This window comes from Typopeltis vanoorti, chromosome 4, assembly GCF_054136105.1.
Source record: "Typopeltis vanoorti isolate ZY-2024b chromosome 4, IOZ_Tvanoo_1.0, whole genome shotgun sequence".
NCBI classification, from domain to species: Eukaryota; Metazoa; Arthropoda; class Arachnida; order Uropygi; family Thelyphonidae; genus Typopeltis; species Typopeltis vanoorti.
In genome coordinates, this window is record NC_143552.1 from 137,731,591 (window position 1) to 138,885,023 (window position 1,153,433).

At 36.0% G+C, this 1,153,433-nt stretch overlaps 6 protein-coding genes and 1 long non-coding RNA gene across 9 annotated transcripts; 3 read left to right on the plus strand and 4 right to left on the minus strand.

The window, feature by feature from the left end:
• Nucleotides 1-7,419: 7,419 nt before the first annotated feature.
• LOC150107706 (ubiquitin-like modifier-activating enzyme 6) lies at nucleotides 7,420-709,400 on the minus strand. 2 transcript variants are annotated; one of them, XM_090391479.1, is made up of 36 exons: nucleotides 709,286-709,400; nucleotides 643,159-643,219; nucleotides 634,664-634,758; nucleotides 626,471-626,499; nucleotides 614,997-615,091; nucleotides 572,096-572,207; nucleotides 545,488-545,568; nucleotides 527,860-527,982; nucleotides 514,948-515,071; nucleotides 501,389-501,498; nucleotides 494,958-495,020; nucleotides 478,067-478,143; nucleotides 424,917-424,977; nucleotides 396,972-397,112; nucleotides 356,413-356,480; nucleotides 344,602-344,680; nucleotides 333,659-333,733; nucleotides 323,908-323,985; nucleotides 287,997-288,045; nucleotides 273,947-273,976; nucleotides 258,295-258,397; nucleotides 240,760-240,865; nucleotides 222,818-222,907; nucleotides 206,733-206,813; nucleotides 193,705-193,833; nucleotides 164,807-164,858; nucleotides 156,644-156,707; nucleotides 153,978-154,047; nucleotides 128,678-128,752; nucleotides 92,655-92,769; nucleotides 82,280-82,359; nucleotides 79,539-79,652; nucleotides 69,383-69,513; nucleotides 45,971-46,058; nucleotides 17,490-17,584; nucleotides 7,420-7,680 (listed from the first exon to the last, which is right to left on the minus strand). In XM_090391479.1, exons 2-36 carry the CDS (start codon nucleotides 643,200-643,202, stop codon nucleotides 7,563-7,565), a joined length of 3,045 nt encoding a protein of 1,014 aa, XP_090247605.1. In that variant the 5' UTR covers nucleotides 643,203-643,219; nucleotides 709,286-709,400; the 3' UTR covers nucleotides 7,420-7,562. The 2 variants fall into 2 exon arrangements, with proteins under 2 accessions (XP_090247605.1, XP_090247606.1); XM_090391480.1 differs by lacking the exon at nucleotides 709,286-709,400 and adding an exon at nucleotides 669,559-669,636.
• On the plus strand, nucleotides 689,737-733,091 carry LOC150107707 (peptidyl-alpha-hydroxyglycine alpha-amidating lyase 2-like). Its single transcript, XM_090391482.1, has 8 exons — nucleotides 689,737-690,133; nucleotides 703,657-703,838; nucleotides 708,833-708,949; nucleotides 713,113-713,185; nucleotides 724,570-724,777; nucleotides 730,979-731,161; nucleotides 731,279-731,391; nucleotides 732,959-733,091. The coding sequence occupies exons 1-8, from the start codon at nucleotides 689,957-689,959 to the stop codon at nucleotides 733,064-733,066; spliced, it is 1,161 nt and encodes a 386-aa protein (XP_090247608.1). The 5' UTR covers nucleotides 689,737-689,956; the 3' UTR covers nucleotides 733,067-733,091.
• Nucleotides 733,092-781,877: 48,786 nt separating this feature from the next.
• LOC150107708 (ubiquitin-associated protein 1) lies at nucleotides 781,878-866,373 on the plus strand. Its single transcript, XM_090391483.1, has 7 exons — nucleotides 781,878-782,150; nucleotides 799,297-799,352; nucleotides 809,507-809,625; nucleotides 838,352-839,398; nucleotides 846,926-847,225; nucleotides 856,597-856,698; nucleotides 865,866-866,373. Exons 2-7 carry the CDS (start codon nucleotides 799,331-799,333, stop codon nucleotides 865,989-865,991), a joined length of 1,716 nt encoding a protein of 571 aa, XP_090247609.1. The 5' UTR covers nucleotides 781,878-782,150; nucleotides 799,297-799,330; the 3' UTR covers nucleotides 865,992-866,373.
• A 43,038-nt stretch (nucleotides 866,374-909,411) lies between these two features.
• Nucleotides 909,412-925,390, plus strand: LOC150107709 (uncharacterized). Of its 2 annotated transcripts, none has more exons than XR_016548258.1 (3): nucleotides 909,412-910,747; nucleotides 912,902-913,049; nucleotides 924,977-925,390. It is a non-coding gene; the product is annotated as an uncharacterized LOC150107709 (long non-coding RNA). The 2 variants fall into 2 exon arrangements; XR_016548257.1 differs by lacking the exon at nucleotides 924,977-925,390 and adding an exon at nucleotides 919,968-920,783.
• LOC150107710 (zinc transporter ZIP1-like) lies at nucleotides 910,866-912,049 on the minus strand. The gene has a single exon (XM_090392024.1). The coding sequence runs from the start codon at nucleotides 912,019-912,021 to the stop codon at nucleotides 911,020-911,022; it is 1,002 nt and encodes a 333-aa protein (XP_090248150.1). The 5' UTR covers nucleotides 912,022-912,049; the 3' UTR covers nucleotides 910,866-911,019.
• A 662-nt stretch (nucleotides 925,391-926,052) lies between the features above and the next one.
• On the minus strand, nucleotides 926,053-927,313 carry LOC150107711 (zinc transporter ZIP1-like). Its single transcript, XM_090392025.1, has one exon. The coding sequence runs from the start codon at nucleotides 927,281-927,283 to the stop codon at nucleotides 926,330-926,332; it is 954 nt and encodes a 317-aa protein (XP_090248151.1). The 5' UTR covers nucleotides 927,284-927,313; the 3' UTR covers nucleotides 926,053-926,329.
• Nucleotides 927,314-951,243: 23,930 nt separating this feature from the next.
• On the minus strand, nucleotides 951,244-954,412 carry LOC150107712 (zinc transporter ZIP1-like). Its single transcript, XM_090391484.1, has one exon. It carries the CDS (start codon nucleotides 954,377-954,379, stop codon nucleotides 953,222-953,224), a length of 1,158 nt encoding a protein of 385 aa, XP_090247610.1. The 5' UTR covers nucleotides 954,380-954,412; the 3' UTR covers nucleotides 951,244-953,221.
• Nucleotides 954,413-1,153,433: the final 199,021 nt, after the last annotated feature.

Consider the following 1,153,433-nt stretch of genomic DNA (forward strand, 5'->3'; position numbering starts at 1 on the left):
CCCTTGAGCATATTGTTTAATCTGAGTCTCGGATCTGGTTTAGTCCCAAAGGGGGGGGGGGTGAAATAGTTCCACTGCATAAAGGAGGATCCAAGACTACTGCTGCAAATTACTGACCGATCAGCATATCAGGAGTCTTTGTCAAGATCTTGGAGAAAGTAGTCAAGGAAAAAATAGAGGAATGGATTGATGAAAATGAGATAATGTATGGGGAACAGCATGGTTTTGTGAAGAGTAAATCATGCCTCCATAACTTGCTCAGGTTTTATAACACAGCGACGGCTGAACTGGATATGGGGTTACAGTGATACTGCTGGACTTGGCTAAGGCCTTTGACAGGACATGGAATTCTAATCCGTAAACTGCAACATATGGGAATGGATATAGGGTTGGTGAGATGGATAGGAGGGTGGTTGATGGAGAGATACCAGAGAGTAGTTTACTCAGGAGTAGAGTCCAAAAGATGGCCTGTGACTAGTGGTGTGCCACAAGGTTCTGTTCTTGGACCACTGCTGTTTAATTTGTTCATTGACGATATAGGGAAGGAACTGAGAAGAATGGTTCATTTGTTTGCTGATGATGCAAAGTTGGGTAGGGCAACAGTGAATGCAGAAGATGTCAAAATTTTGCAGGATGATTTGGATAGATTGGAGGTCTGGGCTAAGGAGAATGAGAGTCCTTAGATTCCCTCTATGAGTCTAAGGACTCCTTGGAGTTGTCCATAATAATAATAATAATAATATTCCCATGATTTCTCAACTATTTGTCTTAAAGTGAAAATCTCATCTTGACAACCGCTATTTGGCCTGAATCCAGCTTGTTCTGATCTAAGTTTCTCTTCCAAAATCTTTCTCAACCTCTTTTCAAATATGCTTTGCATAAATCTTACCTAGAACAGTTACTAGGGACATTCCTCTGTAATTCTGACATTCAGCTGTATTCCCTTTTTCATAGATAGCTACTATGAGAGCTCTACTCGAATCACTGGGAATTCAACCTTCTGTGCAAGCCTTCTGAATTATGCAATGTAATCACTGTAAAACTTTTATACCTCCATACTTAAGCATTTCTGGTTGAATATCATCTACTTCAGCTGCCTTTCCACGTTTCAAGTTTTTGATGGCTTCTTCTACCTCGAGTACTGATATATACTTCTCTTTGCATTTCTTTTGAAAATTTTCTAGTAAGATTCTGTCATCAAATTGTCAAATGAATCTGTTTGGTTCATTTAACAGTCTTTCAAAGTAATTACTCCAGACATCTAGGATATCCTAATCTTCAGTTTTCATGTTATCTTTATCATATTTGATTCTTTTTACATTACTGTTTCTTCCATTTCTAAGCTTCTTCAATAACCTCCAGAACATTTTGCCACCTTCTGATGTTTATTTTCTATATTCTTACCAAAATCTTCCCATGACTTTTGTTTAGTTACTTTTACACAAAGCTTAACTTGCTTACATTTTTCTCTGTATTCTTTTATGGTATCTGCCTTATTTGCTAGGGACTTTTGGTATGCTTTCTTCTTTTCCACGACTGCTTGTTCACCTTCTTGTGTCCACCATGGTGTTATTTTTTTTATCTTTGCAGACAACGTCACAATACTTCACTAGCTGAATCAACCATTGTCTTCTTCAGAGTTTGCCAATGAGACTCCAAGGTTTGGTTCTTGTTTTTAAACTGCTTCAAATTTTTTTTCAATAATGTTTGCATAGTTGAGTCTACAATTTACCTGTAAAAGCTTCTCAACTTTAATTCTTTTTAAAACTTTCTTACATACTGCTCCTTTCACTGTGATACCCATTTTTATTCTGCTTAGTACTAAGTAATGGTTACTTCCGATTTCGAATCTGCTGTATACGCTTGTATACTGAACTAATATGATGATATCATTATCAACAATGATGTAGTCAATGAGGCTTTTCTTATTTCTTGTGTCTTCAAGAAGAGAACTTGTCCCCCGCCCCCGGAAAATTTTCAGTGGATGCCCATGACTACTTGAAACTGCTTTCCAATCAAGAAGTTTATCTTCATGTTTGGGCATTGAATGCTATTGTTACTCCTTCCTTCCTTCCTTTCCTTGATCATTATTGCCTGAATATAGCATTCTATACTTATTATTTAGTAATATACCACCTGTTTTTTTAGTAATATTTAGTAATTATTTAGTAATATACCACCTGGCCAATTATGTCCACATGTTATTTTTCCAATTCTTTGCAAGTTAATTTTTTTTTCCATTAATACTCCTTATATTGATGATGCCTATCTTCAGTTCTTCTAATGTTGGGTTTCTTCTTCTTCTAGAGGTTGAGTTGGTGTTTGTTGCAGTAGCTGACTTTTCACCGTTCAACTCTGGTTCCCTGACAAAAACAGCAGGGGCCCCTTGTTTAACCAGCTGACACCCCAGCCAACACAAAATCTCATCATATTGTACCATCATATGCATTTATGATTTAAGCCAATAAAAAGTACAATTTGGTTAGCTAAGTCCCAAATTGTCAGCCCATCCTCGTTCATTTAGTACCCAGTAGACACCTACTAATGGGGTGTACCATGTGAAGGTGAGGATTGGACATTAGGTCAGAAGCCCCAGTCGGTTCTCCACATTTCTGAAAGGTGATGTGGAGGTCTTCTCCTCCCAGTTATTTGGCTTTTACCCTTAAGTGATCCCCTGCCATCTTGTAGTCCTAACACTAACACTATGCTTATTATCTGAAAATAGTGTGGGTTCTAAAGTCAATTTTCTTGAGTTTATTGGACAAAAAACACACTTCCCTATACCAGAGATCAATTAACTTGGTTCCTTGTCAGCAACTAGAACTGAACTTACGATGCTCTTTCTTCGGACAGCCTAGCACTGGGGACGGTGCATCTACTTCTACCGAGTTACACAGGTGCTATGCTATGGTTCTTCTGAAATCTCAATTTGTTATATTATAAACAAGTTTCATCATGACGAGAGGAATCTTTATATGGGCTTTTTCGATTAAAGGCTAGTTAGCTGATCTCATACAGGGGTATCAGTGTTTACTTCTCTTGGAAACTCAGGTTTTTCATCCCATATGCAGACAAATCAGCCATGAGAACAAGTGCGATTTACAGACAAAAAATAGTCATTGGTGGTGGGCAGCAGATGGTGCTGTGTGCAGTAGAAGAATTAAGTGGTAGATACTGTGAGTTGTGTGTAGTTGGAGGATTAAGTAACAGGAGAGATGTGATTAGCAGAGTTGAGTAGAGTAGAGTACAGTGCTCTCCTGTGATGAGTCCTTGGAGGTGTCATGTAATAATGATAATTGCAATGTGGGTAATACAATTTAACTTCATTTGTTCATAAAAATGGAACAGCATCCAACTTTCCAAATTTCCATGCAAAATTCCAGTATATGTAATGCCATATTGAACTGAACAACACTGAACTGATGGCTACCTCTTCACTGTACAAAGAAACTTGTGTATGAGGAAGAAGTACTAGAGCTGTTGCACAAACTGAATAAGAATTCTGCAATAGGAACTGATGGGATATCATCTCATAAGGCATGCTTTGTAACAGGGACAAAAGAAAACTCATCAACAAAAGTAGTAAAAAATAAGCTCAATACTGCAGAAAATTAAATGGATATAGATCCATAATTTTTTTTTTTTCGTTCAAAGGAATCAGCCTGCTTGGTTATCACTGCTTACTGAAAAAAATCCAAATAACAAATGTTATTTGTATTTAGCTGATCCCGGAGCAGAGCTGACTACTACCGGGTGCGTCCCCAGGTGACGGATCGGGGAACAGCCTTCAGATATGGAGGCTAGCTGCGATATAAGCAGAGCAATCTGGCGAATAAGCAGCCGTGGACCAACAGCGACTGAGCTATCAGGGCATGGGGGAGCAGAAGTGGTAACTCTGTCTCACATAAAACCTCACAAAGCCCAATGACAACTCGGTGACATGGCGAGTAGTGCCGCCATTAAATAAGTACCTACTGGGTTTACCGCCCCTGACATTGGGAAGCAGCATTGTCAGTACTGACACAAGGTTGAAGCCAAATGATGACGGAAAAGCTTGTGATCAGAGATTTGCAGATGGCAATATGATTATATTGTGTACGTCTGTAATACTGCAGAGCAGAAAGCAAACGGAGAAACTACTGCTCTACCTTATCTCCAGAACAACCACCATGGTGAGCAAACCCTTACAATTGGCCCCAAGTTCCCGGCGTCCCTTAAATGGGACAGGGGTGCGAAGAATCTCCGGGCTCAAAATGGTGTCCACTTTTAAAATTGCAACTTGGAATGTCAGAACTCTGTATGAAGCTGGCAAATTAAGAAATGCCACAAGAGAAATGAAGAGGCTGGGCATCCGAATTTTGGGAATTTGCGAGACAAGATGGCCAGGATCTGGAAAGTGTCAACAAGATAATATGACAATGTATTACTCTGGGAATGATGAGAACAAACATCGACATGGTGTAGCTGTAATAGTAGATGAAGAAATCAATAAATCAGTAATAAATTGGATTCCATTTTCTGAAAGGATAATGCTGTTACAACTTAAGGGAAACCCCGTTAACATAAATATCATCCAAGCTTATGCACCCACAGCTGACAAAAGTGAAGAAGATGTTGAAGAGTTTTATGAACACCTAAAAGAGATTAAAAACCTAACAAAGAAACATGATATAAACATAGTGATGGGTGACTTCAATGCAAAAGTGGGAAGAGGGGGTGATGGAGAAATTGTTGGCGAACATGGCTTAGGCACCAGAAATGACAGAGGAGATCGCCTAGTCCAATTCTGTCAGGAAGAAGATCTAACAATAGCAAATACCTGGTTTAAACTTCCACCCAGAAGACTGTACACTTGGAAATCACCTCAAGATAACCAACATAATATTGTCAGAAATCAAATTGATTATATACTGATAAATAAAAGATTCCACAGTAGTATAAAGAGTGCAAAGACTTATCCTGGAGCAGATATCTCATCAGACCACAATCCCATAGTTGCAGAAATACGTCTTAGATTAAAATCAGCTAAAAAATCACAAAAGAAGAAAAAGAAAATTGATGTAGAAAAACTGAAAGACCCGAACATAAATAAAAACGCCAAGACACAGCTTAACCTACGATTACAACAGATTAACATAGAAGAAAATAAAAGTGTGGAATCTCTTTGGAATAGCTTAAAGAATGCCATCGTAACAACAAGTATTGAAGAACTAGGTTATGTGAATAATATAAAACAACAGGAATGGATGACAGATGAGATTCTTTCTCTTATTGATACAAGAAGAATGTATAAAAACAAAGACCTAGCCAGGTATACAGAAACACATATCATCATCAAGAAAAAAATAAAAGAAGCCAAGGAAAATTGGATGAAAAATTTATGTACTGAAATTGAACTGCTTCAGAAACAACATGATAATTTCAATCTGTATAAGAAAATCAACGAAATTTCCGGAAAACTGAGGAAAAAGCAAATAGTGTCTCTAAGAGACGAAAATGGAAAAATAGTTCTAGAAGAAGAGAATAAAGCACAGATTTGGATAAAATATGTAACAGAACTTTTCAATGATACTAGACAGAAGCCTATAAATATAAAAGATAACATTCAAGGACCAGCAATCATGAAATGCGAAATAGAGAATGCTATACAAACAAGTAAAACAGGAAAAGCCAGTGGACCAGATGGTGTGCAAACAGAATTTTTAAAATTAATCGAACCAGATAACATCAAACTTCTTGAAAAACTATTTAATAAAATATATGAAAGTGATGAATTTCCATCAGATTGGCTCAAATCTACATTTATCACTATCCCAAAGAAACCCAAAGCGAATTCCTGTGGTGACTTCAGACTTATTAGTCTAATGAGCCAAACATTAAAAATATTTTTGAAAGTAATTCAGAATCGCATTTATAGAAAAAGTGAAGAAACTCTAAGTGAAACACAATTCGGCTTTCGGAATGGTTTTGGTACTAGAGAGGCCCTTTTCTGTACCCAAATATTGATACAAAAATGCATAGAAAAACAGAAATCTGTCTTTATGTGTTTCATAGATTTTGAAAAAGCATTCGACAAAGTCAGACACACCAACTTAATAGAAATCCTTCAACAAATAAGGCTAGACGAACAAGACATAAGACTAATAACAAATCTGTATTGGAATCAGTCAGCTACCGTTCAATTAGACAACATTACCACCAGTGATATTAACATCAAAAGAGGAGTGAGACAAGGATGTGTGCTCTCACCACTCCTGTTCAACATATATGCAGAGGTAATCTTTAAAAAAGCATTGGAAGAATGTCCAGAGGGAATCACAATAAATGGAAAGATTGTTAACAACCTACGATATGCAGATGACACCGTGCTAATTGCAGATAACATTATGGATCTCCAAAAACTCGTTGACAGAGTATACATAGAAAGCCAAAGAATGGGAATAAATATAAACATCAGCAAGACAAAATACATGATCATCAGCAAACATCCAGCCTCATCAATGAAACTGACACTCAATGGGAAAAATATTGATCAAGTGTCAAGATATAAATATCTTGGTTGCTGGCTTAATGAACGGTGGGATCCAGAAATAAATATAAAGACAAGGATTGAAGTTGCACGGCAGTCCTTCATGAAAATGAGAACACTATTCTGCAATAAAGACCTAAACATAGAAGTCAGATGCCGAATGCTGAAATGCTACGTGTGGTCTATTCTGCTCTATGGAGTTGAAACATGGACATTGAAGGCGACAACCATCAAGAAAATCGAAGCCTTTGAGATGTGGCTATACAGAAGAATGCTAAAGATATCATGGACAGAAAAAATTACCAATGAAGATGTCTTAAAATCCATTGGCAAAGCTAAACATCTTGTACAAATAATCAAGAAACGAAAAACATCATATCTTGGACACATCATGAGAAACAGCAAATACCAACTTCTACAAACTATTTTGGTAGGAAGAATTGACGGCAAAGGAACTAGAGGAAGAAAAAGAATATCATGGTTTGACAACATCAAGACGTGGACAGGAAAGAGCAGTGCACAACTGCTCAGATTAACACAAGATCGCAGTTTGTTCGCCAAGATGGTCGCTGACCTTCGATAGAAGATAGCACAATAAGAAGAAGAAGATTTGTATTTAATATAAGCTGGATGAAAATTTCTACTGCTATGTGAAGAGAGGAGAGCTCTTTGTTCATCACAACAATGAAATAAAAGATCATGGTTACTATGCTTGCTAAACAAAACAAAATTTTGTCTATAGTACACTTTTAACCACACAAAGCAGTGTTTGAATCTAATTCTTTGTTAAGTAACAACATTGGCATTACCATTATGCTAATAAGTATAGTAACATGCACTCACAATGTTTTAATTGCAAAAAGTGTAAATAATTAAAAGAAATTAACTACTCAAATAGTAACATTTTATTTCAGAAACAGGCCATTTGGCCAAAGTGACAAAATTAAGTTATATGTTTCAAGTCGTATAGTACAAAACATACACAGATAAAAATAATAAATATTTAGGAACAAGATAAGAAATTGCCGGAATGTTATCTAAAATAATATCTGACTGGTGGTCCAACAGATTCTTCACCTGTTAAAGGCTCAAATGCAACAGAAAGATCAACATATTGCTGGAATATTGTTGGATTAAGAAGTGCAAGCATCCTAAAATAGAAATATTACATTTCAGTTCTTATTGTCACATACAAATACCATAGGTTATAATTATACACTACAGTAACAATGAATTAAAAACAGCATAAAAAAAAAAACCATTTAGGCAATATATACCATATTTACTCGAATATAACTCACCCTCACATATACGTTGCACTCCTGATTTTGCTTTATGAAAAAATAAATTAAAAAGTTTTGCATATAGTTTGCACATGAAAAAAGTTTAAAACTTTAAGAAATGTTGCTATGGCAGTTTCAGATATTATGGAATTCAGTTGAAGAGAATCAGCATTTCAAATCAACATTCATCGGCAACTTTGTCGTTGAGTTGTGTGATCGTTTGTTAATACTACACCAATCATATGCAGAGAAAGATGGAAGCATCCAGTAGAGGAAATGTGGGAGTGAGGACAATGACTTCTTGATCTTGTACTGCATGGGGGTGGATTAAGATCAAGAGACCATCATTAGAACTGTTGTGCAAATGGAGTTGAGAGCTTGGGACATGATTTTGCCAAAAATAATTAATTGAATTACAGAAACGTTAAAAGATTCAAATATATTATGTGATGAAGGTGAGCAGCTGATCGTGTAAATAATGTGGGCAGTTATAAATTATAATGAATACTCAGGATTTAATTATAAACGTCGATTTAGTTTTTTCCTGAAAAAATTTGGTTTCTGAAAATCCCCACTTATATATATATCTCACACTATGATTTTTTTACTTTCATTTTGGAGAAAAGAGTGCAAGCTATATTTGAGTACATATGGTATTACAAACCGAATTTCTCTTTTCTTACTTTCCAATTTTTAAACTTGAAGTATGAAAATATTTAAGTACAGGTGGAGCTCACTAGAGCAAACTAGTCAAGGACCACAAGATAATTTTGTTATAATGACTAATTTAATAAGGTTAATTTTCTTTAGAATGGGACTGACTGCACCTATGAGGAAGAGCTCGATAAATTATGCACAATCTACTCGCAAAACAATGTACTCTCTCAGTACCCCCGCTACCATTTTTTCAATTATATGTCATATTCCATCCTAACAAGTCAATAGAAGTTCCGGAAAGTGATTAGCAGTGCTGCATCTGCATTTTCTTAAAGTTCAAAAGATTTTTGTTTAGAAAGTAATTTTTTATTGAATAAAGAATATTTTACTTTGCCCACTCTGCAGCAACTCGACAGCTGGGAAAATCTACTTGCCACAGACAAGTGTATTTGTCGAGCCCTGCTATGAGGTAATCGTGCCCAAGTGGCTGAAATGTTTTACTTGTTCTATAGGTTCTCCATTCACAATGCAGTTGATATTTTCAATACTTCTGCCTATTTTCATTGTCTTTGTCTTGTTATTGCTGACCTTCACACCATATCTATTACAACAGTTATTCAATTTAGTCAGGGAATCTTGCAGACTTGTTGATGTTTGCCCATGTGTAATTAAGGTCACAAGAACATGGAGAATATTATAAACTCCAGGATGTTTGTTGAAAGGGTTATGGTCCTTGGGCAAGCATAACGGATTTCGTACCATCATAATGGGTTTAAAGACTCTAATGTAATGAAATTTCAGGAGATTTGCAATTTTTAGCAAAATTTTGCCAATAAAAGGGCTGGAAACCAAGGTTCTGTAATGAATGTCATTGATCTGTTGTGGAGAAGGATTAGAAAATAGTATATTCTTTGTGCTATTTTTTAGGATATCCATTGCTGATCAATAGTTGGAGAATATAATGTAATTCATTTTTGAAAATTATGGAGACAACTACCATGTTTGAATAAAAACTTTAGTTTAATATAACTAAAATCTACATTCGATGTTTCGACCTTTATGTCAAGGTCATCTTCTGGAGCATACAGCTATACACAGTAACAAGCTACACTACAATCAAACTGGTTTGTTAAAGACACTGACCAACCGCTACAACAATTGTTAGCCTGACCTCTGGTGGAAAAAAAAAAATTATACATCAATGCTAGAGTCCTATTATTAGTGTTATCTGTTGGTTGTAGTTATACATTGGACATAACAAGTATCTATCTATATACATATATTAACAACATGTACATTCCAGCCAGTTGGTATAGAATGGTTTCTAATACTAGTTGTAGATTGGCTAGAGTCCTGACTTATGCTGTTCTTATCTATTAGGTAGGCTGAATGTGTGCCATCCAGATCCTTGGAATTTTCATGCCATCTTTGTTGTTGATTTTTGGGTGGTTTATCAGGATTTCGCAGGCTTCCTTAAATTTCTTTTCATACCAGGTTTTTGTGCGGTGTAAAGAGCAGGTGCTTTTCCAGTTGATTTGGTGTAAGGTGTTGAGTGCGTGGTCTGAGAGGCCTGCTTCACCATAATGGTTATATTTAATGTGTCTAATGTGTTCTTTCTTGCATATAGGGATTGTCCATCCTGTTTCACCAATGTACGGTAAGTTACAGGTGCAGAGGATGCAATAGACTCCAGGATGTGCTAATGGGAGGAGAGGATCCTTAGAGGAGTTGAATATGGTTTTAAGTTTAGTGGGTGGTTTAAATGTGGCATTGAGGTTATAATGTTGTAGGATTCTGTTGATTTTTTCTGATAACCCTTTAATGTATGGGATGGCTATGGTTTTACTGTAATCTAGATTCGTTTTTGTTGTTGTTTTATGGAGTATTTTATTAATAGTGTTTTTATGATGTTAATATGATGACTCCATATTTTTGTGATGGGTGGTGGTATGAATTAGCATGTATGTATTGGCTAGTGTGTGTCGGTTTTTGGTAGACCGTGAAAGATAGACTGCCTGAAGGAAGACGTGTGACTAGTGTGTCTAGGAACAGGAGCGAATTTTGGTTTTCGATTTCGATGGTAAATTGTATGCATTCGTGTTGTTTGTTCAGGTGGCTAAGGAATGTGTTTAGCGTTTGTCGCCCGTGCGGCCAGATCGCAAACATGTCGTCAATGTATCTAAGCCAGACTGTCAGTCTTAGCGTGGTGGAATCAAGAGCCCTTTGCTCGAAGGTTTCCATGTAGAAGTTAGCGATTGGGGGGGAGGATAGTGGTCATGTTTTTCATGATCTGTACCTTTTTTTTGTAGGTAAAATTTGTTTTGCCACACAAAGTAACCGGACTGTAGTACGTGGGCAAAGAGGGCCATAATGTTGGGCGGAAATTTGTTCTGTAGTAGGAGAATTGTGTCATTAAAGGGGACATTAGTGAAAAGGGCAGAAACGTCGAAACTGACTAATAAGTCGTCTTTGTTGAGTGTTATGTTTTTATTGAAAGTTTATTTTTCACTTGGTTAGAATATAATAAATTTAGTTTAATCCTTTATCCAAGTGTGAGCAAACAAAGCTTGCGCCTGAAAGTATCTTCGGGACAGGGATAAGGTGGTACAACATTTTATTTGATTTAGAGGAAGATGTTGAAAGTTTATTTTTCGCTTGGTTAGAATATAATAAATTTAGTTTAATCCTTTATCCAAGTGTGAGCAAACAAAGTTTGTGCCTGAAAGTATCCCTGGTGTTGCAGGGATACTTTCAGGGATACTTTTTTTGTTTACTGGGGTAAGAATTTCAGGACCAGAATTTCACTTCACAACAAATAATTGAGAAATCATGGAAATATGTTAAGGATCTGTACTTTAGTTTTATAGATTTAGAAAAGGCATATGACAAGGAGCTCAGAGAAAAGCTTTTCCAAATGTTACAACTACATGGGGTAGGAACATTATGCAGAGCTATACACAGTCTGTATTTAAATTGTAAGCCAGCAGTTAGAATTAAAGGAAATACAGAAAGATGGTTTAATGTAAAATCAGGCACACACTATCTCCATTCTTACTCATCATCTATATAGATTGCATTGTGATGAGAGAAAGTGATATTAAACCTGATATTAGAATCAGTGATAGCAAACTTAGCTCTTTGCTTTATGCAGATGATGTTTTACTCCTAAACACATGAAGTGTAAGTCTCCAGGATTCTCTAACTAAATTGAATAACAGCTGTAACAAACTTGGCATGAAAATCAGCAGCAAAAAGACCAAAAATTATGAAAATAGGTAGGAGCATAGAAAACTTGAGCTGCATTCTCAATGGTGAACCTACAGAACAAATAAAATATTTCAGCTATTTAGGCCAAGTGTTTAGGAAAGGCAACTAATTAAGTAAGGAAACAGACAACAGGATAAGCAAAGCTGGTATGGTGGGAAGCCAGATGAATAAATTTATATGAAATAAGACAGAAATTAGCCAAAACACTAAACTAGCAGTATACAAGACAGTGTTCAAACCAGTTTTAACTTACAGATCTGAGAGTTGGGTTAGAACTAAAGCACTGATCAAAAATTAGAGACCAAAGAGTTGTGAAAAAAATTAGGGGCCTGAACAGACAGCACTAGCATCAGAATCATATTAAAATGATATCAGTAAGGAGCTTGACACTGTTAGCATTCAAGTTAGCAATCTAATCTAAGGTTGTGTGGTCACTTAAACAAAATGGGAGAGGAAAGACTAACAAAGCAACTGCTTGATGCCAAAATGGCAGAACCCAGATTAAAGCCAAGATCTAAGGGAATCGATTCAGTCAGAGGTGCCTTAGAAGATTGAAATTTTACATATGACAATATTGGAATGCTAACAAGTAATAATGTACACTTAATCATGTAGTACTGTCATTAGTAGCTTGCATCCCCAAAGGAGACTCAAAATAGAAGAACACCATGGATGAATGAAAGTATATCAAATCTGTTCATTAAAAGAAGACAAAAAATAAAGCAGAATCTAAATCTTTAAACAATATAATAAGAAAAGCATGCAGAGAGGCCAAAGAAATATTGCTTATTAATAAATACAAGGAAACAGAAGACCCAGAAGTAAAACTACAAACTCAACAGGTAAAAAAATAAAAGAAATGACAAATAAGAGAATGAATGATCCACACAACTTTTCAATCAAGAACAATGATGGCAAAATGTTATTTGAAGCAGAAGTTAAGAAATGATGGGTTAAATATATTTCAGATCTTTTCAGGGATGAGGAGAGAGAAATAATACCAGAGTTTAACAATCTTGAAGATGATTCTCCAATACCAAAAGAAGAAATATTAACAGCTATAGAGCAAATGAAGACAGAAAACTGCCAGGTCAAGATGACATTCATAGAGAAATGTTAAAGGTCCTAGAAAGGATAAGAAAGGATACTGTTTAATCATATTTATGAAAGTGAGGGTGTGTTTTAATGAACTCAGGAACTCTATCTTTATAAATATCCCGAAAAAGGCTGGAGCAGATGAATGTAAAGACTGCAAATCAATCAGCCTAATGAGCCATGTAATAAAATTACTATTGGGAATTATATTAGAAAGAATAAAATAAAAAACAACAAATGAAAGTAAAACTGTACAGAGTAGATTTATTAGAAGCAGAGGGATAAGAGAGGTTATCTTCATTATCAGAATGATACTAGAAAGAAACCTGAAAATGCAAAAATATGTTTATTTTTGTTTTATAGATTATAATAAAGCATTTGATAAAGTTCACCAAAGGAAATTGATAGAAATATTAATAAATGAAAAGAATAGACAGGAATGACATATGACTGATATCCTACATATATCGGAACTAAACTGCCAATAATGAACTGTCAAACTTTCCAAATACAAAAAAGGTGTTAGGCAGGGACACGTGTTTACTCCTCTTCTGTTTAATCTCTACAGTGAAGAAATTTTTGATAGTTTGAAAGAACTGGAGGATAAACGGAGGTAGAATTATAATTATCTTTGTTATGCAGATGATACTGTATTGATTCCTGAAAAAGAGGAAGACTTGCACAAGTTAACAGAGCAAATAAATACACAGAGTAAAAATGGACTTACATTAAACCCCCCCCCCCCTGCCTAAAGTTATGATTACGAAGAGAAAATATACCTCAAAGTTAAAAATTAAAGTAGAAAACCAAATTATAGAATAAGGTAAAAGTTATACTTACAGGATAGAAAATGCAACAGAGAGATTAGGAGAATAGAATTGTAAAATCAATGTTTAACAGAATGAAGAATATACTAATGTAGAGAAATAAACAACAACAAAATAAAAAAACTAGATCAAGAATGATTAAATACCTTATTTGGTCTACTCTATGTTTTCTCTATGGAGCAGAAACATGGTCAATAAACAAGGAAGACAGTAGAAGACTGATGACTTTAAGATGTGGACATACTAAAGAACACTGAAGATCTCATGGATTCAGAAGACAAGTGAAGAAGTTTTGGAGATAATGGGGTACAAAATTGGAACTAATATAGACCACACAAAAAAGAAAAATATCATATATGGATCATATTGCAAGCCATGAAAGTCTTAAAAAGATTTATTAGAGGGAATAATTGAAGGGAAGCAAAAGAAAGGAAGAGAGCAACAAACATGTCTGAAAATGTAAAGAACTGGTTGGGCCTGAACTAAGCAGAGAGCAGCCCAAGAGAGAAATAACTGGAGATCCATAACAACCAACCTCCTGGATGGATATGATGCAACATTCCTTGAGAGTGAATATTAGGAAACTGATAAATATATGTATGTATGTGTGTGTGTATATGTAATATGGAAAAATAAAAAAATTCCAACAAGTCTAAAATTATATAAAACAATTATCATCCCCATGGCTATCTATGCTTCAGAAGCCTGGAGATTAACTCAACAACCAACCAAGAAACTTCAAGCATTTGAAATGAAATGCCTCAGAAAAATCAATAACACCCACTGGATGCAACACAAGACCAATGATCAAGTCAGAATAGATTTAAACTTCCCAGAGGATATAACAGATACAATCAATGTATCAGCTGAGATGGTTTGGACACATCCAGAGAATGACCCCTCATAGATTGAGGGGTCATTTTCTGGATGTGTCCATCATATTTAGCTCTGAATGGATGTATAGGAGGTAGAAGACCTAGAGGCAAACCAAGAAGTACCTGGATAAAGTTGCTGAAAGAACATTCTCATCTGCCCAGCTATAGAGTCATGACTGAGATGGCCAAAGATCGCAATAAGTGGAGAACCTTTCTTCTTAGTGGACTCAACCCGTTACCAAGTGGATGACATGATATATATATATATATATATATATATATATATCATCATCATCTTTTTTTCTCTCCGTATCAGTCATTAAAGCTTTTTCATAATATTCCAACCGAGTAAAAATGAATTCTGAAAAAAAAAAAAAATATATATATATATGGATGTATGTGTGTGTGTGTGTGTGTGTGTGTGTGTGTGTGTATATATATAGTGGTATCTCACTAATCCAAACTAATAAAAACTGTACTCGTTTGGATTAGCGAATTTCCCCCCAAGGGACAACAAACAACGTTTAAGACAAAAATAATCAGATTCTAATGGTACATTAATTTAATTCTGTAAATAAATGAAGTCACTGATAGAAAAAAAGCTACCGTACTGTAATGTAAAACAAAAAAAAAAAAATACAGTACACAAGTTCATTTTAGTAAAAAAATGAATTTGTATGTACCTGTATTGTTGAGGATTCTGATTTAATAAAATTGCATAGTTCAGTACATAACTTAAGTTGCATAACAAATATCACTTTCTTGTACACAACGCCAGCAAAGGTTGGTCGATTGGTAGAGCCTCTGCAACTAATGGCTCAGTTAAGTAAGTTTGAGCACAGTTAGTAGTTGGAAGGGGCCCAATCATTCGATGCTGTTGGCACAATCTCCCTCGATGAGTCTTTGGACTCCCTGGAGGTGTCAAATAATAATAATAAACACAAAAAAAATTTCACAAAATAACACAAAAAAAAAAAAGTTTTTTTATTTCTTTGTAAAAAAGTCAGTGATTTTCTTTTGCTTTTTGGAAGCTAAACTTTCTTCGAATGTTTCTTCTTGGAGCTGCATTAGCTTTAATAAAATTTTGTGCAATGGCATATCATTCTGCTTAGCACATTCTATACACATATTAAAACTGTCAGCTGCCTCTTCATGTTTTACTTTTTTTTCTTCTAGTTCTTTATCATCATCATCATCTTCTAATTCATTCTGTAGCATCATATTTATAATTGATTTCGAATTCACTTGTGGTTCTGCCTGTATCCATGCCGTAACATCTGTTTGTGAAATTTCAACATCTGGATTTATATTTTTAACCAAATTATGCACGTTTTGAATTTCCTCTTTTTGTGTTTATTTGTGATTCATGCCGACAATACAGTACGTACTGTACAGTATAGAAAAGCAAACATGAACGCACAATACATCAAAATAGGCCTCCAGTATAACCTTACAATCGAGTATGAAAAAAATACTGTACTGTAATAATAATAAAATAAATAATAATAGTTAAATAAAAATAATAGTACACAAAATAATAATATGTAATAAATAAAACTTTTTTTCTTTCAAACGGCAGTTCGGATAACTGGAGGGTTCGGACTAAAGAGGTTCAGATTAGCGAGATACCACTGTGTGTGTGTGTGTGTATATATATATATATGAGGATGGTCTGAAAAGTTCTTAGCCTAACAATGAAAAAACGAATTTATAATTTCAAAATTATTTTTATTTTTCAACATAATCTTCCTTAAGACTAATACATTTATTCCAGCAATGCTCCAGTGCCATTATCTCGTCCCTGTAGTGGTTCTTAGTAAGATCTGCAAAATACCCCTCTACAGCTGCAATCACCTCTTCATTCAAAGAAAAACACTGACCAGCGAGGAAGAGTTTTAGTTTTGGGAAGAGATAGAAGTAAGAGGGAGTCAAATCTGGGGAATAGGGTGGATGTTCCAACAATTCATAGTGCAGATCTCTTAATTTTCCCATTGCCAAAACATTTTGTGGGCAGGTGCATTGTCCTGATGAAAAATGATTTTTTTCTTCTGCAAACCGGATCTTTTCTCACGAACTTTTTCGTCTAGTCTGGTTAAAATATCATAATAATATTCCTCGGTTATTGTTTTACCCTTTTCAAGATAATTAATAAACAAAATGCCTTTAGCACCCCAAAACACCGATGCCATGATCTTTCTTGCTGATGAAACCAACTTTGTGTTCTTTGGAACTGAATAACCAGCTTCGGTTCCACTGTTTTGACTGCTGTTTGGATTCTGGTGTGTAATAGTGAATCCAAGTCTCGTCCATAGTAATAAACTGATGCACAAAATCAGATTTATTCTTGTTGAAATGCTCCAAGCATTTCAACTTCATGCAAAATATATCCTACACATTCTTTTGAAATGCCTACAGTCTCAGCAATTTCGCACACTTTGACACGCTGGTCATCCAATTCCATGCACTTGATCAATGATTTCTGGTGTTGTTACACTTTTTGGATGTCCTTCACGTGGATCATCTTCAAGTTTGGCATGGCCACATTTAAATTCGGCAGCCCATTTCTTAACTGTTGAAAACCAAGGAGAAGAGCATCCATAAACTTTTATGAACTTTGAATGAATTTCTTTTGGCGTTAAATCTTCTTTTACAAAGAATTTTATAACCGCATGATACTCAATTTTATCCATTTCAAGGGATACAGACAACAGTTTTGCTTTAGACAGCTGTATAAAACAAACTACTTGATAGAATGATTTGTAATTTTACATAGATACTTATGACAGATGTACCAACTTAGGAAAAAAAAATCTTACTGATAGTGTTGCCATCTATGGTCGAGGTCGAGAACTTTTCAGACCACCCTCGTTCACATTAGGAAATTATATCGATCATCATACATGTGTGATTTAGTTTAAAAAAAATATGTATCTATATATAAAAACAATATACCTACTTTTCTTTTGGTCTTTCTGAATATCCAGGAAGTGTTGGTAACCAAATTATCTTAGCTCCACAGACTACCATAGTAGGTGTTAGACTACTCCGGTCCTAAAAATATTAATGTGAGATAGCAAAATTTTAAAATAAATTTAATTTAAATCTCATGATTATATTTTCAGACATTTGACTGGATACCAAATTCTCTATATTTATGTGATTAGAGGATCCCTATACAATATGACCTCATTGATATGGATTACTTATAGTAAGCATAAAAAAATAAAAAAAAAACCTTCACTCCAGCCTAATCAAGATAGAATGCATCTTTTGCAGGTTTAATCTTGGAAGTCTAACAATGATGGAAGTGTTAGTTGGGTCATAGTTCACAGGGTGATAGGTGTTGTTGTGGACTATAACTCAACTAATGATTAAAAAATTGTTAATTTACTTAAGTCTGTCACTTCTTGGACATTAGGCACTGTTAAAAAGCTATTACCAAATTTGCATGACCTTAGAATTTATGGCATTTCTGAAGTATATAATGCTCTACTTCGACTAATAACTGAAGGTATAGACAGCCCTAATTATAATCTAGCCAAGAAACTAGCACTGACACTCAAGAAGTTCATAGGTTATTTTTGTAGGCCCTACTATATATATAAAACACACACATAAACAAAATTAACAACAGAACACTTGGCAAAGATAATTTACTAGTCAGTTTTGATATTTCTGCCTTTTTTACTATCTACCAAAAAAAGGTACAGCAACTGGCTCATTACTGCCCCTTCCTACTGCCAACTTTTATATGGAAGCTTTTGAGCAAACATGCTCTAGATACATCTGCTCTAAAACATACAGTTTGGCTTAGATACTGATGATGTTTTCATTATCTGGCCACGTAGATGCCAAACTTTAAAAAACTTCCTCAGTTAACTGAACAAGCAACTTGAATGCATACAATATAAATACTAAAACTGAAAACCAAAACTCTCTACCTTTTCTGCACACATTTGTCATCTTCCCTCGGGTAGTTTATCCTTTACTGTCTACAGCAAACTCACATATACGACCAATAAATACAGGTAAACTCTTGCCACCACCCTTCACAACATCTTGGAGTCATTAACACCTTCAAAGATGATTTGCTGTAATGTGCATGCTCTTAAGCAAGAATTACAAATTATTAGCAATAAGTTTATAAATAATGGATAACAAAAATACAATCAACAAGGAAAACTTACCTTAATGCTGCTTTTAAACTATCTATAGAAATTGAAAAACATGTTCAACTACTCCAAGGATCCTCCCCTATCTCCCAAGCTTACGCTGAGGTATACTGAATCCAGAGGACCTGAAACTTACCTTATATTCGTGAAACTGGATGCACAATTCTAATCCATAAAAAAGAACACAAACAACACATCAAATTTAACAATTCTGCTAAATTGGACCTGAAACTTACCTTATATTTGTGAAACTGGATGCACAATTCTGCTAAACTGGGCCTCTCTGATCATGCTCTTAACATTACATGGAAAAGAACCTGTTCCTTATATTGTATTAAAACTGGTAGCAAATGCATGAAAGCCTATGAAATTTTGATCTACCATCCAAATTAAACAATAATGGTGGCCTAAAAATCCCAAGAATATGGATGACATACATTTGAGTTCTCCAGCAAACCCTCAATTTAGTTCATTAGCTCTTATTTCATATAGTGGTTACTAATAGATACTAATTTACCTGTTAGTAATTTCCAGCCTAACTTTTGTATTAATTTAATCTGTTAATAGTCTCTAATGAAACAGATAACAAGATAAACTACAAAAATTGAAACACATATTCAATTTCTCCAAGGATCCTCCTTTACCTCCCAAGCTTACCATGAGGTATATTGAATCCAGTGGACCTGAAACTTACCTTATATTGGTGATTCTCGCTTAGTGGTTACTAATAGATACTAATTTACTTTTGTATTAATTTAATCTGTTAATAGTCTGTTAACAATTCTGCTAAATTGGACCTGAAACTTACCTTATATTTGTGAAACTGGATGCACAATTCTGCTAAACTGGGCCTCTCTGATCATGCACTTAACATTACATGGAAAAGAACCTGTTCCTTATATTGTATTAAAATGATGTAGTAGGTTTTTTCTACCAGAGGTCAGGCCAGTAGTGTTAACGGATGACCAAATTAGTTACTTTAACATACTATGGGTATTATAATGTAATTTTGTATATACATACATATAGATGTATACCACAGATGATGACCTTGATATAAAGGTCAATATGTTGTGTAATTATTTTGGCATATATTAAATTCAAGTATTACTCTAACACGGTATAGTATGCCCACAGATGCGAGACCCTTCGACACTTCTGTGCATGTAACAAAAAGGAGAATCCATTCTGATAATAGGGTAATCAATCCATCTTCTGGGATGAGTTTTATTATTACAGGTCGGAAAATTTAGCTTTTCTTTTATGAACAATGTAGTTTTTAAAGTGTTAACTATTTTGCTTGTATAACAGTTGGAAAAAATTACATAGAGTATTAACAAAATTAAAAATTTAACGAAATTTATTTTAAGAAAGTTTTGTATAAAATAAAAACAATTATACAGAAAAACAGAAATTTTTTCAAATGAACTTAGATATTCTAAACTTACAGTTGAGAGAACTGAGACACTTTAATGTCCTAAACCGATTAATTATTTATAACTCATTGTGACTAAGAAAACCATGCAAAAAAAAGGTTGAAAAAAAAAATATACCATCTTCAAATCCTTTTAATCTTCACAGTCATCTGAATTGATGTCTGAATCGCCATCACTTTCACTTAAATTGATCACCAAAGGCTCAGCTCACACAATTCTTCAATAATTCTGTCTCTGTCGCAACACGTTTTCCAATGAGGTGACATAAGAGCAATGTTTTCCTCAGTTTTGAACTATAATACTTTCAATCGCCTGTTCTGAAAGCTTAAAAAGTTTCGACATATCAATATCCCCAGTTACACTGCGATGACGAATGAAATTTTTCACTTCTGCCCAAACATACTCAATAGCATTAATATCACAATGATATGGTGGTAGCTTCAAAGCTAGGAATCCATGCACTTTGAGCATCATGTCAAATTTAAATAGTTTAGTTGTGGGTGAGTTTCTTTTGACCAAGTTAAGCACTTCGATTTTTTGCATATCTGGAGAATGAGAAATGTTATTTGCAGAGAGCCAATCCATATAACTTGCTCCTTATTAGACCAATTTGGTACTTTGTTTAATTGAATGGAGTGATATGAAGCATTATCAATTATAGGAAGGTTTTCAAAGATCACAGAATTCATTTGCCCATGGTAATCTCCAATAGTTGAATTGACTTTGTATAATAAGTTTGAATTCTGTAAAAAACCCATTTCTCCACCGGCACACAAAATTATTATGTGCTGCGAGGCATTTCCGGTCTCTAGCACTCCACATTCTTCTTTAGATTGCCAACACTTTCCAGAAGTTAAATCCAAGTTTCATCTATATACACAACTGGTCTTTTCTCCTCCCTGAAATGTTGTATTGCTCTCAAATACTGCATTCTAGATAAAACAATGTCACTTTGCTCCATGATAACTTTCCTTTTATTCTGGGACATTTTGAAACAAAATCCGATTTCATGAAGTATTTTCCTTAAAGTTTCTCTTTTCCAAGGAAAATTAATTTTTTTTTCACCACAGGAATCAATTTCGGAACAGTTAGCACTCTTTTCTTGACCATGAAAAATTCATGAATAGTTCTTATAACGTCTACATCAAAATCATTCAAAGCTATGTTTTCGATGGGTTTCTTTCTCTGGCACTTTTTAGGAGACTTAAATTTTGGCTTACCTTCATATTTTGATTCCTAACAAATTCTTTTAACAGTCAACTCCAATACACCCGCAATTGCACTTGTACGTTTTATGATTTGAGAAAGGGGAACAAGGAGACCGCCTTCTGACAATTCTTTTTCGCAGAATGTCAGCACATTATTCAATATTCTTTTGCAAGAGCTACTGAAAGGTTTAACACCAGAACTTGTTGATGTATCCATCATACAAATGAATAAAAAAACTGATGTAAAAAAGCGACAACAAAAATCAAGCTACTACTAGTACAGCGACAGACAAGAAAGCACGTGATTTCACGTGTTGGTGACCAATTCATACATCTTTCATTTCTTTCTTCCCCCTTCAGCATGAATCGACTATTCTTGGCATGTCACTAAGTGAAGCTCTAACAAGTGTGGGCGTACTATAGTCATGTCCATAATTTATTGTAATGAATGCTGATCACTGTGTAACTATGAAAGAAAGGATACTATTTTTATTTTAAATGGTAATTCCAAACATGGAGGTTGTTCAACCTATAGTACAATGCATAGGCAGAAAGTTGAGGAGAAAGAAGAAAAATGTTAATATGCAATTTGATCACCTGCAGATTTAGGAGAGAGGAAATTGTTCAAATAGCCAGCAGTAGAAGGAAAGTGAATGATTGAAGAGAAAAAAAATATTTATTTCCAAAAGTTTTGAGTTTAAATGTAAGTAGCATTGAATAGCTGCTGAATAGATTTTAGAGGACAGTGGAAGTGTCAATGCCAAATCATCCAATGTTTTCATCAGGGGAACAGAGTTCATGATCCTCAGACATGTTTTCTTCACATCCAAGGAACATAACTATGGACATTATGGTAGAAATGTAAGAAGTATAAAGTGAACATTTGTGAAAGAGAGTAACTAATTGATGAGACAGGTCATTAATCAACCTTTTCTGTACTAAAGTCCAAGAATTTTTAAAGAACTTTCATCAGGCACATCACCTCAAATAAGATTTATATAGGGTTAATAGCTGATAAGAGCATACGGTGAAAGAGAAAAACTTAATTCCTTGAAGTCCAAAGAGGTGACATTAATATTGCCTCTTCATGTCACTTTGAGGAAAGTTTTTTTCTTTTTTCTCTTGTGAGAATTAAGACAGAACTGACTTTTGCAAGTATTAAAGTTACCATCATCATCATCATCATCAAATTCCTGCAATGTACCCTCAAAGGGTGTACAGGATATGACAGTACTACATGAAAAAATTACATCATTACTAACTTCCTATCTAATTTTCCTCCAAATCAGTCTGTTACTTGTCAAGACTCCAACATTATCAGATCTTATATTTCTATCGTCTAAGGCACTTTTTACCGTATCAATCCACCTATATCTTGGTCTTCCTCTGGGTCGTTTTCCAGCCAACCTGGCAGAGAACACTTGTTTTGCTAATCTTTCCTCTCCCATTCTATTTAAGTGACCATACCACCTGAGATTAGCTCTGCTAACGCATTCCTGGATGCTGACAATGTCAAGTTCTTTCCTAATATCCTCATTTTTAATATGATATTGCCATTGATGCCATCTGTTCACGCCTCTAATCTTTCTCAGGACTATCATATCTGCGGTTTCTAGTCTTTGGTCAAGTGTTTTACTTCTGACCCAGCTCTCAGATCCATAAGTTAAAATTGGTTTGAACACAGTCTTGTATACAGCTAATTTAGTGTTCCGACTAATTTCTTTCTTATTCCATATGAATTTATTCAATTGACTTCCCACGATACCAGCTTTGCTGATTCTGTTGTCTATTTCTATATTTAGTTTACCATCTTCAGTAAAAATTGTGCTTAAGTAGCTGAAATGTTTTACTTGTTCCACAGGTTCTCCATTCACAACACAGTTGACATTTTCAATGATTCTGCCTATTTTCATTGTCTTTGTCTTTTTATTGCTGACCTTCATACCATATCTATTACAACAGCTATTCAATTTAGTCAGAGAATCTTGCAGACTTGTAGCGGATTTATTTAGAAGTATAAGATCATCCGCATAAAGCAAAGAGCTGACATTAACATCTCCAATTTTGATATCAGGTTTAATACCACATTCCTTCATAATGTGATCCATATAGATAATGAATAACAGAGGGGATAATGTACATCCTTGTCTCACACCAGATTAAACATTAAACCATCTTCCTGTACTTCCTTCAATTCTAACTGCTGACTCACAACTCAAATAAAGACTAAGTATTGCTTGATATAATGCCCCATTGACACCATATAACTGCAGCGTATTGAATAGCTTCTCTCTTGGCACCTTGTCATATGCCTTTTCCAAATCGACAAAACTTAAATACAGATCTTTGTTATATTCCCATGCTTTCTCGACTATTTGTCGTAAAGTGAAGATCTGACCCTGACAGCCTCTATTTGGCCTGAATCCAGCTTGTTCTTCACCAAGCTTTTCTTCCACAATTCTTCTCAACCGTTTCTCAAGTATACTTGCATAGATCTTGCCAGGAACACTCAGTAGGGAAATACCTCTGTAATTCTCACATTCAGTTTTATTTCCCTTTTTATATATGGGTACTATGAGAGCTCTACTCCAATCATCGGGAATTCGTCCCTCTGTCCAGGCTTTCTGAACTATGCAGTGCAGCCACTGTAAGACTCTTATACCACCATACTTCAGCATTTCTGGTCGAATATCATCTACTCCTGCTGCCTTTCCACATTTCAAGCCTTTGATGGCTTTTTCTACTTCAAGTATGGATATGTATTCCTGACTGCATGCCTGGTCAGTGTTTTTTATCACTGTGCTGTCATCACTGATTGTTTCATTTAGCAGTTTTTCAAAGTAATTACTCCATACTTCAAGGATATCTGTTTTCATTTCACCTTTATCATCTCTAATTCCTTTTACAGCACTCTTTCCTCCATTCCTAAGCTTCTTCAACAACCTCCAGAATATTTTGCCACCTTCTTGATATTTATTTTCTATATTCTTGCCAAAGTCCTCCCATGACTTTTGTTTAGCTAGTTTTACAAACTGTTTAGCTTTCTTACATTTGTCTCTGTATTCTGTAAGAGTAAAAGCTGACTTATTTGCCAGGAACTTTTGATATGCTTTCTTCTTTTCCTTCACTGCCTCTTTAACTTCCTGTGTCCACCAGGGAGTTCTGATTTTTTTATCCTTGCACACAACCTCACCACATGCCTCTCTGGCAGAATCAATCAATGTTTCCTTCAGAGTTTGCCACTGAATCTCCAAGGTTTGATTCCTGTTCTCAAACTCTTTCATTTTCTTTTCAATAATATTTCTGTATTTTAGTCTACAGTTCACATCTGAGAGCTGCTCAACTTTTATTCGCTTTAAAACTTTCTTACATGTTATTCTTTTCAATATGAAATTCAATTTTATCCTGCTCAAGACTAAATAGTGATCACTTCCAATTTCAAATCCTCTGTACACTCTGGTGTCCTGCACCAGAGAGAAAACATCACTATCAACAATAACATAGTCAATGAGACTTTTCATATTCCTAGCCTCTTCTCTCCATGTGAATTTGTGCACATTTTTATGTTGGAACATGGTGTTAGTAATAACCAGTCCATGTCCTGAGCAGAAATCCAACAGATATTTGCCATTATTATTAGCTTTGCTCTTTTCTCCAAATTTTCCCAAAATATTTTTGTATGTCTCACAATCATTTCCTACTCTACTATTTAGATCCCCAACAAGGACCAACTTTTCCTTTTTCATTGTGTCAGTTGCTTTTTCTAAAGCATCAAAAAATTCCTCCACTTCTACCTTAGTAGAACCTTCTGTGGGACCATAGGCACAAATAAGTCTCATTGTCCAGTTCCCCATTCTCATATTTGCCCACATTACTCTACTTTAGACTGACTGCCATTCAAGAAGATTAGCCTCGTATTTTGTGTTGAATACTATGGCTACTCCTTCTTTTCCTTGATTGTCATTGCCTGAATATAACATTTTGTATTTATTGCTCAGAAGGATCTCACCAGTTTTGGTCTTTTTTGTTTCAGTCACCGCTATTATGTCGATCTGGTACTTATCTAATTCCTCAGCTAGCTCCATTTCTTTGCCATTCAGGCTTCTTACGTTGATAGTACCGATCTTTAACTCTGGTGATGTTGAGTTGGGGTTTGTTTTCAGATTTGTTCCAGTAGCTGACTTTTCGCTGTTCGCCCTGGTTCCCTGGCGAAAACAACGGGGGCCTTGTTTAACCGGGCAACGCCCCAGCCGGCATGAAATTTTGTCATGTTGTACCATGTTGTACCATTTTGTTGTACCATCATGTTGTACCATCATTAAAGTTACCAAGATTATTAAATCTTCACTGAAGAATAATTTGGAAAGTTTATGGGCACAACCACACAATAAGTTTACTTAATAGGCATTTGTGTCAAATCTAAACCTAATCAAATATATTTTAAATATTTTGGTGATTATACTGACAATCTTGGAACTTCATATAAAGATCACATGATGAAAATGAATAAAAAAAAAAACTGCATTATTAATTATATCACAAGTTAAAAGGATAGAATATATTATTATTATTACGGGTAACTCCAAGGAATCCTTAGACTCATCAAGGGAGGCCCTAACATCATGTCAAGAACAACTATTCAACATTCACACAGTATCTATCATACTTCGCCTTGAACTCATTCACAGTCATGGCACCCACAACAGACTCTGGTAGCTTATTCCACTCATTCACCACTCTCCAAGTAAAAAAAACCTAGTTCTACCACCCTTGCTAACCACACTCTTGCCTAGTTTCCATAGATGGCCCCTAGTCCTCCCACCACCAGTCCTGTTCTCAAAAATATCTTCTGAATTAATCTTATAGAAACCCTTTAGTAATTTGAATGTCTCAATCATATCATCCCTCTTCTGCCTATCAACCAATTTCTGCAACCCACAAATCTTCAACCTGTTCTCATAAGGTTCATTCCATAGACCAGCTATCATCTTGGTCACTCGTCTCTGGATCCTCTCCACCAAGAAGAAATCCTGGCACTCAAATCTGGGCAGAATAGTCTAGATAGAGTCTTATCAAGGCTCAATACAGAGGAACAATAACTTGCTTGTCTCTGCTCGTCAAAATATTCTTCAGTAACTGAGTGATTTGATGAGATGACTTAGCCACTTTTGCAATGTGCCCCCTAAACTTCAACTCCCTATCCACCAACACTCACAAATTCCTGGCCTCGTCAATCTCCCAGAGTACAGTTTCACCAATGTGGTATACTGCTGCTAATCTTTTCACCCCAAAATGCATAACCTTACATTTTGCCACATTAAATTGACATCCATTCTCCTTAGCCCAGACCTCCAATCTATCCAAATCATCCTGCAAAATTTTGACATCCTGTGCATTCACTATTGCTCTACCCAACTTTGCATCATCAGCAAACAAATGAGCAGTTCCTCTTAGATCCTTTCCTACATCGCTGATGAACAAATTAAACAGTAGTGGTCCAAGAACAGAACCCTGCAGCAGACCACCAGTCACAGGCCATCTTTTGGACTCTGCTCCTGAATAAACTACTCTCTGATAGCTCTCCATCAATCAACCTCCTATCCATCTCACCAACATTATATCCATCCCCATATGCTGCAATTTACTGATTAGAATTCTGTGTGGTATCCTGTCAAAGGCCTTAGCAAGGTCCAGCAGAATCACTGTAAACCCATTACCCTAATCCAGTTCAGCCATCACTGTGTTATAAAATGTGAGCAAGTTACTGAGGCATCATCTGCCCTTCACAAAACCATGCTGTCCCCTCATACAGCATCCCATTTTCATCTATCCATTCCTGTATTTTCCTCGATTACTTTCTCCAAGACCTTGACAACGACTCCTGATGTAACAAAAATTAAAATAATCAGGGAATGTGTGATAGCGTAAGGACTAGCTTGTATTGTCATATTCACTCAAAATGTGTATATTATAGCTTTTTTTTTTTTTTTAGTACAAAATAGGTGCCAGTACTATTCTTTGCTAGCAGGAAAAATTGAAAATTAAAATATGAAAAGAAAACTAAAAATTATTTACTGATATTATTATTATTATATGACATCTCCAAGGATTCATCGCAGGAGGGTCTCCACTCTGCCACACACACACATCTCAACATCTCCTCCACTACTCAACTCTCCCACTGTAATACAGCCACTATCAATGCCATCCACCACCCATCACCACTGCCAACAGTATTTATTGTCTGTAAATTGGTCTTCTGATGGCAGATTTGTTTGCATGCAGGATGATGAAAAATCAGTTTCTGAAAGGAAAAACATGCTACCACCATATGAGATTGGCCAATTCACCATCAATTGAAAAAAGTCCATATAAAGATTGATCCTTTCAGAATGAGAATTAAACTTGGGCCTTTTCCAATCGAATGGATACTGTTACTTCATAGCATAATGTTTTTAGAGTAGAAACAACAAATTAAGTATAGAACACAGAGTTTATTTAGTGTAAATTTATCATATAAGTATATAAGAAATAATTAAAATGTATATGATAATTACTAGAAAATTTCCAAATTTTTATTAAGTTCTCATCTAGCACAATAGTTGACTTCTATCCTTACTATTTGTGTCTATTATTGAATGATGTTTCCTAAGTGGCTACGAAGCAACAAACATTGCTGGATTGAAGTATGCTAACTGTGGACATGCAATTTTAATGAATAGCAGTGAAAATGTTTTTGTCATCAATGAAGCTCTGGTTGGGCTGATAATCAGCTTCATTTCTTAAAATTCTCCTTCACATTCCCTTGTTGAAGCTTATATCATACTCAAAGCATTCATCGAATGCTTCAGTTCTTTTGAAAACATCAGTTTTCAACACAAAATCAGTTTCATTCTTGTTAAAATGCTCCAAGCACTGTTCAAAGATTTTCGTGTGAATGCATTTTGGATCTGCTGTGAGCAAGCATGGCACCCATCTTGTGCAAAGCTTTTTCATTTGCAATTCTTCATGCAAAATATATCCTACACGTTCTTTTGAAATGCTATAGTCTCAGCAGTTTTGTGCACTTTGATTCGCCAGTCATCCAACACCATATCATGCACTTGATCAATGATTTCTAGTGTTGTAACACTTTTCGGACATCCTTTACGTGGATCATTTTCAAGGCTGGTATGGCTACGTTTAAACTTGGCAGTCCATTTCTTAATTGTCAAAAAAGAAGGAGAAGAGTGCTTATAACTTTTATGAACTTCAAATGAATTTCTTTTGGTGTTAAACCTTCTTTTACAAAGAATTTTATAACCTCACGATACTCAATTTTATCCATTTCAAGGGTACAGATAACACTGGCTTCCGACAGCTGTATAAAAAAAATACTCGACAGAATGATTTGCAATTTCAAATCAATGCTTATAGCAGATGTACCGACTTGGAAAAAAAAAAAAATTTGCTGATAGTGCTGCCATTTATGTTGAGGCTGGGAACTTTTCAGACCACCCATCCACCCACCCACCCACCCACACACACACACATATATATATATACAGTGGTGCCTCACAATTTGACACTAATCCATCGCTGAACTAATGTCGATTGCGAAACTGTCAAACTGCAGGATAATATTTCCCATAGAAGTCTATGGAAAATAGATTAATTCGTTGTCAGACCCCTGTCCGATAATATGGTGTATTTCTCTCGACAATTTGTAATATGGTTGTATTTCTCTCCCACTCCATGGGAGAGAAATACACCCTATTACTTACTTTACTTTACATATTTTACTATAGTATAAAACACTAAATTACAAAATACACTATTTTATACACAATAAATACAATCTATTGAGCCTTAGATGTTGGAAGGAAGTCTTCTTTATCCTGTTCTACCTCTTCTTGTCTCCTCTTTGCTTGAACTGGGATGAGGAACTGATCAAGGGTGGACTGTCTCTCACTCTTTTTCAAGATGGTTTTGAAGTGATGCATGATGGTGTTGTTGAACAAGTCTGTCATTCTACTCACATCAGCAGTGTTGAGGTGCCATTCCAAACAAACAGACTGCACCTTCTCCCAAAGGAATAAAACTTCTTTAATGGCAGCTGTTGGCATCGGCCCTTTTTTCCCCCTGTCATTCATCCTCTTCTTCAGGTGAAATTCCTCTTTCTCTCCTTTATTTGTTGTTCACTGAGTGCTCTGAGTTCTTCCACAGTCAGTTCGTCATCGTAATCCTCCACAAGCTCTTCTACATCAGCCTCTTCTATGTCGAGATTCTCCACCGTCAAAATGATCTCTCACATGGCTGCAGCTGCTTGGTCTGCACTGTTGTCACCCTGAGAAAAATTAGGAACAAGTTTCTTCCACGATGCACGAATGGTTCTCTGTGTCACTTCATCCCAGGCAATTTTAATAAGGGAATGGCGTGGAGAATGTTGAACTCGGTCTTCCAGAAGTCCTTCAGCGTCTTGTCAGAAGAGTGAGTCACGTCAAAAAGCCATGAGAACAAAGCCTTGGTGTAAAGTTTTTTAAAACATGTAATCACTTCTTGACCCATGGATTGGATCAGTGACGTAGTGTTTGGAGGCAAGAACTGGATGAATTGAAATTTACTTTGATGAAGTCAAAGTCAATTTCAAGAATGTCCTCTAAGTCTTGAGAGTGGGCACTAGCATTGTCAAGGATCAGCAGTGCTTTCAAAGGCAAATTGTTGTCAGTGAGGAACTTTTTTCCTTGGGGCAAACACCTCAAAAATCCAATCTTTGAAAAGTTGCTGGTTCTACCCAGGCTTTTACATTGGATTTCCACATCACTGGCAGTTTGGACTTAATGATTTTCTTCCCAAAGCACCGAGGATTTTCTGAGTGGTAGACCAGAAGTGACTTTAGTTTAAAAGTCTCTGCTGGCATTTGCTGCCAATAACAAGGTAAGTCTATCTTTCATAGGCTTATGTCCTGGGAGCTTCACTTCTTCTTGTGTGATGTAAGTTCGATTTGGCAATCACTTCCAAAATAACCCAGTTTCATTCCCTTTAAAAATTTGCTGTAGTAAGTAGCCTTCCTTCCTTCTTTCCTGATTAAATCTTCAAATTTTTTCACAAACTTTTCTGCAGCCTCTTTATCTGCACTACCAGCTTCTCCTGTCTGAGAACACTATGGATACCTGTTCTACCTTGGAATCTGTGAAACCAGCCTCAACTTGCTTTGAATAAGGTGACGGCTGAACTGGATAAGGGAAATGGGTTTACAGTGATACTGCTGGACCTGGCAAAGGCGTTTGACAGGATACCACATGGAATTCTAATCCGTAAACTACAACATATGGGAATGGATATAGGGTTGGTGAGATGGATAGCTGGGTGGTTGATGGAGAGATATCAAAGAGTAGTTTATTTAGGAGTAGAGTCCAAAAAACGGCCTGTGACTAGTGGTGTGCCACAGGGTTCTGTTCTTGGACCACTGCTGTTTAATCTGTTCATTAACGATATAGGGAAGGGTCTAAGTGGGACAGTTCATTTGTTAGCTGATGATGCAAAATTGGGTAGGGCGATAGTGAATGCAGAAGATGTCAAAGTCTTGCAAGATGACTTAGATAGATTGGAGTTCTGGACTAAGGAGAATGGATGTCAATTTAATGTGACAAAATGTACGGTTATGCATTTCGGAGTGAAAAGATTAGCAGCAGTATACCACATTGGTGGAACTGTACTCCAAGAGATTGATGAGGACAGGGACTTGGGAGTGTTGGTGGATAGGGAGATGAAGTTTAGGGGGCACATTGCGAAAGTAGCTAAATCAGCTCATCAACTCACTTGGTTGTTGAAAAATACCTTGACGAGCAGAGAAAAACAAGTTATTGTACCTCTGTACCGAGCCCTGATAAGACCTCATCTCGACTACTGTGCCCAGATTTGGTCACCTCGGTTCCTTCTTGATGGGGAGGAGGTTGAGAGGATCCAGAGGCGAGTGACTAAGATGATAGCAGGTCTATGGAATGAACCATATGAGAACAGGTTGAAGATTTGTGGGTTGCAGAAACTAGTTGATAGGCGGAAAAGGGGAGATATGATTGAGACATTCAAATTGCTAAAAGGATTCTATAGGATTAATTCAGATGATATTTTTGAGATCAGGACTGGTGGTGGGAGAACTAGGGGACACCCATGGAAGCTGGGCAAGAGCGTGGTTAGCAGGGGTGTTAGAGCTGGGTTCTTTACTTTTAGAGTGGTAAATGAGTGGAATAAGCTGCCAGAGTCTGTTGTGGGTGCTATGACAGTGAGCGAGTTCAAGGCAAGGTATGATAGATACTGTGAGAATGTTGAACAGCTGTGTGAACATGATGTTTAGGGCCTCCCTCGATGAGTCTAAGGACTCCTGGAGTAGCCCGTGGTAATAATAATAATAATTCCTCAGTTTGATCTGAGGTACATCCTGGAGTTTTCTTCTGCAATTCTTCAAAAATTAACCTAGCCTTCTCATAGATCATTGCCTGAGTAACTGGATCTCCCTTCGTCTTTCTCTAATCCAGGTGATAAGCAGCTTTTCCATCCCTTCATTGATCGAAGATCTATTCTTGCCAGAAATCTTCATTGCACCAGCAGACACCCTAGCACCCATAATCTTCTCTCTCTGTTGCCAAAAAATTGCCACAGTTGACCTAGGAACACCATACTCTTGAGCTACATCTGTAATTGTTCTACCTTTCTGCACTTTATCTACAATTTTTTTCTTCTTCTCTATGCTCAACCAAGTGTGCTTCTTTCCTGAATTATTCCTCTGTTCACTTCTCTTTGGATCCATTCTTAAATTTTGCTCAAAAAAATAATTAATAACTACAGATGCACAAAATTTTTACTTTCTGAAAAATGCAGAATTGAAAATGAGCACAAATAACACGAGCAAATATCAACATAGTCCAACAAGAAATGACAAATAACAAATGACATCGCACAATTCCATGCACGTGCATGCACCAGTCCACGAAATTCAACTGTCGAATTGCGAGGCACCATGTATATATATATATATATATATATATATATGTTTATCTTTCTTTTAAATATAATACAATATCATTAGATGACTATAAACGAAATGCAAAATTACCTTTGTTATCATGAGGTTCATTAGCTAGAAAAAACAACAGATCATTACCAGTAGCTATGGACTTCCCATCATCCTTTTTTTCAGGTTAGGCTTAATGGCCTATCACAGCCAAATAACTTATCTTTAAAACCTGATTACAGCTCATCATACGGCAGTAAAATATAAACTGAAGATGCCAAGAAATTAAATTCTTGGTTTAATCCATTATCTAAGGATAAGCAAACAACGTTTATGTGTGAAGTATCTCCACGTGCAAACATTGTGTACTTGCTTACAATGATAATGGAATAAACCAAGAATATAATTTCTTGGCATTTTTAATTTATAGTATAGCCAAGTGAAAAAACTTTCAATACCTATCTGTGTTGTCTTCCATGGCTGTAATTTGTGTATTAAACTGGCCAGTTTGATAAAAAGTTGCTACCCAGACCAGTTTTGACCTTTACTGAGGTGAATAATTTGTTCAAAAACCTGCCACAAGGATTTCATAAATTATTAGTATTCAATATAACTATCACTATTCTAAGAACTCAGTGACCTGAAAAGATTCCCTCAGAATTCCAATATAATAGATATCTTTGATTCTACCGTTGGACAGTACCATACTAAACTTTGCTTCTACTCAGTGGAATGGTCTCATTAGTGGCTAGACCTTTATGTGAGTCCTACTCATGGAAGGTTGTAAATCTGCTGTAGAAATCAAACATGGAATAACCTTTTCAATCACTTCAGACCTCCAATAAGCAGGACAATGAAAATCATCTACTACTTAAAGACACATGGCTTACTGGATGGACTACAGAAGTGGTGCTATCCACTCAGCCAACCAAACAATCCAGCAAAACTTATTCTTCTGGTACCAGCAAACTGAACTTGGGCCTCCTGTATGAAAGCCAGGTATACCAACTAGACTAATGGAGACACCGAGATCTAATACAATGATAGAAGTTATATTTTGATATAGAAGTAGCAAGTTTTTGCAGTAGGTACAATATTCTTGTCAAGTCGAGATACTTGACAAGAAATTATATTCTTATTTTTATCTATTTTTCTTAAACATTAACAAACAGAAGTTTGAAAGTGAAATATTCTGACAACTAGACTGCTTCTGAAGAGAGAGAGCAGTGGGCTTTCGCATCCAACAGCCCTAACACCTCCATAATCAGGGCTCGACAAATTATTCAAAATCCCAATTGCCCAAGGCTCCCTTTTTTTAATGATATTTCTCAATAAGTCAGTAGGAGCTCCTACTGACTTATTGAGAAGTCAGTAATATCAGTCATGCTGAATCTGTGTTTTTTTAGGTTAAGTTAAAAGAGTTCATTTTAAAAAGTTATTTTTAATTACATAAAAAAAATATTATAGTTTGTTTGGTCTTCAGTTATTTGCCAGCTGGAAAAATTTACTCACTACAGGAAAGTGTATCTGTCAAACTCTGCACATAATGCACATTACAGACCCTTCTCAGGTGTTTTGATTATTAACGAGGTGGAAAATTTGTTCAAAAAATACCACAAGAGTTCAAAAATAAATTACAGTGGACAATAAATTATATTCTGTTTAATCCTTTAACTAAATGTAAGCAAGCAAAGTTTGTGTGTGAAGTATCTCCACGACTAGTCTATTTGTATGTAGAGGCCGATGATTTCACATCAAATGCTTCTGTATCCCATAACGTACAGCATACTCCTATTTGGATGTGTATATTTTTAGGCATTATAGGAAGGGTCACTGATTAGTTACTTCTGCATTAATTTAACCTTGGTATCTTCTTGGGTCTAGTTCCTACTGATGAGTCAATATAAAGGTCAAAACTAGTCTGAGTAGTGACCCTATCCGTAATTCACACAATATATACTTCCAGAAGGAAGTGTTTTGAATTTTGGGATATTAAGGCAACTGATGCAGTCAACAGCCTCTATATACGTGGGCTAGTCACGAAGATACTTCACATGCAAACTTTGTTTGCTTATACTTGGGTAAAAAATTCTTCTTCTTCTCTTTTGAGTGTCATCTTCGATAGGAGGTCAGAGACCTCCTTGGCAAATTTTGAGTGATCATCAGCCACTCTGAGCAGTCCCTCAGAGCTCGTGCCAGTCCACTGTCTGATGTCTGCCAGCCATCAGACAGTGGACTGGCACTGTCTGATGGCTGGATTTTTTTCATCTTCTTGTCTTCTTCTTCCATTTATCTTCCCTTTTAGAATCAACTGAAGTATCTTATATTTTTCATTATGAAGTAGGTGACCAAGATATGCAGTTTTTCTTCTTTATATGGTATCTAAAAGTTCATGTGATTTTCCCCATTTGTTCCAGTACTTCTTGATTGGATGTTTTTGCTGTCCATGAGAACCACATCGCAAATGCTTCAAGTTTTGTTGTTTTTATATTAAAATTTTTTTTTTTTTATTATTGATGTTTTCTTCAAGATTCAAGTTTCTGCACTGTATAGCATCACAAACCATACATAGCATTTAATCATGCGTACTCTAAGCTCTAAATTTAAATTGTAGTTACACAGCATTGATTTCATCAGAAGAAAATTTTTTCTTGCCATTTCAATACTAACTTTTATTTCCATTTCTGTATATATTAAATGAGATATATGATATGATGAGGGATATGAGATATATTAAATTATGTTACTCTTTCTGTTTGTTTTCTATTTAAAGAAACTACTGAATTAAGAATTGGTAAAGGATTAAACAAGAATATAATTTCTTGTAAAGTATAATTTACTGTGTAACCAAGTAAAAAACTTTTTCTGCAATCTCTGATCTGGCCTGGGTAGTGACCTTTCTCATAATTTATAGCAATATATATATATATGTCCAGAAGGAAGTGAGCTTTTTTCTGCCATGTTGTACCATCATTTGAAATTAGTTAGTAATGATGTAAATTTTTCATGTAATACTATCATATCCTGTACATTCCTTGAAGGTATATATCATAAAAAATTTTTTTTATGACATATCTTCAAGATTCAAGTTTCTGCACTGTATAGCAGCACAGACCATACATAGCTGTCCTACTTTGGCCAAACAGGCAGGACAGCAAATATCAGAATTTCAGAACACAAGGACTACATCCGGTTTCACCAATACAGCCACTCCGGTCTTGCTGACCATGCGCTGGATAACTGCCATAGAATATGGTGGAAGAAGGCCACGATAATACACCGTAGTAAATACAAACATGAAAGGCTTTTCATGGAATCAGCTTCAGCCCTAAGAAACAATCCAAACCTCAACAAATTTGGGTGCATGAGACTGCCTCAAATTTGGGAAACCTATATCAGAAGACCTTCAGCCCAATCGCCCAAGAATACCAACACTGCCTGCTAGGGGGGGGCACCATCAGGACTTTAGGAGAAATAATAGCTTCCTGCTCCTTCCTCACTTACAGTTTGTTGTGCCTGTGTGCACATGTCATGTTCTTAAGTTTCTTGAAAATGGCAGCGTGATGTTGCCGAAATATTGAAGTATATTAAAATTTATTTTAATGTATATCCTAGTTTACATTGTAATTTCCTTAAATTATTTAGTAAAAAATGCATAACCAACAGCCTTTCCACAAGAATTTTTTTTTACTTGGTTACAGAATAACCAAGTAAAACTATTAGAGCTCTGCAGAAACATGAGTAATTGCATTGCTTTATCATAATTACTCATGGATACTGGGTTTCTCTGGTTCAGCAATAGGTAGGAACAGTGGTGAGCTATAAGGGGCTCGCGCAAGCCCTTTGTTAAATTTTTATCAAACTTGTGGCCCCTTGTTCTTCTTGTTTAATAATCTTGAAGAACTAGAAAATACCACCTTAGAATGTATACATGCTACTATAATTGCCACTATAAATTCATATGGATTTTCTGATAACTATAAAAAAAATAATTTCATTGCATTTTGTTCTGATTGAGCTAGTGTAATGTTAGGATCAGGTATCGCAATCAAATCGGATCAGTTAGGATCAGGTATTGCAATCAAACTTCTACAAAAATTTCCCAAAGTTGTGATTTGGCACTGCACTCATCGTTTACACTTAGCATTAGACGATTCGATAAAAAACATTAAAGAAATAAATAATTTTGAAATATTTATGGATAAATTATATGCTTTTTATCATCAATCACCAAAAAATCAATGAGAATTAAATACGATTGTAAAAGACCTTGGTATCAAAATTTTAAAGATCGGCCGTGTGTTTGGACCACGATGGACAGCTTGCTGTTTACGAACGGCTCTTGCTTTGTGGAGAAATCATTCAGATTTATGCAAGCATTTTGCATCGAACAATAAATATAAGGGCTTTTTAAACCGACTTCTCAATTTTAAATTTTTAAAAGATCTAGCATTAATGATTGATATCCCACAGGATTATCATATCTGTCAGAAGCTCTACAAAGTCGCAATATAAGTATTATAAGGACTAAGTTAGGCCCTTTTTTTTTTTTTTTTTTTTTTTTTGCTTGACGATGCAAGCCCTTTGTTAAAATTTCCATAGCTCACCACTGGGTAGGATTGTGTCAAACCTTTCTCCTCATCGGTAGGCAGAACCTTCTCCCCCCCACCGATGAGACAATATAGAGGTCAAAACTGGCCTGGGTAGTGCCTCTTCTCATAATTCATAGCAATATATATATGTCCAGAAGAAAGTGAGCTTTTACTGTCATGTTGTACCATCATTTGAAATTAGTAATGATGTAAATTTTTCATGTAATACTATCACACCCTGTACTCTTCTTGAGGGTATATATCAGGAATTTGATGATGATAATGATAGAAGTGAGCTTTGAATTAAGGGATATTAAGGCAAATGATGCAGTCAACAACCTCTGTATACAAGTAGCCTAGTCATGAAGTGCAGTAGGTTAGTCTTTTCTGTAAGCACCCTTTCGATGACCTTTAGAAAGTCTCATCAGTGAAAGCTAGATTCATAGGAGATGCTGAGAGGCTAACTCAATATCAGAATTCATATGTCCATATATAAGTCTCAGAATGGGGTATCACCATATTATTTTTAACATGATTAGAGAGTTGCAGTAAGTTCCTCACTATTCAGAATTAATGTAAGTTGTACAGAGAATGTGAGGGCCAGTGCAGACGACCTTAACACATCAGCACCACGACCCCAGGTTGTTCCAGCAAGCCGTGAGATGATATTATTTCTTGTATTAATTTTGTTGGATAGGTTGGTGATGTGCCTTTTATAGGTTATTCTTCTGTCCAGGTTCACTCCAAGGTATTTCGAGTAAGGCTCATGCTCTACCTTTTTGCCACAGAAAGAGAGATTGCGGTGTCACTTCGCCTCTGCATTGTTCAGGTGAAATGCTGTGGACATGGACACAGTTTTTGTTGGATTGGCTTCAAGTACCACTGCTTAAAATACACCTCCAGGATGCTCAGGTCTGTGTTCAAGGTTGTTTCCAGGTTGGCAAAGGAGGTAGACTGGTGTAGGATCACAAGATCCTACACCAGTATATATATATATATTTGCTTGAGCTGGTATGGGGTAAGTCTGACAAGTAGACGTTAAATAGTAAAACGGATAACACAGAGCCCTGTAAAAGACTGTTGTGGAGGAATCTGGGTCTGCTCCTTTTTCCACCAATATGGACCCGGATCTTTCAAATCATATGGTGATACACCATTTTAATTATATATTATCTTACTTTTAAATAGGACTTCTGCCACTGAGTTACTGTTAAACAGTTCAACCTCTGATGAGACCTCAACAGATGTCAAATCTGGCCTGGATTAGTGACTCTTCCTCATGTCATTATACACATCTGAGAAGAGAGGGAGGAAGTATGCTGTGCACTGTGGGATACTAAGACAAATTCTCATGAAATTGACTGATGAGTAGATACAAGTAACCTGATTGTGAAGAAATTTTATGCGCAAACTTTTGTTAGCTCATGCTTAGGTAAAAATAAGGATAAAAACAATATAATATAATTTATTTACTCCCAGTAATACCAGTGAAAACAACTGTTACAGCTAATTTAATTTGCTGCCCCAATTTGCATATCTTGACTAATAAATGAAGATAAATCTCCCTAGGCATACTTTATTATCAGCAATAATTACAGCAGAAATTACATAAGTGTTTAAAAACATAAATAAATAAAAATAAAAACAGCCTATATTATTTTTGATAAAGACTCTTAGGTCATACTAGTGCCAATAGCAGAGTAATTTTAGTGAAACAATACTATAGTAATTTTATAGTTAAGTTCTATTAAATTATTTATTAAATAAAGCATAGCTCATTCACTCAGTGGCTTTTGATAGGCACTTTAGTACCCATAGCCTTCCAAGTACTTTTGGATTCCTAACCGTAATATGAGGATAAGGCGGTTAAATAAAGCATAGCTAATAGTTCATAAATGATTTTCATCCATTATTTGTAGTGCTTTATTTAGGAGAACGTTCTGTCCCTTGCTTACTCAGATTCGCCAACTTCTGTCCTTCACCACATAGGTGGTATGCTTTAAACATGGGTAGAGAGAGATTACTGATTAATGTATTATTTTGAGTTTTGCACGGCAAATTTAGACAACCAAATTCATCAACACTAAAAATAATAACAACATACAATGTCAGTAATTATGCAGATGATCTTCTTCATACTGTAAATATTATGACTAACTATTTGATGGAAACAAATTCCATTTTATGTCCATCAAATAATTAAAAACATTAACCTGAAATTATTCTTCTGGACGCAACAACTATGCTGAAATATTTGGCAAAAAAAGTTTCATGTTTAGTTTCCTCATACACAGCTACCCTAATCACCACTGCAGGTGAGTATTTACAGAGTGTCAGGACTCTGGTTCTAAAAAACTTTGTTTTGATAAGGAAAATCCAATCAAAAAAAATTATGTAATGTAAGGTAAATACTACAAATATTATAGGAAAATATCTTTGTGTTCTCTACAAGGGAATGTCAACAACAGATCATATTTTTACTCTCTGGCAATTGCTAAAAAACATTATGAATTTGATAAAGAATTACATCTAGTATTTGTGGACTATAAACAAGCATATGAAAGTACATATCGAAATGCATGATGGGATGCAATGAGACATTTTAGAATAGCACAAAGTATATAAATACAATAAGACTTTGTAATCACATCCTTTGAAAGGTGTGTCTCTTCCAGGAACATTCATCAAATTTTTAAATAAAATCTAGCCTCTGCTAAGAAGATGCTCTAACCAACTCTGTTCAAATCGCGCATTGGAAAAAGTCAACAGAGACCTAAATGAACAAAGAAGGATGGAAATAAACAGAAATAATATACTACAGGCTTATGCTGATGACACTGTTATCCTTGGAGATTCTCATGAGGATGTTATACAAACTATGTCTAATTTAATGAAGGCAAGTAAGCCTATGGGTACTGTCATAAACCGGGAAAAGACTAAATATATGAACATTTCAAGGAACCATCAAGACGAATTCAACTTGGTGTTTGATAATTATAATCTTAGAGCAAGTCGATAATTTTAACAATCTAAGGAGTCACATTAATAGCAACCATTATGAGATAGAGCAGAGACAAGTTTTGAGAGAATGTGCTAAGGAACTGACAGTGCCCTTGACCTGGCTTTTCAATGAAAGTCTGGCTACAGGAAAGGTGCCCATGAAATGGAAGGAAGGTAAGATAGTGCCATTGCATAAGGGCAGTAGCAGACTGGAAGTGTCTAATTATAGGCCAGTTTGTGTGTCATCAGTAGTTAGTAAGAGCTTGGAGAAAGTAGTGAGGGACCATATACAGCACTGGGCAGATGAGGGTAATGTTATCAGTGAGAGTAAACATGGATTTGTGAAGTGGCGCTCTTGTTTTAGCAATATGCTAGCCTTTTATGATAAAGTTACAAGAGCATTAGATGAGGGAAAGGAATATACTGCCATTTTCCTAGACTTAGCAAAGGCATTTGACAGGGTGCTACATGATAAGATGATATTCAAGTTGCAGCACATGGGTCTGGATGTCAGATTGGTCAACTGGATTCAGGATTGGCTGTCTGATAGATATCAGAGAGTTGTGTATGATGGAGCAATATCAAAGAGGCAGAAGGTTACAAGTGGGGTTCCACAGGGCTCAGTACTGGGACCTATATTCTTTATCCTTTATATCAATGACATTGTCCGTGGATTGCAAGGGGATATTCGGTTGTTTGTGGATTATGCGAAGCTGGGAAGGGTTATTAGTAATAGTGCAGATGTGGTAGCCCTGCAAGAGGATTTGAATAATCTAGATAGATGGGAAAATGAATGGGGGGGGGTGTCAGTTTATTGCAGCAAAATGTAAGGTCTTCAGGTTGGGGACACATCGATGGGACGCTGCATACTCTATGGGAGGAGTTAAACTGGAGGAAGTAGGAGCGACAAGAGATCTGGGTTTGATGATTGATAGAAACCTGAAATTTAGGGGACGTAGTGAAGGTAACGCAGAGGATTGCTGCAATAATGAGAAGGACATTGACCTGCAGAGATAAAATGGTTATCATTCCATTGTATAAGACTCTGATCAGACCACACTTAGACTATTGTTCTCAGATCTGGTCCCCAGGATTTGAAGGGGATAAATTAACTGTGGAAAGGATACAAAGGCGGATAACAAAGATGGTGTCAGGACTGTACAATGTTAGTTATGAGAATCAGCTGAGGGAGTGTGGACTGCAGAGTTTGGTGGACAGAAGGAGGAATGATATGATTGAGACTTTTAAACTGTTGAGAGGTGGTTACAGGGTTGACACTAAGGAGTTTTTTCGCTTGGTTGAATAGCGGGAAGGAGTCATGACAAGTTGCCATCCCTGGAAGTTACGAAAGGAAACTGTGGGAAAGAGAGTGAGGAGTGGTTTCTTTGCATGGAGGGTGGTTGAACCATGGAAGGCATTGCCTGATGAAGTGGTGAGAGCAAGAACGGTCAATGCATTTAAGGATTGGTATGACAGACTTGTGTTTCTTAGAAAGGACCTCCCAGGATGAGTCTTTTGACTCCATGGAGTCCTGAATAATAATAATAATTGAGAAGGTGAGTTGTGGATATTTCACAATGTCTGAAGTCTAGAATATTATCAAGAAAACCAAAGAAAAACTCTATTTAAGCTATTTATGCCAATATTAACCCATGGTTGTGAAAAATGGTCAATAACAAAAGAAGATAGTAGAAAACTTATGACATTTGAAAAAAAAGTACTGAGAAAAATTTTTGGACCATCTTACAGTCAAAATATTGGACTATATGAATGAAGACATAATGAGGAACTATGAAACCTGTTTCAAAGACCCAACATCCTGTCGTTTATAAAAAGCAAGAGAAGTGAGTGGCTTGGTCATGTCTGAAGAGCATATGACCAATTAACCAGATAAGGCACTTACAGTAGTGGCCAAAATTGTGGAAACCTCTTGGAAAAAGTGTATTTTTGAGGTTTGATGGCTCATAACACCACTTTTTTTTTTGTGTAATACCATAAAATTATATATCAATGGAAAGATAATTTAATCAAGAATGTAATGCAACAAAGTCTTTTCAATTATCTGTATTCTGTGAAAAGTTATAGCAAAATAACCAGAAAAAAGAAGCACAACTTGCTTAGGTTGATATGTAGTAGCTTTCCTTCATTTGAATGTAGCCAATGAGCATAAGTGTTTAGAGAGCCAATCAGGTGTCATCTTGTTTTGGCAATGAACCAATAAGGTCAGAGTAGGATTCAGCTATTGATGTCATGTATTGGAACTGAGAGGAGGACATTTGTCAGTGTGTTATGTGATTGCTATCAAGTCGGTGTGTTTTTTTGTGTTCTTTCATTTAGTGAGCTTGTAAAACGTAATAAAATTAAAGAAATGGTGCAAAGAGTTGACTGGTCATCCAAAAAGCGATGTAAAATAGTACTATTAAGTGAACAAGGCTACAGTTATGAAGAAATTAGAAGAAAAATTGGTGGAAACTTAACCAAAGGTGGTATTTCTAAATTTTTGAAGAGGTATAAGGAGACTCAGTCACTACAAAACAAGATAAAGGCAGGAAAAGGTGCACACCAGCAAGTGATGATAGAAGAATTGAGAGACTGCGTCTACGTGACAGAAGAAAATCATCTGGGTGTATACAAGATGAAATGGCACAATACAATGTGAAGTTGAGTGCAAGGACTGTTCGGCGCAGACTGCAAGAATTTGGTCTAAATGCTAGAATTCCACAAAAAAAGCAATTTTTATCTCTCAAACAAAGGTTGAAAAGATTAAACTGGGCTAAAACCCATGTTAACTGGACAGCTGAACAGTGAGACAGTGTTATTTGGAGTGATGAGACCAAAATCTCCATGTTTGGTAGTGATGGAATAAAATACGTATGGAGAAGAATCGGAGAAGATTTGCATCCTGATTGCATTACACCTACTCGTGAAATACCCACTTAGTGTTATGATCTGGGATTGTATGACATCAAAAGGTGTGGGCAGAATTTGCATGATTAATGGGATTATAAATGCCCCAAAATACATATATGAAATACTCGAGCCCAAACTAAAGCGGAATCCGCACATGATCTTTTCCAAGATAATGAAGCATTTATATTTCAGCAGGATTCAGCTCCATCTCATGTTGCTGTTGTGTGCAAAAAGTGGTTTCAAGATAATCATATTCCACTGATGGAATGGCCTGGGAATAGCCCATACCTTAACCCAATCGAAAATCTATGGAGCCGACTAAAGAAACTCGTTAGTCAGAAGCAACCCACCAATAAAACCATATTAATAGAAGCAATGATTCAATCTTGGTTTCACATTATAACAGCTGCAGAACTAAAAAACTTGGTTGACCCCATGGGAATGGTTTGTTAGGCCGTAATTAATGCTAAAGGTTACCCAACTAAGTATTAACTCACATTGTGAGAATTTTTGTATCTAATTTTTTCTGTGTTTCACTTTTTTTCTTTATAACTGCTATTCTAATAAAAAATCCTTCATAAAAGTTACTGCATTACATTCTTGATTAAATTATCTTTCCATTGATATATAATTTTATGGTATTATTAAAAAAAAAGTGGTGTTATTAGCCATCAAACCTCAGAAATACATTTTTTCCAAAAGGTTTCCACAATTTTGACCACTAGTGTACATATAAAACTGACAAGAAAAGATCAACAGGAACATGATGGATGGATGTGGTAATGAGAGATTTAAGATAGTTGGATGAACACTTCACACTAGATGTAGCTTATGACAGAGACCTAGTGATTGCAGCATTAGACCTAAATGGTCTATTAAATGGAAAGAAGAAGGTAAAGCAATCAAAAGCAGAAAAGCAAAAAATTAAGAGGAAGATTCTGTAAGAGATTGGTCTCTTGAAGAATCTATATAAATAATACAAGAGATGGTAGAGGAAAGAGAAATAGATCTAGACAGATCCCAGGGTTATCACAAATAAACAACTAAAAGAAAATGAAAATTTTAAAGAGTATCATCAAATGTATCTGAAAACCAGGGGTTGAAATAAATATTCAAAGAACAAAACTTTTTGATACTAAGACAATTATTATGGAGTGTAGTGATATTTTTTTTGTAAATATATTTCTATCCTACTGAAACCATTGATATTTAGGTTCTAGGATATCTGTCTTTTAAGATTTACCGTATTTTCCAGTGTATAAGACGCACTTTTTTACCTTAAAAATTCATCTTAAAAATAGGGTGCGTCTTATATAATGAAAGTAAAGATTGTTTCCTCTTTTCAAAGTATGCACCCCTTTTATGTTCCAAGATCTTTATAGGCGGTTAATGGTGCAATCAAATTGATGCGCGACCTTCACATGACTTCTAGCGCGTCATTGGCTAAGAACGGGGAGCCTCTATTCAAGTTTTATAATATCTTATCCGAGTAATCAGTTACCGATGTTTATCAGTATTGAGTTGACGTGTTGAGATATTTTATGTTCAGTTTGATATTTCCCCGTAGATTTTAGTGATGGGAAAAAACAGGCGACATTCATATACTTCAAGTTACAAATTGCAGGTTGTAAAATATGCGGAAGAACACGGGAATAGGGAAGCTGAAAGACATTTTGGACCCTCCGCCTACAGAAAAAATGATTAGAACTTGGCGTGGTCAGAAGGAGATTTTGTACAATTTGCGTAAAGAAAAGCGCACGGAACGTGGAAAAATTGCAAAGTGGCCAGAACTAGAGACTGAAGTTTTGAAATGGGTGCAAGAAAATCGGCAAAATGGCATTGCCATTTCAACAAAAATTATTCGTACACATGCAGTCAAAGTAGCCTGTGAGCATAACATTGAAGATTTTAAAGGTGGTGCATCATGGTGTTACTGTTTCATGAAACACAGTGGACTTTGTATGCGTACAAAAACAAAAATCAATCAAAAAATGCCAAAAGAATACGAAGACAAAATTATTTCTATATTATAAGAAATTAATGATGATAGAGAAGAGTCAGATGACAGTGACATGGGTTTTGCAGGTTTCTGAAAGGTCAGTTTACTATTAAAAATTACCTATTATTTTATCCATTTTTTTTTTTAAATCATACTTTAAAGTTTAGGTTTTTTCCAGAAAATTGTATTAAATTTCTTGGGTGAGTCTTATACACTGGAAAATACGGTAATCTGGAGGAGGAAAAAATTTTACTTTCAGAAAATAATGCCTCATCTGAAACACACACACAGACACACTGTGTGTGTGTATATGTCAGAGCAAAAAATTTCACTCTCATAAAATAATGCTCTGTCTGTAAATCACACATGTGTGTTTACACACATATACTATAATATATAAAGTATATATATATATTACGCTAACGTAATATATAACGTAATATATATTACGTTAGCGTATCCCCTCTCCAGCCAAAAGGCTGTGGGTTCAAATTCAGCCAGGGGCATGGATGTTTGTGATTGTCTGTGAAAATAGTGGTGGTGGTTGGTGGTAGATGGCACTGGTGTTGATGCTGAAAGCAGTTGTGGTTAGTGGAGTGGTGGAGACGGAGAGCTGTGGAGCAGGTGCCTTCCTTCGATGAGTCTTTGAACTCCCTGGAGATGTTATGCAATAATTATAATAATAATATTATACATGCAGTATATGTGTGTGTACATTTCTATCCTACTGAAACAATTGATATTTATGTTCAAGGATATCAGTCTGAGGGGATTTAATCCAGAGGAGCAAAAAATTTCACTCACATATGTGTGTGTGTGCAATTGCATATGTTTTTCAGAGGGGGCATTATTTTCTGAGAGTGAAATTTTTGCTCTCACTTGGAAATATATCTTCAGAGGAACAAATAAACTGTTCAAATCCAGATAGCTATCTGAATAGATAAAAAATTCATGATAACAAACATATCTATCTGGGATTAATAATTTGTGCAATTAGAAAAAAAAAGTTCATTTTGAACTGTTCTGAGTGGAACATTTTATTTTGGTTCAAAGCCATTTCAACCCCTGCTGCAAACTTTTTAATTAACTCTTATATAAAACTAAGTTCAATTTTTCTTGTTACTTACCTTGAGTACATCCATGAATTCCTGTAGAGTCATTTCTGAATTACCTTGAATATCCCAACGGTCCCATATTGTAAATGTTACACCAGGACTAAAAAAAAAAAAAAATTATAATAATAAAATAATAAACACTTGAAATAATAAACACTTCCATAAAATGCTACTTATTATAGAAAATAATAATCTAACTTTTATTGTACCTCTACAGAATCAAATATTCACAGCAGAAGAGCCACTTCATTAAAATGAGAATGCAATGTACCCCTCCATTCCTTCAAAAAATATATCTCAGTCGAAAGAAAAAAAAAACGTATCATATTTAAAAAAAAAAAAAGCAGAAAATTATCATTATTATTAAGAGAGACCTCCAGGGAGTCAGAGACTCATCGAGGGAGGCCACATACTACACACACACACACACACACCAGCTATCATACTTATACTTGAATTCATTCACACTGCTTGCACTCACAACATCCAAAGGCAATCCATTCCAATAAAGCACCACACTCTGAGAGAAAAATCTAGCCCTCACACCCTTCTTGGCGGCCTTCATTCTCAGTTTCCAAGATGCCCTCTCATCCTTTCCCCACCCTCTATAAACTGAAAAATTTCATGAATTGAAATCCTGTACGACTCTTTCAGAAGTTTGAGAGTCTCAATCAATATCTCCCCTCTTTCTTATGCTGCAGTCGAAAATTCTGAATCTGTCTTCATACTTAGAATTCCACAATCCTGATATCATTTTTAACACTCTCTCCAATATATCAGAATCACAACAGAAACCAGAAGACCAGACCTACGCATAATAGCCCAAGTGAGGGCTTATCAAGGCCTTGTAAAGAGGTAAAATAACATCCTTATCTTTACATGTGGGCATTCATTTCAGCATTTCAATTATCTTTTGAGTTGTATTTGCAATCTTTGCCACATGACCCCTGAACTTCAACTTCCTATCTATTAACACCCCGAGATCCCTAGCCACATCAGTTTCTTCTAGCCTAATCCCACCAATATAATATGACAGTGAATATCTAATCATGCCGAAGTGAATGACTTTACATTTACTGACAATGAACTGACACCCATTTTCCCATGCCCACAATTCCAGCCTATTCAAATCATTCTGCAAGTACTGCATATCAGCAGCATTCCTGATTATATAACCTATCCTTGCATCATCAGCAAATAGCTTTATATCTAACAGGCACGACACGACATGGGGAGCAACAGCTGATAATCTGTGGATTACAGCTCTTGGTCTAGTTTTCTCTGTTGCAGAATATTGCTCGCCAGTGTGGCTAAATAGCACACATGTTAAGCTTGTTGATAACCAACTAAATAATACAATGAGATTGATTTCTGGCATAATTAAATCAACGCTCACACACTGACTTCCAGCTCTTAGCAACATTGTTCCACTGAATCTGCGCAGGACTAAGGCTCTCTTACAGGAGTATAAGAAAATCTTGGAGAACACAGCCCTACCAATACATTTAGATCTCCCAGACTTAAGTGTATGACGATTGAGATCAAGACATCCACCACTACAATTAGCCCAGCTACTACTACTACAATCTAACTTTGACCTAAAGCAAAAGTGGCAAGAACAGTGGGAGAGCCAGACAGATGGCATCACAAAATTTTCTCTCCAAGAATTACAAGAAAGTTTTGATGCTTGTTCACACCTCACATGAAAATCCTGGACTCAGCTTAATAGAATACAAACTTGTCATGGTGAATGTGCGGACATGCTTTTTAAATGGGGTAAATGACCATCCCTGTATTGTGACTGTGGAGCTCAAAGACAAACTGTGGACCATATTGTGACTCAGTGTTATCTCACAACATATTCAGGAGACAAATTGGACTTTTTAAGTGCTACACCCGAAGCTATGAACTATTTGGCCAATATGGATGTAACCTTTTTATTTTATTGGTTTTTAAAATGACTTTTAATTTTATATGTTTTTAAAGTGATAGCGTATTGTACTGCATGTTTTGTTATTCATGCCATACGAATAAATAAATAAAGTTTTACATCACTTGTCAAATCCTTCCCAATATCATTAATGTATAGACTGAATAACGGTTGACTGACCAAGCACTGATCCTTGTCGTACACCAGTTGTTACCTTAAATTTTGCAGACTCACATCCTTGTATATCATTTTTTGATATCTGTCAGTCAGCCATCCTCTTATTATTATTATTATTATTATTATTATATAAACCTCCATGAAGTCAAAGACTCATCGTGGGAGGTCCACTGTTATACACACAGTTTACCATACTGTGCTTTAAATATATTCACTATCTCTGCACACACCACACTCTCGGGCAAGGCATTCCAATCACTCACCACTCTCCATGCAAAAAACCTGCTCCTCACTCCCTTGCTCACACCCTCCTTATACAGCTTCCAGGAATGACCTCTTGTTCTCCTGCTATCCTCACCCATTCTGTGCAAAACCTTCCCGACATTAATCTGGTAATTAATCTCTTAACAGCTTATATGTCTCAATCATATCCTCCCCCCTCCTCCTTCTATCCACCAATTTCTGCAAATTGCATTTTGTCAATCTGTCTTCATACTTTACATTCCAGAGACCAGAAACCACCTTAGTCAATCGCCTCTGAACTTTTCCCAATGCAATTTCATCTTTTTGAAAACCAGGTGACCAGATCTGTGCACAGTAATCCATATGTGGCCTGATCAAAGCCTTATACAAAGGAACCATAACATCCTTACTTCTACAAGTCAATGTCCTCCGCATCATTTCCATTATCCGCTATGTTGTCTTCACTATTTTAGGTAACATGTCCCCGAAATTTTAGGTCCTTGTCTACAATCACTCCCAGATCTCTCATTTCCTCCACCTCTTCCAAGATATTTGCACTGATTGTGTACTTTACATTCCATCTCTGCTTCCCAAATTTCAAAACCTTACACTTTGAAACATTGAATTGACATCCCCACTTATTTACCCATTCAGCCAGTGTATTCAAGTCCTCTTGCAAAGCTACAGCATCCACACTACTCCTGATAGCTCTCCCCAACTTTGCATCATCTGCAAACAACTGCACATCACCGTTCAGACCACTCCAGATATCATTTACATACAAATTAAACAGCAATGGACCCAAAACAGACCCTTGAGGTACATCTCTAGTAACTTTCCTCTTCTGGGATATCGCTCCTCCATAGACAACTCGCTGACAGCCAATCTCCAATCCAGCAAACCAATCTACTGTTCAGCCCATCCGTTCCAATTTAATTACCAGCTTGTCATGTGGCAATTTATCAAACGCCTTTGCAAAATCTAAATATACCACTGTATATGCAACACCCTTATCCAACGCATTTGTCACTTTATTATAAAAAGTAAGCAGGTTGCTAAAGCACGATCTTCCTTTAGTAAATCCATCTGGCCACCAAAGAGTATTTTTCTGTTGTCAATCCAATTCTGAAACTTATTCCTAACTAACTTCTCTAATACCTTGACCACAACTCCAGACACACAGACTGGTCTATAATCCAAAACCTTACTCTTATCACCTCCCTTATGAATTGGAACAATTTTACCCTCTTTCCACTCTTTTGGAACTTGACCCAGTGAGAGACTCATGTTGAAAAGATATACAAAAGTTGTTGTTAACGTTCTGGAATATTCCCTCAAGACACTGTTCACTTACTAACAGTTCTTCCTCCTCCTCCTCCTTTCCCACTACTTTCAAGTTCTGCATGTTGCCTAATTCACAAGAATGAAATACCATTAGAAATTGCTCACTAAATATCTCAACTATATCCTCTGCAGCAGTTATCATTCCTCCCTTTTTAACCAATCAATCCCATCCTACCATAATCATTCTTTCTTCTACTGGCGACATATCGAAAAAACTCCTTAGGATTTTTTTTGGCCGCTTTAGCTAACTGCTGCTCATACTGCATTTTTGCTACCCTTATCAAGCTAGTCACCTTCCTCGCTGCTCTTTGTACTTCTCATGCAACTGGTTGTTATAAATACTCATTTTGTGTTTCTTCCATAATACCTTCTTCTTCTAGATTGCATACCTTATCTCTTGATTCATCCATTTTACACCCACTCTATTTACCCTCTTGACCCTTGGAATACACTCTGATATTGCCTCAACCAAATAGTTCTTGAGTATGGCCCAAGCAGCAATGATATCCTTTCCATCCAGTTCCTCTTTCCAATTTATTATCGCAAGCTGTTTCCTGAGATTTTCATAATTACCAATCTTATAATTCCACATATATCCCTTTCTAACAGACGTCCTCGAATGACTGGTCAGTCACCCTGCACGTGATCACCTCGTGGTCACTCTCACCAACTGGTGGAAGATTTGTCACCTCATTTATAATAACATCATCTGATGAGATGATCAAATCCAATACTCTTGATCCTCGTGTACCCTCTGTTAGGTGTTGCCTAAGGTAATTATCTTTCAAAAACTCCAAAAATCCATTTTCTTTACCCCCAGATGCAGTGTCTTGCTTCCAGTCTATATTACCATAATTAAAGTCACCCATAATGATAACTTGTTTCTTGCTAGCTAGGCCAATTTGCCTATACATTTCCTTCTCATTACCCTCCATATTACCAGGTCTATAGCAACACCCAACTAAATATTTCATCCTGTTTACTTCTACCTCACACCATACCGCCTCAAAACCGTGACCACTATTTGCACCTTCTTTAGATGGGCACAACTGCTACCGTTAACAGTACTCCTCCTCCTTTTCTTCCCTGTCTATCTTCACGAAAAATATCATATCCATTCATCTCTATTCCTGTTAGGATGTCATCATCATCTAACCATGTCTCACTTATTCCAACAATTCGGGACGAACAGACTTGAGTAAAGCAACAGTTTTGTTCCCCTTATTTCCAATACTTCTAGCATTAGTGAATAAACATAAGAAATCATTACTGCTTCTACAAGTCCTATGAACGTCACTCCTATGTGATTCTTCAATACCTTCCCCAGTCACTTTCTCTATATTACCACCAATTGTACAACTTTCTTCACACCTAAACTCTTCCCACCCATCCCAGGCCATCTCATGTTTGTCTGTGTTTGTCTGCTTACACATTCACCTCTGAATTCAGCAACCTCATGTTTCATAATGTTTCTCTCCCCATCTACCCTGACTCCACCCATTTCCCTGTTCATGTTGTACCTCCATTCTCTCATTTACTTCATTCATAATATTCACCTCCCCATTTGCAAGTGAACAAATACCTCTCCCTACCCTACTTTTTTGCTCTTTCATATCACTTCGCACCACCTCAGATATATTCATTACAGTCATTACTTCTCCTGCCAGTAAAAATCTCTCCAGCAGACTCACACCAAAACCATTTAAATGCAGCCCATCTTCTTTATACAATTCTATCCGTCACTCAAATTCCTCCCACACATTCACAAAATGCACTCCATTCTCCTCACACAACTGTGCTAACATATCGTTCATAATCTTTGCTTGCCTCCTCAGTTCATCACTATCATACCTTAGCAACACACTGACTACCTTTCCTACCACACTGTTATCTTTTACTCTCCTTAATAATCTCCTTATATCCAATCTAGCATTTTCCTTGTTCCCATCCAAATCATTTGTTCCTACTACAACCACCAACTCTTGTGTTCTCTTATTCCTCATGTCCAACGCTTTAATCACTCTCTCCATTCTACCACCAGGAAAACAAATCTTATGCATCTTCTCATTCAACACACCTCTAATAATGGAATCTCCATAGAGAGCCACTCTCGAATCATTCGATATATCTTTCGCATGGCCATCTTTCCTTCTGCTCTTTTTCACTCTTCCATGTATGTCTCTAATTCTTTTCATCTCATTTCGCATGCAGTTCATCTTTTGCCTCATCATCATCAACTCTCATGTCCATATCCAATATATATTCCTGTCTGACATTTTCATGTAGTTTCATATTATGTCTTTGGATATTTTCGGTCGTGCAGCATTTACAGCAGTCCTCGCACTGATGTTCTGACGAGGATATCCAAGGATAATTAACTGACCCATTTTCCTTCTCTTGAGCAACATTCTGATCCTGTAATGGAAGCTGCTGATCATGTATTTTAGGAATGTTTGGCATAACAGCAGGTAATAAGAGTGAGACACCAGGTTCGATATCTTTTATCATACTTTGTGCAACTTGAAGAGAAGTAGATAATTCAGGTGATACAGAACAAGGAACTAATATTTGGCTATCTGTACTTAGCCCTGATTCTATGTTATTTGAGTGAGTTTCAATTAACTCAACAGTATTAAGAATAGGCATCATATTCATTACTGGGATTGACAATGAATCTTAGAGCAAACTGTCAAAAGATGTCACCACCTGTGATTCCTCAATTTCTATTATTGTATCTTCACTTTATTGTGATCCTTTTACCAACACTGAACTCTGTATAGATGGAAATGAGTTTTAAGTTGGACTAGGATATATATTTGAATTAGAAACAGAAATCTCATTTAATGGATAATCAGTTCCTGACAGTTCTAACCTTCCTTCATTTGTGAACAACTTTATTGACCTGTTGATATCTTCTGGTGTGTCTAATTCATTTACTTTTGATGACACATTGGTTTTCATGCCTTTACTGTTAGAACCATGAAGATATCTACTCCGATGTCTTCCTCTTTTCTTCTTAATTACTGGTGGCAATTCTGTACTGCATTTTTTCAGTTGTGCCTCAGCAAGTAACGGCCTGGTTACTTGGGTCATGTTCACTCTTCTCCTGAATATCAATACAGGTATAGATATTCAGATCTCAACATTCAGACTTTTAGCAGCACTAACGTGACAAGTTGGTCTTGGGAAATGATCACTTCACCCTTGTACATAAAATCTATTATCATTTTTAAATCCGTGTATTTTATATCTTTGAGAATAACAACTGGATGTTTACAAGAGTTTTCAAGAAATATGCCATAAAAGAAAGAACTGCAGGCAGACAACACTATTTTGTGTGCTTTAAGTCTCTTACCTTCACATACTAAAGTCACATCTACAAAAGTTTCAGTAAACAGTAATTCATTAAAAGTAGTTAGTACATTGACATGGTGATTATTCCTTCTTAAACAGATCTGCTGAGCCTCCATCTTCATAATCTAGTAACAATTTTTTTTTTTAAGTTAACCAATAACAAGTTGGAAAAACGAAACTAGCACCTAAATTGTTATATCTTTACCAGCAATACAATGGTTGTCATACACGTGTAAATTAGGCCTAAACTCGACGCGTACACGAAACTCCAATCAGTGAAAAATGACACTGCATTACTGACTTTACTCACAACATTAATGACTTCATTTATTCTAGGAATGTCTGATCACACACATATACCATCAATATAATTGAACTTCTGCACAAACTAATAATGTAAACACGAGAACTGAAAGTTATCTGACATTAACTAACATGCCATCTGCTTATCCATGATAATATTCTATAATCCAAACCCATATTTTCCAATTTATGCAAGTCTGCCATGCTGTATTCTGTTAAAAGCCTTAGCAAAATCTAAAAGTATCATGGTGTATCCATTCCCCTTTTCTACTTCAATGGTAACATTGTTATAGAATGTGAGCAAGTTATTAAAACATGACCTTCCCTTAGTAAACTCATGTTGTTCATTGCAAAGTAGAGATTCACTGTCAACTCATTTCTGAATGCGAGCCTAAACCAATTTTTCCAAAATCTTCACCACCACTCCTGAGATACTGATCGATCAATAGTTGGATATATCGGTCTTTGCACCACCTTTTGTGCAATGTAATGATCATACATTCCCTCCATTCCTGCAGAATCTTCCTGTACTGAGACTCATATTAAACATCCTGGTCAAAGTAATGGCCAGTTCAGGTAAACACGCTTTTAACACGTGCTGATATTCCATCGGTCCCTGTTGCTGAATTCTTATTCAACTTGTGCAACAGCTCTAATACCTCGACCTTACACACCTGCATTTCACACCCTCATCTAGTGAAGACGTAGCAGCAGTGAGCTCAATGTTGCATTCACCAGATTGATAGCTTTTAGCAAAATGGACACTTATTAACTGAACAACCTGTTCTGCATCTGTAACCCTCATGTCATCTGGATTTAGAAGAGTTATACTTTCATATTCATTCTTTCTTTTACTTGCAGCATTTCGATAGAATTCTTGTGGACTGTCTTTAGCATGCAGAGCCAGTTTCTTTTCATACCCAGACTTTGCTTTCCGAACAACAGTTGTGACTATTCTAGTCTGCTGCTTATAACCTTCATAATGGTCATCATCCTTATGCAAACGGTATTCCTTCCACATCGTCTCCTTTTCTTACGAATCTCTTGCTTAATAAGATTACACATCCATTTGACTCCTACTCTATTTATTCTTCAAACTCTTGGAACACATTCTGATATCGCATCATTTAAGTATTGTTTAAATGCTTTCATGCACTGTCGATATTCTTTCAATACAGCAACCAATCCCATTCCACTGAATTCAGTATACTCCTCAGTTGGTCATAATTTCCTGCTTTATAGTTCAGCACATAACATTCATAAACTTAGTCAGTTTCCAAGTGAGTAACAAATGTCATTGTCACCAACAGTGAGGAGGCAGAATAGTCATGTCATTAAGTGAAACGCCCTCTGACACTATAATCAAATCTAACACTCTTTGATCTAGAGTTCCTTTTGTCACATGCTGCTTAAGGAAGTTGTCCCGCAACAGCTCAATAAATGCATTTTCATTCTTCTCATGAGATTCTACTGCTATCCAATCAATATTTCTATAATAATTAAGTCTCCCAATATGATTACTCTTTTCGCGCTCATCTTTTCTCTTTGGCGATGCATTTCTTCATCACTAGCAACCATTCCACCAGGTCCGTAACAACACCCCACTATGTATTTAGTCTTGTTAGATTCCACCTCACACCAGATGGCTTCAAACTCACTGACACATGAAATATTGTTAGTAGTATTACAACAATCATAGGTCTCAACCTCTAACTGGATTTAAAGTCATCTGATATCATTAGCAGCATGCTCCCTCCTCTCCTATCCTTCGTAAAAATAGTGTACCCTTTACACTTGATACCATATATATATATATATATATATATATATGTAGAAAGTATTTTACCTTGGGTATAATAAATGTTAAAGATACCAAGCTATTTTATACCTGGGTTTACTCCATTTCCCAAGTAAGCAAACAGACAAAACAAGTCAGGTTTGCGCCTGCAAGTCTAGCTGATCCTGCACGTAGTGCAAGACCAAGGAAACTCATGGTAAAAGTAGAATAAGCTCTGATCACTAATCTTAATATTTACCCTTAATGCAAAGCACATCTCCTGGAGGAGATGTATGATACTTTGTATTAAAGACAAGGGGCCACTACCCAGATCGGTTTCGACCTTTATTGAGGTCTCATCAGTGGGAGCCAGGCTAGAAATACCAAGATTTTAGTAATATAGAGCTTATAAGTATTTTACCAGAACAAGTCACCATAAGGTGTTTTAACCTTATTAAATAAAAATCTCAGGAGGAGATAGACTTGCAACACTTGCAGGCACAAACTTGGCTTGTGCCTGCAAGTGTTGCAAGTTTGTCTGTTTGCTTACTTGGGAAATGGAGTAAAACTAGGTTTAAAATAGCTTGGTATCTATAACATATATATATATATATATATATATATGTGTGTGTGTGTGTGTGTGTGTGTGTATTCTTGATCTCTTACTTGGCTGTAATGATACATTTTAGAGAATAAATTTTACATGACTCTAAACCGAGATAAAATATTAAATTTTAATGATACAACTACTTTCAGCCTATTACAGCCTTCTTTCAGGTATCCACTAAAGGTAGAACACAGTAATAAAAAAATTGAAATTACAAAAAACTGAGAATTACAAGCAAAAAATGCAATATATAATTGACACAAAAACATTGTATTTTTCAAGTCGTTCTATTTAACGTGCTATTGTTTGTTGTATGCGTGCTTGCAGGTTCTCGTGAGTGCCAGAATTGAACAACTGCAGTATGGCTATCAGGGATGTTATAACTCAAATTGCTGTTCAAATGTTCAGGATTAAGGAGGATTTCCATGGACTCCACGATTTTTCTTTCAAACTCATCACCACAGCAAAAAATGTTTTTGGATTTATCCCAGCTAGCTGAGTGACTCTGTAGATCGTCATGAGGGTTATTAGAGAAAAGAACATGACTGGATAGCACAGATGCATGTGATCTTTTATAGGAGATGTCTCTCTTATGCTCCTCAATACGCAGTTCAATAGATTTGTTAGTCTGTCCAAAATAAGGAATATTACAGTCGCAATGTGCCTTTCATATGCCTTCCAAGCATATGGAAGGCATATATTCTACCCACTTAACCTTCCTCCCGAAGAGTTAATTTTAAATAAAACCATTGGTAATCCAGGATCCTATAACAATTGTTATAGGATCCTGGATTCATTTTCACTGTAACAAAACTATCTATATGAAAGAATGTTTCTCTGATGTTGTCTTAAACAGAATATAGCTTTGATGTAGTTAATTTATTTCGTTTCATTTATTTATTGTAATTTTATTTTATTTTCCTTAGAGGTCAGTCCAGTAGAATAAACATTGATCAAATCATTGTCTCTTCAGCATACTATGTGAAATGTAATTTAGCTTGTCTCTGTATATATATATGTGTATACTCCAGATGATGACCTTAATATGAAGGTCAAAATGTCACAAAATTAAAATAATTATTTATAACACAGTTGTAGAGTCCATAATTTGTGTAAAATGGAAAACTCGCTTCCTTTCCTGGATACACTAGTCACACATTTCTCTGGCAGTCTATCCTTCACTGCCTACTCTAAGCCTACACATGCCAGCTAATATACATACACATGACAACTCTTACTGCTACCCTTCAAACTTGGATTGAGTCATTAACACCCTCAAAAATAAAGCTATAACAATTTGCTCTAATGACAGCTCTTAAATAAGAATTACAAATTATTACAAACACATTTACACACAATGACAATAACAAAAATGCCATCAATAAAATTCTTGATAAAACTTCACCAAAAAATGCAAATAATATAGATTACAGTAATACCATACTCATTCCATACATGAAAGGGATATCAGATAAAATAAATGGAATGCTATACCATTACAACCTTAATGCTACTTTTAAACTATCTACATCATCATCGATTTCCTGATATGTACTCCCCAGGGGTGTTAAGATTACAATAACAGCAACAACAGAAGGATCCAGGTCCATACTGGTGGAAAAAGAGCAGGCCCAGATTCCTCCACAATGATCTCCCACAGGATTCTGCGTTAGTCCTTTTACTCTTCAACATCTACATATCCGATATACCACATATCAGCTCACACAAATACATGTATGCCGATGGCCTAGCGATCCTACACCAGTCTACCTCCTTTGCCAACCTGGAAACAACCTCAAACACAGACCTAAACATCCTGGAAGAATACTTCAAGTGGTACCTGAAGCCAAATCCAACAAAAACTATGTCCACAGCATTCCACCTAAACAATGCAGAGGCAAATTGATACTTAACCTCTCTCTTTCTGTAGCTATCTGAAACTTGGAGAGAACACTGGTCCAACAATCTCCCAACAAATGGTTTCCTGGTTGAAGATCCTTGTGCTCTGTAGCCTGGTTTTGCTCTTCCTAGGAAGGTTTGATCATCTGTCAATGGGATCGGAACTAACCAGGGCAGACGTGGCTACCTACTACACAAATGGAAACTGTCAGACCACCATTTTTGTGACTGTTCTCCCCATACCATAGACCAGCGGTCTCAAACTCAAATGTAGCAAAGGACCAGTCAATTAGATGTATATCAGATGTGGGCGGTATTCAATATTATTCTGTGAACCAAAACATAAACTAAAAAAAGGCTCTAACAAAAGCTCTTTTGTTGCCAGGCCTTTATGACTTACATAAACAGTTACACCACTATTTATAACCATTTTTATTTTTAACTTTTAAAAATATAACAAGTTTAGAAAATATAAGTTCAATTACATTTTATTCATACTTTAAGAAAATTATTTAAATACATAATTTTGACTTACAAAAATAAAGATTTTTATCTACAAGTCATTTTTTTTAATTTGATTTTGATCCTGAAACCTGACATCTTTTCCTCTGTACTAACATGTCAATATCTGCTTTTTCGTTTCGTGTTACAATATGAAAAAATATGCCTTCTCCCATTTTTCTTGAAAAGTTCTGCCTTCTTGATTTATTTTTCTTTTTTTATCTTTAAATTCAAACATTGTTATGGGGAAAAAAAATTAAGTTATTGAGGTATCTTTTTTATTAACACACTATCATATTACAATGGTAACCTGTAACTTCTTGGCACTGTATCACGTGGCTTAAAATGGCTGTGTGACAAGTAACTTCCATTCAGTGTTGCCAACATTTGATAATAGAAACATGGTACAAAGAATTATAGTAATAAGTTTTACTTTTGTTTAAAGCTGTCATAAAACATTTAGAAGTTTGAATTTTTTTGTTTTAATCCTGCAGCATGTTAGAAACATTGATTTTTAGAAAAGAAATCATTAAGGTCGTTGGCCGTATCCAGCCTGTGGGCCCAGTTTGCGACCCCTGTGATAGACGATCACTCATATTATGAACGACTGCCCAAGAAGCTAATTTCATGGTAACCTTCAAGACATCCACGAGATGATGGATGAGGTCCTGTATTGGCTTTCTGTACTAGACATTGATCTATAGCTGCATTGTATTCTTTCTGCCATAAGAATAAATAAATAAATAAATGACAGCACTACATGATTAAGTTTACATTATTATTAATCTCCTATTAACAAATTTCCTCCAAATCAATCTATTCTTGTGAGCACTCCAATATTGTCATATCTAACATTCCATGCTTCTAAGGCACTTCTAAGTGAATCAATATGCCTACACCTTGGTCTTCTTCTGGATCTCTTTCCTGCTATCTTGGCATCAAACATCAAACACAAAAAATTCAAACTTCTAAATGTTTTATGACAGCTTTAAACAAAAGTAAAACTTATTACTATAATTCTTTGTACCATGTTTCTATTATCAAATGTTGGCAACACTGAATGGAAGTTACTTGTCACACAGCCATTTTAAGCTACGTGATACAGTGCCAAGAAGTTACAGGTTACCATTGTAATATGATAGTGTGTTAATAAAAAAGATACCTCAATAACTTAATTTTTGCTAGCCTTTCTTCATCCATTCTATTTAAGTGGCCACCTTAGATTGGTTTTGCTTACACATTCATTTGATTACCAATAGTGTGAAGTTTCTTTCTAATATCTTCATTTTTAATATGATTCTGCTATTGATGCCATTGGTTCACTAACTAATTTTTCTCATAACTCTCATATTTGTGGGCTCTAGTCTCTCTCTCTCTCTCTCTCTCTCTCTAGTCTTTGATCAAGAGCTTTTTAACCCAACTCTCAGATCCACAACTTAAAACTTTTTTGAATACTATCTTGTATACTGCTAGTTTGATGTTTTGGCTAATTGCTCTCTTATTCCATACACATTTATTCAGCTGGCTACTCATCATACCAGCTTTTCTAAATCTGTTGTCTATTTCCAGATTTAAACTGTTATCCTCACTAAAAACTGTGCCTAAATAGCTGAAATATTTTACTTGCTCTATAGGCTCTGCATTCAGAATGCAGTTGAAGTTTTATATGTTCCTGCCCATTTTCATAGTTTGGTCTTTTTATTGCTGATTTTCATGCCAAATTTGTTATAGCTGTTATTCAATTTAGTTACGAATCCTGTTCACTTGCACTTGACGTGTTCAGGAGTACAACAACAACAACATCTGCATAAAGCAAAGAGCCAAGTTTGGCATCTCCAATTCTAAATCAGGCCTATGTCACTTTCTTTCATAATGTGATTAATATATATGATGAATAAGAGTAAAGATAATGTGCATACTTGTCTTACTCCTGATTTTACATCAAACAATCTTCCTATATTTCCTTCAATTCTAACTGCTGACTGACAACTTAAATATACACTATAATTGCTCTGTATAATGTTCCATTCACCCCCATATAATTGTAGTGTTTTGAAAAGCTTTACTCTGTCATATGCCTTTTCCAGATCTAAAAAACTTAAGTACAGATCCTTGTCATATTCCCATGATTTTGTCTTAAAGTGAAAATCTGATCTTGATAACCTCTATTTGGCCTGAACCCAGCTTGTTCTGATCTAAGTTTCTCTTCCACAATCTTTCTCAACTTTCACGTATGCTTGCATAAATCATAAATCTTACCTGGAACACTTAGTAGAAAAATTCTTCTCTATAATTCTCGCATTCAGTTTTATTCCTTTTTTTTTTTTTTTTTTTTTTTTTTTTAAAGAGATGGGTACTATGAAAGAGCTCTACTCCAATCATTGGGAATCAAGGATCCCTCCCTCCAGCCAGTGTAGCTCGTAAGAATTTGTAGTGGTGGGGCTGCAATACTACCAGTCCAAGCTGTAAGTAAATTGTGCATTACCGTCACTATGTTATTCGAACTAGGTAGCGGTTTGGTACGGGTCTGCACTGAATGCAGCTCCAGTGTTGAGTACTAGGCTAGGGCTAGTATTGGTACTAGCCAGTACTGATACTAGCCTTCACAGCACATTGACTATTACAAAATACTATCGAGCAGTATTATATTACAAACAAGAAAATAACAGTTTTCAGATTAATATATAAAAATTCAAGACTGGCGATAATAAAACAGGAACTTTCATTTTATACTGGAGGGGGTTGCAGCCCTGCAACGCTTATGGACGAGCTGCCACGGTCTCAAGCCAACCCTGGGGGTATACCAAATCCATTGCACCTGTAACTTAATCTATACTGGTTGAATTGGATGCACAATTTCAATCCATAAAAAAAACACAAATGACACATTAAAATTTAACGTTTTGGTAATGCAAAGCAGGCCTCTCAGATCACACTCTTAACACTCTACACCAGGGGTGTCAAACTAGCGGCCCCTGATGTCTCAAGGAAAGATTAAAAAAAAAAAAGGATGGTTGCTTTTTATAATTAAACAGAAATACCGTACTTCCTCAAATATAACTCGCCCTCACATATGACTGATTTTACTTTATGAAAAAAGAAATTAAAAAGTTCTGCATATACATCGCACATGAAAATAAAGTCTAAACACTTTCAAGTCGGGGAGATAACACGTTCCCCGAGGTAAACAACATGCCTTCCCCAACTGCCACTATACTGCAGATACAAGAAAAATAAGTAGTTTTATTGTACCACTGAATAAAGTACAGAGACATTTGCTGCCTGTGTAATATATTTCTTTAGTGTGATTAGAGACAACTGGTATAAAAATGGCACTAACTAACGAATCACATGTCCCCTCCCACATTAACTATGCTGTTTAGACCTAAGCAAAACCATATATTGCACTGGCAAACACAGTATCTAATTAAATTCTATTGTTTTTAGTTAGATGTGTGTGAATGTGCCCACTAACTCAAACACAAAGCTGCAATAAAATTCGAAAACGTGTTAAAACTAAGACATATAGAATGAATGTTGTTATGATAATTTCAGATATTATGGAATTTGGTTGAAGAGAATTAGCTTTTCAGTTCAAAATCTTCGGCTTGAGTTTGTGTTTTGGTAACACGATCCTTTGTTAATACCGCACCAATCATATCCACATCTTCATAGCTGTTCTATCTCTATTGACTGCCATTGCTGTCTATTTCACGTTCTGCTTTCACTTCTCAGACATTCGTGAAGGGTGTTTATTACGTATCTAAAATCTTGTAAATTACTTGTAATTTTTACTTGGAATAATGGGAAAGAAGATGACTTTGACAATGCACACAAGGAAACCGCATTCGAGGCCAGAAATAGCTATAACAAAGAGGAGATTCTTGGTAAGTCATACCCATTTTCAGTTTTTTTTTCTGAAAACTTTAGTTTCTAAAAATTCCCACATATATCTCACACCATGATTTTTTTAGCTTTAATTTTGGGAAAAAAAAGTGCCAGTTATATTCGAGTAAATACAGTATCGATTTATTCATTTTCATATGACATTTATAGTTACAATATTGATGCAATGACCTGCCATAATATAATTGCAGTAATAAAAATTTATATCGCAATTTCAATGTTAGATACGATCCAATTAATCGTAAACTATATAGTTACAACATGGATGCAACAATCTGCTATAATATACAGGTAACTCTCGTATAATGCAGATGTTAGGTTCCATTGAAATGTTGCGTTATGTGAGACTCAGATCACATACAAAAAGTAGGGATATGTTCCAAAATTTAATAAAAAAAAAAAAATTATATAAACAAGAATGACGTATCCAACAAAAATATATTTTTATTTAATTCAGGTAATTCATGTAAGTTAAGAAAACATAAACTATGACACAAATACATAGTATAAAATTATAAAAATTACAAATTGTAATTAAGCTTCATTGCACGTAATGCATAAATGTTTTAGGCACAATAAAAATAAGTGCATATTTTAATCTTTCATAGCACGAGGATTTGAGGATCGGTTAATAAACATTTGTTTTGTCATGTAATCACCTGATGCATTACTACAAAACAGTAGAGTAATTCTGTTTTTGGAAACTTTGAATCCAGGAGCTGATCTTTCTTTTTCCAAATATAGGTGCGTTTTGGCATTTTTTTCCAATATAAATCGGATTCATCAGTATTGAACATCTGGTCTGCATTATAAATGTTTATAAAAGTTGAGAGTTTTTTGTTTAATAAGATTTCCATACAAAGGAATTTTCTTTTGAGTGCATCTTCTTTCCAAATCATTAGAGATTTCTTCATTTTTCTCTTAGAAAATTGCGTACACAAGCAACAAGCTTTGCACTTATCGTTGACCCAGCAATAAACACTTTCTTGGATTTTATGTTCATTGTGTTTGATTGTTTGAATTGTTGATTCATGTAAATTCGAAGTCCTCACAACAACTGGTTTTTCTTTATTTTTCAACTGATCTATGATTTTAATTTTTTTTCTTCGAGACAAATTTTCTTTTCAAATTCATTTTTTCCCTTTCAATGCAATTTGTGGCCATTACTATAAAAATAATTTTTTTACATAAAAAAGCATTACATAATTATGTAACTCACCAGAAAATAAAGTGCTCAGCTTTAGATAACACACTTATGATTTTTAATGCATTTTCCTGGCAGAAAACGAAGACAGTTTTCAACAATAAACACTTTATATGATATACAATTGACGTAAATGCATGCTAAAGGGTGTTTCCCCTAAAATAAATTCGCTACTTATAACTACCTGTGCGATATGGGCAGACACAAATTTACCAAAGATAAAATTTCATTTTTTTATGTTGCGCGGTGAAAAATATATGAAAAGATAAAGGTTACTACAATTTCTTGACTGTGTTTGTCAAAACCGCCTTGTATAAGTACCGCATTGAACAAAGGTTACAATTTGTAGACCGCGTTATACGAAGGTTACCTGTACTGACCATTTAAAACTATATATTTAGAAATTAATGTACATTTAATCATACAAATACAATATTTGTATGATAAAGTATTACAAATGATATTCTATATTTTTCAATTTAGCTCCTTGAATACAAATTTACTATTTCTAGATATACACAAAGCTTCTGACTCTGTATCACATGCAATTTTAATAAAAAAAATTAGAAGTCATACGAATATGAGGTACTGCACTAAACTGGTTCAAAAATTACTTAAATGCCAGATCACAAATTGTAAACATAAGCAACAGCTATAGCAGCTCCAAAACAGTAAACTGCAGTGTATCACAAGGATCTGTCTTGGGACCAATTTTATTTAATATTTATATCAATGGCTTCTGCAATCTTAAACTAAACAGTAAAATAAATACTTTTACAGATGACACAGTACTAATTTTCTCTACAGACACAGCCGAACAAATGAAAACCATCGTGAATGCTGATCTTTTGGAAGTAACAAATTGGTTCCTGTCCAAAAAAAAGTCTGAATGTCTCCAAAACTAAATACATAAATTTTAACTTGCGAAATACAACTGGCAAAATGAACTTCACTGCACAATTAATTTTGCATGATTGGAATTGCAGGACAAACTCAAATTGCAACTGCGAGAAAATAGAAAAAGTCAGTGTCATAACTTACTTGGGATTAAAAATTGATAGTAGTTTAAGATGGAAACCGCATATTACCGATATAGCAAATAAATTAAGGATTATGTTAAACAGATTCTTAAATTTAAATATGCTGAAAATATTATATTCCGCTTGGATTCAAAGCATACTACAATATGGTATATTAAGTTAGGGAGGAATCTATCGTAATATGCTGAAACCTTTAGTATCGACTCAGCATAAAGTAATTAAAATATTAACTAGAAACAAATATAAGGATACTGCAATGTGTAATACACCGTACTAAATATACTATCCCTTAGATATTTATACATCTATAGGGTACTATTACTCAAAAAAATATGACAATGAACACGTAAATATCAAACAAGATGCTTTCCTCAGTAGACATAAAGGCCTAAAATATACAGTTCCAAAAGCAAATAAAGAAGCAATACACAAACAATATACTTTGTAACGTCACCACTCTGCGGAATATTTGTTCTGAGCCTTGTATATGGCTTATTAGTGTGCTTCCCTGTGACCTGGGATCAAAGCTTCCTCAGATCATGAACTCTAACAAATTTCTTTGTTTTGCAACAGTTAGAGTCACCTCTTGAATGTCGTGGGCCCTTCCTGAATCCGATGTTTATCTCACTTGACTGAAGTCAAGTAGAACGGTGTACGGATTCAGGGATTTTGCAGTCGTGACCTCTCCTAGCCTTACTAAATTTATTTAGCTACTCTTCCCCTTTTATCACAGTCCGTGTGTTGGTGAGTGGCAATGTCATTCTCAAACACAATTCAGTGACCAGGAATTTACCAAGAAAACACAAAGTTTAATTTTAACAAGATTAGGATACATAGAACATAAATCATTTTTTCAGTTAACTGCTATTTCAAAATTTTAACACTCTACATGGTAATACATTACAATTTCAAACAGGAAAAGATTGCTATTTTCTAAGAATGTTTATAGATACAAGCATATATTATTAATTAGCTGAATATGGATCTCTGGAGAGGTTGCTAAAGTGACACATATATGCATGATGTGAAGATCACATGACATGGGTCTTCGGACTACCAGTCGAAGGTCTCTATAAGTTCCAATTACTGACAAATAGTCTCAGCTGCTTTCTCCTTCAACATTTAACATATTTAGATATACCAAAGTTTTACATTACCATTTTGATGCAGCATATAGTCACTCTTTGTCACCACATGCGAGTCATGTGTAAACCCTGGTTGTACTTTACTCACTTTGTGGAGCACTCTCCCTTTTGGATCAATGCGCACTGGAACTTTGCTGTTGGTGGGAATTTTTCACCATGCATCTCTAGGACTTATGAAACCCTTCTAGAAGGACATCACGGTTGCGGTTTCACTTGGTCCCGAGCTTCTTCGTCATCGGTCTGCACTTAGAAGTTTCCGTCGGACTTCATCTGACTGTCCACACTGGCACCCCTTTGTTCTACAGCCAACGTTTCCTGTCCCCTGTGCTTTGATCACATCTGCTTTTTTTTTCTTCCTTCCTGCTTCACCTTGCCTCCACACCCTCTCTTTTTTTTTTTCTCGATGACCTACTCCTATTGTACTGCAGTTTTCAGTCACAGTTGTTTCGATGACGTTGCACTTGAACGCGTGAGAGCTCCTCCCAGAGAATTGTCCACAGTTGTCTCTTTTTGCGAACATTGCTTGTAAGGATCACTAATGAGTTTGCCAAGGTAATGACCTCAGGGCTCTTAGTCACCACTGAAGTATGCACTGTTTCACACAGCCTATTCTTGGGTTGGTCATCAAATATGTCGCTTCACTACAAATTCATATATCCCTTTTCCTTGACATATCACATACAACATAACCTACAGTGTTTTTCCCTCTGTGGGTAAACAGATATGCACTCATTTAATATTTACATGATACACTTTACCCCCCCCCTTTCCTTCAAGGATATCTTTTTCTCCTGTTTTCATGTCACCTTTATCATCTCTAACTCCTTTTACAGCACTCTTTCCTTCATTCCTAGCTTCTTCAACAACGTCCAGAATATTTTGCCACCTTCTTGATATTTATTTTCTATGTTCTTGCCAAAGTCCTCCCATGACTTTTGTTTAGCTAGTTTGACACACTGTTTAGCTTTCTTACATTTGTCTCTGTATTCTCTAAGAGTACAAGCTGACTTATTTGCCAGGAACTTTTGATATGCTTTCTTCTTTTCCTTCACTGCCTCTTTAACTTCCTGTGTCCACCATGAGTTCTGATTTTTCTATCTTTGCAGACAACCTCACCACATGCATCTCTGGCTGAATCAATCAAGGTTTTTCTTCAAGACTTGCCACTGAATCTCCAAAGTTTGGTTCCTGTTCATTTTTTCTGTCAATAATCTTTGTGTATTTAAGTCTACAGTTCACATCTGAGAGCTGCCCAACTTTTATTCGCTTTAAAACTTACATGTCATTATTTTCAATATGAAATTCAATTTTATCCTGCTCAAGACTAAATATTGATCACTTCCAATTTCAAATCCTCTGTACACTCTGGTGTCCTGCAACAGGGAGAAAACATTACTATCAACAATAACATAGTCAATGAGACTTTTCTTATTTCTTGCCTCTTCTCTTCATGTGAATTTATGCACATTTTTATGTTGGAACATGGTGTTAGTAATAACCAGTCCATGTCTTGAGCAGAAATTCAACCGGTATTTGCCATTATTATTAGCTTTGCTATTTTCTCCAAATTTTCCCAATATATTTTTGCATGTCTGACAATCATTTCCTACTCTGCTATTTAGATCCTTAACAAGGACCAACTTTTTCTTTTTCATTGTCAGCTGCTTTCTCTAAATCCTCAAAAAATCCTCCACTTCTACCTTAGTAGAACCTTCTGTGGGACCATAGGCACAAATAAATAAGTCTCATTGTCCAGTTCCCCATTCTGATATCTGCCCACATCACTCTACTTGACACTGCCTGCCATCCAATAAGAAGAGACTCGTATTTTGTGTTGAATACTATGGCTACTCCTTCTTTTCCTTGATTGTCATTGCCTGAATATAACATTTTGTATTCATTACTCAGAAAGACCTCACCAGTTTTTGTCTTTTTTTGTTTCAATCACCCCTATCATGTCGATCTAGTACTTATATAATTCCTCAGCTAGCTCCATTTCTATGCCATCCAGGCTTCTTATATCAATATTACTGATCTTTAACTCTGGTGATGTTGAGTTGGGATGTTTTTTCAGATTTGTTCCAGTAGTTGACTTTTTGCTGTTCACCCTGGTTCCCTGGTGAAAACTACGGGGGCCTTGTTTAACCGCACAACACCCCAGCCGGCATGAAATTTTGTCATGTTGTACCATCATTTTGTATTTTGGTTTAAGCCAATAAGAATACAATTTGGTCGGCTAAATCCCAAATTGCCAGCCCATCCTTGTTCATTCAGTATCCAGGTAGATATCCAACAGGGTGCACCACGAGAAGGTGATGATTGGACATTAGGTCAGAAGCCCTGGTCGGTTTTCCACATAACTCACTGTCCACTATTACACCCTATGTGTCTAGCTTCACCAACCAGTTGGAGTAAATTTCCATTAATATAATACTCAGTCTGCAACATCTTCAGCTCAAAATACAAATGTTGCATTTCTCACACTCATTAACAGTTGTTCAGTCTATTCGAGAGAACCTACATGGATTCAGTATAGGAAGTGTCCCTTATCACCCAACTTTGAGCCATTTGCACACAACTGAATGTTTCTCTCCAGACCATTCCCAACATCATTCATATACAAGTTAAACAGGAGTGGTCTAAGGAGAGAACCATATGGTACCCCACTAGTCACCTTCATTCTCTTAGATTCAGCTCCTCTACACAGGGTTCTTTCCTTGGATCACTCCAAGCCTGCCTGTGATACTTGTCACAGTCAAGCTTGGATTCTGTAAAATGTCTTGTTAAAATTTAAAAGAATAATTGTGTACCAAACTCAAAACACGAGTATGACCATATCTGGATTATGTGCTCAGGTCATCTGGGTTTCTTTGGGATAAGGAAGTGGTGGAGAGGATCCAGAGGTGAGTAGTCTGCAGAATTCTCCCAGTGAAGATAGATTGAGGATTTGTGGACTGCACAAGTTGGTAGATAGGTGAAAAACACATGGGGGAAGATGATAAAACATTTAAGTCACTTAAAGGATTTTAAGAATTGATGCAGGGGAAATGTTTCAGCACTTGGCCTGAGGGGCAGAACAAGAGATCATCCCTAAGGGCATGAGAACTATATTTTCCTTTGGAGAATGGTGAATAAATGGAATGGGTTGCTGGAGTCAGTTGTAAGCACTTCGTCTGTTAACAGTATAAAGGAGAAGTACAACAGGTATTGTGTTGATAGGTTAGGTCTCTCACGATGAGTCTTAGGACTCCATGGAGGTGCCTGTGCAATAATAATAATATTCTAGATATACAGAACCAATAATTTGTGTGATTTTTTTAAATGTAAGAAAAAAAGGTAAGAGTTATTTAACCAGACTGGAATGAACCACAACTGTGAAAGCAAGAATCAAGAGTTTATTCATCATAAAATAGTTTTATTTATTTAATTATTAATCTGTTTTTAATTAAAGAATTCTGTGATTATAAACAGAGAGGAAACTGAAATTCGGAGTAATTTTGTGAGATGTTTATGTTTGTATTTTCTGCTGAGATTTGTTGACCCTTTTAGATAATGTTTTATTTATAAGCTGAGCTGTATATAATATTTGAAAGACAGAAACTCTTTACACAGATTGTTACATTTATGTTTAACACAAAGCATGCTAAAGATATTTATTTTTATTTTTAAATAAAAATTTCAGTTTGGATTTATTTTTCTCTCCCTCAATCTCTTGAGTTTTCTTCTTTTAGTATGATTTTATTAAACTATTCTTGAAAATGGTAATAATAATAAATACCCTGGACATGAATAACTGATAAAAAAGAAAACTAGTTTATACAGTATTTTTATATGCTTATAGAGATTTTAAATGTTCTTAATTATTTCAAAATTATAAGGTACATTTCACTACATATATAATTATATTTAGAACAATTGCATAAATGAAATTTCATGACTTTTTTTAACTCAAGGATTTCATTTTTTACAATCAAGATAGGGTAGTAAAACTTACAATAGTTCTGTTATTGTGGCTGGAGCAGGCTCAGAAAACACAAATGAAGGGAGTGCAAGGTTCAAGAAACAATTTCGAAACTGATTTCCTGTATTTAAACCTCGGGCTAATTTTACAAACTCAAGTGTTACCTAGACAAACAAAGAAAAAAATCATTGAAGAAATCGAATCATTCAATCAATTATAAATATAATTGATCTAGAGTCTTTCAAAGAAATGTATCAATTTTATATTATTATATTTGGAGTGTTGTTACAGATCTGGTGGATCGGTTGCTAGTGATGAACAAATGCATCACCGAATAGAAAAGATGAGCACGAAAAGATTAATCCAAATTATCCAAATATTGATTGAGTAACAGTAGAATCTTGTGAGAAGTATGAAAATGCATTTCTTGAGCTGTTGAGGAACAACTTCCTCAAGCAGCATGTGACAGAAGGAACTCGAGGGCAAAGAGTGTTAGATTTGATTATAGTGTCAGAGGGCATTTCAGGTAAAGACATAACTATTCTGCCTCCTCACTGTTAGTGACATTGCCATTCGATACTCACTTGGGAAGTGACTAAGCTTATGAATGTTCCATTCAGAAAAGGTTATGTGCTGAACTACAAAGCAGGAAATTATGACCAACTGAGGAGTATACTAAGTTCAGTGGAATGGGGTCGGTTGCTGGATGGAAAGAATATCGAATATTGTTTAAATGCATGGGAAGCATTTAAACAATACTTAAATGATGCGATATCAGAATGTGTCCTGAGAGTTGAAAAAATAAACAGAGTAGGAATCACATGGATGTGTAATCTTATTAAGCAAGAGATTCATAAGAAAAGGAAGATGTGGAAGGAATACCGTTTGCATAAGGATGATGATGTCCATTATGAATGTTATAAGCAGGCTAGAATAGTCACAAGTGTTGTATGAAAACAAAGTCTGAGTATGAAAAGAAACTGGCTCTACATGCTAAAGACAACCCACAAGAATTCTATCAATATGCTGTGAGTAAAAGAAAGAATGAATATGAAAGAATAACTCTTACAAATCCAGATGGCATGAGGGTTACAGATGCAGATCTTGTTCAGTTAATGAGTGCCTATTTTGTTAAACGCTATCAACCTGGTGAATGCAACATTAAGCTCACCGTTAAAATCACTAGATGAAGAAATACGTGTGAGAGGCTGAGGTATTAGAGATATTGCACAAATTCATTCAGCAATAGGGACTGATGGGATATCAGCACGTGTGCTAAAATAGTGTTCAGTTGAACTGGCCATTCCTTTGACCAGGCTGTGTAATATGAGTCTCAGAACAGGGTAGATTCTGCGGGAATGGAAGAAATGTATGGTAATTCAATTGCACAAGGCTGGTGCAAAGACTGATGTATCCAACTACTGACCAATTAGAGTCCCAGGAGTGGTGAAGATTTTTTAAAAACTGGTTACTGCTCGCTTTCAGAAATGGGTTGATGGTGAATCTCTAATTTGCAACGAACAACGTGGGTTTACTAATGGAAGATCATGTTTCAGCAACTTGCTCACATTCTATAACAATGTTACAATTGAACTAGACAAGGGAAATAGATACACCATGATACTTTTGGATTTTGTTAAGGCTTTTGACAGAATACAGCATGGTAGAGTCGCATAAATTGGAGAAAATGGGTTTGGGTTATACGATATTAGCATGGATAACAGGTCGATGGCTGACTGACAGATATCAAAAAGTGGTATATGGGGGGATTTGAGTCTGCAAGGTTTAAGGTGATAAGTGGTGTACCACAAGGATCAGAATATCAGTGCTTGGTCCACTGTTATTCAATCTGTATTTTAATGATACTGGGAAGGATTTGACAAGTGACATACAGCTATTTGTTGATGACAAAGATAGGTAGGGTAATCAGGAATGCTGCTCATATGCAATACTTGCAGAATGATTTGAATAGGCTGGAATTGTGGGCATGGGAAAACGGGTGTCAATTCAATATCAGTAAATGTAAAGTCATTCACTTCGGCATGATTGGATATCCAATGTCATATTATATTATATCGGTGGGATTAAGCTAGAAGAAACTGATGAGGCTAGGGATCTTGGAGTGTTAATAGATAGGAAGTTAAAATTTAAGGGCCATGTGGCAAAGATTGCAAATACAACTCAAAAGATAATTGAAATGCTGAAATGAATGCCCACATGTAAAGATAAGGATGTTATTTTACCTCTTTACAAGGCCTTGATAAGCCCTCACTTGGGCTATTGTGCGTAGGTCTGGTCTTCTGGTTTCTGTTGTGATTCTGATATATTTAAGAGAGTACAAAGAGGAGTGTTAAAAATGATATCACGATTGTGGAATACTGATTATGAAGACAAATTGAAATTTGTAGAAAGGATCATACAGGATTCTAATTGATGGAATTTTTCAATTCATGGAGGATTTGGGAAAGGACAAGAGGGAATCCTTGGAAGCTGAGAATGAAGTCCACCAAGAAGGGTGTGAGGGATAGATTTTTCTCTCAGAGGGTGGTGTGTGATTGCAATGGATTGTCTTTGGATGCTATGAGTGCAAGCAGTGTGAATGAATTCAAGTATCAGTATGATAGCTGGCGTGTGTAGTATGTGGCCTCCCTTGATAAGCCTCTGACTCCCTGGAGGTCTCTCTTAATAATAATAATAATATTTTATAGACTTTTAATGAACCCCCCCCCCCCCTTTGCTGTTGATATTTCTGTAGAGAGCCAAGTGCACACTGTCTGGTGTGAAACACATCCCTATTTACCGGATTGCAATGGATTGTCTTTGGATGCTATGAGTGCAAGCTGTGTGAATGAATTCAAGTATCAGTATGATAGCTGGTGTGTGTAGTATGTGGCCTCCCTTGATGAGCCTCTGACTCCCTGGAGGTCTCTCTTAATAATAATAATAATAATAATAATATTTTATAGACTTTTAATGACCCCCCCCCCTTTGCTGTTGATATTTCTGTAGAGAGCCAAGTGCACACTGTCTGGTGTGAAACATATCCTTATTTACTGGAGGCCTGAAGTGGCACATTCCATACTTGATCTTTAGGGAAGAATTTTTGGATTATTCCTTACCCTATCCACATTTCTAATGTAAAATAGGTGCTTTACAAACTTTCAGGGGTGGTATGGTTACTGCAAGATTTCATATTACCATTAACAAGAACAGTAATATTGTGAAAATTATTCCCAGAGTAATTTCTCATGATTAAGACAAATGGCCTCTGCAGTCTCCAGATTTATTAGTAGCATAAATCTTTTTGTGAAATTATTATAATGAATGTATATTAACAAGCCATTTATAGATTTGAATATAAAATATAAACCAAGTCTGAATGTAATGATTCTGAATTCCTCATGGAAAGCAACTTCTCTCCTTACCAGATGTCAAAGGGTATTAAATATGGAAATTAACAGCCTAACAGCTGGTAATTTCCATATTTAAAAAAATAAAACATGAAATCATTTATTAAAAAACAAATTCTATGTGTGTGTATATATATATATATATATATATATATATATATAAAAGAATGTGATTCTCACCCACAAAAGATTAATGTAAACCTATAATGTGTTTGCACCATGGTGCTACATGTTCTTCCTTTTTTATTTATTTATGTTTTTTTTTTCTGTATTTTATTTTTGGAATAGTCCAAAAAGCCATTTCTAGACCAGGTGATGGAATTGATCTTTCAGCTAAGGGGTGATCACAAACATCCATGCTCATGGCAGATTTGAGCCAGCAGACTGTTGGTCGGAGAGTGATTATACTGACCACTTGACCAACCAGGCAGGCATACAGAAAACATCACTTTTGCACTGATTAAATCTTGTTATCTTCCTAGGTCTGGCCCCACCCAATGAGAGACATCAATAAAGTCAAAAGTAGTGCAGGCAGAGACTTTTAACATAACATATAGCAATATACACAGTCTTGCCATAAATACTGTTGAAACTGCTAAGCAGCCCACAGAAATGTGTGAGCCTGGTACCATTAATGGCGTTGTGCACAGCAAACATTTATGTGTTTATCAGTAGAGAGAGAGAAAGTTGTCTAGCTGTATAGGTTAACAGGCAGTGGAGAGATTATGAGAACTGTTTAGCTGTAATAGCACTTTACTAGGTTGGAATGCAGCCACCTGTTATTTTCAACACGTTAAAAATGTTCAGGATCAGTAGAGCATTTGGGTATTGGACTATTAACCATTATAATGATATAGAGGATATATCTGACCATCAAAGAACAGGTTGACCATGCTGCATTAGAATGCAACAGCTTGTGAAAGCTGTGATGGCAATGCCTCCTACACAATCCTGTGAGAACATGAAGAGTGATATTGTGAGAGGTGAATGTTTCACAGAGAACAATGTTACATGTACACTGATGACCTGGGACCTGGAGGTGAGAGCCCATCAACTTTCTACTGGACACAACACCACAACTTATGCAGCAGAGGGTGATAAAAGCAAAGTGACTGCTATTGAAGAATCTTTAACCACCAAAATGATCATGTATATGCCCTGGATAGTCACACAGTACATGCCATAGCACCCAGGATTCAGAGATATTCTGAGAACCTCTGTCAGTGATGTTTTTGTGTGTGTGTGTGGGGGGGGGGGGGATATTGATGCATCATAGGGTAATGGGTATCTAAGTTATTCTTTTGTATCTGAGAAAGGGATCAAAACTTCCACCAAAGTGTACCAAGACACTGTGCTGGAACCTGTGGTATGGCCCCTGAACAACACCTTGTTTCACGGTATGCAGTGGATCTTCCAACAGGACTTAGCCCCTGCACACAAGACAAGGACCACACAACAGTTGTTGGAGGTGAATGTGCCTGATCACATATCACCATTTGATTGACTGGAATGTTATAATTCGATTAACATTCCAGCATTGACATTAAATTGTTCGATTAACAATTCAGATTGTTAATTGAACAATCTGAATCCACTGGACTTCAAATTATAGTCGGAGCTTGAGAGAGAGTAGCCTGCAAGAAATGACATCACAGCATTGCCAGCCTGAGGGTAGAGTTGGCAAGCAGTGGCAGCATTTCTGTTTGGATTTGGATATTGTGCGTGCTGCCATCGATATGGCATCACAGACTTTGGCTGTAAGTGAAAGGAAAAGTGGGACATTTCAAACATTGAGTGCTACTTTATGGACGTTATACACATGGATTGTATGTGCTGAAAGCTGTAAATGACTTACTGATAGATTAAAGTATACTTATACAGTGCATAAAGACAGATTTATGCACTGTATAAGTTTAACAGTATTTATGGGAGTGTGCTGTGTGCAGTGGCAGCCAGTGAAAATGAAAGTGGGGGGGGGGGGTTCTGTATATACAAAATAAGAAAAAATAATTCATTTTTTCCTAATCAGTAACCAATTTATTAATAAGTAAATTTACATATTACAAAAATTTCTTTAATCAAAATATTTCACCTTCACTACAAACACACACCAATAATAAAAGTTTCGTACACAGAAATAACGTGCACAAGCATACAATATATCTGTAGCGACACTGCTCAACAGGCAGTGTTGGTTTAGCCATTTCAACACTGCGTTAGATCGCAGTGCATTTGTTTCGTGTAAGAATAATTGAGAAAATATAATTCTTTTCATATTTTCAACAAGAGATTTCAACTCTTTTCAAAGTCATATGCACTCCCTTTTATGTTCCAAGATCTTTGTAGGCGGTTAATGGTGCAATCAAATTGATGCGTGACTTTCAAGTGACTTCTAGCACATCATTGGCTAAGAACGGGGAGCCCCTATTCAAGTTTCATAATATCTTATCCGAGTAATCAGTTACCAATGTTTATCAGTATTGAGTTGACGTGTTGAGATATTTTGTGTTCAGTTTGATATTTCCCCATAGATTTTAGTGATGGCAAAAAACAGGCGACATTCATATACTTCAAATTACAAATTGCAGGTTGTAAAGTATGTGGAAGAACACGGGAATAGGGAAGCTGAAAGACATTTTGGACCTCAGCCTACAGAAAAAATGATTAGAATTTGGCGTGGTCAGAAGGAGATTTTGTACAATTTGCATAAAGAAAAGCGCGCGGAACGTGGAAAAATTGCAAAATGGCCAGAACTAGAGACCGAAGTTTTGAAATGGGTGCAAGAAAATCGGAAAAATGGCATTGCCATTTCAACAAAAATGATTCGTACACATGCAGTTAAAGTAGCCTGTGAGCATAACATTGAAGATTTTAAAGGTGGTGCGTCATGGTGTTACCGTTTCATGAAACGTAGTGGACTTTGTATGCGTACAAAAACAAAAATCAGTCAAAAAATGCCAAAAGAATATGAAGACAAAATTATTTCTATATTATAAGATATTAATGATGATAGAGAAGAGTCAGATGACATGGGTTTTGCAGGTTTCTGAAAGGTCGGTTTGCTATTAAAAATTACCTATTATTTTATCCATTTTTTTTAAAATCATACTTTAAAGTTTAGGTTTTTTCCAGAAAATTGTATTAAATTTCTTGGGTGCATCTTATACATAGGAGTGTCTTATACACCAGAAAATACAGTATATGTTATTTTAACAGCATAAAATAAGATTTACCAAAAATATTTCACCCTCACCATGAACACACACCAATAATAAAAGTTTCATATCTCACAGAAATAATGTGCATAGGCATACAATTTATCTGAAGCGACACTGCTCAATGGGCAGTGTCAGATTCAGTTGTTATGTGCAGTGACAAGTGCAAACGAATATCGGCAAGTCTAGCCAGAACTGACTGAACGTGATAATTCAGACACTGCATTAGATCGCAGTGCATTTGTTTCATAATCTAAAGCATTAATTGAACAATTCCAATTATTAACTATTCAATCGATGTCAAAACATTAGCTGTAACCTTTAATATGTTGTATTGCATTTATATAATGTTGTAAGCATTGTTATTATTTATAAACACAAACAAAATTTCATTTTTTCATTTTTAACTTGGGGGTGCTGCTTATGTACAAGCCGCCACTGGCTGTGTGTTACAAGATATAGAGGCAACCAACGTGGTCATTAGCCTCTATATACAAGTAGTCTAGTCATGAAAATTCTTCACATGCAAACTTTGTTGGCTTAGATTTGGGTAAAGGATTAAAATATAATTTCTTCTGTCAAGTATATGTGTCTGGGGAAGGAAAAGAGAAAGTTCTACAAAGCAAAGCAGATTGCATATGCATAACAAATGCCAGGCCAGGAGAATCAGGAACAAAGAGGTTGAGTTTGTTGCTTTATTTCATAATATGTTGTGCTTGTTGACAATGTTGGCATTAGTGAAACCTGGCTATCAGAATTAGACTATAATAGGAAATGAGGATTATAGGAAATGAGGAAATGAATTGCCAAATTACTCTGATGGGTACTAAAATGAGTGATCATTATAGGTGACTTATCCAAAAATGAATTGGGTAGAAAATAAATCTCGTGATATGAATGAAGCAGAGTTTGTTGTGTTCTTGTGAGACAATCTTCACAAGCAGAATATGAAAAAAGAAACTTGAGGTCATAAACTTAGCTACTTCCCAAGTCAGTATCACATCACTGTTACCAACCAGAGCCAGAATTGATACATTTATAACTGGGACTCCCTCTGAAACTATAATCAAATCTAACACTCTTTGACCTCTCTCCTTCCTGAGTTCTTTCTGTCACATGCTGCTGGAGGAAGTCTTGAGGTGCTGCTGCATAGTTGAATAAATTACATTTTGTTCTTCACACGAGATTTCACTACTACCCAATCAATGTTCAGTTAAAGTCCCTCATTATGATTACTCGTTTCTCACCCATCATCTTTATTTGGTAACCCATTTCTTCATCATACAACCGATCCACTAGGTCTGGAACAACACCCCACTATGTCCACATCATGCCAGATGGCCTTCAAACTCAGTGCTGCATGGAAAACTGTTAGTAGTATTGCAATCAAACTCAAACTGGATTCAAATTATCCGATATGAATAGCAGCACATTCCCTCTTCTTCTATCCTTCTTAAAAATAATTTCCATAACCATGGAATTTATTATGTGGAGAGAATGTGTTAGATCTTATAAAAATTTATAATTTCTCAGGAGTCCTGATACCAAATGCATTCAAATGTAGGCCATCCCTCTTATACAGATCCATTCTTCCCTCAAACTCTCTGTCTCTCTCTCCACAGATCCAAAAACTCACATCCATTCCATCTACACATCCTAAGCATTAAATCGTTTGCCTCCTTCTTCTTAAGAATTTCTATCATATCTAATTATACTAATGATTTTCACATTCTCACTTCTTTCAACAATCCTTTCATATCCTGTTATACTGAACTTATTGCTAGTTAAGTGATTCGTGCCTACAAGAATTACAGTGAACCAGGCTTTACTATAGAGTATAATAAAATATTTAGTGAAGAAAAGAGCAAGTACAAATATAAGAAGTGTTTTTTTTTTTTTTGTTAAGAGTTGAAAATATGTGGAACAGACTTCAACAAAGTAGCAATTATATTTATGTCGTTTTTGAGAACTAGAGCTATTTTCAACAGCAGCATTTGTGTCAGTCTTAAATAACCAGTCACCAGCTACAATAATTATCTGATCCTTTCTAAGAAGTGCAACAGTCACTTTTAGCATTAAACATACTTTGTTTCCGAGGCTATTTGTACATCTACATTAATGCTGTATTTGTGCTTTTAAAGTGACTAGATAATGCTAGCTTGAGCCACATGAAATGATGGTTTGCAAGTATTTATGTGTGTTGAGTAAAAACAAGTACAGTAAAACCCCGAAGTTACATGGTAGGTGGGACCAACAAAAAGTGCGTAAGTCGAATTCGTGTAATTCAGGGTATAATTTTGCATTTAATTTATATATACAAACATACAATTGGGACCAAAGGTTTACAAAAACACCTATATTTTTTCTCATCTTCTTTATACCCTCTTTTACCTTGCGGTGTCGAGGGTCCATTGATCATCAGACCTCAATCCGTTTACAGGATAAGGTGGTCAGCCCTATGCCCCGGTATATCCTATGGCCTGTAGTGTTAAGTTCTCAAGGCCAGTTTGCCTGCTTTGCAGGATGAAAAACCTCAGAATAAACTGAGGAAAAAACCCTGCTGTCCACGCCCAAGACTGGCTAACTTGGCTATGGCTGAGGAAGATCCTTCAGCTCCTCACATCACCGACGGGAATCACACCTAGGACACTCCTTCCCCAGGCATATGGTTGCGAAGCGCATAGCCACTAGGCTAACCGTGCGGACTTATATTTTTTAAGAAATATAATCATAATTGTAGTTTTTCATACATAAAAAAATAAAGTTATTTCAATGTCAATGGTTTCATAAAATCTAATAGATTTGTCTGATGGCATAATGTATTTTTCTTGTCATGCAAAATTTTTTCATAGCAAGCTAATGATTTTTTAATTCCTTGCCTTGTGGCCACAATTCGGTCCTCGTCAGAATCTATGTCCTCCAAAATCTGTAAACCTTTCTTTTATGATTATTCTTATTGTGGATTCCTGTAGATCGAAATTCTTTACTAGCTCACAAATTTTCATTCCGCCTTCAAAATCCTTAATGTTGAGTTTTGTTTCCAAAGTCAATGTTTTTCTTTTCTTGCTAGCTGTAGAAGAATTAGCCTTGCTTCTTTTGGATGACATTATTTTTTATGTGATAAAATTTTTATCAAGAATATTAAACAATCACAAGGTTTGTAGACTATAAAAATCGTGTATGAATGGAGACTGCGCAAAACATGTCAGTGCTTGTTCACAGCATGTGCGACACTGGCGAATACGGCCGGTGCCTGAAAGATATGACTAGTGGCGAGGCGTGAAGCAGGACGGGAATACGTACATATAAGAAACTGCATAACTCCAGATTCGCGTAAGTCAGGGTATGACTTACGCAAATATTGTAATCACATTCCTTACATATTAATTTTTACCTCCCCAGAAAATTTCGACACTGAATGCTATTAAACAGCATGAGTACCAGTGACTTATTTGGATGCACTACTGGAAGAGAATGCAGCATTTGCATGATAACTATGAATTGCAAATGACAAACATTTTGCTTTTACTATATTTTCCTATTTTATCAATAAATAGTTCTTACCAAGCCAGATACAGCAGCAGTAGTGGTGGCAATTGCTGGTATAATCCTTCCTGCTATTTTCTTAACTTTTATCCTTGGTGCAGGTTCAATTCCATACATCAATGACCGAAGATTCTAGATAAAAAATAAGATGTATATGCTTATTTGTAATTCATACTATTTAACAGCTTGTTATAATATGAATTAGTAAATATTTCCACATTACACTGGTTTTCTTTGATGTGAACATGCAAAGAAAATTTTTCTTGTAGTGATGGAGTATACTATCACTACAAGAAAAGATGTATAGAGTATCTCTATACTATCTCTATAGTATAGAGATACTCTATACAAGAGTATAGAGTACATGATAGAAGATCTAAAAGAATAAGGTACATATTTTATAGTAGATTCTAAGGTTGGTGATAATTTCAAGTGTTTATTATCCATAGAAAATCTGGACTCACTAGTTAAACACAAGTAACAATCTGTTAAATGATCTTTCAGAGAACCACAAATTCTCGGGTTGGATTCACATAAAAAAAGAAGCCTAAATTAAATTTCCAACTACTGTTACTACTCTACTACCACATGCTGTAAAAGTGACAAAACTACAAAAGAGTAATTTGGTGTCAGTTTAATATAGCTAAGTGTAAGGTGAAGAAGAGATCAAAAGCCATGTACTATATTGATGTAACTAAGCTATAAGAAAAGTGACGAGGCCAGGGACATTCTAGCTGACTTACAAGTCAGCTAGAATGCTTTTTACAAAGCTCCTGTTGTTGTTGTTGTTATGCGCCATCCAGTTGTTTTCGATTCTTGGTGATCTTGTGAACAAAAGCTCCCCTTCCTACTTGTCCTCTTATCCTTTCTTTCAGTAATTTTAAGTTCAAGTTGGTAAGTTCTATTATGCTATCCATCCAACTTGTTTGTGGTCTTCCTCTTCTTCTCATTCCCTCAATCTTCCCTAATATTAACTGTCTTTTCCAATCAGTCATCAGCTTGCATAACATGTCCAAAGTATATCAACTTCTGTTTAGCAATCATTGCCTCCAAGTATCTTTATATTCTCTAAAACCTTCTTATTGGTTATTCTTGAATTATAGAATTATATTATATTCTAGAATTATATCAGAAGGTTAGCCTTATTTTTAGGGGATGTTACAATAGTTCCATATGAATGTGAGTGAAGTGAAAACATAGATGGGCAAAAGTTATGTCCAATGGAGTGAGGGACCAAACTTGACTGCCATTTAAGCAGGAGGAAAGTTTTCTGCATTTGTCCTTTTAATGTTGAATTTAGATTTCCTGATGATCTTTTTGTAGCCATGAGCTGCAGTGAAGGCAGAGTGTGAAGCTGGAGTTTTGGTTTTTGGGCCAACTGTGATATGCTGAATTTTTTTCTTAGACATGAGACACACTTTTTTGAAAACAAAGATGCAGATAGTAGTTGTCTAGAGTTTTGGATGAAATGGGAGATGAAGAACTTCATTCCAGTAAGAATTATTTCAGTTATTCAGTTGGATCAGGAAAATGAAAACAATCAGCTCAAGAAAAAGAAATGTCCGAATCTTGGAACTCATCCCATTTGGCACTATTATAGTGCTGATGACACAAGATAAAGAAAGTGGATGAGAATGTTCGGCAGAAGATAAAACTTGGACAAAGTTATGCACTAAGTTACCATGGAGAGAACTGACACTCATGGTTTATTAAGACAGAAAACTAGTTAAGAAGAGATCAAGAGTGTTGGAAGAGTAAAGAGAACTATGAGTTTTGGTGAGATGACAGAGAATTTTATGAAAAATTGTTGCTGACAGTAAACATCTTTGTATCTCTTTCAGCCAGATCAGTGGGATTGGAGAAAGGGAGGGAAAAAAAAAAATACATTCCTGAGGAAGAACATCACTGTTTTTTGGGTGTTTAAATGGTGGACAATCAAGAATCAAAAACAAATAACAAAAAATATCAGAGTGACAAATGAATGTAACTAAATGTGACAAGGAAATTTTGAGCAAGAGCAGATTGTATAGAGAAGATTCAAGATTTGGTCTTTTCTGAAATGGGATGTCAAATCTGACAAATGTAAAAGTATCGTTCTTGGCAAACAAAAATCACAGAGTGTAGTTTGAGAAGTTGAGGTGAGAGTAGTGGTTGAAGCCATCAGTTGAGGTGCAATTAAAAATAGCAGGCAAAGTTTAGATTTCTGTGGTGCACACTGTTTATATTGAAGACCATGAATTTTGGAGAAATAGTTTTTTTTTTTTTTTTTAATAGATGAAATTTTTGTAGGCAATAAGAAAATAATAATATTTTGTAAATGTGAAAGTTCATAGTAAACAAGCATAAACAAAGTGATACATCAGTAGTAAAAAATATAATTTGTTACTGTTGCAGGAGAACGTCATTACAAAGTAAATTACATCAAACAAGATATTATATTCTTATTTTAATCTTTTACTCAAATGTGAGTAAGCATTTTTTGCACATAAATATTTTCCCACACAAGTAGACTAGTTAGGAAGATTCATGTGCAAAGTTTGTTCACTTATGCTTTGAATAAAGGATTAAATCAAGAATATAATTTCTTATATAATATAATTTACTTTGTAACCAAGGAAAACTTTCTACAATGTCATTACACACAAAGCATGAGAACAGTAGCAGTTTATTTATTTTGCATTGTAACTGCTCACCTTAAAATGGATATTATTAAAGATTTGTTTTGATATTTTGAGACATTATTTCAAAATATGACTTACAGCTGCAGCAGAAATAAAATTTACATGGCCATTACTGTCATTATCTTTTTCAAATTGAAGTGGAACAACTTGTACAAGTTCTGAAAAAATACAGAAAAATTAATTATGAAATATAAAAGTAAAATAACTGAATTAGTAATATACAGTAATCTCTCGATTAGTGCGTCATTTTTTTTGATACCCAAAATTCGATTACTGCGCCTCTAAAATTCTATTAGTGCGCCTATATACATCTTAAAAATAAATACTACAGATTTTAAAAATTTTCGATCTATACATTTTTATGGTAACTATTTAAAAAAATTACTCACCACAATGAAATAATTTAATTACCGATTTAAAACATGGCCTTATCAAAAACTATGGCCTTTCAAGGACAAGATCCAGCAAGAACTAAAATAGTAATAGATAACAAGATCTTAGAACAGGTGAATTCATTTAACTACCTAGGATGTATGATCACATATGAAAATGAAAAAGATATAAACACAAAATATTTAAAAATAACAGGTGTAATTAACTCTATATTTAAACCAAACCAGATTAAAAGTATACAATACATTAACCTTACCAGTTTCCATTCTTAATGTATGGAAGCGAAATCTGGACAATAAAACAAAAAAACAAACAAAGATTAACAACAGCAGAAATGAAGTTTATGAGAAAAACTGCAAAGTATACCCTATTTGATCACAAAAGAAACAAAGAAATTATGAAAGAATTAAACCAAGAACCAGTAATAGAAAAAATTAAAAAATATAAACATAAAGGGATGGAACACGTTCAAAGAATGAAAACAGTAAGATTACCAAAACAAGCCTTAAAATACAAGCCATTAGGAAAAAGAAAACCAGGACGTCCTCTTAAACGATTCAACGATAACTTCTAAGGCCGGAACAGGCCATGCTAGGCCTAAGATGATGATGATCGATTTAAAACATTTTACAAAGTTATTTTTAATGGCATACTACACTACTTCCATGTACACTATGTATACTATGTTCCAAATTTTTACTGCCAAATTTATGTCGTCTGCTATAGTACACCCACAGATGCGAGACCCTTCGACACTTCTGTGCATGTCACAAAAAGGAGAATCCATTCCGATAATAGAGTAATCAATCCGTCTTCTGGGATGAGTTGTTTATCATTACATGTTGGAAAATTAATTTCTCTTTTATGATCATTGTAGTTTTTAAAGTGGTAACTATTTTGCTTGTATAACAGTTGGGAAATTTTATCTATAAAGCACGTGATTTCGCATGTTGGTGACCAATTCGTACGTCCTTCATTTCTTTCTCCCCTTCAGTGATAATGTCCAAGAGTTAATTAAATCTCATTCTGAAGAATTGTGTGATTCCGACCTGCTAAATTTAGATGCACAGCGGGAAGATCCCGAAGAATATGAAGAAAATTTAACCGCTGATAGTCAGCCAAAAGAGATTTCACAGAAACAATTTGAAAATATTTTTCGTACAATTGAAGGTTTTAAGCAGCAATGCTTAGAGGCTGACCCTGATGGAGAGAGAAGCAGTAAAATTTGCAGAAGAGTAGATGAAGCAATAGGGCCATACCATCGTTTGTATGAAAAAAAGAAACAAAATGCACGCCAAACAACGTTAGCTCAATTCTTTGTTAAGAAGCAGAATAAGAAAATTAATATTCTGAATTTGTTTTATTGTCTTTCGGCTTCATGGTTTTCCTTTAACTAGGCACTGAGACATACCTTAATTCTTTTATAAAAAAATTAAGGTTCAAAAAAGAAATTTGAGGAAAGAATTATACTTTTTCCCATAGGTTATTATATTCGATTAGTGTGTTTTCGATTAATGCACCTATTTTAAAGAACGCATTAGGCACACTAATCGAGGGATTGCTGTATCTGTATTCATAAAATATATAGATATCACAACTTCTCAAAATTAAATTTCGAATATCCTTTATGAAAAATTATGAAAAATGATACGGGCTGTCAAGAGACAGCAAGTTTTAGATTTTTTTCTACAAATACAAAATATTGGGGTCAGTAAGACTTAATTCATTCCTAGTGGTGTTTTTATTCCATTGAACAAATAATTAGCTCTAACTAGCACATCACTCTCTCTTGCCAGCTTGGTTGGTTAGCATACCCACTCTCCAACCAACAGATCATTGGTTTGAATCGTGTTGTAGGCATGGATGTTTGCGATTGTCTTTAGGAGGAAGATTAATTTCATAGCCCAGTGAAACCACCACTCTGCCTATTGGAGGCCTGAAGTGGCTGAAAAAGTTCCATGTAGTCTTCTAGAGCAGGTTTCTGGACCAGGTTAAAAATAAATAAAAACTTACAAAAAGTATAGTTAAAATTGACAAAAAAAATGAAAAAAAAAAAAAAAATCCTTAGCCCAATGACTACAAATGTAGTATAGGTTTAGTAATAACCTATGTGGTTACATAAAAAAAAAATCTAAAATACACAAGAAAAGCTGTTCATAACACTACAGTTCTATGGAGTAAACAGGACATTGTGTGTATGTGTGTGCATGCACGTGTGTGCATGTGTACCCAAGGGTAAGCAAACAAAGTCTACACATGAAGTATCTTCATGACTTTATTTCTATAAAGAGGCTGATGATTTCACACATACAAGTAGCCGAATGCTCAAGATACTTCACAAGCAAATTTTATTTGCTTATGCTTGGGTATACAATTAAATAAGAATACAATTTGAGTATTATAGTTTGTTTCCTTCCTTAACACAGATCTTTTCTTTACGTTATCAAACATATCCTCTTTGTGCCTCCTTTCTCTTGAATTAATTGATGAGTCTTCCTTTGTTTCAATCAGCTTTTCAAAAATTGTTCCTGACCCACTGACAAATATTCAAATCTAGTGTCAATTTTGTTAAAAAGTTCTCATAATTAAATTTATGAGATTTATAAACAAATACAACATAGAGAAATATTTAAATAACAGGTTTAATCGGTTTGATATTTCGTATGAAGAAGTTGTTGGATGAAGCAAAAAATGAAGAGCGAGAAGGTGAAGATTGTAAATCTCCTGACGTGCTACAGTACAAGGTGATAGAAGTGAATTGAGGAGGGCATTGATAGCAAATGAATCGATATGTAGGTTATGCAGAAGAAATAATATAGTTTGTGGACCCATGGCCTGATTTTGACAGAAAGAAGGATATGTATAATGCTGAGGACTGTATCTAAATGGTTTTGTTAAGTATGTAGAGAGAACTTTGTTCACTGAGTATGCTGAAGAGCAAATTCAGGAAAACTTAAGCATATAGGATGGATGCAAGTGAATGTGCATGAGGTACCCACGAGGCAATTGAGAGTGAAAATGACTAACAAGTATGGAATCTAATCTCTCAAGTAAAAATACTGAATAGTCAATTCAGGAGGTAAAGGTGATTATGGGCCTCAGAAGCATCAGGAACAAGAGGGAGGAGTTTTTAGCAGTGGTTAGAGCAACCTTGCCAAAAGTTATAAGTATTAGTGAAACTTGGCTAATAGCAGATTATGTAGTTGTAAGGATAGAATATGAAGGGTTCAGTATTTTCAGGAAAGATAGGATGGGGAGAGGTACTGCTGATGATAGCAGATGAATAACAGCCAAAAAAGAACAGGAGAAAGTTGGAAAGGTGGCTGTTCATTTGAAGCTGTCTGGTGTGAGATTAAGGCCAATAAAACAAAATATATGGTTGGTTGATGAAATGCCAGTGGTTTCCAGAGATATGGAATTTATACACCTACTGAAAGATAATCATTTGAGGGAGTATGTGATGGAGGGGACTTGGGGTGCAAGAGTAATATGATACAATAGGATCAGAAGAGTTTTCTGTAACCAACGTTCCCTGCAACTGGGGAAAGTGACCATGTGGTCTTGGTTGAGAGATTGTAAAAAAAAATGAGGATATTCATCAAGAAGGGATATATGTGGAGCTACAAGGCAAGTGATTATGACAAACTTAGGGGGAAGCTCAAAGCTGTACCATGGAATGAAACCCTGCAGCAAGGAAAGGATGTTAGTACTGCATGGGAGAGAAGTGACATCTAGAGAAAGAAATATTAGATTGTACACCTAAGGTAAGGAGAGTGTAGGAGTGAGATGGAAGTAATATCATTAAGCATGAGCTGCAGAAAAAGAAAATCCTGTTGAGGGTATGGTATAAAGGGAGAAAAGTGACCAGCAAACTCATGATCAGTATAAAGATCATGCAAGAAAGGGCACCAGTATGGTAAGGAAAGTGAAATCAGATTACGAAAAGAAACTAGCTGATCAGGCCAAAGGAAATCCCAAAAAGTTTTTTTTTTTTTTGTTGTAATGTGGCAAGTAAGAAGAAGAATGACTATGTACTAATAACCTTAATGAGTGATGATGGTCATGAGGTGACAGATACAGATAAAATAGCTGAGTTACTGAGTGATCACTTTGCAAGGGAATAGCATTTAGCATGCAGTGCACTAGGAATAGAAGTCCTATTTTGGTTGAAATAGAAAATATGAAACTTGACAAAGCAAGTTTGGTATCAAAGAGGCAAGCATCAGCATGGCACTAAGCTTCGATGAATCAATGGCATGACTAATTTTGTCAAAATCTAAGGAATTATATAGAACAAGGGAAAGATAAATTAGCATCTTTTAGCATTTGGAATAGAAGTCCTATTTTGGTTGAAATAGAGAATCTTTTAATAACTTGGCTGGAAGATTGCAATGAAAAACAGATTCCAATTGATACCAACAAAATAATGGTAAAAGACCTCAGCCTGCTTTCATCACTCACAGAAAACAAATTCAAAGGATACCCATTGAAAACATCATGGATGAATTAGAATTTTTCACATTGGTTTTTAACTTTGATATATGCAATTTTGATATATATATACAGGGTGTTAGGGATAAATTTGACATATTTATAATTAATTATATTTTTCCGTAAGTTACATGTATTAACACACACTTCTCTTCATTTAAAAGTTTGGACCCTTCTTCATTCATATACAAGATGTCAGAAAGGATGGATAGCTGGAACCCACCTGAATCATGGAAGAGAATAACTTGTATCATGATGATTTGTGCCCGCCATCAAAATAAGGATATTACGACTGCTGCCCAATGCTCCCTGAATACAGTAAAAACAATCAGGCATGAACTAGAGACTTGCAATGGTGACTACGAGGATGTAGCAAGAAGAAAGATCCCTAGCAGACGATCTGATTGCGTTCGTACAGCAGAATTCCTCGCAAATCTGCAGGAACAGGTGTTGAAGAACCCTGGCATTGGAATTCGGGCTTTGTTCGTGGAGTTGCTAACTGTAGTCAAGCCCTGGATAACAAGAGTAGCCAATGGTAGGCCGTATGTATGGCAGCAGGATTCGGCCCCTTGCCACACCTCTGGGAAAAGTCAAAAATGGTTGTCTGAAAATTTCTACGACTTCACCAGTCCAAATGTTTGGCCTCCAAACTCCCCAGACCTTAACCCCATGGATTATTTTGTATGGGGCGCAGTTGAAAAAGACACCAATCGCACTTCCAGTAATACAAAAGCCCAGTTAATGGATAAAATTAAAACAGTTTTTGCGGCCCTTCCCAGGGAGACTGTAGCATCAGCTTGTTCGAGGTTCCGAAGCAGAATTGAAGCTGTGATCGATGCTAATGGTGGTTATTTTGAGTAAATCTTGTTGATAGTATTGTAATTAACTCTGCCTGTAATGTTTTTTTGTCAATTCATTAAATTTAATAGATACAAAGAAGATTTTCTTTTTCCTTGCGAAACTGTCAAATTTATCCCGAACACCCTGTATATATATATATATATATATACCCTGTATATATATATACAGGGTGTTCGGGATAAATTTGACAGTTTCGCAAGGAAAAAGAAAATCTTCTTTGTATCTATTAAATTTAATGAATTGACAAAAAAACATTACAGGCAGAGTTAATTACAATACTATCAACAAGATTTACTCAAAATAACCACCATTAGCATCGATCACAGCTTCAATTCTGCTTCGGAACCTCGAACAAGCTGATGCTACAGTCTCCCTGGGAAGGGCCGCAAAAACTGTTTTAATTTTATCCATTAACTGGGCTTTTGTATTACTGGAAGTGCGATTGGTGTCTTTTTCAACTGCGCCCCATACAAAATAATCCATGGGGTTAAGGTCTGGGGAGTTTGGAGGCCAAACATTTGGACTGGTGAAGTCGTAGAAATTTTCAGACAACCATTTTTGACTTTTCCCAGAGGTGTGGCAAGGGGCCGAATCCTGCTGCCATACATACGGCCTACCATTGGCTACTCTTGTTATCCAGGGCTTGACTACAGTTAGCAACTCCACGAACAAAGCCCGAATTTCCAATGCCAGGGTTCTTCAACACCTGTTCCTGCAGATTTGCGAGGAATTCTGCTGTACGAACGCAATCAGATCGTCTGCTAGGGATCTTTCTTCTTGCTACATCCTCGTAGTCACCATTGCAAGTCTCTAGTTCATGCCTGATTGTTTTTACTGTATTCAGGGAACATTGGGCAGCAGTCGTAATATCCTTATTTTGATGGCGGGCACAAATCATCATGATACAAGTTATTCTCTTCCATGATTCAGGTGGGTTCCAGCTATCCATCCTTTCTGACATCTTGTATATGAATGAAGAAGGGTCCAAACTTTTAAATGAAGAGAAGTGTGTGTTAATACATGTAACTTACGGAAAAATATAATTAATTATAAATATGTCAAATTTATCCCGAACACCCTGTATATATATATATATATGGTAAACTCAGCATTTGGGAATGAGGCTTTAGGCTGGACTCAAATGAACAAATGGTGGAAACATTTCAAAGATGTCCAAACTTCAGTCGACGATGATCCCCATTCAGGACAACTGTCAACATCGAAAATTGATGAAAATGTTGCAAAAGCTCATGAAGTCATCTGTTCTAACCACCGTTTAACCGATTAACTGTTAAACAGTGTTCTAAACACTGTTTAACTGAGGTAACTGAAGAAGTAAGCATTTCAAAATCTGTCTTCATGAGATTCTTATGCAAAATTTAGGTGTGCATTGCATTGCAGTCAAATTTTTGCCTCGCCATTTGACTAATGATCAAAAACAAATTCAAGTTGATGTAAGCCAAGAACTTTCAGTCGTGCTTATGAGGATGAAAAGTTTTTTAAAAACATCATCACTAGTAATGAGACATGGGTTTGCAGCTATGACTTCAAAACAAAAGCTCAATCATCACAGTGGGTGTCAAAAGGGTCACCATGACCCAAAAAAGTGAGACAAGTGCAGTCAAATGTCAAAGTGATGATGACAATTTTTTTCGATTCTGAGGGCATTGTTCACCATGAATTTTTTCCAAGGCAAGACAGTGAACAAGGAGTATTATCTTGAGGTAATGTAACTTCTTTGTGAGGCTATCAAAAAAAAAAAAAAAAAAAAAAAAAAAAAAAAACAACCCTGATGCTTGGAGGGAAAAACCGATGGATACTTCATCATGATAATGCACCTGCACACGCATCATTACTAATCCATCAATTTTTGGTGAAACACGAAACAACATTTGTTCTACAACCTGCTTACTCACCTGACCTCGTACCAACAGACTACTTTATTCCACAAATTAAAATTGATGTTGAAAGGCTGAAGTTTTGAGTTGATTGACTTGATAAAGAAAAAAATAGCCAGTGGAACTGTGCAATATCCAAAATGTTTCAAAGGATAGAAGAAACGTTGGCAGCAGTGTATACAAAGTGGAGGAGTTTTCCTTTACTTTGAAGGAAACAAGACCAAATAGCCTCTAAGTTAGATAGGAAAAATTTTATTTAAAGTTCAGGAATTTCTCAGACAAACCTCATATACTCTTATGACCTGAACCAGTGGGAAAACATTACTATGCACAATAAAACAGTGTATGAAACTTTACTTATTCCTCCCATCTTCTCTCTGAATTTGTGAACGTTTTTATGTTAGAACATGGTGTTAATAATAACCAGTCCATGTCCTGAGCAGAAATCTAGCAGGCACTTACATTGTTATTAGCTTTTGCCCTTTCATCCAAATTTTCCCAAAACATTCTTATATGTCTGGTAATCATTTCCTAATCTGCTTCTGAAATAGAGAGACTTTATTTTCCTGATTCTTTAGTTAGTCAAATATCCAGAAATGGGAGTGAACCATTGCACACCAATTCATATGTAAATTTTATGTTAAAGTGTTGATGATTCAGGTACTCAAGGAAAAGGAGAAGTGTAGTTAGTCCATGGTTCCAGACTAAGAAATATCAATATACCTTTTTCATAATTTTGGTTTAAGATGATCTTCTTCTAAGACCTTTTTTTCAAAAGAGGACTGACATGGTCTAACTATAGGCAGTCCTCTTTTGTCAGTTTTAGCAAATCTTTAAAAAAATTAAAAAGGTCCTAGAACACGAGGGTAGTCTGAAAAGTTCTCAGCCTCACCCATAGATGGCAACACTATTTTCAAGATTTTTTTTTCTAAGTTGGTACATCTGTAATACGCAGCCATGTGAAATTGCAAGTCTTTCTATCAAGTAGTTTGTTTTATACAGCTGTCTGCCACAAAAGTGTTGTCTGTACCCTTGAGGTGGATAAAATTGAGTATCGTGCGGTTATAAAATTCTTTGTAAAAGAAGGTTTAACGCCAAAAGAAATTCATTCGAAGTTCATAAAAGTTTATGGGCACTCTTCTCCTTTGTTTTCGACAATTAAGAAATCGGCTGCCAAGTTTGAATGTGGCTGTATCAGCCTTGAAGATAATCCAAGGGAAGGACATCCAAAAAGTGTAACACCACCAGAAATCATTGGTCAAGTGCACCATATGGTATTGAATGACTAGTGAGTCAAAGTGCATGAAATTGATGAGACTACAGGCATTTCAAAAATAATGTGTAGGATATATTTCGCATGAAGAATTGCAAATGAAAAAGTTTTACACAAGATGGGTGCAGCGTTTGCTCACAGCAGATCAAAAATGCACTCGCATGAAAATCTCTGAACAGTGCTTCGAGCATTTTAACAAGAATAAAACTGATTTCGTGCATTGATTTATTACTATGGATGAGAATTGAATTCACCATTGCACACCAGAATCCAAACAGCAGTGAAAATAGTGGACAGAAGTTGGTTGCTCAGTGCCAAAGAAGACAAAGGTGGTTCCATCAGCAGGAAAGGTCATGGTCTCAGTGTTTTGGGATGCTAAAAGCATTTTGTTTATTAATTATCTTGAAAAGGGTAAAACAATAACCAGGGAATATTATTCCGATCACTTAACCAGACTAGACAAAAAAATTCATGAGAAAAGACCCAGTTTGCAGAAGAAAAAATCATCTTTCATCAGGACAATGCACCAGCCCACAAAGGTGTTTTGGCAATGGGAAACTTAATGGATCTGCACTATGAATTGTTGGAACATCCACCCTATTCCCCAGATTTGGCTCCCTCTGACTTCTATCTCTTCCCAAAACAAACTCTTCCTCACTGGGCAGTGTTTTTCTTCAAATCAAGAGGTGATTGCAGCTGTAGAGGGGTATTTTGCAGATCTTAGTGAGAACCACTACAGGGATAGGATAATGGTTCTGGAGCATCGCTGGAATAAATGTATTAGTCTTAACGAAGATTATGTTGAAAAATAAAAATAATTTTGAAATTATAAATTCGTTTTTTCATTGTTAGGCTGAGAACGTTTCAGACCACCCTCATATTAGGGTCTCAAGGCTTGCTATATAAAGATAAAAATGTTCAGAATATTCTATACCAACTGATGCACTGATCATTCAGTAGTTACCTAAACAACATAATTATATCAGTCTTTATTAAAATATTAAATACAGACATGATAAAATTTACATTTTTTTTTTTTTTGCTTACAAACTCATATCTGTAGGATAGCATCATCTAGTATTAAGAACTGGATACACTAAATAGAAATAAGTAATCTAGTTATTGACAGATTTATTGATATATCCTAATTCCACATTTAAAAAAATCTAGTAATTTACTCTTGTATTTAGATACTTTATTTTCTTTATCCTTTTATGTGTTCTGAAATGGGTATGCATCAGGAGAAAACCAGGACACAGAATAACACTGTTAACAAACATAACCAATCCCAATCAGCTTGAAGGCTGTTTGTTAGTACTTAGAAAGTACTAACAAAAAGTCAAAACAAACAGGGTGTAAAAATAGAATTGGGAAAAGGTCCGCTTTCGAAAGCATGTGAGCTGTTTCATTTTGGACACCTAAGAAATGTGCCAACGATATGGTCACTGACTTGCAATTTCTCAGCTATCTTACGAGCATTTCATCTCTATAGACTATGATAACTATGCTACATTAAATGATTCTAAATTCCTCTCACCATTTGATAATTCTAACATCTGTTTAAAAGTGTTAAGGTATTCCTCAGTATTTAACATATTTATTGTCTTCTTTGATGAATCAGGCTTTTGTGATCCTTCATCTGTTGCAATCACCTAGAATGTAAGTAATTAAATACAACATTCAATTAATAGTATTTAATAAATTGTAATAGGGAAAATAAAATTTAAATAATTCAAGATAATTTTGTTCTTCACACAGTTGACAATTATTGACTTTGAGATTCAATGTGTGACAAACAATTAATTCTGATTCATAAAAGCTGAACATTCTTAAGAAGAGGAAGGAAATGACATTACTACTACAAATGACCATTGAACCATGCCACAGCAATTAGCATATCTGTTTAGAAACCCCAAAACACAATATCCAGTACTCACAGAATTTTATCTTATTTCTGATTACAAAAAGAACATTAAGAAAATTATATTTTCTTGTAATTTTCTTATATTTGCTTAGTGTAAAAGGACAGCATCTGTATCCTCAAGGAAGGGGGAGAGGGGAAAATTGAGGCTACTGTGATGGCATACATGAAACATTTACATTGTTCCTAACTTTCTATCATGTCATATATTTATTTGCACAATCCCTTAATCGTATTTATAGATATAATGCATAAAACTTTTGCACAATTTACAAAATATTACCTCCATTATATTCAGAAAAATCAAATAACTTTTTCGGAATAAGATAGGATAATTTGCAATAGGAACAAAGAAACAAGAAAGACAGATTCTGAATGGCAGTTAAAAAAAAATGATCTGTGAGAAAAGACCCACAAAGATATTTTGGCAATGGGAAACTCAATAAATAAAATAATCAAAAAAATTTATTAACCAACCATAGTAATGATGTACTATAGATTTGGTAGTAGCAGTGGAGACAGAGAGCTGTAGAGTATGTGCCCTCCCTCGATAAGTATTTGGGCTCACTGGAGGTGTCACGTAATAATAATAATAGTAAAAATAATAACCTTTCGTGAGTAGGAGACATGAACATTCAAATTCAACACGCTATGTTGCCTATGTGTGTTTTAGTTTCCAGCATGCTACTTTCCTGATTATTATTATTATTATACAGGCACCTCCTGTATAGCCTGTGTAGCTCAGTGGATGTGGCGTTTGCACACCACCGCGCTTGGCCACACGAAGGAAGGGTTGGTTTCGAGTCTAGTCGGCGACTAGAGGAAATTTTTCTAAGCCTTTTTTCGACCGGTTCCCGAGTTAGTCGATCTCTGGCATGGGCAAGCAGGTTTTTCCTCCCGGAAACTCGGGTTTTTCGTCCTGTAAACTCAAGAAAATCGACTGTAGAACCCACATTATTTCAGACATTAAATATAATGTGTTAGGGTCAGGGACCACGAGATGGCGGCACATTTCAGCCGTCTCTCTTCACTGCGTACCGCTTAATTAGTGATAGCCTTGGGCCATCTGTCTCTGATTGGGTACCAGTGGAGATTGAACTACCCACTCAGCCTCCAAAAGTTAGATAGGGCTAAATGGCCTCGCCTACTCCCCGTATACGGGAATAAAAAGGCGTTAGCTGATTTTTTTTTTTTTTTTTTTTACAGGCACCTCCATGGAGTCTGAAGACTCATCATGGGAGACCCAAAGGCTTAAAGCTTTTGAGTCAGAAAATAAATATCAATTTCTCTAGCCATACAGGCTAGAGAAATCAAAGTCTTTCTTTTATTAGAAACATCTGCATCAAAAAAATAACCTTCTTGATCTAAAGACAATTTCAAGTAGAGTTATGTGGGCAAATTACACAATGAGAAAGTGGACAATAAAACTTATTTGTGCCTATGGTCGCACAAAACATTCTTCTTTTGGAGAATTTTTTGAGTTGTTAGAGAAAGCAGCTGACCAAAAAGTCCTTGTTAGAGCTAAACAGTTAGATAGGAAATTAATCTTGGCACATAAGAAATGGTTTGAGAAAATTTAGAGAAAAGGGCAAAGCTAGTAATAATAATTACCTGCTGATTTCTTGATACATGGATTAGTCATCACCAACACCATGTTTCAACATAAATATGTACCCAAATTCCATGAAGAGAAGATAGAAGAAAAAGAAAAATCTTATTGCTGTATTATCACTGCCAGAGATATCATCAGTTTTAGGATAAAAGATGATACAGGGATTTGATATTGGAAGTAATTATCACTCAGTTTTAAGCAGGATAAAAATGAATATCAAATTGAAAATAAAAATATGTAAGAAAGTTTTTAAAATAATTAAAGTTGATCAACATTTACAGATGAATTATACACTCAACTATACAAACAGTATTCAAAAAAAAAATCTGCAAACAAAAACCAAACCTTGGAGTCTCAGTGGCAAACTATGACAAAGTCAGTGGCATGTGGTGAAGTTGTTAGCAAGGACTTAAAAGAGGCAGTCCTGAAAAAGAAGAATATATGTCGAAAGTTCTTCTAAGCAAGTAAGTTTGTTAATAGATGCCAGAATACAGAAAAAAAATAGAGATATCATCAGTTTTAGGATACAAGATGATACAGGGATTTGATATTGGAAGTAATTATCACTCAGTTTTAAGCGGGATAAAAATGAAGTTATGGGAGGACTTCGGTAAGAATTCAGAAGGCAAATATCAAAAAAGGGACAATGTTCTGGAGATTACTGAGAAAAAAAAAAGCTTAGAAAGGGAAGAAATAATACAAGGCCTGGGCAGCTGAGTAGTTAATGTACCCAATATCCAATCGGCAGTGTGAGACCTCTGAGATTACTGCCTGCTTATTTGGAGGTCTAAACCAGACCAAAAAAATTTAGCCTTGAATTTTATCCAAAATTTGAAACACAGGGAGGCAGCTGAAGTATATGATAATCAAAAAGAAATGCTTAAATACCAGAATGGGAAATAGAAGTTTCACAGTAACTACACTGTGTAGTTCAGAACAACTGGTCAGAAGGATGAATTTTTCCCTACTGAGTGTTCCAGATATAATTTATGCAAGCGTACTTGAGAGAAAGTTAAGAAAATTTGTACAAAGGAAACCAGGAGTTGAAGAAGCTGGGTTCAGGCCAAATAGAGGATGAGATCAGATTTTTCCTTAAGTTCTGTGGATATGAAAAAGAGCTTCTATAGCTCACTTAGTATGACGAGTGCTTTGGTTGGAAGGACCCATGCAAATCCAATCTATGACATGCAGGACCTTTTTCAAGTCTTTTCAATCAAATCAAGTTAGTCACTCTTATAAGGAGGTAGAAGGTTTTTCTCCTGGAAACTCAGGTTTTTCATCCTTCAGAACAGAACACAGATCTACAGGAATAAATACTTGCCACAAGGGGATACAGGGGAGGCATACCAATGGATTGTATGGAACCTTTCTCAATTTGTCTAAGAAATCCAAATATTTTTTTTATAAATGAGCAAGACTTGCAAATATGCGATTTCAACAATCCACTGATCTTATGGTGAGCTTTGATATAGAATCCCTATTCACCAACAGGTGAATAGGGATATTCACCTGTTGGTGAATATTCTCTTAAGGAGACACTGAGGCTACTTTCTGAAAGTAGCCTCAGTGTCTACTCCTCTGCTCTAGCCAATTTTTATTTAGAGAATCTAGAAGACATCCTTTTTTCATCCATATACCCTCAACCTTCATTTTGGGTATGGTATATTGATGACATTTTTGCTGTGTGGCCTTATAATAAAGAAACTTTACCAATGTTTTTAGCTACTATAAGTGCTTTGTCCTCATATCAAATTCACTAGAAATTGAAAGAGAAAACAAATTATCCTTTCTAGACTTTTTTCTCATCCACTCACCATCAGGTGATTTAACCACATCAGTGTACTGAAATCCCACTTTCATTGGATGTTATATTCTTCGGCCATCTGCGCACCATCCTTCTCAAAAGACAGGAATTATAAAATCTTAATTCGACGGGCTAAGACTAATTGTTCAACTCCTCATCAATTACAGGAAGAATTCTCAAATATCAAACAAACAATATATGAAATTAAATGGATTCTCAGAAAGATCTACACATCTGTTTGACTCCTACAAACCTAACCTAAACAGTAAGAAAACAGTACACTGTGTTCCAATCCCACATATTTCAGGCATTTCAAAAAATGATTTTCAGAATTCTGAAGAAATATAATTCAGTGGCTACTTTTATCTTTATCAATAAACCCTCAACTTCGTTTTAATCCTTTACCAAAGCAAAATAATGTTTTGCATATGAAATATATTCACATCTGAGCTACTTGAATACATAGAGGCTAATGACTTCACATCACTTGCCTTAGTATATATTCCATAATGCAAAGTACATCCCCCTTTGGACGTGTAACCAAGTATATAATTTCTTGGTAGCTTTAACGTATAACAGAATCAAGGTAAAAAATTTTCAACAACTCTTAACTTGTTTTCCCCCCCCCCCCCTCTTCAAAAGATAAATGCTCACCAATGTCTCTCCTGGGTATATACCAAGTTCCTATGACTGCTGTCTATCCTACTTTGGACAAACTGGATGCTCAACAAAAAAGAGAATACAAGGACATCAATCATATATTTACTACAGGAAATCTGATAAATCAGGATTGGCTCAACACAGAATAGACACACCTTCCACAATATTCTTTGGTCTGAAATACGGCAACAACATTGCCGTCAATGCAAATTCGAACATTTATTTAAGGAGAGTGCTGAGGCCTTGCTTCACTGCATAAACTTGAATTGGAATGATTGACTATCTTTATTAAAAATATGGCAAAGTCTGATTACAGAAGAACACATCATTAATTTTTTTTAAACTTGCTATTAAAATCACAAATGGTATTTTATGAGGTCAAATTCTCAAGAAGCTAACAAGATGCTGTATCTACTGGGTGATCTGTAGAGTATGACATTATAAATTATTTTAATAATTTTTTTTACAGCTATAATTAACCTTTTCCTCAGTTATAATACTGCTGGAAATATAACATCACGACTCTTTTTATTTCAAATAAATCCATTGCTTGCATTCTACCTTGTAATCAAATGTCATTGCCACCAAAGATGGCCTGTAATCAGACTGAAATATATGGCCGTCCAATCAAATAAATATTACCTTTGCCTTGTGTTTTCATGTAAATAATTCATATAATCATAGATTAATTCAGAGGAAAATTGTTCATGAGAGATGAAATTTCGGAGAAAAATCAGAGGATCAAACCAATGGCAGTGGCGGAATCATATTAAAAATGAAGATATTTGGAAGGACATGACATTGTTGGCATTCAAGAATGCATGAGAAGAGCTAATATAAGATGGAACACTCATTTAAACAGAATGGGAGAGGAAATGTTAGTAGAACTGGAGCTGATGCAAGATGGCAGAAAAGACCAAGAAGAAAACCAAGATATAGGTAGATTGGTACAGTTGGAGTGCTCTAGAAAACAGAAATATAAGATCTGACAATAATGGAGTGCTGACAAGTTAATTTGGAAGAAAATTACTGAGAGGAGATTAGTGGTGATGTAATTTGATCATGTTTTATCACTGTACACACCTTGAGGGTGGTTTATCTTATGAATTATGATTATCTATTACATGATACTAAGAATCCATCCCTCAAACATTGTTTATATATTCACGTGTTTAAAAATTTAGAAAAATTAAAATGATGAGAAAATAGCTATTTAGATATTGCTTTGAACATACACAAGCTAAGTTACAAGTGGATGATTAATCCCATGTGATGTGTATCAAACTGGCCACAGTGCTGATTACTCATTATATTGCTCACTTAATAACATTCATCAGCAAGATGTCAGTGATAACTTACTTTCAGTGACACCTTGCCTACCAGAAAACAAAAGTGTGAAAATGTATTACTTCAGAGCACCGAAGCCTTCATTGGTGGGATTGGTATTAAAAAATTTTCTCCCATAGAATTGCATAGTATGCAAAAGTAGGAATTGGCTAATTTAAGGAAATTGTTATTGCCTTTCAGGGGTACACAAAAAATAATACGTAATGGTGGAAATGGCTTCATTTCCACTATTTTAAATTAAGCTAGGCACTGAACAAAAGTGTCAGTATTTATGCTTTTCGTAGTTGGTGTGACTTGGAAAAAAGTGTAGTGTTTGGTTTCTAGATAGCATTTGTGGATGCCCAGTGAATAGATGATTACCTTTTACTTTTCATGGGTGGGTTTAGCATTAAAAAATATACTTTAACTTTTCCAGTGTATGTGACTGTTCTAACAGTGCTTGATGTTAATTTTATATTTGCAAATGGAAAGGAGCATCCAAAGGAAAACCCATTTTGTAACAGTCAGTGACTAACCTGGTAATCTGGGTTGGAAAGAAAAATGGCAGGAAAGCAAAGGTTGGTCGATTGGTAGAGCCTCTGCTACTAATGGATCACACAAAAAGTAGAGCAAGTTTGAGCACAGTTAGTAGTTGAGTGGATCAGTCGTTCGATGCTGTTGGTACACTCCATCGATGAATCTTTGGACTCCCTGGAGGTGTCACATAACAATAATACTACTAGTAATAATTTATTTTCAGCCACCTCCCGAAAAAACGTCATTTTTGAGGAAATGAGATTGAATTTTTTTTTTTTTTTTTAAAATGTACACCGGGAGTTTCATTTTTTCTTTAGTCCATATCTTTTATTTGTTCTTTTTTGTATGATTCCTAATCGATAGTACTTATGCATGTACACATGATAACACATGCATTTTGTGCAATCTCAGTGAAAACCATTGCAACCTGCTCACCACCATGGATATTCTCTGAAGGTTTATCATGGTGATGATGTATAACATTCAGAATCCATCCATCATCCCTTTCAGATCGTTTTTTTTTATTTTTTTTCTCACAATTAGTTTTGTAATGTTGGAAAAATGTTTGGAGAGCATCTTCATACAGTACAGCATAGCTTTTAACTGCACCCAGTCAGAGATGACACAGAAACTTGAAGTGTCACCTTCTTAATCATGCTGTTGAGTTTCTGTTTGGTAAGTAGTATAATTTGAGATTATATGGGAGGTGCATTTTGCTTAAATAAGGATTCATAACATCGATGAAGTGTATCATTAACAAAAAAAGTATGGTATATCACTGTTGATAAATGATACAGTACAATCCAGTTAATTAGGTCAGTTTATTGGACAGCCATTTATTTGGGACAAATCTTAAAAAAAAAAAAAAAAACCAAATGGAGAATTTTAGCAAGGTTTTCGTTGCTTATTTGGAACGTCATGCCATTTAATTAGGGCTTTAGGTTACCACTCTGAGGAAATCGCTTGTAAATGATTGGTTTCAGGTTTACTGACAAAAGGAGAGAGCTAAGCCAAACCACAGCTTGTAAATGACTCATCAGTTTTGTTTCCCCCCAGCTATTTTAGATGACACTGTAAGGAAATTTAAATGTTTTAGCTCTTTTAGAAAATTTAAATATATACTTTGCTATTGTGATATATCTGAATAAATGATTTTTTGTTCAGTAAAATGTTAGTATGTCTTATTATATATTCTTAACTTATTATATATTTTAACTATATTTTTATATACAGGAATACCTCGATTATTGCGATTTATAATTTGATACCAAAATTCCAATTATTGCACTACAAATTTGAATTATCGCGGCCACGAGATGTAGCCCATATTAGGTTACATATGCAACCAGTTCGAGTCGCCACTCTCCAGGTATCGCTCTCTTGTAGCGCTTCGTTTTTATCCGACGGCACCTGCTTAGCACTCACCAATAACTGTCCACCCTTGCCTGAAGTACATGTGGATATTTATTTCTCTTCTTATTTACCCCTACAACGAATGCTAAAAGAAACATGGATGATATCAAGTCTACAGTTATCAAGAAGAAACGTAAAGTGATCAGCTTAGAAGATAAGTTGCATATGATAAATAAGTATGAAGCAGGCATAATCAAAGCCAAAATTGCAAGAGAGTACGGTCTAAATGAATCGACTGTTCGCCATATTTTAGATCATGCTGCCAACTATAAGCAACTAGGACAAAGTGCATTGACCTCATCTGGGTCCCAAACTACGAGAAACAGAAGTCATCTTATGATTGAAATGGAAACGCTATTGTCAGTGTGGATAGAAGATTGTAACCAAAGAAGAATTCCTCTTAGTCAAATGACTATAAAAACAAAAGCACTGAATTTGTTTGAAACTTTAAAAAGAAAACAATCAAAAAGCGAAAATGATTCGGCATCAGTAGTGGAAGAAACTTTCTCTGCAAGTTCAGGGTGGTTTGGTCGGTTCAAAAAGTGATCAAGCATTCATAGTGTTCGTGTACAAGGTGAAATTACAAGTGCTGATGAAAAAGCAGCAGTTAGTTTTCCTGGTGAATGGCAACAGATCATTGAAGAAGGAAATTATACCGATGATCAGATATATAATGCTGATAAAACAGGCTTATTATGAAAAAAAAACCACTAAAACATTTTTAGCAAAAAATGAAAAATCACAGCCTGGCTCCAAGGTTTCGAAGGAGCGTGTAATACTTTTACTATGTGGCAATGTTTCTGGAGATTACAAGATGAAGCCTCTCTTCATTTATCGTTCACAAAATCCTCGCCCGCTTAGAAGTTTAGATAAAAATTTTCTCCCTATTCATTGGAGATTCAATAGAAAAGCCTGGATGACAAAAATTATTTTTTGAGGATTGGTTTAAAAACTGTTTTTGTCCTGAAGCTGAAAGCTACTGCAAGTCATTAAATCTTGATTTTAAAATCTTGTTGATATTAAATAATGCACCTAGTCATCCAACAGCACTGAATGATTTGTGCGAAAATGTAAAAGTTATTTATTTATCACCTAATACCACTTCCATCATCCAGCCAATCACATCCTTTAGGGCATATTACCTATGAAGAACTTTTTCACAAGCAAATGAAGCTATGACTTTGACAGAATTTTGGAAGGCATTCAATATCAAAAATTGCATTGAGAATGTCAAGGAAGCATGGAGTGAAGTAACGTCTAGCAACCTGAGAGCGATGTGGCAAAAGATTATTCCTCATTGTGCAAATGATTTTAAAGGATTTGAAAATGAAGTAACCCATGTTATCAATGACATAACTAAGCTTGGCTTCGATCTAGGACTAAAAGAAATTGAAAAAGGTGATGTTCAGGACCTGTGTCAGTCACATGATAAGGAGCTGGATGATGAAGACCTAATTAACCTCGAGAGAGAACGTGCTTATGATGCTCAAATCGATGATAATGACGAACAAATTGATGTGGCACTGAAGGAATTTACCCTCAAAGAAATGGACGAAATGTTTAGAATTGCTGAAAATTTTAAAGAAAAATAATCTTGAACGGCGATCCTAATGGATCGCCGTTCAAGATTATTTTTCTTTCGAGCGATCAATGAAAGTTTGTCAGGAAATTGAAAATTCCATCCGTTGCTACCGAGTTTTATATGAAGAAAAAAGAAAGAAAAAATTCCATCAGACAACTCTACACCAATTTTTATCCAAGAAAGAATTAATTGTATGTACTGCTTATATATAAATAATGATTAAAAGAATAATCTTAATTTTCTAATCTTAATTTTCTAAATGTTAAGTAAAAAGAATAATCTTTTTACTTAATATTTCTGTTGAAATGTTAAGTAAAAAATGCAATCATACTGATAGATACCTTCATGCTTCATCCCATCACTATCCCCCACAAAAACTTGGCTTGGTATTATTTCCACCTTAGCTCACCGAGCCAAATCTTTACTTACAGAAGAAACAGAAATTGAAAATGAACTCCTTTTTCTTAAAAAAACTTTTATTAATAATGGTTTCTCTCCTAAGAAAATTGACAAATTTCTTTCCCCCAGTTACTGAACTACTTCTGAAGATACCTCTTCCCCCAGAGCCTTCATCTCTTTGCTTTATATCAGCTCTCTTTCATCAAAACTGGCAAAAATTCTCAAGATTCAGAACTTGCTTCACTACGCAACCAAAACTTCGTTCAATACTTAGTAAACCTAAAGAGAAACATCTTCCAACTCAGTTTCCTGGAGTGTACAAGATTTTATGTGACTGTGGGCCATACTATGGCCAGACTGCTAAATCCATCCTTCTACGTTTGGAAGAACACCGTAGCGATATCTCCTATAACAGGACTAGAGCCAGCGCTCTCTCTAGCCACGTTCTCTTTTCAGTTAACTCAGATGAAGGCCGCCAACACATTGTGAACTGGACTCAAACTTCTAACATCTACAGGGTGTTCGGGATAAATTTGACAGTTTCGTAAGGAAAAAGAAAATCTTCTTTGTATCTATTAAATTTAATGAATTGACAAAAAAACATTACAGGCAGAGTTAATTACAATACTATCAACAAGATTTACTCAAAATAACCACCATTAGCATCGATCACAGCTTCAATTCTGCTTCGGAACCTCGAACAAGCTGATGCTACAGTCTCCCTGGGAAGGGCCGCAAAAACTGTTTTAATTTTATCCATTAACTGGGCTTTTGTATTACTGGAAGTGCGATTGGTGTCTTTTTCAACTGCGCCCCATACAAAATAATCCATGGGGTTAAGGTCTGGGGAGTTTGGAGGCCAAACATTTGGACTGGTGAAGTCGTAGAAATTTTCAGACAACCATTTTTGACTTTTCCCAGAGGTGTGGCAAGGGGCCGAATCCTGCTGCCATACATACGGCCTACCATTGGCTTCCCTTGTTATCCAGGGCTTGACTACAGTTAGCAACTCCACGAACAAAGCCCGAATTCCAATGCCAGGGTTCTTCAACACCTGTTCCTGCAGATTTGCGAGGAATTCTGCTGTACGAACGCAATCAGATCGTCTGCTAGGGATCTTTCTTCTTGCTACATCCTCGTAGTCACCATTGCAAGTCTCTAGTTCATTCCTGATTGTTTTTACTGTATTCAGGGAGCATTGGGCAGCAGTCGTAATATCCTTATTTTGATGGCGGGCACGAATCATCATGATACAAGTTATTCTCTTCCATGATTCAGGTGGGTTCCAGCTATCCATCCTTTCTGACATCTTGTATATGAATGAAGAAGGGTCCAAACTTTTAAATGAAGAGAAGTGTGTGTTAATACATGTAACTTATGGAAAAATATAATTAATTATAAATATGTCAAATTTATCCCGAACACCCTGTATGTGTGCTATGATGAGCTCGAAAGAAAGATTGTCGAATCTAGAGAAATTTCTCTAGATTCTTCTCATATCAACAGCAGCCTAAGTTTCAATCTCTTTGATGCACACATTGCCTCTGTTCAGTATAGGCGCACTCACGACAGCACATAGTATATGTTTGTTTGGAACTCAAGCTCGCATTTTGTTTTCAAACACGCTACTGTCTTTTTGTACTTGTTTTGTTATTACAATTTTAAGTCTCTGTAATTCTTTATATATTTCTTTGATTGTGATACCGGAAGATGTTGATCTATTCAACGAAACTTGTTAACTAGTAGTATCTTTTTAAATATACCATGTCATCTTTTTATCTCTCGGTAATAGTCATTAAAGATTTTTGAAATACACACACACACACACACTATTATTAATAATAATATTATTATTATTGTGTGTGTGTGGTTCCCACCTGCAAAAGATTATTAGTAAGCCTATAGTACGTTTGTACCATGGGTGGGCTAGGGATTCCCCCCCCCATTTTTATCGAGTTGGGGCATGAAAGTTAATTTGTTAAAAACCAAGTACCTAGTAGTTGAACGTGACAGTGCAATGGATCTTGAGTTAGAGATAGGAACTATAAAATTTGTGGTTGCCTTCAAATATCTTCGCTTCACGATGCACAAGTCTGGCCAGTGTGAAGCATGTACTGGCCAGTGAGCATGTATTAGAACCATGAATGGTATTTTATGGAATCATAAGGTCTCAAGGAAAACTAAGAAGATGCTGTATCATTTGAATATAGCATAATGGCCTATGGATGTGTGTGTTGGACACTCACCAACAGCCGGAGGAAAAAAGTGTAAGTTGTGGAAATAATTTATTTCAGATGAAGTATGAGAGCTGACCTGCATGAATGGTCTGAGAAATGCACATATTTGAACAAAGATGAAAGCCTGTTATGCAGAGGATAAAGGCATGTGCTATGAAGTGGTATGGACACATCCAGAGAAAGACAGAAGAATGATGGCCATTGAGAATTATGAACTGGTCACCCCATGGAAGAAGAAAAAGAGGAAGATCAAGTGATTACATGGAAAGATACCATTGTGAGAGTGATAAACTACAGAGGCTTATGGGATGAGGACTGGAGGAAATCATACAGAGTGGCATCTGAGAACAGGCAGCTGCTAACATGTGGAAAGCTTGAAAGAAGGCGATCAATTTTATATATATTTTTGTGATTTTTTATTTTTACACAGTCTAGAAATCCTGCTCTAGAGACCAAACACTGAACTTTTTCAAGCCACTTCATTGCTACAATAAGCAGGGTGGTGGTGGTGTGGCCTCACACCAGGTGATGAAATTCATGTGAGACCTATACACAATCACAAACATCCATGGCCACAGCGAGATCTAAATGCGTGACCTGTTGGTTGGAAAGCATGTACACTAACCACTTGGCCAACCAGGTTGCAAAGAATAATCTATGGAATAAGAGAGAAATAAGTCAAAATATTAAGCTAGCAGTACAAAAGGCAGTGATTAGATTAACTTTAACTTATGGATCTGAGAGGTTGGTTAGAAATAAAACATTTGATCAGAGACCAGAAAACCAAAGACATGAGAATTCTGAGAAGAGTTAGGAAAGTGAACAGATGGCATTAATTTCAGTCATATTAAAATGAAGATATCCGAAAGAAAGAAACTTGAGATTGTTAATATTCAATAATGTGTGAGTATAGATAATCAGTGGTGGTGAGGTCATTTAAAGATCTGATAAATAGCAAGTTAATCTTCTTGGCTTCCCGTATTAGGCAACTGTTTGCCTGTAATGTTTTCAAGGGCTTAAAAAAATCTGCCCATCTCCTCCTGGATCTTCCTCTTGATCAGTGTCCCTTTGGTTTATATTTCTAGGCAATATTTGGCCATCTGTCCTTATTCATTCTTTCCACATGGTTTTTCCAGTTCTTTCTATAGTTTGTGATGTCTTCTGTTATGTTAATTATGGATAACTGTTTTCTTATTTCTTATCTTGTCTACTCTTTTATATCCTGCGAGTGGTCTTAGGAATCTCATTTCTGCAGCTTCCACTTGTCTTTTATCTCGTTCTCCCCCAAGTCTATGTTTAATTGTCATATTTCAGAATTAATTTTGCTATTGTTTTATATAGTTTTATTTAGGTTGTTCTAGACATCTATTTACTTAAGTGTCTGTTCAAAATTCCAATGATTGCTAGGAATTTTTGCTTTTTATATGCAATGTCAATTTCTCCATTGGAACTTTTGTAATTTCCTAGATATTTAAATGTGTTCACTTGTTCTATTGGTTTGTTGTGGATGACTAGTTTGCATCTTTTAATTTCTTTACTTGAAATGCTATTAATTTCATTTTATTTATTGAGATTTTCATGTCATACAGTTCTATTGTTTTGTTCAATAAGTGTAGATTTTTCTGTAATTGGTCTTCATTTTCAAAAATAACTTGATCATTAGCATACAAAAGGCTTGTAAATTTTTTATTTCCTATTTTAATTCCTCACTCTCTTGAAATTTTTTCCACACACACACACACACGTTTAAAATTATTAACAGACTTAAACACTGAGAAAAAATACAAGAGATTTAATAAGATTTCGCTACTAGTTTAATTGGAAATGCATCATCAGATGAATACAGTACCATGGAGAAAACAACATTTTAAAAATATATTGTACTTTAGACAAAAGAGAGTTTAGAACAAGTAGTAGTTGTGTTTGAAATTGAGTCTGAATGTTAGTTCTAGCATGAAGCACTGTGGTGTGAATGATATCATGAGTGCGCCTAAACTGGATTACAGTGCTATCTGAATCGGTAGGCTGTAACTGAGATTGCTGTTTAGATGGGCAGGGTCGAGAGCGCTATTTGTTTCGATTCCAAGATATATCTTTCTAATTCATTGGAACATTTTAGGATGTTTGAAATTGAGTTCCAGTCTATTTGATGTTGTCGTCCTTCAACATTGGTACTGGCCGGGAATAAAATGTGGCTGGATAGGGTACTAGCACGGACTCTGTTATAAGAAATGTGACGTTGGTGTTCTTCTAGGCGGAGAGAGAGATAAACTTTTCTGTCTGGCGATAATATGGTTTGCCACAGCTGCAAATGATTTTGTATACTCCTGGGAACTGAAGAAGGTTGTGTTTTACTTTAGGTTGACTGAGGTAAGATTGGAGTTTTGGAAAGGTGGAGAAATATGTTTTAACATTAAATTTCAGCAGGATTTTCGCTAGTTTAAGAGAAAGAGAACTTATATACGGTAAGAAGATGTAGGCTGTTGGGTTTGAGTTATCTTCATTACTATGTTGATTACGTACACTAAGATGATTATAGATATTTTTAGGAGTAACCATTATTTAAGAAAGCCCTCAGAAATTAGAAATTATTTCCACACTAGCCCATCGGGCGAGATCCTTGTTGTCAGAAGAAACGGAACTTCAACAAGAACTTAGTTACCTCAAAACGACTTTCTTAAATAATGGTTACTCTCCTAAAAAAAAAAAATATATATATATATACAACTTCAAACATCCATAAATGCTCCAATGAATTAGAAAGACGTATCTTGAAATCCAAACAAATAGCTCTTGACCCCACCCATCTAAACAGCAATCTCAGTTACAGTCTGCCTGATTCACATAGCACTGTAATTTAGTTTTGGTGCACTCATGATATTGTCGTGACGTTCTATTTTCATGTTGTGTTCTAATTTACTATCTTGTTTCAAGTCACTCTTATAAATAAAACAACTAATTGCGAATTGATCACCGATCCAAAAGTAGGGAAATTTATAATTATACTGCGCCACCCTATTTTTAGATTAGTCTATATAAAACAGTAGGATTAATTCTTAATTAAGTTAGCAGTCTTCTCATTAGGCCGAAATATTTATTATTCTACTTGGGGCACCCGCAAGATTCGAATTTTTTTGTGAACGGTGCAATAAAAGGGAGTTCAGGCAAACACAATATTTGGATTAACAAAATAAAACATTTAATATATGATATATAACAAATACAAGAATTCTACTTTTAAATGAAACAATACAAATAACTTAATACAACTTGCTAAGTCACTGATTCCAATTCAATGTTCTCAACTTTAACATGCAATTCACAGCTTCAAAATTACAAGTTTTCTTAACTCAAGTTAATAAAATAAAACTTCTCGTATGATCAGTCTGCACACATCTATCAGTTGTACTTAATGTTTAAATTCACAGCAGGCACTAATCGAGGTAGACAATATTCCAAGCAATCTTATTTCGGACCTTGAACTTCGAAGATACGCTATAGTTAATGTTAGAATAAATAAACATGTATGACTACTCTTACCAGATACAATCTTCAATGCATCAATTTATTGCGAGCACACTTATGAATTAACTTATTTGAGCTAGCGGAACACATTAAATAAAATTCTTCAACGCTTTAACTGAACTACTGTTAATCGCGCTTCACTACTCTAAACAACAGCAATAAGGTACTGATATCCTTCCTTGTTTACTTTTCTGCAACTAGATAAATTCATTATAATTCTTCTCAGGGCAGCACAGAATTAAGACGTAATACAAGATTAACTGGAACTAATCAGAATTTCCCATTAAATGTCCAGTTCTTTATTTATCCGATTACGACATCAATTTTTCCTCTATAACAACAGTTGATTTCACTTGCAGCTGAGTATAAGTTTCACTACGTTTTCTGCTCATTTCTAAACACTATTCTCTTGAACTTCTGCCCTAAAGAATTTATAATTTTTCTTTCACTTCCTTGCTTATATCCTACTTTCCTTCAGGCTGTGCAAAACTCTTCCCTTTTCTCTCATTAAAATTCTTATTGCCTCCTTTCTCCTTTTTGGTTCCAAGGTCACGCACTCTTTGACTCGTGCTTGTTTATTTCATGCGTCTCCATGACAACGCATGAACGCAAACATTTCGCTAATGTAATACAATGCTCTACTACTACATAAGTGATTACATAACGTTTTCACAAATAAGAATAAACAGAATATTTAAACTACTTAATCAGCTCTTTCATTACGTATACAATTATTTATAATAACACTTTTCGTTACTTTACATATATATTTTAGTTATCATAAATTTCTACACATATTATTATTTAATAAATTAATAGTAGGTTAAATTTAGAATAATTATTTAAATAGTAATTCTTAATTAAGGAACAATAAATAATTCTTATACAAATTATGATTAATATATAATAAGCAATGTTAAATGTGAATGAAAAAAAATAAATTATACAACATAGTTTCATTCACAATTTAACAATATCATTCACACGTGCAGTGCTTCATGCTAGAACTAACGCTCAGACTCAATTTCAAACACAACTACTACTTGTTCTAAACTCTGTTTTGTCTAAAGTACTTTTAAGATGTTGTTTTCTCCATGGTACTGTATTCATCTGATGAAGTCAGCATTTCCAATTAAACTACTAGTGAAATCTTATTAAATCTCTTGTATATTTTCTTGGTGTTTAAGTCAGTTAATAAATTTAACATGTCAATTACTCTGTAAATAACACACACACACACACCGTATTTTCTGGTGTATAAGAAACACTTTTTTACCTTAAAAATGGGGTGCGTCTTATATAATGAAGATTGTTTAATCTTTTCAAAGTCATATGCACTCCCTTTTATGTTATTATTATTATTATTGTTCCGGGAAACTCCAAGGAGTCGACAGACTCATCGAGGGAGGCCCTAACATCATGTCAAGAACAACTATTCGACATTCATACAGTATCTATCATACCTCGCCTTGAACTCATTCACAGTCGTAGCAACCACAACAGACTCTGGAAGCTTATTCCACTCATTCACCACTCTCCAAGTAAAAAACCTAGCTCTAACACCCTTGTCAACCACGCTCTTGCCCAGCTTCCATGCATGGCCTCTAGTCCTCCCACCACCAGTCTTATTTTCAAAAATATCTTCTGGATCAATCTTATAGAAACCCTTCAGTAATTTGAATGTCTCAATCATATCACCCCTCCTTCGCCTATCGTCCAATCTCTGCAACCCACAAATCTTCAACCTATTCTCATAAGGTTCATTCCACAGACCTTCTATCATCTTGGTCACTCGTCTCTGGATCCTCTCCACTTCCTCCCCATCACAAAGAAACCCTGGTGCCCATAACTGGGCACAGTAGTCCAGATGGGGTCTTATCAAGGCTCGATACAGAGGAACAAAAACTTGTTTGTCTCTGCATGTTAAAGTATTTTTCAGAAGCCAAGTGATTTGATGGGCTGATTTAGTCACTTTTGCAATGTGCGCCCTAAACTTCAATTCCCTATCCACCAACACTCCCAAATCGCTGGCCTCATCAATCTCCTGGAGTATGGTTCCACCAATGCGATATACTGCTGCTATTCTTTTCACCCCAAAGTGCATAACCTTACACTTTGCCACATTAAATTGACATCCATTTTTCCTAGCCCAGCCTTCCAAAATATCCAAATCATCCTGTAAAATTTTGACATCCTGTGCACTCACAATTGCTCTACCCAACTTTGCATCATCAGCAAACAAGTGAACACTTCCTCTCAAATCCTTTCCTATATCATTGATGAACAAATTGAAAAGCAGTGGTCCAAGAACAGAGCCCTGCGGCACTCCACTAGTCACAAGCCGTCTTTTTGACTCCACTCCTGAATAAACCACTCTCTGGTATCTCTCCTTCAACCACCCTCCTATCCATCTCACCAACCGTATATCTATCCCCATCTGCTCCAGTTTACTGATTAGGGTTCCATGTGGTAATCTGTCAAAGGCCTTGGCAAGGTCCAGTAGTATCACTGTAAACCCATTACCCCTATCCAGTTCAGCCGTCACTGTGTTATAAATGTGAGCAAGTTACTGAGGAATGATCTACCCTTCACAAAACCATGTTGTCCCCCATACAATATCCCATTTTCATCTATCCAGTCCTGTATTCTTTTCTTGACTAATTTCTCTAAGACCTTGACAATGATTCCTGATATGCTAATCGGTCGGTAATTTAAAACAGCAGTCTTGGAACCTCCTTTATGCAGTGGAACTATTTTCCCCTCTTTCCTTCCCCTCGGGACTAACCCAGACCCGAGACTCAAATTAAACAAAATGGTCAAGGGTACTGACAATTCTTTAGCTGCTTCTCGTACGACACGAGCTGGTATACCATCCAATCCCATGGATGTATTGACATTGAGGTTATGCAATAGACTACTCACCTCCACTTCATTCACCACAATTCCCATATAATTTACTGGTTTATTCGTTTCTGCAATGTCACCACCTGGATGATACATACTTGCAAAGTGCTCACTCAGTAACTCAACTATATCAACTGACTCAGTTACCTCCCTACCATTGGCATTCTTTAAAATCATTCTGCCATGTCCATTTTTCCTTTTACTTGCTACACATCTAAAAAACTGTTTAGGATTCTCTTTAGCCTGCATGGCCAATGTTCTTTCATAATCTTTTTTTGCTTTTCTTACCACACTCATTACCCTTCTGGCCTGCGCTTTATACCGTTCATGTGCCTGCCAGTCACCTTTCTCCTTAAATTCCCTCCATAGTTGTTACTTTTTTTTGCAGCTCAAGCTTAATGGTGTTATTCATCCATTTAACCCCTACTTGATTTATTATTCGGACTCTAGGTATACAGTCAGCCATTGCTTCATGCAAACACTTCTTAACTGCCTCCCATGCACTATCAACTTCTAGTCCTTGCAGTTGTACATGCCATGGCATTGAACCAATCAAACTCCTAAGGTTGTCATACTTTCCAGCCCGATAATTCCACATGTATCCTGTCTTAATTGAAAATTCCACACCTTTAGCCACCTCCCAAGTCAAGACCCTATGATCACTCTCACCAATTGGTGGCAATGTGGTCATATTTGTTACAGCCAAATCCTCAGATGTAATTACTAGGTCAAGCACTCTCTGACCTCTAGTATTTTCCATTACATGCTGTCACAGATAGTTATCCCTTAATAACCGCATAAAATCCAATTCCTTCCTCCCATGTGTCCTCTCCTTCCTCCAATCAATGCTACCATAGTTAAAATCTCCCATAATAATTACCTTCTTTCCACTCATTTCTTCTATTTGCTTATGCATACTATCTCCACCATCTTTTCCATCACCTGGTCTATAGCAGCACCCAATTGTATATTTAGTTCTGCTAGCCACAATCTCACACCAAATGGCCTCAAATGTGCTCTTTTCTCTATCCTTCAATTGAACTTCTATTCCCCTTGGCTGCAGTCATCAGCTATCATCAACAATACTCCTCCCCCATTTTATTCTCCCTGTCATTCCTGAACACACTATACCCATCACATTCAATCCCACTAGCTATATCATCTACAGTCAGCCATAATTCACTAATACCAATAACCTGTGGTCTGGAAGTGCCAACCATGGTCAAAATCTCTTCCTTCTTGTTCCTAGTACTCCTAGCATTAATGTATACATGAATTTAAGACCCCCATTAGCCCCAATCCTACCTTGATGCCTTATATTAACTATCCCACTCTGATTTGTTGTCCTTATTCGCTTGGGCATATTATATTCATTCATACATTCAACTGCCTCCCTAAGGACTGTATATCTACCTCCCCCCCCGCCATAATAAATCTAGTTTCCCTGAATTTGCACATCCATTACATTCAGCAACACTTTTTCAAGTCTCCTTATACCATAACCATTCAAATGCAAGCCATCCATCTTATATAGATCCTTTCGCCCATCGAAATCACTCCACACATCCACAAATTCCACACCACTCGTCATACATAACCCACGCATAAAGTCATTCGTAATTATGGCCCTCCTTTTAAACATTTCACTGTCATACCGTGGCAAAAGACTAATCATTCTAACTCTCTCACTCTTTTCTTTTGCTACCTCAAACAATTCATTCAGGTCTTCTATCATTTCCCTTTTATCTCCTTTCAAATCATTCGTACCTGCCACAACAATCATTTCTTTCACCCTTTCCTTTTGCTCTCTAATAGACTCAGTTACATCCTTTATGGTCGCACCAGGTTGGTACGATTTTGTCAAATCCTCTACTAACACACCTCGTACAAACGAGTTTCCATACAGCATTCTATCCTTCATTTTGTTCATGTTCACACTCATACGCCTATTTTTCCTGTCATACTTTTTATTATTGGTTGGTTCATTCAGTTGACTTTTGCTCATACACTCTAGCTGCTGTTTTGCGCTTTGTATCGCACCATTGAACAACGCGATCTCACTCATTGCATCTATCTCATCTTTTTTATTCTCTGTAAAACCATTAATACTATCATTCACACTTTCACAATTTTCTGGTACTACCTCGCCGTTTCTTGTCATATCCCTATTTTCTTCATTCTGAAGTTTGACAAAAATATCACACTCGCGATCCGAAATACACTTCAATTCCTCATTCTCCCTACATTTTCTACACACATTCACTCCTTTATTATCATCTAACCACACTCTGACCGCACTCTGCAAAGCATACATTTCGCAGATAGTACACTGAATCATCTCCTTTACATTACCGTTCTTGAAAGAAGATGGCGAACCATCATTACTGGCCGCCATTTTCCTTCGTACTGGAGCCATTACTAGTAATGTATTTTAACAAATTATAAATTATAAACACCAAAAACACACTAAGATACGCAAGGCAAAACAAAACTACACAACATTAAAGTAAATTTATCAACGATAACTGAAAATAATGCTTATTTTATCTGGAGCTTTAACGAACACTACACATTACGAATCCCTCTAGCAGCGACTTCCCGACATAGATTATGTTATAAAACACTTTAGTACACTAACTACACTAATAAAACTACAATAATATACTAAAATTACACAATTAAATCTAACAATAAGTTTTAAAAGAGGTAAACTGTGAGTAGACATAACTATACATAATAAATAACGGAAAAACTCACGTAGAAATATTATTTAATAGTATAATTTTCGCCTGTGTGTCAGAGGCATCTTCAGTACAATTAGGCACAAAAATTAAACACTAACTGACAATTCCAAAAAGCGCCACCTAAGTAGCTGGTGTAAGATAACTAAAAAGGTCAATAACTTTCCTAAAAAAAAAAAAAAAAAAAAAAAAATTAATACAATAAAAAGTTAGGAAAGATTAGCTGATTTGTAAAGTACTATCTCCCATAAAGGGGATAGACGTAAGCCGTTGGATCTGTTTAAGTTAGGAGAATGAAGTAGAGTTTCCCATGCTTCTTTATAAAGGCGTTCCATGAGAAACTGACTTTTGTGAAGAACTCTGTGTCTAGTGAAGATGGCATGTTCTGCAAGTCCAGACTTTTCAGGTTTAAAGTATTCAATATAAGATTGGTGTTCTTCTAGCCGAATGGAGGCAGATCTTCCCGTTTGTCCGAAATAACATAATCCACAAGAGCACGGAATCTGGTAGACACCTGGATGATTAAGATGTGGAAGCTTGTCCTTTGGAGAAGCGAGAAAGGTGGAGATTTTTCTAAACGGTCGAAAGGCAACAAAAATATTCAGTGGTTTTAAAATTTTTGCTATACGTTCACTGATGCCTTGTATATAAGGGATGGTAATGCGCGTTATTTCCTCTGTGTTTGAAGAGGGAGACATATTAAATCTACTCAAAGTTCTTTTAATGAAGCAATTCTTATAGCCATTAGATAGAAAGGAAGAAGTTATATATCGTATTTCTTTCTGTAAAAGATCGTCTGTAGAACAAAAAATCACCATCCCAGTCAAAAGGCAGGAACTATTAAAACACTGGTTCATTGGGCCCACTCCTTTTGTTCTTTTTGTTTGCCAAAAAAAGAACTTTAGCTCAAATACTAGAAGAATCTTTAGATAATGAGAGTTGGCATATCTTTATTATGAACTGTGAATCTCAAGCAGCCCAAATACAATATGATAACAAAGTAAATCTTATCAGAAAATTTGAAACATTAAAAAGAGTACAAAATAATAGGAACTTCTCAAAACTCCACAACAACTTTGACAAAGTCGTAATTAACAAATCTTCTCACATACTTTCAGATGAAGAAAAAAGCATCCTTAATAGAGGTCTAAATTTTTTCCTTCTCCAAAATTTATCCCAAAAGAATCACTCCTTACCAAAATAGAAAAAGCTACTTCATTCCTCCCTTCACAAGATGCAAAACTTCTGTGTATTGAATCCATCTTTATCAATAATGCAAATCCATTTTTTGCATTATCAATAATGCAAAATCACCTGCAGATAACATTACTTTGACAGAACGCAAACAATTAAGAGTTTAAAAAATCACAGAGATATATTTCTTCTTCCTGCAGACAAAGGCAATGCAACAGTTATCCTCAACTCAAAACTGTACCAACAACTTACTAAAAACTACCACTGAACTGTCTCGAAACATTTGCCTGTCTCTACGCTCTCTCCATCCTTTTATTCTATGCATATATGGAATTCCAAAAATCCATAAGGAAAACATCACACTACGTCCCATTGTGGAAGTTATTGATTCTCTGACGTACAAATTTTCTAAACATCTTGCAAAATACCTCAAATGTTTTTCAGGCAAGTCTTCATCCTTTATCAATAACACAGTGGACTTTGTTTCATACATTAAGGATGTGACAGTTAATGAAGATGAAATCATGGCTAGCTTCGACATAATTTCCTTGTTCACTAATATCCCAACAGACGAAGTCATAACATTACTTAAAGACAAGTTATCTAAAAAAATGTTGGCCTTACTTACCCATTGCATCAAGTCTGGTTACTTTAGATTCCAAGATACTGTATACAAGCAAAATCATGGTCTGGCAATGGGTAATCCTTTATCCCTTGTTCTTGCAAATATTTACTTGAAGGATTTTGAAGCAAGCTATCTCTTCCTTTGCTTTAACACCTAAAGTTTGGAAATGTTATGTGGATGACATTTTCCTCATTTGGAGGAATTTCCTCATTAGGGAATCATGTCCATGATTCCCTAATGGATTTCCTGGAACATCTCAATAGTCGACATCCAAGTATAAAGTTCACAGCAGAGCTTGAAGATAGTTCCCTGCCTTTTCTAGATGCAGATATCTTCATAGTCAGTCCCATCACTTCCCTCCCCAAAAACTTGGAATAATTTCTACCTTGGAACATAGAGCCCTCTCTCTTCTTGATGACCTAAATGAACTTCAAAAAGAAATCAACTATCTCAATACTTTCGTACTTAATGCATATTCTGAAAGAATTATTGAAAAATTCCTTCTTAATCCTCTTAGTCATCACACAGAAGAAATAAATACATTTAAAGACAATATATCTATTCTTTACATAAGTTCAGTTTCACAAAAATTAGCCAAGGTTCTAAGAAAATACAATATCAGAACTTTGTTCACTCAACTTCCAAAAATCCGCTCCTTAATAAGCCACCCAAAACCTTGTCATCATCTTAAATATCCTGGTATGTACAAAATATGGTGTGATTGTGATATTCCTTATTTTGGCCAGACGGACAAATCTATTGAATTACGTATGGAGGAACACGAGGTACATTGCTTACAAGCAATGTACCTCATGTGTTCAAGAGACAGTGAGACAGTGCCTTATCAAGCCATATCCTTTTCTCGGCTGATGAAAATCCAAGTCATACAGTCGTTGGGACAGATCTACTAACATCTTTCGTTGCCATGATGAATTGGAGAGAAAAATTGTAGAATCTAGGGAAATCATCCTCAACCCTGAACATCTAAATAATAACTTGAGCTACAACCTCCCAGATAGTCATTCAGCTGTAATCATGTACTGTCGTTAACGTGATGCTGTAAGCATGCACTCTCCCAACAATGCAACAAACGAAAGAAACAGTTTTAAATACAACTACAATGTTTTCATGCTAATTATGTATAGAGACTCTATGTTGTTCATAGTTTTTTTTAACCTTCAGTGTTTAGTGTTTTTTCTTTTATTTTATAATGTCACCTGATGAAGGCTGTTATAAGCCGAAACTAGTCATGTTTTACTATTAAACCCCCTTTTTTACCTAACTCTAAGTTTAAGTCATTCAACTCTATTTAGAAAAAAAATAAATATATATATATATAAAAAATGTAAGGTGATATATATATATATAGACCCGCTTCATATGAACAATAATCTCAGCTATAATTTGCCTGACTCTTTCAGCTCTACTATCAGATACTGGAGATCGCGTAGTTCCACACACGCACAAGTGTACAAAAATAGAACTTTAACTCAGACTATAGCTCAAGTTCCTAATAACTGTAATTCACAGTCGAATATTATGACTTCATAACTGTATAGCTTTAGAGTGTCTCAATGTTATTTTCAGTGTCTTTTAATATTTTTCTATGTTCTTAACGCCTGATGAAGTCAATCTCGACGCAACATGTTGTGTTTTCAAATAAATCCCATTTTGTTATAATTCTCAGGTTTTAAGTCAGTTAATATTAAAAATGAATATATATATATATTGAAGAGTATTTGTGATACTTTACTTCTTTGAATGAGACCTCTATTAATTAATTTTTAATTAATTAATATTTATATATAACTAAATTAATTATTAATTTTAATATAGCTTTCTTCCATTATATTTGCTATTGCTTTGGTGGTTTGAAATGGAGCTTTCAATTCACATAGTATATTAATTAATTTTGATTGTATTCTTTCTCATAATCCAGGAAGGCCATATATGTTGGCAGGTTAAATTCTATTCTTTTTTCTATAATTTGTTTGAGTGTAAATGTGGGATCTGTGCAGGATCTTCCTTTCCTAAAACTGCATTTGTTCTTCTCCGATAATTTCCTCAATCCATGGTGTTAATTTACTTTTAATCATATCTGGGGATATTTTATAGCATGCATTTAATAGGGATATTCCTCTGTTGTTTCCGCAATCCTTTCTGTTTTCTTTTTTTTGAATATGTTTATGACTATTGCTGCCTTCCATTTTTGTGGGATGTTCCCTTCTTCCCATATTCTGTTTAGGGATTTAATTAACCATAATTGAAATGGTTCAGAGCTGTATTTGTATAGTTCTGAATTTATTCCATCTTCTCCTGTAGCTTTTCTATTTTTTAGTTTTTCCAATATTTTCTTTAGATCATTAAACTGTATTAGTTTTTCATTTGTCTCTTGACTTATTACTTGTTTTTTCAATTTGATTATTATTGTTTAGAAGCTGGATGTAGTGATTGCTCCATTCTTTTGGGGAGGGTGCCTTCTAATTGTAGATTATCCTTTATTTCTTGAGTCATTTTTTTATGATTTTATAGCTCTTTAATTGAGATTCATTATGTCATGCCCTAATCTTAATCTAATCTTTAAGCAAGTTAATGTGGATGCAAATTATCAATAGGAAGCTAGTAATAATGCACACTTAATCTCAGTATCTGATGATGATGAAAATGAACTTGATCTTATAGATACAAAATAAACAAAATAAATAAATAAAATCCCAAGTCAATTTACATAAAGATCAATAGTATACTGGCTTGATATTTTATTTATTTTATTTTATTTTTTTTCCAAAGTACTTTCAGAGGCAGAAAAAGATAGATAAGTAGGAATAAACCCTGATATATCCTATAATTAAAAAAACTACAATCTAGGCTTACTCAACTAAACTGTATTCCATACTGGCTAAAATAAGACCTGAACTATGTACAACATAATCAAGACTTCTGCTGCTGGGACAATGCCGAGTTAAACAAGATCCTGTTGCATATTGTCAGAGAACAGAGAATCAGGATAAAAGGTGAAAATTCAAAGTTTCATACTTTTCTTCTTTCACTGCCATGATATCACTGAAGATGAACAGGCAGACACTGGCTATTAACTGGAAATTCTTAAGAAAAGCAACATTAAAACAAATATCAAAATAGAAAATATTTAATTCTGTGTTAAAAATACCAAGCAATGTTAAAATTGCTTGGTATCTTTAACATATAGTATATCCAAGGTTTAAAAAAAAAACTTTCTACACAATATTTAACTCTGTTCTTTATTGTATGAGGATGATATCTTAATATTATCTTCCTCTTACGTTAGGCTCAGTGACTCATCAAGATTAATCACCTTCCCAGAGTAATAATCCTGTCTGCCAAGTATGCTATTTGGAAGAGTTTTTTCAGTTGAAAAAACTTTTATAAAAATTCTTGGCAACCTAGAAAGAGATATTTAAGCTAAGTCTCTAATCAAAGGGCAGTGTCACTACCAACTAAAGTACAGAGGCTCTATGCAGATGATATAATTTTTAAGTGACCTTCTTAATACCTGCAAGAAACGTTAAATAAGCCGAATTTTCATTTTAAACAAATTTAAAATGAAAATCACCAATAAAAGGAAAGGCACTATGCAAATAGGAATGAGCACAGAAGTTAATTTCTTTTTAAATAGTTAAGTATAATTTAGTCAAGTTTCTAAATGAAACATGAAAACAGTTCATAGAACTTAACCAAACTAGTATATCTATTTAAAGTATCAAAAAAATGTTTCACCAATATATGATGTATGATTTTTTTAAATATTTCAATGTGAATTTAAGCCTCTCTAATAAAATAGATGATCTGCTTTTTAGTGCTACATTCTGATATAGCATAACTTTGCCACTAGCTTGCACCTAACATACTTACAAAAGAATTATAAACCATTTAAACTAATTATGAGATTTTAAGATGAGAATCACTGAGTACTGTATCAAAAACCTGTTTAAAAAAAAGCATTCAGGATAACATAAAATCATAATCAGTGAAGAAAGAGTAAATTTTAATTGTTATCCTTCCTGACTAACTGTTCAAAAAAAAAAAAAAAAAAAAGAGCCTGAACTTTTGTAAAATTATTTGCAGTATATGTTATTCTCCCTACATAATACCACTGCAATTTATTTAGTTATCATTGTGTCCTCAGAGATATTATATGTCTACAGTATACTTTTTACAGAATAGTGACCTATGGAGAAAGCAGGTTTTACAGTTGAATTTAACAAAAATAACTCAACACATTCATAAAAATAACAATAACTAAAACAAAAGACATATCATATAAAATATACACTGAGAGTAAACAGTTTATATGACTAGCCAATGTTTTAGTTAATGAGGAAAAGTGTGTGTGGAATAACTCAAATTGGGGATAATTGAGAATATTCACATTTCAGTTTTATATAGTATTATGGCACTTTATACAGTGAGATTTTTTTTTTTTTTGTTAAGTAAGAAACCCTCCTTCCATTACACTGTGTGTTTTACCAGTGAGGGAGAAGGAGGCATGATGAAGAGGACCACGAATACTGTTGCAGGTTTGAATCCTGCCATGGGCATGGATGTTTGTTATTGTCTTTAGAAGGGATATGAATTTTATTGCCTAGTGTGAGACCACTGCCCCACTTACTAGAGGCCTGAGTGGCTTGAAAAAGTTCTGTTTGGTCTCTAGAGCAAGGTTTCCAGAAGTACTAGTCAAATCACAGTAGAAATATATTATCAGTTTACTAATAATTTTCGTGAGTGAAAAAAAATTTCATCTAAGCTAAATGTAACACAACTGCCAACTTTTTTACTCTTTTTCTGACTGCTTGTAGTGTTGTATTTTCTTGTTTTGGAATAATGTAATACTGGCATTTGGGAGTGATGTGATTTTCTACCTAGTTGATTGATACTGTTGTGGCTACTACTGTCTGCATGTCAATTTACAAATTGTCACAGGTTAGTAATGCTCATTTTTCATTTCCCAGATAACCATGGATCTGTTTCTATTCATGAACATGTGCAAATTGTCATGGTGAGCAAAATATTGCAAGCCCGGTAGGTAAATGAGTGCAAAAAAGTGCAGGTAGCTTGATCTGATGCTTACACTGTGGGAAAACAAACAGACTTAGGCTGCTTTTATATTCTACTTCACATCAGATAACTAATTCCTTTCCAAACTATGAGAATGCCATCTGATTCCAATTTTCCCAGACACAGGTATGGGTTAGGTAGAGGTTCTCTTTATTTCCCCTTGGTTCTGAGTTTGCTTTGTAGTTTATCCCCATCAGTTGAAACTGCTGATCTCCAGAGGTATCACATCATGTTTTGGAAAACATATGGAATGATAAGTGACACCTGAAAAAAGAAAAAAAGAATTCTCTCACTTTTTCTGCTTTTCCTCTGGAATTTCACTGATTAGTTCCATAAACATGGAAATCAACAATTAAAATAGCTTTCTGCCAATTAGTCACTGCAAAATAGGTGAAATGAATGTATACACAAGTTGATAAGCATAATACTAGTTAGTGTACATGTGTTTTGCTTTTAACATCAGTTAGAAGCATTGTTTCATTTAAATTTGTAAAGGAAGCTTGAATAGATTGTTCATCATCACCCCGTAAAAGCTGTATAACTGAGAGAAGACCTCCACATAGCCTTTAAAGGAATGCGGAGAACTGACCAGGGCTTCTGACCTAATGTCCAATCCTCACCTTCTCATGGTGCATCCTGTTGGGTATCTACCTGGATACTGAACGAACAAGGATGGGATGGCAATTTGGGATTTAGCCAACCAAATTGTATTCCCACTGGTTAAACCAAAATACAAAATGATGGTACAACATGACAAAATTTTATGCTAGCTGGGGCGTCGCTCAGTTAAACAAGGTCCCCGTTGTTTTCGCCAGGGAACCAGGGCGAACAACGAAAAGTCAGCTACTGGAACAAATCTGAAAACACATCCCAACTCAACATCACCAGAGTAAAAGATCGATACTATCAACATACGAAGCCTGAATGGCAAAAAAATGGAGCTAGCTGAGGAATTAGATAAGTACCAGATCGACATAATAGGGGTGACTGAAACAAAAAAGACAAAAACTGGCGAGATCTTTCTGAACAATAAATACAAAATGTTATCAGGTAATGACAATCAAGGAAAAGAATGAGTAGCCATAGTATACAACACAAAATACAATGCTAATCTTCTTGAATGGCAGTCAGTCTCAAGTAGAGTAATGTGGGCAAATATGAGAATGGGGAAATGGACAATGAGACTTATTTGTGCCTATGGTCCCACAGAAGGGTCTACTAAGGTAGAAGTGGAGGAATTTTTTGAGGCTTTAGAAAAAGCAACTGAGACAATGAAAAAGGAAAAGTTGGTCCTTGTTGGGGATCTAAATAGCACAGTAGGAATTGATTTTGAGACATACAAAAATATTTTGGGAAAATTTGGAGAAAAGAGCAAAGCTAATAATAATGGCAAATATCTGTTGGATTTCTGCTCAGGACATGAACTGGTTATTACTAACACCATGTTCCAACATAAAAATGTACACAAATTCACATGGAGAGAAGAGGCAAGGAATAAGAAAAAGTCTCATTGACTACGTTATTGTTGATAGTGATGTTTTCTCCCTGGTGCAGGACACCAGAGTGTACAGAGGATTTGAAATTGGAAGTGATCACTATTTAGTCTTCAGCAGGATAAAATTGAATTTCATATTGAAAATAATAACATGTAAGAAAGTTTTAATGTGAATAAAAGTTGAGCAGCTTTCAGATGTGAAGTGTAGAATAAAATACACAAAGATTATTGAAGAAAAAATGAGAGAGTTTGAGAACAGGAATCAAACCTTGGAGATTCAGTGGCAAGCCTTGAAGAAAGCCCTGATTGATTCAGCTAGAGAGGCATGTGGTGAAGTTGTCTGCAAGGATAGAAAAATTAGAATTCCATGGTGGACACAGGAAGTTAAAGAGGCAGTGAAGGAAAAGAAGAAAGCATATCAAAAGTTCCTGGAAAATAAATCAGCTTGTGCTCTTAGAGAATACAGAGACAAATGCAAGAATGCAAAACACTAGTAAAACTAGCTAAACAAAAGTCATGGGAGGACCTTGCCAAGAATATAGAAAATAAATATCAAGAAGGTGGCAAAATATTCTGGAGGTGGTTGAAGAAGCTTAGGAATGCAGGAAAGAGTGCTGTAATAGGAGTGAGAGGTGATAAAGGTGACATGAAAACGGGAGAGAAAGATATCCTTGAAGTATTGAGTAATTACTTTGAAAAACTGCTAAATGAAACAATTAGTGATGACAGCACAGTGGTAAAAAACACTGAACAGGCATGCAGTCAGGAATACATATCCATACTTTAAGTAGAAAAAGCCATCAAAGGCTTAAAATGTGGAAAGGCAGCAGGAGTGGATGATATTCGACCAGAAAAGGTAAAGTATGGTGGTATAAAAGTCTTACAGTGGCTGCACTGCATAGTTCAGAATGCTTGGACAGAGGGACAAATTCCCAATGATTGGAGTAGAGCTCTCTTAGTACCATATATAAAAAGGGAAATAAAATTGAATGTGAGAATTACAGAGGTATTTCCTTACTGAGTGTTCCTGGCAAGATCTATGCAAGTATACTTGAGAAACGAAGCTGGGTGAAGAACAAGCTGGATTCAGGCCAAATAGAGGCTGTCAGGATCTTCATTTTACGACAAATAGTTAAGAAAGCATGGGAATATAACAAAGATCTGTATTTGGGTTTTGTCGATTTGGAAAAGGCATATGACAAGGTGCCAAGAGAGAAGCTATTCAATACGCTACAGTTATATGGTGTCAATGGGGCATTATATCAAACAATACTTAGTCTTTATTTTAGTTGTAAGTCAGTAGTTAGAATTGAAGGAAGTACAGGAAGATGGTTTAATGTTAAATCTGGTGTGAGACAAGGATGTACATTATCCCCTCTGTTATTCATTATCTATATGGATCACATTATGAAGGAAAGTGGTATTAAACCTGATATCAAAATTGGAGATGTTAATGTCAGCTCTTTGCTTTATGCGGACGATGTTATACTTCTAAATAAATCCACTACAAGTCTGCAAGATTCTCTGACTAAATTGAATAACTGTTGTAATAGATATGGTATGAAGGTTAACAATAAAAAGACAAAGACAATCATTGAAAATGTCAACTGTGTTGTGAATGGAGAACCTGTGGAACAAGTAAAACATTTCAGCTACTTAGGCACGATTTTTAGAGAAGATGGTAAATTAAATATAGAAATAGACAACAGAATCAGCATAGCTGGTATGGTGGGAAGTCAATTGAATAAATTCATATGGAATAAGAGAGAAATTAGTTGGAACACTAAATTAGCTGTATACAAGACAGTGTTCCAACCAGTTTTAACTTATGGATCTGAGAGCTGGGTCAGAAGTAAAACACTTGACCAAAGACTAGAGACTGCAGATATGAGAGTCCTGAGAAAGATTATAGGCGTGAAAAGATGGCATCAACGCAATATCATATTAAAAACGAGGATATTAGGAAAGAACTTGACATTGTCAGCATCCAGGAATGTGTTAGCAGAGCTAATCTTAGGTGGTATGGTCACTTAAACAGAATGGGTGAAGAAAGATTAGTAAAACAAGTGTTCTCTGCCAGGTTGGCAGCAAAACGACCCAGAGGAAGACTAAGATATAGGTGAATTGAATATGGTACAAAGTGCCTTAGACGATAGAAATAAAATCTGATAATGTTGGGGTCTTGACAAGTAACAGACTGATTTGGAGGATAATTGTAGATAGGAGGTTAGTAATGATGTAAATTTTTCATTTAGTACTATCATATCCTGTACACCCCTTGAGGGTACATGGTAGGAATTTGATGATGATGATGAAGTTTTTTCCCCCTTAATTCAAAAAATATTTATGGTATAAGTTGGGTCAAATGCAGAATTTGCAAATAGTAGCCTGCATCTTACTGCTGAGTTATTAATAGTGGAACCTATTATCATAGAACATTATGCACCTGGTGCAAAAAGCTATATTATAAAATGCCAAAATATTAATAGTGAAAATTTAATTATATTTAATTTAAAGGGCAACCTCTTTAATTCCTAAAATGGATATATTGCATTATTACAGCAGTGATTATGATATAATTTCCTCCACATGTATATCTAGTTACTTTTTAATCAGAAAAAAAATATTAAGATAATATTAAACAGACACAAAAACGAACGTTGATTAAGTCTTGAAATAGCTGTTTGTTATAAACAGTACACTAGCACATAAAAAAAGGAGCAGCTAATAGTCTAGAATCCATGAATGGAGTTTAATGATCAAGTTTCTTGTGTTTATCAGTGTACGAAACACGATTACACTGATTTTTCAATATACTGTACTGTAAACTCTAGAAATAATGGCACACTAATTCTATCTAACAGCATATTTCAAAATGAGTAATTATGAGTCAAAATGGAAACAGTCAGTCATGGATGTAAGTTCATGTACTGCTTCACTATATTCATCCATTATAATTTATGGAACACATACACACTTATGTTTTTATTATTATTATTATTATATGACCTCCAGGGAGTCCACAGACTGATCGTGGGAGGGCACCTACTCTTTAACTGTCTCCTCCACTCAAATCCACCAACTACAATGAACCGCAGCTACACCAACGTCATCCACCACCAGTATTTTCACAGACAATCACAAACATCCCTGCCCACAGCGGGATTCAAACCAGCAGCTTTTTGGCTGGAGAGTGGATATGCTCTCCAGCCAAAGCACAACTGGAACACAGGCTACAAAGGTGACAAGCACAATATTTATGTCTTCATATATTAACAGAGACTATAATACTGCTTCATCTATTTCCTGTTGCACTCCTGTCGAAAGCACTATCAAACCAGCTATTTGCAGTTCATTTTGTTCTGGTTTATAGCTGACCATCTCACTCAATGCAGTAAGAAGAGTTATTATTATTATTATTAAGAGAGACCTCCAGGGAGTCAGAGACTCATCAAGGGAGGCTACATACTACATACACCAGCTATCATACTTATTCTTGAATTCATTCACGTTGCTTGCACTCACAACATCCAATGGTAATCCATTCCAATCATGCACCACCCTATAAGCGAAAAATCTAACCCCCCCCCCCTTCTTAGCTTCCAAGGATGCCCTCTTGTCCTTTTCCCATCCTCCATAAATTGAAAAATGCCATCAACTGAAATTCTGTAAGACTCTTTCAGAAGTTTGTAACTTTCAATCATAAAATTTGAAAATTAGTGTCTGCAGTCTACACATTCTCAATCTGTCTTCATAATTAGTATTCCACAATCCTGATATCATTTTTAACACTCTCCTTTGAACTCTCTCCAGTATATCAGAATCACAATGCAAACCGTGGGACTAGACCTGCGCACAATATTCTGAGTGAGGTCTTGTCAATGTCTTATAAAGAGGCAAAATGACATTCTTCTCTTTACATGTGAACGTTCATTTCAGCATTGCAATTATCTTTTGAGTTGTATTTGCAATCTTTATCACATGGCTCCTAAACTTCAACTTCCTATCTACTAACACTCCAAGATCCCTAGCCTTATCAGTTTCTTCTAGCATAATCCCAACATTAAATCACACCGAAGTGAATGACTTTACATTTACTGACATTGAACTGACATCCATTTTCCATTTTCCCATGTCCACAATTCCAGCCTATTCAAATCATTCTGCAAGTACAGCATATCAGCAGCATTTATGATTACCTAACCTATCCTTGCCTGCCTTATCAGCAAATAGCTTTATATGCTTGTCAAATCCTTCCCAATATCATTAATGTACAGACTGAATAACGGTTGACCAAGCACTGATCCTTGTCGTACACCAGTTGTTACCTTAAATTTTGCAGACTCACCTCCCTGTATACCATTTTTTGATATCTGCCAGTCAGCCATCCTCTTATCCTTGCTAATATTCTATAATTCAAACCCATATTCTCCAATTTATGCAACAGTCTACCATGCTGTATCCTGTCAAAAGCCTTAGCAAAATCCAAAAGTATCATGGTTTATCCATTGCCTTGTCTAATTCAATTTTAACATTGTTATAGAATGTGAGCAAGTTGCTAAAACATGACCTTCCCTTAGTAAACTCATGTTGCTCATTGCAAAGTAGAGATTCACTGTCAACCCATCGGTCTTTGCACCACCCTTTTGCAATGGGATTACTACATTCTTTCTACTGCTGCAGAATCTTCCCTGTTCTGAGACTCAAATTATGTAGACTGGTCAAAGGAAAAGACAGTTCAGCTGAATTCTCTTTTAGCACATGTGCTGCTATTCCATCAGTCCCTATTGCTGAATTCTTATTCAATTGTGCAACAGCTCTAATACCTCATCCTCATACACCTGAATTTCTTCATCCAGTGCACGACATTGAGCAGTGAGCTCAATGTTGTGCACACTAGGTTGATAGCTTTTAACAAAATAGGCACTCATTATTTGAACAACCTCTTCTGCATCTGTAACCTTCAAACCATCTGCATTTAGAAGAGTTATTCATCCTTTCTTTTACTTGCAGCATATTGATAGAATTCTTGTGGGTTGTGTTTAGCATGGAGAGCCAGTTTCTTTTGATATGCAGACTTTGCTTTCTGTACAACAGTTGTGATTCTTCTAGCTTGCCGCTTATAATATTCATAATGGACATCATCCTTATGCACAAGGTATTCCTTTCACATCATCCTTTTCTTACGAATCTCTTGCTTAATAAAATTACACACCCATTTGACTCCTACCGTATTTATTCTTCGAACTCTCGAGCCATATTCTGGTTCAGCATGCAACCAGAGGCAGAATAGTTGTCTTTAACTGAAATGCCCTCTGACATTATAATCAAATCTAACACTTTTTGACCTTAAGTTTCTTCTGTAACATTCTGCTTGAGGAAGTTGTCCTGCAACAGCTTAATAAATGCATTTTCATTCTTCTCAAGAGATTCTACTGCTATCCAATCAATATTTGGATAATTAAAGTTTCCCATTATGATTACTCTTTTCGTGCTCATCTTTTCTATTTGGTGATGCATTTCTTCATCACTAGCAACCAATCCACCAAGTCTGTAATAACACCCCACTATGTAATTGATCTTGTTAGATTCCACCTCACACCAGATGGCTTCAAACTCACTGCCACATGAAAAATTGTTACTAGTATTGCAGTCATGGGTCTCAACTCTAACTGGATTCAAGACATTTGATATTATTAGCAGCACACCCCCCCCCTCTCTTATCCTGTCTATCCTTCCTAAAAATACTGTACTCTTGATACTCGATACCAGTTAGTACGTTTGATTCTGATAGCCAGGTCTCACTAATGCTTACAATCTGAGGTCCCAACATATTGACTAAGGCAACAAACTCTACCCCTTTGTTTCTGATACTCCTAGCATTTGTGTACAGACATAAAAATCTACCTATTAAAAATTATCTATTAAATATCTCCCTCTTAAACCCCTTAATTTGTGCATTATTATGTTAAATAAACCAACAGGTTTGAGCAAAATTCCACAATAGCAATACTTGGATTTGAATACTGAAAGATTTCAGTATCCAAATCAGGAGTCACTCCAAACTCAAAAGTAATTTTTGAACACCTAGTAACTTCTGTTTGCAATCAAATCATGCAATTATATAAACAAATGATTTCATACATCAGCATATGTCAAATTCATCTCATTAAGGGAACCATCTCATTAAGTGATAATGTCAAAATGTCAATAAATATAATAGTCAATATTTATTGATTTATCATAAAGAAGTTCAATTCAAGACAATTTGAGAGAGATGCTATAACTATATATAAGTATGCACACATATAACACAGGGAATTCATTCAAATTAAGTGGATATTGAATCTAACATTACTTCAGAGCCGAGTAGAGAAACTACAAGAGTTTCGTGCTGAATATAGATGATTTATTTTATCTACATGTATATTTTTAATATACACAGAATATATACAAAGAATTCAGTCATAGTATGTGATAAGTTTACTTACTTTTTTTGAATCTGGAGAAAACTGTGGTATTTGCATGTGGCAAACAATATCAGCAATACTTGCTTGAGACAAACACTGAAACAAAATGAAAGATAACTATAAATAAAGCATTAAAATACATGACAAATATATTAGTTTTGTTCCACTAATTAATTATCATATGATAATATAATGGCTACAAGATCATTATGTACATAATCTTAACCAATACATTATTATTGGTTGTACTTTTGTTTGTTCTGTATTTGTTATATGTCTTGAAGGAAGAAAAATTCAAGTTTCTCTGGGAAGAAATCTTACCACCTTTGTATGACTGTCTAACTCACATTCATTTGAGAAGTCCTTACAAATGACTTTCCAAATTAAGGTGAAATATTCAAACCCTAGCTGCACATGGCACAAATGTACTATAATTATGTTCTGAAACTTTTTGTCTATGGAAAATGAAAGATAACTTTTCTTTCTTTCATAATCTTAAAAGTATTTTTGCTTCTCTTTCTCATACTAAACAGTTATAAAAATATAAATAACTACATCACAATTATTTCAGTGTATATTAAAAATATACATGTAGATAAAAAAAAAAAAGTTCCTTTGTTATGTGAGTGCATGCCCATGTATGCACTGTTGGTCTTGGTAAATTAATTATTTTATTAATTATTATTAATAACTAACATCTGACCTCCATTGAGTCAGAGGCTCATCGTGGGAGGTACACCCTATTGCACACAATGCTCATCCAACTATGCCTTAAACTGGAATCTTCTCCTTACACCTCTGCTCACACCATCCTTATACAATTTTCAGCAATGAACTCTTGTTCTAAGAAACTTTCATGGATGCATTTAGTTTCCAAGGCTAAAACAGGCCATGCTAGGCCTAAATCCTTGATACGCATGATGATCATTTAGTTTCCAAAAGTTGGAAACTAATGTTCCAAAAATGTTCAAATGCTACTAGATGAGCTAGACGAGGTAGCTGGACATCAGTCAATCAGGAAAAGACAACCAATAAAACTAGAAGAACTAACCGAACTTTATAGACGTTGGCAACACGTGACTATTAAATTATTTCAGGAAATTACAAAGTACATTAAATATTAATTAAAAGAAAACTTTAATCAATACTTCCTATATTTTGGCAATGTTACATTGCCATCTTCATGGGAACATAAAACTATGATACGTGTATGCAGGCACTAACAACGAGCAAATGAGGCTGAAGAGAGTAACTAACATTGTTCCTAGAGTTCTAAAGGTGCCCCCTAGTGGGCTAAATTGGATTGTCTTGGCTGTTGGGTTAATGTTCTCATGATGCAAGCTTCCAAATTTGGGGCAGTCTCATGCACCCAAATTTGTTGAGGTTTGGGAAGTGTTTTTAGAGTTGAGGCTGATTCCATGAACAATCTTTCGTATTTATATTTGCTTTAGTGTAGTAAAGTGGCTTTCTTCCATCGTATTCTGTGGTGAGTATCCAGATACATATAGTCACATATAGCCATTCTGGTCTGCAAGCCCAGAATGGCTATATTGGTAAAACCAAACGTAGTCTTTGTGTTTGGATATCAGAACACAAGTTTTCTTTTAATTAATATTTAGTATACGTTGTAATTTCCTAAAATAATTTAATAGTAATTATGCTTAGCAATCTTATATCAAGCCTAGTGGACTCTGAAAAATAATTCTCAGAGTTATTAATAGAATTTTGAGGAATACTGCTTGTAACTGAATTTGGGGACTTTTAAATTCAGAATATAAAGTCCCTATAAGGCACGTGAAAAGACATTCCTGTCTAGAATAATAAGCGAGTACTGCTTTTTATTCTAGACATTCCTGTCTAGAATAAAAAGCAGTACTCGCTTATTAGCTAACAAAATAAGAATTATTTGGCAGTGTCTGTTGTTTTCAGAAGAATGAGACAGCATTTTTTAAAAAATATATTTTGATTTTTTTTAAATAAATATTTTTAAGATGTTATAAATAAATGACATGGCTTGGGAGAAGTGCAAACAGATAAGAGGTTGTCACATTTCTTGCAAGATATGTCTGTTCTCATGCAAAAAATATTTTGATGGAATAGAATATTAAGAACTGTGTGCTGCCACTCTATTAAAAAAACAAATACTATTTTGGAACAGTTTTTGGTAGGCCAGTTTTCTAAACTTGCTATTTATAAGGACAGAAAAGACAAATTAATGGTCAACTGGATATCACGTGTCTTACTGTATATATCCAATTTAAATATTTTTGCAAAGTAAAGCGAAGTAAAGATGGCAGCAACAAAGGCCAACAATGAAAGATTACCTTGAGTCCCATCAGTGTAGTGCTGCCAATCAACAACAAACCGAATGACAATACGAAGTGCTGCAACTGTGAAACCGAAGTTACCGAAAGAAAAAAAGTATATTGTGCGATTTCTGTTGCCACTGGCTACATACTTCCTGCACAAAAATAGGTGAATTAATGCACACCTTTTTTACTGGCCTCAACCAGCCTCCCTTCCATAAAACAGCTACTAAACCTAGGCAAACGAGTTGAAAACCTCAAAACCTCGAACAACACCTCAATACTATGATCGATACCTTCTCCTCCAAAATCCGAAAGTTAGAAACTAAGCTTGAAATACTCGATGACCAGCACCCGATTGCAAGTGCACCTGTGCCGACTAACGAAATTCACATCAACGGTACACGAGTTGCTTGAGGCTGAAAATAGGAGACTCAACGCTGTTATCCTGAATTTTCCGATGGAAAACGGTAAATCATTAAATGAAGATGTTGGCAAACTAGCAGGAGAATGCAACTTTGATCCCAGAAATATCATCAAATGCCATCGTTTTGGACCCATAAACAAAAGAAAGGACAAAACAAACTTTCCATGTCTTGTGAAAGTAACCTGCGACACACCAACAAACACATCCAAATTTATAAAAGAGATAAACAAGATAAAGGACATGCCCCAGTCGAGCGTACGTGCTTGACCTGATTTAACTTTTGCCCAGAGAGAATAAAGATGCCAACTTCGAAGACAACTAGAAGAAAAACACCAAAATGGAGACAACAATATTTGGATCATAGACTAATAACAAACCAAAATAGTGCAAAAACCAAGTGACGCCACTAGTAGCCACCAATGAGACCAGCATGCAGGCACTGCATAGGAAATGTGCAAGACTCTTGTGGTCAAATCCATGCCTCACAGAACCCTTGCATATCCACTTCACCAACATCCGTGGCCTCAACTCCAACCTTAATAGTGTCCACTGTCATCTGCAGTTCACCAAACTCACCTACTCTTTTTAACAGAAACTCAAATCTCACCTTCCCCCAGCACTATCCATCTCAACCTTCCTAACTATACACTATTTAATTCCTTTCGACCCAAAGGTGGCATCCGTGCATACCCTAACAGAGAGCACCTAACCTAGAGTTGCCCAACTTCAATCATCTTCAGCTGAAAATATCCATCCCCAACTCAGTCAAATGAATTTGACTGAGTGGGGAAGACATTTGCTGTCTCTATCACTCCTCCAATACAACCAACCACTCTGAGGTCTTTCATTTCCTCTCTGTAAAAGTTGAGAGGAACTTTTACAGAGTTCCTCTCAACTAACAGTGAAATCATGTTAGTTGAGAGGAACTAACTAACAGTGAAATCATCCTCATCCTCCTGGGTGATTTTAATGTCCATAACACCGATTGGCTTTCCTCTTCAAGTTATACAGATCCTGCAAGTAGAGATGCTGAAACATTTGCCACCACTAATGACCCTACACAAATTGTTCAAAAGCCGACCAGAATACCAGATAACCCAAACCACTCCCCAAATACCCTAGATCTCTTCCTTACCAATGACCCCTCCAAATATGCAGTGAATGAAGTGAGTCCCTGGATAATTCTGACCACAACCTAGCGCTCATCTCCTCCCCCATGCAACAACGCTTACACAGTCACTCCCACACAAGGGTAGTTTGGCATTATAACAACCAAATGGGACTGTCGCTGAGACTACTATGCTTCATTCCTATGGCTGGATTATTGTTTCGGTCTTCCGTCCAAATATTCCAGTGCCTTTTGCACCAAACGTATCACCAAAGTAATCCTCACTGACATGAAAACATACATTCCTCGCACTACTCTGAGCTGCCGTTCCTTATCTAAATCCCGGTTCTCCAAACAATGTGCCAAGGCTGTACAAATGAAAAATCAGGCATACCATAACTGTCTCAAATCAAGAACCTCAAAACAGATGCAAGAAAATTATTATTATTATCATGTGAAACCTCCAGGAAGTCTAAGGGCTCAGCGAGGGAGGGCACCTACTCTACAATTCTGTCTCCGCCACTCAATTCACCAACTATAATCATCATCATCTACACCGATGCCATCTACTGTCCATCACCACCACTAGTATTTTCACAGATAATCACAAACATCCATATCCATGGCAGGATTTAACTGCAGCCTTTTGGCTGGAGAGCGGATATGCTAACCACTCGACCAACCAGGCTGGCAATGTTTCAATATTTCTAAAACAGAATTCAATTATCAATATTTCTAAAACAGAATTTGAACAGGCAATAAACAGGAAGCTTGCAGCCTGTCCAAATAGCAGCCATGCCTTTTGGTCTCTCACCAAGACAATTGGTTGTAACTTTTGCCCTACATTATTCCCAGCTCTATCATGCCCAGATGGTTGGCTCAATTGTGACATCACCCACAGAAAAAGCTAACCTCCTGGCTTTACACTTTGCCTCCAATGCACAACTGACAATGACAAATGCCCTCCAGACATTCCAACTGCCCCGTGTATCGTTTTGCCAAAAAAGAGATCATAAACCCATTGTCTAAATTAGACACAAAAAGTCTCCTGGCCCTGATGGCATTCCTCCAATTGTCCTGAAGGTCTGTGCACTAGAACTGATTCCTATCCAATGCTATCTGTACATACGCTCTTACTCCACTTATATATCCCAAAGCTGGAAACTGGCCTATATTCAACCTATTCCTAAAAAGGGTGACAAATCACTGCCATCTAACAACCACCCTCACTCACTCACTTCAGCCCTATCCAAAGTGATGGAGAAAACCATCAACTCTCAACTCCTACTCTACATTGAAGGTACTCAGCTATTAAGCGACCACCAATACAGATTCTGTTGATGCCGATCAACAGGTGATCTACTCTCATACATCTCCCATCACTGGACAAATGCTATGGAGAAATTTGGTGAATTCCAAGTAGTTGCACTTGATATCTCTAAAGCCTTTGACTGGGTCTGACACAAAAGCTTACTAAGCAAACTCCCATCATTTGGACTGTTTCAAGACTTCTGCACATGGATTGCAAGCTTCCTGTCTGGATGCACACTGTATAATGGTAGATGGTTCCTTATCCTCTCACCATTCAACTAATGCTGGGGTCCCACAAGATTCAGTTCTCTCACAGACTCTCTTCCTTCTGTATATCGATGACCTATTTCAGTTGACCTTCAACCCAATACAGTTTTGCAGATGACAACATATTGCACTCATCCCTTCATTTGACAAACCCTACTCTACACAACTCACCTCAACCCACAAAGCATCAACCACCACTGCCCTTAATTCTGACCTCCAAGTCATCCTCCACTGGAGCTCAGATAACCTCGTCAACTTCAATGCTAGTAAAAAACCTAGTTCTGTCTTATATCTCACAAAAAAGAACTATTTTCCCCAGCATTATTTTCGATAACACTGAAATTCCGAGGCAAGATGAGATTTCTCTTCTCGGAATAACCCTGACATCAAGCCTCTCCTGACATAAATATATCACAACCATTGCATCCTCCGCTTCCAAAAAACTAGGTTTTCCCTTTTACTTAAGACGTTACTTTGCTTCTAAACAAATGTTAACCTTATACAAATCACAAATCTGCCAGCTATTGAATACTACTGTCTCACATTTGGAGTGGGGCTCCGAGAAGCTCCCTCAAAATGCTTGACTCAATACAGAGGAGAGCAATTAGACTAATAAATGATCCATCTCTTACCAACTTGCTCCCCTACCTTTCAGACAGACGTTTCATCTCTATAATTTGTATATTCTATAAATATTTCCATGGGAAATGTTCATCTGAAACAGCATCAATAATTTCCCCACTCTGTACTAAGCCCATTGGAACAAGCACAACTACTGCCCAACATCCTTTCACAGTACACCTTGAAACCCACAGAACAAGTTTCTTTTCCTCCTTTTTCATCCCTGCTACTGCAGTACTGTGGAACAGTCTTCCCCCTGACGTATTTCCCAAGGAGTACAACATACAGGCTTTTAAATCAAACATAAACAAGTTTCTCCTTTCCACTACCCATATATGGTACTAACGTACTATAGGTTGACCAGCCAACCTCTCTTATATGGGCCCCAACATTAAAAAAAATTTAAGCTGACCTCATATTTGTCAAGCTCTGTAATCCACAGTTCCTTAATATGCACGTGTCCATCATATATTAACTTAGTTAACAGCTTGTCCTTTATTTATACATCTCACTGAAAAAAGTGAGGAGCTCAGAACCCTACACTTTAGATGCTGTTAGATCAATGCCTTACAAAGTATAAAGAATAAAAAGACAGCTAAGGCTATGTGGCAAATGTATTGTGTATCCATTATGTATACTTTACAAGTTTCTTTGTTTTGTGGGATGAATCCTGCCAACCACAGGATCAAGATGGCATCATGAACATACTAGTATGTGTGGTAACATGACATACTAGTATGTTCATGATGCCATTTTGATCTTTGTTGATGTTGAGTTTATTCCACTAGTTGACTTTTTACTGTTCATCCTGGTTCCCTGATGAAATGGCTCTTCCTCTGACTTGCAGCAGTTTCTTTCCAAATTAAATGCACTTCATCACAAGATCCAATTCACCATAGAAGAGAAAGAAGAAATAAATAACTAAACAATCTTTTTAGATCTTTTAATTCTTCATCAACAAGATGGAAGCTTATATTTACACTCATACATGCCATTACATCCACACTGAATCTCACCACCATCCTAGTCAAAAGGCTAGAGAAACTATTAAGACTTTATTACATCGTGCCCATTCTTTATATTTATAAAGAATAGGCACGATGTAATAAAATTGTGGGTTTAATATGTTGTAATTCTTTTGCAGAAAGAATTACAACATATTAAACCCACAATTTTATAAATTATTTTAAGGTTCTTTAATCTAAAATCTTTAAACAGTTATGGTTATCTCTGCCTCTTCCAATACAGAAGAAATAACTTGCATTTCTATCATTTATGTGCAAGGCATTTTGGAATGTATATAAGTTTTAAAACCACTGAATATTTTTGTTGCCTTTTGTCCGACCAGAAAAAATCTCCACCCTTCCCCTCCTCCTAAGGACATGCTTCCAACTCTAGGTTTTCCAGGTATCTACCAAATTCCCCACTCTTGCAACTTATCTTATTTTGGGCAAAGTGGAAGATCTGCTTTTATTCGCCCAGAAGAAAACAAGTCTTATATCTCCATCAACAACCATCTCCAACAAACACAATGCCTATGACACTTAGGCAAATATTTTACATTAAATAAGTTTTTTAAGTGAGTTTTCCTACATTTCTATATTTATTATTATTATTATGACAACTTGAAGTATTTCATTATTGAAAAAAAAAAGTCAATGCTGTCTTTATCAGGGAACCAGGGTGAGCAGTGCAAAGTCAGTTAGTGGAATAAACTCAAAATCAACATCAACAAAGATCATGAACGGGAATGAAATGAACTAGCAGATGTGGATAAGTAGCAGATCAACAAAATATCAAAAATAAACATCTGAGATGTTTGTTTGTTTTGGTATATAACAAACAAACACATTCTAAGCAATAATATAATTTTATATTCAGGCAATGATTGTCAGGGAAAGAAAGGAGTACTACTGTTCCTTCCTTTCTGCAAGCAATACTGAAGTAATCTTCTTGAATGGCAGGCAATACCGAATGAAATAATATCAGCAAACATCAGAATGAGGAATTGGACAATTCAGAAGAAAGTTCTACTAAGGAAGAACCAAAGGAATTTGTTTGAGTCATTGGAGAAGGCAGCTGACATAAAGAAAAAGAAGAGTTAGTCCTTGTTGGAGATCTAAACAGCAGAGTAGGAAATAAATACCAGATATTGAGATATGTTTTGAAAACATATGGAGGAAAGTTGTCGAAAGTTTTTCCACTTGGTTATACTATAAATTAAAGATACCAAGAAATTATATACTTGGTTTAATCTTTTATCCAAGTGAAAGTAAACAAGTTTGCACCTGAACTATTTTCAGGACTGGGGCAACTCGCATAAAGAAGCTAATGACTTCACATCACTTGCCTTAATATCCCATAATGCAAAGCATATCTCCTTACTGACATGTATAATGCTATGCATCATGGGAAGGGCTCTCATCAGTGGGAGCCAGACCCAGTGATGAGACCTCAATAAAGGTTGAAACCGATCTAAGTAGTGACCCCCCTTTCCATAATGCATAGCATTATACATGTCTGAAAGGAAATGTACTTTGCATTATGGGATATTAAGGCAAGTGATGTGAAGTCATTAGCTTCTTTATACAAGTTGCCCCGGCCCTGAAAATAGTTCAGGTACAAATTTGTTTGATTACACTTGGATAAAGGGTTAAACCAATATATAATTTCTTGGTATCTTTAATTTATATGGAAGAAAGAGTAAAGATATACCTGCAAGTATTACTACTATTATCATCATCATGGTTATTCAGGATACAGGAATATAAGAGATAAGTGCCATTTACTTTTGTACAGAATAAAATTACATATCATACTGAAAAAAAAAATGTAAGAAAGTTTTAAAAAAGAATCAAAGTTAAGCAGCTTCCAGAGGTGAACTGTAGACCTAGTATACAAATATTATTAGAGTAAAAATGATGGAGTTTGAAAATAATAATCAAAACTTGGAGACTCAGTGGTAGACAATGAAAAAATATTAATTCAGCCAGAAAAGCATGTGGTGAATTTGTTCGTAAGGAAAATCAGAACTCCATGGTACACTCAAGAAACTAGAGAGACAGTCACAGAAAAGATGAAAGTTCTAAGCAAGTAAGTCAGCATATGCTCTGAGACAGTACAGAGAAAAATCTAAAAAAACAATCAATGTGTAAAAATACAAAGTCATGTTTAGAGTATAGAAGATAAATATGAGGAAGGTGGCAAAATATTTTGGAAACTATTGACAAAGCTCAGAAATGGAGGAAAGAGTACTAGAGGAATCAGATAATACAGGTGACATTGAAACTGAAAGATACTTTAGATATCTGGAGTAATTACTTTGAAAGATTGCTAAATGAAACAAGCAGTAACAGTACAGTGGTAAAAATATTTAAGGAGTTCATATCAATACTTGAGGTAGAAAACGCCATCAAAAACCTGAAATGTGGAAAGACAGCTGAAGTGTATGATATTCAATCAGAAACGCTCAAACAGGAGTATAAAAGTTTTACACTGACTGCACTGTGAAATTCAGAAGACATGGTTAGGTCAAATTTCAGATGATTGGAGTAGAACTCTCATAGTGTCCATAAAAACGGAAATAAAATAGAATGTGAGAATTACAGAAGAATTTCCCTGCTGCATGTTCAGGTAAGATTTATGCAAGCATATTTAAGAAAAGGTTAAAAAAGTGTGTGAAGGGAAAACTTGAAAAGCAGAAAAAGCTGTATTCAAGACAAACAGAGGCTGTATGGATCAGATTTTTATTTTAAGACAGAGTTGAGAAATCATAGGAATATTATCACCAAATTCTGTATTTAAGTTTTACCAACCTGGAAAAGCATACAGCAATGTGGTAAGAAATAGCTGTTCAAAAAAGTACAATTATATGATAGAAGAAAGAGTATTGTAAGAGGAATGGTAAATGGGGCATTGTACCAAGCAATATACATAGTCTATTTTAAGTTGTAATTCAGTTGGAATTGGAGGTATAGGAAGATGGTGTAATTTAAAATCAGATAGAGACAACAAGTGTAAATTATTTCCACTGTTATTGATTATTTATATGGAGTGGAATTAGGCATGATATCAGAATTCTAGATGTTATCTCACTTTTACTGTATGTAGATAATGTTATATTATTAAATAAATCCACTAAAATGTTTCACGATTCATTAACTAAATTGAATTATTGCTGTAACATATATCTGGTATGAAAATCAGTGCTAAAAAGGCAAAGACTATTTACATTACTTCTCAGCTGGTTAGGCACAATTTTCAGCAAAGATGGCAAATTAAATATGAAAATGGATAAGAGAATAAACAAAGCTGGTATCATGAGGGTAGGGGGGAAGGATCATCAAATGAATAATTTTTATGGAATAAGAGAGTTAGTCAAAAACTAAACTATCAGTATACAAGTTGTGTCAAAACCAATTTTAACTTATGGATCTGAGATAGAAATAAAACAATGACCATTGCTTGGATAGTGAATGAAATGGAATGGCAGAAGTGCTCTGATAATGAATGTGTATAAAGCAAGGTATGATAATCAATGTGTAACTAAATGGTTACTCTGGGTCTCCCACAATGTGTTTTTGACTCCATACAAATACCCATGTAATAATAACAGTGATTTTCTATACACACCAGAAGCAGACAGTTCATGTTTCAGTATTTCAATATTGCATAGTGATAGCAGAAGATGTGTGCTGGAAGATCATAAAAGCAAGGCATCGTCTTATTACAGAATCTATGTTTGGGTTTGATATTTTATTTATTTTACACTGAAAATCCAGATAAATTAGTTAAACTGGGTAATCTTACATGATCTTTTTCTAAATCATCTGCATCCCAAAAAAGTCAGCCTTCTTCCTGAATCAAATTAACTCTACAAGATGAAGCAATAATGAAGAGCTCATTTTTGATCTTGGTTTCCTATTTTATTATTATTATGTGACACCTCCAGGGAGTCCAAAGACTCATCAAGGGAGAGTGTGCCAACAGCATCGAACGATTGATCCCTTCCAACTACTAACCGTAATCAAACTTGCTTAACTTGGTGAGCCATTGGTAGTAGAGGCTCTACCAATCGACCAACCTTTGATTTTACCCACCAAGTAATCAAGAAACTACACATAAAAATTCTCAGAAAAATTAGGTAAAGAGATGGCATCAATGGAAGAATCACATGAAAAATAAGAATATTAGAAAGGAACTTGGCAAACAAAGATATTAAGAAGGAAAGTGATAGTGTTAATATTCAGGAATATGTGAGCAGAGCTAATCTCAGGTGGTATGATCACTTAAACATAATGGAAGAGGAAAGATTAGCAAAGCAGGTTTCATGCCAAGATGCAAAAAACAGAAGAAGAAGACAGGGGTCTAGGTGATTGATGCAGTCAGAGAAGTGATTAAGAAGCCTGAAATATAAGATCTAACAATACCCGGCAGATAACAGACTGGAAGGAAAATTGTTGATAAGAAGTCAGTGATATAAACTTTTCATGCAGTACCATCATATTATCCTGTACATTCCTTGAAGGTAAATATCAGGAATTTCATAAGAATGATGATACTTGTGTTTAAATCAACTTTTATTATCACTGGAAGTATTCAAACTTGCTATAGTATGTTTAACGCATAAATTTCTTTCTGGGGAGTGTAAGAATTTTCCATTATGTTAATATTCATTTAAATTATAAGCCTTAGAATACAATATTCCCTATTGAAAAACAGGACTGCCAAAATAGGAAGCTGTTAAATTATCCAGTTGTTTAAATTATGTAGGAATTTAACTTTTTTTTTGTCACATTAATTTCAGTGTAAATTATTCAAGGATATTGATGAAGGATGGTGCTCAAAGTATGAGTGCAGCCGAAGTGAATGGAAGCATATCAAGGAGATCAGCTACTTGTCTGATGAGTAAAAAAGCAAATGTGAAAGAGCAATGTATGAGTAATAAAAAGGGGTAATCTTATTAAGAAAGAAAGAAAGTAAAGTAAATGTAAAGTGCATGCTATCCTAATGTAAGATAGGTAGGTGAAAGGGAGACAGAATGGATGCGGTGTGATGGTCATGAATAAAACAGAAAAGAGGAAGCAGTTTGTCCTACTGTCATGCATGGAGAGGATCAAATGAGGAGCAGAAGTGAAGTTAGTATAAATAATGTGTGAGAATGTTTGCTGAGAAAGGGACACTAGTAATTAGTTAACTGGAGTGAAAAATGAATTAAGTTGGTTGCAGAGCGGGACAGGGTAGTTACAGAAGAATGGCTGCTGAAAGTGGAGGAAAGTAGCTTCCAGTAAACGGAGAATTGCAAGCGAATGATGGTATAAGAGAGTGATGGTGTGAAGATTGCTCTGCTGAGAGAAAGAGAAGGCTGGGAAATGAGAATTAGGGAGTGAAGCAATGAGTGTAAACTATCACTTTCATGCAGAATAGATGTGAGATGAACAATGGCAAAAGAGGAATGGGTGGGTGGTGAATGGAATTCAAGAGGATGGCCTCAATGGAGACATGAAAATTAAATTAATTTATTTAGCATATGATAGGACTACGAGAAATTCTTGAGCTAAACTATATACAGACTGATAGTTCATCAACCAGCTGATGATACTCTCTGCAAATAAATGCAAATTCATGAGGGCTCCAGGAAAGGAGTGTATTACTATTATTATTATTACATGACGCCTCCAAGGAGTCCAAAGACTCTTCAGGGAAGGGCACCAACTCTACAGCTCTCTGTCTCTACCACTCAGAACAATCCACCAACTACAACGAACTGTATCATCTACACCAACGCCCTCTATTACCCACCACCATCACTAGTATTTCCACAGACAATCAAAAACATTCATGCCCGTGGCAGGATTTGAATCTGCAGCCTTTTGGCTGGAGGCCAAATATGCTAATCACTCGGGCCAACCAGGCCAGTACAGTCATCTGCACAGCACCACACATGCAAAAAGGGTGACTCTGAAATTTCCCACAGATGTAGTAACAGGGTACAGTGGCCTTGTCCAGTCCTAAATCTGTTTAGCTGGCTCAAGAGGGGTCGAGGTAGAATGAATCCTGGCAGGTATGGATGGTTGGATCTGTGATCAGGTACTTGTTTGTAGTTCATTGCAGTCTTCTCCAATCAGCCCTGGGGACTGATTCATCATCATCAATTTCCTGACATGTATCCCCAAGGGGAGTTCAGGTTACTATGACAGCACTACATGATTAAGTTTACATTATTATTAATCTCCTATCAATAATTTTCCTCCAAATCAATCTATTAACTTGTGAGCACTCCAATATTGTCATATTTAACATTTCGTGATTCTAAGGTACTTCTGATTGAATCAATCCACCTAGACTTTATCTTCCTCCGGGTCTCTTTCCTGCCATCTTAGTATCAAACATCTGTTTTGCTAACCTTTCTTCACCTATTTTATTTAAATTACCATACCATTAGATTAGCTCTGCTAACACATTCTTCAATGCTAATAATGTCGAGTTCCTTTCTAATACCTTCATTCTTAATAAGATTCTGTCATCGGTTCACTCCCCTAATTTTTCTCAGAACCTCTCATATCTGTTGTCTCTAGTCTTTGATCAAGTGCTTTATTTCTAACCCTAATAATAATAAATTTAGTTTAATCCTTTATCCAAGTGTAAGCAAACAAAGTTTGCGCCTGAAAATATCTTCAGGACTGAGGTAAGGAAGTGCAACACCAGGCAACTCCGAGCAAAGGCAGACCAAGCTCTTATCACTCCTTGTCTCAGTATCTTCCATAATGCAGCACATCTCCTTGCAGACATATATACTGCTATGCATTAAGGGAAGGGCACTATCCTGACCGGTTTTGACCTTTAATGAGGTCTTGTCAGTGGGAGTCAGACCCAAACGTGTAGATACTAAGGCAGAAGCAATAGGAGAGGTCATATTTACCTATATGAATTGCCAACAGTTGCACCACTTTATTATTGAATTACTCTGGATTTAGAAAAAGATGTTGGAAGTTTATTTTGCACTTGGTTAGACTATAATAAATTTAGTTTAATCTTTTATCCAAGTATAAGCAAACAAAGTTTGCGCCTGAAAATATCTTCAGGACTGAGTTAAGGTGGTGCAACACCAGGCAAATCCGAGCAAAGGTGGATCAAGCTCTCTCATCACTCCTTGTCTCAGTAGCTCCCATAATGCAAAGCGCATCTCCTCGCGGACAAGTATACTGCTATGCACTAAGAGAAGGGCCACTACACAGACTGGTTTCGACCTTTATTGAGGTCTCGTCAGTGGGAGGCAGACCCAAACGGGAACCCAACTCATGGATCCATAACTTAAAGCTGTTTTGAACACTGTCTTATATACTGTTAGTATTGTATTTTGCCTAATTTTTCTCTTATTCAATATAAATTTATTCAGCTAGCTACCCACCATACCAGCTTTGCTTATTCTGCTGTCTATTTCCAGATTTAATCTGCCATCTTCACTAAAAACTGTGCCTAAATAGCTGAAATATTTTACTTGTTCTATACTCCATTCAGAACACAGCTGAAGTTTTCCATGTTCCTGCCTATTTGCATAAGTTTGATATTTTTGTGATTTTCATGCCAAATTTGTTACAGCTGTTATTCAATTTAGTTAAAGAATCCTGGAGAGTTGCACTAGATGTGATTAGGAGTACAGCATTTGCATAAAGCAAAGAGCCAAGTTTGACATCTCCAATTCTAAGATCAGGCCTAATGTCACTTTCAACGATAGATGATGAATAAGAGTGGAGAAAATGTGCATCCTTGTCTTACCCCTGATTTTACAAGAAACTATCTTCCTGTATTTCCTTCAATTGTAACTGCTGACTGACAATTTAAATATAGACCATGTATTGCTGTGTATAATTTTCCATTCACCCCATACAATTGTAGAGTTTTGAAAAACTTTTCTCTGGGTACCTTGCTGTATGCATTTTCCAGAGCTACAAAACTTAAGTACATATCTTTGTTATATTCCCATGATTTCTCAACTATTTTTGAAAAATCTCGACAACCTCTATTTGGCCTGAACCCTGCTTGTTCTTCTCCAAGTTTTACTTCCACTAATCTTTCTCAACCTCGTTTCAAGTATGCCCACATAAATCTTACCTGAAACACTTAGTAGAGAAATTCTTCTGTAATTCTCGCATTCAGTTTTATTCCCTTTTTTATAGATAGGTACTATAAGAGCTCTACTCCAATCATTGGGAATTCATCCTTCTGTCCAAGCCTTCTGAATTATACAGTGTAGCCACTGTAAAACTTTTATACCTCCATACTTAACCTTTTCTGGTCAAATATCATCTACTCCAGCTGCCTTTCCAATTTTCAAGTTTTTGATGGCTTTTTCTTCCTCAAGTATCGTCATGTACTCCTCTTTTCATTCCTCTTGAACATTTTCTAGTATGGTTCTGTCACTGCTTGGTTTGTTTTACAGTCTTTCAAAATAATTACTCCAGACTTCTAGGATATGCTTATCTTCAGTTTTCATGTCCTGGTGACAATCATCTGGTAATTCCACAAGCCATATGGGAGATTTGGAGGGAAGGCAGTGTACTGGAGGCAAAGAGATATCTTGATGAAAAGACAATATATGTTAATGAAATGAAAATCAGAAATAACAATATATGTTATTTCTGATTTTCTTTATTTCTTTGATGATAGCTTCTTCTCTTCTGAAGCATGCCAGAGTGATATGAGAAAGAATAGGTGATCATGGAAGAGGAGTATATCGTAAGGTACCAAAACTGGTTCTCATTGTGCCTGTCAGTTTGTTTATGATCCTTTCTTTCATGCTTATACGGTGATCAGAAAAAATTTTGAAAAATTATGGAGAAAACTACTGTGTTATAGAGTAAAAACTTTAGTTTAATATAAACCTAAACCCAGCCTATTCACTGGGTAAGATGGCTTCTATATTTGGAGAAATTCTAGAGACAATAATCCTTTCAAAAAGTTTGTAAGGAGCACAGAGTAATGCTAGTTTAACTACCACTCTAACGTTTAATGTTATACTTAAGTGAATAATGTAGAGAGTTTTCTATGATTTGTTACAAGAGGATTTGAATAGGTTGTCAGAAAATATCTTTAACTTTCTTTTTTCCCAAATGTTTTTGGTAAGTTAGACCAAGGTCATGTTTGACACCGAGATAACAAGGATTACTTTCATGGAATAGAGTCCTGTTGTTTTCTATGAGCCTGGTGGTTATTTAGGGAAAGCAGAAACAGTTTTGCTAGAATTAGGAGATAGTTCCCAATGTTCAAAGCAATTTTGTAGTGAGCTCAGATCTTTGTTCGGTGTTTCCTCAAGGCCTTGGAAGGTACTGTCTTAGGTGGCAATAGCTATGTCATCAGCATAGATAAGGTTTTGACTATCTGTTGGAGGAGTATAGTCTATGTGCAGGTTGAATAAAGGTGGGGTGAGGTCAGATGCTTGTGGCAATTCATCCTATAAGATAAATGTTCTAATTTTTTATGAATTCAGATGAACCTTTATTTTCCAATTGGAATGCATTTGTCATAGTAATTTTAGTGTTTTGGGCAGTTGATTATTTTAGCTACTTTATACAGCAAACATTTCTTCCATATGGTGTCATAGGCTGATGATGAAGGCAGTACCTCTTTATAAACACTTTTGGTATTCAGCTTCTGCCAGGCCTAAACCCAGTCTGTTCAATGGGTAAGATGGCTTCTATATTTGGAGAAATTCTAGAGACAATAATCCTTTCAAAACGTTTGTAAGAAGCACAGAAATGCTATAGGGTGGTAGTTAAACTTTAAGTTTAACTACCACTCTAATGTTTAATGTTCAACTTAAGTGAATAATGTAGAGAGTTTTCTATGATTTGTTACAAGAGGATCTGAATAGGTCTTCGGTTGACTTATTAGGTTTTGGCAGGGCTATTATCTATGATTCATTACATAGTTTTGATGCCATTCATCATTTATTATTGTGGAGAGGAAATTAGATAGCCGGGATAGTTACTGGATTGGAGTTTGCTGTAGATGTAGGACATGATAAGAACTCTTTTTATAAAGATAATGGATTTCTTTTTTTTGATGACTGTAGGAATTTTTATTTAGCTGTTTTCTGCTAAGATTACTGCACTACTGTTAGGGTTTACTTTTCCTTTTTTCCTGTTTGGAGAGTTGGTACATCCTAGTTGATGGAGCAGTAATCAATCCTTGCGACTTGATTGTTGTTCAGTTGTGGTTGTTCATTTCTTCATGCCAGTAAGGATTTTCAACCATCATTCAAGGTCCTTAAGAGGGAAGAAGCACTGTTTATATGATTCTGTTGTTCATATTCTGTCAAAAGAATACCACTATCAGTTGAACAACATGGTGCAAAGATTTTTTGAATCCTCTTAGGATGTGCTTCTTGCTAGATGCCATGAGATTTCTAGTGAATCTTTCATAGTTATAAACTGTCAGTGGAATTATGTTGATGTTGTTTTCAATAAATTCAGTAAATTTTGGTCAGCTTGCTCTTCTAAGATTCCATCGAGGTATTGTGGCAGTGAACAGTTTGTAATTTTAATTTATATTTTGTGTTAATAAGGCTGCAGAACTGGAAGGAATATCATTATATATATATATATATATATATATATATATGTATGAGATGAGACCTCAATAAAGGTTCAAACCGGTCTGGGTAGTGGACCCCCTTGCCTTTAATGCATAGCATCATACATCTCCTCAAGGAGATGTGCTTTGCAGTAAGGGTAAATATTAAGAATAGTGATCAGAGCTTATTCCACTTTTACCATGAGTTACCTAAAACTTGCACTACTTGCAGGCACAAACTTGACTTACTTGGGAAATGGATTAAAACCAGGTTTAAAATAACTTGGCATGTTTATCGCATATTATACCCAAGGTAAAAAACTTTCTACACACACACACATATATATATATATATATATATATATATATATATATATATATATATATATATACCAGATCGACATAATAGGGTGATGAAACAAAAAAGACAAAAACTGGTGAGATCTTTCTGAGAAATAAATACAAAATGTTATATTCTGAAAATGAGAATCAAGGAAAAGAAAGAGTAGCCGAGGATGGGCTGGCAATTTGGGATTTAGCCAACCAAATTGTATTCTTATTGGTTAAACCAAAATAAAAATGATGGTACAACATGACAAATTTACACGCTGGCTGGGGCGTACCCAGTTAAACAAGGTCCCCGTTGTTTCGCCAGGGAAACAGGGCGAACAGCAAAAATTCAGCTACTGGAACAAATCTGAAAACAAACCCCAACTCAACATCACCAGAGTTAAAGATCGGTACTATCAACGTAAGAAGCCTGAATGGCAAAGAAATGGAGCTAGCTGGATAAGTACCAGATCGACATAACAGGGGTGACTGAAACAAAAAAGACAAAAACTGGTGAGATCTTTCTGAACAATAAATACAAAATGTTATATTCAGGCAATAACAATCAAGGAAAAGGAGTAGCCATAGTATTCAACACAAAATACGAGGCTAATCTTCTTGAATGGCAGGCAATCTCAAGTAGAGTAATGTGGGCAATTTTATGAGAATGGGGAACTGGACAATGAGACTTATTTGTACCTATGGTCCCACAGAAGGTTCTACTAAAGGTAGAAGTTGAGGAATTTTTTGAAACTTTAGAAAAAGCAACTGACACAATGAAAAAGGAAAAGTTGGTCCTTCTTGGGGATGTAAATAGCAGAGTAGGAAATGATTGTCAGACAAACAAAAATACTTTGGGAAAATTTGGAGAAAAGAGCAAAGCTAATAATAATGGCAAATATCTGTTGGATTACAGCTCAGGACATGGAATGGTTATTACTAACACCATGTTCCAACATAAAAACGTGCACAAATTCACATGGAGAGAAGAGGCAAGGAATAAGAAAAGTCTTGTTAATAGTGATATTTTCTCCCTGGTGCAGGACACCAGAGTGTACACAGGATTTGAAATTGGAATTGATCACTATTTAGTCTTGAGCAGGATAAAATTGAATTTCATATTGAAAAGAATAACATGTAAGAAAGTTTTAATGCGAATAAAAGTTGAGCAGCTCTCACATCACACCAGCTTTGTTTATTCTGTTATCTTTTTTCAAATTCACTTCACGATGTTTACTAAAAATTGTACTTAAACAGCTAAAATATTTTATTTGTTCCATAGGTTTGCCAAAATGCAGTTGATGTTTTGCATGCTTCTGCTCCAAGTTTTAACATCATTGGAGTCCTGACAAATAAATTTAATCTGGAGGAAAACTGGTAATAGGAAGCTAGTAATAACATAAACAAATCATGATGTACTATCAAAGTATCCTGTATGCTACTTGATGCAGATATCAGGATTTGATGACGATAAGCACATCCATAGTGCAATTGGAAGAATGACAGTACTTTGTGCCCTTTGATTGGAAAAGGACTAAGTTCAGTTCTTGTCGTCACGAGAGGAATTTTTATATGGATGTTTTCAATTGAAGGTGAGTTAGCCAATCTCATGCAGAGATAGCAGGATTTTCCCTCCTGGAAACTCAGGTTTTTCATTCTGCATACAGACAAATCAGACATTAATACACTGCAATTTACAGACAAAACATACTAGTGGTGGTGGTGGGAAGTAGATGGTACTGGTGTAGATGATGATAGTATTTGTGGTTCTGTGTAGTTGGTGGGTTAAATAGTGGAGACGGATAATCGTGGGAGAAGAATGCCCTCCCAGGATGAGTCTTTGATTCCTTGGAAGTGTCACATAATAATAATTGCATGTTCTTACCAAAGTCTTCCCATGACTTTTCTTTAGCAAGTTTTACACAGTTTTTAGCTTTTTTACATTGGTCTCTGTATTCTTTAAGAGCTCAAGCAGACTTATTTGCCAGAAACTTGTGATATGCTTTCTTCTTTTCCTTCACTGCCTCCTTAACTTTCTGTGTCCACCATGAAGTTCTGATTTTTCTGTCATTGCAGACAACCTCACCACATGCCTCTCTAGCTGAATCAATCAGGGCTTGCCACTAGGTTTGGTTCGTGTTCTCAAACTCTTTGATTTTTTCTTGAATAATGTTTGTGTATTTTAGTCTACAGTTCACATCTGAGAGCTGCTCAACTTTTATTCACTTTAAAACTTTCTTACATGTTACTCTTTTCAAGAAATTCAATTTTATCCTGCTCAAGACTAAATAGTGATCACTTCCAATTTCAAATCCTCTGTACACTCTGGTGTCCTGCACCATGGAGAAAACATCACCATCAACAATAACATAGACAATGAGACTTTTCTTATTCCTTGCCTCTTCTCTCCATGTGAATTTGTGAACATTTTTATGTTGGAACATGGTGTTAGTAATAACCAATCCATGTACTCAGCAGAAATCCAACTGGCATTTGCCATTATTATAAGCTTTGCTCTTTTCTCCAAATTTTCCCCAAATATTTTTGTATGTCTGACAATCATTTCCTACTCTTATTTAAATTAAGGGGATATTAAATCCCATATTGTTTCAAAACCAAATAAGAAACTCAAAGATCGGAATCAAAGAGTTTCATGTCGAATATAGTAAACCATAAAAGTATCGGCGACTACTAGCGTAAGCTAAAGCACGTAGTACACTAGGCCAACTTGTAGCAAAGGTGGGGAAAGTTCTGATCGCTATTCTTAGTATTTCCCATAATGTAAAACTCATCTCCTAGGAGATGTATGATGTTATACATTATGGTGGGAGGTCACTACCCAGACGGTTTCGATCTTTATTTAAGATCTCATCAGTGAGTAGCTAGACCAAATTAACACCAAGTGTATAGCGAAAAAAACTTATTTCTTTGCTATATGAGTTGTCAATAAGGTGCACCCATTAAATTACATAAATAAAGAGCCAATAGGCTTCATTTTGGTAATGTAAACATTATTTAAATTAAGGGGATATTAAATCCCACATTGTTTCAAAACAGAATAAGAAACTCAAAGATCAGAATCAGAGTTTCATACTGAATATAGTAAACTATAAAAGTATCGGCGACTACAAGCTATGTGCTTTAGCTTACACTAGTAGTCGCCAATACTTTTATAGTTTACTATATTCGGCATGAAACTCTTTGATTCCGATCTTTGAACTTCTTATTCGGTTTTGAAACAATGTGGGATTTAATATCCCCTTAATTTAAATAACATTTACATCGCCGAAATGAAGCCTATTGGCTCTTTATTTATGTAATTTAATGGGTGCACCTTTTTGACAACTCATATAGCAAAGTATATAAGTTCTTTTCGCTATACCCTTGGTATTATTTGGTCTAGCTACTCACTGATGAGATCTCAATAAAGATCGAAACCAGTCTGGGTAGTGACCTCCCACCATAATGTATAACATCATACATCTCCTAGGAGATGAGTTTTACATTATGAGAAATACTAAGAATAGCGATCAGAACTTTCCCCACCTTTGCTACAAGTAGCCCTGGTTTGTACTACATGCTTTAGCTTACGCCAGCAGTCGCCGATACTTTTATAGTTTACTATATTCGGCATCGGAATCTTTGATTCTGATCTTTGAGTTTCTTATTCGGATTTGAAACAATGTGGGATTTAATATCCTCTTAATTTAAATAATGTTTACATCGCAGAAATTAAGCCTACTGGCTCTTTATTTATGTAATTTCCTACTCTGCTATTTAGATCTCCAACAAGGACCAACTTTTCCTTTTTCATTGTGTCAGTTGCTTTCTCTAAAGCCTCAAAAAATTCCTCCACTTCTACCTTAGTAGAACCTTCTGTTGGACCATGGGCACAAATAAGTCTCATTGTCCAGTTCTCAATTCTGATATCTGCCCACATCACTCTATTTGAGACTGCCTGCAATTCAAGAAGATTAGCCTCATATTTAGTGTTGAATACAATGGCTACTCCTTCTTTTCCTTGATTCTCATTGCCAGAATATAACATTTTGTATTTATTGCTCAGAAAGATCTCACCATTTTTGTCTTTTTTCTTTTTTTTTGTTTCATCACCCTATTATGTCAATCTGGTACTTATCTAATTCCTCAGCTAGCTCCATTTCTTTGCCAATCAGGCTTCTTATGTTGATAGTACCGATCTTCAACTCTGGTGATATTAAGTAGGTGTACGTTTTATGGTTTGTTCCAGTAGCTGACTTTTCGCTGTTTGTCCTGGTTCCCTGGTGAAAACAACAGGGACCTTGTTTAACCGGGCAATGCCCCAGCCGGAATGAAATTCTGTCATGTTGTACCATCATTTTATATTTTGGTTTAAGCCAATAAGAATACAATTTGGTCGGCTAAATCCCAAATTGCAGCCCATCCCCAGCCATTCAGTATCCAGGTGGATACTTAACAGGGTGCACCACGAGAAGGCGAGGATTGGACGAATTAGCTCAGATGCCTAATTACCCTAAAGGCTATGTGCGGGTCTCCTCTCAGTTATACAGCTTTGACCCTTAAGCACCCCTTAATGTCAATTTATTACATGTTTAAAATTAGTAAATTTATATTATCTTTATAATACATAATATGAGTTGAAAAATGCTTAATGTATATTATACTTATATATATACAGTAGGGAGAAAAAGTATTTTGAATAGGAAATGTCATTTATTATTAACTACACTTGTAAAAGAATAATTTCGAAAGTTCTGTACATTACAAATATAGCAACTGGGATAATTTAATAACAATTTTAATCTTTAGGTCAGTTAAAGGTCTAAATCTGAGAAAACAAAATGTACTGATTTTTTGATTCAGGTGATCTAATCTTATAGAAAAGTATAGGTGGCAAGTGCTTCCTAACCCCATATAGAACTAACATTAGCCCTGAAATCTATTCCCTAATTTGAAAGAACCTCAAATGGGAAAGACTTTGCTACCACTAATAAGGTTCCTGCTGAACTGACTGATCATATATATTAACATGGCAGGCTTTCTGATAAAAATATAAGACTTATATAAGAACTGATAAGGCAGAATGGAGATTATATTGAAGACCTGTAAATGAAGTTTGGTAAATAATATCATCACCATCATCAAATTCCTGCCACGTATCCTGTACCCTCAAGGGGTATACAGGATATGATAGTACTACATAAAAAATTTACATCATTACTAACTTCCTATCTACAGTTTTCCTCAAAATAAATCTGTTACCTGTCAAGGCTCCAATATTGTTAGATCTTATATTTCTAATTTAAGATCTAAGGCCTTCTAAGGCACTTTTTACTCAATCCACCTATGTCTTCCTCTAGGTCTTTTTCCTGCCAACCTGACAGAGAACACTTGTTTTGCTAATCTTTCCTCTCCCATTCTGTTTAAGTGACCATACCACCTGAGATTAGCTCTGCTAATGCATTCCTGAATGCTGACAATGTCAAGTTCTTTCCTAATATCCTCGTTTTTAAAATGATATTGCCATTATTGTCATCTGTTCACACCCCTAATCCTTCTCAGGACTCTCATATCTGCAGTCTCTAGCCTTTGATCTTTACTTCTAACCCAGCTCTCAGATCCATAACTTAAAATTGGTTTGAACACTGTCTTGTATACAGCTAATTTAGTGTTTTGACTAATTTCTTTCTTATTCCATATAAATTTATTCAGTTGGCTTCCTACTATACCAGCTTTGTTGATTCTGTTGTCTATATTTAATTTACCAGCTTCACTAAAAATCATGCCTAAGTAGCTGAAATGTTTTACTTGTGTTATAGATTTTCTATTCACAATGCAGTTGATATTTTCAATGTTATTGCCTATTTTCATTGTCAATGTCTTGTTATTGCTGACCTTCATACCATATCTATTACAATGGTTATTCAATTTAGTAAGGGAATCTTGCAGACTTTTAGCAGATTTATTTAGAAGTATAACATCATCTGCATAAAGCAAAGAGCTGATATTAGCATCTCCAATTTTGATATCAGGTTTAATATCACTTTCCTTCATAATGTGCTCCATCTGATGAAATACATCCTTGTCTGATACCAGATTTAACATTAAACCATCTTCCTGTACCTCCTTCAATTCTAACTGCTGATTTACAACTCAAAAAAAGACTAAGTACCGCTTGATATAATGCATCACTGACACCATACAACTGTAGCATTTTTAATAGCTTCACTCTTGGCACCTTGTCATATGCTTTTTCCAGACCTACAAAACTTAAATACAGATTTTTGTTATATTCTCATTACTTCTCAACTATTTGTTGTAAATAAATAAATAAATATCGGGTTTAATAATAGAAGTACAACATGCAGAACTTTTGAAATGACCCTTGTATAAACATATCTTACTGCTGTTAATGTACAGTATGAGCCTCCATAGCTCAGTTGGTATACACAAGACCTTGCATATATGTATAAGGCATCAAAAGTAGTTCTCAACACCCATAACTTAAAGGAGAACATATTCCAACAGACTTAGCTTTTGATCATTATTTTCATAAGTCATCAGTGTTTACATAAAACTGTGTTTCTGTGTTCTCACAGAATGATGTTGAATGTCACTATTTACAATACTATTTTTCATTTGAATGACTGAAGTAATATGGTCTCCAGGTACACGAAATTCATCTTTTCAAACTTTATAAAGAGCTCTAGAGCTTTGCATTTTAGTATGATTCAAGTATGCACAATGAGCATTCCAAAGCTCATTCTGACACAACTTCAGTAATGTAATATTAAATATAAACAGCACATCAACTTGCTAAACAAATCAAATGAATAACTTAATTACATTCTATTGCAAATTACAGGAACTGGAGTAATGGGGAAAGAGAGATAAAAGAAGGGGTCACCTAGACACGTTTGTTTGTAATCAGAAAATGATGGAAAAAAAAAATTTGACATCTGCTTTCATTTTAGAATACAAGTTGATTGAAATCATGTAACATTAGCCTTGTATTTTATTCTTCTAGTTTCACAAAAAGGAATAAAGATTCAGACAACAATGTCATCACAGGAAGAGCATTATGTGTTTCCAGTAAAGTTACCAGAATGAATAATAATTCTAATCTTAGAGTTATCACTATATCTAAGAGCATTATAACAAAGTCATACTGAAGTGGAAGTTATAGTAATCGTCCCATTGCATCTTACCTAAAAGAGGATTTCATGGTAATACGCTCCAGCAAATGATCATGCTTCAAGTTTTTTTCTATTATGGCATAATCAAAATTAAAGTCATTAAACCTCTTTTATCAATATATATTTTAATGAGGTATAAGTAAATATTAAGTGTTATGGGATTAATCTTGAAAATATATACCTGAGTGTTATATGGGATTTTCCACATAACTGCTAAAAGTTGAGCCATGGAAGTAATGAAGATGAAATGCCTAAATGAAGAATAACAATGATATGTTAATATTATTAGTATTGATTATTATCAATTATTAATACAGTCCATAATTTTCAAGACTGAGCAATGGGTTAATAGTTTCCTGCAAAATAATATTCTTCAAAATGTTTGCAATTTTAGAATATACACATACAATTAAAATACTGTAACTCAAAAAATCAGCTTCCTCCCCCCCACACACTATGTAGCTTAATACAGTATGGTGTTTTGAAAACTGCTATTTATTCGATGAGAGCAGGTGGGTGCATTGTCCATCTTTTAGGATCTAAAAGGGAGCTTTTAGATTCTAAAATTTTATGCTGATGCATGCTGTTTAGGCTACAATAATGCAGGTATATGCAACTACAATGAAGTGCAATCAGTTTGCAGCAACCACATCCTCTGTCTATACTTCTATGTTAGTGGACCTCTTAGTAGTCTTGGGTATATGTCCCAGTCAACAGGCATTAAACCACCAGAATGGAGGAAGCTGTCTAAACGTGAAGCAATCAAGTCTGGAATTCAAACCTCACAGAAAAAAGGCCAAGTCACTGTGCTATCTGGTACTACTAAGTGGTAGATGAGTTTCACTGTCTAGTATACCATCACCACTTTATTTACTGGAGCTTGAAGAAGCCAAAACTCTTTACTCCAGAATTACAATTTACTTTTTTTTCTAATTTCTTCAGCGCAATATGAGTGACATTTCAGACTTGTTTCAGACATCAGCTGAGAGATCCAATATTTCTCCTTTTTTTTAAGGATGTACCAATTTAAAATAGTTATTTTTGCAGTCTGTTTGCAAGATAGTAAAAGGAACTTTTAATAATGTTGTTTTTGCTAAGTGTCTATCATATTGTTTTTTGTGGGACTTATGATGAAATTTCATCCATAATAGACCGAGATTTTGTAACTAATTCTTGGTCGGTCAAGACCCATTTACCAGTATGAATTGATTGATTTTTTTGTGGGTAGTCCTTGCATTTTCTAAAAAACTGTTGAATTTTTCTTGTATTTCTTGTAGGAAATACAAGAAAAAAGGACAAATGCATGTTAATAAAACTGTCCTTTGCATAATGGATTGCAACAATTTCTTCTGATGTGATGCCATTTTAACTGTGACAGCACCTTTAAGAATAAAGAAGTACTTCTTATGATAATGTGAAAACAACTTTAGTATATATTTCATTTCCAAAAAACACATATGCTGATTTTTACCACAGTTTGACAGTATACCTCTTTTTGAAAAACAATGTATATACGAGGGTGGTCTGAAAAGTTCTTGGCCTAACAATGAAAAAAAAAACGAATTTATAATTTCAAAATTATTTTTATTTTTCAACATAATCTCCCTTAAGACTATTACATTTATTCCAGCAATGCTCCAGCACCATTATCCCATCCCTGTAGTGGTTCTCAGTAAGATCTGCAAAATACCCCTCTACAGCTGCAATCACCTCTTGATTCGAAGAAAAACACTGCCCAGTGAGGAAGAGTTTGTTTTGGGAAGAGACAGAAGTCAGAGAGAGCCAAATATAGGGAATATGGTGGTTGTTCCAAAAATTCAGAGTGCAGATTTCTTAATTTTCCCATTACCAAAACACCTTTGTAGGTAGGTGCATTGTCCTAATGAAAGATGATTTTTTACTTCTGCAAACCGGGTCTTTTCTCACAAATTTTTTCATCTAGTCTGGTTAAAAGATCGGAATAATATTCCCTGGTTATTGTTTTACTCTTTTCAAGATAATTAATAAACAAAATGCCTTTAGCATCCCAAAACAATGATGCCATGATCTTTCCTGCTGATGGAACCAACTTTGTCTTCTTTGATGCTGAACAACAGGTTTCTGTCTACTATTTTGACTGCTGTTTGGATTCTGATGTGTAATGGTGAATCCAAGTCTCATCCATAGTAATAAATTGATGCACAAAATCAGTTTCATTCTTGTTAAAATGCTCCAAGCACTGTTCAAAGATTTTCGTGTGAATGCGTTTTTGATCTGCTGTGAGCAAGCATGACACCCATCTTGTGTGAAGCTTTTTCATTTGCAATTCTTCATGCAAAATATATCCTACACATTCTTTTGAAATGCCTATAGTCTCAGCAATTTCAAGCACTTTGACTCACTGGTCATCCAATACCTTATTGTGCACTTGATCAATTTACATATATAACTTACACTTTTTGGACGTCCTTCATATGGATCATCTTCAAGGCTGGTACAGCCACATTCAAATCGGCAGCCCATTAAATTTTCAAAAATGAAGGAGAAGAGTGCCCAATGAAGAGTGTCAGAAGACAACACTTTGTCTTCCAACAGTTGTATAAAAAAAACTACTTGATAGAATGCCTTGCAATTTCACATTGATACTTATGACAGATGTACCAACTTGAAAAAAAAAAAAAAAATCTTGCCGATAGTGTCGCCATTTAAGGCTGAGAACTTTTCAGACCACCCTCATGTGTATGTATGTATATATATATATGTGGGAAATAATTTTAAAAGAATACAAATTTTGCCTGAAAATCAGATGATTTAGTGGTACGTAAAAAAATGTTACAGCTACAAAGATTAAAGAAATATGTAACTTACAATTTGTTTTCTATTTGGAATGAAAGTGGAGAAGGAGGCTGTTTGGGAGACCGCCAGAAAAATGCTGGTAGGGAGAAAAAAAAAAAATAACCGTTAATTTTTCATACAGTTTAGAAAGTTGTGGCTATTATATGTATTCAGTTCAAGATTAATTTTGATAACCTTTTCTTCACTGCTACCATTTATTTATTTATTTATTTTATTTATGCTGATCTATGAAAAGAAAACACAAGCCATATCTCATGTCCCATCCCCACAGACAACATATGATAAATTATCAGTGTCAGGCAAATTATCAGTTTCAAATAATCAGGCAAATTCCATTCTTCTGATAGTGCAGACATCTAAATGAATAAAAACCCTGTTATTTATTTCGAAATGCATAAAAATGAACCCATCCATATTTTCAAGAAAAGGAGTACTTCTAAAAAGAATCTTAATATTAGTTACTTATGCATCATAAGTAACTATGATGATACATCATAAGTAACTATGATGTATCATCATAGTTACTTATGATGATAAGTAACTATGATGATACATCATAAGTAACATTTGCTTTCCTATGTACGTTGCTGTGGTTTTGATAGTAACTGCATGCCACAATTTGCTGTTTATCCTATATCATTTATTTGGAGCCACGGCCACAATTCTCTCATGGATTTTCTTGATCATCTCAATAATCAACATCCTAATATAAAATTCACAGCTGAACTTGAAGATGACAATTCCCTACCTTTCCTGGATATAAAACTATCCTGCTGCTCAGTTTTATATCCTAAGCCTAAAAAAAAAGAAAAAAAAAAGAAAAAGAGATATAATAATATTACCGGCAGATAAAGGCAATGCTACAGTTGTCCCTAGTTCTGAAGATTACCATAGTAAGATGCTTCAATTGCTTGAAAATAATGTCAATTCAATACTTCAGGAAGATGCAACTTGAGAACTACAAAATCGCACCAATAATTTATTAAAAACAACAACTGAACTATCTCGCAACATTCGCTTTTCTCTACGCTCTCTTCAACCGCTTATCCCACGTATTTATGGAGTTCCTAAAATCCACAAGGAAAACATTCCTCTTCATCCAATTGTGGAAGGTACTGATTCTCCGACTTACAAACTTTCTAAACATCTTGCTAAATACCTCAGATGTTTTTCTAACAAGTCTTCATCTTTCATCAACAACACCATGGACTTTGTATCACACATTAAGGATATAACTATCAACAAGAATGACATCATAGCTAGTTTTGACATAGTTTCCTTATTTACAAATGTCCCTACGGAAGAAATACTGATATTACTAAAAGACAAATTATCCAAAAAAAGTTTGCTTTACTGACCCATTGCATTAAGTCTGGTTACTTTCGATATCAAGACACCATCTACAAACAAAACCAAGGTCTAACGATGGGCAATCAATCCTTTATCCCCTATTCTTGAAAACGTTTATTTAGAGGATTTTGAAACAAAAGCTATATCCTCCTTCTCATTTAAACCTAAACTTTGGAAACATTATGTGGATGACATTTTTATTATTTGGAGCCACGGCCACAATTCTCTCATGGATTTTCTTGATCATCTCAATAATCAACATCCTAATATAAAATTCACAGCTGAACTTGAAGATGACATTCCCTACCTTTCCTGGATATAAAACTGTCCGCTGCTCTGGAATATTTAGAATTTCAATGTATAGAAAACCTACACACACTAATAGATATCTTCATAGCCAGTCCCATCATTTCCCTCCACAAAAACTTGGAACTATTTCTACCTTAGGACATAGAGCACGCTCTCTTCTTAATAGCCCGGATGAACTACAAAAAAAATTAATTACCTCTCATATGTCTTTAGACAAAATGGATATTCTGATAGAATGATTAAAAAATTCCTTCCAGATCCTCCTAGTTACCGAACTGAAGAAATAACCAATATTAAGGGTAATATCTCTATCCCATACATCAGTTCAATTTCTCGAAAATTAGCTAGAGTTCTTAAGAAATACAACATCAGGACTTTATTTACTACACTTCCAAAAATCTGCTCTCTAGTAAGCCATCTGAAGCCTCATCATCATAAACTGAAATATCCTTGCGTGTACAAGATATGGTGTGACTGTAATATCCCTTATTTTGGTCAAACAGATAAATAAGAGAGACATCTCTTACAAAAGAACATGTACCAGTGCCTTGTCCAGTCATGTTCTTTTCTTGAACAATCCTGATGATGAACATTAGGGTCATTCAGTCTGCTGGGATAGATCCAAAAACATCTTTCGTTGCCATGATGAGTTTGAAAGAAAAATTGTGGAGTCCAGAGAAATCATCCTTAATAGTGAACACTTAAATAACAATTTCAGCTACAACCTCCCAGATAGCCATTCTGCTGTTGTTCAGTACTGGCGTTCATGAGACTGCAAGCACGCACTCACCAAACAATGCCACGACTGGAAGAACAACTTAAATGTAACTACAATGTTTTTTCATGTTAATTATGTACTGCAATTTTTTCCTGTGTTTCTCAGTTTTTTTAAACTTCAGTGTTTTTATTGCTATTTCCTATTTTTAAACGACACCTGAAGAAGGCTGTCAAAAGCCAAAACTAGTTGTGTGTTATAGCATTAAAACCTTACAATTATTCTCGGTTTTTTCAGTTATTACATTATCTTTATACAAATATATATATATGGCTGAGAGACATTTTTGAAACAGATTAAATGGCTAGAAGCCCAGAGATAAAATTAGAAACATTATTTTATTTAAATAAACTGCACAACTAGTTTTGTCTTCTTAGAAGACTTTGTTGAGGGTATAACATGAGAGAAATACCAACAAATACCTGCATTACTTCAACTCTGGATCTGGCTCCCACTGAAGAGACCTCAATAAAGGTTGAAACCGGTCTGGGTAGTGGCCCTTCCCATAATGCATAGCATAATACATGTCTATAAGGAGATGTGCTTTGTATTATGGGATACTAAGGCAAGTGATGTGAAGTCATACCACTTTTACCACGAGTTGTCCCAGTCCTGAAAATACTTCAGGTGCAAACTTTGTTTGCTTACACTTGGATAAAGGATTAAACCAAGTATATAATTTCTTGGTATGTTTAATTTAAAATATTAACAAACATTTGTTGAGAGAAAATCTATACATTAAAATGCAAATATATTAACATTTGAAGTTCTGTTGGGCGTGCATACGCATTGAAGATCTCGAGCACCAAAGTTGGATAGCAGCACAATGACAGTCTGGGAGACTCATTCCTCAGTCACTTCAATAGCCTACATCTAAGAATCCAGTTTACGATGGGAAAGGAAAATTAGTAGATAAGGATCTAAAATTTAGGGGACACATCGCCAAATTTGTGAAGACAACACAAAGACTTCTGGGAATGATGCGGAGTGCACTGACATATAGAAGTAGGGAGATTCTTGTTCCATTATATAAGGCTTTGATTAGGCCACACATGGACTATTGTGCCCAGATTTGGTCACCAGGTTTTCAGAAGGATGAAGAGATGTTGGAAAGGGTCCAAAGGCAACTGACTAAGGTAGTTTCTGACCTCTGGAATGTTGAGTATGAGGAAAGATTGAGAAGATGTAATTTGCAGAGTCTGGTGGAGAGAAGGAAGAGGGGGAGATATGATAGAGACCTACAAGTTGGTAAGGGGTTGTTATAAGATCAATGGTGGAGAAGTTCTACAGAGAATAGTGGGAGATCAGGGGAGAACCAGAGGTCATCCCTGGAAACTGTATAAGGAGGGTGTGAATAAGGGAGTGAGAGGAAGGTTTTTTTCGTGCAGAGTTGTGAATGATTGGAATGCCTTGCCTGAGAGCGTGGTGTCTGCAAATAGTTTGAGTGTGTTTAAGACACGGTATGATGAGATGTGTGTGTGTGTGTGTGTGTGATAAAAGGACCTCCCGAATGAGTCTTTGACTCCATGAGGTCTTGTTTAATAATAATAATAACAATAGTTTACCCTTCCTAGACACCTTGGTAACATGCCTTCCTAATGGTAACCTTTCGTTCACTGTATATAGAAAACCTACACACACACAGGCAGATACATTCACTAAACACTAACTCTCCCACCACTACCCATCTCAATATGGCATTATTAAAACTCAAACCAACAGAGTCCACAATTTTTGTTCCAGTGGCTACAGGGATTACAGAATTAAAAAAATAATCAGGTCCTTCCCCCGTTTCTTGGCCATCTTTTCAGAATGATTTCAGAAATAACTCTCTCCTCTCTCTCAATGCCTGGAGTATATAAAGCACCCTGTTCTCTGGCAAGGTGGCTTATTTCGGACAGACAGGTAGATCAGCCACTGTCCGTTTGAATGAACACAAATCATATATCTACAACATAGACTATGGTCAATCAGGCATTGCAAATCATGTATTGGACACAACTCACAGGAACTTCTGGAAGAAAACAACCATGCTCCACCATAGTAAATCTAAAAAGGAAAGACTATTTTTGGAATCTGCAAAAGCTCAGAAATCAACCAAATCTCAACAAATACGGATGCATAAAACTTCCCAAAATTTGGGAAATAATAATCATAAGATATCACAGTTTACGTTCTAGGCTGCCTACAAATGCCCATTAACCTAGACTTTAGAGTCACCCACCCACCCACGTGTTTTATTTAGTATTGTGTCAGTTTTGTGTGTGTTACAAGTGCTATTTGTACTCCTTGAAGATATTTCAGTGACTGAAACAAAATATTGAAGGATTAAAATTAGTTTTTGATCCTTTCCTAGTGTCAATACTCCATTAAACCTCCAGCCCTTTATTAGGGCTTTATATCTGAAGGTGAGTTAGCTGGTTTCGTATGAAGGTGGCAGGGTTTTTTTCTTCCTGAAAACCCAAGTTTTTCATCCTGCAAAACAGACAAACTAGTCAGAAGAATACATGCAATATAAAGGTATATGGGAATAAGGATTAACCACCCTATTTCCATCAGATTGGATTTCAAAAGCCTGCATAGGTTTATGTATAAGTGTGAAATATGAAAGAAATATAATGTCTCTTCAGATTCCATTTTTTTTTGTTAACTGCTACTACAGTGTGGGAACAAATCAAACAGCACAGTTTTCCTTTAAAGAAGGTAAAGAAATACTCACTCTTCCATCGTTCTTGAAATTCATTATTTTCACTCTTGTATATATATTTTTGAACTACAGACATTCTCACTTGTTTGGGGGCTACAATCTTTTATGTGTTTTGAAGAAATTTAGAAAAGTTGTGGAATTTTAATCAAAAAAATATGCCAACTTTCATTAACACATTAGGTATGTAATGCACACAAATCAGGTTTTGTAGACTCATGGCAGTTGGTGGTTGATTGTAAGATTTTAGAGAGAAAAGATCCATATACTAGGTTTTAATATAAACCACAATTCAATGACTTAAAATTCTTTACTTAAATTATGTGAATTTATTAACTTAATTAAATACATTTATTAATGAAAACATAACCTTATAAATAGTATCCACCAATATTTACAAGATCTACTTTTCAAATAAATATCCATCTGTGATCAACTTTGTTTACTTAAAAAATTATTTATTGGTGTATTTATTTTAATTTAAAATTTTTAATTATTTACTATACATCACTCTAAAGAAGAATTAAAAAAAAATGAGAGAGTGAGATTAAGACTGATGTTATGATAAGCAGAATAACCCTTTCCCCCCACAATATTTGAACATCTAACATGGTAGATTGGTAGATTAGACTTTAATAAATCTTAAGTGATGATGCTTTTATGATAGTAATGCTAATAATAAAATTATTAGCATTGGAAAGCACAAAAACTATTATTTTGAGCTTTCTGAAGTCACAAAATTTGTATTGCTTGTTTGACACTGTAATCTTTTTGTAATTTCATGTATAATCACTCACCATATTTCATAAAACGAGGCCAAGCAATTTGGTAATTTGTCTTAATTATATTCATTTGTGAAAATGCTGCTTCACACAAATACATAAAAAGCAGGCATATAAATTTCAGCACATTTTCTTAATTTGGGATACTTGTGACATGCCAAATATATTTTCAAATTATCTTCCATTGCCCTTGCTTTGACAAAAAATTTTTATTAAAGTTATTTATTTCTGCCCTTAAGTTCAAGAATATCAATATGAAAGATAGTTGACAGATTTTCTGCAGTTGCTTCAACTTTTATGTTACAATCAAATGGGAAAACTCATAAATAAAACTATTCTATCAAGTTTTTTTTTTTTTTTTTAATTTTGGAAATGATGATCAAAATATGCAATAAGGTTCCTAATTTCTTTGATGTATTTAATTCTGCTGAAATGGGCAGTAATAGAACTTTTTAATCAGGTGATCATGTCTGCTTAAAAGCATTTACAGAACTTATATGAATAATTGTTTAATCCTGACCTTGCAGTTCATTTAATTTACATTTAGTTTGGATGTAACACCTGCAATGCTAAATCTAATAAGCAAACATCATCTTCCAAATGCTTGGATTCATCATCCCTTGCAGCAAGAAAGTGTTTAATATCACAATTTAAATCTTTAAATTGCTATAGAAATTAGCCTCAGTCCTGTAAAAGATAGTTGCTATTCTTTAAGAAATTCTTACAAGGAAACTTCTCATATAGTAGTCAAGAATATATCTTCAATATGTTCAATATATTCTTGTCATATATATTGACTTTTTATATATTTTTATACATATATATTTGTCATTTGTGCAAATATCATTTGCACAAATGACACATCTGTAGGTAGATAAAAGAAGAAAAACAAGAAGCTAAAAATGAGTTCTCATTCACATTTGTACAATTCTACACATGGAATGGATTAATAATGGTGGGAACTAACATTCTGATGCAGATATGTGACTGCATGAAGTCCTATTTAACCCCCAACAATCAATTTTAGTTGAAGTTTAGCAATCCCTAAACTACACATCTGAATTCAGATAAATAAAAGTGAATGAATCTGTGATAAAAACCAATCATTCCAATAAGTTTGCAATTTAAATATGCAAAGAATAGAGGATGCTCAGCCAAATGATATTGTAGTATAGTTGTTGCCTATGCATATGTAAGCTTGCACTTAACTGTGCAAGCCTACATATGCATAATATAATGGGAGATGGGAAAACAGATGTTTAAGTAAACTATTCTATGCTAAGAGCAGGAGAAGATATTAATTTGAAAATTTATTTATTCATATAAGGTCTCCCCCCCCCTGTTCCCCCACTTCCCTTAGGAGTGGTTGAGCCCTCCTTAGGTGGAATTAATTATGTATTTTATGACTGTTGATCCATGTGTGTTCACGGGCTGGTTTGCTGTCCTGAAGTATGAAAAACCCAAGTTTCTGGGTGAAAAAACCCCTCTACCTCCATATGAGACTGGCTAACTCACCTTTAGTCGAAAGAGACCAAATAAAGGTTCCTCACGTCATAGACAGAAATCAAACCTAGGTCTTTCCGAACAAATAGCTTCGGTCTATACTGCCTAAGCTAAAGCGGCTCTAATTTGAAATTAATAAGCATCTACACACTACTATGCCATCTACTGCCCATTGATAGTATTATTATAGTATTATTAATTGCATGTGTTCTCCAAAAATTGTTAATTTGAACTATATTACCTTATATGATTCCAGATTAAGACGGTATTTCATCTTTCCTTATACTGCATAATGACTAATTAATTATTTTGGGTCTATATGAGTGCTCACTCACTCACTGACAGGCAGTAACCATATGTTGACAGAATTCCATGGATAATAATAGCATCACCTTATCAAAAGTTTAGACAGTTCATACTGGAAATCAAGATAACACATATAATTTTTAAAAGAATTTATGTATAAAAAATTCTTTTTAAACTATATATGGTGTAGTACAAGAATTCCATTGCTGATTCCATGTTGTTCAACATGATGCTTTTAGGAATACCGCACCTTCTCTTGAATATGAATTTTACTTAAGAATTTTTCTTCATAATGAAAAGTTTTCACTTTTCATTCAGTTTTGGAAAAATTAACATTTTAAATTTAATATTAAAAATCCAAACAAATAAATACTTTGAAATTAATCTCTGAACAGAAGCTATATTAATAAAGAGTCAGAACTGTTTAAAGCATAAATAATACTCACAGCCATCTGTTGTAGTTGTATCTAAAGGAAAAATGTGAAGCAACTGTCGAGCCTGTGAAGAACAATATTATGTATGCTAAGTATACAGAATCAAGCAGAATACTACATTTAAAGCTAAATAAAGGAGAAAATGCTTAAATGTTATTTAGTGTATATAGTCCAGAGGAAAGGAAACCAAAACTAGAAATAAAAGAATCTTATGAAGATCTACAAAATGTAACAGACAAAATAAATAATGCATTCTTTGATCATAAAATACAACATAAAATAACATGGGAGAATACAAGATGGGGTGTGTGTGTCTGTAATTGATTACATTATAATTAATAGAGAAATCATACTAGAATAAAAAAGTATTGATGTAAGAGTTCTAACATCAGCAGATACAGGAAATGACCTCCTAAGTAAGTTCTTAAAAAATCAATGACATCAAAGAATAAAACACAGCATACAGAGAAGAACAAAATACAGGATAGAATTACTCCACAATGAAAGTATAAGATACCTATACCAGAAAACATTGTTAGTAAGCTGGAAACATTAAAAAACAAAAACAAACAGCAGAAGCAAAATGGAAAAAATGTCCATTTTTTGCCACGTGCGATGCATAGTTCTCATTTGGCAAACATTTAAAATGACTGTGTTCACATTTTTTATAAAAATGGAGAAAAATGAGTTTCATGCAGTGATAAAACACTTTTATTTTAAGAAGTGGATGGCTGCACAGATCAAAGCTGAGTAAGATGCAGTTCATGGGGACTCTACACCAGCATTAAAGACTATTTATTCTTTTATAAATTAGTTTAAATGTGGTCATAAGTCCATCGAAGATGAAGCCAGACTGAAGTCATTATGAAGGAAATGATTGACAAAACCCATGGTATCGTTATGGAAGACCGCCGAGTGAAAGTGAGTGAGATTTCTGAGATTGTAGGCATTTCAACTGAATGTGTGTATAATATCCTGCATGAAAAATTGCACATGAAAAAGCTGTGTGAGCGATGGGTGCCACGATCGTTGCCTGTCAATCCAAAACGCATGCGAAAAGACATTTCAATACAGTGTTTTGAGATCTTTAATCGCAATCGCAGGATTTTTTGCATCGATTCATGGCTGTAGACGAAACGTGGATCCACCACTAACATACCTGAGTCCAAGCAGCAGTCAAAACAGTGGACAATGCCAAGTGAAAGAGCACCGAAAGAAGCGATCATTTTTGAATGGCCTCTGCTTCTTTCGGAATCCCAATAAACAGTGATGGCCATTGTTTATTGGGATTCACAAGGAATTATCATGGAAAAGGATAAGACAATAACAAGAGTATTATACGTCATTTATTGAAAAATGTTTAAAAGAAGAACTGAAGGAAAAAACGGTCAAGATTTGAGCACAAAAAAGTGCTCTTTCATCAAGCCAATGCACCGTCCCACACATCGGCCGTTGCAATGGAAAAATTGCATGAATTGGGGTTTAAATTGGTTCCACATCCACCATATTCACCGGACTTGGTCAGGTGTGACTTCTTCTTCTTCTTCTTCCTAAACTTAAAAAATTTGGCTAAGTGGGAAAAAATTTTCTTTGAATGAGGATATCATCAAGGCTGTCAAAGACTATTTTGCACAATTTGACAAATCCTACTTTTTAGATGGATGAAAAAATTGGAAAATCGCTGGACCAAATGTGTAGACCTCGATGGAGGCATGTTGAGAAATAAGGTAATTTTTTCCAAAAAAATATGTTCAACTTATTTTTTTACCAAACTTTTCAAACAGCCCTCATAGCACAAACACTCAAAGATGGCCACATCATAGTTTAGAGAAGAGATAAAAAGTTAAAGGAAAGAATAGATACCTATCTACATAACAAATGAAAGAACTTGATTTATGAAGAATATAATACTATATGAAATAAAGTATATAGCGAGATAAGAAAATTAAGCTGGAATATTGCAATAACTACTCCAAAGAATTAGAACATGATTTTATGGTACTTGAAGATTAATCATCATCATCATCATCATGCGTATCAAGGATTTAGGCCTAGCATGGCCTGTTCTGGCTTTAGAAGTCATTGTTGAATCGTTTAAGAGAACGTCCTGGTTTTCTTTTTCCTAATGGCTTGTACTTTAAGGCTTGTTTTGGTAATCTTTCTGTTTTTATTCTTTGAACATGTTCCATCCATTTATGTTTATATTCTTTAATTTTTTTCTATTACTGGTTCTTGATTTAATTCTTTCATAATTTCTTCATTTCTTTTGTGATCAAATAGGGTATACTTTGCAGTTTTTCTCATAAACTTCATTTCTGCTGTTATTAATCTTTGTTTGTCTTTTTGTTTTATTGTCCAGATTTCGCTTCCATACATTAAGACTGGTAAGGCTAATGTATTCTATACTTTTAGCCTGGTTTGTTTTTGAACTAGATTTGGTTTAAATATAGAGTTAATTACACCTGTTATTTTTAAATATTTTGCAATTTTTACGTTTTTTTTTCCTTTTTATCTTTTTCATTTTCATATGTGATCATACATCCTAGGTAGTTAAATGAATTCACCTATTCTAAGATCCTGTTATCTATTACTATTTTAGTTCGTGCTGGATCTTGTCCGTTAAAGGCCGTAGTTTTTGATTTTTCTGTTGATATTATCATACCATAATCTTTGGACATCTCATTTAGATCTAAAATAGCTTTCTGTAAGTTATCTTCAGAATTTGTAATTATTATTTGGTCGCCAGCAAAGAGGAGAGTGTTTAAGTTTACTGTAGGAGAAAGTTTAATTCCTTGATGTAAATTTTTATTCCATTTTATTATTATTTCATTTAAGTAGATATTAAAAAGAGTTGCTGAGAGAGGACATCCCTGTCAGACCACTTGGTTTATCTCTCTCGTATATGATAGCTTTTAGGATATTATTTGGTATTTGTCTTTCTTTTAATATGTTAAATAATATGTTTCTTTTAACTTTGTCAAATGCTTTTTCAAAGTCAATCAATGCAATATGTGTTTCTAAACCGTATTCTCTTCTTTTCTCTATTATTAATTTTAGGCAAAAGGCCAGGTCTATACATGATCGTCCTTTTCTAAATCCATTCTGTACTTCTAAAATAAAGTTTTCGGAATATTTCATTAGTTTGCTATTTAAGATTCTGCTATATATTTTGTAACAGGAATTTAGTATACTGATACCTCTACAGTTTTTAGGGTTCATCTCCATTATCTTTTTTTTTTAAAGATAGGAATCACAATTACTTTTTTCCATTCTACTAGGGGATACCAGTTGAATAAATTTTATTTAAAAATAATAAGAGTCTTTCTTTGAATCTTGTTCCTGCATATTTATATAGTTCTGAACCTAGCTTATCTTCTCCAGGTGATTTTCCGTTTCTTGTTTCTTTCAGGCTGATTTTTAATTCTTCTTTAGTTATTTTCTTTTCATTTTCGTTACTTGTTTGCCAGTTGTCTTTTTTAAAATATTTGTCTGTTCACAATTCTGTGTAGTAATTTTGAAATTCTTCTAATTTCAATTCAGTGTTTAATTTTATGTTTCCTTTGGTATCTGCATTTAAGTGTTTCAAAATCTTAATATACATTGGATTTTATTTTATATAAATCATGTTCTAAATTAGAAACAAATTTGTTCCATGATTCTCTATGTCTTGAAGATTAATACAAACTCAAAAGAACTAAATGAAAGTATAAAGCTAACAAACATTGGATTGGATATGTGGAAAGATTATTTTCAAAATCAATACACAGAAAAGAACAAAGATAATGATGTCTATGAAGATGATAACATAACTTTAGAAATAAAAAACAAAAATATTGAACAATATTTTAAAGAAAAAACAGAAATCTCTGGAATAAATAAGATAAATAAGATACAGACTATTAAAATATAGGGAAACAATCAGAAAAAGAATTATGTCATGTTCTAAATATAGTATTTAAAAAAAAAAAAAGTAAAGAAAAATACCAAATGACTGGCAAAAGAGCTTAACCCGTTTTATCCCAAGATTTTTTTTTTTAAAGGCACTTTTTTTCATATTATTTAGTTGAAAATATGTCAAAATGCTACACTATAATGATAGTTAAAAAAAAAAAAGAAGCATAATTAATATATATATATATATATATATATATATATATATATATGTGTACTCGTATGAGTACAATGGGCAGATCAGGTATCGAAATAAACAAACTGCTTAGCAGAGTGATGCCAAAAATACTTGATCATGGCTTCATTGATTGAGAGACGTTTGTTATATATGCCAAATTGTTGAAATTGTTATTTAGTTTATCCATTAGAAGTCTTATTTTATACATTTTATCGTTTTTATCTATTTGTGAATTATCGGCTAAATGTAGATATTTCTTGATTTCTTGAAAATGGTTCCTTGACATACTGTTGGCCACTGAGGGAACCAGGAGATCCTCATCTAAACACCAATAGTGATGCTCTCTTGGCAACCTGTTGTATCCACTCAAAAGTAGAATTGCGCTAAACACCTTGATGTCTTCTTCAGTTACTTGGAATACATGATTATTGTTCCAAGTAGCGTACAAATTGGTCTGGTCAATAATAATGGTAATAATTTCTTTATCGATAAAGATTTCAAATATTTCAACTGGAGTTTTATTTTCGATTTGGTCCTTCACATTACTCATATGGTCCATATACCCTGTAGTTACTGCCATACTGATGTCTAATAAATCTTCTGTACATACGGGACAGAATTACTTGGTAATTGGTAATTACTTTACCTTGCACAGCCAAGCAATGTTGTCTTATCATGACTAGAGGGAGATCATCATCATTGCTGTCTGATTCATCACTCACATATTGAAGCTCTATTTCCCCTGGATAAGATACCTATCCAGGGGACCTTCAGCCTGACCACCTTCCCAGTGAAGGTGGTCAGGCTGAAGATCATTGTCATCAATATTCTCATTATCTGTTTGATAATCAACATCAGGAGGAATGATAACTACAGATATATCTTGGTAATTGAAATTTGCTATGTCGTCTGCAGCTAACCCAAGTGTTCTGTAATGCTTTCAATAAAACTCAACTGGACTTATTGGCTGAAATTCATTGGGGTCCATTTTTTCAAAGGTACTAAAACTAGAACAAAAGAAAAAAAAATATATTGACTCCTTATAAGTCCACCGTTCTTAAATGAGTACAGGTCCATTTTGTACATGTTCTCAACCTATAATTAAACAGGGGTGCTGATATATAAAAAAATGTGTTTAGTACTTACTTTTGTAACACATAAAGTCAGCACAATGAAAAAAATATTCGAAAAAACTATAAAAAATAAAGTACTAAAACTGTAACCTTCTCCAATTTTTGACTGCCGTGCAAGAGATGTCACCACTAAGCCATTTTAGGTGCTGTACTCAAATGAGTATGCTGGGATAAAATGGGTTAACTGTACCAGAAAACTAGAGGGGAATAAATCTGCTGTGCACTACATTGGTAATATAATAAATTATTTAACATGTTCGCTGCCAACTACGAGTATACTCGTAGTGGGTAAACCTGCTTCACAAGCCAGCTACGAGTATACTCGTATGACGCTTACTGCCGGGAACGAGGTTATTGTAGTGACCTTGAAGAAGTGAAAATCCTTGGCTTGTGGGACTAGCATCAAAACTGTGTATTCTCATAGACCGTATATGCTCTGTACAAGCCAACTACGAGTATACTCGTAGGACGTTTACCTCCGGTAACGAGATTATCGTTCTGACCTTGAAGAAGTAAAACTGCTCGGCGTAGGGGAACAGACCATGCCAAAGTAGCGTGGCAGCGAACGTGTTAACTGAATTATCTGATGTGCAACAAGATTTTTTAAAAAAATAGATCAATAATAGATGTAACATTTATATTAAAGCAAATAATAGAGAAATCAGTGGAATACAATAAACTCCTTTATATGTATCTTTTTCATTTAACAAAAACATATGATAGAATAAAAATTAAAAGACCTAATACCCATGTTAAAATGAGATGGTAAAAACACTGCAAAAATGAGAAAAATACCATAACAAATTTAAGAACGCCCACATGATAGCTCAGTCAGTATAGACGAAGCTGTTTGGTCAGAAAAACCTGGGTACGATTCCTGTACGATTCAGTAATGCGAGGAACTTTTATCTGGTCTCTTTCAACTAAAGGTGAGTTAGCCGGTCTCATATGCAGGTAGAGGTTTTTTTTTTTTCCCACCCAGAATAGGCAAGCTAGCCTGTGAACATGCATCTACAGACATAGGCCACACCAGGAAGCATAAGGCTAACCACCTTATCCTCAATATGGTAGCGGTTATCCTCGACACTGCAAGGTAAGAGAGGAAGGAAGGAAGGAATAATAATAATAATAAGAAGAAGAAATACATACACATAGATAACAGTTCTATAATAAATACATAACAAGGGAAAATTCAACAGAAATGAAAATATCTAAACAAATTAGACATGGTGATTCATTAAGTTCAACCTTATATAATTTAGCAATGGATGAAATAATAAAAGAAGAAAACAAAATGAAACAATGTGGAATAGAAATGAAAAATGAAAAATTATGAATTGGATATGCAGATAATATAATCTTACTAGCAGAAAATGAAGGTGACCTAGAAAGATTACTAAATGCATTCAATAACACAGCAGAAAAGAAAAATATATGGATATTAACAGAAAAAACAAACAAACTAAAACACTGACAGTTGCGAAGGAACCCATAAGATGCAATTAGAAATTAAAGGGGAAATAATTGAGTATAATTAAGATAGTGAGTCTGTTGCCACGGTATGACAGACAAGAGTTGGGAAGGAGGACCATAATTGCAAATGACTATGCGCAGGTTATGCAGGAGGAGTGCCGTGGAGTTTGTGGATGTGTGGAGTGAGTCTGATGGGTGAAAGGATTTATATAAGATGGATGGTTTGCATTTGAATGGATTTGGTGTGCAAAGACTGGAAAAAGTGTTGTTGAATGAAGTGAAAGTGCAGAATCAGGGAAACTAGAGTTATTAAGCGGGGGGGGGGGGGGATATGCAGACTTTAGGGAGGCAGTTGAGTGTATGAATGTGTATAATAAGCCTGAGCAAGTACAAAGGACAACAAATCAGAATAGGATAGTTAGTATAAGGCATCAAAATAGGGGTGTTTGCATTTCATGTATACTAATGCCAGGAGTATTAGGAACAAGAAGGAAGAATTTTTAGCCTTGGTTGGCTGTTCCAGGCCATAGGTTATTAGCATTAGTGAAACATGGCTGACAGAAGATGATATAGCTAGTGGGATTGAATGTGAAGGGTGTAGTGTGTTCAGGAGGGACAGGGAGAATAAAATGGGGGGAAGGAGTGTTATTGATGATAGCTGATGAACTGCAGCCAAGGAGAATAGAAGTTGAACTGCAGGATAGAGAAAAGAGCACATTTGAGGCTATTTGGTATGAGATTGAGGCTAGCGGAACAAAATATACAATTGGGTGCTGTAGATCAGGTGATGGAATAGATGGTGGAGATAGTATGATTAAGCAAATAGAAGAAATGAGTGGAAGGAGGGTAATTATTATGGGTATTTCAACTATGGTAACATTGACTGGAAGGAGGAGAGGACACATGAGAGGAAGGAATTGGATTTTATGCAGTTATTAAGAGATAATTATCTGCGACAGCATGTAATGGAAAATACTAGGGGGTCAGAGAGTGCTTGATCTAGTATCTGCATCTGAGAATTTGGCTGTAATGAATTTGCACACATTGCCACCAATTGGCATGTAAAACTGCAAGAGCTGGATGTTGATAGTGCATGGGATGTGGTTAAGGAGTGTTTACAGGAGGCAATGGCTGACTGCATACCTAGAGTCCGAATAGTAAATCAAGTAGGGGTTAAATGGATGAATAACACCATTCAGCTTGAGCTGCAAAAAAAGAAACAACTGTGGAAGGAATTTAAGGAGAAAGCAGCAGGCAAATGTACAGTATAAAGTGCAGGCCAAAAGGGTAATGAGTGTGGAAAGAAAAGCAAATGTGGATTATGAAAGAAAATTAGCCATGCAGGCTAAAGAGAATCCCAAACAGTTTTTTCGATATGTTGCAAGTAAAAGAAAAAATGTATATGGCAGAATGATTTTAAAGATAGTAGGGAGGTAACCGAATCAGTTGATATAGTGGAATTACTGAGTGAGCACTTTGCAAGAGTATATAATCCAGGTGGTGATATTGCAGGAATGAAGGAACTAACAGCTTATATGGGAATTGTGGTGAATGAAGCGGAGGTAAATAGTCTATTACAAAACCTCAATGTGAATACATCTGTGGAATTGGATGGTATACCACTCGTGTCGTACGTGAAGTGGCTAAAGAACTGTCAGTACCCTTGACCATTTTGTTTAATTTGGGTCTCGGGTCTGGGTTAGTCCTGAGGGGATGGAAAGAGGGGAAAATAGTTCCACTGCATAAAGGAGGTTCCAAGACTGCTGTTGTAAATTACCGACCGATCAGCATATCAGGAGTCATTGTCAAGGTCTTGGAGAAAGTAGTCAAGAGGAAAATACAGGAATGGATAGATGAAAATGGGATACTGTATGGGAGATAGCATGGTTTTGTGAAGGATGGATCATGCCTCACTAACTTGCTCACGTTTTATAACACAGTGACAGCTGAACTGGATAAGGGTAATGGGTTTACAGTGATTCTGCTGGACTTTGCTAAAGCCTTTGACAAGATACCACATGGAATTCTAATCAGTAAACTGCAGCATATGGGGATGGATATAAGGTTGGTGAGATGATAGGAGGGTGGTTGATGGAGAGATATCACAGAGTAGTTTATTCAGCAGTAGAGTTCAAAAGACAGCCTGTGACTAGTGGTGCCCACAGGGCTCTGTTCTTGGACCACTACTATTTAATTTGTTCATTAACGATATAGGAAAGGATCTGAGAGGAACTGTTCATTTGTTTGCTGATGATGCAAAGTTGGGTAGGGCAATAGTGAATGCAGAGGATGTCAAAATTTTTCAGGATGATTTGGATAGTTTGGAGGACTGGGCTAAGGAGAATGGATGTCAATTTAATGTGGCAAATTGTAAGGTTATGCATTTTGGGGTGAAACGATTAGCAGCAGTATACCACATTGGTGGAACTGTACTCCAGGAGATTGACGAGGCCAGGGATTTGGGAGTGTTGGTGGATAAGGAGTTGAAGTTTAGGGGGCATATTGCAAAAGTGGCTAAATCAGCTCATCAAATCACTTGGTTAATGAAGAATACTTTGATGAGCAGAGACAAGCAAGTTATTGTTCCTGTGTATCCGGCCTTCATAAGACCCCATCTAGACTAGTGTGCCCAGATTTGGGTGCCAGGGTTTCTTCTTGATGGAGAGGAGGTGCAGAGGATCCAGAGATGAGTGACCAAGATGATAGCAGGTCTATGGAATGAACCTTATGAGAACAGAGTGAAGATTTGTGGGTTGCAGAAATTGATTGATAGGTGGAAGAGGGGTGATATGATTGAGATTCAAATTACTGAAGGGTTTCTATAAGATTAATTCAGAAAATATTTTTGAGAACAGGACTGGTGGTGGGAGGACTAGGTGCCATTCCATGGAAACTGGACAAGAGTGTGGTTAGCAAGTGTGTTAGGCTAGGTTTTTTTACTTTTAGAGTGGTGAATGAGTGGGATAAGCTGCCAGAGTCTTGTGGGTACCATGACTGTGAATGAGTTCAAGGTGAAGTATGATAGATACTGTGTGAATGTTGAATAGTTGTTCTTGATATGATGTTAGGGCCTCCCTTGACGAGTCTAAGGACTCTTTGGAGTTGCCCGTAATAATAATAATAATTAGTATTTAGGAAAAGAAATAAACAATTATAGCATCATACAAAATGAAGTACAAGAACAAACAATAAAAGCTAATGTTGAATATCTGGATGCCTTGGAAGAATAAGAACATAAACAAAATAACAAGAATAAGAATCTATAAAGGCATAATCAATCGAAGGTGAAATTGAAGGAGTAACAATATTAAACACAAAATACGGAACTCACAAATCAGGGAAAATTGTAAAATACAGCCAATATATGATTGGATTGAAAAACAGAAAGAATGAAAGAATCATATAGAAAAAATACAGGATAACAGATAGATAAAAGAGCTGATTACCAAAGGGAATGCAAAATAAAGCAAGACCAAGAAAAGATGACATGATGATATTTGAAAATGGAGGCACTACAAGCATTTATGCTTAATAATGAAGAAAAGTATAAAATTCATATTAATTATGAAAATATAACTTTTATTTAATAAAATAAATAACTGCAATGGAAAAATACATGTTACAGAAAAGCATCACACAAACAGCATAATAATAATAATAATAAATAAAAATAAAATTTAAAAGACATCTACAGGGTGTCACCTTCATTTTAATTTTAATAAAAGTGGCACATTTTTTTTAAATACTGTTCACACTGCTGTAGAAAATCCCAATACATCTTCATAAATTCAATAATTCAAATTCATAAAATTGGAATTTGGTAAAAATAACTCTAGCCAAGGCTCAGTTGAATACAATGTTTGTTTTCTGGAATAGGCTATATGCAAAGAGTTTGTAAAAGCCTGCTCTAGATGAGCTTGTTGAACTCTATGAATTTAAAAGGATTGTCTTTTTTCAAAAAAATAAATAAATAATCATTTAGAATACAACTATGAATAAAATGTAGCTTCTAATTTTTTTTTTGAAATGATAAAAAAAAAAAGGATTATTAATTATAAAAACTTTAATTGCTAATTTGTATCTGGGGGAATCAATGCCATCCACAATGAGATGCAATGGTAATGATACAGCCATAAGCAAAATGTAAGATGGTACATTTTGCTTATGGATTTTTGGTAGTCCATATATCCGGGGGGGGGGGGGGGGAATCTACAGTTAAAAGGTAATCTTCTTAAAGAATTTATGGAGTGTTCTGATTTGGGTGCTAGTAAGATCATATTCTATAAGGAGGTACATAGAACCGTCTAAAAGTAAAGAGGCAAGCTTACCTATCCCCATTTAGCCAAAGTGCTCACACAATACACTGCAACACACCTTCACACAAAAAAACTCAGCTCACTTTAAAGCCAGTATTGTAAACCTCACACTCCAACACACTGACATAATGGTCAGTTTTGATGTCTCCTCCTTATTCAGTAATGTCCCACTCAAAGATACCAAGCTAAATTTCTTCCCAATATCTCAGTCCTATTGCAGTTCACCATGAACCTCGAGCTATTTCATTTTGAAAGGAAAATTCTACAGATAGAGGGGACAGCCATGAGTTCTCCACTCTCTACATCCCTGGCCAACTTTTTTATGGAGACCTTTGAAGAAAAAGCTTTAAACTCTGCCCCACATAAACCCACTGTCTGACTACAGTATGTGGATGATGTTTTCTATTTGGCTGCATGGCCTGGATACACTCCAAATTTCACAATACACTTAAATGATCAACGCCCCAAGATCCAGTTTCCTTGGAAAAGGAAAACAACAGCAGTCTCCCTTTCCTAGACACTCTGATTACACACCAGCCTGATGGATCCTTGGCTTTTTCTGTTCCCCCCCCCCAACAATATGGGATTATAAAATCACTACATCAGGATAAAATTAATCAGTTCAGATAACAGTGCCCCTGAACTTGATGATATTCTTAACACCTTCTTAGCCAATGGCTACAATCCTCCACAAAAAATATTAAAACTACACCCCTCCCCCTTCAGAGCAGAGATTGCTCTAAATCTATCACCATTCCATATATCCAGGATACATCTGAAAAATTAACAAAAATCCTAAGGAAATATGACCTAACAACTAGTTACAAACCACATAAGAAATTGGCATCCCTTATCTGCTCCACCAAAGACCAGCCACTTCCCCTAGACTGACCCGGAGTATACCAGGTCCCTTACAGTTGCAAACTGTCCTCTATGCCCAAACAGGCAGGACAGCCAATATCAGAATATCTGAACACAAAGACTACATCTGGTTCCAGCCACTCAGGACTTGCTGACCATGCTTTGGACACCACAGAATACACTGGAAGAAGGCCACTTTATTACACCGCAACAAGTACAAGTGTAAAAGACTATTCTTTGAATTTGCCTCAGCTCTGAAAAACTTTCCAAATCTCAACAAATTTGGATGCATTAGATTGCCCCAAATTTTGGAAGCGTACATTCTAAGATCGACAGCACAACATCCAAGACAACCCAATTTGGCCCACTAGGGGAGACACCGTTTAGGATTCTAGGCCTGACTTCTGTTGCCTTTCTTCAGCTTCATTTGTTTAGTGTGAGTGCCCCATGCACATATCATTGTTTTATAATCCCTGAAAATGGCAATGTAACATTGCCAAAATATAGGAAGTTATTAAAGTTTTTATAATTAATAATCCAGTTTACATTGTCATTTCCTAAAAAATTAGAAGCTATGTCTAATTAATGTAAAAGCTTTTCAACCTAAAACATTTCAAAATACAAGAGAGGAGAAATGAAAGAATAGGAATTTGGATTGAAAGAGGGAATGAGTGGAATTATGGCTTAAGAAGGAAGCCAGTATATTATGTCTCAATTACTATAAAGCTAGTAAATTATGTTGACTACTATGAAGCCAGTATGTCTCAACATGTACTATCTGGTTGGTATGATGAAAAACTGAGCTTCCAGAAGGAGAAAATCTGTCATCTCAGCATGAGACTGACTAATCTCAAAAATCTGACAAATTTCTGAATGGTTCTTGTCTCTAAGAACAAACAAAATCATATGACTGAACTTGTATCTTTACTTCTGTCTCACAGACTAATATCTGTTCTTCAAATCAATAAGTCAAAAAGCACCAAGAGAACGCACTTTTATTTACCAAACTGAGAAAATGTATTCAGCTTTCAACCTTTCTGTATGACTCAAGTTTTAAGTTTTCTTCCTTAAATCTCATCAGGAATGCAACAAAAAAAAAGAAAAAAAAAAAGCATGCAGCTGATGAAAAGCATTAGACCTACTTTTGAATATATCAGATCTGTTCCATTTGAATAAACATCAATAAACTTATGAAAGTCTTCTGTTTTTCAACAAATTTTAAAATAGCACATCCTATGTGGACAATCAAAGTACAAAAAGCCTAATAAACTATCATTGCATTTTCCAATAACTTAAAAACTTAATCTTCTTTCTTTCTCATGAAAACCACTGAACTTTTAACATTCTGTTCTCTAAAATGGTTTTCTACTTACATATCAGTGTTTTCTATGAACAGCTAATATGGAACAGAAAGACTTGAAGAATATAGAAGAAAATATCATAAAGGTGGGAAAAAGTTCTAGAGGCTATCAGCAGTATGCAAAACATTTAAAAAGTAATAAGCAATCACAAGAGTATTTAGGGTAAGACATAATGAAGACAGGATACAGGTATAGAAGAACATGCACAGAAATAATGAAATTATATATGTCATGTCACCTCTTTCATTAAACTACATAAGAAAAGTGAAAATTTTCCAATGAAATTTCCAAAGGAATAAAACAGGAAGATGACATGTGACTTAGAGGAATTTCTCATGACATGAAATGGAAGAATGGAGGCATTAAAATTAATAGAAAGCTTTTGACTTATCTGTGTTTTGCTGATGATATAGTTCTTTTGGCAGAATATACAGAAATAAAATTAAAAGAATCAATCAAGTGTCTAGTTAAACTGGGTTGAAAATGACTAAGTAAATTTCATGTTTGATAATTGTTACAGTCTGTTGCATTCTCTTGTATTGTCACCATCAAACTTGCATAGAAATCAAATACTTTAAATTAGCTTAATCACTTTAAATAAAGCTTCCTGTGTTGCATCTTGGGATTTTTTAGAATTTCATCAGGTATTTCATCTGTTCCTACAGTTTTTATAGTTAGGTTAATCGCTCTTATAATTTCTTCATTTAGTATTTCTGTACCAAGACTTTCTTTTCAACTTCATATTCTGGAGATTGATAATTTCACCATTCATCACACATATCTGAGATGGTCCTTCCATCTCTGTGCTGTCTCTTTATTAGCAGTAAGTAATTTTCCTTTTTTTGTCTTGTACAACTACTTTTTGTTTTGGGACAGCAGGTGTGAGCAACAATTATACAATATGTCACGTCAGCACCTCCTGATTTTAATTTATATTCAACTTCTTCACAAATATTCTTTCTATCCAATTCTCCTTTGCTTTTTTTTCAGTCTTCTTTAATCTTGTTCCTTAGTCTTCAATACTTCCTTGCCTTCTAGTCTTCTTTTTCCTTGCTAATAATCAGAACAATAGTAATAGTATAAATACTACAACAGTTTAAGGCTGTTTGGTGCAAAGCAGATGTTTATTGAGAAAAAAAAAATACACAGCTGGATCCTGCTACAGACTAAGATCATCTTCTTCTTCTTCTTCTGCAGCTTTTCTCCCACTTAAGTAGGGTCACTGTTTGTAGTGAGTCTCCTCCATAACATCCTGTCTTGGGCTGTAGCCACATTCAAGTTCTTCATCCTCAAGTCCTCCTCCACCATCTCCTTCCATCTCTTCTTTGGCTGCCCACGCTTCCTCCTCCCCTGCACATCCATCTGCATGACCTTTCTTCCCACATGCTCTTCTCCCTCCTCATAAAATGACCAAACCATCTCAACCTTTCCTCTTGTATCTTTGCTCCTAAGTTCGTAACTTTTACCGTTCCCCTCACATAGTCATTTCTCAGACGATCCTTTCTGGTCATACCGCACATCCACCTAAGCATTCTCATCTCCACTACCTCCATCCTGCTGATATTATTTTTCCTCAGGGCCATAGTTTCCATAGCATACATCATAGCTGGTCTCACTACTGTCCTGTAGATTTTGCCCTTTAGACTAATTGGCACCCTCTTATCGCATAGCACTCCAGCCATCTCTCTCTCTCCAGTTCCTCCATCCTGCTTGTATCCTGCATCCCACTTCCTTCTCAGCCTCACCATCCTCTTTCATTGTTGAACCTAAGTATCTAAAGTCACTGACCTTCCTAATGACATTTCATTCCAGCTCCAGATCTGTCTCCTGGCTGCCATCCACATTTACTTCTGCTCAGTCTCATACCTCTCTCTTCCAGTACTTTCCTAAAACTTTCCAGTTTAGCTGCTTCTTCTCTTGATTCTGAACACAGCACGATGTCATCTGCATACAACATAGTCCAAGGCGCATCTTCTCTCACCTTCTCCGACACCACCTCCATCACAATATTAAACAGGAATGGGCTTAATGCTGACCCTTGATGCAAGCCAACTGTCACTGGAAAACTTTCTGTCTCTCTCAGTCAGGTCCAAGCTCTTGTCTTCACATTTCTGTACATCTCCTGCACCAGTCTAACATATTTCTCCAGGTACCTTCTTCTCCCTCAGACACCTCCAGACTTCTTGCCTTGGCACTCTATCATATGCTTTCTCCAGATCTCATAACTGTAAACTGTACATGGTAACCTTATGGATACACAAAGGACAATCATTATGGGTAGTTACAGCAATGAAGATAGAGAGAGGAGAAAATATTCAAGAAAAGTGCAAAAGAATTTATAGAGTGATTAAGGGAACACTTTCCTTAACAGCACATGATGGAAAAAACTTATGAGAATAACACTTCTGGTAATAGAATTGAGAATTGTCTGTAACTGAGGTAAATGCTATGCCTCGAATTAATAAAAGTGATCATGCAGTTTGATAGGTGGGAGCCAAATACAGTGGTATTTTGGTTGAAAAGGGATATATGCAGACCTATACAGTAAGTGATTATATTAAACATAACATGTAGCTTGTGCCTTGGTATAAGAAACTACATGGTAATCAGCAATGAATAAGAAGTAGTCAAGGGCTATCTCAAGAAAGCTATAACCAACTGCATCTCCAGAGTCGGAGAACAAATTGCAAGGAAGTTAAATAAAAGAGCAAATTTTTAAGAAACAATATTCTTTTCCTAATCTTTTATTTTTATAAAATGTTATGGAAAGAATATTGGGAGAGAAATGTGGTGATTAGGCTCAGGAACAGTATAAAGATGAGAACAGGATCATGATAGACCCTGTCCTGGTAAAATCAGACTATGAAAAGAAGTTGGTTGCAGAGAGTTAAGGAAATGTGAAAAAAGTCTTGTGCTATATAGCAAGTAAAAGTTTGAAGAATGCTCATAGCAAGATAACTTTAATTGAATACAAATGGTAAGAAAGTAACAAATGTAAGGTATGACTGAGTCATTATACTGGTATTGTTGTTTTGATTTATATGATGCATCACCAAGTAACAATAAACAAACTAAATGTTACTACAGTTAACTCTATAAACTAGGTTTGATAGAAATATTCTAGTGGCTGATTAGCTATAGTGAAATGCTATTAGCATAGCATTATACCTATGGAGCTTTGGTCAGAACTTTTTATCATTTGATATAAGTGAGTTTATCACAACTGATAAGTAACTGCTGTAGCAAGAGTTGGTTGCAAGTGCCAGTTATGAGGCATTCATTTCTGAATTTCTAGCATTTATTTCCAACTTAGTGTCTCATATTAAATCTTCAAATTTTAATCCATTTTTTCTTTTCTGGATTGTGATTGTCATTGTTACTGTCAATTATTACTAATGCCTCTTTCATGCATCAATTATTTATTTTAATGTTTGATATAGTTTCTCTGAACTTTCATTCAGCAAGTAGCAACTGAACCTTGCCATATGTTTGTGAATTTTTTAAATTTAACTATTTTCATTTGTTTCTAAATAACTTAGGGAATTAAAACAACGTAGATCCGAATATAAATTAAATAATACTTTAATAGATATCTCCGATATTTCGGCAATGTCTCATTGCCATTTTCTATAGGAACTTACAAAAGGCAGGAGCACAACAAGCTCTAACAATATAGTAACTGGAAATGAAGATATGAAGCTATCTTTCTCCTAGAAGTCCTGATGGTGCTGGCGGGCTAAGTAGGCATTCTTGGCCGTTGGGCTGAAGGTCTGCTGATGTATGCCTCCCAAATCTGGGGCAGTCGCATACAACCAAATTTGTTGAGGTTTGGAGAGTTTCTTAGGGCAGAGGCTGATTCCACAAATAATCTTTCGAATTTATATTTGCTCCGGTGTATTATTTTTCGGAGATATCTATTAAAGTATTATTTAATTTATATTCGGATCTACGTTGTTTTAATTCCCTAAGTTATTTAGAAATGCATAACCAACGTATAAGCCTATCTACGAGAATCAATATTTTCATTTGTGTCTATTATTTCTTTCTATCCTCATCAAATTCCTGATATTTATCTTTAAGAGATATGCCAGTACTAGTATAATCAAGTTTGCATAATTAAATTCCTTATATGTACCTTCAAGGGCTGTACAAGATATATGAAATATGAAGATAATACATGAAAAGTTTACATTATTACTAACTTTCTGTTAACAATTTTTTTCTAATTAGTCTGTAATCTGCCATATGATAATAATGATGGTCTGCTGTTAAGACCTCCAATATCAGCTAGTTTTTTTTCTTTATGTGATGTGCCTAATTCCCCACTTTGAATTTGCCCACACTCTGCTTGAAACTGCCCGCCATTCAAATATTTCATCTTTGTGTTTAGTGTTGAATACAATGGCTACTCCTTCCTTTACCAGATCACTATTGTATGAATATAAAATATCACAGTTGTTATTTTACAGTATTTCACCTTCTTCATTTCTGTAATACCAATTATGATGCTTCTCTAATTTTTCTAGAAGTCACTTATTTTCCATTGATACTTCTCATGTTGATAGGGCCAATCTCAAATTCTGCAGAGAATGCATTTGTTACAGTAGTTGACTATTCAGCTAGTCCTGTTCCTGTTTTCCCCAATTAAAATCTTCCCAAGTGTATACCGATGAGTTAGAGTGCTAAAAATGGGCTAAAACAGTAACTCTGATCATTAAATAAATGAAGGCATTCTACTAAAATATAGTGGATGCTTCAAGCCATGTCATTAACCCTTAACAGAAAGAGGAATGTAAGATTATTATGACCTATTCAAAGCTGAGTAAGAAAACTTCCTGTTTATGATGCATGTCAAGTTAAGATTGCCACAGTTTAATTTCAGGCTTAATTTGGTATCATTTTACAGGATATCTGCCCCTGAGATATTAGATCTTGATTTATGCTCTGCCTGTAATCAATATAAGGAAAAGGGATGAATAATGACAATCTGGTAAGGGATGAGCTTTCCACTGATTCCAATATATAATGGGATCCAGCATAGAAAAATGTCCAAGCAAAGTATCCTGACTTGACGTAAAAGTGTCAGATCTGAGGAGGGAGGGAGGGAGGGAGGGAGGGAGAGAGAGAGAGAGAGAGAGAACATGTAAAATGCTATTGTAAAAATTCTGTCAGCTGCACCATTGTAAAAATATCTTTATTTTTATATATTTTCCTTTGTATTACTTTATTGTACTCTTTCAAAAGTATATATTCAATATTTCACCTTTACTTAATTTTTCCTATTTAAATTTCCTTAATTTAATTTCTTGTCTAACACCGAGTTGTTTTATCTGTTGCTTGATTTAGTCAATTACAGTTAATCGGTTTTCTTAACTTTTTGACTGCCCCCCCCCCCCCCCAAGATTGTAACTATGTTATTCACGTGCACGTAACTTTATAGCTTGAGAATTTTCCTCGGGTTAGAACTGAATTCCTTTGTTATAACAGCAAGCATATTTCTTCAATTTTGATTTCTGAAAATTTATTTTTATTTCAACTGTACCATCAGAAATCACAGATAAGATTTAAATATCCTTCCAAAAGAAAAAACATTTCGCTCAGCACAGAAATACTTCTAACTCTCAACACTCTATCAAGCAATATAAAACTCTATTCTACAGTCGTGGCAAACTTTCCCCTTAGGTCATATAGGTTCAAATTTTATGAGCAGTGCATTGGTATGCAGGAATCAGGCAAATTATTTGACAAAGAAAACAACTGATTCATACTAATCAAGTTACATTAAAGGTTAATACTAAACACACAAAATATTTCTGACCCTATACTTCTCATTAACTTTAGCTAGGACTTAAACTATTCTACCAAGTTTAACAATCTTTCACTACGTACACAGACTATGGTAGTAATTGTGCTTACTCTTAATTCATATATTAGAAATGACCTGCAATGCTATACAATAGGCAAGTTAAACAATAGGTAACAATAAACGATATCTTATCTCGCAACTAAGCAGGTGAATTATCAATGTTTATCTAAGTGCCTTCAGCCCTCAATTAACACTAACAAACAAATATGCTAGAGCAATCTCTGCTACAATTCTTGCCTTTAGTTAATCATATATATAGAAGACCTTACTTGGTATTAATTCATCTAGTCCACATCAGTAGATCCTTGAGATCTTTATCATCTATTTCATTCCGATATTTCTTTTCACACACTGGCACCTTTTTCGACATCGACAGGAACACTTCTACTGGTTGCAATCAATAGGCACCTTGGCGGCTGGAAGTCCGGAACTCACTTCTTTCACTGCTTAAACAACCCACTTATCTTCGGGTGTCTGTTGGCTGGAACGGGTCCCTTGACCTAGAATCGACGGGACATCCATGAACCCGGAGCTGGAACAGAAAACTGGAGAAAAGCGTGCTTATCCGGCGACAACCATCGATAACGGCCTCTCCTCTTTTAGTGGTCCTCTGGATACTCGTGACCGACCTTTCCCGACGAACTCCCGCTATGACGACTGACCTGCTCCGTGACGACGATTTGTCCTTGATGTCTCCCCCTTTTAAGCTGCTCGACCTTGGATTTTGCTACCCTTTCATTCCTTTGGGTATTCACATGGGTCTGCACCCGTCACCTTTTTTCGTCACTGGGTCAATGCTGGAAACCCCCATACAATCTTGACCTTCGTAAACGTGATAGCCTCGGGTCTTATTTTAATCCGCCTGGGATATTTCTTTGTCTTAAACATTTTATTATTACAATTCTTTTATACATAATTTTCTTTGTTTGTTGTGGTTGTCAGTAATTCAACAGTTAAATATTTACAAAAATTTGCAAGCAAATCAATCTAATTTAAATTCCTAAGTAAAATCAGTATAGAAGGAATTTAATATAAAATTTCAGTCTATACAAGATTTTACATAGGCTTACTCTCCCCAAAAAAAGGTTTTCAAGAAAAATTTTTTAAAACCTCATGCCTGCATATTTTCTGGAGAGAATTCTGACTACAAAAATTTAATCTTATGTTTAAGTTGTTCTCATGGCCGTAAGTTGTACCTCATTTCACTATGTACTCTGTTCTTATGATTATACCTATTTTTCATTGCTATCTCTTAAAGTTTTGCACCTAATTATTTCTCCATTAAACTAATTTATGAAACTTGCACAATCAGTTAGTAAGTGTGCAGCCTTTGTAGCAATAACTAAATTCCAACTTAACAATCCACCTATAGGTGGATTGTTAAGTTGGCATAAAAAGAAAACAGAGAAAGTTGGCATAATTAAACTCTCGCTGGGATTGTACATCAACTTCAATTTTTCTGTGCCTTTTCCACCTTGATTTGTTATAGGAACTTCTGCATCTCTTAGGCCTTTCAATGATGTTTACTTCTATTTTTCTGGAATACCCTCCCCTAATTCTTTTTCTGTTTCGCCTTGATCGTTCACAAGTTTGACGCTTACTATGAAGTAGGTCTCAGATTGACTGTTCCTTTTGGATGTTGAAGAATCATTCTGATTATTGTGATATTCTTCATTACCTCTTTCAGTCAGTTCAGTCGGCCCTACCCTACTTTTATTCTGCATTCTCTCTTCATGAGATTTCTCAACTCTATCTCTAAAATTAGGGTTCCCTTTTCCTGACCGTTTATTACTCATTAGGAACATTTCATTCCTGGAAAGGTCACAAGAGAATTTGTACCTCTCCAGAAAGTTAATTCCTAAAATAATCTGCATGTTCGGTCGAGATGTCCTAAGGAGGACTAATAACTCTTGCCAAACATCTAGACTACTGTGCTCAGATTTGGTCACCTAGGTTTCTTCTTGATGGGGAGGAGGTGGAGAGGATCCAGAGGCGAGTGACCAAGATGATAGCAGGTCTGTGGAATGAACCGTATGAGAACAGGTTGAGGATTTGTGGGTTGCAAAAATTGGTTGATAGGCGGAGAAGGGGAGATATGATTGAGACATTCAAATTACTGAAGGGTTTCTATAAAATTAATTCAGAAGATATTTTTGAGAACAGGGCTGGTTGTGGGAGGACTAGGGGACATCCATGGAAACTGGGCAAAAGTGTGGTTAGTAAAGGTGTTAGAGCTGGGTTCTTTACTTTTAGAGTAGTGAATGAGTGGAATGTGCTCCCTGAGTCTGTGGTGGATGCTGTGACAGTGAATGAGTTTAAGGCAAGGTATGATAGATACTGTATGAATGTCAAATAGTTGTGATGAATATGATTTGGGGCCTCCCTCGATGAGTCTAATGACTCCCTGGAGTTGCCCGTAATAATAGTAATAGTAATAGTAAAAAACATACAAATTAAATTTTGGTAAGTATATTTTTACTCTCAGTTTCTTTGTAACATATATCTCTGATGTTGAGATTCCCAATATTCTAATCGGCTTTTTCAGCTTACAGATGCCTCTGCATACCCTGGATTTTATTCTTTGAACATGATCTCCAGTTATGACAGAGGCCTGGGAACCAGTATCTAGCAAAATGTCACAAGGTTAGTATTTTACCTTACCCTTTTGTATTGTATTGTATTGTATCTTACCCTTAATGATCATTTCGACTTCCTTGGGTGTTCTCGATTCTTGTTCTCTCGTCTCCATGGTTTGCTTGCATAACCATGAGGAGCATGTACAAGATTTGACTCTCATCTATTATTTCTGTTGGAGGGTATTTTGTTTCTGAAACAGTTGTGAGTCATCTGTAAATACTGAATAAAGATTCATCATTTACAAAGTTTAATGATAAGCTCTTTGGCATCCTGCTTAGCAGCAGCTGGAGTGGAGTGTTTCCTTTCTACATTCTATAGTGTAATCTGATTAGATATTATGAAGTTTGGGAAGACAGTGGCAGAGCTCAGTGAAATCTCTGATTTTAAACTATTGGTGCAGACAAGTTGAAATTAGAAATCAAAAAATTAGACAAGTAGAAAAGAGTATTCTGGTCAGCATGTTTTAAAGAGCTGGTGATAAACAGAAGCTGGAGTGGTGTGTTCCCCTAGGCTGTACAAAGAGAAAGTGCATGATGGAAAGCAGGCATTACAAGGTGAAATGTGTTCTGAAATATCCTTGCAGTAATGGCTACTATGATACCTATAGCTTGTAACAGTTCCTTGATGCATAAACCAAAGGAGAATGTAGCAAATTTTTCTGCTGTTGACTTCACACATTTTAACTGCATACTGTCTAAGAACAGGCAATATTTGAAATGAAATGCATCAGTTGCAGTTCTAATAATCCAGTGTAGAAAAGGATACCATTTCCCACAGGCATGAGACCTATAAGCAGATCCTAATTGGATAAATGTTTAGTAAAGATGATGTAAAGAATGTCAATCTGCACTCAAAAAGGGTGGAAAACAGGGTGAAAAGGATGTCCATTGTTCTCTGCTGGATCTCCATAGTTAACCTTTAATCAAAAAATGAGATCTAAGAATTTGCTTCTTTTGCAACTGGAATTATTTGATATAGTCATAGTTCTGAGTCAGGGATAAAAAAAAAAGACTACAATTGTGTCAAACATGCACACAGTCTTCTATGGTGAAAATTTAAATAAATCTGCGCAAGCCCAAATGGAAAGATGGTCAACAATGTGCTAGATGCAGCTGTCTTTTTTATGACCTTCATACTGCAAGAATGACAAAAGATTGTGAGATCATCTGTATAGAGGGCATGGTTTATGATAGCAGGAAGCTGTTTTGTTCTCCTCTTAGAAAAATAATCAGGAGAAAGTAGACCCTATTGGGAATTGGAAGATCTGAAAGAAAAGTTCTAATAAAGAGAGGGCACTCCCTTCTGAAACAAGAATTCTGCAGCTCTTTTAGTATACCAAATCTCTAAATTGTGTTGTATGGTTTTCGGTATGTCAAACAAAACCAATACTAAATGCTCATGTTTTAAGGAAGCATTTCTAATTCGATTAAATAAATTATTGATGAATAATTTTTTATTTTTAGTTATGACAGAAGTAATATTTTGCCGCAGTAAAAAAACAGGCTGCTCTCCAGAAACCATCAGGACGATAAATCTAGTTTTTTCCAAGATTATACACAACACACAAGCAGCTGGATGATAATTTGGAATTTTTGGATGATCCTTATCTGCCTTTGGAAATAATAACTGCTTTTTGCCAAAAAATCTGGAAATTCATCCTCATAGATGATTTTGATGTAGAGTTGATTCATGGAAGATGGTAGCACATGTTTGACAATCTCATAATAATGTCATGCAGTCCTACAGAACTTACTCAACAGTGAAGCAGGGCAGTTTTAAATTCTTTATTGAATGCCTGTTGCAAAGTTTTAGATAATTTGAGGAAAACAGAATTAAGATATTTTTCTGCTTTCCTTTTTTAGTGTCAGGAATTCAGTGGGACTAAAATGTTGCTGATGTTTCTGCACAACTCTCCCCAAGAGAGTATTAAATTCGTTTTAAGAATTTACCAATACTTCAAGCAAGTATGCATCCATTGTGTTTCAAGTAATGGAAGTTGTTGAATGGGTGGTATATTCTCACTGCATTCTACTACTCTTTAGGAAAAGGTGGAAAGTTGCTGACATTTTGGATATACAGTTCTGGTTGCTTGTATTATACACTTAATGATGTGATTTACTGCTTCACAGATAGGAGAGGAGCTGAATGGGGGGCAGAATTAAATTCTGCTAAGAATTAGGGTATATTCAAGTCAGTCTCATCTATTTTACAATGTGATATGTCTTGGAGTGCATACTTGCCTATGCAAAAAAAAGGTGGATATCAGAGGAAAATGAATGAAAATGACTTCCACAGATGCTATTCTGTGTTCTGTGGAAGTCATTTTCATTTTCTTGACTCTAAAATTAGGTGGGGAAAAGTAATGAAGAATGGATGGTTAAACTGGTAACAAAGAAGGTTCAGGTTGGGCATGTAAAAGAATGTGTTACTTCCCGTGTTTAGAAGAGAGAAGTTATTATTGTTAAGCATGCATTCAACAATCTTCCTAATATTAGTGTTTGCATTATCCTACAGTATTGTGAAGCGAAATTTCTCATAAGCATGGAGAATGATAATTGCAAGATGAGCTCATCACAGCTACTAGTGATATATCTACACCAGGTGGTAAATAGATGGAGCATACTAAAAGGATTTGCTAGGAGTTGGATGGTAACTGCCTCCATGTTGGTATTGAGGGTATGGTTGTTTCACAAGGATGGCGATCCTGACTCCTCCATGGGCAGGTCCATCGTTTATCCTGTCCTAACAAATGACAGTTACATAACATTGGATCCTCACCAGATTTCAAATACGTCTCTGGAGTTAAGGCTCATTCCTCTGCAAAAGGACTTTATGTTACATATCATTTTTGCAGAATATATGACAATTTCAGTGTAGAATCTGTTAATTATTTGTTTGATGGATCATCTAGCTTTTTTAATTTACAAATATTGCATTTTTAACTTGTGGAATTTTCTTCTTCGAGGAATTCTTGTGGATGATTATTGTCTAGGCTGAAAGGATGAAAATATCAGAATGAGACCAAATTTTCTTTACATCTATCAACAGTATCTTGATAGACGTTATAAAGCAAATTCAAATTTTTATTTCAACATAACTTTTTTGGGGGGGAAAGGGCAAAAGTCAGTTATTTATAATTTTTTGCAAACTTTTAGACAAATTTTTCATACAAGACATGCTTCAAATCAAGGTGATTTTGGACAGTCATACTCCAATATATATGTAAATGAAACATACAAAAAATGCACATGTGGATTCAACCCAGGGATGACAGGGTAGAGTACAAAATAGGGAAAGTAGTACTCAGAACACCTAGAAGTGGGCAACCACCATCTTAAAAAAAAATCATCTGAAAATGCAAATAAGATATCAAAAAATATACACCTTGGGCATTAATATGATTGTAAAAAACAGAAATGGCACAATCTAGAAAAGCTGTGATTAATTTTAAAACCCTTCAAAGTCAGGAAAAAAATATTAAACCAGTTAACCATGACTCCCCACTTCTTAACAGAGATTACACTAAATCTATCACCATTCCATATATATATATATATATATATATATATATATATATATATATATATATGGGACACATCTGAAAAGCTCACAAAAAAATCCTAAAAAAAGTATGACCTGACTACCTGTTACAACCCGTATAAGAAATTGGCATCCCTTATCTGCTCCACCAAAGACCAGCCACTTCCCCTAGATCTACCTGGAGTATACCAGGTCCCATGCAGCTGTAAACTGTTCTACTATGGCCAAACAGTCAGGACAGGTAATATCAGGATATCTGAACACAAAGACTACATTCGGTTTCACCAACACAGCCACTCAAGACTTGCTGACCACGCACTAGATACCCACCACAGAATACACTGGAAGAAAGCCACTTTACTACACCGTAGCAAATATAAATATGAAAGATTGTTCTTGGAATCAGGTGGAAAAACTACCCCAAAATTTGGGAAACTTGCATCTTGCAACAGCCAAAACAACCCAATTTAGCACGCTGGGGGGGGGGGGGTATCCTTAGGGCTCTAGGACAAACGCCAGTTGCCCTCTTCACATTCATTTGCTCGTTGTTAGTGCCTGCATGCACATATCATAGGCTTATGTTTCCAGAAGATGGCAATTTAACATTGCTGAAATATTGGAAGGTATTGATTAAAGTTTGTTAATTAATATTTTAGTATATGTTGTCATTTCCTGAAAAAATTAAAGTCATGTGTAACTACGTATGCCTAACAACGTATAAGTTTATCTACAAGAATCTACAAGAAGTTTTCAAACATCTCTGAAAGCCTGCTTGCTCAACAAGGATAACTTCAGATATTTTTGGCCCAATTCTGTTAAGGAGGAGTCTCTCGAGGAGCTTATAACAGCACTGAGGAAAACAACTGAGTGATAGTTCTCTGTTTGATCTTGAGGCTTGTTGGGTTTTAACAAGGCTATTATTTTGGTTCTCTTAAAGGCTCTTGGAAAGTTTCCCATCCTTACCAAAGCAAATTTTGGGTAAAATGTAAGTAAAGAATTCTGTTAGCCATTAACAAGCATTTTTTCCACAGTTAACCAAGAATTCAGGATGAATACCATCTAAGCCTGATGCTTTGCTGGTTTTCACCTCCTTTAAGGTCTCAGTTATTCGTCTGTGTTAAATTCTCTTGAAAATTGGGAATTGCTAACCTGGTTGGCTGAGTGGTTAGCATATCCGCTTTCCAGCCAAAGGCTGCGGGTTCGAATCCCGCTGCAGGCATGGATGTTTGATTGTCTGTGGAAAAATTAGTGGTGGTTGATGGTAGATTGAGTGGGAGACAGAGTTGTAGAGCAGGTGTCCTCTCTTGGTGAGTCTTTGGACTCCCTGGAAGTGTCAAATAATAATAATACCAACAATAATTATCAGCTGCACTTTGTCATAAGTTTGTTTATGACAAATGTTTTTTTTTAACCTCCCGTGTGTGTTGATGATCTTGAGGGGCTCTAGACAGTGAGGTTATTCAACAGGCAATTTAATCTGGAGTCACCAAAGGATCTTTATGAATGGTTGGGTTACATTCACCTAACTTCTTTAATAGGCTCCATGCTTTTCTACTTGATTTTTTAAAGTATAAGTCCTCTGTAGTTTTCATCAATTTTTCTCTATGCTCGTTATCAAGCTTCTGGAGTAATTCGCCAGCTATGTCGCAGTCGCCAGATTCTAAATAGACTTGATATAGCTCTTCACAGTCTTTATTCCAGCCAGGTGCATTCCTTTTGGAAACCCCTTGGAATATACTTCTTTGCTGTTGATATCCATCTGTGAGTGAAAACTCATAGATGGTATCCATCTTATTATTTTATCCAGTTCTTGTGAAAAATCCTGCCAGATTGCTTTTCTAAAATTCCATCTTGGTCGTGGAATGGACTGCATTATTGGCATTTGTATTCCTACTTCTACCAATACTGATGTTGACTGTGTGGTGATGTGGTGATGTTGGCTGTGTGGAAAATCTTCAAGGACTCATCTTGTTGTGTTAATCAGCTGATTTTGCAAATTTTGGGTAACAAAGCAGAGGTCTGGGTTGTATTCCTTCTATGCTGCAGTCTTAGAGGTTCCTTTTTCCTTTGCATCAAATATTAAACTAAGATTGTTTTGCTCAGTCCAGCTTGTTAATGCTTCACCATTTCAATCATTGTTATTGTAATCCACATGATGTGATGGCTGTTAAAATCTCCTATGTGTGGAAATATGGGAAACTTCAGGTGGCCATTCTACCAGAGGAGGCTTACAGATGTTAACCACTGTGAGATCTTCAATTTTGGCTATGATAATATGTATATTCTGATTAATGTGTTGATATTAAGTGAGCATTCTTTATATTATTGCATTCTACAAATATTTTCTCCACTCTATTCTAAATCTGTTAAAACACATGCAACAACAGTTATCCATACTCTTTAACTGTTCAACTCCAAACTCACAGAACATATTTTATTCCTCTTCATTCATTCATTCCTCCGGCTGCTTTCTTCTGGAGTCTTCCCACTGAATATAACATACAGGTCTTCAAATCTAATGTTAACTTTTCTTCTTTCTCTCAAATTTTTGTCCATCCATCATTCCGTCCAACCCCTTAATGTACCAATTAAAAATCAGAAAGCAGTCGTTTTTCTGCCAATTTTTTGGACAAGTTTTGAGTGAGAGTGATTTGCTATATCAAATTCATCATTATTTGAAAAATAATGATGAATTTGTGCAAACGCAAACGAAATAGCCGATACACGCTGTTGGCAATTTTCAATTTTTCTCGGATGAAAGGAAATAGGCAGAAGATTGTCTAGCATCTATAATTGGTTGTATTTATATGTGAAACCAAAATTCAAAATCAATTTTGGTGCAATAAAAAAAAGACGTGTCACAGACGTCTTTGTATGTTAAGGGGTTAATGTATACAGGCCAAATAATCCTTTGTATATGTGGAATTATCATTAAAATAAAAAAAATATAAATAAATTAACAACACATGTCACCATGTTATTATAAAGCTTCATATCACCAATCAACTTACTTCTGAATTATGGTCCTAACCAACTTTTATATTTCAGCAACAATTTAAAGAGAAATACAAACTGACCAATAATGGTAGCTTTCCGTTTTTTGCATTATCTATGCACAATGAATTATTTTAACTTTTTCATCTCCTTTAGTATCTTGACAGTCAGCCATATGAAAAGTGCTATGAATTCTGTCTTACTAAAACAAATTATGAAATTTCAGTAATCCCACTACTATAATTTATATCAAAATTCTGCAACATCATGGGAGGGGAAAAAAATGCAGTCAAGATTGTGAGAAATTAGCAGGCACTTTGCATAAATGCATAAAAAAACAATTATTCTAAATGGGAGCATTTGGGCAGATTCTGAAATTATAACAAGCACATTAACTGCAGAAAAATTTGGCTTATCTATCATAATTCTTGCAAATTAAAATTTAATAGTTGAATGAAAATAAATAATTTTTTTCACCAATACATCACTTTATCTACCTATCAAAAATTAGCTTTGAAAAATTGTTTAAAATGAGAATTATTAAGAATCAATATCCTTAATGTTAGGAAATAACAAAACAAAACTGACATTTACACATACCTTGTGATTAAAATATTTTTCAAACTTCAATCTTGCCAATCTAACACATCCTGCCCAGTCTTTTGGTCTATCTGTAAACATTTTAGCAACTTCTGCAGCTCCATCTATATAGCACTTCCCTTCAAGCTTCTGTTTAAAAAATTACAGTAAATAATTATTGATATATCAAGGAGTATAAAGTTCAATTAAGAAATTTTCTAAATCAAAATATGCCAATCATGTGATAATACAGAAAAAAATATACTGTTTAGAATAAGAAGAAAATGATAAATTGAACGACATAAGGATGAGAATGATTTATTTTCCTCTATATATGAGGGTGGTCTCAAGCCTAACAATGAAAAAACGAATTTATAATTTTAAAATTATTTTTATTTTTCAACATAATCTCCCTTAAGACTAATACATTATTCCAGCGATGCTCCAGCAGCATTATTCTGCCCCTGTAGTGATTCTCAGTAAAATCTGCAAAAAACCTCTCTACAGCTGCAATTGCCTCTTGAATCAAAGAAAAACGCTGACCAGCAAGGAAGAGTTTTAGTTTTGGGAAGACAAAGAAGTCAGAGGGAGCCAAATCCGGGGAATAGGTTGGATGTTCCAACTATTCATGGTGCAGATCCCTTAATTTTCCCATTGCCAAAACACCTTTGTGGGCAGGAATTGTCCTTATGAAAGATGATTTTTTCCTTCTGCAAACCGGGTCTTTTCTCATGAATTTTTTTCGTCTAATCTGGTTAAAAGATCGGAATAATATTCTCTGGTTATTGTTTTATCCTTTTCAAGCTAATTAATAAACAAAATGCCTTTAGCATCCCAAACACTAATGCCATGACCTTTCCTGCTGGTGGAACCAACTTTGTCTTCTTTGGTGCTGACCAGCTTCTGTCCACTGTTTTGACTGTTATTTAGCAGTGCCGTAATGAGGGCGTGGCAAAAGAGGCACCTGCCATGGGTGCAACTAGGTTTGGAGTGCAAACCGCAAAAAATAAAAATAAATAAATAGATATAAAAGTCCGCTATTTTATATTGTATTTTTAAATTTCGGCAATATGCTGCTTTAGACACACAAATTCTCAACACACTGCAACTCATTTCGATGGGGATAGGGTTAATAGTAAGTATTTAACATATTGCATTTAGTAAAATTTAACTTGTTACATTTAAATTTTTCAAAATTTTTGTCATTTTAGTTAGACACTTGCCAGAGGCGCTTCATACCCTCGTTACTGTTCTGCTGTTTGGATTCTAGTGTGTATTGGTGAATCCAAATCTCATCCATAGTAATAAATCGACGCACAAAATCAGTTTTATTCTTGTTAAACTGCTCCAAGCATTGTTCAGAGATTTTCATGCGAGTGCATTTTTGATCTGCTGTGAGCAAGCACGGCACCCATCTTCCACAAAGCTTTTTCATCATTTGCAATTCTGCATGCAAATATATTCTACATGTTCTTTTGAAATGCCTGTAGTCTCAGCAATTTCATGCACTTTGACTTGCCGGTCATCCAATACCATATCGTGCACTCGATCAATGATTTCTAGTGTTGTTACACTTTTTGGACGTCTTTCACGTGGATCATCTTCAAGGCTGGCATGGCCACATTTAAACTCGGCAGCCCATTTCTTAATTGTCAAAAACAAAGGAGAAGAGTGCCCATAAACTTTTATGAACTTCGAATGAATTTCTTTTGGCATTAAACCTTCTTTTACAAAGAATTTTATAACTGCACAATACTCAATTTTATCCATTTCAAGCAATACAGACAACACTTTTGCTTCAGACAGCTGTATAAAACAAACTACTTGATAGAATGACTTGCAATTTCACATGGAAGCTTATGGCAGATGTACCAACTTAGAAAAAAAAAATCTTACAGACAGTGTTGCCATCTATGGTTGAGGCAGAGAACTTTTCAGACCATCCTCGTATGTATTAGGATCAATGGCTTGCTACTGCCAAGTGAATTTACTCTCACAAATCAAATTCATACCGTGATAGCGTGATTAATTTTGGCAACTTCTGTAGCTCCATCTATATAGCATTTCCCTTCAAGCTTCTGTTGAAACAATTACAGTAAATAATTATTGATATATCAAGGAGGTTAAAGTTCAACCATCTTGTGATATAGGATATTTCATAACTAATCTAAAGCATTCTATATGCAGTTACCCTAAAAAAACATAATTTAGCAGGTATGCTAACCACTCAGCCAACGTGGCTGGCATAATTAGTGCCTGAGGTGAGGTCATTTGTTCCTTTGAAGACATATTTCCAGGTGGGAGCAAAAAATTTCACTCTCAGAAAATAGTGCTCCATTTAAAACACACACACGTAAACACATATACTGTGTATGTACACACACACACACTGATTAAAAAGAAGTTAACGGACACCATAGTGTGAGGAACAAACAGTTATGGACTCTTGTGGGGATGGACATTCCATGACTTCACACATGGAATGTTCAGTTCATCCCACAGATGTTCAATAGGATTGAGATCAGGGCTTTTTGGTGAAGTTCATTTCCACAAACTACACAGTTACAGCAATAGCCTTATGACATGGTGCACTGAAAGAGACAATGCTCAGTTCCGTAGAAATGCCACAAAGTAGGAAGCATTGCATTTTTCAGAATGTTCATATACCTCTTGGAATTCTTCAATGTTCGTGGCACTGACATTCAACACCAGGTAGAGAATGCCATAATTTGAAATAACTACACAAATAGAAATCCACAGGATTTAGTTCAGGTAAGCAAAGAGGCAGCACAGAGGAGACCTGCCTCCCCCCCCACCCTTCATTCTATAAAAAAAAATTAATAAAATATTAAATAAATATTTTTTAAAAAATTTTAATATTTTTATTTTATAAAAAAAAATAAAAACAGAAAGGAGAGTTTTAATATAAAGTATAACCTTACCATTCTGTATCAATCTGAAAAGGCTCCTCTAACCAATTTGTTTTGTCTAAATCATGTCACCTCTCTTCTCTTATTTCACAAGCTCTGCAGACTGTATTCCCTTCCCGTTGTGGCATTCTAATGTGTCCTTACTGAGAAAACATAGCCAGATCTGTGTAGAACCTTATTATGCATGAAATTATGACATCTCCTAATCCATTCTTGTGAGAGGTTCTTCACATATAGCAGCACTTTCCTGGATGCCTAACAGCTTTCGTGTTCACCTCAGTCAATGCGTAACTGAGGGCACTCAGTTACGCATTGACTGAGATGCTTAGTCATCTCAGTCAATGAGATGACTAAGCATTTCATTGACTGAGATGAGTCAATGTGATGCTTAGTTACTACATTGTTACTGAATGTAGTGAAACTCTGTAAAGCATGAATTGAGTGTTTCTCCTTCATGCTACGAGCATGTCATTGTACGTAACGCAGAAGATGTTTTCTTACAAGGCTTTGCAAGAGGTCAAAACAGCCATGACACAAATGTCCTTTAAGCCTGTTTGGCAAAACACATGATGCTATTAATCAGTGTCAAAAGATATCTATACAATGGAGAACTGCTGCAATGTCTTGATTGCATAACTTCATATAGATTCTGATTAGCTCAACATGCGATTGTTGTGATAAGTGAAAATAACAGCTTGAGTGAACATAGACACACATCTATAAAAATTGTATAAAGGAGAAACTATTGGTCCTGCATACAGTGTTGTAGCAATTACTGAAAAATATCAATCAATAGTGTTTCCTCCAGTAAAAGTACCTGAATCCAATATAAGTATTATCGTTGGTGCTGATTTTCATGTAGGATTCTATATACAGCTACTTAGGAGTCATCCTTCTACCAATGCAATTCTTTGTGTGCCAGTATGTGCATTCTGTTTAGATGTGGTAGTTTTTCCTCAAGTTTCCAGAACATTCATGGTTCATCTAGTCTTCCATTTTGTAGTGTAAAAATCAATGTCGTTTGTTATTGATAAATTTATATTACTCTTATTTGTTTTTGTACTTGTTCAAAAGTTCTATACTCAATATTTTACTTTACTTAAGTACTCTACTTGATATACAGTCATAACTCCGAGCTCTAAATACATTGCTTGATTTATACTCTTATTTTTAATCCTCTCCTTCAACTTTAATCCTCCCTTAGTCTCAAGGCCATAATTATGATTCTTCACGTGCACAAAACTTTAGCACTAAGAAATTGCCTCTGGCTGGAGCCAATTTCTTTGTCTGAACTACTGGCGTTTTTCTATTTTGAATTCTGAAAATTTATTTGTTTGTATCAACTGTGCCATCAGGATTCATAGATAGGAATTGAATACCCTTCCAAAGAAAAACATTCATCAAAACACGGAACTTTCCTCTCTTACTTATTACTAAATCTAGCAATGCAAAATTTCTATCTATCAGTCATGGCTACTCAATACTCTAGGTCACACAGATTTGAATTTTATGAGCAGTGCATTGGTATGCAGGAATCAGGAAAATTATTTGTCAAACAAAACAGTTTATTCATGCTAATTGAATGTACGCTAAAAGTTAACACTAAACATTCAAAACCTCTCTATACCTTTCAGCAATATTAGCTTGGATACAAATTGATCAACCTAGCTTTACAATTCTCCTTTAAACAATTGGTCTAATGCACTAATTATTCCTACAAATTATTCACACTAAAACAGACTTGTGCATACTACATCATATTTTAACTCAGACATTAAATTATATCACGCACTCTAAACCATCACATATATAAACTCTATCTTAACAGACATAACTCAGCAGGATATTTCACAAAAATTTTACTCACGACCTAGAGTCCATATTACTGTTCTTAATCCTAACAAAATTTCAATACAATAGCAAATTCTGCCACAAATTCCACTTCTAGAAAATTCCTATACAAGGCCTTACTTTTTAGTCATCTAGTCCACAAAAGTAGATCCTTTAGATCATTATCTTCATCTTTTACTTTCCGATATAGCTCACTACCGGGCATCTTTTACGATATCGAAGACATTTCAGAAAACTTCATTTCAGGAGACCTTTAGGAAACTTGGTAGCTGGAATTCCGGAACTGATCATTCTTCTGCATATTCGAGCCTTCTATTATTTCCGGACGTCTGTCGGCAGGATGTGGATCTTCGCTGGAATTCCTTGCATGGAGTACTGGAACCGAGAACCGGTAGAGGCGATGACAAAAGCCAAAAAGTGCACGTCTAAGCCACCAATGAGAAAGAGCCTTCTCAACTATCTGCAGGAAAGGGAGTCCAATCTAACGATCCTTCCCCTTTTTATGGTCTTCCTTCGACCTTGGAACTGCCACTAATTCATTCCCGCAGGTTTTTCTTGGAAGGGCTTTTCCAGCCACCTTGATGTTGCTGCATTAAGGTGGGAAACCCCATACATACTTGACCTTCGCGATAGTGATTGCCTTAGGTCATAAGTTAACCCGTCTGGAATATTTCTTTGTCATGAAATATTCCAGACGGGTTTTGGAATATTCCGAATGTCCCGGAAACTCGGGTTTTTCATCCCGCATACATACAAATCGGCCCTTCAGAACACACGCAATTTACAGACAAAAATTACTAGTTGTGGTAGTGTTGGAGGTGGGCGGTAGATGGCGTTGATTCGTAGTAGAGGTAAGATGTAGAGACAGTTGAAGATGTCCTCCCGCGATGAGTCTTCGGACTCCTTGGAGGTATCAGGAATAATAATAATAATAATAATAATGAACTTTCCTTTGTTACAATTAAATTTACACTTAACTTTCTTTGTTTTTACAGAAATTTGACGGTCACAATATTTAACAGTTTACTTTAATTTATTTCCATACCACGTAAACATAAAAAAATAGCTAATTAACCATAAGTATTTTGTATGAATTTTTGTTTTCTAGTAAAATCGGCATATAAGGAATTGTACAAAATCCTTCTATGCAAGATTTTACAGTAGTGAAAAATTGTGCCATGCACATCAAGTTAATGATGAAGACAAATGAACCTTCAATTTCAATGAAATTCGTTGACCAGTGACAACCTCTTGATAAATTATTGTACATTTCCATTGGAATGGTCATAATATATAATATAACAAGTATATATATATAAGCCAATTCATCAAACTCACCCCCACTGCAAAATACTGATGAATGACTTAGAAATACCAAATCAAATAGCAACTGCCACTTGCTCAGGGCAAATCTGGTAGACCGAACATGACTCCGGGTTTATTTTGCCTGTAATTCTGGAATCAAGAATTTATTGACTGATTCCAGAATTACAGGCAATAATAAATAAATAAATTTATTAATAAATTTATCTATAAATTTTAATAAATTTATAAATTTTTATTGTAGAAAGTTAATAAATTACTAAGACAAGACCTCCCATTCACAAAGCCATGCTGTCTCCCATTGAAAATTATATTCCTATCCATCTATTCATATTCCTATCTAACCACTCCTGAGATATTAATACCTCTCTAATTTGAAACCTCACTCTTCAAGCCTTCTTTGTGTAACAGAACTATTTTTTTTCCCCTTTTTTTCATGAGTGAGAAAAAAGGGAAGCTTTATTAGAATTTTTTTAGATCTGTTTTGACTTGTTCGTTTTCAAAATGGATGCCTTTGAGATTAACAATTAAATTCAAGAAATAATCATAAATTTGATGGAGCAAGTTTAGGCTGTAGGAGGATATTCCATGACTTCAAATCCAATCTGTTTGATGATTAATTTGCTGTTCCAACTTTCTTTCAAGGTTTTCATACAGATTTGCAAATTTGTATGAAATTTATTGTCACACAGTCCTGGTGCAATTATATCTTTTCTTTTCCAAAAGACAGCCTGCGTGGACTTTCTGGCAGATATTTAAGTTTTGAACTTTTTGGGTGTGTTAGTAAGGGGAAATATTACACAGAGTAGATTTTCATTTCTGGGATCATAATGAAGAATCCAACTTTCAACGCTGGTCACGAATTTGTGAAGAACACATGGAGAACAATACAGGCAATCAGCAACAAACTCAGTCGATTTTGCTAGTCAATTAAACTGGCAAATGATCAAATCAAATGTTTAATTTCAGTGCTAGTGATCTTTGAGAATTTAATCAGAGAAAATCTTACTGATTTTGTCTGATTAAATGTGCAGCTTACAGAAATTGTTGCAGGTTTTTGGTTGCCTACTTCCTTAAGTGGTCATTAATGCCAACTATGCCATCACTGTTTCTTGTTATTCATTCCCAATGACACATACACACACAGTACTTACATTAGTTGTCTCACCAGCAATCACCTTTTGTGCATTGCATCAAAAATTCTATGAATTATAATTTAACTCACAAATTACAAAAAAAAAGTGTTTCATATCCATTTCATCATTATTCATTGCCTTAAGTATAAATGATATGCAACACTATTTGCAGTCATCGAAACCAGATCCGATATTCCTAACAGGAACTCAGCAATTATTGCACAGGCTACATCACATTCAATTCTTTCCATTGGAAGAGGAGCATACATGCATTCTTTAGGGATAACATCCAATAACTGATATTACAAAACTCTTGAATCATGTCAAGTGATCTTCTCTGGCTTAATATTTCTTTGCCACACACACATACAGTTCTCCAAATTCTGATAAGCAATCAAAGAGGTCAGAGTGGTCGACAAGGAAATTCTACAGGAAGCTTTAAATTTTGATTTTCTGTGGTCCAAATACTCATCAAGTGAGATCAGTCTTCCTACAGGAGTTCAGTGTTTAACAACTCAAACTGGTTTCTCATCTCCAATTCCATGTATCAAGTTGGTAGGGATGTTCAGGCTTTTGCTGTTGGCAGTGATCTAACACAAATAGTCAGTCTACCCAACAGAAAGCTAAATAATCTTCGCCATTCCTCCAATTGTACTGTAGATTTCAGTTCTCCTCTTGGTAACTCAGACCATACCCTCATCCAAGTAGCTGTTACCATGGAAGATCCTTTCACTCAGCCATTCTCAGTCTCATTCGTTGACATTTCAATGTTACCAGATGGAAAACAAACTCCATGCCATCTATTACTTTCCAGCCTCTGACAAATGTTCTTGATAATTAATACTTAAGGAATTGACAGCATACACTAGAAATAAAAATTAAATCAACTTTAGTATATACTTTCCGATATTTTGGCAACGTCACGTTGCCATCTTCATGGGAACTTAAGATAAAGACACGTGCACGCAAGTACTACATAACAGCAAATGAGAAACGAGAAATGAAGCAAGGAAGCTACTGTTTTCCTAAAGTCCTGATGGTGCTCCTTGGCGGGCTATATTAGGTGTTCTTGGCGGGCTATATTAGGTGTTCTTGGCCTATGGGCTGAAGTTCTTCTGATGTATGTTTCCCAAATTTGGGGCAGTCTCATGCATCCAAATTTGTTGAGGTTTGGCATGTTCCTAAGGGCTGAGGCTGATTCCATGAATAGTCTTTCATATTTGAACTTGCTGCAGTGTATTACTGTGGCTTTCTTCCACCTTATTCTGTGGCGAGTATCCAGAGCATATTCTGCAAGCCCAGAGTGGCTGTATTGGTGAAATCGGATGTAGTCCTTGTGTTCTGAGATTCTGATATTTGCTGTCCAGCCTGTTTGGCCAAAGTAGGACAATTTACAGCTGCAAGGGACCTGGTATACACCAGGTAGGTTTAGGGGAAGTGGTTGGTCTTTAGTGGAGTGGATAAGGGATGCCAATTTCCTATATGGTCTGTAACAAGTGGGCAAGTAATGTTTTTTTAGGATTTTGTTGATTTTTCCGAGGTGCCTCGGTTGTAGGGAATGGTGATGAATTTAGAGTAATCTTTTTTCTGAAGAGGGGGTAGGTGGGTTGTGGATATTTGGTTTAGTATTTTTTGTTTTTGTTTTTTTTATTTATTTTTTTTTGGGGGGGGGGGGTAGCCATTGGCTGAGAAAGTGTTAAGGATGTGATTTAGTTCAGTGGTTAGGGTTTGGTCATTTGAACAGATTAGTTTAGCCTTGTTGAATCGTGTCTTAATAACTCCATATCGTTGTGTGTGTGTGTGGGGGGGGGGGGGGTGATTGTTGGGGAATGTATCTGCCTGTATGGGTGGGTTTTCTAAAAACTGAGAAAACCAAGGTACCATCAGGTTGGCAGGTGACTAGAGTGTCTAGGAAGGGGAGGCTATTGCTTTCCTCTTTTTCCAGGGTGAACTTGATTCCAGGGTGTTGGTTGTTTAAGTGTGTTAGGAAGGAGAGGAGTGTATCCAGGCCATGTGACCAAATAGCGAACACATCATCAACATAGTGAAGCCATATGGTAGGTTTTTGTGGGGCAGAGTTTAAGGCTTTCTCTTCAAAAGTCTCCATAAAGAAGTTGGCCAAGGGTGGGGAAAGTGGTGAACCCATGGCTGTCCCCCTCTGTTTGTAGAATTTTCCCCACCAAACAAAATAGCCTGAGTTCTTTGTGAACTGAAATAGGGCTGAGATATCGGGAGGAAATTTAGCTTGGATTAGCTCTGAGGTTTCTTCGAGGTGGACATTTGTGAATAAGGAGGAGACATCAAAACTGACCATTATGTCATTATGTTGGAGTGTAAGGTTTTCTATACTGGCTTTGAAGTGGGCTGAGTTTTTTATGTGTGGTGGTGTGTTGCCAGTATAGTGTGAGAGCGCTTTGGCTAAATATTTAGGTAGTTTGTAAGTGGGGGAATCAATGCCATCCACTATGGGACGTGGACGTAATGGCACATTTTCTTTATGTATTTTTGAGAGCCCATATATATGGGGGGGGGGGGTTTAGATTTATGTGGTTTTAGTCTGTTAGTAATCTCCACAGGACAAGAAGTGACCTTCTTAAGGAGCCTATGGAGTTTTCTAATTTGTGAATTGGTGGGACTGTATTCAATGGGGAGGTAAGTAGCTTGATCTAATAGTAAAGCCTTAAGCTTACCTGTGTAGTCAGTATGATTGAGTACCACAGTGGTGTTCACCTTATCTGCTTTGGTGATAACTATTTCTTTGTTTCTCTTCATTACCTATAGAGACTTGTATTCACTCATAGATATGTTGGTTTCTGGTGGTATTGCTTTTGTGAGAACAGAAGCTACATCCAATCTAATATTGTTGGCGATGTGGTTTGGAAGGTGGTGAATCCCGCATTTAATAATGGATCATTAATTCCTCGGCCAGTAATTTCCTAGTAGCAATGGCGAAGTTGTGACCACGTGACAGAGTGTTGATTGCTTCTGAAGAAAGGTTAACTACAGTGTTGGTTTGGATGTCAAGTTCTTTTTTTATAGATACGGAGAGCTTTTTGTGAACAGAAACGGTGCTTAAATTTTACACAATTTGGGATTACCTGATTATCCCGGTAGTGTTTTAAGAAAGTCATACGATTCAGTTGTCTAGATAACTTCAGCTTCAGCATGCCGTAATGGCAGCTCTTGCATGCAATGGGATCTCTGTGGATGATAGTAATTCTTGAAGAAAGGCTTATATGCTGGTTAAACATGATAATTAATACTTAAGGAATTGACAGCGTACACTAGAAATATAAATTAAATCCACTTTAGTATATACTTTCCGATATTTTGGCAACGTCACGTTGCCATCTTCATGGGAACTTAAGATAAAGACATGTGCATGCAAGTACTACATAACAGCAAATGAGAAACAAAGCGAGGAAGCTACTGTTTTCCTAAAGCCCTGATGGTGCCCCCTGGCAAGCTATATTAGGTGTTCTTGGCCTATGGGCTGAAGTTCTTCTGATGTATGTTTCCCAAATTTGGGGCAGTCTCATGCATCCAAATTTGTTGAGGTTTGGCATGTTCCTAAGGGCTGAGGCTGATTCCATGAATAGTCTTTCATATTTTGAACTTGCTGCAGTGTATTACTGTGGCTTTCTTCCACCTTATTCTGTGGTGAGTATCTAGAGCATGGTTTGCAAGTCCAGAGTAGCTGTACTGGTGAAATCGGATGTAGTCCTCGTGCTCTGAGATCCTGATATTTGCTGTCTTGCCTGTTTGGCCAAAGTAGGACAATTTACAGCTGCAAGTCTAGTGTTCACTAGGTAGGTCTAGAGAAAGTGGTTGGTGGATAAGGGATGCCAATTTTCTATATGGTCTGTAACAAGTGGTCAAGTCATGTTTTTTTTTTAGGATTTTGTTGATTTTTGGGGATTTTTGAAGACAAAAAACTTGCAAAGATTTTTTCTGAGGTGCCTCGGATGTATAGAATGGTGATGAATTTAGACAAATGTTCTTCTAATCCAAACGCCCACTCAGACCAAATAACAGTAATCATTCAATCTCGAGTGAAGGACTTTATCCTGCATTTAATCTAAAATATCCCTGACAACTATCCAAATCCTGGTTTGTCAATAGGGGCCTGAGATCAAGCTTCACACCCAGCACCCAATGCAGCTTGAAGAAAAAAACAGTAGTACAGTGCACATGACTGTGCAAAACATCACCAAACCAAACCGAACAGGTCAGTTTTTAAACCAAAAATCTAAAATGGGTGAGCCAAAGGCTCAATCAATTACAAGTTTCTACAACTATCTCTGGATCAGAGATAATTGCAGAAAGTTTTTTCTGCTTGGTTATAATTTAAATTAAACTTGCAAAGAAATTATATTCTTGTTTAATCCTTTATCCAAATATAAGCAAACAAAGTTTGCAAGTGAAGTATCTCTATCTATTACAACTATCCCTGATTCAGAGTATTTTAATAATAAAGTGATAAACCTTTTCATTACTTGTACATGGAAAAACGGGTTTTTGGATGTATGCTATGCATTATATACATCCAAAAGGGTTTGTATGTGAAGTCAATAGCCTCTATATACAAGTAGCCTAGTCATGAATATACGCTAATGTTCAGACTTTGCTCACATTTGGATGAAAGATTAAACAAGAATATAATTTCTTGGCAAGTTTAATTTAAATTATAACCAAGTGAACTTGCTGCTTTCTCCAATATAATGATTCAAGCTTTAAGATCTTCCATAACCAATGTTGTTAAATACCATCTCCACACCATTTTCAAGTGAGATGAAGATAATGTAATAAATTTCAATGCTATTAAATGCAGTCTTGCCTCATTACCTAGAAAAAAGTATGTTTGGTATTACACACACACACACACACACACACACACACACACACACAAGGGGGGTGAGGGGTTTACCCAAAACTAGTTACAGATGATTCTGCTAGGCATCGTAAGTGTGCAGTTTTTCTGAGCCATCTGGGTTTGGAGATTTTGTGATGGATGATGATAATTTAGGTAAAACGCAGGTCTATGAGTGGTTTTCTCATTTCAAAAATGGGGACACGTAAGTTGAAAACCAACCATAATCTGGTCGATCTTCGACAAGCAGAAATGATGAAAACATTGAAAAGGTTTGCCAGGCAATCAATGAAGATCGTAGAAAGACCACTGAGCAAGTTTCTGAAGAGACAAATTTGTCATGAAGTTTGTGCCAGTGAATTTTAACAGAAGATTTAAAATTAAACGTGTCTGCTAAATTTGTACATCTGCTCATAGAGGATTAAAAAAAATGTGCGAATGTTTGTCACAATTTAAGGGAGCAAGTTATTAATGACTAGAAATGTGGAGTAGCAGAGATTGATTGATGCACCATGAAAATGCCCCAGTCTGCATAACCTTATCTATCCAACAGTTCTTGACAAAAAAAAAAATAATATGGCAGCTGTTCTCCACCCTCTCTATTCACCTGATCTCTCTCCATGTGATTTTTTTTGTTCCCATGGATAAAAAAAAATATGAAAGAGCTGCGATTCGTTGATGTGGATGAAGTGAAAGAGAAATCACTGGAGGCCATAAAAAGTATTCAAGTTAAACAGTTCCAAAACTGCTTCTAGCAGTGGGAAAAAACATTGAGACAAGTGCATTTAAACTTTAATAAAATTTTTTTTTAAATAATTCCATTTATTTTGGGATACCCCATCATATATAAATATGTTAGCAATAACTTAAATCATTTCAAATTCAACTACTCTCAATTATAACAAAACTTGACTGATTTATATTAAGAAATTCACCAACCTGAACAACTTCTGCAATGGTTCCATGCTTTTTCCAAAACTGAATGAAAGCAGATGGCTTTTGCATAAATAAACTTTCAAACTGAAAGAGGAAAATAACTTATTAAAATTAGAAAAATTTCTAGGTCTTCTCAAGTTTCAATAAATTATTAAACTATAACATTAAAGAACACTTTATCTAAATATGATACTATCCACCATGCAAAAATAAATAAATGAATAAATAAATAAAATAATAGTAACGAATAAATAAATAAATAAGTAAATAAACACATCATGATAAGAAGACATGGAGAAAGATCTTAAAGACTTTTAAAAATTTTACTACTTTAATTTTAAAGTAGTAAACTTTAAAAAAAAAAAAAAAACCTCAAATCTGTCAGAGAAAAATGAATGTCTATGAGAACTATTTAAGGGAGGATATAATGAAAATATTATTTTAGTGACCATTACATTATAGCTGAATCTTAACAGTAGTACTAACTAGACATTAACCTCAGATGATGAAATTAACATTTATAAGAAAGTGCAATGAACTAAGTGACTGCTTCCTCCCCCTTCTCCTCCCATAGCAAAGAATTGTTTAGTTTTCTGACTCTTAACTACCACATAAGTGTACAGCTATATAAGTGATAAAAAAAAGTAAAAATAATAAGTCAACAATATTTCTTTACTGCAACCCACAAGTTCACACACTACTCCAAAAGACAGACTCATTTTATGCACCTCAAGTATTTTCTACTGTTTTCTAACCTACATGTCCTCAGATACACAATGATGGTTGAGTCGCAAGTAATAATGATGTGTAGCAAGTTGCAATTGAAATATGAACTAAGCGGCATGACAAACTTCAAAATGAAATGAAGTCTTATCTTACACAGCATCCTGAACTATACAGAATATTCTTCATCATCGTTGGATTTCCCATATGTATCCTCGAGAGAGAGAGAGAGAACACAGTACAGGACACATGATTAAATTGGCACTATTAAGTTACTACTTACAATTTTCTTCCATATTTATCTAATATTTATCAGTTCCCCAACTATGAAATCAAACATTCCTTCGAAGGAACTACTAAGAGCATCCATCCACCAAGATTGTGGTAATCTATTGGTCTTCTTCCTGCAAAACACCTGTTTAGCCTATAATTAATACTAATAGGATTAGATGTTGATGATTATTCATAACAGTGCAGCATGTTAAAATAACACAAAAAGAATTTTAAAAATAATAATAAATAATTTAGTCAGCTCACTAACACAGTTGGATTTCTAACCACCATTTTCAAAACACAATTTACAATAGTGGTCATATACACCACTCAATTAGACTGTTGTAATAAACAACTCAACTGCAATTTTAATGGAATGACCTAACAAGCTGCCCTCTATGGGCCAGATAAGTTAATTCAGAAAATCTTGTTTTAGAATGACTGACTCAAATCTTTGGCAAATTAATACAGCCATACTGTTTGGTTTAAGGAAGTGATTAATAGCCAATGTGGATTCAAAAACAGCATGCAGCACAGCTGCCTTCTTCAGTTCTGTGTAATGGATAACCCAAAGAATGGTCTGTTAGTCCTAACTTGAAACACAGATTATCATGATTACAGTTTTTATATTCTTCAAAGTATATGCTAACAGATCTACAGGTTTGTTTAAAGTAGGCTAAGCTGATTCTTTGGAAGAGAAGATGGATTTGTGGTGTGAAAGTAGCATGGAAATAATGAGGGGGATGGGGGGGGGGATAAAAAGTTCTAATAAACACCTAGAACAAAAATTAATCACTTTTATGTCTTTATATCTTAAAAGAAAATGAAAAAATTATTACAATTTGATGAAGCATGGGGGGGGGGGGGGTTAAAGGGTTTTAAGATATGTTATTTCTTGTGGTTATGTCAGTTGCTTTAATATCACATTTGTTCTAAATGTTTATCAGAACTCCCCCCCCCCCTTGTATATTTATGATCAACTTGAGCTTTCTTTTGAGATGCATTTTGGATATACAGGATAGGAATCTTACTATTTAATCTTACAAATAAGATTAAATCATGAGCTATCATATACAAGAGAGATAAACCAAGGAGTATGACAGGGATGTCCCCCTCTCAGCAATACTCTTTAATATTCACCTAAATGAAATAATAATAAAATGGAATAAAAATTTCCATCAAGGTATTAAACTAGGTATCGAAGGAAAAGAAGAAAGCATATCAAAAGTTCCTGGCAAATAAGTCTGCTTGTGCTCTTAGAGAATACAGAGACAAATGTAAGAAAGCTAAATACTGTGTAAAACTAGCTAAACAAAAGTCATGGGAGGATTTTGGCAAGAACATAGAAAATAAATATCAAGAAGGCAGCAAAATATTCTGGCGGTTGTTAAAGCTAAGAAACGGATGAAAGACTGCTGAAAAAGGAGTTGGAGATGATAAAGGTGACATGAAAATGGGAGAAAAAGATATCCTTGAAGTATGGAGTAATTACTTCGAAAAATTGCTAAATGAAACAAGCAGTGATAACACAGTGGTAAAAAACACTCAACAGGAATACATATCTATACTTGAAGTAGAAAAAGCCATCAAAGGCTTGAAATGTGGAAAGGCAACAGGAATAGATGATATACGATCAGCAATGCTGAAGTATGATGGTATAAAAGTCTTACAGCGGCTGCACTGCATAGTTCAAAAGACCTGGAGAGAGGGACGAATTCCCGAGCTCTAATAGTACCCATATATAAAAAGGGAAATAAAACTGAATGTGAGAATTACAGAGGTATTTCCCTATTGAGTGTTCCTGGTAAGATTTATGCAAGTATACTTGAGAAATGGTTGAGAAGGACTGTGGAAGAGAAGCTTGGTGAAGAACAAGCTGGATTCAGTTAAAATAGAGGCTGTCAGCATCAGATATTCATTTTACGACAAATATAACGAAGATCTGTATTTAAGTTTTGTCGATCTGGAAAAGGCATGTGACAAAGTGCCAAGAGAGAAGCTATTCAATACGCTACAGTTATATGGTGTCAATGGAGCATTATATCAAGCAATACTTAGTCTTTATTTGAGTTGTGAGTCAGCAGTTAGAATTGAAGGAAGTATAGGAAGATGGTTTAATGTTAAATCTGATGGAGACAAGGATGTACATTATCCCCTCTGTTATTCATCATCTATATGGATCACATTATGAAGGAAAGTGGTATTAAACATGATATCAGAATTGGAGATGTTAATGTCAGCTCTTTGCTTTATGCGGATGATGTTATACTTCTAAATAAATCTGCTACCAGTTTGCAAGATTCCCTGACTAAATTGAATAACTGTTGTAATAGCTATGGTATGAAGGTCAGCATTAAAAAGACAAAGACAATGAAAGTAGGTAGAATTGTTGAAAATGTCAACTGTGTTGTGAACAAGGAACCTGTGGAACAAGTAAAACATTTCAGCTACTTAGGCACGATTTTTAGTGAAGATGGTAAATTAAATATGGAAATAGACAACAGAATCAACAAAGCTGGTATGGTAGGCAGTCAATTGAATAAATTCATATGGAATAAGAGAGAAATTAGTCGGAACGCTAAATTAGCTGTATACAAGACAGTGTTCAAACCAGTTTTAACTTATGGATCTGAGAGCTGGGTCAGAAGTAAAACACTTGACCAAAGACTAGAGACCACAGATATGAGAGTCCTGAGAAAGATTAGAGGCATGAACAGATGGCATCAATGGCAATATCATATTAAAAACGAGGATATTAGGAAAGAACTTGACATTGTCAGCATCCAGGAATGCGTTAGCAGAGCTAATCTCAGGTGGTATGGTCACTTAAAACAGAACGGGCGAAGAAAGATTAGCAAAACAAGTGTTCTCTGCCAGGTTGGCCAGAAAATGACCTAGAGAAAGACCAAGATATAGGTGGATTGATATGGTACAAAGTGCCTTAGACCAGTGGTCCCCGAACTTTTTTGATCATGTACCTTCAAGACAGAAAAAATAAATAACGCGTATCCCCAATTCATTGAACAAAACTCTATTGTAATAAGTATTATAAAGAGGAAATATGCCTTGTATCATCATATAATAATTAAAAACACTGGATATTTTTACACATTATTTTTATTATTAACAGCTTACAAACTTATTCTACCAAACTGCCTACACCCCCCCCCCCACACACACACCACACACACACTCTGCAGTTCTCGACATCGCAGACAGAGGAAAAGCCACAACACCCAGAAAAAGGTATGTGCAATTTTCTATTCCTTAAGCTACATATACTTTTTAGTACATCTACACTCATAATGCCCTAAGAACCCATGAGTAAATAGCCAATGACATTTAAACAGGGGTACTCCTAAACTGAAGCAGGCAATATAGCTGTATTATAATAATATTTATTACAATATTTAATGTGAACAATTGCCTTGCATTTCTTTCATAATTTCTTGAAATTCTGGTTTAATGGCTTGTGATACTGCAATATGAAGATCTGGTTCCAAGTTTAATTTATTTCGATATTTGGGTTTAATACCTGTCATTGCAGAAAATGATACCTCACATAAATAAGTAGAACCAAATGGTAGGAATGCATTATTTGCTGTGTTTACTAAATTGCTATACTCGGACTTCAGTCCCATCCACCAATTGTGAAGAGATTTCTGTTGAAATTCGTTTTTCAAAGTTGTGTTGTATCTAATGTCAATTAATTGCTCTTGAAAAATAATCGGAAGGTGGTCAATTTTTACATTTTCTGCAAATGGGTATAAAATCCATTGAAATTCTTCGCCAGGAAGATCTGTGAATAAGTTACAAAAATATGTCTCTAAACTTTTTAAATGCACAGATATTAATTTTTTGTTTGTTTTACATTTACATTATTTTCTGTAACGAAATCAGATAAAGATGGAAACATTTCTAAACATCCCTTTTCAAATTTCTCTCTCCACAGCACCATTTTCTTTCGAAATGCAGTTATTTTCTCATTCATTGTTAAAATGTTACCTTTTCCTTGAAGAGACAAATTAAGCATTTTTACTTTTTCAAAAATATCAGCTAGGTAGCATAGTATTAATAACCACTTATCATCATTGAAAATATCTGTAAATTTCTTATTTTTATCCAGTAGGAAAATGCATAACTCATCTTTTAGTTCTACAACTCTCTTAAGCACTTTTCCTCGAGATAACCAACGAACCTCCGTGTGGTATAGAAGATTTTCGTGGATACTGCCCATCTCTTGACAGTGTACTGTAAATATTTTACTATTCAAAGTTCTCGTTTTTATAAAATTAACTATATTGATAACATCCTGCAGTATTTTGTGTATATCAGGCTGCATTTTTTTTTTGCCTCAATAGCTTGCCTGTGGATAATAAAATGAATGAATTTGACATTGGTGCTATTTCGGTTACTTTTCCTTTGAATCCTTTCTTTGTACCAATTAAAGCAGCTGCTCCATCACTAGTTATGCTTAAACAGTTCTTCCACAAAATATTGTTTTTAACAAAGAAGTTATTTACTGTTGAGAAGATATCTTCCCCTGTACATCTTTCCTGAAGTGCCTCACAAAAAAGTAGTTTTTGTGTAATTCATTATTAAAATAATATCTAGTAAATACCAATAACTGAGACATGTTGGAAACATCTGTGCTTTCATCGAACTGTATAGCAAATTTCCCACATTGAGTCATTTGTTTTTATAGTTGCTTCTTTAAATTATCTGCAATGATTTCTATACATCTAGCAATAGTATTTGATGATAAGGGAATACATTTTAGTTTATCTGCATATTCTTTTCCATGGATTATTTCTGCCATTTCTATGGCAGTTGGGAGTACAAGTGTTTCCACAATGGTGTGTGGCTTTTGGTCTTTTGCAATTAAAAATGCACCCTCAAGAAATTCCTCCAAATATTTATCGTTAATTTTAGTGAATTTTTTTAAGTTGTTGGATTGAGAATTACATGTCTTCAAATATCGTTCAAAGAATTGTAAAGATTTGTGTTCATGTTCAGGATGTTTAATTTTTAAGTGTCTTACTAATAATGATAGTTTCATACTTCCATTACATAGCGTCTCATGACACAATACACATGTAGGACGAGGTTCATTGTTGATTATCATCGATGTAAATCCCAATTTCAAGTAGTCTTCTTGATAATTTCGAACTTTCTTGGGCAAGGTTTTGTTAAGTTTCAGATTAATGTTTTTATCACTTAATTTGACTGATAGAGAACTTGTTTGAATAGAAGAATCAATCTTATCTTTTCCTTGTTGTTCGTCTGATATAGAAGTACTATCATAATTATCTTCAATTCACGGTTTCTTTGGAGGAAATTTTTTTAACCATTTATCCATTTTGTGAGGGTTAATTTGTAAAATTTAAATATAATTCATTTACTATTGATAATATTAATTCACTGTTTCCAGTGTAAATGTAAAAGTAAGCACAAAAAGGCATTGGAATTGCACAGAAACAATATATACTAAAAAATCATTAAACTTACTATTAATAGTCAAATAATTAATACAAGTGTGCTGTCATCTGTAGATAGCAGGATAACTAAGCAATTTTCCTTCTCTAGTTGGGCTTGTCAACACTAGGATCCTCTACAAACAATGGCAATGATAATAAGAAGAAAGAGATTTACTCCCTAGTTTTAAAAACATGACAACTTTGCCACGGCCAATTATGTGTGCAAAGTTGCCCAATATGCGCTACTCGCAAATTTAAGTTTACAGGATCTTTATAACATCTTTGACTATATTAGATGTATGTTTAATTGATGAAAGAAAGTAATATTCTTTATCTTTAATTAATTACTTAATTTTTTTCCTATCAATATAAAACTTTTTTTGACGTACCACACGTATCGACTCGCGTCCCCCCCCCCCCGGTACGCGTACCACACTTTGGAGACCACTGCCTTAGACGATAGAAATTAAAAATCTGATAATGTTGGAGTCTTGACAAGTAACAGACTGATTTGGAGGAAAATTGTAGATAGGAAGTTAGTAATGATGTAAATTTTCCATGTAGCACTATCATATCCTGTACACCCTTTGAGGGTACATGTCAGGAATTTGATGATGATGTATTAATCTTTCTCCTACTGTGAACTTAAACACTGTCCTTTTCGCCAACGACCATATAATAATTATTATTATTATTATTGTTCCGGGAAACTCCAAGGAGTCGACAGACTCATCGAGGGAGGCCCTAACAACATGTCTGGAACAACTATTCAGCATTCACACAGTATCTATCATATCTTGCCTTGAACTCATTCACGGTCGTAGCAACCACAACAGACTCTGGAAGCTTATTCCACTCATTCACCACTCTCCAAGTAAAAAACCTAGCTCTAACACCCTTGTCAACCACGCTCTTGCCCAGCTTCCATGCATGGCCTCTAGTCCTCCCACCACCAGTCATATTTTGAAAAATATCTTCTGGATCAATCTTATAAAAACCCTTCAGTGATTTGAATGTCTCAATCATATCACCCCTCCTTCGCCTATCGTCCAATTTCTGCAACCCATAAATCCTCAACCTATTCTCATAAGGTTCATTCCACAGACCTGCTATCATCTTGGTCACTCGCCTCTGGACCCTCTCCACTTCCTCCCCATCACGAAGAAACCCTGGTGCCCATAACTGGGCACAGAAATCCAGATGGGGTCTTATCAAGGCTCGATACAGAGGAACAACAACTTGATTGTCTCTGCATGTTAAAGTATTTTTCATAAGCCAAGTGATTTGGTGAGCTGTTTTAGTCACTTTTGCAATGTGCCCCCTAAATTTCAATTCCCTATCCACCAGAACTCCCATATCCCTGGCCTCATCAATCTCCTTGAGTACGGTTCCACCAATGTGATATACTGCTGCTGTTCTTTTCACTCCAAAGTGCATAACATTACACTTTGCCACATTAAACTGACATCCATTTTTCCTAGCCCAGTCCTCCAAACTATCCAAATCATCCTGTAAAATTTTGACATCCTGTGCACTCACAATTGCTCTACCCAACTTTGCATCATCAGCAAACAAGTGAACACTTCCTCTCAAATCCTTTCCTATATCATTGATGAACAAATTGAAAAGCAGTGGTCCAAGAACAGAGCCCTGCGGCACTCCACTAGTCACAAGCCGTCTTTTTGACTCCACTCCTGAATAAACCACTCTCTGGTATCTCTCCTTCAACCACCCTCCTATCCATCTTACCAACCCTATATCTATCCCCATCTGCTCCAGTTTACTGATTTGGGTTCCATGTGGTATCCTGTCAAAGGCCTTGGCAAGGTCCAGTAGTATCACTGTAAACCCATTACCCCTATCCAGTTCCGCCGTCACTGTGTTATAAAACGTGAGCAAGTTACTGAGGCATGATCTACCCTTCACAAAAACCATGTTGTCCCCCATACAATATCCCATTTTCATCTATCCAATCCTGTATTCTTTTCTTGACTAATTTCTCTAAGACCTTGACAATGATTCCTGATATGCTAATCGGTCGGTAATTTACAACAGCAGTCTTGGAACCACCTTTATGCAGTGGAACTATTTTTCCCTCCTTCCACCTGCTCGGGACTGACCCAGACCTTCTCGTACTACACGAGCTGGTATACCATCCAATCCCACAGATGTATTGACATTGAGGTTATGCAATAGACTACTCACCTCCACTTCATTCACCACAATTCCCGTATAATCTACTGGTTTATTCGTTTCTGCAATGTCACCACCTGGATGATATATTCTTGCAAAGTGCTCACTCAGTAACTCAGCTATCTCAACTGATTCAGTTACCTCCCTACCATCGGCATTCTTTAAAATCATTCTGCCATGTACATTTTTCCTTTAACTTGCTACATATCTAAAAAACTGTTTAGGATTCTCTTTAACCTGCATGGCCAATGTTCTTTCGTAATCGTTTTTTGCTTTTCTTACCACACTCGTCACCCTTCTGGCCTGCACTTTATACCGTTCACCTTTCTCCTTAAATTCCCTCCATAGTTGTTTCTTTTTTTGCAGCTCAAGCTTAATGGTGTTATTCATCCATTTAACCCCTACTTGATTTATTATTCGGGCTCTAGGTATACAGTCAGCCACTGCTTCATGCAAGCACTTCTTAACTACCTCCCATGCACTATCGACTTCTAGTCCTTGCAGTTGTACATGCCATGGCACTGAGCCAATCAAACTCCTTAGCTTGTCATACTTTCCAGCCCGATAATTCCACATGTACCCTGTCTTAATTGAAAATTCTACACCTTTAGCCACCTCCCAAGTCAAGGCCCTATGATCACTTTCACCGAGTGGTGGCAATGTGGTCATATTTGTTACAGCCAAATCCTCGGATGTAATTACTAGGTCAAGCACTCTCTGACCCCTAGTATTTTCCATTACATGCTGTCGCAGATAGTTATCCCTTAATAACCGCATAAAATCCAATTCCTTCCTCCCGTGTGTCCTCTCCTCACTCCAATCAATGCGACCATAGTTGAAATCTCCCATAATAATCACCCTCCTGCCACTCATTTCTTCTATTTGCTTGTGCATACTGTCACCACCATCTTTTCCATCACCTGGTCTATAGCAGCACCCAATTGTATATTTAGTTCTGCTAGCCACAATCTCACACCAAATGGGCCTCAAATGTGCTCTTTTCTCTATCCTGCAATTCAACTTCTACTCTCCTTGGCTGTAGCTCATCAGCTATCATGAACAATACTCCTCCCCCATTTTATTCTCTCTGTCATTCCTGAACACACTATACCCATCACATTCAATCCCACTAGCTATATCATCTACAGTCAGCCATGTTTCACTAATACCAATAACCTGTGGTCTGGAAGTGCCAACCATGGCCCAAAACTCTTCCTTCTTGTTCCTAATACTACTAGTATTAATGTACATGAATTTAAGACTCCCATTAGCCCCAACCCTACCTTGATGCCTTATATTAACTATCCCACTCTGGTTTGTTGTCCTTATTTGCTCTAGCATATTATATTCATTCTTACATTCAACTGCCTCCCTAAGGACTGTATATCTATCCCCCCCTTAACAAATCTAGTTTCCCTGAATTTGCACATCCACTACATTCAGCAACACTTTTTCAAGCCTTCTTACACCATAACCATTCAAATGCAAGCCATCCATCTTATATAGATCCTTTCGCCCATCAAACTCACTCCACACGTCCACAAATTCCACACCACTCGTCATACATAACCCATGCATAAAGTCATTTGCAATTATGGCCCTCCTTTTAAACATTTCACTGTCATACTGTGGCAAAAGACTAATCATTCTAACTCTCTCACTCTTTTCTTTTGCTACCTCAAACAATTCATTCAGGTCTTCTATCATTTCCATTTTATCTCCTTTCAAATCATTCGTACCTGCCACAACAATCATTTCTTTCACCCTTTCCTTTTGCTCTCTAATAGACTCAGTTACATCCTTTATGGTCGCACCAGGTTGGTACGATTTTGTCAAATCCTCTACTAACACACCTCGTACTAACGAGTCTCCATACAGCACTCTATCCTTCATTTTGTTGATGTTCACATTCATACGCCTATTTTTCCTGTCATACCTTTTATTATTGGTTGGTTCATTCAGTCGACTTTTGTTCATGCACTCTAGCTGCTGTTTTGCCCTTTCTATCGCACCATTCAACAACGCGATCTCACTCAATTCATCTATCTCATCTTTTTTATTCTCTGAGAAACCATTAATACTATCATTCACACTTTCTACATTCACACTCTCATAATTCTCATGTACAACCTTGCCGTTTCTTGTCATATCGCTATTTTCTTCATTCTGAAGTTTGACAAAAATATCACACTCACGATCCGAAATACCCTTCAATTCCTCATTCTCCCTACATTTTCCACAGACATTCAATCCTTTATTATCATCTATCCACACTCCAACCGCACTCCGCAAAGCGTACATTTCACAGAAAGCTATTTTAGATCTAAATGAGATAGCCAAAGATTATGGTATGATAATATCAACCGAAAAATCAAAAAACTATGGCCTTTAAAGGACAAGATCCAGTAAGAACTAAAACAGTAATAGATAACAAGGTCTTAGAGCAGGTGAAATCATTTAACTACCTAGGATGTATGATCACATATGAAAATGAAAAAGATATAAACGTAAAATTTGCAGAATATTTAAAAATAACAGGTGTAATTAACTCTATATTTAAACTAAACCTAGTTCAAAAACAAACCAGACTAAAAGTATACAATACATTAGCCCTACCAGTCCTAATGTATGGAAGTGAAATCTGGACAAAAAGACAAACAAAGATTAATAAGAGCTAAAATGAAGTTTATGAGAAAAACTGCAAAATATACTCTATTTGATCACAAAAGAAATGAAGAAATTATGAAAGAATTAAAATTATATTTATTATATTAAAATAAATTATATAACCAGGAATCAGTAACAGAAAAAATTAAAAAATATAAACATAAATGGATGGAACACGTTCAAAGAACGAAAATAGAAAGATTACCAAAACAAGCCTTAAAGTACAAGCCATTAGCAAAAAGAAAACCAGGATGTCCTCTTAAAAGATTCAACGATGACTTCTAAGGCTGGAACAGGCCACGATAGGCCTAAATCCTTGATATGCATGATGATGACTGTATATGCATGCACACACACTAGAAGGTACTTACATAAGCAGTCACACCACCTTCATCCATTACAACAACAAGGCATCTTCATTACATGTACAGAGTGAGGGCTATTTGTTCTAATGAACCAACAGTATAAATACCACTCTTGCTACTGAACTCAGTCTACAACACCTTAAATGCGTAGAAACACGTGTTGGTAGTTCATGTTGAGTTATTTAATGGTTTTAATTCACAACACAAGACATAATAATAAAATAAATAATATATTTATTTACTTATTTGCTGATATTTCACTGGTTTTATATCTAGCATCTTCTTTAGAACACAAACAGTTTGTCACAGTATGCAAAAGCAACAGCCAGTTAACAACGAAAACAGCTTAAAAGACAAAGTATCATCACCCTGTCATTCTCACACCAAATATACAGAATCACAATTAAACTACTTCTTCTGTATCCGGGATATATCAGAAAAGATAGCTAAAGCTTTTCAGAAATATAATCACCATGCACTTTCAAAACCACAACTCCAGATAGAAGAAATCCATCCATTCTCCAGAATATGAGCTACATCCTCAAGTGATAAAGTTCCCTAAGAATGCAGCTTAGCCTGCTTTGGATAGACCAGCAGATCTGTTACTATCCATCTTCAATAATATAAAAATTACTTTTATGGCCATCTGAACTGCAAGTTACAACTGGTAAATGCTATATACTCTTTCACACAGGATTAAATCAAGGAAAACAAATGTGCTGCAGAGAAATCTCTATAGGTAAGAGAGACTATTTTTGGAATCAGAATCAGTTATGAAATATTCTCCTAACCAACAAACATGACTGTATTAATTTGGTAAAGATCTGAGAGACAGTCATTCTAAGACCACATTTAGTCTGACTTCTCTGAATTAAATTTATTTTTATATGGCCTCTTGAAAGCATCTTGATAGGACATTAGTTACTTTTAATTACAAACTGAATTGCTTCTAAAATAATCTAAGTGACTGCTGTATGTCTATTGTAACAGTTGTAATTTGTGCTCTGAATGTGGCTGGAAATCCTGCAAAATATTAGCAAAAAAAACCATTTATTTTGTTCTTCTGGTGTTGTTTACACTGTAAAACACTGTTATGATTTTTGTCTAACATTCTATTTTAGACCACTCATCTGGAAGCTCTACTCACACATTCTTGTGTAGTAATAATGTCAAGTTCTTTTCTAATATATTCATTTTAAAAATCATTTTATCATTAATGTCATCTGTTCACTTCCCCAATTTTTTTAAGAACTTTCATAATTGTGGCCTCCAGTCTTTGATCAACTGTTTTGCTTCTAACATGCCTCTCATGTCCATAAGTTAATACTGGCTCGTAGAGCCTAGAGCCAGTATTAACTTACTACTATATGCAGTAATATATGCTATTGTATACTATATGTATACTACTATATGCAGTCACTGAATTAGAAACTTTTATGCAGATGTACGTAAACACCACTTACACAGAGTGCATGCAAAATACTTGGTCAAGTGTCAGCATGAAATATAATTACTTTCACAGCACTCTTTCCTCCATTTCTGAGCTTTCTCAATAGCCTCATGACTTTCCGTGACTTTTGTTTAGTTATTTAGATTGTTATTTGGATATGATTGATTTACTGATTGATTTAGAGTTTAATGATGCAAGGACTACTCAGGTCATACTGCAACAGTAATGATCTTAATAATAATTAAGTAAAATAATTTGATAAACAAACAAGTGTAAAAAGGTAAACAACTTTAAAAGGGTTCAAAAACAAGTTTAAGCAGGTGTATATGAAGCAAGTGAAAAAAAAGATACAAAAAAATGTAAAAAATTGTATCAAACAGAAAAAAAATGAACTTGGTATTAAAAGTCTATATACAGCAAAAAAAAAAAAAAAGCATCCATTTCCTGCAAAAATTTAAAACCCAAAGAAACATTTAATGAGTGATAAAATCTGAAGTGTGTAGGGCTCAGATAGATTATAAACAGAGCGAAAATAATAACTGTGTTCAATGGTGAAACGAGGGCAGTCAATTAAAGTATGATTGATGGTTAGTCCAGAACTTATGCACAAGTATGTAATCACCCCTCAAAAGGAAGGAGTGTGTGTGTGTGTGTGTGTGTGTGAGAGTTGACAATGTGGAACTAAGCAAGAACAACTACCTCTTTATGAATCCTGCTCAGGCTAAACTGCCACGATTTAATTTCAGGCTTAATTCAATAGAGCTTATTACTGGTCTCTCTATTCCATGACTGCCACCTAGATAAATGACTGTGTCTGATAATTTGCTGGTAGTCAGTGAATGGGACAAGCAGATGGCAGAGGGACTTGAGAAACAAACTGGACTAGCTGTGTATCTGCAGCTTCATTTGCCTTGGCTTGGAATCCAAGGAAAATTCAAATCAATGGAATTCAAGTGTAGCTTGCTTAACTGGGGGAAAGAAAGAGAGAGAGAGAGAGAGAGAGAGAGAGAGCATTGAATTTGAGAGGGCCCCTGGATATTTCTATAGCTCTATATATCTTACTGTCCATAGAAACCTTTGTGAATCTGAATATGTTATGCACCTTTGGTAGCAATGCAATCTTATGTATTTTAGTGCAAGCTCTATAGCATACAGCTCAGCTATAAAGTCATTACATTCTAGTGGGTTCTAAGTAGATATTATGCTGTCTAGAAAGACATCAGATGATCTCACTAGCGCGTCTGATTTGAACTATCTGTGCAGACAGGTACAAAATCAGAGTATTTGATTCTATGAGCTTGTGACAACAGTGCTGCTAGTAAACAACAGGAGTGGAAATTTTGGGTAGCCTGGAAAAAAAACTACGTTTTTTTTTTTTTTTTTTTTTGCAAGCTATCCAAAATTTTCTTGTAAGAGCACTTATATTTGCAAACCATAGGGTCATATGGCAGTTATTGTAAACATGCTCTCACTACGGGCAAAAAATGGTTGGCAATGTGGGATGGTCTGGCAGGATTTTATTTTTGTAGCATATAACAGAAACAGCTGTTGATCTCGAAGCAACAAAGGTAGTTTATTTGCCTTGATAATATAGACTAGGGATTAGTGAAGTTCAAAATGCTCCAGTCGCAATTCCTGTAGATAGATAGTGAACAGGGTCTATCTATTCTAGAGTACACTCCGACAGAAGCAGAGAGTTGGAATACAATCAAGTTTTGAGCATGATACACATGGAGCAAAGAACATCTGTCTGCACCCAACACGTGAAAGATGGGAAGGAAAGGATGTTCACTGCTTTATGGCAACAATCTCGCAATTGAGTTTAAAGTTGCCTTCTGCATTGCCTCTTAATAAAAGTGTAAGACAATCTTTAGATACTCTGTATCCTAGTTGAGATGCTTCAGTTTTTGCTAGGAAAGTTTCTGTTGGCATAAGCTTTCAAAAGAGAAACAGTCTTCAGGAGACTTCGCTGCAGAATCTTTATCAGCATCAGCAAATCCCCCAGTTATTCTTAGGTTATGAGTCCAGTTTGATTTTTAAAATGGTCAAACCATCAAACTCTCAGTAAAGCTTTCACATCCCTCTTGAAATTTGGTCTCTTTCAATGAGGTAAAAATATTGAGAGCTTTTGCCTGAATTTTCCTTTTACTAAGAGATATTCTTTTTTGGTTATAATCCTCAATCCAGAGTGATAGAAGACGCTCCATCTTGATCATTAAATGGCTTCTATTTCAGGTGATCTGTATGCTTAAAGAAGCAGTAGCAACTTTTCCTTGTTCTCTGCTCTTATTTAAATAGTCTAAACTGTAGATATTCTTCATCTTTCCTGTTCTGTATCCCAGATCTCGCATAATCATTGTATTACTAGTGCCACTTTCATGTCTCTTAATAATTTCCAGCTTTTCCACTCGCTGCAGATTGGCAACAAAAAATTTTGTACAATGTAAAAAATTGTGTTAGCTGATTAATCACTCACTTAAAGTGGGAAATAGTATCATTTCACTCAATCACGCTAACCGATTATCATGCATATCGAATTCGCATTAAGCGACGTTTTCCTGTATTAACAAAACATGTATGCCTATAGCAGAAATAAACTTAAAACACTAACAAATTTGAAAAAGAATGAACAAAAAGCTGTTTTTTTATTTAATTTTTTTTCAAAAACATTTATTACATTCATGATGAACCTAACCAATTTTATTAAGTCTTAAACAGGAGAGTTAAATAATGGTAGTATCATATTATAGCATATAGCACAATAAACTATTTTCAAGTTTCCCAACAATCATAATAGTTTATAAACAGACATTAAATGTATAATCTATATATGTGTATGAGAAGATATCACTGATTTCTCAGAGATCTGTTAATATTATTATACATATCAAACATTCTTATTTACTGCAATTATTTATGTTAAATATTAAAAACTTTTACCTTATCTCGTGCCCACTGAACTGTATGCTCCAACTGGGATGGAAAGGACTTGATAGTACAATATGGATATTCTTCATCTTTGGGATCTGACTGAAATGGCAATTTTCTTAATGAGAATTGGACAGTCATTATTTCCCCATCTTTTGTAGAAGTAGACTTTCAGAAACAGAGTAATATTCTTACCAATTTCTGCATCCAGTGTGTACAAAATTTGCACAATATTAAAATACACTATGTAGTTTTCCATTTGTATATTTCTAGCAATTTTATTAAGCATCTTGGTAGTACTGTATTATTTTGCAGTGTTTAAAAGGAGTCAAATAAGTACTGGTGTGTGTGTGTGTGTGTGTGGTATAGTCAAGAGTTGGAGATTTCTTGCACAAAAATAAAACTTAATCATCATTCGATATCTTTATAGGAACAATATCGTAAAGTTAATTTAATTTAATTAATTAGCAACAACTCAGAATATAGAAATATTCTAAGTTATTATTTAATCATCTATAATATGTTTGTGTAATAACTAGGATAAGAAAATTCTTTCCTTTAAAAAAAATCTTTTATTTTAGTAAAGCAGAGCTAAATGTTCAAAAGCAAATTAGATAAAACATGACTGACAAATAAAACTCCTATATTGTGTAGAAGTTCTATTTATCAAAACTCAGTTAACTATAGCAAGAAAAGATGAACTATCATTGTACAGTACCTGTATTATCCATAAATTTCTATGAGCATTTTCTGTACACTGATTCCATTCCTACGACCCCCACCTTCTTTATGTGACTCCCATCCATAAAAGACTGCAAAAAGTTAGAAACCTGTGGTATGTTAGTACTGAGGGCGCACTAAGAATTTTTTTTTTTTTATCTATTTCCATTAATCTTATATATACTTTTTAATTTTTGTTCCCTAGATAGTCCAGAAAACCTGTTCTAAAGACCCAATATAGAGAACTTTTCAAGCCACTTTTGACCTCCATTAAGAGGAACCTCATATTGAGTGACAATATTCATCTTCCATCTAAAGATTATTCAAGGCAACATCATTAGGCTAGTGTATTAAGTGTGAGACTCCAATCTCACAGTCAGATAAAGCACTGCCACTACCAAAAGAGACTACTAACTCACTTTGCATCTTTATAAATTGCTCTTCAAATCACTGATGGCAGTCTAATTTCTGAATTTGTTTCAAAGTTTTAAAAACTTCAGGATTACCAAGAAAATGGAGAACATTCACAGAACTCAGGCAGAGTTCTGCCTGAACATGTGAACATTCAGCAGATACACTACATTGCATACTGTAATCTATTATTATTAGAACCACTTTATACCTATCTCTGCATGATCCTTAAAGCCATATGATATCTCTATGCGATCCATAAAAAGAATGGATGTTAAGAAGAATGAGAGGTCATCCCTGGAAGCTGTATAAAGATATCGTGACAAGGTGTGAGAAGTAGATTTTTTTCCGGGAGGGTTTGAGTGGAATCATTACCAGAATGCATTGTGAGTGTAAATAACTTTGAAGTTCATTATCATAGAATTGTTAGTTGAGTGGGCTTCTCATGATGAGTCTATTGACTCCATGGCGGTTACCAAAATAATAATAATAAAAGGATCCATATAACCAGTCAATGATCCTGACATTTAGAATAGCACTGAATGTGATTACCAAACTTTGCCTTAAATCACCGTATTTTTCACCTTATAAGATGTGCTTTTATATACCTAAAATTTATCTGAAAATCAGGATGAATCCTATAAGATAAATGCATCTTAAAAACCGGTGCATCTATACAAAAATGTGTTTTTGATGTATGTGCAATTATGGTGCATCATCACTTGTCGGTAATGCATGATCAGCTTGAATAGGTGCATAGTTGTTAACTGTCACACATGTAAACTAGCAATAAATACAAATCAATACAAATACAATATAAATTATGTTATTTAAATTTTTTTATAGATCATGGATTCTATGAAGCACAGACATAGCTATATAATTGCGTTTAAGCATAGTGTGATTAAATACGCAAAAAAGAATGGCAATAGGGCAGCAGAGCAGCACTTTAGGCCTCCTTCTACAGAAAAACATGGTATGAACTTGGAGGAAATAAAAGTAGCAATTAATAGAAGCAAATTCTAAAAAACACAATCACTGCAGAAAACTAGCAAAATGGCCAGAAATCAAAAATTTAAATTAAAAATTGGATAATGGATCAAAGAAGACCAGGTTGCTGCGTATCTACAAAAATGATTATTCAATAAGCAAAATTATTAGCAACAGAAAGAAATATCAATTTCAAAGGATTTCTCTTCATATTAAACTCGTTAAAGCCATATGGTATCTCTATGTGATCCATAAAAAGAATGGATGTTAAGAAGAACGAGAGGTCATCCCTGGAAGCTGTATAAATATGGTGACATAGGGCGTGAGAAATTTCTCACATTTCTCTTCATAAATCTAAAGCACCATCATGGTGCTTTAGATTTATGAAGAGAAATGATTTATGCATGCATGCAAAAACGAAAATATCACAAAAATTCCAGATGAATTCGAAAATAAATTATTGAGTTTCACAGATTCATCATAAATGCTAGGAAACAGGGCAATTTTGAACTTGCACAAGTTCTCAAGATGCAAGTTTCCCAAATTTGGGGTAGTCTCAGCAATTTGGGAAGCTTGCATCTTGAGAACTTCAGCCCAACAGTCAAGACAACCCAATATAGCCCACTAGGGGGCACCTTTAGGACTCTAGGAACAACAGTAGTTTTCTCTCTTCTGCTTCATTTGCTTTTTGTAGTGCCTGCGTGCACGTGTCATAGTTGTATGTTTCCATGAAGATGGCAATTGCCAAAATATAGGAGGTATTTATTAAAGTTTCTTTTAATTAATATTCCAGTATACATTGTAAATTCCTTAAATAATTTAATAGTTATCTCTACCTCTGCTAAACTCTCTATCAAGAAGTGAAGGACTAATGTTAGAAAATACTGAAGAAGAAGAAGGTGTGAGTACATATGAATACTTAAGACAGAAAAGCCATTAGAAACTTAAGATGATATTCAAACAGAAATATTCATATATGGAGGGTTAAAAGTTTTAGAGTTGCCACATCATAATTCACATTTTACACATTTTCACTATTTAGAGACCATTTTCAGTAAAGCAGGCAAATTACAATACGAAACAAAGTACAGTAGGAAATAGTAAGAGAATAAATAATGCTGGTATCACCAAAAACCAACTGAATACATTTATGGGACAATACCAAAATGAGTAGAACAGTTTGGAATGAAAATTTCCATAGATAAAACTAAAACAATGGCATTTTGTGGACAAACTCCGGTTAGAAGCAAAATAGTTATTAATAACAAAATGATAGAACAGATAAATACTTTCAGTTATCTTGGATGCGAAATATCATATGAAGGAGAAAAAGACAAAATTAAAAACTTCAAACTTTTTACAGATTATAGGCCTGATAAATAGAACACTCAACCCAAATATAGTACAAAAAGAAATACGCTTGAAAATATACAATTATTATTATTATTACTATTATTATGTGCGACTCCAGGGAGCCCTTAGATTCATCGAGGGAGGTCATGTCCACACAACTATTCGACATTCTCACAGTATCTATCATACCTTGCCTTGAACTCATTCACTGTCATGGCACCTCACAACAGACTCTGGCAGCTTATTCCACTCATTTGCCACTCTAAAAGTAAAGAACCCAGCTCTAACACCCTTGTTAACCACACTCTTTCCCAGTTTCCATAGATGGTCAACACCTGACATCCTAAACAAATACTAAAATATAAGTCAACTGAAAAGAGAAGGCAGGGTAGACCTGAAAAAAGATATTGGATGGATAATGAGACTGGAATAGACCATATTGGTCTGTTCTATTAATAACGATGATACCAAAATATAAAGTAAAGTTGTATTACAGTACTGAAATCAATTTTAGCTTATGAATGTGAAAGCTGGATCAGAAATAAAACTGTTAATAAATACCAGATATCATATCCATAATATAATATATCTACTCTATAATATAAAATGATAACCTTTTTTGTAACATTTTCATGTCACATTTTTTGTCAAGTTATTTGAAACGTTTTGAAACTCAGGGGGCTACCCTGAGTGCCGAGTCATCAGAATTCAAGGAGAACTGGCCTAGCAGTCTGCAACTCAGGTGTGCGTGTGTGTGTGTGTGTGGGGGGGGGGGGGCATAGGCACCAGGGGGAGGAAACCCCCCTCCTTTTGAGTTTTCAAAATTTGAGTCATCAGAATTCATGGAGAACCGGCCTACCAGTCCGGAATTCGGATGGGGGGGGGGGGCACAAGTGCCAGAATCCCCTTTTCAAGTCATCAGAATTCAAGGAGAACCAGCCTACCAGTCCGAAACTCGGGGGGGGGGGGGGGGGAAGCCCCCGAGTATATATATCCAATCTATTTCCAAAAAAAAAAAAGGGGGGGGGGGGAAAGAAGCCTACCATCAAACTATTGACAAACTGCTATCACCTCAGTCCACTGCAAAATAATGGAGAAAGTTGTCAACAGCCAACTTCTCAACTACCTGGAAGCCCATCAGCAATCAACAGTACAGATTCTGCTACTCAAGATCCACAGCTGACCTTTTAGCTTAAATCACCCATTACTGGACATGTGCCATAGAAAGGTTCAGAGGAACTTGTGCTGTCACTTTTTGCTTTTAACATTTTCAGAGATTTTGATCGCGTCTTTCATGGAGACCAGCTAAACAGGCTGTCATCCTTTGGTCTACCTGCCACCCTCTGTAACTGGGTGGCCAGCTTCCTCTCTGGTCATTCACTGCATGTCATGGTTGATGACTCCCTCTTTTCCAGTTTCACCACCAATGCAGGTGAACTTCAGGACTCTATCCTATCACCTACCTCTTTCTCCTACTCATAGTGCCTGGAAATATCAGCAGATATTTCATTCCAGATTTTTCTGTATTATGGTTAAGAAAATATTGACTTCAGAGATCAGTTATCACTGTTATTTGGTCATCTGCAAACAACGGGTTATTGAATGCGGTCCCACAATTAGTTTAAATGCTAGTTTTATACTTTTTATCCACACACACACACACACACACACACACACACACACACACACACACACACACACACACACACACACACACACACACACACACACCTGCAATATCATATAAAGAAAGATAGTACTCTAGGCAGTTTTATTCAGTTTCAGTTTTTTTTTTTTAGATGGATAATATGAGAGTTGTATTTTATTTATAAGTAATGGAACTTTCTGAATTATCATTTGTTTATGTGGATCCTACCCACAAAAGTTTTTTTTTGTAAATCTACAGCACATTCGTGCTGTAAGTGTTTTAAGGATTTATTTTTACTTTTTATCAAGTCTTATATTTTTTATACTCTTTTAAATCAATTTTATACATATTTTATAATTTTTTACTTATTTTATACGCAGTTCAGAAACCCTACTCTGGAAACAAACCATGGAACTTTTTTTCAAGCTGCTTTAAGGCCTCGATAAGCAGGACGATGGTCTCATGTCTGCATTGAAATTCATCTCCCACCTAGGCATTCACAAACATCTATATCCATGGTGGGATTCAAACCAACAGCCCACAGATATGCTAATCACTTGCCCAACCAGGACTAAATTATGCGACATAGCATAAAACTTTATACCTCCACATTGCATTTTTGGATGTATATCATTTTAGGTTTCTGATGACTTTTTCTACCTCTATATACTCATGATGCACTAATGCTGAATATTTTCTACCACCGTTTTTTGTTACTCCTTATATCATTTAATAATTTGAAACATTTGGAATGACCTTATCCTGAAATTCTGAGTAACCCTTATCACTGCTAATTCATTTCAGTGCTCTTTCCTTTGTTTCTAAGCTTTTTCAATAGCTTCTAAAACATTTTGCCACATTCATAAAATTTATCTTCTGTATTCTTACTGAAGTTTTCCGAAGAGTTTTGTTTATCTACCTTCATACAGAGCTTATTTAAATATCATATATTCATTTTTATCCTGCTCAAAACAAAAATTTCCTTTTGGAAATCCCCTGTACAATCTTATACACTGAAACCAATGCAAAATTATCACTTTTAACAATAGCATAAGTCAATAACACTATTCTTATTTCTTGGTAAATTTGTGTATATTTTTATTTGGAATACGGTGTAGTAATGCCAGTCTGATAAACAGAAATCCACCATTATTATTAACTCTTCCCCAACAATGATACCTTTATATCAGCACTCAAAAATTCCTTCACTTCTCCATTAGAAATTCTGTGAAGCCATAGGCACAAATTTCTCACTATCCAATTTTTCATTTTGAAATTTGCCTACTCTACTTGAAATTGCCTGCGATTCAAGAGGCTTATCTTCATGTTGTGTTGAATGCCTGTAGCTACAGATCACATTGCCTAAATAAGATTTTAGCCATAAGATGTTAATCTTATTGTAATTATTAGTTGACTCAAAAAGAATCTCTCCTATTTCAAACTTCATCTCAGTAATGCCAATTATGTTAACATGGTACCTTCAATTCTGTTGATGCTAAGTTTGAATTTATCTTACTGTTTGTCCTGATTCCCTGATGAAAAAGCAGTGGCCTTGTTAAAGTGGGCAACACCCCAGTTCAACAAAGTATCCATCATCTTGTACCATCATTTTGTTTTTGATTTAAAGCAAAACATAGAATTTCTGTCAGTTAAAACTTAATTTAACAATCTATCCTACTTCATTCAGTATCCTAATGAATATCAAATCAAGTGGGATAATGAATCTACTAACAGAATATACCACAAGAAGGTGTGGATGGGATAGGATATTAGGTCAGAAGTTCTAGTTAGCTCTTTATGCATAAGTCTCCTCTAGTTAACTAGATTTGAGCCCTCTCTCCCCAAGTGACCCCCAATTTTATCTATTCTGATATTAAAAAAGAATGGTGACATTCAGTATCTTGAATTCCTCTTGTTACAGTTTTCCAGCCTGTAACATTTTCACTGTTTCCATGATTTTTAATTGTTATGTGATTCTATGTTAGTTATTGCTAAAAGAACCTACTTTGGGATGTTTAACTTCTAAGTATGGTCATAGATAATTTCTTGTGGATATATCAAAGGCTTTCTGGTAATCTACCAATGTTATATGTGTTTCTATTTTGAATGCACAATGCTTCTGCATTAGGATTTTTAACATAAAAGTTGAAGTAATACACATCATCCTTTTTGAAATCATGTTGTTCTTCCTAAAGATTATCTTACACACATATAATTTCAGTTTCATGTTAATATTCATATGCATAAGCTTATAATGAATATTTATGACTTACTCTTCAACAGTTTTCATAGTTTTACTTATTGCCTTTTTTTAAATATATACTGGAATTATAACAACCTTACTCCAGCCTCTGGTAATTTTATTTATTACCACTGTTGATATTGTTAGCTAATTTTAATAATTGTCTGATGAAATGCTACTTTCATATTTAATAAATTCATTATGTATTGCAAGTTTGCTGATTTTTTTTGCTGATGTTATACCATCTTTTGTATGGTTAGCAGCTGGCAATAGTTTATTTATTTATTTATATTAATCTTGTTACTGGAAGTGAAACCAGGTTTTTTCCTTTCATAAATTCCATAAATTCTTTTATCTCTTTACTCATATTTCTTAATTTTTTTTTAATGTATTTGGTCTTTTCCCCATCTCCTTCCACCATGCTGTTAGGTAACCCATGTTTATTCTTTTTATTTACTTATTTATTTTATTATTATTTTTTTGGCTATTATTCATTTGTTTTTATAAATAACTTGCTTCTAGTGATTTGATATTTTTGTACTGTTAGATGCTTAAGAGTAACTGGGAGGAAACTTCGACATAACCTTTTAAGGAATGCCAAGAACGAACTGTGGCTTCTGACCTAATGTCCAATCCTCACCTTTTTTGCAGTGCATCCTGCTATGTCATCTACATCTATAGTATATGGATGTGGATAAGATGGTACTTTAGGATTTAGCTGACCCAATTCTATTCTGCATTGGCTTATATCAAATGATGATTAAAAACAGGAATAAATGTCATACTGGCTGTGGAGATGCTTAGTTAAACAAAGCCTTGATTGTTTGTGTCAGAAAACCAGGGTGAACAGTAAAAAGACGGCTACTGAAACAAACTTAAGCTCAACAACAGAATTCATGATAGATGCAATCTAAATGAAGATCAATGGAAAAGGAATGTATCTGTCAAAAAATACCAGGTTGACATAATTGGTATTACCAAAACAAAGATGAAAGCAGGTGAGAATATTTGAAACAACCGCTACAAGATACTAGATTCAGGCAATAATATTACGCTAGGGAAAGAAAGGCGCAACTATAGTATTCAATGCTAAACATGAAGATAATCTTGTGTAATGAAGACTACAAGTAGCATTCTGGTTGCAGTAGATGCGTTCATCTGCAACCAGATTTGGCGAATTTTATGCCAAATTTATTACAGCAATTATTCAGTTTAGTTAAGGAATCCTGCAGACTTCTACTGGATTTATTCAAAGGCATAACATCATCTGAATAAAGAGCTGAGTAGATTATTTTTCTTTACAACTTTTCTTCATAATTTTGTAGTAGAGACAATGTCTTCATAACAGTGGAGATAATCTTCATCCTTATTATAATGCAAGAATATAAATCAACTGCTCATAGTTTATTTATATTCTTGTTATCTTATTTGTTATTTGTCAGGACACCAAACTGTCAGATCTATATTTTGGTCTTCTAAGGCATACTAACTGTATCAATCCATGTAGATCTTGATCATTTTATGGGTCTTTCCACCTTACATCCTGGCATCAAACACCTGTTCTTCTAATCTTTCCTATCTGTTTAGGGAACCACACTATCTATGATCATTTTTTACTCAGATTTCTTGAATGTTAATAATGTTAAGTTACTACCTAGTACTATAATTTTTTAATATGATTCTCCATTGATACCATCTGCTCAATCCCCAAATTTTTCTCAAACCTCTCTTATCTCTAGTCTTTGATCACCTTCTATTTCTAACCCAGCTTTCAGAATAAGTTAAAATTGGTTTCAACACTGTTTTTTATGCAGCTAATATTTTGACTAACTTAATTTCATATAAATTTATTCAGTTGGCTCCCTACTATAATCAGTTTTGCTCTCTTTTTTTTTTTTTATTGTGTATGTCCATATTTAACTTGACATCTTCACATATTCTTCTTAAATAGCTGAAATATTTTACTTGTCCTATAGGTTTCCATTCAGATTTCCCTTGCGGATTTCCTGTCCATGATGGATAGACTCAGAAAGTTAAAGAATCTATCCTGTCCTGGAAACAATGAAAAAAGTAAATCTAAAGTTTCTGGCGAGTAAGTCAGCATATGTTCTAACAGAATACAGAGAAAAATGTAAGAAAGCCAAGTATTTATTGTGTATACTAGTTAAACAAATCACGGCAAGACTGGTAAGAAAATAGAAGATAAATATTAGGAAAATAACAAGATGTTATGGAGACTGTTGAAAAAGCTCAGAAATAGAGAGAAAAGTATCGTAAAAGAAACCCATGATGACATAAAAATTTAAGATAAAAATCGTATATTATTATTATTACGGGCGACTAAAGGGAGTCCTTAGACTCATTGAGGGAAGCCCTAAACATCATGCCCACACAACTATTCGACATTTTCACAGTATCTATCATACCTTGCCTTGAACTCACTCACTGTCGTAGCATCCACAACAGACTCTGGCAGCTTATTCCACTCATTCACCACTCTAAAAGTAACGAACCCAGCTCTAACACCCTTGCCCAGCTTCCATAGATGTCTCCTGGTTCTCCCACCACCACCAGTCTTGATCTCAAAAATATCCTCTGAATTAATCCTATAGAAACCCTTCAGCAATGTGAATGTCTCAAACATATCTCCCCTTTTCTGACTATCAACCAATTTCTGCAACCCACAAATCTTCAACCTGTTCTCATAAGGTTCATTCCATAGACCTTGGTCACTCGCCTCTGGATCCTCTCCACCCCCTCCCCATCAAGAAGAAACCTAGGGATGACCAAATCTGGGTACAGCAGTCAAGATGAGGTCTGTCTTTGATTTGCAATCTATCCAAATCAAAGCTCGGTACAGAGGAACAATAACTTACTTGTCTCTGCTTGTCAAAGTATTTTTCAACAACCAAGTGAGTTGATGAGCTGATCTAGCCACTTTTGCAATGTGTCCCCTAAACTTCATCTTCCTATCCACCAACACTCAAAAATCCCTGGCCTCATCAATCTCCTGGAGTACAGTTCCACCAATGTGGTATACTGCTGTTAATCTTTTCACCCCAAAATGCATAACCTTATATTTTGTCACATTAAATTGACATCCATTCTCCTTAGCCCAGAACTAGAATCTATCCAAATCATCCTGCAAGACTGTGACATCGTCTGCATTCACTATTGCCCTACCCAACTTTGCATCATCAGCAAACAAATGAACAGTTCCTCTTAGATCCTTCCCTATATCGTTAATGAACAAATTAAACAGCAGTGGTCCAAGAACAGAACCCTGTGGCACACCACTAGTCACAGGCCATCTTTTGGATTCTACTCCTGAATAAACTACTCTCTGATATCTCTCCATCTCACCAACCCTATATCTATTCCCATATTTTGCAGCTAACGGATTAGAATTCCATGTGGTTCCTGTCAAAGGCCTTAGCCAGGTCCAGCAGTATCACTGTAAACCCATTACTTACCCTTATCCAGTTCAGCCGTCACTGTGTTATAAAACTTGAGCAAGTTACTGAGGCATGATCTACCCTTCACAAAGCCATGCTATCCCCAATACAGTATCTCATTTTCATCAATCCATTCCTCTATTTTTCCCTTGACTACGACTCCTGATGTGCTGATCGGTCAGTAATTTGCAACAGTAGTCTTGGATCCTCCTTTATGCAGTGGGACTATTTTCCCCTCTTTCCACACCTTCGGGACTAAACCAGACCCGAGACTCAGATTAAACAACATGGTCAAGGTCACTGATAATTCTTTAGCCGCTCCACGTAAGACCTGTGCCAGTATACCATCCAATCCCACAGATGTATTCACATTAAGGTTCTGTAATAGACTATTCACCTCCACTTCATTCATCACAATTCCTGTATAAACTAATGGTTTCTTCATTCTTTCAATGTCACCACCTGGATGATATACTTTTGCAAAGTGCTCGCTCAGTAACTCCACTATATCGACTGATTCAGTGACCTCCTTACCAATGGCATTCCTTAAAATCATTCTGCCATGTACAGTTTTTTTTTTGCTTGCAGCATATGAAAGAACTGTTTGGGATTCTCTTTAGCTTGCATAGCTAGTGTCCTTTGATAATCCGCTTTTGCTTTTTTTACCACACTCGTTACCCTTCTGGCCTGCGCTTTATACCATTCGTGTGCCTGCAGGCCACCTTTCTCTTTAAAATCCCTCTACAGTTGTTTCTTTTTTGCAGCTCAAGCTTAATGGTGTTATTCATCCATTTAACCCCTACTTGTTTTACTATTCAGACCCTAGGTATGCAGTCAGCTATAACCTTCTGTAAATGCTCCTTGACCACTTCCCATGCTCTATCAACATCTAGCCCTTGCAGTTTTACATGCCATGGCACTGAACCAATCAATCTTCTAAGCTTGTCATACTGGCCAGCATAATTCCACATATACTGTCTTAATCGAAAATTCCACACCTTTAGCCACCTCTCAGGTCAAGACCTTATGATCACTCTCACCAATAAGTGGCAACAAGGTCATATTCATTACAGTCAAATTCTCAGATGCTATTACCAGGTCAAGCACTCAAACCCCTAGTATTTTCAATTACATGCTGTCTCAGATAGTTATCCCTTAATAATTGAATAAAATCCAGTTCCTTCCTCACATGTGTCCTCTCCTCCTTCCAATCAATGCTACCATAGTTGAAATCCCCATAATAATTACCCTCCTTCCATCATTTCATCAATTTGTTTATGCATACTATCTCCACCATCTATTCCATCACCTGGTCTGTAGCAGCACCCAACTGTATATTTTGTTCTGCCAGTCTCAATCTCACACCAAATAGCCTCAAATGAGCTCTTTTCACTATCCTGCAATACAACTTCAATTCTCCTTGGCTGCAGTTCATAAGCTATCATCAATAACACTCCTCCCTCTCTGTCCCTCCTAAACACACTATAACCTACACATTCTATCCCACTAACTATATCATCTTCTGTCAGCTATGTTTCACTAATGCCAATAACCTGTGGCCAGGAAGAGCCAACCAAGGCCAAAAGTTCTTCCTTCTTGTTCCTAATATTCCTGACATTAGTATACATGAAATGCAGAGGTTCCTTTGTCCCACCCCTATCTTGATGCGTTATTCTAAGTATCCCATTCTGATTACTTGTCCTTTGTACTGGCTCGGGTACATTATATACATTTTTCCACTCAACTGTCTCACTGATATCCGCATATCCACTTCCCCTTCCTTGGTAGTTCAAGTTTCCCTGGTTCTGCACATCCATTTTCACTTCATTCAGGAACACTTTTTCCAGTCTCCACACACCAAATCCATTCAAATGCAGGCCATCCATCTTGTATAAATCCTTTCGCCCATCAAACTCATTCCACACCATACTGTCTGCATAACCTGCACATAAAGTCATTTGCGATTATAGCCCTCTTAAACTCCTCTCTGTCCCTCTGGGTAACAGACTCACCATCCTAACTCTGTCACTCTTTTCTTTCGCTACCTTTAACAATACTTTCAAGTCCTCTCTCATAAAAAATTTATCTCTTTTCAATTCATTCGTACCTGTCACAACTATCAATTCTTTCACCCTCTGATTTTGCACTCTAATACTCTCACTTACATCCTCAAATTTCGCACCCGGTAAGTACGATTTAGTTAAACTCCCATCTATCACACCTCTTAATAACGAGTCACCGTACAATACTCTTTCCTTCATTTCTGAAACTCTCCCACTCTTATGCTTATTTTTCCTTTCAAACACTTGTTTATTTCCGTTAGCCGAGGCACTCTGGAAAGAGTTTTGCAGGTGCTCCAACTGCCGCTGCGCATTGTGTATTACTCCGCATAAACTTGCAATCTCACTCCTTACAAATAATTCGTCATTTTTTTCATAATTTAAACCATTTTCTCTCTCTGTATAATTTCTTTCACTCTCTCTTTGATCACCGCTCTCATTACCATCTTGTACAACATCGCAATTCCCTATCAAGCCACTATATCTGGAGTGATTGTTTGCAAAATTTGCTAAATGAAAGAAGGGAGTGAGGGCTAGATTTTTTTCTCATAGAGTGGTGCATAATTGGAATGAATTGCCATTGGATGTGTGTGCAAGTAGCATGAATGAATTCAAAAACAGGTATGACAGCTGGTGGGAATAGTATGGCTTCCCTCAATGAGTTCCTGATTCCCTCCAGGAAGTCAGGAACTCATCAAGAGAAGCAATAATAATAATAGGAAAGAACTTGCCATTGGTAGCAAGCTAATTTCAGGAAAGTTTTCATTTTCAAAAATTTCATTTAATGGGAAAGAAACACCTGATTAGTTAACAAGTGTTCTTTGGCAGGAAAAGACCCAGAGGAGGGGCAAGATGTAGGTGGATTAATACAGTAAAAAGTGCCTTAGAGGACAGATAAGATCTGATAATAAAGTGTCTTAGAGCACAGAAATATAAGATCTAATAATGTTTAAGTCTTGACAGATAAGAGATTAATTTGGAGGAAAATTGTCAATCAGAAGTTAGCAATAATGTAACTTTTTCATGCAGTTCTATCAATATCCTATACATACCCTGAAGATTTATGTCATTTATGTGAATCTGATAATGATGATAGGTACCAAAATGGAACTAATAAAGAACATACAGAAAAAAAAATTGTATCAATATATGAGCCATATTGTGAAGTATGAAAGTTTTCAAAAAGATTAATCAGAGGGAAGAACTGAATAAAAGTGAAAGAAAAGAGAACAGTGACATGAATTCAAAAACTTAAAGGACTAGTGGGCATTGAAGTATATGTAGAGAACCCAAACCAAAAATAAACATGAGGGGGTTCTGGAAAATTCTAATATGAAAGCAACTGATAATCCACAAGAAATAACATATCTTAAAACCCTTTAACCCCCATGTTTCATCAAATCGCAATAATTGTTCTTTTTCTTTTAGAATATATAAGAAGACATAAAATTAATTAATTTTTGTTCTAGGTGTTTATCAGAACTTTCCAGACCCCCCCCCTCCTATATGGAGATCCATAATATCATGTGATAGCTAACTTTATGGATAGAAACAGTACTTGATAGGACTTACGGATCATGTTATGAAGAAAGGCAGCATTAAGCCTAATAACAAAAGTTGGCAATGTCAATGCTCGCTCTTTATGCAGATGATATTATACTTTTAAATAAAAGCAAGTTTTTTTTTTTTTTTTTTTTTTTAGGTTTCCATAACTAAATTGAACAAGTGCTGTAACAAATCTGGCATTAATCCTTTCTTTTAGTGTTGCATGGTGATCATCATTCATTTTAGAAATTATGGACTTTACAACCGTGTAATAAAAAACTCTTTTAATTTCCCGACATTTCGATCTTCATATTAAGATCATCATCTGGAGCATATACAAATATACAGGAAAAGCTGAGTTACATTACATACAGTAAACAAGAGAAACAATGATTTGATCACAGGTTATTCTACTGGCATGACCTCCAGTGAAAAAAAAAAAAATTAATTATTTAGAAACTACATCAAGTTAAATTCTATTTATGATAACATGAATAAACATTCTTTCTTATAGATAGTTTTCTTTCAGTAACAATGATGTCCTATTTTCAGCATTACAATTGTTATATTTGATTTAGGATCCTGGATTAACCTGTTTATAGTTACTCTTACAGAGGAAGGTTCCGTGGGTCAAATATGTGCCTTCCATATGTTTGGGATTTTTAGACCATCATTATTGTTCAGATTGGGGTGGTTGATAATAATCTCACAGGCTTCCTTAAATTTGCTTTCATGCCATGTTTTGGTGTGATGTAGACCAGCGCGTCCCAAACTGTGGGCCGTAAGTTTTGTTGAGGGGACTGTGAAATAATGAAAACAAATTTAAAATGTTTTAAGACTAAGTAGATTTTTTTTTTAATCTTAAAAGAAACGTATTAATTTTTATTATTTATTTTTTGTTCTTTTTTATATTTTAATGGACAAAAATCACGCATTGGTGTTGGTTAACAAATTTTGCTTCCTGCGTATTTTGGTGATTAATGAATATTAGTAAATATATGCTTATTCATAAAAGTTTCGTTTCAAAGGTATTGATAAGAAAGGAGAAATCTGAACATGTCCGATGGTTTTGTCGATCTTTTAGTCTATGCAATTTGGAAATGAGGTTTTCTTTCTTCGTTTGAAGGATATGGCTCGCTGTGTTGTCCGTAATCTTTTCCAGGATTATCTTTGTTTAAAATGTGGTTGGATAGGTTAACTACATTACCATCACCTGTAGGCGATTGGTGGCTCCTGTTCTTTTTTGCTTCTGGTTGGTTGCTATCATTCACTGTGGAGAAATTTGAATATGTCCGCAGCACCGAAATTGATAAACAAACTGGAATTTATTTGTAACACTGAAAGAGGCTTTAGATTCATCCCTAATAACATAGCAGACAAAATATGTTTAGAAACTGCCAACAATTAACAGCGGTGAAATCATTAAAATCAAATCCGAACATTGTAATAACTAGAGACGATAAAGGAAGTGCCACAGTTATTTTAAACTGAACCACTGATTTAGAAAAAATAAATCTGCTAGTCTCAGACAATAATACATACCAACTCGTTAACTGCAACCCAACCAATAGAATAAAAAAGAAAACAGAGAAACTACCTAAATCAATTAACACATGGCCCGAAGATACAGTCAAAAAACTATTTCCGCACTACGTTCGTTCCCCAAGAATTTACGGGCTACCGAAAATTCACAAACAAAACACACCACTACAACCGATAGTCGAAGGGATAGATAGCCCAAATTATCACTTAGCCAAGAAATTAGCAGCAACACTCAAGGAATTGGTAGGTCATTCCCCCTCCTATATCAGAAACACACAACACTTCATAAACATTATCAAAGACATTATATTCGAAAAAGATGATTTATTAGTCAGTTTTGGCATCTCTGCCCTCTTTACAAATGTCCCAATCAATGACACGATCCTTCTTTTACAGAACAAATTCTCTCCAGATATCACGGTGCTCTTTGCGCATATATTACGTTCTGGTTATTTTGTATGGCAAAATGCTTTCTACCTACAAAAAAAGCACAGCCATGGGCTCCCCATTATCCCCCCCCCCCAATTGCTAACTTTTATATGGAACATTTTGAGCAACATACTTTGGATTCCTCTTCTTTAAAACCCAAAGTCTAGCTTAGATAAGATGATAATGTTTTTGTGATCTGGTCCCATGGCCGCCAGACCTAAACAAACAACACAAACGCATACAGTTCACAATTGAGATTGAAAAACAGAACACACTTCCATTTCTAGATACACTTGTCACACGTCTTCACATGGCCCAAGTGGAGATACCAGGCAGAAGCATTAGCAAGGTCATCTCTACCTATAGGATATGCCAAACGGTGGGCCTGGCTCCCACTGAAGAGACCTCAATAAAGGTCGAAAGTTGTCTGGGTAGTGGCCCTTCCCTTAATGCATAACATTATACATATCTGTGAGGAGACGTGTTTTGAATTATAGGAGATACTGAGATAGGAGTGATGTTAGCTTGCTCCACCTGTGCAACGAGTTGCCTGGTGTTGTACTACCTTACCCCAGTCCTGAAGATACTTTCAGGCACAAACTTTGTTTGCTCACACTTGGATAAAGGATTACACTAAATTTATTATAGTCTAACCAAGTGAAAAATAAACTTTCAACAAGACAGTCCAAATGAGAGAATTCATAAACTGCAGGATAGGAAAGTGGAAGGTATTTATTTTTTGGAGTCTAGGAATGAATTTAATTTCCAAATCGGATGGATAAAAACGTGAAGGTTGATTTGGAGAAGTAGTCTCACTAAGTTTTCTGGCACACGCTTGACAAATGGAATGGAAATTTTAGAAGCTTCTTCTAGAAGAGGATTTGAATGAGAGCCATAATTCTTAATTACTTTGGTGTTGTAGCCATTGGAGTTGAAGGTGTCTCTGATAAAAGACAGTTTATTATTCAAAAGAGAATAGTGAAACAACCAACACTTGACTTCTGAGATGGATAATGTGATGCAGCATCAATGTACTTTCCAGTATGTGTTACTTTTCTGTTTACAGAAAACTGTTGACTACCATTAGGTTGTCACAAGCATCTAGAAATAGGCAGCACATGTCTTTTTTCCCAATGTAACTGATTTTCTGTAATTTAACTTGTATATTATGTCTTTTGTTTACATGCCAATTTTTTGCAACATGCACATATGAAAGACATAAGCCTAAGAAAATGCATAGATCTTAAAAAATATTTTTCATTCAATAAGAGTTATACACCAACTAGATGAGTTCATCTCAATATAAGAAATATGAGCAAGAAAAGTAAATTACATAAGTGACAGATAATACAGGGATGGACAAATCCTGAACATACATTGATTTATTATTTGAATTATCAAATCTCTGAAATCACTTTTAATTTAATAAAACTGTTATACAAATACCAAGAGAGTCATCTTACTTGAACCAATAAGTTGGATATAAGTTTTCTGGGAGTAAGTATCAGAAAAACAATTATCATTAATAATAAATTTATTAAAATGTCTTGTAATCTGACCTGTGATGAATAGTGCTCTGTGAGATGGGGAATCACAATCTGAACATGGCCTTTACATCCAACTGTTCCAGAGTCAATCATACAACATCTGTTTTGCACACAGCGTCTGTTCAGTTAATAAAAAAAAAAAAAGTATCTAAGTATTTTAAAATAAAAAAGGGGGGAAAATGATAAGAGTGCACATCACAAGTGAAACTTTTTTTCTTATCATATCATAAATTCAATCCTAAAAAACATTTGCATGTAGGAAAAAGCCATACATTCTTATAGAGTGGAGGACATGTAAACTTATGAAAAATTAAATACAATTTAATTTTATTTAATTTAAAAAAATCAAATTAAATTAAAATGAAAAAAGATTTTTCAAAAGCAATCTTTACAAGGTTATGTAAGCTCATATGATGCAGCATTTTAATATCAACCTGACAGGAAAGGTCAGTGCTATGTTTGAGAAAGTAGTTAGGAAGAAAGAAGAAATTTGTTAGCATATTTCTTGAAAAGCTAGAGGTTGATCTCATTGGGAAAAATTGTAGAGGAAGGAAGAGGTTGAGAGACTTTCCAAAGATGAGGAGTTGGTCTGATAAATTTGGCAAATTGTGCATGGATGTGACCAGCTATTGGTGTTCTTATGAGTAAGAGAAAAGCAGAGAAAAAGTAGTGGCCAGTTTGGTGGAACAGTGCTCTAGAAAGTATCTGTAAAAAAAAAAAAAATAGAAGAAGACAAATGCAAAAAGAGGTTATCTATGAGAAATTCAATGAAGGTCTGTAAGAAGAGTACATCTATTAAGCAGATTGCCTTCTTCTGTATACAAATGAGAATTATTAGGAAGGTTTGGGGGTGCATTACCCCAAATGTAAGAAATAATACTCTAAGGCAGGGGAGATTTGAGATTTATGCAGGAGTTGAACAGAAGGGAAGTAGCATTTTGAAAGAAGAAACATAACCAAGTTTTTTTGATACTGTGAATGTGATGTGTTTATGCTGGGATAAGCAAGATGTAAAAATCTACCCAAGAAGAACTGATCTTGACCAGAGAACTGTTACAACTTAGTTTATATATATATATATATACACACACACACACACACACACACACTGTTTTTTTTTTCTTTTTTCATCTATACTGAGTGGTAAGGGAAACAGATTCATTTCTAGATTAATAAATAACGATTTTCTTTCTTTTCTAAGTAGTAGAAAGAAAGAAAGAAATAGTGAAAAGAACTTCTCATATAGTTTTCAGAAATAACACATTCTCTTAAATGAAATAAACTTTAATAATAGGCATGAGTTATGTACACATATAAGTGAAGACAATTTACACTCCACTGACATAATTATATAGATAATCCATTGTTAAATAATCCACTGGCTAATTATTATTATTATTATTTTATTTTTTAATGTGAAACTCCTTTTCTGAATATTACCCAGTTATAAATTCAAGAAAAATACAAGGAAACATTCATACTCCTGTACTTTTATTACTTTAATAACACAATTTTTTCATTTTTAATATTTTTTCACTTGAAAGCAATTTTACTTATGTAAAATTCACCAATTGTACTGAATTTTATATTCAAAGAGAATTCATTTCTCTTTTTACAGCAGTTGAAAACATTCAGTTCAACAAATTCTTTGCTGATATTCAGAGTTCACTGTTCAACATATTTGTCTCTTCATGTTGAACGCTTAATGGAATATTTCCAGCACTAGGAAAGGATTAAAACTAATTTTAATGCTTCTAATATTTCGTATCAGTCACTAAGACATCTTCCTCACTACCTTAGAATCTGCAACAGCACAAAGAAATTATCATCATCAAATTCTTACCATGTACCACAAGGCGTGTACAGGATATGATCGTACTACATGAAAAATTTACATCATTACTAACTTCCTATCTACAATTTTCCTCCAAATCAATCTGTTAACTGTCAAGGGTCCAACATTGTTAGATCTTATATTTCTATCTTCTAAGGCACTTTTTACTGTATCAGTCCACCTATGTCTTCCTCTAGGTCTGTTTCCTGCCAACCTGGCAGAGAACACTTGTTCTGTTAATCTTTCCTTGCCAATTATTATGTCCCAAAATTTGGGACACAATAATTGTCAGAGGTCCCACTTTACATCCCAGGCCACTTACAAATGTCCATAGAGGGTGCACCACCTAGACAAGACTTTAGAGTCACCCACGTGTTTCATTTAGTATTGTATTGTCTTTGTGTGTGTGTGTGTGTGTTATAATTGTTATTTGTACTCCCTGAAGATGTCTCAGTGACTGGGATAAAATATTAGAAACATTAAAATTAGTTTTAATCCTTTCCCAGTGATGTAAATATTCCATTAAACCTCCAATATGATGTTCTTCCAGCACTTAAGTCTTAACACACCTACCTATCTGTCTCTTTCTCTCCAGAATAAAATAAGAAATGTTGTAACTCACTGTCTTGAAACAAAAAGTATAAACTCATCGATCAGATCTTCTTTCTCAACTTTCAGAACAGTAAGATGCAACATTTCTTATTTTATTCTGGAGAGAAAGAGACAGATAAGTGTGTTAAGGGTTAAGTGCTGGGAGGACATCATGTTGGAGGTTTAATGGAATATTTATAACACTAGGAAAGGATTAAAACTAATTTTAATGATTCTAATATTTCAACTCAGTGTTATTTGTACTCACTTAGACATCTTCAGGGAGAACAAATAACACTTGTAACAAATAGAAAGTGAGAGTAGAAAGAGGGGTGCTTAAGGGTCAAAGTTATATAACTGAGAGGAGACCTCCACATTGCCTTTAAAGGAATGCGGAGAACCGACCAGGGCTTCTGACCTAATGTCCAATCGTCACCTTCTCGTGATGCATCCTGTTAGGTATCTAGCTGGATACTGAACGAACGAGGATGGGCTGGCAATTTGGGATTTAGTTGACCAAATTCTATTCTTATTGGTTAAACCAAATAAAAAATAATGATACAAAATGACAAAATTTCATGCCAGCTGGAGAGTCGCCCGGTTAAACAAGGCACCATTTGTTTTCACCAGGGAACCGGGGCATACAGCGAAAAGTCAGCTACTGGAACAAATCTGAAAACATACCCCAACTCAACATCACCAGAGTTAAAGATCAGTACTATCAACATAAGAAGCCTGAATGGCAAAGAAATGGAGCTAGATGAGGAATTAGATTAGTACCAGATCGACATAATAAGGGTGACTGAAACAAAAAACACAAAAACTGGTGAGATGTTTCTGATCAAAAAAATACAAAATGTTATATTCAGACAATGACAGTCAAGGAAAAGAAGGAGTAGCCATAGTATTCAACACAAAATACGAGGCTAGAAGTGGAGGAATTTTTAGATGCTTTAGAAAAAGCAACTGACACAATGAAAAAGGAAAAGTTGGTCCTTGTTGGGGATCTAAATAGCAGAGTAGGAAATGATTGATTGTTAGACATACAAAAATATTTTGGGAAAATTTGGAGAAAAGAGCAAAGCTAATAATAATGGCAAATATTTCTTGGATTTCTGCTCAGGACATGGACTGGTTATTACTAACACCATTTTCCAACATGTTATTACTAACACCATTTTCCAACATGTTATTACTAACACCATGTTCTCTCCATGTGCACAAATTCACATGGAGAGAAGAGGCAAGGAATAAGAAGTCTCATTGACTATGTTATTGTTGATGGTGATGTTTTCTCCCTGGTGCAGGTCACCAGAGTGCACAGAGGATTTGAAATTGGAAGCAATCACTATTTGGTCTAGAGCAGGATAAAATTTAATTTCATATTGAAAAGAATAACATGTAAGAAAGTTTTAAAGCAAATAAAAGTTGAGCAGCTCTCAGATGTGAACTGTAGACTAAAATACACAAAGATTATTGAAGACAAAATGAAAGAGTATGAGAAGAGTAACCAAACCTTGGAGATTCAGTGGCAAGCCTTGAAGAAAACCCTGATTGATTCAGCCAGAGAGGCATGTGGTGAGGTTGTCTGCAAGGATAGAAAAATCAGAACTCATGGTGGACACAGGAAGTTAAAGAGGCAGTGAAGCAAAAGAAGAAATCATATCAAAAATTCCTGGCAAATAAGTCAGCTTTTGCTCTTAGAGAATCATCATCATCATCAAATTCCTGCCATGTACCCTCAAGGGGTGTACAGGATATGACAGTACTACATGAAAAAATTACATTATTACTAACTTCCTATCTACAATTTTCCTCCAAATCAGTCTGTTACTTGTCAAGACTCCAACATTATCAGATCTTATATTTCTATCGTCTAATGCACTTTGTACCGTATCAATCCACCTATACCTTGGACTTCCTCTGGGTCGTTTTCCTGCCAACCTGGCAGAGAACACTTGTTTTGCTAATCTTTCCTCTCCCATTCTATTTAAGTGACCATACCATCTGAGATTAGCTCTGCTAACGCATTCCTGGAAGCTGACAATGTCAAGTTCTTTCCTAATATCCTCATTTTTAATATGATATTGCCATTGATGCCATCTGTTCACGCCTCTAATCTTTCTCAGGACTGTCATATCTGCGGTCTCTAGTCTTTGTACAAGTGTTTTACTTCTGACCCAGCTCTCAGATCCATAAGTTAAAATTGGTTTGAACACAGTCTTGTATACAGCTAATTTAGTGTTCCGACTAATTTCTTTCTTATTCCATATGAATTTATTCAATTGACTTCCCACGATACCAGCTTTGCTGATTCTGTTGTCTATTTCTATATTTAGTTTACCATCTTCAGTAAAAATTATGCCTAAGTAGCTGAAATGTTTTACTTGTTCCACAGGTTCTCCATTCACAACACAGTTGACATTTTCAATGATTCTGCCTATTTTCATTGTCTTTGTCTTTTTAATGCTGACCTTCATACCATATCTATTACAACAGCTATTCAATTTAGTCAGGGAATCTTGCAGACTTTTAGCGGATTTATTTAGAAGTATAACATCATCCGCATAAAACAAAGAGCTGACATTAACATCTCCAATTTTGATATCAGGTTTAATACCACATTCCTTCACAATGTGATCCATATAGATAATGAATAACAGAGGGGATAATGTACATCCTTGTCTCACACCAGATTTATCATTAAACCATCTTCCTGTACTTCCTTCAATTCTAATTGCTGACTCACAACTCAAATAGAGACTAAGTATTGCTTGATATAATGCCCCATTGACACTATATAACTGCAGCGTATTGAATAGCTTCTCTCTTGGCACCTTGTCATATGCCTTTTCCAAATCGACAAAATTTAAATACAGATCTTTGTTATATTTCCATGCTTTCTTAACTATTTGTCGTAAAGTGAAGATCTGATCCTGACAGCCTCTATTTGGCCTGAATCCAGCTTGTTCTTCACCAAACTTTTCTTCCACAATTCTTCTCAACCGTTTCTCAAGTATACTTGCATAGATTTTGCCAGGAACACTCAGTAGGGAAATACCTCTGTAATTCTCACATTCAGTTTTATTTCCCTTTTTATATATGGGTACTATGAGAGCTCTACTCCAATCATCGGGAATTCGTCCCTCTGTCCAGGCTTTCTGAACTATGCAGTGCAGCCACTGTAAGACTCTTAAACCACCATACTTCAGCATTTCTAGTCGAATATCATCTACTCCTGCTGCCTTTCCACATTTCAAGCCTTTGATGGCTTTTTCTACTTCAAGTATGGATATGTATTCCTGATTGCATGCCTGGTCAGTGTTTTTTACCACTGTGCTGTCATCACTGCTTGTTTCATTTAGCAGTTTTTCAAAGTAATTACTCCATACTTCAAGGATATCTTTTTCTCCTGTTTTCATTTCACCTTTATCATCTCTAATTCCTTTTACAGCACTCTTTCCTCCATTCCTAAGCTTCTTCAATAACCTCCATAATATTTTGCCACCTTCTTGATATTTATTTTCTATATTCCTGCCAAAGTCCTCCCATGACTTTTGTTTAGCTAGTTTTACACACTGTTTAGCATTCTTACATTTATCTCTGTATTCTGTAAGAGTAAAAGCTGACTTATTTGCCAGGAACTTTTGATATGCTTTCTTCTTTTCCTTCACTGCCTCTTTAACTTCCTGTGTCCACCAGGGAGTTCTGATTTTTTTATCCTTGCACACAACCTCACCACATGCCTCTCTGGCAGAATCAATCAATGTTTCCTTCAGAGTTTGCCACTGAATCTCCAAGGTTTGATTCCTGTTCTCAAACTCTTTCATTTTCTTTTCAATAATATTTCTGTATTTTAGTCTACAGTTCACATCTGAGAGCTGCTCAACTTTTATTCGCTTTAAAACTTTCTTACATGTTATTCTTTTCAATATGAAATTCAATTTTATCCTGCTCAAGACTAAATAGTGATCACTTCCAATTTGAAATCCTCTGTACACTCTGGTGTCCTGCACCAGGGAGAAAACATCACTATCAACAATAACATAGTCAATGAGACTTTTCTTATTCCTAGCCTCTTCTCTCCATGTGAATTTGTGCACATTTTTATGTTGGAACATAGTATTAGTAATAACCAGTCCACGTCCTGAGCAGAAATCCAACAGATATTTGCCATTATTATTAGCTTTGCTCTTTTCTCCAAATTTTCCCAAAATATTTTTGTATTTCTCACAATCATTTCCTACTGTGCTATTTAGATCCCCAACAAGGACCAACTTTTCCTTTTTCATTGTGTCAGTTGCTTTTTCTAAAGCCTCAAAAAATTCCTCCACTTCTACCTTAGTAGAATCTTCTGTGGGACCATAGGCACAAATAAGTCTCATTGTCCATTTCCCCATTCTCATATTTGCCCACATTACTCTACTTGAGACTGACTGCCATTCAAGAAGATTAGCCTCGTATTTTGTGTTGAATACTATGGCTACTCCTTCTTTTCCTTGATTGTCATTGCCTGAATATAACATTTTGTGTTTATTGCTCAGAAAGATCTCACCAGTTTTGGTCTTTTTTGTTTCAGTCACCCCTATTATGTCGATCTGGTACTTATCTAATTCCTCAGCTAGCCCCATTTCTTTGCCATTCAGGCTTCTTACGTTGATAGTACCGATCTTTAACTCTGGTGATGTTGAGTTGGGGTTTGTTTTCAGATTTGTTCCAGTAGCTGACTTTTCGCTGTTTGCCCTGGTTCCCTGGCGAAAACAACGGGGGCCTTGTTTAACCTTGTTTATTTTGGTTTAACCAATAAGAATACAATTTTGTCGGCTAAATCCCAAATTGCCAGCCCATCCTCGTTCGTTCAGTATCAAAGTAGATACCCAACAGGGTGCACCACGAGAAGGTGAGGATTGGACATTAGGTCAGAAGCCCTGGTCGGTTCTCTGCATTCCTTTAAAGGCTATGTGGAGGTCTCCTCTCAGTTATACAGCTTTGACCCTTAAGCACCCCTCTTAGAGAATACAGAGACAAATGTAAGAAAGTGAAACACTGTGTAAAACAAGCTAAACAGAAGTCATGGGAGGATTTTGGCAAGAACATAGAAAATAAATATCAAGAAGGTGGTAAGATAATCTGGAAGTTGTGGAAGATGCTTAGAAATGGAGGAAAGAGTGCTGTAAAAGGAGTAAGAGATGATAAAGATGACATGAAAACAGGAGAAAAAGATATCCTTGAGGTATGGAGTAATTACTTCAAAAAATGCTTTTTTGAAGTAATTACTCCATTAAGCAGTGATAGCACAGCGGTAAAAAACACTCAACAGGCATACAGTCAGGAATACATATCCATACTTGAAGTAGAAAAAGCCATCAAAGGCTTGAAATGTGGAAAGGCAGCAGGAGTAGATGATATTCGACCAGAAATGCTGAAGTATGGTGGTATAAAAGTCTTGCAGTGGTTGCACTGCATAGTTCAGAATGCCTGGACAGAGGGACAAATTCCCATTGATTGGAGTAGAGCTTTAATAGTGCCCATATATAAAAAGGGAAATAAAATTGAATGTGAGAATTACAGAGGTATTTCCATAATAAGTGTGTTCCTGGCAAGATCTATGGAAGTATACTTGAGAAACAGTTGAATAGAATTGTGGAAGAAAAGCTTGGTGAAGAACAAGCTGGATTCAGGTCAAATAGAGGCTGTCAGGATCAGATCTTCACTTTACGACAAACAGTCGAGAAAGCATGGGAATATAACAAAGATCTGTATTTAAGTTTTGTCGATTTGGAAAAGGCATATGAGAAGGTGCCAAGAGAGAAGCTATTCAATACGCTGCAATTATATGGTGTCAATGGGGCATTATATCAAGCAATACTTAGTCTTTATTTGAGTTGTAAGTCAGCAGTTAGAATTGAAGGAAGTACAGGAAGATGGTTTAATGTTAAATCTGGTGTGAGACAAGGATGTACATTATCCCCTCTGTTATCATTATCTATATGGATTACATTATGAAGGAAAGTGGTATTAAACCTGATATCAAAATTGGAGATGTTAATGTCAGCCCTTTGCTATATGCAGACGATGTTATACTTCTGAATAAATCCGCTACAAGTTTGCAAGATTCCCTGACTAAATTGAATAACTGTTGTAATAGATATGGTATGAAGGTCAGCATTAAAAAGACAAAGACAATGAAAATAGGCAGAATCATTGAAAATGTCAACTGTGCTGTGAATGGGGGAACCTGTGAAACAAGTAAAACATTTCAGCTACTTAGGCGGTAAATTAAATATGGAAATAGACAACAGAATCAACAAAGCTGGCATTGTAAAATGAATAAATTCATATGAATAACAAGGAAATTAGTCGGAACACTTAATTCAGCTGTATACAAGACAGTGTTCAAACCAGTTTTAGCTTATGGATCTGAGACCTGGGTCAGAAGTAAAACACTTGACCACAGATATGAGAGTCCTGAGAAAGATTAGAGGCATGAACAGATGGCATCAATGGCAATATCATATTAAAAACAAGGTATTAGGAAAGAACTTGAGAATGTTGGCATCCAGGAATGCGTTAGCAGAGCTAATCTCAGGTGGTATTGTCACTTAAACAGAATGGGCGAGGAAAGATTAGCAAAACAAGTGTTCTCTGCCAGGTTGGCAGGAAAACGACCCAGAGGAAGATCAAGATATAGGTGGATTGATATGGTACAATGTGCCTTAGACGACAGAAATATAAGATCTGATAATGATAATATTCCTGAGTCTTGGCAAGGAATAGACTCATTTGGAGGAAAATTTGAGATAGGAAGTTAGTAATGATGTAAATTTTTCATGTAGTAATATCATATCCTGTACACCCCTTGATTGTACATGACAAGAATTCGATGATGATGATGATGATGGTGACAAATAGAAAGTATAAATTTGTTTACATATAAACAATGTGGATGTTTCATTTGGGGCTTAGTTTAATTTATATTTCATGTGCTTAAATAGGCACATGAAAATGTGCCTATTTAAGCATGTCTTAATTATCATGCACACAGGTTAATTAAGATACGCTTAAATAGCACAATAAGTCTGCTTACTAAATTTAGTTTAATCCTTTATCCAAGTGTGAGCAAACAAAGTTTGCGCCTGAAAGTATCTTCAGGACTGGGGTTAGGTGGTACAACACCAGGTCACTCCTTGCAAAGGTGGAGCAAGCTACCAACACTCCTATCTCAGTATCTCCCATAATGCAAAACACATCTCCTTGCGGATATGTCTAATGTTTTGCATTAAGGGAAGGGCCACAACCCAGACTAGTTTCGACCTTTATTGAGGTCTCTTCAGTGGGAGTCATTTCCAAGTGGAGATACCAGGCAGAAGCATTAGCAGGTCATCTCTACCTATAGGAGTTGCCAGATGGTGTGCCACCCTTTTTTTTTAATAAATTAAACTAAATTTATTATACTCTAACCAAGTGAAAAATAAACTTTCAACATCTTTCTCTAAATCCAGAGTAATTTTATTAAAAAAAGGGTGGCACACCATTTGGCAACTCCTATAGGTAGAGATGACCTGCTAATGCTTCTGCCTGTTATCTCCGCTTGGGCCTGGCTCTCACTGAAGAGACCTCAATGAAGGTCGAAACTAGTCTGGGTTGTGGCCCTTCCCTTAATGCATAACATTAGACATATCCACAAGGAGATGTGTTTTGCATTATGGGAGATACTGAGATAGGAGTGTTGGTTGCTTGCTCCACCTTTGCAGGGAGTGCCCTGGTGTTGTACTACCTTACCCCAGTCCTGAAGATACTTTCAGGCTCAAACTTTGTTTGTTCACACTTGGATAAAGGATTAAACTAAATTTATTATACTCTAACCAAGTGAAAAATAAACTTTCAAAGTTTGCTTACTGTTGAACTCGAGAATTTCTTGCACACCTTCACTGTTCCTTCATACATTGACACTAACTGGAGCCATATCAGAAATGTATTTAAAAGGTAAAGACTATTAAAAGAAATCGACAGTTGGTTACTGCACTATTCCAAGTTAGTCATGCAGATTAGCAGCACTTCATTTCTCTCAGTGTTTTTTTTTTTTTCAGTTGATCATACAGCAAATTTATACTTTCACATAAAATTTTTTATTATAAATAATTTATTTTTCTTAAAGCATGCCTTTTAAGCAGAGGTTTTGCCATTCTTTGCCTTTGTCTTTTAAGCTAATTTCTAGCATCTTATATAATAACTTCTCTCATCCTCCTTTTCTCCCCCCCCCCAACACTTTTGCATCTACACAGTCATTTACTAGTGTTGTGCTGTTCCTGTGACTTTGAAAAACCAACAACAGATTGAGAAACCCCCACACATATTGGGACAACTCCAAATTCCCATTATAATTCCATGTTAGTACACAATGTAGTGTTCAAGATACAACTGATGTTGTATCTTGAACACTACAATTATCCTGATGTTGTACTTAGGAATATCAGGATAATTCCCAGAAAATAGAGGTTAATTAAATTTGAAGTTTAGATTCAAAACTTCAACTGAAAAAAAAAAAAAAAAAATTATATCTTAATATAAGCCTCTATTTTTTATGCTGTAATATAACCATTAAATTATACTTCTGTAAGAATTCATGAAATGAATTACTCATCAGAATATTAAGCATGAATTGTTAGAAAAACATTACCAAAATGTAAAAGACAGTGAAGTAAGATCTTTCTTTCAGAAAATAAACCAGAACTGTGTTTATTAGATGCTTCAAACTTCACCAGGTTATCTGCACCTCACTTGAAAATGATGAGAAGATCAGTATTTAAGACACTGCTTATAGATCTCGAATTGTTTGATTACTACAAGGTTTTTGAAATAAAGAAGAGAAATGGAGAGTGCTATGATCAGCAAACCTAGGGAAAGAATTTGAAAGGAAAGAGAGAGAAAATGTCATTGATATACAAGAAGATAGGTGCTCCAGTGCTGTCTGTGCTAGGACATAGATTCCTGGAGTCTTGATGGAAAAGTCTGATGGGTGATGAGAGGAAGCTAGTCATACAATTTGGATTGTTTGGGGTGGTGACAAAGAACTCTTTCAACATTCAGGTACAGACGAGAGCAATTAGGTTCATTAATAACCTATTTCTCAAGGATTCACTCCATTCTTTTCAACACAGATGTTCAGTTTTTGCTAACTACTTTTTTTTTTTTTTTTCAGATAGTTTCTATGGGCACTGTTCATGAGCATTGTAAATGGTAATTCCCCACTTTCTATTAATCTAAAATAAAAAAAGCGCAGCAGATGGTGCCTACCTTCTTTAAAATCACCATATATGCCATCATATAAGATAATATCTGAAGTTTAAAAAAAAAAAAAAAGTGAAATCAGGGGTAATTTTATACTCTGGGTATAAACTGTGATTGATTTTTTTGAATTTAGTAATGGAAAATATCAAGGTATTAGCATATCAATGTTTTGTAGATACATATTTGTATTTGATATTTGTTAATACATTTATCAAATACAAAAATATAAATATTTGTATTTCATAAGTGTATTCTATAGGGAAAGCATGCAGTTTATTTAAATCCTAATGAAACCTTACTGGAGTGATCATATGAATTAGAATGTACAAAACCAAAGACTGGGATAAATGCAGCAAACATTTCACAGATCATCACGTATGAGAAGATTGTTCATAAATCACAACAAAGGAAATACTGAAGTGACTGCTATGCCTACATTATATTCAGATAAAAGTAGTGTGTAAGAAGCTGTCAATTGGTGTGAAAAAATTTATAAATAAATTTATTATAAATATAAGATGACTATAAAATTTATAGTCATCTTATACACCCAATCATCTTGTACACCAGCATATATGATAACTCACAAATTTACTAAATACATTTTTCTTTTTCTTCATTTGTTTTCCTCTACTGCTGATCTTGGAAACAATGTTCATTCTTGATTATTTCTTGAAGGTACAATCTGTAGATCATCAAATACAACATTAACTATGTTTTTTTTTTGCTTTCTGCTCAAATTTCTGTTCATCCATGGTATGAACAGAAGTTGGTGTAATATGAGTTCAAGAGCATTTTATGTATGATATTCTTCTTCTTCTACATGTTATTCCCGCTTTCCATGCAGGGTCTGCGTGTTACTTTAGATGCGACTTCTTGTTAGTACTACTCCCAACCGACCCGTCGCCTGGTCTGCCGCTGGGGGGGGGGGACATATTTTGGACTGTAGAGGTGTATGTTCACGGGCCGGTTTGCCTGTTTGCGGGATGAAAAACGCCAGATAAACGGGCGGAAAAAACCTACTGACCGCGCCCAAGACCGGCTAACTTGGCTATGCCTGAGGAAGATCCTCAAATTCCTCACGTCTACAACGGGAATCGAACCTGGGACACTCCTTCTCCAAGCATATGGTTGCGAAGCCAAAGCCACTAGGCTAACCACGCGGTCATGTATGATATTATCAAATATAATAATAAACACAAGCAAGCACAGCAGAAACAAACCATTTAATGGTACTTAAAAATCAAAAACCATGATTTCAGGCTGAATCATGCAGTATTTCATTTAGTACAACCATTACAGCAAACAAATTGCTGGCCTGATTGGTCAAGTGGTTAGCACATCTGCTCTCCAACCAAAAAGCTGCAGGTTCGAACCTTGCCTTGGGCATGGATGTTTGTGATTGAGGTGGTTGGCGGTAGATGATGTTGGTGTGGATGATGAAGATAGTTGCGGTTGGTGGAATGGTGAGTTGTAGAGTAGGTGCCCTCCCTCGATGAGTCTTTGGACTCCCTGGAGGTGTTACATAATAATAATAATAATTCAAAGAGTACAGCACATTAGAGAAAAGGGGAAAAACACAAAAGTAACAGTTCAGGAGACTTGATGGAAAGATTAACAGAATTTAAAAAAATAAGAAAATAATAATAATTACATTTGCTTAAGATAAGAATATTCCATTATTCTGGTATGGATAAGTAGCGTTTCTGAATTTAAATTAGGATGATGTAACAAGGTTTCAGTGTTCTCCATGAAAGACCATACTTGCTCTGAGTGGTTTTTACAGATTATTATTACCCAAGACCCAATGGAGTCAAAGACTCATCTGGGAGGGGGGGTCCTTTTATCATACACACAGCTATCATACCGTACTTTAAACACACTCAAATTCTCTGCAGACACCACACTCTCAGGCAAAGCATTTCATTATTCACAACTCTGCATGAAAAAAACCTGCTTCTCACACCCTCTTTATACAGTTTCCAGGGATGACCTCTGGTTCTCCCCTGATTTCTAACTGTTTTCTGTAGAACCTTTCCAACATTGATCCCATAACAATTCCTTACTAACTTGTAGGTCTCTATCATATCTTCCATCTATCCACTTGACTCTGTAAATTGCATCAGCTCAATCTTCATCTGACCTCTGGAATGTTGAATTTTTGATTCAACATTCCAGAGGTCAGAAACTACCTTAGTCAGTCGCCTCTGGACCCTTTCCAACATCTCTTTGTCCTTCTGAAAAACCAGTGATCAAATCTGGGCACAATAATCCATCTGTGGCCTAATCAAAGCCTTATACAATGGAACAAGAATCTCCCTACTTCTACAAGTCAGTGTACTTCGCATCATTCCCAGAAGCCTTTGTGTTGTCTTCACAATTTTGGCAATGTCTCACCAGATCCTTATTCAGATCCATATTTCAGATCCTTATCCACTAGCACCCCCAGATCTCTTATTTCCTCCACCTCCGACAATATATCCTCACCAAGCATAAATTCTGCATCCCATCTTTGTTTCCCAAATTTTAAAACCTTACATTTTGCAAATTGAACTCCCATTACCATGCCCAATCACTCAATTTATTCAGGTCTTCTCGTAAGGCCACAACATCTTTTCTACTCTTCATGGTTCGTCACAACTTTGCATCATCTGCAAACAATTGAATATCTCCATCCAAATCTTCACCAATTTCATTAATATACAAGTTAAACAGTAATGGCCCTAAAACAGACCCCCGAGGCACACCACTAGTGACTTTCCTTTTCCTGGATATCGCTCACCCATACACAATTTATTGATATCTATCAGTAGCCAGTCTCCAATTCAATGCACTAATCTAATATCCAACACCATCTGCTCTAGTTTGACTATCAACTTATCATGAGGTAATCTATCAAAAGCCTTTGTGAAATCTAAGTATATTATGATATATCCTTCTCCTATTGAAGGAAGCAGTCACCTTATTGTAGTAAGTAGATCACTAAAAAATGACCTCCCTTTAGCAAATCCATGATGTCCCAAAGATAATACCATTGTTGTCAACCCAATTCTGGATCCTAGTTCTCACAAGCTTCTCCGACAACTTAACCACAACACCTGACACACAGATAGGCCTATAGTTTGATGCTTGAGTTCTATCACCTCCTTTATGAAGTGGCACAAATCTTGTCCCCCCCCACCCCTCCTCTCCACAGGAACTTGACCCAGTGCAAGACTCATATTAAAAAAAATATGTCAAGGCAAGCATCAACTCCCTGGCATATTCCTTCAGAATATGCGGTGATATATTATCAAGTCCCACAGCCTTATTAACATCTGGTTTGCTCAACTCCCCCCATACACCTCTTGCTCACTTATAGTCAATCTCTCCTACCCATTCAACTGCTCTCAATCTCTCCATGAAGTCACATTCACAAGACTGAAAGACCTGTATGAACTGCTCATTAAGTATCTTCACCATTCTGCAACAGCTGTCTTTATACCATTTTCTCCAATTAATGTCATCCTTCCATAATCATTCTTTCTTTCTTTTACTGGCTACATATCAAAATAACTCCATAGGATTCTTTTTGGCTTCATTAGCTAACTGCTGTTCATATCTCACTTTTGCTACCCTTACCAACCAAGTCACCTGTCTTGCCTGGTCTTTGTAATCCTCATGGAATTGGTTATTTCCACTTCTCTTATGCTGCTTCCATAATGCCCTTTTTCTCTGTATTGCATGCTTAATCTCTTTATTCATCCATTTCACACCTACCTTATTTAACCTTCTCACTCTTGGAATAAATTTAGACATTGCTAAATCCCCAAGCTATTGTACATTGATCTCTTTTCCATGCTACATCTGCAAGCTGTCTATTGAGTTCTTCATAACCCCTCCACCCCCGCCTTGTAATTCCACATATACCCTTTTCTCACAGAGGTCCTCACACTGTTGGCAACCACGCAGATAATCACTTCATTGTCACTCTCACACTTATTTCCAAAATAAGTATGTTGCTTTTTAACAGCATTCTGATCCTAGTTGATGATCTCATCTAGTAAAAAGAAATCTTAATCTAATTTTCAATAGGATTATGACTTAATAACTTTGTAGGCAGTCCAATATAAAGAAGAGCAAATTGCTCTTTGTCGGATAGGACTACTTCTTCTAACTGCTCTTCTCATCCATAGAAAAAAGAGTGATTTTCTAATTATGATCTGCTCTGTCCATAACTACCACAGCCTACCCTTTTCCAGTTATTGAGACATTTTTGCACATGTTATGCTTAAATAACTGAAGAGAAGAATAAAGTTTGATTGTAGAAAGATAAAAAATTTGTTATCAGAATTCATCTTTTATTGTTTCCCTATTTCTCATCATCATCATCATCAAATTCCTGCTATGTACCCTCAAGGGGTGTACAGGATATGATAGTACTACATGAAAAAATTACGTCATTACTAACTTCCTATCTACAATTTTCCTCAAATTAGTCTGTTACTTGTCAAGACTCCAACATTATCAGATCTTATATTTCTATCGTCTAAGGCACTTTGTACCATATCAATCCACCTATATCTTGTTCTTCCTCTGGGTCGTTTTCCTGCCAACCTGGCAGAGAACACTTGTTTTGCTAATCTTTCCTCTCAAATTCTATTTAAGTGACCATACCACCTGAGATTAGCTCTGCTAATGCATTCCTGGATGCTGACAATGTCAAGTTCTTTCCTAATATCCTCATTTTTAATATGATATTGCCATTGATGCCATCTGTTCATGCCTCTAAACTTTCTCAGGACTCTCATATCTGTGATCTCTAGTCTTTGGTCAAGTGTTTTACTTCTGACCCAGCTCTCAGATCCATAAGTTAAAACTGGTTTGAACACTGTCTTGTATACAGCTAATTTAGTGTTCCGACTAATTTCTCTCTTATTCCATATGAATTTATTCAATTGACTTCCCACCATACCAGCTATGCTGATTCTGTTGTCTATTTCTATATTTAATTTACCATCTTCAGTAAAAATCGTGCCTAAGTAGCTGAAATGTTTTACTCGTTCCACAGGTTCTCCATTCACAACACAGTTGACATTTTCAATGATTCTGCCTATTTTCACTGTCTTTGTCTTTTTATTGCTGACCTTCATACCATATCTATTACAACAGCTATTCAATTTAGTCAGAGAATCTTGCAGACTTGTAGCGGATTTATTTAGAAGCATAACATCATCCGCATAAAGCAAAGAGCTGACATTAACATATCCAATTTTGATATCAGGTTTAATACCACTTGCCTTCATAATGTGATCCATATAAATAATGAATAACAGAAGTGATAATGGGCATCCTTGTCTCACACCAGATTTAACATTAAACCATCTTCCTGTACTTCCTTCAGGAAGTACAGGGAGATGGTTTAATGTTAAATTTCTCTATTCCTCCCTATTTCTCTATTCTGATAATTTTTTTTTTCTATATTGCACACTTTCCCAGTTCTTAATATTCATATCATTTCCACCAAAATTTCATACTGTTTCATACATATCTGATGCTAAATCCCAACATTTTTTTAAAAAATATTTCAGTGAATGATTTTTTGCAATTTATTTTTATAAAATGCAAACACTGATTAAGATTGATACCAACCAAAATATTTATAATGACCAACCCCAATTTTCAAATGTTGCTGAATATACTTAATATTCTTCATAAGTCTTTAAATCCCAAGTTTACAATTATACATGAAACAAAAACAGCCACATTGACCAACAAAAATTGCTATATGCATGTCTAACATAAAATTAGTTTATATGAGAATTTTAATTATAGAAAAAAATTTTCCATACCTATCCATATATCTTCTGGTTTCAATATTATCAAGGGCATTTATTACCACATCCAATTTTGCATAAAAATGATCATTATAAATTGGTTCAGATGCAACAGACACTGAAAAATTAATTTTACATTTATTTATAAAACAGGTAACTGAAACACAAAATATATGTACGAGGGTGGTCTGAAAAGTTCTTGGCATAACAATGAAAAAACGAATTTATAATTTCAAAATTATTTATATTTTTCAACGTAATCTCCCTTAAGACTAATACATTTAATCGAGAAATGTTCCAGTGTCATTATCTTGTCCCTATAGTGGTTCTCAGGAAGATCTGCAAAATACTCTCTGCAGATGCAATCGTCTCTTGAGTCGAAGAAAAACATTGACCAGCGAGGAAGAGCTTTAGGTTTGGGAAGACAAAGAAGTCAGAGGGAGCCAAATCCGGGGAATAGGTTGGATGTTCCAACAATTCATAGTGCAGATCCCTTAATTTTCCCATTGCCAAAACACCTTTGTGGGTAGGTGCAATGAAAGATGAAAGATGATTTTTTTCTTCTGCAAACAGGGTCTTTTCTCATGAATTTTTTCATCTAATCTGGTTAAAAGATCAGAATAATATCATTCCCCGGTTATTGTTTTATCCTTTTCAAGATAATTAATAAACAATATGCCTTGAACATCCCAAAACACTGATGCCATGACCTTTCCTGTTGGTGGAACCGACTTTTCTTCTTCTTTGTCGCTGAACAACCGGCTTCTGCTGTTTTGACTGCTGTTTGGATTCTGGTGTGTAATGGTGAATCCAAGTCTCATCCACAGTAATAAAGCAATGCACAAAATCAGTTTTATTCTTGGTAAAATGCTCCAAGCACTGTTCAGAGATTTTCATGTGAGTGTGATTTTGATCTGCTGTGAGCAAGCACGGCACCCATTTTGCGCAAAGCTTTTTCATTTGCAATTTTTCGTGCAAAATATATCCTACACATTCCTTTGAAATGCCCATAGTCTCAGCAATTTCACACACTTTGACTTACCGGTCATCCGATATCATATTGTGCACTATCAATGATTTCTGGTGTTGTTATACTTTTTTGGACATCCTTCTTGTGGATCATCTTCAAGGCTAGTACAGCCACATTTAAACTCAGCAGCCCATTTTTTTAATTGTCGAAATCGAAGGAGAAGAGTGCTCATAAACTTTTATGAACTTCGAATGATTTCTTTTGGCATTAAACCCTGTTTTACAAAGAATTTTATACCCGCATGATACTCAATTTTATTCATTTCAAGGAATACAGACAACACTTTTGCTTCAGACAGCTGTATAAAACAAACTACTTAATAGAGTGACTTACAATTTCAAATGGATGCTTATGACAGATGTACCAACTTAGAAAAAAAAAATCTTGCCAATAGTGTTGGCATCTATGGTCGAGGCCAACAACTTTTCAGACCACCCTCGTAATTATTCACAACCACCTCTACTTCTCAAGATTGATTCTCACTTATTAAGTGTTCTCTTCCCAAAATATCTGAGAAGAGTTATTAAAAATGTACTATATACTTGCTAACTTATCTGCAAATAATACATGCAATATTCGGTGTTATACTCAAAATCCTTCTGGCATAAAACAAAGGATTTCATTCTGTTAAATTAAAGAATGAATTAATTACTTGGTGTGATTTGATAAAAAAAAAACCTTAATTTGCTTTGTCAATTAGTGAATTTTGCTTACTGGATTTAAGTTCTTATGTGCATTATCTTTAGATGAGTATATCTTAATATAAAAAGTAAAATTTAGCAATCAAAAAATAAAGAAATGAGGAGAGGTGACATGATTGAGACATATAAGTTCGTGAGATGGGACCTATCAGATGGATACAGGTAATGGGTGATAGGAGAACGAGAGGTCATCCCTGGAAACTGTAAAAAGGTCACTTTTTTTTTTTTTTACAGTTTCCAGGGAAGTGATGAAGATATTCTTTACATGGTTCTAAAATCTATAAAAAAAAAACAAAAACTGCATTTTCAATGGAAAACGTTCAATGCATACAAGGAAAACAGCAGTCGAGGCTTCTTTGTGCAAGAGTTTAGCACGAGAGATTTTATACAATGTAGTCTATGTCTATGTATTCATTGCCAAGAGTGAATTGATTATAGTATGAAAGTGAGAGTGGAGAGAGAGAGAGAAATGTTTCATGTGTAAGTGCAAGAAATGCAAGTTGTATGGAAAGCAAGAAAATGAAGTGGCTAATATTAATGATGTCAGGAAAGATGGAGAAAGTTTTCTGGAGAATGCAAAATTTGTGAATGATAGGTCACAAAATATGAATGAGAGCATGAAAGAAATGGTGTCCTGAGTGGAGAAACGATTGTTGTGTAGTATAGTGGGCAGGAAACAATGTCAGAAGTGCAGAGGAAGTGGTCAGGGATTGTTTGAGAGAAGTAATATTGGCTGTACGAGGTATGCTGAAAAGTTGGATAATCATCATGAAGGAATTGAGGTAGGACCATTTAACTTACACATTATTCTATATATTCTCCAGAAAGTGTTATACACTTGTTATAATGCAGCTAAATCATTTACAATCCTATGAGAAAAATAGTCTTTCCCTTGTTGCACAAACCTTCTCAGCTGCAGATATAACTTCATCATCTGTGGTAAATTTTGCTCCTTTCAAGTGTTTCTTTAAATTTGGGAATAGGAAATAGTTAGATGGGTCAGGCTGGCAAATAAGGTGGAAAAGGCAGGCATTGAAAAACCAAGTTGAGTACTGTCTGTGTTAGCAGGTGCATTGTCCTGCAAAAGCAACATGCCTCTGCTCAGTTTCCTGTGGCATTTTGCCTTCAGAACCTCCTTCAATTCCTTCAGAGCTGTTGAATAAACTGCTGGAGTAAGAGTTTCGCCTTTTTTGAGGTACTCACTAAGGATTACACCATCCATATCCCAAAAGACAATGGCAAAAACCTTCCCTGCTGACTTTTGGGTTCAGAACTTCTTTGGCCATGGAGAACCTTTGTGTCTCCACTCCACTGGCTGTTGTTTGGTCTCTGAGTCATAGTGATGAAGCCATGTTTCATCAACAGTCACAATACAAGCCAAAATAACTGCACCTGATTTCTCAAAATGACCAAAATTCTTGAGATGACAGCACATGTTGTCTCTTTTGGTTGGCATTCAAACATTTGGGGACCTACTTCACTGAGAGCTATGCATGTCCACATGTTGGTGGATATTGACTCCAACTCATTCCCTGGATATCCCCAGAGTATTTTCAATGTTTTTGGTTGGTATTCATTTATCATCAAGATTCGTGGCATGCACTGCATCAATGTTTTTAGGTGTGATCACTGTGGAAGATCCTCCTGACCTGGGAGCATCTGTTGTCTCAGGATGCTCAATTTAAAACTTAGCCCATCTGGCAACTGTTGGATGTGCTAGGGCAGAGTCCCCTAAAGCATGGTGAATCTTGGTTGCAGACTTTTCTTGCAGCACAAAACTTGATGATGAGCTGCACCTCTGTGTCTTTGAATTTCTTCGAAACCTTTGACATGTCTTATTATATATCCTAAAAGAAAAAGAACAAATTATTACAATTTGATGAAACATGGGAGTAAAAGGGTTTTAAGATGTGTTCTTTCTTGTGCTTATATCAGATGCTTTAATATCATTTTTGTTCTAAGTGTCTGCCAGAACTTTTCAGCCCCCACTCCCTCGTATATCCATATTCAGGAGGATAAACCAAGAAGAGATTAAGTGGATGAGCAGAGATATAAAGCAAGCTGAGGTTAAAAAAAACCTTTTGAGGGAATATAATAAAAAGAGTATAAGTATACTCTTTTTATTGAGCAGTACAAAGTGCAAGCAAAGAGTGTAATTAGCATGGTAAGAAATACTAAATCAGATTACTAGAGAAAATTAGCTAAGTATACTAAAGTAAATCCAAAAGAGCTTATTATGTAGCAAGCAAGAGGAAAAACGACTATGGAAGAATGACTTGAATCAATGCTCATGGTAAGAAGGTGATAGCAGCAAAAGAAATAGTTGAGTTTCTGAGTGATCATTCTGCAAAGACGTATCATCTAGGTGGAGATTTTGCAGTTGCTGATGTGACAGAGACACATATCAAAATTGAAGTAAATGAAAAAGGAGGTGTTCAGCAGAATGAAAAATATGAATGTAAACACAGCAGTGGGACTGGACAGCAAGCCAGCCCATGTATTGCATCAAAATGCAAGAGAATTCACATTGCCTTTGATGAAGTTGTTCGATATAAGTCTCGGCTCTGGCAGGGTTCCAAGGAAGTGGAGAGAAGACAACATAGTTGAATTACATAAAGGTGGCTCCAAGACAGAAGTAGTAAACTATAGACCAAAGCTTTCAACATCTTAAGAGTGGTTTTTAAAGTACTGGAAAAGCTGGTTAAAGGTAAAATCCAATTGGATAAAGGATATTAAATTCTGGATAAATCCAGATTATGCAAAAACTAGGCAACAGTTGATAAAGGTGATGCAGATATCCTGCAGAATGATTTAAATAAATTAGCATTGTGAACAAAGGATAATTATTATCAATTTAATATTCCAAAATGCACTTCTGGTTGAAAAGGCTACACACTGTGCATCACATTGATTGTACTGGATTGCAGAAAATTGATGAGGCTAGGAAGTTGGGGATAATAGTGGGCAGAGAGTTGAATTTCAGAAGCTTATTGCAAAAGTTGGTAAAATAGCTCAGAGTATTACTTGGATGTTAAAAAACATGCTAACAAGTAAAGAAAGGGAAGTAATTATCCCTCTTTATAAGGCTATGATTCAGCCACATGTTGACTATTATGCATGCACAGATTTGGATACTGGGTTTCATGATGATGATCAGGAGGTGGTACAGAGGAATTTTATAAAACTGACGCAAAGGAAATTTTTCAATACAATACATGACAAATAGTCAGAAAACTAGGGATCATCCAGATAAATTGTGTAAGAGTCTAGTTGGTAAGGGTGTGTAGACTAGATTTTTTGCATGGAGAATGGTGAATAAGTGGAATAAATTGCCAGAATCAGTTTTGAGTGCCCTGACAGTGAATGAGTTTAAGGAGGGATATGGTGTGTTTTGTGTGTATAAGAGTTTGGTGGGTCTCCCACAATGAGTCTACAGACTCCGTGGAGATACTCTGTATAATAATAATAATAATTTGAAGATAACATATATATGTTATGGTTAAAGTAATAAATCCGATTAAAGTGAATAATTCCTAGAGGAGTCTGGTAAATGTAATAAAAACATGTTAATAGGTTTTATATATAGGTTTTCATTCTCAATAGAAATTATAACAGCTTAGAAAAAAAAGTAAGGAAAGTACTTCTTTTGCACTTAATGAAATCAGAAATCATCATAAACTAACCTAACCTTTATCGGTTGGAAATCATTATAAACTAACCTAAACTTTATCGGTTGGAAATCATTATAAACTAACCTAAACTTTATCGGTTGGAAATCATTATAAACTAACCTAACCAATAAAGGTTAGGTTAGTTTATAATGATTTCTGATTTCATTGAGTGCAAAATAAGTACTTTCCTCACTTTTTTCATTATAAACTAACCTAACCAATAAAAGTTAGGTTAGTTTATAATGATTTCTGATTTCATTGAGTGCAAAAGAAGTACATTCCTTACTTTTTTCATTATAAACTAACCTAACCTAAGCTGTTATAATTTCTATTGAGAATTTATTTATTCTTATGGCATGAAACTGGTAAGTGAAAAATACAATCACAATTTCCAGAAACAAATGATGAAAATCTTAACATATAAAAGTTCATTACATAAAAGGTACAACCTGCTTACTAAGTCTTTCTTTTTTAAAAAAAAAAAATATATAAAGCATATAAAGCAAAAGTAACTTGTCATAATTAAGCCAGGGACAATTATCGTCCTGCTGCACCAAGTATGACAAGACTGCATGTTCTCACAACACTTCACAACATAAAAGTGGCTGTATCCGAGGTTTAAGTAGAGAGCAGTTGTGTCTTGTGTGAGAAAACTTGATCCATTAGAGGAGGCCCATTTCACACTGTGTAATCATCTTCAAACATGAGGAGTTCTGCTGATACTATGACGAGGACTATGAGAGTGACTACTAGAATAAAATCTTCGTGGTGAGACGGGACCGTGATCTTCTGTTTCCTCCATAACCACCGCCACCACCACCACCATACCAACGACAGGTCAAGGTCCAGGCTGGAAAGCCAATTCAAGGCCTCATCCGTCACCTTGTGGATGTCATGTAGGCCACCACCACCGTGAAATTGGTGCCTTGGGCAGTATGAGTATACAATATGAGTAATCGTTTGAGCCACAGGAGAACAATCACAATAAGGGTGATCTGACAGCCCCCATTTATGTAGAAGATAGCCACATCTTCCCTGACTAGTTCTGATCCTGTTTATGGGTGACCAAATCTTCCTAGGAAGACCAAAACCAGGCTGCGGAGCAAAGGGATCTTCTACCAGGAAGCCGTTTGTTGGGAGATTGTTGGACCAGTATTCTCTCCATATGTCAGATATTGATGGCAGTGCAGCTGAAGAGAGTTCATCCATGGACCAGAGAGGTTTTCTAGATTTTAGGCAAAGACTAGTTGGATTTATGAGAGTCTGGTGTAGGGGTAGGAGTGGGTTGCCCATTGCTTTATTAAATTCCTTAATCAAGGCTTATCTTCTCCGTATGTGTATTGGAGCAATGTTAGATAGAACAGGCAGCCAGGAGAGAGGGGTGCTTCTCACTGTCTCACTAATTGTGTGCATGGTAGAGTTCAGCTGGGTGTCGATAATGTTAGTGTGCGTACTTCTTTCCCAGACAGGGGCACAATATTCTGCTGCAGAGAATGCGAGGGCTAGTGCAGACGACCTTAGGACTTCTGCACCACAACCCCAGGTTGTTCCAGCAAGCCTTTAAATTATGTTATTTCTGGTTTTAATTTTATTGGAGAGGTTGATGAAGTGCCTTTTATAGGTTAGGCTTCTGTCCAGGCTGCAAAACACTCCAAGGTATTTTGGATGCGGCTCGTCCAAAATACCTTGGAGTGTTTTGGACGAGGTCAAGTACCACTTGCTTGAAGTACTCTTCCAGAGTGTTCAGGTCTGTATTCAAGGTTGATTCTAAGTTGGTAAAGGAGGTGGATTGATGTAAGATCGCTAGGTCGTCGGCATACATAAACTTGCTTGATCTGGTATGAGGTAGATCATACACATAGATGTTAAAAAAAAGTATAGGGGATAACACAGAGCCCTGAGGAAGACCGTTGTGAAGGAATCTGGGCCTGCTCTTTTTTCTGCCAATATGGACCTGGATCTTTCTGTTGGAGAGAATAGATTCAAAAAGTTGTAGAGTTTTTTTACATTTTATAATATTTCCTAGTTTTAGGAAGAGGGCCCCTGATCCAGGCAGTGTCGTAAGCAGATGTTAGGTCAATGAAAGTGGCTCCCAATTTAAGTTTCTTCTGGAAGCCTGCTTCAATTTGAGTTGTCAGGTGCCAGGACCTGGTCACAGCAACTTCTTCCTGGCCTGAAGCCAGCTTGTTCAGTCGGGAGTGCGTCTTCAATGAGTGGTGAAATTCTTTTAAGAAGAATTCTTTCAACAAGCTTAAAGGTGGTGCAAAGCAAAGAGATAGGTCGTAGGTTTTTTCACTTCATTTGTATCTTTCCCTGGTTTGGGATGTCAATTATTTTGGCTTCCCGCCACAGTTTTGGTAATTTACCAGTCATGATGATTTCTGAGAAAAGGGCAGCCAGCCATGTTTGGCCATGTTGACCAAGATGTTTTAGGAACTCAGGGAGTATACATTCCACTCCTGCAGCTTTGCCATTCTTGGTAAGGTTTAAGGCTATTTGTACCGCTTCCCGAGATATTAGGTATATGAGTGCAGGAAGCTCGGGTTCCGTCTTCAGGTTTTGAAGACTATATATAGGTTTTATTGAGAATGAAAACCTATATATAAAACCTATAAACATGTTTTTATTACTCTAGGAATTATTCACTTTAACCGGTTAAAGTGATTAATTCTTGTAAATTATTCACTTTAACTGGTAATTATTAATAATGACCGGATTCATTACTTTAACTGTAACATATATACGAGGGTGGTCTGAAATGTTCTCAGCCTTGACCATAGATGGCAACACTATCAGCAAGATTTTTTTTTCTAAGTTGGTACATCTGTCATAAGCATCCACGTGAAATTGCAAGTCATTCTATCAAGTAGTTTGTTTCATATAGCTGTCTGAAGCAAAAGTGTTGTCTGCATTCCTTGAAATGGATAAAATTGAGTATCGTGGTGTTATAAAATTCTTTTTAAAAGAAGATTTAACGCCAAAAGAAATTCATTCGAAGTTCATAAAAGTTTATGTGACGATAACATATATATACGTGGGTGGTTTGAAATGGTCTCAGCCTCGACCATAGATGGCAACATTATCAGCAAGATTTTTTTTTCTAAGTTGGTATATCTGTCATAAGCATCCATGTGAAATGGATGCTTATGACAAATGTACTTTTCTCCTTCATTTTTGACAGTTAAGAAATGGGCTGATGAGTTTAAAAGTGCCCGTACTAGCATCAATCCAAACATCAATCAAAACAGTGAACAGAAGCCAGTAGACAGCAGGAAAGGTCATGGCATCAGTGGTTTGGGATGCTAAAGGCATTTTTGTTTATAACCGGAGAATATTATTCCAATCTTTTAACCAGACTAAACGAAATAATTCATGAGAAAAGACCCAATTTGCAGAAGAAAAAAAAAAATCATCTTTCATCAGGAAAGATGATTTTTTGCACCTGCATGCAAATGATGTACGTAAAGGACATCCAAAAAGCGTAACAACACCAGAAATCATTGATCAAGTGCACGATATGATATTGGATGACTGGCGAGTCAAAGTACATGAAATTGCTGACACTAAGCATTTCAAAAGAATGTGTAGGATATATTTTGCATGAAGAATTACAAATGAAAAAGCTTTGCACAAGATGGGTGTCATGCTTGATCACAGCAGATCAAAACGCACTCGCAGAAAATCTCTGAATAGTGCTCAGAGAGTTTTAACAAGAATAAAACTGATTTTGTGTGTCGATTTATTACTGTGGATGAGACTAGGATTCACCATTACACACCAGAATCCAAACATCAATCAAAACAGTGAACAGAAGCCAGTTGTTCAGCGCCAAAGAAGACAGCAGGAAAGGTCATGGCATCAGTGTTTTGGGATGCTAAAGGCATTTTTGTTTATAACCGGGGAATATTATTCCAATCTTTTAACCAGACTAAACGAAAAAATTCATGAGAAAAGACCCAATTTGCAGAAGAAAAAAAAATCATCTTTCATCAGGAAAAATGATTTTTTGTACCTGCTCACAAAGGTGTTTTGGCAATGGGAAAATTAAGGGATCTGCACTATGAATTGTTGGAACATCTGCCCTATTCCCCAGATTTGGCTCCCTCTGACTTCTATCTCTTCCCCAAATGAAAACTCTTCTGCGCTGGTCAGTGTTTTTCTTCGAATCATGAGGTGATTGCAACTGTAGAGGGGTATTTTGCAGATCTTACTGAGAACCACTACAAGGATGGGATAATGGCGCTGGACAATAGCTGGTATAAATGTATTAGTCTTAAGGGAGATTATGTTGAAAAATAGAAATAATTTTAAAATTAAAATTCGTTTTTTCATTGTTAGCCCGAGAACTCTTCAGACCACCCTTATATATATATATATATATATATATATATATATTATTATTAAGTGACACCTCCATGGAGTCCAAAGACTCACCGAGGGAGAGTGTACCAACAGCATTGAACAAAAAACCCCTTCTAAGTACTAACCGTGCTCAAACTTGCTTAACTTTTTGTGAGATTAGTAGCTCTACCAATTGACCAACCTTTGCTGGCAATATATATATATATATATATATATATATATATATATATATATATATACGGTAAAAGATAATAAAATAAGTAAAGCTTGTAGAGTGCATAGCTAATTAAATATATTCATATGACAGAGAGAGAGATTAGTGGCATATAAGACAGTGTTCAAACCAATTTTCACTTATGGATCTAAAAGCTGGGTTAGAAAATAGTTACAGTAAACTTTCACTGTACATTTGTAAAGACTACAGAAAGCATTAGTTTGTACAGTTTAGGATTTTTCAGTATTATAATGGTGTTTGCTATAATTGAATCCCACAGATGTGATGCTTCTGAGGAAAACTAAGGATTAATATCAGATGGTATTAATACAATACATGAATCACATTAAAAATGAAGATTTAAGAAAGGAATCTGAAATCATTAATATTCAGAGAAGAGATAAACTAAGGAGATGGTACTGTTGTGTAAACAGAATAGGAAAGAAAAAATCCAGCAAAACAGATGTTTCAGGCCAGGATGGCAAAAAGATTCAAAGGAAGTTGTAGGAAATTAGAAGTGTATTAGAAGATTGAAATATAACAAGTAATAATGTAAAGTTAATTATGTACACTAGTGTCCAAAAGCTAAGGACAAACATTTTTATCTGTATATGAAAAAATTTTCATGACCACAGCTAAATGTTGACATAAATTTATTGCCAGCACACTAATAATAAATTATATCACCCAAAAAATGTGTTCTAAATTTCATACAAGTCAAATTGCAACATGTTTTTGAGAAAAGTTACAAATTTCCTAAGAACAAGTTAAGGAATTAATGTGCAGTGCTTACAGAAAACTGTGAGAAACATTTCAGTATGGAATATGCCTATCCCAAACTGTGATGCAGCTCTCAAACGTCATACCATGCTTAGCACCAAGTGATTCAGGAGTTCTTGAGGCAAATTGACTCACTCCTCCTTCAGAGCAAAAGATAAGGTCATGTTTGTTTTCTGGAGGAGAATTTCGAGCTGCAATGCATCTCTGTATTGTGTCCTAAATGTGTTCTATGAGAATGAGATCTGGGGAGAGTGCTGGGCACTCGATTCGATTAATATCCTTGGTCTCCAGAAGTATCCCCAATGCTCGTGTATGATGTGGTGTGACATTGTCATCCATAAAAACGAATTCTTAGCCAGCACCGTGGAACAATAGAACATGATGTTGAAGAACTTTGTTGCAATATTGTTCACCAGTCATAGTCCCCTTTTTCAAGCACTTGTAGCTTGGTGCATCCATTAAACATAATGCTTCCCCACAACATGACTCCAGCACCACTGTATCTATCCCTTTCAAGAATATTCTTGTGATGGTAAGCAGAACCACTTTTACGCTAAACCAAGTGTAGTCTAGAATTGAAGGAAAGACTAAAGCACTCACATCTGTAAGGAGTACATTAGCCCACTGATGTCTTGTCCAATTTTTACGGATGCAGTGGTGTTGTAGCCACAAAAATTGGACAAAAATTGTATTCACAACACAACATTGCTAAAGGAATACAACTAAAGGCCTTCAGGCATATAGGCCTAATTGTTATAAGCATATAGGCCTTACAAGCATATAGTTGTTACAGACATCTTGCCACAGTTTGTTGGGATATCTGCATATCTCTATGCTTCAATAGAGTCGACTTGAAAGCTAAACTGCGGTGGTGTGTTGATTACATTTTGCTGTTATAACCAAAAATTTGTTTGTACTCCAGGGTGGTGCAAGGGTGACCTCTTAGCAAATGTCTGGAACACAATCCATTGGCTGAAAGCTGCCCAGAGCCTGAATACAACACTATGTGAGATTCCAAACTCTCTGGAAATATCAGTAATTCTGCAGCCTTCTTCAAGGGTTCCAATAATTCTTCCCTGTGTGAAATCATTACAAGACATTCAAGTTTCAAACTTTATTCCTTCATGAAAAGAGCTTCCCTTCAAACACAATTTGCTTTGCGCAGCCTTTTGCCATTTATTCTGTTTAGTGCTACCACGTGATCCCTTTGCACATGATTTGAAACTTTGAATGTGTACCTGCTACTTGAAATCATGAGTTATATAAATTACCACAAGCAGATTCGTCTGAATTTCCAATTGTAATCTTCAGAAATTAGGTTTTGCCACCAGTATAGTACTATTATATAATGTTATCTGCATTTGAGGAAACATATCATGAAACAATGATGCATCTTTTGTGTTAAGATATAACATACTTTTAGTATGTTATATCTTAATCTTAATACTAGAACATAAATTTTTCTACTGTATATGGCTCAACAATTCCTATTTTTAATACTAAGTGTATTTTATATTTTTTTGTTCATGCTCATTTTGATTTTTATCTTGATGCCAAAATGCTTTATGCTTTCATCAATCCACACAATATAGACAAAGCAATCCAAGAGCATGCACAACCAACAAATTTAATATGCCGATATCTCATTTAATTTTTGTTACAAATGTCTCAGTTTTAGCTTAGTGACCTTCATTATAATTTAAAAGCTCTGGTCATCTTTATGACCTGTGAGTGACACTCCTCCCAAACTACTTAACTGTTGGAAGCAGTCCTTCTTGCTTCCAACAATCTTTGATGGATTGTCATGTCAGAATCATTAAATCCCACTAGCTGCAAGTCTCAGTTTAGGTCTACAGCAGACAATCTTAGATTCATTTTGCTTTCCCTAACTAGTAAATGATTTTAAGTGTAGTTATCCTTTTTTCATCTAGATTTTTCTTTTTTGTCAGGAGAAAAGGTACCAGCCTCCCTAAACCTCTTGAGTACCCAAACCAACATCACACTCATTGGCAGTTTGTCTTTGAGTCATGGATGTGTGCTGAGAAAGAGTACATATTTTTGAATGCTTTCTTAGAGATGTATCCATTTTATAGCTGCACACAAAATGAATGCCAACTTGTTTACACTATTAAAAACACACAACACTATTAATAAACATCGTCAAAATATATAGCACTCAACCAAAATAACGAACTACAACCAAAACTGAAAATAGTAAACCGAAATCAAAACCAAAATTAATGTGAACTGAAACAAAAACCAAACCAAAACCAAAAAGTTGGCAAAATTCAGCTTGTTTTGGATTAATTTGTTCATAGGGTATGTCATCCTGAGAAATTGTGTAGTTTGATAATTTATTGAGACAATTCTAGAACTAAAACAAAATGAAAATATAACAAGAATCTGTTTTGTTTCTTTGGGACAGCCAGTAACCTCTACCACATGGAATGTCAGGAAAATTATGTAATCTTGCTTCAAAAATTTAGTGTCGATGATATTTACAATGCTGATGAAATTGGGCTATTTTATCATTCCACACTTTGATCCAAACAGTATAACATGTTAAAAGCATGCTACACTGTTTTGTTCAAAAAAGCAATAGATCATGTAATAGTGTTAAACTGTTCAAATATATCAGGAACTGGTAGGAAAGGACCAAGACTCAGTGCTTTAAAGGAATTAGAATGAAGAATTTACCACTTCAGTACCATGCCAATAAAAATTCTTGGATGACATATGATTCTTCAAGAATTGGCTTTATGAGTTGGTACATAAAATTAGGGATGGAAAAATGTTGGAAGTTTATTTTTCACTTGGTTAGACTATAATAAATTTAGTTTAATCCTTTATCCAAGTGTAAGCAAAAGTTTGCACATGAAATTATCTTCAGGACTGAGGTAAGGTAATACAATACCAGGCAACTCTGAGCAAAGGTGGACCAAGCTCTCAACACTCCTTGTCTCAGTATATGTACTTTGCATTATCCATAATGCAAAGCACATCTCCTTGCAGACATGTATACTGCTATGCATTAAGGGAAGGGCCACTACCCAGACCGGTTTCAACCTTTATTGAGGTCTCGTCAGTGGGAGGCAGACCCAGAGACGAGACCTCAATAAAGGTTGCAACCGGTCTGGGTAGCGGCCTTTCCCTTAATGCACAGCAGTATACATGTCTGCAAGGAGATGTGCTTTGCATTATGGGAGATACTGAGACAAGGAGTGATGAGAGCTTGGTCCACCTTTGCTCTGAGTTGCCTGGTGTTGCACTACCTTACCTCAGTCCTGAAGATATTTTCAGGCGCAAACTTTGTTTGCTTACACTTGGATAAAGGATTAAACTAAATTTATTATAGGGATGGAAAAAATTTTAATGATTATTGATAATTGATAAGGAGGTGAGTGCAAAAGTATACAAAAATCATGATCTTCCTCCTTTGGTCAGAAATACCTAGGTTCAATTCCAGTCCATGATGTGAGGAACCTTTATCTGGTCTCTTTCGACTAAAGGTGAGTTAGCCAGTTTCATATAGAGGTAGAGGGTTTTTCACCGGGAAACTCAGGTTTTTCGTCCCTTAGAACAGACATGGATCTACAGTCATAAAATACATACTCAATCCCTCATTAGGGAGGCTCAACCTGTCCTATATTATCAGTACACCAAGATCATGAACTTCGTCTGGGCTTTTTCTGCCATTCCAACTATGAAAAAAAAAAAAAAAAAAAAACCTTTGCTAACATTTCCTCTCTCATTCTGTTTAAGTGACCATACTGCCTAAGATTACCCTGTGCTAAAACATTCATGAATGATAATGTCACATTCATTCATAATATCCTTATCTTTTAATACAATACTACCATTAATGCCATATTTTCACTCCTCTATTCTTTCTCAGAACTCATACCTATGGTTTCCAGTCTTTGATCAAGCTTTTATTTCTAGTTAAAATTGGTTTCGACAACTGATTTCTTATATACAGATGGTTTAGTGTATTGACCAATTTTTCTATTACTCTATATAAATCTATTTCTGTTGACTTCACACCAGCTATACTATTTCTGTTGTTCATTTCCATATATAATTTGCCATCTTCAATAAAAATTGTGCCCAAATAGCCAAAATGTTTTATTTCATAGGTTCTCCATTCAGGATGCAGTTGATGTTATGTTTTCACTGTTCCTGCCTATTTTCATAGTCTTGGCCTTTTAATTTGCTAATTTCATACCAAATTTACAATTCAAGAGCTGAGATTAGCATCACCAATTTTGATATCACCTTTAATACCATTCTCCTTTATAATGTGATCCATACAGATGAATAACAGTGGACATACACCTGGTAATTAATATCAAACCATCTTTCTGTGCTTCTTTCAAGTCTAACTGATGACCTACAACAACAACGTTAATATAGACTATGTATTGACATATGTCTTGATAAAATGTCTCACTTACACCATATAATTGTAGGCTTTAACTGCTTTTTCTCTTGGTACCTTGTCATATGCCTTTTCTAGATCTACAAAACTTAAATATAGATTCTTGTTAAATTCCCATGATTTCTCAACCATTTGTCTTAAAGTGAAAATCTGATTCTAACAACCTCTATCTGGCTTGAACCTGGCTTCTTGTTTTCCACATTTTTCTCTGCCACAACTTTTCTTAGCTTCTTCTTAAGTATGTTTATAGAAATCTTAACTGGAGTATGCAGTAAAAATATTCCTCTATAATTCTCATATTCAGGTTTATTTTCCTTTTAATAGATGGGTATTATGAGAGTTCTATTCAAGTTATTTGGAATTTGACCTTCTGACCATAAAAAAATGAGTATGGAAAATATCTCAAAAAGATTTATTTTTTATAAATTTAAAAAAATTAAGCATATAATACACATAATGGTTTATTCATACCTCTGTTCTGATGAGGAATAACATTCACATCTGAAAAAATTTTTAAAAAAATTATAAAAGGAAGCAGCATTCCTATAATTACAATAACTTATTAACAGGAGCCATATTATATACATATTATTAATAATTTAAATGGCCTAAAAGGCACTGCATATTAAAAATGAGAATAACAAAGTTAAAAGCCATTCATAGATGAGATTCATATAAAAAGATGTAAAATTATCCTATCCTTTAATATATAATTAGTTTTCGGTAGAATAATTACTTATATTAAACAACAGATAACCAAAGAAAATAACCAAAAAACTTCAATCTTTTTGGTTATCTTCAAAGCATATTACATCCATGAGCCAAAACATTATGACCACCCTATTTCCAGCCATCAGACTGTATGGTAGGCAAGAAACATGCTGGTGGTGTCAGTATTCAGGTATGGTGATTGTTCTCATGAAAGATCACTGGATCCTCTCATTCTTAATGAAACACACACACTGATCACCAATGTTTCGGACCAAGTATTGAGCCACATGGTGACAATGTGGCCTGATGGATATGGACCCCTCCAGCAAGACAACACTGCATGCCACACAAGGCTTGCATTATGCAAGCATGGTTAAAAGAAGTATAGTTTCTGGGAAAATTCCCATGTTACTCCTCTTAAACACTATTAATATACTTATGGCTATTATAGCCTGTTTTTGTTTAGGAGTGTCCCTTATTTTAATACATTGGCTATCATTACTCAAAAAAGGGTATATATATTTTTTAAAGCATCATGGGTGAGTATAGAAGACAATTATGGCAGAATAAAAGAGGTGGAAAAATATTGTCCATACCTTGTTTTGGTTCTACGATGCCTTCCAATTCCATGATCCTGCTGAAGGTTGTTTATAAACGGGGGAAAAGAGGGGGGGAAGGAACATGGGGTGTGTGTTTTGACGCAGGAAAATAAGTTTGGAAAACCCGGGTTACTATTAATAATAATAATATATATATATATATATATATATATATATATATATATATATATATATATATATATATATATATTTTGTTTAGGGCCGCATTTTTTGTGGGTGGGGGGGAGTGAGAGGGGGAAAAATGAAGGGTATACTTATGTGGGAACTGGGACAGGGGTTAGCGGGGTGTAGACCGTTTTGGTCGTCGTCTGACTGTCATCGGAACTTTGTCGGAATGAGTGTAGGGCTTGCAATATTCCCATCCGGAATACCTGAACACAAAAAAAAAAAAAAAAAAAAAACATCGCAACACCAAAAAGAAAAATAAAACACAGAGTACAGGGACGACAGAAATTGCAGCTCACGCCCTTGAACTAATACATATCTCCCAAATCGACAAGGCCATAATCATAGACAAACAAGACAATGAAACAATGCTTAGAATATCCGAACTATTGCCATAAAATGCGATGAAAATTCTATCAACGTCCACCACCCTTACCTAATTTCTAAATGTTGGACGATCCAGAACTTACAAATTAAGCCATGCCTCCGGCCATGTAGCGACCACAAATGCCCTAATTTGGCAGATGCAACTTGCAGCCTTGACATAGCCCTACACTCATTCCGACGACAGTCAGATGATGACCAAAACAGTCTACACCCTGTTAACCCCTGTCCCAGTTTCCACATAAGTATACCCTTCCCCTTCATTTCCCCCCCTCTCACCCCCCCCCCCCCACAAAAAATGCGGCCCTAAACAAAATAATATATATATATATATATATTTATATATATATTATTAATAGTAACCTGGGTTTCCAAACTTATTTTCTCACATCAAAACACACATACCATGTTCCTCCCCCCCCCCCCTCTTCTCCCCTGTTTATAAACAACCTTCAGCGGGATCATGGAATTGGAAGGCATCGTAGAACCAAAACAAGGTATGTACAATATTTTTCCACCTCTTTTATTCTGCCATAATTGCCTTCTATACTCACCCATAATGCTCTAAAAAATATACACACCCCTGGATTACATTACAACCGACCCTTTAGGGAGTGCAACACACCGAGGCAACTCATGGTAAGGGTGGAGCAAGTTCCAATCACTATTCTTGATATTTCCCCATAATGTGAAACCCAGCCCCTAGGAGCTGTATTACTGTTCAACATTATGAGTGAGAGAAGGTCACTACCCAGACCGGTTTCAACCTTTATTGAGGTTTCATCAGTGAGTAGGTAGACCTAGAAATACCAAGTTTGAAGCAAACAGAACTTACATATACCCTACTATAAGAATTGTCAAGAAGGTGTCCTAATAAATTATTAATTATATGAAGAGCCAAAGGCTTCAATTCAGCGACATAAACTTATTTAAGTTAAGGGATATTACATCCCATATTGTTTCACAGCCAAATAAGAAACTCAAAGAGTTTCATGCCGAATATAGTAAATATATAAATTCTCATTGTAGGTAAAAAAATTCTCATAGTAGGGTATATGTAAGTTCTGTTTGCTACAAACTTGGTATTTCTAGGTCTACCTACTCACTGATGAGACCTCAATAAAGGTTGAAACTGGTCTGGATAGTGACCTTCTCTCACTCATAATGTTAGTAATACACCCATAGTAATACAGCCCCTAGGAGCTGGGTTTCACATTATGGGTAAATATCAAGAATAGTGATCGGAGCTTGCTCCACCCTTACCATGAGTTGCCTCAATATATAAAGTTGGACTCGTCGAACTTTATATAAAACTCTTTGAGTTTCTTATTCGGCTATGAAACAATATGGGATGTAATATCCCTTAACTTAAATAAGTCTATGTTGCCGAATTGAAGCCTTTGGCTCTTCATATAATTAATAATATATACCCCTTTTTTGAGTAATGATAGCCAATGTATTAAAATAAGGGACACTCCTAAACAAAAACAGGCTATAATAGCCGTAATTATATTAATAATGGTTAAAAGAGCATATGTAAATATTCCCTATGCTCCCCTGGCCACCTAATTCTAATTTGAATCAAATCAAACATTTGTAATATTATGTGAAATTCAATATCCACCAATCAACAACAGTAACATGTTCAGCTACTGACTTTCAAAAGGTTATTCTGCCTAGTTGGTCCAAAATACCACAGGATACCTTTTGTAGTCTGGTGGAGTCAATAGCAAGATAGGTGAAAGCAGTTATCTTGGCCAAATGAGGCCCAACATGCAACTAGATAGGTGAGGTTGATGTGGTCATAATGTTTTGACTCATGAATATATAACTGAAACAGTTATAATCAAACAGAAAAGAATAACAATGCAATTAATGAAACAAGCATGTGCATATGTTAAATTGTGAATGAAACTATGTTGTGTAATTTATTTTTTTTCATTCACATTTAACATTGCTTATTATATATTAATCATGATTTGTATAAAAATTATTTATTGTTCCTTAATTAAGGATTACTATTTAAATATTTATTCTAAACTTAACCTACTATTAATTTATTAAATAATAATATGTGTAGAAATTTATGATAACTAAAAAATATATATAAAGTAACGAAAAGTGTTATTATAAATAATTGTATACGTAATGAAAAAGCTGATTAAGTAGCTCAAATATTCTGTTTATTCTTATTTGTAAAAATTTAACGTTATGTAATCACTTATCTAGTAGTAGAGCGTTATTACATTAGCGAAATGTTTGTGTTCATTAGTTGTCATGGAGACGCATGAAATAAACAAGCACGAGTCGAAGAGGGCATGACCTTGGAACCAGAAGGAGAAAGGAGGGCAATAAGAATTTTTAATGAAAGAAAAGGAGAGAGTTTGCGAAGCCTGAAGGAAGGTAGGTTACAAGCAAAGGAGTGAAAGAAAATTATAAATTCTTTAGGGCAGAAATTCATGAGAAGAGTGTTTAGTGGTGAGCAAAAACGTAGTGAATCATATACTCAGCTGCAAGTGAAATCAGCTGTTGTTGTAGGGGAAAATTGATGTCGTAATCGGATAAATAAAGAACTGGACATTCAATGGGAAATTCTGATTAGTTCCAGTTACTCTAGGATTACATCTTAATTCTATGTTGCCCTGAGAAGAATTATAATGAATTTAACTAGTTGGAGAAAAGTAAACAAGGAAAGATATCAGTACCTTATTGCTGTTGTTTAGAGTAGTGAAGCGCGATTAACAGTAATTCAGTTAAAGCGTTTGGAGAATTTTATTTAATGTGTTCTGCTAGCTTAAATAAGTTAATTCATAAGTGTGCTCACAATAAATTGATGTATTGAAGATTGTATCTGGTAAGAGTAGTCATACATGTTTGTTTATTCTAACATTAACTATAACGTATCTTCGCAGTTCAAGGTCCGAAATAAGATTGCTTGGAATATTGTCTACCTTGATTAGTGCCTGCTGTGAATTTAAACATTAAGTACAACTGATAGATATGTGCAGACTGATCAAATGAGAAGTTTTGTTTTATTAACTTGAGTTAAGAAAGCTTGTAATTTTGAAACTGTGAATTGTATGTTAAAATTTAGAACATTGAATTGGAATGAGTGACTTAGCAAGATGTATTAAGTTATTTGTATTGTTCCATTTAAAAGTAGAATTCTTGTATTTGTTATATATCATATATTAAATGTTTTATTTTGTTAATCTAAATATTGTGTTTGCCTGAATTCCCTTTTATTGCACCGTTCATAAAAAATTCGAATCTTGCGGGTGCCCCAAGTAGAATAGTAAATAATTCGGTCTAAATAAGAAGACTGCTAACTTAATTAAGAATTGATCCTACTATTTTATATAGACTAATCTAAAAATAGGGTGGCGCAGTATAATTATAAATTTCCCTACTTTTGGATCGGTGATCAATTTGCAATTAGTTGTTTTATTAATAAGAGTGACTTGAAACAAGATGGCAGATTAGAACACAACACGAAAATAGAACGTCACGACACATGCATGCATGCACATAAGCACGAAGAAAACTCAATTTGGAATACCATTAGAATCCAGAGTGAAAATTCAGTTGCAAAGGATGCACGCCACATATAAAGAAGTCAACATACACCATATATGAACGTACACACACACACACGATATATACGTGCATGTTTTACAGATGGAGCATTATTTTCTGAGAGTGAAATTTTTTACTCCAACCCACACAGGGTAGCCATAATTAAAGAGGAGGTGTTCAGAGCATTGTAGCAAAAAATGTATTCTGCCACCAGGAGAGGTTTGGTGTTAAAAGCATGTGATATTTGCATAATCTCACTGTATCTACTGATGAGTTGGTGGATATAAGGAAACCCACATCATTCTGATGGAAGTTTTTTCACTTGGCTATGCTACCAATTATATATTTGGTTTAATCCTTTATCCAAGTGTAAGCAAACAAAGTTTGCACCTGAAGTATTTTCAGGACGGGCAACTCGTGGCAAAGGTGGTATAACTTCTCATCACTTGCCACGAGTTGCCCCAGTCCTGAAAATACTTCAGGTGCAAACTTTGTTTGCTTATCTTTGGATAAAGGATTAAACCAAATATATAATTCGCATCATTCTGATAAGACTGAAGTGCTATGGATCTCACCTTACTGGAATGTGAATTGCTAGTTAACCTTTACTATCAACAACGTGGTAATGCTACTTTGAGAATTCCGAAATTTGAAGGCTATGAGAAAAGGTCAAATGAAAATAACAAATCTTAGAGAAATTATTTTACAATTTGAAAACAGTGAATCTTTAGCAGTGAGGCCAGGACGAGGGCACAAATGTATTATTTCTCAACAAGTTGACCAAGTTGTAACTTCTATTGTGGAACAGGGAATGAATAACACACAACGGTCCAGCAGTGCTCGGGCAATATCAAGGCAGCCGGATATGCCATCCTCAACTGTGCAAAAATCCTGTGCAAAAACGGAAAGCAAAAACAATCAACAATTAAAGATTTTTTTAAATAGATAAACGTAAGTAATTGTAAATTCATTTATTTTCGGTTATTAAATTTTGTAATCTAGTATGTAGACTCACATACTAGCAGTAAGTCATCTTTTAGCCTTTTTTTAATGTTTTTTTACATTTCCTGCTATTTACACTTTTTTCCATCAATCCCCTGAAAAGTGTAAAAAAGGGGTTTTACTGTATATATATAAACGCATGCTGCTTGGAAAGAAGTCAACAGATACCATAGTGTGAGTAACAAACAGCAGGCATCCATCTTAATAAGATGTAGGACCTCCTTTTGCCATGATGACTGTGGCAAATCCTATGGGGCATAGTTTCCACAAGCATATGATAGCAATCAACAGGAATTTTGGACCATTCTTCCTGTGGGCATGTAATGAGGCCATTACATGGCTGCATTTACTGACATCCCTTGACTTCACCCAACACTCCAGTTCATCCCACAGATGTTTGATGAGGTCAACATCAGGGCTCTGTGGAGGCCAGTCAAGTGTGGTGACATTCATGTTCACAAAGCACGCAGTTACAGCAGCAGCCTTTGGACATGGTGCATTGTCAATGGTCAGTTCCATGGAAACACCACAAAGTAAGAAGCATTGCATTCCGGAATGCTCAGATACCTCTCAGAGTTCAATGTTCATGACACCACAAACAGAGGTCCAAGGCCAAATCAGGAAAAACACAGAACCATACCATCACACTGCCACTTCCGAACGACTGCATCCATCTGCTCAATAGAGGATAGTGTGTGATTCATCCCTCCATTACACAGCTTTCTAAGCTTTTGTGTTTCCATAGAAAGACTTGCATATCGCAGTCTTCTATGGAAACCCATGTTGTCAGTTCTGAATGTTTTTGTGCAGATTCATGTTCCAGTCAATGCTCAGAATGCTGCATTTGCCGTGTTGGCTGATGGATGGATGGACGGTTTCTGTGTATTATCCTTTATCGTACCCTACAGTCACGTTTGGTGAGTGTGTTGAGTCATTCACTGCAGGTAGCACTTGCAACTGATTCCCTGTGCTCTCCATCTCAATATGATATCGCGGATTGTTGCCCTGAGATGGTTTAAATTTGTCATCAATTTGTTGAACAAATAGACTTGCAACATGGCATCCTATCACAATGCAGCTTTCACACTCCATCAGTTCCCTTCTCACAGCCATTTCACCCAGACACAGTTCCACTGACTGGGGAGCATCATATTTTTTCAATTTATACTGGCTACAAACACGACTCGTTACATGGCACAATGCACCTTGCCCATGGGGTGTTCATTGACTTCTTTCCAAACAGTGTATATATCAACATCATTATCATCAAATTCGTGATATGTACTTCAAATGTGTGTATATAGGATACTATAATAGTAAAGCATGAAAAACTTCATGCTTTACTATTATTACTAACTTCTTATCAACTATTTTCCTCCAAACTAGTTTGTTATCTGCCAGAACTCCAACATTGCCAGATCTTATATTTTATTTCTTCTAACTACATCAATCCATCTAGATCTTGGTCTTCCTCTGGTTCTGTTTCCTACCATCCTAGCTTCAACCACTTGCTTTCTTAATCTTTCCTCTCCCATTCTGTTTAAATGACCATACCACCTGAGATTAAATGGAATACTTTACCACAGAAAACTTACGTGAGAATTTTATTATTTCCATGGAATTTTGCACAAGTATCAAGAACAGTGTCAGTATGAAATTCAAATTATATGCACACAAGTGACAACACAAACACCTCAAAAATTCCTAATCAGAAATTTAGAACTATTTTATCTTATAGATAACGAGCATAAAATTAGCTGCAATCCAGACAAATTTCATAACTTTAAATTAAACTCTGAATTAAAGAAATACCGTATATTGTGCAACATTACTTTCAGTTATAAGAAAACAGTTGTAATTTATACTGAGTTTCCATCCAATCAGGAAGCTGACATTCACACCAGCTGTGTCTATCATTTTTCCCTACCCTTGGGCTGAATAATGTTCATCGCTTCTGTTCCTTTCCTCTTTGTAATTGGAAGCGACCAGGTTGAGACAACTTAGGTTATCAGGTTATTTTTGATTTTAAAGGTTTAGTTTATTATGAAGATTTCAGACATTAATTTAAGCTAATGAAACATTTTAAAATTTAAACATTAATCCTGGATTTTAATTTTCATAACCTCCTAGTTCTTTTCTTTGTGTCTCTTTGTGGTCTGTTGTCAATGCACAATTTCCCATCTTTTCTTAGGTTCTGTTTTCTGTGATTTTATTTCTCACATTTCTTCTTCTTCTCCTTTTTTTTTTTTTAAATTTCCTATGACTTCCTCTGTTCTGTTTCTGGGGATTTCTATTTCTAGCAATTTCTTTTTTTATACTGTTTATAATTTCTTCTGTGTTCTTGTCTCTCATTTCTCGTGATTTTTTTTCCCTTGTGTTTTTCAGTTTCTTTCATTTATCGAGATGAAATCTTTCATTTATTTCTTGCAATTTACTTTATTTCTCATGATTTATTTTGTTCTATTTCAGGCAATTTCATTGTCCTTTATTACGTTTCTTGTGATTTCTTTTGTGTTATTTCCCATGATTTCTATTTCTTTTGATTTCCTTTGCTCTGTTTTCAACAATTTTCTTTGTTATTTTTCAACGTTTATTTTATTTCTTGCACAGTTGGTTGTTGTTTTGCAAGACTTCTTTTATTTCTCACAATTTCTCCTGTTTCATGAGAATAAAGTAAATGAAAATTTAGAATAAAAACACTAATCTTTAAATGCATTACAGTGAATGTTGCATTATAACAAACTGTCTCTGGACAGTCTGTTATAATGCAAGTAAAGCTTTTATACCTCTACATTTCAGCATTCTGATCATTCACCAATTACTCTATCCACATTGCAGATTTTTGATAGATTTTTCTACCTCAAGTGTATTTCTGATTTGCATTCCTCTTGAATATTTTCTTACCACTGTTCCCATCACTTCTACTTTCATTTTACAATTTTTCAAAAATAATTACTCTAAACATCAAGGATATTTTCAGTTTTCATGTCAACTTTATAATTATCAATTCCCTTTATAGTATTCTTTTCTCCATTCTAAAATTTTTCAAAAGCCTCTAGAACTTTTCCATCTTCCTAATAGTTATCTTTCATATACTTAAAAAGTCTTGTCATGACTTATGTTCAGTTACTTTCACATGTTGCTTGGATACAAATGTACAAGATGAAATCACAAAGCTGGCAAAATGTTCTCAAGATTATTGAAAAAGCTTAGAAATGGAGGAAAGAGTACTATAAAAGGAATTAGAGATGATGCAGTTGACATAAAAAAACCAAAGATAAAGATATTTTTGATGTCTAAAGCGATTACATTGAAAGACTTATATAAAACAAGCAGTTGAAATATCCAAGAGAAATGCAGTTAGAACTACATATAAATTCCTGAAGTACAATCAAAATCCTTAAAGGTGGAAAAGCAATGGGGTAGATGATAATCAACCAGAAATACTTGAATATTGAGGTATAAAAGTTGTACAGTGGCCACATTGCATAATTCAGAAGATCAAATTTCATATGATTGCAGTTGAGCTCTCATAGTATTTATCAGTAAAAGGGGAAAATTGAACTGAATGCTTGAATTTCAGAGAAACTTCCCTCTGTCTGTCTGTCTCTCTCTCTCTCTCTCTCTCTGTGTGTGTGTGTGTGTGTGTGTGTGTGTGTGTAGATGTCTAGAAAGGGCTTTCAGTGAGAGTGTAGTAGTACAAAGTCAGGACCACAAAAGAAATCAGGGCAGATTCAGAGAAGCATGTGTGTGAAAGAACAAAATAACAAGGAATCTAGTCTCTCAGGCAACAATATAAAATGCCATAGTCAGTTCAGAATGTAAAGGAGGTTTGGGGGCCTAAGGGGATGTTACAGTTTCTATATACTAATGCTAGAAGTATCAGGAATGAAAGGGAGAAGTTTTGGGCACTGGTTAGTGCAACCTCACCAAAAGTTACAGTTATATTTTCAGGGAGACCTGCATTTATTGTACTATTCTGCTGATGGATGTTTTCTGCATCATCCCTGACATCCTCTGGCCTACAGAAGCAACCAACCCATTTTATATTTTGTCCTATTGGTCCCAATCTCACAGCAAACTGAGGCCAATACTCAATTGAGTCAAAAGTATCAGATTGACTCAAATAGGACAAAATTGGTGCTGCTATAGTCCAGGGGATGCCAGGGATGATGTGGAAAATATCTATTAGCTAATCCATCAATGAGAACAAGTTGAGTAATTATTATGGGAGATTTCAATTTCAGAGACATAGAGTAGGAGGAGGAAAGATTACATGACAGGAAGGAAATGGAATTTATATACTTACTGAGAGATAATTACTTAAAGCAGAATGTGATGAAGGAGACTCAGGGTACGAGAGCATTGGATCTAGCTGCAGGATCAGAAGCCTGTCCATAACTAAAGTAGTCAACATTGCATCCAATTGGAGAAAATGATCATGTGGTCTTGACTTGGAGGTAGCAAACCATGTGAAAATTCCAATTAAGAAGGGATATACATGGAACTACAAGAGAGGTGATTACAATATACTTAAGAGGAAGCAGTACCATGACATAAAATTCTGAAAGGGAAGAATGTTCAGAGTACATGGAGAATAGTCAAGAGATATCTGGAGGAAGCAATATCATACTGTACACCCAAGATCTCAGGAGTATAAATTGGGTAGGAGTTAGATGGATGAATGATATCAATAAGCATGAGATGGGGGGGGGGGGGGGGAAGAGGAAAAATATTGTGGAAGGTATATAAGGGAAAAGTGACCAGAATGTTAAGGAAGGCAAAATCAGATTATAAGAAGAAATTAGCCAAACAGACAAAAGGAAATCCCAAAGAGTTTTACCCATTTTATATAGCAAGTAGGAATAAGAATGATTATAGAAAGATAACTTTAAGGAGTGCAGATGGTAGAGATGTGACAGAGGTAGATGAAATATATGAATAGATGAACTATTGAGTGACCATTTTGCAAGGGTATATATCAACCAAGTGAAGATATTGTTAGGCAGCGGTGACAGGGACTGATGTGAGAACAGCAGTTGATGAATCGAAGGTACGTAGGATACTGCAAAATCAGAATACAAACATAGCTGTGGTATTGGATGAGATATCGGCTCATGGACTTAAAGTAGGCTTAAAAAGTCCCAGGAGAGAGTGGAAGGAGGGCAAAATAATTCCTTTGCAAAAAGGAAGATCTAAATCTGTGGTAACAAATTATAGACCAAAGAAATGCTAAAAGTACTGAAAAAGTTGGTCAATAGAGAATTCAGGAATATGTGGATAATAATATGACACTCTTTGAGGGGCAGCATGGCTTTGTGAAGGGTCAGTCATGCCTTAGTAATTTACTAACTTTTTATAATAGAGTGATAGATAAATTCGATAAAAGGAATGGCTACATGATGACAGTGCTGGATTTTACAAAGGCGATTGAAATGATACCACATGGAACTCTTATGCAAACTGCAAGAAATGGGGATGGATATGAAATTGGCTATATGGATAAAAGGATGGCTAATGGACAGATGCCAAAAAGTGGTATATGGAGGAGCAGAATCCAAGAGTGGGTGACTGGTATGCTGCAGAACTCTATGCTTGGACCACTGTTGTTTTTGTACATAAATGATATAAGAAATATTTTGAAAGCAGATATTCAGTTGCTTGTTGATGATGAAAAGTTTGGTAGGATAACAGTTAATCAAGGTGATGTAGAGAGAGCTTGCAGGATGATTGAAATAGGCTGGCAGTATACACAAAACATAACTGATATCAATTTCATATGAAAAGTGCAAAGTTATGCATTTTGGGATAAACAGATTGCAAGCTATGTACCACATTGAGGGAAATGTATTCTAGGATATTGATGAAGCCAGGAATTTGGCAGTAGTAGTAGTAGACAGGGAGTCAAAGTTTAGAGGGCATTCTGCTAAACTAGCTCACAGGATTACTTGGTTATTGCAAAACACACTAACAACAAGCAGAGAAATGGGTGTTATCATTCCTCTTTATAAAGCCTTGATATGACCACAACTGGATTACTGTGCTCAGGAGGTCTAGTCACCTGGATTTCTTGGGGATGAGGAATTGATGGAGGGAATCCAGAGGCGACTAACTAAGGTGGTGAGTGGTGTTTGAAATGCTACTTATGAGGATAGGTTGAAGGTTTGTGGATTGCAAAAGTTGACAGATAGGTGAAAAATGGGGAATACAATAGAAACATTTAAGTTACTTAAGAGATTTTATAAGATTAATACAAAGGAAATATTTCAGCACTTGGTTAAAGGGAAGCAGAATAAGAGGTCATCGCTGGAAGTTGGGTAAGAGTGTGGTTAGCAAGGATGCGAGGACTAGGTTTTTCCTTGGAGAGTGGTGAATGAATGGACTTGGTTGGCAGAGTCAGTTGTGTTTTGTCTGTTAACAGTTTCAAGGAGAGGTATGATAGATATTGTGTTGAAAAATGTGTTGATGGAGGGAATCCAGAGGCGACTAACTAAGGTGGTGAGTGGTGTTTGAAATGCTACTTATGAGGATAGGTTGAAGGTTTGTGGATTATGATTCCATGGAGGTGTCCATGCAATAATAATAATAGAGGTTGTCAGAATAAGATTTTCCATTTAAAATAGATACTAGAAATCAGGGGAATATAATAGGATCTGTGTTTAAGTTTTGTAGATGCGGAAAAGCACATGACAAAGTATCAAGAAAAAATCTGTGAAAAATACTACAATTATATTCTGTGAACAGGACATTATTTCAAACAATATATAATTCATAATTCAGTTGTAAATCAGCAATTAGAATTGATAATAAACAGGAAGATGATCTGATGTAACAGCTATTCATCATCAATATGGTTACATTATAAAGAAAAGTGGCATTAGACTTCATTTCAAAATTAAATGTAAATTTCAATTCTTTACTCTATGCAGATGACTTTATACTATTAAATAGATCTGGTGGAATTCTTCTGGATTCCTCAACTAAACTGAATAATTGCTGTAACAAAAAAGGTATAGAAAATCAAGCAGTAAAAAAAAAGACAGACTTTTACACATAGGTAGGAACAACAAAAACATCAATAGCATCTTAAATGAACAACCTTTAGGATGATAAAACATTTTGGGTACTTAGCACAATTTTTAGTGAAATGACAAACTAAATATGGAAATAGACAACAGATCAAGAAATTTGATACTGTGGAGAGGGAGTCAACTGAATAAATTTTATATGGAATATGAAAGTAATTAGTCATAACACTAAATTAGTTGTATAGAAAACAGTGTTAAAACCAATTTTACCTTATAGATCTGAGAGTCAAGTTAGAAACAATTGATTGAAGACTACAGGCATGAATTTTGAAATCAAGGACCAGGTGTAATCAATGGCAGAATCATATAAGTGAAGATATAGGAAGGAACTTGACACTGTTAACATTTAGTAGTTTGAGCAGAAATAATCTAAGGCAGTATATGTGGTTAAACAGAATGGGAAAGTTAAGTTAGCAAAACAAGTCTTCATTGCAAGGATGCTGGGAAAAGACCCGTAGGAAAAACAAAACATAAGAATCCGGAGTAATGCCAGACAGTAGATTAATTTGGAGGAAAATTTTCACTAGGTAGCTAGTAGCAATGTGGATATTTTTATGTAGTACTATCATAGTATCTGTCTCCTCCCCCCCCACACACAAGGTACATATCAGAGGTCTCATGATGATTTAGTGGCCTGATGAACAGTTTATGTATATGCTATTCCAAAAAAAAAAAAAAGATGTGGCCCAAGAAATTGGGAATACCAATGCTAGATGAAGTACTGAATCAATGAAAAGTGGCTCTTGTAGTAAAAAAAAACATTACTAAATTTTAAATATCATAACAAGACAAATATCAGTAATTAAATGTTATATAAGAATATATAATATAAATTAATTTCTTTCTTTTTTTTCAAGAGTGAGGTCATTTGCTGTGGAGGTATTTAGTCTAAAATACAAATTAATAACCAGATATTTTGTTTTTGTTAAACTTGTAAATCTTTAGTTACTGCAATGATTTATTTAAAGTCATTACCTGCATTTATTTTGTGAATTGCTTCTGCTGCAGTTTTACTCTTTGGTTTCTAGAAATGTGTATAAAAATAACTTGAGATTGATAAATTTACAATTTGAAATAAGTCACAAAAGTTATAAAAGTGTGTATGTGTGTACATACACACACACACATATATATATATATATATATATATATTTATTTATTTATGTGTATGTGTACTATGATATCAGAAAATGTAAACAACTGGGCTCTAGTCTTCCATAACAAACTCCGCCCTATCTGGAAATCATCATTAGTATCATTAAATACAAAATTAAGACTATACCATGCAACAAGTAGATCCATCTTCTTGTATGGTTCTTAAACCTGGACAAAAAGCACCAAAAAAAAAAAAAAAATTCAGATCTAATTAACTCCTTTGAAACTACATGTCTCAGACTGATTCTTGGATACACCTGGATGGACAGCGTCACCAACTCTGCTGTGCTAAATCTGGCTAAGCAAGAACCACTTGTCAATATAGTCAAAAAACTACAAATTAGCTGGCTTGGGCATCAACTTAGACATCCTGAAGTCTCGTCCTTTTTGGAATCCCTCATCCTCTACAAACCAGAAGATGGCAAACACAGTAAAGGAAGACCATGCAAACAATTCTGGCAATACTTATGTGAAACCATCAGTGGGCTGAACTGTAAAACTCCATCTGACATCTACCAGTTAGCTCAAGATAGAGAGACTGGAAGACCATAATTTGCAATATTTAATTTTTAATATCAATCTCTTTTCCCTTTTCACATTGTATCATATTGTGAATAAACTATGTATGTATGTATGTATACTATGAACCAGAAAACTTCAAAAAGGTCAAAACCAGTCTTGGGTAGTGATCTCTCCTATAATGCATAGCAGTATACATACCTGTAAGGAAGTGTGCTATGAATGATGAAATACTGAGACAATTTATGCTGAAGTCTACAACCTCTATATACAAGAAGTATTTTCAACAAGCCTACTTGTTGAAAATACTTCATGTTTTTTTTTTAATGTTGAGCCCATATGTGAGAGGTCGGTTGGTCAACCTATAGTACATTAACACTGTGTATGGGAAAGTAGAAATCATTCATGTTAGATTTGAAGGCCTAAACATCATATTCCTTGGGGAAACACATGAGAGGGGAGGCTATTCGAGAGTATGTAGTTGGACCATGAAGGGGTGTTCAGTAGCAACTGCATGTTTCAATGGATTTGGTGTAGAGAGAGAGAGAGAGAGAGGGGGGGGGGATTAATGACGCCAACTCTGGTGAATATTTACCATGGAAATATTTATAGAAGATGCATGCTGTAGATTTGGTAAGAGATGTTCATTATTAGTCTGATTGCTACCTTCAGTATTGTATCGAGTATTTTTCTGAGAGTTCTTGGGTGCACTGCCCCAGATATGGAAGCAGTAATAGAATGCCTTGAGCAAAAGAGGAATCCTAATTTTTTCAATGCCAAGGAGGTAATGTGTTCATGTCAGGAGAGTCTTGATGTCAAGGTAATCCCAAGTTGAGAAATCCTATCTTGCCTATAGATTTGGGTGTTGTCAAAAGTAAGGCTGAGAAGAATATGAATCTTTTTTGTGGGAAATAAGGCAAACTGTGTTTTACATGCATTGAAATTAACAAGGTTATCTCAGTCCCATTTGAAGAATGGTTTGGAGATCAGAATTTAGATTTGCAGTGAGTTGTGGTGGTCTGTATGGTGAAAATTATTCAAGTGAGAAAGAGGAATGTAGCATACTGTTATCAGCAAAATTGTATCAGACTGATGATCAACTTAAGCAGGTCATTGACATATAGAAGAATGAGGGTGGATGAGAGGAGAGAACCTTGTGAGATGTGCAGAACAACTGGAGGAATGTCACTGGGGACGGCTTGGTATCTAATTTAGACTCTGTTCACTTCCTGGCAAAAGGTAAATGGAGGTATTGAGAATTGGGTGTTTGGAGGGTTGAGGGACATTAACCAAAATCATCTATGCATGTATTTGAGGAAAGGTATGATGCAAGGAGAGTGGCATTCTCTGTGGGTGATGATGCAATAGAGCCATCTGGGTGCAGTAGTGGTGGGAGCAATGTTGGGCAAAAGTTGTGGCCAACTGCCTTAGCAAGAGACCAAAATGTACAGCTGCTATCTGGGCACAATTCAAGTTTAATGCTTTTGGCTCTTTGAAATTCGGTTTTTGATGCATTAATAATTTTTTGAGCTGTTTCAGACTTTAGTGTAAGCAGTGTGAAAATATGGAGTTCTTAATGAACTCCATGTTCCAGTTGTGGTATGTTCGGTTCTTTATTTGTTCTTTTGAAGAACCAAGGCTTATTTAAGAGATGGGAAATTAGCATGGAATGGGGAATATATGCTACCATTCCAAAGAAGATGACTTCAGTTATGTATTCAATGCATATGCTTGGATTGAGAGGTCGAAAGCAATAATCCAACCAAGGAATGGGGTATTGAAATCTCAGAGGTTGTCTCACTTAGTATTTTTGTAATGCCATATTACTCATAGTGGAGAAGGTCTGTGTGGGTGTTGCTCAGTAACAAAAAAAATAAGCATGAGGTTGTGGTCTGAATTATCTAAGGGAGATACAATCTACACAGTATATTTGGAGGGATCACTAGTACAGAAAATGACCAAAGTGTTTGGGGTAATATGGTAATCTAGTGGGCATGTGAATTATTTGTGTAAGGATGTTTGTGATAGCACTGTCTCAGCATCTCTGCATGCCTGGTCTGTGCAGTTCGAGAAGAAAAGCCAGTTGGTATTGTAGACTTTAAAGTTGGCTAGGAAGATAAATAATAATAATATTAGTAAAGTTGGATGGGATGCTTAAGGGTCAGAGCTGTATAACTGAGAGGAGACCTCCACATAGCCTTTAAAGGAATGCAGAGAACCGATCAGGGCTTCTGACCTAATGTCCAATCCTCACCTTCTCGTGGTGCACCCTGTTGGGTATCTAATTTGATACTGAACGAACGAGGATGGGCTGGCAATTTGGGATTTAGCCAACCAAATTGTATTCTTATTGGTTAAACCAAAATAAAAAATGATGGTACAACATGACAAAATTTCATGCTGGCTGGGGCGTCGCCCAGTTAAACAAGGCCCCTGTTGTTTTCGCCAGGGAACCAGGGCGAACAGCGAAAAGTCAGCTACTGGAACAAATCTGAAAACAAACCCCAACTCAACATCACCAGAGTTAAAGATCGTACTATCAATGTAAGAAGCCTGAATGGCAAAGAAATGGAGCTAGCTGAGGAATTAGATAAGTACCAGATCGACATAATAGGGGTGATTGAAACAAAAAAGACCAAAACTGGTGAGATCTTTCTGAGCAATAAATACAAAATGTTATATTCAGGCAATGACAATCAAGGAAAAGAAGGAGTAGCCATAGTATTCAACACAAAATACGAGGCTAATCTTCTTGAATGGCAGTCAGTCTCAAGTAGAGTAATGTGGGCAAATATGAGAATGGAGAACTGGACAATGAGACTTATTTGTGCCTATGGTCCGACAGAAGGTTCTACTAAGGTAGAAGTGGAGGAATTTTTTGACGCTTTAGAAAAAGCAACTGACACAATGAAAAAGGAAAAGTTGGTCCTTGATGGGGATCTAAATAGCAGAGTAGGAAATGATTGTGAGACATACAAAAATATTTTGGGAAAATTTGGAGAAAAGAGCAAAGCTAATAATAATGGCAAATATCTGTTGGATTTCTGCTTAGGACATGGACTGGTTATTACTAACACCATGTTCCAACAAAAAATGCGCACAAATTCACATGGAGAGAAGAGGCTAGGAATAAGAAAAGTCTCATTGATTATGTTATTGTTGATAGTGATGTTTTCTCCCTGGTGCAGGACACCAGCGTGTACAGAGTATTTGAAATTGGAAGTGATCACTATTTAGTCTCGAGCAGGATAAAATTGAATTTCATATTGAAAAGAATGACATGTAAGAAAGTTTTAAAGCAAATAAAAGTTGAGCAGCTCTCAGATATGAACTGTAGATTAAAATACAGAAAGATTATTGAAAAGAAAATGAAAGAGTTTGAGAACAGGAATCAAACCTTGGAGATTCAGTGGCAAACTCTGAAGAAAACATTAATTGATTCTGCCAGAGAGGCATGTGGTGAGGTTGTGTGCAAGGATAAAAAAATCAGAACTCCCTGGTGGACACAGGAAGTTAAAGAGGCAGTGAAGGAAAAGAAGAAAGCATATCAAAAGTTCCTGGCAAATAAGTCAGCTTTTACTCTTACAGAATACAGAGACAAATGTAAGAAAGCTAAACAGTGTGTAAAACTAGCTAAATAAAAGTCATGGGAGGACTTTGGCAAGAATATAGAAAATAAATATCAAGAAGGTGGCAAAATATTCTGGAGGTTGTTGAATAAGCTTAGGAATGGAGGAAAGAATGCTGTAAAAGGAGTTAGAGATGATACAGGTGACATGAAAACGGGAGAAAAAGATATCCTTGAAGAATGCAGTAATTACTTTGAAAAACTGCTAAATGAAACAAGCAGTGATGACAGCATAGTGATAAAAAACACTGACCAGCCATGCAGTCAGGAATACATATCCATACTTGAAGTAGAAAAAGCCATCAAAGGCTTGAAATGTGGAAAGGCAGCAGGAGTAGATGATATTCGACCAGAAATGCTGAAGTATGGTGGTATAAGAGTCTTACAGTGGCTGCACTGCATAGTTCAGAAAGCCTGGACAGAGGGACGAATTCCCAATGATTGGAGTAGAGCTCTCATAGTACTCATATATAAAAAGGAAATAAAACTGAATGTGAGAATTACAGAGGTATTTCCCTACTGAGTGTTCCTGGCAAGATCTATGCAAGTATACTTGAGAAAAGGTTGAGAAGAATTGTGGAAGAAAAGCTTGGTGAAGAACAAGCTGGATTCAGGCCAAATTGAGGCTGTCAGGATCAGATCTTCACTTTACAACAAATAGTCGAGAAAGCATGGGAATATAACAAAGATCTGTATTTAAGTTTTGTCGATTTGGAAAAGGCATATGACAAGGTGCCAAGAGCGAAGCTATTCAATACGCTGCAGTTATATGGTGTCAACGGGACATTATATCAAGCAATACTTAGTCTTTATTTGAGTTGTAAGTCGGCAGTTAGAACTGAAGGAAGTACAGCAAGATGGTTTACTGTTAAATCTGGTGTGAGACAAGGATGTATATTATCCCCTCTGTTATTCATTATCTATATGGATCACATTATGAAGGAAAGTGGTATTAAACATGATATCAAAATTGGTGATGTTAATGTCAGCTCTTTGCTTTATGCGGATGATGTTATACTTCTAAATAAATCTGCTACAAGTCTGCAAGATTCTCTGACTAAATTGAATAGCTGTTGTAATAGATATGGTATGAAGGTCAGCAATAAAAAGACAAAGACAATCATTGAAAATGTCAACTGTGTTGTGAATGGAGAACCTGTGGAACAAGTAAAACATTTCAGCTACTTAGGCACGATTTTTAGAGAAGATGGTAAATTAAATATAGAAATAGACAACAGAATCAGCACTGGTATGGTCGGAAGTCAATTGAATAAATTCATATGGAATAAGAGAGAAATTAGTTGGAACACTAAATTAGCTGTATACAAGACAGTGTTCAAACCAGTTTTAACTTATGGATCTGAGAGCTGGGTCAGAAGTAAAACACTTGACCAAAGACTACAGACTGCAGATATGAGAGTCCTTTGAAAGATTAGAGGCATGAACAGATGGCATCAATGGCAATATCATATTAAAAATGAGGATATTAGGAAAGAACTTGACATTGTCAGCATCCAGGAATGTGTTAGCAGAGCTAATCTCAGGTGGTATGGTCACTTAAATAGAATGGCAGGAATTTGATGATGATGATGATGATGTAAAGTTGGAATGAAGCAAATGGACTTTCAAGGAAAGGAAGGTGAAGAGTTCAGAGTGGTTGATGACATTAGGAGAGCAATATAGACAGCATATGTATTTGATAGAGTGGGGTAGGGAGAGACTTTCAGCCAAAGAAGATCATTGTCAAAGTGCAATGCTCTCTAGCATGGTATGTTGGGGCAAATGCATGCATGCAAATGCCACCCTTGAACCAAAAGGAGTCAAAGAGTGTGTATTTGGTTAAGCTGAGATAGGTAGTACTTGGAGAGGTAGAAATTTCAGTTTCTGTGAAGATGGGATTTTGACAACTGAAGGTGGAAGTGGACACCGTTGAGGTTGGAGCTAAGACTACGTATATTTCTAAAGCGGATCTGGAAGTCTCTGTGGGATTTGTTGTTGAGCGAGTAGGTTATTCTCTGTGCAATACTAGTACTTTGGTTTTCAAGTTCGCTATTAACAGTGTTCAATTTCTGCACTAGTATTCCTCTTTTGTAGGCGATGTTCCATGTTTTATCACTGTTTTGTTGCTTTTCTTCCATCTGTTGGTGAAATTATTGGACTTGTTTGAACTGGCTGAAGATAAAGTTAGGCCTGGCTTGTATACGCAAATGAAGAGAACTAACTTTGAGGTTGTTCACAACTGTTATTAGTGCTGATGCAATTGCCAGTCTGTCACAGGTTGCTTTCTTCAGCTGTGGGAAGTTTGCCTCCCTTCTTTTGAGCATAGATCTGAAGCAATGGCATCTGATGATTTCACTGCAACTAGATTTTTTACATTAGTTTGGTGATATTTTCCTTCAGAGTATTATTATTATTATTACCCTACCCCTCATGGAGTCAAAGACTCATCTGTATTCTCGCGCTTTCAGTGCGGAGGTTGAGTATAATGGTGTTGAAATTTTTGCATTTCGTCCTCAATCGAGTCATGCACCATCAGAATGATGAGGGTAAGGAGCTGGCTGGTATCGGTAGCAGGTGATTTTACATTCAAGCACTGATTATAGATCTTTTCTAGCTTGTTTTTTCAATCGATATGATTTTGTGAGAAATTCTGTCAGCAGCAGTAAGATGTTGCTTCAAGCTTTCAAGTTTTTCCAAGTTCAGGAATTTTTTTTTTATTTTAGTGAAGGGAGGTGCAGTGGGCAGAAGAAAGGCTGGTTCAAATTCAGGAGTTTATATGCTGATTCATCGATTTTTATGCAGTGAGTATGCAGCATTGGCAACAAAAATTGCATATCAGCCCTTTTTTCTGTCTGTGACATCTCACCCACAGTTGCAACACTTGATAGTATCATTGGATTTATTGGCAGTGGTTGGCTGCACTGTGTTAGATGTGCCTGGAACCGTCTGTCATCATAGAGCTTTGTGTGCTGCCATCTTTGTTTTTTTGTGGTAGGCATTAGTGGACACTTACACATGGCTGATATATGAATAAAAAGACTGTTTTGGGACACTTTTGGTTAAGTGTCCCAAAACAGACTTTTGAGCAGCATCTCATTGTTGTTGACAACATTTTTCCCACAAAATCATATCAGTTGAAAAAACAAGCTAGAAAAGATCACTGAAAAACCCATAAGTACCTTAAAGGGTATGTTAGGTTTCTCAATGTATATTCTCATACTGGAAAATACATGAATGCTGATAAATCAACTTCTACTTGTGAGAAACATGGTGTGATTACAGCTTTAGTTCAAGGTGCATATAAGTGTTCTTTTTTAAATAAAGAGCTGTCTTTTATCAGAGCAAATTTCAATTTCTAATGGATATAACATCAAAATAATAATAAAATTGTAATAATTATGCCCTTTATCCAAATGCTCCTTTTGAAGAAGTTTTTATAATTTCCATTGTCTTAGATAAAAGTGATTTTCTACTTGAAAGTTATACAAAGAAAGTCATGAAGACCACATTCTTAGACCAAACCTCAATGGGAATAACTCTAAGTCATCCTAAGCCACACTCCTCATTTCATGTATCAATAATTATTTAAATCTCTTTCTTTTTTTGAATTCTAGTAGTTGTAGGTAGAGCTATCCTCCTTCAGTGAAAAGCAGGAGAATAGCTCTATCCTTCACACTTATATTTTAAGTGTTGTTCTAATTTGTTTATCTTTTCTTCATTCATATGCACTGAAAATGGCTAGAAAACTTAGCCAAAAAATCCTGCAAATATTAAATCTTAATTTTTCTGTAAGTGTTTTTCTATTACTGAATTTTTTATTCAATATGTTGTCCACTTAGGTATCAATATTTCATTCAGTTAATACCATATAATATAATTTAGCTGGTAGTACAATCTACATTAATCTTAACTTTTTTTTTTATAACTGAGCCATTGCATATGATATCAGCTAAATTTAAATTAATAAGTTTTGTTAATGTTGTTAATTGCTTTTATTGTGTCAACAGTTTTCCCATACCCTTTTAATAATTTCATATTTACTTCATTCAAGCATGCAGGTAACTTTCATTATACGCAAGGGTTGCTTTCTCAAGAACTGCTGCATATATTGAAAATGAATAAAACCGAGGCTTATAACATGGAATAACAGAGGTTGTGTTCTCAAACGATTTTGATCTTTCAAGAGTATTTTAATTGAAAATACACCTATTTTTTATACATTAAAAAAAATAATAGTACATAAAACATTCAGTACATATAAAATAAATAAATATTAAAGTAGTTTATTTTCAAGATTAATGCATTGTACAAGTCTTCTGAAAAATATTCGCTGAAAATCTGCAATGATATTGTTGGATTCTGATTATATAGAGATTGAAGTAATTATTATTTGTTTCAGAATCCAACATGATCTTCCATCACATAGGCAAAACTTGTAAATATTATTTAATGTAAATCACTTATTTTACAATTAAATATTCATATAACTAATTTTGTCTAATATTAAATTAATTAATCAAAGATATATGTATTAATAATGAAAATATTGTATTAAATATTATTAAGTTATTTTATTTATTACTATGTTAATATTATAGAATTTGCACTTGATAATTTTAACTGCGTATTAATTGAAATGTAAATATTCTCTATTTATTTCTGTTATACAAGTTTAGAGTTATGAAATAGCTCAATTTTATTATATTTTATTTGTTGTCATGGAGACGCATGAAGAAGCGAGCGCGAGTGGAACAGAGCGTGAGCTAGGACAAGGATAATAAAAAAATTATACAGAGGTAACAAGAGAGAGTCGGAACGGAAATTTTGAAGTGAAAGGAAGCAAGGGTATAAACTAAAGAGGTGGAAGTAAATAAAAAGTTCTCAAGGACAGAAGCTAAAGGGGATAATAATAATTATAAGCGAAAAAAGACGAAGTGAATTTTATAGTTAGCTGAAAGTAAAGTCAGCAGTGATAATTAAAGGAATTTAATGCCGCAATCAGATAATATGAAGAAACTGGACGTTCAGTGAAGAATTCTGATTAAACCCAGTTAATCTAGAATTGCGACTTAATTCTAAATCGCCCTAAGCAGAACTGCACAGTGTTTAATTATTTAATGAGTGGTAACAAGGATAATCAAAGTACCTTACAGTTGATATCCATAGTCGTGAAGCGTGATTATTAGTGTTTTAGTTATAACTGCGGAGAAGTCTTATAAATGTGTTCTTAAGTGCAACAAATATATTTTGAAAGTTATTCGCAACGTAATTGATGTACTAGGAACTGTTTCTGGTAAGCACTGACATATTGATCATTTTCAATGTATGAAGAATTGAATGTTAGTTACGCTACGTTTAACCTAACTTTAACTGTGGAAATTCTTTGCGAATGATAATTTGAAAATAAGAATTGTTGAGAGATATTTACAGCAATTAGTGCCTGCGGTGTTCTTTAAGCGTATAGCATAGCTGAGAACTGTGTGGCAATCATTCAGATGGGAAGTTCTATTGTATTTAATTAAGTGTAGGAATTCTGTGACTCAGAAACTGAGAAAGTGTATGTAATGTTTGGAAGATTGAACTAATGTGATTGACTTGACCTAATATTTAACTTTATTCTATTGTTTAAAATTAGAGGTAGAATTTATGTATGTGTTATATAGCTTATATTAAATGTTTTATTTTGTTAATCTAATTATTGTGTTTGCCTGAATTCCTTTTTATTGCACCGTTCATAAAAATTCGAATCTTGCGGGAATCCCAAGTGGAAAATAAAATACCTCGACCAGAATGAATGAGGAGACTGCTAACTAACTATGAATTGATCCTGCTATTTTATATAGACTAATCTAAGGATAGAGTGGCGCAGTATAATAGAAATTTCTCTAGCCTTGGATTGGTGATCAATTTACAATTAGTTTTTTTTTTTTATGAAAGTGACTTGTAACAAGATGGTGGATTCGAACACAACATGAAGTAAACAATGTCACGACAATATCCAGCTCTTATTCACTCTCCAAACAAAAGGCAATCTTACTTCTGCATATGCCTTCAGTGACTGCAGATTATCTGAATTTCTGTATGATGGATATGTAGATAGGACTAGGCATACACATAAAAAAAAAAAAAAATGCTAGCTTCATCTAGGTTAAACATTTGCTTTGTTGTGTAACCTTCTTCTGCTATCTTTGTTTTGAAGAAATCATGAATTTCTTCAGTGGCATGATCTGCTAATGCTGTAGCCTACCAATCATGTTGAGATTATGGAATGCATAGCGACTCTTATAGAGGTTGATTCACCATAACTTGCATCAAAAGGTATTGGTTGCTTTTCATTTTTCATCAGATCTTCATATATACAGATAAAGACAATACTGCATAGACAAATAAGGCAGTAGGAACAGAATGAATACTGAACAGAGTAGATGGAGGTAGGAAACAATGCACATGCACAGAATCTTCTATTACAAGGATGACCATCCCTGTGTACAGAAATGAAACAGTGCACATGCAAAAATGTGGATAACGAAAGTGCATATAATGGGAGTTACCAGTAATGACAAAGTGTGTGTGTGTGTGGGAGGGGGGGGGGAATAGATATATTTACTCATGCATTAGTTCAGAAAAAACATTCTGCATTATTCTTTCTCAAAAACATTTCTCCTTCATCAGATATTATATAAACAGTTTAAGTGAACAACCTCTACTAATACACCACTAATAAAGAGAAATCATACATACTAAATCTACTTCATATGACAATGTTTGAAACTGTCATTTATTCAGTACCCATCATGCCATCAAATTAATGATTTTTGTTATAACTATGACTGAATTTTCATTTTGTACCTGATTTTGCATACAGCAATGCCTGATATATAAAGTCATGGAATCAAGCAATGCATTAAGAGTTGTGAATCTAGACTTTCTCATGCTAGTTGAACCATCTGTAATTACTTTTTATATGACCAACTCTCACTACAGGAAACATTATTAGAATGGCCTGGCAACACAACACACCAAGCTACCAAAAATCCTGGGCAAATCCCTATAGCATGAATGTCTGAACAAAACTCACTATAATAAGTAATTTCTTTGCCTCCTAAGAGCTATAGTGAGTCATTGACATTTTATCACTCACCCTTTTATCCACTTAACCAGTGTCATATCCATCCCCATCATACATGTATCAAAAGGATTTTTGATAAATATATTGTGTGCATTAAGAAATTCATTCCTTCATAATATTAAATTATATTGATATATATATATTAGTATTTCAATCCCATCCATGAAAGGTTTGTAACCTATAGCACATTTAGTAGTACAGGGAAGCTAAATTTAGATTAAATAATCCAGGAACTTCACTCTGGAACCAAAGATGAAACTTTCAAGACATTTAAGGTCCCATGCAGGTGATGAAAATAATCTGCTACCTGCAGACATTCACAAGTGCCCATGTCAACAGATTCAATTGTTGATTCATTGTTGGTTAAACATGAATCAACAATTGTGTTGATTCATGTTTGGCTGAGAGAGTAGTGAAGGCACTACTCTCTCAGCCAAACAGGCCATCAAAACATTAATATTAATATTAAATTAACATTAAATATATAAGACAAAAAAAGTCCCTTAAATAAATACTAGCAAAACTGGCAAGTAGCAATGATCCAAACCATATTTTTTTTGGCTTCATATTTGCATTACTTCAGAGACTTCTGGGATGGGAACATGCTGAAAGTTTATGTCCAGTATCTAAACCTGTTTGTTAAACAATATAAGTTTTAATCTTGACCAGTTTCATATTCATGAATAGTCTTCTTCAGGTGAGCGATACACCAAAAATTAAATCTGTATAGTAAAACATACTAACCTTTTAAGTAGATTAAGAATGCAAGATTCACATGTTAGAATGACTAGTGAGGCAACGTGTAGAATGTCCAAGATCTATATAACCCAGATTTTTGACAAACCCAATTTGGGACCATTTCTTGTTACATTGATTAGTTTTTTAACATTTCCAATAACTCTTTGAATGATCTGATATAGAAACTGTAATTAATAAGTCACATCCATATGCTTCCATAATACTTAATGCTTTTCTCTATTGTATGTGCTGTTAGACAAAATTTATGTTTTCTTTCTTTCTCCATGCTTTGGTCTGATGTGTTGTGACATGTATGTCACCTACCAATTTATTTTTCTCACAAAACAGATTCCACCTGAACCATTAATAATTTGATATATAGGAATGAAAACATGATAATTAATAACTATAAAATGGATTGAACTTACATATACATTTTTATGGGTATAAAATTTTTGCCTAGCATCAAGGATAACTAAAGTATAACTTTCAAATTAAACAAGAACAAAAACTTGTATATTCAACAATGATGCATACAAACTGCATGTACATGATGCCCTTGACAATAGGGTAAAAATTTTATGCGAATAAAAATATATGTGTAAGTTCAATCCATCTTATATTTATTATTATGTCTTACATGCCTATATGTTAAGTTATTTCAGAGCTTTACAGAGAGCTAGTTTCAAATCAATGTAACCACTATGGAAAACTTTTAATTAAGCAAGCAAAATATATAAACCGGATGAGATTTCTTAAAGGATGTAGAGTGGCCCAGGTAATGCCTATCTGTTGCAGATTAAGAGAAACATCTCCCATAACTAAAAAAAAATTATGTATGGTACAGTAGACTGCTACTTTATCCTACAGCTGTCTGAGGCCCCAAAATCCTTAGCCTTATTAAATATTATTACTATTATTATTATAGGGGCGCCTCCATGGAGTCCAAAGACTCATCACGGAAAACCCAATCTATAAACACAATCTATCATACCCCTCCTTGAACTCATTAACACACAAAGTATTCAACTGACTCCAGCAATCAATTCCACTCATTCACAACTCACCAAGCATAGTCCTCGCATCCCTACTAACTACACCTTTATTCAACTTCCAGGGATGACCACTTATTCTGGTTCCTCTAGCCAAGTAATGAAACATTTCCCCTGCATCTATCCTATAAAACTATTTAAGTAACTTAAATGTTTCTATCATATCCCCTCTTTTTCTCCTATGAACCAACTTCTACAATCCACACACCTTCAATCTATCCTCACAAGGAACATTCTGCAGGCTACTCACCATCTTCGTCACTTGCCTCTGAATCCTCTCCACTGCTTCCTCATCCCCAAGGAAAACCCAGGGGACCAGACTTGAGAATAGTAATACAGATGTGCACATATTAAGTCCTTATAAAGAGGAATAACAACTTCCTTATTTCTACTTGTTAATTATTATTATTATTCAGGCCTCCATTGAGTCAAAAGACTCATGCGGTAGGTCCTTCCTAAGAAACACAAAATCTATCAAAACTCATCGTAGGTGGTCCCTCCTTGGAAACACAAAGTCTATCATACCATTCCTTAAAATCAATGACCGTTCTCGCTCTCACCACTCTATCAGACAATGCATTCCATGGTTCAACCACCCTCCATGCAAAGAAACCACTCCTCACCCTCTTGCTCACAGTTTTTTATTTTCGTAACTTCCAGGGATGGCCCCTTGTCATCACTGCTTCCCGCTGTTCAACCAAGAGAAAGAACTCCCTCAGTGTCAACCTTGTAACCACCTCTCAACAGATTAAAAGTCTCAATCATATCACCTCTCCTTCTTCTATCCACCAAACTCTGAGGTCCACATTCCCTCAGCCGATCCTCATAACTAACACTGTACAATCCTGAAACCATCTTTGTTATCTGCCTTTGTACCCTTTCCACAGTTAATTTATCCCCTGGGGACCAAATCTGAGAACAATAGTCTAAGTCTGGTCTGTCAGAGTTTTATACAACGGAATGAACGGAATGATAACTGTTTTATCTCTGCAGGTCAGGGTCCTTCTCATTATTACAGCAATCCTCTATTTTACCATCACCACCTTTGCAATATGTCCTCTAAATTTCAGGTTTCTATCAATCATCAACCCCAGATCTCTCGTTTCTCCTACTTCCTCCAGTATAGCTCCTCCCATAGAGTATACAGCATCCCATCGATGTGTCCCAAACTTCAAGACCTTACATTTTGCTGCATTAAACCGACACCCCCATTCATTTGCCCATCTGTAGCTTATTCAAATCTTCTTGCAGGGCTACCACATCTGCACTATTACTAATAACTCTTCCCAGCTTTGCATCATCTGCAAACAACTGAATATCCCCCTGCAATTCACTGACAATAAGTTTTAAAAGAGGTAAACCGTGAGTAGACATAACTATACATAATAAATAACGGAAAAACTCACGTAGAAATATTATTTAATAGTATAATTTTCGCCTGTGTGTCACAGGCATCTTCAGTACAATTTTTAATTTTTGTGCCTAATTGTACTGAAGATGCCTGTGACACACAGGCGAAAATTATACTATTAAATAATATTTCTACGTGAGTTTTTCCGTTATTTATTATGTATATTCACTGACAATGTCATTGATATAAAGGTTAAACAATATAGGTCCCAGTACTGAGCCCTGTGGGACCCCACTTGTAACCCGCTGCCTCTTTGAAACTGTCCCACCATACACAACTCTCTGATACCTATCGGACAGCCAATCCTGAATCTAGTTGACCAACTTGACATCCAGACCCATGTGCTGCAACTTAAATATTAGCTTATCATGTGGCATCCTGTCAAATGCCTTTGCTAAGTCTAGGAAAATGGCAGTATATGCCTTTCCCTCATCTAATGCTCTTGTAACTTTATCATAAAAGGCTATCATATTGCTAAAACAAGCGCACCACTTCACAAATCCATGTTGACTCTCACAGATAGCATTATCCTCATTTGCCCAATGCTGTATACGGTCCTTCACTAATTTCTCCAAGATCTTAACTACTGATGGCACACAAACTGCCCTATAATTAGACACTTCCAGTCTGCTACGCCCTTATGCAATGGCACTATCTTACCTTCCTTCCATTCCTTGGGCACCTTTCCCACAGCCAGACTTTCATTGAAAAGCCAGGTCAAAGGAGCTGTCAGTTCTTTTGCACATTCTCTCAAAACTTGTGGTGAAATACCATCCAGTCCCACAGCTTTACTGACATCCAGAGTACTCAGTATTTGGAACACACACACTCTCCTCCTGCACCTCTAAACTTCGAACCTGCCCTATCCCTCTAGTATTAATATTTACTCCTCCAGGATGAAATACTCTAATAAAGTGTTCATTGAACAATTCCACTATGTCCTCTGCATCAGTCACTCTATTCCTATTTTTATCCCACAATATCATTTTCCACAGTAATTTCTCCTCCAATGTGTTCTTCAATAGCCAAGTAATCTTATGGGCTACCTTAGCAACATGTCCTCTAAACTTAAACTCTCTGTCTACCACCACCCTTAAATCTCTAGTTTCATCTATTTCCTGGAATAGAGGGCCATCAATGTGATGCACAACTTGTAATCTATTTATCCCAAAATGCATAACTTTACATTTCTTGACATTAAAACTGACATCCATTAACTCTTGCCCACATTGAGAATCTATTCAAATCGTCCTCAAGGTCTCCACACTGCCTTGATTAACTATTACTCTACCTAATTTCGAATCATCAGCAAAAAACAACTGAATATTTCCTATATCATTTATGTACAAATGAAACAGCAATGGTCCCAGCACTGAACCTTGTGGCACACCACTAGTCACCTGTTTTTGCCTCAATTCTCCCCCTCCACAGACCACTTTTGATATTTGTCCAGCAGTCACCCTCTTATTCACTTAACCAGTGTCATATCCATCCCCATTTGTTCAAATGTGTGTATTAGAGTTCCATGTGGTATTCTGTCAAATGCTTTTGACATATGTTCATGATGAACTAGTTGCAACTCTATCCCCAGATTTATTTGAAATAGTAAAGTGTATTTCAACTGATTCTGCAGACAAAATATTTACAGCTAGATGGAAAAGCTTATAAAGAAATTTAATTATCTTATCAGTCATCAGCCTTCCTCATTCCTCCTACTCAGGAATTAAATGTGCTTTTTTAAGGGTACAGATTTCACGTTAGCAGGTAAGATCATTCCAGTAATGGGCTTTTTTCTGGCAGTTGAAGTGCTACGTGATATTTCTTCAGGTGTCACTGAAGAAATATCTATTTGAAACTGAAGAACTGGCTTCGGTTCCAAATAGCGCAAGTACTTTTCAAAGCCAAATCTTATCCTTCAAATTTGTCTTAACCAGAAATAAAGATTAATTTCTTCTCTCTACAGAATAATAATAATTTTATTATTACAAAGGCAGACAAAGGAAAAGCATTAGTAGTTCAAGGTCAAAATGAACACTATAGAAAACGTGACTACTCTACATATCATCCTCTTGTTAATGATACTAAATAATGACCAGATTAGGAAAGTAAACACTCGTACAAATGTTTCTAATTGGGATGACAACCAAGAAGAAACTCAAGTGATACCATGGATATACTCCTCATTTATATGGACTACCAAAAGTGCATATTCCAGTAGGTCCTGTGGTGGACAGCATTGGCTCTCCAAGTTACAAAATTGCAAAAACACCTTTTTAAATTGTTTTCAGCATTTATAGGAAAGTCCTCTTCAATATTAAAAATAGATTTTATTTTAAAGAAATCAGAGCTTCGTCTTTGCCTTTTTTAGCCTAGATATATTGTCCTTATTCAGAAATGTTGCTTTAGATTCACCACTTAACTTCTTCAAGTAACATTTTCTGGCAAATACTGTTAGCCTATTTGACTTTGTCACTCATTCATTCTGGCTACTTCACATGCCAAAACAAGCTTTACTAACAAATTGAGGATACATCTCTTTCTCCTATGCTAGCAAAGTACTTCATGGATCGATTTGAACAACAGATATGAATAGCAGCCTTCCTAAACCATCCTTATGGTACAGATATGCTAATGATATTTTTACAGTTTGGCATGAGTCCCATACAGATCTACAAGAGTTTCTCAATAAGATCAACACTTTTCATCATCGTATCCAGTTCACTCTTGAGTTAGAAAAGAACAATCAGATCGCATTTCCAGATCTTTTTCTTTGTCAACCAGACGAATAGATCTAAAAGGTGGCCTTAATTTCCCAGGTTTTAGAAAGAAAACATATACTGGACCTTACATTCATCTTCTTTCACACCATCATAATTGTCAAAAATCTAACACCATCAAAACTAGTACATCGAGTACACTCTTTGCTAAACTGAAATGCTGCTGTTCCCAAGAAATAAATCACATCAAGTCCATCTTCCTTACTAATGGCTTTACCAAATCATACTCCAACAAGATATTAATAATTATGGAGGTTCCCTGCCATCTGTCTTTCTCATTGTGATTGTAGTACAGAGGTTCATTGTGTCACCATTCCCTATATTAAAAGCATCTTGGAAAGTATAAACAATTACTTGGATGTGTTGGCCTGCTGATGTCCTTCCATCCTATCAACAAGGTATCTACTTTTCTAGGCTCAATAAAGATAAACTTCTGCCTTCAGCCTACCATGGTATATATCAACTTCCTTGCCAGTGTGGCTTATCATATTTTGGCCAGACAGGTAGATCTGCAGTCATGCAACATAATGAACATTTAGAAAATTAAGTTCCATGAGCCAGAGCAATTGGGACTTACAGAGAATGCTGGAAGGAAATTACAGTTCTCCGTAAGTAATGATCTTTCAGAATGTCTATACAAAGACAGCTGTGAGATCTTGCTACATAGACTGAATCTAATAGAAAGATGGACAAAAATTATCCCTCTTACTGGAGATAGTTCTCCACAAATTCCAGAATTAATTTAAATTAATTTTTAATTTAACTAATTAATTTCACTGGACCATAAATGCTCCAAATCATGTATGTGCAACTTGCACATTCCATTGCTGAATATATCAGTTTCTGTTCTTGTTGTTTAAGTTGAAAGTCATACTGAGGATGCCCTTGATACGATGGGAAAGATTTTATACCAATAAAAAAAAAATATACATCAGTATAATCCACCTTATATTTATTAATGAATACTTAATCATGTATATGTGAAGAGAGGTGAGGGGGTGGGGGACAAATGAGACTTGAGATCTTGTTTACTTTTATCCCTTGCTGACAGGATATCTTTGAGATTTTACCATGAGGGAAGGATACTGCTCCCGGATATTCTTGTTTTATCTGTCTGTCTGTCTTCATGCTTGTCTATGGGGCTTTTAGAATGTGCTCTTCTATTTATTATTGTAACCATTTTTTGAAGGATGAGACTGAAAAGATTTTAACCTCTTGGCTTCTTTTCTCCATAATGCTGGAAATGTTGTATCCCCATCTCATAGAATTTTTATAATAATTTTTTGTGACAAGTAGTGGTGGTGGTGAGACATTACATGAAGATAATGGTTTTCAATAGATGGAACAGCATAACAGTACACTTTATGTGGGAATGTGTATGTTGTTAAGATGATCAAGGTTTTTTCACTGAAGTCCTGTAATTGTGATGCAGAGTTGGCCATATGAACACCATGCACATAACAAAGCTAAAGTTTAGGACATAGTTTATAATAGCTTGGGGCCAGTTTTTCAAGTGATTCTAGATCCAAACAGCAGCCATATACTTCTCAAAGCCAAACATCTGTGAAGAAATATTTCAAAAATGAAATGGCTTGTGCTTCAGAGGATAAGGCATGACAAGAACATCATAACATCATCATTGCAAAGACATTAACAAAGGATAAAAGTGGCTTTCTCCCAATAAAGAAGATCAAGTCTCCTTTGCTCTTCAAAACCTTGTCATTAACCTCTCAAAAAACTAGGAGAATATAAGGTCATCTGTTTGAGGGGGATCTGTCATGTGGGACAAATGAGCCACTCAGGTGAAATATGCATATCTAAGCTGATTAATCGTAATTCTACTGGTCTGATCTCTGGTGGAACAAAAAAACATCAGGGTGAGGAGTTTTTGGCATTGGTAAGCTCGATTTGGCCAACACAACAAAAGCGTGGAGAAAGGAAGAATATATCAGGACCAGCAGCACATACAATGGAGACAAAACATTAAGTATCATGACAGTGTATGGAAATTACAGCTGTGTTAGGAATAATTACTTTAATTTCCCAATGGTTTGACCTTCATATGGAGTATACACATATACATACAAAGACAAGATACATGACAATTCAAGCAGAATGCCAAAGTGACAAGGAGTTGATTAATCGTAATTCTACTGGCCTGATTTCTGGTGGAACAAAAAAAAAAAAAAAAAAAAAAAAAAAAAAAAAAAAAAAAAACATCGGGGTGAGGAGTTTTGGCATTGGTAAGCTCGATTTGGCCAAAAATTATAGGCATCATTTAGATGTGGTTGACTGAAAATGATACAGTAACAGGGATATAATGTAAAGGGTATTATTAAGCGCCTCCGTAGCACAATTGAAAGAACGACGGTACATTGCACCCTTTGATTGGAATAGGCCTAAGTTCGATTCTCATCACAATGGGAGGAATCTTTATCTGGACGATTTTCAATCGAAGGTGAGTTAGCTGATCTCATATGGAGGTAGCAGGGTTTTTTCTCCCGGAAACTCGGGTTTTTCATCCCGCATACAGACAAATCGGCCCTTCAGAGCACACGCAATTTACAGACATAGAATACCAGTTGTGGTGGTGGTGAAAATGGGTGGTAGATGGCATTGATGGAGACGGGTAGTGGAGGTTCGGTGTAGTGGTTGAGACAGTTGTAGGTGTCCTCCCACGATGAGTCCTCGGACTCCTTGAGGTGTCAGGAATAATAATAATAATAATAATAATAATGTCAGGGAAGATAGACGGAACAGGACAGGAGGTGGGATATTGCTGATGATAGTTACAGAATTACAATCAACAAAATTAAAAGTTAAAGATGATATTAGGTCTGATGGAGATGGTATATTTGAGGCTGTCTGGTGTGAGATAGAGACAAATAGGAAAAAATATGTTGTTGGGTGCTGCTATAGACCAGGGGGGGGTTCCACAGGAAGATGTACATGCTATGTATTGGAGGATTGGTACAATGAGTAGAGGCCAAGCAATTATCATAGGAGAACTAACTATGGGGACATTGCTGTATTAAAAAAAAAACTACTTTTTTTTAATACAGCTGTCAGTAGCCAAAGTATTGTTTGTATCCCTTGAAAGAGATAAAATTGAATATCATGTTGTTATAAAATTCTTTGTAAAAGAAGTTTTAATGCCAAAAGAAATTCATTCGAAGTTCATAAAAGTTTATGGGCACTCTTCTCCTTCGTTTTTAACAATTAAGAAATGGGCTGCCGAGTATAAACATGGCTGTACCAGCCTTGAAGATGATCCACATGAAGGACATCCAAAAAGTGCAACAACACTAGAAATCATTGATCAGTACACAATATGGTATTGGATGATCGGCGAGTCAAAGTGCGTGAAATTGCTGAGATTATAAGTATTTCAAAAGAACATGTAGGATACATTTTGCATGAAGAATTGCAAATGAAAAAGCTTTACGCAAGATGATTGCCGTGCAGATCAAAAATGCACTCGCATGAAAATCTCTGAACAATGCTTGGAGCGTTTTAACAAGAATAAAATCGATTTTGTGTGTTGATTTATTACTATGGATGAGACTTGGATTCACCATTACACACCAGAATCCAAACAGCAGTCAAAACAAGTGCACAGAAGCCAGTTGTTCAGCACCAAAGAATACAAAGTCGGTTCCATCAGCAGGAAAGGTCATGGGCATCAATGTTTTGGGATGCTAAAGGCATTTTGTTTATTAATTATCTTGAAAAGGGTAAAACAATAACTGGAGAATATTATTCCGATCTTTTAACCAGACTAGATAAAAAATTTGTGAAAAAAAGACCTGGTTTGCAGAAGAAAAAAATGATCCTTCATCAGGACCATGCACCTATCCACAAAGGTGTTTTGGCAATGGGAAAATTAAGGGATCTACACTATGAATTGTTGGAACATCCAACCTATTCCCCAGATTTGGCTCCCTCTGACTTCTATCTCTTCCCAAAACAATAACTCTTCTTTGCTAGTCAGTGTTTTTCTTTGAATCAAGAGGTGATTGCAGCTGTAAAGGGGTATTCTGCAGATCTTATTGAGATCCACTACAGGAATGGGATAATGGCACTGGAACCATCACTGGAATAAATGTATTAGTCTTAAGGGAGTTTATGTTGAAAAATAAAAATAATTTTGAACTTATAAATTCGTTTTTGCATTGTTAGGCCAAAAACCTTTCAGATCACAATGCTTGGAGCGTTTTAACAAGAATAAAACTGATTTTGTAAATATAATATAGCTTTAATGTAGTGTTTTTTTTTTAATTTTTCACTAGAGGTCAGACCAATAGAATAACGATTAATCAATTCATTGTCACTTTGTTTCATTCTGCTTGAAATGTCACATAGCTTTGTATATATACGTATATACTCCAGACGATGACGTTAATATGAAGTTTGAAACATCAGGAAAGTAAAGTAATTAAGTCGTGAGGGGAGGAGTCTTTATGTGGACTTTTTCAATCGAAGGTGAGTTAGCCGATCTTATACGGAGGAAGCAGGGTTTTTTCTGCCGGAAACTCAGGTTTTTCATCCTGCATACAGACAAATTGGCCCTTCAGAACACATGCAATTTACAGACAAAAAAATACTAGTTGTGGTGGTGGGTGGTAGATGGCGTTGATAGAGATGATTGGTAGTAGAGGTTCGGTGTAGTGGTGGAGACAGTTGTATAGTAGGTGTCCTCCTGCGATGAGTCTTCGGACTCCTTGGAGGTGTCACGAATAATAATAATAATAATTATTATTATTAATACGGTCGTAGTCTCCATAATTTACTGAAAGGAAAGCTGATCACTGTGTAAAACTAAAGGAAAGGACATTAATTACAATTTATATCACATCATTCAAAGTGTCATCGGAAACGTTAAAAAACCCTAATCAATGCAACAAGAAACAATGCACATGCAGTATTGCAATATTTTGTATAACTGGTATTAGCTTGCTTGTATGAATAGACAGTGAATGTTGTGTTTAGTTTTGCTTTTTTTTTTTTTTTTTTTTTTTTCATTTGGTTCTCCTGAAGATATGTACTATAAATGCTCACAAACTTGTCAAGATTAATGACATATTGTCTAACCAAGAGTCTTCATATGGTTTAGATACAGGACAATTATTCTGTAAAAACAAATTAATATTGTGTGTATGTAATTAAAGGTAGTTTGCATGTCAACTTGTTATCAAAGTCATGGGAAAGAATGCTTCTGTCACCATTCATGACCATCCACTCCCATCCTTTTTTGTTTGATTATTGTGGCATTCCCTCATTATTTATTTCAGAAGTTTCTGCACTGGTTTTCCATTCCCTTTCCTTCAAAAATCATTTTCAAGAAATTGCTGTGCCTCAAGAAGAAGTATTATCCAAATTCTTCTATTTTCTGCTGTCCTAATGATATCCCTATTCTCTCTTATTTGTCAGAGCATTTCCTCATTGGTCATTTTTTTTTCTAATTTTTAGTACCCTTTGCCAACACTATAACTCAATGCATCCATTCTTCTGATGTCTTGTTTTGATGAATACATGTTTCATTTGTTTAAAAAACAATACTCCAAACTTTTTAAAGCTTTTTTCTTTCTTTTTTTTTTTTTAGTGTGGTTCTAAATTGTAAATAAATATTTCTTGTTTGTTAAAGCAGCCTCTGCCATTACAATTCTACATCTGTATAGATACATGTATACTCCATTTTAGAGATCCATCATAGAAAGCTTGATGTATTTCACTTTTCATCAAGATATTAGCAGTGACTAGTGAGTTTCTAACCTTGACCAGGACTTTATGTTTGCTGATATTTATAGTCATATGAAAAAAAAAAAAAAAAAAAAGCAGTATTAGTATTGCAAGCATCAATATTGAAGGTGGTGGTTAATTTGGGATGTAAAGGTGTTAGGGTCTAAGGGGGATGCAGTTTCTGTATACAAACAGAAGTATCAAGAATAAGAGGGAAGAGTTTTGGGCACTGGTTAGTGTAACTCACCAAAAGGTATAGGCATTAGGGAGACTTGCATAGCACAACAGATGATGTAGTTACAAGGATAGAGAACATTACGGGTTTGGTATTTTCAGAGAAGAAAAAGATATGACGGGGAAAGAGAGGAGTACTGCTAATGATAGCTGATGAATTGAAGCCATTAGGCAATCTAGTGTGAGACTAAAGCCAATAGGACAAAATATGCAATTCTTATGAGAGGAGATTCTAGGGATGATGTAGAAGACATGCATCAGTAAATTAATATGAGTGCAGGTCAAGTAATTATTATGGGGGACTTCAACTATGAACACATACAATGGGGAGGGGGTCTGTAAAGTTCTGATAAACACCTAGAACTTTGATGAAACATGGGAGTTAAAGGGTTTTAAGATATGTTCTTATATAACTACAAGAACATATCTTAAAACTCTTTAACTCCCATGTTTCATCAAATTGTAATAATTTGCTCTTTTTCTTTTCAGATAACATAAAATTAATTAATTTTTGTTCTAGGTGTTTATCAGAACTTTCCAGCCCCCCCCACCCTCATAGATTTGAAGGAGGAAAGATCACATGGCAGGAAGGAAATGGAATTTATGCAACTATTGAGAGATAATGGCTTGAAGCAGCATGTGGTGGAGGAGACATGGAGTATGAGAATGTCAGATCTGGTCATAGGATCAGAAGAGCTGTCGATAACCAAGGGAGCCACAGTGCTTCCCCTACTGAAGAGAGTAGTCATGCATCTTGACTTGGGAGGATGCAAAATTTTCAGTCAACAAGGAGTGTGTGTGTGTGTGGAACTACAAGGCAGGTGATTATGAGAAGCTTAGCAGGAAGCTTGAAGCAGTGCCATGTCATAAATCTTCAAGCGAACGATGTCGGTATAACGTGGGAGATTGTCGAGGGCTATCTGTAGGAAATAATATCAGACTATATACCGAAGGTCAGGAGGGTAAATCTGGTAGGAATTAGATGGATGAGTAGCATTATCCAGAAATGACTGACCAAGGATGGTGAATGGTCTTTTGGGATGCTATCTATGGGGATAAGTTGAGGGTTTGTGGATTGCAAGAGTTGATGATTGATGAAAAATACGGAATATAACAGAAACATTTATGTTACTTAAGGGATTTTATAGAATTAACGCAAAGGAAATATTTCAGCATTTGGTTAGAGGGGAGCAGGACAAGAGATCATCCCTAAAAATTTGGTAAGATTGTGGTTAGCAAGGTTATGAGGACTAGGTTTTTTCCTTGGAGAGTGCGGAATGAGGGGGAATGGGTTGCCAGAGTTAGTTGTGAGTACTTCATCTGTTAACTGGTTCAAGGAGAGATACAACATACTGTGTGGATAATTTGGGTCTTGCATGATGAGTCTTCAGGCTCCATGGATGTGCCCATGTAAAAATAATGAAAATGGAATGCTATCTATGGGGATAAGTTGAGGGTTTGTGTGAATTCTTTCTATATTTTCTATTCTATTCTATATTTCTCTATATAACTTCCTAAACAATTGGCAGTTCTGTTTCTGAATCAGCAATCACTGTAATGTCATCTGTAAATCAAATCCAAGGTACATTACAGCCATTTATGAGTATATCAGATGATATTTCTATGTTTATTTTATTTATAGCTTTTTCAATTTATAAATTAACAAGTTAGGGACATGAAGCATCCTTTCAAGACTCCTATCTTTATTTTTGCAGTTTCATAGTTCTCATTTCTTCTAAATCTGTTTATTCAGAGTACATGCTATATGTGACCTTCCATCTCTCCAGATCATGTTAGCTCTTTCATACTTTTTTTTTCTCATCCTTCTCCAAAGCCACAAAAGCAATATATATGTCCTTCCCTACATCAATTTTCTTTTCTATAATTCGTTGTAGAGCAAGAATTGCTTCCTTTGTCCCAGACGTTTCCCTAAATCATTCAAATGTGTCTTCATTCAGCTTTCCTTCTATTTTATTTCTTACTCTGTTTTGTATTATTTGGAGAATTTTTTGAAGCATATGACAAGAGATTAATTGTACAATAAGGTTTGCAATCTGCTGCCTTAGCTTTCTTTGGTAATGAGATTATTTCACACTTTGTTTGTCAATGTCTTTCCTTTTTTGAATTCCAATAAATTCAAACAACTTAGATTTTATCATATCATATGCATCCTTTATCAGTTTGCTCTTATACCATCTTCACCTAGTGCTTTTCCATTGTTTATTTGGACAAGTGCACTCACAAACCTTTTCTTAGAATATAAGGTCCTTCATCTTTGCTTGCATCATCTTTTTTGGCTATTAGATTCATATGTAAAGCATACTCATTGTATATTTCTTCTAAATACTCTCTCCATCTCTTTTTATCTTTCTGTCAAGATATTATTATTTTCGATCAATCAAGGGATTATGATCACTGAAACATCTGCTGCTGGGTAAGTTTCGATGTAAATATTTAACTTAGTTTTAAAATATTTGTTTTTGTTATTAATAAAAAATTTGGTTACCTGACTGAAGATGTTACTAGTGGTTAATTTCTTTGTTACAAACCTCTAATGATTTTGCCTCTCATTTCTTGTACCAATTACAAATTTCACTTTTGTCTTTTTTTTTTTTTTCATCTCCAACTACTGTATTAAAATCTTCCATTAACACATTCACTCAATAAATAAATAAATATCCAAATTTACAGTTGCAGTATTTTTGGTGGTACAATAAACTATGGAGTGGAACCAATTATGTCATCTTATAAACTCTAGTTATGCATACATACATTTATGAACACTAAATAGTATAGTGAATAAATTCCCCTGTTCCACCACTATCCTACTGCACAAAAACATTTAAAAAGTTTTATGGTAGAAAGAATAGTATTAGAGTAAAGGGCTCTAAAAACATATTTTAAACTAATAGATAAGGGAATTTTTTCTAAAAATTTCCAATGACTTCATTTCTCTTTCTTTTGTTCTTTAACGCCAAGAAAGAAAATACTTTGGTTTCAGAGTTTATTACCAAAAGAAGCTTGGCTTTTGTTTGTGGAAATCAATCGAAGTAAAAGAAAAGAAAAGTGAAATAAAGAATTGTGAGGCTTCATGCAAAATCTGCATTTTTATACCCAGATTTTGCATAAAGCCTCACAATTCTTCATTTGAATCTGATGAATAAGAAATTTTATATTACAAGATTTTTAATTTTCTTCTGTAAGTGATATTTAAAAAAAAAAGTATATGTGATTTTCTATACAATGTCAGATTTATTTTTGATGACTGAACTGAAGGGAAATAAGAATTGAAACTATCCATTACTTAAATAGTAATATTCAGCACCAAAACATAAAATGATTACAAATTCCAAAAATTGATTGATATGTATAAAAATATCGGATGTGATGTTTACATGCTCAAGCACTTACTAGATGTGGCATATGTGCAAAAAGCAATCTGGCATGAATGTGTTAATATCAAGTTTCACTGGTCCAACAAGTCATCTATTATTTCATATACTCTGTCTTCTGTCCACTTCCACCTCATCTATATCAAATTTTGACATATAGATTTATAACAGTGTTTACTGGTTCACCATTTTAACCCCCCAAACCGGCAACGACTTCTATAGATGTCTAGCTAAATCTGGATACGATTCTGTAACACACCCATTGAATACATGGATAAGAAGTGCAATTTGGTCTCACTATTTCATCCACATTGGCTGGTAGGGAGGTTAACCATCATTGTTCTGTCAATAATATAACAACCATTCACAATTATATTATCCAAGTCTTTAATTATTACAGCTATTCTATATCTTAATTTTTTCTTTTCCAGAATATAAAAGATGATATTCATCACTCCATTTCCTTTCCATCTTACTTCAGATACACCTATAATGCCAATGTTCAATCTCCTTAGCTTGCTTTTCAGTTCCCCCCAATTTCTCCTGTTCTTATAAAAGAGGTTGCAATTCTGAAACAAGGATTTCATTTGATGATGGCCATCTGCCAAGTACTACTCTTCTTTAAACTCTGTTAGTCTGAAAATATAATGCAGTAGTTTCCTGTTGCTTTCTGCAGTGCATTACCTTGACAAAGTTTCTATTATCCTGTCAGAGCTCAAGATAATCTTCTTTACAACTATTTCACTTAACTAGGCAAACTGTACATTTTGGGGGGGGGGGGGGGGGGGGAGAAAACATGATCAGTAGCAGGTTTAATAGATATATGCATTGGTAACATTTCTTCATTTAAATAAAAAATAAAATAAATAACAAAACCCTCATTCTGGGAAGTAATATAGTTATTTATTAAGAAGAACACAAATTGCTGCACCTTATATTCAATCTCGTAGAAAGGCTTAGATGTTGGTTAAACATGCTTATTAAATAACTTAAGGAATTCACAATGTATAAGGGATATAAATTAAATTAAACTTTAATCTATATTTCCAATATTTCGGCAATGTCACGTTGCTATCTTATCTTCACATGAACTTAAAATAAAGACACGTGCACACAGGCACTACACACAGTAAATGAGGACGAAGCAGGAAGCTACTGTTTCTCCTAAAAGTCCTGATGGTGATTGCTTATTCCACTTCTTTTCATCATAAATTTGTTTACAGCAAGCAAACGCAATATGTTCTTTCCTTTCTACTAATAAGTAGTGTTCAACATCAGAGTCCATGTCTTCAGCCATTTTGAGAACACTGCTAACTGCAGAGAACCTTTCTGCAAGACCCTTCACTGTGAATTGTTTAACTACCTCTTCTTGTTTCTCTTTTCCCTCTTCTTTTTCTTGTTCTTCCTCTTCTGCAGCACGTTGTTTCTCCCGTTCGGTCAACTCATCAGGGGCGCTTTCTATTAGTTGAACTATGTCGTCATCATTTACTTAGAGATTCAGATTGTTTGCGAGCCCAGCATTTCTTGACTCAATTTATAAAGGTCTTTTTTTTTTCGAAACTTCCAAGATTATGCACAAACCTTTTTAATATCTTTTTCCATATGCCACTTGTACATTGAGAGGTCACTTCGTACCAAGCCACAGCAGTATTTTTAATAGCATGATAAATACTGAATGCTTTCCAGAAAGAATTGCACGAAAGTCTGATCATTTCCTTCAGTGTCAGAAATGACTTGTAAAAAAGTTCTCAGACTTCAAATATTGTTAGATTTTATATTTTGATCTTATAATTCACTACTTGCTGTATAAATCCACCTAAATCTTAGTCTTCCTTTGGATCTTTTTCCTGCCAACAATGTTTTGCTAACCTCATCATCATCATCAAATTCCTGCCATGTACCCTCAAGGGGTGTAGAGGATATGATAGTACTACATGAAAAAATTACATCATTACTAACTTCCTATCTACAATTTTCCACCAAATCAGTCTGTTACTTGTCAAGATTCCAACATTATCAGATCTTATATTTCCATCGTCTAAGGCACTTTGTACCGTATCAATCCACAAATATCTTGGTCTTCCTCTGGGTCGTTTTCCTGCCAACCTGGCAGAGAACACTTGTTTTGGTAATCTTTTCTCTCCCATTTATTTAAGTGACCATACCAACTGAGATTAGCTCTGCTAACACATTCCTGGATGCTGACAATGTGAAGTTCTTTCTAATATTCTCATTTTTAATATGACATTGCCATTGATGCCATCTGTTCATGCCTCTAATCTTTCTCAGGACTCTCATATCTGTGGTCTCTAGTCTTTGGTCAAGTGTTTTACTTCTGACCCAGCTCTCAGATCCATAAGTTAAAACTGGTTTGAACACTGTCTTGTACACAGCTAATTTAGTGTTCTGACTGATTTCTCTCTTATTCCATATGAATTTATTCAATTGACTTCCCACCATACCAGCTTTGCTGATTCTGTTGTCTATTTCTATATTTAATTTACCATCTTCAGTAAAAATCGTGCCTAAATAGCTGAAATGTTTTACTTGTTCCACAGGTTCTCCATTCACAACACAGTTGACATTTTCAATGATTCTGCCTATTTTCATTGTCTTTGTCTTTTTATTTCTGACCTTCATACCATATCTATTACAACAGCTATTCAATTTAGTCAGAGAATCTTGCAAACTTGTAGCGGATTTATTAAGAAGTATAACATCATCTGCATAAAGCAAAGAGCTGACATTAACATCTCCAATTTTGATATCATGTTTAATACCACTTTCTTTCATAATATGATCCATATAGATAATGTACATCCTTGTCTCACACCAGATTTAACATTAAACCATTTTTCTGTACTTCCTTCAATTCTAACTGCTGACTTACAACTCAAATAAAGACTAAGTATTGTTTGATATAATGCCCCATTGACACCATATAAATGTAACATATTGAATAGTTTCTCTCTTGGCACCTTGTCATATGCCTTTTCCAAATCGACAAAACTTAAATACAGATCTTTGCTATATTCCCATGCTTTCTTGACTATTTGTCGTAAAGTGAAGATCGGTTCCTGACAGCCTCTATTTGGCCCGAATCCAGCTTGTTCTTCACCAAGCTTTTCTTCCACAATTCTTCTCAACCATTTCTCAAGTATACTTGTATAGATCTTGCTCAGAACACTCAGTAGGGAAATACCTCTGTAATTCTCACATTCAGTTTTATTTCCCTTTTTATATATGGGTACTATGAGAGCTCTACTCCAATCATTGGGAATTTGTCCCTCTGTCCAGGCATTCTGAACTATGCAGTGCAGCCACCGTAAGACTTTAATACCACCATACTTCAGCATTTCTGGTCGAACATCATCCACTCCTGCTGCATGCCTGGTCAGTATTTTTTACCACTGTGCTGTTGTTGGATTCTGATTATGTAGAAATTAGAATAAATGTTATTTGATTCAGAATCCAACATGATTTTCCGTCACAAGAGCTACATTTGTAAATATTAATTAACGTAAATAACATAAATTATAATTTGATATCATATAACTACCTTAATTATATCAATTATTTAATTATTTAATCAAAGAAATGTGTTAATGGTAAATAGATTCTGTATTAATTATTATTAAGCTATTTTATTTATTGTTATGTCAATATTATAGAAGCTTATATTTGCAATATTAACTACGCATTTATTGAAAAGCAAATATTCTAATTATTCCTATTTGTGTATAAAGCTTAACGTATGTAATGACTCAATATAGTTGTATAACCTTATGTAACGTTAGCGAAAATGTTTACGTTTATTTGTTGTCATGGAAACACTTGAAATAAACGAGCGCGAGTGGAACAGAGCGTGGGCTAAATAAAGAAGAGAAAATATATAGGAGGTAAGAGAGTGGGGACAGAAACTTGGAAGTGAAAGGAAGCAAGGGGATAAACTAGAGAAGTAGAAGTAAATAAAAGGTTCTTAAGGGTAGGAGTTAAGTGGATAATTTTTATAAGTGAGCAAGGACGAAACGAATTTTATAGTTAGCTGAAAGTGAAATCAGCAGTAATAATAGAAGGGAAATTAATGCTACAATCGGATAAAATAAAAAGCTGGACGTTTAAGGAAGAATTCTGAATAAACCCAGCTGGTCTAGAATTGCGGCTTATTTTTGATTTGCCCTAAAAAGAACCTCACAGTGTTTTAATTAGTTTATGAGTGGTAACAAGGATAGTTGAAGTACCCTGTAATTGATGTCTAGAATTCTGAAGTGCGATTGATAGTGCTTTAAGTATAACTGTGGATAAGTCTTGTAGATGTGTTTTTTTTAAGTAAGATAAATAAATTCCAAAAGTTTGCTCACAACATAATTGATGTACTAGGAACTATTTCCGGTAAGGTCTATCATAGTGTATTATTTCATTGCTTGAAGAATTGTGTGTTAATTACGCTATGCTTAACCTAACTTTAACTGTGGAAACTCTTCGTGATTGAGAGTTGGAGATAAGAATTGTTTGAAAGATATTTTCAGCTATTAGTGCCTGTGATATTTTGAACTTATAGCATGACTGAGAAATGTGTGAAAACTGATTAGATTGGATGTTCTATTATATTTATTTAAGTGTAGAAACTTTGTAACCCAAAAGCTGAGAAAGTGCATGTGAAGACTTGGAAGATTGTGCTAATGTGATTAACTTGACTTAATGTTTGACTTGTTTCTACTATTAAAAATTAGAAGTAAAATTTATGTATTTGCTATATGACCTATATTAAATATTTCATTTGTTAATCTAACTATTGTATTTGCCTGAATTTCTTTTTACTGCACCGTTCACAAAAATTCGAATCTAGTGGGAATCCCAGAAAGAATATAAATACTTCGGCCTGAATGAATGAAAAGACTGCTAACTAACTTTGAATTGATCCTACTATTTCATATAGACTTATATAAGGATAGAGTGGCGCAGTATAATAGAAATTTCTCTACCCTTGGATTAGTGATCAATTTACAATTAGTTGTGTTTTTATTTTATGAAAGTGACTTGTAACAAGATGGCGGATTCGAACACAACATGAAGAAAACGTCACGACACTGTCATCACTGCTTGTTTCATTTAGCAAATTTTCAAAGTAATTACTCCATACTTCAAGGATATCTTTTTCTTACGTTTTCATGTTACCTTTATCATCTCTAATTCCTTTTACATCACTCTATCCTCCATTCCTAAGCTTCTTCAACAACCTCCAGAATATTTTGCCACCTTCTTGATATTTATTTTCTATATTCTTGCCAAAGTCCTCCCATGACTTTTGTTTAGCTAGTTTTACATAGTGTTTAGCATTCTTGCATTTGTCTCTGTATTCTCTATGAGCACAAGCTGCCTTATTTGCCAGGAACTTTTGATATGCTTTCTTCTTTTCCTTCACTGCCTTTTTAACTTCTTGTGTCCACCATGGAGTTCTAATTTTTCTATCCTTGCAGACAACTTCACCACATGCCTCTCTAGCTGAGTCAATCAGGGCTTTCTTCAAAGCTTGCCACTGAATCTCCAAGGTTTGCTTCCTGTTCTCAAACTCTTTCATTTTTTTTTCAATAATCTTTCTGTATTTTAGTCTACAGTTCACATCTGAGAGCTGCTCAACTTTTATTCGCCTTAAAACTTTCTTACATGTTATTCTTTTCAATATGAAATTCAATTTTATCCTGCTCAAGACTAAATAGTGATCACTTCCAATTTCAAATCCTCTGTACACTCTGGTGTCCTGCACCAGGGAGAAAACATCACTATCAACAATAACATAGTCAATGAGACTTTTCTTATTCCTTGCCTCTTATTCCTCCCTGTGAATTTGTGCACATTTTTATGTTGGAACATGGTGTTAGTAATAACCAGTCCATATCCTGAGCAGAAATCCAACAGATATTTGCCATTATTATTAGCTTTGCTCTTTTCTCCAAATTTTCCCAAAATATTTTTGTATGTCTCACAATCATTTCCTGCTCTGCTATTTAGATCCCCAACAAGGACCAACTTTTCCTTTTTCATTGTGTCAGTTGCTTTTTCTAAAGCATCAAAAAATTCCTTCACTTCTACCTTAGTAGAACCTTCTGTGGGACCATAGGCACAAATAAGTCTCATTGTCCAGTTCCTCATTCTCATTTTTGCCCACATTACTCTACTTGAGACTGCCTGCCAGTGAAGAAGATTAGCCTCGTATTTTGTGTTGAATACCATGGCTACTCCTTCTTTTCCTTGTTTGTCATTGCCTGAATATAACATTTTGTATTTATTGTTCAGAAACATCTCACCAGTTTTTGTTTTTTTTGTTTCAGTCACCCTTATTATGTCGATCTGGTACTTATCTAATTCCTCAGCTAGCTCCATTTCTTTGCAATTCCGGTTTCTTATGTTGATAGCATCGATCTTTAACTCTGGTGATGTTGAGTTGGGGTGTGTTTTCAGATTTGTTCCAGTAGCTGACTTTTCGCTATTTGCCCTGGTTCCCTGGCGAAAACAACGGGGGCCTTGTTTAACCGGGCGATGCCCCAGCCGGCATGAAATTTGTCATGTTGTACCATTATTTTTTATTTTGGTTTAACCAACAAGAATACAATTCGGTCAGCTAAATCCCAAATTGCCAGCCCATCCTCGTTCGTTCAGTATCCAGCTAGATACCTAACAGGGTGCACCACAAGAAGGTGAGGATTGGATATTAGGTCAGAAGCTCTTGGTTCTCTGCATTCCTTTAAAGGCTATGTGGAGGTCTCCTCTCAGTTATACAGCTTTGATCCTTAAGCACCCCTATGCAATTCTGTTGAAGCAACCATACCTTCTGAAATTACCTCTGCTCACTAATTTCTGATTGCCAATAATGTTAATTGCTTCCTATTATCATCATAATTTTACTATGATTATGCCATCAATGGTATCTGCTAACTCCCCAAATTTTTCTCAGAATTCTCTATCTATATATCTGCGATCAGGTCTTTGATAAAGTGTTTTATTTTATTTTGACCAACTTACCGAACTCTCAGAACTGTAACTTATAATAAACATCAGTACTCTTGCTTAAAGTTCTATAGTGTTTTGACTAATTTCCATATTTAATTTGCCATCTTCACTAAAAAGTGCATTTAAATAGATAACGTTTTGCTGTTGATTTCCCCATTCAGAATGCAACTGAAGTTTTTAATGTTCTTGCCTATTTTTATAGACATTATATTTTTGATTTTCATAACAAATTTGTTACAGCAGTTATTCAATTCAGTTAATGAATCCTTCAGACTTGCAGTGAATCTATTTAGAGTATAACATCATTTGCATAAAGTAAAGAGCTGAAATTAGTATCTCCAATTCTGATATCAGGTTTAATGCCACTTTCTTTCATAATGTAATGCCATGTAGGTGATGAATAACAGTTCAAAAAATGTGCCCCTTGTCTCACATCTGATTTAACATCAAACCAACTTCCAGTACCTCCTTCAATTCTAACTGCTGACCTACAACTCTAATATGGACTATGTATTGCTTGATATAATGTCTTATTTACACCATATAACTATAGTTATATTGTTTAAAGTTATCGTTCCACTGATAGCTTTCTGTCTCACTTTATGATGAATCACACACACATTCTCACTATTTCATTTGGTCATGATCTTCGCATCTATAGGTGGTTTGTCAGAGTAATAATCCCCCCCCCCTCCAAGTATACTTTTTCTCTTGGTACCTTGTTATATGCCTTTTCTAGATCTACAAAATTTAAATATACAGATTCTTGTTACATTCCCATGATTTCTTAACCATCTGTCTTGAAGTGAAAATCTGATGCTGACAACCTCTATATGGCTTGAATCCAGCTTCTTGTTCTCCACATTTCCCTGCCACAACTTTTCTTAGCCTCTTCCTAAGTATGTTTACAGAAATCTTACCTGGAGCATTCAATAAGGATATTCCTTTATATTCTCACACTGTTTTATTTACCTTTTTAGAGATGGGTATTATGAGAGTTCTATTCCAGTTATTTGACCTTCTGACCATAACTTCTGTAAAACTTTTATAAAGTTTTTTAAAGTAAGTAAAACGCAGATTATCCATGGGATCAAATTTACCATGATCCTCCGTGATACATACATATTTCTTTTTCTTTAATTCTATATGCAAGTGGATTTGTAAAATAGTGGAAGTCATTAGAATGATTACATTGAAGTTTTACAAATTCATGGACATATAAGAAAAATAAAATAAAAAATAACGGTGCAAAGAAAACTAAAATATTGAGGGTTTTTTTTTTTTTTTTTTAAATAACTGAATAAAATGTAATTTGGATTAACCATGTTTTTCAATTATCTGGGCTCTAGAATCTCCCAGTTCCCAAGGATAATTGACATTTTACTGTATTTTATACTACCACACTTCTGGTTGTAAGAATGATTTACATAATTAATACTTGAATCTGTGTAACATCTTACATTAGAATTTATTTTAAATCTGAATTAAATTTTAGTTGAAAGTTATGAAATTTAGTTTAACTTTAATTAATCCATAATTCATTTCTTTTAAAAAGATGTGAAAAACTACATTTTTTATAATTCTTCATCCCAAAAATTTTCTCGAGCTTTTGAAAGTTCAGAAACAGCACTTATATGATAAATCAAAATTATAATATAATGTTTGAAATGTTAACTGATTTATGATAGTTTTAAAAATAAATCTGTAAACAATGGCTGACAAGAGTCAGCTGATACCTACACTATGTATCCGCCAATGAGAATTCAAATATATCTGAAATTGCCATCTGGATAAAAATTGAACCATGCAATATAATATAATAAAAATCCAGAAGTATACTATATCAGAAGACAATGTATGGATCCCAGTTGGAAAATGTCTTCTAATCATGGTAGTTCTGTATCAAGATAACTCATGCTGAACATTGATATTATTTCTAAACTATATGTATTTACATATTTGATCAACACTTTTTTTTAAAAAAAAATCTTAATGCAATCTTTGGACAGAATCCACTTGGTAAAATATTTTCTAATGATGAATTAATTCCTTGTGATTAGTGAAATAAGTGAATAAGTGGGAAGTACATATTCTAACTTACTCCTATATCATGATTTCTATAAAGAAATTGTCTGTTCAAGTTGGATTTTTCAATGAGATCATCATCGGTTACTGTGATCTGAAAAACAAAATAAGTTTTTAATGAGAAAACTGGCCTATATTCCCTTGTAAGAAATTAAAACACATACCATTAAATAGATGCAGTTGACTTTCATTACAGCAAATATTGTTATAACAAACATGATGCTATTCTTAAGGAAATTTCACCACAGTAAACTATTTATGAAATCCCACTGAGGGACTCATAAATAACTGAATAAAATGCAATTTGGATTAACCATGTTTTTAAATTATCTGGGCTCTAGAATTTCCCAGTTCCCAAGGATAATTGACATTTTACTGTATGACTTATAAATATTCATAAATAAATAGTTCTAAAGTAATGAATGCTAGCTGTTTATGAAAAGTAAAGATTGGAATTTGGTATCCAGTAGTTACAAAACCAACAACTATTTGAGCAGTGCTTTCAAACACTATCAGGCATCATCGACCTTGTAATCAAGATGCACTAGCCTCTAATTCTACTGGAAGTCAAATACAAAATTTAATATGCAAAACATTTAAAATAAAAAAAATACTGAATTCTATATTTTTACCATCAATGATTATTGTAAAGAGGAAATGTTTCACTAACAACAGATAAGAAATTTAAAATATGACACTCGACTCTAGCTGATTAGCCAGTTATACCATAATATGATTTAATGTGCATGACAAGTATTTAACAAATATATCAATGATACAATAATGGAATGTATCCCTAAAGCCTGAAGAATAAACAGGGTGGAAGCAAAATGGATATACAATCATATTAAGCAAGAGATTCTTAAAAAAGATGTGGAAGGAATGAAGTATGCATACAGATGATGTCATTTATTAAAATTATAAGGAGCAAGCCAGAAGAGTTACAACTTTTGTACGGAAAGCTAAGATGAAGTATGAAAAAAACTAGCACTACATGCTAAAGACGATCCAAAAGAATTCTATTATGTTGCAAGTAAAAGAAAGAATAACTCTTGTCAATGTGGATATATAATATTTAATATATCCATATATAATATTTTTTCACAGACACATAAAGACATAAATTATGTATATTTATGTTTTTATTTATATTTAATCTTATGTTATTCCATATATTTCATTGTACATAGTCTATAATTTTATTTATATTTTATTATTTTAATAATTAAATTTTTTAGAAAATATCTTGAGGCTCACAAACAACTGAAAAACATCCCATGTGGCTCTCTCTTGGGTCTAGAAAACTTGGCCACCCCTGGCATATTACAATGGTGGGATTATGCTATAAGAAATTGACCAAAGTAGGGATCATGCAGTTTAGTAGATAAAAAGTAGAAGTCTGGAGACATACAGGAAAGCTTGCAATTATAAATCAGAGGATAACTGTAATACTGAAACAAATACTGGCACATGTATGAATAAGTAAGTCATTTTGCTTCTTTACAAGGCTTTGATATGATTTCATCTGACCTACTGTGCACAAATCTCATCTCCTGGCTTCTGAGGTCATGTAATGTGAAGAGGATGCAAAGAATGTTACAGATGATAATGAGACTGTGAAATGTATATAATAGGAGAGATCGAGAATTTCTAGACTGATATGTAATTTTATGGATGGTGAGGAGAGGATTAGAGAGAGAGAATCCAAGGAAGTCAAGAAAGCGGAAAGCTAGATTTTTCTTTCATAAATCAATGCAGTGCATGAGTGGAATGGATTGCATTTGGGAATTACAAGTGCAGATGGTATAAATGAATTCAAAATGAGATATGATATGTGGTGTGAGTGATGTGTGGTCTCCCTCGATTAGTCTGACTCTGGAAGTCTCTTGCAATAATAATAATAATAATAATAATGTCATCAGAAGTACACTTTATTTAATGAAAGTCATACACAATGCTTGAAGATAATGCTGCCGATAAGAATGGAAAGAATGTAAGGAAATCCCATTGCACAAGGGTGGTGCAAAGACTGATGTATCCAACTATCGACTAAGTATCTAGTACCAAGTACCACGTAGTATCTCAAGAATGGTGGTGAAGATTTTGAAAAAATTGGTTAGGGCTTGCATTCAGAAATTGGTTGACAGTGAATCTCTACTTTGTAACAAGCAACATGGGTTTACTAAGGGAAGGTCATGTTTTAGCAACTTGCTCACATTCTATAACAATGTTACTATTGAACTAAACAAGAATGGATACACCATGATACTTTTGGATTTTGCTAAGGCTTTTGACAGGATACAGCATGGTAGACTGTTGCATAAACTGGAGAATATGGGTTTGGATTAGAGAATATTAGCATGGATAAGAGGATGGCTGACTGACAGATATCAAAAAGTGGTACACGGGGGATGTGATTCAGCAAGATTTAAGGTAACCAGTGGTGTACCACAAGGATCAGTGCTTAGTCCACTGTTATTCAATCTATACATTAATAATATCGGGAAGGATTTGATAAGCGACATACAGCTATTTGCTGATGATGCAAAGATAGGTCGGGTAATTTGGAATGCTGCTGATATGCAGTACTTGCAGAATGATTTCAATAGGCTTGAATTGTGGGCATGGGAAAATAGGTGTCAGTTCAATGTCAGTAAATGAAAAGTCATACACTTTGGTGTGATTAGATATCCAGTGTTGTACTATATTGGTGGGATTATGTTAGAAGAAACTGATCAGGCTAAGGATCGTGGAGTGTTAGTAGATGGGAAGTTGAAGTTTACGGGCCATGTAGCAAAGATTGCAAATACAACTCAAAAGATAACTGCAATGTTGAAACAAACTTTAACTTGTAAAGATAAGGATGTCATTTTGCCTCTTTACAAGGCCTTGATATGACAAGACCAGAAGATCAGGCCTGCAGACTATTGTATGCAGGTCTGGTCTCCTGGTTTCTGTTGTGGTTCTGATTCAGTGGAGAGAGAGAGAGAGAGAGAGAGAGAGAGAGAGAGTGCAAAGGAAAGTGTTAAAAATGAAGATCAGGATTGTGGAATACTGATTATGAAGAACAGATTGACAATTTGTAGATTGCAGACACTATCAAACAAGAGAAAAAGAAGTGATATGATTGAGACTTACAAATTTCTGAAAGGATAATAAAGATTTCAGTTGATGGAATTGTTCATTTTATGGAGGATGGGGAAAGGACAAGAGGGCATCCTTAGAAGCTGAATGAATGCGCTAAGAAGGGGAGGGGGGGGAGTTAGATTTTTCGCTCATAGGGTGGTTCATGATTGGAATGGATTGCCACTGGATGTTGCAAGTGCAAGCAGTGTGAATAAATTCAAGAATAAGTATGATAGCTGGTGTGTGTAGTATGTGGCCTCCCCTTGATGAGTCCCTGACTCCCTGGAGGTCTCCCTTAATAATAATAATATACTTATGAGAATTTTTATAAGTTAAAATCTGCAGGCATAATGAAGGTATTCACTAAAACTAAGTCAAGCAAGAAGCAATAAAATTACATTTTGTAGTGAAATTCCACTGTGGGAATGGATATTTATAAAATCCTGCTCTGGTCATGCAACTTAACAACAGATGCAAGCCAACAATTGTCGAGTTGAAATGATGATTCTCTTCAACCGAATTCCAAAATATCTGAAACTGCCATTACAACATTCACTATATGTTTCTTAGTTTTAACATATTCACGTTGGGGTGGTGTTTTGCCTGTATATTGTTCCGACAGGACTTCTCATTACCATTTGTGTACCACTTCCGCGTTACACTGTGGGCTCAACTGATACAAAGTTTCAATCCTTTGGTTGAATTTTATTGTTGTTTGCTTGCGTGCCACTTCCACATCGGACTGGTAGGTGGACTCACTCACTCACAAACACACACACACACACACACACACACACACACACACACACACACACACACACACACACACACACACACACCATACTGCATGTTAGTTTCAATTCATCAGTTTGAAGTTTGGCTTTGTGATCTATCTTAACGACATTGAAAATTGAAAATGCAATCAAACAAACACTTATTTCATGTAATCGAAAAGTTGGACAAATGTTTGAACAATAGTTTTTAGTTAGATACTGTGGTTGGTGGTACAGCATACAGTTTTGCTTGAATCTAACAGCATAGTTTCATATGCCCTCCCCACCCCACCTCACTGACGCTATGCTGTATAGACTCATACAGTTTTGCTTCAGTGAGGGATACATGTGATTCATTAGTTAGCGCCGTTTTATCCCAGTTGTCTCTAATTGTTGAGAAATATGTTACACAGACTGCAAATGTCACTGTACCTTATTCAGTGATACAATAAAATTACTTGTTTTTGTTGCATCTGCGGTATAGTGGGCTGTTGGGGAAAGTATGTTATTTATGCAGTGAGAGCGTTACCATCACCGCGATAAGAACGTGTTTAAACTTTTTTTCATGTGCAAGATATATGCGAAACTTTTTAATTTTGGTATTATTTCTGGGAAAATTTCCATGTTACTCCTCTAAAATAAACTACTATTTTTATGGCTATATAGCCTACTTTCGTTTAGGAGTGCCCTTTTTCACAATGTCATTGGCTTTTTACTCAAATCTTAGGGCATTACTGATGTGTTATAAAAAATGATATATGAAGAACAATATAGGAGGAAAATTCGGACACACCTTTTTGGATGTTGTTGGCTGTTTCCTTATCCTGGTGATATGCATTCATGTGCTGTTAATCTGTTAAAGGAAGGGGGGTTTGGGAAAAGTGGGGATAAAGCAATGTGGGAAAATTATTTGGAAAAACCTGTGGGTTTTTTTTATATATACATGTATAATATTATTATTATTAAGGGTGGGCAGAGAGCGGTTCGAGAGTGGAGGTGAGAGAAGGATCTGAAATAGAACAAGTTCTGAACACGACACACAGTCGAAACGGCTAACATCCCGTCACTCCCATCTCGGACTTTTTCCCATCAGTCCTTCCTCTTCCAAAAAAATAGTTTCTATTTTAGATCCCCCCCACACACCAAAGTTCCTTCTTCTTGTTTAGATATTTTTATCTTTCCACGGGGGTGCTTAAGGGTCAAAGCTGTATAACTGAGAGCAGACCTCCACATAGCCTTTAAAGTAATGCGGAGAACCGACCAGGGCTTCTCACCTAATGTCCAATCCTCACCTTCTCGTGGTGCACCCTGTTGGGTATCTACTTGGATACTGAACGGACGAGGATGGGCTGGCAATTTGGGATTTAGCCGACCAAATTGTATTCTTATTGGTTAAACCAAAATATAGAATGATGGTACAACATGACAAAATTTCATGCCAGCTGGGGCGTCGCCCGGTTAAACAAGGCCCCCATTGTTTTCGCCAGGGAACCAGGGCGAACAGCGAAAAGTCAGCTACTGGAACAAATCTGAAAATAAACCCCAACTCAACATCGCCAGAGTTAAAGATCGGTACTATCAACGTAAGAAGCCTGAATGGCAAAGAAATAGAGCTAGATGAGGAATTAGATAAGTACCAGATCGACATAATAGGGGTGACTGAAACAAAAAAGACCAAAACTGGTGAGATCTTTCTGAGCAATAAATACAAAATGTTATATTCAGGCAATGACAATCAAGGAAAAGAAGGAGTAGCCATAGTATTCAACACAAAATACGAGGTTAATCTTCTTGAATGGCAGCCAGTCTCAAGGAGAGTAATGTGGGCAAATATGAGAATGGGGAACTGGAAAATGAGACTTATTTGTGCCTATGGTCCGACAGAAGGTTCTACTAAGGTAGAAGTGGAGGAATTTTTTGAGGCTTTAGAAAAAGCAACTGACACAATGAAAAATGAAAAGTTGGTCCTTGTAGAGGATCTAAATAGCAGAGTAGGAAACGATTGTGAGACATACAAAAATATTTTGGGAAAATTTGGAGAAAAGAGCAAAGCTAATAATAATGGCAAATATCTGTTGGATTTCTGCTCAGGACATGGACTGGTTATTACTAACACCATGTTCCAACATAAAAATTTGCACAAATTCACATGGAGAGAAGAAGCAAGGAATAAGAAAAGTCTCATTGATTATCTTATTGTTGATAGTGATGTTTTCTCCCTGGTGCAGGACACCTGTGTACAGAGGATTTGAAATTGGAAGCAATCACTATTTAGTCTTGAGCAGGATAAAATTGAATTTCATATTGAAAAGAATGACATGTAAGAAAGTTTTAAAGCGAATAAAAGTTGAGCAGCTCTCAGATGTGAACTGTAGACTAAAATACATAAAGATTATTGAAGAAAAAATGAAAGAGTTTGAGAAGAGGAATCAAACCTTGGAGATTCAAATTTCCAAGGGAAACTTGGAAGAAAACATTGATTCTGCCAGAGAGACATGTGGTGAGGTTATCTGTAAGGATAAAAAAATCAGAACTCCCTGGTGGACACAGGAAGTTAAAGAGGCAGTGAAGGAAAAGATGAAAGCATACCAAAAGTTCCTGTCAAATAAGTCAGCTTGTGCTCTTAGAGAATATAGAGACAAATGCAAGAATGCTAAACACTGTGTAAAACTAGCTAAACAAAAATCATGGGAGGACTTTGGCAAGAATATAGAAAATAAATATCAAGAAGGTGGCAAAATATTCTGGAGGTTGTTGAAGAAGCTTAAGAATGGATTAAAGAGTGCTGTAAAAGGAATTAGAGATGATAAAGGTGACATGAAAATGGGAGAAAAAGATATCCTTGAAATATGGAGTAATTACTTTGAAAAACTGCTAAATGAAACAAGCAGTGATGACAGCACAGTGGTAAAAAACACTGACCAGGCATTCAATCAGGAACACAAGTAGAAAAAGCCATCAAAGTCTTGAAATGTGGAAAGGCAGCAGGAGTAGATGATATTCGACCAGAAATGCTGAAGTATGGTGGTATAAGAGTCTTACAGTGTCTGCACTGCATAGCTCAGAAAGCCTGGACAGAGGGACGAATTCCCGATGATTGGAGTAGAGCTCTCATAGTACCCATATATAAAAAGGGAAATAAAACTGCATGTGAGAATTACAGAGGTATTTCCCTACTGAGTGTTCCTGGCAAGATCTATGCAAGTATACTTGAGAAACGGTTGAGAAGAATTGTGGAAGAAAAGCTTGGTGAAGAACAAGCTGGATTCAGGTCAAATAGAGGCTGTCAGGATCAGATCTTCACTTTACGACAAATAGTTGAGAAAGCATGGGAATATAACAAAGATCTGTATTTAAGTTTTGTCGATCTGGAAAAGGCATATGACAAGGTGCCAAGAGAGAAGCTATTCAATATGTTACAGTTATATGGTGTCAATGGGGCATTATATCAAGCAATACTTAGTCTTTATTTGAGTTGTAAGTCATCAGTTAGAATTGAAGGAAGTACAGGAAGATGGTTTAATGCTAAATCTGGTGTGAGACAAGGATGTACATTATCCCCTCTGTTATTCATTATCTATATGGATCACATTATGAAGGAAAGTGGTATTAAAAATGATATCAAAATTGGAGATGTTAATATCAGCTCTTTGGTTTATGCGGATGATGTTATACTTCTAAATAAATCTGCTACAAGTCTGCAAGATTCTCTGACTAAATTGAATAGCTGTTGTAATAGATATGGTATGAAGGTCAGAAATAAAAAGACAAAGACAATGAAAATAGGCAGAATCATTGAAAATGTCAACTGTGTTGTGAATGGAGAACCTGTGGAACAAGTAAAACATTTCAGCTATTTAGGCACGATTTTTACTGAAGATGGTAAATTAAATATAGAAATAGACAACAGAATCAGCAAAGCTGGTATGGTGGGAAGTCAATTGAATAAATTCATATGGAATAAGAGAGAAATCAGTCAGAACACTAAATTAGCTGTGTACAAGACAGTGTTCAAACCAGTTTTAACTTATGGATCTGAGAGCTGGGTCAGAAGTAAAACACTTGACCAAAGACTAGAGACCACAGATATGAGAGTCCTGAGAAAGATTATAGGCATGAACAGATGGCATCAATGGCAATATCATATTAAAAACGAGGATATTAGGAAAGAACTTGACATTGTCAGCAACCAGGAATGCGTTAGCAGAGCTAATCTTAGGAGGTATGATCACTTAAACAGAATGGGCGAGGAAAGATTAGCAAAACAAATGTTCTCTGCCAGGTTGGCAGCAAAACGACGCAGAGGAAGACCAAGATATAGGTGGATTGATACGGTACAAAATGCTTTAGATGATAGAAATATAAGATCTGATAATGTTGGAGTCTTGACAAGTAACAGACTGATTTGGAGGAAAATTGTAGATAGGAAATTAATAATAATGTAATTTTTTTCATGTAGTACTATCATAACCTGTACACCCCTTGAGGGTACATGGCAGGAATTTGATGATGATGATGATCTTTTCATGTGAAGTTATCTGATTTAATTGCAAATTTGAATAATTCCACCATGTCTGATAGAAATTTTGGTATTAAAAATTCTACTGTCTCTTTATGCGGGATATTAGTGAAGAGAGACAATGACATGTCTGTATCTGCCAGTTTAATGTCTTTTATTCTATGAAATTCTATGGAATTTTTTATCACAGAAGTGGAGTGGCCAATGAGGGGACAGAAAATATTAGACAGAAATCTTGATATTTAATTTGTGGTACTGCCTGTGCAGCTAAACTCTAAACTCGTTGAACCAACTTCTCATCTTCTGCCTTAATTCCCTACATATCTGCTCTGAAACAGTCTTCACCATATTGTTTTTCCCCAATTACTATAACCTTCAGATCCTTAAAAAAATTAAAAAAAAAAAAAACATTAACAAATTCCTTACTTCCTTTTAACTCCCACACAGCACACTGTTATGCCATAGGTCTTGGAACCCTTCATGTGTAGAGCTGATATACAAAAAAAAAAAAAAAAAAAAGACTAGATAAAAAAACCAAATAAAGTCATACCAAAGGAACTAAACCATAAAGATAGAACTAAATGGAAGAACATCAAGAACAATGACATACAACCCAGGAAGTTAACAAATTATATACCCAAGGTCAAAGAAGCAGAGTCACTTCAATGAAATGCTAGCCTAATCAAAATAGACCACGGGGGCCTAAATCCAAGAAAGGGAAAAAAATCATTTATCAATTTCATAGCATGTCTTCTTAGTGAAACAAAAGTGTCAGCGTGTTCTACTGATAGCTTTCTGTCCCACTTTATGATGAATCACACATACATTCTCACTATTTCGTTTGGTCATGATCTTCACATCTATAGGTGGTTTGTCAGAGTAACAATTCCCCCCCCCCCCTCCAAGTATACTTTTACTAAACACTTTTATAAAATGATGACACTAAGAAAAAGAATATTATATGTAAATATAGATGAAAAAACTGATATCTGAATTTCATTTTAATGATTTAGTCTTAATAACATAGTGTTTTTTCAAAGTGTTTTTAATTTATTAAAATAAAGTTTATCATATTCCATATGGATATTATTAATTTTTGATTTCATTTTTTTCACTTTCTTCTTCTCCTCCCATCCCAACTTTAACTATATCACAGTTAAACTTTCAGATTCATAACATAATTTTAATAAATGCAAGCATTTTTAAGCAACTGTTTAGACTATAAAAAAAAAAACATGTTAAAATGACACTGAACTGAATTGAAAGGTAATTATTTTGGTATTAAACGTTCACAGTAATTAAGAATATGTGTTTCCCAAAAACTATTAAAAGACAAAAACTTGAAATACCTCTCCACCTGATGATGCTACACCAAGCATAGCAAAGTTCTTCAGCATCTCACATCCTAACGCACCACAACCAACCTAAGGAGAAAATGAAAAAGTTACAAATTGTATAAAAGAAGTAATTTTTTATAATTTATTCAGTATCTCCAAGGAGATTTCAATTATTAAACTCAAAGAACACATTTTCAGCGAAGTACTAAATAAGGAAACTACTCAAGCACAATTAATATAAAAGTGTTGATATGAAATTAATATGATGCAAAGGTATTTTAACAAAAAGATACAGAATATTGTTGTGTCCCATTTTATGATTTTTATTCTATCTAGTTATTTCCCCTTTATCTATGTTCAACTATTATCTACGCACGAGATATCACCAAAATTTTTACTAATACTTAAGTTAATTTTCCCCTTAGTATCCCTAATATTTGTATTATGCTGCGCCTTTTGGGACATTTAGTTTAAGATATTATATACAAAAACAAGGAGAAAGAACTAAAATATGTCTGAAAGTGAACCTATGTTGCAGTCGTGACACTTTATCTCGTTTCTTAACACATTAATTTCCTGCGTGATTAGGTTCATAATTTTTAAGTGTTGCATTGGACAGCAATTTCAGACAACTGTTTTATCCGTGTGTAGAGGCTTTAATCCTTTATCCAAGTGTGAGCAAACAAAGTTTGTGCCTGTTTTATCATTGGACAAAAGGTTTATAAAATTCCTTAACATGGTACAATTCAAATATTAGTTATTACTCAATTCAATGCTATACTAAATATTTAGAAACTGACATTAGCTTATCATAAATAATTAAGCTATGATCTTATAATGGGTATTACGATCATGCTGCCATACACATTCAACACATAAATTCATTTTGACACGGACATATAAGATTAATTCACACTATTTAACTATCCAAACTTAAGTAGATTAACTAAACCATTTACTGCACTGACACATAACTATGATATTTAAACTTTCTTATACAATATATTAGACATGCAAAATTCTCAGGACACTTAATTACTCATATAATATTAACATTAGTAAGCTTACTTTCATTATATTCTGTCATATACTAAAGTCCTAGTATTGTTTTCTTGGTCACTTCAACAGTTCAGTATTAGAATAATGATAACTAATACAGACGAATCTTAGTTAACACGAGATATATTTTACAGTACCTTTCTTTCTTGAATTTTCCATATGGGCCTCTACCTTTTTCTGATCGAACTATCTTGGTATAATCTCTCCGATAATCTGCTTCTCCTATGTTCCTTTTTGAATTGAACTATGCTTACGCGGTCTTAACTTTTCGTAATTCAGGACACACTTTGAATCATCTATATAACAGCTGTAAAACTCACGACGTGGATATCGATTTCTTTACAACTTTCCCTTTCTCGTGGTTGTCACTGAAGTTGAAACACATAGAATATGCTTTCCTTTCCTCGACTATTTTTGGAATTCTTCGCTTCTTGCATAGGAAGTACAGAATCGAAATCCCGCTCACTTTTGTTTCCGTGTTGTGACAACGGAGATATAACTCCATCTCGCCACTCAGGAAAACCCCGTGGAACCTATACGAAAGAGCTCACCAAGAACTCTCCTGGAACAAAACCAAAAGCCAAAAAGAGTCTCTGTCCCGGGGGGTTCTAACCCTTTTATACCCTCTCTCCTAACAGCACCTTCTCTAACTTCTTTCCCCCCCCCCCTTTTGACTTGACTTTACCGACCAATTAGGGTGGCGTCTTTCTGCCAAACGTCATTTGATCGGCGAGCCCGTAATAAGTCTCAATCCAGGAATTGACCCTAAGCGATTGTCTGTTGTTTTTCTTGTGCTAGCCTCTAACTTAATCCCCTTTCCAAAATTTCTCTATGAAATCACTTAATATTTTAATCTCTAGCCTCTCACATACCATCTCTTATGACTAATCCTTTTCTGTCTTATTTAGTTAAATTTTCTCTTTTATATCATATTACAACATTATTATATTCTTTCTTTTTGTTAGTTAGTTCAACAAACACCTTTATATTTTATATATTTTATTGGATGCAAGAATATTTCTTAAAAAAAAAAAAAAAAAAAAAAAACAGCTAACGCCTTTTTATTCCCGTATACGGGGAGTAGGCGAGGCCATTTAGCCCTATCTAACTTTTGGAGACTGAGTGGACAGTTCAATCTCCGCTGGTACCCATCAGAGATAGATGGCCCAAGGCTATCACTAATTATGCGGTACTCAGTGAAGAGAGACGGCTCAAATGTGCCGCCATCTCGTGGTCCCTAACCCTAACACAATATATTTAATGTCTGAAATAATGTGGGTTCTACGGTCGATTTTCTTGAGTTTACAGGACGAAAAACCCGAGTTTCCAGGAGGAAAAACCTGCTTGCCCATGTCAGAGATCGACTTACTCAGGAACCGGTCGAAAAAAGGCTTAGAAAAATTTCCTCTAGTCGCCGACTAGACTCGAAACCAAGCCTTCCTTCGTGTGGCAAACGCCACATCCACTGAGCTACACAGGCTCTGAGAATATTTCTTTTACTTTTAAATAATTCATCTATTATCTTTTTTTGCAGGGTTTTTAATTTATTTATTCTTCATATTACACCATGATAGCTAGGAATTCTACATTCTTAAGATATCAGGTGTAACAATATCTTTGGCCAAGTCTCAAGGCCATATCTTCTGTATCAGTAGTAAAAAAAGTTTTACAACAGAAGGGAGTAGTATGTTAAATTTTTATGAAATAATTGTAAAAAGTTGCAGGTGGACTCAGTTTAACAGGACTGACTTAGGGGGGGAAAAACCTAAAGTGAGTATAACAAAACTACGTTGAAGGACTGATAAACCTTAAATTTGGCTTATGGAGAAAACTTTATATTATATTGTTATAATAAACTCTCAGACTGTGTGCTATGCGAGCCTGGGCTTGTCGATTCTCAGTAATAAATATAATCTTGGGGTTCTATATAAATACTTTCTGATTTGTGCAGTCTGAAAAAGAGACCACACGAAGTATGATAATAAATAAAGTATATATTCTTCTAGGTGGTAGGTGAATGTTGATTTTCCAGTTTGACGAGAGACTAGATTATATAGAGCACTTGATATATTACTGAGAGATATAGAGAGAGGATGAGTTTACCATCAGGAAAGAAAAAAAGTAAACTTACATGATAAATTAAATATAAGATGTAATCCTATAAAGTGTAGAAGTCTGACTATTTTCTTCCAGAGGTGTCCTGGACAAAACAAATAAATCCTGTGAATATCATCAGAATGAATGAGAATTTCAACCATAGCTATTTATTCTAGTTATGGAACACTTGTTGTAACAATAAAATATCTAATTCTTTTTCGTAGGCAGCTAATGATAAAAATAATATGTGTTCAACAGAGAAGGTTTTAATCATGCCAGATTTGTGACTTGGATGGCAAGAATTATCATCCAAATCGTTCCTATTAGTTTTTATCTATAGACCATAAATCAAATTCCATGATTCAATTGCATTAATTAATGTGAGAAAGTCTATGATCATAAGAAGAAAGTGTGAAGAAAAGCAAAAATATCATCAACACAATATATCTACGCTGATAACAGGGAGATTGGAGAGATTGAATATGCTGTTCAAAATTTGCATAAAATAGTTGGATAGATTAGATAAGTGGAGAACCTGTCATCTACATTTCTGAACATTTTTTGATATGTGAAGTAACCTCAGTTAATATTAGAATATTGGAGGAATGCTATTTTTCAATAATGCAAGCAGTCAGATCACAGAATATTATAAAAAATGAGACTATATCGAAACTAATTTACATCTAAAAGAGCTAACTAAAGGTCAAAATCTCTGACTGAGACCCTACAGGCAATAATGTTTATACATTCATGGATAAGAAGTGCAAGCCATCAATAATCTTCATTATGAACTTCATTATGCATTATCCTGATGAAAGATGATGTTTTTCTTCTGCAAAAACGGGTCTTTTCTCATGAATTTTTTCGTCTAGTCTGGTTAAAAGATTGGAATAATATTCCCCGGTTATTGTTTTACCCTTCTCAAGATAATTAATAAACAAAATGCCTTTAGCATCCCAAAACACTGATGCCATGACCTTTCCTGCTGATGGAACCGATTTGTCTTCCTTGGCACTGAACAGCCAGCTTCTGTTTTGACTGCTGTTTGGATTCTTCAAAATATATCTTACATGTTCTTTTGAAATGCCTATAGTCTCAGTAGTTTCTCAACAATTTCACACACTTTGACTTGCCGGTCATCCAATACCATATTGTGCACTTGATCAATGATTTTTGGTGTTGTTCACTTTTTGAATGTCCTTCACGTGGATCATCTTCAAGGCTGGTACGGCCATGTTTAAACTTGGCAGCCCATTTCTTAATTGTCAAAAATGAAGGAGAAGAGTGCCCATAAACTTTTATGAACTTTGAATGAATTTCTTTTGGTGTTAAACCTTTTTTCACAAAGAATTTTATAATGCACGATACTCAATTTTATCCACTTCAAGGGATACAGACAACACTTTTGTTTCAGACAGCTGTATAAAACAAACTACTCGATAGAATGACTTGCAATTTCACATGGATGCTTATGACAGATGTACCAACTTAGAAAAAAAATATCTTGCCGATAGCATCGCCATCTATGGTCAAGGCCAAGAACTTTTCAGACCACACTCGTATATTGATGCTGACTAACTTCTACTGCAGTAAATTTCAAGTTATTCCAGTCAGCAACTATTCAATATTTGTCATTCTCTGATGAAAACAGTAGGAGTCTCACATAAATGAATGATATCCCCAGCTTGCATTATATCTGTTGTCATCCTACCACGTACTTTCAGCCAATACAAAATAGAATTCGGTTGGTGCTAAGTTCCAAATACCCAACAACACTGCACATAATGAATAGGTGAGAAATGGACATAGGCAATATGAAGATCACCTCCTAGTTATCTTGCTTAACCCCTGAAGCAATTACTATATACTGAAACAGAGTATTCAATTTTCCTGAGCACAGTGCCATGGCATGAGTAGGAGGCACTCTACCATGAGAGGGAGGAGGGTCAAGCAAAACCATATGTTGCACTGCAACATGTGGTTTGCTTGAGTGTATACAGCAGTGTCTGTTGGTGAAAAGATGTGATTCATTAGTGTTAGTGTTTATATTCCCAGTTGTCTCTAATTGCACTATTTGTTGAGAAATATATTACACAGTCTGCAAATGTCTGTGAACCTTATCCAGTGACATGATAAAACTAATTGGTTTTCGTGTTTCTGCAGTATAATGGCTGTTGGGGATGGCATATTGTTTACTGCAGGGAGCGAGTTATCGCTATAATGTGAAATTCAGGGCGATAGACTCGCAATTTGAGTAGGAGAATTCATGCATAATATAATTTAATATATATATACTGTATATATATATAGACTATAAAAGTTTATGAAATTCACATCACATGATACTTTATGAGTTGTTTCCTTAAGTATCTAATAAGTGGGCTCTAAAATGTTTAGTTTTAGTATGTATGACTATAATTTTTTTTATTAATAAAATATAATAAGCACATATTTAACTGTCAATAGAAACCGGCGCCTTTTTTTTATTTGGTGAACTAAACACTGTATTTTTGTAAAATATCTTGTTGCCGTAATATGGCTGAATGAGCACCCTTATTAAGCAGCTCCATGAGGCAGGCTGCCACTATGCTACACCCTTCCAATGGTACTAGGCAAAGCACAGCGTAAGAATGAATTCACGGTCTGTCTTAAACTAACAATTTCCACTAAAAATATAATAAACAATCGAGAATATTTATAAAATTTTTGCTGAGTCGATCCTTACTCTGTGAAATAAAATCTGTGGTAATATTGATAACGTTTCACTTTGAACAAATTATAAAAAGCTGGTGATGTATCAAGTTAAAAATATTGTTAGATTATTAAGAATTCATAATAATTTGACTGATTTAAAATTTCATTTTAATTGCCATCATCATCATCTTCCTTATACCCTCTTTTACCTTGCGGTGTCGAGGGTCCATTGATCATCGGACCTCACTCCGTTTACAGGATAAGGTGGTCAGCCTTATGCCCCGGTGTATCCTATGACCTGTAGTGTTGAGATTGCATTAACTATAATTTGTAATTGTGTAATTTATATAGTACGATATAATTCAAGAATAAGAAAATTTATATATATATATATATATATATATATATATATATATATACATATATTTTTTTTTTATTTTCCGTGGTGAAATGTGCCCCTATCTTCAAGCGCCCTTCTGCGGTGCACAATCTGCGCACCCGCATGGTGCGGCCCTGCCTGAACAACACTGAGTAATTCTGTTGTTATACTACATAAAATCACATTCAGCAAAAGATGAGTTATTCAAGAACAAGTTATTCAAGTGTGGCATACATCAAACCAAAAAACTATTACTTTTTAAGAAAATATGATAGCTGGCAGAATTTTGAATTAAGTCACAAAACTCTAAGATGTAAAGTGAGCATTTTTTTAAGACAAATATTTAATTTCTCAGATAAACTGAATAACATCTACTGGTATGCAGAATATCTATCTGAAAGATATTTTCTAGTATCTTAATACCTTCAACACCGGGATGCAAGGTAAGAAACTAAAGATATGCTCAACTAAGTCAGCAGAATAGTGAAACTATCAATAATGTAGAGAGGATTTTACTTCAAAAAATAAATAAATAAATAAATAAATAATAATAAAATAAATTTTATCAACTCATTAAAGAAAAATTATGTTAAAACTGAAGCTGTGCAGAGCTAATCTGCGATCTATGATGATCAAAATGGGAGATGATAGATTAGAAAAACAAGTATTTCTACTGTCTTTTAGTTTCCTGGATGCAAAGGGAGCAAAAATTATTTTGAAGATGATCATCTTCAAGGATCATCTTCTAAATAAAGAGAAGAGACAGACCTAGCAGAAGAACATATAGACAGACAGATTCTAAAGTTAAGAAGACTTCAGAAAACAGAAAATAAGCTGGTGGGAGAGTGGTATGCTAACCACTCAGCCAGGCTGACAAAAATGAGTCTTGAATAGAAAAAAAAAAAAAATCAGTTAATTAATTACAGTAAAATAATTCTATAATACGACAATTTGTCCTATCTTTAGTCTACTATACCTATTGATTGCAACTGAATCACTACAGCAAACTATATAACAAATTTGCTCACTGTAACAAATACAAAAAAGTCTCAACAATCCCGTAGCCACAATGGACATAATGGAAATTCAATATGTTATTCTAAACGAAATTCTCAACAGTATCCTATCCACTATGATAAACTATTTCTGTAACTCTATTGAGTGACATGATTAATGTAAACAGTATATATATGCATTTTTTTGATCAGTTTGTCTGTTATGCAGGATGAAAATTTGAGTTAAACAATTTTAAATTTTCCCTACCATTTAATGTTCCAAAAATGTCATAGAAAAAAACCTAGAGTAAAAGATTAATCTCATTTTATATCACTCTTATTCTCTGGGTTTTGAGTTGATGCAATTAGAAATCAATCCTTTAAAAGAATGATATATAAGAGCTGATCAAATCAAAGACCAGAAAAACATTTTTAATCTCAACTTTCTTTTTAATTGATCTATTATTTAATATATTTAATTTTTAGTTTCATAATATCTGGTACACCACATGAGGTTATACAGTATGCACTAGAAAATAACAATGTTTTGCTATTATGATATCCAGTAATATTCAACTGAATTCCATAGAAATATACAGGAACATATTTTCAAAAGAAATAGATGCAGTGAGAAATCTTATTAATTATGGAAATGATGCTCTATACTCTAGACATATTTGAGATTTGCAAGCAATACTTGTTCACACAAGAGAAATCTCATATTTCTGGATGCCTAGACAAATACACATGATAAATTTAAACAAGAACTTCTTACTACCTTAATGCTATTGTGAAGCTATTATCCAAGTCTGAAGTTATTATTATTTCACTGTTATTCAATAAAAGCTATTGTTATTTAGTAAAAATAAATTGTATTTATGAGTTTTCTAACTTTATGTTATCATTCACTTGGAATACACTGGTTTATTTTTATGCAGCATATTTATTTATTAATACCATTAGTACTTTTCAAAATTACTGTTAAAATTATATTAAAAGATCATAGAATTAAAAAAAATCCCATATTTATTATTTTTTTCCAACTACATATTTAAAATAGGAACACTATTACTCCCCCCCCACACACACATCCTATTAGATATATTTTTTCTCTATTTGGCATACACTGCATGGCTGCACTTAACAAAGCAGACAAGTATCATATCTCTTGTGAAGAAGATGTAAAATATATTTTTCTTTTCTAAATGATTTTTTCTGAACTTCTACATTTAAGTGAGACCTCCAGGTCATACTGCTTCCAGCCAGCCATCTAGATATCATACAAATGTATTTACAATTTACAAACTGCTAATAAATACTAATAAAGCTATAGCCTAATGTAAAACATATGAAGCATGTCCAGAAAGTGAGGTCCATTCACAATTTACTGCCAAATAAAATATGGGAGAGGGATCATGCATACACTGTAACATTGACTGACTCATTAGCTAGCTGTTGATCATTTTATTTTCACTACGTTATTGTTTTTTGTCTTCTACAAACAAATTATATTCAGTACTGTGATGAAAAAATCCTGCCAATAACAATGTTCATGGTGTGATGCGATTTTTGTTGGTGGAAAACAATAGTGCTGCAGAAATTCACCGATGACTGTGTAAGGTTTATGGGCTTAAGGTAATGATTGACAGTAAGGTTAAGCCACAGTGTCATTTGTTTAAAGAAGGATGCAACAATGTTCACGATGAAAAGGACAGTGGCCAGCCAAGTGTGGTGACAGATCATTTGGTAGAAAGAGTACACATGAAAATTTGCGAGAACTGTCATTTCACAATTACATAACTTTCTTTTGACTCACTACATCTATTCTTTTTGAAAATATGTTCCTGTATATTTCTATGGAATTCAGTTGAATATTACTGGATATCATAATAGCAAAACATTGTTATTTTCCAGTGCGTACTATATAACCTCGTGTGCTGTATCAGATATTATGAAACTAAAAATTAAATATATTAAATAATAGATCTATTAGAAAGAAAGTTGAATGAAAATGTTTTTCTGGTCGTTGATCTGATCAGCTCTTACACATCATTCTTTTAAAGGATTGATTTCTAACTGCATCAATTCAAAACCCAGAGAATAAGAGTGATATACAATGAGATTAATCTTTTACTCTGGGTTTTTTTTCTGTGATATTTTTGGAACATTAAATGGTAGGGAAAATTTGTTTGACAAACCGATCAAAAAATGCATATGCAGTTTACATTAATCATGTCACTCATATCCACTATAACAAACTACAGAAATAGTTTGTCGTAGTGGGTAGGATACTATTGAGAATTTCATTTAGAATAACATATTGAATTTCCATTATGTCCATTGTGGCTACGGCATTGTTGAGACTTTTTTCAATTTGTTACAGTGAGCAGATTTGTTATATAGTGATTGAGTTGCAATCAATAGGTATAGTAGACTAAAGATAGGATGAACTGTCCTATTTACCTTAAATAGCATTAAGGTAGTAAGAAGTTCTTGTATAAATTTATCATGTGAATTTGTCTAGGCATCCAGAAATATGGGATTTCTCTTGTGTGAACAAGTATTGCTTGCAAATCTCAAATATGTCTCGAGTATAGAGCATCATTTCCATAAGGGAACTTGCTTGTCGATTTTCTTAAGTGAGGAACAACAATTAATGTTAATGTGTATTGTGAAATGCTGAAGAAACTCAGACAAGCAATTCAGTACATTCAGAAGTTTGGGTAGAAACTTTTTGACCATCCACCCTACAGTCCTGACCTCACACCCAGTGACAACCTGTTGTTTCTGCATATGAAGCAGTGACTACCATCTCAGTGCTTTGAAGAAGATGAGGAACTGAAGAACAGCGTGACTCCGTGGTTGAACTCGTTGGCAGCAGACTTTTTTTTTGATGCAGTATGAAGAAGCTGGTTCCATGATACCAAAAATGGCTGGAAGTCAATGGTGACTATGCAAAAAAATAAAGTATATATAGATATTTCAGTGCATATAATAAAACTTTTTTCCTCTCTATCAGGTTTTTTTTTTTTTTTTTTAATTCTTGATGGGACCTTGCTTTCTGGATGCGCCTCGTATCATGACAGCAATCACATGTAAATTTGACAGTTAATGCTTTAATAAATATTCGCAAAATACTGTAAAAAAACGTTTTTTACAATAATAAGATGCTATCTGACAGTACTAAGTTTTTCAGCTAAAAAACTAGAAGAAAAATGAAAAATGTGAGTGTCACAGATATACATACTATCAAAATTTTTATGCTTGTTTTAGCATTCCATGGTTAATCATCAGAAATTAAATATATTTTTCTGATTAATCATTAATGCCAGAATATGCACCCTTCAGTAACAAAATACCCAAGTTTGATTCTCATTATGACAATGGAACAGTTATATGAGATTTTGGATTTGTATCACATACCAGCAACTCCTACAGAACAAGTAAACTGGCAGAGAACACATGCAATTAATTGATGAAAAATCTGATATATTGTGGCCAGCAGATTGTATGGCATAGTATAACATATAGTGAACATGATGGCTTATGCAAAATCATAGAGTAGCAGCCTTCTACAATGAATTCCCAGACTCCACAGGTGTCATGTAATAATAATGAAATAATAATAATAATAATTAATAAACAATATTTGAAGCACAAATAAGAAAATATTAAAAACTCATTTAGAGATTTATTCTTACATACAAAAAAAAAGTATTATTAAAACTTACAATAAATACATTAGAACGAGCCAATTTGGAATAAATGTTATCTCCACAGCATATACGTAGGGAATCATAACAATCATTCCTGCAAATGAAAAAAAAATATGAATGAGAATGAGAATTTAGGTGCAGTGAATTATTAAATATATAGTACACAGCATTAAACTAATGATACTCAGATTTTCCAGAAGTTAGTTCATCATGATTTCTTGATATATTTCCTCTTTCTTGGGAAGGGGGAAGTGTATGATAGTCCAATACAATTATATAATTACGAGGGTGGTTCCATAAGTTTCCAGCCTGACTAACTTTAAGAGTTTTAGAGGTGATAGAAAGAAAACAACTGTGTGCCTTTTCAACATAATCTCTCACTTTACTTCAACACTTTATCACATCTTTGAATTAACATTTCTATGTCCTTGAAATATTAGTTTGCACTTTTGTCTGCAAAATGGCCTAAAACTGCATCTTTCACCTCCCTGTCATCTGCAAATTTTCTTCCTCTAAGGTGTTTATTCAGTTTCGAGAAGAAGTAGTAATCACTGGATGCTGGATTCTGAACTAGGGTGGGTGTTCAATCTCCTGGAAACCACAGCCCTTCACCATAGCCTTCGCAACAATAGCCATATGGACTGGAGTATGTGAAACAGGTGTACACCATGACTCAGCATTCCTTGTCTCTTCTCCTTTATGACATCACACAGTTTGTGCAGGAGTGAAGCATATTATACTACATTCATGGTGGTATTCCTTTCCTTGAAGTCAATCAAGAGAATTCCCAGGCAATCCCAAAAGATTCTTGCCATGATCTTCTTGGTGGACCGAGTGACTTGGCTTTTCTTGGTGATGCTTCGCCTGGTTTCCCTTGGCAAAGCTCTAAAAACTTGTGGGAACAGGTCACATGATGCTCCTGAATTGAAGAGAGAAGTCGGGGCACCCAACTTGCACTGACTTTCACCATGCAAAGTTTCTCATCAGTGATGCAAAAGATGGTTGTTACAGAAAGTCCCAACCTTACTAAGATTTCTTTGAGCTTAAGCTGTTAGTGATTGCACAGTTCCTTTTCAACAACAGATACATTTTCCTCACTCATCATTTCCACAGGCCGACCATCACAAGGATCATCTTCAATGCTCTCTTCCTAGGTGAAACTGTTAAGTCCATTCCATCATGGTGGAATATGAAGGAGAAGCATCCCCAAAAAACTATCCAATCGATGTTTGATAGTATCAAAGCCCTTCTTTGTGAAAAACTTGGATAAGAGTCATATGCCCTATATAGAAGAGAACTACCATTCCAGAACCTTCAAGGAAGCTGCTATAGTCGCCCGTTCAACAGGAAACCTAAATAAGAATCAAAGTCTAATCCTACCTGATATTTGGAAAACTTTAATTAGATCACTAAATACTAAAGAAATGAACTTTCACGCCAATTGCATTATGTCTCTCTCAACCAATAAATCATGTACCCGCGACATGTGTATTGTCTTATGCACAGTACTAATTTTGTATGAATTAGAACTGTCAGTTAAAACCTAATCTGTTACCTTTATATCGCTTACCAATTGTATCCCTGAAGATGTCGATAGCAAAAATCGGTGAAACTAGTTGGATAATAAATATTACTCACTTGACTAACATTCCTAAAAAATGAGTTATAGCTTCTATTTTCAAATTGTTTCTGTGAAACGTCTTTGGGCTTGTCAGTGATTAAATTTTCTTCATATTCTTCAGGATCTTCCCACTGTGCATCTAAATTTAGAAGGTCGGAATCGCTCAACTTCTCAGAATGAGATTTAATTAACTTAGATTCATTTGAAAAGCCTCTAAAATCATTTGCCCAATGTGGAAGAATGTGCTTCCAAACGGCTCGCATATTGCTAGCAGTAATTTCATTTGACTTTGCTACTTTATAACCAGGCTGATATTTCTCTGATTTGGCCAGAAAAGTCTCACTTCCAAAAAAGAACTGGTTTCATCGACATTAAATATTTGTTGATCACAACAGTCCCCTTCTTACACAATTTTCTTCAACATCTCTGAATATCTCCTTATCTGCACTTGCAGCTTTGCCTGTGATTAGAACATTATGTAGACTATTTCTCTTTTTGAAACGCTAAAATCACCCAGCACTAACATGGAATTCTTCTTCTTTTCCATCATTGATAGCCCTTTCTTTCCAGATTACAAAGAGACAATGCTTTTGATTTAATAAAGCCAGTGTTTAACGGGATCCATTTTACAATCTTAGATCCACATAAAAAGAAGTCTCTCTAATTCAATCGTTATAATAATAATAAATAGTTTAATCCTTTATCCAAGTGTGAGCAAACAAAGTTTGTGCCTGAAAATATCTTCAGGACTGAAGTAAGGTAGTACAACACAGAGCAACTCGCTGCAAAGGTGGATCAAGCTCTCAACTCCTTGTCTCAGTATCTCCCATAATACACAGCACATTCCCCTGCGGACATGTATACTGCAATGCATTAATGGGGTGGGGGACACCACCCATAGATTTAGAGAAAGATCTCTAAATCCAGAGTAATTTAATAATAAGGTGGCACACCTTTTGCAACTCCTATAGGTAAGGATGACCTCTCCCATTGCTTCTGCCTTAGTATCTCCACTCTGGGCCTGGCTCCCACTGACGAGACCTCAATAAAGGTCGAAACCGGTACGAGTGGTGCCCCCCCCCCAATGCATAGCGGTATACATATCCACAAGGGGATGTGCTATGAATGGGGGATACTGAGACAAGGAGTTGAGAGTTTGATCCACCTTTGCTGCGAGCGGCCCGGTGTTGTACTACCTTACCTAAGTCCTGAAGATATTTTCAGGTGCAAACTTTGTTTGCTCACACTTGGATAAAGGATTAAATTAAATTTATTATAGTCTAACCAAGTGAAAAATAAACTTTCAACAATCATTATAATACTTTGATTTCGAGTGCAGGCATGATGAACTTGAAGCAGCCTTACCTTTCTCTTTGTATTCAGCAGTTGATTCACCCATTTTTGTGTTCTTGTCCTATCTTTGCTCTGGACTCGCCTTGTTCATTTTTCTTTATTATTTCAAGTTTCTCTTCCAATCAGATTACTTTTCGAATCATTTTCACACTTCTATTTTTTGCTCACTAATTCTTTTACTGATGATTAAAGGTTAGGTAAATAATTTAAAATAAAAAAGTAAGGAAAACAATTGCCAGAGATATGATCAGCAATACTATGTAAAGCAGACGACATGAATTTTGGCCGTAAATTTGGAACATAGTGTACATGGAAATAATGTAGTATGCCATTAAAAAATAACTTTGTAAAATGTTTCATTTTTGTAGCTAAATTATTTTTTAGTAATTTACTAAATTACTAAAAAAATAATTTAAGAAATTATTTTATTAAATAATTATTTCATTATGGCAAGTAATTTTTTAAAATAGTTAGCCATAAAAAATGTATAGATCAAAAATTTTTTAAATCTGTAACATTTATTTTGAAGATGTATATAGGCGCACTAATTGAATTTGGGTATAAAAAAAAAATGATGCACTAATCGGGGGCACATTAATCGAGGGATTGCTGTATTTAGGTTTTAGACCACAGAAAAGCAGGACTTTCAGAGTCTACAAAAATGATTATTCATCAAGTGAAAGCGATAGCCACTAACAGAGGGACCGCCAACTTTACTGGATCAACATCATGGTGTTCAAGATTCATGAAGAGAAACCAGCTACGAATGCAGACTAAAACAAAAATATCACAAAAGATGCCAGCTGAATATGAAGAAAAAAATTATTGAATTTCATTCTGTAAATTCATTATAATATTCAGTGATAAAGTTTTTTTCCTAAAAAATGTGTACAAAAAAGGGGGTGCATCTTATACAGCGGCAAATACGCTAAATACTAATGAATAAAATTATTGAAGAGTTTCTATTTACTGAATAACTGAAAATTAACACAAAATTCTACAATTTTTAAGGTTGTTAAAGACTTTTTTAAATGTCTAAAAACATTCCTCTCACAAACATTATTGCATGTGCAACTGATGGAGGACCAGCTATGATTGGTCGTCACCATGGATTTATAGCACATTTAAAAGAAGCAGTTCCAAATATCTTTACAATTCACTGCATTCTTCATAGACAGCACTTAGCTGCAAAACATCTTAGTGGTAGACTACATAAAACTTTGGAAGATGTTATTAAAACAATGAATAAAATAAAAGCACAGTCATTGAATATCCATGTTTTTCGGGAACTTTGCCATGAAAATGAAGAATTTAACGAAGAATTAAGCATCTTTTGCTTCACACTGAAGTTAGATGGCTCTTAAATGGAAACTGTCTGCGATGTTTTAATGATCTCTATGATACTGTTTTGGAATTTCTTGATTCACGTGGTGAGAACACGTGAAATGTTCTAAAAAAGGAAAACGTTGACATTGCATGTCTTTCCAATATTTTCACCAAATTAAATGAGATTAACATCAAATTGCAGGGAAGCAACATGAATTTTATTAAAGCAAAGGGAATTATAATGTTTTTATCAGCAAATTAACATTCCATAAGCAGAGCATTGCAAGATGAGATTTTCTGCAGTTCCCAAATCTACAAATAATAAATGATGATTTAATATTAGACACAGATTTGGACTGTTATTGTTCCCATCTTCTGACACTGAAAGATGTCTTGAACATCAGATTCAATGACTTTGATGAGCTTAAAATACCCAATTGGGTCATAAATCCATTTCTTTCTGAATGCCACGTCTGTTCATCCAAATTTGTGCGAAGAATTTATTGACCTAATCTTGAAGCTCAAGTACAATTTCAACAGTGCAGGTATGAAAGATTCTGGCCAAACAAGTAAGTATCCTCAGCTTTGGCAAGAAATAAAATTACTGCTCATTGCTTTTCCTTCTTTGTACTTTGTCGAGAAAGGATTCAGCATCAGGTTGCAATTGTTAGCTAAGTAGCGAAATAGTTTGCAAATAAGTGAAAAAGAGACGTGAGACTTCATTTGTAAATACTGAATGATATTGAAAAATTAGCAGGATCTCATGGGACTCATGGTAGCCATTAATGATTGACTTATTAAATACAGTAAGTTTACATCTTTTTTGAGTAAAAATTAATTTGTATCAAAGTCATTAATTTTTAATCAACTGTCAGTTCAAATATGATGATGGTAATTTAGGTTTGTCTAATAATATATTATAATTATCTTACTGAGTCATTAACCTAGTGTAAAATTGAGCAGGGGGTGCCAGGCCATACAAATAGTTGAAAGAGGAGCCAGGCAAAAAAAAAAAAAAAAAAAAAAAAAGAGGTTAAGAACTACTTATCTATTCAATCTTCTAATTTTCTAATTAAAAATTTTCAATAACAAAAGTTCAATTTCTGATTAATTGTTTTATTTCTAACTTAATCTTCAGATCCATATATTAAAATTAGATTCAATACTCTTTTACTCCTAGTCAGATGTTTTATTAGTTTCTCTCTTATTCTATACATTATTCATTCATATATCATTTAACTCTTAATATTATTTCTATCACTGATGTCATCTTTCAACCCTCTAGTTTTCCTAAGAACTTTCAATATCCAAAATTCGATCTCTGCTCAATTATTTCTAACATAACACTCAGATCTAAACATTAAAATCAGTTTCAGTACTGTCTTGAATACCATTAGTTTGATAGTTTTGCTGGCTTCTCTCATATTCCATATATTGTTCATCTGGCTTCACACCATGGGCCATATTTATTCTGTTATTTCCATACTGGATTCACTATCTTTACTAAGAAATATTCCTAAATAGATGAATATTTCATCCATTTTACAGGTTCAGAACTAAATGCATTCCAAGTATATATAGAACTTTACTTAGAACTACATACCATAGTGTTTACTTGTCTCTTTTCAAACTCATTTTATCAATAATTTTCATACCAAATATGTAATTTAATTTAATTTAGTTAAAGAGACTATAATAATTTCACAGCTTGGTCGCTTGAAGTCAGACTTAAGTTCAAGTCTAGTCGTTGACTGGAGGAACATTTTCTAAGCCTTTCTTCGACCGATTCCGGAGTTAGTCGATCTCTGGCAAGGGCAGCGGGTTTTTCCTCCCGGAAACTCGGGTTTTTCGTCCCGTAAACTCAAGAAAATCGACCGTAGAACCCACATTATTTCAGACATTAAATATATTGTGTTAGGGACCACGAGATGGCGGCACATTTGAGCTGTCTCTCATCACTGTGTACCGCTTAATTAGTGATAGCCTTGGGCCATCTATCTCTGATTGGTACCAGTGGAGATTGAACTGCCCACTCAGTCTCCAAAAGTTAGATAGGGCTAAATGGCCTCGCCTACTCCCGTATACGGGAATAAAAAGGCGTTAGCTGATTTTTTTTTTTCTGAGTAATTAATAGGCTTGAATTTAATATCTCAAATTTCAATATCAGATTTAATACCGCTTTCTTCTGTGATGTGATCAATACAGATAATGAATTTTTTAATGTGAAAATATTCTCACTCATGAAAGGTGAAACTTATGGCAGATTAGCAGTACCGCAGATAGTATAAAGTTACATAATTTTGAAAAATATCTTACTCTAGAGACCAAAAATGGTATTTTTATTTCAAGCTCAAGTCACTTACAGACATCCAATAAGATAGGTAATGATCTTAGCTGGAACAATGAAATTAATGTACCACCCTAAGTACATTCATAAATATCCATGCCAAAGTGGAAACCAAAGTGAATAGCATGTTGGCAGGAAAAGCAGATGGACTATCCATTTTGTATAAACTAGGATGACATTAAGGCAGAAGATGAATTTCATTGCCTAGTATGAAACCACTGCCAAGCTTACTGGACACATCAAGTAACTTGAAAAAGTTGTTTGGTCCTAGAGCAGAGTTTCTGGAACAGATAAAAAACTAATAAAAAAAAATTCAAAATCCTTGTCCATCCCAGTACTAATGTACTATAGGTTTACAATCTTTCCTAGGTGAGAGTCACATAAAAACAAATTAAGTGGAAACAGAACTCAACTTTGTCCCCCCATGAGAATTCTGTTAATTAAGGAGTGCAAAGCTATCAGATATTACCATCATGGGGAAATAGAGTAATAAAGGTTCTGTTCTCACTGTGGCTCACTAGTTTTTTACTTATAATATCAATTTAAAGGTTACCATCTCATATTTTATCAAGTCTTGATAAAAGATGAGATTGTGATTTGTGAAGCGCAATTTATTACAAATGGGCCACTACCCAGTTTGCACACAGAACAGTAATCTCCTGGTTTGTAAAGGGAAACAAACTTTAATAGGCGTCACATAGTCAGAATCACCTGAATCTTTATATTTTTATAAAGGCTGAAATTGCAAAATGCATACCATTAAATAATTTTAATTGTACCAGTACCAGTTATGTTTTTATGCATTCCCATGCATAAAAACATAACTAGAGTCAAGATAATAAGATAGATTATACTTTTGATAACATAGTTTTACTATTCTTTCTCATAAATAGTTCTATTTTCCATTTAATAAATTTCAAAAATAATTAAACAAATTAACAATGGAGGACTTGTGTGAGAATTTTATTTCTCTCACAAAATTTTCATCTAAGTGTCAAGAGCACTATCAATATGAAATTCAAAATAAACAAGGATAAGTGAAAAATGAAGATTCAACAATGAGAATGTAAGCTATGCAAAAAATTACAGAGCCACAGTCTAAAATGTTTACACGGGACAGACAGGCAGGTCAGGAGAGACATGCAATTCTTAGTTTGTTGCCATAATACTTGAAACATCAAGTATTATGGCAACAAACTGAAATGATCCACATAGTTTAGAGATTCTTCTCAAGAGCATTCAAGAAGTCAATGAAATGATTAAACACCCTCAACAAATAAGGGATGATTTTACACCAAGGTTGGTCTTCTCCCATTAAACATAAGATAGACAAGTGGTTGCCAGCAGTTCCATGACAAATATAAGGGATGATTTTACACCAAGGTTGGTCTTCTCCCATTAAACATAAGATAGACAAGTGGTTGCCAGCAGTTCCATGACAAATATAAGGGATGATTTTACACCAAGGCTGGTCTTCTCCCATTAAACATAAGATAGACAAGCGGTTGCCAGCAGTTCAGAGAAAACCATGAACCAGCAAATAACCTTCACAGCATGTGCACACTCCCCATTGTTATTTCTGTTTTCAAAATATTTTATGTTATTCTTTAGTTTATTCACATAATTCACCTGATCATGTGAAACACATGAATTTCATGAAACTAGCGGAGTAATTGATAAACTATTTTAACTATTTTAAATTCCAACTGTTTTATGTGGTAAGAATGCTGGCAAGAATACTGACAACACAATTAAATTACATTATAATATAATCTAAAATGCTCTTAGGTCCCTAATGACATTTTTCAAGTTATATCAAAAAAAGAATAGCTTGAGTCCATCGTTTCTATTCAGATTGCAACAATCAGTCCATCATTTCTATTTAGACTGGGATAACAAAGTAAAGTTTGTACAATCATTCTAAGATAATGGCTTTTGTGTAGGACCTTACTCTTTATCTAAATGATCAGATGCTTAGTACAGATGGCATGTTTGGTAAGTCCAGATTGTTTGGGGCTGATGGAATCTAATGTACCCTGTTCATCATAATGAACAGCTGGACACTGAGTTTGGCAAGCATAAGATAATTCATAATTCCAGGGAATTAGATAAACAATGAAGTAAAGTAAAGGAAGAAGCTTATCCTTTGTAAAGCCTAGATAGGGAAGAAAGTCTGCCAATCAGGCAAAAAAATCACATTCATTCCGAGAGAGAGAGAGAGAGAGAGATCTAAGTAGTTTGGCAAGTCTTTCAGAATCACTCTTCACATATAGAATGGCAATATAGTTTAAAACTCTCTTGAGAGAGAGAGACAGGTGACAGAAGAACTTCAAACTGTTAATGACTTGATCAAACAGAATACACAGGATGCTGTTGACCCACAAGAAATAAATTTCATTAAGACTAACTTCTTGGCTTAGGACTTGATTGAGTCCTATGTGAACAAGTCATTACAGAGATGTATTGGACTCAATGTGACCATTTGCTTTATAGCGCCAAATTTTTGACAAGGATGGTGATATGGCCGAGCAAGGATATAAAGTCTGGTATGGATATTATACTGAGATTTATTTCTTGACACAAGAAATAAATTTTATTAAGACTTGTTCTTGGCTAATGGCTTCACTGAGCCTTATATTAATAAGGTCATTAACAGTTATAAAGTTCTTCTATCACTGACCGCTGTCAACCACATTGCAAGCCCATATGTCAATTTATTGAATTTACAATTTACTGAATCTATTGAGCTGTTGCGAGACAACTTCCTCAAGCAGCATGTGAGAGAAGGAACTCAAGGTCAAAGAGTGTTAGAGCGAGGGGGGGGGGGTTTCAGTTAAAGGTGTAACTATTCTGCCTCCTGTTGGTGACAGTGATCATGCAGTACTCACATGTGAAAAGATCAAGTTTATGAATGTTCCATTCAGAAAAGGTTACATGCTGAACCACAAAGTAGGAAATTATGAGCAACTGAGAGGTATACTGAGTTCAACAGAATGGTATTAGTTGCTGGATGGGAAGAATATCGACAGTGTATGGGAAGCATTTAAAAAAATACTTAAATGATGCAATGTCAGAATGTGTCATAAGATTTCGAAGAATATATAGGCTAGGAGTGAAATGGATGTGTAATCTTATCAAGAAATTTGTAAGAAAAGGCCGATTTGGAAGGAATATTGTGTGCATAAGGATGATGTTCACTATGAAAATTATAAGCGGCGAGCCAGAAGAGTCACAAATGTTGTATGGAAATCTAAGTATGAAAATGAAAAAAAAACAGGCTCTGCAAGCTAAAGACACCGCAAAGAATTCTATCGTTATGCTGCAAATAAAAGAAAGAAATCATCCACTGAATGCAGTTGGTGTGAGGGTGACATTTGCAGAAGAGATTGTTCATCTAATGAGTGTTCATTTGCTAAAAGCTATCAATCAGTTGTATGCAATATTGCACTCACTGCTACTTCTTCACTGGACGAAGAACCTCAGGAGGTATGAGGAAGAGGTACTAGACCTGTTCCACAAACTGGATAAGAATTCAGCATAGGAACTAATGGGATATCATCACAAATGCTAAGTGTTCAGCTGAACTGGCTATTCCTTTGACCAGGCTAAATAATTTGAGTATTGTCAAAGCAGGGAAGATTCCACATGAGTGGAAAAAATGCATATTATTCCCATTGCACAAGCGTGGTGCAAAGACTGATTTATTTAACTCTATCAACCAATCAGTATCTCAAGAGTGGTGGTGGTGGATTTTGGAAAAGTTGGTTAGAGCTTGCATTCTGAAATGGATTGACAGAGAATCTCTACTTTGAAATGAATAGCACTGGTTTACAAATGGCAGGTCATGTTTTAACAACTTGCTCACATTCTACAATAATGTTGCCATTGAGTTAGACAAGGGGAATGGATACACCACGATACTTTTGGATTTTGCTAAGGCTTTTGACAAAATACAGTATGGAAGATTGTTGCATAAATTGGAGAATATGGATTTGGATTATAGAATATTAGCGTGGATAAGAGGATGGCTAGCTGACTGACAGATATCAAAAAGTGATATAGTATACGGGGGATCCTTGTGGTAACCAGCGGTGTACCACAAGGATCAGTGCTTGGTCCAATGTTATTCAATCTATACATTAATAGGAAAGATTTGACAAGTGACATATAGCTATTTATTGATGATGCACAAAGATAGGTAGGGTAATCAGTAATACTGCTGATATGCAGCACTTGCAGAATGATATGAATAAGGTGGAATTATGGACATGGGAAAATGGATGTCAGTTCAATGTCAGTCATTCACTTTGTTCTGATTAGATATCCAATGTCATATTATATTGGTGGGATTATGCTAAGAGAAACTGATCAGGCTAGGGATCTTGGAGTGTTAGTAGATAGCAAGTTGAAGTTCACAGGTCATGTAGCAAAGATTACAAATACAACTCAAAAGATAATTGCAATGCTGAAATGAACTTTCTCATGTAAAGATAAGGATGTATTTTGTCTCTTTACAAGGCCTAGATAAGACCTCACTTGGACTATTGTGTGCAGGTCTGGTCTCCTAGTTTCCATTATGATTTTGATATATTGGAGAGAGTGCAAAGGAGAGTGTTAAAAATGATATCAGGATTATGGAATGCTGATTATGAAAACAGAGATTGATAATTTGTAGACTGCAGACACTAGCAAACAGGAGAAAGAGGGGGTGATATGATAGAGACTTACAAACTTCTGAAACACACAAATCCAGAAAGGAAAATAGCATACAAAGACCATTCTACATTATAGCTGATGTAGGAATTCAGTGAATTTTAGGAAAATTCCCCATATACGGTTTATGTACAGTTTATCAGTCCTAAATTTTTCAGGGCACTGGCTATGTCATTTTCCAGTGAGCTGTATCAAACTACATGCTCATATTGTTTATGCTTCATATGATTCTGTACTGATATGCTCTTAGTATGCAAACACATACTGGCTCATGCTGTAAGGGTAATGTTTGGTAATGTTTGCTAAACATTACCAAATATAGGTATCGCTCTTTTTTTTAAAATTTTTTTAAATTTATTTTTGATTTAAGAATTGATGTATATGCAGGAAAATATAGATAATGCAGCATAAGCTTCAATAAAAAATTTTAAAATTATTAAATATTCTAGATATTGTTAAGCTTTACCTAAGCAGCAGGTCTTCATTTATCATATCCTTCATTCCTGCAGTCACTTCTCGTACATCCATATAGAGCTAAAAATAATAATACGTGTTTATATCAAACAACAATAAAGTTTTACTTGCTTTAGAGTACCAATTAAATAATTAGTTGACATTCATTTCAACAACATGATCAGCTCTTTTACAACAGAACTTTTCTACTCTGCAAAAACAGACAAATCAAAAAAACGTAATGCTCTTTATGTCAATAAGCTTTGAAGGTTTGTTTTGAATGTCACCTTACCTGATGAAAAAGTGTTATAGTTCGCCCACCATTTCTAGATCCCTTCTTGGCTTGGTGCCAAGAATAGTCAATTCATGCTGAAGGGGGAGAAAGAAATGAAGGATGTACGAATTGGTCGCCAACATGCGAAATCACGTGCTTTCTTGTCTGTCTGTACTAGTACTAGCTTGATTTTTGTTGTTCTCTTTTTGCATTATTTTTTTTATTATTAATTTGTATGATGGATCCAGTACAGTCAACAAATTCTATTGTTACATGTTTCAGTAGCTCTTGCAAAAGAATATTGAATAATGTGCTGACATTCTGCGAAAAAGAATCGTCAGAAGGCCGTCTTCTTGTTCCCCTTTCTCAAGTCATAAAACGTGCAAGTGCAATTGCGGGCGTATCGGGGTCGACTGTTAAAAGAATTCGTAGGGAATCAAAAGGTGAAGGTAAGCCAAAATTTAAATCTCCTAAAAAAAGCGCCAGAGAAAGAAAACCATCGAAATCGTAGCTTTGAATGATTTTGATGTAGACGTTATAAGAAGAGCTATTCACGAATTTTATGTGGTCGAGAAAAGAGTGCCAACTGTTCCGAAATTGATTCCTGTGCTTAAAGAAAAAATTAATTTTCCTTAGAAAATAGAAACTTTAAGGAAAATACTTCATGAAATCGGATTTTCTTTTAAAAAGTCCCAGAATAAAAGGAAACTTATCATGGAGCAAAGTGACATTGTTTTATGTAGAAAGTAGTATTTGCACGTATTAACACTCTACGTATATTTTTCCAACTGTTATACAAGCAAAATAGTTACACTTTAAAAACAGCAATGTTCGTAAAAGAAAAGCTAAATTTTCCAACCTGTAATAATAAACAAACTCAGTTTGTTTATGATTACATCCCAGAAGCCAGACTAATTACCCTATTATCGGAATGGATTCTCCTTTTTCTGACATGCGCAGAAGTGTTGAGGGACCTCAAATCGGTGGGCGAACTATAGTAAAGATTTCAAAACAAAATTTGACAAAAGCTGAAGCTAGTATTTTAAAGAAAGGTTTCAATTTGGCAATCAAGTCTGAACACATTCCTAAAGCAGATTTTATTTGTAATGTTGAAAAGTCTCTTTACTTTCTTCCACAACCTAGTGCAAATGATATCAGAGTGAAGACTGTGATTCTTCTTTCTTCATCTTGTCCTCATAAAAGCAACACCTCAGAAAAAAGAGCTAATTTAAAAAAAAGAACAAAGATACGATAATAATTAAAGTTGATAAAGGCAACTCAACAGTCATCATGGATACAGCAGACTACATGTCTAAGATTTCACTCTTGCTCTCAGATTCTTCCACTTATGTTCCATTAGACTATGACCCTAATTGACAAATCATGAAGAGACCAATAATCGTTTATGCAACTTGGGCTGTAAATCTTAATAAAGAGTTGAAATAAATGCACCCTTTAACCTCGCAACTATACGAAGCACCCAAGTCATGCAAGGCTGGCATTTCTCTTTATTATTATTATTATTATTATTATTCAGGCCTCCATGGAGTCAAAAGACTCATCGTAGGAGGTCCTTCCTAAGAACAAAGTCTGTCAAGACTCATTGAGGGGAGGTCTCCACCCCCCCCCCCTAAGAAACACAAAGTCTATCATACCACTCCTTAAACTCATTGACCGTTCTCACTCTCACCACTCCATCAGGCAATGCATTCCACGGTTCAACCACCCTCCATGCAAAGAAACCATTCCTCACCCTCTTGCTCACAGTTTCCTTTCGTAACTTCCAGAGATGGCCTCTTGTCATCACTCCTTCCTGCTGTTCAACCAAGCGAAAGAACTCCCCAGTGTCAACCCTGTAACCACCTCTCAACAAAAATATCCGCAGCTGATAGGATCTTTTATCAAAGCATCTTCTACCTTTTACAGAACTACATCAGCCACACAGACTCCTTCATTAGGAACTCTCAATACTTTGTACAGAACCTATCAGAAATTTCCACCATGCCATCAGATGTTCTCGGCAGTCTAGATATTCTATCTTTGTTCATCAACGTTCTGCAAATGAAGTCCTGGAATTTATAGATTATCTGTTCCCCTCCTGATACCTCTCAACTTTCCAAACATTGTTTCCATTGTAATTATTTCAGATGAAATGAGAAAATTTACAAACAACTCTAAAGCCTTACGATTGGCAGCACTGTCTCCTCCATGTACAGATTTATTAGCAGAAAACCTGGAATTAAGTTTCCTCACATCTGTAAACAGCAAGCTGTAAAATCTTGTATAGAAGGAATTTAGAATAAAATTTCTTCTATACAATTTTACTTGGAAAATGAAATCAATTTTATATACTTGTAAATTGATTAATACTTAACTCAATTTTTCTGTAATAAACCTGAAAAAAAGTTAGAATAAATTGTAATAAGAGATTGTTTCTATTGTATTTACAGATAGAGAATTAACTCAGACGGAATTAGCATGTAAGACCTGAGGCAATCGCAAAGTACAGGGTTTCCTGACTTGACTCAGCGACCACCGGGTGGCTGAGAAGACCCCCCCCCCCCCTCAAGAAAAAATAAATCTGTAAAAGTTCCAAGGTCAGGAAAGCAGAATAAAAGGGGGACGAATCGAAGGAAACGGGCTTTTTGGTGCGAGAATTTTCGAAGCTAGGCTTTTTTGGCACGAGCTTTTCAGAGGCTAGGCTTTCCAGTTCTGGTTTTCCTTTCCTGCTACAAGGAGTTTCGAGTGTGTGTGTGTGTCCTGCCGTTCCAAGGACCGGGACCATGCCCCCCCCCCCCCCCCCCCCCAGCCGATGCCTGACGATGATAGAAGTTTTGTAATAGCAGTGACAGAATACTCGAGAGTTCCCACCACTAAATTCCTTGGCGATCTCCACGTGTAAGGTATTATCGATGTCATAAAAAGTGCCCATGTGAATTTTACAGGAAGGCAGAAGAAGGTGTCAATGATCTCAAGGATCTTGTGCAATGAACTGGATGACAAAGTAACAAGTAAGATTTTTGTATAGGACTTTCCTAGGTGTGAAATTAATGGCAAAGATTGCTGAAAATTTTTGTTTGTTAGCATAAAGAACAGTAGCAAAGACGGAAAGTGGAATTGTTGAAAATAATTGTGAAGTAGCTTTGCAGAGTTGTGAGGAATTAGATGTTATATATTGAAGAAGGAATAGTATGTGAAAGTTTTAGTTAAGCTTAATAAGATATATGGTCTGAGTTAAATTAATGTAAAGTGTGTACAAGTCTGCTCCCGTGTCTGAATTATATACGAGCACATTTAATTGCATTAGTCATTTAGCTTAAGAGAGAATTGTGTAATTAATCTAGTGGAGAACCAGACAAGTGAATTTTATATTATTTTCATGTCATTGTATTTAGTAAAATTGAGTTGAATTAATTTAGTATGTGTAGTGTTACCTTTTTTATGTATTTTGATTTAGCATGAATAAATTGTTTTGTTTGTCAAATAACTAGCCTGATTCTGCCTGACCAATGCACTTCTCATAAAAAGACAGAACCTGTGTAGCCACGACTGACGAATAGTAGATTTTAGTGTTGCTTGACTTAGAGATAAATCTTAGAGGAGATATTTCCATGTTGTGCTGGGTGCTTTCTTGCATGTATTGGAAAGATATACAATTTCTCTATGTGATTTCTGATGGTGCAGTCATAAAATACAAATAAATTTTCAGAGATCGAGGTGAGAAAAAGCTAGCCATTTTAGAAAAAGGAATTGGCTCCAGCCAGAGGCAATTCCTAAATTCTAAAATATGATCACGTGAAGTAGCATAGTCACAACCTTGAGAGGGGGGAGGGGAATTAAATTGATAGACTGAAAGGATTATAGGTATTAGTCTATTTCAAGCAACGAGATTACATTTGGCGTTACAATTAAAATACAACTTTAAGTAAAAGGAAAAATACTGAATAGACATTTTCGAATAAAGAAAAAAGAAATAAAAAAATTAAATTTTACAAAGCCTTCATCATCATCATCGTCATCAAATTCCTGCCATATACCCTCAAGGGGTGTACAGGATATGATAGTACTACATGAAAAATTTACATCATTACTAATGTAATGATTTACATTATTACATTAGTAATGATTCACTACAAAGCCTTCAGTATGGTAGAAATACATAGATGTCTTTATCATCTCAAAATATAGTGTTGTTGAGTTACACAATTTTCTTTCATCTATCAACTCATTCCACCATAAAAAATTTACTTTGGAACTGGAACATGAAAGAAATTAACTTGCCTAGATGCTTTAATTATCAAAAAAGATGGAGGTGTTCCACGTGGTGTATACTGAAGCCTACACAAGTCATTACCTGCACTCATTCTCATTGCACTATATATCACAAAAACTAGGTATTTTGGGAGATACTGTATCTCACTGTCTTATTTCTCTGTTTATTGGAAATTTTTCACTTTTCTTATGTAGTTTAATGAGAGAGGTGGTATGACTATATAAGAAAACATAAATAAACAAATAAAAATCAGCTTTAATTTATACTCTTCAATGTTTTGTTCTTATTACTAAAACAAGATTTTGAAAATATTACGAATATAAGAAAACATAAGAATGTTAAGAATGCATTAAATTAGCATTTAAAAAGCACTGATTTTTTTTTTTTTAATTTGAATCCCATCTATGAAAGTAGAAACATATTATACATCCAATATTGTACATGGGCTAAGGTTAGATAATCTGGGATACACTGCTCTAGAAACCAAACATGGTACTTTTTTTTTTTCAAGCTACTCCATGCCTCTAATAAAGAACTTGCATACTCTATTGGCAACAAAAATTATCTACCACCTAAATATGATAATGTGCTTAAAGTAAATGCACATGGCATACTATAGACATAGGGCAAAAACCTGAGGCTGATTTTACCACCTGGCGATGATTTATTAGCAAGTTATGGTCAAAGGATGTTATAGCCAATCATTTAATTTTCAGATCTGAATTCTGACTTTATGAATTACTCTGGTTCATTACCACAATATTTTCTGTTCATTCTGAATTTTTCACAATACAGAAATTTTATACAGTCCCTGTATCCAACACTTAAATGTTTATAGATCAGCTTGTATATCCTGTATATATCCAAAACAAGGCATAGTGCAGCATAAGTATGAGACCAAGATATAAATAACTTGTATTAAATAACAATTTATAGTGGTATTAATTTTCACCAGTATCTAAAGCATCTTCAGTAGCAAAAAAGAACAACATAATATACAATTAACATGAAGATTCTAAAAAGTGCTACAATTTTCGTAACTACTCCCAAAAGGAATCTGCTCTCGTGTAAAATTTTGTCATGTTCTATAGGAGTCTATGTTTAGTAGAGATGGCATATTCAGTAAGACGAAATTTTTCAAGCTCAAGATACTTTGTACTTCATGCAAGGCATGAAGTATCTCGAGCTTGAAAAATCTGGTAAGATTTATGTTTCTCATGATGAATATTTATTTATTCTTATTCATTATTTATTTTTATTTTTTACTTAGGAAATAGCTGACCATTTGTTATCTTACTAAAGTTATTGTGGTGCTGTTTTAGAATCTTTCTGTTAATTGCATATTATGCTGATCCATTTTTTTTTTTTATTTGTAGTGAAGATACCTTGTATACATTGTACAATGTGCTCAGATACACTGTGCTTTCAATTCTGTACTTCATAGTGGAACAAAATCTAAATTCCACTATAATAAATTTAGTTTACTCCTTTATCCAAGTGTGAGCAAACAAAGTTTGCACCTGAAGTATCTTCAGGACTGAGGTAAGGTGGTACAACACCAGAGCAACTCATTGCCCTGGTGTTGTACCACCGGGGCAGCTACCAACTCCTATCTCAGTATATCCTATAATGTCCTATAATGCAAAACACATCTCCTTGCGGATATGTCTAATGTTATGCATTAAGGGAAGGGAAAACATTAGACATATCCGCAAGCAGATGTGTTTTGCATTATAGGATATACTGAGATAGGAGTGTTGGTATCTTACTCCACCTTTGCAATGAGTTGCCCTGGTGTTGTACCACCTTACCCCAGTCCTGAAGATACTTCAGGTGCAAACTTTGTTTGCTCACACTTGGATAAAGGATTAAACTAAATTTTTTATACTCTATACTCTAACCAAGTGAAAAATAAACTTTCAACATCTTTCTCTAAATCCAGAGTAATTTATTAAAAAAGGGTGGCACACCATTTGGCAACTCCTATAGGTAGAGATGACCTGCTAAAGCTTCTGCCTGGTATCTCAACTTGGGCCTAGCTCCCACTGACGAGACCCCGAGAGAAAGCTCCATGTTCCAGCTCTGCAGTGAAAGTATCCCAGCCTTGGATTCCAGTTTCCAGACCCCGAGAGAGAGCTCCTATTACAGTCCTGCTGCATTGGTAAGAATCCTTTGTCTTTTTTTTTCTTCTTTGGTTCTTTGTGTTCCCCCTGTACCTAAGTTTAACAGGTTTTTCCTATCTGCAAAGAAAAGCTTGGCCTTTTCTACAGGTCTGTCCTTTTGTGGACTTGGATCGTACAAGGGTCTACTCTTCCCTTTTTTTTTTGAAGTATGTCTTCGGCTCTACCGAGAGTAAGAACCCTCGGATTCGAAATCGACGCAAGTGTACACAAGAGGACGTTTGCGAAAGCGCTAATTGATTGCGTAGGTGCAGATAATATTTCTGGCTTTACCCCCTATGGGGGTGGCAGATATCAAGTAGTTTGTAAAAATACAACAACAAGGGAGAAACTACTCAAAGGGGTTGAGTGTCAAGGGAAACTGTGCCATCCTTTTGTCGTTGGTAGCATCTCTAAAAAGATGAGAATAGAGCGATTCCCTCTGGAATACCTAGAAGGAGGGAACGACATAATTAATCAAGTCTTTTCGAAATGGGGAACCGTACGAGATGTCCAAGTAGGCAAAGATGCTGACTACCCTGAATGGATGTCGGGGGAAGTCACGTTCTCGTTAACGATGAAAACAGAAGTTCCGAATTTTGTAATGATCGGATCTGCCAGGGTAATGGTGAGTTACCCGGGAGTAAAGAGGCAATGTTTTAAATGTGGAGCCCTTACTCATCTCGGGGCCCAGTGCCCGAAGTTAAAGTGTAAGAACTGCTTAACAGCGGGTCATACACTAGCATAGTGCCAACCGGCATGCCTAAAATGCGGCATTAACAGCCATAAAATAGACACCTGTCCGGACAAAAATCTGGCCGAAAAATTGGGAGGCACTATTACGTCCAACAAGGAAACAACAGCCCAAAATGTTATCGGCGCAGAACCGAATGATTTCCCCACCCTGAAGGCCGCGCATGAGGGAACAACAAAGAATCATGCCGCCACCTTTGAAACACTGCCAAGTACACCAGTGGAGAAGCCTGCAACCAGGAGAGATGAAGGGCAGGAGGAACTGGCCACCGATCAAACCGCCACTACAGACGTAGCAACCGAAAATAACCAGCAGCACCAACAAAACGGAACTATCACTGCAGTCACAATAGACGAGGACACGGAGGCAGTAGATATGGAAATCAACAATGCAGAAACCACACAAAAGAGGCCAGCCAGCCCTGAAGAAGTAAATATTAAAAAATCGAAACAAGGAAGTCCGGCACAAGTTGGAAATATAAAGTCATCTTCAGAACCCACAAAGTTCCCTCATGCAAAGGCCAATGCACCTATATTGCATCTCTTAAAAGATTTCCCCGAGGAGGCGGCGAGACTACGAAAAGCAATAGAAACATTCGGAGACATTCAACTGATACTCACAGGACAAAACGGGCCAAGAGTCGTCAGTGCAGAATGGAACGACGTGTTTGTCGATAATATAGATGAAATCACTCCTGAAAAGATCATTGGTCTTATCGATGCAGAGGACGACGTGGGACTAGCACTGCACAGAGGCCTCTACATGCTAAACCACGTCCGTGGAGACAAATTAGCAGATCTCATCATTAAAACCCACAACAATAGACAGCAGGAGGATTTAAACCTCGCCTAACAAGTCAGTCGACTCCTAGTATGGATCTGCCAGAGCGGGGTAAAAAAAAAAAAAAAAAAATCTGGTTTGTTTTTTTCTTCTTTTTGTCCTCTTTCAGATTAGAATTTTTGTTGTTAAAAAGGTCTATGTCTATTCCACACAGGAGGGGGTATCCTGAGAATCTGGGCTGCGAAGGCTTACACCGAGGCGGTGCAGCTCCTTGTGGGCTGCATCACCCAGGCCAGGCTCTGCCCCCGCTCTTCGCTTATCAGTATTAAACTATTCATTCAGGTTGAAATTTCAGAATTTACCTAGTTTCTTACAAATTGTCATATGTAATTTTTAATGTTATTTACTAGTTCCTCTTTTTCATGTGGTGCTTCTTTCATTTGTTTTTCCCCACTTTCCTCGGGCAGACACCTGAAGAGGTGACTGACCGGGGAAAGCTGAAAAGAACGGATGGAGGGAGATAATGTCGGAGATCTGCTTGGTGCTGACATTTAAGTCAGGCCAAGTAGATCGACTGAGGCCTCTTTTAACTATCTACTACTATCCACTCTATCTTTTCTCCTCCTCTCTCACTATCAAGCTGACTCTCAGCACAACTTTTTTTTAAATCTAAAGAGGCCAGTGATGAAAGGCATGAACTCCCATTCGACCTCAATAAAGGTCGAAACTAGTCTGGGTAGTGGCCCTTCCCTTAATGCATAACATTAGACATATCCGCAAGGAGATGTGTTTTGCATTATAGGATATACTGAGATAGGAATGTTGGTAGCTTGCTCCACCTTTGCAATGAGTTGCTCTGGTGTTGTACCACCTTACCCCAGTCCTGAAGATACTTCAGGCGCAAATTTTGTTTGCTCACACTTGGATAAAGGATTAAACTAAATTTATTATACTCTAACCAAGTGAAAAATAAACTTTCAACAACTAAATTCCACTAATTGGTATCACTGAAACAAATATTTAAATATCTAAATCTAGATATTTAAATCCACTGACTGCTATTGCTAAATCTATCCTGAAACAATATTTAAATATTTAAATCCACTGGTTGCTATTCCGAGATCTATCAAGATCCAGACGGAGTTAAAATAGTGGCTTATACTACTTCTTGGCAGAGTCCTTTGCTGTTTATATAAACACAATGCCATAAAAACAAAATAAATAAGATTATTTTTTAAGCTGCTAATATTTTGCTGGATCTCAACTGAGCTTATCCTGAGTACAAAAACACTTGACATAGTACAAGGCACTGAAAATTTTACTATCAAGTAGTCATGGAAACAATTTAAAATTGTCATGTACAAAAGAACTGTCACCTCATGGCACACTCTAAAGTCAGATAAAAATGAAGTTTAGAGCATGATGAAATTAGAGCAATTAAGTTGAAACTGGTCTTAAAATGAACATGTTATAAATTTTTGATAAATTAATGCAGCCATTTTTTTTTTTTTTTTTTTTTTTTTAAGGTTTGGGATGTGCTTCATGTTTGTGCTTACTCTATAAATCAGAGACCTAACAACTTTTATGGAAATTTATAATTTTCTTCCATTTAATCCTGTATAAAAAAAAAAGTACTCAGTCTATGGCCCACCAATTCACCATGATGATGATAGCACTGAATGCTTAATGTTTTTTGGGCATACTGATTTTCCCGTCTATCCATAGTACAAATTGCAGAGGACCCACAAATCATCCATCTATGGATAAGGTGCAGCAAGTCTACTACAACTTTCTCATAGAGTGACAATTTTATACACTCTGGAATGTGTTAGAGGATGAGGTTTTTCTTTAAGGAAATTGATATGGTTTTCTATTTTCTGATATGTAGAGATGATGATGACTATGTCATGAGATATAGCTAATCTCATGAATTCTAACTGAACCGAATAACTGAATTCTGATTTTCTACACACATTAGAAGGCCATGTAGAAGGGCAGAGTTTTTTTTTCCCTTCTATTATGATGTGTAATCTAGGATGTTGAAAGACATGTAACTCATGTGTCTAGAAAGTGCAAACAGTTATTTAGTTATTTTTCTATTGTGAAGTGTAATTTAAGATGTTGACTATTTAACCTCCCTACCAGCCATGTGCATATGTATGTGTGTGTGTGTGTGTGTGTGTGTGTGTGTGTGTGTGTGTGTGTGCATGCAGATGTTAATCAAAACACGGACATCAAGGTATGACAAAGTTGAAATAATACGAGTGTGAGGTTGAGGTTTTAGCTATCCATCCCTCCATCACAAGATGTGCTAATTCTTCATGCTTAGGAGAATAACTTAACTACGTTTAACTTATAAAAATATATTACCATAAACTTATCTCTAAACTATAAAGTTATCTCTCTACAAAAAGAAATAATGCATTTTTTGCAGCCGTGTTCTTGAAAGCAACAAATGCACTGCTTCTTTATATATGTATGCGTGTGTGTGTGTGTGTGTGTGTGTATATATATATATATATATATATATATATATATATATATATATATATATATATAAAATGGAGCAGTTCTATGGAGAGCAGAATTAGAAGGTCAGGATATCATTAAAGCATGGGAAATTGTGAAGCTGTATTCCATGAGCGAAGAAGAGGACACAATTTGGTGTAAAGTGAATGACAAACAATAGCAAACAGGAACTGCAGGTAAAAAACAGGTTATGGGAAAGTATAAGGAGAGGGGTGGAGAGTAGATGCATAAAGAATATGACTGAGGCCAGGAGAGTGACTAATATGGTAAGGAAGGCAAAACTGGAATATGAGAAGAGGCTGGCACTGAGATCCAAATATAATCCTAGGGAATTTTTTTAGCTATGTGGCCAATAGGAGGAAAATGATTGTGGAAGAATGATATTGTGGGATAAAAATGGGAATAGAGTGACTAATGCACATAGTGGAGTTGTTCAATAAACACTTTACTGGAGTATTTCATCCTGGAGAAGTAAGTTTTAATACTAGATGGATAGGGCAGGTTCGAGGTTTAGAGATGCAAGAGGAGAGTGTGTTCCAAATACTGAGTACCCTGGATATCAGTACAGCTGTGGGACTGGATGATATTTCACCAAAGGGTTTGAAAGCATGTGCTAAAGAATTGAGAGCTCCATTCACCTGGCATTTCAATGAAAGTCTAGCTATGGGAAAGGTACCCGAGGAATGGAAGGAAGGTAAGATAGTGCCATTGCATAAGGGTGGTAGCAGACTGGATGTGTCTAACTATAGGCCAGTTTGTGTTTCATCAGTAGTTGTAAAGATCTTGGAAAAAGTAGTGAGGGACCGTATACAGCATTGGGCAGATGACGGTAATGCTATCTGTGAGAGTCAACATGGATTTGTTAAGGGGCGATGTTGCTTTAGTAATATGATTGCCTTTTATAATAAAATGCAAGAGCAGTTGATGAGGGGAAAGGCATACACTGCCATTTTTTGGATTTTGCAAAGGCATTTGACAGGGTGCCACATGATAAGCTGATATTTAAGTTGCAGCATGTGGGTTTAGATGTCAGGTTAGTCAACTGGATTCAGGACTGGCTGTCTGATAGGTATCAGAGAGTTGTGTATGGTGGGACAGTATCAAGGGGGCAGAAAGTTTCAAGTGGGGTCCCACAGGGCTCAGTACTGGGACCTGTATTGTTTAACCTTTATATCAATGGCACTGTCAACAGATTGCAGGGAAATAGTCAGCTGTTTGTAGATGATGTGAAGCCGGGAAGGATTATTAGTAATAGTGCAGATGTGGCAGTCCTGCAAGAGGATTTGAATAAACTAGACAAAAGGGAAAATGAACTGGGTGTCGGTTTAATGCAGTAAAATGTAAGGTCTTGAGGTTTGGTAAACATTGATGGGATGCTGTATCCTCTATGGAGGGAGTTAAACTGGAGGAAGTAGGGGAGATGAGATCTGGGGTGATGATTGATAGATAACTGAAACTCAGAGAACATATTGCAAGGGGTGGTGAAGGCAACCCAAAAGATTGCTGCAACACTGAGAAGGACAGTGACCTGTCGAAATAAAAGAGTTATCATTCCATTGTATACCTGATCAGACCATACTTAGATTACTGTTCTCATATTTCATCCCCAGGATTTGGTAAAGGTACAGAGGCAGATAACAAAGATGGTTTCAGTACTGTACAATGTTAGTTATGAGGATTGGCAGCAAGAATATGGACTACAGAGTTTGGTAGATAGAAGGAGAAGTGATATGATTGGGACTTTTAAACTGTTGAGAGGTAGTTACAGGGTTGACTATGGGGAGTTCTTTCACTTAGTGGAACAGCGGGAATGAACAGTGACAATGGGCCATTCATAGAGGTTGCAAAGGAAGCTGTGAGCAAGAGGGTGAGGAGTGGTTTCTTTGCATGGAGGGTGGTTGATAGAGTGGTGAGAGAAAGAACGGACAATGAGTTCAAGGAGTGGTATGATAGACTATGTTTCCTAGGAAGGACCTCCCACGATAAGTCTTTTGACTCCATGGAGGCCTGCACAATAATATATATCAAGTGAGAGATATAATGTTAAATATATGCAGCAATATATTTTATATTTTTAGTCCTTTAATTAATTAATTTATTTTTTGTTAATGTCAAGACAGAAAGAGAGAACCTTCCATACTGTAATATGATTTTTTTAATTATTTATCAATGGGTTAAAAACTGTGCAACCATTGATGATTAAGGCAAGTGTCTGAAATCATTTAATAGATATAAATATTGCATACCAGGCTAGAAATGTCAGAATTAATTTCTGTATTCATTATTGTTTATCTTAATGGAGTTTTTTTTTTTTTTGCAATAAGATTATTTTTATGAAATGATCAGATTATCAAAAAACACATATACATCTGAGTCTTTAAGAAATCACAGTCTGTCCAAAAAATAAGTTTATCATTTAATTTAAAATTGTATTTTGAAATTGCTTCCCAGAAGGCCTATGCACTTTGGGGCTATGGCCATGACCCCAAACTAAAAAAAAAAATGTCATCTATGTGATCCGATCCGATCCTGTGGCCTCCTCTCTTTGAGAGGATTGCAGCTGTGGTTTCAAGGTGGTTTGAAACAAGGTGGTTTCCCGTTGCCTTCCTTGCCATATTTTTATGACTGTAACCTGTGTGTTCACGAGTCCAGTTTGTCTGCTTGTTTGCAGGGTTTTTTCTCCCAGATAAACTGGCAGAAAAAACCCTGCTGTCCACGCCCAAGACTGGCTAACTTGGCTATGGCTGAGGAAGATTCTTAAGCTCCTCACGTCATCGACGGGAATCGAACCCAGGACACTCCTTCCCCAGGCATATGGTTGCGAAGCGCAAAGACACTTGGCTAACCGTGCGGACGTCACCTGTGTATCCATTGTTGGATTCTGATAATATAGAGATTGGAGTAATTATTATTTGCTTCAGAATCCAACATGATCTTCCATCACATAAGCTAGACTTGTAAATATTATTTAATGTAAATCATTTATTTTACAATTAAATATTCATATAACTACCTTTAATTTTATCTAATATTTAATTATTTAATCAGATATGTGTTAATAGTAATAAGACTGTATTAAATATTATTAAGTTATTTTATTTATTGCTATGTTAATATTATAAGAATTTGTATTCAATATTCTAATTGCGTATTACTTGAAATGTAAATATTCTTTATTTATTCCTACTTGTAGAAGTTTAGCATTATGCAATAGCTCAATTTTATTATATTTTGTTTGGTTGTCATGGAGACGTATGTAAGAGAGCAAGCGCGAGTTTGGAACAGAGTGTGAGGGAGAATGCTGAAAGTTTACTGAAAAGAGTTTTAGTAAAAGAAAGCATGAGAACAATTTAGGCGGGAAGAATGGATATATAAGCGAGGAATGCTGAAAAGAGAGAGAGAGGACTGGCATTCGGTTGGAACCAGAGGATATTCTAATTCGGCATTCGGAGGGAATCAGAGAGATAATAACGAGTTGGCGAATCACTCAAATAGCTAATTTAAGTCTACTAACAACTAAGTGTTTACAGTTATAAAAAGTGTTTGCGTATAAGTAGATGAAGAAAGAAGATTATCGGTAAGAATATTCCAACCATTAATATTCCTATACAGAGATATATGTGTGAGTTTCATCCTAGTATTTCCTTATATTAACAGTAACTATTGCGGAGATTAGCTGAAATGTAAATTTAAAAGTGTTTGCTTGTGAAGAGGTGTTACTGCAATCTTATTGTATTTGGAACTTAAGGAACTGTGAGAAAACTGTATAACAGATGACAGATTTGCCATTGTCTGAGTTTGTATGACTATTATCAGAAAGGCTGAAGTGTTTATAATAACTTATTTAGTGATTTGATCTTAAGTGTAAAATTTGTGATTCTAAAATTAAATGTTAATCAAGAGTTGTATTTTGCCTGAATCTCTTTTACTGCACCATTCATAAAATATTCGAACCAAAGCAGGTAAATTAAGTAAGTTAAATATACTCGGCCAGTATATATAATAACAACATATAAAGAAAAGGTAGTTGAGAGTTGGTTTTTCTTCAATTCTTGAACTAATTCAAATATAGAGTGGCGCAGTCAATAAATATAAATTTTCTCTATATTTGTATTAGAAATCGACTAGCAACTATTTTTTGTTTAAGAACATCATAGTGACTAACATGTCGGATCCAAAGTATAGATTGAGAAGAAGTAGGATCCAACACCATCCATTAATCCCTTGGTTATATGGATTACCTAAAATCCATAAAGAAAACATTCCTCTCTGACCAATTGTCGAAGGGATTGATTCTCCAACCTATAACCTTTCCAAATTTCTTGCCAAATCTCTAAAATGTTTCTCCAGTAAGTCATCATCTTTTATTAAAAACTCCATGGATTTTGTCTCTAGCCTTAAAGATATCACCATTAAGGAAGAGGAAATCATTGACAGTTTTGACAGTCTCCTTATTTACAAATGCTCCTACAGAAGAAGTTGTCTTGTTATTAAAAAATAAATTATCTAAGATCATGGCCCTATTGATTCAATTTGTTCATTCCGGATATTTCAAGTATAGAAGTACTATCTACAAACAAAATTCTGGTCTAGCTATGGGAAACCCATTGTCACCAGTACTTGCTAACATCTACCTCAAAGATTTTGAAGAGGAAAGCTATCTCCTCCTTCCCTTTAAAACCTGTTCAATCTAGAATTTGGAAAAGATACATAGATGACATTTTTTTAGTTTGGGGCCACGGCCATGAATCTCATCAAAATTTCCTAGACCATCTGAATAATCAGGATCCAAACAACCAATTTAAGCTGAGTCAGAAGTTAATGGTTCTCTTCCTTTTTTGGATGTTAAACTGATCCATTCAGCAGAGAAACTGAAGATATCGATTTACAGAAAACCTACCAATAAGAACAAATATCTCAACACTCAGTCTTATCATTATCCCCCACAAAAGCTTGGAATCATTTTGACACTTGGACATCAGGCTCCTTCCCTTCTTTATGGCCGTGGCCCCATAAACATTTCAACTGAATGGCTATTCCCAAAAAACTATTAACAAATTCCTATTTCATCCACTCCCTTGCCATAATGAGGATACAACAAGTGTTAAAGGTAACATTTCTCTACCTTACATCAGCTCCGTCTCTCCCAATGTTGGCCAAGGTTCTTCGAAAGTACAACATATGGACTTGATTCACGCCTTTACAGAAACTACGTTCCTTACTGAGCAGACCTAAACCTGGACATGGCAATCTCAATTATCTCAGTGTCTAACAGATTTGGTGCGGTTGTGATAAGCCATAATTTGGCCAGACAGAGAAACCCATTGAGCTACACATCAAGGAATATCAGAGAGACATAAATTACAGGAGAATGCAAGCCAGTGCTCTGACTAGCCATGTTCTGTTTTTCACAAATTCTAATGAAGATAACCACACCCATCCAGCACTATAGGACAAGTCTACTAATATTTTCCATTGTTACAATGAATTAGAGAGAAGGATAGTAGAATGTAAAGAAATCATTCTCAATCCTATACATTTCAATAACAACCTAAGTTATAACCCATCTGATTGTCACTGCACTGCTATACAATATTGGCATACACAAGATTCTGATATTAAGTCAGAGAGAGAATGTTTTTAAATAAACAAATATCAATGCATTAACGTTGAAATGCATACACTAACCTTTTTTGTGCTGTTTAGAGCTATTTCCTTTACGGTTCTCATTGGTTGTTTCTTTTATTTTTTTGCGCCTAAAGAAGTCTGTTAAACATGAAACTAGTCATGCCATTAAAATTTGTTTTATTTCTTATCTCGGTTTCCCAGTCATTTAATCCTAAAAAACATGTACTTCAAACGAGTAAATCAGTCTTTTAACACACACACACACACACACACACATGCAAACCACATACAAATCTTTACAAAGTATCACAGACTTCATCAAGACAGTTGAAGAAAGGTAAAACTCATAAACAGTTGCTACCTGCAGAACGTCGAGTTACGCTTTCCATGCATTCCAAAAATTAACTCATTACAAATCATCTACACAGTTATGAACCAATTATTATGTACATACTAATCTCGGTGAACCTCATAAGTAATGATATTATTATTATTATTATTATTATTATTATTGATATTTGACCTCCATGGAGGTCATCGTGGGAGGTGCTCACTATTGCATACAATGCTCATCCAACCGTGTCTTAAACTGATTCTATGTCTCCACATCCACAACACACTCAGGCAATGCATTCCACTCACCAACCATCCTCCATGCAAAGAACCTGCTTCTCACTCCTTTGCTCACATAAATTATAAAAATTTATGTGAAATAAATTTAAAATAAAGAAATAAATGATATGTGGGGGGGGGGGGGGCCTGGAAAGTTCTGATAAACACCTAGAACAAAAATTATATTAAAGCAATTGATATGACCACAAGAAAGAAAGAAAGACCATATAAAACCCTTTAACTCCCATATTTCATCAAATTGTAATAATTTGCTCCTTTTCTTTTAGGATGTATAAGAAGGCATAAAATTAATTAATTTTTGTTCTAGGTGTTTATCAGAACTTTCCACACCACCTCCCCTTGTCTCTCTCTCTCTCCCCCAGTTATATATATGTGTGTTGAGGAACATTGACTAGGGTTGTTTTGATACACATGTATAAAGAGAATTGAATGACTGAAACTGAGAATAATTGTAAGGTTTTAATAGTATAACACACTACTAGTTTCAGCTTTTGACAGCCTTCTTCAGGTGTCTTTTAAAAATGGGAAACAGCAATAAAAATACTGAAGTTTAAAAAAACTGAGAAACACAGGAAAAAATTGCAGTACATAATTAACATGAAAAAACGTTGTAGTTACATTTAAGTTGTTCTTTCAATCGTGGCATTGTTTGGTGAGGGCATGCTTGCAGTCTCTCGTGAACGCCAATACTGAACAACAGCTGAATGGCTATCTGGGAGGTTGTAGCTCAAATTTTTATTTAAATATTCATGATTAAGGATGATTTCTCTGGACTCCACAATTTTTCTTTCAAACTCATCATAGCAACAAAGGATGTTTTTGGATCTATCCCAGCAGACTGAATGATCCTGGGGTTCATCATCAGGATTGTTCGAGAAATGTAAATGACTAGACAAGGAACTGGCATGTGTTCTTTTGTAAGAGATGTCTCTCTTATGCTCCTCTACATGTAATTCAATAGATTTATTTGTTTGACCCAAAGGGATATTACAGTCACACTAGGATATTTCAGATTATGATGAGGCTTCAGATGGCTTACTAGAGAGCAGATTTTTGGAAGTGTAGTAAATAAAGTCCTGATGTTGTATTTCTTAAGAACTCTAGCTAATTTTTGGGAAATTGAACTGATGTATGGGATAGAGATATTATTCTTAATGTTGGTTATTTCTTCAGTGTGGTGGCTAGGAGGATCTAGAAGGAATTTTTTAATGGTTTTATCAGAATATCCATTTTGTCTAAAGACATATGAGAGGTAATTAATTTTTTTTTTATAGTTCATCCGGGTCATTTAGAAGAGAGCTGCTCTATGTCCTAGCGTAGAAATATATATATATATATATATATATAACTGATATTAGATTGTATCCCTGTAAAATCTCTCATAATAAAGTGACTTCATAACTTATCATGTTTGGTTTTACATGTTTTGTTATATAGGAGAATGTAATCAGATAATGGTTAAATAAGCCTTTATGTAAAATTATTGTATTTAGCCTTTGTCAAATTAATGACGTCATCAAGTAAAGCTACTGAATAATGTTAAGGTCAGTAAGATAATGCTAAGATTAGTGAGAAAATTCTGAGAATTCCCATGGATGGAAAATTCTAGAGACCCGTGGAGAATGATGTCATCATGTTCAGAGGTCAATGAGTTGACCACAGTTGCCATGGACAAAGAATTCCAAAGACCCACGAGGAATGACGTCAGCATGTCCAAAAGTAAATACGTGAAAAAGTTTCAAGAGACGTGCTTGTACACAAGGAAGGTTCAAGCCTATATAAGGCAGATCGTCCAAGAAGAATTTGGTCATAGGATTCTTTAGGCTTTCTCTTACCTGAGATCACCGCGATTTGTTGTCGGGAACTGAAAGAGAAGCGTCATTCGTTGCCTACCTGGTTCACTGCCATATGGGAAAATTTCTGTGGAGTCGTTGGGAAAGAAAGGAGCTGCATATCGCTGCTAAGTTAAGGATCTAATGAAAGGTATAGTGGACTTCTTGAACAAGGAAAGAAATTAACAAGAAAACAGGAGCAAGACAGTAAGCAAAGACAAAGATAAGAAGATTTTCGTCTAAACAATAGGATAATGTGAAAGACTGTCTGCTAAGAAGGATTTGTAAGTAGTTGTATTACTGTATTTGTATTGTATGTAAAATGAATGTATGTAAAGATTGTACGAAATATCTATGGTTGTGAGATATTGTATAGTGATTGTAATTAGGCTTAACCAACATATGTCATATAAATGAGTAACGTTATGTTAAATCATAAACTAGCACAGAACTAAAATTTATAGTAGTAAGGAAATTGTAACGACTTTGGTTCAAAATTCCATATACAAATATACAGGGTGGTTCAAAATTCCACGTACAAACTCTTTGAGGGAAGGTAGAGAACATTAAAATCAACCATATTCACATAGGAAAGCATGACTGGAAACACCACCCAAAAGTGATAGGTGGTGCTGTTTGCAAGCACTCCAGGTGAGCAATTGAGGCTTACTCATTCAAGCTTTCAACGTTGTACGAAAAACATGTGTCGTTTTACGAACGCTGAGATGGCAGACATGTACCTCATTTATGGGTTAGCTGAATGTAATGGACAAGTCGTTTATGAATTGTATTGTAAAAGGTACCCAAACAGACGTGTACCGCATCACCAAATGTTTGTGCATTTGCATCAGAATTTGTGTGACTATGGATCATTCAGGGATCGCAGGCATGATAGTGGGCAGCCACGATCAACGCAAAATCCCGCCATGGAAGAGAAGGTGTTGCATGCAATGGGCAACAATCCAGAGACAAGCACGCGTGCCGTTGCCTCTGCTATAGGAGTACTCGATTCAGTGTATTGTGCATTTTGCACTCTGAGTCCTTACATCCATTTCATCTGCAATGGGTCCAGTTACTGATGGTCGAAGATTATCCTCCACATGTGGAATTTGCACAGTGGTTTCCGCAGAAAAGTGCCATAGACCAGGATTATCCAACTTGTGTTTTTTTGATGAATGAAGCTTCATTTACCCATGAAGGGGTCTTCAATCACCACAATGCTCATGTGTGGAGCCCATGAGAATCCACAAGCCGTGCGATCAGATGCTGCACAACAACGCTTTGCCATTAATGTATGGGCAAATATTGTCACTGACTGTTTACTCGGCCCATACCTGTTACCACCCCGACTGGACTCTCAGAAGTATCGGACTTTTCTGGAAGAAGTTCTGTTGGATTTACTGAACAATGTTCCAATGACTGTGCGTTTCCAACACGATGGGCTCCAGTACATTTTGGCATTTCTGTGAGTCAGTATTTGGACGGGTTCTTTGGGACTAGATGAATTGGGTTTGGTGGACCCTTCGCATGGCCCCCACGCTCACCTGATTTATCGAGCATTGATTTCTTTCTGTGGGGGGACACTTAAAGCCATGGTGTATGAAACACCTGTTGTCTCTGACATGGACCTCGTGACAAGAATCAGCATCGTCACTGCTGATATCCGGGAAACTCCAAGTATTTTTTGGAAATGTATGGCAATCAATGCATTGTCAGTGTCAGGCATGCATCACTGCTAATGGTCGTAACTTTGAGCACCTGATGTGAAACCATATTATGTATCCAACTACTATTGAACTGTTCAGTTATACCTAATAAAGTTTTTTACACTACTTACTGCCTTGTGTTGTTTCTGTATCTTTGTGTCCCTGTTAGCCTTCCGGTGGCATTTCCGGTCATGCTTTCCTATGTGAATATGGTTGATCTTGATGTTCTCTACCTCCCCTCAAAGTTTGTACATGGAATTTTGAACCACCTGTATACTGTATCATTCTGTAAATATTCCTTTAAGCTTAATTAAATGATTTATAAACAACACACTGGACTGTATTTTGTCAATGCACTACCCTAAAAAAAAAAAAAAAATGAATCTGCATAAGAGAAGTATATATGTGATTTTAATTAAGCCATGACTAGTTTAAAGTAAGAATTATATAAGCAGAAAAATAAACAATATCTGCTTTGATGAAAAGCCAAACGGCTATTTTTTCTGGCGAAGTTAATTAAATTAAGAGGATAAAAATCCCTTATTATTTTACAGCCAATATGTGAAAACTCTAAGATCGAAAACTACAATCTAAGAGTTTCGTGCCGAAGAACTATCGGCGAATCCAAGCATAAGTGACCATTTGGTAGTACAACACCAAGGCAACTCGAAGCAAAGGTGGAGCAAGCTCCCTCACTATCCTTGATATTTTCTCATAATGTAAAAACACAACTCCTAGGAGATGTAATAGTGTCATTACATTATGAGGAGAGGTCACTACCCAGACCGGTTTCAACCTTTTTTGAGGTCTCATCAGTGAGTAGGTAGACCTGGATGATATAAAGTTTAAGTGAAAAGAACTTACATACCTTCACTATATGAATGCCAGAAAGGTGTGCCCATACATTATATATATATATATATATATATATATATGTATTAAAAAAAAATAAGATGAAATATCAAGGATAGTGAGGGAGCTTGCTCCACCTTTGCTTCGAGTTGCCCTGGTGTTGTACTACCAAGTGGTCACTTACGCTTGGATGCACTAATAGTCCTTCGGCATGAAACTCTTAGATCGTAGTTTTCGATCTTAGAGTTTTCGCATACTGGCTGTAAAATAATAACGAATTTTTATCTCCTTAATTTAATTAACTTCGCCAGAAAAAAAAGCCGTTTGGCTTTTCATCTTAATTATATATATAATGTATGGGCACACCTTTCTGGCATTCGTATAGTGAAGGTATATAAGTTCTTTTCACTTAAACTTTGATATCATCCAGGTCTACCTACTCACTGATGAGACCTCAAAAAAGGTTGAAACCGGTCTGGGTAGTGACCTCTCCTCATAATGTAATGACAGTATTACATCTCCTAGGAGCTGTGTTTTTACATTATGAGAAAATATCAAGGATAGTGAGGGATCTTGCTCCACCTTTGCTTCAAGTTGCCTTGGTGTTGTACTACCAAGTGGTCACTTACGCTTGGATTCACCGATTCGGCATGAAATTCTTAGATCGTAGCTTTCGATCTTAGAGTTTTCACATACTGGCTGTAAAATAATAAGGGATTTTTATCCCCTCAATTTAATATCTGCTTTGTTTTTGTTTAAGACCTTATATTCTTGCACTCAACATATAGTCAAACTGGCACAGTCATTAAATAAATTTTTTAGACTATAGAGCGCGAAAGATAAGAGAAATAAACATATGGCAGCAGTTCATAGCTTTAGGTGGTTGCATTAACGATAGCTAAGTAATAGAAAGATACAAAGACAAAGCATAATAAAAGGCGTAGCTGATGAGAATACAAAATGTACAACCACCACACAGATTTTACAGCCCTATCTAGTTGTTTGCATATTTTTCTTTCTGATGTCAAATATCATATACAGCAACTTTAAATCATTCAAACATTAATGGGAGAGAAGTAACACAAATCAGATTTCTTTATAATGTAATACCTAAACTGAATAATTAATAAAAATCTCATTAAAGTTACAATGAGATTTTTGTTAATTATAGCTTTGAAATGAAGAGTATGTTTTGTAAAGGAAGGCACAAGAGTTGCTTATGAGAAAGATAAGTGATTTTGCTGTTTAGCATGTGTGTAAGTGTCTATAATGCCAATAAACTACTGGACAAAATGGGGTTAAATTTGAATTTTTGCAGGTCACATATATCTTAGTTTAACATACTCAGGTTCCAGCTTATTAATGATTTCTTTAGGCAAACATACTTAAAAAAAATATGCAATTTTTCTTGTATAACTTTTTTAAAGCTACTATTTCTTTCTAAAGAATAGCTTTTTTTGAGGGTAGATCTGATCAAGATGTTAACTACATCCAAACAAACAATGTTGGTCACTAGATGAACCAGATTGCAGATCCTATTTTCAATGTTATTCATGATTTCTAATTTAGATATTCATCTGGTTGAGAGAGGAAAGTTATGACAGATTGACTGAGGGCGCCAACTAATACCTCATTATACATTTTACCAGTTCTTAATAACCTGGAGATGGATTGCAGATGAAGACAATGGCATAGGCCTGAAAGTGCAGCATCATGTTCTCATGAATCAGATACAGATTTTCAGCCACCAGTTGTAAGCACTTCATTTAACATCCAGAGATGAATAATGTGAGAGATTCAAAACTTCCCAAATAATAAGCCACAAATGTGTTCGGTTTAGGATACAAGAAGTAAGAATCTTCTCATAAAAATCACTTCATTTTCAAAGTGTCAGCTAATTTTGGCTTTGCCTTTCTTAAATACATTACTTATCATGAACAAATGAAACATCTGCAGTGAATTCAAAGCAAGAGCATTTTTAATATGATCACGATAGGATGCATCTCATACTAACTAGCACGAAATAAGGCATGAAACACAGCCTGGTGTGAACATGTTAATAGGTATGTGACTATGTTACACAAAGCAGTGTTACCTTTTTTTTTTTTTTTTCAAAGCAAGTGGGATTAAGCAAATGACTTCCTATGTTAAAAAAAAAGGAGGGGGGGGGAGAAGCAAGTTCAAGAGTTAAGCACAGAGAAGAAGAGCATTTTACATTCTCCCATTATGTAATTTGAAAACTTCTGTCACTCCCCATTAAACTAGGGGGATAAAAATCCCATCATCAAATTCCTGATATGTAAGATTCCTGACATCAAATTCCTGATATATCTTAAGGGGAGTACAGGACATGATGACATGAAAAGTTACTTCATTACTAACTTCTTATCAACAATTTTCCTCCAAATTAATCTGTCATGACTAATATTTTCAGACATTACATTTCTGTCTTATAAGACACATCTTATTGTATTAATCGCTGTCTTTTTCCTGCTATCCTACAGAGAGAGAGAGAGACTTGGTTGGCTAACCTTTCCTCTCTCATTCTATTGAAGTAACCATACTACCTGAGGTTAATTCTGCTTGCACAATTCTATATGCTAATAATGTTTAGTTCTTCACTAATATCCTCATTTTTAATATGATACTGTAATTATATTACAGTATAATAATAATAGTATTATTACTTTGATTGTTATTTGTCATTTTACTTGAGATTATCTCCATTAAGATATAAAAATATCTTAATGGAGATAATCCATTAAGATATATGGAAATCAATATTAGATTATTTTATATTAAATAAAAAGACAACAAAATTTTCACCAGATGTTAGAGTTCACAGAGGATATGAAATAAGCAGTGACCACTTCCTTGTTAAAATAAAATTAAGATACCACCTAAATGGCTATAAGTAAAAAGAACAGAAAGAAAATTTGAAACATTTGTTTATAAAACTAGACTATTGAATGACACAAATGTAGAGTGGCTACATGAACAAAGAATTAACCAATATCTAGATAAAATAAAACAAAATAAAGAAAGAGAAATAGAATGGCTTAATATAAAAACGATACTAAATGCAGCAGCAAATGAAAGCTTAGGAAAGACCAAAAAATTCAATAACAGGAAAAAACTGAAGATCTGGGATGATACAATCAAAGAAATAATCAGAAAGAAAAAAGAAGCCTATCACAAATGGTTAAGCAGTAAAAGATTAGAAGATGAAATAGAATATAAAAGAATAAGCGCCATAGCTAAAAGAGAAGGTAGAAAAAGACATAGAGAATCATGGAACAAATTTGTTTCTAATTCAGAACATGATTTATATAAATAAGACCCAATGTATATAAGATTTTGAACCACTTAAATGCAGATACCAAAGAAAACATAAAATTAAACACTGAATTGAAATTAGAAGAATTTCTAAATTACTACGCAGAATTGTGAACAGACAAATATTTCAAAAAAGACAACTGGCAAACAATTAACGAAAATGAAAAGGAAATAACTAAAGAAGAATTAGAAATCAGCCTGAAAGAAACAAGAAACAGAAAATCACCTGAAGAAGATAAGCTAGGTACAGAACTATATAAATACACAGGAACAAGACTCAAAGAAAGACTCTTATTATTTTTAAATAAAATTTATTCAACTGGTATCCCCCCAATAGAATGGAAAAAAGCAATTGTGATTCCTATCTTTAAAAAAGGTAATAGAGATGACTCTAAAAACTATAGAGGTATCAGTATACTAAATTCCTGTTACAAAATATATAGCAGAATCTTAAATATTAAATTAATGAAATATTCTGAAAACTTTATTTTAGAAGTACAGAATAGATTTAGAAAAGGAAGATCACATACAGACCTGGCCTTTTGCCTAAAATTAATAATAGAAAAAAGAAGAGAATACAATTTAGAAACACATATTGCATTTATTGACTTTGAAAAAGCATTTGACAAAGTTAAAAGAAACATTATTTAACATATTAAAAGAAAGACAAATACCAAATAATATCCTAAAAGCTACTACAAGTATATATGAAAATAATCAAATACAAAATAAGATTAAATCACGAGCTATCATATACAAGAAACATAAACCAAGGGGTCCGACAGGGATGTTCCCTCTCAACAACACTTTTTAATATTTACTTAAATGAAATAATAATAAAATGGAATAAAAATTTACATCAAGGAATTAAACTTTCTCCTACAGTGAACTTAAACACTCTTCTTTTTGCCGACGACCAAATAATAATTACAAATTCTGAAGATAACTTACAGAAAGCTATTTTAGATCTAAATGAGATAGCCAAAGATTATGGTATGATAATATCAACAGAAAAATCAAAACCTATGGCCTTTAAAGGACAAGATCCAGCAAGAACTAAAATAGTAATAGATAACAAGATCTTAGAACTGGTGAATTCATTTAACTACCTAGGATGTATGATCGCATATGAAAATGAAAAAGATATAAACGTAAAAACTGCAAAGTATTTAAAAATAACAGGTGTAATTAACTCTATATTTAAACCAAACCTAGTTCAAAAACAAACCAGACTAAAAGTATACAATACATTAGCCCTACCAGTCTTAATGTATGGAAGCGAAATCTGGACAATAAAACAAAAAGGCAAAGATTAATAACAGCAAAAATGAAGTTTATGAGAAAAACTGCAAAGTATACCCTATTTGATCACAAAAGAAACGAAGAAATTATGAAAGAATTAAACCAAGAACCAGTAATAGAAAAAATTAAAAAATACAGTATAAACATAAATGGATGGAACACGTTTAAAGAATGAAAACAGAAAGATTACCAAAACAAGCCTTAAAGTACAAGCCATTAGAAAAAAGAAAACCACGACGCCCTCTTAAACGATTCAACGATGACTTCTAAGGCCGGAACAGGCCATCCTAGGCCTAAATCCTTGATACGCATGATGATAATGATGATGAAGATATTTTTATATTCCGAGTGTTTATTATTACACAAGAGTTCAATTCTGATTGGTGCAATGACTTTTAACTGTTTCTTTTAGAATCCAGAAAATTACTGACTAGACCAAATACACATTTGGTCTAGTCACACAAGAATATACACATTTAATAAAACAAAACAATATATACACTTTAAATAAAATAACATAACTACAAAATACTGGATCTAAGGCCTTCTAAATAAATCTACACTTGAAAGATTTTCTGATCCAAAAATATTAAAATCACCTATTCTCTGACTCATTCTATTACTGGATTGTTTAACATATACTTAATCATATCTACCAAGACCAAACACCTTGTTTTCAGAACAAAAATGTTCTTAGTCAGTTTCTTTGTATTAGGGCCTTTTCCGAAAATACGAACATTTTCTTCTTCTTTTTCCATGGATCCTTTTCCCCCCTTATGTAGCACACAATATCATTTCTCCTGTCTCAATGACAGGAGAAATGATATTGTGAAATCTCAATGACGTATAAATATTCTTACCTTTAGCAGTTCAATTTGATGCACAATTTACTAATTTTTTTTGTACCGGAGGAAAAAAGTTTCTTCTACTACTTCATAATCAACATATCTACATTGAGCTAATTCCATCACCCTTTCCAGTAGAAATAACAAATATATCCGGCATCCTTAAGATAGATGAAACTTTCCAATCACCGTTTCTTGAACATTCTTTTAGAGCATCGACTGCAATATCTTCTTTTATTTACTAATTACTTTTTGACAGTCTCAACTCCTCCAGTTTAAAGATTCACAGTTTTACTATTCCTTTTTTCAGAATCTACTATTAATATTCTTCCGACTGTCACATAAAACTAAATAAACTTCATAAGAACTAAATTCCTCTGGTCTGCATTCTTAAACCTCTATTAGCTATCTCTTGTTTTTCTCGTTACGTCGATATACCGAACGCTCTCTCTGTGTCAGCTGTCAATCACACATCAAACTCCCTGGTGAGCATGCACACTCCATGTAAAATGCCAAACGAGAAGTTACATATGGTAGCCATGCTGTTCAGGTTGGCCAAGTGGTTAGTGTATCCACTCTCCAGCCAAAAAGGCTGCGGGTTCGAATCCCACCATGTGACTGTCTGTGAAAATACTGGTGGTGGTGGTGGTGGGTGGTAGATGGCATTGGTGTAGTTGTAGTCAGTGGAGAGAGAGAGAGAGAGAGAGAGAGAGAGAGAGAGAGAGAGAGCTGTAGAGTAGGTACCCTCCCTCGATGAGTCTTTGGACTCCCTGGAGGTGTTTTATGTAATAATAATAGTAATAATAATGGCTGACATGTCTCCGTTAGCATAATGAGAATGTCTTTATAAAACAACACTTAATAATTTTAAACTACAATAAAATTTCTGAAAGTAACACAACTATCCAAATCCAGTAAGCACACAAATTTTTTAAATGCTTCACATTTCATTTACAAAATAACATCAATAACGGGCACATCGCGAGTGCCGACAATACGTGTTATGAAATCAAAACGAATAATGTACTAACATAAACAATTTATAAAAATATTCATAATATTAAATTATGATTATTTTTACAATACTATCAATGATGCCATCTGTTCGCTCATCTAATCATTCTAAGGACTCTTATATCTGTGGTCTCTATTCTTTGATCAAATTTCTAACCCACCTCTCAGATCCATAAATAAACCTGGTTTGAATACTCTTGTATATAGCTAGTTCAGTGTTTTAGAATTGCAAAGCTATCACACCAGCTTTATTAATTCTGATATCTATTTTCATATTTCATCATAAATTTCCTGATATGTACCCTCAAAGGGTGTTCAGAATATTATGACAGCAATACATGATTAAGTTTACATAATTATTAATCTCCTATTCACAATTTTCTTCCAAATTAGTCTATTACTCATCAGCACTCCAATATTGTCATATTTATTATTTCGTGTATCTAAGGCACTTCTGTTACTCTGAGTCTCTTTCCTGTCATCTGGGCATCAAAGACCTGTTTTGCTAATCTTTCCTCATACATTCTAGTTAAATCGCTATACCACTTAGATTAGATTAGCTCTGCTTACATATCTTGAATGATAACGACTCAAGTTCCTTTCTAATATCTTCATTTTTAATATGATTCTGCCATTGATGCCATCTATTCACTTCCCTAATTATTCTCAGATCCTTCTTATCTATGGTCTCTAGTCTTTGATAGAATGCTTTATTTCTAACCTGACTCTCAGATCCATAAATTAAAACTAGTTTGAACATCACCTTGTAAACTGCTAGTTTGGTGTTTTGGCTAATTTCTCTCTCTTATTCTATATAAATTTATTCAGCTGCTACCCACCATGCCAACTTTGCTATTTCCAAATGTAACTTGCCATCTAAACTAAAAACTGAATAAATAGATAAAATATTTCATTTGTTTTATAGGATCTCCATTCAGAATGCAGTTGATGTGTTTAATGTTTCTGCCTATTTTCATAGTTTTGGACTTTTTATTGCTGATGTTCATGCCAAATCTGTTACAGCTATAAAAAGACCAACATTATACAGAGCAATACATAGTCTATATTTAAGCTGTATGTTAAATCGGTTAGAGAATACTGGAGACTTCTGCTAAATGTGTTTAGGAATACATCATCTCCATAAAGCACAGTTAAGTTTGATATCTCCAATTCAAATATCACACCTAATGCCACTTTCTTTCATAATGTGATCCATATGGATAATAAATAAGAGTGGAGATAATGTGCATCCTTGTCTTACATCTGATTTTACATCAAACTATATTCCCTTCATTTCTAACTGTTGACTTACAACTTAAATATCGACTATGTATTGCTCTGTATAATGTTCCATTTACCTTGATTACCTTGATGGACCCGTGTTTCACTCAGGATTTCTCCATGAGTGCAGGTCACAAAGATGGCTCCAACGATCTCGATCTTGAGCCTCTCTCATCCATGTTATACCCACAGATTTCACTAGTGGATCTTCCCATCTTATAGGTGATCTTCTTGGTTTTCTCTTTATTCTTGCCAGTTGAGTATTCTATATGTCCATTTGTTATCCCTGAGTCTGGCTATGTGACCTGCCCATCTCATCTTGCTTTCATATATTTGTTGTTTCAAGGATACTTGCGACATAAAACTGAATGATATAATCACGTAATCACAAGAAAGATATTTATTTAACCAAATATTTCGGTCTGGAAATAGCAAACCATCGTCAGTGGTATTACAAGAATAGTTTAAAAAATACAAGCTAGAATACTAACAATAGATCGTTAAAATTAGAAAACGCCACGTGATATTATATCACTAAGTATGAAACGGAATATTTTGAAGAAGAAACATGATTGAATTTGCTATTTAAAAAAAAAAATAAAAAATAAAAAAAATAAAAAAATTAATTAATGAGTAATCGTGATTAGACTTTCCCAGATTTTTGATATAGATATACAGTCATTACGATTCAGGTTGGGACGATGGAGCAAGGCCTCCACGCTTTCCTTGAACAAACGTTCGAACCTATAAAGGGATCTATGTAAGAGGCGAGTCGTGGACCAAAGGATGCTGTGGTCAGTTTCAATCCCGTGTTGAGCCAATCCAGACTTTTCAGGTTTGTTGTGAAGAATGGATGATTGATGTTCTTGGATTCTTTTTTCAAGAGAACGTCCAGTTTGTCCAAAATAAGAGAGATCAAGTTGCACGGAATTTGATAAACTCCAGGAAGAGATAAAGTTGAGCGTTTGTCTTTAGGAGAAGGAAAATGAGAAGATAATTTGTTAATAGGTGAATATGTAGTTGTTAAATCATATTTCTTTAAAATTCTTGCGATAGGTTCTGAAATACCGGAGATATAAGGAATAGGCACTCGACGCATTGAAACTTTGTTGTCTTGTGGAGGTATAAGAATTGAGAAGACGTTGAGTACTTTTTTCAGAAAAGCCATTGAGTTTCATGTGTTGTTGGATAGTAGAAAGTTCTTTCTGTAGATAATCAAAAGTAGAACAATTAGTTTTGGCTCTTCTGATGAGGCATTTTATAATTCCTGTTTTTTGACATGGATGATGGGCTGATTTTTTAAGAATATAACGACCTGTGAATGTTGGTTTCCTGTATACTGTAGTTGTAAGAATATTTGAAGGTGATCGGATGAGGAGAACGTCTAAAAAAGATAACTGGTTGTTTTCTTCTTTCACTCAACTTTATCTCTTCCTGGAGTTTATCAAATTCCATGCAACTGTGATCTCTCTTATTTTGGACAAACTGGACGTTCTCTTGAAAAAAGAATCCAAGAACATCAATCATCCATTCTTCATAACAAACCTGAAAAGTCTGGATTGGCTCAGCATGGGATTGAAACTGACCACAGCATCCTTTGGTCCAGGACTCGCCTCTTACATAGATCCCGTTATAGGTTCGAACGTTTGTTCAAGGAAAGCGTGGAGGCCTTGCTCCATCGTCCCAACCTGAATCGTAATGACTGTATATCTATATCAAAAATCTGGGAAAGTTTAATCAAGATTACTCTTTTTTTTTTTTTTTAAATAGCAAATTCAATCATGTTTCTACTTCAAAATATTCCGTTTCATACTTAGTGATATAACATCATGCGCCGTTTTCTAATTTTAACGATCTATTGTTAGTATTCTAGCTCGTATTTTTTAAACTATTCTTGTAATACTACTGATGATGGTCTGCTATTTCCAGACCGAAATATTTAGCTAAATAAATATCTTTCTTGTGATTACATCATTTGCTTTCATATACTGCAATTACCACATCTTTTATGCCTGATCTCTTTCTTAGTTCCGTGTTTCTAACATGTTCCATTCTGCTGATGTTACAAATCCTGCGTTCTATTGCACGCTGAGTTATTCTGGGAGTCTCTTCTTCTTTTCTTGTCATGTTCCATGTTTCTGATCCATATGTGAGTGATAGTAGAATATCACTATTAAATAGTTTTGCCTTCAGAGAGATGTCAAGATTTGGATCAGTAAGTGTTTCTTTTAGTCTGTTGAATGATAGCCATGCAGCTTTCTTTCTTTTGCTAGTTCTTCAGATAAATCGTTATTCATTTTTATTGTTTGTCCTAAGTACTTGTATGAGTCAACTTGTTCTATAGGAATGTTATCAATACATAGGTGACTGTCACTTGTGTGTAGATGTTTTTGATCCATTTTGTTTTTTCTAGATTCATTTCTAAGCCTATCTTACTGCTGTTTGTGTATACTTTTTCACCCATTTCTTCTAGGTCTTTTGGGTTGTGGGATATCAGTACTAGATCATTGGCAAACATAAGAATTTGTAGCTTTTCACCATCTATGCTTATTCCTCCGTTTAGGTCTATTTTTATCAGAATGTATTCTAAAGTGCTGGTAAATAGATTTGGGGAGATCACGTCGCCTTCGCAGACCCCTCTCTTTATATCTATATTTATAGGTTGATCAAATAGGGTTATGTGTGTGGTCTGATTTTTGTTAATTTCTTTGATCATGTGGATATAAGTAGGATCTACATTTATTTCCAGTAAGGCACTGATGACTGCATTGTGTTCTATGGTATCAAATGCTTTTTTTTTTTTTAAATCAATAAAGAGGAAACAGATGGATTCGGTATTCTCTGCATTTTTCTGTTAGTTGTGAAATGACCTGGATATGATCTATTGTGGAGAAGCCTCTTCTGAATCCTGCCTGCTCTCTGCTGGAGTTGTCTTCTAGAGTGTTTTGGATTCTGTTCAGTATTACTCTGTTCATGATCTTATATATGTGAGAGAGTAGACAGACTGGACGAGTTTTTTATGTCTTCCTTGTTCCCTTTTTTGAATAGAAGTATGGTTTTTGAAGTTTTCCATTCCTCTGGAATCTTTCTTTCTTTGAAGTACCACGTGAATCTGGCAGCCAAGGCTTTGAAAATAATTGGTCCACCTTGTTGGATTTCTTCAGCCTTAACATGATCAAGTCCTGAGGCTTTTCCTTGACTCATTTTCTTAAGGGCATGTTCTATGTCTTCTGGAAGTACATCTGGTATATTGCTTGGTTTTGGAATGATAGGTTCTGAAACTTGGCACTTAGTTGCATAGAGATCATTATAAAAATTCTGCACAATTTCTTCTATCCTTTTTCTATTAGTATGTTTTTCTTCATTTTGATCTGAAAAGCAGATGGAATTGGCTGTTTAAAATTTAAGTCTTTCTCTATTTTTTTCAGGCTGGTTTTTGCCTGCATTGCTTCTCTTAATTTTTGTATCCTGAACGCTTTGTAGTCTTCTGGAATTCTTTTCCTTAGTAATTTACAGATAATTTTGTATTCTAGAAAATTTTCTTCAGATTTCTTCAGTTCTTTTCTCTTTTTCAGTAGTTCTAGAGTTTGAGGTGAGAGTCGTTCTCTTTTTTTTGTTTCACAGGAATTTCTGATTTTTTCTTGCACTCGTTGAATTTATTAATAAAGTCAACGTAGTCGTCATTTATGTAACAGTTTTTAATAGTCCATGCGGTCTCTTCTATGTACTTCCTGAATTTGTGGTAGTCTATTTGTTTGGGTTGTCTTTTATGGTTTGATGTTGCCTGATATGTTGTTCTTTTTTTGTGGTCTATTCTTATAATGGCTCTGAGGAGTCTGTGGTCAGAATCTATGTTGAAGTATGTTTCGCCTATTGTACCAACATTTTGTACCAGTCTTTTAGTCTGTTAAAATGTAGTCAATTTCATTTTTTGTGTCTCCATTCGGTGATTGCCAAGTCCATCTTCTTCCTAGGCGTTTGCTGAAAAAAGTGTTCATGATAAAGAGTTACAATTATATGGGGTAAATGGAACATTTACCCCATATAATTGTAATGTTTCAAAAAGCTTTTCACTGGGCACCTTGTCCTATGCTTTTTCCAGATCTACAAAACTTAAGTACAGACCTTTGTCATATTCCCATGATTTCTCAACTATTTGTCATAAAGTGAAAATCTGATCATTTCCTTGAATGATCTGAGGTTGCTCAAATAAATTCTCTACCCTTGAAGACAAGGATAGAAAAATCTCACCACATGCTTCACTGGCTGAATCAATTAAAATTTTCTCTAGGGTCTGCTAATAAAATGCCAAGGTTTGGTTTTTGTTTATAAATTCTTTCATTTTCTTGAATAATATTTGTGTTTCAGTCTACAGTTAACCTGTGAAGTATACTGCTATCCAACTTTGATTCATTTTAAACTTCTTACACACTTTTCTTTTCAATATGATATTCTATTTTATCTTTTTATCTTCACAACTAAATGGTGATCACATCAAAGTTCAAATCTGCAATATATTTGTGTCCTGAATTGCATTTCTAAATGTTTGGTAATAATTTCTACTTTGCTATTCAGATCTCCAACAAGAACCAACTTCTCTCTCTCACGCTCTCTCTCTCTCACACACACAGTAATCCCTCAACTTGTGTCAGGGTTCCATTCCATCCGGCAGGACGTAAATCTGTTCAGACGTAAGTCAATACATTAAATCAACAGAGTTATGGGGTTAAGGACTAAATTTAAATTACAGTAATAAGTATACTGTAATTTAAAATTTTAAACCTTATTATAAAACTGTAGTGTGCATTACTGCCACTATAAAACAGGAGAATAATCACCGAAATCTTCCTCCACAATCACATCTTCGTTACCTTCCCTATTGGAAGGATGAGACTGCAGCTCTTCTGGTGTAACCTTTGTTTTTTGATGAAAATGTCGAATGTGCTTTGCTTATTTCTCTTCTTCTTTTCATCATAAATTTGTTTATAGGGCAAATGCATCATGTACTTTCCTTTCTACTAATAAGTAGCATTCAACATTTGGGTCCATGTCTTCAACCATTTTGAGAACATCGCTCACTGCAGAGAACATTTCTGCAAGGACTTCACTGTGAATTGTTTAACTACCTCTTCTTGTTTCTCTTTTTCCTCTTCCTTTTCTTGTTCTGCCTTTTCTGCAAAATGTTGTTCCTCCAATTTGACCAATTCTTCATTGGTCAACTCTTCAGGAGCACTTTCTATGAGTTGAACTATGTCGTCATCATCACTTCGAGATTCAGATTGTTTGCTAAGCCCACTATTTCTTCACTCAATTTGCAAAGGTCTTCATTTTTTTCAAAACTTCCAAAATCGTGCACAAACCTTTTCAATGTCTTTTTGCATATGCCACTCATACATTGAGAAATCACTTCGTCCCAAACTACAGCAATATTTTCAATAGCATGATAAATATTGATTGTCATGTACCTCATGCTTTCCAGAATTACATGAGAGTCTGGTCGTTTCCTTCAGTAGCAGAAATGGCTTGTGAAAAAGTTCTCCGTAGATAATAAGCCTTAAACACTACAAGAACTCCCTGATCCATCAGTTGGATTAATGAAGTAGTGTTTGGAGGGAGGAAACATGACCTTGAAGTTGGTGAAGATCACCAATATGAGCTGGGGCATTATCTAGAATTAATAAAATTTTAAATTCTACGTTTTCTTTCACACAATAGCTTTCCATTCACTCGCATAACAGTTGCTTAAGGCATCCGAGAACAATTTTTGAGTCATCCACGACTTCTTATATCTCCGCTAATGAACTGGAAGGGTATGCTTCCTGATGTTTTTCAAGGCTCATGGATTCTCAGTGTGTCATATCACAAATGGTTTCAGTTTATATCCAGCCACATTACCCCATAAGAGAATTGTAACACGGTCTTTAAGTGCTGTTGAAACCAGGGATAGATTTTAGCTTTTTGAGGATGAATTGTCAGTTTAGGCATTTTTTTCCAAAACAAGGAGGTTTCATCCATATTAAATATTTTCTGTGGCAAATAATTTTCCTCCATAATAATTTTATCCAATTTCTCAACAAACTCCTTGGCAGCCTTCTCATCGGAACTTGCAGATTCACCATACATTTTCACATTATGAAGTACAAAACACTGCTTGAAACTCATGAACCAACCAGAAGAAGAGTTGAATTCGTAGTCATAATCGGGTCCTGCTTTTTTTCTTCAACATGCTGAAGAGACTTAGTGCCTTAGCGGTTATGGTCATAGTACTAAGAAGTATGCACTTTTGGTTCAGGTCCTCTATGCATGATGGAAATAGTTTTTCCAATCACCAATAGGACAAGGTCCTATTGGTGATTGGAAAATTCGTCACTATCATTGAACTTGCAGCTCCGTTTCAAGATGAATTGCTCACCTTTTTCTGTGTTTCTTCACTAGGTTTTTTTTTAAGTGGGCGTGTAGGAGCCATGTTGCACAAAATATCGTGAGATATTTAACAATAAATACACAAATAACCCATTTTTCAAACACAAATTCAACAGAGGAACTGTTGAAGCCACATGCTGGCTGCCAAAGGAGGTTGCTGCTGAATGCACTGTTGCCACTGCATTGTTGCATGATGTATCGTTGCTAAATAAAAACATTTTCACTTTACACTCGCTTGTGTCTTGTTCGAAAGTATAGTCGAAAATATTATTTATTCCATTATGGGATCACAGATGTATCTTCAAACAGACGCAACTCGAATGGACGTAAGTCGAGGGATGACTGAGTACATATACACACGAGAGTGGTCTGAAAAGTTCTCGGCCTAACAATGAAAAAACAAATAATTTCAAAATTATTTTTATTTTTCAACATAATCTCCCTTAAGACTAATACATTTATTCCAGCGATGCTCCAGCATCATTATCCCGTCGCTGTAGTGGAACCACTCTACAGCTGCAATCACCTCTTGATTCAAAGAAAACGCTGGCCAGTGAGGTAGAGTTTTAGTTTTGGGAAGAGATAGAAGTCAGAGGGAGCCAAATTGGAATAGGGTGGATGTTCCAACAATTCATAGTTCAGATCCTTTAATTTTCCCATTGCCAAAAACACCTTTGTGGGAAGCTGCTTTGTCCTGATGAAAGATGATTTTTTTCTGCAAACCAGGTCTTTTCTCACGAATTTTTTTCATCTAGTCTGGTTAAAAGATCTGAATAATATTCCCCAGTTATTGTTTTACACTTTTCAAGTTAATTAATAAACAAAATGCCTTTAGCATTCCAAAACACCAATGCCCATGATGATGGAACCGATCTTCAGTACCAAAGAACTTTGTGTTCTTTGTACTGAAGAACCGGCTTCTGTCCATTTTGACTGCTGTTTGGATTCTCGTGTGTAATGGTGAATCGAAGTCTCATCCATAGTAATAAATCAGTGTTTTATTCTTGTTAAAACGCTCCAAGCACTGTTCAGAGATTTTCATGCAAGTACGTTTTTGATCTGTGCGGCACCCATCTTGTGCAAAGCTTTTTCATTTGCAATTCTTCATGCAAAAGGTATCCTACACATTCTTTTGCAATGCCTATAGTCTCAGCAATTTCATGCACTTTGACTCGCTGTTCATCCAATACTATATTGTGCACATTTCTGGTGTTTACACTTTTTGGATGTCCTTCATGTGAATCATCTTCAAGGCTGGTACGGCCATGTTTAAACTCAGCAGCCCATTTCTTAATTGTCGAAAACAAAGGAGTAGAGTATCCATAAACTTTTATGAACTTCGAATGAATTTCTTTTGGCCTTCTTTTACAAAGAATTTTATAACGACACTTAATTTTATCCATTTCAAGGGATACAGATAACACTTTTGCTTCAGACCGCTGTATAAAATGAACTACTTTATAGAATGACTTGCAATTTCACATGGATGGTTATGACAGACGTACCAACTTAGAAAAAAAAAAAAAAAATCTTGCCGATAGCATTGCCATATATGGTCGAGGCTGAGAACTTTTCAGACCACCCTTATATATCTGATCCGCACATGAAAGGTCACTAGACCTATAGCACATTAGTGGATTGAATGGGAAAGAGGAATAACAGAAAAAAAGGAGGTATCTGGGAGAGACTGTTCCAAAGGACAGACATAGATGGGATTAAGGAGGAGGCAGTAAAGTTGGTTCAGTGTGTTTCAAGATGGACTGTAAAAGGGTGTTGATTAGCAGTGGCTCTTGTTTTAATGATTTTAGAGGAGAGTGGAGGAATAATAGTGGCCAATTCCGATGGAAGTATCTGTAGAAGAGGCACAAGACAGAAACTGAGAGAGAGGGATAATTAATTAGCCAAGTTATTCTGGACAGAATCAAGCAATCTTAGAGAGGATTTTGGTTCTCCACCACAAATATGGGAGCAATATTCTATGGCTGGGTGGATTTGGGCTTTGTATAGAGTTACCAGTTGTGAAGGTGTGACGAATTTTTTGTGTGAAAAAGTACACCAAGTTTTTTGTGGCTGCAGAAGCTATAATTGAAATGTGGTTGTGCCAGTAAAGATCTGTGCAGGTCAGTCCAAGTAGTGAAATCTGATTGTGTTTGGAGATCTCAGTTACTGAAGATAAGGAGAAGGGATGTGAGCTCTTTCTTGTGAGAGATCGGACATAACTGAGTTTTGGTGGCATTGAAGCTTACAAGGCTGTCCTTGCCCCACTGGGATATAACTAGGAGATCTGAATTCAGGTCACTGGTCATGGTAGATCTTGAAGATTCTAATACTTGAGCACCGCAAGGTTTGTCAAATGAAAAGAAGGGATGGAGTGTACTATCATCAGCGAAGTTATGGATAATTTGAAGTCTGAAAGAGCAGGTAATTTATATACAAGAGGAAGAGAGTGGGTGAAAGAACAGAAACCTGGGCTACATCTGCATTGGGAAGAAAATCAGAGGAGAGTAAACCATCCACCATTATATGTAGTGAGCAACCAGTAAGAAAGTTGACAATCCAGTTGCAGAGTGAGGAAGGCAGACCATAGGATCATAGTTTGTTAAGCAGGCCCCTGTGCCAAACCCAATCAAATGCCTTTGAAATGTAGATGACAACCACATGAATTTCTTTTCTCCATGATCAGCTGCAGATTGCAAGTGGTAGAATCCATATTGCTGGTCACTGATTAGTTGGTATGACTCTAGGTGATTCAAGAGTTGGTTGTTGATAACCTTCTCCATAATTTTAGAAATAATAGAAGTGAGAGCAATTGGACATTAGTTCATTGGTTGACTTTTATCACCTTTCTTTGGGATGGTCTCGATGTGGACCTGCTTCCATGTTGTAGGATAGATGCCAGTTGAAATAGGATAGGTTGAAGAGGCAATACAGGATGGATATTTGTTCTGGCGCACAATTTTTTAACACGATAGGTGGAATACCATCAGTACCAGGTGACTTGCTTGTGTTCAGGTTAATGAGGATTCTTTAGATTTCTTTTTGTCAGAAGACTATGGGTGACATGAAGGGAGCCATTCTTGGTAGTGTGGAGGGAACTTTGCCCAGGTTATCAATGCAAAAATTTGAAGAGAAGAGTGATGACAATTAGTTAGCCTTGTCTTTAGATGAGATAACTGCAGTACCATCCAGTTGTGAGATAGTGGTCAATAACTAGGTGGGCAGAAGGTGTCCCCAGAGGCATTGGCAAGGGACTAGAAGCAAAGACTGCCATTTACACAGGAGGCAAGTTTGCAGTATTTATCCCTTTTGAAGTCTAACTTGAACTTAGTGATGATTCTTTTACAATGGTTGTGAGCTGCAGTGTAGGCAAAGTGGGCAGCTGGAATTTTGGTCTTGAGTCATTCATGGTAATCATAGGTTTTTTTTTTTTTCCTTTTACAGCATTGGTACACTTTTTTGATGGTGTGCCAATGCTGTAAATCAGATCTTTGTTTAAGAAGGATCTTGTATGTGTGTATGTGTGTCAACTTTCTTCTCTAATATCTAAAAAATTCCTCCACTTCTTCTATAGTAGAACCTTCTATGGGTCCATAGGCACTAATAATTGTCATTATCCAGTTCCTCATATTTAGTGATGATAGGACAGCTACTCCTTTTCTGTGGAAAAGGAGTAGCTGTAGTATCAGAACTAAATATTAATATTACATCTTATATTATTTGCTCAGAAAAATCTTGCCTGTTTTGTCTTCAATGCTTTGGTTACACCTATTATGTCCCTCTAGTATTTACCCATTTCTTCTGGCATTTACATTTCTTTTTCATTTATGATGCCAATCTTGAGCTATGCTAATGTTGAGTTTGGATTTGTTCCAATAGCTGTTCACCCTGGTTCCCAGACAAAAACAACATGGGGCCTTATTTAACTGGCCGAAACCTCAGTAAACATGAAATTCTATCATGTTGATCCATCATAGTTTTTAGTTTAAGCTAATAAGAATACAATTTGGTCAGCTAAATCCCAAGCAGCAGTCCATCCACATTCGTTCAGTATCCAGGTAGATGCCTACTAAATGTATGCACCAGAGAAGATGGGTATTGGACACTAGGTCAAAAGCCATAGCTGTTTTCCTCATTCATAAAAGGCTATGTGGAGGTCTCCCAGCTATCCCAGCTGAATAATTTCTAGTATTTAAAGTTAAAGAACAAATTCTTAAGGATATGGAATATAACCAGTTCCAAAACAATTACTGATATACAGTATCTTATAAGAGAGATGATATTTAAGTTAAGGGGATAATAAATCCCTCATTATTTTAAACCGGGTACGAAACTCAAAGATCGAAATCTAAGAGTATATGTAAGTTCGGTTCACTTAAACCTTGATATTTCCAGGTCTACCTACTCACTGATGAGATCTCAATAAAGGTCGAAACTGGTCTGGGTAGTGACCTCTCCTCATAATGTAAAACAGTAATACATCTCCTAGGAGCTGTGTTTTACATTATGAGAAAATATTAAGGATAGTGACGGAGCTTGTTCCACCTTTGACATGAGTTACCCTAGTGTTGTACTACCCAAGTGATGACTTACGCTTGGACTCACCGATAGTTCTTCAGCATGAAACTCTTAGATTTTGATCTCTGAGTTTCATATTCAGTTTTAAAATAATGAGGGATTTATTATCCCCTTAACTTAATTTACGCCGTCGGAAAAAAACAGCCTCCTGGCTCTTTATCGTAGAGTTGATTTTTTTTTATTATTTATTGATTAGATTGCTACTAATGAAGAACCAAATGACAGCTTATATATTAATACACATTAAGAAAATTGCAATTAGCATTATCTGCTTAATAGAATGTTTAAAAGAAATAGCAACTTAGACTAAAAGGTATTTACAAATTCACAAATTAGGCTAAATGGTATTTGCTGTGCTCTAAACGTGCATGCTTACCCACTGTTTAAGAGGAGAGAATTTACCAGTAACAGCTTTTATTGCTTCTTGTGCTGCAACACCACCCAAGAAACATACAAGAGGATAGAACTGCCCTTGTGCAGTACAGGATAATAGAGTAATCAATTCTGCATCAAGAGACTACAGCAAAATAATAATAATAATAATTTAATAAAAAATCAACATAAATTATTTATGAATTTTTAAATTAGAGAACTAAAAATTTATAAACAAACCTTAACTTTTGCAAGCTCACAAAAAAATATTACAATCAAAGTTTATTTTTATATTAAAGGTGTATGAGGATGAGGCATTAGAGCTGTTGCACAAACTAAATAAGAATAAGGACCGATGGGATATTAGAATGTGTGCTAAAAGAGTGTTCAGCTGAACTGGCTATTCCTTTCATGAGGCTGTTTAATATGAGTTTAACAGGGAAGATTCTGCAGGAATGGAAAGAATGTATGGTAATTTCATTGCACCAGGGTGGGACAAAGACTGATGTATTCAACTATCAACCAATTAGTATCTCAGGAGTGGCGGTGAAGATTTTTGGAAAAATTGGTTAGAGCTCACATTCAGAAATGGATTGACATGAATCTCTATTTTGCAATGAGCAACATGGGTTTACTAAGGGAAGGTCATGTTTTAGCAACTTGCTCACCTTCTACAACAATGTTACTATTGAACTAGACAAGAATGAATACACCATTTGTCCTAGCAAATTCCAAAAGACAAAATACAGCATGGTAGACTGTTGCATATATCGGAGAACATTGGTTTGGATTATAGAATATTAGCATGGATAAGAGGATGGCTGGCTAACTGACAGATATCAAAAAGTGGTATAGTATATGGGGGATCCTTGTGGTAACCAGTGGTGTACCAGAAGGATCAGTGCTTGGTCCACTGTTATTCAATCTATACATTAATGATATTGGGAAAGATTTGACAAGAGACATATAGCTATTTGTTGATGATGCAAAAATAGGTAGGGTAATCAGGAATTCTGCTGATATGCTGATATTGCATATCAGCATATCTTGATAAGACCTCACTTGGACTATTGTGTGCAGGTCTGGTCTCCTAGTTTCCATTATGATTTTGATATATTGGAAAGAGTGCAAAGGAGAGTGTTAAAAATGATAGTGTTAAAGGAGAGTGTTAAAAATGATATCAGGATTATGGAATACTGATTATGAAAACAGATTGAAAATTTACAGACTGCAGACACTAGCAAACAGGAGAAAGAGGGGGTGATATGATAGAGACTTACAAACTTCTGAAAGGGTCATACAGAATTCCAACTGATGGAATTTTTCAACTTATGGAGGGTGGGGAAGGGACGAGAGGGCATCCTTGGAAGCTGAGAATGAAGGCCGCTAGGAAGGGTGTGAGGGCTAGATTTTTCTCTCAGAGGGTGGTGCATGATTGGAATGGATTGCCAATCGATGTTGTGAGTGCAAGCAGTGTGAATGAATTCAAGAATAAGTATGATAGCTGGTGCATGTAGTATATGACCTTCCTTGATGAGTTCCTCTCTCCCTGGAGGTCTCTCTTAATAATCTCATCTTCCTTATATCCTCTTTTACCTTGCAGTGTCAACCATGCCTGTTTAAACATGCATGGCAATAATTCAGCTTTGCATTGTGGATCGAAGGCAGATTCTTGCTCATCTAGTCAAAGCTACCTTGGCTTGCTCAGTTGTGGGAGCTTCCAGGTCCTTGCTGCAGTGCTGTGATTTCATGTGCGTGCATAGCCATTTCTGCTCCCTTCACATCGTCTCACTTTGTTGCTTAAACACATGCCATATACAGTCAACGTGGTTCTAGCCAGTGAGCTTCAGTCAGCATTTACAAGTGTGCATGTTGCTTGGGAAAATTAAGTTACAACCAACTTTTTATGACGATGCTATTGACCAGTTCATAATGAAGAACCGTAGGGTAGAATTTGTATTCAAGTAGCTAAATTGAAAAAGATAGAATATCATTTGTAAAATAAATGTTGTATTTGTATGGTTAAATGTACATAAATTTCTAAATATATACCATATTTTTTGGACGATAAGACGCGCCCCAAATTTATGAGACAATTTTTAGAAAAAAATATTTATTATATAAAGATATTTACAAATTCTTACTTAATTTTTATTTATTGTTACAATCATTTGTATTAGCAATAGTCAGTTCATCTTCACTCTCGGTACTATCACTTGTCTCGTTAATGTCACCGTTCGTATTACTTTCGTCTGAACTATTGTTGTCGCTCCCTTCAAAAACTGCACCATCTTCAGTACCATCCATCGCATTACTTATCCCGCATTTCTTAAATGACTTTATAATTGCCTCTTCTTTCACAGCATCCCATGAATTTTTCACCCAGGTACATACTTCTGAAATTGTTGGCTGTTTCATATGTCCTGTTGCTGAAACATCATGATTTGGCTTTGCCATCCATTTGTTCCACTCTTCCTGCATAAAAATTTTGAGTGGTTTATTAATAGGTCCATCCAAGGGTTGTAATTGACTTGTAAGACCTCCAGGAATGACAGCTAATTCTGTATTCATTTCTTTTAAAAGCTTCTTTGTTGATTCTGTTTTATGTGCTCTGAACTGATCCCATATTAACATCGCAGGCTTTTTAAACAATGCACCTGGATGTTTTGCCTATATCTTTTGTATCCATAATTTCATTCCTGTTTCGTCCATCCAGTCTTTATCTTGAACGTGGATAATAATGCCACGAGGAATTTCATCTCTGGGTAACGTTTTTCTCTTGAAGATTAACATGGGAAGTAGGTTTGTTCCGTCCGTGCAACAAGCTAAAACTACAGTGTAATGAGTTTTTTTGTGACCTGTTGTTTTGATCACTATTGATTTGGTGCATTTTGAATCTACTGTCCAATTTGAAGGAACATCAAAAGTTAGATGCACTTCATCCATGTTCGGAATTTGATTAAGCTCAAAGTTAAATTTCCTTTTTGCTGATATGATTTTAGCTTCATATTCTATAATTTTAGCTTCATAGTCAGCTGGCATTTTTTGGGCTAGAGTGATTTTTGTACGCATGCATAACCCACGTCTTTTCACAAATCTAAAGCACCAAGACAGTGATCCAGTAAAATCTAAAATTCCATTAGCAGTCCCATCGTTTTGCTTTAAAAATTATCGTTTTTGTAGAAACAGATATTCCCATATTTCGATGATTTGTTACCCAATTTTTCATTTGTACTTCTAATTCTGGCCATTTTTCTAGATGCAAATGGAATGTTTTCTTGTGTTTACATAACAGTTTTAATTGTTCCTCTTGTTTTCTCTACTCACGAACCTTTTTTTCTGTTGGTGGTGGATCAAAATGTCTTTCTCTGCTCTGTTTCCATATTGTTTTGCATAATTTATCACATTTAATTTATAACTCACATTATATGAAAGTCTTGTTTGTTTTACACTCATATTTTCTAATTTTAAGATAAAAATTTTAACGACTTATAAAAAATAATACAAATGAACCGTACAAAAGCGCATATTTTACACATACTAATGACTATTGACGCTCTAAATCAGTGATTCACTGACATGCAGCAAGATAACTTAGGTACCTACCTTCAGTGGCATACTTACTAATTTTATTAACATATTGAGCCAGTAATTGAACTTCGCTAACAGCTTCGGTATAGTGTAAAGATTCGTATTTTAATGCTACCTTCGGACCATAAGATGCACTCCAATTTTCAGTCAATTTTTCTATGTAAAAAGGTGCGTCTTATGGTCTGAAAAATACGGTAGTTTTAAATGGTCAGTAATTCATTATTTCATTTCATTAGACTTCAATCACACCTCTCACTCCCTGAATGATAACAAGATCAAGCGTGAATTTCAAGACCAGCATTTGTCCCTGGTGGTCAGCAGCCCTACACCCTGGTGTATCCTATGTCCTGTAGTGTTGAGTTCTCAAGGCTGGTTTGCCTGCTTTGCAGGATGAAAGCAATAATAATAATAATTTTTATATATGAATCACATGTTTACTAAACCTATAGCAGTCAGATGACAAACATATGGTATATGCATGACAAAATTGGCTGGGAGCAGTGTGTTGCACCGTGAGTATATTTTTATGCCAAGAAAGGTTCAGAATATGATGCATCAAATTCTAATTTAATATTTCAATATCTCCTTCCTCATTTACTCTTTTCATCTATTTAAAATGAAAACTGCAAATAAAGAAGTATCTGCATTATCTGATGAAGCCAATTAACACATACAGATTAAAGAATATTATCACAAGATAATATAATTTATAAATGACTGTAAAAAATGCAGCAAGCATCTAATAATAAAATAAAATAAATCCTCTGTCTTTTATTCCCAAAGGGAACAGGTGGAGCTTCTTTAGCCTTATCTTTTTTTTTTTTGTAGATCTGTGGGGAAACAGTCTGCATCTCTACCTTTTAGCAATCTTTAATAGTGAGCTTGAAGCTATCAAACCCACTACTGGAGGGAAGGGGTGGAGATATTAGGGTAAACAGTATATATTATGTCTGAAATAATCAATTGTAAGATTGATTTTTTGAGGTGCCTGTATAAAACCTTGAGTTTCATGCAGGAAAAAAAACTTGCATCCCTATGCCAAAAAATGCAAACTTCAGGAACTGTTAAAAAAAGTTCCTCTATTCAGGCAGTCAAATACTACAGAAGCAAAAGCTAGTTCCAAAGGACAACACAGGCATCTAATAAGAATCCCATATTTTCATGTTAATTAAAAAAAGCTATAGGGCACAACTATAAGAATAAACTTAATATCCAACAGGATAGAAAAGAAAAAAAAAAAAAAATCCTGTAGTATGTGCAAGTGTTCAACTCAGTTTTAACATAAGGATAAGATTTATGTTAGAAACAAAATTATGGCTAAAAGACTGAAGATAGTGAAATGATAATTCTGAGGAAAGAAAGAGTGAGATCACATAAATAGTAGAAAAATATTAACAATGAAGATAACAAAAAGCACTTCATGTTATTAGTATTCAAAATGTGTATGCAGAGCTAATTTTAAGTAGTAGTCATTTGAAAAGAATGGAAAATGAATGAAGATTAGGGGTTGAAAAAAACATGCTTAAAAGAAAAATGGCAGAGAAAAAGAACTAGATGAAGATAAGATAGAAATGGATTGATGCAATCAAGACTTTCATTCCACCTTTAGAAGGGTGGAATGAAAATCTGAGCAAGTTTATTTGGGAAAAACCATCAACCAGAAGTTTAAAAACGTGAGTATTAGTTCAGATTAGTAGTAGAAAACTGCATTAATAGTAATACAGTTTTAATTTTTATAAAAGGGTAATTAACATGGAAATCAACAGTGTAGAGAATTTGACAAAATCATACCAACCTGGTGCGACCATTAAGGATGTAAGTGAGTCTGTTAGGGAGCAAAAGCCAAGGGTTAAAGACATGATAGTGGTTGGCAGGTATGAATGATTTCAAAGGAGATAAAATGGAAATGATAGAAGACCTGAAGGAATTGTTTGAGGTAGCAAAAGAGAAGAGTGAGAGAGTTAGAATGATTAGACTTTTGCCGTGGTATGACAGTGAAGAGCTTAGAAGGAGGGCCATAACTGCATATGACTTTATGCGTGGGTTATGCAGGATGAGTGGTGGGGAATTTGCTGACATGTGGAGTGAGTTCGATGGGCGAAAGGATCTATATAAGACGGATGGTTTTTGCATTTGAATGGATTCGGTGTAAGAAGACTTGAAAAAGTGTTGTTTGAATGAAGTGGATGTGCAGAATCAGGGAAACTAGATTTATAAAGGGGAGGGGAGTAGATATGCAGACCTTAGAGAGGCAGTTGAGTGTATGAATGAGTATAATATGCCCGAGCGAAAAAGAAGGACTACAAATCAAAATGGGATAGTTAGTATAAGGCATCAAGGGAGGGTTGGGGCCAACAGGGGTCTGCAATTCATGTATACTAATCCTAGGAGTACTAGGAACAAGAAGGAAGAACTTTTGGCCATGGTTGGCACTTCCAGACCACAGGTTATTGCCATTAGTGAAACATGGCTACCTGAAGATTATATAGTAGTGGGATTGAATGTGAAGGGTATAGTGTGTTCAGGAATGATAGGGAGAATAAAATGGGGAGAGGAGTATTATTGATCATAGCTGATGAGCTGCAGCCAAGGAGAATAGAAGTTGAATTGCAGGATAGAGAAAAGAGCACATTCGAGGCCATTTGATGTGAGATTGAGGCTAGCAGAACAAAATATACAATTGGGTGCTGCTATAGACCAGGTGATGGAAAAGATGGTGGAGATAGTATGCATAAGCAAATAGAAGAAATGAGTGGAAGGAGGGTAATTATTATGGGAGATTTCAACTATGGCAGCACTGATTGGAGGGAGGAAGGAATTGGATTTTATGCGATTATTAAGGAATAACTATCTGCGACAGCGTGTAATGGAAAATACTAGGGGTCAGAGAGTGCTTCACCTAGTAATTGCATATGAGAGGATTTGACTGTAACGAATATGACCACATTGCCACCAATTGGTGAGAGTGATCATAGGGTCTTGACTTGGGAGGTGGCTAAAGGTGTGGAATTTGCAATTAAGACAGGGTATATGTGGAATTATTGGGCTGGTAAGTATGACAAGCTTAGGAGTTTGATTAGTTCAGTGCCATGGCATGTAAAACTGCAAGGGCTAGATGTTGATGGTGCATGGGAGGCGGTTAAGAAGTTTTTGCAGGAGGCAATGGCTGACTGTATACCTAGAGTCTGAATAATAAATCAAGTAGGGGTTAAATGGATGAATAACACCATTAAGCTTGAACTGCAAAAAAAGAAACAACTGTGGATGGAATTTAAGGTGAAAGATGAACTGCAGGCACATGAACAGTATAAAGCCCAGGCCAGAAGGGTAACAAGTGTGGTAAGAAAAGCAAAAGCAGATTATGAAAGAACATTAGCCATGCAGGCTAAAGAGATTCCCAAACAGTTTTTTCGATATGTTGCACGTAAAAGAAAAAATGTATACGTTAGATTGATTTTAAAGAATGCCGATGGTAGGGAAGTAACCAAATCAGTTGATATAGTAAAATTACTGAGTGAGCACTTTGCAAGAGTATATCATCCTGGTGGTGACATTGCAGAAATGGAAGAACAAACAGCTTATATGGGAATTGTGGTGAATGAAGTGGAGGTGAGTAGTCAATTACAAAACCTCAATGTCAATTCATCTGTGGGATTGGATGGTATACCAGCTTGTGTCGTACGAGAAGCAGCTAAACAATTGTCAGTGCCTTTGACCATTTTATTTAATTTGAGTCTTGGGTCTGGGTTAGTCCCAAGAGGGTGGAAAGAGGGGAAAATATTTCCACTACATAAAGGAGGTTCCAAGACTGCTGTTAAAAATTACCGGCCGATCAGCATACCAGGAATGGTTGTCAAGGTCTTGGAGAAAATAGTCAAGAGGAAAATACAAGATTGGATAGATGAAAATGGGATACTGTATGGGGGAACAGCATGGTTTTGTGAAGGGTAGATCATGCCTCAGTAACTTGCTCACGTTTTATAACACAGTGACGGCTGAACTGGATAAAGGTAATGGGTTTACAGTGATTCTACTGGACCTTACTAAAGCCTTTGATAGGATACCACATGGAATTCTAATCAGTAAACTGCAGCATATGAGAATGGATATGGGGTTGGTAAGATGGATAGGAGGATGGTTGACAGAGAGATATCACAGAGTGGTTTATTCAGGAGTAGAGTCCAAAAGACGGCCTGTGACTAGTGATGTGCTGCAGGTTCTGTTCTTGGACCACTACTGTTTAATTTGTTCATTAACGATATAGGAAAGGATCTGAGAGAAACCGTACATCTGTTTGCGCATTGATGCAAAGTTAGGTAGAGCAATAGTGAATGCTCAGGATGTCAAAATTTTGCAGGATGATTTTGGATAGTTTGGAGGACTGGGATAAAGAGAATGGATGTCAATTTAATGTGGAAAAATGTAAGGCTTTGCATTTTGATGTGAAAATATTAGCAGCAGTATATCACATTGGTGGAACTGTACTCCAGCAGATTTGACGAGGCCAGGGATTTGGGAGTGTTGGTGGATAGGGAGTTGAAGTTTAGGGGGACACACCGCAAAAAGTGGCAAAATCAGCTCATCAAATCACTTGGTTGCTGAAAAACACTTTAACGAGCAGAGACAAACGGGTTATTGTTCCTCTGTATCGAGCCTTGCTAAGACCCCACTAGACTACTGTGCCCAGATATGGGCGCCAGGGTTTCTTCTCGATTGGGAGGAGGTGGAGAGGATCCAGAGACGAGTGACCAAGAAAATAGCAGGTCTATGGAATAAACCTAATGAGAACAGACTGAAGATTTGTGGATTGCAGAAATTGGTTGATAGGTGGAAAAGGAGTGATATGATTGAGACATTCAAATTACTGAAGGGGTTTCTATAAGATTAATTCAGAAGATATTTTTGAGAATAGGACTGGTAGTGGGAGGACTAGGGGCCATCCATGGAAGCTTGGTAAGAGTATGGTTACAAGGGTGTTAGAGCTAGGTTTTTTACTTGGAGAGTGGTAAATGAGTGGAATAAGTTGCCAGAACCTGTTGTGGGTGCCATGACTGTAAATGAGTTCAAGGTGAAGTATGATAGATACTGTGTGAATGTTGAATAGTTGTTCTTGACATGATGTTGGGCCTCCTGGATGAGTCTAAGGACTCTTTGGAGCTGCTCGTAATAATAATAATAATAATAATACATTGGCACAAAGAACTTTGCTATTGGTCTACAATTACAAAGAATCTGCGATTTAGAGCATTGACTCATGCTACACCTTTCCTAATCAGGTGGATGAGTATGATGAACTCGCATGCATCATCTCAATTGTGAAATTTGGTGACTGAAGTGTAACTGCAGCTTTTTTTATTATTATTATTATTATTCCTGGTATAAACTCAAAACTATAATGCTTGAAAGAATGAAGCTGATAATATCCCACCTTTCTGAATAATAATGCACTGCTTCTAACAACCTGCTCTGAAGAAGTTCTAGCTTCTCAAGCTTATAAGTATATATTAATAAAAAAAAAAAAACTAATAAAAATTTCTACATTGTGAGAGTTTTACAGAACAGATCTATGTCGCAACATGAAAATGGAAACTACATCATACTGTAGGAGCTATTACAACATAATTTGTGGAAAAATTATGTGAAAAAACTTTAATGGCCTGTAGAGAATCAACCAACCAAACACCCTTGGAAGGAATCTTAATGCAAGCCAGAGTCTAATAATGGTACACACTCTACTAGAAAGTATTTTGGAGAATATGTCTAGAGAGTTAGGTGTATTCATTGGCAATGGAGGGGGGGGGGCACATACTAATGAGGTGTGCAATTATGTTTTGTTGAAATAACATGCTGTCCAAGTACTTATTTCAACATTCTCTACAACTCCCAAGAGCAACAAATGTCATTAAATAACGATGATAATATGAACTACCTTTTACTGTTTTTACTGAAATAATGCTTAACAATTAATGCATAGTGGAGTTAGATGTAGTTTAAATGGTTGTTAGTATCCATTAATGAGTTTAAAAAATCTGGATTGGATGTATGTTGCAATGTCAACTGCACACTTACTGTGACATTAAAGAACTTGTCTGGCACAGATGGCTGACTAGGTGGATAGCATTACTGTGATAAAAGTTTATGAATGGTTTATCTTGAGGTGATACAGTTAACTCTCACTATAGCAAACATATAGGGATTGAAGCAATAGTTTGTTATAGTGAAGTTTTGCCATTGTGAATTTTCATTAATATGGTCCAATAGCATTAATCAATGCCATGAATGTAATTTTCCACTAGGGTTGAATGTAGATGATTTTTCATGGTTAAGTTAAGCATTAAATAATATGAAAAGTGTAATGAAAGAACCCTGTTCTACTACCAGGATACTTTTCACTAGACTTTTCAGATTATGTAATCCTTAGTCCAATAACAGTATTAAATGTACTATGGGTTTACAATTCTTTCATGGGCAGGGCTGTCATTAAAAAAACTATCTCTACATTTACAGTCTTTCAATTGGGTGAGAGTGCATACAAAAATAAATAAAACTGATATTTTTTCAAGCACCTCGGCTGCTGTCATCAGAGTAGAACAAACTATCTTCAACTTTAAGTGAAACAGCTACACACTGTAATAACTGGATAACTGAGAAGTAACAAAGAAACATGACCTAATACAGTGGTAAATGAAGTCTACAGGAAGATTAAAAATAAATAACTAAAGATTTAAATATCAAAAATCAAAAAAATCAACTAACGCCTTTTTATTCCCAAATATGGGAGTAGGCGAGGCCATTTAGCCCTATCTAACTTTTGGAGACTGAGTGGGCAGTTCAATCTCCACTGGTACCAATCAGAGATAGATGGCCCAAGGCTATCACCAATTAAGCGATACACAGTGAAGAGAGATGGCTCAAATGTGCTGCCATCTCGTGAATTTTCTTGAGTTTACGGGACGAAAAACCCGAGTTTCCGGGAGGAAAAACCCGTTTCCCCGTGCCAGAGATCGACTAACTCGGGAATCGGTCTAAAAAAGGCTTCGAAAAATTTCCTCTAGTCGCCGACTAGACTCGAAACGAAGTCGTCCTTCGTGCGGCCAAGCGCCGTGGTGGGCAAACGCCACATCCACTGAGCTACACAGGCTCAGATTTAAATATGGTTATGAATAACAACTTCTCATATTCAAAAATGGCACACAAGTTATGCTGATATAAAAGTGTTCCACAAGAGTGCCCTGCCAACCCTTTGATCCCTATGAAAGAAAATAAATGTACAAGGGTGGTCTGAAAAGTTCTCGGTCTCGTTTCATAGATGGCAACACTATCAGCAAGATTTTTTTTTTCTAAGTTGGTACATCCATCATAAGCATTCATGTGAAATTACAAGTAACTCTATCAAGTAAATTGTTTCATACAGCTGTCTGAAGCAAAACTGTTGTCTGTATCCCTTGAAATGGATAAAATTCAGTATCATGCAGTTATAAAATTCCTTGTAAAAGAAGGTTTAACACCAAAAGAAATTCATTCAAAGTTCATAAAAGTTCATGGGCACTCTTCTCCTTCATTTTTGACAATTAAGGAATGGGCTGCCGAGTTTAAAAGTGGCTGTACCAGCCTTGAAGATGATCTCTGTGAAGGACGTCCAAAAAGTGTAACAACACCAGAAATCATTGATCGAGTGCAGGATATGGTATTGGATGACTGGAGAGTCAACGTGTGTGAAATTGCTGACAGTACAGGCATTTCAAAGGTGTAGGATATATTTTGCATGAAGAATTGCAAATGAAAAAGTTCTGGGCAAGATAGGTGTTGTGTTTGCTCACAGCAGATCAAAAATGCACTCACATGAAAATCTCTGAACAGTGCTTGGAGCATTTTAACAAGAATAAAACTGAGGTTTTTGTGTTGATTTATTACTATGAATGATGACACTTGGACTCACCATTATACACTAGAATCCAAACAGCAGTCAAAACAGTGGACATAAGCCAGTTGTTCAGCACCAAAGAACGGTTCCATCAGCAGGAAAGGTCATACCATCAGTGTTTTGAGATGCTAAAGCCATTTTGTTTAATTATCTTGAAAAGGGTAAAACAATAACCGGGGAATATTATTCTGATCTTTTAACTATACGATACAAAAAAATTCATGAGAAAACACCTGGTTTGCAGAGGAAAAAAATCATCTTTCATCAGGACAATGCACCTGCCCACAAATGCACTGCTTGTGTTTTGGCAATGGGAAAATTAAGGGATCTGCACTATGAATTGTAGGAACATCCACCTGATTCCCCAGATTTGGCTCCCTCTGACTTCTATCTCTTCCCAAAACTAAAGAGAGTTGAGGTGTGAGGAAAGTTGTAGAATTGGTGGTAATGTAGCGGAAGTGACTGGGGAAGGTATTAAAGAGTCAGATTGTAGGACGTTCGGGGGACTTGTAGAAGCAGTGATGATTTCTTATGTTTATTCACTAATGCTAGAAGTATTCGAAATAAGGGGAATGAAATTGTTGCTTTTGCTTGAGTTTATTCGCCCCAAAATTGTAAAGACGTGGTTAGATGATGATGACATCCTGACAGGAATACAGATGAATGAATATTTTGATATTTTTTGTGAAGATAGACAGGAAAGAAAGGGAGGAGGAGGAGTACTGTTATTGATAGCAGATGAGTTGTGCCCATCTAAGGTGGATTTTGCAAGATGCAAATAGTGGCCACGGTTTTGAGGCAGTATGGTGTGAGGTACAAGTAAATAGGATGAAATATTTAGTTGGGTGTTGCGATAGACCTGGTAATATGGAAGGTAATGAGAAGGAAATGTATGGTCAAATTGGCTTAGCTAGCAATAAACGGGTGATCATTATGGGAGACTTTAATTATGGTAATATAGACTGGAAGCAAAAGATTGCATATTGGGGTAAAGAAAATGAATTTTTGGAGTTTTTGAAACACAATTACCTTAGGCAGCACGTGATGGAGGGCACACAAGGATCAACAAGAGTATTCGATCTGATCATCTCATCAGATGATGATATTATAAATCAGGTGTCAAATCTTCCACCAGTTGGTGAGAGTGGCCACGAGCTGATCACTTGCAGACTGACCAGTTATTCGAGGACATCTGTTAGAAAGGGATATCTGTGGAATTATCATCATCATAATCATCATCAAATTCCTGCCAGGTACCCTCAAGGAGTGTACAGGATATGATAGTACTACATGTAAAATTAACATCATTACTAACTTCCTATCTACAATTTTCCTCTAAATCGGTCTGTTACTTGTCAAGACTCCAACATTATCAGATCTTATATTTCTATCGTTTAAGATACATTGTACCGTATCAATCCACCTATATCTTGGTCTTCCTCTGGGTCATTATCCTGCCAACCTGGCAGGGAACACTTGTTTTGCTAATCTTTCCTTGCCCATTCTGTTTAAGTGACCATACCACCTGAGATTAGCTCTGCTAACACATTCTATGATGCTGACAATGTCAAGTTCTTTCCTAATATCCTCGTATTTTATATGATATTGCCATTTATGCTATCTGTTCACGCCTCTAATCTTTCTCAGGACTCATATATCTGCAGTCTCTAGTCTTTGGTCAAGTGTTTTACTTCTGACCCAGCTCTCAGATCCATAAGTTAAAACTAGTTTGAACACTGTATATTTTTGAACACTAGTTTGTATACAGCTAATTTAGTGTTCAGACTAATTTCTCTCTTATTCCATATGAATTTATTCGATTGACTTCCCACCATACCAGCTTTGCTGATTCTGTTGTCTATTTCTATATTGAATTTACCATCTTCACTAAAAATTGTGAATAAGTAGCTGAAATGTTTTACTTGCTCCACAGGTTCTCCGTTCACAACGCAGTTAACATTTTCAACGATTCTACCTATTTTAATTGTCTTTGTCTTTTTATTGTTAACCTTCATACCATATCTATTACAACAGTTATTCAATTTAGACAAAGAATCTTGCAAACCTGTAGCGGATTTATTTAGAAGTATAACATCGTCCACATAAAGCAAAGAGCTGACATTAACATCCCCAATTCTGATATCATTTTTAATACCACTTTCCTTCATAATGTGATCCATATAGATAATGAATAACAGAGGGGATAATGTATATCCTTGTCTCACACCAGATTTAACATCTTCCTGTGCTTCCTTCAATTCTAACTGCTGACTTACAACTCAAATAAAGACCAAGTATTACTTGATATAATGCCCCAATGACACCATATAACTGTAGAGTATTGAATAGCTTCTCTCTTGGCACCTTGTCATATGCCTTTTCCAGATCGACAAAACTTAAATACAGATCTTTGTTATATTCCTATGCTTTCTCAACCATATGTCGTAAAGTGAAAATCTGATCCTGACAGCCTCTATTTGGTCTGAATCCAGTTTGTTCTATACCAAGCTTTTCTTCCATAATTCTTCTCAACTGTTTCTCAAGTATACTTGCATAAATCTTTCCAGGAACACTCAGTAGGGAAATAACTCTGTAATTCTCGCATTCAGTTTTATTTCCCTTTTTATATATGGGTACTATGAGAGTTCTACTCCAATCATCAGGAATTTGCCCCTCTGTCCAGACCTTTTGAACTATGCAGTGCAGCCACAGTAAGACTTTTATACCACCATACTTCAGCATTTCTGGTTGGTCGAATATCATCTACTCCTGCTGCATTTCCACATTTCAAGCCTTTGATGGCTTTTTCTACTTCAAGTATGGATATGTATTCCTGACTGCATGCCTGGTCAGTGTTTTTTATCACTATTGCTCATTACTGCTTGTTTCATTTAGCAAATTTTCAAAGTAATTACTCCATACTTCAAGGATATCTTTTTCTCACGTTTTCATGTCACCTTTATCATCTCTAACTCCTTCTACAGCATTCATTCCTCCATTTCTAAGCTTCTCCAACAACCTCCAGAATATTTTGCCACCTTCTCGATATTTATTTTCTATGTTCCTGCCAAAGTCCTCCCATGACTTTTGTTTAGCAAGTTTTACACAGTAGTTTGCTTTCTTACATTTGTCTATGTATTCTCTAAGAGCACAAGCATACTTACTTGACAGGAACTTTTGATATGCTTTCTTCTTTTCCTTCACTGCCTCTTTAACTTCCTGTGTCCACCATGAAGTTCTAATTTTTCTATCCTTGCAGACAACTTTACCACATGCCTCTCTAGCTGAATCAATCAGGGTTTTCTTCAAGGCTTGCCACCGAATCTCAAAGGTTTGGTTCCTGTTCTCAAACTCTTTCATTTTTTCTTCAATAATCTTTGTGTATTTTAGTCTACATATGAGTTCACATCTGAGAGTTGCTCAACTTTTATTCGCTTTAAAACTTTCTTACATGTTATTCTTTTCAATATGAAATTCAGTTTTACCCTGCTCAAGACTAAATAGTGATCACTTCCAATTTCAAATCCTCTGTACATTCTGGGGTCCTGCACCAACAATAACTATAGTCAACTGCACCAACTATCAATAATAACATAGTCAACGAGACTTTTCTTATTCCTTGCCTCTTCTCTCCATGTGAATTTGAACACATTTTTATGTTGGAACATGGTGTTAGTAATAACCAGTCCATGTCCTGAGCAGAAATCCAACAGGTATTTCCATTATTATTATTACAGACAACTCCAGGGAGTCCTTACACTCATCGAGGGAAGCCAAAAATCATGTTCTTCACAACTGTTCGACATTCATACAGTATCTATCATACCTAGCCTTAAACTCATTCAATGTCACAGTATCCACCACAGACTGTGGCATCCCATTCCACTCATTCACCACTCTAAAAGTAAAGAACCCAGCTCTAACACCCTTACTAACCACACTTTTTCCCAGCTTCCATGGATGTCCCCTAGTCCTCACACAACCAGCCCTGTTCTCAAAAATATCTTCTGAATTAATTTTATAGAAACCCTTCAATAATTTGAATGTCTCAATCATATCTCCCCTCCTCCGCCTATCAACCAATTTTTGCAACCCACAAATCCTCAACCTGTTCTCATAAGGTTCATACCACAGACCTGCTATCATCTTGGTCACTCGCCTCTGGATCCTCTCAACCTCCTCCCCATCAAGAAGAAACCTAGGTGACCAAATCTGGGCACAGTAGTAGAGATGGGGTCTTATCAAGGCTTGATACAGAGGAACAATAACATGCTTGTCTCTGCTTGTCAACATATTCTTCAGCAACCAAGTGATTTGATGAGCTGATTTGACCACTTTTGCAATGTGCCCCCTAAACTTCAACTCCTTATCCACCAACACTCATAAATCTCGTGCCTTATCAATTTCCTGGAGTACAGTTCCACCAATGTAGTAAATTGCTGCTAATCTTTTCACCCCAAAATGTATAACCTTACATTTTGCCACATTAAATTGACATCCATTCTCCTTAGCCCAGACCTCCAATCTATCCAAATCATTCTGTAAAATTTTGACGTCATCTGCATTCACTATTGCCCTACCCAACTTTGCATCATCTGCAAAAAATGAACTGTTCCTCTCAGATCCTTTCCTATATCATTAATGAATAAATTAAACAGCAGTGGTTCAAGAACAGATACTTGTGACACACCACTAGTCACAGGCCTTCTTGTGGACTCTACTCCTGAATAAACCACTCTATGATATCTCTATGTCAACCACCCTCCTATCCATCCCCATATGCTGCATTTCACTGATTAGAATTCCATGTGGTATCCTAGCAAAGTCTTAGCAAGGTCCAGTAGAATCACTGTAAACCTATTACCCTTATCCAGTTCAGCCGTCACTGTGTTATAATACGTGAGCAAGTTACTGAGGCATGACCTACCCTTCACAAAACCATGCTGTCACTGATACAGTATCCCATTTTCATCTATCTACTCTTCTATTTTCCTCTTGACTATTTTCTCCAAGACTTGATAACGATTCCGGTTATGCGGATTGGCCGGTAATTTTCAACAGCAGCCTTGGAGCCACCTTTATGCAGTGGAACTATTTTCCCTTCTTTCCAGTCCCTTGGGACTGACCCAGACCCAAGGCTCAAATTAAACAAAATGATCAAGGGCACTGACAATTCTTTAGCCACTTCACGAATGACACGAGCTGGTATACCATCCAATCCCACAGATGTATTGACATTGAGGTTCTGTAATAGACTATTTACCTCTACTTCATTTATCACAATTCCAGTATAAGCTGTTGGTTCTTCCATTCCTGCAACATCACCACCTGGATGATATACTCTTGCAAAGTACTCGCTCAGTAATTCCACTATATCGAATGATTCAGTTACCTCCCTACCCTCAGCATTTTTTAAAATCATTCTGCCATGAACATTTTTCCTTTTACTTGCAACATATCGAAAATACCGTTTGGGATTCTCTTTAACCTGCATGGCCAATTTTCTTTCATAATCCGCTTTTGCTTTTCTTACCACCCTTGTTACCTTCCTGGCCTGAGCTATATACTGTTCCTGCACCTGCTGGTCACCTTTCTCCTTAAATTCCCTCCACAATTGTTTCTTTTTTTGCAGCTCAAGCTTAATAGTGTTATTCATCCATTTAACCCCTACTTGATTTATTATTCGGACTCTTGGTATACAGTCAACCATTGCCTCCTGCAAACACTTCTTAACCACCCCCCATGCACTATCAACATCCAGCCCTTGCAGTTTTACATTCCACGGCACTGAGCCAAGCACATTCCTAAGCTTGTCATATTTACCAGCCCGGTAATTCCACATGTACCCTGTCTTAATTGTAAATTCCACTCCTTTAGCCACCTCCCAAGTCATGACCTTATGATCACCCTCACCAATTGGTGGCAACATGGTCATGTTCGTTACAGCCACATTCTCAGATGCAATTACTAGGTCAAACTCTCTCTGTCCCCTAGTATTTTCTACTACATGCTGTCGCAGATAGTTGTCCCTTAATAACTGCATAAAATCCAATTCCTTCCTCCCATGTGTCCTCTCCTCCTTCCAATCAATGTTATCATAGTTGAAATTCCCCATAATAATAACCCTCCTTCCACTCATTTCTTCTATTTGCCTATGCATACTATCCCCACCATCTATTCCATCACCTGGTCTATAGCAGCACCCAATTATATATTTTGTTCTGCTAGACTCTATCTCACACCCTTATTAGCTTTGCTCTTTTCTCCAAATTTTCCCAAAACATTTTAGTATGTCTGACAATCACTTCCTATTCTGCTATTTAGATCCCCAACAAGGACCAACTTTTCCTTTTTTCATTGTGTCAGTGGGAGCCTCAAAAAATTCCTCCACTTCTACCTTAGTAGAACCTTCTGTGGGACCACAGGCACAAATAAGTCTCATTGTCCAGTTCCCCATTCTGATATTTGCTCAAATCACTCTACTTGACACTGCCTGCCATTCAAGAAGATGAGCCTCATATTTTGTGTTGAGTAGTATGGCTACTCCTTCTTTTCCTTGATTGTCACTGCCTGAATATAACATTTTGTATTTATTGTTGAGAAAGATCTCACCAATTTTTGTCTTTTTTGTTTCAGTCACCCCTATTATATCGATCTGGTACTTATCTAATTCTTCAGCTAGCTCCATTTCTTTGCCATTTAGGCTTCTTATGTTGATAGTACCGATGTTGAGTTGGGTGTGCTTTCAGATTTGTTCCAGTAGCTTACTTTTCGCGGTTCGTCCTGGTTCCCTGGCGAAAACAAAGTGGGCCTTGTGTAACTGGGGGATGTCCCAGCTGGCATGAAATTTTGTCATGTTGTACCATCGTTTTGTATATTGGTTTAAGCCAATAAGAATACAATTTGGTTGGCTAAATCCCAAACTGCCAACCCATCCTCATTCGTTCAGTATCCAGGGAGATACCCAACAGGGTGCACCAGGAGAAGGTGAGGACTGGACATTAGGTCAGAAGCGCTGGTCAGTTCTCTGCATTCCTTTAAAGGCTATGTGGAGGTCTCCTCTCATTTATACAGCTTTGACCCTTAAGTATCCCATGTGGAATTATAAGACTGGTAATTATGAAAAGCTCAGGAAACAGCTTGGAATAATAAATTGGAAAGAGGAACTGGATGGAAAGGATATCAATGCTGCTTGGGCCATACTCAAGAACTATTTGGTGGAGACAATATCAGAGTGTATTCCAAAGGTTAAGAGGGTAAATAGAGTAGGTGTAAAATGGATTATTCAAGAGATGAGGTATGCAATCTGGAAGAAGGTATTATGGAAGTAACACAAAATGAGTATTTATAACAACTAGTTGCATGAGAAGTACAAAGAGCAGGCAAGGAAGGCAACTAGCTTGATAAGGGTAGCAAAAATGCAGCATGAGCAACAGTTAGCTAAAGAGGCAAAAAAAAAAAAAAAATCCTAAGCAGTTTTTTTTGATATGTGGCCAGTAGAGGAAAGAATGATTATGGTAGGATGGGATTGATTGGTGAAAATGGAGGAATGATAACCGCTGCAAAGGATATAGTTGAGATATTTAGTGAGCAATTTATAAAGGTATTTCATTCCTGTGAATGTGACATCATGCAGAACTTGAAAGCAGTGGGAAAGAAGGAGGAGGAGGAACTGTTAGTAAGAGAATAGGAGGTATATGAAGAATTGAACAGACTTGATGTAAATAAGGCTGTGGGACTTGATGCTATTTCACCATGTGTTTCGAGAGGGAATGTGCCAGAGAGTTAACCACAGCTTTTGCATATCTTTTCAACATGAGTCTCTCACTGGGTCAAGTTCTAAAAGAGTGGAAAGAGGATAAAATTGTTCCAATTCATAAGGGAGGTGATAAGAATAAGGCCATGAATTATAGACCAGTCTGTGTGTCTGGAGTTGTGGTTAAGGTATTAGAGAAGTTAATTTTAGCTAAGCTTCAGAATTGAGTTGACAACAGAAAAATACTCTTTGGCAGTCAGCATGGATATTACTAAAGGAAGATCATGCTTTAGCAATCTGCTTACTTTTTATAATAAAGTGACAAATGCGTTGGATAAGGGTGTTGCATATATATAGTAGTATATTTAGATTTTGCAAAGGCATTTGATAAATTGCCTTTGCAAAAGCTGGTAATTAAATTGGAATGGATGGGACTGAACAGCAGATTAGTTCACTGGATTTGAGATTGGCTGTCTGATAGGTATCAGGAAGTTGTCTATGGAGGAGCAATATCCCAGAAGAGGAAAGTTACTAGTGGTGTACCTCCAGGGTCTGTTTTGGGTCCATTGCTGTTTAATTTGTATGTAAATGATATTTGGACAGGTCTGAATGGTGATATACAGTTGTTTTCAGATGATGCAAAGTTGGGGAGAGCTATCAGAAGTAGAGCAAATGCTGTAGCTTTGCAAGAGGACTTGAATACACTGGCTGAATGGGTAAATGAGTGGAGATATCAATTCAATATTTCAAAGTGTAAGGTTTTGAAATTTGGGAAGCAGAGATGGGATGTAAAGCACCTTTGTGGGAAGGTGCTGTGTCCTGATGAAAGATGATTTTCTTCTTCTGCAAACTGGGTCTTTTCTCACAAATTTTTTCGTCTAGTCTGGTTAAAAGATCAGAATAATATTCCCCAGTTATTGTTTTACCCTTTTCAACACTGATGTCATGAACTTTCCTGCTGATGGAACCGACTTTAACTTCTCTGGTGCTGAACAACCAGCTTCTATCCACTGTTTTGATTGCTGTTTGGATTCAAGTGAGTAATGGTGAATCCAAGAATCATCCATAGTAATAAATTGATGCACAAAATCAGTTTTATTCTTGTTAAAATGCTTCAAGCACTGTTCAGAGATAGTGCTTTCACATGGATGCAGAGAATTTCATGCGAGTGAGTTTTTGATCTGCTGTGAGCAAGCGCGGCACCCATCTTGCGCAAAGCTTTTTCATTTGCAATTCTTCATGCAAAATATATCCTACACTTTCTTTTGAAATGCCTATAGTCTTAACAATTTCATGCACTGACTCACCGGTCATCCAATACCATATTATGCACTGATCAATGATTTCTGGTGTTGTTACATTTTTTGGATATCCTTCACGTGGATCATTTTCAAGGCTGGTACAGCCACATTTAAACTCAGCAGCCCATTTCTTAATTGTCAAAAACGAAGGAGAAGAGTGCCCATAAACTTTTATGAACTTCAAATGAATTTCTTTTGGCAATAAATCTTCTTTTACAAAGAATTTTATAACTGCATGATACTCAATTTTATCCATTTCAAGGAATACAGAAAACTCTTTTGCTTCAGACAACTGTAATAAAACAAACTACTTGATAGAATGACTTGCAGTTTCACATGGATGCTGTGAAATTTTCTTTTGTACTGAGGATGCTGTATGCTTAAAGAAGAAAAGCAGAAAGAAGAAATACAATACTTAACACAGTTCCTACAACTGAATGGTTTCAAAACTAAGACAATTAAGAAAATTCTCAATACAGCACCCACAAAAACTTAACTAAACAAGACTTCAAGAACGCAGTCACCCTTCTTTATATCAAGAATGTAACAGATAAATTAGTCAAACTTCTCTACAAGTATAACATAAAATTGACTTTCCTGCCACTTGAAAAAATATCAAAATCTCTTCATCCTCTGAAACCGCTACATCACCCAATGAAAAAACCAGGGTTTATAATATTCGCTGTTCCTGTGGCATCTGATATGTAGGCCAGAAGGGAAGATCGGGAGAAATCTGCATGAGCGAACATCAAAAGGACATACAAAAAAAAAAGACAGAACATAAGTCTGGCTTGGCATTTCACACAGCTTCTACTGGTCATGATGTACTCTGGGGACAGAAGAAACATGTCCTACACTGATAAAAACTGTTTCACAAGAAAATTCAAAGAGGCAGCAAATATGATTAAAATTCTTATGCAATATAACAAAAATCAGGGTGTGATTTTAAATCAATTTTGGTCAGCATTTATTAAAAATTTACCCAGTTCCGACCTTGAACAGAGTGAAAGTGAACCACAGAATTCGAGATCAAATAGCACTGTTTCTAGCTAATACGCATTAACGTTTTTATAGATCTGTTATTCATTTTTTTTAAACGAACTTTTTTCATGTTCATAATACCAACAAATGAACTTGTTTTTTTCATAATTCCTTATAGTTTGTGCTTTAAACTGTTAGTTCTCTTTACCTCCTGAAGATGGTAGTCTGAAGACTAACGAAACTTGTCAGGTTTGTTTTTTAGTACTTGTTTAGTTTTAAAAAACAGTTCTTTTTAATAAACATGTGGTCACAAAACCGGAATAATTCAAATAACAGTTCATATTTGGAATTCGGGTTTACTTGGTGTGGAGATGCAAGTGAACAGAAACCTCAATGTGTTTTGTGTTATGAAGTGTTGTCGAAAGAGTGTATGAAATCTGCGAAACTCTGACATTTAGCAACAAAACAATGTGATGTGAAAAATAAGCAAATTGAAAGAAAAAAGCCAATTTCAGCGACACTAAATCATGGGAAAGATGTAGTTTCGGCCATGGGTTCGATTAATAGCAAGACGCTGGAAGCATCCATCTCTTAAGTTTGCACATAGTGAAAATAGGGAAACCTCATCAGAGAAAATTTTTTTACTTCCAGCTATAAAAGATGTGGTAAAAACTATGTTTGGCAACAAGTTACTAAAAGATGTTGATTTGACTCCTCTTTCAATGACACTGTTGGTCGCAGAATTAATGATATGGCAGGTGACGTAGAATCTCAGTTAATCAAAAGAGTTAAGAAGAGCCCTTATTATGCGTTACAGATAGACGAGGCTACTAATGTTACAGATGATGTGCAGATAATATGCTACGTAAGATATGTGCGTAAAATTCGATTAATAGCAAGACGCTGGAAGCATCCATCTCTTAAGTTTGCACATAGTGAAAATAGGGAAACCTCATCAGAGAAAATTTTTTTACTTCCAGCTATAAAAGATGTGGTAAAAACTATGTTTGGCAACAAGTTACTAAAAGATGTTGATTTGACTCCTCTTTCAATGACACTGTTGGTCGCAGAATTAATGATATGGCAGGTGACGTAGAATCTCAGTTAATCAAAAGAGTTAAGAAGAGCCCTTATTATGCGTTACAGATAGACGAGGCTACTAATGTTACAGATGATGTGCAGATAATATGCTACGTAAGATATGTGCATGATAACAACATTCATAGCGGTATTCTGTTTTGTATAACTTTGTCATCCCGAACAAGCGAAGAAGAAATATTTCACACTCTCAATAATTACATGATACAAAAAGGGATCCAGTGGGAAAATGCATGGGCTTTTGTTTGGATGGAGCTCGTGCCCTTACAAGCAGGCATAGTTGGGGGTTGTTTTTATGGTCAAGGAAGTGGCTCCGGATATGAATCGTCACCAGAATTTAAAACTGTGCTATACAACGTTGTAGAGCTAGTTAATTTTATTAAGGCTCGACCACTAAGTAACAGGTGATTTTCAGTATTGTGCGATGAAATGGACAGTGAATATATACAACTTTTGCTTCATTTTGTAATTCGCTGGATTTCCAGGGGAAAAGTACTAACAAGCTTATTTCAATTAAGGCACGAAGTTTTATTGTTTGTAAATGAACGTCATTCTAATTTTGCATCACTCCTTGTTAAAGAAGCATGGTTATCAACACTATCCTATCTTTCAGACATTTTTTATCAAAAATTGAATGAACGAAATCTCTCCCTTCAGGGAAATTGTTTAACTGTTCTTGAAACCTACGACAAAATGAAGGCATTAGAAAAAGAAAAAAAAATTGATGTTGTGCATTAGTTATGTAAAAGACAATTTGCACTTTTTCCAACGCTGTAATCCTTTAGTGGAAAATGATCTTTTTGTTGATTCTGAGTTTCTGGAAAGGGTTTGTGTCCACCTCAAAACTCTGAAACAGAATTTTCCGAATAACTTTTATAAGAAATTTCTGTGGGTTCGAGATCTATTTCAGGCTTATAGTCAGGAGAACTATCTTTCGTTATCAAAAAAAGAACAGTTAATTGAGCTTTCAAGTGAAAGTGGGCTTAAAATGCAATTCCATGATCTTGGTTTGGCTCGATTCTGGATCTCACCTTCAGCGAGAAGTGAATTTCCCAAATTATCTGAAGACACACTGAAAATCGTAATGCAGTTTTCTACAACCTATCTTTGTGAGAAAGGATTTTCATCACTCCTCCAATTAAAAACAAAATACAGAAATCGTCTTAGTGTATGTGCCGATATTCGACTGAGGTTGACCAATATTGAGCCAGATATCCAGCAACTCTGCAAAGGCCGAGAAGCTGAATCATCTCATTAAAACAAAATTATATCATATTATTAATTTGAACTACAGTTTCCAATTATTCTCATTACTGGTTTTGGAATTAATTGATTTCCAAAATCGGAAAAAATCGGGGATGAAATGACAGTTATGCAAAGTGACTGCACGGTGCGGCTCAGCTCTGCTGGCAAGGATGATAGCTGTCCGCGTCCAGTTTAGCAAAGTTCCATATCTTGTATGGTCGCTTATAGGAATATGTGGCCGTGCACGCCGAATCCGTCGCATGTCAACAACATCCGTACCATCATGTACTGTACAGAAACACACATCACGATGTAATGAATACAAGCAGCACAAGGATGGATATAAATAAAACCACCACATGATTAATGAATCTGCCAAATTTACGATGACCACTGTTATAATTAAAATCACCACCATAACACGATTAGTACAAATCACATGTGTACAGTATATACGGCGTACAGTTGCTGGCAGGAAAATGTGCCCCGATCACGTGGATGGTACTCTGCGACTGACATCATGGGTTAGACTGTTTATAGATATTGGGAATGACCTCACATAAAAGGATGTCTTAAATTTTTTTACTGGTCATCGAAAACTCCTCAGGGAAATAAGGCAATTCGTATCGGCTGGAAGTGTGTGTGTATGTGTGTGTGGATGGGGGGGGGGGGGCATTAATGGCTTTGGGATGTTCTGAGTGAAATTTTTGAGTATATGCAGGGGATGGTTTGGACAGGACGTCATCCATGATGGAATCCATGGATGTCAGGTTCGTATTCAGTATTATGATGAATGGAGTAAGATAAGAATAACATTTTTCCTTCATCTCACAGCGCACTCAGCAAATGGGACAGTTTACATAAGTTGTGGGGATGGGCAAATGACGGGGGGGGGGGGGGAATAACATAAAATATAAAAGTTGCTGTGGGTAGATGAATGGGATTAAAGATAAATGTCGTTGTAGGCAGAATCCATGAAGGTATCAGTGGGACAAAGCTGACATTCCCCATTCATTTGCCCATGGTACCAATGACGCTAAAAATGTTGTTGTGGGGTGAGCTTAATGGGTGTGGGCAGATCAATGGGGATAACATATAAAATATAAAAGTTGCTGTGGATAAATGTAAGGGGATATCAGCAGGATGGCACTGACATACCCGTTCATTTGCCCACAGCAAATCGGAAACTGATACCGTTATTTGTTTAATAAAAATTAAAATTTTGTTCAGTGATGATACACTTTTAATCGTTTACTTCCAACTTAATTATGTTTCCATGTGTATTTGTAAATGTTTATTATACGTAAAATGTTGTATATGTATATGTGAATATAATATGTTAATGTAATATGTTTATGTATATGTTGTAAATGTATATGTAAATGTTGGTAATCCCCACATACATTTTTTAAAAAATTATATAACTTACTGGTCCGTAGAATTGTTTTAGGCATTTCACTGGTCCTTCAGTTTAGAAAGTTTGAGAAACACTGATCTATCAAAAGTTCTCCTCTTGCTTACTGGAAATTCTCAAATATTTGTTTCCCGAATTAAACTCAGAAAATTTTATGAACAAAATTTCTGAAATTATATTACTACCAACAGACCTTTTAATTAGTTTTGATATGGTTTCACTCTTTCATATCCCACTTATTGACATCTGAGTTACTATGCAACAAATTTCTTCCAGATGTAAACTTATCTGATTTCATGAAAAACGCAGGATATGTTTCCTGGAAAAATAAAAAATTATACAAACATAGTGAAGGACTTGCAGTGGATTCATTTGTCTCCCCCACCTTAATCAACTATTATACAGACCATTCATAACAGTATATATTTATCATTGTTCCAATGAAAATCACTGATTCACTCAACAAGTAGGAATGCATAATTCTTTTTCTTTCCAGCACTCTTATTCCTTTCTCTCAGTTTATGTGGCCTGCCTGTTTGGATTTCTTTTCAATACCATCACCAATATTAGTCTGTTCGTGTAATTGTGTTGCAATTACACAAACAGACTATTATAATACTACAGTAACACTTTCAGTTTTGCAGATGACAGCACACTACACTCCTCGCATTTGTTAAGCCTTACCCTACACAACTCACCTCATCCTACAGAACATCAACCACTACCACCCTCAACTCTGATCTCCAAGCCATCCTACAATGGGGTTCGGATAACCTCATAAATTTCAACACCAGCAAGACCCAGTTCTGTACTATTTCCCATAAAAAATAACAACTTTTTCCCAGTATCCTTTTCGATGATACCCAAATTTCCAGACAGCCTGAGATCTCGCTCCTCAGAATCACCTTCACATCAAACCACTCCTGGCACAAACATATCTCAAACATTGCATCCTCAGCCTCAAAAAAACTAGGATTTCTCTTCCACTCAAGACGTTACTTCACCCGAACAGCTACTAACATTATACAAGCCGCAAATCCGCCCAACTATTGAATACTGCTCCCACATATGGGGTGGGGCTCCTAAAAGCTCTCTCAAAATGCTCGACTCAATACAGAGGAGGGCAATTAGACTTATCAATGATCCATCCCTTACCAACTCCCCCCCCCCCCCCCCCCCCACTTTCGCACAGATGTTTGGCCTCTGCAGTAAGTATATGCTACAAATATTTCCATGGGAAATGCTCATCCGAAATAACATCAATAATTCCCCCGCTCAGTACTAAGCTCATTGGAACACATGCAGCTGCTACACAACATCCCTTCACAGTACACCTAGAAACAAACAGAACAAATTATTTTCCTCTTCCTTCATCCCTGCAACTGCTGCACTGTGGAACAGTCTCCCACTTGCTGTGTTTCCCAACGCATATAATTTAAAGTGTGCATTTTAGAAATATTAATGGACTAAGGATTGATACAATGATAATATATGACTGTGACAATTTTCTAGGTTCTCTGATCAAACACAACTGAAAATTCTGAAAGATCTGTATTCTCTCTGCAAGTAGTATCTGATGTATCAGATACTACTATGCATAATGAAATAAATAATGCATAGAATTTTTGCCTGTGTCAACAGCATCTTCAGTGTTACACTGAAGATGCTCTCGATGCTAAGGTGAAAATTAAACAAGGAGAATAAAAAACTGGAAGACCTTAGAATTAAAACATGAACTATTTGTACATGATATAGTGGCACAGCCTAATCACTACAAATTTAAACAAAATACAAAATATTAATTAATTAAAAAAAAACCAACTGCCTACAGAATGTGTGAAGAACTATTTCTCATAATAGGAATAATTTCAGAAAATCATTCCTATTCAAATTTGGATAGTGAAGCAAAGTTTCACAACAACTCTCTTTCCATAAATGTTTCATAAAATAATTACTTTTGTCAAGGAACTTAATCTTTATAATTTCATCATGAAGGAACAACAGAATGCCCTATTCCAATTCACACCAGTTTTTTTCTCTCCCACACACAGATGGCAGAAGAGCCTATAGCAAACAAATGCGTGCAGGCAAAATTAGAATAAGATCATAGAATTGTCCTCTTTGGCAAATGTTTACAATTATATTCATGCGTTTTCATGTCATCATCCTTGTCAAAAATCTGGAACCATTAAGACTAATACATCAAACTCACTCTGCATGCTCTACTGAAACACTGCTCTCTCAAGAATTAAATATTGGGAACATCTTGCTCACTAATAACTTGAATGAGTCTTATATCGACATAGTTGCTAATAGCTAGAGAGTTTCCTTGTCAGTTCCCAAGCAGTGTTCCTCCCAAGAAGAGGTCCATTGTGTTGCCATTCCTTAGTTGACACAGTACCTGAAGGAAAAGATGCATTTGCAACATTTCTTTACAACTTTCCAAGCACACTGCTTTGTTTGTTTCTTGCTTTCATTAAATGCTATGTTATGTCTGGCAGTATAATTTTGTTGTTAAGTGATAACCATACAGTTGGAGAAATAAAGGAATAAAAATAAAGTTGTCATTTCCCATGTATCAAAATTTGCAATTCTTTTACTATAGTCAGACAAGAGGGTTAGAATTAATATATTCTTACTTGATAATTCAATGCCATTTGCTTGACCATCTCAACAAGAAAACTGGCATCTTCCTCATCCCTATAAAATAAAGCAATGATAAATACATCAAAATAACATTTACATCAGGAAAATAAATAGCAAAGTTATAAAGCAAAACATAACAAAATCCACCTGCATGACTAAATAATAATATCGAGCACAGTGCAAACAACTACTGTAGCATAAAACCTAATGCATGATCTAGAAGTCGATTCACTCGAAATACTGAAATGTAACCCAACTTAATGCTGAACTTGGATGAATTCTAATTCTTCTTCTCCTCCATCTTAAAGATGGGTTGAATCCCTCATGGATAAGAGGCTTTCAATCTTCTCTATCTAAATCAAGCTCTTTCATATGTCAAAAGCTTTGAAATTCCAGTACAGTTCTAAGGACTTTATTCCATGTTAATATTGGTCTTCTCCTGGGTCTTGTATGCTGCATACCTCAAATACTAGGCAAGGATGTCGGTCTGGTTTCATTTGTACAATGTGGCCAAACCAACAGAGATGATGTTTTTAATTGTTAGAATTGTTGAGTTTGGGGTATTCAAATCTTGCAGCACTTATGCATTAGTCATGTTCTGTCCAAAGAATTCTGTTTATTTTCCTAAAGCATTTCATTTCAAAAGCCAACAGTTTCCTCTCTCTGTTTCTTTTTTTTTTTAAGGTCCAAGTTTTTACTGTTACATCCTGAATGAAGAACTTTTAAAAGAAAACAATTCATTCAGGATTTAATAAGTCAAAAAATCAGCTGAGAGAAAAAACTTGTACTCGAGCAGAAGAAATAAAGTACTAACTGTAAATAGAAATATCTCTTTTTAGTAGAATTGTAATACCATGTAAAGAACTTTGTGTATAAATTAGTATTATATGAATGCATCATGTATACAATGAATGGGTAAATTAGATGTAAACAATAGTCCATGTAAACAATAGGTCATGGGCGGGCCCGAGGCTTTGGCAATTTCAGAAAGCGATGCACATTCGTTCCCCAGAAGATGCTGCTAGAGATCTCGCGATGTGCCGAAATCCCTGCAGATGAAGAAAGTAGCGGGAGAGAAAAGATTACAGAAAGTAAGAGGGAACTATCGCAGCTAGTCACAGGGTGCTAAAAAAAAAGGGGGGGGGAGGGAGTGAAGGGGGAATAAAAAGGGTTTGCACCCCTTCCTCAAGGCTTTTTTTGCCTATTTTGCTGGATGATGATTCGACTTCTCCCATGGATCGCAAGTTCTTGATGGTGTTTCTTAGCGATAGTATGATATCGGACGGTGTGCTTTTCCCTTCGATGTCTGAATTTCTGCCAGTACTAAAGCATGAGATGTCACTCCTCCGCTGAAAGTTCGGACGGAATAATATCGCAGACATATCCTGTAGAAACAACGATGGCCTGAAACAGATCGAGAATAGACAAGGGAAAAATGCCAGGTGTAGAGCATAGCTTAATCTGATGATCATAGTGACCCACCACGTGGACGCAGGCTTATGGAAGTATCAAGAGGTAATTCAAACAAAGAAGGACAGTTCAGACGGACCTGGAGATCCTGCCCCAAGAAATGGTAAAGTACAGATTTTGTTGTATAATTACCCAGTCAGTAAAAGGGAAAGATCATTGTAGTGTAATAATCGAGTATGGACAGTATTTAAGAACTTTAAGTGATTATTTAGCAGTGGCTAATGTCCATAAGACAAATTGTCTGGAATGATCATAGATGATTGTGACTAGTTTAATGTGCAAGGCTAACATAGTAGGTAAGATATTGATTAGAAGTGTATAATGTGTTTAATCTCTAACTCAAAAGAAGGATTTATTGTTCATGCATTAGAGTATTAATCAGCTTAATACAGTTTGATTTAGCATGCCATTGAACTAATTGAAAGTGAGATTGGTCTAAGTATATATGTCTTTAGATTCCAATATGTTTTTTCTTCTATGCCTTAGTTTTGCCTGTGATATGAATCAAAACTACCACTCATTAATCTGAACCATAGTGTAGGGGGGGGGGGGTGAAAGAAAGGTATAACATGTTGTTATAGAGGTTACGACTGCAAACTAGAATTTACTTAGCCACAGTAAAGCATTTAATTTATGAGTTTAAGCACTAAATTTATTCACCTATGCGCACCAAAAGTCTGGAAAAGTCTCCCTGAATAAGAGTCCCCTCTATTCTAAGATATTGGCTGGTGAGGCGTTAAAAAATAAATTTGTCAATATCTGAAGAGGAGACGGCCCCAGAAAGAAATGAGAGGATTCTTTTGTTTTTAGCAAGGAATAACTTTTAACAGTCAGGGTAAGCATGCGAGTAAAGAACTCTAGGAATCGGCTAGAGATATAGAATTTACTTTCCTTACAGAATGAACACGTAAGAAGTGATACAGATATTAGAGTCAGGGAAATTTTGTAAATCTTGTAGTTATTGTAGAGAGGTAAATTCATAAAGGAAGTAAACTATTATAGGAAAAGTAACAACGACATAACAATGGTGCAGACGACAATATTTAATACTACCCATAGTTTCTACCTGTTGGTAATATTAAAAGTCATAATTTCATTTTTAGACTTCTACTAATTTTGTTGTTTTTCAAATTTTATTAAGTTTATTCACCATTGACCATGCTATGGAGAGCCTGTGTTTTTTTGTTGCAATGTCATTTAAATTTGAAGTCAAGTATGTTCCTAGGTAATTAAAACCAATAACTCGTTCTATGATTTCCTGAATAAGTGTTATCTATATCTTCTGGATGTCTTCCAATTTTCATCATCTTTGTTTTACTTGAATTTATAACCATACTAAAATTTCTGCAGGTTTCTTGTAATTTTGCAAGCTAGTATTGAAAATTTGACCTGTTATCTGTTATAATTACTACATCATCTACATATATGATGTGTGTGATTATTTTGCCATTGATTTTTACTCCTTTTGTTGAGGACAATGCTTCTTTAATGAGTTCTTGGATGAAAGTGTTAAAAAGCATGGTGAGAGTGGGTATCCTTGCACAACTCCTCATTTGATTACGATTTGTAGCTGTGATATCTTTATATTGAACTACTGTGCTTATATTCTGTCAAGATTTTTCCAGGTGCAGACTGGAACAGACCACGAATTATTAGTGGCTACGATACATGTGAAATTATTGAAACTGAAAACTACACAAATGTCGATCAGATATGATCTTGGAAACATACTAGCTGAATACAATATTAATATACATAACAGATTTGACACACTCAATTTGTGTGAAAGAGAACCAGGTGAGCTATGGGAAGAGATTAAAGATATAATTAAAACAGAAGCAAAGAAGAATATTCCAACAGTTTGTAAGAAGAAGTCTAGATGGCTGTCAGAAGATGTCATATATAGTTAGTCAAAACTGCTAGGGAAAGGAAGAAAATGAAGACCGCAGGAAATTTGCAGGAAGTACGACTGAATGCAGAGTTTCGGCGACAAGCCAGAAGAGACAAGGAAAAATACTTTAACCAGGAATGCCAACAAATAGAAGACCAAAACAAGAAAGGAAAAACAAGAGATCTTTTCCAAAAAGGAACTGACACGGAAGTTCAGCACCAAGGTGACAATATTGAAAAGTAAACACGAAGGATATCTTACAGAAGCTGCAAACATCAAAAGAAGATAGAAAGAGTACACGGAAACCCTTTACAGAAAGGACTCCAAAATTACTGAGGAATTTGAAGAGCAGGATTACACACAGGAGCCAGTACCACTGGAGAATGAAGTGGACGCTGCAACAGCTATCCAGTAAGAAAGCACCAGGAGGAGATGGAATACCTATTGAGCTGCTCAAAGCAATTTTTAACAGCTCTATGTCACCGAATTTGGATCACAACTACATGGCCTAGGGAATGGAAAAAATCAGTTTATATACCTTTATTGGAGAAAGGCGATGCAAGAGAGTGCGAAAATTACAGAACTATGGCACTGATTTCTCATGAAAGTAAAGTCTTACTTAAAATCATTCAGAAAAGACTGGAACCATTAATCGAGAGAAATGCCAAAATGAACAGGTAGGATTTCGAAAAGGCAGAGGAACAAGAGATCAGATCGCCAATGTGAGAAAAAGCACAGGAATATCAAAAGAATATCTACCTTTGTTTCTTTGACTATAGCAAGGCTTTTGACTGTGTAGATCATGTGAAATTATGGAATGTGTTAAGAACAATGGGAATACCAGAGCAATTCATTATCCTTTTAAAGAACCTTTATTATGAACAAGAAGCTACTTACGAACAAATCTTGGAAAAACTGAGTATTTCACAATAGGTAAAGGGGCGCAACAAGGGTGTGTTTTATCTCTGTACCTGTTTAACATGTACAGCGAATACATTTTAAGAATGGCAGGGCTGGAGGAGTCTTCAGTTGGAATCAAAATTGGTGGAAGAAATATTAATAATTTGAGGTACTCAGATGATACACCTTGCTAGCAGAATACAAAGAAGATTTCAAGGAACTTATTATGAAAGTTAAAGAAGAAAGTGCTAAATATGGCCTTAAACTTGAAAGTTTAATCAAAAAGACAAAAGTTATGGCAACATGTGAACTTAATGATTTTAAAGTAGATGGGGAGAAAATGGAAGTAGTGAACAATTTTGTGCCTCCTAGGATCCCGAATTGATAAAGATGGGTATTATACTGAAGAAGTTAGAAGATTATTACTTGGAAGGAAAGCAATGACAAATTTAAGCAAGATCTCTAAAGATAAAGATATTAGCCTTGCAACAAAAATCAGAATCGTGAAAGCAATGATATTCCCTGTGGTACTGTATGGATGTGAAAGTTGGACCCTGAGGAAAAATGAAAGAAGGAAGATAGATGCATTTGAATTATGGATTTGGAGACGCTTACTAAGAATACCATGGACTGCAAAGCAATAAATCAGTGATAGACAGAATAAAGCCAGATTGCTCCCTCAAAGCTATGATCATCAAGCAAAAATTGTCATACTTCGGACATATTATGTGAGCAAACAAGTCTGGAGAAGATGATGATGCTTGCTAAAGTTGATGGAAGCAGGAGAAGAGGAAGACCAAGAATTAGATGGGTGAATGGAGGTAAAGAAGCAATTGGAATGTGCTTGGAAATTCTGAAAGATATGGCTAGGAACAGATCTGAATGGAGAGCGACATTCATAGAATCACCAGGAGTCAAAAATAACTCTATGGAACATAACTTGTATTCTGAAGTAGTTTAAAAGAAAGCTTAGTATTTCAAAGTCAATGTTTTTCTTTGTTAATATTTGAACAAGTTTTTTCTCTATTGACAGAATCAAATCCTTGTTTAAAATTTGCTAAACAGCAATTAAAGTAAGGATAAAGTCAATTGTTGATCTATTTTTTTCTTAATGGCCACATGCTCTTCTTTTATTAGCTATTTGTAAATGTTATTTAGACAATTCTGTATTACTTTAACAAAGATTTGATAAGAATGGCAAACAAGAGAAGTTGGTGTATAATAAATACATTTTTGAACACCACCTTTTTTATATATAGGCAAGATTTTGCCTATTTCCAATCATCTGGCATAGTCCCAGTGAAAAAAAAACTGCTACTGAAAAGTTTGGTTAGTTGTTTAATCAGATTCAGGTCCATCACTGTTATATAGCTCTGTATTTCATAAATTCCAGGTGCTTTTGATGATTTTATTTGATTAAGTGACAAGATTATTTCTTCCTCCAGGATTATAGGTGCTGTATCTTTCTCACTGGTTGGTACATGTCGGTGAAAGCTTTCTTCTTTAAAGATATTAGAGAAGCAATTGTACCAGATGTATTCAATTTCTTTAACCTCCCTACCAGCAAAGGTGGATGAAATAGTCAGACCACCCTAGCATTTTTCATGGATCAAAAACTATATCGGCATTCTAACTTTTATCATGTAATTACCCCCCCCCATGTCGCTGTTAACACCTTAATGGTGATTTTAGAGAGCCATTAACAGATTAACTGTAGTGGAGCAACCATTGTGTCACTTGTTTTTACATGTACTATGCTACTTGGAATTTCCTTTACTGTCCTTCGATATTTTTTTACTTTTTTTTTTTTATGCTGCACAATTTATTTATTGTTTCTCTTCTCAAAAATAAAAGCAAATTTCATAATTAAATAATTAATCTTGAAATAGCTACAGATCAGCCTTTGCAATGAATTTGTGTAGTAGTAGTAGTAGTAAATTTGCAGTCTTTTATTCTTCAGATCAGTGCAATGGAACAAGACAACTCATGTTCTTTTATTTTACTAACAATATAGAAGCAATTTTTTTTGCAAATTTTCATATGTTTGTTTACATTGAAAATTATTATGTTAAATATTTATATTTTTAAATAATATTTACTGAAATAAATACGACTTTTTGCATTTTTTCCTTACAAAATACTGTTATATGGATTGTCAACACTTCAGTTTTAGAAACACCATTTCTAAAACTGAAGTGTGAACTGATGTTTTCAGTTTTAGAAACAAATTTGTTTTTTGTTTTTATGGACAATATAAGATATTAAATTGCATTACTTAATTTCCGATACTGTGAAGCTTTTTCAATATCAAAAATTTATATCCAATAATATTTCAGTAGAGACACTTAGTCTTCATCTTTTGCTTAAAATTGAAATAGATTTTTTTTTTTTTTTTTTTTTTGGAGGATGCACATTACTATAATATGATTTATAACCACTATAGAAATATTGAAAATATGTTTAGAATATATCCTATATGGACTGATTCAAAATGTATGCTCATTTTGAGGAATTTCTTCCACATCCCTACCCCTTCTTCCCCTCTCCTGGAACTGAATTACATAACTACTCTGTCTAAATTTCTAGTGGTATGAAAGCTTTCAGAAACATTATTCAAAATCTATTACTTCATTTTATGTTTTGACAAAAGAAATAAGATAATAATATTGTTGTGTCGAGGCTTCTAATTCTGAACTATTTCTTTGCAATCTAAAATCAGCTGTTCAGCTGTCTGCTGAAATTATTCTGTTTTAGTAGAAATACCATGCTATATTTTTACCATGTAAAACTGTTTACATGCATGCCAGAAAAAAGAAAGTTTGCTAGTGTTATTTATTTTTATTTTTATTAAAAAAAAATTCTAAATATTACTGCTCCTACTGCTGCTTGTTGCTATTTCTGAAATAATCTACATCTTAGAAATACTCGATAAAAATCCTCAGCTGGAGGAAAGGCTAAAGACTTAAATTACTTTCACTGATATTAAAAAAGAAATGAGAAAACACTTTGCCAGAAGTCCCACCAAAGAGCTTCAAGCTGTAGTGCAGAATACAGCAGCAATGTCTTGTTTTTCATTTTCAATTGTTGATTAGCAGACATCCTAAATAGAAATACTGATATTTCTTTTACAGGCTGATAGAGAGATTTATGCCAAAATAATTTCTTAATTTATAATGCTCATAGTTTCACTTTTATTATCAAAATATTATGAATTATTTGATAAAATTACCTTGGGGAAAAAAAAGAATTTGAATTCTGTAAAAAAACGTGCATATGTGTTACATAATTGTTTAAATTTTTTTGGGAGGGGGTTATCAACCTAATCAATCTGCAGATATTTCAGAGAATTTATTTTAAAAACTGTTCGCAAGACAATTGTTACAAACGTAAATCACTTAGGGAACATGCTCATCCATTTTAGCGCAAAATAGTAGCAAAAATATACCTACAACAACAATGACATATCTAAACCAGAAGAAAATGTATTTTTAAAATATGCAATGATTTTTTCTTTGTACTACTTTCAAGTCAAGAGGTGTCATAAAGGTTGCAACCTTTATGACACCTCTTGACTTGAAAAGCATTGAAAACAAAAAAATGAAACAGATCATTATTATTGTTGTTGTTATTTGTAGAGTGTGCATTTCAATGATATCAACTCTTTATTTCTTAACTATTGCAAAATATAAAATGAAATTATATGTGCTATATTGAATTTATTTAAATTTTATGTTCGTTTTGAAGCAGTCTGCTCACCCCCCCCCCCCCGCCACAACTGCCGACAGTAACTGAATTATAAATATCTTTGTTTCTTTCAAAGAGAGACTTGAGATCTTTTGGATTTGATCTATCCATCTTGCTTTTGGTCTTCCTTTCCTGCATTTTCCTTCTACTTTTCCTTGCATAATTTCCTTCTCAATGTTATCACCATCTTATCATGATATATGTCCAAAATATTGAAGTATCTTGTTGATTATATCACTCAGTCTCTTTTTGATGTTTAATTGATTGAGAATACCGACACTAGTTCTTTTATCCATCCATGAGATATTTGGCATCCTTCTCCAGCACCACATTTCAAAGCTGACAAGTGTCTCTTTGTCTCTCTTACCAAGTGTCCATGATTCTGCACACTACAGATAACAATTGAGAAAATAAGGCTATTTACTAGTTTATATTTGGTAGTGTTAGAAATATTTCTATCTTTCCATTTCTTTTTTAGTTGTGCCATGGCATTCCTTCCCATAACAATTCTTTTTATTTCAGTATGACAACCACCTTTACTATCTAACAGGATATATGAACTGTTTTACTTTTTCTAAGCGGATGCTATGAATATATGTTTCTTCTATTCCTATCGTCATATACTTAGTCTTATCTCTGTTAATTTTGAGTCTGTATTTAATGCTCTTCCATTCTATTCTCCCTTCTTTCCATCCATCGAGAGCTTTTCTCATTATGAATTCACTATAGAAATTGAACAGGTCGGGAGATAGGATACATCCCTGCCTGACCCCCTTTCCTATCTTAAACTATTCTGAGATATTTTCGCATATCTTCACTATGCTGTGTTCCTGTCATATATAATTATTTTATTAAGTTGATTAGGTATTTTGGAATTCCCATTTTGTTCAGACATTTCCAGAGTAGCGACCAATTGACACAGTCAAATGCCTTGTTATAATCCACAAAATGGAGATACATTGGGATATTGAACTCATGGATTTTTTCTATTAGCTGCCTTATGCTTGCAATTTGGTCTCTGGTACCAGACCTGAAACCAGCCTGTTCATTTGGGATTTGTAGTTCAATGTAGTTCTTTAGTTTTCTTTAATCACATATAGCAGAATTTTGCTTATATGTGAAATCAGCACAATGGTCCTATAGTTGTTGCAATCATTAATGTTTCCTTTCTTGTGTAATGGTATGAATATAGATCTTACCCAATATTCTGGCCAAATGCCTGTTTCCCAGATTTTGTTGCATAGTCTAAAGATAATTTCAGTTCCATTAGACTAGGGATGCACAGACCGTGGCCTGCATGCAGCCTTCCGTTGATTTGCTGGCGGCATGCCTCACCGTGTATTATTTTAACTTTAACAAGTTACATGATAGGTAATTTTTAAAAATGGTACATGCGCAAAACAAAGCAGCTGTGTCTACTTACGATAATCGGTTAGTAATAATGTTAACAAATTTTATAATTCATCCATTTGTCATATGAGTATTTTGTTTTCGTAGGTGCGGTTGCTACAATTAATTATCACCCCCTAGGAAACGGCAAAAAATAATTCTACAATGGATAAAGCAGGGCCAAGTAGGAAATGCAAACTACAGGATGAAAAATGGCAGTTTCAGGATAGCTGGAGCGAAAAATATGGTTTTGTGCAGTGCTTGATTTGCAAAAGTGCTGTAGCCATACCAAAAGAATACAATATAAGGAGACACTATGAAAGTATGCATTCTACATTTTCAAATCTACCTGAAGAACTACGTAAACAAAAGATTTCATTTTTGAAATGAGAATTGACAGGTCAGCAAGTGATGTTTACAAAACCTATTCAAGATTCAGAAATCGCAACAGAAATAAGTTTTGAAATATCTCGCCTTATAGCAAAAAGGTGCCGACCGTTTACAGACAGAGATTTTGTTAAAGATTGCCTTGAGATAGCTGCTAAAAAAATTTGTCCTGAATCCTTTCTCAACATTTCTCAAAAATGTTGAGAAAATTCAGTTAAACAGGATGACTGTGCAAAGAAGAATTACTGCAATGTCGAAAAATGTAAAGGACCAATTAACATCTCATTCAAAGAAATTTGCCTATTTTTCATTAGCTATTGATGAATCAACTGACATTACTTTCACAGCCCAGTTGTTAATATTTGCACGTGGAATAATGCAAGAGTTTGAGATAAGTGAGGAGCTGATAGGAATGAGTTCATTGTCAGATCAAGCGAAAGGTAATGACATGTTCACTGGGCTTTTGGAACAGTGTTCCAAATTGATTTAGATCTGATAAAATTATCAGGTATCACGACTGAAGGAATTGGTAACATTACTTGAGCTAATTCTGGATTGGTAACATTATTAAAACAGCATTTGGGACGGCACGACAATGAGTTGATACAATTCCACTATATAATCCACCAGGAGAGCTTGTGCCCTAAGAAACTTGGATTTGAACATGTCATGAAAGTTGTGGTTTCGACAATTTTATAAAATCCCGTGGCCTTAATCACCGACAATTTAAGTTTCTTGAAGACATTGAAAGTGAATATGGTGACTTAATATTTTACACAGAAGTGAGGTGGCTAAGTCGTGGACAAACATTGGAGCGGTTCCTAAATTTAATTGATGAAATTGAAATCGTCATGACTGAAAAAAACAAAAACGTCCCTAACATAAAAAATCTGGATTGGTTATGTGACTTAGCCTTTCTGGTTGACATTACTAATCATTTAATTATGTTAAATATGTGACTTCAGGGCAAAGATCAATTGGTTATTCAACTTTATGGCTACATTTTGTCTTTTCAGTGCAAGTTAAATCTATTTCAAATCCAACTGAAGTCAGAGAATTACATCCATTTTCCTAATTATAAGAAAGTTTACAAAAAGTTCAATGTCAACTTCAAAACCGTGTATGTTGAAAAGATTGATAACTTGATATCAGCCTTCAAGGATCAGTTTTCTGATTTTAAAAAAGTGAAACCGTTGCTAGATTTATTTAGCAATCCTTTTGCCATTTTGCCCGAAAATGCACCCAAATCAGCACGGCATGAACTCATCGACATTCGAAACGATGAGAGCCTGCAAAATAAATTTAACGAAGGCAATTTATTAAACTTCTATCGTTGTGTCGATAAAAACAATTATAAATGGTTGCTAGATTGTTTCTTGAAATTGTTTTCAAGAAACAATCTAGCAACCTAGAAAGCAAGAAACAATCTAGCAAAGATTGTTTCAGAAAGGAAAAATTAATTCAGAAGATATTTTTGAGAACGGGGCTGGTTGTGGGAGGACTAGGGGACATCCATGGAAACTGGGCAAAAGTGTGGTTAGTAAAGGTGTTAGAGCTGGGTTCTTTACTTTTAGAGTAGTGAATGAGTGGAATGCGCTCCCTGAGTCTGTAGCGGATGCTGTGACAGTGAATGAGTTTAAGGCGAGGTATGATAGATACTGTATGAATGTCAGATAGTTGTGATGAATATGATTTGGGGCCTCCCTCGATGAGTCTAATGACTCCCTGGAGTTGCCCGTAATAATAGTAATAGATAATGCATTAAAATGTGTAAGCCTCTTTGGCTCAACATATATTTGTGAACAAACTTTTTCAGTTATGAATATTAACAAATCGAAATATAGGAACCGCTTGACTGATGAAAATTTAGAATCAATTTTGTGGTTGGCTACTACAAAACTCGAACCAAATATTAAAACAATTGTCAAATCAATGCAATGTCATTCATCAAATTAAATTCACTTACTTTTTATTACCTTTTTTGTAACAATTATGATAGGTATAAATAAAATAAACAATATATGGTAGATAACTTTCAAGTTTTTTTTGGTGGTCCTCCCATAAGTAATAGTGGAACTATGCAGCCCTTGGCCTTAACTAGTTTGTGCATCCCTGCTTTAGACCCTGGGGTTGTGAGTAGTTCACTTGGTATTTGTTCGAACCCTGGTGTTTTACCTTTCTTAAGTTTTTTCAAGGCCAATTCAATTTCATCATTTAAAACGTTTGGTTCTTTTTGTATAAATGATAAATGAGATGGTAGTATTTTTAAAAAGATTTTCACAGAAACTTTTCCATCTCTTGAGTACATCATTTGTATTGGTTAAAATTCGATTGTTTGAATCAGCTATGCTAGAGGTGTTTGGTTTAAAGTTTCTACTTACGATGAAAGTTTATTTTTCACTTGGTTAGAATATAATAAATTTAGTTTAATCCTTTATCCAAGTGTGTGCAAACAAAGTTTGTGCCTGAAAGTATCTTCAGGACTGGGGTAAGGTGGTACAACACCAGGGCGACTCCTTGCAAAGGCGGAGCAAGCTACCAAACACTCCTATCTCAGTTAGAATATAATAAATTTAGTTTAATCCTTTATCCAAGTGTGTGCAAGTTTAATCCTTTATCCAAGGATTAACCTTGCTTCTGACTGGTATCTCGACTTGGGCCTGGCTCCCACTGAAGAGACCTCAATAAACGTTGAAACTAGTCTGGGTAGTGGCCCTTCCCTTAATGCATAACAGTAGACATATCCACAAGGAGATGTGTTTTGCATTATGGAAGATACTGAGATAGGAGTGTTGGTAGCTTGATCCACCTTTGCAAGGAGTCGCCCTGGTGTTGTACCACCTTACCCCAGTCCTGAAGATACTTTCAGGCACAAACTTTGTTTGCACACACTTGGATAAAGGATTAAACTAAATTTATTATATTCTAACCAAGTGAAAAATAAACTTTCAACATGTTCCTCTAAATCCAGAGTAATTTATTAAAAAGGTGGCACACCAATTGGCAATTCCTATAGGTAGAGATGACCTGCTAATGCTTCTGCCTGATATCTCCACTTGGGCCTGGCTCCCACTGAAGAGACCTGTTTGCAGCGGCCCCGAGAGAAAGCTCCATGTTCCAGTCCTTCTTCAAACCTGTACCAGCGGATTCCAGCAACAGTTTAGGAGAACCGAAAAGAGAGCTCCGGCTTGGTAAGATTCCTTTGTTCTTTTTTGTGGTTTTTTTTTTAGGCCTATACACGGCATTCTGCTACTTTATAGGAAAGGAATAGACTATCCTTGGAAAGTCTTCTTCCTTTCTTTGTTTAAGTAATGTCTTCAGTTTTACCGAGGGTAAGAACCCTCGGGTTCGAAATTGATGCTAATATTGAGAAGCGGACGTTTGCGACGACTGTAATTAACTATGTTGGGGCAGATAACATTTCTGGCTTTACCCCTTACGGGGGGGGGGAAGGTTTCAAGTTGTATGTACTAACATTGCAACTAGAGAAAAATTACTGTCAGGAGTCGAGTGCCAGGGAAAAGTTTTTCATCCTTTTGTGGTAGGAAGTCTTTCCAAAAGTGTAAGAATAGATCGCTTCCCACTAGAATATCTCGAAGAAGACACTGACTCATAACTAAAGTCTTCTCGAAATGGGGAGCCGTGCGTGATATAAAAATTGGCACGGACACTGACTTCCCTCAGTGGAAGTCAGGTGAAGTCACCTTTTCCATCATGATGAAGGCAGAAATTCCGAATTTCGTCAAGATAGGATCGGCCAGGGTAATGGTCAGCTACCCTGGCGTAAAGCGACAGTGTTTTAAGTGCGGTGCCCTCACGCATCTCGGGGCTCAGTGCCCGAAAATGAAATGCAGGAACTGCCTGACAGGCGGGCCATACATTGCAGAATTGCCAGTCGGCCTGCTTAAAATGTGGTAACACAGACCATAAAGTGGACACCTGTCCAAGTAGAAACCATGCAGAAAGAGTGGGAGGTACTATTACGCCCAACACTGCAACACTGGAAAACAATATCAGTGGCACGGAGCAGAACGACTTCCCAACCCTGGAGGCTGCACATGAAAGGGCAGCAACAAAGAATCACACCGCCACATCGCAAAATGAAGTAACAGAGAAACCGACAGACAAAATTGTAGAAGCAGCCAGGAAAGACACAAAGCATGAGGAGCCAGCCAACGACCAAACCACCACCACCACAGAAAATAAACAGAAACACCAGCAGGAAGGTCCTATCATGGTAGTTGAAGAAATAACAGAAGAAGAAACAGTAGAAATGGAAATTCATAGCGAAGAAACCACACAAAAATGGCCAGGCAGCCCTGAAGAAGGGAATGTAAAAAAACCAAAACCAGGGAGTCCGGGCATAGCTGAACCTGGAAAGGTAATAGCAGAACCCACAAAGTACCCTTATGCAAAAGCCAATGCGACAATACTACATCTACTAAAAGACTTCCCCGAGGAAGAGAAGGCTTTACGAAATGGTATAGAAGCATTCAGGGATATCCTACTTATCCTCACAGGGAAAAACGGGCCTAAAGTGGTAAGCGCAGAGTGGAACGATATGTTGGTTGAAGACATAGACGAAATCACTCCAGAACAAATCGAAGAATTTATTGATGCAAAGGATGACGCAGGAGCAGCATTGTACAGAGGCCTAGGAATGTTAAACTACTCCCGCGGAGAAAAGTTAGCAGATCACATCCTCAAAACCCACAACAACAGAAAGCAGGAGGATGTAAGCCTTGCTTAACAGACAGACAAGTCAGTAGATTTGTCGTACTGAGCGACCAGACTCGGGGAGAAAAAAAAAAAAAAATCCCTTTTTCTCTTTCCATTTCAGATTAGAATTTTTGTTATGAAAAGGTATTTGTCTATTCCACAGGAGGGGGTACCCTGAGAACCTGGGCTGCGAAGGCCTACATCGAGGCGGTGCAGCTCCTTGTAAGCTGCATCACTCAGGCCAGGCTCTTCCCCTGCTCTTCTGGTCATTCAGTTTGAAATTCCGAAATTCACCTAGTTTCTTATTTCTTTGGTTCTGTCTTACAAATTGTTATATGTACGTTTCAATGTTATTTACCAGTTTCCTTTTTCATGTGTTGCTTCTTTCATTTGTTTTTCCCCCGCTTTCCTCGGGCAGTCATCTGAAGAGGTGACCGACCGAGGAAAGCCGAAAAGAACGGATGGAGGGAGATAATGTCGGAGATCTGCTTGGTGCTGACATTTAAGTCAGGCCAAGTAGATCGACTGAGGCCTCTTTTAACTATCTACTACTATCCACTCTACCTTTCTCCTCCTCTCTCACTATCAAGCTGACTCTCAGCACAACTTTTTTTAAATCTAAAGAGGCCAGTGATGAAAGGCATGAACTCCCATTCGACCTCAATAAAGGTCGAAACTAGTCTGGGTAGTGGCCCTTCCCTTAATGCATAACATTAGACATCCGCAAGGAGATGTGTTTTGCATTATGGGAGACACTGAGATAGGAGTGTTGGTAGCTTGCTCCACCTTTGCAAGGAGTCGCCCTGCTGTTGTACCACCTTATCCCAGTCCTGAAGATACTTTCAGGTGCAAACAAAGTTTGCACACACTTGGATAAAGGATTCAACTAAATTTATTTCTACTTATGAGTTTGATTTTCTTGAATAGATCTTTGGTTTGATTTTATTAGAACATTGTTCTAATAAAATCAAACCAAATTTCATTAGAAATTTGGTTTGATTATTAGAAATTTTATTAGAACAATGTTCTAATAAAATCAAACCAAAGATAATTCAGAATACTTTCATCTATTTGTTTCATAAGAAAGTCCAGTTGCCTTGCTTTTTCTTCTTTTTTTTCAATTTGAACTAGTGTTTCACTTGAAATCCATGGACTGTATTCTTTTGTTTTGCACAAAAATTCTTCCAGTGTTGTTTCCTCTATACAATTCCTTAATTCTGAAAGTCCATTTTCCATTGCAATATTATAATTACTATTAAACTCTTGAGATCTCTATTCTTGAAGGATGGGTTAATTTATTTACCTTTAAATGTATTTTTATGTCTGCTATGGGGAGTTGATGATCTGAGCCACAATCAGCCCCTGGAAGTGTTTTTACATTTTTCATCATGGATTTCCATCGCTGATTGATTAGGATAAAATCAATTTGGTTTCTGGTTCATCACCAGATGATCTTCAGGTATATAGTCTATGATTATGATGTTTGAAATATGTGTTTGTTATATTCAAACACATGCTTCAACTCTCTTTCTAAACAGAAATTAATCAGCTTTTCTCCCTTGCTATTTTGGTTGCCCAAGCCAAAAGCTCCAAGTACTTTCCTGTTATGATTATCCATCCTTTTACCAACTTTTGCATTGAAATCACCCGTTATGATTAATATGTCTTTTTTGGGAATTGTTTTACTTGCATTCAATTCTCTATAGAACTTGTTGATGATTTCTTCATCTGTATCAAATCTAGCTTGTCTCCTTGTGGTGCACCCTGGATAACACTAAATGAGCTAGAGCGATCATGGCAGCCAGCCTATCCACAGATCTCCTGGCTACTAACTACATGCAGCAATCAGAAGCAGGGTTGCCATTTCATGACCAAATTTCAAAAATTTGGCACTTTTTTGAACTCTGGGGCCATGAAAAATTCAGTGTGGCCACTAATTTGGCCATTTTTACAAAGATTTAAAATCATATGCAATATTTACTTAGTTTAATATTGTTGTCGCATTGTAAGGCTAGCTGTAAGTATCCCTTTATGCGGCATTTGGTTGGTGGTGATGCGCTTGATGCAAATTGACTTGCTGAAAATGTTTGTTCGATGACGTCATAATGAGCCTTTGGTAGCTGGCTTATAGTTTATTACTATGACTCCCTCAATAACACCAAGCATGCCTGAGCTTCATTCTGTACTTGTATAAAACAAGTACACAAAGCTCCCGCTCACTATTGCTGCTATAAACTTGATCCAGTTCTGTTGATAAATACCACCAAACATGATGCAGCTTCATTTTGTACTCGTATAAAACACGTACGCAACAGCCATACCAGCTTGGGTATGGCTGTCTGTTTTGATTGTCTCTAGTTAGTTACAGCGTAGACTTTGTGTTGCAAGTGTTGTTCCGTTGCATGATATCAGACATTTGGTGCTCTTTGGTGATAATTCTATCTCATAAGCTTTCATACTGGAATATTTTGCATAAACTTTACCCACATTGTGACAATATGTAAGTAATATGTTCAATTTCATAAGAATGGTAATTAAGTGACTTTAGTATGATTAATGAATAATTTTTTAATATCGTTTATAAACTCGATCTTTATCTTGCTTATATTTTTGTTATTTTCCCTTTACCAGATTGGTGTTTGCTGTGCCAGATTAGTATTTGTACTACAAATTTTGTAGTACTATTATCTATAATTTGTTTTTTGTTTCTTCATTTTCTGAATTGGGATATTTTGTTTTTTCCAAGCCCTTTAAAATGCCTAAGTACAAAGGTGATAATAGAGGTGGAAAAAAATATAAAAAAGAGTGAGAAGTAAAATATTTGTGGCTGAAATTTTCTGATGATGGACAACATGCATATTGAACGTATTGCAAAACTAACGTGCTGCCAAAACTTTATAACATATCTGTTCACGAAAAATCAAAGAAACACCAATATAAATCTAGCAGTACATCAAAAACGACTCTAGATAAAGTTATCAAATCGTCCATGAATGACCAGGGAAAATAAGCAGAAATAGAACTAAGCCTTGCAATAGCATGTCATTCCTCAATTCGTGCTGTAGATTATATAGGTGAAGTAGTTAAGAGACATTGCCAAAATAGTGTTCTCGGTGGCATTAAACTGTACAGAACCAAATGTATTGCAATTATAGAAAATGTAATTGCTGCTTCATTGAAAGAGCAACTGAAGCATGATTTAGAAGATAAAAAGTATGTATTACTAGTAGATGAATCTACAGATATTGCAATACAAAAAGCATTTGTGCATAGTTCTTAGATTTTTTTGCAATGAAACAAATAAAATTCGCTCAGCTTTCTTGGGTGTTATACCTGCTGTAGAGACAACAGCATGGTTTTATTTAATAAAATTTCAGAAGTGCTAGCTTCATATAATCAAACTCTTAAGAAGTGTATTGGCTTTGCTAGTGATGGTGCTGCTGCTATGGTTAGAAGTAACAATTCCCTGTGGACTAGAATTAGAAATGAAAATCCGAACTGTATTCAAATGAAGTGCATTTGCCACTCTCTGGCAATTTGTATACGGCATGCATTTTCAAAGCTGCCATCGAATGTTGGACTCATTTTGAATGAAATTCCTTCGTGGTTTTCAAATAGCAATATGAGAAGAGAAGATTTTAGCCCCTTCCATTTATGAAATTATCCAAGACAAGGTGGTTAGTGAGAGGTAAAGTCTTCAATAATATACTGCTAAATTGGGAAGAATTAATTGCCTACTTCACCTGCTGTGAACAATCTGGAGGTCAGGATACACGGTTGATAAAAGAGATGTTACAAGATAGGATGAATTATTTTTACTTTGTATTAGCTAATCCCATTGTTAAAGAGTTCGAAAGGCTTAATGTTTTGTTCCAGCAAACCTATGCTGATCATTACGATTTTGCCAAAGAACTGCGCACACACACAGGATAGTCTTTATCAAAGGCTGTACAGCAATTCAAGAATCGTTGAATCAAGTGAACAAGCAACTCCCTAAGTCAGCTGATATATTTAAAGGTCTGTCACTTTTAAATCCTAGTGTTATTCTAAGCCAAACAGAAAAGGGAAAATTTTCTGATTTGCTATTTTTCCACCTAATAAACGATGTTGATGTAGTGGAAGACCAATACAGAAAAATTAACCTTGTTGCGTGGAATGAAGAAAACTTCAAACAAGATGGAATCCCTAAGGAAGCTATAGAATTTTGGCAAGCAGTATCCAAACACAACAATTTTAAAGAACTGTCGAATTATGCCCTAACATGCCTTATCGTGTCAGCAAGTAACGCAATAATTGAACAAATTTTTTCTTATGTAACACCTATCAAAACTAAACCCAGAAACAGGATACAAATTAAACTGCTGGATTCAATTGTGGAATCCAGCAGTTTAATGTTTTAAGGTTTTGCTGTTGTGCAGCAAATGCACAACAGCAAAACCCTTTACGACTCGACTGCAGAAAAAGAAGAACAAGATATTTAATATCTTGAGGAAGTGCTGTCAAATTAACAGCTGAGTTTCACTGTAAGTATTTTAAGTTAAATTAAAAGTATTTTTGATGATATGTAATCGAATATATAGACATAATTTATGCACACTTAATTGTTGGTATGTTAATTCACACAATTCAATCATTTTATATCTTTAGCCTGATATTTTTCCAAAGTGGCCATTTTTGGCCATATTTTCTTTAAATTTTGGCTGTAAGCTGTTGTGTTCATCTGGCAACCCTGATCAGAAATGAATGGTCCTTACAAGATCCATTTGACAAACCAACTGACTAGAAATCTCGGACCTCAAGTCCGAATTTGTCATCTTAACATCGAAAGAATTAGCAAATTGAAATGCGAATAACTTTCAAAATTCCTTCTTGACCAAAATATAGACACCACTCCTCCAGGAAATACATGCTGCCACTGAAGAACATGTACAGAAGAGGGAGAATATATGGCTACTAGCTCGCAGGAGTAACCATCATGCATATCACATAGTGACATATGTCCGTATTAAACTGGTTGTGATGAAGCTGAGTGAACTGACGCCTGTTAATGTCTACAAGCCACCAAACGTTCAATGGCCTCGACAAGTCCTCCCCCTTTTGAATCCAACAATATACCGGGTGATTTTATAAAATAACGTCAAGTGTTCAGTGCCCTCTAGCAAGTAATGTATTGGACAAAACACCAATATTCAGTAGATGTACACAGCGGAAAATGGGGATTCGATTTAACGAAAAAATAGTACCAAAAGTCACCAACAGGGGAAATTTTGGCGCTGTTTACCGAGTAAAATGCATTAATTTGCATTATTACGTTTTTTGTGAGCGATCATGCAATAAAAGGAGAGGCTGTGAGATTTCTTATAATTCGTAGACGAACTGCTTTTCGATGCCTCTTACCTTACGTGAGCATGCTTTGTTAGTCAAACTCTATTATCAGCGGAACAATAATGCCAGTGCTTATCTTCGTGATTTTCAGTGTATGAAAAATTTACGAAAAGGACCGATTAGCGTAACAAACTTACGAAAACTGATTTGGCAATTTGAAACTACTGGAACTCTAGCAGTGCAGGTAGGCAGGGGATTGCAAACCAATCACCAACAAGTTGAACAAGTTGCAACTGCTATTGTGGAACAGGAGATTTCGAATGTGCAGGGTACCAGCAGTGCACGAGCAATATCCCGGCAAACGGATATCGCATGCACAACGGTGTGGAAAATCCTACATCAGATGTTGAAGTTTTACCCCTATAAAATGAGTCATGTTCAAGAATTGCACCCGGGTGATGCGACCACACGAATCGACTTATCTTTGAGATTCTTAGCATGCATAGAAGTGGATGATGCATAGCCGTGGCAGATTTTATGCAGTGACGAAGTGCACTTTTATTTGAACAGTGATATTAACACATGCAACTGTCGCATTTGGGCTGCAACTAATCTGCACGTGTGTCTGCAGATGCCTATCCACTCACCCAAAGTCACATTGTGGTGCTGATTTACGGCATCTTTTATCATCAGTCCATACTTTTACGAGGAAAGTCGCAAAAATGGACCAGTGACCTGTTCCGTTGATGCTAGCAGGTATGCCAATATGCTACAGAATTTTGTGATTCCACAACTGCAGCAAAGAGGATGTCTCAATTCGACCATCTTCATGCAGGATGGTGCATCACCCCACATCCGACTTCAGGTACAGTGTGTATTGCAACAACATTTCTCTGACAGAAGAATCATTAGTCGTGCATTTCCCATGCCATGGCCACTGAGATCGCCTGATCTCAATCCTTGTGACTTTTGGCTGTGGGGATTTCTTAAAAGCATTGTGTATCAAGGACATGTACCCGATATTCCAACTTTGAAAGATCGATTAACGTTACACGTGAGACAAATCAATTCCAATATGTTGCGAGCCACTGTGGAAAATGTCATGCACCATATGCAGTTCCTGGAACATCAGAATGGTGGTCATATCGAACCTCATGTGCAATTAACAATAAACGTCATGAAATTGATGCAATTTACTCATTCATTAGTCACACCTACTAAAATTAATTTGGCAGCACCAAAATTTCCCCAGTTGGCGACTTTTGGTACTATTTTTTTTTCGTTAAATTGAATCCCCATGTTCCACTGTGCACGTCTACCGAATATTGGTGTGTTTCGTATACATTACTCGCTAGAGGGCTCTGAACACTTGACTTTATTTTATAATCACCCAGTATGTGGGAGATTTCAATAGCTATCATGAGTTATGGAAATACGCCCAGAATGATGAAACTGGTATAGCCCTCGTCGACTGGGTTGAGACCTTCGATATCCACTTGATCTTTGATGCTAAAAATCATGGTACCTTCAATTTAGCAGTATGGAGAAGAGACTATAATCCTGACCTCTGTTTCATCACCTCTAATAACATAAATGAACCTCTACCTACTCAAGAGTTCTTAGTGCCTTCCCTCACAGCCAACACTGGCTGGTCTTCCTTGATGTAGGCATAAAAATACCTCTTATCTGATCAATTTCCTGCCCAAGATGGAATTTTCAAAAAGTCAATTGGGAAACATATGCCACTGACCTTGACAAGTGTGTTCACTTCATACCTCCTGTACCCAATTACTACAATCGATTTGTAGAGCTGTCATATCTATAGCTAAAACACATATCCCTGGGGGTTATAGAAAGGAGGTATGAAGTGAACACACTTCTCAAGGTCAGTTGGATGATGCAAGACAACAATGCTGGACTGAAACAATCGAGTAACTGGACTTTAGGCACTCCAGTGAGAAGGCTTGGAGTAGGTTACGAAGCTAGGGGGGGCACCACAATGGTGACTACTATTCAGAAGTGTTTAGAATATAATTAAGGCATCTTATATATATGTGGTGTGTGTTGGCAAGGGAAAAATTATGATCATTATTATTATTGATAGACCTCCATGGAGTCGAGAGACTCATCGTGGGAGGTTCCACTCTCACATGCACAGGTCAACGTACCTCGACTTAAATGCATTCACTGCCCCTGCACTTACCACACTCTCAAGCAATGCAATCCACTCACCCACCACTCTCCATGCAAAAAATCTACTTCTCATCCCCGGCTTATAAAACCGGGAATGGATGAGATTTTTCATAGAATATCTAGAGAGTGGGGGATGGTCTCTTGTTCCCCCACTCTCTAGATATTCTATGAAAAATCTCATCCATGCTTATCTGGTAATTACAACCTACCTACTAATACATCTCAATCATGTCTCCCCTCTTCCTTCTATCCACTAGGCTCTGCAATTTTCGCTTTCTCAATCTGTCATATTCCACATTCCAAAGAGCAGATACCAACTTAATCATCTCTAGACCCTCTCCAACATCTCATCATGCTTTCAAAAACCTGGCGACCAAATCTGTGCACAGTAATCCACATGCAGCCTAACCAAAAGTCTTGCACAATGGAATCAAAACATCCTTACTTCTGCAAGTCAGTGTTCTCTGCTTCATTCCCATAATTTGCTGTGTCGTCTTCACAATTTTAACAAAATTTCCATGAAAATTCGAGTCTATCCACCACAACCCTCAAATCATTAATCTCCTCCAAAATATCCCGACCAATCCTATACTCTGCATCCCCTCTTCGCTTCTCAAATTTTGAAACCTTACACTTTGTAGCGTCCGCCAGTTAGCCTAGTGGCTGTGTGCTTCGCAACCATATGCCTGGGGAAGGAGTGTCCTAGGTTCGCTTCCCGTCGGTGACGTGAGGAGCTGAAGGATCTTCCTCAGCTATAGCCAAGTTAGCTGGTCTTGGCCATGGACAGTAGGGTTTCCCCCCCCAGTTTATCCTGGGTTTTTTATACCGCAAAGCAGACAAACCAGCCTTGAGAACTCAACACTATAGGACATAGGATACACTGGGGCGTAGGGCTGACCACCTTATCCTGTGAATGGCTTGAGGTCCGATGATTAATAAACTCTCAACACCACAAGGTTAAAAAGAGGATAAAAAGATGAGATGACACTTTGTAACATTAAATTGACATCCTCACACACTCACCCATTCAGACAGTCTATTTAGGTCCTCTTGCAAAGCTATATCTGCTCTACTTCTCATAACTCTCCCCAACTTTGCATCATCTGCAAACAAGTGTATCACCATTTAAGCCCTTTCCAATGTTATTCATATACAAATTAAATAATAATGCCCTAAAACAGATCCCAAGGGCATGCCACTAGTGACTTTCCTTTTCTGGGATATCACTTCCCCCCCATACACACAACCTGCTGATACCTATTAGACAGCTAATCTCCAATCCAATGCACTAATTTACTATCCAACCCCACATCTGTTCCAATTTAATTACTAGTTTGTCACGTTATAATCTATTGAAAGTCTTTGCAAAATCTAAATATTTCCATTTTTATATTCGTTCCCCTTGTCTGATGTATTCGTTATTACATCAGACTTGTTATAAGTAAGCAGATTGCTAAAATGTGATCTTCCTTTATCAAACCCATGCTGCCCATTGAAGAGAATTCTACTGCTCTCCACCCAATTCTGAATCGTTGTCTGTACTAGCTTCTCTAACACCTTGACCACAACTCCAGACATATAATAATATGTCTGGAGTTGTGGTCAAGACTTCGAATTTGAAATTTGGAATTCAGCTCCTTTATGAAGCGGAACAATTTTGCAATCTTTCCATTCCTTTGGGACCTGGGCTAATCTAAGACTCATGTTGAAAATGTACATTAAAGGTGGTGTTAACTTCCTGGAACATTCCCTCAAGACAGGTGGTGATATACCATCAAGTCCCATGGTCTTGTTGACATCAAGTTTACTAAATTCCTCATATGCCTCCTGCTCACTTACCATCAGTGGTCCCTCCCCCATTCCCACTGCTCTCATATTCTGCATTATGTTACAAACACAAGGATGGAATATTTTAATGAACTGCTCATTTAACATCTCTACAATATCTTCCTGAGTGTATTATTCTCCCAATCACTGACAACATCATCCTTCTACAATCATTCTTCTTTCTGCTGGCCACACCTCAAAAAAACTTCCTAGAATTTCTTTTAGCATCATTTGCTAACTGCTGCTCATACTGCACTTTTGCTACCTTACTAAATGAGTCACCTTCCTTGCTTGCTCTTTGTACTCCTCATGTAACTTATTATCTTCACTCATCTTGTGCTGCCTGCACAGTGCCGTTTTCATCCAGATTGCAAGCTTCATCTCTTCAGTCTTCCATTTTACACCTACCTTTAATCTCCTGACCAGTGACATTCATGTTATTTATTTATTTTATTTTTTTTTAGTGAAATAATTTACTTTTCAATTGGCATTTTCTCTGATAAAAACTGATATTTTATGAAAAACAGAATTTGAGTATCATAAGATAACATGAGCATCTTCTATTGAGGATTACTCTGTAGGTATTTGAAAAACTGCATGCTCTAATTGTAACTGTTTTTCTTTCTTTCTCGGTAGAAATAAAAATTTGGTAATAACAGTAATAGTTAATCTTATTTTATTCATTCTTCTTGACTGAATGAGAATAATAGAATATTGTATTATTGTTATGTAACTACTGTTATTATAGAATACAGTTTACATTAACACAATAATTATTTTTAATATAAACTGAAACATACAGGGAAAGAGTCCCTTTATCTCACTTTAATAATAATAATAATAATAATAACACTATTTTCTATGTTCTACATTCTAAAAGTAGCCATATTTCTTGTTTCTCATTTCAAGTAGTGTAAAACTTGAAACTTGTGTGCTAGGACAAACAGTAGGAACTTTTCCAAGTGTTACTTTTGCATTTGCTAGTTGTAGAAAATTTAGGATTTCACAGCTCATTCAGAAAACTTTGCTCTATAAGAACTGTGACCATGAGATTTTTTTTTTTTTTAATAAGCGTGGTTTCTAAAACAATACAAAAATTATCCCAATTTCATTCCTTTTTAGAAATTAGCGTTCTTCTCCATGGAAAACAAACAAATCTGCCAGCAAACACGTGTTTCACAGATATATGTGCCTCTAAAGCAGATGTGAGGAGAGTACAATAGTTTTCTTTGGTTAGAAAACCTGGGTTTGAAACCTATGTAGTACTATGAGAGCCTCCATCGGGGCTTTTCAACTGAAAATAAGTTAGACAGTATTTACTAAAATAAAGAGCCAAAAGGCTTCACTTCAGTGATGCAAATTTATAAAAATCAAGTGGATATTAAATCCAGCATTATTTCAAAGCTGAATACAAAAACTATAAAAGTTTCGTATGAAATTTGACCAGAGAGCTTACAGGAATACACTCGCTGGTATTTACGAGTTGCCCTAGCTGGACCTTATAGGAGACATGCCTGCTATGACAGCGTCCATATATTCGCCTCCCATTGGTCCATTTTAATAAAGTTTCACTGGCCTGACAGCTGTTTCAAACTGGTTGGTTTTCATCAGAGACCAGGCAGAAACCTTAAGAGAGCAAAAACTCTTACTAAAGAACTCGAAACATTGGAGAGGTGTGTTTTTTGTAAGCGAACTCTCAGTCGGCGCATAAAAGTATTTACTAAAATAAAGAGCCAAAAGGTTTCACTTCAGCAATGCAAATTTATAAAAATCAAGTTGATATTAAATCTAGCATTATTTCAAAGCCAAATACAAAAACCATATGAAACTTTTATAGTTTCTATATTCAGCTTTGTCCATCTATTGTCAGACATTCCTATCACATGTCTTGCCAAAGTGCAATTTGTTGCCTTGCATTACTAATGCAATATCCATTACCTTTGTTTGCTTCCTTATCCAATTATTATTCTAACCATATTATTCCCAAAATTTGCTTTCCTTCATGCTTACACAGCAATCAGAATACATCATGAAAATTATGGAAACAACTACCACATTAGAGTAAAACTTTAGCTTAATATAAACCAAAATAAACACTTGACATTTTGACCTTCACATTAAGGTCATCATCTGGAGTATACACATATTTACAAAGAAACAAGCTGCACTACAATTTACATGGCATGCTAAAGTTACTGACCAACCATTACAACTATTGGCCTGACCTCTGCTGAAAAAAAAAAAAACCTTTACTACATCAAAGCTAGAGTCCTCTTATTATTATTATCCATTAGATCACAAAATTAAATTAAGCTGGAGAGCAACATGTTTACAAAAAGGAAAAAATTAATAAATAATAAATAAAAAATTATTATTTATATAAGTATACATATAAATTACAGCCAACTAGTATAGATAGTGACCAATAAAAGCTGAAAAATTGCATAAAGTCCTAAAGTCAGGGTTTGCTGGAAACTTGGCTGAAAATGTGTGCCATCCAAATTCTTGGGATTTTTAGTTTCCAGCAAACCCTGACTTGTGTATCAGGGTTTGCTGAAAGGTCAAAACGTTAAGTGTCTATTTCGGTTTATATTAAACTAAAGTTTTACTCTAACACGGTAGTTGTTTTTCCATAATTTGCATAATACATCCCAAAAATCGCTCTTTCCATGTTTCATTGTGTTGCTTTCAGTTTCTCCAGCTGTTGTTTTTTTTTTTAGTCTGACTCCAGATTTCACTACCATAGATCACTGCTGGGATATACACTGGTTTTAGATCTTTCTTTTTAAGAAGTTTGGTATCCTGCTGTTATCCTAGCTAAAATTTCATTATCAAATTTATAGTTATAGTTTAATGATTTATCCTAGATATTTGTATGAACTCACTATTTTTAATCTGTATTTGATTTATTTTGTTTTGTTCTGGAGTATTTTCACCATAAATTAATTGTTATTTATTCTATACTTATTTGTAGGCCTATTTCCAAACTTACCTTATTTAATTCAATAATCATGTGTTATAGTGCTTCTGGTATTGTTACTATTAGTCTCCATGACTTACAGCAGAATATTCTATAGAATATTTTTCTGTAAGTCTGAAATGCCCAACACATTACACAGCTATACAAATAAGTAAACAAGAAGGCAGCTGTGCAATGCTTGCTCTACTGTTTTCAATGTGTACAGATATCACAGATTTGATCTCTGATGTTAAAGCACCTCCATTTGATGGCATTTAGTGAAAGGTGATTATGCAATTCTTCAAGCAAGATCCTTGGAACTTCATTAATCGATTAAACAGTGTCATTATTAGTACCAACTGGATGTTCATAGCTAAAGAAATTAATATATTTCCTTATACCAGATTCAGCTATTACTAAAAAAAAAGAATGATGTAGCGGGCTTAGAGTTTTGCCCAGAATGCTGTAGTGTTCAAGAACAGTCTCAGCTTTTGAGCAATTATAATCTTTTATTTCAGAGATGAGTTAGAACACAATCATCAACCTTTAAAATTCTAGAGTAACTGAATAAAAAAATTAAAGAGCAAAGTCCTACAGATATAAGTAAAAAGTAATGGAATGGGTTCAAGGCTATGCTGTGCAAAGATATGCTGTTTTTGAAGCTACCATAAGATTGGCGGTTTATTGAGTGTTTTCTTAGATTAATTAATCTATCTTGAGTATATTATTGTAGTTTTTAGTGTATTTATTGTATTAGCATTTAGTAAAATAAATGCTAGTTTTTAACAGTCTTCAATGAGCAGAAATATTGCAGCGCAGTGAAGTTGATAATGTAACCGAGGATAATCTGACATTAAAATGTTGCTCCCACCCATTCGGTCCGGTCTGTCTGTCTGTCTGTCTGTCTATCTATCTATCTATCTATCTATCTATCTATCGCGACGCTGAAGTGTGCAGACGTGTCCAAGGTCGCTCTTGCCTCAAATTGTATTTTGTGCGGTCGAATACGTCAATCAACTTCAAGATTTATACCTACATAATCGTAAGCACCTAATCTATCGCGTTAAAAAATTAGTTTTCTAAATTTGTGAAGCTAGGAAAAGTTATATTAAATTTAAAATTTTAAAATTTTCTTTGTTCGTGTGCTTATTGTTACAACGGTATGCCTTCGAGTACCGGGAATTTGTGATAGCTTGCGTTTCCCCTTATTCACCCGAAGCAATGGCCAGTATAAACCACAGCATATCACCACCAGCAGCAGCCGGTCCACGCCCGAGCTCAGCAGGAATCGGTCAAAGGTCGCAGAATTCCGATCAAGGAAAAGACGCCAGCCACAGCTCCAGAGAAGGAAAAGACATCAGTCTCAGCCCCCCGGACAACAACGGACAAAGGTCAGTACTCTCTGTCTCCTATGCTAACATTGTAGCTAATACCTCCGTGCGAATTAATACTACTGCAACAACGACCACCGCGCGTACAAACGTTCACCTAGCCAACCGCTTTTCCCGAGATAACGGAATTGTAATTTTCGCAATCGAAAATACCCCACTGGAAAAGTATCTAGACGCAGTAGCTCAACATGTTCCCCCAAAAAATATAACTCACATTTCAAGAGTTGCCAGAACCGTACAAATGTACTTTAACAACGCATCTTGGTCTGAGACATTAATTGAAAAGGGAATAGACATCGGAGCATGCCACGTGAATGTCTCACCAATCACACTTGCTCCCACAAAAGTAACAGTGTCAAATGTCTCACCAAAAATAAGCCATCAAATGCTTCGCAGATTACTATCAAATTACGGCGCAGTGACAGGTAAAATCTGAACGCTACACGCCTCTACAACTAGGCCTGAATTCGCTCACATCAAGAGCTTTAGAAGACAGGCTCTAATGCACTTTGGCGACAATACAATCGGCTCCATACCCAAAATAATCAACACAGAAATAGACGGAGTACCCTACACCTTTTATATTACTGTTGCTGCTCAGTGCTTTTACTGCCACGAAGAAGGCCATGTAAGGAAGTTATGCCCGTATATACCCAGAAATGAGAAACCGGTTAACAATACTACCAACCCTAGCAGATCAGAGAATCAGAAGCAGCAAGCAGCCAACCCCAAAAAACAGAGCATCCCTAACAAACAACAAAGATCTCAAGGAAACAGCTCTCAGTCCAGTACAAAGGAGACAAAATCAAGTGGTAGCACTAAAGAAACCCAACTTTTGGAAGAACCTCCACCAACATCGATTAAAAGCAATCCTAGAGAAAAGGAAATGGAACACAGACAACTAACTAACTCTGATAAAGATACAAATAACGAAGAGGAGCAAGAAACAAAAACAGAAAAAAAGCCAAAGACAAACCAGCGCAGCTGCAGCAGGGAACCTTTGCCTCCAAGCATTCTGGAACCCTCCCAACAGCCTGTAGAGGGGGATGAAGAGATCGAGCTTCTTGAGTCCTCAGATGATGAAGAGGAAACTGGAAATGCAGGTCTTCCTCACACTGAAGGCCCACTTACAAGTGAGCAGCTTCAGAGCTTTCTTAAAAAAGTTCGAGGCTCTTCACAAAAACTGCTGACAGCCTATGACTACACCGCTGACATCAGTGGCCTTATCACCCAGCTGGAAGAATTAAGAACTATTCTGGCAGGAAAAAGAGGGAGAAAAACCACCAATCTCAGGAAAAGGATATACTACCTGATAAATGGGCTTGAATCCCAGCGGCAGCGTAACTATCCGTAAAGGAAGCGAGGATTACCGCACCAAATAAAACTAAACCATAAAAATAATGAGCACCTCAATAAACCTTCTCTCACTAAACGCTACAGGATGTGCCACACCACTGCGAAACAGGCTGGTCCTGCAGCACATCCTTGCCCACCGGCCAGAAATAGTTATGCTGCAGGAAACAAACTTCCATTGCAACAGCAAAGCTTCATATCAACACTGAAAGAACTGGCCTTATACCATGCACCACTGTCCTGCCATACAACTTCATGGATCTGGAGTCAGCATTGGAATTCACCAAAACAGCGCTCTAAAAGTAGAAATAATCGATACCTTTCCTGGGTGTGCAATATATGCACTCATTACAACTTAGACAGGAAAGAAAATATATACCATTAACATATACATCCCACAAAATGACCAGCTTGCAGTGCAGGTACTGGAGTTTGTGCAAAACCACCTCAGCAAGGTCAATGACCACATCATACTGGCAGGGGATTTCAACTGCACTCTGGATCCTGCAATGGACAGACAGCAATGCCAAGAACATCGACACTCACTAGCTCAGCTTCTCCAGGATGTAATAAATGACTTCGAGCTGACTGACACCTTCAGACACTTGCACCCACATGAGAAAATGTTCTCCCGGAGAGCCAAAGGTGGTCCTACCAGTGTCCTATACCAGGCACGGCTAGACAGATACTATACATCGATGCACACAATACCCTACATCAGGAGAGTCACATACCATCCATCTCATGCATCAGACCATGATTCCATCCTTCTTAACATTTGCTTTCCTGGACACACCAGATACAAAGGAGGAGCATACTGGATTTTTAACAACAGCCTACTAAAGGATACAGAATATCTCAGAACCTCTAAAATCTATATCGAAACTCTCATCAGAGATATACCTACTTCACAATCAATTTCTGAGTGGTGGTCACTTTTTAAATCCAAAGTTAAGGTATTCACCCAAAAATATAGTCACCGAAGAAATTTGAATAAGCATTCAGCCCTTAAAAATTTGCAACAACAACAGCAATTGCATCATCCAGAATCTGAGGAATACCAGTCCCTAGAAGCCACCATACGCTCACACCTAGAGCACTCTGCAAGAGGAGCACTAATAAGAGCACGACGCAAACATATTAACTTCGCAGATGCCCCTACAGAGTATTTCTTTTCACTAGAAAAACGCCAACAAGAGTGCACCACTATATCTGCTATTAAAACAGATAATGGAAACATCATAGAAAATCATGACGAAATCTTCTTATATACCTTGCAGTACTACAAAAATTTCTACCAAGCCAACCCAACATCTATGGAGGCCACGAATATAATTCTCTCCGATGTGAAAAAACTCTCACCAATAACAAGGAGTAACACAGAACTCCCCAACACATTACACGATCTGAAAACTGCCTGCACCTCCTTACCTAAAGATAAATCTCCTGGCATAGACGGGCTCACCACTGAATTTTATCAGTCCTTCTGGGAACAGCTTGGACCTATCCTCTACAGAGCATTTGTCGAAGCAAATACCAATGGCTTTCCACTCAATATGACAACATCAGTTATCAAACTCATTCCAAAGAAAGGAGACGCGACGAAACTAGTAAACTGGAGACCCATCTCTATCACAAACACCGACTGCAAAATTATATCCAAAGCCATTGCCAACAATCTTAAACCTGCTCTGAGCGAAATAATAAATAGGCATCAGAGCTATTCCATCCCTGGAAGATCTATCCACGAAAACTTACACCTCATAAGGGATCTCATAAGCATAGCGAACAACAACAGTGAAACAATGGGTCTTGTAACACTAGACCAAGAAAAAGCTTTCGACCGCGTTGAACACCTTTACCTCTTCAACTGCTTGAAAGCATTTGGCTTTGGCTCAGGCATCATTCACTCTATTAAAATGTTGTATGCCAAGGCACAGTTTTGCATGAAAATAAACAACAGGCTTACCATAACTGCACCATACAGCAGAGGTATTAAACAAGGCTGTCCACTCTCCGGTCCTCTTTACACAATTGCCATCGAACCCTTTTTGTGTAGACTCAGCATGCTGCTCAAAGCATGCCGCCCTAAACTTCCCTACCAAACCATAACCCTGACAGCATATGCTGATGATGTTACAATCATAGCCCGCAAAGAAGAGGACTTTCATAACATACAAAGGGCATACCAACAATATCAGGCAGCCTCAGGAGCCAAACCAAACACACATAAAACCATAGGACTGTGGTGTGGCAAATGGGAAAACCAAACCGATTCCCCAATGTCTGGTACCTGGTCCACAGAGGAAAACAAATACCTGGGGATTTACCTAGAAAACACACCCTCTTATGTGGATAAGAACTGGGAAACACTAAACAAGCGTTTCAAGCAAGTTCTAGGAAAGTGGGCAGCAATACGAGCCTCTGCCTCCACAAGAGGGAGAACAATAATCGTTAACCAAATAGCCACCAGTGTCCTTTGGCATACACTAAAGATTCTTACGCCACCAGTGCAATTCATCAAACAAATAAAGTCAACCATATATCGATTCACATGGAATAAAACAAACTGGCTTTCCTACTCCCAGCTATGTACTTCTCTCAAAGATGGAGGACAAAAGTTGGTCTCCATTGACAACAGGATAACAACGTTCCGCGCTTGATTTCTCATAAATGCCCTACAACAGGAAATATCACACAAATGCACCACTGAGTATATTTTCACTTCTGCCACTAGAGGTCTCTCTCTCTCTCTCTCCACCACCTTAAGAATGACAACAGCTCAAGTGCCTGTAAATTTAACAAACTTCTACAAAGATGCCTTTCGACGATGGAAGAAGCTAAACCTCCAGCACACAGTGAAGACAGCATCCCTACCTGAAATCCTCATGGAACCCATCTTTCACAACACGATGGTAAGAAGCCCGATCACTCAGAAAGAATTTTTCTTTTCTCCATGGAGCTGGCGAAACGTGAGGATCTTGGGTGACATTCTTTCTCCAAGCCTCACCTGGCGCTTTCCAAATTCGCTCGAAAACCTGGAATATGGGAATGAGTCTGAGCAGATAGACACCATAAAGGCCGCTTTTCAAGCCGCTATGCCTGATAGCATAACAGAAGTGGGGCTTAGCCCTCCAAACTCAGAAGTTTTGCCGCCTATCTTTCTGATAAAAACCAATAACTCATGGGAGAAACTTACACCCAGCAACACCAACAAGATCTACAGCATACTAACACAACAGTCGAACCAAAGCACTTTGTTGGAAAATCCTGCATCATCTGATCAAACACTATTTCAATGGGATCTACCATATCGCACAAGAGCCATCAAACCTGACGCAGATATTCAGTGGAGAATGTGGCATAATATATTACCCACTCCTACTATATTACGAAAATTTAACTCAAACGTCTCAGATAACTGCCTCTTCTGCTACCAATTAGGAACGGTCCGGCATATCTACTTGGAATGCCCAGTCAACACTAAATTAATCAGTTTTACTCGGGAAACGGCAGCTCTTACCTGTGGTAATCTTCATACAGAAGAGGAATATTTCAATCTCGTCCATGTGGAGTCAAATAACCATTCATTCTGCAATTACCTTTTCATCACCGCAAAAGCGGTAATATACAACTTCTACCTCAGACATACAAGACCAGACAGCACAGCAACTTCACAGAAAGAGGCAACTGACCAACTCACTGCAGCCTTCCAACAAAAGGTGAGAAGTCGGATCCTACACGAGCATCACCAGCATAGGCAAAACAACACCTTAGATCTTTTCCACCAAGAATGGAATACACGGAATCAACTCCTGGCTGAGCAGGGCGACTGCATTATAATCCACTTTCCAGCATAGAAGTGACACCTTCCCCCCCCCCCCAAGAAAGGGGGAAGAAAGAAGGATTGTTGTGCTTAACAGTGCGAAAATTAATCAGCTGGCACTCTCATGTTAATAGATAATATTGTGCAATAGTAACTTCTGTGTTCTTCCACATTTATGTTCTTATACAGTATCATGTTAAAATAACTCTTAATGGCTTTAATTTATTTAAAAAAAAAAAGTTAATTAGCCTTATAAGTGACTTCAATGTAACATATCTCAACAAGAGTATGAGCATGTAACCTCTCTGTCTGACTGCAGAGAACCAAAATCCGGTTAATCCTGTATATAAGATTGTTATGTTCACAATAAAAAAAAAAAAAAAAAAAAAAAAAAATCTCTCTCTCTCTATATATATATCCCAATTAAAAGAAAGTATTAGAAAATGTGGAAAAATATTTAACATAACTTAAAGAGGATAAGGAAAATTATCAGAACAAAAAAGTTATGAAAGCACTGAACTTGGTAAGAATAATAACAAGTTAAGTCAATTAAAATGGAGAAAAAAAAAAAAAAAAGAAAGAAAGTACACCCCTTGAGGGTACATGGCAGGAATTTGATGATGATGATGAGAAAGAAATAATATGATACAGCAATTCAATCATAAAATTTTCACTTGCCAATGAAGTCCCTACTTCTGGCTTCCTAGGGACGAAAATTAAAGATATAAGAAAGTTGATAGAAAAACAAAAATAAAATAAAAAAAAGTAAAGCAGGTGATAATTCTTTTGGATCTAATGATTTAAGCAGCGAAAAATATAGTATGAGAGAGAGAGGATATGAAAGATTTGTTGAAGAAGGAGAAAGAAAAGTGGAAGAATAAAAATTGTAGGTTTGCTACCAATATGTGACCGAACCGAGTTAAAAAAGGGGGTCTATGAGAGCAAATGATTCAATGCACAGGCTGTGTGCATTGAAATGGATGTGAGATTTTAGATGTGTGGAGTGTGTTTGATGGCAGAAAAGACTTGTATAAGGGGGGGGGGGGATGCCTGCACTTGAATGGATTTGGCATAAGGAGCCTGGAAAAATTGCTTGTTGGGATAAGACCTAATGCACAGAGTCAGAGAAACTAGAACATCATGAGAGAAATGGCGAAAACATGTGCAAAAGTTCAGTTCTATCATGCAAACATGATAAAGATATGAATGGAACTGAACATGGTTGTGCATCTGGCAAAGAGGCGAAAATGTATGCTTTGGGTTCAGATCTTTTGAGTGTGTCTCAGGAGGGAAAAGAGAAAACTGTACAACAAGGCCAAGATGATTGCATATCTAAGTATAAGAGAAGGCCAAGTGGTAATTTATACACGATATATAAAGTGGTAATCTATACACAAATGCAAGGAGCATCGGAAACAAAGGGGTTGTTTGTTGCTTTACTGATTACGTTGTGGCCTAAGATTGTTTGCATTTGTGAAACCTATCTATCAGAATCAGATGTAGTAACTGGGATTGAGTGCAAAGGATATAGTATTTTTAGGAGTGACAGAAGAGAAAGGAGGGGGGGGGGTACTACTAATGATATCAGACCACTTGAGTCCAGTTAGGATAGAAACAAATGAAAGCAATAATGGTAATAATTTCCCATGTAGCAGTGAATTTGAGGCTATCTGATGTGATGGAGGCTAATATGATGAAATACATGGTGGGGTGTTGCTACAAACCTGGTGATTCAGTTGTATGGGATGATGAAATGCATCCCCAAATTACCCTGATCGGTGCTAAATGAGTGATCATTATAGGTGACTAATTATCGTAAACCGAATATACGGTTTACCAAAAATCCACAAACCCAATTCCCCACTCAGGCCTATAGTAGATGCTACCAATGCACCTTGCTATAGACTATCTAAACAGCTGGCCAACTCTCTGATCCCCCTCACCGGAAGGTCCCCTTCCTATATAAAAAACTCGACCCACTTTAAAGCCCTCACAGAAAATTTAACCTTGAAGAAGACAGACATATTGGTAAGCTTTGATATCTCCTCTTTGTTTACCAATATTCCCTTAATTGACACCTTATCTCTCTTAGAAAACGTTTTTCCCTCTGACATCTTAGATCTCTTTTCCTTTGCCATTAACTCTGGATATTTCTCGTGGAACAACAAAATCTACAAGCAGACAGAGGGAACTGCCATGGGTTCCCCCCCTCTCACCCCCCCTTGCAAATTTCTATATGGAAGATTTCGAAAAACGAGCCATAGACTCAGCCCCACTCAAACTTTCTATCTGGCTAAGATATGTAGATGATGTGTTCTCTATTTGGCCTCATGGCCCAGACATGTTAGACTCCTTCCTCAGTCATCTCAATAGTCTACATCCAAGAATCCAGTTCACTATGGAAAAGGAAAAGAACAATTGTTTACCCTTCCTAGACACCTTAGTCACACGCCTGCCTAATGATACACTTACCTTCACCGTATACAGAAAACCCACACACACAGGCAGATACATTCACAAACTCTCCCACCACCACCCCTCTCAACAATATGGCATTATTAAAACTCTTACCAAGAGAGCCCACAATCTTTGTTCCAGTGGAACCGCCCTCACTAATGAGCTTAACCACATACACAGCACTTTCCTCTCCAATGGCTACAGCGATCACAGTATCAAAAAAATAATCAACTCCTCCCCCATTCCCCTTCCTTCTCGTCAACAAGATTTTAAAAATGCCATCACCATACCCTACATCCGTGGCACATCTGAAAAAATAGCCAAGATACTAAAACAATACAATCTACACACAGCATATAAGCCACACCGCAAACTGGCTACCCTTATCCGTTCTATGAAAGATCAGCTCCCTCCTCTCTCTCTGCCTGGAGTTTACAAAGTACCCTGTTCCTGTAAGCTGGCATACTTTGGACAGACAGGCAGATCAGCATCCATCCATCTAGAGGAACACAAGTCTTACATCTGCAAACACAACTATGGCCATTCAGGCTTGGCTGACCATGTTTTGGACACCACCCACAGAGTATCATGGAAGAAAACCACCATGCTCCACCACAGCAAATTCAAGAAAGAGAGACTTTTCTTAGAAGCAGCAGCAGCTCTCAAAAACCAACCAAATCTCAATAAATATGGTTGCATTAAGCTTCCGAAGATTTGGGAAACACTCATCACCAGGGTTCCCACCTTACATTCCAGGCCACCTACTACTGCCCTTAGAGGGCGCTCTACCTAGATAGGACTTTAGTGTCACCCACGTGGTTGGGCTTAGTAGTGTTTGTTATTTGTGCATATGTTACATTAATTTTTTTGTAATCCCCGTAGATGTCCTAGTGACTAGGACGAAATATAGGAAGTATTAAAGTCTATTTTAATTCTTTTTGAGTGTTGTAAAAAATCCATTAAGCCTCCAACATGATGTCCTCACAGTACTTAAGCCTCTACACATGTACCCTAACAATGTTATATCGACCCCTTTGGTGACCACTGGTCTATGCCATGCCAAGATCCAGTAATAAAGCCTTTCTGACTCAAAAATTGCTGTGTATCATCTGGAAAACTCAAGTGATATTGGAAAGAACAAACACAGGAGTTGTGACAAGCTCTGTAACTGTCAGAGAAGACTCTCGACAAGGAGTGAGAGCCAGGCACCCTAAAAAGAAGCCCTATAAACCAAAAAAAAAAAAAAAATGAGATTGGCTCAGTTAAACTGGTGCAAAGAGCATGCCAAATTGACATCTGATCAGTGGAAAACAGTCATTTTTTTTCTGACAAGAAAAGTTTAACTTGCAGGGTGTCAACGGCAGACAGACATTTTGGAGACGATGAGGGGAAAAATTCAACCCTGATTGTCTGATATCAACATTGAAGTTCTCAGCCAGTCAGATGATCTGGAGCTGCTTGTCGTATAATGGTGTTGGTCGCTTGCATTTCAAAAGGTTCAGTGAATACACAAGTGTAGCAGAAATTTTTAGAAGAAGAATGAAATGCATCTTTCAGGATAACTCTGCCTCTTGTCATAGGGCAAAAAGTGTAAGTAATGCTATTATAACCATAAAATGTACCATATGAATTGAGATTAGTACTTAAAAAGCTTTAGTTTTTGTTGCAGGTTAATAAGTGACTCAATGAAATACTCAATTCAGCGACTACTGTGGCCAGGAAACAACCCAGATCTCAATCCAATTGAGAATTTGTGGTATCAAATGGAAACTGAAGTACACAAGAAAAAGCTGAAAACATTTCAGAAACTCCAATAAGCCATTACGCTGAAACCATGAATTGATTGTTTCATCCATCAAGAAACTGATTTTGTCTATGTCAAACTGCAATAAAGGCAAGAGGAAGACCACGAGGTACTAAACAGCAAAAAGTGAATAATTTTTAGCTTGAGTGTTAGTAAAACTGTGTAGATGAACTAAATTTTGATACCGGTATTTGTTTTTCCAGTGAAAAATATCCACTCCGTTATGAAATATTTGCAAAGTTTCATATACTAAAAAGAGCCAAATATTAATCAAAAATAAAAATCTTATATAACCTTCTTCATTATTTATGACAATTATCATGTTATTATCCCTTCTCAAGTAGGCATTCAAATTTAATTACCAAAAAACATGATTACTGCAAGTGATGCTGTTTCTATGAACACGAGTGTATTTTCTTCCACTTACTGCTATGTGTGTGTGTTTTTGTGTGTATTATTCAATTTTAACATTGTATTTCTAAAGATGTCTCTGTGACAGAGACAAAATACTGAAATGATTACGTATTTTTCTTTGTACTGTATTCATTCCATTAAATTTATTATTATTATTATTACGGGCGCTTCAGGGAGTCCTTAGACTCATCGAGGGAGGCCCTAAACATCATGTCCACACAACTATACGACATTCTCACAGTATCTATCATACCTTGCCTCGAACTCACTCACCATCATAGCACCCACAACAGACTCTGGCAGCTTATTCCACTCATTTACCACTCTAAAAGTAAAGAATCCAGCTCTAACTCCCTTGCTAACCACACTTTTTCCCAGCTTCCACAGGTGTCCCCTAGTTCTTCCACCACCAGTCCGGATCTCAAATATATCATCTGAATTAATCCTATAGAAATCCTTTAGCAATTTGAATGTCTCAATCATATCTCCCCTTTTCTACCTGTCAACTAATTTCTGCAACACACAAATCTTCAACCTGTTCTCGTATGGTTCATTCATTGACCCGCTATCATCTTGGTCACTCGCCTCTGGATCCTCACCACCTCCTCCCCATCAAGAAACCTAGGTGACCAAATCTGGGCACAGTAGTCGAGATGAGGTCTTATCAAGGCTCAGTACAGAGGTACAATAACTTGCTTGTCTCTGCTCATCAAAGTATTTTTCAACAACCAAGTGAGTTGATGAGCTGATTTAGCCACTTTTGCAATGTGTCCCCTAAACTTCATCTCCTTATCCACCAACACTCCCAAGTCCCTGGCCTCATCAATCTCTGGAGTACACTTCCAATGTGGTGTACTGCTACTAATCTTTTCACCTCAAAATGCATAACCTTACATTTTGTCACATTAAATTGACATCCATTCTCCTTAGCCCAGTCCTCCAAACTATCCAAGTCGTGCTGCAAGATTTTGACATCTGCATTCACTATTGCCCTAGCCAACTTTGCATCATCATCAGCGAACAAATTAACTGTTTCTCTTACATCCTTCCATATATAGTTAATGAACAAATTAAACAGCAGTGGTCCAAGAACAGAACCCTGTGGCACACCACTAGTCACAGGCCACCTTTTGGATTCTACTCCTGAATAAACTACTCCCTGATATCTCTCCATCAACCACCCACCTATCTGCCTCACCAAACCCTATATCCATTCCCATATGTTGTAGTTTATGGATTAGAATTCCATGTGGAATCCTGTCAAAGGCCTTTGCCAGGTCCAGCAGTATCACCGTAAACCCATTACCCTTATCCAGTTAAGCTGTCACCGTGTTATAAAACTTGAGCAAGTTACTGAGGCATGATCTACCCTTCACAAAGCCATGCTGTCCCTCATACAGTATCTCATTTTCATCAATCCATTCCTCTATTTTTCCCTAGACCACTTTCTCCAAGACCTTAACAATGACTCCTGATATGCTGATCAATCGGTAATTTGCAACAGTAGCCTTGGATTCTCCTTTATGCAGTGGAACTATTTTCCCCTCTTTCCACACCTTCGGGACTAAACCAGACCCGAGACTCAGATTAAACAACATGGTCAAGGGCACTGATAATTCTTTAGCCACTACACGTAAGACCCGTGCCGGTATACCATCCAATCCCACAGATGTATTCACATTAAGGTTCTGTAATAGACTATTCACCTCCACTTCATTCATCACAATTCCTGTATAACCTAATCGTTCTTTCATTTTTCAATGTCACCATCTGGATGATATACTCTTGCAAAGCGGTCAATCAGTAATTCCACTATATCGACTGATTCAGTGACCTCCTTACCATGGTCATTCCTTAAAATCATTCTACCATGTACAGTTGTTTTTTTGCTTGCAGCATATTGAAAGAACTGTTTGGGATTCTCTTTAGCTTGCATAGCTAGTTTCCTTTGATAATTCGCTTTTGCTTTTTTTACCACACTCGTTACCCTTCTGGCCTGCGCTTTATACCATTCGTGTGCCTGCAGGTCACCTTTCTCTTTAAATTCGATCCACAGTTGTTTCTTTTTTTGCAGCTCAAGCTTAATGGTGTTATTCATCCATTTAACCCCTACTTGTTTTACTATTCGGACCTTAGGTATACAATCAGCCATACCTCCTGTAAATGCTCCTTGACCACTTCCCATGCTCTATCGACATCCAGCCCTTGCAATTTTACATGCCATGGCACTGATCCAAGCAATCTCCTAATTGAGAGTGATCATAAGGTCTTGACCTGGGAGGTCAAGACCTTATGATCACTCTCACCAATAGGTGGCAACATGGTCATATTCATTACAGTCAAATTCTCAGATGCTATTACCAGGTCAAGCACTCTCAAACCCCTAGTATTTTCAATTACATGCTGTCTCAGATAGTTATCGCTTAATAACTGAATAAAATCGAGTTCCTTCCTCACATGTGTCCTCTCCTACTTCCAATCAATGCTACCATAGTTGAAATCCCCAATAATAATTACCCTCGTTCTACTCATTTCATCAATTTGTTTATGCATACTATCTCCACCATCTATTCCATCACTTGGTCTATAGCAAAACCCAACTGTATATATTATTATAATTACAGCTATTTTGCCTGCCTCAGTTTAGGAGTGCCCCTGTTTAAATGTCATTGGCTATTTACTCATGGATTCTTAGGGCATTGTAGATGTAAATTTACCAAAAAGTATATGCAGCATAAGGAAGTGAAATTTACACATACCTTTTTCTGGGTGTTGCGGCTTTTCTTCTTTCTGTGATGTCCAAAAACTACTGAGTGTGTGGAGGGGGGTAGGCAATTTGGGAGAATTGAATTAGAAAAACCCTTTTTTTTTTTTTTTCAGTAATATATATATATAAACATATATATTATATTACTATATTATACAGGGTGGGGTAAAAGGTGAAAGGGTTGATTTTTTATATAGGGAAGCGGAAAAAGGGGGTTGACGGGGTGCGGTCCGTTTCGACTAATTCTTGGTCGTCATCTGAACACATTGGGAAAGTGGATGGTATGTCAGGTCGGGTAGGTGCTTCTGTTTTTGAAGTGTTTGTGTTATCGCCTATTGGTCGGGGTTGTGACCTCAATTTTATGTTGTGAAGCTTCCAAACCTCGGAGATTATGTAGGGTCTGTGTACGTTGATAGAGTTTGCGTCACATTTTATGGCTATTGTTTCCGATATTCTTAGCATTGTCTTGTCTGTCTACCTATAAATCTATAAATTTAGTCTATAAATTTCCCTGCCAAAAAGGCTGTGATATCACCTACACAGGTTCCACCATCAGGTCTTTATGGGCAAGACTACAAGAACACTTGTAGTCTTGCCCTTGTAGTCTTGTCCGTGACTGCAACATCCCTATTCCAGAACATTTAAACACTAAAAAACATATAATCAAAAAGAAAAATCGAATACAAAGCACAGGAAAAACGGAAATAGCGGTTCACGTCCTTGAACAAAAACATACCCCGCAGATCGACAAGGCCATCATGTAGACAGACAAGACAACGAAACAATGCTAAGAATATCGGAAACAATAGCCATAAAATGTGACGCGAACTCTATCAACATACACAGGCCCTACATAATCTCCGTGGTTTGGAAGCTTCACAACATAAAATTGAGGTCACAACCCCGACCAATAGGTGATAACACAAACATTTCAAAAACAGAAGCACCTACCCGAACTGACATAGCATCCACTTTCCCAATGTGTTCAGATGACGACCAAGAATTAGTCGAAACGGGCTGCACCCCATCAACCCCTTCCCTATATAATAAATCAACCTTTCACCTTTTCCCCCACCCTATATAATATAGTAATATAATATATATGTTTATATATATATATATTACTGAAAAAAAAAAAAAACGGGTTTTTCTAATTTAATTCTCCCAAATTGCCTACCCCCCCCCCTTCCACACACTCGGTAGTTTTTGGACATCGCAGAGAGAAGAAAAGCTGCAACACCCAGAAAAAGGTATGTGTAATTTCTCTTCCTTATGCTACATATACTTTTTGGTAAATTTACATCTACAATGCCCTAAGAATTAATGAGTAAATAGCCAATGACATTTAAACAGGGGCACTCCTAAACTGAAGCAGGCAAAATAGCTGTAATTATAATAGTTTATTAAGAGGAGTAACATGGGAGTTTTCCCAGAAATAATATACATAACCAACTGTATATTTTGTTCTGCCAGTCTCAATCTCACACCAAATAACCTCAAATGAGCTCTTTTCACTATCCTGCGATACAACTTCGATTCTCCTTGGTTGAGGTTCATCAGCTATCATCAATAACACGTCCACCCCCATTTTATTCTCTCTGTCCCTCCTAAACACACATTCTATCCCAATAACTATATCATCTTCCATCAGCTATGTTTCACTAATGTCAATAACCTGTGGCCAGGAAGAGCCAATCAAGGCCAAAAATTCTTCCTTCTTGTTCCTAATACTCCTGGCATTGGTATACATGAAATGCAGTGGTCCCTTTGTCCCATCACTATCTTGATACGTTATTCTAATTATCCCATTCCGATTTTTTGTCCTTAGTACTGGCTCGAGTACATTATATACATTCTTACACTCAACTGTCTCACTGATGTCCGCATATCCACTCCCCCCCCCCTCCTTGGTAGTTCTAGTTTCCATGGTTCTGCACTTCCATTTTCACTTCATTCAGCAACACTTTTTCCAGTCTCAGCACACCGAATCCATTCAAATGCAGGATATCCATCTTGTATAAATCCTTTCGCCCATCAAACTCATTCCACACCACACCGTCTGAATAAGCTGCGCATAAAGTCATATGCGATTATGGCCCTCCTTATGAACTCCTCTCTGTCGTACAGCAGCAACAGTCTCACCATCCTAACTCTGTCACTCTTTTCTTTCGCTGCCTTTAACAATACTTTCAAGTCCTCACATGTAAGGATAAGAAGTCATTTTGCCCCTTTACAAGCCTTGAATAAGACTACACTTAGACTACTGTGTGCAGATTTGGTCTACTGGGTTCCAAGAGGATAAAGAACTGCTGTGGAAAGAATGCAAAGATGAGTTACAAAGATTATATCAGGATTATGGAGTTTAGATTATTCTTTCTTTTCTTTTTTTTTTTTTTGTGATTCCTGCCAACAAAAGGTCATTAGTAAACCTATAGTACATTTGTACAATGGGTAGGGTGGGGATTTTTTTTTACTATTTTTATCGATTATATCATCATCACCAAATTCCTGCCATGTACCCTCAAGGGGTGTACAGGATATGATAGTACTACATGAAAAAATTATATCATTACTAACTTCCTATCTACAATTTTCCTCCAAATCAGTCTGTTACTTGTCAAGACTCCAACATTATCAGATCTTATATTTCTATCGTCTAAGGCACTTTGTACCGTATCAATCCACCTATATCTTGGTCTTCCTCTGGGTTGTTTTCCTGCCAACCTGGCAGAGAACACTTGTTTTGCTAATCTTTACTCTCCCATTCTATTTAAGTGATCATACCACCTGAGATAAGCTCTGCTAACACATTCCTGGATGCTGACAATGCCAAGTTCTTTCCTAATATCCTCATTTTTAATGTGATTTTAATTTTTTTTTTTTTTTTTACTTTAATGTGATATTTCCATTGATGCCATCTGTTCATGCCTCTAATCTTTCTCAGGACTCTCATATCTGCGGTCTCTAGTCTTTGGTCAAGTGTTTTACTTCTGACCCAGCTCTCAGATCCATAAGTTAAAACTGGTTTGAACACTGTCTTGTATACATATTTATATACTAATACATATACTAATTTAGTGTTCAGACTAATTTCTCTCTTATTCCATATGAATTTATTCAATTGACTTCCCACCATACCAGCTTTGCTGATTCTGTTGTCGATTTCTATATTTAATTTACCATCTTCAGTAAAAATCGTGCCTAAGTAGCTGAAATGTTTTACTTGTTCCACAGGTTCTCCATTCACAACACAGTTGACATTTTCAATGATTCTGCCTATTTTCATTGTCTTTGTCTTTTTATTGCTGACCTTCATACCATATCTATTACAACAGCTATTCAATTTAGTCAGAGAATTTTGCAGACTTGCAGCAGATTTATTTAGAAGTATAACATCATCCACATAAAGCAAAGAGTTGACATTAACATCTCCAATTTTGATATCAGGTTTAATACCACTTTCCTTCATAATGTGATCCATATAGATAATGAATAACAGAGGGGATAATGTACATCCTTGTCTCACACCAGATTTAACATTAAACCATCTTCCTGTGCTTCCTTCAATTCTAACTGCTGACTTACAACTCAAATAAAGACTAAGTATTGCTTGATATAATGCCCTATTGACACCACATAACTGCAGCGTATTGAATAGCTTCTCTCTTGGCACCTTGTCATATGCCTTTTCCAAATCGACAAAACTTAAATACAAATCTTTGTTATATTCCCATGCTTTCTTAACTATTTGTCGTAAAGTGAAGATCTGATCCTGACAGCCTCTATTTGGCCTGAATCCAGCTTGTTCTTCACCAAGCTTTTCTTCCACAATTCTTCTCAATCGTTTCTCAAGTATACTTGCATAGATCTTGCCAGGAACACTCAGTAGGGAAATAACTCTGTAATTCTCACATGCAGTTTTATTTTCCTTTTTATATATGGGTACTATGAGAGCTCTACTCCAATCATTGGGAATATGTCCCTCTGTCCAGGCATTCTGAACTATGCAGTGCAGCCACTGTAAGACTCTTATACCACCATACTTCAGCATTTCTGGTTGAATATCATCTACTCCTGCTGCCTTTCCACATTTCAAGTCTTTGATGGCTTTTTCTACTTCAAGTATGGATATGTATTCCTGACTGCATGGCTGGTCAGTGTTTTTTATCACTGTGCTGTCATCACTGCTTGTTTCATTTAGCAGTTTTTCAAAGTAATTACTCCATACTTCAAGGATATCTTTTTCTCCTGTTTTCATGTCACCTTTATCATCTCTAACTCCTTTTACAGCACTCTTTCCTCCATTCCTAAGCTTCTTCAACAACCTCCAGAATATTTTGCCATCTTCTTGATATTTATTTTCTATATTCTTACCAAAGTCCTCCCATGACTTTTGTTTAGCTAGTTTTACACACTGTTTAGCTTTCTTACATTTGTCTCTGTATTCTGTAAGAGTAAAAGCTGACTTATTTGCCAGGAACTTTTGATATGCTTTCTTCTTTTCCTTCACTGCCTCTTTAACTTGCTGTGTCCACCAGGGAGTTCTGATTTTTTTATCCTTGCACACAACCTCACCACATGCCTCTCTGGCAGAATCAATCAATGTTTTCTTCAGAGTCTGCCACTGAATCTCCAAGGTTTGATTCCTGTTCTCAAACTCTTTCATTTTCTTTTCAATAATCTTTCTGTATTTTAATCTACAGTTCACATCTGAGAGCTGCTCAACTTTTATTCGCTTTAAAACTTTCTTACATGTCTTTCTTTTCAATATGAAATTCAATTTTATCCTGCTCAAGACTAAATAGTGATCACTTCCAATTTCAAATCCTCTGTACACTCTGGTGTCCTGAACCAGGGAGAAAACATTACTATCAACAATAACATAGTTAATGAGACTTTTCTTATTCCTAGCCTCTTCTCTCCATGTGAATTTGTGCACATTTTTATGTTGGAACATGGTGTTAGTAATAACCAGTCCATGTCCTGAGCAGAAATCCAACAGATATTTGCCATTATTATTAGCTTTGCTCTTTTCTCCAAATTTTCCCAAAATATTTTTGTATGTCTCACAATCATTTCCTACTGTGCTATTTAGATCCCCAACAAGGACCAACTTTTCCTTTTTCATTGTGTCAGTTGCTTTTTCTAAAGCGTCAAAAAATTCCTCCACTTCTACCTTAGTAGAACCTTCTGTCGGACCATACGCACAAATAAGTCTCATTGTCCAGTTCCCCATTCTCATATTTGCCCACATTACTCTACTTGAGACTGACTGCCATTCAAGAAGATTAGCCTGGTATTTTGTGTTGAATACTATGGCTACTCCTTCTTTTCCTTGATTGTCATTGCCTGAATATAACATTTTGTATTTATTGCTGAGAAAGATCTCACCAGTTTTGGTCTTTTTTGTTTCAGTCACCCCTATTATGTCGATCTGGTACTTATCTAATTCCTCAGCTAGCTCCATTTCTTTGCCATTCAGGCTTCTTACATTGATAGTACCGATCTTTAACTCTGGTGATGTTGAGTTGGGGTTTGTTTTCAGATTTGAAATTATCGATTATATACATATATAATTTTTTTTTTTATTTTTACAGCCCAGAAACCCTGCTCCAGACCAAACATGGAACTTTTTCAAGCCATTTCACACCTCCAATAAGTGGGAGCAGTGGTCTCACATGGGTGATGAAATTTATCTCCCCTCTGAAGACAATCACAAACATCCATGCCCACAGTAGGATTCGAACCCATGACCTGTTGGTTGGAGAGTGAGTATGCTACCCACTCAGTCACCCAGACAAGCAATGAGGACAGATTACCTGTGTCTACAGACTCTGGTAGCAAGAGATAGATGGGTGATATGATTCAGGAATGGGTGTTGTAGGATATCATCTGATGAAATTTTTCATTATATGGAAGTTGGGAAGAGAACGCAGGAGCATCCATGGAAGTAAGTTTGTTCGTGGTTAAGAAAGGGGTAAGAGCTAGAATTTTCTCTCACAGAGCAGAGTGAGTGGAATAGCTTGCCTGTTGAAGTAATGAGTGCATCTTGTGTGAATGAATTTAAAGGAAGTTTTGGGTGATGTCCAGCCTTCCTCTATGAGTTCTTGACTACCTGGAGTTTTCAGATAATGATAATAATTATGGTTAATATGAAAATTAATGGGAAGATAATTTTAATCATTTTAAGATAATAAATAACATTAAATAAACAAAGTAGAAACTATAATACTAGATGAATTAACTAAAATTCTAAGAAAAATGAAGAATGGAAAAAATAAAAACTAGAAATAATAGTATAAATGTGGACTTGGGTCTTATTTAAATATGTCACCAGTGGGAGGGAGGGATCACTTATGGATCCAAGCTAAATAACTAGAAAGAGACATTACCCAAGTTTCCTAAGGAATGCACAGAACTAATCAGAGCTAGATGCTGAACCTAACATCCAATCCTCACCTTCTCAAAACACAATGTTAACCTAAATACTGAACCAACAAGGATAGGCTGGAAAACTGGGAGTTAGCTGACCAAAATTTATTCTGAATTGGCTGAAACCAAAAGAAATGGAAAAAAATATATCATGGCAGCTGGGACATTGCTCAGTTAAACTAGGGTCCAGCTGATTTTGTCAGAGAACTAAAGTGAACAGAGAAAACTCAGCTACCGGAAACTCCAACTCAACATTAGAATTCAAGACAGGCACCATCTACTTAAGATGGTATAAATGAAAAAATATGTGGAACAAGAATTAGAGAAGTAGTGCTTCAACATATTAGTGTTAACAAAACAAAGATAACAAAAACTGGTGACATGTTTCTAAATAGTAAATATAAGATATTATATTCACATAATCGTGATCAGAGATAGAAAGGAGTAGCTTTCTTCATCACCAAACAAAAGATAATCTTGAATGGGAGACAGTTTCAAGTAGAATGATGTGGACAAATGGCCAATGAGACTTATTTTCTGCCAAATGTCATACTTTCTACCTTTCTACTAAGGAAGAAAAAAAAGGTGAAGAATTTTTGGAATGATTAGAGAATGCAGCTGACATGAAAAAAAAAAAAAAGTTGATCCTAGAGAATCTAAACAGAAATGAATACCATTTCTGACCAAACGAATTTGGTCTTTGCTCAAAAAAGTCTTGAGCAAAAACCAAGTCTAATAATGGTAAGTATCTACTAAAAATTTTGGAAACAGCCTCTTGTTGAAAAACAAGGTTGGTTCAGGCCAAATAGTCAGGATCATATTTTTATTTGAATAACAGTTGAGAAATATAATGAATAGTTTTATGTTTCATAAACATGTTGTTTATGAAAACAACACAAGAAAAGTTGTTCAAATGTTAGAATTACAAGGTGTAAATGGGACATTATACAGAGTAATACATTATATATATATAATGTAAATCAGCAGTTAGTATTGAAAGAGTTGTTACAGGAAGATGGTCTGAGATAAAATCAGGTAAAACGAGAGTGACTGCTATTTCCTTATTTATCATCTACATGAATCACTCAAGTAAAGTGGCAATAAACCTCATATAAAAATTGGAGATGTTAATCTCAGATCTCTAGAAAAAAATCAATGAATATAAAAATTTGGGTATGTTGGTATTGACTTAAATTCTTAAGTTCAGAAATCATATTGATAAGACAACTTTTGAAAAATCCTTAGAAAATATTTGGATCAGCGAATGATATTTCTGCAGAATCAGTTCAACCATGAGTTATATCAGCTTTATAAAGAATCCACACTGTCCAATGTAATCAAAAAAAAAACAGGAGGACATGTTTATCATATGGAAAATGACTGTAATTTTAAGAAGGCAATAAATAATAAAATTGGTAAAAGTCCAAAAGGAAAACCTAGAACAAGATGGATAGACATCATTAGTCAAGATAGCAACATAATATTACAATGTCCAAACTAGAGAAGTAAAGTTTCGGATAAACAGGGTTTGGGCAACAAATCCAGGAGTCTAAGATGCAATTTGGCCATAGAGCCATAAGAAGAAGACAACCAGCAGAGCTCAGCACATTGTAGGATTAATTTAACAAAGCTTCACTTCTAGGAGTAAGGAAGTTATATCATTACACAAATCTTTAATCACACCAATATTGAATAAGGGTTTCCAACTGAAGATTACAACAAATTCTGATGAATCAGCTTGTGGCAATTTGTATAACAGATGATTCTGAGTAGAAAGTGGATACAAATTCAAATTTTTGAATCGCATACAAAGGGGTCACGTAGCAGCACTCAACAGGATAAAAGGCAAAAGGCTGTGCTCAGTGTGCTGTGTTTGAAGGAAGCTTTTCGTGAAGGAATAAAGATGCAAATTTGGATGGCTTGCAATGTCTCAAAGACATCATCTGGATGATTTCATGCAGGAAAGAATTACTGGAAAGCAAGAAGACTACAGAATTACTGATATAGACAGAGTTTGGAATTGGATTTTTTGATTATAACAGCAAAACATAATCGATGCACCACAGCAAGTCGGCTCCATTCAAGCCGACTTGTTGTGGCGTATCAATTCAAGCAAGGTATATGGATAGAGGCAAAATGTGGCAAGAAGTCTATAACAAGTAAGCCTATACATCCAAAGCCCTGTAGTTTGCATCCCTTTATCCAAAGCTTATTGTAGAACATGTTTTCAGTGATGGTGTATTCATAAAAATTGGACAAGACACCAATGGACGTCAGGAAAGACACCCATTAGCCCATTGGTGTCTTGTCCTCCGATTCTTGATGACAATTGAAATGCCGTGAAAGTGGTACTGCTTACATCTAAAGAATGTCCTTGAAAGGAATAGATATGGTGGTGCTGGAGTCATGATGTGGGAAAGCATTATGCTTAACAGATGCACTGAGCTGCAAATGCTGGAAAAAGATGACTGGTGAGTAATATTGCAAAATATCATGTTCGATTGTTCCGTGGTACTGTAAGTGAAGAATTCATTCTTATAGATGACGATGCCACATCACATTGTACATGAGCAGTGGAGATACTTCTGGAAACCGAGGATATTAATCAAATCAAGTGGCCAGCATGCTCTCCAGATCTCAAGCTCACAGAACACGTTTGGGATGTAATTGGAAGACTCATTGCTGCTCGAAATCCCCCTGCAGTAAACCAACAAGGCCTTATCCTTGCTCTGAAGGAGGAGTGGGCCAGTTTGCATGAAGAACTCATGAATCACTAGGTGCTAAGCATGGTACAATGCAGTATGAAGTGAACATATTCTGTACTGAAATGTCTCTCTGCATAGTTTTCTGTAAGCACTGTATATTAATTCATTAACTAAGTCCTTAGGAAATTTGTAACTTTTGCCAAAAAACATATTGCAATTTGATTTGGACTAAATTTACAAAACATTTTTATGTAATATAATTTATTAGTATGCTGGCAATAAATTTATGTCCTCATTCGGCTGTAGTCATGAAAATTTTTTATATTTAAGTAAAAATGTAGTTCATCCTTAACTTTCAGACACCAGTGTATCATGATAGTCATGAGAAATTAGTGGTCCGTTGTAATATGATGTATCAAATGGGAGATGGAAATGAAAATAAATTGTAAGTTTATAAGTTAGTTCAGGGCATATATAAGATAGATAGCAAGAGTTTTCTGTAATTATTTGAACAAAGCTTCCAGAGAGCATACTAATGATAAGATAGTGTGGTTAGAGAGAGAGAGAGCAAATATATAAAGATCATTTTTTTACTGTTATGGTAGAAAATATGTGGAATGGCCTTTATGGTTGGATTATAAAATTATTAATTGTGTAACTTTAAGACAGAATTAGATAAAGGATAGTTTAATTAAAATTTATGTATACCAATGCTCTAATTTGGTGTTGCTGAACATATCAATATTATGCGTCTTTGTATAAATTTGTGTGGGAAAAAATAAAAATAAATATTCAAAATCAAAAAGGTAAGAATGAATGAGAAGATCAGTGAAGTGAACACACACTATGCACACAAGAATTCTTTACATGGGTGGTGAATTTCATGGTGCAAATACTGGTTGGGCTACACTGGTGATTAGTCAGTATATGATTAAAAAAAGCTAAAGACAAAGATATTCTGAAGTCAGCAAAAAACTGAAATGTTGAAAGACAGAAATGATATTCAACTAGAAATACTCAAATATGGAGATTTAAAAGTTTTGCAGTGGTTAGTTATACAGCATATTTCTTTCAGAATGCGAGAACTGCAAACATGCTTGAAAAGATGCTAAGAAAAACTGTGAAAAAGAAACTTGAAGAGTAGGCTGGGTTCAACATTAGATTAGCAAAGTTTTATAGATGTGGGAAACATCATGGTGCTGTTCAACCTACCATTATATAGTATAAATGGAACACTAACCATATATAATGTGTGTGTGTGTGTGTGTGTGTGTGTGTGTGTGTGTGTGTGTGTGTGTGTGTGTGGACTATACTAATTAAGTCGTAAGTTATCTGGTTAGAAGTGAAAGAGTTATTAGAGAGTATTGCGAAATGGTTTCATGTAAAATCAGGTGTAAGACGTGCATATGCTATCTCCACTGTTATTCATCATCTTATAATCACATTATAAAGAAAAGGCATTAAACCTCATATTAAAATAGGAGATATTCAATTCTCTTTATGCAGATGATACTTTTATAACATCATCTGTTATACTTGTGGACAAACCAGTAAGCTAGCTGTATACAGGATAGTCCACAAACCTGTATGTGGAATGTCCACATACAGGTTTAATTATATTTCTGTCTATAATTACATTTAATTATACATCTGAGAGCTGGGTTAGAAATATTTTTTTTTCTAGGTGACTTCAATACTGTATGCCCATATGCGAGACCCTTCAACACTTCTGCGCATGTCAGAAGAAGGAGAATCCATTCCGATAATCAATCCGTCTTGTGGAATGAGTTGTTTATTATTACAGGTCGGAATAATTAACTTTTCTTTTATGAACATTATAGTTTTTAAAGTGCTAACTATTTTGCTTGTATAACAATTGGAAAATTTTGCATGTCCAATTCGTACATCCTTTATTTCTTTCTCTTTCTTCCCTTCAGCATTAATTGACTATTGCTGGCAATCTGCCAGACCTGGTTCTATGAACTGTGGGTGTACAATATCTGCAACTCCAACTGGATTCCATTTTTGAATTCCACTGACCAAGATGAAAAAAATGTGGAAGTACTTTCTATAAGAAATAATCTAATAATTTATCTTCCAGTTAATTTGTTAATGCTTCTTGACAAAGAATTTGTCAAGAGGCATTAACAATCAATTATTAGTGGAGACAATTTGAAACTGTTATGAATATAAATAAATTTAACAAATTTACTTCTTTTTTCCTTTCTTGGTGTTGTTTATACTGTAAAGCACTATTATGAATTAAAGTCCTATTTTGGCACCCTCTAATGTTCGATTAAATTAAATTTACTGGTGCCAGGTTAAAGTTGATCTTAAAAATGACTATTCCCCAGATTTTTAATAGACTAATATAGCCATACTTAGTGATGTTTGTTGAACTTCACTGTTGATACTGCCAACTTCAAACACAGTTCTCCAACTTGTAATAACTTCTATATAGCACTTTGGTGTTTTCTCACATCTAATCCTGTGTGACAGGGTATCTAAAGCATAGTCTACTCGTACTGACTTGCCATAACAAGGGTAGCAAATGGATTTGTTATGGGGCAGTATGTTAACAGATTTTTCTGTCTGTCCATAGTAAGCCAAGTCATAGGGGAGAAGGTATAGTTTAGAAGTTTGTCCTTAGGTGAACAGATGAGGGTTGATTGTCTGATATGTGGTTTGAATATTATTTTTAGTCTATCTTCTGATATCCAAATATATGCATTAAATACATAGAAGAAGATGATTAATTGCTCATGGGGCAAGATGCAACAAATATACAGAATACAATTTAACAGAATTAGTTAAAAGCTAAAAAGTCACTCAGTACTCCACATTTTGAGTTCTAGCAGGTAGAAACTTGCTTTGGAAACAGTGGGAATTACATATGGGTGTTTATTTATGGAAGAAGCAATAACCTCATGTTTAATCATCTTTTATTGCAAATTGTTTGTGACATTTCTTATTATGCTATTGTATTATTATTTTATTTTATTTATTTATTTTCGTTTTATTTTTTGTATAGCTATTGCTTGAATTTAGCTTCAGACAAAACTAAACTAAATTCAACCATAAGGTTAAAAGAGAGCTTCATTTATTTTTGAAAGACTTTCTGGTCTACCGCTTGTTATTGTAACATATTTTCTACACATGAAATTAAATCATTTAATAAACTATTCATTACCTTGGGTATGGTAGTCTTGATTTCTGTTTGCTAAATCTATGCAAAGCCATCATTCCTAAATGAATGGTAAGTGGTGCCTACAGAAAATATTATAACACTTCTTAGGGTGAAGAAATGAAGTAAAAATATTCATAGATTAACAATAATTTTTCTTTTAAAGATAGCCAATCTTATGAGTATTGCAGAACTACTTGATTGATCACTCAAGCATTTCTAAATTCCCAAATGTGCAAAGCATAACCTCATATGAAATACTGCACAAATTTATTGAATTTTTTCTTGTTTTGTTATTATAAGAATATACTGACAATTATTCCCAGTAGCCATTCTTTACTATGAGGAATGTAAAACAATAAGGATTTTTTTACAATAACTTTAAATAATAATAATAAAAAGAATTAAGTTTTGCATTCATAATTATGGTTATATAATGTTTCATATTCATACTTATGGTTTCATGGATACTCAAGTACTACTCTCAAGGAATAGACATATGACAAGATGGTCTGAAGAACTCTAGGGATAAAACATCATTACTGAATCAAGATATAGAACATGTGTGGAATTGTGGATGTACTGCATTCTTTTTGAAGAAAATGAACATATCAACATAATAAAATGATTTACAGTGGAAAAAAATATTTATTGAACAGAAAGGCAACAACAAAATAATTAGAAAGTTGTTTAAATGATAACAGCACCTCTGTAGCAAAAGTCAGAACGGCATGCATTTTTATATATTCAAGAATATGAGATCAAATTTTTTCCAGGATAAATTAAAATACTTTTCAACCTATAATGAATTAACTAGCTTCACAATGAGGAACAGTGTTTTATATTCTGGAAAAGTGAAAATCTGGATACCCACAAACCCATAAAAAGATAAACTCACCCATAAAATTGTCAAACCATGACAAATTATATCATGAGATAGGATTATTTTTGAAAGTTTATTTTTCACTTGGTTAGACTATAATAAATTTAGTTTAATCCTTTATCCAAGTGCTAGCAAACAAAGTTTGCGCCTGAAAATATCTTCAGAACTGGGGTAAGGTAGTACAACACTGGGCAACTCATAGTAAAGGTGAACCAAGCTAACATCACTCCTATCTAAGTATCTCCCATAATGCAAAACACATCTCCTTGCGGATATGTATAATGTTATGCATTAAGGGAAGGGCCACTACCCAGACTAGTTTCGACCTTTATTGAGGTCTCTTCAGAGGGGGCCAGGCCCAGAAGTGGAGATACCAGGCAAAAGCAATGATGAGGTCATCTTTACCTATAGGAGTTGCCAAACGGTGTGCCACCTTTTTATTAAATTACTCTGGATTTAGAGAAAGATGTTGAAAGTTTATTTTTCACTTGGTTAGACTATAATAAATTTAGTTTAATCCTTTATCCAAATGTGAGCAAACAAAGTTTTCGCCTGAAAATATCTTCAGTACTGGGGTAAGGTAGTACAACACTGGGAAACTCATAGCAAAGGTGGACAAGCTAACATCACTCCAATCTCAGTATCACCCATAATGCAAAACACACATCTCCTAAACTTTCAACATCTTTTTCTAAATCCAGAGTAATTTAATAAAAAGGTGACACACCGTTTGGCAACTCCTATAGGTAAAGACGACCTTGCCATTGCTTCTGCCTGGTATCTCCACTTCTGAGCCTGGCTCCCACTGAAGAGACCTCAATAAAGGTCGAAACTAGTCTGGGTAGTGGTCCTTCCCTTAATGCATAACATTATACATATCCGCAAGGAGATGTTTTGCATTATGGGAGATACTGATATAGGACTAATGTTAGCTTGGTCCACCTTTGCTACGAGTTCCCCAGTGTTGTACCACCTTACCCCAGTCCTGAAGATATTTTCAGGTGCAAACTTTGTTTGCTCACACTTGGATAAAGGATTAACCTAAATTTATTATAGAGATAGGACTAATTGTCCTGTTCTAATAAAAATTAGAATTAAGATTGCTAGTAGCCAAATGATTACTTAGTGGTGCTGTATGTAGGTAATACATATAGTTTAATATAGTTTTTATCCTGCCGTGGGCCACACAAAATCATGTTATGGGCTGCATGCGGCTTGTGGGCCTGCTGTTGGCCACCTACGCTCTAGATGATTAATTTTCCTTTTTATATTAATAATCAGATATGTGTTTGATCATATCTAATTATTTATCTGAGTTCTGACTAATTACCTTTTCTTACTATCATCATAATTTAGTTATCAAATACTGCACGAAGAAGTCATGTCATTACTAACTTCCTATCAACAAATTTTGTCCAAATTAACCTGTTATCGGTCAAGATTCCAATATTATCAGATCTTATATTTCTCTCTTCTAATGTAGTTTTTACTGTATCAGTCCATCTACATTTTGGTCTTCTTCTGTATCTTTTCCCTGCCATCCTGACAAAGAACACTTGTTTTGCTAACCTTTTCTCTCTCATTCTATTTAATTTAAGTGTCCATATCACCTCAGATTATATAAATTATTTTCTATATACTATATATAGAAAATAATTTATATACTATATATAGAAAATAATTTATATAATCTGAGGTGATATGGACACTTAAATAGAATAAGAGAGAAAAGGAGAGAAGAGGTGTTAGACAAGGATGTACATTATCCCCTCTGTTTTTCATTATCTATATGGATCACATTATGAAGGAAAGTGGTATTAAACATGATATCAGAATTGGAGATGTTAATGTCAGCTCTTTGCTTTATGCGGATGATGTTATACTTCTAAATAAATCCGCTACAAGTCTGCAAGATTCTCTGACTAAATTGAATAGCTGTTGTAATAGATATGGTATGAAAGTCAGCAATAAAAAGACAAAGACAATGAAAATAGGCAGAATCATTGAAAATGTTAACTGTGTTGCAAATGGAGAACCTGTGGAACAAGTGAAACATTTCAGCTACTTAGGCATGATTTTTACTGAAGACGGTAAATTAAATATAGAAATAGACAACAGAATCAACAAAGCTGGTATGGTGGGAAGTCAACTGAATAAATTCATTTGGAATAAGAGAGAAATTAGTCGGAACACTAAATTAGCTGTATACAAGACAGTGTTCAAACCAGTTTTAACTTATGGATCTGAGAGCTGGGTCAGAAGTAAAACACTTGACCAAAGACTAGAGACCACAGATATGAGAGTCCTGAGAAAGATTATGGGCATGAACAGATGGCATCAATGGCAATATCATATTAAAAATGAGGATATTAGGAAAGAACTTGACATTGTCAGCATCCAGGAATGCGTTAGCAGAGCTAATCTCAGGTGGTATGGTCACTCAAACAGAATGGGCAAGGAAAGATTAGCAAAACAAGTGTTCTCTGCCAGGTTGGCAGCAAAATGACCCAGAGGAAGACCAAGATATAGGTGGATTGATATGGTACAAAGTGCCTTAGACGATAGAAATATAAGATCTGATAATGTTGGAGTCTTGACAAGTAACAGACTGATTTGGAGGAAAACTGTAGATAAGAAGTTAGTAATGATGTAATTTTTTTCATGTAGTACTATCATATCCTGTACACCCCTTGAGGGTACATGGCAGGAATTTGATGATGATGATGATTATACATGTACATTCCAACCAGTTGGTATGGAATGATTTCTAATACTAACTAGAAGTTGGCTAGAGTCCTGACTTATGCTAGATCTTATGTATTAGTAGGCTAAATGTGTGCCATCCAGATTCTTGGAATGTTCATGCCGCCATTGTTGTTGATATTTGGGTGGTTTATCAGAATTTTGCAGGCTATCTTAAATTTTCTTTCGTACCAGGTTTTTGTATGGTGTAAAGAGCGGGTGCTTTTCCAGTCGATTTGATGTAAGGTGTTGAGCGCATGATCAGAGAGACCTGCTTCACCAAAATGGTAATATTTAATGTGTCTTATGTGTTCTTTCTTACATGTAGGGATTGTACGTCCTGTTCCACCAATGTAAAGTAAGTTACAGTGGATGCAACAGACTCCGGGATATGCCAAGAGGAGGAGAGGATCCTTAGAGGAGTTGAATATGGTTTTAAGTTTAGTAGGTGACTTAAAGGTGGCATTGAGGTTATAATGGTGTAGGATTCTGTTGATTTTTTCTGATAACCCTTTAACGTATGGGATGGCTGTTTTACTATAATCTAGATTTTTTTTTTGTTGATGTTTTATGGAGTATTTTATTGATAGTATTTTTGTTATAGCCATTATTTATGAATGTGTCGCTGATGCTTTTTAGTTCTTGCTTCAGGGATTGGTGGTTAGAGCAAATTGTTATGGCACTGTTTGTAAGAGTGTTAACAACTCCATATTTTTGTGATGGGTGGTGGTATGAATTAGCATGTATGTATTGACCAGTGTATGTTGGTTTTCGGTAGACCTTGAAGGATAGACTGCCTGAGGGGAGACGTGTGACTAGTGTGTTTAGGTATGGAAGTGAGTTCTGATTTTCAATTTCGATGGTAAATTGTATGCGTTCATGTTGTTTGTTCAAGTGGCTAAGAAATGTGTTTAGTGTTTGTTGCCCATGCTGACAGATAGCAAACACATTGTCAATGTATCTAAGCCATATTGTAGGTTTTAGAGTGGTGGAATCAAGAGCCCTTTGCTCAAAAGTTTCCATGTAAAAGTTAGCGATTGGGGGGGGGATAGTGGGGGGGGGGGGGGGATTTCCACCTGACATTATGGCAAAGAGTGCCATAATGTCAGGTGGAAATTTGTTCTGTAGTAAGAGAATTGTGTCATTGATGGGGACATTTGTGAAAAGGCCAGTAATGTCAAAACTGACTAATAAGTCGTCTTTGTCGAGTGTTATGTTTTTAATTTTGTTTATAAAGTGTTGTGTGTTCTTTATGTAGGAGGGGGGAATGACCTACCAACTCCTTGAGTGTAGACGCTAACTTCATAGCTAAGTGGTAACTAGGGCTATTTATGTTCTATATTTTATCCTGTTTGTTGGGTTATGGTTTAACAGTTTGTAGGTGTTGTTATCAGCTACTAGTTGATTCATCTGAAGTATGTATGTTGACCTGTCAACATACATACTATACATACTACATACAAAAAACATAGAAAATAAATATCAAGACGGTGGCAAAATATGCTGGAGGTTGTTGATGAAGATCAGAAATGGAGGAAAGAGTGCTGTAAAAGGAATTAGAGATGATAAAGGTGACAAGAAAACAGAAGAAAAAGATATCCTTGAAGTATGGAGTAATTACTTCGAAAAATTGCTAAATGAAACAAGCAGTGATAGCACAGTGGTAAAAAAACACTCAACAGGCATACAGTCAGAAATACATATTCATATTTGAAGTAGAAAAAGCAATCAAAGGCTTGAAATGTGGAAAGGCAGCAGGAGTAGATGATATTCAACCAGAAATGCTGAAGTATGGTGGTATAAAAGTCCTACAGTAGCTGCACTGCATAGTTCAGAAGGTCTGGACAGAGGGACGAATTCCAGATGATTGGAGTAGAGCTCTCATAGTACCCATATATAAAAAGGGAAATAAAACTGAATGTGAGAATTACAGAGGTATTTCCCTAATGAGCGTTCTGGGCAAGATTTATGCCAATCTACTTGAGAAACGGTTGAGAAGAATTGTGGAAGAAAAGCTTGGTGAAGAACAAGCTGGATTCAGGCCAAATAGAGGCTGCTAGGATCAGATCTTCACTCTACGACAAATAGTAGAGAAATCATAGGAATATAATAAAGATCTGTATTTAAGTTTTGTCAATCTGGAAAAGGCATATGACAAAGTGACAAGAGAGAAGCTATTCAATATGCTACAGTTATATGATGTCAATGGGACATTATATCAAGCAATACTTAGTCTTTATTTGAGTTGTAAATCAGCAGTTAGGATTGAAAGAAGTACAGGAAGATGGTTTAATGTTAAGTCTGGTGTGAGACAAGGATGTACATTATCCCCTCTTTTATTCATTATCTATATGGATCACATTATGAAGGAAAGTGGTATTGAACCTAATATCAAAATTGGAGATGTTAATGTCAGCTCTTTGCTTTATGCAGACGAAGTTATACTTCTAAATAAATCTGCTACAAGTCTGCAAGATTCCCTGACTAAATTGAATAACTGTTGTAATAGATATGGTATGAAGGTCAGCAATACAAAGACAATGAAAATATTCAGAATCATTGAAAATGTCAACTGTGTTGTAAATGGAGAGCTTGCGGAACAAGTAAAATATTTCGGCTACTTAGGCACAATTTTTAGTGAAGATGGTAAATTGAATATGGAAATAGACAACAGAATCAACAAAGCTGGTATGGTAGGAACTCAATTGAATAAATTCATATGGAATAAGAGAGAAATTAGTCAAAACTCTAAATTAGCTGTATACAAGACAGTGTTCAAACCAGTTTTAACTTATGGATCTGAGAGCTGGGTCAGAAGTAAAACACTTGACCAAAGACCACAGATATGATAGTCTTGAGAAAGATTAGAGGCATGAACAGATGGCATCAATGGCAATATTATATTAAAAATGAGGATATTAGGAGAGAACATGACATTGTCAGCATCCAGGAATGCGTTATGGTCACTTAAACAGAATGGATGATATAAGATTAGCAAAACAAGTGTTCTCCGCCAAGTTGGCAATAAAACGACCCAGAGGAAGACCAAGATATAGATGGATTGATACGGTACAAAGTGTCTTAGACAATAGAAATATAAGATCTGATAATGTTGGAGTCTTGACAAGTAGCAGACTGATTTGGAGGAAAATTGTAGACAGTTAGTAACGATGTAAATTATCATGTAGTACTATCATATCCTGTACATGCCTTGAGGGTACATATCAGGAATTTGATGATGATGATGATTCATGTATATATATATAAATGACAATTGTCATTAAACTCTGTAGAATAATAAAGAAGGTACGATACAGCCTCAGCACTTTACCAAATATCTCCCCTCCCCCCCTATAACTTTCTCATATTTATAAAACATATTTAACAGACTTAACATATGGATATCTAACTGGTTTCCTGGTCACTAGCCATATAGTTATGGGATGAATTAACTGAATTCAACCAGTATTCACCTCACTCATTATAGAAACAAACAGGTTAGATAATAAGTGCATTGAGATTTTTGCATGGATCGCAATACTTTTTCATTCAACAATAAGACTTAGCAAGTTAAAATAAAATATTCACTAAATAGAGAATAGTATCATCATGAATAATTTAGATGTTAAAAGTTGTCCAATTTAAACCAAAACTATTACTGCTTAACAAATTTTAGAGAATATTCTAAATTTCATTCATATTGAATCACACTGTTATATGTATAGAATAAGAGTTACTAAGCAGGTCACATCTTTCAGAATAGCAAAACGATGTCCTCCTGTTTAAGTTGAAGATGTAATTGTGTAGCTTTTCAAACTAATAGAAAAGAAACATATTACAAGCAGATGTCATATGCCCAAATCTTCTTTATGACCAACCTGATAAAATCTCTGATTAGCATTTAATATCTGCACATCACAACATTTTTGGAACATGCATGATAGGGTTATATCAAGCATATCAAAAGTTCCTGTCAAATAAGTCAGCTTGTGCTCTTAGAGAATATAGAGACAAATGCAAGAATGCTAAACACTGTGTAAAACTAGCTAAACAAAAGTCATGGGAGGACTTTGGCAAGAATATAGAAAATAAATATCAAGAAGGTGGCAAAATATTCTGGAGGTTGTTGAAGAAGCTTAGGAATGGAGGAAAGAGTGCTGTAAAAAGAGTTAGAGATGATAAAGGTGACATGAAAACGGAGAAAAAGATATCCTTGAAGTATGGAGTAATTACTTTGAAAAACTGCTAAATGAAACAAGCAGTGATGACAGCACAGTGGTAAAAAACAATGACCAGACATGCAGTCAGGAATACATATCCATACTTGAAGTAGAAAAAGCCATCAAAGGGTGTTGAAACGTGGAAAGGCAGCAGGAATAGATGATATTCGACCAGAAATGTTGAAGTATAGTGGTATAAGAGTCTTACAGTGGCTGCACTGCATAGTTCAGAATGCCTGGACAGAGGGACATATTCCCAATGATTGGAGTAGAGCTCTCATAGTACCCATATATAAAAAGGAAAATAAAACTGCATGTGAGAATTACAGAGTTATTTCCCTACTGAGTGTTCCTGGCAAGATCTATGCAAGTATACTTGAGAAACGATTGAGAAGAATTGTGGAAGAAAAGCTTGGTGAAGAACAAGCTGGATTCAGGCCAAATAGAGGCTGTTAGGATCAGATCTTCACTTTACGACAAATAGTGGAGAAATCATGGGAATATAACAAAGATCTGTATTTAAGTTTTGTCGATTTGGAAAAGGAATATGACAAGGTGCCAAGAGAGAAGCTATTCAATACGCTGCAGTTATATGGTATTGTCAATGGGGCATTATATCAAGCAATACTTAGTCTTTATTTGAGTTGTAAATCAGCAGTTAGAATTGAAGGAAGTACAGGAAGATGGTTTAATGTTAAATCTGGTGTGAGACAAGGATGTACATTATCCCCTCTGTTATTCATTATCTATATGGATCACATTATGAAGGAAAGTGGTATTAAACATGATATCAAAATTGGAGATGTTAATGTCAGCTCTTTTCTTTATGCGGATGATGTTATACTTCTAAATAAATTGCTACAAGTCTGCAAGATTCTCTGACTAAATTGAATAGCTGTTGTAATAGATATGGTATGAAGGTCAGCAATAAAAAGACAAAGACAATGAAAATAGGCAGAATCATTGAAAATGTCAACTGTGTTGTGAATGGAGAACCTGTGGAACAAGTAAAACATTTCAGCTATTTTTTACTGAATATGGTAAATTAAATATAGAAATAGACAATAGAATCAGCAAAGCTGGTATGGTGGGAAGTCAATTGAATAAATTCATATGGAATAAGAGAGAAATTAGTCGGAACACTAAATTAGCTGTATACAAGACAGTGTTCAAACCACTTTTAACTTATGGATCTGAGAGCTGGGTCAGAAGTAAAACACTTGACCAAAGACTAGAGACCACAGATATGAGAGTCCTGAGAAAGATTAGAGGCGTGAACAGATGGCATCAATGGCAATATCATATTAAAAACGAGGATATTAGGAAAGAACTTGACATTGTCAGCATCCAGGAATGCATTAGCAGAGCTATTCTCAGGTGGTATGGTCACTTAAATAGCATGGGAGAGGAAAGATTAGCAAAACAAGTGTTCTCTGCCAGGTTAGCAGCAAAACGACCCAGAGGAAGACCAAGATATAGGTGGATTGATACGGTACAAAGTGCCTTAGACGATAGAAATATAAGATCTGATAATGTTGGAGTCTTGACAAGTAACAGACTAATTTGGAGGAAAATTGTAGATAGGAAATTAATAATGATGTAATTTTTTTCATGTAGTACTATCATATCCTGTACACCCCTTGAGGGTACATGGCAGGAATTTGATGATGATGCATGATAGGGTCAAGTTTGTTGATAATTGATAGATTCATGGCTGCTCATAATCAATCCTGATAATCACAGTATACCTTTGTTCACATGACAGATAATTAACCTTTGTTGTTAATTATCTGTCATGTGAACCAAATAAAAATTGTGTAATAATTTGCATTATAAACAAAATTGTGGAAAAAATAGCTTGTAGAAAAGAATACCTTATTAATGACTGTCAACAAAAGTAGACATTTCACATGATACTGCATTTTGATATTGCAAAATAAATGAAACTAAGTGTACAAAATTTAAAAAAAAAAAAGTGAAGATGATGTCAGCTATTGAACTATATATATAGCACTTCATTCTGTGAAAAACCAAAACACCTTGAAGTTGATAATGCTGCATATTATAATTCTAAACAAGCCAAGAATATATGCTATGGAAAAAACTAAAGTAAAAGCTTTATGTTAAATATCTTAGTATTATATTCAGTTAATACATAGCCTATATAAAAACAATCATGTTTATTATTTATTCTCTTACTAATGATGCTTCAACAAAGGTAAAGTTAAACATTTTGGACTGTTCTAAAATATTTTAATTTTTAATCTAGTACTGGTAATTTAATTTATCTTGATCCTGAGAGTAATTTATTAGGATAATGAAGAAAATTCAAGAGTTGTTAAAAATGATCAAATAAAAGGGCTTAAAAAAAGCATTCTCTTGATTAGATTTAATTTTGGAAATGACAGTTAGTAATTCTAATATCAATTATGGTAACAACTTTTCTTTTCCAAAAGCTGAAAGTGAAATTAAAAGCAGATATCTAAAATTTAGTTTTATTATTATTAGACTTCCAGTCGTTGGAGGAGGCTATACATTGTACACACCAGCTGTCATACCTTCTCTTAAATTCATTCATGCAAGATGCACTTACTATTTCAACAGACAAACTGTTCTACTCACTCATGATTCCATGAGAGAAAAACCTAGCTCTCAACTCTTTCTTAACTGCACACAAACTTAACTTCCACAGATATACCCTTATATCTGTGAATAAAAAGTTTCACAGATATAAGGGTATATCTGTGATAAAAGTTGATAAAAAATTTTATCAACTGATATCCTATAATGCCCTCTCAGAAGTTTATAGATCTCCATCATATCAACTCCCCCCCCCCGTCCTGTCTACCAGTGACTTTCACATACTCTCACACTCTATCATCATAATCTACATTCCAGAATTCTGATATCATCTTTATAACTCTTCTTTGCATCCTATTCACAGCTTCTTTATCCCTTTGGAACCCAGGGAACCAAATCTGCACACAGTAATCCAGATGCAGTCATATCAAGGCCTTGTAAAGAGGTAAAATGACTTCATGTCCTTACTTGTCATTGTTCATTTCAACATTGCAATTATATTCTAAGTTGTATTTGCAATCTTTGCTACATGATCATTGAACTTCAACTTCTTACCCACTATAACTCTAAACTGCATCAGTTATTTCAAGCATAATCCATCAATAACCTGATGGATATTCATTAACAGTGTTCTCCCCAGAAATTTTTACCGGTGCAATGAAGCATTAGCCGGGCATACAAAACTTTTGAATGAGTTAAAAAAGATCCTTTTTCATAGTAAATTAAAATAGTAATTTTATTAGAAATTACTTCAAACAAGGATAATATTTTATATAGTAATTATAACAAACAAGACTAGGATTTTTCTTATTTTCTCATTAAGTAATGAAAAACTTTGTAATGCCCAGCTTAAAATTCAATACATTAATTCTTCTCTTCTTAGAAGAAGAAACCCAGTTGTCAGCAGCTTTTTCGTAATTAAAATCTGTTGGATCTGGTCCCTCCAGTGAAATCAGCATCAGATTATTTATGGTGCCCTGACTGGTGCAATTCCTCATACAGGTTTTTATTCTTTTTAATGCAGAGAAACCCCTTTCACGTTCAGCTGTGCTCACAGGTATGGTCAGTCCAACAGTAGCTAGTTCTGCTAAATTTGGAAAAGACTCTTTGAGCTCAGATGTTGTTGCTAATTTCAGCAGTATTTGTCTTGGATCTAGATGTTGCGTGACTGTCCATTCATCATTTTTGATGCAACTGCCAATTCTAGTTTAGTACTTTCATAGTTTAAAACTGCAGGACTTCCATTTCTAGAATAATAATCAAAAAGAATCTCAGAAGTCTCACGTTGTTCATAACTTTCTGCAATGAAAAGTAGGAAATGATTGGTATATCTAGAAATCTTGCTTCTAGGTGTTTAATAATTGTGCCTATGTATTTATCATATTTGCAGTCTTAAATGTATTCAATGTGAAGGTCTGACCATTCACCTGAAAGATGCTGAGGAAGATTTTGAAAATGACTGCCAGGAGTGTCTTTCAATTCCATGATGGATAGTTTTCTGGCATCTAAGACTAGCTCTATTTCAGTTAAGTCAACATCTTGCCTTTGCCATGATCTAGACAAGTTAGATAAATGCATTACTGCATTTATCTAACTGCGGTATAAAAGCATCATTAGTGAAGCTACGAAATTGTATGTTCTGATATATTTACTTAAACCTTCAGCTGTGATATCATTTTGTTCGGTGGCCTCCCTTTCCAATGCAGCTATAATACTCACGATGCATTCTCTTAGAGACTGTATTGAAGAATCATGAGACAGCCATCTAGTGTCACTAGCCATTTTAAGTTTAATCTGAGGACCGTTCAGCATATTTTGGATTTGGGTTAAACCAGCCATCCTGACTGAAGAATTTTGGAAGATGAAAAACAATTGCCTTAAGATATCATTAAACATGACTAAATAAGGCACTTCAGCAGCTGCTTGGGAACTAGCAAGAGCCAGTTGGTGGTTTACACAATGACAGTTGACCATGAGTCCATCTGTTTTATCTTTGAGCAGTTTTGCAACTTCCTTCTGCTTTCCAATCATGACAGCTGCTCCATCAGATCCTAGGCCCACCAGATTACAAGGTTTTAAGCCTAGACTGTCAAGGGTTTCAATTACTTTGTTAGTTATAGTATCAATGACATTGCAAGTTGATACAAAACTAACCCTGACCGCTTTTCTAAGTTGACAAACATATTTAATGTACACAATCAGCTGTTTTAAAACTAAGATGTCTGTAGTTTCATCACATAAAACACTGAAATAATCTGCAGAATGTATATTTTTCAGCATAGTCATACCCCGACTTACGCGAATCCGGAGTTACGCGGTTTCTTATATGTACATATTCCCGTCCCGCTTCACCACTAGTCGTATCTTTCCGGCGCCGGCCGCATTCGCCAGTGTCGCACATGCTGTGAACAAGCATTGACGTGTTTCATGCGGTCTCCGTTCATACACGATTTTTATCGTCTACAGACCTTGCGATTGTTTAATGTTATGTTCTTGATCAAAATTTTATCACATAAAAAATAATAATGTCATCCAAAAGAAGCATGTCCGATTCTTCTACAGCTAGCAAGAAAAGAAAAACATTGACTTTGGAAACAAAACTCAACATTATTAAGGATTTTGAAAGCGGAATGAAAATTTGTGAGCTAGGCAAAGAAGTTCGATCTACAGGAATCCACAGTAAGAACAATCGTAAAAGAAAGGTTTATGGATTTTGGAGGACATAGATTCTAATGAGGAATTGAAAAGGAATTGTAGTCACAAGGCAAGGAATAAAATAATCATTAGCTTGCTATGAAGAAATTTTGCATAACAGGAAAAAGACATTATGCCGTCAAACGAATCTATTAGATTTTATGATACCATCGACATCGAAATAACTTTCTTTTTTTTATGTATGAAAAACTACAATTATGATTATATTTCTTAAAAAAGACAGATGGTTTTGTAAACCTTTGGTCCCAATTAACTAATATTTTGTATGTTTGTATATATAAATTACATGCAAAATTATACCAAGAGTTATGCGAATTCGACTTACGTGCTTTTTGTTGGTCCAACCTACGGCGTAACTTTGGGGTATGACTGTATTTCAGATGTAATTTCTGATGCTAAAATATCAATCAACTCTTGCATTATTCTTTCTGAGGTATAATGTGCATTTTTACAAACGTTAAGATGTTCTAAGTAGGAAAAGCCCATAGCAATGGGCTGCAATGCTCAAGCAATTTTTCAAATAATGTAGTATGTGGTAACTCATTTTTCACTAACCAATACACAGATCTTAAAGCTCATAGAAAAGCATCTCTCTGCAAGTTATTCAAAATCGAAATTGATTTTTCAATTTGCCCTATTCCAGTTTCTTCTAGTATATGTTTTTCAATTATATCTGAACAAGAATCAGTGTTGCTTTGTTCGTGGTCAAGCAAGCTTTCTTTTCGAAGTCTTGTGCATGACATAGTTACCCAAGTCACTTCCTTGTTTGTGGGTCATCTCTTTCCATATTTCATACATGCGGAACACATCATTCCATTATCTTTCAACACTAACCAAAGGAATTTTTTAAACCACTCACTGTTAATACCTGATAAGTGGTGTTTAGATGCATGTTTTACATTTGAAAGAGACTCTGCAGAAATCGACTATTCTGTTGTTGGTTTGGGATCTTCGCTACTATGCTTATCAGTTTCATCTTTCTTAAAATAACTTAAGAGTGTGGTTTTCTGACTTGACTTTTTATTCATTATGGGGTAATTTAATAAATACAAAATATCATTGTTATTAAATTAATCAGAACAAATCATTGAATTGTGTACTGACAGTAATACCCGAGACACACAATGCACATTATGTCACAATTTTACTATTTATAAGTATTCATTATTAGGAATGGGAATTGGTATCACTCGAGACTGACATCATAGTCCTCGAGAGTTTCGAGAATTACCCGAGAAAACAACTATATTTGATGCACAGGCCTATTTTCTTTTATAAAATAAAATATTAAATACTTGACTCACGATCTTCGGACAAAAACCATTATTAAGAAAAATAAATGTAGATTTTTAATATTGATTTTCGCCTTCAATTTGAATTTTCTCAAGTTAACATCAAAAACATCAAAATTATGTCTCTTTCGTAAAAGATCTTCTTTGCAACTGATACTGTTGAATTCGAGATCTCGATTTTTGTCTTCTTTTGCATACAGATTGGTATGCATCAAAGTGAACATCTCAAGCTCTTGATGGCTTGCAATGCAAGAAACTGAGCAGGTCTCACAAGTAACAAGACTCTCCGGTTCAATTTCTCATCACTATTAATTAAAAAATGTCTTAAATTATTTTTCCATTCTTGTTCATTATTTAGCCATGTCAATTCACAATGATAATTAGCCGGGCGGTCAGTAAAACCAGCTGGGCGGTTTGCCCATTCAAAAGGTCCTAGAGAGAACATAGATCAAGCCGAAGCGCATAACTTTACACTTGCTAACACTCAACTGACAATCTATTCAAATTCAAGTACAGCCCACACTTCCAGCCTATTCAAATCACCCTGTAAATGTTGTATACCTGTAGAATCTCTAATTGCCCTGCATATCTTTATATCATCAAGCAAATAACTGTCCAGCTCTTCCCAATATCATTAATATATTAAACACAATGTTACAAAGGATGATCCCCAGAGCACACCAATGGTCACCTCAAATCTGGCAGATTTACAGTTCCCATCTACCACTTTCTAATAACTGTCCATCAGCCACCAACTTATCCAAGCCAATAGTTTATATTTTAATCCCGTTTCTCCAGTTTACACAACAACCTTTCATACCTTAATATCCTTGTTTAAGCAGTTCTACTAGCAAAACTAAAGGAATTATGTTGGGTTCTGCAACCGTAAAATTTAGAGCACATACCAATGAGATGGAGGATTGCTTAAGTATAAAGACTACATTACTGGGAGGAGAAGTCCACATAGCCTATAAAGAATAAAGAGTCACTGCTTATGAGATACTTGTGCAATTTTTTCCTACAAACTTCTGTCTAGAACACTTAAAAGAAATCCTTTATTCCTCCATACAGCACCAACCATCCTTTTGGATGTGCTATTATAGATGATGTTTTCTCTATCTCGCCTCATCATGAAGATACCCTACCAACTACCAAACTTTCTAGCAAAAATAAATAGCCTGCACCCCTCTTCCCAAATAAATTCACAATGGAAACAGAAAAAACAACAATAAACTGGCTTTCTTAGATTCGTATTCTCTCATTCTTCTTCACGTGAAAACCACCTTTGTCTACTGCAAACTAACCTTCACTGGTTGCTACATACAGCAGCAGTCTACAAACCATTCATCACCAAATATTGGAATAACAAAAACATTACTCCCATCAGACACATATCATATGCTCTAATCCACAAGATCTCAAGCTGGAACTTTTAACATCCAAAGCATTATGCAGTTAAATGGCTTCTCTTGATGGACAATACTGTAAGTGGAATACACATAAAAAGATGCAAATTAATTCAGGATATCTAGCTAGATAAATTTTATTACTGAAATCCTCTCAAAAAACTGCCTAGACCATTCTTCCAGTTTTAATTTCAAATGAACCATTTACAGGGGTACAAAGGAGCAGAAATTATATCAAAATTGTATGCAGCAATCTCGACTCTGGCTGAGTGGAATTTAAAAAAATTTGAGATATAGGATGCATACAACAGAATGTCTACAATGGCTGATTCTGGTTACAATTAGATAATTTTATTGGCAAAAAAAGATTTCAAATAATATTAATAATTACATATTGTCTGGATGGAATTTAACAAAGTTTTGTATTTAGGGTCTCTACTAAAATATCTTAAATTGTTTTCTATTTTTGGCTTCAATTTGATCTTTGAAGTAGAAAAATTATACAAAACAAAGTTATATTTAAAATATATAAGCCAATGTGTCAAATCAAACATTTGCCAGTTTTAGTATACTCTTCAAATTAGTGTGAAATATACTATGCAGTATATTTCATTTAATTTATAAATAAATTTCATCTATGATAACGCCTCCCTGGCTTGATGGAATTTAAAGAAGCCTGGTCTTGAGGCTAGTTATTAAAATTTATTGTTTCATCTGTATCTTTAAATGACAAAACTAGCAAAACTAAATTATGTCTGTAGTATGGATAGGTCCAATCTTTGTGATAAGGAATGATGTCGCTATACAAGAATACTATTACAAAAGAATCTTTTCAATTTCAAAAGAATTCTATAAACAATGCAGAACTCCCTAAAATTATTGATATATATATATATATATATATATATATATATATATATATATATATATATATATATATATTTATATATTTATATATATATATATTAATCAGAACATTTTCTAATTTAAATATAAATAAAACACAAACATTGATTAGTAGTTAAGATATTTAAAAAAACAATAATTTTTCTGCCTTACCTGTTCTTTCATATAATCTAAAACAAGGAGTGTAGGATTCTGTAACTGCTGTGCTAAAGATTCCTGAAGAATCAGAAACAACAGGTTCATCAATAAAACTAAAATTTATGTGTGCAAAATGTATAACATAGATTTGCATTAGCAAAAAAAGCATCAGCCTTTTAAATACCAGATATAAAATATATTCAAGTCTTTTAAAGACTACATGAACTAAACACTATGAAAATATTTTTGGAGAGGAACAAAATGGTTTCCATAAAGATCTTGTAGTGATGCCTTTTTCACTCTCACGCTCCTGATAGAAAAAAAAGAGAACTCAATTTAGAGACTCATATATTATTCATCAATTATAAAAAAACTTTTGATAAAATTAATTGTAATAGGCTACTGGAAATTTTAAGAGATGACAACATTCTTAACCAGTTAATTAAAGCAATTTTCAGCCCTTTGATTGGAAAGACCTGGGTTCGATTCCTGTCAGTGCGAGGAACCTTTATATGGTCTCTTTCAAAAGCCTTTATCTAGTCTCTTTCTTTCTAACTCACGAAAGGTGAGTTAGCAGGTCTCATACAGAGATAAGGGGGTTTTTCATCATGAAAACTCGGGTTTTTCATCCCCAGAACATGCAAACCAGAGCTGTGAACACATACATTTACAGTTATAGGACACACCAAGAGGAATAGGGCTAACCACCTTATCTTCAGGTTATGGTTGCGGTTACAAGAATACTTACCTTGACACTGTAAAGGTAGAAGAGAAGGATTAAATAAAATATATATATAACAATAACCAAATTAAACTAAAAATTGCCACACAAAAATCTGAGTCACAGAACATAAATGTAGGTGTTCGACAAGGATGTAGTCTATCACCGCTCCCCTTTAATATATATATTAATAATATTATAAGAGAGCAGAGGAAACAACCATTTTGGCATTTACAGATTACACCAACGATACAATTTTATTCACCGACGATCGGGCTCTAATTGAAGATACCTAAGATTCACTACAGCAAGCAGCCTTATCATTAAATGAAATAGCAAAAACATACAAAAGTCATCGCATTTAAAGGCTGAGACCAATTGCATTAACAATGATGTTATAGAATGGATATACATTCAAATATCTAGGCTACCATTTATCTTATGAAAGAGAGAAAGACGTGCAACATAAAATATCCAATTATATAGGAATAACAAGATCTATCAATCAGATATTCAATCCAAATTTTTTAATAAGCAAGAAAACAAGAATAAGAATCCATAACTCAACAGCCAGACCTATCCTAACATATGGTTCAGAAGCCTGGACCATAACTCAAGCAGATAGAAAAAGACAGATAAGCTCTGAAATGATTTAATGCACAAAACAGCTGGATATAATAGACTAGACTTCAAAAGAAATAGTGATATCTTAAAGGAACATGAGGTGATATCTGTTTTAGACTACACTGATCTTTATAGAGTGAGATGGAAATAACATACAGAAAGAATGATGAAGGAAGACTCCCCGGAGAGATACAGATATCGACCTCAAGGGAGAAGGAATAGAGGATGGCTTTCAAAAAGATGGGAAGAGACTGTAACAGGCCACTAGGCCTATTATTGGAAAGGAAGAAGATTAGTTTTGCAATTAAGTTCTGCCAAGCTGATACTACAGGTTTTGTTTTATTAAATGCTCCCATAAAAGTTCAGATTTTCAAGCAAGATATTATCAGATAATGATATAATAATTAAATGGCAAATTCCCAAAGTTTTTATTTATTTATTTATTTGCACGATATCTCACCTAGTAAACACTGGAAAACGAAAGTATATTAGCAGATTGAGGAGAATGGAGATTAGAAAACCTACGAATCCTACTCTGGTAATAACCATGTATTTTTCATAGTATTATTTAACACGTTCGCTGCCAACTACGAGTATACTTGTAGTGGGTAAACCTGCTTCACAAGCCAGCTACGAGTATACTCGTAGGATGCTTACCGCTGGGAACGAGATTATTGTAGTGACCTTGAAGAAGTGAAAATGCTTGGCTTGTGGGGCTAGCATCAAAACTGTGTATTCTCATAGACCGTATATGCTCTGTACAAGCCAACTACGAGTATACTCGTAGGACGCTTACCTCCGGTAACGAGATTATCATACTGACCTTGAAGAAGTGAAATTGCTCGGCGTAGGGGAACAGACCATGCCGAAGTAGCGTGGCAGCGAACGTGTTAAAGTCTCTAATAAGAAAATTGATGGTCACCTCTGACATTGTAATAATTCCCATTTCACAAACATTAATGACAAAGTGGAATTTCATGACACAAACTCACAGCGTGCTGTTGCTAAGTAAAAATGTCATCCATACAACTATCTGGGGTTAAAAGGTAGGCTACTTATGTAAAACAGTAGTCTACCTTGTGCATGGGTACAAATGCATCAGTGATTTCTACAACTATAGGAAATACCAAAATATATGTATATCAGTAATATCTGTTCAGAAATGCATCAACATATACAGGGTGGCCATAATTAAACTTCACCTATTCAGAGCTTTATGTAGTATGATCTAACAAGCAGAATGGTATCAAATTTGGTAGGGTGACTAGTCAAGATATGGGAAGAAAGATTCCGCAAAAAAAAAAAAATTTTTTTTTCAATACGTGACTGATTGGGGGAATACAGTGCTGATGTAGCCCAGGAAGCTGAAAATTTGCATAAAATGAAAGTTGAACACCTCTTTTTTGCTGCCATCATTAGAACTATAATGAAAAGGGAAAGCTTCACAAATGCATTCATATTGATAGTCCTGTTCAAGATATGCCTCACTTTACCTTATCACGTTACTTGTTATTTTATCTTAAGGTGTGTAATGCATCAGTCACTCTGTGAGTTTAGAACCTGCCAGAACTTGCATAAAGGTCCTCTGTCAGCTAATGCAGTTAGATTGATGATTTGGAAGTTTGAAGAAACAGGATCTTCGGAAGTTCGACCTGGCAGAAGACGGAAACCAGTGCCACCATGGGTAATTGAAAAAGCTGCCACGCTGATTGTTAACAGATCAATGAAAATGTTGCCGATAGTAGCACCTCCCGTGGAGCATTGCAAAATTGGACATGCCTTATTTCAAGGTATGGAAAGTCTTGCACAAAATTATTACATTTGATGCATTCAAGATCAGTAGTAGTAGTTTACTATACTATACCCATATAGTAGCTGCTATACAATGATTATGATAAACTATTGCTCTGGCATTTCTGGTCAGATTGAAAGTCAACGATGCTTGGCCTTGGAAAATTCTGTGGGAATGAAGTGCATTTTTATCTGAATGGTACTGTAAACATTACTAACAATCCAGTACAAATGGAACACCAGAAAATTTATATGTTTGCCTAGGACAAAAGATCACAGTAGAGGGTGACTGTAAAGAAGAAATTATATATAGAATTCAACTTGTTTGGGAAAACACCATGAAGCACTCAAGGAAACATCTCAATCTGCCTTAAAAGAAAAATATTCGAAAGTTGTATACTTCTGGTCATGACATATGGAAGTGAAACATGGACTTCGACTAAAAAATTGACCAACGAATTAAGGATTACCCAGAAGAAAATGGACAGAACATTACTTAGTATTACCATTCTACATAGAAAGTGCAATACTTGGGTCAGAGCTCAGACTGGGATGAGATGATCCAAATGGCAATGGGTAGGTCATATTGCAAGAAGTAATATGACCTGAAGTAATAACACCCAAAAATGAACAAAGTTGATATCAGAATGGTAGTAACAGAGAGACGAAAGAGAAGGTGAGAGGATGAGATTAAAGAGATGGCATGAACTCAGTGGTATAGCAAGGTTCAAGATAGGAATGGATGGAGGACTTTGGGAGAGGCCTTTGTCTGGCAGTGGAAAGAAAATGGCTGATTTATTCCAATTTGTACTGATTTTAATACCATTATGCAACAGCTCTTGTTAGTAAAGAAGACAGGAGTAAGTTTTATATTGATTGAAAACCTGCTAGAACTACCCAGTAGCTTTATATTGCCATGCTTATTCTAAAACTCATTTATTTTCCATAAACAATACAGTTTAAAATGATTCCAGTCATTCTTCTGTGGAGAAATTTGAAATATCAGGTGATGTGATTTGGCTTATACTAAGCTCATAATGTGCTCCAAGTTTCCAATAAGGTTTGGGAATGAGACTGCAGCAATAATTACAATAATGATAAACCTAGTCACTTTTTATTTGAAATTAAAAAATGTCTTTAATGATATATATAACTTATCAAATATACCTAATTTTAATAAACATTTGAAAACCAATAGTGCTATCAACTAAGAATGATATTTTCTTCAGAGAAGGTATAATAAAACCTGATATTATAAACATAAACAAAATTCACTTCAATATTTTTCCCTAACTTCCAGAAAATAGCTAAACAGAGTTTTACTTCCTCTCATGTAGGAAATAAAATGTTATATTAAACACCATCCTTTCCATGTTCCTCCTCTTATAACTGAAGGCATTTGAAGATAACAAATTACATTCTGTGAAAACATTCATTATTAAATAAACTTTTAGAATAATTTCTAAAATTTATTTATAAATTTAAATAAATGAACTGAAATAAATCACCCATCCATACTACTTTTTAGAAATGAGTGAAAACAGAAATAAAAATATATTAATAAATAAAACTTTCATGTATTTTAATTCCAGGCATAACAAACAGTTCATATTACACTAGAGCTTAAATAAAATACAGGTAACCCTCGTATAACACGGATGTTAGGTTCCATAGAAATGCCGCATTATGTAAATCACGTTATGCGAGACTCAGATCACATAGAAAAAGTAGGGTTATGTTTTCCGAAATCGTTTTTTTTTTTATAATATAAACAACAATGACATATCCAACAAAAATATATTTTTATTAATTCAGGTAATTCGTGTAAGTTAAGAAAACATGTAAACTATGAAACAAATACATAGTACAGTATAAATTTATAAAAATTACAAATCATATGTAAACTTCATTGCACATAATGCACAAATGTTTTACGCAAATAAAATAAAGTGCATATTTTAACTGTCATCACTGTCTTCAAAACTAACATTTCATTAATATTCTTTATTTATGGCGTCATCATCACTTGAAATCTCTTGGACATCATTAGCATAATTCTCATTGAATACTTCAGCTGGTTTAGTTATGAAGAAGTCAGTAATAAGACCTTGCTTACCAGTATGCTGCAATATTTTATTAAGTTCATAACATGGAGCTAAAGAAATATCCAATCGTCTCGTGAATTTTCCGTAGCATTTCAGGTAATTCGTGTAAGTTAAGAAAACATGTAAACTATGAAACAAATACATAGTACAGTATAAATTTATAAAAATTACAAATCATATGTAAACTTCATTGCACATAATGCACAAATGTTTTACGCAAATAAAATAAAGTGCATATTTTAATTGTCATCACTGTCTTCAAAACTAACATTTCATTAATATTCTTTATTTATGGCGTCATCATCACTTGAAATCTCTTGGACATCATTAGCATAATTCTCATTGAATACTTCGGCTGGTTTAGTTATGAAGAAGTCAGTAATAAGACCTTGCTTACCAGTATGCTGCAATTTTTTATTAAGTTCATAACATGGAGCTAAAGAAATATCCAATCGTCTCGTGAATTTTCCGTAGCACTCCATTGAGGGATTATTATGCGTAAAATAACTTCCTAACTTTCTTGCCAAGTCCAATCCTTCTGTTAATTTCTTTAAACTGAATTCTTTAATGGATTCATCACAATCAGAATCTTCGGTAGAACTTTCCCCACCATTTGGTTCAACGTCATCTATTAATTGTACCAGTTCCTCCTCATTTAAATCTGTTTTCCCATCAATTAATTCACTAATTTCGTTTTCAACCATATCGCAAAAGCCCTCTAAGTGACCATTACTATAAAAATAAATTTTTACATAAAAAAAAGCATTACATATTGTATGTAACTCACCAGAAAATAGTGCTCAGCTTGAGATTAACACAGTTATGATTTTTAATGCGCTTTCCTGGCAAAAAAACGAAGGCAAATTTCAACAATAAACACTTCATACAGTAAACAATTAATGTACATGCGTGCTAAAGGGTATTTTCCCCTAATATAAATCTGCTTCTTATAACTGCATGCGCGATATGGATAGACGCAAATTTAACGAAGATAAAATTTGATTTTTAAGTCGCATGGTGAAAAATATATAAAAAGATAAAGGGTTACTAGAATTTGTAGACTGCATTGTATAAGTACTGCGTTATACGAGGGTTACCTGTACTTCAAGCTTCTTTGAAAATTCTTATGATTTTGACAGATGCAAAAATAACAGGATATCAGAGCTGCTCTATTTAAATAATATCATGTTGAGAGTGGTACTCACAAAGTTCAAAGTATAAGCTTGTTTCACTGGTCTGCAAATTCCTCCTCTCAAATAAGTACCATACTTTTCATTGCTAGTATCACAAATCGCAAATGTTGAGGGTGACAACACTAATAGAAGAAAGGAAAATTCAAGTCTTTTTGAAGAAGGGCAATATCCAAAAACACAGAAAATTAGGTAGATTAACTAGTTTATGTATATGGTAAAAGAAATTAATTTACAATGAAAGTATTCAAGATTACATCACCATAACATATATTCCCAGAAAAAAAAAATCAAAAATTTTTCTGACATCTGTATTATCAGGAATCTGGATACATCCATAGAAGAAAAAGACATGCTGGCATTCTGCAACACAGTGTGTCTTGAAAGCCAAATATGATTAAACTCTCAGAAATGTGAATTTCATGTCTACTTTTTAGTGTACAATGAGAAAATTTTCATATAGACATGATACTGGTACTTTACCATACATATGAGGGTGGTCTGAAAAGTTCTCAGCCTAACAACGAAAAAACGAATTTATAATTTCAGATTAGTTTTATTTTTCAACATAATATCCCTTAAGACTAATACATTTATTCCAGCGATCCTCCAGCGCAATTATCCCATCCCTGTAGTGGTTCTCAGCAAGATCTGCAAAATACCCCTCTACAGCTGCAATCACCTCTTGATTCGAAGAAAAAAGCTGACCAGTGAGGAAGAGTTTTAGTTTTGAGAAAAAATAGAAGTCAGAGGGAGCCAAATCTGGGGAATAGGGTGGATGTTCCAACAATTCATAGTGCAGATCTCTTAATTTTCCCATTGCCAAAACACCATTGTGGGCAGGTGCACTATCCTGATGAAAGATGATTTTCTTTCTTCTGCAAACCAGGTTTTTTTTCACAAATTTTTTTGTCTAGTCTGGTCAAAAGATCAGAACAATATTCCCCGGCTATTGTTTTACTCTTTTCAAGATAATTAATAAACAAAATGCCTTTACCATCCCAAAACAATGATGCCATGATCTTTCCTGCTGATGGAACCAACTTTGTTTTCTTTGACGCTGAACAACAGGTTTCTGTCCACTATTCTGACTGCTGTCTGGATTCTGGTGTGTAATGGTGAATCCAAGTCTCATCCAAGCACTGTTCAGAGATTTTAATGCAATGCATTTTTGATCTACTGTGAGCAAGCGCAGCTTGTTTCACATTAAACTTTTAACGAGAAATTAAAAGTTTATTTAATGTGAAACATTAAATAAACTTTCGCAAAAAGTTCACATCCATCTTGCGCAAAGCTTTTTCATTTGCAATTCTTCGTGCAAAATATATCCTACATGTTCTTTTGAAATGCCTATAGTCTCAGTAGTTTCATGCACTTTGACTCGCCAGTCACCCAATACCATATTGTGCACTTGATCAGTGATTTCTCGTGTTGTTACACTTTTTGAATGTCCTTCACGTGGATCATCTTCAAGGCTAGTACAGCCACATTTAAACTCAGCAGCCCATTTCTTAATTATCAAAAATAAAGGAGAAGAGTGCCCATAAACTTTTATGAACTTCGAATGAATTTCTTTTGGTAATAAACCTTCTATTACAAAGAATTTTATAACCGCACGACACTCAATTTTATCCATTTCAAGGGATACGGACAATGCTTTTGGTTCAAACAGCTGTATAAAACATACTTGATAGAATGACTTGCAATTTCACATGGATGCTTATGACAGATGTACCAACTTAGAAAAAATAAAAATCTTGCTGAGTATCGGTGTCTATGGTCGAAGCCTAGAACTTTTCAGATCACTCTCGTATATGCATACTTTTATATACTTGCAGTATTGATTTTTTTTAAATAAAAAATCATAGTTTGAATATCGTGTTCTAATTTTTGCGTTAATAAATTCCTTTATCTTTTGCAGGTAAGTTAAACTTGTCACCACACTTATATATAGGAAATGAAACTTAATCTATTAAGAAATACTGTATTATGTAATACTTTTAATACTTGCATATATATATATATATATATAAAGGAGAAGAGTGCCCATAAACTTTTATGAACTTCGAATGAATTTCTTTTGGTAATAAACCTTCTATTACAAAGAATTTTATAACCGCACGACACTCAATTTTATCCATTTCAAGGGATATATATGTGCAAAAAATTGCACATATATATATATATATATATACTTTTATGCTTTCTAGTGTACATAATACAATATTTCTTAATAGATTAAGTTTAACTTCTTACATATAAATGTGGTGACAAGTTTAACTTACCTGCAAAAGATAAAGGAATTTATTACCGCAAAAATTAGGATATGATATTCAAACTATGATTTTTTTATTTAAACAAAAAATCAATATTCTGGTAATATATCTGAAATGAACGACAAAGAGTAACAACAAAGAAAAAACTGTTTAATCAACCAATTTCCTATGCTGAGTGGCATATACATCACCAGGATTAAACTGTAAATTTGGAAGAAAAAAAAACATATATACAGGCTAATTTCTAAAATAACAACTGCCACATAAAATAGTCTTAAACTTGGTGAGGAACGCTTCAATGAGATATGAAACACATGGTTATTGTTGAGCTGTGTTATGTAATGTCTGTCATAACCTAGTTCACAGCTTTTTTAGATCTTTAATGTATGCTGGCCAAGTTGGTTTAAAACAAGACTGGTTTTTTGTTGGTTGCCCTGAGTTGGACAACAGAACATTTCAGTAACTTCTTTGAATTTATGCAGATAGCCACTGAATTCAATATTCTTGTGAGTTGCTAAATTACTTGATATTCTTAAACTGTGAATGAAATTGTTTTGTATGTTTTTATTCTTCATTCACATTTAACATAATCTACCATATACTAAGAAAGACTTGCTTAAATATTATTTGTTAGACCCTTGCTTAAGAATTATTATTCGTGTATTATCCTTGAATTTTATCAGTAATTATTTAATTATATAATTTTAATGTATATTATACTATTGAAAGGACTCTGTAGTAAATAACATTTATCTTATTACTTAATTCCTTCAATAATATTATGAGGAACTCTATGTATGTAACCTTTATGTGCCTTATATAAACTGTAACATATGATTTATTATTAATATTTGTAAATGAAAGCGAAGGAGAAATTAAGTAACTATAATATTTTATTTATTATTTTTCATTACTGAGTGTAAAGGTATAACCTTATGTAACGCTAATGCTTATGTTTACATTCTGTTTTGATCGTTGCCATGGAGATAGAAGTAAAATAGAACGCGCGAGCGTAGGGCGTGAGCTTCGAGAATTGGGAGAAAAGGATTTAATGAGTTAGACGAGTGAACAAGTTTAGGCGGGGAGAAGAAAGGGATATAAGTGAGAGGTAAAAGTAAACAAGGACTGAAGAGCAGGAAATTCAAGGGAGTAGTATTCAGAAGTGTACGGAGATGAGGAGAAAACTTAGAGACAACTGAAAGTAAAGTCAGCGGTGGCAGTAATAAGAATTTAGTGCCATAATAGGATAACTAAAAGACTGGAAGATTAATAGAAGATTCAGAATAAATGCACTGAGTTTTAGAATTACTACATATTCCTATATCGCTTTAAGGAAGGATTATACAAAGCTCAATTTGTCACACAGTAGTAAACATGGAATAATCATTCTGCCTTAAAGTAAGCCCATCAAGACTTGTGTAGCGCGATAAATAATAATTCAGTTATCTCCTTGAAGAATTCTTTTGAATAGTGTTCCATCGGAGTAATAAGTGAATATAGTTTTGAAATGTGCTCACATCGAATCTGATGGGCTAAGGATTAATCCCGGTAAGAACAGTCCTATTTTATTTTATTTCAGTGTGAAAGTTTAAGTGATAGCTCCGTCTCAAATATCCTAACATTTACTGTGGCATTAAACTGAATTTAGCCGAAGTTAGAAGCTTGAAAGTAATTCCCCTTGAAGTAATAACTGCCACGATTAATAATATTATAAGTGCTTGCTAAGTGTTAAATGTAGAGTGTAACTGAGTGATACCAGCAAATTTATTTAGTAAGAAATTCTGAAGTATTGAACTGTGTGAAGAATGTGAAGAATCCTTATTATTAGGAGAACTATGAATTTAGTGTCTGAAGATATGAAGTTTGATTCTGTGTGAATGTTTTGACCTGAAGAACTAAGTTATTAGTATTATCTTATTTTCGGAGTTAAATTTATGTACTTGTCATATAACCTTGTATTAAATGTTTTGTTTTATTGATTTCAATATTGTGTGTGCCTGATTCTTTTTCATTGCACTGTTCATAAAAAAGTTCGAATCTTGTGGGAGCCTTAAGTGTAAAATATTAAATTCGGCCTATATGATTAATGAGACTGCTCAATTAATTGAAGATTGATTCTGCTATTTTACATAGGCTAATCTAGGTATAGGGTGGCGCTGTATAAATAAAAATTTCTCTATATTTTGATTAGTAATCAACCAGCAATAAATTGATTTTATTAAGAATAATATTACAACAAGATGACTAATCAAAAACAAGGAAGTACGTTCCAACAATATTTTTCATTGGTGGTATCAAAATATTAGGCCACATTTATGCCCGTTGTTTGCCCACATCTTCAATATATTCTTTCACGCAAATCACTTCTCTCCCAATAGTCTGACATAGCATATGGTGCATGTACAGAAAATTCTGTATACTCCTAGTCTCTTCCAAAGTAGGAAGGAGTTCTTCCAAAGTAGGTTTGTAATTTATCCACAAAATTTGGGTCCCAACTGACGACCTCATCAAGTAATTTATTTAATTGTTTAATTTGAGAATTTGTAGAATTATGCGTGATCTCTTTGTAGATAGAGCTGTCTTCTAAAAGACTGGATGCTTTTGTCTCACAGTCAGTCTTATTCATGATTACAATAGACTTTCCTTTATCGGCCTTAGAAATAGATATGTTATTATCTCTTCTTAAAGAATTTAGCCCTTTGATTTCAGCATTTGATAAATTGATTGGAGGTAATTTGCTTTTAAATAACAAAGTCGCAACTTCAAAACAAAGTTTATTTGCATATTTGCAAAAAAAAAAAGTTTATTTGCATTGTCGCTAGAAAGTCCAGATAGATTGCATTCTATATTATTTAAAAAATCAAGATACAGAATGCGTGTAGGAATAACTGCAAAATCAAGGCCTTTTGCTAAAGCACTGGTTTCGGCGTCAGATCGGAAATGTTAATAAACCATTTATTAGTAGAAGTGATGTCAGATGTTAAGTTTTTCTTTTGCTTGTGATATAAAGAATTATATTTTTGCATAAGTCTGTGAAAATTTCTTTCGTAAGAACGGGTTAAAGATTGTTTTGATAAATGAAGAACAATATCTAGTAATTCATCATTAAGAACAGTTGAAATTTCTTCTTCGAGATCCGAAATAGACTTAATATTAGAAGCTAATTCTTTTTTGGCAGTACGAAGTTGGTTATGAATTAAGGAGAAACTTGCACGAATGTAAATAGAGTGGGCTCCAGGAGACCGAATTGTTTCTTTAAATCTAGCAAATGTAGGAATATTTTTTGAGGAAGGCAATCCATGCTCGAAGTTTACCTTGTAAAATCGATAGTTTTCCCTAGTCTTCCTGTTTGCTTAGTAAAGTCTTCCTTATGAAGGATGACGATTCTTATTTTTAGAAGTACCTGTGGCATAGTATAATTATTAAAGAACATATAAGTCCACAGTAATAACTTTTAATTAATAAATAAGGTACAGATATTTCATACTAAAACTAATAGTACATCTTCAGTGTTACAAACAGATAGGAATGGAATACAAGTAACGAACATTCAGTGGATCACCTATTAAAATACATTGTTATAGCGAGCTAGGAAATGAAAGAAATTAATAAATAATATTTAAAATTGTTTTTTTTTTAAATTTTTTTTTTTAATGATTACATAAAATAAAAGTCTCCCAGATCTTCAAGAGAGACAATCATTTCGAATTGAATTTGGTCAGTGTAAAATAGCTTCAACTTTCTTTAAAGAGGCGTTCATATTTGAACCTGCATCTATGATGAATTACTAGATATTGTTCTTTGTTTATCAAAACAATCTTTAACCCGTTCTTACGAAAGAAATTTTCACAGACTTATGCAGAAATATAATTCTTTATATCACAAGCAAAAGAAAAACTTAACCTCTGACATCACTTCTACTAATAGAAGTGATGGATTATTAACATTTCCGATCGTCCTCTATCCAACGCCGAAACCAGTGCTTTAGCAAAAGCCTTGATTTTGCAGTTATTCTTACATACATTTCGTATCTTGATTTGTTACATAATATAGAACGCAATCTATCTGGACTTTCTAGTGACGATGCTAATAAACTTCGTTTCGAAGTTGCGACTTCATTATTTAAAACCAAATTACCTCCACTCAATTTATCAAATGCTGAAATCAAAGGGCTAACTTCTTTAAGAAGAGATAATAACATATCTATTTCTAAGGCCAATAAAGGAAAGGCAAATGCTAATCATGAATAAGACTGACTATGAGACAAAATACAAATTCTCAAATTAAACAATTAAATAAATTACTTGATGAAGTAATCAGTTGGAACCCAAATTTTGTGGATAAATTACGAACCTACTTTGGAAGAACTCCCCACCTATATGGTCTCCCGAAAATCCGTAAAGAAGGCTGACCAATCGTGAATTGCATTGATTCTCCTACTTATTGAATTGCAAAAGTCTTGTCTCATTCTTTAAGTGCTCTCACTGGACATTCTAGATCCTACATAAAAAATTCAACAGATTTCCTTGAAAAAAATCAAGAATCTAAAAATCAAAGAGTCTGAGTTGCTAGTCAGTTTCGACATTGTATCTCTGTTTACCAATATTCCATTAGCTGACACAGTCAAATTAATATATAAACATTACCCTCCAGATATCGCAAAGATTTTCAAATTTGTTATCTATTCGGGTTATTTTAGTTGGAAAAACAAGTTCTACAAACAAGTTGAGGGTACTGCTATGGGTAGCCCTTTGTCTCCACCTTTGGCTAACTATTTTTTGAAACAATTCGAAGAGACTATGTTTTCATCCATTCACTCTCGGCCATCTCTTTGGTATCATTATGTCGATGATGTTTTTGCCATTTGGTCACATACTGAAGATGAGCTTTTTACCTTTCTACAACAGATAAATAGCCTTCACCCTCGTATCCAATTCACCATGGAAAAGGAAAATTCTGGTACTTTACCATTTTTGGACAGCCTGCTTACTCGAACCTTCTTCTGGTACCTTATCTACAAGCGTCTTTCGAAAACCCACATTTACTGGCAGATATATTCATAAAAATTCTGTTATTATTTCTGGGAAAACTCTCATGTTACTCCTCTTAATAAACTATTATAATTACGGCTATTTTTCCTGCTTCAGTTAAGGAGTGCCCCTGTTTAAATGTCATTGGCTATTTACTCATAGATTCTTAGGGCATTGTAAGTGTAAATGTACCAAAAAGTATATGTAGCATAAGGAATAGAAATTTACACATATCTTTTTCTGGGTATTGCGGCTTTTCCTCTTTCTGCGATGTCGAAAAACTACTGAGTGTGTGGAGGGGGGGTAGGCAATTTGGTAGAATTAAGTTAGAAAAACCCGGGTTTTTTCCGTAATATATATAAACATATATATTATATTATATAGGGTGGGGAAGGGCTGATTTTTTAAATAGGGAGGGGGAAGGGGAAAGGTGGTCGACGGGGTGCGGTCCGTTTTGACTATTCGTGGTCGTCATCTGAACACATTGGGAAAGTGGATGCTATGTCAGGTCAGGTAGGTGCTTCTGCTTTTGAAGTGTTTGTGTTGTCGCCTATTGGTCAGGGTTGTGACCTCAATTTTATGTTGTGAAGCTTCCAAACCTCGGAGATTATGTAGGGCCTGTGTACGCTGATAGAGTTCGAGTCACACTTTATAGCTACTGTTTCCGATATTCTGATTCATTGTCTTGTCTGTCTACTATGATCAGATCATGCAGGCAGAGATGCTGAAACATTTGCCTTGCCATTACTAATGACCTTACACAAATAGTTCAGATGCCAACCAGAATACCTGATAACCCGAACCACTCTCCAAATACCCTAGATCTCTTCCTGACCAATGGCCTTTCCAAATACACAGTGAATGTAGAGGGCCTCTTGATAATTCTGACCACAACCTAGTGCTCATCTCCTCCCCCATGCAACAACGTGTACACAGCCACTCCCATACAAGAGTAGTTTGATATTATAACAGTGCCAAGTGGGACAGCCTCTACAACTTCTATGCTGCATTTCCATGGTTAGACTATTGTTTCCAACCTTCCAACCCAAATACATGCACCGAACTTATAACCAAAGTAATCCTTAGTGGCATGGAAACATATGTTCCCCACAGTACTCTGATCTGCTATTACCTAACTAAACCCTGGTTTTCCAAAAGATGTACCAAGGCTGTACAAATGAAAAACCAAATATATCGTTACTGGCTCAAATCAAAAACTCCATCCTCCTTTAGAGTTTATATCCAAGCCCGAAATAAATGGAAAAAAAAAAAATCAATACTTCCAAAACAGAGTTCGAAAGAACAAAAAGCAGGAAATTAGCAGATTGTCCAAACGGCAGCCAAGCCTTTTGGTCTCTCACCAAAGCAATCAGTTATAACTTCTGCCCATCACTGTTCCAACTCCTATCATACCCAGATGTCTCCATTGCATCATCACCTACAGAAAATGCCAATCTTCTGGCCTCACAATTTGCTTCCAATGCAAGCATAATTGACAATGGCAAATGTCCCCCCTAACCATTCCAGATGCCCAATATACAATGCCCACTATATCCTTTTGTCAGAAGGAGATCAGTAAAATACTATCCAAATTAGACACAAAAAAGTCTCCTGGCCCTGATGGCATCCAATTGTCCTGAAGGTTTGTGCACCAGAACTGACTCCTGTCTTATGTCATCTACATATATATACGCTCTTATTCCATTGGTATCTATCCCACAGCCTGGAAATTGGCCTATATTCAACCCATTCCCAAGAAGGGCAATAAGTTACTGCAGTCCAACTACCGCCCTATCTCGCTCACCTCAGTCCTGTCCAAATCAATGGAAAAAATCATCAATTCCCAACTCCTACACTACCTTGAAGCTACCTGTCTAATAAATGACCACCAGTATGGATTCCGTTGCTGCCAACAAACAGGAGATCTGCTTACATATGTCACCCACCTCTGGACAAATGCCATGGACAAGTTTAGCGAATCTCAAGCAGTTTCACTTGATATCTCCAAGGTGTTTGACAGGATCTGGCACAAGGGCTTACTAAGCAAGCTGCCATCATTTGGTCTATCTCAAGACCTCTGTAGTTGGACTGCCAGCTTTCTGTCTGAATGCACACTATGTGTGGTAGTGGATGATTCCTGATCCTTTCACCATTCAACTAATGCCGGGGTTCCACAAGGTTCTGTCCTATCACCAACCCTCTTCCTACTATATATCAATGACCTATTTCAACTTACCTCCAACCCAATACATAGTTTTGCAGATGACAGCATATTGCACTCCTCCCTTTCTTATGATAAACCTTACTCCACACAACTCACCTCAACCTACAGAACATCAACCACCACTGCCCTCAATTCTGATCTCAAAGCCATCCTCCAATGGGGTTCAGATAACCTAGTCAATTTCAATGCTAATAAGACCCAGTACTTCTTATTTCTCATAAAAAAAAAACATTTTCTCCCAGTATTATTTTTGACAACACCTAAATTTCCAGACAATTTGAGATTTCCCTTCTTGGAATTACCCCGACATCAAGCCTCTCCTGGCATAAACACATAATAACTACTGCATCCTCAACTTCTAAAAAACTAGGATTTCTCTTTCGCTCAAGACGTTACTTCACCCCTGAACAGCTGTTATACAAAATCACAAATCCGACATCCAACCATCGACTACTGCTCTCACCTATGGGGTGGGGCCCCAAAAGCTCCCTCAAAATGCTCGACTCAATACAGAGGAGAGTGATCAGACTTATTAATGACTCATCTCTTACTAACTCACTCCCCCCACTTTTGCACAGATTATCAGTCTCAACACTGTATATTCTACAAATGTTTCCATGGAAAATATTCATCTAAAATAGCATCAATAATTCCCTCAATTAGTACGAAACTCGTTGGAACACATGCAGCTGCTGATCAACATCCCTTCACAGTGCACCTTGAAGCCACAAAACAAGTTTCTTCTCCTCCTCCTCCTCCTTCATCCCTGCAACTCCTGTGCTGTGGAACAGTCTTCCCCTTGTGTTGTTCCCCAGGGAATACAATATGCAGTCATTCGAATCAAATGTTAACAAATACCTTCTTTCCCAACCCACCACCCATACACGGTACTATAGGTTGATCAACTAACCCCTCATGCATGGGCTGAACATAAACAAAAAATACCGATGGGAACTTGATTGAGGAATTGAAACTATGGGTATGCAATGCAAGGTGGTGAAGATTAACAAAGAATGCTTCAGAAGTAAATAGGATACTGACAAGAAGAAACAAAAAAAAAGTTATGGTCCAATTAGAAAAGTGTCGTCACTCTGGAATTCAGAGTGAAAACAGACCCATAAGGGAAAGAGAGAGAGAGAGAGTTCAGATGGAGATAAGTCATATTAGGGCTGAAGATCAATTATGAAGAATAAACCTACGAGAACATATCTGCAGAGAACTTGGGATTTTGTAAATCCCATTCGCAATGTTTATTAACCTATAGCATATTAGTACAGTCGTTTGGCTAAGATATAAATAATCTGGAATCCCTGCTCTAGAGACCAAACCCAAACACTTTTTTCCAAGTCATTTCAAATTTCTAATAAACAGTTAAGGGTAAAGGATTTTGTCTGATGGAGTGCATGTGCAATGTACTCATTACCAAGATTAAATGGCTTATGGTATGAAAACGAGAGTGGAAAAAAGGGTGTGTTGGAAATGTTTTGTGAACAAGTGCTAGAAATTCAAGACATGCTGAAAGCAGAAAAATGAAGTAATGAATGTTAACAAACAAAGACATGAATTCAAGAGTATTGTAGAGAAAGTAGAGAGGACCAAGATATAGATGGATTGATATGGTAAAAAGTGCATTAGAAGATAGAAATATAAAATCTGACAATGTTGGAGCCTTGACAGGTAACAGATTGATTTGGAGGAAAATTGTAGATAGGAAGTTAGCACTGATGCAAATTTTTCATGTAGTACTATCATATCCTGTACACCCCCTTGAGGGCATATGTCAGGAATTTGATGATGATGAATGTAGAGAAAGTAGTGAAGTAATGAATGGTGGTAGATGAAATATGAATGAGGGTATGAAAGAAGTGGCTAGAAGTAATGTGAACGATGAGGTGGCAATGAGGACCGAAATTGTGCACCTATGTAGAGTTGTTGACAAGATAAAATATGGAGATTGACTTGAAAAATAATAAGCAGGGTGACACAAAAGAGAATGAAAGGAAAAAGTGAGTGGAAAGGGTACAAAAGAGTGAGAAACTGGGAATAAGAAGAGAGTTGTATGGGGATTCAATGATAACAGGAATGCTTGAGGAGAATGTAATGTAAGCATGTTTACCAAGCATGAAGATCTGCATCATACTAACAGCTTTGCTGTTAGTATGATGCAGAGAGAGAAAGTAAAAGAGTCGATTGTTTTGGAAGGCAGGAATGATTTGAAAGGTGAGAAATATGAGAAAATTGCTAGAAGCAAAATAGAAAAGTGAGTCTTCCATAGTGTGATGGGAATGAATTGAGAAAAAGGGCCATGATTGCAAATGAGTCAATGATAAGATTGTGCAGGGGGAATAGTGTGCACTTTATAGGGATCTTGAGTGAATTGGATGGCACAAAGAACTTGTGCTTGATAGATTAAATTTGAATGGTTTGGGGGTTTGGAGAAACTGTTCAGTGAGAGGATGAAAGTGCAAAATCATGAAACTAGGCATAAAGGGAAGATGCAGTTAAGTGTGGGTCCAGCCATCCCTGGAACAATGCCAAGTGCAGTTTCCAAGTTTCAAGTCTGGATGGGTCGATAATTCCATCACTCAGGAGTAATTAGGGGTTCCAAAGAGATGTTGAAATGCACATATACAAAGCATCAGAAATAAAGGGAAAGAGTTTTCAACATTGGTGTCAAATAGACTTGGCCAAAATACTGTATTTCAGGTAGGATATAGGGAATAGGATGAGAAGAGGTGTATTACTGATGAGAGCCAAAGAAATGCAATCAGTAAACGTTGAGGAGGATTTTAAGCCAGTTCTTTGAGGTTATTTTGTGAAACAGAGATCACCAACACAAAATATATCATTGGTTACTGGTCCTGACCAGGGGCACAGCAAGATGCAGATTCCATGCAATGGCAGATTAGCACAATGAGTGCAAGCTGAGCAATTGGGGGGGGGGGGGGGGGGAAGAACTTTGACTATGGGAATATACACTGGAGGGAGGAAAGGATGCAAGGCAAGATGGAAATGGGTAGTTGGATAGTTTATACAGCTACTAAAAGATAATTATCTGAAATAGAATATGATGGAGGAGAATGGGTTTTGAGAACACTGGATCTGGCAACAGCATCAGAAGATATATCCATAACCAGAGTAGCCACACTGCCTCCAATCAGGGTGGAAGTAAAATGCAGTCTTGTCCTGAGAGATTGCTAAACATGTGAAGCTCTGTTTCGACTTTTATTGAGGTCTCGTCAGTGGGAGGCAGACCCAGAGTGGTGATACTAAGGGAGAAGCAATGGAGAGGTCATATTTAGAGTAATTTAATAATAAAGTGGTAACTCGTATAGGTAAATATGACCTCTCCATTGCTTCTGCCTTAGTATCACCACTCTGGGTCTACCTCCCACTGACGAGACCTCAATAAAGGTTGAAACCAGTCTGGGTAGTGGGCCTTCCCTTAATGCATAGCAGTATACATGTCTGCAAGGAGATGTGCTTTGCATTATGGGAGATACTGAGACAAGGAGTGATGAGAGCTTGGTTGGCCTTTGCTATGAGTTGCCAAGGGATTTTCCCCCTTACCTCAGCCCTGAAGATATTTTCAGGTGCAAACTTTGTTTGCTTACACTTGGATAAAGGATTAAACTAAATTTATTATAGTTTAACCAAGTGCAAAATAAATTTCTAACATTATCATCTATATCAATGCCATCTACTGACCACCAAGACCAGGTTTGAGAAATTAGTAAGTTATAGTTACTCAAATAAATGTCAATACTGCTTGGGTATTTATTTCCTGGGAACAGAATGGAGATGTCAGACTTTTTTTTCTCTAAATTCACTAAGCAAATCTTGTGCTATAACAAACTACTTCTCTAGTCCCTAAAGTTCACTTAAGTAAGCACCTACTGTATAATAAATTCTTTTATGAAGTGACTTCAATGAAAAAAATAAACAATAAGTGAATAAAAAATGTTACTATGAAATAAAAAGTTCATTGTTTTAAATTCAAAATTTTAAATGCTAAAATTTCAGCAAACAAAATAAAATATGTACCATTAACAGCAACGGTAATGTTATTCAACTCTTCCATGCCAACAATATCTCGAAATGTAACTAAATCACCAATTTCTAAACCATGCGGCTTATCATCTATAGTTGAAACAATTCCAGGATTATCCTAAAGTAAACAAATGCAAAGAAACATTGAAGATTTGCATTTTCAGCAAGTACAAAGTTCAGAATTTTTTTTAAATAGCAATCAGAAATGGAAAAACTTGTGTTAGAAAATTGGTTAACAAAAAAGCTGATAATATAATATTAAAAGTGATAGGATGCAATTTGCATGATCCAAGAACAGAAATAAAAGAGTATCTATAAAAGACAGAAAATTATATAACTCTAATCTGTTTTATATTGACATTATAACAGAACCGACTGGATGAAAAATATGCCAGGGACTACACAGACATTTTAACGACAGCCCAAAAATAAATAATAATAATAATAATAATAGTAATAAAATAAGTGCATTTACAACGGACAAGTTTTTGCTTTTTTTCTTTTCAAAATGAATGTCAGATTTATGAATACCATTATTGCCATTACTGGTATTTCAAACTTCACTACTGATGTAAATAGAATCTGAAGATTTTGTTGCAGATGCAATAATATATTTTATTCTTATATTGAATGACCATAACACATTTGCTAGCTAGTCTAGATTTGATTAAGTCAGGAGACTCATAATAACCATTCAACGTTAAACAGGCAAAATGATCCTGAGAATCATATCAAGGTGCACAGCATGATAACAATGTGTTTTATAAACTTTTTTTTAATCAGTCAAGATCACTTAACCCTTCTCTGATGCTAGCAGCAAAACATCTCTCTAGGCAGCAAAACATCATGCAGATGTGGAGAGCAAACATCTAGCTGTTTGCTCTCCACATCCACAAAGAAACATTTGCACAAGAAAGGCAAATCCTTTTTAGTTCCCTTATAACAACAATAAGTTATAAATATTTGTAACTTTTGTAATTAGTGAAAAATATCATTTTTGCCGACATCCACTGAAACTCATTTAGGAAATCCTATTGCTTACATCATCAAATTCCTGATATGCACCACCAGCAGGTGGACAGGATATTATGATAGTGTAAAAACTCAATGTAGCTTAAAACTACCAAAGTGCTTTACATCGATTTTTTACAGAGGTCAAGTATCACGAGAATATCGTAAAAATAACTGTGTTTGTCTCTGTATATTTTGTGCTAGATATTATTGTAAATAACCCTTTGGAAATTAACTGTATTTACTCCTTTAACAAGAATATTTTAGAATGTTCAAAAACAAAGGCAATGTTTGCCACCGGAACGTTGTATAATAGCTCTCTATGAGGGCATAAGAAAGGTTGTTTATGACTTTTGTGTATGAGAAAGTGCTTACAAGCTCTGTGCATAAATACCTCCTAAGTCAGTCTAAAAGGTTCAAACAACTTTCCACCGGCTGGTAACTTACGAGAATCATCAGAAGTCTGAACCAGAGCAGAGGCAAACTGCAGACCATAAGCGGAGTCCAAACCAAAGCAGTGGCTGCAGAGAAAAGAGGTGAGGTAAGACTCCAGTTACTAAAGAAGAGAGCTGAGATCCAGGTGCCGAGAGAGCAAAAGGCAAAGCACTGTTACCAAAGAGAGCCAGATCAGTCATCGGCGGGCAACAGTTACAGTCATCGGCGATTAGTAGCAGAAGTGGCAGCAATTAGAAGCAGAAGTTCCTGAAGTAAGGATCCAGAGAAGAATTTGCCCATATGCTGAAACCTCTTGTATATGTGCTATTCAAGTACCGCAGATTGCAGTCAAAAAGCCCACTAGTATCCCGAAGCAATACCGCTGTAGCAAGATACTCCTGAAGGAAGCCTAAAACTCAAGATGAAAGAAAAGCCATTAAGACTTTAGTGAAGGACTCTTGACTGAATGTGCGATACAGAGCCTAAGTTACTTCCCTTTGTATATTTTCTCTTATAATCTAGGAGATATGTTGTATATGGACTGTTAAGAATTAGTTTAATAGTAATAAGAAGTTGGGAGTCTGTGTAGCTCAGTGGATGTGGCGTTTGCACACCACGGTGCTTGGCCGCATGAAGGAAAACTTGGTTTCGAGTCTAGTCGGCGACTAGAGGAAATTTTTCTAAGCCTTTTTTCGACTGGTTCCCGAGTTAGTCGATCTCTGGCACGGGCAACCAAGTTCCTCCCGGAAACTTGGGTTTTTCCTCCCGGAAACTTGGGTTTTTCGTCTCACAAACTCAAGAAAATCGACCACTCACATTATTTCAGACATTAAATATATTGTGTTAGGGTTAGGGACCACGAGATGGCGGCACATTTGAGCCGTCTCTCTTCACTGTGTATCGCTTAATTAGTGATAGCCTTGGGCCATCTATCTCTGATTGGTACCAGTGGAGATTGAACTGCCCACTCAGTCTCCAAAAGTTAGATAGGGCTAAATGGCCTTGCCCACTCCCCGTATACAGGAATAAAAAGGCGTTAGCTGATTTTTTTTTGTAATAAGAAGTGTCCATAAGAGAGTCAATTGGCATGTTAGAAGTTGATATCTAATTTGTAAAAACTAACCTCTTTGCGAGTAAACTAGAAGTTGAATAAGTTGAATTTGTAAGCAGAGAGTAAATAAGTTTTAGAGTTAAAGAGATTATTCGGTGTTGAAGTGAAAGGGTTCTAATTTTATGCTAAAGATTTTATAGATGGGTAGAGAGAGAGCAATCTCCCTGTCGTTTGATTCATGTATATTCCATATTAATGTAAATAAATGTGTTTTAATTATTTGTTAAAAGAGTGCTGCCTGATCCTTTATTTACAACTGCACTGTTCCTAAATAAATCGGACTTGTGAGCGGGAAACAACTAAGGCATTAAAAGCGCAGTTTAATTACTTAAGAACCATGATTGTTTATGTAAACTTTGTTGAAGGAATTTATGCTAGTAAGATAGAGAGAGAGAGAGAGATCTACGGGACGTTTTATTGAGTCTTATGCTGAATATTGATATATTGGATGGTGCAGTTTTACAAATAAATTTTCCAGTGTTCATAGGCATACGACTAGTAAATACAGAAGGTGGATAAACATAATATGCAGTAGAGTAAGTGAGAAAGGTTACGAGAGGACAAGCACGCACAGCTAATTAGAATAACGGTATAAAAATAGTAATAAAGAGTAAAAGAAGATATTACAATAATGCAACAAACAGCTTTCACTTACAATAGTACCACATGGCAAGATTACCTCATTACTAACTTCTTGTGAATAATTTTCCTCCAAATTAATCTGTTACTGTCAAGACTTTATTCCTATCATCTCACAAATATAGTATGAGAGAAGATATGAAAGATCTGTTGGAAGCGAGAAAGAAATGTGGGAGAATAAAAATTGTACATTTGCTACCCAAACAGGACAGTACCGAATTAAGGAGGAGGGCAATGATAGCAAATGATTCCATGAGCAGGCTGTGTAAAAGAAATGGATGCAATGTTTAGATGTGTGGAGTGTGTTTGATGGCAGAAAAGACTTGTATAAGAGTCTTAATTCCTGCGTTTGAATTCATTTGGCATCAGGAGCCTGGAAAAATTACTTATTGGAATAAGACCTAATGCAGAGAGTCAGGGAAACTAGATCATCAAGAAATATGTGTGAAAGTTTAGCTATAGTACGCAAACGTGATAAAGATATGAATAACTTTGAATATGGTTATGTATCTGTTAAAGAGGTGGAAATATATGCTTTGGGTTTAGACTTTTTAAGTACATCTGGGGAGGGAAAAGAGAAAGTTCTACAATAAAGCTAAACAGATTACACATCTAATTATAAAAATAGGCCAGGTGGTAATTTGTTATGTCTATACGCAAATGCCTGGAGCATTAGTAACAAAGGGGTTGAGTTTGTTGCTTTATTGAATATGATGTGGCCTAAGATTATTGGCATTAGTGAAACCTGGCTATCAGAATCAGATATAGTAACTGAGATAGAGTATAATGGAACACTATTGTTAGGAATGACAGCAGAGACAGGAGAGGAGGAGGAGTACTAATGATATCAGATGACTTAAGTTCAGTTAGGGTAGAAACACATGAAAACAATGATAGTAACAATGTTCAAAGTAGCTGAAAGTTTGAGTCTATCTGGTGTGAAGTGGAGGCTAACAGAATGAAATATATGGTTAACTGTTGCTAAGACCTGGCGGCTCAGTTGAAGGGGGATGAAGAAATGCATCACCAATTTAGCCTTATGGGTACTAAATAAGTAATCATTATGGTTGACTTTAATTATCCAAACATTGATTGGATAGAAGAGAAATCTCATGATAAGAATGAAGAGTAATTCATTGAATTGTTGTGAGAAAAGTTACTCGAGCAGCATGTGAAAAAAGGAAATCGAGGTCAAAGAGTGTTAGATTTGTTCATAGAGTCAAAAAAAAAAAAAAAAAAAAAAAAAAAAAAAAAAAAAAAAAGAAGGAGAGGTCTCTGTTAAGAATATGACTATTATACCACCAGTTGGGGACAGTGATCATGCAGTGTTTTCTTGGGAAGTGCCTAATTATATGAATGTTCCCATTAGAACAAGTTACATGCTGAACTACAAGAGCTGGAAATGATGATCAACTTAGAATACTATCTTTGGTTCTATGGTATTAGTTACTGAATGGGGAAAATATCAGCAATGGGAATATTTGAAAAAGTGCTTAAATGAGGAGATATCTGAATGTAATAGTGTTCGAAGAATAAACAGGTTGGGAATGAAATGGATGTGCAACCTTATTAAGCAAGAGATCCAAGATGATGATGTGGAAGGAATATCGTGAGAATAAGAGTGAGAGGAGTTACGAAACATATAAAGATCAAGCCAGAAAAGTAATGAGTATTGTGCAGAAAGTTAAATCAGATATGAAAAGAAATTGGCCATGCAAGCTAAAGGCGATCCAAAAGAATTTTATCATTATGCTGCAAGCAAAAGAAAGAATGAATGTGAAAGAATAACTTTACTGAATGCAGATAATACTCGAGTGTCAGAAACTAATGAGATTGTTCAGTTAACGAGTGCTCACTTTGCTAAGATATATCAACTAGGTGTATGTAACATGGTGCACAGTACTACTGTTACACTGGATGAAGAGTTAGAGGTGCAGGAAAATGAGATTGAAGAGCTGTTGCATAACTTGGATAAGAATCTGTTAATACAGACAGATGGAATATCAGCACGTTTGCTAAAGGAATGTTCAACGGAAATGGCTAGGTTCACATGTTTGTACAACTTGAGTCTCAGCTGGGGAATACCATAGGAATGGAAGGAATGTATGATAGTTACATTGCACAATAGTGGTGCCAAAACGGATGTGTCTAACTACTAATTTATCAGTATCTCTGGTGTGGTAGTGAAGATTTTAGAGAGGTTGATAAGAACTCGCACACAGAAATGGGTAGACAAACAATCTATACTCTGCAAGGAACAGCATGGCTTTACTAAAGGAAGGTCATGTTTTAGCAATTTGTTCATATTTTATAACAATGTTACAGCTGAGCAGGATGAAGAGAATGGATACGCTATGATAAAGTTGGATTTTGCTAAGGCATTTGATAGGATACTACATGAAAGGCTGTTGCATAAACTGGAGAATATGGGATTGGAATATAAACCTTTGACTTCGATCAGTGGATGGTTGACAGATAGATATCAAAAAGTGGTATATGATGGGTGTGAATCTGCCGGATTTAAGGTGATCAGTGATGTACCTCAGGGTTCAGTCATTGGGCCATTGTTGTTCAATCTATACATTAATGACATTAGGAAGGGTCTAACAGGAGATGTGTTAGACCTGTTAGATCTATCCTAGCAAGCAACCTCATCACATGACTTTGTAATTGTTTGTCAATGATGCGAAGATGGGCAGGAATGTTACTGATATCAAGCACTTACAAAATTATTTGAACAGGCTGGAAATTTGGACAAACAAAAATGGCTATCAGTTTAACGTTAGTAAGTTGAAAGTTATGCACTTTGGCATGATGAGATTTCCAGCAGCACAATGTATTAGCGGGTTATGCTACAAGAAACTGATGAGACTAGGGATCTTAGCATAATGGTGGATAAGAATTTGAAGTTCAAAGGTCACATAGCTAAAGTTACAAATACAACTCAGAGTAGAATTGCAACGTTAAAGCAAACCTTGACATAATAAATTTAGTTTAATCCTTTATCCGAGTGTAAGCAAACAAAGTTTGCGGCTGAAGTATATTTAGGACTGAGACAACTCGTAGTAAAGGTGGACCAAGCTCTCATCACTCTTTGTCTCAGTATCTCCCATAATGCAAAGCACATCTCCTTGCAGGCATGTATAATGCTATACATTAAGGGAAGAGCCACTACCCATGGGTAGTGGCCCTCAGTCCTGAAGATACTTCAGGCACAAACTTTGTTTGCTTACACTTGGATAAAGGATTAAACTAAATTTATTATAGTCTAACCAAGTGGAAAATAAACTTCCAACAAACCTTGACATGTAAGGATAAGGAAGTCATTTTGTATCTTTATAAGGCCTTGATAAGACTGCAGGTGGATTATTGTGTGCAGATTTGGTCTCCTGGATTCCAAGGGCATAAAAAAGCTAGGAAAGGATGCAAAGAAGAGTTACAAAGATTATATCCAGATTATGGGATTTAGATTATGAGGACAAATTGTGAGTATGTGGATTACAGATTCTGGTTAACAGGAGAAAGAAGGTGATATGATGAGGTCTATGACATTTTTTGTTATATGGAAGGTGGGGAGAGAGCACAGGGGCATCCATGGAAATTAAGTTTGTTTGCAGTCAAGAAAAGGGTAAGAGTTAGGTTTTTCGCTCACAGAGCAGTGAGTGAATGAATACTTTGCCTTTAGGGGGTAGTGAGCATATCGAGTGTGAATGAATTTAGGGGAAAGTATCACAGCTGCTTTGGGTGATGTATGGCCTACCTCGATGAGTCCTTGACTCCCTGGAGGTCTCAGGTAATAACAATAATAATAATTCAACCTTTACACCATGCATTCTGAATGATGCAGTGCAGCCTACTTTTATACCTCTGTATTTGAGCATTTCTGGTTCAATATCATTTACTCCAGCTGCATTTCCACATTGCAGGTTTCTACTGACTTTTTTCCACCTCAAGCATAGATATGTAATCATGATATCCTTCCTCTTTGTTACTTTTTACTACTGTTTCTTCACTCCTTCAAACAATCCTTCAAAATAATTATTCCAAACATCAAGAATATTTTTAAGTTTTAATGTAATAGTTATCATCATTGATTCGTTTTACAGTATGCTTTCCTCCATTTCTAAGCATTTTCAAGAGTCTTCTGACAACACCCTCATGGTTTTTATCTTCTATGTTCCGTGACTTTTGTTTAAGTACTTTTACATGCAACTTAGTTGTTTTACAATTTCCTCTATATTCACTGAGGATATACAGGAAGAACTTTTAATATTATTTCTTCTTTCCTTAGACTCCCTGTTTAATTTCTTGAATCTGAAATGGAGTTTATATTTGTCTATCCTAGCAAGCAACCTAACCACATGACCTTGTGATTGAATTAATGTTGCCTTAAGAATTTTTGCAATGACACTCCAAGGTTTGGTTCTTGTTTTCATTCATTTCTTCTCCTTTCCATGAAAAACGAACCCCATTTGAATTTTCTTCAAAGTGTTTTTCAGTTCAACTCATTGTTTTCTTCACATTGACCTATGAAACACTGGTGATTTTATCCACAACTATTTACTTCGTTACACTGTAGGATCTTAAGTGTCTGCTGAGTCTTTGCTAATTCTCTAAAGCACCTGGACACATATTTAGAGTCAATCAACACAGCCCAATTAGCTTCCTAGGTAAATAAACAAAGCATTACTTGTGTAATTGCTTTCTCTCAAGATTCTTTTAACTTTTTTTCTCATTAGAAATGATTTCTTTTTGGAACTATAATGATATTATTAAAATATCAAAGAAACTTTGGCAATATCATTAGAGAAAGGACTATGAACACCTCTGAAAGCCACTTGATCAATTTTTTTAAAACTGTTTTTTTTTGCATATTTTTCTTTGCAATGTGATATTCATTTTTATTTGCTGAAAACTGTGATCACTTCCAATTTCAAATCATCTGTATACTCTTCTCTCCTGAGTTTAAGGACATTGTATTAACAATATAACAGTCAATAAGACTTATTTCTCATGTCCTCTCTCTCCATGTGAATTTGCACATCATTATTTTGAAGCATGGTATTACTAATGACAAGTTCTCGTGGAAAGGCTTAGACATTGGTTATGCATTTTTAACTCAGTAATTTAAGGAAATTACAACGTCACTAGGATATACATTAACATAAATTTTAATATACTTCAATATCGTATACCGATAGTACACCGTAGTAAATACAAGTATGAAAGGCTTTTCATGGAATCAGCTTCAGTCCTAAGAAACAATCCGAACCTCAACAAATTGGGCTGCATGAGACTGCCTCAAATTTGGGAAACCTACATCAGAAGACCTTCAGCCCAATCGCCCAAGAATACCAACATTGCCCACTAAGGGGCACCATCAGGACTTTAGGAGAAATAATAGCTTCCTGCTTCTTCCTCATTTACTGTTTGTTGTGCCTGCGTGCACATGTCTTGTTCTTAAGTTTCTTGAAAATGGCAACGTGACGTTGCCGAAATATTGAAGTATATTAAAATTTATGTCAATGTATATCCTAGTGACAAGTTCATGTTCTGAACAGAAATATAGCAGGTACTTAATATTATTATTAGCTTTGCTCCTTTCTCCAATTTTTTCCAAAACATTTCTACTCTGGTATTCATTTCCTTCTCTGCTGTTTAAATCTATAATAGTGGGACCAGTTTTTACCTTTTTCTTCATACCAGGTACCATCTATAATGACTTATCAAATTACTCCATTTTTGCTTATTAAAACTTTCTCTGGGATGAAAAGCAGAGATTTCATTTTCCAATTTCCCATTATGATGTTTTCCCTACATCACTCTATTGAAATTGACTGCCATTCAATTATATTATCTTGACATAATATTGAATGTTAGAGCTATTCCTTTCTTTCTTTAACTGAAGTTACCAAAACATAATATCTGATATTTATTTATGGCTGAAATAATTTTTCAGTATCAGTGTCTACAGGCAAAATAAGTCATATTTTCCAATTTCCCTTTTTTTTTTTAAATGTTATCTACTTGAAATGCTGATCATTTCATAAGTTTATCTTTGTGTATTTTTTGTCCAATGCAACAGAAACTTCTTCCTCCTCTGTGTCTTATCCCAAAGGTATGAATAAATCTTCTTCTATTAAATACTTAGAAGCATTTCATCTGTTTCAGTCTTCATTTCAGTAAATATGTTAACAAGGTATTTCTGTAATTGCTCTGCAAGCTCTAGCTTTTTTCAATGTTTTTTCTGCCTGTCATAAATGTTAAAAGTTTTTATATGAATCCCTTGTATATACTCATTCCAGACACAAAAAAGCTATAAACCAATGGGGCATTAGTATTAGCACTATGAATTATTTATATATGAATATATGAATGGATTAATCTGGAAAGCACACTCTACAGACTATACACAGAACGTTTTTAAGCTACTTCACACCACCACTACCAATAAGTAAGATGGTGACAGTGGTTTTACACTGAGCAGCAAAGTTTTTCAAGTTGCTAGTTTTTCACTGTTCTTCCAAGGAAAACAGAGTAGGGTTTTTGTTTAAATGGAATTACCCCTGCAGGTATGACCATAATCTTAATCTGGCTGGGGTTGTTAGTCCCCAAAACAATTAAATATGCTGTGACTCTATATGTCAGAGAGGAGGGATTAGGAACTGTATTGGGCTAAGTGTTGCAACAAACATTCTAAAAGCCAAAAATTGCGTTTTGTTTAATGCAGAATTAAACAAAATATATTTTATAAATTTAAAACAGATAGATTCAAAATAAATAATTAAAACTTTTCATGAGTGATTTTCTTTTTTCTTGAAGATCATAAATAATTTGATCGATGATAATGTGACAAAAATGTAATAATAGATATATATATAATCTTCTGACATAAATACAGGATGGCAATAAAATAACTTTCCCTCTTTGGAGGCATCTGCAGCTAAAACTAATAAACAGAATGAGACCAAATTTTATATTGAGACTTTTGAAGGCATGGGGAGATGATTTCTGAGAAAAAAAAAGATTTAGTACCAAAAGTCGCTGATAGGGGAAAGTTTGGTGCTGGCAGAGCTGAAAACAAGCGGATAATTACATTAAAGGCAGATAAAATGGAATAATAACATTTCGACGGTGTAAGCGACAGCCGCGTCACTCATTCCAGCTGGATATGTGGTGCGTTACAATGATAATAAGAATAATAATAATTAAACTAAAACAACAACTTGCGAGAGACACAGAAATTAATGTAGTGATTGAACTCACAGGAAATAATGTTTTATTCATCAGAATCAGAGTTCCCTGGACCACATACACGATTTTCAATGTGCTAACCTTTCTTGTGTACAACAAGCTACATGCTCTACAGCTGAGCATAAGGAGTCAGATTGGATGTTCATAACAGCCCGTTTTATGTTCTCTTTCAAGACATGCAAGTTTTGAGCATATTACCCCTACATGCTCCTGTAGGGGTAATATGCTCAAAAAAGTATGGTCTTATTATGAAATTGGTCACACCACACGATTAATTTTGGAGAATGCAGTGGTACTTGCTGGATCGCTTGGGGATGTTCAGATGCCCAAATTCTGCAGCTGTGAGTGTTGACCGACCCATTCAGATAAAAATGAGCCTCTTCATCCCACAATATTCTCCAAGCCAGTCATTGTCGACTTCCATTCGAGCAAGAAATGTTAGCGTGAAGGTCATGCACTTATCATAATCTGTGGTAGGTAGTGCTTGCACACAACTGAACTTATACGGATAGAAGAAGCATTTTCTGTAAGATTTTCCAGACTGTACCATAAGCCATATCAAGTTTGCGAGCTATGGCACGAGTGCTTGGACCAGTACTGGTCCCTGTGTCGTTGAACACTGCAGTAGCAATGTCTGTTACTGTCTCTTCTTGTACTGCTTTCCGTCCTCTGCCAGGTCTAACTCCTAGTGATCCAGTTTTTTCAAACTTCTTAATCATAGCTCTCAGTGCTACAGCTGACATAGGACCTGGCCTTCTAAATTCCCAAACATCGCACTTCTTCTTCTTCTTCTGCAGCTTCTCCCACTTAAGTGGGGTCACTGTTTGTAATGAGTCTCCTCCACACCTTCCTGTCTTGGGCTGTCACCACATCCAAGTTCTTCATCTTCAAGTCCTCTTCTACCAGCTCCCTCCATCTCTTCTTTGGCCGCCCATGCTTCCGCCTTCCTTGCACATCCATCTGCATGACCCTTCTTCCCACATATTCGTCCTCCCTCCTCATCACATGACCAAACCATCTCAACCTTGCCTCCTGTATTTTTGCTCCTAAGTTCATAACTTTCACTGTTCCCCTGACATAGTCATTTCTCAGACGATCCTTTCTGGTCACACCGCACATCCACCTAAGCATTCTCATCTCTGCTGATGTTATTTTTCCTCAGGGCTACAGTTTCTATAGCATATGTCATAGCTGGCCTCACTACTGTCCTATAAATTTTGCCTTTCAGATTGATCGGCACCCTCTTATTGCATAACACTCCAGCCATCTCCCTCCAGTTCCTCCAACCCGCTTGTATCCTGGATCCCACTTCCTTCTCAGCTCCTCCATCTTCTTCCACTGTTGAACCTAAGTATCTAAAGTCTCTCACCTTCCTGATGACATTTCCTTCCAGCTCCAGATCTGTCTCCTGGCCGCCGCCAACTGTGCAAACATTGCACTGCTTAAGATAAAACAACTTAACAAGTAAAGCACATGCTGAGGCAAGGTAGGACACATATTGAGTACAATTTGTCAGTCATTCAAATAACTGTCTGAATGTGCCCAATCCCTTTTCAAGTGGAACTGGAGGCGTTGCTATCACGTACCCACAGTAAAATTTGTATAATCCTTTTTACCTACATTTACTGCAAATATCTGACTGCTTTCGGCTCTGCCAGCACCAAAATTTCCTCTATCGGCGACTTTTGGTACTAAATCTTTTTTTCGCGGAATTCATCTCCTCATGCCTTCGAAAGTCTCAACATAAAATGTAGTCTCATTCCATGTATTAGTTTTAGCTACAGATACCTCCAAAGAGGAAAAGTTAATTTATGGCCATCCTGTTTTATGTAGCTATTTAAATGACAGCTGCATAAATATTATGTTCATGTAACTGTCATTCAGACAGCTACATGAATGAATATTGTAACACAAAATTGCTTTGTGCATATAGCTCGAATGTATGGTAAAAGTTGAGTGGGTTCATTTCATACAAAACACATGCATTTCACACTCTGACTATCATACATTAGTGCCATGGGTGATCTAGAAGCCTTCTCTAGAGAAAAAAAGGAACTTTTTTTCAGACCATACTAAGTATGGTCTGAAATGATGTGGATGTTTGTGAAATCCACAGCTTGCTGGTTTCACAGCAGAGGAGAACTTATCTATTCAATCAACTAGTCCAGAAAACACATAGCATTGGATCCCATGAAGCCAGTTTTTACATTTGATGCTTTGCATAATGTTTTATATTTTACTTTGCCTTGTCATTTTCTTATTTTGAAGAAAAAAACAAAAATATTAAAAATGAAGATAATTAAATTCTTATGCCAGCTACACAAACATAATGAATAATTATCAAAAACTAAGATAACTGAATTGTTTGCATTTTTAAAAGAAATGCTTATGTACAGAACACAGATATAGCAATTTTGATTTAGTGATCAAATAGTTTTTGAAAAAGACACACATACTTTTGTAATGTGTGCAACAAAAATCTCTTTAGGTTCTTCACCATCTGCATCTGTAACTAGGTAGTTCTCTCCAAAATCACAAAATAGAGATGAAAAAATTCCATATACGTCAGCTGAAATGAACTATAAAATAAGAACAGTTAATGTAAAAATGTTATTCACTTTCTTATAAAAGAAATATATATATATATATATATATATATATATATAATGATTAATAAAAAAATCAAGTTTATCTAAATATGTAAATATATAGTGTGTGTGGATGGGTGGGTGAGTGTGTTCATTATGTGAAAAAAAATGAGCTAGTTTATCTATGAAAAAATAATGTGTAAGGGACTAGGTTCAGAGCCTGAAATTCAGATTTTCAGAGAAAAGTTAACATTTTATTGTATACAAAAAACATTATTTGTCTCATTTTTTCTTAATGTATTATGTTCAACAGCCTGCCACAGTCAATTAACTTGGCTTCGTAGAAATTGGATGAGTGCAGAACATGTCTACATAATTTGCGATTTGCGGTGTTCTGCCAGGTTTTTTACATGCCTAGTAGGGTGAAAAATCTGAATTTCCACCTACATAAAAAATCAGCTAGTTCATCTCATTATAAAAAATAATATTCTAATAAAAGATTTTTTTTTCATCACAAACAGGATTCAAACTCAGGATTTACCAAACAAAGAGCATTCAATGATAACTGACTCGGATAGGAAGTTTCAAACAATAAATATACATTAGTGGCTAAATGGAAATTGGCTAAGTTCATGAATGTTCCATTCAGATGTTTTCTAATGTTCCATTAAGTATTTTTTAAATGCTGGGAAGCATTTAAAAAATACTTAAATAATGCAATATCAGAATGTGAATACTGAGAGTTCAAAGAATAAATAGCGTAGAAGTCAAATGGATGAGTAATCTTATCAAACATGAGATTTGTAAGAAAAGGATGATGTGGAAGGAATGTTGTGTGCAAAAAGAAGATATCCATCATGAAATTATAAGCAGCAGACCAGAAGAGTTTGTACGGAAAGCAAATATGAGTATAATAAGAAACTGGCTCTGCAAACTAAAGATAACCCAAAAGAATTCTATCAATATGCTGCAAGTAAAAGAAAGAATAAATCTACTGAAAGCAGATGGTATGGGGGTGACAGATGCAGAAGAGATCATTCAACTAATGAGTGTTCATTTTGCTAAAAGCTACCAATTAGATGTATGCAATATTGCACTCACTGCTACTTCTTCACTGGATGAAGAAACTCAGATGTATGAGGAAGAGGTACTAGAACTGTTCCACAAACTGAATAAGAATTCGGTAATAGGGACTGATGGGATATCAGCACAAATGCTAAAAGCGTGTTTCAGCTGAACTGGTTATTCCTTTGACCAGGCTAAATAATTTGACTGTCAGAACAGCAAAAATTCTGCAGGAATGAAAAGAATGTATGATAATTCCACTGCACAAAGGTGGTGCAAAGGCCGATATTCAACTATCGACCAATCAGTATCTCAAGAGTGGCGATGGATTTTGCATTCAGAAATGGATTGACAGAGAATCTCTACTTTGCAATGAATAGCATGGGTTTACAAAGGGAAGGTCATGTTTTAGTAACTTGCTCACATTCTATAATAATGTTACTATTAAGTTAGACAAGGGGAACAGATACACCATGATACTTTTGGATTATGCTAAGGCTTTGGACAGAATACAGCATGGAAGACTATTTGCATAAATTGGAGAATATGGGTTTGGATTATAAAATATTAGCGTGAATAAGAGAATGGCTGACTGACATTTTGTCAGTCAGCCATTCTGACTGCAAAATAGGCAGGTTAATCAGGAATGCTGCTGATATGTAGTACTTGCAGAATGATTTGAATAGGCTGGAATTGTGGGCATGGGAAAAAATGGATGCAAGTAAATGTAAAGTCATGCACTTTGGTGTGATTAGATATCCAATGTCATATTATGTTTGTGGGATTATGCTAGAAGAAACTGATCAGGCTAGGGATCTTGGAGTGTTAGTAGACAGGAAATTGAAGAGCCATGTAGCAAAGATTGCAAATACAACTCAGAGGTAGCAAAGATTGTGAATACAACTCAGAGGATAATTGCAATGCTGAAACAAACTTTGACATGTAAAGATTAGGATGTCATTCTACCTCTTTATAAGGCCTTGATAAGACTTCACTTGGACTATTATGTGAAGTCTAGTCACTTGGTTTCCGTAGTGATTCTGTTACCATGGAAGAGAGTGCAAAGGAGTTAAAAATGATATCAGGATTGTGGAATACTGTTTATGAAGATAGATTTGAGAATTTGTAGACTGCAGACACTAGGAAACAGGAGTCTTTCTCCTATTTGTTAGGGAGTTTCCCACCCTCCATAAAATTTTGCATTTTATGGAGGGTGGGAAAAGTGCGAGAGGGCATCCTTGAAAGTTAAGAATGAATGTCATCAAGAAAGCTCTAGATTTTTCTCTCACAGTGGAGTGTGATTGGAATGGATTGCCATTGGATGCTGTGTGTGCAAAAAGTGTAAATGAATTGAACAAATATGACAGATGGTGTGTGTAGTATGCAGACTCCCTCAATGAGTCCCTGACTCCCTGGAGGTCTCTCTTAGTAATAATAATATATGATTTAATTTTCTCATTCTCTCAACTTGTAAATGAGATTCTCTACTTTTACTATTGACTATGTATATTTTTAGATCAGACACTGCAGACTTGGTTGATTAAGAGAACTGCTACTATGCTCTACAGTAGGGCATGCTCCTCTATTATGTTTATATTTTATTTATTTATTTATTTTTTTAATGTAAAGGTCACACATGAAAGGTTAGAAACCTTCAGCACATTTAGAATTATAGGCAAGCTATAAATTATATATAATTCAGGAACTCTGTTCTAGAAATCATACATTGTACTTTTTCAAGCACTATCTCAGGCTTACAAATATGAAGAATGGTAAGTTTCACATCAGGTGACCAAAATCATTTACCACCTGGATGTCTACAAACATTCATGTCAATATTGGTTAGAATATTTCTTGTCAGGGTTTATTTTTATATTAGGCATTGAGTGAGTTATTATTTGGATAGAAAATGGTTCTATGCCTTCATCTTTAAGAGTTGGACAACTAATACTAGAAAGGTCAGCATTGTCTTTGAACAATGATACCATCTTGACAAGATAGGAATGGAAATGTGAAGTGCTGAATTTGCTATGAAAAGTTTTGGTGAGAAACCAGAAGGTTTAAATGCATTTAAGCAGGAGGTAACTTTTCTGAATTTGGGACAGAAAGCCTTTCAAAGTTGGATTTTTTTTAACAGAATAAAAATTAAATTTTTAATGAGTCCCTGACTCCCTGGAGGTCTCACTTAGTAATAATAATAATAATAATATATGATTTAATTTTCTCATTCTCTCAAACTTGATACCATTGAAGTGTGTGTCAAAGGCATGAGACTGAAAATGGTGAAGGATATTTTGTAGAAAATGTAGGAAAAAAAATAAGGTTCCTCTGAAGAATCTCAAAAACAAGAATTGGAAATTATCAAAGAAACAGTCCTACTAAATGGATATAATCCAAAAATTACCCAAAAATTAATAAACCACTCTCCTACAACTTAATCCAGACAAGAAGAAGCCTACACGACTCCTATAACATATATTAAAGGCATCTCTGAACATTTGGTAAAAATTATGAAAAAATACAAACTCGTTGCTATCTATAAACCCATCAACCAAATTCACTACTTGTTACCTTCCACAAAAGACAAACACATCAATGATGCTACCTACCATATACGAAGTCCCATGTTCTTCTAACTTATCTTACCATGAACAAACAGGAAGATCTATAAATAAACGTATCTCTGAATCAAGACCACATCCATCTCATCAAACCTCACAAATCTGGCCTTGTACGACATGGAATTGAAAACGTTAATCACAGGATCCAATGGCAAAACACTAAAATATTACATAGATCCATATATAAACATGGATGTTTATATAAAGAAAGTGTTGAAGCCTTATGTCATAGACCTAATTCTAATTAGAATGACTGTCTCACTATTCCAAAAGTCTGGGAATTGTTATCCTCAAGTGTATAAAATAAATTTATCTATTTTTTTTTCTTTTTTCTTTTCTTTTTTTAAAGTCCAATTAGGTTTAATCTATAAATACACAACTATATATGTAGAGGGGGTTCCAATTTAAGCATGTGCACTAATATTTTTTTAATTTAGTTTCTATTGTTATTTGTTAATTGCATTGATGATGATATGTAAAATGAAATATTTGCATATTAAAAAGTTATTTACTGTGGCATATGTGTTATTTTATAGTTATGGAATTAAGTTTTAAGTTCTTGAGTTTTACAAGAAGGTGCTAGGGAATTAGCAGTGCCTTTGACCACGTTGTTTAATCTGTCTTGACTTTGGGTTAGTACCAAGGGGTAGAAAGAGGGGAAATAGTTTCATTGCATAAAGGAGGCTCCAAAACTGATGTGTAGTAAATTACTAACCAAAGATCAGTGATAGTCAAGGTACTGGAGAAATTGGTCAAGAGCAAAATACAGGAATGGATAGAGAAATAGGATACTATGTAGGTGGGGGCTACACGGTTGTGAAGGGTAGGTTGTGCATCAATAACTTGCTCATGTTTTATAATACATGACAGCTGACTTGGATATAGTAATGATGATGCAAAATTGGGTTTACAGTGATACTGCTGGATTTTGCAAAAGCTTCTGACAGGATACCACATAGAATTCTAAGTAAATTGCAGCATGGGTTGGATATAAAGGTGGTGAAGTGGACAAAAGGGTAGTTGATGGAGGGATATCAGAGAACAGTTTATTCGGGAGTAGAGTCTAGTAGAAGACCTGTGGTTAGTGGCATGCCACAGGGCTCTGTTCTTGAGCCACTACAATTTAATTTGTTCATTGACGATATAGGAAAGAATCTAGGAGGAACTATTCAGCTATTTGTCAATGCGTACAAGGAAAATGGCAACAGAGTTTTAGCATGAGGGAATCTTGTGTTAGTGTGTGTTTGTTCTACGTATTCACTGCCAAGAGTGAATAGTTGTGATATGAAAGTGTGAATGGAGAGGAGAATTTGTCATAAATGTTTATGTGACAGTACAAGAAATGTGAGTTATATAGAAAGCAGGAAAATGAATTGACAAATGCTAACGATGTAAGGAAAGATAGTGAAAGTGGTCTGGTGAATGCAGAAGAGAGTGAATGATAGTGCTCAGAATTAGAGAGTGAAAGAAGTGACTGATGAAGTGACAGTAAGGAGTGAAATAGCACGTTTACATTGCAGCCTTCACAGGACAAAACGGGAAGTACAGTGAGTGGAGAAACAATTGTCATGTAATATAGCAGGTGGAAAAATGAAAGAAAATGTGAATTCAGAAAGAATGAAAGTACTAGAAACTGCAAATAAGGATACAGTATTGTATGGGGATTAAAAAATAAGAGACTTAATGAGCAAGTGACGAAGGCATGTCTCCCAGGTGCGAAAATCAAGGATGTTAGTGACGCTGTTAGTTTGCAGAAGGGAGAATTCAAAGAGATGACTGCTATGGCAGGAACAAATGATTTGAAAGGGAAGAAATATGTAATGAGAGACGATATGAAAGAGTTGTTGAAAGAAACAAAAATGAAGAGTAAGGAAACAAAAATTGTGAGTCTGCTGCCTCAGTATGATAGGACAGAATTGAGAAGAAAGGCCATGATTGCTAGTCAATGAGAAGATTGTGCAGGGGGAATGGTGTGCAATTTATTGATGTATGGAGTAAATTTAATGGATGAAAGGACTTATATATGCTTGTCTGACTATTTGAATGATTTTAGTGATGTTTGGAGAATGTGTACAGAAATGATTATGCAATATTGAAGGTGATTTCAATGGATTGGTAATGACACAAATGTAATTCTGGATACAAGAGGATGTTGAAATGCATGTAAACAAATGCAAGAAGTATCAGGAATAAGGAAGAGAAGTTTTAGGCATTGGTGAGCTCAACTTGACCAAAACATATTGGCATCAGTGATGCTGATGTGAGACCTGGTTGACAGAAAATGATATAGCTACAAGGATAGAATGTAAAGGGTACTGTATTTTCATGGAGGATAGAAGGAACAGAACAGGAGGTAAGGCATTACTGCTGATAGCTGAAGAATTACAACAAAAAAAATTAGAAGTTAAAGAGGATTTTAGGTCTGGGGGGGGATAGTTCATTTGAGGCTGTCTAGTGTATCTTCTCTTTTTCTTTTTTTTTTTGTGAATGTTTTCTTATAATCATATTAAAAATGGCTACGAAACATAGCTGAAAATTCCACAAATAAGATTTAAATAAATGTGATTCTGTTATGAATTAATTATAATGAATCCTTCTACTTGCATCACATTTCAATTTTCAGAAAAAAGCGTTGAACATACAGTTTCTGTTCTTGTTGTTTGATTTAGAAGTCATAATGAAAATGCCCTTCAAATAGGACAAAAATCTTATACTAATAAAAATCTATATGTAAGTAATCTATCCCTTTTATGTTATTTATTAAAATTGGAGATGTTAATCTCATCTCATCATCATCATCAAATTCCTGATGTGTACCCTCAAGGAGGTGTACAGGATATGATAGTACTACATGAAAAAATTACATCATTATTAATTTCCTATTTACAATTTTCCTCCAATTCAGTCTGTTACTTGTCAAGACTCCAACATTATCAGATCTTATATTTCTATCGTCTAAAGCACTTTGTACCGTATCAATCCACCTATATCTCAGTCTTATTCTGGGTCGTTTTGCTGCTAACCTGGAAGAGAACACTTGTTTTGCTAATCTTTCCTCTCCCATTCTATTTAAGTGACCATACCACCTGAGAATAGCTCTGCTAATGCATTCCTGGATGCTGACAATGTCAAGTTCTTTCCTAATATCCTCGTTTTTAATATGATATTGCCATTGATGCCATCTGTTCTCACCTCTAATCTTTCTCAGGACACTTCTGACCCAGCTCTCAGATCCATAAGTTAAAACTGGTTTGAACACTGTCTTGTATATACCGCTAATTTAGTGTTCCAACTAATTTCTATCTTATTCCATATGAATTTATTCAATTGACTTCCTACCATACCAGCTTTATTGATTCTGTTGTCTATTTCCATATTTAATTTACCAACTTCACTAAAAATCGTGGCTAAGTAGTTCATCATCATCATCATCAAATTCCTGCCATAAGTAGTTGAAATGTTTTACTTGTTCCACAAGTTCCCTGTTCACAACATATTTGACACTTTCAACAATTCTACCTATTTTCATTGTCTTTGTCTTTTTAATGCTGACCTTCGTACCATATCTATTACAACAGTTATTCAATTTAGTCAGGTAATCTTGCAAACTTGTAGCGGATTTATTTAGAAGTATAACATCATCAGCATAAAGCAAAGAGCTGACATTAATATCTCCAATTTTGATATCATGTTTATTGCCACTTTCCTTCATAATGTGATCCATATAGATAATGAATAACAGAGGAGATAATGTACATCCTTGTCTCACACCAGATTTAACATTAAACCATCTTCCTGTACTTCCTTCAATTCTAACTGCTGACTTACAACTCAAATAATGACTAAGTACTGCTTGATATAATGCCCCATTGAAACCATATAACTGTAGCGTATTGAATAGCTTCTCTCTTGGCATTTTGTCATATGCCTTTTCCAGATCGACAAAACTTAAATACAGATCTTTGTTATATTCCCCTGCTTTCTCAACTATTTGTCATAAAGTGAAGATCTGATCCTGACAGCCTCTATTTGGCTGAATCCAGCTTGTTCTTCACCACATTTTTCTTCAACAATTGTTCTCAACCGTTTCTCAAGTATACTTGCATAGATCTTGCCAGGAACACTCAGTAGGGAAATAACTCTGTAATTCTCACATTGTTTTATTTCCCTTTTTATATATGGGTACTATTAAAGCTCTACTCCAATCATCGGGAATTCGTCCCTCGGTCGAGGCTTTCTGAACTATGCAGTGCAGCCACTGTAAGACTTTTATACCACCATACTTCAGCATTTCTGGTCGAATATCATCTACTGCTGCTGCCTTTCCACATTTCAAGATTTTGATGGCTTTTTCTACTTCAAGTATAGATATGTATTCCTGACTGTATGCCTGTTGAGTGTTTTTTTATCACTGTGCTATCACTGCTTGTTACATTTAGCAATTTCTCGAAGTAATTACTCCATACTTGAAGGATATCTTTTTCTCCTGTTTTCATGTCACCTTTATCATCTCTAACTCCTTTTACAGTGCTCTTTCCTCCATTCCTAAGCTTCTTCAACAACCTCCAGAATATCTTACCAAATTCTTGATATTTATTTTCTATGTTCTTGCCAAAGTCTTCCCATGACTTTTGTATAACTAGTTTTACACAGTGTTTCACTTTCTTACATTTGTCTTATATTCTCTAAGAGCAAAAGCTGACTTATTTGTCAGGAACTTTTGATATGCTTTCTTCTTTTCCTTCACTGACTCTTTCACTTCCTGTGTCCACCATGGAGTTCTGATTTTTCTATTCTTGCAGACTACCTCACCACATGCCTCTCTGGCTGAATCAATCAGTGTTTTCGTCATAGCTTGCCACTGAACTTCCAAGGTTTGGTTCCTGTTCTCAAACTCTTTCATTTTTTCTTCAATAATTTTTGTGTATTTTAGTCTACAGTTCACATTTGAGAGCTGCTAAACTTTTATTCGCGTTAAAACTTTCTTATATGTTATTCTTTTCAATATGAAATTCAATTTTATCCTGCTCAAGACTAAATAGTGATCTCTTCCAATTTCAAATCCTCTGTACACTCTGGCGTCCTGCACCATTGAGAAAATATCACTATCAACAATAATATAGTCAATGAGACTTTTCTTATTCCTTGCTTCATCTCTCCATGTGAATTTGTGCACATGGAGAGAACATGGAGAGAAGAACATGGTGTTAGTAATAACCAGTCCATGTCCTGAGCAGAAATTCAAGAAATATTTGCCATTATTATTAGCTTTGCTCTTTTCTCCAAATTTTCCCAAAATATTTTTGTATGTCTAACAATCAATCATTTCCTACTCTGCTATTTAGATCCCCAACAAGGACCAACTTTTCCTTTTTCATTGTGTCAGTTGCTTTTTCTAGAGCATCAAAAAATTCCTCCACTTCTACCTTAATAGAACCTTCTGTGGGACCATAGGCACAGACAAATCTCATTGTCCAGTTCCCCATTCTGATATTAGCACACATCATGCTACTTGAGACTGCCTGCCATTCAAGAAGATTAGCCTCGTATTTTGTGTTGAATACTATGGCTACACCTTCTTTTCCTTGAATGTCATTTCCCGAATATAACATTTTGTATTTATTGCTCAGAAAGATCTCACCAGTTTTTGTCTTTTTTGTTTCAGCCACCCCTATTATGTCGATCTGGTACTTATCTAATTCCTCAGCTAGCTCCATTTCTTTGCCATTCAGGCTTCTTATCTCATCTCTGTCCTTTATACAAATGATAATACTTCTAAATAAATTCAACATGTCTGCAGGTTTCCTTAACTATGTTATTTATTTTCATGGTATTGATGACAACACAGAATGATAAAAAAATATTTATTAACTTATCGTCTGATATTTCGCTGGAATTATATCCAGCATCTTCAGAGAACAAAAACAGTTTGTCACAGTACGTGAAACAACAACAATTTGGTATAACAGTTGGACTAGTTTAAAAAAATTGTAACAGACAACACAAGGAACGAATGTCTTAATTAAGCACCATCCATATTGGAAAAAAGAGAGAAAAATATTAATTAGATCTTAAAATGACTGTCTCCCAGATTTTTGGTACATTTATATAGCCATACTTGTTGACTTCTGTGTAGCTTTTGACCTCGAAGGCTCAATTTAGTGAGTATGGGCAAGGCAAATCCGAGGCACCAGATGCTGGAACATGCCTTGCTTCACATAATATACATGTTATATTATCTGTAGACTGGTCCCCCCCCCTTTTTTTTTTCTTTCCTTCTTTCTCCTCACCCCCCCCCCCCAATTCTATTAGGGTATTTAAGGGGCTAGGGATGAATCTTTCCTATTTTGCTATTTCATTTCATCTTATGTGGAAAGGGCCTCTGCAACCCTACCACTTTCTTCTTGAAATGACTTCACCCCAAAATGCTAATATGGTTGTGCCTCATAACACATCTCATGCTGCATCAGTTGTCGTGCAGAATAATCAGAGACACGTTCAGGATATAGGCAGAGGATCCTGTTTGAAAGGTATATTACAAGTGCCATCAAAAGTCAGTGATATTGTGAATGAACAACACAGAAGGTATAAGATTAATCTTAGAAGGAAATTTTACATTATTTTTTACAGGATGGTAAGCTAGTTATTTACTCAGGTGGTGACTCAAAACATCATGAGTAGCTGTGATACTGAGGACAGCTCAAGCAAGAAGCTTTCTTGGTTATAACCCCATTAATGATAGAATACTTTCTATTAGACTTAAGGCTCAGCCTACCAATGTATCAATCATGATAATTTATGCACCCCACACGGATAGGCCTGTAGAAGAGAATGAGGAATTCTATGAAAACTTACAAACTTTTTTGGACTGCCTACCAAGGAGAGACATACTTTACATCTTAGGGGACTTAAATGCAAAAGTAAGAAAGAGTATGAGAGTCAGGCCAGAGTGTAGCATATTTGGTCTGGGTGAACATAACACCACTCGTGGTGAAAGACTGTTGGAATTTGCTCGTGCTAACAGATTAATTATTACCAATACCTGCTTCCATAAGCACCCACAACGGACCTATACTTGGATATCTAACATTGATAGGTCAAGGCACCAGAGTGATTACATCCTGGTTCTCCAGCAGTGGAAGATGAGCATCTCTGATGTGTATACTTGTCCGGGAGCAGACTGTGGTACAGACCATCAGCTAGTAAGAGCCAAGTAAGACTGAGACTCCAAAAACTTCCAGGTCAGGCACATCCCACTAGATTGGATGTTAGAGTAATTCCTAGTGGATTCACAAAAAAAACAGACTTGGTTGGATGATTTTTTGGAGACTAATGAGAACTCACAAGAAATGCTTTAGGAAGGAGTCAAGGTGATAATACAGGATACAGCAAAGAAGTATCTCGACCCAATAAGAAGACCAAGAGACCCCATGGATATCAGATTCAACATGGGAACTAATAAAAAGAAGCTGGTTGGAAAAACAAAGACACAGGGACTGAAGAATATAAGAGATTACACAGAGAAGTCAAAAGAGCCATCAAGCAGGACAAGGAAAAGTTCTATAATAATAAATGTGAAGAGATAGAATTCCAAATGAGGAAGCACAATTATAAAAGGATGTTTTATTTAGTTCGTGACTTAAAGCACAAATTTAAGTCCAAATTCAACGTCATCAAAGACAGGAATGGAGCATTATTAACAGAAGAGTTGGAAACCAAAAAAAAAAAAGATGGAAAGAATACTGTGAGAAACTGTAGAAGAGAGTGGATAAAGAAAATGTGGAGTCCTCTCATCAGAAAAATTTTGATTTGGAACCTCCTCCACTTAAGTGAAGTTGAAAAATCAATTAAGCAGCTTAACAGCAATAAGGCCCCCAGGTACAGATGAAATCCCAGCAGAGTTAATTAAGGCCAAAGGAGGAGGGAGGAATAAGAGTGTTTCATAGATTGATTACAAGGATATGGGAGACAGGATCGTGACCTAGAGACTGAAAGAAGTCGGTTTTCATACCACTAGAATTTAGACTTCCTCTGGTAATGTGTTTCTTAGACTACTCTAAAGCTTTTGACTGTGTTGAGCATGTGAAACTGTGGGAAGTAATGAAAAGAATGGGTTTTCCTCAACACACTATCAGGTTGATAGTCAACTTGTACAGGGAGCAAGAAACCATGGTAAGAACACGTGTTGGATTAACTGACTGGCTTCAAGTTGGAAAAGGAGTTAGGCAAGGATGTTTACTTTCTCTTCACTTGTTTAGTATATATGTGGAAGACATCATGCGTGAAGCACTGGATGAAATCAAGACAGAAATTAGGATAGAAGGTAGACTGATCAGTAATCTGAGTTATGCTGATAATACAGTACTCCTTTGTAATGACATGGAAGAACTAAGACTAATTCTTGACAAAGTTAACAAGATTAGTAATAACAGAGGACTTCAACTCAATCCTAGCAAGACAAAGATTATGGTTTTCAAAGGAAATTCAAACAGGGAAGCTCTTGTACCTTAATGATTGAAACAAATGTACCTTAATGGAGAAAGAACTGAAGAGGTCAGCAAGTATGAGTACCTGGGATCCATTATTAACGCGAAGAACTGCTGTTCAGAAGATGTCAGAAGAAGGTTAGAAATGGCTAAAATAACAGTCAGAGACTTGTCCAAAGTCTAGAAGGATGGATCTATCTCCAGGGGAACAAAGTTGAGGATTTTGGATGCAGTTGTTTTTCCAACAGTGACTTATGGATGTGAGACTTGGAACCTAACGAAGTCAGATAAGAAACGAATATCTGCTTTTAAGATGTGGTGTTACAGAAGGCTGTTGAGGATATCATATACTGAAAGGCATACAAATGAATGGGTGTTAGAAAAGATCAGTAGAACTTTAAGGCTCCTTAAGGATATTAAGGAGCCTTAATATCCTTAAGGAGGATATCCTTAATATCCATAATAACAGTCAGAGACTTGTCCAAAGTCTAGAAGGATGGATCTATCTCCAGGGGAACAAAGTTGAGGATTTTGGATGCAGTTGTTTTTCCAACAGTGACTTATGGATGTGAGACTTGGAACCTAACGAAGTCAGATAAGAAACGAATATCTGCTTTTAAGATGTGGTGTTACAGAAGGCTGTTGAGGATATCATATACTGAAAGGCATACAAATGAATGGGTGTTAGAAAAGATCAGTAGAACTTTAAGGCTCCTTAAGGATATTGATAGAAGAAAGTTAAAATATTTTGGACACATTGAAAAGATGGAAGGGAGACTTCTCAGAACAGTAATAGAAGGTAAAGTTCCTGGAAAAAGAGGCAAGGGTAGACCATCAATGAGATGGATGGTTAGTGTGGAGTGACTGATCTTCAGGGAGTCCTGTTGTTTGCTTTACTCCAGTAAAGCAAACAACAAACAAACAACTGCCCTGTTGTTTGCTTTACTGGAGTAAAGCAAACAACAGGACTACATGGCGAGGCCTGGTGTGGCACATCACTGAGCATTGGAGTGACCATATGGCATTTGTGGATGCCCAGTGAACATATAGATAGTGTAGCACTTTTGTTTTCTTTCAATTGATCCTGTGTGAAGTGATATCCAAGGCACGGTCTGCTACACCTGACTTGCCATAACCATAGTGCCAGATGTATTTTTTTATGTTCATCAAGGTGGATGTCAACAGTTCTTTCTGTCTCTCAATAGTGAACCTGGTCACAAGAAAAGGACACTTCATAAACTCTTGGATGTGATAAAGAAGAGAGTTTATTCTTAGGTGAATGGATGAGAGTTGCTAATAAGCTAATAAATATTATTTTTTCATCATTCTATGTTGTCAACAATACTGTGAAAATAAATAGCATGTACAGTGAATACATAAATCAATGTATTCACTGTACATGCTATTTATCATTCAATGCATTTGAGAATTCCTTAACTAAAGTGAATAACCATTTTAATAAATTGACTTGGTTGCCTCATAAAACATTACATACAATTGCAAATACTATCTAGCAGCCAGTCTGTGAATAACTATTTTAAAGATCTACCCACAAAAGAAATGTCAAATCTCCTCTCCCTCTCAGATGTCTGATATAACTATCTAAAACGTTATTCATATTGCATGCTGGAAAAAAAGGAGAGAAAAATAAACTAGGAATTTCCTCTGTATTAGTTTTGGTCACTTCAAGACTCTGATCAAGAAAGTGATGGTATTATCATGAGCAAACAGTACATCTTAGTTGTTGGATATATTGGTTCAAGTGTAGAAACATTCTTCCAGTCTGGTATTTGGTTTAATGCCTGCTTTCCTGAGGATATAATTAAGGTTACTTAAAGACTCATTGAAGTTGCAGAGAGAGAGACGATTTGGCTGGTACAAACCAATCACTCTTTACACCATTACTTGGATAGCCCTTTTTGCATGCCTTCTGGTGTTTTCAAGAATACCGACACCATCTTTAAATTTTTTTTCCCATTCAACTGACCAAGCTAGAAGAAATGCTGAAGCATCACCATGAAATTGGTGCCTTGGGCAGTCATTCACAATATGAGTGATCATCTGGGCTATGGGAGAATAGTCACAATAAGGGTGGTCTGACAGTTTCCATTTGTGTAGTAAGTAGCCACATCTGCCCTGGCTCTGATCCTGTTGACAGATGACCAAATCTTCCTAGGAAGAGCAAACCAGGCTGTGAAGCATAGGGATCACCAAGAAGCCATTTGTTGGGAGATTCTTGTACCAGTGTTCTCACTACATGTTAGATGTTAATGGTAAGGCAGTTGAAGAGAGTTCGTCCATGGACCAGAAAAGGTTTTAGGCGAAGACTAGATGGATTTTTGAGAGTCTAGTTCAGGTGCAGGAGCAGGTTGTTCATTACTTTATTAAATTCTTTAATCAAGGCTTGTCTTCTCCGTATATTTGGTGGAGCAATGTTGGATAGGACATACAGCCAAGGGAGAGGGGTGCTTCTCAGTGTCCCACTAATTGTGCACATAGTAATGTATAGCTGGGTATCTATGATGTTAGTGTGCACACTTCTTTCCCAGATGGGGGCACAATATTCTGCTGCAGAGAATGTGAGGGCTAGTGCAGATGACCTTAGGACTTCTGCTCCACAACCCCCACACCATTTGATATAAAAGATGATCTAATGCATGCAGCCAATTTGTTATCCACTTGGCCAAGCTGGCCTGAATATCCAAGTGGATAACGTCTTTACTCTCTAACCTACAGGCTCCCACTATGGCATACATAATTAACTAACAGTAAATAACTAATAAAATCTGCATACTGAAATTAACAGTACATTATCAGTGTGCAGAATGAACAAGTATTCAGAAACAGAATAAAGGTAAATATAACAATCAGTTAACCAATGAAACAGTTCCTTTCTACTAGAAGAATCATGTAAAAAAAAAATCATTTCTGATATTTACGTAGGATGAGAATCTCCCAAACTTTTTTTTTTTGGGGGGGGGGGGGGGGAGATGATCATTCTGATTCAAATTAGACTAACAAAATGGAACTGTCTTTGAACGGTTTCTAAATTATGATAAATTTAGTTTAATCCTTTATCCCAGTGAGAGCAAACAAAGTTTGTGCCTGAAAATATCTTCAGGACTGAATACAGTGTTGTACTATCTTAGCTGGGTAAGTAGTACAACACCAGGCAACTCATAGTAAAGGTGGAGCAAGCTACCAACACTCCTGTCCCAGTATCTCTCATACCTGAAGATATTTTCAGGTGCAAACTTTGTTTGCTCTCACTGGGATAAAGGATTAAACTAAATTTATCAGTCTAACCTAGTGAAAAATAAACTTTCAACATCTTTCTCTAAATCCAGAGTAATTTAATAAAAAAAGGTGGCGAACCTTTTGGCAACTCCTATAGGTAAAGATGACCTTGCTACTGCTTTTCTGCCTGGTATCTCCAACTCTGGGCCTGGCTCCCACTGAAGAGACCTCAATAAAGGTCGAAACTAGTCTGGGTAGTGGCCAATCCCTTAATGCATAACAGTATACATATCCACAAGGATATGTGTTTTGCATTATGGGAGATACTGGGATAGGAGTGATGGTATCTTGCTCCACCTTTGCTACGAGTTGCTTGATGTTGTACTACTAACCCAGGTAAGATAGTACAACACTATATTCAGTCCTGAAGATATTTTCAGGCGCAAACTTTGTTTGCTCTCACTGGGATAAAGGATCAAACTAAATTTATCATAGTCTAACCTAGTGAAAAATAAACTTTCAACATGTTTCTAAATTGCTTGTTTGTTCTGCACACTGATAATTTACTGTTAATTGTAATAAGGTGTCATGTAATATATGCATTTATATATTATGTATTTACATTATGCATATATACTGCAATTAATTTCTTAGAATTTCTTCTTACAACCTTTCAGCAAAATGGTTATTCAAAACAAATAGTTAATAAGCTACTATTTAATCCACTTCCTCGCCAGATTTCATGTCTGGTCTATTAATGATAGATGGCTTTTCTGGTTTTTTATGCCATTAATGTAGCTTCTAAATAACTGATTAACATCTACGTTTTTTTTTTTTGTATCAATATTCATATTTACATTTATATTTTCACATCTATATGTACATATTCATATATTAACATCCATATTTACATATGTTGGCATTTATATTTTTATATCTACATATTTTACACTATATAATCCAAATATTATGAGTAGTTTATATTGCATTACAATGATTGGAAGATGATCCTATTGGCAAAATTAAATATAATTTTGAGTAATGCTTTTGGATGAGTCTCTGTTTTGACACTGGCCACTTGTCTCCTGAAATGATGTGTTGTATTAGGGGCATCTGGATGGAGTCTAGTAGCTGACAATCTCGACAGTTTGTTGAAGGTGTAGGCAAGGGATGCAAAATGGCAATTCCAGAATATGGAATCTTTTAGATAATGTATTAATTTTCCACATCCCATTAGTGGCATGGTTGAACCTGGAGAGATGGCATCTATTTTCAGCCAGAGTCTACTTCTAATACTTGGCACAAATTCTTTGTTGTTTGATCCATTTTTAGATGTTTTCCATTTTTCTTCTCACAAGCTTAGGCATAATTCTTCTGCCAGTGTATTTATAGCTGATTTTGGGTACTCTTGATAACTTATTTCTAAGTGTTCCTTTATAGCCACTTCTTTGGCCAGCTGATAAGCTCTCTCGTTTCCTAGTACCCCAGTATGCTCTCTCGTTTCTTGGTACCCCAATATGCACTCTCAAAACCAACAGAACTTAATTTCTCATCCCTCTAGCATGAGATTCCAGATTTTGTGTCTGCTCTATTAATGCTAGGTGGTTGTTCTGGTTGTTTATGTCATCAATAGTGCTTCTACTGTCACTGTAAATTGTTGCAATCTTTTGATGAACAGAGTTGAGTTCTAATTTCCAGAGATATGTGAGAGCATAAACTATAGCAAGTTGTTCTGCTTGTTGTTTGAATAGAGGGGATGCAGTCTAAAACAGCATTCATGTATAATGAACCGTCTGTAATATACTATGAAGGAATAACTGACATTACATTACTAACATTAATATATGGGCAGTGTGGTACAAACATTCACATTAATATATGAATGCATGTATGTATGTACTACACTACCAACATATTAATTCTGCATAAAATTTGGAATTATTTTATATACATATGGCTGAAAGGTTGACAGGTACCTTAGTTACTGTTATAAAAAATAATGATTATATACACTGTTTACAAAAAATACTCAATTTAAATGTAATTATCCATTTAATTATACCACAAAGCAAAATTTCACTACCTACTTTAATTGGAGGAGCTTGGGAACGGCAGAAATTATTTACTCTAACCTGCATTTCAATTTCTGTTTCGGTAAGAATTACACACTAGACAAAAATTTTAAATGGAAGCATCAATACAATGGATATCACAATTTAATTTTCATTTGATAAAATGATTTTCTTCACTAATTTTCTAAAAATTAAGATAAATTCATATACCATAATACCTATATATTTTATAGAATAGCAAATGATAGGTCACACTTTTTAGGAAAGTCGATTTATTTAAAGATTAATATTATTCATCTTTCCATTAACATGTTAGCTTCAACAGCATGTCATAACCAAATATGGACCAATGATGGACAGGTGATGTGCAACATACAGTTTCTTCCAGCAAAATTAATCAACACCTTGTGGCTAGGCCTCTTTCAACAAAGAGAATTCTAGTAAATATGGAGAATACTGTTACTATAAGTACATACTTTCCCTAGATAGGAAATGCCAACAAGACCTCTGGTGGTATGATTTTCATTACTATGTGTGACACTAGAGGCTTAAAGAAAATGCTGATATATTTAATCCTCAGAACAAGATCTCTGAGTCCCTCTATTTAAGGTATAGCAATAATGTAACTCTGAAAGCTAACAGAACCACTTTATTGCTATATTCCTAATTAATCTTAGCAAATTATAATGCTGCTGCTTAATGTTGCTAATATCATATACAGAGGGAGTCCAAGTATACCAGTATGCAGGCGAAACTGATAAGGCCACATATATATATATATATATATATATATATATATATATATATATATATATATTTTTTTTTATGAAAAAAATTGAATGATTAGAACCGAGATTTAATTAAAAAGGTTTTAATATAAACACACTACTACTTTCGGCCTGTAACAGCCTTCTTCAGGTGACATTATAAAAGAAAAAACACTAAACATTGAGGGTTAAAAGACTATGAACAACATAGACAGTCTTTATACATAATTAGCATTAAAATGTTGTAGTTGTATTTGAAGCTGTTCTTTCATTTGTTGCATTGTTGGGAGAGTGCGTGCTTGCTGCATCACGTGAACGCCAGTACATGATTACAGCTGAATGACTATCCGGGAGGTTGTAGCTTAAGTTGTTATTTAGATGAACAGGATTGAAGATGATTTCTCTCGATTACACAATTTTTCTCTCTATTTCATCACTGCAACGGAAGATGTTTGTAGATCTTTCCCAGCAGACTTTGTGACTTTGGTTATCATCATTAGGATTAGCCAAGAAGAGGATATGACTTGATAATGCACTTGCTCGCTGTCTCTTGTAAGTAATGTCTCTCATGTGTTCTTCCATACGCATTTCGACAGATTTGTCTGTCTGCCCGAAATAAGGAATATCGCAGTCACACAATATTTTATATACGCCAGGGTATTTGAGTTGATGATGACAAGGTTTTGGGTGGCTAATTAAGGAACGGATCTTTGGAAGTGGAGTGAACAAGGTTCTGATATTGTATTTTTTTAGAACTTTTGCTAATTTGTGTGAAACAGTACTTATGTAAGGAATAGATATATTGCTTTTGAATCTATTTGTTTCTTCTGAGTGATGTCTGGGAGGATTAAGAAGGAATTTGTTAATGATTTTCTTGGAATATCCATTAACTTCGAAAGAAGTTTTCAGATGATTTATTTCTGTAAGCAGTTCATTTGGATCATCAAGAAGAGAACGGGCTCTATGTCCCAAGGTGGAAATTATTCCAAGCTTATGAGGAGGGAAATGATGGGATTGACTGTGCAGATATCTGTTGGTATGTGTGGGTTTTCTATATATCGATATTTTTAGTTTACCAGCAGAAGAGCGAGTCAGTGGTCCATCCCTGTAGTGGTTCTCAGCAAGATCTACAAAATACCCCTCTACAGCTGCAATCACCTCTTGATTCGAAGAAAAAAGCTGACCAGCGAGGAAGAGTTTTAGTTTTGAGAAAAAATAGAAGTCAGAGGGAGCCAAACTGGGGAATAGGGTGGATGTTCCAACAATTCAAAGTGCAAATCCCTTAATTTTCCCATTGCCAAAACACCTTTGTGGGCAGGTTCATTGTCCTGATGAAAGATGATTTTTTTCTTCTACAAACCGGGTCTTTTCTCACAAATTTTTTCGTCTAGTCTGGTTAAAAGATCAGAATAATATTCCCCGGTTATAAACAAATTGCCTTTACCATCCCAAAACACTGATGCCATGACCTTTCCTGCTGATGGAACTGACTTTGTCTTCTTTGCCACTGAACAACCAACTTCTGTCCACTGTTTTGACTGCTGTTTGGATTCTGGTGTGTAATGGTGAATCCAAGGTTCATCAATAGTAAAAAATCAATGCACAAAACGAGTTTTATTCTTGTTAAAATGCTCCAAGCACTGTTCAGAGATTTTCATGCGAGTGTGTTTTTGATCTGCTGTGAGCATGCATTTGCAATTCTTCATGCAAAATATATCCTGCACGTTCTTTTGAAATGCCTATAGTCTCAGCAATTTCATGCACTTTGACTCGCCGGTCATACAATACCATATCATGCACTTGATCAATAATTTCTGGTGTTGTTACACTTTTTGGACATCCTTCACATGGATCATCTTCAAGGCTGGTACAGCCACATTTAAACTCGGAATCTGATTTCTTAATTGATGAAAATGAAGGAGAAGAATGCACATAAACTTTTATGAACTTCAAATGAATTTCTTGTGGCAATAAGCCTTCTTTTACGAAGAATTTTATAACTGCAAGATACTCAATTTTATCCAATTCAAATGATACAGACAACACTTTTGCTTCGGACAGTTGTATGAAACAAACTACTTGACAGAATGACCTGCAATTTGACATGGATGCTTGTGACAGATGTACCAACTTAGAAAAACAAAATCTTGCCGATGTGTATATATATATATTATTAAAAAGTTTTAATGACTGATACTGAGAGATAAGAAGATGACACGGTATATTTGAAAAGATACTACTAGTTTACTAGTTTCGTTGAATTGATCAACATCTTCAGGTATCACAATCGAAGAAATATATAAAGAATTACAGAGACTTAAAATTGCATTAACAGAACAAGTACAAAAAGACAGTAGCGTGTTTGAAAACAAAATGTGAGCTTGAGTTCTAAATAAATGTAGACTACGTACTGTCGCGAGTGCGCCAATACTGAACAGAGGCAACGTGTGCATCAGAGAAAACTGAAACTTAAGCATTTCTCTAGGTTCGACAATCTTTTTCTGGAGCTCATCATAGCACACATGGATTCTAGTCCGGTTCACAATATGTTGGCGGCCTTCGTCTGAGTTAACTGAAAAGAGAATGTGGCTAGAGAGAGAGCGCTAGGTCTAGTCCTGTTATAGGAGATATCTCTACGGTGTTCTTCCAAACGTAGAAGGATGGATTTAGCAGTCTGGCCATAGTATGGCTTTCCACAATCACATAAAATCTTGTACACTCCTGGAAACTGAGTTGGAAGATGTTTCTCTTTAGGTTTACTAAGTATGGAATGAAGTTTTGGGAGCGTAGTGAAGCAAGTTCTGAAGTTAAACTTCTTGAGAATTTTTCAAAAAAATTGAAACTTCTTGAAAAACTTCTCAAGAAGTTTAACTTCAGAACGTGCTTCACTACGCTCCCAAAACTCTGTTCAATACTTAGTAAACCTAAAGAGAAATATCTTCCTACTTAGTTTCCAGGAGTGTACAAGATTTTATATGATTGTGGAAAGCCATATTATGGCCAGACTGCTAAATCCATCCTTCTAGGTTTGGAAGAACACAGTAGAGATATCTCCTATAACAGGACTAGAGCCAGCGCTCTCTCTAGCCATGTTCTCTTTTCAGTTAACTCAGATGAAGGCCGCCAACACATTGTGAACTGGACTCAAACTTCTAACATCCATGTGTGCTATGATGAGTTCGAGAGAAAGATTGTCGACTCTAGAGAAATTTCTCTAGATTCTTCCCATATCAACAATCTAAGTTACAATCTCTCTGACGCCCACGTTGCCTCTGTTCAGTATTGGCGCACTTGCGACAGTGCGTAGTCTACATTTATTTGGAACTCAAGCTCACATTTTGTTTTCAAACACGTTACTGTCTTTTTGTACTTGTTCTGTTAATGCAATTTTAAGTCTGTAATTCTTTATATATTTCTTTGATTGTGATACCTGAAGATGTTGATCAATTCAAAGAAACTAGTAAACTAGTAGTATCTTTTCAAATATACCATGTCATCTTTTTATCTCTCGGTATCAGTCATTAAAACTTTTTAATATTTCCCACTGAGTAAAAATGAATTATGATAACATGTATATATATATATATTTTTTTTTGAAACAGATTAAATTACTGAGAAATAAAAAACAGAAATACTATTTTAATTTAAATAAACTGCACAGCTAATTTCATCACCTCAGAAGACTTCTTCAGGTGTATAACATGAGGGAACTACCAACAAACATTGTGAGATAAAATGTACACATTGAAACATTAACATATTAATGTTGAAGCCGTTTTGGGTATCTGTTCATTGTTGTGCATGTGTTCAAGGTCTCGTGAATGCCAAATTTGAATGGCAGCGCAATGACAGTCTGAGAGATTATAGATGAAGTTAGTGTAGAGAAGTACTGGATGGAGGACGATTTCTTTAGATTCTACAATTCTTCTTTCCAGTTCCTCATAGCATCAAAAGATATTTTCTGATTTGTCCCACATGACTGGATGAATGATAGATAATGTAAACACTGGGATATTTCAGGTTATGTTTTTGCTTGGCTATACTGAGCAAGGAATGGAGTAAATGAGCAAAGAAGTGAAAGAAGTCAGGATGGTTTTTTGAGAACTTTGGCTAATTTTGGCAAAACAGAACTTATATATAGTAGGGATATATATGTAGCCTTTTTTTTTTTTTTCACTATTTATCTTCAATATGGCAAGGAGGTGGACTGAATAGTAGCTTATTAACTGTTTGTTTTGAATAACCATTTTGCTGAAAGGTTGTAAGAAACTGAAATTCTTTGTTAATATCTTCTTCATCATAGAGGAGTGAGCAAGCATGTTTACCTAGTGTAGAGATAATGCAAAGTTTTTGAGGTGGAGAGGGATGGAACTGTGCATAGAGATAGCGATAGGTGTGAGTGAGTTTCTTGTAAATAGGGACTTTTAAATTTCTCAGATACATGAGTGAGTTTGACATCTAAGAATGAAAGAGAACCATCAATCTTTAATTCTTCAGTAAATTGGATTTTGGGGTGTTGACTGTTGAGATGGTCTAGGAAATTCTTTAAAGAATCAGGTCCATGGCTCCAGATTAGGAAGATGTCATCTATATATCTTTTCCAGAATTTAGGTTTCACTGTTAATAAAAATAAAGCTTTTTCCTCAAAAGATTTCAAATAGAAATTTGCCAGTATGGGAGATAAAGGATTGCTCATTGCTAATCCAAAGTTTTGTTTGTAAATAGATATTAACAAAGAACTTCAATTTCTTCTTACAACCTTTCAGCAAAATGGTTATTCAAAACAAATAGTTAATAAGCTACTATTCAATCCACCTCCTCACCATACTGAAGATAGAAATAGTGAAAAAGGCTACATATCCTTACCATATATCAGTTCCGTTTCATAGCCAAAGTTCTCAAAAAATATAACATCAGGACTTCTTTTTCTCCTCTATTTAAACTCCGTTCCTTGCTTAGTACGTCCAAGCAAAAACATAACAAAATGAAATATCCCAGTGTTTACCATATTTGGTGCAACTACAACATGCCTCATTTTGGCCAGACTGAAAAATCCATCGAATTACATCTAGAGGCACATAAGAGATGTCACATATTGCAGAACTAGAGCAAGCACTCTGTCAAACCGTATCATTCATCCAGTTATGTGGGATAAATCAGAAAATATCTTTTGATGCTATGATGAACTGGAAAGAAGAATTGTAGAATCTAAAGAAATCGTCCTCCATCCAGTACATCTCAGCACTAACCTCAGCAATAATCTCTCAGACTGTCATTGTGCTGCTATCCAACTTTTGCGTTCATGAGACCCCGAATGCATGCGCATGCCCAACTATGAAGAGATACACAGAATGGCTTCAAATGTTAATAAGTTAATGCTTTAATATATAGATGCTTTTCTTCTAATGTTTGTTGGTAGTCCCCTCATATTGTGTACCCAAAGAAGTCTTCTAAGAAGATAAAACTAGTTGTGCAGTTTATTCAAATTAAAATAGTTTTTCTATTTTTTATTTCTCGGCTTAGTCATTTAATCTCTTTCAAAAATATGTCTCTCAGCCGAGTAAATGAATTATATCACATACATGCAACAATTTACAGTGACAGAAGAAGCACGATTGATGGCATAAAATTCCAGAACAACTCCTAGCATTAACAGAGGAAACACGAAATCAGGTAAGGAATCTCACTCGAGAGGAATTAAATATTTAGTTCTGTTGAGTGAGGGTGCATACTGGTGTAATAGGAAACAACATATAAGGTCACATGCACACATTTCTCCAATTCTCCTGAAGGTTTGTGTACTAGAACTGACTCCTATCCTATGTCATCTGTATATACTCTCTTACTTCACTGTTAACTATCCCACAGCCTGGAAATTATTATTATTATTATTATTACACAATGCCTGCATAGAGTCCTGAAACTCGTCAAGGGAGAGCACCTACTCTACATCACTCCATCACCATCTACTGCCTACCACCACAACTAGTATTTTCACAGACAATCGCAAACATGGTGGGATTCAAACCCACAGTCTTTTGGCTGGAGAGCGAATACGCTAACCACTCGGCCAACCAGGCCAGCAAAAATACTGTCAGAAGTGGGATTGGCCTATATTCAATCCATTCCCAAGAAGGGCAACATCCACCATCAAACTACTGCCCTATCTCACTCACCTCAATCCTATCTAAAGTAATGGAGTGAACTATCAATTCCCAACTCCTCCACTACCTCGAAGGCACCCAGATAATAAACGACCACCAGTATGGATTCTGTTGCTGCTAATCAACAGGACAACTACTCACATATATCATCCATCTCTGGACAAATGCCATGGACAAGTTTGGTGAATCTCAAGTGGTTGCACAATATCTCCAAAGCTTTTGACTGGTCTGTCTGGAAGCACAATATGTGTGATGTGGATGGTTCCTTATCCTCTCACCATTCAACTAATGCTGGAGTTCCACAAGGCTCTGTTCTCTCACCAACCTCCTTCCTTCTATATATCAATGACCTACTTCAGTTGACCTCCAACCTAATACACAATTTTCAAATGGCAGCACATCGCACTCAGCGGTTTCATTTGATAAACTTTACTCTACACAAATCACCTCAACCTATAGAACATCAACTACCACTATCCTCAACTCTGATTTCCAAGCCATCCTCCAATGGGGTTCAGATAACCTCTTCAATTTCAATGCTAGTAAAACCCAGTTCTGTCTTATTTCTCACAAAAAAGAACCATTTTTTCCTAGTATTATTTTTTGACAACACCAAATTTCCACACAAGATGTGATTTCTCTTCTTGAAATTACCTGACATCAAGCCTGTCCTGGCCTAAACACACACACACAGAGAGAGAGAGAGAGAGAGAGAGAGAGAGACTGAAAAGACAATTAGCATATTTTTTATTTTATAAAATTACAATGAGTATAAGAGTTTTAATATATAGATATAATTTTATTTGTAAAATTCGAACTGTTATGAATATAAATATGATTAACAAAGAAATAAAATTAATTACTCCCAACCATTGCATCCTCAGCTTCTAAAAAACTAGGATTTCTCTTTCGCTCAAGATGTTACTTCACCTTCACCTCTGAACAGCTGTTAACCTTATACAAATCACTGATTGAATACTGCTCTCATATTTGGAGTGAGACCCCTAAGAGCTCCTTCAAAATGCTTGACTCAATAAAGAGAAGGGCAAGCAGATTGATTAATATCCCATCTCTTACAATCTCACTCCTCCCACTTTCGCACAGGCAAAAGTTTTTGCAATATGTGTATTCTATAAATATTTCCATAGCAAATGTTCATCTGAAATAGCATTAATAATTCTCCCACTCAGTACTAAGTCAGTCGGAACATGTGCAGATGCACCCAACATCCCTTAACAGTACACCTCGAAACCAACAGAACAAGTTTCTTTTTCTCCTTCACTGCTGCTGTATTATTGTGACAGTCTTCTCCCTGATGTGTTTCCCAAGGAATTCAATATATAGGCTTTTAAATCAAATATAAACAACTCTCTCCTCTCCCAACCCACTACCCATACACGATACTAACATACTATAAGATGATTAACCAACCTCTCATGTATGGGCTCAACATAAAAAAAAAAAAAATTTAATTTAAATATATAGACAGGAGAATAATTCCCTGCATGAAAGTAACATGTTCAGAAGTCTTTTTTACCTTCCAGCACATGCCCATAGTCTTCATTTAACTGTTTTTCCTTGCAATGAAAGACAATATAAAAATTACAGTAATTCTCAAAAAAAAGCTTCCAGATCCATTTCACCAGCACCCCCACAACTTTACTGGCACTTATTTAACCCAACCTTTATTTCTACCAAAACCTCTAGTGGTCTCAGTCTCACAAATTACCATCAAACACAATCATCTGAAAAACTACAGTTTACGTGATTCCTTCTTTCATGATGGTAGTGCACGTGCATTCAGCAGATCAGACATCCCATGTCAGAAAATGGTAAACCCCTCTTCTTGATCTGCTCAAAATTTCCCTCATGCATCTTGCATCATTCCTTTTTTTATTATTATTATTATTATATTAATTTGCTGTCTATATTGCTCTCCAAATTCTGAAAGCTACTCAAACCTCTGACTATTTATCTCTAAAGCATGTGCTACAGTCCAAATAGCTTAAATACCAGCATTCCTTCATCAATTCCACTGATCGAGTTGGAAGTGATACCCAAGTATTTGCTACTACTAATAACAACCTAACATACTGTCTACCCACCTATCTACCTACCAGAATCCCAGATAATCCTCCTTATATCTTCCAACACCCTACCTCTTTCTTAACCAGTTCTTTTTCAAAATACACTGTATACATCAGTACTTGCTAGGACTGGTTGGCTAAGAGGTTAGTGTTTTGTTTTCCAATCAATAGGCTATGGATTTAAATCCTACCATGAGTCAATGTTTGTGATTGTCTATGTGGGAGATGAATTTCATCATCTGACTACTTCCCCACTTATTGGAGGGCTGAAATGGCTTGAAAAGGTTCCATGTTTGGTTTCCAGAGCAGGGTTTATAGATTATGTAAATAAATAAATAAAAACACACACACATCGTCAGCTCTTGACTTATGATGGTCATTAACACATTCACTAAATACCATTTCACACTCTTGCAACTCATGGACCAGGGTGTTATTGCTGCCGTCAAGACATTATGTAAGAAATACTTTTTACCAGGCTAGTGAGGTTGAGAAACTCCCGGAGACTTTTGGAACAAATCTTGCACTGTACAAAGACTGTAGATGCAGCATGGAGTTAGATGAGAGCAGTCAAAGAAAAAAAAAAAAAAGCCTTACAAGACTTAAATTAAGGGGATATTAAATCCCACATAGTTTTAAAACCGAATAAGAAACTCAAAGATTGGAATCAGAGAGTTTCTTGCCGAATATAGTAAACTATAAAGTATCGGCGAACACTAGCGTTAGCCAATGCAAGTGATCCTAGTACGTAGTACAATACTGGGCAGCTCGTTGCAAAGGTGGAGGAAGAAGTTCAGATCGCTATTCTTAGGTATTTTCCATAATGTAAAAACACATTTCCTAGGAAATGTATGCTGTTATTACATTATGGAGGGGGGTCACTACCCAGACCGGTTTCAGCCTTTTTTGAGGCATCATCAGTGAGTAGAATGGGAGTTCATGCCTTTCATCACTGGCCTCTTTAGATTTAAAAAAAAGTTGTGCTGTGAGTCAGCTTGATAGTGAGACAGGAGGAGAAAAGATAGAGTGGATAGTAGTAGATACTTAAAAGAAGCCTTAGTCGATCTACTTGGCCTGACTTAAATGTCAGCACCAAGCAGATCTCCGACATTATCTCCCTCCATCCGTTCTTTTCAGCTTTCCCCGGTCAGTCACCTCTTCAGGTGTCTGCCCGAGGAAAGTGGGGAAAAACAAATGAAAGAAGCACCACATGAAAAAGAGGAACTAGTAAATAACATTAAAAATTACATATAACAATTTGTAAGAAACTAGGAAAATTCTGAAATTTCAACCTGAATGACCAGTTTAATACTGAGAAGAGTCAGGGCAGAGCCTGGCCTGGGTGATGCAGCCCACAAGGAGCTGCACCGCCTCGGTGTAAGCCTTCGCAGCCCAGGTTCTCAGGATACCCCCTCCTGTGTGGAATAGACATAGACCTTTTTTACAACAAAAATTCTAATCTGAAAGAGGACAAAAAGAAGAAAAAACAAACCAGAATTTTTTTTTTTTTTTTTTTCTCCGCTCTGGCAGATCGATACTAGGAGTCGACTGACTTGTTAGGCGAGGTTTAAATCCTCCTGCTGTCTATTATTGTGGGTTTTAATGATGAGATCTGCTAATTTGTCCCCACAGACATGGTTTAGCATGTAGAGGCCTCTGTGCAGTGCTAGTCCCACGTCGTCCTCTGCATCGATAAGACCAATGATCTTTTCAGGAGTGATTTCATCTATATTATCGACCAACACGTCGTTCCATTCTGCACTGACGACTCTTGGCCCATTTTGTCCTGTGAGTATCAGTTGAATGTCTCCGAATGTTTCTATTGCTTTTCGTAGTCTCTCTGCCTCCTCGGGGAAATCTTTTAAAAGATGCAATATAGGTGCATTGGCCTTTGCATGAGGGAACTTTGTGGGTTCTGAAGTTGACTTTATATTTCCAACTTGTGCTGGACTTCCTTGTTTCGATTTTTTAATATTTACTTCTTCAGGGCTGGCTGGCCTCTTTTGTGTGGTTTCTGCATTGTTGATTTCCATATCTACTGCCTCCGTGTCCTCGTCTATTGTGACTGCAGTGATAGTTCCGTTTTGTTGGCGCTGCTGGTTATTTTCGGTTGCTACGTCTGTAGTGGCGGTTTGATCGGTGGCCAGTTCCTCCTGCACTTCATCTCTCCTGGTTGCAGGCTTCTCCACTGGTGTACTTGGCAGTGTTTCGGAGGTGGTGGCATGATTCTTTGTTGTTCCCTCATGCGTGGCCTTCAGGGTGGGGAACTCATTCGGTTCTGCGCCAATAACATTTTGGGCTGTTGTTTCCGTGTTGGGCGTAATAGTGCCTCCCAATTTTTCGGCCAGATTTCTGTCCGGACAAGTGTCTATTTTATGGCTCTTAATGCCGCATTTTAGGCATGCCGATTGGCACTGTGCTAGTGTATGACCTGCTGTTAGGCAGTTCTTACACTTTAACTTCGGGCACTGGGCCCCGAGATGAGTCAGGGCTCCACATTTAAAACATTGCCTCTTCACTCCCAGGTAACTCACCATTACCCTGGCCGATCCGATCATTACAAAATTCGGAACTTCTGTTTTCATCGTTAACGAGAACGTGACTTCCACCGACATCCATTCAGGGTAGTCAGCGTCTTTGCCTACTTGGACATCTCGTACGGTTCCCCATTTCGAAAAGACTTGATTAATTATGTCGTTGCCTCCTTCTAGGTATTCCAGAGGGAATCGCTCTATTCTCATCTTTTTAGAGATGCTACCAACGACAAAAGGATGGCAAAGTTTCCCTTGACACTCAACCCCTTTGAGTAGTTTCTCCCTTGTTGTTGTATTTTTACAAACTACTTGATATCTGCCACCCCCATAGGGGGTAAAGCCAGAAATATTATCTGCCCCTAAGTAGTCAATTAGCGCTTTTGCAAATGTCCTCTTGTGTATACTTGCGTCGATTTCGAACCCGAGGGTTCTTACTCTCGGTAGAGCCGAAGACATACTTCAAAAAAAAGGGAAGAGTAGACCCTTGTACGATCCGAGTCCACAAAAGGACAGACCTGTAGAAAAGGCCAAGCTTTCCCTGTTTGCAGATAAGAAAAACCTGTTAAACTTAGGTACAGGGGGAACACAAAGAACCAAAGAAGAAAAAAAAAGACAAAGGGTTCATACCAAGGCAGCAGGACTGTAATAGGAGCTCTCTCTCGGGGTCTGGAAACTGGAATCCAAGGTTTCAGCCTTTTTCGAGGCATCATCAGTGAGTAGTTAGACCTAATACCAAAGTGTATAGCGAAAAGAACTTATGTACTTATGTACTCAAAAAAGACTGAAACCGGTCTGGGTAGTGACCCCCCTCCATAATGTAATAACAGCATACATTCCCTAGGAAATGTGTTTTTACATTATGGAAAATACCTAAGAATAGCGATCTGAACTTCTTCCTCCACCTTTGCAACGAGCTGCCCAGTATTGTACTACGTACTAGGATCACTTGCATTGGCTAACGCTAGTGTTCGCCGATACTTTATAGTTTACTATATTTGGCAAGAAACTCTCTGATTCCAATCTTTGAGTTTCTTATTCGGTTTTAAAACTATGTGGGATTTAATATCCCCTTAATTTAAGTAATGTTTTCATTGCCGAAATGAAGCTTATTAGCTCTTTATACTTAAGTAACTTAATGGTTGCACCTGTTTGGAAAACTCGTTCGCAAAGTAAAGTTAAGTTCTATTCGCTATACACTTTGGTATTAGGTCTAGCTACTCACTGATGATGATGCCTCAAAAAAGGCTGAAACCGGTCTGGGTAGTGACCCCCCCTCCATAATGTAATAACAGCATACATTTCCTAGGAAATGTGTTTTTACATTATGGAAAATACCTAAGAATAGCGATCTGAACTTCTTCCTCCACCTTTGCAACGAGCTGCCCAGTATTGTACTACGTACTAGGATCACTTGCATTGGCTAACGCTAGTGTTCGCCGATACTTTATAGTTTACTACATTCGGCAAGAAACTCTCTGATTCCAATCTTTGAGTTTCTTATTCGGTTTTAAAACTATGTGGGATTTAATATCCCCTTAATTTAAGTAATGTTTTCATTGCCTTACAAGAGATTAGTGACAAAATAGTGCCTAGCTGGAGATTTGGAAGATTCATGCTGCCAGTGTGCCCTGCAAGAGCACACTGGCAGCATGGACTTACCAGAGAATGACTTCTCAAATTGGATAGCACAGGCTATGGTTGAGGACTAAAGCCTCTTCTGGTCCTACACATGGGACCACAGTATGTAGCAAAGTTAGAAAAATGAAAAATTGACATTTCATGGGTGGGACTCATAAAAAAGCCCTTAAATTATTAAGAACTTGATGGACTTTTCTTCCTCCTTAAAATTTAAACACTGCTTAATAGATGTTATGGATGTATCTTGTAAAATGCTACAGTCTAAAGTATCTTAAATAAAATACTGCAGTTGGATTAAATTTTAGGCCACATGCAGCTAGCTGTCAGTAGTGTTTGTTTGATCTGCTATCTTCTTTTACAAAGTGTCATACTTCTTTACTAGACTATGGATATCAAAATTTCTGGTGAAATACCAATTTGTCCTAGAAGGGATTCAAATCCACAAACTTCTATGGAAAATGTCACATCATCCTTGCAACTGTGCTACATGATAAAAAGAAAAGTGAAATGACTATCAATCCATACAAAATGTGGAATCGTAGCCATTTCAGTCCAGGACTACTTCACTACACTATTTACATCTGTCTAAGAACCACCACACTATTATAATGACCGCAAATTCCTATCCTTTCTGGTAATCAGCATTCATGTGTTTATGTGTATTGTTAAATATTTCTTTCGTGTTCACCATTTTTATGTATTTTGCTCTTCCTAAAATAATTTTACTTCCCTTATGAATTTAACCTCTCTACTTTAACTACAAGACATATAAAATTTCCCTGACTCTAATATCTGTATCACTTCTTACGTGTTCATTCTATAAGGAAAGCAAATTCTTTATCTCTAGTCGATTCCTAATTTTACTCACGTACTTACCCTGACTGTTAAAGGTTATTCCTTGCTAAAAAGAAAAGAATCCTCTCATTTCTTTCTGGGGCCATCTCCTCTTCAGATATTGACAAATTTATTTTTTAATGCTGCGCCAGCCAATATCTTAGAATAGAGGGAGCTCTTATTCAGGGACTTTTCCAGACCTTTGGTGCACATAGGTGAATAAATTTAGTGCTTAAACTCATAAATTAAATGCTCTACTGTGGCTAAGTAAATTCTGGTTTGCAGTCGTAACCTCTATAACATGTTATGCCTTTCTTTCAATTTCAAATGTCCACAGAGTTCTTTAGAATACAGTTCTTAATTTCACATTCGTAAACAATTTTCTCTCTTCTAATAAACTTTCACACAAAATTAGAGTAATTGCACCTTACCGAGCTTTTTTCCGCGTCGTTCTGCACCACGTGTATGTCTTGATACCTCTCATCTATTAGCTGTCCATATGCCAACATAGAGGTTACACTATCTTCATTCCTTCTGCCGAAAAAATGGACTCAAATCTTTGCGTTTCATGAACAACTCAATGGGACTTTTCAGCAACAGTTTGATTCTGCTAGGACTGGAACTTTTACCTTCAGCTTAGCATAGAATCCTACTTCATTTTTAAGAATGCTCGCTGTCCGACATCTTATCACAGACTTCACCCCCCCTTACACGAAACTGCCTGCTAACTTCCGAACCACCAAAACAGGAAAACATTACGACCAGAGAGAGAGAGAGTGTTCTGATACGGGCTCAACCCCTTATATTCTTCTATAGAGCACCCTCTTTTCTCAGTCCCCTTTATTGCATGCGGCCCTTATCTTTTCACCCCTTTGGATTCTTTGCTTTTACGATGCTGTTATACTTGGATTCACAGAATACATGGCAACGTATTTTTCCGAGTAAGCTATAGCCGCTAGCGTTACGCTGTACACGTATAGCTTTATGCCTTACAGGAATTATTACTTAGCAACTTTTTTGATGACTTACAGTAAATTTTACATAGCTTAAGTGATTCTTAAATTTAAATCAGATTATCTATCTTTTTAGACATACTTAAAAATGAAATCTTAACATAACCACATCAGCTTAAATATAAGGCACTTGAAATAAAGAATACAAATTTTACATAAAGTGAAGAAGTTTCACTTTTAATTACAGCTGAGATGTGCAGGTATTTCTCTTTGTCAGCAAGTTTTATATGTTAGGTTCTAAATGAATGATTTCTTTCCAAGATTCCTTCATTTAGGATCTAACAAAGGCCCCCTCTTTTTATAAAAAAAGTTTTTCTAATTCTTCTATAAAAACTACTTTTGTTTCTCCCTCAATCCTCTGGGGATAAACCTCGCATTCTTTCTGGGCCTGAATTCCCTAAAAGGGTTAATTATGGTCTGCCTAACACCTACATAGTTAATTTCCAGAGTGTCCTTGTCATTCTCACTCTTTTTGCAGATTGCAACCTTTTCTTCAGTTTGTGTCTTTTCTTCCTCTGGTTTGATTATCTCAGGTTCCTTTACGGTCCTTGATTTTGAACCAAATTTTGGGAAGTTCACTCTCAGCCTCACAGATTTAGTAGCTTGGGTAATAGTGGAGGATATTCCCAGAAGCTTGATGGGTCTTCTTGGGTGTTTTACCCTTCCCTTCATATATGGCTCAATCTCCCTGAAGTAGTTATCGGGGATAATAGAAGCCTGTGTCTACTAGTGCCCTAAAGTTTCTCCCACATATCTTCCTTCAACTGTTAATTCCGTGTTTCCATTTTGATTTCGTCCCCCTTTCCTTCCCTCGTGTTTGTTACACACATGCGACTTTGCCTCAAAACGATAGTGCTTTAAATTCCCTTGTTTGCTGAAGCAATTACAGGCTAGATGTCCCAACTTATTGCAGCTATAGCATCTTGGGGGGCTCCCGGGAGTAACCTCTAGAATTATCTCCGTCCGAGGACATAGGAGAATTCCCGTTGCATTTAGCTGACAGCTCTGATAATTTACTCATCATCGTGTCCATTTTATCAAGAAATGGGACCTGCATCTTCTCAACTTCCTGGTGGATCATGTTATTAATTTTTTCCTCTGGAAATGAGGAGTTCTCGTGGTTTACCCTTGAAGCTGTTGTCAGTTGACCTAGTACAGCATCAAGACGCTCCATGATGGGCTGTTGTAATCTCTCTACTTCTTCTTGGATCAATGAGCGTACTTCACTAAGACTTGGGCTGCTATTTGCAACCTGGATGACTGTCTCAGGTCTACTAACTTCACATCCTTTCTGTGCCCTCTGCTTTTCTTTCCTCTCCATATGATCTACCTTAGTGTCCTGATCCCTAATGTTGCTTCTCTCTTCTCTAATAACATTGACAGACCCAACCGAGGCTGCAGGACAAATGTCTCCAAGCAGTTGCTCTCTTTGTCTTACTGCTGTCAGGCATTCCTCTAAATTTGTTATGTCCTTCCCAAACGCTGTTTCCTTCAGTTCTTGTTTCAATCCCCCTCTAAAATGTTGGAAGACTGCCCAGTTGAGATGGTGCCGATCTTCGTCAGAGATGCTTAACGTATTGGCAAGAGCTAAGATTCGGTTGTGCTAATCTGACACACTTTCTGGAGCTTCCATAAATTTGGTCCCACATTCCTTACTTTAGAGAAGTGGTATATTAGAACCTCCTTAAATTTATTGTAATCTCTAGTTTCTTTTAAGACAGGTGAGGAATAAAAGTATGTCTTTGCCTTCCCAATAAGCTTACTTCAGAGAAGAATTAGCAGTTGGAGCTCACTCCATCTACCAATTCTTCTTAGTTCTATGTACTCAAAAAACGCTAGAACATCATCAGATTGCTCCCCTGAGACCTGAGGAAAGACCTGTTGAGGATTTATCATCCTAAAGAATTCAGACTCATCTAAATCTGAGCTCGAGGTGTACCTGCATTCATCTTACAAACTTAAAATTTCCTTTTTCCACACTCTTTGATATTCCAACAAATGCCTGATTGCTTTATATGAATCCAAGACCAACTTATAGTGATTATTCCCTATTAACCTTAATTTTAGGGGCCCTAATCATATCCTGTCGGCTGCACCATTGTTAAACATTTCTTTCGTGTTTGCCATTTTTATGTATTTTGCTCTTCCTAAAATAATTTTACTTCCCTTATGAATTTAACCTCTCTACAAGACTTATAAAATTTCCCTGACTCTAATATCTGTATCACTTCTTACGTGTTCATTCTATAAGGAAAGCAAATTCTTTATCTCTAGTCGATTCCTAATTTTACTCACGTACTTACCCTGACTGTTAAAGATTATTCCTTGCTAAAAAGAAACGAATCCTCTCATTTCTTTCTGGGGCCGTCTCCTCTTCAGATATTGACAAATTTATTTTTTAATGCTGCGCCAGCCAATATCTTAGAATAGAGGGAGCTCTTATTCAGGGACTTTTCCAGACCTTTGGTGCACATAGGTGAATAAATTTAGTGCTTAAACTCATAAATTAAATGCTCTACTGTGGCTAAGTAAATTCTGGTTTGCAGTCGTAACCTCTATAACATGTTATGCCTTTCTTTCAACCCCCACCTGCTACGGTTCAGATTAATGAGTGGTAGTTTTGAGAAAGGGGTGCAAACCCTTTTTATTTTCTCTTCCTTCCCCCCTTTTTAGCACCCTCTTACTACTTTCTGCAATCTTTTCCCGCCCGCTACTTTCTTCGTCCGCAGCAACTTTGGCACATCGCGAGATCATAACAGCGTCTTCCAGGAAACGAATGTACATCGCTTTCCGAGATTGCCAATGCCTCAGGCTCGCCCGTGACCTTTGGACTAATGTTTACATCTAATTTACTCATTCATTGTATAAATGATGGATTTCATATAATACTAATTTATACACGAAGTTCTTTACATGGTATTACAATTCTACTAAAAGGAAGTAATTCTATTTCTATTTACAGTTAGTACTTTATTTCTTCTGCTCGAGTACAAGTTTTTTCTCTCAGCTGATTTTTCTGACTTGTTAAATCCTGAATGAATTGTTTCTTTAATAAAGTGCTTCATTCAGGATGTAACAGTATATATTGGCCAGTATGTATAGGTTTCCAGTAAACAGTGAAGAAGAGACTGCTAGATGAAAGACATGTGATAAGAGTATCTAGAAAAGGAAGTATGTTCTGCTTTTCAATCTCAATTGTGAATTATATATGTTTGTGTTGTTTGTTTAGTGGCTGAGTCACTTCTTGGCCCTAAGACACAGTTAAAAAATTACTTCTGCACTACGCTTGTTCCTGAGAATTTCGTAAGTCACTTCCCCCCTTATATTAAAAACATGCAACACTTTGTAAACAAAATCAAAAGACATCACACTGGAAAAAGGTGATAAATTAGTCAGTTTTAATGTCTCTGCCCTCATCACAAATGTCCCACTCAATTACACAATCCTTCTATTACAGGACAAATTCCCTCCCAATATCACAGCACTCTTTGCACATGTACTACGTTCTGGCTATTATGTATGGCAAAACACTTTCTACCTACAAAAAGAAGGCACAGCCATGGGCTCACCATTATCCCTCTAAATTGCTAAATTTCATATGGAATATTTTGAGCAATGTGTTCTAGATTCCTCCTCTTTAAAATCAAAAGTCTGGCTTAGATATGTTGACGATATTTTCGCTATCTGGTCTCATTAGCTACCAGACATGAGACACTTTCCTCAGCCACCTAAACAAACAACACAAACGCATACAATTCACAATTGAGATTGAAAAGCAGGCCACACTTCCTTTTCTTAGATAACTTGTCACACATCTGCCTTCTGGCAGTCTCTCCTTCACTGTTTATCGGAGGCCTTCACACACACACACACACACACACACACACACACACACACACACACACACACCCTGGACAATATACAAATAAACTCTTACTATAACCCAACACAAAATCTAGGTGTCATTAACACAATAAAAAGAGGGCTTTGAAGATTTGCACCAGTTCAGCACTTAAAGATGAATTAAAAGTTATTGGCAATACCTTCCTGAAAAATGGCTACAGCCAAAATACTCTCCACAAAATTCTTCACAAGACCTCACTTAAAAACAAAAATATACTAGATTACGGTAAAACTGTAACCATTCCATACATTAAAGGGATATCAGATAAAATAAACAGAATACTACAGAAATACAACCTTAATGCCACCTTTAAACCTCCTGCAAAATTAAATAACTTACTCAACTCATCCAAGGATCCACTCTCTCCGCTGGCCCACCTTGGAGTATACCGTATTCATTGCACCTGTAATTTGTGCTATATAGGTGCACAATTCCTATCAGAAAAAAGGAACATAAATGACACATTAAATTTAATAACTATGGTAAAGCTGGCCATTCTGATCATGCCCTGAATACTTTACATAGAATTGACTGGTAAAGCATCTGGAGTTTACATCACACCAAAAGATGGCATGAATGTAAATTTAAGGAAGACTGTGAAATTCTTATCAACCACCCTAATCTTAACAATAATGATGGTGTCTAAAAATCCCAAGAATATGGAAGGCACATATTCTACCCGCATAACCTTTCTCCCTAAGAGTTAATTATAAATAGGACTATAGGTAATCCAGGATCTTAAATCTAATATAATATAACAATTCTCATGTTAAATTAGGACATCACTTTTGCTGTAATAAAACTATGTATATGAAAAAAAATTTCAGCAACCAGGAATGCGTTAGCAGAGCTAATCTCAGGTGGTATGGTCACCTAAACAGAATGGGCAAGGAAAGATTAGTAAAACAAATGTTCTCTGCCAGGTTGGCAGCAAAACAACCCAGAGGAAGATCAAGATATAGGTGGATTGATACGGTACAAAGTGCCTTAGACGATAGAAATATAAGATCTGATAATGTTGGAGTCTTGACAAGTAACAGACTGATTTGGAGGAAAATTGTAGATAGGAAGTTATTAATGATATAAGTTTTTCACGTAGTACTATCATATCCTGTACACCCCTTGTGGGTCATGGCAGGAATTTGATGATGATGAAAAAAAATTTTCTCTGATGTCATAAACAGAATATAGCTTTGATAGTTATTTTATTTTTTCATTTCATTTATTTATTTTAATTTCATTTTTTCACTAGAGGTCAGGCCAGTAGAATAACTGTTGTTTCAAATCATTGTCTCTTTAGCATACTATGTGAAATGTAACATAGCTTGTCTCTGTGTATATATATATATATATATATATGACAGAATGATCATTGACTCGGTTAACATACATAGTTTTATGAAGAATTAAATGACTAGAACCGAGATTTAAGTAAAAAGGTTTTAATATAAACACACTTGAATTTGAAGTTCACGAGTTGGATCTCTCTCAATACTTGAGAGAGATCCAACTCGTGAACTTCAAAATCGTACAAACAACTTATTAAAAACAACAACTGAATTATCCCGAAACGTTCGTTTATCTCTACGCTCTCTCCATCCATTAATTCCTCGCATATATGGTGTTCCTAAAATCCATAAAGAGAACGCCCCATTACGCCCAATTGTAGAAGGTATCGATTCTCCTACATACAATCTTTCAAAATACCTTGCCAAATACCTCAAAAGTTTTTCAGGGAAGTCACCATCCTTTATCAAGAACACTACAGAATTTGTTACATACATCAAGGATATTACAGTTGATGAAAATGACATCATGGCTAGCTTGGACATAACTTCTTTGTTCACTAATGTCCCTACAGATGAAGTCCTAACATTACTCAAGGACAAGTTATCCAAAAAAATGTTAGCCTTGCTTACACATTGCATCAGGTCCGGTTACTTCAAATTTCAAGATAATATATACAAACAAAATCATGGACTGGCTATGGGTAATCCTTTATCCCCTGTACTCACAAATATTTACTTAGAGGATTTTGAAACCAATGCTATCTCTTCCTTTATTTTAACACCTAAAGTTTGGAAACGTTATGTGGATGATGTCTTCATTGTTTGGAGCCGTGGACATGAATCCCTTATGGTTTTCCTCGAACATCTCAATAGCCGACATCAAAGTATTAAGTTTACTGCTGAGCTTGAAACGGATAATTCCTTGCCTTTTCTTGATGTCAAACTGACTCGCTCTTCTGGTAAACTAAAAATATCGATATATAGAAAGCCCACACATACCAACAGATATCTACACAGCCAGTTTCATCATTTCCCTCCCCATAAGCTTGGAATAATTTCCACCTTGGGACATAGAGCCCGTTCTCTTCTTGATGATCCAAATGAACTGCTTACAGAAATAAACCATCTGAAAACTTATTTTGAAGTTAATGGATATTCCCAGAAAATCATTGACAAATTCCTTCTTCATCCTCCTAGACATCACTCAGAAGAAACAAATAGATTCAAAGGCAATATATCTATTCCTTACATAAGTACTGTTTCACACAAATTAGCAAAAGTTCTAAGAAAATACAATATCAGAACCTTGTTCACTCCACTTCCAAAGATTCGTTCCTTACTTAGCCACCAACCTTGTCATCATCAACTCAAATACCCTGGTGTATATAAAATATTATGTGACTGCGATATTCCTTATTTCGGGCAGTCAGACAAATCTGTCGAAATGCATATGGAAGAACACATGAGAGACATTACTTACAAGAGACAGCGAGCGAGTGCATTATCAAGTCATATCCTTTTCTCGGTTAATCCTAATGATGATAACCAAAGTCACAAAGTCTGCTGGGAAAAATCTACTAACATCTTCCATTGCAGTGACGAAATAGAGAGAAAAATTGTGGAATCTAGAGAAATCATCTTCAATCCTGTTCATCTAAATAACAACTTAAGCTACAACCACCCAGATAGTCATTCAGCTGTAATCATGTACTGGCGTTCACGTGATGCAGCAAACACGCACTCTCCCAACAATGCAACAAATGAAAGAACAGCTTCAAATACAACTACAACATTTTCATGCTAATTATGTATAAAGACTGTGTGTGTTGTTCATAGTCTTTTAACCCTCAATGTTTAGTGTTTTTTCTTTTATAATGTCACCTGAAGAAGGCTGTTACAGGCCGAAACTAGTAGTGTGTTTATATTAAAACCTTTTTACTTAAATCTCGGTTCTAGTCATTTAATTCTTCATAAAACAATATATATATATATATATATATATATATATATATTGTCTCTGTATATATATATATTAAGGATACCAAGTATGAAGACCTTATTATGAAGGTCAAAACATTGGGAAATTAAAATAATTATTTCTAACATGGTTGTAGTCTCCATAATTTGTGTGAAATAAACATTTTATGGATACTGACTGAAAGTTAATAAATTAAACCTAAGTTTGAAAAAATTTTTTAAGCAACAGGTGATTTAATCAACCAACATATTTACCCAGTCCTGAAAATATAGAAGGTTTTGATTGCTCACGTAGCTTCTATACTTCCTGGACTGAGTAGGTATGTTGGTTGATTATACATCCTATTGCTTTCGAAATTTTTTCAAACTTGGTTTGATTCATTAACTTAAGTCAGTTTTCATAAGAATCTGTGGTCACCATAATAGCATGGCAGTCCAGAGATAGATGTAAATAGAGCAAAAACCAATACATATCTGTACATGTATGAGGTTCTGGGCTGAAATGGTCATCAGTCCACATTTTGTATGAATCGATAGTTGTTTCATTTTTCCTTTTCCCTTGTAACTGTGATAAAAGGATGATGTGACATTTTCCCTTCATTCAGAAAGACTTAGGTTCAAGTCCCTTCTAAGACAAATTATGTAATTAGAGAAACAAAATGCAAGGGAAACATCCATTCTCAATGAGAAAGAATGTGACTTTCTTTCTTTCAGGTGTGTATATCATCAGTCTGAGCATGAAACTAACCTGAGAAAACTTCTGGACAGAAAGCATGTGCAGCAAGTATTTGCATATTATATAGTCACAATATATGTGACTTACAGTGTGCAATTTTTGTGGCCTTTAAAGATTAGTATATCACTCAGAAGTCATTTCAATTTTGTATGCCAAATGATATGTATGGTTTGTATTCCAATAGTCAGTTCATTACAGAAAATGTCTGTACATGTTAATGCACAAAAATTACATATTTCTGAGTCCACATTCCTTAATTATTATTTTATTTATTTATTTTTTTGATGTTGATCCAATCAGCTAAGGATTAAATAATCCGGTAATTATGCTCTCGGGACAAAACATTAAACTTTTTTCAAAACACATTTGACCATCAACAAGTGAGGTGATTATCTCACACTAGGCATGGCATCAGCAAAGTGTTTAAGAATGCAAAGGCAACAGGTAGCAGTGAATATAAGATATGATAAAGCGGACATGAATTATTGACAGGTAAGAAATACTTCTCATTACCTCACCTCACCATTACACAAAAAGAGTGTTTTCATGGAGCAGCTCGAGTATGCATGGCATTGCTAACAACAAATACACATCTTGACACCTTGGCATGGGACAAGGCACACAGAATCTGGACTGTGGAGTAACTGAAACTGATTCGGCAGAAATACACATAATGCATTCTTCTAGACATACATTGTATCGAGGATGCTCAGAAAATGATTTTTTACTTTAGTGTGTTGTCCCGACAATGAAATCCAGAGGTACACCCCTCCAACGTAACATTCCCTGTCAGAAAGAAATTATGACTGTAGAGTGGTTTGAAGAGAATAATAAAACAAAGTTATAGTGGCAGCATAAAGTCAATCTGAACCCGATGAAATATCTATGGGATGAAATGGAACACAGATCAATGCAGTCCTCTTCATTAGGTAGAACTTAACTAATATTTGACTGTAACTTACAGTCATGTATTGGGGTGCAATACACCAACTTTCTAGCATGTTATTATTAGAAAGTTCCATGATTTTCTGTGAAATTCTGTGAAAATACTAGTGGACAGTAGATGGTATTGGTTAAATGATGCGGTTGGTGGATGAGGTCGAGTGCTGGAGATGGAGAGTTGTAGAGCAGGTGCCTTCCCTCGATGAGTCTTTGACTCCCTGGAGATTTGTAATAATAATAATGATGATCAAAGGTGGAACAACACATTATTAATGTTTGTCAATAATGGCAAGTTTTGTTTATTGGTACTGGTGTATTTGCATGTGTCTTATCTTGTACTATCTTACCAAAAGTCATGAGCTACATGACTTTTGGCAAGATTGTGTATGTGCGCGCGCGCACACACACACACTGAATGGCCACTTTATTAGGAACAGCATTTAATAACGAGTGGAACCCCCTTTTGCCTTAAGAATGCCCTCTGTGAGACTGATTTAACTAAGTGTTTAAATGTTCCTCTGGGATGTTTGTCCATGCTGCCACAATGGCATCATACCACTAGTGAATTGGATGGTGGCATGTTGCTGCTGTGAACTACTCGTTCCACCTCCACCAAGAAGTGCTCTATTGGGTTGAAGTCTAGGACTGAGCTGGCTGCTGAAGTAAAGGACACTCTTTGTGTTGTTCCTCAAACCACTTCAACACACTATGCTTTGTAGTATAGTACACTGTCTTTCTGGAAGTACCTATTTGACAATGGGTAAACTGCAACCATGAATGAGTGAATGTGATCAGCTACAATGTTAAAAAATTCATGCTCAGAAAATGCAGAAATTCATGCCCAGATTTGGGTACCAGGGTTTCTTCTTGATGGGGATGAGGTGGAGAGGATCCAGAGACGAGTGACCAAGATGACAGCAGGTCTATGGAATGAACCTTATGAGAACGAGCTGAAGATTTGTGGGTTGCAGAAATTGGTTGATAGGCGGAAAAGGGGGTGATATGATTGAGACATTAAAATTACTGATGGGGTTCTATAAGATTAATTCAGAAGATATTTTTGGGAATAGGACTGCTGGTGGGAGGACTAGGGGCCATACATGGAAGCTGGGCAAGAGTGTGGTTAGCAAAGCTGTTAGAGCTAGGTTTTTTACTTGGAGAGTGGTGAATGAGTGGCGAATAGTTGTTCTTGATATGATGTTAGGGCCTCCCTCGATGAGTCTAAGGACTCCTTGGAGTTGCCCGTAATAATAATAATGTTAAGATAGGCTGTGGCATTCAGGCAGTGTTTAGCTGGTATTAGATTTACCAAGTGTACCAAAAAAAAACATTGCTCTACACCATTACCACCCTGAGCCACCAGTCTGAGCTGTTGCTACTTAACAACAGCTCAGGCTAGTGGCTCAGGGTTGTAATGGGAAGGATTGTGCTCTGAAACAATGTTCTGACCACCACTGTGGTCCTCCTGTTACGTTTCACAATCCTTGCCATTCTTTTCTGATCTTGTGCACTGAGTTGTTTCTGTCTAGGACTGCTGGTAGCTTGAAATCATCTGGTATTACTCCACTCCTGGTACACCATAAACACTGTTGCGCATGAAAAGTGCAGAAGAGTAAATGTTTGTGAGAGACTAGCACAAGCATACTGGGCATCAACAATCACATTCTGATGCATCAAAGACAAAAAAACAGACCTGTCAGTTGCCTACCTGATTTATATAGAAAACTGCAGCCAAGTGACTCAACATCTTCAGAACAGTCTATTTTTAAAAAAGTGGCCACAGTATGTGTGTATACACAAGTATTAACCTGTTTGAGTACATCCTAGCCTTCATTAGTTAAACATGTTCAAATGAATGCATAAACACACACAATGTTCTGAACAATTAGAAACATAGTATTTTTAAAATAACATCAGTTGTCACCTTTGTTAGTCCTTACTGTTTTGTCTACTAATTTACTAGTTTGTACGTTTACACCTGAAGAAATCCAATCATCATCTTATTCCAGTGTTCTGCCTTATAAATTTTAGTCAAATACTCATGAACCAATGAAGTCTACGTACTTCCATATATATGTACACACACACACACACACACATAAAATCAGTGCCTGTAACAAACTGTTTTCAGGCACAGGATTAAGGAAGGATTCATAAAGACAGTGGTAAACAGGAACACATTGCAGGATGAAGATCCGTTAAATATCTTCAGCCAGCTAGAGATGAAATTAGAATCCACTGACGACAAGAGGATCTGAAGGAATTTGGATACACTGTTAAGAGCAACCAAAATGTGTTGGCCAATGCTAGCAACTCTCTGTCATACAAAGTGGAAGATTTGGAGTGTTGTGGAGATTTTTTTGACATTTACATGCATATGATATACCTACAAATTAATACATTCAATGGCCTAAAATAACCTCCCTCATTCAAAATACAATGTACCCAGTTCAGGGGAAGGGGGAGATAAGTAGAATTTTGATATGTTCTGTGTGCACCACCCTGAAATCAAACTAAGACATTTAGATATTAATTTATGCTCTAAAAGGAAAATTTTTTCCCATATGTCCTTCATAAAATAATTCATTTAATATTTTTAATTAATTAATTTTAACTTCACAAAAAAATTAATTCCACATATAAAAATATGTGGAATTAAAATAATATAACTATAAAATTACCTACTATTTAAAAATATCAAAATGAAACGGTTTTAGACTGTAAATGTGACATTATACCTGATAATGCAAAAGATCATGAAAATCCATTTTGTCTTCAAGGCTTTTTGTTATCACTTGAAGTGAAACATTTGGATTCAATTCCTGTAGGTGAGGAAGACAGGCTTCTACCCTATAGTAAACATTAATCATGGATCAAACAGTACAGAAAAGAAAGAAAGAAAGAAAATGACTAAGATATTTGGAAAACTTTTCTGACATGAAAAAACAATTCTCAAAATACTGTGGATACATTAATTAATATTTGACAAGAAATTATATTCTTGTTTTAATCCTTTACCTAAGCATAAGCAAATAAAGTCTGTGCATGAAGTATCTTCATCGCAGGTATAGTATATAAAGGCTATAACTATTATTTTTCCAGAAATAATAACGTATACTAAAATTTTAATCATAAATAAAAAAACTTTAATTAATACTTTCCATAAATTACTTTTTATAAAATACTCTTCTATAAATAAAAACACTACATACTAATACTATATATAAAACTACTCTTCTATAAAATAGTTTTTATAAATAAAAGAAGGAGTAGCCATAGTATTCAACACTAAATACGAGGCTAATCTTCTGGAACGGCAGAAAAATCTCAAGTACAGTGATGTGGGTAAATATCAGAATAGGGAACTGGACAATGAGATTTATCTGTGCCTATGGTCCCACAGAAGGCTCTACTAAAGAAGTGGAAGGATTTTTTGAGGCTTTACAGAAAGCAACTGACACAATGAAAAAGGAAAAGTTGGTTCTTGTTGGGGATCTAAATAGCAGAGTAGGAAATGATTGTCAGACATTCATAAATATATCGGGAAAATTTGGGAAAAGCTAATAATAATAGCAAATACCTGTTGGATTTCTGCTCAGGACATGGACTGGTTATTATTAACACAATATTCCAACATAAAAATGTGCACAAATTCACATGGAGAGAAGAGGCTAGGAATAAGAAAAGTCTCATTGAATATGTTATTGTTGATGGTGATGTTTTCTCCCTGGTGCAGGATACCAAAATGTACAGAGGATTTGAAATTGGAAGCGATTACTGTTTAGTCTTGTGCAGGATAAAATTAAATTTCATATTGAAAAGAAGAACATGTAAGAAAGTTTTAGAGAGAATAAAATTTGAGCAGCTCTCAGATGTGAACTGTAGACTAAAATACACAAATATTATTCAAGAAAAAATGAAAGAGTTGAGAGCAGGAACCAAACCTTGGAGATTCAGTGGCAAGCCCTGAAGAAAACATTGATTGATTCAGATAGAGAGACATGTGGTGAGGTTGTGTGCAAGGACAGAAAAATCAGAACTCCATGATGGACACAACAAGAAGCTAAAGACGCAGTGAAGGAAAAGAAGAAAGCATATCAAAAGTTCCTGGCAAATAAGTCAGCTTGTGCTCTTAGAGAATACAGAGACAAATGTAAGAAAGCGAAAGACTGTAAAATTGGTTAAACAAAAGTCATGGGAGGACTTTGGTAAGAACATAGAAAATAAATATCAAGAAGGCGGCAAAATATTCTCCAGGCTGTTGAAAAAGCTCAGAAATGGAGGAAAGAGTGCTGTAAAAGGAATTAGAGATGATAAATGTGACATTAAAACTGGAGAAAAAGATATCCTTGAAGTATGGAGTAATTACTTTGAAAAACTGCTAAATGAAGCAAGCAGTTATGACAGCACAGTGGTAAAAAACACTGACCAGGCATGCAGTCAGGAATACATAACCATACTTGAAGTAGAAAAAAAAAAAGCCATCAAAAGCCTGAAATGTGGAAAGGCAGCAGGAGTAGATGATATTCGACCAGAAATGCTCAAGTATGGAGGTATTACAGTGGCTGCACTGCATAGTTCAGAAGGCCTGAACAGAGGGACGAATTCCAGATGATTGGAGTAGAGCTCTCATAGTATCCTATATAAAAAGGGAAATAAAACTGAATGTGAGAATTAGAGAGGTTTTTCATTAATGAGTGTTCCTGGTAAGATATATGCAAGTATACTTGAGAAACGGCTATGAAGGATTGTAGAAGAGAAGCTTGGTGAAGAACAAGCTGGATTCAGGCCAAATACACTCTGTCAGGATCAGATTTTCACTTTACGAACAGATAGTTGAGAAATCATGGAAATATAACAAAAATCTGTATTTAAGTTTTGTAGATCTGCAAAAGGCATATGACAAGGTGCCAAGAGAGAGAAGCTATTCGAAATGCTACAGTTATATGGTGTCAATGGGGGCTTTACATCAAGCAATACTTAGTCTTTATTTTAGTTGTAAGTCAGCAGTTAGAATTGAAGGACATACAGGAAGATGATTTAATGTTAAATCTGGCAAGGATTTAACATTAATTCAAATTAGACAAAGATGTACATTATCCCCTCTGTTATTCACGATCTATATGGATCACATTATGAAGGAAAGTGGTATTACACCTGACATGAAAATTGGAGATATTAATCTCAGTTCTTTGCGTTATGCAGATGATGTTATACTTCTAAATAAATTCACTACAAGTCTGCAAGATTCCCTGACTAAAGTGAATAACTGTTGTAATAGATATGGTATGAAGGTCAGCATTAAAAAGACAAAGACAATGAAAATAGACAGAAACATTGAAAATATCAACTGCATTGTGAATGGAAAATCTATAGAACAAGTAAAACATTTCAGCTACTTAAGCACAATTTTTAGTGAAGATGGTAAATAAAATATGGAAATAGATAACAGAATCAACAAAGCTAGTATGGTAAGAAATCAACTGAATAAATTTATATGGAATAAGAGATTAATTAGCCAAAACACTAAATTAACTAGCTGTATACAAGACAGTATTCAAGTTCAAGGATTTAACATTGGATTTAGCAATTTAACGTATGGATCTGAGAGCTGGGTAAGAAGTAAAACACTTGACTAAAGACCGCAGATATGAGAGTCCTGAGAAAGATTAACGGAAGAAAGATTAACAGATAGCATCAATGGCAATATCATATTAACAACGAGGATATTAGGAAAGAACTTGACATTGTCAGCATCCAGGAATGTGTTAGCAGAGCTAATCTCAGGTGGTATGGTCACTTAAACAGAATGGACGAAGAAAGATTAGCAAAACAAGTGTTCTCAAAACGACCCAGAGAAAGACCAAGATATAGGTGGATTGATATGGTACAAAGTGCCGTAGACGATAGAAATATAAGATCTGATAATGTTGGACTTGACAGGTAACAGACTAATTTGGAGGAAAATTGTAGGTAGGAAGTTAGTAATGATGTAAATTTTTCATGTAGTACTATCATATCATGTATACTCCTTGAGGGTATATATCAGGAATTTCATCATGATTAATACTTTCCTACCAATTCATCTCACTAGGGGGTGCGCTGTATAGGACTCTAGGCTCGACTTTAGTTGCCTTTCTTCAGCCTAATTTCTCAGTTAGTGAGTGCATGCACATATCATTGTTTTTGTGATGCCCAATGATGCAATGTAACATTGCCAAAATATAGGAAAGCATTAAAGTTTCTTATATAAGTAATATTTTAATAGAGGTTGTCATTTCCAGAAAAATAAGTTATGAGTAACCAATGTACAAGCCTATTTACCAGAATATATAAAGGGTGGTTGGCTGACTGGAAAGGACAGCAAAGAGTGTACTGCACAAGATACTGATAAACAGTCAGAGATAAATTAGTAAATAATATGTATGTACAAAATTTAAGTTAAGCAATGCTCTATTTACATATATAAACAAACGTGTCTGTATAAATTCATTCTTGGTAAAAATTTAATATTATCATTCAATGTCTGAGTCTGATAACATCAGACAGACAAATTGCACTTTAAATTGCTTCAGTGTATATGGATTGACCATATAAGTAAAAATTTCATTCCTCTCTCATGTGAAGGGCTGGCACTCCACCAGAATATGACAAATGGTGACATATGAGTTGCATTTTTTGCATATAGCTGGATCATCAGCCCTCAGTAAATAATAATATGTAAGATGATTGTGACCTATGCAGCACCACAAAGACAACTTCTTCTCTGCTGTTTCTACATTGACTAGATTGCCAATGCTTAATTTCAGACAATCTCATGCAATTTGTTTGCCAATGCTTGTTATCATGATGACTGCCATTGGATAAGTAGATCTGACCTAATAAATTGACTGCAGTATGTACACTGGTGTCCAAAACTAAAAGGCGAACACTATTTCCGAAGATTGCACCGCAAATTCAGACAAATCATCTTGTAGCAATCTGTATAACTGATGACTTTGAGTAGAAAGTGGGTACACATTCATATTTTTGAATCACACACAAAGGGATCATATAGTAGCACTCAACAAGATAAAAGGCAAAAAGCTGTGATAAATTAACTGTGTTTGAAGGAAGCTCTTTTCGTGAAGGAATAAAGTTGCAAATGTGGATGTCTAAAAGATATCATGTAAATGATTTCACACAGGGAAGAATTATTGGAAAGCTTCAAGAAGGCTGCAGAATTACTGATATTGACAGAGAGTATGGAATCTCATATAACATTGTATCCAGGCTCTTGGCAGCATTTCACACCAACGGAATGTGTTCCAGATGTTTACTAAAAGGTTGTCCTCGCTTTACCGCAATGTCATATGCCTTTTCCAGATCTACAAAACTTAAATACAGATCTTTGTTATATTTGCATGATTTCTCAACTACTTGTCGTAAAGTGAAGATCTGATCCTGACAGTCTCTATTTGTTTGTATTGGGTTTTCACACCTGGAACCATTCTTCTATTTTTTCGTATGCACTGTATTCTTTTTTACACGGTTTTTTCTGGAACCGATCTACCATGTAAATGGATTATTGGGTGTCTGTGTGTGTGTGTGTATATATATATTCAAGTACATATTAAAATAACAAAAATACAAACAGTCAAAAAAAATCACTGCCATGTGATTGCTGCATACTTTTTCTAAAATGACTTGTAAATTTCCAGACTCACATGAGAGACATCGTTGCCCAGGTAACATCTGTGATAATCACAAATATTTAATGTAGATTTATTTCAACTCTATATTGGGAATTCAGTGCTTAAATAACCATGTAATCAGAGATAAGCTCTGCTTACACATTCTTAAATATTACTAATGTTAATTTTTTTCCCCCAATATTTAAATTTAACATGGTGCTGCCGATGAAGCCAACTGTTCCCTCTTCGAATTTTCCTCAAAATGTCTCTGATCTCAACATATTTAATGAACAATTTTATTCCTAACCCATCTATCACATCCACATGTTAAAATCAGCTTGGACATTTATATACTGCTAGGTGTATTTTGGCTTTCTAACATTACATATAAATTTATTCAAATAGCTTAGACTAAACCAGCCTTACATATTCTGTTATTCTATATTTAATTTGCATCCTTACTAAAAATTATGCCTAAATAGCTAAGACATGTTATCCACCTGAGAGGTACTATTAATGCAGTTAATATTTTCTATTTTTCTGCTTATCCTCAATTTGTCTTTTTATTGCTATTTTTTATACCAAATTTATCACAGCAATTATTAAAGCCAATTTACTTTGGAGGATAACATTACTCACACATAATTAACAACTAAGTTTAATATTCTCCATCTGAATATCTCCTTTAATACCACTTCCTTTATAATGCGGTACATAAAGATTAAATAACAGTGGAGATTGTGTACAATCATGCCTTACACTTGGCATGATTGTACACAAAACCATTTTCCTGTACATAAAGCCTAATTGTTGATTTATAGCTTAAATATAATGCACTGTTCTGTAGAAAGTTGGTTCTATTCACATGATACAGGTTTAGTGTATAAAATTTTTTACTTTGGTATCTCATTATGTGCTTTTCAAAATGACCGAAGTTTATGTAGAGATCCTTATATTTTCATGATTTTTCAATTTGACATCAGGTAAAAATCTGATCATAATACTATTTAGCCTCTACATCTTCAACACAGTGATTCTGTGTTAAATTTCTGAAGAGTTGATGTTACTTTTTGTTAAAACAAAAAGTAACATCAACTCTTCAAAAAAGAAAAAAAGAGCTCTTTACAATTAAAAAAAAAAAAAGAACAAGGGTGTTATAATAATTAAAACTGATAAATGCAGCTCAACAGCCATCATGGAAACAACTAACTACAGGTCTAAGATTTCACTGTTGATAAATTTAGTTTAATCCTAAATTTAGTTTAATAAGATATCAGGCAGAAGCATTAGCAGGTCATCTCTACCTATAGGAATTGCCAATTGGTGTGCCACCCTTTTTTATAATTTACTCTGGATTTAGAGAAAGATGTTGAAAGTTTATTTTTCACTTGGTTAGAGTATAATACATTTAGTTTAATCCTTTATCCAAGTGTGAGCAAACAAAGTGCACCTGAAAGTATCTTCAGGACTGGGTTAAGGTGGTACAACACTAGGGCAACTCGTTGCAAAGGTGGAGTAAGCTACCAACAAAGGATTAAACTAAATTTATTATACTCTAACCAAGTGAAAAATAAACTTTCAACATCTTTCTCTAAATCCAGAGTAAATTATAAAAAGGGTGGCACACCAATTGGCAATTCCTATAGGTAGAGATGACCTGCTAATGCTTCTGCCTGATATCTCCACTTGGGCCTGGCTCCCACTGACAAGACCTCAACTGCGGCAGGAGAGTATTCATTCAGAGTATTTAGAGTATTTATGAGAGTATTTATTCATTGTTGAATTTGTTACTTACTAATATTTTGTTATTTATACTTGTTGTTTAGTTTGTTGTACTAACCTTTTGTATTCTTAGTACTAACTTGCTGGTAGTGCGTTTATACGCACTACGGGATTTCCTTACAGAGTCTTAGAACTCTTAATTTTTCTCTTTTTGTTTTCTAGAACGCAGAGACTAATGATGAGCAGAGTAATCCCCCCCCCCAGGACTCGGACACTAGGAGGGGAGATTCCAGGTTTGGAGGATCCCAGAATACTCACAACTGTACTTAAGGAGCTTGTAGGAGTCAATAACATCTTCTCCTTCACCACCTACGGAGGAGGACGATTCGTGATCGTCGTAAAAAATGCGACCACGAGAGACAAACTTTTAGAGGGTTTCCCCATCCAAGGGAAGCAGGTGATCCCAACCATCGTGGGATCGCAGGTTCGACCACTCAGAATCGACTGCTTCCCTATGGAATACTTAGAGTCCGGAGATGATGTGCTCACCCAGACATTCAGCAAGTAGGGGGGGAAAGTGAGCAACATCAAGAAGAGCGTCTCCAAGGAAGACCCCGCTTGGTACTCGGGAGAAGTTACCTTCACGATGGACATGCAGCAGCCTGTCCCAAATTTAGTTAACATCGGCACGTCGCGCGTGATGGTAAACTATCCCGGGGTACAGAGGCAGTGTTTGCGATGTGGCTCCATAGAACATCTAGGGAGTGATTGCCCCCAAGCCAAGTGCTTTAGCTGTGTCGGCGTCGGACAGATCTCTAACCAGTGCCCACATCCCTGCCGTAAATGCTCTAGCAAGGAACATACAGTAACATCTTGTCCTCTACGAACATTTGCAGAGCGGGCAGGGGTGCTCATTGAGGCACTTTCTTCGCAGCCTGCCCGAGACGCTGCATTTCCAGATCTACCTACCAACAGCGGGGAGAAGAAATTTACCCAGACCATCTTGGGTAAAATACCGAAGCGTCAATCTGCAGCAACACCAGCAGAAGGAACTGTTTCCTCCCCAGCAACAACATCCGCCGAGGAAGCAGTCCCCCCATCGGCCACTTCCACCACTTTACCACGTACACCGGAAGAACAACATCCATCCGAGGGTAATAAGAACGAAGTTATGGATAGCATTATACCAGCTATCCCGCCCCTCAACAACACCAGAGGAAGCTTCATCCGTCGACGCTTCAGAGACTTCCCCTGCAGTAGCTAGCATCCCTCTCCCTGCAGTGAAAGAGGGGGCACAAGACCTTCCACCTCCGAAAGAACCCCCTAAGAAAAGGAAGGAAGCGGCTTCCCCTAAAATTGAAAAAAAAACATCGAAGCCGCTCCAAGAGGAGTACGGACTCCACAACATCGGAGTCCGAAATGGAGGTGGAAACCTCCTCTTACCGTTCCAGCATAAATCAAAAAATAAAGAAACTAACCGGCTCTCAGTTCAACCTATATAACTACGAGACAGACTGAAACAAGATCGTCAGCTTTAAAATCCAGAACAATCACCACGAGTTCGAGGCTCTCTCGAGCTCGTGCGATAAACTGGAAGCCGGTCTGCAGGAAGCGGGATATTCTACCTCCCCCCCCTACAGATCGACAGCTTAATCCAATACGTAAGACAGCTACGTATTAAAGATCTAGGCCGGATATAAAAACATCAGAATGCCGCCACCCCCCTTTTGTGTTACCTCTCTCAACATCCGATGGCTCCGTTCACCATCAAAACAAGAGGAGGTGTGGAAACTTATGCTAGAAACACATTTCTTTCATTACAAAGATATGCAGGAACTGAGCCATAAGTACCCCGTCACGTCTTTTTGGAGCTTCGGCACACGTAACAGCGCCGGGGTCGGGGTACTTATGCTAGCCCCCCCTCCTCGGAGCCAGAGGGATACAAAAGGGAGAGTCCTTGCCGTCGACTGGAAGTACCGGGGCTGTATCACTAGATAAATTAACATCTACGCCCCGGCAAATGCAACATTAAGACCTGCATTCTTCCAGTCGCTCCATACATACTTGTACGGCGCCCATCACGTCATCTTGATGGGGGACTTTAACTGTGTGGTGGACCCAGCCTACGATAAAGTAGGGGGAAATCCCAATACAGGTACGGCTGGCTACAGACATCTGGAAACCCACATCAGGAATCTCCAGCTGTCGGACATCTGGAGGGCTCACAACCCCTACTGTTGGGATTATACTTGGACAGGCCAAGGCATCGGCACACGGATCGATTGCTTCTACTTGTCACCAGATCTGAAGCTATAAGGCACGTTCCACTTAATTCTACCATCTTGGACCACAAATTAGTCGTGCTCAGTTACCATCCATTAGAAGCAGTAGACGTTGGTCCGGGCCCCTGGAAGTTACCACCAGACTTCCCGTCCCTGTTCTCAGCCAAGCTTAACCAACTGTGCTCCATCTGGTGCACCGCTGGCTGGGAACGACTAAAACTTACCATCAAAGAAAATATGATAAAATGGGGCCAGGAACGTGCCTTCCTCAGAAGAGCTCGGCTCTGTGATCTTTACAAGGAGAGGAGCTGGTTCGTGGCCAGCCAATGCCAAGGCTTTCCATGTCACAACGCCATCTGTGACATTAATCTCGACATTGAATCGGAGAGACAGAAACAGGTGGAAGAAAAGAACATTAAGATCCGTCTCCACCTCCGCTCGGAAGACAGGCAATCGGCCACTTTTTACAACAGGCGTTACGTCAACTTCCAGCAGGAGCGAACCATTAATACCATCAAAGAAGGCGGGTGTGATTACACCACCACACCTAACATCATGAGCGCCTTCTGGGGGTACTACAGTTAACTTTATCAAGACACCAGCGCCCCCACGGATTACTCCTGTTGGAACATTGACTCCTTCCCTGCGCACATCCAAGCAAGGTTGGATGCACCATTTACAGCGGCCAAAATAACATCAGCCTTCAAACAGTGCCGTACTAAGAAAGCGCCTGGGCCAGACAGCTTAAGCATGGAACTATACCGAGAGGCCTGGGACAACATCCTCCCCATTCTCGTGACAATCTTCAACACTTTCCTTACCACCGGAAACATGCCACGAGAATTTATGGAATGCCATACCGTTTTCATCCTGAAGACCAACAGGGACCCTACCATCATCCAAAACTGGGGTCCCATCAGTCTGTCGAACACGGATTATAAGATCCTCGCCCGTGTTCTCAACAACAGACTGAAGATCGAGATGAGATATATCATCAAAAGTACACAAGTGTATGGTGTTCCTGGCCGATCGATGGAGTTCAATCTCATCCTCATCAGAGAAGTGCTACATCTGGTGAATATCAAGAACTACTCTATGGCATTGTTGACAATTGATCTCAACCGAGCATTTGACAGCGTCCGGCATTCCTTTCTCTTCAACATCCTGGAGAAAGTCGGGGTCAGCAGTGGACTCCTCAACATCATCAGAGGAGGCTACAACAACAGCTCTACTCGCCTCCTCATCAACAGACACCTATCTGACCCCATTACCATCCAGAAAGGGGTCAAACAAGGGTCAGTCCTCTGCTCTTTGCTCTAGCCCTTGAACCATTCCTGCAGGCTGTGAACAACTCTCATGCGGTTAGAGGAATTTCACTTCCTCTCACCACGGATGATTCCAAGGTAATCACCTATGCGGATGACGTGGTGGGTATTCTTAGGGACAATGACTCTGTATTTAAATTCTTTAACATCCTCAAGAAGTTTAAAGTGTCGGGGCTAACATCCAACCCCGACAAAACCAAGATCAAGTTGTACGGAGTCTGGGACCTGCACAACATCCCTGCAGGCCTCGTCCCTACTGCCGACCCCCTCACCATCCTGGGGGTCCCGTTTGAAGAACGGCCCGTGCTCAACATCGAACACCTCGACGACAACACCGTCGAGAAACTCAAGGACTGGAAAAATGGACAGCTGTCACTCTCCTCCAAGACTACTGTCATCAAAACCATCGTATTCCCTGCGCTTCAGCACGTCCTGAACATCACCAACATCAGCGAGAATCAGAAAATCCGGCTCTACAGGAAGCCCCTGAAGTTCTTCTGGGGCAATCTACGCCAGGAAGTTGGTCTCAACATCCTTCAACTTCCGGAGAAGCGGGGGGCTTCAGCCTCCCCTCCTTTAACATCAGATACCTAATAACATCAGATAAGAAATACCGCACAGGATAGGTATGTGCTAGGTTACAAGCTTCCCCTTTTTGGGATCCCAGTCCACCAGGGTCCCAAGGCGGACATTGTTCCAGAAGACTACAACAGACTGTGCCAGCTAATGCAACAACTCTGCTCGTCAGGTGTGAACATCGCTGCGACCCGGAACAGTTCTACATGGTACGAACACTTCTTCAACATCCTTCGTACCGATGTTCCGGATCTGGGGATCAATAGCAACGAGATCCTCTTCGGCCACCTCTTCAAACATCGAGGCTACCCGTCGAGAAAGGACCTGGCATGGAGGATTGCGTACGGACAACTTCCAGTCAACATCAACATCTGGCGGTTCAACAACACCTGGAACCCCTTTTGTGACTTCTGCGAGAGCCTGGACATCGTGGAGCATGCCTTCTACCGGTGTTCCATTTCCATCTACATTTGGAGGAGGTTAAGCGTCGAGCTCCGCATCCTCCTCCTACTGCAGGAGCAAGTCATCTTCCTGCAGTTTGCTCCCCCAGCCAACAACAAGCAGAAGTTAGTGGTATTTATAATTAATGAGCTCAAATACCACATCTGGAAGGTAAGAAAGAAATTTTCTAATCCTACTAATCCTCCCAATCTGTTGGATTTCTCTCTCTCTAGAATCGTCCTTAACAAGTTCTACGGTTCCTTAAGGAGGTTTTTTCATCTCGAAAGGGAGGCTCTGGGTGACACCACATTTAAGATCAAGTGGTGCTCACCTCCAATCCTGTGTAATGTCAGACACAACACCATCAAGTTCTGCCTGCTGCTGCTGCTTTAAGATCTCCATCTGCAGCTCCACTCTGAGTCATTTCCTTGGTCTCTGCGTCCTCCCCTGAGGTCTGTTCTGTTCCCTGGTCTCCCACGGGGGTAGTTCGGAGGAAAAACCCAAGGCAGTGCAGGCCTACTCGAGGCGGGCTGCCCTGAAAGGGCAGGTCACCTGGGCACCAGCTACCTCCGTGGTCTTTTCGATCTTTTGAGCCAGGAAGCTGACTGGGGTGAAAAGTTGTCATCTGATAGCGTGGAGCTAGCAAGATGTGTAATATGAGCTGAGGCCTATATTTCCTTTTTCCTACTCCCCACCTCCCCACCCGCCCTTCCCATCCTATTCCCTCTCCTCCCCTTTTCCCCTTTCCCATCCCCCTCACTTCCCCACCACAACCTCGCTGTCACTTCCTTTCCCATCTTTCTCTTTACTACTGGGGCACTCTGACCCCGACATTTTTTGTAGGCCAATGATGAGTTTCTCTCACCCCGGCAGAACGCAGCGAATTCCAGCGACAGTTCCCAAGGACCCCGAGAAAACTCCGGCCAAAGGCGGACGTCTACCTCTCAAGAAGATCCAGTTCAAAGGCCCGAAAAGAGAGCTCCATGCTCAGATTCCACAGTAGCACCCCAGCTTTGGTAAGACCTTTTTACTTTTTATTGCCTGTTTTATCCGTCTATTCTGGTATTGCTTTGTTTGCGGCGAGGAATGCCCAACGTTCCTCGATCTTGCCCTCCCTTACATCCCATTTCTACAGCCAGTAGTCAGGAATTTCTGTAACCATGTCGCATTTTTTGCCTAGAACTAGGACGCTCGGTATCGAGCTCACGAAGCCCGTAGATCAGCGGGCATTAGCGGGAGCTCTAATCGAGACAGTAGGGGCTGAAAATATATACGGTTTTATACCTTACGGGAACAATAGATTTCAAATAGTGTCAAAAACGAACAAACAAAAAAGAAATTATTAGAGGGTTTCATTTGTTGTGGACAAACAATCAGACCGTTTCTAGTAGGGAGCCTACGCAAAATGCTAAAAATAATCAAGTTTCCACTAGAATACCTAGAGAACGAACCTGAAGTCAAGAAATTCTTTAGTCGATGTGGGGAAATTCACGAGATTAAAGCAATTGAGTACGTAGACTATAAAGGATGGAAAACAGGAGACGTCGAAATCCAGATTGAAATGAAAAAAGAAGTCCCCAACTTCGTTTTTTTTTTGGGGGGGGGGGGGGGGGGGAAGGGTAATGATCAACACCTGGGTGTGAAAAGAAGCTGCTTTAGATGTAACTCGGAGGAACACCTTGGGGCAGATTGCCCTCGAATACAATGCAGAAATTGAAAAGCATCAAAACATGAAATAGAAAGCTGTACAGAACCTTGTCTGAAGTGTGGGGATCTGACCCACAAAGTGGACACATGTCCAAACAGGACACTCTCAGAAGCAATTGGGGGGACCATAACACCGATTAGGGCTACACCCATCGGGAAGCCTGAGACAGTATCAAGGAGCAATTTTCCGGAGCTCTGCCAACAGGCTGAAAAGGGAGCATCAACGGAAAACACAACCTCCACAAAAACCCAACAGATACCCAAGGCAAAAGATACGCCACACGCAGGACAACATTACCAGCATCAAGATGGCAAACCATGAAACGCGCAGGAAAGAGGAAGAAGTCACACCCAGCACCCCAACAAAGCGCACAAGAGAAACGGAATCAAAAGAAAAGAAAAAAGCGAAACAAAGCAGCCTGATGTCATCGGAGGACAAGACAGAGTATACCCACACTACAGGTCGACGTCAAACAATAGGCACAAAGACCCTCGACAATGACGTAACAATGCTAGAGAGCCTACCCCCAGTAAGGGATCAACTGGCAGAACCAGAAGTCCAGGAAATGGACTCTGAAGATGAAGGGGAGAGGGACTCTCCAAACAGGCTCGTCATTGACTCGGGTGCTGAATGTGCAACCAGCACCGACGAGGAACCAGAACTGGCCAGCATAGAAAAACCAACAGATAACGCCCCCCCCCCCCCCTCATACTAACACCAACATGGAAGTTAAAATCGCAACCTTAAACACTAATGGACTACGCAACCCCTTTGCGCAAAGCGCTGTCTGGAGGCTAATGTTAACACACAAAATCAATATCCTCCTGATACAAGAAACTCATTTCTATAAGCACTGGGACATGAAGAACTTCTCAAAAAGCTATCCAGTCACTAGCTACTGGTGCTTCGGGGACGCTCATTCGCAAGGGGTGGGGATACTAATTTGCCCCCCAATCGCGGGGGGGGTTCCTCAACATCCAAAAAGATGCCACAGGATGCCTAGTAATGGTGGACTGGAAGTACGGTGTCCGTACCATCCGACTTGCTGCAGTTTATGCACTGAACAATCCACACCACAGAATTGGTCTCTTCTCTGCCCTTGAAAACTATCTCCTGGGAGCAGAACACCTAATAGTTGCAGGAGACTGGAACTGTGTGGAAGACACACGTCTAGACAAAATCAGTGGGAATGCAAACACCGGAACTGGCGGCATTGATGCTTTAAAATGATGCTGTATAAATTTTGATCTCGTCGATATCTGGAGGCGGAATAACCCCTCCAAAGTAGAAACTACGTGGTGCTGCGGCCAGATAGCGACAAGACTAGAGGTGTACGCGTCCCAAAACTTGGAACAATATGTTCAGAGGATACGTCATACCTCAGTGCACAACATGACAACCGACCACAAAATGGTCATACTCAAAATCACGCTCTCAGAGGTTATGGAAACAGCCAGAGGTCCTTGGAGGCTTCCTCCCACCTTTCCCAGTCTTTTTAGCAACCAGCTACAGAACCTCTGTGACAGATGGACAAACACCAACTGGGACTGGGATAACTGGCTGAGCTTCAAGTGGCAGGCTAGGGAACTGTTCCAAAAATGCGAGCATGAAAGGGCCTGTCAACAATGCAAACGGCTGAGGGATCTCTACAGGGAACTCGGCTGGTACCGGACAAACGAACGGAGCGGAGTTCCCTGCGGACATCTTATCAGGCAAGTAGAAATAGAGCTGCAGCAAGAGCGGCAGAGTAGAGTCGAGGACCTCGATTTTCGAACGAGAGTCTATCACAGAAATTTGGAAACACCTTCCGCCGCATTCTACAACCAACAACGTGTGGCGGCTAATGACGAGAAAACGATTTACCAGATCGAAGAGAAGGGCCAGATTCTACACTCAACCCACGAAATACTCCGTCACTTTCATCAGCAGTATATCGGCATCTTCTCTGACCAGCAGGGCACAGATGACTTTAGCGAGTGGGACGCAACACGTTTTCCCAATCATCTTGGTGCCCTGCATGACAGGCCGATAACTGCAGCCGAAATTAAGGCTACGTGCTAAACGATGAAAACAAAAAACAGACCCCAGGGTCAGACGGACTGGGGATAGAATTCTATAGATCTATCTGGGAATTTGCAGTGGCAGCATTAATAAACATCTTTAACGAATTCCTCACTTCAGGAAACATTCCCGAGGAATTCATTAAGAGCTATACCATATTTATCCCCAAGAAAGACCGAGATCTGACTTTGTCGAATAACTGGCGTCCAATCTCTTTAACCAATTTAGACTATAAGATCCTTGCAAAAATTATCTGTACACGCCTTAAGGGCGGTATTGAAAATATAATAACAAACTCACAGGTCTACGGGATCCCCAGTAGATCTATGGAACTCAATCTCTTCTTGTTAAGAGACTTGATCAGACTGGCTAAGGAAAAAAAAATACCCCCTGGCACTTCTCTCCACCGACTTGGAGAAAGCGTTTGACAGCGTCAACCACAGGTACTTGCAGAACATCCTCCAAAAAACAAAAACAGGCGTGGGCCCAAGACTTCGGCATACAATTAAAAACATGTACGCGGAAGCCATGACCCAACTATCTATTAATGGGTTTCTGACAGCACCAATCTGCATAAAGAGAGGGGTTAGGCAAGGCTGCCCACTAAGCCCCCTCCTCTTCTCCCTAGTATTAGAACCCCTAATCAAAAGAATTGATAACACCCCCGCAATTAATGGTATTCCACTGCCCCAAGTCTCCAGACAATGCAAAATAGTAGCATATGCAGACGATGTAGTGGCCACACTCAGAGATTCCGAGTCCATCTATATCTATCTGCACATGCTGCAAAAGTTCAGCATAGTCAGTGGACTTTGCGTTAACGCACAAAAAACTAAAATCAAAAGTTTCGGAAATTTCCATAGCACTGGACTTCCCTGCGGTTTAACACTACAGACACAGCCACTAACAATACTAGGCATGCCTTTTTCAGACACCCTAGCACTACCAATCCAAAAATTGCAGGAGACAAGCAGGGGCAGGATAAGGCTGTTCAAACCAACCTTTTTCTCCTTTTATGGCAGAGCGACAGTAATAAGAACAATCGTCACCCCAATGCTGATGCACACTGTCAACATCACAGGCATCACACTGTCACAAGAAAATAAATTATCAAAAGAACTCATTGATTTCTTCTGGAATGGGAGAAAACACGAAGTAAAGAAAGAATACCTACAACTCAAACAGGAAGAAGGGGGTTACGCTCTGTCCGATCACAAAAGCTTGCTACAAGCAAACACGTTCAAAACCGTACGAAAGGCCTTAAACTCCAACCACATTTCTGGCCTACTAATTAGATACTTTATAGGACTTTTCCTTCTCCTCTTTGGGATCACGGACTATGCTGGACCCCGCTCAAGGGGGGGGGGGGGGTGCCCAAGTGGTACCGTACATTAGTTAAATCGATCACAACACTCAGAGACAGAGGAATAGCAATCCTCACACAAACCCAAAGCAGTATACTGGGATTTCTTCCAACTTTCCGGGCGTGATACACCCAATCTCAGGACAAATAATGAAATTCTCTTCCAAAATATCAAAAACAGCTGGGGACAGCCTTTTCATCAAGATCTAGCCTGGAGAATAGCCTATGGGCAGCTCCCGGTGAAACAGGTGAAATCCCGGTATGTACCTAGCCCATGCGACCCCCTTCTGCGATGTCTGCCGGGACATGGAAACAGTGGACCATTTCTTTTATTTTTGCCCACCAGCCCAAAGCATCTGGCGGAGACTCAGCACAGCATCGGGAATCCCCATGCTGACAGTAGAAGAGGTTGTACGGCTACAATTCCCCCACCAGTCCAAAAAACCCAAAAGTTCGCTATCTTCCTAATCAACGTGTTAAAATATCACGTTTGGAAGGTACGGAAAAAAACCCAGGTACGAGACGCAAATTTAATGTATGCAAGAATAAGGAAAGGTTTCTTTTTCTACCTACCCAAATTTCTTGCACAAGAAAGGCACTTACTAGGAGATTTTAAATTTGTGAATCAATACTGCAAACCACCGACAATATGCTGCTTTCTTATAAGCCCTGTATATCTCTTTAGAACCCACAACCCCCCCCCCCTCCCCCAGGAAAAAGAATAACCACTCTGTCTTCCCTAGCCACAAAGCTTTCGCTGGCACGGTTTCTTTTACTCCAAATAAGGGGGGTAGAGCTGAGAACCCAGGCTGCAAAGGCTTACAGCGAGGTGGTGCCGCTCCTCGCAAGCGGCATCTCCCGGGCCAGTCTCTACCCCATTCTAAGTCCCAATGGTACCAGGTCTATAAGTCCCTATTCATTTCAACTCACCGGACCTTAAGTCCTGTTATTTTATTATTTGAATTTTTTTAAATTTAAATAATAAAATTTATATTTTAAATGTATTCAAAAAAAAAAAAAAAAATCCTTTTTTTTTTTTATTTTTTCTCTCTGGACCTTAAGTTCGACCTCTATGATCAATTCATATATTTAGCCTGGACCATAAGTCCTCAGTTTCTCAATAACAGCAGTAAAATTTAATTACCCGGAATACAAATAAGTTTATTATATTTAGTAACACAAAAAGATCCTCTAAGTAAATTATTAATTTGGATAAAATCATATGTGAACCCTAGACAAAAGTCTATGTTTAACCTTTTTTTTTCTGAACAGATAAATAGAGATTATGTGTTACAGACCAATTAGCCTAATACGGCTAAACAAGTTGACTGAGGCCTCTTTTGCCTCCTACTATCATACTCTATCTTACATCATACTCCTCTCTTACTGTCTGCTGACCCTCAGATTGCTTTATTCTCCAAAGGCCAATGATGAGAGACATGAACTCCCATTCTACCTCAATAAAGGTCGAAACTAGTCTGGGTAGTGGCCCTTCCCTTAATGCATAACATTAGACATATCTGCAAGGAGATGTGTTTTGCATTATAGGAGATACTGATAGGAGTGTTGGTAGCTTGCTCCACCTTTGCAATGAGTTGCCCTGGTGTTGTACCACCTTAACCCAGTCCTGAAGATACTTTCTGGCGCAAACTTTGTTTGCTCACACTTGGATAAAGGATTAAACTAAATTTATTAAGATTTCACTCTTGATCAGATTTTTCATGTTCCATTAGACCAGTGGTTCTCAAACTGGGTGCCGCAAAATTTTGAATCGTTTATTTGAAAAAAGCAAAATATTCAATTGCCACAAATAACTAAATCAAAAACAAAAAATATATATTTTTTGATTTTAATGGATGAAGCGTATATAAAAATTATCATTTTTTGTATCACTCTTATATTATATTCTGGGATTTCATTAGATTACCACGTGTCGTAGTAACTAGATATGTGACGGCACATAAATACTGGGGAAAACGAACTAATGAATGGTTAGTTGTCCTGCTGTCTGTTTTAGTATTTCTCTGTTCATGTATAATACTTGTGACAAGTATCATACATGATCATTTCCGCTAAACAAAAATCATGAGTCTTTTGTCATCGGTGAGAATAAACAAAGTACGATATTAAAGTCATTAAATTCAGTGAGTAGAGGTTTTTCTTATTGTTATATATTCCAACTATAACGAGAGACATTGTGAACAAAAAATTATTTACTTGAAATAAATTTTAAAAATTTTATTTACTTGAAATAAATTTTAAAATAAAATATTAAAGTTACATATGCCCTTCAAAATCATGAATTATTTTTCTTTAAAAAAAGAAGTGAAGATTCTGACGATCAAGAAATGTCTACTTGTAGCAAAGCTAACAAACCAATTCACACTAATAAATTATCAAAAACTGATACTTGCATTAATGAAGATTTGACTATTTTTAATGTTCAGCAACAAAAAAGCACTAATGAAACAACAGAAACAGAAAGAATAAGTTCATGTAAAAGGGGAACAATGAAAAAGAATGTAAAAACTCATTTATATCAAGAGAGCTATCTAAAAATGGGATTTACATGGTGTGGTGATAAATTAATTCCCAGACCTAAGTGTATTTTGTGTGGTTTGGTTCTATCAAATGAGGGTATGGTTCCTAGCAAATTATTGCGACATTTCTCCACAAAACATGACAACTTTTCGAATAAAAATCCTGAATATTTCAAAGAGTTAATAAGATTACAAGAAAAACAAAGTAAAAGTTTTGTAAGAAAGTTTACAATTTCTGACCGAGTTCAAGAAGCGAGTTATTTAGTCGCTGAAATAATTGCGAAGGAAATGAAGCCGCATACTATCGGCGAAACCTTGATTCATCTGGCCTGTTCAGCAATTGTGAGAACAATTTTTGGTACTAAGGCAGAAGAAGATTCCATTATCAAATGATACTATGAGTAGACATATTAATGATCTGTCAGTCGATATTGAAAAGTCAGTTATAACTAAAATAATAGAATCAAAATTTTTCAGTTTGCAGTTAGATGAGTCAACTGATATCGGTGGTAAAGCACACTTACTTGTTTTTACTCGATTCATTGAAGATGATAAAATTATCGAAGAATTTCTATGCTGCAAGGAATTCGAAAAAACTACGATGGGAAAAGATGTTTTTGATATAATGAACACATATTTTAATACAAATGGTCTAATCTTGGAAAACTTGTGTGGGTATATGTACAGATGGTGTACCTTCTATGGTTGGAATTACAAAAGGGTTTGTGTCCTTTGCTAGAAAAGCAAATGAGAACATTATAACGACTCATTGCTTCATTCATCGTGAATCATTGGTGGCAAAGACAATAGGCTTGGAATTAAAAAGTGTATTAGAAGAAATCATTCAGATGGTTAATTATATCAAGGCCAGACCATTGAAATCTAGAATATTTGCAGGACTATGTGAAGCGCTGCAATCTCATTACAAGAATCTTCTTCTTCATACCGAAGTAAGATGGCTTTCAAAAGGTCGTGTATTGGATTGTTTTTTTGAACTTAAAGAAGAAATATTAATGTTTTTCCAAAATGAAGACAAAACCAGAATTCTATAAATTATTACAAGATGATTTTTGGTGTTCCAAACTAGCCTATTTAACAGACATATTCGATCATCTGAACAAGCTGAACTCCAACATGCAAGGAAAAAATGAGAATATTTTGACATCTACAGATAAAATTAAAGCTTTTAAAGATAAAATAAAAATGTGGAAGATAAAATTAAGCACCAACAATGTAGAAATGTTCCTTAAAGTTGCCTCCAAAAAATGTAAGAACACTGATCTGCAAAAGCTTATTTACAGTCATTTAACATTGTTAGAAGAAAAAATTGATCATTATTTTCCAGACATTTCAGTCAATTTATACGATTGGATTCAAAATCCATTTGTAGAGTCAACATCAGCAATGAGTGAGTTAAGTCTTATAGAAGCTGAAGAATTAATTGTTATAAGTAACGATTGTACATTGAGATTGAAGCATTCAGAAATGTGTCTGGATTCATTTTGGATAACAACTATGAGGGAGTACCCCAATATAGGATTCAAAGCACTTAACATCTTATTGCAATTTTCTACATCTTATTTGTGTGAACTGAGTTTTTCTGCACTCGTAAATATTAAAACAAAGAAGAGAGAAAGACTAAAGGCCCTGGAAAATGATATGAGAATATGTCTCTCAAAAACAAGGCCTAATATCAAAGAAATATACAAACAACACCAGGCACATATTTCACATTAAGTTCATATTTTATTATCTGAACCTTTATAATAGCTTTTGTATGTTTTTGGGTTGTCTGAAAATAAACCAATTTAGTTTAAATAAAATCTGTTTTCTTTTAAACACTCTTTCCTTCATATCTTTAGTATCTGTAATATCAATTTATTTATGGGTTATATATGAAAGTCTTTCAGAATCAATTAATCGGCACTTTACTCTCTATAAAAAGCAAATAATACTAGGGTGCCGTGAAATTTATTTATTGATTTTAGTGTGTCGCCAAACAAAAAAGTTTGAGAACCACTGCATTAGACTATCACCTTATTTCGACAAATAATGAAGAGACCAATAATTTTTTTACCCAACATGCTCACTTGGCCCACAAATCTTAAGAAAGTTGAAATTAATGCACCCTTTAACCCTGTGACTATATGAAGTACATAAGGCTGGCATTACTCTTTGGCCAACTGTAGTACGAAATCATATTTTGCACAGAAACTATCAGAAATTTCCATAATGCTATCAAATATTATAGCTAGTCTAGATATTGTCTTTGTTCGCCAATGTTCTGGTAGGTGAAGACCTGGAACTTATAGATGATCATGTTCCCTCTCGAAACCTCTTAACTTTTCACATATTGTCTCCATTCTAATTATTTCAGATGGAATAGAAAAATTTACAAGCAGTTATCCAGTCTTGCAATGGCAACCCTCCATCTCCTCCCTATGCTGATACATAACTTTGAAATACATTTCTCACAACAGTGAACTTTCAATTTGGTGGAAATATATAGATGACATGTTTATCATCTGGAAATATACTGTTGCTGAGTTACATGATTTTCTTTCATCTATCAACTCATTCCACCATAAAATAAAATTTACTTTGGAACTGGAAAATGAAGGTAAACTAGATTTCCTAGATGTTTCAATTACCAAAAAAGCTGAAAGAGGTTTCTCAGTTAGTGTATACTGTGAATCTACTCATACAGATCAATACCTACACTCATCCTCATTGCACTACATCCCCCTATCCAAAAGAAACCGAACTTTTCGAAAATAGAAGAAACTAGTACCACCCTCTGTTGTATCTTTTTGTTGTCGAAAGCAGCAACCTTCATTAGTGTTGTGTCAACTGTTAATGGCATTTGTTTCATTACAAGCCGAGTTATAGTGCCAAGAGTGACAGTGTGTTTTGACGAATGGTCGGAAAATGAGTTTCAAACAGAGAGCTGCGATTGACTTTTGTGTTAAACTTGGTAAAAGTTTTACTGAAACGCAACAAATGCTTCAAAGAGCATATGGTGATGAATGCTTATCCCGCACTCAAGTTTACGAGTGGTTTAAATGATTTCAAAGTAGTCGTGAAACGCTTGAGGACAATGAAAAGCCGGGCCGTCCAAAAACTGGACTGAGCGAAGTTAACATACAAAAAGTGCGTGCTTTCATCAAAGAAAACCCAAAATCATCCATGAGATTGATGAAAGAGGTTTCAACATTTTGACTGAGAGTTTGTGCCTTCGTAAATTGAATTCACAATTTTTTCCCCACAAGTTGACCGACGACCAAAAATTTTATTGAATGGAACACTGCAAGGACCTCATTAAAACTGCTCGTAAGGACTCAAACTTCCATGAAACGATCGTTACTGGTGACGAAACATGGTGTTTTGAATATGAGCCTGAAACAAAGCGCCAGAGTGCTGAGTGGAGGCCACCAGAAGAGGGGGTTTCCAAAAAAAGGTTGCTTGGAGAAGTCAAAAGTAAAGACAATGCTGATTTGTCATCCACAAAGAATTCGTTCTGCCTGGCCAAAAGGTCAATGGTGAGTTTTATCTCGAAGTTTTGAAGAGATTGATAGTGAGAATTCATTGCGTATGGCATGAATATCATGATGCAGGCAGCTGGTCACTTTTGCACGATAATGCACCATCTCATCATTAGAACATTGTGAAACAGTTTTTGAGCAAAAACCAAGTTTGTGTGTTGGATCACTCGCCGTATTCACCTGATTTAGCACCCTGTGACTTCTTTCTCTTCCCCGTGACTTCATTTGCAGATGAAAGGAAAGCAGATCTGGAGATGAAGACCAGATATGTGGTCTCCACATCTCCATACCTGTAAATGGAGTATGTGGGGGAGACTAAATATGAGAACTGTGAAGAAACCAAGGAGAGAAATGATAGCTGCAATGGTAGAACAATAATAAACAGGAAGATATCAGAAAAGAAAGATGTCATGAAATTACTAATATCTGAGAATGTTTAAGCAGAACTAACCCAAGGAAATGTCACTGAATGGGTGAAGAAAGATCAGCAAAACAAATGTCTGACAACAGACTATCGGGTAAAAAGGCTCAAAGGAAGACTAAGATATAAGGAGTATGGGGCAGTTAGGATTGCTGAAATAGCTGATGAAGTTTGACAAATAACACAACTGGGGAGAGGGAGAATGTCATTTAGAAACTAGACATGAAATATTATATCAGATTGTGATAATATCTGACATATCACAAGTGGTAATATACCAGAAAATGATGATTTTGGAGTTTTATTATTCCTCCTTTTTTATTTATTTATTTTATTTTTTGTAAATTGATACAATAAAAATTATACTCCATCTACTTTGACAGATGGAGTATAATTCAATGGTTCCTTTGAACCCTTGAGTTGTGCATTATAGACAGAGTAAAACTTTTTATTCTTCTATATTTCAGCATGGACTAAGTCTAATTTCATCTACTCAAGCTGCCTTTTGCTAGAAGCACTATATACGAGGGACGTCCAAAATATAAGTTCCATTTATAAATATTTTCACTGTAGCGCTGCGATCGCAATGGTGCTCATGCGTACTGAGTTTGTTGATTCCTTAGCAAGGCGTTGGTGCCATTTTCAGACATTTTCACAGTGCATATGCTTCTTGGTGTGTGTGTGTAATGTCTGAGAAAATCGAATTGCCCGCTGCATGGGAAATTAGGTCAGTTATCCGTTTCTTGAATGCAAGGAACATTAAAGCAGCCGAAATTCATTGCCAAATTATTGAAGTTTATGGAGAACACGCAATGAGTGATTCAATGAGATGGGTAAGACATTTTAATGAAGGAAGGACAGGTGTGCACGACGATGAACGGAGCGGGCGACTTAAGAAACTGTGTCATGCGATCCAGAATAAACGACGTGGCATGCTTACCAGGGGGCGTTGTTTTGATTCATGATAATGCCTGCCAACACATGGTTGGCATAACACAACAATTTCTAGCCACCTTCGGCTGGGAACAATTCCATCATCCCCCATATAGTCCTGACCTCACGGCAAGCAAATTTCACCTGTTCAAACATCTGAAATCTTTCCTTGGTAGTCTGCGGTTTCAAGATGATGACGAAGTCAGAAAAGCAGTCAACTCTTGGTGCCCCATTATGATAAGTGCCCGAACAATGGTGGAAATTATGTAGAAAAGTAGTGAAAGATGTCTACTTTAATTTCCAATAAAGTTTTTTTTGTAAGTATATTTTTGTTTCTCTGACAGCCCATCAGAACTTACTTTCTGGACGTCCCTCATATATATATTATGTGACTCCAATGCATGAAGAGTTATATACCTATAGCATGTTAGTACTGTGGTGGGGCTGAGGTTATTTTTATTATTATTGTAATACTTTTTTATATTTTATTTACTTTTTACATAATCTGGAAACCCTGGTCCACAGACCAAGCATTCAAGGATAATAATTAACTAAACAAAGTGGATATTAGAGCTAGCATTATTTCAAAGCTGAATGTAGAAAATATGAAGGTTTCATAAGGTGAGTTGACCACAGAGCTTATGGGAATACACTCTCCGGCTACCTGGTAAGCTCTCTGGTCAACTTACCTTATGAAACTTTCACAGTTTCTACATTTGGCTTTGAAATAATGCTGGATCTAACATCCACTTTGCTTATGTAATTTTGTATCACCAAATTGAAGCCTTTCGACTCTTTATTTTAGTAATAATAATTAACTAATTTATTATTCCTGATCAATAAAGTCCTAGCTGATACTCTCTGTGAGAGCGTGCTCATTCCACTGAAGATTTCAAGATGATCATCTTCCAGATTATGGATAAGGCAAGGCAACCTCATTTCTTTAAATCTGGAGAATGTTGTAGAGTGCAGTGGTATATTTCGGCAATAGTGTTACAGATTTATATCAGCTTATGTATAATAGGGATGGCCCCGTACAAATGGATTCAGTGATCTGTGTCAATGGTGTCTATGCCAGAGCAGCTGTAGCATAGATAATGGTCACAATTCCTATGTTCATTCAGTCAGATTATTAGCCATTCCTCCTGTTCGTCCAAAGTATACCAGTTTGCAACAGCATGAAATATTGTAAATACCAGGACAATCTAGATGAGAGAGGGGATTTCTAAATCAGCAGATAAAGGTGGTTAAATTTTGGTATGGTTTAACCACCCAACCAACGATAACATGTATACATGTCAAAGTTATCATGGATGCAAAGTGCACATTAAAATTGTATTAGATTTGATATTACATTGAAGTATATGATGAATACAATGAATACAAATTATATGAGGAGTGATGTATTTTATCCATATTGATGCCAATGTAGTTAATAAAGGAAGTCTGTATGTTGTATCTTTTAAGAGTATGTGAAATTTTTTCTAGATGTCCCAGAGGTAAGTGATGGCAGAAGAGAGAATGCCACTGGCTTAAAAAGTATCCTGAATGTGATTAATTTCAGAAGATAGCTACTATAATCTGAGCAGATGGGTCTGGTGACTACCCCAGCATGGGTAAGTTTTCTGTAGACAGAAAAGGATCTGCTGGATAGCCTGGTGACCAGTGTCAAAGAAGAACAATTTTCTTTTACAAATGATGAAATAGATGATGATTGTTAAGATGTGTTAGGAAATCCTAGCATGTTGGTTGTTAAGATCAAACTAAAACATTTTCGACATATCCAAGCCATGTGGCCAAATTGAGAATACATCATCAACATAGCATATCCATACACTTGGTTTATTTAATGCTACTGTGAAATTGGTGATTTTGATGTTTTTATTGTGTTTTTTTTTTTATATAGAATAATTAGTTTTTATAGTATATTACTGCTAATTTTTATGTATTTACAGTACAGGTAACCCTCGTATAACACGGTACTTATACAGCACGGTTTCGATATAACGTAGTCTACAAATTGTAGTAACGCTTGTTTCACCCATACACGGTGCTAATGTACTATAGGTTGACCAACCAACCTCCTGTGTATGGGCTCAACATAAAAAAAATGCAGTATTATACAGTGTGGTTTCGATAAAAACATGGTCTACAAATTATAGTAACCTTTATCTTTTCATATATTTTTCACCGCACGAATTAAAAATCAAATTTTATATTCATTAAATTTGCATCTGCCTGTATTGTGCATGCAGTTATAAATAGCGATTAGGATAAATACCCTTTAGCACGCATGTATGTCAATTGTTTACCATATAAAGTGTTTACTGTTGAAAGTTGTCTTCATTTTCTGCCAGGAAAGCACATTAAAAATCATTAAGAGTGTTAATCTCAAGCTTAGCACTTTATTTTCTGGTGAGTTACATACAATATGTAATGTTTTTTTTATGTAAAAAATTTATTTTTATAGTAATGGCCACTTAGTGGGCTTTTTCTATATGGCTGAAAATGAAATTAGTGAATTAATTGATGGGGAAACAGATTTAAATGAGGAGAAACTGGTACAATTAATAGATGACGTCGAACTAAATGGCGGGGAAAGTTCTGCCGAAGATTCTGATTGTGATGAATTCGTTAAAGAATTCAGTTTAAAGAAATTAGCAGACGGATTGGACTTGGCTAGAAAGTGAGGACGTTATTTTATGGATAATAATATTTCAATAGAGCGTTCCAGAAAATTCAGGAGACAACTAGATATTCGTTTAACTCCATATTATGAACTTAAAAAATTGCAGCAAAGTGGTAAGGAAGGTCTTATTACTGATTTCTTGATAATAAACCAGACGGAATATGCAATGAGAATTATACAAATGATGTCCAAGAGATTTCAAGTGATGATGGTCACTCGTAAATAAAGAACATCTATGAAATGTTCATTTTGAAAACTGATGATGATTAAAATATGCGCTTTATTTTATTTTGCCTAAAACATTTATGCATTATGTGCAGTGAAGTTTATGTACAATTTGTATTTTTATAAGTTTATACTATGCATTTTGTTTCATTGTTTATATGTTTTCTTAACTTACATGAATTACCTGAATTAAATAAAAATATTTTTTGTCGGATGTCATTGTTGTTTATATAATTAAAAAAAAACGATTTAGGAACATAACCCTACTTTTTCTGTGTGATCTGAGTATCGCATAACGCAAATTATATAACGCGGCATTTCTGTGGAACCTAACATCTGCGTTATATGAGGGTTATCCATATTTAGTATATTTCCTGATGTTTTGTTGGAATTCTGTAATATTAAAGTAGTAGCATAAAATGGCAACAAAACTTTAAAAGAATAATGGATCAGGAAGAAAGAGAATGCTAGTGACATTGTGAACAAGGACAACCCCAGTGAACACAATCGTGGCATTTTGGAAAAAAAACAAGGACACTGAGAATGAATTAACCTTGGAAATATTTGGACTAAAACAAATTATTAGATGGACAATGAGGGAATTGGAAAAAGTCAAAAAGTGAGTAAAGCCATCGAAAGGACATGAAAAGTAAGTCACGATAATAGAAACAAAAAAGCACTGAATCAGATAACATATAGTATCATATCAGGTAGGTAATATTGATTATAAAAAAGAAGGCTATTACAGTGATACCGCAGCTAACAAAGATAATTCGTTCCGTAATCACATTTGTTGGCCGAAATCTTCGTTAGTCGAAATGTGATTTCCCGTAGGTTTCTATAGAAAATCGTTTAACTCGTTCTGGATGCTGCCTACTATTGAAAGATAAGTTTTATAAAATAGTAAAAAGCACACTATAAAAGGGCAAAAACTCACCAAAGGCTGAGTTGAATAGCTACCCAATTAGATGAAGGAGAATGGAAAGTAGAATGAAAAACTGACGATCTTTACACTATTATATACACTTTATTAAACTGAAAATATGTACACAATGTTTTTACTATTCTTCTTCCAAATTTTCTAAGTTTATTCAAGGTAAGTCTCATCTTCTTAAGTAGCTAGCCTCTGTCTCTTTGCTAAAGGAGAAGTCAAAAATCTGTCGAAAGTTGATTGAACTTCTCTTTTTTGAAGAACATGCTGGATTCAGGCCAAATAGAGGCTGTTAGGATCAGATCTTCACTTTACGACAAATAGTGGAGAAATCATGGGAATATAACAAAGATCTGTATTTAAGTTTGGTCGATCTGGAAAAGGCATATGACAAGGTGCCAAGAGAGAAGCTATTCAACATGCTTCAGTTATATGGTGTCAATGGGGCATTATATCAAGCAATACTTAGTCTTTATTTGAGTTGTAAGTCAGCAGTTAGAATTGAAGCAAGTACAGCAAGACGGTTTAATGTTAAATCTGGTGTGAGACAAGGATGTACATTATCCCCTCTGTTATTCATTATCTATATGGATCACATTATGAAGGAAAGTGGTATTAAACATGATATCAAAATTGGAGATGTTAATGTCAGCTCTTTTTATGCAGATGATGTTATACTTCTAAATAAATCCGCTACAAGTATGCAAGATTGTCTGACTAAATTGAATAACTGTTGTAATAGATATGGTATGAAGATCAGCAATGAAAAGACAGAAACAATGAAAATAGGCAGAATCATTGAAAATGTCAACTGTGTTGTGAATGTAGAACCAGTGGAACAAGTAAAACATTTCAGCTACTTAGGCATGATTTTTTCTGAAGATGGTAAATTAAATATAGAATTAGACAACAGAATCAGCAAAGCTGGTATGGTGGGAAGTCAATTGAATAAATTCATATGGAATAAGAGAGAAATTAGTCGGAACACTAAATTAGCTGTATACAAGACAGTGTTCAAACCAGTTTTAATTTTAACTTATGGATCTGAGAGCTGGGTCAGAAGTAAAACACTTGACCAAAGACTAGAGACCGCGGATATGAGAGTCCTGAGAAAGATTAGAGGCATGAACAGATGGCATCAATGGCAATATCATATTAAAAATTAGGATATTAGGAAAGAACTTGACGTTGTCAGCATCCAGGAATGCATTAGCAGAGCTAATCTCAGGTGGTAAACAGAATGGGCAAAGAAAGATTAGCAAAACAAGTGTTCTCTGCCAGGCTGGCAGCAAAACGACCCAGAGGAAGAACAAGATATAGGTGGATTGATACGGTACAAAGTGCCTTAGACGAAAGAAATATAAGATCTGATAATGTTGGAGTCTTGACAAGTAACAGACTGATTTGGAGGAAAATTGTAGATAGGAAGTTAGTAATGATGTAATTATTTTCATGTAGTACTATCATATCCTGTACATCCCTTGAGGATACATGGCAGGAATTTGATGATGATGATTTTTTTCAGAATATTTTTAAAGTAATTCAGACACTTGAATTCAACCAGGGCACAAAGTCTGTTCATTTCAGCTTTGTTGGGATGCCACTTTGTAGCCAAAGACTGAAACTCTACCCAGTAGTGCAACATTTTTTTAATGTCACCTGTTGGCATTCTTCCCTTTTTATTGCTATCCTCCTCCTCTAATGAGCACTCTTTATCTTCCTTGTCTCTTTCCTGATCTTTTGAGTGTTCTTCATCTAATTCTTCTACATCTTCTTCATTTACCTCCAAATGTAATGCTTTGCCCAAGGAGACTATCTGATCTACAATGTCAGCATTTTCAGCAGCAAGTTCCCCAGCAGCATCTTCAGCATCTTGAACACTGGAAACAGCGCTTATCTTGCACAGCAGTCTGGCCATAACTTTTTCCAGGCAGCATTAAGTGTCCTAACTGACACTTCGTCCCATGCCATCGCAATGACTTGAACAGCATGAAGGATATGATAATAATCCTTCCAGAATTCCCTCAGAGTCAGACTGGTAAATGAAGTTGCATCAAAACATCTTTGGAACATGTGCTTTGTATACAATTTCTCGTATACAAAGCTCCTGGAATGGCCCAACCATTCATGTTTGCTGCTTTATGTTAGCGCACGCATTTACTAAAACATTCGTTAGCCAAGTCCAAAAAAAAAAACAGCGAAAAAAATTTTCATTAGCAGGGTCACTCATTAGCCGAGGTATCACTGTATATGGAACAGCATTTCAATTATAAAACGTATGAGTGATGACAGAGTTACTACCTCAAATTTTCCAGGTGCTATCAAAAATTTATCCATATTGATGTCAATGTGGTTAATAAAGGAAGTCTATATGTTATATCTTTTAAGAATACGTGAAATTTTTTCTGAGATGTCTCAGAGGTAAGAGATGGCAGAAGATAGAATGACACTGACATAAAAAGTATCCTTTTTAAGAAATTTTTAAGATATGGTGGTTCTGGTAGGAACAAATGATATGACTGGTGATAAGTATAGTAGGAGAGAGAGGATGTGAAAACATTGCTGCAGGAAGCGAGAGTGAAGAGTGAGAAAATGAAAATTGTTAGTATTACCTAGATGTATTATCCAGAAATTAAAAAGGGTCATGATAGCAAATGGTTCCATACAAAGGCTGTTGAAAGGATGGTTAAGATTTTTAGATGTATATTTTTGGATATATGAAGGAAGAATGCATTTATATAAGAGGTATAGCTTACCCTTCAATACATTTGGTATCATGAGACTGAACAAATTATTTATTCGTATGAGATCTAATAATTCACAGGGCTGGTTTACCTGTTCTGAGGGATGAGACACCCAAGTTTCTGGGTGAAAAAAAACCCTCTTTCACTGTACGAGACCAACTAACTCACCTTTAGTTCAAAGAGCCCCGATAAAAGTTCCTCACATCTTGGATGGCAATCGAACCCAGGTCTTTCTGATCAAACAGCTTCATCTATACCGACTGAGCTGCAGAGGCTCTATGTAGGCAATTAAAATTATAATGAATACTGAGAATTTAATTATAAATGTTAATTTAGTTTTTTCCTGAAAAACTTTAGTTACCGAAAATCCCACATATATCTCGCACCACGATTTTTTAACTTTAATTTTTGCGAGTTATATTCGAGTAATACAAAAGAATATATAATATTCGAGTAATACGAGATATACAAAAATATTTTGGGAAAATTTGGAGAAAAGAGCAAAGCTAATAATAATGGCAAATATCTGTTGGATTTCTGCTCAGGACATGGACTGGTAATTACTAACACCATGTTCCAACATAAAAATGTGCACAAATTCACATGGAGAGAAGAGGCTAGGAATAAGAAAAGTCTCATTGACTATGTTATTGTTGATAGTGATGTTTTCTCCCTGGTGCAGGACACCAGAGTGTACAGAGGATTTGAAATTGTAAGTGATCACTATTTAGTCTTGAGCAGGATAAAATTGAATTTCATATTGAAAAGAATAACATGTAAGAAAGTTTTAAAGCGAATAAAAGTTGAGCAGCTCTCAGATGTTAACTGTAGGCTAAAATACACAAAGATTATTGAAGAAAAAATGAAAGAGTTTGAGAACAGGAATCAAACCTTGGAGATTCAGTGGCAAACTCTGAATCAAACATTGATTGACTCTGCCAGAGAGGCATGTGGTGAGGTTATCTGTAAGGATAAAAAAAATCAGAACTGCCTGGTGGACACAGGAAGTTAAAGAGGCAGTGAAGGAAAAGAAGAAAGCATACCAAACGTTCCTGTCAAATAAGTCAGCTTGTGCTCTTAGAGAATATAGAGACAAATGCAAGAAAGCCAAACACTATGTAAAACTAGCTAAACAAAAGTCATGGGAGGACTTCGGCAAGAATATAGAAAATAAATATCAAGAAGGTGGCAAAATATTCTGGAGGTTGAATGGAGGAAAGAGTGCTGTAAAAGGAATTAGAGATGATAAAGGTGACATGAAAACGGAAGAAAAAGATATCCTTGAAGTATGGAGTAATTACTTTGAAAAACTGCTAAATGAAACAAGTAGTGCTGACAGCACAGTGGTAAAAAACACTGACCAGGGATGCAGTCAGGAATACATATCCATATTAGAAGTAGAAAAAGCCATCAAAGGCTTGAAATGTGGAAAGGCAACAGGAGTAGATGATATTCGACCAGAAATGCTGAGTCTTACAGTGGCTGCACTGCATAGTTCAGAAAGCCTGGACAGAGGGACGAATTCCCGATGATTGGAGTAGAGCTCTCATAGTACCTATATATAAAAAGAGAAATAAAACTGCATGTGAGAATTACGGAGGTATTTCCCTACTGAGTGTTCTGGGCAAGATTTATACAAGTACACTTGAGAAACGGTTGAGAAGAATTGTGGAAGAAAAGCTTGGTGAAGAACAAGCTGGATTCGGGCCAAATAGAGGCTGTCAGGAACAGATCTTCACTTTACGACAAATAGTCGAGAAAGCATGGGAATATAACAAAGATCTGTATTTAAGTTTGGTCGATCTGGAAAAGGCATATGACAAGGTGCCAAGAGAGAAGCTATTCAACATGCTTCAGTTATATGGTGTCAATGGGGCATTATATCAAGCAATACTTAGTCTTTATTTGAGTTGTAAGTCAGCAGTTAGAATTGAAGCAAGTACAGCAAGACGGTTTAATGTTAAATCTGGTGTGAGACAAGGATGTACATTATCCCCTCTATTATTCATTATCTACATGGATCACATTATGAAGGAAAGTGGTATTAAACATGAGATCAAAATTGGAGATGTTAATGTCAGCTCTTTGCTTTATGCTGATGATGTTATACTTCTAAATAAATCTGCTACAAGTCTGCAAGATTCTCTGACTAAATTGAATAGCTGTTGTAATAGATATGGTATGAAGGTCAGCAATAAAAAGACAAAGAAAATGAAAATAGGCAGAATCATTGAAAATGTCGACTGTGTTGTGAATGGAGAACCTGTGGAACAAGTAAAACATTTCAGCTATTTAGGCACGATTTTTACTGAAGATGGTAAATTAAATATAGAAATAGACAACAGAATCAGCAAAGCTGGTATGGTGGGAAGTCAATTGAATAAATTCACATAGAATAAGAGAGAAATCAGTCGGAACACACTAAATTAGCTGTGTACAAGACAGTGTTCAAACCAGTTTTAACTTATGGATCTGAGAGCTGGGTCAGAAGTAAAACACTTGACCAAAGACTAGGGAACACAGATATGAGAGTCCTGAGAAAGATTATAGGCATGAACAGATGGCATCAATGGCAATATCATATTAAAAACGAGGATATTAGGAAAGAACTTGACATTGTCAGCATCCAGGAATGCGTTAGCAGAGCTAATCTTGGTGGTATGGTCACTTAAACAGAATGGGCGAGGAAAGATTAGCAAAACAAGTGTTCTCTGCCAGGTTGGCAGCAAAACGACCCAGAGGAAGACCAAGATATAGGTGGATTGATACGGTACAAAGTGCCTTAGATGATAGAAATATAAGATCTGATAATGTTGGAGTCTTGACAAGTAACAGACTGATTTGGAGGAAAATTGTAGATAGGAAATTAATAATGATGTAATTTTTTTCATGTAGTACTATCATATCCTGTACACCCCTTGAGGGTACATGGCAGGAATTTGATGATGATGATGATGATGATGATGTTCGAGTAAATACGGTATGAACATGAATCTAAACGTTGTTGAACTGGTCATACAAACTACAGATTTTTTAATTTAACTTTAATTTTGAGGAAAAACGTGTGAATTATATTCGAGTAAATATGGTATGAACATGAATCTGAATGGTGTCAAACTGGGGCATACAAACTACAGACCAAAGAATTACAACTATCATATGGAAGGCTAAGTGTCGGCATCGCTCTGCAAGCTAAAGACAATCCAAAATAATTCTATCAATTATGTTGCAAGTAAAACAAAGAATGTGAAAACAGAACTCTCCTGAATGCAAATGATATGAAGGGGAGAAAGCAATGCAAAAGAGACTGTTCAATTAAGAAGTGCTAATTTTGCTAAAAGTTATCAACCCGTGTATGCAACACAGAGATGAATGTCACCTCTACACTGGATGAAGAAACTCATCTATATGACGAGAAGGTGCTAGAGCTGATATGTAAACTGAATAAGAATTCAGCAAAAAGGACTGATGGGATTTTAACATGGATGCTAAAAAAAGTGTTCAGTTGAACTGGCTGTCTTTGAAAGCTGTATAATTTGAGTCACTGCTCAGGAAAGAATTCACAGGAGCGGAAAGAATATATGATGATCCCACTGCACAAGGGTGATGGCAAATATTTTGGAAAAGATGGTAAAAGATCACATAGATAAATGAGCTGACAGAGAATCAAGACTTTGCAATGAACAGCATAGGTTTACTAAAGGAAAATCATGTTTGGGTAACTTGCTCCCATTTTATAATAATGTTACACAAGGGAAATGGATAGACCATGATACTTTTGAACTTTGCTAAAACTTCTGACAAGTATAGCATGGAAGACTGTTGCATGGTCTGGTTTCGAGGCTATCAGGTGAAAAGACGTGCTGTTAGAAAGCTCCTAAAAGATCTGTGATTTTGTTGATTTATTAAGTGTTTTCTTGGATTTAATTGTTTATTTTTCTTATATATTATTGTAGGTTTTTAGTGAAATTATTATACTACAACATTTTATAATATAATCGCAGAAACAGTATTAGTTTTTACTACTCTTAAGAATGGTGCAAAAAAAATTGTCATAACAAGGCAGTATCTAAAGCTCAAGTTCTTACTACTAAGGAGAGCATTTGTCCTGATCAACAAAAGTACTGCTGCAGTGAGAATGATAATTTATCTGAGGATAAGTTGACATTAGAAATATCTCGATTAAAAGAAATTATTAGAAAATCAACAAGAGAAATGGAAGAGATGGAAAAACATTTGACTAAACTTAGACATGATAAGAAAAAGGATCAGAACAAGAACAGGCAGGAAAGTACTGAAGTGTTGGTAATCATAATATTAATAACAAGGCAAATCAGTTAAATCTACGAGAAAAAAAAGGTGATATAGTATGGTGATTCGATCTTAAAATTTGCGCTTGCCGAGGAAGTCACCACTTCTAGTCTCCTGAAAATGAAAAATATGACAAACGTAATTGAAAAGCTAAAAAGAAAGTAAAAGAGATGGTGGTTCTGGTAGATACTAATAATTTAAGTATTGACAAATATAGTATGAGAGAAGATATGAAAGATCTGTTGGAAGTAGCGAGAAAGAAATGTGAGAGAGTAAAAACTGTAGGATAGCTACCCAGATAATGACAATACTGAGTTAAGAAGGAGGACTATGATAGCAAATGATTTCATATGCAGGCTGTGTTGAAGAAATGGATGTACAATTTTAGATGGGTGGGGTGTGTTTGATGGCAGAAACGACTTGTATAAGAAGGATGGCTTGCACTTGAATTCATTTGGCATCCAGAGCTTGGAGAAATTACTTCTTGGTATGAACCCTAATGCAGAGAGTCAGAGAAACTAGATCATCAGGGCAGGAATGCGAAAAAATGTGTGTGAAAGTTCACCTATGATATGAATTGTTTTCGAACATGGTTATGTATGTGGCAAAGGGGTAGAAAAATAGGCTTTGGATTCAGACCTTTTAAGTATGTGTGGGGAGGTAAAAGAGAAAATTCTAGAACAAGACCAAATAGATTGCATATATAATTATAAGAATATGCTAGGTGGTAATTTATTATGTCTATAGACAAATGCCAGGAGCATTAATAACAACGGTGTCGAGTTTGTTGCTTTATTGAATATGATGTGGCCTAAGATTGTTGGCAATAGTGAAACCCAGCTAACAGAATCAGATATGCTAAGTGGGATTGAGTGTAATGGGTATACTATTTTTAGGAAAGACAGAAGAGGAGAGGAGGAGTGCTACTACTAATGATATCAGATGACTTAAACCCAGTTAGGGGAGAAACACAAGAAAACAATGATAGTAACAACGTCCCATGTAGCGATGAGTTTGAGCCTATCTGGTGTGAAGTGGAGGTTAACAGAATGAAATATATGGTGAGGTGTTGCTACAGACCTGGTGGCTCAGTTGCAGGGAACAAAGAAATGCATTGCCAATTTAGCCTTCATCATCATCATCGAATTCCTGCCATGTACCCTCAAGGGATGTACAGGATATGATAGTACTACATGAAAAATTTACATCATTACTAACTTCCTATCTACAATTTTCCTCCAGATCAGTCTGTTACTTGTCAAGACTCCAATATTATCAGATCTTATATTTCTGTCGTCTAAGGCAATTCGTACCGCATTAATCCACTTATATCTTGGTCTTCTTCTAGGTCGTTTTCCTGTCAACCTGCAGAGAACACTTGTTTTGCCAATCTTTCCTCGTCCATTCTGTTTAAATGACCATACCACCTGAGATTAGATTTGTTAATGCATTATTGGATGCTGACAATGTCAAGTTCTTTCCTAATATCCTCGTTTTTAATATGATATTGCAATTGATGCCATCTGTTCATGCCCCTAATCTTTCTCAGGACTCTCATATCTGTGGTCTCTAGTCTTTGGTCAAGTGTTTTACTTCTGACCCAGCTCTCAGATCCATAAGTTAAAACTGGTTTGAACAGTGTCTTGTATACAGCTAATTTAGTGTTCCGACTAATTTCTCTCTTATTCCATATGAATTTATTCAATTGACTTCCTACTATACTAGCTTTATTGATTCTGTTGTCTATTTCCATATTTAATTTACCGTCTTCACTAAAAATCGTGCTTAAGTAGGTGAAATGTTTTACTTGTTCCACAGGTTCTCAGTTCACAATGCAGTTGACATTTCCAACGATTCTGCCTATTTTCATTGTCTTTGTCTTTTTATTGCTGACCTTCATACCATATCCTTACAACAGTTATTCAATTTACTCAAGGAATCTTGCAGACTCGTAGCGGATTTATTGATAAGTATAACATCGTCTGCATAAAGAAAAGAGCTGACATTAACATCTCCAATTTTGATATCATGTTTAATACCACTTTCCTTCATAATGTGATCCATATAGATAATGAATAATAGAGGGGATAATGTACATCCTTGTCTCACACCAGATTTAACATTAAACCATCTTCTTGTACTTCCATCAATTCTAACTGCTGACTTACAACTCAAATAAAGACTAAGTATTGGTTGATGTAATGCCCCATTGGCACCATAACTGTAGTGTATTGAATAGCTTCTCTCTTGGCACTTTATCATATGCCTTTTCCAGATCTACAAAACTCAAATAGAGATCTTTGTTATATTCCCATGCTTTCTCGACTATTTGTCGTAAAGTGAAGATCTGATCCTGACAGCCTCTATTTGGCCGGAATCCAGCTTGTTCTTCACGAAGCTTTTCTTCCACAATTCTTCTCAATCGTTTCTCAAGTATACTTGCATATATCTTACCAGGAACGCTCAATAGAGAAATACCTCTGTAAGTCTCACATTCAGTTTTATTTCTCTTTTTATATATGGGTACTATGAGAGTTCTACTCCAATCATCAGGAATTCGTCCCTCTGTACAAGTCTTCTGAACTATGCAGTGCAGCCACTGCAAGACTTTTATACCACCATACTTCAGCATTTCTGGTTGAATATCATCTACTCCTGCTACTTTTCCACATTTCAAGCCTTTGATGGCTTTATCTACTTCAAGTATGGATATATATTCCTGACTGTATGCCTGGTCAGTGTTTTTTACCACTGTGCTATCACTGCTTGTTTCATTTAGCAATTTCTCGAAGTAATTACTCCATATTTCAAGGATATCTTTTTCACCCATTTTCATGTCACCTTTATCATCTCTAACTCCTTTTACAGTGCTCTTTCCTCCATTTCTAAGCTTTTTCAACAACTTCCAAAATATTTTGCCACCTTCTTGATATTTATTTTCCATGTTCTTGCCAAAGTCCTCCCATGACTTTTGTTTAGCTAGTTTTACAGTGTTTAGCTTTCTTACATTTATCTCTGTATTCTCTAAGAGCACAAGCTGACTTATTTGCCAGGAACTTTTGATATGCTTTCTTCTTTTCCTTCACTGCCTGTTTAACTTCCTGTGTCCACCATGGAGTTCTAATTTTCCTATCCTTGCAGACAACTTTACCATGTGCCTCTCTAGCTGAATCAATCAGGGTTTTCTTCAAGGCTTGCCACTGAATCTCCAAGATTTGGTTCCTGTTCTCAAACTCTTTCATTTTTTATTCAATAATCTTTGTGTATTTTAGTCTACAGTTCACATCTGAGAGCTGCTCAACTTTTATTCACTTCAAAACTTTCTTACATGTTATTCTTTTCAATATGAAATTCAATTTTATCCTGCTCAAGACTAAATAGTGATCACTTCCAATTTCAGATCCTCTGTACACTCTGGTGTCCTGCACAAGGGAGAAAACATTGCTATCAACAGTAACATAGTCAATGAGACTTTTCTTATTCCTTGCCTCTTCTCTCCATGTGAATTTGTGCACATTTTTATGTTGGAACATGGTGTTAGTAATAACCAGTCCATGTCCTGAGCAGAAATTCAACTGGTATTTGCCATTATTATTAGCTTTGCTCTTTTCTTCAAATTTTCCCAAAATATTTTTGTATGTCTCACAATCATTTCCTACTCTGCTATTTAGATCTCCAACAAGAACCAACTTTTCCTTTTTCATTGTGTCAGTTGCTTTCTCTAAAGCCTCAAAAAATCCTTCCACTTCTACCTTAGTAGAGCTTTCTGTGGGAACCATAGGCACAGACAAATCTCATTGTCCAGTTCCCCATTCTGAAATTTGCACACATCACTCTACGTGAGACTGACTGCCATTGAAGAAGATTAGCCTCGTATTTAATGATGAATACAATGGCTACTCCTTCTTTTCCTTGATTGTCATTGCCTGAATATAACATTTTGTATTTATTGCTCAGAAAGATCTCACCAGTTTTTGTCTTATTTGTTTCAGTCATCCCTATTATGTCAATCTGGTACTTATCTAATTCCTCAGCTAGCTCCATTCCTTTGCCATTCAGGCTTCTTATGTTTGGCTAAATCCCAAATTGCCAGCTCATCCTCGTTCGTTCAGTATCCAGGTAGATATCCAACAGGGTGCACCACAAGAAGGTGAAGATTGGAAATTAGGTCAGAAGCCCTGGTCGGTTCTCTGCATTCCTTTAAAGGCTATGTGGAGGTCTCCTCTCAGTTATACAGCTTAACCCTTAAGCACTCCCAATTTAGCCTATGAGTACTAAACGAATGATCATTATGGGTGACTTTAATTTTCCATACATTGATTGCGTAGAAGAGAAATCTCACGATAAGAAAGAAGAGGAATTTATTGAATTGTAACAAGACAACTTTCTTAAGCAGCATGCGAAAGAAGGAAATCAAGGTCAAAGAGTGTTGAATTGGTTAATAGCGCCAGAAGGTTAAGCCATGTTAAGAATACGGCTATTTTACCACTAATTGGTGACAGTGATCTTGCTGTGCTTTCTTGGGAAGTATCTAATTGTATTGATGCTCTGATTAAAACAGATTACATGCTGAACTTCAAAGTCGGAAATTATGATCATCTTAGGAGAATACTGTCTTTGGTCCCATGATATCAGTTATTGAATGGAAAAAATGTAAGCAATGCATGTGAATATTTGAAAAAGTGCTTAAATGAGGTGATATCTGAATGTATCCCTAGTGTTCGAAGAATAAATAGGTTGGGAATGAAATAGTTGTGCAACCTTATTAAGCAAGAGATCCAAGAAGATGATGTAGAAAGAATATCGTGAGAGGAATTACGAAATATATAAAGCTCAGGCAGAAAAGTAACGAGTATTGTGAGGAAAGTTAAATCGGAGTATGAAAAAAAATTGGCCATGCAAGCTAAAGGCGATCCAAAAGAATTTTATCGTTATGCTGCAAGCAAAAGAAAGAACGAATGAAAGAATAACTTTATTGAATGCAGATGGTACTTGAGTGTCAGAAGCTATTGAGATTGTTCAGTTAATGAGTGCTCACTTTGCTAAGATATATCAACTAGGTGTATGTAACATGGCGCAATTTGTAGTAGTGCGACTGCTACATTAGATGAAGAGTTAGAGTCATGAAAACGAGGTTAAAGAGCTGTTAGACAACCTAGATAAGAATCTGTTAATCTGGACAGATGGAATATCAGCACGTTTGCTAAAGGAATGTTCAGCCGAATTGGCTAGGCCTTTCACATGTTTGTATAACTTGAGTCTCAGCTCTGGAATGTACCACCAGAATGTATGATAGTTCCATTGTACGAGGGTGGTGCAAAAACTGATGTATCTAACTACTGACTTATCAAGTATCTCTGGTGTGGTAGTGAAGATTTTAGAGAAGTTGGTAAGAACTCGCACACAGAAATGGGTAGACAAACAAGCTATACTCTGCAAGGAACAGCATGAATTTACTAAAGGAAGGTCATGTTTTAGCAATGTGTCATATTTTATAACAATATTATGACCAAGTTAGATAAAGGTAATGGATACGCTAGATAATGTTGGATTTTTCTAAGGCATTTGATAAGATATCACACGAAAGGCTGTTGCATAAACTGGAGAATTTGGGATTGGAGTATAAACTCCTGACTTGGATCAGTGGATGGCTGACAGACAGATAGCAAAAAGTGGTGTATGGCTGGTGTGAATCTGCCCGATTTAAGATGACCAGTGGTGTACCTCAGGGGTCCTTGCCCCATTATTGTTCAATCTGTACATTAATGAAATCAGGCAGAGTCTAACATTAGATGTGCAACTGTTTGGTGATGATTCGAAGATAGGCAGGACAATCAGGGGTGCTACTAATATTTGGCATTTACAAATGATTTGAATAGGCTGGAAATTTGAGCAAACAAAAATGGCAATCAGTTTAATGTTAGTAAGTATAAAGTTAAGCACTTTAGCATGATTACAGTTCCAGAGGCATATTATAGTAGTGGGGTTATGCTACAAGAAACTGAGGAGGCAAGGGATCTTGGCATATTGGTGGATAGGAATTTGAAGTTCAAAGATCACATAGCAAAAGTTGCAAATACAACTCAGAGGATAGTCGTGATGTTGAAGTGAACCTTTACATCCAAGGATAAGGAAGTCATTTTAGCTCTTTATAAGACTTTGATAAGACTACACCTGGATTATTGTGTGCAGATTTCATCTCTCGGGTTACAAGGGTATAAAGAAGCTGCAGAGAGGGTGCAAAGAAGAGTTATCAAGATTATATCCAGATTATGGAATTTAGATTATGAAGACAGATTGTATATGGATTGCAGACTCCGGTTAACAGGAGAAAGAGGGGTGATGTGATAGAGGTTTATAAACTTTTGAATGGGTTTTATAGGATATCATCTGATGAAAATTTTCCTTATATGGAAAGTGGGGAGAATGTGAATGAATTTTAAGGGAAGGTATGGCGGCTGGTTTGGGCGATTTATATGATATAGAATTGGATTATATAAACTATTCTTCTTCTCCTCCATCCAAGATTAGTCGAATCCAACATAGATAAGAACCTTCCATCCTTCTCTATCCAAAACAGCTCTTTCATATGCCAACAGCTTTGAAAGAGCTGTTTTGGATAGAGAAGGATGGAAGGTGCAAAACCTGTGAAAAGACTGAAATTGTCATGTCAATTTCAGTCTTTCCACAGGTTTTGCATCTTCCATACAAACTTTTATCGAAACCAGTAGTTTGGATAAAAGGATGGCTGACCAACAAATATCAAAAAGTGAGAGGGAGGGCCCCTGCAAGATATAAAGTGACCACTATGCTGATCCATGTATCAGTCCTTGGTTCATTGTTGTTCAATCTTTACATTAATGACACTGGGAAGGATATGGCTGGTGTCTGTTAATGCAAAATAAGCAGGGTAATTAGGAATGTAACTGATATGTAGCACTTGCAGAATGATTTGAATGGATTGAAATTGTGGGCATGTGAAAACAGCTATCAGTTCAATGTTAGTAAAGTTATGTACTTTGGTGTAACAAGATAGCCAATGTCATATTATACTGGCAGGATTTAGCAGAAGAAGCTGATCAAGGTAGGGATTTCGGAATTTTACTAATAGAAAGTTGAAATATAGCAAAGACTGCAAATACAACTCAGAGGATAATTGTAATGCTGAAATAAACACTAACATATGAAGATAAGAAAATCATTTTGCCTCTTACAAGGCATGACCTCATCTGAACTACTGTGAACAGATCTTGTCTCCTGGTTTCCACATGATGCAGATATGGTGGAGAGATGAAAAGGAGAGTGTTAAAGATGGTATCAAGACTGTGAAATGTAGATTATGAGAACAGATTGAGAACTTTTGGGTGTAAACACTAATAAACAGGAGAAAGAGAGGGTGATATAAAACCTACAAACTTCTAAAAAGGTTATATAGGATACCAGTGGATGGAATCTTTCATTTTATGGAGGATATGGAGAGGACAAGAGGGCATCCATGGAAGTTGAGAATGAATATAGTCAAGAAAGGTGTGAGAGCTAGATTTTCTCAGTGTAGTGCACAATTGGAAGGGATTACTTTCAGAGGTAGTAATGTAGGTAGTGAATGAATTCAAGCAAAGGTTGTTGCTCTCACTGGTTTTTTTTTTTTTATATACTACTCTACATATGCAATATATTGCAGAATATTTTGTATTAGAATGGTACAACAATACAATTTGTTTTAGAGTTATTGGTTTCAGCATAAATGTCTACTATTTTAATATTTTAGCCTTGAATAGCTTATGATATCTCCTTTTTAATTGAAGTTTGGGTTGCTTTATGCAACACTACAGCTGTTTCTTTAGATCATATTTAACAGAAAGAAACAGTCATTTATTAGCTTTTTTTTTGGGGGGGGGGGGGTTTAATTCCTTACTACTGTTTATTTCTTAAATTAAGAACAAAATTTAATCATATGCTGACTTTCAGAAAGGTAAATTGCACAAATTAATGACTTATAAAATCAGAATGTTTTAACACCGATAAACGTGGAGATAAGAAACAATAATTTTTGCATGCATGATAACATTCCTCTGTGTTATCAAGAATGCATATCATGTTAGTCAGTGACAAAAATACTACGATCAAAGAATTAAATCTTTCAGTAACTTACCTTTTTTTCTTTGAGTTAACATCTTCAGGACTAATGAAAATATTTGTACCAATATCTGATACAGAAGAATCTGTGTGGTCTTGAAGTGTTAAATTCTGAAATGAAGGAAAAAAAAAAAAAAAAAAAAAATTTTTTTTTTTTAATAAGTATAATAAACATTATACCAGCTGTTCCATCACATCTCAACATCCAACTCATATTTCAAACCATTCATATCTGCTGACTGTGCACTCATTGGTGGATTGCAACTCCCAATTTACAGGGCAACCCATTCACAGAAATGCTGTTGCAGATGAGCAAGACTGACTAGCAACTGAATATTAAGATAACATGTAAACATGTTATCTTGTTCACGTGTTATTTTGACATTCTTGTTTACAAGAATGTCAAGATATTCTTGTAAACAAGAATGTGAACACATTCTTAAGCAAATAGAAAACAAATATTTCCAATTTGCTTAAGAGTGTGCAACAAAAATTATTAAAAATAAAAAAATAAGATATAAAACAAAGAAAAGATGGGATAAAAATACTGTATTTCCTTTGGTTTCTAAGCTCATTTATTTTCCCCAACATTTTAATGTCTCTGAAATCAGGATGTATCTTACAATTGATGCCATCTTAGAATTATTGTCAAAAAATATGTTTTCAGACAGTTTATGAAAATCAGCATAATGACGTTATATATTATATAACTGCCAATGGCTGAAAGTTGTCCCCACATTTAATTTTAAAGAAGAAAATGATCCCTAAGAATAAGATCCCCTCCAAAGAAGTCATACATGCATGAAAAAATGGTTGAATGACAGCAGAGCTAATGGAAGACTAGCTAATAAAAGGGAAGTGAAACCTGGAATAATAATAAAAGAGGGATATCTATATGCATACATATATAGTCTTAAAGGGTTGCTTTAAACAAAGAATAAGTAGTAGCCAATAGGTATTTCTATTTGAAAGTTTTATTGATAAAGGTCTCATTGAAGCCAATTCATTAAGAATTTTATCATTATATTGTATACATTGCAATACACTGACTCATCAATATATTCAAACTCTTGAATGTAGTAAAGCATGTGTATAACAAAGAGCACACACTGCATGGTGTATCAATGCTTTAATAGCATCATTTTTCTGACATGGATGATGGTGCCACTGTGCACAGTTGTAGCATTCTGTATGTGTTTTCTTTCAAAATACTGAAAACCAAAGACTTCCATCTGGTTAATGAATATATAAAAATACTAACTTTTTTGTTGTTGTCATTCCCTCTTTTATTGCAATATAAAGTGTATTATAGGATGAACTGCATAAGATTGCTGCAACAACTGTTTGGCCATAAAGTACCCAACTCAAGTGATGAACCATTCCACATCACAAAGATCAACATATCTATACCATAACATAGGTTCAGAAAAAATATCATACAGATGCTGTTCAGATTCCATAAAATAATTTGCAAGAGTAGGTGAGAGAAGATTCCCTATTGCAGTACCATCTATCTGCTGGTATAATTTATTCTGAACTATAAAATATCCAGAATATATCATAAAATCAGAGAGACAGACAATTAGAAGGCAGATCTTGTTCAAGCAATTCAACAGTAGCTTTTAAAAGGTATGGTGGTGAAAAGTGAGACTATATCAAAAACTAGCCAAAGATCAAAATTTTGCTCCTAAAGTCCAAGGTGTTCTTGATATGAAATGCTGACTTGTGTGAAAGTAGAGAGTAAAATTAGTCTTTTCCCTTCTAAATAGAGAGATGCTTGGAGGGTTTATATGTACAAAGCCAAAAGCCAGTGCAGACAATTCTTAAGAAAATTCCAATTTTAGGAATACCATATACATGACTTTTTTTTTCTTAAAATTATCATCCTAGCTAAAAACATTATCAATGAGAGTTTAGTAACTTTTACAGGGACTCCTGCTACTACCCAAAAAAATATTATTCTTATTCCACTTCTGTATGTTACAAAATATTGGAACAGAACATATTGCTAAAATTTAAAATTCAACTTTACGTAGCATTTCTTCCCTTCTAGAAAAATTTGCTTTTCTTTCTTCACCTTCCACCATTAAACTTTCCAGTGGTTTATCAAATTCCTTGCTCTTGTAGCCTATCTTGGATCACTTGGAAAATTTGCTTCTATTCATTGCAAGGAACATGAAACACAACAAAAAAATGTTTCATGAACCTGAAAACAATCTGGCCTTGAGGAACACGATCTCCACAAAACAAGGGATCTTTCAGAAGATAAGAATATTGCATACAAGTCGATTCCTTATGGAAAGGCAGCACAAAGAAAGCTGTGAGGTATTATTACATTGTCTTTAAAATTTAAACAAGTCTGATGACCTACATTTATCTCCATTATGGGAAATAGTGCTTCTTCAACCTGATAATCTTTCCTAACACGAGAGGGAGGGGTCTGGAAGGTTCTGATAAACACCCAGAAAAAAAATTTATTTCATGGCTTCTTATATCTAAAAGAAAAGATATTTTCTGAAAAAACATTTTTTATATAAAAAACATTTATGAAATATTTTTTATATGAAAAAATATTTTTGCTCGAGGTGTTTAACAGAAGTTTCTAGACCCTTCCCCCTTCTCGTATATATATTTTCACTTCAAGAATTTGTTAATTTATTGACCTTACTAAAGTTTTTTTTTTTTTTTTTCAATTGTTGCATGAACTTTTTTATGTTAATGCTCTGTTCATTTTTTTTAACAGATGATGACTATGATAGCAAAAATTGTACTAATAAATATTTAATTCATCTAAGTCAACTGTGTTATTTAGCATACATATTGCCACTGCATTCCTATTTTAAAACATATCTAGTTTGATGAGAGTGCCTCAGATGAGAGTTTGATAAGAGTTTTAGAGTGCCTCATGAGACCAAAACAGAACATATCATGATATTGTAGTAGACCTGATAAATAAATGATCAAAGCAAACCAGTAATAAAGTAAACTTAATTTTGTAGCACCATCATAATAACCAATACATTTCCTGCTAAGTATTAAAAACTATCCAGATTTTATGATAATTCTTAAAGTTACATAATTTGAGAAATTCTTCACAATTCACCTGGTGAACTGATTTGGTGATTTTGAAGTGGTGAGTGACGTATGCATAAACAAATAAACATGAACAACTGGTTAAGAAAGATTTAAAGATAAGAAAGAAAGAAAAACAGGTTTCTCCTTTCTCCTTGACCACCTACTCAGAAATTGCACTATACGTGGATGGTCTGAAAAGTTCTTCGCCTAACAATGAAAAAACGAATTTATAATTTCAAAATTATTTTTATTTTTCAACAACATAATCTCCCTTAAGACTAATACATTTCTTCCAGAGATGCTTCAGCACCATTATCCCGTCCCTGCAGTGGTTCTCAGTAAGATCTGCAAAATATCCCTCTACAGCTGCAATCATCTCTTGATTCGCAGAAAAACGATGACCAGGGAGGAAGAATTTTACTTTTGGGAAGAGATAGAAGTCAGAGGGAGCCAAATCTGGGGAAGAGGGTGGATGTTTCAACATTCATAGTGGAGATCTCTTAATTTCCCCATTGCCAAAACACCTTTGTGGGCAGGTGCACTGTCCTGATGAAAGATGATTTTTTCTTCTGCAAACCGGGTCTTTTCTCACGAATTTTTTCGTCTAGTCTGGTTAAAAGATCGAAATAATATTCACCGATTATTGTTTTACCCTTTTCAAGAAATTAATAAACAATTAATGACATTTCTATGACATTTCCTGGATTCTGGTGTGTAATGATGAATCCAAGTATCATCCATAGTAATAAATCGATGCACAAACTCAGTTTGATTCCTGTTAAAACGCTCCAAGCATTCAGAGATTTTCATGCGAGTGCATTTTTGATCTGCTGTGAGCAAGCATGGCACCCATCTTGCGCAACCATTTGCAATTCTTCATGCAAAATATATCCTACTTTTGAAATGCCTACAGTCTCACCAGAAATCAATGATCAAGTGCACCATATCGTGCACTTGATCAATGATTTCTGGTGTTGTTGTTACAGTTTTTGGACATCCTTCACGTGGATCATCTTCAAGGCTGGTACAGCCACGTTTAAACTCGGCAGCCCATTTCTTAATTGTCGAAAACAAAGAAGAGTTCCCATAAACTTTTATGAACTTCGAATGAATTTCTTTTGGCGTTAAACCTTCTTTTATAAAGAACTTTATAACTGCACGATACTCAATTTTATCCCTTTCAAGGGATACAGACATGATTTTGCTTCAAACAGCTGTGCTGTATAAAACAAATTAGCTGATAGAATGACTTACAATTTCACATGGATACTTATGCCAGCTGTACCAACTTAAAAAACAAATCTTGCTGACAGTGTTGCCACCTATGGTCGAGGCCTAGAACTTTTCAGACCACCCTCGTATACTATAGGTTGTGCAATTTGCATGCGAGAATAACCTAAAAATTATATGTGAACAAGAGTAATGCATGAATAATATAAAGAATTATCAAATTCCTGATGTATACCCTGAAGGGATATAAAGAATACTATGAGAGTACTACCTGATGAAATTTTTGCCAAACTTTTTCCTCCAAATGAATCTGTTATTTGTTAGGAGCCCAACAGTCACATCATATATTCAAACTTCCATGCATCAACCATTTAAATCTGGTTCTTCCTCTAGGTCATTTTCCTGTCATCTTGCTCAACAGCCTCTTTTGCTAACCTTTCTTCTCTAGTTTAGTCATTTTTCCTGTAATCTTGGCTAAAAAGCCACTTTTGCTAACCTTTCCTCTCTGGTTAAAATGACCATATCACCTCAGATTAGATCTACTCATGCATTCTTGAATGTGCTAACAATGTCAACCTCCTACTTATTAATTTTTAATACAATGCTGCCAATGACATCTGTTCAGTCTCTAATTTTTTTTTTTCAAAATTCAAATCTGTTGTCTTTGATCAACTGTTTGACTGTTGGCTAATTTTAACACTATTAAAATTGTTTTAAACACTGTTCTGTATACTGCTAATTTAGCATTTCTGCTAATTTCTCTCATATTTCATATATATTTAATTCAAATGGTTCAATACCATGACAGCTTTGCTTGTGATATTATCTATTTCTATTTAATTCCCATCTTCACTAAAAAGTGTGCCTAAATAGATGAATATATTACTTGTTCGATAGGTTAAGATTCACTAATAAGAATACAAGTGATGTTTTCTGTGTTCCTGCCTATCTCCATGGTTTTGTCTCTTTTTTTTTATTGCTAATTTTCATGCCAATTTTGTTACAACAGTTATTTAATGCAGTTAAAGAATCTTGAAGACTTGCAATGGATTTTTTTTAAAGTATAACATCGTCAGCATAAAATAAACAGCTGAGATTAATATCTCAAATTTTAACCTCAGCTCTTTAATTTATGCTGATGATATTATACTTCTAAATAAATCCATTGCAATTCTTCAAGATTCTTTGACTATCAGGTTGGTACTACTTTCCTTCATAATGTGATTCATACAGATAATGAATAATAGTGCAAATAGTACATATCCTTGTCTTAGATTTGATTTTATATCAAACCATCTTCCCATACCCCCTTTAAATATAAACTCAAATACAGACTATACTGCTCTGTATAATGTTCAGTTAGTGCTTTGAACAGAGATGGCAGGACACATTAAAAGGATCAGCAGGGAACATCTCTGAATATACCGGAGGGAAAATTAGACGGAAGAAGCTCTCCTAGTAGACTAAATTTTCTTGAGTTGATTTAAAGAAAAACGGATGGGTAACAAGAGCTATTATGAGATTAAAAGGATAGCAGAGGAACAGACACTCTGGTGTACCATTATTGCTAATCCAAAATTGGAGGAACTATCTAAGCAGAAGAAGAAAAGCTTTTCTCTTAGCACCTTGTCTTATGCCTATTAAAGATCTATAAAACTTAAATACATATTCCAGTTATACAAGAGCTGTAAATAAAGAAGTGGCAACATGTGCACAAAATGTAAAATAGTTTATTTATCAAATCTATACAATTACATTCCTTCAATGTAATCTCCTACATGTTCTATACTAGTTTCCAAATTTGTAGGAGCTGCTGGATACCATCAGCAGAATGTTGCTTGTTGATATTAGTGACAGCATGATCTGCTGCTTGAAGAACCTCCCTGAGAGGGTTCTTCTTTCATTTTGGGGAAACATGTCAAAGTCACTAGGACTCATATCCGGTGAATACAGAGAATCTTTCCATACTTCCCATTGCCACCTGTCCAACATCTCTATTACCAAATGCAACACATGACAGCATATCATGGGTTGACTGTAAACCCATGAAAAAATGTGGTCACTTTTTCCTCAAAGCCGGACGCAAATAGTGCTACAAAAATCATTGATAGTACTGTGCATTAACAGTTTGTCCTTGGGCCACACCATGATGAAAAATAAAGTCTTGAACATTCATCATCATCAAATTTCTGATATATACCCTCTAGGGGGTGTACACGATATGATAGTCTACAAGAAAAATTACATCATTGCTAACTTTCTATCTACAATTTTCCTCCAAATCAGTCTGTTACCTGTCAAGACTCCAACATTATCAGATCTTATATTTCTATCTTTTAAAGCACTTTTTACTGTATCAATCCTCCTATATCTTGGTCTCCCTCTAGGTCTTTTTCCTGAAAACCTGACAAAGAATACTTGTTTTGCTATTCTTTTCAGGTTAGTCCTCCATACTTCAAGTTCTTTCCTGATATGCTGATTTTTTAATATGATAATGCCATCTGTTCATGCTCCTAATTTTCTCAGGACTCTCATATCTGCAGTCTCTAGTCTTTGGTCAATGTTTTACTTCTGACTCAGCTCTCAGATCCATAAGTTAAAATTGGCCTCAATACTGTTTTGTATACAGCTAATTTAGTGTTTTGGCTAATTTCTCTCTTATTCCATATAAATTTATTCAATTGACTGCCTACCATACCAGCTATGTTGATTCTGTTGTCTATTTCAATATTTAATTTAAATCATGCCTAAGTAGCTGAAATGTATTACTTGTTCTAGAGGTTCTCCATTCACGATGTAGTTGATATTTTCAATGTTTCTGCTTATTTTCATTGTCTTTGTCTTTTTAATGCTGACCTTCATACCATATCTATTACAACAGTTATTCACTTTAGTCAGGGAATCTTGCAGACTTGTAGCAGATTTATTTAGAAGTATAACATCATCTGCATAAAGCAAAGAGCTGAGATCCAATTTTGATATGAGGTTTAATAGCACTTTCCTTCATAATATGATCCATATAGATAATGAATAACAGTGGAGATAATGTGCATCCTTGTCTTACACCAGATTCAACATTAAACCACCTTCCTGTACTTTCACCAATTCTGAATGCTGACTTACAATTCAAATAAAGACTAAGTATTGCTTGCTATAATGTCCCATTGACACCACTAAGTATTGCTTACTATAATGTCCCATTCAATACGCTACATATAAATGTAGTGTATTGAATAGCTTCTCTCTTGGCACCTTGTCATATGCCTTTTCTAGATCGACAAAACTTAAATACAGATCTTTGTTATATTCACATGATTTCTCGACTATTTGTTGTAGAGTGAAGATCTGATCCTGGCAGCCTCTGCTGAAAGAAAAGAAAAGAAACAAGCTTTTCTGTGGAAGAAAAGCTTGTTCTTCACCAAGCTTTTCTTCCACAATTCTTCTCAACTGTTTCTCAAGTATACTAGCAGGAACACTCAGTAGGAAAATACCTCTGTAATTCTCACATTCAGTTTTATTTTTATCTTTTTATATATGGGTACTATGAGAACTCTACTCCAATCATCTGGAATTCATCCTTCTGTCCAGGCCTTCTGAACTATGCAGTGCAGCCACTGTAAGACTTTCATACCTCCATACTTAAGCATTTCTAGTTGAATATCATCTACTCCTGCTGCCTTTCCACATTTCAAGGTTTTGATGGCTTTTTCTACTTCAAGTATGGATATGTATTCCTGACTGTATGCCTGGTCAGTGTTTTTTACAACTGTCATCACTGCTTGTTTCATTTAGCAATTTTTCGAAGTAATTACTCTATACTTAATGGAGTAATTACAAGGATATCTTTTCCTCCTGTTTTCATGTCAGCTTTATCATCTCTAATTCCTTTTACAACACTCTTTCCTCCATTTCTGAGCTTCTTCGACAACCTCCAGAATATCTTGCCACCTTCTTGATATTTATTTTCTATGTTCTTACCAAAGTCCTCCCATGACTTTTATTTAGCTAGTTTTACACAGTATTTAGCATTCTTGCATTTGTCTCTGTATTCTCTAAGAGCACAAGCTGACTTATGTGCCATGACCTTTTGATATGCTTTCTTCTTTTCTTTCACTGTCTCTTTAACTTCCTGTGTCCACCATGGAGTTCTGATTTTTCTATCCTTACAGAGAACCTCACCACATGCGTCTCTCTCTCTGGCTGAATGAATCAGTATTTTCTTCAGGCTTGCCACTGAATCTCCACGGTTTGGTTGCTGTTCTCAAACTTTTTCATTTTTTCTTCAATCATGTTTGTGTATTTTAGTCTACAGTTCACATCTGAGAGCTGCTCAACTTTTATTCATTTTAAAACTTTCTTACATGTTCTTCTATTCAATATGAAATCCAATTTTATCCTGCTCAAGATTTCAAATCCAATTTCAAATCCTCTTTACACTCTGGTGTCCTGTACCAGAGAGAAAACATCATATCAACAATAACATAGTCAATGAGAGTTTTCTTATTCGTTGCCTCTTCTCTCCATGTGAATTTGTGCACATTTTTATGTTGGAATATTGTGTTAGTAATAACCAGTCCATGTTCTGAGCAGAAATCCAACAGGTATTTGCCATTAACATTGTGATCGATTATTAGCATAATTTCAACCTTGCTGGGTTCCTAGTGAAGTTTTTTTTTGGATAGGTTGATCTTGAATAGCACTATTCATGAGTTTCATCAATGGCTATGATACAATTTAGTAATGCATCCCCTTTTTCATATCATTCTAGATGAAGGCCAGCAACTGCATACCTGTGCCATTTTTGCAACTCAATTAAGTGACATGGAACCCAACGAGCTGAAATTTTGCACATACCGAGCTTCTCTTTAAGAATGTGCCAAACACTTTGATGGTTTATCACTAGTTTATCACGATTTTGATCAATGATGGACTGTATGCCAACAGGCATACAGTCGATCATTGATCAAAATCGTGAGGAATCTCCGAACAAGCTTAACATGGTCATCTGAAATGGTAGGTCATCCTGCACGGTGATTATCGTTTGGATGATATCATACCAAACAAAATGCACTGACCCATCTTGCGACAATCCAGTATGGTAGGGCACTGTCACCACAGGCTTCCAAAAGGCCATGATAACAGTCACTTCCAGTTTAACCTTATGCAACTTGGGCTTTAATCCAGGATTTTTGTTCTAATCTTTTGAACATTAGAGCATTGCACTCTGAGATGCTCACATTAACCACTTAACACACGAGGAGACTTGTTAGAATGGAATGTGTCGCCTTAAGTGCATATACAGTGTATACAACTAGTGCCTCTATCTGTCAAGAGTAACATATGAGTTACCAACCACATCTCCTGACAGTGTTGCTGCTACTTTATTTGCAACCCTCATATTCCCATGATTTCAATCATACAATATGATCTGATCTTGACAACCTCTATTGGGCCTGAACTCAGCTTGTTCTTCTCCAAGCTTCTCTTCCACAATTTTTCTTAGCCTCTTCTCAAGTATGCTTGTAAAAATTGCACCTAGAACATTCAGTGGGGCAATTCCTCTGAGGAATTTCTGAAAGCTTCCCTTTTTATGGATTGTACTATGAGAACTCTACTCACAGTACCATTGGAGTACCACAAGAACTCCACTACAACAAAGAATTCAACCTGCAGACCATACCTTTTGAATTATGCAGCACAGTCACTGTACATACAAATACCTCTGTATCTGAGCATTTCTGATTGAATAATAACTATGCCAGCTACTTTTCACATGTCTGATGGCATTTTCTACCTCAAGTACTGATATAGATGGTTGCACCTCTTGAATACTTTCAGAATGTCTGGTGTAATTACTTTGAAAGAATATTTCTTTTAATAATCTTTCAAAGTACAGAACCAAGAGGCTATTTTTTCCGGCGACGTAAATTAAGTAAAGGGGATAATAAATCCCTCATTGTTTTAAAGCCGGATAAGAAACTGGGAGATCGAAATCTAAGATTTCGATCTCCCAGTCAACACCTGGTAGTATAACACATAATGTTGTACTACCAGGTGTTGACTTACGCTTGGACTTGCCAAAAGTTCTTCGGCATGAAGCTCTTAGATTTCGAACTTCAAGTTTCTTATCCAGCTTTAAAACAATGAGGAATTTATTAATTCCTTTACTTAATCTTTCAAAGTAATTACTCCAGACATCCAGAATATCTTTATCTTCAGTTTTTAAAACAACTTTATTATCTCTGATTACTTTTACAATACTCTTTCCTCCATTTCTAAGCTTTTTCAACAACCACCAGAACATTTCGTCCCCTTCGTGATATTTATCTTCTTCACTCTTACTAAAATTCTGGTAGAAATGTTTATACGTTAGCTATTTGTAACTATTATTTTCCAGAAAATTACAACATATACTAAATATTAATTATAATAACTTTAATTAATACTTTGATATTTCAGCAATGTTACATTTCCATCATCAGAGATCACAGATATGCATGCAAGCACTAACACTGGGCAAATGAGGCTGAAGAAAGAAACAAAGACAGGCCTAGAGTGCTAGATGGTGCCCCTTAGTGGGATAAATTAAGTGATCTTGACACGAGGATGAGTGCTTCCTAAATTTGGAGAAATTTCATGCACCCAAATTTGTTGAGGTTTGGAAAGTTTCTCAGGACTGAGACAAATTCGAGAAATAGTCTCTTGTATTTGTTGTGGTGCAATAAAGTGCCTTCTTCCAATGTATAGGGTGTATCCAAAGCATGGTCATCAAGTCCAGAGTGGTTGTAATTACAGCTATTATGCAATTACAGCCACCACTCTGGACTTGCTTGGATATGTTCTTAGAAGAGAATTCATAAAAATAATAATACCTACTAATGAGGTATTAGTAGGTATACCACATGAATGTCAGGATTGGACATTACGTCATCAGAAGCCCTGATCTATTCTTCAATTCCTTAAAGGCTTAGGGATCTCCTTCTAGTTATATCTACCTTTAATGCAGCTCCAATTATATACAGCAACTTGGAATATAATTTGAGTCATATACCAAAGCAATGTCAAATGCAACATCCAAGATTAGATTACTTTTTTATTCATTATTTATAACATTTAAAAAATTCTTTTGAATAATAAGAAAACAAAAGATTTTAGAAACATATACACTTTCAGTTTATTACTCACCTTTATGCCAACCAGAACTAAATTTTTGGCTGCAATGAACAATATGCTTCATAAGTAAATTTAATTTTCATTATTCACTATTACATATTTAAAATCTGATGTTTATTTTAAGATTTGTTTAGATTATATTTTATATATTAAGTAGAGTAATCTACCATTCATCCAACCATAGCAGGAAGGCACTTGGCTGTTCTGATAATTGAAATAGTGGATAAGTGAAGAAACAATTACACAGTGCTGTACCAGAAGTTGATTGATATAAAAGGGTAGAATGATTGAAGTTCACTGTTTTGAAAGTCAAATAAATGGTAGATCATACTATATTATATTGTCTATGCATTAAAATAATTAACTGCAACATGATTCTTAAAAAAAAAACAAAAGAAAATAACATTAAGTAGTAGTATGCAACTGAGATAAATTGTGCAACTCCATTTTAGAAATTTCACATTTTGAAATTATTATGGTAAATTAATGTATTCTAAATCAACATGAATAAGAGAATTCTATATATAAATTTTTGTGGTAATATTTTGAAATAATGCTGTTTTAAATTTAGTAATTTAAACATACATACATACAAGGGATTATCAAAATAATGGAAACACCTACAAATTTTTCACTGATAAGCTGTAAGCCTACCTTGAGCTGTTAGAACACCATGAATTAGACGTGGAATAGACTGATACAAGTCAAATTCATGGTGTTCTCAAATGGAATTTGAGACCATTCTTCCTGCAACACATGTCCCAGCTGTGCCAGTGATGTTGCAAGTGGAAAATGTGATCGAACCTTGGAGAACCAATTGGAGATAACGACTAGTCCATTTCTACCCCTTGTCATAATCTTCAACAGTGTGGCTCATGATGCACTTATGATTTCTGCATTTTGCAACTATTGAAAGCTGCACTCCAATGTTCATACCTTTTTGGAGGTATGATCATTGGAATGCAGTTTTTTTTTTTTTTTATATATATGATATCAGCTATCACATAGCAGTGCTGTTGAGTTATTTGTTGTGCAGTTGGTGTGCAAAATGTCAGACCTCAGTGACCCCCAAAATCTCAGTGAGAATTTGCTAATTAATACTTCATACATAAATTCTACCCATTTTAAAACTTCTATTGAAATTCTTGTTAAGAATACAGATATAATAACAACATTCCCTTAAATGACACCGTATTACTTTTAAAAAAGTTTTTCCTCCTGATATCACAAATCTCTTTTCCATTGATATCCTTTTGGATTTTTCTCCTGGAAGAATAAAAATTTATAAACAGATAGAGAATACCTCGATGGGTTCTCCTCTTGTCAATTTTTTCATGGAAGTTTTCAAAAAACAAGCACTTGACTCAGCTGTCTCAAACCAAATTCTATCTGGCTAAGATATGTGGACTAGGAAATGGGAAAAAAATCTGTTTATATACCTCTACTGAAGAAAGGAGATGCAAAGGAGTGCAAATATTGCAGAACTATATCATGAACAAGAAGCTGTTGTCTGTTGTCCGAACAAATCTTGGAAAAGCTGGGTATTTCACAATAGGTAAAGGGGTGCGACAAGGATGTATTTTATCTATGTACCTATTTAACATGTACAGCGAATACATTTTAAGAATGGCAGGGCTGGAGGAGTCTTCAGTTGGAATCAAAATTGGTGGAAGAAATATAAATAATTTGAGGTATGCAGATGATACACGTTGCTAGCAGAATACAAAGAAGATTTCAAGGAACTTATTATGAAAGTTAAGGAAGAAAGTGCTAAATATGGCCTTAAACTTAACATCAAAAAGACAAAAGTTATGGCAACATGTGAACTTAACGATTTTGAAGTAGATGGGAAGAAAATGGAAGTAGTGAACAATTTTGTGCTCCTAGGATCCTGAATTGATAAAGATGGGTATTGTACTGAAGAAGTTAGAAGATTATTACTTGGAAGGAAAGCAATGACAACTTTAAGTAAGATCTTTAAAGGAAAAGATATTAGCCTTGCAACAAAAATCAGAATCGTGAAAGCAATGGTATTCCCTGTAGTACTGTATGGATGCAAGAGTTGGACCCTGAGAAAGAGTGAAAGAAGGAAGATAGATGTATTGAAATTACAGGTTTGGAGACACTTACTAAGAAAGCATGGACTGCAAAGCAAACCAATAAATCAGTATAGATAAAAGAAAACCAAGCTATGATCATCAAGCAAAAATTATCATACTTTGGGCATATTATGTGAGCAAATGACAGTCTGGAGAAGACGATAATGCTTGCTAGAGTTGATGGAAGCAGGAGAATAGGAAGACCAAGAATTAGATGAGTGGATGGAGTTAAAGAAGCAACTGGAATGCAACTGGAAATTCTGAAAGGTATGGCCAGGGACAGATCTGAATGGAGAGCATATGTTCATAGAATCATCAGAAGTCAAAAACGACTCGATGGAACATAACAAAGATATGTGGATGATATTTTCTATTTGGCCTCATGGTCTAGACCACAGGTTCCCAAAGTGGGCAGTACTTCCCCCCAGTGGGCGCTGAAGCCTTCTGGGGTGGGGGGGGTATAGTGGGATCAGAAGCATTTGGGGGCGTTCAGGCGGTCTAGGGCTTGGTGGCTCTTTATAGAAGAAATGAATAATATATATTTAAAAATTAATTATTTTCGTGATTTTGCGATTAGATAATCATTTAAAATTTAAATATTGCATTTTAATTAATCTTATGCCCGTCTTACACGATCAATTTTTTTTATCAATTTTCTATTTCAATTATTTAATCATTTGAAAATTTACCATGCCAGATAGAAACAGATGTCAATGAGAAAAGAGAGCATGTATATATGTGTGTATAATAGGTTATGTTTACAGTAGTAAATATATTCGTTATATTTCATTTTAAAATATATATGAAATAAATAAAACCACTTTTCTAATTGATTTGTACAAAAATAAACCCAATTTTATATAATTTAATATTACAAGTAAAAATAATAATAGCAAGAAAGAAATAAAATTGTAAATTTTAGTTAGCCTAGTTAGTACTAATTTATATTGCTAACTCGAGGGAAAAAACAAAGCAAATATTATTCGAAACTTATTATACTGTTTTCTGTGGTTATGTTTTGTAGGTTTGTTGTTTATATCTTGTGAAATTATTTTATTTATTAATTATTACTTATAATTATTCGGACAATGTCGTGGTCGGACAAACAAAATGCGCTTGCATGCAAAATAAAAAATCGAACGTGTCATACAGGATATTTTAACTTCTATTTTTATATACTTAAAAAATTTATTCATTTTTTGCTATTGTAAAAATTGATCGTGCCATACAGGCTTTAGTCTATCCACACAGCAGACAAGTTTTAACTAATAGTATGTCGGTCAACTATTACGTAGGTATTTCACTCAATTCAGCATGTTTTGACAGGAATATTATTATTATTATTATTATTATATGACACCTCCAGGGAGTCCAAAGACTCATCAAGGGAGAGTGTGCCAACAGCATCAAACGACTGGTCCCCTTCCAACTACTAACTGTGCTCAAACTTACTTAACTGAGCCATTAGTAGCAGAGGCTCTACGAATATGGGTGCTTGCAGTGACTTGTTCAAAGCACGAGTACAATGGTATCGCAAACAAGTCAATGCATGCAAGTCGATTCGGGCTGGATTTCAAATCTATAAATACCAGTGGTTTAGGAATAAGTTTCATTATTTTTTGTGTGCTTTGCCAACAATCATCAGTTGAAAGTGTGATAGATAAGTGAAGTCATACAAAGTGTAAATTAAATCTTTTATTTTGTGAATATTTTTGAAAATTTTATTTCTTCATTATGTCTGAATATAAGAAGAAATGTCGACAATACAGTACTGAGTATTTGAAATATGGTTTTATTCAGTCTCCTACGAACCAATTATTACCCATGTGCTTGATTTGCCAAAAAATGTTTTCAAATGAAGCAATGAAGCCTTCTAGGCTACAAGAGCACTTGACTAAAATGCATGCTGACAAAAAGGATAAGGATTTGTCCTATTTTCAAGTACTAGAAGAAAAATATTTTAAACGTCTAACTATATCAGAACTTTTTACGTCGTCCACTAAACAAGATAATGACGGATTACAAGCTTCTTATAATATTTCATTATTAATTGCAAAAGCGGGAAAACCACACACAATTGGTGAGGAATTAATCTTGCCGGCAATAAAAGAAGTAATAAACACTGTGCTTCATAAGCCAGCGTCAGATATCATCAGGAAAATCCCTTTGAGCAATAATTCAGTGCAAAGAAAAATCGATGAAATGGCTGAAGACATTGAAAAATCATTGTGCGATTATTTGAAGACATGCCAATTTTCCATTCAACTTGATGAATCAACTCTCCCAAATAACGAACCACAACTCTTATCATACGTTCGATTCATAAAAGAAGAAAAAGTTTGTCAAGAATTATTGTTTGCTAAAAACTTGGAAGCGAATACAAAGGAAGAATCTATGAATTCTTCCTTTGAATATTACAAATAGGAATGTCTTTCTCTTGAAAAAACTTATCATGGATGAGTTTTTTCAAGAGAAAGACATTCCTATTTGTAATATTTTGTCTGCTGCTACTGATGGTGCTCCAGCAATGACAGGATGCCACAACGGTTTCATAGCGCATTTGAAACAAGCAGTACCAAATGTACTTGCTATACATTGTGTTCTTCATAGTCAACATTTGGTTGCGAAAAATTTAAGTGAACGTCTGCACAAGTCGCTCCATTACGTTATTAGAGTAGTCAACAAGATTAGAAGCAATTCATTGAGTGACAGATTGTTTAGCCAACTTTGTATTGAAAATGATGAAGATTTCAATCGTTTGCTGCTTCACACAGAAGTTTGCTGGCTTTCAAAAGGTATTTGTCTGAATCGATTTTACAATTTGTTTGATTCAGTACTAGAGTTCCTAGAAAACACAGACGACGGATTGCGGGCCAACCTGATTACATCCAAAAATGACAACGCTTATTTGACAGACCTCTATAAAATATTTAATGAAGTCAATCTACAACTACAAGGTGATGAATTGAATTGAATTAAAACAAAAAACGTTATTGCCGCTTTTGTAGGGAAACTTCTTCTGTTCAAGCGGAATATGGGCCAAGGGGAATATAGCCACTTTTCAAATTTATCAGCAGTGTCTCTCAAAAAAGAAGATTTACTTACATACTGCCAACACTTGGAGGTTCTCCATGCTGATTTCAATGAGCGATTCAAAGATATTCAAAAAATCAGCTAACGCCTTTTTATTCCCATATACGGGAGTAGGTGAGGCCATTTAGCCCTATCTAACTTTTGGAGACTGAGTGGGCAGTTCAATCTCCACTGGTACTCAATCAGAGACAGATGGTCCAAGGCTATCACTAATTAAGCGGTACGCAGTGAAGAGAGACGGCTCAAATGTGCCGCCATCTCGTGGTCCCTAACCCTAACACAATATATTTAATGTCTGAAATAATGTGGGTTCTACGGTCGATTTTCTTGAGTTTACAGGACGAAAAACCCGAGTTTCCGGGAGGAAAAACCCGCTTGCCCGTGCCAGAGATCGACTAACTCGGGAACCGGTCGAAAAAAGGCTTAGAAAAATTTCCGCTAGTCGCCGACTAGACTCGAAACCAAATCTTCCTTCGTGCGGCCAAGCGCGGCGGTATGCAAACGCCACATCCGCTGAGCTACACAGGTTCAAAGATATTCTAAACATGAATATACCAAATTGGGTTCTAGATCCTTTCTCACATGTAAGCACAGCAGGATCATCAAATTTAGAAGTGGAACTCATAGAACTCACAACACAACAAATGAAGAACTAAAAATAAAATTCAAAACTGAATACCAAGAGTTCAGGCTTCAAAAATCAATACCGACACTGTACTCTGGATTATGGGAAATAGTGCAGAAATTTTTAATTGCATTTCCATCTTCTTATTTGACTGAGCGTGGGTTTAGTGCTGTAGTGAATTTACTATCTAAAAGGAACCGATTGCATATAACTGAGCATGGCAATTTATGACCGTTTTTAATGAAAGTTGAACCCGATATTAATAAACTTTTAAAAATGCACCAGGCTCATCCTTCACATTAATTTGATATTTTCTCTTTGTATTTTTACTTTGTAAGTTCGAAATAAACCATCTAATACATTTGATGGTGTTTTAATTATTACATTAAGATTCTTACTAATGTAATGCAATTTCTTAATATGTATTCCGAATTTTCATATTTAAATCATTGTATGAAACTTCACATTAATTTGTTATTTTTGCTTTGTATTTTTACTTTATAAGTTAGAAATAAACAATTTTGTAATATATTTAATGGTGTTTTAATTATTACAATAAGATTCTTATTAATGCAATGCAATCTCTTAATTGTATTCCACATTTTCATATTAAACCATTGTATGAAACTGTGCATAATGTTATTCGAGCATACATTTTACAATCTTTACATATGGGCTACGTTTCACCAAAATCGGTATAGCAATAACTGTGTTCAAAATGAAGCACAAATTGGGCACTTCTTTTTAAAAATTTAACGGCATAAGCAGTAATGTATCATTAATTGCTATGTACGTCAAAAATATCAAACGGCTTGAAGCAGAAAACTGTTATAATGGGGGGGGGGTTACAAAATTTATGTCTTACAAAGTAGGCGGTGGCCCGAAAAAGTTTGGAAACCTAGACACATTAGACTCTTTCCTCTGTCACCTCAATAGTCTTCATTGTAGAATTTACTATGGAAAAGGAAACTAATAATAGTCTAGCCTTTTTAGCCACCCTGTAAACACACAACCCAATGATAACTGTCCTTTTCAGTATACAAGAAACCCATTTAGACACACACAAACTTTCCCCTCAACAATATGGTATCATTAAAATACTAACCCATAGAGCAAATAACCTTTGTTCCAATGAGGCCACACACACACACACACACACAAACTCCCCTCAATAATATGGTATCATTAAAATACTAACCTATAGAGCAAATAACCTTTGTTCCAATGAGGCCTTTCTTGCAGCAAAACTCAATCATATACATCCCATCTTTCTATCTAATGGCTACAGTTGCTACAGTATCAAAAAAATAATAATCAATCCTTTCCCATTCTTCACTCTTTGGAAAGACTTTAGTATGCTATCATCATCTCCTATATGTCTGAAGCACATCAGAAAAAATAGCCAGAATCTTAAAGAAATACAACCTCTGAACAACTTTCAAGGCCACTTAAAACTAGCTACCTTTATCTGCTCTACAAAAGACCAAATCTCTCCTCTCTCAGTTCATGCTGTACTCACAATTCCCTCTTCCTACCATGGACAGACAAGACGATCAGCCACCATCTGCATGGATGAACATAAAAAAAATAAATCTGCAGTCATGACGGTGATCAATCGAGCCTTGCAGACCATGATTTGAATACAGCTCATAATATTAATTGGAAAAAGACCACCATGCTCCGTTGTAGTAAATTTAGAAAAGACTGATTTTAGAATCTGAAAAATCAGCCTAATTTGAGTAAATATGGTTGCATAAAACTTCCCAAAATATTATCATTTATGCAGGTGCTCCATGAAGTCAAAAGACTCATTGTAGAAGATCCACTCTATCCATCAACACAATATATCATATATCTTCTTAAACCTAATTCACTGTTGGGTACTCACAACCACCTCTGGAAATCCATTCCACTCATTTACCACTCTCCAAGTTAAAAAAAAACCTAGTCTGCACACCCTTCCTAACCATATTATTAGAGAAATTTCCAAGTGTGACTCCTTGTTTTCACCTTACTCTCCATGTATTGAAAAATTTCTTCTCTGTCAATCTTATAGAATCCTTTTAGTAACTCATGAGTTTCTATCATGTCACCTCTCTTTTGCATGCCAACTAAACTCTGCAACCCACACATCTTCGATTTCGATCTATCCCAATAAGAAACATTCCACAGACCTGGTCACAGGCTTGGATATTGTCCTTTGCCCACACTGCCAATTTATTTAAATCATCCTGCAAGATATTTATATCACCCTCCACAGTTTGCATCATTAGCAAACAACTGAATATCCCCCACACATCAAAAATTCCACTATATCATTAATGTACAAATTAAATATGCAACTAGCTATTTAATTACTAAGCAAAGTAATAAAAGACTATCACTTACCAATTTCTGAACCCACACCACCTAGACCACACAGCAGCACATTTCCTTTTGATACTTTGGTCATTGCTTCATTCCCAATTACGTATAGCTGTCGACTAAAAAACAAGCAAAACGATCAGATTATCACTTTAAGTACTCTACATTCATATCAGAAATTCAAAATATAGTAGATAGCTCATGTCCACTAATAATAAATTTAGCTTAGCACTGATAAACGCTCTCAAGTATATATAAAATTTACTTCATACAGTATGCATTAAGTAAATTTCAATATTTTTGTATCTGCATATTTCTAAGTCTACCATCCCACTAATGAGATCTCAACACACAATGGAAACTGGTCTTGGAAGTCTTAGCATTAAGATTGCATTCTACACTTCCTAGAGAGTGTGCTCTGTATGATGGGATACTCAGAGCAATATGTGGCAAAATTAGTGGGACCAATCTGAACTACTACAGGTAGTCCTCAGTTGGTCTTACAATATAAGTAACTGTCTATAAGAAAAATGTCTACAGATTTCTGATAAGAGTACAGAGACTAAATTAATTTTTGATTTTTTCATAGATGACTGATATCTATAGTATGAGGACACAATTGTCTTCAAGGTGACAACTGTTTAGGAGCAAGGAGTGATATAATTGTGAGATATATTTAAGGGAATGCAATATATTATTATGACCTTTTGACAGGAGACCTTCAGATAAAATAAGATCAGCTCAGTGGGTCAGTCTTAGCAATGCCTAGTTTCTAGCTAATAGGATAATGGAATTACTCTAGGTATATCTCATGGTAAAAGTAGCCTTCCTATAAATCGGAAAGCTCAAACAGCGGTTGAGAACATCTAGATCACACAATCAAAAAAAGGATAATGCACTATTCAAGCCCACTTTGACTATTCATAAACTCGATCAATTTATGAATGGTACTTATTTTCTCAAAAAAAAAAAAAAAAAAAGCTGAAGGTTCAGTTGCATGAGGAACCAAACAGCAAAGAAGTATTAACATCTCTATACGTGCAATAGGAATGTTGCAAGATGGTAAAAAAACAACTACTACCCTTCAAAGTGCTATTAAGAGGGAGATTTGTAAACATGCGATGCCAAAAATATACTTACTTCATCATACTGAAGGCAAAAATTTTAATTTTTCCCAGAAAGCTGGATGTCTTCTTAATACAGAATAAGTCGCAATGAATATGCATAACCCCAGGATCTTATAATAGCAGATCTTTTAAATGTGAATAATTCTTTGAATTTTAAAAACTCATAGCAATAACATTCATTCATACTTGAACAGAATGAGAAGTTCAACAAAATGTGGTTGAATGTGGTTTAGTGCCACATGGATGCACACTGAAATAATTCAAAACAAATATTACTTTAGCCATTCAGTCATTCTCTCTTCACTCATCTTGTCCACATGCCATCTCAATTTCCAAGCTCTGATTTCATCAGATAGAAGTGGAGATCTATAGAGTTTCCACAATTCTTGATTATGTCTTCTGCATTTATTATTATTATTATTATTATTATTATTACCACGGGCTACTCCAGGAGTCCTTAGACTCATCGAGGGAGGCCCTAAACATCATGTTCACACAGCTGTTCAACATTCTCACAGTATCTATCATACCTTGCCTTGAACTCGCTCACTGTCATAGCACCCACAACAGACTCTGGCAGCTTATTCCACTCATTTACCACTCTAAAAGTAAAGAACCCAGCTCTATTTACCTGTTGTGTTGTCTTACAGGTCCATACGTTTTTGAGGATTTTATTTTCAGTTATACAGTTTTTGTATCTTGGTCTGTTATGCTCCAGATTTTTGCTCCACATAAAACAAATAGGCCTGATGATGATCCTGTCTTAATATCAAAAGGTTCAGATCTAATTCCATGAGGTCTAATGACTGTCTTGTATATCTTCTTCTTCCTCCTAACATGGATTTTTAGGCCAAGTGGCCTGTTCCGGTCTCATTCCACCTCTTTCTTGGTCTTCTGATTCTTCTTTTTCCACTTATTTTATATCTGTATACTATTTTTGGTAGTCTGCTGTTCTCCATTTGATTTAAATGCTCTATCCATTTTTTGTTCATATTGTCTTATGTAGTAATTAATTGGTTTTATATTCAGGGATTGCAAAATTTCTTCATTTGTTTTTTATGGTCACACTTGGTATACCCAGCTGTTTTTCTGAGAAATTTTATTTCTGGTGTTTCAATTTGTTTTTCATCTTTCCTTTTTTATGGACCATGTTTTGCTTCTAGGTGGTATCGACAAGACATTATATAGTCTGATTCTAGTGGTTTTCTACTAGGCTTGACTTAAATTTATCATTTATTATGCCATTTACTTTGACAAACTTTGATATTTTAATGTCTATGTCTTTTTCTTCTTTGTATGATAAATCACATCCCAAGTATTTGAAAGTATTTCCTTGTTCTAATATTTTATTATATATCACTTTTGTTTTTTTCTTTAGATACTGTCATATCATATTGTTCTGAGATATCATTTAATCATCATCATCATCATCATCAAATTCCTGCCATGTACCATCAAGGGGTGTACAGGATATGATAGTACTACATGAAAAAAATTACATCATTACTAACTTCCTACCTACAATTTTCCTCCAAATTAGTCTGTTACCTGTCAAGTCCAACATTATCAGATCTCATATTTCTATCGTCTAAGGCACTTTGTACCGTATCAATCCACCTATATCTTGGTCTTCCTCTGGGTCATTTTGCTGCCAACCTGGCAGAAAACACTTGTTTTGTTAATCTTTCTTCACCCATTCTGTTTAAGTGACCATACCACCTGAGATTAGCTCTGCTAACGCATTCCTGGATATTGACAATGTCAAGTTCTTTCCTAATATCCTCGTTTTTAATATGATATCGCCATTGATGCCATCTGTTCACGCCTCTAATCTTTCTCAGGACTCTCATATCTGTGGTCTCTAGTCTTTGGTCAAGTGTTTTACTTCCGACCCAGCTCTCAGATCCATAAGTTAAAAGTGGTTTGAACACTGTCTTGTATACAGCTAATTTAGTGTTCCGACTAATTTCTCTTTTATTCCATATGAATTTATTCAATTGACTTCCCACCATACCAGTTCTGCTGATTCTGTTGTCTATTTCTATATTTAGTTTACCATCTTCGGTAAAAATCGTGCCAAAGTAGCTGAAATGTTTTACTTGTTCCACAGGTTCTCCATTCACAACATAGTTGACATTTTTAATGATTCTGCCTATTTTCATTGTCTTTGTCTTTTTATTGCTGACTTTCATACCATATCTATTACAACAGCTATTCAATTTAGTCAGAGAATCTTGCAGACTTGTAGCAGATTTATTTAGAAGTATAACATCATCAGCATAAAGCAAAGAGCTGACATTAACATCTCCAATTTTGATATCATGTTTAATACCACTTTCCTTCATAATGTGATCCATATAGATAATGAATAACAGAGGAGATAATGTACATACTTGTCTCACACCAGATTTAATATTTAAACCATCTTCCTGTACTTTATGACAAATAGTCGAGAAAGCATGGGAATATAACAAAGATCTGTATTTAAGTTTTGTCGATTTGGAAAAGGCATATGAAAAGGCACATGTCAGACATTGTCAGCATCCAGGAATGCGTTAGCAGAGCTAATCTTGGTGGTATGGTCACTTAAACAGAATGGGCGAGGAAAGATTAGCAAAACAAGTGTTCTCTGCCAGATTGGCAGCAAAACGACCTAGAGGAAGACCAAGATATAGGTGGATTGATACTGTACAAAGTGCTTTAGACGATAAAAATATAAGATCTGATAATGTTGGAGTCTTGACAAGTAACAGACTGATTTGGAGGAAAATTGTAGATAGGAAATTAATAATGATGTAATTTTTTTCATGTAGTACTATCATATCCTGTACACTCCTTGAGGGTACATTGCAGGAATTTGATGATGATGATGATTAAAACTTTCTTACATGTTATTCTTTTCAATATGAAATTCAATTTTATCCTGCTCAAGACTAAACAGTGATCACTTCCAATTTCAAATCCTCTGTACACTCTGGTGTCCTGCACCAGGGAGAAAACATCACTATCAACAATAACATAGTCAATGAGACTTTTCTTATTCCTTGCCTCTTCTCTCCATGTGAGTTTGTGCACATTTTTATGTTGGAACATGGTGTTAGTAATAACCAGTCCATGTCCTGAGCAGAAATCCAAGAAATATTTGCCATTATTATTAACTTTGCTCTTTTCTCCAAATTTTCCCAAAATATTTTTGTATGTCTCACAATCATTTCCTACTCTCCTATTAAGATCCCCAACAAGGCCCAACTTTTCCTTTTTCATTGTGTCAGTTGCTTTTTATAAAGCCCTCAAAAAATTCCTCCACTTCTACCTTAGTAGAACCTTCTGTGGGACCATAGGCACAAATAAGTCTCATTGTCCAGTTCCCCATTCTCATATTTGCCAACATTACTCTACTTGAGACTGACTGCCATTCAAGAAGATTAGCTTCGTATTTTGTGTTGAATACTATGGGTACTCCTTCTTTTCCTTGACTGTCATTTCCTGAATATAACATTTTGTATTTATTGCTCAGAACGATCTCACCAGTTTTTGTCTTTTTTGTTTCAGTCATCCCTATTATGTCGATCTGGTACTTATCTAATTCCTCAGCTAGCTACATTTCTTTGCCACTCAGGCTTCTTATGTTGATAGTACCGATCTTTAACTCTAGTGATGTTAAGTTGGAGTTTGTTTTCAGATTTGTTCCAGTAGCTGACTTTTCGCTGTTCACCCTGGTTCCCTGGAGAAAACAACGGGGTTGTTTAACCGGGCAACGCTCCAGCCGGCATGAAATTTTTGTCATGTCGTACTATCATTTTTTATTTTGGTTTAACCAATAAGAATACAATTTGGTCGGCTAAATCCCAAATTGCCAGCCCATCCTCGTTCGTTCAGTATCCAAGTAGATACCCAACAGGGTGCACCACGAGAAGGTTGGCAGCATTGGACATTAGGTCAGAAGCCCTGGTGGGTTCTCTGCATTCCTTTAAAGGCTATGTGGAGGTCTCCTCTCAGTTATACAGCTTTGACCCTTAAGCACCCCTGGTGAGCCAGATGTGATATCATTTAATGATCTTTGTAAATCATCTTCTGACATAGCTAATATTATTTGATCATCTGCAAATAGTAATATATCTATCTTCATTTGTGAGGTTATTTGTATATCAAATGGGTTATACTGTTTCCAGATTGTTATAATTTTATTTATATATATGTTACGGTTAAAGTGATAAATCCGGTTATTATTAATAATTACCGGTTAAAGTGAATAATTAGAATTAATCACTTTAACCAGTTAAAGTGATTAATTCCTAGAGGAGTCTAGTAAATGTAATAAAAACATGTTTATAGGTTTTATATATATTTTCATTCTCAATAGAAATTATAATAGCTTAGGTTAGATTAGGTTAGGTTAGTTTATAATGAAAAATGTAAGGAAAGTACTTCTTTTGCACTCAATGAAATCAGAAATCATTATAAACTAATCTAACCTTTATCGGCTGGAAATCAATATAAACTAACCTAACCTAACCTTTATCAGTTGGAAATCATTATAAACTAACCTAACCTTTATTGGTTAAGTTAGTTTAGGTTAGATTAGGTCAGTTTATAATGAAAAAAGTAAGTACTTTTTTCATTGAATGAAAATCAGTGAATCAGAAATCATTATAAACTAACCTAAATAACTTAACCTGAACTAACCTAAACTAATCTGGATGTCGCATGTCGAACCAGAGTGTAGTCGTACTTTGTTGTGGGCAGATTAATGGGGATGAAAGATAAGCGTTGTTGTTTTGGGCCGAGCTTAATGATCACGGGCAGATAAATAGGGATAACAAATAAAAGTTTTGTGGGCAGATGAATGGGGATATTAGATAAATCAGAGAGGTACTGATCAGTGTTTTTCTCCATTGATGAGGAAAGAGGTACAGCAACGATGTTTATCTATTATCCCTATTCATCTGCCCCTGCCACAACTTTTATATGTTATCCTCATTTATCTGCGCGCAATCTCAGCCCATAACACCGTTTATCTTTCATCCCCATTAATCTGCCCACAACAAACTATGACTACACTCTGGTTCATGCAACATCTAGGTCAGTTTAGGTTAGGTTATAATGATTTCCAACTGATAAAGGTTAGGTTAAGTTAGTTTATAATGATTTCTGATTTCATTGCGTGCTTAATTCATTAAGGAGGACTTTCCTTACTTTTTTCATTATAAACTAACCTAACCTAAGCTGTTATAATTTCTATTGATAATGAAAACCTATATATAAAACCTATAAACATGTTTTTATTACATTTACCAGACTCCTCTAGGAATTATTCACTTTAAACGGTTAAAGTGATTAATTCTCGTAAATTATTTACTTTAACCGGTCCTTGTCGTACTCCTCTTGATATATCTTTCCATCTGAGATGGGTTCTAATTTAACTGCTATTTGATTTCCTGTATATATTTCTTGAATGGATTGTAAAAGTTGGTTTGATTTGACATATTTAAATCGCTTAATATTTTAAATAATTTTTGTCTACTAATTTTGTCAAAGGCTTTTTCATAATCAATAAAGGCGATGTGCGTTTCTTTTTGAAATTTTCTTCTCTTTTCTATTAATAATATGCCAGCCTGGCTGGTCGAGTGGTTAGCGTATCTGCTCTCCAGCCAAAAGGCTGTGGGTTCGAATCCCACCTTGGGCATGGATGTTTGTGATTGTGGAAATACCAGTGGTGGTCGTTGGTAGATGGTGTTGATGTAGTTGCGGTCAGTTGGTGGAGACAGAGTTGTAGAGAAGGTGCCCTCTCTCTCGATGAGTCTATGGACTACCTGGAGGTGTCAAATAATAATAATAATAATAATAATTTTAGAGTAAAAATTGGATCTACGCAGGATCGGCCTTTTCTGAAACCGTTTTGTTCTTCTAGTAGTTTGTCCTCTACAATACTACTACTTAGTTTCTCTTTTAATTTTTTGTTTTGTCTATTTCTGTTTTAACTCTGCTTGACAGAATTTTGGAAAATAGTAAATGATAAGATCTAATGGAGGGATGTATTCTTGCTTGTATTTCAGCTCTAATTTTATTATCAAGTAAACAATGTTCCAAGGCATTTGAAGTGATTTCAGGTTATCAACTATAAACTGATCATTTTCCCTTGATTGTAATAAATTTAGTTTAATCCTTTATCCAAGTGTGAGCAAACAAAGCTTCCGCCTAAAAATATCTTCAGAACTGAGGTAAGGTAGTACAACACCAGGCAACTCGTAGCAAAGGTGGACCAAGCTAACATCACTCCTATCTCAGTATCTCCCATAATGCAAAACACATCTCCTTGCGGACATGCATAATGTTATGCATCAAACGAAGGGCCACCACCTGGACCGGTTTCGACCCCTATTGAGGTCTCGTCAGTGGGAGCCAGGCCTAGATGGAGATACCAAGGTAGAAGCAATGGAGAGGTCATCTTTACCTATAGGAGTTGCCTGGAGTTGCTTGGTTTGATCACACTTGGATAAAGGATTAAACTAAATTTATTATAGTCTAACCAAGTGAAAAATAAACTTTCAACATCTTTCTCTAAATCCAGAATAATTTAATAATAAGGTGGCACACCTTTTGGCAACTCTTATAGGTAAAGATGACCTCTCCATTGCTTCTGCCTTGGTATCTCCACTATGGGTCTGGCTCCCACTGACAAGACCTCAACAGGGGCCGAAACTGGTCTGGGTGGTGGCCCTTCCCTTGATGCATAACATTATGCATATCCGCAAGGAGATGTGTTTTGCATTATGGGAGATACTGTGATAGGAGTGATGTTAGCTTGGTCCACCTTTGCTCCGAGTTGCCCGATGTTCTACTACCTTACCTCAGTCCTGAAGATATTTTCAGGCACAAACTTTGTTTGCTCACCCTTGGATAAAGGATTAAACTAAATTTATTATATTGAAAGTTTATTTTTCACTTGGTTAAACTATAATAAATTTAGTCTAATCCTTTGTCCAAGTATGAGCAAACAAAGGAGTGATGCTAGCTTGCTCCACCTTTGCTGAGAGTTTCCTGGTGTTGTACTACCTTACCCTAGTCCTGAAGATATTTTCTAGCACAAACTTTGTTTGCTCACATTTGGATAAAGGATTAAACTAAATTTATTATAAATTTAATATAGTCTAACCAAGTGAAAAATATAAACTTTCCACATTCCCTTTGATTGTGATTTCTATATACTTTTAAACATTAAGTTTTATTCTAGTTCAGTAGAAAATTCACTTGACTGTATAATTTACTTTACAAAATCCATTATGAAGCTACTGCTTAATATGCTTAAGGGCTTCACAATCATTTCTCAGATATATCAAATAAAAGCCAGCCATTCAATAAATTAGAGGGAAAAAAAAACACAATACAAACCTGTATAATGATTCATCAAAATCTTCTTCTTCGTAAGAGGCCATTATTGAATAAAATGTACCTGCAAATAAAATGTATATCTGTAAGATGAATTATATCTTTTTGCTCCATAAACTTTACTAACTGTAATATGATTTTTTTTGTTGTTATTAAAAAACATTCCTCCAAGACAAAAGACTGATTGTGGGAGGCTTATCCCATAGGGCACAATGTCTATCATACAGTGCATTATAAGTTGACTTCATCTTTGCACTCAATATTAATATTTTATTCAATCATACATCACTTTATGCAAAATTTTAATTTTTTTCACAACTCCTTACCTATTTCATGCAGGTTGCAAGGGCTGAGATTGTTCTTGTAGCTTGCATTATTTTTCAAAAAATACCTCCATCTATCTATCTGATAAGCTGCTGTCAGTAATATATATTTCTCAATCATATCATCCCTACTTAATTTTTTTATTTAATCCACATCCAGAAATAACTTTAGAAACTTGGGTTTTTAATCCCACATAGAGGCAAACTGGCCTTGAGAATAGATGCAATTAACAGACAAAAATATTAGTGGTAATGGTGGCCAGAGATGGTGTTGTGTGTAGATTATTATTATGGGCAACTCCAAGGAGTCATTAGACTCATCCAGGGAGGCCCCTACTAAACATCATGTCAAGAACAACTATTCAACATCCACACAGTATCTATCATACGTCGCCTTGAACTCATTCACAGTCATGGCACCCACAACAGACTCTGGCAGCTTATTCCACTCATTCACCACTCTCCAAGTAAAAAACCTAGTTCTAACACCCTTGCTAACCACATTCTTGCCCAGTTTCCATGAATGGCCCCCTAGTCCTCCCACCACCAATCCTGTTCAGAAAAATATCCTCTGAATTAATCTTATAGAAACCCTTCAGTAATTTGAATGTCTCAATCATTTTCCGCCTATCAACCAATTTCTGCAATCCACAAATCTTCAACCTGTTTTCATAAGGTTCATTCCATAGACCTGCTATCATCTTGGTCACTCGCCTCTGGATCCTCTCCACATCCTCCCCATCAAGAAGAAACCCTGGTGCCCAGATCTAGGCACAGTAGTCAAGATGGGGTCTTATCAAGGCTCGATACAGAGGAACAATAACCTGCTTGAATCTGCTCATCAAAGTATTCTTCAGTAACCGAGTGATTTGCTGAGCTAATTTAGCCACTTTTGCAATGTGCCCCTCTAAACTTCAACTCCCTATCCACCAACACTCCCAAATCCCTGCCATTGTCAATTTCCTGGAGTACGGCTCCACCAATGTGTTATAATGCTGCTAATCTTTCCACCCCAAAATACAAAACCTTACACTTTGCCACATTAAATTGACATCCATTCTCCTTAGCCCAGTCCTCCAATCTATCCAATAAATCATCCTGCAAAATTTTGACATCTTCTGCATTCACTATTGCTTACCCAACTTTGCATCATCAGCAAACAAATGAACAGTTCCTCTCAGATCCTTTCCTATATCGTTAATGAACAAATGAAATAGTAGTGGTTCAAGAACAGAACTCTGCGGCACACCACTAGTCACAGGCTGTCTTTTGGACTCTACTCCTGAATAAACTACTCTCTGATATCTCTCCGTCAACCACCCTCCTATCTCAACAGCCCTATATCCATCCCCATATGCTGCAGTTTACTGATTAGAATTCCATGTGGTATCATGTGAAAGGCCTTAGCAAGGTCCAGCAGTATCACTGTAAACCCATTACCGATATCCAGTTCAGCCGTCACTGTGTTATAAAACGTGAGCAAGCTACTGAGGCATGATCTATCCTTCACAAAACCATGCTGTCCCCCCATACAGCATCCCATTTTCATCTATCCATTCCTGTATTTTTCTTTTGACTACTTTCTCCAAAACCTTGACAACGACTCCTGATATACTGATCGGTCGGTAATTTGCAACAGCAGTCTTGGAACCTCCTTTATGCAGTGGAACTATCTTCCCCTCTTTCCATCCCCTCTGGACTAACCCAGACCCAGGACTCAAATTAAACAAAATGGTCAAGATTATGATAGTAGTGGCGATTCTGTGTAGTTGGTAGATTAAATGGTGGAGATGGATAGTTGTAGAGTGCCCTCTTGATGAGTCCATGGACTCATTGGAGGTGTCATTTAAAAATAATAATACAAAAACCAAACAACTAAATCAATATACAGTATCATAGCAGTCTATCAGAGCCTTATTTAAAAAAAAAACAATCATTCTATGTCTCTACGTGGTAAATTCTTCTCACAGCAGCAATCTGCTATATTATCTCCACCTCTGCAATACACCCCTGGATAATCATCCTATTTGCTATTACTCCAAGATCTTTTTTCCTCCTCCATAGCTACACCAATAATTTCTATTATCTATTTTCATGGTGAATTTGACATCTTCACTAAAATTAGTGCCTAAATAGTCAAAATGTGTTCTAGGTTTACTACTGGAAATGCAATTAACCTGTTTCATACAATGTTAACATTATAGAAAGCCTTGATATTCCCAGTGATAATTTTTTGTGGTTGTCTGTGAAAATACTAGTGGTGGTGAGCAGTAGATGGCGTTGGTGTAGATGGTATGATGAGGTTAGCTGCAGTTGGAGATGAAAAGTTGTAGAGTAGGTGTCCTCCCTTGAGGAGTCTTTGGAATCCTTGGAGTGTCACATAATAATAATAACAACAATGTATGATTAACATGGACAAACTATCTTAAAAGCTATGAACAAAATATGGAAGAGCTAAGCTAAAAGATACGCACTAAACTGCATATTGTGGAAACCTGTATCTTCGGTATGCTCTATGGATATGAGGCCTGGGTACTTCTGAGAGAATCTGAAAGGAGGATATTAGCATTTGAGTGGAAGTGCTATAAAAAAATTCTTGAGAATAAGCTGGATCCAGAAAGTGAACAATGAGGAAAAATATAGACAAATACAACCAAAAGAAAACCTAACCCACAAAATAATCAAAAGGACACTACATCTATTTGGCCATATATGTAGAATGAACAATGAGAGGAAATTAAAATTTTTTTATAGCCAATCAGAAACTATTACATATTATTCAAACAATAGCAAGGATGTGTCATTTGTTGCTGGGCAATGATCACAAAGTAACTAATAAAAAAAAAGAGCTAATTTTTATTTTGCATTCTTTGACAGCTTATTTGACCAAAATATTACAGAAAAATGTTAAGTGATAAGGTATGAGTGACGGTGGGAGTGAGCATGTGCCAATGCAAGTGATATGGAGTTTTATAGCCATAATTTTTCAGAAGGCAGTGACAGTTCTGAATTTGAGGATGTCTAAATTTATATGGTGCATTTACATGGTTCCTCACCTCCATGGAGTCAAGACTCATTGTGGAAGATAATGAAGAGATGTTGGAAAGGGTCCAGAGGCAACTGACCAAGGTAGTTTCTGATCTCTGGAATGTTGAATATGAGGAAAGGTTGAGAAGATGCAATTTACAGAGTCTAGTGGAGCGGAAGAAGAGGGAGGTGATATGATAGAGACCTACAAGTTAGTAAGGGTTGTTATAGGATCAATGCTGGAGAGGTTTTACAGAAAATGGTGGGAGATCAGGAGAGAACCAGAGGTCATCCCTAGAAGCTGTATAAGGAGGGTGTGAGCAAGGGCAGCAGGTTTTTTACATGAAGGATTGTGAACAATTGGAATGCCTTGCCTGAGAGTGTGGTGTCTGCAGAGAATTTGGGTGTGTTTAAGGTGAAGTATGATGAGTTACGTGTATGACAAAAGGACCTCCTAGATAAGTCTTTGACTCCACGGGGGTCTTGAGATGATAATAATACCATTTCTTAAACTCAATCACTGTTTTCACCACAAAGGCAATGCATTCTATGCTCCTATTGCTCTCCATGCAAAAAACCTACTTCTCATGCCTTTACTCACTACTTCCTTTTGCAACTTCAGGGATGGTCCTTTTCCTTGTTCCTTCTACATCCATGTTCTACCACATGAAAAATCTCCTTGGTGTCAATCTGATAATAACTTTTCAACATGTTGAATGTTGCAATCATGCAATCATATACATCCCCCCCCCATAGTTTGCATACCTTCAGTCTATTCTCATAACCAACATTGTATAGTCCTCATTTCGTTTTCATTATCCATCAACATTTCTATCAACAACCATCTCAAGATCCTTTGCTTCCTCCACTGTTTCCAGTATAACTCCACTAACTGATTATGAAGCATCTCATCTGTGGATCCCAAATTTCCAAACCTTACATTTAGTTGCATTAAACTGAAATTCCCATTTAATTGCCCACCTTGACAGTTTATTCAAATCCTGTAGTCAAGGCAATTTCTATTTTAGCATTTCTATCATCAACAACCGCCCCAAGATCCATTGCTTCCTCCACTTCTTCCAGTATAATTCCACTAACTGATTATGAAGCATCCCATCTGTGGATCCCAAATTTCAAAACCTTACATTCAGTTGCATTAAACTGAAATTCCCATTTATTTGCCAACCTTGACAGCTTATTGAAATGCCTGTAGTCCAGACAATATCATTGATGCAAAGACTGAACAATAATGGTCCCAGTACCAAATCCTTGACTTGTAACCTTACTATTCCTTGATATGGCATCTCCATATACAAGTCTGTGATATCTATTAGAAAGCTAGTTATGAATCTAAACACATATGTTGCAACTTAAAACCAACTTGTCATGTGGCACCCTTGTCAAATATCTTTACAAAATCCCAAAAAATGATAGTGTATACTTTACCTCATCTACTGTTCTTGTTACTCTATTGTATCAATGATACTGTCTGGACCAGATTACTAAAATAAGAGTGTCTTGTAACAAATCCATGATAGCGTGCATAAATAATATTGCTCTCATCTGCCTAATTCTGTATGTGAGTTCTTACCAATTTCTCCAAAATCTTAACATCTACAGAAGAAATACAAACTGTGGTTATAGAATACTATCATATCCTCCTTCCACTCCTTAGAAAGTTGCCTTGTTGCAAGACTCATTAAACAGGTAGGTTAATGACATGGCCAGTGAATGAAGAGGGATACAACCTCTTCATTCACTTGTAACACTTCAACAATCCTTATCCCTCTATGAATAAAGTCTGTATTACCAGGAGAGAATACTTTAATAAAATGATCATTAAATAGCTCAACTATATCATCAGCATTGGTTACCTGAGTCCCATCTACATCTAACACGCTAATCCAGCCACAATCGTTTTCCTCCTACTGGCCACATAATGCAAGTTGTAAGACAGCTGTCAGAATTGAAGAAGGTTCAGAATAACAATTGAATTTAATGTAAAATCAAGTATAAGGTAAAGATGATGTTATCTCCACTGTTATTCATCTATGCAAATTATGTTATGAAGAAAAGGAGCAATGAAACTAGAGAAGATGAAACAATGGAACTCTAGCAATGAAACTAGAGAAAAAGCAGATATCAATACCATTAAAATAGAAACATGGCAAAATTACTACCAAGATGTATGGTATGATGAAAACATTCAAAACAGAAAACTACCCTTTGTAAACATCTCTGATAACTTGGAAAACATCACTCTAGAAGAATTAACAGAAGCATTAACCCAAAGCAAAACAGGAAAGGCTCCAGGAGAAGACAATAAAAACTTGGAACTTATCAAATATGCAGAACTTGAATTCTCACTCAGGTAACTTAACTTTTATAATATGATCTGGAAAGAAGGAAAATGCCCACAAGATTGGACCAAAGCAATAGTTATTCCCATCTACAAAAAAAAAGGACACAAATCTGATTGCAACAATTATCATGGAATCAGCTTACTTAGTACCTGTTATAAAGTATATGCAAAAATCTTAGCATATAAACTTAAACGTATAGTAGACCCAAAATTAATAGAACAAAATGGATTCAGAAAAGACAGGTCTTGCATAGACGCTGCATTTACGTTCAAATTATTAATTGAAAAACACAGAGAAATGAACATAGAAACACATAGCTTTTATAGATTACACCAAAGCATTTGATAAAATTATCAGAGAAAAACTATGGGAAATCCTAGAAGAATATATAAGGCTTTGATCAGGCCACATATGGATTACTGTGCACAGTAATCCATATGTGGATTACCGTGCACAGTAATATGGAAAAAAACCAGGTGACCAGATCTGTGCACAGTAATACTGTGCACAGATCTGGTCACCTGGTTTTCAAAAAGATGAAATTGCGTTGGAAAAAGCTCAGAGGCAATTGACTAAGGTGGTTTCTGGTCAAGAATATGAAGTATGAAGACAGATTGACAAAATGCAATTTGCAGAAATTGGTGGATAGAAGGAGGAGGAGGGGGAGATATGATTGAGACATATAAGCTGTTAAGAGGTTATTACCAGATTAATGTAGGGGAGGTTTTGCACAGAATGGGTGAGGATAGCAAGAGAACAAGAGGTCATTCCTGGAAGCTGTATAAGGAGGGTGTGAGCAAGGGAGTGAGGAGCAGGTTTTTTGCATGGAGAGTGATGAGTGATTGGAATGCTTTGCCCGAGAGTGTGGTGTGTGCAGAGACAGTGAATATATTTAAAGCACAGTATGATAAACTGTGTGTATAACAGTGGACCTCCCACGATGAGTCTTTGACTCCATGGAGGCTTTTATAATAATAATAATAATATGAAATACCAAACCAACTCTTTAGAGCCCTTATATAATATATATCAAGATAATAAAATATCTGTGAAGTACAATAATTCAACATCAAGCTGGAAACCAATAAATAGAGGAGTACGTCAGGGTTGCCCTCTCTCACCAATTTTATTTAATATATACATAGATAAAATCATAAAAGAATGGAAGATAACTAATGAAGGAGGATTCAACCAGATTAGCTCTTCTTTTTGCTGATGACCAAATAATCCTTGGAAATAATGAACTACAAAAATCATTATGGAGTCTAAATAATCTGATAAAAACATATGGTATGGAAATATCAACCAACAAAACAAAAGTCATGGCCTTCAAATTTATTACTATTTTGCTTCTAATCCAATAAGAAGCAAAATAGTAATAAACAACAAAATAATAGAGCAAGTAAATACATTCAAATATTTAGGTTGCACAATGTCAAATGAAAATGAAGCTGACATAGAACCAAAGATATCAAACTTTTAAAAGTAACAGGCATTATAAATAAAATTTTTAAACCCAATTATGTACAAAAAACACACATGAATAAGAATCTGCAATACAGTAGGTAAACCAACCTTACTTTATGGCAGTGAGATATGGACAATAAAAAAAGCAGATGAAAGAAGAATTGAATCATCCGAAATGAAATTTCTGCGCAGAACTAAAGGAGTCACAATAATGGACAAAATGAAAAGCATCGAAATCAGAAAAAAACTTGGAATTACAACCTTCCTAAATGAAACAATTATTTGCTATAGAGAAAAATGGAAAGAACACATACTAAGAATGAATAGAAGCAGAATATCTAAATAAATTCTAAATTATCACCAAAAAGGTACTCGATGCAGAGGAAGACTCTTAAAAAGATGGAATTGAGTCTGGAACAGACCACTTGGCCTGTTCCGGAAAGGAAGAAGAAGAAGAAAAGGAGCACTGAGCCTGATATCAAAATCATGGATATTAAAGTCAGAAAAGTATAGGTAACGATGATAAGCAAACAAACTGATTAAGTTCATATCATCCCAAACTTCCTGCAGTTTTCTGTTTCGGTCTGCTATTTGTCAATGGCACCAATATTATCATATCTTTCATTTCCATCTTCTAAAGCATTTCTAACTTCATCAGTGCATCAAAGTTGGCAAAACACCTGCTATGATAAACTTTCCTCTCCAAGGTTGTTTAAGTAACTATACCAACTTAGATTAGCTATGTGCAATTCTCAAATGTCAATAATATCAACTGCAGATGAATATACTTCTAAATATAAACTGAGAGTATAGCATAGGAGGGTATAGCATCTTTTGGCAGGATACGAAAGAATAAACAGTATGGTGAGTTATTACTTATGATAAATGATGAGTTGTGTCCTCTCTGAGTATAGAATTGGAAGGAAATAGCACTAATAGTTTCAGAGAGTATAGTTTGAGTTGGTTTGGTTTGGTTTATAGTTTATTTGGCACAAAAATTACAAATGTCATATTGTGACATACTAAGATTACAACTATACATAAGCAGTTAAAGAAAATTGTAAAATGCCTGTACAAAAATTAGGTTCCACAAAGCAGCATCTACACAGAAACAGAATTGCTGCAGAGGACACAACAACACACAAGGTTAAAGGTTATAGTAGTACAAAAATTGTGGACAATAACTGCCACATTAAATTTAATTTAGTGTGGCAGTTATCATTATTATCACGTGCGACTCCAGAGAGTCCTTAGACTCATCGATGGAGGCCGTAAACATCATGTCCACACAACCATTTGACATTCTCACAGTATCTATAATACCTTGCCTTGAACTCACACTGTCATAGCACCCACAACAGACTCTGGCAGCTTATTCCACTCATTTACCACTCTAAAAGTAAAGAACCCAGCTCTAACACCCTTGCTAACCACACTCTTGCCTAGCTTCCATAGATGTTCCCTAGTTCTCCCAACACCAGTCCTGATCCCAAAAATATCCTCTGAATTAATCCTATAGAATCCCTTTAGCAATTTGAATGTCTCAATCATATCTCCCCCTTTTCTGCCTATCAACTAGTTTCTGCAACCCACAAATCTTCAACCTGTTCTCATAAGGTTCATTCCATAGACCTGCTATCATCTTAGTCACTCGCCTCTGGATCCTCTCCACCTCCTCCCCATCAAAAAGAAACCTAGGTGACCAAATCTGGGCACAGCAGTCGAGATGAGGTCTTATCAAGGTTCGGTACAGAAGAACAATAACTTGCTTGTCTCTGCTCATCAAGGTATTTTTCAACAACCAAGTGAGTTGATGAACTGATTTAGCCACTTTTGCAATGTGCCCCCTAAACTTCATCTCCCTATCCACCAACACTCCCAAGTCCCTGGCCCAATCAATCTCCTGGAGTACAGTTCCACCAATGTGGTATACTGCTGCTAATCTTTTCACCTTACATTTTGTCACATTAAATTGACATCCATTCTCCTCAGCCCAGAACTCCAATCTATCCAAATCATCCTGCAAGATTTTGACATCTTCTGCATTCATTATTGCCCTACCCAAATTTGCATCATCAGCAAACAAATGAACTGTTCCTCTTAGATCCTTCCCTATATCGTTAATAAAAAATTAAACTTATAAAAAGAAGCAAGAACATAGAAAACATTAAAACTGCATTCTAAATGGAGAACCTATTTAACTAGTAAAACATTTCAGCTTTTTAAGAACAATTTTTAATAAAGATAGCAGACTAAATATGAAAATAGATAACAGAATCAGCAAAGCAATTTAGTAAGAAGGAAATTACTTACAAACTAAATTCTTAACAGTATACAGGATAGTCAAACCAATTTTTTAACCTACAGATCTGAGACTTATATTAGAAATAAAACTGATGAAATACTAGAAAACACAGATAGAGCTCAAGAAAATTATATTGCATCAATAACAGTAGAATAATATAAAAAATGAAGATATTAGAGAAGGGAACTTGATACCATTAGCATTCAAGAATATGTGGGCATTATTAATCTAAGAGAAAGGTATGATCCCTTTAACACAATCAGAGCAACAAGTGTTTGATGCAAGGATAGCATGAAAAGTTCAATAAGAAGACATAGATATAGAGGGACCAATCCAGTTAATAGTGCATTAGAAAATATAAGATCTGACAATGATAGAGATCCAAGAAATAGATTAGTCTGAAATAAATCTGTTAAAACTCAAGTATGTAGTTCTATATAGTATATTATGCATTCTACATCATACTACTATGTAGTACAATATACTCTATATAAGATCTGATAATGTTGGAGTCTTGAAAGGTAACAGATTGATTTGGAGGAAAAATGTAGATAGGAAGTTAGTAATGATGCAAATGTTTCATGTAGTACTATCATATCCTGTACACTCCTTGAGGGTACATGTCAGGAATTTGATGATGATGAAGAATATACTCTATATATGTACTAGATGGTGCATATTGATAAAATGATGGTGACACATTTTTCAGTACTTCTGTTAGTTTATTAAGTAAACTGAGTATCTTTAAATGGCATGAAGTTATTATGAAACACTTTATTTTTGTATTAGGTTGGCAATGATTTAGTCTCAGTATTTTCCTGTGTCTGGCTCCCACAGATGATACCTCAAAGGTCAAATTATCCAGCAAATGACCCTTCCACTTATATACTAGTAGCCCAGTTGTGAAGATACTTCATGTTTTAATCCTTTATACTTAGGTAAAGGATATTAAAACATTAATAGCACTCTGAAAGTTGCTAAATACACTCTTATTCTATGGATGACTAGAAATAATCCTGACATATGCTAATATCACCATCCTATGTGAGCAAAACAATAAGGTGAATTTATATATGGAACACCAAACATAATTCACCATCATCCATAATAATAACTTAATAACTTCTTTAACTGTCTTCTTCTTCACCAATAGTCTATGTAGGCTGTTGAGACACTATAAAGGTGACAGTCCTAACATACTCTCTCTCTCTCTCTCTCTCTCCCCAGATGTTTCTGTATCGGGATCTACTTAACAAAGTGGAGAACGACGAATTAGAGCACTTTCTAATATTATCTATCTTCAAGTGATTCTAGGTCTAGGTGGTAAAAAGACCCAATGTCTTTTTACCAGAAGTCAAGCTCTCTAGTGTTAATTTAGATAACCTATCTGATCTAGCTATATGATCCAGCCACCGGAGCTGTTTCCAAAGTATTTTATTGATGATTTTCTTGTGTTCTGGCAATGAAGTGGATTTTCCTTCTAACCTCGTGATCTGTTACACATGCAGTGTATGGCATCCTTGAAAGTTTTCTTTTCTCTTTTTTTCTCATCTTCCTTTAGCAATGTCCAACTCTCACATCCATATAGTAAGACAGAGTTAACAAGGGTATAGATGAGACTTAGTCTTGTAGCTAGCTGTATTTTATTGTCCTTCCGAAGTGGCTGTAATCTCTGAAGGGCAACAGTTGCTTTAGTAATGCATGCCTTTAATGTCATGTTTAGACTGTCCATCTCTGTGTTGTATGCTTTCCAAGAAGATGAATCTTTCTACTTATTCCAATTTTTCATCATTAACTGAAATTTTCATATGCTTATTGCTTGAAGACAATCTATTTTGATTTTTTGCATAGTGATCTTTAATCCATTATCAGTAAGTGCCTTGGAAACTGTTAATTCTTGTAACTGATGTTCATTCTCTTTTATTAGGTCAATGTCATCAACAAATCTGAGATTACTGATTGTCTGCCAACTGTAATTCCAATACCATTGTTTACCAAAGCTAAGTTTATTATATATATATATATATATATATATATATATAAGTTAAAAAGTAATAGTGAAAGTATGTAGCCTTGACACACACACACAGACAGACACCTGTTTCCATTTTGAAAACCTTATTATAGTTGCCACTGATTTCTATTAATATTTCTGAGGAATAGTAAAGAGTTTTAATTAGTCATGCTATTTTATTATTATTATTATTCCTGACACCTCCAAGGAGTCCGAAGACTCATCGCAGGAGGACACCTACAGCTGTCTCAACCACTACACCGAACCTCTACTACGAATCAATGCCATCTACTGCCACCTCCACCACCACAACTGGTATTCTATGTCTGTAAATTGCGTGTATTCTGAAGGGCCGATTTGTCTGTATACGGGATGAAAAACCCGAGTTTCCGGGAGAAAAACCCTGCTACCTCCGTATGAGATCGGCTAACTCACCTTCAATTGAAAATTGTCCAGATAAAGATTCCTCCCGTCGCGACGAGAATCGAACTTAGGCCTATTCCAATCGAAGGGCGCAATGTATCGTCGTTCTTCCAATTGCGCTACGGAGGCATTCCATACCGGTTCAGTATTCTCCACAATGCCTCGTGTTTAGACTTGCAGACCATACTGAATTGAAGGCCTTCTGGTATCTATAAAATTGTGACATAGTATTTTATTATGCTCAATATATTTTTCTCAAATAAGATTTATTGTAAATAAATGATCTATTGCACTTCTGCTTTTACAGAATCTTGCATGGTTCTCTGAAAGTAAGCTTTCTATTTTCCTCTCAATCGTAGAGAGTAAGATTTTTAACAGAAATTATAAATTCATAATGTTCATATATTCTAAATTCATAGCGTACATTTATAAGTTACGGTGGATAGAGTGTTGTTGGATTGTTTTTGGTGTACAATGGCTTCCAACAACGTGTCCTTAGACTTCATAGACATGTCAGGTAATAATAAATCATAAAACAATGTTTTGGAAAAAAAATTATTTTTGTTTTTAAAAAAGAACTAATCATAGTTGAGTAATATTAATTAAGTCCTGCAGTCTGAAAAATTATGAAACAAGGAAATTGAAGTCACATGTTACTTCACATAAATAAGGGGGAGCACTTTAACCCTCTCATGCATAAGGGCCTCATATGAGGACACAGAAAAATGAAGTCCTCAGATGAGGACATCATTTTTAACTTAAACAGGGCACAAATTTAGCAAAATTAATGAATTCATGGTAATACTGTAAGATTAAATAGTATACTGTATCATCATTATAATATTTTATAAATGAATATAAAAATTCATGCATGAGAGGATTAAATCTATTACTGTTAAGAATATTTGATTATTATATGAAATAATGCTATTTGGTCAGCTCTAACAGACAACATTAAAAGTTACATTTATGAAAAGAGAATAAAACAGTAGATTACATCCAAATAATATATGATGTTAACAGCTGATATACCATATGATGACAGCACATAAAACATTACAATCATAGTATCAGTAAGCATTAAAAAAAAAATGCTGAAAATTACTGTAAAGAACTAAAATTTGCATAATCCATAATTATTTCTTCCAGAATTGACTACATGTGCCTTTTAGTCAAAAAAGACCTGGGTTTGATTCAAATCATGATGCAAGATATATTTTCAAGACTTTTTCAACTTGCTGGCCTGGAGAGTCAAGAAGATACCATCTTTGGCCTCCAAGCAACAGCCTATAGTTTGTTAATACAAATGTTTGTGAATGATTTCACAGTTGGGAGATGAATTTTATTCCCTAGTACAAAAGCAGACTTGCAAATAAGCAGTCAAGTGGCTTGAAAAAGTTCTATATTTAGTCTCTACACCAGGATTTCCAGATTATCTGAAATCCTTAGTCTACATATACACTAGTTTCCAAACACTGCTGCTCAAAATTCCCCTCCAGATAACAAATAAGGCCTTATCCTTGCTCTCAAGAAAGAGCGGGCCAGTTTGCCTCAAGAACTCCTGAATCACTTGATGCTAAGCATGGTACGATATTATGAAAGCTGCATCACAGTTCAGGGTGAACATATTCCATACTGAAATATCTCTCCACATAGTTTTCTGTAAGCATTGTATATTAATTCTTTACCTACAGGGTTGTCCTGTAGCAAAAAATGTATTGGATGAAATTCAACCAAACTTGATGTAAGTACACTCTGGAACATGGGGTTTTTATTTACAGAAGAGAACAAATAGTACAAAATTCTGCCACTAGGGGCCATTTATTGCATTAAGCCAGTGAATTGTACCATCTCTGCTGTTAGGTGTCAAGAGATGATGAGCAACTTTGTTGTTCTACAACTGCAGCAGCAAAGATGCCTTGACTCCATCATGCCAGCAAAGGTTGGTTGATTAGTAGAGCCTCTGCTACTAATGGCTCAGTTAAGTTTGAGCGCGGTTAGTAGTTGGAAGGGGACCAATCGTTCGATGCTGTTGGCACACTCTCCCTCGATGAGTCTTTGGACTCCCTGGAGGTGTCTAATAATAATAATAATATTTATGCAGGATGGAGCACCACCTCACATTGGATTGCCGGTACAGCGAATGTTATGAAAACGCTTCACAGAACACGGAGTAATTAATCATACATTTCCCACAGAATGGCCACCTCGTTCACCTGATCTCAACCCGTGGGACTTTTTGTTGTGAGGCCATTTAAACCGCGTGGTGTATAAAGAACATGTTCCTGATTTAGTAACCTTGAAAAACAGAATAATGCAGCTGTGAAGCAAATCGATGCAGATCTGTTGCATTCCACTGAAGAAAATGTCATTCACAGAATGCAGTTCTCAGAATATCTGAAAGGAAGACATATTGAACTACATCTGTAAGGTTCGATTAACACAAAAATTGATTTGTTCTCTCTTCTAGCCCAGCGCTTCCCAAACTGTGGGCCTCGGTCCCCCCCCTTGGGGACTGTAGGTTTTGTTGAGGGGGCCTGTGAAATAAAAATAAAAACAAATTTAAAATGTTTTAAGACTTAAGTAGATTTTTTTTTTTTTTTAAAATAAACGTATTAACTTTTATTATTTATAATTTCTTTTTTGTTATTTTTTATATTTTAATGGAAAAATTCACACATTGGTGTTGGTTCACAAACTTTGCTTCCTGCATATTTCGGCGCTTAATGAATATTAGTAAATATTGCTTATTCATATGTTTCATTTAAAAGCAGTGGTATTGACTTTATATACATATCAAAACTCGTTTTATATTATCATCATCCGAGCTAGTTTTCTGTTACCAATAAAAATTTCGCATATACTTCACAGATGAAAAAATGCTTAAACAAGTTCATGTGGGGAGATAGTAACTCGCTTGCAGTGGTAAACAACACGCCCTCCCTAACAGCCACTATACTGCAGAGGCAATAAAAGCAAGTACTTTTATTATGCCAGTGAATAAGGTATGAAGAGTCTGTGTAATATATTTCTCAACAAATAGTGCAATTAGAGACAACTGGGATAAAAACACACTAATCAATGAATCACATGTCCCTTCATACAGAAACTATGCTGTATAGATATCTCTGCATGGGCAAACACAGTATCTAACTAAAAACTATTATTATTAATTAGATGTGTGTGAGTTCGATTTCCCAAGGCAGCAATAAAATTCAACCGAACATGTTAAAATTCGTAAAAGTGCTAAAACTAAGTAATATATATATATATTTATAAAAATAAATTTAACTGACTAGAACCCGAGAAAGTATAACAAAAACCTTTAATACATCACACCTAGTTTCATCGGTGCTCCGACTTCTTCAGGTGAGAAATAAAAACATAAGATATAAAATAACACGGTAAAAAATGAACTTTACAGCTTAATAAAAAGCAGAATAATAACAGTCATATTTGAATAGGTGACCGCGTGCTACCGTTGGCATGAGTAGAATGTGTGCGACAGCTAATTTTTGAGCGCCAGTACTGGATTACTGCGCTATGGAAATCGGGTAAATTGTAGCTAAGATTATTGTTTAAATGTGAAGGGTCCAGAACTATTTCTTTTGATTTGATGATTCTTCTTTCGAATTCATCCTTGCAAATATATAAATTAGTAGTGCGTTCCCAATCAACTTGACGTGGCTGTTCTTCAAGGTTAGAGTTTGCCGAGAAAAGGACATGACTGGAAAGGGCGCTCGCTCGTGCTCTACTGTAGGATATGTCACGTCTATGTTCCTCAAGACGAAGTGAAACAGATTTGTCTGTCTGGCCAAAATAAGGTCGACCACAGTTGCACAAAACTTTATAAACACCAGGAAAATGCAGATGGTTGTGTTTTGGTTGACTCAGAAAAGAACGAAGTTTTGGCAGCGTAGTATAGTCGGTCTTTATGTTGAATTTTTTTTAGAATCTTAGCTAGTTTTGGGGTAAGAGTGCTGATAAAAGGTAACTGTATATGAGTGATAGGGTTGGAGTCATCTTCTTGTCGAGGATGTTGGCGTGGTCTCAAACGTTTAGTGATGTTACGAGACGAATATCCATTATTTAAGAAGGTGTTTTTCAGGAAGTTAAGCTCTGTTTGAAGGTCTTCTTCTGTGGAAATGAGACATCTTGCTCGATGGGCGAGGGTGGAGATGATGCCCAGTTTCTGAGGTGGGAAGTGATGAGAAGAACCATGTAAATATCTATCAGTGTGGGTGGTTTTTCGAAAAATTGAAAATTTAAGCCAGTCAGGAAAGCTACTGATCTTTAGATCCAAGAAGGGGAGAACGCCGTTAATCTCTAGTTCAGATGTGAATTTAATGTTTTGATGTTGGTTATTTAAATGGTTTAGGAAGTTTTGCAGTTCCTCTAAACTATGTCCCCAAATAAGGAAGACGTCATCAATGTAACGTAACCACAGTTTAGGTTTCAAAGTAGCTGAGGAAATAGCTTTCTCTTCAAAATCTTCTAGAAAAAAGTTAGCTAAGACTGAAGATAGAGGGCTGCCCATAGCTAAACCGCTAGTTTGTTTGTATATTTTCTCTTCGTAGCAGAAATAGCCGGAATTGATGCAGTGAGTTAGAAGAGCGAACACTTTTTTAGAAACCTTGTCCTTAAGAAGACTCAGAACTTCATCTGTAGGAACATTCGTAAACAGAGATACGATGTCAAAACTCACCATTCTGTCCGAGTCTAAAAGATTCAAATTTTTTATTTTTGAGATGAAATCTTCAGAGTTTTTGTTGAAGGAAGAAGAATTGCCAACTAAATGTTTTAAAGACGCTGCAAGATATTTAGACAGATTGTACGTAGGTGAGTCAATCCCTTCCACAATAGGTCTTAAAGGGGTGTCAACCTTATGGATCTTAGGCAAGCCATACAACCGAGGAATGAGGGGATGGAGAGAGCGGAGAGATAGTCTTGTATGTCTAGGAAGTTCAGAAGTTGATTTCAGAAGATTGTTTGTACGGTTATGAAGTTCTCTTGTGGGATCACTTTCTAGCATAGAATACGAATTAGAACTTAACAAGTTGTTCATCTTACAACGGTAGTCAGCTTTGTCTAAGATTACAGTTGCATTCCCTTTATCAGCAGGTAAGATAATTTAAAATTATCTTTAAAACATTTAGTTGGCAATTCTTCTTCCTTCATCAAAAACTCTGAAGATTTCATCTCAAAAATAAAAAATTTGAATCTTTTAGACTCGGACAGAATGGTGAGTTTTGACATCGTATCTCTGTTTACGAATGTTCCTACAGATGAAGTTCTGAGTCTTCTTAAGGACAAGGTTTCTAAAAAAGTGTTCGCTCTTCTAACTCACTGCATCAATTCCGGCTATTTCTGCTACGAAGAGAAAATATACAAACAAACTAGCGGTTTAGCTATGGGCAGCCCTCTATCTCCAGTCTTAGCTAACTTTTTTCTAGAAGATTTTGAAGAGAAAGCTATTTCCTCAGCTACTTTGAAACCTAAACTGTGGTTACGTTACATCGATGACGCCTTCCTTATTTGGGGACATAGTTTAGAGGAACTGCAAAACTTCCTAAACCATTTAAATAACCAACATCAAAACATTAAATTCACATCTGAACTAGAGATTAACGGCATTCTTCTCTTCTTAGATCTAAAGATCAGTAGATTTCCTGACTGTCTTAAATTTTCAATTTTTCGAAAAACCACCCACACTGATAGATATTTACATGGTTCTTCTCATCACTTCCCACCTCAGAAACTGGGCATCATCTCCACCCTCGCCCATCGAGCAAGATGTCTCATTTCCACAGAAGAAGACCTTCAAACAGAGCTTAACTTCCTGAAAAACACCTTCTTAAATAATGGATATTCGTCTCGTAACATCACTAAACGTTTGAGACCACGCCAACATCCTCGACAAGAAGATGACTCCAACCCTACCACTCATATACAGTTACTTTTTATCAGCACTCTTACCCCAAAACTAGCTAAGATTCTAAAAAAATTCAACATAAAGGCCGACTATACTACGATGCCAAAACTTCGTTCTTTTCTGAGTCGACCAAAACCAAAACACAACCATCTGCATTTTCCTGGTGTTTATAAAGTTTTGTGCAACTGTGGTCGACCTTATTTTGGCCAGACAGACAAATCTGTTTCACTTCGTCTTGAGGAACATAGACGTGACATATCCTACAGTAGAGCACGAGCGAGCGCCCTTTCCAGTCATGTCCTTTTCTCGGCAAACTCTAACCTTGAAGAACAGCCACATCAAGTTGATTGGGAACGCACTACTAATTTATATATTTGCAAGGATGAATTCGAAAGAAGAATCATCGAATCAAAAGAAATAGTTCTGGGACCCTTCACATTTAAACAATAATCTTAGCTACAATTTACCCGATTCCCATAGCGCAGTAATCCAGTACTGGCGCTCAAAAATTAGCTGTCGCACACATTCTACTCATGCCAACGGTAGCACGCGGTCACCTATTCAAATATGACTGTTATTATTCTGCTTTTTATTAAGCTGTAAAGTTCATTTTTTACTGTGTTATTTTATATCTTATGTTTTTATTTCTCACCTGAAGAAGTCGGAGCACCGATGAAACTAGTTGTGATGTATTAAAGGTTTTTGTTATACTTTCTCGGGTTCTAGTCAGTTAAATTTATTTTTATAAATGTATACATATACATATAAATATACATATACATATAAATGTAAAAGGAATTAGAGATGATAAAGGTGAAATGAAAACAGGAGAAAAAGATATCCTTGAAGTATGGAGTAATTACTTTGAAAAACTGCTAAATGAAACAAGCAGTGATGACAGCACAGTGATAAAAAACACTGACCAGGCATGCAGTCAGGAATACATATCCATACTTGAAGTAGAAAAAGCCATCAAAGGCTTGAAATGTGGAAAGGCAGCAGGAGTAGATGATATTCGACCAGAAATGCTTAAGTATGGTGGTATAAGAGTCTTACAGTGGCTGCACTGTATAGTTCAGAAAGCCTGGACAGAGGGACAAATTCCCGATGATTGGAGTAGAGCTCTCATAGTACCCATATATAAAAAGGGAAATAAAACTGAATGTGAGAATTACAGAGGTATTTCCCTACTGAGTGTTCCTGGCAAGATCTATGCAAGTATACTTGAGAAACGGTTGAGAAGAATTGTGGAAGAAAAGCTTGGTGAAGAACAAGCTGGATTCAGGCCAAATAGAGGCTGTCAGGATCAGATCTTCACTTTACGACAAATAGTCGAGAAAGCATGGGAATATAACAAAGATCTGTATTTAAGTTTTGTCGATTTGGAAAAGGCATATGACAAGGTGCCAAGAGAGAAGCTATTCAATACGCTGCAGTTATATGGTGTCAATGGGGCATTATATCAAGCAATACTTAGTCTTTATTTGAGTTGTGAGTCAGCAGTTAGAATTGAAGGAAGTACAGCAAGACGGTTTAATGTTAAATCTGGTGTGAGACAAGGATGTACATTATCCCCTCTGTTATTCATTATCTATATGGATCACATTATGAAGGAATGTGGTATTAAACCTGATATCAAAATTGGAGATGTTAATGTCAGCTCTTTGCTTTATGCGGATGATGTTATACTTCTAAATAAATCCGCTACAAGTCTGCAAGATTCTCTGACTAAATTGAATAGCTGTTGTAATAGATATGGTATGAAGGTCAGCAATAAAAAGACAAAGACAATGAAAATAGGCAGAATCATTGAAAATGTCAACTGTGTTGTGAATGGAGAACCTGTGGAACAAGTGAAACATTTCAGCTACTTAGGCACAATTTTTACTGAAGATGGTAAACTAAATATAGAAATAGACAACAGAATCAGCAAAGCTGGTATGGTGGGAAGTCAATTGAATAAATTCATATGGAATAAGAAAGAAATTAGTCGGAATACTAAATTAGCTGTATACAAGACTGTGTTCAAACCAATTTTAACTTATGGATCTGAGAGCTGGGTCAGAAGTAAAACACTTGACCAAAGACTAGAGACCGCAGATATGAGAGTCCTGAGAAAGATTAGAGGCGTGAACAAATCGCATCAATGGCAATATCATATTAAAAATGAGGATATTAGGAAAGAACTTGACATTGTCAGCATCCAGGAATGCGTTAGCAGAGCTAATCTCAGATGGTATGGTCACTTAAATAGAATGGGAGAGGAAAGATTAGCAAAACAAGTGTTCTCTGCCAGGTTGGCAGGAAAACGACCCAGAGGAAGACCAAGATATAGGTGGATTGATACGGTACAAAGTGCCTTAGACGATAGAAATATAAGATCTGATAATGTTGGAGTCTTAACAAGTAACAGACTGATTTGGAGGAAAATTGTAGATAGGAAGTTAGTAATGATGTAATTTTTTCATGTAGTACTGTCATATCCAGTACACCCCTTGAGGGTATATGGCAGGAATTTGATGATGATGATGATGATGATGAAATGTATACATTCCGAGTAAATCCTAATTTCAACAATATATATATATATATATATATATATATATATATATATATATATATATATAAAATGAATGTTATGGCAGTTTCACATATGGAATTCAGTTGAAGAGAGTTAGCATTTCAACTCGATTGTCAGCTATACTTTTATCTTTCGGTTGCGTGATCTTTTGTTTATACCGCACTAATCATATGTACATTTTAATAACCTGCCTTTGCTGTCTGTTTCGCATTAGGCTTAATTACTTAAAGGGAGAAAAGTCACAAAAGAGAAAAATATCCCTGGTCCAGGGATTCCCTTATTCAGGTAATATTCACTAATTTCATGTTATCAGTCTGTGGTGTGCCAGTATCAGTAAGTGGTGATATTATTTGATCTATTCTATGTTAAAAAATTTAATCCTGAGATGGATAAGTGGCAGATAAAAAATATAAAAAAATTCCTGCGAACAATTCCTGCGAATAAAAAATGTAATATATGCATTGGATTTTTGCAATATTCGCTGTGTATGTATAAATATTATAATAATATATCTCTCTATTACGATTTTTTTTCGAGGGGGGCCGTGAAATATTTTAATTTTTGCAAAGGGGGCCCTGACATCCAGAAGTTTGGGAAGCACTGTTCTAGCCAATACTGTTTAATTCCAAACCATGTGCTTATAGTGCCAAATGTTCTCTGGTAGCAGAATTTTGTACAATTTTTATCATCTGTAAATTAAAACCCCATGTTCCAGAGTGTGCTTACACCAAGTTTGTTTGAATTTTGTATATTTCCTATAGCATTTTTTGCTATAGGACTCCGAACACCTCTTTAATTATGGCTACCCTGTATATCCTTAGGAAATTTATAACTTTTGCCAACAACTTACTGCAATTTAATTTGTATGAAATTTATAACACATTTTTTGTGTAATATAATATAATTTTTTTCATAATACAGGTAAAAATGTAGTTCATCCTTGTTTTGGACACCATCATGACATGTCGTCTCTGTCCAGGAGGTTGACTACCATGATGTGACTCATGGTTGACTATGGGCGTAAAGAGTATGTAGTGAAGACCCCATTTCTTCTACACTGTGTAAGTATTCATAGCTGTAGATCCATGTGTGTTCAGAAGGCCAGTTTGCCTGTTCTGTGGGACAAAAAAACCTGAATTTCCAGGTGGGAAAAAAACCTCTACCTCTATATGAGACCGGTTAACTCACCTTTAGTTGAAAGAGACCAGATAAATTCCTCACATCATGGACAGGAATCAAACCCAGGTCTTTCTGAGCAAAGGGCCATACATCTATTCTGACTGAGCTACACAAGCTCCTTTCAGACACCAGTGTAGTATTATTATATGGGATTTACAACCAATAATGATATTCAAATTATAAAAATAAAAAATATGAAGATAAAATGATGACAAGTTAGTCTTGTAGAGAAGTAAGAATTTTCCCCCTCTTTTAAAGCAAGCGAAGTATGGAGAATATAAGAATATACACAATTAACGAACAAAAATACCTCTGAGGAACAGAGTTAAGCTGGACAGACTGTTATATTTGTAGTGTAGGATGTTCTCCCCTCTCTGAGTACTGTGACTCCATGGAGGCAATGTATATAATTACACTAACTTGGTAATACTTAGATACTGATTATTACTTATGCTTTTATTTAAAGGGAAAAACAGGAAGCTAAGAATAATAATTAACTAACTTTTATTTAGTTATTAAATTATTATTATTATTTTACGGCATTTCCATGGAGTCTGGAGATGGACAGCAGAAGACCCAAATCAACCATCATACACACAAATCTTATCATACTTTTCCTTGAATCCGTTCACCATCAGGGAACTCAAAACCAATTCTGGCAAATCTATTCCATACAAAAAATTTGGTCTGCACACCCCTACTAACCACTTACACAACTTCCACAGATGGCCCCCTAGTTCTCTGACTATTTCTCATATATTGAAAAATTTCAGTTGCATCAAGTTTATAAAACCCTTTTAATATTTTAAAAGTTTCTATCATATCCCCCCCCCCACCTTTTCTGCCTGTCAACTAGACTCTGCAACCCACAAACCTTCAACTTATCCTCATAGGAAGTACAGACCTGTCACCATCTTAGTCACTTGTCTCTGAATCTTTTCGATCACCTCCTGGTACTCAAGAAACCCAGGTGACCAAATCTGTGCACAGTAGTCAAGATGTGGCCAAATCATAGCCTTATAAAAGGGGATAATAACTTCCTTATCTTTACTTGTTAGTGTGTTTTTCAATATATCCAAATAATTTGCCAATATTTTAGACAAAATTTCTAAAATATTAAAATTATTAGCCAATATTTTTTGCCTTGGTCACCAAGCATTTTCACAAGCACAAAAATATACACCGATGTGCATCATTCAGTTAGAAAAGAATGGTATGATTCTCATAATGATGGGAGCAATCTTTATATGGATATTTTTAACTGAAAATAAATTAGCTCGTCTCATACAGATGTAGCATGATTTCTTCTCTGGAAAATCCTATTTTTCATCCTGCATACCAGCAAATCAGCTAGACAATGTACACATACAATTAACAGACAAAAATACTAAGACATAGGTGGATTGTACATATCATAGCATAGGTAGGTTATATTGGGTACTGTTCTCCCACAATGAGTCCATGAAAGTGTCATGCAATAATAATAACACAATATGCATATATGCATGCTGTCATAACAACAGGAATGGAAACACAGATGGAGTACAAAATGGTGTGACCCTACAACCCTCTATGGGTATGGTAAGGGAATCTTAATCATTCAGCTGATTGTTTCATGATGAGAATCTACCAGATTTTTGGCAGATTTGAGGCATCCATATTTATTCAGGTTAGGAGAATGCTGAAGAGCTGTAGCAGATTCCAAAAACAGGCAGAACAAGAATATCATTTGAGCTAAAGTGATAAGAATTATCTATAGTGATTCTTGATCTATGATCAAAAAATGTCAATCCTAGTTCAGTGATATATGTACATAGTTTTAATTTAGTCCACTCTCCAAAATACACAAAAAAGGCAATAGTAAAATTACTAGATAACATTATATCTTAGCTGCCTGAAACTATTCTAAAAGTTACATCTTATAATAATATTTAGCCCAAAGAATTTATTTTATTACTGGTGACATTTCTTCCCATTTTAAAAAACATACTTCAAATCTTTCTCATCCAAAGGTTGGCCTTATGGAGCCTCTATTTGCATTAATCACCTTCACCCAAAAAAAAAGACCATGGATCTTATTCCCCCCATGATATCCATATATACACGCACCTTATTTACCATTATCAGTCCTCAAGGTCACAGACATTATGGAGCCTCCATTTTCACTAATCCCCCCCCCCAAACAAAAAAACATCTAATTTCAACTCTTCTCCATGATACATATATATATATATATATATATATTTTTATGTAGCTCTACAACATATATATTTTATGTAGCTCCCACCCATGAAAGGTTTTTCTACATACCTATAGTACATTACTGTGAGTAGACTAAGGGGTTTTTTTTTTCAATTTTTATTACTTTTATATATATTTTTAGTATTTATTTTTTTAACTAATTCCGAAAGACCAACCATGGTACTATTTCAAGCCACTTCAGGCCAGTGGTCTCACACCAGGCAACGAAATTCATTTCCCACCTAGAAACAATCACAAGCAATCATGCCCACAGTGGATTCAAACCCACAACCTACTGAATAGAGAGCAGGTATGTTAGCCATTCAGCCAACCAGGCCAGCCATCTGAGCGCTGATCACATCAATTAATCTTTTCATTGCACATTTTGAAAAAAATTCCCTAGACTCCTCTACACTCAAACCATCATAAAAAGTGAATATGTTGATTCAACATATTCTCCACGTGGAACACAGGGCCAGATGTGTCAGAGATGTATTTATCATTCCTTAACAACAGAACAAGAACCATGGGATCCAGTTTTGCTATTGAAAATGAAAACAACCCTTCAACTCCAGTCACCCAGCTCTCCAATGAATTCTTATCCTTTTCTGTCTACAGGAGACCTATCCACACTGGTAGGCAGTCCATTTTTCATGGATTATATTATGCTTGAAAGAAATTATATTCTTGTTTTAATCCTTTACCCAAGCATAAGCTAATTTCTTATCAAGTACAATACACGTTGTAACCAAGAAGAAAAAACTTTCTACGATCAACTCTCACACCATCATTCTCTCAATTGTATGATTTAGTAAAACTTTAGCAAGCAAAGTCAGAACCATCTATTCAGATAGTTCCAGCTCTGTTCAAACTAGCCTCTCCACTGAAATCAATCATTCCACAAGTTTTTTAGCTCATGACTCCCTGCCCCCCCTCCATTTAAAATCTTCAAAACTTTACATTCATCTACTGAACCTGATTACTCCCAAAACACAGATCACAAAAAATCCATTGTCATCCCTTACACCCATCTGGAGCACCTATAAGTATACAACTCTTCATTGATAGGAACGATGGCTTCGCCTCTTCTTCAAAATCAGCAAAACTTGACATTCATAACAGTCCATCCTCAAGCTCATTACCCAGCTCTCCAATGGATTCTTATCCTTTTTTGTCTACTACAAGAGACCTATCCACACTTTAGTAAAACTTATATATATATATCTACACTTTAGCAAAACTTTACATTCATAACAGTCCACCCTCCAACTCGTCACCCAGCTCTCCAATGGATCCTTTTCTGTCTACCACAGGAGACCTATCCACACTTTAGTATAACTTGTATATATTTGATGCAACAGATTTATTTGGCTATATGGCATAACTAAAGAAATTTAATGACCACGACTAGAAGCTGAGAGATACCAAAATAGAAAAAACTATTTATTATTTGAATGCACAACTAGTTTTGTCTTCTTAGAAAATTTCATCAGGTGAATAACATGAAATCTTCTAAGAAGATGAAACCAGTTGTGCATTCAAATAATAAATAGTTTTTTCTATTTTGCTATCTCTTGACTACTAGTCATTAAATTTCTTTAATTATATATCATCCAACAATCAAGAAACGAAAAACATCATATTTTAGCCACATCATGTGAAACAGCAAATACCAACTTCTACATACTATTTTGGTTAGAAGAATTGATGGCAAAAGGAACTAGATAGGAGCTGTCAAAGCAAGATATAAGAATATTTTGCTTTGGAAGACCAAACATGGTCTTCCAAAGAACATCAAGACGTGGACAGGAAAGAACAACGTACAACTGCTCAGATTAACACAAGCATGCATTTTGTTCACCAAGATAGTCGCTGCCCTTCAATAGAAAATAGCACCATAAGAAGAAGATATATCATCGGCATCACTTGGATCATCTCTTGTGTGTGCTGTGCAAAGTGAAATATTTTGGCCAAACTAGAAATTTGACTGGATGAATAAGAAATTATGCCTAATATTTACACTACAGCCACTCCATGGTTGCAGGCCATTCTTTCATTATTTTCAACCCAATTCTGCATACAAAAATAATAAAAGAAAAATCTTAGAGAAACTGCTGGTGTGCAAAAGTAGCTTATTTAAAATCTTTTAGGGTTAATGAAAATGACCAGAAATTATTTTCGACTTCCATTAACCAATGGATCTCTCATATCTATATATGCTGACAGTCCTCTTTTACCTGGATTTCATGTCTCCCATTCCCAATCAGAAAATGATATACAAGATTGCATATTATACAATTCGATCGGATTAGAGAATGTAAAACATTTTCTAATGCGATAAGCACGATACCAAAGAAATAAAATAAAAATCTACGGTGTTGCTGGTTTATACCAGTAGATTTTTAAGGTTTATTAAAATAATAAGAAATTATTTTCAAATTCTATCAAAGGGCCTTCGTGAATACGAACACTTTATTAAAAGATCATTTGAAGACAAACCGACAATCTTCGGTGCACTGTATAAAAATTTTAATACAAGCTAACCTACCAGGAACAGTTAACACAAGTACTGGCTAACTGCAAGACAAACTACATTCCAAAAACCCCGCATTCTAAAAGAAAAATAATATTGGTTATCACTGTGGTTACCAGGACAAAACGCCACCTCTCAAAGAAAGGATTTAGGCTATCACGTAATTTTTATTTGACTAACATAGACTGTAGGTATCGTTTTTTCTTTCATTTTTTTAATAAAATAATATGCAGAATCGATAAATAAAATAATTTAATATTAATTGGAATTTCGAACATGTCAAAAATGACAACCATATTAGAGAACTTATATCCGATCCTCACTATACGGACTATATGATTACTTTAGTGAAAGTTAGCTTTAACACTTTCATTGCCAAGCTGAAAATTGGAATTTCGTGGTGGCCAATTTTTTTTACTTTTTTTATTTAGTTAGCGACGTCCACGCGATAACGCGTTGTCGGCCGTTTGGTGAGAACTTGCATGGCGTGATATCGCGTGATTGTCAATGAACATGTTAAAGGTATTAGTGATAGCATGACAAATAAACTAAATTAACAACTACCTACTAAATTACCTACTACTCGCGTCTGTAGTACATAATGCTAAGATCTGTCTCCACCACCCCTGTCTTTTGCTGGAGAATTCTGCATCTCTTCAACTTTCCCATTCTGTCGGCTCTCTCTCTCTCTCGGTATGTGTGTGTGTGTGTCATTTTTCACCAAATTATTATTAGTATTATTACGGGCAACTCCAACGAGTCAATAGACTCATCGAGGGAGGCCCTAACATCATGTCAAGAATAATTATTCGATATTCACACAGTATCTATCATACGTCGCCTTGAACTCATTCACAGTCGTAGCAACCACAACAGACTCTGGAAGCTTATTCCACTCATTCACCACTCTCCAAGTAAAAAACCTAGCTCTAACACCCTTGTTAACCACACTCTTGCCCAGCTTCCATGTATGGCCCCTAGTCCTCCCACCACCAGTCCTATTCTCAAAAATATCTTCTGAATTAATCTTATAATAATTCTTCAGTAATTTGAATGTCTCAAATATATCACCACTTATCGGCCTATCAACCAATTTCTGCAATCCACAAATCTTCAACCTGTTCCCGTAAGGTTCGTTCCATACATCTGCTATCATCTTGGTCACTCGTCTCTGGATCCTCTCCACCTCCTCCCCCATCAAGAAGAAACCCTGGCACCCATATCTGGGCACAGTAGTCTAGATGGGGTCTTATCAAGTCTCGATACAGAGGAAAAATAACCTGTTTGTCTCTGCTTGTTAAAGTATTTTTCAGCAACCCAGTGATTTGATGAGCTGATTTAGCCACTTTTGCGATGTGCCTCCCTAAACTTCAACTCCCTATCCACCAACACTCCCAAATCCCTGCCATTGTCAATTTCCTGGAGTATGGTTCCACCAATGTGTTATAATGCTACTAATCTTTTCACCGCAAAATGCATAACCTTACACTTTGCCACATTAAATTGACATCTAATCTCCTTAGCCATCCTCCAAACTATCCAAATCATCCTGCAAAATTTTGACATCCTGTTCACTCACTATTGCACTACCCAACTTCGCATCATCAGCAAACAAATGAACACCTTCCTCTCAGATCCTTTCCTATAACGCTAATGAACAAATTGAACAGCAGTGGTACAAGAACAGAACCCTGCGACACACTAGTCACAGACCGTCTTTTGGACTCTACTCCTGAATAAACCACTCTCTGATATCTCGCCATCAACCACCCTCCTATCCATCTCACCAACCGTATATCCAACCCCATATGCTGCAGTTTACTAATTAGAATTCCATGTGGTATCCTGTCAATGGCCTTAGCAAGGTCCAGTAGAATCACTGTAAACCCATTACCCTTATCCAGTTCAGCTGTCACTGTGTTATAAACGTGAGCAAGTTACTGAGGCATGATCTACCCTTCAAAAAAACCATGCTGTCCTCCATACAGTATCCCATTTATCTATTCAATATTGTATTTTCCTCTTGACTATTTTCTCCAAGACCTTCACAACGATTCCTGATATATTCCCCCCCCTCGGGACTAACGCAGACCAGAGACTCAAATTAAACAAAATGAATAAGGCACTGACAATTCTTTAGCCGCTTCATGTACGACACGAGCTAGTATACCATCCAATCCCACAGATGTATTGACATTGAGGTTTTGTAATAGACTATTCACCTCCACTTCATTCACAATTCCCATATAAGCTATTGGTTCATTCATTCCTGCAATGTCACCATCTGGATGATATACTCTTGCAAAGTGCTCGCTCAGTAATTCAACTATATCAACTGATTCGGTTACCTACCTACCATCGGCATTCTTTAAAATCATATACATTTTTTCTTTTACTTGCAACATATCGAAAAAAACTGTTTGGGATTCTCTTTTGCCTGCATGGCTAATCTTCTTTCATAATCCGCTTTTGCTTTTCTTACCACACTTGTTACCCTTCTGGCCTGCGCTTTATACCGTTCATGTGCCTGCAGTTCATCTTTCACCTTAAATTCGATCCACAGTTGTTTCTTTTTTTTGCAGTTCAAGCTTAATGGTGTTATTCATCCATTTAACACCTACGTGATTTATTATTCAGACTCTAGGTATACAGTCAGCCATTGCCTCCTGCAAAAACTTCTTAACCGCCTCCCATGCACTACCAACATCCAGGCCTTGCAGTTTTACATGCCATGGCACTGAACCAATCAAACCCCTAAGCTTGTCATACTTACCAGCCCAACAATTCCACATGTACCCTGTCTCAATTGTAAATTCCACACCTTTAGCCACCTCCCAAGTCAAGAACCTATGATCACTCTCATCAATTTGTGGCAACGTGGTCATATTCGTTACAGCCAAATTCTCAGATGCAGTTACTAGGTCAGGCACTCTCTGACCCCTAGTATTTTCCATTACATGCTGTCACTGATAGTTATCCCTTAATAACTGAATAAAATCCAATTCCTTCCTCCCATGTGACTTCTCCTCCTTCCAATCAATGTTACCATAGTTGAAATCTCCCATAATAATTACCCTCCTTCCACTCATTTCTTCTATTTGCTTATGCATAATATTTAAACCATCTATTCCATCACCTGGTCTATAGCAGCACCCAACTGTATATTTTTTTATGCTAGTCTCAATCTCACACCAAATAGCTTCAAATGTGCTCTTTTCTCTATCCTACAGTTCCACTTCTATTCTCCTTGGCTGCAGCTCATCAGCTATCAATAACCCTCCTCCCCCATTTTATTTTCCCTGTCACTTCTGAACACAGCATACCCCTCACATTCAATCCCACTAGCTATATCATCTTCTGTCAGCCATGTTTCACTAATGCCAATAACCTGTGGTCTGGAAGTGCCAACCATGGCCAAAAATTCTTCCTTCTTGTTCCTGATACTTCTGGCATTAGTATACATGAATTGCATAAGCCCATTTGTCCAATCCCTATGATGCCTTATACTAACTATCTCATTCTGATTTGTTGTCTTTCGTACTCGTTCGGGCATATTACACATATTCATACACTCAACTGTCTCCCTAAAGTCTGCATATCTATCCCCCCCTTAATAACTCTAGTTTTCCTTATTCTGTACATCCACTTCCACTTCAATCAGTCTCCATACACCAAATCCATTCAAATGTAAACCATCCAAATCCTTTCGCCCATCAAACTCACTCCACAAATTCCACACCACTCCTCCTGCATAATCCGCGCATAGTCATTAGCAATTTTGGTCCTCCTTCTATACTCTTCACTGTCTTCCCTCCTTCTATACTCTTCACACACTCACCATCCTAACTCTCTCACTCTTCTCTTTTGCTACCTCAAGCAATTAGTTTTGGACTTCCTTTATACTTCCAGAATCCATGTGAAAACCAGCGTTGGAATTAACTACTCTGTCCATGCTCGGTACATAGTCAATCTACTTTTGCCTTTTTTTTTCTTTTTTAATGAAAAAACAATTTTGGTAGATGTCAGTGAAGGATTGGAGAATGCAGACTAGCTACTTACCGCTCTTCAAATATTATACATAAAGGAATATGCTTACTCCCTTTGAGGAAAAACAAGACAGTTAATTTCTTTTGCATCGGCTGTTTTTATTTCGAAGAAAGCAGTATCAGAATGAAAACCCAGAGCTGGAAGAATAAATCACTTAGGAGTTCAATGGATGATTAGCCATGGAGCAGGAGCTGCAGACAAAGAAAAAGTTGTGGAATATACACAAAAAGATGATCAGCATGCACCACATGAACAGTACAAGACAGTAGAGGCAAGATGAGTGGCCTGTATCGTAAGGAAGGCCAAAGCTAAAAAGAGAGAGAGTGCCTAGCTGACGAGGCCAAAAGAAACCCTAAGGAGTTCTATCGGTATTTGGCAAGTAAAAGAAGGAATGACTAGAGGACCTTTAAAAAGGGCTTATGGTGGGGAGATAAGTAACAGAACAAAATCGAATAGCTGAATTATTGAGTAAGCATTTTGTTAGGATGTACCATCTAAGTGATGAAGTTGCAATACCAAATGTGCCATTGGCTGATGGGAGAATACAGAATGAAGATTTACTCATACAGGAGCTTAAAATATTGCAGTACCTCAATATGAACACAGCCACTACATCAGATAGCATCGGCCCTTGTATTAGAATGTGCAACTCTAATATCATCTCCTCTTACCAAGCTCTTTAAGTTTCAGTAGTGGGAAGATGCAATGACAATTGAGTGGAACAGGGAAAAACTGTCCAACTGCATAAAGCAGGCTCCAACACAAAAATAGCAAATTATACTTCAATAAGAATCTCAGTAGCGATATTGGAGATACACTGCTTGGAAAGAAGTTAACAGACATCATAATGTGAGGAACAACCATCCATGGCACCCAACTTAATAAGATGTAGGCCCTCCATTCGCTGCGATGACTGCAGCAATCCTACCAATCATACTTACCACAAGCGTATGATTGCATCAATGTGAATTTTTGACCATTCTTCCTGTAGGCATGTAAAGCGGTCCTGGACCGTTGTAAAGCATACGTGCTTTGACCTTACCAGTTCATCCCAACAGATGTTCAACAAGGTTGAGATCAGGGTTCTGTGGAGGCCACATGTGTTGTGACCTTCATGTCCCCAAATCACAGTTACAGAAGTAGCCTCATGACAAGGCGCATTGTCTTGTTATAAGAAACAAGTTCAGTTCCGTAGAAACGCCACAAAGAAAGAAGCATTGCAATGTCTACAATGTTCAGATACCTCTTGGAGTTAATATTCATGGCACCACAAACAGAGGTCTGGAGCCAAACCAGGAAATACAGGGCATATATTATCACTCCGCCAACTCCGAATTTCATAGTTTATGTTACACAGTCTGGTAAGAGAGGTTCACCAAGCATCCCTCAAATTCACATTCGTCCATTTGCTCGTGAGAGGGTGTAGCGTGATTCGGTGCTCCCGAACAGCTTTCCAAGCTTCCACGTTCCACTGTACTTGCACCACTAAAGACGCCATGTTGGTTCGGGTAATGTGGGGCTTGTATATTGCAAACCTATCATACTGTAAACCTCGGTTCTGAATGTTTTGCGCAGTTTCATGTTCAAGTCGATGCCCGGAAGCCTACAATCAATGTGTCGGCGGATTAATGGCGGTTTTTATATACTAACCTTCGTAGTACCCTACGGTCACGTTAGGTGAGTGTAGTGGGTCGTCCACTGCAGACAGCACTTACAGCTGACTCCCTGCACTTCCATCTCAGTATGGTATTACTGATTGCCGACCTTGGATGGCCCAATTTGCCAAACAGATAGGTCTGTAACATGGGATTCGAACAAAATGCCTCTTTCAAACTCTGTCAGTTCCCTTTTCACAGCCACTTCACTCGGACAAAGTTGCATTGACTTGGGAACATCATATTCCTCCAATTTATCTTGTATATAAACACTTGACTTTTGACATGACGTGATGCACCTTGCCTATGTGGATATCCATTGACTTCTTTCCAAGTATTGGTGACACACTGAATTCAAGACTGGGGGATAGGAATATGATACTTTATAAGCAGAAATATGGTTTGTAATAGAAGGTCTTGATTTGGTAGGTCTTGAATTAGCAATTCCTTACTTTCTATAATAAGGTGACAATGGAGTTGGATAATAGAAATGGCTACTAAGTGCTACTGCTGAATATTGCGAAGACATCTGACAGGATTCCACATAGAATAATTCTATGTGGAACAATTCTTATTCATCCTCATTTGCTTCAATAAATTGAAGCAAATAAGGAAGGCATCAAGTAACACTCACTTCAGGACATGATTCTCATTTGTGTTAACAGTTTGTGGTTTCCACGAATGTCCTTTGCATTGTGGCAGAACACTTCCGGTACGTCTAAACCTTTCAATTAAAGCAATGTTTACATTACTGTTTGGGGCACGATTACGAAAATGACGAAGAAACTGCTCACAAATATGTCGTAGGCTTGGACCATTTGCTCTACCAACTCCGTATGAACGAAATAATGTTCAACAATAAACGTCTTTTCTTCCAACGTCAACACTATTGCTACATAAAATTAAAGATGCTAAGAAATTATATTCTTGGTTAAATCCTTCATCCAAGTGTAAGCAAACACGGTCTACATGTGAAGTAATTCACGACTGGGCAACTCGTATATAGAAGCTAATGATTTCACATCACTTGCCTTAGTATTCCATAATGCAAAACACATAGTCATATGGATATGTATATGCTATGCATTATGGGAAGGGTCACTACCCAGACCGGTTTCGACATTTATTGAGGTCTCATCAGTGGGAGCCAAACCCAGAAGTGATACCAAGGCTGAAGTAATGCAGAAGTCATATTTCCATATACAAGTAGCCAAAAGGTGTCCCACCTTATTACTTAAATAATCTGGTTTAAAGATAGATGATCGAAACAGGTCTGGGTTTTGACCCTTCTCATTCTAAGAACTTTGTTTAATTCATGTTTATTTTAATGCAAATATTTCAAGCAAACATTTACAACACTAATGATTTTGATTTATATCAGGGTATTTTGATAATATTATATGAAAGGTTTCCAAAAAATCAGGTAACACATTTTTTTTCCTTAATAACGGTGAAAGGGAATGAGACAAAACAAGATGGGCATGATCCCATTAATAACATTCACAGCTAATACCAGCCACACAGGTGTCTGTGAAGGTATTCATTTTTTGCAAGCAAAAGGGACTTCACCAAGTTAGTCACCATGAACTGGTTGCTGTGTATGGCGAAAAGTTGATGTCAAAAAAGCAGATGTGATTTTGGTGCAATGAATTTAAAGCGAGTCATGGTGATATTCTGATCCACATCAGCCGGACAAGACAGAAGACATTTCCCGCATCGTTCTTGAAGACCAGTGAGTGAAAGTGCGTGAAATTGCACACGTGGTGAACTTGAGTAAGTCCACTGTTTACGAAACTATTCACAAAAAGTGTCCCGACAACTGTCAGAGTACAAAGCAACAGACATTGGAATGTATCTGGAGAATCTGTTTGGGATACGACAAAGGCGAGGACTTTTCTTGCTTGCATACTTTACCCCAGAGAGCAAACAAGATTCTGTAAACTGGAAACATCCACGATCTCATGTGCACAAAAAGTAACGGCCAGTGTCTTGGATTCTCCAAGGCGTTTTGTTGGTGGACTTCTTGCCGAAGGGAAGAACAATCAAATCGGAGCTTTACTATGCAACGTTGTACATTCGATGGTCGTTTGACCAAGACTCCTAACAAGCGGCGTGATTTTGGTGAATGACAAGGCTACTCGACATACTACACACACTACTTGTGAGTGCTTGCGCCATAATCATTGGGAAACTCTGCCACATACATTCTAAAGCCCAAACTTAGCGCCTTCAGAATTCCATTTGTTCTCCCCCCATACACAGACTCAAGAAATACCGGAAAACATTTCACTAAATGAGGAAGTTCATCGAGCGGTGCGATGTTGGTTACTGGATGTGGGAACGGACTTCTTCAGTACTGGTATTGATAACCTGATCTATCGTTGAGACAAGTGCATCAATAAATTTAGACTTTTTGGAGAAGTAGTGCATGTTCACTTATTTCTTGGTGTATAAATTCAACTTCATATTATTAAGCATCCTCGAGGGAAAAAATGTGTTGCCTTACTTTTTGGAAATCCCGTTGTATCTATGTTATATTGTATAGCTATAGCTATAGCAAGCACGTGGTTTAAGAAGAGAGTTGGACACTTGATAACTTATAAGAGCGGGATAAGATGAGTCAGATTGACCATATTATGTGCAGAAGGAAACATCTGAAGGAGGTGAAAAACTGTAAAGTGATTAACGGAGAAAGTGTAGCAGCATAGCACAGGTTGGTTGTGGTAGACTGATATAAAAGGGGAAAAGAAGAATAGACGGAGGTGGCGGAAAGATAGGAAAATAAAGTGGTGGAAATTGGAAGAGGAAAATCCAAGGAATGAGTTTAAAGAAAAGGTATTGAAAGGAATGAAGTTACCAGAGGATGTGGAAGAATGGTGGGATGTAAATAGTCGGAATATTAGAAAAAGTGGAGAAGAGGTGCTCGGTATAACATCAGGAAAGGGGCACCTGAGGATAAGGAGGCATGATGGTGGAATGAGAAAGTGCAGTTGGAGATCAGGAAAAAGAAACAGGCAAAAAAAAAAATGGGACAACATAACTGGAAACAGAGCCGACAAGAAGGCATATAGATTAGCGAAGAAAAGTGCAAAGAGAGCTGTGGCAAGGGTAAAGGCGAGGGCAGTTGAAGAGGTTTATGAAGTACTGGAGTGAAACGGTGGTGAAGCTAAGTTGTTGAGAATAGCGAAAGCTAGAGATAAGGCCTCGAAAGACATAGCATCAGTTAAGCAGATAAAGGACGCCACAGGAGTAGTACTACAAAATCAGAGAAAGATGGGAAGAACATTTTCGTAATCTACTAAATGAGGAGAATCCAAGAGAGAGGCGTGAAGATGGAGAGGCAAACGAAGAATCGGTGCAGGATATTAGCAGAGAGGAAGTGTATTGGGCACTGAGAAAAACGAAGAATGGAAACTCTGTGGGAGAGGACCAGATACCTAGAGAAGTGTGGAGAAGCTTGGGCAGTGAGGGTGTAGACATGTTATGGGATCTGGTGAGGAAAATAGCCCAACAGGAAAAGATACCAGAGGAATGGAGGAAAAGCATTCTCATCCCAATCTACAAGGAAAAAGGAGATGTTCAAGATTGTGGCAACTGTAGAGGGATCAAGCTGATGTCACACATGCTGAAGATATGGGAAAGAGAAATTGAAGGAAGGATACGGCGGGAAACAAAAATCGGTGAGGAGCAATTTGGATTTATGCCAGGAAGAGGGACAACGGATGCAATATATGCGCTAAAACGATTGATGGAGAAATATAGGGAGATGCAGGTGGGGCTACATATGGTGTTTATAGACCTGGAAAAGGCGTTCAACAGAGTGGCCAGACAGGAGGTATGGAGGTGTATGAGGAAGAGTGGGGGGGGTCAGAAAACTACGTGAGGTTAGTGAAGGAGATGTATGAGGGAGCGAAAACAGGTCAGGTCTAGTGTCGGTATGACAGAGGGGTTCCCCATTGTCGTAAGGCTCCATCAGAGATCAACTCTGAGCTGCCTACCTCTTTGATCTGTTCATGGATGTACTAGTGGAGGATGTCAAGAAGGAGGCGCCAGAGAGCATGATGTTTACCGATGATACTGTTCTCTGCGAATCATCCCGAGAGAAGCTTGTAAAGACCCTGGAAGAGTGGAGAAAGGTATTGGAGGAGAGTGGCATGAAAATTAACTGGGGGTAAAGACCAAATATATGTCAATAGGGAGTGGCAAGGATATGATCATACGACTCCAGGGTGAAATGTTAACTTCAGGGAAGAAATTCAAATTCCTTGGGTCGGTCGTCGAGAGGAATGGTGACCTGGATGAGGAAATACAGCACCGAATAACATGCGGCTTGATGAACATGAGGAAGATGAGTGGGGTCCTGTGTGACAAGAGAGTGAGTTGTAAGATGAAAGGAAAGCTGTATAAGATGGTGGTGATGCCGGCGATGCTCCATGGTGCACAGACGTGGCCTATAACAAAGGCACAGGAGAGGAAGATGGAGGTGGCGGAGATGCAGATGTTGAGATGGATGAGTGGTGTGACAAAGGACAGGATAAGGAATGACTACATCAGAGGGACGATCGAGGTGGGACCGATCGGTAAGAATGTACAAGAAAGCAGGCTGAGGTGGTTCGGTGATGTAGAGAGGAGTGAGGAGTATGTTGGTAAACGAGTGGAGCGTATGGAGGTGGAGGGAAGAAGGAAAAGAGGCAGGCCCAAACTCAGATGGAGGGATAAGGTGGCAGAGGATCTTATGGAGAAAGGATGGAGTCGGGAAGATGCCCTGGACTGGAGAATCTGGAAGAAGAAGATTAAAGATGGGAACGCCGACCCCGTTTAACATGGGATAAGGCATAGCGAAAGAAGAAGATCTATGTTATATTATAGTCCATATCTTCCAACTATAATATGAAATTCAACCTACCTTATTCGTCACTTTAAATTTGTAACCTTATTTTATAATCCAAACAAATCCAATCCAATCACAGTTCTATGTTGAAATGTCGTCTAGACGTTATGCAAGTCCCCACAACTTTCCTTATCTGAAACCATTTTTCTAATCAACAGTTCAAAAATCACGAATTTTATAGCATTTATTATGAAAGCAAAATTGTCCAAAATATTTATTTCTTTTTCATTGCTGAATGAGCATGCAAAGATAAATAAAGTTCATTGTTACATTCTTGCTGAATTATTCTCATGAATACAGCGAGTCCGCTGAAGACGTACCAAAGAAAATGAGTGTGCATCGATCCCATTTTTGGGGAAGAAAGTTCTATCAAAAGCTGAAGTTGATCGACGATTTAATGCTAAGTTATCGAAACAGTATTTTGTAGCAGCAACAATGTAAGGATTTAGACATGACGAGGAGCGCTATTTCAATGTGTTGTTGTTGTAATGATAAAATACATATAGAATTACAATACAGCGGCACCTTCAGACAAAATCTTGAGTGTATCGACAGTTTAGCCTATAATCACAAAGTCGTAGTTTCAAGTCCTACAGCATCATCTATATAATCTAATTTTGTTCCATCAACATGAACCTGCTGTGCGATTTTTTTTTTTTTTTTGAAAAATTCTCATTTTTTTCAGATATCAACAGTTCGCTTCGGTTCTTGGAAATTGCGGCAATAACAACTAAGATTATAAGGCCAGGCAGGCAGGTGCACGCCGGCAATATGTGCAATATGTGCGACGCACACAGGCGCCACGATAGTAAATGCGCCAAAGATTTCAGGCGAGGAGGAAATACTTAAAAAATATATTATTCATTAATTATATCAAAATAATAGTAACAAGGCTTATACGTTGGTCATACATAACTGGTAATTAGTTTATGGAATTAACAACGCATATAAAGTATATTAATTAAAGGTAACTTTAATAAATAACTTCTATATTTCGGCAACGTCACGTTGCCATCTTCAGGAACATAAAGATATGGTATGTGCACGCAGGCACTAACAAAAGCAAATGAGGAAGAAAGCAAGAAACTAATCTTGTTCCTAAAGTCCTAATGGTGCCCTCTGGTGGGTAAATTTGGTTGACTTGGCAGTTGGGCTGAAGTTCTCAAAATGTAAAAAAAAAAAAAAAAAAATCAGCTAACGCCTTTTTATTCCCGTATACGGGAGTAGGCGAGGCCATTTAGCCCTATCTAACTTTTGGAGACTGAGTGGGCAGTTCAATCTCCACTGGTACCCAATCAGAGACAGATGGCCCAAGGCTATCACTAATTAAGCGGTACGCAGTGAAGAGAGACGGCTCAAATGTGCCGCCATCTCGTGGTCCCTAACCCTAACACAAATATATTTAATGTCTGAAATAATGTGGGTTCTACGGTCGATTTTCTTGAGTTTACAGGACGAAAAACCCGAGTTTCCAGGAGGAAAAACCTGCTTGCCCGTGCCAGAGATCGACTAACTCGGGAACCGGTCGAAAAAAGGCTTAGAAAAATTTCCTCTAGTCGCCGACTAGACTCGAAACCAAGACTTCCTTCGTGCGGCCAAGCGCGGTGGTGTGCAAACGCCACATCCACTGAGCTACACAGGCTCCTTCTCAAAATGTAAGTCTCCCAAATTTGAAGTAGTTTCATGCACCCAAATTTGTTGAGGTTAGGAACGTTTTTTTAGAGCTGCTGAAGATTCCTTGAATAATCTCTCGTATTTAAACTTGCTGCGGCGTATTATTTTTGTTTTCTTCCAACGAATTCTATGGTGGGTATCTAAGGCATGGTCTGCCAGCCCAAAGCGGCTGTACTGGTGAAACCGGATGTAGTCCTTGTGTTCTGAAATTCTGATATTTGTTGTTCTGCCTGTTTGGCCAAAGTAGGACAAGAGGGCACCATTATTACTTTAGGAACAAGATTAGTTTCTTGCTTTCTTCCTCCTTTGCTTTTGTTAGTGCCTGCGTGCACATACCATATCTTTATGTTCCTGAAGATGGCAACGTGACGTTGCCGAAATATAGAAGTTATTTATTAAAGTTACCTTTAATTAATATACTTTATATGCATTGTTAATTCCGTAAACTAATTACCAGTTATATATCAAAATAAATTACATTTTTGTTTAAATTTTAATTATTTTATAGATATGTCTTAAAAAATTATTTATAATCACTTATTTATTATTATTCCTTAAGATCTTATTTTATTCTGATCCTAGTTCTAACAAGCAGTTTAGAGTAAACAAGTAAAATATAATTTAAAAAAATATATTTTTTTTTTGAAACTGACTTGAAACTAGCGTGAGTTTACTGTTTACAGGATGACGCACGTTTGAATTTGTTGAATCTTGTTCAAACTCGCATTTGCTCTAAACATATATAAGAAAACGAAAATCTGCTGCAGGTTTTCTTTTTCTCATATATGTTTAAAGTTTATATAAAATATAGGCAACATCTTGCAATGTACCTGAATCGTCATGAGAAAAATTTAAATCATTTGAACAATTACAAAAAAAATGGACAGAATTAATTTGTATTAGCAATACAAAACTTGTATTGGCAATTTGCAACAAACAGTTTTAGATAATGAAAGGAAACGTTCGTATGAAGTTATAAAAAGAATAATTTTTGTAGAACAGTTTTTAGGCAAACAAAATCTAGCTCTTCGTGGTAAAAGTAATAAACTTTACGATCGCAATATGTTGATAATCCCCAAACAGTAGTGAGTAAGGCCTATGGAAATGCCTCCAGAGCTCTAGGCTGCAAGAGAAACATTGCTCAAGTTCGATTTTAGCCATCGTTTTCTAAGCCTTTCTTTGATCGATTCTCGAGCTAGAAGGACAAGTAGCGTTTTTCTCCGGAAACTAAATTCCACAACTCAAGAAAATCGATTGTAGAACCCATATTATTTCACACAATAATATTCTATGTTATCCTCTCCACCAGATACTATCTAAAATCTCTAACAGTTTGGACCAGGTATCTCTCTCTGATTAGCTAAGGGTGATGAGTGCTGCCAATCCCTCGGTCTCCAATAATTATATTGGTTGGGCCTAATTATGATTAGGCAGAACTATAATGGCCTATCCTACTCCATCCGGAGAATAAGTAACGTTAGCTGATTTATTTTAAATATCAAAGAAAATGAACATACTGTTTCAATTATCATTATATATATAAACTCAAGGTAAAAAACTTTCTACATCTTTCTCTCATTCAGAGAGAAAATTTGGCAGGGCCATTATTCCTAAATAATTTTTGGAAACTAAAGGATTTTAGGAGATTGGAGATTATCTAATAATCTCCAATAATCTCCTAAAATAATATAGTCTCCAACTATAATCTCCAACCTTGCCTTGGCGAATCATGATAACTGGTCCAAGATTATCGATGATTTTTAAATTGGCATCCAGGGAAGAGACAGCTCCCATCAGTTGTGGTTCTTTCATTATACGTTGGCTATCTGAATCAGTGTGAATTTTACGTCAATTATCTTGAGTTTTGGATAAAAACACCAGTTTCTGGAAGAAAAATGTACTTGCCCATACCAGAGATAGCCTTTCAGTAGACTAGACTAACTTAGAATGGCCTTTCTTCCAGGAACCTAATAATATGGATGGACACGGCATTTCTAAAGGGCTGCGTTATACTCGTGTATATATATATATATATATATATATATACATTACATTCAATATTCAAAAGCCAACTATCATTATGTCTCAAGAGAAAAGTTTTTAATCAGTGTATTCTTCCTATGTTAACATATGGCTTTGAAACATGGACACTAAATGCAAAGGAAATTCAGAAATTAAGAACAACACAATTTAGTATGGAAAGAAGTATGCGTATCACAAGACTGCATCACAAAAAGAATACGTGGATAAGAAACTAAACTAAAGTCTCTGACATCATAGGAAGAGTGAAACAGCTGAAGTGGCAATGAGCTGGGCATATTGCTCGAAGACAAGATTAACGATGGACAAAAGAAGTACTGGATTGGATTACACGAGGGAAAAAACGACCACGACGCCTACCTAAATCACGGTGGATTGATGATATCATCAGATTTGCAGGAATGACTTGGAAAAGGAGAGCCATGGACAGACAGTTTTGGAGTAATCTTGGAAAGGTCTTCATCTAGCAGTGGATCGACAATGGCTGAGAATGATGATATATATATATATATAAGTACAAGATAAGGCAAACCTTAGCACTAGTCTTCTCTTCCAACTCTATAAGAGTTTAGAATGCATGAGATTAAATGTGAGAGGAGAGATCGATGCATGATGTAAACTATACGAATTCAAAGACACAAAAAAAAAATAATTATAAAAAAATATCAGTTGTCACAAAAATGAGAGGCACTGACACGAAATTAGAAGCATAACTTTTTACACTTATTCGAAAAGTTATTTTTAATAAGAAATAACTTGAGCCTGTGTACCTCAGTGGATGTGGCATTTGCACACCACGGCGCTTGGCCGCACGAAGGAAGACTTCTTGGTTTCGAATCTAGTCGGCGACTAAACAAATTTTGTAAGCCTTTTTTGAGACCGGTTCCGGAGTTAGTCAATCTCTGGCAGGTTTTTTCTCCCGGAAACTCGGGTTTTTCGTCCTGTAAACTCAAGAAAATCGACCGTAGAACCCACATTATTTCAGACATTAAATACGAGTGTTAGGGTTGGGGACTACGAGGTGGCGGCAATCGTTGAGCCGTCTCTCTTCACTGCGTGGCGCTTAATTAGTGATAGCCTTAGGCCAGCTATCTCTGATTGGGTACCAGTTGAGATTGAACTGCCCACTCAGTCTCCAAAAGTTAGGCAGGGCTAAACGGCCTCGCCTACTTCCTATATACGGGAATAAAAAGGCGTAAGCTGATTTGATTTTTTTAAAGAAATAACTTCTGAAAAACTTTGTAAAGTTTTATCCCAATGAATTTTACAGTGGCGAACAAATTAATCTAGAGACACATTTTGAAAAAAAAAATTAATTTCGCAAGAAAATAAGTACAAAAATGAAATTTTAACTTTACCTAATAATTTATGTGCTTCTCTGTTCCTAATAAGTTCGTAAATTCGCTTAGGCATGGACTTTACCAACGTAGAACACATTTTTCTTATTTCTACATTCTCGAAACCATACTTTTATAATGTATTGAGTCATCTTTTGTATCACAATTTAATTTTCCAGTTTCTTTTTCACTATGGCCCACAAATTCTTTATTGGATTAATGTCAGGAGAGTTACCTTTTAATTCCATCATCTTGGCGATCTATTCTAGGGAGCATATATATATATATATATATGAAGCAATTGGATATTGTGATACGAACTCTCACTTTTTTCGAATTGTGGCTTGGAGACAGATCCTGTTGGAAGATGAGTTCTTTCTCTTTCTGGATCTGTGCGACCACTCTTTTCTCCAATATTTTTATATATTGGTCACTTTTCATCGTACCATCAACAGCAATAAGTGATCCTGGACTATCATGTGTAAAACAACTACAGAACATCTTTTTAGCTGGTGTTTACGAGCTTGTTGAAAATTAACGGTAAATTTCTTCTCAGCCGCTGATTTGCAAACATAGGGGGTATTCGCTCTCCTTGGACAAAGAAATGGCTCTCGTCTGAGAATATGATCTTTTACTTTTCAACAGCCCAATCTTTGTAAATTTTTTTTCCACTGACGCCTCTTTTTCTGCATAGCCTTCGTTAACACTTGTTTCTTTTTTGGATTGTGGGCAATCCTCCCTGCTTCCAACAATTTTCGACGGACTGTCATGTCAGAAACATTAATTCCACTAGTTGACGTCTCTATTTAAGTCTACAGCAAACAATCTTGGATTCATTTTGCTTATCCTAACTAGTAAATGATCTTGAGTAAGTGTACTTTTCCTTTATCGCTCACAATTTTTCCTTTACCGTCAGGAGAAAAAATACCTCTCCCCTAAACTTCTTTAAAATCGCATTAACAGTACCCAAACCAACACCACACTCATTGTCAATTTGTCTTTGAGTCATGGATGTGTGCTGAGAAGGAGTACATATTTTTGAACACTTTCTTGGAAATGTATCCATTTTATAGCTACACAAAATGAATAAAATACTACAAATGTCAACTTATTTACATTATTAAAAACGCACAATACTATTAAAAAACATCGTAGAGACAGTCAAAATACACAGCACTCACCCAAAATAGTGAAGTACAACCAAAACGTAGTAAACTGAAATCAAAAACATTGTGAACTGAAACAAAAAAACAAAAACCCAAACTAAATTACTTTGAACTAAACACACACACACACACACACACACACACACACACACACACACACACACACACACACACACACACACACACACACACACACACACACACACACACAAAAAAAAACTTGACGAAAATTCGGCTTGTTCAGATTAATTTATTCGCTACTGTATGTCTATAAGATAACAGCATGACCGGCCAGACCTGACAACAAATCTGAGCAGACTGATCAATCTATCCATAATAAGAAAAATCACATGGACAGAAATTCTATACATTCGAGGATAGGAAAGCAGAGAATATTTATCTTTCGGGGAACCTAGGAACGAATTCCATTTCTGAAAAAATTTGCTGAATGAAACTTGAAGGTTAATCCTGCGAAGAAATCTCGCGAGGGTTTCCTACAATCCCTTGATGCACAGAGAGAGTGCGTGAAGAGGAATGTCGACATGTCATGGAAAGGTTTGGAAGAAAATTATGTGATTGCATTTGACATTTACCAGGAACATGATTAGGTATGGAATAGAGAGCTACCTTAATAAACTACATTCTAATGATTTGTTGTTCCATCTTTGCATGTAGTTTGCTAATTCCATCTCTGATTATTGTTCACCACATGGCATTGTAGATAGCTTCCTCTCCTCCGCTTTTCAATACTTAAGTGCTAGAGGTCTGTACTTTCATCTGCACTTTCTCTGACACCCACTCACTTCGTATTTTATCCACAGTTTTACTGATGACAATGGAATTCGTTCCTCTTCTACACTGAACATAGCTTATAGTGCTCGAACATTCCAAGCTTCCAGATCCTTCAGAACCAATATCTGAAACAATCATCCCCTTGTTATTCTCCCACTAGAGAATAACAAAGAGATTATTGTTTCAGGAATGACAAATGAAGAGCCTTGTCAATTGCAGTGCTGACAAAATTCAGTCCTATCTAATTTCTCACAAGAGAGATTTCACTACAACTCCCTTCACTTTTTACAATATCAATAGATCCCCAGACAAGATCGAATTTCTATGCTTTAGCTGACATTCCTGTGGTGTTTCCTAATACCAACGTCATATCCATATCCACCTCAACCTGCAGAAAACATAGTGTTCTTTTCCATTCAAGATATTACTTCTCACCTAACCCTATGCAAATTCCAAATTTGAACAATCTTAGATTCCTGTTTACATATTTGGGATGCTCACCAAAATCTCTCTAAAATGCTTCATGCTATCCAGAAGATAAAATCATGAAACATTTTTAGTGAAAGGTCTAGGATCACTTTCTCTACCTTATGTCTTTTCTATAGATATTGTTGTGGCAATGTCCTCTTGAACTGGCCGCCATCATTTTGCACTGTTCTTTAAGCTTCTGAAATTAACAGCTGTTACTAAATACTTGTAAACAGTTCATCTTCAAAATTAATGAACCAGCTTCTTGCCAGCCTGTTCCATATAAATTTCTTTGTTCTTTTGAACAGCCTTACGCTTTTTTTTCTAAACACACATACACGCACTCACACACACGTACGTACGTGACGAAGTACAACCGAGTATAACTACTTTTGCATATATATCTCTCGGTGTATGTATTAAATAATACTATGCATTAACTCCTTCTTCACAAAAGTCATGCGATATGATAAAAAAAAAAAAAAAGCATTAGCTCCACATGAGTTATGACAACGCTCTGAAATGGTAAAATATAATCATAAAGAACAAACAAAAAAACTAGATGAGCATATGAGGTGTTAAAGCGGATAAAAATATCTTCATTAATAATCAAAGGCATGTTTCAGAAAAATTAAATAAATAAAGAATAGCACTGCAAATATCTTGTGATAATTATACAAAATTGATCAGTATACTTTTTAAACCAGTTATAATAACATGATGTCTGTGATCAATTTGTGGACTCAAAGAGCTCTAGATGGAAAGTTCTAATAGAGCACAAAATGGGCTCTGCCAAGCTCTAGGTAGAGCCCGTTTTGGGCTCTACCCGTAGACATATATTTTTTTTCTTCTAATTTTGCCACTGCTGATAGTACGATTGAAAGCAGAATTAAAACTCTTCGACAAATATGAATCGAGATTTTATATTTCAAGTGTCATTAATTTTCATTCAAATAGTGCAGAATTATTAATACGCGTTCTAATCGCCATATACGAAAGTGTGTGTGTGTGTGTGTGTGTGTATGTGTGTGTGTGTGTATGTGTGTGTGAGCTTTAACTGGTCTCATAAAAAAGAGCCAGCGATTTGGTTGTCCGTAAACAGCGTAGATACAAAAGGCCACTCTTTAAATAATTCTAATCTTTCATTTGACATTTAAAATGAACAGCAGAGTTATAAAGAACGTTGTAGATAAATCTGCATAGCTTTCAATATTTCTTCCATTAAAATTTTAAGACATTTTTTTTAGCACAGGTCAGTCTTGTTTAGCATAATCTTAAATATTAAGAATAAGAATACAGCTAAAACGTTTTTAACTATGTAAACAAATATATCAACGTGAATTTTCAGATCGAAATTGAAAACAATTGTGAGAATAATCATTCCGAAATGAAAGCTACGCTTTGTGTAAACACATCTATTTAATATGGTATTTTAGTCAATACATTTGTCAGTACAACTTATATACTCTTCACCAAGTTTCCAATCCGATTATCACATTCCGATTTACTGAAGCATAACTCTGATAACTGGAAGAAAACTAATTGAAAGAAGCGCAAGCAAATTTGATGCGGGTAATGAAGCAGTTACTGAAAATAGTGCAGTCCCAACAATTTTTTTACATCACTGTTTTCTCTGATGCTATTGGACTAGTAAACCCTGTTATGCCTTGTTTCTATGAACTAAAATTAAGCATTATCAGTTTTTGTTTAGGGTTTACTCAAAATAGTCTCTAATTCCTGTTCGAAATGATACTTCAAAACTGATATAAAATTGTCAACTAAGATAAAGATATTTTTTTAGCAGGTACGAAATGAATGATGGGAGTTAAAATGTCAATTTCATTTCCAAATTTACGTGACATCTCATTTCCCCGAAATTTTTAAGGTTGAGTCCAAATTACTCTTTGAAATATATATATATATATATATATATATATATATATATATATATATATATATATATATATATATATATATATATATATATATATATATATATATATAAATTATTGGAAGACGCTTCCTGGATAAAAGTGATTTAGCGTCTGCGCTGCAGCACTCTATCGTCTACGTAACTGTTGCCACGGCAACTCTCTCCGTTCACCTGCTACAGAGAATTTCATTCAGACCGCCAGCTCTAATATCTTCGTGTCTAAAACAGTGTGCAAGACGTCATGTCTCGATCTCCAAATGAATAGAATTAATTCTCGAATTGTATGCGTGCGTGTCTATCTAAATAATAATCATTATCTTCATGCTAAATGGATGTGATCAACACACGTCAGCACTATATTTAAGGTCGATATTTCAATTTCACGATTACTGTTGTCACCATATGGTTGGATGACACAGAATTCACCAATAATGGCGGTGTGCCGAGTATTACTTTCTTATTTTGTCCTCGTCGCCCAGCTGGCAGTTTTGAGAGCTCGCTCCATAAGCTATTCATCTCCGAATCTTCTTGGTGATACTGATTTTTTTGAAGGAATTAGAGAACTACTGACAGAACATCAAAGACAGGTGAGTCTACATTAAGCACAATCCCGATTCAACAACCATTCCTTTAATGCTATGAGCATCTAATCATCATACTAGTTTTAATTATAACGAACACTACAATAATGTTTGAAATACAATAACTAGAGCTCCATAGAAAAATATAGCCAACATTATACCAAATCTTATCATATACAAAAATTAGAATATGAAAAAGATGAAAACTACCCTTGGATAATTATTTATTATTATTATTATCTGTTTAATCACTTTCAATGATATAATCAGATGTGCAATACATAAAATAAGGCAAAAAATATTGGCGTGTTCGCGAGTGAACAGTACCTGTTCTTCCATCCATCCGTTTGTAATAAACTCCAGAATAGATGCACAATAACCACTACTTTTAACATAATTTAAACGATGTTTAAAAAAAAAATTAAAAGCGGTCGATAATAACTATGATTTCATTATGAAGAATAAAATACAATAATTGGAGATTTCTGAAGCTTTATAAGACTCCTAGTTTCTTCTTTTTAAGATAATATTTGGTTAGCAAGGAATACCGGATACAGAGTTACACCAGCTTAAAACTGGTCTGCAAAGTTAATAAATATAGCAACTCATTAAAAGAATTACCGGTTAAATTTTATTTTTGAAAGAAATATTAATATGAAGACATGCCAGAACATCCTTGAAGGAAAAAGATAATTTTTCTGTAGAATCTGAAATACTGAAAGTAATACTGAATACTGAAAGAAGCTTTTGGGTAACAAACATAAAATATGGTCAAAAATCATTATAAAAATGAAAACCCAATACATTTTCACTACTGACATGACACAAGTAACTTCACTTCTCTGAGAATGATCCAGAGTAAAGTTAACTTTGAGTATTAATGATTTTATTCGTTTCCCATCGGGATATTAACTTCTCCCAGTGAACGTAACCTCATCCTAAGCTTCTAGTATTTTGTTTAATGCCGCTAACGCGCCTATACTGTATATATTTCCATTGTTTTATTCTACCCAAGGAAGTGTCGTGTAAGTTTGATAATATATTCCTACCTGTAGAGTCGAATTTAGATTATTGGTAATTATATATACCGCTTCGCTAGCCATACTCGTTAAACAGTTTTGTCGTTGCTTGAGACATCTTTTTCATCTTCCTGTTCGGATGTCCGTTCTTCTTCTCTGATTTGTCCATAGATATCAATAATATACCATACTTATTTGAGTGCAGTTGATACTGCATCCGGTAATATAATCGTTCCCCTCTCCCCACCTGCGCGTAACAAGCTTTCAGCGGTCCCTATAAGAGGTTTAGATGCTTCTCTTTTGCATATTTTGGACATTCTTCCGATTGGTTTTATTAGGTCTAAGCTTTCAATCCCTGTCTGCCGCGCATTGCGGGTTTCACGGTATGCTTGGTTATGCCACTGATTGCACCAACGCTAGTTGATGTGCATCCAAGTCCAAGAAAATCGTACGTGCAGAGATTAATTCGTGCGAGAAAGCCCCAACAGTGTTTACATGGCCATACATTGCATTTAATTCGACATTTAAATACAGAGAATTTATAGCTGCAACTACGCAAAGTTTTGGTGTGCCAGGCTTTCAATATTATCATCGGGTAGAATTATTATGAAATATCGTTAAAGTATATTTATAAAAATATAGCATGTTGTGAGAAAAAATCGACAGAATAGTAAATTTTATATGGAACATTATCTCACAGCACATTATTAAATTTAAAAAAAAAAAAACACGTCTAAAAGCGGTATTATTATATTTGAATAAACATCAAACTCTTTTCAGTCAGTAAGTTACTATTAATTTGCATTGTGTGCATACTCTATTGCGTTGATTCTTATGAAGAATTACAGACAGCAGGGTAAACCTGTATATAATATAAAATGATGGAAAACGGTTGATGACTTTATCAACTGTTTTGTTATTATTAATTCTACAATCTACAATTGCAGAGAATACATACTGTATTGTGATTTTTACGTTTTTTTTTTCGTTTTTTTTTTCATATCTTCCGTGCTTTTGAAAGTTATCTTTATATAATTGTAGACTCCACATTGTAATAGTTGTGGGTCGTCGTTAGCAATATTTAAATGTAACAAAATTATCTGAACTCTACCCACCAAATTATACTGTCTGCAGTCAGGGGCGCGCTGGCCATATGTGCAATGTGTGCGACGCACACAGGCGCCAGGATAGTAAAGGCGCCAAAGAGGAAGAAATACTTTTAAAAAAACAACGTTTTTTTTAAAGTGATTTTTTTATTGGAAGGGGGGGGGAATAGGGGCACCAATTTAAGTTTTGCACACAGGCGCCGGACACTACTGGCGCGCCCCAGTCTGCAGTCGTTTGTATTCTAAGAAAGCAAAGCCTGGATAGAATTCCATATCAATTCTAAAAGAGAATATGAGAGTTTTGGCAAAATTAATGCCAAACCATTGTAAATGACCACTGACGAATCTGAGACTCACACGTAGTACGAGAGAGTACTCGTAGATTATATTGTTGCTAGCAGAAGGTGGAAGAGTACTATTCAAGCAGCAAAAACATTACCTGGTGCATTATTGATAGCTGAAATTAAATTGAAATTAAGGGCTAAATAGAAACAAAAGGACAGCATCAAATTTGATTTAAATCCTATAAATGAAACATTTAAAGTAGAAGTCGGAAAGAAATTAAAAACTTTGAAGAAGAAGACAGGAAGAGAAATACCGTCATAGAAGCAACAAAGAAGACTAAATAAACCAACAAGAAAGAAAGATTGTCAATGGTTGTCGAAAGAAGTTATTCAAATAGCAGAGAAAAGAAGAAAAACGAAACTTCATTTTTCTGAACAAATGTTTAGAAAAATATAGTTTCATTTTTCTTCTTTTTTTAGATGTTTAGAAAAAAACATTTTTCTAAACATCTAAACAAAAGGTGCAAGGAAATTGAAGAAAGTAATATTATGGGTAGAATAAGAGATCTGTTTAGAAAAAGAAATGATGATACAGGGAAGTTTATTTCTAGATTATCTCTCTACAGCGGCGTAGCTGGGGGGGGGGGGGGGGCCGCCCCGGCGGCACTCTTTTGGCGTTTAAAAAATCCTGCTATACTATCTATAAAACAGCAACTGAGTAATGAAATCGACGATTTTGCTAACAGAAAAGCAAGAAAAATAACATTTTAGAATGTTGGAATTAAAGTTTTACTTCAAAAATAAAGTGTTTTTAATTTATTTCTCTATACGTCCTTTTGACTTTTTGTAGTATTTCTGGTGTGTATTGAGAGGGGGGCGGCAAAATCAGGGATCACCCTAGGCGGCAAAAGCTCTAGCTACAACACTGTCTCCCTGGATACGGAAGTTTATTGCTAGATTATCTCCGCATTCAACGTGTCAATCTGTCGGTCGATACGTTGAATGCGGAGTTACGGGCATCGAGGGGAACACGAATCTGCACAAAAACACTCAGAAACGAGGCTCGCAAAATAGGTTTCCATGGCAGGACCGCAATATGCAAGCCCCACATTACCAGAACCAACATGGCATCATCTTCAGTGGGGCAAACAGCGTGTACAGTGAGACGTCGAAGCTTAGAAAATGTTATGGAGCAACGAATCACGCTATACCCTCTTCCGCGCAGATGGACTAATGTGGATGTGACGAATGCTTTGCTGAACGTCTCTTACCAGAATGCGTAACCTAAACTATGAAAATCGGAGGTGGCGGTGTGATGGTTTTTGTCCTGTATTTACTCGTTTGGTCTCAGACCTCTATTTTTGGTGCCACGAACATAACTCCAAGGGGTATATAAATATTCTGGATGCAATGCTTCTTTCCTTGTGGCGTTTCTACGAACTGAACTTGTTTTTTTTTTAGCAAGACAATGCACCTTTTCATGAGGCTACTACTGTAACTGCGTGGTTTGTGGACATGAACGTCACCACACTTGAGTAGCTTACACAGAACCCTTATCTCAACCGTGTTGAACATCTGTGGGATGAACTGGAGCGTCGGGTGTGGTCAAGGGACGTATGCCTCATAACAGTCCAGGACCTCATTACATAACTACAAGAATAATGGTCAAAAATTCCCATTGATTGCTACCGTAAGCTTGTGGAAAGTATGTCCCTCGGATTGCTGCAATTATGGCAACAAAAGGTTCTACATCTTATTACGGTGGGCGCCATGGCTGTTTGTTCCTCACACTATGGTGTCTGTTAACACTTCTTTCCAAGCAGCGCGCACGCGCACGCGCACACACACACACACACACACACACACACACACACACACACACACACACACACACACACACACACACACACACACACACACACACACACACACACACGAGTGTGGTCTTAAAAGTTCTCGGCCTAACAATGAAAAAACGAATTTATAATTTCAAATTTATTTTTATTTTTCAATATAATCTCTCTTAAAACTAATACATTTATTCCAGCGATGCTCCAGCGCCATTATCCCGTCCCTGTAGTGGTTCCCAGTAAGATCTGCAAAATACTTCTCTACAGCTGCAATCATCTGTTGATTCGGAAAACACGCTGACCAGTGAGGAAGAGTTTTAGTTTTGGGAAGAGATAGAAGTCAGAGGGAGCTAAATCTGGAGAATAGGGTGGATGTTCCAACAATTCATAGTGCAGATCCCTTAATTTTCTCATTGCCAAAACGCCTTTGTGGGCAGGTGCATTGTCCTGATGAGATGATTTTTTTTCTTCTGCAAACCGGGTCTTTTCTCACGAATTTTTTCGTCTAGTCTGGTTAAAAGATTGGAATAATATTCCCCGGTTATTGTTTTACCCTTTTCAAGATAATTAAAAAACAAAATGCCTTTAGCATCCCAAAACACCGATGACATGACCTAGTGGTGTAGTAGCTAGAGCTTTTATCGCCCGGGGCGGTCCCTGAGTTTGCCGCCCCTCTCAATACACACCAAAACACTACAAAAAGTCAAAACGACGTATAGGGAAATAAATTAAAACACTATGTTTATTTTTGAAGTAAAACTTCAAATGACATTGGAGAAGTCTATTTCATAATAATATAGGTAATTCTTAATAAATTTTATTTAGAAAAACTCCTCACAAAGAGCAACACTTACAGCAATTGTGAGGAAAATTCGCAGTAGCATTACAATATTTGGAACTAAGTTCTCCAGACTGTATTTTAGAATTAACTGCAAAAGTTCAAAAAAGTTCAAAGTGACGCCCAGGGCGGACCCCCTCCCCCCCTAGCTACGCCTCTGCCATGACCTTTCTTGGTGATGGAACCGACTTTGTCTTCTTTGGCGCTGAACAACCGGCTTCTGTCCACTGTTTCGACTGCTGTTTGAATTCTGGTGTCTAACGGTGAATCCAAGTCTCATCCATAGTAATAAATCGACGCACAAAATCAGTTTTATTCTTGTTAAAACGCTCCAAGCACTGTTCAGAGATTTTCATGGGAGTGCATTTTTGATCTGCTGTGAGCAAACGCCTTAATTGTTTGCATACTTGGGATTAGGAGTTAAAATAACCAAGTTTATAAAATAACTTGACTCGGTTGTTTTGATACATTTTAATCAAGAGATTTAATGACTAATACCGAGAATAATTGTACACTACTAGCTTCGGCTTTTGAGAGCCTTCTTCAGATGTCTTCTAAAAAAGGAAACAGCAATAAAACACTGAAGTTTAAAACTGAGAAGCACAGGAAATTTGCAGTACATAACTGAAATGAAAAAACTTTGTATTTACATTTAAGTTGTTCTTTCAAACGTGGCATTGTTTGTTGAGTGCGTGCCTGCAGACTCTCGTGAACGCCAGTACTGAACAACAGCAGAGTGGCTATCAGGGATGTTGAAGCTCGAATTGTTATTTAAATGTTCACGATTAAGGATGATTTCTCTGGACTCCACAATTTTTCTTTCAAACACATCATGGCAACGAAAGATGTTTTCGGATCTATCCCAGCAGACTGAATGACCCTGATGTTCATCATCAGGATTGTTCGAAAAAAGAACATGACTAGACAAGACACTGGCATGTGTTCTTTTGTAAGATGTCTCTCTTGTGTTCCTCCATACGTAATTCAATAGATTTATTTGTTTGACCAAAATAAGGGATATTACAATCACACCATATCTTATATACGCCAGGATATTTCAGATTATGATGATGAGGCTTTGGATGGCTTACTAGCGAGCGGATTTTTGGAAGTGTAGTGAATAAGGTTCTGATGTTGTACTTCTTAAGAACTTTAGCTAATTTTTTGGAAAGTGAACTGATGTATGGGATGGAGATGTTACCCTTAAAGTAGGTTATTTCTTCAGTGCGGTAGCTAGCAGGATTTAGAAGACATTTTTTAACGGTTTTATCAGAATATCCATTTTGTCTAAAGACATGTGAGAGGTAATTAATTTCTTTTTGAAGTTCATCTGGGTCATTCAGAAGAGAGCGTGCTCTATGTCCCAAGGTAGAAATAGTTCCAAGTTTTTGTGGAGGAAAATGATGGGACTGACTGTGAAGATATCTATTAGTTTGCGTAGGTTTTCTATACATTGAGCATCTCGCGAGCGCCAGTATTTGATCACAGCAGAATGACAGTCTGAGAGGTTGAATGTTGTACAAAAAGGTTGTACATTTAACTTATTATTTAAATGTACAGGGTTGAGGATGATTTCTCTAGATTCTCCAATTCGTCATGGCAACGGAAAATGTTGTTAGATCTATCCTAAAGGATTGTATGACTATGGTTTTCATCATTAGAATCGGCCGAAAAAAGGATATGGCTGGATGAAGCACTGGCATGTGTTCTCTTGTAAGCGATGTCCCCCCTGTGCTCCTCCATACCCAATTCAATAAACTTGTCCGTCTGGCCAAAGTAAGGAATGTCGCAGTCACACCATATCTTGTACACACAGGGATATTTTAGATTGTGATGGCTAGGCTTTGGATGGCTCACTAGAGAGCGGATCTTAGGAAGCAGAGTAAATAAAGTTATAATGTTATATTTTTTGAGAACCTTGGCTAATTTTTGAGAGACTGGGCTTATGTATGGAATAGATATATTGCCTTTAACATTATTCATTTGTTCAGTATGGCGACTAGGAGGATTAAAAAGGTATTTTTTAGTAATTTTTTGAGAATAACCATTCAGTCTGAAAGTAGATCTAAGAAAATTAATTTCCTTACGAAGTTCATCTGGGTCGTCAAGAAGAGAGCGAGCACTATGTCCCAGAGTAGAAATAATTCCAAGTTTATGAGGAAGGAAATAATGGGACTGACTATTGAGATATCTATTGATGTGTATAGGTTTTCTGTACATCGAAATTGTAAGTTTTTCAGAAGAACGGGTCAGTTTTACGTCCTGGAAAGGCAGGGAACTTTAGTTTCAAACTGAGCCGTGAATTGGATATTTGGGTGTTGACTATTGAGATGTTCAAAGAATTCCAAGAGAGAATCACGTCCATGGCTCCAAATGAGGAAAATGTCGTCCACATATCGTTTCCAAATTCTAGGTGCTAAGGAATAGGAAGATATAGCTTTAACTTCAAAATCTTCCAGATAAATGTTGGCAAGTACAGGAGATAAAGGATTACCCATCTTCGATGTTTAATGTTTCTTTTTGTATAAAAACACCTCAAGAAGACTGTAAAAAGCCGAAACTAGTCGTGTGATACTATTAAACCTTTTTCATTTTCTCTCGGTTTATTTCATTCAATTCTTTTAAAAAATAGTTTAACAACCGAGTAAATGAACCTCCATATATATATATATATATATATATATATATATATATATATATATATATATATATATATATATATATATATATATATATATATATATATATATATATATATATATATATATATATTCGGTTGTTAAACATATTTTTTTAAAGAATTGAATGAAAGATCTTGTCATAATAATGCCCAATAATACCCGTAATGGGTATCAAGTTATATTTTTTTGATGACAATCAAATGGAATAAAACTAGAAAGTTTCTTCCTTCACCATTTCAGTTTTTGGCCGTATGGCAAAAACAAAACAAGCAGTTGTGCATATCGTTCCAGCGTACCTTTCAACTTTTTTTGCCTGGTGTCTCCGAGAACAAACAACTTGGAACAGTTATTAGACAGTAGCGAATCCGTTATATAGGCTCACGGGAAAAGTTCTTCTTTTTTTAAAAAAAAAATTAATGTGGAAGATTTGCATTTTTGTAAGCCCTCGATCACTTTCGGACCTTATATAGTATCAAAGGCAAACGTTTTTGCCTAATTTGTATGAAACAGTAAAGAATATTTATGCTTTCCTTTTAATAATCATCATCTAATAATTTAGACAGACAGAATTTCCTTAATATGAACAAGTTGTTTGTAGTTTTAAATTATAATGCCGATCACATTTAACCAAATTCTCACTAACATATGCGGTTGTTATATGTAACCTGTTTTGAAGTTCTCAATCCAACAGCGATAAACACGGCTAAAAATAATACCTAATCGAAATCATGAGATGCAAGATTGGAACCACAGGTATTGATGGTTTATGACGACAACGAAACACATTCTCAGAGATTCTCTTCTGAAACTTCTTTCTTCACTCTCTTTCTTCCCTTAACGTATGATATAAAATTAAAAAATAAAAAAATAAAAAGATTATACCCATAGAAACGGTAAAATCAAGCTGACGATAACGATAGCAACCGATAACAATTAAGTGATGATGATGCAATATCCAATTTTTGGACTGTAATGCAGATAACAGAGCAGTTCTAGACTGAATGTGGAAAACTAATAGGTTTGTTCATCATTTTTACCAGACAAGGCCAAAATTCTGGATCTAACAATATTTCAGATATGGTGTCTCTCATTGGACACACCATATCTGAAATATGGTGTCCCAAATTTCCCAAATTTTTATTATATACAAAGTATATAATAAAAGAAGTCTAGATTAGTCTTATATATTGTTATATCTACAGTCTGTTCACGCAGCGATAGCAGCAAATATATTTTTTTTATCAGGTGGATAAAAAAATTTTTCCATACAACAGATAAAATACATTGGCCTCATAGCCTTGTTCCATATTAATTCAAAACAATCCATCCCATTGCAACACTGTCTGGTATGGTACAGTATAAATTGCAAGGTTATAAGTGAATAATATGAAAGAATGAAATCAATAAAAAAGAAATGCAAGTGATTATGCAATACCTATTTTACTAACCTAACCAATAAGAGTGAAATAGGAAAACAAATTATATATATATATATATAATTCATTTTAAACATTGCATTCCTCTTACGAGAAATGCATGTTTAAAAGGTCGGAATTATTATAGAATTTTTAAATTTTTAAATTCAGAATTTCGATCACATTCATATTAATCAGCTAAAAAAATTCCGGAACCCACAACAGACTCTGGCAGCTTATTCCACTCATTTACCACTCTAAAAGTAAAGAACCCAGCTCTAACACCCTGCTAACCACACTCTTGCCCAGCTTCCATAGGTGTCCCCTAGTTCTCCCACCACCAGTCCTGATCTCAAAAATATCCTCTGAATTAATCCTATAGAATCCTTTTAGCAATTTGAATGTCTCAATCATATCTCTCCTTTTCCGCCTATCAACTAGTTTCTGCAACCCACAAATCTTCAACCTGTTCTCATATGGTTCATTCCATAGACCTGCTATCATCTTAGTTACAATCTCGCCGCTGGATTCTCTCCACCTCCTCCCCATCAAGAAGGAACCTAGGTGACCAAATCTGGGCACAGTAGTCGAGATGAGGTCTTATCAAGGCTCGGTACAGAGGTACAATAACTTGCTTGTCTCTGCTCGTCAAGGTATATTTCAACGACCAAGTGAGTTGATGAGCTGATTTAGCTACTTTTGCAATGTGCCTCCTAAACTTTATCTCTCTATCCACCAACACTCCCAAGTCCCTATCCTCATCAACTCCTGGAGTACAGTTCCACCAATGTGGTATACTGCTGCTAATCTTTTCACCCCGAAATGCATAACCTTACATTTTGTAAGGTTATGAGGTTTAAGGTTTAAATTGACATCCATTCTCCTTAGCCCAGAACTCTGATCTATCCAAGTCGTCCTGCAAGATTTTGACATCTTCTGCATTCACTATTGCCCTACCCAACTTTGCATCATCAGCGAACAAATGAACTGTTCCTCTTAGATCTTTCCATATATCGTTAATGAGCAAATTAAACAGCAGTGGTCAAGAACAGAACCCTGTGGCACACCACTAGTCACAGGCCGTCTTTTGGACTCTACTCCTGAATAAACTACTTTTTGATATCTCTCCATCAACCACCCACCTATCCATCTCACCAACCCTATATCCATCCCAAATGTTGTAGTTTACGGATTAGAATTCCATGTGGTATCCTGTCAAATGCCTTAGCCAGGTCCAGCAGTATCACTGTAAACCCATTACCCTTATCCAGTTCAGCCGTCACTGTTATAAAACTTGAGCAAGTTACTGAGGCATGATCTACCCTTCACAAAGCCATGCTGTCCCCTGTACAGTATCTGAATTTCATCAACCCATTCCTGTATTTTTCCCTTGACTACTTTCTCCAAGACTTTGACAACGACTCCTGATATGCTGATCGGTCGGTATTTTGCAACCGTAGTCTTGGATCCTCCTTTATGCAGTGGAACTATTTTCCCCTCTTTCCACATCTTCGGGACTAAACCAAACCCGAGACTCAGATTTAAACAACATAATCAACGGCACTGATAATTCTTTAGCCGCCTCACGCAAGACCCGTGCCGGTATACCACCCAATCCCACAGATGTATTCACATTAAAGTTCTCTAATAGACTATTCACCTCCGCTTCATTCATCACAATTCCTGTATAAACTTATGGTTCCTTCATTTTTTCAATGTCACCACCTGGATGATATACTTTTGCAAAGTGCTCGCTCAGTAACTCCACTATATCGACTGATTCAGTGATCTCCTTACCATCGTCATTCCTTAAAATCATTTTGCCGTGTATAGTTTTTTTTTTTTTTTTGCTTGCAGCATATTGAAAGAAGTGTTTGGGATTCTCTTTAGCTTGCATAGCTAGTTTCCTTTGATAATCCCCTTTTGCTTTTTTTAACACACTCGTTACTCTTCTGGCCTGCACTTTATACCTTTCGTGTGCCTGCAGGTCACCTCTTCCTTTAAATTCCCTCCAGTTGTTTCTTTTTTTTGCAGCTCAAGCTTAATGGTGTTATTCATCCATTTAACCCCTACTTGTTTTACTATTCGGACCCCAGGTATACAATCAGCCATAACCTCCTGTAAATGCTCCTTGACCACTTCCCATGCTCTATCAACATCCAGCACTTGCAGTTGTACATGCCATGGCACTGATCCAAGCAATCTCCTAAGCTTGTCATACTTGCCAGCACGGTAATTCCACATATACCCTGTCTTAATCGAAAATTCCACACCTTTAGCCACCTCCCAGGTCAAGACCTTATGATCACTCTCACCAATAGGTGGCAACATGGTCATATTCATTACAGTAAAATTCTCAGATGCTATTACCAGGTCAAGCACTCTCGCACCCCTAGTATTTTCAATTACATGCTGTCTCAGATAGTTATCCCTTAATAATTGAATAAAATCCATTTCCTTCTTCACATGTGTCCTCTCCTCCTTCCAATCAATGTTACTATAGTTGAAATCCCCATAATAATTACCCTCCTTCCACTCATTTCATCAATTTGTTTATGTATACTATCTCCACCATCTATTAAATTACCTGAGATATAGCAGCACCCAACTGTATATTTTGTTCTGCCAGTCTCAATCTCACACCAAATAGCCTCAAATGAGCTCTTTTCACTATCCTGCGATACAACTTCAATTCTCCTTGGCTGCAGTTCATCAGCTATCACTAATAACACCCCTCCCCCCATTTTATTCTCTCTGTCCCTCCTAAACACACTATAACCTACACATTCTATCCCACTAACTATATCATTTTCTGTCAGCCATGTTTCACTAATGCCAATACCCTGTGGCCAGGAAGAGCCAATCAAGGCCAAAAATTCTTTCTTCTTGTTCCTAATACTCCTGGCATTAGTATACATGAAATGCAGTGGTCCCTTTGTCCCATCCCTATCTTGATGCGTTATTCTAATTATCCCATTCCGATTTTTTGTCCTTAGTATTGACTCGGGTACATTATATACATTCTTACACTCAACTGTCTCACTGATGTCTGTATATCCACTTCCCCCCCCCCTCCTTGGTAGTTCTAGTTTCCCTGGTTCTGCACTTCCATTTTTACTTCATTCAGCAACACTTTTTCCAGTCTCCGCACAACAGATCCATTCAAATGCAGGCCATCCATCTTGTATAAATCCTTTCGCCCATCAAACCCATTCCCCACGTCCACGAATTCCACACCACACCGTCTGCATAACCTACGAATAACCTACGTAGAATGTCTTTTCCGATTATGGCCGTCCTTCTAAACTCCTCTCTGTCATACCGCTGCAACAGACTCACCATTCTAATTCTGTCACTCTTTTCTTTCGCTACCTTTAACAATACTTTCAAGTCCTCTCTCATAAAAAATTTATCTCCTTTCAATTCATTCGTACCCGCCACAACTATCAATTCTTTCACCCTCTGTTTTTACACTCTAATACTCTCACTTACATCCTTAAATTTCGCACCCGGTAAGTACGATTTAGTTAAACTCCCATCTATCACTCCTCTTAATAACGAGTCACCCTACACGTATACACATACGTATTTGGAAGAATGAAGCCCATTCTTTAGGTGGAAAGGCCTAGCTTCAAATTCCTTCTAGAAAGCGATAAACATTTTGAGCAACTTTTCGATTGAAGATAGCTTGGTTTCATAATGGCTTTTAATTCTGGAAAATCGGGTTGTCTCTTCGCAAAAATTTGACTTCGCTCATTGCTCTCATTTAATAATTATTAGAAACACAAATTAAATAGCCCAATGCCAAAAGAAGGAAAGCAATAAAAATATACACGTGCAGTCAATCTAATCTCTAATTAGATTGAAGGCACAAGTTGACAAGATTGATTAGAACCGTTGTTCGTGCTTACATCATCCAAGCCTCGATATACACCCACATTGGTGTGTGTGTGTGTGTGTGTGTGTGTGTGTGTGTGTGTGTGTGTAACACTGCTGAACTATGGCTAGAATAATTCTCAGTTAATTAACTGACGAGTATTTCGTGAGTTAATAACTTAAGCAGAGTCCATTCAACTTGCTTTGGTTTGCTGAAACTATGTAAATTACAATGCCTATATTATATAATCTATAATATAGATGTTGAAACTTATGCTATCTGAATAAAAATACGCAGACTACCTGGAAGAAACTGTTGTTTCTTCCAGGTAGTATTCAAACACCAACACTCAACAAATATTATAATTATTCATCATTGAAATTTTGATGCACAATTCAGATTAGATTTTAAATCTTAGCAGAAGTTTAAGTTAATTTGCATTGTTATATTTAATTATAGAAAACTCCGTTAAATGAATATTATCCTATGCAAGACCTCAGGACTCAAATCACAATTGTAGAGGACCAAGAATGGCCTAAAGATCCCCTACTTGCCAGTCTAGGGCAGGTGCCTGCAGTTGCAGTTGATCAACTAGGACGAGTGCATGTTTTCCACCGTGGTGACAGAATATGGGATTCGAAGTACAGTATACAAATATTCATCACTATTTTTATATTAAAAAAAAGTCATTATGTAATGTATTAAATGTATGATAATCGAGTATTTATCCCAAGGAATCTTACGTTTGTTACAGTAACTCCAAATAACGCTACGGACGGTTTTTTTTTTTTTTTTTTTCCCCTCTCCAGCTGATCGAGACGGTCAGAAATATTCAAAACTATGAAAGCTATTTCGTACGCCCTCATTCAACTGAACTTTTTAAACAATAAAACAGTTTTTACATCAAACAGAAATCGATGTCCTATCACAACAAACACTGACTCGTTTTCAAGCAAACGTTTTCTTGTGAAACTAGGACTGTTTTTAAAAGTTATTTTCATTTATTCACTTGAAGTGATATCTTAGAATAAAACTGAGTGGCAACCGATCTATTCTTTAGTGTCACTTCAGAAATTGAAGTGGAATCTCAAACATTATTTTTGATCTTAAAATACCAATGAAGAAGAAAGGGGGGGAAAAAAATCAACCAATATTTAAGAACTACAGCTGTAACGGAACTGAAAGACTTCCCAGAGGAGAAAAAAAAAAATGTCAGGCTTTTACTTTTTGCTTACACAAATATTTTTAAAAGTAAATTCTACTAAATTTGGAATCACTAATAAAGATGAATTGTCTGATATGAAAGAAAAAAACTTAAAATTCTTCTCAAAGATTAGAAGTCATTTATTTATTAAAATTTTCAGCTATTGTACAGAGCGGCCATAATTAAAGAGGAAATATTCAGAGCCCTGTAGCGAAAAATGTATTCCACGAAATTCAAATAAACTTGGTGTAAGTATACTCCGGAAGATGGGGTTTTGATTTACAGAAAATAAAAAATATATAAAATACAAAATTCTGCCACCAGGGGATGTTTGGCGCTATAATCGCATAGTCTGGGATTAATTAAAAAGTCAAAGCTAAAAGAGAAACAAGAAATCAATTTTCCTGTTCGTATAACTTACAGATGTGATTCAATATGTCTTCCTTTCAGATGCTCAAAGAACTGCATTCTGTGAATGACATTTTCTACAGCGGAACGCAACAGATCTGCATTGAGTGGCCTGCGTTATTCTGTCTTTCAAGGTTAATAAATCAGGAACGTGTCCTTCATATACCACGCGTTTCAGATAACCCCACAACCAGGCGAACGAGGTGGTCATGCTGTGGGAAATGCAAGACTAATCACTCTGCGTTCTGTGAAATGTTTTCGTATCATTCGCTGTACTGGCAATCCAGGAATGTGAGGTGGTGCTCCATCCTGCATGAATATGGTAGAGTCAAAGCATCTTCGCTACTACAGTTGCGGAACAACAAAGTTGCGCAGCATCTATCGATACCTTACAGCAGAGACGGTACAAGTCACTGGTCCTGTCGGGCGAAGTTCTTCGAAAAAGTATAGACCGATAATAAACGATGCAGGTGAAACCACACCACAATGTGACTTTCGGTGAGTGTAAAGGGAAATGATGGAACACATGAAGGTTATTCGCAGCCCAAATACGGCAACCGTGTGAGTCAACACTACCGTTCATATAAAAATGTGCCTCGTCACTCCACAAGATTTTCCACGGCCATGCATCATCTACCTCCATTCGAGCTAAGAACGTCAGGGCAAACTGCAGTCGAGTTTCCGCATCACCATAAAGCAAAGCTTGAGTACGGGAGATCTTGTAGGGGAAAAACCGCATTTGACGCAGGATTTTCTACACAGTTGAGTATGGCATGTCCAGTTGCCTTGATATTGCCCCAGCAGTGGAATACGGAATGAATAACACCGTTGTGTGTTATTCATTCCGTATTCTACGACGGCAGTTGCAACTTCGTCAACTTGTTGAGGAATAATCCGTTTGTGCCCTCGTCCTGGCCTCACTGCTGAATACCCACTATTTTCAAATCGTAAAATAATTTTTCTAAGATTTGTTATCGCCATTGGACCTTTTCTCCTATTCTTCAAACGCCGAAATTCTCGAAGAGTGGCATTAGCGTTACCGCATTGTTGATAGCAAAGCTTGACTAGCAACGCTTGTTCCGGTAAGGTGAGATCCATAGTACTTCAGTGTTATCAGAATGACGCGAATCCGTTTCAGCCTTCCTTATATGCACCAATTCATCACTAGACACAGTCAGATTATGCAAATATCACACGATTCTAGCTCCAACTGTCCGCTGTGTTTACTTTTTTGTGTCTTTTTTCGATCAAGTCTGGCTGAATTTCATCGAATATATTTTTTGCTACAGGGATCTGAACACTTTCCAAGCAGAAAAGTGGTCATCATAAAAATACTATCAAAAATTTACTATATTAAATGGCTGTGTTAGTAACCAGGAGTTAATGGCAGATATGTAGGCAGTAGAATAATAGCTCATATATTAAAATTATTTTAGTATATGTATAGCTCAAATGCGACTTCGCGACAAACTCTCTATATGTCGTAGGGACAAATGTCCATTGTTTACTTTATTTATTCGCACTTGGATAAAGGATTAAATAATATATATATTTTATGTGGCTCCATGGCTTCCTCCCACGAAAGTTTTTTGTAAATCCTTTCTATTTTTATTAATTTCATATATTTGTATTTGTGACTTTTTTGCATAAAAAAATAAAAATAAAAATCAGCTAACGCCTTTTTATTCCCGTATACGGGGAGTAGGCGAGGCCATTTAGCCCTATCTAACTTTTGGAGACTGAGTGGGCAGTTCAATCTCCACTGGTACCAATCAGAGATAGATGGCCCAAGGCTATCACTAATTAAGCGGTACTCAGTGAAGAGAGACGGCTCAAATGTGCCGCCATCTCGTGGTCCCTAACCCTAACACAATATATTTAATGTCTGAAATAATGTGGGTTCTACGGTCGATTTTCTTGAGTTTACAGGACGAAAAACCCGAGTTTCCGGGAGGAAAAACCTGCTTGCCCGTGCCAGAGATCGACTAACTCGGGAACCGGTCGAAAAAAGGCTTAGAAAAATTTCCTCTAGTCGCCGACTAGACTCGAAACCAAGTCTTCCTTCGTGCGGCCAAGCGCCGTGGAAGGTTCATGATTATTCCGTAAATCAACTAATGCCTAGTTTTTGTGAACTCCGTTTATTTAAAACGTTTGTTACTCGCTTCATCTGTGTTTTGCTGTTTCGCTATAAATTATAAACTGTTTATAACTATTGTTATTTTATTGTTGCTAATATGGATGGAACACGTTCAAAGAATGAAAACAGAAACGTTACCAAAACAAGCCTTAAAGTACAAGCTATTAGGAAAAAGAAAACCAGGACGTCCTCTTAAACGATGACCTCTTAGGCGCCGGAACAGGCCATACTAGGCCTAAATCCTTGATACGCATGATGATGATGATGATGAAAATTCAAAGTAAAGGTGCTGTTGCTTCCAATGAATAGAAAACTCGTAAACCTATTATATTACATGCTAAGATTAAAATGATTTTAGTAACGATGGAGTATCGAACACTGAGAAAAACAGAAATAGTGAGAGAGAGAGATATGACAGGCTAAACTTACCTCTCCTTGATGTTGTTCAAAATATGAGGAGTGTTACATTAGTTAATACTATAATTATTCGGCAAATGTGATAATCTTATTACCTAAAATGAAAAACTTAATGGTGTAGATTAGTGACCAAATTGGTTAGCGTGTCCCCTTAAGCCAAGCTATTCAGAATAACTTTTGTGTTACTGGCATAAGTTAATGCTTAATGTACATCATTATGCTTTAATGCTTAATGTACATCATTATGCTTTAAAACGTCATTAACCATTACATGCCAAGGAATGCCTCTATTCTTTTTTTCTTTTTTTCGCATTCTGTTAATGTTTCTTGCATTTATATTTAATAACGAATATAAACATCGATATATAAAATTTATAACTAATTATATATATATATATAATTAGTTATATATATAATTAGTTATATATATATATATATATATATATATATATATATATATATATATATATATATATATATATATATATTATGTTTATAATACCAAGCAATTTTAAACCTGGTTTTACTCCATTTCCCAAGTAAGCAAAAACAGACAAACAAGTCAAGTTTGCGCCTGCAAGTGATGCAAGTCTAGCTGATCCTACAGGTAGTGCAAGACCAAGCCAACTCGTGGTAAAGGTGGCATAAGCTCTGATCACTAATCTTAATATTTACCCTTAATGCCAAAACACATCTCTAAGAAGGGGATGTATGATGTTTTGTATTAAAGGCAAGGGGGCCACTACCCAATAAACTATAAATAAATAAATATATATATATATAATTAGTTATATATATATATATATATATATATATATATATATATATATATATATATATATTTATAACAAGGAATGCCTCTATTCTTTTTTTCTTTTTTTCGCATTCTGTTAATGTTTCTTGCATTTATATTTAATAACGAATATAAACATCGATATATAAAATTTATAACTAATTATATATATATATATATAATTAGTTATAAATATATATATATATAATTAGTTATAAATATATATATATATATATATATATATATATATATATATATATATATATATATATATATATATATATATATATATATATATATATATAAAATTATTTATAAATTTTATATACCGATGTTTATATTCGTTTATATTAATTAGAATAGGTAGGTTTTGTTTTCAAAATGTTAAGCATTGGCATTAAATATTACTTATAATGATAAATAAACAATATTGACTGTAGTCTTTGACTCAAGGAGGTGCTTGTGAAAGTAAATGAAAATAATAATAGTGACTAATATTTCAGTAAATCAGGTTTCAAGCACCGAATATTCAGAAAATTCAAACAAAAGCTGGAAAATATTGGTACCATTACAAAACCTACTATCTATGATTAAGTTTATTTTATGAAATTTATAGTATAAACTATCTTTATAAAATGTATATTTTAAGCAGTCACTTCTCTCTTTTCTTATATAGGACATTTGATGATAATTATATATATGCACATAAGGAAGCTGGTCCCATCGAGAACAACACAGTGTACATCGTCGACGCTGTAAATGGAACCGTAATTAACAGATGGGGAAAAAATAGGTTTGCATTTTAAGTTGTTGTTTTTTTATGATAAATTTCCAAATGAAAATGTGCCACACGCTTTTAGTTGCATTCAAATAACGTAGACATATTTTTCCAGTTATGGAATGCGTTAGAAGTAAACAATAATACTTTGTAAATGCAATAATACTATTTTTTTTTCACTCTTAAATGATTTTCAGTAATAAAAAGATAAAATATCTGCAATTTGGACATGACTTTATATAACTCAAAAGATTAATTGCCCAAATTATAAACCTCTAATGTTCAAAAGCCTGTCAGCCATTAAATGAACATAAAGAGAAAATAGTCATTAAATAAACTTCAAGCTCCTACCTTCCGGTCACACTGTGTCCACAAGTCACAAGCCCACCAAAATACAAATGTGAACTATACGACTGAGTTGAAACATTTATAAGGGTAAGAATCAATTACTTCCATTAAGAGGTGTGATAGTCTGTCACACTTAATAAGTGAACACTCAACCGGATTAACTCTCGTTCGCAGCTGCACTTCACAGCCAGTGCAACTGAAAACAAGAAACACGGTTTATGCAGAGTAACTCTCATTTTAGAGGTAATAGTCTAAATGTACACAGTATATGTTTATACTTCTAGTCTTTTATCATATAATTATAGGTTACTGTTAATGGCAGGACAAAAAAAAAAAAAATTCTCCATACTGAAATATGATTTTTTTTAATCCTCGGGAAAAAGTTGTCATCATTGCGTATTGGGGGGAACTGCTATAATAATTTACTGCACATAAATATTGTATCCGCGTGGGAAAAAAAAAAGATGTCAGAATCAATTCCCTTTTGTTAATTTTGCTTAATTACGTTTAACTGACAGCATTTTTTGTTCTTCAAGAACTGCAGTGTTCGAGATTTCAAAAGTTTGCTGTTTGTTCTAAATTGTTTTCTTCATTGTTTACTCGTATTAGAAATCAAAATCATTTCACAAAATAACTGCTCATTTTCCTCACTTATAAGATTTTTCTCTGTAGAAAATAATATATAAATCTTTACACATATCAAGGTATTTACAATAATTTATAAATTGCAGCGCTTTGAACAGCAGTACCCCCCCCCACACACACACACAATTGCCTGGAATTGCTTATTTTAAATTAATATACGAAACAAACCGTTCTGATCGCTAGACTCTCATAACATGCAAACGACAGCAATTTCAATGGCATTCGTATAATTATTTTTGATGTTCAGCCTGGAGCAAAAATTGCGAGAAAATAATCTTCCGCACCTTATTTTGTGGTAAAAAAATAAATAAATACTATTGGAATAAAATTTGGTTCTGTGAAGATAATGTTCCAGGGGGAAAAAAAAATACTGCATATATGAAATATACGTTTACAGCTAATTTCAATATTATGAGGCATATTTGAAGTACGTAAGGATGGCTGCGCTTTCATTTAAATCATTCCCCCCCCCAAAAAAAAAAAACGATTATATTAAAGGTACAGAGTAATTGCATCAGATAATTTATAAATTTTTGATAATAAAACTGAGGTTATGATTAATATAAATTATCTAGAAATTACGTGGTCGTTGGAGTGATTAAGGGGAATTCATTATGGCATAAATACTCTATCGGTCTACAAAAGAAATATTTATTATTATTATTATTATTATTATTATTATTATTATTATTATTATTATTATTATACGCACACCTTCTTGGTGTCCGAAGATTCATCGCGTGAGACCCAAAAGCATTTATTGTTTAGAATCAATCAAAAGGATGAAAATGAAACAGAAATTTCTGATATATACTGAAATACTGCATAGGAAGGGTGTGTGTGTGTGAAAGGGAGAAGGTGCTCCACACATAAAAACGAATGAACGAATGTATTCAAAAGATACTTTAGTGTACTTTCTGGGAAGTGCTCTTTCTTTTCTTTTGTTTCTCAACAGTGGTAAATAATCTCAGCTTTCCTTCAGCCTGGCTATTGCTAGAATATGGCGGATTTAATGGCAACCATTAACAATTTTAAACAGAAGAGGTAGACCATACGGAGAATGGATAGATGATATAAAAGACTGGTGTGGAATGGGTGTACAAAAACTGCGACACTGTGCACTGGACAAAGAAAGGTGGAAGAAGATAGTGAAGCAGGCATCAGACATCAACGGGCAGTGAGCCCATGGTTTGTGATGATGATGATTAACAATTTTAGGACCAATTTTTTAAAAGAAAGTGCTTCTAATCGGAGAAACAGAAATGGATTGGATTACTTGAATAATCTGTATACAATCTAGATATAATTCTACTTCATACCATATTTTGTAATGGTTAAGAGAAGAATTTGAAAAGAAAAAAAAAGTCCAAACATGACGTTTTTAACATATAAATGACTTTTGTGAAAGAATATATAAACTCAAATTTATATTTCATAAATTTCAAGTTTTGACTGCTCTTGAAAGCCTCACTCGCAGTAACTTAATTTTTAAATGTTACATGCATACTTCTTGTTTTTGACTTCTTTTTATTTCAAGAGCAATGGCAGCAGGAATACACTCTGGCAATATCTTATGTATCAAGAGAGATACCACTAACACACAGCTTTCTGCAAGACATTTACATTAGGGGGATGTTTGTACCTTGTTCCCTTTGTACCTTGCTCTTTGCCACAACAAAATCGATATATAGATAACGATAAAACATTTCAACGAAATGTATATATTTTTACCCTCTGAATTCCTAAATATTGTATCCTTTTCTAGGAAATGTCCACGCACAGACTAATCTTACTTTAAAATATCCTTTGTCTACTTACTACAAAGCACTCGTTTCCCCCCCCCCCTCTTTCCCACCTTCAGCCTTCTTCAGGGCTCATATTCACTTGACTTGACCTTGAATACACAATAACATTCCGTTCGATTACATCCCCCCCCCCACGTGGAGCTATTATTGATTTGTTATTAGCCTTTATTTACTGCTGAAACATTACATTGCATCAGTGTAAGGAATACGAGACTAATATGATAGAACGGATTAAGCTATGCTTTTCATTACTCAAATTCTATAATTATGCTTAATAAATGCATAAAAAATTGTATTGTCTATTCTTTCAATATTCCATTTGTTATTTTAGTTTATTTTATGACTTCACATTTTCAGATATTGAATATCTTATTCAAGTTTTATTCAAATCAATATTTGTATTGATCTGAATAAAATTGGTTTTAATTACATTTTTAAAATAAATAAAATTAAATACACGCGAAACTAATATCCAGTGGATATTAGTTCCGCGTGTGTGTGTGTGTGTGTGTGTGTGTGTGTGTGTGTGTGTGTGTGTGTGTGTGTGAGAGAGAGAGAGAGAGAGAGAGAGAGAGAGAGAGAGAGAGGGAAGAGGAACTCTGAACATAAAAAAAAAAAAAAATAACTACAAATGTTCCAAAGATACTTAAAATACAACATTAGAACCAAGAACAGCATATAAAAGGTATAAGAATAGTACTCAATGCCTCTGACTGTGCACTAAATCTATACCAATTCATAAATTAATAAAATAATGCTACAGTGACTAAAAATGTAGAGTACCAAAATTATTTACGTATCGCACATTAGTTATAAAAAAGTATAAAACTTGAAATATTTTGGTGCTTTCTGAAATAATCTTAAAGAGAATTATTTCATCACACGCACATACACACACACACATAGTCACGCGTACTAGATTACCTGAAGCAACTGTAATACAAATTAATTAATGACTAAACAAACACACGTAATAACCACAGTAATAAGTTTTAATTAGTAAATATTCTCCACAGGTTTCATTGTAATAAATAAATTAATTCAGTTTTGATGCACAAGAGTCCCGTTATTTTCAATCTCCTTTTAGAATATGATTTACATTATGTAAAGTATTACAAATACCCACTCAATTAAATAATAATAATAAATACTTTTCAATCAGTATGTGTTATACTGAAACGCCCAACTCGTCTTGTTTGTCGTTTGCAACCCAGACGATAATTAGTCAGACATTACGCCAAGAATTCAAGTTATAAACTATTAATATTAAACCTTACCGCTTTAATTTAATTTTTTATTCTTCTTAAACACCTAATTCTTTTATATGAAGTTCATTATAATTTAAAGTCATTTGAGTATTAAAGTAAAATATTTTAATAGATTTTACTTGCCTCATGGACTGGAAATCGATCATCAGGGAAATACCTGGATAACAGATGTCGCTCTGCATCAAGTAAGAACAATATCATGTGTTTAAATACTAATTGTATGCTATTACTGATGCTATTGCTTAAAAAATGAATAAAATAAATATTTTTGTAGTTGTGCAGGTAACTACAAAACAAAAATTAACATGTAATTAAAAATTTACTAAATGTTATCAGCATTTATTTTATATTAAGTTACGTATTAAATGTTATAAGCATTTATTTTATATTAAGTTTCATAATAAATGTTATAAACATTTATTTTATATTAAGTTTCATAATAAATGTTATAAACATTTATTTTATATTAAGTTAGATATTAATTGTTCTATAAGCATTTCCTCCTTTCACCAGATTTAAAAAAAAAAAAAAAAACATGCTGAAAGCAAACTGGACAAATATATACATGTTAAGCCAGTCATCCTTCCATCTTCTCTTTGGTAGTCCAGGCATTCGTCTTCCTTCATACGGATTCCAATGAGTGATCTTTGAGATGAGATTTCTCATCGGATCTCTCATTGGAGATCCAATGAGAAATCTTTTTTTTTTTTTTTTGGCGTTTGTTTCCTTATTCTTTATTTTGTCTTGCCAGTCTGATGTTTAATGTTTCAAGTCATTCTACGCTCAACGTTCCTCTTCTGTTCAGTTTGGTTATTGGCTATGTCTCTGATACATATAACTTGGATGTCGCATTGGCTGAAAAGTTAAGCTCTCTTTTCGGATTTTATTTCACTACAGGAATTTTTTTCAGTTTTCCAAAATCGCCATCCAGCTTTTAGCAACCTGAAACCCGAAGCTGAAGTCCTCCTTCAGTTCTTCATAAATGTTTCTTTTTCTTCTTCTTTCAAGGTATACTATTCTTATACTTGCTATATTTTATTATTGTCTATTGTTATTTGTTCTTATGTTTTCTGATTTTCTTAAATTTTTGTCATTATTTTAGTTTTTTCATAGTTTATATAATCCTACTTTATTTAAATACTGTATTTAATTCATTCATCACTTCTAGTTCTCTTTTATTGTTTGCTGTTACTACGGTATCATCAAAGGTAAATGATTTGGTTTTTAACCATTATTATTATTATTCCCTTTATCACTCCAATCTGATTCATTTAGGACATATTTTAATACTGCATTGAATAATTTGGGTGAAATAATATCCATCTGGCTTTCTGAATCCCAGTTGCTCATTAGGCTGAGATTCATCTAATAATCTAGTGATTCTGTTTGTTATTATTTTTTATAAATAGTTTATATACTTTATTTTTATTATTTTTTGCGAAAGAGTATCATGATAGCATTGTCCCAACTATCATGATACTATTGGTATAGTTTTATCTTTCTGGCAATAAAGAGTATCATGATAGCATTGTCCCAACTATCATGATACTATTGGTATAGTTTTATCTTTCTGGCAATTATTAAATATTTTTTATTTATTCAATTAATATTTCTCCTGCATTTTATCATTTATATTGTAATTCCATCTTCTCCTGGCAATCTGTTATTTTTCTGTCTTTCATTGCTTGTTCTGTTTCAAACTTTTGTATTTCTGGGATACTTTTTTCTTCTTTTTCCTGTTTTTTCAGTTTCCATGTAATAATATTTTCAATAGTGCTTATGCTGTTATACAATTCTGAAAAGTACTATCTAGCCCTTTCTGCTATGCCTTTTTATCCTTGATATCTCGTCTATTTTCATCTTCTAGTATTATCTCCCCCCCCCCTATCGTGAGACTGTTTCGTGGTACTTTCATATGTTAGTTATCTATTGATTCTTATATCATTTTATCTTTTATAATATGTTTTGTGATTGTATTTATTTCTATTCTATTTTTTGTTCCTTCTCCAATTAACTTTCTTCTTTCTCCTGATATTTTGCATTTTCTGATTTTTTTTTTATCTTTTGCAATCTTATGTATACTTGTTAGCTACTAATGTATCATTTCTTACCTTTATTTCTTTTATTCTCTTTGCTCTTGTAAATTTTTCTTCTATCGTTATTTTCCTTTTGCTATTCTATGATCACTTCCTATGCCTATTGACCAAGATGATATCAGGTCTATGGAATGAACCTTATGAGAACAGGTTGAAGATTTGTGGGTTGCAGAAATTAGTTGATAGGCAGAAAAAGGGGAGATATAATTGAGACATACAAATTGCTAAAATTGCAAATTGCAAATTGCTAAAATCCTATAGATTAATTCAGAGAATATTTTTGAGATCAGGACTGGTGGTGGGAGAACTAGGGGACACCTATGGAAGCTGGGAAAGAGTGTGGTTAGCAAGGGTGTTAGAGCTAAGTTCTTTACTTTTAGAGTGGTAAATGTGGTAAATGAGTGAGTTCAAGGCAAGGTATGATAGATACTGTGAGAATGTCGTATAGTTGTGTGGATATGATGTAGGGCCTCCCTCGATGAGTCTAAGGACTCCCTGCTGGAGTCGCCCGTAATAATAATAATAATATTTGATTCACGACTGAAATATTTTTAAATATTCTGATATCAAATGTTAAAAGATAATCTTTCACTTTTTGTTTATCCATTTGAACTTCTTCATGCCCGTTTCGATTTGGTATTTTTTTACTTTGTGTGATACTTTAGGGGACTATGCCCCACCATATCCAACAATTTGCCAGATGAGTGGCCAAGTTTTAAAACTGGGCATCCTGATACAATAAATTCCCCCGGGTCAGGAAAGCTTTCCACAGCGATCACAATTGAAAGCATCATTGCAGTGTATGCCATAATCCTTGATGATAGAAGAATACTAGCCCAAAACACTGCCAGGACTTTGGGAATATCCAGGAAATGAGTTGGAGTCATTATCCACCAACAACATTATCCATAATTTTACAGTAACATGCAGAAGCTCTCAGTGAAGTGGGTCCCCAAATGTTTGAATGCCAACCAAAAGAGAGAACGTGTCTTGTCGTCTCAAGAGATTTTGGGTCATTTTCAGAAATCAGGTGCAATCTGTTTGGCTTGTATTATGACTGTTGATGAAACATGGTTTCTTCGCTATGACCCAGAGACCAAACAACAATCAGTGGAGTGGAGACACAAAGGTCTCCACGGCCAAAGAAGTTCTGAACCCAAAAGTCAGCAGGGAAGGTTCTTGCCATTGTCTTTTGGAATATGGATGGTGTAATCCGTACTAAGCCTCAAAAAATCGAAAGTGTTACAGCAGCAGTTCATTCAACAGCTCTGAAGGAAAACGCCGCCGGAAAGTGAGCAGAGGCGTGTTGCTTTTATAGAACTATGCACCTGTCTACCTCATGTCTACCTCACCTACCCTATTCGCCAGACCTGGCCCCATCAGATTATTTCCTATTCCCAAATTTAAAGAAAAACTTGAAAGGAACAAAATTTACCACAGATGATGAAGTCATATCTGCAGCTGAGAAGTAATTTGGGCAACAAGGGAAAGATTTTTTCTCAGAGGATTGCAAACGATGCAACAGCGTTGTAACAAGTATATAACACTTCTTGGGGAATATGTAAAACAATATGTGAGTTACATGGTTCTAACTCAATATCTTCATGGTTATTATCAAAACTTTGCAGCACACTCTCGTATTATATTGTATCAGATTAACATGCCAGGTAGAATAGCTCAGATTCTCTCCATTCTCTATCTTAGAGAACTAGGTTCTCTAAGGATTTTAAGAGCCATGGACACTGGATACTTTTTTGGGGGGGGGGGGGGTCGTCCTTTCTCCAACGATGAGGAACTGCCTTAGGAGAGAGAGTTGGCAGTAGTCCACCTAACTAAAGCTGTCGAATGCCGTGTTAATATTACCACAATTGCCGTCCAAAAGAATAGGTAACCTGCCTCTGTTCCTATCTAGCCAACACTGCTCTGCCTCTGAATATGTCTGAGGGACCAAGAAAGCTTACGATCAGCTATATCCACGCTAAGGAGATAGCATACATGTTGGGAAGCTGCTCCACAGGAAAACCATCGCGCTCAATTGGAATCCGTCTTAGTCTGGTTGCTCAGTATCGACCTATTCTGCCAGCGCTGCCAGTAGAATACAATATCATCGCCCTCACTCAATAACTCCTCGAAACATGCAATCCCCTTTACCACATCACATTAAGGATTCCAGTGAAAGATATATACACGTATATCTAGGTGGTAGTGTCTTTCATCTCCTGGTTAAACACTACCTCCCTGCTTTTTTGGAGGTGTGAAGTGGCTTTTGCATCTTTCATCCCCAGAGTGGAGCCATTGGTTTCTTTCCTACTATCTTCTCACATTCAGTTTGGGTGATGACCTTGCTGGCATACAGATTACACTGTTATCATTATTCAACCAGGGAAGCCAATTTTCGCTCCATTTAAAGATGGCAGTAAAACAGTTTTCTGCAGGCTGGCCAGCAGATAGTGCACGCGAACAAACTCGATAGTAACGGATCTGTTGGAGGCCTCCCAATCAGCTGGCAAATAATCCTGCTGCTGCTGCTGCTGCAGCAGCTTACCCTGTTAGGTTGTGCCTGGAAGCAGACTGAGTCAATGGTATGCACGGGGCACTGTCCTAGGCGACACTTGGACTGCAGTATGGGCACTCTCTTTGTGTGTGAGTTATATATACAAGTCCATCACCCCCAGCTCCATGCCCTTATGATTTGTTTTCTGAACCAACTGCCCTATGCATAAAGTTAGTATAAACAACAAGGTGATCACATGCCCATGAGCAATATAAAGCACAAGCAAGAAGGGTAATTATTATATGGGAAGGAAGACTAAATCAGATTTTGAGAGAAAATTAGCTAAGCAGGCTAAAGTAACTCCAAAAAAGTTTTTTTCGCTATGTAGCAAGTAAGAGAAAGAATGATTAAGGAATGATAACTTTTCTCCAGAAGCAGAAGAAATAGTTCCTTTACTAAGTAATTACTTTGAAATGATATATCATTCAGGTGGTGACTTTGCAGTTACTGATGTGACAGAGACTAATGTGGCATTGAGGTAGATGAAGTGGAGATACTCGGTATATTAAAAAAAAATATTAATGCGAATACAACAGTGGGCCTGGACGGTATGTTAATTCGTATACTACGAGAATGTGCAAGTGAACTGCTAGTGTCCCTGAGAAAGTTGTTTAATCTATATCTAAGCTCTGGCAAAGTTCCAAGAGATTGGAAAGAGGGTAAGATTTCCATTCCAAGAAAGAAATAGCAAAGTATCTCTGGAGTGGTGGTAAAGTATTGGAAAAGTTGTTTAAAAGTAAAATTCAGGGATGGATGAATATGAATATGATACTCTATAGGTGCAGCATAGTTTTGTAAAAGAGACGTCCTACTTCAGTAATTTATTTACATTTTATAAGATGACAGCAGAATTGAATAAAGGAAATGGCTACACCACGATACTGCTGGACTTTGAAAAAGCATTTGACAGAATACCGCATGGAAAATTATTTACATAAATTAGAGCAAATGGGAATGGATATGAGTCTGGCGGCATGAATGGGAGTGGTGGTGGTGGTGGTGGTGGTGGTGGTGGCTGATAGATGGACATCAGGGGTGGTGTATGGTGGAGTGGAATCAAGACGAATGAGGATGACTACATTAATGATATAGTGGAGAATCTGAGGGGGGTGAATTCAGTTTGCTGATGCTGCAAAATTAGGGAGGACAATAGTTAATAAATATGATGTAGATATCTTACAGGATGATTTAAATCATTTGACAATGTGGGCAAATGACAATGATTGCCAATTTAGTATTGTAAAATATAAGGTAATGCGCATCAGGATGAAAAGATTACATGCTTCATGTCATACTGATGGTACTAGTTTACAGGAAATTGATGAGGCTAGGCATGGGATGATGGTGGATACAGATTTAAAATTCAGTAGACATATTGCAAGAGTTGGCAAAAAAGCTCAGAGGATTACATAGGTGCTGAAGAGCACATTGACAAGAGAAGATAGGAAGGTTATTATCCCTTTTTTATAAGCTATGATTCGGCCACATGTTGGAACTGTGCACAGATTTTGTCACTTGCATTTCTTGGCGGAGATAATTCAGAAACGAGTGTGCAAACTGGTCTGTGGTATGTTGGTAAGACACATACCAACATACCACAGACCTTACCACTGGTCTGTGGTAAGGTCTGTGGTATGTTCCCATGATGATAGATTGAGGGCGTGCTGGTTGCATAGTTTTAGCTGACACGTGGAGGAGAGGGGGATTTGATAGAAACTTCTAAGTTACTAAAGGGATTCTATAATATTGACACAATTTTTTTTTTCAATACATTGGGAATAGGGGAAAAACAAGGAGTTATATTTGGAAGTTATCTAAGTGTTTGGTAAGTAAGGGTGTACGGATTAGGTTCTTTACGGGGAGAGTGGTGAATGAGTGGTGTGAACAGGTTTAAGATGTATGAAAGTATTGTGTTAATGGATAGAGTGAGTCTCCAGCGATGCTGTCTATTGACTCCATGCAGTGTCCATATAAATAATAATGTTTAATGGCTTAAATTAAAAATTCGAGCTTCTCATTCAGTGTTTACACAATAGCCAGAAATATGTGTAAAAAGTTATCAACGATTCTAAAGCAGACGTCATAAGAATGAAATGCAATAAACTTGCCTCCTGCTCAACTAACAGTCAATCCTCCTGGTCCTTTGCTAAGACTGTTGAGTGTAACCCTGCCTTTCCCTGTTGCCACCTCTCTTGCATCCTGATGACACTATGGTAACCTCGCCCAAAGAAAAGGTAGACCTCTTGGCGTCGGATTTTCCCTCCAACCCCTGCCTGGATGATCAAAGCAAATCACCTTTTGTACTACTCCAAACTGTCCATTGCAAGTCTCCTCTGAACTTTTGCCAAAAGGACATCAGGAAAACCCCTCATTAATCTTGATACTAATAAGTCTCCTGGTCCAGATGGTATTCTCCAGTTGTGCTCCAGAAATGACAACCATACTGTATCGCCTATATAAATTATCATAAACCAACAGCATAGAAGCAAGCCAACAGCCAGTCCGATCCAAAAAAGGAGACAAAAGCCAGTCACCTAACTATCGACCCATTGCTTTCACCTCAATACTTTCAAAAGTGATGGAGAAGGTTAACAACCAGCTTATTCATTATCTGGAGCCTCAATAGCTAATGAGTGATCACTAATATGGATTCTATCATTCTCGTTATAGAGCCGACCTCCTAGTAATCTCATCCGCCTTTGGACACCATGGAAAAATTTGAAGAAACAAATGTTATCGCTGTCCATATTTCAAAAGCATTTGATCGTGTATGGCACTGAGGACTCCTGAACAAGCTGCCTCCCTTCTACACCCTGTGATTGGCTTTCCAGCTTCCTCACTATTCGTTTATTGTGTGTCAAGATGGATAGTTCCCTCTCTAATCAATTTTCCCATCAATGCTGGAGTGGCTGAGGATTCTGTGCTCTCACGAATGCTTTTCCTCCTTTACATCAATGACCTCCTTTCTCTAACTTCAAATCCTATTCACAGCTTCGCCGATGACATTACTCTTCATTCCTCTTCCTCATTCGATAAATCGTTTAGTACCTTAATGTTATATACCTCAAGATCTTTCATATCCAGTGACTTGAACACTGAGCTCCTCAGCATCTTCAAATGGGATTAGTAAATTTCCAAATTTTACAAAATTTAGTAAACTTACAACTTAGTAAATTTCAATGCCAAAAAAACTGAAGCCTACTTTATTACTGCAAGAAAACCTCATCCGTTCTCATTTTGGTAATGTTTCAGGTTTTCTTTCAAGATCAATTTCTCTTCTTGGGATGGCTGTCGCATTTGGGGACGGAACATCCAAGACTATCCTAAGAATCCTTGATAATATTCAAAAGAGGACAATCCACTTAACAGATGACCCTTCCCTCACAGGCTGTATTCAGTTATCATGAGAGCTCTGTTTCAGCGCTGTACATTTTATATATATATAAAATGCTATTTTTTATATATATATTTTATATATATATAAAATTTTATATATATATACATCGCTGTACTATATATATATATATATATATATATATATATATATATCGTTATTAGAATTGACTCGGTATGTATACATTTAGAAAATTAATATTTGTACTGACTAGAACCCGAGTATAACACAAAAAAACTTTAATGAATCATGACTAGTTTCATCGGTGTCCCGACTTCTTCAGGTGAGTAAGAAATAACACAAAATTTATAAAACTAACAAGGTAAAAAACATGGACTTTTCAGCTTAATAAAAAGAAGAAGAATAGCTACAGTCATATTTGAAGTGGTGACCACGTGCAATTGTTAGCGTGAGTTGAATGTGAGTGAAGCTGATTTTAGAGCGCCAGTAGTGGATTACTGCGATATGGGAATCAGGCAAACTGTAGCTCAGATTGTTGTTCATGTGTGAAGGGTCCAGAACTATTTCTTCAGATTCTACAATTCGTCTTTCAAATTCATCCTTGCATATATATAAATTGGTCGTGCAGTCCCAATCAATTTGGTGTTGACGTTCTTCTATGTTAGAGTTGACGGAGAAAAGAACATGACTGGAAAGGGCGCTCGCTCGTGTTCTTCTGCAGGAGATGTCACGTCTATGTTCCCCAAGACGTAGTGAAATAGATTTATCTGTATGACCAAAATAAGATCGACCACAGTCGCACATAACTTTATAAACACCTGGAAAATGTAGTTGGTTGTGTTTTGGTTTTGGCCGACTCAGAAAAGAACGAAGTTTTGGCAGAGTCGTGTAGTCGGTCTTTATGTTGAATATCTTCATAATCCTAGCTAGTTTTGGGGTAAGAGAGTTAATAAATGGTAACTGGTTGTGAGTGATAGGGATGGATTCATCTTCTTGTCGAGGTAGTTAACGTGGTCTCAAACTTTTAGTGATGCTACGAGATGAATATCCATTATTTAAGAAGGTGCTTTTCAGGAACTCAACATCAGAAATTCACATCAGGAGTTCAGATGTGAATTTGGTGTTCTGATGTTGATTATTTAAATGGTTTAGGAAGATTTGTAGTTCCTCTAAACCATGTTTTCCCAGATAAAGAAGACGTCATCTATGTATCGTAACCACAGTTTAGGTTTTAATGTAGCGATAGAAATAACTCTCTCTTCAAAACTATCTCTTCAAAACACAAGACTATCTCTCCGCTATCTCCATCCCCTCATTCCTCATTTGTACGGCCTGCTTAAGATCCACAAGGCTGACACTCCTTTAAGACCTATTGTAGACGGTATTGACTCACCTACATACAATCTATCTAAATATCTTGCAGCTTCTTTAAAACATCTAGTTGGCAATTCCTCCTCCTTTATCAAAAACTCTGAGGATTTCATCTCAAAAATAAAAAACTTAAATCTCAAAGACTCTGACAGAATGGTGAGTTTTGACATCGTGTATCTTTTTACGAATGTACCTACAGATGAAGTTGTGACTCTTCTGAAGGACAAGGTTTCTAAGAAAATGTTGGCTCTACTAACGCACTGCATTAATTCCGGCTATTTCTGCTCCGAAGAAAAAATATATAAACAAGCAAGCGGGTATGGGCAGTATGGGCAGCCCTCTATCCCCAGTCTTAACAAACATCTTTTTACAACATTTTGAAGATAGAGCTATTTCTATCGCTACATTAAAACCTAAACTGTGGTTACGATACTTAGATGACGTCTTCCTTATCTGGGAACATGGTTTAGAGGAACTACAAAACTTCCTGAACCATTTAAATGATCAACATCAGAACATCAAATTCACATCAGAACTAGAGATTAACGGCATTCTCCCCTTTTTGGATCTAAAGATCAGTAGATTACCTGACTGCTTAAATTTTTGATCTTTCGGAAAATCACCCACACTGATAGATATTTGCATTCCCCTTCTCATCACGTCCCTCCTCAAAAACTTGGCATCATCTTCACTCTTGCCCATCGTGCAAGATGTCTTACTTCCACAGAAGAAGACCTTCAAACAGAACTCAACTTCCTGAAAAGCACCTTCTTAAATAATGGATATTCATCTCGTAGCATCACTAAAAGTTTGAGACCACGTCAACTACCTCGACAAGAAGATGAATCCATCCCTATCACTCACAACCAGTTACCATTTATTAACTCTCTTACCCCAAAACTAGCTAGGATTATGAAGATATTCAACATAAAGACCGACTATACGACTCTGTCAAAACTTCGTTCTTTTCTGAGTCGGCCAAAACCAAATCCCAACCAACTACATTTTCCAGGTGTTTATAAAGTTATGTGCGACTGTGGTCGACCTTATTTTGGTCATACAGATAAATCTATTTCACTACGTCTTGAGGAACATAGACGTGAGCGAGCGCCCTTTCCAGTCATGTTCTTTTCTCCGTCAACTCTAACCTAAAAGAACGTCAACACCAAATTGATTGGGACCGCCCGACCAATTTATATATATGCAAGGATGAATTTGAAAGACGAATTGTAGTATCCGAAGAAATAGTTCTTGACCCTTCACACATGAACAACAATCTGAGCTACAGTTTGCCTGATTCCCATAGCGCAGTAATCCAGTACTGGCGCTCTAAAATCAGCTGTCAGTCACATTTAACTCACACTAACAATAGCACGCGGTCACCATTTCAAATATGACTGTTGATATTCTTCTTCTTTTTATTAATCTGAAAAGTCCATGTTTTTTACCTTGTTAGTTTTATAAGTTTTGTGTTATTTCTTACTCACCTGAAGAAGTCGGGACACCGATGAAACTAGTCATGATTCATTAAAGTTTTTTTGTGTTATACTCGGGTTCTAGTCAGTACAAATATTAATTTTCTATATATATGTGTGTGTGTGTGTGTGTGTGTGTGTGTGTGTGTGTGTGTGTGTGTGTGTGTGTGTGTTCTTGATCTTCTACTCGGTTGCAATGATACATTTTAGAGAATAAATTTTAAATGACTTTAAACCGAGATAAAAAATTGAAGTTACAAAAAACTGAGAATTACAGGCAAAAAATGCAATACATAATTGACACAAAAACGTTGAAAAATACGTTTTTTTGTCAATTATATATTGCAAACTAGTTGTATCATTATCATTAAAATTTAATATTTTATCTCGGTTTAAAGTCATTTAAAATTTATTCTCTAAAAAAAATATATATATATATATCCTTCTTCTGGCCGATTTGCCTGTTTTGTGGTATGAAAAACTCGAGTTTCTGGAAAGGAAAAACCCTTTCACTCCTTGTGAAACCGACTAACTTACTTTCACTTGAAAAGCCCTGACGAATGTTCTTCCGCTCTACTAGGATTCGAACCCAGGTCTTTCCGTATATATAATTTCATATTCTATTTTGTGCAATCATATCAAGTGGTTTACTTTTATAAAATAGCTAATTTTAAGCAATATTATATATATATATTTATTCCTCTCTTCTTTTTATTAGGTTTTAAAGTTCAAGCCAAACGAAGAGGAGCCATCTCTTGTTTTGGGAGAAGCCTTCGTTCCAGGAAATGACAAAGAACATTTCTGCCAACCTACTGACATCGCTGTGGCTTCTTCAGGTATTATTTACGTCAGTGATGGGTACTGCAATTCTCGAATTTCTGTATTTTCCCCAGATGGAAATGTCCTATATGAAATGGGAACAAGAGGTAAAAACCCGTTAGTCAATTATATATATATATATATATATATATATATATATATATATATATATATATATATATATATATATATATATATATATATATATATATATATATATATATATATTCATATTCATGAATTTAGGGACACAAAACACACGTTTTGAAAAGATTATTTTACTGATTAATAATAAAATAATAACTTTACGTTTCGGCCCCTGTATCGAGGTCATCTTCAGAAGGATACATTCAGAAGTATAAGAACAAGCTACATGCTGTTGCACTCTATACAAGTAAATTACATCTATGTTGTTAACTAATCTTTTTTCTTAACCTGCCCTCTAGTGGAAAAAAATTAAATAAATAAATAAAATAAAATAAACAAAAATAAAATAAAAACTACAATAAACTCTGCTAAAGTCCTCACGTACTAGGATTCTTCTGGAATTATACAGTTTATATTGTTATATTACGATTATCTTCTGGATTTGTACAGTACAGGTTGCTATTGAATGTTCAAGAAAAAAAAAAAAAACACTTCACTAGGTCTTCTTGTATTGAGATTTTTCTTCGTGGTTGCTATGAAGGTTGTAGATGGGTCCTCCACATTCTTGGAATTGTTAGACCATCATTTTTATTCAGATTCGGATCATGTTTGAGCATTTCACATGCTTCCTTGAATTTCCGCTCGAACCAGGTTTTGGTGCGGTGTAGGGACTTGGTACCTTTCCAGTCAATTCTGTGGTATGTTTGGAGTGCGTGGTCAGAAAGGCCGGTTTTTCCAAAATGGAGGTATTTTATGTGACGTTTGTGTTCATCCTTTCTGATTGGGATGGTTCGCCCTGTTTCCCCTATGTATGGTATGTTACATATGCAATCTATTTTGTAAACCTCTGGGTGCGCTAAGTGTGGCAGGGGATCCTTGGAAGAACTGAGTAGGTGTCTTAATTTTTGTCGGGGGTTTAAAGGTGGTTTTGATGTTGTATTTGTGTAGTGTTCTGTCTATTTTTTCTGAAATGCCTCTAACATATGATATAACATATGACAGCTTATATATATATTTAAATGTTATTTATACAGCTTAGATAAAAGCGAATGGCTCGCGTTGAGTATAGTGTTCAGGAATATTTTAATATGTTCTTCCCTTGAAATAAACAATAATCAACAAGAAACAGATGAGAAGCCGAGGCAATATATCTTTCAAACGATACGAAAGTATGATTAGAGATAAATCCGCCCCCCCCCTCCCTTTTTGGATTACGTATCCTGTACTTTTTTTTTTTTAATGTCAGCCTACCCATGGATGGTTAGTACTTATAACACATTTAGTACTACGAGTGCGCTAAGGATTAGATAGTTTGGAAACCGAGCTCTTTCAAACCTACCACCTGAAAACCACAAGCACCCGTGGACAGTTGGTTTCGAACCACAGTCTGAGTGATTGAATAGTGAGTTCACTATCTAGGCTGCGAAGCAGTCTGTTACTATTATTATTATTATTATTATTATTATTATTATTATTATTTACGAATATTCGTATACGTTACTGTACACCCACAGTTCATAGAACCCTGTCTGGCAGGTTGCCAAGAATAGTCAGTTCATGCTAAAGGGGAGAAAGAAATAAAAGATTCACGCATGCACAGAGAAAATTTAATATTTGATAAATTCATTTTTATTTTTCCCAGCCAGTTATTGGTTGATGATGAAGTTGATAAAGTGATAGTTAAGAAACGCAATCGTAATACACAATCGTAATATTATGAATTTATACGATGCCCAGTTTATTTTTATATGAAAAGTACATAATTCATCACAAAACGATTGCAGTGCAAAACACCACCGATCTATAACTAATATTCCCGCTCGTACGCTGCACCGCTTCCCCCCACCCCCAACACCACCACAAATGATTTCGTCAGGGTATATGACTTAACTGGTGGTGGTGGTGGGAGAATCGAATGCAAGTATTCGATTCATTCATTCAACACTTTGACTCAACGAATTGTAGTGAAATTTTTGAAACTTTATTTAAATAAATTTATATATATATATATATATATATATATATATATATATATATAAGAGCTAGTTTGGCCTACTTCATTAAAGCGTCTAAAAATCCGTGACTTTTTTTTTTTTTTTTTGTAACTTTGTACTCCACCTCTGACACTATGACAGATGGGAGGAATTCAAAGCCCATGAAAAAGTGAAATGTGTCTTTATTAATGTTTTTAAGAATGTGTCTAGCTGAGCTATATTTACATAAAGACTGTTCAATTTCAATAATTTGTTTTATGTATATAACCTATAATTCCTTTTTCAATACCTACCATGAAGTTAACCTTCCGCCTTTGAATATTCTATTTTCATATCTAGAAACTCTTCGTTCATAAATCATAACACAACATTGTCAAGACAAAATAGAATAAAGGCAATATACGTTAGTATAACTGCAAACTTGAATGTTTTACTGAGGGAGAGCTCAACAGAGTATAATCAACAGAGATCCGACTCAGAGTCAATTTGACAAATTAAATAAATTATTAGACCAGACATTTGTTTTAGATGCTAGCACTATTAAAAATTTTCGAATTTATCACATTCGTATCCCACGTATCTATGGCCTACCCAAGATAGATACACAGAGCTGGTTATCTGTTACGCCCCATAGTTTATTGCATTGGCTCTCGCACTTATTATTTAGCTAAAAATCTTTCTAATCTTTTTTGATATAAGAACTGGCCAAACCAGTTCTTATATCAAAATGAATTAAATGAATTTCACTCTTCAGCAAAGACTGTTGTCTTTGCTGAAGAGTGAAATTTTAGTTTCCTTCGATGTGGTTTCTCTGTTCACAAACATACCGCTCCAAGAAACTCTATAATTTTCGAGAAATGATTTCCCTAAGGAGATTGTTAATTTGTTTACATTTACCATCAGTACAGGATGATACTTCAATTGGAAGAATAAAATTAGTACAGGATGATACTTCAAATGGAAGAATAAATTATGCAAGCATATAGAAGAAACAACCAAGGGCAGTCCTGTTCTGCTGACATTGGCCGATTTCTTTATGGAACATCTGGAAAACCAACTTTTCAACACCATCATTTTATCTCAACTTCGTATATCCATGGCTTCGTTTCATGGATGATACTTTTGCAGTGTGGTTCCATTCTGAAGCAGAATTACTTCAATTTTTGGACAAAATAAACTCCTTATACACCCGCATCAGCTGAACGTGAGTCTCACAACAGTCTTTCTAGGTACCTTAATAATCTGTAACTCTGTAATATATATATATATATATATATATATAAATGAAAACAAAGTTTATTAGTACTACATCACCAGTTTCAGCATGTATCAGCCTTCGTCAGGTGCACATTAAAAAAGAAATAACCAGTTAAAAACATGGAGGAAATACCTGTAAACAACACGGAAAATTAGTGTATATGTATTTCAACGTTGAAACGCTGAGGTCTGCGCATTCAAAATTGTTCCCTCGTTGGCTTCATTGTTGGGCGTGTGCATGCGTATAGCAATCGTGAACGCTAGTATTTGACCACAGCACAATGACAGTCTGAAAGGTTGTAACTCAGGTTGTTGTTCAGATGTAGGGGGTTCAGAATGATTTCCTTTAATTCTATTATCTTCCTTTCTACTTCATCATGGCAACGGAAAATGTTATTAGACCTGTCCCGTAGGATTGTATGGCTAGGGTTTTCTTCATTAGAATTGGCCGAGAATAGAACATGACTAGACAAAGCACTGGCTCGCGTTCTCTTGTAAGTGATGTCTCCCTTGTGCTCCTCAATGCGTAACTCGATTGACGTCTCTGTTTGGCCAAAGTAAGATATGCCACAGTTGCATGAGATCTGGTAAACACCAGGATATTTAAGATTATGATGTCTAGCTTTCAGATGGCACACAAGGGAGCTAATTTTAAGAAGAGGAGTAAATAAAGTTCTTATGTTATATTTTCTAAGAATCTTGGCTAATTTGGGTGAGACAGAGCTTTTTTATGGAATAGAAATATTACCTTTTACGCTATTGGTCTCTTCGTTATGGCGACCAGGAGAATTAAATAGGAATTTATCAGTAGTTTTTTTAGAATAACCATTTATTTTAAAAGTAGACCTGAGAAAATTGAGTTCTTCTATCTTATCATCAAGAAGAGAGCGAGCACGATGTCCTAGAGTAGAAATAATTCCAAACTTCTGAGGAGAATAATGAGGAATGGCCGAGTGGAGATATCTGTTAGTTTGCGTAGGTTTTCTGTAAATCGAGATTTTAAGTTTTTCTGAGGAACGGGTCAGTTTGACGTCCAAAAAAGGAAGAGAACCGTTAGCTTCACACTCAGCCGTAAATGTTATGTTTTGGTGTTGACTATTTAGATGTTCAAGGAAGTTTAGGAGAGATTCACGGCCATGGCTCCAAATCAGGAAAATGTCGTCAATATATCTTCTCCAAATTCTCTTGTTTTCTTGTTTATTCTCTTGTTGAGGTTGCAAAGTTTTTAACGGTATATAGAGACATTTTTATTCTAGTCTTCGGAAACAACAGACAGTAAAAAATATCTATTCCTGAATAAAAATGAATATTCTGTGTATTATAAGACGTTGTTGATCTACAACAAAATACCAGCATATGTGAGATTGATAAGACAGAAGAACCGCTGATAATAATAATAAAAAAAAAAATTAATAAAAAATTATTTACTGAGTCTCAGTAAACAAAATAAAATTCTTGGAAAATGGAGCGAAATATACACAAACCAGAGAAATACACATAACATGTGCAACAAATTTTACTTGATGATTTGCTGATACATGAAACCATATTTATTCCTGCAATACTCTCTCTCTCTCTTCATAAGTTTTTTTTAATTATGTCATCATAAATTCACTTATTCATATTTAGAATTTATAGGATCGTGCTATTCGCTCTACCCAGCAACTTATAGGACACACACACACACATCACAAATAATAATTACTAATTATTCTTTACCATTAATGAAAGTGTTTCTACTCACACTTATTCTTTCCTATTCTCATATGTCTTATAAATGATGGTTCACATATTTTCATCTTTGAGTATTTTAAATATACCAACCAAATATAGCATTCTCCTCCATTGTTGTTTTTTAATAAATCATAAAATAGATTGTTCCCCCACTCTATGCAGAAGTATTCAAAGTTATCCTGCAATTAATTGCATTGGACCAATTAAGATGAGCGCGATGCACTCTCAAAACTTTCATACATCGATAAAATGCAATCACATGGTCATGGGTGTCAGCAGGTGGGGGGGGGGGAGAACTCCTCCCTGGGATCGATTAAAAATTCCGCAAATTATAATCGTAAAATTGATTGAGATATGTAATCTTACACCCTCGACCCCGGGAACGCTTTGTCTGTCTTAAAATTTTATTATGGGTTCACCTGTTTGGGCCCTCTGCGAGGTAGCCATAGAAGACGTGTTTTATCGCAGCAATAAAACACGTGTTCCTATTTTTGGTTCATCTTTTCTGATTTGTGAACAGTGACGGTTAGTTTGCCCTCAGTGTCTAGTGAGTTACTGAGTGAAGTGTGAATTGTAAATTTATAGCGAAACAAATATAAACAGAAAAATACATTTTTAAAAGGTAAGTGTATGTAATTTAATGTTATTTTGCTTGTTAATTTATGATTTTTTTGCTCTTAAACTGAAATAATTTAATTTAGGATTAATTAATTAGTTGATTTTTAATAAAATATGCCGGTCAATATTTTTTATATATGAAATTGTGATAAAAACTATTAATTCTGAATACCTTTTTTCCCCCCCAAGAATTAAAGATCATTAAAATCGACGCAAAATGAAAATAATGTATTTATAGTTTACATCGACAAATAATTACACAAAAAAAGCTAAAAGATGTTTATTGATGTCATTATTTAATTAAATCAGTAATTATAAAAATGTATTGATGTAATTATTTATCTCCAAGCTTCCCCCCCCCGGAAAAGTTTTTGCGGACGCACGCCCATGCATACGGTCAAATTGACGTGAAATTTGTAGCACAGTTGCATAACCCACATGACAACACACCCAACCGAAATGAGCACGCGACGCCACTGATATATATATATATATTTTTTTTTTTTTTTTTTTTTTTGTAGCGAGTTTCTCACTTTTTTTTTTTTTTTTTTTCTACAGATGATCTTTTAGTACCACACAGTTTACTGCTAATGGAAGAAAATGATGTCATTTGCGTTGCTGATCGAGAGAATCGAAGAATTATGTGTTATACTGCAGGACTTGGAGAAAATCCTCCTGGAAAATTAATGTTCGAAATTGAACATCCAGATTTTGGAAGAATTTTTGCCATTGATCGCAAAGGTAAGCACAATAATTTGAAATTAAAAATATAAATAAATAAATAAAAATAAAAAAACATGATATTTTTGTAGATTTTATTTAAGCACTTATGTTCGTAAAGCATGGTTTTTCTTCCAGATAACAATCTTTTGGCAATTACTGAACCAGAAGATGGTGAAAATATTCCTGCGATGGGTCTTGTTTTCGATATAAACACGGGAAATTTATTGAAAACATGGAAACCTAATGAGGTAAGTAAGAGCAATACTGAAACATGAAACCTTTAATAATCATAATTTAATTATAAATAGCCATTCTTTTGAGGTGTTTTGGCTGACACGTTATGACGACAGCTGGAAGATTACATGCAACTGATTATTATAAATTGCTTTATTAATACAAAAAAAAAAAAAACAGTTAGCCTGTTCTGCTAATATTAATCTTTCTCCGTTCGAAAGCAGGTTTTGAGGGGAAAGCATATACTCTACATATTTTTAGAGTGGCCCTTCTTGCTATCTGTGATAAAAAAATAATGATAAATTTAAAATAAATATTTTTTAAAATAATTTAAAAAATAAAAGTGAAATCGAACTACCTGACAGTGATCTTTTTATAACATAACTTACAGATTCAAAAACTCTCTTTATATATCCATGAAATTTGGAGAAATTTGAACCATTCCACCTAACAGCAAAGAACATCTAACTTTAGCCTTCAGAAACAGACTCGACTCCCCAAGACAAACCGCAAAAGCTGTTGAAAGCATCCCGATATATTACAGGACTGTTCACATTCAATCACATCCTGCAATTTCTTCATATTGGATTATTGCATATCGCTGTCACGAATACCTCATTACCTCCTTTCACTGATACTCATTTCAATTAAGTTCCAGTTACTCAGAAAGCAATATAGTACAATAAAGTATCCTGCTGCAGAAAGCATCCCAAGAGATATATGCATTGTGATACTTCACATTATACTGCTTGAAGTAACCATTACGATGCGCATAAACCGCGAACATGAAGGGGGAAATGTTCAAATTGAACTGGTCGACAATAATGTTCAAATAGGCCATGACAGTCATACATTTCTCCATCAATATTAAGAACCATAATGCCAAAGAATCTCACTACACAATCAACCTGCAGTGTTACGACAATGCAGTTGGTCAATTTTCGTGCTGCAATAGCATTTCCTGGTCTTACTATCAACAGCTTAGGCATTTTTTAAGTGTCTTAAATAGTTGTTTCTGTATTCTGTTTCTTCCCGTGAGTGTTTGACTTGAATTGAAGTGAACTCATCTGCTTCTCTACCCCATCTGGGACAGAAATCAGCGAATGGTATTCTGATATACTCTGCCATTTGACCTTTTGTGACTTTCGATTTATTGATTTTTTCATATCAACAATGTCTCCAGCAACAGGCCTTTCGTTGACTTAATGTATTTTGGTCCATTCTCTGCACATACTGGATACGTTGTGTTTGGACACTTCAGTGGGAAGCTGGGCAGGAGCTATATTGTTATCTGGCGCTGACTATCATGTGGAGTTCATAATCGCCTAGGTCGTGATGTTGGTTCATTATTATGTTGCACTGCATACGCGCATGTATCCCTCAATATCTGCTTCCCTCCTTTATATAGTCTGAAAGATCTCTCTCTCTCTCTCTCTCTGACGAAATAGTGGATTCCGTGGATAACGGAAATATACTTAATAAACTGACCGCCAAGTGTATAATAAAATAAAATTCCATTGATACTTTAAAATGAATAATTTTACTTAATTAAATTCCTGAATATTTTATTTATTTATTTAGGAGTTTCGCGAGCCTCATGATCTAGCAGTGTCACCAGATGGCTCATCACTCTACGTATCTGAAATTGCTATCGATGCACCGAAGAAAATCTACAAATTTGAATTGTGAATAACATTGTTGGAATATATATATATATATATATATATATATATATATATATATATATATATATATATATATATATATATATATATATATATATATATATATATATATATAAAGCATCTTACAGTATTTATGTTACTGATTATCTATTATGGAGCATCTATTTGGTAAAATTTATTATGAAACCTTTAAGTGCAATATTTTTGGGCTGTTTTGATAGCCTGTCACTTTGTGTTTCAGTAAACCATTTCGTAGTGAAATATTAAATCTAACCATGCCAAATCGCACGTATGTGAATTTTAAATATTTATATATGTATATATATATATATATATATATATATATAAATTTATTACATAGTTCAAAGACTTCGAAAAGCTTCTACGATCACTGAGCAAAACGTTTTGACCGGATCATACCGATAGGCGAGCTAACGACCTCAGATATCACTCGTAAAATGCACCGAACTTTTTATATGAGATCATAGAGATATCTCGCCTTAGGCAACAAAAATCCAACAAAATAAATAACAAAATATTAGCTTAACAAAACATATTTTATTAAGCTAATTAAACATATTAATAATATGTTTAATTAGCAAAACAAAGTAATTATTATAAGGTTTCTCTGCTTAGGAGAAATCCTCTATTTTGCATATGGTAAATTATGATACTGAAACTATGTGAAGATCTAAATCCAATCGATAGAATGCTTGACTCGTAGAAGAAACAAAGCAAGGGTCGTGCATTACGAGTATTTTTGCGCAAGAGCATGCCACTTGTTCAACAAAAAAGTTACAGGACTATAGATGCATATCCTCCACTGTAGTCTTGGTAGAAGAATGCATGTTAAACAATATAGGGTTTCTTCCAAAAAGAAGTCGTTACAGTAACAGGAACAGTAGATAGTAGAAGAAGGAACTGTGGGACATGCAAACTATGAACCATAAGTGGAGAAGGTGGTAGTAGATTGCCGTACATTCTGCTCACAGGATCGTATGTTTACAAAGTATGATGTGATATTTAATAATATGTTTAATCAGCAAAACAAATTAATTATTATAAGATTAAACTGTAATAATAAATATGTGCAAGCACCCTGACTATTCATATTATGAATAAACAGTATATAAATAATATAAATCTTTCGTCATTGTTCTATTCAGGAGAAGAGTATTCAAATAAGTGATGTGGATGCCACAATATTCCTAAAATCATTTACACCTCAAAAAATTAATTTCTTATTATTTAATATTATTATTTTCGAACAGTAAAAAAAATAAGCTATAAAATATTGCATTAAGATCAGTAAATTTTATTTAAAATGTTTATTAGTAGCTGCATTTTTGATTATAGCTCTTTCTGTGATCACCTACAAATCAAAATGCTTTGTTTGAAGAAACATATTTTGTTTACAAGACTTCTTATTTTATTTAAAGATTAGGAAGTTATCTTTATAAGAAATCATACAATGCGTTTGTTGCTTTTACGAAATAGTTTGAAAATCAGTTGTTTTTTTTTTCCCCCACAGTTTTTATTATTATCCACTACACTACTGAGGCCGGCAATTAATACAATTATTAATGTACGAAAGGTTGGCTTGCTTTGTTGTTAAGTTTTAACTGTCTACTTTGTGAACTGCGTCGTTCTAATTACTTTCAAATGACAACAGACTAATTTGTTTTTGATAACTTATATTGTCTCAAAAATTTTATATTAGTGTCAGAAACAATGTTTGTCTTCGTCTGAGAGACGATGATCTGTGTTTCGAAAAGTGTTTTATTAGTTTTAAATCTTTGTCTTCATGGAGTCAGCACTAATGAGATTTAGGAGAGAAGCTTTATTTAAAAATAAAAATAAAAAGGAAGCATCTGTGATAAGGCGACTATTTCGAAATCTTCCGATTACTTTTATAATTCCTTTTTTTGACAGCAATCAGCACAAGAAGGATTGAAAACGTATGATTGTACATAGCACCTTAGTAAGCTAAGAGTTTGGTCATCTGGAACGTTATTCTAGATACCAATCTACAGGTGGGACCTAGAATGTAACGTTTTTTTTTGTGCGAAGTTAGTTAAATAAAAATAAATTTTCTAGTAAACTTATTTTTGATTTCACACCCGTTGATCAAAATCATCAACTACCTAAGGACACTCACAAATATCTTTGTCATGGGATTCGAAATCCACAGCCTGTTGGTTACGAAGTGAAGAGAACCATCTACTGGCTTTTATTTGGTCAATATTATATTCTAAAACATGTTGTTCATCCGATCTTTGTAAAACAAATAAGAAAAATCTTATTCGTATTTAGGATTCAAATATGAACAACTATCATATCACAATTTAAAAAAACAGAAGCTTTAAAACGATCAGTCTGTAAGTCTCTGGTAGTGTCAGAAACTGAGAAGTCTGTAGTTAAAACATAAACGCGAATTAAATCCACAAAAAAAGTATATTAATTAACTATGAGTCTGATTGCATTTGAACATAAATAGAAATCGACTTGTACTTTTATTTGTATCCTTTCTATGTTAATATAACATTAAATGCATTTCCTGTTTGGTTTTCTATGATATTCCAAAATGTTCCTTAAATTGTTTCATATTGAGTTTCAACGTTTCATATTTTGTTTATATATAAGCAGATTCTACTACAATATGAACTCAGTAAATGAAATACTTAATATTTATAATTAAAAAAAAATGGGAAGACTAGTTAGCAAAGAGATAGTTGCACTTATGTTGTGATGTTTTTGTTGCTGTCTCTGCATGATTCAGTCACAGGCAACACAAGATTTACACTTTCTTCAGCTTTACGAAATTACCTCAAAGTTCGACTAGGCCAAAGATCCACAACTTCCATTTAGTAGACTTGTGGTGGAGACATAACTCTCCATAATAAAAATTGGAAGAGATGATTAAATATTTCAATATATTTAAGTTATTTAATTTCTATTAATTTAATTTTCTTTTCGTTTCCCCCTAGTAATGTTTTAAGTGTTTAAATCTGTCATGCTGGCTATTAGCCAGTTTGCGATCCTATTTACGATTATTCCATATGCATCTGTTCCATTTCTCTGCCTAATGTCCAAGACTCTGTTCCACTTCTCTGACTAATCAAAGACTAATGTCCAAGCAGAGGCAAATTCAGAAAAAATCCTTTAGTTAAAGCAGAGTAAAAATAATAAAAATAATTTCTTATGCTTATTAATATTTCTTGTATTATTCATTTAATTTAGTTCAATTTTTCACTAGTAACGTTTTTTCTTAATTTTTTGAGTTATTTTATTTTTATTTATTTAGGTATCATTCGAAAATATGAGTATAGGTTTCTTATTTCTTAAATAACAGAATTCGCATTTTTTCCCCTGATAGCCCACCTCTTTCTTTACAGTTCGATAAAAACATAAAGAAATTCGTAATAAAATATGTCAAAATGTAATGAACACAACAAATTCTTAGTTTAGTTTATATTATTTATGTTATGCTTTAAAATATATTTTTAAAACCGAATTTTTAAATTATTTTGCTGAATGGTAGATTTAAAAAAATTAGCTAGATTTCTTTATTCTCTTACCTTGTTACCATACAGACGACAAATTACTGTTAAAAATGTCTTCATCTTTTTAAAGTTTGATTCTACAGGATAACAAAACAGAGCGGTTTCATTCCTTTCATTTATTCATTTTTTTTAGATTCATATGTTGTACAATTAATCTTATAAGATAAAATGTTGAATGTAATAAATATTTTACGGAATGAAATACATCTATTTTGGATGTAGCTTTCTCTTCTGCTACAAAAACCATGCCACCAATTGAAAGAACATGCCTGGGCATCAGACATCCATTACTTCCTCCACCTATTACCAAGCTTTCAACAGACTCGAGGCAACAAGAACATCCCTCATGGGAAATTCTTGATAAAATTTTGATATTCCCTGTCCGTAAGAAGTTTTGTTTGAAAGAAATGTAATGTCTTCTGAAACTGGTGTTATTAAATTTTTTATTTTATGGTCCAACTCATTATTATTATTATTATTATTATTATTATTATTATTATTATTATTATTATTATTATTATTATTATTATTATTATTATTATTATTATTATTATTATTATTATTACCTCTTAGCTTCTGGCTGGCTGGCTGATAATTGTAGCAATCAGTTTTATTTCCTATTAAAATTAGCACACTATTAAATCCATTAAAATTATAACTCATTTCCTTTTGCAGTTTGTTACTGTAATTTTTTGTAATCTTTATTTCAGATTACTATTATGAATGATGTTATTTTAAAATTCTAGAACCCTTTGTCTATTAGCTTAGTCTTATTTAATCAATTAGTTTATATATATATATATATAATCGTGCTTTAGCAACCTGCTTACGTTTTATAATAAAATGACGAAAGCGTTGGATAAGGGTGTTGCATATACAGTGGTATATTTAAATTTTGCAAAGGCGTTTGATAAATTGCCACATGACAAGCTGGTAATTAAATTGGAACGGATGGGGATGAACAGTAGATTGGTTCGCTGGATTGGAGATTGGTTGTGTGATAGGTATCAGCGGGTTGTCTATGGAGGAGCGATATCCCAGAAGAGGAAAGTTACTAGTGGTGTACCTGAAGGGTCTGTTTTGGGTCCATTGCTGTTTAATTTTTATGTAAATGATATCTGGAGAGATCTGAATGGTGATGTGCAGTTGTTTGCAGATGATGCAAAGTTGGGGAGAGCTATCAGGAGTAGTGTTGATGCTGTAGCTTTGCAAGAGGACTTGAATACGCTGACTGAATGGGTAAATAAGTGGGGATGCCAATTCAGTGTTTCAAAGTGTAAGGTTTTAAAATTTGGGAAGCAGAGATGGGATGTAAAGTACACAATCGGTGCAAATATCTTGGAAGAGGTAGAGGAAATGAGAGCTCTGGGGATGATTGTAGACAAGGACCTAAAATTTCGGGGACATGTTACTAAAATAGTGAAGACAACACAGCGGATAATGGGAATGATGCGGAGGACATTGACTTGTAGAAGTAAGGATGTTATGGTTCCTTTGTATAAGGCTTTGATCAGGCCACATATGGATTACTGTGCACAGATCTGGTCACCTGGTTTTCAAAAAGATGAAATTGCGTTGGAAAAAGTTCAGAGGCGATTGACTAAGGTGGTTTCTGGTCTCTGGAATGTAGAATATGAAGATAGATTGACAAAATGCAATTTGCAGAAATTGGTGAATAGAAGGAGGAGGGGAGGATATGATTCAGACATATAAGCTGTTAAGAGGTTATTACCAGATTAATGTCGGGGAAGTTTTGCACAGAATGGGTGAGGATAGCAAGAGAACAAGAGGTCATTCCTGGAAGCTGTATAAGGAGGGTGTGAGCAAGGGAGTGAGGAGCAGGTTTTTTGCATGGAGAAGTATGATAAACCGTGTGTATAACAGTAGACCTCCCACGATGAGTCTTTGACTCCATGGAGGTTTTTATAATAATAATAATAATAATAATAATAATAATAATAATAATATATATATATATATATATATATATATATATATATATATATATATATATATATATATATATATATATATATATATATATATATATATGACTACTACTATTAACTCGGGGTTGGGATATGTTCATTTTTAATATAAGCTGACTAAAAACCCGAGAATTATAACAATTTGAGATTTATTTGAAAACGCAACATGTTTCGTCGAGATTGACTTCATCAGGCGTTAAGAACATAGAAAGATATTAAAAGACACTGAAATAAATAAATAAATAAATATATATATATAGTATCGATTGATAAACTGTTTATTATTATTATTATTCCTGATACCTCCAAGGAGTCCGAAGACTCATCGCGGGAGGACATCTACAACTGTCTCTACACCTAACCGCTACTACGAATCATCTTCATCAACGCCATCTACCGCCCACCTCCAACACCACCACAACTAGTAATTTTTGTCTGTAAATTGCGTGTGTTCTGAAGGGCCGATTTGTATGTATGCGGGATGAAAAACCCGAGTTTCCGGGAGAAAAAATCCTGCTACCTCCGTATGAGATCGGCTAACTCACCTTCGAATTGAAATCGACCAGATAAAGATTCCTCCCGTCACGACGAGAATCGAACTTAGGCCTATTCCAATCGAAGGGCGCAATGTACCGTCGTTCTTCCAATTGCGCTACGGAGGCGCTATATTTATTTATTTAATTTCCCACTTTGTAATAAATATATTAATACTCATTTTTAATGAGTATTAAAATTTTCAGAACTGACATGTTTGGGCTACCTCATTCATTAGCGAATGTCATTAGAGAAGACGAGTGTTTCAGATTACTAAACACTCTCTTTACGTGATGCCTAACAATGTACAAACAAGCATGTAAATAAATATTAGTTGAAAATAATTAAACGTTATATGAGTTGTTCATATGTTAAATTTGTAAAGATGTTATTGTACATTTATGCACACAGACCTCTGTAGAAGCACCAGTTTTCTTTTTTAAATATCGAACAGTAGTTCTGTATGAGGAAAATATAAATAAATAACCCTACTGTTCAACAAATATCCAAAGCTTAACTTGACATCATTTTCGCTGTGATTTCACAAAGTGGGCTCATCCATAAATTACGTAGACTAGTTTCGGATTTTATATTATTTCTAATTTATAGAAATAATATAAAATTTTATATTATTCCTTATATTTTCTTGACAAACAGTCATAGACACCAACTCTCCTTCTCAGAAATTCCATGATAAATAAGAGCAACCTCCTTGGTTATTAAAGAAGTTATTAAAAATACGAATAGTATTATTTTAATATACTTACTGTATAATTCATTATTTATAACCTTTATTTTAATATGTTTAGTTTATTATGCTATTTTTGCAACCTAACGTTAAAATTATTCATCCAAGTAATATAAAAAGAAAGGTAAATTTCACTTGATATATTTGTCCGTTTGTTTTTAACTTTTTTCGGCTGATAAAAATAAAATAAAATAAATAGGGTTATTTTATATGTTTATTTAAACAAAAATATTTTATTTTATAATTCGTTATCCATTCTACAGCTTCATTTGTTTATGAACAAAAATTACCATAAGTTCGTCTTATGTAAAGAACTATCTTATCATACATATGAATTTTATTTCAGGGAATTCTTATTGTTTTTATTCTATGAATAAACTTACGAGCAGTCTCGGATTAAATTCAGTCGAATCATGTGGTCCGGAGACGCAACACGCTAAATGACCCCACAATTTTAAAACACCATCAATTTAATATTTAGGATTTTCTGAAATTTTCATGTAGCTCCTGATATTACATAAACAGAAAACTTTTATGTTAATGATGTATTCCAATCTATAGGATAAAAACTGAGTTTTACTAATTTTTATATTCTACGTTAAATTTTATATTCTACGTAAAAATTTATTATACTGTATTTGAAAAAGTAGTAATTTGACATACCTGCTCGAAATGTATTTTTTGAAGGTAGGTGTTGTACAGAATTTTAATGATTGAGCCGAAATGGTATATCACATAAATATATATACAGTATCACATTGCAGAGATAACACATAAATAAAAGTAATAACGAAGATAATATATTAAAAAAAAGTATGGATTTTAAATGGTTAAGAATTAAACATTTATTAAAGACCTGTGATATAACTTGAAAACCGGTGTTCTTGCCTAGCCATTTTTAGATTATTAATCAGATTTTAGACAAAAAAAAAAAAAAAAAAACTGTCGGAGCTTGTTGCGTGGTTTATGAAATAATCACGTATTATTTGAAGTTTGCTTGGCTCAAGAGTGTGGTGTGATTAATATTTTAGTATTTGCTACGAAGGAGAGATGACATAGAATCTTTTCGTATTTATTTCGTACTGGCTAGCTCTTATTGCTAGCCATTCAAAGCTACGTAATTTGGTTTCATTTCCTTGAAAAACAATCATCGTGATATAATAAATGTTTAAATTAGTAAAACCTAATCTTTAAGTCTCTAGGTTGAAATACAGTGGATGCTCCATTATCATAAGGACCCTGCTGTTTTCTTTTACCATCAATTTATTTATTGTTCATTATCGACCGGGTTTATATAGCCTCACTTTTTGTTTTTGTTTTTTGAAAGGGAGCTAGGAGGATCATGAATAACAGAAGGGAAACTCGAGATGTCTCACTTGCTACACCATATAGCGTAGAATCGGCTATGCGCGCGCGCACGCACGCACACACACACACACACACACACACACACACACACACACACACACACACACACACACACACACACACACACACACACACACACACACCAGTGGTTCGATTCTCATCTTTCGGATGGATTAGATCTTTATAAGGCATTTCATCTGAAAGTGTGTTATTCAATTCCATACGGAGAGGGGGGGTCCATCCACAGGGAAACTAGTGGGTTTTTATTCTCCAAAACAGCAAACTAAACATACTGGACTCATATACACATCCTTAATTACTTTAAGAACTTTAAATATAAATACTGACCAAATCAAAGCAAAGCTTATCAAGTGATATATGCGATATTTCTTTTGCTTGTGGTTGAGTGTGTTAATTTTATCAAGTAGTTATTCTTTGTTGTTTACTGTATGCATGTGGATATATTATATTGATCTTTTAATAGAACCTTAAAAAATTATCAGATAGTATGGATCTAAAAGTTTAAAGTTAGAAAAGTGCAACGAAATTAACCAAGTCACGTATATTTATTTATTTTTAAAGGAATGAAAATAAAATATTCATTTGTAAATATATTGGTTATTGCTCTTATACTATTAGAAAAACATATGACTCGCTGTATTTTTTAATTTCGATTTTTAATTAATTTTAATTTAAAATTTTAAGTGTTTAATGTCACATATATTTAATATATTATTATGAGAATTTTATTATTATTATTATTGGATCACGTCTTCTGAGTCGCAGTATTCTTCGCAGGAGACAGGCCGCTCTACGCCTCTTAGCACTGCATGATCAACTGCTTGTACTCGCGCGCGCGCACGCACACACACACACACACACACACACACACACATATATATATATATATATATATATATATATATTTTTTTTTTTTTTTTTTTTTTTTTCCCAACACACGAAAGGCAGAGAGCCAAAAGCAAATAAATGTCGTCTTTGGGTAGGATCAGGAGTAAAGTAATGTGCTGATATTCTTCTGATTTACTGTCTGCGCTACACTTCCCTACATAATATTTTTTTGTGAATTGCCTGCGTTCTCTTGCTTTGCCTGTTTCCCGGTAAAAAACTTTACTACTTTCTGGGACCAGCTAACTCACTTTCAGATGAGAAAGATCATATAAAAATTCCATGTCATGACGAGAATCGAAACTAGGTCTTTTCCAATCGAAGGGCGTATGTCTTCATTTTTCCCACTGCGCTACATACACGTAATTCTGACGCTCCTTATTGACACAAAGGGCTACACACACACACCATCTCTTCCTGAACAGTTACATAATTTATGGAGAGTCTCTATTCCAATAAATTTAAAATAGTTGCTGAATGTTGATGTGTTTTGTATAAATGTTATGTACAGTTCATACTTTTAAGGTCTAAAGATACTGTCTTTTAATTGATAGTAAAAGTTATTTATTCTTCAAGTATCATTAAAACTGTTTATTCACTGTCGCCATTACCAATATATATATATATATATATATATATATATATATATATATATATATATATATATATATATATATATATATATATATATATATATATATATATATAACTTAGATGAATATAAATGTGATTTAAGTATATGTATAATGATTGCGAAAGAGCAGCTTTAAAAATCTACATAGATTTGCAACTTGTCAATATAAATCCATATAAAAAAAAAATCCGCTAAAGGCATTAGCGAATTTATAAATCTCCATATTTTACGTTAATTTTAAAGCAAATGTGTAAAAAAGAACCATATTAAATTTTAGCATATTGCCACTGCAATAGTATTACCTGTTTGGTGTAAATGGGAAAGTGCACTATAATATTTTAAATCTACATGAGGGAAAAAAAAACAAAAATAGATATAAAGATTATTACTGAACCCCCTCGAACATCGTCACAACTCATTTAAAACATCCTCAGACGAAAGTCATTTTCCAAGAAAAAAATTTATTCTTTCTGTACATTTCCTCCTGTGAATGACAGGAAAAAAGATTTTGTGCATCTCCCTCCTCCCTCGCGTCATTTTTTAACCTTCATCGCTCTTGTAATTTTTTTCTTTTGTTTTATTATTTATCTTTTTTCCCCCCAGTATTCTTTTGTCAGTTTATGCATTTCTGATCCAATGTTGAATATATTCCTTTTCCTGTAATTCTGTTCTGTTTCAGTAACTTCGTTTACTTGCAAGTTATATTAAGACAAATTGTTCATCCAGAGCGAAGTAAATAGTGCTTAAAGAATGTGCCTCGCTCACCAGTTCAGGCTAAGATTATGATATAATAATTTGCTTACATATAATATAATAAAGGTTTAATTCGTTCATTTCAGTTCTCTTAAAGCAAATGCTTGGGTTTGCAGCCGTTTTTATTGATATACTGTGTTCACAGTGATCCACATTTTCGTATTTATTTATTCATGTAATAATACTAATAATATAATATTTCTAATAATACTACTAATTTTAATTTTCAGTCATTTATGCTATTCTTGTTATTTAAAGAGCTTTTAATACAATAGTAACGGGAATTAAATGTCTAACAGGGTTCGCTTATAAAACTAGAAGCTGTTTCAAGGTAATGAAACAGTAAACAGATTAATGGATAAGTGAGAGAAGTAATATAGAAATGCCAGTCATAATGCATTGCCATCAGTACTTATCTTCACTGCGTGCTAGTTTTGTTGGAATAGTTGCCTTATTAGCGTTTCCTACACTGCATTTCATGTCTTAAAAAGCTAGAAGTTTTATTCCTTTTTTTAATTTAAAAAAACCACATTGTCTCATTTATTATTAATTAAGTTCACTTCTCATAAAACCTCCGTATTATAGCTTTCATGCCATTATGTGAAGATAACTATGACATCTTAAAAACAAATGTTTTTAAAATATCATATCTTTTTCAATATCTTATAAATTGTCTAAAACCTGATAAACGGATATTCGACAAAATTTACGAATATAATTATCCCAAGATGTATATATAATATTCAAAATATTGATAGACAAATTATTTTGGAAAATGTTAACCATTTGCGTAATAATTATGGTTCGTCTGATTTTTCTCCTTGTATTAACAAGTTGCAATTTAATCATAGTCTTTATACCGAGCGTGCGTTTCTAGATGTGTATACATACATCTGATATTTATTATGATCATATGTATATAGTAAGAGATATATGGTATATATTATATATTACCATATATGCATATATCTATTTTCGAAAGACCTATTTTGTGGAAATATTACGATTGTTATCATGAAATAAACTATTTTAAAATAAAAACAGACACTTCATATGTAGGTTCTTCTTTAAACAAATAAGTGGAACTTAACTAAATCTCTATAATCAGCTTCAATATGATCTCAATAGTATCGTGTCAAATTAGAGAAATACATTTTTTTTTATTAACGTGATGTGATGTTTTTTCCCTTTTCAAGTGATTGAAAAATAAATACAAATATTTTATTTTTATTTATTTTTCATATGTGTATGTTACAGAATGGAGTATTAGCCATATATATGTCATGTGTAGTTAACTAGAGTATTTGAATTAATTTTTTCCCTCTTCAGTGATGTTTTAAAAAACATATTTCATCATTAGAAGCATAATATTTGTAAAATAATCATATCTTGGTTATATAAAAATAGCCATTCTAACAATATGCTGTATCCTCTTACATATTTTGATGTAGTACCCCCCCCCCCTTGAATAAATTATCCGTTAGAGTATTACTGTTTTATTTGAAACCACATTCACAATAAGCTTCACAAGATCATTCAACTAGGTGTACGTCCACAGTTCATAGAACCGGGACTGGCAGATTGCCAAGAATAGTCAGTTCATGTTGAAGGGAAGAAAGAAATAAAGGATGTACAAATTGGTCACTAACACGTGAAATCACGTGCTTTATAAAATTTTTCAAAGTTATGCAAGCAAAATAGTTATCACTTTAAAAACTACAATGTTCATAAAAGAAAAGTTAATTTTCCGATATGTAATAATAAACAACTTATCCCACAAGACGGATTGATTACCCTATTATCGAAATGGATTCTCCTTCTTCTGACATGCGCAGAAGTGTCGAAGGATCTCGTATCTGTGGGCGTCCAGTACTTAGCAAATATATGTTCACTTTTATCCATTTCAGTTGGTGTATAGAAACGCCCGAGATTGGCTAACAAAAGATTTTCCTAATGCCAGTTTTTGAGTTAGGAAAATAATTAGGATAATAAAAGTTAGGATAATAAAAGTCTTCTGGCAATCAATGCCAGAAGACTTTTATTATCCAGATTTCTGCTCTCTCTCTCTCTCTCTCTCTCTCTAGCGAAAGAACAGAGGAAGCATGGAATGCATGGTTTGTGCATTTTTGCATGGTGGTTGATGACATAAGCAAACAGGAGGCCGTTTATCTATGTTACCAAACACATAAAGATAAGGGAAGGGGTATCGTTGTATTTTGGTGATGTTACGATAACACTATCTCGATGAAGAAAATTTCAGTTGATTGTAGTTGTTTTTAAATTATTCTTTGCAGAAATAAAATCCACGTTTTCCGGTGGTCAAAAATCCTATCACCTCTGAAACTAGTTTTCACATCTTGAGTTGCAGACGACACTTCACAAAGGTTCCTTTCGTCAACAGGATGTGAAATTTCATTTAGTATGTGTTACTCACAGGATGTGAAATTCCGTTTAGGATGTGATACTCATAGGATGTGAAATTCCGTTTAGGATATTGTATTAGCATGTTGTACCGACGGCTACGGCGGTTCTTCCAAAGTGCATTAAATGACTCGGGATTAGTAAATTTTATTTTATTTTATTTTATTTTATTTATTTTGTCAAAGTAGTTCTATCCAGAGAGGGCGAGGGCCTCAGTAAACCACAAAAAAATTATTATTATTATTATTATATATTTTTTTATTTTATTATTATTATTTTTTTTTGTGGTTTACTGAGACTATCGCCCTTATAATAAAACAATCATAATAAATAAATAAATAAAAATAACAATTTGAATTTTTAATTTTGAAAAGTTTTAAAAAACCAGTTTTTGTTTTTCATATTCGAAATAAATGCTATTAGTGAAAAAATTAAATTTTATTTTATATTATTAACAAGAAATGGTACAAAACTTCAAAGAATATTTACTCCATCCATCATTGATTTATGTAGAGTTTTAACTTAATACCACTTGTGACATGCTACATTTTTGACCTCTAACCATTTCATTCTCTTTTGCTCTTTCGTTCTCCTTTTATTCTCCTGACCAAAACACTTGTTTGGGTCAGGAGAATAAAAGCATTACAACCAGAAAAAAGATTATTACAAATTACAGAGACTATTCTGTTTTTCATTACTGTTATGGAAATAATAGTAATTATTTTCAGATCGTGATTGGTATAATAGATAATTCTATTATTCTATATTACTAGATAATTCAGATAATACAATCTGAATTATCTAGTTTATATAAAAAAATCTTCCTGTAATAAATGAAAGGAAATCAAAATTTGGGTTAACGCATTGCTCAAAAATTGTATAAAATTGTAGAGAATCTGTTGAAAGGAGGGTAGTAAAATCTAAATCTTCAGAACTTATTATTTTATGTTTAGCCCTTCAAAGAGCATAAATACCGTTGTGATGTAAAACCTACCATCCAAATAATGTGACTTTAGCTTCTTTTCCCCCAATTAATTGATGTAATTAATCCTCCTTGTTTTGATAATGAATCTAAACACCCAACCGACTCTCCAGCATCAAGTTACTAAAACTCTCTTTCGTGGTCCCCCCCCCCCCCCCACCAGGGTCGGCCTTCTCTATAAAGGGGCCCAGGTGCAAGAAACCTTTTGGGGTCCTAAAATATTTTTCAAAGGTAAAAATTAAAGGATTCGAAATAAACGTATTAAAAACCTCTTACCTGCGAATGATTTTGGCACAGGAAAACAAAAAAAAAAAAAAAACATTCGAAATATAATACGTTTCTGCAAATGTGCCCACTCGATCGTGGGGCCCAGGTGCATTGCACCCACTGCACCCCCGAGATGGCCGCCCCCCCTCCCCACACACACAATAAAAAAGAAACTGAAATCAAATATATTAAATATATATAAAACGAACGTTATGTAATACCCTTTCAGCAGCCTTTACACAAGGTTGCTAAACTTAAAAAAAAAAAAAAAAAGCTAGACAAGCACTTTTTTAAAACATTTCATGGACTCTATTCATTTTAAATTTGACTGATATAGCTTAATTCTGTGTATTTAGTTATTCAGTATCCACTTATATAAATTATAAGTGCGATGAAACTGGTTACTTGTTTCCTGTTAATGTAACACTTTGCTAATTGGGGACAATTGCTGACAGCATCGCCGGCACATCACGGTTGTAGAATTCTTGACCATAATCTAAAGACCAATGATAAATTCTTGATCATAGTCCAAAGACCTTACTACACACAAAAGTATGGTCCTCTTATTATGATCTTTTTTCTTGACCACTAGTATTAATAAATTAAAAACTTAATTCAGTATGTTAGTCAAGTAAATAATTGTTTAGCATCCGACTAGTTTCACTGACTAATATCTGTCAACGCCTTCAGGGATACACTGGTAAGTAATAGAAAGTAACAAAAACTAGGAAACTTACCGACAATTCTAAAATTATATAAAGTTATCACTGTGTGTGATACAATTATTATTATTATTATTATTATTATTGTTCCAGGAAACTCCAAGGAGTCGACAGACTCATCGAGGGAGGCCCTAACATCATGTCAAGAACAACTATTCAACATTCACACAGTATCTATCATACCTTGCCTTGAACTCATTCAAGGTCGTAGCACCCACAACAGACTCTGGAAGTTTATTCCACTCATTCACCACTCTCCAAGTAAAAAACCTAGCTCTAACACCCTTGTCAACTACACTCTTGCCGAACTTCCATGCATGGCCCCTAGTCCTCCCACCACCAGTCATATTTTCAAAAATATCTTCTGGATCAATCTTATAAAAACTCTTCAGTAATTTGAATGTCTCAATCATATCACCCCTCCTTCGCCTATCATCCAATTTCTGCAACCCACAAATCCTCAACCTACTCTCATAAGGTTCATTCCACAGACCTGCTATCATCTTGGTCACTCGTCTCTGGACCCTCTCCACTTCCTCCCCATCACGAAGAAACCCTGGTGCCTATAACTGGGCACAGAAGTCCAGATGGGGTCTTATCAAGGCTCGATACAGAGGAACAACAACTTGTTTGTCTCTGCATGTTAAAGTATTTTTCAGAAGCCAAGTGATTTGGTGAGCTGTTTTAGTCACTTTTGCAATGTGTCCCCTAAACTTCAACTCCCTACCCACCAACATTCCCAAATCCCTGGCCTCATTAATCTCCTGGAGTACGGTTCCACCAATGCGATATACCGCTGCTATTCTTTTCACCCCAAAGTGCATAACCTCACACTTTGCCACATTAAATTGACATCCATTTTTCCTAGCCCAGTCCTCCAAACTATCCAAATCATCCTGTAAAATTTTGACATTCTGTGAACTCACAATTGCTCTACCCAACTTTGCATTTCCTCTCAAATCCTTTCCAATATCATTGATGAACAAATTGAAAAGCAGTGGTCCAAGAACAGAGCCCTGCGGCACTCCACTAGTCACAAGACGTCTTTTAGATTCCACTCCTGAATAAACCACTCTCTGGTATCTCTACTTCAACCACTCTCTGGTATCTCTCCTTCAACCACCCTCCTATCCATCTCACCAACCCTACTGATTAGGGTTCCATGTGGTATCCTATCAAAGGCCTTGGAAAGGTCCAGTAGTATCACTGTAAACCCATTACCCCTATCCAGTTCAGCCGTCACTGTGTTATAAAACGTGAGCAAGTTACTGAAGCATGATCTACCCTTCACAAAACCATGTTGTCCCCCATACAATATCCCATTTTCATCTATCCAATCCTGTATTCTTTTCTTGAGTAATTTCTCTAAGACCTTTACAATGATTCCTGATATGCTAATCGGTCGGTAATTTACAACAGCAGTCTTGGAACCACCTTTATGCAGTGGAACTATTTTCCCCTCTTTCCACCTGCTCGGGACTAACCCAGACCCGACATTCAAATTAAACAAAATGGTTAAGGGTACTGACAATTCTTTAGCTGCTTCTCGTACAACACGAGCTGGTATACCATCCAATCCCACAGATGTACTGACATTGAGGTTATGCAATAGACTACTCACCTCCACTTCATTCACCACAATTCCCGTATAATCTACTGGTTTATTCATTTCTGCAATGTCACCACCTGGATGATATATTCTTGCAAAGTGCTCACTCAGTAACTCAACTATCTCAACTGATTCAGTTACCTCCCTACCATCGGCATTCCTTAAAATCATTCTGCCATGTACATTTTTCCTTTTACTTGCTACATATCTAAAAAACTGTTTAGGATTCTTTTTAGCCTGCATGGCCAATGTTCTTTCGTAATCCTTTTTTGCTTTTCTTACCACACTCGTCACCCTTTTGGCATGCGCTTTATACCGTTCATGTGCCTGCCGGTCACCTTTCTCCTTAAATTCCCTCCATAGTTGTTTCTTTTTTTGCAGCTCAAGCTTAATCGTGTTATTCATCCATTTAATCCCTACTTGATTTATTATTCGGACTCTAGATATACAGTCAGCCATTGCTTCATGCAAGCACTTCTTAACTCCCATGCACTATCAACTTCTAGTCCTTGCAGTTGTACATGCCATGGCACTGAACCAATCAAACTCCTAAGCTTGTCATACTTTCCAGCCCGATAATTCCACATGAACCCTGTCTTAATTGAAAATTCTACACCTTTAGCCACCTCCCAAGTCAAGACTATGATCACTCTCACCAATTGGTGGCAATATGGTCATATTTGTTACAGCCAAATCCTCAGATGTAATTACTAGGTCAAGCACTCTCTGACCCCTAGTATTTTCCATTACATGCTGTCGCAGATAGTTATCCCTTAATAACCGCATAAAATCAAATTCCTTCCTCCCGTGTGTCCTCTCCTCACTCCAATCAATGCGACCATAGTTGAAATCTCCCATAATAATCGCCCTCCTTCCACCCATTTCTTCTATTTGCTTGTGCATACTGTCACCACCATCTTTTCCATCACCTGGTCTATAGCAGCACCCAATTGTATATTTAGTTCTGCTAGCCACAATCTCACACCAAATGGCTTCAAATATGCTCTTTTCTCTATCCTGCAATTCAACTTCTATTCTCCATGGCTGTAGCTCATCAGCTCTCATCAACAATACTCCTCCCCCCATTTTATTCTCTCTGTCATTCCTGAACACACTATACCCATCACATTCAATCCCACTGGCTCTATCATCTACAGTCAGCCATTTCTCACTAATACCAATAACCTGTGGTCTGGAAGTGCCAACCATGGCCAAAAACTCTTCCTTCTTGTTCCTAATACTCCTAGTATTAGTGTACATGAATTTAAGACCCTCATTAGTCCCAACCCTACCTTGATGCCTTATATTAACTATCTCACTCTGATTTGTTGTCCTTATTTGCTCTGGCATATTATATTCATTCTTACATTCAACTGCCTCCCTAAGGACTGTATATCTACTCCCCCCCTTATCCAATCTAGTTTCCCTGGATTGGCACATCCACTACATTCAGCAACACTTTCTCAAGTCTTCTTACACCGTAACCATTCAAACGCAAGCCATTCATCTTATACAGATCCTTTCGCCCATCAAACTCACTCCACACGTCCACAAATTCCACACCACTCGTCATACATAACCCACACATAATGTCATTCGCAATTGTGGCCCTCCTTTTAAACATTTCACTGTTATACCGTGGCAAAAGACTAATCATTCTAACTCTCTCGCTCTTTTCTTTTGCTACCTCAAACAATTCATTCAGGTCTTCTATGATTTCCATTTTATCTCCTTTCAAATCATTCGTACCTGCCACAACAATCATTTCTTTCACCCTTTCCTTTTGCTCTCTAATAGACTCAGTTACATCCTTCATGGTCGCACCAGGTTGGTACGTTTTTGTCAAATCCTCTACTAACACACCTCGTACTAACGAGTCTCCATATAGCACTCTATCCTTCATTTTGTTCATGTTCACATTTATACGTCTATTTTTCCTGTCATACCTTTTATTATTGGTTGGTTCATTCAGTCTACTTTTGTTCATGCACTCTAGCTGCTGTTTTGCCCTTTCTATCGCACCATTCAACAACGCGATCTCACTCAATGCATCTATCTCATCTTTTTTATTCTCTGAGAAATCATTAATACTATCATTCACACTTTCTATATTCACACTCTCACAATTCTCATGTACAACCTTGCCGTTTCTTGTCATATCCATATTTTCTTCATTCTGAAGTTTGACAAAAATATCACACTCACGATCCGAAATACATTTCAATTCCTCATTCTCCCTACATTTTCTACACACATTCAATCCCTTATTATCTTCTAACCACACTCCGACCGCACTCCGCAAAGCGTACATTTCACAGCTAGTACACCGACTCATTTCTTTTATACTACCATTCTTTGATAAAGATGGCGAACCATCATTACTGGACGCCATTTTCCTTCGTACAGATGCCATACTTATTTGCAACGTGTTTTATCAAATTATAAGTCATAACACACCAAAAATACAAACAGACGCACTAAAATACGCAAGGCAAACAAAACTACGCAATATTAAGTAATTTTATCAACGATAACTGAAAATAATACTTATCTTATCATGCAATACATACAATACGCGTGTCGCGAGTACAACGTTTTATTTGTTGAGATATTTATTGTAATTTGCATGAAAGTTCATTTCTTTTTGGTTAAATGATCTAATTAAAGTTTTCCATATATCTGGTAGGATTAGGCCTTGATTCTTATTTAAGTTACCTGTTGAACGGGCGACTGTAGCAGCTTCTTTGAATGTTCTGGAACGGTAGTTCTCTTCTATGTAGGGCATATGACTCATATCCCATTCAATAGTATGGCGAAGTAGGAAGAAAGGCCTGATATATCTTGTCTGTTATTCCTTACACAACCTATGTATTCTTTAAGGAATAATGTTTCATTATAGCCTATGTGTTCTTTCTTTCTTGTTTCAAAACTTCTAGATGTCTGTCCGATGTAATTGATGCTGCATGAACAGGGTATGCTGTAAATTCCAGAGTATTTGTAGAAAGGATGGCTATCTTTCGGGGATCTTATAAACTTTTGAATGGTCTCAATAGGTTGGAAGGTTACTCTGATATTGTATGGTTTTAGAAGAAGAGCTAATTTTTTGGATATGGTGTTAAGAATTGGAATTGTTATAGAGCTAGTTCTCTGGATATTTTCATTAATTCTTCTTGTAAGTCGCCAGGGTCTTTCATGCAAATTACAATAAATATCTCAACAAATAAAACGTTGTACTCGCGACACGTGTATTGTATCACGCACAGTGATAACTTTATATAATTTTAGAATTGTCGGTTAGTTTCCTAGTTTTTGTTACTTTCTTTGCTTACCAGTGTATCCCTGAAGATGCTGACAGATATTAGTCAGTGAAACTAGTCGGATATTAAACAATTATTTACTTGATTAACATACCGAAATAAGTCTTTAATTTATTAGTATGGTCCTGTTTTACTCCGTTTTCTCATTCATTTTCTTCCAACTTGTTAATCATTATATTATTACTATTATTATTACTATTATTACAGGCAACTCCAGGGAGTCATTGGACTCATCGAGGGAGGCCCCAAATCATATTCATCACAACTATTTGACATTCATACAGTATCTATCATACCTCGCCTTAAACTCATTCACTGTCACAGCATCTGCCACAGACTCAGGGAGCGCATTCCACTCATTCACTACTCTAAAAGTAAAGAACCCAGCTCTAACACCTTTACTAACCACACTTTTGCCCAGTTTCCATGGATGTCCCCTAGTCCTCCCACAACCAGCCCTGTTCTCAAAAATATCTTCTGAATCAATTTTATAGAAACCCTTCAGTAATTTGAATGTCTCAATCATATCTCCCCTTTTCCGCCTATCAACCAATTTTTGCAACCCACAAATCCTCAACCTGTTCTCATACGGTTCATTCCACAGACCTGCTATCATCTTGGTCACTCGCCTCTGGATCCTCTCCACCTCCTCCCCATCAAGAAGAAACCTAGGTGACCAAATCTGAGCACAGTAGTCTAGATGGGGTCTTATCAAGGCTCGATACAGAGGAACAATAACCTGCTTGTCTCTGCTTGTCATCGTATTCTTCAGCAACCAAGTGATTTGATGAGCTGTTTTGGTCACTTTTGCAATGAGTCCCCTAAATTTCAATTCCTTATCTACCAACACTCCTAAATCTCGTGCCTCATCAATTTCCTGGAGCACGGTTCCACCAATGCAGTAAACTGCCGCCAATCTTTTCACCCTAAAATGCATAACCTTACATTTTGCCACATTAAATTGACATCCATTATTCCTAGCCCAGACCTCCAATCTATCCAAATCATCCTGCAAAATTTTGACGTCATCTGCATTCACTATTGCCCTACCCAACTTCGCATCATCCGCAAACAAATGAACTGTTCCTCTCAGATCATTTCCTATATCATTTATGAACAAATTAAACAGCAGTGGTCCAAGAACAGATCCTTGTGGCACACCACTAGTCACAGGCCGTCTTGTGGACTCTACTTCCGAGTAAACCACTCTCTGATATCTCTCCGTCAACCACCCTCCTACCCATCTCACCAACCCTATGTCCATTCCCATATGCTGCAATTTACTGATTAGAATTCCATGTGGAATCCTGTCAAAGGCCTTGGCAAGGTCCAGTAGAATCACCGTAAACCCATTACCCTTATCCAGTTCAGCCGTCACTGTGTTATAATACGTGAGCAAGTTACTGAGGCATGACCTACCCTTCACAAAACCATGCTGTCCCCGATACAGTATCCCATTTTCTTCTATCCAATCTTGTATTTTCCTCTTGACTATTTTCTCTAAAACCTTGACAATGATTCCTGATATGCTAATCGGTCGGTAATTTACTACAGCAGTCTTGGAACCACCTTTATGCAGTGGAACTATTTTCCCCTCTTTCGACCCGCTCGGGACTAACCCAGACCCGAGACTCAAATTAAACAAAATGGTCAAGGGTACTGACAATTCTTTAGCTGCTTCGCGTACAACACGAGCTGGTATACCATCCAATCCCACAGATGTATTGACATTGAGGTTATACAATAGACTACTCACCTCCACTTCATTAACCACAATTCCCGTATAATCTACTGGTTTATTCGTTTCTGCAATGTCACCACCTGGAGAATATCTGAGAATCCTTTTGTTTTAACTCATTCCTTTCGCTCTCTCCAATCTTTCACATTAATCATTTACTAAAACGATCCAGGCGACATGACCTCTGCTATTACTTTCAGTCGCAATTTTAAATTAAACTTTGTTTTAAAAAATCCTCAGGGAAAAAAAATAGCACTGGTATCAGTACGATTATAATAAAAATAATAAATAATGATAAAAAAGGAAGTAGTTTCTGTATATAGTATTATATTGCATAATTTCTCTATGTATATACAACGATGATGTATTACGTAGCCGTCTGTAACTTTCGGGGTTTCGTAATACTTTTGTAGTTGTTATTAGGTCATACATATTTGACTTTTTTTTTATTATACTGTGCGATTTAGAATAAAATGATTGATTTAAATTTGATTTTGAAGAACATTGTCTGTTTCCTTATTAACTATATTTTGCGATACAATCAATGTTGCCAAAACTAATTGCAAATATTTGAGAGTAAATATATCACACTGCACTGATATCAAAAAAAAAATCAACTAACGACTTTTATTCCCTAATAGGGAGTAGACGAGGCCTTAATACCCTATCTAGCTTTTGGAGACTGAGTGGGCAGTTCAATCTCCACCGGTAGCCAATCAGAGATAGCTGGCACATGTCTATCACTAATTATAGCAGCCACCGATGAAGAGGCTGGCAAACAAGTGCTGCCATCTCTTGGACCTAACCCTAACAAGATATGTCACTGTCTGAAATAATGTGAGTACTACGGTCGATTTTCTTGTGTTTATGGAACGAAAAACCCGAGTTTCCGGGAGGAAAAACCCGCTTGCCCGTGCTAGAGATCGACTAACTTGGGAACCGGTCGAAGATAGGCTTAGAAAAAGTTCCTCCAGTCGGCGACTAGACTAGAACCTAGGTCTAACTTCGAGCGGCCAAGCGCAGAGGACGCAAGCGCCACTTCAACTGAGCTACACAGGCCTCTGCACTGATATAATAATAATAATAATTTTTTTTCTCAGATAAATTACATACATTATATGAAGACAATTATGCATAACAAATACTTTCTCGTACTTAAAGTTTTTTTTTTAAATAATAATAATAACAATAACTGTTTACAACATATGTTATTATTATAATATTCATATTGATGATTGTTACAGGTGTTTGTTTGCAATTTTACACTCTATATATACAATATCAATGGATATAATCACTCTATATTGCATACTTTTGTTACAGTTATTACAAAAGTATGCAATATAGAGTGATTTGATTACATATGATACATTACTTACATTTGTTTACATATGATACATTACTTACATTTGTATACATATGATACTTACTTTACATACATTTGTTTACATATAATACATACATTAAATACTTTGGTTTACATGTGATACGTACATTACATGCACTTCGTTTAATATGATACATCTTGGATGAGAACTAATTTCTCTGCTTTCATCCTCGAAGCTTATATGTAAGCTTATCTGATCATATTTGTATACAATAAATATGATCAGACGTTCTTCCAGTATCTTGCGCAATCAACTGCTCTTTCTGTGCAGAATATAAGGTCCTCTTTTGTGCAATGTAATTGAAGAAAGGGACAAGAAAGAAGGTGTTCCATGAACTAGGTTTTCCCACACTCAATTATCTGGTCTATTGAGGTAGCCCCATTTCATGAGGTTTCGTTTGCAGCATCCTGTCATTCGAAGACTGTTAAGGTTTTTCCAAGTATTCCAGTCCAAGTGGGCACCATGTGAAAGATGTTTGGCTGTTGGAATACCAGTATTACTATCAAGGTATAGTGCAAGTCATTGTTGAAGTCTTGTCTCTGGAGGATTTTTAGATGGTTCAACAGTTGCTAGGAAGCTATGTCAGGATCTTAGTCTTTGGGGTACTGTGGCTGGGCCTAATAGTAGGTGGCGTTCATCATTCATTTCTCTGATTCTTTCGTCAGATATTCTCGTGCAATGAAAAACCAAATAAGAATGCTTTATTGGTATATTGAACGGCAAATAAGAAAGCTTGGGTGACTACTAATTTATTTAAAAAATGGTTTTCTAAACTGTTCTGTACCAAGTGTGGAAGACTACTTAAAACAGAAAAATCTAGATTTTAAAGTTCTACTGATATTGGATAATACATTCAGCCATCCGAAAGATTTAAATCACCCAAATGTCAAAATAATTTTCTTACCACCAAACGCAAGTTCATTGCTTGAACAGTTAAATCAGGGAATTATAACTACATTTAAAACTAATTACATCAGGTAATCGTTGTAATGGGTTTTAAATAAAGTCGACGACGAATCTATCGAAGTCATGGAAACTTTTTACAATTTTGGACTGTATTAATCTCATAACTTCATCCATCAAAGAAATAAAACCGACAACGTTAAATGCCTGTTGGAAAAATATATGGCCAGAGTCAATTCAAAACGAAAATCTAATCGAGCTAGCAGATAACATAATGGACACAATAATAGAATTTGCTAAGTCTCTAGGAGGGGAAGGTTTTGACGATATGAATGTCGAAGATATTCAAGCATTACTGGTGGAAGAAGAGACAGGTGAAGCAAATTTGGTAGAAATGGCATATGGGATAAACCAAATTCATTCATAGGACGATAGCACAGATGGAAACGATGAAGTTTAACATTTTAACCTAAAATGCATAAAAAAGCCTAGACTTAGCCGAACAATTGTAGTTAAATTTTCTAAATGAAGATCCTTCCACTGAAAGAAGCACAAAAAATTAAGAGAGAACTTCACAAGTGTTTAGCTCCATACAACGAAATTTATAAAGATCTCTCAGCTAAATGCAAACAATCAAAAATAACAGATTTTTTTGCAAACAATAGAGCATAGAACTGAAGATGCTGCTGAAGAAAGCTCAGAAGATAGGGATATTTTGCCAGAAAGAAAACGCCCTCGTTTAATGTTGCTTATTACTGATGACGAAGAAAAGATTATGTAATTATATGACATTATGTAATAATATTAATATGTAACTTTTGATCAAGTATGTTAAAAAAAATCAACTAACGCCTTTTTATTCCCGTATACGGGAGTAGACGAGGCCATTTAGCCCTATCTAACTTTTGGAGACTGAGTGGGCAGTTCAATCTCCACTGGTACCCAATCAGAGATAGATGGCCCAAGGCTATGACTAATTAAGCGGTACGCAGTGAAGAGAGGCGGCTCAAATGTGCCGCCATCTCGTGGTCCCTAACCCTAACACAATATATTTAATGTCTGAAATAATGTGGGTTCTACGGTCGATTTTCTTGAATTTACAGGACGAAAAACCCGAGTTTCCGGGAGGAAAAACCTGCTTGCCGTGCCAGAGATCGACTGACTCGGGAACCGGTCGAAAAAAGGCTTAGAAAAATTTCTTCTAGTTGCCGACTAGACTGGAAACCAAGTCTTCCTTCATGCAGCCAAGTGCGGTGGTATGCAAACGCCACATCCACTGAGCTACACAGGCTCACATGTTATAAAAAGAAATAGTATTTTTTTTAACTTTTGGAACTAAACCCTGTTTTTTGTACTAGTTCTTTGTTTCGTATAACGAATTCGCATAACGTGACATTTTTTAGGGACTTAACGACCATGTGATATGGGGGTTACCAGTGTATATATATATATATATATATATATAAATATATATGTGTGAGATATGAAGAGAAAGATGTAGAAAGTTTTTTACGTTGGGTGTAAAATACGTTAAAGATACCAAGAAATTTTATACTTGGATTTAATCCTTTTCCCAAATAAACAAAACAAAGTTTTGCGCGTGAAATGTATTCACATGTCTGAGCTACTTTTATATAGAGGCCAATGACTTCATATCACTTGCCTTGGTATGTATCCCATAATGCAAAGCACACACCCCTTTTAGGCGTGTATAATGCAATGCATAATGGGAACGGCCATTACCCAGACCAGTTTCCTTTAACCCCTTAACATACCAATTAAAAATCAGAAAGCGGTCGTTTTTCTGCCAATTTGTTGGGCGATGGTGATTTGCTGGATCAAATTCATCATTATTTTAAATATAATGATGAATTTCTGCAAACGCAAACGAAATAGCCGATACACGCCGTTGGCAACTTTTATCGACTGAAAGGAAAAAGGCACAAGATTGTCTCACGTTTATATTCGGTTGTATTTATATGTGAAACCAAAATTCAAAATCAATTTTGGTGCAATAAACAAAAGACGTGTCACAGACGTCTTTGTATGTTAAGGGGTTAAGTGCGGAATTACCTCTCCAAAAACTCGTAAGATCCCCCGGAACTCGTAAGATCCTCTTAATTTGTATATGAGATATACTGTATATGACCTCTGAATTAATGTTAACTGTTAACTTCTGTGGCTAGATGGATCTAAATCCCGTGTATTATAATCCCTTCATCGCTAGGAAGTTGATTTAAATTATTAAGAGATTATTGAGCACCTGGCTCGCCCAATTTAGGGCTGTCTGGGAGCGCATATTCCGATGAGCAGAGCTGCTTTCGGGCGCTTTTGCTTCCACCTGTCGTTTTCATCGTAGTTAGATGACTCTCTAATGAGTTGGTTTGGGTGAATTGCTGCTTTGGTGAAAAATGCAGTTGCAATGTAACGGAGATACGTCGGAACATCCGAAATGTCAGCATCTCGGTGGAGGAGAGCATTCCTGCCAAACCACGGAGCATCAAATATCATACGAAGGCACTTGTTTTGGATGACCTGCAGCTTCTTGATGTTGCTGGGCAGTGTGGCCCCAAGCCGGCGATCCGTATATGAAAGTGGGTCTGATGATTGTTTTATAGATCTTAAGTTTGTTGTTAATATTCATTTTCCTTCTTCGGTTGATGAGGGAGTAGAGCTGGCTGATTGCTGTGTTGGCTTTATTACAAGCATAAGTAATGTGAGGGTTGAAGCTGAGTCGGTTATCCAGTTGTATGCCTAGATACTTGGTTTTGGTTTTCCATGGGATTTCTGTGTTAAAAAGTTTGATTACTCCGTAGTGTGTTGCTTTTCGTCTTGTGAAGAGGATAGCAGTGCTTTTCTCTGCATTGACTTCTACTCTCCATTTCCTGAACCAGTCTTCCAGGCTAGTTGCTGCGTTTTGTAGACGCTTCGTGGCTAAGTGTGGTCTGAGAGATCTGCTCAGAATCGCCATATCGTCCGCATAGCTAGCAATGGTGGTTGATGCTGCGTTTGGGATATCTGCGACGAAGATGTTAAATAGTAGTGGCGAAAGTAGTGATCCTTGGGGGACGCCCGCGGTGATTCTTCTCGGTGAGGATCTGAGTCCACGCAGCTTCACCTGGAATTTCCGGTCTTTTAGGAAGGAGTTTATGAGTTTGGTAAGATAGAGAGGTATGTTAGCTGTAAGTAGTTTATATACAAGGCCTTTTTGCCACACTTTATCAAAGGCTTTTTCAACGTCGAGAAAGATAGCTCCTGTGTGTTGTCCCCAGTTGAAACCAGTTGTAATGAATTCTGTCAACCTGTAGACCTGTTGGGTAGTGTTATGGTCAGCACGGAAGCCAAATTGTTCACCCGGGATCAGGTTGTTTTTGTCCACTTCAGCTTGCAGTCGGTTTAGAATGACTTTTTCCGCTATCTTTCCCAGGCATGATAAAAGGCTGATTGGTCTGCAGTTTTGCGGGAATTGTGGCGCCTTACCTGGTTTGTGGATGAGAATAATGTCTGCGTGTTTCCATCGAGTGGGAAAGTAACTAAAACGGAGCATTGCATTAATAATGGCAACGAGGTGCATAATTGCCTTATGCGGGAGCGCCTTGATGGTTTTGTTTGTAATTTCGTCTGGTCCTGGGGCTTTTTTGTTGTTGATTTTTCTTATTATGGGGTAGACTTCTCTAGGCGAAGTATTGCAGCTATTTTCACGGCTGCAGGGCTGGCGTAGTGCGTTTCGGAGATGTTTGTGTATTCTTTCTATGAAAAGTAAATCTGCATGTGCATAATTTGGGCTACATTGAAGTTGTAGGGCGTCTGCAAAGGCTTCAGATTTTTCATCGTCTCTACAGACAATACCTCTTTCTCCGTGAATGGGTTGTATGGCAGAGCGGTTCGTTCGGAGCCTTAGTCATCTTCCATATGGAGTTGTCTTCCGCTTCAAGGGAACACAGTTTTCTTTTCCACTCTTGGTTTCTGTAATCTTTCAATGCGTAGCGAATTAAATTCGTCGCTCTATTTAGCTCCTGGCGATCTTGAGGAGAGAGTGTGGTGTGATAGCGGCGCCTGATCTTATTTTTATTGCGGATTAAAGTGCGGATGTCTTCCGGAAGTAGGTTTTCTTGGACTGGGCAGAGGAGGCTGCAGATAAGCCAACATGTATTTTATTTTCAAGGTACTAGACCGCTGCATCAATTTTTTCTCGAGACGAGATAGTTGGTACTGAGCCTATTAGGGTGCTGAGAGTAGTATTAAATTTTTTGAAGTTAGTACGCGTCTGGCTGGGAATGAGTTCTGGATCCCCTTCCAGGCTTAAAAGTACTGGGTTGTGGTCAGAACTGAGGTCATTAACGACTTGTAGCGGAAAGTAATATGATGTGTTCTTGAAGATGGCAATGTCAAGCACATCTGGTCTGCTTCGCGGCCCGTAGTGCGTTGGTTCAGCCGGGCCTGTGATAACGATGTTCCTTAGTGAGGCGAAGTTGTGTAGAACGCGTCCGTTGTTGTTGACGCCTTTGATATTCCATAGTGGATGTTTAGAGTTAAGATCACCTGCCACAATTGTTGCTTCAGTTGTATCGAGCAGCTGAGAAAGATCAGAGGATAATAGAGTGTTGCCAGGGGGTTATAGACTGAGAATATTTTGAGACTGCCTGCATTATTGGTGTGGATTTCGGCACCAGTATTTTCCAGATTTGTTGTGTTGATCTTTTTGATTTCATTATGTTGGATGTTCCTCTTGACGTAAATGGCAGTACCGCCACCTCTGGCATTAGATCTGTCGTTTCTGAGCAATGAGTAATATCTGAGTTTAGGGTTATCACAGGGTAGGAGGTGAGTCTCATTTATCAGGAGTATGTCAATTTTGTAGCGGTCTGCAAATTCTCGTAGCTCCAGGAGTTTATTATTGAGACCGTTGGCATTCCAAAATGCGATCTGTAAAGAGTTCGTTGTGCTGGCCGGATTATCCATTAATCATTGTGAAAATGACTTGGGTGTTCCTCAGGAATTTGTTGGTGTCAGCCCGGGAGGGGTTTGTTTTGCTGAATGCCAGTAACAACTCTCCCAGAGTAGCGGCAAGCGTTGCGGTGGAGTTTTGGCTGCTCGATCCTGGCATGTTGTGTGAAGAGCATGCGGAGGCATATGATTTGTTGGGTGTTACTGTCCGCGCTACGACTTCCGGAGCAGGTTGTGTGCCACGCTTCTGAGTGGGCGGGGCTGTTGCCTCTCTCGTCTTCGACAGGTAAGATGGGCAGAAAGAACAGCCCTTATAGTTGGCTGGATGTGGGCCACCACAATTTGCACATTTTTCAGGCGTTGTCCGTGGCTTAGTGCAGATGTGTGATGGATGGTTGTTACCACACTTTACAAATTTGTATTCTGCCCTGCATAGCTTTTGCGCATGCCCATATTTTTGGCAGCGATGGCATTGACCAGCCGATGCCTTTCTTCTCAGTGGCTCAGTCCTGATCACTAAGTTGCAGACTATTCTGAGATCGTAGATTTCTCTCTGATCTTTACTGATCTCCACTAAGACCAGAGGCATGGGACGCTTGTCTGCTCTATACATACGAGAAATCCTGATTGGCTCCAAGCCTTGTGATCTGAGGTCAGTAGCTATCTCTTCTGATGTTATGTTTTCTACCAATCCTCTGATCACTACCTTAAGGTTCTTTTCACTTTTTAGTTGGTAAGTATGGTATGGTAGTTTCTGTTCATCCATAAGCCTGGTAAGCTGCCGGTAGTCCGTTGTTCCTTCCGGCTGTATGCGGACTCCATCATTTGTGATTTTGGCTGATGAGAACTTGATGTTATTGTTCTTCATCATTCGTGCAAGTGACGACCATTTTTCCTTAGATCTCAGGATTACTGGTGGTATCCTCTCTTTGGGCTGTGTCAGTATATCTGTCTCTGTTCTTGCACCAGATAGCACTGATGTATCCATTTGATGTACTATTTCAGGTTCTGCTGCTGGTGTACTCTTCTTACGCTTTTTTCTGCTGACAACCTGATAGTCTGCAGAGTTATCTGAGTCCACTAGGGGTTGGTCGTTTACCGGTGACATAATCTCTCTCGTGTTATCTTGAGAAGTGCTGGGGAGAGGGTCAGGGGATTGACAGTCCTCTGTATCCACTTCTTCTACTTGGTGGATTGCCACCTTACCTGGCCATTTCCTTTGTAGAAGGCCACCAATGTGCTTAAAGATAGCCAAAAGCTGTTTGAAATCAAGCTTGTCGTATGGAGAGTCCATAGTTTGGCTTTAGAGAAACTAGCAGTTTCTCGGGTAATCTTGTAGACTGAGTTGGTCTACTAGCAATGTAGGCCTAGCGAATCGCGCTTGTAATTACAAATGACTTACCTGGATAAAGCACTATGGAAAATAAAGTGACTGTTTATGGTAGCAAGCAATTAACTACTATTACTAATGAATAAGCATAAATATAAATCGCTAAAAACATATCAAACTAATTCATAATTCATCATCAATAATACACGACACTAAACACTAACACACGAGTCGCCATTTTTTCAATCTCTGAATTAAAATGAAATAAAATGAAAGCTCTGATCATGGCAGGAGGGTAACAGCAATAGCCGAGCCTCAGTTAAAACTTCACTGGCTACAGCATTGCCATCCATTACCCTCCAAGGGTATTGGATTGAATGAATCAATCACCGCATCTCACGGTCGATTCTGAATTTCTCTCTGAATTAATTGACCATTGACGTTACTGACAGGATGGGTGAAGCACAAGTGCTTTTCATATTCCCCTTTATTTGTAATGAGAGTTATTTGGGAATGGGAGATATGTGAGCAATTAAGCTCGCCCTCTGAGGGCAGTAGTGTTAGCTATGATCAGTTGAGAGAAGAATAGCCTTCGGTCTTTTGTGTTTGTAGTAATCAGTCTCATTGTAATTGACAGCTTGCACGATTAGTGGGTTTGAATGTGAACTTGACTTCACGAAGAATTTTTCTGCAAGATCACGAAGAAGGGAGGAGATGTATGGAATGCCGGTTTCTCGGTGAATCTGTGAATTTCTGACGAACCACGGTGCATCCAGGATCATCCTAAGGCATTTATTTTGGATTCTCTGCAATTTTGAAATGTTTGATCTTGAAGTGTGACTCCATGCTGGTGAGGCGTAGGTGATGACTGGACGTATTACCATCCGGTAAAGAAGCAATTTATTATGTAGGTTCAATTTGCTCTTGCGGTTGATCAATGGCTAGAGCTGAGCTATGACTTTGGAAGATTTGGAACAAACGAGATTGATGTGTTTGTTGAAAAGGATTTCTTATCCATCAATACCCCAAGATATTTGGTCTCTGAATGCCATGGGATCTTTTGACCAGAGAGCAGGATGTCTTCTTTGTTGCAGATCTTTCTTCTTGAAAACATCATGGCTGAGCTTTTGAGGGGGTTTACTTGAATTCTCCAGTTGGTGAACCAGTTTGCTAGCTCATTGATACTTCCTTGGAGTCTAGTGATTGCTAGGTGAGGGCTGAGCGATCTGGCTAGAATAGCGGTATCGTCGGCATAAAGAGCCGTAGTAGTTTTTGGGTTGAGAGGAACATCTGCCATGTAAGTTGTGAAAAGTATTGGGGCCAGAAGAGAACCTTGAGGTACTCCCGCCTGGATTCTGCGCCTTGAAGAAACAATTCCGTTGAGTTTTACTTGCATGTATCTTTCATTGATATATGAATATATGAGTTTCACTAGTTTAATTGGGATATTGTTCTCGATTAGTTTGAAGATAAGGCCTTGATGCCAGACCTTATCAAAAGCCTTGGCAACATCCAAAAATACAGCAGCAGTATGAAGGTGCCAGTTAAAACCATGAGTGATATGTTCTGTTAGTCGGTGAATTTGTTGCACCGTGTTGTGAGCTTTGCGAAACCCAAATTGTTCATTTGGGATTATTTTCTGTTGGTCCACTGCTGTTTGTAGTCTTGATAGGATGACCTTTTCTGTTACTTTGCCAAGACAGGAAAGAAGACTGATGGGCCTGTAGCTTTGGGGAAGTTGTGGGTTATTACCAGGTTTTTTCAGAGGTATAATGTCCGCGACTTTCCAATCAGAGGGAAAGTATTGGAATCTTAAGATGGAATTGGTAATATTAACTAGATGAATTATGGCTTTCCGTGGGAGTAGCTTTATTATTCTATTGGTAATGCCGTCAGGGCCGGGGGCCTTTTTATTCTTCAGATGGGAAATGATATTTATTATTTCTGTTGGAGATGTGGGGATGATGGTTTCTGAATCATCCTTAAGCTGACTTAGTGCATTTCTAACTTTACGATGGACTTTGTAAATAAGATTGATATTTAAGTTTGCATAAGATGGGCTGCATTGATTTTCCAGATTGTCAATTAGGGCTTCTGCTTTTTCTTCATCTGTGTGTGCAACTCCAAGATTGGTCTTTAAAGGGGAAGTGGTTGTGTTTTGGTACGAAGAGATTTTACAAACTTCCACATGGAGTTATCTTCTGGGTTGATTTCTTTCAGTTTGGTTTCCCATTTGGAGTTTCTGTGGACCTGGAGGGCTTCTCGAACCTGTCTGTTCAAAGTGTTTAAGGTTGCTTTGTCCTGCGGGGCTCTGGTGTTGTGATATCGCTTTCTGGCCTTGTTTTTGGCTCTAATCAGGTCCATTATCTCTTCTGGGATCTTGGAAGCGTGGAAGACAGTGGTTTGAGTGACTGATGCTATTGCTGTGTTGATTTGCCTAGTTAAGTTGTTTACAGCTTGATCTATTTCTTCTTTTTTACGAATGACAGGGGGAGGACCGATGTGGATTGGAAGAACCTTAGAGAGCTTGTCCCATGGTATGAAAGAATGATGGGGAGAGAGTTGGTCTTGAAGTCCTAACCTGAGTAGGATGGGATTATGATCTGAGTTAAGCTCTTCTACTGTCTCCAGCCTGTATTGATATTTGATGTTTCTGAGGATAACTATGTCTAATACATCAGAACTTCCTGATGGGCTGTAGTGGGTGGGCTCAGTGGGTCCAGCTACTATTGATGAGTTGAGTGATGTGTAGTTGTATAAGGTACGGCCTTTGGTGTTGATTGACGAACTGAACCAAGCCGTATGTTTAGAGTTAAGGTCTCCAGCTATGATTATGGAATCTGTGGAGCCGAGGATGGAGTCTAAGTCTGATGTCAATAGTGGAGTACTGGGAGGATTGTACGCTGCGTAGATTTTGAGTTTGCCAGCGTTATTTGTGTCCACCTCCACACCCGTCACCTCAAGGTTTAGAGTTTGTGGGTTGGTCAGCGAGTTGTGGCTTAAATAATTTTTGATAAAGATAGCTGTTCCACCTCCACTAGAGTTAAGTCTGTCTGTCCTGTATAAAATATAACCTCTTAGTTTTGGATTGTTTGATGGTCTGAGGTGGGATTCACTGATCAGGGTCTGGATTGTATCTTTTTGCAAATTCTTGCAGCTCGAGAATTTTGTTTGTTAAGCCATTGGCATTCCATGCTGTTATCATGAGAGAATTTGGTTTAAATTTTTTAAACATTATAGAGAGCTGTTAGTATGGATTGGGTTTCTAGGTAGAATCTTTTTCTGGAGGATGGTGAGGTGCTTGCTTTGCTGAATTCATGCAGCATTGTTGCAAGTGACGAGGTTAAAGCTGAAGTGAGATTAGAGCTTGTTCGCTCTTGTGATGAAGAAGTCTGGGTTCTTACCGCTTCTGCATATGATTTGGACATGGTTGAGGGTCTAGTGCCTTCCTGTGATGTTGAATGTGAGGTAATATGTTCTGGAGGGCGGACTTCTTGGATGTGCATTGTGTCATTTCTTGGAGGAGCGTGGTTACTTCTTAATGATCCACGGTTTTTTGGATGGAAAAGGCAACCCTTGTAATTAGAGGGGTGTGGTCCTCTACAGTTGGCACAACAGGCAGGTGTTGACCTGGGTTTGGTGCAGGAGTTGGTTTGATGACCCTCGCCGCATTTTAGGCATCTATATGCAGCTCTGCACAGTTTTTGGGCATGCCCGAACCTCTGGCATCTGTGGCACTGCCCTGCCGATGCCTTCTTCCTTAGAGGTTCGGTTGTGATTTTAAGCTTACAGATGCCCGTTAATTCATAGATGCTTTTTTGTGTATTAGAGATTTCGACCAACACCAGTGGCATTGGTGTTTTATCTGATCTCAACATTCTAGTGACTTTGGTTGGAGTCAGTCCTTGATTGATGAGGTCAGCTGTAATCTCATCAGTTGAGATGCCTTCAGCCACTCCTCTTAGAACTACCTTTAAGTTTTTCTCGCTTGCTAGCGCAAAGGTGTGGAAGGGCAGTTTGGAGTTGTCAAACAATTTGGTCATCAAGCGATAATCGGTGACAGTGGTAGGGTGGATCTTTACACCCTCTTCCGTATTTCTTGCCCAGGAAAAATTGATATTATGATCTCCTAGGGATCTTGAGACCCTAATTCAGAGTTCATATATATTTCATATACAAATAGAAAAAGGGTGCTTGATCTTCTTAATGGAAATCACTGGATGAGAGAAAGATGTAGAAAGCTTTTTACCTTGAGTGTAAAATACATTCAAGATACTAAGAAATTTTATACTGGTTTTAATCCTTTTCCCAAGTAATCAGAACAAAGTTTTGTGTGTGAAATTTACTTGGGATAGAATTAAAGCCAAAAATAGGTTCTTGATCTTAATAAAAATATCTGAATGAGAGAAAGATGTAGAAAGTGTTTTTTTTTGCTTGGATGTAAAATATGTTAAAGAAATTTAACATATTAAACATATTATTTTACATATGACATTTCAAAGTGCTCACAAGTAATAGATTGATTTGTAGGAAAATTGTTGATAAGATATTAATAATAATGTAAACAAATATAATAAACATAATAATGTAAAAAAAAGCATCTATGAATTAACGGACATCTGTAAGCTTAAAATCACAACCGAACCTCTAAGGAAGAAGGCATCGGCAGGGCAGTGCCACAGATGCCAGAGGTTCGGGCATGCCCAAAAACTGTGCAGAGCTGCATATAGATGCCTAAAATGCGGTGAGGGTCATCAAACCAACTCCTGCACCAAACCCAGGTCAACACCTGCCTGTTGTGCCAACTGTAGAGGCTGTAGAGAGCCTGTGTAGCTCAGTGGATGTGGCGTTTGCACACCACCGCGCTAGGCCGCACGAAGGAAGTCTTGGTTTCGAGTCTAGTCGGCGACTAGAGGAAATTTTTCTAAGCCTTTTTTCGACCGGTTCCCGAGTTAGTTGATCTCTGGCACGGGCAAGCAGGTTTTTCCTCCCGGAAACTCGGGTTTTTCGTCCTGTAAATTCAAGAAAATCGACCGTAGAACCCACATTATTTCAGACATTAAATATATTGTGTTAGGGTTAGAGACCACGAGATGGCGGCACATTTGAGCCGTCTCTCTTCACTGCGTACCGCTTAATTAGTGATAGCCTTGGGCCATCTGTCTCTGATTGGGTACCAGTGGAGATTGAACTGCCCACTCAGTCTCCAAAAGTTGGATAGGGCTAAATGGCCTCGCCTACTCCCGTATATACGGGAATTAAAAGGCGTTAGCTGATTTTTTTTTTTTTTGATAATAATGTGAACTTAACCACGTCGCCGTCAATATGGATAAAATACATCACCCTTCTACATTTCCTATCCATCAATATTTCAATATAATATCAATTGCATTACAATTTTAATATGCACTTCGCATCCCTGGTTACTTGGATGTATATATATGTCTTGGCCAGTTGGGTATGCTGTTATTGTAACTTGAACATCCCTTGAGCACGGGCTAGCGGGTTTTTCCTCCGGGAAACTCGGGTTTTTCGCCACATAAACTCAAGAAAATCGGCCGTGGAACCCACACTATTTTCAGACATTAAATATATTGTGTTAGGGTTAGGGACCACCAGATGGCGGCACTTACTAGCCGCCTTCTTCACTGCGTGCAGATTAATTAGTGATAGCCTTGGGCCAGCTATCTCTGATTGGCTACCAGTGGAGATTGAACTGCCCACTCAGTCTCCAAAAGTTAGAGCTTAAAAATGGTCTTGTCTACTCCCTATATGGAAACAAAAAGGGGATTTTTTCTTTATGATATATAATATATATATATATATATATATATATATATATATATGTAGAAAGTATTTTACCTTGGGTATAACAAATGTTAAGAATACCAAGCAATTTTAGACCTGGTTTTGCTCCATTTCCCAAGTAAGCAAACAGACAAACAAGTCAAGTTTGCACCTGCAAGTGATGCAAGTCTAGCTTATCCTACAGGTAGTGCAAGACCAAGGCAACTCGTGGTAAAGGTGGCATAAGCTCTGATCACTAATCTTAATATTTACCCTTAATGCCAAAACACATCTCCAAGAAGGGATGTATGATGTATTGTATTAAAGGCAAGGGGACACTACCCAGACCGGTTTCGACCTTTATTGAGGTCTCATCAGTGGGAGCCAGGCTAGAAATACCAAGATTTAGTAATACAGAGCTTATAAGTATTTTACCAGAACAAGTTACCATAAGGTGTTTTAACCTTATTAAATAAAAATCTCTGGAGGAGATATATATATATATATATCATATATACACGAGTTTTCAGGAGGAAAATCCCTTCCACTTCCACATAAGACTTACAAACTCAAACTCACCTTCACTGGAACAGCTAGGTTCGTCGAAATCGAAAGCAACAGAGCTGCTGTGGTCGGTGGCTCATTATATTATTACAATAGTAAATACCAAAGCAAATGAAATTCTAATGTCTTTTTGGCATAAGGTTACAGGACGTGTGAGATGTTCTAGGCAAGGAAGAAGGTAATTTGTCATGATTATCTAAGTAGAAGTTGAAAGAGAAGAAGGAAACCAAGATATAAGCCTTGTATTCAGGTGAGGTTAAAATGTTACCATTAGAGTGAGAAGAGAAGGTTGCACAGATGGGCAAAAAAGCTACACACAACAGCTTCGGCGAGAGCCCAAAAAAAAGGGGGGGGGGTGACTGCTAGTGCCACGAGAAGCGAATTTCTACATTTATCCTTGTTGAATTTAGACCTTTCCCTTTTATTAGTGATTTTACAAGAGCAGCTGTGTAGGCTGTGATGGAAGCTGGTGTTTTGGTGTAAGTCCACTTGTGAAAGATTGTTTAATTTTTTTTTTGGACAGCCCAGGCATTCTCCTTGGAGAATTATGGTTTAGATATGGGTTGGGAAATTTTCACACATTGAGAAATGAATCTTTCCATTCCAATATGGTTATTTCTGTAACAAGATCACAGCAGGAATCTGGATCTAGAGAATGAAAACAACAGTCCAATCATAGAAAGGAGGAGTCAAGTAAGTCCTTCCACTTGGCATTCTAATGCTAGAGCACGATAGGTTGTGAATGGCCGAAAGGAGGACCTACCACCAGAGACAAAAGTTGGATGAGATTGAGGTATAAATTACCTATTGGAGCAGTCGCATGCACAGAGTGCCCGGAAGGAGAACTAATTAAGAAGAGATGCTGAGTGTTTGATGAATGAAGAGGATTGTCACGGATTATATTGGCGAGATGAATGATCTGTTTTAAGCCATTGCTTACAGAGAAAATCTCTGTCTCTCTTCCAGCTAGGTCAGTAAAATTAGAATAAGGGAGGGAATTAGGCATTGAAATCTCCAAGAAGAATGAATTCATTCTTTGGAAATTTTGACTGAATAAAATCGAGCTTTGAAGATAGGAACTCAAAAAGGTCAGAATTAATTTGAGAATGTTTTGCAGACCTAATGAACGCTGCGTTAGATAAAAACAGAATAGCTGTAGGTTTTTATTGACCTATCAAAAGTGTTTGACATACTAACACACAAAGCGTTGTTGACCAAACTAATCCATGTATACTTTGAACCACAGGAGTAGATGTCTTCGATTCCGATATGTGTTAGTTTGGTACACAAGATTGTTTGGTTGGTAGGGCACTAAAGTTCAGAGGTCATATTGCAAAACAGTTTTTCTAGTGTGACGTCACAACCTTCTTACCAAGCTACCAACTGTTTTGCAATATGATCTCTGAACTTTCGTTCCTATCAACAATAACTTCCAGATCCCTGACCTCATCAATTCCCAGCAATGAAATCTCATCAACATAATTCACATATTGAAACTTTTCAATTCAAAAAGAATAACTTTACCTTTTTTACAACATTAAAAGAAATAGTTATCCTTTGGCCACAATGATAGCTTATTCAAACGATGCTATGTGATTACTTCATTGTCTTTATTTACAACAGATCATACTAACTTAGCATCATCGACAAATAACTGGATATTAATATCAATCTTCAAATTTTTTTCATCATCATTAATATATAGATTAAACAACAATGGAACAAAACGAGAACTTTGTAGCACACCACTGGTCACTTTTATGATTTTTGAATACTCTCCACTAATCATTCATCTCATCAGTCCAATATCTGTTTCCATTTGCCTTTAATTATACATAACAGATTCGCATATGGTATTCTCTCAAATGTTTTTTCAAGGCCCTACAATATCACATTATAGACATTACCTTTATCCAACGCTACAATTACTTTATTATAGAAATAAAGTAAATTATTAAGGTAATACGTATCCTTAAGAAAGCAATTCTCACCTCTAAAAGGTATCAAATTATTATCTACCCGATCTGGAATTCTGACATTCACTAACTTTTCCAAAACTTTAACCACTACTCTAGAGATAGCAACAGGTCTTTTCAATTATGCAATGGAACTATCATATCTTCTTTCCACACTCTTGGAACTCCACCTAAAACAAGAATTAAATTAAAATGTCAATTCCTTTGCGAATTTAAACAACACACGTGCTGAAATCCTGCCTCATTCTATGGAAAATTTCGTATCGAGAATTTTTACTATCCTTAGCACCTCCAGTTCGTCTACTTGAAAGATAACATCTGTCAGTCTCATCAGCTACTACTTTATCTTCACAAAATGATCACTTAGTAATTAAACTATTTTTACAGGATGTGTTATTTTCTTACCAGCAAAATTTCAATATAATTTCCATAATCGTTTTTTCCTTTTTACTTGCTACATAGCGAAAGAAAGAATTCACAATTGTAATGTTCAGCTAATTTCATCTCATACGTGATTTATTCTTCTGTATCCTTCTGTATCAGACATCTCACTTTTCTTTCCTGTGCCTTGTACTCTTCATGAACTTATTGGTTTCATCTCATCTTATATTCCCTCCATAACAACTTCTTTTGCAGCTTAAGCTTGATGATGCTACTTATCCAATTAATTCCGACCTTTTTTATACGAATACATCTCATTTTTTGGAAGGGAGTGTGATACTTGCTATCTTGAAATACAGTTGAATTATCTCCTATGCATCATCAAGAACAGCCTTTCTTTGTAGTATATCATTCATTGGCATCACTCCAAGTTACTCTCTAAGTTTAACAAAATCAGATTGTAATTCCCCAAATAATCATTCTTAACTGAGAATTTGATTATGATTAAATGAGCTGCACGTCCTTTTGGAATTAAAAAGACGTTAGCTGGTTTATCAATCTATCCTTTAAAGCCTTTACGACGTTGTATTCTAAAAGGTTGTACGCGGCACTCTTTATCCCTAATTTTTAGGAACAGGACTTCCTTCTTCACCTTCGTCAGCAATAGAAGGTTAACGATCTCTAGCAGGAGTGCATGATGTATGGGCATCTGAATGGAGTCCTAAGTCTCATCGTGGGAGATCCAAACTATCAACACAATATCCGTCGTACTATTTCTTGAAATCCTTAAGAGACAGAGCACTCACAACTGACTCAGACAGCCCATTTCATTAGTTCACCGCTCTGCAAGCGAAAAACCTAGTCCTCACGCCCATGCTAACTGCACTTTTTACCCAACTTCCAAGGATGACCTCTCATTCCTCTCCTAATGAACTGATAACATCTTCCCTTGCAGGTCTTTATACTATGCCACTCCCCTGGCCTATAGCAGTTATCAGTTTTATATTTTATCCTATTGGCCTCAATCTCGAACCATGTTGCCTTAAAAGAACTGCGATCTGTTCAACTGAATCCTATTTTTGTCAGCTGCAGCTCATGTGCTATCATTAGTATAACCCTACTCCATGTCCTATTTATTCTATTCTTTCTGAAAATACAAAATTCCTCACATTCTATCCCTGTAACATCCATCTGCTGTTAGCCAACCTTCCACTAATGCCTATCACTTTTGGCGTGGTTGCACTAACCAATATCAAAATTCCTCCTTCTTATCCCTTCTGCGTCTGGTATTCATATATAGAAATGGTAAGTGTATTATTGTGTGAACATTGTGTGAGTTCTTCAGTCGATTTTTCTAAATCGAGAAATTAAAACAATATTTCTTCCTGAAGGAAAAAATTCTACTTACCTGCCAAAAAAATCACCTTACTGTTTAACCGACTGAAAAAAAAAAGCCCTAGGAGTTCCTATAGTAGTGACCAGAATTAATCCGGTAAATATTTTTCTACTGATCTGGCATGAAAACTATATATCTCTTCTGACATTAGGATGGTTGAGGTTTTGTCTTTCTTGGTTGTGGATCATTGACCAGAGGGTAAAATAATGGAGATTTACATTTACTGTTAATCAATACAGTTAATTCATTGTACGAATAGATGCTTTCCTAATGAATCATTACTATTAAATGAGAACGTGTGTCATATAATTTTTATCACAGTTTTATTTACAAACACATAGAGAGTAAACGTAAGAGTAAAAACAAATTAACAGGCATAATATCTGTCATACCTCGCTTTAAATTAAATCAATGTCTATGCATTCACTACCTCATCCAGCAATGCATCCCACTTATTTTAATCACTTTATCAGCCATTATGGATCAAATACGCATCCTCAAAAGCTTCGTATCCATCATATAATTCAATGTAATATCAATGGTATTACAATTTTAATATGCACTTCGCATCCATGGCAACTTGGACGTTACTTTCCATGCAAAAAACAAAACAAAACATTAACATACAGGTCAAACTGTAATGTCCTAGAACAGAACCTTGGGTCTCCACCAGTAACTCTACTTCTCAGAGATACAGATCTTCTCTACAGAACTCTTTGATGTCTATTAGAAATCCACTTTTCTATCTAATCAACTAAACGATTATCCCAGTCCATTTCCTGTAACATTATTATTATTATTATTATTATTATTATTATTATTATTATTATTATTATTATTATTAAAGTAAAATCTTCCAGTACGCAGACGACACGGCCATAGTATCCATTCACAACAATGCAAATATCGCTTACACAAATATGCAACACGCCATCAATCAAATCACTAACTGGTTAACCGAAAATGGCATATATATATAAACCCAGGGAAAACAAAGCTAATGGTATTCAAAAACCCCCAAACCCTGCCCATAGAAATTAAATATCTCACTATCAAACATTCATCCTCCTATACACAAAGCATAGAACCTAAAATCACAACCATCACACAGGTGAAAACAACACGCTGATCAAAGTTGGAATAGCCATACAAACTACCTACATACCAAGCTTAGGATAATAGCAAGCAAACTATACAGATTAAAAGACATTGCCCCAACCCACATAAAAATACTAATCTATAAAGCATTATGTGAAAACATTTTAAGATACGCAAGCACATCATACGCATTCTGCGCAGACTACAGACTTAACAGGTTACAATGGTTGCAAGATAAAATGATAAAACTGATATTCTGGGAACAACCCACTCTTATGCAGGAAGCACGGACAAAACACAAAATATTTAAGGTGAAACACTTATGCCACTACACAGTCATATTAAAACATTACTACAGCCCAACATATAGAGTAACCAGAACAGTATATCAAATAACAAGACCACAGTCAACAAACTACATAACATATAAGTACAACAATCACCACGGCAAAGCCACCCAAAACTTCTACATACCTGACATGATAAACAAACTTCCGTTCTACAACAGAAACCTAGGAACATACAGAGAACTGAAACAGGCACTATATAAATATTATAGCGAGAATGAAAATTAGAGCAATTCCTGTTTCTCCCTCCCCCACCACACACACACACACACACACACACACACACACACACACACACACACACACACACACACACACACACACACACACACACACACACACACACACACACACACACACACACACACACACACACACACACACACACACACACACACACACACACACACACACACACACACACACACACACACACACACACACACACACACACACACACACACACACACACACACACACACACACACACACACACACACACACACACACACACACACACACACACACACACACACACACACACACAAAACCTATGACAAAGCCCTTCTTAAAAACCATGACTACAAGAACACAAAGAAACAAACACACCATGTCTAAATCCAACCCTATTTGCCCAAAAAAAAAAGAAGAAAAAACAAAGTTAAACTGCAATAGCAGTTGAAGTCTTCCAAGCACGTACCAACAAACAGTAAAATCAATACCTGGCTTGTGGCCGTTACAGGAACATAATCACAAAACCACCACCATCTATCATCTATTATCTTCCTCAGATAAGCTCTGCTAAGCTTCGAGGAAGAAAATTATTAACTTGCAAGTATCTGCTAATCACAATTGTAACATGTTATAAATATTATATGTATATAATTATCACAGCACCCATGTATGCAATTTATCTGAGACATAAAAACAAATAATAATAAATAAATAAATAAATAAATTATTTTTGTTACTATTATTATATATATTCTATATTCAAAAATTCTGTATAATCAATTCTGTAAATAAAGTCACTCAATATGTTAAAAAAATGCGATAATATCATTAATATAACATTACTAAATAATGCAATAAATTATTCTTATTATTAAAAAATTACGTAAATAATTAGTTACATTGTATGTTTATGAGAATTAGGAATATAATATTTTAACTGCATATGTGTAAATACTGTTGTATAATCACACTTTCTCAAACTTTGAAAAAATAAGTAAACTACAACATGTAATATAATATAACTTGTGTAACTCTGAACTATATAATTGTAAATTATTACTGCAAACAAACTATGTTATCATCATTATTATTGAAATCTCATTATATATAGCACTTAGTGCTGAATCTTGTAAAATAATACACTGAATGTTACTCAAGATGATAATTGCATATATGTAAATATTTGAGAGATCAATAAAAAAAAAAAAAAAATTATTTCGATGCCAACTACAGGACAGTCAGAAATACTTACTGTATAACAAGACCTCAGACTGCTAATTATATTACACATAAATACAATAATCACTACGGAAAGGCCACGCGAAACTTCTACATCCCAGACATGATAAACAAATTACCTTTTGAATACAGAAACCTTACAAATTACAATAGCCTGAAAAGAGCTCTAAGGACATACTATGAACAAGAAACACACACCCAAAATACCATACAAATTTAATGAAACACAACATATTCGTTCAGGCTTCCAGTTCAGCGATGCATCAATGCATTCCAAGTTATTGTGCGTGCGTGCGTGCGTGCGTGTGTGTATGTGTGAGTGCGCGCGCGAGAATTTCTCAATCACAGATTTCGCAGCTTCCCAACACAGCAAAAAAAAAAAAAAAAATCCGATTCATAATAACCAACTGGTGTTATCCTCAGATAAGCTTACATATAAGCTTCGAGGATGAAAGCAAAGAAATTAGTTCTCATCCAAGAAGTATCATATGCAACCAAATGCATGTAATGTACGTATCACATGAAAACCAATGTATGTAACATATGTATTACATGTAAACCAATGTACGTAATGTAAGTAACACATGTAAACAAATGTAAGTAATGTATTATATGTAATCAAATGTATGTAATGTATATAATAACTGTAACAAATGTATGTAATGTATATAATAACTGTAACAAGTGTATGCAATGTAATAAAAAAAAATTCTTTTAAATGTAAAAAAAAAAAAATTAATTCCCAACACAGCAAAAAAAATGTGTGTAATGTATATAATAACTGTAACAAATGTATGCAATACAATGAAAAAAACTCTTTTAAATGTAAATCATGAGTTTACACTGTATGTTTGTGAGAATTAGGAAATATAATATTTAGATTACATATGTGTAAATACTGTTGTATAATCACACCTTTTGAAACTTGAAAAAAAAAATAAAATAGTAAACTACAACATGTAATATAAGACTACTTATGTAACTCTGAACAATATAATTGAAAATTATTATTATGATTGTTATTTTAAAAAAAAAAACTGTTATCAGCATTACTATTTAAATCTCATTATATGTAGCACAAAGTGCTGAACCTTGTAAAATAATATACTGAATAGATGATCATTCATTGTACATATGTAAATATTTGAAAGAACATTAAAAAAAAAAAATTATTACGTGACACCTCCAGGGAGTCCAAAGACTCATCGAGGGAGAGTGTGTCAACAACATCGAACGATTCTTCCAACTACTAACCACGCTCAAACCTGCTTAACTTTTTTCGAGAGCCATTAGTAGCAGAGGTTCTACCAATCAACCAACCTTTGCTATGACTTTATTCATACAGTTGAAAACCATTCAAAATCAGATATCATTCAAACAACAATTAAAAAAAAAATCAGCTAACGCCTTTTTATTCTCTTATAAGAGAGTTTATCCTCTTATAAGAGAGTTTATAAGAGAGTTTATTAAAAGTTTGATAGGGATAAACGGCGAGGCCGTTTATCCCTATCAAACTTTTAGAGACTGAGTGGACAGTTCAATATCCATTGATACCCAATCGAGATAACTGGCCTAAACTATCACTAATTAAGCAGCACGCAGTGAAGAGAGAGAGCTCAATAAATGCCGCCATCTCGTGGTCCCTAACCCTAACACAATATATTTAACGTCTGAAATAGCGTCGGTTCTACGGTCGATTTTCTTAAATTAACAGCACGAAAAACCCGCTTTCCCCTGCCAGAGATCGACTTACTCTGGAACAGGTCGAAAAAAGGCTTAAAAAAATTTCCTCTAGTCGCCGACTAGATTCAAAAGCAAGTCTTCCTTCGTGCAGTCAAGTGCTGTGGTATGCAAAACGCCACATCAACTGAGTTACAGCGCCCTTCATATCCAGGTAACAATTTATTATTATAATAATAATTATTATTATTATTAAAACTAATACTGGAGATGCCCGTATAATAATACGGGCATCTCTATGGGGTCACTCATTGCGGGAGACGCAAACTATCCCTCACAATATCTATCATACCTCTTCTTGAACTCATTGACAGGCGAATCACTCACAACTGAGTCAGGCAACGCATTCTGTTTATTCACCACTCTCCAAGTGAAAAATATAGTTCTCACACCTCTGTTAATCACATTCTTACTTAATTTCCAGGGAAGACTTCTTGTTCTTCCACCACTGTCCCACTACTGTACTATTTCCCCTGCATCAGTCCTTCAAAAACCTTTTAGTAACTTAAATGTTTCTATGGCAGAGGGATAACTGTCTTATCATTGTATTATGATAAGGATACATTGAAGGCCATTGATGCTGAAGTGTCTGTTAAAAGCCATAAATGCAATGTTTCTATCAATATCCCCTCTTCTTTGCATATCAACCAACCTCTGTAATCCACAAATTCTCAATCTATAAACATAGCAATCATTCCTTACAAGACTCACCAAAATGGTCACTCACCTCTAAATCCTTTCTGCCACTTCCTCATCTTCAAGGAATCCAGGCGACCAGTCCTGAACACAGTAATCCAGATGTGGACGTATCAACGCCTTATAAAGAGAAATAATAACTTCTTTATCTCTGCATGTTAGTGCGTTCTTCAATAATCAATTAATTCTATGCGCTATCAATATGCACTGTCGGTGCTAGGCTATTTTGCGCCCTAGGCAAAGTTTACAAGTGCGCCACTTATTTCATAAACTAAAATGTTTCTAATTGACATTAAACAAAATAAAATTGTCTTTCAGGTTAAATTAATAGGACTTTTTTATTTTATTTTTTAATTAATTTGAAAATTCTCATTTACAAAAAAAAAAAGTGATAAAATACCGAAATTTAATATTTTAAAATATTAACGTTTTAAAATATTTATCTTAACTGAATTTCAAATGGCGGTAAGTTGAAATCATTTAAGTAAAGAACAAAAAAGAACCAAGAGCTAAATAGTAAACTAGTGTGATGTGTGAGGGATAAGGAAAAAGAATCGATACCTAAATCATATATCACTATTTAATTTTGATATTTTAGTAAAGTATGAATAAAGCATAGCTTGAAGTTTTGCACCCCTTCATGGTTTGCGCCCTAGGCGGTTGTTTAGTTTTCCTAAATGGTAGCGCCGGCTCTGTCAATATGCCCTCTGAACTTTAACTCTCTCTCCACTAATATCCCCGTGCTTCATTCATTTTTTGGAGTACAGTTCCATCAATGTGGTACACAGCTTCTAATCTTTTAATCCCAAAATACATGTTTACATTTTTCCACAATGAAATCGCATCCATTTTCTTTTGCCCATATTGCTAACTTATTTAAATTATAATGTAAGCTCTCTACATCAGCTTAATTAATTATTGCACTACCCAACTTTGCATCATCAGCAAACAACTGAAAATCTCCCTTCAAGTAATTTCCTATATCATTTACGCATATGTACGAATTAAACAATAACGGTCCAAGCGCATAGCTTTGTGGCACACCACTAGATACCTGCTTCATCCACCCTATTCCCCAAATCTGGGGAATTGGGTGGATGTTCCAATAATTAATAGTGCAAATCCCTTAATTTTTCCCATTGCCAAAACACCTTTGTGGGCAGATGCATTGTCCTGAAGAAAGACGATTTTTTCTTCTGTAAACCGGGTCTTTTCTCGTGAATTTTTTTGTCAGTCTAGTTAAAAGATCGGAATAATATTCCCCTGGTTACTGTTTTACCCTTTTCAAGATAATTAATAAATAAAATGCCTTTAGCATCCCAAAACACTGATGCCATGACCTTTCCTGCTGATGGTTGTTCAGCACTAAAGAAGACTTTGTATTCTTTGGCGCTGAAAAACCGGCTTCAGTCCAATGTTTTGAGTACTGTTTGGATTCTCGTGTATGATAGTGAATCCAAGTCTCATCCATAGTAATAAATCGATGCACAAAATCAGTTTTATTCTTGTTAAAATGCTCCATTATTGATAAAGTCGCATGAAATTTTCTGAACAGAGATTTTCATGCGAGTGCGTTTCTGGATTCTGCTTCTTCATACACTGCTTTTTGGTATCTGTCCATAAGCAATTCTCGTATCTACATCAGCAGTCTAATAACCATCCTCATTTGTTCGAATTTGCGTGTATTCCATGGGATATCCTCTCAAAAGCCTTAGAGATCCAGCAGTATCACTGTGTAGCTATTTTCCTTGTGCAACTCAGCTGTCACTCTATTATAAAAAAGTTAATAAATTATTAAGGTAAGATCGATCTTTAAAAAAACCACTTTGGCCTACATAGAGTATTCTATTCTTATCTACCCATTCTTGAACTCTGTCTTTAACCAACTTTTTTAATACTTTTACCACCACTCCCGAGATGGTGATTGGTCTGTAATTTTCTACAGCAGTCTTAGAGCCTTCTTTATGCAAAATAACTATTTTACCTTCCTTTCACTCCCTAGGGACCGCACCAGAGCACAAACAAGTTGAATAGCCAAGTAATAGACATTGACAATTCCCGAACTGATATTCCATCCAATCTTACAGCAGAATTTGCATTTAAATTCTTCAATATCCTAGATATCTCTGATTTATTAATTTCAATTTTCATATCAGTTATTGTTACATAAGACACAGAAATATCCTCACTTGGGTGATAGACATTTGAAAAGTGGTCACTTAAAAGTCACATCACCTTTTACTTGCCACACAGAGAAAGAACTCTGGAATTTGACTGACGATACAGATCAATTCAGATAATACTTAAGAATCTAAGAATAGTCTGTTTGGTACCGACTGCTCCAAGTAATGCCGTTTTTTTGTAGATCATATATGGTTAGTTAGAAATTGTTGTTTATTTCTTTTAAATAGTTGGCTAGAGTCTTTGAAATTGCACCGATTAGAACTGAAAGATTTCGGTGTGTTAAGCCACAACCGGCCAACTTCAATCTCTATTTTTTCTCGTTCTCTATTGTTAATGTTGCTATCAGTGGAAACTACGATGCCCATAATCCAAATTTGTCGATTATAGTAATAATAATTATTATTACGTGATCCTACCAAGGAGAGTACTTTACTCTCCTTGGTACACATCCCCCTACTCTGCTTAATTGTTCATCTACGTACAATGGCATCTTCCGCTTAAGTATTTTTATTCGTAAATTGTGTATGATCTCTGGCCGATTTGCCTGTATGCTGAGGGAAAAACACAAGTTCCTGGGATTCGAAACCCTGCTGCATCTGCATGAGATTAACTAACTCACCTTCATTTGGAAAAGTCCATATAAAAATTTCTCTCGTTATGACGAGAGTCTAATTCGGATTTAATCTACCGTAACTTATACACCAATCTACCATTGGCAGGCTGACAAATGCTTTTACATTGACATACTGCTTTTCACTGAATGAAACCGTCTTCCCATAACTATGGTTTTAGTGTAGGCTCGAACTCGTGTGGGTACTTGACCGTGAATGTGATACGAAATTATTCAGTTCGGAATAGCTTTAAACACGTTAGCACAGCGGTTGGGAGTATTTTGTTAATTAAGTGACAGAGTTTGTTCACATAAGCTTTTCGTTGCTTGTTTTTGAAAAAAAAAAAAACCTGATTTTTACAAAGAGAAAAAATAAATTATAGTGAGATTATTTCTGCTGACACTGTGTTGTATTACTGTCATGTTTACATCGCCATACTTTTGGTTTACTGAACTGTGTCAGTAGTTCTGGGAATTTTTGCAGAATTGTAGAATGACCTTAATATGTTGGTCGTTACTGCACATATATGTTTTAAATTGTTTTGTATCGCTTCTTTGTGATTTGAAATGATTCTTTATTTTTGTTATTCATCTTTAGAAGTTATACCATTCCGAATAATGGATATGTTGAGGATACTAAACTCATTTTCGCTAAATGTTTTTATCTTCCAATCTTAACTGATTAAACTGCGCTGTAAACCTGTATTGTTTTAACAAAGTAAGTACAAATACTAAATTTTTACGTAGCTGTATTGAATTAGATATTTGCAGATGTGCGTATGGCACCAGTAGTTGTATGTCACGAATAAAATTACTCCAGTCTTATTTGTTATTGACACCGAAGTTTAGTTATATAGTATTGTATGTAATTTCAGCATTTGGTCAACAGTCATGTATGTTTTGTAGATATGCTAAGGGTAACGTTGGTTAAATTTGTATATTATTTTAAATTCAAGCATATATTTTTAAAAGCCCTAACCCTTGTGAAGCTTCTTACCCAGAAAACACTTGTGCATAACTTGTCACTTTTATTTCGATGTTTATATCTCGAGCGTAAGCGATATATATACAGGTTATATTATTATTATTATCAACAGACCTCCATGGAATCAAGAGACTTATCGTGGGAGACTCATTGTTTGGTGTGCAGACAATTAATTATTCCTATCTTAACAGCCAAAGTTAAACCATATTACTCTGGTAGACATTATTTGCTACGTATATGAGTAATACAATTTATGAAACACCATATTGATTGTTTTGTGCCTCAGCTGTGGAGAATGAAATATGCTACTTCTTAATGGAAGCAGCTTTTAAACACAAACAGCATGGCTTCATGTATTATTTTGCCAAACATGTAAAGCTTAAATAGTTTTAAGTACAGATTTTACATTACCTATTAATGTGTGTTCACTTCCCTATACTGTTATAGATAATAGAAACAAACAAATTTTTACTGAAAATTTTGCATTTTGAGCGGAAAGGAAAAATAAAAAAGTTTCAAAAATTAAGATATATCTGCAGTAGATGTTCATGATGTATCAAGCATATTTGTGGCAAGAAGATTACTTTTAATGATTTGATGAAAAATATATTTCATATGAGTTAGCTAAAAAAATTATATAATTTCTGTCATCTAGGAGATTTATATTGGTATTTAAGTGCATATTACTAAAATATAACTGCATCAGTATTTTTAGCAGGACACTAACCTGAAAGGATTGTTTAGTTGATAATTTGTGGATCTTCTAATGCTAATGTAAATTATTATTATTATTATTATTATATGGACACCTCCATGGAATGCATAGACTCATTGCAGGAGACCTACCACATTGACACTAGCCATCACACCCTGTCATATTTTACACTGAATGCATTCACCAACAAAGCACTCAAAACTTACTGGCACTCCATTGTACTCATTCACAGTCTTACTTAATTTCCATGGATGACCCTTAATTTTCCCTCACATTAGTCATGTACTGAAAATATATCCTCCATATCAATCCTATAAAACTCCCTGAGTAACTTATGTCTCTTTATCTGCCTATTAAAAAAGCTCTGTTATCCACAAATCTTCAGTTTCTGAGATGGAGAATCCCACAGACCTGTCATGATCTTGGTCACTGTTCCTGAATCCATTTCACTTTTTTCACATCTCTGAGAAACCCAGATGAGACATTATCATCAACAGACCTCTATGGAGTTAGGAGACTCATTGTCGGGGGGGTCCCATTCTCACATGCATAGCTCATTGTACCTCAACTTAAATGCATTCACTGTCCCTGTATCCCTGCACTCACCACACTCTCAGGCAAGTATAAATTTACAGCATATCCATTCTCATTCTTACAGTGACAATGATGGTACCACTCCATAAATACTCCAAAATTAATTCAAACTTTACTTTAAAAAATAAATTCAAAGGTGAAGTATTAAATGAGGATTAATAGCAAAACTACCTTAGACTGTTTTTTTTTCCAAACTACCCTGATGTTTTTAGCATCAGTGAGGGTACTATTTCATTGCTAGTAGCCATGTACTTCTTTTTAGTAAGTAAGAGCTGAAAACGCCACCATGCAAAGATTTTCTCGAAACTTCAATACTATATATCACAGTAGTTATTGCTAGTTATTCATCACGAACATATACTTCCCTCTGATGCAAGCTGTTATTATTTATGAATAGAATACCTTGATGATAGATTAAAAAAAATCTAAATTATAGAGGTTGATTGATAGATGGAAATGGATGGGGGGGGCAGACATAATTTGCTAAAAGAATCTTATAGGAGAGACAGAAGGGGAGGGGATTTTTCAAATTATGATAAAATAGGAGACAATTAGAAGAAATTGTTTTTCTCTCTAACAAATTTATTAAATGTAGATAAATGAGAATTATGCTAGTTCACTGTTGCCAAGTGCTGGTTATATACATTTGGACTGAAAATATTATGTTATATACTATATTAATTTTGGAAAAACTTAGAGACCACAAGTATACAATGAGTTATAACTCCATGGAGGTTAGGGAAGAAATAATAATTACTCGATGTTGTGAAGCCATTATATGGAATACATGTATATTCACAGAATCACAAACTATCCTACATCTCACTGTGACAAATGACTGATTTGGCCATCCATTATCTGTGAAGCAGACAAAATATATTTTTTTTTTTCATATTACTCCTGTACACATCCTGCACACACATGCACAAGAGATTCTAAACCCTTTAACACAACAGTATAGTGTATGAATGACCTGGTGGGTAGGGAAAAAGAAGGAACATGTTTCATGAACAGTTGGAGACTCTGGGGAAACTGAGATGAGGAAGGCTATTTCAAAGAACAGAGGTAATTGGAATTAAAGAGGAGAATGAGAAGTTAAACTTATTTGCCATGAAATTATATTCTTGTTTAATCCTTTGTTCAAGCATAAACAAAGTTTGCCTGGGAAGTATCTTCATGACTAGGCTGTTCACTTCACATCAGTTGTTTTAGTATCTCATAATGCAAAGCACACACTTCCTTATGGACTTGTATATTGCTGTGCACTATGGGAAGGCCCACCATCCAGACTGTTTTTGACCTTTGTTGACAGTTCAGCAGAAACCAGAACCAGTGACCACTAATGAGCCAGAAGATGAATAAAAATAAAGACATTTCTATTCATTGTATACTTTTACCGACTGTCATTACACTTGGGTAAAGAAATAAACAAGAATAGAATTTCTTGGCAAGTATAATTTACTTTGTAACCAAGTCGGGGGGGGGGGGGGCTTTCTACGCACAACAAGAAGTTTGTTCATGATTAGAGGAAAGTGGAAGAATCATGTTGTCCAGTCTGGTGGAAGGCACCCATAAAAATATCTACAGAAAAGGTGTAAGGAAGAAATGCGCTATGAGATTGTGATTTGGAATGAATTTCTGAGAGGGAGGTAGCTTCTGTTAAGCAGGTCCTCTTCTGGATAGCATTGAGTATTTATATGGAAGTTTTTGGTGCATTATCTGTAATGTGAGAACGGCATTCTAAGTTTTTAGCAAGGAATTTGAGATTTATATTGTGCTAAGAGTTGTACAATTTACATCTCTAGTATCTTGAAGAGAAGGGGTGCAAGACTGAAAGTTGTCAATGTGATATATTTGTGCTAAATAAGACTAAAGATGTAAATCACCCATGAAGAGATATCTCATTGTGACTAGGGATCTCAAGTATAATCAAAGGTAAGGAAAAGTGATTTGAGTGTTATGAAAGATAAGGGAAAATATAGTGAGTGAGTGTTTTTTTTTAGAAGTATCACACAGCTGTGTTTGGTGGCATTGAAGTTCACTAGATTGACCTTGTACTGGTTTGGGGGTGTGCTTTCTTCAATAAAGCTAATGGATACAATTTCACTGGATTAGAGAAAGATGTTGAAAGTTTTTTCACTTGGTTAGACTATAAATTATATATTTAGTTTAATTCTTTATCCAAGTATAATCAAACGAAGTTTGTGCCTGAAGTATCTTCAAGAGTAAGCAAACTTTGTTTGCTTACACTTGGATAAAGGATTAAACTAAATATCTAATTGATACAATTTCAGGTTAGTGAGAGAAAGTCATTAATGTATAAATAGAAGAACATGGGAAGAGGTACAAAGCTAAATTGCTACAGCAGTAGTGGAGAAATCTGAAGAGAGGAAACTGGCAATTCAGTTACAGTCAAAGCCAAACATAAAATGGTTTTTTGATAATTAGGTATCAGATCAGATATTCTGAAAATGTTAAGAGTGGCTACACAAGTTTGTTCCATTAAGGAAATACCGTGAGTGAGTAGACATATAATTAAAATTATAATAACAGAATTAACTCACATAAAATATTATTTATTAGTAGAATTTTCACCTGAGTATCACAAGCATCTTCAGTACATGTAAAGAGCTAATTAAACAATAACTGACAATTCCAAAAGGCACCACCTAAGTAGCTAATTATTAGCTACTTAGGTGGTGCCTTTATTAGCTACTTAGGTGGTGCCTATAATTTTCAAAAACTATTTAGTAGATGCAATGTCTAAATGTATACCACGGGTGAGAAGGGTAAATAAGGTAGGTGTGAGATGGATGAATAAAGAGATTAAGCATGCAATACAGAAAAAAAAGGCATTGTGGAGACAGCATAAGAGAAGTGGAAGTAACCAATTTCATGAGGTCTACAAAGACCAGGCAAGGAGAGTGACTTGGTTGGTGAGAGTAGCTAAAGAGAGGTATGAACAGCAGTTAGCTAATGAAGCCAAAAAGAATCCTAGGGAGTTCTTTCGATATGTAGCCAGCAAAAGAAAGAATGATTATGGAAGGATGACATTGATTGGAAGAAATGGTATAAAGACAGCTGTTGCAGAATGTGTTGTGGAGATACTTAATGAGCAATTCATAAAGATCTTTCAATCTTGTGAATGTGACTTCATGGAGAGATTAAGAGCATTTGATGATGGGGAGGAGAGACTGACTGTAAGTGAGCAAGAGGTGTTTGGGGAGTTGAGTAAACTAGATGTAAATAAGGCTGTGGGACTTGATAATATATCACCATGTATTCTGAAGGAGTGTGCCAGAGAGTTGACACCTGCCTTGACATATTTTTTTAATACGAGTCTTGCACTTGGTCAAGTTCCTAAAGAGTGGAAGGAGGGCAAGATTGTGCCACTTCATAAAGGAGGTGATCGAACTCAAGCATCAAACTATAGGCCTATCTGTGTGTCAGGTGTTGTGGTTAAGTTGTTGGAGAAGCTTGTGAGAACTAGGATCCAGAGTTGGGTTGACAACAATGGTATAATCTTTGATGGACAGCATGGATTTGCTAAAGGAAGGTCATGTTTTAGTAATCTACTTACTTATTACAATAAAGTGACTGCTTCATTGGACAGAGGAGAAGGATACACAGTAATATACTTGGATTTCGCAAAAGCTTTTGATAGAGTACCTCATGATAAGTTGACAGTCAAACTAGAGCGATGGGGTTGGATATTAGATTAGTGCATTGGATTGGAGACTGGCTATCTGATAGGTATCAACAAGTTGTGTATGGGGGTGCAATATCCAGGAAAAGGAAAGTCACTAGTGGAGTGCCTCAGGGGGTCTGTTTTAGGGCCATTACTATTTAACTTATATATTAATGATATTGGTGAAGATTTGGATGGAGATATTCAGTTGTTTGCAGATGATGCAAAGTTGGGACGAACCATAAAGAGTAGTGAAGATGTTGTGGCCTTGCAAGAAGACTTGAATAAATTGAGTGATTGGGCAAGCAAATGGGGATGTGAGTTCAATGTTGCAAAATGTAAGGTTTTAAAATTTGGAAAACAAAGATGGGATGCAGAATTTATGCTTGGTGAGAATATATTGTTGGAAGTAGAGGAAATAAGAGATCTGGGGGTGATAGTGGATAAGGATCTAAAATTTAGGGGACACATCACCAAAATTGTGAAGACAACACAAAGACTTCTGGGAATGATGCGGAGGACACTGACATGTAGAAGTAGGGAGATACTTGTTCCAATGTATAAGGCTTTGATTAGGCCACACTTGGACTATTGTGCCCAGATTTGGTCACCGGGTTTTCAGAAGGATGAAGAGATGTTGGAAAGGGTCCAAAGGCGACTGACTAAGGTAGTTTCTAACCTCTGGAATGTTGAGTATGAGGAAAGATTGAAAAGATGTAATTTGCAGAGTCTCGTGGAAAGAAGGAAGAGGGGAGATATGATAGAGACCTACAAGTTGGTAAGGGGTTGTTATAGGATCAATGGTGGAGAAGTTCTACAGAGAATAGTGGGAGATCAGGGGAGAACCAGAGGTCATCCCTGGAAACTGTATAAGGAGGGTGTGAGTAAGGGAGTGAGAGGCAGGTGTTTTTCGTGCAGAGTTGTGAGTGATTGGAATGCCTTGCCTGAGAGCGTGGTGTCTGCAAGTAGTTTGAATGTGTTTAAGACACGGTATGATGAGATGTGTGTGTAAGATAAAAGGACCTCCTAGATGAGTCTTTGACTCCATGAGGTCTTGTTTAATAATAATAATAATAATGTAAGATAACTAAAAAAGGTCAATAAATTTCCTAACTTATTTTTTTTTAAAAAAAAAAGCTAAATAAATAAATAAATTATATATATATATATATATACACGCAATTAAAAAAGTTAAGAAAGATTAGCTGATTTAAAAATACTCGCCCACAACGGGGATAGACAGACCATCAGATCTGTTTAAGTTAGGAGAGTGAAGTAAAGTTTCACATGTTTTTTTATAAAGCCGTTCCATGAGGAACCGACTTTTGTGAAAGACTCTTGTCTTGTTCCAATGAACTCTGTCTAGTGTTGATGGCATGCTCTGCAAGTCCAGACTGTTCAGGTTCAAGGTATTGAATATAAGACTGGTATTCTTCTAGCCAAATAAAAGCAGATTTTCCTGTTTGTCTGAAATAAGATAACCCATGAGAGCAAGGAATCGGTTAGACACCTGAATAACTGATATGTGGAAGCTTGTCCTTTGGAGAAGTGAGAAAGGTGGAGATTTTTCTGATTGGTCGAAAGGCAACAAAAATATTTAGAGGTTTTAAACTTTTGCTATGCATTTACTAATGCCTTGCACATAAGGGATAGGAATGTGTTATTTCTTTTGTATATGAAGAGAAATGTAGGTGGTAAACCAGATGGTAACCTACATTTGTCAGTCTATAAGAAGAAGACTCATACAGGCCATTATATCCATGCTGAATCCCATCACCATCCCAGTCAAAAGGCAGGAACTAGTAAAACACTGGTTCATTGGGCCCACTCCTTTTGTTCTTCACATGAACTATTACATAAAGAATTGCAATATATTATTTCCTCTTTTTTATCTAATGGATATAAGAATTCCTTCATCAAAAGAGCTTTGAGTAGTTTTGATATATCTTCCTCTTCAAATACCAAAGAAATAATGTGTATATATCCCTTATGTGCAAGGCATTAGTGAATGCATAGCAAAAGTTTTAAAATTTTTGTTACCTTTCGACCAATCAGAGAAATCTCCACCTTTCTCACTTCTTTAAAGGACAAGGTTTCACATCTCAGTTATCCAGGTGTCTACCAGATTCCTTGCTCTTGTGGATTATCTTATTTCAGACAAACAGAAAGATCTGCTTCTATTCAGCTAGAAGAACACCAGTCTTATATTCAATACCTTAAACTGAACAGTCTGGACTTGCAGAGCATGCCATCAACACTAGACATAGAGTTCATTGGAACAAGACAAGAGTCCTTCACGAAAGTTGGTTCCTCATGGAACGGCTTTATAAAAAAACGTGAAACTTGACTTCACTCTCCTGACCTAAACAGATCCGATGGTCTATGTCTATTCCCTTTGTGGGAGATATTACTTTTTAAATCAGCTAATCTTTCCTGACTTTTTTAATTGTGTGTATATATATATATATATATATATTATTTATTTATTTATTATTATTTTTTAAATAAGTTAGGAAATTTATTGACCTTTTTTAGTTATCTTACATTAGCTACTTAGGTGGTGCCTTTTGGAATTGTCAGTGTTTAATTATCTTTTTACATGTACTGAAAATGCCTGTGAGACTCGAGCAAAAATTCTACTAATAAATAATATTTTATGCGAGTTAATTCCATTATTATAATTTTAATTACTACACAAGTTTCTCTAAACCATTTCATGACTTGTATCAACAGATGGGTGAGAATGGTTAGGCGATATGCTCTTGGAGGACGAGAGAGTCAGTTGTAGTGGAAGGCAAACATAGGATGGTAGTTTGATAATTAGGTATCGGATCAGATTTTCTGAAAATGTTAACAGTGGCTGCACAAGTTAGGTTTCTCTAAACCATTCCATGACTTGTATCAAAAGGTAGGTGAGAATGGCTAGGAGATCTGCTATTGGAGGATGAGAGAGAGTGTGTGGGTGAATCTGTTTTTTATTTCAATTAGTGGGCTTTGAGTTAATCAATAAGTTGACTTGATAATTGTTATTTGTTTTGAAGGAGTTAGAGTTAGATGATAGTTTGGCAGCCTGAGTCTTATCTCTTTTTTTTTTTGAATATAGGCATTTTTCCATGCTGTTTGACAGATGCTAGATGAGTGTGACTGCTTGTATGAACAGCATATAAGCTGGGTATTAATTCTGTACACGTGTATAAATTTTGAGCACAGTAGTGGATACTGTATTCTGGATGTGGACACTTGTTGGCATGAATGATTATTCTGATGTTTTCTGGTAAAAGATCAGAGGAGGCTTGAGATGAACCATTCTTGGTATAGTGGATGGTAGTTACTCTTGGCCAGTCTCATATTTGGTCGATATTAAAATAGTATCATCTGAATAGTACCAGATGACATGATACTGAGAATGGCTGGAAGATGGATGTTTCAGAGAAAAGGAAACAAAACATGCACAAGATTATGTTCTGAGTTGCTAAGATATGAGAGCTAGTTAAGAAGAGATATGAGATATTAAGGATCATCCATATTGTAGTGGGTAAATGGACAATTTATCTCAAATCATCATTAACCAATGGCCATCCTGATTAGTTGAAATGAAGCTAGTCTGAGTTGTGAATCTTGGAAGTTTCCAAGGAAAATCATCCCGCTTTATGGGTAATTAGCATGCAGCTTTAAAATTGTGCTTCAGAGCCTCAAAAATACCTTGTGGTCAGCAAATCAATACAGCAAGGTGTGATAAGGAAATTTTGACTTAGTGCACATTATAAAAGAAAGATTCTAGGTTTTGCATTCTCTGACATGAATAATGAATATCCAACCTGACAAATGTGCATATACAGAACCCCCCCCCCCACTCTTAAACAGAAGGAATTGTTTAAGAGGGGGGGGGGCTTCTAATTGTCATTATATGAGAAACAGAGCTGGCTTAAATACATATATACACATAATTTTGTTTGTGTTGAAGCCATGAATATTGAAGTAGATGTTGGAAATATTTTTTTTTAAGAAATTTTGTTTTTAGTGAAGATGGCAAGTTAAATTTGGAAATAGGTAGTGTTGAATAAATTTATATGGAATAAGAGAGAAACTAGCACTATATATATGTTACAGTGTACTATTGTTCAGGGACTAGAGACCACAGATATAAGATTTCTGAGAAAAATTAATAGAAATTATCAGTTGCAGAATGTTCAGAATGAAATATTAGAAAGAACATTGTTCAATATTCTCTGCAGTATCTTCACAAAAGAAGTAAATGTAAAATAATACCATGTTTACATGTAAAAATCATTATGATTATTGTTAATAACTATACACATTTTATGCTTTTATGTCAGTTGCATAAAATATACCAGTTATAATATTAAGCATAATCTGTTGGTTTCAAGTTGGTTTGGTTGTGAGATCTCTGATTTGATCAGTTCTTGCGTTTTGTTCTTCTAAAGCAATCTTGTCACTCAAACTATAGTAGCAAACAAATTAATCTGAACAAGCCGAAATTTCATCAAGTTTTTGGTTTAGATTTGTTTGTTTCACTTCACAATAATATCGTTTTGGTTTTAGTTCATTATTTTAGTTGAGTACAGCACGTCTTAACTGTCTGTACCATGCTTATTAATAGTGTCGTGCATATTTAAACACTACAAATGTCAACAAGTTGACATTTGTAGTGTTTATTCATTTTGTGTAGCTATAAAATGGATACATCTCCAAGAAAGTGTTCAAAAATATGTACTCTTTCTCAGCACACATCCATGTCTCAATGACAAATTGCCAATGAGTGTTGTGTTGGTTTGGTGACTGTTAATGCTATTTTAAAGAAGTTTAGGGAGACAGGTATTTTTTCTCCTGACAGAAAAGGAAATTGTGGGCGAAAAATGAAAACTACACTTACTCAAGATCGTTTACTAGTTAGGATAAACAAAATGAATCCAAGATTGTCTGCTGTAGACTTAAATAGAGACTTGGCAGCTAGTGGAATTAATGTTTCTGACATGATGGTCTGTCAAAGGATTGTTGGAAGCAGGTAGGATTGCCTACAGAATCAAAAAAAGAAACAACTGTTAACAAAGCTATGCAGAAAAATAGGCTCCAGTGGGAAAAAGTATACAAAGATTGGGCTGTTGAGAACTAAAAGGAGGTCATATTCTCAAATGAGAGCCATTTCTTTGTCCAAGGATAGCGAATACCCTATTTGTGCAAATCAGCAGCTGAGATGACTTTTCCCATCCACCTTCAACAAGCTCCTAAACACCCAGCTAAAAAGATGTTCTGGGATTGTTTGACACATGATAGTTCAGGATCACCTGTGCCTGTTGATGGTATGATGAAAAGTGACCAGTACATAAAAATATTGGAGAAAGGAGTGGTCCCACAGATCCAGAAAGACAAAGAACTCATCTTCCAGCAGTATCTCACTCTATGCCACACTTCAAAAAAAGTGAATAGAGTTCCTCAAAAATTATAACATCCAATTACTTCAGTGGCCAGGTAACTCTCCTGACATTAATCCAATAGAAAATTTTTGGGCCATAGTGATAAAGAGACTTGGAAAATTAAATTGTGTGGAAAATTTCTATCCATTATAAAAGTATGGCTTTGAGATGCAGAAATAAGAAATATATGTGCTACATTGGTAGAGTCCATTCCTAAACAAATTAATGAACTTATTAGGAACAGAGGAGCACATAGAATTTATTAGGTAAAATTGGAGTTGCATTTTTTTTACTTATTTTCTTGCGAAATTAAAATTATTCTTTAAAATGTGAATGCTTGGATTAATTTTTTTGCTACTGTATCTCTTTCTCTAGTTCTCAACAAATCTTATCCTGAAAGATCAAGACATCATAGTCAGCTTTGATATTACTTCTTTGTTTACAATGAACTATAACATGAACCCCTAACCTTATGAAGCCATATTTTTCTTCTAATATACTTGAATTATTCAAATTTATATTTAAAAAAAATCTTGTTTTTTAAAAAACAAGATTTTTTTTTATTCATATTTTAAAATATGAATTAAAAAAAATGAATATTTATGGATGGGACCACTAGCCAATTTTTACATGGAATTTAATAAATCAAGCACTCAACACATCATAAACCAATAGGCTGTGCTGCTTAGAGGATGTGTTTGCTATTTGGCCTTGTGGCCAAGACACATTTTTTACTGTTAATGCAATTTTAAAGAAGTTTAGGGAGACAGGTATTTTTTTCTCCTGACAGAAAAGGAAATTGTGGGTGAAAAAGGAAAACTACACTTATTCAAGATCATTTACTAGTTAGAATAAGCAAAATGAATCCAAGATTGTCTGCTGTTGACTTAAATAGAGACTTGGCAACTAGTGGAATTAATGTTTCTGACATGACAGTCCGTCTAAGATTGTTGGAAGTAGGGAGGATTGCCCATAGACCAAAAAAGAAGCAACTGTTATTATTATTATGTTATTATTATGTAACACCTCCAGGGAGTCCAAAGACTCATTGAGGGAGGGCACCTACCCTACAACTCTCCATTCTACACCAACACCACTACCGCCGACCATCACCACTAGTATTTTCACAGGCAATCACAAACATCCATGCCCACGGCAGGATTCGAACCCACAGCCTTATGGCTGGAGAGCGGATATGCTAACCACTCAGCTAACCAGTTTAATGAAGGCTATGCAGAAAAAGAGGCTCCAGTGGGAAAAAGTATGCAAAGATTGGGCTTTTGAGAAGTAAAAGAAAGTCATATTCTTAGATGAGAACCATTTCTTTGTCCAAGGAGAGCGAATACCCTATTCGCAAATCAGCGGCTGAGATGACTTTTCCCATCCACCTTAAACAGCCAACATCGTAAAATATACTTTATTATAGAAAAAGTAACTTTCTCCCCTTCCTTGACACTAGTTATATAACTACCAAATGGTTTATTATCCCTTTCTGTTTATAGGAACCCCCCCCCCCCCCCGCCACACACACTGAAAAGTACTTACACAAGCAATCACACCATCTCATTCCAACAGTATGGCAACCTCAAAACACTCACGCATAGAGCCAGGGCTATTTGCAGTATTTTCGTGATCCAGCCCCGACTACTTCATTTAGATATCTATAACATAGTTAAAATACTGCATGTTCTCCTACCCCCTCCTGTAATCAACACACAAGATTGCAGCAAAACTATTCTCATCCTTTCTCTACATTAATTTTCCAAAGATCTGGGCAACCCTCATTCTTAGATCATATTTACCCTGATTGTTCTGAATTAATTTGATTTTTATTCTGCCCCTACTGGGCATCTTGTTAGCATAATTAATGCAGTTTAGTCATTGCTATCAATGTAGCTTGCAGGAGAAGCATATAAATTAGTCTGGGGGGATCTGATTTTATGTGGCAATCTGGATATTAACAAAGGTGAGGAGAGGTGAATTGTAGTCTTTCTTTCATAAAAGAAGACAAGATATATTCTCAAGATATAAACAAATATAATCTCCATACCACTTTCAACGATACATTCAACTAGCAGCCTCTGTCTGTTCTCCTAAGGATTAGCTTCATCCTCTTGCACATTCTGGAATGTCTGCAGCAAATCAGCATCGGCTATGAAGCACTCCCTAAATCTTAACAAACAAATATGGCTACATTAATTTTACAAAGATCTGGGAAACCATCATTCTTAGATCACAAACATTTATCCTGACTGTTCTGAATTAACTGGATTTTTATCCTGCCCTTACAGGACATCTTGTTAGGACATTAGTTCCTTTCTATTACAATTTGAATTGTTTTTGCAACTATCTAATTCATTGTTATGTTATATGATCTAATGCTATGGTAAACATAATATTGGATGTGCTCTGAGGATTCTGGTTAGAAATTCAGCAAAATATTAATCAAATTAAACAAAATGGTCAGTACCCTTGACCATTTTGTTTAATTTGAGTCTCAGGTCTGGGTTAGTCCCGAGCGGGTGGAAAGAGGGGAAAATAGTTCCACTGCATAAAGGTGGTTCCAAGACTGCTGTTGTAAATTACCGACCGATTAGCATATCAGGAATCATTGTCAAGGTCTTAGAGAAAATAGTCAAGAGGAAAATACAAGATTGGATAGAAGAAAATGGGATACTGTATCGGGGACAGCATGGTTTTGTGAAGGGTAGGTCATGCCTCAGTAACTTGCTCACGTATTATAACACAGTGACGGCTGAACTGGATAAGGGTAATGGGTTTACGGTTACGGTGATTCTGCTGGACCTTGCCAAGGCCTTTGACAGGATTCCACATGGAATTCTAATCAGTAAATTGCAGCATATGGGAATGGACATGGGGTTGGTGAGATGGATAGGAGGGTGGTTGACGGAGAGATATCAGAGAGTGGTTTACTCGGGAGTGGAGTCCACAAGACGGCCTGTGACTAGTGGTGTGCCACAAGGATCTGTTCTTGGACCACTGCTGTTTAATTTGTTCATAAATGATATAGGAAATGATCTGAGAGGAACAGTTCATTTGTTTGCGGATGATGCGAAGTTGGGTAGGGCAATAGTGAATGCAGATGACGTCAAAATTTTGCAGGATGATTTGGATAGATTGGAGGTCTGGGCTAAGGAGAATGGATGTCAGTTTAATGTGGCAAAATGTAAGGTTATGCACTTTGGGGTGAAAAGATTGGCGGCAGTTTACTGCATTGGTGGAACCCTGCTCCAGGAAATTGATGAGGCACGAGATTTAGGAGTGTTGGTGGATAAGGAATTGAAATTTAGGGGACACATTGCAAAAGTGACCAAAACAGCTCATAAAATCACTTGGTTGCTGAGGAATACGTTGAAAAGCAGAGACAAGCAGGTTATTGTTCCTCTCTATCGAGCCTTGATAAGACCCCATCTAGACTACTGTGCTCAGATTTGGTCACTTAGGTTTCTTCTTGATGGGGAGGAGGTGGAGAGGATCCAGAGGCGAGTGACCAAGATGATAGCAGGTCTGTGGAATGAACCGTATGAGAACAGGTTGAGGATTTGTGGGTTGCAAAAATTGGTTGATAGGCGGAGGAGGGGAGATATGATTGAGACATTCAAATTACTGAAGGGTTTCTATAAAATTAATTCAGAAGATATTTTTGAGAACAGGGCTGGTTGTGGGAGGACTAGGGGACATCCATGGAAACTGGGCAAAAGTGTGGTTAGTAAAGGTGTTAGAGCTGGGTTCTTTACTTTTAGAGTGGTGAATGAGTGGAATGCGCTCCCTGAGTCTGTAGTGGATGCTGTGACAGTGAATGAGTTTAAGGCGAGGTATGATGGATACTGTATGAATGTCAAATAGTTGTGATGAATATGATTTGGGGCCTCCCTCGATGAGTCTAATGACTCCCTGGAGTTGCCCGTAATAATAGTAATAATAATAGTAATAATTAGTTCATTAAATTACCGTATTTGCCGGTGTATAGGACGCACCCCCTTTTTTGTACACATTTTTTAGGGAAAAAACTTTATCACTGAATATTATAATGAATTTACAGTATTTTAAATATAAAGTAATAAGTAGGTCCACTTTCAACAAATACCTAATCTAACTAAGAAAGAGTACCCACCTTTTAATCGTTAAAACCCAAAAATTCATCTCCAGAGCTAAATGAAGAGACACTTGAAACCTCTTCTAAATCAGAATCTGAGTCCTCATACAAGAAATTTTCCTCTGTACCATCCAGTGCATTACTAATTCCACACTTCTTAAATGATTTAACCACTGTCTCAGTTTTCACAGCATCCCATGAAGCTTTGACCCACTCACAAACTTGCGAAATGCTAGACCCCTTCCTTCTTCCTGATGGCATAACCTTAAAATCTGAAGACTGCATCCAGCTGTTCCACTTCTCCTTCATAAATCCCTTAAATGGTTTATTAATACAGACATATAAAGGTTGAAGCTGACTAGTTAGACCACCTCCTGGAATTACAGCTAACCGAGTTTTCAATTCCTTGAGTTTATTTGTAACATTGTTTGTTCTGTAAGAACGAAACTGATCCCATACTAGCATGACAGGCTTCTTCAACAGTCCACCAGAGCACCTAGACCAAATTTTATCTATCCATAACTTCATTCCTCCTCCATCCATCCAGCCTTTTGCGTGAACATGTACAAACACTCCTTTAAGCAGTTTTTCTTTGGGTAGCATATTTCTTTTAAAAATCAATAGTGGCGGCAATTTTGTTCAGTCAGCACAGCAGGATAAAACAACCATGTAATGAGTTTTTTTGTGCCCCGAAGTTTTAATAGTAACACTTTTAGTGCCCTTGGAATCTACAGTTTTGTCCCGATCAAAAGTCATCGGAACCTCGTCCATGTTTCCTATTTGTGCAACTTCAAAATTTTCTCGTTTCCTTGCGTTAATGACGAATCGATGAAATTCAATCAGTTTTTCTTCATATTCAGCTGGCATCTTTTGTGATATTTTTGTTTTAGTTCTCATACATAGCTGGTTTCTCTTCATGAATCTTGAACACCATGATGTTGATCCAGTAAAGTTGGCGATCCCTCTGTTAGCGGCTATTGATTTCGCTTGATGAATAATCATTTTTGTAGACACTGAAAGTCCCACTTTTCTGTGGTCTAAAATTCAAGTATTCAGTTCTGCCTCAAGTTCTGGCCACTTTCCAGTTCCACTTCGTAGATTATGTTTACTGTGAGTTGCTTTTTTTAAATCCTCTTCCTGATTCCACCAAGTTCTTGTCATTTTCTCTCAGTTGGGGTGGTCCGAAATGCCTCTCTGCAGCTCTGTTTCCATGTTCTTTAGCATACGCAATCACATGTAGCTTGTATGCAATATTGTAACAATGCCGACGTTTTTCAGCCATAATTTGCCAAGAAATTTAGAGAAAATTTAACGGCAGAAATTTATCACCGTTCACAACTGTGGCAACAATTAGAAAGTTTAAACGAACAAGACACAGCTGTCATCATCAATGACAGTGCATGCCCATCCACTGAACTTTACGTCAGTGTTTCTCAAAGTGTGGTACTCGTACCCCCAGAGGTACGTGAATGGTCTTCATGGGGGTCCGTGGAAATTTTCGGCTATGCATCAGTAATGCATAGAATAAAATTCAATGTATCTGAGAAGTTCGAGATCGTAAAACGTTCCTATTGTATCACTGAATAAGGTACAGAGACATCTGCAGGCTGTGCAATATGTTTCTCAACAAACAGTGCAATTAGAGACAACTGGGATAAAAACAGCACTAACTAATGAATTGCATGGCCTCCTCCCACAGAAAATGCTGTATGACTCAAGCAAAACCATATGTTGCCAGTGCAACATATGGTTTTGTTTGAATGAACGTGTTAAAACGAAGAAATATTTAGTGAATGTGTTTTAGATATTATACAAGGAATTCGGTTGAAGAAAATTAGCATTTCAACTCAACTGTCGGCTTGTCTTTGTCATTTAGTAGCACGATCTTTTGTTAATACCACACCAATCATATGAACGCGGATGTCTGAAGTTTGAGAAACACTGCTCTACATAACTGGAATGCTCTCACACACCACAAGGAAGCAATAAAGAAATCACGTAACTCGGAACAGAGAAAATTTCCAGAAACGAAAATAATAAAAAACTGAGTATCGACGTATAAGACACACCCTGTTTTTCAGCCCTATTTTCAAAGAAAAAAAGTGCATCTTATACGCCGGCAAATACAGTATTTTCTTTGGTGATGTTGTTTATATGGTGAAGCAGTGCTATGATTTGCAGTTCACAAATCATTTTCATGCTTACTATAATTTTAAGGTGACAAAGATAATTTGTATTTATTGCCATGCATTTTCATGCAGTTTCAATTTATTTTTAGTTGTTACATTTAATAAGAAATGCAAACATTTAAAACTGATTTATTTTAACAGGTTCTGGCTTTTCTTGGGGGACTAGTATCATATCATGGAATACGGAAGAAGAGAAGGTACTTATTTATTATATTAATATATTGTGTTGGCAAAGGAAAAAATCTAACACTTTTCAGTATGTCAGAACAAAAGAAAGTTGATTTTGATTGAAATTGTCCTTAAACGTCTAAACATCCTTAAAATGAGAAATCAATTTCAATTGATTTCTCATTTTAAGGATGTTTAATCTTGTGTGTGGAGAAACAAAAGTATTGGATATAGGGGAAGATATTTCAAAATTAAAATGGAAATGGACAGGACATATTGCACAGAAGAAAAGTGATAGATGGACAAAGACAATCACCCAGTGGTATGCATCCATATGAATGAAGATAAATGTCTGATTGTCCAGGTCTGGCCATATTAACTACCAATTGTTAGCTCGTGAATGAGGCCTGCCTTTACTAGACAGACACTCATTCATGATCTAACAATGAATAGAGCTTTAAACCAGAGAAAATACCTGTACTGCTGGTCAAAATTGTATTGGAAAGAAATAAGGAAGGGGATGTAAAGTAAAGTGTATTATATAATTGTATATTGAGTGTAAAGTGTATCATATAATTGTGTATTGAGTGTGTATCTAATTATTAAGTGTATATCTAATTCATTATTCAAAGGAAAAGAGTGTGAAATATTTAATATGTGTAATATTAATGAAGGAAAATAATGTGTATAAATTGAAATAAAGGAATGGTATGTGTAAGCTACGGCAAAAAAACGTGATGACTTAGAGCCTAAAGGGCATGACCTTGACAAGCCCATATTATTTACAAGCAAGGATTAACTAATTCTCTGAGAGGAGCTCTCTCATGGGTTCGCAATGAAGCGATTTGATGCGACCATGAATGTAAGCTCCTTGGAAGAAAAAGGAATGATCGAAAGAAAGGGGGAGAAAAAGGTGGGAGACAGAGAGTGAGGGTCACGAGGTGAAAAAAACAGGGAAGGAAAAGGAGGTATGCAGTGAGGATGATCTCTGACTAGAAAGGGAAAGCTCGGGTCTAAGTGAAACCCGAACCGTGATGTTTCCCCTTGAAGGATCCAAAAATCCCAGACAAGCACCTCAGATGTTCCCAGCTAATGGCAAAATTTCAGTGCGCATGAATCCATGAGATGGGAAGGAAAAGAATCTGCAGTGTGAATAAGGATCCAACCAGGATGCACACGTGACTCGCACATGGTGATTCAGTGAAACAGAAATGGTAAGAGCAGCTGGAAACGGTAAGGCAATTTTGTCCTTTCTGAAGTTAAGTGAGAGCTCTGAAGGAAAACACGTTAAGCAGTGTCGCTAAAAGGAAAACTGAAACTAATTTATTTGTTAGAGTAGCTTTAGGAACATTGGACTGGTAGTCCGAAGAGCCATGTCAAGTGATTCTTGCTCATTCTAGTATGCAAATGTTACCTTAGCTCTTTTCCCTGAGATCTTGTCTAGATAAATTTGTATTAATTTCCCAAGTGCATGCCTTTCTTAGAGAATGATACATGTGTTAATATGTGAGATTTTCATGTGATATTGTTTGAATGTGGTTTAATCTAATTAAGATAGCAGAAGAATTGATATTTCATGTTTAATGTAATTTTATTAGTGTAAAATAAAACTTTATGTTTTGTCATTTGAAATCCTGGTATTAAATTTGTGTTTGAGACCGACATTTGCCACTCACTAAACTATGAACTATGATAAAGGGGAAAGAAAGATATAACCAAATAAGAAAGAGAAGGGGCCACGACTGCAACATTTTTGAGAGCCCCTGAACATATCTAAGGTGTAATAACTCTAACTGGCGCAGTATAAATATAAATTTGTTAGGGTTTGTTACCCAGGGAAAACCTTACAATCCCTGACCACAGAGAAAGTAGTTGTAAGACACATTAAGAATTGTGTGGTATTAACACCTCACAGTACGATCTAACACAATGCTTAGATTTAATGACATAATTCAAATCCTCTTAATTTTGATAGTCACTGTAGTTTAGTCATTGCTGTCAATGTAGCTTGCAGCAGAGGCTTATAAGTCAGTCTAGGGAGAGAAAGAGAGAGAGAGAGATTTGATTTTGTGTGGAGATTTGGATATTTTCAAAGGTGAGGGGAAATGAATTGTAGTCGTTCTTGCATAAAATAAGGCAAGATAGTGTTTATGTGTCATTGAAGTTTATAAGATTGCGCCCCACTGAAATATATAAAGAAGATTAGTGTTTAAAGCATTAAAATGAATGACAATGGAGTGTACTTCATCAGAAAAACTTTGGATAACATTTGAGCTTGGTGAGAGGTCATTTATGAATAGGAGAAGGCTCAGAAATAAAAGAGATGAATATCTGTCATTAGTCAGCTCAATTTGACCAAAAATTACAGCATGACCTGGTTGACAGAATGATATGGTTGTAAGGATAGAATGTAAGGGGTATTGTATTTTCAGAGAAGATAAAGAGAGTAAGGCAGGAAAAGGATCATGCCAGCAAAGGTTGGTCGATTGGTAGAGTCTCTGCTAGTAATGGCTCATGCAAAAAGTTAAGTCTGAGCATGGTTAATAGTTGGAAGGGGATCAATTGTTCGATGCTGCTGGCACTATCTATTAATGATAGCTGAAATTCTTCAGCTATCATTAATAATCCAACAAAAAAAGAAGTTAAGGATTGTAGATCTGAGGGAATGGTTCATTTGAGTCTATCTGGATAGAGGGCAAAAGGATATGCTATGTACCTGGAGATCTAGAGGAAGATGTGGATGCCACGCATTGGCAGATTAGCAATTGGAGGAAAGGGTACATGGTAAGATGGAAATGAAATTTATAGAATTACTAAGGGATAATTACCTGAAACAGTATGTGATGAAAGGGACCAGGAGTTTGAGAGTGTTGGATCAAATAATAGCATCAGAAGATCTCGCTATAACTGCGGTAGCAATTCTACATCCTATCGAGAAAAAGTAACAATTCAGTCATGTTCTGGATTGCTGCTCAACATATGGAAATTCTCAGTCAAGAAAGGATTTATGTGCAACTACAAAGCTGGCAATTATGACACTGATGGCTTGGAGCAGTGCCTTGGCATAAGAAGCTACAAAGAATGAATGCCAGTAATGCATGGGAAGCAGTCAGAGATTGTTTTAAGAGAAGCAGTGTTGGACTTCATACCCATGGTCAGGAGGATAAACTGAATAGATATTCAGTTTAAAAGCATTGTGAAAGGAATATAAACCAACAAATGGTCAGCATGCTTGCCAGCACTTTGTATTGCTTATAAAAGCAATACAGTGCTGGCAAAAAAGATGATTAGTATGGTAAGGAAGGCTAAATCAGATTATGAGAGAAAATTAGTTAAGCAGGCCAAAGTAAATCCAGAAGTTTTTTCTTATGTAGCAAATATGAGAGATAATGATTATGGAAGAATAACTTTATTTAGTGCTGATGGTAGGAAAATGAGAGAAGCAGAAGAAATAGTTGAGCTACTAAGTGATCACTTTCAAGAGTGTCATCCAGTGTGGAGATGTTGCAGTTACTGATGTGACAGAGGCTGAAGTGAGAATTGAGGTAGATGAACTGGAGGTAATCAGCATATTGCAAAATATCAATATGAATACAACAGTGGGACTGGACGGTATGTCAGCTCATGTGCTATGAGAATTTGCAAGAGAACTGGCAGTGCATCTAATCTAAGTTTCAGCTTTAGCAAGGTTTGCATAAAGGTGGTTTCAAGACAGAAGTAGCAAATTACAGACCAGTTATCTCTGTGATGGCTAAAGTACTGGAAAAGTTGAAGATAAAATTTAGGAATGTGAAGATAGAAATATGATGCTCTATAGAGGGCAGCATGGCTTTGTAAAAGGTCCTACAGGTCCTGTCTCAGTAATTCATTCATATTTTATAATAAAGTGACAGCAGAATTGGATAAAGGAAATAGTCACCATGTTACTACTGGACTTTGCTTGGTGAAGAACAAGCTGGATTCAGGCTAAATAGAGACTGTCAGGATCAGATCTTCACTTTACGACAAATAGTTGAGAAAGCATGGGAATATAACAGAGATCTGTATTTGAGTTTTGTCGACCTGGAAAAGGCATATGACAAGGTGCCAAGAGAGAAGCTATTCAATACGCTACAGTTACATGGTATTATATCAGGCACTACTTAGTCTTTATTTGAGTTGTAAGTCAGCAGTTAGAATTGAAGGAAGTACAAGAAGATGGTTTAATGTTAAATCTAGTGTGAGACAAGGATGTACATTATCCTCTCTGTTATTCATTATCTATATGGATCACATTATGAAGGAAAGTGGTATTAAACATGATATCAGAATTGGAGATGTTAATATCAGCTCTTTGCTTTATGCGGACGATGCTATACTTCTAAATAAATCTGCTACAAGTTTGCAAGATTCTCTGACTAAATTGAATAACTGTTGTAATAGATATGGTATGAAGGTCAGCAATAAAAAGACAAAGACAATGAAAATAGGTAGAATCCTTGAAAATGTCAAATGCGTTGTGAATGAAGAACCTGTGGAACAAGTAAAACATTTCACCTACTTAGCACGAATTTTAGTGAAGATGGGAAATTAAATATCGAAATAGACAACAGAATCAACAAAGCTGGTTTGGTAGGAAGTCAATTGAATAAATTTATTTGGAATAAGAGAGAAATTAGTCGGAACACTAAATTAGTTGTATACAAGACAGTGTTCCAGTTTTAACTTATAGATATGAGAGCTGGGCCAGAAATAAAACACTTGACCAAAGACTAGAGACTAGATATGAGAGTCCTGAGAAAGATTAGAGGCGTGAACAGATGGCATCAATGGCAATATCATATTAAAAACGAGGATATTAGAAAATAACTTGACGTTGTCAGCATTAGCTCTGCTAACGCATCCAGGAATGCGTTAGCAGAGCTAATCTCAGTTGGTATGGTCACTTAAACAGAATGGGTGAGGAAAGATTAGCAAAAGAAGTGTTCTCTGCCAGGTTGGCAGGAAAACGACCCATAGGAAGACCAAGATATAGGTGGATTGATACGGTACAAAGTGCCTTAGATGATAGAAACATAAGATCTCATAATGTTGGCGTCTTGACAAGTAACAGACTGATTTGGAGGAAAATTGTAGATAGGAAATTAGTAATGATGTAAGTTTTTCATGTAGTATTATCATATCCTGTACACCCCTTGAGGGTACATGTCAGGAATTTGATGATGATTATGATTAATGATATAGGAGAAGAATTAAGGAGGGGGAGATATTCAGTTTGCTGACAATGCAGAATGGGTGGGGGGGCAGTCATTGATATGCAGGATGATTTAAATAAATTAGCAGTGTTGACAAAGGATATTAGTTGTTGATTTAATGTTGCATAAGGTGATGCACTATGGGATGAAAGGATTACATACTTTGTATCGTAATGATAGTACTGGATGACAGGAAATTGATGAGGCTAGGGATCTTAGGATAATGATGGACAGATATTTGAAATTCAGAGGACATATTGCAAAAGTTGGCAAAATAACTCTAAGGATTACCTGAATGTTGAAGAACACATTGACAAGTAAAGATATGGAGGTTATTATCCCTCTCTATAAGGCTGTGATTTGGCTGCATCTTGACTACTGTGCACAGATTTGGTGGCCTGGTTTTTTTGGGGATCAGAGGGTGGTAGAGAGGATTCACCATTCACACCAGGTTACCTCAAATGCACTGCCTTTCACTTATCTTCTTCATGGTTATCTCCTCTTTTTGGCTATCTTTCATCTGCTATTATCAGCAATATCCCTCTCTCTATCCTTGAAAATACTAGACCTTCATATTCTCTGCCTCTAACTACATCTACTGTTTATCTTGTCTCATTAATGCCTATAACTTTGACTAGGTCCTATTAACCAATGAGAGAAACTCCACCCTCTTATTCCAGATACTTCTGGCCTTAGTATACAAGAACTGTAGTACCCCTTTGGTCCACAAATACTTTTATACCTTGTATTCTCTGCTCCATTCAGTTTCATTACTCGAGAGACTAGATTTTGCATGTTTTGATCATACTCACTGACATACTGACATTCACACACATACTGACATTTCTCCTAATAGCTTTAGTCATGGCTCTTCTCTTCATCTTACCTCTATCATAGCAACAGACTCACACTCTTTGCTTTCTCTCACTCTTCTTTTTCATCTCTTTCAGTAATTCTTTCACATCTTCTCTCATACCATACTTTTAACATTTAAAGTCATTAGTGCCTGCAAAACAGTGAACTCCTTTAATTTTGTTTTTGCAACCTTGTGTTATGAATATTAGTCTCTTAGGAAGGTAATTTCACAGTTGGAGATGAACTTTCAGAGATAAGTAGTCATTGAAGGCAGCATGGTTGTCTGAATTAGGAGATTGGTAAAGGCAGCAAATGAAAGTTATAAAGTAAGGTAAAGATTGAGCCAGAGTAGATTGTAAAGTGGATATTTCAGGTTTGATAACCTTTGATGAGGGACATCTGATTTAACCAAATCACATTTATCTTCCTTTCTTTATGGAAGGAATCACATAAGATGTAGTTTGGAATGCTGAGGTGATCCATAGTCATGGAGGATGTCAGTTGGGAATAGCAGATTGGTTTTGATCCTTGTAAAGTGGTGGTGTGCATTGTTGATGTCCAGATGTTGGTGATATGATATAGATCTGCCTTTTTATTGGATAATCTTTTGGTGTTATATTCATTTGACTTTTTGGAGGTATAATTATATAATTTTTTGTTGAATTTTTATTATTATTATTATTTTTTTGTTGTTGTTTTTGCTGATAGCTGGTGAGTAGTTTAAGGAAAGAAAGAAAATTTTTTGGATATGTTACCTTATAGAGAGATCACACTATCTTCTTGCCATAACATGGCTTTGACAATATCCCCACATTCCACTACTTATACTGATCTCCAACATGATTTCACAGAGTATTGTAGTAGGATTATATGCCATCTGAATTGGTCAGCCTCCTATTGCATTACCATCAAGTTTGGTCTCATGTACAATTTTTAAAATCACTTTAATATTGTATCCTCAAATGGAGGAGGTTTTGTCTCTTATATGGCATTAGTCACTTCAAGTCTTCAGTAAGCAAGGTGGTGGTTCATCTGGTAAGAACAGGTCACATACATCTAGTAATTTGCCAGCCTGGTTAGCCAAATGGTTAGTATGCCTGCTCTCCAACCAACAGGCTGCAGATTCAGATCCTGTTATCAGCATGGATGTTTGTTGATTGTCTTTAGGCGGTAGATGTATTTCATCTCACAGTGTGAGACCACTACCCTACTTATTAGAGGCCTGAAGTGACTTAAAAACTTCCATTTGGTCTCTAAAGCAGGGTTTTCAGAAAAATCGATAAAAAAACCTATAGTAATATAGGTTTACAGAAAAATCTTCATGGGTGAGAGCTATATAAAAAGTAGGTCTAATAACCATTTTTTTCCAACCAGGAAGAACACATTGGGAATACTTGATGAATCCATCAGAGTCTGTTTTGGAAACAAGCCACACTGTGAGAAGATGGGTTGACAATTGACAGATATAGACTGTGTATTGCATTTCATCTGCCTATTAGTGTGGCCCAATTATAAATATAAACATCTAATTTTATGGTCAGTATGTACACAGTACCTTACATTAAATATAATCTGTGTAGTTTTAATATTATTAACAATCATAAAAGTAAGTAACATGATCTTGGTTTATGTTAATTTTCATTTTGTGGAAAGCTATGATATTAGGTATGACATTTGTTCACACAGTATGGAACACCACTACATGCTCTGTTTTAAAAGATTTTATGAAAGCCTTGCATGGCCATCTTAACTTGTTGGGCAGTGAGAGTAAACAGCAGCAAAGCAAACCATTCAGTTTTATTTCAGCATGTCTTATTGGCAGCTGACTGTGCATAATAGTGATGATTGAGTAATAATTTTTAGTGTGTGTGTGTGTGTGTGTGTGTGTGTGTGTGTGTGTGTGTGTGTTTAAGCAGACGATATTTCATTTTGTGCTGCTGCTGTATTCTTCTTCTTCAGTTCTAGATAATTACTGTAGCTTGTTCTTTTATTTCTCTTAGTAAGCCTTCATTTTCATGTTGTATCAATTTTTGCAAGTGTACAGTTCTGTTTTAATCTCCTGCTGAAGTTAGTTTGTGATAAAGCCAGTTCTAATGTTCATTTTGTCCTTTAGCTATTCTAATGTATTTTCTGGAATTGAATATCTAATGCTGTGGCTCTTCTAAATGTAAGGCATTAGCACTGCAAAATAAAAGATACTAATATTCTCTTTGTTCAATATTACTTTTCCTCTACACTAGTTTTGTCTGCTTGTTTCTATCGTACCATTCCAGTAATCAGTCGCAGCCTTAATTTATTCACATGTATTTAGACTTATGTGCTGGTTTACTTTCATGTTGCACTTTAATGGAATAATTTACAGCCCTAAAAGAAATAATTATTCCCTATGTCTGGGGCACCTCAGAAAAAAGTAGCCAGAACTTGAAAGAAATATCTCTGCACCGCTTTTATATCTCATTTGAATCTTGACTTCCCTTCTCTACTCTTCTGAGGATCCACTTCCTCTTCCTCTCTATTTCAGGTGTTTACAAGGTTCCTTATTATTGCAAATTATCATATTATGGTCAGACTGGGAAATCTAGAGCCTCTGTAGCTCAGTTGGTATAGACAAAGTCCTTTGGTTGGAAAGACCTGGGTTTGATTTCCATCTATGATGTGCGGAACCTTTATCTGGTCTCTTTTGACTAAAGGTGAGTTAACTGTTCTCATACGAAGGTAGAGGATTTTTTCTCCCAGAAACTCGTGTTTTTCATCCCTCAGAACAAACAAACTGGTCCTGTGAACACAAACGCGGACCTACAGTGAAAAATGCATACTTAGAAGTCCCACAATCTCAGCCAGTCCTAAGGGACTGATGAGGAAAATTAGGGGGGGGGGACCCTATATGACAACTACTACTGGGAAATCTGCAAACATCTGCCTAGAAGAACACAAAAAACCATCTCCCCCCCCACCTCCCCATGGTCAGTCAGGTCTAGCTGACCATACCAGACAGTAGTTTATTCAGTACAGTCCAGTAGAGGGCCTGTGACCAGTGGTATGCCATAGGACTCTGTTCTTGGGCCATTACTGTCTAATTTGTACATTTAAGATACAGGAAATTATCTTAGAGGGAGAGTATTCATTTGTTTGCTGATGTTGCAAAATTGGGTAGAGCAATAGTCAGTAAAGGTCATGTTAAAATTTTGCAGAATGATTTAGAAAGACTGGCAGTGTAGGCAAAGAAGAATGGATGTCATTTTAATATTACAAAGGGTAAGGTTATGCATTTTGGGTTGGAAAGATTACCAGATGTGCCATATAGATGAAATTGTACTAAGGATATTGATGAAGCTTAAGGATTTGGAGTGTTGGTGGATAGGTATTTGAAGTTTAGAGAGCATGCAGCATATTGCCAAAGTGGCTAAAGCAGCTCGTCAGATTACTTCGTTACTGAAGAACACCTTGACAGGCAGAGATAAGCAGATTATTATACATTTTTATAGGACCTTGGTTAAGGCCCCATCTGGACTACTGTGCACGGATCTGGTTATCCAGATTTCTTGAGGATGAATAGAAAGCAGAGAGGATCCAGAGGTGAGTGACCAAGATGGTGACAGGTCTATGGAATGCACCTTATGAGGATAAGTTGATGATTTGTAAGTTACAGAAATTGGTTGATACACAAAAAAAGGAGTGATATGATTGAGACATACAAATTACTGAAGGTTTTCTTACAAGATTAATACAGAGGAAATATTTCAGAACAGGTCGAGTGGTTGGAGAACTAGGGGCCATCCTTGGAAATTGACAAAGAGTGTAGTTAGCAAGGGTGTGAGGACTAGATTTATCTTGCATGAATGTTGAATAGTACTCAGCATAATGTTTAGAGTCTTAGCACTCCATGGAGTTGCCAGTATAATAATAATAATAACATTTAATTTTACTACTAGCAGAAAAAGAGTTTTGAGCTTGGAATAGGCCCAGTTGAATCAGTAATCTATAAATAAGGATTTCTTGTGTTTAGACATGTGTGCATGTTCTATGCATGATGTTGAATATGCTTGTACATAAAAATATAATTAATTGCAAAATGTGTTTATATATTTTATCAGGATTTAGTTATGTTGATGATGTTCCAGTAAAAATTGCCGAAAAGTTCCGACCGCCAAGGAAGATTACTCTGCCATTTGCTTTCAATTTTAACGCTGCTAATGGTTCTTTAGTTGAAGAGGTGAGATAAAATTAGATTTTTATCTTTGAGTTGCATATAAAATTAAAAGGATATTTTGTGCAATTAATTTTAATTGTATAAAATTAAAATTAATATTATGCAAGGTGTGATCAAAAGTACAATAAATGTAGCTACACCTCTCAATCTATCAGAGGGAGAGCTGAGCTGAGAGGAATCACATGATCTCATATTCATTTGTCAGTCACATGATGAGTTTCAAGTTTGCTTAGTTAGTCATAAATACAGTTTTTGTGTAGCTGTGTTTTACATCATTGTTACAAAAATAGAAAGAGGTGATTGTGAACAGTGGGTGCACATAAAATTTTGTTTCAAACTGGGTAAGAGTGCATCAGAAACTCATGAAATGTTAGTATCAGTGCAGATGGTACTGTTATGCACAAATCTGTTTACAAATAACTTGATCAATTATGCAGTGGTTCTGAATAGATTAATGACAAAGAAAGACTGGCATGCCCTTCAACTTCATGCACAGATGAAATGGTTCGATGAAACACCCAACTGCACATCTCATTTGGCTCAGTTCAAGATATTTGACAGTTTTGAACATGAAATGAATTAGTACAAAATTCATTCTGCAAATTTTGAGGGATGATCAAAAGTAGCTTTGTTCAGCGATTTCGTTGGAATTGAAAGATTGTGCGAATTGAGATGTGAACTTTTTCCAAAATGTCATAACAGGAGACATATATGGTTATGATTCTGAGACCAGGATTTAGAGTACCCAATGGGAAACACCCAACTCACCTCAGGCAAAAAAGGCATGCTAACTGATATCCAATGTCAAAGTCCTATTGTTGATTGTCTTTTTTTATCTGGAAGGGATTGTAAAGTGCAGTTTGTACCTAAAGGCACTACAGTCAGCTCCAAATATTAAAGGAGTACTGAGATGTTTGTGCATCAAAAAAGTTGCAGAAGTTTCATATTGCATCATGAGAATGTTCCATGCCGTGCATCTTTTCTTGACATCTTGACAGTTCTTGTGTGACAACAGAAATCACTATGCCCACATCTGCCATATTCATCTGATTTAGCACCCTGTGGCCTCTGGCTCTTCCCAGATTTGAAATCAATGTGAAGGGCATCAATACAAAAAATTCAAGCAGCCACAACAACTTGCCTAAAAGAACTAAAGAAAGATGACTTCCATAACTGTTTCAAAAAAAAAAAAAAAAAAGTGGCTGGAATGTGGAGACAGGTGTATGGTAAGCCAAGGAGACTACTTTGAAGGACATTTAGGTTAATAACTTTCTTGAATTCTAACATTTACCATACTTTTTGATCACACCTGGTAACTCATTTTTTGTGAATTTTTGTATATTTTATTTGAGCAAATGAAATTGCAATAAAGTAATTTGAAAGGAAGATTGTTGTTTGTTTTTTTGTTGTTGATTTACAATTCAATTCAATTCAGGCCTTTATGTTTGTCATTATAGAAATCTCTGGCACTGAATAGTTTCACCAGTCATGAAAAATAAATCTGAGGACAGGTCTTGTTTGTGAGAAAATTTTTATTGGGTCTTTCTTCAGACAATGCTATGTGTGTCCTTAGTTGGAACTGGCAGGAATTTTCTCCTGCAAAATATGCAAACAAGCCTGGTAACAAAGTATATAGGAATGATATATGCATAGTATATAATAATTTGGGGGGGGAAGGATATCAGTTGTGGTTCCTTGGTGGAACTACAGTGCATGGAAAAAATAATTTTTCCATCTTTATCTTTTTTGATTAGTGTCCTTGTCTTTAGAAGGATGTATTGAGATGCCATCTGCATTACTACAGCATACATGATACTGCACTTTTTTATTATTTGTAAATTTTAATATTTTAATTTATTAATTGTCTATTGTAATTAAAAGAATCCCAAACAATAGCCTGAACACAATGGCAGAATAAGATGGGAATAACAGCCCTTTGTTTATAGTGTTTCTTAGAGAAACCCACATATTCTTCCACAGATAAATTGACTGTGGAGTTCTGGGAACATCTGAAGTAGCACTTGCCATAGTGACATCTATGTTAGCCTTGGCATACTTCTGCATGTGCCATGTGAACCTTCCAGTCAGCGACAAGGGTTTATACTGCCACATCTGCAACATTAATATAATGATTTCAAAAATAAAATCAACTCTTTAGCAAGCATTACGAGGGTTGTTTGAAACATTTGGTAAAAAAATAAGTTGAACACATTTTTTTTTTTGGAAAAAATCACCTTTATTTCTCAACATAGTCTCCATTGAGGTCTATGCATTTGGTCCAGCAAGTTTCCAATTTTTTCATCCCATCTGAAAAGTAGGATTTGTCAAATTGTGCAAAATAGTCATTGACATCCTAGTTCGAAGAAAATTTTTTTCCCACAGCCAAATTTTTAAGTTTGGAAACAAGAAGTCATGGGGCCAAATCCAGAGAATACGGTGGATGTGGAACCAATTCAAACCTTAATTCATGGAGTTTTGCTGTTGCGACGGCCAATGTATGGGATGGGGCATTATCTTGATGAAAGAGCACTTTTTTGTGTGCCAATCTTGGCCATTTTTTCTTTTAAATGGTGCAACAATAGACTCCTGTTATCGTCTTACCCTTTTCCAAATAGTCTATTATGATAATTCCTTGGGAATTCCAAAAAACAGTGGCCATCACCTTCCCAGCTGACAAAACGGTCTTGGCTTTTTTCAGTGCTCTTTCACCGGGCATTGTCCACTGTTTTGACTGCTGCTTGGACTCAGGTGTGTAGTGGTCCAAGTTTCGTCTACAGTAGCGAATCGACACAAAAAATCCTGCGAATTGTGATTAAACATTGCCAAACATCACGTTAAAATGTCTTTTCGCATGCATTTATGATCGACGGTCAACAATTGCGGCACTCATTGCGCACAGCATTTTTATGTGCAATTTTTTGTGCAGGATATACACCGTTCAGTTGAGATGTCTGCAATCTCACGCACATTCACTTGATGGTCTTCCATAACGATACCATGGATTTTGTCAATCATTTTCTTCATAGTGATCTCAGTTGGGCATCCGGAGCACGCTTCATCTTCGATGGACTTACGACCATGTTTAAATCCATTTATCCCAAAATAAATAGTCTTTTATGCTGGTGCAGAGTCCCCATGAACTGCATCTAACTTGGCTTTGATCTGCGCAGCCATCCACTTCTTCAAATAAAAGTATTTTATCACTGCATGAAACTCATTTTCTTCATTTTTATGGAAAATACGAACACGATCATTTTAAATATTTGCAAAACGAAAACAACACGTCGCATGCGCCTAAAATTTTACCAGGGGTCGAGAAGAAAATTTATCGCAGGGAAAATTCATCGAGAAGAAAAACCATTGCAGAAAAAATTCGCTGAAAGCGTTAATCGCTAGAAAATTGAAGTCAGTTTGGTTTAACATGTGTTATGTAAAGGTGTGTGATATTTGATAATAAATTGTATCTGAGAGATACTGTGAACTCCGATGCCAGTATAGTATTGGTTTATAATAAATTTATTTTAATCCTTTATCCAAGTGCTAGCAAACAAAGTTTGCCCCTGAAAATATCTTCAGGACTGGGGTAAGGTAGTACAACACTGGGCAACTCGTAGCAATGGTGGACCAAGCTAACATCACTCCTATCTCAGTATCTCCCATAATGCAAAACACATCTCTTTGTGCATATGTATAATGTTATGCATTAAGGGAAGGGCCACTACCCAGACTAGTTTCAACCTTTATTGAGGTCTCTTTGGTGGGAGCAGGCCCAGAAGTGGAGATACCAGGCAGAAGCAATGGCGAGGTCATCTTTACCTTGGAGTTGCCAAAAGGTGTGCCACCTTTTCATTAAATTACTCTGGATTTAGAGAAAGATGTTGAAAGTTTATTTTTCACTTGGTTAGACTATAGATATGTTTTGCATTATGGGAGATACTGAGATAGGAGTGATGTTAGCTTGGTCCACCTTTGCTATGAGTTGCCCGGTATTGTACTACCTTACCCCAGTCCTGAAGATATTTTCAGGTGCAAACTTTGTTTGCTCACACTTGGATAAAGGATTAAACTAAATTTATTATAGTCTAATCAAGTGAAAAATAAACTTTCAATTTCAAGTATTGGCTTAGTTTTTTTTATTTGTTTCTTTTTTTCAATAATTTTTAGATTGTATATGAAAATAAATAAACCATCATGTATTATATTTGTAGTTTTTTTTTTAAAGTTTTATCGCATTTCAGCACATACTAGTAATGAATGTATCTCTCAGATACATGCGACCTAAGCTGCAATTTTTTCAATCGCAACTTTCACAGGGTTAAAGAAGGTACCAATGTACTTATTCATAGTTGGAATATCGTACTTACTCGAATATAACTCGCTCTCCCGTATAACTTGCACCACTCCTGATTTTATTTTACGAAAAAAGAAATTAAAAAGTTTTGCATATACCTCACACATGAAAAAAAAAAAGCTTAAACATGTGCACGTTGGGGTGATAGTAACTGCTCCCGCTGTAATCAACATGCCCTCCCCAATAGCCACTATATTGCAAAGACAAGAAAAACAATTACTTTTATTATGTCGGTGAATAAGGTATGAGCAGTCTGTGTAATATATTTCTCTACAAATAGTGTAATTAGAGACAACTTGCATAAATATGACACTAATGAATGAATGAATCACATGTCCTCTCATACAAAAAGTATGCTGTATAGACTCAAGCAAAACCATATGGCAAACACAGTATCTAACTAAAAACTATTGTTATTAATTGGATGTCTGTGAGTTTGCAAAGCAGCAATGAAATTCAACCAAATGTGTTAAAACTAAGAAATATATATATATAGTGAATGTTATGGCAGTTTCACATATGGAATTTAAAGAGCGTTAGCATTTCAACTCAACTGGAGGCTTGCTTTTATCTTTCGATCGTGCGATCTTTTGTTAATACCGCACCAATCATATGCACTTCTTAATAACCATTGAGTCTGCTGTCTGTTTCGCGTTAGGCTTAATTACCGTAAAGGGAGAAAACTCACAAAACAGAAAAATGTTCCAGGTTCAGTGCATAAAAAAAGTTCCAGGGCTGGGACCCGGAGATCCCCGGCTGAATTTAACCACTGGTTCCCAGAGTATAAAAGCTGCTGTTTCACTACTGTGTTGGAGCTGCTACTGTGAATAAATTCCTGCTTAGATATTTGAAACTGAAGTTCTGCACTGAAAATTTCAAATTAAACAGTTTACATCAGGCGTTCTCAGAAGTCCGATCCCCAACATTTTTTTCTTTTGGTAAGTGTTTAAAAGTTCAAAGTTTAAGAACCAATTTATAAATTAATTACAATTATTGCACGATACCTCTGGAATTTATTTTAAGCGAGAAGATGACGCGTAAATTGAGTGATAATGGTCATTTATTTATAAAAGACAAAGAAGATGAAGAAAAGATTTTTTGGAAATGTGATCAGTTAAAAAAAGTGCATTGCCATTGTACGTATTCATACAGCTGGCAACAACATTATCAAACTAATTAAAACATAATCATGCTGGTAACATGGCACAGGTTGAAGCAGCGAAGCTACTCAATGTGATTAAAGATTGAACCCATACAGCTAGCAATGGGATTCATCAAATTATCATGGAAGCATGCACAAAAATATCTCCTGCCATCACTGGCCAAATACCGAGCAATGCCTCTAAAGAAGTCTATTCAAAGAACCCGAAATCAAGCAGGACAGGTACCACAAAATCCAAACTTGTTAAGTAATTTAATTATTCCGCCTATATATATATATAAAATCACCTACGGAAATGAAGAGTTCCTTTTGCATGACAGGAACGATGGCTGCAACAGATTGCTGATATTTTCTACTAAACGAAATCTACAGTTATTGTTGCAATCGACAACATGGTATGCAGATGGCGCTTTTAAAACTACTCCACCTCTTTTTGAACAGCTGTACACAATTCATAGCATTGTGTGCTATGAATGCATATAAACTATATGCATTCAAACTATAACGTGATTCCTGCTGTTTATGCATTGATGCCTCGAAGGAATGAAGATACATACCATAGAGTTATAAACACATTTAAAAATTTGGAACCAAATTTGTTGCCAAATTTAATCATGATAGATTTTGAAGTGGCTTCAATAAATCCGTTCCGTGAAGCATTTCCAAATAGTCAGCAAAAAGGTTGCTTTTTTCACTTTTCTCAGTGTATATTTCGCAACATTCAAGCAAATGGTCTTCAACAATGATACGAAACTGATTCTGAATTTGCAATAAAAATGTGCATGATATCGGCAATTGCTTATGTGCCATCTACAAATGTTGTACATACTTTTTAAGTGTTATGTGAAAATAATGACTATCCTGCTGAAGCTCAGTCTGTTCTGCACTACTTAGAAGATACCTGGATTGGCAAACCTGATCGTCGATTACTTCGTCATCCACCTTGCTTTCTCCATGCCTCGTGGAATTGTTACCATGTTGCTCTGGAAGGGTTACCAAAGACAAACAACTAATGCGAAGGGTGACATCATGCGTTCAGTGAACTAATTGGTGCTTCTCATCTGACAATATGGAAGTTTCTAAAAGCTTTGAAGGATGAGCAACATTTCAATGAGGGAAAAATAGAGCAATATATAGCTGGCTATATAACAGCACCCTACACACTTTAAAAAGTCAAAACAAAATAGACAAAACCACAATGAGACACTCAACCCCCCCCCCCCCCACACACACACACTACACACATCCCCTATATGTTCGGGAACATCAAAACCCACAAAGACGGTTATCCGATACGGCACATAGTCTCCTACAAGAACACCACCACAGCTCCTTTATCAAAATTTGTTGTCAAACTCATCAAACCATTACTTACAATGTCTAACTGTATAATTAAAAATACGGACGACCTATTCCAGAAAATAAATAACATTACTTCATCCCAAGATGACATCCTCACCTCACTAGATGCAACTTCATTATACACTAACATGGACGTCCCCAGAACATTAGACATCATACACACACTACTCACAGAGGACCACACCCTACACACAAGCACAAAATTAATACCAAATGACATCATTAACTTGATCAAACTCACAATATATGTACCAACTTCTTTATGTTCAACAACCGGATATATATTCAAATTTTGGTCTCCCAATGGGCCGAAACATCAGTGGACAACTAGCAGAATTATTCCTGGCACACATAGAATCACTCCTACTCTGCCCCTTCCCCCCGGCATCACCTTTTATGGCAGATATGTAGACGATATTCTATGCATCGGTTAACCCTCACACATCACCGCATTACAAACATCCCTCAACGATTATAGCAACAGACTAAAATTCACCATGGAAACAGAACAGAACAAATCCATCAATTTCTTAAACCTGACATTAATCAGAGCCAACAAAAAAATAGCTACGAAGATATTCCACAAATCCACACATATCGGGAACTACCTCCATTTCAATTCATACCACCCATATTCTGTTAAAAAAATCAGTCATTCTATCACAATTCTATTACAATTTATCAGTGCTTACAAATTCTCAACCAACAGCAATTATCTTAACACGGAATTAAAGTATTTAACACAGGTTTTTAAAAATCACAACTATCCCACACATCTAATAAATTACACAAACAGTATGGCAAAAGCCTGTCATAACAGTACAACCAAAACAGACTTCCTTACACATATGGTCATCAAATTGCCATACATCCAAAACACATACAAATACATTTTCAAACCCACGGACTATAAGCTGGTGTTCACCACGAACCAAAAATTAGCAACTCTCCTAAAACCCACTAAATCTCTCGCACACAAAGAAATATTCAAACACCACAATGTAGTCTACAAATTTCCTTGTTATAAAGACTCTGCCATCACCTACACTGGCTCTACCATTAGGTCTTTATGGATTAGACTACAAGAGCACTTCTGGGATTGCAACATCCCCATTCTGGAACATCTAAACACAAAAAAACATCGCAATATCAAAAAGAAAAATAAAATACAAAGTACAGGGAAGACAGAAATTGCAGCTCATGCCCTTGAACTGAAACACATCCTGCAAATCGACAAGGCCATAATCATAGACAAACAAGACAACGAAACAATGCTTAGAATGTTTGAAACAGACTGCCATAAAATGCGATGAAAACTCAATCAACGTCCACCAACCCTACCTAATTTCCGAATGTTGGACAATCCACAACTTACAAATCAGGCTACACCTCCGGCCATTTAGCGACAACAAATGCCCTTTTTTTGGCAGATTCAACTTAGTCATGATATAGCCCTACACATTCCAAAAACGTTCTGATGATGGTCAGTCCACCGAAACAGTTTCCACCCCATTAACGTTCTCCCCTGCCCCAGTTTCCCATAAGTAAACCCTCCTCCCCAAAAAAATACCCTTAAACACAATAATAATATATATATATATATATATATATATATATATATTTATTTATTTATTTATTTATTTATTTATATATTATTAAAATAAACCCGGGTTTCCAATTTATTCTTCCCGCATCAAACACCCCCCCCCCCCTCCCATGCTCCCTTCCCCCTTGTTATAAACAACCTTCAGCAGAAACATGGAATTTGAAGACATCCTAGTAGCAAAACAAGGTATGTACTAAATTTTTCCTCCTCTTTTATTCTGCTATAATTGCCTTCAATTCTCAGCCATAATGCCCTAAAATATATAATTTTTTTTAGTAAAAATAGCCAATGTATTTAAAATAAGGGACACTCCTAAACAAAAACAGGCTAAAATAACCGTAATAATAATTAATATTCCATCTACAGAGCTGTACTAAGAAATAATATGAATAACTTTATACGTAAATTTAAAAAAAAAAATTTTTTTTTTCACATATATCCACGACGAATTTCTCTGCAATGAATAGTCTTCACGATGAATTGTCGGCGATCAATTTTCCTGTGATGAACTGTCCAGACACGGGTGCAGTGCTATGCTAAATGAAATTAACTATCCACTATAACTATAATTTTGAAGAAGATGGAAGAGATGAGAGATCTGGGAATGATGGTGGACAGAGACTTGAATCTTATGGGTCACATCACAATGGATTATGGCAGTAATGTGGAGGACATTGACATACAGAAGCAAAGAGGTTATGGTTCCCTTGTATGATCAGACAATATATGAACTACCATGTGCAGATTTGGTTACCTGGTTTTCAAGGGGGATGAGGATGTATTTTAGAGGATCCAGAGAAGATTTACAAAGTCAGTGTCAGATATAAGGAGAGATTGAGGGAATGCAACTTGCAGAGCCTTGTGAATAGAAGAAGAGGGGATGTGATTGAGGCATCATCATTATTATTGTACAGATATCTCCATGAAGTCAGACGACTTATTGTGGAGGATCTTTTATTCACACAGTACTGATCATACCTCTCCTTAAAATCATTCACTCATGAAGCACTCATAAACATCATTGGCAATCCATTCCATCTACTTACTGCCCTAACACGCTTACCAACCATGCTCTTACACAATTTCCATGGATGACCCCCTCGTTCTCTCCCTTCCTGCCATATACTGAAAAAAGTCTCTTCAGTTTCAATTCTATGAATCCCCTTTAACAACTTATAATGCTACTATCATGTTTTCTCTTTTTCACCTACCAGCTAGTTTTTGAAGTCCTTGGTCAACACTCATCAACCTTTCTAAGCCCAAGGACCAGTAAAATGCCTAATACAATTCTATGGACCACTAAGTTATGTAATTTTTTTTTTAAATGTATGTGAGATTACCAACATTTACATATACATAAACATTTACAAAGTAAATGATTAAAAGTGTATCATCACTGAACAAAGTTTTAATTTTTATTAAACAAATAAAGGTATCAGTTTCCGATTTGCTATGGGCAAATGAATGGGTATATCAGCGCCGTCTTGCTGATACCCCCATTCATCTGCCCATGCTCGTTAAGCTCACCCCATGCTCGTTAAGCTCACCTCACTGTTGATACCATGGGGAATGTCAGCGGTGTCCCACTGATACCTTCATTCATCTGCCCACAACGACGTGTATCTTTAACCCCCATTCATCTACCCACAGCAACTTTTATATTTTGTTATCCCCATTTATCTGCCCATACTCATGAAGTTCCCCACAACAACTTTTATCTTCACGCACTCTCTGATTCAATCTGCAACATGTAAACTGTTCCATTTGCTAAGGGCATTGTGAGACGAGGGGAAAATGTTGTTCTTATCTTACTCCACTCATCATAATACTGAAAATGAAGTTGACATCTATGGATTCCATCATGGATGACATCCCTTGTCCTGTCCAAACCATACCCTGCATATACCCAACAATTTCACCCAGAACGTTCCAAAGCCATTAAGGGCCCCCCCCTCCCAATCCACACACACACACACACACACACACACACACTTTAGGCCGATACGAATCGCCTTATTTCCCTGAGGAGTTTTCCATGATGACCAGCAAAAAGAAATTTAAGACATCCTGTTATGTCAGGTCCTTCCAAATATCTATAAACAGTCTAACCCACCCACGATGTCAGTCGCAAAGTGCCATCCACGTGGTCAGGCATATTCTCCTGCCAGTGACGTATGCTGTATATACCATACGTATGTGATTTGGACTAATCGTGTTATGATGGTGGTTTTAATTATATCCGTCCTGTTTTATCCAGAGGCACAACAGTGGTTATCATAAATCTGGCAGATTCATTAATCGTGTGGTGGTTTTATTTATATCCGTCCTGTGTACTGTTTGTATTCGTGTGTTTCTGTACAATCCATGACTCTACAGATGTTGTTGCCTGCATGCGACGGATTCGGTTTGCTCAGCCTCATATTCTTGCAAGCGACTGTACAAGATACGGAATTTCGCTAAACAATATGCGGACAGTTATCCTCCTCGCCAGCAGAGCCTCACCGTGACACCACTTTGCGTAACTTTCGTTTCATCCCCAATTTTGTCTGATTTTGGAAATGGATTAATTCCAAAACCAGTAACGAGAATAATCGGAAACTGTAGTCCAAATAAATAATATGATATAATTATATTACTACTTTTAATGAGATGGTTCAGCTTCTCAGCTTTTGCAGAGTTGCTGGATATCTGGCTCAATATTGGTCAACTTCAGTTGAAGATAGGCACACACACACACACACTAAAACTATTTCTGTATTTTGTTTTCATTTGAAGGAGCAATGAAAATCCTTTCTCACAAAGATGGGTTGTAGAAAACTGCATGACGATTTTCAATTCTTCAGATAATTCTCAAAATTCACTTCTCGCTGAAGGCGAGATCCAGAATCGAGCCAAATGAAGATCATGGAATTGCATTTTAAGCTCACTGTCACTTGAAAGCTCAATTAACTGTTCTTTTTTTGATAATCGTTCTCATGACTAAGCCTGAAATGGATCTCGAACCCACAGAAATTTCTTATAAAAGTTATTCGTAAAATATGTTTCAAAATTCTGTTTCAGAGTTTTGAGGTGGTCACAAACCCTTTCCAGAAACTCAGAATCAACAAAATGATCATTTTCCACTAAAAGGGATTCCAATGTTGGAAAAGGTGCAAATTACACAGTCCAACACAATTTTTGCTGACTTTTATATAAGACTTGTTTTTTACTAATATGGGTGCGCTGATTTCAAATATCAAACCCATTTTTCTCTATCACGTCAGGTTTTTCCTCTATGGCATTTTCTTTTTGCTAATTTGTAAGTTTTTGATAATTTTAAGGAGGCAGTACTATTTAGAGGATCAAAAAAATCGATTTTTTAATATTATTTTCTGAAAGTATGTACGTTTAAAAATCTGTTCCTAACTTTTTATCAAGAAATTCGAAAAATTCCCGAAGATATAGCTTATTATTCAAAGTGGTGCGCAGATCAGAATCAGAACGCTCGCCGCTCTCGCTTGTTAGTAAACGAATAAATGCGTAAGAACCTGCAACGGCAGCACGTACTGGCACTTTGAATGCGAGAGAGGCCGATGATTAGATACATAACTACTTAACAATATTCATTAAAAATTACAAGAATATTTATAAAAAAATAACAATTTTACTTATACATGAGTTTCAGGGAATAAATTTTTGTTTGTAGCAATTTCTGCTGTGTGTTCTGTTTTGGCAATCCCTTTGAATACTCCAACAGTAGTCGGCCTTCATGTGAGAATCCCATCTTCCTTGGTACCGATCTTCCCTAGTTTTTAAGTCTTGATGAAATCTTTCGCCTTGTTCATCGCTTTCAGCACCTAAATTCTCGGGAAATCCATCACGATGACTGTATAGGAAATGAAGCTTTATCATGTTGCAACCTAGGCGCTGGAAAATTTCAAGCATTGTTTCCACTAGATCTTTGTAATTGCACACTTTTTTGTTTCCAAGAAAATTATTCGCCACCATCGTAAATGAAGTCCAGGCCTCTTTCTCAATTTCGTTCATAGAATTGCTGAAATTTGGGTCTCTCATTAAAGTTCTAATTTGCAGTCCATCAAATACACCGGCTTTAATTTTTTCATAACTAAGTCGTGGAAATTTTTCACATATGTATTGGAAACAGTCACCTTGTAAATCTAAAGCTTTAACATACTGCTTCATAAGACCTAGTTTGATGTGTAGAGTGGAAAAATGATTTCTTCTCTGTCGATTAAAGGTAGATTTATAACATTCTGTTCTCCAACATTTAAGGATATTCTAAGAGGCCAATGTTTCTGACTCCAGTGTTGGTTTGTAGCTCGACTATCCCAGAAGCATAGAAAACACGGAAACTTTGTATATCCTCTTCGAAAGCCAAGTAAAAAAGTTCACCATTTTAAGATCCACACAGATGATCCAGTTATGGTCTGTATATTTTAATAACTTCAGAACCTTTTTAATGTCCTCATATGTTTCCTTTAAGTGGACTGAATAGCCAATAGGAATTGAGCCATATACATTCCCATTGTGCAGTAAGACACACTTAAGACTTCTGCTTGAACTGTCAATAAATAAACGCCACTCATTTGGATGATATTGTACAACACTCATTTCAGTTAGTAAACCTGACGCATTGTTACAGTAAACAAACCCACACTCATGTTTAAAATATTGTACAAGATTACTTTCCCTGCTACGATAAAAAGTTATCTTCGTATCTTGCTCCAGTAAGTTTTTTTCATTTAATCTTGAAGCTAACAATTCTGATGATTCCTTTGATAGGCCCACATCTCTTACTAAGTCATTCAATTCTGCTTGAGTAAAACGTTGCGGTCCAGAACTAGAAATTAAATTTTCATTGTCTAAATCAACATCCGGGTCTTGCTCCTCAAGAACATCTGGCATATCCCGATCATGCTCGTTCTCAAGTAAAGGAAGTCCTTTATAAATTGGCACGGCTATTTCATTGGAATGAGCAACTGGCTGAATTGCTTTGTCGAGATTTGGATACACAATTTTTTCTTATTCTTCTTATTATAACCAGAAGTCTGAACTAAACAAAAATAGCAATCATCTACGTGATTTTTCAGTTCACGCCAAATCATTGGAATGGCAAAAGCTAATTTTTGGCATTTTCCCTTGCTCCACTGTCGTAAATTTTCTACACATGACTTACACACTTTATTTGGAGCCCATGACTTGTCCTGATCTGCAATTTTTACGTCAAAGTATGCAAAGTACACTTTCTTAACGAAATCAGTGATATTTGTCCTTTGACTGGGAACAGTAAAGTTGCCACAAATGTAGCAGAAGGAATCTACACTATTGACACAATTTCGAGTAGTAGACATGATGTATTTTCTTCACTGCCGACTAACATGCAATTAACAAGACAAAAAAAAACAGACTTTATTGAAACGTTATAAGCGCTCATCATACTTTCACGAAATCAGTCAATCGATTAACGATTGACTGATTTCGACCGTTCTTTGTCCACTATGACGCATATAGCATTCATTTGTTTTAGGCAGTTGTCATTGCCTACTTTTCATCACCTAAATGTATTAGGTCGGTTATCAGCCTCTCTCGCATTCAATGTGCCAGTACGTGCCATTGTAGGTTCTTACTCATTTATTCGTTTACTAACAAGCGAGAGCGGTGAGCGCTCCAATTCTGATTTGCGCACTGCTTTGAATAATAGGGTATATCTTCGGGAATTTTTCGAATTTCTTGATAAAAAGTTGGGAACAGATTTTTAAAAGTACATACTTTCAGAAAATAATATTAAAAAATCGATTTTTTTTTGATCCTCTAAATAGTACTGCCTCCTTAAAACTATCAAAAACTTGCAAATGAGCAAAAAGAAAATGCCATAGAGGAAAAACCTAACGTGATAGAGAAAAATGGGTTTGATATTTGAAATCAGCACACCCAAATTAGTAAAAAACAAGTGTCAGATCATAATCAGCAGGAAAAAAAATTTTTTTTGTTGGCCAGTGTTATGTCTTTTACGTAACTAACACACAACACCATTTTTTTTTTTTTTTTTTTTTTTTTTCTTGAGTGCCTGTATTTTGTCGTAGGCATCAAAAACAGTTAAAGAATTTCCCAGAAGGGAGAGATTTAGTTCATTTAATTTCGAAAAAATGCCTGAAAGATAGGATAGTGTTGATAACCATGCTTCGTCAACAAGGACTGATGCAAAATCAGAATTATGTTCATTTACAAACAATAAAACTTCACGTCTTAATTGAAAAAAAACCTTGTTAGCACTTTGCCCCTGCAAATCCAGCGAAATTCAGAATGAAGCAAAAGTTGCATATATTCACTTCCATTTCATCGCAGAATACTGAAAATCTGTTATTTAGTGGTTGTATTTTTTCTTTGAACTGCTTGTTTCTTCTACTTTAATGATATCAGATTTACTCACCGTTACAACACATGTATCACAATCAGGGTTAGCATCACCTGTTTCATTTGCTTTGCTTTTCAAAGTCCTAGTTCTAAGCCACTTTTCCATTATTAAAAAACGTTTCTGGAAAAATATATAAATACTAGGTTTAACTCACAGTACACTTTGTCCCAGTATCATTTAGCACTTCTAAAGGTATACTGAGCCTTGGTTGAAGGAGGAAAACTTTCAGTAATAAAACTCAATAAACAACAAGCGATTGGTTGAAATGTGGATAACATATGTTCACTTCACATCTGACAAAACAGGAAGGGAAGGTGGAACAATAAAACTATTGTTGTTCACTTCACCCTTCTTATTATTCGTCATTCTGCCGCTACAAATTGTAGTGCCAGAATGACGAGTAATAAAAGAGGGGTAAAGTGAACAACAATATAGTTATTGCTTCCGCTTTTGAACGTTCTGACGCTATTTGTTGTTTTTTTTTTAAGTCTCCATTTGATTTCAATAATTTTTACTTATTCGATTTTAATTTGTTTTGATAATTAAGAATATATTTGTTCAATTAATTTAAGTCTGCCTGCGGACCATCTGTCCCATTTCCGCAGACCACAGGTTGAGAACCACTGCTTTAATCTATTCTGATAAAGGGGCATTTCATAGACCTGCAATAATCCTCTCCACCATTCTTCATTCCCTTGGAATCTCTGGGTACAGATTCACTGCTGGCAATCCATTCCATCCACTTGATGGAATGGATTGCCACCTTTGCAATATTTCCTCTAAACTTAAACTCCCTGTTTAATCACATTCAAGTCCTTGACCACATTAAACTGTCAGTCATTTACCTCGGACCATACTACTAGTCGATTTAAGTCTTCCTGCAGGATCTGTGTATCTCTTTCATTTATCATAGCTCTTCTCAGTTTAGTAACATCAGCAAACAACTGAATATTTCCTGTCAAATCATTTCCTATATCATTGAAGTACAAATTAAATAACAGAGGACCAAGCACTGAGCCATGTGGTACATTACTGGTCACCTGCCTTCTCTGAAACTCACCTCTTCCATAAACCACTCTTTGATATCTGTCTATCAGCTACCCTCTAATCCAAATTGCCAGATTCATATTTATCCTTATTCCCATTTGCTCCAATTTATGCAGTGTAGTTCTATGTGGAATTCTGTAAAATGTCTTTGCAAAGTCTAGTAATATCACCGAGTATCTGTTTCCCTCATTCAACTCCATTGTCACTTTATCATAAAAAGTAAGCAAATTACTAACACAAGACCTACCCTTCACAAAACCATGTTGTTCCTTATAGAGTATTATATTCCTATCTACCTAGTCCTGAATTTTGTCTTTCACCACTTTCTCCAATACCTTAACCACCACTCCTGAGATTTGCTGCTGCTATCTTGGAGTCTCTTATGCAGCACATCTTTTCTTTTACCTCTATTCTCACATCGGGGATTGTAACATCACCACCTAGATGGTACATCCCTGCAAAATACTTGCTCAGTAATTCAATTATTTGGTTTGCTTCTGTTATCTCCCCACCATCAGCACTTTTTAAAGTCATCCTTCCATAGTAACTTTTACTTGTGACATAGCAAAAGGACTCTTTAGGATTTCTTTTGACATCATCATCTAGCTTTCTCTCACAGTTAGATTTAGCTGAAAGTTTGCTCTGTAGTTGGTGAACGATTGTTACCAGATTTGCCTTAATATGGAGGAGACCCATGTCATCAGGTGGCACATAATCCTGCTGTTACATGCTATACTTGGTTTTACCCTCTATGCATGACCTAGCTGAGCATGTGACACGTCGTGACCACAGCATGGTAAAGGAGACTGGTTGCTTCCTGAGCATCTTGTCCAAGCATCTGTCTCTCACCATGTCTCTACTTTATCTTTTCATCTGTTTGCTAATTAAAAATTAAACATACAGCAAACAATGATTGTGACAGTGATTAAAGTAAACCTCTCTCTCAAAAATTAATTTCTGCAAAAATAATGAATCTAACAAAATATACTGCCAAAATTCCTAGGGGGAAAAAACTTCCACTTTACCAAAATCTGTAGCATACATGCATACAACTGATGTACATCAGCACTTACAATCATCTAGACCAGCCTATTCTTGATAGAAACCCAAACTGCACTTCACTTCACTGTAAATTTCATATAGCGTGATTTCTTTTGTCATGAGGATGGTATCTATGCCTTTTGTGAGATTGAACATTGCTTTCTGCCAAGAATGCCAAATTTGGAATCTTCTGCTTTAACTTCCCATAGTAAATACAGTAGATGAATGTTGCTCATTCAGCAACATTCATCTACTGTATTTACTACTCCCCAAATTCTGAAACCTCTCCAACCTCTTTACCTTTATATCTCTGAAATTCATCTATACAAATAATGAAGTAATCTAGGTGAGTTAATGTCCACAAAACTGGAATTGTCTTTCCTTTTCCAACACCATTTACCTGCTAGACAGCATGCAGAAGTATTCGCAACAATAAGCAGTGACCTAATGCAAATCGTACATCTACCAATCTGGATACCTGGTAACCTTCTCCACTCTTCCAGTATCCTTAACCAATTCTTCTTTCTGTGCCCTCCCTTCAGTCACTCTTCACCTCGTGTTCTTTGGCTGCAACAGTACTAAGTGGGATGACCTTTGACATCACCATTTTTCTTTTCTATGGTCAGACTATTACTTCCACTATTCTGATCCAGGTACCTTGTAACCCTCTACACTATTCCAGTGTCCTCGGTCTTTTCTTACCATGCCTGACCTGAGCAAGTTGCAGAAGCTATCCTCATTGGTATGAAAGCCTTCATTCTCCATTCCATCCAAAATTTCTGCCATTTTATTTCTTCCATGCTAAGAAAAAAAAAAAAAATCAGCATATTACAGGTGGCTTTGCCACAAGAACCCCAGCTTCATACTCAATGTATGTTGAAGAATGTAATAAATGCAAAACAATCATCAATTTGAAATCTCAGTTTGTAAAGGGCAACAGCAGAAAACACTCCTGTCCAAATAGAAGGCATGCCTTCTGGCCCCTTGCAAAGGCCATCAAATGCAATCTCTGCTTACACATGCTCTTCTCTCTCTCTCTCTCTCATTTGATAGGCCTAAGGATAAAGTTGACATCCTAGCATATCTCTTCTCCTATTCCTGCATAGATGACTGAGCAAATTGCTTCTTACCATACTAGAAATAGATGCACATGGCACTTGGTTTTTCAGCAAAAAGACATCAGACTTCACTTGTACCTAAATTTTGTGCTCCAGAGCACAAAATTTATCCCAATGAGAAGAAGCAAGCGTATATCTAACCTATTCTAAAAAAGGGAAGATAAAAGCCTGCCATCAAACTGTTGACTGATCTTTCCAATATAAAGAAAAAAGTCATCAACAGGCAACATTTCTGCCATTTAGAGGGCTGCCATTTAACCAGTGACCGCCAATAAAGATTCTGCCACTCTAGATCCACAGTTGCCATCTTAGCCTGGACAAATGCTATGGAAAATTTCAAGAAATGTCATGAACTTTCAGTTATGTCTGGCATTGAAGCCTGCTCAGTAAGTTGCCATTCTTTGGTCTCCTACTACCATCTATAATTGGGTAGTAAGCTCTCTCTCTCTGGTCATTGCATGTCATGACAGAAGGCTACTTCTCTATAAGCTTCTTCACAAATGCAGGAGTGCCTCAGGGCTCTATCACCTACTCTTTTTCTTCTATCAATATTATGTCAGTCAATATTAATACCATCCAAAGCTTTGCTGACAATTTTTTCATCCTGCTCCTTCAGCAAACTATGTAGTCTCAGGCATCCCTAAGATTCATGATCATCTGCAACTAGTGCCTCAAATACTGATTGCCATACCATCATTTTGTGGAGCGAGGATAACCTGGTCACCCTCCAATATTACCAAGCTGCATTCTTATCACCCCCCCCCCCTTTTTTTTTTTTCTTGTAAAAGGATTCTCAGCTCACCTACCCTTAATATTGTTAGCTTTCTCAGCTTCTAAAAAACTAGACATTCTTTTTCTACTCAAGATGTGATTTTTCACACATCCAATCACTGTACATATTTCAAATTTACCCATCCTTAGAATACTGTTCATGTTTGTTGTGCTGTACCTAAAAGCCTTTCTAAAAATTCTTGATTCTATTCAGAGTAGAGCAGTTTGGCTGGTTGATTCTCCCTCACTAGCACACTTCATCCACTATTTCACAGATACAATGGTTCAACTTTGTGTCTTTTCTATAGGTGTCTTTTTTTCCATTTGTGTCTTTTCTATGGATACTGCTTGACTGAGTTGGCAGCCATCATTGTCGTTAAAACAGGAGCAGCCACATCAACTTTGTCCTCTAGAACAGTCTTCCTCATGAAGTGTTTTACCAATAGCTATAACCTCCAACTTTTCAAGAAAAATGCCAGTAATTTCTTGCCCTTAGTAAAAAATCTGTTAAAAAACAAATGATTTATAAATGAAATGTTAGACTCAAAAGATGAAGAAGAATTTAAAGGTTGTCCTTCAAGATTATGCAGCTGTAAATTGTCCTACTTTGGCCAAACAGGCAGGACAGCAAATATCAGAATCTCAGAACACAAGGATTACATCCGATTTCACCAGTACAGCCACTCTGGGCTTGCAGACCACGCTCTGGATACTCGCCACAGAATAAGATGGAAGAAAGCCACAGTAATACACTGCAGCAAGTTCAAGTATGAAAGACTATTCATGGAATCAGCCTCGGCCCTTAGGAACATGCCAAACCTCAACAAATTTGGATGCATGAGACTGCCCCAAATTTGGGAAACTTTTATTAGAAGAACTTCAGCCCAAAGGCCAAGAACTACCAATATAGCCTGCCAGGGGGCACCATCAGGACTTTAGGAAAACGTTAGCTTCCTAGCTTCAGTCTCATTTGCTGTTATTAGTACTTGTGTGCATGTGTCTTTGTATTAAGTTCCCAAGAAGATGGCAACGTGACGTTTGCCGAAATATCGGAAAGTATATATTAAAGTTGATTTAATTTATATTTCTAGTATACACTGTCAATTCCTTAAATATTAGTTATCATCTACTGTGTTAGAGTAAAAACTTTAGTTTAATATAAATCAAAATAAACACTCGACGTTTTGACCTTCACATTAAGGTCATCATCTGGAGTATATGCATATATACAACATTAAGGTCATCATCATCTGGAGTATATGCATATATACAAAGAAACAAGCTGCACTACAATCTACATGGCATGCTAAAGTTACTGACCAATGTCGAGTGTTTATTTTGGTTTATATTAAACTAAAATAAACACTCGACGTTTTTTTACTCTAACACGGTAGTTTTTTTTTATTTTTTAAATTAATGTTTATTATTCGCATCACGTATACAAATTATACATATTATACTATTCAACTTGTATAATTATGACAATATTTCACAATACAATTCAATGCACAGTACAATGTTACAAAATAAAATTCACGTATTACTATCATATTCTGTTGGTATTAACTTATTATGGTTAATAAAAAGTTTTCTCATATATGCAAGTAAAATATAATATATTTTGAATGGTTTCAAAGTTATGGTAAGTAATTGGTTTAGAGTAATGCAAATATGTGTAACCAAGGGCCATAGCTATACTGGTTACTAGAAAAGTAATTAGCTTTAAACAGACACTGAGAGTCTGGGGCCTGCATCTAAGAGGACTCCCTTACCAGTTATAATAATGTCCATCTTGATATTTTAATTCCTAATTGAATGAACCAATTTGTAAATCAATTCCTTAATTGGTTATGATATATGAGTTATAATGATTTCTTATACTATACGTTTAAAATAATTGTCAACATTCTTTAATCCCATAAGGTAGTTTCTCAACCTTTCTGAATACATATTCTGAGGTTATAGATTTAATTTCATTCGGAAGTGTATTATAGCTGCTCATTGCAATGTACTCAAAAGATTTATGAAAAATTTCTTTGTTAGCCTTAGGTACTTCCAGCGTGTTTCGACCGCAGCGCAATCCATAGTCTACATTATATACCAAGAAACTTTCAGTGTTTCTTTTTACATATAACAGACAACCATAGAGATGTAGTTTCTGAAATGGTAGAATATTATGAATGATATACAGATCATTGGTTGAATGTGCAAAGTTGGTAGTAGTTATGGCTCTAATTATTCTATTTTGTATTCTTATTAATGGAAGCAGATTGTTATAATAGTCTCCTCCCCGACAGGTAATGCTATATTGCAGTGAAGAATTTACCCAGGAATACTATAAACATCTTAAGAACTGCATTTACAAATTTTTTAACATAATATATTCTGTTAATTATGAACCTAAACTTATTTGTTAAGAAAGTGGTGTGGGAGTTCCACTTCAAATTGCTATCGATATGGAGGCCCAAATACTTGATGTTTTTTGTTTTTTTTGATTAAGCTACATTTACAATTTAGAGTATCACTACAATTCCTTTCATGCCATTTTATAGTATACTGTGATCTAATTTGTCTGTTAATGTAAAGTACGTATATCTTGTTTTGTTGGTATTAATGTTAAATTCGTTGTTGCTAAACCATATACTTAGTTTTAACATATCGCTATTAATTCGATTTTTTAGATTTCAAGGATTGTTTTCGGTGTATACTAAAGCCGTATCATTAGCAAAGGATATCATTTTGCCAAAAAGCTTGTATTTACATAGATCATTAACATATATTATGAATAGGATGGGTCCTAGTACCGACCCTTGTGGGACTCCATATTTTATTATGTTTGTTGTGCTTTTAAATATATCATTGCTGGTATATTGTTTTCTATTATTCAGATAGATTCTGAACCAGTCATTATTAATTCCCCTAATGCCGTATTTGGACATTTTTAATAGCAATAGATAATGATGAACACAGTCGAACGCTTTAGATATATCAAGAAAAACAGCTGCCATGTGCATTCCTTCATTTATTCCACTATAGACCTTTATATGAAACTCGAGTAGCGCTTTTTCAGTATTGCTTCCGGATCTGAACCCATGTTGATTAGTAGCGTAAAAGGATATTGTATTTAAATAGCTATTTAAGCGTTTTTTTATCAGAATTTCAATAACCTTTGAGATTGTGGATAGTATACATATTGATCTGTAATTTTTGATTTCATTTCTATTTCCTCCTTTAAATAACGGTACGACTGAAGCAGTCTTTAGGTGTTCTGTAAATTTACCATGTTCAAAGGATTTATTAATGATATTTGTAAAGAATTGTAATTTATGCCTAATGATAATGTTTAACTTTTTAACATTTATGTTGTCACATCCCACTTTATCCCCTTTTTTTAATCCAATTACTACACTCTTCACTTCATGTTCATTTACTGCATGTAGATACATAGAATTCTTAATCCACGGAAGGTGACCGACATACTTTGCCCTTTCTGCAGGGTCAAAAACACAACTGCCATAGTTGGTAAAGTGGTTGTTCATTTTGTTAAGTATATCGGTGATGTCATTGCCCTCTGGAAATTCTTGCATTTTCTGTTTTGTGTTACCTATTATCATATTGACCAACCTCCATTCTTTACTTTTATCATTACAACAAGAAAGAAATTTCAATAGCAGAGAATGTTCTTTTGCCTGTTTTATTTTTTCCTTTAGATGTTAACGAAATTTTTATAGTCATATTCAAAATTTAAATTGTATGGTTTTTTTTTATGCTTATAGTAGAGCTTCTCTTTTGTCTTTATCATATTTTTTCGTTCATCTGTTATCCAGTGTGTGTAACCTCCTTTTTTGTAGTAACTGTTTTATACTATTGCGATTTAGTGTCTGCATATTTAATCATTTTGATAAATTCATCATATAACTGAAACTGATTTGTGTCTAATAAGTCAGTTTGTGGCAGTTGATAATGTTTTATGTATCTTTCAAATTTTTTATAATTGGTGCCAATTACAAATTTATTCTGACTACCTGTGCAACTCATGTTAACACTATCAGGTATAGATAGTTTCAAAAGTATCGAATGGTAATCTGTTATATTACTAATGTAGATTGCAGTGGATACCTCATAGGCCATTCTGTTTCTTATGAATACGTGATCAATGCACCTAATCGAGTTGTACACTTCTCTCGTATTGCCATCGATGTAAGCAAGAAACCCATGAGTAGATAATATATTTTTATATTCTTCAGTTTTACTATTACTCTTATGAAGGTCCAAATTTATATCCCCCACTAGTATGATATTGTCATATTTTAAGGTTTTTAAGACATTAGTTAGCTCTGTTAGAAAGATATCTATTGGGCCATCGCATGCACGGTATATAGCAATTATAAGTATATTCATTGCTGTATCATAAATCATTACAGTTTCAGCACTTTGCAATTTTAATTCCTGTCTGTGAAATTTATAAATATTTTTTTTAGCATATAGAATTAATCCACCTGAATGATTATTATCGCAACAATCATAATACATATCGTAATCAGCGAGCGAATAATGATCAACCTCAAGCTGTTTGATCCATACTTCACTTAAGACTAGTACATCTATATATGATTGAATATCTGTAAAAAGTAACATTAAATTATCAAAATTTGACCTTATAGATCTAATATTAACGTGATATATACTGAAATTCTTGGATGAATTTATAGTAGTATCAAAAAATTTCTTAACAGAAGTTAAATTATATATATTTTTGCAGTTTACAGGTGTATAAGAATCTAAATTATTCATGTTAAATCCTAAATCCATTAGGTTTATATTGTTCCAATTATTCATAGGTAACATTTAGATTTACTGCCTTCTTTGTTTGAGTTCGTTGAGATTGTCTGGTGTTTTTATCCGTATCACTTTAGTGTTGTTATTCTTTCTCATGAATAGTTTGCCATCTCTTATCCATATTTAACTGCACCACTTGCTCTCATTTGTTTTGCTTCATAAAGAAGTTGGTTATTAAGTTTAGTCAAATGTTAATTTAGACGGAAACAGGTTTTAACTATTCATCAATTTGTTGAGCTGTAATCTTGAGTTTTCTTGCCTCCATCATCCATTTATGTTTAGTAAACTTGCTTTCTAACTGATTGATAACTGGCTTGATGTCGGTTTTTCTGTTAGTGGGTATTCTGTGGAGGGGTGCTTAAGGGTCAAAGCTGTATAACTGAGAGGAGACCTCCACATAGCCTTTAAAGGAATGCGGAGAACCGACCAGGGCTTCTGACCTAATGTCCAATCCTCACCTTCTCGTGGTGCACCCTGTTGGGTATCTACTTTGATACTGAACGAACAAGGATGGGCTGGCAATTTGGGATTTAGCCGACCAAATTGTATTCTTATTGGTTAAACCAAAATAAAAAATGATGGTACAACATGACAAAATTTCATGCCGGCTGGGGCGTCGCCCGGTTAAACAAGGCCCCCGTTGTTTTCGCCAGGGAACCAGGGCGAACAGCGAAAAGTCAGCTACTAGAACAAATCTGAAAACAAACCCCAACTCAATATCACCAGAGTTAAAGATCGGTACTATCAACGTAAGAAGCCTGAATGGCAAAGAAATGGAGCTAGCTGAGGAATTAGATAAGTACCAGATCGACATAATAGGGGTGACTGAAACAAAAAAGACCAAAACTGGTGAGATCTTTCTGAGCAATAAATACAAAATGTTATATTCAGGCAATAACAATCAAGGAAAAGAAGGAGTAGCCATAGTATTCAACACAAAATACGAGGCTAATCTTCTTGAATGGCAGTCAGTCTCAAGTAGAGTAATGTGGGCAAATATGAGAATGGGGAACTGGACAATGAGACTTATTTGTGCCTATGGTCCCACAGAAGGTTCTACTAAGGTAGAAGTGGAGGAATTTTTTGACGCTTTAGAAAAAGCAACTGACACAATGAAAAAGGAAAAGTTGGTCCTTGTTGGGGATCTGAATAGTAGAGTAGGAAATGATTGTGAGACATACAAAAATATTTTGGGAAAATTTGGAGAAAAGAGCAAAGCTAATAATAATGACAAATATCTGTTGGATTTCTGCTCAGGACATGGACTGGTTATTACTAACACCATGTTCCAACATAAAAATGTGCACAAATTCACATGGAGAGAAGAGGCTAGGAATAAGAAAAGTCTCATTGACTATGTTATTGTTGATAGTGATGTTTTCTCCCTGGTGCAGGACACCAGAGTGTACAGAGGATTTGAAATTGGAAGTGATCACTATTTAGTCTTGAGCAGGATAAAATTGAATTTCATATTCAAAAGAATAACATGTAAGAAAGTTTTAAAGCGAATAAAAGTTGAGCAGCTCTCAGATGTAAACTGTAGACTAAAATACAGAAATATTATTGAAAAGAAAATGAAAGAGTTTGAGAACAGGAATCAAACCTTGGAGATTCAGTGGCAAACTCTGAAGGAAACATTGATTGATTCTGCCAGAGAGGCATGTGGTGAGGTTGTGTGCAAAGATAAAAAAATCAGAACTCCCTGGTGGACACAGGAAGTTAAAGAGGCAGTGAAGGAAAAGAAGAAAGCATATCAAAAGTTCCTGGCAAATAAGTCAGCTTTTACTCTTACAGAATACAGAGACAAATGTAAGAAAGCTAAACAGTGTGTAAAACTAGCTAAACAAAAGTCATGGGAGGACTTTGGCAAGAATATAGAAAATAAATATCAAGAAGGTGGCAAAATATTCTGGAGGTTGTTGAAGAAGCTTAGGAATGGAGGAAAGAGTGCTGTAAAAGGAATTAGAGATGATAAAGGTGAAATGAAAACAGGAGAAAAAGATATCCTTGAAGTATGGAGTAATTACTTTGAAAAACTGCTAAATGAAACAAGCAGTGATGACAGCACAGTGATAAAAAACACTGACCAGGCATGCAGTCAGGAATACATATCCATACTTGAAGTAGAAAAAGCCATCAAAGGCTTGAAATGTGGAAAGGCAGCAGGAGTAGATGATATTCGACCAGAAATGCTGAAGTATGGTGGTATAAGAGTCTTACAGTGTCTGCACTGCATAGTTCAGAAAGCCTGGACAGAGGGACGAATTCCCGATGATTGGAGTAGAGCTCTCATAGTACCCATATTTAAAAAGGGAAATAAAACTGAATGTGAGAATTACAGAGGTATTTCCCTACTGAGTGTTCCTGGCAAGATCTATGCAAGTATACTTGAGAAACGGTTGAGAAGAATTGTGGAAGAAAAGCTTGGTGAAGAACAAGCTGGATTCAGGCCAAATAGAGGCTGTCAGGATCAGATCTTCACTTTACGACAAATAGTCGAGAAAGCATGGGAATATAACAAAGATCTGTATTTAAGTTTTGTCGATTTGGAAAAGGCATATGACAAGGTGCCAAGAGAGAAGCTATTCAATACGCTGCAGTTATATGGTGTCAATGGGGCATTATATCAAGCAATACTTAGTCTTTATTTGAGTTGTGAGTCAGCAGTTAGAATTGAAGGAAGTACAGGAAGATGGTTTAATGTTAAATCTGGTGTGAGACAAGTATGTACATTATCCCCTCTGTTATTCATTATCTATATGGATCACATTATGAAGGAATGTGGTATTAAACCTGATATCAAAATTGGAGATGTTAATGTCAGCTCTTTGCTTTATGCGGATGATGTTATACTTCTAAATAAATCCGCTACAAGTCTGCAAGATTCTCTGACTAAATTGAATAGCTGTTGTAATAGATATGGTATGAAGGTCAGCAATAAAAAGACAAAGACAATGAAAATAGGCAGAATCATTGAAAATGTCAACTGTGTTGTGAATGGAGAACCTGTGGAACAAGTAAAACATTTCAGCTACTTAGGCACAATTTTTAGTGAAGATGGTAAACTAAATATAGAAATAGACAACAGAATCAGCAAAGCTGGTATGGTGGGAAGTCAATTGAATAAATTCATATGGAATAAGAAAGAAATTAGTCGGAACACTAAATTAGCTGTATACAAGACTGTGTTCAAACCAATTTTAACTTATGGATCTGAGAGCTGGGTCAGAAGTAAAACACTTGACCAAAGACTAGAGACAGCAGATATGAGAGTCCTGAGAAAGATTAGAGGCGTGAACAGATGGCATCAATGGCAATATCATATTAAAAATGAGGATATTAGGAAAGAACTTGACATTGTCAGCATCCAGGAATGCGTTAGCAGAGCTAATCTCAGATGGTATGGTCACTTAAATAGAATGGTAGAGGAAAGATTAGCAAAACAAGTGTTCTCTGCCAGGTTGGCAGGAAAACGACCCAGAGGAAGACCAAGATATAGGTGGATTGATACGGTACAAAGTGCCTTAGACGATAGAAATATAAGATCTGATAATGTTGGAGTCTTGACAAGTAACAGACTGATTTGGAGGAAAATTGTAGATAGGAAGTTAGTAGTGATGTAATTTTTTCATGTAGTACTGTCATATCCTGTACACCCCTTGAGGGTACATGGCAGGAATTTGATGATGATGATGATGATGGTATTCTGTGGATATGTATGATGCCTTTATACTAGTTGTTTCCATAATTTGCATAATGTATTCTGATCACCGTGTAAGCATGAAGGAAAGGATTTTTTGAAAAGTTAGACCAGTTCCTTAATATATAGATGCAGCAGCCATGTTTTGATGACTGCAGTGTGCCAGTGCTGATTCAAAACTGGCATTAAAAGGAATTAAAAACTCATTCTTGGGATATCTTTCTCCTTATTAAATTTTCTTTAATTTTTAAAATGTTTAGTTAATTTTTATATTTTCTTTATAAAAAAAATATAGAGAAAACATTTATAGATCATTCAGTAATGGCAATGCCATTTGCGTGGAAAGACCTGAATTCAGATCCTCTGCCACTTCTAGTCTCATATGGAGGCAGAAGTGTATTTTCTCGATGACACTCATGTTTTTCATTTCACAAAATAAACAAACCAGCCAGAGAAATACACATTTTGACACACACCTAGTAGAATATATAAATAGATTGATCACCCTGTCATGACATTAAATAGGTTTATACAAAGCCAAGTTAATTAGCCACGATGGGCTATTTAACTAAACATGTTAAAAGGAAGGTGAGAAATAGACTAAATTGGATGTCTTTATACTATTGGTAAGATGGAGTAAGATAAGATTATAATTATAACTGCTTAATGTGTTTATGGGAAATGGCATTTGCTTCCATAGTGCTAGTCTGCCGGAGGAAAGACAATTTCTAGTTGCTGACCAGAGGAATTTTTTTCTAGGCCTTTCATTTCCCAAGTTAATCAATATTTGGCACAGGCAAGTAAAGTTCCCCTTCCTGAAACCTTGGGCTCTAACTCTATAGCTTAAAAAAATCAATATAGAACTCACAATATTTCAGACATAATATATACCTGTTAGGATTTAGGGCCACAAGATGATGGCATTTGTCTGCTATAATCTCTCCCCCATGAGAGCCTTAGTTCATTGATAACTTCAAGCCCAATAATCTTTAAAAAGTTAGTTAGGGCTAAAAGAGTTATCCCTAACTACTTGTTTTAAGGAATTTAAAGCCATTAGAAAATTTTATTTATGGCTTTTTGTTCTAACAAACTGAAAATGTTTTTTTTTCCCCAAACATAAATGGAAATTATATATATATATATATATATATATATAAAAGCTTGCTTGTACTATATAATAAGTGCAATTGCACATCCTTTTTACTTGGTTTTCAAAGAACATCATAAATAACATTTAATTATTCTAATATTTTCTTATTTTATTTTATTTATTATATAATTTAACTTTCTTGTAAAATATTGTTTTTTGTTTTACAGTATGACTTTTCACTTGAAAGGGAAGTTTTAGCTATGGTAGAAATATATAGACAAAATCAAAAAGAGGAAGAGAATGCTAAAGTAGATAAAGTAGGATCAGAAATTGAAGATTTTACAAAAATATTATCGGAAACACGAAACGAGGGAAATGATGGAAATCAAGTTTTACATCCGACTACCAACCCAGATATAAAAAAAACATCAGATGAAGTAGTTGCAAATAATACAGTATTATCAAATTGGCAGTCTAATTGTATCCTCCAGCCTCAGCCTCTTGTTCCATCTAAAACTTTAGAAGAATTAAAACCAAATAGAGAACTTTCACACAAAGTATTAAATTTAGCAGATTTTGAAAATGATTCATCTAGTCCATTTGACTACATGGAACTGCAAACCATAAATGATTTGGAAGAACTCAATACTGTATTTCAGGGTATGAGTACATCTGTGCCTTCAACCAGTAATATCAAAGATGGAGTAGTACTGGATTGTAGTAATCAGTTAGAAAATGCAGCAAGTAGTGTGTCACCATCCCAGGAATCTGCAGTGATTTCAAGCCCATCGGAAGTAGAAAGTAATGATCCGAGCACAGAACAGTTTGCATCTTCACAGGTCTCATTTAAAAATTTTACTAGTACAGTAACCAGCAGTAAATATAATTCAGAAATTTATAGAAGCTCTAGTGACCCATCTCCAGTGGTCAGTTTTGTTCATAAGGACATAACACATCCACAAAAATCATTACCAATTAATGGTTTGTCTTCTGGTAATTCTGTTTATATCCCTGTGTTGCCTACCTCTTTAGGTGCTACTACTACTGTTGCTACTAACATGAACAGCAGTGAAACAGATACCCTACCAAAACATTGGACAGTAAGTTATCATCCAAGTGTTTCTTCACCAGTGGCATTTACTCAGTTACGCAGTTCCAAGAGTATTACAGATTTACGTTGTCTCCCAGAAGTAGATAGTTGTGGAGAGGATGTTCATTTGCGGCGATCAAATACTCCTCCTCCACATTTGCTTAAGAGATTAACAGATCAGCAAGTAAGTTTTTTGAAAGTGCATAACTATAGCTTTATGTTTTTGTTAAAAGTTTTTTCACTTGGGTATTCTATAAATTAAAGATGCTAAGAAATTATCGTCTTGGTTTAATCCTTTATCCAAGTGTAAGCAAACAAAGTTTACACGTGAAGTAACTTCACAATTGAGCTAGTTGTATATAGAGGCTAATGACTTCACATTAATTGCCTTAGTATCCTTCTATATACAAGTAGCCAATTTGTGAAGTTACTTCACACGCAAACTTTGTTTGCTTACACTTGGATAAAGGATGAAACCAAGAATACAATTTCTTGGCATCTTTAAATTATAGCATTAAGTTTTCTTATTTTTGTATTATTAATTTGTGGTGATTTTTGTCTGGAAGTCTGGGATATCAGTACCATCTTATTTCTTATGGTTATTTATTACATAGCAATTCTGTAAGGCCATAATACAGATGTTGCATATATGTTCTCAGGCTAGTTTTTCTGCTTTGTAGAATAAAAAAAAAGGGGTGAAAAGTTCATCATCATCATCAAATTCCTGCCATGTACCCTCAAGGGGGTGTACAGAATGTGATAGTAGTACATGAAAAAAATTACATCATTACTAACTTCCTATCTACAATTTTCCTCCAAATCAGTCTTTTACTTGTCAAGACTCCAACATTATCAGATCTTATATTTCTATCATCTAAAGCAATTTGTACCATATCACTCCACCTATATCTTGGTCTTCCTCTGGGTCGTTTTCCTGCCAACCTAGAGAACACTTGTTTTGCTAATCTTTCCTCGCCCATTCTGTTTAAGTGACCATACCACCTGAGATTAGCTCTGCTAACGCATTCCTGGATGCTGACAATGTCAAGTTCTTTCCTAATATCCTCATTTTTAATATGATATTGCCATTCATGCCATCTGTTCACGCCTCTAATCTTTCTCAGGACTCTCATATCTGCGGTCTCTAGTCTTTGGTCAAGTGTTTTACTTCTGACCCAGCTCTCAGATCCATAAGTTAAAACTGGTTTGAACACTGTCTTGTATACAGCTAATTTAGTGTTCCGACTAATTTCTCTCTTATTCCATATGAATTTATTCAATTGACTTCCCACCATACCAGCTTTGCTGATTCTGTTGTCTATTTCTATATTTAGTTTACCATCTTCAGTAAAAATCGTGCCTAAGTAGCTGTAATGTTTTACTTGTTCCACTGATTCTCCATTCACAACACAGTTGACAATTTCAATGATTCTGCCTATTTTCATTGTCTTTGTCTTTTTATTGCTGACCTTCATACCATATCTATTACAACAGCTATTCAATTTAGTCAGAGAATCTTGCAGACTTGTAGCGGATTTATTTAGAAGTATAACATCATCCGCATAAAGCAAAGAGCTGACATTAACATCTCCAATTTTGATATCAGGTTTAATACCACATTCCTTCATAATGTGATCCATATAGATAATGAATAACAGAGGGGATAATGTACATCCTTGTCTCACACCAGATTTAACATTAAACCATCTTCCTGTACTTCCTTCAATTCTAACTGCTGACTCACAACTCAAATAAAGACTAAGTATTGCTTGATATAATGCCCCATTGACACCATATAACTGCAGAGTATTGAATAGCTTCTCTCTTGGCACCTTGTCATATGCCTTTTCCAAATCGATAAAACTTAAATACAGATCTTTGTTCTATTCCCATGCTTTCTCCACTATTTGTCGTAAAGTGAAGATCTATTCCTGACAGCCTGTATTTGGCCTGAATCCAGCTTGTTCTTCACCAAGCTTTTCTTCCACAATTCTTCTCAACCGTTTCTCAAGTATACTTGCATAGATCTTGCCAGGAACACTCAGTAGGGAAATACTTCTGTAATTCTCACATGCAGTTTTATTTCCCTTTTTATATATGGGTACTATGAGAGCTCTACTCCAATCATCGGGAATTCGTCCCTCTGTCCAGGCTTTCTGAACTATGCAGTGCAGCCACTGTAAGACTCTTATACCACCATCCTTCAGCATTTCTGGTCGAATATCATCTACTCCTGCTGCCTTTCCACATTTCAAGCCTTTGATGGCTTTTTTCTACTTCAAGTATGGATATATATTCCTCACTGCATGCCTGGTCAAAACAACTGTCACAGCTTAAAACTGTTAATTTCATTTAAAAAGATTAAGACTTGTGTCACCACAGGTGGGATTTGATGTCATTCTAACCAAGAAATATCAGATGAAATCATTTTGCCAAGACGTTTATTAAGATAGTTTTATAAATGACCTTTTTTCCTTTTCCCATGTGAACAACACATATACAAAGTATATCTGCATGTAATTTTAAAAATTCAGCTATGAGTGCAGTAATCAGATTTGTAATTTGTATAATTAAAATCTAAAAGTCACAGTGATTGAGTTTTTTCATTGTAATGGATAAAAATGTATAAATCTTGAACACAAATCTTGTGACCATATTTTATGACACCATCACATTAAAAACATAAGTTTCTACTTAACAGTAGTGAGAATTAAAGCATACAACTCAATAACACTAATAATATCCGGAGCCATGTCAGCTTTTAATTAATAATAATTGCCTATGAGTATTAACATCTATAATTTCTTGTTTGCTGTTAAAATTTGTATATAAAGAACTTTCCGATGGAAAACGGAAAATCATAAAAAAAGGACATCAACAAACTAGCTGAAGAATGCAACATCGATTCTAAGAATATTGTCAGGTGCCATCGTTTCGGGCCTATAAATAAAAGAACGGACGGAACAAACTTTCCATGCCTAGTAAAAGTGACTTGTGACACGCTGACAAGCACATCAAAACTAATAACAGTGATCAGCAACAAGTTCAAAGACACTTGTCCCCAATCGCACATATGTGCTTGACCAGATTTATCATTTGCGCAAAGGGAACAAAGATGCCAACTTTGAAGACATCTCGAAGAAAAACGTCAAAATGCTGATAATAGTTGGATCGTTGACTACAGACAAGTTAAACTGGTGCAAAAACCAAGTGATGCCACTAGCAGCCATCATGGAGACCAGTATGCAGGCACTGTATAGGAAACGTGTAAGACCCTTGCGGTCAAACATATGACTCACAAAACCCTACATATCCACTTTACCAACATCCGTGGCCTTAATAGTGTTCACTACCACCTTCAGTCTACCAAACCCCAAATACTCTTTCTGGCAGAAACTCAAATCTCACCTACCCTCAGCACTATTTATCTCAACTTTCCAAACTACTCACTCTTTAACAACTTTCGTTCCAAGGGTGGCAGCTGCGCATACATCCGCTGTGACATATCTTGCCAGAGAGCACCCAACCTACAATCACCCAGCTTGGACCTTCTTTGGTTGAAAATATCCCTTTCCCACTCAATCAAATTCATTTGCTGTCTCTATCGCTCCCCGAATACAACCAACCACTCTGAGCTCTTTAATTTCCTCTTCTTAAAAATTGACTTTCTCCAATCCCACTTTTCCAACAGCGAAATTATCCTCCTAGGAGAAGTATATAGGAAGTTGAAGTTCACGGGCCACGTAGCAAAGATTGCAAATACAACTCAGAAGACAATTGCAATTCTGAAACGAACACTCACATGTAAAGATAAGGATGTCATTTTGCCTCTTTACAAGGCCTTGATTAAGACCTCACTTGGACTATTGTGTGCATGTTTGGTCTCCTGGTTTCCGTTGTGATTCTGATATATTGGAGAGAGAGTACAGCAGAGAGTGTTAAAAATTACCATATATTCCAGCGTATAAGTCGTCTTTTCAGCATTGAAAAAAAGTACTGAATTTTTTAGGTTGACTTATACGCCGGGTCAAAAATTGATTGCTTTCCAGGAAAAAACTAGTACGTATCATATTCTGTTAAATTTATTAGCAATATACAAAAAAGGTAAATAAGTAAAAATATTTCAGCTTATATCAAATTTATTTACAGAAAAAAATTATTTACACGTTATATAATTATTTATTTACAAAAGAAAATAGGTAGGTAGGTAACTACATAGTTAAAATTTAATTTTCACTGTCTGAATGTATGAAAAGTTCATCGTACTCTGGTTCTGTAATTTCTTACGGTATATCGTCATATAAATTGTATTTGTTTTCTCCATCAGATTTAGCATCAATTTCGTCATCATTGTAAACAAAATCATCTTCTGAGCCATCTAATTTGTTAGACATAGCACATTTTTTAAAATATTTTATTACTGTATCTGGTTTTATTTCATCCCATGCTTTTGCTACCCATTCACACATAGTTACCAAAGACGCATGTCCCATTTATCCTCCTTTTGTGTAACTTTTCTCTCCTTCTTGCATCCATGCATTCCACTGTTTTCGTGAACTGTCTTTAAATTGCTTGTTTATACAAACATCCAACGGCTGCACTAGTGAAGTTAACCCACTTGGAATCACTGCCATATTGGTATTATTCTCTCTTAATAAAGATTTTTGTGCTCTCCATTAAATGGGATTTGAACATGTCCCACACTAAAAGACTGTTTGGATTTTTTAATGCACCTTGTTGTGTATTCCAAATATTTTTTATCCACAGCTTAACTCCTGCTTTGTCCATCCAACCATTCTCATGAACATGGACAAAAACGTTTCTTAGAATTTTGATCTTTGGCATTATTTTTCTTTTAAAAATTATCATAGGTTTTAATTTAGTACTGTTATAGCTATATTTACTCCTCTTTGTATATATTCCTATCATTGTTATTGTCTTTACCACTGTTTTCTACTCTCCCTTACAGTTATTTCCTTCCCGGCTTCTGTAATAGTTTTCTAATAAGTTAAATAAATCAGTTATCACTTTCCTTTTCTTAAACAAACCATGATTCAGGCCGCTCCCAAAATTTTGTCACGTGTAATCCTTTCATTCATTAGGGCTTTGTCTATGTAATGGACAATGCCCTAAGATTATGTCCTCTGAGACAGTCCATCTGTTAAATATTGATGAATTTATTTTTTTGCTACGCCAGCCAATACAGAGGATAGATAACACTCTTATCCAAGGTGGCTATCTCAGAATGATACACAGTAATAAAATTTCAAACACTAATCTAACTATTCTCACTTCTCTTTGTTTTACATGCAGTCATGGCCTGAAAGATTAAACTACATTCATATGTCCCTCCCGCTAGGTTCGTTAGTAATTTTATGAGTGGCTATTTGAATTCATAAAATCGGCTGGATTCAGGCAGATGATATAAACATATTTATTAAGGCTTAAGAGATATACATGAAAATTATAAGGTACATGATTAACATAATCACCTTCCTAGCAAAATTCTGATATCAATACTAACGCTATAATGCATAAATCATAACTTGGACCATAGAGTTTCTATAAACCTACAACTTTCCAGCTTAAATTATCTTATCATCAATCACTCCAAGGTCACTAATCATCTCTCACGATATATCAAAGTTATTTCACATACAGATCCTTTCTAGGGAAACATTCTTCCAAACAGGGACAGGTTACAAGCAAGTACAACTGTGAAACGGCTTTTTTCATGTCCAGTTGTTTTTAAAGAAATAGTTTTACTTCCTTTCAATTCTACTGTTCTATTCCCGATCATGTCAAACATAACTGGAGTTTCATCCATATTTTCAATTTGAGACAATAAATAATTTTTTTGCTTTCTTTTAGCAATTATAAATCTTTGAAAACTTAATAAGTTATCATCCAAATCCTTTGGCAGTTTCTGTGCGATTTTCGTTTTTAGTTGAAGCACTAAATTTTTCTTTCCATAAACCGGCTACACCAACTCACTGTAGCTTTGAAGTTTTCGCTATCCTTTTTATTTGCTTTGCCCCACTTCAAAGCAAATAAACGAATATTATTTCTTGTTATAACGAGTCCATTTTGGCGATTTCTCGAACCCAATCCGCTCACATTATTTTCTAGAATAGGCCACTTACAAATTCCTTTCCGTAATGCACACTTATTTTTTGCCATTTTCATTATTAAAGTTTAATTTTTTTCTCCAATCGCAAACTAGTTTTTCGTTTACTCCGAACTGACGTGCAGCAACACATTTGGAATTTTCTTTTGCAAATTTAATCACTTTGCACTTAAAATTCGTGTCATATTTCATTCTTTTAAAAGGAGCCATCGCACTTTAGTTCACTATTGGTCAAATGGTCAATATGAAATAAAATGTCTTTTGTCAACTAGGTATTTTATATCTTTTGCTAAAAGAATGGAAGGACTAAAAAGGCAGTTATGATCCTAGTGGTTGATGCCTGTATAAAAACTGTCATAATTTTTATTTTTAAAGAAATTTTTCGAGTCGACTTATATGACGAGTATACTATAAAAACTCAAAAAAATTCCAATATCGACTTATACGTTAGGTCAACTTGTACGCCGGAATAGACGGTATGTCTGGATTGTGGAATACTGATTATGAAGACAGTTTGAGAATTTGTAGACTGCAGATGCTAGCAAACAGGAGAAAGATGGGTGATATGATTGAGATTTACAAACTTCTGAAAGGGTCATACAGGATTTCAATTGATGGAATTTTTTTAATTTATGGTGGGTGGGGAATGGACAAGAGGGCATCCTTGGAAGCTAAGAATGAATGCCACTAAGAGAGGATGATGGCTAGATTTTTATCTTATAGGGTGGTACATGATTGGAAGGAATTGCCATTGGATGTTGTGAGTGCAATCAGTGAATGAATTTAAGAATAAGTGTGATAGCTGGTGCATGTAGTATGTTGCTTATGTTGATCAGCCCCTTATTCCCTGGAGGTCTCTTGTAATAATAACAACAACATTATGTTTATAAGAAATAAATTCTCGCTTTATGAGTACATGCTAGAAATGAATTAACTCTTAAAGTCAGAACTGCAGTACCTGTAATTCATTTCTGATGCTTAATTTTTTTGATATCACTCTAATGAACTTGCATTTAATTTGCATATTGTGAGAATTTGGAAATATTAACATTTTAAGTGTATTGGTAAAGTTATCTTTTCTCATTTAATTTTATTATTTCTGGCTTTCAGTAATCTACCAAAAAAATAATTTTAACAGATATTGTGTGCATAATTTATAATTCTTAAATTTTTAATCATATCAGATTAAAACAATAAAAATTTAATCGACAATAATAGGACAAAACAATTTTTGATGTTATTTATTCATTGTTCAGGTCAGGTAAACATTCAACAGAAGAAATTTTCTTATGCTTGTTCACCTCCCCCCCCCCTCCTTCCCAACTCTGATTCATTTTGTATACAATCACTTCTCATTATAGTAAACCCATAGGGACCAAAAAAATAATTGCTTCCACTAAAAGAGCATCAATACTCTGGGGCTTTGGCTAGAACTTTCTCATAATGTGTTATACTGGATATGTTGATTATAATAATGTTTGTTACAATAAGAGTTCACTGTATTTTGCTATTAAATTTTTTATGCCTTTTTTTTTGCATAACTTTTCAGCAATTTAAGTATTCATTTCTATTTTTTGTGCATAGAATTTTTCAGGTATATTTGGCAATGGAGCAGAGTTTTCTTTTAAAAAAAAGATGGAAATTCCTAGTTCTCACACATGGTCAGGGACAATACCCAGTTCCTTGTCACCTCAGTTACATAGTGGTTCTAGTTCCTATGAATTTCCTAATGAACAGGAAAATGAAAGTGACAGTGCACTTTCAGATCCATATAGTGAACTGAGTCAAAGTGAAAGAACTTTAATTGATTCTATAACAGATATGGGTTTTCCTCGCGGTCAAGTGTCACGTGCAGTGAAACATTTGGGTACAGATGACAAGAAGGTAAGTATAACTTTAAAGCTTTGTGTGTATATTCATTATTTTGGAGAAAGATTACAGTATTTGAAGTCATGAAGTTCATTTTTATCTACTTTATTGTGAATGCTGGTTTAAATCTTGTGTAGTGGTTTGTGAAAGACTATTAGATGGTAGATGATTTTCATCTGGTGAAAAATTGTCACTTTGCTTATTGATAGATAGAAAATGAATCCACCTGCAGATGGAAGTATTATAAAAATATATAAATAAATAAAATAAAATTCAGGTATTCTTGTCTAATATTGTAAATATTAAAATGATATTGTTGCAAAGAGTAATAGTTTGGTTACAATTTAAAGTCTGATAATGGACCATTACTTGTTTCTATTATTTTTGGTTTGCAAAACATATTTCTCTGGCCATTTTATGAGAAACTTGCCACATGATTATCATTTACATTTTAGTTAAGTTTAAGAATTAGTAGCTTTTGGTAAATTCAGTAATTTTAAAAACTTAGCTCATTGTGCAGTATAGACTTTTTTCTTTTATGATCCTGATTGGTTCCCAGAAACCATTGTAAAATCAAACCCTAATTTCTCATAACCTCAGTGTTATAAATTGGCGTTACGTTTCTTGAGTTTATTCTTTAAGCTGCTCTTACTGTAGAATTAGACAACAGAAATTTGGAGAAAAGTTTCATCACTTTCATTCTAGATTCATGAAAGCTTTAACTTCTGTGTTTCTCTTCTAATGTCATTGCTTTTTATTTCTTTAAGCATTTTGTATTCCCGAATTACCTTTTACTTTTTCTGGACATTTTGAAGACATAAGTATCATCATCATCAAATTCCTGCCATGTACCCTCAAGGGGGTGTACAGGATATGATAGTATTACATGAAAAATTTACATCATTACTAACTTCCTATCTACAATTTTCCTCCAAATCAGTCTATTACTTGTCAAGCCTCCAACATTACCAGATCTTATATTTCTATCGTCTAAGGCACTTTGTACTGTATCAATTCACCTATATCTTGATCTTCCTCTGGATCGTTTTCCTGCCAACCTGGCAGAGAACACTTGTTTTGCTAATCTTTCCTCGCCCATTCTGTTTAAGTGACCATACCACCTGAGATTAGCTCTGCTAACGCATGCCTGGATGCTGACAATGTCATGTTCTTTCCTAATATTCTTGTTTTTAATATGATATTGCCATTGATGCCATCTGTTCATGCCTCTAATCTTTCTCGAGACTCTCATATCTGCAGTCTCGAGTCTTTGGTCAAGTGTTTTACTTCTGACCCAGCTCTCAGATTCATAAGTTAAAACTGGTTTGAACACTGTCTTGTATACAGCTAATTTAGTGTTCCGACTAATTTCTCTCTTATTCCATATGAATTTATTCAGTTGACTTCCTACCATACCAGCTTTGTTGATTATGTTGTCTATTTCCATATTTAATTTACCATCTTCACTAAAAATCGTGCCTAAGTAGCTGAAATGTTTTACTTGTTCCACAGGTTCTTCATTTACAACACAGTTGACATTTTCAATGATTCTGCCTATTTTCATTGTCTTTGTCTTTTTATTGCTGACCTTCATACCATATCTATCACAACAGTTAAATTTAGTCAGAGAATCTTGCAGACTTGTAGCAGATTTATTTAGAAGTATAACATCGTCTGCATAAAACAAAGAGCTGAACATTAACATCTCCAATTTTGATATCATGTTTATTACCACTTTCCTTCATAATGTAATCCATATAGATAATGAATAACAGAGGGGATAATGTACATCCTTGTCTCACACCAGATTTAACATTAAACCATCTTCCTGTACTTCAGTTCTAACTGCTGACTTACAACTCAAACAAAGACTAAGTATTACTTGATATAATGCCCCATTGACACCATATAACTGTAGCGTATTGAATAGCTTCTCTCTTGGCACCTTGTCATATGCCTTTTCTAAATCGAGAAAACTTAAAATACAGATCTTTGTTCTATTCCCATAATTTCTCCACTATTTGTCTTAAAGTGAAGACCTGATCCTGACAGCCTCTGTTTGACCTGAATCCAGCTTCTTCTTCACCAAGCTTTTCTTCCGCTTGTTGTTTCTCAAGTATTCTTGCATATATCTTACCAGGAACACTCAGTAGGTATACACCTCTGTAATTCTCACATGCAGTTTTATTTTCCTTTTTATATATGGGTACTATGAGAGCTCTACTCCAATCATCGGGAATTCGTCCCTCTGTCCAGGCTTTCTGAACTATGCAGTGCAGCCACTGTAAGACTCTTATACCACCATACTTCAGCATTTCTATTCGAATATAATCTACTCCTGCTGCCTTTTCACATTTCAAGCCTTTGATGGCTTTTTCTACTTCAAGTATGGATATGGATTCCTGACTGCATGCCTGGTCAGTGTTTTTTATCACTATTGCTATCATTACTTCTTTTTTCATTTAGCAAATTTTCAAAGTAATTACTCCATACTTCAAGGATATCTTTTTCTCACGTTTTCAAGTCACCTTTATCATCTCTAACTCCTTTTACAGCACTCTTTCCTCCATTCCTAAGCTTCTTCAACAACCATCAGAATATTTTGCCACCTTCTTGATATTTATTTTCTATGTTCTTGCCAAAGTCCTCCCATGACTTTTGTTTAGCTTTCTTACATTTGTCTCTGTATTCTCTAAGCGCACACGCTGACTAATTTACCAGGAACTTTTGATATGCTTTCTTCTTTTCCTTCACTGCCTCTTTAACTTGCTGTGTCCACATTGGAGTTCTAATTTTTCTATCCTTGCAGACAACTTCATCACATGCCTCTCTAGCTGAATCAATCAGGGTTTTCTTCAAGGCTTGCCACTGAATCTCCAAGGTTTGGTTCCTGTTCTCAAACTTTTCATTTTTCTTTCAATAATCTTTGTGTATTTTAGTCTACAGTTCACATCTGAAACCTGCTCAACTTTTATTCGCTTTAAAACTTTCTTACATGTCATTCTTTTCAATATGAAATTCAATTTTATCCTGCTCAAGACTAAATAGTGATCACTTCCAATTTCAAATCCTCTGTACGCTCTGGTATCCTGCACCAGGGAGAAAACATCACTATCAACAATAACATAGTCAATGAGACTTTTCTTATTCCTTGCCTCTTCTCTCCATGTGAATTTGTGCACATTTTTATGTTGGAACATGGTGTTAGTAATAATCAGTACATGTCCTGAGCAGAAATCCAACAGGTATTTGCCATTATTATTAGCTTTGCTCTTTTCTCCAAATTTTCCCAATATATTTTTGTATGTCTGACAATCACTTCCTACTTTGCTATTTAGATCCCCAACAAGGACTAACTTTTCCTTTTTCATTGTGTCAGTGGCTTTCTCTAGAGCCGCAAAAAATTCCTGCACTTCTACCTTAGTAGAACCTTCTCTGGGACCATAGGCACAAATAAGTCTCATTGTCCAGTTCCCCATTCTGATATTTGCCCAAATCACTGTACTTGACACTGCCTGCCATTTAAGAAGATGCGTCTCGTATTTTGTGTTGAATACTATGGCTACTCCTTCTTTTCCTTGATTGTCATTGCCTGAATATAACATTTTCTATTTATTGCTCAGAAAGATCTCACCAGTTTTTGTCTTTTTTGTTTCAGTCACCCCTATTATGTCGATCTGGTACTTATCTAATTCCTCAATTAGCTCCATTTCTTTTCCATTCAGGCTTCTTATGTTGATAGTACCGATCTTTAACTCTGGTGATGTTGAGTTGGGGTGTGTTTTCAGATTTGTTCCAGTAGCTGACTTTTCGCTTCGCCCTGGTTCCCTGGCGCAAACAACGGGGGCCTTGTTTAACCGGGTGACGCCCCAGCTGGCATGAAATTTTGTCATGTTGTACCATCATTTTGTATTTTGGTTTAACCAATAGGAATACAATTTGGTTGGCTAAATCCCAAATTGTCAGTCCATCCTCGTTCGTTCAGTATCCAGGTAGATATCCAACAGGGTGCACTACGAGAAGGTGAGGATTGGACATTAGGTCAGAAGCCCTGGTCGGTTCTCCACATTCCTTTAAAGGCTATGTGGAGGTCTCCTCTCAGTTATACAGCTTTGACCCTTAAGCACCCCTATATAAGTATCATACTGTAAATAATTTTTAAACTAAACTGACAATAAATGAAAATTGCACCTGAAGCAAACAACAGTTTTCTTCAGCCACAGATAATAGACTTAATTCCCTCCTCACTTTTTTGAAGTGATCTGGGTACAGTGACTCACAACAATATTTTGTGATGTAAAACAGTTATTAGATAAAAAATAAACTATGTTGATTCATTCATACTAATGAAAAAGCTTTATCTCTGTAGTCAACATCACTTGGCAACCTACTGTGGGAGAATATGCATCCTGATCACCTTGCTTCTGTGGTTCAGTATTTACACTCTTAATATTAAGTAAATTTTTGCTGGTGTTTTTTTCTAAGTGTGTGTAGGGTGGAGGTAAATCATAAAGCAGGGGTCTTCTGTATTAGTAGCAAATACTTTTTAAACACATTAACATAATTAACTTTTAACTGACAAGATATAAATCAAGAGAAATCAAATTTAATGAAATTAAAATAAATGCCTCAGATTGATACATAATGTATCATTACTTGTTACTTAGTATATCTTGATATTTATAAAGTTTTCATCATTATTATTATTTTTTACTGTTCCCATATCCTATCTTCTCTTTCATATTAGGCCCATGGTCTGTCAAGGAAAGATGGAAATTCCTAGTTTTGACAGAACTAGGAATTTCCATCTTTTTTTTTTTTTTTTAAAGCAAAGTCTGCTCAGTTGCCAGTTGTCTTCTTAGAAAGCTGATATTGCTTAATACAAGGCAGTTAAAATCCTATCTGCATTACTTGCTATGGCTGTAAATCAATTATGTTTGTTCTTCTGTTGTTTTGCATGATGTAAAACCCTGAGTCTCTGGAAGGTACCCTGTTACCTCTGTGTGAGAACAACTAACTCATTTTCAGTTGGAATGCTCATATGTTCTTTGCATCCTAGACAGGCTTCAAACTCCTTGTTTTTTTACTAATTTTTACTAATAATTTTGCTAATTGAGCATGAGCATATGATATATGCCCATGCAGCATACTTGTTATCATGTGAGCAGATCTTTTAATATTTTTAACACTGAATTCAGATGTTACCTGAAATTTGTCTATCACACACCAGAACAACTAAATTGAAAGAGGATTCTGTTTCTTTCTCCTTGTAAGGTTAATTCACTTTGCTGTTTTCACATCGGAGGCATCCCTATATTTGTTAAAATTTGTCATGCAACTTACATGTGAATAACACACTTTTGGTTCACTGAATTGAATCAAGATAAACTGACAAATTAAGGTCATCATTATTATATCTCTGAATGCATGTTTGCATTCAGAGATATAATAAACTTACAAAACAAAGGAACAAAAGATGAATCATTAATCCTTGCAGTGAGTCACTCATGAGGAAGTAAAAAATTACTTTTTTGTGGAAATCTAAATTCCTGCATAATTTAGAAACTGCAAGCGATAAATTACATACAAATCATGTAAAAATACCTATGTAACAAAAACTTTGTTTGATAGCATAACAAAACATTGGAATTGTGTTTAACCTGAACTGTGGATTTCATAGTAAGTTGCAACGATTTATTTGAGTTCTTATATTAACACAAAGCTTAGATCACAATGTATCAAATTCTACATCTAAATGTGAGTATACCAAATTTTTGAAGTGAAAAACTCCAATTCCAGTGGAAAGCCTATTGCCAAGCTATAGAGGCAATTTAAAATTTTGTTCATATTTTCAATTTGTGTGTGTGTTGTGTGGTGGTGGTGGGGAGGGAATAGGTTAGATTAGATTATAGGAATAGGTTAGGAGGAATAGTTAGATAATCTGAAAAATGTTGCTTTAAAAGCCAAACATTAAACTTTTTAAGTCACTTCTGGACTCTAGTAAGCACAGTGGTGGTTTTGCACCAGGTGGTAGATGAAATTCATCTATGATGCCACCCAAAAAATTCACAAACATTCATGCCAATGGTGAGTTTTGAACCAAGTTGCTTAAAGACTTCAAAAGTTACTACTCGTGTTTTCTTGTAGAGTGAAACCTGTGAGGTATCCATAACTATAGAATAACACATATGCCACAGTAAAATAAATTTTATTATGTAAATATTTTTTATATATCATAAGACATCAGACATCATCAGTACAATTATTGAACAATTGGAATTGAATTTTAAAAAATGGTAGCATGCATGCATGCTTGAATTGTATTGTATATGTGGAGGGATTCGAATTTAAGGCATGCACGCTATTGTTTTTTAATTCAATTCGTATTGTTTGATAATTGTACTGATGTCTTATGATACATAAGACGAAATGCAGTAGATGCTGCTTATTGTGATCACTTTGGGACAGTCGCTTTTCGATAACAATAACTGACTGATAACATTAAGCAAAGGATATAAAAAATTGCATCATTTATTTCAATTTATTGTTATGAACAAATTTAATTTATTTTAAAAACTTATCTAGTGTTGTCTGTTGTGTCTTTGAATATAGTAGTTTATGAATAAATTGCTCATACTCATAATGCCTTTCGAAGTTTGTCGCTCTATGTTGCACACCACAACGAAGTATTCTTAGAGCTTCTTGCATCTGGGCATTGGTTGGAGGAGCTTCTAAAAGTTGTTGTATTAGGTTCACTTTCTTCTGTTAGTTTAAAGTTCTCATCGGAAGCAGCTTGACATATTTCCAACACTGTCATTGCAGCCACCACCTCAACATTGTTATAAATATCCAACCAATTTTCAATTACTTCTTTTGATATACTCTCTGGGGTTTTATCAAAAATTTCATTTGTAAGATATTCAAATTCTTCAGAAGAAGAAGTTTCAGGGTTTGTCTTAAAAAATCCACCTTTTTGAAAGCAGTTTTCAATGTCTCTGAAACTTGCTTTCATGACATTGCTATCAAATGAAGTGCATCAGGAAGGGAAATCTTTTTTTGCAATTGCACTTGCATCAAACTGGTCTTTTATATAATCAAGTTCAGCTATAATTCTTGCATGAACTTCCCTGTGATAATAAGCTTTAAAATCTCATATGATGCCTTGGTCACATGGTTGAATTAATGATGTAGTGTTCAAAGGCAAGAAAATTACTTTGATGTTCTTTAACGATAAATTATTTCTGTGTAAAGTGCAGTTGTCTACTAAGAAGACAATTTTTGGTTTTAATTTAAGATCCCACTTAACTAACCAATGGTTGAAAATGTCATTAGTCATCCAAGCATTTGCACTAGAACAGTAGTCAACAGGTAAACTTTTGACACCTTTAAAAAACATTCTTTTCACAAACATTACTAAACCAAATTTTTAATGCTGATTCAACTTGAGTATCCTTACCAGATCGGGCTCTCTTCCGATCCATGTTCTCATTAGTAAGAGCTGAAGTTTCAATGTTTGATCTGTTTAAGATATTACACAAGAGTGGTTGTGAAATTTTCAAATGTACAGCTGCACTATTCTGGCTCATTTTGGGCAACTTATCATAGCACTCCAAAATTCTTTGCTTTTCTTGAAAAGATAAATCTTTACATTTTTTACTTGCTTCTGCCATAATGCTAAGGGCTGTTTTAATGAGCACTTAACTTCAAATTCACTTACTGAAAGAGAGCACAATAAATAAATTCAAAAATTCACAATTAGACTGTATTTATACCCCCCCCCTGCTTTTGCCTGGAATATATCAGATTTATGGAGGAATAAGATTAAAGGAAGATTAGCAAAAAAAAAGTCATTTTGACAAATGTTCTTTGTCAAATTATCTCCTGATTTAACCCCCTTATTTCTTAGAATTCTGAAATGCAAAAGGCTAAACATTTGAGGATTTTGATAACAATAACCGGAACTTTGATTATAATAGACGGATTTTTTTTTTTTTTAATTCATTTTAAATGGTGTGTTTTGGGACCAACTGATTTTGATAACAATAGCCGATTGAAAATATTATCCACGATCACAATATTCTACTGTATTTAGAATCTGAGAAGAAGCTGGAAGTATTTAAATATTACGAAATATTAATTTTGTAATATAAATTAATACGAAATATTAATTTCATTAACACCTTTTATGTTATATTATTACTAATGTGTCCTCAATTTTTGTTTGAAAGATACTTAATAATTACTTGGCATTTTGTGAACATGATTTTTTGGCTTTTACCATTCATGTAAGCACTTATAGATAGTGTAGTGATAATATCCTTTGGTTGGAAAAAATCTTCATGTCACTTGGTCTAGTATGCTAGGAACAGTAAGGATTTCTTAGTTGAAGGTAAGTTAGCATCTCGTTAAGTGGCAAAGTGAACTTCGGGTTTTTTCCTTTTGAAACAGACAAGCTGACAAGAGAACACACACACTGCCAGACATGCAGACTATGCAACAGAATTAATTATTATCACAGTGAGATTTAAAAGAACTAAATTACTTGAGTGTAACTGGCCATTGAGCCTAATATAAGATGGGATGGATATATAAATGACAAACTGCAAATAAATTCAGATTTTAAAATTACAATCTTCAGTATTTCATCCTTATCACAAGAGAAGTCAAGAGCACTTACATCCAATCAATAGCGTTAATGGAACATGTGCACTAGACATATTAAAGTAAGTTTCATGACTTGCACATATAACAAAAATGATATAAAATTTAATTATCACAGAAGTGCTAATGTAACAAAGGATACATTACCACCTCTTTCCTTACTTGGTGTCTATCAAGTACTCTGCTTGTGTCATTTTTGGATATTTTGGACAGACTGGCCATTCTGACTTCATTAGAATTTAAGAACATCAAGACTGCATTACATTTTTGAACTCCGACAAGTCAGACCTTGCTTCTCATGCTAATTACACTAGGCACAGAGTTCTTTGGAACCAGAAGAAACTTCACTCCAGAAATTTCAAATCTGATTGTCTTTTCTTAGCATGAAACGCTAGGAAATTGTCCAAACCTAAACTGATCAGACTGTATGTAACTATCCAAGTACTTGGTGTCAATTTTTCTTGCTTTCCTGTTAACCTATATTCTGTTATTGATCTTACAGTATTTACTCTGATATCTGTGCTTAGTTGAAGAAATATTGTGAAACAATATCCTGTAAAAAAAAAAAAAATGAAATTGCTGTCAAGAAAAATCATGTTGAATAGCTATGGATTAATAATTGCTTTGGTGTTATTTTATATAAAATAGTTGAAATTGTAAATATTTCTGTTTATAATTTTTTTTCTTGCAACATTAATATTTATTTATTTATTCATAATTTTTAGATTATAGAACATCTCTGTCAAGTCCAGACTTTTACAGAAGGTGGTTATGATAGTTCAGAAGCTGAAGTAGCTCTTCATCTTCATGACTATAGTGTTGAAGATGTAAGTCAAATTAATCTGCTAGCATTAGCATTATCTGTTTATATTAATTTTTGAATTTGAAACTCTGCTTCCATGAAACTTGTTAAAACATAGACAGTAGATAATCACCATTCATTCGTGGTTCACCTTTCCTCACTCTTCGTTAATACATTTCATCAAACAATTAATCAAAAAGGAAATTCATTGAAAGGCAGTTCCTTGCAAAAACAATTTGTCTTATTGGCAATTCGTCAAAATATCACATTTCATCAAAACTACAAATCATCGAATGATTACATCAAATAAGAAATTATAAGATGTAATATGTTTAGCAAAAAATAACTTCAGTTTTTATTAGATTAACTGTTGCTTTTGAAACTTACCTATATTTTTTTCCCCTTGTATATTTTATGTGGACATGTGTATGTCATGTTTTTTTTTAGAAATGTCTTTTTCAATCTCTATGTATGTGTGTACTGTGTATTTTACATAATATGGAAAATATTATGTAAAAAATAATAAATATTTGCTCGAGACTAAACATGGAACTTTTTCAGTCACTTACTTTAGGCATCTGTATATGTTCTTTATAAATATATTTTAAGGAAATAAAATCTTTCCATTTTGAAAAGTATACATAACATTTTCTCTCCTTCAGCTTTTTTTTTTTTTTTTAATGCTAAATTGTAGTCCATGGTACACTGAATTGAAAAGTGCTTACCATTAAAAATGAGTTGGGACTATTGATTAAATCATGGAATTATTACCTATTAAAACCACATTGCCGCTGTTGAAAATTATTTCCTAGACGCTAATGAAAATATATGAAACATATCCTATCTGGCTGGTTCAAAATTTATGCTCATTTTAAAGATTCTCAAAATTAGTCCTCCCCTTTCTTACTCCAGAAACTGAATGATAACTATTCTTTGTCTTATTTTCTACTTGTTCGAAAGTTTTTGCACACTGTTAATTCGAAATTTATTACTTAATATTTCTGTTTGGTGAAAACGAATAAAATAATGTTGTGTGTTGAAGCGGATGCTTCTAAAATGACTATTTCAATTTTACTATTTCAGCCACTACCTTATTTTCCATGTGTTGTTCAACTGTTTGCTGAAATTTTTCTAGTTTTACAAATACATTTCATGTTATATTTTCACTATATAAAAATCATATATGCCACAAAAATAAAAATTTAGTTTTGAGATTCCCCTCCCCTAAAAAAACTTATTTCAGAAATGGCTGGTTGCCATTTCTGAAATAAGCTATGTTTATTTCTTTTCAAATGTGTAAAAAGAAATTATTACACATTTGAAAAGAAATACATTTACTGACAGTTTTGATATGTGCTATTTTTTACTACTGTTTTACACTAAACTGTAAGTAGCTCCCCAAGGGACTTACATTTTTTAACTCTCTTATGAACAGTTTTGAAAATAAGTTGGAATCTGAAATATCTGCATTCTGTATAGTTAATAGTTAAAAAAAAGTTAAATGTCGAGGTAACATGTACACTTTTTTTTTCCTCTTCAAATTGTTCTTTCTTTTGAAGATCATTGTGTCAGATAAATTTTTTGATTATTAAGTTGTGATTATTATAAATTACAAAATTATGTAATCTTAAGTGTGTTTAGGTAGAATTATATAAAAAAACATTTACATAAAAATGATTTTAATATTTCACATGTGAAATTTGTTTTTATCCTTGGGAACAAACACAAAATAAATTGTACAACAAAAAGTTAAAATATTGAAGGATAATAAAAGAAATTTCTAGTAAAAGAGTATACATGAAGTCGTCTTGACACAAAAGTTGCTCTACTATAGTTAATCTGTTACTAGCTCTTCAAACACGTGAAGGGCTTAACAATGAAGTAGGAAATTATATGATAAAAAGCAGAATGTTGTTCGTGTTTAGATCCATGAAAAATCCTAAGTTTTTTTGAGAGAGAGACAAGATTGTTTTTCTAATGAAAGTACCAGTGAATATGGTATTTGCAGATGATTAGATTTTTTATTTGTTTATCAGTAATTAAAAGTAAGGAAGAATTAACCTGATAATCTGCAGAATAATTTCATGGGACACAGTAAATTTAGTTTGCAGATTCATTTCATTACTTCAGTTCAAAAACAAATAAGTTATATAAGGGTGACATAAGAAAAAAAAAGGATGAAAGAACAGTGAGTTATTCCTAAATTACTATTAACCAGTGATTCTCAACCTGTGAGGCACGTCCCCTAAAGGGGATGCAAAATACTTGGGGGGGTGCAAAGAAAGTGGAAATCAAAGGAAAATCTGAAATCTACTTTATTGAAACAAAAGCATTTAATGAAACTATTTATTGACACAATGATGGTGATAGTTCTCTTTCTATATTTTGTTTTTAAGGGGTAGCCACTGCAGAAAACCTGATTTCACAAAGATAAGATGTTGGAAATGGCAAATTCTTGAAAAGCTCTTGAATTTAGTACAGAAAATTCATCATCAACACTGGCCCAAAATTCAAACAGCGATTTTGCAAATGATTTTGCCGCTTGACATGAACTCTATAAATTGTTCCTCTTCTTTAATTGAGAAACCTTCAGAGGTAATTTGAAATGAGCTTCTAACCTACTTGTACATTGCCATTATGTTGTCGTCAGTTATAAAATAGTCAACATTGTTAAATCTTTTTTGTTCCATAACTCTAGTTTTTTACAAAAACATTAACTTTATCACTCATTTCTAAGATATGTGTATTTTTTCCTTGGAGTTGCAGGTTTAATATATTTAGTTTCTCGAATATGTCCACCAAGTAGCTCAATTTCATCACAAAATAGTGGTCTCTAAACTTCTCTGCTTCTTTATGATTTTCCTCTTCCAAGAAGATTGCTATTTCATCTCTTAATTCGTAAACTCATTGTAAACATTTTTCCTGGGAATAACCATCTTGTCTCGCAGTAAAATAGTAACACTGAATGTTCCACTCTAGTCATGTTTCTGCAAAGTTCAGAAACCAGTCTTGATTTTAAAGGTCTCATTTTTATATAATTCACCACGGTTATAACTATTATTTACACAATGCTTAGACCAGGATTCATTTCCTTTGCAGCAAGAGCCTCTCTATGAATCATGCAGTGTGTCCAAATACATTGTGGGGATTTTTCCCTCACAGGGTCTTGTAAACTTTTAAAGCTTCCAGACATAACTCGAGCACCAGCGGTGCAAATTCCAACACAATTTTTCCACTGTACGTTTGCCTTGCATATAAAATCGTCCAATATTTTGAACAATTTAGGTGCTGTGACTCTTCTTTCTATTGGTTTACAAAACAACAACTCTCCAACTCTGCTGATAATCCATCACAAAATCAAACACAAGCAGTTAAATGACAATCCTTGTTGATATCTGTTGCCTGAACTGAGAATAATTGGTCACAAAGCTTCGACAAAAGTTGTTGCTGCGTATCTTCACATATATCACCAATTTGCCGAGCAACAGTATCATTTGATAGACTGCATTGTAGTTGTTAAGTACAACTACAATGCAGGCATAGTTTCTACAATATCAATCGCAGCTGACAGAATTAGGTCTTCTCCGACAGTGTGGGGAATTTTGGACCTAGCATATTTTATATGCAGCTTTGTAAGAAGCTAGTAAAGCTTTTTCATTTACAGACAAACCTTTTTTTAATGCTAGATTTTTGCTTTTTAAAACATTTCAGTTTGGCAGCAAAGACCTCTTGAGGTTTGTTAACATACTCCTTATGAAGTGTTTTCAAATGTCTTAAGTTTATTCGGTTTCATGCTATCAGCCACCAAAATTTTCAAACAAATAATACACAGTGGTCTTCTTCATTTACTTCGGTCTTTGTAAAACCGGAATCTAAATATTTTGCTGCATACTTTCTTGATTTTACTTTTGAAGTGATATTCTGTGAACCTGAATTTGTCCACGATGATGCTCCACAGTCGTCAGATGCCTGCTTGCATCCAATTAAAAATTTATCCATTTTTCTACACTAGAAAAGATTGTTTTTACTGTGTGACACTTGTTATGAATAGGAGTGAAATAATACTGACCATCGACTTCTCACTGTTAGTCACTGTTACAGTGTTACTGCCGTCTTGCCATCTCAAACCTTATTTATACTCGCAGGAACATTTCCAGAACATTCGAGACTTTCAGTGATGAAATCGTGAATATTTCTGAAAGGCCCATTCAGTTTAGTCGTCAGTCTGTGCAGTATGCCAGATCTATACAATTTTCAAAAGATTCAATAATGTATTTAAATTTGTATGAATATTTAAACATTTTAATTAATTCCTAGTTTTTTTTTGTTTTTTTCCCCTAATTTTTATGGATTTTGTCAGTGTCTCAACACAAGAATTGGAAGGAGGAAGGTAGGAAGTCGCCACAAAAACTAATATTAAAAAAAAGGGGCATGCATGCATGAAAGAAACACTGCTGTAACACAGGTTGAGAAACACTGCTATAAACCATAAAAGTGACGATATGCACATATAAAATACAAAATTTAACTCTGGCTGTATTTAACCATAGGAAACTCATATGGAAAAGAATTTATTGTGAAAAATAACAGGACTACTTTTGTTTGAGTACCTTGCAAGTGTTCCCAAACACTTGCATGGTACTCAAACATCTTGTTCTGGAAATGTAGGAGTGATTATCATCAGGGCATGTTTATCAATTTTCTTTTTATCCTTCACATCAGAATGTCAGTGTTTTGCAATTTGCAGTGTAAGTACATTAATAATTATCAGTCCAGGTGGTTTACTGGCAACAATATATTAGCCTGGATGCTTTCGTATGGAATCATTAAGCTCTTAATTAAAGACATAATTAAATAATGATGTCCATATATCACTTATTATGGGATGAATTTATTGTGAAAGATAACAGAATATGATATGCTGAATATGAGTGCTTAATAATTTTGTGATACTCAATATAGTTCAACTATATTCAGTATCACAAAGTGACAATGTGTCAAAATTATATATTACAGTGACACTTTGACTTAATGGAATTCAATAATCTTTGGGATTTAGGAAATACTTGAAGTTATTTGCACAGTTTGGTTGTAGTTACAACTGTCTCACTTTCATTGGAAAATTTTGGGAAAGTGTTGAAATGATATTAATAATTCCACTTTGACTGGATGAAATTTAAAGAAATTTTGTAGTTAAGATATACATTAAAAATTATCAGTTTTGATTTTGATCTGATCATAATTGTGAAAAAATTAGCTGGAACGAAATTTTTTACCTAAAGATGAATCACCATCTACACAAAGTAGCATACATGTAGAGAATAATGTTTTAAAATACAACAAAATAATTATCACAAATCTCAATGGTCACCTACGCATATTATAATGTTAGGTATTGCTACCAAATACTTTGAAACGATATTTTGAACCAAATTACTTTAGACGAATTATGAATCATTGAAAAATTGTCAGCAAATTGTTTTTTGATTAATTGCTTTTGCGATGAATATGCTGAATATGAGTGCTTAATTTTTGTTCATTTAATTGTTTATTGGATGAAATGCATTTTTGATGAATTGCCATTCAGTAAACTGTCTTTCAATTAACAGTTTTAATGAATTTTCATGGAACCGTGTCAAACGTCTCACTTAAAGACGTTTGACAAAAATCTAGCTCTCACCTTTTTCTCAACTTCTTCATTTTCAACTTCTATGGATACAGTCATGCCTGCTCCAAAATGGAAAATTCAGTCTACTAGTATCCTATATGACCCTTTCAGAAGTTTGTAGGTCTCTATCATATCACTCCTCTTTCTACAGTTTGCTAGTATCTGCAGTCTACAAATTCTCAATCTGTCTTCCTAATCTACATTCTCTCAGTATAATTTTCTTTGTACACTCTTTTGTATCCTCTCTACTGTATCTGCATCAACTCAGAAATCTGGAGACAAGATCTACACGCAGTAGCTAGGTGAAGTCATATCTAGACCTTGCGACAAGGCAAAATGATTTCCTTATTTATTTTGCATGTTTGTGTTCATTTTATCATTGCAATTATCATCTGATTTGCATTTGCAGTTTTTCCTATATGGCTCTTGAACTTTAACTTCTTATCTACTAAAACTCATAATCTTTATTCTGATCAGTTTCTTCGGATATAATCCCACCAGCAGTGGTGGCTTGTAAGAATTTGTATTGGTGGGATTGTAGCAATAAAAAAAAAAAAATCAGCATGGATTGAAAAAAATTATCATAAAATATAACAGAATTTAACAATATTTAACAGAATTCTTCTCTTCGTTCATTTCTACAAAAATATAAATTAAATGCTAGAATTAAATAGAAAAAAGAAAAACTGCACAATATTTTCCTACGACAACGCGTTAATTTGTGTTGTTTGTGATCGTGTAGTAGCAACGTACCTTGGGCTGCAATGCTAGCAGCCCAAAACTGTGGATGACACAGGTTTTGGGCTGGTAGCATTGGATGACATAAATCACACGTCATCCATACTGGATGACGTGTGATTATTGTAAAATACAACTATTGCTACAAAATGAATTATATAAAATACTATCAAATGGTATTGTATTACAAACAAGAAAATAATGGTTTTTTTTAGATTAATATAAAAATTTAAGAACGACAATAATAAAACAGGAACTTTAATTTTATACTGGAGGTGCTGCAGCCCTGCAGTCCTTATGGATGAACTGCCACTACCCACCAGTATAATATGCCATTGGATGTCTCATGAAACCAAAGTGCATACATTACATATATTAACATTGAACTGACATCTGTTTTCACATGCCCACAATTCCAATTTGTTCAAATCATTATGTAAGTTACATTCCTGATTCCCCTGCCTATCTTTGCATGATCAGCAAATGGCTGTTATTAGGCTAGTCCTTCCCAGTATCGTTAATGCAAAGATTGAATAACAGTGGACCAAGGACTGATCTGTGTAGTATGATACACCACTGGTCACTTTAAATCCTGCAAACCCCCCCCCCCCCCATGTACTGCTTTTTTGATATCAGTCAATTAGCCTTCCTCTTATCCATTCTAATAGTTTATAATCCAATCTCATGTTCTTCCACTTGTGCAACAGTCATCTAATGATATATCCTGTGAAAAGAATTAGCAAAGTCCAAAAGTATTGTGGTATATCCATTCCTGTTGTCTAACTCAGCTATGGTATTATTATTATAAAATGTCAGCATGATATTGAAACATGATCTCCCCTTAGTAAACTCCTGCTGTTCATTGCAAAGAATAGATTTTCTGTCAACCTATTTCTGTATGCATACTCTTACCAACTTCTCCAAAATCTTCAGCACTACTACTTGATAGGTCAAGTGTTAGCACGTGAGTCTTTGTACCACCTTCTGCAATTATATGTTCTTTCCATTTCTGTTAACTTGTGCTGAAACTACAGCCAGTTCAGCTGAATGACCTTTTAATATCCCATCAGCCCCTGCTGTTTGATTCTTATTCAGTTCTGCACCAGATCTAGTATCTCCTCATACACCTGAATTTCTTCATTTGGTGTTTCAAGTAGCATTGAGCTATTTCAAACCTTAGGTTTGTTGCATAACCTAGGTTGTGATAGCTCTTAGAGAAATGGGCATTCATTAGGTGAACAATCTTTTCTACTTATGCCATCAAGATTAAATAATTATTCTTTCACATTCATTATTTTTTACTTGCAGCATACTGATAAAATTCTTTTGGGTTCTGTTTGACTTACAAAGCCAGTTTCTTTTCATACTCAGACTTAGCTTTTGAAAAATAAAATACACTGTTTGGAAAGAAATCAATGGATACTATGCTGTGAGGAACAAACAGCCATGGCACCCACCTGAATTAAGATGTAGGACCTCCTTTCGCTGCATTGACTACAGCAATCCTACAGGGCATACTTTCCACAAGCATACGATAGCGATCAATAGGAATTTTGGACCATTCTTCCTGTAGGAAGAATGGTCCAAAGAAAAATTTTAAAAATTGGAGTTCAGTGTAATGAGGTCCTGGATTGTTATGAATGGGACCATACCCAATGCTCCATTTCATCCCAGTGGAGTTGAGATCAGGGTTCTCTGGAGGCAGTCAAGTGTAGTGAAATTCATGTCCACAAATCACACAGTTACAGCAGAGCAGCCTTATGACACATACATTGTCTTACTGAAAGAGACAATGGACAGTTCCATAGAAATGACACAAAGTAGGAACAAAGCATTGCATTGTTCAGAATGTACTGATACTTCTTGGAGTTCAGTGTTCATGGCACTACTAACAAAGGTCTGAGACCAAACCAGGAAAAATAGGACCATATCCATCACACTGCCACCTCTGAATTTCATAGTTGGGGTTGCACACTCTGGTAAGAGATGTTCACCAGGCATCTGCCACACTCACACCCATCTGTTTACTTGATAGAGGGTGTAGCATGATTTTGCTGCTCCACATTCCATTGTACACAATCTTTTCACTACTGAAGATGATGCTGCATGTTGGTTTGAGTAATGTGGGGTGTTGCATATTGGGGGTCCTACTGTGGAAACTGATGTTGATAGCCTCCATTCTGAATGCTTTTGTGCAGATTTATGTTCAAGTCGATGCCTGGAACTCCACATTCAGTGTGTTGGCTCATTGTTGAAGGAAGTTGTTTCACAACAGCTCAGTATAAATCTGACTTCATTCTTCTCATTAGATTTCACTACTACCCAATCAATGTTCAGATAATTATGTGAGCAAGTCACTCATGATGAGTACCCAAATCGTCAAATCAACCCATCAGGTTGATTTGACGATGCATTTCATCATCAGCAAATGATTGATTAGTTTCTAACAATCCCCAACATGTATTTGATCTTGTTGAAAATAAATGGAAAATTGTTTTTACTATTGCAGTCATTGCTTTCTACTCTAACTGGACTTAAATTATCTGATATCACTAGCAGCAGCAGCACCTCCCCTCCACACACACACACACATCCACACTCTCTAATTCTGTTTCTGTCCTTGTTAAAAATATTGCACTCTTTACACTTAATGAGTTAGTGTACCTGTCTCTGAGTGTCAGGTCTCACTGATACCTATAATCTGAGGCTCCAACATGTAGTTCAGTGTAATTTAATGCATTAAAGTATAAATTAAAAAATAATAGTTTTACTCTTTTTTTTTTTAGGCAAAGAAATATTTAGATCTTCTTAATCAGTTTCAAGATTTGGGATTTGAAAAAAATGCAGTCAAGAAAGCGCTAGTGCAACATAAAAATGATAGAGACAAAGCATTAGATGCTTTACTTGCATGATATATGACACTGTTATTAAATAAATAAATATATATATATCTGTTTACTGATAGAAGAATTGTCTATGGTTAAATTGCATTCCATAGACAGGCTGTGATCAAAGATACTTGCCTATAGCTTTTATTCACCATGCCAGTAAATTGCTTAGGATGCAAAATGGTGTGATTTAGATGTATGCTCCTAAGCTGTACAGATGATGCTCTGTGTTATAAATCACAAAAAATTGTGTAAAGTATAAATTGCTTGTTATATAAAATGTTCATAAAAAAAAATGGATCATGTAAACATATGGTGGGAGCGCAGCTTGTGCTTTGCTGTATTTTACATACGGTGACTTTGTAAACTTTGGTTATTTAATATAATAAATCTTTAAAATATCTGATTCTGTAGCATTCTTTGTTATAATTAGTAATGATGTAGAATTTTGGATTCGACTATAATTTTATCTTTATATAATAAGTATTTTTGGAAAAGCTGATTTGTACATTGTGATACAAATTTCTAAATGTATTTTGTAAAAAAATTATTAGTAAAAAATGTTGAAAAAATTTGCAATGCTTTATTAGTCAAAATTTGTTGACTGTTTATATAATACAGTCATCCTTACCTTTATCCTTTTAATTCAGCGACAATGGTACCACCTTATTTCCTTACGTATCATTTACCATATAGTAAATGATACTGTATTGGAATTGTGCTCTGCATTTTCATTGCTGCTGAGAATTTTTTAATTCAGGAATTAGAAATTGTTTTTGTTATCTTATGATGTTAACATAATATGCACTGTAGCTGAAATAGCATAATTAGTATTCTGAATTCAGTGCTAGAATAAACACAGCTTTAATGTATTTAGGTTTATTAAAAAATTGAATTTACTTTATTGTGTAATAGCCAATTGATTTAATATATACACTATCCACCAATAATTGTCTGGACACACCTGTTATTTGAAGTTATGGAACGTTCCAGGTTTGTTAATAACATAAAAACCAGTGTACAGATAGGAAGCAGTATTTCATCATAGCAGTTGAATACAGGTGGTATGGTAATGTGATCAACAAATGGAGATGTTCTGGCATCATATTGCAGGACCAGGGCCGCTGCTGAAAATGACTAACAGGGAGAGGAGGGTGTTAAAACTGGCTGCAATCGGCACAGACCATCTGTGATGAGTTCCAAAGCACCAGTAACACTGTGATGAGCATTAATACTGTACAAATAGAACTCCATTTACTGGATTTCCATTATTAGCAGCACACAAGCTGAACATCACAACAACGAACAAGGTATCTTGTCTGGCCTGGTGCAAAGTGCATGCAAACTGGACAATTGACCAGTGGAAAATTGTACTCTGGAGCGATGAATCAAGGTTCACCTATTTCCAGTCTGATGGCAGGGTGTGGGTGCTAAGGCAGCCTGGTGAACACTAGTTACCACAGTGTGCTGTACACACAGTTAAGTTGGTGGTGGAGGAGTAATGGTTTAGGGTGCATTCAGCTGGTTTGGAGTGGTACCACTGGTTCGTTGTCCATGATACCATGAAGGCAGCTCAGTACTTTGATATTTTAGATAATCAGGTGCTGCCTACACTGTGGAGTTTTTATGAAATGGACCCGTGTTACTATCAAGGCCTTCAGAGATATCCTGACCTCAACCCCATTGAACACCACTGGAATGAATTGGTGTGACAATTGAGGTCCAGGACAGCACATCCTTGATCTGTTGCTGAACTGAATGCTGCTTTGATGAAGGAATGGAGACAAATTCCGCATGATATCTGTTGCACATTGGTGGAAAGCCTCCCTCAAAGGATGCAGGAGTGATCAAAGCCAAAGGTGGACATAGAAGATATTAGAGTTCACCTGCTGGTATCAATTGTAAATTGCTAAAGTGTCTGGGCAATTATTGGTAGATAGTGTATTTGGAAAACCTGCTATTACTGACAGCTACTGCTAGGTTAAAACATTTGTGGCAATGTTTGTTTAAACAAACTTTGCCACGTATCGTATTTTAAATAATGGTTTGAACAATACATGTCCTTTTTACATAAAGTCCTATTTATACCATATATCAAGTGAATATATTTTTATATTTGTCTTGTTTTATCTTTTTATTTAAAAATAAATTTATTGATTTTTGTGTTTGACTTTTTTCTAGTAAAATATAAGTAGTTTTTTAACCATCTACATTAATAAATATGCAGATGCTTAAAACTGAACTGCCTTACATTGTTTAGTAAATGTAAATTAGTACTTTATACTATAGTAGTTTAGTAGATGTAAGGCATCATATAGTAAACTATGCTTGTATGGTTGGCTGAATGATTAGCATATGCATGTCCATTCTGCAGATTCAAACCCTGCTGTGGACATGGATGTGGGAATATCTTGGTGGGAGAAGAATTTCATTGCATGGTGTCAAACCACAGCCCTGCTTACTGGAGGCCTGAAGTGACTTGAAGAAAAGTTTCATGTTTGGTCTCTAGAGCATGGTTCTAGATTTTATATATATATATATATATATATATATATATAAGAAATTTAAAGAAAATAACCACGGTAGCCCTTCCATAGTACTTAATGTACTATAGGACTTTTGGTCGGTAGGATTCACATAAAGAAACATATCCAGGTATTTAGAAAGTCTTTTTCACACACTATTGATGGTGGCCCTCCATAATGCATTTATACAACATTATGCTTCCTATGTAAGATTGGTGGAAAGAAGCAGCACAAATAGAAACATAAGTTTCTTAAAGGGTTTTTGTAAGATTGATGCAGAAAAAATTTTTTCATTATGTGATAAGAGAGAGAGAACAGGGGATCATCTCTGGAGGTTGTGTAAGTGTTAGTAAATGTGAAGATTAGTTAAAATAAGGGATATTACATCCCATATTGTTTCACAGCCAAATAAACTATATAAAGTTCGGCGAGTCCAAGTGTTGCACTACCAGATGGACTATGATTTGCTCTGCAACACCAGGGAAACTCATAGTCCATCAGGTAGTGCAACACGGGGCAACTCATGGTAAGGATGGAGCAAGCTCCGATCACTGTTCTTGGTATTTTCCCATAATGTGAAACCCAGCTTCTAGCAGCTGTATTACTGTTCTACATTATGAGAAAAGGTCACTACCCAGACCGGTTTCAACCTTTATTGAGGTCTCATCAGTGAGTAGCTAGACCTAGATAATACCAAGTTTGTAGCGAACAGAACTTACATACCCTACTATAAGAATTGCCAAGAAGGTGTCGTAATAAATTACTAAATATATGAATGAAGAGCCAAAGGCTTCAATTCGGTGATGTAAAATTATTTAAATTAAGGGATATTACATTCCATATTGTGAAGATTTTTTTTTTTTTGCTTGCTTGGAGAGTGGCAGATGGGTGGAATATGCCATTGTGAGAACATATTTTACAATATGTTCTTAGCCTGAAGTATTGTGAGTTGTTCCCATACTTTTCTTCTTGTTTAATGCAACAGTATTTCTGAATAAGTAGCTGAGCTAGAGTAAGAGGAGACTGATTTCTTGATTCTTTATTGGTTCTCCAGAAGAAGGATTCCAGAAGAATTCTGAAAGGAGTTCTCCTTTGCAATGGAGAATAAAAATATTCATCTGTGAAGATGAGTATGTTCACTTGAAGGAAATGTATGGCAAACTTCTGTTTAATATCAGATATGAAGAACACCATTGGCTACTGGAGACAAGTCTTTTGTATGTTGTCAGATCCATAGTCATACAGAATTTGTCTCATTTATTACAATTATGTAAGTATATACAGCTTCTGTAACTCATTTAGTAATAATGCCTTTTGACTGGGAAGATGACCTGCATTCAACTTCTGTCTAGGACACAAAGGGCTTTTCAATTAAAGGCAAGTTAGTTGATGAGGTTTATATATATATATATACTCATATATATGCAAGGTGATCAAAATTAAGTATCCCTGTTTAAGACCTTGTGGAATGCCATCGAAATGCTGCGAAACTGTTCAGGAATATATTGTGCATCATGCAGAAGCGATATCTGAGGGGGATAAAGTTCCAAAATTTGCCACCAGGGGTGTTGTATGATGTACGAAATGTAGATGTAATTTTTTGTAAGAAGGAGAAAAGTGACAAGCATACATTTTTATTCACTTCTATTATGCATTCACGGCTGTACTGTTCAATGTGTTTCCCTTCCTAGTGAACCATATCCTTTGTACAGTGTATTCAATGGCAGAATGCAGCTTGTTGAGACTGATCTTGCACATGCTCCATTATGCTGTCTGTCAGCACTGGCAAATTAGGTTGATCTTGATAAACTATCTGAGAAATCACAGGGAGTCAGATCAGATAAATGAGGTGGCCATTCAGTAGGAAACAGCTGATCACTTTGGCTTCTGTGAAATGTTCTCAAAGAACCTCCAATACAGTTCAACTGATGTGTGGAGGAAGGGGGGGGGGGTGCTTATCCTGCATAAAAATGACAGAATCCATACAGCTGCTGCTGTAGCCATGGCACAACAAAATTGTTTATCATATCTTGGCAGTAACTGAGCAGGCCACAGGAATGTCCTCAAAAAACAATGGTACAATCAAACATGAAGCTGTAAACCTGCACCAGATAGTCACTTTAAGTGAATACAAAGGAATTTATTGAATTACATGCAGGCTTTTGCATAGCTGATACCCTGGAAATTATGGATATTCACAGTTCCATTGGTGAAACAGCCTCATCTCCGCATTTTGACTAATAAAAAAATATTACTCCAATCGCGGCTTTAATTACAATTAACTTCACTTAATGCTTTATATGCTTGAGTACTAAATGCCAAAAAATGCTTATCAAATCAGAATGTTTCATTTTTGCATGCTGATCAGATCTTGGAGTTGTATGAAAAATGCTTTGAGATTTTCTTTCTGGTAATTAGGTCTTTAAAGTACTTCAGTAGTTTCAAAAATATGTCCTTTTCCTGAACACGTTGTTGACATCATTTAGTAATGTATAAAGCAAGATAAGAAAAAAAAAAGTCAATTGTTAATTTGAATGTCGGTTCGAAGTAAATAATTAGTTACCGCATCGCCTTGTCACAGCATGTTCGAATGATTGTAAACACTGCATGGATTGTAAATCACAATTTGAGATTAAAACATGTACAAAACATATATATTATAACTAAAATGTTACTTGAACTATAGGTTTCTCTACGAAGAATCTAGCTGTTTTCTTACCAACTTCCCAATTTCTTCTCATTTAAGAACACACTCATCCTGTACATTCAATCGCTTCGTTGTATTGCAGTAAAAAAAATTGAAAATGCGACATACTTGCCTTTTGAGGAAAGGCAAGGTGTCTGATATTATTAACGACACATGAATGAGAGTTCGCAATCAATGAAGGAAGGAGAGAATCTTGGGTTTTGTTTTAAAATTCCGGGTCCTCTTATAGTGTAGTGGTAGTATTTTAAAATAAACAAAATAATCCTCTGACACCTTTTATTACAAAAAGGATGTAGGCAGAGCTCTTTTAGCCCTAACCTTTTTAGAGTTACAAGATGGTAGCAGTTGTCTGGCTCGTATCATGAAAGAGGAGAGTATGACAACTGGTTTTTCGCCTTAAACGATAACACATTATTGTCTGTAATAATGAAAATTCTATAGTCGATTGGTTTTGAACTGCGAAGTTAAAAACCAGTTACCGAGATTAAAAAAAAAAAAAAAAAAAAAACTCGTACCAGAAAATCGAACTCGGAAACTGCTGAACCTATAACAATCTTTCTTCAAGTGGTTTTGCCTTATGGAAACATGCATTTCCACAGAGTCTGACAGGATTTCAAAATAACATCACCTGAATCCACTGCTATCATGGATGGATACTGAGTAATTAATATGGAGAAATAATTTGAAAGCATCATCAAAGGTTGAATTTAAAAGTGTATAATAAGAGAATCGGGTTCCTGCATATCACTTAGTTTGCTTCTGTAGTGCTAGACTTCAGGAGAAAGTTATAAGGTCTATTCTAGTCGCTCATTAAAAGAACTTTTCTGGGCTTAGGTTGATTTTTGAGTTAGTCTGTTTTGACCATGGGCAAATATGGTAGGGTTTCCCTCCCAGAAACTAGTTTTAGCGTTGCATCTATTACAAATAATACAAGTCTTAGAGGTTTCGGATCAGAAAAGTACAGCATCTCTCTCTTGCACACACACACACTCAAAAGCTCAATTCATTGATAGCTTGAGTTCGCAATCAATGAAGGATGGAAACTGGTTGTCATTCTGTCTTCAAAAAAGATTAATACTAAAGGAGCTCTGCTTACTCATTTCAAAAAGTAAAAGATATACTAAAGGAGCTCTGCTTACTCATTTCAAAAAGTAAAAGATACGAAGAATTTATTCATAACAAGAGGATTACAAAGTTTTAACTGCTAGACGGTAATAAAAGTAATAGTAATGCAAAACATAACTCAGGAATATTTCAGAATTTAATTCAAGTTTATTCATAGAAAAAAATCGTAATATGTAATATATATCTAGAGCCAACTGGATAAATAATCAAATTTCAAAGAAATACGCTGAAACAAAAAGTCTAGAAAGAATCCTGATCTGATAAATCAGCCTTTATTAAGCAGGATAGATGTAAGCAACCAGTAGCTTTACATAAAACATTAATTATTGTAAAAACAAAAAAAATAATTACAATTAACTAAGATGGAAGTTTTGTGAAGTGCTTTGGATGGGCGATGAATTTTATTTGCCCAATATGGGATCATTGATTTGCTTATTGGAGGCTTAAAGTGGTTGGAAAAAGCCAGTTTGGTCTATATATATATATATATAAATCAAGATTTTCATATCTCTTGATTAACTCACCCATGGGGGAATTCACATAAAAAAAGCTTAACGAGTTTCTCTGGAACAATTCTGAATGATCTAGCTGCGACTGCAGAAAAGTTAATGTATTGTGTTGGTGTGTGTCATGTGTGGTTGTGTATATATATATATAATTATATATATAATTAGCTAACGCCTATATAGGCGAGGGCGTTTAGCCCTATATATACCTTTTGGAGACTGAGTGGGCAGTCCAATCTCCATTGGCTGCCAATCAGAGATAGCCAGCCCAAGGCTATCACTAATTAAGTGGCACCCAGTGAAGAGAAATGGTTAAAGAAGTGCCGCCCATCTCGTGGTCCCTAACAATATATATATTGTCTGAAATAATGTTGGTTCTACAGTCCATTTTCTTGAGTTTACGGAACGAAAAACCTGAGTTTCCAGGAGAAAAAACCCGCTTGCCCTTGCCAGAGATCGACTAACTCGGGAACCGGTCGAAAAAAGGCTTAGAAAAATTTCCTCTAGTCGCCGACTAGATTCAAAAGCAAGTCTTCCTTCGTGCAGTCAAGCGCCCTGGTCTGCAAATATATTATACACACATATATATATATATATATATATTTATTTATTTACACCAACAAATGTTCTTGGTGTCCGATCAAGTAATAGAAAAATTAAATAGGAATCATATCGAAGATATTTATAATGATCACTTGTAAATTATGGCACAAGTTTTGTTAAAGGGAGATCGATTATGATAATCTGCTTACATTTTATTAAATGACTAGAGAAATAGGTTTGTTTTATTCAACTTAAGAACCTACTGATTAAAATGTCAAATGGGTACTGATAATCACGTAATGATATGAGCAGTCATTGGTTGATAGATGACAGGAAGCATTGTTTAGAAAGAGGTAGTTTGTTGGGGGTAGGGTATCCCAGAGTTCTATGTCATTGTTTAATATCTTCAAAATAATTTGGGTTCAAATATGAAGAGTAACATTTCTCTTTCTTGATGATGTAAAATTAGGCAAAGTAGTGAATTGTTCGAAAGACAAATTCTTCATTGGATGCTTTTCAAAGACAGGAGGGAGTGAATGGAATGGGGATTTAAACTAATGTAAACAATACAAGCATATCAAATTCTGTAAGAAATATATTAGACTGATGTTAGTTGAATGAACAGGGTGTTAGAAAAGGTTAATGAAAACAAAGTTTCGAGAATTTCTGTTGACAGTGAATTTAAGTTCAGGAATCATGTTGGTAAGATTAATTATTAAAACTAACAGAGTAAGTTTAATTAAAAGAAGCTTCACTTGTAGGAATAATATTATGATAACATTATACAAGTCTCTGTGAGGCCAGCACTGAATTATTGCTCCCAAATTTTTAATGGACATATTAAAAAAACACTAATGCCTTTTATTCCCGTATAGGGAGCAGACAAGGCTGTTTTAGCCCTATATATATAACTTTTAGAGACTGAGTGGGCAGTTCAGTCTCCACTGGTAGACAGTAAGTGATAGCTGTCCCAAGGCTATCACTAATCAAGTGCTACGCAGTGAAGAGACGACTAACAAGTGCCGCCATCTCGTGGTACCTAACCCTAACACATTATTTTTAAAGTTTGAAAATAGTGTGGGTTCTATGGTCGATTATCTTGAGTTTACGGGACGAAACACGCTAGTCTCAGGGGGAAAACAGTTTTCGTCTGTCAGAGATCCACTAACTCGGTAAGAAAATCGAAGGCATTTAGAAATTAATTAACTGCTTAGAGAGAGAGAGAGATGGTATTATGATAATTATGAGAATAGATTAGTTATATGAACACTGATGAATTTATATAACAGAAAATCATTGGAGGGGGAGAGTTAAAATTTATAAATTACTTCAGGACATATGTAGAATACAGTGTTTTTTTGCACGTAGTCAAACCAATCACTATTATAGAGCATAATAACAAGACAGCAAAGAAGAGAGTGAGAACAAATATATGAGATTCTTTTTTTTTTTTTTTTTTTATTTGCTGTACCATAGAAAAAATGTGGTGGAATAGAATTTGGCAATAGGTTAATGGAAGTGGCGAATTTATGTAACTTTAAGAAGTCACTCGTGCTTACCTAGTTAGCTGAGTGGACAGCATACCAGTTCTCCAACTGGACATGAATGTCTTTAAGTGATGGATGATTTTGGTGAACATTTAGTGAATGTATGTAGGAATGGCTTGAAAAAATCTTCTGGATGACTTAACCTTAGCCCATTAATAAATGCACATACATAAATGTACAACACTTTCACAAGATTTCGCGAGTGCATTTCATATATAAAAAATTATCCATGCATGCAAATATTAAAAAGAATGAAATTGGATAATTCTTGGAGTTTATGTCATTAACACCCTAGATTGCCTCTTGTCTTCTGATGGAAGGTCAATAATATTAATAAAACATGAGTGATAATTTTTTTAAATACATACACAGTTTATCCGGTATACGAATTTATTCTTATTATTTGTCATTTGAACTCCCATTAAAAAATAGCTCTTTACTCATGTTGATGTTTAATGAAAAAAAAAAAACTTCCAAAGATAATAATAAACTAATTAACTTTATTTAGCTAATTAGATTATAAGCGACTATTTTCGCATTGGTCACCAAGGTATCTTCATGAGTAAAAAGAAATACTAAGCAAGTGAATGCAGGTGTACCATCAGGAAGGTAAAATTCTTTCTTCTGTTTAAAGATACTGTCTTAAGCACTCAGTTTTGTCTTGCGAAATGAAATAACTGAAACTCGGAAGCAAAGCTTTTAATTGTAGATATCGTTGATGCTCTATTTTTCTGTATTTCTTTACTTAATTGGTGCCTGGGCCTGTAACCTCGAGGGCTGTGTAATTCAGTGGAAGTGGCGTCTGCACTCTCTGTGCTAAGCCTCTCTGAAGATAGACTTAAATTCAAATCTAGTCGTCGATTCAAGGAACTTTTTCTAAGCCTATCTTGGACCGTTTCCCGAGTTAGTCGATCTATGGCACAGGCAAACGGGTTTTTTCTGCCAGAAACTCGAGTTTTTCGTCTTGTAAACTTAAGAAACTCGACCATAGAACCCACATTATTTCAGACAGTAGCACATCCTGTTAGGGTTAGATACCAAGAGATGGCAGCACTTGTTTGCCTTCCTTTTCATCGGTTGTGGCCTATAATTAGTGATAGTCATGGGCTAGCTACCATGGATTGGCTACTGGTGGAGTTTGAACTGTCCGTTCAGTCTCTAAAAGCTAGATAGGGTTAAAAGGTCTTGCCTACTCCCTGTAAGGGATTAAAAGACGTTAGCTGATTTTATTATTATTATTATTATTATTATTATTATTATTATTATTATTATTATTAGTGAGATCACATCAGATACCCACGGAACTGAACAACCTACCAAGAAAGTTAAAACACGTAGATAACTACAGAACATTAAAAAAACGAACTCTGGAAAATATACCAACACAGTTAAGAAACCATTAACACTAATATACACATCACAGATCACTAGCATCCAATGCCTACATTCCATACATAAACTAGCAACAACACAAATAGTGAAGGCTAAATCCCACTCTCTACATAAAAGCTAACCCAAGCTTCGAAGTAGGTGGGATTAACTTGCCTCACTCATCTACAAGTAATCTTTATAAGCAAATGCAGAAATTTGTATGTATAATCATTCTTTCTCAAACTTAAAAAAAAAAATAAATAAATAAATAAAAATAAAATTTAAAAAAAAAATCAGCTAATGCCTTTTTATTCCCGTATACGGGGAGTAGGCGGGGCCATTTAGCCCTATCTAACTTTTGAAGACTGAGAGGGAATTTTTTTTTTTTAAATAAAAATAAAATAATATAAAAAAATATACAAAAAATTCTGTAATCTTCATTGTTAATATTAGAAGAACATGTGTTGTAAATACATAATATAAAGGCAAAAAAAATTATTAAAAATTTTAATTGAAATCCAATGTAGGAATTGCAGCACTTAGTGCTGAACTCTGTAAAATTATTAGATGCAATGTCACACAAGATGTTTATTGTATATATAAATATTTTAGCAATCAATAAATTATTATTATTATTAAAAAAAGTAGTAATAGTAGTAGTCTGTGTAGCTCGGTGGAAGTGGCGTTTGCATTCCACAGCACTTGATTACACAAAGGAAGACATGGCTTAAAATCTAGTCTCCCACTAGAGGAACGTTTTCTAAGCCTTTTACTACTGGTTCCCAAGTTAGTCGATGTCTGGCACGGGCAAGCAGTTTTTTTTGTCCCGGAAACTCAGGTTTTTCTACCCGTCAATTCAAGAAAATCGACCGTAAAACCCACACTATTTTCAGACAATAAAAATATTGTGTTAGGATTACGTACCACGGGATGGCGGTACTTGTTAGCCATCTCTTCATTGCGTTAATCGCCGATTAAATTAGTAATAGCCTTGGCCAACTATCTCTGATTGGCTGCCAGCAGAGGTCGAACAACACACTTAATCTCCAAAAGTTAGATAGGACTAAAACTGTCTCTCCTACTCCTTATACGGAAATAATAGGCATTAGCTGAGTTTGATTATTATATGCTAACAGCAACAACAACAACGAAAAGTTAAGTTAATCGTTAATCCCATTGTCTACAGAAAAGCTAACTGTAGCTTCAAAGTCATACTCTGTATGATCAAATTTTGTGAAAGTTCGAAAAAAAAATTTTTAACTTTAACATGAAGTAATATTTCCTGGTGTAACCGTGAACGATAATAATAAATTATTATTGTGGTGTTATTATTATTACTAATAATACATGGATTATCCTATTATGTTAATTGCACATTATGCAAGTTATAATGATATTAATTATATGAATCACATGAAAAAAATATAGTACCATTGCTTAAATTTTACATTATATGTATGTAATTTATTTGATACAATAAAGAAAAAGTGTATAAAAAGTAAAATTATTATTATTATTATTATTATTATTATTATTATTATTATTATTATTATTATTATTATCTCCCATTCTATTTAACATGTACACACATGACATAAGCCAACTCCCCCTAAAAAGTAAAATCTTCCAGTATGCAGACGACACTGCCATAGTATCCATTCACAACACTGCAAAAATCGCTTACAAAAATATGCAACACGACATCAATCAAATCACTAACTGGTTAACCGAAAACGGCATATATATAAACCCTGGAAAAACAAAGCTAATGATATTGAAAAACCCCCAAACCCTGCCCATAGAAACTAAATATCTCACTATCAAACATTCATCCTCCTATACACAAAGTGCAGAACCTAAAATCAAAGTTGCAGATCAAAGTTGGAATAGCCATACAAACTACCTACATACCAAGCTTAGGATAATAGCAAGCAAACTATACAGATTAAAAGACATTGCCCCAACCCACATAAAAATACTAATCTATAAAGCATTATGTGAAAACATTTTAAGATATGCAATCACATCATATGCATTCTGCGCAGACTACAGACTTAACAGGCTACAATGGTTGCAAGATAAAATGATAAAACTGATATTCTGGGAACAACCCACTCTTATGCAGGAAGCATGGACAAAACACAAAATATTTAAGGTGAAACACTTATGCCACTACACAGTCATGTTAAAACACTACTACAGCCCAACATATAGAGTAACCAGAACAACATATCAAATAACAAGACCACAGTCAACAAACTACATAACATATAAGTACAACAATCACCACGGCAAAGCCACCCGAAACTTCTACATGTACCTGACATGATAAACAAACTGCCGTTCGACAACAGAAACCTAGGAACATACAGAGAGCTGAAACAGGCACTATATAAATATTATAGCGAGAATGAAAATTAGAGCAATTCCTGTTTCTCTCTCCCCCACCACACATACACACACACACAAACCACGACAACCCCCCTCTCAAAAAACTACCACTACAAGAACACAAAGAAACAAACACACCATGTCTAAATCCAACCCTATTTGCACAAAAAAAAAAGAAAAAAAAGTTAAACTGTAATAGCAGTCAAAGTCTTTCAAGCACGTACCAACAAACAGTAAAATCAACAATCAACACCTGGCTTGTGACCACTATAAGAACACAACCATGAAACCACCACCCTCTGTCATCTATTATCTTCCTCAGATAAGCTCTGCTAAGCTTCGAGGAAGAAAATTACTAACTTGCAAGTATCTGTTATACACACTTGTAATGCGTTATAAATATTATATACATATAATTACTACAGCAACTATGTATGCAATTCATCTGAGACATAAAAAAAAAAAATTCTGTATAATCCTTATTGTAAATACTGTAAATATTATTATTGTATGTAACTTATACTGAGACAATAAAATGTAAAATTTACAATTAAGACAGGGTACATGTGGAATTACCGGGCTGCTAAGTATGACAAGCTTAGGTGTGTGCTTGGCTCAATGCCATGGCATGTAAAACTGCAAGGGCTGGATGTTGATAGTGCATGGGAGGTGGTTAAGAACTGTTTGCAGGAGGCAATGGTTGACTGTATACCAAGAGTCCGAATAATAAATCAGGTAGGGGTTAAATGGATGAATAACACTATTAAGCTTGAGCTGCAAAAAAAGAAACAATTGTGGAGGGAATTTAAGGAGAAGGGTGATCATCAGGTGCATGAACAGTATAAAGCTCAAGCCAGAATGGTAACAAGGGCGGTAAGAAAAGCAAAAGCAGATTACGAAAGGAAATTGGCCATGCAGGCTAAAGAGAATCCCAAACAGTTTTTTCAATATGTTGCAAGTAAAAGGAAAAATGCTCATGGTAGAATGATCTTAAAAAATGCTGAGGGTAGGGAGGTAACCGAATCAGTCGATGTTGTGGAATTACTGAGCGAGCACTTTGCAAGAGTATATCATCCAGGTGGTGAATTTGCGGAAATGGAAGAACCAACAGCTTATACTGGAATTGTGATGAATGAAGTAGAGGTAACTAGTCTATTACAGAACCTCAATGTCAATACATCTGTGGGATTGGATGGTATACCAGCTCGTGTCGTACGTGAAGCGGCCAAAGAATTGTCAGTGCCCTTGACCATTTTGTTTAATTTGAGCCTCAGGACTGGGTCAGTCCCAAGGAGGTGGAAAGAGGGGAAAATAGTTCCACTGCACAAAGGTGGTTCCAAGGCTGCTGTTGATAATTACCGGCCAATCAGCATAACAGGAATCATTATCAAGGTCTTAGAGAAAATAGTCAAGAGGAAAATACAAGATTGGATAGAAGAAAATGGGATACTGTATCGGGGACAGCATGGTTTTGTGAAGGGTAGGTCATGCCTCAGTAACTTGCTCACGTATTATAACACAGTGACGGCTGAACTGGATAAGGGTAATGGGTTTACAGTGATTCTACTGGACCTTGCTAAGGCCTTTGACAGGAATACCACATGGAATTCTAATCAGTAAATTGCAGCATATGGGAATGGACATAGGGTTGGTGAGATGGATAGGAGGGTGGTTGACGGAGAGATATCAGAGAGTGGTTTACTCAGGAATAGAGTCCACAAGACGGCCTGTGACTAGTGGTGTACCACAAGGATCGGTTCTTGGACCACTGCTGTTTAATTTGTTCATAAATGATATAGGAAAGGATCTGAGAGGAACAGTTCAATTGTTTGCGGATGATGCGAAGTTGGGTAGGGCAATAGTGAATGCAGATGACGTCAAAATTTTGCAGGATGATTTGGATAGATTGGAGGTCTGGGCTAGGAATAATGGATGTCAATTTAATGTGGCAAAATGTAAGGTTATGCATTTTGGTGTGAAAAGATTGGAGGCAGTTTACTGCATTGGTGGATCCGTGCTCCAGGAAATTGATGAGGCACGAGATTTAGGAGTGTTGGTGGATAAGGAATTGAAATTTAGGGGACACATTGCAAAAGTGGCCAAATCAGCTCATCAAATCACTTGGTTGCTGAAGAATACGTTGACAAGCAGAGACAAGCAGGTTATTGTTCCTCTGTATCGAGCCTTGATAAGACCTCATCTCGACTACTGTGCCCAGATTTGGTCACCTAGGTTTCTTCTTGATGGGGAGGAGGTGGAGAGGATCCAGAGGCGAGTGACCAAGATGATAGCAGGTCTGTGGAATGAACCGTATGAGAACAGGTTGAGGATTTGTGGGTTGCAAAAATTGGTTGATAGGCGGAGGAGGGGAGATATGATTGAGACATTCAAATTACTGAAGGGTTTCTATAAAATTAATTCAGAAGATATTTTTGAGAACAGGGCTGGTTGTGGGAGGACTAGGGGACATCCATGGAAACTGGGCAAAAGTGTGGTTAGTAAAGGTGTTAGAGCTGGGTTCTTTACTTTTAGAGTAGTGAATGAGTGGAATGCGCTCCCTGAGTCTGTGGTGAATGCTGTGACAGTGAATGAGTTTAAGGCGAGGTATGATAGATACTGTATGAATGTCGAATAGTTGTGATGAAAATGATTTGGGGCCTCCCTCGATGAGTCTAATGACTCCCCGGAGTTGCCCGTAATAATAATAATAATTAATAATAATAATAATTATTCACATTTTATTGACATAATTGACACACTGTCAAAACAAGATATCATTTAAACTAGTGCTTCCCAAACTTATGGATGTAAAGGCCCCCTTTGGAAAAATTAAAAAAATTTCCCGGCCCCCATGGAAAAAAAATCATAATACAGACATATATTATTATAATATTTATTGTATTTGTATTCATACAATTTATATTCAAGATTTTGCGTTCGTAAGCTTTTTTGTGCTTCTTATCAATTCCTTTGAAATGAAACTTATATAAGCATATATTTACTAATATTCATCAAGCTCCAAAATACACAGGAAGCAAAATTTGTTAACCAACACCAATGTGTAATTTTTTCCATTAAAATATAAAAAATAACAAAAAAGAAATAATAAATAATAAAAATGAAACACGTTTCTTTTAAGATTAAAAAAATCTACTTAGTCTTAAAACAGTTTAATTTTGTTTTCATTATTTCACGGTCCCTTCAACTTACGGTCCCAAGGGTGCCACGGCCCACAGTTTGGGACGTCTGTTTAATCCAGATTCTACCCAAGAATCTAAGGATAGTCTGCCAGGTACCTTCGTAAAATATAGACGATTCCAAGGAATGCTGATTTTTGTAGATCATATGGAGTCACTTCGTTGATGTTTAATTGCTGTAAATAGTTGGATAGCTTTTTTGAAATTGCACCAATAACTATTGGGATAACTTTAGTGTGTGCCAACTTCGCTTGCCAGATCTTGATATTTGGTAATATTTTCCAGTTCTTTGTTGTTAATGTTGTTATCACTGTGTACTTATCACTATTATTATTATTATTATTATTATTATTATTATTATTATTATTATTATTATTATTATTATTATTATTATTATTATTAATTTATTAATATAATTATCATTATATGATAGAGGGTGCTTTAGCAGCAAGCGGTCGCAAGCACGCTATTTCGATGCTCCCATATTTTAAGTTGCAGAGTAGATTTTTTCTTGTGAATTAAAATTTAAAGTACATCAGTGAACTCCGTTCTTCAAGACGAACATATAGATGTAAAAACTGTAAGTATCTGTTAAGTAATAAGTAAAATATAAGTATTGAAAGTTCGAAGTATATGTTGGTCAACTACGAGAGAAGAGAACAAAAGGAAGACGCCATATTAGAAATTACAGCAAGATCGTCAAACAAGAAATATGAAGTGCTACAAATGCCAAGAAGACCTAACGGGGGAAGGAAACCACGTAACATGTAGGAACTGCCAAAGAAACATGCATTTTCTATGTTCAGGATTGTCTGAGGCTACTTGGCAGCAAAAAACAAACAAGAATCGTGGCGAGTGGAAGTGTCTCCATTGCAGAGACAACAAAGGAATGTCGCTTTCGACCGCAGGCGGAAAACAGCCAATGCAGAAAACAACCGCAGGCAGTAAACAGCTATCAACAACAGAGGGAATTAAAAACAAAGAAAACAACAACGGAAACCCAGGTGAGCCAACTTTAAATGCATTACTTGAAAATAGATTACAAAACCTAAAAGACTGTTTAATTGATTTTGTTGGAGAACTATTTCAAAAACATACCGCACAAATTACAGAAAAATTCAACCAATATGAGGAATTTATTAAATTTAATAATAACTCGGTAGAAGGTATGTTACAGGCCGTTAGAGAAATTAAAAACTGCATCAAAGAGCTAACTGAAAGACAGCATAATTTAATTAAAGAGACAACGGACCTATGGCAAGAACTGAACTCTTTAAAGCAACAGTAGGAGCTCTCAAACCAACAGCAGCACAAAAATGACCTCCTCATAAATGGTCTCCCAGAAATAGCTACGGAACATCTAAGAGACACTGTAATACAACTAAGCCAAAAAATCGGCTCTCTCATTGAATCAAGAGACATCCAGTCAGTGCATCGGTTACCACAAAAAAGGAAAAGAGAAAATAATACCCATCCTTCTCCCGTCGTAATGCGACTCACCAACAGCCTAACAAAAACTACACTTATAAAAGCTAGCAGGATTAAAAATCCAGTAGTGAAGGATCTGAAAGGAGACCACAACAATACCCCAATATACTTGTCCGAATACCTTATGCCATATTATCAGAAAATATTCTACCAAGCAAGGAAAGTAAAAACAGAAAACAATTACCAGTTTATATGGATAAGAGACAGCAAAATAAATATTCCTTAGAAAGACACAAGATGCAAAACCAATCGAAATAAAATCCGTAGATGACCTCAACAGGCTGTCACATTGAAAGGAACATTGACAACTCATAAAGAAGGAACAGCACACCAACCAACATGAATGCAGACCATCAAGCAGACGTAATCACCCCGGAACATGATAATTGCCACATTCTGAAATCAATAACAGAATGGAAACAACTGACAATCCCCAAAAAAGGACTAACTGTTCTCCACATCAACATCAGAAGCATTCAAAAATACTGGCTGACCCTGCAAGCTTATCTGAAGGAAGATATAGACGAAATAGACATTTTAATACTGACTGAAGTATCTAAGACAAACGAAGAGGCATCCTCCTACGAAATGCCACACTTCCAACAACACAAACACTGCAGACAAACAAAACGAGACAGTGGTATAATAATATTTACCAAACATAAACTAGAAGTAACAGAAATAAACTATAAATTTGAATACGCAGAAAACATATGCATCGAAATTAAAAACATCAAACAAGAAAACTCCCTGATATTAAACGCAATATACAGATTACCCAACTTAGGCACCCACAAAATTCCTAGAAGAACTAAACAGATGGCTTTCAGCCACGAAAGTAGGCACCTCAAAATACTTGATAATAATAGGAGACATTAATATAAACATTAGGAACATAAATAACAACACAGAACAATACCTAGGCCTATTATCGGCATATAACATAACCCCATCCATATAGTCGTATATACGAGAAGAGATAGTCGGAAACACAACAACCTCAACCTGCATTGATCATATAAATATAAGGGCCCCTCCAAACAGCCACACAGCAGCCGTCATAACATGCAAACTGGCAGACCATTATTTCATAGCATTGCAGTTACACACTATAGCAGAACCCATAAAAATCACTGAGACTACAAAACAGTATCATAGCATTGTAAACGAAGCAATAGTGAACGATGAAATCAGAAAAACAGCCTGGATGCAGATAGCATCTTTAGACTCTGCTGAAGCTGTATATAATAATCTTAAACTTGCATTTTACAAAATATATAACAAAGCATTAACAAAAATAAAAATACGCCCCCAAACGAAACAAAATCCATGGATAACAGACAACATACTGACAGACATACAAAGAAAAGATGCCCTATGGAAACAACTTAAGAAGTCGCCGAACAATATCGCTTTAAAAGCAGAATACAAAAGAAAACGGAATCTCCTAACAACCCAGATTACAACGGCAAAAAGAAACTATTACAGCAACAAATTAACAACAGCTCAGAATGACATAAAGGAAACCTGGCACCTGATTAATGAAATGCTGGAAAATATACACAGAACCATTGCCTCAGAAACAATAAAACACAGCTTTGCCTGCGATCCCAAATCCTTCAAACAGTTGGCAAACAACTTTAATCAGCACTTCGTGAACTCTGTCCAAAAGCTACAAGAAACAACCTTTTCTCACACAAACGAACATTCTCCACTAGGTCCACGAGCAACTCAGTCGATGTGGTTCCCCACAGTAACAAAAGAAGAACTATCACTGGCAATTCAACAAATTAATCCTAACAAAGGACCGGGGATAGACGGAATCAGACCAAAAGACATCAAGAAACACTCAACCGACCTACTTCCAGTTATACAAAAACTGTTAAATAAAATCTTCGAAACGGGACACATACTTGAAACACTGAATACTGCATTAATCACACCCATACACAAACAGGGAAAAAGAAACATAATAAATAATTACAGACCTATCGCCACGCTGTCTGTAATCAACCAAATCATGGAGCGCATTGTACATCAGAAATTCTCCACATACGTTGAAAAATATCAAATCATACCCAAAACACAATATGGCTTTCAAAAAAAATAAAGGAACAGCAACACTCCTGGAAGATTTCACAGATCTAATAAACGCTGCATTGGATAAAAACAGAATAACATTAGTGGTATTCATTGACCTAACAAAAGCATTTGACACACTAACACATAAAAGCTTGTTAACGAAACTTACCCATATCGGAATTGGAGGTCGTCTACTCCAGTGGTTTAAAGCATACACGAAAAACAGAAAGAACATCACACGTATAGGATCAGCATACAGCAAAGAGGTACATGTAACCTGTGGAGTACCGCAAGGGGCTGTCCTATCACCCATTCTATTTAACATATACACACACGACATAAGCCAACTCCCCCTAAAAAGTAATATCTTCCAGTATGCAGACGATACGGCCATAGTATCCATTCACAACAATGCAAATATCGCTTACAAAAATATGCAACACGACATCAATCAAATCACTAACTGGTTAACCGAAAACGGCATATATATAAACCCTGGAAAAACAAAGCTAATGATATTGAAAAACCCCCAAACCCTGCCCATAGAAACTAAATATCTCACTATCAAACATTCATCCTCCTATACACAAAGTGCAGAACCTAAAATCACAACCATCACACAGGTGAAAACAACACGCTATCTTGGACTTCACTTCGATGCTGATCAAAGTTGGAATAGCCATACAAACTACCTACATACCAAGCTTAGAATAATAGCAAGCAAACTATACAGATTAAAAGACATTGCCCCAACCCACATAAAAATACTAATCTATAAAGCATTATGTGAAAACATTTTAAGATATGCAATCACATCATATGCATTCTGTGCAGACTACAGACTTAACAGGCTACAATGGTTGCGAGATAAAATGATAAAACTGATATTCTGGGAACAACCCACTCTTATGCAGGAAGCACGGACAAAACACAAAATATTTAAGGTGAAACACTTATGCCACTACACAGTCATGTTAAAACACTACTACAGCCCAACATATAGAGTAACCAGAACAACATATCAAATAACAAGACCACAGTCAACAAACTACATAACATATAAGTACAACAATCACCACGGCAAAGCCACCCGAAACTTCTACGTACCTGACATGATAAACAAACTGCCGTTCGACAACAGAAACCTAAGAACATACAGAGAGCTGAAACAGGCACTATATAAATATTATAGCGAGAATGAAAATTAGAGCAATTCCTGTTTTTCTCTCCCCCACCACACATACACACACACACACACACACACCTATGACAACCCCCCTCTCAAAAACTATCACTACAAGAACACAAAGAAACAAACACAGCATGTCTAAATCCAACTCTATTTGCACAAAAAAAAGAAAAGAAAAAAGAAAAAAGTTAAACGGTAATAGCAGTCGAAGTCTTCCAAGCACATACCAACAAACAGTAAAATCAACACCTGGTTTGTGACCCGTATAGGAACATAACCATGAAATCACCACCCTCTATCATCTATTATTTTCCTCAGATAAGCTCTGCTAAGCTTCGAGGAAGAAAATTATTAACTTGCAAGTATCTATTATACACAATTGTAATGCGTTATAAATATTACACATATATAATTACTACAGCAACTATGTATGCAATTCATCTGAGACATAAAAAAAATAATAATAAATAAATAAATAAATAAATAAATAAAATAAATAAATTATTATTATTATTATTATTATTATTATTATTATTATTATTATTATTATTATTATTATTATTATTATTATTTGTATATTCTAAATTCATAAATTCTGTATAATCCTTATTGTAAATATTGTAAATATTATTATTGTATGTAAATTATACTGAGACATAATAAAATGTTCAAAAAAATATTATTATTATTATTATAGGGAAGAGGGCGCTGTGTAGGCATACAAACAGTTGCATGGTTGTATCGCTGGTCCAGTTTTTATACTTTAATGTGGTTCAAACTCCTGCTGTTAATTTAAAAGTGTCACAAAGTAACTAACTCTTCTTGTCATGCTGAAGACTGTGATATATAATTCATCGAAATCGGCCAAGTGAAACCCACATTTTAAGTGTGCTGAAAATTGAACAGAGTTCACCGTGGTCACTAACGAGCATAGAACAAAGGACGTCGCCATCTTTACATTTGTCCAAGGGAAGAAGGGTGAGCCATGAAGTGCAACAAGTGCCTGAGGGAATTATCGTCCGACAGAAGTCATATAACCTGCAGTAAATGCCTTAGGAATCTTCATTTTACATGTTCTGGTTCTCAGAAACAACATGGCAACTCAAATCCAATGCCAAGCGAGAGGAATGGAAATGCCTATACTGCAGAGAGGACAAAGAAATGCCGCCACCCAGGACGCAACTGATTACGCTGGAGGCAGAAGCGGATGATGAACTGAACAGACAAAAAAATACCGGTGAGTCTTATAATTTGAGTTCTGTAAATTTATTACTAGAAAAAGGTTTAGAAAATATAAAAGCCAGCTTGGTAGATCTTGTCCAAGAACTATTTGATAAACAGAATAAAGAAATAACAAAAAAAATGAGCGAATATGAAGAGTTTGTTAAATTTAATAATTCAAAAGTCGAAGAAGTCTTACAAATGTTAAAAGACATTAAAATCAGCATTAACTGACAGGTAGCACAAATTGATAAAAGACACATCGGAACTCCGTCAAGAATTTAATTCCCTGAAACTACAATACAAAGTTTTAAACCAACAACAACATAAAGAAGACCTTGTCATAAACGGTCTTCCAGAAACTGAATACACACAGAAAATCTCAGAGACAGTTTTAAAGTTAAGCCTTATTGACATTCCCCTAGAGCATAATGATATTCAGACCATAAATCGGTTTCCCAGGAAGAACAAAAAACAAGGCTTACCACGACCCGCACCAGTCATAGCTCGTCTGACAAGCAAGGCTACAAGAGACAATCTCATAAAAGCCAGCAGACTGAAAAAACCAGTAGTCAAGGATTTAAATGCATCGCAAGACAATACGCCAATCTTTCTATCTGAGTATTTAACACCTTTCAATCAGAAACATTTGAACCAAGCAAGAGAAGAAAAAACTATCAATTTTTATGGATCAAAGACGGCAAAATATTCTTGAGAAAGTCACAGACTTCAAAGTCTATACAAATAAAAAGCTCGGAAGATATGGATAGGTTGCCAGAGTGAAACAAAAAACTCCAACTTAGTTCAATAAGAAGATCTCAACACAACAAAAATGAATGTGAACCATCAGATAAATGTAATTACACCAGAATACATCCGTAATTGTACTTTCGAATCACTTGATGCATGGAAACAACACACAGTACAAGCGAGAGTTCTCTCAATCTTGCATATTAACATCAGAGGCATCCGAAAACATTGGTTATTGTTACAGGTTTATCTGAGGAATTACATTGATATTATTGATTCTTACAGAAGTATCCATAACTAATGACGAAGCGACTGCTTTCCAAATTCCAGGCTTCCAACAATATAGATCATGCGGCCAAACAAAAAGAGGGGGTGGAATATTAATATTTATCAAACAAAAATTAATAGCAAAAGGAACAGCCTATCAGTTTGAGCATGCTGAAACCCTTTGCCTCGAAATCACTAATACCACCAGTAGACAGCATCCCATAATACTAAATGCTATTTACAGGCCACCAAACCTAAACATGATAAAATTCTTGCACGAACTCAATTGCTGGCTTTCAAGCCAAGAAATATGCTCAACCGAATACCTAATGATAATTGGCGACATAAACAAATATTGCAAACGAAAACCAGAACAACACTGTACAATACATAGACACGCTATCCATGTATAATCTAATACCAACAACAACATTATGTACTAGAGAAGAAATATTCGGAAATACTATCACTGCGCTCCTGTCTAGATCATATAAACCGAGCATCACCAAACAGTTACACTGCATCAGTCATAAAGTGCAAAGTAGCAGACCATTACTTCACTGCTCTAAACCTGCACACCAAGAAAATACCCATGCAATGTCCCACAGAAGAAAAGCGACAGAAAACAATAATAGACGAAGAAATAGTCAACCACGAAATAAGAAAAATATACTGGGAATACCTGGCATCAGATTCAGCAGATATCTGATACAACAACATTAAACTCACACTGGAGGAAATATTTAAGAAAGCTACAAAGAAAGTCAGAATTCGTTCAAAAACAACACAAAATCCTTGGATAACACAAAACTTAATCCTAGAAATACACAGAAATGACGCTTTATGGAAAGAATTGAAGCGATATCGAAATAACACAGCTTTAAAAACTTAATATAAGATAACAAGGAATCGCCTTATAATACAAATCAGAAATGCAAAAAGAAGCTACTACAGAGACAAACTAACCTCTGCACAAAACAACATGAAACAAACCTGGCATCTGATCAATGAGATGCTAGATTTTGTTCCCAACACCACCGCCTCCGAAACCATAAAACACAGCTTCATGAAAGACGCAAAACCTATCCAACAACTAGCAAATGACTTTAACCAATACTTTGCAGACTCCATCCAAGAACTGCACAGAATTATTCCCCCAATCACAAAACGAGACCCTCCACTTGGACGACAATCAAAACAGACATTATGGTTCCCAACCATAAAAGAAGCAGAACTTCTCTCTGCAATACATCAAATCAAACCAAACAAAGGCCCAGGAATTGATGGTATCAGACCTAAAGATATAAAGCAACATGCAACTAGTTTAAGTCCTATCCTACTAAAATTAATCAATTAAATATTTAAAACAGGACAGATACCAAGTATGCTAAAGACCGCCATAATCACACACATGGAAAACGAAATTTAATCAGCAATTACAGACCCATAGCAACATTACTAATTATCAATCAAATTATGGATCGGATCATACTGAAGAAACTCACACCATACACTGAGATCTTTAATATTATCACCAAAACACAATATGGTTTTCAGAAAAATAAGGGAACAACATCTCTCTTGGAAGACTTTACAGACGTAATTAATACCGCCTTAGACAAAAACAAAATTGCCATGGTAGTCTTTATTGATCTAACTAAAGCATTCGATACATTTACACATCAAACCTTGTTAGAAAAGCTGAGGCATGTTGGAATAGACGGGCCTCTTCACAGGTGATTTACAAACTACCTTCAAAATAGAAAGCATATCACACGTATCGGGTCAAACCGAAGCAGAGAGCTACCAGTAACCTGTGGAGTACCACAGGGAGCTGTACTCTCCCCAACTCTATTCAACATTTACACGCACGATATTAATCAGCTACCACTGAAAGGTAAGATATTCCAATACGCAGACGATACAGCAATAACATCCACCGAATACCTAATGATAATGTGTGTGTGTGTGTGTGTGTGTGTGTGTGTGTGTGTGTGTGTGTGTGTGTGTGTGTGTGTGTGTGTGTGTGTGTGTGTGTGTGTGTGTGTGTGTGTGTGTGTGTGTGTGTGTGTGTGTGTGTGTGTGCGTGCGTGCGTGCGTGCGTGCGTGCGTGCGTGCGTGCGCGAATTCTCAATCATAGATTTGATAGCTTCCCAGCACAGCAAACAAACCAATAAATAATTACCAACTGGAGTCATCCTTAGATAAGCTTACATATAAGCTTCGAGGATGAAAGCTGAGAAATTACTTCTCATCCAAGAGTAAAAATTAAAAAAAAAAGTGTGTATCATATGTAACCAAATGCATGTAATGTACGTATCATATGTAACCAAATGCATGTAATGTACGTATCACATGTAAACCAATGTATGTAATGAATGTATTATATGTACACAAATGTATGTAATAACTGTAACAAATGATGTAATGTAATAAACAACAAAAATGTAAATAATTGGTTCACACTATGTTTGTGAGAATTAGGAAATATAATCGTTTGACTACATATTTGTAAATACTGTTGTATAATCACACCTTTTCAAACTTTGAAAAAAAAATAGTAAACTACAACATGTAGTATTATATAACTTATGCAACTCTGAACAATATAATTGTAAATTATTACTGTGATTGTTATTTAAAAAATACTATGTTATCATCATCATTACTATTTAAATCTCATTATATGTAGCACAAAGTGCTGAACCTTGTAAAATAATATACCGAATAGATGATCATTGTACATATGTAAATATTTGAGAGAACAATAAAAAAATAAATAAATAGCTGTGTATAAGTGGCGTTTGCACTCTACAGCGCTTGACCGCACGACAAAACGTGCTCGTCGATTAGCGGCACCTTTTCTAAGCCTTTTCTCAACGGGTTCCAGAGTTAGTCGATCTCTGGCGGTTTTTTCCTCCCGGAAACTCGGGTTTTTCGTCCCGTAACCTCAAGAAAATCGACCTTCAAACCCACATTATTTTCAGACATTAAATATATTGTGTTAGGATTAGGGACCACCAGATAGAGGCACTTACTAGCCGCCTTCTTTACTGCGTGCCGATTAATTAGTGATAGCCTTGGGCCAGCTATCTCTGATTGGCTACCAGTAGAGATTGAACTGCCCACTCAGTCTCCAAATTAGATAGGGCTAAAAAATGGCCTCGCCTACTCCCTATACAGGAACAAAAAGGTGTTAGCTGATTTTTAGCTGACTTTTTTTTCGATATATATATATATGTTATCCATTATTCAAAAATTCCATGTCATCTTCATTGTTAATATTAGAAGAACAAGTCTTGTAAATATAGATACAAAAATTTATTATTATCAAAATTTTAATTGAAATGCAATATAGAAAATAAATCACATATGCAGCACTGAGTGCTGAATTTTGTGCAAATTATCAGTTGGAATGTCACTAGAGGTGATTGTTGTAATTGCGTAAATATTTTAGAAATCAATAATAAAAAATATATATATTATTAAATAATAATAATAATAATGTGTAGTTCAGTGGATGTGGCGTTTGCATATGCTTGACCGCACGAAGAAAGACTTTGTTTCGAATCTAGTCGTCGACTAGAGGAAATTTTTCTAAACCTTTTTTTTTCGACCGGTTCCCTAGTTAGTCGATCTCTGGCACGGGAAAGCGGGTTTTTTCTCCCGAAACTCGGTTTTTTCGTCCCGTAAATTCAAGAAATTCTACTGTAGAACCCACATTATTTCAGACATTAAATATATTATGTTAGGATTAGGGACCACGAGATGGCGGCACTTGTTGAGCCTTCTCTCTCTTCACTGCATGGCGCTTAATTAATGATAGCCTTGGACCAGCTATCTCTGATTGGCTGTCAGAGATTAAGCTGCCTACTTAGTCTCAGTCTCCAGAAGTTAGGTAGGGCTGTTTTTTTGTTTTTTTTTACTATTTTTTATTTTTTAGTGATTTAAGAGATTGGTCGAAATAGCCGTCTCTTCAATGGGTGCTGCTTAAATTGAGGACCAGTCTTGGGCCAGTTATCTCTGATTAGCCACTAGTGGAAACTGAACTCCTTACTCAATTCCTAAAAGTCAAATAGGACAAAAACGGCCTCGCTTGGCTGATTTAATTTTAATATATATATATATATATATATAAATTAAAACTATTAACCAAAATTACAAAATTAAAATATACCGCAAACCTGAGCAAAGTGTAATTGGAAAAACATGGAAGAATTTAAACAACCTCGGAAAATGCAAAGTTTCAACTATTAAAATTAAAGAGTTCTGTATTCATAATTCTAAAAACTGCACTGGCATCAAAAAACAAACAGCATTCTGCGGCAGCAGAAGAACAAATTGGAAGACAAGAGTAAATCAAGATCAGGAGTAAATGTTTTTGCAAGCGCGTTTTCAGGGGGAACAGTTTCAATTTTAGTCCATTGAATAATCAGTTGCTTTTGTGTGCTGCTTTTCTGCTGTTCCCGGAAGTTTTTGGCTTCCCAAGAAATATTAGTAACTTAATATTCGAGACGTATACCGCCGTTACAGCTGTGTCATCTCAGCTAAGAACACGTCTTTTACGACGTTTTAATCTTCATTCTAATCATGACTATTAGATCCTTGAAACAATGCCAGAAAATGCAGTGTATATGTTTAACGCATGAATTGTAACATTCATAAAATGAAAGTACCCATCATGGAAACCTTTCAAAACGCGCGCGCGCGCGCGCGCGTGTGTGTGTGTGTGTGTGTGTGTGTGTGTGTGTGTGTGTGTGTGTGTGTGTGTGTGTGTGTGTGTGTGTGTGTGTGTGTGTGTGTGTGTGTGTGTGTGTCATCTTACTTCTTTTTTTCTTTTAAAGGGAAAAAATAGTCTGCAACCTCTTTACCTTTCATTTAATGAGCTCAAGCTATCAAATTTAGTATATATGCAGAGGACATAATGTGTGAAGCATTGGATGAGCTCAGGACAGGAATTAGGATAGGAAGTAGATTGATCAGTAATCTGATGTACGCTGATGACACAGTACTCCTTTGTAATAACATGGAAGAACTAGGACTAATTCTTGACAAAGTTAACAAGATCAGTAATAACAGAGGTCTTCAACTCAATTCTAGCAAGACAAAGATCATGGTTCTCAAAGGAAAAACAAACAGTGAAGCTCTTGAGAAACAAGTGTATCTTAATGGAGAAAGATTTGAGGAAGTCAGTAAGTTTGAGTACCTGGGATCCATTATTAATGTGAAGAATTGCTGTTCAGAAGATGTCAGAAAAATGTTAGGAATGGCTAAAACAGCAGTTAGAGACCTGTCTAAAATCTGGAAGGATGGATCTATCTCCATGGGAACAAAGTTGAGGATTTTGGATGCAGTTGTTTTTCCAACAGCGACTTATGGATGTGAGACTTAGAACCTAAAGAAGTCAGATAAGAAACGGATATCTGCTTTTGAGATGTGGTGTTACAGAAGGCTGTTGAGGATATCATACACTGAAAGGCGTACAAATGAATGGGTATTAGATAAGATTAGTAGAACTTTAATAGAAGTAAACAACAGTAATAGAAGGTAAAGTTTCTGGAAAAAGAGGCAGGGGTAGACCATCAATGCGATGGATGGATGGCGTGTGTGAAGTGACTGATCTTCAGAGGGTTCAGGCTGCCAGAAAAGCAAACAACAGGACTACATGGCGAGGCCTGGTGTGGAACATCACCGCGCATCGGAGTGACCATACGGCATCTGTAGACGCCCAATGAACATAGAGAGAGAGCTTTCAAATGGACTGAGGCTTTCAGAAGAAACAGTAAGACAAATGAGAACTGCCGCCATCTCATGCTCTCTCACCCAAATACTTGTATTGTCTATAATGGTGTAAATTCTACAGTCGATTTTTTTTTAAATGCAGTGTCAAAAACCGGACTTTCTCTGAGAAAAAAAAACTACTTGCTAGTGTCCATCATCGATTAACTCGGAACCCAGCTGAAGAAAGGCTGAGAAGAAGGCCCTCTATTTTGCAACTAGAATTGAACCCGCAAGGTTTTTTTTTTTCTCACAGACTAACATTAAGGATGCAAACGCCTTTTTCACATAATTATGCTGGCACTTTAGAAGATAAATAATATAAATTTATGTATGCGTATTTAATAAGCAGATAGACATTAATAGGCCTGTGTAGCTCAGTGGAAGTGGTGCCTCCATCCTCTATGTCAAACCGCACATATAACCGCACAGACTTATAGTTTGAGTCTAGTCGCCGACTGGAGGAACTTTTTCTAAGCCTTTCTTCTACCAGTTCCCGAGTTAATCGATCTCTGTCACGGGCAAGCAGGTTTTTTCTCCCGGAAACTCAGGTTTTTCATTCCGTAAATTCAAAAAAATCGACCGTACAACCCACATTATTTCAGACTGTAACATATCCTGTTATGGTTAGGTACAAAGAGATGCCAACACTTGTTTGCCGGTCTCTTCATCGGTGGATGCCTATAATTAGTGAATGAAATGGACCAGCTATCTCTGATTGACTACTGCTGGATATTGAACCTCCCACTCAGTCTCCAAAAGCTAAATAGAGTTTAAAGACCTCGCCTATTCCCTGCAAGGGAATAAAAAGGTGTTAGCTTATTATTATGATTATTAGACATTAATATATCGTTCATAACCTTGGTTGTTGTGAATTCTGAGGCTAGTGTAACATATTTGTTAATTGCATGTTCCATTTTTTGGCCAATTTGCCTGATTTTGGGAATTGAAATCTTGTGTGAAACTGCACTACCTCTATTAAGTTCAAATATACTAGGGGAGTTCAAATATTTAGTCAGAAACATCTAGGATTCGAACCTAGATGTTTCTGACTAAAGAGGATCATCGATACCGACTGAGAACATAATTGATAGATTAGTGTAATTATAATTAAAACAAGCTTAAACATTATAGATTGTCATCAATTTCCTGATATGTATCTTCAAGGGATGTTCAGGCTACTATGACAGCACTATGTGATTAAGTTTACATTATTAGTAATCTCTTACGATCAATAATTAATAAATTATTAATTATTTCCTTCCAAATTAGTCTGTTACTTGTCAGAACTGCAATATTGTCGTATCTAGCATTACCTTCTTCTAAGGTACTTCTGGCTGAATCAATCCATTTAGACCTTGATCTTCCTCTGGGTCTTTTGCCTGCCATCTTGGGCTTCAAATATACTTGTTTTGCTAATCTTTCCTCTCCCATTCTGTTCAAGTGACCATACCACATTAAATTAGCCCTGCTCACACAGTCTTGAATGCTAGTAATGTCAAGTTCCTTTCTAATATCTTCATTTTCAATATTATTCTGCCATTGATTCACTCCCCTAATTTTTCTCAGAACCCTCATATCCGTGATCTCTAGTCTTGATCAAGTGCTTTATTTCTAACCCAACTATCAGGTCCATAACTTAAAATTGGTTTGAACACTCTCTTGCATACTGCTATTTTAATGTTTTGGCTAATTTCTCTCTTAATCCATATAAATTTATTCAACTGGCCACCCACCATACCAGCTTTGCTTATTCTTCTGTTTTCTATTTCCAGATTTAACCTGTTGTCTTCGCTGAAAGCTGTGCCTAAATAGCTGAAATATTTTACTTGTTCTATGGGATCTCATTCGGAATGCAGCAAAAGTTTTCTATGCTGCCTATTTTCATAGTTTTCGTCTTTTTATTGCTGATTTCATGCCAAATTTATTACAGCTGTTATGCAGTTTAGTTGGAAAATCCCGGAGACTTGCAGTAAATGTGAGCTTTTTTTCGTTTGATTTTGTCTGAAAGAGTGCGAGTTCTACTGTCGATTTTCGGTGTGTGTGTGTGTGGGTGGGTGGGTGGGTGTGCGTGCAACACCTGAATATATATAGAACATGCAGATCATCTGCATGAGGAAAGAGCTAAGTTTCATATATCTGAAGCTGGTATCAGTTTTAATGCCACTTTCGTTCATAATCTGATACATGTAGATGATGAATAAGAGTGGAGATAATGTGCGTCCTTGTCTTACACCTGATTTTACATCAAACCATCTTCCATATTCCTTTCAATTCTAACTGCTGGCATACACCATAAATATACAGACTGTGTACTGCCCTGTATAATATTCCATTTATCGCATATAAATGTAGTGTTTTGAAAAGCTTTGCTCTGGCCATCTTGTCGATTGTTAATATAAATAATTAGTACAATGTTGTGCCTGTGGAAGTTGGATTAACTTCCATATCATGAAGTCACACAGAGAAAGACCTCCGCAAAAGATCGACTAACTCTCAAGTTGATCGATCTTTTGCAGAGGCATGTAGGATTTTCCTCATATAAACTTGAGTTTTTACCTTAACAAATGAAAAAAGTTTAATGTAGATCGCATTCTAAATCCTTACGGGTTATATCTGTAAGGATTTAAAACCTGTGAGAGCCTGTGTAGCTCAGTGGATGTGGCGTTTGCACACCATCGCGCTAGGCCGCACGAAGGAAGTCTTGGTTTCGAGTCTAGTCGGCGACTAGAGGAAATTTTTCTAAGCCTTTTTTCGACCGGTTCCCGAGTTAGTCGATCTCTGGCACGGGCAAGCAGGTTTTTCCTCCCGGAAACTCGGGTTTTTCGTCCTGTAAACTCAAGAAAATCGACCGTAGAACCCACATTATTTCAGTCATTAAATATATTGTGTTAGGGTTAGAGACCACGAGATGGCGGCACATTTGAGCCGTCTCTCTTCACTGCGTACCGCTTAATTAGTGATAGCCTTGGGCCATCTGTCTCTGATTGGGTACCAGTGGAGATTGAACTGCCCACTCAGTCTCCAAAAGTTAGATAGGGCTAAATGGCCTCGCCTACTCCCGTATATACGGGAATAAAAAGGCGTTAGCTGATTTTTTTTTTTTTTTTAGGATTTAAAACCATGAGATACAGAAACTTGTTTGAAAGTCTTGCTTGATTGATAGATTGATGTCCTAATCAGTGATGGCTAAAAAGTGGAGAATGACTGCCTATCGACTTTCAGAGGGCTAGAAGATTTAGTTTTTATGAATGACGGCAATAGCAATTAATAATAACAGCAACAACACAGTCAATATTACATTAATCTGAAAATCGATAAGCAGGCAGTCTCCATTTTTTTCGCAATTATCGAGTGTGAAATCAAGTACCGTCCCACAGGTACATATTTGTTTGAAAATAGTGCGAGTTCTACTGTCGATTCGTGTGTGTGTGTGTGTGTGTGTGTGTGTGTGTGTGTGTGTGTGTGTGTGTGTGTGTGTGTGTGTGTGTGTGTGTGTGTGTGTGTGTGTGTGTGTGTGTGTGTGTGTGTGTAAAACCTGAATATCTTCTGGGAGGAAAAATCCTATTTTCCTGTGCCAAACAGCGACAAATTCAAAAATTTTAAATGATAATTCATATTCACTAAAGCTTTTTATTCTCAAAAGAGAGTAGGCCAGGCTGTTTTAGCTCTTTTTTATCTAATTTTTACAGACTGAGTGAAAGTCAATCTCCACCTTAGCCAATCAGAGATTGACTCTCCCAGACTATTATTAGAAGGCATCTAGTGAAGAGAGTACAGTGGAATTTGTGGCTATCTCATCTCCCCAACTCTAACACTATATATTCTTGTCTGAAATAGTGCGGGTATACGGTCGATTTTCTTGCGTTTATGGGATGAAAAACTCGAGTTTCCGAAAGAGTTTATGCTTGCCTGTTCCAAAGATCAACTAATTCGTGGACCAGTCAAGGAAAGGCTTAGAGAAAGTTCTAGTCAGCGACTAGACTAGAACTTAGAATAGTGTTACTTTGGGTGGCCAAGCACTATGGATGGAAACGTCATTTTCACAGTCACACAGGCCTACTGATAGTTAATAAAAATAAATAAAATTTGCTAAAGTTTTTTGTTCCACTATAGGGAGTAGGCGAGTCCGTTTTAGTCCTAACTTTCGAATGAAGGGAAGTTCAATCTCCACATGTATCCAGTCATAGATAACAAGTCCAAGATTATCACTAATTATAATTGACATCCGGTGAAGAGACGGTTAATGTGCAGCCATCTCGTGGTCCCTAATCCTAACACTATTTTCTGAAATAGTGATAGTTAATATAATAACAAATAATTAGGATGATTAATATGCAATTTGAAATGTACGTTTTATTATTAGAGTTAATTATTGTTTCTTCAGTTCCACGATAGTTATTATTATTAAAACTGAAATATTAATAAACTTAATATTTCAGTGTAACACCGAAATTGCCTTTAAGCAAAATTAATTACAACATAAACCGTATTGAATTCAAACATGACCCATATTGATGCATATTTTTCCATCGCCCACAGCTTGTTTAAGAAAACTCCGTTTATCCGGCAGAAGCCAGCTTTGAGTTAAACTGAGTTTAATTCAAAGTCGAAACTTTCTGGTCATACAGGTATGCAGATTACATCATTGCATCATGTAACGTGCACGATGTATGAGTGCGTGCGTGCGTGCTTGGCGAAGTGTCATTAAGCATTCATCTCATTGATCAAGGAGGCGTACATGAGTTACTTCGAATGTAAAGTGTACAGGAAATTGTTCTGTCTACTTCACATCCAAAGTAGAGCTGTATTTAAACGGGTGGTTAAAATAAGGTACACGTTTGCCAATGTCATTTGGTATCCTTCTGGGATGAAGAGAGCCTGGACACCATGCGAGTGACTGATACTTCTGTTCAACAAATGTCTTCGACAGTTCTGTACCGTTGAACCATGTAATAAATACCGAAATTTACCAATAACCATTAAATCAGTATCACATGATAGAACACTACCCGTTTCTAAACGATGGACCAAAAAAAAAAAAAAAACCTTTACCAATTGACCTGAAAGTTCAATATCATGTTCTCATAAACTGCATTCGATTTTCAGCCGTTAATCAGAATCGAAGGTTGCTAAGATAGCCCATAAGATTACTTGTCTATTGAAGAACACATTAACAAGTAGAGATAAGGAAGTTGTTATTCCTCTTTATATGGACTTGATTACTGTGCTTAGGTATGGTTTCCTGGGTTTCTTGGGGATGAGGAAGGAGTGCAGAAGATATTCAGAGGCGAGTGATCAAGACAGTGTGGAATGTTCTTATGAGGATAGATTGAAGGTGTGTGTGGATTGCAGAAGTAATTAATAGGAGAAAAAGAGGGGATATGATAGAAACATTTAAGTTGCTTAAAGGGTTTTGGCTACAGGGACCAGAACAGGGGGGGGAGGTCATCTCTGGAAGTTGAATAAAGGTGTGGTTAGTAGGGGATTAGGATTTTTGCTTGGAGTGTTGTAAATGAGTGAAATGGATTGCCAGAATCAGTTGTGAGCGCTTTGTCTGTTAATGGGTTCAAGGAGAGGTATGATAGATTGTGCAGATAGTTTGGTTCTTCCACGATGAGTCTTCGGACCCATAAAGTTGCCCGTATAATAATAATTATAATTAAAATTTATAATATATATTATATATTATAATTATAATATAATTGTAATAATTACAGTATACTACTACTAGTAATACTACTAATAATGATAATAATAATAATTATTATTTTTATGCGAGTGCTTCATTTGCTAATCAAACCGTTGAGTAATCTAATTTCGGAAAAATCGATAATAGCTCATACGACGGGGGGGGGGATGAAAAGTTCTGATAAATACCTAGAACAAAAACGATATTAAAGCAACTGCTTAGACTTGAATATAACCGAAAGAAAGAACACATCTTAAAATCCTGCATGTAGAATATGTAGAATAATGTGTAAGTTACATGGTTCTACCTAAATTGCTTCATGGTAATTATCAACATACGAGGGTATGCTTTTTAGCATACCCTCGTATGTTTGGATTTGATATCACGAGGAACCTTAAAAATTCGATAGCTATGAATTCGATTATTGGTGGGTGCTAAGGATGGTGAACAGAAGCTCAACAATTTTCTAAAAGGCTGAAAGAGTTCTATCTACTCTCTTTAGCGAATAAATGAGAGGATTTATTTATTTTTGTTAATTTTTTTTTTAAAGGACACAAAAAAGATATGATTTTATTTATATTGATGAAATGTTAACCTTCAACAAATATACAGGATAATCCATAAGGTATGGAACATGCCGTAGAAAGGGCCCTACGCTGTGAAGCACTGCATAAGTTTTTTAACATCACTAGATTTTTTATTAGTTATGAAAAAACCACATCACGTAAATGCCTTCCATTTCCGGCTTCAAAAATACGGTCCTTTCTATGACTTATGGGCCACGTTGTATTACAGAATATATTAAACCGTAATATATACACATAGACACTACAATATATTAATATAGAATTTTTGCAGTTCAAAATTGAGAATCAATAGAGAATCTTCACTAAAAACAATATATTTTATTTTTAGGACATAATACTTGTTTATTTTATGAATATCAAATAAATGAGAGGGATGGAGGAAGAGAAATTTCCTTCGATTGGAAAAGAACTGCGTTCAATTTTCATCTTGCTGAGAGGAATTTTTAAGCTTTTCAATTAAAGGTGAGTTAGCCGATCTCATACGGAAGTAGCAGCGTTTTCCCTCCAGAAAAACTCGAGTTTTTCATCCCGCATATATATATATATAGACATTAAATAAAAATAAATTAAAATAAAATAAAATAATAAAAAGCAGTAGTTAAATTACAAAACTGGATAAACTTGCAGAAAGAAGTTAATTACAGATTTGGTATTCCGGAACAAAAATAAAGATTTCCAATCAAGTGAAATATTAAGGATTTTCAGATGAAAATTAAATCCAAACTCAAGGAATCCGAAATGTCATATTATAAAATTGAAATCTATAGGAAGAGTTCATTACTACACATATATTGCAAATGATGAATAACTCACGTATTCTTCATTAAATATATGAGATTAATTGTTTTTTCCTAACTTTTTAGTTGTTATCCCATACCGAAACAGAGGGTTTTTTCTTCTTCTTAATATGAACTAAAACCATGTTTTTCTACATTAACGGGTGACATCAATAAATTACTTAATTTCGATTGACGATGTTTTCCGGTGATGTTTACATAATAATTTTAGTGTGTTTATAAGTAAATAATATGGGAATGTTTATGTGAAATATGTTGTGTGCTTTATCTTGATAAATAAGAAATTCGGAATGCGCAACATTAACGTACGTAGGTTTTCCTACGATTCATGTTGTTCAGATTTCCTATCTCGAGCCACACTACCATATTACTAATTTATTCAAATCCTAAATGACCACTACATCTGCATCATCCCGAATGTTCTTAAAAATCACACACACACACTATTAATTAGCACATGCCAGCGAGGGTAGCCCAGTGGATAGTGATTTCGCTTTCAAGCCAAAAAGACATTGGATTCCAATCCCACTATAGCATGGATGTTTGTGAATGCCTTTAGCTGACAGATGAATTTCAATCCCCCCCACACACACACTTATTGGAAGCCAGAAGCCTTATTACCGAAATTGAATAACTTTTAATGATGTAGATTGATGCCCAACTACTATAGTTTTAAGCCAAGCTATTCAGAATAACGTTTTTGTTTGTGAAAATGATTCCAAACTTTTTGTTTCTATATCTGACTTTACGCACATATGACGGATTAAAAACGTTATTAAACAATTACGTGCAGATCAGACATAGATAAAACGAATGATGCATGGCGAAGCCTCAATAGCTCGGCCAGTATTCGACGATCTTTATTTACAAAGGTCTAGTTTCGAATCTCATTTAGGACACGCAAAAACCTCTGTAAGTGCTTCTCATCTAAGATGAGTTAGTTGATCTCATACGAAAGCGGAGAGTTTTTCGCTCCGCAAACAGTAAAAACCTTCGAAAGAACACACAGTTTAACACCCTGGCCTCCACAGTCCTAGTTGCTTCCACAGTAATTCTAAATCACTGCGAATTACGGTGTGCAAGTTACATGTGATCCCGTAATTAATTTCTACTAGAAATTTTTTAAAAATTAAAGTATATAAATTTTTCAAATTGAAGACTTCCTAAACTTATATTACAAATACTCCTATTAAACCAACCTGATAGGTTTTTTATTTTATTTTATATTTATATTATTATTTATTGTCATATTTTATATTTCATTACAACAATAGAAACTTAGATAATGCAACTATTTTGGCTTCGAAATCTCTTGATAAACACAATATATGATTACCGGGATCACGTGGCATGCAGATCCATACGAAAATACCTACAACAGACAGGAAAAATATACTGAAAACAGTTCCTCTGTACACAGGTTTTTCAGAACTGTCAAAAACTCAACCTTCGCCAACCATTTATCAGCTATATCGTAATTTCATTTCAAAAAAATTCAGTGCAATTATTTTAATATACATAATATTAATTTCAGCACCCTCTGCGAGACAAATCCCCACTTATTGGCGGCCAGAAGCCTTATTGCCGAAATTGAAAAACTTTTAACTGTGTAGATTGATGACCAACTTCTGTAGTTTTAAGCCAAGCCTGTTCAAAATAACGATTTTGTTTGTGAAAATTATTCCGATTTTTTGTTTCCATATCTGCAAATAAAATCCCCCCCCCCCCACACACACACACGTGCTGCTCTTGTTGCTTTATAACTTTTTCTACCCAATGGCTTCTACTTTTAGGCTAAGAACAATTATGGACTAAAAAATCATGGAAGTGGCATACATTTTTTTTTTATCTGATTAGCGAAAAGATTTTATACGATTTCCATGAAGCAAAAAAAAAAAGCATTTAATTATCAACATTTATGAAGGCCATGAATATTAAAATAAAAAAAAAATTATTTTTATTTTTAATTTTTATTATTTTTTTAACTGAAATTGAAGTTATAGTTTCATATCAATTAAGTAGGGCTTCAACCACTCAGGCTTTTTATTTGGTAAAATAAGCCAATAGGAAAATAATTAATAGACAAAATGCATTTCATGAAGGTTATGTAAAGTGGAGTTGATTAGTATGGTATAGTCTCCAGCACCATGAGGCAATAGAACTTCAAGGAAATGCCAAATAATAATGATACTAAAATATCTCCAGCATTTTCAGAAATATAGTGTTATAATTAATATGATAATTTCCGATATTTGGGAGAGCACTTTTTTATAATATTTTTGTATAACATTTTATTATTATTATTATTATTACCAGCAGAAGTCTGAGAGACTCCATTCTTGCAGCAAGCAAGAAAACAAGGCCGACAACAACGATCCTAACTGACAAGAAACTCCCAACACCAATCTATATAACGGAACACTGGACTCCATACTTAAAAAATCTTTTATACCAAGCAAGGAAGACAAAAACAGAAAAACTACAAGTTCTTGTGGACTAAGGATTCACAGATATTTATGAGAAAGAATGAAACACTCGAGTTTATATAATTACAAGTGAATCCGACTTACACGGCCTACTAATATAAAACACTAACTCTTCACATCCTTAAGAACAAGATTAGAAATAAATCACTTAAAAACTATATAATGGAGATCTCAAACATAGGCGAACATATCCAGTCAGACAATATAAACTTCAATGTCTTTGACGCTTTGAAGAAATGGTCAGACAACATTTCCACCAATACGAACTTCACTATCGTACACACAAACACAAGAAGTATAAAAAAACACTGGCTTACATAACACAGCTCAACTACACATAACACAGCTCAACTACAACATAGATTCGCTAATACTGATCGAAGTTGCAATAAACGACACAGAAATTTACGCATACAACATAAATAATTACCAAACCTACAACTTATGCAGACCAAACAAAAGAGGAGGTGGAATCGTGGCATTTATCAAAGAAAAATACAATGTGACTGAAAAACAAACTCATTTCGAACATGCGGAAACACTAATTTTGAAAATCACAAATAGCCACAACAGTATCAAATATACAATAAACACAATATACAGACCCCCAGATAATAATCCACTCAGCTTTCTTTATGAGTTAGCAGCATGGCTAAGCGGCATCGAACCCCGTACAACACACAGGCTCATCCTAATAGGAGACATTAACATAAATACTCTTGACCATGCTTCTTCAACCACTAACACATATCTTGATATACTAAGTCAGTACAACATAAACCCTACCATTAACTCTCTAACAAGAGAAGTACTCAATAACTCACTAATACAATCATGCATTGATCATATCTACATACGGGCTCCCATCCATATACATCATCAGTAATTAACGTCAAAATTGCCGATCACTACTTTGTCTCAACTTCGTTTTGTCACGTTACCTAACCCCCCCCCGTCCCACCACCACAAAAGTCTACAAAACTCGATCATACTAAAGAACATTATCGATAACCATGTAAAAAATACAGATTGGAATTGCCTACTTAAAATAAATGATCCTGTAACATTATACGAGAATTTTCAACTAAAATTCACCGAAATATATATATAAAAAAAAAAAGCAACAAAGCCTACACAAACGAGGCGACAAACAGACAACAATCCATGGATAAATGAAGACATACTAAATAGTATTACTGTAAAAGAAAATCTATGGAAAAAAACTTAAAAATCACCCAGTAACACACATTTACAAACCTTATACAAAAACACAAGAAATCAACTAACAAAAAAAAAAAAAAAAAAATTCGTAGGGTAAAAAGACACTACTACTTCCAAAAATTCATGGAATATAACGACAACATGAAACAAACACGGGCTACACTCAACGAATTAGTAACTCGAAAATAGAAAACTTCAGCACAAGATTTTATTGCAAAAAGCTTCGGTCAGGACACAAACCAAGAGGAACTAGCAAACTCATTCAACCATGCCTTCACAAACAATATCACACAACTCAAAAAAGACAAACTACCAACGATCAACAAAACACTACCCGCACAAAGTCAACAACAAACGATGTATTTTCCACCCGAAACAAAACAGGAACTGAAAGAAGCACTCCTAGAACTAAAACCAAAGACCACTCCAGGAATAGACAAAATAAGATTCACAGACCTTATAACACACTTTGAACAAATAAATCCAATACTTTTGAGACTCGTGAACATAATATTCGACACAGGCATTATTCCACTAAAAACTGCAATAATTACGCCAATATACAAACAAGGGAAAAGAAACGATACTCAGAACTACAGACCAATAGCAACTCTACCAGTCATCTCAAAAATTCTAGAAAAAATAACACACACCAGACTACAGAACTATTTACAGAAGTACAACATCATCTCACAAAACCAATACGGCTTTCAGAAAACAAAAAGCACCATCACTTTATTAGAAGACATCGCAGACACAATGAACAAAGCTCTCGACAAAAACAAGTACGCCGTTCTTATACTGCTTGACTTAACCAAAGCATTTGACACACTTGAACATGACATACTACTCACCAAACTATGCTCAATAGGTATAAGAGGAACACTGCATACATGGTTCAAGAACTACCTCTCAAACACAACACAAGTAACAAAAATAGGTACATGTCACAGTCGGAGTATACAAGTAAAACACGGTGTACCTCAAGGTGCCATATTATCACCCACTCTGTTCAACACATACATTAACGATGTTCATAACCTGGCCATAAGAAGCCAAATATGTCAGTACCCCCACAAAGACATTAACACGGCTTTCTCCAAAGCACTACAAGACCTAAATGAAATCACAACATACTTCTACCAAAACGCAATTCTAATCAACGGCACCAAAACACAGATGTTGATAATACACAACCCAAGAATCATGCGCCCCGACCACTATCGATCCACTGTCACACATACCGCTGCATTAACAACAAAAATACCTGCCAATGTCCCAAAATCAAACCTGTAACACATGCAAAATACCTTGGTCTCTACATAGATTGCCACCTTAAATGGACAAAACATATAGAATACGTACATACCAAACTCCGGATTATCACAGCAAAACTCTTCCAAGTAAAAGACATTATTCCATCCAACATAAAAAAACTTCTATATCACGGCATCTGCGAATCCCTACTCAGATACGTATAACAGTCTATGCCAGTGTTTCTCAACCTGTGGTCCGCGACGATGGGACAGGTGGTCCGCAGGCAGACTTAAATTAATTAAATAAATACATACAGTATATATTTTTTAATTATCCAAACAAAACAAATTAAAATTGAATAAGTAAGTAAAAATTATTTACTTACTCATTCAAGTAAGGCATTTTACTGGTCCTTGGGCTAAGAAAGGTTGAGAAACGCTGGTCTATGCAAATACATCAAACAGCCACGTAACAAAATTAGAAATATTACATAGGAAAATTGTATCAACAGTGATTTGGACACCTTACACGCAACAACCAATATCCGACCAGCACATGGCGATACACAGAATCCTGAGCATTAAAAACCTGAAACACTACATGACATTAACAAGGAATTACTTCAACATCACCTATCAAAACAACAGACACACATCGTATAACACGACCTACAGCAACCCTCTACATCCCTACACCCTTCAACAACTCATACGGTTCTTCTGTGAGATCACATCAGATATCCACGCAACTCAACAACCTACAAAGAAATTTAAAACACGTAGATAATTACAGAACATTAAAAAACGAACTCTGGAAAATATACCAACAAAGTTAATATACCATTAACGCTGATATACACATCACAAATCACCAGCATCCAATGCCTACATCCCATGCATAACAGTAACAACCACATAAATAGTGAAGGCTAAATCCCACTCTCTGTCTTCATAAAAAAGATAACCCAAGCTTCGAAGTCGGTGGGATTAAAATCGCCTTACTCATCTACACGTAATCCTTATAATCAAAGAATGCAGATTATGTAACAAAACCAAAACAGTCAGTAAAGTATATAACAATAAAGAAGATACTGATTATTATGTGATGATATCATTAATATAACATTACTATGTAACATGAAAAAATAATGTAATAAATTATTCTTATTATTAAAAAAATATGTAAATAATGAGTTTACATTGTATGTTTGTGAGAATTAGGAAATATAATATTTTAATTGCATATATGCATACTGTTGTATAATCACACTTTCTCAAACTTTGAAAAAAAATAGTAAACTACAACATGTAATATTATATAACTTGTGTAACTCTGAACTCTGTAATTGTAAATTATTACTGTGATTGTTATTTTAAAAAATAGCAAAAAAAACTATGTTATCATCATTATTATTGAAATCTCAATATGTGTAGCACTTAGTGCTGAACCTCGTAAAATAACATCCTGAATGTTACTCAAGATGACCATTGTATAAATGTAAATATTTGAGAGATCAATAAAAAAAATAATATATATATATATATATATATATATATATATATATTAAAAAATATTATTATTATTATTATGCAGTCTTAAGGAACAAACTTTGGACCATAATCAAGAATCTAAACATTCCAAATCAGCTGCATGCTGCAATAACTAACACGTATCAAAACAACAAAATAGATGTAAGACTCAATGAAAAAAGTTTCAGAATTGAAATCAATAAACAGAGGAGTCCGTCAAGGATGCCCAATGTGACCACTCTTATTTAAATCTATATAGATGAAATAGTAAAGAAATGGAAGAAAAATAGAAAACCAGCGTTTAAAAAGGATCGTGGAATTACAATTAATACCCTTTGTTTGGTGTGGTGTGGAATTACAATTAATACCTTGCGGTGTGGACCCTCCACACCGCAAGGTAAAAGAGGGTATAAGGAAGATGATGATGACCCTTTGTTTGCAGATGACCAGATAATCATAGCAAGAAGTGAAGATGAACTCTAGAGATCAATATACTCCTTAAGCATAATTGCTAAAAAAAATTGGAATGCAAATATCAACAGAAAAAACAAAGATGATGCCTTTTAAAGGACCATTTCCAGTCAGAAGCAAATCATGATCGAAAATAAAATTTTAGAACAAATGAACTACTTCAAATACCTTGAATATCATACATAAAAGAAGCTGACATTGATATCAAAATTCCAAACTTCCTAAAGATAACAGGAATGATCAATAATTTTCAAACCTAAGCAAGTTCAAAAGTATACAAGAATAAGAATTTAAAAGTTATGGCAAGACCTTCTCTATTGTACGGAAGTGAATGGTGGACTATAAAAACTGCAAAAGAAAAAAAAAAGAATAGAAACTGGAGAAATGAAATTTCTGCGAAGGACAGCAGTTTATATTCTCGGGGGGGGGGGGGGGCACAGAAATACGTAAAGAACTAAAAATTGACTTAGTATTGGACAAAGTATACGAATACCGAAAGGAGCCGATTGAACATATTGAAAGAATGACACTTCAAGACTATTCCCCCCCCCCCAAAAAAAAAAAATACTCCGATACCAACCAGCTGGAGGATATACTGTAAAAGTGAGGGACGACCAAGAAAAAGATGGAATGAGACTGGAGCAGGCCATTGGATCTAAATCTCTGAAAGGATGGTGATGATGATGATAATCATAAGAAAAGCATAGCACATTTTTAGGCTGCTCTGAACATTTAATTATTCTTTAGGTATTTGTTTACATTTTTGGTGTTACAGATAAATAAATACAAATAATTTTAGTTAATTTTTTATATCAGTTCAACAGACAAGAGGTTGCAAAACCCATGACATATCAGTTTGGGCAAAAGCATATTGATTCGTTTCATTATGAGTTTGATTAAATGATTGAAAACAAGCCTAATTAAACGCCTGATTAAATGTAACCTTAAAAGACTGATTAATTTTTTTTTATTAAATAGTTACAAAGGGATTAAAAGTATTATAAAAAAAAAATCAGCTAACGCCTTTTTATTCCCGTATACGGGGAGTAGGCGAGGCCATTTAGCCCTATCTAACTTTTGGAGACTGAGTGGGCAGTTCAATCTCCACTGGTACCAATCAGAGATAGATGGCCCAAGGCTATCACTAATTAAGCGGTACTCAGTGAAGAGAGACGGCTCAAATGTGCCGCCATCTCGTGGTCCCTAACCCTAACACAATATATTTAATGTCTGAAATAATGTGGGTTCTACGGTCGATTTTCTTGAGTTTACAGGACGAAAAACCCGAGTTTCCAGGAGGAAAAACCTGCTTGCCCGTGCCAGAGATCGACTAACTCGGGAACCGGTCGAAAAAAGGCTTAGAAAAATTTCCTCTAGTCGCCGACTAGACTCGAAACCAAGTCTTCCTTCGTGCTGCCAAACGCCGTGGTTGGCAAACGCCACATCCACTGAGCTACACAGGCTCTTTAAAAGTATTATTACATTATTAAATGTTTAATCAATTAATTAGAAGTTCATTAACATACTCTCTTTAGTTGTTTTATGAAACTTGTAAATATTGAGCAATCCCACATGATTCAGGATATTTACGTTCAACAATTTAACCATTACGTAAATTACGACAAACACCATAATAATTTCATGAGAACAACAAACAAACAAACACATTGCTTACGCCTTTTCTATAAATACATAAATATTTATATAAATAAAGATGAAAGAATGCAGAATGCTTTCATGTCACGTGTGGAGATTGTTAGACGATTATTATTATTATAAAAATCCTCCATGGAGTCAAAGATGTAAATCATTAATGTCTTGTAGGTCTGTGGCTTACAAATTGAACCTGTATACCAAGATTACTTTTATTTAACTTGCTTAAATTTTGAAAGAAAAATAAAATAAAATATTTATTTTATGTATTAAAATGTGCGTTCTGATAAGAGCCATGATACCAGTGAATAAATACCCAATAGTTATAAATATAAGTACAGAGTACAAAATGGGTGGTTGGACAATTTACTTTTTTTTTTTTTTTTGTCTCTCAGAAAAGGTAGGTTAACAATTTGAAATTATATATAGTTTATCCGGATTTTAATTAGAATTATTTCTGATTTCAGTTAGTTTTAAATAACACATGCAGAGTTATTTCAAAATAAAATACAAAAATGCACATTTAAAACATTCATATTTAAAACTTACATATCAGCAATTAAGGCATAATTCTAGGATTACAAAAATATTTTTAAAAAAATAATTTTTCAGTTTTGTAGTTACATACTATTACCATTTTTAACTGCCGACACTCACCCTTCAGAGGTCGTCTCATTCAATAAAAGTTGAAGCATACTGTAGAGAAGTCATAAAAGAAAATCCCAAAAACGTAGCTATAAGCTTCAATAACCCGTGCAAATTACAAATTGGTGGTCTGTGAAGGATTTCGAAAAAGGCAACATACAACACGGTTCCTGTAGCTAAAGCATTTAAAATTCCAGATACTAATTTAGAAGTTCCTGATAAATTCATATCGGTCACAATAGCTGCAATTATACCTAAAGGGGATATTAAGGCAAAAACTGACATATATACAATTATATGAATTTTTCTTGCTCCTTCAGCAAATATCTCTAATCCGATGACAAAAGCTATCACAAATTTATGAACAGCTATAGCAACTGTCATCATCCAAGTTCCCGATTCAGTTTTCTGTAGACCTATAGCAAACCCATCGAAAATCGCATGAAAAGACAAAGCTATAATTGTAAGCAATCCAGAAAGAGAAAAATTCTCGTTGTTGTTTTTATCATCTTCATCGTTGCAATTATCATTATTTTCCTTATCGACATTTGGATGATCGTTCGTTGTAGCATTTTTCAAGTTAGAAACATGTCTGTGCCCAAATAGTGCATGAACTACTTCTTCTATGAGATAAACTATAAAAAATCCACAGCAGACGATAAATTCCGGAAGCGGAAATTCTTCATGATGTTCTTCGTGATGATCATCTTCGTCATGATGAATTTTTGCATAATTATGATCTTCTGCATGGCTTTTACTATTCTTGGGTAATGATTTGTTAACATGTTCAAAACCCTCGCGAGCCTCAGGTAGCAAATGGACAAATGTTACTGCAATTAATACTCCTCCGCCAAAATATAAAAGAAATGATATCACCCTATTTCTTCTCTTTGGCGAACAATTACATTTGGCAGGCAAGCAAATACATCGATATTCCTTTCGCTGAATAAAAATAGGCAGGATTCCAATTAGAAATGTTCCTACGAGAAGTATAAAAAGTGACACAATTTTCACATTTAATACATCCATCCTAACCTACACTGAAACAAGAAATTGTTTGATAGAAATGTAAGTTTCGTTATTTATACTTCAGCGCCACCTTTGCTGCAGTACGTGACGAAAAATTACTTTAATAATAGTGCTTTTATTGCAGTTTGGAATGACCAAGTTGTTTGTGTTATGTTGTTGTTATAATAATGCAATTAGAAACAACGGTATTTTCATATTTTTAAAGCCCTATTTAAAAATGTATTTTTGCTATGATTTTTTTCCCTTCTGCCTTATTTATAAATTCTTTGGTTGCGCAGACGACCACGTTATATTCAACTATATTAATTATGTGCAGCTGATAGTGACGTTCTTTAACGACATTGTACTATGCCACATAACGTTATATTACCTTTGCTAACTGTGCGCACGCAGTTTCAGTATATGTGATTTTTTTTTTTTTTTCAAATAATATTCAGCATAAAGGGAAAAAATTGCATGTACTAAAATTGCTTGTTCAGTGTTAGCATAAGTAATATAATATTATGGGCCATATAATATATAGCATAGTATAATAACGTTAATGAGCTCTATTATCAACTTTATACTGCACATAATAAAGTTGAATATACCTGGTCGTCTGCGCAACCAAACAATTTATAAATTACGCAGAAAAAAAAAAAAAAAGAAAAAAATATGTAAAATGCCTTTTTGTGATTGCATTGAAGAAGTGGATAACAGAGTTATTATTAGGTATTGTCACATATTAATACGTGGATAATTTTCGAATGATTTGAAACGCTTCTTATTAAATGTACTTGTAATATTTTAATCAAATGTGGCACAAATGAACTTTGGTATACTTACGATATTTTGTTATTTTATTTATATTTTTTTTTTTTTTTTTTTTTTTTTTTTGCAGTTTGAAGGTCTTGTTCTTTCATTCACTGATCACATGTGATAGCAGGTACGGGTAGTGGGTTTTTGAAGTGAATATGAATTAGCGGATCTCATATGTTAGTAGTAAGGATTTTTACAGCCGGAAACTCTGATTTCTCATCCCTACAAAAGTAAGTAAACCAGCTGGAAAACATGTGTAATGAACATACATAATACGTTTGCCTTACAGTCAATTGTAATTCCAACTAAACCATACATAAACCATACTTAAGAAAAGGAAACAACTAAGCACAGCCCACGATTTAAGCTAGTAATAGCCATAGGCGTTATTTTTCGTTATTTATTTATTTATTTTAAATTTGTTTATACATGTAATAATTATATATATATTATTAACATTATGTTGTAAAATCACAGAAGTCATTATTGGATTTTTTCAATTTCTTAACTTCAAAAGTTTATTCCCATTTTTTTTAACTTAGAAAATAATTATGTACTGTATAATTCACTGTGCTATAATCAATCAATTAGGATATTAATTTTTATTATACTGTATAATATAGTTAATTTACTGACAAACATGTATGGAAATGATTCTAGAAAATAATAAAAGAGTGCATTCCACGATAACATTCTTGTAGATATTCCACCTAACAAGAAGGGAAGAGCGAGGCGTGAATGAAGTGAATGAAATTGAGGAGTATGAAATACAAGGGGGGGGGGGGGGTCTGGAAAGTTCTGATTAACACCTAGAACAAAAATGACATTCAAGCAACTGATATAACCACAAGAAAGACCATACAAGGATATAAGAACATAAGCTACCTTCATAACTCTACTACTAGTAGTATGTTCTTTGTTGTGGTTATATCAGTTGCTTAAATATCATTTTTGTTATATTAGAACTTTCTAACCCCCCCTCGTATTAAGTAGATTCTGTTAACAAGGTGACAAACTACGAACTGTCGAGATTGGTTTTCATAATCACTATTTAGAATAAAGTGGTTTTCGTCTTATTATCTAAATGTATATTTTTGGGTGTAAATTACCCGTGTTCTCTTGGCCAGTTTGCCTGGTTTTTCAGAATGAAAAACCGAGTTTGGGGAAAAAAAATCTCTTGATGAGTCTTTGGACTCCTTAGAGGTGTCACGTAATAATAATAATAATAATAATAATAATAATAATAATAATAATAATAATAATAATAATAATAATAATAATAATAATAATAATAATAATAATAACAAAACACTTCCAACTTCGTATGAGACCTACTAACTCGCATTCATTTTAAAAGCACTGACAAATTTTCTTCACGTCAGGCAGTGTCTTTGAATTTACTATTTATTGAATATCCCACTCAGTGGATGTGGATGTGATGCTCCGGCTCCAAAAGTTAGATAGGGCTAAAGGTGATAGATGACTTTTTTTTTTTTTTATGATGAATATCCTGCAACTGGAAAGATCCAGAGAAAGAAAAAATGAAAGGTTAAGCTGATGCCACTGCCCATGACAGGTTCGAAGACTAAGGTATCGAATTATAGATTGATTTACATCTTTGGAGTGGTGGCTAAAATACTGAGGTCAGAACAAGGATGCATGCCGGGATAAATAAGACTATAACTCTCAATGAGTCAGTATTGGTATTATTATTATTATTACGTGACATCTCCAAGGCGTTCGAGGACTCCTCGAGGGAGAGCACTCTACTCTACAACTCTCCGTCTCCAACCTTTAACCCACCAACTACATAGAACTAACTACCATCATCATCATCTACACGCAACGCCATCTGCTGCCCATTACCACCACTAATATTTTTTGCCTGTGTTCTCAAAGTTGATTTGCCTGTACATGGGATTAAAAAATCAATTTTCTGAGATTTAAAAAATGGAGACCTTAAGCAAGTAAAATTTTTTGCAGAGCCCTCAGAACTCAATCTTTAAAATAAACATGAAAAAAAAGGAAGAAATCAATAAACATTCACCATTTTACAATTTAGTGCTCCGTAAATTAAAAAAAAAAAAAGTTCATTTTAATGACTACAGTGCAGTTGTTGTTTTGAACTGTAGAGTTTTTCAAAGTCTGGTATGATGTAATATGTAACTTCTAGCATCATATCATTTCATCATATCATCGATTCATTAATTAAAAATAAATAAATAAGTGAATGTTTGTAAACAAGATTCGCTGAGCTCGCTTTAGAAAACCCTGGGCTAACTCACCTTCAATTGAAAGAAACCCATATAAATTGTATAAAAAGCAATCTAAAAATTCTTTTCGACGAGAATCAAACGCGACTTTTTCTAACCGAAAGTGTAATTTTTACATCGTTCTTCCACATGTGCTGCGGAGGCGCTGAACCATGCTAATCTCTTTCAATCTCATTTTCAATGTAATATCATCTTTTGAGATCTACTCAGCATTCTGTTCCTAATTGATTTATATGTTATTAATTGTTTAGTATATCAGGTGTTGGCCATTCGGTTTAAATGTTCTATCCAATTTTGTTTGAATTTGTTTAGTTGTGTTTTTATTTTATTTTATTTTATTTTTATTAATGAAATAAAGAGCCAAAAGGTTTCATTTTATTTTTAGTTCTTTTAAAATATCTTCGTTCCGTTTTCTGTCTAATAATGTGTATTTTGCAGTTCTTCTCATGAATCTCATTTTACGTATTTTATTATTAGTTATCTTGTTTATTTATTGCCCAAATTTCGCTGCCATACAATAATGTAGGTACAGATAAAGTATTGCATATTTTCAAGCGTCTTTTGTTTTGTGCAATATTTAGATTAAGTGTTCTATTTATCAGATCTACATAGCCTATATAGTCTATAAATATTTTGAAATTTTTAATTTTATGTCTGTTTCTCCTTCATATGATATTTCACGTCCAAGATAACTGAAAGTATTTATCTGTTCTATTATTTTATTATTAATAACTTCCAGCTGGAGTTGGTCCACAAAATGTCATTGGTTTGCATTAATCTATGAATATTTTCATTCCAAACTGTTCTACTATAACGTTTAAATTATATAATGCTCTTTGTAAATTGCCTTCCTCATCTGATATTGTTACATGATCATCTGCAAATAACAGTGTATTTATTTTATTATTCCGGAAATATCTATACCTGGGTTCTTTCAAGTGTTCCACTATATTAATATTACTATAAGATTATGCTGGTTGTACTGATTTTCTCAGTGGTCACACTTGGTAAGTACGGCCATGGCAAACCTGAGATACCTAAGCAAGATCCGATCTGACTTCTTACAATATACACATGGTATACTATATCTGTCTGTAGACTGGTCATCTAATCTTTTTTCCTCTACTTATCCTATTTCGTACCCCCCCCCCCCCCCCAGTGCTGTTAATGCAATTCGAGGGCGACATATATAATATTAAATTAAAAAGTGTTAGAGACAGAAGACATCCATGTCTTACTCATTGGTTTATAGACTGTTTTTCAGCCATTTTTTCTTTTATTTTCATTTCATTATCTTTGTATATATTCGATATTGTCTAGTAAAATATTAGGTATTTTATTCTTTGTAATATTCCAAACAATATACAGGTCTCCTTTTACTTTATCAAATGCTTTTTTATAATCTATAAACAAAAGGCGGGTTTCTAAATTAAATTCTCTTCTTTTCTGTAATAGTTTTAAACAAAAAGCTGTCCATTATAGAGCGTCATTTTCTAAATCCATTTTGACAATCCAATAATATTTTTTCATATAATTTCATATATTTTCAAAATTGTCATTAATATTCTACTATACATTTTGTAGGATGTAAACTAATACCGCTGTAATTAGCAGGTTTTCTTTCATATATCTTGTTTATTTAAAAATTTTAATAATCTCTGATGATTTTTTTTCCTGAAAATTTATATAATTCGGAGTTCATCCCATCTTTTCCTGCTGATTTACTTTTTTTTTTTTTTTACTATTTTACTTAAGTTGCCCTTTAATTCTTTCATCTTTATTATATCATTTAAAGTATTTTGTAAATTTGTTTTATGTCAATATTATTTATTCAAAGATCTGTAAAGTAATCTAAGAATTATCTAAAATCTATTTTGCAATTTATATTTGCAGTTTCTTTTATATCTGCATTCATGTGCTTTAGTATTTTATAGACATTGGGTCTTATTTTATATATATCATTTCTAGTGCAAATTTTTCCCTGCTTTCTTTGTGTCTCTTTCTGGTTTCTCTTTTTGCCATTGTTCTCTTTTTTTTATATTGGATTTCACTTTCTTGTTTTTTTCTACTTACCCATCTTTTAAGGGGCATCTTTATATTTTAAATGATCGGTTTTATTTCATTGTTCCTATATACAAGTAGCTGAACTCAATAATACAATGCATAATGGGAAGGGCCACTACCCAAGGCCGGTTTCGACCTTTATTGAGATCTCTTCAGGGGGAACCAGACCCGGGAGAGATACCAAGGTTGATGTAATGCAGAAGTCATATATATATATGTTAAAGATACCAAGAAATTTTATATATGGTTTTAATGCCTTTCCCAAGTAAGCAAAACAAAGTTTTGCGTGTGAAATATATTCACGTCTGAGCTACTTGTATGTAGATATAGAGGCTAATGACCTCATATCACTTGCCTTAGTATATCCCACAATGCAAAGCATATCTCCTTTCAGGCGTGTACAATGCAATGCATAAAGGGAAGGGCCACTACTCAGACCGGTTTCGACCTTTATTTGGCTGTTTAAGTACAGGTCAGCCTCCAAATACTCTTGCGATCCCCCCAACAATGAGCACTCAGCGTTGCCCCCCCCCCCCCCCCCAGTAACAGGCTCACCCTGCCACTGAGAAGAACTATCAGCGTTGGTTCTACCCCGTGGCAGGATCACCCCACTACCGAGCACAGCCACTCATATTTCATTTTTTTTTCTCATTTCATCCTTCATCTGGGGAAGGGGGGAAAGCAACAGCCGTGCCTCAGTTGACTTCATGGGCTACAAGCATTGCCATTCATCACAAGCTTCCAACCGGTTTCAACCTTTATTTTGAGGTCTCTTCCGTGAGAGCCAGACCCAGGAGAGATACCGAGGTCCTTATAAGGACTGGCTTAAAGGGGCGAAGCAAGAATGCTTTTCATCTTCCCCGTTATTTGTAGAGGACAGTGTAGGGATGAGGTGTTATTGAGCTATTAAAGCTCTGATCATGGCAGGAGGGTAACAGCAATAGCCGAACCTCAGTTAGAACTTCATTGGCTACAGCATTACCCTCCAAGGGTATTAATCACCGCATCTCATGGTAGATCACTCCCCATCACCTAGGTACCGAGGTAGGACGCAAAACGCAGGACATATATGGCGCAGAGGGTGAAGCTTGACGCTTTTCATATTCCCTGTTGTCTATTTCGGGAGCAGTGATGGGAGAGATTTGTGAGCTATTTTAGCTCGCCCTGAGTGGGCAGAAGTGGTTATTCGTCGTTGAGTGTTAGGATGGCTTTCGGTATTTTATGTTTCCAGTGGTCATTACCGTCATAGTTTTCGGCTTGCTGTATTAGTTGGGTTGGATGCGTAGATGTCTTCATAAAAATATTTTACTGCTAGGGAGCGTAGTAGTGGAGAGATGTAGGGGATATTTATGTCCCGGTGGATCTGGGCGTTCCTGGTGAACCACGGGGCGCCCAGTATCATTCGCAGGCACTTGCTCTGTAGTCTTTGTAGCTTGGGGATGTTTGTCTTGGAGATATGGCTCCAGGCTGGGGAGGCGTATATAACTGTGGGACGGATCACTGTCTTGTACAGTAGTATTTTGTTTCTTGAGCTTAATTTGCTGTGTCTGTTGATCAAGGGGTATAGCTGGGCGATAACTTTTGAAGCTTTGGTGCATGTGCTCTTGATGTGGCTGTTGAAGCATAATCGCTTATCGAGAATTATTCTGAGGTATTTTGCTTCAGTTTTCCAGGGAATTTTGGAGTTGAACAGGGTGATGTCTCCTTTGGGGGATGTTCGTCTTCTTGTGAAGAGTATCGTTTTGCTTTTCTGGGGGGTTTAATTGTAGTCGCCAGTCTTTAAACCATTTTTCTAGATTCAGGATGGTGTCTTGTAGTGTTTTGGTAACGAGATTTGGTAACGAGATATGGTTGGTGAGATCTGGCTAGAATAGCCGTATCATCTACATACGGGGCGATGGTGGATGTGAAAGGATTTTGAGGGATGTCTGCCATATAGATGTTGAACAGTATCGGGGCTATCAGTGATCCTTGAGGAACTCCAGCGAGGATTTTCCGTTGGGTTGAGACTGTTTCATTGATTTTGAGTTGCATCCTCCTGTTGGAGATAGGTACCGAGGTTGAGGTAATGCAGAAGTCATATATATATATCATATACAAGTAGACAAAAGGTGCTTGACCTTCTTAATAAAAGTCTCTGGATGAGAAAAAGATGTAGAACGTTTTTTACCTTGATGTAAAATACGTTAAAGATACCTAGAAACTTTATATTTAGCTTTAATCCTTTTCCAAAGTTTCTCAATAAAGGTCGAAACCAATCTGGGTAGTAGCCCTTCCCATTATGCATTGCATTATACATGCCTGAAAGGGCGTGCTTTGCATTATAAGATACATACTAAGGCAAGTGATATAAAATCATTAGCCTCTATATACAAGTAGCTCAGACGTGAATATATTTCACGCGCAAAACATTGTTTTGCTTACTTGGAAAGGATTAAAACCAAGTATAAAATTTCTTGGTATCTTTAACGTATTTTACAAGGTAAAAAAACTTTCTACATATATATATATATATATATTATGATTTTTATGTGTACCTAGACATATGCTGTTGATGTAATCATTTCTTTCATATTATCCTATTCTTCATCAATGTCTCCATTTTCTTGTATATTTTTGGTAAAAATGCTGTAGTGTGTTGTTTTATATTAAATTGTTTGGTAGTCTTACTTTGTAATTAGATTTTGTTTCTACAGTTTATTTATTTATTTATTTATGTATTATTATTATTATTATTATTATTTCTATTTTTTATTACTAGTTTGGCAGAAACCTTAATTTTGCCTGCACTAAATCTGTATCTATTTCTAGTGCTCTCCAGACTTTAACATCTAGGAAAAGGTTTGCTGCTTTTCATTTGCAATAAAATAGTCTATTATTGATTTCTGTTCTCTTGCACACCATGTACATGTATGTATATTTTTATACTTATAGAATGTATTCATTATTTTTTAATTATGATATATTATAATCAATAAGTCGTTTTTCATTTTTGGTTACTGTCGATTCTCCAATTTTTTCTACATTATTATTAATTTTTTTCATTCCTATTCTGGCGTTAAGATTTCCAGCTTTAATTATATTATCTTTTTTATTTAATTTTCCATGTATTTCTTATAACTGTTTGTAAAAGTCATCATTTTCTTCTTCATTCCTTCTTCAGGAGGGATACACTCCAACAACTGTTAAATTTGCTTTATTTAATTTTAATCGCACTTCCACTATTCTTTCATTCCAGTTATTTTTGCTTTAATTGATTTATGAATCCAAATCATTATTTGGATCCATAATTTGATTATTATTTGTACGTATTTGTTTGTCTGCTCCACTATGTACGATGTGATAGTTGCTTACCAACTATCATATGATAGTTAGTTGCTTCTTTTGTTTAAGGTTTTATTTTTTTTTTTTGATTCTGTAAGAACTGCACTTTCTATGTTTTCTTGATTTAAAAATTTATCTAATTCTTCTTCTTCTTTATGTGTTATGCTTCTAATGTTCTATGTGGCGTATTTCACCACGTTTTTTTTTTTTTTTCAAAGTTTGTTAACCATTTCCAATTAACGATTTTTTCACATTAAAGAGCCAAGAGGCTATTTTTTTTTCGGCGACGTAAATTAAGTTAAGGGGATAATAAATTTCTCATTATTTTTAAAGCCGAATAAGAAACTCGAAGATCGAGATCTAAGAGTTTCATTATTTTTAAAGCCGAATATGAAACTCGAAGATCGAGATCTAAGAGTTTCATGCCGATCCTTAAATAACAAACAGTTATAAACAGTTATATCGGCATGAAACTCTTAGATCTCGATCTTCGATTTTCTTATTCGGCTTTAAAAATAATGAGGGATTTATTATCCCCTTAACTTGATCTTTTCACATGTTTTACATCCGGGTTTAGATTTTTTTGAGACTTGAAAGTATCATGTGTTTCCTTATGTCAAGTTACTAGCATGACGATAGGTATCCTAGTGATAGGACCTCCACTTTTGCGCAACTAGATTTTCCTCTTTTAGTGGAAACTACAGCTTCAAATGAAAGAGTCATCCCCTCACCCTCGAATTTACCATATCATAAGGAAGTGACATAATTTTTTTCCCCTGAAATTCCTCGAATTTCAGGGGAAAAAAATCATCCCATAAAACAGAAGTGGCTACAAGAATAGACCAATTGATAGTCATTCGTATTTCTGTGCCAGTAGTAATTTCCTGCTTCCACGTGATAAGATTTCTTTATTAAAGGATTATCAAAGCTTGACGAAAGAAAGAATTTTGTCGAGTTACTTAAATTGAAACCTAAAACCTTAATAAGCAAATTTAGGCAATCTAGGCAAGTTTAATATTTTAGTGTATTTGAACAATCACATAGTTTTGTACAATTTTGGTATGAAAATATCCGAAATAGGAGTTACTTTTTTTTATAAAATGACATTATGAGGGAATGGGAGTGTTATAAGTATATTTTGTGACGTAAATATATCTAGGATATCGCATCACAAAGAATGCGATGCATTTTTTAAATAAATTTGACATTTTCGGATTGGAAACCGAGCATATTTTGAAACTATAAAAATATAATTCTAATGGAATTCAGGAGTTTAAGAATTAGTAAAATATTAACAAATTCATGTGTAAATTTTAAAGAGAGTAATTCAAACTTATTTATTTATTTAATTATTTTTTTATATTTTTTATTTTATTTTTTATTTTTTTTGTCTGGGGAGGGAAAATCCAAAAAAGTGCAATGTTATTTAAGGATCCCATCCCATATCACATTCTGTCACAACTTATGCATAGCTGTCTGTGATTACTAACGAAGCTAATAGGTGCTTGTTTTTATTTTTGCGAAACGTACCTCATAAAACTATCTCGATCAGAGTGAAATTTCACGGAATCACGGAAATGAACTCTTCTGTAAGGAGTTTCAAGGTTTATTTGTCTGATAGTAGTCAAAGCATGACTAGTTGTCTTTAATTATGAAAAAAAAATCGTTCGTCATTCCTGGTTTCTCGTTTTCACAATCTCTGAAACAGTGTAGAACAATCGTCTCGGTGTCAAGGCTGAATTTCTAAAATGGTAGGAATATGGGGAGAGAGAGAGAGAGAGAGAGCAGCCTTAACAAACTTGCTGGAGAATACACACGCACTTAATAGACATAATATACTGCCCTTAGATTTAGTTGTTTTGGCCGTAATAAAATCCAAACGAAACCTGTTTGATGCATCGGAATAACTATTGCAAATAGATCAGATTTTTCGGTTTGGCTTTTATGCCGACTTGTCCAGTTTCTACACCACCGATCTCTAACTTTCCCTTTAGTAGGCAGTGTTTTGTTTACACATAAAATATAATGCGGAGGAGTTCAGCACTCTCCCTCCTCCTCATCTTGTGCTTTAAAAAAATAATAAGAGGAGTTGGCTGATTTTATACTTATGTTCGGCATGGAGTGGTGAGTTTATGGCTAACTTTGGTTTGTTGGGATGATTGTGGTATGAGATATCCATTTAAAGGGTTTTATTAAGAGACATGCAAAGTAATTTAATATATGCAAACGTGATAATCTTTTAATGAAGGGGATACAAATTATTTGATGTTTATCTGCAAGTAAGCGAAACTCTAAGAACTAGGACTAAGATCTATGAGTTTCATACCGAAAAACTATCGGCAAATCCAAGTGTAAGTAACTACTTGGTAGTACAACACCAAGGCAACACGTATCAAAGGTGGAGTAAGCTCCCTCACTGTCCTTAATATTTTTCTCATAATGTAAAAACACAGCCCCTAAGGGATGTAATACTGTAATTACATTATGAGGAGAGGTCACTACCCTCTCCTCATAATGTAACCCAGACCGGTTTCAACCTTTTTTGAGGTCTCATCAGTGAGTAGGTAGACCTGGAAGATAACAAGGTTTAAGTAAAAAGAACTTACATACCTTCACTATACGAATGCCATGTGTGCCTGTATATGATAACATAGAATATAATTCATATAATATTCTTTATAATAGAATTCAATGTTATTTTATTTTTACATTATGAGAAAAATATCAAGGATAGTGAGGGAGCTTGCTCCACCTTTGATATGAGTTGCCTTGGTGTTGTACTACCAAGTGGTTACTTACACTTGGATTTGCCGATAGTTTTTCGGTATGAAACTCATAGACATAGATCTTAGTTCTAGTTCTTAGCGTTTCGCTTACTGGCAGATAAACATCAAAGGATTTGTATCCCCTTCATTATTATTAAGGTTGCCAGAAAAATAGCCTTTTGGCTTTTATTCTGTGATAATCTTTTTTTTTTATTATTTATTTGGAATAACCATCCGAAGTTGTTGCAATGAGGTTTTTTATTTATTCATATCTATTTTATTTTATTTATTCATTTATTGTCCGAGAAAACTATTTTTAATCTCCTTTTTTTTTTTTTTGTTTGTCTGATTTGTCAGACATTGTTTCTATCATTTAGTGATATATTTGAACACGTTGAGAACCAAAAATAGCGCTGAGATATTTTTAATGTTTTTGTTCTGAAATCTAGTTCTTTCTGCATTGAAAGTAAAGACACTTTTCCATGTTTAATGGCCTGTGAAATATCTTTCTGTTTATTTCAAAACTTGTGCATTTAGTGCTGAAATTAAGAAAGGCACATAATTTTTTCAGTTTCGAGAGCGAACTGGTAATTGTATTTCAGCCTCCTCAGAAAGGAGACTGAAATACGAAGTCTATAGACCATAAATTTGTCTGGATGTTTTCATGAAGGTTTGATGTGACGATTTGGTGATGTGGCATTTTTGTTCTTTGGTACGGTATGGAATCATTATCAGCGGCCGCGAAGCCTCCGTAGTTCAGTTAGTACTGACGATGAGAAAGACCCGGGTTCGATTTATTCCTTCCAGCGAGAATTACCTTCATAACGAATTTTCAACTGAAGGCGAGTTATTCTGTCCCATATGGTACTATATTGCATTTCTTTCCTTTCTATATCTGTATGTAATATTAAGTGATGGTGATGATGATATATATAGCTGTCTGTAATTTGATGCTTTTTATAACCTGAATGATCAGCTGTTGCTCTAAGTTATGATTGACTTCACAAAGTGCTGTCTTTGACTTGGTCAAGAGAGCTTTTCCTTGGTCTGGCATATATATATATATATATATATATATATATATATATATATATATATATATATATATATATGTGTGTGTGTGTGTGTGTGTGTGTGTGTGTGTGTGTGTGTGTGTGTGTGTGATGTATATACATATTATTTCTAGTTTTAAAACTACGATAATTATAGATAATAATCACACACACACACACACACACACACACACACACACACACACACACACACACACACACACACACACACACACACACACACACACACACACACACACACACACACACATATATATATGCCAGACCAAGGAAAAGCTCTCTTGACCAAGTCAAAGACAGCACTTAGTGAAGTCAATCATAACTTAGAGCAACAGCTGATCATTCAGGTTATAAAAAGCATCAAATTACAGACAGCTATATATATCATCATCACCATCACTTAATATTACATACAGATATAGAAAGGAAAGAAATGCAATATAGTACCATATGGTACCACATAGTACCACACACACACACACATATATATGTGTGTGTGTGTGTGTGTGTGTGTTCGATGTATATACATATTATTTCTAGTTTTAAAACTACGATAATTACAGATAATAATTCCACACTGGCCATATTTAGAAATTATCCGATAAGTAAATAACTGATTCAGTTTGCATTGACGTTTTTTTTAAAATAATTTTTTAAGATTTTTAGAATATGTCGAGAAGTTACGAGGAGAGAGGGTTCCGAAAGGGGATGTGTCACACGACTTGATATCCGACTCTTCGAATATGTGTGATCGCTTTCGTTCTCGTGTGATATGTCTTCAACATCATATGTGAAGACCTTGAAGAAGTTGCGAAACATCTTCCCTACAGCTCAGACTTGATTCCATACTCTTCTAGGGATTTCCTAAGCTGATGACTCCTTTTAAGTGTATCCAGTGAGTACTTTGTTCACCTCTGTAAAGAGGGCGAGTAGAGGAAAATATATTGAACGGGAGAGAGATTATGTAGAGATTTCAAAGTATCTTTTGTTTTCTATTTCACTAACATATCTCTTTTAGACACTATCACAATGGAGCCATTAAATTCAGAACGTTCTTCGAACTACATGTTTACTTCCTTGAATCCTGTCATTATTTTAGAATTTAGATATTCCTCTTCCTCCCCCCACTCACAAAATGTCACATTTTCCATACCGCCTTCACCCTCCCTCCCTCCGTCATTTAAAAGTAACCCGATATTTAATGTAATGCAAACGATTAATTAGTATGCATTACAACAGTACAGCACTCTATAAAAGTATTGTACAATAACTGACGTCTATATTAGTGGTTATTAATATCGAACATATACATATACAGCAAGCAGTATACGTGTGCAGTGCAAATGAACTCATATCCTCTTTATTTCCACCTACGAAGAGATGCAAATATGACAGTTACTTTAAATGAGTTAATTTTATTTTTATGTTATAATATTTCAGATGGTTTAATATTTTACTAATTAAATTTCATAAGGAAAGCAGATGTTCATTTCATATTTTTCATAAATATTTCTATTTTCAAATATTTACGGAAATATTTTTTACAAAAAAATTATTTATTGCTAAATGCATTGATGTCACACAACAGACAGTACCCCCCATGAAATAAGAATTAAGAAATACTGCATTTATAGAACTAAGGTTTAAAATCTGTACATTATACCAATATTTTCATGTGATTCATTCAAGTTTGGGAGCCAAACGATTTCCCCATGTGAAATAAATAAACCTACAGAACAAGATAACTTATTTATTTTCAACATGTAAGACAACAAACTTACATTATTTACATTGATTTTATCTAATTTTAAAAATGTTGCTGTGAATATTATTTGAAAATATAAAATATAAAAGCATCGTGTAGCAACTTACATCTTAGCAAATTAAGATGTAGAGTAACAGAATAAGAATACAGCATTCATCGATAGTTTCTGCTTCTCATATTATATATTATCGTATCCATTTACCAACACTCAACTATAAAAAATAAAATAAAAAAAAAGGATTTATCTCACTCAATGAAAGTTAAAGCATACTGTAGAGAAGTCATTAAAGAAAATCCTAAAAACGTAGCAAGAAGCTTCAATAATCCATGAAACTTACAAAGTGGTGGTCTGTGAAGGATTTCGAAAAAAGTAACATACAGTACTGTGCCTGTAGCTAAAGCATTCAAAATTCCCGACACTGATTCAGAATTCTGAGATATATTTATATCGGTAACAACAGCTATAGCTATACCTAAAGGGGATATTAGGGCAAATACGAACATATACAGAACTACTTGAAGTTTTCTTGCACCTTCCGCAAACATCTCCAATCCGATGACAAAAGCTATCACCAGTTTATGAACAGCCACAGCAATAGTCAGCATCCAAGTTCCCAGTTCAGTTTTCTGTAGACCTATAGCAAACCCATCGAAAATTGCATGAAAAGACAAAGCTATAATTGTAAGTAACCCAGAAATAGAAAAATTGGCTCCGTTACTTTCAGGATATTCTGATTTGTAAACATCATTGTTTTCCTTATCCACTTTTGGGTGTTTAGTCTTCGTATGATTCGCATTGGCATTTTTTAATATAGAATTATGTCTGCGATCAAATATTGCATGAATTACTTCTTCGATGAGATAAACTACAAAAAATCCGCAGCAGACGATAAATTCTAGTAACGGAAATTCTGCGTGATGTTTGTCATCGCTTTGAGACAGCGATTTGTTTGCATCTTCAAAATCCTTACGAGCTGTAGGTAACAAATGGATGAATGTCACAGCAATTAAAACTCCGCCACCAAAATATAAAAGAAAAGATATCACCCTATTTCTTCTTTTTGATGCGCAAGTACATGCGGTAGGACTGCAGGTGCATTGAGTTTCCTTTCGTTTAATGAAAATAGGCAGAATTCCGGTTACAAATGTTCCCAAGAGAAGCAGAAAAAGTGACACAACTTTTACTATCAACACATCCATGCTAAGGCCTACTTCTGTGCCGAAACAAAAGTAGTGGTTTTGTTATTTATATTTCAGCGCCCTCTTTGCTACAATAAGCAAAGCTCTTCAAATGAACTACTAAACCGAAGCGTCAATTGTTGGAAATCACGTGACCACTGGAATGCTATTCCATTATTTGTCGCTACTGCAGGAATCAATTTATTCTAAATGGTATATACCCCGTTTATTACAATTAAATATGGCAAAATGACAAGGCTGTTCACGATATGTATGACTTGTCAGTACTTTAATACACATGATGAAGGAAATAAAAAATAGTAATGTTTATATAAATATGTGTGTACATTTTTAAATCATTCATTATTGTATAAAATTTATTTTTCTTGTAACACACACTACCTGAATATGTTCAATATTATCATTTAAAAAAATTCCAGCATAACTACGAAATAAGAAAGATACAGTTATATAGTGAATTTTACTCATTCGAATAATAACTATTATAAGTGTAATAACACCAAACTACTAGCATAAACTCACGAAAAAGTAAGAAATGAAATTAATTTTTGGCATTGTCCTCTTAATATTTAGTGGTGAATTTAATATTTTGCAATATCTAAATACGATACTAAAACTAAATACGATACCAAATTTATATTTTTCACTTGTATATAATATATATACAAGTGAAAAACTAGGGAAATATATAATAACTAGTGAAATATATAATATATATATATAATGATATATATATAGTGAAATAATAGCGAAATATATAAATATATATAGTGAAATAATAGTGAAATATATAAATATGTATAGTGAAATATATAATACAAGGGGGCTCCCCCCGGCTCCTACGGCGCCCAAACCCCCCGTGTTCCGGACTGATAGGGCGGTTCGCCTTGAATCGCCTTGGGGGGGGGGGGGCAAGTTCTGGACTGGTAGGCCGGTTCTCCTTGAATTCTGATCCTCAAATTTTGAAGACTCGACACTCAGGGTAGCCCCTGAGTTCAAAACGTTTAAAATAACTTGACAAAAAACGTTACATAAAAGGGCTTATCATTTTATATATATAGGGTAGATAATACTGCTATGTAGTTTTCATTTAACATTTTGCATTAATTCTAAATCGTTTCATTCGCTTCATCTAAATACGAAAAAAAACAAAAATATCTCAGAGATTGTAGTTTTTTAAATTTCGTTGCATTATAACTTACTCACTGTTAATTGAGTGTATTATAATGTAACGCAACTCGATTAAAACGGCCTCACCTGCTTCCTATAGGGGATAAAAGGCGTTAGTGGATTTATTATTTATTATATTTACAAATGATATGCTAATTTTGTAAGTTAAGAATTTTGAGCCTACAAGTTTATTTATTTATTATTTTTTTAGCTAAGAATATCTTTTGTTAGATCTACTCTACGAAACATGAAATAGCACATACTCTCTTTCGCTGAAAGAAGCTATAAATTAGTTTTTGTTCTTCTACCTATTGTTCTTGGAAGTTTGAAACGTAACATGACCAGTTGGAGATAGGACGTAAACGGAGAACTTTAACCTTAATTTGATGCAGATTGGTTTAGTATACATGTGTGATGTCACTTTAAATCTAGATAAGATTTCAAATAATATTCGTAAAGAGCATCTCTTGGATATTGTGAAGAATGAGATCAGATATACGAAATTTAAATGCTAAACGGAGAACACTGACTTTGGAATTTGTTCAGTTCTGAGAATTTTACGATTTTAAAGTAACTAGGAAATAATAAAATAAAACAAGATGGAAATCACACACACACACACACACACACACACACACACACACACACACACACACACACACACACACACACACACACACACACAATACAATCTTGGAATTCAAGAATTTTCAAGATATATATTTTTTAAGATTTTAAACTTGGGATAGAAAGACATTGTTTTATGTTTCAGAGATAACGGGGGGGAGGTTTAAGATAGTTAGCAGTGATAGATAATAGTAAGATAGATAGTGTAAGATAGTGACCATTTTTATGCTGCAAATGTACCAGGCCCATACTACTTTATGTAATTAAGAGGAGAGATTGATTTCCCAAGCGCAAATTGGTTTGGTTGCAATAATGGGTGTAGCAAGAAAGTCTATGAGGTTAGTCTATTGTGGCAATTGTAAGTATTCTACGGTTGATGTGCTTGTTCTGATGAAAAATCCGGGTTTCAGGAAGGAGGCTCAAAGCGCAACAAAACTATGACAGTTATTCGTATATAAAGTTCATCATCATCAATTTCCTGATATGTACCCTCAAGGGATGTTCAGGCTGCATGATTAATTTACATTATTATTAATCTCCTGCCCACACTTTTAATTCAAATTAGTCTATTACTTGTCAGTACATATTTGAATGCTAACAATGTCAAGTTCCTTCCTAATGCCTTCATTTTTAATATGATTCTACCATTGATGCCATCTGTTCAGGGCTCAAATTTTTCTAAGAACTCTCATATCTGTGGTCCCTAATCTTGGATTAATTGCTTTATTTGTAACCCAACTCTAGGATCCATAACTTAAAACTAGTCTGCTATTTTAGTGTTTTGGCTTATTTCTCTCTTATTCCATATAAATTTATTCAGCTGGCTATCCACCACACCAGCTTTGCTTATTCTATTGTCGATTTCTAGATTTAACTTGACGCCTTCACTAAAAAGTCTGGCTAAATAGCTGAAATAATTTACTTGTTCTATAGGATCTCCATTCAGAATGCAATTGAAGATTTCTATGCTCCTGTCTATTTTCATAGCTTTGGTCTTTTTATTACTGATTTTCATGCCACATTTGTTACAACTGTTATTCGATTTGGTTAGAGAATCATGGAGACTTGCACTAGATGTGTTAGGAGTACAGTATCACCTGCATAAAGGAAACAACTAACAACTAAGTTTGACACTTCCAATTCTAATATCAGGCTTAATGCCACTTTCTTTGATAATGTTATCCATATAGATGATGAATAAGAGTGGAGATAATGTGCATCCTTGTCTTAACCCTGATTTTACATCCAAGCATCTTCCTGTATTTCCTTCAATTTTAACTGCTGACTTACAACTTAAATAAGGACTATGTATCGCTCTGTAAATATTCCATTTACCTCACATAAGTGTAGTGTTTTGAAAAGCTTTTTTCTGGGCACCATATCATATGACTTCTCCAGCTCTACAAAAACATAAGTAATCTACTATAATAATCGACTTAAGTCTTGTAAATTTGGTTGATTAATATTATTATTATTCCTTGTTAAGAATTCGTTTTAAGTATAAGTGCAGTTCTTGAGCCCAATTGGACACTCATAACATGTGAAACTGATGCAGCTGAGAAGATAGGCTGAAGGAGTTCAGGAAAAGGAGGAAATTGTATCAGAAAATAGCTGACAATAAAACGTACAAATATTTGGTTTCCTATAAATGTTACAATTTTCATAAAGTAGTGTTCCAAAGATGATATACCAATTTGCAATAAATGGTGAAGACAATCATCTGATATTCTGATTCCAGTGTTTAGAACTGTTCAATTTCATAGAAGAAAAAAAAAATCTGTTATAACCATTCTTCTACTAATTTAGAAGCTAGAGAATTCGCTTATTTAATGTGTGCGAGTATTAAACATAATTCATAGCTACAGGTATTTGAAAGTGTGTCTTTTGAATATATGATTTTATATAGATGCTTTTAAATCAATTTATCGATTGATAACCAATAATTTGATTGCGGACTATCACTTTAAACCATTTTATCAATATATTCTCGCGGTCAGGATTATGTCGTTGTGAATCATAGATTGGATACGTGCGTAAAACGTCAATCCAGTGTGTGATAGGAGATTATTGTTATTTTTATTTATTTATTTTTACTTATTTTTTGTGAGACGTTATTTAAATACTGAAGAATGTTAATTATGTCAATCGCATGTTATAACAATAATCTCCAATTACGCCAGCAAATCATACCGTCTTACTGATAATTTTATTTGCTCCAAAAGGTGACAGACAATGTAACAAGATATTTTCGTATCCAGAATGAAAACTAATTACGTGTTTATAAATCCTTCTCTCCTCCATCATGATCCATCCTCAAGGTCTGTTGTTCTACCATATTTGGCAAACTGCCAACAAAGTTGATGAAAAGGTGATTTTTACCTGTCGGAGCATTTAACGATTTTTTATTTTACTTCTTGCTGCCCTCTACATTTCTCAATATGGACAAACAAATTCTCGTCGATTTATCACCATTCTCAACACTGCAGTATGGGCCCGGTAATGTATACAGGGCGATTCAGAACTCTTGGGTCAAACTTTAAGGGGTGATAGAACACACTTTTCGTCATGCAATGCATGATCCGAACTCAAGCGGTGAAGCGCTAGAGGGTGCTTTCCTGTGAACACTTATAAGCGATGGTTTTTTGCAGTCGTCGTTATTTCTACCGTGGAGTGCAAAAAATGATGGATTCTTTCACAAATCAGGAGAAGGCTGACATGCATTTCATTTACGGAGTTGCGAACGGGAATGCAAGGGAAGCCCAAAGGCTGTACCGAGAGCGCTTTCCGACCAGACGCATACCTGATCGTTTATGCACCAATCAGCGATTGCACCGGTATCTGTACGAAATGGGCTCCTTTGTCAGGCATGCAGGATACAGGGCGTGCAAGGAGTGTGAAGGCGCCACGTGTTATAAATGAAATTCTACGTAGGGTTGCAAATCGTCCCGAATGTAGTACGCGAGCAATTTCCTATGCCGTACGTGTGCCCCAATCGACGGTGTGGCGAGTTCTACGAGACGAACGATTACACCCCTACCATGCACAGAGGGTGCACGCCTTGACACCTGCAGATTACGCCTCGTGTGGATTTTGTACAATGGTTCCCGCAGCAGACTGCAGTGCAGCCAGACTTTGATGCACTTGTCTTATTCACTGACGAATGCACCTTTACACGTGAGGGCATTTTTAATACCCACAATTATCGTGTGTGGGGGGGGGGGCGAGCAGAAATTCGCACTCCACACGTCCACATTCGTACCAGTGGCGTTTCTCCATAAATGTTTGGGTTGGAATCCTACATCACCATTTGATTGGCCCATACCTTCTGCCAGCACGACTGAATGGGAGAATGTACCTCGTATTTTTACAAGAGGTCTTGCCAGAATTACTGAAGCCTGTTTTAGCAAACATTCAAACACGTATGTGGTTCCAACACGACGGAGCGCCACCCCGTTTCAGCGTGGATGTGCGGAACGCCTTGGATGCAACATTTCCGAGACGATGGATTGGTCCCATCGCTTGGCCGCCACGATCGCCCGATCTCTCATGTCTGGACTTTTTCCCATGGGGCCGTATGAAAAGTCTGATCTACGATAGCTCCATCGATTCCAATGAGGACCTATTGCCAGGATTTCTATTGCCGCTGCCACTGTACGAGAAATGCCTGGTGTTTTCGCCAATGTATGCCAATCACCATGTCGAAGGTGTGAAGCCTGCATTAATGTTGGCGGTCGCTCTTTTGAGCAGTTTCTGTAATTTGTTCAATAAAATTCTTTAATTTATGTTCTGTAATTTCTGCAATTGTTTCAAATCTTCTCTGTCATTCTTGTGTTTCTTCATTTCCTGACACAGTAGTTGCTAACCCCCTAGCGCTTCACCGCTTCAGTTCGGATCATGCATTGTACGACGAAAAGTGCTTGTTTAGATGTGTTCTATCACTCCTTAAAGTTTGGCCCAAGAGTTCTGAATCACCCTGTATTTATTGCTGCAAACAACGTGCATAACTTTGCAAATTGTGATTGGTTATTTGAGCATTATTTCTTCCTCATATTGACATAAACTCATGATCACTAGCTGGAGAATCTTCCCCGAAGATTTAAATACTGTATTAACGCCAGTGGCATACAAAACTACAGTGAAATTTCCGAAATGTTAGGGAGAAACTAACTGGCCATAATGAAGACTTTTTTGGGTGGGTGGAGGGAGTAGAAAACTGCAAAGGCTCTCGAGTGGCTTAATCCATTACTACACATTTATTAATGCAGCATTTTTTTTTTTTTTTTTTTTGGGCCAATGTTAATCCAGGTGATAGTAGTGTGATATTCTGTATTATTTCTATATAGACATAATACAGAATATATACAGAGTAGACATGAGTGTGTTCATGAGCTGATTTGCCTATTTTGCAGGAGGGTTTAGAAGTCCTCTAGTATGAATCACAATATAAATAATTTCATTTTTTATGATAAATTTTGAACGTTATTCGATCCTACATTTAAAGAGTATTCTCATATTCAGTTTAGAACGATAACTGCTCTTACTATGATTATATTTTTAACAATGCTAATAGTATTAATGCGAGTAAATAACTATTAGTTTTGCAGCATGATTAACCATTCTGTACTTTATTTTATTAACGAGTTTTTAGAGGAACTTGTTACATAGAAAATACAATATGTGAGTATGTAGACACAGTAAGGTTTATTATTAGCCGCCGTAGCGCAATTGGAAGAATAGCGGAACATTGCGCCCTTCAATTGGAAAAAGATTTTGGTTCGATTCTCGTTGTGACGAAGAGAAATCCTTATATGGGCTTTTTCAGTTGAAAGTGAGTTAGCCGATCTCATATGGTGGAAGCAAGGTTTTTCCCTCCCAAAAACTCAGATTTTTCATACAGACAAATCGGCCTAGCGAACACACGCAATTTACAGACAAAACCTGTTGTTGGTGCCGATGGGCGATAGATGACGTTGATGGTAGTAGTGTAGTTGGAGAGTTAAGTAGTAGTGGAGAGGATGAGATGTTTTAGCGAAGTAGAGTAGTGTGCCCTCCCACGATGAGTCCTTGGACTCCATGGAGGTGTCAAGTAATAATAATACAACCAAATATTTGGTCTGAAATTTACATATTATTCTCCGTGAACCGACTGCTGAAGAGACAGAATAACAACAAATGATTTCACAAGATATGCAAACCACATGCTGCAGTGGTTGGTAGATATAAGATTGGTACATATATGATAAACACAGTTATTGTTTACAATTAACGAGGATCAGACCTCCCAAATTTTTTCTGAAGAAATCAGTTAGTCCTGTTCAAATTAGAGCGATATAGTATCGCTTCGACGGTCTTTTTGAATAAGAATTCAAATTTAAAATGGCATCGATGTAAAAGAAATGTCTTCCAGCAGAAGATTCTGTGGTTCGTGTCCACTACTTATTACACGAGACTAGACTCTTTTTTATTATTTTATAAAGGGATGTAGCATTGATGTTCTTGTAGACTATTTTCCACTGAACGAATTGTTTTTCCAAAATATGAGAAAAGACAATCACAAGGAACCCAATAAACTCCATGGTTGGAAAGAGGGAGGCACTTATTATCCTTGAGGAAAGATAATATGGAGACGAGTTTATTACCAGGAAGGAAAGTAGAGAGAAAATTATACATATATTTCTAGGATCCTTTAAATTGGTTCAGAGATTCCAGCGATGCATGGGATTGGGACTCTACGCACAGGATCCCAGTTCTTAGGAATCGGCTCGTATGTGTTGTGATACATACAAGCCTATTCCTAAGAAGTATCATCTTTTTCGGATACACCTTAGGAACAGGATGCATCTAAGATGGAATCATCTTAGGAGAGACGCTCTTAGGCGTTCTCCTCCGTTAGAAACTAAGCGGTAAGGAGAAGAGCCAAGACAGTCTACAATTTGGCTAAAAGGAACTCCTAATTATAGAAGTTCTACCAGAATGAGTTTTCAAATTTTTGATATCCCAACTAACAAATTCGACAAGTAAAGAATTCACTTTTTTGATTTGGATCTTTGTGAGGTTGTGTTCAATCTATTGGTAAGAATATCTTGATATTGCGTAAGAGAAACGATGTTTTTCCATTATTAATCAGCGGTATTCATGACTACTAATCATAAAGATGTTTCTCTTAGACTTCTTTACATAACAAACATGGCCTTTATTCCATAAATCCATTTCAGGTTTTCATTAAGCAAAGTATCTCACCAGGAGAGGAAATTGATCCCCAAAACATCCATGCCTGCAATATGATTCGATCTGTGTCCTGCTAGTTGGAGATCTATCAGGTTACCAGGTCATGCTACCAGGGTGCGCTGGCATAATAGCATATAAAGAATATATCTGATAACATATGGACTGCAAAATGTCTCAATGCATGTGAATTTACCGTGAGAGTATCTGCAAAGCATCGAAGTGATCTGTTTCAAGGTTCAATTGAAACCAGGTCATGATGTTTGGAAATCCATCGTCAGACGCTTCGACGCGACAGATCCATGATCCACTAAAAGATTCATGAGCAGATTTAGATTTAATTTGGCCCTTGTAATAAAAAAAAATGTTTCTTTTTTTTTTATGTGCTGTAATGGACGACGTCTCTTTAATGGATGTCGACATCCTTGATACATAGCCGATGGTCCACATACGAACCAGCTAGATGGACATGGTCAGATGCAGTTATAAACAAACGTAATACACTAACTTTATAGTATTAGTTGCTTCATTTATAGTTCTAGAGACTCCAAAACCCAATCTGGTATTGTCAATATATTTAGGTAATAGATGAATTTCATATGATATCAGCATTATGCTTATTGGAGATCCTTACCCTGCTATACAGACAAAGTTCCGTGTTTTATCTCCAGAGTAGACATTAATGCCAAGCGATTCTTGTTGTTATCTGATGAGATCATATTTGTGACCTCAGAGGTAAATGTAACACAGAATGAACAAGAATATGTTACCGTACCAAAAAATAAGATAAAATAAAAAGTAAAATAAGTAAACAAATAATAAAAATAATAAATAAATAAATGAAATAAAAATAAAAAATAAAATAAATAAATAATAAAAATAAGTAAATAAAAATAATAAAAATAATAATAAATAAACATAAAAAATAAAACAAAATAAAAAATAAAATAAAACATTCATTTAGAATCCTGTGTAGCTCAGTGGATGTGGCGTTTGCATACCACGGCACTTGGCCGCGCGAAGGAAGACTTGGTTTCGAGTCTAGTCGGCGACTATAGGAAATTTTTCTAAGCCTTTTTTCGACCGGTTCCCGAGTCAGTCGATCTCTGGCACGGGCAAGCGGGTTTTTCCTCCCGGAAACTCGGGTTTTTGGTCCTGTAAACTCAAGAAAATCGACCGTAGAACCCACATTATTTTCAGACATTAACACTTTCATTGCCAAGCTGAAAATTGGAATTTCGTGTGGTGGCCAAATTTTTTTATTTTTTTATTTAGTTAGCGACGTCCACGCGATAACGCGTGATCGACCGTTTGGTGAGAACTCGCATCGCGTGATATCGTTCATTGCCAAGCTGAAAATTGGAATTTCGTGTGGTGGCCAACTTTTTTTTATTTTCTTTTATTTAGTTAACGACGTCCACGCGATAACGCGTGATCGGCCGTTTGATGAGAACTCGCATCGCGCGATATCGCGTGTTTGGCAATGAACATGTTAAATATATTGTGTTAGGGTTAGGGACCACGAGATGGCGGCACATTTGAGCCGTCTCTCCTCACTGCGTACCGCTTAATTAGTGATAGCCTTGGGCCATCTATCTTTGATTGAGTACCAGTGAAGATTGAACTGCCCACTCAGTCTCCAAAAGTTAGGTAGAGCTAAATGGCCTCGCCTACTCCCGTATACGGGAATAAAAAGGTATTAGCTGTTTTTTTTTGTTTTTTTTTTAAACAACAATATCGAAAATCAGTTATCTCAAGTAAAAATTCAACATTAGATAAAACCATACATATAAATAATGTTAAACACCGTAGTTACTATCTTCAGTTCCACCTGAAGGTTTTTTTTTTTTCCTTCAAAAATAAATCTATCGTAGACTGCTTTTTCAACTGTCTATGTAACATCACTTAAGAAATTTAATGCTTTCAGTATCATTCTCTTCATTAAACGGATTCTTTCAAAGCCGGATTATTTTTCTTTTAGCACTCACTTTCAAACACATTATTTATCTGATTTAGGCGAAAGGGTAAAATCTGCTTTGTCAAACAGCTCTCTCTCTGGAAGAATTTCTTCGTCATTTTGTGTAGAATTTATAGTCTTATCTGTCACTTTATGCTCCGCAGACCCCTGTAATTTTATCAGGGGTCGGCGGAGCATAAAGTGACAGATCAGACTTTCATCAGAGACTCATTTTTGTATATTATGAATGGCAAATGAAAGATTACTTCTAGCGTCATTTGCAGATGTCTTCCTTAATAATAAAGTCTCGATTTTTGGAAGTATACTTACAATAACGTAATGCCTTATAAAGCGTGACTGTGTGTTCATCGTAACCTTACAATTTCTACTTCGTCAAAACAAACAAACAAACAAACAAACAAAAAAAAACCTTCAAAGAACAAAGGTGTGGGGAATCAAGTTTTGCTTTAAACTGGGAAAACTGCTTCAAGAAACCTTTGAGTTTTTGGAGAATCAAAGATAAGTATTCTATTTATTTATTTATTTTTTTTTTTGCGTGTGCAAGTTTAAAAGCTGTGCGATGTCGATAATATTAAACGTATAGGGGAAACGAATAGTACAGTGGAACAACGTCTATTGGTAGTAGTGAAGATTTGAAATGTCAAACGAGCAAGAGATTAAGAGTCACACTGTGAATCAACATTTCTCTTCAGACAACATTTAAATATCTGTCTGTCAGTGAGAAGATATAAATGGAGAAAACAACTGGAGCATTGGAGATTGATATCGCCACTACGATAATGCTCCCGCTCATTGCTGAAAGTTTTTTTGTTTTTTTTCAAAAAATCTATAGTTCTTTCGTATCGTCGGTGTGAAAATAAATAAATAAATAAAAATTCGATGTCGATAATATTAAACGTATAGGGAAACGAATAGTACAGTGAAGCACTGTACTATTCGTATTCGTAATAAAAAGTAATAAAAGTATCCTTTTGTCCATTTTGTTTTTGGTATTTCTTATTTAATTAAACAAAATGGATTTTAATAACATAAAAAGACTATCTTCCTTGACTGCTCTCTCTCTCTCTCTCTCCTATAGATTACTACTCGTCGTGGTGGAGAGACTTGAGTGTTTCTATGATTCAGAGAGTGACGCCATCTGATCTTGCACTCTGGTAGAACCAACATAGACATCAGGTCAATCGTAATCCAAGATCTCGATAGCTGACCGAGCAGAAAATGTTCAACATTTCAATAATATTGTATTCCGGAATAGCGAAAGGCTACAGCAGAACAGGGATTCCCAATCGTCTTCATCAGATTTCCAAGCTGTCATATGCTGTTTCATGAATATGAATGACTTTAAAAAAAAAAAAAAAAAACTATGTGCAACTGGAATGCAAATCAATAATTTACGGACTGAAAATAGCCAGTGTTTCGCCATCTCAAGCTAGCATTATGAGAAGCACTTTAAGAATACAAAGTAGCGAAGACAATAAAAGGACCTCGTGTACGACAATCATGTGGATGGTAGCCGACGGTGGGAATCTTGGTAGTAGTCTATGCAGGATCATACCATCGATTAGGTTAACCGAATTTTGTAGAACTTGTGTCTCTCGAGAAACAATCTCGCTGGTTTAAAATGGGAGATTTATGAAGTAGCCTGGCTTTCTTCTATTAGGCGGATGAAAGCTGAGCCTCGACAACTGTTCTTGAGGTCATTTTACTTGAGGTGGCAAAATGTCAACTTTTGATTAATTAATTTTAGTCAGTAAATTATCTATTTGCATTCCACTTTCACGTAGTTTTTGTTCCAAAAACTTCGATGAATCATTGCAACAGCTGCGGAAATTTGAACATAAAAATGAAAAGTAGTGTGTGTGTGTGTGTGTGTGTGTGTGTAATGCACAACTGCGGGATGACCGTGTGTTATTTGCAGGAAGGGCCCGATTTTCTAATACACCACTGATTTCTAAGGATCTCTACGCTATCTTGAATTGAGAGAGAGAGAGAGTCGCCTTACACTGCGGAGGATATTGCATCTTCTCAGAACCAGTTTGTTTTTTAAAATGCTGAAAATATCCACGAAAAGATTCTTTATTTAATTAAACGAAATTAATTTTAAAAATATTTTAATCGTTTTGAAAATTTTATTTGTTTTATTTTTATTTGTTATCATTTTTTCCTTTTGCTATAAAGATATCAACACCATTTAAAGGCAATTCAAAAGAGGAACCCAAGTTTTTAAGGGTTAGTAGCATTGGCGGACTTGAGGTTAGATATGAAATAACATCGTTATTGGAGACTTAAGAATCAGCCTTGTTTCCTAAAATAAAGAAAGATATTAGAAATCTCGTAGACAATATTATATATTTATTTATTTTTCAGTCTAAATTTTTCCTAATCGATAACTACATGGTCTTTAAATTCCCTCCAGTACTTAAGTTTTTCAACAGATGGGAGGATCAAAGGTACGATTAGAAATCTTTTTTGCGACTTCTTGCATAAAATTGCAACTAGTACTACTTCACCTACAAAGGGAAGGTTTCACTTCTAAGTGTAGACGGTTTTCATCAATGGAAGAAGTCAAGGCAACGATGACATATATCTTTCAAGAGGTTGTATTCATTAAGCGTAAGTAAGGTGATAGAGCGTATTTACAACTTACAGCACACTTCAAGGTTCGTTATGGTTATATTATTTTCAAGCCTCTTCAAGGTCTTCTTTAAAACGCTTGAATTTTCAAAACAGCTAAACTTGATGACACATCTTCCTGTATTACAAAATGAAATTTATCTTCATTTTTAACATTACACAAACTTTGCATTAGTGGGCAATTTAGTATTCATCCATTGGGAAGACGCACTCTAAAAGATACCTGTACAGTAGGAAAATCAGAAATGGATGGCGTTTGATGTTTTTTTAGCGTAAAATTAACTGGAGAGAGAGAGAGAGAGAGAGAGAGAGAGAGAGAGAGAGAGAGAGAGAGAGAGAGAGAGAGAGAGAGAATGATCTACGAAGTTTCTACAAGGCGCCACATTGTATTTTTACATCTGGTAGAATAGAAATTCATAGATAAGAAATCGGCCAACTCTGGAGAGAACAGTTATACGGCCTAAAAGCAGTTCGGAAAAAAATATTTGGAATGCAGAGGCAGACTGCATTGATAACATGATATGGATGAGGTTTGGGATCAAAGGAAGTGATGGTCGAGAAAGTCATGAAGTTGAAAGGGCACATTGCAAGTATCTAGAACAATGTAAAATGCATTGCTGCTATAACGAAGAGGACAGTGATATGTATAACGAGGTGGTTATGCTACTGTACAAGGTGATCACACTACACATGGATTACTGGGCTAGATTTGGTCACTCGATTTCCATTGTGATAAGGAAACTCTGTAGAGGGGGGGCGAAACATAAATACCTATGAGGATACTGGATCGGGATTTTAGAATGGTGTTCAGAGAGCGAATGTAAATTGCAGCGTCTAGTGGATAAGAGAAAAAGAGGCGATATGATCGAGTCCTTGAAGCAGGGAATATTCTACAGATTAATATAGGATGGAAAATGGCAGCTGAGTGTTATGAATTCAGGAGTGCGAATGAATTAAAGGTTCAATACGATAGATGTGTCGCCAGTAGAGTAAGACTTCTTGCGATTATTAAGTTGACTCCGTGGTAAGTTTGTTCACTGTAACAAAAACCACAACAATAGCCAGGGCCGTCGCAGATTAGATGGCGCCCTGAGGCACACAATTAAATATCGCTCCTGATGGATTATAAAATAAGATAAGATAAGATATAATAAGATTATAAGATAAGACCTCAAGGGCTCACTTTAGTGAGAACGGGCATGGCAAACCCGAGGTACCTGATGCTGGATCATGCCTTACTTCATGTAATATACATCTGTCATATTATTCTGTAGACTGGTCCCTCCTCTTCTTTCTTTGCTACTTTCTCCTCTCCTTGCTCCTTCCCCCCCGATGCTATTAGAGTATTAGAGGGCTGGGGGTGAATCTTTCCCGTCTTGCTAAGTCATTTCGTCTTATGCAGCCACCGAAGGAGGCAAGCTAGCCTCAATAGGTGCCGGTCCCAAGCCCGGATAAATGGTGAGGGTTGATGTCAGGAAGGGCATCCGGTCGTAAAACTTCACTGCCAGCTCTCGCTATGATATGAGTTAAAGAGAAAATGATATGAGGGCTAGGGTGTACCCCTTAAGCGACGCGCAGCCACATCGCCCTACAGGTGCGAAAAGTGGACGAGGGCTACCGCATCAAGGGCGGGTGCGGTTAAAGAAACGAGCCCAGCAGGTGGAGAGGATGTTGCAAGTGGGAACACTGAATGTTGGAAGCATGACTGGAAGGGGAAGAGAGGTGGCAGACATACTGAGGAAGAGGAAGGTGGACATTTTGTGTGTGCAGGAGACAAGGTGGAAGGGGGGAAAGGCAAAGGAACTGGAAGATGAATGTAAATTGTTCTACTCTGGAGCGAATAAAGAAGGAAGAAATGGTGTCGGAATTGTGGTGTGTGGCAGAATGAAGGGCAAAGTACTGGAAGTGGGTAGAAGGAACGACAGGATCATGCGAATGAAACTGGGTCTTGGAGAAGAGCGGGTGATCGTATTATGTGCATATGCCTCGCAAGTTGGCTGTACAGCAGAGGAGAAAGATGAGTTCTGGAACGTGTTAGATGAAGAAATGAGGGAACTGGAAGAAAACGAGATGGCGATTGTCGGAGGAGACTTGAACGGACACATAGGAAGACAGAATAGAGACTGTGAAAGGGTGCATGGTGGCCATGGAGTGGGAATGATGAACCAGGAAGGAGAGAGGATTGTGGACTTTGCAGTAGCGTTTGATCTGGCAATTGTGAACTCGTTTTTTTACAAGAGGGAAGAACATTTGATAACATTTAGGAGTGGTAACAACAGTTCACAAATTGATTACATTTTGACTAGAAGAAAACATCTTAAGGTTGTGACAAATTGTAAAGTAATTCCAACAGATCAAGTGGCACAGCAACACCGACTGCTGTGCGCAGACTTTAAAATAAGATCGAAGATAAGAACCTCTGGAAGCCATGAGATGAAGACAATTAAGTGGTTTCACTTAAAAGAAGAGAGTGTGAGGAATCGTTTTAGGGAGAGAGTGTTAGAGAGGATTTCGGATGGACTGGAAAGTGTACAAGATTGGTGGAAACATAATTCAAAAGTAATCCTGAGCTGTGCAATCGAGATGCTTGATGAGACATCTGGAAAGATTAGAGAGCAGAAGGAGGGTTGGTGGTGGAATAATAATGTACAGGTGGCAGTGACAGCTAAGAGGAAGGCAAAGCAGAAGTGGGATGAGTCAAGAGTGGAAGAGGACAGAGAGGTGTACAGAGAGAGAAAGCAAGAAGCCAAGAGAATTGTGGCACAGGCGAAGGCCATGGCATAACAAGATCTGTATGATCAATTAGAAACAAAGGAAGGACAGAGAAAAATTTACCAACTAGCGAAATGTAGAAATAAAGCAGCAAAGGACATCTTACATGTGAGGCAGATCAAAGACGCTGAATGAAGACTATTATGGAGGGATGTGGACATAAGAAACAGATGGAAAATATACTTTGAGGGACTTTTGAATGAGGAAAATGCAAGGACTCACAGAGGAGATGGGCAGCCTTCTAAGGGGATGGTGCAGAACATCAGTAGAGTTGAAGTGACAGAGTCCATGAAGAGGATGAGGAATGGAAAATCGGGGGCCGAACAGGATTCCAGTGGAGGCATGGAAGGCACTGGAGGAAGAGGGAATTGACCTGCTGTGGGACCTGTTCATGAAAGTTTGCCAACAGGAAAATATACCCCTGGAATGGAGGGAGAGTACTCTTGTCCCCATCTACGAGGTAAAGGGGATGCACAAGACTGTAAAAATTTCAGAGGAATAAAGTTGATGTCCCACACAATGAAAATCCTAGAAAGGGTTCTTGATGGAAGATTGAGGAAGGAGGTGGAGATTGCAAAGGAACAATTTGGCTTCATGCCTGGTGGATCAAAAACAGATGCTATCTTTGGGTTATGGCAGATAAAGTTTCGAGAGAAACAACGGGAGCTACATCTGGCATTTATTGATATGGAGAAAGCATACAATTGAGGTCAAGGCAAGTCAAGGAGGTGTCTGAGGGAAAAGAAGGTACCGGAGAAATATGTCAGGTTGGTGCGGGCGATGTACAGAAATGTGAAGACAAGAGTTAGGACCAGTCTGGGACAGGCAGAAAGTTTTTAAGTCCGTTTCTGTTTAATATTGTGATGGAGGTGGTGACGGAGGAGGTGAGAGAAGATGCGCCTTGGACAATGTCGTATACAGATGACATCTTGCTGTGTGCAGATTCAAGAGAAGAAGCGGGAACTAAACTGGAAAGATGGAGAAAAGTACTGGAAAAGAAAGGTATGAGACTGAGCAGAAGTAAGACAGAGTATATGTGTTGCACAGTGGGCGGCGTCCAGGAGAGAGATCTGGAGCTGGAAGGAAATGTCATCAGGAAGGTGAGGGACTTTAGATGCTTAGGTTCAACAGTGGAAGAAGATGGAGAGGCTGAGAAGGAAGTGGGATGCAGGATTCAAGCGGGTTGGAGGAACTGGAGGGAGATGGCTGGAGCGTTATGCGATAAGAGTGTGCCGATCAATCTGAAAGGCAAAATCTATAGGACAGTAGTGAGGCCAGCTATGACGTATGCTATGGAAACTATGGCCCTGAGGAAAAATAACATCAGCAGGATGGAAGTAGCAGAGAATGCTTAGGTGGATGTACGGTGTGACCGGAAAGGATCGTCTGAGAAATGACTATGTGAGGGGAACTGTGAAAGTTACGAACTTAGGAAAGAAAATACAGGAGGGAAGGTTGAGATGGTTTGGTCATGTGATGAGGAGGGAGGACGAATATATGGGAAGAAGGGTCATGCAGATGGATGTGTAAGGAAGGAGGAAGCGTGGGCGCCCAAAGGAGGATGTGGAGGAGACTCATTATCAACAGCGACCCCACTTAAGTGGGAGAAGCTGCAGAAGAAGATGGATTATAAGATAAAAATATAAGAAAATCTCCAATTACTATTTTGTTTTTATTACAAGATAAACATTAATGCAGAACAATTATATAATAATATTAATTAAATGTTTCAGGCTAAATATTTGGATAGACTTTAAACGTTTATAAAATTCACATCGTACGATATTTTATGGGTTGTTTCCTTATTTAATAAGTGGGTTCTAAAATGTTTAGTTTTAGTATGTATGACTATAATTTTTTATTTTTATTAAAATATAATAAGCACATATTTAACTGTCAATGGGAAATGGCGCCTTTTTATTTCCTAAATTAAACGTCGTATATTTGCAAAATATCTTGTTGCTGTAATACGGCGCCTACCGCAATATAGCTGAACGAGCGCCCTTATTAAGCGGTGCCGCGAGGCAGGCTACCTCTACGCTACACCCTGTCGACGGTACTGACAATAGCATACGATTATCTATATGTCCACTACTCTCCTTAGTAGAATGTTGCACAGTATTCACGGCAGTGCTGCAGTTTACTTAACATCAACAGTGCAAACTATTTGACTTTATTGTTTTTTTTTTTTGTTCTGGTGTTTGTGGCGGTGAGGGCTTCTCATTGTACTATAGACTATAGTTGATATTACTACGCCCACAGATGTGAGACCCGTCGACACTTCTGCGCATGTCAGAAGAAGGAAAATCCATTCCGATATTAGGGTAATCAATCCATCTTTTGGGATGAGGTGTTTACTCGTATTATTACACGTCAGAAAATTAACTTTTCTTTTAAGAGCATTGAAGTTTTTAAAGTGGTAATATTTTGCTTGTATAACAGTTGAAATTTTACGTTTATGCACGTGATTTCGAGTGTTGGTAACGAATTCGTACGTCACCTTATTCCTTTCTTCCCTTCAACATGAATTGACTCTTCGTAGCACATTGCCAGCTGAGGGTCTCGGATCTGTGGTCTGCCAGTACGGACTTTTTATACGTTGACATCATATCAGAAGGAAAATTCACATATTGGCACATCGACTATTTTTTCCGAAATAAAATATGCGATTATTGTTATTATTATTACGTGACACCTCCAAGGAGCCAAAGACTCATCGAGGGATTATTTGGACAGACTTTACAGAACCACTTGTCATGCACAAGAGATGGACGTGTTGATATAAATATTTTCATTATGCAAATCTTATACATAGGGATTTGTTTATGTAATGATATTTTAATAAATTTATAGCATAAATAGAGAAACTTTTTTATATTTTTTCGTTTCTTGAAGAACCAAAAAATCACAAAGAAATGTAAGTATTTTATAGTTAACTACAATTTATAAAAGTAAACACATTCGCGACACTTACGATTGTGTCTCACACACACACACACACACACACGCACGCACGCACGCGCGCAGCTGCTTTACCAATCAAGGAGCGCCTTTGTTTTAACGTGAATTTACACATCGCACACACTTACACAAAGATACATAATGTACATTGTATGTGATGTAGCATGCAGTGCATTTATGTTTACTTATGGGAAACACCTTCAATAACTAACAAACTGAAACATTTCCGAAGGAAAAAAAAATCCAAAAAAATATATGTAAAGAAACAACTATTTAATTAACTGTTACAAAATGTGTTAGAAAATGCTAACTTCGAATTATCTTGGAAATGCTAAAAAGGCGTTACATGCGAATAAGTTAGGCAATTAAACGTTACTGTCTGTATAATCATTAGGACTGCAGAGATTTTTCCTTGTCATAATCTCGGTTTTTCATTTTTCATAACATGCAAACAGATCTAAAAACACTCAAATCACAAACATAAGACGATCTTTTCATATCCTTGATTGCTTTACACCAGTTTACCCTTTCTGTGCAATCCCAGTGAACAGCCATTTAGCCTATACTGAGGTACACAGGATCGGAGAAAAATATCCAATAAAAAAAAAAAAAAGAAAAGAAAATTCATCGTTCTTCATGGCAATACACATCTTCACACTGCTAGTCTTAATTTAGAGAATTAAAAAGAACAAGTGGGAAAACCAGTGGCATGGTAAAGAAAGGAGGAGGGTCTTTCTCATTAGGCTAGAAAAATATCCATTAGCTTACATGCTGTTTTTAATTATTATTATTATTTTTTAAAATATTATTTCATCTATTGCTTCTTTTCCAGCAGTCGGACTAAGAGATTCAGCTTCCCTTAAAGGGATTTTATGACAATTAATCATTTCACTGTATGCTAAAGGGGGAAAAAAAAGACAAAAATGTAAGTTATCAATCTTTGTTATGATTTTCGTAATATGTTATATCGTTTTTGAATATACGACTTTTTCAACTTTTTCCGTCTTGCTGTGAATAGCATTGAGCTAGTTTTATTGCTATTATCTGATCTGACTAACTGATCGATGATGTTCGAACAACTGTGACAATGACGTTCAACGACAGAAGCGAAAGAGCACCAGATTGATAACGAATTGAGATGCTTAAAAGAATAAAATGTTTAATTTTATTCATTTCTTTTTTTTCCCCGTTATTTACATTTTCATGTTCGTTGACTTAAGAATGAATCACATCAACACAACAATGATTCATTTCCCTTTAGCAAACAAACAAACTCGTCATACACATACTGACAAACAGAGGTGACTTAATGGAGATATGGTCTGATCACCATATCGTTACTCATACGAGTTGATAAAAATCTAAGTTATTTGGTTGACAAATCATTGAGCGTAATAAGAAACGGAAGTTGGGATAATATCCCCTCCATTGTTACTAATAAGATGGCATTTTGCAGGAAGGCAGTGAAGAGAGATAATAAAAAATAAAAATAAATTCTTATTTCATTTTCCGAATACAATGAAAGATACTTTGAAAGGGATGATACAATGAAAGAAATAATCAAAAAGAAAAAAGAAACCTATCAAAGATTAGAAGATGAAATAGAATATAAAAGAATAAGATCCATAGCTAAAAGAGAAGTCAGAAAAAGACATAGAAAATCATGGAACAAATTTGTTTCTAATTTAGAACATGATTTATATAAAATAAGACCCAATGTGTATAAAATTTTGAAATACTTAAATGCAGATACCAAAGAAAACATAAAATTAAACACTGAATTGAAATTAGAAGAATTTCTAAATTAATACACAGAATTGTGAACAGACAAATATTTTAAAAAAGACAACTGGCAAACTATTAACGAAAATGAAAAGGAAATAACTAAAGAAGAATTAGAAATCAGCCTGAAAGAAATAAGAAACGGAAAATCACCTGGAGAAGATAAACTAGGTTCAGAACTATATAAATATGCTGGAACTAGATTCAAAGAAAGACTCTTATTATTTTTAAATAAAATTTATTCAACTGATATCTCCCCAATAGAATGGAAAAAAGCAATTGTGATTCCTATCTTTAAGAAAGGTAATAGAGATGACCCTAAAAACTATAGAGGTATCAGTATACTAAATTCCTGTTACAAAATATATAGCAGAATCTTAAATAGCAAACTAATGAAATATTCCGAAAACTTTATTTTAGAAGTACAGAATGGATTTAGAAAAGGACGATCATGTATAGACCCGGCCTTTTGCCTAAAATTAATAATAGAGAAAAGAAGAGAATACAATTTAGAAACCCATATTGCATTTATTGACTTTGAAAAAGCATTTGACAAAGTTAAAAGAAACATATTATTTAACATATTAAAAGAAAGACAAATACCAAATAATATCCTAAAAGCTATCACAAGTATATATGAAAATAACCAAATACAAATAAGATTAAATCACGAGCTATCATATACGAGAGAGATAAACCAAGGGGTCCGGCAGGGATGTCCCCTCTCAGCAACTCTTTTTAATAACTACTTAAATGAAATAATAATAAAATGGAATAAAAATTTACATCAAGGAATTAAACTTTCTCCTACAGTAAACTTAAACACTCTCCTCTTTGCCGACGACCAAATAATAATTACAAATTCTGATGATAAACTACAGAAAGCTATTTCAGATCTAAATGAGATATCCAAAGATTATGGTATGATAATATTAACAGAAAAATCAAAAACTATGGCCTTTAAAGGACAAGATCCAGCTAAAATTTTTTAGCTGGATTAGCTAAAAAATTTTAGTTGTAATGTTATCCATTACAACTAAAATAGTAATGGATAACAAGATCTTAGAACAGGTGAATTCATTTAACTACCTAGTATGTACGATCACATATGAAAATGAAAAAGATATAAACGTAAAAGTTGCAAAATATTTAAAAATAATAGATGTAATTAACTCTATATTTAAACCAAACCTAGTTCAAAAACAAACCAGACTAAAAGTATACAATACATTAGCCCTACCAGTCTTAATGTATGGAAGCGAAATCTGGACAATAAAACAAAAAGACAAACGAAATGACGTTTATGAGAAAAACTGCAAAGTTTACTGTATTTGATCACAAAAGAAATGAAGAAATTATGAAAGAATTAAACCAAGAACCAGTAATAGAAAAAAACTAAAAAATATAAACATAAATGGATGGAACACGTTCAAAGAATGAAAACAGAAAGATTGCCAAAACAAGCTTAAAATACAAGCCATTAGGAAAAAGAAAACCAGGACGTCCTCTTAAACGATTCAACGATGACTTATGCCTAGCATGGCCTGTTCCGGCCATGCTAGGCATAAATCCCTGATATGCATGATGATGATGATGAATTCTTATTATTGCTTCTCATTTTTAATTTCTCTTTGCATTTTAATATTACTTTTGGATTTCTAATAATTTATTCTCATCTTTTAAAGGATAAACAATTAGATTTTAAACCACCAGGTTTTGTCCGAGATACTACTATAGGTATGCCTAAACTTTTGGACTTTAGCCTTCAATAAAGCGGTCAAATTGATAAACCAAGTTTACAAAAGGAATAAATACAGTATAAAAAGTTCTCTACTTAGTCAACAGCGTGGTTTCCAAGCGCGCTGTCACTTTTATCTAAATTGATGATAACGGAGAAGATGTTTTTGTTGCTAATATGAGTACTTCACTAGTTTCCAATAGCAACTAAACGTTCTGTCATTTGATAGTTGATACTGAAACTGGATTTTTTCTCATGCTTTGTTCAACCATTTCAGTTAGTCGATTTAGTTCCTCAGTTCCGCATGACAATCCGATGTATAAATTCACTGAAATATAAAGCATAAAAGAATATTATTTTTAAAGATTTCTCTAATTAATTAGCCCAAGCGCAATGTGTCCTGTTGTCTTAGCAATGCATTAAAATCATTTTATGAATTATAATTATTTTAGTTCATATCCACATCAAAGTATGCCATCGAAGCCTTCTCTCCCCAAATAAAACCATTCTGACTGTTTTACTTGGGAGTAGAAGGCATCAAATTATGTGAATATCAGTGTATTTATTACTTTTATTTAATATTAAGGAAATAATAAAGACAAGTTTTGTACTTATATATAGTTGACTGGTGGTGGTTCTGCCAAAAGTATCTTAACTAGACTGATTTCTTAATACACGGCAAGTGGGAACACTGAATTGATATTGATTTTTTGAAGTTAGCACTTGACTCGTTTCTCATAGAATAAATAAATAAATCCACAAATGTCTTTTGTTCCTCAAAGGAAGTAGACGAGACCATTTAGTTCTAATTAACTTTTTGGAAACCTTGGATGAGTGAGTAGGGGGGGGGGGGAGCCAGTTCTACCCTTAACTCATCACAGATAGCTAGCCCAAAGCTATCGAGGATCTTAATTGGCATCCGGAGAAGAAAACACGGCAGACAATTGCCACCATCTAGCTTCCCAATAACTTCCACACTATATATTATTGTCTGAATAAGGCAAGCTCCATAGTCAATTGTCTTGATTTTCTGGATTAAAAACACAAGTTTACAGGATTAAAAGACCTACTTGTCTGTGTTAGAGATCGATTAATTCGGGAGGCAAATTTCAATATGAAATTATTAGTGAATGTACATGCTTAGTGCCTCATTCGATGGCTATTTCACGGCGAGAAATCTGGATATGCCCAATACGATGAAATTGAAAACACGCGCACGCGCACACACACACACACACACACACACACACACACACACACACACACACACACACACACACACACACACACACACACACACACACACACACACACACACACACACACACACACACACACACACACACACACACACACACACACACACACACACAGAGAGAGAGAGAGAGAGAGAGATGCTTTTTATGAAATTAAGGCTATTCAGTATTCTGTATGCATAGCTGTGGGAAGTCTATTTGTCAAGTGATCACCAATGTTTAAGGTAATTTTTCATTAACAGATATTGATTCGGTACGGCAGTCTATGTTACTGTTATATAACTATGCATCTCAACATATCTACGTTGCATTCACATATATGTTATGAAGACTGGGAATCAACTGCTTATATTTCATTTTAATTACTTATTTAATTTTTGTAATAAAATCACAATAAACAAAGCCAATGGTAATCAGCATCCCTAACAAATGTCGTGCATTTGATTTTCCAACCAAACAACGATGTTTGAAATCAATGACCTGAATTGAGTCGATCTAGAACATAAAGATCTTTATAAGGTAATTTCAAGTGAAGTTCATTTAGCCAGTCTCATTAGAAAAAAAAATTAACTCAGTATAAGACAGTCAATAATAATAATAACAATTAAGTTGATTAGTATATAATGGAATAACCTCCTTTGATCATCTGAAACTCACTGAGATGCCATGTACCTTCGACTGATCCACTGATTCGACTACACAACGAGGTGCCATGTAACAAAAATACAGTATAACAATTTAACAAGAGATTTTTGTAACGTGATTGTTTAGCTCATATCGAAAATTAATGCTGTAGACAAAAACACAATAATTACTTTTTCAAATTTATTTATTTAACAACCAAAAGGATGATTTTTTAAAGTCTGCAAAATCATTGTCTTAAAGCACAATTACATTATATACTTTAATCGCCAACACAAACTCATTTTAGTATTACAAACCCAGATATTCGCATCTTATTTCAAATAATGCAATAAAATAAATACAATAAAACAATTAAATAGCTTAAAAACCATTAAAATATATTTATAGTATCTGTGTATTCATTGCCTTAAATAAGTATTTTTGAGCGAGGGCTCTAACTTTTTGCAGAGAAAACAAATACTAATTGAAGTTTTTAATTATTATTTGGAGATTCTTTGAAAATAATATTTTAATAAACATTCCTATTTGTTTAAGGCAAATACTTTCTCAACTCTACCCTACTTATGGCACTGTATACATAATTCCATTTACGTAATATTTAATATACACTGCTTCAAGTGTATATGAAGTTTATATTTGATATATGCCATTTATTCAAACACAAAAAAATGCATATGAACACCGAATTATATGAAAGTGTGTGTATTTGGTACGTTACACACAATTATACATATACATACATACTTATGTAACTAGTATACAATTTTTTTTAAATGCTAAATATTAAATGCATTACATAAGTGAATACAATATTCGTTTTAGTTGCTTAACCGGTATAGCATATAAGTAATTAATAAACTACAAGTAGATTGAATAATTATAATTTATAACAAGTATGAATTATGCATAAACTAGACAATCATAAAATTGAAAGGCGACCACTCGTTCATCTCTATATTATAGAAGTCTATAAAAAGAATAAAATAGTAAATCCTCTGCTCTACAGACTTCACTGATAGCTGAGGTCAAGGCTATCATTGAATCGAAACTTTCCGGGAAGACAGTACAGTACACAGGTGCCTCCATCTCGTGGTCTCAAATCCAAATTGATCTGTATTGTGTCTGAAACAGTATTTTTCTACGGTCCTAATGATTAAGACTTACTACTTTCAATTCTCAAAGCTGGATTAGCTTGGGAACCAGAAGAAGAAGAAAGGCCTACAAAATTCTTCTAGTCTGCGACTAAATCAAACCTATAATATTAGTTGTTTGGTTGGCCTAGCGCTATGGAAGCAAACGCCACTTCTACACAGACAACTTATTATGACTAGTTTATAATTATTACATGCTACCTTAATGGCGACACAGGAGTCATCTCAGAAGCCCACTCTGCAACAACACTACACTACATGGCAATCTATCAGCTCTTTACTATACCATCTACGACAATTTGCAGATTTTTGCAGTTAAATGCGACTGGTAATGTATTTCTAAAAAAAAAAAAAAAAATCTATATAAAGATTACTCCCGTCATGCATGATTTTTATGCTTCGTTGTAAATAAAGCGATTTTTATTTTTAAAGGATTGAAAGAAGTATTTAGTATTTAGTCCTAGTTCTTGGAAATAAATATTCATGTCTATAACAAATACCACTATTCAGTGTCCTTTGAATCCTAAGTCTAGAGAGGGCGAAATCTCTTAAAACAGAAACAAATATCAGTGACAAATAAAGACTCACCTTTTCAGCGAGTTGCGAGTTAAAAAGTCAGCTTTGAAACTCTTTACTCAGAAAAATCGACTACGCGAGCGCACGCACGCACGCACTATTATTATATTTATAATTATAATAATAATAATTATTATTATATACAAGTTTTTAGGGATATAATATAAGTTTGAGTAATGTTACGATACGTAAGATAGGATATTAATACGATAGTAAGATACGACATAGATTGATTACGATATTAATAATTTTAAATGTTTATTAAACACAAATTCATTGACAAAATATTTAATACTTACGAAATAAGTTAATCCTAATTTTATGCAATATTAAATAATTATATCATATAAAACATCACTTAATTAAAAAACGGACAATAATTGAATAAATTCTCTATGTTTCGACACGTTTCTAAAAATGAAATCACATGGAACTAAAATACAAAGCTACATACTCTACAATGGCCATAAAACAAAATCCAAGAAAAGTAGCTAACAGTTGCAAAATGACAGGAAGTTTGCAATCGGATTTTCTTTGCAACACTTCAAAAAATGTAATGTAAAGTAGAGTACCAGCTGCTAATGCATTTAAAACACCTACTGTTCGTTGCGACGATCCTGATAAGTTCAAGCCAGTTATTATAGCAGCAGCTATTCCTAAAGGAGTCATGACGGAAAATACTGCCATATACACAATCGCAATTCCTTCCCTTGATGTTTCAGCCAATACCTGAAGGCCAATTACGAATGCAACAAGAAATTTGTGAAGAGCAATAGCAAAGAATAAACTCCATGTACTCAGTATGCTTCGTTGAAGACCAACTGCTAATCCTTCAAAGATAGAATGAAAAGACAAAGCAGCCAATGCGAACAATCCACTAAAGTTTACGTTGTTATCTGCTTTATTTCGTTTCGTAGGTAATCTGATATCCGCTATACTATTACCAATGTTACTACTACAAATATTATTATTATAATTACTACTGCTGCTGCTACTACTACTACTACTGCCACTACTACTACTACTACTGGCGTACGAATTTTTAAATTCTAGCGATTTCGACAATCTTTCATTTTCTTTATATTGCTTCTGACATTGAGGTGAAGAGGGACAAGACAGGTTTGTACGTTCCGTAGAAATGACAATGGGAAAATGAACTTTTGTTTCTACTTGATGTTCCGAAAGCAACACTCTATGTCGTAGCATCCGATGTAGTACTAATTCTAGAAAATAAACTAGAAAGAAGCCGCAACACATGACAACTTCAGGAACTGGATATTCCTTTGGATGACCATCATCGATATCCTTCAGATGGCCATCTGATATGTTATTGCTTTTACTATCAAATGCCAGCCTAGACTCGGGCAGCATATGAATCAAGCAAGTGGACAGTAGCACTCCACCACCTAAAAACATCAGGAAAGAAATTGCAGCATTGCTTCTGTTTATGTCAATATTCTTCTTTTTGCCAAAACATTTTTTGTTCATACAATATAATATAAGCACTGGAAGTATACCAAAAAATAACGTTCCAATCAGTATGAGAACTAAAACGATAACCCGAGTCACTACTAAATCCATTGTAAAGCTTGTGCACAACACAACAAGATAGAAATAAAGTACTACACATACTCATTCACCGATACCATTACTAGCTTTATCTGGGTGTTTCTTCCGCTCTAAGTTTTACTAAACACTTGAAATATTAGATAAATCCTATATATTACACTTGACCTCGATACAGTATGGAGAGGTTATCTTCACCATGCAACATGTTTGTTTTGATTATCTTCAATACTCATGGCTTCAACAGCAACTCGAAATTGCATTATAGTTCTGTTAGTACATTTATTCTTTAAGTTATATACCTCAACTAGAATGAGCACTGCTAAATGAGTACATGCGGATTTGATACACCACGCAGAATGATTTCGAAAAAAACAAACAAAAAAAAACTGCATCCATAGTGAAGGATATCGAAGATATCATTAACAAGCATGCAATCATTTAACCTGGTTTGCTTTAGCCATTACTTGTGATATACAAAACCCTACTGCCAATATTATAATAATATTTTGGACAGTTTGCCTTCTGAGGAAAATAATATAAGCCTGCTCTGTCTTAGGTTCTTCAAATCCTTTGAATCCCATTTAGACACAACTGCTGCGTTATTCAGCCCATATCACAGTATCCGAGGATAATAATACAAAAATGAACTCAGTTCTTGAACTCATTTACAATGCTTCGAACCTTCAATTTAAACTGATCAGATCTTATGTTCTATGCATTTTTCGAAACAGTAACGAGAGCAGATTATTGGATCTAATCAACAAAATCAGCATATATGTTACCGCTAAAGTGCAGAAATCAGTTATTCTACAGATTATCTAGATATTGTGCAGATTAACTAGGGTGATCCGTTAAAGTGCCGAAAATTGTTTCATTTCTCAAATTACCTAGATAATCTGCACATTACCTACTAGGCACTCGTTAAAGTGAAAATAAGATCTTTGCTGGAACAACAGCAACGTTTCTGTACGCTTAAATTAACATAATGTTATTTATTTATTTTTCGATATCTAAAGAATCAAGTTAATACAATCAAGCAATCAACAAATTAGTTGAATCAATCATCGATCAATTAAAAATCTATAATACAAAGAATCAAACGGTTTGAAATATTATTACAATTAAGGAAATGAATTTGCAAAACATATGACATATGGAACACGTTCAAAGAATGAAAACAGAAAGATTACCAAAACAAGCCTTAAAGTACAAGCCATTAGGAAAAAGAAAACCAGGACGTCCTCTTAAACGATTCAACGATGACTTCTAAGGCCGGAACAGGCCATACTAGGCCTAAATCCTTGATACGTATGATGATGATGATGACACTGGCGAAACCTAACTAAAAGTGGAGGGAGAGGGAGGAAGGAGAAGGGAAAGGAAATGAGGGAAACAAACTTTTGAACTTTAACGATAGGGAAGCCGTTAATGTGCACATTACCGAGGTAAAATGCGGAAAACTCTTGATTCCGCACGTTAACGGACCAATCAGTTAATCTGCAGATTAGCTAGGTAATGTGCACATTAACGGCTTTCAAGCTTTAGTGGCAACATATACACTAAAAATCCTCAAACGTCTTTTATTTCACAAAGGGAACAGGTGAAACTATTTACACCAAATAAACAAACAAACAAAAGTGTTTTGAAGATCTGCAGGCAAGCAAGCAGTCAGACACCCATAAGGCTTCACCGAGAGTCGAGATCAAAACTTTCAGAGGGGAGAGAGGAGAGAGAGAGAGAGAGAGACTATAACAGACAACAGCCGCCACTACTCACAATAAATTCTAACAGTATATATGAAATAGTGTGGGTTCTATGCGTTGGCTAAAAAAACCCTGAAGATTATGAAACCAAAAATCCACTTGCTGGTGCTAAAGATCGACTAACTTGGAAACGAGCTGAAGACCAGCCTAGAAAAAGTTCCTCTAGACAGCAACTAGAAACGAACCTATAATGATCTTTCTTCTGGAAGCGTAGGGTTATCGATAAACCCCATTTCCTCGGCATATACACTATATTACAAAAAATATTGACAGAAAAAGCATGTCACAGCAAGGTAGGGGAATTATTTTTATATAAAATTACAGTTTTTGTGTAAGTATTCTCTTAAATTTCAAAGCTAGATAACTAGGATAGTCTTAAGGAATACATAAAATTGATTTTCTTACCTCCTCGTCTTCTCATGATGCACCTCAGTATTAGGTATCTAATTGGTTATTACTGAACGATTGAGACAGAGTTGGCAATTTAGGATTTATCGGAAGAAATTGTATTCTATATTGACTTAAACCAAAAGACAATGATGGCACTACAAGACGAAATGCCATATCGATTAGGGTAACATCTAATTTCAAATGGTTCTAAACTATTCTCGTTATCGAACAAAGGCAAACAGTGAAATATCTGGTAATGGAATAATCTCAAACTCCTTATAATCCGAATTCAGTATAGGCAATATCAAGGTAAGAATCATAAATGAAAAAGAAGAACGGGCAGATAAACGGGCCACGTACCACATCGACATTATTTGGTGTTACCGAAATAAAGAAGATATAAAATTCTTCTAAACAACAAATACAAAATGTTAAATCTAGGCAATAATAATCACGGGAAGGAAGGAGTAGCTATAATATTCAACATTAAACACGATAATCTTCTTGAATGGCAGTTAGACGTAGAGTGATGTGGGAAAATATCACAATACAATGGAAATTACAATGGTCTTTCTTTGGATGGCCTACCACTATCATGCAAACTCCATTTCCACAGGGTTACACTGGTCTTCTCTTTAAAACTTCATTACACATTTTTTGTTTATATTTGAATATCACATAATTATATCTGAGTATCATATACTTCAATGTGATGTTCATTTTTATCCTGCATAAAACTAAGTGATGATCACTTCCTTTTTCAAATCCCTGGTATACTCGTTTTCCAATTCACTATTTTGATATTTGCCCACATCACTCTAAACCATTTCCACAGGATTCACAGGATAGCAGAAGTCGTCTGCTGTACCTGATAATCGTGAATCACCTGTTCTGTGTTTGCTTAATAGCGAAGGCTAACTGCCACTAGTCTTCAAAAGTTAGGGTTAAATGCCTGGTTACTCCCTTTGGCAAATAGCATTTTTTAAAATGGATTTAAAAATAATTAAAGTTAAGAATCTTTCGAAAGCGAACTGTAGACAACTATACAAATATCATTCAAGAAAAAAGTGAAAGATTTTGTAAATAAGAATTCTTGAAAAATTCTTGAAGTCTAAGCGACAAAGTAAAAAACCATTGATTGATTCAGTCAAAGAGATATGTGGTGAATTTGTCTTCAAGGATAGAAAATCGGAATTTAATGCTGGACTCAGGAAGCTAAACAGGCAGTCCTGGAAAAGAAAAAAGCATATCGAAATTTCCTAGCAAGTAAGACAGCATGTGCTCTGTGAGAATAGGGAAAAAGACAGGAAGCAAAGAGGTGTGTCAAGAAGCAAAACAAAGTCGTGGGAAGACTTTGATAACGATGTAAAAAATAAATATCAAAAAGGTGACAAACTATTCCAGAGGACACTGAAAAAAAGTTTACATATGAAGGAAAGAATACCCTTACTGTAAAAGTAATCAGATTATAAAAGTGATATGAAAACTGAAGAAATCTTAGATGTTTGCAAGGATAGAAAATCAGAACTCCTTGGAGGACTCAAGAAATTAAACAGGCAGTCCTGGAAAACATCGAAATTTCCTAGCAAGCATCTCCCTCTCTCTCATGCTAGGAAATTACAAAGTAATTTACTATTATGGGAGAGGACAAGATTGTATATTTGTGGAAGTTTAAGTTTGCGTGCAGTTAAAAAACAGATAACGTCTAAATTTTTCTCTGATAGAACCATTAGAGTGAGTGGAACAGTTTGTCTGTTAAAGTAATGTTGTACTAGTAATGTAATGTATGGAGTAGAGCTCTCTACTGTATGGAGGGGAGAGAGAGAGAGAGAGAGAGAGAGAGAGAGAGAGAGAGAGAGAGAGAGAGAGAGAGAGAGAGAGAGAGAGAGAGAGATGAAAGAATAAAACAAGTTCAATTACTCTCAGATATTTGACAGGTGCAGCATTGGTTTCAGAACGTCTCTCGTGTTACAGGTACTGTATAATGTTTATATTTTACTAATAATAAATATAATTAAAATATTTTAGTTAATATTAACAAAACATACACCATTCTCAACCACATATCTGGATGAGTCTAGCCTATAAGGGAGTGATGATTAACATCAGACTGAAGTTTAGAGGGCATATTGCAAGTGTTGCACATCGTGATGCTGACGTGATAAGGTGGTGGTTGTGCCACTGTATAAGCACTGGTCAGACCACACTTAGACTATTGTACTCAGATTTGATCACCTGGTTTTCAATGTGATGTAGGAACATTGGATAGAGTCCAGGGAAGAGTGACTAAAGACAATATCAAGACTCTGGAATGCTGGCTATGGAGAGAGTCGAAGAAACGTGGATAGCAGGGTTTGGTGAATAGGAAGAAAATAAGTGATATGATAGAGTATGAGAGGATTTTATTAGATTAATCCAGAGGGGATTATAAAAAGAATAGAGGGCGAGAACCAGCAGAAATCCGTGGAAGTTGTGTAAGAGTGCGGTGAAGCGGAGTAGATTATTGACATTGAGAATTGTCAATGAATGAATGCATTACCGAAGTACGTGGGTGGTTTGAAAAGTTCTCGACCTCAACCATAAATGGCAACATTATCGGCAAGATTTTTTTTTTTCTAAGTTGGTACATCTGTCATAAGCATCGATGTGAAATTGCAAGTCATTCAATCAAATTATATCAGTTTATATTTATCAGTTATAAAATTCTTTGTAAAAGAAGGCCAAACGCCAAAAGAAATTCATTCGAAGTTCATAAAAGTTTATGGGCACTCTTCTCCTTCGTTTTCGACAATTCAGAAATGGCCTGCCGAGTTTAAACGTGGCTGTTACAGCCTTGAAGATGATCAACGTGAAGGACGTCCAAAAAGTGTAACAACACCAGAAATCATTGATCAGTGGACGATATGGTATTGGATGACCGGTGAATAGAAGTGCGTGAAATTGCTGAGACAGTAGGCATTTCAAAAGAACGTGTAGTATATATTTTGCATGAAGAATTGCAAATGAAAAAAAAGCTTTGCGCAAGATGGGTGCCGCGCTGATCAAAAACGCACTCGCATGAAAATCTCTGAACAGCGCTTGGAGCCTTTTAGCAAGAATAAAACTGATTTTGTGCGTCGATTTATTACTATGGATGAGACTTAGATTCACCAGTACACACCAGAATTCAAACAGCAGTCAAAGCAGTAGATAGAAGCCGGTTGTTCAGCGCCAAAGAACACAAGGTCATGGCATCGGGGTTTTGGGATGCTAAAGGCATTTTGCTTATTAATTATCTAGAAAAGGGTAAAACAATAACCGGAGAATATTATTCCAATCTTTTAACCAGACTAGATGAAAAAATTCGTGAGAAAAAGACCCGGTTTGCAGAAGAAAAAATCATCTTACATCAGGACAATGCACCTGACCACAAAGGTGTTTTGGCAATGGGAAAATTAAGGGATCTATCACTATGAATTGTTGGAGCATCCACCCTATTCCCCAGATTTGGCTCCCTCTGACTTCTATCTCTTCCTAAAACTAAAACTTTTCCTCGCTGGTCAGCGTTTTCTTCGAATCAAGAGGTGATTGCAGCTGTACAGAGGTATTTTGCAGATCTTACCGAGAACCACTACAGGAATGGGATAATGGTGCTGGAGTACTGCTGGAAAAAATGTATTAGTCTTAAGGGAGATTATGTTGAAAAATAAAAATAATTTTGAAATTATAAATTCGTTTTTTCATTGTTAAACCGAGAACTTTTCAGACCATCCACATATGTTGTTAATTCAGGTAGTGTTAAAGATTCAGTGTGATAGCATCGATATAGGAAAGGATCTAAAAGGAACTGTTCAGTTATTTGCCAAAGATGCAAAGTCGGGTAGAGCAATAGTTAATACAAATTGTGTCAATATTTTGCAGGATGATTTGGATAGATTGGCAGACTGGGCAAAGTAGAATGGATGTCAGTTTAATATGGTAAACTTTAAGGTTATGCATTTTGGGGTGAAGAGATTTGCAGCAGTATACCATATTGGTGGAACTGTACTCCAGGAAACTGACAAAGCCAGAGATTTGGGAGAGTTGGTGGATAGAGCGTTGAAGTTAATGAGCACATAGCAAAAATGGCCAAATCAGCTCATTAGATCGCTTGGTTACTGAAGAATACTTTGATGAGCAGAAACGAGCAGGTTATTTTTCCTCTATATTGAGCCCTGATAAGACCCTATGTGGATTACTGTGCCCAGATCTGGATGCCAGGGTTTCTTCTTGATGGGAGTAGGTAGAGAAGATCCAGAAGCAAGTGACCAAGTTGGTAGCTGTCTATCGAATGAACCTTACGACAACAGGTTGAAGATGTGTGGGTTATAGAAATTGGTGGAAAGGTGGAAAAGGAGTGATATGATTGAGCCATTCAAATTATTGAGAGGTTTTTACCAGATTAATTCAGAGGAAATTTTTCAGAACAGGTCTGGTGGTGAGAGAACTAGGGCTATCCATGGAAATTGAATAAGAGTGTGGTTAGCAAGGGTGTTAGAGCTAGGTTTTTACTTGGAGAGTGGTGAATAAATGGAATAAGCTGCCAGAGTCTGTTGTGGATGCCATGACTGTGAGTGAGTTCAAGGTAAGGTATGATAGATACTGTGTGAATGTCGAATAGTTATTCTTGACATGATGTTAGGGCATCCCTCAATTAGTCTAAGGACTCCTTGGAGTTGTCCGTAATAATAATAATAATAATAATACATTTGTTGTAAGTTGAATGAACCTCCCACTATGAATCTGCCAACTCCCCAAATGGTGTTATAATAATAGTCTTACTTGAGGGAGCCTCCCCCCCCCCTCCATCCAGTCTCCAATTTTATCATTAAGCCAGTAATAATAGGCTTCAATATTAGTCATCAGTTTGTGCAACTACAACACAATAATAACATAAATTAAAACCAAGAAATTATATTCTTGGTTTAATCATTTATTCAAGTGTAAGCAAAGTTTGCACATGAAATATCTTCACAACTGGGATATTTGTATATAGAGTCTAATGACCACATTAATTGCCTTAGTATCCCATAATCCAAAGCATGCATCCTTTCAGCTGTGTGTAATATATGCATTCTGGGAAGGGCCACCACCCAGACCAGTTTTAATCTTTATGGAGGTATGGTCAAGTTTTTGTTGTGTTATGACCTGCTTGACTCGGCGGTGAATCTTGTAGATAAGATTGATGTTCAGATTTTCATTGAGTTTCCAAGCTATCAACTAGAGCTTCTGCTTTTTCTTTATCTGTGTGGGCTACTCCCTTTTTGGTCTGGATTGGGTATAAGTTGCCTTTTAGTGAAGAGGGTTCTCAAGAATTTTCAGATGGAGTTATCCTCTGGGCTTAGATTCATAGTTTGGTTTCCCAATCTCGGTTTCGATGTTTTTGCAGAGATTCACAGACTTATCTATTTAGATTATTCAGAGCTGTTTTTACTTGTGAGGTTCTTGTTGCTATGGTACCTCTTTCTGGCTTTGTTTTATATTCTGATTAGATCCATGATTTCCTCGGGGATCCGACTGAGCAAGTGAAATTCTCGTAGACAGGCTTATACGCTGGTTATGCATTATTAAAATACTTAAGGAATTGAACAACGTAGTTAAGGATATAAATTAAATTAAACTTTAATAAATATTTTCCGATATTTCGGCAACGTCACGTTGCCATCTTCTAAAGGAACTTACAAAAAAGTTATGTGCACGTAGGCACTACAACACAGAAACTGGGAATGAAGAGATGAAGCTATTGTTCTCCAAACAGTCCAGATGGTGCCCTCTAGTGGGCTAAGTAGGTGTTCTTGGCCGTTGGGCTGAAGGTCTGCTGATGTAGGCCTCCCAAATTTGGGGCAGTCGCATACAACCAAATTTGTTGAGGTTTGGAGAATTTCTTAGAGCTGAGGCTGATTCCATAAAGAGTCTTTCAAATTTGTATTTGCTACGGTGTATCACTGTAGCTTTCTTCCACCGTATTCTGTGGCATGTATCCAGAGCATGGTCCACAAGTCCAGAATGACTGTATTTGTGAAAACGGAAAAATGTAAAATATGAGCAAGTGAAAGACTGTACTTTGGGTGACTGACTTTATTGCTTTTTTGATTTGACTGCTTAAGTTGTTCACAGCAAAGTCTATCTCCTCTTTATTGTGAATAACAGGGACTGGGCCAATGTGCTCTGGAAGAATTCTAGTAAGTTTGTCCCAAGGTATGAATGAGTGCAGTGGAATGCGTTGCTCAAGCTTACCGACGTTAAGCAGGATGGGGTTGTGGTCAGAAGACAGTTCATTTAGTGTTTCCAGCTGATACCGGTATCTAATGTTTCTGAGGATGACTATGTCAAGTACATCACATCTGAACTTCCAGCTAGACTGTGATGAGTGGGCTCTGTAGGTCCGGCTATAACTATTGAGTTTTGGGTTGAGTAATGGTATAGAATACGATCTTTGTCATTGATTATGGAGCTGAACCAAGCTGTGTGCTTAGCAATAAAGTCTCCAGTTATAATAATGGAGTCAGTAGAGCTGAGAATGGAATCCAAATCAGCTGCCAACAGTGGGATGCCGGGTGGGTTGTATGCGGCATAGAGTTTGATGCTGCCGATGTTGTTAGTATGAACTTCAATACCTGTTATTTCAAGGTTCTTGGTCTGTGTGTTGGTCAGGACATTGTGGCTTAAATAGTTTTTGATGTATACGGTTGTGCCTCCTCCACCAGTGGTAAGTCTGTTTGTTTTATACATCGCAAAATCCGTAATTTTGAGCTATTATCTGGCCCAAGGTGCGTTTCGTTAACTAAGAGTATATCAGGATTGTATCTGTGAGTGAACTCTTGCAGTTCGAGGATATTGTTTAGTAGACCTTTAGCATTCCATGCTAAAGGTCTCCATGCTAATTCCATGCTAAAGGTCTATCATGAGTGAATTTGGTTTGAGTTTTTTGTACATTGTATAGTGCTGTCATTATGGATTGAGTTTCTAGATAAAATCTCTTCTTGGAAGATGGTGAGGAGCTTGCTTTGCTGAATTCCTGCAGTATGGTGGCAAGAGATGCAGTTAGAACTGATGTTAATTTGGAGCTTGCTTGCTCATGTGTTGAGGGAACCTGAGTTCGAGCTGCTGCTGCAAATGTCTTGGTCATGGATGAAGATTGCATGCCTTCCTTTGCTGCTTAAGTTGAGATATTTCGAGCAGGAGGGCAACCTTCTTGGTTGCTTGTGGCCTCATTACTTGGAGGTGCAGGGTTCACTCTTTCTGACCCATGATTTTTGGGGTGGAAAAGGCACCCCTTGTAGTTTGCGGAGTGAGGTTCTCTACAATTGGCACAACAGGCAGGTGTCCTTGGCTTGGTGCAGTTGGTCTAGTGTCATTCACCACATTTTAGACATCTGTAGGCTGCTCTGCACAAATTTTGAGCATGCCCAAATTTTTGACATCTATGGCATTGGCCTGCTGATGCCCTTTTTCTTAGAGGCTCAGTAGTAATTTTAATCCTGCAGATATCTGTCACTTCATTATCCTTTTCTCGGTGTTACTGATTTCTACTAGTACTAAAGGCATTGGCCTTTTGTCAGATCTCAGCATTATATTGACTTTGATTGGGGTAAGTCCTTGACTGATGCGGTCGTTACTGACCTCATCTGTTGTGATGCCCTTGGAAACCCCCTCTGAGGACTACTTTTAGATTTTTCTTGCTTGCCAGTGCAAAGGTGTGGAAGGACAGTTTGGAATTGTCCAGCATTTGTGTCATTTTGCAATAATCTGAGACAGCAGTGAGATGTATCTTAACTCCTTCATCTGTGTTTTTGGCCCTGGAGAAGTTGATGTTTTGTCCACCAAGGGTCCTTGAAACCGATGTCCACTTTTTTTTTCTCTTGGAGAATCACTGGTGGGAGTTTTTCTTTTTTTGTCTTCTGAAACTTGTGTCAGATCTTCTTTCACAAGATCCTCAGAGGTCCTTCGTCTTTTGGTTGCCTGTGCACCCTGGGAGTCAATCTGTCGAGGGTTCTTGGGCGATGGGACCGTTGTGAATTCACCCTCTGTATCCTCATCCTCTCCTTCTTGATCATTGACCTTGGAGTATATGTTTATAAATCCCAGGAATTCTGTATCAAACCTTTTTAATATATTCTTGAATAGGTCAAGCAACTGCTCTTTGTTAAAGGCTTGAACAATATTGTCTGTGATGTCCATAGCTAGACAAAGAGTGCCTTGGTAGATATATCTCTTGTTCAGTTATGCCTGTTTTGGCAATCCTGTAGCCTTATAGCCTACTATTAGGTCCTGTAGACTCACATGGAAGTCTACTAGCAAGTTTGTAATGCCCTACTAAAATGGGAAAGGAGTGTCAAAAATTCACTTGGCCACAGAGTGAAGACCTACCTCCCTGAAATACCATAAATCCACCACTGGTCCTCGGGTGGGACCTACACGGCCATCAAACCTTGTGCATTTTTCATGCAGAGGGAGAGACAGTAGGAATCATACTGTGTCAGCGCCAGTGCAATGTGAGATTCCTGAAAAACCTTGTATGAAATCTAATCAGGCTCAATCTAAAATAATATGTCTGTTCTCATCAAAACTCCAAAGCAAAATCTTGAATGATATAATAACATTGAAAGAATTAAAGGACAACCTAAGTAAAATCAAAAATTGTAAATCAGCAGGAGAAGATGAGGTAAACTCTGAACTGTATAATTTTGCTGAAAATATTCCATTAGTGAATATTAAAATTTTTAAATAAAATATATAGAAATAGACAAATACCAATAGAATGGAATATAAGTAGAGTAATACCTATATGCTAATTGCGCTGTACTAACACAGATTCAAGAGGCAACAGATAAAAACCACGTCGTACAAGAAGAGCAATTCGGATTCAGAAAACAGCATTCTACAACTCTCCAAATTTACAGAGTCGTTGAATACATCACACAAGAGTATGAATGGCACCAACATTCTGGTACAGTCTTCCTGGACGTAACAGAAGCATTTGATAGAATTTGGCATCATGGTCTAATTTTTAAGCTACAACAAGTAGGAATCCCATTACCACTAGTTCTACTTATCAAATCTTATCTCAATAACAGAAAATTTAAAATAAAACTCAATGGAATCATATTCACAGAGAGGAGAGTCATGGCTGGAGTCCCTCAAGGCTCTCTGCTATCTCCCCTACTTTTCTCCATATACATGGAAGATCTCCCCAAGTTGTCTCCATCCATTACTGCCCTCTATGCCTATGACACAATTATCATAGCCAGATCCCTCCATCCACATCTGGTCACAAACAAGCTGCAGAGAGCAGTCAACAAATCACAGAATTGGTATACCAAATGGCATATTGCAATCAACCCAGAAAAAAGCTCTGTAGTACTTTTCACCTGACGTGAAGCAGAACCGAACAAAAGCACACAAATGTTTGGAAAATTCATCCTTGGCACAACTCTACCAAATATCTAGGAGTTCATCTTGATAAACACCTAAATATCAAGACACATAAATAGTATCTCCACTAAAGTAAGTCAGACCATAGCACAGCTATATCCACTTTTGAATAGGAACAGCTTCCTAAACATAAACAGCAAAATTCTCCTCTACAAATCAGTGGTAAGATCTCAACTAACTTATACTTCACCAACCTGGAGACACACAACTAAAAGAAATATCAACAGATTACAGACGATCCAGAACAAATGCCTAAGAATGGCATTTAATGTCCCTTGGTTCATCAGAAACCTCCAGTTACACCAAGAAGCCAACCTTCCAGATACCAAGACCTACATGATAGGCATTGCAGAAAAATTCTTCACAATCACAAATAATTACCCAAATCAGCTAATTCGACAGGCAGCGGACTACAAATGCTCAGATCGTTTCAAACATAAAAAAACCGAAATCCTCCATTGTAAGAGAAAGCTAATACAGCTTACAATGCTCTCAATGAGCGGGTAAATTACTCACAATAATCCCCTCATACACAAGCTAAAATCAGATGAAGTGATGAGCCAAGGGGTCCTGGCACCCCAAAGAAAAAAACACTAGAAAATTTTCCAAAAATCTTTTCCTAATTAAAATTCTTTTTTTTTTATTTATGTTGTGTCGTGTATTTTATTTCAATATTACTTGTGAATTAGCGATCATTGCAGATGCTCAGTAATAGGTGGTATGTGATGCCTAGTGTGTATTCTCAAATCGTCTAATCACCACCCGTATAGGTGTAAAATGGATGAATGATGGGCTTAAGCATGGAATCTGGAAGAATGTACTTTGGAGGCAGTACAAGATGAATAATGGTAATAATCAGTTACATGAAGTGTATAAAGAATGAGCCAGGAGAGTGACTCAGTTAGTAAAGACAACAAAAGCACAACATGAGCAGAAATTAGCAAATGTGGTGAAAAAAAACCCTAGAAGGTTTATTAGATATGTGGCAGGTAGTAGAAGGATTATGGTAAGATGATGTTAATGGATGGATGTCTGCACGGTTAGCCCAGTGGCTATGCGCTTCGCAACCATACGCCTGGGGAAGGAGAGTCCTGGGTTTGATTCCCGTCACCGATGTGAGGAGCTTAAGGATCTTCCTCAGCCATAGCCAAGTTAGCCAGTCTTGGGGTGGACAGCAGGGTTTTTTCCCCCAGTTTATCTGGGGTTTTTCATCCTGCAAGCAGGCAAACCGGCCCTGTGAACACACGGATCTACAGCCATAAATACTTACCCCCCATGAGGGGGGGGGCTCAACTCACCCCAATAGGGACGAGGGAGAAAAGGGAGGTAACTCCATATGAATAAATAAATAAATGGATGGATGATCAGGATGAAAATGGATGAATGGTAATTATTGTAGAAGGCATTGTTGAGGTATTCAGTGATCAATTTATAAGGATGTTTCATCCTGATGAGGACGAAATCATGAGAAGCTTAAGCATAGAGGACATAGTAGAGTATGGCTTAATAGTAAGTGAGTAGGAGATATATTATTATTATTATTATTATTATTATTATTATTATTATTATTATTATTATTATTATTAAACAAGACCTCATGGAGTCAAAGACTTATCTGGGAGGTCCTTTTATCACACACACATCTCATCATACCATGTCTTAAACACACTCAAACTCCTTGCAGACACCACACTCTCAGGCAAGGCATTCCAATTCACAACTCTGCATGAAAAAACCTGCCTCTCACTCCCCTACTCACACCCTCTTTATACAGTTTCCAGGGATGACCTCTGGTTCTCCCCTGATCTCCCACTATTCTCTGTAAAACTTCTCCACCATTGATCTTATAACAACCCTTTACCAACTTGTAGGTCTCTATCATATCTCCCCTCTTCCTTCTCTCCACCAGACTCTGTAAATTACATCTTCTCAATTTTTCCTCATACTCAACATTCCAGAGGTCAGAAACTACCTTAGTCAGTCGCCTTTGGACCCTTTCCAACATCTCTTCATCCTTCTGAAAAACCGGTGACCAAATCTGGGCACAACAGTCCATGTGTGGCCTAATCAAAGCCTTATACAATGGAACAAGAATCTCCCTACTTCTACACGTCAGTGTCCTCCGCATCATTCCCAGAAGTCTTTGTGTTGTCTTCACAATTTTGGCGATGTGTCCCCTAAATTTTAGATCCTTATCCACTATCACCCCCAGATCTCTTATTTCCTCTACCTCCAACAATATATTCTCACCAAGCATTAATTCTGCATCCCATCTTTGTTTTCCAAATTTTAAAACCTTACATTTTGCAACATTGAACTCACATCTCCCATTTGCTTGCCCAATCACTCAATTTATTCGTCTTCTTGCAAGGCCACATCATCTTCACTACTCTTTATGGTTCGTCCCAACTTTGCATCATCTGCAAACAACTGAATATCTCCATCCAAATCTTTGCCAATATCATTAATATACAAGTTAAATAGTAATGGCCCTAAAACAGACCCCTGAGGCACTCCACTAGTGACTTTCCTTTTCCTGGATATCACACCCCCATACACAACTTGTTGATACCTATCAGATAGCCAGTCCAATCCAATGCACTAATCTAATATCCAACCCCATCTGCTCTAGTTTGACTGTCAAATTATCATGAGGTACTCTATCAAAAGCTTTTGCGAAATCCAAGTATATTACTGTGTATCCTTCTCCTCTGTCCAAGGAAGCAGTCATTTTATTGTAATAAGTAAGTAGATTACTAAAACATGACCTCCCCTTAGCAAATCCATGCTGTCCATCAAAGATTATTATTATTATTGTTCCGGGAAACTCCAAGGAGTCGACAGACTCATCGAGGAATCGAGGTTATACCATTGTTGTCAACCCAACTCTGGATCCTAGTTCTCACAAGCTTCTCCAACAACTTAACCACATAGGATTTGATAACATATTGCCACATGTCATAAGGGAATGTTCCAGTCAATTGGCAGTAACTTAACATGCCTACTTAATAAAAGTATTACAACAGCACAGGTTTCAAGGGAGTGGAAAGAAGGTAAAATTGTTCCAGTGCATAAAGGTGGTGATAAGACTGTGGCTACAAATTATTATAGACCAATCTGTATATCTGGAGTTTTGATGAAGGTATTAGAGAGAGAGAGAGAGAGAGAGATTGGTGAGAAGTTGGCCACAGAAATGGGTTGATAACAGCAGTATTCTCTGTGATTATCAGCATGGGTTTGTTAAAGAGAGATCATGTTTTACTAACTTATGAATAACAAGACGACAAATGTCTTGGACAAGGGAGATGCATATACAGTGGTAAATGTTTTGCAAAAGCTTTTGGACTGCCACACAACAAACTTAAATAAATTGAAATGGATGGGATTGGATGACAGACTTTTTATTTGGATCAGTGACTGGCTGTCAGATAGGTATCAAAAAGTTGTATATGGGGGGGGGGGGAAGGGTGCAGTATCCCGTAACTCACTAGTGGTGTGCTGCAGGGGTCAGTTTTGGAATTGTTGTTGTTCAGTTTGTATGTTAATTATATTGGGATGGGTTTAACTGGTGATATACAGCTGTTTGCAGATGATGCAAAACTGAAGAGAGCAGTGCAAAGTTTAGCATATGTTATGACCTAACAGGACGAGTAGATTGCAGGAATGGGCAAGTAAGTGGTGATATTAGTTCAATGTTGCAAACTGTATGGTTTTGAAATTTGGTAAGCAATGATGGGATGCAATATATACACTTAGTGAGGGAACCTTTAAAGGAAGTAGAGGAGATGAGGGATCTGGGAGTGGGTGGACAAGCATCTGAAATTCATCACCACATTGCACAACTTGTGAAGACGTCATGTTGGATAATGGCAAAGATGTGGAGAATCTGACGTGCAGAAGTATTGAGTTTTAAAAGAGGTATACCTTGAGTAGACATATAGATACAAAATTAATAACAGAAAACTCACAAAGATTATTTAATAGTAAATAATTACTATTAAATAATCTCTGTACATGAGTTTTCCGTTATTAATTTTGTATCTAGAAGTATTGAAATTTTGATGTCATTGTATAAGGCCTTGATCAGGCCTCATAAGGATTATTGTGCACAGATTTGGTCACCTGGTTTTCATGGTGATAAGGATTTGTTAGTAAGGGTTCAGAGAAGATTCACAGAGGTGGTCAGTGGTCTTTGGAATATGTGCTATGAGGATAGATTGAGATAATATAAATTGTAAAGCTTCATGAAAAGAGGAAAGGGTGGGTTATGATTGAGACATATAAACTAGTTGGGATTGTTAATAAGTGTTTATTGGGTTGACGTGGGAAAGATTTTTTACATTACTTTATAGGAATGGGAGAGGGGAATAGAACAAGAGACCATCTTTGGAAACTGTATAAGGAGAGTGTGATCAGAGTAGTGAAGAGAATGATCTTTACATGGAGAGTGGTTGGTGAGTGGAATGCATTGCCTGAGTGTGTTATGAATGTAGACACATTGAATCAGTTTAAGGCACGGTTCGATGATTGTGTGATAGTGTGTACCTTCCACAATGAGTCTCTGACTCCATGGAGGTTGGATATTAATCCTGTCTTGTCAGGTGTCTTCTCCGTCCAGGAGACTGACTACCAGGAAAAAACCTGCTTCTCATTCCCCTATGAGAAGCAGGTGTTTTCCATGCAGAGTTGTGAATGATTAGAATGCCTTGCTTGAGACTGTGGTGTTTGCAGATAATTTGAGTGTGTTTAAAGCATCGTATGATGAGCTGCGTGTTTGATAAAATGACCTCCTAGATGAGTCTTTGACTCCATGGGGTCTTGGGTAATAATAATAATAATAATATATTAATATACCCTGAAAATTAATATATCCCTTAATATATGCTATATATTAATCAGGAGATAAGTAGCTGAAAGTATATATTAGATATTTTTGAGTGTATTCAACAATACTAGTATCAGAAAAGGGTTGCAGATAACAGAATTATCAAACATTTTTGGTCAGTTTTTTTTTTATGAGAGTGGTATCTATGCTCATATCCTTCAGAACTTTTAGGGCGTTAATTATTATTATTGAACCCATTTAAACACTACTCAAGAAGATAAAAATCACCCTGAAAAGTTTTGCTAATCATATTCTTATTCAGTTTTTAGCAAAACCATAACTAGCTATTTTTGCCAAAAATAAGGCAAGAATTGACCTCTTTCATTAAAAAAAAAAAAATTTAATATTATGACTGTGTGTTCACCAAGATTATAGTTCACATTCTTTTAATTGTTTGCATCTTAAACATTCCATAGTCCTTATCATTTTGGTTACTTGACTGTGTATTAAAGTGTAGGTGCTGGTTAAAGCTCATAATTAGGTTTAATGGAATAAAAACAAATATAAAGAAGTAATTAAATATAAGTTTAACGGTATTCATTTTATGATTCTTCTGTCAGACTTTTTTCTACGATGCAGTATAAAAATGGTTCTATGATTCTGTTATGTGTGTTACAGTAAGTGGAATAAGATATTAACACTAGAAGCCTAAAGTCCTAACACAGACATCCTGTATGGGTGCTGGTAGCTATCCTTGGCTGTACTTAAAAGATGTGTTTAAGTAGTGGACTTGCATTGGGAAGATAGTACAGACAGTGGGAGGTCTAATTAACATTTTCTAAATCTTAAGAAGTTTAACACAACTATATTTATTTAGATATGGTTGGTTTTTTAAAATCTAAGTCCAAAAAAAATCTTTCAAGTTTGTATTTGGTTCCAGTAAAGCATAGTAGTTTTTTCACTGTTGGATCCCTTGTACAGGTGTACAAGGGATCCAAGGCACAGTCAACTAGACCTAACCATAGTTATGGTGGAAGATGTATTTCTTATATTCCTCAAGGTGAATGTTGGCAGATCTTCCTATCATATTATAGTACTGCTATTACTATTTCCTATATCTGGCACTCTTCAGAAAAAATTGGCAAAACTTTAAGAAATATGATGTCTGCACTGCTTTCAAAAGTGATATAAAGCTGGCTGCCTCCTCCTCCTTCCCTCCCCTCTGTCCAGTTGTGAACAAGAGTTTTGTTTTTTTGCAACTTGTCATTATGGACAAACTGGGAGATCTGTCAATATCTACCTTGAACATAGAAAATACACACTCCATCACCACCCTTCTCTACCTGTGAAAGGCAAAAAATTACTATGCTTCACTGCAGCCAAATATAAACTTGACAGATTTTTTGGAATGGACAGCAGATTTTAAATCTAACCCAATCTAAATAAATATGGTTGTATTAAATTTTCAAAGATTTGGGAAACAATTTTTAGACTTCCCAAACAACAGCCATGGCTAACTAGGCTTCTACTCTAATTTAATATCATCCATTTATTGTTTGTGTGTTATTACAATTTTTATAATGCATCTCAGAAGATGTCTCTGTGACAGACAAAATATTGGAAGTACTATTAAACCTGAGTTTAATTATCTGTGTTGTTTTCATACTGTCAAGCCTGATTATGATCTGTGGTTACTTAACCCTATACTCTTCCTTCTGTTTCCTCACAACCACAGATCGAATCTGTAAACAGCAGTCCAAATGTGGTCATGGTAATGCTTTGTTAAAGATGCAATGATTTCCATGTTCTTACGGATGAGTATCCTCTTAGCATGTTTGTTATTCTCTGTATTGTTTTTTTATAATCTTTGCAATGTAGTCCCTGACACTTAATGACTGTTCACCACAAATCTGCAATTGCTGTCTTCATTTTCCTGAAACAAAATCTCATCAATCTAGTATGCTGTGAGGAGCATCTTTAACTTAGATTTTGTAACTTTGCATTGGCCAACATTGAACTGGCTTTCATTATCATTTACCAGTAGCACCAGTCTATTCAGATCTTGAAGGAATGCAATATCAGAATCATTCCTTACCACCCTACCCAAATGAGCATCAACTATAAACAAAGGAATATTATTTTCATTCAATTAATTTCCACTATTGTAATGTACAAAATAGTACTCTACCAGTCATCTACAATCTCTGCGAGTTTGATCCTCAGTATTTGTTACTGTATACTATTTTTTGATACTTGTTGATAAATTGCTATTCTCTTATTCATGCCACTAGTTTATCATCCCCATATAGTCTAATTAATAGAATAATTCTCCACATAGTATTCTGATGAATGCCTTAGCTCTAGTATTATCGTGGTGTATTAATTTTTCTTATCCAAATCCAGCTCCTTAACAAAACCTTATAAAATATTGACTTTGTGTACTGTTTTCTAAATTCAGACTTTTATCACCTTTTCCAGAATTCTGAACTAACTGCTCTAGAGGAAATGAAGTGGTATAGTGAGCACTGCCCACTATACCTGTCTGCCAGTCATTGAGTCTATTTGCCGCTGCATACTATCTCCATTATCTTTACCATCCCCTGATCTGTAGCAGCATCCAACTGTATATTTTGTTCTGCTGGCCTGTATCTCACACCAGATTGAATATCTGACACCTGTATCTCACACCTGTTAATGTCATCGAGCCTACTATGGACAGACAGGAAGAACTGTGGACATCTGCCTCAGTAAACACAAAAAATATATCCGGCACTTTCGCTATGGCAAGTCGGGTCTGACAGACCATGCTTTGGATACCCTGGCACACAGGATCAATTGGAAAAAAACAAAGTACTGCATAAAGCTTCTACAAGTCAGAGAGGTTGTTTCTGGAATCAACAGAAGCATTAAAACATACTCCAAACCTTAACAAGTATGGCTGTATAAGTTTACCAAAGATTTGGGAGACAGTCATCCTAAGACCAAATTAATATTTATTTATTTATTTATTTTTATTTATTTTTTCATAACTTTGGACTACTGTTTTTTTGTTTTTTTTTAAACTTAGATGGCACCTTATTAGGACTTGAGTCTTGTGTTGCATGCTGCAATTACTTATACTAGCCCCACTCCTACACCGGATTGTGGTTGTCTTGCATTTGTAACAAACTGTGCTCTGAAGATGCTGGATATAATACCAGCAAAATATTAGCTTTTAAGTTAATAAATTGTTATTTTCTTATCAATCTGTGTTTGCATCAATACAGTTAAAAATCCAATTCAACATATGCCTTTCCACGTGCTCACACAGATTGCCTCTAATGTGCTATTTTCACTTTCCTGCAGTTGAACTTCTACTCTCTTGGATTGCAGTTCATTGGCTATCATCAATAACTCATTCCCCTCCATTCTTTTCTCTTTTTACTCCTCCCTGAACACACTATACCCTTCATATTCTATCCCACTAACTAATCATCTTCTGTTAGTCATATCTTACCAATTGCAATAACCTTTGGCCAGGATGAACTAACCAATGCTAAAATTCCTCCTGCTTGTTTCGAATGCTCCTGTCATTAGTGTAAATAAGTGCAAAAACATCTTAGACCCACTGCTATCCTGACGCTTTATACTAACTATCCCATTCCGGTTTGTTGCCAGTGGTACTCACTTTGGCATATTATACACATCCTTACACCCAGTTGTTCCATTGATGGCTGCATATCCACTCGATAGCTCCCCCCCTAAAAAAACTCTAGTTTCCATGATTCTGCACATCCACTTTCACTCCATTCATTAGCACTTTTTCCAGTCTCTGAACACCAAATTCATTCAGATGCAAACCATCCTTCTTGCATAACTCCTTTCACCAATCAAACTCACTCCACACAACTCCTCCTGCATAACCTACACATTGAGTCATTCGCTATTATGGCCTTTCCTCTCACCTCTATTCTGTCATACCACGGCAACAGACTATCTTAACTCTCTCTCTCTCTAACTCTCTTTCACCCTACCGTTTTTGCTCTAATAGCCTCACTAACATCATTAACTTTCACACCTAGAAAGCACAATTTTATCAATGTAGATGTTTTGTAGATGTGTACAGGGATTAAGAGAGAGAGAGAGAGAGAGAGAGAAGAAGAAGAATCTGTTCTTTTTAAAGAGCTGGAAGTCATTGACTTGAGGAAATAATTCATGGGTGACTAGGTTGTCATTATTTCACTGAAGGATGGCACAGAGATTGATATTTAGGTTACTGGTTGTAGATGATAATGAAACTAGGGATATTTGAGCATGCAAGGTTTGCCATATCAGAAGAATGGAGAGTGCTATAATCAGTAAAATTATGGATAGAGTTGGGGATCAGTAAGAGAAGATCATTTATGTATATGAGGAAGAGTGAGTGAATGAATGATATATTATTATTATTATTATTATTATTCAGGCCTCTATGGAGTCAAAAGACTCATCGTGGGAGGTCCTTCCTAAGAAACACAAAGTCTATCAAGACTCATTGAGAGGAGGTCCCCCCCCCCCCTAAGAAACACAAAGTCTATCATACCACTCCTTGAACTCATTGACCATTCTCGCTCTCACCACTCCACAGGCAATGCATTCCATGGTTCAACCACCCTCCATGCAAAGAAACCACTCCTCACCCTCTTGCTCACAGTTTCCTTTCGTAACTTCCAGGGATGGCCTCTTGTCATCACCCCTTCCCGCTGTTCAACCAAGCAAAAGAACTCCCCAGTATCAACCCTGTAACCACCTCTCAACAGTTTAAAAGTCTCATCATATCACCTCTCCTTCTTCTATCCGCCAAACTCTGCAGTCCACATTTCCTCAGCTGATTCTCGTAACTATCATTATACAGTCCTAAAACCATCTTTGTTATCTGCCTTTGTACCCTTTCCACAGTTAATTTATCCCCTTCAAATCCTGGGGACCAAATCTGAGAACAATAGTCCAAGTGTGGTCTGATCAGGGTCTTATTCAACAGAATGATAACTGTTTTATCTCTGCAGGTGAGTGTCCTTCTCATTATTGCAGCAATCCTCTGTGTTACCTTTGCAATATGTCCCCTAACTTTCAGGTTTATATCAATCATCAACCCCAGATCTCTTGTCTCCCCTACTTCCTCCAGTATAACTCCTTCCATAAAGTATGCAGTGTCCCATCGATGTTTCCCAAACCTCAAGACCTTACATTTTGCTGCATTAAACTGATACCCCCATTCATTTGCCCATCTATCTAGCTTATTCAAATCTTCTTGCAGGGCTGCCGCATCTGCACTATTACTAATAATCCTTCCCAGCTTCGCATCATCTGCAAACAACTGAATATCCCCTTGCAATCCACTGACAATGTCATTGATATAAAGGTTAAACAATATAGGTCCCAGTACTGAGCCCTGTGGGACCCCACTTGTAACCCTCTGCTTCCTTGAAACTGCCCCACCACACACAGCTCTCTGATACCTATCGAACAGCCAATCCTGAATCCAGTGACCAATCTGACATCCAGACTCATGTGCTGCAACTTAAATATCAACTTATCATGTGGCACCCTGTCAAATGCCTTCGCTAAATCCAAGAAAATGGAAGTATATGCCTTTCCCTCATCTAATGCTCTTGTAACTTTATCATAAAAGGCTAGCATATTGCTAAAACAAGAGCGCCCCTTCACAAATCCATGTTGACTCTCACAGATAACATTACCCTCATCTACCCAATGCTGTATACGATCCTTCACTACTTTCTCCAAGATCTTACTAACTGATGATGCACAAACTGGCCTATAATTAGAACACTTCCTGTCTGCTGCCGCTCTTATGCAATGGCACTATCTTACCTTCCTTCCATTCCATGGGCACCTTTCCCAGGGCCAGACTTTCATTGAAAAGCCAGGTCAAAGGCAGTGTCAGTTCCCTATATAAGAAGGCCTTGAGGGACATGTATTAATAGAAAAATCTGAAGAAAGAACATTATCTGCCTTTATATGCATTGATTTACCCAATAGAAAGCTGTCAACTCAGTTACAAAAGGGAGAAGGCAGGCCATAAGATAGCAGTTTGCTGAGTAGCCCTCTATATCAAACAGTTCCCTATATAAGAAGGCCTTGAGGGACATGTATTAATAGAAAAATCTGAAGAAAGAACATTATCTGCCTTTATATGCATTGATTTACCCAATAGAAAGCTGTCAACTCAGTTACAAAAGGGAGAAGGCAGGCCATAAGATAGCAGTTTGCTGAGTAGCCCTCTATATCAGATCCTATATCATATGGAAATGTCGAGTTCATTTCCATAGCACACAGGCTTCTCAGATACAATGGAAATGTCAAATACAGTATCACGGGATTCTCCAAACGTTTTCATATTACTTGTTCAGAGGTGGGTGATGTAGGCAAGAAGACCTGTTGGAGAATTTGAGCGGAAGAATCCATACTGGCTGGGGGGGGGGTCATGGGTTAGCTGACTGTTTTCCAGATGATACTAGTCACTTTCCTCTCCTATTACTTATATTCTTCATGCATCTGCTCTTCTCCTTATATCTCTTCCATAGCCTCTTTTTCATATGCAGTTCCTGTTTAATATTGTTTGTCATCCACTTTTACACCAAATTGTGTCATCTTCTTCACTTGTGGAATACAGCTTACTATTGCTGCTACCAAATATTCCTTCACAATTTCCCAAGCACTAATGATATGCCAGCCTTCCAATTCCTCCCTCCATGAAACTTCCCCAAGTTGATGTCTAAGACTATTATAATCACCTGCCTTATAATTCTAAGTATGTTCCCATCTCTTTGATACTCCTGCATTTCTATTCATTTTCCAAGTCAAAACCACATAGTCACTCTTTCCAACTGGTGGGAGAGATGTCATCTCAGTTATTATCAACTCTTCTAATGCTATGACCAAATCCAAAACTCTTGAACTTCTTGTTCACTCTACTACATGTTGCCTAAGACATTTGTCCCTCAAGAATTCTAGAAATTCCATTCCCTTATTGCTACATGCATCTTCCTCTCTCCAATTTATACTGCTGTAGTTAAAATCTCCCATAACAATCATTCTTCTTGCACTTGCCAAGCTCAACTATCTAAACATCTCCTGGTCCCCACCCTCTGTGCTGCTTGGTTTGGTGCAACACCCCACTAAATATCCCGTCTTGCCCATCTCTACCTCACACCATATGCTTTCAAAATCATTAATGTCACTGCCTTCCAAAGACTCCACTCTTAGAGGACATAAGTCGTCACTTATCATAAGCAATACTCCACCACCATGCTTTCCCTTCCTATCCTGCTGCAAAATGCTGTACCCTGCTACTTCTATTCCTGTTATTATAACCTCTTCTGTCAACCACATCTCAGTGATCCCAATAATCTTTGGCCAGGCCGATGCTATCAGCGCCACCAATTCCTCTCCTTTATTCCAGATACTCCTGGAATTAGTATCAAGCATTAAAATGCCATTGTTTCCATACCCAGCATTATCCCCTCTACGCTCCACTGGGCTCAGCATTACCTGATATCGTCCCCCTTCCCGCAAGTACTCATTCCCACAAGAGGCCACCCCTGCTACTATCCACCTTGGGCATTCTAGTTTCCCTGCATTGACACACTGACTCATTCAAAACAGCAATCTCTCCAGATGCCTACATCCTTCCTCATTCAAATGCAGGCAGTCTCTTGCATACAATTCCTCTCTGTCCTCAAATGCCCTCCAAGTATCCACATATTCCAATCCTCTCTTCTTACAGATTCTAGCTATTATGTTATTCATTATTACTCTTCTGCTCAGCTAGTCATTATCATACCTAGGCAACATGCACACTATCTTTCCTCTCTGCATCTTCTTTCGTACCATCTCAAGCAAGAATCTCATATCTCTCGCTGCCCAATTTACATTACCTCTCAAGTCATTTGTTCTTACTATCACAATCATCTCATTCACCCTTTCATCCCCTCTTCATTGCCATAGCTACACTTTCTATTGTTCCTCCATGCAAACACTCCTCACGCATCCTATCTTGCACACCACAAATCACTGAGTCACCATGCATTACACCCCTTACCATTCCCTCTCTCCTTCTGTTTCCATTCTCTCTGCTTCTATCATTCCCATAATTCTCTCTCTCATTTCCACTGTTCCTATTCTCTCCTCTTCTATCATTCCCATATCTCTCTCTCATTCCCTCTCTTGCACTTATCCTATTTTTTCCTCTTCTATCATTCTCAGTATGAAGTTGTATAAACAGTATGAAGTTGCAGTATGATGAACTGCGTGTATATAACAAAAGGGATCTCCTAGATTAGTCTGCAACTCCATCGGGGTCTTAGAATGATGAAAATAATAATAATATATCCTGAAAATAATTGCTATAACGCTGTTGTTGTGGTAGGGGCAACTATATATGCCACCATCTAGGGAAATGACTATGAGCAAGGTGGTTTCCCGTTGCCTTCCATGCTGTACTATATCCCATGACTGTGGCCTGTGTGTTCACAGGTCCTCCCAGATAAACTGTGTGTGTGTGGGGGTAGGGCTGCTGTCCATGCCCAAGACTGGTTAACTTGGCTATGGCTGAGGAACATCCTTAAGCTCCTCATGTTGTTGATGAGAATCGAATATAGAACACTCCTTTCCCAGGCATATGGTTGTGAAGCGCATAGACACTAGGCTAACCGTGTGGACTGCTGCTATAAGCCATGAATGATAAAATGAATACATTTAATAAGGAGTAATAAATAGTAAAAGCAGTATAGGTTTTTCTTCTTGCAAAACAGATAAACTGGGCAAGAGCATGTATGCACACACACAGAGGCATCAACATCTAATGTGCTACACCTTGGGAGAATAACTTACCAGGCACTCTCTGAAGTGAAAAATAAAGGTTCCCAGGCCCTTAAAAATCACAGGGCTAGGGAGTCTTACTTCCCCTTCTCATTGGGCTGCACCCCCACCTCCCAACACACATATTGGCAGATATACGAGTATATGGTTTGTAGCCTATTGTTTGATTTTGATACTGAAAAAAAAGATCCAAATGAAATCAAAATTGAGATAATTATTACTATTATTATTACTATTATTATGGGCAACTCCAGGGAGTCATTAGACTCATCAAGGGAGGCCCCAAATCATATTCATCACAACTATCTGACATTCATACAGTATCTATCATACCTCGCCTTAAACTCATTCACTGTCACAGCATCCACTACAGACTCAGGGAGCGCATTCCACTCATTCACTACTCTAAAAGTAAAGAACCCAGCTCTAACACCTTTACTAACCACACTTTTGCCCAGTTTCCATGGATGTCCCCTAGTCCTCCCACAACCAGCCCTGTTCTCAAAAATATCTTCTGAATTAATTTTATAGAAACCCTTCAGTAATTTGAATGTCTCAATCATATCTCCCCTCCTCCGCCTATCAACCAATTTTTGCAACCCACAAATCCTCAACCTGTTCTCATACGGTTCATTCCACAGACCTGCTATCATCTTGGTCACTCGCCTCTGGATCCTCTCCACCTCCTCCCCATCAAGAAGAAACCTAGGTGACCAAATCTGAGCACAGTAGTCTAGATGGGGTCTTATCAAGGCTCGATAGAGAGGAACAATAACCTGCTTGTCTCTGCTTGTCAACGTATTCTTCAGCAACCAAGTGATTTGATGAGCTGTTTTGGTCACTTTTGCAATGTGTCCCCTAAATTTCAATTCCTTATCCACCAACACTCCTAAATCTCGTGCCTCATCAATTTCCTGGAGCAGGGTTCCACCAATGCAGTAACCGCCAATCTTTTCACCCCAAAATGCATAACCTTACATTTTGCCACATTAAACTGACATCCATTCTCCTTAGCCCAGACCTCCAATCTATACAAATCATCCTGCAAAATTTTGACGTCATCTGCATTCACTATTGCCCTACCCAACTTCGCATCATCCGCAAACAAATGAACTGTTCCTCTCAGATCATTTCCTATATCATTTATGAACAAATTAAACAGCAGTGGTCCAAGAACAGATCCTTGTGACACACCACTAGTCACAGGCCGTTTTGTGGACTCTACTCCCGAGTAAACCACTCTCTGATATCTCTCCGTCAACCACCCTCCTATCCATCTCACCAACCCTATGTCCATTCCCATATGCTGCAATTTACTGATTAGAATTCCATGTGGAATCCTGTCAAAGGCCTTGGCAAGGTTCAGTAGAATCACCGTAAACCCATTACCCTTATCCAGTTCAGCCGTCACTGTGTTATAATACGTGAGCAAGTTACTGAGGCATGACCTACCCTTCACAAAACCATGCTGTCCCCGATACAGTATCCCATTTTCTTCTATCCAATCTTGTATTTTCCTCTTGACTATTTTCTCTAAGACCTTGACAATGATTCCTGATATGCTAATCGGTCGGTAATTTACAACAGCAGTCTTGGAACCACCTTTATGCAGTGGAAGTATTTTCCCCTCTTTCCACCCGCTCGGGACTAACCCAGACCCGAGACTCAAATTAAACAAAATGGTCAAGGGTACTGACAATTCTTTAGCTGCTTCTCGTACAACACGAGCTGGTATACCATCCAATCCCCAGATGTATTGACATTGAGGTTATGCAACAGACTACTCACCTCCACTTCATTAACCACAATTCCCGTATAATCTACTGGTTTATTCGTTTCTGCAATGTCACCACCTGGATGATATACTTCTGCAAAGTGCTCACTCAGTAACTCAACTATCTCAACTGATTCAGTTACCTCCTTACCATCGGCATTCTTTAAAATCAATCTGCCATGTACATTTTTCCTTTTACTTGCTACATATCTAAAAAACTGTTTAGGATTCTCTTTAGCCTGCATGGCCAATGTTCTTTCGTAATCCTTTTTTGATTTTCTTACCACACTCGTCACCCTTCTGGCCTGCGCTTTATACCGTTCATGTGCCTGCTGGTCACCCTTCTCCTTAAATTCCCTCCATAGTTGTTTCTTTTTTTGCAACTCAAGCTTAATGGTGTTATTCATCCATTTAACCCCTACTTGATTTATTATTCGGACTCTAGGTATACAGTCAGCCATTGCTTCATGCAAGCACTTCTTAACTACCTCCCATGCACTATCAACTTCTAGTCCTTGCAGTTGTACATGCCATGGCACTGAACCAATCAAACTCCTAAGCTTGTCATACTTTCCCGCCCGATAATTCCACATGTACCCTGTCTTAATTGAAAATTCTACACCTTTAGCCACCTCCCAAGTTAAGACCCTATGATCACTCTCACCGATTGGTGGCAATGTGGTCATATTTGTTACAGCCAAATCCTCAGATGTAATTACTAGGTCAAGCACTCTCTGACCCCTAGTATTTTCCATTACATGCTGTCGCAGATAGTTATCCCTTAATAACCGCATAAAATCCAGTTCCTTCCTCCCGTGTGTCCCCTCCTCACCCCAATCAATGCGACCATAGTTGAAATCTCCCATAATAATCACCCTCCTTCCACCCATTTCTTCTATTTGCTTGTGCATACTGTCACCACCATCTTTTCCATCACCTGGTCTATAGCAGCACCCAATTGTATATTTAGTTCTGCTAGCCACAATCTCACATCAAATGGCCTCAAATGTTCTCTTTTCTCTATCCTGCAATTCAACTTCTATTCTCCTTGGCTGGAACTCATCAGCTATCATCAACAATACTCCTCCCCCCATTTTATTCTCTCTGTCATTCCTGAACACACTATACCCATCACATTCAATCCCACTAGTTATATCATCTACAGTCAGCCATGTTTCACTAATACCTGTGGTCTGGAAGTGCCAACCATGGCCAAAAACTCTTCCTTCTTGTTCCTAATACTCCTAGTATTAGTGTACATGAATTTAAGACCCCCATTAGCCCCAACCCTACCTTGATGCCTTATATTAACTATCCCACTCTGATTTGTTGTCCTTATTTGCTCTGGCATATTATATTCATTCTTACATTCAACTGCCTCCATAAGGACTGTATCTCTACCCCCCCCCCCCCCCTAACAAATCTAGTTTCCCTGAATTTGCACATCCACTACATTCAGCAACACTTTCTCAAGTCTTCTAACACCGTAACCATTCAAATGCAAGCCATCCATCTTATATAGATCCTTTCGCCCATCAAACTCACTCCACACATCCACAAATTCCACACCACTCGTCATACATAACCCACGCATAAAGTCATTTGCAATTATAGCCCTCCTTTTAAACATTTCACTGTCATACCGTGGCAAAAGACTAATCATTCTAACTCTCTCACTCTTTTCTTTTGCTACCTCAAACAATTCATTCAGGTCTTCTATCATTTCCATTTTATCTCCTTTCAAATCATTCGTACCTGCCACAACAATCATTTCTTTCACCCTTTCCTTTTGCTCTCTAATAGACGCAGTTACGTCCTTTATGGTCGCACCAGGTTGGTACGATTTTGTCAAATCCTCTACTAACACACCTCGTAATAACGAGTCTCCATACAGCACTCTATCCTTCATTTTGTTCATGTTCACATTCATACGTCTATTTTTCCTGTCATACCTTTTATTATTGGTTGGTTCATTCAGTCTACTTTTGTTCATGCACTCTAGCTGCTGTTTTGCTCTTTCTATCGCACTATTCAACAACGCTATCTCACTCAATGCATCTATCTCATCTTTTTTGTTCTCTGAGAAACCATTTATACTATCATTCACACTCTCACAATTTTCATGTACAACCTTGCCGTTTCTTGTCATATCCCTATTTCCTTCATTTTGAAGGTTGACAAAAATATCACACTCACGATCCGAAATACACTTCAATTCCGCATTCTCCTTACATTTTCTACACACATTCAATCCTTTATCATCATCTAACCGCACTCCGCAAAGCGTACATTTCACAGCTAGTACACTGACTCATTTCTTTTATGCTACCGTTCTTTGATAACGATGGCGAACCTTCATTACTGGCCGCCATTTTCCTACGCACAGGTGCCATATTTATCTCTAACGTGTTTTGTCAAATTAAACGTTATAACACACACCAAAAATAGACGCACTAAAATACGCAAGGCAAACAAAACAAAACTACACAATATTAAGTAATTTGTATCGATAACTGAAAATGATACTTATCTTATCTGGAGCTTGCACGAACACTACTCATTACGAATTCATCTAGCGGCGACTTCCGACATAGATTATGTTATAAAACATTTTAGTACACTAACCACGTTAATAAAGCTCTAATAATATACCAAAATTAAACCTTTTGGTACAAGTAATACCATAACACCAAACATAATCATCCTCCCTTGTGACTAAGTTTATATTGGGAATTATTTATTAATTTACTCCTTACTACAATGTATTTATATTATCATTCATGCATTCCTGTCAAATACAATATATATTTCTTGTGTTTTATCACTTGCAGAAGTTTACCATTTATCATTTCATACATTGCACCCCTTTAATAATTGTTTGTATATTACCTGAAAATTAAACAGATTAAAGATGCCAAGAAATTAATATAATTTCTTGTATATGGAAATATGACTTCTGCATCTTCAATCTTGGCATCACTTCTGGATGTGGCTTCCACTGATGAGACCTCAATAAAGGTCAAAACCGGTCTGGGTAGTGGCCCTTCCCATAATGCATAGTATTATACATGTCTGTAAGGATATGTGCATCACATTAAGGGATACTAATTATTATTATTATTATTATTATTATTCCAGGCAACTCCAAGGAGTTGACAGACTCATCGAGGGAGGCCCTAACATCATGTCAAGAACAACTATTCGACATTCACACAGTATCTATCAAACCTCGCCTTGAACTCATTCATGGTCATAGCACCCACAACAGACTCTGGCAGCTTATTCCACTCATTCATGCTCTCCAAGTGAAAAACCTAGCTCTAACACCCCTGCTAACCACATTCTTGCCCAGCTTCCATGTATGGCCCCTAGTCCTCCCACCACCAGTCCTATTCTCAAAAATATCTTCTGGATTAATCTTATAGAAACCCTTCAGTAATTTGAATGTCTCAATCATATCACCCCTTTTCTGCCTATCGACCAATTTTTGCAACCCACAAACCTTCAACCTGTTCTCATAAGGTTCATTCCACAGACCTGCTATCATCTTGGTCACTCGTCTCTGGACCCTCTCCGCCTCCTCCCCATACTAAGGCAATTGATGTGAAGTCATTAGTCTCTATATACAATATATAGAGGCTAATCGATATCTAAGTGTAAGCAAACTTTGCTTACACTTGGATATAGGATGAAATCAAGAATATAATTTCTTGGCACCTTCCTTCATAAGGGGGGGTCCGTGCAGTTAGCCTAGTGGCTACATGCTTCGCAACCATATGCCTGGGGAAGAAGTGCCCTAGGTTCGATTCCCGTGAACAGTGTGAGGAGCTAAAGATCTATCTCAGTCATAGCCAAGTTAGCAGGTCTTGGACGTGGGCAGCAGGTTTTTTCCCCCCAGTTTATCTGGGATTTTTCATCCCACAAACAGGTAAAACCGGCCCTGTGAACACATGCTGCTACAGTCAAAAATACATCTTCCCCCAAAATGGCATGTTCAGTGACAGGTCGGTTGGGGGGTTGTACTAACAAAGTCGCATCGACATAATATGTAGACCCTCCACTGGAAGCAGAATGAACGCTTAGAGGAAGAAGAATTAAGGGATACTAAGGCAATTGATGTAAACTCATTAGCATCTATATATACAAGTAGCCCAGTCATGAAGTGACTTTATGTGCAAACTTTGCATACACTTGGATATAGGATGAAATCAAGATTATAATTTCTTGGTACCTTTAATTTATACCTTTAAATAACAGCTACATGATGATCAAGGAAAGGAAGGAAAGTGCAGTTGTAGTATTCAGTACTAAACACAAAATTAACCTTGTATGGCAGGCTTAGGTACTTATACTTATGTGGACAAACATCAGAATGAGGAATTGGACAATGAGATTTGGTTCAGGGTCCCATTGACAGCTCTACACTAAAGATGAAGGCAATTGACATAAAGAAAAAGAAAAAGTTGATCTTTTTTTGAGATCCAATCAGCAGAATAGGAAATGAATACCAGGCATGTAGAAATGTTTGGGGAAAATTTGGAGAAAAGATCAAACTAACAATAATGGTAGGTACCTGATGGATTTCTGTTCAGGACACACAGACAAGTCATTACTAATACAGTAAACACTTGTTATAGCATACCCCTAAGGACTAAAGAAAGTTTTTGATAGTGCAAGATTTCTTATAATGAATTTAGGGGAAGAAAATTATTGCTTTCTCTCTCTGCCACTTCATTTTCATTGATACAAAGGGAATAGTGCTAAACAGAACAAAAGAATCACAGGTCATGGCAGGAAATAAAAAATATTTAGATTTCAAAATGTTATGTTTGCATTATTACACAAGAACAGTTTTTCTGTGAAATTTGAAACTCATCACAGGAGATCCACATCATATGTGTCATACCTCTCCTTTGAACATGTTGACCGACAGAGTACTTGCAACAGACTATGGCAACCCATAAGAACCAATGTTCTGCTCCCCCCCCCCCCCCCGCCCCACACCAGCCAAGTGCTGAAAACCCTATGAAACTATTTTAGTCACTCATGTGTTTCTACACATCCCCCCCCCCCCCCTTTCTCCATTTTCTGCTTGCTATTCAGCTTGCAACCTGCCATCCCTCAAGCTAACATTCTACAGGCTATATACATTTTGTATATCTCACCTCTTAGTTACTCCCCTCTGGATCTTCTCCACTATTTTCCCCCAAAAAAACCAGATGACCAGACCTGAACATACTGTCACTTACTGAAATCTTTGTAATAAATTTTATGCAATCTGTACCATTAAAATCAAAGACAACATGAAAACTTCATCAGTCAACTTTATAATTGGTCACCTCCAATTATAAAGAGGGACAGAGCACAAGTAATGAACAAATGCTTAGTGTACTGCAATCGCCTTAAGGGGGAGGGGAAAAATTGATTGCCAAATACGATAAGTGTTTCTAATCAGACAGAAACACAGTGATAAGTAGCTGATATAAACTGATTCTGTTCTCTTAGAACTGTAAATTAATATTGTTATGTGACCACCTCCAGGGAGTCCAAAGAGTTATCAAGGGAGGGAGGGAGGGAGGATACCTACTCTACAACTGTCTGCACTAATCATTCCACCAACTACAACTAACTGCAACTACACCAATGCCATCTACTGCCCATAACCACAACAAATCTATTTCCACAGACAATAATAAACATCTATGTCCATGGTGGGATTCAAACCCGCAGCCTTTTGGCTGGAGAGCAGATACACTAACCACTCGGCCAACCAGGCTGGCAACATGGCAGAGTATACAGTATATCTTTAATTCGAAGTCGCGGTTAGCCTAGTGGCTGTGCGCTTCACAGCCATATGCCTGGGGAAGGAGTGTCCTAGGTTCGATGACATGAGGAGCTGAAGGATCTTCCTCAGCCATAGCCACGTTAGCCGGTCTTGGGTGTGGACAGTAGGGTTTTTCCCCAATTTATCTTGGGATTTTTCATCCCACAAAGCAGGCAAACTGGTCTTGAGAACTCAACACTACAGACATAGGATACACCAGGGCATTGGGCTGACCACCTTATCCTGTAAACGGTTTAAGGTCGATAACCCTCAACACTGCAAGGTAAAAGAAGAGGGAAAAAAACAAAGGAAGATGAGATGTGAATAACAGTGCATTTTGTGTTTGAAAGATTTTTCTCCTTAAGGTAAAAAAAAAAAATATTCAGATTTGGAATTTTTGATTTATTGATCTCAAATTTTGATTTAATGGCTCACTTAGTTCATTATGATGATTCCAGATAAGGGACATTAATTTACACATTTTGAAATGTAAACTTAATGTGCATTTTTGTTTTTTATGATTTCATATCCTTCTAGTGCTTTGTTATATAACTCCCATTACTGTTTGCATTTGAACTTTTTGCATGTTTTGTTCCTACTAGTCCTTTGTGTTCTCTCATCAGTGTACGATTTGCAACCATTTCCTTTCTCTACTGATTGCACCATCATTTCTTAACATGGTATGGATGTTTAGTTGTTTCTTATCATTCATGTTGATGTTTACTGGAATAAACACATATCTACAAATAATAAATACGAACAAAATTAATTTAGTTAATAAATTATTATATCAATATAAAATGCTTTGGTCACAAAGGCATATTCATGGGCACACAGAAAAAACACTGAGCATGTGTGAGAAGGCATGCTGGCAAGAAAGCAAAAAACAGAAGTATTAATGACAGAATCCTGCAGTCCTAACTGGCACTCTCTCTTTAGGTATGATGATGGCAATTTGCTAAAGGTCTCATGATGAAAGTCTCCCAGATCTTAGCAAAGTAAGGTAGCTGAATTTAAAATTTCTTGTATGATGTAATGCTGAGGCAGATTCTAGGAATACTCTTAGATCTGTTTCTGTATTTTCTGTATAAGAGGGAGGTTTTCTCCCACTGAATCCAGTGATCTGTACCCATGACATAGTTTTCTAGTGCAGTACTTCCTTACAGCCATTCTCACTAGTGATCCTATACACTTTCCAAGACCCAAACACTCCCCTGCATTCCAGTTCATCCCAATCCTTTATCTCCTCACACATTCATTTCTGCATTCGCATTTCTCATATGGTCTTCCTGTTCATCTCTATCTTAATTGGGTAGACTGCTAGTCTACCCAATTGACTCATCCCAAAACCATTTTAATGCAGCCCATCACTTACACAGTTTCATCCATTCCTCAAATTCACCCTATGCTTAAAATGCACTCCTTTCTTTTCACACAGCTCTGCTAATATGATATTCTTGCCAAATCAATATCTGGCCAGGAAAACAAACCTTTGGTGCTTCATTCATCACACTTGTAATAATTGAATCTTCTCACAGAGCCACTTTCGAATCATTTGTCATCTCTTTCATATAGCCATCTTTCATTCCACTGGTCATCACTCATCTGTATGTATATCTATAATTCTTCTCATCTGCATAAAGTTGATCTCTTGTTTCATCCACTCAACTTTCATGTCTTTCATAATTTTCTCACTGCTTTTCATGCTTACTATCTTACTAGTCAGTCTATTTTTCTCACCATCAGTTGCACATACTGCTTTATCATTATCTTCAACCATTTTTTATAACCTCATTCATATTGTATCAAATACTGTTTTGCTGACATTTCCTCTCCTATTCTGTTTAAGTGACGATACCACCTTAGATTAGCTCTGCTCACGCATTTGTGAATGTTCCAATGTCAAGTTTCCTCCTGATATCATTTTTAATGTTGTAATAGGTTTCACGGTATAAAAAGAACACAGATGGTTAAGAAAATAACTATTTATTAACTTAAAAGCTAATATTTCGCTGGTATTATATCCAGCATCTTCAGGGCACACAACACAAAGTTTGTTACAAGGGCAAGACAACCACAATCCGGTGTAACAGTGGGGACAGTATAAGTGATTGCAGCATGCAACACAAGACTGAAGTCCTAATATGGCGCCATCTAGGTTAAAAAAAAAAAAAAAAATTCAAAGTTTTGAAATAGTAGTCCAAATGATAAAAATAATAAATATTAATTTGGTCTTAGGATGACTGTCTCCCAAATCTTTGGTAGATTTATACAGCCATACTTGTTAAGGTTTGGAGTATGTTTCAAGGCTTCTGTTGATTCCAGGAACAACCTCTCTGACTTGTAGAAGCTTCTGTGCATTACTTTTGTTTCTTTCCAATTGATCCTGTGTGCAGGGGTATCCAAAGCATGGTCTGCCAGACCCGACTTACCATAGCGAAAGTGTCGGATATATTTTTTGTGTTCACTGAGGTGGATGTCCATATTTCTTCCTGTCTATCCGTAGTGGCGCCATATTAGGACTTTAGTCTTGTGTTGCACGCTGCAATCACTTATACTGTCCCCACTGTTACACCGGATTGTGGTTGTCTTGCCCTTGTAACAAACTTTGTGTTGTGTTGTGTGCTCTGAAGATGCTAGATATAATACCAGCGAAATATTAGCTTTTAAGTTAATAAATAGTTATTTTCTTAACCATCTGTGTTCTTTTTATACAGTGAAACCTATTACAACATGTCTGACGAACACATAAGCCTATCCATGCGCATTTTTAATATGGTTCTGTCTTTGATACCATCTGCTCATTTCGCTAATTTCTCTCAAAACTCTCATATCTTGGATTTCTATACTGATCAACTGATGTATTTATAATACAGTTCCATAAGCCCAGTGCCTTCAGCACCTCCTTAGCACAATTGGAAGAACGATGGTACATTGCGCTCTTCAATTGCAAAAGCCTAAGTTCGATTCTCATCATGATAGGAGGAATCTTTATATGGATTTTTTCAATTGAAGGTAAGTTAGCTGATCTCATATGGAAATAGCAGGTTTTTTCTCCCGGAAACTTGGGTTTTTCATCCCGCATGCAGACAAATCGGTCGTTCGGAACCAATGCAATTTTACAGACAAAAATAAATTTACTAGTGGTGTGGTGTGGTAGGCAATAGATGGCATTGATGTAAATGATGATGGTAGTAGAGGTTCGGTGTAGTTGGTGGATGGAGTAGTGAAGATGGAGAGTTGTAGAGTAGGTGCCTCCCTCGATGAGGCTTCAGACTCCTTGAGGTGTCATGAAATAATAATAAGTTAAATTTGGCTTGAACATACTCTTGTAACAGCTAGTGTTCTAATTTCTCCCTATTCCATATAAATTTATTAATTTGATGCCATATCAGCTTTGCTTATTCTGTTGTCGATTTATATATTTAGTTTGCCATCTTCACTAGAAATTGTGCTTAAACAGCAGATATGTTTTATTCATTTTATAGGTTCTCAATTAAGAATACAGTTGATATTTTCCACATTCCTGCCTATTTGCATAGTATATGTATTTTATTTTTAATTTTAATTAAATTTTAATACTATTTTTATACTAAATTTTAGCATTAAAATTTAGTAAATTTTAATGCTGATTTTAATACTAAATTTGTTGCAGCAGTTATTCAATTTAGCTAAAGAATCCTGTAGACTTGTACCAGATTTAATTAAAAGTATAGAATCTGCATGAAGTAAATAGCTGAGATTAACATATCTAATTCTTGTGTCGCATTGCCCCTTTCCTAGAATGTGATTAAACAGATGACATATAACAGCGAAGATAATGTGTACCTTGTCTTATACCAAATCATCTTCTTTTACTTTAGTCAATTGTAAATGCTCATTTACAACTTAAATATAATATAATGTTTGATATAACATCGCATTTATACCATATAATTCTGGTATTCTGAATTCCAGTGTTATCTCTTGGCATCTTTTCACATGCCTTTTCCAGATCTGCAAATGTAAATATAGATACTTAAATGCAATCTCTATTTGTCTTAAACTCAGATCATCTATAAGATTCTATAATATTTTCTATAATTTTTCTTAGCCCCTTCTCAAGTATGCTTGCCTAAATCTCATCTCAAACATAGGAAAATTTCTCTGACATTCTAACATTGTTTATTTCTCTTTATTATAAATGGTACTAGGAGAGCTCTGCTCACTCTTCTGGAATGCAACCTACTCACAAAGCCTTCCTGATTTTATCTTTTTTTTTTTTTTTACCACTCTTTCATTTCTTGTTTAGCTACAATGCTACAGGCAGTCCAGCCAGTGCATAATTCAGAAGGCCAGTGAAAAGGTTGCAGTATGCTTCTACATTTGAGCATTTTTGGCTGAAGACCATCTACTCCAGTAGTTTGCTTCCACATTTCAAGTTTTTAATGGCTTAGTCTACCTGTACTATTGATATATGCTCCCGATTGTTCCTCTTGAATATTTTTTTCCATGTTCTATAACTTCTTGTCTCATTTAGCAATCTTTTGAAGTAATTTCTCCAAATATCTAGGATATTTCTGTCATTGGTTTTCAAAAATTATTGCGATCACTGAGACGTGGTTGACAGAAGAGGATATAAAAACAGAAATAGAAGTCGCTGGGTATAGCATTTTTCGCCAGGATAGGAGGGGAAAGCGTGGTGGTGGGGTGCTGCTTATGATAAGTGATGACCTATGTCCTCTAAGAGTGGAGAATTTGGAAGGTAGTGAGACAAATGATTTTGAGAGCGTATGGTGTGAGGTAGAGGTAGGCAAGACAGGATATTTAGTGGGGTGTTGCTACAGACCCAGGAGCACAGAGGATGGGGACCAGGAGATGTTTAGACAGCTAAGTTTGGCAAGTGCAAGAAGAATGATTGTTATGGGAGATTTTAACTTCAGTAGTATAAATTGGAGAGAGGAAGATGCATGTAACAATAGGGGAATGGAATTTCTAGAATTCTTGACGGACAAATGTCTTAGGCAACATGTAACAGAGGGAACAAGAGGTTCAAAAATTTTGGATTTGGTTATAGCATCAGAAGAGTTGATAATAACTGAGTTGACTTCTCTCCCACCAGTTGGAGACAGTGAACATATGGTTTTGACTTGGAAAATGAATAGACATGCAGGAGTATCAAAGAGACGGGAACTTATGTGTAATTATAAGGCAGGTGATTATAATAGTCTTAGACATCAACTTCGGGAAGTTTCATGGAGGGAGGAATTGGAAGGCTGGGATATCATTAATGCGTGGGAAATTGTGAAAGAATATTTGTTATCAGCAATGGTAAGTTGTATACCACGAGTGAAGAAGAGTACGCAATTTGGAGTAAAGTGGATTACAAAAACAATATTAAACAGGAATTGCATGCGAAAAAGAGGCTATGGAAGAGATATAAGGAGACAGGTAAAGAGAAGATGCATGAGGAATATAAGACACAGGCCAGAAGAGTGACTAGTGTGGTAAGGAAAGCAAAACTGGAATATGAGAGGAGATTGGCCCTAAGATCCAAAGAAAATCCTAGGGAATTTTTTAGCTATGTGGACAGTAGGAGGAGAAATGTCTGTGGAAGAATGATATTGTGAGATAAAAATGGGAATAGAGTGACTGATGCAGAGGACATAGTGGAATTGTTCAATGAACACTTTATTGGAGTATTTCATCCTAGAGGAGTCAGTTTTAATGCTAGAGGGATAGGGCTGGTTCGAGGTCTGGAGGTACAGGAGGAGAGTGTGTTTCAGATACTGAGTACTCTGGATGTCAGTAAAGCTGTGGGACTGGATGGTATTTCACCATGAGTTTTGAGAGAATGTGCTAGGGAATTGACAGTGCCTTTAACGTGGCTTTTGAATGAAAGTCTGGCTTCGGCAAAGGTGCCCAGGGAATGGAAGGAAGGTAAGATAGTGCCATTGCATAAGGGTGGTAACAGACTGGAAGTGTCTAATTATAGGCCAGTCTGTGTGTCATCAGTAGTTGTTAAGATCTTGGAGAAAGTAGTGAGGGACCGTGTACAGCATTGGGCAGATGAGGGTAATGTTATCTGTGAGAATCAACATGGATTTGTGAAAGGACGCTCTTGTTTTAGCAATATGCTAGCCTTTTATAATAAAGTTACAAGAGCATTAGATGAGGGAAAGGCATATACTGCAATTTTCTTAGACTTGGCGAAGGCATTTGACAGGGTGCCACATGATAAGCTGATATTTAAGTTGCAGCACATGTCTGGATGTCAGATTGGTCAACTGGATTCAGGATTGGCTGTCTGATAGGTATCAGAGAGTTGTGTATGGTGGAGCAGTTTCCAGGAGGCAGAGGGTTACAAGTGGGGTCCCACAGGGCTCAGTACTAGGACCTATATTGTTTAACCTTTATATCAATGACATAGCCAGTGGATTGCAGGGGGATATTCAGTTGTTTGCGGATGATGCGAAGCTTGGAAGGATTATTAGTAATAGTGCAGATGTGGTAGCCCTGCAAGAGGATTTAAATAAGCTAGATAGATGGGCAAATGAATGGGGGTGTCAGTTTAATGCAGCAAAATGTAAGGTCTTGAGGTTTGGGAAACATCGATGGGATGCTGCATACTCTATGGGAGGAGTTATACTGGAGGAAGTAGGGGAGACAAGAGATCTGGGGTTGATGATTGATAGAAACCTGAAGTTTAGGGGACATATTGCAAAGGTGGTGAAGGTAACACAGAGGATTGCTGCTATTATGAGAAGGACACTGACCTGCAGAGATAAGAGGGTTATCATTCCGTTTAGAGGGTTATCATTCTGATTAGACCACACTTGGACTATTGTTCTCAGATTTGGTCCCCAGGATTTGAAGGGGATAAATTAACCGTGGAAAGGATACAAAGACGGATGACAAAGATGGTTTCAGGACTGTACAAGGATAGTTATGAGGATCGGCTGAGAGAATGTGGACTGCAGAGTTTGGTGGATAGAAGAAGGAGAGGTGATATGATTGAGACTTTTAAACTGTTGAGAGGTGGTTACAGGGTTGACACTGGGGAGTTCTTTCGCTTGGTTGATCAGCGGGAAGGAGTGATGACAAGAGGCCATCCCTGGAAGTTATGAAAGGAAACTGTGAGCAAGAGGGTAAGGAGTGGTTTCTTTGTGTGGAGGGTGGTTGAGCCGTGGAATGCATTGCCTGATGGAGTGGTGGGAGCGAGAACGGTCAGTGGGTTTAAGGAGTGGTATGATAAACTTTGTGTTTCTCAGGGGGGGACTTCCCCTCGATGAGTCTTGACAGATTTTATGTCTTAGAAAGGACCTCCCTCGATGAGTCTTTTGACTCCTTGGAGGCCTGAATAATAATAATAATAATAATAATAAAAGTCACCTTTCTTATCTCTGATTCCTTTTACAGTACTTACTCTTTCCTTCATTTCTAAGATTTTTCAAATAGGTTCCAGAACATTTTTTTAGCCTTCCTGATTTTATCTTTTTATTTTATTTTATTTTATTTTATTTTTTTTTACCACTCTTTCATTTCTTGTTTAGCTACAATTTTCTCTGTATTCTGTCAGACCACATGCAGATTTATTTGCTAGGAACTTTCAACTATGCTTTATTATTTTCGACAACTGCCTCTTTAACTGCTTGAATCCACTATGGAGTTATGATTTTCTATCAGAAAAAAAAACTTAATTTTTTTTTTTTTAAACTCCCTCCTTCTTTTTTCCTTTGATAATATTTGTAATTTGAGTCATCTTCATCTTCTTCATCTATGATCTCTTGTGCTTTTAAGCATCGACATTTTGCCAAAGAGATTTCCATGTCGTCCTGTCCAAGGCTTGTTGTTTTGCTTCTTTCCAGTTAATTCCCTTCTTTTCAAATTTTTCTTTAATTTCTTTTTCCGAACTTTTCCTGGGTCTGCCTATGTTTCTTTTTCCTATTTTCTGGCTTTGTATACATTTTTTGCTATTCTTCCTTCTTCCATTCAATTAAGATGCCCAAACCACCTCATTTGGGTATGAATTGGTTCAGAGGTGCAACTTGAAGGCTGTCTCTTATAGTTTGATTTCTTATTTGGTATAGTCTTGTTTTTTGTTTCACTTTCCTAAGATATTTCATTTCAATTGTTTGTAGTTTATTTGTGTTTCCTGTTGTTAAACACCAAGACTTGCAACTGTATGTCAATGTTGGTAGAAACACTGAAATTTGAGTCTTATATACAGTTTTTTTTAAAAAACTTTTGTACATGTTTTTCATTTTAGTATGGAATTCATTTATATCCTGCTCAGAACTGAATGGTGATAACATTATATTCTTGTGTCCTGAACCAGTAGTGATGATATCACTATCAACGATAATCCAGTCAATTTATTTATTTATTATTTATTCTTATGGCAAAAGGAATACAAAACAGCTGCAGGTCAATGTCCACTCTGGAAAGTCAATCCACAGCCTCATCCATCACTTTTTGGATGTCCTGTAGGCCACCACTGTGAAATTTTCACCTTGGGCAGTCGTTCACAATATGAGTCATTGTCTGGGCCATGGAAAAAAATCACATTAAGGATGGTCTAACAGCCTTTATTTATGTAGTAGGCAGCCACGTCTGCCCTGAGAGGCTGCTACAGGGGTAGGAGTGGGTTGTTCATCACTTTATTAAATTCTTTAATCGAGGCTTGTCTTCTCCGTATGTTTGGTGGAGCAATGTTAGATAGGACAGGCAACCAGGAGAGAGGGATGCTTCTCACTGTCCCACTAATTGTATGCATGGTAGAGTTTAGCTGGGTGTCTATAATGTTAGTGTGTGCACTTCTTTCCCAGACAGTGGCACAGTATTCTGCTGCAGAGAATGCAAGGGATATTGCAGATGACCTTAGAACTTCTGCACCACAACCCCAGGTTGTTCCAGCAAGCCTTGAAATGATATTGTTTCTCGTTTTAATTTTGTTGATGATGTGTCTTTTATAGGCTAGGCTTCTGTCCATGCTCACACCAAGGTATTTTAGGTGAGGCTTGTGTTCTACCATTTTTCCACAGAAAGAAAGGTTGAGGTGTCGATTTACCTCTGTATTGTTCAGGTGAAATATTATGGGCACAGTTTTTGTTGGATTTGGCTTCAAGTACAACTTGTTACGTCTTCACTTTCTGTAATTTATCTATTTTATTCACTCTATAGGGCCTCAAAGGTGATCTACTAACTTGAATCCTGTGAGACCTCCCCTTTTTGAAATCAGGCAAATTTGTTTGACTAATTGCTGTGCCAGCCTAAGTCTAAGGATAGAAATATCTTATCCTAGGGAAGGTTCACAGAGATTAAGTGTGATCAATAAAATTAAATTAGATCAAGGAGCTGTGGATACCTTAGCTTTGCAGTCGTAGCCCTTTACTCTTAATTTTCTTTGGGTATTCCCCGCACGCATAGGTTTGATATTTTATGAGTGGTGAAGTCAGTCAACATGCTCAGAACACACATATGCATAAATTAGAAAACATGTTTATTTTACAACTAAAGATTACAAAGAAAATCACAATGTCAATGGGAATACTAAGATAAAGAAATGTTAGAATTTCACACACAACTCTCTCACTTTAAACATACAAATCATTGTTACATTAAAGAATCATTTATGCAAGTACTACATTAATCACTTATTCTGGTGCATATTTGGCACAAAACATTATTCAGGTTCTTAGATCATATAAGTTCTAATATCAGTTCCATTACAATAACTGCTGCAATCACACAATACTAGGATTCTCAGACAAACAGTCCAACGAGATTTACGAGTGTTCCTGACTATTTTAAGTCATCAAAGTTCACTTCCCTCCAGAAAGGATCTAAATTTCTTCCATTCACAAATATCTAAACAATGTAATAAGAAATTCACAGTACTTATCTACACTGCACGGTCCGCATCGAGATCTTTTTGTCTGTTGCTTCTAGTGGAATTTCGCTGTTGTTACAACATGCTACCACGTGGGAATCACGTGCATGGTATGAATCTGGCTCTCGTCTTTGCTATCTAACATCGGCTTGCTCTCGCCGATGGCCCACGATTTGGATCTGCCATTGTCTGGCATTGCCTTGCTGGGACTAGTCAGCTACGGGAACTCGACATTGCCATCTTAGCATGATGAGAAAGCCAGAACAGAGAAATAAACAGGGGCTTATTCAGACCTGCGCTGCCGTATTTATTTCATTTCTCAGCACCCTCTTTTCGACTTCAAATCTCACACACAGGAGCCCCCCCATTCGTTCGGGCTGGGTAAAGTCATTTTGCCACCTTACGGAGTCTTGTATTCTCGGGAACGTGTGCCCCCGAACGTCTTCCACAAATTCTTCAGCCTCAGTCGTTGCATCATAACCGTGGTGTTTCTGCAACCTTTGACCTTTCATTGGCAGTGTGTTAAACTTCTTGCATGCACAGTTTTAATTCTAACGGTTAAGTTTTCACATATATTCAAAATACATTATTTCTATTACATTGTTTTAGATTGCATAAAACCTCAGACTTAACTTCGTCTTTTATCTTATTCTTTCCATGTCAACATGATATTGTTTTCTTGATAAATTTAAGTTTGACTGCTAAAAGGGCAAGTATGTTCATCCAGTTAAACACATCCTGTTACATCCTGTATGGGTGACTCTCTTGTGAATAAAGTTTCCCATTCACGATCTAACCGACTGCTTGAAGTACTCTTCCAGGGTGTTCAGGTCTGTGTTCAAAGTTAATTCCAGGTTGGCAAAGGAGGTAAATTGATGTAGGATCATTAGGTCATCGGCGTACATAAACTTGCTTGCGCTGGTATGTGGTAAGTCGTATACATAGATGTTAAAGAGTAAAGGGGTTAACACCGAGCCCTGTGGGAGACCGTTTTGAAGGAATCTGGACCTGCTCTGTTTTCCATCAATATGGACCTGGATCTTTTTGTTGGAGAGAATGGATTCAGAAAGCTGGAAAGTTTTTTTGCACCTTATATTTCCTAGCTTTAGGAGGATCCTGATCCAGGCTGTGTCATAAACTGATGTTAGGTCAATGATTTAAGTTTCTTCTGGAAGCCTGCTTCAATCTGTTTTATCAGGCCCAGGACCTGGTCACAGCAACTTCTTCCTAGCCTGAAGCCAGCTTGTTCAATCGGGAGCTTTTTCGATAAGTGGTGGAATTCTTTTAAGGAAAATTCTTTCAAAGAGCTTAAAGGTGGAGCAAAGCAAGGAGATAGGTCATAGATTTTTGACATCATTTGGTTTGGGCACGGCAATTATTTTGGCTTCTCGCCACAGATTTTGTAGTTTTCCAGTCATTATAATTTTTGAGAAAAGGGCAGCCAGCCATGTTTGACCTCGTTGACTGAGATGTTTTTGAAACTTGGGGAGGATACCATCCACTCCTGCAGCCTTGTCATTCTTGGCGAGTTTTAAGGCTTCCTGTACCTCTTCCTGAGATATTGGGTGTACAAGTTCAGGAAACTCAGGGCCGGTCTTCAGGATTTGTCTGATGGAAGATTGCACAATAATTTTCCTGATAGAGGTGGGATGTATCTTGGAGGTATTCAGAAAATGATTAGTCATTTGATCAGGAGTTATCTCTGTTGTTTTGTGTGTTGTTGGTTCTGCCCCACCCAATTTTCTCAGAAGTGACCAGCTTTTCTGGCTAGATGTGGTGAAATCAAGTTCATGGATGCTTGAGATCCATCTTTCCTTTCTGTTTTTATCCAACATTGCTATGAGCTCCTTAGCAACAGTTGGGTCTTCAGTCTCTTCATATTTGGCTAAAAGTTCCTCAGTTTCTCTACTCCAGCATGGGATGTATTGTTTTCTGTAGCCTCTAGGGTTAGAGGCTTTGACTGCAGTTTTGATTAATTTAACAAATCTGGGATAGCAATTAGGGGTGGGTGGAATTGCTGTAATGGTTTGCTCGATTTGTTTCTCAAATGCATTCCAGTTGGACCTGCGAAAGTTCCATCTAGTGATTGGTGTTCCGCTGATGACTGAGATTGATGTGCCTAACTATTAGTGTAGGACAATGCTGACTATTAGGGAATCTGTTGAGAATGGTTCTGATTGTTGGCAGAGGGTGGTCTTCAGAATCTTTAGAGACTATGCACAGATCTAGGGTGTAGGTTCTGTTCCATCTGGCTGAGTGGAGCGTGCCTTCCTGCTTGGCATTATAAATCAAATACAGGTTATGTATCCATCCATCCAGTTAACTAGATTATTACTATCCCAGTTGTTAGAGGAATAGCCCCACATGATATGATGAGAGTTGAAGTCGCCAACATAGATAGCAGGGTGAGGTGGTGGCCAGTCCATCTGATCAGGCCAGGATTGCGATGGTGGTATTTTGAACTTTAATACCTATGGAGTATTCTGCATCAGGTACACATTAGGTTATGTTCTTGAGGCCAGGCCGGATGTAGGTTGCCAGGCCATGCTTGGGATGGCAGTTATAAGACACGTGAATTAGGCCTGGGATCTTTACTCTATTGAGGGCTGTGTCAGGCAAATGGGTTTCCTGGAGATCCAGGACGTCAACTGCTTTGGCTTTGGCTATTTTGCAAATGATTTTGGCTTTGGATTTAGATAGTCCTATGTTTAAAGACCATATCTTGAGAGAGTATTGTTTGGGGGACTGTAACTTATTTTCTTATTTTTCGAAGCTTGCCCTTCACCCAAACAAGCAACTTGATGCTTGTTATTTCGGGTGACAATCGAGCCGGCAAGGAGCTTTTAAAGTTTTGTTGTTATCATAGTTGTTGAAAGTGCTCCAGGAGGCTTGGTACCTTTGGATGCCTTGTTTGAGACATTAGCTTCGTGTTACTTGTGATTCATCTTTGGGGCTTCTTTTGTCAATGAGACTTCTTTGTCTTCTCTCCATTTGAAAATTTGTGCACATCTTTATACTGGAACATGGTATGGCAGACATGCAGTACAGTGGACAACCTATAACAAAATGATGCATAATGAGGGATTATGGAGAAGTGTTGGCCTAAGTACCACAGAGGCAGCATTATTTTACACTCAAAACTACAAGTTGTAAAATGTCACGATCTTAACAATTATTATTATACAGATATCTCCACAGTGTTAGAAGATTCGTTGTGGGAGATCCATTATACATTATTCATATGGTGCCTATAATAACTTTCCTTAAACTCATTCACTGATGAATCACTCAACTACCTCCACTTACCCATTCGCTACCCTCCAAGTAAAAAATCTAGTCCTAATACCCTTGCTAAACACATTATTACACAATTTTTAGAGGGATCCTTACTCTCTTACTTCCTGTCATGTACTGACAAAAGTTTGGTGTTAATCCTATAAATTTATTTCAAAAACTTATATGACTATCATGTCCCTCTTTTTGCCTATCAACCAGTTTGTGAAGCCCACAAACCATCAATCTATTCTCATAGGGATCATTCCAAGGATCTGCCACAATCTGTAGCAGATCTATGGAATGCACTTCATTTCTTCATCCCCATGTAATCCATGCAATCATATCTGCAGGTAGTAGTCTAGATGTCGCCTTGTTAAAGGGAAGAATAAGTTCTCTATCCCTGCTTGTTAGCATGTTGAACAACCATGTAATCTAATGTGCTGTTTTAGCTACCTTTGCAGCATGCTCTCTAAACTTCAACCTCCATCCACAATGATCTCCAAGTCTTTGGCCTCGGCAGTTCAGCAGTTTCTTACAGTTCAGTTCCACCAACATTGTACATAGCTTATCTCATCTTCCCAAAAGTGCATCACCTTACTTTTGGCCACATTAAACTGGCAGGGAGGAGTTATACTGGAGGAAGTAGGAGAGACAAGAGATCTGGGGTTGATGATTGATAGAAACCTGAAGTTTAGGGGACATATTGCAAAGGTGGTGAAGGTAACACAGAGGATTGCTGCTATTATGAGAAGGACACTGACCTGCAGAGATAAGAGGGTTATCATTCCGTTTAGAGGGTTATCATTCTGATTAGACCACACTTGGACTATTGTTCTCAGATTTGGTCCCCAGGATTTGAAGGGGATAAATTAACTGTGGAAAGGATACAAAGACAGATGACAAAGATGGTTTCAGGACTGTACAAGGATAGTTATGAGGATCGGCTGAGAGAATGTGGACTGCAAAGTTTGGTGGATAGAAGAAGGAGAGGTGATATGATTGAGACTTTTAAACTGTTGAGAGGTGGTTACAGGGTTGACACTGGGGAGTTCTTTCGCTTGGTTGATCAGCGGGAAGGAGTGATGACAAGAGGCCATCCCTGGAAGTTACGAAAGGAAACTGTGAGCAAGAGGGTAAGGAGTGGTTTCTTTGTGTGGAGGGTGGTTGAGCCGTGGAATGCATTGCCTGATGGAGTGGTGGGAGCGAGAACGGTCAGTGAGTTTAAAGAGTGGTATGATAGACTTTGTGTTTCTCAGGGGGGACCTCCCCTCAGTGAGTCTCGACAGACTTTATGTCTTAGGAAGGACCTCCCTCGATGAGTCTTTTGACTCCTTGGAGGCCTGAATAATAATAATAATAATAATACTGTTAGTCTGCCTTCCCGCAAGATCTCCACATCACCTTCATTTACCAGTGCCTCTTCCAGTTTTGCATCATCAGCAAACAACTGCATATTTCCTGTCGAATCATTAACATGCAAATTAAACAACAAAGGACCAACTGGTAATTAGTTTACGGAATTAACAATGCATATAAAGTATATTAATTAAAGGTAACTTTAATGAATAACTTCTATATTTCGGCAACGTCACGTTGCCATCTTCAGGAACATAAAGATATGGTATGTGCACGCAGGCACTAACAAAAGCAAATGAGGAAGAAAGCAAGAAACTAATATTGTTCCTAAAGTCCTGAACCTACTAAACTAAACCACATCCTCAACACTTTCTTAGCCAATGGCTATAACCCCAAAAAAATCCCAAAAATACTAAAACTAGTAAACCACAACCTCCCCCTACCCACCCCCTCCACAGTAAAGATTACACCAAATCTATCATCATCCCTTACATCCAGGGCACCTCTGAGAAAATAACCAATATCCTCAAAAAATATGACCTTACTTCTTGTTACAGACCATATAAAAAGTTGGCATCCCTTATCTGCTCTACCAAAGACCAACCACTTCCCCTAGACCTACCTGATGTATACCAGGTCCCTTGCAGCTGCAAATTTTCCTACTTTGGCCAAACAGGCAGAACAACAAATATCAGGATTTCAGAACACAAAGACTACATCTGGTTTCACCAGTACAGCCACTCTGGGCTGGCATACCATGCCTTAGATACCCACCATAGAATTCGTTGGAAAAAAACAAAAATAATACACCACAGCAAATTTAAATATGAAAGATTATTCAAGGAATCATCAGCAGCTCTAAAAAACGTTCCTAACCTCAACAAATTTGGGTGCATGAAACTACCCCAAATTTGGGAGACTTACATTATGAGAACTTCAGCCCAACTGCCAAGACAACCAAATTAGCCGCCAGAGGGCACCATTAGGACTTTAGGAACAATATTAGTTTCTTGCTTTCTTCCTCATTTGCTTTTGTTAGTGCCTGCGTGCACATACCATATCTTTATGTTCCTGAAGATGGCAACATGACGTTGCCGAAATATAGAAGTTATTCATTAAAGTTACCTTTAATATACTTTATATGCATTGTTAATTCCATAAACTAATTACCAGTTATGTATGACCAACGTATAACAAAGCAATTCACGTTGTCCTTAATAGAATATCATATTCCTTTCCACTCAAACCTGAATTCTGTCATTAACCAACTTTTCCGATACCTTAATCACTACTCCAGAGATGCTGATTGGCCTATAATTTGCTACTTCTGTCTTGGAGCCTTCTTTATGCAGTGGGACTATTTTACTCTCTCTACTCCATTGGCACCTTCCCAGCACTGAGGTTTAAATTATACAGCTTGGTCAATGGAACTGATAATTTCCTTGCATATTCCCATAATACATGGCTGAACATGCTGATAACTATATATTTTGGAAAGGAAAGTTTTAAGTGTCATTTTTGTTGGCAGTGGACTCATGCCAATTGTGCCAAAATCAGTGAGTCAGTGCTCAAACTCCTAAGTAATCTCAGCCAGCCATATTTCTGTCTTCTGTGCCTCTCTGCTGTTAAACATCTAAACCTTGGCAAGCAGATAGACAGTCTGGAACAGCACCTTATCATGTCCAAGGAAACCTTCTCCTAAAAAATCAAACTGATTCATTGATTTTGTTAGCTACAAAGCAATTCATAATCAGCATCTTGTAGCTAACATGTCAACCACCGACAGTACCAACAAGCTTCACAACCTCATTGTCTCGTCAGTTCAAGAGACAATTGAGGCAGAAAACAAATAGTATAATAGCTGCAAGAAAATTATTACCACATCAAAAACTGACTTTGAGAGAACTAAAAGCATCAAACTTGCATCTTGCCCAAATGTTGCAGAAGATCTCAAGATGGTCTAATATGATGGAGGAGATCTTTTAGTGAGCTGATAATGGTAGTGTTGTGTGGCTTAAAGATCTGTATGTTATACTGTTTTAGAACACGTAACATTTTTTCTGATATACTCCAGATAAAGGGAAAGTCAATGGATTTTTTTCTATTCTGAATTTTGGGGAGGGGATCAGGTTTTGGGGGGACAGCTAAAAGTTTTGTTGATTTTGTAAAGGGAAAAGCCATTAGCTAAAGAGCCTGAATGTGATCGATTTCTGTAGAAACTAAAGCAGCAAAGCAAATTGTTCTGGCATGATTTTCTAAGGTTTTGATAACATCATACTGCTAGGAGAGGTGGTGATGTGATAGATGTACCTTTCAGTATGGATAGGTTTTCTTTAGATAGAAAAGGATAAGGATTCATTGGATAGTCAGGTTATAAGAGTGTTATCATCTAAAGCAGTGCTTCCCAAACTTATGGATGTAAAGGCCCCCTTGGAAAAATTAAAATATTTCATGGCCCCCATCGAAAAAAAAAAATTGCAATACAGACATATATTATTATAATACAGTGGTATCTTGCTAATCCGAACCCTCCAGTAATCCGAACTACGGTTTGAAAGAAAAAAAGTTTTATTTATTACGAATTATTATTTTGTGTACTATTATTTTTATTTAATAATTATTATTTTAATTATTATTATTATACCGTATTTTTTCATACTGTCGATTGTACGGTTATAATGGAGGCCTATTTTGATTTTTTGCATGTTCACGTTTGCTTTTTTATACTGTACAGTACGTACTGTATTGCTGCTTGGGAAGCCGTCAAACCTGATACAATTCTAGCATCATGGAAAAAACTGTGGCCTTCTAGAATTTAAAGATAACTGCTGTGATACACACACAAAAAAAGAGGAAATTCAAAACGTGCATAATTTGGTTAAAAATATAAATCCAGATTTTGAAATTTCACAAACAGATGTTACGGAATGGATTATAAGTAGAACCGAAAGTGAATTCGAAATCAAATCAGATGCGGAAATTATAATTATGACGCTACAGAATTAATTAGAAGACGATGAAGAACTCGTAAAAAAAAAATAAAACATGAAGAGGCAGCTGACAGTTTTAATGTGTAGAATGGGCTAAGCCGAATGATACGCCATTCCACAACATTTTGTTGCTAATGCAGCTCCAAGAAGAAGCATTCGAAAAAAGTTTAGCTTCCAAGAAGGAAAAGAAAATCAGTGACTTTTTTACAAAAAAAAAAACTTTTTTTGTGTTGTTTACAAGAAAGTGATATTTTTTATGCAAATTAAGTTACATACTTAAGTTACAATACAGGTACATACAAATTAAATTTTTTACTGAAATAAACTTGTGTACTGTATTATTATTATTTTTTTGTTTTTTTACATTGCAGTACAGTAGCTTTTTTCTATTAGTTACTTCATTTATTTACAGAATTAAATTGATGTACCATTAGAATCTGATTATTTTTGTCTTAAACGCTAGTTATTGTTGTCTCTTGGAGTGAAATTCGCTAATTCGAAATTTTCGCTAATCTGAACGAGCACGGTTTTTATTAGTTCGGATTAGCGATTTACCACTGTATTTATTGTATTTATATTCAATACAAAACATACACAGCGAATATTGCAAAAATCAAATGCAAATATTACATTTTTAGCATCTTACATACACGTTTAACATGGCACACTTAGTCTTCAAATATTTTAAATTTGTATTCATTATTTCACGTCTCCCCTCAACAAAACTAACACCCCCCAAGGGGCGGGGCGTGGCCCACAGTTTGGGAAGCGCTGATCTAGATACCATCCTGGGGTTCTACTACATTCCTCGCTCCTGTAAACTATCTGACTTTGGATAAAGAGGAAGAACAGTTAATATCCACCTGGAAGAATACAGGAACTATGTCTATTGCTTCCCTACAGCCATTCTGGACTAGCATGGATATGGATCAGTGGATTCAGTAGGAGAAAACCTTCCTCTTATGCTGAAACAGATAGTGTACATTGGCCACCCTCATTCATCAACCTCCAGCAAAAAAATCTAGTCCTAATACCCTTGCTAACCATACTCTTACACGACTCATTTTCCATGGGATCCTTTGTTCTCTCTTCCTGCCATGTACTGACTGCTTCATTGTCAATCCTATGAAACCCCTTTAATACTGTACACACTTCTATCATGTCTCATCCTTTCCATTTTTCGGCTAGTTTTTGCCTGCAGACCATCTGTTCTCATAGGGAACATTTCCATAGACTTACCATAATCTTCGTCACTCACCATGGGATCCTCTCCACTACTTTTTCAACTCTACAGAATCTGCATGTCCACATATGTGCAGTAGTCTAGATGTAGCCTTATTAACGCTTTATGTAAGGGAAGAACCTCTCTATCCCTTCTTGTTAGTGTGTTCCTCAACAGTCATATAATTTGACTGTTTTTGCTATATTTGCAATATGCTCTCTAAATTTCAACTCCCCCGTCTGCTATAATCTGGAAGTCCCTGGCCTCATCAGTTTACTGCAGTTCAATTCCATCAATATCCCATCAACTTCGAGCAGAATGTGATGGAGATTACTCGGAATACGAGAGTGGATCTTCTTATAAGGCTGGAAGTTTTGACTCGTGGTACTAGAGTGTTGGATTTGTTATAGGGTCAGAAGACCTGTCCATAACCAAGGTGGTTATGAACAGGTTTACATTGCCTCCAGTTGGTGAAAGTGGTCATGTGGTCTTGACTTGGGAGGTAGAAAAGAAAAATATGGAAATTCCAGTTTAGAAGATGCATATGTGGAATTATAAGGCAAGTGATTATGATATACTTAGAACACCTAAAAGTACTGGAAAAGTTGGTCAAAAAGAGAATTCAGGGATGGATGGATAATATGGTGGATTAAACTAACAGCTGAGTTGGATAAATGGAATAGCTACATAATACTGCTGAATTTTGCAAAAGGCATTTGGAAGGATATCACATAGAACTCTATTATTATTATTACGGGCAACTCCAGGAAGTCCGTAGATCATCGAGGGATGCCCCAAATCATATTCATCACAACTATTCGACATTCATACAGTATCTATCATACCTCGCAAACTTATTCACTGTCACAGCATCCACCACAGACTCTGGCAGCCCATTCCACTCATTCACCATTCTAAAAGTAAAGAACCCAGCTCTAATATCCTTACTAACCACACTTTTGCCCAGTTTCCACAATCAGCCCTGTTCTCAAAAATATCTTCTGAATTAATTTTATCAGTAATTTGAATGTCTCAATCATATCTCCCCTCCTCTGCCTATCAACCAATTTTTGCAACCCACAAATCCTCAACCTGTTCTCATAAGGTTCATTCCACAGACCTGCTATCATCTTGGTCACTCGCCTCTGGATCCTCTCAACCTCCTCCCCATCAAGAAGAAACCTAGGTGACCAAATCTGGGCACAGTAGTCGAGATGGGGTCTTATCAAGGCTCGATACAAAGGAACAATAACCTGCTTGTCTCTGCTTGTCAACATATTATTCAGCAACCAAGTGATTTGATGAGCTGATTTGGCCACTTTTGCAATGTGCCCCCTAAACTTCAACTCCTTATCCACCAACACTCCTAATCCACCAACACTCCTCATGCCTCATCAATTTCCTAGAGTACAGTTCAACCAATGTAATAAACTGCTGCTAATCTTTTCACCCCAAAATGTATAACCTTACATTTTGCCACATTAAATTGATATCCATTCTCCTTAGCCCAGACCTCCAATCTATCCAAATCATCTTGCAAAATTTTGACTTCATCTGCATTCACTATTGCCCTACCCAACTTTGCATCATCAGCAAACAAATGAACTGTTCCTCTCAGATCCTTTCCTATATCATTAATGAATAAATTAAACAGCTGTGGTCCAAGAACAGATCCTTGTGGCACACCACTAGTCACAGGCCGTCTTGTGGACTCTACTCCTGAATAAACCACTCTCTGATATCTCTCCGTCAACCACCCTCCTATCCATCTCACCAACCCTATATCCATCCCCATATGCTGCAGTTTAATGATTAGAATTCCATGTGGTATCCTGTCAAAGGCCTTAGCAAGGTCCAGTAGAATCACTGTAAACCCATTACCCTTATCCAGTTCAGCTGTCACTGTGTTATAATATGTGAGCAAGTTACTGAGGCATGACCTACCCTTCACAAAACCATGCTGTCCCTGATACAGTATCCCATTTTCATCTATCCAAGCTTGTATTTTCCTCTTGACTATTTTCTCCAAGACCTTGATAACGATTCCTGTTATTCTGATTGGCCAGTAATTTTCAACAGCAGCCATTATGCCAACTGCAACAAATGGGAATGGATATGAAACTGAAAGCCGGTGACTAGTGTGCTGCTGGGCTATGTGCTTGGACCAATGCTGTTTATTTTATACTTTTTTATCTATGGTTCCTATCCACAAAAGTTTATTATAAACCTATAGTACATTTTGTACTGTGGGTTGGGCTAAGGATTTTTTTTCTGCCATTTTTATCAATTTTATATATTTTTTATTTATTTTTACGTAGTCTGGAAACCCTGCTCTAGAGACCAAACATTAGAACTTTTTCAAGCCACTTCAGTAAGCAGTGCATGGTCTCACACTGGCTAATGAAATTCATCTCCCACTTAAAATAAATGATATAGGAAATAATTTGAATGGAGATATTCAATTTGCTCGTGATGCAAAATTAGGTAGGGTAATAGTTAATCAGAGTGCTGTAAAGAGTTTGCAAGATGATTTGAGTAGGCTGATGGTATGGGTAAAACTCTCTAGGAAATTGATGAAACCAAGGCTTTGGAGGCAGTAGATAGAATTGTAGTTTTGAGGACACAAGGCTAAAGTAGCCAGGGTAGCTCACAGGATTACTCGGTTATTGAGGAACACACTAACAAACAGAGATAAGGGAGTTATCATTCCTATTTATAAAGCCTTGATATGCCACACCTGGATTAGTGTGCTCAAGTCTGATCACCTGAGTTTTTTGGCGATAAGGAAGTGGTGGAGAGGATCCAGACCAAGATGGTGAGTGATGTGTGGAATGCTCCCTGTGAGAATAGATTGAGGGTTTGTGGATTGCAAAAGTTGGATGATAGACAAAAGGGAGGGTATGATAGAAATATTTAAGTTACTTAAAGGATTTTATAGGATTGATGCAGGGGAAATGTTTCAACACTTGGCTAGAGGGAACAGAGCAAGAAGTCATCCCTGGAAGTTAGGTAAGAGTGGTTAGCAAAAGTGTGAGGACTAGATTATTTGCTTGGAGAGTGTTGAATGAATGGAATGGGTTGCTTGAGTCCATTGTAAGTGCTTTATCTGTTAATGGTTTCAAGAAAAGGTATGATAAATATTGTGTTGATTGTTTGGGTCTCCCACAATGAGTCTACTTTGTCTAATGAGTCTAATTTAGCCACATTAAACTGTCAGCCAGTTACCTTTTCTCATACAGCTGGTCTATTTATCTTCTTGCAGAATCTCTACATCACCTTCATTTACCATTGCACTTCCCAGTTTTGTGAAATATTCAGCAAACAATTGAATATTTTATGTCAAATAATTTTCTGTATCATTGATGAACAAATTAAACAACAGGAACACGTACTGAGCTCCATGGTACATACTATTACTATGTGACATCTCCAGGGGGTCCAAGGACACCTTCTTTTAATGAAATGCATGCCTACCTTTGGCCTGTATTACAGCATTTCATCTATATGAGTGAGGAAATGTTTCACATACTTCTGATAAATTTCATGGAAATTATCCTGTATTCTTCATGGAGGACTAGGATTACTTTAGACCAATAAAGGTTGAAATTGGTCTGGTTAGTGATCCTTTCCATAATGCACAGAATTATACATGTCTACAAGGAGATGTGTTTTGCATTATGGGATACTAAGGCTAGTGATGTGAAGCTTTGTCCACCTTTGCCACTAGTTGCCCCAATCCTGAGGATACTTCGGGCACAAACTTTGTTTGCTTACACTCGAATAAAGGATTAAACAAAATATATAATTTATAGCATCATTATCCAGAACATGGAGATAAACCTTTCCATTCATGTTACTATCAGGCAATAATTTAAAAAAAAAAAACTATAATTTTGTAACATAAATTACACACTAACACACTTCCAACATTCTTTACAGTAGGGAGTGTGCAATCTGGTTCACAGCATTTGCTAGACTGTTGCATGTAGGTCTCTCATCTAGTGAAGAATTTCCCAGAGTAGCTGTTTTGTGATATAAACTCCACTGTAACCATTGTTATCATATCTGCTCTTATCATATGAGGTCCTTTCTTGATATTATTATTATTATTATTTGACACCTCCAGGGAGTCCAAAGACTCAATGAGGGAGGGCACCTGCTCTACAGCTCTGTCTCCACCACTTAATCCACCAACACCAACTGACTGCAACTACACAAACACCATCTGCCACCGACTACCACCACTGGTATTTCCACAGACAATCACAAATATCCATGCCCATGGCAGGATTCGAACCCGCAGCCTTTTAGTTGGAGAGTGGATACGCTAACCACTTGACCAGCCTGGCTGGCCGAGTGGTTAGTGCTAGGACATTCCGTCTTAGGTCAAACGAAACATTGCTGATTACTGATGTTTTCTTTATGCATATCTTCCTAGAATACTGTTTCCGTTTCAGAGTATTTTGCATGTTCTTTGCGATAAGTCCTTGACAGGATTTTTCGTAACAGAAATAGTTATTTTTTAATATTCTTTTTATTATTATCATTATTACTACGGACAACTCCAAGGAGTCGTTAGACTCATCGAAGGAGGCCCTAAACATCATGTCAATAACAACTATTCAGCATTTACAAATATCTATCATACTTTGCTTTGAACTCATTTACAGTCATGGCACCTACAACAAACTCTAGCAGCTTATTCCACTCATTCACCACTCCAAATACCACTCCACACCCTTGCTCAGTTTCCATGGATGGCTCCTAGTTCTCCCACCACCAGATCTGTTCTGAAAAATTTCCTCTGAATTAATCTTGTAAAAACCCTTCAGTAATTTGAATGTTTCAATCCTATCACCCCTTTTCCACCTATCAACCAATTTTTGTAACCTCCAGATCTTTAACCTGTTCTCGTAAAGTTCATTCCATAGACCAGCTATCATCTTGGTCACTCGCCTCTGGATCCTCTCTACTTCCTCCCCATCAAGTTAGGGTCTTATCAAGGCTTGATAAAGAGGAACAAAAACTTGTTTGTCTCTGTTCATCAAAGTATTCTTCAGTAACCTAGTGATCCGATAAGCTGATCTGATTTAGCCACTTTTTCTATGTGCCTCTAAACTTCAACTTCCTATCCACCAACACACCCAAATCTCTGGCTTAGTCAGTTTCCTGGAGTACAGTTTCACCAGTGTGATATATAATGCCTTCTTTTGTCTTCTTCTGACCTTCTTTTGGACTCTATCCCTGAATAAACTACTCTCTGATATCTCTCCATCAAGCAACCTACTATCCATCTCATCAACCCCATCCTCATGTGCTGTAGTTTACCGATTAGAATTCCATTTAACCACTTTTGGTATCCTGTCAAAAGCCTTAGCAAACTCCATCAGTATCACTGTGAGCTCATTATCCTTATCTGAGGCATTATGTACCCTTCACAAAACCATGCTGCCCCCATACAGCATCCCATTTTCATTTATCCATTTCTGCATTTTACTTTTGACTAATTTCTCCAGTTCTTTTTAGAAAAGTCCATTTGAATTTGATCAAGAGATGTTGAAAACTTGTTCTAGTTTTTTTTCTTTCTGAATAACCAGTTCTTTGTTGCTCTGAATATGCTATTTCAGACATAAAAATATTGAGTGCTATATTTTTTTCGAAGCTGTTACGTCTGCTTCTCTCTCTATCATTTATTTCTTTATTTATCTTATTTATCTTACTTATAATCAGTTATTCTGTTGACGACAAATTTATATTCTTAAGTCGACTGCGCCAGCCGACAACAGAATTCTGACAGACAATCTTAAAACTGAAAAGAAAGAAAGGATCAAGTGGTTTGTAGTCGTGGTCCCCCTTTCTTAGCTGCTAATGGATTCCCCTATTACTTATGCACGGTTCGTAATTTGACAAGTGGTAACTCAATTCTCAGAAGAATGACAGGCTCATGGGGTTTGAGAAACACATTTATTTAGACAAGTACACATATATACACTTTAGTTAAAATTTCAATTCTAAAAGTCTGAACTTCCCCCCTTTTCTTAAGTTAGCATATCCAAAAGGTTTACTCTAAAATCTTAAACTATCAATATAATACTCTTCTTTGTATAACTACTTTTAGGTTTGGTTAATTTCTACTGAGTTGCTCAATTCACACATATATGAATAACACATGTACTTAAATACACTCTACAATTCTAGTAAGGATTATATCAGACGTACTGCGTCTGGCAAAATTCACATGAGACAATATTCTATCTTAGTTTCAGGCTTTATCCTCTCCCAAAATTTAGTTAACATTCAAATTTAAACTTAGCACAGTGACATAAATCTTTCCTCCAATATAAACAGTCCGAGGCCTTGGTTGCCAGCCTGGCTTAAGCTTAGGGTGCCACCTGCTCTCTAGGTGTAGGCAAAATGTCCAAAGGAAAACAGTTCTTTAGATACAACATGGAAGTTGACTATATGGAACTCCTTAACGTTCTGTTTCTTATACCCTCTTTGGTTATTAATTAATCCTATTACGAAAGCTTGTGTCTTACTGTTCTTGCCTTTCTGGTAGTTACTGGGACTTCCTTAACTAGACCTCCGGGTTTCCTCACCGTATATTTCTCATGGCATCTGCACCACACTTTCATTCTTCTCAAAAAAAATACTTCTTCGCTGACTTGTACGTTGGCATTGGTTCACCAGCAGCTCTTTTCTGGAACTCTGGCTGCATTTCTAGTTGTGGCTTCGGCCGACGTGGCATGTACAGAAACGGGAAAATGTGCTGGCACGGCGGCAAGCTTCACAGCTATTCAGCACTCTGAACAGGAACCAGGAACAGACAAATAAGAGAACGATTGAATTCCACGCCGAGACCTATATAGCTCATGTGAGCGCCCTCTCTTGGTGGTGTCGTCATTCACATAGCGGCGGCCAATTGGGTACCGCGGCTCCGAACTGTTTTTGACATGCCGTAATACCTGTATCACTTTACATACATTTTCCAGCATTTATACATATTTTTTCTTTTGTCAATTATTTCACATACTTTATTAATTCTGATCATGGACTACTAAAATTTGCTTTATATCTACAACTAAACGGTTAGACATAGTTTTGATTGTATACTATCTTTTACTTTTTCTTTCTGAAGGCATAAGTATGTCCTTATCCATGGCTTTTAACGTTACCTTATGTTGGGTCAGAAAGAGGATGACTCATCAAAAGTGATTCAGTACTTTTTCCGACACAACAAAGCATTTCAAACTAGCTCTTGCTGATGATCCTTCACTTTTAAGATGCTTTCATTAGTTTCAATGATTATATAATAACTTCTTGGCTTGTTAGGGAAAAAAATGTCCCCACCAATGATCCTTCCACCCACTACTTTTTTGTAGTGGGAGGAAGGATCATTGGTGGGGACATTTATCCCAATAAATCAATAGCAATTATGCATCGATGTATTGTGTTGTAGAAGATTTCTCTGAGAACCAAAGAGAAATTCAGTAAATAATAAGAATAGGAAGAACAGTAAAAAAACATTAATTTTTGGAAATATAATTTAATTGCATTAATTTTTGTTATTTTATATAATAGAATTGCCCTTTATATGATGCATATTCAGAAAAAATACCACTCATTAGTTGCACATTCTGATACAAACAAATGCGACTAAACCACATTCTGGTTTAGTCCCGTGCCTTCTCTTCACGGACAACGCATACTCTGGCACACATGCATTGCCCCTGGCAATCGATCTTTGATTCATTAGACCTTCACTCGGTAGTGCACAAACACTCATGCTATTTTCAGCAAAGCTTATGCATTGGATTTAATTACAACAAAATACATTATAATATTAAGGGATAAATAACAGAATTCTAAAATTATTAACTTGTCTGGCACCTTTACATGTAATTTTACCTGCTTGACATATCAGCATGTGCAAAGTTTTAAAATGCATGTTAAGCTCTGAAGAAATTATAAGTTAACCACTTTTAGTTTTATTCAGAACTTAACAATGTTGACCCAATAACAACACCTGACTAGCTTATATGTGTCAATCATATCTCAACCCCCCCCTCTCTCTCTCTCTCTCTCTCTCTTCTTCCTATTCACAAGGCTCTGCAACTTACATTCTCCCAATCTGTCCTTGTACTCCCACTGACCACCTTTGTGAATCTTCTCTGGATCCTTTCCAACATATCCTCATCACCATGAAAACCCAGCAACCAAATCTGTGCACAGTAATCCATATGAGGCCTGATCAAGGCTTTATACAATGGAATCATAATCTCTATTTCTGTATGTCAGGGTCCTCTGCATCATTGCCATTATCCAACGTCTTCACAACTTGTGCAATGTGGCTCCTGAATTTCAGGTTCTTGTCCACCATCACTCCTAAATCTTTCTCATCTCCTCTACTTCTGATAGTTTCCCCACCAAGTATATACTTTGCATCCCATTGTTGCAACCAAATCTCAAAACCTTACACTTTGCAACATTGAACTGATAGTTCCGCTTACTTACCCATTCATGCAATCTATTCAGGTCCCCCTTGTAAAGCCATAACATCTGCTTGACTCTGCATTGCTCTCACCAGTTTTGTATCATCTGCATATCACAAGTTAAACCTACCCAATATCATTAACATACAAATTGAACAACAATGGCCCCAAAACTGACCTCTGTGGCATATCACTAGTGATCTTTCTCTTTCAGGATACCGTACCTCCATATACAACCTATGCGACAGCCAGTCGCTGATCCACAGAAGTCTGTTATCCAATCCCATCTGTTTCAATTTATTTAAGAACTTGTCGTGTGGCAGTCTATCTTTGCAAAATCTAAGTACACCACTGTATATGCATCTCCCCTGTCCAAGGTATTTGTCACCTTGTTATAGTACATAAGTAAGTTAGTGAAACATGATCTCCCTGTAATAAATCCATGCTGATAACCATAGGAAATACTGCTGTTATCAACCCATTTCTGTATCCTACTTCTCACATATACAGAACAGCCTATAATTTGAAGCTACAGCCTCATCACTACCTTTATTCAGTGGAACAATTTTACCCTTCTTCCACTCCCTTGGAACTTGTGTTATTGTAAGACTTTTATTAAACAGGCATGCCAGTGCTACTGCCAATTCCCTGGAACATTCCCTTAATATTTGTGGTGATGTGTCATCAAATCCTATTGCCTTATTGACATCAAGGTTATTTATTTCCTCAAATATCTCTTGCTCATTCACAATTAAGTCATCTCCTCCTATGTCCTCTACACTTTAATTTCCTCATGATTCCACCCTGATGAGGATGAAACACCCTTATAAATTGGTCACTGAATACTTCAACAGTGTCTTCTGCAGCGATTACCATTCTACCACTTTCATCCATTAACTTATTTAATAATGATCATTCTTCCTTCTACTTGCAACACATCTAAAATTTCCCTAGGGTTTTTCTTTGTCTGATTTGAAAATTCTGCTCACATACTGAACCTTTGCTTTCCTTATTAACTGAATCACTCACCTGGCTTGTTCTTTATACGTTTCATGTGACTGATTATTATCATTATTCATCTTGTACTTCCTCCAAAGTACATACTTTCTTTTTCTAGATTTCATTCTTAAGCTCCACATTCATCCATTTACAGCTACCTTATTCTTCATTTTTGCCTTTCAGAATACATTTGCACATTGATGCTGCTATTTATTTCTTTGTCATGTGGCATTTATATCCTTACTGCTCAACTCCTTGTTCCATGTTATAGCTCCAAGCTATGTCCTAAGCTTGTCATGATCACCAGTCATTTAATTCCACATATATCCTTTCCAAACAAACAGAAAAAAAATTCTTCATATGACTAGTGTTATATCTATTAATTTTATTATTGCTTAATATTGTTATTATTTTACATATATGTGTTCCTCAATATTTTTATATTTTAACTACCTCTTAAAACTCTTTCAAAGATAAATCTTGTCTTGTTTAACCCTCAACTATATGTCTTGTCCGCTGCTCCTTTGTTGTAATCTTTCGTGGCCTCTCCTTCAATCTTAAATCATGTGCAAATTCTTCAAACAAGGAGAATTCTCCTTGATCTATAAATTCTAGGGTCAAGTTCTTTTCGGAATCAAGAAAATTTATTTGTTTAGCTGCACCATCTTGATTCCTATACAAGAGAGAACTTCTTGTCAGGGATTTGACCTACAGATTATCATGATTCCAAAAAAATTTATCAAGGTTAAACAACCCAGCTTATTAATATTTCTAAACAGCAGTCGTAACTGTTTCCCACGTTTTTACATATACAGGTTCGATATTTATAGCAGCTGGTGCATGGCTTGGAAAATCATACATGTATTTTGGATTAAGAAACAAAGAAATTTATTCATTCTAAAATACAATACATGTTAATCAAAACTAAGTTAAATGAAGGTCTCCCTAAAATTAATTATGCAAAAATTAACAAACAAGATCTAGTTCACAATAGGTATCTCTCATTAGGTGATATTAACAAATCAATCCAAACTGTCCTAATCGCGATTACTTAACACAAATATGTAGATGAATGCCTTACTTCTTCCTCAATTAATGCACATTACAACACATTGAATTCAAACTAACCTTAAATTAATGACAATTCTTGTAACTCTACACTTTCATAACTACAAAGATCCTTGTTAGAGGAATAGGTATATAGTCCTAAAATCTGCCTTAACAAGTCCGATCCACAGGAAATTTTACACTATAACTCACTCTGGCCTAAGAATTACACAGTACAATAAGAAATAAAGCTTTATGTTACGAACCAGACGAATTCATTAGGAGATACCTCTCATTGTGTCTTCTTGTAAGTTTCTTTTAGGTCATCACCCTATTCATTGAGCTGTTGTTCCTTGCCTTGACTTCTTGGTGATTTCAATCATGGATCACTTCTTTACCATATGTCCAAGAATTTGTCTGGCAGAAGGGCACAGCTGGAGCTATATGAAGTTTCAGCGTACGCTGTTTGTCCCATTGCATAAATGGCTATGCTCGGACAAGCCCACTATTTGACCGTATTACTACCGCTGAATGACTCCATCACCTTGAAGCTACGACCCACCACACGGAAAACCACAGGGGGAAGAAAACACCAAAACCTGAACTAGGAATGAAAAAGGCAAAAAAAGACCACAAACTCGTGTCGCTATGACTTTTATATGTTTTGTGTCTGTTCTCCCTAATACTTCATTGATTTGCAGATGCCACCTAATTCTCCTTGCACACCGCACCTTCTCCTCTCATTGCGTTTCCGCGTGGGCAGCTTGCACGTACTTTGGGTTCATATAGCAACTGCCTGCGGTCATGTTAAAATATAAAAATATAGAGGAACACATATATGTAAAATAATAACAATATTAAGCAATATTGTTATTATAATCAGATTACAATAGTTTGCTCTAAACTCTGACCTAGTTGTTACAAAGTCACCTCTACATTACCTTATTTCTTGTCAGTTGTTTAAGGACCATTTACAAAATATTTACATAGAAAAATTACATGAAAGGACTATTATTACTATATATGCAAGGATTTCTATTATTATCTATTTACAAGAAATTCTTTTTAAGACATTTCTTTGCACTTCAGTTAAATCCTGAATGAAATACTCAAAGACAATTTAAGTGTTCATTCCAGATTTAACACTAGCCACAACACAGGTGATTACTTCATGATCACTTTCACTAATTGGAGGAAAGTGTGAAACCTCTCTCATAATTACATCTTCTGATGAAATGATGAGATCTAGAACTCTTGATCCTTGTGTGCCCTTCTTTACATGCTGCCTGAGATAGTTATCTCTCAAGAACTTGAGAAATTCATTTCCTTATTCCTAAATGCTATCTTTTCATTCCAATCTATACCCATCATGATTAAATCATCCATAATGATTATGCTTCCTTTGTACACTAATCCAAGTTGTTTATACATTTCTTCATCACCACCATCCACATTTCCAGGCCTATAGCAATATTCAACGAAATATGTCTTCCTCTCACCTGCACGTTTATTTCCGCTATTTCCGCTTTTCATGTCTACCTTACGTGGACTTAATTCCCCTGCGATCATCAGCAGCACTCCCCCCCTCCTCTTTTGCCCTTTCTATCCTCATGAAAAATATTCAATTTCCATTCCCATTGCAATATCATTTTCATTCAACCATATTTCACTTATTCCAATTATTTTGAGGCACTCTTGTTTTAGTAATATGCTAGCCTTTTATAATAAAGTTACAACAGCAATAGATGAGGGAAAGGCATATACTGCCATTTTCTTGGATTTAGTGAAGGCATTTGACAGGGCTCCACATCATAAGCTGATATTTAATTTGTAGCACATGGGTTTGGATGTCAGGTTGGTCAACTAGATTCAGGATTGGCTGTCTGATAGGTATCAGAGAGTTGTGTATGGCGGAGCAGTTTCCAGGAGGCAGAGGGTTACAAGTGGTGTCCCACAGGGCTCAGTACTGGGACCTATATTGTTTAACCTTTATATCAATGACATTGTCAGTGGATTGCAAGGAAATATTCAGTTGTTTGCAGATGATGTGAAGCTAGGAAGTAATAGTGCTGATGTGGTAGTCCTGCAGGAGGATTTGAATAAGCTAGACAGATGGTCAAATGAATGGGGGTGTTGGTTTAATACAGCAAAATGTAAGGTCTTGAGGTTTGGGATACAAGATCATGGGTTGATGATTGATAGAAACCTGAAATTCAAGGGACATGTTGCAAAGGTGATGAAGGTAAGACAGAGGATTGCTGCAGTAATGAGAAGGATACTGACCTGCAGAGATAAAAGAGTTATCATTCCGTTGTATAAGACCCTGATCAGATCACACTTAGACTATTGTTCTCAGATTTAGTCACCAAGATTTGAAGGGGATAAATTAACTGTGGAAAGGGTACAAAGGCGGATAACAAAGACAGTTTCAGGACTGTACAATGTTAGTTATGAGGATCAGCTGAGGGGAAGAGTTTGGAGGATAGAAGAAGGAGAGGTGATATGATCGAGACCTTTAAACTGTTGGTAGGTGGTTACGGGGTTGACACTGGGGAGTTCTTTTGCTTGGTTGAACAGTGGGAAGGAGTGATGACAAGGGACCATCCTGGAAGTTATGAAAGGAAACTGTGAGCAAGAGGATGGCAGTGGTTTTTTTGCATGAAGAGTGGTTGAATGTGGAATGCATTGCCTGATAGTGGTGAGAGCGAGAACGGTCAATGAGTTTAAGGAGTGGTATGATAGACTTTGTGTTTCCTAGGAGGGACCTCCCACGGTAAGTCTTCATAGACTTGTATTTCCTAGGAGGGACCTCCCGTGATGTGTCTTTTGACTCCATGGAGGCCTAAATAATAATAATAATAATAATAAACTCAATCACTGAAACCATTTCATCCTCCTTATTTCTGATACTTCCGGCATTTGTGAACAAATGCAGCAGTCATTTTTAGGTCTATAGCCAGTCTTATCCAGTTGTTGGTTTACCCACCACATTTCAATCATCTTTATCACCACCTACCACATTTATTTGCTCAGTCTCAACTTCCCCACCCACAGTGTAATATATGCCATCTTCATACACACATTCACTGCGACTTTCAACATCCACTCTCTCTATGCCATGACTCCCTGTCCACCCGAGCTCCCCCCATTTCCCTGTTCCTCTTGTATTCCCATTCTCTCTTCATCCCTCACACTACTACTGTTTCCACTACCGAGCACTTCTGTTTCTTGTACCACTCCTGATTTTTACCATCATCTCTTTCTTCTGATTTCCGACACTGTACTTTCATCTAGCAACAATTTCTCTAATACACTCACTCCAAAGCCATTTAAATGCAACCCATCATATATTTAAGGGGAAGAATGAAATACATCCCATACATCCACAAACTCCACTCCCTTTTCCTCACACATCTCTGCTAGCATACCATTCATGATTTTGGCTCTGTCGCAACTCATCATCATACCTCGGTACACTGACAACCTTTTCTACTACACCATTATCTTTCACGCTTCCCAATAATTTCCTTATATTCATCCTCACATGCTTCTTATGTCCACTTAGATCATTTGTCCCTACAATCAGAACTAACACTCTTCCTCATTTCTTCGTCATGTCCAATGCCTTAATTATCGTACTCATTCTCCCACCTGGATAGCAGACCTTATGGACTCTCTATCTCTCTGTAACTAGCCCTCTAATTATGTAATTCTCCATATATTGCTATCCTGGAATCACTTGTCACCTCTTTTACTCTTTTTTTTCTTTCATTCTGTTCTCTTGCACACTTTCATTAATTTCCACTAGATGTCTAACATCACTCCACGTATTCCTCATTTATTTTTCATTTTCAATAACTGTTCAGTATAGTCAATAAGGAAAGGAATAATTGAGGTCCATTGAGAAGGTTATAGGCTAACTGCTGGAAAGGACATAGAGTTGTTTAGTGATTACTTTATATCAGGTATTTCATTCTGGTGAAATAAGCTTCATCTCCATGAGAACATTTGTAAGATTGGAAATGAATACATTTGAAGTAATTGAAATGTTTGGCACTGTTATCCTTGGTATCCTGGTAGTTTAAATTTTGCTCATGCATAGAGCTGATGTAATATAGGTTTTGCAACCTCTTATGGAATTGATATTCAAGTTTTCTGTTACCAGTGTGGTATTATCACTACCTGCCATATGGAGGCCTAATGTGGCATATAAAAAGAGTCATAAAAACTCTCTTAACATAGCAGTATAACTAGATGAGAATTTGCCAAGTGTTTTAATGGAACAGCAAAAAAAAATGCCTAGTTTGGTTTGCAATACAATTTTGCATCAGACGATATGAGGATGAAATAGTGCAAAATGGAATCATGAAACTACAGAGTGGTTTGCATTTCTGTTATTATGGTTAAGAATTTCATAAAAGAAATGAAATAGGAATGAATGTGAAAAGTTATAAGCATATAGGATACAAGGACTAGATGGATGAAGGTAAATTTCTGCATAGTGCACAGCATGAATTTGTAAAGAGACAGTCACATTTTAGTAATATTACATTTTGTGCAACTTAATATTGATGGTAAGGAGAATGCACATATCCTAACTTTTTGAATTTGCTATGGTATTATTTGTCAGACCTGGCAAATTGACTTAGGTTGCAATGAATAGGATAATCATTCAGAAAATTGTATTGATATATTATTATTATTATTATTCCTGATATCTCCAAGGAGTCCGAAGACTCATCGTGGGAGGACACCTACAACTGTCTCTACACCGAACCTCTACTACAAATCAATGCCATCTACCGCCCACCTCCAACACCACCACAACTAGTAATTTTTGTCTGTAAATTGTGTGTGTTCTGAAGGGCCGATTTGTCTGTATGCGGGATGAAAAACCTGAATTTCCGGGGGGAAAAAAACCCTGTTATCATGTCATTAACAATCAACTCAAGCAGTTAACAACCTCAGCTATGCAGACGATATAATATTAACAGACTCATCTTTAGCCAAGGTGCAACAACACTTTGGCAAACTATGCCAACCTGCAAAAATATTTGGATTGACCATAAATGAAATTAAACTAAAATACTCACAAATATAGTACAAAATTCCATCATTACAGAACACAACCAACCTTTATGAAAAGTAGAAGACTTCCAATACTTAGGCTCAAATATAAATAATACTATAAATGACATATTATTAAGAAAATATAAAGCTCTTAATCAACACAGGAATCTAAGGAATATACATTGAAATCACCTCTCATTACTCTGGAAAAAAAAAATTAGGCTTTACATAGTAACCTCTCAGGCTATCTTATATTGTGGAGAAAAGTATGTGTATGATATGTCAGAGAATTGTATATTGGAGAGAAGGAAGATAAGGGAAGTTATTTAATGTTCTCATCATCATAACACTAATTACGGATATAGACCATATTGGTCTGTTTCGGTCTCATTATCCATCCAATATCCCTTTTTTGAGGTCTATCCTGCCTTCCAGTGGTGAATTCTTCATGCTTGCTATGCTTGCTGTGCAAGCTCATTAATTGAGAAAGAAGTAATATTTATTTGTTAATAAATGCATGCATTTATAAGCATTCCATTTAGGCTTTTATTTTTGTAGAGAGAGAAGACGTCTTAAGCTTGCGTGGCAGTAACTGAGCTTTGCGTTGTATATCGAAGGCCGATGCTTACTCATCTAGTCAAAGCTATCTTGGCTTGCTTGGTTGTAGGAGCTTCCAAGTCCTCGCTGCAGCACTGTGATTTCATGCATGTGCATAGCCATTTCCTCTCCCTTAACATTGTCTTAAACATAAGGCCATATGCAGTCAAAGTAGCTCTAGCCAGTGAGTTACAGCCAGCCTTTACAAGTGTGCGTGTTGCTTGGGAAAATTAAGTTATAACCAACTTTTTATGATGATGTTATTGACCAGTTCAAAAAGAAGAACTATAGGGTAGAATTTGTATTCAAGTAGCTAAACTGAAAAAAATAGAATATCATTTGTAAAATAAATGTTGTATTTGTATGATTAAATGTACATTCTTCTTCTTTGAGTGCCATCTCCTATCGGAGGTCGGCGACCACCTTGGCAAATTTTGAGCGATTCTCAGCTACTCTGAGCAGTCTCCCAGAGTTCATACCAGTCCACTGTCTGATGTCTGCCAGCCAAGATTTTCTTCATCTTCCTTGTCCTCTTCTTCCATTTATCTTCCCTTTTATAATCAGTTGAAGTATCTTATATTTTTCATTACGAAGTAGGTGACCAAGATATACACGTTTTTGCTGTCCATGGGATTTTTAACACTCGTCTGTATAACCACATCTCAAAGGCTTCAAGTCTTTTTATTGATGTTGTCTTCAAGGTCCAAGTTTCTGCACCGTACAGCAGTACAGACCATACATAGCATTTAACCATGCGTACTCTAAGCTCTAAGTTTAAACTGCAGTTACACAGTGTTGATTTCATCAAGAGAAAATTTTTTCTTGCCATTTCAATTCTAACTTTTATTTCTATTTCTGGATTTATGTTATTCTGGTGCAATCTTCATTTAACCAGCATCCGAGATATTTAAACTTTGCCACTCTTTCTATTTGTTTCCTATTTAAAGAAAGTGATAAATTAAGAATTGGTTTACTTATGACCATGAATTTAGTTTTGGTGATATTTATTTTTAATCCCATTTTTTCACTCTCTTCATTTATTAGTTCCAAAAGATTTTGAAGATCCTGAATATTGTCAGCTAGAAGAGCTGTATCATCGGCATATCGGATGTTACTGATGATTTCACCATTTACACTAATCCCGTCCTTTCTTCCTTCCAAGACTTTTTGAAATATGGCTTCTGAGTAGATGTTAAAAAGAAGAGGTGACAGCACACATCCTTGCCTTACTCCTCGTTTGATGTTAATGGAGTTTGTAATAATGTCATCAACTTGAACAGATGCCTTTTGGTTCCAATATAAGTTTTCAATGATCCTGATGTCTTTACCATCTAATCTAATTCTTTTTAATAGTACAATCATTTTAGCATGTTGGACTTTGTCAAATGCTTTCTCGAAGTCGATGAAGCAAATGAATATTACCTTGTTTTGATCAATACATTTTTGAAATAAGATCTGAGAACAGAAAAGGGCCTCTCTTGTTCCCAGGCCGTTTCTAAAGATGAATTGGGTTTCACTGATGGTGTCTTCACATTTTCTGTATATTCTTTTTTGAATTATTTTCAAAAATATTTTGAGAACGTGACTCATTAGGCTGATTATTCTATAATCATTACAAGTTTTCGCATTTACTTTTTTAGGTAGCATGATGAAGGTCGACTGTAACCAGTCTTGAGGGATCATGCCTGTATCATAGATCTTATTAAATAGCTTTACTAATATGTTAATATTGTCACCTTCTAATAACTTTACTATTTCTGCTGGTATTCTATCTGGTCCTAGGGCTTTACCATTTTTAGCTGAGTTTAGTGCACATTCTACCTCTGATCATAGAATGCATGGACCTTCCATATGTTCATAAGTATTTTCTGGGTTCTATCTGTTATCAGTAAAGAGTTCTATATATTTCACCCATTCTTGTATTTTGTCATCCTTTTTGGATATAATTTCTCCCTTTTTGTTTCGAAGAATACAGAATTGTTTTTTCTTACATATGCCTGAGGTCTCTTTCATCTTTTTGTGTAGATTAAAATTGTCATGCTTTTCCTGTAGAATTTCTATTTCTTTACATTTTTCATTCATCCAGATTTCTTTTGCTTCTTTGATCTTGTGTTTAATAATTTTCTGAACCTCAGTTTATTTTGTTGGATTATGATTTTTATATGATCTGCGTTGATCCATGAGAGAAAGAATTTCATCAGTCATCCAATCTTTCTTTTTTACTGCTCAATTAGGACAGAAGGTACATTTCTCTATGAAGACAAATTTCAATTTGTCCCATGATTCATCAACCTTCATGATGTCATCGTTCTTGATAAGTGCTAGCTCTTGATTCAGATCTTGACTCAATTTGCTTCTTATCTCTGTGTTTTTTAATTTTCCCAAATCAAACCTTTTTTGTTGATGTTTCTTAAGTATAGCTCTAAGTCTAAGTTGTAACTCTGCCACCAGTAGGTTATGATCAGAAGCAATATCTGCACTAGGATAGGTTTTTGTACTCTTTATAGAACTCCGAAATCGTTGATTAATTAGCAAGTAATCAATTTGGTTTCTGACTATATTCCCATTATTATCCTGTGGTGATCGCCAAGTATACAATCTTCGAGGTGGTAGCTTAAACCATGTGTTTGTGATTATTAGCTCCTCTTCTTGGCAGAATTGAAAAAAGATGGTCACCTCTCTCATTTCTTGTGCCCAGTCCATGTTCGCCAACTACATCTCCACTTCTACCTTTCCCAACTTTAGCATTGAAATCACCCATGAATATGTTAATATCATGCTTTTTTGTGTTTTTCATTAGTTCTTTTAATTGATCATAAAATTCTTCAATCTCGGTATCACTCTTGTCAGCAGTAGGGGCATAGACCTGTATAAGATTAACATCTAGTGGTTGTCCTTTCAGTTTTAATAACATCCTATCTGAGTAAGGGATGAAGCTCAACAGTGACTTATTGATATCTTTGTTTATTATTATTCCAACTCCGTTTTGATGGTTGATACATTGTCATGTCATTGACTTGAGTTTTGCCTGATCCTGGCCACCTAACTTCACTCATTCCTAAAATTCCAATTTCAAGTCTTTTCATTTCTTGGATAGCATTTCTTAACTTACCTGCTTCATACAAGGTTCTGACATTCCAGGTTCCTAGTTTTACTGAGCACGCCATGTTGAGCCCAGGGATTCTTCGCACCCCTGTCCCATTTAAGGGACGCCGGTAACTCGGGGCCATTTGTGTAGATTTGCTCACTATGGTGGTTAGTCTGGAGAGAGAGAATAGAGAATAAATGTACATAAATTTCTAAATATATAGTTTTAAATGGTCAGTAATTCATTATTCCACTAATCAGGCTTCAATCACACCTCTCACTCCCTGAATGATGATAACAAGAGCAAGCGTGAATTTTAAGACCAGCATTCACCCCGCTGCCTTCTCTTTCCAATTGGCTTATATTTTAGTATTTGTTTTGGATGTCGGGTGTTGGCCATTCTGTTTACATGTTAAATCCATTTTTGTTTATAATTGTGTAGTTTTTCTTCTATTGATTTTGTTTTTAGTTCTTTTAAAATGTCTTCATTCCTTTTTTGATCTAATAATGTTTAATGTTCTACCTTTGGGTAATTATTAATCAACACTTTATATTGTTAATGTAGTGTAGAATTAAGTGATCTTGAAGTACAGGAAAGTTATAAGGTATAGTGGTTCTTTCTTGCAGTAGTATTTGAATGAGATAGAAAGCAGATGAATAAGTAGGAATTTGTTACTGTAACTAAAGATAAGGTTTTACAATTGGAATATATAATTGACTCACAGCAGAAAACTAATAAGGATGAACTGTTTCTGCCCATGGAAATTTGATTAGGGCTTTTGTTAGTTTGTTATAGTGAGTGAACGTATTAATATTATTTTGTATGTGAATCCCACATACAAAGAATGCAAACCTATAGCACATTAGTATTAGTATGAGGGATAGGCTAAAGATAAAATAATCTGGAAACCCTGTCAAGAGTGATCCAAATGTGGAATTTTTTTTAAGCCACTTCAGGCCTTCAGTAAGCAGGATAGTGGTCTAATACATTCACCATCTTCATCTACTAAACATTCATGACTCTGAGATTCAAACCTACAGCTTTGGTTAAATTTCAGTATGCTCTCCACTTGGCCAGGCAATCTTGCCAACAGAGTTATAACGCATTTGTATTGAGTAAACTGTTACTAGTGTGATAAATGAAATTCAGGAGACACATTGCAAAGGTGATAAAGATAGCTCTGATGGTAACTTTAATATTGGAACCTGTAGACTGCTGTGCACATATTAGGTCACCTGGAGTTGTTCATCCTCATCTCACCCTCCATAAGGACTGTGGAATGCTGACAGTGTAAAAAGAAGGTAAATCAAGAGAATATAATTTGCTGAGTTCAACAGATAGATGGAAAATGAATGATAGGATTGACAAATGTGCTCCTGAAAGATTAGCAGGAATATTGTAGATATTACATGATATAAGAGGATGAGAAAGGACAGTTATTTGGAGGCTCTGTAAGTGAGTAGTGAACAAAGAAGTGGAAAGTAAATTTTTTTTTGCATACAGAGGAGGCAGGATGTTTTCTCTTGAAAAACTTTTTTTCTAGATGTTTTATAAAAACCTTTATGATGGCAGTAATATATGATGAAATGGTTAACACATGTAAGGGGGGGATTAGAATTTAATATCAACTTCTATATATTTCACTCGCTGTAATATGAACACCATTCAGGAAGAATGTGAGGGACTGGTTACAATCCTCAAATTATGAAACACAAGAATGAGTCATATTGCATTAGTATGTTGGAAGTGTTTTCACCTGGTTAGACTATAATAAATTTAATTTAATCCTTTATACAAGTGTAAGCAAACAAAATTTGCATCTGAAGTATTTTCAGGACTTGAGGCAACTCGTGGTAAAGGCAGACTAAGCTCTCATCACTTGTCTTAGTATCTCTAATAATGCAGAGCACATCTCCTTGCAGACATGTATAATGCTATGCATTAGCAGAGGGGCCACTACCCAGACTGGTTTTGACCTTTATTGAGGTCTCGTCAGTGGGAGCCAGATCCATAGGTGGTGATACTAAGGTGGAAGTAATGGAGAAGTCATATACCTATATAAGTTGCCAAAAGGTATCTCACCTTATTATTAAATTACTCTGGATTAGAGAGAAAGATGTTGGAAGTTTTTTTTTTTACCTGGTTAGATATCTAAGTGCAAGCAAACAAAGTTTGCGCCTGAAGTATCTTCAGGACTGAGGCAACGTGTGGTAAAGGTGGACTAAGTTCTCATCACTTGTCTTAGTATCTCCCATAATGCAAAACACATCTCCTTGGATTAAAGGATTAAACTAAATTTATTATAGTCTAACCAAGTGAAAAAAAACTAAATTTATTATAGTCTAACCAAGTGAAAAAAACTTCCAACATCTTTCTCTCTAATCCAGAGTAATTTAATAATAAGGTGAGACACATTTTGGCAACTCATATAAGTATATGACTTCTCCATTACTTTCACCTTAGTATCACCACCTCTGAATCTGGCTCCCACGGATGAGACCTCAATAAAGGTTGAAACCGGTCTGGGTAGTGGCCCCTCCCTTAATGCATAGCATTATACATGTCTGCAAGGAGATGTGCTTTGCATTATTGGAGATACCAAGACAAGTGATGAGAGCTTAGTCCACCTTTTCCACAAGTTGCCTCAGTCCTGAAGATACTTCAGGCACAAAATTTGTTTGCTTACACTTGGATAAAGGATTAAACTAAATTTATTTCTGGGGTTGATGATTGATAGAAACCTGAAATTTAGGGGGCATATTACAAAGGTGGTGAAGGTAACACAGAGGATTGCTGCAATAATGAGAAGGATGCTGACCTGCAGAGATAAAACAGTTGTCATTCTGTTGTATAAGACCCTGACCAGACCACACTTGGACTATTGTTCTCAGATTTGGTCCCCAGGATTTGAAGGGGATAAATTAACTGCGGAAAGGACACAAAGGTGGATAACAAAGATGGTTTCAGGACTGTACAATGATAGTTATGAGGATCGGCTGAGGGAATGTGGACTGCAGAATTTGGTGGATAGAAGGAGAGGTGGTATGATTGAGACTTTTATACTGTTGAGAGGTGGTTACAGGGTTGACACTGGGGAGTATTTTCGCTTGGTTGAACAGCAGGAAGGAGTCATGACAAGAGGCCATCTCTGGAAGTTACGAAAGGAAACTATGGGCAAGAGGGTGCAGAGTGGTTTCTTTGCATGGAGGATGGTTGAGCCATGGAATATGCATTGCCTGATGGAGTGGTGAGAGTGAGAACGGTCAATGAGTTTAAGGAGTGGTATGATAGACTCTGTGTTTCTTGGGGGGGGGCCCTCCCCTCGATGAGTCTTGATAGACTTTGTGTTTCTTAGGAAGGACCTTCCACGATGAGTCTTTTGACTCCATGGAGGCTTAATAATAATAATAATAATAATTATTATTATTATTATTATTATTGAATAAGTATAGTTGCTCTTTTTTTAATTACAGTTGAGTGAATAGGAAAAAGAATTATTAAAGTCCCAATGGATCAAGTATACAGTTCTGTAATTCAAGAGAAAAAAAAATTAACAGTTTATTCTGATTATTTCCAAAAATTATGAGATAGACATATAGTCCAATCAGTTAAGATTAAAACAATGAGGTTTATGAGTTTCAAGGAATAGACAATTGAATAAAAATCTACTATAGTGTTGAATCTTGGTTTGATTCCACCGAAATTTGTCTAGTACACAGGTCGGCAAACTTTTGAGACGGAAGCGCCAAGCCTGTCCCTCATAACAATTGAAAAATTATTCAAGAGCCATAAATATATTTTTACAAATAAGGAAAATTTAAAGTAATATTATAGTAAATTTATAGTAATATATAACAAGTTATAATATTAATTATATCTTTATTAAATGAAGAAAAAATCACACAAAAGAGACCTATAAATGAGGGAATGAGAGAGATGTATGGGAGTGCTAGAAGAGGAGAGAATGGAAACAGTAGAAGAGAGAGGTATGGGAATGAAAGAAGAGGAGAGAATGGAAACAATAGGAGCGAGGGAATGGTAAGAGGTATAATGTATGGCGACTCAATGATCCGTGGTGTTCAAGATAGGATGCGTGAGGAGTGTTTGCCAGGAGGAACAATAGAAAGGGTGGCTATGGCAATTAAGAAAGGTGAAAGGGTGGATGAGATGATTGTGATGGTAGGAACGAATGACTTCAGTGGTAATGTAAGTCGGGCAGCGAGAGATATGAGATTTTTGCTTGAGACTGTACGGAAGAAGACAGAGAGGAAAAATAGTGTGCATGTTGCCTAGTTATGATAATGATGAGCTGAGCAGAAGAGCGGTGATATTGAATGTCATAATAGCGAGAATGTGTGACAAGAGAGGACTGGTATATGTGGATGCTTGGAGTGTGTTTGAGGAAAGAGAGGAATTGTATGCGAGAGACCGTTTACATTTGAATGAGGAAGGACGTAGGCATCTGGAGAGATTGCTGTTCTGAACGAGTCAGTGTATCCCAGGGAGGATGATAGCAGGGGTGGCCTCTTGTGGGAATGGATACTTGGGAGAAGGCAGACAATGTCAGGTAACACAGAGCCCAGTGGAGTCTAGAAGGGATAATGCTGGGTATAGAAACAATGGCATTTATATGCTTTATACTAATGCCAGGAGTATCCGGAATAAGGGAGAGGAATTGGTGGTGCAGATAGCTTCAGCCTGGCCAAAAATTATTACGATCACTGAGACATGGTTGACAGAAGGGGATATAACAACAGGAATAGAAGTCGCTGGGTATAGCATTTTTCATCAGGATAGGAGGGGAAAGCGTGGTGGTGGGGTGCTGCTTATGATAAGTGATGACCTATGTCCTCTAAGAGTGGAGAATTTGGAAGGTAGTGAGACAAATGATTTTGAGAGCGTATGGTGTGAGGTAGAGGTAGGCAAGACAGGATATTTAGTGGGGTGTTGCTACAGACCCAGGAGCACAGAGGATGGGGACCAGGAGATGTTTAGACAGCTAAGTTTGGCAAGTGCAAGAAGAATGATTGTTATGGGAGATTTTAACTTCAGTAGTATAAATTGGAGAGAGGAAGATGCATGTAACAATAGGGGAATGGAATTTCTAGAATTCTTGACGGACAAATGTCTTAGGCAACATGTAACAGAGGGAACAAGAGGTTCAAAAATTTTGGATTTGGTTATAGCATCAGAAGAGTTGATAATAACTGAGTTGACTTCTCTCCCACCAGTTGGAGACAGTGAACATATGGTTTTGACTTGGAAAATGAATAGACATGCAGGAGTATCAAAGAGACGGGAACTTATGTGTAATTATAAGGCAGGTGATTATAATAGTCTTAGACATCAACTTCGGGAAGTTTCATGGAGGGAGGAATTGGAAGGCTGGGATATCATTAATGCGTGGGAAATTGTGAAAGAATATTTGTTATCAGCAATGGTAAGTTGTATACCACGAGTGAAGAAGAGTACGCAATTTGGAGTAAAGTGGATTACAAAAACAATATTAAACAGGAATTGCATGCGAAAAAGAGGCTATGGAAGAGATATAAGGAGACAGGTAAAGAGAAGATGCATGAGGAATATAAGACACAGGCCAGAAGAGTGACTAGTGTGGTAAGGAAAGCAAAACTGGAATATGAGAGGAGATTGGCCCTAAGATCCAAAGAAAATCCTAGGGAATTTTTTAGCTATGTGGACAGTAGGAGGAGAAATGACTGTGGAAGAATGATATTGTGAGATAAAAATGGGAATAGAGTGACTGATGCAGAGGACATAGTGGAATTGTTCAATGAACACTTTATTGGAGTATTTCATCCTAGAGGAGTCAGTTTTAATGCTAGAGGGATAGGGCTGGTTCGAGGTCTGGAGGTACAGGAGGAGAGTGTGTTTCAGATACTGAGTACTCTGGATGTCAGTAAAGCTGTGGGACTGGATGGTATTTCACCATGAGTTTTGAGAGAATGTGCTAGGGAATTGACAGTGCCTTTAACGTGGCTTTTGAATGAAAGTCTGGCTTCGGCAAAGGTGCCCAGGGAATGGAAGGAAGGTAAGATAGTGCCATTGCATAAGGGTGGTAACAGACTGGAAGTGTCTAATTATAGGCCAGTCTGTGTGTCATCAGTAGTTGTTAAGATCTTGGAGAAAGTAGTGAGGGACCGTATACAGCATTGGGCAGATGAGGGTAATGTTATCTATGAGAATCAACATGGATTTGTGAAAGGACGCTCTTGTTTTAGCAATATGCTAGCCTTTTATAATAAAGTTACAAGAACATTAGATGAGGGAAAGGCATATACTGCAATTTCTTAGACTTGGCGAAGGCATTTGACAGGGTGCCACATGATAAGCTGATATTTAAGTTGCAGCACATGGGTCTGGATGTCAGATTGGTCAACTGGATTCAGGATTGGCTGTCTGTTAGGTATCAGAGAGTTGTGTATGGCGGAGCAGTTTCCAGGAGGCAGAGGGTTACAAGTGGTGTCCCACAGGGCTCAGTACTAGGACCTATATTGTTTAACCTTTATATCAATGACATAGCCAGTGGATTGCAGGGGGATATTCAGTTGTTTGCAGATGATGCGAAGCTGGGAAGGATTATTAGTAATAGTGCAGATGTAGTAGCCCTGCAAGAGGATTTAAATAAGCTAGATAGATGGGCAAATGAATGGGGGTATCAGTTTAATGCAGCAAAATGTAAGGTCTTGAGGTTTGGAAAACATCGATGGGATGCTGCATACTCTATGGGAGGAGTTATACTGGAGGAAGTAGGGGAGACAAGAGATCTGGAGTTGAACAGCGGGAAGGAGTGATGACAAGAGGCCATCCCTGGAAGTTACGAAAGGAAACTGTGAGCAAGAGGGTAAGGAGTGGTTTCTTTGTGTGGAGGGTGGTTGAGCCGTGGAATGCATTGCCTGATGGAGTGGTGGGAGCGAGAACGGTCAATGAGTTTAAAGAGTGGTATGATAGACTTTGTGTTTCTCAGGGGGGGGGGGGAACCTCCCCTCGATGAGTCTTGACAGACTTTATGTCTTAGGAAGGACTTCCCTCGATGAGTCTATTGACTCCATGGAGGCCTGAATAATAATAATAATAATAATAAATAAATGAAACCACCATTATGTGAATAAAACCCTTTAAAAATTTTATAAATGAAACTATGATATATTAGACATATGGAGAGCCAAAGGCTTCCTCTCGGCAATATTCTTAGAAGGGTGGTAAGTTCTGTTCGCTACAAACTTGATATTAACTAGGTCTACCTACTCACTGATGAGACCTCAATAAAGGTTGAAACCGGTCTGGGTAGTGACCTTCTCTCATAATGTAGAACAGTAATACAGCTCCTAGGAGCTAAGTTCACATTATGAGTAAATATCAAGAATAGTGATCAGAGCTTGCTTCACCTTAGACATCAGTTGCCTCAGCTTGCACTACCTTAAGGGTCAGTTGTGTAGTATCCAGGTATTTGCTTACGCTTGGAATCGCCGAACTTTATATAGTTTCTACTATATTCGGCATGAAACTCTTTGAGTTTCTTATTCGGCTAAGAAACGATATGGGATATATATCCCTTAACTTAAACATGAAACTATGATAGTTTTATTTTCATTTTCAATTTTCCTTCAGAGCCACATGTACGTACCCAAAGAGCCGCATGTGGCTCGCGAGCCACAGTTTGCCGACCCTTGGTCTAGTGTAAAATATGAGAAGCAGTTCCAGAATTCTCTGATTCTAAAAATCTTATGTAATCTTAGTGTTCTTTCCTGGATTCTGATCTTAGCAAAATGGATGGTCTGTTCAAAGCAGCAAAGGTAGCAAAAATAGAACACTTGATAAACACCAGGTAATGATAGAGGTGGCAATTTATTCTTGATAGAGGGTAGATGCAAAGAATTCATGCTATTTGTTTCAGAAGTCTGTTTAAGTTATGGAAATCCTTTTAACATCAGATTGTAGTCTGGCTGTAGGATGATAATTATTATTCTAGAGAGTGGGTTCATTATACCGATAGATGCCAATGTGATTCGTATTTTACTGGATTCTTCCCAGAGATGGTATCCACAGAACGAATTTTGTGAGCTCTTTGAACAGAGCATTTGATAATACTTGTCTTTTGCAATGGGTGGTGATGTGAAGCCAGGTGAACATGTGTGTGGCAGTGTAGGAAGATTTCCTGCAAATGAAAAATTCAATATTGTCTGTCAAGTTACAGATTTTTAAGATATTCCAGAAAGGGAAAACTGTTGTTTGACTCATATTCAACAGTGAACTTGATGTAGGTGTATAAGGAATTTATTTTGTTCAAAAATTGCAGTATTTCTGCTTCAAAATGCAACTGCCATCCAGAAAAGAATTGATAATTATCATTCATCCTACAGCCAGACTATAGTCTGATGTTAAAGGGAATTCCATACCTTACCTTAAAGGGACTTCTGAACAAATAGCACAAATTCTTTGCAAATGCAATATATACTTTTAAACCAGTATGGAAGTTATCTTCTTCTTTCCACAATCTATCAAGCACAAATTGTCACCTCTATCCTTACCTGGTGTTTATTAAGTGTCCTATTCCTGCCAACTTTGAAGAAATTGAGTGTCCGTAGCTCAGCCAGTATAGATGAAGCCTTTTGTCAGAAAGCCCTGTGTTCGATTCCCATCTGTGACATGAGGAACCTTTATCTGGCCTCTTTTGACTAAAGGTGAATTAGCCAGTCTCATATGAAGAGGGTTTTTCCATCCTGAAACTCAGATTTTTCACCCCTCAGAAGAGACAAACCTGGCTCTGTGAACACACACGGATCTACAGTCATAAAAATATATACATACTTAATCTCTCATCAGTTATCATATCTTTGTACTCTTTGCTCATGAAAGGCTCATGAAAGACATGATAACAGCATCAGTTATCATATCTTTGTACTCTTTGCTCATGAAAGGCAACCTTTAGTATTGTGGTGGAATATGGTAGATCATTAAAGAAAACACCTAGAGACTAAATATACTACTTTTTCAAACCAGTTTGGCTTTGCAATAAGCATGGAGTGGTCTCACACCAGACACTAACAATCATTTATCACTGATTTATGCATTTACAAAATCCATCCTACTATGGATTTGGACCTATATTTTGTAGGTTAGAAAGTGAATATCCACTCAGCAAACTAGAGCAGCCTCATTGACCATTTTATGACAATTTGATGCGACTCCATATAAGGAGGATTAGAATGGACTAATACTATGGACAGATAATAACAATGAACTGGCTTCCTGTTTTAAGTGTGAGGTGTGCTTTGCACTGTGTGGAGATGTCATCATCTATACCAGTTTTATCTTGTACTTATATATATGCAAAACATGTTATCATTCCACAATAGGATTGCAAACCTGTAATACAACAGTACCATGTGAATGAATAAGTGATTTATGAGGAAAAGTAATCTTAAGTTTCTTGAATCACTGGAGGGTATTTTTTTTTATTTTATTTATTTATTTATTTTTTTTTTGGCAGGGGAAATGATATGTAGATTATACCAAAGAGCAGAAATAAATGGAATGTGAAAGACAAAGATGGGAAGTTGGTTTCAATAAGTTTGAGCTCTGGATGTTGACCAGTAGTTTCATTCATTACTAATTTGGAAGAATAGTAGTGTCTCCTTTACATGTGTAGTTTGTATATATGGGATGGGATAGGGAAGAAGCAGTGAAGTTCCCATAGTGGGTGACTAAGTTGCCAAATTATGCTGGAAGGGAGGGTAGAGGGATTTCAGCACCACAATAAATACTCTGAATATCTGTGATTGGAAAGTCTGGGAGAGGTGCCATCTATTAAGTGGCTTATATTCTTCTGTAGTGTTAAGCATTTTTAGAGAGGTTTCTAGCACCATCCCAAATGTGAACAGTATTCCAAGGATAGGAGAATTGGAGATTTACAGTGTTAGGAGTTGAAGGCAAGAAATTGGATTTGACTCAAATGGAAGAGTTTTTTTTTTTTTTTTTTTTTTGGCTGAAGATATGATGTTCTTGGAAGAGCAATCCTATTGTGATTAAAGATAAGAATATCACAAATAAGGGGAGGGGAGCTGGTGTTGTTTTTGGAAACACTGAAGTTTATTAGATTATCCTCATCCCACAAAAGAATACTAAAGAGGTCAGTGTTAAAGGCATTGTTTATAGAAAAAATGGGCGATAGCAAATTACAAAGCATTAGTCCTTCCTTTGTAGCGTTCCATGCAATAGTAAGGGGTGTGAAGGGTAGGTCATGAATCAGTAACTTGCTCACATTTTATAATACAATGGCAGGCTGAGTTGGATAAAGGTAATGAATGGGTTTACAGTGATACTGCTGGATGTTGCAAAAACCTTTGACAGGATATCATATGTAATTCTAATCAGTAAACTGCAACATTTTGGGGATGGAGATGGATATAGGGTTGGTGAGGTGGATAAGAGGGTGGTTGATGGAGAGATATCAGAGAGTAGTTTAGAAGAAGGCCTGTGACTACTCGCATGCCACAGGGCTCTGTTCTTGGGCTGCTACTATTTTATTCGTACATTAATGATATAAGAAAGAATTTGACGGGAACTGTTCAGTTCTTTGCTAATGATGCAAAATTGGATAGAGCAATAATTAACATAGATGATAAATTTTTTGCAGGATGATTTGGGTGGACTGACAGTCAGGGCAAAAGAGAACGGATATCAGTTTAATGTGTCAAAGTGTAAGGTTATGCATTTTGAAGTGTAAAAATTACTAGCTGTTTATCACATTGATGGAACTGCACTCCAGGAAATTGATGAAGCCAGAGATTTGGGAGTGTTAATGGAAAGGGAGTTAAAGTTTAGAGGGCACATAGCAAAAGTGGGCTAAAACAGCTCATTGAATTACTTGGTTATTGAAGAATACTTTGACGAGCAAAGACAAGCAGGTTATTATTTCTCTTTATCAAGCCTTGATAAAACCCCAATCTTGACTAATTGTGCAGATCTGGTCAAGTGGGTTTCTTAGCAATGAGGAAGAGGTGAAGAGGATCCATAGGTTAGTGACCAAGATGGTAACAGATCTATGAAATGAACCTTACAAGAACAGGTTGAAGTTTGTGGGTTACAGAAATTGGATGACAGGTGAAAAGGGGGTGATACGACTGAGGCATACAAATTACTGAAGGGTTTTTACAAAATTAATTCAGAGGAAATTTTCAGAACAGGTCTGGTGGTGGGAGAACTAGGGGCCATCCTTGAAAACTGAGCAAGGGTGTTAGAACAATATCATTTTGCTTGGAGACCAGTGAATAAATGGAATGGTTTGTAGTATGATTGACAGATACTGTGCAAATGTTGGATAGTCCTTGGCATAATGTTCAGTTTTTTCCTTGATGAGATTATGGACTCCATGGAGTAGCCCTTAATAATAATAATAATAATGATAATAATACCAAAACTGGTTTATTAAATTTATTTATAAAAGAAATTTTCAAAGCAGTTGAACTTGACTGGGCAGCCCTGTCCTTTAAACCTCCACCATTCATTCATCTGCATTTTCAAAATACAGATTTTTCAAAGGGAAAAAAAAATACTACAAAATGGAAGTTCTAGGAAATAAATTCAGTGATATATTTTTCTAAATCTCGGTACATTGTGTAAAGCTATATGGTGATAGTATTTCATTTGTCTCACTTGAAAAAATGCTGCTTTCAGAGGACTGATGAGGAAGAACCACTACGAATGCTAATAACTAGTGATAAGGATGCATTACTATTGTGGGAATTTATCCATTCTTTGAACACAGATGTGCAGAACTGGAGAAGTTGGATATTAATATGAAAAAAGATGGTACTTGAAAAATAGAATTTCTGGAACTGGAAAGAAATCAATGAAACTTTCTTGAATATATCCATCTATGATACAACAGTTTTTATTCTTTTTTGTTATAAACTGTCAAATTTTCAGGTTGGCCATCCCACTCTTCCATATGCCTCAAATATGTCAATCCTTTTAAAGCAATTTATTCCTCAACTATTTGAAATACTTGAGGTTTTGTCTTTAACATGCGCATGCCCAGATGTGCTTCATTGCACTACTACAGCATAACACATTCCAGCATAAAGGTGAACTTCAGTAATTATAATCACTTGGATGAAGATCCTCCTGCCTAACTATTCTTGGCCTCCAGTTCTTCCTGTCTCTCTAAATTGCATTCTCATTGTGACCTATTACAACAGTAGATAGTATAGCTAGTAAGCCCTGGTTGCATGTATCAGTTGCAATCACTGCATAACCAAGGTGGTTGGGGGGAGGACTAAGGAGATGCAACAATTTCTATATACTTTTGCTAGAAGAATCAGGAATGGGATGGAAGAATTTTCGACATTGGAAAATTTATAGGCATTAGAGAATCTTGGATAACAGCAGATGACGTAGTTAGAGGCATGGAATATGATGGATTTAGTATTTTCAGGGAGGAAAGAGCAAAAAGGAAAGGGAGTGGGGTATTGCTAATGATAGCAGACGAAATGCAGCCAACAAGAGTAAGAGTCAGATGGCAGTTCTGTTCAATCAATCTATTGAAACCAATAAGACAAAATATAAAATTCGTTGCTGCTATAGGCCCAGGAGTTGTGGAAGACATGCATCAACAGATTAGTACAATGATTGCAAGTCGAACAATTATTATGAGACACTTCAACTTCAAAAACAGATTGGAAGGAAGAAAGATCACATGGCAGGAAGGAAATATAATTTATACACTTACTCAGAAATAATTACTTCAAGCAGAAAATTGATAGTGGGGACTCGAGGTATGAGAGTGTTGGATAAGGAACAGAAGACCTGTCCATAACTAAGTGGGGGGGGGGAGCTACATTGCCTCCCATTGGGGAAAATGATACTCTGATATTGACTCAGTAGGAAGCAAAATATGGAAATTATAGTTAAGAAGAAGTATATGTAGAACTACAAGGCAAGTAATTATGATACAAAAGATCTTAGAAGTCTGTTTGAAGAAGTGCTATGGCAAAAGATCTGTAAGGGGGGGATGATCACAGCGCATTGGAGAGAGTCAAGGGATATCTGAAGGAAACAATATCATACTGTATACACAGGATCAGCATGTTTGAATTTCAAAGTTGGGGTTACGCACTCTTGTAAGAGATGTTCACCAGGCATCTGCAAATAACCCATCCCTGACCATTTGCTTGGTATAGTGTAGCACGATTCCTCCCTTCATAACAGTTTTCCATGCTTCCACTGTACATGCTCTTTGCACCACTGAAGACAATGTTAAGTATTGGTTCTGGTAATGCAAGGCCTGCATATTGCTGTCTTAGCATGGAAACCCATGTTGTGAGCTTCGATTCTGAAGGTTTTGATGTTGAACTCTGCATTCAATGTATAGGCTGACGAATGATGGTTTTTACATATTATCTTTCGTAGCATGCAGCGATTATGTTCGGTGAGTGTAGGGTCATCTGCTGCAGGTAGCAAATGCAGTTGACTCTCTGTGCTTCAATCTCAGTATGGTATCACTGATTGTTGACTTGGGATGGCCCAATTTGTCAATTGGGCCATCTGGTATTGAGTCACATGCTAACGAGATAACTGTGTTGTCCATAGGTCAACCTAAACATTCTAGGTTATCTGCACCAGGTGAAGAGTTCCTGATTAATTTTTTAGATGGCTTGGTGACCGAAGTCGTAAACACCGGCGTTCAAGTTGAAGATGTTAACGACACTGAAAAATTAACTGAGCAGTGATCCTTCAACACTTATGCGCATGTCACAAAAAGGAGAATCCATTTCGATAATAGGGTAATCAATCCGTATTGCGGGATGAGTTGTTTATTATTACACGTCGGAAAATCATCAGACCCATACTGACTTATGGTTCGCCAGCGTGGAGCACACCTCTCCTAGCAACATCAAACGATTACAATTAATCCAAACCAAATGCCTCAGAATGATCTTTGATGCCCCGTGGTTTGTAAGGAACACTATTCTCCATCAAGATGGAAACCTGCCAGACATACCTACATTTCTACTCCAGATAGCAACCAAGTACTTTGCTCAGGCATCACTCCATCCCAACCTACTCATTCGCGAGTCATCAGATTACGATGAAAAAGACAGATGGAAACATAAACGCCCAAAGGCGACCCTGATCACAGATTGAAATCTTTCAACACAGCCCTAATAAGGACGAGCCAAGAGCTCAAAAATTTCTTCCTTTAAACCGGGAATCATTCATAGCGATGAAGAATCAGAGTCCACGGGATTGATATCCATCAAGCCACAGAAGTTATCAGTAACTTCTGTTTCATGATCATTGTAGTTAACTATGTTGCTTGTATAACAGGTGGAAAAATTTACCTATAAAGCACGTGATTTCGCGTGTTTTATAGGTAACCAATTCGTACGCAGCATGAATCGACTATTCTTGGCAAGTTTCCAAGTGGAGATCTCAAAAGCGTGGGCATACCTATACCAGTCGTGGCTTCCCTAGTAAAGGGTCAGTTCTATCGTAAATTAAATTACTCGAAAAATTAGAAGATATGGAGAAAGTGAAAGGGTGTTCCAAAATTCACGCAAGATTTAAATTTAGCGCCATTTGTGCGGTCAAGTGTTGCCAACGAGAAAAAAAAAAGACAGCGTGACAGCTGACAGTTCAGGGTTATTAAAAATGGAGCGCTACACGAAAGAACAACGCATTTCATTGTTGAGCAATATTTTAAAAATAATGATGGTTTGGCAGCTACAGTTCGCAATTTTCGTACAAAATATGGTCGGAATAGTGATTTAACTTCATCAACTGTGAAAAGATTAATTTAAAAATTCAAGGAAACTGGATCAATTAGTGATCTTATACACTCTGGCCGTCCTTCAACAAATCGTTCAACAGAAAACATCGAAGCAGTTCGTGAGAGTGTTGCTAAGAGTCCAGGAACATCAATTCGGCACCGTGGTCTTGAATTGGGCATTTTGAGAAGCTCTCTACAGCGTATTCTCACGAAAGATTTGCATCTTTATGCTTACAAAGTTCAATTGACTCAAGAATTGAAGCCTACTGACCACACACAGCGAAGAGAGTTCGTTGAATGGATTATGGAACAACAACAAGTGGATGCTTATTTTTCGAACAAAATCATCTTCAGCGATGAGGCTCATTTTCATCTTGATGGCTTCGTTAATCGACAAAATTGTCGCATTTGGGGTTCAGAAAATCCACGAGTGATTGTTGAGAAACAAATGCATCCACAACGTGTCACTGTTTGGTGCGGATTTTGGGCTGGAGGCATCATCGGTCCATTCTTCTTCGAAAATGCGGCTGGTAAGGTAATAACAGTAGTTAATGGTGCTCGCTATCGCGACATGATAATCCTTTTTTTGTGTGCCTAAATTATAAGATATGGATGTGGACGACATGTGGTTTCAACAAGACGGTGCCACATGCCATACAGCCCGAGAAACAATTCAGTTCACTGCATGAGTCATTTCCTGGTCGTGTAATTTCCCGTTTTGGTGATCAGAATTGGCCGCCCAGATCATGTGACTTAACGCCGCTGGACTTTTTTCTTTGAGGTTTTTTGAAGTCTAAGGTTTATGCCAACAAGCCCACGACCACCCACGCCTTGAAGGAGGAAATTGAGCGCTGTATCAAAAATTCAGCCACATTTATGCAAAACGGTCATGGAAATTTTCGACAAAAGAGTGCGTATATGCCAGCAAAGCCGTGGAGGCCATTTACCCGATATGTTATTCCATGCATAACCCTATACTGTATACTTTATGAATCAATAAGAAATTACAATTTTTAATTAAAAACCTGTGTTTTCTATCAAAATTACTTCTTGCGTGATTTTTGGGACACCATGTATTTTGTTGAATAGTTGTAATAAATAAACAGCGATGATCAGCTTGTTTATACTCGAATTTTATCATTTTCATTTCATTTATATAAAGATTTAAAAATAAATAAATAACGCTACTATAATTTAAATTATTTTCTTTAATGTGTATCCTTCACTAGAACGATTATTCAAACAAATATGATTCCGAAGGGTGGTGCGGGCCGTCCGCTGGCCATCGCTGTTTTCAATAAATTATCGGCTAGATGTATATTCTTTCTGCTTATCTATCTTGCTTGAATATCTATTATTTTTATTTTTTTTACGGGGATGTACGCCACCATCTCAGTTCCCCCAAATTTTATCCGGGCTTGAAACCGGCATAGCTGACGAATCAGGCATATGGCTGGGTCAGGATTACAGTCAGTATTCCTGACTGTAACCCGTATGTATTCACGGAATCGGTTTGCCTGCTTTGCGGAATGAAAAAATCCAGATAATCTAGGGGGGGGGGGTAACCCTGCTGTCCACGTCGGTCTAACTTGTATATGGCTGAGGAAGAACGACGGGAATCGAACCTAGGACACTATTTCCCCAGGCATATGGTGGCAAAGCGCAAAGCCACTAGGCTAACCGCGCGGACCACGAATAGAACATTAATAACGTCTAAAGGCTAACGATTTTATTTATTTATTTATATTTTTACAGAGTTTAGATGAAGAACCGTATTGAGACTTCCCTTTTATACTAAATTACTTTGTTCGAAGGCTAATTTCATGCCTGGAATGTGGTTGATCGTGTTAAAACTTGTTACACATCTCAATATAATGCTTAATATGTTCCTGATTATTGTTGAATCTCTGTGTTGGTTTCGCGTATCTAATTTTGGGAACTGTGGGAGGCAATTCTCCAAATCCTTTGGTAATAACTGAGTCATCACCAAATACTGGTAATTATATCACATAAATTGAATATATTATAACTTATTTTCTTCTTCTTCTTTCCCTAATGAGTTAGGCTCAATGGTCATTTAAGCAAGTAATTTAGCTTCATAGAAAGTAATTAATGGTCAGATAGGGCAGTTAATCCAATCTGCTTAATGTCATGTCGTGAACTGCGTCTATTTTCTGGTCAGTTTGTTTCTCTTACAGGATGAAAAACTCGAATTTCGGGATGGAAAATCTCTTTGACCTCCGTATGAGGTTGTCTTGCTCATCCTTATCTGAAAATAACTCATAGAGGTTTCTCGCGTATTAATTGGATTCAAACTGACGTCTTTCCAACCAGACAGCATCGTATATATTGACTGAATTACGGAAGCACATATGCCAGAAATCTTTATAAGTGATGTTCACATGCATATTATTCATACATCATATTTCATGCTATCAAAATGCATACGAAAATATTTGTTATCGAAACCAGCTATTGCAACCATGGAGCTGACTGGGAGTTCAAGAAGAAACGTAAACACATAAGTTTCTCGATATACGTGAACGAATACAATTTCCAATCAAATAAAGTATATTGTATATTAGTATAATTATTTTTTTAAAGAGAGCAGGCATATTTTACAAATACAATTTTTTCCAATGGATTTTCTGATTTCATTGCATAGAGTGTATGCATCTTGTTTCTTTTACAAGGAGTGTCATTGTATCTATGGTAGTACCAATTTTATAACGGATTCATCCCAAATGGTGTAATCTCGAAAGTGAATAGAGTAAATGTTGACATTTACTTATCAATATGAGGAAAAGAAAAATTTAGGAAAAAATAAAATATTTCAAACTCTTTCATCAATCAAGGACAACGCATAAACAGATTTTAACATGATTATTGTCAGATTTTATAAAGGAATTGATCAAATGAATATTAATGAATCTGAATTGATCAAAATAAATTATTGAAAAAATTTCTTTCGTAAAATACAAGGAACTGCTTCGGTTCATAAATGACTAAACAATCATTGAGTTATTGGAGGGAAAAGGTTACTTCAGTAGTTTCTCCATTGGTATTGAAACGGTTTAAACCATCTGTACAGTATATCTTTCTTTCTTTGGGATAAAGATATCACACGTGTAGCTTCTTCGCTATCAAAGAAACCAGGATTTCGATTTTGATCCAGTTGTTACTTTATATTTCAATACTTCGATCGGAAATAACTTTGCTCAAATTCAATGTAGAATCTATGGTAGGCAGTGAGTAAAGATCTTTCTTCCTTCAGGTGGCTCTCAATACCATGCTCTTTAGAACTACAATGGCACTAAACGGGATTACCTCCGGGATGCCTACTCTTCATTTCCATGGTCAGGCTACTGCTTTCAAGCTCCTGGTCTAACACGTGCTCTGAGCCAGTTACTAAAATTATCTCTGATGAATGAGGCTGCATTCGTATCAACGATTAGATTGTGGCTAGTATCTTAATCAGCGGGTAACAAAGATGTGTCAATACAGTTCAAGAAAACTTGTGATATCACGAGTCGCTCAGAACAGAATTCCAGCTGCATTCTTTGCCACAGGGAACAATACAACTAATCCAAAACGGCTCTCAAGAAATCCGGATATGACTTTCTCCATTTTTACAACAGTACAAATGGAGAAAGCTGTCTTCATTTGAAAATGGCGGTGGTCGTGCCTTTTGTTCGCTTAAATCACTAGGAGTAACATTTGTCTCTACTGTTTCCATAGTTGAAACAGTAATTGCCCACCTCCCATGTCCTTACGCCCAAAACCTATTAGAAAAATCTCAAATACCATATATATTAAAAGATATTCTGGTCCTGGTGGAATATACTAAAAGTTGTGTTCTAGAACTAACACCGTCCTATGTTGTCTCAGTACAACTCATCTGACATCTACCTCACAGTATGGAAACAACAACAAACATCGCCACATTCAAAAAAAAAAAAATGATGCTGTTCATTTGTGAATGTGAGTGAGAGAATGCTGATTCTCTCACTCACATTCACCTACCTCGGTTCAACTATTATCTCACTGACCGCTTGTCAGTGAAATAGCACTTTCATGAGTGCTATTTCACTGAATTAGTATTCATCATTCCTCCGCTTTCAAAAAGCCCGTTAAAATACGAGTGGATGCTATTCGTAATTCTTTTCCAGTCCAACTGCAAATCAACATATTCTACATCTCTTCTTTCGTTCTAATTCTATTCATCTCTATTCTCTTAACAGCCTCCTCTCTAGAGAATTGTTCCCTAACATTTACGATCTCTAACTATTCAAGAAAAATAGAAATAATTTTCCCCCTTTAACTTCTGTCTACACAAGGCTGGCGAGTTGTCGGTTTTGCTGCCTTTCATGTATGGGACTAATATAAAAATGTCAGCACTTGACAATTTACTACCTAAATTAGCATCAGTTATTTGTTCTACCATCTGAGAGCGATTGTTTGTAGAATCCTCTTCGTTTTAGTTGTTTATCCGTTCTTAAATTTAAGAACTTAATACCTTAACGAATTGGAACAAGAAATTAAAAAGTCTGTTTTGATCCACCTGAGATTGAAAGAAATTAAATTACGTAAACAGAGTCAATCTTGAAAAGCTGCCTGTCTTTACACGATTAAATTTTTTTCCCTTTCGGTAAGTTAATTTTGATTTTCCCGAAGAAGTATTAGTTGGAGAACGATGGTTTCATCTCCTTTCAGTGTAATCTTATCTCTCGCAAGATGGCGTGCAATCTCCTGAGATCTGCAAGAATGAAATAACAAAGGACTCAGCGTGAAGGGAGGTTTAAATTAAATGAAACACGATAACAAACTCACGGAATTAAATTGATATTCTGCCCCACGCATTACAAATAATTGTTTTACTTTTTTCTTTTACAAATAATTATTTTATTTTATTTATTTATTTACTCTTTTTGTGTGTGTGTTTTTAATTCTTATCGAGTGCCATTAATGTCAGTCATATTAACCATAAAAATATTTCCGGAATTAACGTCAGTCAGATTCATAACGCGTAGTATGGAGAAAAAATAAATAAATAAAAATTACCTAATTAGAGTAGTATTAGGAAGACAGTGCCAGGTACATGCGATACCATTAGCATCATTACTGTAATGAGCAGCTGTGTTCGGTATAATGGATGCTTGTTTCTCTATAACGAGCACTTTTGGTCGTTTGCGTCAATCACCCTCATATACACTATGTTAAAAGAATTGGATTGGGTTGGTTGGTTGGTTGAGAATTACGACAAAAGAAACTTAGGCTTTCAAGCAATCTATCATGCCTGTTAATTGCATGCGTTTTTCTGGCAGTTTTGTTTGTTTTCTTGAATGAAATACTAGAGTTTCCGGAAGGGAAAAATCCCGCCATCTCCGTATGAGACCTGCATAATTGCTGTTAACTTAAAAGCCGAAAGTTATAAGAATTATACCACCATCTGTTTTAGAATTAAACATAGCGATGTGTATGTTGCTGTTATCAATGCTATATTGCTATATCACTACCAAAGGTCCACAGAGGTGAAATTAGGACTTTAGAAGGAAGAGTTATCATAGGATTCTATAACAGAGGATTACACTCCATTTGTTACACAGAAATGCGCTCGTTCAGCAAACCCCAACGAAACCACAGGTGAAAACATTCGCCCAAGAGTTCAAAGAATCGACAGGCGTTCAGTTTAATAGTAATGTCCTGAGTAAAGAGCTGCACAGCCTCATATTGTGCCAAAAGACAGCTGTCTTGACGATTGACAATTGACATTTATGTCTTTAGGGGTGAAGCAAGATGCTTTTCATATTCCCCGCTATCTGTTGTGGTTACAGTGAAGGTAAAATTTATGAGCAGAATGCTCGCCCTGAATGGGCATGGAGATTATGCATCACTAAAGGAGGCTAATATAGCTTTTGGTCTTCTATATTTGAATATGTCCGTTGGATCGTATGCTGCAGCTTGCTGAACCAAATCGTTGGGATGTGTGGACGTCTTTAGGAAAAACTTGGTTGCTAAGGATTGTAGAAAAGAGAAAATATAGGGAATATTTGTGTCTCTGTGGAGTTCATTGTTTCTAACATACCATGGGGCATTCAGAATCATTCTCAAGCACTTATTCTGCATTCGCTGTATTTTGATAATGTTAGCATGAGAGGTGTGGCTCCTGGCCGGAGAGGCATAGGTGATTATAGAACGAATCGTTATCTGGTATAGTTGAAATTTGATTCTGTTGCTGAGCTTGCTATTTCTATTAATTAGCGGATAGATCTGAGCTATGGCTTTAGATGCCTTTGTGCACGCAGATTTGATATGTTGGTTGAAAGATAACTTTTTGTCGAGAATTACACCCAGGTAATTTGTTTCTGTCTGCCAGGGAATTTTAGTATTGAATAGTAACACATCTCCTGCAGGAGACATTGGCCTTTTTGAGAAAAGAACGGGTGAGCTTTTCTGGGGGTTGACTTCCAATCTCCACTTGGAGAACCAACCCTCCAGCTTTAGAAGGTTTTCTTGAAGCTTTCTGGTAATGAAATGGGATCTGAGAGATCTGGTTAGTATTGCCGTATCGTCCGCATACAGAGCCAAAATGTAAGTCATCGGATTGTGCGGGATGTCTGACATCTATATAGAGAACAGCAATGGACCCAGTAGAGATCCCTGTGGCACTCCAGCAAAGATGTGGCGCTGGGAGGATGTAGGACCGTTGATTTTTAATTGATTGATCTATTCATATTCAACCAATATGAATGGATTAAGTGAACCATTTTTAATGAGGTACCGGCTGAAATAAGTTTGTGCAGGAGTCCAAAATGCCAGATTTTGTCAAATGCTTTGGATAAGTCTAGGAAAACAGCGCCTGTGCACTGGTGCCAGTTGTAGCTGGTGGTGATGTATTCCACAATTCTGTGGATTTGCTGGGTAGTACTATGGTGTTGCCTGAAACCAAACTGTTCTTTAGGGAAGATGTTTAGGTCATTTACTGAGGTTTGGAGTCGTGAAAGGATGACCTTCTCTGCAACCTTACACAGATTTGAGATAAGACTGATTGGACGATAATTTTGCGGTAGGTGTGGGTCTTTGCATGGCTTATGTATAGGAATTACGTCAGCCAGTTTCCAGGTGGAAGGAAAATAGTGAAATCTTAAAATTGCATTTATTATACTGGACAGGTGCACTACTGCTTTTCGGGGCAGAAGTTTAATCACCCGATTAGTAATGCCGTCTGGCCCAGGAGCTTTTTTCTTCTTTAATTTTTTAATAATGTCATATAATTCAGCAGGTGATGTTGATGCAATATGGTCAATGCTGGAGATAGGAAGTTTGAGTAAGTGTCTGACCTTGCTGTGAATCTTATATATGTGATCAAAGTCAAAGTTTCCATACGAAGGCCTGTATTGCTCCTCTAAGTTGTGTGCTACAACTTCTGCTTTGTCTACATCTGTGTGAGCAAAGCCCTGGTCAGAGAATATTGGGGGAAGGGATCTGTCTTTGTTTTTGATATTTTTCAGTAGTCTCCAGATGGAGTGATCAGTAGGAGAAATGGAAGATAACTTTTCATCCCATACTTGGTCTCTGTAGGCTCTGAGTGCATCTCTTACTGCCCCATTTAATCTGTTTAGATGTATTTTATCTTGTGGTGCACTCATGTTACGGTATCTTTTATTAGCTATGTTTTTGTCTCTGATCAAGTTCATGATGTCTTCAGGCAAACGATCTGGCTTGCGGGCAGATTTGTAGGAGGAAGCTACCTTTATAGCAGAATTAATTTGTTGTGTGAGATTTGTAACTGCAGTTTCTACTTCTTCTTTTGTGCGTATGTGAGGAACAGGTCCAATATAATCCTTCCGTGCTGCTGCTGACAGTCTTTCCCATGCAATGTAGGAGTGAGGAGGAGGACATAGGTATTCTTGATATCCCAGCTGTAGTAGAATTGGATTGTGATCGGAAGATAGTACATCCATAGATATGATGCTGAATTGAAGTTTAGTATCCTGAAGGAAAGCTATATCCAGGATGTCAGCAGTGCCGAACGTACTGAGATAAGTTGGTTCGGTGGGGCCTGCCACAACAGCGTTGCTTGATCCTAAGTAACTGTAAAGGATGCAACCATTCTTGTTGGTAGTTGTACAATTCCACGCAGGATGCTTGGAATTCAGATCCCCGGCAATAATGGTGGCTCTCTGGTGCATAAGATGGCATTTAGATCAGAGTGAAGTAGAGATTTTTGGGGAGGGTGTAAGCTGAGTAGATTTTCAGTTTGCCAGTGGAGCTGGTGACTACTTCCACTCCTGTGATCTCAAGGTTAGTGGTTGAAGGAATGCTCACAGAGTGGTGCTAAATGTAGTGTTTTATAAAGATGGCAGTGCCGCCATCTTAGATGGATTGTTTGTAGGATTGTTTGAGGGTTTTAAATGAGTTTCACTGATTAAAATAACATCTGGTTGATATCTAGATGTGAAGTGTCGGAGTTCCAGAATTTTGTTTTTAAGGCCATTTGCGTTCCACGCAACTATCTGAAGAGATGCTGGAATGAGTTTGTTACTATTCATTTATGAGAACTGTGAGGATGACCTGTGTTTCACTAAGAAATCTTTTAGTGGAGGTTTCAGTAGGGTTTGATAAGCTGAAATTTTCTAGCATGTTTGCTAGTGAGGCCGTAATAACAGCTGTTAGGTTTTTAGGTGCTGTTGGTTGATTTTGTTCTGGATTTGGTCTAGTTGTGCGGGTCACATCAGCACCCGAAAGCAAACAAGAAGCATAGCTTCTTGTTTGCTTTCGGGTATCTCTATTATTGGAGGTCTCCGACTTGGCCGCTGAGTCTCCGGTTTTGATGTCTGGGCCTCTGGTGTTCTTGTGCTGAAGGAAGAGGGCTGATTGATTGCCTCCATCCGTCTGTTCTTTGGGTGCTGAGTACATCCTTTGTAGTTCGCGGGATGAGGGCCACTGCAGTTGGCACATTTGGCCGAGGTAGGCCTCGGCTTTGTGCAGGTATTGGTTGGGTGGCTGTCTCCACATTTTAAACATCTATATTCCGCTCTGCATAGATTCTGGGCATGGCCAAACATCTGGCACCTGTGGCACTGCCCAGAAGATGATCTTTTACGGAGTGGTTCCGGTGTGACGATGAGACCACAGGCTGTTTTTAAGTTGTAAATATCCTTGTATATTTTATGAATCTCAACAAGGACCAATGGCATGGTAGTCTTGTCAGCTTTGTACATTCTGCTCACTTTGACTGGGGGAAGATCCTGAGAATTTAGGTCACCAGCTATTTCTGCTGTGTCAATGTCTTCACAGACACCAGGAAGGACTACTTTTAAGTTTTTTTCGGAGCTGAGCGCAAAGGTATGATACTGGATGAATCTGTCGTCCAGTTCTTTGGACAACCTTCTATAGTCTCTCACTGTTGCTGGCTGGATCTTTATGCCTTCATTTATGTTTTTGGCCTCAATGAAGCCAATATGCAAATTGGACATTGTGGATCTTAAAGCTGCCCACTTATGCTTTTTTTTCTAAGGATGATCGGAGGCACCTTTTCTTTGGGAGAAATAGCGGCGTCCGAACCCTGAGAATCCTGTTCCATTTCACTATTGGCATTGTGCGGTTCATCTGTTGTTCTTCTCTTTTTACGTGCACGCATTTCTACAAAGTCTGAAGGAGTAGAAGGTACCGATTCTAAATGATCTTCAGCGGCTACGTCTGAGACACATTCGGGGGGAAACGTGTTATACATTTTCACTTTTCCCGGCCAATTATCACTCAGCAGCTTTCCCAGTCTGAGGAATTCCTTATATACTTCCTCAAATTTGATTTCATTCACAAGTTTAGCTATTTCAAGACACAGATGGAGAAAGAGTAGAGATTTCTCAGGTGTCCCGAGCAGGTAAAGATAATGCTGTGGACTTTTGAGGGTCCACTAGCAAATCCCGTAGACACTCTTAGGTGTCTACCAGCAATAAAATGTCACTATAAGAAACAAACAAAGGCGATACTAGCGGCTGTAGTCCTAGTGAATCGCCCTTGTAATTACAAATGACTTACCTGGATAAAGCACTATGGAAAATAAAGTGACTGTTTATGGTAACAAGCAATTAACTACTATTACTAATGAATAAGCATAAATATAAATCGCTAAAAACATATCAAACCAATTCATAATTCATCATCAATAATACACGACACTAAACACTAACACACGATCCGCCATTTTTCTCAATCACCAAGACAGCTATAGCATTAAAAATTCCAATTTATAGGAGACAGTCTGAGGAGTGTGCTCTGTCAGAATATTCCAGTTATGAATCCCGCATAAAGGATATCGTGAGTGGTCCTCATAGCATTGAAAGTCTCCGTGATATATACATGATATAAAGAAATGAATCACACTATATTTCTTTCCGATTCGATGGAAGAGTGTGGATAAGTGGCTGCCTAAGGAAAGCAATATTCTAGTTAAGAAATTTGGTAGCAGAAGTGCTATGTAGAGGAGCTGTTGCACTTCGCTTGAACTCATAATTTTGGTTACCAAATTATGTATTAAGCGATATGCAACACATCTATATAATATAATGTTGCTTTCCTACACTGTGGCAGTTGTATAGTACAAATCCACATCTCTTTCAACACTATAGATCTTTTGCCTCATCTGTTGCTATTCCTAACGAAATATAGAATAAAATAATAATAACTATAACGGAACTAATCATAGATAAGCGAATATCCACTCTTTGTTTACAAAAAGGGGATATTTGTGTGTAATATTCATTAAAATTAATACACACCAATTCATTTCCTAACAATATTTAGTTTTATTTAAAAAGTACTTAACAATCGACCGTGAGGAAAAAGATGGCGTCTCACATACTAGTCTCCCATTACGGTTGTTGTTGTGAACAACGTTTTTTGATATCAGTGGTGATTAGTGAGTTTTAGATATTGTGAATCTGCTTTCTTTACGGAATAGAAGGTAAGAATTTAACTTTTGATACAATTTTCTGGCCCTAGCCCGTTCTATTCGCCATCATACCTTTCCGAAATATATCTTAATATTTCGTGCACAAGAATGGAGAATGTAAACGATATCAAGGACGCCATTCAACAGCTAAACAAAGATATGTCACTTGACATTCTCAAATTCATCCTTAAGAAATTTGATACTGACTACCCTGGCTGCTTGAATCTCTTCACTCAAGAAAATGACACTGAAGATGATGATTTAGACATAGAAGAGGACATTACACCTGTTCTACCTACAAAGACTCACCGACAGCTCGATTGTTCTCATGAGGAACAATCTAATAAAAGACGAAGAACATCGGGAGGTGAATTGGAAGATAATGTATCAACTCAACAAAATCAGATCTCCCAAGACAGAAAAGAAAAGGTCCCTCCAGTTATCCTTCGAGACAAAGACAAATGGACCTCAGTCTCAAGATCACTAGGAGAACATAATATCAATTTTTCCTGGGCAAGAAATACGGAAGAGGGTGTAAAGATCCACCTTACCACTGTCACCGATTATCGCTTGATGACCAAATTGTTTGACAACTCCAAACTGCCCTTCCACACCTTTGCGCTAGCAAGCGAGAAGAACTTAAAGGTAGTTCTAAGAGGAGTGGCTGAAGGCATCTCAACTGATGAGATTACAGCTGACCTCATCAATCAAGGACTGACTCCAACCAAAGTCACTAGAATGTTGAGGTCAGATAAAACACCAATGCCACTGGTGTTGGTCGAAATCTCTAATACACAAAAAAGCATCTATGAATTAACGGACATCTGTAAGCTTAAAATCACAACCGAACCTCTAAGGAAGAAGGCATCGGCAGGGCAGTGCCACAGATGCCAGAGGTTCGGGCATGCCCAAAAACTGTGCAGAGCTGCATATAGATGCCTAAAATGCGGCGAGGTTCATCAAACCAACTCCTGCACCAAACCCAGGTCGACACCTGCCTGTTGTGCCAACTGTAGAGGACCACACCCCTCTAATTACAAGGGTTGCCTTTTCCATCCAAAAAACCGTGGATCATTAAGAAGTAACCGCACTCCTCAAAGAAATAACACAATTCACATCCAAGAAGTTCGCCCTCCAGAACATATTACCTCACATTCAACAACACAGGAAGGCACTAGACCCTCAACCATGTCCAAATCATATGGAGAAGCGGTAAGAACCCAGACTTCTTCATCACAAGAGCGAACAAGCTCTAATCTCACCTCAGCTTTAACCTCGTCACTTGCAACAATGCTACATGAATTCAGCAAAGCAAGCACCTCACCATCCTCCAGAAAAAGATTCTACCTAGAAACCCAATCCATATTAACAGCTCTCTATAATGTTTAAAAAATTTAAACCAAATTCTCTCATGATAACAGCATGGAATGCCAATGGCTTAACAAACAAAATTCTCGAGCTGCAAGAATTTGCAAAAAGATACAATCCAGACATAATCTTGATCAGTGAATCCCACCTCAGACCATCAAACAATCCAAAACTAAGAGGTTATATTTTATACAGGACAGACAGACTTAACTCTAGTGGAGGTGGAACAGCTATCTTTATCAAAAATTATTTAAGCCACAACTCGCTGACCAACCCCCAAACTCTAAACCTCGAGGTGACAGGTGTGGAGGTGCACACAAATAACGCTGGCAAACTCAAAATCTAGGCAGCGTACAATCCTCCCAGTACTCCACTATTGACAGCAGACTTAGACTCCATCCTCGGCTCCACAGATTCCATAATCATAGCTGGAGACCTTAACTCTAAACATACGGCTTGGTTCAGTTCGTCAATCAACACCAAAGGCCGTACCTTATACAACTACACATTACTCAACTCATCAATAGTAGCTGGACCCACTGAGCCCACCCACTACAGCCCATCAGGAAGTTCTGATGTATTAGACATAGTTATCCTCAGAAACATCAAATATCAATACCAGCTGGAGACAGTAGAAGAGCTTAACTCAGATCATAATCCCATCCTACTCAGGTTAGGACTTCAAGACCAACTCTCTCCCCATCATTCTTTCATACCATGGGACAAGCTCTCTAAGGTTCTTCCAATCCACATCGGTCCTCCCCCTGTCATTCGTAAAAAAGAAGAAATAGATCAAGCTGTAAACAACTTAACTAGGCAAATCAACACAGCAATAGCATCAGTCACTCAAACCACTGTCTTCCACGCTTCTAAGATCCCAGAAGAGATAATGGAACTGATTAGAGCCAAAAACAAGGCCAGAAAGCGATATCACAACACCAGAGCCCCGCAGGACAAAGCAACCTTAAACACTTTGAACAGACAGGTTCGAGAAGCCCTCCAGGTCCACAGAAACTCCAAATGGGAAACCAAACTGAAAGAAATCAACCCAGAAGATAACTCCATGTGGAAGTTTGTTAAATCTCTTCGTACCAAAAGACAACCACTTCCCCCTTTAAAGACCAATCTTGGAGTTGCACACACAGATGAAGAAAAAGCAGAAGCCCTAATTGACAATCTGGAAAATCAATGCAGCCCATCTCATGCAAACTTAAATATCAATCTTATTTACAAAGTCCATCGTAAAGTTAGAAATGCACTAAGTCAGCTTAGGGATGATTCAGAAACCATCACCCCCCACATATCCAACAGAAATAATAAATATCATTTCTCATCTGAAGAATAAAAAGGCCCCCGGCCCTGACGGCATTACCAATAGAATAATAAAGCTACTCCCACGGAAAGCCATAATTCATCTAGTTAATATTACCAATTCCATCTTAAGATTCCAATACTTTCCCTCTGATTGGAAAGTCGCGGACATTATGCCTCTGAAAAAACCTGGTAATAACCCACAACTTCCCCAAAGCTACAGGCCCATCAGTCTTCTTTCCTGTCTTGGCAAAGTAACAGAAAAGGTCATCCTATCAAGACTACAATCAGCAGTGGACCAACAGAAAATAATCCCAAATGAACAATTTGGGTTTCGCAAAGCTCACAACACGGTGCAACAAATTCCCCGACTAACAGAACATATCACTCATGGCTTTAACTGGCACCTTCATACTGCTGCTGTATTTTTGGATGTTGCCAAGGCCTTTGATAAGGTCTGGCATCAAGGCCTTATCTTCAAACTAATTGAGAACAATATCCCAATTAAACTAGTGAAACTCATATATTCATATATAAATGAAAGATACATGCAAGTAAAACTCAACGGAATTGTTTCTTCAAGGAGCAAAATCCTGGCGGGAGTACCTCAAGGTTCTCTTCTGGCCCCAATACTTTTCACAACTTACATGGCAGATGTTCCTCTCAACCCAAAAACTACTACGGCTCTTTATGCCGACGACACCGCTATTCTAGCCAGATCGCTCAGCCCTCACCTAGCAATCACTAGACTCCAAGGAAGTATCAATGAACTAGCAAACTGGCTCATCAACTGGAGAATTCAAGTAAACCCCCTCAAAAGCTCAGCCATGATGTTTTCAAGAAGAAAGATCTGCAACAAAGAAGACATCCTGCTCTCTGGTCAAAAGATCCCATGGCATTCAGAGACCAAATATCTTGGGGTATTGATGGATAAAAAACTCCTTTTCAACAAACACATCAATCTCGTTTGTTCCAAATCTTCCAAAGTCATAGCTCAGCTCTACCCATTGATCAACCGCAAGAGCAAATTGAACCTACATAATAAATTGCTTCTTTACCAGATGGTAATACGTCCAGTCATTACCTACGCCTCACCAGCATGGAGTCACACTTCAAGATCAAACATTTCAAAATTACAGAGAATCCAAAACAAATGCCTTAGGATGATCCTGGATGCACCGTGGTTCATCAGAAATTCACAAATTCACCGAGAAACCGGCACTCCATACATCTCCTCTCTTCTTCGTGATCTTGCAGAAAAATTCTTCGTGAAGTCAAGTTCACATTCAAACCCACTAATCGTGCAAGCTGTCAATTACAATGAGACTGATTACTACAAACACAAAAGACCGAAGGCTATTCTTCTCTCAACCGATCATAGCTAACACTACTGCCCTCAGAGGGCGAGCTTAATTGCTCACAAATCTCCCATTCTCAAATAACTCTCATTACAGATAAAGGGGAATATGAAAAACACTTGTGCTTCACCCATCCGGTCAGTAACGTCAATGGTCAAAATCGACCGTGAGATGCGGTGATTATGAAGATCTTTAAGTCGCACCCACTCAGGCAGAGCACTTAGCTCATAAACTTTTCCTCACACAGCAATCCTTATCAGATAGCAGGGATTATAAAAGCATTTTGCTTCAGTTTATAGTCAGCAACGTCTTGGGGTGATTAATTAATACCCTTGGAGGGTAATGGATGGCAATGGTCAATGACGTTCTAACTAGGCTCGGCTATTGCTGTTACCCACCTGCCATGATCAGAGCTTTATATGGCTCAATAACACCTTATCCTTACACTGACACTGTCCCTACAGATAAAGGGGAATATGAAAAGCATTCTTGCTTCGCCCCTTTAAGCCAGTCCTTTTAAGGACTTTACGTAGCAAAAAAATAATCTTAAAAAAAACTAATTCTTAATAAAACATTAACTAGTTCTCGTAGTGTGAGTGTTGTCATTCTCCACCATAGTTTATGATTAAGCTCGCATTTTCTGTTAAAAGTAAAGAAAGTGATCTTTCTAATTAGCCAAGCATCATGTATGATCTCGGTAATGAAGGTAGGATTACTTTGCACATTAATATAAATAATGTTTGCTTTTTCCTAATTTATAATTAAATGTAAATCTCTCGAAGATGTCGTGGTGTCGTTATTAAGAACTTATAACAATGAGGAATTGGATGGAAAACAGTGTTTTATGTTTTTCTTTCTGGTTTATTGTAAGTAAACATAATAATATCTCTTGAAAGTTGAAAAATAAAAGCTGTGTTCATAATTAATGAGTGTTTTGACAGAAAAGCGTAGAAAAAAGATAATACATGATAATTGCATGCAACAGAAGCCGATATCCACACACCTTGCGGCATTTGATAACGTAATATTTTCGGCTTTTATCAACGTAACTTATGTGATATTCTCTATTTTTTTTTAATGTTTTTTTTTTGGGGGGGGGGAGTTTTTAACTCATCAGATTATCTCTTGAATGTGTCTCTGCATAACAATTTAGTAATCATTACACCGAATACTTTAGTTGAATTTTTTTTCTTTGCTAATAGACTGACTATTAGCCTGACTGCAGCCCATGCATGTCGTAAGAGGCGACTAAAATAAACGCAGAGTTTCGACAGTTTCGCTCTCTCAGGTTTCTTCCGGAATTTTGCTCCCCGTGAGGTGGTGGGGGGACTTAGTTTTCGGGGGAGTTGCCCTGAAAGAGCATTTTGAGTCTCTCAGAAGGGCGTTCTCCGGCGTGGCCTGTGAAGGGCCTCGTCGGTAGATACTTTTCCCTGGAATATGAGCGGTTCTGCTCAGTGGTGGAGGGAGCCCGTCACTAAGCGAACCAACGTCTAGCTGGATAGTCTTTCAGCTATTTTTAGAGGCAGCTTTATTTAAAAATTCCACTGTAGCCCATGCATGTCGTAAGAGGCGACTAAAATGGGAGGCAGAGTTTCGCTCTCTTAGGTTTCTTCCGAAATTTTGCTCCCGGTGAGGGGAGGCTTAGATTTCGGGGGAGGGTGCCCTGAGAGAGCATTTTGAGTTTCTGGGGAGGGTGTTCTCCAACGTGACCCTTGTGGAGCCTTGTCGGTGGATGCTTTTCCCTGGAATATGAGCGGTTCGGCTTAGTGGTGGGGGGCGTCACTGAGTGGAACCAGTCGGCCACTCGTAGGGGAGTGCTCCGGGGGGGATCGTCTTAATTTTTAGAGAGGGCTTTACTTACATACCAGCCCATGCATGTTGCACGAGGCGACTAAAATGGGTACTCAGGGAGTGTAATGGATGGCAATGCTGTAGCCAATGTTCTAACTGAGGCTCGGCTATTGCTCTTACCCTCCTACCATGATCAGAGCTCATAGCTCAATAACACCGTATCCTTACATTGTCCTCTACAGATAACGGGGAATATGAGAAGCATTTTTGCTTCGCCCATCTAGCAAAAAAAAAAAAATAAATAAATAATTCTGTGGACTTTCTTCTGTCTACCATTCCCATCCCCAATTGCTACATCGCTATATATATGTTCAGTTTGTGATGTTTTCCGTGGTAAATTTCCAAGTTAACCAACGTTGTTTAAATTTGTGTAAGTCGGTAAACTGCATCAGCGTTATATATCTCAAGTTTCAGATTACAATGGGATATTTCATATTCTACTGAAGCGTTATATGTGTTTATTCTTAGTTGTAAATTTATTTATTAATAAGTTAATAGTAATAATGTGTAACTTTATTATTTCTTATTAATAAGTTTTATCAACGCAAGTGGTTAGCGTTTCTGCTCTCTAACCGCCATGCTGTGGTTCGAGAATCGTCTTAGGCATGATGTATGTGATTTTCCTTCTGAGGGAGATGAATTTCATCGGTAGATGTATGTCCACGAATGAAGTGGCTTGAAAACTTCCATGTTTCGTGTCTAGAGCAGGATTTCTGGAACCGGGAAAAAAAGTGAATAAAAAAAAATAGAAAAAATTCTTGGCTCACCTAATTACACCTTGAAGTACCAACGCACTGTAAGTTCTTTCGTGGATGAAAGTCACTTAAAAAATCACACATTTGAATTTTGCGAATTTTATGATTCCTTTTTGTTTCATGTGCATTTGGAAAATCGAAGCATATTCCAGTTAATATTATGATTATAGCTTCCACGAAATTGTACTACTCGACGAGGAATATAATAATAAGAAAAAACATGCAAATGCCAAGTCCATATTCTGGTTATGTATCGGAGTTTCTACACATGAGAACAAAATGCATACAAAAACCCACACTTCAGAAAGTATGTTTTAATTGGCACGTCAATTGGAGCATTGCCCTACCAGCTGACTTCATTTCTTGTATGCAAAAAAAAAAAAAAAACATTTAAAACAATAATCAAAGTTTTATTATAGTAAAGAATGCATATTTAATGTTTTCCATTAACTTAACTAAATTACTTCTCATATTAATTTTTGGTTTAGAATAGTTAAACACTTTTGTGAAAAGTAAGAATATTCATCTTCCTCACTTTAATTATTTTACAGAAACATACAGTATCTTGCTACTGGAGTATATATTAAAATATATATTCAAATTTGGAATTGAATAGTATCGATCTTATGCATAATAGCATAGGACATATGTTGATGTATGTTTTCACACATTCATGCGCCAAAATATTATGCGTGACACTAGCGTCGACGGACGGGCGTTGAGCTCAACATGATCCAACAAATGTTTGGTAGGAAGAATCGGGCAGCTAGAGGAGTTGCATGGATTCGAATCCCATTTGAACAATTGAGAGCCTTGTGACACAGTGCATTCTTATGATAAGACAATACCCGGCCTGAAACAAACCCTCATGTAAGAATTAGCGATCAAGGTGTGTTCAGAGGGAATAAGAGGACCAGTGATGTCTACGAAAACAATCCCTATACTAGGATATCGCCAGCATTGGTCTACGAGTATATTCGGCAATTGTGCAGTCTGGTTGGCCAGTAACATGCTGGTTGGTCAAAGGGCTTGAGTGTACATCGGACTGTAAAAATACGTGCGTAGGAAATTTGCGAATCTATTCATTTATCCATGAAGTCTGATGTGTTAAATCCATGAAACCTCTTAGTACAATTTAGATTATCAAAAAAATCAGCTTCATCTTTTCAAACAGTACGTTGTTATATTCCTTATTTATCCTCATTATGCCATGTGGTACATAAGGCCGAGATCTGTTTCTTCCAGATATCTGTCTTGCGCAACTAATTCATCTTCATCCAGCTCTCCCAACCGCCATTCTTTCATTTTCTGTCATTCTCCCCCAAGTTAATTTAGGCCCTGCACTTTTCCTGTTTCATTCTGAAATCCTTGTCGAAGGTACTCTTAGAATTTCTCTCTGTTGTCCATTCTCGCTACTTGTCCAATCCATTTGCATTTTATTTCATTGGTTTTTGTTCAGTATAACAACGTATAAACCTATACGTTGATTTTCATAGTAATAATTGCTGAATATTTTCCGTGCTTAAATAAAAAATAATACCTGATTTTATGCAAAGGTATACTGCTTAGATATGGTATTTTATTCTTTGTTGTTAATCCGAAATCTGTATTTTATAAAGTAAATTACAGAGTAATGAAGGCGTGTTAATCAACTATGTTATGCAAATCGAATTTGGTTTATAAATATAAATATCATAGGATATAGGAGATAGATATCATATGATATAGGATATCAATCATCAATCAACAACTAAAAGAAGGTTGCACAATCCATGGCACGGCCAGAACAATCAAACCGATATGAAAATTAAGATAATTTAATTAAAATTAAATCTTAATGAAGCAACCTTATAGTCCTTATAAGGACTGGCTTAAAGGGGCGAAGCAAGAATGCTTTTCATCTTCCCCGTTATCTGTAGAGGACAGTGTAAGGATAAGGTGTTATTGAGCTATTAAAGCTCTGATCATGGTAGGAGGGTAAAAGCAATAGCCGAGCCTCAGTTAGAACTTCATTAGCTACAGCATTGCCATCCATTACCCTCCAAGGGTATTGGATTGAATGAATCAATCACCGCATCTCACGGTCGATTGATTCAAAACCACCTCATGAAGCAACCTTATCCTTATAAGGTGTTATTGAGCTATTAAAGCTCTGATCATGGCAGGAGGGCAACAGCAATAGCCGAGCCTCAGTGAGTACTTCTTTGGCTACAGCATTGCCATCCATTACCCTCCAAGGGTATTGGATTGAATGAATCAATCACCACATCTCACGGTCGATTGATTCACTCTTCCCATGACGCAACAACCTTATAGTCCTTATAAGGACTGGCTTAAAGGGGCGAAGCAAGAATGCTTTTCATCTTCCCCGTTATCTGTAGAGGACACTGTAGGAATAAGGTGTTATTGAGCATTTAATAAAGCTCGGATCATGGCAGGAACAACCATCTGAACAGATATCTTGCCATAATTTAGTATATCAGAGTAAAAATGGTGTATAAATAAATCTATAAAAATAAAACTTTTACCGTTTTTTGATGAAATATAGAATACAACATAAATCAAATTATTTTTGTATATATATAATTATAGTTTTTCTTTTACCTAAATATACACCTTCGATTCAAAAAAATAGAATGATCAAAGGAAATGTGTTGAATGATTTTCAATTCTCATTTATTGCATAGGAATTATTATCAAATATGAATTAACATCATCTAAATCTACGTATTTTGTAGATTATATAACCATGTAAACACAAAATGTAATATAAATTATAAGAAAACTGTTATTTGAAAATATTCACAAAATTAGAATATAAAATTATTCTAATTTTGCGGTTCAAAATATTAGAATAATGCAAAAATAAATGCACAGAAAGTACAGTCAAAGGGAAACAGCATGATAATTAGTACTATGTTGATCACCCTTAGTTATTACAACCGTTCGTAAACGGTTGGGCATAATATTTACTAGCGGATCACAGTCTTTTTTTTTTTTTTAATCAAAACATGCCATTTGGTCTGCAGAATAGAAACAAGTTCGTTTTTGTCTATTGGGGCAACTTCTTGAAGACGTTTCTTCATAATGGCCCACAAATTCTGAATGGGTTTAAATCTGGTGAGTTTGCCAACTAAGGAATTACACTGATTTGCCTTTCGTTGAGCCATCTATTAGTGGTCTTGGAAGTGTGATAAGAAGCTGAATCTTGCTAAAAAGGAAATCATCATCACATAAATCTTCCGATAACATAATGTGCTGAAGAATTTCTTCGTGTTTTTTTGGAATTGACTCTTTCGTACACAATACACAGCCAACCTGCACCCTCTACGGTCATGCAAGCCCATAACATGACAGAGGTTACAAATTTCACCGAATGTTTCAGGCATTCTTTATCAAATGCTTCTTGCTTAAGATGCCAAACTCATATCCCTTGATGACCATATAATGGATACGTGTTTGGATACACAAAACATACTTTCAAAACAGTCTTTGTTACACCATCGCACTCTAGCTGCCTTTTTCTCGGAAGTCATAAGTGGCTTCGTCTTAGGCACACGTCATTTAAAACCCAATTTGTGAAGTCGTCTCAAAGTCTTAGATATAGACACATTCACACCTAGTTCTTTCCATCTCCTGTGAAAATACCTTACACTTCGGAAGCGGTTTTCCTTCACGATATTCTTCAATCTACTCTCATCTCTTGATGTACTTATTACCTTTCGACCACTATTGTAGTCGAAATTAAAATTCTCTATTCACGCCTGCTTGAGAACATTTCAATTCCTTAGCTATGAATGTTGAGTTTGGCCTTCTTTGTGTAGAAACACCATTTCCGATATGTCACTCATGCGACCCATGTTTAGCAACTGATTGTTTAACCATGTTTATTTAACCATGTTTAGTAACTGAATTCACGCCCAAACAATTCCTCTCACACAGAGTCAGTCCCGCAGATACTGAAATATATGCTGTTTCTATGGTCTCCTCAAAACCAATGGGAAAAATCTGGAATATTCCAATATTTTGAAGGCACGTTAAAATTATTCTAATTTGTGAATGTTTTCAAATAACAGTTTTCTTATCATTTATATTACATTTTATGTGTTTATATAATCTACAAATACGTAGATTTAGATGATGCTAATTCATATTTGGTAATAATTATTTTCTATGCAATAAATTAGAATTCTAAATCATTCAACACATTTTCTTTGATTATTCTATTTTTTTAATTAAAAGATCATAATTTCTTTTAATTATGATCGCACCACAGGTTTCGTTATTTTAAAAAAAATCTATTTGTTTTATTAGGAAGTGTATATAACATAAAGGAGACAATTTGTAGATCTTTTTTTGTGTGATCTTTAACATTCTGTAACAAATAACTCATAATACTTTCGTTGAAATTAGAATGGAGCTAACTAATGCTATTATTAAAAGAGAATGTTATTTGTTATGTAAATTCCATCCACAGGAAATGTTGTAAACCTATAGCACATTAGTATTGCTATCATAGGTAAGTTATACACTTCTCTAGAGATGATACATGGAAAATTTCAACACATTTTATGCTTCCAATACGCGAAATATAAAAATTATCTTTCGCCTAAAGATATGTAGAAATGAACAGCAGACAGATAACTGGATAACCATTTTTTTTTCCAAAGATATAAAAGAGAATTTTTTTATTGCAAAATTGATTTTTGATACGTAATGAAACGACCCGCCTCTCTCTCTCTCTCTCTCTCTCTCTCCCTCCCTAGACAATTTTTGTTTGTTTCTTACATTGTCTTTTAGTAACGAGAAAGAAAAGAGTCACTTATTCTGAAAAGTGTACAAAGTCATGTCAGTATGGAAATGAAAAGGAAAATATTTGTATGGCAAGTGAATGAGTGCAATGCACTGCTGGTAAGTGCACTAACATCAAATGTCTTCAAAGGCAACGTATGATAATTATTATTGCAGTATACAAGTGTTCGTTCTCCTGTGATAAGTTGTTGGATTGTTGACAGAGGCTTAGAAGTAATACTAATAGTAAATGGCAGACGACCTGTGAATTACACTGTGAAACAATGAGAAGTCGAACAATGACCTGCCTGGTCTCCACAGCATGTCTCTAAAATGACTTCTTTACTCTCTTCTTACATATGATTCTTCACGAGATGCAAAACATACTATAGAGACTGTCTTCTTCATTCAAGGATGCTGCTCTTGAAAAGTTCTGTTGCTCCCATAACCTTGTGCCCTGAAGATGATCATAGTGAGGACAGCTTTCCTTGTGATCGAAGGGCACGGAGATTTGATAGGACAAGAAGTACAGGTAGGTAGGTGGTTATAATTAGATCGAAGATCCAAGAGGATCGTATAATGAGCCTGATGTTTGGTAAAAAAAAATTAAATTATTTTTTAAAATATATTTTCATAGCAAAGTCTATACGTGTAATGAAAGTGCTAAGAATTACATTGTCCTGTGCAGTTCCGATGCCTTGCTTAATGATGGCAGAAAAAAAGACATGCATGGGCTATCCACGATACCAATGTGCTATAGGTTTCCAGTCTTTTTGTGGATATTATTATCATAAACATAATGATAATAAAAAAGTTGATCACGTTTCTTACAGTATAAACATATTTTTGTCTGGAAGATGAATTAATATATGTACAACAATAATACTGTGTATCGTTGTCAAGTAGGAAATGTATTTCTATATAAAAGTGTTATTGTTGAATGAGATATAATGGCGAGTAATGGTTTGAATTTCTAGAAACTTGCAGGATAGTGTTATGCGTGTTGACGATCATATGAAGCGCTGTTTCAACCCCATCCAGAGTACGGTATTCAACAATCTTGTCGCTGGTGCAAGACAAGTCATGGATGAGTTGTGTGTGCCTGGACCTATCCAAGATGGTACGTTCTCTGTAAACTGGTGTCTAATAAATAAAATTTTGTTTATTGTCAACTATTGTGGGAGATTTTTTTTACAGTTTAAAATAATATATTATTAAAAACTGCAGTGATTAGTCTATTGTGTTCGTATTTCCTTCGTAAATGGGCCCCTGCCCCTCAACTTAGATAACACAGCATATTATAGAATATTGCTATATTCTCCGGAATTGATTGAATCGGCCATTAACTGATAGCAGCAAAATATTTCTATGGTAAATAACATAAACGAAACAAAGTTATTATTTTTTTAATTAATTCCTATAGACAAAAATAAATTTTATTTTTCTATAAATAGCAAAATTTTCTCCAAATGCAAAACAATACTTTTCTCAATAAATAACAATTTTCCATTAAAAAAAAGGTTTCATGTAGGGCTAGATTTTTTTTCCTTGTAAAGTCAACTTTTTTATCCACATACAAGGCAAATAACAGACAATCAATTCAAACGTCGTAAAGACGCATCGGACAGACATAATACACGGACCTCATATGGTAAGTTTATAATATATTAATGTATTAAAATACTGTTATGTTTAATTACTAAACATTTATTTCTGTTTTATTAGTCATAAGTGAGAAAATTTTTAGTAAATAAATGTCCTTGCTTTCATTAAACTCTCCATTCCTAGATAGTGGTCGAGGGATGCACAGTTTGGGGTAAAAACACCGATATGCGATGGACGGGATTTTTATTACGTCCAAATTCCATAGACATTCTTTCGCTCACATGACAAATGAATTAGCTTAAATATTTTATTAACTGACCCAACTGACGACCATTCGACTCTACGGGAATTTAGTTACCTCGGTTCCAATCCAATTAATCACGGATCTAAGGGCTTTTATTAGTATATACGGCCGACTTCACATTGGGTTGGTTTAAATCACGTAGATCCTCCAAAAGACACACACACACATGCTTTTCTGGAGCTATACGAACGTATGTGATCTCGTTAGTTGTTCCTGCTCTAAGATGGCGGCTATTTCGAGTATATCAAGAATAGGACGATCAATAGAAAACATCAGACAATATCATTCACACAAATGATCAAAGGAGAAAAAAAAAAGATAAAGTATTGTAAAACATCCTTCAGACGTGATACAATTAGCAGGAAAGTAAGTGCTGAATAGAGTAGCCGACCAGAATATTTTAGCGAATCAATTACGCCTGTTTATGCTGACCAATAAACATTGCATATGATGGTCACCGACAGCAATGTGACTATTGAATTTATTCGGAACATAGACTGTGTACTAGGACATTTGTTGAAGTTGTGTAGATTTACAGCATCTGTCTAAATTTTATTGGATTCCTGTAAAGTTAATTTCAAAATTTCGTGGAATCGATGCCTGTAATCCAGCTGACATCCACTTGAAATGGATATGAGCTTCTAGAAATCGAAAGCCAGTTAACAGGAGAAAAGAGTTGTCTCTTCCTGAAACTTGTTTTTTTTTTTATCGTGACCTCAGAGCTGTAATTACTATTGACTGATTTAAACAAACTCTAATAAATATATTCTCCTATGTTCTTTACTTCTTGGCAGACCTTTCAGGCCGGACTATGTACTTTCCTGGAGAACATCCAATGTTTCAGAGAAAATACTCCCACCTTGAAATAAAAGTCCTTTTATTTAGCGATAAGATTTGAATCGAGGTTTTTTGTAACTAGAGGGGGCATGTGTAGTGCTGTTCTTCTAACTGTGGCATGCAGATTCTGACTTGGTTGCTTTAAGGGCGTTAATTCTAAACAGCCCTGATCGCCCTTTTCACAATGACTTAATGTTCACTTTTCTTTTTGTTTTATCATAATAATATGAAAATTTGACATTTCTCGTTATAATCCATCTAGTTATTGCTCTATTTTCTCTCTCACTTACTAGGTAGTTTGAATCCTGCCTAGTACACGAAGAAACTTTTCAAATAAACCATAATTAGGCAAACTATTGGAAATAACTCCGCACTAGATGGATGGAATTGAATATCATTAGTCAGGTGCGATCTTCAACTAAACATTGTCAAGGCCGAGCCGTTTTCGAACATAACGAAATACAGCAAATAAGTGGTAATCACTGTACAAGAATGTAATATGTCTTATTAATATGAATACATAGTACAAACACAACAGATCCAATAAGAGTGGGACAAAATTACAATATAAGATGACACAAAATAAGACGGGGAGCTAGCTGAGGAATTAGATAAGTACCAGATCGACATAATAGGGGTGACTGAAACAAAAAAGACAAAAACTGGTGAGATCTTTCTGAGCAATAAATACAAAATGTTATATTCAGGCAATGACAATCAAGGAAAAGAAGGAGTACCCATAGTATTCAACACAAAATACGAGGCTAATCTTCTTGAATGGCAGTCAGTCTCAAGTAGAGTAATGTGGGCAAATATGAGAATGGGAAACTGGACAATGAGACTTATTTGTGCCTATGGTCCCACAGAAGGTTTTACTAAGGTATAAGTGGAGGAATTTTTTGATGCCTTAGAGAAAGCAACTGACACACTGAAAAAGGAAAAGTTGGTCCTTGTTGGGGATCTAAATAGCAAAGTAGGAAGTGATTGTCAGACATACAAAAATACTTTGGGAAAATTTGGAGAAAAGAGCAAAGCTAATAATAATGGCAAATACTGTTGGATTTCTGTTCAGGACATGGACTAGTTAGTAACACTATGTTCGAACACCATGTTCCAACATAAAAATGTGCACACCTATACTGTAATCTGCTGATCTCAAAAAGCATGCACAGATTGCAGTTAAACTACAATGTATTATTACCTCATATGATATTCCAATAAAGATTGTTCGAAAAATTTAATTTTAATAATTATTGCTTATATAATAATAATGGAAGTTATATTAATTGTTAAATTTATTAAAAAAAATTAGAAACTTAGTGAAAATTTTTATTAATTTTGATTATTTTAATACACCTTAAATTAATATTGATACCAAACATTCAAGTAAACAAAGTTTTTTTTTTGCATGAAATCGGAATGAAAAAAATCCTTTTTAGGACTATTAAGGTAACGATTAGCAATACTGAACCAAGGAAGTTAACTGAGGTCCGGCTGTTGCTGTTATCCTGGGTGATGCGTTTTGGGGTTCGCTCCCTTAGGGTTTTTGCCTTAAGGGAGCACTTTGAGTCTCCGGGGATGGTGTTCTCCGGCACGGCCCGCTGAGGGGTTCTTGTCGGTGAATTAAATTATTTTCCTCGGAATTTGAGCGGTTCTGCTCAGGAGTCGGGGAGCCCATCGGGGTGCTAGGATGGGGCGGCCGACACTGAGTGGAACAAACGCTGAGCGGTTCTGCTTAAACGGGGAGCCCGTCGGGGTGCTTGGACGGGGCGGCCGTCAATGAGTGGAACCAACGCTGAGACATGGACGGTCTTTCGCCCACTATGGAGTGGCCTAGAGATCGTCCGATTTTTTGAGATTTTACCCTTTACTTACTAATCAAGGTAACGATTAGCAATACTGAACCAAGGAAGTAAACTGAGGTTCGGCTGTTGCTGTTATCCTGGGTGTGAGTTTTTGAGTTTGCTCCCTTAGGGTTTTTGCCTTAAGGGAGCACCTTGAGTCTCCGGGGAAGGTGTTCTCCGGCAGGGCCCGCTGAGGGGTTCTTGTCGGTGAATTATTTTCCTCGGAATTTGAGCGGTTCTGCTCAGGAGTCGGGGAGCCCGTCACTGAGTGGAACCAACGCTGAGATATGGACGGTCTTTCGCCCACTATGGAGTGGCCTAGAGATCGTCCGATTTTTTGAGATTTTACCCTTTACTTACTAATCAGGGTAACGAATGGCTATGCTATAGCCACTGAAGCTTTAACTGAGGCTCGGCTATTGCCGTTACCCAGCCATGGCTAGAGTTTTAGCTCAATAACACCCCATCCACACAGGTTTTCTTCATTCAGATGACGGAATAAAGAGTCAAGGACTCAGTCCATCTCCCAGTTCTTTTAAGAATTTTTTCTTGCATTAATAGCATTCGGCGTAATACTAGTACGGTAGTCAAATAAAAACGAATAACTCATGAAAACATGAAAATATACACACTGAAATATAGAACGAATGATAAAAAGATGTTTCTGCAACACACATTTACGTAATTACTAGTCAATGTTAATCTGAATATTAACCAATTAATTATCTTATTTATATTGATGTTTAAAAAACATAACAATTTGTTCTTTTAAAATTTTAATCATAGTTTTATTTTTTTTAAAAAACTAATTCCTTACCAGATATAGTTTATTTTGAAATTTATCAAATTCTGTTTGGTTTTCTTTGAATTAGGTTACATCAGACATGTGCTGTGTTTTAGAAATGTTTCATTAGACGAAGATTGCATAGGAGATTGCTTGGATCAGTGCCATGGCATGTACAACTGCAAGGGCTGGACGTTGATAGAGCATGGGAAGTGATCAAAGAGCATTTACAGTACGTTATGGCTGATTGTATACCTAAGGTCTGAATAGTGAAACAAGGAGGGGTTAAATGGATGAATAACACCATTAAGCTTGAGCTGCAAAAAAAGAATCAACTATGGAGGGAATTTAAAGAAAGGGGTGACCTGCAGGCACACGAACGGTATAAAGTGCAGGCCAGAAGGGTAACGAGTGCGGTAAAAACAGCAAAAGCCGATTATGAAAGGAAACTAGCTATGCAAGCAAAAGAGATTCCCAAACAGTTCTTTCAATATGCTGCAAGCAAGAAAAAACTGTACTTGGCAAAATGATTTTAAGGAATGACGATGGTAAAGAGTTCACTGAACCAGACGATATAGTGGAGTTACTGAGCGCGCACTTTGCAAAAGTATATCATCCAGGTGGTGACGTTGAAAAAATAAAGGAACCATTAGTTTATACGGGATTTGTGATGAATGAAGTGGAGGTGAATAGTCTATTACAGAACCTTAATGTGAATACATCTGTGGGATTGGATGGTATACCGGCACGGGTCTTGCATGAAGCGGCTAATGAATTATCAGTGCCCTTGACCATGTTGTTTAATCTGAGTCTCGGGTCTGGCTTAGTCCCGAAGGCGTGGAAAGAGGGGAAAATAGTTTCACTGCATAAAGGAGGATCCAAGACTATGGTTTCAAATTACCGACCGATCAGCATATCAGGAGTCGTTGTCAAGGTCTTGGAGAAAGTAGTCAAGGGAAAAATACAGGAATGGATTGATGAAAATGAGATACTGTACAGAGGACAGCATGGCTTTGTGAAGGGTAGATCATGCCTCAGTAACTTGCTCAAGTTTTATAACAAGGTGACGACTGAACTGGATAAGGGAAATGGGTTTACAGTGATACTGCTGTACCTGGCAAAGGCGTTTGACAGGATACCACATGGAATTCTAATCCGTAAACTACAACATATGGGAATGGATATAGGGTTGGTGAGATGGATAGCTGGGTGGTTGATGGAGAGATATCAAAGAGTAGTTTATTCAGGAGTAGAGTCCAAAAGACGGCCTGTGACTAGTCGTGTGCCACAGGGTTCTGTTCTTGGACCACTGCTGTTTAATTTGTTCATTAACGATATAGGGAAGGGTCTAAGTGGGACAGTTCATTTGTTCCCTGATGATGCAAAGTTGGGTAGGCCGATAGTGAACGCAGAAGATGTCAAAGTCTTGCAAGATGACTTAGATAGATTGGAGTTCTGGACTAAGGAGAATGGATGTCAATTTAATGTGACAAAATGTAAGGTTATGCATTTCGGAGTGAAAAGATTAGCAACAGTATACCACATTGGTGGAACTGTACTCCAAGAGATTGATGAGGCCAGGGACTTGGGAGTGTTGGTGGATAGGGAGATGAAGTTTAGGGGGCACATTGCGAAAGTAGCTAAATCAGCTCATCAACTCACTTGGTTGTTGAAAAATACCTTGACAAGCAGAGACAAGCAAGTTATTGTACCTCTGTACCGAGCCCTGATAAGACCTCATCTCGACTACTGTGCCCAGATTTGGTCACCTTGGTTCCTTCTTGATGGGGAGGTGGTGGAGAGGATCCAGAGGCGAGTGACTAAGATGATAGCAGGTCTATGAAATGAACCATATGAGAACAGGTTGAAGATTTGTGTGTTGCAGAAACTAGTTGATAGGCGGAAGAGGGGAGATATGATTGAGACATTCAAATTGCTAAAAGGATTCTATAGGATTAATTCAGATGATATTTTTGAGATCAGGACTGGTGGTGGGAGAACTAGGGGACACCCATGGAAGCTGGGCGTGGTTAGCAGGGGTGTTAGAGCTGGGTTCTTTACTTTTAGAGTGGTAAATGAGTGGAATAAGCTGCCAGAGTCTGTTGTGGGTGCTATGACAGTGAGCGAGTTCAAGGCAAGGTATGATAGATACTGTGAGAATGTTGAACAGTTGTGTGAACATGATGTTTAGGGCCTCCCTCGATGAGTCTAAGGGCTCCTGGAGTAGCCCGTAGTAGTAATAATAATAATAATAATAATAAAGATAAGTGTGCTCCTACTTACCGCCACCTACAGGAAATGTCAGAAAACTTTAACGAAGAAAAAAATGTTGAATACTACGGAAATCCTGCTGGTAAGTAAATCGTTTACTATTAAATAGGAGCATTTGATAATTGAGAAGGAGGAAAAAAGAATGAAAGACAAAGGAAATATAATGCGAGCGCGCACACACACACACACACACACACGTTCTCGCAGTAAAATAAACTGAATCATCCTTTTCAGGGAAAGAATTACAAACTAATGTTTGTTAGTTGAAGTAAGTTGAAGAAGAGGGAGTAGAAACATTCAATTAAGGGATCGTATTGTACTGTAAAAGGGATCTCAAAAGATGTATCTTTAATGGAATAGAATTGCACGCTGTATTCTGAGGAAGCTAATTAAACGATGCCGAAATCATAGGCGGTAAAGGCAAAAAAATGTAATGACCTTCGTATTCCGAAGAACATAATATAAATCTGATAGGAATTACTCCTTGTCTGCAATCAAGGGATTATGGCAGCTGCAATAAGAATTGAAAGCTTCATCTAAAGCGGTTGAAACAGAGAAAGTATAGAGTTTTTTTATCCTTTATTCAAATCAGAAAATAGAGGGTAAATGTATTATGTGTATTCACTTAGTGGTGTGTGTTTCTGATAAAATGTTGCAGATACTGAAAAGCTATAAAATCAAAATATATAAAGAAAACATGAACTCTTTTTTAAAAAAAGGAGTGGGGAGTGTTATCCTGTCGGTAAATCTTTCCTTATAATAAACTCTAGTATTACTGGAAATATTCACCACTCAGTTATACCAATACCCAGGTCACTAGACCACAATCTCAATTTTTAACATTAACTTTTAGATTTAATTCTAGCTTAACCTCCTCGCTTCTAATTGTTAGCAGGAAAAATCACACTTTGACTCATAGCAGTAATTGATAAATACCAATATAAGCCTTCCTTATCCTTATAAGGACTGGCTTAAAGGGGCGAAGCAATAATGCTTTTCATCTTCCCCGTTATCTGTAGAGGACAGTGTAGGTATAAGGTGTTATTGAGCTATTAAAGCTCTGATCATGGCAGGAGGGTAACAGCAATAGCCGAGCCTCAGTTAGAACTTCATTGGCTACAACATTGCATCCATTACCCTCCAAGGGTATTGGATTGAATGAATCAATCTCTGCATCTCACGGTCGATTGATTCCATGCCCTATTATAGGATACCTTAAATCATTTTATATATAAAAATATAAATGGTGTACTTATAAATTATTAGAAATCTCGAAAATATTTTTATTTTTGAAATTTCCTTTTTTTTACTTTTAATAGTATATTATATTTGAGAAATTTTTTAGAGTTAATAATGTTATTGTTATTATTATATAAAATACCTGAGGGAGTGCACGAACATCTCACAGGAGGAGGGGGTATTAAGTGCTCCCGAATTTCTATGTACGACTATCGTACTCTGGTGGTCATTTGGTAATATAAATTTCTGGTTGAGATATCTTTATTTTGACTTCCAATACTGTCTGATTGGTTTGAAGAGGGCCAATAAGAATATTGTATTGACAGTGGTTACCATGGCATTCAATGGATATTTCACAGTGTGTGACGATTTCCACAGGAATTTGCTTTCTATGTGGTATTCATATTGTAAGAAAAAGCAAGACTTATCTTGTGATTTTTTAGTTTATCTTGTGAAATATAAGCAAAACTCTCATGCACATTTTTACGCGGTAATCGAAAGCAAATTTATTACAAGTGATATGAAATTAACTTATTGTAAAATGAACTGCCGGGCCCTTTGGAAAGACATCCTTCAAAAGGCCCATCAGATCATTTTGCAAAATATTAAGATTATCGTTGAACACGTGAAGTCTGTTTTAACGAATTCCCAACAAGTCGATGTTACCCAATTTACACCGAAATCACGAGTTGGAAATTCCTCACACTGTTCATACGTTCGACATTCCACAACTCCCTAAATCAACACTAATAATTGAATGAGTAAAGTGTTCCATTTGTTCTACGTTGTCGTCAAAGAAATCGTAAATTAAATCGATATCAATCACTCCTCGTGTAAAAACTTGCCCCACATCTTTTCAGTAAAAGTATAATTCATACAGATATGTTAATCCAATAATACACAACAGAACATGTTTACAAGCCTTGAGGAGAACTAGATCATCAGGGATTTACAAGTAAACTAAGGGCTCCAAATCTTGTTGGCGGACAATCATTTGAAGAAGTGACACTTTCTAATAAAAATTACAAATTAATTAAATTATAAATGAAATAAAATTTTCGGATAAAAATTAATTCAAAAATTTGTTTATAAGAAGCGTAATTTATTTGCGTACTTTACATAACACAGTTCACGCGAACGAAATAAACAATCCTCTTATCCTTATAAGGACTGACTTAAAGGGGCGAAGAAAGAATGCTTTTCATCTTCCCCGTTATCTGTACAGCTGTGTAGGGATAAGGTGTTATTGGGCTATTAAAACTCTGATCATGGCAGGAGGGTAACAGCAATAGCCGATCTTCAGTTAGGACTTCATTGGCTACAGCACTTCAATTCAAGGGTATTATTAATCACCGCATCTCACGGTTCGATTAAAATTTAGAATAAACAATCAATTGACAATTGACATTTATGTCTTTAGGCGTGAAGCAAGATGCTTTTCATATTCCCCGCTATCTGTTGTGGTTACAGTGAGGGAAAAATTTATGAGCAGATTGCTCGCCCTGAATGGGCATGGAGATTATGCATCACTAAAGGAGGCTAATATAGGTCTTCTATATTTGAATATGTCCGTTGGATCGTATGCTGCAGCTTGCTGAACCAAATCGTTGGGATGTGTGGACGTCTTTAGGAAAAACTTGGTTGCTAAGGATTGTAGAAAAGAGAAAATATAGGGAATATTTTTGTCTCTATGGAGTTGATTGTTTCTAACATACCACGGGGCGTTCAGAATCAATCATTCTCTAGCACTTATTCTGCACTCGCTGTATTTTGATAATGTTAGCATTAGAGGTGTAGCTCCAGGCCGGAGAGGCATAGGTGATTATAGGACGAATCGTCATCTGGTATAGTTGCAATTTGATTCTGTTGCTGAACTTGCTATTTCTATTAATTAGCGGATAGATCTGAGCTATGGCTTTAGATGCCTTTGTGCACGCAGATTTGATGTGTTTGGTTGAAAGATAACTTTTTGTCGAGAATTACACCCAGGTAATTTGTTTCTGTCTGCCAGGGAATTTTAGTATTGAATAGTAACACATCTCCTGCAGGAGACATTGGCCTTTTTGATAAAAGAACGGTTGAGCTTTTCTGGGGGTTGACTTCCAATCTCCACTTGGAGAACCAACCCTCCAGCTTTAGAAGGTTTTCTTGAAGCTTTCTGGTAATGAAATGGGGTCTGAGAGATTTGGTTAGTATTGCATATCGTCCGCATACAGGGCCAAAATGGAAGTCATCGGATTGTGCAGGATGTCTGACATGTATACAGAGAACAGCAATGGACCCAGTAGAGATCCCTGCGGCACTCCAGCAAAGATATGGCGCTGGGAGGATGTAGAACCGTTGATTTTTACTTGTATTGATCTATTCTGAAGATATGAATGGATTAAGTGAACCATTTTTAGTGAGGTACCGGCTGAGATAAGTTTGTGCAGGAGTCCAAAATGCCAGATTTTGTCAAATGCTTTGGATAAGTCTAGGAAAACAGCGCCTGTGCACTGGTGCCAGTTGTAGCTGGTGGTGATGTATTCCACAATTCTGTGGATTTGCTGGGTAGTACTATGTTGTTGCCTGAAACCAAACTGTTCTTTAGGGAGGATGTTTAGTTCATTTACTGAGGTTTGGAGTCGTGAAAGGATGACCTTCTCTGCAACCTTACCCAGATTTGAGATAAAACTGACTGGACGATAATTTTGCGGTAGGTGTGGGTCTTTGAGTGGCTTATGTATAGGAATTACGTCAGTCAGTTTCCAGGTGGAAGGAAAATAGTGAAATCTTAAAATTGCATTTATTATACTGGTCAGGTGCACTACTGCTTTTCGGGGCAGAAGTTTAATCACCCGATTAGTAATGCCGTCTGGCCTAGGAGCTTTTTTATTCTTTAATTTTTTAATAATGTCATATAATTCAGCAGGTTATGTTGGTGCAATATGGTCAGTGCTGGAGATAGGAAGTTTGAGTGAGTGTCTGACCTTGCTGTGAAACTTATGTGGTCAAAGTCAAAGTTTCCATACGAAGGCCTGCATTGCTCCTCTTAGTTGTGTGCTATAACTTCTGCTTTGTCTACATCTGTGTGAGCAAGGTCCTGGTCAGAGAATATTGGGGGAAGGGATCTGTCTTTGTTTTTGATATTTTTCAGTAGTCTCCAGATGGAGTGATCAGTAGGAGAAATGGAGGATAACTTTCCATCCAATACTTGGTCTCTGTAGGCTCTGAGTGCATCTCTTACTGCCCCATTTAATCTGTTTAGATTTATTTTATCTTGTGGTGCACACTTGTTACGGTATCTTTTATTAGCTATGTTTTTGTCTCTGATCAAGTTCATGATGTCTTCAGGCAAACGATCTGGCTTGCGGGCAGATTTGTAGGAGGAAGCTACCTTTATAGCAGAATTAATTTGTTGTATGAGATTTGTAACTGCAGTTTCTACTTCTTCTTTTGTGCGTATGTGAGGAACAGGTCCAATATAATCTTTCAGTGCTGCTGACAGGCTTTCCCATGCAATGTAGGAGTGAGGAGGAGGACATAGGTATTCTTGATTTCCCAGCTGTAGTAGAATTGGATTGTGCTCGGATGATAGTTCATCCATAGATATGATGCTGAATTGAAGTTTAATGTCCTGAAGGATAGCTATATCCAGGATGTAAGCAGTGCCGAACGTACTGAGATGAGTTGGTTCGGTGGGGCTTGCCACAACAGCGTTGCTTGATCCTAAGTAATTGTAAAGGATGCAACCATTCTTGTTGGTGGTTGTACAATTCCACGCAGGATGCTTGGAATTCAGATCCCCGGCAATAATGGTGGGCTCTCTGCTGCATAAGATGGCATTTAGATCAGAGTGAAGTAGAGATTTTTGGGGAGGGTTGTAAGCTGAGTAGATTTTCAGTTTGCCAGTGGAGCTGGTGACTACTTCCACTCCTGTGATCTCAAGGTTAGTGGTTGAAGGAATGCTCACACAGTGGTGCTTAATGTCGTTTTTTATAAAGATGGCAGTGCCGCCGCCTCTGTAGAGTAGTCTGTCATTTCTGTATAGGTGATAGCCCCTTATTGTAGGATTGTCTGAGGGTTTTAAATGAGTTTCACTGATTAAAATAACATCTGGTTGATACCTAGATGTGAAGTGTCGGAGTTCCAGAATTTTGTTTTTAAGGCCATTTGCGTTCCACGCAACTATCTGAAGAGATGCTGGAATGAGTTTGTTACTATTCATTTATGAGAACTGTGGGGATGACCTGTGTTTCACGAAGAAATCTTTTAGTGGAGGTTTCAGTAGGGTTTGATAGGCTGAAATTTTGTAGCATGTTTGCTAGTGTGGCCGTAATAACAGCTGTTAGGTTTTTAGGTGCTGTTGGTTGATTTTGTTCTGGATTTGGTCTAGTTGTACGGGTCACATCAGCATAGCTTCCTGTTTGCTTTCGGGTGTCTCTATTATTGGAGGTCTCCGACTGTGGCCGCTGAGTCTCCGGTTTTGATGTCTGGGCCTCTGGTGTTCTTGTGCTGAAGGAAGAGGGCTGATTGATTGCCTCCATCCGTCTGTTCTTTGGGTGCTGAGTACATCCTTTGTAGTTCGCGGGATGAGGGCCACTGCAGTTGGCACATTTGGCCGAGGAAGTCCTCGGCTTTGTGCAGGTATTGGTTGGGTGGCTGTCTCCACATTTTAAACATCTATATTCCGCTCTGCATAGATTCTGGGCATGGCCAAACTTCTGGCACCTGTGGCACTGCCCAGAAGATGATCTTTTACGGAGTGGTTCCGGTGTGACGATGAGACCACAGGCTGTTTTTAAGTTGTAAATATCCTGGTATATTTTATGAATCTCAACAAGGACCAATGGCATGGTAGTCTTTTCAGCTTTGTACATCCTGCTCACTTTGACTGGGGGAAGATCCTGAGAATTTAGGTCAGCAGCTATTTCTGCTGTGTCAATGTCTTCACAGACACCACGAAGGACTACGTTTAAGTATTTTTTCCTTGCCGAGCGCAAAGGTATGATACTGGATGCCTCTGTCGTCCAGTTCTTTGGACAACCTTCTATAGTCTGTCACTGTTGCTGGCTGGATCTTTATGCCTTCATCCATGTTTTTGGCCTTAATGAAGCCAATATGCAAATTGGACATTGTGGATCTTAAAGCTGCCCACTTATGCTTTTCTCTAAGGATGATCGGAGGCACCTTTTCTTTGGGAGAAATAGCGGCGTCCGAACCCTGAGAATCCTGTTCCATTTCACTATTGTCATTGTGCGGTTCATCTGTTGTTCTTCGCTTTTTGCGTGCACGCACTTCAACAAAGTCTGAAGGAGTAGAAGGCACCGATTCTAAATGATCTTCAGCGACAATGTCTGAGACATATTCGGGCAGAAACGTGTCATAAAGTTTCACTTTTCCCTGCCAATTATCACTCAGCAGCTTTCCCAGTCTGAGGAATTCCTTATATACAGTACATCCTCGAAACTGGTTTCATTCACAAGTTTTGCCATTTCAAGACACAGATGGAGAAAGAGTAGAGATTTCCCAGGTGTCATGAGCAGGTAAAGATAATCCTGTGGACTTTTGAGGGTGCACTAGCAAATCCTGTAGACACTCTTAGGTGTCTACCAGCAATAAAATGTCACTATAAGAAATAAACAAAGGCGATACTAGCGGCTGTAGGCCTAGCGTATTGCCCTTGTAATTACAAATGACTTACCTAGATAAACACTATGGAAAATAAAGTGACTGTTTAGTAAGCAATTAACTACTATTACTAATGAATAAGCATAAATATAAATCGCTAAAAACATATCAAACCAATTCCTAATTCATCACAAATAATACACGACACTAAACACTAACACACGAGCCGCTATCTTTTCATAATCCCGAATAAACAATCACCATTGACCATTGACGTTACTGACAGCATGGGTGAAGCACAAGTGCTTTTCTTATTCCCCTTTATCTGTAATGAGAGTTATTTGAGAATGGGAGATTTGTGAGCAATTAAGCTCGCCCTCTGAAGGCAGTAGTGTTAGCTATGATCGGTTGAGAGAAGAATAGCCTTCGGTCTTTTGTGTTTGTAGAAATCAGTCTCATTGTAATTGACAGCTTGCACGATCAGTGGGTTTGAATGTGAACTTGACTTCACGAAGAATTTTTCTGCAAGATCACGAAGAAGAGAGGAGATGTATGGAGTGCCGGTTTCTCGGTGAATTTGTGAATTTCTGATGAACCATGGTGCATCCAGGATCATCCTAAGGCATTTGTTTTGGATTCTCTGTAATTTTGAAATGTTTGATCTTGAAGTGTGACTCCATGCTGGTGAGGCGTAGGTGATGACTGGACGTATTACCATCTGGTAAAGAAGCAATTTATTATGTAGGTTCAATTTGCTCTTGCGGTTGATCAATGGGTAGAGCTGAGATATGACTTTGGAAGATTTGGAACAAACGAGATTGATGTGTTTGTTGAAAAGGAGTTTTTTATCCATCAATACCCCAAGATATTTGGTCTCTGACTGCCATGGGATCTTTTGACCAGAGAGCAGGATGTCTTCTTTGTTGCAGATCTTTCTTCTTGAAAACATCATGGCTGAGCTTTTGAGGGGGTTTACTTGAATTCTCCAGTTGGTGAACCAGTTTGCTAGCTCATTGATACTTCCTTGGAGTCTAGTAATTGCTAGGTGAGGGCTGAGCGATCTGGCTAGAATAGCGGTGTCGTCGGCATAAAGAGCCGTAGTAGTTTTTGGGTTGAGAGGAACATCTGCCATGTAAGTTGTGAAAAGTATTGGGGCCAGAAGAGAACCTTGAGGTACTCCCGCCAGGATTTTGCGCCTTGAAGAAACAATTCCGTTGAGTTTTACTTGCATGTATCTTTCATTGATATATGAATATATGAGTTTCACTAGTTTAATTGGGATATTGTTTTCAATTAGTTTGAAGATAAGGCCTTGATGCCAGACCTTATCAAAGGCCTTGGCAACATCCAAAAACACAGCAGCAGTATGAAGGTGCCAGTTAAAACCATGAGTGATATGTTCTGTTAGTCGGTGAATTTGTTGCACCGTGTTGTGAGCTTTGCGAAACCCAAATTGTTCATTTGGGATTATTTTCTGTTGGTCCACTGCTGATTGTAGTCTTGATAGGATGACCTTTTCTGTTACTTTGCCAAGACAGGAAAGAAGACTGATGGGACTGTAGCTTTGGGGAAGTTGTGGGTTATTACCAGGTTTTTTCAGAGATATAATGTCCGCGATTTTCCAATCAGAGGGAAAGTATTGGAATCTTAAGATGGAATTGGTAATATTAACTAGATGAATTATGGCTTTCCGTGGGAGTAGCTTTATTATTCTATTGGTAATGCCGTCAGGGCCGGGGGCCTTTTTATTCTTCAGATGGGAAATGATATTTATTATTTCTGTTGGAGATGTGGGGGTGATGGTTTCTGAATCATCCTTAAGCTGACTTAGTGCATTTCTAACTTTACGATGAACTTTGTAAATAAGATTGATATTTAAGTTTGCATAAGATGGGCTGCATTGATTTTCCAGATTGTCAATTAGGGCTTCTGCTTTTCTTCATCTGTGTGTGCAACTCCAAGATTGGTCTTTAAAGGGGGAAGTGGTTGTCTTTTGGTACGAAGAGATTTTACAAACTTCCACATGGAGTTATCTTCTGGGTTGATTTTTTTCAGTTTGGTTTCCCATTTGGAGTTTCTGTGGACCTGGAGGGCTTCTCGAACCTGTCTGTTTAAAGTGTTTAAGGTTGCTTTGTCCTGCGGGGCTCTGGTGTTGTGATATCGTTTTCTGGCCTTGTTTTTGGCTCTAATCAGGTCCATTATCTCTTCTGGGATCTTAGAAGCATGGAAGACAGTGGTTTGAGTGACTGATGCTATTGCTGTGTTGATTTGCCTAGTTAAATTGTTTACAGCTTGATCTATTTCTTCTTTTTTACGAATGACAGGGGGAGGACCGATGTGAATTGGAAGAACCTTAGAGAGCTTGTCCCATGGTATGAAAGAATGATGGGGAGAGAGTTGGTCTTGAAGTCCTAACCTGAGTAGGATGGGATTATGATCTGAGTTAAGCTCTTCTACTGTCTCCAGCTGGTATTGATATTTGATGTTTCTGAGGATAACTATGTCTAATACATCAGAACTTCCTGATGGGCTGTAGTGGGTGGGCTCAGTGGGTCCAGCTACTATTGATGAGTTGAGTAATGTGTAGTTGTATAAGGTACGGCCTTTGGTGTTGATTGACGAACTGAACCAGGCCGTATGTTTAGAGTTAAGGTCTCCAGCTATGATTATGGAATCTGTGGAGCCGAGGATGGAGTCTAAGTCTGCTGTCAATAGTGGAATACTGGGAGGATTGTACGCTGCGTAGATTTTGAGTTTGCCAGCGTTATTTGTGCACCTCCACACCCGTCACCTCAAGGTTTAGAGTTTGGGGGTTGGTCAGCGAGTTGTGGCTTAAATAATTTTTGATAAAGATAGCTGTTCCACCTCCACTAGAGTTAAGTCTGTCTGTCCTGTATAAAATATAACCTCTTAGTTTTGGATTGTTTGATGGTCTGAGGTGGGATTCACTGATTAAGATTATGTCTGGATTGTATCTTTTTGCAAATTCTTGCAGCTCGAGAATTTTGTTTGTTAAGCCATTGGCATTCCATGCTGTTATCATGAGAGAATTTGGTTTAAATTTTTTAAACATTATAGAGAGCTGTTAATATGGATTGGGTTTCTAGGTAGAATCTTTTTCTGGAGGATGGTGAGGTGCTTGCTTTGCTGAATTCATGCAGCATTGTTGCAAGTGACGAGGTTAAAGCTGAGGTGAGATTAGAGCTTGTTCGCTCTTGTGATGAAGAAGTCTGGGTTCTTACCGCTTCTGCATATGATTTGGACATGGTTGAGGGTCTAGTGCCTTCCTGTGTTGTTGAATGTGAGGTAATATGTTCTGGAGGGCGAACTTCTTGGATGTGCATTGTGTCATTTCTTGGAGGAGCGTGATTACTTCTTAATGATCCACGGTTTTTTGGATGGAAAAGGCAACCCTTGTAATTAGAGGGGTGTGGTCCTCTACAGTTGGCACAACAGGCAGGTGTCGACCTGGGTTTGGTGCAGGAGTTGGTTTGATGACCCTCACCGCATTTTAGGCATCTATATGCAGCTCTGCACAGTTTTTGGGCATGCCCGAACCTCTGGCATCTGTGGCACTGCCCTGCCGATGCCTTCTTCCTTAGTGGTTCGGTTGTGATTTTAAGCTTACAGATGTCCGTCACTTCATAGATGCTTTTTTGTGTATTAGAGATTTCGACCAACACCAGTGGCATTGGTGTTTTATCTGACCTCAACATTCTAGTGACTTTGGTTGGAGTCAGTCCTTGATTGATGAGGTCAGCTGTAATCTCATCAGTTGAGATGCCTTCAGCCACTCCTCTTAGAACTACCTTTAAGTTCTTCTCGCTTGCTAGCGCAAAGGTGTGGAAGGGCAGTTTGGAGTTGTCAAACATTTTGGTCATCAAGCGATAATCGGTGACAGTGGTAGGGTGGATCTTTACACCCTCTTCCGTATTTCTTGCCCAGGAAAAATTGATATTATGTTCTCCTAGGGATTTTGAGACTAAGGTCCATTTGTCTTTATCTCGAAGGATAACTGGAGGGACCTTTTCTTTTCTGTCTTGGGAGATCTGATTTTGTTGAGTAGTTGATACAATAACTTCCAGTTCACCTCCCGATGTTCTTCGTCTTTTATTAGATTGTTCCTCATGAGAACAATCGAGCTGTCGGGGAATCTTTGTAGGTAGAACAGGTGTAATGTCCTCTTCTATGTCTAAATCATCATCTTCAGTGTCATTTACTTGAGTGAAGAGATTCAAGCAGCCAGGATAGTCTGTATCAAATTTCTTAAGGATGAATTTGAGAATGTCAAGTGACATATCTTTGTTTAGCCGTTGAATGGCGTCCTTGATATCGTTTACATTCTTTATTCTTGTGTACGAAATATTAAGATATATTTCGGATAGGTATGATGGCGAATAGAACGGGCTAGGGCCAGAAAATTGTATCAAAAGTTAAATTCTTACCTTCTATTCTGTAAACAAAGCAGATTCACAATATCTAAAACTCACTAATCACCACTGATATCAAATAACATTCTTCACAACAACAACCGTCATGCGAGACTACTATGCGAGACGCCATCTTTTTTCGAATAAACAATCATGTCCTGCTAGAACCTAATATAATCATTTTAAAAAGATACAAAGAAGGTGTATTTCATTTTAATTCATTTATGTAAAGAATTTCATAGCTGCCTTAAAAATATTGAAAAATTCAGAACTAACAAAACAAATGTTTAATTTTTTTAGAGATCTATTTTAGTAAAAGTTAGTTAAATTTCATATACTTACATTATATATATATATATATATATATATATATATATATATATATATATATATAAATATAAAAATCAGCTAACGCCTCTTTATTCCTGTACAGGAAGTAGGCGACGCCGTTTACCCTATCTAACTTATGGAGAATGAGTGGGTAGTTCAATCTCCACTGGCGACGAATCAGAGAGAGATGGCCCAAAGCTGTCACTAATTAAGCGGCACGCAGTGAAGAGAGACGGCACAAGTGACGCCATCTCGTGGTCCCTAACCTTAACACAATATATTTAATGTCTGAAATAATGTGGGTTCTACGGTCGATTTTCTTGAGTTTACAGGACGAAAAACCCGAGTTTCCGTGAGAAAAAACCCGCTTGCCCGTGCCAGAGATCGACTAACTCGGGAACCGGTCGAAAAAAGGCTTAGAAAAATTAGAAAAATTTCCTCTAGTCGCCGACTAGAATATATACAGGGTGTTCGGGATAAATTTGACAGTTTCGTAAGGAAAAAGAAAATCTTCTTTGTATCTATTAAATTTAATGAATTGACAAAAAAACATTACAGGCAGAGTTAATTACAATACTATCAACAAGATTTACTCAAAATAACCACCATTAGCATCGATCACAGCTTCAATTCTGCTTCGGAACCTCGAACAAGCTGATGCTACAGTCTCCCTGGGAAGGGCCGCAAAAACTGTTTTAATTTTATCCATTAACTGGGCTTTTGTATTACTGGAAGTGCGATTGGTGTCTTTTTCAACTGCGCCCCATACAAAATAATCCATGGGGTTAAGGTCTGGGGAGTTTGGAGGCCAAACATTTGGACTGGTGAAGTCGTAGAAATTTTCAGACAACCATTTTTGACTTTTCCCAGAGGTGTGGCAAGGGGCCGAATCCTGCTGCCATACATACGGCCTACCATTGGCTACCCTTGTTATCCAGGGCTTGACTACAGTTAGCAACTCCACGAACAAAGCCCGAATTCCAATGCCAGGGTTCTTCAACACCTGTTCCTGCAGATTTGCGAGGAATTCTGCTGTACGAACGCAATCAGATCGTCTGCTAGGGATCTTTCTTCTTGCTACATCCTCGTAGTCACCATTGCAAGTCTCTAGTTCATGCCTGATTGTTTTTACTGCATTCAGGGAGCATTGGGCAGCAGTCGTAATATCCTTATTTTGATGGCGGGCACGAATCATCATGATACAAGTTATTCTCTTCCATGATTCAGGTGGGTTCCAGCTATCCATCCTTTCTGACATCTTGTATGTGAATGAAGAAGGGTCCAAACTTTTAAATGAAGAGAAGTGTGTGTTAATACATGTAACTTACGGAAAAATATAATTAATTATAAATATGTCAAATTTATCCCGAACACCTTGTATATATATATATATATATAATAATAATAATAATAATAATACCAAAAATAGTACCAAAAGTCACTAACAGGGGGAATTTTTGCCCTGTTTACCGAGTAAAATGCATTAATTTGCATTATCGCGTTTCTTGTGAGCAATCTTGCAATAAAAGGAAAGCCTGCGAGATTTCTTATCATTCGGAGACGAACTGCTTTTCGATACCTGTTGTCTTACGCGAGCGTGCTTTGTTAGTCAAACTCTATTATCAGCGAAACAATAATGCCAGTGTTTGTTTTCGTTATTTCGGCGTATGAAAAATTTATGAAAAGGACCGATTAGCGTAACAACTTTACGAAAACTGATTCGGCGATTTGAAACTACTGGAACACTAGCAGTGCAGGTAGGCAGGGGACGCAAACCAATCAATCACCAACAAGTTAAACAAGTTGCAACTGCTATTGTGGAACAGGACGAATGTGCACGGTACCAGTATTGCACGAGCAATATCCCGGCAAACGGATATCGCATACCTAACGGTGTGGAAAATCCTACATCAGATGTTGAAGTTTTACCCCTATAAAATCAATCATGTTCAAGAATTGCGCCCTAGTGATGCGACCAAACGAATAGACTTATCTTTGAGATTCTTAGCGCGCATGGAAGTGGATGATGAATGGCCGTGGCAGATTTTATGGAGTGACAAAGCGCACTTTTATTTGAACGGCGATATCAACACACGCAACTGTCGCATTTGGGCTCTAACTAATCCGCACGTGTGTCTGCAGATGCCTATCCACTCGCCCAAAGCCACAGTGTGGTGAGGTCCATACTTTTACGAGGAAAATAGCTAAAATGAACCAGTGACCTGTTCATTTACCTGTCAATGCTAACAGGTATACCAAAATGCTACAGAACTTTGTGGTTCTACAACTGCAGCAAAGATGTCTTGAGTTGATCATTTTCATGCAGGATGGTGCACCACTCCACATCGGACTTTAGGTACAGCGTGTTTTGCGACAACATTTCTCTGACAGAAGAATCACTAGTCGTGCATTTCCCACGACATGGCCACCGAAAAATCGAATAAAGTTACACGTGAGACAAATCAATTCCGATATGTTGCGAGCCACTATGGAAAATGTCGTGCACCGTATGCAGGTCCTGGAACATCAGAATAGTTGTCATATTGAACCTCATTTGTAATTAACAATAAACGTCATGAAATTGATGTATGCTGTCTCTCATTTGCCATTTAGTCATTCATTAGTCACACCTAGTAAAATTAATTTGGCAGCACCAAAATTTCCCCTGTTGGAGACTTTTTGTACTTTTTTTTTCTTTCGTAGATTTGTATTATGTGTGTGTGTGTGTGTATATATATATGTGTGTGTGTGTATATATATATATATATATATATATATATATATATATATATAATGTAGATTGACTTATTATGTAGATTTGATTGTCAAAACATTAATTAAGTTTCTAGAGAATCGAGTTACTTCACAAGAGTCGGCCGTTAAGCCTAACATACATAGTATTCCCGTTAAAAAACGAGATAACAGTTATTATATCAAACAAAGAACTATTTGGAATTGTCAGTTACACAGATTTACACAAACTAATCTCGTTCGAACTCCAAACAACGTTTACATCGTACAGTCGTACAGTGGGTCACACCGCGTTGGATGTCCTCAATGAAGCGCTCCGCTTTCAAGGCACATCTCTAGAAAGAGGAAAAAGTCTGCGGGAGCCAAATCTGGCGAATGGTTTGGGGGGGGGGGGGATGTTCGATCACACGGATCGATTTCGAAGCCAAAAACCGCTTCAACGCATATGCGTGGGAGCGTTGTCGTGCAACAGAACCGATTGTTGTTATGGTGGAACAGTTTTTTTCCTGACACGTCGCATGAGGGCGTACAGATGTTGCATAACTCCTAAACACTGACCGTACACTGTGTTGCCCACCAGGAAGGAACACGCGACAGATAATTCCATTAGCGTCAATAAGAACAATAACCGTTGTATTGGCACGTGATATTTGCAACCTGACTTTCTTCTGCCAGGGAGAAGACATTCCCCGCCATTCGATGCTCTTGCGTTTCGTTTTGTGATCAACATGAAAACACCAACTTTCACCACCGGTGACGATCAACTGCATCGATGAAATTTTGACAACATGCAACCGGTGCTCTCTTTCTGTGTCAACGTGTGCGGCACAAACCTCGAACAAATCTTCGTCTTGTGCAAATCTCTTTCTAAGATTAATCTGGCCGCTTTCTTACCGATGCCAAGCTGTACAGCGAGTAGCCTAGTGGTCAATCGCCTGTCATGGGCAACAATTTCCCTGGCTTTCACCACATTTTTATCCATGCCGAAACTGGCCATCCACAGTGTGGTTCATACTCCAGGGACTTCCTCCCTCTCCTCTTTAAATGTTGAAAACCAGTGGAACATCTATGCACGGCTCAGCTAGTCATCGCCATAAACGTTTTTTTAGGGTCTTGGTGCTCTTCTGCAGCAGCTTTTCCTAATTTACCGTAAAATTTTACCACAGCTCTTCACACTTCTGACTTCTGACACACTCCCCTCACATACTGTTATTTCAACGGTTGCGACAGGAAAACTGCTGAGTCACTCGACTCGAAAATTGCACCCGCGGTTACAACACACTCTAGTGGTCAAACCTTTGTTACTTTTATTCAAATGGCTGTCCTGTAAAAAAAAATCAATCTTATTACTTTACGGGCACATTGTGCATAAGGAGAAAGATGAGATGAGATAACAACAGAAAAATAATGTAGTCTACCTTACTGGTTAAAACAAATTTAAAAAAAAATGCAAACAAATAACGACAGAAAAATAATCTAGTATATTGTTAATTTGTGCTTATTATTTAATCCGTGATCATCTTGTTAAAGTGAGAGTGAAAGTCAGTTAGCCGATCTCATACGGAAGTAGCAAGGTTTTTTCTCCCGTAACTTGGGTTTTTCATCCCGCATACAGATGTGAAAGCGAGGGCAGTTGATGAGGTTTATGAAGAACTGGAGAGAAACTGTGGTGAAGCCCAGTTGCTGAGAATAGCGAAAGCCAGAGATAAGGCCTCGAAAGACATAACATCAGTCAAGCAGATAAAGGATGCTTCAGGAGTAGTATTACAAGAAGAGAACAAAATCAGAGGAAGATGGAAAGAATATTTCCGTAAACTACTAAATGAGCAGAATCCGAGAGAGAGAGGTGTGAGGATGGAGAGGCAAACGAGAGACCGGTGCAAGACATAAGTAGAGAGGAAGTGGATTGGGTACTGAGAAAAACGAAGAATGGAAAGGCTGTGGGGGCAGACCAGATACCTGGGGAAATGTGGAAAAGTTTGGGCAGTGAGGGCGTGGATATGTTATGGGATCTAATGAGGAAAATAGCCCAACAGGAAAAGATACCAGAGGAATGGAGGAAAAGTATTTCGTCCCAATCTACAAAGGAAGAGGATATGTTCAAGATTGTGGCAACTATAGAGGGATCAAGTTGATGTCACACACACATTTAAGATATGGAAAAGAGTAATTGGAGGGAGGATACGGCAGGAAACGAAAATTGGTGAGGAGCAGTTTGGATTTATGCCAGGAAGAGGGACAACGGATGCGATATTTGCGCTAAGACGATTGATGGAGAAATATAGAGAGATGCAATTGGAGCTGCACATGGTGTTTATAGACCTGGAAAAGACATACGACAGAGTGGCCAGGCAGGAGGTATGGAGGAAGAAGGGGTGTCGGAGAAGTACAGTACGTGAGGTTGGTGAAGGAGATGTATGAAGGAAAAGAAACTCAGGTCAGGTCTAGTGTCGGCATGACAGAAGGGTTCCCCATTGTCGTAGGGCTACACCAAGGGTCAGTTCTGAGCCCCTATTTCTTTGATCTGGTCATGGATGTACTAGTGGAGGATGTCAAGAAGGAGGCACCATGGAGCATGCTGTTTGCCAACGACATTGTTCTATGCGAATCATCCCGAGAGAAGCTTGAAAATACCCTGGAAGAGTGGAGAAAGGTATTGGAGGAGAGAGGCATGAAAATTAACTGGGAGAAGACTTAATATATGTCAACTGGGAGGGACGAGGATATGATCATACGACTTCAGGGTGAAAGGCTAATTTCAGGGAAGAAATTCAAGTATCTTGGGTCGGTCGTCGAGAGGAATGGTGACCTGGATGAGGAAATACAGCACCGAATAACATGCGGCTGGATGAACTGGAGGAAGATGAGCGGGGTCCTGTGCGATAAGAGTGTGAGTTATAAGAGGAAAGCTGTATAAGATGGTGGTGAGGCCGGCGATGCTTCATGGCGCGGAGACGTGGCCTATAACAAAGGCACAGGAGTGGAAGATGGAGGTAGCGGAGATGCGGATGTTGAGATGGATGAGTGGTGTGACAAAGAAGGACAGAATAAGGAATGACTACATCAGAGGGACGGTTAAGGTGGGACCAATTGGCAAGAAGATACAAGAAAGTAGGCTGAGGTGGTTCGGACATGTATAGAGGAAGGGTGAGGAGTATGTTGGTAAATGAGTGGAGTATATGGAGTTGGAGGGAAGGAAGAAAAGAGGCAGGCCCGAGCTCAGGTGGTGGGATAAGGTGACAGAGGATCTTAGGGAGAAAGGATGGAGTCCAAAGGACACCCTGGACCGGAGAACTTGGAAGAGGAAGATTAATGATCGGTGCGCCGACCCCGTTTAACATGGGATAAGGCATAGTGAAAGAAGATACAGACAAATAGGCCCTTCAGAACCCACGCAATTTACAGACAAAAAATATTAGCTGTGGTGGTGGGCAATAGATGGCGCTGATGTTGATGATTGGTAGTAGAGGAACGATGTAGTGGTGGAAGCGGAGAGTTGTACAATGCGTGTCCTCCCGCGATGAATCTTCGGACTCTTGGAGGTGTCACGAATAATAATAATAATAATAATAATAATAATAATAAAGATTGCTAAAACCAGAAACACCAGATAAAAGCAAAACAACATGTCCCGATAGCGTTTACTCCTTTCACACATTACCGCTATTTAATATTCTGCTGTCAAGATAATTCTGATGACGTGGGAAGAATATCGAAAAACCAATCTGCAAGTGGGATGAGGTCTTACATTAGTTGATGTTTTTGTCTTATGTCACGCGCATATGTTATATAGATTGTGATTCTAATACGAAACCAATGATAGCTAATCTGGCAAGTCCTTGGAATATTTAATTATCATTGGCTCTGTTTAAATCTAATATTTTATTTTATTTTTCTGCCCCTTTTAGAAGATCGAACAAGGCACGCACAGAAGGCTGACTAAACTTGTTTAGTTAATAAGCAATGATTCTCTAGTTAGAGAGCTAATTACCAAGCATTCTGTCGAAATTTATGTTTGCTTATTAGGGATGAGCGCTTTTTACAAACACTTTCCTTAGTTGATGTTTCTAGAAGATGCCAACTTGGTTCAATTTGCATAATTAAACTATGGCTTCAAAACGTTTTGTTGAGAAAAGACAGAGAGAGAAATATGCATGTATGCTTGCTTGCACAGTGGACAACCTTTTATCTTTATTAACTAACTTACCTTTAATATTCTGTAAAGCGACATTTACTTCCTTGACAGTTTTGTCTCTGTTATAGTGACTTGAAGGAAGCGTGTATTGCAAACTAATTGAACGCATTCCAATTTTCTATTGCCTTATCAGCGATACTTCTCTGTTTATTCTGCAATTCTCTTGTCGATTGAAGAAGGAAGAAGAAGAATGGGTAACGAATAAGAAATAAATATTGCCAGTTTATTTTCTATTATGATGCCGCTATTCAAAATAGCATTGTGGCTCATAAATTGGCTACTTACGATTCAAGTCGCTTGACTTAAGTAGTAGGACAAGCTCTATAACTGAACACACGCAAATTTAAAAAAATATATTAACGATCTATCTACTAACTGTGTGTGTGTGTGTGTGTGTGTGTGTGTGTGTTGTGTGTGTGTGTGTGTGTGTGTGTGTGTGTGTGTGTGTGTGTGTGTGTGTGTGTGTGTGTGTGTGTGTGTGTGTGTGTGTGTGTGTGTGTGTGTGTGTGTGTGTGTGTGTGTGCATGCCAAGCACATTCATACATCGAGCGATCATCGCTCTATCTAGTTATTTATCTTTCCCTTATTAGGTGGTAATGTTGTTCTTTAAGATGCGATACCCCTGAGGCTGAGTGCCTGAGCACTTAGGTGTTTGTCTTTGTGGTACTTCTACAAAGACTCTGAGAGTGTATTTGTCTAAAAGAAGAAATCTAATCCATTTTTGAACTATTCTCCGACGAACAGAAGAATTTCCTAGAGGGTTATTTGTTTTCTGGGCGAAAAACACCAATCACTTTTGTCTGATAAATCTGTGAGTTCAGCTTCTTCCTTCTTTTCTATGTCAATATTCCAATCTGTTTCTTATCGCCTTTTCCAAATGATCAGCTTACTTCAAATATAGGCTGGAATTTAATTAATTTCGTTACATTAGAAATGATTTACGTCTCGTTAATTAGACCAAATCAGAAAGCTTGTAATTATTCTCTCTCTTTGTTCCCAATTCTCATGAGATGTACTACAAAATATAATACCACTAATGGAAATTCTATTATGGTATAGATCGTGTTTTGATTTCAATTACCGTCACTTTATAATAACGATGCTCTTAAAAATATGTGGAAACAAGAATAGTATGAAATAAATTAAACATTTCTAAATGCATAACATCATACATATCCGCAAGTGATGTGCTGTGCACTAGGGGAAAATACTAAGGAAAGTGATCGGAGCTGATCCACCTTTACCACGAGTTGCTCCAGACTTGCACTACGTGCAGGCGCAAACTTGACTTAATTGTCTGTTTTCTTACTTTGGGAAAAAAAGGAATAAATTTAAAACCTAGCTTATAAAATTGCTCGGCATCTTTAATATACTATATACCCAAGGTAAAAAACTTTCTACAACTCTCATCCTGAGATTTGTATTTAATAAGGTCAAAGCACCTTGTGGCAACTTGTTTAGGTAAAATTTATAAGTTCTGTATTACTTCCACCTTGGCATTTTTAGGTCTGGCTCCCACTGACGAGACCTCAATAAAGGTCGAAACCGGTGCGGGCCTGGCTCTGAAAGGCTCTGATTGGAGGTAGGTTTTCGCCTGTCTCTGAGTAGGGCCACCGCTGAGATTATGGCTCTTCTTGGTGTTGGGGTGAGCCTGCCACTGGATAGAGCCAATGCTGAGAATTTCTTCTATCGAAGGTCAGCGACCATCTTGGCGAACAAACTGCGCTCTTGTGCTAATCTGAGCAGTTGTGCACTGCTCTTTCCTGTCCACGTTTTGATGTTGTCAAACCATGATATTCTTTTTCTTCTCTAGTTCCTTTGCCATCAATTCTTCCTATCAAAATAGTTTGTAGAAATTGGTATTTGCTGTTTCTCATGATGTAGCCAAGATATGATGTTTTTCGTTTCTTGATTATTTGTACAAGATGTTTAGCTTTGCCAATGGATTTTAAAACATCTTCATTGGTAATTTTTTCTGTCCATGATATCTTTAGCATTCTTCTGTATAGCCACATCTCAAAGGCTTCGATTTTCTTGATGGTTGTCGCCTTCAATGTCCATGTTTCAACTCCATAGAGCAGAATAGACCACACGTAGCATTTCAGCATTCGGCATCTAACTTCCATGTTTAGGTCTTTATTGCAGAATAGTGTTGTCATTTTCATGAAGGACTGCCGTGCAACTTCAATCCTTGTCTTTATATCTATTTCTGGATCCCACCGTTCATTAAGCCTGCAACCAAGATATTTATATCTTGACACTTGATCAATATTTTTCCCAATGAGTGTCAGTTTCATTGATGAGGCTGGATGTTTGCTGATGATCATGTATTTTGTCTTGTTGATGTTTATATTTATTCCCATTCTTTGGCTTTCTATGTATACTCTGTCAATGAGCTTTTGGAGATCCATAATATTATCTGCAATTAGCACATTTTTATATAAGTAATCATTTAAATACTAGAACCCAAAACGTATCAAACAGAATTTGTTTTGTATTTTGGAGAGGAGATTTGTGTAGCTATATATCATTAAGAACATCTGCAACAGTTGAAATTCTTATAAAGATAGATTATAAGTACTTTTACCACACCTATGCTACCTAGAACATGTTATTTACTGGGCTGAATGTGTTCCGAAGGTCATAAGTTGACAAAATACAACCGAAATCTAATTTAACAACTGGTCATTTGACTAATAAAATTAACTTGGGGGTTGAGGGCATTTGAGAGTGTACAATAAAAACTGTTGTACATATGTCTGTGAGTATTTATGGATGTACTTTTTTCTCTTGCTTACAATGGACCAATCGAGATGACAAAAATCATAGAGGGTTTGGACAGCTTTCTTAAATCAAAAGCTAATTTTTTAACAGTCAATTAACGTAAAGATCTCTGCACAATACGACCCTCTGTCATCAAAGTACACAGCAGCCAGTGAAGTAGAATGTCTGTATAGCAAATGCATAGAGGAAGTTTAGCCATAGAAAAGAAACAAAAAAGCTTGTAACATTATATATGTATTAGAGTTGCTGGTTATTCGTTTGGTGTTTGTTATTTATATGTTCGATGTTTGACACAACCATCCACTGAAATCAAGAATTTTTTTCGTCTTAATTAAATCTTAAAATATAAAAATTGTTTGTTTTAAATTAAAGTGTACATTATAAAGTGATTGAATTTCTGTATCTTTCTAATTTTAATCAGTAATATGCCTACATATAAGAACACCTTATTTTTTAAATGATCAGAAAATTACATGTTTCTTGAATCTCTTTTATAGGTTTCGTTAGGCAATTTTTAAATGTGAACTTTTTAAAGAAATCCTAAAACAGAAAGATTACATAAATCAGTAATTTGTGGTTTAGATTAGTTTATTGTTATGTAAAGAAGGAAATGTAAATGATTCATTCAGAAATTTTTGCTATTGTTAAAAAAGAGTGATTTCTTCAGAACTATAAAGTTGCTTAAATTCTATGTTGGGCTGATCTATAGTTTATATATTCACATACACTACAGTAAGTTAGGCAACATATTTGTCCGTGTGTGTGTGTGTGTGTACGCGCGCGCGCGCGCGTGTGTGTGTTATTAAAAAAAACTAATTTATTCTGACACATTTGTATTTTGAAATATAGCATACCAGATATTGCTATTTTGCAAAATATTTGTATTTTTATTTATATATTTAAATAAATACATAGATTTAACTAAACATGTGCTGGAAACAGGTACCTGAAGATTAGTCAACTTACACATCACGTTAGGCAATTTAGATAATTGACACTAACAATATAATGGCTGGCAATAATGGAGATATGATCATACTCCAAATTCTCTCTCTCTCTCTCAAGAAGCATAAAGAGCAAATATCAGAAAGCACGGACAAGTAGTTATATACCTTTTGAATTACAGCAAAATTCGAAAAACCAAAGACAAAACTCATAAAGAAAGAAATATAAATGGCATACTTTGATACTGTCTTTTTGCTGTTTCTGGCTAAGCCTAGTCTGTTTGTGTTATATGGAGGCGTTCCTTTTTTTTTCCTGTGAAGTCATGTCTCAAATCAAGCAATCTCATACTTGAAATTAACGAATTCTACATCCACATTTATTATGACTACGTTGAATATGCATTTCATTAAAACTCGGAACTAACTTTTGATATAGTTTTATGACGAGCTTTCATGTCCTAATTATCTTTAGCCAAGAAACTCTTTTCACAAAATTAGAACGAATGAAAAATTAAAAAAAAAAATCCAGCTATAAATGTTATTGAAGGTTTGGAAGTAAACATGCAAGAAGCGTAGGAGGAGGAGGATTTGATTCGTTCAAAATTTCCAGAGATACATTTTCCAGTAGCGATTCGACCTAAAGAACTTTGTCAGCTTTACTTATGTTGGGAATGTTGGAATTCTGTTCCTTCTATGGAATATAAACGAATACGTTTTTGGTCACCTTGGAGAACAGAAAGGTGCGGGAAAATTGACATTCGATGAGGGTTAAGAGTATTACTGGTATTACAATGGATGAAATATGAGAAGAATCCATTCCTGAAGATTCTCTAAAATGATATAATTATGGAAATTTTGATTGTAGGCAGATCAATCCGATGATATCTTAAGACTTAAAACTTCTTGGTAAACTGTTACACAGAGATTCGGAATCTTGACTAAGAATATTATTGAAATTATTCTAGATAATATTCTCCCCGCCACACATTTGTCTTTCCATAACTAATACATTGCGATTATGTACCTTTTTATGTTAAATAGAAATTTTAGTTTAATAATTAAAACCTTGCCTCATTTCAAGTACAGTTGATGATACAGCAACGTGTGGCATTCCAGACCCAGTTAGGCATTATCTCTTAGACTAAAAATGAATTGCGAAACTTTTGATTCTGGTTTTGTTGGAATAAAAAAAATATGTATAATAAAATATAAAAGTAAAAACTTCTGCTAAGATAATAATAATATGAACATCAAATCAAATGAACAAATACTCATACTTGGCACACAAATGTATTGCACTTATTAATAAACTTGGATAAATTGGTATTTTAATTTAAATAATGGATAATAATGTCAAAAATACGATCCGTAAAACGAACAAAGTAGATGCCTCTAACAGCAATAAGTATGGATTCAGCTGGAATTCAAAGTTTTATAAATTTGTTCATTAGGACAGGGTAGCCATTTCGGATTGAGAATAACAAGGCTGATGGGTGATTATAAATGGTCTTCCATAGCTCATTCTCTAACTACGATGCATTAGTTGGAAAAACTTGGAGTTGAATCCCGTCTAGACTGCGAAGAACCTTTATAGCGTTCGGGTGAGGATAACGATTTTTTTTTTCTCCGAGAAACTCGGGTTTTTGATCTCGCAAACTGGTCAGAAGAAACACGTGATTAACAAGCATAACACTTCGACCTCTTAGCCATAATTCAAAACAACATTAACAGTAATCCAACGATAAACATTGCAAGATTTCGAATATATGAGAGAGATATACTTGTGATGTAGTAATAATGAAAAAATTTCTTTTCCATTTTGAGCAGTCTTCTCAAGACATTCTATTGAGAGATTCATCATAAATTGCATTCTCAGATATCGATAAAGGTTAGATTTTCCCAAACAATATTTAAGGATTGCTAAATACTTCCCGTAGCCATGGATACTGAAAATCGTAAGAGATACGATAGCGATCTGCAATACGGTTGCTTAATAAGTACTACTGAACTGTTTATTTTGAAATTTACTTTTACTAATTACATTTTTAAAACAATTTCTTGCCATATCTGCCTCCTTAATTTTGGTGTAGAGATTTGACTATTCAGTATTGCATGAAGCAGGCAAGAGACAAATTACTATGTTTGCCAACTGAGTGACCTTCTCCAGCCAGTTTTCCAGTTTTTGCGAGTAGTAATTGAATTTCGGAGAAAATGAACATAACTATTTCTCATGAGACCAACTAATGCGACTCCAGTTGGTTCTGAAGAAAAAATATTAGACTCGGTTCTTTGGCATCAAGGTATGACAGTACTATAAAAGCATATTAATAAAAATAAAATTGAAAATCTAAAGCATGTTATACTATTCATAATTCTGACAATCCAAAATGGTTTTTAAAAGTGATTCAGTATATGAATTTAATATTCTGTTTGAAATATGTAATTTAGGTGCATAGATTCAGTGGTGGATAGTACGCAGCTTCCTAGCACAGATGTTTAGGATCCTTTTCATACTTTGTATGATATAAAAACTATGAATTTTGTCGATTCATCTCTGTTAGTTTGAGAACCATAAATCTAGACATAACATTCGAGTGCTGTGTAAATCAAATGGGCCCGACTACACAAGATTACACTTTAAAAATACATCCAGAAATTTTTATTTTGTATCAATAGTGAAGTTCATATAACAACGAAATCTCTCGCATATGATAAGGGTCGTCTAGGGCAGTGGTCTCCAAACGTTTTTGATCGCGTACCCCCAAGAGAGAAAAAATAAACAGCGTGTACTCCCAATTGATTGAGAAAAAACATATTTATTACAATATTTAATGTGAACAATGGCCTTCCATTTCTTTCATAATTTATTGAAATTCTGGTTTGATGGCTTCTGATACTGCGATACGTTGCTTCTTTAAATTACCTCTACCAATAGTATTTGCTGATAAGGGAATATATTTTAGTTTATCTGCATATTCTTTTCCATGGATTATTTCTACCATTTTTATAGCGGTTGGGAGTACAAGTGTTTCCCCAATGGTGCGTGGCTTTTGGTCTTTTAAAATTAAGAATGCAACCTCAAGAGATGCCTCCAAATATTTATCGTTAATTTTAGTGAATTTTTTTAAGTTGTTGGATTGAGAATTACATGTCTTCAAACATGTCTCCAAAGTGTGGTACGCGTACCCTCTGGGGCATGCGTACCACACTTTGGAGACCACTGTTCTGGGGATCTTACTCACACAGCATAGGTTAAAGGCGTTTTTTTGAATATTTCGATATCGCTCAATAGCAGAATTTTATATCAAATAAAGCCAAATAGCAGATAAATTCAAGTTATATTGAGAGTTTCTATCCTCAGTATGTAGTAGTAATCCAAATAAAATATTATTCAACATTTCAACGAACAATAAACTTATAAAATGATAGCGGTAGAAATAACAGGATACAATAAAAGTACTGCGAGATTCTGAAATGTACACAGATTTTAAACTTCTGCAATAAATGAATACTCCTAGAAATGAAGAAAAATCAGAACGTATTAAATCAATACTCGCATAAAAAAAATAAATAAAATAAAAACAATCACTCTATTTAAAAAAACTTCATTACCCGACATAGAAAGCAGATGTTGTACAGACAATACATTTTTAGAGAGTAACAGCAATAGCCGAGCCTCAGTTAAAACTTTATTGGCTACAGCACTGCCATCCATTACCCTCTCTGGGTATTAATCACTGCATCTCAAAGTCGATCCATTCTTCCCTTATATTCGTAGGACGCAGGACATATATGGCGCAGAGGGTGAAGCTTGACGCTTTTCATATTCCCTGTTGTTTGTTTCGGGAGCAGTGATGGGAGAGGTTTGTGAGCTATATTAGCTCGCCCTGAGAGGGCAGAAGTGGTTACACGTCGTTGAGTGTGAGGATGGCTTTCGGTCTTTTATGTTTCCAGTGGTCATTACCGTCATAGTTTCCGGCTTGTTGTATTAGTTGATTTGGATGAGTATATGTCTTCATAAAGAATTTTTTTTGCTAGGGAGCGTAGTAGTGGAGAAATGTAGGGGATATTTATGTCCCGGTGGATCTGGGCGTTCCTGATGAACCACGGGGCTTCCAGGATCATTCGCAGGTACTTGTTCTGTAGTTTTTGTAGCTTGAGGATGTTTGTCTTGGAAGTATGGCTCCAGGCTGGGGAGGCGTATATAATTGTGAGACGGATTACTGTCTTGTAGAGTAGGATTTTGTTTCTTGAGCTTAGTTTGCTGTGTCTGTTGATCAAGGGGTATAGCTGGGGGATAACGTTTGAAGCTTTGGTGCATGTGCTCTTGATGTGGCTGTTGAAGCATAATCGTTTGTCGAGAAGTATTCCGAGGTATTTTGTTTGTTTTCTAGGGAATTTTAGAGTTGAACAGGGTGATGTCTCCTTTGGGGGAAGCTTGTCTTCTCATGAAGAGTATCGTTGTGTTTTTCTGGGAGTTTAAATGTAGTCGCCAGTCTGAAAACCATTTTTCTAGATTCAGGATGGTGTCTTGTAGTTTTTTGGTAACGAGATGTGGTTGGCGGGATCTGGCTAGTATAGCCGTGTCATCTGCATAAAGGGCGATGGTGGATGTGAGAGGATTTTGAGGGATGTCTGCCATATAGATGTTGAACAGGATCGGGGATAGCAGTGATCCTTGAGGAACTCCAACGCGGATTTTCCTTTGGGTTGAGACTGTTTCACTGATTTTGACTTGCATCCTCCTGTTTGAGATTTCTTGTCTGTTCTATTAATGCTATATGGTTGTTTTGGTTGTTTATGCCGTCTATGGTGCTTTTACTATCACTGTAAATTGTTGCTCTTTCGATGAGAGGTGTTGAGGTCTAATTCCCGTAGATATATAAGTGACTCAACTATAGCAAGTTTTTCTGCTTGGTTATTGGAACAGAGAGGATGCAGCCTAGAGCAGCGTTCTTTTATAATGGACTGTCTGTTGTATACAATGAAAGAACAACCGACGTTCCTTTCGGTTTTGCTTCCGTCGGTGTATATTTGAAATTTGTCACTTTCAGAGCTTTCCTTCTCCTTAATATATGTTCTCTTTGCTGGGTGAGGCCACCTATTGTAGTGAAGCGGGCTTTCGTAGTAATTTGGATCAATGTTGTAACTTTCGATATATCTTCCGGAAGTGACTTCATATATAAGAGATAATTCTTGTATTTTCAGGCAGATCGGTGTTAGAGCTGCAATAACGCAAGCTGCCTCGAAAGATATCGTCCTGTATCCTTTAACTATACGTATGGCTATAAGGTGTTGAACTCTGTTTAGTTTTTGTCGATTTATCTTTGATTTTAGTGTATGTTTCCACGCAGGTGCAGCATAAGATATCAATGGTACGAGCGCTGAAAACAATATATACCGATGTTATGCACACCGGTATATATTGTTTTCAGCGCTCGTTGACCTTATCCCCACTTAATCCTTACTGACTTAGCTAGGAAGTTTACTACTTGTAAGCTTTTTTTCGGCAACATGTGAGATGTGCTTATTGAAAGTAAATTTTTCATCTATTATCACTCCTGGGTATTTTAGCTCACTGGCAACCTCGAGAACTTCTCCATCTAGGAAGACCGTTACAGGTTGTTTTGATTTTTTTGCTTGAGATGTGGAGCACTTTAGACTTGGTGCTATTTAAGGTAACTTTTTTCTCGCGTGCCTATTCTGCAATTTTAAAGAGTTCTTCTTTGGCCGTTACTTCTAATTGTAAGGCGTCGCGTCCCCGAATCATTATCATCGGCGAAGGCTATGGCTTTTGTTTCAGTAGTGAAAGGAAGTCTTAAAAGAGAGTCGAAATGGATGTTCCAGAAACCTGGCCCACAGCAGGACCCTTGCGGGCAGCCTCGTTTGACTGCTTTTGCTACAGTTGTGGTTTATAATGTCACGGTTGCTCTTCTTTCTGTAAAGTAATTTTTTGTAAGATAGAGTAAGTTTTTTGAGCATTTAAATCTACTAACTGATTGTTTATGGCTGGCCACCACGCAACATCGATTGAGATCAGTAGTACAACTTTTTTTTTTTTTTTTTACAGTAGACTGTCTTCTGTGAACTCTTTAACCTCCATAATTGCGTCTACTGTGCTGGACTGAGTACTTCTTGACTAACAGTCCATTTCTGGACTGAAATGCGTATTGATTGCTGCTTAATAGGTTTCTTGAGTAGATATAGTGCATTATTCAGTTTATTAAGAATTTTTCTAGTACCTTACCAGCAACGTTTATGATTGGCCTGTGTTTGCTAATTTCGTCGGATGATTCTTTTCCTGGTTTGATTATAGGTGTAATTTTTGAGCGTTTCCATATTGAAGGAAATCGTCCTCTTTTTTAGACATTCGTTGTAAACTATTGTTATGAATTCGGGGAATTCGATAAACGCGTTTAGGAGTATGTCGCTGGTTATTCCGTCTTCTCTAGGAGTTTTTCCTGGATCCATTGATCTTAATAATGACTCGATTTCATTAGATGTAAATAAGTCGTCGTCAGGAGTGTCCATCTCGGTTTTCATTCTTTGTCTGTAAGTTTTGTGGATTTCTTCATCTGTTAATTCATCGTCATCGGGAATAAACCTCTTTATCATAATAGCTGCAGTTTCTGCTAAGTTTTTAGTGTAGGTGCCGCCTGTGTTCTTAATAGTTGATAATATTGGTATTGTCTTATTCTTGCTTTCTTCTAATTTATATATGCATTTCCAGGGATTCGATACGGTTGAAACTGTACAGAAGTTTTTTCAATGATTCTGTTTTCGCGTTTGTAATTTGGGACTGACTGCTGTATTTGGCTTTATAGTAGTTCTGTTTTCTACTCTCTCTCTCTCTCTCTCTCTCTCTCTCTCTCTCTCAAATCTTGGTTATTGTATGTTCTTTGGTATAGTCGTCGGAGTGCGTTAACACGTTTTCTTAGGACTGTTAGTTCGTCGTTTCACCTATTTTCTTCCATCGATGTTTAGCTTATTGGTGGTTCTGAGTGTTTGGTCGCTGGATTTTATCAGACTTGATGAAAGCGCAGAAGCAAGGAAGTCTGTATCGGTTTGTACTGATGCCCAGATCTCTAAGTTTTTGTCTAAGCTGGGCTGTTGTTCGCATTAAAGTGATCTTCTGAGATTAAGCGTGAAAATTCTCTTTTAAATGCTTTTATCAATTTCTCTAAGTTGGTTTTATTGGTGAAGTACTTTGTATTAATTCGATGGTTTGTGTTGTGTATTGCGTTTGAATGTTTGTTACTGACAATGAACTTGATATGCGATGGTTTGAACAACTTTCCTCTTCTTCGCATTTCCATTCAGAAACCCGGGGTAAAATAGCGTTGTTTGCTATTGTCAGATCAATAAAGCTTCTTCCTCTGATATTTTCAAATGATGGACTGTTGCAATCGTCGTTTAGTATGTATAGGGAATTTGATGCCATGAACTCTTCCAAATCTTTACCTCTATTGTTTGTGCTCTCGTTAAACCATAAAACCGAATGGGCGTTACTGTCTATTCCCATAATTAGGCCGTGTTTGATGGAAAAATCCACGATTTTGCCTTTTTTTTTCTAAGTCATATTTTATGTCATTGTGATAGTTTAGATATATACTTACAGTAAAAGTTTTAATTCCTCTGTACTTAAGTACCGAGTTTTTCAGTACTCAGTATTTCAGTAAGTACTGAGTCCTCGTTACTGAGCTGCGAAATTAATATTGCCTCGACTTCTGGGTTTACCACGAGTATTGCAGTTCTCTTTCTTTCAGATCCTTTGGAAAATATTTTATAATTACTTGGAAAGCCGCATATTTTGTTGTTGATGTTGTAGGGTTCTTGTATTAATGCTAGTCCTATATCTTTTCTATTTATGAGTTCTGTTGAGTTATTGACAGCCTTGATAGAGCGTTGTATATATATTTTAAGGCATGCCAGGTAGGTAGTGCTGTTTCTACAAGCTTTATTATTGCTTTCCATAATCTATGCTTTGAATTTTGAGCTGTCTGTAGTGGGTGTATGTCGGGCAGTCTTTGCTTAGTGCAATGTGTTTGCAGTCGTTTTTGGTTTTCGCATGCTTGTTCTGATTTTGGCAATTCATGCAATTCATTTCGGACTTATTTCGTGTGCACCCGCTGAACTTGTTCTTTAGAGCAGAATGGACAGGTGGTTTTTCCGCTGCAGTCTCGTGTACGATGGTGAAATTTATTGCAGTTAAAGCACATCAGAAGGCTTACGTAGTCTGCATAATCGCAAATTCTCCACAGCATTTTAACACCGGTTTTCAGCAGTTTGGTCTTCACCGTTGGATCGACTTCTATAAACAGGTTTCTTTCGTTCGTGTTTTTATTTGTCATGATAAATTTCTGTGTCATCTTTATGTCGCCGATGAAGAGTTCTTCGTTCTGCATTCGGTTTGAGTCTATTGCGTTGTTTGTATCAATTTCACTGGGAATATCATATATTATCAGCCTTGGAAGATGTTTCTTACTGGGATTTGCTACTAATGTGTCTTTGCATTAATTAGATATTTCGTTATTTAGAGTCTATATCGGTCTTTTCTTTGGATTCAGTACACACCACAGTTATTAATACTTTTCATTTTTGTGATTCCGATTTTTAGTTTCCTTGAGTCTATATTTTTTTTTATAAGATTTGTGGATTCTTCGCTGTTTATTTGAGCTATTGGTTTTACTGTTAATTTATATCAAGGATTATTTTCGGATTAGTCATTGTTTTTAGTGTTGTTTTTAACGACTTGCAAGTATAGCCGAGTAGGCTGTTCTAAGTTATCCTATCCCTGGTTGTTTATAGTATTCTGTTGTTCTATCTGAAAAAAAAAACCCAGTAATATTAAAGAAAGGGCCAGAAATCAGAGAAACATTGTGACACTAAAGAATATGTGAGTTTTTTTTTTACGTAATTAATGCTAGTTTGTTGCAATTTTTTTTTCATCAAGGAGACCATGAAATGTAGCTTTAAGATTACTTTTGTTAGTAGAATTTTAAGAAAACGTTATGAAAGTTTTATGAATCTTGATTAACATTTTGAAACTTCACCAGTCCAATTAGAACCTAATCATTACTGATAAAATTATGTAGAATCCAAATACTACATGAGCTTGTGTTATCACTGTATTGATTTGCTATAAGTTGGAATCACAGTTTATCCTGAATAAAAAACTAAAACTATATTCTAGTTTTATTTTTTATTCTGAACTTCAACAAAAGAATGCCGGTATTTTAAATGTCAACATTGTTAAAGCAAAATGTTGATAGTTATCTAACCCGAGAAACTTGTTCACCTAATCAAAAGGTTTTGTATGCGTGCATGCACACTTGCTCATTTTATGCTAATTAGTGGGTGTCAAGAGTCTTACAGTTGTACAAACAGTTGTGTGTTATATGGAAATTTATTCAGTGTGCAACAACAATTTAGGCTAATCCACTCTACCTGCTGACGAATGGTTTAATGAATTGATAGAAATTGGGTATTAAGATATGTATATTTGCAAGATGGCGGACGAACGTTCTGATCACCCTGTTGTACCAACATTAAATCCTGTGATTTAATGTTGGTACAACAGAATTGTCCACGTCAAAAGTGACTTTACTACAATAGGTGAAAAGCAAAATTACAGATACTGTGCGAGAGCTAAGTCATAAAGCATACCGACCTAAGCATGGCGCTAAAACTGACTTTGTAATAATAAACAAAAAAGCCTCATTCCAAGCTGTTATTCTTAGCCGTTTTATCTTAATTTTTTACAACATATATTTGCTTTTTAAATATCAGCATTACTTTAAACTATGTATTATTTCCTTATGAAAATAAGTTTCCATCACCGCCTTTCGATATAATACATATACTTATCAGAAAGTTGTCTAAGTATTACATTTTCTATACTGATTTTTTTTTTTTCATTATTCTTTTTATCTTCTTTATTTTCTTACATTCCTTTAATAATCTGACTGATTGTTTTCTTTTTTCTTAAAGAATAAAATGACTTTACTTCTTATTTTTCATGCATTCCAATCATTTTGGGACGTAAATGTTGTACTATAGTCATTTAATCTGCTTCCCTTCCCTTTAAATAAAAATCTTAAATTATATTGGTTTACTGTCAACAGTGCTTATATTCACTGTAGTTAATGCTACTCGTTCACCGGAAGTAGGACAAAGAAGAATAGTTGTCTTACTTCGATTTTGATAAAGCAAAAAATCAATATGGCGATAGTCTTATGTTTTTGTTAATCTTTACAGCTGGCTGATTAAACAGATTAAAACTAAATTTCTTAAATTCAGTTGCAAGCTATTTTGAAAGTATGTATCCACACAAATAAATAAATAAAGCTGAAAATTTCATCTTCAAATAGATGAAATTTCAGCTATTATTATAATAAAAGATAATGTTGCATATACTTCCTAGAGGGCGTGCATGTCTATTACAACCAATTAGATCAGGAGTATTTCATTTTGTCAATTGCTCCTGTATGCATTGGAAGCGGTAACATTCTTTTGTTCATAAATATTGACTCAAAATAGATATACTTTAAATTAATATCTTTATAATCAGTACGTGTTTAAATGATTAGTTATTGGAAAATGATTGTTTTTATCCAGATAAGATGTAACCATGTGTTGATTATGCAAAAGATAATACTTTTCTTGTTGACATAATTATTGTCTTGTTGACAATTATTTCTGCGTGCATTCTCTGGACAGTATACATGTTATATTGGATGAGAAATCCGAGATTCTGGAAGTGGAGGGGAACCATCTCAGTTTGAGACTAGTTCAACTCTAGCTGAAGATTTCTGATAAATGTTACCCGTGTAAAGCGATGAAGATTGAATCCTGTTATTTGCTTCCAGTGGGCATTGTCGATACCAACCAATACTTTATGGTAGTTGCTACAGAACACATAATTTTAGAAACTTCTTTTTTTATTTGCGTTTATATAAACAAATATACATTATTTTATAAAATGTTTTCTAAAAAATGAAATTAACATTTATAAAAAAAAAATTAAAGTTTCTATTTCCAAAAAAAAAGTGGAATTATTTTTATTAATTGAAAAAATCTTCCAACACCAGTTTACTATGCTGAAGTAAAATATCTATATTCAGAGTTGAATGCTTGATAACTTGCGCGGGAATCAGTCGACTGTGAGATGCGGTGATTGATTCATTCAATCCAATACCCTTGGAGGGTAATGGATGGCAATGCTATAGCTAATGAAGTTCTAACTGAGGCTCGGCTATTGCTGTTACCCTCCTGCCATGATCAGAGCTTTAATTGCTCAATAACACTTTATCCCTACACTGTCCTCTACAGATAACGGGGAAGATGAAAAGCATTCTTGCTTCGCCCCTTTAAGCCAGTCCTTATAAGGACTATAAGATAACTTGCGTTGGAAATTTGTGCCGTTCCAATTCCATTTTTATGATTGTTCAGGTTTCCCTTCATATCGCGTGATAATCTTTCGCATGTGATGTATTTAAATTGTAGTTACAATTTAAATTGCAAGGCCTTTTGGCTTAGATCAAGTGTGTAGTTCATTTTTGTGAACTTTCCCCATAAGTGATTAGCAAATTGTTTAGCTAAGCGCAAATTGTAGTATAGTATATAGTATATGTTAGCTCAGTTATTATCGGCAAAGCGTCTCATAGAGGCACTTGATAATAAACTACAGCAGCAGATACAGAATAAACCCCAGACTGGGGCAAGAACAACACACTCGGTGGTGGGAATAGCTTAGGCCCCCCCTCACCAGCATGGCTTTGCCGCGTACGCGGACCCTTGGAATCGAAGTGGAAGCTGATCTACGACCTCGATGTTTGGCCAAAGCCCTCATCGAAAGCGTCGGCGCTGAGCAGATTTTTGGGTTTACTCCCTTTGGTGGTGGCCGCTTCCAAGTAGTAGTAAGGAGTGAGCAAACAAGAGACAAACTACTTGCAGGATTCGAATGTAATGGAAAAACAATAGTTCCATTTTTGGTAGGGAGCATTACTCAACAACTTAGAATCCCCAGATTCCCTTTAGAATATATTGAAACGGATGTAAAGATCATCCACGAAATATTCGGGAAATGGGGCGTTATACACAAGGTGGAAGTCCTAAATGACGCAGAAAACTCCAAATGGAAGTCGGGTGAAGTCCACATCTCCCTCGAGATGAAAACGCCCGTTCCCAACTTCATTATTATTGGATCCGCCAGAGTAATGATAAATTACCCTGGTGTAAAAAAACAATGTTTTAGATGTGGTGCTTTCACTCACCTTGGGGAGGACTGTCCTAGAGTGAAATGTAAAAACTGCCTCAAAGCAGGCCATAACCAAGAAAACTGTGAGTCAGCTTGCCTGAAATGTGGGGTAATTGACCACAAAGTGGACACATGCCCATCCAGAACCCTTGCTGAGAGGGTGGGTGGTGCAATCACGCCAGCAACTCCACCAAGCAATGGAAATGACACACCACAGGAAGCTTCTCCTCCTTTCGAGGCTGCTCCTGATATAACAGAAATCCATACCTCCACGTCTAAGAAAAACCGAAAGGGGAAAAAAACTTCCACAAGCAGTAAAATCCAACAAGAAGAAACAGTCGCTATTGAAACCATCAATACCAATATAGATACTAATACAGGTGATATAGATAGGGAAGAAGGAAAGATGGAGGTGAACACCAACATCTCCAAACGGCCATTAAGCCCACAGGAAGAAGAGTTGGTAACGCCCAAAACAGCAAAAGTATCTGAGACCGCCCACCCAGAGGTCCCTCACGCGAAAGCAGGGGAGACTCTCTCAGCCATCTCATCAGAGGTATCCCAGGGATGGCGGAAAAATTCAAAGAAGCGATAAAAAAAATAGGAGAACCTGAACTCCTCCTCACAGAAGAACATGGATCTGACATCGTCAGTGCAAAATGGGGTGACATTTTCGTTGATGACATCAGCAAACTCACCCCTGAGCAAGTAGAGGTAGCCCAGGATTTAGACGAGGAGGCAGCTTCGGCGTTCTTCATAGCTCTCTGAAAACTAGACATGGCCAAGGGAAGTGAGGTGGCCAAAAGAATAATAACTGCCCACAACAAAAGAAAGACACAGTAACCACCTTGTGGGGTTTCTGTACACAGCTTCACCGGTTTCAGCTATCACAGGTGGAGGAGGACCTGAGAACCCGAGCGGCGAAGGCTTACAGCGAGGCGGTGCAGTTCCTTGTGAGCTGCATCACTCGGGCCAGATCCTTCCTCCACCTCTAAGTTTAACTTTCAATTTTTGCTTTTCTGTGTACTTTTTTGTTTTTGTTTGTTACATGTTTCCTTTTTAGGATTTTTCCTTTTTTGTAAAGTGAAAAATCAACGACCGTTTTAGAAACGCCCCTGGGGGGCAAACAGCTAAAACAGGTCAACTGAGGCCTCTTTTACCTACTCTACCACTATGCACTCTATCTTTATTTCCTCTCCTACTATCTGCTGACTCTCAGCCTATCTTACTCTACAGGCCGATGATGAAGATTTGTTGAACTCACAAATTATTATTATTATTATTTATGATGGCATGTAACAGCTTATTGTTTTACATCGCTTCTCGGCCTTTTGGCTTAGATCAAGTGTATATAGTGTCATACTTCACAGGATCGTTTCTGTAGTGTGAGTAGCGAGTTAAGAGCTAAACGTAGTATCTGTTGCAAGGTTAATAACGAAAACGGACTCCACCAGGCGATCGCGGTATTAACTGACCAGCACAGATAGAATAGAATAAACCCCGGACCGGGGCAATAATAAACACTTGGCGGTGGGAATAGTTAGCCCCCCCCTATGGCCAATGTTTTGCCTCTAGGCATCGAAACTGACGCCGATCTACGACCCCGACTTTTGGCTAAAGCCCTCATTGACTGCGTCGGTGCAGACCAGATTTTTGAATTCACTCCCTTCGGTGGCGGCAGATACCAAGTTGTAGTAAGTAACGCCGAGACTAGAGACAAGTTGCTCAAAGGCTTCCAATGTAATGGAAAGGAAACAAGTCATTCCGTTCATGGTGGGGAGCATTATCAAACTGCTCAAAATCCCCAGATTCCCCTTGGAATATATACAAAGTGACGAAAAAGTCATCCACGAGGTGTTCGGAAAATGGGGTGTTGTACGAAACATAACTGAGATGACATCTCTTCCACCAGTTGGAGAGAGTTACCATGTGGTTTTGAATTGGAAGATGCAGACAACCCCCAATGGAAGTCGGGGGAAGTAAACATCTCACTCGAGATGAAAACACCGGTTCCAAACTTCGTCAGCATCGGGTCCGCTAGGGTAATGATAAACTACCCTGGCGTAAAGAAGCAATGCTTCCGATATGGATCTTTCGACCATCTAGGAGCGAACTGGCATGCAAAAACTGCCTAACAACAAGTCATTCACTGGACAAATGTCTCATGGCTTGCCTCAAATGCGGGTCCAAAGACCACAAAGTTAACACCTGCCCATCAAGAACGCATGCAAAAGGATGGGAGGTGCTATTATACCAGTCACAGTCACCTCAGTAGAGAAGCCTACAGCTACTACAGAACAAGAGTCTGGAAACCCGGTTTTTCCAACTCCAAACGAGGCATACGGCAAATTAACGGCCGCAAATGAGAAGGCAGCCGCCACAGAAACCATAGCTCTTCACACCCGAGAAAGAAAAGAAACGAGAAATCCATGCAGAAGAAACAGCCAATAAACAAGCTGCCTCGCATGATGAAATGGAGGCAAACATCGCCGCCCTCAAACGACCACTAAGCTAGAGGAAAAGGAGATGAAAAAAATAAAACCAGCAGAAACAGAAGAATTGGAGACTCTAAAGCATCTAGTTAAAGGTATCCCTGGGGTAGTAGAAAAATTTCAAGATGCAATGGTGAGAATAGGGGAACCTGAGCTTATCCTCACAGGGAAGTATGGTCCCAACGTAGTTAGTGCAAAATGGAGTGACTTATTTGTTGACGACATCAGCCAAATCACACCTGAGCAAGTACAGGTAGCCATGGACATAGATGAGGAGGCGGCATCGGCGTTCTTCATAGCTCTCTCCAAATTAGACATGGCCAAGGGAAGTGAGGTGGCTAAAAGAATAATGACTGCCCATAACAAACGACAGTCACAATAACCATCCCATGGTTTCCCGTCCACAGCTATAATGTTCTCTAGTTCCCACAGATGGGGGAAGGGCCTGAGAACCTGAGCAGCGAAGGCCTACAGCGAGGCGGTGCAGCTCCTTGAGAGCCGCATCACTCAGGCCAGACCCTTCCCCCCACCTTTCTTTTTTGGTTTCCAGTCCTTTCTATAATCTTGTTTTCTCTGTACTACATGTTTTTGTTTTTGTTACATGTTTCCTTTTTAGGATTTTTCCTTTTTTTTTTCTAAAGTGAAAAATCAACGACCGTTTTAGAATCTCCCCTTAGGAGCAAACAGCTAAAACAAGTCAACTGAGGCCTTTTTCACCTACTCTACCACTATGCACTCTATCTTTATTTCCTCTCCTACTATCTGCTGACTCTCAGCCTATCTTACTCTACAGGCCGATGATGAAGATTTGTTGAACTCACAAATTATTTTATCTTAAAGTAAAATTCCTATAGTAAAGCGGATGATAGGTTCACATGTAGTGTGTCAGTTTGTAAAAAAAAAAAAAAAAATAAAATTGCAAACACAGATAAAATTAGGAATCATTCTTAGATGTTAATCTTTTATTGTTAATTTTTGGACTTGCATTTTCCCTCTCACAGAGTATCACAGCTCTTCGCTCTCCCCTTTCCTCCACGTCACAAATTTAAAAAAAAAAGAAGAAAGAGTAAGACAGGAATTCGGTTGCTGAAAGTTCATGAGAGAAAGCAAGGGTAAGTAAGAAGAATTAAAAACAATAAGAAAAGGGCATATGGTGGGGAAAGGTTTACGGAGAGAGAAAGAAAGAAAGTAGTAGAAGGATGAAACTCATTTTCAGACTAAGGTCATTGAAAAAAAAAAAACAGGGATGTTTAGCGAAAAATGGACATCAGTGAGAGGATATACATACAAAAAAAAAAAAAAAAAACAGTTTAAATAATACCATAACTAGGATTGGGAGGTGTTGTAAATTTTTATGTCATTTTATTAATGAACAGTATGCAAATTTTTTGTTTTCTTCAATAATTACTGTAAGTGTGGACCTGATATTTGGGCGAATGAATGAACTCTCGTTCTATTTCTTACGGGCTATGTTTTTTTTTTTTTTTTAATATCTAGTTGATTATTATCGCTCGGTGTGAAACTGCCGCCTTCTTTATTGCATAAATTTTGCGGCTTAAAAAAAATCAATATTCCATTATTTAACCCTTAGCTCAGTGCTCGGCAACCATTTTAATATGAAGGACACAATACTGCCTGCGCCATGTCGCCGCGGGCGTTGCGTTGCCGACTCCTCATGATTTAAATAATTAAATTTAAAATTACAATTGGCATGAGTGGTTTTGAAATGTCTTTCTATATTCCTTTTTTTTTTAGAAATAACCACACTACTATCGCATAATAAACAAACGCATTTGCCATTATGATTGATAAAGCAAGGCGCTGGCATCTGATCTGACAGATACATGCTGATTGTTAACATGAATTTTCTTTTTGAATTCATTTTTTATTTTTATTTTTCATGGTATTTTATATTCATTCCTATGTGACAAAAATATGTTGTAAAAGCGAGGTAAATAAAATAATGTTAAAATTTAAAATCTCATTTTTCTTAAAAAAACAACTAATCATAGAATTTCTAAGCCTGAAAGGAGAGAAGAAATGCCTCCGTCATTTTATATTGCACTCTTCATATTAAAAAGGTTGCTGACCTGTGCAAGATGTGCTTTACATTTATGGAAAATACTAAGAAAGAGGTCTGGAGCTTGCTTCACCTTTACTACCAGTTGCCCATAAGGCACTACTTATGATTGCATCCGCCGAAACTTTTAGTTTCTATATATTTGGTACAAAACTCTTGTAGTTTCTATATTCGGCTATAAAATAATGTTGGATTCAATATTCACTTAATTGGTACCATCATGTATTATATTTGCAGTGATTTATCTTTATGTTTTCTTGCATTTTAGCATATACTAGTAACGAATGTATCTCGCAGATATACTGCGATCTACGCTGCAAAATTACTGCTGCGAGCTCCAAAGCAGTTTACAATAATTTCTCTGAGGGCGCACTAAAAATTCACTTCGGGCGCCATGTCGCCCGCGGGCACTGTGTTGCCGGTCTGCCTTAGCTCATTTGCTGTACAAATGTACTATGAGTTCATAATTTTTTGTTGTCGAGATTGTCATTCAAAACTCTGAAGCTAATTGAACTCGATTCTGAATGTGTAAACAAAGATCTCTTAAATGATTTAAAATTATTTTTTAAATCCCACATTGTTTTAAAATCGAATAAGAAACTCAAAAATCGGAATCAAAGAGTTTCATGCCGAATATAGTTATCGGCGACTACTAGCGTAAGCTAAAGCACGTAGTTCAAGTACGCAATACAAACTAGGGCAACTCGTTGCAAAGGTGGAGAACCTTCTGATCGCTATTCTTAGTATTTTCCATAATGTAAAACCCATCTCCTAGGAGATGTGTGATGTTATACATTATGGTGGGAGGTCACTACCCAGACCAGTTTCGAATCAAAGAGTTTCATGCCGAATATAGTAACTATAAACGTATCGGCGACTTAAGCTAAAGCACGTAGTTCAAGTACGCAGTACAAACTAGGGCACCTCGTTGCAAAGGTGGAGAAAGTTCTGATCGAAAAGTTGCCCTAGTTTGTACTGCGTACTTGAACTACGTGCTTTAGCTTACGCTAGTAGTCGCCGATACGTTTATAGTTACTATATTCGGCATGAAACTCTTTGATTTCGATTTTTGAGTTTCTTATTCGGTTTTAAAACAATGTGGGATTTAATATCCCCTTAATTTAAATAATGTTTTACATCGCCGAAATGAAGCCTATTGGCTCTTTATTTTAAATAATTTATGGGTGCACCTTTTTGACAACTCGTATAGCAGAGTATATAAGTTCTTTTCGCTATACTCTTAGTATTATCCACAGGACATCCACAGAGACGCAAATACTCCCTATATTTTATCTTTTCTACAATCCTTAGCATCCAAGTTTTTCCTCAAGACGTCCACACATCCCAACGATTTGGTTCAGCAAGCTGCAGCATACGATCCAACGGACATATTCAAATATAGAAGACCAAAAGCTACTGTATATAGAAGACCAAAAGCTATATTAGCCTCCTATAGCGATGCATAATCTCCATGCCGATCCAGGGCGAGCAAATTGCTCATAAATTTTACCCTCACTGTAACCACAACAGATAGCGGGGAATATGAAAATCATCTTGCTTCACCCCTAAAGACATAAATGTCAATTGCCAATTGTCGTTAGTATTATATTATACTTTGGTCTAGCTACTCACTAATGAGATCTCAATAAAGGTCGAAACCGGTGAGGTTGCGAATTGCTAATATGAGTTCGCTCTCTTAAGGTTTTTGCCTTAAGGGGGCAATTTGAGTCTCCGTGGAAAGTGTTTTCCGGCGCGGCCCGGTGAGGGGCTTTGTCGGTGAATGCTTTTCTTCGGAATATGAGCGGTTCTGCTAGGTGGTGGTGGTGGTAGGTGGAAGGCCATCACTGAGTGGAGCCAACGGTGAGATGGACGGTCTTTCGCCCACGATTGAGCGGCCTAGGGATCGTCCGAATTTTTAGAGACGGCTTTACTTATAAGATCTCAATAAAGATCGGTGTTTCACGAGGCTCGACCAAAACCAATCAAGATCTTAACTTCAATATTACAGGAAGGATTGCAGTTTTAATAACTGAGCAGCATTTTATGTGCAACCTAAACGTCTCCTACATCATCACCATGAAGGAGATGCTTAGTAAGTTGTACATGAAATGCTGCCCAGTTATTAAAACTGCAACTCTTCTTGTATTATTGAAGTAAGAGCTTGAAACAAATATTCTTCAACTATTCTGAAATCCTAGAGTTGATCCTTCTTAATTTCAGAGAATCAGATGGCAGAAAAACAGCCAATAGTACACACCATCAAAGAGTGACATTGAACAGGATGAAAAACGATTTAGTGCGTCTTCAGGTTCGACCATAAAAATTTAAGAATCTAAAAATTGTTCTTCAGAATATAGTATTACAACTTAGCTTATTAGACCGATGTGTTATGTCCGTTAATTGCGCGTGTGTTCTTTGGCTAGTTTGCCTATTTTAAGGGACTAAAAAAAAATCTTAATTCTCTTAATAAATGTTCATTGTGTCATAAACAGATTGTGATCTTACTTTTTTTTCCAAACCAAAAAGATGAGTTGTTTGGTGGCGTGGAAGCGGCATCATTCTCTCTTTGGCAACAATCCAGAGTTGTTTTTTTTATTTTTATTTTTTTACGTCGCCGTTGTACATTAATGCGTTGAATGGCTAGTTCCCAAATAAAAGCACAAACCGCATTGCCATTTTTGGAGTGATTTATGTATATTGCCATTCAATATGTACAGTATTTTACCATCTCTAAATAGCAGGACTCGAGTGTTGTTACTTTTGTATTAAGGATCTGTTTCTCTATCTTATTCGGAGCTCCTTACGGATATCAACACGTGCAATTGATTGACGTGCAAGATCTTTTTGTATGAATTGGGTCGAGAAAAATATCCGGACTCCTGTCTTCCGTTTGCTCTTTGGGAACGGCTAAAGCGTGCGGAAAATGTAGATCTGTAGACAGATGAGAGTGAAGATAACCTCGACACCGAAGAGTGGGAGAATGATAACAGACAGACGCATCCTTCTGACAGCAGATTGCTTGGATCAGCGATAACAAGAAAGCTACGTTTTTTTTTTTTCTTCCGGTGCGGTTTGTATTATTTTTTTCAGTGGAGGATTTGTTCTGATCTTAAAGACGAAACACCTTTAAGGTCAGAACAACCACCTGGAAATTAGTGGAGAGGAAAGAAAGGATTAAGAAAATCGAAAAGTAAAGATCACTGGCGTACTATTATTTCATTAAAAAAAAAAGTTAAGAGAAAGAAAGAAAGAAGAAGAAGAAGAAGAAAAATACAATAAAATTTATAACAGAAGAAACCGCAATCGTGATGAAATATCAAAGGTTAACTCGTTTTTTTTTCTCTCTTACAGATTACTTAGATTCAATTTGATTTGATTTTTTTCCCGTTATTTACTAGTGACAAGGTTATTTTCACCACTTTGTACATCGACACTTCACAAAGATGTTTAAGAACATTGTTGGGAATATTTGTATATTCGAAAATTTTCATTTATGAAGTGAGTAAAGGTAGTGAAACAATGTGGCTGCCAAGGAAAAGAGTAGAAAAAAAGAACACAGCTTGTTTGGCAGTCAAGTAAAACACAAATTATAAAAGGTTCAAAAAGGCCGGTTCTAGGATGCGTCTATTAAATAAAGCATTTTGGTGCATTGTTGAATGCAAAATTAGTAAAACTGTTAACCGATTGTTGCAAAACATGCTTTCTGATTGTTGATTCATTCGCATCGCTGCATTCTGCATCCTGTGCAACAGAAGTACAGGGCTCGTGGAAAGACGTTCTTTCCACTACTAGCAGGCTTAATGCTATATCGTAGTTAAATATTCTTTTATAAGATATGAAGTGCGAAACTGAAGAAGAGTTCTAGCGAATAAAGATTTTGAATTATTAACATACGATGGAAGTTTTCATTTTCACGAGTGTTTATTGGTGTGACGTAAGTATGTTAGGATGAGAGATGAGCAACGAATGCGTTGGATTTTAATTGTGCGGCACACTGTTGTAGAGGGTAATCAATGCGAGGAAGAATTGGCGGAAGCACACCAGTATTCCTACACAGGGTGTTCCGTAGTTGAAACCTGGCGCATCCATCACACAGAAAGCTCATCAAGGGCGTAGTGATAGGATGGGTGTAAGGAAAAGCCTGGTGGGTGGGCGAAAAAGGAGACAGAGCAATTGGATCCTGAGGATGTGAGATGGGGACACGAGTGCGGCAGATATTTGCTCGTTAGGAGGGGAAGGATACGATGCACTGACTGTTTTGTGCTGGTGTCTTTCCGTATGGGTAATCTCCATCCGAGGGATCCGGTTGAATAATCGGGAGTTCTTTTTTCTCTCCTTAGGTTTTCATGCGAAAGATACTGAGAGAAGACTTCAGATTAAGATGATGATAAAGGATATTGCCTTCATTCCTCTAGTAACGTTAAAGACGAACTTCCTGTACACTTGAGAGAGGTTATTCCAAAAAGAAACGGAAGAAGCATTCTAATAATACAAGCCGGAACTTTTCTTCGTGGCATAGCACATTGGACAGAACTGAAAGCACCCCTTGGTTTGAAGAATTCCGTTCAAATCGCATCAAGGATAGAGACCGTAACATAATATTGGACATAATACACATGCGATGGATTATTTCATAGCAGATTGTGCAAAGCAAAAAGATGCCTGACTGTTCGCAGAGTTATTAGAATAAAGAAAATAGAAGATACTATAATTATTTTTTTAAGATGTATTCTTTGTGTAACTTCTTAAGATAAATATTGTCTTGTATATATGTAAATCATTCTATTTGAATTGTTGTATTTGAATGTATCTGCAAATAAAGTTAACTCCGCCATTGCCGGTCCCAAGCCCGGATGAGAAAGGAGGAGGGCTTTTCTTGTGGCTAGAAACCACAATGCATCAAAAATTGTCCCACTACAGAAATTGACTGTTTCCTACTGGTGTCCTTCCGAGTGGGTAATCTCCATCTGACGGATCATTCTGAATAATCGGGATTTCTTTTCTTCTCCTTAGGAACCACGAAAGGACTAATGGTAGAAGGCGGAGATCACAAGAAAGGGAGATGAGTTCCAGAAATACAGATTGTTGTCAATGCTTATTAAACACTTGCAGACTTGGACGCACAAGATTTAGAGTGATTTCACTAAAAGTATCAGAAGACGTTCTACCATAACACGAAAGAGAAACCACCTCTCCCGATAACTACCATCCATGCATCCATCCCCGGTTGAAGGTTCTTCATTCGATTTTCTTCATGGAAAAGAGGAATATTTTTCAGGATCTTCTGCAACTAAGGATGATTTAGCCAGTTTCGCTAGATGTAGCAGGTTTTTTTTTCCCGGAAACTCGAGAGTTTTTTCATTACAGACAAACTGGTCTAAATACATTATGTAGCAAACGTTTTGATTCTTGAACAACTGGAGTTCAACCTTGTTATTCATAAGCAAACTGGCTGCTTATGATGAATAATTAATATTTTATGGAAGAATTCATTACCGTAAATCACTTTTACTGACGATAAAGTAAATTGCTCTTAATGAGTTTTATTATTCTAAATTGATGCATTTTTTCAAACACTAATTGTGTTTTTATAATAAATAATCTAATTTACCTATCAAATAAGATCATTCTGAAAGAATTACTTTAATTTATAAGCCATAAACGGATTTAATACGCATATAGAATTTGATTCCAATTATTTATTTCGTTGAATCAACAAAAAAGAAATGCGAAGATACACGATAAAAGTACACAAAATAAATACCTGTTGAGATAAAAAAAAATGAAACATTAAGGATATTAAGATTTTATAAAATGAAATCTAAAATAAGTAAATAAAAAATAAATCGACTGAACAAATAAAGAGAATGAAGAGATATGTGTGAACGCAGTAAGAAAGAGAAGTTGGAGTTCAAAGAGGCCACACGGTTTCCCAATAACGTTTCAGACAGTTTGTCAGCTCTTGCGGAGAAGGGGTGGGCCAGAATAAAATAAAATAAAATAAACAGAAACATGAGCTATTGCCTATAATAAAACTTCTCCTGAGAACATCGTTTTCAGGAGCAGATAAGACTGATATAATAAAAGGCATCACGTTATTTTCTGTTTACTTATTCTCAGTGGATCTACAGTGCAGTCTAGAAAATCATATCACCTTTGCCCTTCGGTTGTAAAGACTTGGAAACAAATCCCGTTTAGAACAGGAGGAGGAGCATTTTATAACGGTGCTGACGATTAAACAATGATTTCGACCGTTAGGCCTCTGAAGAATGAGAGAGGAGAGAGAGAGAGAGAGAGAGACTACAAAAAATATTACCTAGAGAAGTGCTCTGATAAGCTGTGGATTATCAGGGAACTTCTCCAGTTTATCAGAAGTCCTAAATAGAATCCGAAAACTCATAGTGGGACACTCAACTATCGTATCCAAACCATAAACCCTCTAACATACAAAGCACTTACAGCTGACTCTGCCAACCCATTCCATTCATTAACCATTCCTCAAGCGAAACATCTAGTCTTTACATTCTTACCACACTCGTAGTCCACTTACAGGGATGCCTCTAGGCAAATGCTGAAGAATTTCCCCTTGATGGATTCTATTAAACTCTTTAAGTAACTTATATGTTGATATATCTCCTCTCTTTTGCTTATTAACCAACGCTTGTAACCCCCAAACCCCCTCAATCTATACTCATAAGAAGCATTCTACAGGCTAATCACCATCTTGGTCACACTCTGCTCTGGACCCTCTCCGCCACTTTCGAATCTTCAAGGAATACAGGTGACTAGCCCTAAGCACAGTAATCGAGATGTGGCCTTGTCAAGAGGAAGAACAACTTCCTTTTCTCGACTTGTTAGTATGTCTTCAATATCCAAGTAATCATACCTACTAACTTAGCAACTTTAGCAATATGCCTCTTAAACTTCTACTCTCTGTCTACTTCCATCCCCAAATCCTTAGCTCATCTATTTCCAGGAGTACCGTTCTATTAATGTGGTACAGAGTTTGTAGTCTATTTATCCCAAAATGCATAATTTTACATTTTCCACATCAAAATGAAACCCATTGTTTTTTTCCCATACTAACAGCCTACTTAAATCATCCTGCATGCTCTCCGACATCGCTTTAATTAACTATGGTCCTCTCCAATTTTGCATCTTTAGAAACTGAATATTTCCCCTCCTGTTTTCTCATGGATTCTCCTCCTCCACATACTACTTTTTTGGTATCCGTCCATCAGCCACTCTCGTATCCACATCACCATTTAATATCCATCCCCATTTGTTCTAATTTGCGTAACAAAGTTCCATGTGGTATTCTGTCAAACGCCTTTGCAAAATCCAGCAGTATCATCGTGTAGCCACTCGTTTTATCCAATTCAGCTGTCACTCTGTTATAAAATGCTTGGAAATTCCTAAGACACGATAGACCTTTGACAAAGCCATGCTACTTCTCACAGAGTACCATATTTTACTCTCTCTCTCGCTCTCTCTCTCACTCTCTCTTGGAATTCTACCATAGCTGAGACGTAAATTAAAGAGTCTGTGCAAAGTCATCGCCAGTTCCCTTGCACATTATCGTAAAATGCGATCTGCTATCAAATCTAATTCAACGGCCCTATTTACGTAGGTATTCTGTAATATCCTAAGAACTCCCACTTCATCCATCTCTGTTCCTACATCGGTCCCTGTCACCTCTGCATTAACAATATCTTCACTTGGTTGATATTACTCTTCCAAAGAGGTCATTCAAAAACTCATTTAATTTGTCTGCTTCTGTCACCTCACTACCATTAAACAAAGAATCCTTTTCGTTTTTCAAGACCCATGTTTTATAAAGATTACTTGGGATATTTAAAAAGTTAACTTTGAAAGGGAAAAAAACTAACAACAGTGTGCCTTATTTCAATACGCAATCACACACAATCACTTTATAAGCATAACCATTCCAGGATACATCTATTAAGTAAATCAATATTAGTATATTATTTAACGCAATATTCTTAAAATCATCAACCGATTGTAAACTCCACTAAAATTACTTATATCTTAAAAATTGATTGCTGCTCCATTTCATCTAAGAAATTACGGTAAAGTTGATTGTTTTTTGGTTGTTTTCGATTTACAGCCGAAACAACTCCGACTGCGAAGCCAATGCAATGTTAGTTAATGACATGTTCTTATGGTCCGTTGATCTGTTTATTGGGATGAAAAATCTTCCACACCCGTACGAGACAAGTTAACCACACGATCAGTTGAAAAGCCTGATAAAGTTTCTTCACGTTCTAGATAGGATTCTAACCCACGTCTTTCCTACCAAAGGGTATCGTCAAAACCGATTGAACTCTTACGGCTCCGATCGTAAAATCACAACACAAGAATAGTTTTTGTACCAGAACCAAATTCTTCTGGTCTTAGAAACAGTAGAAATATATAATCAACACACATAATTCTTAATCATGCTTCGTGTCCATCTACGATATGTCAAGGTTAGGTAGAGGAAGAAGAATTCTACCAAATAAATAGGATTTGTAATTTAACAAAACAGGACGAATATTTATATTACCGGAAGAATACCAAAAATTCCGAGCGACACACGGAGATTCGGAAACACAGTTTGTCGTCATCACCTGACCAATACTATTTGGAGGACTTAATATGAGTACTAGATTTGGAAAAGTCTCATTCAAAAGAGTCCAAAGGAGCTGTATGACTATACCAAACAAATCGTTCTGTTGAGCAGGCCTATGAAGCCACCTCGCTTGGTTGTAAGAACTTAGTTCGAGTTACCATCAAAATGGGAGAACATTTCCTAGAGTGCTTCCAATCAAGGCTGAGTTAGCCAGTCTCAAACGGCGGTTCATAGGTTTTTCTCTAGTTTTTCCTGTAGCAGAAAAGGCAAATTGGCCATACATTTATCCAGATGTATAACCATCATATCAGATGGATATACATCTAGTGTGAAGAAACAATGTGTCATGTTTATTTTTTAATTATTTTACGAGGATTTTAAATTAGAATGTCAAAGGAGATTCCGGCATATCTTTAACCGAATACGTTTATCTCTGCATTTAGAACAGTTTGCTGACATTAATCACAATGAATGATTTCTGAACTTTTGTTAAATTAAAAAAAAAAGTGTTGGTTATTATTATTAGATGAAATGCCTGATGTATAATCTCAAAGATTAATAATTATTATTCTTTTAATATTTGTATATATATATATATATACAGGGTGTTCGGGATAAATTTGACAGTTTCGTAAGGAAAAAGAAAATCTTCTTTGTATCTATTAAATTTAATGAATTGACAAAAAAACATTACAGGCAGAGTTAATTACAATACTATCAACAAGATTTACTCAAAATAACCACCATTAGCATCGATCACAGCTTCAATTCTGCTTCGGAACCTCGAACAAGCTGATGCTACAGTCTCCCTGGGAAGGGCCGCAAAAACTCTTTTAATTTTATCCATTAACTGGGCTTTTGTATTACTGGAAGTGCGATTGGTGTCTTTTTCAACTGCGCCCCATACAAAATAATTCATGGGGTTAAGGTCTGGGGAGTTTGGAGGCCAAACATTTGGACTGGTGAAGTCGTAGAAATTTTCAGACAACCATTTTTGACTTTTCCCAGAGGTGTGGCAAGGGGCCGAATCCTGCTGCCATACATACGGCCTACCATTGGCTACCCTTGTTATCCAGGGCTTGACTACAGTTAGCAACTCCACGAACAAAGCCCGAATTCCAATGCCAAGGTTCTTCAACACCTGTTCCTGCAGATTTGCGAGGAATTCTGCTGTACGACCGCAATCAGATCGTCTGCTAGGGATCTTTCTTCTTGCTACATCCTCGTAGTCACCATTGCAAGTCTCTAGTTCATGTTCATGCCTGATTGTTTTTACTGTATTCAGGGAGCATTGGGCAGCAGTCGTAATATCCTTATTTTGATGGCGGGCACGAATCATCATGATACAAGTTATTCTCTTCCATGATTCAGGTGGGTTCCAGCTATCCATCCTTTCTGACATCTTGTATATGAATGAAGAAGGGTCCAAACTTTTAAATGAAGAGAAGTGTGTGTTAATACATGTAACTTACGGAAAAATATAATTAATTATAAATATGTCAAATTTATCCCGAACACCCTGTATATATGAATAAAATAGAAATAATATAGTAAAATACAATAAATATTATTAAAATATTTTTAGTTGTTAATATGAAATGATTGGTGTTATTAATACACCATTAAAATTATACAATAACAATATTGAAAATGTTTAGATTGTTAATAATTTCATGATATCGAATGCAGTGATTGATTCATTCAATCCAATTCCCTTGGAGGGTAATGGATGGCAATGCTGTAGCCGATGAAGTTCTAACTGAGGCTCGGCTATTGCCGTTACCCTCCTGCCATGATCTGAGCTTTAATTGCTCAATAACACCTTAACCTCACACAGTCCTTTACAGATAACTGGGAAGATGGAAAGCATTCTTGCTTCGCCCCTTTAAGCCAGTCCTTATAAGGACTATAAGGAATAATTTCGTAATACTTCTAGGGTTATTTCGTAATGTAATTTAAAAGTGAAGTAAACAATATGAAATATTTAGAATACCAGTATTCAAAAATCAGAAGAAATAATGCAACTAAATAAAGAAGTAGTGTGTTCCAATCTTGGAGTATTTGGTTGTGGTAAGTTATGAATAGCTCATGTACATTTTTGAAAACTCAAACTCGCTTTTTGGTCTGATTCATTTTTAAAATTCGTTAACCAATAAAATTTTAACATATTTTAGGACAAGATTTTTTTCCCAAAAGGTTGGAAATGACTTGAGTATTAAGCTCAAGGGCTTTAGAGTAAAATTTATAATTTTGAAGGTTACTTAAAATCGTTATTCCCAACATTCATTTTGTTAATGTAGCAGTAAGATAGCTGCAGAATTCAACTTCGTTTGGAAAGACCTAAATATGAATACCTTCTTTGAACGCCAAAAAATTTTATAAATGCCTCTCTACTGAAGGTATGAGCAGATGCCATTTGGAAGTGGTCGGGTATTTCATGAGAACATCTGAAGTCCTTCATTCACGAACATAAAACAATTGACCTTAAAAATACACGCTGTTTAGTTGAATCCATTTTGGAATTATGATATAACTACTGATATAACTACAACTCTGAGGTAAGTAAATCATGTCTGTTGCTTCTGTTACCTAGTTGGTATGCTTGATTTATAGGACGAAAAACTACTACCTATGGATCAAGCCTGAAAGCGCACCTTCATTTGAAAAGTCCTTTTCTCTAAAGAACATTGTCGTTACCATTTCAGCAATACAAGCTAAATAGGTAATGACGTTGACAATTAACTCACATATTAGCCTAGAGTCTTGTTAATGATGCATAGCCGAAACTTGCTGCTACCCCCAGGGGGTACGTGGCAATTTTCGGCTAAGCATCATTATCGCATGAAATCATTACTAAGAGAAAAAAATTAATTTAAACATATATATTTCTCAATAAATTATATATATTGAGGAAAAAATGTATATATATTAAATTATATTACATATGAATTCTTCTAGTCAAATTGTGAGTTACTATCGCCCCAACGTGAACGCCAGGGCGATAGTAACTCGCTCCCTGCGGTAAACAACACGCTATACTGCAGATGCACGAAAACAATTAGTTTTATTATGTCCCTGAATAAGGTACAGAGACATTTGCGGTCTGTGTAATATATTTCTCAACAAATAGTACAATTAAAATCAACTGGGATAAAAACGGCACTAACTAATGAATGAAAACTAATGAAGCACATGTCCCATCCCAAAGAAACTGCTGTATAGACTCAAGCAAAACCATATGTTGCACTGGCAACATATGATTTTGTTTGACACCAGACCGTAGTGAACTGTATTATAACTAAGAAATATATGGTGAACGTGTTTCAGATATATTATGCAATTCGGTTGAAAAGAATTAGTATTTCAACTGAGTTAAAAAGCAAGCCAACAATTGAGTTAATTATCGGCTTGCTTTTGTCTTTGGGTCGCACACGATCTTTTGTTAATACCGCACCAATCATCTGCATGTCTTCATAGCTGCTCTATCTCTACTGGTCTAATTTTGCAATCCGTTTCGCGCTCTGCTTTCACTTCTATTAGTCATTTGTGAAGGATTATTTATTACATATCTCAAAGCTTGTAAATTACTGGTAATATTTTATATAATAATAATAATAAATATTTGCCTTCCTGGTTGATCGCATTGTTAAAGTATCCACAATTTAACTAGCGGGAACGCTAACATATTTATTGCAGGTGCACACACACACACACGCACGCACGCACGCACACACACACACACACACACACACACACACACACACACACACACACACACACACACACACACACACACACACACACACACACACACAACATTATATTATGATCCTTAAACCGGATGATCACATTCTCAGACACCAGAAGCAACTAATTCTTGTATGAAAGAAACAGAGCATTATAAAAATCAATAAATAAACCTTCGTTCACAGTTAGAGCAAAAATACGCACACAAAAGGTTTTCATAAACCAACTATGAAACTATCAACCAATTGTTCCAACTGCGCACTTCCTTTTCATTATTTGTCTCCAACCGATTGTTGCCTTATTCAGTGAAATCAGCACTTGTCAAAATCAAACTCGACGGTTGAATAAGTCCAACTGTAGAAATAATCATACTTACTAGTTAATCACAGTTCGTATCCATGTCGATGCTTAGAATGAAGAACAAGAACTGGATCGAAGAACTTCGATTTTGATTTACCAATATAGAATGGAGGTTGTCAGGTTCTCGAGAATTAGTGTCTCGTGAGTACGTTAGGAAGAGCCATGAGCGATGATTGGACTGGATTTTAATTGAGCGCACACTACTGTAGCGAGTAATGAATGCGAGGAGGATTTGAAGGAAGTACTTCATTATTCCTACAGAGAGTGTGCTGAGTAGTTGAAACCTGGCGCATCCATCACACGGAGAGCTCATCAATGGCGTAGTGATGGGATGGGTGTAAGGGAAAGCCAGGTGGGAGGGAAGGAAACGATGCACTGACTGTTTCGTGCTGGTGTCCTTCCGTATGGGTAATCTCCATCCAAGGGATCGGGTTGAATAATTGGGATTTCTTTTTTCTCTCCTTAGGTTTTCATGGAAAGAATACTGAAAGAAGACTTGACATTAAGATGAAGATAAAGGATAGTGTCTTCGTTGCTCTAGCAACGTTAAAGATGAGGTTCGTGTACACTTGAGAGAGGTCATTCCGAAAATAAACGGAAGAAGCATTCTAATAATACAAACCAGATCTTTTCTTTATGCGACAGAACTGAAAAGCGTCTTTTCTTGATTAGAAGAATTCTGTTCAAATCTCATCAAGAATAGGAGGAGTGTTCACCACACTGCTTTCAACAGGCTAAGTTAACCAGTTTCAGAAGGGGGATGCTGGTAGGGTTTATTCTTCCTACTATACAGAACATTAGACTTAATGCACTGTGATGGATAAATGTAATACACTTTTATAATAGACCGTATAACCGCTAAGGAAAGATGTGACTGATTGTCCGCACAGTTTAACTTCAGTATTCACTACATCTGAAATTTACGTACCTCATGGTTTAAATAGTGACAGGTAGCAGCTCCGGGACCGCTACAGCGCCACCTGTTGGTGACAAATGTAACTATTCTGGCAATAAAATTTTTCGTTATTAAAAAAAAAGCTGATGCCTTTCTGTGCATTTCTGTGAAAACCGTATCGTGCTGCTGTCTATGCTTTTCGAATTATTGAATTTTTACTTTTTCAGTGACTTTTGGATCACCCGGTATACGTGTGTGTGTGTGTGTGTGTGTGTGTGTGTGTGTGTGTGTGTGTGTGTGTGTGTGTGTGTGTGTGTGTGTGTGTGTGTGTTTAATTTATTTTTTAACGCGTTCTGGAACCCAGCTCTAGAAACCAAATATTGGACTTCATCAAGCCATTATGGATCTGCAATAAGCGAAAGGGTTGTGTTATAGGAGGAAGGTCACCGCCCACCGAAAGAAAATCACCAACATCCATGTCTCCGGTGGGATTCGAGCAGCGACTTGTGGGTCGGTTAATGAATTCTGTTATTCCTTAATTTATAACTGAGATTTCTTCTTGAAATGTAAAGAAGTTAAACAATTAAAAATAAATAAATATAGAAAGAAACTTAATAAAGAAAAAATATATACATATATTGTGTGAGTTCAAGTCTCTCGTCATTGGCCTTTGAAAGTGGCATTGAGATTCAGCAGAGAGAGAGAGAGAGAGAGAGAGAGAGTAAAAAAGATAGAGCGAAATAGTGTTAGAGGAGAGAAAGAGTCCTCAGCTGACCAATTTTAGCTGTTGACCCACCGGGTAATTCTAAAACGGTCGTTGGACTTTTCACTCATTAACGGAAATGTCTCAAAAAGTAAAAAAAAAAAAAAATTAAAAAAATCCCTAAAATCTTAACAAAGAGTAAAGATATAAAAAAGAACATTAAAAATTATTGTGAAAACCAGTATAATAAGAATTAAAAAAACTAATAAATTAATGAAAACAACACAAATAAAGGAACAAATTGGGGAGATTGGCCAGGAAGATCACACTCCTAAAAGAGCTCAGAACGGCCTCGATTGGCTTTCGTAGTCCAAGGCAAACCGCTGCAGTGGAATACAAAGAAATTGGACTTAAATGACAATAATAAAATTAAAATCTGTGTTTAAAATGTTATAAAAACAATGGTGTTACAGAAAAGTATATGCACACTTTAATTCTTCTCTGTGTAATTAATCTGACATATGGTTGGTGGCCTACACCATCTCCTTAGGAACCGTTCTTCGGCCAAGAAATATCTTACCAGCTCAAGAAATCGACGATGGGCGGAAATGCAGTTTTTAATTCGCAGGTAGATTCAGTTTCCTCGGTGAGGATATTTTGTTACGTATTTTCCACTTGTGATACTTTAGATTCTAAGGTATCACAAATGGAAATCTAAAGTATTGGTGAGAACAATGAGGTATCTTTTGTTTTTCCTTACTGACGGAAGGGAGACTGTACTAGAGTTACCTCAGAGAAGGTTGGCACCTGGATCCTAAGCACTTCAGCTAGTCTCTGCCAAATGCGCTGCGCTGCTGGTGCCCTACGGTTTCAACTGCATCGCCAACTTGACAAGCGGGATTACAAAGTCAGACGTAAGCGATTCTCCGAGCCAAATAACGGTGAAAAGGTTGTCCCCCCCCAACTGTTTTTTGGAAATTTTCCAGTACTGCTTCTTTGGACTAAGATGAAACATCGGAACACCATCTGAAACAAATCATTTTAGTGTTTTACACATCGTATTGCACCACTCTAGCACCATCTCCGCACATGGTCCTGGCTAGTGATCCCAAAAAAGGGTAGGAAATATCCAATAAAATATTTAATTAGAGTGCCAGATGGGCTTATTTATTTATTTAGTTATTTCGCATGATGATACAACGGCCATCAGTCCCCTTTTTTAAGGGGAGGTATGACACCATCTCAATCCCTCTCCACCATTTTTATCCGGGCTCGGGACCGGCATATAGTTGACGAATCAGGTCTATGGGTGGGTCTTAAGTACTCCTGGCTGTAGATTGCCGTGTGTTCAAAGGGTCAGTTAGCCTCTTCTGGGGGATGAAAAACCAGAGTTTCCGCGTAAAAAAACCTCCTACCTCCATATGAGATCTGCTAACTTACCTATCGTCGAAATAGACCAGATAAATGTTCGGGAATCGAACTCAGGTCTTTCCAACCAAAGGGCTTCGTACATACCGACTGAGCTACGAAGGCTCTAAGTCAGATGGTTGATTTAATGGCAATGATTCCGTGTGGTTCGAACTGTGCTAGTGAAATATGAATGTTTCAAGATCGCTAGGGCAAACCCTCCTTCCGTGTGTGTGTGTGGGGGGGGGGGGGAAGGATAGGGAAAACCATGCGCACCTCATGTTTCCTGTGGCTCCAGAAGTCGATGAACTGTCTGCAAATGAATCTGTTTTGTGCACGTGTGATGTTTGTTACATTCATTGTATGTAACAGCATTGGAATTATGATGGTTTTGATGACTATTACTTTGCCGTTGAAAAAGAGAGATAACTTGGTTTAAAAGGGGTGAGTTTGTCATGACAAGAATTCAGCAGTTTTTGTTGGGGGGGGCTCGCAAGGAAAGGAATTCCTAATATTGTTACTAGCCTGGTTAATGGTGTTCAGCCAGACGAAAGATTGGCAGGGACGAATTTTCCAAACATTTTGATTTCAGTTATGTCTGCATTACACGAAGACCACTGAGCACGCTAAACTGTCGCTGAATGCCAAAGAAAATGTAATTGGAATCGGAATCTCGAAGGGTTCCGACAATATTATCAGCACACACGACAGTGTTGCTCTGTTTGGAGCCTATGGGCAGCGATATTCCTCACTGCATGAGAGTCTTCAATTTTATTTAATGAAGGTTATAGTAGTAGAGAGAAAATAAGGGGGGGTATCCATGCCGAACCCCTCTGCATATGGGAATGGGTTCAGCGAGGAACCGGTTTCTAGTATTAGGATGTTATTATTCTATTGTAGATGCTTTTAATTATTTCTCTTAAGTAAGAAGCAACAACCACTTTTTCTAGGTAAAAGTGAAGGCGGTTGTGCTTGCACTATCGAATCCTTTCTTCAAATCCACTGACACGAGTGCGAGTGGGAATTCTTTGCCTGTCACGAGGCGAATAAGATCTGTTATCAGAAATAGGCCGAGTCCCATCGACTTATTCGGAACTCCATACGCTTGAGTGTTGATAAGCATATTTGCCGGTATCAGACGATTACAAACCACTTTTGTGAACAGCTCAACAGCTGTACATTGGTCAAGGAAATGGCCTCCAGCCTACCAACACTGCTCGAATCTATCCTCTCTTGGGGGATAAAAATCGTGTACTAATTATCAGTCATTTTATAGGCATGGGCATTGAGGAAGCGGATGGTTCTCCAAAACTTCCAATCTATAGAGACTGAGTCGTCCTGCAATTTCTTTTTTTTTTTTGGTACATTGAAAAATCCGCCTATATATATATATATGAAGGTATCATTAACAACGAATGCATACATGTCCGAAAGTCCTAAAAAGGACTGAGTCCTTGACTCTTTATCCTTCATCTGAATAAAGAAAATCTGTGTTGATGGGGTGTTATTGAGCTAAAAGCTCTAGTGATGGCTGGGTAACGGCTATGGCCGAGCTTCAGTTAAAACTTCATTGGCTACAGCATTGCCATCCGTTACCCTGGAAGTCCTAAAAATGATTGTCTATTCACTTCACATCCGAAAGTTGGACCTTATCCTTATAAGGACTAGCTTAAACGGGCGAAGCAAGAATGCTTTTCATCTTTCCCGTTATCTGTAGATGACAGTGTAGGGATAAGGAGTTACTGAGCTATTAAAGCTCTGATCATGGCAGGAGGGTAACAGCAATAGCCGAGCCTCAATTAGAAATTCATTGGTTACAGCATTGCCATCCATTACCCTCCAAAGGTATTAATCACCGCATCTCACAGTCGATTATGCTTCCATCTTCCTATCCAATCCGAAAGTTCTTAAAAGAACTGGGCGATGGACTGAGTCCTTGACACTTTATCCCGTCATCTGAATGAAAAAAATCTGTGTGGATGGACTGTTATTGAGCTAAAAAGCTCTAGTCATGGCTGGGTAACGGCAATAGCCGAGCCTCAGTTAAAACTTCATTTGCTACAGCATTGCCATTTGTTACCCTGGAAGTCCTAAAAAGGATCCAATCCGAAAGTTTTATTAAAGCTCTGATCATGGCAGGAGGGTAACAGCAATAGCCGAGCCTCAGTTAGAACTTCATTGGCTATAGCATTGCCATCCATTACCCTCCAAGGGCACTGGACTGAATGAACCAATCACCGACTGTTTAAGTAAAGGTGAACTCAAAAAAATTCGGACGATCTCTAGGCCACTCCATAGTGGGCGAAAGCCCGTCTATATCTCATCTCAGCGTTGGTTCCACTCAGTGACGGGCTCCCCCACCACCGAGCAGAACCGCTCAAATTCCGAAGAAAATCATTCACCGACAAAGCCCCTCAGCGGGCCGTGCCGGAGAACACTTTCCCCGGATACTCAAATTGCTCCCTTAAGGCAAAAACCTTAAGAGAGCGAACTCAAACTCTCGATACCCTGCGCCCAAGGGGGGTAACAGAACAGCCGAACCTCAGTTAAACTTCATTGGTACAGCATTGCCATCCATTACCCTCCAAAGGTATTAATCACCGCATCTCAGTTGATTATGCTTCCATCTTCCTATCCAATCCGAAAGTTCTTAAAAGAACTGGGCGATGGACTGAGTCCTTGACACTTTATCCCGTCATCTGAATGAAAAAAATCTGTGTGGATTGAGCTAAAAAGCTCTAGTCATGGCTGGATAACGGCAATAACCGAGCCTCAGTTAAAACTTCATTGGCTACAGCATTGCCATTTGTTACCCTGGAAGTCCTAAAAAGGATCCAATCCGAAAGTTTTATTAAAGCTCTGATCATGGCAGGAGGGTAACAGCAATAGCCAAGCCTCAGTTAGAACTTCATTGGCTACAGCATTGCATTCCATTACCCTCCAAGGGTATTAATCACCGCAACTCATGGTCGATTAATCACCCCACACAACCAATCTGAAAGTCATAAAGACTGGCTTCAAGGGGAGAAGCAAGAATGCTTTTCATCTCACCCGTTATCTGTAGAGGACAGTGTAGGGATAAGGTGTGAGTGAGCTATTAAAGCTCTGATCATGGCAGAAGGGTAACAGCAATAGCTAAGCCTCAGTTAGAACTTCATTGGCTACAGCATTGCCATCTATTACCCTCCAAGGGTATTGCATTTTCTTAAAAGAACTAGGAGATGGACTGAGTCCTTGACTCTTTATCCCGTCATCTGAATGAAGAAAATCTGTGTGGATGGGATGTTATTGAGCTAAAAGCTCTAGTCATGGCTGGGTAACGGCAATAGCCGAGCCTCAGTTAAAACTTCACTGGCTGCAGCATTGCTATTCGTTACCCTGGAAGTCCTAAAAAGGACATCTAACAACCGGTATTGCATTTTCTCACTAGCCCTTATGAGGACTAGCTTAAAGGGGCGAAGCAAGAATGCTTTTCATCCTCCCCGTTATCTGTAGAGGACAGCGTAAGGATAAGATGTTATTGAGCTATTAAAGCTCAGATCATGGCAGGAGGGTAACAGCAATAGCCGAGCCTCAGTTAGAACTTAATTGGCTACAGCATTGCCATCCATTACCCTCAAAAGGTATTGGATTGAATCAATCAATCAACGCATCAGTATCCTTATCCTTATAAGGACTGGCTTAAAGGGGCGAAGCAGAATGCTTTTCATCTTCCCCGTTATCTGTAGAGGACAGTGTAGGGATAAGGTGTTATTGAGCTATTAAAGCTCTGATCATGGCAGGAGGGTAACTGCAATAGCCGAGCCTCAGTTAGAACTTCATTGGCTTCAACATTGCCATCCACTACCCTCCAAAGGTATTGGGATTGAATGAATCAATTACCGCATCTCACGGTCGATTGATTCCACACTAATCCAACGCATCAGAAGTCCTTATAAGGACTGGCTTGAAGGGGCGAAGCAAAAATGCTTTTCATAATCCCCGTTATCTGTAGAGGACATTGTAGGGATAAGTTGTTATTGAGCTATTAAATTAAAGCTCTGATCATGGCAGGAGGGTAACAGCAATAGCCCAGCCTCAGTTAGAGCTTCACTAGCTACAGCATTGTCATCCATTACCCTCCAAGGGTATTAGATTGAATGAATCAATCCAACGCATCAGTATTGTATTGCATTTTGTTTACTAAATATAGTATTATCATTTGAATTTATAAATGGTGTACTAAAATAATTTATCAATTTTTAAGGATATTTTTAAAATCTAAGAAATACATATATTATTTATAAACTTAGTATAGGAAATTTATTTAGTTATATAGCAAATGAAATATTTATTCGAGGTTATAAATAAATATATGAATTTTATAATTTTTTTTTTTTTGAAAATATCGTGAAACTTCAGAACACACCCGATTTACAGACAAAAATACTAGTTGTGGTGGCCGGTAAATGGCGTTGATGGAGATGATTCGTAGTAGACGTTCGGTGTAGTGGTTGAGACAGCTGTAGGTGTCCTCCCGTGAAGAGTCTTCGGACTCCTTGGAGGTGTCAGGAATAATAATAATAATTAAGAAAAATAACGTCACAAAGTCTGAAGCGCAACACTGCGCATGACTGAGGACCGACTGCAATATAACTGGTGGATTTCAAATAAAACAAAACGAAGCAACCTACGAAACTGAAACATAAAAAGTAATTTTGTATAATAAAAGTAACATCTTAACTATAAAAACGGTAAGCATAGAAACTGTTCATTAGGAATAATTACTTCTATACTTAATGATGCATTTGTAAACATAATTTTAAAGCGCCCTATTTTGTAATTCTTTAAACACTTTGTGGTTGCTCCTGAAATTCTCACTCCATCTGAAGAAAACTGATTAACAATGCAAATATACAGTTTGATTGATAATTTTTAATGCAATGAATGATAATTTTTAAATGATTTTAAAGGAGATTTCTGCCTTGCTTTAACCTAACGGATTTTCAGTTCTTTCCGCATTCAAAACAATTCAATAACATTGTGACTGATGAGATTTCTCAACTTGTTGCTTCTGCTAAAACGAATAAAAAGACGACTGTAATTTTATAATTTTAATGATAAATAATCATTATCTTACATATATTGTATATATAAATATGACATAAATAATATAAACTATTATATTTAGAATTATTTTACAGATTTATGAAAATAAAATAACATATTCCTATGAATATTTATACACCATTAATATTATCATTTAAAAGTATTCATTATGAACTTATTGTGATTTTCTGGTCAACAGCATTAAATGAATAAATTAGTTAATTAAATAAAAAAATAATGTTTACAATGAGAGAGTGCAAGTTTATTCAGAAGTACGTACGTAGCAGTTGAAGTGTGTTGCAGATGACGTTAGTACAAAGAGAATTAGGAAGGATATGGTAGCTGAAATTATTTCCGCTGATATTCAAGTCGTTTCCAAAAGGTTGGAAACGACTTGAGTATTGTTTCAAGCGCCTCAGAAATAAATCACTTTATAGAACTATTTTATTACAACATTAAAAACACTGAAAATCTGTCATTTTGAAAGTTAATTAAAGTCTTATTTTCCAGCATTTATATAGTTAGAGAAGTAGAAAGATAATCGCAGCATTCGCTGTCATTTGGAAAGACCTAATTCGAATCCCTTTTTGGGCGCCAAGAAATTCTAAAAGGGCTTCTCCACTGTTGGACCGATGTCATTTGGAAGTGGTAAGAATTTACATTCACGAAGTGATAAAAAATTTTTAAAAATGCATTTTCAGTTGGAACTTAACGGCCAAATTAACTTTAGTTCGGAGGCCAATGAATCACATCTGTGCAGTTTTTTTTTGTTTTGTTTTTTTGCTGGTGTGCTTGATTTTAAGGGCCGTAAAACTCTGCCATCTCTGAATCAAACCAGACCAGGAAGTTCACCTTGATTTGCTAAGTTCTTATAAATATTCTTAGGATCCTTTACGTAATTTGAACCCACATCTCTCTAAGGATATTGTACTGAAACGTACTGACCTCATTACGTTCATTATTTCGACAAAAATTGCATCTGAACCAAAACCAAGTCTTGTTACATAAAGAGATTATATAAGATTGATGAAATTGCTTCACTTTTTACATAATTCTAATGACTGGATTTCATCCATATTCTCTTGCCTTAGTATCTCATGCATTTTTCCTTTTTTTTGGGGGGGGGGTATAATATGAAACTCTAACTTTATGAATGACGACGTTTTAAATTTTATATTTTGATAAACTTATTACAGCTGAAGGCAAATCCACACTTCGTATTCGTATACGTCATGTCTTAGGAGTTACAAACGGTTGGATTTCTGGTGCTATTAATTAATTCAACAGAGCGTATTTTATATTCGGTTATTTGCTGATAATGGAAAAGTGGGGAAGACTGTAGTTGGTCAAGTTGATGTACATATTCTGCAAGATCATATAAATAAACTGGCAATATTGACAAAGGATACTGTTTTCATTTTCATATCGCAAAATGGTAAACTATGGGTTTCGGTATGAAAAGACTGCATATTGCGTATTACTTCGACGGTACCGAATTTCAGAAAAGTGAAAAGGTGAGGACTTAGGGGTGATTATGGACAGGCTATTGAAGTTCAAAGAGCATACTGCGAAACTTGTCACAATCGCGGAAAGGATTTGATGAGGGAGGTTATTATCACTTTTTATAAGGTTATGATACAGCCAATAGTCGACTATTTACAAAAGAAAAAATCTGTCACTTAGGTTTCTTGAGGTCAGGAGGTAGTAGAGAGGATCCACAGACGAGTGGCCAAGATGGCAATGTCTGTAAAATACTTCCTATGCAACTGAACGCGTGTGTGAGTTGCAAAGTTTATTTGACATGCGTAAAACATGGGACATAAGTTACTAAAGAGGTTTTGTAAGAGTGAGAGAAAATAAATTTTTCAATACATGACGAGTAGAGAAAGAACTAGGAATCACACCGGGAAGTTGTATATGAATGTAGTTAGTAAGGATATGCTTAGAAAGAACCAGATTCGTATTAGGAAAGTGGTGAAGGAGTGGAATAAATTGCCAGAGGCAGTTGTAAGACCTCGACAGTGAATGATTTTAAGAAGTATGATAGAGATTGTGAATAGAAAGGTAAGTGTGGGTCTCCCATCATGAGTATTGTGACTACATGTGGATACCTGTAGAATAATAATAATAATAATAATAATAATAATAATAATAATAATAATAATAATAATAATAATAATAATAATAATAACTGCCATATACCTATATTATCATTATACGGAAGCTCTAGTCCAAACCTTTGCGCGTAACATTAACTCCACAGTCCATTTATTGGTGGCTTCCTGTTACACTCATTTCATCATCTTCTCTTCTTTTTTACATTATTTTATTTTTTATTTTTCACATATTTCTTCAAAACACGCAAAAACAACAATAACACTGCTGAATTACATAATGATTCAAAATATTTCAAGGTGCACTGGGTTTTTCAATCGACACACTTAATTTTAATTAACCTATTGTCCGATCATAAGAGCATCGAATTCTTAATTAAAGTTACAAAATATTCCGTTTTTGTTACCTTTACGATACATCATTCTACATATTATATACGAAAATAATAAAAATGAACTTCCTGTATTTGTTCTCACTCAATAGATAAAGAAAATGTTAGATATCGTTCTGATTTATCAGTTATATAACACGATTTAATCTGACTGACACATAAGAAGAAAGAACAATGCCTTGTTTCGAACTAGCAGCGTATCATATGCTCACAAAAATCTCTTCACATGGTTCTGATATACTTTCTTTTAAAATAATACATTAATGCATTATGTAACCCAAAATTCGTGAAATTGCTTGTTCATTGCTGTAGACTATATCGTGTGCCAACTAGTAAATATTTCTGTTAACAAAAGTTAACAGAAATATTTACTAGGTGTATGGGTTGGGAAGAAGGTACTTGTTCACATTAGATTTGAATGACTGTAGATTGCATTCCCTAGGGAACACATCAAGGGGGAGACTGTTCCATAGTATAGCAGTTGCAGAGATGAAGGAGGAGGAGAAGAAACTTGTTCTGTGGGTTTCAAGGTGCACTGTGCAGGAATGTTGAGCAGCAGCTCTACGTGTTCCAATGAGCTTAGTACTAAGAGAGGGAATTATTGATGCCATTTCGGATGAACATTTTGCATGGAAATATTTGTAGAAGAGACATAGTGCAAGACCGATCGCCTGTGTGAAAGTGGGGGAGTGAGTTGGTCATTAATAAGTCTGATTGCTCTCCTCTGTATGAAGTCGAGCAATTTGAAGGACTTTTGGGGGCCCCACCCCATATGTGGGAGCAATATTCGATGGTTGGATGGAAGTAGCGTCTTGAGTGAAAGAGAAAACCTAGTTTTTTGGAAGCAGAGGACGCAATGGTTGTGATGTGTTTATGCCAGGAGAGGCTTGGTGGCAGGGTAATTCCAAGAAGAGAAATCTCAAATTGTCTGGAAATTTGGGTATTTTCAAAAATAATATTGGGGGAAACTGGTTCTTTTTTTATGAGAAATGAAACAGTACTGGGTTTTTCAATACAAATGCATTGAAATTGACAAGGTTATCTGAACCCCATTGGAGGATGACGTGGAGGTCTGAATTAAGGGCAGTGGTGGTCGCTGATCTGTCGGTTGAGGTGAGTTGTTTGGAGTAAGGTTTATCAAAAGAAAGGGAGGAATGCAATGTGCTCTCATCTGCAAAACTCTGTATTGGGTTGGAAATAAGCTGAAGTAGGTCATTGATATATAGTAGAAAGGGGGTTGGTGAGCGGACAGAACCTTGAGGAACCCCAGCAGCATTAGTTGAATGGTGAGAGGATAACGAGCCATCCACTACCACACATAGTGGGCGTCCTGACAGAAAGCTGGCAACCCAAATACAGTGGTCTTGGGATAGACCAGACGATGGTAGCTCGCATAATAAGCCCTTGTGCCAGACCTGGTCAAACGCCTTGGAAATATCAAGTCCAACCGCTTGAGATAAGGCAAACTTCTCCATGGCAAGACATCTGACAAGAGATGAGTGACATATGTGAGCTGATCTCCAGTTGATCGGCAGCGACGGAATCCATACTGGCGGTCGTTTATTAGACAAGTAGCTTCAAGGTAGCGTAGAAGTTGGGAATTGATGATTTCTTCCATTACTTTAGTCAGGACTAAAGTGAGCGAGATGGGGCGGTAGTTGTACGGCAGTGATTTGTCGCCCTTTTTTGGGAATGAATTAAATATAGCCCAATTTCCAGGCTGTGAGATAGACACCAGTGAAGTAAGACAGTACATATAAGCGACATATTACAGGAGACAGTTCTGGTGCGCAAACCTTCAGGACAATTGGAGGAATGCCATCACGCCCAGAAGACCTTTTTGAGTCTAATTTAGATAGTGTTTTGCTGATCTCTTTCTGGCAAAAGGATATAGGGGGCATTGTATGTTGGGCATCTGGAATGGTTGGGGGACATTTGCCATTATGGATTGTGCTTGCATTGGAGGCAAAGTTTGAGTCCACGAGATTAGCCTTTTCTGTAGGAGATGATGCAATGGAGCCATCTGGATATGGTAGAGGTGGGAATAACGTTGGGCAGAAATTTTTCCCAATTGATTTGGCGAGAGATCAAAAGGCTCGGCTGCCATTTGGACAGGCTGCTAATTTCCTGCTTTTTGCTCTTTTGAACTCTGTTTTGGAAGCACTGATTGTTTTGTTTTGCATTCATTTCGATCTTGGGTATACACTCGAAAGGAGAATGGGGTTCTTGATCTGAACCAGCGATGGTATGTTTGGTTTTTTATTTGTACTACCTTGGCACATCTTTTGGAAAACCAGAGTTTAGTTAGGGAATGTCAGGTCAGAGTGGTAATGTGGGGAATGTATGATTCCATGCTAGTGAGGATTACTTTGGTTATGAGTTCAGTGCATGTGTTTGGGTTGGAAGGCCTGAAGCAATAGTCTAACCATGGGAATGAGGCATAAAAATTGCGAAGGCTGTCCCATTTGTCACTGTTATAATGACAAACTCTTCTTGTATGTGGGTGGCTGTGTAAGCGTTGTTGCTTGGGGGAGGAGATGAGCACTAGTTTGTGGTTAGAATTGCCTAGCGGGCCCTCTATTTTCACTATGTATTTTTAAGGGTCATTGGTCAGGAAGAGGTCTAGGTTGTTTGGAGAGTCGCTTGGATTATCAGGTATTCTGTTTGGCATCTGAACGAGTTGTGTAAGGTCATTAGTGATGGCGAATGTTTCAGCATCCCTGCCTGCAAGATCTGTACAGCTGGAGGAGGAAAGCCAGTTGGTGATGTGGACATTAAAATCTCCTAAGAGGATGATTTCGCTGTTGGGAAAGTGGGACTGGAGAAACTCAATTATTAGGGAGAGGAAATTAAAGAGTTCAGAGTGGTTGGTTGCATTTGGGGAGCAATAAAGACAGCATATGAATTTGACTGAGTTTGGCAGGGATATTGTCGTCCAGAGAAGATCAAAGTTGGGCGATTCTAGTTTGGGTGCTCTCTGACAAGGTATGTTGGAGAGGATGTATGCACAGACACTACCCTTGGGTCAAAAGGAGTTAAATGTTGTGTAGTTTGGAAGGTTCCGATGAATAGTGCTGGAGGGAAGTGAGATCTGAATTTCTGCCAGAAAGAGTAGGTGGGGTTTGGTAGACAGTTCCATTTAGGCCACGAATGTTCGTAAAGTGGATTTGTGAGTCATATGTTTGACCACAGGGATCCTTCACGTTTCCTATACAGTGCCTGCATCCTGGTCACCATGGTGGCTGCTAGTGGCGTCACTTGGTTTTTGTACAAATTTAACTTGTCTGTAGTCGATGGTCCAACTGTAATTACCATTTTGATTTTTTTCTGCAGGTTGTCTTAGAAGATGGCGTCCTTGTTCCCTTTCTGCAAATGATAAATCAGGTCGAGTACGTATGTGCGACTGGGGACAAGTGTCTTTGAACTTGTTGTTGAACGCTGCTATTATTTTTGATGTGCTTGTCCGCTTGTCGCAAATCACTTCTACGAGGCATGGAGAGTTCGTTCCGTCCTTGTTTTTGTTTATGGGTCCGAAACGATGGCATCTGACGATATTTGTAGGGTCGAATTTATGAGTTAGAAATGCTTAATCAGCACAATTACTACTTGATCACTTTCATATCCAGACTGACATGTCAATGCTTATGAAGAAGAAGAATTAGATAGAATAAACTGGATTTTGATTTACCAATCCAGAAGGAAGGTTGTTATGTTCACGAGTGTTGGTGTCACGTAAGTATGTTAGGATGAGAGATGAGCGATGAATGTGTTGGATTTTAATTGAGCGGCACACTGCAGTAGCGAGTAATGAATGCGAGGAGGATTTCGAGGAAGTACTTCATTATTCCAACACAGGGTGTTGGAGCATCCATCACACTGGAAGCTCATCAAGGGCGTAGTGATGAGATGGGCGTAAGGAAAAGCCTGAGGGGTTGGCGAAAAATGAGACAGAGCAACTAGATCCTGAGGATTTGAGATGGGGACACGAGTGCAGAAGATATTTGATTGTTAGGAGGGGAGGAAACGATGCACTGACTGTTTGCTAGTGTCCTTCGGTATGGGTAATCTCCATCTGAGGGATCTCTTGGAATAATCGGCATTTCATTAGTTCCCTTAGGAACCACGAGAAACGCTAATGCTCGCATTAGAGTTGGAGGCTTTTAAGGCATTAAGGCTGGAGCTCACCAGGAAGGGAGGTGAGAAGCAGAAACACAGATTCTTGTCAATGTTCATTCAACGCTCTTAGCTGACATCATCTACGTACCTAACTTGGAGAAATTTCCCGAAAAGAAGCTTAAATGCCCTGACACAAAACAAAGGGACACTTCGTTGACACTGTCCGAGGAACAGATAGCACTGCTTTAGCTAATCACTTTAGGGACAACCACCTTATTCTCGAGTCGGTCGCATTTGTGAAGTCCGCAGCTAAAGAACATCAGTGGTTCGTGAAAGAGCTTAAGAGAAGACATGACAATCAAGAAACGAGGAATATTTCTCAGGGTGTTTTTAACGACGGATGATTTATCGGGTTTCAATGGATGCGGCGGGGTATTTCCTCTGGGAAAGTAGGTTTTTCCCCCCCGCTAAACATCCAAACTGGAATAAAACACATCTCGTGGTAAATATATGAACCCTGAAGAATGGCGACTCCCATTTTTCGTAAACTGGCTGTTAAAGAGAATATGAGAAATCAGCTGTTATAAGAAGAAATAATACTGATTGTATAATACTTGAAGATCAATAATTAATATCGTCGTGTATATATTACTGCCATTAATATATTTTTTTAAATTCTAAATGAAGGCATTCCTTCAAACAGCATTTGTATTCTCTAGCAATAAAACATTTTATTTAATGATCAAATAAAATGTTTGAAATAAACTAACTAAACTGATAAGTCTTTTATAGATGGCGGCAATACATACGCATCATTTGAAATATTTACTTCGGCAATGCAACAAAAAAATTACGAGATGGAACAAGATGATCCTAAAAATAAATACTTGTACTATATTGATAAACACATGTATAAAATCTTATGTATATTTCGTTATAATTGCATATAAATATATGGAAATATTAAGGATAAGAGTTAAAACTTAAGAAAATTAGAAATAAAAACTGAAATAAACAAATAAAAAATAAAACCAACTAAATTAAATAAAATTAACATATATGTTATGAGAGTAATTGAGGGTAAGGTTTTATGATTCACTGGACCACTAAGTGGGATTTGGCATAACTGGTATCGCATATTCCTATAGTATCATGGTTTGACTGGCTATGGTGGAAGAATTATTATTACTTCAAGTGTTCTTTAAGTATTCTTTAAAATCTCCAAACTGTATGCCATCATTGTACAATTTAAAACTAGCTGGTCAACAAAATTTTTCTTCTCTTTTGACAAAGACGTTGGCTAAAGGAAAATGAATTGATAAACCATGCAACTGTCAGGAGAGAAAGGAAACTACATATAAACTTCTTTGAAGTAAGACCAAGATCCTGAAACTTTAAACGGTATTTTTATATGTCATTACTTCTGGAATAACTCAAGTCATTCCGATGTTTTCAATCCGCAAAATGGCTTGAGAACACACGCAATTAACAGATAGAAGTACACTCCCCCATGCAATTTGTTTAACTAGTTTTACACAGAGTCGAGTTTTCTTACATTTTTATTCTGTTTTCTCTTACACACAAAGGCTGAGTTAATTGATGAAACCTTTCGATACGGTTTCTTCTTTTCCACGGCCTCTAGAACTTCCTGAGTCCTTCCTCAAGTTAGTTCTGATTTTTCTGCAATGTGCGATTGTAATAAGGGAAACATTTTTATACTAAATCGGTGTTATGTCAAAATCATTCGTTTGTTGATATTGTTAACTTTGATCTCGAGAACAGACGGTGCTTTAGTTACTTTCTTTAAGAATTAATTTCAGAATTAAATAAAAATTTACATTCTAAAGTCCAAAGATAGAACTTAAGCAAATATCGGTCTGCAATAAACTGAACGTTGTCTTACATCAGGCAAGGAAGTTCATTTCCCACTTAAAGACAATCACAAACACCCTTGTCCAGGACGGGATTCGAATCCACGACCAGTCTAACCCACAACCAGGCTGGCGAAGTTGATATAATTTATTATTTCAATATTTCAATATTTGCAATTTAGGTTTGTTCTAGGAATGCAAAGAAGAAAAGCAGCATAAAACAAACAGAGACGGAAAGAAATTTATTAGAGTGAAATTCTTGAATGTCACATTTTTCTAATAATTTGGAGTTTGTCCTGACTACAAACCGAATGATTAAGACCATGTAACCAGGGCAATCTGCCTTTTGCGCAGACAGACACAAACACATAAAAAAGGTCTTTATTAAAGCATCGTCATCTGTATTTGTAGATGGTGTATTATAAAGATTTTTTTTTAATTTATCAAAAATTATTAAATATGATAAATAAATATTTGTAAAGAAAAATAATTATATTTTTAGTTAGTTATATAATAAATAAATTTATTTTGGATAATGAAATAAATATACAAATTTAATAATTGTAAGAATACCCTGATATTTAATACAAAATTGAATTATAAGTGTGTGTGTGTGTGTGTGTGTGTGTGTGTGTGTGTGTGTGTGTGTGTGTGTGTGTGTGTGTGTGTGTGTGTGTGTGTGTGTGTGTAGAAAAAGTTGATAAATACGAAAAGCCACTTTGATGATATTTTCAATATTTGCATATCATGGTTCTAGGATGCTCCAATTAAGCAAAAAAAATATCGACATGTCTTGAATTGCAACATTGTTGAAACTATTAACCGATTGTTGCAACAGTCCACTTGATTTTAAAACATTGCTTGAATCTTTCTGATTGTTGATTCATTCGTTGTACCTAATTCAAGCGAAGTTAGTATTATTAGAGAATTCTGCTTTTTAGATTAAATCTCTGCTACCAGGTGAGGAAATGTGGGCGGAAAACTTAATATAATCGCACTTCGTTTATCTATGATAAGCGAAGAGTTAAATTGCAGAAGAATTCAAGTGAATAAAGGAATTTGTATTTAATGAGTAGCGATGAAGATTTCGTTGTCATGAGTGTTGGTGTCACGTAAGTATGTTAGGATGAGAGATGAGCGATGAGCGCGTTGGATTTTAACTGAGCGGCACACTGCTGTAGAGAGTAACGAATGCGAGGAGGATTTGGAGGAAGCACACCATTATTCCTACGTAGGGTGTTGCGTAGTTGAAACCTGGCGCATCCATCACACAGGAAGCTCATCAAGGGTGTAGTGATGGGAGGGGGCGTAAGGAAAAGCCTGGTGGGTGGGCGAAAAATGAGACAGAGCAACTGGATCCTGAGGATGTGAGATGGAGACACGAGTGCGGCAGATATTTGCTCGTTAGGAGGGGGAGGAAACGATGCACTGACTGTTTCGTGCTGGTGTCTTTCCGTATGGGTAATCTCCATCCGAGGGATCCGGTTGAATAATCGGGATTTCTTTTTTCTCTCCTTAGGTTTTCATGCGAAGGATACTGAGAGAAGACTTGAGATTAAGATGAAGATAAAGGATAATGTCTTCATTCCTCTAATAACGTTAAAGGCGAACTTCGTGTACAAGTGAAAGAAGTTATTCCGAAAAGAAACGGAAGAAGCATTCGAATAATACAAGCCGGAACGTTTCTTCGTGGCATAGCAAATGCCAGAGAACTGAAAAGCACTCCTTGGTTTGAAGAATTCTGTTGAAATCTCATCAAGAATAGGAGGAGCGTTCACCAGAGTCCTTCCAACAAAGGCTGAGTTACCAAGTCTGGAAAAAAGTCTATGAAGGAAAACGATAATGTATTTTTTTTTTGAAGATATGTTGTTTGTATAATCCCTTAAGATTAATGGTACCTTGTGTACATGTAAGTTATTGCATTTAAATGTATTTCAATTATTGTATTTGAATGGATCTTTAAATAAAATTAACTCCGCCATTGCCGGTCCCAAGCCCGGATGAGAAAGGAGGAGGGCCTTAACTAGTGGCTAGCAACCACAATGCATTAAAAATTGTCTCACTGCAGAAATCTCAAGTATTGAAAGAAATTGGATTAGGTCGGATGAAGAATAGCCAGAGGAAATTATGGAGTTGATGAAAGTTTTCTTAGAGAAGCGAACACGATGAAGATGTCAGGAAAGATATCTTCACACCGACATCTGCCACCAAAATTGGATGTTGGAGCAAAAGGACACTGCATGAATCTGGGAAAGCACATCCCAAAGCAAACGAGATGGAGCGATGCAAAATGCAAATACTAGGATTAAGCCAAATCAGATTGAATGGAACCGGTGAGATCAGACTAACATCAAACAAATACGTGTATACCATATATTCTGGAGCCTCTGAGGATTAAAAACAGTAGAAGGAGAGTGTCGGCCTGATGAAGGTGATGATCACAGCGGAGACAAGAAAGGCACTATTGCAATCGAACCCAGTATTAGAAAGAATAAGAAAAACTAACGTCTAAACTCAATATAAAAATATTATTATAATAAACATTTACGACCTAAAAACAGCCGATGGGAAGAAAAAGAAACTTTTTGACCTAATGTAGAGAGAGAGAGAGAGAAAGAGAGAGAGACAGAGAGAGAGAGAGAGAAAGTTATAATATGTATAGAGTTATAATATATATAGGAGTAGCAGAATATATTATTATTATTATTATTATTATTATTATTATTATTATTATTATTATTATTATTATTATTATTATTATTATTATTATTATTATTATTATTATTATTATTAGCCTGTGTAGCTCAGTGGATGTGGCGTTTGCACACCATCGTCGAGTCTAGTCGGCGACTAGAGGAAATTTTTCTAAGCCTTTTTTCGACCGGTTCCCGAGTTAGTCGATCTCTGGCACGGGCAAGCAGGTTTTTCCTCCCGGAAACTCGGGTTTTTCGTCCTGTAAACTCAAGAAAATCGACCGTAGAACCCACATTATTTCAGACATTAAATATATTGTGTTAGGGTTAGAGACCACGAGATGGCGGCACATTTGAGCCGTCTCTCTTCACTGCGTACCGCTTAATTAGTGATAGCCTTGGGCCATCTGTCTCTGATTGGGTACCAGTGGAGATTGAACTGCCCACTCAGTCTCCAAAAGTTAGATAGGGCTAAATGGCCTCGCCTACTCCCGTATATACGGGAATAAAAAGGCGTTAGCTGATTTTTTTTTATTATTATTATTATTATTATTATTATTATTATTTTATTCACATCATATAAAAAATTTTGACTGGTGATTCAGAACAATTCAGATTCTACCCAAGAATCTAAGAATAGTCTGTCAGGTAGCGTCGTAAAATATGGACCGTTCCAAGTAATGCTGTTTTTTGTAGCAGACATATGGGGTCAGTCTCTTCGTTGATGTTTAATTGCTGTAAATAGTTGGATAGCTTCTTTGAAATTGCGCCAAGTACACCAATAACAATTGGGATGACTTTGGTGTGTTTAAACCACAGCCTACCAACCTCGGTTGCCGAATCTCGATATTTAGTAATTTTTTTCCAGTTCTTTGTTGTTAATGTTGTTATCATTTGGTACTGCGATATTAATAATCCAAACCTGTCGATGTTAGATGTGTTCATGTCCATGTGGTGTGTACTGTGGCTAGTTTGTCTATTTTGAAGGAGAAAAACAATCACTGTTGTCTGGAGAAAAAACCTTGCACTAGCAGATAGCAACTAACTCAGTACTGATTTGAAAGAACTGTAGAAAATATTCCTCTTATCTTTGATGAAAAACGAATGAAATTCTTTTCTTCCATCTAAGGTGCTTTTTGTAGGGAAAAGATCCAGAATCTTTTACGTCGATGAAGATCTGTTTCCATTTTCTGATTTGTCCAGTTCTTGATCAGCAATCTTCTTTGACTTTTTCCTTTCTTGGAAACCTAAAGAGAAAAAAAAAGAATGCCGAATATTCAAAGGAATCCCTCAGAGACGATTAGCCTTACGGAAGGACACAACACAAAAGAGTCAAAGCATTGTTTCCTCCCAATTCTCGTGTCCTCACAGACTTTTTTTTTATTCCCATCCCATCACTTCCCCCTTGAGAAGCCTCCCGTGTGATGGATGCACCAGAGATCAACGACGTAACACCCTATGCAGGAATAATGGTGTGCTTCCTCCAATCCTTGCATTCGTTGCTCAGTTAAAATCCAGCGCATTCATCGCTCATCACACTTCCTAAAATATTTTTCAAATTCTTCTTCCGTCCAGTTCCTGATATCTTGTTTATGACTGCGAACTCTGACTGAAAATATGCGTAGGGTTTGCTGATCCGAGTACATTGCACTGCATCTTCCTGTTCAATCAAGCCCCCCCCCCCCCCTCCAACACACGCTTGCTACAATCGATTCTATTTATTTATGCTTTTTATTTCAGTAATTTCTCTTTTTCTGTGTGTAATTTTGCACTTGTATACACATCCACAACATGGTTACCTGTATGGTTTACAATTACTAGTATTAATTGTATGAATTTTTATTTTTAATCTATTTTTTTCGTATTCCAGAAACACTAATATAGCAACCCAATATGGAACTTTTTTTCAAGCCAATTCATACCTCCAGTAAAAATCACAACCATGCCCAAGACGTGATTCAAACCTGCAGCTTGTTGGCTACAGAGTGGATAGAACCACTCGGCGAAACAGATTGAAGACCACCTATGCGCAAAATTATTACTAGAGTGTTGCTACTTGAAATTTATATTAATTAATGTACGTATTTTTCGTCTCTTTGTATTCTACGAAATAAGAAATTTAAGTTGAAAGAAAAGAAAAATAAATTATATCGCTTCCTTCTACTATTAGTCAAAGAGTTTCTTTAAATTTAGATTTTGAAATTTCATAAATTTTTGAAGCATAGTTAGTAATCTAGGTTGCTCGTGTCCTTTCTCATATTTAAGGTAAAATCGAACCCATTCTAAAATAAAGCATTAAACTTTTATTCTCATATACAGTTAAAATATTTGATGAAACTTTTGAGGAATTTTATTGTGCGAGTATAACGAATATTATTTGTCGAAATGCATTATTTTATTTAATTAAGGGAGAAAAACCAGCCTTCAGTTACGAGGATTAGTCTTGAATATACAGTAAATATTATTATTTGATACCTCCAGGGAGTCCAAAGAATCATCGAGGGAGGTCACCTGCTGTACAGCTCTGTCTCCACCACTCATCCACTAACTACGCCAACACCATCTACCGCCGACCACCACCAAAAACAGGTATTCCCACAGACATTCACAAACATCAATGTCCACAGTGGGATTCCAACCAGCAGCCTTTTGGCTGGAGAGCGGATAAGCTAACCACTCGGCCAGCCAGCTGGTTCAAATATACTATTAAATATATATTTACTAGTTGCAGGTAACAGGAGTTGCCGTGTTAACATCCTTGCTGTTTAATACATTCATATATGATTTAGTTTTCCAAAGAAAAAGTTCTCTCTTTTATGATGCGAAGACGAGTAGAGTAGTCAACTTAAATTTACAAAGTTATATAAAGATTAGAAGAATAGACATGTAAGTAGTGTTTAAACTTTGTGAACAAATGCCAGTTATAAGATAAGAAGATAATATTAGATGGATATAAGTCGAATGGACAGCTTTACAAAAAAAAACAATGAATACAATGACTTAAATATTGTGGTTTGAATCCTGATAGCCGTAAAACTGAATCATGGGACCCATGAGACTCGCCGGTTTCGTTGACCAATCAAAGTAATAGTAGTCAAATTCCGTAAGTTCAAACTCCGATGGTGTTTGTAAAAGTGCTCGGTTGGAACACGATTTTCGTCATGTGATCAATTCGTCAATTCACATTTCGGCCTTCATCTACACACTAGATGAAGAGCGAAAGTGAATTAAAACGTTCCATGCTTGGTCTCTAGAGAAAGGCTTCTGGACAAATATAATGCTTAGCCCACCCAAATTACTAAATATGTAATAAGTTCACTTTGTGGGTGGGATTCGTAATAAAAATATTCTACACATAAAAGCATGTTCCGAAATGCCAAATTAGATACTCAATTACAATTAAATTTTAATTAACCCATCCTCCAGCCATAACAACTTTCTATTTCAGTCATAAATTCAACGGCCGTGTACCTCATTGATGAAGCCCGTTGATGATACCAACCAAAGCCAAACCCGCATTTGGTACATTTCGATTATATTAAGCGTAGTTAAAAGAACAGTTGAAAATCGAAACATGCATATAAACATAGTAAACACGGAAGATAATGAATGGAATGAACTATAGATTTAGAATAAAAAAAAATTATGAATCCTAAAAATTTGGAAGAAACTAAAACAGGACCAGTGACATGACGGTGCGCTGGCCATTTCGTGAGACCAAATGTGTCTTTAGATGATGAACAAAGCAGAAAGGGTAGACATTTTGGAAGTGTACGAGTTATAAACTTAAACCTATTAGGTGTGAAGTGAAGACAGATGACTTGTCCAAAGCAGGTCTCTTGCAATTCATATAATCAAAAGTGTTATATTCGGAGAGCATGTTGTGGGTGCTATAAAATGTCATTTGTCCAATGGTCGGAAAAAGATCTCCGTTGTAATCTATCAATCCATGTCATTCTGGGAATCTGTTGTTTTGTAAATTTATAGACTACAACACTGTTAAATTGAAATACAGAAAAAAAAATTAATTTTTTATTTGAAATTCGAAACAATAAAATATTATTATAATTACATTGTTTTATAATAAAAAGAAAAGTTTAATAAGAACACCTTAATTTTTTTAAAAAAATAAATTTGCTATATTAAAATATATATAATTCTAACAAAATTGAAGGAGGAAACATGATAATCGCCCATGAGCCTAGGGTATTAATCACCGCATATATTAATCTACAGCAATGGATGGCATTGCTATAGCCAATGAAGTTCTAACTGAGGCTCAGCTATTGCTATTACCCTCCTTTAATAGCTCAATAACACGTTATCCCTACACTGTCCTCTACAGATAAGGGGGAAGACGAAAAGCATTCTTGCTTCGCTCCTTTAAGCCAGTCCTTATAAGGACAAAGTTGAAATTGAATGTTTCCATATCGTAAATATTTCCATATTTGATTTCATTGTCAATCTCTGTTCGTTACATGCTGTTTCATGACTGAGTACTTTTAGATAATAATGGAATCTCATTATTTATTTTTTTTTTTTGTCTCTCACCAACGAAAGTTTTTTTTATGTAACCCTAATAATACATTCACATCGTGAATGGGCTAGAGATTTTTTCCTATTTTCATTAGACACTTTTTTTGTAGTTTTAATTAATTTTGTATATTTCAGAAACAGTGTTCTAGAGACCAAACATGGAACCTTCTCCAGCCACTTGATGCCTCCACTAAGCGAGGCAATGGTCCTCTAATAATAATAATAATAATAATAATAATAATAATAATAATAATAATAATAATAATAATAATAAAAGGAATCAGGAGATTTCGAGGAAAGTCATTTCCGATATGTACAATTCTTCTTTTTCACATTCTTGGCAAATGTATTGGAGGAACAAGGTCAAATAACCTTAGAACGGACATTTAAAGCAGAATGGAGAAATGTTTGCATACCAATAAGATTACCTTCAGTGAATGCTTGTGAGCAGACTAAAAAGCAATACTTCCATCATGAGAGTGACAGTTGAAAAAAACAAAACAAAACAATCATTGCTAAATTGTGGACTGAATTGCCTGTAGGCAAACATACACAGTATAGAAGAATTACTAATTAAAAAGAGAGATAGATTGTTTGGAGAATTATTAGGATTATTTGTATTCTGGCGGTTATGTGAACAATATGTATAAGACCTTTGGTTGTATAAGACTGATGAAGCTGAAATATTAATTTACGAAAACTGGATGTTGGTTTCGCAAACTGGAAATCATCATAATTAAAGTTGAGAACTAGGACTATGATACATATATTTGTGAAGTGAATCTGGAATGTTTTGATTTCTCATGTTGTAATCAGCGTATTCATCAAATAATATTTTTCAGAAGAGAAAATACGCAGAAACCAAACATGGTCTTCTCTCAAAAAATTTTATTTTCATACGTCATAATCTATCGCGAATTCATAACGATTAATAAATCCGTAATTCAGTTATAGTTTCATTTTGTTATTTGAGGAAATATTTGTTCTGATTTTTATGCTGTATTATTCTTCCCTATAAAATTTAATGACAGCCTTATTCTATTGAATTGGAGAATGTTATGGATTCTCTGCATGAGAATATCCGTATTTCGCACTGATCTGTTGCAAACTTCCGTTTCCGCCATAAACTATACGAATCCCTGAAAAAGGGCAGTGCAACGGCTTGAAATTCATATCCTTTAAGTTCTTAAAAGAGCTGGGAGATGGACTGAGTCCTTGACCCTTTATCCCGTCATCTGAATGAAGAAAATCTATGTGGACGGCAATAGCCGAGCCTCAGTTAAAACTTCATTGGCTGCAGCATTGAGATTCGTTACCCTGGAAGTCCTAAAAAGGACTTTTCTTCCTCCTATTCTCATATCCTTTAGTTCTTAAAAGAACTGGGCGATGGACTGAGTCCTTGACTCTTTATCCCGTCATCTGAATGAAGAAAATCTGTGTGGATGGAGTGTTATTGACCTAAAAAGCTGTAGTCATGGCTGGATAACGGCAATAGCCGAGCCTCAGTTGAAACTTCATTGGCTACAGCATTGCCTTGGAAGTCCTAAAAAGGACTTTTTCAATAGGAAGACCAAATTCCAATCTTCTTTGTTCCTCATATCCTTTATCCTTATAAGGATTGGCTTAAAGGGGCGAAGCAAGAATGTTTTTCATCTTCCCCGTTATCTGTAGAGGACAGTGTAGGGATAAGGTGGTATTGTGCAATTAAAGCTCTGATCATGGCAGGAGAGTAACAGCAATAGCCGAGCCTCAGTTAGAACTTCACTGGCTACAGCATTGCCATTACCCTCCAAGGGTATTGGATTGAATGAATCAATCACCGACTATGTAAGTAATAAAGGTGAAATCTCAAAAATACGGACGATCTCTAGGCCACTCCGTAGTGGGCGAAAGACCGTCCTAATCTCAGCTTTGGTTCCACTCAGTGACGGGCTCCCCTACCACTGAGCAGAACCGCTCATATTCCGAGGAAAATAATTCACCGGCAAGTACCCCTCAGCGGGCCGTGCCGGAGAACACTTTCCCCGGAGACTCAAAGTGCTCCCTTAGGGCAAAACCTAAGAGAGCGAACTCATTAACCCAGGATAACAGCAACAGCAGAACCTCAGTTAAACTTCATTGGTTCAGCATTGCCATCCGTTACCCTATATACCCTATATATATATATATATATATATATATATATATGGGCATCTCATATAAAATCAATCACCGCATCGCACGGTCGATTGATTCTACTCGTTCCTCAACTCATATCCTTTAATAATGCTTCGTAAAAAACTAAAGTCATCATAAGTAAACCATATAAAGGTGTACTTATAAATTTTAAGTTATTAGTAGAAAATATTAAATTTCAAATTAATATTAAATTATAACATAGAATATTATAGATCCACTTTTATTTTATAGCAAAATATACAAAAATTTAAAAATTAGAAAATTTACCAGCCACAAACCTAATTTTTCTACCTTTCGATATAAGATGTGAATGGATCCATAATATCGATACTCCTGTAGCTTAAATTTTATAGCATAACTGTTATAAATCAACTGAACAAAAAACTTTATCTATTATATATAGATATAATAGATATAATATATATTATATATATGACGAAAAAAATTCTTAACCAAACTCATTTTAAAATGGATTCGTTTCACTATTGATCATCACATAAATCTCAGAAAGAATGGTAGTGTCTTATACTCATTAGGACATTTGGGAAGTTTCAACATTTCAACTCAAAGAAACGTAATAGTTCTTTAATTTATAAAGTACAAGGAAGCGCACAAAATTCTGTTATTACTTTAAAAAAATCCTAAATTTGATTTTCTGTGGATTGAGAAAACAAACAGAAACAAATGAGTAGTAATGTCCGTATGATATATTACGCAAGTGGTGGTTCATGTAAAAAAAAAAAAAAAGAAAGAAAAACCTTCAGGAAACCATAGTGTGAATGAGTATGCACGTACGCACCACACGCAGAAAGAGAGAGAAAAAAAAACTGAAATAAAAGTTATAAATAAATAGGAATTTCACAGTGTTAAATCAGTAACGTCATCTAATATTTTTAATGCCAGCACGTCATTATTTCTATACAGGGTTCAGCGTAGTTGAAACCATCACGTGGGAAGCTCATCCAGAGTGTATTGATACCGGAGTGTGCTTAAGTAAACGCTTGGCGGATGAATGGGCGAAAATAAGGCAGAATAACTGGATCTGGAGAATGTATGATGGAACGAGAGTGGCAGATATTTGCTTGGTAAGAGGGTGAGAAAACGAGGCATTGACTGTTTTGCATTGGTTCCGTATGGGTAATCTCCATCTGAGGGATTCGGTTGAATAATCACAATTTCTTTCCTTCAGCTAGATTTCAATGGAAATCCCTAAGGGAAGAAAAGACATCGTTTCCATAGAAAGGAAAAAATCAGAGAAGACTGCAGATAGACAGAGGAACAAAGGAGAAAATGGAAGACAGATTATCTTCATCATCGTCTTTCAATGTTTTTGGAAACTTGTCCGTACAAAATAACACCTTGATTGGAAGAACCTGATTCGAATCTTATCAAAAATGGGAGGAACATTACCACGGTCTTTCCACCAACGCTAAGCCAGTGTCCGATTGTGCAAGGCTTTTTCCTCCCAGATTAACTGAGAAGAAAACTTTTAAATACATATTGACGATCCAAGTTTATGTAATTAATAAAACAGAAGGTGGATCAAGACACGATAGATAAACAGAATAAATAAATGCAGTAATAAGAATAAAGAAATAAAAATTAAAAACTTTAAAACACAATAAAATTAAACACATAAGTAATCCAAAAATAAACTCTGAGTAAATAAAACTACATTAACTGAACAAACAGTCAGAATATGAATTAATACATCGTTTTCTAGGTTCGTGTGTGCATTTGTGAAAGAAAGTTCAGCTTCATTCCGAGAATAAATAAGTGGGAGTTAAACCTTGCTTGGTTCGATTCCTTCTCGTTCACCATTTTAAAATTACTCACTAAAAATATTTGCAATAGTTTAGATTACATAAATAAGATTCTTTCCAGACAAAGAATAGAATAATGGCCTTAAATGCAGCTACAGAGACTCTCAAACATATGCAATTGTAACAATCTTAACATAAAGAACTCCTTTATTGCATCAGCGTATTTCCAAGTAAACAAAAATAAACTAAATCTTGTTCTGTAAAACTACAAGTCTGGGCCTTTCTTGGTGTGAACTTAATGACGATGTTCTCGATATTGAATTGCCTAATGGAAATTATAATGTTTTCAGAAGAGACCGAATAGAAGAAGGTGAAAAGAAAGGGGTGTATTATTGCTTATCAGCGAGCATTTGATTTCGTCTGTGAATTTCGTCTCATGCATGGAATTCCTATTTGGGACTAATTTCCCATTAGAATCTGCTATTGTTTATGTGACTTCCACTCAAGAAAAGTTATAAACCTGTAGTCCATTAGTACAGTGGGTGAATTAAGAATTTTCTTTTATTTTTTAAGTTCATTTTTATAACTTTGTTGTATTTTAATTCATTTTTGCCATCTTAATAATTTTAAGAAAGGGGTGTATTATTGCATGAAATTGCTTTACCGGCCATTATTGATCAAATACGCATCCCTATACGCTTCGTATCCATCATCTATTTCAATGTAATATCAATGGTATTACAATTTTAATATGCACTTCGCATCCATGCACGTATGTATACGTCCTGGCCGGTTAATTGTAAATTTACAATGGAATTTCGAATTCATAAAAATATGGTTCACAGCATAAAATAGTATACAATAAAATAAAGCAGTGAGCACTTTTCGACTAAACCAGTCTCATACGTAAACAGCAGAAAAAAATCAGCCCAAAGTGGCCAATAAGAGAATGCACACAATTTGCACAAAGAAATATATACATTAAGATATAATACACTGGTCTCCAAAATCTAAGAACGAACTATTTTTAACTGTATATGAAAAAAAAAAAATTCATGCCTACAGCCAAATGTCGACGAAAATTTATTGCCAGCATACTAATAACTTATATTACACGATTTCGTACAAATTAAATTGCAGTACGTATTTCGCAAAAGTTACAAATTTCCTAAAGACATAGTTAAGAAATTAATGTACAGTGCTTACATAAAACTATGCGGAGAGACATTTCAGTATGGAATATGTCCAACCCGAACTGCAGTGCAGCCCTCACAACATGGTACCAAGCTGAGCACCAAGTGATTCAGGAGTCGTTGAGGCAAACTGGCTAACTCAGCATTCAAAAAAGGATAAGGCTTTTTTTGGAGAATTTCGGGCAGCAGTGCGTTTCCCTACTGTTCTATGGGGGTTGAGATCTGGGGAGCGTGATGGCCATTCGATTCGATTAATATCCTCGGTCTCCAGAAGTATCTCGACTTCTCGTGTGCGATGTGGTGTGGCATTGTCATCCATAAAAATGAATTAGTCGCCTTCAATACCACGGAATTTATCACAGAAAATAAGCAGTAAGAAAATTTTAGATCAATTACTTTTTTGAATTTAATGATTATTTTTATGAAATATCAAACGTAAAGACAAGCTGAATAGCATTCACTGACTGTCTGGCACATATATTAGTAAAAAAAAAAACTGGATGCCATTCCTTCAGAATGCCATATGTTTCCGTAAAAGTTAACCGAGTTAATATAAAAGTGAACGGGAAGCCACAGTTACTTTTATGATGATGATAATAATAAAATGAATAAAACAAAATGACTGAAAGGGAAGGTACCGTAATCCTGTGAGAATGGCGTTGGCTGTCATAGCAGTAGACTTCCCACCCCTCCAAAAAAAAAAGACAGTTATAGGTTCAATTCTAGTATTGAACGAGAAGAATTTTTTTTTCTAGATTATTTTTCGGCCGGTTCACGAGTTAGTTGGCTTCTGGTAAAGGCAAGTAGGTTTTCTCTCAAGAAATAGGATTTTGAATCCATCGTTAATTAATTCTTAAAGTTTGAAAACTAAAATTAAAGAAAACATTATTAAGTAAATAAAATCACGAAAAGAAATTTATAAAAGAATAGTTTTGTCACATGTTCTAATGTTGAATCACCCTTCTATGAAGTTCTTGTATGAGCCCTTACACAGCACTTTCAGTAAGGAAACAGAAAATACACAGCAAGAAATAACTTGATATACGTTTTTTAACTGGAAAATAAATAACTAGTGTAATTTAACATGTGAGCATTTAGTCTTATTTTATATATATATATATATATATATATATATATATATATATATATATATATATATATATATATATATATATATATATATATATATATATATATATATATATATATACACTACGGGGATCCACCCCTGGCACCTACGGCTCCCCCCCCCCCCTGAGTTCCGGACTGGTAGGCCGGTTCTCCTTGAATTCTGATGACTCGAACTTTGAAGACTCGACACTCAGGCTAGCCCCTGAGTTTCAAAACTTTTCAAATAACTTGACACGAAAACATGACACAAAAACGTTACAAAAAAAGGCTTATCATTTTATATTATAGAGTAGATATATAAAGATAAGCAGAAATTTTAAACGTTTTTATGTCACGGTTTTTGTCTCCGGCTTACTAGCCCGTAACTCGGAGGGGGGGAGAGCCGTAGGCACCAGGGGGTGAAGAGCCCCCCCCAGTATACATATATTATAAATCTGAATTTCTTATATTATATTTATTAAACAAATCCAGAAAACTAAAGTCTTCATTGTTAGTTAGAAAAAAATCGACAAATTCTACGATGATATTTTCTGCCTACGGAAGCAATTACTTCATATACAGAACAAAAAAAAGCAGAAATAGAAACCTCGTTCACCGGGAGAACCAACATACACGCAGTAATAGGAGTTGGCATATCCTGATTCCAGGATATTTCTAATAACCAAGCATATTCGTATATTGTTGATTACAAAATTATTAAACCTATCGGTCGATTGTTGCGACAGTAGACACCAGACAGTAAATTCCTGTGTTTTAAGAAGTAGACCATTTTCGCTGTTGATAACCTTCTAATTGTTGCTTCAATCGTTATTCCAGATTAGGAGGAAGTCACAATACAAGCCGCTATCACAATCAGTTACTTCTACCAAACTGAGAAATATACCCATCGCACTAAGACCACATCAGAGTTGTTATCCGCCTACGAGATGTGAAGAGTTATGATGAAGCAGCTTTCAATGGAATAAAGAGAAGTTTGATTTAACACTGAGGAAGGATATTTTTATGTTCATGAATTTTGGTGTCACGTAAGTATGTTAGGACGAGAGATGAGCGATGAATGCGTTGGATTTTAATTCAGCGGCACACTACTGTAGAGAGTAATGAATGCGAGGAGGATTTGGAGGAAGCACTTCATTATTCCTACACAGGATGTTGCATAGTTGAAACCTGGCGCATCCATCACAAAGAAAGCACATCAAGGGCTTAGTGATGGGATGGGCGTAAAGAAAAGCCTGGTGGGTGGGCGAAAAATGAGACAGAGCAACTGGATCCTGTAGATGTGAGATGGGGACACGAGTGCGGCAGATATTTGCTCGTTAGGAGGGGGAGGAAACGATGCACTGACTGTTTTGTGCTGGTGTCTTTCCGTATGGGTAATCTCCATCCGAGGGATCCGGTTGAATAATCGGG

Coding starts and splice junctions, on each gene's coding strand:
- LOC150107706 (XM_090391479.1), bottom strand. CDS start 643,202: ATGGCCTCTTACGAAGAAGAAGATTTTGATGAATCATTATACAG. Junction 478,144..494,957: donor TAGATTATATGAAAGAACAG/GTAAGGCAGAAA, acceptor TATTTTCTGTAG/GCACCACTTACCATTCATTT. Junction 164,859..193,704: donor AAAAATATTTTAATCACAAG/GTATGTGTAAAT, acceptor TGTTCTTCACAG/GCTCGACAGTTGCTTCACAT.
- LOC150107707 (XM_090391482.1), top strand. CDS start 689,957: ATGACACAGAATTCACCAATAATGGCGGTGTGCCGAGTATTACTTTCT. Junction 708,950..713,112: donor AACAGATGGGGAAAAAATAG/GTTTGCATTTTA, acceptor ATATTTTAATAG/ATTTTACTTGCCTCATGGAC. Junction 724,778..730,978: donor ATATGAAATGGGAACAAGAG/GTAAAAACCCGT, acceptor TTTTTTCTACAG/ATGATCTTTTAGTACCACAC.
- LOC150107708 (XM_090391483.1), top strand. CDS start 799,331: ATGGAATACGGAAGAAGAGAAG. Junction 799,353..809,506: donor GGAATACGGAAGAAGAGAAG/GTACTTATTTAT, acceptor ATATTTTATCAG/GATTTAGTTATGTTGATGAT. Junction 839,399..846,925: donor AGAGATTAACAGATCAGCAA/GTAAGTTTTTTG, acceptor TTTTGTGCATAG/AATTTTTCAGGTATATTTGG.
- LOC150107710 (XM_090392024.1), bottom strand. CDS start 912,021: ATGGATGTATTAAATGTGAAAATTGTGTCACTTTTTATACTTCTCGTA.
- LOC150107711 (XM_090392025.1), bottom strand. CDS start 927,283: ATGGATGTGTTGATAGTAAAAGTTGTGTCACTTTTTCTGCTTCTCTTG.
- LOC150107712 (XM_090391484.1), bottom strand. CDS start 954,379: ATGGATTTAGTAGTGACTCGGGTTATCGTTTTAGTTCTCATACTGATT.